Source organism: Vidua chalybeata, chromosome 6 (assembly GCF_026979565.1).
Source record: "Vidua chalybeata isolate OUT-0048 chromosome 6, bVidCha1 merged haplotype, whole genome shotgun sequence".
NCBI lineage: Eukaryota > Metazoa > Chordata > Aves > Passeriformes > Viduidae > Vidua > Vidua chalybeata.
Window position 1 is genome coordinate 48698109 of NC_071535.1, and position 1120883 is coordinate 49818991.

Sequence of the window (1120883 nt, forward strand, 5' to 3'; positions counted from 1 at the left end):
GGGGGGGGGGGGGGGGGGTAAGCGGCTCTTTCCTGTCGCTCGTCACCTGTTCCCCCCCTCCCCACACACGCACCCAGAGGCGACGGGGAGGGGGGCGGCGGCTGCCTTGTCTGGCGAGCACTGGGCCTAGGGTCCGTATCCCCGGCGCTGTGGGGGCTGCCTGTACGTGTCTGCCGGGGCAGCGGAGGGAGGCGAGCCCGGGGGATGTCAATGGTGGGGAGTACGTGAGGCAGCGTGTCCCCTCGGCTCTCCGCAGGACCGGGGAACTTTCTCAGGCTGAGGGGCGCTCCGTAGTGCCGGCACCAAGCGCAGCGCGAAGAGGCTTTCGAGGGGAGGCTCGGGGCAAGTTGCACGCTTTCGGGCGGGGGGGCGGCCCCGCAGCGGGCTGAGGTGGGCTGGCGTTCGGTACCGGCAGGGGAGGGGAGCGGGCGGCTGCCGACGGTGGGAGTGGGGCTCTGGTGCAGCGGGGCCGGGGGCTCGGCGGGGGAGAGCCCGCTACCCCCACCGTGCCGCAGAGCTGCCTCTGTGCTCCCTCCGCACCTGAGCGCCGGGCTGGGAGGGACGGCGCAGGTGGAGGAGGACACGGCAGCAGCTGCGGCGCATCCCCGGAGCCGGGGTGGAGAGGTAAGGTGAGGCTGTGCCGTGCTGCGGTGGCCGCTCCCGGGGTTGCGGGGGACGGCTACACGCCGGGGGCTGTGCCTCCGGCCGGCGGCGGAGAGGACACATCCCTTGCTTGGCTTTTCTTGCAGCCGTTTCCCGTTTCGTCCTGCTGCACGCAGAGAGCTGCAACAGCGGCAGCCTGGTCCCCTGGGCAAGGACGGGGCTTGGAGGTCGGCGGGTGGCATCAGCCCTGCCGGTGCGCGGTGAGGCTGCCGGGCGAGGGTCTGGGGCCGAGGGGAGCAGCCGGCGGTGCCTTGCCGCTCCCGCGGTGTCCGCGCAGCCGCCCGCGGAGCGCTGAGGCGGCCGCAGCCCGGCTCCTCCGGCGCCGCTCGCACCCCCGGGGCGTCCGCTCCGCGCCCGCAGGGCGCGGGCACGGCGGCGGCGCGCACAAGGCTGGGCTTTTCCTCCGCCACAGAACGCCGAGATACGCGGAGCAGATGCCAGTGTATGTGCTTAGCGGACCTCGCTTGGGAAGGGCTGGGGGATTTGGGGAAGGCTGCTTTCGAACTGGCACAGCCGGTTGTTAACTGCCGGCTGCAGTTAAAATTTTAGCAGCAGCAACAGCTTTGCGATGCTTTCCGGGAATGCTGCTGCCTGGGAGCTGATGTTCCAGGCGGCCTGCGGTACGGGCCATCTCTCTCCTAGATGGCAGTGCTGAGAGCAGGACAGCTGTCTGTGTAGGCAATAAAGTGGTGGGAACCTGGAGTCCTGTGCAGCTGGATTTTGGTAGAGTTATGGGTGGAACGGAACAGCATTCACGTGTGCCCTGTGAGCTTTTTTGCAGTTAAGATATTTTTTTTCCTTCAAACTTCACATACAGTTATCTTGTTGTGCAATTACATTTTGGTGAGACTGGGATTGTTATGTGAGAAAGGAAAAACTAATTTAGTAGGCTAAACCTTTTGTATTGCAAAAGGTAGTGTTATTTACAAAGTTGCCGAGGTTCGGATCCAGCTCTGCTGGCTGCCACCTGATTGGCAACGATTTACAGCTGGTGGTCAGGATATGTATTTGTGTTAGAGCAACAAATCACAGATTCAGAAGAAATGTGGCTCCATTACCCTCTTTTTTTTTTCTTCCAAAACGTTGCATATACTGAGGAAGCAATTTTTTTAATTTGATCACAATGTTTTATTAGTCAGTTTGAGATAACTTCCTTGTTGCATAAATTGTGCAGTTCAAGTTCAAATCTCAAACAGACCCAGAGTTCATGTTGATTTTAGCACAAGTTGTATGGTGCATGACAAGGGTGCTGAATTTTACTGTGTGGGATAGCCGAAGCAAATTTTCTTGCTGCTTGCTCTACTTCCAGTTTGTTCCTTTGGAGTAGTAGAATGTACTGATTTTGAATGTAGTGATGTTGTCATTGATATATTTGAGTTAATGTTGTACATTTGAAGCCAATGATAGTTCAGGGGCTCAATATCTGCCCATTGAGAGAGAAGATTCAGCCAATTGACTTGAATGTGGATGAAATGGACTGGAGAACTCTTACTCTACATTTGCATATAATGAGTCCAAACGTTCTCAGTAGATATGTGCAGAAAGGTAAGCACATCATGTTTGGTTGTTTTATTCCTTTTGTTATAATTGAGCAGGCATTATTCTTTGTAGGATTGTGTCCTTGGTTTGTTAGGTTTTTTTACTTCTTATTTAGCAGTATTATGGTTTAAGGGTTTTAAAATGTTTGTCACTCCACTGCAGAAATAGTTGCCAACTGGATGTCAGATATGTAAAACTAGAACAAGAGCCTTTAAATAGCAAAACCATCAATTTTGTTACAATTTAGTGTGATAAATGGCAGAATGCACAAAAAGAATGCAAATCTGAACAACTATAGCATGCATCTTTTGGTATTAATATTGATTAAGTATAAAGCACAAATTGCAAATAAACACATACAGCTTTTAAGTGCCTAAACTGGTTTGAAATGGAAGAGCTGTTTTCTGTTATGTGTGGTTTTTTTTTTTTCCTGTTACATGGTTTATACTTTAAAAACAAACATGGGGTGGGGGAAAGATCAGGGAACTTTTTACAAGTATTTCTTTTGTTTTCTGGATCTCAGAATTCCCTTATGTAGCAGGATGCTTTCCAGTTTCTGCTTTCTCTGTATCTGGAAAGGCAGATGTTGCTGCAGCAGGAGCAATTATACTGATTTGCAGCACAATTAAAAAAAAAAAATCTTCTCTCTGCCTCTGTCTAAAAAGGTCAGCCATGGTTTGAGCTTGTCAACAGAAGAGATGAGACAGGGAAGTTAAATTTGTTCAACAAAGAGAGTGAAGTAACGTACAATTAGGAAATTTCTGTTTCATGAATAAAATGAGTAGATTTGCCTAACCAACTGCACTGAAGAATTTCACTTTCTTGGCTTTCCCTCACAATTGCCCGTAAGCCAGCCCTTTCTGAAAGGCAGGGAGTTTGGCTAGATTTGGCTGGTTGATCTCTCCTGTGGAATGTTGAGTCCAAAGGCAGAAGAGGCAGTGGAGACTAGAGGTGTGTAGGCTTTTGTAGAAGAGTCTTTCTGACTTGTAGATTTTCAAAAGGTGCACAACAGAAGCCCATAACTGAGAACTTTGCTCTCACAGTTCATTTTCAGTTTCCTGCTTACCCTGTGTAAAAACTGTGTAGGCCACAGGAGCGTGTGAGTGGTGTGACCCAAGATTCAACCTACGATAGGGCCATCTTCTTGGTTCAAACTGATGCTTAGAGAGTTTATCTTGAGATTCCAGAGATGATGTGTTTCTACTTTAAAGAATATTTGAGACTTCCTTGCAAAGAGAACATGCAAATGAAATTTAGGAACTGAAGGACTGATTTGCACTAAAGCATCTTTAGCAGAGTAAGGCCAGCAAAGATGCAGAGTATTTGTGTGCTGCATGTATCCATGCTACCACAGAGAGAGCAAGCTATATGATAGTCAAGAAAGGCAAAGGTTTTGAACATCTCTGGAACATCACAGTATTTTTTATTTCATGATGGAGCTCATGTTATTTTCAGACTCCTCTCTTAATTCTACCCAGAATTAAAACTGTCTTGATTCTACCCAGAACCAGATTGTCCTGTGATTTTGAGCAACTTTAAAGAGCTAGTATGGTAATAATTCACATATTAGAAATCAGATCCAAGCTCCTGTGTTGTAAGAGTCCTGATCTGTGACCAGCTAGAATGCCAGTAAGTCGTAAGTTATTGGTTTGTGTCTTTTTTACTTAGTCCTTCCTTGTTTAGTGACTCACTGCATGTAACCTGACTCCTAACCTCTTTGGGGCAGGAGCAGTCTTTCCTAACTTGTTTCAGTAGGGCTCAGATCCTTGTTTGCAGCTCTAGGAGATGGATGTAATAGAAAGTATCCATCTGGTAACCCTGGTTTAAGGTCATGAGTAGCTGCCAAAAATATTTAGTATTTGCAGGAGCTGGATGTCTAGCATAAAAATTTTATTTCTTGTTTGTTTTCAAATTCAGTATCATATTTTGTTTCATTCTGTGTTTTACTTCTGTGTGTAGGGATGTAACAGCTAGACAGTGCAACTTCCTGTATTTTTATACCAATTCTGTCCTGTGGACACAAGTGCATGTGCTAACAGGAAATCATTTTTGACACAAACTCGCCCTTCGAGTATAAGCAACTTGCTTAAGTTACAGGGAGATTGTGACCTGCCTTATCTATCATCAGATAAATAACTTTTGTTATTGCAGTATATAATAAAGCCACTTAGATCATCTTTAGAAAATAATTAAATATGCGAGGCCAGGCTCAAACAGCAGTGAGTGCCAGCAAGAGTGAAAACTACGTGTAATATGTTTTATGTACATGCATTTGTTTAGGTTGATGACTGTCTTTGTAATCTTGTGTATGTAAACTTGTTACCTCCATATAGGCCAGAGCTTCAGGCAGGTTTTGAAAGCTTCATTGAGAAGTTACCAGTCACTGCAGTGTGCAGAGCCTGCACCTTGCTAGTGTTGTCCACTGCCACACCCACAGCTAACATGTCACCATCTAAACTGATGTCTGTGTAGATACACTGCTTCATCAAACTGCATAAGCTATGACACAGCTAGTCTTAATTACACTGCTTTTTAAAAATCATTCCAATGTTGTAGTCGTGTACTGCTAGAATCGTTCTGCCCCTTGATTATCTACAGATCAGGTTTCATTGGAAGTGCTGATGAGCACCCAGGACTCTGAAGGCAGCAGTTTTGTGCAAGATAAGAATGTTCCTTAAAGAAGCTGATGGAGGCTAGAGTTCCTAGCAGACATTGACAGCATAAGATGTGACTGTAGTCTAATCTGAAACTGTATGTCTGAAGGACAATTGGATGCCCTTGACTTTGCAAGAAGTTTTTGTACTGAAGAAACTTAATAGTGGGTTAGAAACTGCTTTCAGGAGCTGTGTAGATACGTTTGGTTCTGGTCAGTTGCATTATTACAACTATGGAGCAATTAGGGTTTTTTTTCCTACAAGTGAGTGTGAATTGAAGCACTCGACATTAGAGGAAGACATTTAATTTATCCTGATGGACCTGTGATCTGCACCTATCAGTTCTGAATGACTTTTTTTCCAGAACGGCTTGGAAATTGAGGAAATGGATGGTGTAATCTGTATAACATAACTGGTTCCAAAGGAGTCTCTGCTTGGAAGCTGTGTGTTCCAAAGCTGTTGGTTCACTGGCAGAAGGCTCTTTGAAACCTGCAGTTCACAAAGGTCATGAAGTCCTTGATGTAATTAAATATGCAAAATATCTCATATGAATGATTTGCATACCCTTGCAGAACTTTTTTTTAATCACTGAGCCCTTTTGCAGCGCAGGCTCCTGTCAGTAGGGAACAGGTTGAAAGTTGAGAGGCCAGGACAGTAATGCTGCATGTCATGTCCTGAAATACTTTCTACAGTTGTAACCACAATGTTAAATAGAAACCCAACATAATTCTTGGCAAATAAATGATTGATCACTGCTCTGGGAAAAAAAAAAAATCACTAAGTATTTTAGTGGGCAAGTCCAGTGGACTTAGATATTTCCATTTCAAAAAGTGGAAGAATTTTATCTCTGCCTAATATTTCCTTTCATCTTCATTATACAGTTCTTATAAAAAAACAATAAATGCAGAAGGAATCTTGCAAAATATGGTTCTATTTGTTAGTAGGCAATTATCAAATGCTGTCTCTCATTCCTATGTGACCCCAAGAGATGTGGGAGATGGATTTCTTTAATTGGGAAATTGAGGGCTAATCTACATATGGAAATTCACAAACATTAGCATACCAAGCTTATTTTCCATGCACACATGGCCCTTATGCAATCAGACTGTGAACTGGAAATGTATATGCCTGAATATTTGGAATGCCTCTTCTGCTGTGTTAGCCCTGTGTAGACAGACTCTTAGATTTGAATTAGTATTGCAGCAGTTGGTGAAATCAAATTTAAACCTAAAGGAGAATAAAACAATGAAAGGAGCCATTTAACAGTGCAAGTAGAGATGTAGTAAGAGCACAAAGATCTTTGAGGTACATGTACTTTGGCAAAGATATACATTTTCATCTGTGAACCCAATATGAGAAGTTAAGGTTAAAAATCCTCTTAGATATCCACTCCTTTGTTCTGTATATGCTGAGAAAAGAATATTCTGTTTGAACAGAATATTTTCAATTTAGAGGAGTATGTTGTATTTACAGCTGCAGGTGTTTCTTCAGGTAATGATGTATCTTGTGTTACTAGTGCAGCAAAGTAACTCTGGCACTTGTGGGTACCTTCCAATATGGGAGGATGGATTGTAGGAGAATGGAGATAGTGCTGAAGGTAATCTTGCCCCTGAGGAGTTGCAGCTGCTGTACTAATTACCAAAGACTAGGAACAGCCTTGCCCTTATTAGGTCACAGCTGTGTCCAATAAGGATGGGTGTTATAAAAGAGTTGGTCAGCTAGTTGAGAGGAGAGTTGGAGTCAGTTGGCTGTGCTGCTGTGAGGAGCAAGGGTCAGGTGGTTGTGCTAGGGACAGAAAGAGTTGTGCAGTTATGATAGGGACAGTAAGGGTTAGTATGCCCTACTAGGGACAGAAAGAGTCAGGTGTTCGTGTTAGGGACCGAAAGGGTTATTATGTGCTACTAGGGATTGAAAGGGTCAGGTGTTCATGATAGGGACAGTAAGGGTTAGTATGTGCTGCTAGGGACAGGAAGAAGTCACCCGGTGTGGGAGGAAAGAGAAAAGGAATCAGTGCTGCGAGGAGCTGCCCATTAGAACTCACAGAGAGAAGGTATGAAAGTCTTACAGTAGGATGATAAACTAACGGTGACAGTCAGTTCCCATCCAGCATCGATTGGTACCAAGCACAAATGCCAACATTCCAACTCAGAATATTCTGTGATAAACATTTGTTACTTCTTGAAATACATGTTTACTGAAATCACAGTTATGCCTAGAAATCCCCATGTCCCTAGATCCCATGAATTCTGTGTGTCTGGAGATGTCTTTATTCAAATGCAAGGGGTACGGATAAAGATAACTCATATTAAGTGCTATTAAGATGTGAAGAATTGGCATATGAATAGCAGTAGTCTGTAAATATAAAATTGTGTTAAATAAACGGCAAAGGAAGAGTAGACACCTGATAGTGGGAGCTATTGATGCAAAGGAACAAACAGGATGCTTGAAGGAAATTGATCTTTCAAAAAAGGTGAATTATTTGTTAAATATCAGTAAGCAGTTTAGATTTTCTTTATAGTGCACAAGGTTTAAGTTATGTTTCTCATGTCACACTCTGAAATAATTGACAGTGGAGTATTTGCTCTGTGGGACCACATCAACTGATGAACTCATTGCAAAAGATAGTCAAAACACATATTACAACAAATTAGGTCTGGTTGTGAGAAAATATGGTTTCAAATTGTGAATGAATTTAAATTGAAGAACTTTTCTAAACAAGGGTTTTATTGAGAAAATATAATTTAGGATGTTTTGTTTACCTTCAGTTATTTAAATTTTAATTTTTTAAATGACTTATCTGTATTGTTTCTGATTTTCTTATAAGTAGAGACTTGAAACTTTCACATTTTTACAGACTGAACAGGACCATTTGTATTTACTAATATGAGGTTTATGCAAAGCTTCCTTCATTATTGAAACTATAGCATACTATTTAAGTTACTGTTTCTTAAATAGTGTAGTTCCCTTCTATTTCCCCTCTTAACTTAATTCCCTTCTGATTTCACCTCTTAGTGATGGTGGCTTAGATAAATTTAGGTGATGACTTCATTTGGATCAGTGTACACATAATTTTCTAGATGAGTTTGTATTTTTCCCCCTAATTCCACAGTCCAGGGAATAGCAATCCTTGTGGTTTCCAACCTGAGATAAACATTTCATTTTTCACTCTAGATAATTGCTACTCCCCTTCACTGGCAAACCATTTTCTGTTCATAACACCAGTGATATAACCTCTAATGGTATTTTAGAGTGTGTTAGAAAATACAAATGCACGCATTTGGTAAAGAACTCCTCTGGATATTGTTGAATAAACAAAACCATGGGGGGGGAAAGCTCAAAATTTTACACAGTGAGGGTATTTGTTCTGAATTTTATCTCTTAGTTGCTATAAATAATAACCATTTTCATAATAGATGACTTGCAGTCTGTAAAAGCAGGTCATTCCAATTATTACCTTATTTCTCTTACTGTTTCAATGGCAGGATATTTTTAGCAGCCAACAGCATTGCAGGCATTTTTAGGTGGATGTGACCACTTCATGGTTGCAAGATAAGGGGAAGGCTCCACTGGGGTATAGGAAGCTTTGTGTCCTTTGGCACTGCAGGATTTAAAAGGCTAAGCCAACAATTACCTTGGGTTTTGTAGCTCCATTCCTGCCTCCCAACAGCTTGCCTGGACCACAGCTTTACTTCACTTGTGTGTAATGAGAGTTGTCAAGTGAACATTAAAGGGGTGGAGAGAATAACACTTGAGAAGTTTCTTCTTTGGTTGAGAGAGCAGAACAGCCTATTGGACCTGCTCACTGGCCCCAGCTGGCCTCTGAAATTTGGGTTGCTACAAGCAGTCCACAGGCTGTAGGTTGGCAGTTGTCACACGCAGTTGTGGTGACAACTCAAACAGCAGAAGCTTTCCCACATTCTGGAGACCAGTTCTTACAATTACCTGTTGATTAGCTACCTACCCAAAAGGCAGGCTAGTGGATCTCCCTGGATGTGTTTCATATTTTATATTTTGCAGCTCATTCTGGTGTCTTGGAATTGACCAAAATTTTGGGATAATTAAAATACAGGTGTATACTCCCATAAAATGGTAAGGAAAGCAGATCATTGCAGGCCTGCTAATGGCAGTGAGAATCCATATGGGCTTGAGGTTTCATTTTTCTCTACTCTTGCAAGATGTAGGTCATAATGTTCAGGTCAGGACACTGAGAAGCAAGCTAGGCATCTTGATTCATCCTCCCTAAGAGAGTACTTGTTTTACTAGAGATGTTATTTGAAGCGTTCTTGGGTATGTGATACCACTTTTGAATTTACTGTTAGTTCACTGAATTATACTTTCCTGGGTGTTTTTTTGTTTTGGTTTGGTTTTTTTTTGTTTTGTTTTGTTGTTTTTTTTTTTGGGGGGGGGGGTTGTATGTTGTTTGGTGGGGTTTTTTTTCTTTTTGGCTTGTGTTTTTTTTGTTGTTGTTGTTTGGTTTTGTGTTTTAATGCAGGTAAATAATGTGTGGTTAATATGCTTTTTCTTAGCATCATCCAGAGATTCTTGGGAAGGGAATTAATTTTATTCATTAGGCAGTGCATTTTCTCCTGGTGGTTCTGGAGAGTCCTTTTTACTTTTAGGAGCAGACACTTGCTGCTTCCTTCCTGTACCTTGACTGGTTGAGTATGGCTAGGTTTGTTTATTTTCTTTTGCAGAATGCATTCCATTTGGTACTCCAGCAACATCTGTTCCCTCATTTTCAGTGTCAGTAACAGTGTACATTACCAGACTGGGGCTTGGCTGAAGCTGTCTGCTTCAGGAGCAGAGCCTCCCTTGCCAGTGGAGATCACTGCCACCATTCCATTACCCTGACTGAAGCTTCTGCTCCTTAAGTCTCAGAATAGCAAGCCAGAGAGGTGGAATAATTTAAGTAGTTGCCTTGTTTCATTCCTCTTCTAAACATGGAAATCGGAGCCTGCAAACATTCGTAAGATGAAATGCTGGCACAGACATGGTAATTTCTGTGAAACTGCAGATGTGACTACTTTGTTATGAAACTGCTGGGAACTTAAAGAATTATTGTTACAAATCCTGTGACTAAAAAGTATTTAATGGCTATTTTATTGCGCTGATGATTGCTTTTGCACTTCAAAGGCTATTTGGAATTGTCACATAATTAAAGTAGTTGCTATTTTCTTATAAATCAGAAGAGGACTTCTCTCATACTTGCATGATGCCTGACTTGCACCAACAGACACAAGGAGCTGAGTGCCCAAATACTGTCTGTATTTCAGCCTTTTAGTTATTGCTTTAAACCATGTTTTCAGATGGTGTTCTGTTCTTTGTGGTAAATTATTGCAAGTATGTCCAATGTTCTCCATGCTATGTACATTTTCTAACATCCCAAATTTCTACATTATGTATATTGTCCCCAGAGCAGGCACTGACATTTGCTCTTTTATCCCTCTTAAGCTTTTTTGCATCATGTACAAGAGTGTTTGAATTTTTAGGGAAAACCATCATCCCTTTGAATTTCCTATGAGCTCTCTAGCACTGTAACCCCTCAGACTCCTGATTGGAAGTGCTGTAGATCTTAAATGTAGTTCTGGCCATTGTCACAGGTCTGTGTGGTGCCAGTGGGCAGTAGATCATAAATGGAGATTCAGTGCTCTAAAGTTATGTAGTGATGCTAAAAAATGAACCAGCAATTAAGCAACAATGTTTTATCTGCAGTGTAGTCTGTGCAACTCAGAACATCAATCTTCAGTCTGTTATCCATGCGTAGATTAGATTACATTATATTAGTTTAAACCGAGAAGTGTTGTTTTGTGTTAGCCCTGGGCATGACTTTAATGTTAAACTTACTAACTTTATTAAAGGCAGTTTTTAAATCCAAAAAGGTGGTGGCAGATGCAGGCATGGTGCCGATTCCAGTGTTTAGGCAGAAGAGCTTATTGTCTATGTATCCAGGATTTAGAAAAAGATTTTCATTTGCTTGGCAAGCTTGCTTCAAAGTCCTGCTAATGCTAACTCTGGCTTCACTGTGTTCTGTCACAGTCTAATGGCCTGGGATTTGTAAAGCTGTGCCTATGAGATTGCTGATTACACTGGGAAGAGAAGGCAGTCCAAAGCTAGCTGGAATAGTGTCTGCTGTCATCTGGGAATTTGCTTTATTAAGGCATCTGGCTTACTCCCTTGGTTGTTGATGCGGAACAGAAATTGAGAATAGGTCTCTAAGCTAATTTATTGTCTGTCCTTGAAACCGGATGTTTATTCTAGTTTGGAATAGAGAGTTTCCCATCTGTGTCTACATGCTTTTCTTCCTTTTTTTTTCCTAGCTGATACCAATCTCTGCTGCTCTGTGCATGGCTTCCACCCTGTCCATCTGTGTCTGCCACCTCTCCAGCCCAAGTGTCAGCTCCTGTAAGTCTGTATTTATCTTCTTCTCAGAAAGAGCTGAGTAGCCTTCTGCCACAAAGGTTTCAGACCAGGGAAATACAAATACTGCTCTCTTTGTCCACTACATCCTGTCAGATTAGCAGCTTCTGATTGATAGTGATATTGACAAGTATGAAAAAAGCAGCTCTTCCCCAGGAGCTGTGAAATTCCCTGGTTGTAAGGGACTTCATCATGGGCTGAAATAAGCTGATGGCCACCAACACAGGATACATGAAAGTAATTTGCCTCTAGTTTTTCCATTCGTCTTCTGCAACTGATTGCTATGGACATCATTCTGATTCTGGGAACACAGCAATTATTTGGAAACCTCATCCTCATGTTCTGGAAAATGCCTCATTAATCCAGCCAGCCATTTTTAGGCCTTTTCCTGCAATACTGAACTCAAGCATTGCACTTACCTGGTTGTTATTGCTAATTTTCTTCCTTGGTTGCTGCATGATTTTAGCAGCTGATGCTTCATAAATTACTAGAGGTAGAGATGAGCAGAAAACTGAGATCCTGCTAACATGTCAGGCTAGACAAAGCCTTGCTTGCTTGTCATAGTGCTTTGCATGGTATTGGTCGTTTGCCCTAGAGAAGCATTTCCTGTTGTTTAAGAACAGGTCTCAGATCTTAGATCAGTGTAAATTTTAGAACTCCTCTGCTGAGCTAATCCCTCATTGCATTGTTTTGGAGCTGTTAATTGATGATAATTTGGGATGCTTAATGTATTTTGCTTGAGGATTTCTAAACCTTTTCCTGGCAGGCTCAGAGACACTGGATGATGTGGGGAGTGGTTTTGGGGAAGCATAGGGATTGGAATGCAGAAGAAGCTGCTTCTCTTTTGTGTGCGGTGGTGCCATGAAAAGCAAGAGCTGGAAAGGGTGAGATCGTGATTGTTCCTATCCCCCTCTGCACCTTTCAGGTTTTCACCTTTGAAGAGTGTGATACAGAAGCAGAACTCCATTCTGCTGATGTTGCTTTTTATGTGAGATAGCTCCTCAAAGAAGGGGGTCTTGCATAAATGCCTTTGCTGACCTGTGTTTCTGTGTATATGTTATATGTGATATCACATATACATATGTATATGTGATATCTGTGGATGTGTTGTTAACTACTGCACAGAAAAGGAAAAGTGAGAAATCAAATCCGTTTTAGGGCTGGAGAAAGTAATCATCCCTTTTAGTTGTATGCAGGTCACCATTTCTAAGTAAGGTTTAGCATCTTCACAAAACTTGAACCAAGATCACTTCAGACATTACCCCAAAATGAAGCTTGGTTTTTCTTCATGTTGAACTTGGATGACAGAGGGAACAAGGTCAGGCTATATGGTGTTGGGTGGTAAGAAGGGAAATTTCAAGGTCTGTCCACACAGGCATAGGTTTGTTTTTTGTTTTTGTTTTTTTCCCTGTCTGAAAGAATTCTGATACTTAGCTGAGGGGAAAAAGTTGCTCTTCTCTTTTGGTTTGAAGTGGTTTCTAGGGAAGAGGAAAACAGTGTTGGTAGCAGCTTCATTTGCTTTGAGCATTATGCCTGTCTATTCCCTGGAGAACTCATTAATTTTTAAGGCTGTGACAGCAATAGGCTAAATGGATACAGTAGTGATACCCTGATGGTTTTAGATAGTGCATTCATCCTTTTGGGATAAACACTTCTTCCTGTGGAGATTGTGTGGCATTCCAAGATCACTGGGTCAGTCTAACCTGAGAAGGCAGCTCTTTAGGAAACAGGAAGATGCCATTTGGCATAATAATGGAAACAAGAAAACGGTTCTTTTTAGAGAATTGTCTGCTCTCTGAATCCTCTTAAGATTCATTTACCCTGCTGCTAAACTCCACCTGTTTGTAGAAAAAGGGTTAATGAAAGAAGGTCAGGCTCTTGCCTGGTTTATGCTGGGGAGACAATAATGTGTGAAAGACAAGGTTCTGAGTTACATTGATTTCTCCTCAGTAATTGCTAGTCAGGATGAGTGTTGATTGTTGATTTACAGGGTCTTAATGTTGTGAATGGATAAGCTTTTCATACCTGGATATGTTAAATGTGGTCATGTTGCAGGTACATGTATATATGGCTCAATGTCCAAATACTTAATAAAATCAAGTAAAATTAAGACAATACTGGCCTACTGTGGGAAGTCTTATATTGGGCATGGTGAGGAACTCCTGAGTCCTGACCTAGGAACTGAGTTGTTGTACCCAACTTCCTTTCTTAGAAAGACATAGCAGACTGCCACTGCCTTCTGAGGCACAGCCTGGACTTGATGAGAAACTTGTGGCTTTTCAAAATGGGTAGGTGCTTTAAAGGGGCAGTAATCAGTGCTGGGTTGCAATAAACAAGCAGAGGAGGCTGTGGCATGGGCCTGGAGCCTCAATACCTGTTGTTACACAGTCACAGTGCACTGGGCAGGACAGAATGGGGACCCACTATTGGGGCTGGGGTTCATGAGTGGGACAGCCCTGACTGCAGCCAAGGCCTGAGGCACTCTGTGGGCAGTTCTTGGGTACACCTCCACAGCTGTGATGGTAGCAGGAGTATTGAAGGATACAGGAGGCACTTAGGACAGTGAAGGATGGAGGCAGTCAACTGATGGACCTCCATTTGGTACTGAAAGCATTTAGTGGCTTTACTTTGAGCTCACCATCCTTACTTTTAACCCTCCTGGCCTTACTTGAGTACTGAGATGATTTAATGCAGATGTGGATGGTCATGAAATGCCTCTGTCTGCCCTGTCCATTCTCTTAACAATGTGTAATGCTGCTTCCTCTCTGCACTATTGCAATCTATTTCCAAGAACTGGAAGTCAGAAGCGTGCAGTCTGTTCCAGCTGATGGGGCTGGAAACTGTAGGAGCTCCAAATTAGAAGCTATATAGCTTCTAGTTAAAAAAAACAGTGCCAAGAGACCATGAAATACTCCATATATAAACATCAAGGGGAGAGTAATGCTCCATCTAATGCAAATTATATTCAGTGTGTAAAGCTCTTATATGTACTGTATATTTCATCATGCTTGCAAGTTTATAGTGCTTATCTTCTGGGCCCTGGACTGTAAACATCATCGACCCTGTGATGGAAGAAAGATAAAGTTCTTTAGTGCAAGAATAACAGAGGAAGTATAGATGGACAGTGATCCAGACTACAGAAACAGCTTCATGCTTTGAGACCCATGCATGTAAATGTGTACTCAGACACTGGGGATCCTCATTCTTTGAGGGGATACTAGCAACTCTTGTCTCACTGAGATTAGACTCAAGCGTACTTTACTACCTGCAGGATTCAGCCTTAAATGCCTGCCAAAATGTTTTCTACCGTTGGAACTTGTAATGGTTCAAAGCTTCTCCTTTTTTTTTTTTTTTTTTTCCTCAAATTTTAATTTATTTTTTATTTTTAAAATTAAAACACAAAATCCTATCTACTGTGGCACTAACACTTCCCCCCACTTCCCTCCCAGAGTCTCTCTTCCTGGACTGGAACCCTTTATGTAATGTTTCAGTAAGTTCCAGGTTTATTTTGCTTACATGTGAGGGATTTAAAACCTAAATGCTGGCAAAGCCTCAACTAGCCTATTGCAAATGGGTCACTATTCATTAAGGACTCTCTAGAGTGCAGTATGTTCCTTGGTGGATTGGTTTCCTGGAAATTTAATGGCAGTTTGTGAATTGGCATCCAATTTTGTTTTTAGTCTATCTCCTGCTACTATAGGAAGCAATTTTGGTTCTGATCATTTGAGATATTATGTTTTACTTTGCTTTCCTTTCATGATGTACTTTAGGCAGGAGGATGAGTCAGCTGGTACGATCTTTGAGAAATAGTACAAAGAAAGATTTCTTTGAGTCCACTTACTCTTCTAGAAATGAAGCAAGTTATTTATGCCTAGCCATCAGTAACCAGTTGAGTTCCTATCTCACCTGTTGGTGAAGCTCAGTTAGGTTCAGAAAAGGCACCTGAGGCTTGTATGTAATTGTAGCTTTATTTCTTTCCAGTAATTTTATGGGGGTTGAGATAAGAACTATAGGGTGCTGTGGGATTTACTGGTACATCTGAAGGGGAGATTATTTTGCTTCATCACATTAAACTGTTGTTGTTTTTATTTTGGCATGCTGCAATACTCTGCAGTACTTACACAATGTCCATACAGCTTTTTTGTGCAATAATTTTCTAAATAACTTCATTTTTGGGCATAGTAATTCTAGAATAGTTATTGTTTAAATACTCATCCTTTTATACTGTGACATAACTTGTATCTGTAGACAGAGTCATAAATATTACATAGTTTTGGAGAACTCCAGCTTTAAGACACAAAGTGGCCTGTGTAGACGAAATTCTTCTGTGTTGAACTGCTTAGAGAAAATATAATCTTCTATAAGATCAAACCCCCCCCCTTAAAAATTACCATTACTCTTCTGTTTTTGGCTTGTTTCTTGTAAAATACTTTCCAGTCACTCTGCTATTTGTTACTTTTGTGACCTGTACTCTGGCTCGCCTGGAAGCACACAGGCAGGCATACACCTTCTCTGAATCACCTCAGAATTTCATGACTAGGGCTGCACCACTAGGATTGAGATTCATGTGGGTGGGAAGCAGCACTATATCAGTGGTTAACTAATGGATAAAGAAAGGGAAAAATTGTGGCTGGCAGAGAAGTGGATACAGAACTGAGTAAAACTGGTAAAAGGGTGACAGGCCATGTAGCTGGACAATATCTCTGGTTTTCATATCAAATTTCTCTAATGCAGCTGCTCTCTGCATCACAAGTGTCAGTGCTAATGGCCAGAAGGTGTTTGCTCTCTCTGTAGCCTTTAGAGAGATGACCTTGAACGATTGTGTGGATTTTGCTGGGGTTGTAAGACTGGACTCAAAACGGACTCTGTAGATCTGCTATTCTTAATACTCTTAGGAGTCCTAGGCAGAGGAATGTAGTAATTTTGATACTTGCTGTTGTACTTTGTGAAATCCATTGAGAGGGAATTATCCTTACTGCATGAAGACTGAGAACTAAGGAAGCTATTGTGACCACTGCCTGTAGTGGCAGGCTCTGTAGCAGAGTTTTTGTCTGTTATGTGGGAGGCTTAGGTTTCATCAGTGGAGAATTTAATTTCCCCTTTTCACTGAGGCTGGGTTTTTACAGAACTGTAACTCTGTGTGTCTTGCAGAATCTGCATGAGAGCAGAGCTGATTTTTGTTGAGACAGGTTTCCCACATGGCTGTGAAAACAAGTGCACAAATTCAGAGTAGCTGGGTGTAAATCTGAAGTAACTGTCATGTAGATTGATGTTCTCTCTAGGAGTTATTCTAGATTTACATCAGGGAAACTGTGACCAGAATCTCCCAGGATTCATCTTCACTAGACTTTAGTAGCTCACTAAATTAATTGCTAATTAACTTGAGATGGTTGATTATTGTGGATGCTTCCCACATATTTCTTCTTACTGCCATCAAATTTAAAGACAGAGCTCCACTAGATCAGACCAGATCTTACCTGTTCTGAACTCCTGCTTGTCAAAAGCTGTTCCCTTCAGTGAGATATGAACACTGAGCGCAGTCAGCAGGCATTACACCAAGGAAGTAACTGCAGTGCACTGCAGTCCTGGGGAATCTAAACTTGTGCACATTTGGGTCAAAACCTGTAGGGACATGGCAGCCCATATTGCTGAAGGCAGTTAGAATAAGCAAGGAGTTTAGAGAGATCCTGTAAGGTAGTTCCAGATTACCCTTGAAGGCTGGCCTTGCCAGTTTCTACAGTGGAGCGGTGGAGCAGTGTGAAACTTGTCCTTGATGTAAGTGCAGTAATCAGTGTGAAGTGGTTTCAGCACTGAGATATCCAAGCAATGGCATGAGATACCTGCACTCAAACACTTCTTTCCCTGCATGTCAGAAAGCAGATGCTTTGGTGCTTTGTTAATTCTATACAAAGGAAGTTGTAAAGTGAAGTATCTCATGTAAAATACCAGTTCATAGTATTCAAAACACTTGGAGGGAAATGGCCAGAGCTATTCCTTCAAAGTCTGACAACATTGAGGCACTCTTACTCTTCAGATTTCACCATCAGCATGGCACTAAAAAAGCACATCTTTCTTGTATGTGTTTTGTATGGCTCAAATGAAATTAGGATCCCAAATTATGGGGTGTCTGATCCTGCTGAGTCTGGGAAATGAAGTTGTATGGCAGACTTACTTGAAAACTAAATTTAGGTTCTGTTCCAGGCCCCTCCAGAACAGAGGCAGAGCAGGATAGTTAAAGCAAACCAGCTTGAGAACCTCTCATACTGTTGAAAACAGTGAAAGGATCTGTGCCAAGGTTGACCGCAAAACTAAATTAGGCCTCTATTCAATAAAAAGTCCTTATTCTTAAATAAACATGTTGTTAGGTCCCAACAGAGAATATGTCTAAACAGTATAAATTTAAAAGTTGCCTTTCCTTTATAAATGTGCTTAAGAACATCCCAGACCTTGGGCTTCACTTTGAACTGGTCTACCTCCCAGCAGCCTGCAGTTTGAGCTGGGAGGGCCTGGTCACGCTGCCTGATGAACCTGCAGTGAAGATGTAAGGGTACAACAAATGGGTGCTCATCTTCCCTGCCTGCATGCCAAAGTGAAGGCATGGTGCCAAGCAGATCTGCACATTAGATGACTAACAGCTCCCACACTGCCAGTGTAGGTAGGGAATATGCAATGCAGCCACATATGTGTCTCAGAACGACACCGGGTGCTTTTTATTCTTAATGTTTAGTTTTGTTTTTAAATAGGAGTTCAGATCTTTGAGCAGGATGTTTATCTCTGTGCACAGAAAACAATATTGGTCATAGCTTTTAATATATGATCAAGTTTTTAGAGCGACCAGCTGATATATCTGTTGTGAGTGACATCAGAATTTCAAGTAACTGCTATAAATGCTCTCTAGGATGGCTTTGCATATCATGTCTAATTTTCTGAGTTTACTTTATTTAGCTATTTAGAAAATAGCTTTTTTAAGAAAGTGAGATTTTTTTTTTCCCAGTGGGAATATTGTTTTAAAGGTTTGTATTTAATGTTTGGGTTCCTATTTAATTGTTTTATTAATACTTTTGCCCTGATTGAATTTTGATCATTCTTTTTTGGGTAAAATTGGTGGGAGATGTTCACAAAAATCATTATGCTGTAACAAAGGAGTTGAATTTCATTTGCTACTTGCTTAACCTTATTTTTACTATATACATGTGGATGTACAATGAACTGAACCCCCAGGGAAGTCCTGTAAATGCCTGTAAGCAGAGTGCAGTTCACCTCAGCATTTAATCTAGCAGTGAGCTTCTTCTGAGGAGGGTCCCCTTTTCTTTCCCCCAATGAGGGCTAATCCACATCCCACCTAGTTAATTAATTTTCTGTCAGTTCTGCAAGCTGAAGCAGCCTTGTTGCTGCATGGATAGCTAAGACAGGGGGATAGGATGCAGTAGTGGAAGCTGAACAGGGTGAAATAAACCCCTCTCTGCAGCAGTGAAAGGTTACATCATGCTAAATGCAACACAAAGTGAACCTCAAGTGTTGGTGATTTGGATGGTGGACTCATACAAATTCCTCAAGAAATATTAAGGACCCTCTGAGCTAAGAGCTCTACAACCACAGAATGGTGGGCAGTCTCTTGAACTGAATCTGAAGAAAATGGAGAAGCAGGAAACCAAAGACAGACTCTCAAATCACTGAAATACAGAGCTGTGGCCTCACAATCAGATGATCCAGTGTTCAATGAACAAACCTCTCTCATTCCCAGAGTTAGAATTTCTTCAGGTTTGTCATGGTTTTTGCTGACATTTCATGTGGATACAGTATTGTGCAAAGCAGACTCACAGAGTACAGGTAGAGAAGAACTGAAGTTCTCAGATGTTTTCCAGGACATGCTTTCATTGACAGTGGCAGAATCTGTCAGTATCTATTGAGCACTGAGTAACTATCTGAGGACAACTTAATTTTTGAGTTTAAGAAGGAACAAAGCCCTGTTTCCTTTACAGAGCTATTCAGTAGCCTGTGCAATGTGTATTGGTCTCTAAAGTTGACATCCTGATCCCTCATCCCTCTTATGTTGGTTTTGCCAGTAAAAATTGCTCTTATGTGGACTAGCAGTTAGAAGGGGTTGTGCGGAATACCTGGGATGGCAGTCCTCAGTCAGTCTGCATTATATAAGCTGTTCTTTCCACCCAGGTGGTTAATTAAACTTACTCTTCAGATCCCAAGACAGAAACCACTTATATGCACACTTCACTTTAATAAAGTTTTTCTGTTCCTTTTCCCCAGGAGTCTTAGCCCTATCTTCTGGTTTGTCCATTCTCAAGAGAGAGAAAAGGGAATGTAAGGACAAAAGGAGAGTGTGTGGCTCCATGCTCATTTTGGGCAAATAGTCTTGTCTGGGGGTTGTAGATTAAGTGAGGGAACATCTTACAACATCACTATGGATTGTCTGAATGATGTGTCCTTTGGAATAGGTGCTATATCCTTCCCAAAGAGGGAAAAATTGAGCAATAGCAATAAACTATTTTATCATTCTGTGTTGCATCCTCTGCAATTGCATTACTGTTCTGTGATGACGCTCCTGCAATTTAACTGCTTTGTTACTCTGTCAGTGCCAGGCTATGTATACAGATAATTGTGTGTACAATTTTTACTTGGGCAGACCATGTCATTGTTTTCAGCAAGAATTAACTTGGTAGCTTAAAAGCTTAGGATTTTCCTCATATATAGCACAAGCTAAAGTCACTCTTGGTTCCATGTAGTCTGAATGTGCTTCTGGGTATTTGCTACCAGGAATTTGGCAATTGCTTCTCAGTCCTCTGTGACACATCCTCTAGGGCTTTCACAGCTCAAAATTAGGTGCTGAAATCTTCTTTTAACTTGGAGCCTGATTTCGCTGGCACTTTTGCATGTGAATGAGTGCTCCTGTGACTTGTTGTAGCTGCTTGTGTCAGAATAGCAAAGGACATACCAGAGTTTCAAAAGGAAGGTCATGCAGTTGTATTGCCTTTATTGTTTAATGTGAGTTGCTTTCTGTGAAACTACTTAGCCTTGAAGGTTTTCCTTGTAGTCGAGGGCAGATGGAATTATGTCTTCTACATCCGTGTATAGTAGGTGTAAAATGCTGCCAGATCTCAGCATTGTTTTCACATCAGTTTTGCACTGATAATAACTGCAAGGTGTAAGTTAATTGAAAATAAGCCTTAATGCATTTTTAGAGGCAGGAGTAATTCCTGCCTTGCTTTAGTGGTATTTTCCTTTGATCGTTCACATGCTGTTGGAGAGACAGAAACACAGGACATATTTGGCAATGGATGGGTATTTCTTTCACCAGTGTAAAACTACACCTGTCCCTAAATTAAATTATGGGGAAAGCGGAAGCAGAGGAGGAATGCTTGAGTTTGGAGGCAGTATAAAGAATGGAATTAAGTGTGGATTCTGGCAAGGCACTTGCACTGAATGCAGAATACAACAGTAGAATATAGTTTAAGAAGAGGCAACACTCTCTTTGAAGAAAAGTACAGAGCTTCAACATTAATTCTTATTCATTTGGCCTCTCTGGAAATGTTGTGATACCAAGTTCTTTGTACACAGTGTGTGTAATAAAAAGTTGCTCTGGGGGCTCCCTGGGTTCCCAGCCAGTCTGGCGAGTGATCCGCGGCTGACCGGTCCGCAGGGAGGGGTAGGTGAAACCCGGGTAACTCCACCAGAGATTGATGAGACGTCTCCAGAGCAGTAGAATCCAAGAGGTTTTATTGCTGGATAAGCAAAGGAGCGGGAAGAGGAAGCAAGGAACACAAACTCTCTCGGAGGGAACTGCCTCCAGGAGCCCAGAACAAAGGCGGGACAGAGCATATAAGGGCAGAGGGATAGGAGTGGCTAGGGTACAGGTTAACCAATGGGTGATGGGTAGAGGGGAGGAGACAGGATGGGGTGACATGCAATGAACCAATCGGGATACAGGAGAGGAGTGGCATTCTAACAGGGTCCAATGGGGGTAACAGAACAGGGGAACTTTCCAGAACTGGGGAATGTGTTAAACTTTGATGGGCAGTTCAACTGGGGAGAGGAGCAACAAGTGATTGACAACTTCTCTATACCGAAGCCACCTCCCAAGGGAAAGCGGGGACCCCTCCCACAAGTGTGCAAAAAACCCAGTTTTATATCAGTATCTGAATATTGTGATGAACTGCAGGCACTAATGGAGGTCAAAGAAAGCATTTGGGGCTACTGTCATTGTAAACAGCTCTATGCTAAAAACTAGGTGTGATCGGGTTACCTTGTGTCAGCTGAACCACAGTAACTAAATGTAAACATTCTTACTCTACTTTTTCAAAAGCACAAACCACTTCTGGCTTGAATTTTAGCTCTTGTCTTCTGCTTGCATTGGACTGAGGGCAAGCAGAGTTGATTACATTTCCACTTAGCAGAAGTAATAACCTTTGCTTGCTGGGGCAACCTGTTCAGATACCAGAGCCCTTTTTGTCAAGACAAGAAGTGCTGTGTAGAGAGTATAACATCCTTTATTAGATCACTAATAAGGTGCAGTTTAAGCATGTAATTTGGCCTTCAGCAGTAAGCCAAAAGATACAAAGTCCCTTATAAAATCCAGTTACTCCTTGGTTCTGCACCTCAGGCAGTTCTGCTGGAGGGAACATGAGCGCATTGCAAAGGCTGTTTTTCAGGAGCTGTTGCACACAACTGGCAATTATGTCATTGACAAGTTTGAGGGGCAGTGGGGGTGCTGATGGTAGACTCAGAACTGTCCACATCCTCTTTTCATGGTGCTTTTAAGCTGTTTTTAGTAGTACCTGCTCTCTAAAAGAAGGTTGACTTTGGGATTTGCCTGCAAGACATCTTTTCTGATTTGAGCTTGGACAGAAGAAATCACATCAGAAAACTAACTTAACAAAACATCTAGCTGAAAACAATCAGTTGTCATATTTTCCTGGTAAGGAGGGAGGGGTGTTTCTAAGTGGCTATAAAAGTATAAATACCATCTGTATGATGTATTCTTATTTTTTTTCTGGTTTTAGGAATAACTTTTGGATTATGTTTGGAGACACACTGGGTACACAGACAGTAATTCTTATTCTTGGACTTACATACTATGTTTGTATTACTACAAGTGAAAGAGAGAGCATGTATCCAGGCCTTTACAGCCAGTTTCATCCCTTAGTAATGCCTTGTCCTGGGTAGCAGAGGATAGCTTAGTGCTAAGATGTGCTATATTGCATCAGGTGATTTTTTGAGGAGTGATTCACACATTACTCTGCTGTTTTGGTTTTGCCTAGATGCTGTCTTCTTGTATACTGGTGTCTTTTAAGGTTGTGACTTACTTTTAAATATGTTCTTCTTTAATATACAAGTGTGCTGCTCTATATGCAGTGAGCACCTCGTGTCCCAGTGTCAGAGATAAAGTCTGCATATCTAAATAATCTTGGATTTATTAGCCTGTTCAGAACCAGAAAAATCATTTTCTAGTCAAGGGATTTCAACATCACCTCTGTAGGAGAGCATACTTTCGGAATTTAGCCCTTTAAACTCATGTTCTTAGGAGACTTCTTGATTGGGTTTGTGATGCAGAGTGTACTGGCATCAATACGAGGATTTCTGTTTATCTCTGTGGACTTTGGAAGAGACTGAATGAACTGGCCTGATGTTCACAATGCAAGGTCCTTTAGAAGTAGATGGCAAATTACATAAACCTCAAAGGCAGAGCATTTTATAATATGGACAAAAAAAGGCATCTCTGGCCTCTCCTTTAGCTGAATGTGTGAAGGAGGAAAAGGTCCTTGCAGTTTGTTAGGGGTGAATTTCTTTCCACCCACCTGCATGACCCTCTTTGCCCATGATTTTGCCATGGTTTTAGTAGCATTTTGGGCACATGGTCTCTGAGGTTATGATGGACTGTTCCCAGATTATGCATTCAGTTAGCCCCACTGTGATAGGTATGACACATTCAACAGTCCTTCACAAATAAGGGCTTTTGTCTTGTATTCAGGTCTTTAAACCCTCTTGGAGATTTTAGTGAAATGGGGGAGTGGTGATTTCAGCTGAAGGCTTTTTCCATATGGTGCAGATGGCTCCTAGGAGAGCTTAGTTCATGGATTGCCTCCTTTTTGTTAAATATTAAAACATTTTATGGTACATACCCTTTGGTTCTGGTAGATTGCAGTTCCTTTATGCAGGCAGTAAGCAAAAGCATGTTCATCAAAAGTAATATGCCAATATACTTCATCTCCTTTGCATGTTTCACCTCACCCCACACATTAGTGGGTTGACTCTTTCTTTATGGATGAACAGCTTGTCACAGTCTTTTAGAATTTATTGTCAAGAAGAATTGTGTGTAAAAGCCCTGAATGGTTCTTAGACATCTGATAGTGTTAAAGCTTAGATTTTTCCTTTATTTTTCAGGATTCTAGTGCATGAAAGACATAAATGATAATCCCAGAGGACCATCTGTCCTGGAGCAGGCATTGGAACCAAGTTATTATGTGACTGAAAGGACTGAGTGCAAGTCAGATGGTAAGTAAGACAAAGAAGATGAGAGTTAGCATGCTGTCACTTCAGTACAGATGAAAAACACCTCCATACAGTTCTTCAGAACTTATCATAATTTTCAGGTTTTAAGTGTTTTGCAAAGCCCAGTTAGCATGGAAGGTAATTTTTGCTAGATCTTTTCATGGTGGATTATATATTTTAACCTAGTTGTGGTTCTCACATCATTCAGAGTCCAGGCAGTTTTACCTCCATTGCCTACTTGATGTCTATGCAATTCTTTCTAGCTTGCATTTCTAAGGAAGCCTAAAGAATTGAATATTTGTTTTTTAAAAGCTCCTTAGAAAGTCCTTTTAAATCTAGTCCATATTTACAGTTTACCATTGATTCATGGTAAACTGTGAATAGATTAGTTTTGTTTAATCATCAAGGAAGTAGGTGTTTTCAAGCCCTTCTGGACTTGTTTCTAAACATATTCTGTCTCTTACAGGAAAGTGTTTCCTTTCTGCATAGTGAGGGTTCTTAGAGCAACTAGGGCTTTGAATCCTGTATCCAGTGTAGATAAACCTTTTTTTGTTTTATTGGTTGGTTATCTGATTTATTTACTGGTTGCATTTGGACTGGCCTTTGGTACCACCTTGCAGACTGCTGCAGTTTCTTCTGGTAGTTTTTATGCTGGAGGAGCGAATGCATCTGACTTGGGTGGGCCCTTGGTATCAACTCCCCACTGCAAAGCAGACCCAGATTGTGGAAAGAGGATGCTGAAAACCTTTATTAGAGGATTTTTGAGGGGCAAAAGCATACTCTCTATGCAAATAAGCGGTGAGGGAATGAGTTCTTTCTGTATAATTTGCTGCTAAAAAACCCTTTATGAGCTGTAATCTTATGTAAGAACCCTGAAAAACTTCAGGTAACTTACAGGTATTTTTCCTGGGCATTTCCATCTTTTTTACAAATTTAGATATAAGGGGTCAGATTTGGACAACTGAAAATCAATGCCTGCCACTCATTTGATGGCAAAAAGGAGGTGCTGTCTTTTCTGTAAGTTCAGAGAGTCATGTTAGTGTTACACATTTTGATGTTTTTTACAACCTTGTCCAGATCATCTGAGGCCAGGGTTAAACCAAGGCCATGAAACATCAATGAGATGGTGGGTAATTGTGCAAAATAATTGCAAGTCTCATTTTGTTAGGACATGTACAAACATACAATAAATGACAAACACACATTTTGCCTCAAAGCACTTATTCTTGATAGCATAAGTAAAAGCATGATAGTTTGTTATGTGACACTTATAGACTATATTGATTTCAAAGCAAGACATAAGCACCATTCTGCTGGTATTAAAAAAAATGAATTCAGAAATCATTTCACTGTGTTTATCAAATTTATCCCCTTACTGAAATTTGTAGTAAAATGTAGTTAAAAGTATGGAGTTAAGGTAAATTTGTTCCATCCACCAGTATAAATATACCAGCTATAAATCCCGTATATGATTCTTAGGGCTACTGTGTATGTTCAGAGCTCTTTTATGTTTCATTTTCTATTTCCTGTCCACCAATATGACTGCTTTTGGGGGAAAATGTGTGAATGGTTCTGGTAGAATAGCACCAATTGTTTATTTAATTTTTATTACTTTTTCCCCTCCTGGTTTATAAGGGTCTTCACTTCTTCCCCTTGTGTCTTTGCTTAGGCTTTGACACTGCCCTTCTTTCATCTCGAGGCCAAAATACCCAGTGTTCATGCACCAAGCCTGCAGGTTGTTCATTGAAAAGATCTTTAATCCAGCAGTGATTACTGGCTTACACTTTATATGTGGGCAATACAAAGGGAAGTTTTTCAAGCAGTTTTGTTTTTATTGCAGAATAAGGTGTGGGTAGTTCTGCCTTGCAGAAAAGCTTAGCCTGGAAAAACCTGGTGTGGGAGGGGAGAAAGAAAAGATTGACAATCATTTATCATGTGACATCAAAGTGGAATAGTTCCAACAAAGAAACGGTGCTGAAACTTCCCAACTGAATGTGAGCTGAAGGCCGTGCACTTCTGTTCACGTTAACTTGATAGAGACAGCATGGAAGCATTGCTAAAGTACTATGGAAGGAATTCTGTGTCTGTAGGCTACCCCTGGCAAGTGTGCTTGATGAAAAGTACCCTGGAAAGGCCTCAGTCTGAGGTGCCTGAACAGACTGCTTTTGGCACAAGAGGCAAAGACACTTAGAAAGTATCAGTGATACTAATTTCAGGAAAGGCTCATGTGTATAAAATTCAAATCCATGTCTTTAATCTAATGGAAGATGCTCCAATGAATATTTGAAGTAGAAATCATTCTCCAGGCATTGTCATAAGACTGTAGACTGGCCCTTGTTTCAAATTTGGCAAAGAAAAGGGTATCATTCTGTTCATCTGTCAGAAACACAATAATAAACTTCAGTATTGCATAAAATACAATGCCGAATGTGGCCAAAGGTCTTCAATGTTGTAGTGCTTAAGTTGAGCAATTAATTACATGCATACAAAGAAAATACTGCTTGCATTGCAGGGCATCGGAGCTAATGAAAAACTTCTAAGGCATGGCTTGATTAGGGTAGGTTGGAGGGCAAATTAAAATTCTGAAAGATTCCTTCGGAAACTGTTAGAATATGTTTGTGCCAGCCAGTAAATACAGATGGTGAAACCAGGAAATTATGGACTAGATTGAAAAATGGTCATTTTAAGTAATTATAAGTCTACTTATTTCACAGAACTGCCTCATGTTCACATGCTCACTTCCAGCACAGTGCATGAAGCAAAAAACAGAGTGAGTGAAATGAAACTGGATGGTGTTTCTGGAGGCTTGAAATGTTTTGCTGTAGCTGCACAACAGAGCCACGAGCTGCTCTTGTGCGAGTGGGAAACAGGATACAGATAAAAGAGATCACATGAGTCTGTGGGGATGAGGAAAATTAACATGCTATTTCTGAAGGAGTGTGCCCTTGGGTTGACAGTTTGAATTTGAAGCCTTTCAGTCAAATATTTATTAAAGCAAGTTTATTCTGCAGTGTGTACACAAAACACTGTAGAAAATTAAGCCAATTAAAATCTCAGTTCATCTCTTAATGGTATTTAAGAATCAGAGAGATGATGAGGATGAGGCAGTTTGCAGTGCCAAGTTACACTACCTACAGGTCGGGGACCCTGATTTCAATAAAGAGTTAAATTAAAAATCAGTCGATCCTTTATGACAAGCGTCTGTTTGTCAGTCCATTGTTTTTGACAAGCATCATAAATTATCATGTACCAGTTTTAGTTCTATGGTCATATTGATTTAGATAGTTCTATTTATTTAGAACAGTTTTAATACCCTTTTTTCAGTATTATCATATCTTTATTAAAAGGGCTGCATAAGTTCTTGCTGTTTTGGGTTTCTGTTTCTGTTAATCCTTCTTACACTTGATCCTTTCTCAAGCTAGACAGGTGGTGAGTTGATTTAATGATCTTCTTTCTCCTTCTGTGCTCTGCATAAAATTACATTGTTTCACACTAAGTAAAGGTAATTGGTGAACTGACCTTTGTAATTTAAAGGCTTGACCCTGTTGATGGTGTTCCCTGATGTATGTTTACTCCTCTGCCAGCTCCATTAGCCCAGCACAGCAGTCACAATATCAAGGATATCTTACTATTGAATACCCAGGGTATTACTTTGTTATTCACACTGAGATTTCATATGCCATTTACGGGAACTGATTATTTGCTTTCTGGAGGAGTTCCAGTGAAAGCTGGAATTTTTTGATACCTTTCATGCAGGCATACTGCATGAAAACACAACAGAATCATTTGCTGATATGTTCCTGGGTTTCACTCTTCAAACCTTAATACAAGAATGTAATTTGAAAAGGTTTATGGTGTACAGAGAATGATGAGCATATACTGACAGAACATTGGGGCATACTTAATATGGTAAGATCCAGGACCTCTAGCAGGCGGGCAGCTGTATTTCAGAGGTAGATCAGAGTCTGGGGTTTTTAAAACTGTTTCTGGAGATTGGCATCCTAAATCCAAGGTGAAGATACATTCTACTGTGTCTCCACTGCTACACAGGCAGCAAAATAGTATCTCTGGGCCTTCGCTCCCCTCCAAGGATTATTCAGGGCTGTTCTGCCAATCCTCCTTTCATCATTCATATTAGGACAGTTCTCCTGTCGCTGCTCATGCCTCTGTGTGCAGGTTCTACTTTTTAAGCTTGTTCTTTGGCAATAGAGACTGTCACAGAATATAAATTTGACTGGGTGCGCTTTGTTAGAGTGAGGTTTGGGTGGTATCTACTTTTTGTTTTTTGCTTTCCTGTGTTCTGGTAAAGGAAATATGGGCATGTGGATATGAGGACAGCAACAGCAAACTCCAGTTACAGCCCTGCTCCAGATGGTCACGGGGTGAAGGATTGTGGTTGTAGTTTGTTCCTGCTGTGCAGTTAGATGTAGATGTGGTGTCCTGTGCATCATGACAGAAAAGAGGTGGGACATGGGGGGATATTCCCTGAAGTTTAATTGCTTGCCTTGGCATGTCTGCCTGTAAGGCCATGTTCCACCCCTGTGAGAGCTGACAGAACTGAAGTTCTGTTAGTCCCTGGCCAGCACTGTAACTCTTCCTCATGTGGGACTTCCTCAGCTTTTGTGCGGGTGCAGATATCATAAACATTGCTTGCAGTGTAAGATTGGAAATGCTGGGCTATCCTCACACTGCCCAGTTTGTAGTATTTGATGTTCTCGCAACTGTACCTGTTTTCTTAATTGTGAGTGACAGCAGACACATTTGTTTTTGTATTCACAGACACAATTAAAGGAAGCAAAAGCATGCAGTAGGCAGCAGTTTGAAAACCATGTCAGTCTCAGTTTCAAAAACAACTGTGTGGTGTTCTCTCACTGTCAGTGTGAAATGTAATCCATATTTTTAAGCTGCTTTTGAAAATGAAACTTAGGCCTATCTTTTGAAGAACAATTATTGTTTCAGCAGAAATAGGGCTTTATCTAGGGGCATTGGAGCTTTTGAAAATTTTCCTAGGCCTTCCAAAATCTGGCCTCTTATTGCTCTGTTTGTGTGGGATACCCACTATCATGTTTTCCACTAGAAAAATGAATCAAAATAAATGCCTGATTTCTGTGGCTTTCTCTGAAAATTTTCAGTAAGAGCTCACAGTTGTAATTGGGAAATGGCAATCACCAAAAAGTTTAACCATATTTTTTTTTCTGTTTCAGAGTTTAGAGCAAGATATTTCAGAGAAGAGGGAAGGAAGACTCTCTGTCTTAATTCTGAGGCTATTTAATACCCAAGAGGAAGTTTTCAGTATGCTGTACTTCTTGCATATACTACCTTGTTTGATTTGAGCTACTGCCAGATGCTGTTTTTAAATCTCCACTCAGTCCTTCTGTCAGGCTTTTCACATTCCTCCTCCTGTGGGCTTCTCTTCTATGGCCTTGTATTTATTTTCCTTCTTTCCTCTCTTATCAGATATTCTCTTTTCCATTATTCCCAAACATACACCTTCTTTTGCCATCTGTATTTTATCTTCTCCTTTCTCTGCTTGTTGCTGTTAGTCCATTGTCTACTTTAACTGAGGAGAGTGATTTTGTGGGACCCCATTTAATGCCATAGAACACACATTTTGTAAGTCAAAAATACTGTAGAGTATCCCTGTTTCAGGGATGTGAGATCCAAAACAATGCAGTATTTTGAATTCCACACATTGTTACATACTAAATTATATGCATGCCTCATGGGCACTGGTTTGGTTTGATGGACTAACTGAATGGACAAACCAATATCATAGCTGAAATAAGCTGAAAATCAGCCTGGTAAAACAACTAGTCATTTTTGAGAATAGAACTTTGTTGATGTGTCATGTGGTCCATATGCAACAGTTTTGTAAACTTATTTTTTAAACTTGTTCCTCAGCAACAGGGACTGTCACAGAAAATAAATTTGACACCCTTTGGAAGTCTAATGTTGTCACCATATCTCAAACCTGAAATCATGGTTTTTTCACCTCTGCCTTAGTAGTTTGTTGACTGAGGTTTCATGCTTCCTTATACCTGCTGGTGACAACACCATGGGGAAATTAAAGAAGCCTCAACAAACAAAGTACTTTCAGTAAGGATAGGATAAAGAGGTGAGCAGTTGGTGATCAGTTGTTTTGCATTAAAACCCCAAACTCAAGAATTAGGGGTTTTAATGGTGGAATGTTTTCTTCATCGTATCACTGTTCTGTCTTGGAAAAGAAATCTTGGGAACCTAAGACTTGCTTTGTTTGTGAATCTTATCTCTTTCTACCTACACGTGGTCTCTGATCTTTGTTAGCATCTGGCCCATCTCTGCATCTTCACAAGGAAAACTCTAAAATGAGAGAGGAGGGACTGCAAGGATTGACAAGTTAAAAACACTGATGGAGAGCAGGCATTGGCTCATGCTTGGTTGAAGCAGTCTCCCAACCCTGCTACCTGAGAAGAGTTGTCAAAGAGGTGATCATGGTATGGTGTCACCCATTAGATTTGTTAGGCTTCCAACTGCAGTGTGTTGCACCAGGAGATTTGATTGAATGCAACTTGGGAGTTCCCCTTGGCTATTCCACCACAAAATGAACCTTCCAACTGAGATCTGGCTGTGTTGCAGAAAGGGAGTCATAGACAAGCATGTTATTGAAAAATAGAACGGGAAGGGGAGTCTGCCTCTGTGAAGCTTCCTTTGGAGCATTCAGAGTGGAACTGAGGAGCTTAAACTCTCAGCTTAAGTGGAGAAAGGAGAGGTTCAGGGACTCCACAAGAGGAACATGGAGTTCTTCAACAGAAGAGTTGAGTAAATGCCAACAGGTTTGACTCTTTTGCAGTACATTTTCACAACATCTGTCAAACTTCCTTTAAAAATACCCAGTCAGCTCTGGCTTGACTGTGGATATTTTTCACACTTCCCAGTGTATGGAATTGGCATTTTAATTTCACAAATATATCTACCAGCTTATTAGATTCATCCACCTGCTCATGCAAATGGCAATACAGTAGGCTGAGTTTGTTCTCATGTGTTTTTTATCACAGTTTTTTTTTGTTGTCATTTAAGCTTTACAAAGTCTATTTTGCTCAGGTTCTGTGTTTTGCTGTTTCCTATATTATATCAGCCTTGGGATTGCACCCACTGCTGCAGTATGTGGTAGCACTGGGTTGTTAGACTGTTCTCCCCATGGGATCTGAATACCTCTTCCCTGTGGGCTATAGGCTTTCTGTGTGCTGCACCCCATGCTGTGGCAGCAAACTGCCTGGATATTACTATGTTGTGGTTCTATGCACCTACCAAAGAGTTTAAAAGTTGTCCTTAATGACATGGATCTTCTATTGCTTTATTTTTAACTCAGCTGTTTAGCTAAAATAATGTGTTATTTAAAAGAGCAATTTCACCTGAAAGTAAATGGCCAAATGATTTTTTTTTTAGTCCCAACAATAGATGCCATTTGCTTTTGATGACTGCCATCATGGCACACTTTAAGTGAGAACAAATATACTACCTCCATCCAATACACACAAGGCTTTTTCCTAACAGATTTATTCATTAAGCATATGTTCAAAAACTACAGCTATTACCACTTTTAAATAGAACTATTTTTTCATTGCTTTCCATAGAAAAAATACTACAGTGTTATGAAAAACCTGTTAATGTTCCAGATACAATTAACTAACCTAGTCCTTTCTACTCGGGTTGTTTGACAATAGGAAAATAAATACTGTGTGTTGAAGACTGACCTTCAAATGACGGTCCAAAGCTGCTGCTTTGCACAGTCTTTAGCAGTTTGAATGCTTTTACCTTCCCTCTGTGTATGTCAAAAAGATCTCTTAGAGAAATTGAAGAGAACCTGTAAGACTTGGTCCCAACTTCCTTGCACAGGCAACATTCCTGCTGAAACAGGTAAAAGTTTCATCTGACCAATTTTGCAGCCTTTTGATAAGAGGGATGGCACTCCTGAAAGACACTAAATGTCTTCCATTTTGTATGCCTTCTGTGGGAGACAAAGATAAATACAGACCTGTTTTTCAGAATAGGTTATTTTTGTCTGTCAGGTTTGTGCAGGCGTTCTCAAAATGGCCCCTTTTAGCTTCTTGTGTGCTCACTGGTACTGATAGATTCTGAATGTTCTTTGCCAGCACATTGAAGAGTCTGTGTTATTTTTCTGTACAGAAAAATGCTTTTGCAACAGCTCTAAGGTGAAGCTTCCTTTATTCTTGAGGTTTTTTTACACACTACTGAAGTGCTACTCCTATTGGAGGCACATATGGATTTAGGGATGCTATTGTCTGTTCAGCTGATAAGATCATTTCAAAATCTGTGGAGATGAAAGGATGAACTATGACATTACAGTTATCCCTCAAAAATAGGACTTGATACTGCCCTGCTTACTCTTTTGTCTTCTGTGCCTCTGCTCAACGTATCTCAAATAGATCACAGGGCTTCTACCTGGGCCGTGGATAAAATGTTGCTGTTGCCCATTCTTTTTATGACCTTTCTAGCATAATTAATGCTATTGTGGTGATTTGACCTGTGCTGGAGGCCAGGTACCCACTAAAGGCACTCTGTCACCCCCCCCTCTGAACTTTATAAGGGAGAGAATATATAGCAAGTGGCTGATGAGTTGAGATAACGACTGGGAGAGATCACTCCCCACTTGTCACAGGCAAAACTCAGGGAAATTAGTTGAATTTATTGCCAATCAAAATCAGAGTAGGATAATGAGAAGTAAAACAAGTCTTTAAAACACATTCCTCCTCCCCCTCCCTCCTTGGTCTTAACTTCATTCCTGATTCTCTATCTCCTCTCCCTTAGGGGTTCAGGGAGATGGAGAATGGGGGTTATCATTCAGTTCATCATGTATTGTTTCTGCCTCTGCTTCCTCCTCAGGAAAAAGAGTTCTTCCCCTTCTCCAGCATGTGGTCCCTTCCTCCCATGGGAGGCAGTCCTCCATTAACTTCTCCAATGCGAGTCCTTCCCATGGGCTGCAGTCCTTCATGAGCTGCTCCAGTGTGGGTTCCTGCCAATGGCTATGGTCCCTCAGGAACAGGGTGCTCCAGCATGGGCTCCTCTCTCCCTGAGTCTGCAGGTCCCCCTGCCAGGATCCTGCTACAGTATGGGCTTACCATGGAGTCACAACCTTCTTTTGGGCATCTACTTGCTCTGCTGTGGGCTCCTCCATGGGCTGCATATGGATCTCTGCTCCTCCATGGGCTGCAGGGGAATCCCAGGTCTGGCACCTCCTGCACTCACCCGGGTGTCTGCAGGGCTGTTCCTCTCATATATTCTTACTCCTTTCTTCCATGGTTGCACTTCTGTGCCATAACTTTATTCTCCTTAAACAGATTATCCCAGCAGCATTCCTACCATCTGATGTGCTTGGCCATGGCCAGCTGGCTTGCATTAGAGCTGTCAGACATGGGAAAGCTTCTCAAAAAAGCCATCCTTGTAGCCCCCCACACCCTGCTACCAAAACATTGCTACACAAACTCTTCAGGAAAGGACCAAGCAGTTTTGTTGTATGTAATTGGCACTGGGAGGTGAGAGATGTAAACAAAAAAAAATTTAGTAGAATCTTGAAATAATGTGGAGAAAGACAGAGGTGGGATGGTTTGGAAATGCTGCACTGGTCTTTGGAAGCTATGAATGAGATTTACAAGATTACTCAGTACTTTATTCTTCATATTGAAGTCAAGTGTGGGAGGAGACTTGGTATGAGGTGTTTGGCATCTCCTGTTTGTGCAGATGAAGTGTTCTGGATAGCATAGCAGAAATACAGCTCTGTGGATGAAATCCTGCTTCCCATTGACACACTGTCACCCATACTTCAGAAAGAGCATCCTAAGGGAAGCAATTGACTACTCAAATTCTGAAATATGTAATATACACAACACATTTCAACATGAAGACAAAACTGTGGGACAACTAGGAGTCCATAGGAATATGTTTGATGCCTTTGTGGTGACCTGAATTATAAATGTTATGAAATCAGGAGCTTCTGAAAAGAAAGAAATGCTCTAATCAAGACCTGACAAAACAATGTTTTTAATAGTCCTGATTTGTGTTGCATAGTTGAGGAGGTAAATTCCTGTCTTTTCATCCTCAGACTAGGACACACTATGATGGCTTTTATACCTGAAGCAAGGGGAGGTTTTAAGTGTGCCTCCTTGTCAGGTGTGCCTCCCACACATGCAGCATACCTGCCACCTGCTTCCATGCAACCTCAGATCATCATCATTTCTGCAGCATTTGCTGGAATACAGAATGAAGATCCCTAGGCTATCTGTGATCCCAGTCTGGAGGCAGAAGTAGAAATGTTCTGCTTATGCATGACCCAAAATGGTGTTCGCTTGCCAGCTTGATGACCTGTTGATTAATGTCAGCTCTTGCTACAGTAACTCAGCATGAGGCTGTGTGATGTGAGGTGCAGTGGAGCTTTGGGAAACATGAGTCCATGAGAGGTGTGTTTCTCTGGGTTGTTTTGTAGAGTGCAGCTCATGATTGCAGACAAGTGGTGCAAAATCCTCCTGGAAGAATTGCAAAGCTCATCACCAGCATGTGCTTTTTTCGTGTCACCTTCTCCAACAGAGAGCTGTAACAACTTGTGCATGTCTGCTTATAAAACATTGCTCAGTGCATGTTTCCTCCCTGGGAAGAGGATGAGAAGGCAAGCTGTTGCATCTTTTTAGTTTACTATTTAAGGCTGTGTATCTGTGTTGATGAGTACAGTATAGGAACCCAGACAGCGTTAATAGTCCTGGGTCTAGTCTTTCTACCTCCATTATTCACTTTTTGTGCTCCCGTGGATAGCCAGGGAGAAGGAGAGCTTGAAACTGTTGCTCTTGTGGCATTTTAGTAATCTAAGCATGCCTGTACCATGCAGTTACAGAGGTAGCAGAGTACTGAACTGGAAACAATGATATTTAATTGTCCCGAGTTTCCATTAGGGCCCATAATGGTGCAGCCCTGAATGGAAATAGGTCTCTAATATAGAGACAAAATTGGTCCTGTTTGTGGATGTCCACACCCTTATCTCTAAAAGTATTTATTTCAAGTCTTAATTAGAGGGTCTGAGTGATACTGTTGCTTTCTGAGGAAGCCAAACAGTGCAAGCATAGCCTTTTTAAATTCATGAAAGAAAGCAAAATGCTTATACTTGGCATAATACCCTTGGGGCATGTATCAGGTTTGTGGCTGAAGGTGATTGTTGAGACTGGTCTTGATATAATTTACTTTGCTCAGGAAAGAGAATGTCTTTGAAATGAATGTGATAGTGACTTTCCTAAATGATTTTTTTGTGAAGGCTCTAGGGCATAAGATTGAGTCACTTAGTAAAGCAGGCTATCCCCATATGAATGACATCAAAACTTTCCCATTTGAACCTGGCAGGAAGCCAGCAAATCACCCCTCTGCTTCAAGGTGCAAACCCTCTCATTCACCAGAGCAGAAAGCAGATCTAATATCTACAGAATGCCAGGCCAGTCACTGAGGAGACATTAGAAACACACAGTGGTTTTAGCATAATGACTGTAGAAGTACTCTAGAATTTATTAATTTAAGAAAAGAAATATCCTTTTTTTTTTTTTTTAAACAATAGCAGTGTGGCAACACCAATTCAGATTATAGTGATATGAATAGCAAATACTTTCAAAAGTGTGTGGTACCATAATATGCTTATTTCTTTTAATTGTCAGAGTCACTCTTTTATTGAAGAGGATGTTTGTCTGGTTCTTAAATTATTGCTAGTGTTTGATTATGCATTCAGGCACATTTAAGTATATCCTGTAGTTCAAGTGTAAAGGCACAAAAATTTTAATTGGGGTTTGAAAGGGGACAGTTGGTTATCCTGTTTCAGAGTTCAAGCCTGTACATTTTGATCTGCATCACTGCACCACTGACAGTTCTCCCTGCCCCTGTTGCTTGTGTAAGGCTGATTCATGAGCAATCTAAGCCTTTATCTCTTTAACTGTAGAATTACAGAGCTGCTTTGTGGGTTTCCATTTTCAGTGTTAAAGGGAGCTTGCACCCTGGGATTAATTTGGGACAACCAACTCCACTGAAAGTCAACTTGTAGTCTGTTTACAAAAGCTCAAGGCAGCTCCAAAATTGTCACTAGGCACTTGAAAATGTTCAGTGAAGAAAACAGCATGACAAAGAAATCTATTCTTTATTTGAAAAAAAATTAATTGTATCCAATATTCAGTGCTAATCAGATGGACCTTCTGTAAGAGGGTTAAGAGAAAAGGAGAAAAGACAAAATCAAACCAAAGAAGCTTTGAATTGAACCCTGATTAAAAGATGGCAATTGCTAATTATGTGTAGGTGAATTACAAGTTAATATTCAGTGTCTCTTCCTCTGAGCACCTGCATTCACTTAAGAGCTGTAATTTCACACCATATGTAATATTTTGTTTTGAAGCAAACACTGCTCTAAGGGACCTGGCTGCCTTGAGAAATGGCAAATCCTTTAACTTGATGTTTCACAGGACAAAAGCAAAAAGAACACCATCTAACAACACATCTTGTGGTTAAGGCCTGTGAGCATTAGGAGAGCCATTAAGAATAAACCACTTGTGTATTTGACTTAGTAGTGGGAGTATGATTTAGATGTGGACAAGGGCATAACTAGTCTTGCATTGGGAGTTAAGAGCAACTTCCCCATTGTTAGTAGACACATAGCAGTTTGTAATGAGTGTAGGCCCCTGGCAGATGGTACAGGCCCTACAGAGAGTACAGTAGCTCCCATATACTTCCCATATGGTTGCTTTATCTGACAGTCCTTTACTGCTTCTTGTGGCTCCTAGCAATTCCTCTTTGCTGTCTTTCCAGAGCAGAAAGCCCAAGGATTTTTTTTCTTCTTGCTCCCATCTAAGTGAGGCTCACACCTAATTCAGAGTGGTATCAGCTGAGGTATCCTGAGCTGCTTTTTCATTGGAGCTCTGTTTCATATGAGCTGTTATGGACTAGAGACTTTGTGAGAGGATTAGGTAAATTACCTTCTCTGTTACTAAGTGGGTTAGGTATATTATAAAGCAGTCAGTACCAGTGTGTACAACTCCAGGTATGAGGAGTGATATCTGGAACATTTGGTTTCTTCCAAAAAGGAAAGATTTGGTGACAGATCAAATGAAGTCCCCCAGATTCAACCTTTAGTAAAACAAATTCTTTAGTGTCAGGCTGCATCCTTCCCCCTCCAGGGATGACTTCATAGGCCAGCATCCTGTCTTTTAAAATTGTGTTTTGCAAATTCTTTTGATTATTTGGAACAAAAATGACTGTATGGGAGCAGGGGACTTGGAGAGGATCATGAGTTTTACTTTTCTCTTTCTTATATTTCTTTTCCTCTGCAGTTATCATTTTTTCATTAACTATTTCTTGAGCAACACTACTCTGTGGGATGGGCAGTGGAAGTTGATATAGACAGGAATTTAAGTGCTATGTCACTTCACTCTCTGAGACTGGATTTTGTCTTTGCATTTCAGATCTGTAGAGCACAAGCACATTTGCAGAGATTTACACTAGAATCACTAAAAAGTATGACTGAACATTAACTAAGAACAGATTCTTTCTCACAAGGAAAAACAGGCTTACTAACCTTATTCAGAATCATTAATTCTGTTAAATAAAACAAAACCTTTATTTACCTCAGTTGCTTTGCTAACAGAAGCAGTGGCTTGACCATTAGTCTGAAAATTAATCACAGTTGTCGTTGTAGTCTGAAAGTTAGTTTCAGAAGTGGTTTTTCAGAAATAGATTTAATAAGTTTGGAAATTTCTGGGTATTTTCTTTTTTCATGACTTATGTCCAGAATTCTAATCAGAGAAAAAAACTGCCTTGGTAATTTAATTAAATGTTTATTTCCATATGTACAACTCAACCTAAGGGTAATCTGGACCCTCTGTAGTCATGATAAACATGTTTCCCAGCATTGCTAGTAGAGGCTCTTTTCTGTACAAGAATTTATCAGGTACCAGGCGATGTTGGCTCCTCTTCCACTTGAGTTTTATAGAGCCTGCAATACAATGGTTAGGATTTTCTCTTCATCTTATTTGATGATGAAAGTTGGAGCTGCTGGGCATTTCCACTGCAGCAACTCAGCTGAAGATGCCCTTAGGAACTGGAATCTATCCAGATGGTATTTTCACTTATCATTGTGGCACTTCCCTATGGCAGCCAGACAATTATGACACAGTACCTGTTGGACTGTTGAAAAAAATCACAGCAACTTGAATGCTCTTCTAAATCACAGCAAACAGCCTTGTCCATATCCTGAAATTCACAGAACTTATCAGCAAGCACATAACATGGGTGACTGATTTGGAATCAAATGAGGCTTGCAGCTTGTTTAATGGCCAGTCTCCTCCTGTTGAAGAAGAGGGGGAGGCAGTTTTTCTTGCAGTCTGATATTTCTCTTCTCCTTCTCTCTCTAGCAGCTTGCAGGCTTGCTTTTATATGTGACCTCACAGTATCATAATAATTGTCCTGGGTGAACATGAACATTTTTTGTCTTCACCTCTCTTTCCCTCCTCCCACCCATCCCAGATGAAGTGGCAGGTGGACTGAGTGGGAGCAATACGAATTCAGTGCAGAGAAAACCTGTGACTCAGCAGTTCAGCAGAGAGCTGCTGAGGGGAAAGGCAGCTATTCTCCTTGCACACTCTGGCATCAGGTTGCTGTTCCCTCAGGGTTGAGAAGAGGCTCTTTATGGATGGAGATGTGCAGTTCCCCCAGCATGGCAAAGTGTCTGCGTATTCAGCAGAACTTATCTCAATTAGAGAGGAAAGTTTCTTCTTCAAGTTTGTTAGAAATGTTGCTAGTGAAAGGGGAGAAGCATCAGGCTGAAAGTATTTAGACCTTGGTTATCTGCATGACTCACTCTCAGATTTTCTGCACAACTTTCCTTCTTTCTTTCTCTCTCTCTCTTTCCCTTTTGGTAATCAGAGTTTGTCATAAGCAGCAGCCAGACTCCACCAGCTAGCATCCCCAGTTTTCAACACAGATTATTATATCTTTAGTGCAAATTGTCGTGGTTTGACATGGAAGTGAATTTTTTTCAGGAAGTTGAGTCAAACCAATCAGTAGTCAAGTTTGGATATTGGCACCTGGAGTGACCACTGAAGGCATAGACATGCCTCTGAGAACACAGGGGGTTAAAAGCAAGAACTCCCAGGAGAACTGTCTCTTTAGTTGCGGTCGTCAGAGAGTGCAGGCTCTCCCCTGCCCAGCATTGGGCTGGGTGGGGGAGGGGAAGCCACGTAGCCTGGTCCAGGTAGGCCGAGGGGGCTGAAAGTCTAGAACCAAGCAAGCTCCTGCAGACAGAAGGATGGAGAGAAACAGAGATGCCTTTATCCCCCCCCCCCACCCCCCCCCCGAGGGAAAGAGACAGAGAGCCTGACAGCACCTAGAATTTGCTGGCAGAGGAGAAGGAAAAAGTGGGTGGGGGGGGGGGGATGATGCCCAGTGTGGGAGTTGAGAGTTCTGAGCAGAGATTTCAGCTGTCCAGGGAGTCTGAACTTTTCACCCTTTCCTAAGAAATGAAAGCTTTGTAAAATATTACTCCTCCTTGATTTATAGTGGAAGAAAGTCTGGGACCTGAGATGTTAGAAGAAAAAAATTTTAGGTGGGAAGAGATGATGGAGTATCCTTTAGCTGGACTTTTCTTGTTAGCCATAAACTGAACCAAATCCTCCTGCAATAGAGACTGCATTTTAGGGGGATGCAGTGGTGACCCAGGGAAACCGGCTTCAGCAACCACCAGCACAGGAATGGCAAGAACAGAGAAAAACTGAGGAGGGAATGGTGATGCCCTCTGTCTTCAAGAAGAAGATAATCTCTGTTCCTGGACCCTTGGCCCCAGGGAAAAATGAGAGGGACTGTGGTCCCAAGATGAGAAGCTAAACTGTTTCTTTTGATCCATGGCAAAGCATCCTTAAAAGAGCCCTTTAAGCAGTCTGTCCATGCATGGTGGTGAGAGCACTGTGACATAAAAAGGGGAGTGTCACACTAGCAAATTTTCTCCAGGTGGTTGCCATGTGTGACATAGAAACACAAGAGGTAGCAACTGTATTTCCTAGGGGAGGGGGTCTATGGCACAAGAGAGACTCCTCTCTCCCTTGATAGACTAAGTATTGATCATCTAAAGGGTGGCAACTTAATCAAGAATCCCGGGTGATGTTTCATAGTGGTTATTTTAGAAATTGGGAAGAGAAAGGGTGTTTTAGAGGGTCTTCATCCTAGGTTTGGTGTGTGTGTCTTTTATAGTAGCAGTAGTTTAATAAAGTTTTTTCCTTTGTTATTAAGCTTGGGCCTGCTCTGCTGTGTTCCTGATAACATCTCACAGCATTTATTTAAGAAAGTGTATTTTCATAGAGGCGCCAGCATTGCGCCAGTGTCAAACCATAACACAAATTTTCAACATAACTTATCAGATGAGTCAGGGGTGCAAACAGAATCAAGAAGAAACAGACTTTCCTTGGTGGTGAATTTTATCTGTCTGTAAACAGTAATGATGCAGCTTCTGTCATGTTTACTACTTAATAAATTAGGTTGCTGTTCATAAAGAAGTTCAGTAGGAGTTTCAGAGTTAAAAAATAGTGACCCCCTAGATGGTTTCCTGTAGAGTGAAGAAAATAAGTACACAAGTTGTGTTTGCCATGCAAGTATGAGAGGTCCCCTTCCTCTTAACCACTTCTTCCCATACCACTGCAGTGAAAAAGAGAGCTAATTATTAGTTTCCATCTTTATTATGCTGCAGTGGCAACCAAAAAAGAGATTGTTCTTAGCCAATACCTTTCTCCTAAAGCTCCATTCTTTGGATAGACAGGTTTTTACCCTCCAGCACAAGCTGCCTCTTGTTCATGTACACTCTGAGGTAGCTCATTCAGGTTTGATGTGTCTTTCCAGCACCTGGACTTGCCTGCAATCAGGATGTCTTATGATGTGTGTATTTAACAAGGTCTTGACCAGATCTGTGAACTATGGTGCCAAGGGCTGTGTCCTGTGTGTGCAGTTGAGGTGCATGTTAAAATTGTTTTCAGAATTGGACTGAGACCCATCTCAATAGCATACTTTGATCTACTGTTCTTTCATCAACAGCAGTTCTCCCTAGCAGTTAGATGGAAATTGGAGGCAGAGATTTCAGAAGGCAGTTGCATTTGGATATCTGAAGCTGCAGAAGCCATAAATGGACTTACGAATTTGGTCTGAAATGCTGGTAATCTTGATGGATGTGAAGTATTGCTGGCATACCTCATACTTTGTTGTGTTTCCACTCTGTGGTCCATTCCTGCAAATTCTCACCACACATGGCCATGATGAAGATGTGGACAGGTTCAGAGGGAAATGTACCTCAATACACCTAAAACAATTAGGGTCAGCACACCCCTGCTGTTGGTGTGTTGGCTGCTGCAGCTTGAGACTTGGCAGAACAGGTGAGGCCCCTTTTGCCCTCCTGTCTTGTATGTCTGGAAGGTAAAATCCACAATTCACCATTAACAAAATTTGTATTTCCTAGTGAAGAGGCAGCACTATCCAACCCAGAAACATAATTCCCACAGGGACAGTGTGATGGATGTACATAAATGTCTAATAACTGTATGAGTACCGTCTTTTCATTGCTGGGGTGCATTTTCTTTCTGTTATAAAAACAGGTTTGTTGAGGAACAAGTCTTTCTTTCAAAAATACATTGTTATATTAAGTCTGCCAATGGAGTGGTGCCAATTCCTTGAGCATTAGCACCCATGTACAAGTTCCTTTTAAAATGTTAACTTCATCAGGAAATACAGACAGGATGTGAGGTTCTGAGGGGTTGTTTTTTGTTTTGCTTTTCTCTGAAGGCTTTAAGTATGAATCAATCGAGTTACAGAGCTGCTAATGCTTCACCCACAGCAGGGTTTGATGGGATCGTGGCATGTTTGTTACTGTAAGGCTTTGTTGACTTGCTTATTTTTGCTACAGTGCCTTTTAGTATTTTAGCTAAGACTAGTGCTCTAAGCACTTGTTTTTCTGGGAGTTTATATAGGTATTTTTTCATTCTTCTGCCTGTTATGTATGAAGTCAGAAAAAAAAAGATAGAGCGATACAGAGGGGTTAAAATGGGCATTGCCAGAGTTACAGAAGCCAGCTTTTACGTCCTGAGTGAAGGAAGAGGTTTCCCTATATATATATATTATTCCATAATATGATAACGTGCCTTGCATTTTTGGCAGCTTGTTTTGGTGGCACTGTTTAAGGAAAGAATACAGGATGAATGGATCCCTGGCATGATCCAGAAAGTGCTTTTTCCCTGAACAGCAAGGATGAGTTTAAGTTTATGGTACTGTTTTGAAATTTCAACTTGTTTTCACAAGCCATATGGCTGCTACAGATGTCAGAGACCTTTTAATTCTTCTGCCAAAGGCTTTTTTTTCCCTAGCAAGTGTAGTCTTCTGCCAAAGCAGAAGTACTCGTGGAACTTGAATCCCCATCTCTGTGATGCAGGAAATGAGGAAGCTATCACATGGGTGCTACATTTCACTGTCAGTCAAACCATGAACAGGGGAGAGGCTCTGTTCATTCCTGCAGGCAGTGATCCTTGCCAGCTCTCTCAAGACCTTTACATTCACCTTGACACAAGAAAGCTTCACTGGTGTTTCACTCATTACCTCATCTACAACTGAGAGAATCCTGGGCCTGTTAGGGCAAATACAGGAATATAGGATTGCAAGATGATGTGTGAGTGCTAATTGAAGTATTGTTTAAAGCTGGCATAGTTAAATCAATACAAAACCCAAGATGGACATTTGTTAGAGCCTAATCTTTTGGGATTTGCAGGAGAAAATTGAGTGGACTTTAGTTAATACTAGACCTTCTCTGTGTATATCCAATACATGTACCTCTTTATTTGTATGTATGGATTCAACCAGTTCTGCATTATTGTAGTTCTTACACCTTTTGCCTTCTGTTGTGCCAGTGAAAATACCTCTTGATAACAGTGTCAGTTCAGCAGAGCTGGAGTCTTGGGCTCCCAGGTCCACAGGCCAGGTCTCTCTCTACCTTATGCAGTGAAAATAATTGAAAGTAAGAGTGGTCTGTTGTCCTTCATATAGGGTAGTTGTATGAAGGAGAATGTGACCCCTACAGTTGTACAGGTGTTATTAGAAAACACTGGAATTGGACTTCTAGGCTGTGGAGAAGCACAGATCCCCATGGTTACAGAGCAGTGCCCTAACTTTGACATCTTTGTTACAGAAGATGCAGTTAAGTGGCCTTCACATCAATGTATTATAGTCAGAGGTTTGTTTCCAACCAGAAATGACCTTGTAAAATCTCAGGCTGTTACAAGTATGAAAAAAAAGAAAAAAAAAAAAAAAGCGCTGTTTACCTGCTACATAAAAATAGCACCTTTGGTCAGTTAAAAAAAAAAAAGTTCTGAACTATGAAATATTATGACTTATAAAAACCAGCTGAAAGCTGAGTGTGAAATCTGCATTCCTTGGCCCCTTGCATTGCTTGGTCTAGTTGTCTTCCCAATGTTGTTTTAGTTTTGCACTGTGTATATTTTATCTTGAGATTTGGGGAGGAGTGTGCAAGACAGGAAATCATAGGAACTTGAAAAACAGTAAATATGTTCATTAATCCTTCTAAGGGACAGAGATGCATTATTTAATGAAGATAAAGGAAAAGTAGAACTTAAACTATGTTTAGTGAAAATGGAAGGTTAGAGACTTTAGGAGCAAACAATAATAAACTATAAGAAAGTAGATGTTTTTAAAGCTTTAGATCTCAGCCACAGGTGCATGTCTCTCTCCAAAGGTAACAAAAATAGTTTCTGACACAAAGATTATGTTCCTGCTAAATTTCAAATTCCTGTTCCAAAACACAGAACATAAATGTCCCACAAAAATAGCAGGAAAAATTTGCAATCATTAACAATATTTTCCTCTCAATTCTTGTTTGAATCTAGTGTGATGTGAAGCAGTTTAGAAGCTTGAAACTTCTTTTCAACTTTAAGGACTGAGAGGTAGACTTCCTGTGATATCTAGCATTAAAAAAACCCAACCAAAAAAAAAAAAAAAAAAAAAAAAAAAAAAAAAAAAAAAAGATGAATTTTTACTATGGCCAGATCCTCAGCTGATACAAAGATATATTTCATTTGCCTGATTAGAGCTGTGGCTAGTTAATGGTTGCTTATCTGACTTAGAGTTACAAGTGTGAGAAATTTAGAGAAACATTTGCGGAAAGGAAGGTTTTGTACAAACCTGGCCTCAACAAACCATGTAAGGCCCAATGGTGTGGCCTTACCCTGGGACACAGGAGTCTAGTTTAGGCTTACAGTGTCGTACACAAGGCAGCCTGGGGGCATTCCTCATGTCCAAAGATGTAAGTCAGTAATACTTAGACCCAATAATTCTGATCTTTCACTCCTTCTCACTTGTAAATGAATTTATATCTACACAGACTCTATTCAAAATAGTGTTAATGAGGGAATAGCCACACCAGTGGTTATTTCCACTGAACAGAACAGCATTGCAACATTATTAAATAGCTCTTGAGTATGAATTCATCCAAGAAGTAGGTTATTCAAATAAAGTCTATTTTATTAGTGCCTTAGGACGATCAGCCAAAACCCAGGGTCCCTGAATACTATTTAGACACATAACATGGAACAGTCTCTACCTCAGAAATCTATAATTGGATTAGACAAAGCAGACAAATAAAAGAGAGACATTGAGACGGAAAGGGGCAAAAATGGGTTCTCTGCCATCATGTAGCTGGGAAGTGTGTAGCTAGGCAATAACACAGGTAGCTTTTTTTAAAAAGTAAAAATGAAAAAGTGCAGCAATGTAAATGAGAATTTGTTAACAACAAAGCCCAGAATCTGCACCTCCGGAAAGAAAGGGAAAATGATTTATCCACCCACACTAACTTTTTCCTGATGAAGGTAGATGAATAAAGCTGCACTAATAGAGTGTGACGCTCACAATCCTGAGCTGTGCTTGCTGAGGCAGACCTGAAAGGTAACTGTCATCTGCAGGAAAACAATAGCCCTGCAGCCCCCACAGTGCCTGCAGGGTCACATCCCATTCATCCCCTGCACATGTCGTTTTTACATGAAGGTTGTTCCCATCCAGCTGTTATGGAGCCAGTGGATGAAGATGAAGGACGGCAAGGAGAGCTGAGCAGGAAGGAACAGTCCCTGAAAGCCTCCCAGAAAACAGCAGTGCTCGGTTGGCCTCCCCCATGGAATGGATTAATACCTGGAGACAGCATGTATCTGTTTGTCCTCTCACAGATACTGGTAAGGCAGCTTGCATAGCTTTGGAATGCTGGGACCCTTATTTTAGGCTGTGCTGGCTTGGGAGGCTTCCTCATTCACTGTAGATGTAGCAGTGAGAATAGGTGCAGTCTTTATTTCTACAGCCACCTCTCATGGCTTTGCCTTGAGAGCCGCTCCTGCCTTTTGATGTCTCAGATCCCATCCCGTTTCCTGCCACTCTGTAAATGCCTCCTTTGCCAAATGACCAACATCTCACCAAATCCATTTTCTGTAGCTGATATGTATGGGGGTAAAGACCCATGTTGTTAACGAGTGGAGCAGGAAGTGAGTTCTTTAAAGCTCTGGTGTGGGATGAGGTTATACCTCTCTGTGAGTGTGTTAAATATAAAGTCATTGCTTTTGTAGTTTACGTTAACTATGGCATGTGCAGCACCCTGAATGGTTCAAATGAAATGTTTCCACATGTGTATTTATAGTGATGCCTATGTGAAACACGTCTGTTTGTGAGAGCTTTGAGAGAGGCCTTAAGAGTCTTTCAATAACATCCTAAATTCATGGAATTACTAGTTTTGATCTAAAAGTACTAATCCTGAAAGTTTAGAAGCCAGAGGAACCTGTTGCTCTTTCAGTGTTGCTCTACTTGGTGTTTCTGGCAGCCCTTTTGCTAGTGAGGGTTGGAGGGAGCCTGTGTAACTCAGTGATGCACATCTAGTTAATAGTGGCTGAGCTTGGAGCCTTCAGTCTTTTTATTTCTGTTAAGCTACAGCCTAGAAAATACCTGACTTCTTAAAGCAAAAGTGATAATCAACGTTAAATCAATGCTAACTAAATTAGTTAATTATGCAGTCTTGAAATGAAAATGATTGTGTGTATAATGAGAGATGCTAATTACGTCTTTTCTGATTGATTGCACAGCTTCTCTGCATGATGCTGTGGTACAGCACTTATGGAACCACCCCAGCAGCTCAGAATGCCTTCGACCTGCTCTCTTACTTTCTCACCCCATTTAAACAGGTTTTTTCAGATAAAGAGGAGGTAAGTCCCTGTGCTCCTCTATGGTTATATAGTTGATTTCAATTGCCTTGGGTGGTGCTTCTAACAGCTCTTCTGATAAGTATAATATGTGTGTATTTCATGTGTACATCCTGAAATGGTAGAAGAGTTTGCTGAAAGCAGATGAATATTTTATCTTTGAGATATTGGGCAGAATTTTTTGACTATGATGTTAGGTCAGCACAGCAGATTTTTCATTATGTGCAAATTATTGCAAATGAAACAAAGCAATAAGAAGTCATCTCGTTAAGGTTAAGCCCACAGTAAAGGGAGAGCTGGAACTTCATTTCTTAGGATGAATAGAAGCTTAAATTCTGGAAGAATGGATCAACCCATATAAAAGGTGCAAATCACACCATAGTCTCAATTTTTTTTTTTTTTTTTTGGTTTTCGTTGAATGTTTAGAACATATCTGTGTGCAGGAAATGTATTTCAAGTGTACTAAGTGCACAGATTCAATTCTATCTACAGAGCTACCCCAGTAAAATTGCCTAGCTTCTCACCATGACATGATGACATGTATACCAGAATGATTCATCTGATAAATTACTGGTAATTATAGCCAGTTCAGATTTTTCTAGTGTGGACAGTACCTTAATTAAGTGGTGAACAGCTACTTTCAAAAATCTGATTAAATATATTTGCTTTCAGAATGCTTAGATCCATTGTACATAATCTTTGAGGCAGAGGCTTTGCAGTGCTAATAGAAAATCAGATTCAGTGCTTCTTGTGATTGAAGTACAGTGGAGACTGTTTTCTGTTTTCTCAGTGATTATGAGCTGCATGTCACCTGCTCTTTTGGATTTTTTGAAAGAAGCACTTTTTCTTTTGCAATTGGCTTTATTATACACAGAGCTCTTCGCAGACTGTTGCCTGGGTCTTATTTGCAGGGGCTTAATCAACAACAAATTGTTGTTCCTTACAGAAAAACACTGATTTGTATAATTTTGACTTGCAATAATTGTCCTTCACAGAGGAAAGTGATTCCTAGAATGCACCACAAGAACATCCCAAGTATGACTCTGTACAGATGTTCATGCATATGTTTGAGGACTGTTTATTGTAGCATTATGTATTGTGCAGATTTACACTTGAAAACAGTATAGGCAAATAAATTTTCTGATGTTAAAATAAGCAAATGGAAGCTCTTAACTCCAAATTTCTCATTAGCTGTACTAGTAGGAGAAAAAACAGAATAAAATTCCTTGTTCACTGAAGCCCATTAGAACTGAATTTTGCACCTACTACAGAGAACAGGCTGAACTATAGACTACTATAAAATTACTAAGACATCAGAATTAGTTCCACTGCCAGTGGTAAGAGTTAATCTGATGGTGTTTCACTGAATGTGTAGAAAGCACAGCAAACTCCTCTGTGGTTGGATTCTATTTAAGGATCCCCAAACCCAGGAACAGTACTAAATTTTGTTTAAAGCCCTTTACCACAGTATAAAAATCACCCTGACTGTAGCAATGAAGTATTGGTCCAGTCTGCAAAATTGAATTGTGGATTCAGATCTCAACTTTGGCAAAGTGTGAGGATAGGAAGCAGAACTCCTGTTTGCCTTCACAGTGAAATCTGGGGTTTAGACCTTCTGAGATACTGGAGCTTAGAGATGGTTTCAGTTTCAGTCTTCTCCAAAGCCTGGCATTTTTTTTGGTGCTGATGGCAGCTTTTCCACAGGTGAGTATGATATCAGTACATCTTCATGGGAAATACGACACGCTTGGCCAAGAACATACATGCAGACACTGTACTGTGCCCCTAAATTCTTAATGAATCATTGTCTATTCTGTTGTTCCACAGAACCTGACTACAGTTGAGAGTGTTGTGGTATCATACATCCTGCTGTCTTTGGCTTCTCTAGGACTGCTATTTGTAGGATCTCTGGTAAGTTACGATACAGCACAAATTATATTCATGCCCTTTTTCAGGGAGTTTTTATAAGATGTCTTATTTAACAAAAGTTGTTGATGTTATGCCCAAGTTGGTTGTAAAGCATCATTTTTGGGGCTGTTTCTGTATAATTATCTGCTTGCTTTATGTAGAGGAATTAGCCTTACTCAATTTCTTCATGAATTGGGGATTGCACTGAAGTAGAATGGTATATAATGGTATATAATATATATATTTCCACTGAAGTAGAAGGGATGTGTCCATTAACAGGACCATCATCTATTGATTTCAATGGCAGAAGGAGCTGTTCTAGAGCGCCACTGTTCTTCTGAAGTCCTGTTAGATGTAGGCCAAGGCCCCAGCTGCAGAACAAGATGAAGTGGCACGACTACAATTAATCTAGTTAGCTGTCAGCTGTTGGGGAGCAGCAGTGTGTTGTGTTTCTCCATGGATTGTGTAACTGGCACAAAGTTGTTGCTAGATGGGAGAGCTACAGAGGACTCTGTGTTGTCAGGGAGCTCTAACTGAATGTGGCTTTCCAAACCCCTCCGTGCTGTTCTCTTAGAGTGGGAATGCAGCTACTGAACGTGCAGGCAGACCATCACCTCCTGTCCTTCCAGAGGTGCACCCCAGGTAGCTCAGGAAGTCAAAGCTGTGCTGTGTACATGCTGTTTGAGTGATGGACAGCATAATGAAATACATCCCAGAATCATGGGACTGTAGGTGGGCAGAGACTGCTAACCTAACATCCTGCTTGGAGCCAGGCTGTTGCCAGCACCTGGTAAAGTCAGCCATGAAATTTTCCACTCAGGTTTTGAAAACATTCAGTAGAGGAAGGTTTATCATCTCTCTGTGTGCCTGTGCCACAGCCATGTAGCACTTTTGGGGAAGAGATGTTTCCTCATGTCTCACCTGAATTTCACAAACATAAATGTCTAGGCTGAATTTCTGCAGGCTTGTGGCCATTGTTCCTTGTGGGATCAGCTGATACTACCAAGAAATATCTGGCTGCATTTCTGGAGCTGCCCTTCAAGTAGTTGCAGGTCACTGTTAGATCACCCCAGCCTCCTCTTTGCCAGGCTGAACAAGCCCAATTCCCTCCACCTTTTTACTGCACTCTAGACCCTTGACCTCCTTTGAAACCATCTGCTGGGAAGACTCAAATTTTTCCATATCTGTCTTAAACTGGGGGAACTAAATTTGTAGACAGTATTGAAGGTGCAGCTCCCTCAGTGCCAAGGAGAGGGGAATGCCTCCTTTGATTTGCTGGCCACACTCCCTGCTAGGAAGTAATGTCATATTATATGCCATGCTTAAGTTCACTCAGAGGCAGCACAGTGGCAAAATCTTCTTTTTAATGTGTCAGGAAAATGGACTTTCTAAAAACCATTCACAAGGCAAAGAAATTATAGTTAATGCCTCCATTATTCTGATCATTGATGTAGGCAAGGAACTTAGTGAGATTTATGCATTTTTCTGGGTTTTTGATGCTGCTGTACCTTATCCAGATTAATTTTGTCATCAAAAATAAACTTTTGGTAATTCTGTAATTGCAAATATTAAAAAAAAAAAGTCAACTAAGAATTGTCAAGAACTGTATGAATTCCAGATAAATTTGCAGCAAAACATTCTGGGCTGAAAGTCTGAATAGCGGAGGTGTGATTTTTTTGGATATTCAGCTATTTCTTGGTGGATGAAAACATTTCTTGCTGACCCATTCTTAGCACAGAAGATAAAGTTAAGTGAAAGCTCTCCATGACCAAAAATTCTGCTCTCTCTTTTGACAGTTTTGAATGTAAACTCCTTGCAAGTGAACATGAATACCGCTGTAGATTAAAGTATACTTGGCCCATTTTTATGTTGGTTAAAATTTGTGTATAGAAAAACATTTTTGAACAGTTTCCATGTTGGTGAGTTTGCACTGGTTTGTATTCCTGTGGTCTGTGCTAAGACTTTTCTAGCTAGAGTAGAGGCACAAATGTCACTCTCTGTCACCATGCTCTCTAGATAAATTGCTGGGCTGCAGAGTATAAGAAGTGTCCTGTGAGTTCTGACCTATGGTCCATCTTGCCCAGTATGTTGCGTCTAACATGGACATTAGGAAGGAGAGACTGTTTAGAGAGAGCACATGAGCCTTGTCCCTCCCTGCCTACCTGTCACCTTCCTTCCTCTGAGATGTCTGAGGTCATGCTGCTTTGCAGTGTACAGATTTGAAAATATCTGCTTTTATCAGTATTTGTAGAATAAGGTATAACATAAACCCTGACAGAACATTGAAAATGGTGATTGAACCAGGCAGGGTTTCTACAATCCCAGCCTGGTGGACAACAGATTGTTGCATGAAAACAATTTTCTTTATTTTCCCCTTTTTTTCAGCTGGTTGAGACTCTCTCTCCCTCTCTACTTAAAATTGATTTTGAGCCACATGCTGCCTAGAAGAGACCTTGAAGGAATTTTTTCCTTTAAGAAGTGCCTTTATGACCAAGCCCTTCTTTCCCAGTGTTAAAATTGACACTGTCCTACATGACATCCTAATGTACTTTAGTAGCCTAGGAAGAGAAATCTGACCTTTTTAGTGACAGTTTTAAAAATTCAACTGGTCATTTAAAAGCCATGTAAGAAAAGGACAGAAGAAGCTTTTACTGTGGAAAATGTGTTCTTATTCTCAAAAGGATGCATGACAATTCAGTATAGTTTATATGGCATTAGCCTGAGTGATACTACTCCTAGTTCTATGCTAGATGGATGAAGTTGGTGTAAGGTTCCAGATCCTGGAATTCAGAGGTGGGCTTGAAATTTTTACTAAAATCTGTGTGGAGAATTTGAAGTCTACTGATGTGATTTCCAAATCATCTAGTCTATCACAGCATCTGTGCAAACTGATATGATGTGGAAATTTTTAAGATTCATGCAATTTCAAACCTTTTGTTAATTTATAATATAAACTTTCATATTGCAGTTGTGTCTTAAAACTTCACAGGATTCATTATTCAATGTTTATACCATATGCAAATCAGATAATTTGATTATAACACAGTCTGTGCTCTGGACAATAATCCATATGGGCATTTTGAGACCCAGGATCAGGTACATCAAAATCGAGGCTTCTTCAAAAAATGATGGGTTTATGTATAAATTCAGGGTACAGTGCCTGGTTATTAAAGATGTTCAGCTCAATTATATTAACTTAAGATAGCTGTATGCAAATTTCAGATGGAAAGCCATAAAATAAGGAGAGGTATGATTTGTAGAATACTATAGTGGATTTTTGTTTTGTAAACAAGCCTGGGAAGGGTAAGAAACTGAACAAAAGGACAGTGGTATCACGTTGGCTTGCATATGATGGTCACAAGCACATTCCACTTCCCTGTATCCCTGAGTTAAGCCTGGCTAGCTCAGTGGACACCTCTGTGGCTGAAAGCAGGTTTGAATGGGTAGATGTGAATCCTTGCAACACACACCACAAAGCCGCTCCTGCATGGAACATTCCTGTTCTCTTCAGTACTCCCCAGTTCTAATACAGACAGCTGGAATGCTGCCCTAAAGACCCATGCCCTAGGCTATGTGGAAGGGCTGGCTACAAGCAGAAACTTGTTTAAATGTTTGTTTCTTCCAGTTTTGGCACCTCCTCAGAGCCCCACCAGACCCTCCCTTCCTGCTGCAAGAGGACAGACGCCAGTCTGTGAGCCGGCAGCCTTCCTTCACATACTCAGAGTGGACAGAGGATAAAAATGAAGATGACTTCCTAGATCTGGATCCCGTACCAGAGACTCCAGTGTTTGACTGCGTAATGGACATTAAAACAGAGACAGACCCAGCTACTCTGACGGTTAAATCCATGGGCTTGCAAGAAAGGTAGGGTAGATGTCACTAATAGGGAAAAGTCTGCTCCCAGATTTTGTGGGTTTAGGAGTTCTGTGCCTGGTAGGAAGCTTTATTGCCTTTGTGAATGTCACTTTCAAATGTGGTTGTGAAGTCTGCTTTACTTCCTGTCCCGTTTTCAGTCCAGTCATAAGTACAAGCATGTTAGTTAAACAGCACACAGTTTCTGGATAGCTGTCAACAAGTGCTGTTCTAAAGCATAATTTCTTTCCATTGAATACATCTATTTGTGTTTGATCAGTCTTTCACCATTCATCAAGACAGCAATTGCATTGCATGAAATCCCCTATAGAGCAGTAAAAGCTTTTACCTTTGAAAGAGGGGGTCTCATTGATATTTTTTTCCCCCTGTCACTCATATTGGAGGACTAGTTTTTTCTTCAAAAGCAAACTATAGAAAAAGGGATAGTCTTTAGCATTCATTATATAAATGAGTTAATCCAGAAGTAAATAAATTATTCAAATGAACCCAGTAATGAAACTTCGAGGTGAGCTGGTGTTCACTGCCTGAACCTTAAGGGCAACTTGAAAAGAGGAGTTTCTTGGGCAAGTGAGGAGCTTCTCAGAGAAGTTCACAGCTGGGAAAGGGCAGTTTCAAGATTAAAAGAAAATATTTTTCTGTTTTGTGTCCTTTCAGTTGTCTTAGTGAAACAGAACAAAGGTCTTGATGATAGAATTCCTGTGAAGAAATTCTGCTAAAGTGATGATGTTATGAATAAGAATGAAGTTACTGGGGGGCCCAGCATAGCAAAGTATTACCTTTCTTTATTTCTCAGTTTTCAAGCTTAATTAGAGTGCTAACCTTAGTTAATTTCCATCTGTAAAGCTTAAAACAAAGGCCATAACTTAGATTTTAAGAATACAATGCTAATTTTCCGAAGCTCCTCAGGACACAGTAAAAAGGAGTGTTACAGAAGAGGCTTTCAATTTGCACTCTTGTGGGTTTAGAATGTTTTTATTGCTTTATGGTTTGTTATAATATTGTCCTAAAATTTTATACCTTTTATTATTTTATTCTACCTTTATATGAGATCACAGTAACCTCTGAGGCTTGACCCTGAAGCTGCTGCTTTGTTGGTTTTTCATTATAGGCAAAATTGGGCTTGAAATATGTGAGTCATTTGTGTTCGTCACTGTCCCTATTTCATTCCATTTCTGTCACTTTAAAGAGATGACATTTCTCCTCAGGTGACTGCTAGCCTACATGAAAGACACTCACTGTATCAAGAGAATTAGGGAGTATTGCTTGGAGAATAATCAATTGGTTAAAGTAATGAATTACAGTGAAAAACCTGTCAAATAACTAGAAGTGGGACAATGGAAGCAATTGCTTGAAGTTCTCAAACTAGGTACAGTGTGAACACTTAAGATATAAACTTGTTTTCAACATACACATCCTTGAGAAGACAGACATCATTTCAGGTTTGAGCTGTACCCTGACAAACTTCATTTACATTACACGTTGGTCACTTTTCCTTTGTTTGGTATTGTGTTAAATTACCTACCTGTGCCTCTTTGGCATCCGTTCTGCTTTTATCTTCCTTCCCTCTCATTCTTTAACCACCTATGCAATTAAAAGGGTGGTCAGCAGCTAAATTCAAACACCATTGAATGTTGCTGAAGAAGAAATAATCATCTCATTTCCTCATGTTGAAGAACTATTAATGTAGGTAGCCTCTTCTACCTTGAAAGAACCAAAAGCAATCCTTTTCGAATGCATCTTTTGGGGGAGAAATGTGGTAGCTCTCTAATAGCACACAGGAGGGTGAGGTGAAATCCTCTGAAAGGTGTCACTAAAGATTCCATGTCTGCCACTAGTGGCATTTCCCCATGGCTGTGAATCATAGCAGGAGGCTGGCTGCAAATTCTTTTGGGCAAAATCTTGAGTCCAGGAAAGGCCTGTGATCCAAGTGATGACTTCTGTCCTCTCTGTGAGTTGGTCATGCCTGCATGCCTACATGGTTTTTAATAGATCCTGCACACTCCTGCACACACCCTCTAACTAAATTTTTTGAGTTGAGATTCATCAAAAATAGGTTTACTGTGTAAATGTATAGAACCTTTACCTAGTAATCATCATATTATGTGGTTTTATTATTATGTTAAAGATATTTAAATACAGATTTGCTGACGGCTTTTGAATCTTACTTTTGTCTATCATATGTGAGACTAACAGAAGCTCAGAAGTGCTTTAAAAGTTTACTTATAGTAGGCATTTTGACTTCCTTGGTTTGTTGTGTGGCTAACTAGCACAAAAAATTCTACACTTAACAGTATCTGTTTATAATGTGACTGTTAAAGTGTTGGGACCTTCATTTTACCCTTCTTATGATGTACAGTTGTGGAAAGAACATTTTTCAGATAGAAAAATTATTCACTGACGTTGGTAGGCTTTTTATGTCTCTATTAAAGTAGTAAAGTTGAACTGGTAGGACATTACCCCAATAATGTTTCAGTGTACAAAATCGTCTTCTGTCTTGTCCACACAAGAAGCATCACTCATTTTCTTACAGTTAGTGACCGAAATGTCCCCACCAGAACCAACTGGGTGATTTCCTGAAGTTGTTCATGTGTCATTGCTGGCAGTGATGAGTCTGTTGTGAGCAAACTTCGACTGATCTGTTTTGCAGGAGAGGTTCAAATGTTTCACTCACCCTGGATATGTGCACCCCAGGCTGCTCTGAGCAAGGCTTTGGCTATGTCATGTCCCCACGGGAACAGTCAGCCCGAGAATACCTCCAGACGGCATCAAACATCCTGACTGAAGAGGAGCTGCACAAGAAGGCACTGGATCCTTTCATACTCCAGGCAGAGTTCTTTGTGAGTTCTGGCCTCTCTCTTCTAGGAGCATCAATAAAAATGGGATGGTCTCTCTCCATAGAAGACAGTCTAAAAGTAGTACATGCAAACTCCACTTCTGCCAGTGAAACATTTAATGCAATTCCCAAATTTATCATTCCTTTAAATTACAATGTGTGAAAGCTTTCACACTATTGTCACTTAAAAACTAGAGAATTTATTCTGGCAAAACCAAGAACAGCAATAAGAAGTCTTTGTTTCACAAGATTTTTGTTTGTTTTGGTGTTTTTTGTATTTTGGGGTTTTTTGGGGGGTTTTTTTTGGGGGTTGGGTTTTTTTTTTGGGTGGGGTTTTTTTTTTTTGTTTTTTTTGGGGGGTTGGGTAGGTTTTTTTTGGTTTTTGGGTTTTTTTGGGGTTTTTTTTTTTGCTGATGTATATTACCTTTTTAACAACAGCAATGAAAAAAATCACTAGAGTTCAAAAGAAAAGCTATGTTTGCTATCAGCATAACTTCTTGAAAGGTGTCTGGAGCTGCCCTAGTGATGAAATTAGTCCTAATCCACCCTCTTTGCTGTTGAATGCTTAATGTGGAGCTACTTCCCAAATCTAAATGTTCTCTGGTTACCTGAAACACAGTGTGGCTCTGTCATTCAGCAGGAACTATAGCAAGTATGCATTACTGGGGTTTTCTCTGCACAAAAATAATTTACTAGTTGTAAACTACTGAAGTTAATACTGCCATGTCAAATATTATCTTTAGCATGAAATCTCAGCAGAGCAGGAGGAAGATCATGTTTTGCAACATTACAGCCCTTTCAGCCTGTCTTCTTCGTGACCTCTAAGTGTCTGAAAGGGAAAGTCCACTCTGATTATCACTTGCTGTCCTCCCTCCTTGCACAGTTTCAGGGTTTTTTTCCCTTTATGAGAACTTTGGCCTTCTATTTTAAAATAGAACACAAGGTATCTGTGGACCTTAATTCCTTTAGTGCTGTACAAGTTGAAGGAAAGCAACTTTTGTGTAGGGAAAGCCTTGATTCTTTTAAGTAAAGTATTTATTGCTCTTTTAGGGAAGGAATGTTCACATACAGTTTCACCAGTCTTTGAGCTACTCTGTAGCTTTCAAGCAAAGAAAATAATGTTTGATATAGGAAAAAATATACTTCATTTGTCTGAGAGATGTTGAATTAGTTTTCCTGGTGTTCATAGAATTATCCAGCAGCCAAGCCATCCCAAGCTATTTTAATTCTTTAATGAAAACTGAAAAAGCACAAAATGCTGTGCAATCAAAACATCATTTCTGTAATTAAAAATTGTGAACTAGTTCTTTTTTTATGAAACAGTTACCACCAGCTAGCTCTTCGTGTCTTTTCATTCTGTCTAACCTACTTGGTTTTCAAAGTCCAGATCCCAGATGAAGCAAGCAGTTGTTTCATTTTGCAAGAAAAGTCAGGGAGGACAATAATAGGGCTAAATCCTGAAATTCATACAAGATTTAGAGTTTTTACTCAGACAGCAGTCCTGTTGATTTCACAAGCCAAGAATTTGCTTGTGCAGTGAATGACTTAAGATCCAAAAACAGCTCATGGAGCTTGGCTCAGGAAGAGTTTGGGTTGACTAAATACCAAGGAACAATTGAAAAAAATATGAAGATTTTGTTCCTATGCAGTTCTCAAAATTGATAGGAAATTACTTCAACAAAACATTTTTGTCCTTATTTGCCTCTGGTTAAAGCCGGCAGTGTGCTCAGAGCTTTGTAAGAGGTGGAGTGCAGATAATCTTCTAATGTTCCAGAACTGACCTCAAGTTGTTCCAGGGCAGGTTTAGATTGGATATTAAGAAAAAATTATTCACTGAAAGGATGAAGCACTGGAACAGGCTGCCTGAGGAAGTGGTAGAATCACCATTCATGAAAGTGTTTGTAAACATGTGGATGTGGCACTTAAGGACATGGCTTAGCAGTAAACATGGAGGTGCTAGGCCTTAATAATTCTATTTTTCTATTTCTATTTTTTCTGTAGTCCATAGCTCTGCTCATCTTAAATATTTCCCTTACTTGCCTTACTCAACCCTGATTCCTGTTTCCAGTCTGTCCTGTAGTAGTCTCTCAAATCCAATGTGCAGCAGCTGGGATGACCAGCTCTGCCTCCCAGTTCCTGTTAGCCTCCCATATCTCTGCTGAGCCTGGTTAACATATCCCTTCTCTTCACCTGCCTTCCTACTCCAGCTGCTGGAAGGTTCCTGATTGTTCCCACCTGGCATTAGCCCCTTGTTGCAGGGGATGAGCAGTGGGGAAGAGGAAGCCTCTCCATCTTCATGAGTTCTTTGCATCAGCAAAGATAGAGAGCGCAGGCAATTCCCAAATACCCCTTTGCTGTCCTTTTCCATGGAGCTTGGCAGCACAACGAGCTAAGCAGTGACTCTCCTGCAGCCCCATGGAGTCGGGTCAGCACACCAGCCTGTCATCATGTGTGTCATACTTTGTTGCTGGTGCAAGTCCCCAGCAAATTACTAACTTCCACCCTCTGTGAGGAAGCAATATGAGTCAGAAAGGATGGTCCATCCTCTTGGAGCAGTGTCTTGTGTTCCACCTCTTGCATTGCTCTGTGCCTACACTTGCAATTCAGTTCTAATAATATTAGGAGTGAATATGTCATGCGTGTTACTCAATGAATTAGTCACTAGGAGCGTTTTCACATGAAGGATTTCAGAAAAGAAAGCCAGTGACAGAAAAAGGAAACATCAATCATACTTTAATGGTACGTTGCTAGAGGTACTGTACAATGTGTCCCAGCTGACTTCATCACTTTGCCTCCCTCGCAGGCAGGACATAATGGACTTGGGGTTTTTATGCCTCCTGTGAATCTAATAATACTACAGGCTGTCTCTTATGTTTTCGTGGATTTTTTGTTTTTCTCTTTTTTTTAACAGGAAATTCCAATGAACTTTGTTGATCCAAAGGAATATGATATTCCAGGCTTAGTGCGTAAGAATCGCTACAAAACAATTCTCCCAAGTAAGTTTCTGCTTTTTAAGTTGCTGAGGCAGGGTGGTTTATTCCACATGCTGGAGGGCTTTGCATTTTCCTTTCCATAGTGCAGGAAGTGTACTGTCACCACAATGTATTGTCCAAAAGCCATGTTTATGGAGCAGCAGCATGACTTCAAAGCATAAATCATATTTCCAAAGAGATACAGAGCATGAAGAACCAAAATGCTGCTGATCCTTAGGGAAATGTAGGTTTTTTTTGTTATTAGAATTGCATCATTTGGTGCTGATTAAAAGTTGTACCCAAGAACTTGGTTTACTAAGATGTTACTTAGTGATTCCTTTGATTAAATTTCTTTTGAAAGACCAAATTCTAGCAGTGTTATTTTCCTGACTGATGTTTTTTTCAGATGCAGACTGGGAATATTGGGAACTGGCCTGGTGGCATTAAGATGACACAGAAAAATATTTTTCTTTTCTATTACACTAGTTTTACTTGTAGGCACGGGTAGGAGTTTTGAGAAACATTTTTGTACAAATTTTTACAAGCGTTAACATTTTCCCCTCTCTCATGCTTTAAGATACTTTGAAAAGTGATACGATTGGATGCCATGCCTTTTTTTTTTTTCTCCTCTAAGCTGTTTTTGGAAGATGGTACCATCACTACAGTAGTCTTCTGCAAAATCCAAAAGGTTCAATGTCAAGTTAACAAATATAAGTGCAGTAAAGTAAAAAATGTTGTCAACTATACCTAACAGTCAATGAATCAAATGATTTTTAAAAAGGTTATTTTAGTGTCTTCAAACTCCAGCAACTGCAGCCTGATGTGTGAAATTCTTTTGATGACTTTGTACTCTACCTCAGACCAGAAGTGCAAAAGCATTTAACAGCCTTTCACTGTTGCTGTGCTAATGGTTGAGGTGATTCGTTCAAGTATTAATTCACTGATTTTGCTGCAGTGGGAACATTGCAAAAGTGGATATTGATTTCAGATGCCCGAGGTGCCAGTAATCTGTATATTCTGAATTTGGTATCTCTTCATCTCAGCCATATGGGTGTCTGCCAGCAGCCACTGTTGTCACTTTGACCTCTTCATCTCAGATAACTGCTTTTCCCCAGCCATCTCTCTAAAGGTTAACAACTTTATTCTGGCCTTATTATGATCTGAGCTTTTTTTTCCCGAATGAACTTTTAGCAACTTTGTCCCTGACTGTGGCCACAGGATGGCTTGATATTGCTGAGGAAAGGAGAGGGCTGAGTGCTCACATTTATCCCACTGCCTCCATTTCACAGGGCTTGGTGCTGGCAGTAAAGAGGGATAGAAAGGACACTGAAGCATTCTCTTTATGCTTCAAAGCCAAAGATCCCAGGAAACATGAATCTGCTCTGTGTGAGGACAGCATTTCATGTTGACTCTGTATTTGTAGCACTGTAAAAATTAATGTGTACTTTGTCCTTAATATGATATTGGGTAAAGCACAATTTTTGCATAAATTTTATTTTATTCTGCTTTCTAAGGCAGCTGAAGATTTTTATGAAAAAGGCACCTGTGGTTTGTTTTGAATATTATCTTGGTTATATACACTGTTGCTGTTTGCTGAGGCCTCTGTCAGGAGGATGTTTCTTGTAATGTTAACAAACTGGGTAGCACTGGCCAAAGTGGATGAATGTGGGCCTGTGTCATGTCCCATTAAAATCAGTGAAACAGCCATTGACTTCAGTAGGAATTGGACTGAACTTCTTAGGTGGAATAATGTTTTCTCTTGTCATTTTATTTGAACAAGATTAATGCTTCATAAACAGCCTCAGTGAAGGAGACTCAAGTACTGAAGAGACTTAAAATGCAAGAGACTGTTAATATTCTTTAATTTCTCTGTAACCATTATATTTGTTAATAGCACATCTTGGAGTGTGGTTCATTGCAAGATGAATTAGGAAGGAGTTATTGTCGTCTGGCTTGCCTGGGTGCAAGAAATGCATGTTCATGTTTTGGTAGAAAAGCTTTTTGCTATCATTTCACAAGCAATATTCTAATGTCTTTGAAGCCAGAATGAGTTTGTTGACCTAACAGATTGAGAAATAATTTCCTGTAGCAGAAAACTGCTTTTCCAGAGTCATGCTGAGACACTGACTCAGGACCAATTAAGGCAGGCTTCAGAGAGTAGGTGAAACTGTCAGAAGGCTGCAAATGACCGCAACCATCCTTTCCCTTTTTTAATGGTCTTAACAAGGGGGTTTTCTAAGGCCACTTACATCTGCTGTGATGGCCATGAATGTGTGTAAATGTCTTGCTCTGCTAAGTAATTTTGTGTGTCTCCTTCCTCTGATAAACTATTCCTTATCTTCTTACACCTTTCAGATCCTCACAGCAGAGTGTGCCTTACCTCAGCTGATCAGGATGACTCCCTCAGCTCTTACATCAATGCTAACTACATCAGGGTAAGAGCTCCATAGCTCAGTCTCTATCAGCCACTGTTAATATAAACAGAATTGCAACACGCACTGGCTTTTAAAGGCATCCTAGCTGATCTGATTGCTCTTCTCTCCTGCTTACATTAGCTGAAACCCAAATCTCAAAGTGCACCTGTACATATTCAGACCAGACAGAAACATACTTCTGCAGTTCTTGATGCAAAATTCCTTGTCAACTAGCCTAACCAAGGCATTGGATAATCAGCCTGAATAAGGCTCATGACCTAGCCAGAGGCACCTCAAGGCTATTGGACACTCTTTGCTGGAATTATGTGAGTCTGTACTGTGCCTTTGCTCCATGTACATGTGTGCAGGAGAGAGATGGAGAGGAGAGCTGGTGCCATGGAGTCAGCATTTCATCCAGGATAGCTCTCTGTTTTTTTAAGAGTGAACCTTCAAGGTTATGGTAGACATCCCTGTTAAACTGATCTCATGTTCTTTTGTTGGCAGGGCTATGGAGGAGAGGAAAAGGTATATATTGCTACTCAGGGACCGATAGTTAATACTGTCACTGACTTCTGGAGAATGGTGTGGCAGGAGCGTTCTCCCATCATTGTCATGATTACCAATATAGAAGAGATGAATGAGGTAATGCTGTTACATCCAGTCTATATTTTTATGTCTATTCCAGCAGTTATTTTCAGCATAGACACTAAGCCAGCGAACAGAAGTTAGTTCAGTGGCCTGTGCAATCAGAGCCAGCATTAAATTCTTCAGGCTCAGAGAAGACGTGGGCTTCTCTTTCAGTTCATTTTACTGTGAGTCCTGTTTTGCTGTCTGACTTGTTCTACTGTTGGTTTTGCCATTTTCCTCTCCCAGTTGACCTGAAACCCCTCCTAACCCAGCTTTATTTGCATGCAACCTTTGAAGGAATCAAAAGCAATAGTACCCCATAACTGCTAAGGCTGAATATCTTTAATCAGTAGAGTTGTTGCTGCTTTATCTTGCATTTGTTAAGATTTGATGTCTACATGCATGTTTCATTGAGGAAGTACCTGATTTCTGTATGATAATCAACAACTAGAACTGACTTGGATATTGAGGACCTTCCCCTGAATGCGTCTAGGGAATGCTTATGAAATACTGAAATTAAGATGCTGAAATTTTCTATTTGCTGCCTACTTCCATAAATTAAACTGTAGTGATGTTTGTGCTAATCCACCTAAAGTGAATTCTTTTTTTTTGCAGTTTATAATACTGCAGCCCTCCAGCTGTTCATTACTTACCTGCTGAAATCTTTCCCCCATAGCAGAGTTGCAAGAACTTTGTGCCTGGGCTTCAGCTCACATACAGGTAGCTGAGCTCACATCTGCCTTTACTGGCAGTGTAAGATGTGAGAAAATGGTCTGGGCATGTGTTGGGCTCTGCATCCTCCCCCACCACTAAGCAGCAAGGCTGGGTGGAGATATCCAAATGTTGTTTCTTAAGCTGCAGCATCATTGTATGTCAGGCTTGTCTTTGAGAACAGATTAGTAATTTAGGTTAGAGATTTTTGTTAGGAGAAGAAGCTTTAGATGCTTCGAAGACAAAGAATATGGGCATACATCCAGCAGACAGAGTTGTAATGGCTTATCTGCTAGATGGAAGCTTAGTGCCCATAATCGTGCATGTGCCCAAACCTTTAGCTTTTCATAGATACAAAGTAAATAAATTTAACCTTCAACTTCATTTAAAAAAAGACATGACACAGAATTATGATGTTTTGCAAGTTAAAAACAGTAGTTATTACAGCTGGCTCATTGGAAACATCCTGTCAAGGATTGCTGATGCACAGTAGATTATGTTGCTGATCTGAATGCTTTGTTTTCACTCATGTTGTAAACTTGCACCTGCCTGTATCTGAGCAGCAGCACTGAAGCAATAACTTGCTCATTAATCAAAGTTGCCATTTTCTGGCACGTGCGACATTAAAATGTCATGACATAATCAGTGCACCAAAATCTTTTGCGGACTTTGAGGTTTCAAGAAGATGCAGAGGAAATGCTGGTCCTGAATGACATATCTGAAATGTTCTTCCACTATAGTTTTCATAACAAGATTGTACAACAGGAAGGCAAAATAACCTTTATGTCTGGGCTGCCTCTTACCTGCACTGACCAAGTATTTCACCCCTCTTATCAGTGTTGGGAAGCAGTTCACTGCAGTGCTGATGCACTACAGAACTGTAGCTTGCTGCAGCCTGTAGATCACTACAGAGCTGTTGAGTCTTTCCTGATACATTTGGTGTCAAAAATGTATCGGTGTCAGCAATCTCAGCCATAAATACAGGATCCTTTCATGTAACAGTCTTCCATACTCACTCCATTTATCTGCAACACTTATATTAATAGATGAATTACAGGACTCAAAGTACATAGATTCAAACCCAAAAGTTTTGTTCGGCAATGATGCTCGTAAGAGAGACTTTGTGTTCTTCCTCAGTGCAATGGGTTCAGTAATGTGAGAATTAAAAGCTCTGCACCTCAGCCCTCTGTCATTTCTAATCTAAATTGATAGCCCCCAGAAATGAGTGGGCAATCTTACTCCACTCCTTTAAGCAGAGCAATGTCTGTGCTATTGATAGCTGGTAGTGCTCTCGACAGTTCTTGCAGTGGATTCTGCAGTTTATGAGTAGAGGAAGAAAAAACACAATCTGCATAAATAACTTTACAGAGACACAGTGGGCCACACTCCCAGTGGGTTATTAACTGATGTACTGTGCAGATGGAACAACACTGATTCTCCCACACAAAAATTTTGTTTCAGTAACTTTGCAATGTACTTTGCTGTTATTAGTCTTTCTCCTCAAGTGGAATTACGTTTGGCGGGGGAGAGAAAAATGATTCAACTTGTTTCCTTCAAGATTGTGTACAGCTGTGTAAAAGAGGAATCTTACAAGCATCATCTTTACTGAGATTTGTTGAATAGCAAATACCTGTTCCCCTCTGATAATGAAATAGCTTCTTGCATTATCACAAGGGAGCCTTTTTCTCAGACTCTGTCTGATTCATGTCATTCCTTGTCCATTAACTAATTTGTGCACTATATTGAAATGCCAGTCTCTGCCTTTGCATATTGATTAATTTAGATAAACTGAATACAAAACCACAGTCTTTGTTAGCCCTCCTTCCAGGATCAGAGCACCTACAAATTTGCACTGCCTCATTTCTATTGTATCAGTATCACAAAGCAGACCTGCAAATGGACTATAGTTTCTGTGTTTTGAAGTGTCAGGTTGTGCTGGCTGCATCTCTTACTGGTTTTTGGCAAAATCAAATGTAGTAGTCCAATCTCTCTTACAGCTACTGCTGCCTTTTAGTTCCCCATCTTTGAAAGATTCTCACTGACAATTTTAAGTGGATTTTGGTACATAATCTATTTTCCCAAGCATCCCCAGTCATGTTATTTTGTGCAAAAACGTATGCAAATGATCATTTTATAGTCAGAGAGTATTGAGCCATTATAAAAAATAGACAAGCTGTATTTTGTGTTTCTACATCAGTATATATGCAGCACAGATATATTGGTAACTAGTGTATATTATACTAATCATTATTATCTCAAGAAAAAGATTAATTTAAAAACACAAGCACATTGCCACCAGCCTCTCTAATGAACCTTCAGAATGCACATCAGTTGCATAAAGATAAATAAGGATGTGTGTACTTAAAAGCATTGGCTAGAAGTTACTTGATTTGTGCATTTTTAATCAAGTAATCAGGCTATTATGGATGCAGCAAAAATCATCTGAAATGTGGTCCCTATTTAGTAAGTGAAAGCTTGTACTTATTATAGAAATGAAATTTATTCATATTCATCTATGCATGTGCTATGTTCGATTTTAGAGCAGAAAAAAAACCAAGCCTCCCTTGATATCTGCTTAACTGGATTTGTTTTATATTGCACACAGAAATGCACAGAATATTGGCCAGAGGAACAGGTCACTTATGAAGGAATAGAAATCACAGTTAACAGAGTCATACAAGCAGACGATTACCGTTTGAGGCTCATCACCCTAAAGGTAAATCATTCCAATGTACTGACAGTAGCGTAGCTGTCTAAACCTATAAATGCAGATGTTCAGGGGGAGTTGTGCAGAAAGCTTCTGCACAGTGTAGTGCTGGACAAATACCACTTTTCATTACTGAAGTCACATTGTAGTTTTGCCCAGTTCACCAGCATGAAGGTTACAGTAAAATAAGCAGTCAGAGGTTTAGGCTGCCTCTGTACAGTCTGAAAGCCACCAGGCCAGTTGCAGTAGTATGGGGTTAACTGGGTGAGAAACTAGTGACTCATTCTGTGCCTTTGTCCTCCGGATTCATTGATCATTTAGAATGAAATGTCAGCTCACAGAGAGCTTCTTACTTGGCAAGTGTAATTTTATCATCTTGTGGATAGAAAGTTTTAGCAATTTAGTTTAATTTTTTAGGTACTTAGATACTACTTAATCTAAAGTACCAGAGTCCTATTTTACAACTCTTTTCATTGCTAGGTTCTAGAATATCAAACTACATGTTTTAGTAACAGTCTGTTTACATAAACTTCATACATCTTTCATCTGGCAGATCTACCCCAGCCTCCGTATAACATGACAATTTCTTTCCAAGCTGGAAAAACTCTCCTTTTATCCAACCATTTTTAAGTCTCTTCAGCCATATGCTAATGAGCAAAAGCCAGCATATAACATCCCATGTCTGGATTCAGAGTGTAAAAAGTCTGTCACTCATGCTTTTGGCAAAGGCAGCAACGAGAAAATCACACTCCCTGACAAGTGGGAAGTGAAGAATATCTACATGTTGCAGACTTGCAGCTCATCTGGTTTTACTTTTCAGTTAGACAATGGTTTTGTTTTCAGTACTAGTGGGTCAATGTCTCTTCCCTCCATCCCTAAATGTCAGGATGTGAACTGCTGAGTTCTAGAGCTGAAATAAAGATTCCATTTAAGTTACCTTTCCCTAGAGCTGTACATTTGCCATTTAATGGCAATAGTGGAGCAGCAGATCTGAACCATGCATAGATTAAGTGACTTGGTAGTGAAAACTGGAAAAGCCATGAATTGACTTCAGTTTGCCCTTAAACAGGAGTGTTCAGAAATACATGATTACTGCATGCTTTACAGAGTGGAATGTCATTTTTCTTTCTGTATAGGGGACAAGATTTGTCAGGTTTTGGGAATTCAGAAAAAGCTCCGGCTATAGGCAAGGCTTGTTTTCCATTCTCAGAGAAAGCTGCCAGTGTCTAGCCACGGAGTCATGATTTCAGCTACAGAATACGCAATGGTAGACTTCAAACCATCAGTTAAACCTGCTTCCTCCTAGCTTCCCAAGTCTTCTCAGTCTCAAGGAACCATCAATAGAGAATATTTTGTTCAAGTCAAAGCAGAAGTGTACAGAACCACAGAAGTCAGGGTGCTCCAAGCAGAAGCATAAAACTTTAAATGCAGCAGACAAAACTAAAGGCATCCAGAGTTCATCCCTAAAACTTTGTTTTCTGTTGCTATCAGCTAAATGATTTATGTACTGATTCATGTTTTTCTTCAGATGACATTTACTTTTCTCTCAGTGTTATTGACAACATTTTTATTACATTTTTTTCACAACTGAGTTAGGAATTGGGTGTTCATAACTTCTATGACTCACACGTAGTCACACATTCAAAAGCAACTGTGTTTCAGAGCAGTGTTGAACATACTTACTGTAGTGAGCATGAGTGTTATTCATGATAACTAGTCATGCTCTCTTAAACAAAGTATTTTCTCCCTAGGATAAATAACCTAAAGCCAGACTCTGTGCTATGATAGTAAGACTCTCCGTTCCTGAAGTGAGCTAGACACAGCCTTAAGGATCCTATGGCTATGCTTCAGTGAGCACCTTAAACCCAGTGTAAGATGGAACAACATCTCAATTAAGCTGAGCCTCCCTTTGTCCAGCTCTCTTGTTCCAACCCTCCCGTGTGCCCTCACACCAAAGGGAGAAACTAATTGATTCAGCTGAAAATTAATCCATCTCAAGAAAGGAAAACGATTTAACGTGATTGGTTTTCCAATCTAATTCACTGTGAAGCTGTGCAAAAGCTCTGTCGTCCAAAGAGAAGGGTAGAAAATGCACAGCCACAGAGCACTCTTAGCATCAGTGACTGCCAAGCATAAGGAGGGACTTGGGAGTATACATGACATTTCAGATTTTTGTGCCTTGCTCTTCAGAAAGAGTTATATTTGTCTTTTTTTTTTTTTCTCTCTTCAACTCAGCCAGCCATGGGTTGAAGGGAGGGTTGTGGAAGCTAACACTTCTGTTCTTGGACCTTTTGGAAGCATTTACTTTGCCCTGTGCCAGCTGGCTTGTGCAATGGCTGCAAGGGTAAGGCCAGTTCCCTGGGTACCATGTTACTATTTTGCCCCTTTAGAAATCAGACAGAAAGATATCACTTTGAACACACAAAATCAGAAGCTCACAGTGCTACTTGGCGCTTCAAAAAGGAAACAGCACATTTGCTATATTCATAACCATGCTGAGACAGAGAATCAGAATTTGTGTCTCTCAAAAAGACCTGGACTGCAGCTAGATACAATTCCCACCTCCCATACTGCCTCTGAATTTCTCACCATGTCTAAGAGAAGAATAAAGTTGACAGGAGACCGATATAAGTCTGTCAGAAGAGATAGAAAAATAAGCTCCCATCTCTCTCTCTCATCTATTTATCTAGCTATCAGAGACAGAGATAAGGCTCCTGGCTCTCTCTCTGTCAAATACATTATGAAAGCAATTACATCACAAGCACAGCTCTGGCTTTGCTGAATGAATCTGTCAAGAGGGAACAGACCGCCTGGAGTGTTTTGCACACAGCTCTTGGCACTAAAAGAGCAGAATACTTTGTGGGGGGAGGAAGTTTTTGTTGGTGTTTGTTTGTTTTTGTTGGTTTTTTGGGGGTTTTTTTGGGGTGGTTTTTTTGGGGGTTTTTTGTGTTGTGTTTTTTTTTTTTTTTTTTTTGGTAAGGCAGTTTACTAAAGTGCAGTCATGATATTTGAAGTCCAGATTTCTGTGTTGTGTGGCTTCCTATTTGGATTTCTGTTCCATATAGCATTCACATAATGGTTGGGGTTGAAGGGACCAGTGGAGATCATCTAGTCCAACTAGATGCCTGCTACAGCAAGTTCCCCTAAAGCAGGTTGCATGTGCTTGTGTCTAGGTGAGTCTTGAATATCCCAGAGAAAAAGACTCCACAAATTCTCTAGGCAGCCTGTTTCAGTGCTCTGTCACCCTCAAAAAATGTTTCCTCGTATTCAGATGGAACTTTGTGTTTCAGTTTGTGCCCCTTGTCCTGTAGCCAAGCACTACTGAAAAGAGCCTTGACACCCGCCCTTCAGATACTTACAGATTTTGATAAGGTCCCCTCTCAATTGTCTCTCCTTCAAGCTAAACGGGCCCTGCTCCCTCTAAGTGAGGTGCTCCAGTGCCCTAATCATCTTCATGGTTCTCCACTGGACCCTCTCCAGTAGTGCTTTGTCTCTCTTGAGCTGAGGAGTCCAGAACTGGACACAGCACTCCAGGTGAGCTCTCTAGGGCTGAGTAGAGAGGCAGGATCACTGCTTGCAACCTGACGACTCTGCTTTTCTTAATGCACCACGGGATACCTTTGGCCTCTTTGGCCACAAGGGTACTGCTGGCTCATGGGCAGCCAGCAACCAGGTCCTTCTCCACAAGGCTGCTTTCCAGCTGTCAGCCCCCACACTGTACTGGTGCCTGGGGTTAGTCTTCTCCACATGCAGGACTCTGCACTTGCCTGTGTTGAACTTGATCAGTTCCTCTCTGTCCAGCTCTCCAGTGTGCCCAGGTCTCATGGAAGGGCAGCATAGCTTTCTGGTGTGTCAGACACTCCTCCTAGTTTTGTATCATCATCAAGAAAAGTGCTGAAGTGCTCTGACTCTTCGTTCAGGTCATTGATGAGTAAATAGAACAGTGCTGAACCCAGTACTGATCTCAGGGGAAGGCCACTGGCTATGGGCATTCAACTGGACTCTTTGCCGCAGATCACAGCCCTTTGAACCCATTCAGCCAGTTCTCAATACATATCACTGTCCACTCATCTAACCTATGCTTCCTGAGCTTACCTCATGAGGAATTTATGGGAGACAGGGTCAAAAGCTCTGCTGACGATAAGATAGACAATATTCCTGCTCTCCCATCATCCACCCAGCCAGTCACACCTTCACAGGAACTTTTCAGATTGGTCAAGCATGATTTACCCCTGGAAAATCCATGTCAAATACTCCAGATAACCTTCTTTTCCTCCACATGTTTAGAGGTGATATGCAGGGTGAACTATTTAATTGCCTTTTTAGGGATGGCACTGAGGCTGACTGGTGTGTAGCCCCCTGGGTCCTCCCTCTTGCCATCTTTTTGAAGACTGGAGTGGTGTTGGCTTTCCTTCCGTCTTCAGGCACCTCTCCTTTTCTCCATGATCTTTCCAAGATGATGGAGTGTGACTTAGCAGTAACATCTGCCTGCTCCCTCAGCACTCATTGGTAGATCCCATTGGGGCCCATGGATTTCTGGGTTTCAGGTTTACCTAAATGCTTTCTAACCCAGTGCTCATCAACCAAAGGAAAGTTGTCTTTTTCTCCAGAATTTCTTGCTGTCAAGGTCTGGGATTCCTGAGGGCCAGCACTGGCAATGAAGACTGAAACAAAGAAGGCATTCAGTAACTCTGCCTTCTCTGTATCCTCTAGGATATCCTCTCTATCTAACAACCAGGGCTCCTACCTCATTCAGCAGTGGGCCTACATTTTCCCTGCTCTTCCTTTTGCTACTGATGCAACTGAAGAAACCTTCTTGTTGTCCTTGACATCCCTTGCCAGATTTAATTCCAAATGGGCCTTCACCTTTCTTGTCACATCTTTGCATACTTTGACAACATTCCTATATTCCTCCCAAGTGCCATGTCCCTTTTTCCATATCCCATAAATTTCCTTCTTGTGTTGTTTTTTGGTTTTTTGTGGGTTTTTTGTTTGTTTTTTTTTTTTTTGCCAGAAGCTTCTTGCTCATCCATGCATGGCTCCTGCCTTCTTTGCATGATTTCTTAACCACAGGGATGCACTGAAATTGAGCTTAGAGGAAGTGATGCTTGAATATTAACAATCCGTCTTGGATTCCCTGTCTTCTAGGGCCCTAACTCAAAGAATTCCTGCAAATAAGTCCTTGAAGGACTCAAAGTTATGTCTTCCAAAGTTCAGGCTTGTAATTCTAATTACTGCCCTTGCTCCTTCCATGTAGGATCCTCCACCATCACTTGGTCACTGCAGACAAGGCTGCCCCCAACCTTCACATGCCCAACTATGTACTTATTACAAGGTCACCTCTTCTCGTTGGCTCCTCCAACACCTGTGTCAAAAAGATCTCATCAGTGCTCTGCAGCAGTCTCCTGGACTGTGTGTGCCCAGACATCTTGTGTTTCCAGCAGATTGATTTAATCTTCTCAGTCTTAAACGGAAGGGCATGTTTCAGCATCAATTTTACAATGAGAAGTTCTTGTAAAACTTTTGTGGTGTTTTTCTTAACTGGATTGCAGAAAGGAGAAGAAGTCAGAAACCTGAAACATTACTGGTACACGTCTTGGCCAGACCAGAAGACACCAGACCAGGCCCCTCCTCTGTTACAGCTAGTACTGGAAGTGGAAGAGGCCATGCAGAGTGCAGAGGAGAAGAATGCCCCAGTGATTGTTCACTGCAGGTACATAAATGTTGTGTCTGAATTATAAGGGCTTCTTCACATACAGTGACACAGTGCAGAGACTGCTACAAGGCCATCAAGTCACATGTGTGAAATGTTGCCCAACTGCTTCTGAAATGTGCTTGGAACTTCAAAGCTTTAATGACAATGGTTTTCTATTACCAAATGTTGCATTACGATACAGGCTGACTTGAACATAGAAGCTGGCAGTAGCTCAGTTCCTTGTAAGAATAATTTCCTTTAATTTGCCTTACCAGTAATATATGCCTTTAATTATCTTTGAAGGGCCAGGTTAGCAAAGATTAGCATGGGTTAGGTGAAATTGAGTAGGAAAATATATGCAAGCACACAAATAACAGCATTAAATTTTAAGCATCAAACCCCCCTGTTTTGTAGATTCCTTCTTTGCTTTTTTTTTAATAAATCATTATTAGACCAAAGACAATAATTTAAATATAACACATCAATGAAAGAGTGACAAAGCTGGTTACAGCAAGTACTAATCAATAGTCAGGAAATGTATGCAAATTATAGTAAAACTGAAATATCACTAAGAATCTCTGGCAAAGATGAAAACTTCTTATATGGAAGGAGCAAAATCTTTACAGTGATTTAATGCCTGATGAAAAAACTGTAATTATCAATCAGAACAGAATAAAAATAGATGAGGATAGATACTTCTCTTCTGTCCTCAGAAAGAAGTGGGATGATGTACTTATCATTTGTAGATGTGATAACTATTTTCTTTTGCACTGCTATCTAGTGAGCATGTTAAACATCAGCAACCACTACTAAATTAGATATGCTACTTGATTTTTATCCAAAAGTGTTTTTAAAAAGTTGGTTCATGCACTCTAAACCATTGAAGTTTAGTATAGATGAATTACACTTCTTGGAAAATCAGAGAAGTTCCAGAGGTCTAAAAGGAAGCCCTGTTTTGCCAGTGTTTAGGAAGGTTAAATGTGATTACTTGAAAACTACAGTCTGTTCTCAAAACAGTTGTTCCAGGTAAATAGCAGAAAGCCTGCTTGGCTTTCTTGCCAGGGTAATCTTCCATCGTTTCAATAACATACATTTTGCCAAATTTATTTTTGTACAGGATGTTGCTTAATTTTGCATAATGTTTTCTAGGAAACAGCAGATGGTTGCTCTCCAAAAGCCATAGTAAATGGGTATTATACAATGAGAATGTTTTTAAAGAGCCTCTTGGCAGAAATGGTTGGTAGCCTGGTGTCATCACAGATCCGACTGTAAGCTAATATGGAGTAATCACTATTAAAATGCTCATGTGATACTACATGTCCAGTTTTTCTGCCTGTGTTTTAAAACAGATGTGGAAGAATTTGGGACAGTTCAGATGAAAATAAGAAATGGTTTGTAAGGAGGTCCTCTTTGTCCATGGAATTTTGTGACTCTCTAAGAGCTCCTTGAAGAACTATAGTATCTGCTGCTGGTTACCATGCCACTCTTGCCTTGCATATTTGTTCTGTCCGCTTGTATGGTGTCATCCCCATGACACTGTAATAATCTGGGGAAAAATTGGGTGGTTTTATTTGGAAAAAAAAAATAGTAAGAGACAAGGAGAAAGGATATGACATGTTCTATGTGGATAATGTGCCACCCAATGCTGTCTCAGCCACTGAGAGACCTGCAGCTTGTCCTGGGACAAGGGCTGCTTCCTTTATCTAAAAATGTGTGTTTTTCCCTCCCTTTGCAAAACACTGCAGTGACTGGACAGTCAAGAGTATCAGGAGCTGTGTGCTGTGGTCTGTTTGGTTATGGTCAAGCAGAAGACAAAGGACAAAGCTGTGAGCCGTGAACTCCAGTATGGCTTGGATGTTTCTTGCCACTGGTTTTGCATTACGATTTTCTCACAATGGAAATGAAAGCAGGATTTCCTGTAGTTGTGTCAAGTAATTATTCCTAAGTATGCTCATTTAATTATTTCATGCATAAGAAGCACTTCCAGCATTTGCTGGTAGTTTGTTAGGTGATGATAAGAATTCACAGCTTCTATAGCACTGTGCCTTTGAAAATAAACTCAGTTCTGGTCATTAACTAAGGACTGTATCAGATACAAAAGAGTTCAGGAAAATTTAAAGAAAATTTTTGATAGTGAATTTGTTGTATTCTGCTCTAATTCAAATTACTAGATTGCAGATCTGATCAGAAAATGGCATCACACTTACTATACTGCTGTTAGCTCTAATTATTTAAGCAAGAGTTGGGTTTTTTTTACTGTGAATGAAAATAGCTTCAAAGAAGCTGTTAAAATTGAGAATTTCAAAATTAAGTTTGCCTTCAAATCAAGGCTTGCTGTCGAACCAAATCTTACTAAGAAATGCAGAAGCTTTTTTACAATGGTTCGGTGAGAGGTTCAACAACATATTCGGTCAATGAGTCTCTAATAGTCCATTTTTAGCACTGTATCTGCAATGTTCACCCTTTTGCTGTAAGTGTCTCACACTTAATCATGTCATCCAGTGAAGCTGGTATCTTCTCCTAGTTATGGCTTTCCATCTGGAAGCACCCAGCTGGCAAAGGTCAGAGGGACAAAAGGGATGATGGGGTCTGTGCTGGTTTAGTGGCAGTTGTTTGACGGGAAAGTTCCAAAATCCTTCTGACATCTCCACTGCCTCTTTCTGCTCTTCCCTTCCTTAGTGCAGGCATTGGGAGGACTGGCTGCTTTATTGCCACAAGTGTCTGCTGTAAACAGCTGAAGAACGAGGGCATAGTTGACATTTTGCGAACAGCCTGCCAGTTACGGTTAGACAGGTAAGAAAGCCTGCTTCCTTTCCAGAAAAGTAAAAAGCAAAAATGGTAATAGTTCCCCTTATTTAAGGAGAAGCAAATAAGGAGTGGGGAAGAACAAACCTAAGCGGAGGCCAAGAGAGAACGTTCCTCCGACTTGTAATCTTTGTCTGAGCAGTAAACCTTAATGAACAGCGCTAGAGCTGATTTAGGTTCACAGCTGGCATCAAAGTCTGCACAGCTGTCCATCTCCATGAAGCAAGGGGCGACCTTCTACCAGCTGAGGAGTTGGCCCCATGTGTTCATACAGATGCAAAGGCTCAAAGATCTACTCTACTTAAGTTCAGAGCCACAGATCATCACTCTCTTCCCAGAAGGAGTAATGAAAATTTATCTCATATACCAGAGCTGTGAGCCATGGTGAGAGAGACATTGCCTGGGGAAGGAGAGTGCACAACCTAGAGTTTTTGCAGACATATGAAAGGAGCTGTGAAAATCTCCACAAATTCAATGGTTTTCAGTTAAGCATTTCTTAACACACCACCTTGAGTTTGATTATGAAGTAAACAGACTTGAATTTTGTACCAGAGATGTTATTTTTCCTCTCCCACTGGTTTCAAGTGCCATCAAAATATGTCTCAGTGCTCTCTCTAATGATAATGATAAATGTTGTTGGGGGAAGAGATGTCATGAAAAACATACCAAAGATTTTTCTGAGGGAAAAAAAAAAAGAACGTCAACCCCACGCTGAACTTTATTTCAGAGAAGAAATTATGCTCAGTGGGAGGCAAAAAATTAAATGCTTGCTGCCCTGCTGAGGCTCTGATAGACAGGGACCTGCAGGGGCTTAGAGATTTGGCTGTTTCAGTGGATTTTAGCCCAGAAAAGGGAAGGCTTCTTGAGCAAAAGAAAACCAGATTATGAATAGTGAGTGCTGATTATCCATGGTCCAGTTAAATATCTGTCTGGATGTGAAATATCTTGTCTCTGTGACTAATGTTACACAGGAAAATTGCCACAAAAATGCAGGCTGAAGGCTTCTGCTTACAAATGTATGTGATGAAACAGGCCAATTGCAAATACTAGCTTTGAAGGGAGAGGGGAACTGGCAGTCTCTTTAAGACTCTGAAGAGGGAAAATCATACTTAAAGGACACCATAGGGGAAAAGGAAGACTGCAGGAGCTTCTGTAGCTGCCACATAGCTCTCAGGAGTGGGATGGAATAGATAAAAGCCATTTAAATGTCATGGGGTAAAATACTCAGGATGGAAAGCAGATCACTATCCTTCCTACAGAAAAGCATGATTTCTTCAAGGACTGAAAAATAGGGCTTGTAGTCTCTTCGAAGTCATGCTGCCACCCACTCTCATTTTCACTAACTCCCCCCAAAATCTCCAGGAGACTTCAAAAGTAGCATGAGAGGTTGAGACAGTGTCCAAGCAGCTATAAGAAGGAAGGCTGTGTCTCCTCCTCTTGCCTGATGATTTCTGTCTAGGATGGTAAGGAGTCACCAGGGACTTAGGGAAAGAAGACTGAATGCAGACCAGAGTAGATGTCTGAAGGAATGCACCTCTCTGCTTTACACAGTAGAAAGGTTGGCATTAGCCCTGAGAACCACCTTTGAGAGAACAAAGGGTTTTTTCCCTTCATTCCCTCACAAATCCCTTGGAAAAGTTCTGTGCACAGGGCTTTGCATCAATGGCCAACAGATGGTCCTAAAATAACCTAGTATGACTAAGGAGAGTAAGTATAATCATTCCTGCATCCTTCCCACAGTGCTGAGAGACATTTGCTGCCATTGCCCACAATGCAATTTGGATTTCAAAGGTTTCTGTGGCAAATAGGGGTGAAAACGTAATTCTGTGCCAGAGCCTGGACAACAAGCACATGTCATGGTGTGCATATGTGTGGCAAGGGAGGAAGCCACCACATAGCAGGAAACTGGATAAAAAGGAAAATAATTTCCTGTGGTCTGAATCTCAATGGACACCCTGGTGCTTTTGCTGCTACAACTTCAGGGTGTAACCCCACTGTTAATGGAACTTTCTGGGGAGAAATTGTCAGATATGACTAATGTTCCTTGTCTGTCACAGTCTGACATGGATATATTTCAGTGCTGTGTGGAGCACAGAGGGACTCAGAAACAAATCAACTGTGAGCTTGTATTAAGGAGAGCAGATGGGGGAGGAGATGCTCAGCTAGGAAGTATTTTTTTTAAAAACACAGTGTGTGTTTCTCACCTTTGCTAGATGATGAGAGGTCATCATCTATGGTCCCTGCCCATCCCTGCTCATTGTTCAATGTTATTTCAAGCAGCTGCTTGACAAAATAAGTGTAAGGGGCTGAAGGACAAGGTTGTCTTTCCTGTTCATCTCCTCCTTACTGGTACGGCTGCTGTGTGACCCATAATGGTTAAGTTGGACCCCATAGAAAAGGGCTGTCTCCAAGGAGAGTGCTAGAAGTCTGCTACCCATTTGACTTAGAGGAAGCAACTTTTCATTAATGTACTCTGGTGAGGTTTCTAAGTGAATGCACCACATGTGCTCTTCCTTAAACTGACACAGTTTGGTTGGCTCCATTCACCTGTGGGTTCCCATGTTCCTCAACTCGTCATTTCAGCCTCCTTTTGGCACTGCGCTGACGGGATCCATGCACCAGCATCAGTGCTGGGACAATTCTGCATACACTTTCTGTGAGCTTCAAACACAAATTCTAATTGTCTTCATAATGGATTGTCAAGAGATCATATCACTTTTGATGGAGTACTCTTAGCAAAATTTCAAATGTTAGTAGAATCTGCTTAAAAAGAGCAACTTCATTCTGATTGGTTTTGTTCATTTCTATCTTCCCCTGTAGTGCTTATATGTTGGTTAATATGCTACTTGCAGAAATACACACACATGGAAAATCAAACTACTTTTACTTCTGCTTGCATTTCCTTTCAGGTTTTCAGTTTTAAAGAGAACTGTAAAAGCTGAAAAATAAGCTGAACCAAAACAGGTTACTGTGCTGAGGGATATTTTGCTATCAGGGTGTGCATAGCAGTCAACTCAGTTACAAATCTGAGTTGTCCTTTCTAAAGTAACATTGTGTGCTCCAAAATCCTGATGGCCATCCCTAGTTCTCTGGCTAACTTGCCAAAAGCTTGATGTGGAGTGGCACAGAGGAAAGAATCCTTATTACAGAATGGGAAAATTGCACAGTTGTCTGGGCTGGTGTGGCTTGGCCTGGCCCTCTCTGGTCCCAAATTCAGTCCCTAGTGCAGCTGTGAAGTCTTGGATAAACTGCTTCCCCTCTTTATTCCCCTGCTCCCATCTATCTCTCTAGGGCTTTGGGGTGGGAATTACTTTTCACAGAAGGGTTTTTGGAATACAGGTGCTCAGGTAAGATAAGAGTAAATTATGATGGTGATGCTTTCCTGGAGGAGAGCCTCTGCCAAGGAAAATGAATGTAAAACCTGTTCCTGGTCTTACTACCTTCTGTTCCTTGCTCAGCAGACACTTTCAAAATGGAACTCGAGGTCAGACTTGAAGCTGATTACAATCAAAGGGCACCTCTCACTCATTTCAGAAAGCTTTGGAATGGACCTTTGGTGTGAAGCACAAGATTAATGTTAGCTGTGCTATTTCCTCATGTGTTTGCAAGTAATAAGATGGCTGTTTCCCTCCCCTTTTCTTCTTGCCTTTCAGGGGAGGAATGATCCAGACTTGTGAACAGTATCAATTTGTGCATCATGTCATGAGCTTGTATGGAAAGCAGCTTTCTAGAGCAGCAGAAGAATAAGTGTTCATGATATTCTTAAAGGCTAAAGCCAGAAGAACTTCTGACTGCACTCAGATATATTTCAGATCTGATAAGAGACACATGGTAACCTGGCTGTCTTAGCTGGAAAGATATTATTTTACTTTGATATTGCTTTTATGCTCTTGTTTGCATTGACATTAAAGAGCTAAGGTACGCCTTGTCTTAAACATATGTGACAGGATGTAATCTTCACCAAAAAAGGCTTATTTATACTGTAAATAATAATAGTAGCTTCATTTGTTACAAAAGCAAGAAAAAAATCCAGAAAAAAATTCACTGTCTTCGGTTTGTTCTTTTTTAAAAGGTCATTGCTAATATATCTGAATACATTGTGAAACTTTTTGAATTGTCATGCTGAAATGTGCTGTATGTTGACTAAGCTTGAAAGTAAATTTTGCCTCTTTCTGATTGTTTTTACATATAAAATTACCGAATACTGTGTGTATTGTAAACCTTCTGAGCCTCTGCATTGAAAGACTCAAGTAGATTTACATTTGAAATGATGTATCACACATCATGTTTACTTGTTTATTTTTTCTAAAGCAGTTCACTACCAGTGTTATCAGAACTAAGGGGGAAACAAGATTTGAATGACATGAGTCAAATTCTTGCCTCGAATTCTTACCAGCAGTGTACCCCAGTATCATCATAATGGGGTGAATCTGAGTAGACATTAATCTGAACATAAATGCTTCTTGCTTTACCTTTTCTTTGTCAATATTTGGGCATCTGGCAAACAGATTGTATTTCTGCAAATAGTTTCTATTTTTACATAGAACAGAATTTCTCCTGAAATCTGAGATTCAAAATCAGGTGAGGATTTTTTTTAGTTAATCTTTATTAAAAATTTAGTAATAAAAATCACTTTTATTCTATGAATTTATACTTGTTTCAAAGCTTTGAGGGTAACTGTGTGTCCACTACCTATTAAAATTAATGCAAATCCTAAAGGCAGCTTAAAAAAAAATCAGTGTGAACTTGTTTGCTGTTTTGTGATAAATTTGCCCTAAAACCAAATTAAGACAATAATTAGCCCATTCTTACCACTGGTCCAGGCAGCAGTGTTTCCTTTCCAATAATACAGACTGCTGCCTGTGCTTTTTGGTTTAGACTTCAATCAGGCTGGGAAGATTGTGAGGTGAGCACACATTTTAGTGCTTCACTGAGCAGAGAAAAATGGAGGTATGCAGGATCCTTAACATGAAAGATGAGTGTTTTGTGACTGGAAGCTCTGATGACCTACTAAAAATATATTTGCTTTTCTTTATTTGTAACAGTAACCAAAACCCACTGCTTCTGTTAGTGCAGAAGATTCTGTGAATTTACTGTACTTCCTAATCAGGAGAAGGTAAAGCAGCTCTCAGAACAATAAGAGGTGATCCTGCTCCCACTGATGTTTTGCCATTGACATCAGCAGGTGCAGGGTAAGGCCTGAAATGTTATGCCTACAACTTCATCACTGTGGGGAAAAAGTTTCCCAATATTTCAGTACACATCTTTGTGTTTATTCTGTATCCATGAACCTGTAAAAATCCTTTCTGCAGGGTTTGCATGAATGTGTGGCAAAATGTGTTATCTTTAAACCACTTGATTTTATTGCTGTATTTAAAATATTTCCTTCAGTGAGAAGCTAGCAAAAAGAACTGGCACTCTTTTTTAAAATACTGGTGATAGTCATTAAAGAGAGCAATAAACTTAAGCTTTTAAGCATAACATGACTGTTAGTTTTATGTAAATCTTGATAGCTATATTCTGTGCTACCAACTTCTTCGAAGGGGTAACACTATTCCATCTAAAAATAACAAAATAACCACTGATATTTTGGTTAATATTGAAAATGGAACTCCCTATAAATATTTTTCAGCTTTTCAGTGCCCTTCCGTGTCAAAACTGACTCAATGAATAAAACTACTTGCTCTGTCATCAGCTTCCCATGCATCTGCAAAAGAATGCTTGTTGGTTGGAGGGCAGTGTGCATATAGGAGGTAAGATCAACATACAAGTTGCCTCCTGCACAAGTAGATTTTCTCAAGGAGGATAGCTTTATGGCAAGCAAGGTAAAAAGGGCTCTAAGATACTGACCTTGAGGTCTTTGCACAGATCCTTAGCAGGTGTTAGTTGGCAGTGCTTCACTGACTTGAGTAGAAGTGAATGATTTACAACAATGAAGGAAATCTGGCCTGCTGTCCACTCTTTATTCTACATGTGTATTGGAATGTCCTGAGAGTGTGGTTGTTGATAAAATCAGGTCGTTTGGCATCAATTCACTGCTACAAAGCACATATCAGCCTCATTGCATGATCTGGTGATGAGGGCTGCGCTGGTGCCACCTCATACCAGGCAAGAGCAATACCATTTGGTCAGGATCAAAATATTCAAATGCCTCTTAAAGTGTCATTTTGTCTAACAGATTTGGAGCTAATCCTCCTATTTACTCTCTAGCCTTATCATAATTAACATATTTATGTCTCTTTTCTCGTTTACTTTTTTTTATAGAATTTAAGATCTGAAGGACCTTTTATCAGCTGTTCTGATCTCTTCTGGCAGCAGAGGTAGTCTTAAGAAGTGCTTAAGATTAGCAGAAAGGAGCTCTGGCCATGTGCAAGCACTTGAGATGAATGGGACTGCTGCTTCTGTAATCAGTGTGTTTGAAACTGAGCTGACAATAGGAGCTAAGCTAAGCTATGTCTCTGGCTAGTCTTTTTACTCTTTCTCTATTAAATGAAGATTCCAAGCATACTTTATCCACTCTCTCCTGCTCAGTGCCCAGGACTCTTTGTACCAGAGACCACAGCATTAGTACCTACAACACAGTTGTTTCCTAGAGGACTGAATTCCTCTCTCCAGGTGGGTAATGATATAACAAACATGAGATTATTTTATTTAGAACCAACTCTAGTGTCTTCTGTTTGATAAGCTTTTTTCACATTTTGAACAGGGCAGAGCCTAGCTCAGTGCCTTGGTTGTTTGATGGTCATTTGGTCACCACGCTTAAGCAGTTTTATCCTGTTTCTCTATCTGTCACAGTAACAGACTAATGGCACATTCTGTTCTCATGCAAGTAGTCTGAGATCAGCAGATGCTGAAGATTGCACAGAAACTAAGATTGCACTTAAGTGTAAGGGCTGTCCCCAGATAAAGCACAACTCGCTCTCTGAAGGATCAAGATAAAGATGACTTGGTCAAATTATTCTTAAATGTCAACTACCTAGTAGTCATGTAGGGAAGAGAACTGCATTTCTTCCAAGACTTTCAAAAGTATCTATTTATTCTGGACTTTTCTTCTATAATTAGTCTACAATGGAAAAATCCTAACATGTGAATTTGCAGTTGCAAAATGGAATTGAGAAAGAAGACAGGACAAAACAGGGCCTTATTTCCTGTCACTTTCCTGCTGCCTCTTCAGTAGAGGAATCATGCAGCTTGCACATAGATGGTCATGCCTTGTAGAATTGCTATGGAGAAAAAAACAAACACTTCTTCTGGAGTCCCTGGAGAAAACCTTTTTTCTTCTGCCAGGTCTGTAGAGGAGTATTTCCTGGTGTCTGGAAGAGTGACTGTCACCTTAGGATAAAGTAGGGCAGCTCAGAGAAGCTTTTTTCCCTGCAAATTAAAAAAACAAGTCTCCATTCAAAAGCACTGAAGAAATATGTGAATGAAAGCAGCATTTGCAGCTTTGTGCATAAGGTACAGGCAGTCAAAGATCTGCAGGCAGCACAAGCATTGATTTCTAGTGCCTCAACATGAATTTCACATATTCACAAAGAAGTTAATTTCTTTGATTACATGCAAGGAAAGAGAAGAATCCAATCTCATTTGAGCACTGATAGAGATCAGGCTCCAGCACCTGAATACAACTGATGCTACACTCTTGTGGCATGGTGTGAAAGTCACAGAAAGGGTTATGATTAGACCTGCCCAAGCTTTTGGGCCATGTAATACCCAGCAGGGCAGCAGTGTCAGGTTTACTCAGATGATAGCAAAGCTGAATGAAGAGGGAGACTGAATTACTCAGAATTAAAAGCCATATTGGCACCAATGCTGGCAATATGGCTCTGAACATTTGAAAACATAAAGCTTAAACAGTCTGGCAAAAGACTTGGGTATTGCAATTCCTGGCCCTTTCTGCTGGACCATGCTACTCAACTTGTGTTCCCTCTTGGTTCTTATCTGCCTATTGCTGCTTATGCTTTAAATATAATTAAATAAGTCACTTTATTGCACTACTGTTAATCCATTATGTTGATAGCTAGTGTTTTCCAGAAATCATCTCTTTCCTTGGAGCCTGTCTTACTAGACACCGTTCAGAGGGCTCAACCTCTTCTGCATAGATCTTCATCCCAGAATTTTAGGGGTATAAATCTGCAGTTATGTGCATCTTACTAATGGCATTTCTCCACTGAGGAAAAAGTTGTGTTTGCCTGAGTTAAAGCTTCTTATTAGTCTGACCTTAACTCCCCTATTTCCAGTACCAGGTGCAACTTTCCTCTGAAAAGCCAAAGGCAGCATTTCCATCAGTCATATGGGGAAAATCCTGCATAGATCTCCTTTGCATGTTTAGCTTGTTTGCCTCTGAAATGGACACAAGGAAGCATGTCAGGAATTAAGTCAAAACAGGTAATGCACAATGGAAACCTTCTTTTGGTAAATTAGCTTTGACTCCTATCTCAAAAGAAGGAAAGCCATGTGTAATTGATTTTAACCACATCCACTATTGTCTTCTCAGTTTTTAGGATTTTGTGAGGAATACAGAAAGCAAACACTTAGGCAGCACAAAGGCCAGGGTGTCAGTTTGGATAGGTAGAAGGAATTGGATTGTGTTGGCAGTATTATGGTTTTTGTTGGGGAAAACACAACTTTCAGTTCAGAAAGCAGGTTTCTCTGTGGCTAAGTTGGGCTCTTGTTCCTGAAGTAGAATACTGAAGACATAAGTGAAGGTTGGTTTCTTCATTCATTTATTAAACAAGCAATAAATAGCACCTTATCTACTTCATGACGTGGTCAGTCCCATTTCCACACACTTCTGATTTGATCTGTGTTAACAGAACACGAGCTTCCAGACAAGTGAGCAGAGTGTCTGCCTTGCTGGATTCCTTCTTTAGCCTGTGAAACAGCATATGTTTGTTTTGGCTGTCTGAATGTGGTATTTTTTGCTCACTGGAGAAGCTGACAGTGTTTCAGCCTCTGCACTGTTTTTTCTTGGTTTTTGTTTAACCTTCCTCTTTCTTTCCTAGACTAGCAGAAATCACCTAAAAATCATCAGGAAAAAGTGGTATATTCCTGGAGGGGGATGGGAGGCTTGGGTGTCCATTGCTTTTTCCTGAGTTTACCTGTAGATTTATTCCCATCAGCCTGTGGAAGTTGGCTAGATTTTTATGTTCTTTGGTTTTCTCAGCTCCTGTGTTTTGCAGAGCATAACCCAAGTGCCTCCTGCACTAGACTCCCTTTTAAACTGAATTTAACGTAAATATGGAGAAGACAACAATTCTGTTCCAAACAGAAATCAATTGAGGTCAATTAAGGAGTTTATTGCCACTATACCTTGTTAAGCTTTTGTTGCAAGCAAGATATAGGTAGGTTGTGTCCTGCAGAATGGATTTGTCTTATCCACCTAAAACCTTATCCATCTCCTGCACTATGTCAGCAATGCTGTGGTCAACACAAGTGAAGTTTAAAAAAGCTGAATACACTGAGCTGTGTAAATAAAGTACCCTTCCCATTGGGAATGCAGTCCTCCATATGAAGAAGTGTGTCAGAATCTTAGATTTATTAAAGAATAGAAGAAAGGTGATTAAAGAATGGTCTCCAAGCTGAAGTTGTGAACTGATTTTCTAAAGCACAGAGTCCCTGCTCGAGTAACTGAATGAACTGGCTGGACTTGGAAATGAGAGAAAGTGCTGCATATATCATTTTAAAATAAACAAAGCCAAAACTTGGAGGTTTGAAAGCTGCACTGGGGAACAACTTAAACATCAAAGAAGGATTTTTTGAATGTTTAACTGTTTGAAAACTGCACTCACATATTTTTGTTTTAGCATGAAAAAAAACCTTGTTAAATTATTTTAAATTAGACTGCCTTTGATCAAAGTTTTGAAATGGTGTCAAAATCAATCATAAGAAAATCTGGGATTGAGGAGGTAATGTTTATTTTTAACTAAAAAGGTTGGTTTTTTTTTTTCTGACCTACAGAAGGTTTATTCCTGTTAGCATCATACTTAAAGTTTTATCACCCTGTTATTCCAAAAATGAGAAAGTGCTGAAGCCAGTGTAAAGGAAGTAACAACACAGCCCATTAGCCAGTATGTATTTAAGTTTTGAACTATTCAGAGCTGTATTTGTCCAGTGTAAAAGGACCCAGGCATCTTCCTAGGAATGCAACAAGCTACACAACCTCATGTGAGCTGAGGGACACAGAAAGGTTAGTAATGGTCATGAAAATTCATGTGGTATGAATGATGAGGACCTTATCAGCTGGGATAAAAAGGTAAAATTTACATTACATTAAACATATATTTACATATATTCTCAAGAATGTCATAATTCTTTGTGTTCTGTGGCTGTGGTCAGGCAGGGTAAAAATTAGCTGTGTAAGTCCAATACCTTTAGACTCATATCTGCTTTGTTTTTCCTTCCCTTACAAAGAAAGAAACTTTGTATATTATCACTCCAAGGTGTAACCAATTTTCACCTTCAAAAAAATCTGTGGCCAAGGATAAAAATTTTGATCAGGCAATAGAAATTTAAGTAAAGGGAATTGCGTTTTTGAGGTGAAAGGAGGAACTGTAAAGGTGATTGGATAACTTTTAAGCCATGTCACTGTAGCTTTTGTAGGATTTGAAAATCCAAATCTGAAGGCATGCAGAGCAGTGGACCAGGGAGCCAAGCAGCATCCTATAAACCTTCTCATTTTAGCATTGGGTGCTGCTGCTGTGGATTTGGCTCACAATGGGTGAGGGGCAAATCCACAGCATTCTTTTCAAGGGCCTCTGGGTGTAGGGTAATATCTTGTCTCTTCCTAACCAGCCCAAATCAGTGCTGTCACCAACACCCATGACCACTGGTACGTACACAGGAGTGAAGGGGTGAGAGAGGGAGGAAGAGGGGATGGGAACACCTTCGGGCAGACCACCTTCAGGCATAAGGAAACAGAGCACTTGTGGAACATACAGGCAGCCTGGAGGCAAAAGCCAGCTCATCATGGAGATCAGGGGATATATATTCTGTTAAGGAAAAGGATCACTTTGGGGGGATGCCCAAAACAGAGCACTCTGTAATTCCTGCTGACAACAAAGCAAACTCTCAAGGTCATATGGTCTTAACATTGTCTTTCCTGTGGGCTGTATCTTTTAGGTTGCCATGCATAATCCTAACTTTATCATTTCTGCCCCCAAATTTTGGGAAGGCTTTTGGGTTAATTTTCTTCTGCCCCAAGATATTTCAGCAGCATAAGCAACTGTGTCAGAAGTTACAATTCCTTACTGCATCTGTCTTGTCACAGAACAATTTTTAAAACTAGAGAGTTGCAGTTTGTAGATGACTAATACTCACCCCTCAAGGACAACAATCAAATAGCCCAGTTTCCCCAAACTGCCCTTCACACATGGACCAATCTTGGATTATCTTGGCTTAAAGCAGCCTTCTTACTGTCTTGTCACTGCAGTGAGGACAATGACACAGCTCCCAGCCACATCCACTGGGAGCAGGTAGTGCACATGCTCTTGTGGAATTCACAAATCCCTCTGTATGTGATGAGAGCTGGGGAGGTCCTTGATTAGAAAGAAGTGCAATGAAATAGTCTAAACGAATAAGATGGAATAACTCAAGCTGGTAGTCAAGTTTCTTTTGATATTCCTGGTGTAAAATAGAGACATTTTGCTGCTAACCACAGAAAAATAATTCTGCTTCAGAGTGGTGTTCTCAGGGAGCTTTAGAAATTAGTCTTCAAGGACAGCTCCTTACTGGTCAGTTTTTGGGGAAAAATCCAAACCAGTTTTACTTGAATTTAACAACTAGTAAATACTAAAATAAACCAAATGGCTTCATTCTGATAGAAAAATATAGCTCTTAGAAGCTCTCTGCAATTAAGCAGTTCAAAGCAGAAGGATTTGTCCTAAATTATGGGCATTTACCTAGACATAGGGCATGAGCAGCATTGAAGAGATTAATGCAACTTGTGCTGAACCAAGTTCTAATGGCCTTTTTGATACATCCAGCTGTGAAGCCTTCTTGAATGGCATCTGACATTGAGCACCTTACAGCACTCCTGCACAGCAAGGCAGCCACATTTTCTCATTGTCTAGGTGACAAGATATCTGCAGAGAGAGCAAATTACTTGTCCAGAATCCTGCAGAAAATCAGGAAAGAATCAGGAGATAATCAGCAGCCTCCACAGACAACTAGAATTCTTCCTGCTGTGCAAACCTTTCTCTCTCAGGAGTTTTAGGTGATGAGCAGTTCTCTATGTAGCTTTGTGTTTTGGGGCTTCTTGTTGTATCCACTCTTTGCCATTCCTGGTAAATAAATCCTGCAAACAGTACCTTGCTGTTCACTTAATTCACATACTTTTTCCCCAACCAAAAAAGTGTTTTCCAGGAAGTCTTCTGCCTTGTTGGATCCTTGTAGCATGCTGATGTGCTCCTTTGAGATCCTTGCTGGAGAAAGCCTTCCTGAATTTGTGGGAAAACCTTGTCCACTGGAAAAAAAAAACCACAAGGGTGAGTAAAAAATATTTTTTTCTGGAAGACCTTTAGCTAGTATATGCTAATAACTGACTGTATTTCCAGGTGCTCTCAGGTATATTCACTTACCCCATGCAAGTAAATACAGCCTGTCATCTTCCATAACCAGAAGAGAGGTAAACAAAAAGAGGTGCAAACTGCAGTTACCTATATCCATTCTCACTGTTTTTGGAGATTTTTCATGGATCAGTCAGATCAGTGGGAAAGCTGCTGGAAACTTGTCCTTATTGATTTAAATGCAGCAGTTCTTGCTATGCAGAACTATGATTGAGTGATTTGGCTAGGGCTGGAAGAATGTGACCTTTAATGCATAAGTAAATAAGCCTTTCCATCATGTATAATCTCTCCCATATGACAGATCTGTGACTGTCTAACATGACAGAAAGATTGTATGAGTCTTTATTTTTTGAGACATATTATCACAGAAAGTCACAAATCATTCCTGCCACTGTGCAGAGAGCTGCTAATGAAAGAATTTCATTCCAGAGTAGTATCCATGATGGATGTAAAGTTGTAAGAAGTACAGTAAGTAAAATAAAGCAAGGTTAATCCAATCTCTTCCATAAAGTAGACAGGAACAAACCCCTGTGATTTCAAATAAACTCAAGCACAGAAAGTAAGTAACAGGCCACAATTCCATTTCACTCATTCATTCTGTAATTCCAATGTTTCTTCTTGAAGTTTAAGAGACAAAGCAATTTTCTGACCTAAACTTAAAAGCAAACCAAGCCCTAATGAAACATGGGAAAGAGAGAGTGGGTTATTTTTGTTACTTAGTTTTGTAAGTAACAAAACTAAGTAACAAAAAAAAACCCTATTTTTTTTAGAATAGTGAGGCCCTAATGCCTCTTGTGTGTCATAGAATCACAGAATGGCCTGGGTTGGAAGGGACATGAAAGATCATCCAGTTCCAACCCCCTGCCATGAGCAGGGACAGCTTGCACTAGAGCAGGCTGCTCAGAGCCCCATCCAACCTGCCTCTGAACACTGCCAGGGATGGAGCATGCACAACTTCTCTAGGCAACCTGTAGCAGTGCCTCACCAACCTTACAGTAAAGATTTTTTCCCTAATACCTGATCTAAACCTGCTTTCTTTCAGTGTGAAGCCAATTCCCTTTGTGGTGTTGCTGTATTACTGCCCTTGTAAATAGTCTTGCCTCATCTTTCTTGTAGGCTTCCTTCAGGTACTGGAAGGCCACAATTAGGTCACTCCAAAGCCTTCTCCAGGCTGAACAATCCCAATTCTCTCAGCTTTTCCTCACAGGAGAGGTGCTTCATCCCTCTAATTAACTTGGTGGCCTTCTCTGGACTTGCTTCAACAGGTAAATGTCCTTCCTTCAAGTGCCATTCAGGCAAAACCAGTGTTAAATCTTAGTAATACAGAGTATTATTTGGGACATATATCCCAGTTCATTCCTGTTTAATTTGTGATGTCCCATGGTTGCAAAAGTACTTCCCTTCCTCTGTTCTTTTCCTTCCCTTGTTCTGTCCCTCTCTCTCCTCTTTCCTTAATTCTTAGTTCACCCTAATTCACCACTTCTCTCAGACAGTCCTTTGCAAATCTGCCAAGCCAAGTCAAACTCTTCCTACAGTACTTCAGAGTCTTAAATCCAATAGCTTCCATTCCCCTTCTCTGGTCTCTGTATTCCTCATGCAGTGCAGGGGGAATACTCACTGCCAGTGCAGAGCATCAGAATAAAAGGATGTCTCTGAGAAGAAGACTGGCTTCCATTTTTCTGCCATAGGCCAAAGAATGCACCTGATCCAAAATACATCACTAGCAGTGGAAAGATTTCTGTCTGTTTCTGGGGTCTTAGGAAGGTGAGGGGATGAGGGAAAATTGGATTTGGCCTCAAAATTTCTGCCCTCGGAGACTCTGGATTTTCAACAGGTCAATTTCTTTAGTGATTAAAAAAAAAACCCCACTGATATAAAGGCAAATAAAAAGAGGAGTTCACTAATACATTTGTCATACACACTCCCTGCCACCCCAGCCTACTGAGAGGTTCTGCTTACTGTTTCTCTATGGTTTTTTCTCTTTCCAATCTGAATGCTGCTCCTGAGATGACAGAGATAACTACAAGTCTGCAGTATTCTGTGCCTACACTGATGCCATCTGCACAACATCCTTGATCGTGACTAAAGATAAGCTCTAGAGGTCTGGCTTCAGCATTGCTAGGCCAGTCACTAACAGCCAAGTTTGTAAGAGTTTTGAAGTTAGGCAAAGGGCAGATTTGCTGCAAGTAGAGGGAGGTGAAGCAGGATGGAAGAATCTATCCCCTGCTGGCTTTGAGCTCTATGGCTCTTGCCCTCTGAGCCCACTGCACAAAAGGAAGAATGTGTTTTCACAGGTGCAAACATTGTGCTTATTATGGAGGAGAGCCTTTGTGTTCCCTGAAAATAAATAACACAAAGCGTATAGGTTTGAAATATACACCGTGCATCTCTAGTGGGAATGGGGCAGACCCAGGCACCTACAGTCTTCTCTGGCTGACAGGAAACTCTGTTGTGCAGAGTGATAGGTAATGTTTGCTCTCAGACCCACGAGGTTCTTTGTACAATGTCAACATCAACTGCAGACAAACATTTGAAGGTCAGAATTGGTGGACCAAACTGTAACTATCTTTTCTTGCATGTCACCACAACATTCATGATTCACTAGTCTTTTTAGGCTTGAACAGAAATCTAACTTGTACAAGTCATAAACCAACCTACAATTACCACAACACCCATATGAAAACACCTTTCAAGAGAGAGCAGATTTCAGTTTGAAGCCTGGTTATTACACATAATAAGCCAAACTTCTTCACTGACGTCAGTGTGGAAGGGGAGTGAGTCACCACTGAATTTGGACCAGTTTTAGCCAAGAAGATGGGAATGATAAAATTTACCTTGGCACTGTCCTTCTAGTGCAAATGAAATTTGCCCAAACACTGTTGCAGCACTTTTGAGTGAGTGGATGGGCCTGGGCATAATGAGAATAATATTTTTTTTTTCATCTGCATGTGTTTCATATCACCAAACAAATGTGTGTCTGCTTTTTGAAAGAAAACCAACCACATTTTATGCAGCAAACTAGCTTTTAATCAGTGCTGAGTAACAGTGATGCTGCCTGCCTGCCTTACCTTTTATTGCAGCAGGACCATCTCTTCAAGATGAGCTTTGCCATTAGCATAATCTTTTCAGTATAATATTTATCTTTTTGATTAAGTCCTAGGCAGGGTTGGGCACAGGCTGTTTGGTACTGTGGTAGATTACCTTACTTAAACGAATAGTGATCCTGTGCCAGGCACTGCAGCATTCTTGGCAGGCAAAGCAGTAATATGGCAGTCATCCTTCAACTTGTGAAATGGTTCCAGGTATGTTTGTAGATGTCATCTGCAGTTGCCTGAAACCATTTACTTAACAATGACAAGGAGAGAAAAAAAAGCAGATCTGGGACAGAAGAACTGAACAGAAAAGCAGTGTGTCTGTTAGTAAACAGCTTTATAGGATTATGTGCAACTTTTAGTGAGCACTATGAGCTATAATTAGCTTAATTTCTACTGAAGTGGAAGGGGGGAATTTATCATTCTGCTACCAATCGAGAAATCAAAAGTAATTCACTGACATTTTGCTGTTTAGTGTAAGAATTTGGATATCAAGAACAAAAAATAAGACTGTCTTTTGTCTTTTTGAATGTTTGTCTTTTTGTTATTTTAACAGGTGTGCTCCCTAACTCCTGACAGAACTGGAACCACTAAAAGTGAACAACAGAGAGCAGTGCTTGGGATCTCGCTGGTAAAGAAAGTGCAAAGCTTCACTTAGAAGCTCAATGAGAAAGAGTCAAAGTGGGATGATAAGTATGAATGATGATTCAACTGATGATGGACTGGCCCACACTGTGAAAATGAAGGGTGTTCAGCCCAGTTATTTAAAAGGCTTGGGTGTTAAGACTGGAGGTCTAGTACAGAACACTCTGTTCTTCATTGATCATAAGTGATGGAAAGTAAATATCTTTACACAGTGGGTGGATCACATGTGAGACAGCAAGGTTTGAGCTGCAAAATTCATAAAGCAGAAACACAAAACCCCAGACCTTGGGCTGACAAAACTGGAATCCACAGTCTCATAAAGCTAGTGTGGCAGGCAAGCAGAGGAGCATCAAGACCTCTTTTTCACGTTGGAAGTAAAGTCCCAAGTCTGGAATCTCTCTTGCACAGGAGCCCATGTTATATCCTGCAAAGACAATGACACCCGTTTTGATTTATAATGTACTTGCTGGTATTTTTCTTGCCCATCCCTTCCCATTTCCCAGGGATTCCAATTCAGTTTGTCAGCAATCTCAAGAACACCTGTTGCATCCTATGTTGCGTTCAGATTAGGGGTTCTGATATGTGTTAGTTAGCTGGTTCTGTGTACCCCTTTGTACACTGCTGTTCCCTCCGCGATGGTTCACTCCAGGCTGCCTGCCATTGGAGCTTCCCCACATCACTCCAGTAACCACCCTCTGTTCCTTCCTGAAACTTCCTTGTCAGTTACCCCATCCCCATGTCCCCATTCATCCCAGAGCCCCATGTCTGCCCCTGTCGCATTCCCGTTGGTCGCCGTGGTCCATGTCACTACCACGGCGCCTGTCCCCATTGGGCGGGAGGGCTTCTGCCCTCCTCGTCCTGCCTCCATAAAATCCCACGACCCCCCCGGTCCCGGTACCATTTTGTCCACATGGTGCTGGGAGCGAGTCGTGTCTCTCCATTGCAGCTCTATGCAACAATAAAAGCTCTCCAGCAGACCACGCGGACCGAGCGGACAATTCCTTCACCTCTTTGTCTCGCCCCTCACGCACGGCAGCAGAAGTGGCCAGCCCCACCCCAGTGCATGGAAAGCAGAAGCGCCTGGGAATAGCAGCAGCCCCGGTCCTGCCAAGAAGCAGTGCCCTAGCCAGGCTCTCCAGAGCCCCCAGGACCGGGGAAAAACAAAGCGAAGCCGCACACCCAAGTGAAGAGGAAAGGAAAAGCCTGCCTGGAGTGTGTGCTAACTCCTGAAGGTGGCACCCTGAAGGGGATGAAAAATGGATGAGTGATAGAGAGGTCTCCCAAGTACACCAGGAGGCAAGAAGGGAAGAGAGAACAGCTTACCATTTCATGTAGCTGGGCTGAGTGACTGTGATCACAGTGGTCACAGGGTACACGAGACAGTGACCCTAATGAGCAGTACAGCAGTGCCAGTGTAGCTATGGGAGGTAAGTGGGGATGACTCAAGGGAGGAAGAGGAGGAGGAATATTTAGTCTTTACACTGTTTTTCAGTGTGAAACTCTCCAATGGAGCAGTGCTGCTTTGCTGGAACACTTAGGAAACTTGTAAAATAACACTGATCTGCAGTCTTTTTATTGTTTAACATGGAATAAGCTGTTAGTCTGTACCTTCTGTTGGTAGTATGAAGGTAATAATGAAGGAATTTTTGCTGAATGAAGTGGTAGAAGCATAAAACAGTAAATCTTTCATTTAAGTCTTTACACTTCTCACCTAAACCAGACTAGTAAAATGTATTGTATGTTTTATTTTAGTCAGGATTGCCCTGATGAATTCTTATCCTGATTCTTTAAAGTGACCCATGAGACTTGGACTTGACTGCAGTCTGCCGAGGACCAGCAGCACAATAGGAGGCTGGTAAATGTTTAATATCACATTTGTTTTGTGAATTAATTTTGCAGTAGCATTATTGATGCTGTATATTTTAGTCTATGATCTTTACAGTAATACACACGGCTGTTAAGAAAACCAGGAAGAAAAGTTGGAAAGTTTAGCTTCATTTTTTCAGCATAGGCTGGAGGAGAATTTCAAAGTTAGGCTATGGATTTTACTGGCTGTTAGTCTTTGAGATGACTTCTGCTAGAAGTGGACCAGCTTTGAACTATGCTTTCTATTAAAAGCATTTTAAGACCATTTTGAAACTACCTACATAGGAGGAGGATAAAATTATAGCAGTGCATCCTTCACAAGATTAGTAACTGCTGAACATTCTCTTGGTGGTATGGTAGGAAGGAAACTTCAGGGGCCAAAAGAAGCTCAGCTGTGAGGGCAGGCAGATTTTCTCACACGGAGGATGGATCTGCCCTAGTGGCCACCCCTGACGTATCTCTGTGAGGCTGGTCCTGCATTTTCTGTGTCAGGCTCCTGCAGGATGGGTACCAGGCCTGGTGTCTGAGTGCCTTCTGTGGGCCATGATCAGGGTGGTCTGAAGGGACAGTGCAGGTTGGGGGCCATCCCTGGTCATTCCTGTGTGACAGAAACCACTTCTGTGGCACAGCTAACCTGGAAGTTGTGTCTGAGCTGCCTCTGACTCCTGTGCATGCTGGAATTGTAGCCTGGTGTCTTAGTTACTGATTCATCTTTGCCCATCAGAGTTCAGATACAAATATTGTGTAGGCAGTAGAGGGAGTGTTTGGATGGTGTGTCAGCTCCTCTGTACCAGCTATGAGAATGGAGCAGTGCCAAGGGGCACTCTTCTGCTTTTGGATTCCTATAGCTGCATTCCCTTCAGTGAACACACAGAAAGGAGAGGAAAATCTACTTAGGAACAACCTTTTTCCATCCCCCTTTTTTCACAGGATTTCTTCCAATTTACTAAACCGCTTTCATCCTGTGATCTGCCCATTTTGTTAGGAGTTCTCCCTGCTGTTCAACACTTTCTTGGTGTTTGAAGTGCTCAGCTGACAATTCTGAACAGTTTTTTATTCATTTGCTTCCACTGTTATTTTTTCCAGAGACACAGTACCAAACCTATCAGAGTTTAAGGAGTGTCTGGTTGATGTTTAGTCATATGGTTTAGTTTTTGGGCAGTCCTGCAAGGAGCAGATAACTGAAATTGATGATCCTTATAGGTCCCTTTCAACTTGAGCTATTCTATGATTCTGACATTTGCAACCATAAAGTGTGTGATGCTCCTACTTTTAATTGGGGATCCTGACAAGCTGTGTTGTCCTGAATGATGCAAAGGTGGGAGGAATTTGGCTCAAGAAGGCAAATAGGTAAAATGCCCATGGGATGATCAGTATAATGAAAGGCTGCAAAACCCTAATGGGACTTGGCATGGTGTTGATAAAGTGTTGGCATGGTGTCCTCAGCTTCTAACTGAGGACAAACAGATGGACAGATCAGACGAGAACAGATCATATCCTTCCCACACTACTATTGTTTCAGGCTTACTAAGTTTTGGCTTTGGATCTTGGCTTTGTCAAACTTTTCCATTGCAGTCTCCTGTGAAGATGCTTTCACAATTGCTAACCCATTTTCTCAGCCTGCAGGCTCACACTCTTTCCCACAAGGTTGGCTTCTCACCACCCACCTTTCTCCCTCTTCTGGTCTCTGATTTTCAGAGTAATCAGTAAATATATCCTCTGCATGTGAATGCACACCCTTCAGCACATACCATGTGGCTTATCTAGGCAGATGCACAGATCCACGTAATACTGCATTCATTTTGTCCGCACATCATTTTACCTGAGTAGGAGCCAGAAATCCTGACAGCTTAGACATCTTGGGGCAGGAAACTCTGATCATAGGATTCAGGGACACAGCTGGAAATTCTGTTTATTGCAGTCTGTGTTGTTTCCTGCCTCAGTCTTTTTGTTGGGTGATGGGCTTGAAAAGGGTTTGGATAGTGAAGCAGGGAACCACCCACAAACTCATCACTGACCAGGTGGAAGAGGAGCAGGGGGGCAGACGTATTCTTTACCAGGTGTACACAAACACCTGCAGAATCAGTGCTTCACCAGGTCTCCTCACCTGGGCCAGTAGCATTTTACAGGCTTATCTGTGTGCACAAGCAAAACCTCTTCCTGCTGCTTCTTTGTTCCCCGGGGGGAGAAAATGGAAGTCTTTTAAGTGCTGCTTTTAAGTGGCTAAGTCAAGAATTTCGGCCTGAGCTTTTGCTTCAAACGTTGATGTCATGAGCAACAAGCAAAGCACCTTTTCTGAAATGATGAATAGAAGGAAACTCTGAGTATCGCTTGGCTCTCGGCAGGCAGATGGCGCCAGATGTGCGCTCAGCGTGGCAAAAAGCCTCTTCTGCCGCCTGGATCAGGGCAAAAAGCCTCTTCTGCCGCCCGGATAAAACCACTGGCAGGGCAAACAGGAGTACGGGTGCTGTGTCTGCCACACTGAATGGTTATCAGACCCGTGCTGCAGTGAAAATACATCCACAGCAAAGCTTTGGTACAGGAAGAGTTGATTTTCCTGAGTACCAGCAGACAATCCTGATTTCTAAAACTACACGTTGTGTGGGGAAAATAAATAAAGGAAGAAAAAAAAAAAAATATTTAGAATCATAGAATGGCTCAGGTTGGAAGGGATCTTAAAAATCATCTAGTTCCAGTCTTTCACTAGACCAGGTTGCTCAGAACCCCATCCTTCCTGTGGCCTTGAACACTGTCAGGGATGGGACATCCACAGCTTCTCTGGGCAACCTGTGCCAGTGCCTCACCACCCTCCCAGTAAAGAATTTCTCAATAATACCTAATCTAAATCTACTCTCTTTCAGTTTGAACCCTTTATCCCTTGTCCTAACACTACACACCCTAGTAAATAATTTCTCCCATCTCTCTTGTAGGCTCCCTTCAGATACTGGAAACATGTCGGTTTTGTTTTGGGTTTTATTATCATGTGCAAGACATCCTTATCATGCCCCATGTTACTCTGCTGCAAATAAGGGAGCGTTTTCTGTACTAACTTTGGCTCTATTATTTTTATCATGATGTTAGGTATATATCCTCATGGGATTTTAGGGAAGAACAGCAGAAAGATGCTTTACAAAACCAAGAAACTGCCTGGAATCAAATCTCCAGGTCCTGGGGAAGTGAGGGGCTTTGGGATTTGCGACTTCCCAGAGCTTCCTCTTTTTCTGCTGAGATGAACAACTAAAAGAGGACAGGTGACTCACTGTATAAGAAACAGAACTAAATCAGGTGAATCAAAACCATGATCAGTCAAAGCATAAGAGAAAATTTTGAGTGTCCCTGAAGACTGAAGGGGACTAGTTTTGGACCATTTTTTCTGGGAACTTGCAGGTACAGGATAGGTGTCAAGTTATATTTGCAGCTGCAGCCTTCAAATGCCTTCTGTTCTTTCCAGATTCTCCAATTATTCAAGAACCTGTCCTCAAGATTTTTGCTATACACAGTGAAGAACCAAGCACACTGCAAGCATCAAGGTCCCCTTGGCAAAACCAAGGCCCAAAGTCACATCAAGGACAATATGGAGGAGACAGAAGAAGAAAACGTGGTGTTGGAGAAAGCCGGTGACTGCATTACAACCAAAACCTTGGTGAGAAAAGACAGTGGAGCCATTGTGCTGAATCTGAAAAATCACTGTGTTTGCAGAGGAATGTAGTGATAGGAAAAGGGGCAATGGCTTCATGGGTACCTTTGGATTAACATTAGGAAGAAATTCCATACTGTGAGGGTTGTGAGGCACTGGAACAGGTTGTCCAGAGAAGCTGTGGATGCTCCATTACTGGGAGTGTTCCAGAACAGGCTGGATGGGGCTCTGAGCAACCTGGTCTAGTGGAAGATGTCCCTGCTCATGGCAGAGGATCTTTAAGGTTTCTTCCAACCAAAACCATTCTGTGAAAAACTAATTTAGTTAGAAAACACTGCTGAACTAGCTTCTGGGAGTTACAGTTCAGGTACCTGATCTAGTTGAAGCTGTCCCTGCTTATTGCAGGGGGATTGAACTAGATGAGCTTTAAAAGTCCCAAACTATCCTGTGAGACCTCTTATTCCTATTTTTGATTCCCAATGACAGCAATTTTCTAGTCCCCATTCATAAGGCCAGAGTGCATCACAGGAAATACAAGGCAAACAGCAAGTCTGGGCTGAAACATTTAAGAAAGAAAATCACCAACTTCAAGCAATATATATAATTTTTCACCTAAAGCTTTGCATTTTTGTCCAAACTTCCTATGGGTTAGGGAAGACGTTTCTGAGCTGCTCTGCAATGCACTGCAGAAAGAGCTCATTTTCAGAATAAGTGCAATAATTCAAATGTTTAAACATTTGAAGTGACCAAGAGAAGTAGGTGGCAAAGAAATTGTCTTTAGAAAAGCATTGTGATCATGAGTAAATCTAAACATATAAGTTACCCCTCCTTGACTTCCTGCCATACATACATATATTTCTTTATACATACAAATATAACACATGCACACAATTTGGAGTCAATAAATTGTGACTGTTCTGTGCTAGTTTGATTTTTCTCTGTGTAGAATGTCTGAGAGGGGTATCTCACAAAAGTTGCTTGAATGGCTTGTTACCTACAAGCAACCTTGAGAGGCCAAAACATTCAGCACCTCTGAAAGTCACACCTATGGGTTTGGGTTTTTCCTTAATTAGACCAGAACTGACTTGAACAAGTGGCTGATTTTGTTGTATCCATCAGATAGCAACCATATGATCCATGCTTAAGACAGCTTGTGCAACACATGGGAGTGCTCCTATCAGCAGCAGCATCTGACTAACAAGACTGTTGCTCTTCTTTTTCTGTTAATATTTTGGTTCTTTCTTTCTCTGTCTCATTCAAAATGTTGGGATTTCACATTAATTAAATTAATTCACATTAATTAAATCACTCATGGTATTTTCCTGTTTTCCGCTGGGATAAAGCTCATATTATTCTTAGTAGCTAGTACAACACTGTTTTGGATTTGTAGCTAAGTAGTGTTTTCTCTTATTAAAGGACTACTCAGGTTCCCATGCTCTGCCAGTGAGCAGGTGCACAAGAAGCTGGGAGGGAGCATGGCCAGGACAGCTGGCCCAACCTGACCAGAGGGATATTCTTATATTATAGACTATCATGCTCAGTATATAAACTGGGGAGAATTGGCTGGGGGCTGCCAGTCACTGCTCAGGGACAGGCTGGATCTCAGTCAGAAGATGATAAGTAACTGTAGCCCTCTCTTGGGTCTTATTTCTCTGTCTCTCTCTCTCCTTTTCCTCTTCTTGGCTTATCTCAGTCCAGAAGCAATAACAAATTAAATTAGTGATTCCTATGTAACTATTAAAAAATGGACACACAGATTCCCAGCTGGAGAGAATTAAGTATCTGCAAACAGCAGAGGTCAATATGGTAAGGTGTTCTGAGGTGTAGGTAGCTTTGGTACTTAAGATTCACACAGATGTTGCCAAATGCCCTAATGCACGATAAAGAATATAATTTGTCATACATGTTACTATGCTCGTCAGCCCCCCATCAACCCTTTTAAAAGAGGAGAAAACTCCTGTGAGATTCATGAAAGTTGCTTGCATTCTTTTATTTTAGTACTGGATTTTTAGTAGCAAAGAATCTGTGCCTAGTTCTGAAATAATCAAGACCACAGACAAACTCCAAAGGATTACAGTAGCCTCAGAAATGCTGAAATTGGCAGATTTTATTTTGTGCCAGTTATGGAGACTTCTTTCTCTATATGACTAAAGCATTTTGCAAAAAAAAAAAAAAAGACTGTCAGATGCCATCAATAAATAGCCTAAACTATTGATGGAATCCTGTAACAGATACTGAAGTGGACCTTAGTAGCTGCACCTAAATCAGAACAAAAATGACCAAGTGTGGAAGCCAGCATAGCTAAAAAACCTGAGAATTCTATGTAGTAGATGAAAGCCTTGAGGTTAAATAGTTACTCAGATGGGAAAGCATTCGGGCTCCTTTACATCAGAAGACAACACAAAACCAATTTAAAGCATGGAGCTATGATTCCTTTCCTATTTCAAGACTTGCATTATCTCACATTAGGCTTAGGAGAGTAGAATAATCTCTGTCCATATGCACTGTATTCCTTATGACCCCTGTGCTCAAGTGAGAGCCTGTATAAAAGCCATTAGCATCAAGATTGTTATGTCATGCTGCACTGGATGACTTTATTGGTGCCAGGGGGAAGGTTGTTGCATTTTAGCTGAGAATTTCAGAGCAGGACTTGGATTCGGATACACAACTCCCTATTCTTTTGATTGAAGACGTACAGCTTTTTTTAATAGTCCATCTTTTGCTCTTCTCATATATAATGGAGGCTGCTGCAAAGTGGGCTAAAGAGCAAAAAACAAGATCTGTATTTTTTAAAATGACTAATAATCAGGGGCACTGTAATCTTTGGCAAATAAACTTGAATAACATTAATAGGATCTTGCAAGTCAGTAAGTACATTCCCTAATCCCAGTCCACCTAGCACCTGACTACTTCCCACAGGACTGTAGGAGGGATTTATTAAACAGGAAGGGACACAAGGGACTCAGAGTCATAGAAAACAGGTTGTAGGAAATGTACTGCAGAGCTCACCAGCCAGCTAGGAAGAGACAGAAGCAAACTTTTAATGCTAAACACCTCTTCTAAGCACATGTGGAAAATGAGTGGTGTGCAGTGTTCACGGCAGATTCCAGATGATTCTGTTCCAGAATGTTTGAGTTTTTTTCTTAACCAACCTTGAAACAGTGTCTCCATTATGTGCCATGTTAGGAACCACATTGCTTTGCTGGACAGAATTTGCTCTGTGTTTCTTAAGGTTGTTTTATATCCCCAAACCCTGCAGGTTTGACATCCTGAAATGAGACCAGCTCTGTATTCACATCTGCAAGCTGTGGACTCTCCTGCTGTCACAGAGCCTTCAGAGCTGCTGAAGGTGGTGAATTTTTCAACTCCAGCCTTGCTTGCTTAGCCTGGCAGGGAACCAGACCATGGAGATGCTCTGCAGGATACACATTAGAGACATGAGTTGAAGACACCAAAGAGCAGAAAAAATGCACCAAGATCCCTATCTCTAGTACAACTTACAGACAAATACTACTTCTGAACCCAAGCCATAAGTGAAGCTGGTATGGGAGAAGCAGCATTGTTAGAGGAAGGAGTTCTAGCAATGTCACCTTCAGGTAAGACCTGCAGTATCCATCTAGCTGGAACTCCTATCTGTAAGCTGTTACTTTCTTTTGTTTTTAACATATTTCACATTTTGTAAAGCTTTATCAGATTAATCTTCCACCCAAAAAAAGCATTTATCATCACAGCTTGGCTGGGTTTTGTTCACTTTTCAGAAGTTCTGAGAGGAGATGGAGAGCAGCACAAAGTTGTGCAATCCTTGAGCCAAATTTAAATAATTCTGCCATCCTTCTTGCTAAGCTGCCCCCTGAATGAGTGTGTCTGGTATAATGGTGTAATAGTTGTTTTTTTCCTCCACGACTTCACATCACACCTCACATATGGTTACAGAGGTCACTGTTGGAAGATTCTCTGATTCCTGACATGGATTCAGTAGTCTGAGTATGGGTTAGGAGAGTTGATGCTACAGTAAACAAACCATCATGTTTGAAACAGTCAGTTGCTATAAATATGTGGTGTTACTGAGAAAGGATTATAAACTTTTCAGGCTCTCAGTGAGCACTCAGCCTTCTGGCACCAAAAGCTGAAGTAAATATTAGCAGAGGTCATGCTTCATGTACACTAATTATGTCTTGAGAATGAAGATATGAAAGAGAATGACCTGCCATGAAATCCCTAGCTATCTTACTAATTGAGGTAGCAAACCATCTAAATCTTTATTGTTTAGAACTTGTTTGCTTAATTATTAATTAGAAAATACAGGCTTTTTGTCCAAGATACTCCCATGTGACCAAGCATGGTGTTGGCTGTCCTCAGTAGCAGTAAGGCCAGCAGGAATATGTGATTCATGAGTAGAGCAGAAGGACTTTCAGGTTTCACTGAGGAAGTTTCAGATGGCAACATCCAGGTGGCCAATATGGAAAACGGTCATTTCTTTTCTCAGTCTCCACTTTGGAACTACACAACCCATCCATGCAGGATGGCTTTGTTACTGTATCATCAAATAAACATCAAAAAATCCCAGAGAGACTGTAGGCTCCAGACAAACTTCTCTGGTGTGGCATGGCAACATGAAGTACTGTGCTGAAGACTGTGGGAAGTCCTGTAAGAAACAGACATTACACAAAACTGCTTGTGGCAGAATTTGGACAGTAAAATCATCAAATGGGGCATTAAAGCTGCCTTTTCCTTTCTTTTGTTCTCATTCATGTATTACATGTAAGCTACACTTTTTTGGCACATTTTTTACATTATTTTAAAATATTTCTGTTCCACCTACCTCACCTGAAATTGTCCTGAGCAGGTGCTCATCAGAAAGCAGTTGATTACATTGATGTTTTTCTTGTGGTTGCATAACTATTGAGAGAAGAGCTGACAACATTTTAACCCTTACATGGAGTGCCTTCTGCTATAACAGTCTGAAGGGTGGTTCTTACAGTCTCTGATGTGACTCAACAGGCTGAAGAATGGCTTTATCTTTCTGTGCAATCTCTCACTCTCTTATTTTTAAATTTTTTTTCTCTCTGTGTTTTCTTTTATTCCTGCTGGCCTAGGTTTGATCTGACTGTGAAGCTGAAGAGCCTCACAGCTCTAATGGTGGTTTGTGCTGGGACTGCACCATGCCTTTCACGTCTTATCTGTAAGCACCTGTATTGTGTCCTGTCAGAGCAGGAATCCTGCAATTAGTGTTTTCTTGGGCATCTGGTGAAATACAGCTGCACGGTTTGGGAGCCTGGAGCTGTCCTTTAGCTTTTATCACAAGCTGTCACTTTGGTTTCAAAGTTGACTATCAGAGAAAAGTCATGCAAAGCTTCAGGTTCACAAAGTCCTGCATAACTGCTCACTGTTTTTATGGCAAGCCTTTTTATAGGCCTCCCTGTGGTGATAGAGGGACTTCTGTGCACACAAGTTTATCAGCTGCACAACCCAGCCCTTCACAGGTGGAGCATCAGTGCTCAACAAACCATAAAACATTGTAGGGGGCTTTGTGATTCACCATGAGAAGCAGAATTTTCAAGCATGCAACTACAGTTCATGTTTGGTGAAGAGAAATCATTCTAGATTAAACCTTGAGTGACCTAGGGCTGTAAAGACAATGTTTCAGGTCTCAACACTGTCCTGTCTGAGGTGCAATTTATATTGATGTGGATGTTGAGCTCATTTCTATAGATGCCATCAGCAATTTATATGCTTTCCTTTGTTTTATTTTTAATCCTAGAATACTACATGAGCTCAGGCTCCACAGGACCTGGCAAAATAAGCCCCAGTGTAAGAAGGTACCTCTCAGTTTACATTGTACAAGTTGATCTGTATTGCACCAGCTGTTTTCTCTCAGCTCCCAAGATGATCAAACTAATGAACTGTAGCGTGAGGTTATGTGGAAACTCGCAGACCACACCAGCTCAGTGCACTTCGCTGGGGACAAAGCCTGCCATTGCCTTTGCAGACTGAAGAAATCACCTGCACTGGTGTCCTTGAAACGTTTTTCTATCAGGCTGATTCCATACAAGTAGCTCCTATAGCCACAGACATCCCTGTTGTGCTCAGAGGTGAGGATTGTTTCTGTTGCTGCCCAAGCCAGGAAGCAGAACTTCATAGTTGCAGTTGTCTTGGCCAGTGCTCCTCACCACCACCACCACCAGTGGTGTGGCAAAATGAGGGAGCACAAGAACCATTCCCAGTCCTGATCCACAGCACCAAGTGATTTGTTTCTGACCCATTTGCACGTTATCCTCAAAAGGAGTTGCAGAGATGTCCTTTACAACATTAACATGCAGGCTGCAGGTACAGTATAGAGAAAATGCCATCACATTGGGGCACAGACAAGAGGTACTCTTCTGCTGATGGAAATTACACACGATTTCTGCATCAGTACTAGGATTAGGAAGGTTGGGGTTTCTTTCTTTAAAAAAAAAAAAACAAAAAAAACCCAGATGCTTCCAATGATACAACCCTGTATCCAAAAAAAGGCCATGGGAGCAATCCAAAATATTTCCACTGAAGCGGAGCAAGGCTCCCTGGTCAGAAAAGACTTTCCCACTCCTTCATTGTGTTTCCCAACTCCCTCCTTCACATTAGCTGAACCAAGCCTAGAAGTAGCATGGCTCAGAGCCAAGGAATAAAGATGGTACTGCTGGGGCTTTGTTTACTCTGTTCAATGTGGAGGGAAAGCGTGAAGCAGTTACTGCTCCAGACACTCCCAATACTACCTTCTTTTTCATGTCATTATTTCAACAGGCAAATCTCTGTAACAGCACTGACACAACAGTATCCCCTCAGCAGTCTGGTGACATCATTTCCACTGCCAGTGGGTCTGTGCCAGCCAAGTGGAGGCAGGCTGGCTTGGGTCCTTAGAGAGACTCCCATTATTGTAATGATCTGCTGGGGTTACAGACCTATGCACTTGTCTTCCTTTCAGAGAATGCTTTTCTAAAGTAACAGCCTTATTTTTTCATCAGAAGGTAATTACACTACAAATTGGCTCTTGGGTTGCTCAGGGTAGAAGAAATCAAGGAAGGAAGTACTTTTCTAGATATACAATGACTTTGGAAGGGAAATATTTTTGCCCCAGAAAAGGACAGAGGGAGGGAGCCAAACAGAATAAACTTGTGCTTAAATGGCTCATTAATTCTTAGCTTTCTCTGACCACCCAGTAATCTGTAGCTGGCTGAAGGAGCCCCAGACACCCTGACCCTAAACCACAGCTCAGATGCAGAAGACAACTAGGAGATGTATTATGGTGTCCTGCAATGTGATGTCAGTACTGACATGTGGTTCACAGGCACAGAGAAGGTCTACAGCAATAAATATCCTGTCACAGGCCTGCTCCTAGGGAGGAAATACTTCCTCTGAGTCACTGTCTGCAATGACAGTGGGGACACTGACCCTCTGGATTCACAGGAGCAATGGAACATCTCCTGGCACAGAGGTAAGCACAAGACTCGGGGTTAAGCTCAGGCTCCCTGTGTGGCCTTGGTATGTCACTAACCTGCTTTGCACCTCAGGTATTGTATCTCACCTGGGGATTAGATACAAGAATACCTCCTCTTCTTATCCCTTCCATTTGTTGGCAATCTCTTCAGGACCGGGCTTCCTTTTACTAGATGTGTATGTAGCCCATTACATAGCACTTCATACACATGCTGCTTAAATTAAAATTCAGGACATCCGTGTGCTCAGAGGGTGATATTATCATGTCTTGACATAACAGAAGACTGGTGTTACAGGTCATTTTTCTTGTAGCACATTTTCAGTCTGACTGGGATCTGTTCCCTAAATGAGAAGCAAAGAAATCTGTGACACGTAGGAGACTGTGTGAAGTCTTTCTGGACCAGAAGTCCCTGAGAGCACATTAAATTAAACATTTAGAGGTCATCCTGTCAGGTAAATGCCGCCTTCTTTGTTCAGTTGCTCCCTACACATGCCTAATGATAACATGGATGTCTAATCAGCAGTGCTCCCATACATTACTGAACATGGCCCAGCTATCAAGGCAAAATGGTAAGTGATCCTTCTGCCCAGTCTGGGGAATTGCAGAATGCAAGGACTCTAAATGGTGAGATCAAAGACAATTTTTTTTGATTGGCCTGTGCCTGGTGCAATAAACAATATAGTAATATAAAAAATTATAAATTAATACATATTACTAGATTAGGCGTCTATTTCTTCACAAGCCTATCCATATGCTGCTATGAGTCTTGTAATCCCATTAAGAGTAATAGGCAACACATTAAATTGACAGAATGAGTGGTACACTAAAAGGAGTAATGAGGTATAAAGTGTGTATTTGTATTTACCAATCAGCCTTTCCTGATGGATTAGACTATAGGTATGTTACTTTGGCTACATGTGCAGCTGAGAAAAATCACTTCCAGTTATGTGGCTGCAGTTGTTGTGTTCTTCTGTGGAAGTGCTCTAGGCCTGGATTCTACAGAAATGACTTCAGTAACTTCTGTGCATGTAGGCAAGAGTAGGAGAGTTGCAAATGGAGGAAAGTTAGGTTGGCTGTGCTTTGCACTACATTCCTTTGATAACAGCCTACCTGTCCTCAGGCAGGACCACCAGGACACAGATGTGAACTGATTTCCTAGTCTTCATTATAAATGAAGACAAGTGACAAGTGTTACAAGGCAAGTCACAAGTGTTATTTGCATAAACCTGAGGGATGGTAGAAAACCTCTGAAGGAGAATGAGGAGATAAGCTCTTTTCTGAGAATGAGATCTCATGAAAGAATTTTGCCATACATTGCTACATTTACAATCCAGGGGATTTACCAAGGGATTTGAAATCCTATGTCAATGCAAAAAGCAGTATTAAGTACTTCAAGAAATGTGTTTAAATACAGGCTTAAAATGGAAGATTTGCAATGGACACTGGAAATTAAATTGTACATGCAGTTCTCCTTGATTTCCCCTGAGCATTCTGTAGACTGTTAATATCTCAGAGCAACACCAGCAGGGCAATATCCCTTCCTCTACAAGATCACCTCCTTTGGTTTATAATTGGTGTGATTTAATCAGTAATTACATTGGTGTAATTAAAGTGCTTTGGGAGCCAAATATCTGAAAGCACTTTACAATTTAATGGCATTAGTGAGAGAATGTATTGATATATCCCCATGAAGCAAAAGTCTGACACCTCAGTTACAGCCAGAGAAACAAAGAAATTAATTGCTTGCTTAGAGTTGCATAGCAGATTAATAGGAGAATGAGGTTTCCAATTCCTTCCTCTCTTGCTTTTCAATTTGTATTTGTTTGCATGTTGAGGCAGGTATTCTCTTGGTCAGATGCCAAGAGAAATGTGGTGTATTATTCATTCTTCCTACTCCCTGGGTTTTCCCTGATGGGAAGTAAGGGCCAGGTCATGAAATGTCATACCCAAGCTCATTAAGATTTGTAGTCATGCACAAGAAGACTCTCTGTGCTGGTGGTGCTGGCTCTGCTTGCATGTTTGTGTGTGCAGTGGGAAGCAGCCTGCAGTGACTGTCCCCAGCAGCATTTTGACTTCAAGAAGTATCCTGGGAAGGACAGTGCTTCCTGCTTCATGGCCCCACTGAGGAGCCACAGCATGTGACAACAGCTGTTCCCTGAGCTGGGCTTTCATCAGTGACCCCACTATAGGTGCACCATTAGCAACACATCCAAGCCTAAGCTGTGGCTTACCTCAACAAGAAGCACCTGCCTGCTTATGAACCCTACAACTTGCAGCTGCAAGCTGATCATCTGTGGTAGGTCAGCTGTGCAGCCACTGGGATTTGTTGGGGGTGATTCCCTCCAGGCTGAGGAGCCATGGGATTTGGTGTCTGAATGCAGTTCACAGCCTGCTGTTTTCCAGGACAAGTGCACTTGCTGGGACTGGCACTGTGGATCACACTCCTCTGGGCTCTCTCCCTTGTCCACAGAGGAAGGGGTTGCTCAGTCTGTAGGTGCTGGAGCTGCAAGGGCCACATTGTAGGAACTTACCTTCATATCCAAAAAAAGCAGACTAACTGTCTTCCTTTGAAGTCATTGATATTTATCTTCAGTTGTTTTAAGGCAGTTTTGTATCCCTTAAAATGGCTTATTTTGGCTAGCAGGCCTCATGAATTCCCTAAATGGCTCAGAAGCAAACATGGCCAGTTCTCACTCCCTAACTAGGCTTGCTGTGCATCCATGGCATACTTAGCACTTCCAAGCAGTCCATGGATACACTCTGACAATAGCCTTGTGCCAACATTGTATGACAGCTAGTAAGGTTTCCAAAACAAAAAGAGGAAGAAAATCAGACATTTAATATCCCACTCTCCCTTCCCTCTTTTGCTGAAACCAGTGAAGCTTTAAATTAGGTTGCAACACAGAGCTTGGTTCAAATTTGTGGTGTGAGCATGGACTCTTCCAGGTGCATAGGGTGTGGTTTTACAAACATGTTTTAGAGACAGGCCCTGGTGCCTCAGGCCTGTTAGTGTCCTCTTAAAGGGAACAAGAGAGAAAAGCTGCCAGGCACAGCTTGAAATGAAACTGATACAGCACCAATAATGAGGGACTATATTTGGAAAGATCTTTCAGGGTTATTTTTGTCTGAGATCATTACTTCTGGACAGCCTGCTGACAACTGCTGAGCACACAGACACATCCCACCCAGGGTTTGGTTCTCTCTGCTAATGTGGAAGTAGCTCACAGGGGATCAGCAGAGGGAATGGATGCTCACACTGGGTTTCCTGCTCTGATTTTCAAACTGATCTGTGTACAATATATGCAACACTTCTTCAGTGAAACCAGCCACTGCCCACCCAAAAGACTGAAAGCAATTCTTTACCATTTTTCTAATAATTCCTGTTGTTACTATGTGTCCCACTTCCCATGCACCCTGATACACTCCTCCCTGAAGCCACAGCTGAAGCACACCTTCCTTGTCCCTAAAATCAGTGGGAGCCTTCTCTGTTGCCAGCCAGGCTGAGGCAAGGAATCCTGAATCCTGACAGCGCTCTCACCCCGCTCAGGGAAGGCAAACAGGCCTGAGGGGCACAAGAACAGCTCCCTATCCCCTCACAGATCTGCTTGCTGGCCAGCACTTTCCTTCTTCCCTCCCACACTAAGCTTGTTGAGGTGAGCACTGGTACACAAGGAACACACTTCTTCAAAGTTAGTCAAAGCAGCCTGTTTACAGCAGAACTGGCATGGGAGTGAAGCTTGTAAAAGCACTGTAGGGGTGAGGTGCTGATTTATAGCCAGGTTCCTCAATGGGAGCCTGTGTCTGAGGGCTCCTGGGGCTCCTCCTTGTCTTGACCTGGGCAGCTTCTGGGTAGGGTCTCTCTGCTGCCAGATATTTGCAGCTGAGGTGAGAAATCAGGAGTCAGAGACTGTAAAACTGACTTTAGCAGAGAAGGCATTCCTGTCAAATCCAGCTTAACTGCAGATTTATTTTTATTATTTTAGGAACTATATTCTTGATAATTTTAGTTCTGGAAGAGGGGTGGTTACTGCCTGCAGTTGGGCACTGTAGGCTGGAGGGCATCATGCCTCACATGGAAATATGCACTCTTCGTTAGGACACGAACCCCTTCAGACCAGCACTTTAAAGATTTTCTTTAGGGATGTTTTTCAGAGACTTTCTCTGGTCTTTACCTGCTGACAGGCTGTCCTATGGGAAAGGAGTAAGGGCTGACCTAAAGGCTGAGCAAATCTGCTGATTTGAACAATTGTGAAGGAGTAGCTGATTTCTGTGTTGATTCCACAGGGACTAAACTTCTATCTCAATTCCTCTTAATATAATGTGGTGGATTTACCTCAGCTGGACACCTGGTGCAGACCCAAAGCTATTTTATCACTACTCTCCCACAGCTGGATAGGAGATAGAAAATTTAACAAAAGGCTTATGAAGCAAGGTAAGGATAGAGAGATCACTCACCAATTACCATCACAGGCAAAACACACTCAGCTTGGGGAATTTAATTTATTACCAATCAAATCAGAGTAGGGTACAAAAAGGAAACCCCTACGTTTTATAACATCTTTCCCCTACTCCTGGGCTCCCTTCTTCCTGGGCTTAACTTTATTTCAGAATTCTTTACCTCCTTTACCCACTGGTGCAGGTAGATGGGGAATAGGAGCTGTGGTCAGTTCATCATGCCTCATCTTTGCCCCTCTTTCCACTTCTCTCACATATTCTCACTCCTCTCTTTGGCTGCAGTTGCTGTTGCAGTTTTCTTCCCCTTCTCAATAGTGTTGATACAGAGACACTTGGACCCATTGCTTCTACTGGACACAGGGGAAGCTTCCAGCAGCCTCTCACAGAAGCCACCCCTGCAGTCCCCTCCTGCCACCAAAGCCTTGCTACACAAACCAAATACTTAAGTATTTTTCTATTTCTCTTCTTTAATTGCACTCTTCTGCTTAGCCATGTTTTTCAGTTTTAGCCCTTTTCATAATATTTGCAAAAAAAAAAAAAAATAGGGCACTGCACTACCTCAGTGAAAAACACAGCAGCTCTGCTGCTGTTGTAGCTCAGAGGGGATGAATATAATTTTCCTTAGGCTGGGAGAGGGCAGGTTGCAAAGAACACAAAGACTATTACACCCAAAGTGAATTATTCAGAACAGTGCTGAAGTGAACAAGGGGAAATGGGAGTGAAAATGAGAACTCCCCTAAATTTGAACTGTCACTTCCTACAAAAACTACAAGCAGACAACTTTTTCCTTTATACAGTGGAAAGCCTTATAGAGCTTTAAAACCTTTAAAAATTTTATAAAGCTTTTTATCCATAACTTTTTGAGACTTACACTCAAAACTTAGAGTTGACTGCACTAATTATGGCACTTAGTCTTTTTCTTTTCCTTAAAAAAAAAGATGGACACAGGGACAGGAAGTTTGCAGAAGTTGAAACACAAGATCTAATTATTGGAACTAGTTGTGCCTAGTCTGGCATGCAGAACAGCATTGTTGTGGCTGGGTAGTTTGTCTTCATGTGGCTCAAAATGCAGCTGCCCTTGGCTTCTATGAAGGTCAGTTAGACCAGGTGGTAGAGTGGGGCTTCTGCTCACCAGAGGCACTTCCAGTTGTTTGCATCTTCCTTCCCTCTAAGTGATTTTGTACAGTAGGATGTTAAAGGTGGCATTTCTAATACCCTCTGCTAATGTATCTTAATGGTAATAAAAGGAGCCAAAGATTGGAGAGAATCCTGCTTCCACGTTCAAGAAGAGACCTGGATTCTGCCTCCTTTTCTCCAGATAGCCCAGCAGGAGCTCCATGATATTTTAGGCTTCTTTATGTGAGATTGCATATAAACACAGAGTAAGCCATAAATCTGAAATACTTAAATCCTTGAAATACCAAGTAAATACAGCTTTGCAAATGAGGGAGTCACTTTGCAAAAGAGCTGGCCACAGAAAGTGCAGGAACTTCACTGCTTGGTGGCCATGCCTAGATAAGGGATTACAGAAAATCTGAACCACTGAACAGGCTGACAGGTAGATCAATACAAATATACACACATTGGTACTGGTTCTTTTAATGTAGACTGAAATCTTCCAGGAGCCAGTTCTGGAATAAAAGTATAGCAGTGGCTAGCCACCCAGACACACTCAGTCTGAGAATATTGTATCACTTTTGTTCCATCTGGAGCTAGGACGGAGGTATGAGGAAACAGGATGCTCCTCCCAGCAGGCCTCTTAAGATTTTGAAAGGAATTGTAAAAGACCAAATAAAAGGAAGAGGAGAGAATCACTCCCTTTTGCCTCCTGTTAACCCCTTTAGGCCACCCTGAAAATAATTTGGTTGTATATCTGCCTGGTACTGATTAATTCTTACATGAGGAACCATTCCACTTCAGGAGGGGAGGATGAAGGAGTCTCCATTAAGCCTGGGAGCAGATCCATTTAACTCACTGGGAGCACTTACACCCACTGTGTTTCTATGCTATAAATCCTTGGAACCTGTTCCACTGGTGACAGATGGCCTGGTTCAGGATTAATGAAATAAAATATCTGTGCCACTGCATCAAACAGCTGAAGAAGCTGGCATCAGATCCCCAGCCAGAGAAAAATCTGCAGACTACTCCACTCCTTTCCTCCTGGAATTTTTTCCTGGGCAAGGGGCAAGAGAGATTTGGCCATTAGTCTGGGAATTCTTGGCAGTGAGCAGTCTTGTGGAGCAGCCCTGTGCAGCAAGCTCCCTTCTCCCTGGAAGTGTGGACAAATGGCAGTTGTCTGTGGGATTGGCTGGAACAGCAAGGGACAAGCTTGCCCCAGAGATTGGCATCCCAGGGCACGCAGGATGTGGTGTAACACCAGCCAGGTGCCTGGTTGGTTTGTGTTGGATGTACTCTGTAGAGTGAATGTGGGTGTTTTTCAGGGTTCCCCAGGTAGGAATGCTGTGGCTTGACTGTGACAGTCAGCTTTAGTGGGGTGCTGAGCAGCTCCAGCACAAATTATGCTGCAGGGTATAACAATGGCACAAAGCTGCCCACCACAGAGGGGCCTCACATTCCATCCTGAAACAGTGACAGAAACAGAAAATGAGCAAGGAGACGTTGTATCTGCACAGTAAAAATACTGAGTAAATTAGTATTTTCAATTGCTGTTACACACAGAAGAAATGAGAAAAAAAATACATTCCAAATATAGTAAAATCAGCATAAAAATGTGTTAAGAAGAGATCCCAGATCAAGTGGCTGTACTGTATGTGGTGACCTTTACAATCACAGTAAATAAAGTAAGTGCTAGAGACTTTCAGACATGGCAAAGTGCTTGACTCCCCAGAGGAGAGCAGCTGCTTCAGTCACATTTTCAATGCACTCTGCCTGGAATGTGTGGGAGGGGGCTGGAGCAAGAGACTCACACAGGTCCAAGACATAGACATTAGTGTTCAGGACAGACCAGCCACTCTGCCTTCTCAGTCAGGCAGAACTGCCACTTACCTGGTGGCATTGGCTTTCTCCTTCCTTGGGTTGTTTTTTGGTTTTGTTTTTGGATTTCTTTTTGTGGTTTTGGGATTTTCTTCTTGTTTTTGTTGTTGCTTTCTGGTTTTTGAGTTTAATTTACAAAGCTTCAGGTTCTGCTGGCCTGACCCTGCCAGTACCATAGGCTTGGAGCAAGCCTCCCCAGCTGAATTAGGAGCCTGCACCAACAGGGTCTAGATCAAAAATGTTTGTAGTGATTCAGCACCATCGCCCAATGGGCTGGTTTTGGTTCCTTGCTTTTCTCCTGTCAGGAAAAGTTGTCTTTTATTTCCTTATGTGCTGTCTTTCGACTGATCCAAACTGGCCCAGTCATGCTCCCATTGAAGTCTTGGTGGCTCAACACCTGCATCTTGTGCTTCAGCCTGACTTTTGAGCCATCACACCACTCCAGTAGCTCACTCGACAGCAGCATAGTGTCAGCACAGAAACAATACAGACCACAGAAATTTTGGCATTCCTGCCAACTGGCCACTTTTTCTTCATTTGTAGTCTGTCTAGAATAGTGTATTTTTATTCTTTACAGTAAGAGCAAAAATAAATTTTCTCCAAACTAAGAAAATGAAAACCCATCAAATATTTTAAAGAAACCATAAAAATTTGCATTGTGTTTGCTTCTGAGTTCATATTAAGATTTTACTGCAGCTGCTTCAAAATAATGGTTCATTTCACATGTACACAGCTCACATTCCTTGGTGTGTAATTCCTTGCCTTCATTTGTGTTTGTACAGCAGCTAGTGCTACAAAAACCAGGTAGTTTCTAGCTGTGGCCCAGATTTAGATCAATGAACAGTGGCATTTTTATCCTAGTTGAGAACATGGTGACGGTTGAGAGCTGTATTTCTAGATCAACTTTTGTTCTGGGCCATGGGACTGGTGGTACATGCACTTCCTTTGATACAAAACCCACTGTTTCCTTCATTTGGATGAAAAAAGGGAATTCAAGAAGGATGTGCCGACCTTATTGATTCCATCAAGGCTTTCTCTCTCTGCTGTTTTTAAAGCCAGTGAAACTTACAATAAGAGAAATTAAAGATCCCTTTGAAAGTTGTCTCATGAAACCCAGCTGACCTTCTGCAGAAGGTTGAATAGAATGATTTCATTTTCTGTTCCAGCTTTTTTCAAAAGCCACAGCAGACTGTGAGGCACTCTGTTTTGGCTGGATTATATTTACTCCAGCTAAGAGTGAGAGACAAGACCAGACTGCAAAAGTTGGATGCAAGGTTCACATCTAAGAATTTGGTCAAGGCTTTTAGAAGAACTAAAAATCATTTGCAAAACTGAAATTAGAGAGTTCAGATTTTTAAGCTAAACCTCCCACAGAGTTCAAGTGTAGCTGAGCCCATCCTGTTAACCAGCATGAATAAATATTTTGCAGTCTTTTTCTATCTGATGCAAATTGAAAAGGCAGTCACACATTCTGTGTTTTAAGAGAAGTCCTGCAGATCCCTAAAAGCAATTTTAACATTAAAGTTGGATAATACTCGTGACTTACATAGCACTTGACATCTTCAAAGTGCTGTATGAGCATCAATCCTCATGTTATCCTTGTGAGGTAGGTAAGGGGTAATATCTCCATTTTAGAATGGGGTGAGGGCCTGGTCCCCTGCTGGGATAACTTGGCATTGCACTGGTCCTCGTACACCACATGTGGACCTGACCCCAGAAAATTTAAGTGATTCACCCAAGGCCACACAAGAAGTGAGCATGGATAAAAGGCAGGAGAACTACCCAGGAGGATTTCTGTAATGAGAAGTCAGCAACTTCCTATCCTCTTCCAATAACACAGTTATGATGCCTCTGCTTAAAAGATGCCCTGTCTGCATTCAGAAACCAAGCAAAGAGAAAGAGGCATCTGCCACTAAGCTCTACAGTTGCTGTTTGCTTTGATCTGCTTCTCCAGAACAGCTTCCAAAAATACCACAATAGCAAGATGAAAATGCAGGTGTTAGTATCAACCTACAGGACTGGAAAACTTTGAAGAGCCACTAAAAACTGCCAAGCTCCTCCTGGGAATTTTATAAACTTGTCTAAAAATATATTAATCACCTCTACTGATGACAACATGAAACCTTCAAGCAATCTACTCAAAAGCCATGTTAGAGTAATCCTTAAACCAATCAGTCTTACAGATGCCTCAGTATGGAGGAGTAGGAAGCCAGGTATCCAGCACAGAGTAAGAGTAAAGCTTAAAGTTAAAATCCTCTGGCTTTGTTCTTCTTGAGCTGCTGTTTCTACAAGCATCACCCTGTGACACAGCATTACTAGCACTTAAAAACAAGTTGCAATTAACACTGCTTCCCTGACTGACCCTGAGAGTTCTGTGCAAGGAGGATCTGCCTACAGAAAGAGGCTGAAGTAAATGTGCTGCATCTTTTATATGTCCAATTAAAGAGCCAAAGGACCTTCAAGATAGTGATAACTACAGAAAGTAACCAAACCACGTGTGTAAGCTCAAGTGACCATAGACAGGTTTGCAGAAGGATGTTTGGATATAGCAGTGTGAAAAGAAAGCCTCCGTACTTAGCAACAAAAGGAGCTGCTGCTGCTGGGGCCAGGAACACTACAGCACCTGGAAGGCTTCATTCCCTCTGTAACATTCCTGGGCCAAAGACTGGGTGCTTCTCAAGAACTGTACTCCTGAAAAGGAGAAGAATGGATTTGACCTAAATTTTACAGGGCAAAGAGACAACAGGAGGGTCCACAAACGCAGCCCCACAGACAGTAACGCCATTTGTCACATATGAACACCACTTCATTTTTTGCTCTATTTCAAAGTGAAGATTGCCCTCGCTGGGGTTGAGGGAACAGTTTTAATCCCAGGAAAAGTTATTTAACAGACTGCCAGCAACTGCTTAGTGCTTCTCAGGATTTAGGCATCTCAAAATTGTGTCAGATCACAGTCCACAGCAGCTGGTCTCTTCCCAGCAGGAAGAGCCTCCAGGAAAATGGTCTCATTCAAGTAACAGGGATTAGAAAGGGGAATGCAGAGCCAGAGAGAGATTTTGAAGATGAAGAGCCGTTGCCAGCAAACCTCCAAACCAACGAGAGCTCTCCTTTGTATGCTGAGGGCTCTGCCTTATGTTCCCAGGAAGGCTGAAGCTGTTGCAGCAGGGGATGGAGCCAGTGTGACTGGCCAATATGTCCCAGCCAGGTCACTCCAGGTGACCTGTTCCAGGACAGCAAGGGAACAACAGCCCACTTGGGCTGCACAAGTTTTGCTGTCCCACCCAGAGACCTCTGCCACCAGAAACTGCACCTCTGATGGCCAGTGGAGAGGAGAGGCCTCCTAATAACACATCAAGACTCTTCTGCAGGTATCCAGTGGCTGATGGTACAGCAGGACAGCAAAGCAAGCCAAGAAGAAAAAGCAAACAGAAAAGCAACTCAGCTATTTTTAAGCAGTTCAAGACTACTCGTTTCTAGAGAGGAGAAAAAAGAGAATCAAAACTCAAGACTTTTAAATAAAGCTTACTTTATCACACAAACATTTCCCTCAAAGCAAAGGGAAGCTCAGGATGTGGGGAGCTCCTCTGAAGAACTGCCAGCTAAGACTGAGTGTGCTGACCCATGCCAAGGAGCTGGGATTCAAAGACTGCAGTGTGCTATCTGCTCACATGCTGGGAGGATGGTGGGGTTCACCTCAAATGCTTAGACTTCCTCTCAGCTGGGTCACTTTGTTGCAGGAGGAGATTTGCAAACAGCCAAACTGAGTAACAGCAGGTGACATCTGCAGAGAGCTACACTGCAGGGTTCAATCTGTGGCCAGGAGATAAGCAATGCTGAAGAATGAAAATGGTGTATGGCTCTAAATTCCCCTGGCTGTTTACTCCAGGCAGGCCCCCATGCGCCAGTGAATGAATACTGACAGTATTACATAACAGCATTAAAGGGAAGGGATTACAGGGGCTGTGCTACCTACAGTGCTTTCCCTCTCCATAATGCAGATGACCTTTCTGATCCCTGTCTGAAAAGCAGCAGATGCCCCCATGGGGTCAGGATGGCTAACCCAGATTTCTGTAATACTGGCTGCAATTGCACTGATGGAGAAGTCGTGGGGAGGCAATGCCTATTCCCTGCCAGGCACACCAGGTGAGGCTGGAGAGGAGCAGGAGACCCACTCAGCACCTCTCAACAAAAGGAAAAAGCTAGCAGGGTTCTATATGAGTTCATGTGAGTTTGAGAAGGAAGTGCCAGGCGTGTTGAACACAAAGGACAGAAGCTCTGCTGAAAAGGGGCTTTCTGACAAAAAAAGAAGTGGTGCAAAGAGGATTGTTTTTCACCAGCTGGCAAAATGTGGCAATCTACATCCAAAATCAGGGCCATGATCACAGGAAATGCTCACACAAAGGTTTAAGATACTGCAGGCAGCAGTACTGAAAGTATTACTGAAAGTGCTACTAAAACTTAATGTGTACATGGGTACATCACTTGTTAGAACATTGGAGAAAAAAGGCATAAAGATTAGATGCCTGTCTGCCATAGTAAGGATAATTAGGACATACAATAAGTAAGACAATGACTAAGTTCTGCTTTAAAAATCAAAGTTCCTTGTGTGCCCATTCCATCTCACTGGCAGCTGCAGGCACTGTGTAACTGCATGCACATGGAGAGGGAGAACACCTGATATCCCACCAAATTCCTGCTCTTTACAGTTCTGCCGCAGGCAGCAATGCTGACCTGCACCTGGAGACCTGCCCTGGAGTAGTAAGCACTGCAATCAAAGCACACAGCACTGCCAGCACACCTCCCACTCTGTGCCCTCAGCTTGGGGTTCTGCTTTCATGCTGGTTCTGCTGGCCATTGACTCCAGAGCTCAGCTCCTAGCTGGATATGCTGTTTTTATTCTCCCTCCAAGCTTCCTTTTAATGGAGGAATAGCTCCAGTTTGCATACTGTAATGCGCAAAATAGATAAACATCGGTTAAATTAATTTTTACCTATGACTTTAGCAGACATCTGTGCCTGTCTGCCTACAGTTGAGAGCAAGCCTTTTAGCACAGTGCATGGCCAAACCTCCTTTCCACCAGCCCTCCTCTTCCCAGACATTCAGCATCAATTTCAAGACTCACAAGTAAAATGCACTTCCAAGGAGGAAAAGTTGAATGAGTAACTACTGCAGGGACAGTCTAAGCTTTCTGATGTGGACTCCACACTGAAGTAAGCTGTATTCAGAGAAAGCCAATGAAAAGAATGTAATTCCCAAAGGTAATGCTTCAAAGAAGCAAAATCAACATCACCAGTGTGCCTAGAGAAATGGAGATCTCTCTCAGGGGTGAATGCAGCTACAGCACCTGAGATATAACCCATGTGTTCACAGACTATTGGCACTCCACCTAGCTCCTCTTCCTGAAGTCCTCTTCATCTCTGGTCTCCACGGCCGACAGTGCAATCAGCATTTGGGCCGCATAGTAGGTGGCCATGATGATGACGCGTGAGTAGGGCACGGGGAAGCAGAACTTGTTGAGCGCGATGGTGAGGTCCGACACCATGAAGAGCATGGCACCCACGCAGGCTGACAGCTTGGTCCATGTCCACAGGTCATTGCACAGCTGCACACCCGCCACCGCCCGCCAGCCCATGAAGCCGATCAGGGCTATGTAGACGGCCACCAGATAGGTGAATGGACCCGAGAGGTAGGAGTACAGGAAGGCATAGCAGGAACTGGAAACAACACCCATCAGTAAGCCGGCTTTGAGGTGCAAAGGCTTCATGCCAAAGGCTGAAGAGTACAGGATGTGTGTGATGGCGAACATCAGCAGACCTGGAGAGAGGGATTGACACAGAAAGTGTGACCTTTCATCAGTGACGGGCAGTCAGTAGCAGAAGAAAACATTCCTTCCAGTGTTACCGACCACTAACACTGCCAGTGATAACCATACTGACCATTTTCCCATCTGTACATGGGAGATAGCATCAAGTCTCCAACCTAAATAAAAACCCCAGCACAAATACAGCTGCAGAAAAGTACAGCTGTGCTGTGACAAAAGCCTTTCTGCTGAGAAGCTGGGTGGAACTAAGCTGCTGGAGAATTAATTGATCTTGTTTTTCAGGTAGCTCCTCTTCCCCTGCTTTGGGTGGAAGGTTGGGAGCAAAGCAGACCAAAGACAACCCCCTCTAACTATCCATAATGTTTTGATCATAGGTCACATGTGGAACAAGAAGACTGGAACCACAGCAGTGTAGGAACAAAACGTGACAAAAGACACTAATCCCTCTGAACCCTGACACAAAGCTTGCCTGTATTTAGCCAGAAACCCAAAGGCACTTGAGGACTAAATCTGGCTACTTCTCCATCTCTGCCCATAGCTGGGAGAAACCTCAGCTGGAAAGAAGCAGCTGGCATATTTCAGGGACTGCACCAATGTGATCTGCCAACAATTTTATGGCTATTTGCAAGATTCAGATGAACCTTACCAGGAATCAGTCAGGGAAAATAAAATGCTGTCTTCCCTTTGAAGTGCAACACCGCTGAGAAATGCCAGATGTGGGTGTTGGAAGGTGTTGCCCATGTGTTATTAACTTGTCACTAATCCATTTGACAAAAATATGTCCCAGTGTGTTGGTATAGCTGCTGCCTGCAAGCTGTCATGACAACTGTAGATAATGGGGCACAAACAGAGCCCAGCTCCTTGGGTCTTCTGGTTCCCAGACACACACATGGTGCAGCTGCAGGCTCTCCTACTTTATCCTGGCAGGGTTATTAGAGGAACTGGAAGTTTTCATGCAATTGTAAAGCATGAAATGAAGAAAAGGATCTGGGAAGCTGAGTCCTCCAGCAGGACACTTGTTCACATTTAACATGTGATGCTCTGGTGTAAGGGCAGTCACAAAAACCTGCAGCTGGGAGACGTTGCTTCATCCTACTAGTCTTGTTGAGGCAATCAAGGAAGAAGTGGAAGTACCTCCCTGCCTTTGGGGAAGACCAGATCAGACACCCACTGAGAGTTCAGCCATGGTGGGATGAGAAGGAAATCCACAAGAGGGAGGGGGCTGGTGGGATCTGTTTTGCAGGGTGAGGCTAAAGAAAATGGACAGCGTGAAGGGGAAAGAAGAGAAGCACAAAGGAGGACAACGAGAAGCTGATGTTTCACAGAGCTACTGCACCTCGTGGACAGAACACTGAAGGAACTGAGAAGGGATTTAGGACAAGAGCTTTTTATAGGGTTATAGTGGAAGAAAGATTAGAGCCCAGGGAGGTGGTAAGGAGAAGAAGGATATGTCGTCCCAGCAGTGAGCAATGTTTTTTCCTTCAGTGTCATTATATGGAGCATTCTGCAACAGGGAACTGAAGAATGTGTTGTCCTTCATGCAGGCATCTGGCAGTGAGAAAGAGGAGGAGGAGAGGACAGGATGCGGCAGGCAAAGAGCCTGGAAAGGCAGGAGGAGTTTCGCGATATGTGGTGAGGCTGGTCACAAACAAGGGAGTCAGCTCCCAGGTTTACTCATTCAACACCCACAAATCAAGCCAGGAAATGGGGAAACCTGTGATGGCTGCACAGGGAAGGGAGTGCACGTCTCTTGTATTTCTCCACATTTAGCTTGGTCCTCTCAACCACATCAAGGAGATCAGCCCTTTTCTCCCACTTTCTTCCTCTGGGTTTCCTCAGGCTGGCAATAAGGCCTTTTTGCTAGTTCCTATCTTCTTCACCAAATGCATAAATTGTTTCTAAGTGCCTGCTATCAAAGGAGGTGGATATTAACACTGTAAAGTATCTTCTACATTCAGTAAGACAGTAGTCAGAAAATAATGTATTATTAGTGGACTGAAACAGCAAAAATTAAAAAAAGTCAAGTGTGCCAGGAGTAGGTTCCCAGGCTCTCACTTCTATATAAAATAATGAACAAATGTCCTTTTATAAACTCATTGTCTTAAAAGCTTTTCAAATGAGCCCAGTTTCCAAGCCTTTTCAGTCCAAAAACTGCAGAAATTGAACAGAATGTACATTTTCATCCAGTCTTTCTCTTCTCTCCTCAAACTTCAAATTCCCACACCTGATCATGTCAAAAATATTGTCAGTTGTCAGCAGATAAGTTTTAATTAGGAGAAAATACATTTTGCAGGCAAAATGAAGGATGGAGTAGTGCACCTTATCTACTTATATCTGAAATATACTCCAACTTTTAATGGGATGAGGATAAGCTCTTGGGAAGCAGGATTAAAACCAGATTCAGAGCATTTGGCCTTTCAGATCTGGCACTACACACACTTCCTTCTCATAAAGAAAGAGCTTGTGGGAATCCTAGAATAAAACTAAATACTAACCTCATGAGAGACGGGAAAAAATAAGCCTTTGATTTTCAGAGCTGACAACAGCACAAGTCAAGAAAGTTCCCTCATCACATTTTCCAGTGGGACAGTTACAGCAGCCAGTTAATGGTGGGTGTTATGTGCAATCCTGATGCTGCTTAAATTAACTTCAGAAACCCCACCAGTCAGTTCAGTGAATAACTCAATTGCTGCTGATTTCTTTTGACAGTCCAAGGCCAGGGAGAGAGTTGCTGCAGGCAGGTTCAACGTGGCTTTAAATGATTAATCTGAATCATTATGTTCCAGTCTGCAAACTAGCAAAATAAACCAAGCTCATTTTACTGTGAGAGATGTGGATCTTTCTGTAGAGAAGACCAACCACTGAGGTAAGGTTTGTCCTTGACTGACCATCATTTAAATGTTTTGCAAAACAGACATGTCTTGTACAACAGGCTGCATGATTCACACTGATGAACCTGCAAGCAGGACAAGATTCCTGCTGCTTTGGTTTCTATCATCCACTTAATGCCTCCCCCAGGCTATGGGCTTGTCTGTCAAAACATAAATGTCCTCTCCACCTGTTCTCCACCAAGGAGCTGTGCACAGTATGTTCCATCCCCAGTCCTCACAGCAAAGGGCTGACATATCTCCCTGCAGAGAGATAGGAGGTAAATACTTCCCATAGCCTCATGGGAACTGATGAGTGCCATGAGCATTTCCTTCTCTTCCCCAGGGATTCTGGCATGCCACCTTCTCAACTCCAGCCAGCCCAGATGCTGTGACACATGCCAGAAAACCTAACCTGACCCAATTACCTCTCTAACCTCAAGAGAAGCTCAAGAGAAAGATTCATCCATTATGTGCTTCCTCAAACCATGATGGATTTTAGTCAAGGGATGAGTGCTTCCCAGCACCCGGGGCTTAAGCTGTACATGAATAAACAAAACATGTGGGCCAGCAACTCATAACTAAATAAAGAAGGCAACAGCTGGGCACTGTGGCATCCCTTTAGGACTGACACTGTACTCACCATGAATGAAGTAGCCCTGCTCCTGCCAGATGAGAAAGGCGTCTCCTACTGCCGAGAATATGAGTCCTGCTAGGATGCGGCTGGCACTCCGGTGTGACACTAAGAAGTTAATCCCATGAGCCAGAAGGAAAACCCACAGGCAAAAGATGGGTAAACATTTAATGAGGGCACTGAACCAGGAGGGGCTGGAAGTTGGCAGCCAGAGGACAAAATAGACACAAGTGGCTTTAAAGAAGGGGACCAGTTTGGGGCCTTCACTCTTCACCTAAAAAAAAAACAAACGTTAAAAAACAAATTAATAAGATCATCAGAAGCATCAGTGGAATAAATTTCATAACAGAACTGGCTCCTTCCCTTTGAAAGTTGCTCTTCCATATACTGTCAGCTGACAGTGTTCCTACCCCAAGAAACACTGGTTGACTTGACCACAATCCTCTGCCTAGACCTTTGTGAACCTCTCTGCTGAAAACTCTTCTCAGTTGGCAGGATGGCCTTTGAGTGCTGGATTTCGAGGAAGTTTTAGAACCTTTTCTCTTTATTTGTTCCACTGAAAATATTCAGGCCATTAGTCAAACTCCTCTGGTGCTCCTTGTCACCTATATTGTGTTTAAGCTAATCTTAAAGGTGCAAAACTTATTTCTGGTCTAAACAAATGAATGGGGATACGATCATCATAAAGTCACCCCAGGACACCTTTTATACACCTTTCCAGGAGCTGTGAAAATACTGAATGCCCAGATATATCCCAGCAGCAAACAAGCCAGTAAAGGCATAAATCTCTCCCATTTTCACAAATCCTCCTGCTTAGCCAGTTGCAGATCACCCTGGTTGCAGATCAACCAGTTGATCTCCCAACCCATTCTTTCCCCTGCATTGTAGCCTCATGCCTGGAGCTTGCTGTTGGCATCACGAGCGACAAAACCCAACACATCAACCTCTCAGGTGAGGATGCCACTTCCTCGGCTGACTCATACTAACATCAACCTCGTGTGGCTTTGTTCTAGCAACAATCTAATAATACAGTACCATATTGCAGGAAATGTTTTGACTCAGGGCTCTACTGTGTAAATACAGACACAAAAAATGCAGAACGAGCACTTGGCTACTCATAACAAAACCACAGCAGGGCACAGAGCTGCGGGCTTCACAAGCTGGGTCTGCTCTTGACAAACACTTAGCTGAGACCACCTCTACACAGTGATACACATTGTGTTCACCTGCCCTCCTGCCACATTTCTGTATTTCAGGGCAGGTGGGTAAAACTCCATGTGAGAAACAAAGCTATGATTTTATTTTCTGCTGGAGAAGAGCCAAGGGGCAAAACAAGGAGCAAAGGAAAGGACTGTAACTGCTTCCATGCCTGCCTGAGCTATGTCCTAGAGTCTTACAGGAGGCCTGTTTTCTCTTGCACCTAAAGCACTGTAACCCCCTGAGCTCCCCTGCAAGCAAGGGTTCACCCTCAGTCTTCTCATTTCTTTGGTCAAGCAAGATTTATTTCCTACATATCATAACAACTTCCCACTGCTCATGGCCAAAGCACACTGAGGCCTCCTGCACTGGAGGAGGATATGGGGGAAAATTTAGAGGCATCCAAACTGATTTCACACTGTGAAGTCCAACTTGTCTTTGGGTTTTTTTTTTCCCCAAATAACTTGACCCTTTTCTTACTTCCTGCATCATGGGACATTGTTATGACCAGTGTTCATCTTCCTTTGATGCAGAATGCCTTGGTGCAGATACCTAGAACAGATGAAGATTGCACAGGAAATATTCCATGCTTACAGTGATCAGGTGATAAAGCCTAATCTCATAAAAAATCAGGATCTTTTATGGGCACAAGCAAATGGAGTCAGGTGGAGTTGGAAGACAGAGGCAGTGGAGGGCATTTTCACATGCAGTATCTTAAAAGGGAATGCAATTTCTGAAGCAGCGAGGCTATAAATAAAGGGCATCCCAAGAAGACAGTGCCATCAAAATTTTTCTCACATCTGATGGAAATTTCCCCAGCATATCAGCAGTTTCTTGGCAGTAAGGTATTTCATCATACATTATTCATAGGCTATTGCCAACACAATTTTTAAACACTCCATTAAACAACCAGGCTACACAATTCCCTAACAAAAGGACATCAGCAAGCCGTTAACTTTCTTGTATTACATGGGGAGCCATCGTTACTCCTCTACTTAGGCTGTCGAAATTAATCACCATTTACCACTCCTTGTCTGCATTCCCTGGGAAAATTCTGGCAGCACATAGCAAATGAATTTGAATTAAATGTCATAAAAACCTATGTAGTCTCCTTGCAGTACTGGGGTTGCCTGGGAACTATCAAGTATTGTAGGGGAAAGAGTGCACAGACAGAAGCATACAGGAGAGTATTTGGGTTAGTAAACATGGTAGGTTTTATTTAATACTTCATATTAACAGAAAAACACCTGCTAGGAGCAGTTACAATTACCATCACTGCTTGCCCTCCCCTGTGTGCACACATAATGAGACAATTTTTAATTACACTTGTCATTTTCCCAGGAACCTTGCCTTACTGAAGCTAAGATAAAAACTTGTGCAGAATAATTATGTTTGCTTGGTAAGCTTAAAATTACCTTTTCTCACTATCTGAATGTGGATTTTGCAAGCCCAGACAGCTTTATTTTAGAATAATGATTTGTATTATTTACATCCTAATAATAATTGAGGAATTTTTCATGCATAAGAATTACAGCACTCTCATGTAAGAATGACTTCATACTTCTAGAAGGGCTACAGGCTTCTCATCATTGACACTTTATTTCTTAACACTTCTTCTCCAAGTATACTTCAGATGAGTTATTTCCAACCATGCCCTTGCCCATCATGGAATGCGGCAGCTCACTGGAGCCCCTTTTATGGCTCTGACCAAGATGAGGGCCTCATGAGTGGCACTGGAAATACTTTGGAAAAGTTCTCCAAGAAAAACTGAGGCAACCAGAGGGTGAGGGAGGATCATCCTCTGTTTGGCGATGTGGCTGAGGCTTGGAAAGGGGTGATGGGGCAATTTGCCACCTGAAGGACAAGCCAAGACTGGTATTGGAAAACTATGTACCAACATGACTGGAAGCTATGGCTTGAGGAAAGCCAAGCATATAATCCATGATGGGACTTGCTGCACCACAGAGAATGGGAACATTATTTCTTGTCTGTGTGGATAAATTGGATTAAACCACCTATCTCCTTTGTCCCTGTGTCTCAGAGCCAGAATGTGAGATGGGTCTGCACCATGGGGCTGGAAAAGGAAGCACTTGATGGAGGTGACAAGACCTTTTTTGCTAATGTGTGTGATTGTCATGGCTTTAAGCTGGGTTTTGCCATTTTGTTACAAATTCTATTGCATTTTTCTTCCCAAATCTTTTCTCCTACCACTGCTAATTTACTCTGTGCTGAAATGCAGTACAGAAAATGTCTTGAATGCAAAAACAAGGCAGTATTTCCAACATTTTAATTTCTAAACTGAGCATAGTTTGGGGCTTTTTCTCAACTACTATGGCTACTAAGTTACTCAGAGTCTTTAAAAACTAGTTTAAACTGCTATAAAGCCACTATCTCCATATTTGTAGAATTACAGTAGAAATATTATTTATTAAGTTATCTGTATCCAATCAAATCCAGTGAAGCCCTCCAAGACTTGGGCAGACTAAGAGGAAGTTGTGTCTTGACTCTCACCAAGAGACTTTATGTCAGATAATCTCCAGAGGTCCCTTGCAATCCCAACCATTCTGTGATCTTCAAATAGAACATGGTACTGGCACTTGCAGCTTTCTAGAGGCTTGGGGCTTGGATATCCACTTTCTAGGTGTTCACAGGTTTACAGGATCCCTTCTTGTTTTGTCTGTACTCATTCTGCTCCAGTTTGACATACTGCTGTATCTAGCCTGTTCTGACCACTGCAGGCACATAACCAAGCCAAAAAAATTTACACCTGGTTCCTCTACTCCAGAATAAGCCCCATCCACAGAGGAACAGCTACACTCATAAGACAGTGCTTTGATTTTCTTTAACATTTTGGAGCCAATTTTCTGTATCTATTTCACAAGTGGGAAAGCAAATCCAGCTGCCACAGGGAAGGAGATATCTTGGTCCTGAGGTACAGAAGAACATCAGAAGCTTGTTGCACAGCTGGACAGAGTTCATTGTTCTTAAGCCTTGCACTGGTCCCAGAAAACAATTTGGAATATCAGCTAATGCTCTTCTCTCTGCAAAGCCCTCTAAATCAGCCTGCAATGAAAATGAGTATACAAACACCAGCTGAGTGCCAGCCTGCTGTGGGGATATGGCTCACACCCACTGGGCTGCAAAGTGCGGCTTTCCAGGAAAAGTGCTGTAAAAATAATACCCCAGCCATTCCACTGAGCAACACTTGAGCACAACTGTGTGCATTGGCCAAAAAAGCTGGGCTGTTGTCCTCCACCCAGCCCTCCCATCAGGCTTGTACCATTTTGTGTCTGAGCTGCTCCTCCTGGCTTTTGGCATTTAGCATTGTGGATCCTGCCTTGGTTATCCCCTACTGTGACAATAGCTCCCACCCCCAGTTGTATGCCAATAAATATTTATTTGGCTTTGTTGCCACATTTGCTGTCACTGCAAGCCCATGGCCCTTGTTTCTCACTGCCCAGAATATGTGGCTCTCTGCAAGGCTCTCCAGCTCTGCTCTCCTGCAGGAACAAACATGCTCCTGGGGGACAACCGATTGCCTATTGCCATTTGTCAAGGAAGGTAGTGGCTTGTACATGTCCCAGGTTGCTCCTAAATAAAATTCTGAAAATAAGTGCTTGTTATGGAGGGTGGTGAGGAGTTATTGAATCAGCCAGTCAACCTGCCTGAAATACTGTGTTGGTGCAACATATTTTTGCAATTAATAGGAGGCTTTATGTTTGTGTTGGAGATGCCAAGGGCCAAGCATCCAAGGCAGATGGCTCCTGAACAGGCTCCACATGCTGCAGAAAATTCAGGGTGATAGATAAATCCTCCTCCCCTCAAGTGAAGACAACACTGTAGAGGCTGCATCTAAAACAGATTTGTGAAATAGCAAATAAATCACCCAGAAGATGGTACGTGTTTTGCATGTGGGAGAAGTTGCATGCTTAAAATCCTGTCTTCACCATGCTTATGCCATGCAATGAGTTTTGCCACGACTTTATTGCAGCTTCTGGCACTCCCCAGCTCAACTCAGGGCCTCTGTTTCTCCCACAAGGGTAATGCAGTGAAACTCAGCTCATGCTCAGCTGTTCAGTCAGACCTGTTTGCAGGGGGTCAAAAAATCATGGATTTGTCTGACAGGAGCCTCTGTTGTTCAGCACAAGCCAAAAGTAACAGGACTCTGCCCGAACACTTCCAGCCTGCAAAAAGATCATCCTCCCAACTCAGACACATGAATATCCAAGGCAGCTCTTCCATCCCCAGGGTCTCTTAAACTCTTGCAAAATAGGGCTGATTTGTTGGCTTCCATCATTCCCCCCCTCTACCCCAGCAGTCTGGGTACTCTCTTCCCCACCTCAGTTAAGCAAAGTAAGGTCCAGCTGTACTTCCAAGCTTTGCTTCACAACAGACCAACACAGGGTTGAGAGCTAGAAATACTTGACTTCTTTTTCTTAAGACCAAGCTAGGGCTATTTGCCAGAAAAATGTGATTAAGAAATTCACACAGGCCCTCACTGTTCTTGGGTGGTGAACTCAGCTATATTGGTTCACAAATTCTTGGCACCAGAAAAGTCGCCCTTTGGTGGAGGCACAGAGGAGCAGGCAGTGGGTGAGGATCAATCAAACTGGCATCTAATAAGGGCCTTAGTGCATGGCTGGGCTGCTCCAGACACAGCTGCATGCAGGAAAAGGAACCACAACAAAACTTATTTTCACCACCACGTCAAAGTGCTACTCAGCTTGCAGTCACATTAACACTCAAGCGACTCTCCAGATTAACATAGAGGGGATGAAAACCTGTCAGCACTGAGGGTGCTTCCAGATGAGTGACTGCCCCTCAGATGCACAGAGAAAGGAGGAAATTTGCAGCACGAGGTTCCCTGCAGATGCCTGGCAGCAGGGCAATGTCTGCCTGTGCCAGCCTCTCCCAGGTAGAATGGCAGTTCGAGCCCCCACAGTGAGGCAGCATGCCCAGGCACTGTGGGGCACGGCGCAGCCACCCAGCTGAGCCTCAAAAATGGGCTGGTTTGTGCCAGGAGAGCTGGGGAGCAGTCGTTCAGAGACTCCTTGTGCTGTGGCAGTGGCAGTGACACGAGGTTGCAGACACCACTTCTGCAGTGTAAGTAGAACAGCAGCCTCATCTTGTCATCAGGCGCTTAAGGAAGAAGAATGTAGAACACGCTGGGCGCTGAGCAGCCGCACTGACCACACTCACAGGGCTGCTGACGAGGCCAGGCTGTCTCAGCAGCCACTGTGACCTGGGAGCTCTTGAACATGGCAGCTCTCTGCTGCTACATCCATGAGATAAAAAACATGCATCTGCAGACAGCCGGTATGTATAAAATGGGAAACTGGAGTCTTGCCCTCAAGACTCCTTGTAGGAGGCTCTAGAAGTGTGAGGGAACAGTCCCTTAGGAGCCTAAAGTAGATGGAGGAGGTTCTGGAGCCAAGGAAATCACCCCACCACTCAGGGCACTGCTTGTGCCACATATTGCAAGAGGAGCCCACTCCTACTTCTTGCCTTTTAAACCATGACACTGCCCAAAGCTATCTTGAGACAATGGACCACGGTGTTCCCTCCAGCAGTTAAGGAAATTACAGTATCCATAAAAAGTTATCTCCTGTACTGAATAGAATATGAAATTTTTTTAGATTGACTAATGAGGTACACAACAGTGTCTCTGGGATCTTCCTGTACTGCCCAGGACCTACTGCTACCAGGCCAGGTGAAGTCAGGTACTGCTACACCAACCAATACCTTACAAAGTCACTGGGTACCTGCCCTTGGCTTTCTGGGACTGCAGAGAAGCCTTCAAGGTGGTGAAGCCTTTCTTTAGCAGATGTTAACTCATAAAAAATTACAGACAAATACATTTCACCCTGAAGACTCAGCCTGGAAGTACATATTTTTGCTAGGGTTTGTTTTTGGGGTGTGATTTTGCTTTTTTTCCCATTACCAATCGTATGTCCTGTCTACCAGACTGGCACAAGACCACAAGCAGGGCCATTTTAAAAACCTCTTCTTAACCTGCAGTAGTAATGATTGACTCCACATCTGTAGCAATGCTATAGCTGTCAGTTTTGGAGAGTATGGTCAATAATATGACACTGCCAAGCACTAACAATACTAAACTAGTCAAGAATTCAAAAGCCTCTTCAGGCCTTCAGGGGCTGTCATAGACTAGTGCTTTCAGGATAGTTCAATGGCTCTCAGAAATGACAGCAAAAATATAGTATTTGCCTGAAAGCATCTTATCTCAGAGCAAAGATTGCTTTTCCCCCCTGGGATTCCAGATTTTCCTTTTTGTGTAAGCAAGCCTCTCCAAACATTTCCTTTGCTGTAACACTCACAAAAGAACCCCTTGCAGATGCTTAAAAACCTGAACCACAATGGGTCTGTCTTTTCATTTTGTTCATCAGAGATGCAGCGCTGCCACATCAAGGGCACACACCCTTCCTCTTGAGTGAGGTCAGGTGGGGCCATATCCCGCTGCTACTCCGGACATCAGGAGGAGGCTCTGAAGCCACAGGGAATTCAGGAGCCAGGTAGCCAGCACCCTGAAATGCACACCCCACAACCCACTGCAACACGTATGTGCTTGTTGGTGAGCCCCAGCCACTCTGTCATTTCACTGTGGCAGTAGGGATGCACAGTAGAATGTGCACCCAGGGAAAATGGGCACTTGGCAAAGCTCTACCCTGGCCCATGCTGCTTTGCCACCAGGGACTGGTATTTGTGAGGGAAGGGAGGCCCTTCCAGCCAGAAGCAACCTCTTCAGCAGAACAATGTCATTTTACCTACAATCTGTGGGGAATAATGTGGGTCTAAAGGAAGGGCATTGCAGGCACTGGTGCTGTCACAGCCCTCTGCAGGAACAGCTGAAGAGCCAGTAGTGCAGCCCAGAAGGCAGGTGACACACAACAGGCTGTACAGCCTCACCAGCCATTGCCAAAGACACATCAAGGGTGAAACCGCCTCAGGCATTCAAAAGGCACTTCTGGCTCACACAACACTCCGGTGCACACTTGGCAGAGGTGAAGCTTTTGCAAAAGGAACAGGAAGGAAGAACAAAAACAGGAGGGGAAGGCAGCTGCCAGTGTCTGGGAAAGCTGGCAGTTCTGCACAAGAGACTTTTGCTGTATAAATCCTCACAAGGGGCTCCAATAATACCAAATAGGGCTGTGCTGGGAAGCCCAGGAGGGACTCCTCAGCTTGTCTTATGTCTATTAGGAAGCTGAATGAAAAGCTTTACCTCTGTATCATGTCCTGCAGGTTGAAAGCTTCTGAAATACTGATATTAAAGAAAATCAGATGGGAAAAATAGCAATGAATCCTAATAAAGATGTGTATTTAGAGAGATGCTGCTGTGATACCTTAAAAAAAGCAGCAGTCCTCCTCAATTTTATCATGGGATCAATATGCTTAAGAGACAGGAGGGTGTTAAGGTCAAAGGATGATAGTAGAGCCACAGATTTTATTTCCAATATCTATTCTTGTGTCAAGATGCTGTGACCCGGATAAGTCAGAATCAGACACAACTTACCTGAAGACAAATTGGATCTTCCCAGCCAGTCTCAACAGATGTGGAGTGGGCAGGTGCAAACACTAACCTGCACAAACACTAACCCACACACTCCCAGGATTCACACTGATACACCAAGGCTTTTATTTGCAAAACCCCTGCTGTAATCCAGCTGCATAAACAAATGCAGACCACACTCACAAATGAGTGTGCAGCTGCTTACAAGGATTATGCCCTTTATATTGAGGGTGCAAATCCAGAGATGCAACCAAGCAAAGTGGAAACTTCAATTAAAACATCATTTAAGTGATAACCTTGCCATCACACTCCTTTTATATCAGGGTTGCAGGGAAAAGCCACAAAACTTACTTACTTCCTCCTGCAATGGAGAGCAAGTCAGCACTGCTATCCATACTCTAACAAAATCAAAGACACAGGCAAACAGGGATACAGTAGCTAAGCCATGGCCTCAGCCCAGTTCTGCTGAAGCCATGGGGGACATGTAAATCTGAGGATCTGTCTTGTGTGCCTAGAATGTGCTGAAAAATGAGCAGCTGGCTTAAGGTCAAACTTGCCTCAGTCTCAAGCAATGATTCAATCAGAGGCTACTTGTGACCAGCAGAAAGGCACTCATTTTGATATGAACAAGAAATTTACTGCCTGATGCCATATCTGCCTCCAAAGCTGGTATCTGGTGAGGAGCAAAACATCAAACTTTACCATTCATTCAAACTTGACAAAAGTCTCAAGGCAAATTCAGTAACAAGGGTTGTCTCATTTTTCTCAGTTTTGGCAAGAACATGTCTTTCAGTAATCTACAGGAATTAGTTTTTGGGAGAAGACTAGCCTGCTGGTAGAAACAAGGCATTTCCACAGGATTGCAGGAAGGTGAATCAAAGGAGCCACTATCCTCACTAACAGGCAGATTTGCAATACAAGAGTCAGCCTTGCAACACTGACAACGCAAGAGACACAAGTTGCATTTATTGAGAAATAAGAGAGAGAAACTGCATCTATGCAACTCTTGAGTCAGAGGCTGCAGTGTGAGCCCCTGGGCCCTGCTGGTATCTGAAATCCTTCCCAGCCCAGCACACCTGAAATCCTCAGGAAAGCTCTTGCCCAGCCCATCTTACTGCTTTTCAGCTCTGGTGGTGTGTAAACACCTACACACAGTTTTCTGCACCGTGTCACGTGGATACTTGTTCACATCCAGCATTATATGGAGGGATGCTCTAGACTGACACATTTGTCACACAGAAACCTGTCATTAGCTGAAATGCTATTTAGATCATGGCAGTATAAGAAATGGATATAGGAAGGGCACAAGTGGGCTAGAAGAAGGAATAACCATCACCCTCATTTTGTGTATGTTGCAGTAAGCAAAATCTATGTCTCTAGTGTAATGACAAGTATACTGGGCACTGTGTGACATGAAGGACAGTAGAAAAATTAAGTGGTGATATAATAACCACTTGGGCCTCCAGGAGGGAAGGGAGTTATGTAATTAATAGTCCTTTTGCTGTTCAAAAGTTTCCACATGCTAGCAGAAGATGGGTTCCTGATGCCATCTTTTTCTAAGAGTCTAATTTCACTGGAGTTATTATTTCCTCAGCACTGTGAAGTTACCCACAGAGAAGATAACTTTGGATCTTCTGCCGCACACAGTGTATTTTGGATAGACGTACTTGGACAGGAGAAGAGAACGGAAGAAATGCAGTCCTTTCAGAGGAATTACGTGTAAGTACAGACTTCTGAGCTGCACCCACAATCTTAATGCTCAAAGCACACTTTGAACAACAGACACGTGTGCCTTGAGTGATACACTTGGGTTAATGAAGCCTTTAATCCACAGCACTGCCTGCAGCAGCGATCAGCACTGCCTGCTTAATGCTCCCTCCCTGGAACTGGGAAGAGAGTGAGAGAAGCCTGCACTTTGCATGCTCCACTAGCCCACCCTCCCCTAGCAACAGATACAGCAAAGAATGTCAATGTCACAGCAAGAATGCGCAAGTTCAGTCTGAAAAAATAAATCGTGGCATGTAACACTATGCTTGGGCTTTAGCTGGCATAAATCAGGACAGCTTTTTCCTCAACAGGACCGAAGTTTTTAGGCTTCTTCCAAAAGGTGGGACTGACATAAATGTTACTAAGATCCAGCTAAGCTTTGCTAAGGTGATGATTCCCTCCCTTTCTTCAGTGAGCTCAGATGCTTAGAAATATTTTCTATCTTTCATTTACATTGGCTTGGTTTTTATAGTAGTGCCATATTTCCATAATTGTCTATGCAGTATATAAATGTGCATGTCTACAAGCCTCCTGCATAATAAAATCTGAATTTATGATGCATTTAAGTAATGGGGGAAATTACAATGAAAGCATCAACGTTGCATAGAAACAGAGAACAAGCAAAATTAACCATAAGAGTTACTTCTAACTTAGATGGTTGCTAACATTTCACTCATTAATGCAGAAATAATACATCCTCTCTGTAACAAGCAAAGGCTGAAATAGTTCCAGTGTGATCTGGCTTTCTTGTTTTCAGCAGAAGTTTGAGGATTACAGAGCACCCTTCCTAATAATAAACCTTTAAAACTATGCTTCGACCTACTACTGCTACAATTGCCCACAGTGCAGACAGAGTATCTAAGCGACATGATTTACATCAGGTTTCCATACCCATCTGGATCAGTGTGGTTTGGCCCCTGTTCAGAAACATCCAGTCCTCCAGCCCTATTCCATATTTCTTGCTGGTGAGTATCTTTCAAGACTGTACCTTTCACGTATTTTGTCCAGTTTTTGCAAGTCACTTTTATGCTCTGTCCCAGTGACATCCTGCATCTTTCCCGAGGGCTGACAAGGGCTGCTCTCAGGAGGGTGCTGCTACTTCCCACCCAGAAGGGACAAGGCTGAGGGCTCCACTTCCTTCAGGCAATAACAATTTTGAAGCAGGACACTCCTGCTTGCCTAGCAGAGTAAGCAGTGAAAGCTTCCCTCCAAGATGACTTTCACCAGATGGAACAGGAGAGCAGACAAATGCATCTTCCCTGCCACTGCCCAGCACCATGCAAGTCTAGACTCTAACATCAGCAGGACTCAAGAGCTTTATCCCAACTGAAGACCTGGCACAATATGTTAAAAGGTACTTTGGCATCAGACTTGTTTATTTGTGGGCATGCTCCCCGCTAAGCACGTATGAACTGTGCAGCATCAGAGACCACAGCCTGATGAGCTCTGCACAATGCTGTGGTCTCTCTGTGTGTACCGGGTGGACATTCCAAGCCCTCCAGGCAATGATGCACACCTGGCAGCCAGCACATACAAGCAGTCCTGGCTTGGTCCTTTCCATGGACTGTGCCTCCTTGCGTGGTTCCTTCCCGCTATCGGTTGTACAGCAGACTTAAGAGCTCATGGGTTTTAACTCTTGTTACAAGAGTGTCCTAAGGAAGGAAAGAGGGGGAGATGCAGGAGAGCAGGTTGTGTGTAAGCAGCCAGGGCTATGTGTTTCAGTACTGTACAAAGGCCATCATTTTGAGAGCAACAAGAAAAATCCTGAAAACTCTCAGATGCATTCTTCTGGTGATCTCCCCACTGAGGCTGATGCTGCAGTGTGCTGAGAGAGGACATACACTACAGACAAATCAATTCCTCTGGCTAATTTGATTATGCCTCAGGTGCTGCCCCTCCAGAGGATCTTCCCATCATGTCATGGCAGCGATATCCATGCTGGCTCCAAGGACCCTGAGCAAAGGCAGTGCAGCACAGAGATAAGGGCTGGGCCCCAAGGCAAGCACCCAGCTGTGGCCAGACCGATGGCCACTGCCCTTCCCTTCAGCAAGAGACTTGCTGAAGGAAGCCCACCAGCTGTAGAGCCATCCTGCTCCTCACCCCTAACTGTGCAAGGGCCACACCACACTCCTGGGCAGCACAGACTGCTGTGTGACACCGATTCCAGCCGCCCTTCCGGGCCGTGGGACAGCCAGCATGGGGGCAGCACCATGCCCTCCTTCAGAGCAACAGTGACGTGACAACCACTGACAGAGAGGTGCAAAAAATTGCTCCTCAGAACACTGAAGGCTTGCAGCTCTTTTCTTTGTGAGCTGTGTGAAGGATCAGTCGCCCTCCCCTCTCACCTCCACAGCAATGGCAAATAGCTCTGGTCACAGCTCCCGGTCTTATCATCCCTCCAGCTCCCCATAGCTTCACACCTGCATTATTTGCCTTTGGAGAAGTAAATTGGTCACATGTCAGGCATACAGCCAGAGCAGAAATCTGCTTTGTTATATGTCAAAAGGGCAAGTGAGAAAATAAGGTTTTTTTCATTTTCCCCCCGAGTTTACCTTCCTAAAGTCTTCCAGTCTGAACTCTGTATGCCCTTCCCAGCACGTACTCGTGCTTTAGTAATTTGCCTCAAAACTTGGTTGAAACAACACTCTGCAAGACCACCCTGGATGCACTATCACAACAACCAAGTACTGCCTTCTGCAAACTGTGAAACAAATCCTGTCAGTTTCTGAGTCATTCCAGTACTGTCCCAACATGAGATTTTACTTCCAAGATACACAATTCACTATAACCAAAAGCATTACTGAAGGACAAATTTAGTTTATGGCACAGAAGCACAAAGATACCAAACCTTTTTAACTATTTTGGAAAACCATCCAAAAAAAAGTTTGGCAGTACAAAGTTATAATTTCCAAGCTACTTCCCTCTGTCTCTAGAGATAAAAGTCATCCCCAGGCTGCTGATGAACTTACCAGGTACATGGTAGTAACTGGGGGAAAAGTCATCCAAAGTATCAGGCAATACAGCCTGCAGTGCAGAACTGGCAAAGCAATTTAAAAGTTTTGAACACCAGCTTTGTGAGTTAAGATCAGGACAAGATTTCTACCTGCCAGAGAGTATGCAATAGCCTGGCCCTTAACCAAACTATTTCAAAACAAGATGAGAATGGATCCACAGGGAACAAGGATATCAGCAGTAGTTGTTCAGCACTGCAGCAAAGCACGAGGAAACTTTCCCACCAACAGTTATCCTTACAGCATGTGTTAAATCTGCTGGGGTATTCCAACAAATCCCTTTCTAGAAAGGGGAACATGCAAAGCAGCATGTCTAACAGTGCAGCGTCTCTGCTGTTCTGGCAGTTCTTTCAGCATTGAAACAGCCCCTGCTCACCTGCAGGGGCAGCTCCTCGTATTGCTGGCACAAGCCACAGCTCCTTCAGTTACCAGCTTGGTTCCATCAATCCAAGAGTTCTACTGCACACATCACCTACTGAGAGGAACAGCAGCGAGTTGCTACCTTATTGCTGGTTACGTTAATTAAGCATCGTGACACCCCATGAAACAGGCAGGTGACACCAATCCCAGTCTCACGTCATTAGGTGGTGGAAGCGCCAGACTAACTTGCAGACAAGACGAGGTCTCAGCGAAAGGTCACCCAACCCGTGGTAAGGTCTGCCCCACACGGGGGTCAACACACGCCTCAGCCTAAACCAGGACCTGGACAGCAAAACACCTCCGGATGGTGTGGCAGAGGTGCCTGCGAAAGCAAGGGAGGCCGCGGGGACAGGAGGATGCTGCCGGCCACTGCCGCGACGCGAGCCCAGGGCATCTGGTGCAACTCCGCTCTGAGCACATGCAGTGCACGGTGCACGCAGAACAGATATACCGTGGACGTTTTTAAAAACACACATGACAAGAGGAGGACGCAGCGGAGAGCCGCCGGGGCAGGCGCACCGCTGGAGCAACAGCTGCCGGGGGAGGCCGGGGTGAGCATCACGGGGATCGGGGGTGGCCGCCAGTGGTCGGGCTCCCGCCGCGCTCGGGGACAGCGCCCGGGGAGCGGGTGAGAGGGCACCGGCCGGGAGCGGGGACAGCGGTCGGGAGCTCGTGGGAAGGGGCGCGGGCCCCGCCGCCCCACCCGCCGCGCGGCCCGCACTCACCACAGTGACGGGGGACACCATGTTGGCGGCGGCGGGGCGCGCGCTGCTGCTGTCGTGGCCGTCGCTGTCGCCGCTGCGACCGCTGCCCAGCCCGCTGCCCTGCCTGCCGGGGCGCTTTTTTAGGCGGCGCTGACGTCACAGGAGAGGGGCCCCCGCGGCGAATGCGCTGCGGGGAGAAGGAGGGGGCGGCCCCGGGCCCGCCCGGGCGGGCGGCGCCGATCGGAGCGGGCGGCCTTGGCCCTGGCCCTGGCCCTGGGCCCGCTGCCGGGCGGGCGAGTGCCTCGCTCGGACCCGGCTACGGCGGTGTCAGCGGCACCTCCGCTTCCCGGCTGGGCGCCCTTCGCAGCCGGTGGCGGCCGGGCCGTGCCGCTGCCCCTCCTCGGGGGTGGTCGCAGTGGGCGGCGGCGGGGCTATGCCGAGCCCTGGGAGCACCGGAGCCGCTCCGCTCCCTGCCCCAGGGCAGCGGCGGCCCCTTGAGCAGCGCGGGTTCCCCGGCGGCCGAGGGGCGCCAGGGCCGGCCCAGCGCCCGTTCCCCCAGGGGTCCCGCCGGCAGCGTCTCGCGGGTGCGGAGCCCCGGGCCGGGCACACGGGGCGGGACCGTGTCCTTCGCTCCCGCGCTCAGCCGCGCTGGCACCGGCCGTACCAGGCGCTGGGCGGGTGCAGCGCACCGTTCAGCCCTCGCTGTCCTCAGACCCGTCCCGTCTCGGCTCCGCGCTCCACACACCTGCTCCCCTGCCTGTGCCCGCACACCCCAGCCCCGGCCTCTCTCCTCCCTTCCCTTCCTGTGGCTTCCCGCCTGCCGTCTTTCACATCCCTATTTCTTGCACAGTCCCCTGCGGCCTTCCACTCTTTCTCCTCCACCTTGAGTCTCCACCACCCCATGTTGCCATTTTTTTTTTTTCCGTTTCAGGGGCTTCTCTCATTTCAGAGTTACCCTCCTAACACTTCCCATCATCTCCATCTTAAGACCACAGGTCCTTAGCAAACCCTCTCCCTTGCAGGGCTCGCTGTACTTTTGAGCCCTGTTCCTGCTGCCAATGGCTGGTAATGGCTCCTGTGCCCCCCCCAGCAGCCGGGTCCCTCGCAGTTTACATCCCCATCCTTCTGCCAAGGCCATTCAGAGGCTGCAAAAATGTTGGTGTTGGCACAAAGACAAGGCAAAGAACATTTAATGTGGGATACGGGAGAGTGGGATGCATCAGCTCAGACTTACTCAAGTGACCTGGGAGTATCTTTAATTTGTTTTTACTTGAGGATTAATATTTAAGGATGCAAGAAGCCACTTCATGTGTAATAGGATCTTGCTCGCAAGTTTCACTTCATGACAAAACAAACAGGTACTTATATAGTTGATGATTAAGTAATTTGCTATTTGCAGTCATGTTCAGTACCTATCACATTGAGGGAACACTTCTATAAAGAAAAAAAAAAAAAAATCAGTGCAGTTCTTTTGCAGTCTTTGTGCAATAGATTGGTATCACATTTCTGAGGAAAAAATGTGTATGAACAGCAGTCCCAAGGTCCCACATGGGCAGCACAATTCCTGTCAGTAGAGACGTGTAAATAGAGAAGGCAGTGTTTGGCCCACCACCATCTGATGGCACCAGGATGGACACTGCAACTTTTCCTAATCACATCCTAATCCAAGAGGGTTTTCTGCCCAAAAAAAAGGACCCTGCAACTCTGCACTATCAGAGGCATTGCAATGCAATCTGTGCTAGGTAAACCTCAGTCAAATGAAAGCAAATTGTTCTCTGTAAAACAAAGATCTGGGTGGCCACAGCCAGGGGATTGAGTGCTGATATTACAATTTCAGTTAAAATAGTTCATAGGGCAATAGCAATTCTATTAAGCAAAAAGAGGAAAAGCTTTCCCATTTGAGGGAAAGGTAGGTGAACTAAAGAAGGGGAAGAAATTTCTAACCTTTTCAGGATAATGACTTTGCCCTTCTGATATCAAGGTCTCTAGCAGAAGCAGCACAAGCAGAGAGGTATTTTGATGTTCAGTGATGCAGTTCATTTGCTAGACAGGATTTTCAGAAGGACCAATGGACTCAGAGAACTTGGGCTCCTAATCACTTTTGGAAATCCTTCTGGGACCTTGATTGTGTCTTGGCTTTTCAGAATCTAAAACAAAAAGAAAAATCTGCTCCTTGGTCCTTAGCCAAATGTTCATCTGCTTATCCCAGCCTCTCTGTGATGATCCAGGCCTGTGCAGTGGGCAGGGGCATGTTTGCATTTGGTATTGTCTCTGCTGCTGCAAAGTGCAAGAGGATATTGACAAGAATGCAGCTTTAGATTAGTTCTCTTTATTTTAAAGTGCAGTTTCTGTCTCCAGTGGCTGCCAGCTGAAGCTTTGCCTAGTCTCACATATAAGCTATTTCTCTGTGTTATTGATGCAAAATTCAAAATACATTAACAGCTCAGGGTGGGTTTTCATGCAATGTTATTTTCTCAGAGAAGCCTATCAGAAGTGAAAGGGAAACTGTGTGTCCTGACTCCCCCACCTCAAACAGGCACTGGGAAACTCAATCTCAATTAGTTTTGCTTGGAAAGGGGTTGACCTTATGGGATTTCCAGACAGTTCCTTCCACAAAGCTTTTAGAAATAGAGACTCAGAAGCTTAAATGGCAAATATGGTACTTGTATGTAATAAAGAGATGGCTCATATGATAAAGATTTTACAAACTGAATATAAGTTGGAAATCTGTTGTTGTTTATTTAATATTAGACTAATTTAATGTTCTTTCAAAGGCTTCAAAAATAAGTGTTTCATCAATTGTAAGTAGTTCTATGTAAGTGAGCGACACCTCAGAGTATAAAGTAGGAATTCAGATAGAACAGAAATGGCTTGCATATCATTTTACATTTTATCTAAATAACAGAAATATTTTATGTTTAGTCTAGGTTAGGAGTACCTTGGAATATAAACTAGGAATCTGGATATTGCAGAAAGATTTTACATTCCATTTAAATGCAGGCTCTGATAGAAAAGATCCCAGCTCAAATCCATTCCCACTGTAGAAACACCAAGCATCAGATGAAGAAAGGCAATGGGATACAGGACTGATGTCATCACAACACAGTCAAATTAGTCCTGGTCTGTGCATGCCATGCTTTTGGTGGGGTTTTTCTGTTGGTAGTGTTGCAGTCTCCTGTCCTGACTAGTGGAGGTAAGAGGGATCTCATGTGGCTCATCACAACATTTTCTTCTATATCAACTGCAGGAATTTAACAAAAAATAGAAACCAGTTCTAATTTGGGGTGTGTGTGGTATTTTTAACTCACTTATCAGTAGGCAAACAGAGAGCAGTAATTACATGAGCATAAATTTATGGGGGTTGGGTATAGCAACACAAAACATTAAGTCCTTCTGTGCATGTTTGTGCTTGAAAATACTTCTGCTGGGCCATACTTCTGTTTGTGGTGTGCAGGGTAGGGGAAAGACAGCAAGAGAAATCAGTTTATTACACAGGGACAAGGTTGTCTTACCTCCAGCAATGGCTGGAAAAGCTGCAAAATGTTTCTCACATGGAGGTGCCTCTGGAATGAGGGGTCTGATAGAATGGGCTCTGCCAGTGGGTCATGGAGCCACATGCTTTGTTTTGCACTTTCAGATTTACTATTAACACAAAAGTGACTGCGAATTAAACTACTCAAGAACCAGAAACAAGTGTACCATTGAGGGCTGGAAAAGTTTTATTTGAATTCATCTCTGTGAGATACTCTTGAGCTATTTTCTTGCTGGCTGCTCCAAGCACAGTGTCCCAGTTCTAGGGGCAGCAGTGTCTGCAGGATACATCCAGTGTGGCTTTCTATTTTGTCATATCCAACTTGTCTAGGCTTGTTGGTGGTTTGTGTACTGGCCATTGCAGAAGTTCCCAATGTTTTTCATGTTAAGTAACCTGGTGCTTCCTTCTGCACATGAAGGAGAAATGGGGCTATTTTCTTTCTGTACAGATTTATTTCCCAATCTCTAAAGAAATGCAGAAAGTGCAATTGCTTCCCTTGTGATGGCAATTTCCATACTGACAATAAAGTATTACACTTAGAGTGCAGAATTAACCTCTCAGTGAAATAAAGGAGGGGACACTGCAAATTCATGTCTCCTGAGAGCACTTTTTCAGGCTATTTATTGAACCAGAAAGGCAGCATATAATCTATTTATAGGCCATGTATTTGAAAGTTTTCTTCTCAGGCATAAAACCACTTTTCTGTTTGGGCTTAATAAATGCTCTGTGTGTGTGTGTCCATGTTTATGAAATTTAGTATTTCTGGGCATGAGCATGTGTATAGCTAAGGAGGATTCACAGTGCAGGTCCATTATGGTTTTTTCCTTGGTTTTATTGGTTTATACCCTAATCAACATCAAAACAAATATAATCTTATAATCAAACATTATAATCTTATAAAAAAAAGCATTAATAAGGAAGGAAAAATAGTCCCCATTAAAAAAAATCCATTCATCATGGAAGTAAATCACAAAATCTACAATGTTTACAGTTTATCATAGAACCAATAGAGTTACTTGGGTTGGGAGGGACCTTTAAAGATCATCCAGTCAAAGCCCCTGCTGTGGCAGGGAACTTTCCACTACATGAGGTTGCTCAAATCCCCATCTTTCCTGACTTCAAACACTTCCATCATGGGGCATCCACGACTTCTCATAACCATTCTAATAATAATAATAATAATAAAAAAAAATCCTCTGTATATTCAATTTAAGTCCACCCTCTTTTGGTTTAAAACCACTGCCCTTTCTCTTATCACTACAGGCCTCAGTAAAAAGTCTTTCTCCATATTTCTTATAAAGGACAGCAATAAGGTCTCCCTGAAGCCTTCTCTTCTCCAGGCTTAAGAACCCCAACTCTCTCAGCCTTTCTTCACAGGAGAGGTGTTCAAGACTGATTTCCACCAGGGCAGGATGGCTGCAGTCTGAGTTATCACCAGTTTTGTCATCTCTAATAGTTCATCCCTATTGATAAGCAACAGGACTGGTAATGCTTCACCTCTGGTCACATTGTTTGTCACCTGGATTAAGAAATCATCCTCAACACACCCTCCAAGAGTCTCCTGGATTGCTTACAGCTTACTGTGCTGTTTTTCCAAGAGCTATCAAGGAGTGCCCCAGCAGGATCAGAGCATGGGAGCACAGTGTTTCCTGTAGTCACAGTAAGAAAATTTCATCAACAGCTTCCCTTGCTCTGGTGCTCTGCAGGAAGAGCAAACATGAGTTTTCCTTTGTTGGCTTGCCCCTAGATTTTACTTATAAGCCCTCAACCTCTTGATCACTGGTTTTCAAAGACAGTTATGTGCATTCAATCTATTTTTTCACATGTAGGGCAAATGCCCCGCCCTCTGTCCTTGCCTGTTCCTTCTGGACAGTCTGTAGGCATGGACTGCACAGTTCTGATGTGGTTACAGCTTCTGTTTCTCACTCAGGTGTCCTATTTCCCAGGTTAGAAACCCATCAAAAAGAGCTCTGATTTATCTAGTGACCAATCCCCTTGTGATTTAGTGATATCTATAAGCAGGATGTGGTAATAGCTGAAGTAAAGAGGTAAAGGCTAGTCCTGGGAATCATCATCAGATGATTTGTTGGAAAAAGCATGATGCAATTAAATGGTTAGGTTACAAAACATAATGTAGGTAGGGCAAATGCTTTCATGTCTATTTTCATCAAAGCAATCTAGCTGAACCTCTGAGAAAAAAACTACTCATGGCAGGAGAGAGGCTTTAAAGAAAAAGACAGAGAGGATCCCAACTCAGCCCAAAGCTGCTTGCTGGTGGATGAGACCAACTTGTGGTGGCACTTTAGGTTTTGGTGGGCTTATTTCTGTCATGAATGCATGGTGTCACATGGGATGAAGGCCAGCCAGAAGCTGGGAGGGGAACAAGGAATTGGTCTGGAAAGGGTGGGTGATGGTCATTAGAGCCATAGTAACCTAATGCTGTTCATGTCATGTTTTCAAAAGTGACTGGTGGCTTTCAGACCATTGTCTAGGTACCCTAAGCATCTAATTTTCAGAGGGAATTTTCAGTTGTTCTGATCTGTGCCAGGATGCTTTCCAGTGTCCCACTGTAAATGGCAGTATCCAAAATCACTGATTACTTCCAAGTTTTGTCTGTGGGCAACAGGCATTTTCTGGGTTACTCTAAAATGAGTCTGAGTCACTAATTAGTTCAGATAAAGTTTTTTACCACTGTGTTTGTTTAGAGCCAACCACTGTTACATTTCCCAGAAGAAAACACTGCCAGCACTGTCAGCAAGCAATACGTTGATTTTAAATCAGTAAGACTGCCATTGATCTTAGCAGATATTTATTGCACATGTTCCCAGCAGCCACTTTCTAGTGGAATTTTAACAATTTAGTGGGGTCAGTTGAAGGTCTTGAGGGAGCAAGGGAAAAATTTGTATCCTGCAGGAAGAAACTCTCTAAAACAGTGCCTTCACTTGCAATCACAAGACAGTCAGAGTGGTGCACTTCTCAAGTTTTGGTGAATCCTGATGATCAATTTTCAAGACATACATAGTTCTTACTTTATTCAGCTTGTCCTGGCAACATATACATGGTTTTACCTCTGATGAATTCCCTGAGCTGCTGGTAGCCAGAAGTTGGGAAATACAAAGCAAATATGTCTGGCCTCTTGGCCTCCTCTGGGGCTCCATTGTCAGCCTTAGCATAGACAAACCCTTAGCTTGTCTATGCTAATTGAAAATACTGGCATAAAAACTGGTCCAAATATGCCTCTCTTTATTTTTTTTTTCCTGCAGAACTTGGCTTTTTTCATTTGAGTTAAGGTCTTGCACCAGAAGGACAATTTCTGGTTTGGTATGTCATTTCCAATGGTTCAAGAGCAAGCAACATGCAAAACATTCTTCTCTCACAAAAACTACAATAGTTGCCATTTTCACTCTCTTTTCCTGCGTGTGATCTCAGCTCCAAAAGTGTCACATGGATACAGAGGCAAAAATAGGAGGAGTAGAAAGGGAATAATGATTGTTAGATGTTTGAGAAAAATTACAGTTTATCATAAAACTGGAAGGGATAGTAGGGGATAAAGGGAGGAGGTGTCTGGTGTATGCTTTGAGTCAGTCTGGTGCCCTGCCTTCAGTGCCTGGGTTCTGTTTTGGAATTGCCACATGCACAGTGGTTCCTGCTGGGGCTGTTACATCCCTGTGTCCCTTGGGCAGGCATCTTCACCCTGCCCTGATGGCTAGCTCTGCACTCTGGGTGGCACACAGGCCACAGACACCCTCACTGAAGCCCACAGTCCCCCACAGTCCCACCTATTCCTGAGGAAAGGCGTTAAGTCCAGACCTACTGAAAGGCTTCCTGAGGTTTGTACAGATAGCACCACCACACTTTTCTCTGCCTCCTACACACGCATAACGCACGTCACCCAAAAGCTACAGGTAACACAACAGGTGTTGTGTGGTGGACAGGTGCTTGTAACTTTACCTGAGACTTCACTTGTAAGAGTGCTGTGGTTGTGTTTCTTTGCATACTACAGACTGCAACATAATCCAGCAGATAGCAAAGCTTGACGGCAAAGGAGCTCTGTGAGGAAGTGGTGGAGTCTGTCACCTCCACCACCTGACACTGAGCCCAGCAGGGAGGATGTTCTCTCTGGCACATTTCTTGTGTGTTGTGGTGGGGACCAGGACAACAATGTGATTGTGTGAGAGTTCCTAGGTCCTTTTGGGAGGTCTGGATTATAGCATGGATAGAAGTACCCCCACAGACAGATAGCAAAAGGGAAGGTGAGAGGCAGGATGTTCTAATAAATAAGAATTAAATAGGACCTGGGATTCCAGCTGGGCTCCTCTGCTGACTCAATGGATGATCGTGAGCACATTTCATGGTTTCTGCACCATTATGCAAAAGGAAACAATGAGTTAAAGCTGTCTTCAAATCTAGCTTTTCCCTTTATATGAAAGGGCTAAATGCAGCCAAAGTATATCCTTTTTTGGACAAACATAATTTTACCTGTGATTAAGCCCTAGTGCTCAGGAGTAGCACAGCCCACAGGTAGCTAAAAGTGTGGCTTTTAGGTGTTTGAAGCAGAGCCCTGCTGTGAGCACAGCAGGGGCTGGGGAAGGCTGCTCAGGAGCTGGTCACACTGCTGAATTTCTGGCTAATAGTCAGCCAGGGCTTTTTGGACCTTCACAATGGTGCTACAGTTCCCTGTCACTATGGAAACTGGTTTTTGAAAAGGCATTAGTTTTAAAAAATGAATTGAAACCAAAACTTGTGCTTCATCTTCATTCCTGGCTCTGGGGTTCCCCTGGGAACAGGCGAAGGCTCCTGGATGCTGGCCTGCATCCTCAAAACCCAAACTCACATTCCCCTTCCTGAGAGAGCCACATCTGAATCAGCAGCTGGTTTTTCCACAGATACAGGCAGGAATCACGAGAGCTGTTAAGTCAGTAGGAAATAACTCGAGAGGAACAAAAACCAGTATCAAAGTAACACAGAGTGGTCTGACGCCTCCCCTGCACTACATGGCCCACTGGGGACAGCCACAGGGTGTGCAATAAAATTGTGTATGGCTCAGACAGGTTCTTCTGAGAGCATTAAACATGTAAGAAACATTCTCTAAATTGGTTTGTTCTCTACAGTCTTGCCAAAGCTTAGATACAGGAGCCCAGGAGACATCACTGGAACCCAAAAGTACTTTGCAGAGACTCAGTGCGGACAGACACTCCTCTCCTTGCTGTTCCTGCTTCTTTCCTTGATTTCATGATTGTGCACGTCTAAGTCTCTGTGGAGCTCTGCTGTACTAAAAATTAAAACTTGGGGGATGGAGAAGTCCAACAGCAGGGCAATGAGTAGCCTGAGGTAGAGAAATGAAGGAGGGAGGGTTTTGAGTGAACTTTGGCACTAAAGGAAATCCTCACTTAACTACGTTCCTGGGATAAGTTCTGGAAGTGCTACGTAGGACATATCCACTTGCAGCCTTTATGGACACCTAATTAGCAGGTTCCAGGGTCCAGGATATGAATCAGAGTAAATAATTTCTGTATACAATTGGCAGAAGGAAGTGAAGAGTCCCCCAGGGAAGACCCAGAAAGCCAGGTAATTCCAAAGAACTGGAAAGACAAGGCACAGTGTTTCCTTCTTTCTGAAATTTCAGCACCCACACCCCATTCCCTTTTCATGTCCTGAAACAAAATATTCATGTTTAAGACAAGGAAATGGAGGAGCAGAATGTTACAACCTTATCCAGATCTGACCCAGTAAAACCAGTAGAAGCAAGCAACTGGACCTTAATTTTTCCAACAAATTTACTGCTAGTCTGCTATCATGTGGCCATGCTGGGTTCCTTGGACCTCTCAAGCCTTTCCACCATTCCTTCCCACTTGCTGTGTCAGCATCTTGTTATGGATCTCCCAGCTCTGCTAGGAGCCTACAAGAAGCCCAGGGAGAACCATGAGTGAGTCCACATGGGAAGGTGCCATTGCAATGAGGAGGTGCCTGCTCATGTGCAGAATTATGGTGCAGACCCTGCTCTGGAGCACAGGGACACCCCCCAGCCCAAACCTCAGAAGCTGTCCCTTGTCCAAGACCAACACACTGTCTCCATGGCAGGCAGGAACCTGGAGAAGACAAAATCAGTGGTGGAAAGGACTTGGTGAGCCCCAGGTGCCCTTGGATGAAGGCATGAGCCAGCAGTTACCATTCCATGTAAGGGAGCCTTTGCACACCCCTTCCACTTGCAGTTATTTTTGGTCTGGTTTGCTTTCTTTCCCCTGGGGTTTTCTCCTCTCCTGGGCTGTCAGGCCCTGTGCACTTTGCCAGCAGTGCAGTTCAGCACTGCTGGTCATGTCATGCCCCAGCCTGGCAATTCCCGCTCCCAGCATGGTGACTTCCATCTCACCCAGCCAAACCTGCATGGTGGCAGTTTTCAGCAGGTGAGTGCAGACAGACGTGCACCCATCCAGCCATCTGGGCTGATACTCTTTGCTCATTCTGATCAGAAGGACGTTCAGAAAAGAGAAGTGAGTGAGGCAGGATCCCTGTTTGATTCCTTTCAGGCACTACCAGTATGCCAGCACACCAGGAAAGGAGAGACTGGAGAGGTGCTTAGGATATTTATTAGCATTTCTCCCTTACCTGGAACAGCAGTTTTTTTCTGTCTGTGAATGTCCTGGGTGCTGCAGTAGATAAGCTTGGGAGGAGCTCCTTGGTCAGCCATGCTGCCCCTGTGCTTTACCTATTTTAAGCTGCCAATCTGGAAGGCATAGCCTTGAATTCGGGCCAGCATTTCTTTACCATAAATACCTGTGATAGCAGCCTCAAAGACAAGGATTTTCCCCTGACAGACGTAGTGGTCTTTTTAACATTTCGCTGTGCTACCAAGCCATTAGACTTCAAAGCACTTTCTAGTTTGTGGCTCCCACATCTGCACAGGAAGGAAATAGTGCTGCAAATAGAGGGCATGAGTGCCCTGATGGGAAGGGGAGATGGTGGTTCTGGCACCTGTCCTTTCCACCTGCACCAGGGCTTTAGCACAGGTGCCAAGAGCAGAGAGAGAAGGCAAGAAGAGGTTTTAGGCTGAGCAGCAGTGTGGTTGTTGTTGGGCTGTTGGGCTACATCCTGACCCACCTCACACTCCCACAGCAGCAGGCAGAGGAAGGACAGCAAGGTCACGTTTGTCCCATAAAGACTCTGCTCTAGGAACCTGGGGATGTGAGGTAATTCAATCATTATTTTTTGTTCTTTCAAGTATGGAAATATTTTAAAGTCATTTGGGATTTTTTCCAGCTCCTCTAGAGCTATCCCTTAAAAATGTCCAAGCTTCAAACATTTGTCTGTGGGCGAAAAGTGGAGGAACATTCAAAACAAGATCAGAAGTAGGCAAAGCTGACATTACCTGATGTCTTTGGAAAACAGTTTCAGGCTCTGAGGAACATAAAAATCTGGCTACTGGTGGCTTCCTTCTTGGGGTGACTGACTGCCTTACTAGAGGATTGCTTTTTAGCAAGCACTTTTCATTTTGGGAAAATATACAACAGTTGTACCTTGCACAATTTGTGTGATCTCCTTCATCCTTCTGTTCCTCCTGTGCCTCACCTTCTGCAAGACAGAGGTGGTTACACTGGGATTTTTATTTTAGACTATTTTAGATTTTTAGCGAAAGAAGGAAAAATATTTTACAAAGGAAGATCTGGATGGTGCCTACAAATTTCTGTCCCTATTACTAACCAGCTGTAGGAGGCAAGTAATTTAAACATCTCTATTTTGGCAGTTGAAAGTTAGGCAGCATTTGGGAACTGAAGTCTAATACAATTACTCAGAAAGCAAGTTAGACTGCATTCCAAAGTCACTTTTATTGATGAAGTAAATAATGTGTCCTTGCAGTTATCATCTCCTATATTCTTGCTAAACACAGAGCTAATCTGGCTGTCTCCTAATCTCTCTTCCATGGAGCAAAAACAAATGCAAACAGAAGATAATGAAGATCATCCTACCCTATAGGCTAAGTCCAAAGTGCTTCTCTGCACTATTATCAATACTGTCATATCAGATAAACAGTTTTAAATTTTTCCTGTTTGGCACAGAGGAAGCTCTCTCTGTCCCCAGAGTTTATGCAGCCTCTGAGAGAGAGTCAGCAAATGACCAGACCATAATGCACAATAAATCCAGCATAAATAACTGAATGTACATTTAGATCAATGGGTGAATTACAAATGTTTGAGAAACTTAAAGAAGAGATTTAAGACATCTTAATTTCTAAAAATCAGGTTTCATTTTTTTAAAAAAGCTTTTCGTTTTTAAAGCTTCTGGAGGGTTAACTTTCATTTGTTTTCAGGAGGTGGAAACAGTCAGAAGATGACAATGTGGTTTTGCTGAGATCAGCTCAGATGTCTGTCCAGAACTGCTGACTTCAGGGTCTGCTGCTGAGTGTCTGTTTTTCACTTCATGATAACTTATGTGTGTTCATGATGCTGCCATGAAAAAAAATACAACTCTTTTAGCAGTTAAGCTAACTTTGTAGTTGACTTCCATAACATGAGAGCATGGTATGTGTTCCAGCAGACAGTGCACCAATGCTTCTGCTTTGTTTTGAGTAATTAATGGGAACAAGGATTCGCTTCCAGTTGAGCTGGAATTTTCATGTTTTTACTCCCTTGGTCACGGATGGCTGCTTTCAAGCAGGATTGGGTAAACTGGGCAGCAAACATCCCTTCAGCTCAAGCCTCTCCTCCAAGGCTGGGTATTGCAGTGCACCTGATGATGCTGAAAAGTGGAATGGCAAAAGCATTAGGAAACTTTGAGTTCTGTGAGACATGTGCACATGATCTCTTATCAGGGAGACACTGGAAAGACTCATTCATGCTGTCTGTGGCAGAGTCCATAATTACTGCTGTGCAAGCAAACAGCACCAGGGTTGATAGAAACACCCCAGAGTCAGCCCTTCCTTTTGGATTAATATTCTGCCTCCTGTGTCTTTATCAGGCAGACAGGATTAGAGAACATTGCACAGGTACATGTGCTATTGTGCCTCAGCAAAACAAGAGGCATAACCGGGAGCAGGGAGAACTGACACTAAACTTGCACTTAATGTTACCTGGTTTTAAGCCTCAATTCTGCCTGTTTGCCTCTCTCCATCTGTCTCTTGCAGGGTGCTTGAGTGAGGCACTGGGCAACCTTGGTTGGCCTTTCTAAGAACTGCTGTAATTAATGTAGTGTAGACCTCTACTTCCCAGTGTTGTGCCTAGGAGAGTTTGCATTTCTGCATAAATACCTGATGAAGCAAGCTGAAGTAGCAATAGGAACACAGAGTAAAACAGGTGTTCTGCATTTCAAGTCCTTGACCTGTGCCTGTTAAAGCATTTGCAGCAGGTCTGATCACCAGCCTGTTCAAGTTAATGATAGACTGTGCATTCACCTCTGTAGGCTTCAGATCAAGCCAAATAAAATTAACTACAGAAAAAATTGGCAGGAAAGAAACAATGAAAAGAAAACCATAGTACTGGAGGATGCAAAAGAGTGTAGTGGCAACAATGCTTAATCACTTAGAACTGCTTAAAGGCTCTTCTAGGTAAATGATTATGAGTGTTTTGTAATTATTGTGACTATGCAGGATGACAGGAAAATTAGATTTCGTATATAAAATAGATTACATTGGACCACTACACACTGACTTCTGAGTAACTGCATATAATTCACTTTACAGCAATAAACTAACCAAGAAAATGACCAACCTGTTGATTAGAATAAACGAAGCTGTAAAGACAGGCCAGCCTTGCTAAGGTACATGCTACAGGCACCAATGCAACTGCACTGGTCTAAGGCAGTGACTCCAGAAGATACAACATTTGGCAGCAATACCAGCCAGAGATATTTTCCTCCCCAGCTCCTGGGCTTGTTCCATTTTCCCCTTGCTCCTGCCTGCCCTCCTGCCAGCACAGACCTTGGTACAGCCTTTCCATGAATCACGTGGGGGAATGGAGCCTTTGAAACAGTCACACACACAGACAAGCAAACAAACATACTTTGCTGGGTTACTTTTTAACCCAAATTGCCCCCAGATCTGGCTCAGAGCATTGGCTTTGGAGCACAGGTGTTGACACCAGCACCAGGATAGCACACAAGGTGAGGAGTGACAGGATCAACGGGGCAAGCAAGAAGCAGAGGCTGGTGGGCAGCCCTGAGGCATCAGCCAAGAGCATTTCAAGTCTGTTTCTCCTTTGCCAAGGGATCCACAAAGCTCTCATATGATCTAAAATTCACCAGGAATGTCCATATTTGCGTTTCCGTTTGTTTTTTTGTTTTAGTGCAGTCAAAGGGTGTTTTAGAGTAACCATTTGCTTTAAAAAAAATGTTTAACCTTGTAGGAAGTAATGAAGTGTTGATTACTCATTCACTAAAATTCAGGAGCCTGAATATAAATCCTCTTCGCACTCCCATTCCTAGCACATCATTATTCCAATTAGGAGAGTATTTAAGATATTTAAATAGTCTCCCATTCAGCTACATTTATGAGAAAATGCATTCACTCACTACAATAATGCAGTTGTGCCTTTTCTCTGAGATGGCAAAAGAGAGGGGTTGAAGGCATTTTTAAAAAGAGTAACTGAAAAGTAAAGGCTGTCAGACAGGATGGGCACAAAAAAACCCACAGAATCAAATAGCAAATGTGGGGAAAAGCCTCTTTACATGCACAGACAGCAAAGAACAAAAGGAACAGATACAATGAGATACTGAATTGCTTCACCAGCTAGAGAAGTGTGTTGGTTTGGGTTGACTCTCTGTCAAACTGGCCAAGAAAACAGAGCATGAGTGGACTGATGCTCTTCTGACTTCCACTGATGCAAATCAGGAGCAACTACACTCAAGCAACTAATTTCAGAATAGGTACACTGACATAACAATGATTTAAATGAAAAAAGGGTTCAAGCATAAAAGAAGAGGTGCAAAGCCTGGCAGACAGCCCTAGCACTTTGTAACAGCCATAACATTTTTGTGGGGCTGACCTAAAAAACCTCAGAGTCCCAGCAACAACTACTCACAGCACAGATGCTGGCATGTTTTACTGTACAGCCAAAAGATCAGCAGCAGAGGAGGCCTATGTTTAGCCACAGAGAACAAAATGACATTTTTACAGTTGTTTATGTTTATTTGGTCCATAAATATTGAGAGAGGATTCCTTTCTGGCCAGTATGTGGATCCAATTAATTTGTTTTTCAGTTTTGTATTTGTGACTCTAAGTTCAGAGGTGACTTAGGGTTGTGATACACAGCAACCACAGCGGCTAAAAATAGACCACAAAAATGTAAAACACAGATCAGCCTTTAACCACCATATTGTCCTGTACCTCAGCTCTTTGAAGCCCCTGTACTTCATCACATTCCTGTATTTGGAGGCGTGGAAGCTTGCTGTGGTTGTGAATTACCATGTCCAGAGCAACATGGGGAAGGAGACAAGATGAAGCATCTCCAAGAATTGTCCTGAGCTGCTGGACACATGGGTGAACTCTGATCTCTCTGATAGGGATGTGTGGGGAAATATTTTCCCTCAGGAAAGCTAGGATTTCAGCCTTTTCAGAGTGGCATGGCATTGACTTCAACTGCAAACAGTTATTAAAATAGCAACCTGGAAAGTCAAGAGGGAAAGGAACAGAAAGGATGTGATGGGAATCAGAACTATGTGATTTTGATTGATTTTTTTTCTTGCAAAGTCACAAGCCTGGAAATAAATCCTGCAAAGCAAAGTAAAGATTCTCTCCTTCCCAAGAGTGGGGAAATAGCCATTTTTATCCCTAAAATTTTCTGATGATCAAGTATAAAACGGCACTGGAGAAAATCTGTTAACTCAGTGATGGTGGAAGTAACCTCACCTAAGCCCTTGAACCCAGGGCTCTGTTACGCATGGTTTGTCCCACCTTGCTGGGTCAGGGGAGCTCCAGATGGGGTCTGCAATGAGCACCCTCAGCAGAGGGCACTGCCCGGGGAGCAGCTCAGTGAGCAGGCAGGGACCTTTCCAGTTGGGCTGGCAGGGGCAGGGACAATGTTATCCTGATTCCCTCCTTGCTTTCCTCTGGATAACTGAGCTGAGGAGGAGGCCTGGAAGAGGCAGGAGAGCAGGCACTGAGCAAGAATGCTGGGCCAAGAGGGACAGCACAGCTTCAGGAGGTGGGGATAAGGCTGAAGAAGTAAGGGAAGGGCTAACACAGTGGCAGTGGAGGTGTTTAATCTTGGACATGTGTCAAAGTAGACGCAGGAGAGGCCAAAGCAAGGTCAGTTAATGACCTGCTGCTTCAGGAGCTGCTTTCTAATACTGTAACTAGGAGCAGTTTCCTGACTGGCAGGTCTGGGGGACATTATCCCATGCAGTGACGCAATTTATACTGTTCTGCTCGGCACATTCTTTTTCTCAGACCAAGAAAAGGAGAAGCTTTCATACAAAAAACATAATGGGTTTGGATTTGGCAAGGAAAGGCAACATTTACAGGCTGGAAGGATGCCATGCAGTAGGAAGGGGATGCAGCAGAGACCTCTCCCATTAATGATCTTCTCTGAGTTTTTTCAAGTGATGTTGAGCTAAAGTTACTTGTCCAAGTAGCTTCATCAGTAAAACCAACAGCAGTGCAGAGGGTAGCCTGTGTTTCCTTGCTCTCTGAAAGCCCCTATCTTTCTCATCACTGGGGGGAGACAGAATTTTTTTGGCTACTGTAAGGGAGGCCAACTGGGCAACGCCCTCTGACAGCCCGACAGTAAGGCAGAGAAGAGCCAGGCTCTGCAACTCCATTGTGAATACTGCAATATCTGTCATGATCCACCACATCAGGACTTTAGGTTTTTTAGCTGCCTGTACTTAATTTTGTATTTAGATCTTCCAATTTTGTGCTTATGGGACAAATTTGGCATTTATGCAATACTCCAGGTGATAAGCCAAAGTCCTGACTTCAGCACGTCTTTTCTAGCACTTCTTCCTTCTCTCTCTTCATCCAGCTCTGACCTGGATCTGACAGTGCTCCAGTGATACCACAGAATCTCAGAGCAGCTGCTGACAGGCGGATGCAGATCCCTTACACGTGGGGAAGTGTAGCTCTACCTAGAATTGATCTATGTCCCATAATGTCCCTTCGTTCCCATCTGTGTCTCCAGTGACTGCCACCTAATCAATTCCTGCTGTATCACTTCCTGCACGCAGGCATATTTGCCGGAGGTGTGTTTGCAAGACCACATTGGGCGATGTGTTTGTACTCTGAATTAGTTTAATGGAACTGCAGTATATCCTGCAAGACAGCTTCCCAGCTGGTAAATCATGTTTAAACAGTGAAAAACAAATATGCTTTCTTGTTGCTCCAGTCTTTTTACATCTGGTTGCTTAGCATTGTTCCTATCTTGTATCCACTTTGCAGTGTTTCAGCACGATTGCCAAACAAACTGGCTAAAAATCAATTAACAGATATCAGAGGAAAAAAAAAATAACAAACCCAAATGAGATATAACAGCTACTATTGGGATACACAGACATATCAATTTGGCAGCCAGTCAAACTTCTTAGAGCCATCGGCTGTGCTCATTAAATGTCAGAGTTGTGAATTTTCCCCAGGCATTCTCAACAAATGGTTGAACATAGCCCAGCTGAATTTAAGTGATTTTCTTTCCCAAATTTCAGGTAAAAAGATGAATGTGATGCCTTGGGTTTTAGCTTTTATATTTTTCAGATTCTCTGCTGCCTGGTATGTTAGTCTGAAACTTCATATTAGATGTTAGTAAGTTCTCTTCACAGGGTAGTTAAACAAAACAATCCCTTCCCAGCTACAGAATCAAGGACAACCATTACCCAAAAAGCACAAACTATGGTGAAAAGAGGGGGGCAAGCCAGGGGGGTGAGACTTCATAACGTGGAGCTGTAATTGCACAATTGAACCCCATATGTAGGTGAACCAAAACTTACAAGAGTGTAAAAACTCATGACCAGGATCCATCTTGGATTCAACCTGGGCATAGCCCTGGCCAGACTCTTGTGCTGCCCAAGGTGTATCCTTTTAAGGCCTTTCAATAAATACCTATTTTGTCCATTTAGCTCTGTCTAGTCTCTGTTCCAGATCAGCCTCTCAAGGCAACAAATGAGAAGAGATGACGATAGCAAGTCCATACCACAGGTTTAGTTCTAGAAACAAATTTCTCTGTCACAAAGGCAGGTGATAAAATTTTCCTTTTATTCCAAATAAAAATAAGTATTTTCCCTAAGTACTTGCAGGTACTTCTCAAGCTGTGTCTCCTACATGATACAGACTTGAATTTCAATGCCAGTAGAACTAGTACCAAGTTTTTATTCTATAATGTTCATTTATACAGCAGTGTAAGACCTCAAATCTTTTTCTCTACAAGCAAAAGTGATAAGGCTTCTAAGTGTTTTGGTGGAGTTTTTTTGACATGGAAGATTCAAGAAGCAGGAAACCTTCTTTAACACTCAACCTTGGAAAGAAAGTTGATGCTGTTTACTGGAATATGTTTTCTTTAATATCACAGCAGCTCAGAACTGCCAGGAGATGACATAAAATTGTAGACAACTAGGGTGAGGTAGAGCAAACTGAATTCTTCTAGAAACCAGCCAAGAAAGAACAACAGCTCCCTTCCCCTGAGCAGTGCAGGACAAGGCATGGCCAGGCCCAGGGAGCTCCCCAGCCCTGTGAGGATCTTCTGCTCTGCATGTCAGGAGCTTCTCACTGGTTTAGATTCAAAAAGCATAAATTAGAAGATCCAGTGGCTTGCTCTTTTGTGCGGGCTTTGGAAAAAACTTTGTGACAAGAGTTTATACTGAGCAGGCATCAGGAAGGTCATCTTTGTGCACCTGACAGGATTTCAGTCAGGTATTGTTCAGGTAACTGCAGAAACTGAGGAGGTTTCTCACTACAAACTGGTTACCCAGTGTGGTCTAGGTTGTGAAACACACACCTGGCCAGGAGCTTTGCCTCACTAAGGACCTTGGGATATGACCTTTAATTCTGAACATGTTGTGAACCCATTCAAGAAAGGACCTGGGGGTGAGGAGCAGGCAGGGACCATTCTGGCAACACCCAGGCCTGGTGACTCCTCTGAGGCTGAGACCTTCCTACCACACAGGTGGATGGGGAGCTGCCCAGCTTTGTAGCTAGGGCCCCAAGTACTTTGCAGATCCCTACATAGGACAGCCATTTCCTGGTATCTTCATGTGTATGAGCACTTGGAAAACTGTCCAAGAGTCACTCATTTTCCTGTGTAAGAAGGAGATCTTGTTGCTTCTGGCATGCAGTGTTACTATTGCATTATGTAAGAGCCGCCACCAGTGTCTGGATTACTGCTGCTGCCTGTATCATATTTCAAAACATGCCAGCAGCTCCGTGGCCTTTGCTCCCAGGCTCAGGTTGTGTGGATCCAAACAGAGGTGGGGAGAGAGGGCACCTGCAGCCTGGCTGAGCTCTGAGCTACTGAACAACCACACTGGGAGCTGCTTTGAGAGTGAAAAGTCCATGTCAGACACTGCATTTCTCGACCCAAAATGTATCAGTTCCTTTGCCCCACTGCTCAGCAGCTTCAGGAGCACTTCAGTAGAAAGCTGCATTTATTTATTTGAGTGCTGAGTAATATTTGCAATGAATAGGAGAGACAGTTACCTTGCCTGTTCCTTACCAGGAAGGAGGGTATGCATCCCCACCTTTAGCATGCTAACTCTCAAGAAAAAGTTAAAATTGTAACTGCAGCTTCAAAATCTGCAGCTCTTTGCACCTTGTTGTTGGGTCAGCAGTTTGCTTGATAAGGGAGCCCTGACCTCCTCACCTACAGAGGAAAGTCCAAAGATCTTCAGAAGGTTTTGGGGTTGTTTACCAAAAAGCAGACATCCAGAAACCCATACAGGGAGGCAGCCTGGGAATACAGGCCAAAATAGATGATGTAATATGGTGGAGGCTTCCAACTTCCAAGAGGGAGTACAAATCTTGACTCATAACTTTGCAATGTCCCTCAGCCATTTGAAATGCCCCCTTCATCCCAAAGGATGTCTCCTTTGAGTGACATGAACTGGACCTTGCTGGATCTACAATTCAGTGCCATAGTTACACTGCTTCCTGTAATCTCTTTGATGCTGAAGAGAACGACTTCTCTATTATCTTTACTTTTAAAACTTGGATTTCCTGTGTGGGGGAAGTCCTCATGTTAAAAGCAAGCAGAGAAAATGCTGTAAAGGAAGAGGTGAATGTGCTCAGATTGCGAAGCAGCTGATCTAAAGGCAGCAAGACCCTTAGGGAACCCTGGGCTACAATAGTTGACATTGCAGGCAGGAAATTATGGTTCATTTAACTAACTGAACTGAACACTGCCAGGGAATTTATAAGAGTGGAACGGAATTAATAAGAGCATTTAGCTAAGATACATGTGAAGACTAAAACTCCTGTGATTGTGGGAAAGAGAGATTTTACATCTGGAAGTGGAAGTGGCCTCTGCTCTTTGATTCATCTAAAAGATCAGGTGGGCAAGGGATGCCATGAGGAAGCTCCTACTTGCTTATCAACACAACTGGTTCCAGTGACTGCTGCTTCTCCACACAGTTTCCCTTCAAGCCACAGACCTGCCTTGAAGTATTTGAGATAAAATAGCACAATCTTGCAACTAGGCTAGTCTGCTCCTAAATATGCACTTTCAAAGCACTTTTCTGAGTTAAAAATTACCTTTTTGGTCAATAATGGTGTTTCTTTTTGGAGGTTTTCTTCACTTTTAGCAATATGCAGTAAACATTGTGATTTTTCACTCCCTGTAGCAGTGAATGATATCCAGGAGTTTGACTTTCCTAGAAGATCTGGCTACAGACACCAAGGTGACAGAACAAAACCTGTCTAAGTCAGAAAACTTTAGTAACAACAACGGAAATTGAGAGAATGGCACAGCATGAAAGCATTCATTATTCATCCGTTGATACCCCAGGGAAAAAAGATCTGTGAGCAGTTTTTGGGTTTCACAAACCAAGTCTGACTTTGCCAGGGCCTGGCAAAGATCCCAAAGGTGAAGTGCTCAATGATCTTTATCTTTGATCAGCAGAGGCATTCCCTATGGTCCAGGTTTCTCTCCTGCGTGTCCCTCTCTCTCCTCCCTCCCACCCTACTGTTGGCCAGGGAAGTCTGCCAGGCCTGGAATGCATTGTCCCAGCTGCACTTGGGCCTGTCTGACAGTGAAAATGGCAGGTAGGTGTCCTTCTGCAAAGCAGTGACCTTAACCTCCTTCTGCAGCCCACTGGGAGAGCAGAGTTCAATGAACAAGTCTGGCTGCACTGCTGAAAGCCATGGCCTCGGGGGAATGAACTTGTTGTTAGGTTTGCTTCCAGCTGGATGGTTCCCGGTCAGTGTAGAATTTATTGTGCAATTCTACAAATCCTGATGCCAGCAAAAATAAGTCAGAAATACAGGTTGAGCAGAGGTTTCTTCTCCCAGCAGCTGTGCTGGGTTAGGCCATCCAGAAATGCTTGTGGGATGCCTGCTCCAAGAAAAGCTTGGCACAGCCATGTCGAATGTAAAACCCTCTGAGATGATTTTTCAGTCTCTTGCAATTCTGCACAAATCCTGGCATGGGCTTGCTCCTCCCTGTACTCCTCTTCTGCTCAATTCCTGTATGCTGCAGCTCTTTAAACATTCACAGAGCACTACCTGGAGTAGAGTGCTTCAAATGGAAGTGAGTCTGTAACACCAAATCATCTCCTGCTGAGCATCACCAAATCATCACAACCTTGGGCAATCAATCAACTGGTTTTGTGTTATTTAAGTTGTCCTAAAGGCTGCATTTCAAAATCTGAAATGTATGGATTGGAAAAGCTGACAATACTTCATTATGCTCAAGCTGTTTAGAAGCACTGCACAGACCTTGCTTGAAAAGATGGCCTTCAAGAGAGGAAATTTAACCAAATTCCACACTAGCTTGCTCCTCAGCTATAGTGAGCAAAAAGTCTTCAGAATATTTAGAATCTGATTTAAGCTAACAAGTCAAGGAAATAGGTGTTAAAACTCAAGTTCCTGCTTGATGCTCTATTTGTAATTCATCCAGTCGTTAATGAGCCAGATTCTTGACTAGTATATCTGGGCACAAATCCACTTAAGCCATGCAAGAATGTTGATTTATGCTTGCTACAAATCTGACCTTTTGTTCAGCGCTTCCTGGTAAGTTCCAATCCTCTTTGCACTGTTCATTTAGTGGAATGGAATTAGATTTACCAAGGTATGCTCTGACAAAATTGATTGCTTTTCCCTTTCATTTTTGTGCCAGGGATAAAATGGTGGTCTATTTCAATGTAGCACTCTTAATATGATAGGTTTTGTGAAGGAAAGCCAGAAATTATAATATCATTCATTACAATGCTACATGTTTTTATCTCTCAAAGTTATACCAAATTAGTACAATATGCTCCACAAATTACAACCTCATTCTAGGAAATATGAGATATATCTGTAGAATAGAGCTTAAATAAGTTTAGCTAACAAGAAAATGCATAAAAGCTTAAATATATGAAACCAAATTATTTGCTGATAATGTATTGGAATGAAAATACCCTTGTATTTGCTTAACGGAACCTATTTTGTTCCAAATGACCTTATGTTCTTTATTTCCAAGTTCACAATCCCTGCACACTGTACAAAGCCAGACTTACCAGGAGATGATAATCAGGAATCTATTTTATGGGTTCAAATAAAATGCTCTCAATGTTTGACTATGCTAACTGCATGGTAAATACAGCTCAGGCCTACAGAGAACCTTGCTGAGAAAATTGTGTGTGAGATTACGCTGCTGTGAAGTGCTCAGTATGGGGGCTATGCTCAAAACACAGAGCTCATATAGGAAGCAGCAGCCTGTTTGCTAAAATCTTCTTCCCACAGGTAGCATCTTACACTGCTGCTTTCAGTCTGCACCAGCTTTTGGTGACCTTCCTGATGACTGAAGTAGTCTGCACTGAATTGTTTACAACCTGGCCAGGTCAAGAGTCCTCCTCTGGCGTGGCACTACAGCCATGGATATTGGACATGCAAACATTACACTCAGTATGAATGGGGTGTGAATGGCGTTGTGGAAGTGTGAAATCGTCAGGAAATGCCATGAAGGGGCAAAGGAATGGCATGTGGAGCTTCTGAAGGCACCAGGGGGTGGAAAACCAAGGGCTGCCTCCTGGGTGGATTGTAGACCTATGCTGGAGGCAGTTTTTTCCCAGTCTTGACTCCTATATCCATACTGGAGCTAGCACATGTCTAGCCGTGGCTCCGAGGTGAACCCCTGACTTGTGCCACAGGTTTGCCCTCAGCCCCATGTCCTGAGTGGACCATGGACCATTTGTGTCAAGTCTTGTCACTGGTGCCCTTGTTCTCCTCCTACTCCTGGATGCCCCCTGGCCCTGATTCATTGACTTTGCCTGGTTTGGGACAGTTGATGGACCCTGTTATCAGGATCCATGTCTGTGTGCCATGTTCAGGAGCTGGACATAGTCAGTGAAGGCACTGCCTGTGCTGGCACCACGGAGGCTGCACGGCCACAACCATCTCCAGCCTCATACACGTGAAAGGAGGAGTGAAAACATTCTGTGAGAGAAAGTTAGGTGTGAAATCAGATTAGGATAAACTAAACTTCCCCTTCTATCTGATTTTTCCAAACATGAGCAAGGAAAACACTCAAAATAACACTGATTTCCAAGGGAGATGCAGGGTTTTTTTGCCCTTGATTCTGGAGCTCATTCCCTTATAATATGCAAAGGAGATTGGATTTGTCAGTTTTGGAGGGTGGGGGTATTTGGTGCTGAGGGCATGAGTTTCTTCAAGGCAGGGAGAGGATGAGATGAAGAGGTGCAATAAATAGTGGAACACAATTTCAAGAAACAGCTCATTTTAGGTTGCTTTCATTTGGCAGTTTTGTATTTACATGTGTAATATTTACACATTTTTATTTACACATGTAATATAGTAGAGATCTGTAAAAACATCTAGGAGCCTAACTTTCAGAAATGACATAGCCCTTCCCAGAAATGACGTAGATCCTTAAATCAGACTCTCCGTTGGGAAATAAATCCAAATAATTCTCTGTGCATTTGAAAAGAAGATATTTTGGCTTCTGAGCAATATGAGAAAATGTACCACCCATTTGATCTGCTTCAGATGCCACAACCATCTGCAACTGCACGTGGCAAACACACATTTCTCAGCTTTGCAGGCATGTATGATTATGAAGAGCTTAAAATAAAATAGATAAACCTTTGAGATGCTCTTTTTATTGTTGACTTATCTCTCAGCAGTGTTCTGTGGGAAGCTCTCCTCCTGGAAGGCTGCGGTGGGGGGGCTCTGCGGAGCCTTTCAGCGCCGGTCGGAAGTTGTTAAGAAGCAGCCAACGTGAACCGCCACTGCTGGCACCAGCAGAGGGTCACAGATGCTGCTCTGAACACGCCCTTGTGCAGCGGTGTGGGCTCCAGCTGCCGCCGTACCAAGGACGCGACCGCCACCTGCTGTCACCAGCCCAGCAAGGGAGCGCCAAGGAGGGGCAGAAGCCGACCCGCCCCTGGGCATCAGCGGCTCCCGCGGAACGGAGCCTTCGTTTCCCCGCTGCAACTGCGTCACTTCCAGCCTTGGTCTCAGTTCTTATCTCTGATTTATTCCTTCAGCCGTTCTATGAGCTGGCGTGTGGATGAGCAGCCGGCAGTGACACTGCACGGCATCCTTATGGCACTGCTGGCCGCCGTGTGAGATGGGGAAGGAGGGGGACACCCTGCCGAAGCAGCTGCACAGCCAGCCTATACGCATATCTCTGTCTGGAAATGGGGCACTCAGCTGCTCAGCAGCGCCGACTGTGGCTTTCCGTGCTCCTGCGATACCCATTTCTTGGAGATTGCATTCTAGCTGGTCCCTCGGATGGGCGCTCGGATGAAATGCAGACAGGGGAATGGGTTCAGTGTAGTTTCCAGGGCAGAGTGCTTGCCCGCACTGAAGGATGGACCTCTTGGAAACGGCTTCGGAACTGAGGCCGCTGTCGCTCAGACCCTGCTTGCTCATCTGGGATGCTCTTCCCGATGTCTCATGTTTCTCCAGTAATCTAAAATCAGCCTAATCCTGTCACAGAGGAAAGCCCTTACTGCTCTGCAGTCTCTTACATGTGTTGTTTGCTTTCTTATTAACTCTATAATATCTGGGCATGTGCCTGCTGTTCAATGTTTAAATACTGTGTTTTCCACATTTTCTGCAATGGTGCATTTTTTTTTTCATAGCCTTCTTTTTAGCATCTTTGGAAAGGAGTTAATTCTCATAAAACAATATGAATACATTACAGAGGGGTTATTTTTGTCTATTTCCCATACACTTATCTTTTGGGATTTTTGACAACAGGCATTTTAAAGATATTTTTGATTACTTAAATATTGAATAAGCTAAACAACTAAAGGTTTGGGGGTTTCAGCTTTTTTGTTGTTGTTTGTTTTGTTTTGTTTTGTTTGTGGGGGTTTTTTTTGTTTGTTTGTTTTTGTCATTTTTTCCATTTTTAATCTTCTTTCTTCTCTGATTGGGAGAATACTTTGTAAATACAGTTATTTCACCAGCTGACATTATTCAGTACAATTATCCTCACTTTTTGCCAGATCAATTTTTTTTTGTTCATTTGGGAATTTTTTCATGAAGAAGTCAGTATTTTCATCAGTAGAGTCCTAATTTGATGGGTGGTCCACAGGGCATGTTTCTTCACTCTCATAACACAGTTTATTCTTAGGGTATGCTGAGTGCTCACAGGCAGTCACAGTATGACACACTGCTTGGTGGGGTGCAACCTGTTTGTTCACACTTATCCCTGGGCTAAAAAGTTTCATTGCCTTTGTTTAAAGCATGAAGCTGAAAACTGTCCTAAAAGAAACCAAGACAGCTACTTGAAATCCCTTTTAATGACGAGGGAAGTTTGTTTCTTGACAGTTTGTTTCTCTCCCCACTGCACAGCGATGTAAAAGTGATATTTTGTGATTGTTCTGGATTTGAAATGCATATATTTTAGATTAAAACAATTTTCGATCACATTCAGAGGAATTCAAGTTCTTTCTTGCTTGAATTCCTGTGTTAAGAAGCTGTACCTGTTTTGTGACCTGCTGAGTCATTAAACAATGAGGTGCTGGAGTTAAACCTCTGCCTCCATTGACACATTTAAGTACCTAGAAAAGAAATTTCTAGGTTTACTTTGCCTAGAATAAATTATGTCAAGCAGGCTCATTTCCAGCTCTTGGTTTTAGAAGGGCTTCTAACACTGTCTCGCATGGCCATCCATCTCACAAGCAAGTCCAGAAAAACACAAATGGATGAGTACAGAACTGGCTGTAAACTAGACTGAAATATTTAACATGAGCATGTTTTTAGCTTGCCTGGACACAGCAAGCAGAATTCTGCAGGAGTACCGCAAATCTTATATTTTCATTAAATAATTTAGATGGCAGAGCAGACAACTTTCTTGCCAGCCCCACTGGCTGGGAGGGGCAGGAAAAGTTAGAGGACAGGGCTAGGATCTCAGCACACTTGGCAAATTACAGTAGGAGGAAATGAAATAATTCAAAGGATGTTCTTTCACTCTCTGCAGAACTGCCAACATCGCAAATGTAGGTTGTGGACTTACTGGTCTGATAGCATCAGTGTATAGTGTTGTGGTGATTAGCATGGATCATAAACCCAACAGGAATCAGCCATGCCACCACAAAAAAGGCAAATAGCACTGGGAGCTACATAAAAAGGAATATTGTTTGCCAGGCAAATGAAGCCATTCTACTGTCATGCAGTAGAGGGTATTGTATTCTGCTTGGGATAGAGAGTTAGAGGTTTTATGAGGAAGCATTGGAGGAACTGGAGTGGTTTATTCCAGAGAAAGGGGAGACACAGTAGGAAGGCCCTAAATATGTGTGCTGTATGTCTAAGAGAGAGGACAATCTTCTTCTCATCAGCTGAAAAGGCTCAGTGGACAACAGAGATCTGGGTTAGATGTAAGAAACTGCTTTCTCAAGGTGTGGTTGAAAAAGGAGTGAGAGAATAGTATAGGGAATGTCAGCCTTGGTTTCTGTGTTTCAAATGCAAATTGAACAAGTGTCTGTCAGAAATTACCTAATGCAATTGATCATGCTTTTTGGGTGGGAGGAAGAAGGCTATTTCAGTCCCTATTTTTCTGATATTCCTATTTGGAGCCAAAGACCATAATTTATACATCTAAGTTAGATGTTGTCTAAGTTATACACTGTCAAGACCAGCTAATTATCATCCCAAGACTCTTCCTTTCCATTTCTGTTTAACATATCATAAGGAAAAAAGTCTTAGTGATTAATAATTTGAATCGGAAGCAGCCATAAAGTAGGCTGGCACTATGCTATGCAAACTTGATTTGTTCAAATCCATGTTCTCCAAGTCCTAAACTTCTTTAGAGCATATATGGCAGCCCTGCTAATGTCTAACCAGCTGATAATCTGGAGACCTGACTGTTGGACATCAGGATGATTCAGCCTAGTTAATAAATGCCATATTGGAACACCCATTTAACTCTCCAGCAGAAAGGATGCTGTGTGAAAAAGGGAAAGGGGACCTCACACAAATATTACTCATTCACTCATTCAGAAAATGCTAAAACTCAGGCTCTGAACAGCCTTTGATATTTGACCTCTGCAGATGGCCTGTAATTAAGACTCTAATCCTTTAAACACTTTAATACACTTCAAATTAATAGGATTAGTCACATGCCTGAACTGTGCATGGCTTGGGCTGAGCTATTGTTGAACACAGCTGATTAAAAAAAACTTGCAGACACTTTCTGGTGGAATATTGTCTTATATTGTCTAAGTCTTTTCTAAACAGTTCTAGTCACAAGTAATATCCAAAAGTGAGGGTATTCAAGAAAAATAAAGCTTAGCCAAGTTCTTGCTTAAAAATGTACACAGAAAAAGACCAAATCTGTCCAAACTTTTTCAGCAGCACAAATCAGAGGTTTTAGAGGAGAGATGGGAGATCTGAGAGGTGTTGTATTGGTTTTCTGGAAGATGTAGGTTTAAATTCTCAGACTTCTACAATTCTTTCAAAGCTAGGGTGATGTCAATCATGCACAGAATCAGACAGGTCAGAGAGTTACAAAAAGGGGAAGAAGCATTTTCTATCCTGGTTTGTATTTTATAAAAATGTCAGCTTGGCTTAAAGGCACAATGTTGTTTCTTCTCTTGCTGCTGACAGACTAGCTGGGCTGGGCAGTCCTGGCAAGCCTAGTCTGGATCAGTTAATCACATTGTAAATGTGTGCAGAGGTTGTGAGAGTGAAGATAATTTGGGAAGCAAGTGAAGGCACAGGGAGAACAGAGGTGCAGGCACACACAGCACAGAGGTTCCCATTTGTTGCAGGATGTCTGCCAGAAGAAGAGGCTGGGCCACATCAAGGCACTTGTGTTGACATCTAACTTGTGCTAGAGCTGGGTTTAAATGCCACGGGGACAGTCTGGGAATCCCAGCACAGTTCAGCATCACTTGCTACTGCCCCATAAAATGCCCACAGCACACATCCACCCAATGCTATTATTTCTCCCACTGGAGAAACACAGAGGTAAATCCCCTCTGCTGAGGGATGTGATGTCACACTATTGTCATTTACAGGAAAAGGCAACAGCTGTGGTTAAGGGTTTCCCAAGAGTGACATGCAACAGACTGCAGCTGCAATGCCATTCCCTGGCCTGTTTTAACTCCTCTTGTAGATGCAGGGAGAGATTTTTCCTTCACTCATCTTGAGGATCGCAGTCAGCAGAATGAAGTCTGCATTTAGCCAAGTGTTCCTGCCAACTCTAACGTGGACCAAAGAGAGCACACACAAAAGTCAAAGAGCAAGCATTGCTCTGTCAGTACTGTTGTCATACAGGAACCTGAGTCATACTAAAAGCCTCTCAAGGAAGGGCACAGTGAAGATACCAGAAATTCAAGCTGGAGCAAGGAAATTCTGATGAAAGTGCACAGCAGTAATGAGGTAGCAGATAAGACTGCCAGAAAATAGCATCACAACCTTTTAGACAGTAGCACAGAGGGAAACACAGTGCCAAAAATGGGATGAAAATTGATGAGCCAACTAACTGCCTGTGAAGAGAGCCACACTAGGAAGCGTGGCTTCCTCGTGCCACACTTAAAATTAAGAAAATCATAATACAAAGAGAGTAGGAACCAGACGAGGTGATCAGGTCTGAGTCAGAAGTAAAAAGTCAGTAAATGGAGATGAAAATAAAAAGGGGAAAAGAGAGAAGGATTAAATTCTTACAGGATAAGGGGTTAAATCTGGACTGTCCCAAGAAAAAGCAGTGGTAGGTCAGGAGGACTGTCCACCCTGCACAGACTCATGCCATGCAGAGACACCATAGCAAGCATTAAAGGAACAACTTGGATCTCCTTTAGCTCAAGGACTACAAAGGCCCTGCAAATTAACTGGGGCAGTGCCTGACTCAGATAAATAGTCCTGTCTCTCCCATCAACTAAGGCTTCACTGGGCATCTTTACACCAGGCTGCAATGTGACTTATAGCTATGCCCAGAAGGGAGTATCAGATATGACAAAAAAAGTGAGGGCACTGGAGAGGCAAAGGGAAACTGGAAAAGGCAGGCAGGCAGGCAGGCAGGAAGGCAGGCAGGAAGGAAGGAAGGAAGGAAGGAAGGAAGGAAGGAAGGAAGGAAGGAAGGAAGGAAGGAAGGAAGGAAGGAAGGAACTGGAGGAACTGAGAGTGAAGAGTTGTCAAGTACTAGCAGTGTTAAAGAATTTATGCTAAAGAAGTATTACACGAAGGAAAAAAAAGCTTCCTTTCAGTGTCTACGTTTCTAGGGGAAGCAGTGTGGAGTAGAGGAAATTTTGTCAGATGGGTCTCAGATAACAGATCCAGGAAATGACCTGGTAACCAATGCAAGGGAAGTCTTCAGTCAGCTGGTGTTCTTGCACAATTTTTTGGTTTGTCAGATTTAGAAAAGTATTTGAACACACACACAGAGCATTTTGTTTGGCCACTCTGCTGGTCAGCATTGCTCTTGAGAGCCCTGTTTATCCAGCAGTATTCCTACAACTGGGAACACACTGCTGAAGCAACTGTGACACCCCTACAAGCCAAGCACCAACTTTGAAGCCTCGATAAGCCAAGAAATATTGCTGAGGAAACTTAATCCATATTCCTCCTTTGTTACAGGGTTTCTGCCTAGCTGATGTCCACTCAGGGATGAGCTGGCAGCTGGGAATGCAGGAGGGACAGGGGCAGGTGTCAGGGTGTGCTTGGCCATTGCCCCCAAAGGGTTATTCCTTTCAAAACACCTCAATTCTCACTGTCACTGAAAAATGAAGAGTTGCTATTGGAAAAAAAAAGAAGTACAGGAACACCTTTCACTCGACCAGATTGTGTCAAGCCCCATCTAACCATTCCTTGACCACCTCCTGGGATGGGGAACCCACAACTACTCTGGGCAAGCGGTCCCGGTGCCTCACCACCCTCACAGTAAAGAATTTCTTCCGGACACCTAATCTAAACCTACTCCCTGTCAGTTTGAAGCCATCACCCCTTGTCCCGTCACTCCGTGCCCTCGCAATCAGCCTCTCTCTAAGGCGTTTCAGGGGCGAAGCCGAGATGGGCGGAGGGACAATCCCCGGCATCGGCGGCAGCTGTGAGCGGGGGGCGGCGAGAAGCGCCGGGCAGGGCCGGGCGTGGGCTGCCCCGGGGGGTCTCATAAGGCCACCCCCGCCACCACTCCAGGCCCTGCTGTCCTGCGGGGCTCCCGAGACGAATCTCGCCGTTCCCTCCCCTCGTCCAACCCCATTTCCCGTGGCGAGGCTCCGCCACAGGGGAAGTGACGCCGACGCCAGGCGAGCTTATATAAAGGGTAGGCGGAAGCGGGCGAGCGAGCGAGCGAGCGGGGGGGAGGGGTGGCGGGCAGTGCGAGCGGGGCGGCTACCGCAGCCCCCCGTGTTCCGGCCTGGCCATGGATTTCCACAACATTCTCGTGATGGCCTCGGAGCAGCAGGGGCTGAACGCGGTGCCGGTGAGCTCGGGGGCGGCTGGGGCTGCCGGGGGCGCGGGGCCGGAGCGCGGTGGCGGGAGGGCCCCGCGGCCGCGGGAGCCCCTCCCGCTTCGGCCCCTGCCCGGGCAGCGCCCGCCGCCGGGCTCTGCCGGGCCTTTCGCCTCGCCGGCCGGGGCTGCTCCCTCCTGGGGGCTGAGAACCGTCTGTGGGCGGGGAGGGGGCGAGCGGGGCCCTTTCTGTCAACAGGTGCCGGCACCCCCGGCGAACGGGCAGCGGCGGCTTGTCCCCCTGGCAGTGCCGACATCCCTCCCGGGTGCAGGGGAAGGCAGTGGCTAAAAGCCGGCTAAGTCCTTTTGTTCGCTCTGAAAACGCGAGTATGCCACGTCTCAAGTGCGAGTCGCAAAGTGACAAGTTTTGGGTGTATGGGCTGCGTTGTCTGAAGTCTCTGTGTGCGCCGCGAAGGAATAACGTGTAACAGCGCTGTGGGGAGGATTGGCGGAAGGCTTTTGGTATATTGTTAATATTGTTCTGAGGTCTGTACTTCAGCAGTTTGTGCTCTAGTTCAAGCTATCGGTAGCGTGGATTCCGTGTGTAATAACCCACTGACTTGCCTGGATGAAGTCTGGCAGGAGGAAGGGCACGTGGCCTTTTCATACATTCATATCCTGGCCTTCATTCCTCTGGGAGGACCCAAATTATAAGTCATCCGTGAATATAAAAAATATTTTCTCCTTAGTAGCCACCAGCCAGGGAGACACTGTTTGCTCTTCAACAGAGTTGCCAGAGTTCTGTTTCTATGATTAGTTTGCTTAACCCCACTGTAAATGAGGGGTAGTTGTTTTTAGCAAAAACTGCGGGAAAACCAGAAAAAAGCCATACTCTCAATTGTACAGTGTCTTCATTTTGGTGGTGTCAGAACTAGTGAATGTCTGTGTCTCTGTATCATTAGTAAAACTTTGGTAATGTTCACTAACAACATCACCAGTTGATAATATGTACCGACCATATGGTAGATGTGAAATTAATCAGATTCCATTGTGGGTTTAAAATTTTATAAAATCAACTTTTTTGTCTTTAGGCACATTTAATTTGTCTCTCACCCTACATAGGAATCTGGTTCATAACATAAATAATAAAATAACAAATACAGAAATACTTTAGGATATTTAAATGCCCATTTGTTTTGTCTTAAGCTGTTTCACTCAGTTGTCACTGGGTTATTATCATTTTTATTTTACATGTTTAAAGCTTCTCTTTATGTTCTCAGTGTCCCCATGCAGCTTTACTGTGTGTGCCACTACTTCTTTTGTCACAAGTTTTAATCCATGATGATGAATTGATGAAATATCTGCCAAAATCTCTATTGTGGATGTGATGGTGGAGGGAGGGGATCCTACTTCTTGTGCAATGAATGAGGGTTTAGCTACTCTTTTTAGTAAAGGCAGCATTAGGATTTGCTAATTCCTGATTAACTCATGGAGTGAGAGTGCAATTGAATCCATAGTTGAAACAGTTTGGTTTAGCACATTAGTGTGGTGCAGCTTTTAACTCTGAAGTTGACCCCAGTTTCTGAGCAAAAGCAGAGCTGCACTTGGCACTGCTTGAAGCTATTTGCAGCTCCTGGGCTTTAAAAGAGAGCCCATGGAGATTTTTACAATCACTGGTCATCTAAACAACTGCACTGTGTTAAAGCTGGTATATTAAATGTGTTTATATAAGAAGATTATAATCATTTTTAAATACTTTTATTAAAAACACTGTATAGACTAATTACAGATTTACTGGTATATAAAATTACCAGGTTCCAGAAATGTTCGTTCCTGCATTAACAAGCATATCCTCTGAGTTTCTCTCTGGGAAGTTTGTTTTAAACTGTACAGTGCACCTAACTAAATGTTCCATGCCTTTTGTAATGAAAAACAGTGACATGAACAAGTAGTGTATATTCAAAGTATATAAAAATATATATACACACTATAACAGGTTGTGTTTAGTTCAAAGTGGAAACTACATAAAAACTCTAAGAAATCATGTGGCCTTGTATTGTAAAAGAGGGGCCTGGATAAAGCAGATATTACATCATGTCCCTGTAAAAACAAATCTGCTTGTTCATCTCCCAGTGGAAATCCAGATTCAAAAGGAACAGTGCTGAAATCAGCCTTTTTGCATGAGGTTTTGTTTCTAAATAAAACAGTACATATATGAACTACTGTCTAAGCTATTAATGATGTGCTGCTAATCATCTTCACAGCAGTTGCTGAGTAGATATATATCCTCTAATATTCCATAGGGCTTTCATTGCTGTATTTTGTTACCTGTGTTCGTATTAGCAGTTCATTAGATTTTCAGTGTGGTCTTGCTTTAACTAGACATGATAGCAGTTAAGAGATTTAATGTTGACTTTAGAGAGGTTTAAACAGATTGTGTCACTCTTTCTGGTGAAATTGGTATACTGTGTTATGCTACGTGTTTCGCATGACATGATGAAGCACTTTCAGATATTTTTTTGTAGCTATTCTTTAAAATATGAAATTTTATTGCAGCTTAAAAAAAAAAAAAACCCTGAGGGCAGTTGGAACCAAGTAATTTTTTTATTTCACCCTAGTTTCTACTAAACTATTAATGACAGTATAAACATCTCATATTGGTCCCGGTTCTTTTTAACTGAGGGCGAAACTTTGGTGTACAGAATTTACAGAAATCCGTTACAATTTAACCACAAAGAAGTGACGCAAAACTGAAAGAGCTTGTCATCCACGTCAGCACTTGTGAGGTCTCACTGTAAGTTGGACTGATACAAAGCAAGCCTCCAGTGAAGCTGACAGATACAAATGGCCCAGGAGGAATTCAATATTTGTGAAGTGAAACACTAACAGAATCCCAGAGTTTGTTCAGAAGACCTTGAGTTACAGAGCCTGCCCATCGAATTCTAATTTACAAATTATCGAGTGTTTGCCCGCAGGCAAGAGAGGCCCAGCATGAGAAATAATGGGAGTGGCTATGAAGTGCAGATTGCTGCTGTAGGACCGGACTCCCATCGATTGATGTGTGTGCATTTATTGTGTGCTTAAAACAGGACTAAAATTAATTGGATTACATCAGCCTCCACAGGAGGGAACTGCAAGATACACAATGTAAAATGTTGGCAGGGGTGAGGAGGGCTTTTGCTCTCAACTTGACTGACCTGATAGTAAAGTTCCAGTCGAGGTTTAAATACTGGCTAGTAAAGTTTTCAGCTTTTCCTATTCCTGGTCCTTTTTTTTGTTGTTGTTGTTTTTTTGGTTTTTTTTTTTTTTTGTGTGTGTGTGTGTTTTTGTGGTTTTTTTTTTTTTGTGTTTTTCTTTGTTTGTTTGTTGGTTTTTTTTGTGTGTGTGGTTTTTTTTTTTTTTGGGGGGGGGTGTTTTTTTGCAAAAGCAGATGGAAATGGGGACCACAATGCCACTATAGAAAGGAAAGCATAAGATATGGGGTTATAGGGTGTGGTTTTTCTGCGTGAAGCAACTTTTAATAGAAGAAATCTGCAATTTTTTTTTTCCAGCTAAGGGTTCTGCTTGGGTGTTGTGGCAGCAGTTGCAAAATTGGAAGAAAATAATTTTTGCTTTTTTAGAAATAAAATGTATGAACCTAAGCTGAGCGTTTTATCTTTCTCTTGGTAGAACCTGAAGTGAAGCAAATTTAAACATGCTTGTTACCTACTATTTACTTTGTCACGACCAGAAATTGAAAGCAGCAGTTGCGAAATCACCGTGTGTGTATTCTAAGACAGTCTCACTGTAGAGTCAGCTGCTGGGAGCCCCGTGGTGAATCTGTAGCAGAAGCTTTGGAAATACCAGTTCTGGATGAAGGGCAGAGGCCCCTGGGCAGTGAACACAAATGGCCACTTATAATGTGGGAAGCTGCCTTTTGAGGGACTGGCATTGTGAGAGGAATGACACAAACAAGGATGTATGTGGTGGATGAACCATTCTTGATGTTCTCAGAAAATTATACCCTTGTCTTGGTTTAAAAAGACAGGTGTCTGCTAAGGAAGGCAGGTGCCTTCCTTGAAATGGAAAATGTCAACCCCCCTCTCTCTGAATTTTATAATTTTGAAATCAAGGGGCTCTTAGGCAATGCTATGGGAATAGGAATAACAATTATTTACTAGGAAAATGAAAATAAAAATGCAGTAATACATAAAAACACTGACAGAGTCAGAATACAACTTGACACCCTGTTGGCTAGAATGTTAGTAGCAGTCTGATTAAATGGTCGCTGCAATCCTCCTGCAGTGACAGATGTGGTTCTGTTGAAGCAATTATCCTACAGAAGGGTGTAGTTTTTCTCTGAAGGTCGAGCAGTGGTGTAGATGGGCCTGGTCTTCCTTTGGGAATTTAGTGGGAAAAGGCTCCCCTGGTGTTCCAAATCTCAGGTTTTTATCTAGGTGGGAATGCTTGGCTCCTCCCCCTGGGTGGAATAACTCACAGTGGGATGATGTAATTTTATTAGCCATGCAGTGAGACTCAATGGCCCACTTACAACAGATATCTCCCAGACAGAGGATGGGTCATGGAAGAGATAAAAAACACTGCCCCACCTGGTTACAATAGATGGTGATAGAATACATACTTCTGGTTACATCTTGCATTGCAACTTAAGACAACCCTGAAGAATATTTGGTACTTCCCATTAGAGAAGATTATATGTCTTGGCAAATGATCTGTGAAGAACAGGCAAAAGTGTTGTAACATGCTAGTGAAAAACAAGAAAATAAAAGAATCTTCCCAGCCTGTGAGAGCCCCTGCAAGTTGCCTGCAGTGGATAACACAAGTGGAATTGTCTTTGCACTGCATGTGCAAGCCCATTGCAGTAACTGAGCTGAACGGGTGCTCTACTTGAGAATTGGGTTTGGCAGAATTGATCACTTGCATTGATCTTGCATTGCCACCTGTGTAAATATTGACCATTGTTTAAGGCGATACTACTGCTCTTTCTGGCTGGCACTGGTGTTTCGTGTAGGCCCCTTGGGGCTTCATTTGGGTGCCAAAAAGTCTGCAAATATTCTATAAATTCTGTTTTATAGTCCAAGATTTGGTACTTGAGTGCTGACATCAGAGTAGCTACAACTCTCTCAGGATAATGTGCCACACTTTGAAGGAAGTCAGTGACTTCAGAGCAAATAGTCACTGTTTACAGCTCGAGTGCAGTGTTCTGGGAACAGCATGACCTGCTCTTTCCTAAAGGCTAAACATTGCTATTCCTCTGTTGATTTAACCAACTTAGCAATAGTTATTAAAAGCCAGAATAGTGCAGCTGCTGTTTGGATGGTATAGTGGCATGTGCTGGCTTATTTTGTCTGCTTTACCTGCAGTCTGATGCATATTCATTTGCACTGCATATAAAACACTTTATTAGTGTTTGCAGAATGAGTGTATGGTTCAGTGCTTTTAGAAAGGCTACGGTTCAGCAGGTTATTTTATGCTGTTACTGAATGAAAGTGAACAAGACTTGTATCAGAAATAGTATAGAAAATGGGTATTCGTTTATGAATTGTTTTACTGTGTTTTCAGTTGTTAGCATTAAGAAATGCTACTGATTGGAAATTTTAATTTAAATTTTTCATGATTTGTCATGTTAGCAGCAGTCAGAAATGAGCTTTTCTGTCCAGCTGCTTTACAAACCTGCTCCTGGATAGGGCTGTTGGTCACAGTGCAGCAAAACAAAGCCTGAAAACTGCTTCCCCATCACTTTAATTCTTTATAAGGTTTCCCAACAGAATAGATCAATCTACATTTGTCCCTGCTATTTAGCAGTTTTCAAAGGTGCTCCTTAGGCACAAAATCATTTAGGCTGGAAAAGATGCTTGAGTCCTACACAGTTTTTAAAACAGAGTTTTCAAAACTGAGGGTACAGTTGAAATGGAATAATTAAATGAAGCTTTGCCAAATTAGGTTAGTAATGGCAAAACATGATGTGTTTAACTTTGTAAGATAATTTACAGAGACATCATTATACTGAGTATACTACAAATTACTGCAAATAATTTCTAAGGTACTAATTTGCTTCAGCCTGTTTCTGACAGGACTTTGACTGATAATGTGTGGCTTGCTTTGTCTCTCTGTCTGTTCCAGTTCAAATGGAGTAAACCAGATTTCTTTGGGACACAGAGCCATGGGCCACATTTGAGCAAAAGCTGAGAGGCAATGCTGCATGGCAGTTCAGGTTTCCTGAGCAGTCAAGTCCTGGAACACTTTTGATGCAAACAACAAAATCAGTTCTCAGGCTCTGGTAAACTTCCTTGCAGAGAGGTGAAGCTCAGTAAATGAGCTTGGCTGTAGCAGGTCTTTAATGTGATGAGGTGACATGGCAGGTTTGAATATGCAATGAATGTGGATGGCACACCTTAGTAATTGTGCTCTGGTCATTTCAGAAACTGCTCAAGGAGACTACAAGTGGCTGGTATTGTAGCTGCCCTTCTTGGAGCCAGTTTTGGATGCAACTTGGAAATGAGCCTCCAAACCTTGCTTCTTAGTGCATGTATATTCAAGCTAATTTATGGGTTTGCATGTTAGTAATCAAAGTAATCCAAGGATCTGTTCATGTGCTGCTGATCAGTGAATTAGAGATGAGAATAAAGGCTTCCATTGTGTGATATTGATGTTTATAGGGAGTTATGCCAGCCTGCCTGATTATTGCTTCTAAAACATTTGGATCGAAGTTTCCTTACCAGATATTTTATTTTGATTATTTTAGTTAAGTTTCATAAGGCTTTATGAGGACAGAAAGACATTTATAGAAATGCTGACTTGTGTGGCTCTTTAGTGATGCTTTTTTTATTTGGGTCTTTTTCCACATCTCTTTCATTTGCTGATAATCTTAATGTCTCATGTGGGAGATCTTGGTTTAGATTTTAATCTGTTGGTTTACTTCTGAAATAAACAAAAACCCCCACCCTCTCAAACCTCAGTTTTGGGTTGGGGTTTCTTTTATTTCTAAATGTATGCTGCTTTCCTTCTGCTTCTGGGTTTAACTGCCTTCTATTGTATTTACCTTTGCAACTGTCTCTCTCATTGGTTTGTTTTTTCTTCTGTATTTTGTTTGTGGGAAGAAGTTAATGTTTTTTTTCCCATTTTAGGCACAACCTGGTACATTTGTGAAAGGCAGTACCTGAACATTAGTGCAAGTGGTTGTTATAGAACCCAGTAAGAGGCACTTGGGCACTTAACATTGATTTAAGTAACATTTTTTGGCTACAAGAGAAGTAAAAAAGGGGGTAGCATAGATAACTTTACATCTGTTCAGTTGCCGGAACCCCAGGTTGAACAGTACTGGACAGACTTTTAAGCATGGCAAGCTATGCAAATACTGTCTGTGGTGCATGTAATCAGTGTTGCAGTCTTCAGAGCTTTTGCAGGATGTCCTGGGAAGTTAATAGCACATTTTATAATTTCCTCTGCCAAGGAAAAGGATGTTATATGAAAACATGCAGCTTCACCTCAGGATATAATGAGATGTAATGAGATGCAGAATCACAGACTAGGCGCAATTAAGGGTGATTTAGTCCAACTCCCCTGCAGTGGGCAGGGACATCTTTAAGCAGATCAGGTCACCCAGAGCCCTGTTTAAACTGATCTTGAACGTGTCCAGGGATGGGGAGTCTACAGCCTCTCCTGGCAATCTGAGCCAGTGTTTCACTGTCCCCCTCAAAAAACTTCTAGTCAGAATCTGCCCTCTTTTAGTTTAAAACCAATACCCCGTGTCCTAGTGCTACTGTCTCTGGTAAAAACTGTCCCCATCTTTCTTATAAGCTCCCTTTCAGTACTGAAAGGCTGCAACAAGATCTCCCTGGAGCTTTCTCTTCTCCTGGCAAATTACACCAAGTGCAAGTGCTGTAATTGCCAGGTGTCAGGTGGGGGCTGTGTGTTCTGTCACAGTTAGTGCTGAGGTCACACTGATCTCAGGTGATAAGTAGAGTTTCAGGTCAGCTGGTGTGTGGGTCACTAACTCCTTGATATACAACAGTATTGTGTTTAAGGTCACTGCCAGCAGGAACTAAAATCAATATTGTTGGTTTTACATCAGCCTATTAATTATGCTGGTGAAGTTCATTCCAACTTTTGGAGTAATTAAATTTTTTTAGTTGATTTATCTATTTTCGCTGAATTAGGTAACCTGAAACTGAAATGAGTGTTTACAAGCAAGTTGAAAATGGAGCTGTAAACCTGCAGTCTGGAATTGAATTGACTCTGGCACCTTGGGCTGTAGTTTGCTTTTGATTCCTCTTGGTCAAAGAGGAATCTGAACTGAAATACTTTTATTCCATTACCAATGCAGCCATTGCATTCCTTATTAGTCCAGTGTATTTCACTCATTTTGTTTCCCTACCTGTCTCCTGGTTTCCTGTTCATTCCTTCCAAAAGCTGAGTCCTGTTGTGGATGTATTCACATGTGGATGTATCCATGTGAATGTGTCTCACTCAAAAGACAGGCAGCAATGTGTTTTGAGATAAAATGATGATTTGACTGTTCAAACAGTGGTTTGACAAAGTTCAATAAGTTTATTGCAAGGTTCATCTTATTAATTAATTAATAGAAGAAACATACAAAAAAGAAGACTGAGTTCATTCATTTATGAGCTCATTTAGAGTAACTCTCAGGGACTGGCAATGCAGAGAGCAAGAAGCACAGTACTGTTGAGACACAAGGTTCTGAGTGGACTCCTTGCTTTCTAAACTCAGTTTGGAGTGGTTGAATCCATTCTTAGTCTCAGGCTTGGCCAGTGGTATATATCTAATAAAATTATCTATACAGTGTTTGTAATAATATGGGGTGGATGGATTACTAATGTTTCATAATACTAATACAACATTCTCTGTCACCTACTGAAGATCTGTCATGAGTAAGGAATCTTTCCACCTTGGGTAAGGAAGGATCTCTTAATTCCAGATGAGGAATTTCTAACCCTGAGAGGCATCACTGCTCAAGGGGTCACCTGGCATCCGGTTAAGCTGCAGTTCAGGCAGAGCTCAAATCAGGCTCATCCTGATGGCAATATTTATAGGGTGAAGTAGTTGTCTAATGGTATAGGCAAGACAGATGTCTTTACCTTAGTGCTGATATCTTGTTCTGAGCTTTGGTTACCTTATTCTTCTGATGGTTATAAAACCACCTTTCAAAAAATTTTTCAAGATACCTCTACTCCCATGGACCAGGCACTTTCTAGCTTGCAAGTCTCTTCCAAGGACTTGGGGCTGGTTGCTCAGCCTGAAAGTACAACTGTGAGTCAAATGTATCCAGCACAACCCTCAGTTTCAGTGGGAATTCACTGTTTACTCTGTACCATCTCTGTGCTGAAGTCAAGTACAGGACTGTTATGCAACTTCTCAGTTTTAAAGACTGATTTTTTTTTTACATTTCTTAACTCTTCTGACATATTTCTTTGTTCTTTGCAGAAAAGATACAGTTTGGCTGTTGGTCCTCCCAAAAAAGTTCCCAAAGTCAAGGGTGTAGAGTCTGCAGCAGTGCAAGCATTTCTCAGACGACAAGAAGAAGAAAAGAGAAAAAAAGGTAAAAGTACAAAATATCTCCTATGGGAGACTTTCATTTATTCTTTGCTATTTGTCACCTTATTCAAATTTCTTGCAACTACAGCTGCACATCTATTTCTGGAATTTATGCATAGACCTGATACTGAGGGAAAGCTAGGACTAAGTAAGGGCTGGGGACGTTTGCTTGCTTTCCTAAGGGGTTAAAACATTATTCAGCTACGTCAGGATTTATGGCTGGAGATAGAGAAAACAGTTAAGGTGAAGAGCAAAAAACTATCTCAACTTTCGCTAGCTTAACTTTGAAAAGTGCATATGTGTGAAAAATGGAAAGAGTTGCCATTGTTCTGTCTTAATCTAGTGTATCAATAAAGTGAGTTTTAAAGAGTCTGAGACATGATTTCTCCACTTTTATGCGTCCTTTAAATAGTCTGTGGAATAAATTAGTACTGCATTGCTTCTGATATTATGATTAAACAATAATCATATCCAATTACTAAACAATAATCACATTTAACAATCATATAGTTTATCATAGTCATTAAATGATTATACAGGTGCAGTTTTGCATGATCCAGTAAAGCCCAACATTTTCCCCGGGCCTACCCTAATATCTTCCCAGGGCCTACCAGGCCCAACCTTTCTTTCGAACTCCCCTGAATATCCCATGATTTTAGAAACATTTTATCCCTATACTATCACTGATGTTAATGTTTTTTAAAGGTAACCAAATCTGATGGACTGGATAGCCCAGGTTATTCCTCCTCTCCTGGATCAGTCATGAGTCTGTTCCTTAGCCCTGCTGACAGATCCAGCCAGAATCAAGACTAAGCATATGAATTCCACATGGAGCATGCTGGCACACACTGTGCTGTAACAGCCCTTGACAACAGAATAACACAGACAAGGAATGGTACCCTCATAGGCACCCAAAGCATGAGTGGCCCAATCCATTTTCTATGAATTTTTGTTTTCTGAATCTTTTTGGTATTTAGCCCCTACTCCTTGGTCTGTCCAGTATTTGGTATTTAGATGTCTCATTCACTAGCTTGTTCATCCTGACTCTAGTCAGCAGGTCACAGACACAAGATAGAGAGCATACTTATGCAGAAAACAGCTAAACCAGAACAGTAAGGATATAGGACAGACTGTGGAGATAGGGCACAGGGTTCTATCAGACTTGTGTAATGACTAGCTAGTTGTTTATCTGCGTTCAGCTGCTTCTTCCCTATATCCCCCTAGACACATGCACTTAGGCTATTTTCCAGTTCTTATCCCCATAATATTCTTACTCCCTCCCCTTCCTCAACTTCCCTTAAACATTTGATAGTAAGTTCTGTATAGTGTCTCCAGATTCTCTTGCTCAGTCTCAGAACTCCCTCCACTATGCAGAGATCCCATAACTTCTGTACCTTTTTATACAAAGGTTCTCCTTTTTCATGTATCCTGGAAAGCTGCTTCCCTCAGCCTTAATGGGTTTTGTTAGAGCAGCATTTCACTCAATCGCCTGCCTTTGTTGGAGCAGCTGACACAGGAGGGTCAGTCTGTCCTGTTGGCAGAGCTGGGGTCACTTTCTTGTCTATTTTGGATAGCTATTAGCCAGATATCCTTAAGTTACTGTCCTAAGTGATTTGTTAGTTTGGAAAATATTGAAATAAAAAGTAGTGCTTTTTGCATATCTTTCTCCTGATTTTCTTGCAGCACTGGAAGAAAGAAGGAAGAAAGAGCAGCTCTTGGCAAGGCGTATTGAACTGAAACATGACAGAAAGGCAAGAGCTATGGCCTCACGAACAAAGGATAATTTTTATGGCTATAATGGCATTCCTGTTGAAGAGAAGCCTAAAAAGAGGAGGGCTTGCGAAAATGTTGCTCAGGCCCCAGAGGCTGAGTATGCAACAGAAGATGAAACTGAGCAACTTGAATACAGTCAGACGGAATCTGAGCATGAGCAAGAAGAATATGAAGAGAAACCATCCAAAGCTGCAGTGAAACCAAAGGCACCTCCCAAAAGTGCACCAGCACCTCTGAACTTTGCCGAGCTCTTGAGGCTTGCTGAAAAGAAACAATATGAACCAGTGGAAATAAAACAAGTGAAAAAGGTAGAAGAGAGGCCCAGAACAGCAGAAGAATTGAGAGAGAGGGAGTTTTTGGGACGCAAAAACAAAAAAGTAGAAATGCATAAGAAAAGTGAGGAAATTAAGCCTACAGCGATATCCAATTCTTCAAAAAAACTGTCTTCTCAAAAAGAGAAGACAGTAAACACGAAACTTAATAAAAGCTCAGTAGATAAACATTCCACATCTAAAAGCAGTCTGTCACTTTCTGTGGGTGGTATTGATAAGAAATCCAAAGCACCAGCATTGACTGAAAAACACCCATGGTCATCATCTTCTTCCAGACTTGATCAAATAGAAAAAAACTCACAAAATGGTTCCTTAAAAAGCTCTACTAGTAGCAGTCATAATAAATTACCTGTCAATGGTATTAGAAAGTCTGGCTCAAACTCTCACATCCCACCCTCAAAACCCACGGCCACTGGGGCTCAGAAAATGCCATCTTCGAAAGAATCCAGCCTGAAAAAGTCTGCCCACCCAAAACCAGGAAAACCTGCAGCTCGTCAACATGGAATCAACTCCAACGCAAAACGATCTGGCAGCAGCTTAGGAAAAGGAGGACCTGGACATCCTGGAGGTGGTTCAAGTGCAGGACCGGGGCGATCAAGCAGCATTTCTGGCGTGGGACGGGAAAGACCAGGAAGCGGTTTAAGCTCAGGACCTGGGCGACTGGGCAGCAGCTCATCTGCAGGACCTGGGAGGCCCAGCAGCAGCTCAAGCACAGGACCTGGGCGACCAGGAGGTGGCTCAGGTGTGGGACCAGGAAGGTCGACGGGCAGCTCGAGCACAGGAGCTGGGCGATCAAGCATCAGCTCAGGCGTGGGACTTAAGCGACTGGGCGGCAGCTTGGGCACTGGACCAGGAAGGCCAGGCAGCAGCACAAACATAGGACCAGGGCGACCAGGCAGCAGCCTGGGAACAGGACCAGGAAGGCCAGGAATCAGTCCAAGCACAGGAGCCAAGCGACCAGGCAGCAGCTTGGGCACTGGCCCAGGGAAGCTGGGCATCAGCACAAGCGCAGGATCTGTGCGGCCAGGCAGCAGCCCGGGCACAGCTGTGAAACCCAAGTGTACTGTCGTGTCAGAAACCATTTCTTCTAAAAACCTTGTCACAAGACATAGCAATGGACAGATGAATGGAATGAGACCTTTTCCAGGGCATAGACCTGTGCTTCATCCACAAGGTATGCATTTATAGAACAAAGCATTTTTTCACTGTTATGGTTTATCTGGCAACTAAGTAGCATGTAGCTGCTCGCATGCCCTGTGCCCCAGTGGGGAGAAGAATTGGGAAAAAAACCAGGTGAAACTCAGATAAGAACAGTTTAATAATTGAAACAAAATAAAATATAGCAGCTTTTCATTTATTTTATTTATTTTTACCTATGCTCATAATTTTTGAAATACAGAAGTGACGGTGTGAAGTATCACATGAAAAAAAACTAAGCAGCCTGTGATGGATATTGGTATATGAATGCTGTTAGAAGGAAAAGAATTCAAGGATTTGCTTCCAGCACTGCTTAATAGTTGGTCTATAAAACTTTGTAGTGTCTTAAATAACAGATGCTTGAAAGGCTATATGAAAAATCACTCACAGGTTTTACATTTCAGTGTTTTGGCAGATTTATCTTATCACTGACAAGCCATTTAAAAACTTATTTCTGATCAGGAGCAAGCAGTGAGTAGTGAATAAGTGCCTGGAAAGCCCTGAGCAAAGAACAGATATCTGCTGAGTGGTTTCCTCAGGATGCCATTGCTGATCCTGATAGCACAACTCAGGAGGTATTTCCTCTTGCTGAATTTCTGAGAAATGCTGGTTAACTTAAGGCAGAAGTTTTCCACCTTGAAGCCCAGAAAATGGCTATGCCCAAGGTATAGCAAGGAGAAGTACTGTTAAATTAAAATGATGTTCATGTTACTAGTTAATGATTTTATTCTCTCCTGTCATTTAGGTCTTGGAAGACAACTTATTAGTTACAAGAGACAAATAGTAGATGATGATGATGATGATGAATATGACTCTGAAATGGATGACTTCATTGAAGATGAAGGGGAACCTCAAGAAGAAATATCAAAACATATTCGGGAAATATTTGGCTATGACCGGAAAAGGTAAGAGAAGTAGCAACTTTAAGAACAAGCAGTAGAACAATTAATTATTCTTCCTAAGAAGGGATATTAATTCATTACCTATTTTTAATGTGCTAAAAACTGATATTTAATTTTCAGGTACAAAGATGAAAGTGATTATGCCTTACGTTATATGGAGAGCAGCTGGAGAGAGCAACAGAAAGAAGAAGCTAGGAGGTATGCGTGGATTTGAACTTGGGTACAAATTGCAAAGTTTGTTTGCTGAAGTCATAGGGCTAAGCTAGCAAATATCCACTTTGCTTTCAACTGCAAGCCTTACAATTTTTTATAAGAAAGCTTAAGTAAAAGATGGAATTCATACAGCCAGTGGTGGACACTAAATAAGTGGTGTATGTCCCTATCTATCACAAACCTTGCTTGTTAAGAACTAATAAAAAACAAAACAAATTAATTTCAAAAAATATTTTTAAAATTATAAATTTAATTTGAAATTCCAAATTCTTTAAATGGTCCCAAGCATTACAATATTCTGCTAGTTTGAGGTCTGGAAATTTTGTTTTTGTCTATGCATGTGTGGGTGTCTATTTCTATAGAAGTATAAAAAATATGCTGACAAGCTTGTATAGTCACTGATTTAAATTATGATGATGTTTTTTTCATGTTGGTTTTGGCCTTTGGGCCTGCAGAATTCTTATGAGTTAAGCTGATTCTTTTTTTTTAAATGAGTGATGGGACAAGCTTTCTGAAAGCTATAAGGATTTTCTATAGAAAATGCAAATATTGGAATGCATGGAGTCACCAAATTCTTTGGTTCTATATGGTTATTCAGAAGGTGCCTTGAACATTAGAAACTTGCATCTTTGAAGTTATAGTCAGTGTCCTTATTCCTCCTGGCACCTGAGGAATATCTGCAACCCATGGAAAGCTATAGTCTGTTAAGTGGAGTTAGGAGAAATAAATGGAGTTTTAAAGTGATATTGCTGTTAACCAAACTGTTGACATCTTAGAGTGAGGTTTTGTAGAGTTGAATTCCTGACTCAGTTTTAACTACACATGTTGCATAAAGGAAGTGGACATGAGAAACTTGAGTTAAATTAAATTTTGTTTTTTCAATGGATGTGTTTCAGTAGCTGCTTTTTTGGGAGAAAAAAAGACCTTATGTATTTATTTTTTTATACAATCTTTATTTTTGACAGAAGTTATAAATATCTTTTTCCCTTGAAATACTTGATTTGGATATTATGATTTAAAAAAAAAAAATCTTGATTTCTTAAGACTGCATTCACTCTATAATTAGAGAAGAGCTGATATGAAATTATTCTTCAAATCAGCTGTAGTACTTTTAGCATTGCTTTTCGGGCATGTAGAAGTAAAACCTTGAGTGTCCTGAGAAGCAGTGTAAAGGATTTAATCTTGTTTGGCAGCTTGAGACTCGGTGTTCAGGAAGACTTGGAAGAGCTGAGACGGGAAGAAGAAGAACTGAAACGCAAGAGACAGTCCAAGAAGCTGAGGACACGTTAACTGACTTATGGTGTTGACTTTGTTCATGTTTCTGCTCCCCTCTGCCTCCATACATCTCTTATTCTACTTCAGTTTCCATTTGCTTGTTAGAGGGCAAAAAAATATTTAAAGGGATTAAAGTACTGAAAAGCAAGGCTTTAGCTTGACCTAAATAAGATATTTATTTTTAATACTTGCCAGGGTTGTTTTTTTTATGAAGAAATTAATGCACTAATGCATATTAAATGGAATAAATTTAATAGATGTTTCCATTGATTAAACCAGTTCAAGATGCCAGCAGAAATATTGACTAGCTATGCACTGACTTGGAATTGTGTCGGCCACGTGTAGTAAACCAATTTTGCATTCACTTGAAAGAAAGGAATAGCATTCTTGTTCCCTGTTATTTCTTGAGACTTGGAGAGATTGCTCTGTATCCTACCCTGTCTCCCAACCTGCGCCTCAAAGTGTTAAAATGTTATCTTCTGTACAGCAGTAGCTTGGGTGTAAATTCAGCCGCAGTCCACAGATGTTTAAGGCAATAAAGTACTGCAGATCTTCAGATTTGAGGACCCATAAAAATAATTTGAATCTCTTTATTTCTAAACAGAAAAGTGTATGTCATTTGCAAACTGTGCAATGATGGATATGGCCAAAAGATTGTCTTGGTTTTTGCTGTGTCTGCAATTCCAGTGCCAGTCTAATTCAGTATGAGAAACACACACCCTGAAAACAGAAATTTCTACTGTTTGTATGTAACCTGTGCTTTTGGGCTCAAGCATATGCTTGGGAATTCTTCACCTGCCCTGTAAATCTTCAGATTTGTTTAACAGCTTCTGCTGCTTTACAAACTGTGTTTTTTCTTGCATTAAACATCCGATGGTTAAATTATTTAAAATGTGAAGCAGTCATTTATCTAATTAGTTTTACTGTTCAGAAAGAACATCAGAATTAAGTTCTGTTAGAATGCATTTGCAGCTTTTCAGTATTAACATCATGTTAACTAGTTAATACTTGTGATTGATTTCAGCAAGCTAAAAGCCTAAAATAATATGTATAGCAGGAGAGTTAGTTCAGTTACTTACCTTAATGCCCATATTTGCACATTATTTCTAACTATGCATTTAAAGACTGTTTGTTTCAGTAACTGAATTTGTTTACAATTAACACAGGGTTCATGTAAGTTGACAGGAGATGCACTGAGAATTGAAGCTCAAATCTGGTGCTGCATCTACTTGGACTTCCCCAAGTTGCCCTTCAGAGCTCACCAGTGTCACTACTCAGCTTTGCTTCGAGCTCCAGGACTCCATTGGTAGCATCTGCGTTCAGCTGCTTCAGGCCATTATGTTTTAATGCTAGAAATAGGTTTAAGAAGTAGAAAAAGGGCTTTGGGTGTTTGTTGGGGGCAGGGAAAAAGGAAAAATTACCTTGTGGAAAAGCAACAAAGAAACCTTTCCTATTGGGGCTATTCTTAACACTGCTGCTTCTAGGAAGCAGTTCAGATAGTAACCTGTAAGGAACAGTCCTGGAAGCTCCTGAAGTTTAGTCATCTGATTCTTAATGTAAGAAAAAACAGCTTTGCCTTTTTAAGATGTTTTCTGTCAATGGTGTACCATTTCACTGCCTCAGCAAAATACTGATGTAAGTTACTGGTACAGATTCTCTAGGCTATCTCAGTATTGGCCAACATAGAGCCCAGGTGAGGATACCATTGTTGCTCCTCTGTAGTTTTAAGTCCCTCTATTAACTAATAAAACTGTTTCTCAGTATATGCACTTGAGACCATGCAAGATAGGGTAACCTCACTGTCTAGAAGTGTGTTGTATTCTCTACTGCATTGGGACCATCTCAAATTTCCTGTTGGACATTTCCTGGTTTCTAGAATTACCCATTCAGGACAATGGACTTCGGGACCATGATCAAGTTCTGGGTTTGTACTTTTTTTATCCTTTTTAGCTGGAGAAAGACTCGAGGTCCATCAACCCAGACAGCTATATCATCTGTGAGCAACTTCCTGCCTGGCTGGGGAGAAAAAAGTCTCTTATGAAGCAAAGAAATATATTAAGTTGAAATTGGTTCAGTTGGGAAAGAAATCTGCATTTCAAACAAATACAGGTTAAGTAAAACCTGATTATTTCACAACTTTCTGATTATTTAACCATGCAAGAGCAGATAAACTGCTTAATCTGTAAAGCACTTTGTAATTTAGATGGTGACTGGAATGTACTCTGCTAGCCTCCCTAAGACACTCTATAACTTTCTTCACACAATGATCGTTGCTTAAGTTTTGTCTATTTCATATGAAAAATTATACAAGGACACATTTGTAATTTTTCAGTCAAGAAGTACTTTCTCATAATTGGCATGGGATGCTGATGGGTTTCCTATTTTGTACAAATGTTTGGCTTTTAATGTGCTCACGTATTTGTATGTCAGCTAGGAAGGAGCTAAACTAGTTTTTTAATTCCTGACCTTGTATCCAAAAACCTGTTTACTGTTTACCAGATTAATAGTATTCATCTAATGACAGTATTTCAGTACTTTCGAAGTGCATCTGAATTTGAAGTGAAGAAAAACTGGAAGAATGCTTACATTGGTTTATCGGGATTGGATGTTGAGCTAATGATTTAATTGTATTTAAGGAAATTCTGGTTTGGTTTTTAGATTTTTAATTCACTGTTTGACAATGTGCCTTTTTACTACATTGTGTCAAAAAATAATGAATGTAGGAGGATAAAAAGGTTGGTTTCTGCTATCTCAGATTCTATGTCTTTAAACTTGAGAGTGTGAAATTATGTACTTTTCATAAAACCCTTCCAGGTCTGGCTTTGATTGCACAATTAAGGTAGCTACTTCTTTACTGCTAATGCTAAATCAAATGAAGGGCACTTTCTATTGATGACTACTTTTTGAAAATGTCTTGTACTTACACTTGAGCTGTATTTCACTTTACAGCAATGTCTTTTGGAGGCCAGGGTTTTGCATATCACAGGAAGCCTTAGTGTGCAACTCTGTGCTGTGCTTTAAAATAAAAATCTTTCAAGAAGTATATGAGATCTTTATGGAAATCTGGATTTATTTTTGTGTAAAGCCCAAAATATTGTCCAGGAAAACTAATTTTCTAAATTTTTTTTTTTGCATTTTGTAACATAATCCAGTAGCTGATACATATTTCTAGATATAGCCTATTTCTGGAGACCAAAACATGTCAGAAAATAAATATATGGAGAGACTGGTGTTTAAATTGTGATGGATGTACTTCTATTTATTTTGGTGAGTGGGTGTGATGCAATATTAAAGTGTTAGTGTGTAAATAAGGGTGCTTCTAGTTTTAGCCAATGATATTTTTCCTTTGGGGATATCATGTGTGCACAGTGTCTTTTTACACAATGTGACAAAATCAGGTTAAAAACTCATACATAGCTTACCTGCTTTCTGGTGCTGTCAAGGAAGTGTATACTTTAGCACACACCAAATGCATATAAATTTTGCAGAGTATGTATACAATAAATTGCAGGCATTAAACATTTTACTGCTATTTCTCATTGGTTTGCTTTTATGGAAGATTTATCAGAATTACTTTGCTGTTTCTGAGCTCTCACATACAGCAGTGTCAGTCTGAATGTTCTCTAAGAATGGTTCTCATGCAGCCAGCAAGAAGGTACGAGAAATGCAATGGAGTCACTTAACCCTTCAGAAAAGATCTGAAAGTTCCTGGTGTCTCCTGTAGTTTAGGCTGTGACATGGTATGTACTTGGAGGAATGTGTATTTAGAATGATAATATACCCAAGTGTGCCCATTGCCTTTAATATTTTGCATTTGAAGTGTTTACAAGCAGCATCCTTCTGGGTTTCCATATTCCCATGTAAGGAGTCTGAACTCCCTTGATGGCTGTCTCCTCTGGAAGGGTTTTCTGCTTTGATGGTGGAAGTAAATTATTGTTCTGATCAGCTGGTGCTGTGACCCACTTCCAAATGTATGAATGGATACACATCAGTGAGCCCACCTGCCTTTATGAGGAACAGCAAAGCTTGCACACTCTTGTGCTTAAAAAGCCAGTCCTTTAAAATATTGCAAATCTGCATTTAATGTGTCCTATGACTACCTTGTTTTGAAGGCATGAAATCTCATCTTCTTTGGAACTACTTTGTATGGAATTCCCTTGAAATTTTTAATGTATCTTAATAGCTGTGATCAGTCAATCTTAGTCATTTTTTCAAGGCAGAGGTGTTCTGTTCAGGAAGGAGGGTGTTCTGCATGAGTCATTATCTTAACCCAGCCAGTAAAGCTACTTCTGGGAGCAAAATTATTTTATTCAGATTGGGGAAAAACAAGTAATTACAGGTTTCCTTTGTTTGAGGTCAGCTTCTAGTTGTAGTTTATTTGGAATAAGATTTCAGTTCCACAAGACAGAACTGCAATTTATTTATCCCATAGATAGCATCTTCTTACCCCTGGAACTGCATATGGAAACATTTATTTTTCCATGAGCCTGGTAATCTAAAAAGCCTGGGTATACTATGTTTAACAAACTCTGTGGAATGAAATTAAGGACAGAGGTAATTCCTGAAGTAATCATATATGCCATGAGTTTAATTCTAACTTCTCTGTCCACAACTAATAGTTTTGGTTTTCCATACCACCTGGTGCTTAATTTGCTTTGAGGGTTTCTCTGTTTGTTTCTTCATGGAAGGTCTTGGGTTTTGCCTACATCCTTCTCCCTCCACTGGCAAATTCATGAACTTTTTTTTATCATGGATGTAACTTTCTCAACATTCCTTGCTTGAGAACAGGCAAGTGTTCTGAACTGTTGCCATTTCTCATACTCTGAAAATTGATGGCAATCAACAATTTAAAGAATCAAGAGCATCAGTAGATTTTTTGGTTGAAGGATTTGGCTTGATTCTGATTTGGAAAACACTTGTGTGTAGAGTTCCAGGTTTTGCAGTGCATGGAAATAACTGAACACGTACCTGTGAACACATTGAGTCCAAAATGCTGTTTGAGTGCCTTACATGCACTTCTCCATGTATGAAACCTCTCTTGTGGATTTCTTCAGGAGAGGTAAGTATCATTCCTTGAATGATGCGACTGAGGGTACATGATGTTTGTTGTGGATCTGTCCTCAGCTCCCTGTCATAAGGCAATATTTCTCCCTGCTACCTCCTTCCAGCTCTTGTGTTGTATGGATGCCTTATGGTCCTTACATATGTTCAGTATATCTAGATTTGTCCAAACAAAGAAATGTGTATGGTAGAGCAGAGCATCTGTGGATTGACCTGCTGCTCTCTGGCTGATAATTAACACTGATTACAATTATTTTTGGACAGGAGGGGCACTTTATCTGGTTCTTGATCTGTGCAGAATGTGCAGGAAGAGTTTCTGAGACCTCCACAGTGGTGTCAAATGTGACTCTAAATGATATGTAGACAGGCACCTAGTCCCACCTGGTCCTGGTGAATGTTGGGAGTTCAGGCAGAGAGGGCTGTGCTGCTGTTACCACACTCCTCCCCAGCCAAAAGGAGGGAGCCAGCAACCCCTCTATTAGCCTGGTTCCTATTTGCCAGCTGTGTACAAAGGGAATGTGGTCATGGCAGTGCATGACATGGCCCAGGGCTATGGGGAGCCCTGTTTACAAGCAGTGTGAGATGCTGAAGCTGGCAGGAAAAAGTAACTATTTTGTGGAAAGTCTCTTCACTGTCTTTACCATTGGCAATGAGGTCTGATGTACCTCGTAGCTGCTGGCTTAAATCCAGCCTTGTTTGGTTGGTGTTTTGTAAGTGATTGTTGTGACATACAAAATGGTCCCAGTGTAGATCACACACATGGGTGACTTGCTGGTTGTTAGAACAAAGAGGAGCATTGAGATAAATAATGCTCTTAGTCGTGATATTCCCAGAGCTGAAGGTGGTCTGGGTTTTGTTAGGAAGCTTGTTCCTGCCACTTGTGTTGTGGTTGGTCTGCATTTATTACCCAGTCTTTGGTATCTGGGATGATCACTTGAGTATATTTTAGAAGTGCAAATTTTTCCCATAGCATTTAATATTTACAAGTTGAACTTGTAATTTCTATTCCATTACTCGAAGTTAATTTAGACAACTCATAGCATTGCATGATTTTCCCCACTGGAGAAAATCCTTTAAAATGCTTCCTGGTTAGTAGTTTCCTGTTGTTGAGAATCCTTTCCCTTGGCTTTGCTCTAAGCTAGCATCTTTATAGATACACGATGTTCACAGGTAAGCAGAATAATAAGACTAGTATTTAGAGAATGAAAGTTGGAGGCTGTAGAAATGTCATTTTCCTCTTATGTAGAGCTGAATAAAATTCCAAAGCTGTATGCTGCAAGACAAGATCCATGTCACCCCAAGACTGTGATTTTGCTTTGCCCCCTCCCTTAGCCCTTGAGAAATTGCAGTTTATTTTCTGTTTCATTAACCATATTAACTTTTCTACCAAGTCTCAAAGAAAACATCTCAGTCAGGAAGATTATCTGTACTGCTGGCAAAATGCTGGTTTTTAACACATAGGGTAACCTTTTATGCAGTGAGGAGTTGTAATAATATAAGACCTGGGTGAATTGCTTGATAAATCCCAGTTTGGGAGAATTTCTATAGCTTGTTGGGTAAGAATATATGTGAAATTCTACAACTTCATTTGGAAGAGTGTTCCCAGTGATGGGGGCAGAGGAAGTACTAAAGGATACATGGAGTAGCAAGGCTGTGTGTTAGCCTGCTAGCAAGATGTTTTGTTACCTAGAGATTAGTTTGCAATACTCTGTTGATGTAATACAAAGTTATTAATTGCAAATTATGTTTAGGCAAGATTTTGAGTCAGAGGGCACACACCCAGCTTGGAACTGAAATGAGTTTGAACAGTGAATACTAAGTGAATCTGTAGTTTGGGTGGAAAATTAGTCAAGGGTGACTTCTAAACCTCAAATAGAAACACTGCTACCAGCAGCAGTGTGTCACTGCCACGGGGATGGTGTCACTGTCCTGGTTGCTATGATTGTTTTGGTTATGTATGAACACAGAGATTTTAAAAATGTTTCAAAGCATCAAACTTACTAATAACTTTAAATATCTATCAGACTTTCCCAGTTGTTTTTACCACGAAATAATAAGAAAAATTTAGAGACTTGAGATGTCAAATTTAAAAGGAATGTTAAGACCTTTATGAAACAAAATTATTTTCAAATTATCTCTTAAAAGGTCTAGATAAATGTTCATGCCAATCATTCTGTAACAGTTTAACTGAAAATGTACTATGCTTGCTGGGCAAATGATGTGTAGCACTTGCTGGAATCTGCAATGCCAGTTCCTGAAGGACTGATCTTGTGCTACTTTCCAAACTGAACATTGAAGCTGTAAGATCCTTCATTACATCACACACAACAACTTCAGCACAGAAGCAGAATCAGCATCATTAAGTATTATGTATGATGGAGAAGCTTAATGAAAGTTGTTCTAAACCTAATTATTTTCTGCTATGGCTGTATCAACAACCTGTGCTCTTAGTTACTGTTTGCTTCAGGCCTCATATCAGTGGACTGAAGTGAGGGAGAAAAAAATTGTATGAGCTTGCTCAAGATCTTGCTCCTTGTAAAAATGTGCTACTGTCATGCTTGTCATACTGTCATCCTGTTCTGTCAGTTTTCTGGTCAGTTAGGAGGCTAGAACTGGCATTTGTCACCATTTACCTTGCTGGACCTACTGTGTTTTCCACTGAATTGGCCATCAGACTTGCATGGCCCACTTTCCAAAAGGCAGTTTTCCAGTCTCCCTGCTGTGTTGTAGGGAGGCTTAAAAAATAAGAGACTAATGTAGGTAAATAAATTCATGTCAGGTTTGTATTTGCATACTTGTAATTCCATAAAGTTGCAACTCAGTTTTGATACTGTCAACACAGAGGGAAGAAATCCCTGCATCCCTGTAATATCTGTGTATGGTCACAAGGATGGTGAAAGGTCTGGAGGGGAAGCTGTAGAAGTGGAAGAGGTCACTTGGCTTGTTCAGCCTGAAGGAAACTGAGCAGAGTTGTTATTGCTGTCTACAACTTCCTCATGAGGGGAAGCAGAAGGGCAGACACTGATGTCTTTCTATGGTGACCAGTGACAAGACTGGAGGAAATGGCATGATGTGGTATGGGGATGTGCAGGTTGGGTATCAGAAAAAGGTTCTTCACCTCGAGGGTGTTTGGGCACTGGAACAGTTCCCCAGGGCAGTGGTCACAGCACCAAGCCTGGCAGAGTTCAAGAAGTGTTTGGACAATGTTATGAACAGTTTCCACGTGTTCCCCAGAGACGCGGGCAGGGCCTTCCTAGTTCCCATGGCAACACTAAAAAAACTACTAACTCTAGCTAAGTACCGATATTGAAATGCTAATTAGCTAATTGCTCTGTTTGTTCTCTCTAAACTACCTGGAGGTAACTGGCCTCCCACCCCTCCACGCTGCCACTCTGGGACTAACATGCAAATAAAAACCCCTTAGGATCATGGGAGTATTTTTAGGAGATAAAGAGGAATATAAATCAAAAACTGAACACAATAGAGGAGTCTAGACAAATGCCCTAGCTGAGGAAGAGGGAAACACATCCCCTGATTGACTTTTAACCGTTGCCATCACCTAAGAAAGAACAGACTATATTAGGGTCTGAGAAGCAGGGAGATAGGGACAGAGAGCCTTGGTGCTGCCGCCACGGAAGGAGCGGGGACAGCTGTTGTTCTGGACTTCAGCAACAGACTCTGCACACCACGTCTCCTCATCCTCGGGCCACTGGTGTGCCACAAGGAAAGGAGAAAGGACAGCTGCTGCTCGGGACTCCAGTGACAGACTCTGCACGCCTCCTTCCTTTTGGCTGCCTGGGAAAGCTACAACCGCGGGAGCGAGCTCTGTGTTGAGCCCCCTGCCCAGCTGATCTTTTTAATAAAGAGCTGAACATTAATAAAGGCATTAGCCCTGTTCATTTCAGACAATGCTCTCAAGAACATGATGTGACTGTTGGGGGTGTCCTGTGTAGGGCCAGGAGCTGGGCTCAATGATCCTGGTGGGTCTCTTCCAACTCAGCAGAGTTTGTGATTCTATGAACAATAACTTGATTTACTGCATCCTTAAAGCTTGTCCATTCACGGATGTCCGTGACTGGACGCTGGCTGCTGCCTCTTCATCTGATTAGGTTTGAAAGTATACAATGATCTTACATCAAAGAAGATCCTGGCTTAAGATAATGTCGACACATTCCATATTTTGCAACACTATGGTGGGTGGAAACAGCACCTAGCCCCGATGGTCACCAAGCCTTTCGTGCCCTCCCGCTCGCAGATGCATTAGAAGGGTAATGAAAACCCCCCCGATTCCCCACTTTTCCCCGGCCGAGCCCAGCCCGCCTCCCTGAGGGGCGGTGCTGCCCCGCGCGCGGCCCGCCGGGAAGCGGTGCGCGCCGCCATGGCGCTGGCGGAGGAGGCGCTGCGCAGGCAGCTGGGCAAGGTGCGCGCGCTCGCGGGGAGGGGAGGAGGCGCGCGGCGGCGCTGAGGGAGGGGAAGGGCGAAGGGACCCGGCGGGAGAGGGAGTGCGGGGCCGGGATGGCGGTGGTGTCCCGGGGGTGGCTGCCGAGGGACTCCCGTCCCGTTCCGTCCCTTCGCATTCCGGTGTCTGCGCTGTCCTAATACAGCCGAGCTTTAAGTTGCGCCACGCGTCAGTTTACCCCCGTGGTTCACGCCGTTCACACGTGACTGAAACCTTACTCTTCACTCATGGGAATTTTTTTTTTTTTTTTTCCTGGTAGTATTCCCCGCGTTAGCGCCTCCACGCCTTCGGGAGCACAGACGCGGTGTTGTAGCATCGCTCTGAGCTTTTCAATTTGCATGTGAGAAACTGAGGGGGGCGTATTTAAGCTTTGGGCATGCCAAATAATTATGGGTGCGAAATGAGGAAGGTCTGTATGTGAGTCCCCCGTAAATCCTGTGATCTTTAGAAGAGGATAAACTACTTGATAGGAATGCCTCGTTTTGTATTACGAATAGAAGGAGGCCAGCTGGGGGAAGATGACTTTGGTTTCACAACCAGATATATCAACGCCTCCAAGAAATGTCTTAAGTGTAAGTTGTGTAGACATTCATAATTAGGGAGCGTTGGATTATTTTTATTCTTTTTTTTCTGCATGACTTTGCAGAATCCAGTGATGGAGAGAAGCTGACTGAATGTTTCTTGTCAGCAGCTGTTTTCCTGTAGACAGTAGAAAATAACTGTGCCATGGCTGTCACATTGCTGCTGGAGCAGCAGACTGAAGAGAAATTCGATTTTAGCTACTGCTTTGTGACAATTATTCCAGGACAGTGAGCAGCTCTTTAAGCCACTGTCAGGCAGCAGTTTTGTTTGCTTAGGCAAGTGTTCCAGAAAAAACAGCACCAGGTTTCCTAAAGGAGAAGCAGAGTCTCTAATCTAGGAAATGGAAAATATTCTTTGTAACTTTGGGATGTGGGAGGATGCAAATCTCTTGGAAGTTGAGGGACTGGACTGGTTCAAGCAGCAGTAATTAATTTTCTCAGCTGTCAAGGACAGCTTAAAAATTAAAAAAATCCTAGAGGCTAATTACTTACACATTTGTGGAAAGTGACGTGTTAGTAAGCTCTTCTAAAATGTGTGCGGGTAGACCCGAGTTTAACTGTGTTAGTAAGAAAATAACCTCCTTTTCCTAAGAGGTTCATATTTTTATATTCTTTTTAATGTGTGCAGAGGAGACTAAATTTTACTAAACTTTTGCTCACACAGCTGTAAAGGGGAAGTAATGGTATGTAAGGATTGATGTTCAGAATTTCAACAGCAGACCTGCAATAGCTTCAAAGCTTTTGTAATCAATTCTTTTTGATAATATATTTCACATCAAAACTATTTATAATACTGATAGTAATTATTACCTCCCCCTTCTTGTGTTTCTGCCTTCTATAGTGTCCTTTTCCCTGACTCTCATACAGAAGCCCTTGAAGTGAAACTTTTTTCCTTATTTTCTTCTTCCTCTTCCCAGTATAAGTTCAGAGACCTGACCATAGAAGAGCTGAAGGATGTTAGCAAGACCTACCCCAACTTCACGTTCTCCATGAACACATACAGTAAGAAGTGATGCACTTGCTCTGAACTATTTGTGGGGAATCTTACTTGTCATAAATGCAGACCGTGTATAATAGAATGTGAACACATTTCTATTGTGCTCCTTTCTTTATGTTGACTTGCTGTACAATTTCTCATGCCATGTGACTGTTCCTGAATGCTCTTCCAAGGATGCATATGTATAAAAACCTTAGCAACTCATTTACTTCATCTTAGTTTAACTTGTCAGTAATTGTAGGAGACTGATACTTTAAATTCTTTATGTGTAACACCATTTCCCCCATATTTCATTATTGTATTGAAAGTATTTTGATGGCTTCAGCTTATAGAGTGTGACTTCCAGAATCCATCAGCCTGACTGGAAATTCCCACATCAGAATTACCTAGGACAAAGAGTTTTCAGACTAATGATGTGCTTAGTTGTACCAATGCAATTTCTATTAAAGTTTCATTAAGAAAATATTTTAAAAGGTAGGGGGGACCTTAGTAATATTCTAGTCTTAGTTCTTTCAGGAGCAGTGTATTTGATTTCTAAAGAAAAATTACTGTTGGATATTTGTAGTTGTGGGCAGGATTGCTATGCCAGGTTTGAAAGGAGTTTTTTGGGGGGTTTTGTTTGTTTTTTTTTTTTTTTTAATTGCATTTTTAATTTCAGCCTTCAAGGATGGATCCCAGAAGGACCTCCTGAATTTTAGTGGCACTGTTCCAGTGAAATATGGTAAGATAAATCAAACATAATTTTCTTGGCAGTTACGAATCTAAATGTAGAATGTGTTGGGTGCTGCCTCTTAAGAGTTCACTGTGCAGTGTCTTCAAAGGGGACTAGAAAATATTTTGTTTGAATTGGCAGAAGTCACTTCTACTGCACAAACAAGTGCACAGATGCTGAAGTAAGGTGCTATTAATTAAATAAGTAAATTAACTATTTAAAAAATAGTGTTGTTTGAGACCGTGCTGGCAAGCTCTTTGATGCTAATGGAGCTTGTATGAACTCTCTGTATACACTTGTATAGTCAGTGTCCAAAAATAACTTGTAGGCAATTTTTTATTTTCAACTTAAAGCCTTTGAAGTCTAATGCAAGGCTCTTTACAGATGTTTTTTTGCACTAGGTGTTAAGTCAAAAAATAACTATGAAATGTATATATGAAACTTTGCTGGGAAAAGGGGACATGTTGGCTGAGAGAGGATCCTGGGAAGCAAAACAGCAACAGAGCTTTATATTAAGAAAGGCACAATCAAGTTGATCATGTTTTATTAATTAGCCTAAGTAATATAAATATTTTTCAGGGTGAATCTCGAAGTGCTCTGTCAGCCTTTTTTCCTTTGTTATTATGATGTCTGAATCACATCACCCACAGCTGGTCTTTAGTGCCTCTTCTCAGTGCAGAAGTTACTAGTGGCTTTTATTTTAACAGGTAATTCCTATAACATACCTATTCATCTCTGGATCCTGGATTCTCATCCCTTTGCTCCCCCCATTTGCTTCCTGAAGCCGACTGCAAACATGGGCATTGCAGTGGGGAAACACGTCGATGCACGGGGCAGGATTTATTTGCCCTACCTGCAGAACTGGAGCCATGTAAGAGGTGGGGTGGCTGACGGGGGAGGGAAGCATTTGGGAATCCTGCAGGGTATCATGTGGAGCTTTCAGGCAGTCTGAGGCTTGTAAAGGCACTTGGAAGTAATTCTAATGAAAAAAAGGGACTGATTCTTTACAAAGCAATGTAAGCCTCATGAAACTTTGTTGCTATCCCAGTTGAGTACACCTCAGGAAAGTTCAGTGGACGTTTCTGCCTTTTGGGTATGTCTCTTTTGGCAGAACTCTGAAACAGCACAGAGATTCAGAAGTCATTGCTGTTGATAAATTATTTTATGCAATGTATTAAATACTCACTTAAGTATGACTGCCAGGCCAGTAAAAATTATTTAATGAATGCCAGCCTTTTGAAATTAATGAGCTGTATTTGACATTATTGATACAGAGATTCCTAAGGGAACTTCTGCTGACTTCATAGTGTGTTTTGCCTGGAGGAGGACTGAAATGCCAGAGCTCAGGACAGCTGAGCTCATTTAAGAAGAATGAACTGCTCTTTAGCTAGGATTTGTCCCTTTTATAATACTGGATGTGGCTATATCAAAGGCTTCCATATATTTATATCCACGAAAAATCCATCCTTCAAAAACTGCTAGCACTGGTAATTTCAATTTTAGAACTGCTTTTGTTAAATTCCTTTTAATTCACACTCCTGTTTGTAAAGTATCTTCTCGAAGTGATGCTTTTCTCTCCCTTAGGTGTTTGTGTAAATGTTAAGAGTGTCAGTATTTATAATTTGATTAAATTCTGTTTGGCTCTGGCAGTTCACAGCTGATACCACTATATGAAATAGCGGTTCAGGTGTTTTGTCTTCTGTTTGTCTGCTGTATTTCAGCCTAAATCAAGTCTCATTGGATTAATCAAGGAAATGATTGCAAAGTTTGAAGAAGAGCTCCCTTTATACTCACTGTCATCTTCTGATGCAGCCAGGCAATCAGAACTTCTCTCCTATATTGCAAAGATTACTGAAGGTAGGGATGTTTTCATGGACTCATTTCTAATGTTCTTCTAAAATATATTCAATTATTGTCATTACTTGATGTCACAAAGAAATGTACATGGTTTATATTTTACAAATTTTATGGTCATGGTCTGTATGCACACCTGTAACAGCAGCAAAGGGAGTGCTGTTTTCGTTGTATTAGTGTTTAGCTTCTTGCTATTGTCATGTTTATGTATTTCTAATTAGTGAAAAAAATATTCCTGTCTAGAGAGGAATATTTGTTTTACACCTTGCAAGTTGTGATGGATTTTCTGTGGTCATTCTTGACTACTGTTTTGAAAAAGTCCATGTAACTTGATTTAACTCTGGCACAAGCATGATCCTTTATGAAGCAGCAATACTTGTATTGATACAGTGTGGAGCAGCACCCAAGTTTATGGTTTTCTTTTGATTGCAGGAGAGACTGACATGAAATCAAGGAGTAAAACTCGAGACAGAAATGAAGAATGTTTTAACAAAATTACTGTTGTTGGAGCTGGAGATCTTGGCATTGCATGTGTACTAGCAGTTGCAGCAAAGGTACGTAATTATTAAAAGTAGCAAGAGACCTGATTAAGAGAGGGGATTCCATTCTAGTTCTTAATATCTGACACTAAGGAATACCTCATCAGTTTTAACAACTGTCACTGCATAGGTTATTTGTCTCTTCAGTTAACTTAGGGAGACACAGAAGTGTTAGTTTTCAGCCCTGGTTTCTCAGTCAGCTTTTTTAATTCAAAGGGTTGAGTATTGAATTCACTTACTTTGAAAATCCTTAAAGGATTCTTGTCTCAGCAGTAACCTCCTACAACTGGGATCTCCTATTTCCCTGGAAAACGATAGTCTGTAGGTGGGCTGTTCATCATAGTTGTATGTTAGATACAACAGTGCCAGGGCTCACCCCCAGATTGGGGTGACCCCAAAAGATGGAAAAGTCTCTCCTCCAACCCATGCCTTCAAAGAAAGACTCAGTAGTCTTCAGTCGTCCGGTCTCAAGGTAGTTTATTTGTATGTTATCTAAAAGATTTTCTTCCTGAACTGCTGTGGTCCATTCAGCAGGTCAGACAAAGGCACACACACACTCTCTGACTTCCAGGGGGCTGGTGCCATCTTTTATATCCTACATTACGTGTTAAATGTTTATGGTTTTTCCCAATGCCTATTACATATACTGAATGGTGACTTTAGACTCTAGACCAATCTATGAATGTCAACATCACCATGAACATGGAGGTTAGGAAGGAGAAAGAAGGAGGACAGGGCACGCCCAAATCCCTCCATCTTAGAACTTCTGACCGCCATGTACAAAACTTAGACCCCTCTGTACAAGGCCTAAAACCCCCCTGTACAGCACTCAAAGATTCTTCCTTTCACTTTGTGACTACTTCTACTATAATATCTAAACTTCTGTGATTTCTTGTTCTTCCTGCAAGGTTGGTAAATTGTTCCATGGATCAAATTCAAAGTCACAGGGGTTTCCGGCTGCATGCCAGGGTCTCAAATGCTTCTGACCTGGGCCTGGAACATCCAAGAATGTCCAAGGGGCATTCTGGGTTCCGACACAACAGTAGCAGTATTTTTTAGCAACAGTAATTTTTGACTTCCCAGGGATCATTTAGGAAGTCTAACTGGAAAAAACACATTACAAAACAAGAAAAAAACTCACAAAACTAAGTCCTTTTCCTTGTGATTTGGCAGTAATTTTGACCAGTAATTTTGTTGGATTTGTACACAGTACAGCAAACAATTAAATGGCAGGAATTTTGTGTTTTATTCCTCACTCCCACACAAACAAGTTTTGTTTTGGTTTATCTGTATTCTCATCTGTATTATTTTTTATTTTATACAGGATATTGCAGACAAGGTGGTTCTTTTGGATCTTTCTGAAGCTGCAGCAAAAGGAGGGACCATGGATTTGGAGATTTTTGCTGTGCCAAATGTGGAGATCAGCAAAGGTATGTAATGTTGTTTCTGGAGCAGGAGTGGGTGCTGTACTGTGTGTACTTGTGCTCATTTTAACAAGAGTAGGACACCTGGGGGAGATACAGTGGCACATAGGCTGTCCTTTTTTACAAATCTGTACTTGCAGGTAAGAGGCTAATGCTGAAATTGGACTCATGCAGAAATACAGAGAAGCCAAGCTAGAACTCTTGTGTCATGGGCAGAGAGAGAGAGGGAAGGGGAAAAAATATATGCATAGGAATTAGTGAAGGTTGTGAAAGCAGTGTTCAAAAGGCTGACAAATAAAGGTGCATTTCAAAGTGCTGCTTTTCTAGCTTGATGTTCATTAAACATGCACATGGCCAATAGTGAGTCCTTGATCTCTATCACTGCATACTCAAACAATGAGTTCTTAATATCCTTATCCTCAGTCAGTTGTGAGCATACAAATAACAGAGTCAATGCCATGTCTCTGTAATTAGTGATTAGTTACAGCCTTTGATGATCTTTGGTGGTTGCAGAGATTGAGACCATGCAGCTCAGAAGTTTTTCCACAGAGAAAGCTGGACCTGAATTGAGTAGCATTCTTCCTTGCCTGTGTGTCATGTTTCCATGTTCCTTGCACCCTTTGCAAGGTGAAATGTGGGATTTTCTTGTGCTTCTCTTTTAATTTATCTTATTTTGGGGACAGGAACTTGTTCTGGTTCCACCAGGCATCTTTGTGGCTTATTCTGCACCTGGCATTGCCTGCTGTACATTCTTTGATCTTATCTTGCAGGTTTTACTGCTAGCACACCTTTTTTCCTGAACCCTGGTTATGCATCTGTACCACAAATCTGTTTGTGCCTCTGTGGTTGCCTGTTGTATGTTTGCATTTAGCTGTGGTATAAGAAGCTTGGTAGTGTTACAATGCCACAAAATGCTTGTATACTGTCACCTGCTATTTTAGTATGTTTATATCTAGGTTTGGGGCAAGCTGATATTATTATATCCTGCTTAGTATGCTTTTAATTTGTCAGTGCATTAGACCCCTGCTTTGGCTTCATCTGGTTCCAAAAGTGGTGCAACAGACAAATCACCTTATTTCTGTGTCCAGGCTGATCACCTGTGTGGCACTCAGATATGCAGAGATACCTGCTCAAGGCAGCTTTGATTATAAATTCCAGCAGCAAGCATGGCTTTGTATTTCTTTGGGGTTATAAATACAATTTGTCTATTATTTGAGTTAATAAATAGACTTTTGGAGTGCTTTTCATAGTTCTCTACATGCCCTTGATTAAGGTATAAGATCAAAAATTATAGAAGAAGCCTCAGATAAAGGAGTAAAAGTCTTTCCCCTTCTTTAACAGTTGGAATAAAAGTTAAGGAGCCTTTTCATGGATTTCTTTTTTCTTTCTTGCCAAAAAAACTTGGAAAAGTTTATCTGTCAAAGGTGTCCAGATGTTTTCTGGTCTCTGCTCTGTAACCTTGGACAAATTGTAGTCTACCTTTTGTGTTTGACACCTATAAAACAGGAAAGTAGTTCTGTGGGAGAGCTGTGTTTTATAGGTGCTGTGGAAGTGCCCTAAATTCCACACTGGGGGATATGAGGGGGACAGAAGGCAAAGAATCCCTAATTAAACTAGATGCTATAGTTCAGCCTTTAGAGCAGCTCTTGGTTTTGCATCCAAAACTCAGTGGAATGACATAAATTTCAAAATTTATTTTCTTTATATTTTCAGATTTTTCTGCTTCAGCTGATTCCAAAGTTGTGGTGCTTACAGTTAATTCTCTGGGTAATGCTCAGACTTACCTCGATGTCATACAAAGCAATGTGGATTTGTTCAGAGGAATTATTCCAGCAGTATCCCACTACAGTCAGAATGCTGTTCTCCTTGTTGCCTCTCATCCAGGTATGCTGGTACTTTGCATAAGGTTCTGTCCCTCACCTGGCTTTTTCTCTGGCCTGTTCTAAAAACATTACTGCTGAATACACCTCGTTAGTCAAAAATTCTTGCTGCTCTGAAAAATGTTTTCCTTTTCAGCTTTGAGCAGGACACTGTCTTTGAGGGTTTTTTCTTTACTGTTACCAAGATAAAAGAAAATAGTGTACTTTGTTTTGTGTAACAGGTATGTATTTCTGTATGTTTCTGTGCATAGTTTCAACCTGACTCTGTCTACATCATTAGCATCCATTGGCTGTTGTCTTGTCAGTTGTGAGTTTTATGTGCACATTTCTCCTTGGAGGAAGGATAGATCCGTGTGGGTAATGTGCCATATCATCATACTTACAGGCTACTCAGATACCAAGTATAGCATTAATAGTAAATATTGTAGCTAGATTTTGGTGGAAGGTTTAAATTTCCAGGCCAGTGGTACTGTGAACTAAGACAAAGCAAAATCACTACTTAGGAAAGGGAAAGAAGTGTGAGCCTCTACACTGTAATGCATCAAAGACAGCTCTTCCTACTCTCTTACCATTATTGTTCTTATTTTTTCACTTCTTCCCCACCCGACATTGTGTTTTAGGTTGCAATGTTCTTTCAGGCTTATGCCTTTTCTAAAGTAAAGAAGTCCAGAGTTTTTTGTAATGATGATTCAGAAGTTGCAGTTGAATTGAATTTTGAGTGGTCCTTCATTGGCAACATATTTTTTCTTTGACATTTAGTTGAAGTAATGACATTTGTGTCGTGGAAGATGAGCTCATTTCCCAAAAGCAGAGTAATTGGAGTTGGTGCCAACCTCGATTCAGAGAGATTTCGGTACATTCTGACCAACCTTTTGAAAGCAGAGGTGCTGGCAAAAGATGCTTGGGTTATTGGTGAACAAGGGGAAGACAAAGGTAAAAGTGCTTTTTTATGACCATGAGCATGTAATGAATGTCTTGGCAGTGCCTAAGTAACTGAATAATGAAAGAATAATTGAGAAAAGTAATGAAGATAATAAAAGTAATAAGAAGAGTGGTAAATTCTCATAATTTATAATAATAATAATGGCTTTAAGTAATGCAGTTGTGGGGTACTAAATCTGTAGACCTGGAGTAGTAGCAAAAGTATTTGCCATTTGTCACAGGAAGAAAAAAAAAAACAAACAAACTACAACCTCAGATGCTCTTAGTTTTTTTTGTTTTGTTTTGTTTTGTTTGTTTTTTGTGTGGTTTTTTCTTCTTTTTTTTTTTTTTTTTTTTTTTTTTTTTTTTTTTTTTTGTTGTTGTTGTTGTTGTTGTTGTTGTTGTTTCTATTTAGTACCATCATGGACCAGCTGTAATGTAGCTGCAAATCAAACAGAAGCAATGGCTGCTCGTAACTCAAGGGAAAAGGTGGCTAACAGGTAGCACCATTATAACCTTTCTTTTTTTCCTTCATGTTCAGGCACTTGGTGTCTACGTGTTCTTCAGCTGTTTATGAAGTGGGGGAAGCTTGCTCCAAAATGTTCATGCATTGAGTTTATAGGAAATTGTAGGTCAAGCTGTCATTCACTTTTGTAGATGTGTATATGGCCACTGTTTTTCTGAAATTCTTACTACCATTGTGCCTGTGGCAATGTAAGGAGACACCACAATATACAGCAGAATATCAGAGCTGTTTGATTGTGCATTGAAAACAAATACTAGACAAGCCTTCTGGCCCACTTTCCTCAGAGCTTGTGTTGGAAGCATTTGCTTCAAAGTCAAGCACCAGTTTGGATGAATTTAACTGATTTAATTATCAGTTACACCTCTTGACAGAAAAGAGAATTGTTAAAAGTGTAGAGAAAAAATATTGTAAAGAAATTCTTTTCAGCAATTCTATATTCCGTTGTGTTGTTTTGCAAAACAGAGAATCATGTTTTTATAGTACACTTTACCTGGTACACTTAAACCTGTATTTTGGGTTTTACATAAAAACAAAAAACAAAACAAACAAACAAAAAACAACAACAAAAAAAACCCCAACCAAACAACAAAAAAAATTACAATCTCAACATCACATTTTTCTCCTTTTCCTGGTTTATGTGCAGAGCTATGGAAGTCCTAAAGGGAAAAGGTCAGAGATCTTGGTCTGTTGGGCTCTCAGTTGCTGATTTGGCCGACAGCATTCTGAAAGATAAAAGAAAGGTTCATTCTGTATCCACTCTGGCAAAGGTAAATGTATTATTAATACCTTTTGGTTGGCACTTTAATTATATTATTTATACCAGACATGACCATTAATTTTAGCAGCACAGACATCTCAGTGTTCTGAGATTACTACTTTCTACTGCCATTACTTTCTTCCAACAACAGCTCCCAATTCTAGTCCAAAAATGAGCAAAAAACCACTTACTGTTTTAACCTGAAACCATTATTAAAAGTGGACTATTCTCCGAAAAATACAATTCCAGAGAAAAAGTACATTTAAGGTTGCTGCCCAGCACCCCTGGAATAACTGGACATGGCAAATGAAATGTGAGTTATAGTTCCAGAGTGCTCAGTATTAAGTGTAGATTTTTTTTTTTTATGGGCCAAAAGAATTTTGTATCTTTGAATGTATTAAATGCGTTTTCTGCCAGTATTTTATTTGATGAAGTTTGAAACAGCTGGTTTTTTACTCCTCTTAGTACTTCCCTTAAAAGGAGAAGATTATGAAGCAATACTTAACTTGAAATTGTAGATTGAATTTTGTTTGAAGTTTCTCCTAAGAGGCTTCACTAAAGCATTAGGTGATGAAAAAAACCATGGAGTAACATTTAATTGTCACTTCAGTTCAGAGCCTTCAGAAGGACAATTTGCATGTTCCTGCACAGGGAAGTTGAGCTGGCTGCTTATTTTGAGTACAAGCACATACCTAATTAAAGCATTATGTTTCAAGTGAAGTTTTTAATCATTCCTGAACTAAATATAGATACAGAGGAGTCACAAGTCTCTTAAAGTATCTACAGAATGTAAAATTTCCCAGATTACAAAAATAAACACAGTCTACAGTGTAAACTTGAATTATAGGGATATAAGTTTGATAAATTCTTTTGCAGAATCTGTATGGGATCAATATTTGAGAAATTTTCCACAGTTTTTAGGTTGCATTATTTAATTTATTTTGTTGAGTCCTAAAAGAACTAATGATACTGTACAATGAAGTGTCCCTGCTTGTTCTACCCATGAAATGGTGTTTAGTGGTATAAACTTTGTCTGCATTATAGAGATCTGTCTGTCTTGGAAAAATTCCCCAATTGTGGCATGGTTCACAAATTTTTATCTGCACAGTAATATTTTACAGTTTCTATACAGTAACCCACTGCACAGTACCTAAAATAAATGGAAGTCAACCTATCCAAACATGCCGTATGTTGGAATATCCTTGCTTAATTAAAATAATCAAGTCATTTTGTGTAGTTGTATGCTTTTGTGTAGTTGCAACAGAAATAAGTAACTGTGTGTGTGACAGTGTTCTTTGTGTGTTGTTTCAGGGGTGTTGCAATATAAACAGTGAAGTATTCTTAAGTCTCCCATGTATTCTTGGAACCAGTGGAATGATTGAAATGGTCAGACTGGAGGAAGACCCACTGGTGCAAGAGAAACTGCAAAGCAGTGCAGGTTCAATTCATGACCTTCAGCAGCAGCTGAAACTGTAAGGAAGCACAAGGGAAACCTCTGTGTCTGCTCAGTGAAGTTGGAGATCTGCAAGGCAGAAGAGGTTGCTTCATATATATGGATTTCTATAGAAAACAGGAAGCTTTGTTACTTTACTTTCCAAAAGTGCTTTCTCAGTTTAGGTTTAAATAGTTTAATGCCACACTGTACAGCGATTTTTTTCCTTTGTAAAGTGCACTTTTGGTAGCCAAAATGAGGCAGGTAACACACAAGAATATTTTCAAGAATAAATTCAGATGGCACTTGCCTGTGGGTTTTGGCTGCCACTTATAGCCTGACTCTTAGGTAACTCTTAGCTCTTTGCACATCTTTAGGACGCAGTCCTAGAGAGGGGCTTACCCAGCTCTGCAGAAACTCTAGCATGCAGAGCCCACTTGAACCCGTCCTCATGGCTTTTAAATGCTGTATCTGAGGCTTTTTTAGGGTACAGTCACAATCCAGCTCCATGGGCACTGGGGATGCAATTCCATAGCTCCATCTTCCATGGCTGTCAATGCTCTTATGTCAATGGACTGCTGGTATTTTGCTATTTACTAAGGAGAACATGGTGTTCACAGTATCCTTCAAACCTGAACTATTGGCTATGGATTTCTGCTCACACTTTATGATGTCAGAAATACTCCAGTCATGACTTGCTTGCTTTTATTTTGTGAGGATATTCAGAACACTAAGGCACCTGCAGTTCTCACTACACACATACAGCACTGGAACAGGGGCTCTTCCTGAATGGGAGGAACAGGAGCTGGGCTTCAAATAAAAATAAAATATAAAATCCAGCAGTTAAACAGCACAGGAGTATCTGCACATTCAGGCCTTGATCCAAAGCTGGCTGGGAGCTTTACATCAGCCTCAGGAGAAGGCAACAGAACCTGTAACCCTCTTCCCTGGAGGCCAAGGATGTGATGAAAAACCAGGATGTGGATTTGTAGGTAAAAACCAGATGGTTTTGAGATCAAAAGGTTTTTTGGATTCTAAGCTCTTGATTTACTACTGGTAAAAGACTGTATTAGTCCTGATTATATCTCAGCATCACATGGCAGACACAGGGGACTTGGGCTCTACTCCTGCTGTGTGTGGCTTAGGAATGTCATTCCATGTTTACACTTTGAGAGGTGGCTGGTTGGAAACTTTCCAAATGTTTTTGGAAATTTTCCAAATATTGTTGGTAATTTGTTCTGAGCAAAAGTAGGCTCTGTGACAGAGCAAAAGATCTGATCCTTTGTGCCTTCCAGTTCCATCTCGCAAAGAGCCAGACATGCAGGGAGTTCTGAGTGTATGCTGATCTCTGAACTAGATTAAACGTAGAAAGAAAAAACCTTCAGTAATTCAGACCTCTTTTTTTTTTTTTTTTTAATACCTAAATGTATTTTACTGTAGTGGTAAATGATGGGATGGCTTTAGGTAACCAACTTTGCTGCTGTATTTTTAAGAAGCTGCACTTTGAGGTCTGGTTTTTTTTTTTTTTTTCACTTACTTTGGGAAAAAAAATACGAATTTAAGGTTTTACATTATTTTTCACGGTGGCGTTTCTCATGTGTTGAGCATTTCTTTTCATGCAAATATTCAAGCTGTTGTTTATTTAGTTTGGCGTTTGTGTAATCATTTTAATCTTAAAATGCTGCCAGCTCTTACAGGCGTGTTTTGTACATCAATCTGACGTTGCGTTTGTGTCGTATTCCTTGATAATAACAAAAGCCATGTTCGGCGGCGCTTCGGTACCGCCGTCCTGCTCGGTGCCCGCCCCGTGACGCGCGGCAGCGGCGCCGCCGCCGGAAGCGGGCGCGCGGCCGTTTCCTGTGTTTATGTAGGGCCGGGCCGGCGGCACCGGGACCAGCGGGGCACCGATACCGGCAGCGAGGGGCGGCCGCCATGGCGGTGTCCGAGAGCCAGCTCAAGAAGATGCTCACCAAGGTTCGGGCGCGGCGCGGCCCGGCCGGGCTGGGCCAGCGGGCGGGCGGCAGCGGGGCCCAGCGCCGGAAGGCTCCGGGGAGTTGGGTCGGGAAGGGAGGAACGGCGCAGCGAGCCTAAAATGGTCGTGCCCAGCTGCGGGGCTGGACTGGGACAGTGCCAGGCATCGGTGGGGGCACGCTGCACTTGAGCTCCCCGGCTACAGGATAGGGAAGGCGAGCTCAGCATCACTGATCGGGGTGGATTTGGTTACCGCCCCTGGGTAAGGAAACGGGAAAATCTCATGGCAAATCATTAACCACTGAATCATGCAGTGCCACTCCTCACTGAAAACTGGGCTTTGTCCAGCAGCTTAGAATGAAAACCCCTAATGCTGGCACTTAGGGGGAGTTACGGGTTTGTTGGGGGGTTTTTGGAATTTTTTTGGCAGCATTTAATCATACGTGTAGCATTTTGAAATGAAGTGTAATACTTGAGAATCCGATCAAAACCAAAGGCACGTTCACCTGCATGGAGTCATAAGCAGAATTTTTTATCAGCCTGAAAATGAGTGTTGAATACCTGGTCACTGTCAGCAAGTGAGATCATGTATGTATTTGTATACACCTGTCTTTGCTAAATTAATGACTGCAATGCCATAGAAGAAATTTAAGATAGTTCAATGTTCTTGTTCCCCCGCACGTGTTTATTTTATACTCCCATCTGACTTTCTGTAGGTGATGAAAACTGAAGATGCTATTTCATTATATTTATTTTTCAAAAATAGTTACACTTTCTGTTCTAGAGAGGGAAGTTTAGTGATATTTCACATATTGAATAGTTCAGTGTATGAGATAACAAAAGCTTGATCCTCGTTTGGGGAACCTAAGTACTTAATTTGACTTCAGGTATTTACATGCTGTCAGATCTTGAAAAGCTTCATCTTTTTGTGATCTGTTTCCTGGTATGTAAAATTAGGGGAATGCATTTGCAATCTGACAATGGAGGAGAAAAAAGGAGTCTAGAAGTTAAGAATTCAAATTAATCAGTTTTAGTTACCTTTGTAGAAATCACTAGGACCCTATATTTTCCAAAGATATTTTGACATTTATTGGAAATCAATCTAAGTGCTGAAATTAACATTTAATTTTGCTTGTGGCAGTAGCTGGAATCACACAGCTGTCTCTCTACTAAGTAATCATCACTCAGTGTAAAAACAGTTTGTAAGAATATTATCTTTCTTTGTTTTAATAGGGATATGAAGATGCTTGCTTGATGTTCAGGTGTTGTGCCTAATTTTTGAAAGCGCCCCCAATAACCAAATTAGTGGTTTATCAGTCCCATTATATACCAGATTCACAGAGTGCCTGCTGAGCAGGCAAGCATTGTTTTATCAGTTCTTGACTCAACTGACTTGAGAGTCTTGTGCCAAAAGTGGAAGTAAAGCCTGACTCGCTTGCCTCTTTACTGTAGGGATGGTGAGGCATTGGCACAGGTTGCCCAGAGAAACTGTGGATGCCCCATCCCTGGCAGTGTTCAAGGCTAGGCTGGATGGGGATCTGAGCTACCTGGGATGGTGGAAGGTGTCCCTGCCTTGGGCTTGGAACAAGATGATCTTTGAGGTCACTTCCAACCCAAACCATTCTGTGGTCCTTGTGCCTTTTTGGAGCTTCTGTTAGCAGAATCCTACTCTCTTTTTAATAGTGATTATGCCAATCTTGTTGAGGCTCTATCCTGGACCATAAGGTTTGTTCCTATAAGAAGGCCCTGCCTTTTAAAAGTAGCTGGTGATCAGCTGTCATTTGTCCTGTAGAGCCACATGCAGTGGTGTGGGTATGTGCTGCCAGTCTGGCTGGTGTGCATGAAAATTCCTCCATGTCCCCTCAATGGCTGTTCCTGCTTCTGCCGGGTGTTGGGGAGGTGGGAGGAATATATTCAAATGTTAACAAAGTTGTCTCTCTGTCAAGCCCTGCTGCACACTCCCAATCCTACACCAATTTTACAAAGGAGGTTGAGATACTTTGCTGCAGCCCTCCCACCAAAACAGCATCCAGGGGCTGATTGACCTCTCTGCTGGTGCTTCCCTGTGCACACAGGAATCCCTGCTGGAGAGGTTGCTTTCTGTCCCACAGACCATCATTTTGCAGACAGACCATGTGACTGTTTTGGCCTTGGTCATTTGAGGAAGAACAGTCACAGCATCAGCTGATGCTGCAGTGTCCACCAAAAGTCTTCTTGGTGCTTCCCTGCTAGCTCCAACACAGCAGCTGCAGGGGACACCCATGCTCAGGAGTATGGAAGAGCGGCTAAGGGTTGTGAGCCCTTTCCTCAGAAGGCACTGTTGGCAATGGTGAGGGAACCAGGAGGAGACAATCCAGGTTGTATAAATCCAAGGTTTATTGGTAGCTCCAGGGAGCTCCTGGCCTCAGGGGATACAATGCTGAAAAGGCCCCGAGGAGACTGGAGCAACCCCTTTTCTTAGGGGTTGGAAACAAGGGAGGGGTTTGGCTGTCCACCAACGGCAGATAGAGGGGAGTGGGACATGAAGTAATTGACAAGCAGGACAAGATATCGGGGAGCTGAGGAGGGGGACCCCTCACTCAACACCCTTTGTGGAAGCTTCTAGAGAGAGGGGCTGGAGAGTCAAGTGACAGACAAGGTGCCAGGGAGGGGATATAGGGATTGACAAGGAAATTTCTAGGGATTTGGGAGGAGTGGGGATGGGATTGACATTTAGGGAAGGGGAGACAACTTGGGATGAAACCATAAATGAGAGAAAAACAGGGACAAACCAAATAACACAATACAACAACCCAAGGTGCTGGTGCTTCCTCTAGGCTGAGGTGGCATTGTGGGAAGTGCCAAAATACACATAAATACTGACAAAATACACATAAATGCTAATCAATGATTGATAAATATGGTGTTGCTTTGAAAAGTGCTATGAAGTAGATCTGTGTGGTTCATATCCTAGATAGCTGTTTATCAGGAATGTTCAAAACATCACTGTATTTGTTTGGAGATGACTTTTTTTTTTTTAAGATTCATTCATATTTCTCAGATAGACTTGGTGGTGGTAGAACATGAAAAAAAATGCAATAGCTCTTTCCCAAATCAACTCATGCTTGCACCCTTGTTAAGACTTAACATCTCGTTAAAGTTCAATAAGTTATATAGGCAGTGGTCGTTTAAATAATAAGGACAAATAAATTATTATTCCAAACTAAGAGTGGAGAGAAATGTCCATGTATAGATGTAAACTCTCATAAATGCTGCTATTGTGTAAAATAGAAAATTGAATTAAATTATACTAAAAATTTAGCTTCTGAAGTAATTTCTTTCCCTTTTGTTTTTCCAGTATAAGTATAGAGACCTAACCATACAGGAGACAACCAGTGTTATTACTCAGTACAAGGACCTCAAACCTGTCATGGATTCATATGGTTAGTCTGTGCATGAGAAAATTTTTGTTGGTGAATTATTGATGTGTTAGATGTCTTTGGTCGTTTTTGTAGGGGGAGAAAGAAGATTAACACTAGAAAACATAACTTGAGCTTCTCTTTTTTGTCTCTGACATCAACATTTCCTTAGAAACACAGATTCAGTAATGTAGTACGGTTACTTTAGAAAATAACTATCAAAAGTGCCAAAAAGTGTCACATTTTTCACAGCTTAACTTTCAGTTAATCACTCACTGATGTCATCAGTTGGTGTCCTGAGATTGCTGGTATCTTACAAATTCAGCTTTGCTGCCATATAAAGACGTTTTTAAAATTCTGTGTAGGAAGAACTGTAAATTAATGAAGAAATGCTTAATTTAAAATCATTGTGGTAGTCCTTAAGAGTATGAAGAAAACAGAGTCAAGTATACAGAAAATTGGCATGAGGGTTTAGTAATGTAAATTATCGATGATAATCACTGTTAGCTGTTTTAAAGTCTCTAAGTTAATTTAAATTTGAGTGTGTTACAGGAAGGTGATATCTAGGGTTTCACAGCATACAGTGAGCCAGCTAGCTGCTGAGGTCAGCCTTCTTATGGTCACCTTTTTTTAACTGTTACCTGTGGGACTCCTCTGTGATCTAATTTATATTACTAATACATCATCAAAAATTTTTAAGTCTTCTACTTTTTAAGTTGTGTATCTGGATTGAGAAATACTAAGAAGGGACATGGACAGGTAAAAGATGAATTAGTTTTAACTTGAGTAGCTGCAAGCCAGCAGCTGTCACAGAAATAAAAATTCATGCAGTGACTGGAGAAACAAAACAGGAGTGAAAGGACTGTGGCTGGAATAGCTGCGCAAGTTTGCATAAGGTGGTGATCACAATTCCAGATATCCTTGAGCTGTAGCCATTTGTGTTCCCTAATGCTTTTTAAGCTGCCTGGAAGAGGCTAAGCACAGAATCACTTACAGATAATTGATATTATTTGTAGCAGTGGCATCAGCTGCAAGAAACTGATTACACGTGGGAAATGGATTTGTAGAGAATGGTTGTGTACTTCACTGTACGTGACAAACAATGAACAAAGCCATCAAAAAAGTTTTGTCCATTCAAGAGAGAGGGGGAAATGGATTTGTAGAGAATTCTCAAAGCCTGGCAGAAGGCTCACATAGTGTACATCTGTATGCAAACTTTGAGCTAAGAATTGCTGACTTAGAAATGCCATGGAATACAATAGACATTGTTGAGAGAGAAATGGAACTAGAAACAAGTTTCAAAGGATGGCCTTGCAAATAAGACTAGATACTTTGGAGAAATAAAACTATGAAAGATGCATTGTAGTAGGACCCACGAGGGCTAATTTTAGATGATTGGCTTTAAGACATTTACAGCATGGTGTAGCAAAAGCTGATAGGCCAAGAAACGCTTATCGTGTATTGCAATTAGAAAATGCCTTCTGATTGTGATGGCATAAATTATAACATCTGTATTGTCTCAACCTTCTCATGAGACTAAAAATGCAATAAAAGTAGTTGCCCCATCTCTAAGTCAGAGAAGAGCATAATCCAACAATTACGTTGCTGATGAGACAGTTTTCAAGTCCATCCCAACACGTTCTACCTGCCTTTGCAGAACATCAGCACTACAATAATTGTACACAGTAACCTACATTTGAATTATGGCTAGAAACTTTCATGAGGAATTCAAAAGATAAAAGCTTTCTCAATAGAAGCTGATTCATTCAGCCAAGAATATTGTATTGGATTAAAAGTACGAGGAAACTAAATGCAGCAACTCAGTAAATTTAGGTCAGAGTTCCTGTGCAGTTTGTGACTAATATTTGTCAGAGTCAAGCACTTTTTCTTCCTCTTCAGCATGTTACTGTTTGGTTAAATTACCTTTACTGATTTTTTAATAAATGCCTATGACCCAGGAATTTTCAGTGTTCTTGCTGATGTGTTTTTTTGAAGAAAGCGTAAGGAATTATTTTATAAACCTCAGATGACAGTTGTTTTTTTAAATCAAGTTTGAGTTCAGATTATCTTCACAGCAATTTGCATTACTTTCAGTTTGCAAGGTTCCATCATTTGACTTGGTCACTGAATGAGGAAACAGTTTTATTTGTAGAGAAGGTAGTTTGACAATGATTAATCATTCAGTTCTCAGAAGTGTGTTATTCAGGAGTCACCTGACTGTGGACAGTCATCTGCTAATCCATAAATGTGCAAGAGTTGAACCTTTCAGGCTGAGTTTATATATGTGTAACTTGTGAAAACTTAAGCCAATAAATAGATGGGGAATAACCTGAACTGAGATTAACACAACCCATATATTTGTTTTAAAAATATTGTTTGTTCTCTTTCAGTTTTTAATGATGGTTCATCTCGGGAGTTGATGAGCCTTAGTGGAACCATTCCTGTGCCTTACAGAGGTATGCATGTATTATAATTATCATCATCCCCATTATTTTCCCAAATTGCATGAAAAATTTGCATTTGTCCTGATTCAACTTCACGACTTCAGTGATCGCTCTTTTCTTGAAATCCTTGTCCAAAGTAAAATATTTTCAAGAAAATTTTCTCTATTTGTGCTGCAGGATAAAATTTGAATGCTGAGCATTGCTTCTTCAGTGATTTACAGCTTTGTAATATCTTGTTTCTTTCAGCATTGCACATTTTTTCAGGCTTGTCAGTTGATGAGGCTTGCACACCATTTATTGCTGCACCTAACAATAATTCAAGTCTTATAATGTTGCATTATAGAACAAATGAGACTGGGTATTAGTGGTGAATGATGATTCTAAACCAAATTTTGTAAATTGTTCTGAAAAATGTTGAGTTTGTGGCCATAGCGTTGCCTATTCATTCAATGTTATTAGTAGATTTTGGCTCTGGCTTCTAACTTTGTACAGTTGAGTTTACTGGGTTTAGGAGGTTTTATGAATCTGAATACAGGAGGACAATTGAAGAATTTAAATACCTTCTAAAATCTTCCAAAATATCTTTTCTAGGTAACACATATAATATCCCAATTTGCTTGTGGCTGCTGGACACCTACCCTTTCAACCCCCCAATTTGTTTTGTTAAACCCACGAGCTCTATGACAATAAAAACTGGGAAGCATGTTGATGCAAATGGAAAGATATACCTTCCCTACCTGCATGAGTGGAAATATGTAAGTATAGGAAGCTTGAAGTTCTCAAACTGCTCATTCTGCATTCCTCGAGAGAGTTGTATCATTTTTAATAAAAACCATAGTCTTTATTAGAGTCCTTAAACCATTTCTAAAATAAAATCAACTCTTTGTTTTTTGGAATGTCTTAAAAGTTCAGGATGTTGCATTCTGTGTTCTTGTTATTTAATGTAATTAATTGTATTTTCAGTTTTAACTTGTCTGATTAAACAGTGCAGCACAAGGTGTCCTCTCCCCTGGCAAGAGAGTGATGTGAAGATTTGTGAGATAAGAATATTTACAGAAGGGAAATTATAAATTTACTTAAAACATCTTTGTGACTAAAATGGACTTTTACAAGCACTTGTACTTCTTTATGCAGACATTCCTGGAGCCTCATGTATATGGATATATTTGCTTTACCAATAAATAGAGGCATTGAGCAGTGCAGGCCTCATAGAAGTTTTGGCCAAAACATGGACTTGTAAAGAAGCTAAACTGTGTTGACAAGATTAGAAAAATGATACAAGATGCATGGTTCTGTAAAAAGTGATTAACAGGAATGCATTTATTAAGGCTGGGTGGTAGGTCAGTACTTGCATAGTAGTATTGGAAAAAGACTGCCCAGGTCAGGTCTTGCACAAAGCAAGAGGATCATCTAAGGTACAGCTGATACAGAATTCTTTCTGTTTGAGAGGTTGATAAAAATAATTAAGTGGCTTATAGAGCTAAGTAAACTCTGAATTGGGGTATTTAATCTAGTGCTGCATTCATGATGCTTGTTCTTATTTTGGCAAAATGAAATCATGCCTATATTAAGTAGTTATAAACAGAGGCCTGGTTTCACTGTATTTAAAGAAGGTTTGTGCCACTCCATAATGGGTTAGAATATTTTTTCTGTTGACACATTCTGAATCAGAGCAAAAGCTGTGATGTATGAAATTGAAATGTCTAAAAAACTTGGGGATCTGTATATTTTTCATGTTGGGTGGTGGATTTAATTTTTAAAAATATTATTATAATTCATCATTGGACATTTATACCCAGTCATTTATTGTCCTGCAGTTGATATGGAACCATGTATTACCCATTTTATTCTGGGTGTGTTTTGCTATATGGTTTTGAGTACAAGCTGACTGGGTTTGGTATGTGTAATAGAATCCAGAAAGGAAGTTAATTATGCACATATGTATACACATGAGAGATACACATTTTAAGAACATTTAAATCCACAAATAAAAGGAATGCTTTTGAGAGCTGATGGAATGGCATCCTATTGTTGCTACAGTCAGTTAAACTCTGTTAGCAAAATGAGCAACGTGTGATTTTCTTTCCCTCCCAGCCCCAGTCAGACTTGTTGGAACTGATCCAGGTCATGATTGTTGTGTTTGGAGAGGAGCCTCCAGTGTTTTCTCGGCCTACTGCTTCCTCCAGCTACCCCCCATACCAGGCAACAGGCCCACCAACCAGTGAGTGCTCATCACTACTGATTTCTGCAAATAATCATCTTAACATTCCAAAGGGATTGTTGCCCTGCACAGTTTGCCCCCAAATAATGCATTTTACTTTTTATATTGCTGGCTAATGAATTCACCTGGCCTGTGAATTTAGTTCACTTTACCTTGTTGGACTCAATGATCTTAAAGGTCTTTTCCAACTAAAAAGGTTCTGTGAGTCTTAAGAATTCATGTGGGGTTTTGCGTTTTAGAGGGGAAAAATCAAGTTTGTATTATACACACAGCAAAACCAGACAAAACCAGAACACACTCAAACACCCTCAAAACAACCAGTGTCCTGTCAACATTCCAAAAGACTTAAAAAGAGATTATTCAAATAGCTTTGTATCTCATTTTTTTTCATTTAAATGAAAGCCCATCTTGTAAGTATCCTACAACCATTGATTCCATAAGCACAAGCATGCCTATAGCTTGTGTTTCCTATGCCCACACTCCTGTTTTTGTGGTTTGTTTTTCTCCTTTTTTTTTCAAATTGCTGGCTGCTGAATATTTAAAAAAACCCTGCCTTGTGATTGTTTTAGTCTTTGTTCTCTGTTAAATTGGTGTTGTGACTTGGTACCCATTCTTATTTTCTTGCAAAAATCCTCAAGACTTTTAAAATTATTTATTTATTTAAACTTCTGGAGGCATCTTTTAGGTGTAGGAAAAAGAAGTGGGAAACAGAAAATTCTATAAATTCTTCCAGGAGGAGACTCTATGTTGGATGGGAAAAAGCAAAAAAACCAGTAGCAGAGACCTCCTCAAGTCAGAGAGAAAGAGGGAGCAGTTTAGCTGGAAATTGTTTATTTAATAATGTTATAACAGTTCCACATGAATTTAATGGTACAGTAGCTGTATTTGGGGTTATTTATTTTTGCCAGATTTTTAAGGCTGTGTCCATTTTCTATTGAAATATGGCTTTTACTTGATCACAGTGTTACATTTGAAAAGCTGAAGTGCTATTCATTGCCATTTCCAGCAGAACCCATTTTTAGCAAGGTTTTAGGTCCTGAACCTGTGAGAAAATGGGTAGCAAACATAAATGGGACCATTAGGAATAATTGGCTAAAGCCAGGTGTTTGGGACTTTTCAGCTTATCTGTGGCTAGCCTGCTTGTGAGAGCACCAGAGGATTGGATTGTCCTGATTTTCCAGGAACAGTGGGAGTCAGTATAAGTGTAGTTTTAGCAGAGGCTGTGACTTGTGCCTTGAGGACAAGCCTGCAATGAACCATATTTGATTGCTCTTGTAGTCACTCAAAGCTGAAGTGCTTTGAATTACTATTTTGAATGGAATTGAGCTGAAGTACTATGAATTATTTTATAAAATTACAGGTAATTCTAGTGAAAATGTTTCAGGGTTTTGAAATTATTAATAGTTACTTAGTTTTACTAGTGTAATCAGACTTTCCTTATTTTACAGACATTTAGGGTTTGGGTTTTTCCGCATTATAGATACATTGTTTAAGAAGAAATCAAGTCCTTTGACAAAAATTTTAATCATTTGAAAGCATTGAAGAGTGGAAATAGCTCCACTCTTAATAGCTCTCGTAAAAAAAAGGTATTTGATTATTCCTAAAATTGTTAGAAATGTGGGATAAATATACCCAAAACATAATTTTGTCATCTTCTCAAGAAAAATCTTAAACTTGCTAAGATGATTTAGACATTTATATGTGCTGATAACAAATTTTTAAATACAACTTCTAAATAGCAGAAATTACTCAATAAGGACATGGTTGGATCATTAAACAGCTAATCAACTACTCTGAAGGTACTTAAATTATGCACTTGTTATTTAGTGAATAGACATCATTGGCTAGAAAGTTTAAATTCTTTTTTCAGCTATTACATAAAAAATGGAGACAGCTCTTCAGGTAGGTCATCTTTAATACCATGTTGTGGGGCTTTTTTCTGAGTACCCTAGCTGCAGATTCTTTTTTTTTTTTCCTTAGTATACCTATTTGCTATGGATTTTTAAATCAATTCCTATTTTTATCCATGCAGTAATTAAAGTAATGATTAAGAAAAAAAATCAGTATTATAATAGGGTTATTTTTATGTATGAGGAACACCTTCTTTATACTGAGGGTTTTAACTTCTGAAATGTAAAAATATACAAATTTATTGTTTTATTTAGCTTCCTATGCACCAGGAATTCCAGGTGGAATATCTCCCTATCCAACATCAAGCACTCCAAACCCAAGGTATTAGCCTCTTTAAACTGTCATCATTTTCCTGATAGAGAATTTCACTGAATAGTATTTTCTTATGGTGCATTTGTGGTATAATTATTCATGTTAGCAGGGTTTGTTAAAAGTGAGGGCTGAATTCTTGTCATTAGCCAAAATTGGAGGAAGGTCTAGCTTGCTTAGTTGCTTCAAATAAAATATATACGGGTGTGATAAATAGATTTTGAAATTACCTAACTCCAAGCTATTACCTCTCTTCACTCATATATTTTTATATATTTATATTTTACATGCCATAGAAAGAAGTGTACCCCTAAAAGTCAAGATTTTATTATCATCTCAAAAATTGAACAAATTTTTGCTGGGTTTATACAAACCTTGACTCCAGTGTAAATGTGGACTCAGAGCACTCTAAGGGAATTTGAAGAACTCAAGGTTACTTCAAAAGCTTATTATTAATATTAACCAGGATTTTTTCTATGTTATAGTTAGGAATAAAGCATTTCCAGAAGACTTATAGGTCTGTCTTAGTAAATAATGAGATGTTGACTACTGCCTCCTAGTGTGTACTTACATTTTTAACATCATAATTAATTGGTTTTATTATTAATATCCTTATGTCCTGATTTTGTGGTAGGGGCATATGAGATTTTGGTGTAATATGGAGCATTTTTATTTTTAAAAAGACATTTAAAATGTAAAAACCTCTGAGGATTGCCGGGGCAGGGGAGTGTTATGTTTTAAGAGGATAAAAGTTAGAATTTTTTAAAGTTCTTACAGCATGTTTTTTTTCCTAAATATGTTTGTTTAATGCACTCTTAAAGTTTGTACAAAAGTAATAGAATAACTGTTTTTAAAACATATATTTTATTAATTAATAGGAAGGTTTTAAGAACTAGTAAATTTGCAGTTGCCTGAGGAGAGACAGAACATGCTTATTTTATATTTTGCAGGGGGTTTTGGACAGCTTTGTTTAATTATTACTATAGTTAATACTCTGCTGCATGCAGGTGTTTCTCAGTCTAGTACTGACTAATTTGTGTCCTTGTTTTAGTTGATAGCAAATGTATTTTAGAAAGGTATTGTAGACTGTCGCATGTCATCTCATAATTGTTTCAGTGAGCAAATGAATACTTTTGCTTTCTTATCCATCAGAGCAGGACTGAGAATTTCTAGGGGAGTAGGTTTCACCTTGCAAGCGTATTTTGCACAGCATTTTTAGGTTTGCATAAAGCAGTTCATCAGTCATCTTCTTAACTGTTCTCATATTAAAAATTATTAATTTGAAATTGTTGTGTGGGAGTTTGTAGCTAGAATAATTTCTTTTGGATACTTGTGGGATTTCATATAGAAAAACTAAGATATTCAGGAGAATTTATTATCCAAATGTTGACCAGGCAATAATTAGATAGGGTTTCAGATAAAATGGTATCTTAAATACTATCAGAAATACCAGTTGTGAAAATTGTTCATGTGAACAGGAAAAAGGCCTGCAATTTAACATTCTATTATGCAAATGACTGTTTAACATGGTGGCAATAAAGATAATCTAGGTGGATGATATTTTACTAATAGTTGCATAACATTAGCATATCTTTCTTTGTCAAAGCAGCTTCCCAAACTATCCTTACCCAGGTGGTGTTCCCTTTCCAGCAACCACTAGTGTGCAGTACTACCCTTCTCAGCCTCCTGTCACCACTGTTGGTGAGTACCTTGGAAGGGGTTTCTCTGAAGTAAAGCTTCTCTCTATAACTGATATGTAAAGAAATAAAATGGAAAAAAGAACGTGTTGTTCTTACTCTGAACTTCTAAAGTATTGATTTTTAATTAAAATTTATTCAAAGGAAGAAAAAATACATTTTATTCAGCTTAATTCAGGAATTTAGTGAATTCCTGGGCTTATGCAATACCTCGTGTGTGCTTTGTGAATATTTTGAAGAGCAGTGCATGTAACTACATGGGGTTTTCCTCACCCTTTAACTGTAAGTGACTTTTGATTGTCTGCACTGCTCTGTTCATGGTTTAGAAAAATACTTTTGTCATCATTTAAACATCTAATGGACTCTATTTATACTTTCTTTCCTCCCAAAATAGTAGCTTTCTAAAGTAGCAGTTCGGAATGAGCTTCATTTTTAGTGAGTTTCTTCTCCAGCCTCTTCCCTGTTGCTTTTTATTGATCTCTACTTGTCACTTCCTCCTTTGTTCCCTTTCAGCATCAGCATTTAGGGTGTTGACCTGTGTCTTTTCCAAGTCTGCTGCTCTGTGGCCCTTGCTTTCCACCTTGCCTCTCACTTTCAGTGTATGTGTACAAGACTGGGAACCAGTGATAGATGTCACCTAGTTAAGTGGGAAGCTGATACAGTAACTTTCCAGCTGGCTGATAGTCCTTTTGGCACAGTTATATGGTGAGGGTGTGGATTCTGTTGTGATGTTCACATTAGCAATTTATTATAGACTCTTAAGTCCCAAAATTTAGAAGTGCATCCATAGGTTCTTCATCTAATGTGTGAACTCAGTTATTTATGGAATGGCCTGGGTTAGAGTCATAGAATGTCTTTCCAGAACTGTGTGTATTTTGTGATTTTTCTTCACATATATGGGGACAAGGCAAGGGAAGAGAGATGCTTCTACTTTACTTTTACTAAAATATCTGAGGAGTTCTGTTACTACAGAATTTGAAAACAGCCGTAAGTTGTATGTTGTATTTTTCTTGTGCCTGATCCTGTCCTTTGTGTCCAAGTTCTTTCAGCCTTTTCAATTAAGAAAGCATTTTCTGAAAGTTCTTGGCTGCTTCAGTGGTCCCCTCCACTCTGAAGTGATGTGAGCCTGCCATGCAGAGTGCAAGGAAGCTGCTGTCCCACTCAAGTACCTCAAACAGTGCTTGATGTTGTGGGGCTGCACTTGTGTCCTGGGGAATTAATGGTCTCCACTGGCTCTCCTGTAGGGAGCTGATAACCTTTCTAGGCAAACTTGGCTTTCTGCAGTCTTTCTCAAACAGTTTTGCCTTTATGTAGCAGAATGTTAATTTAAAATAGAAATATATTCTATTTAATTTCTTTCCCTCATTTTCATCCCCACTGAAGATGAATAGAGGTGCAGTATCTGGCAAAGGTGGAAGACTCTTCCAGTCCTGAGTTAGATCATTTGTGATTCCATGTTGTAATGTAATGCCAGGTTTCATAGTGACAATTTAACATTACGCTGACTCGTTTGCTGCAGCCTGGTAAAAGCCCTACACCTGGTTACATGGCTTATCTCTTGTGCCAGATGAAATGCAAACACATCTCTTTGATCATCCCCTACACTTAAAATATTGTGAGGTGGTTTTGTTGTTTGTTTTGTTGGGTGTTTTTTACAGTCCAGTATTGTTTTTTTCCTTTGAACGGAAATGTTCCTTTTTCCTTTCCTGGACAGTTTTTGTTTGGCTGTGGTTTATTGTGATAGTTTATTTAGGAGCATATCAGTTGTTACAGCTTCAGAGTTTTGTGTTGGTGATGGTAGTATGTTTCCTATAGTGAACCTAGTTTGAATTGAATGAAAGAGTTCATGCAAAGTAGTTCAAGTTTTTCACAATCACTGGTTTTTCAAATAGTCCTTTAGACTTTTTCTTTCTGTTCAGTCATCTGCCATTAATTACTTTTCTGATGCAGTTACTGGTTTGATGATTCTGTAAGGTCACTTCTGAAACCAGACTCTGTCTAGTAAAGGTTAAAGGTTTCAGAGTTCTGTTGATTTAATGACCATGTGCCATGAAATCTTCCCCAAGCTGGGCTAATTATGGAAGTGACAGAAGATGCTATGTGTTCAAGCTCTGTAAGAAGATACATTGATTGAGCTGTATTAAAATGATGCTTTTTATGTTCAAAGACTTCTACCCTACCTGGTGGCATTTCTGTGTGAACTTTCATTGTGTTAGACGTATTGTGATTTTATATTTTTTTTCCCCTGTCCTACTTTACTCTTAAAGTGAGCCGTGCATAAAAACTCCCAGAGTGAGGGATGCCAGGGGAAAAGAAAGTAAGTGTTAGTTTTACTGGTTCTGGCTGATTCTGAATTTGTGTTAGAGTGTAATTCATTATGTAAAGCAAACAGTAACTAAAATCGTGCTAATGCTGTTTTTTGAAGGGAAATCAGGCCTTTTTGATTGGGAACAATTGTCTGCCTTAATTAGGAAGTCGTGTACTGTGAATAAGCTCTGTCTTAGATAGTTTGACTGACTTGGTTTAAGTTTTACTTCTCAGTGTAGAAAGTGCTCTTGTTCTTTTCTCCTTTTCATAAGAAGCAGCAATTATGGATTTCTGGGTTTAGATATATGGTGCTATTTGACAACTTCTGTTGCTGGCTCTAGAAGTTAACCAAATTAAATTATCTTGTTGACTGGCAACAGGGTGAATTTTTTAGGCCAGAACTGTAAATCAGATAAAGCATTGGAACATTCATATTTTCTTAAAGCTGTCTTTGCACCAGTTGTTTAATAATTCAGTCTCTTAATTTTTCAGTGGTAATTTGCTAATATTTTTTTAAAAGTACACATATTCTGGTGTAACTTATATGTATGCAAAGTGCTCTCACTAGTAATGATCAAAATTTATGTTTTCTGTATTTTAGAAGGCTTTAATGGATTAGTAAGCATGATGTGCTTCTTCCTGTAGTTCCTGTCATTCATTTGCATAGCTTTATTTTTTCCACCCATGTGGCTTGGTGTAGGTTTTGTGGACAGAAACAGAGTAAAAAACATAGGGAAGAGATACAATTTTATGCAGTCTTATTTGATATGAGAAGTAAAAAAAAAAAAAGTACTCAATTATACAAGATTCACGTGAGCAGTGATGAGTATTTTTTCATTTTGTTGTTTTTTGAAATCTAGGGCACTGGAAAATGTGACATGCATAATGCTGTAACAGCTTCAGGGTATTGATAGCTGTGTCTCTGGATAAAAAGATACTCTGGTAAAAATTCTTCTTGCTTATTTTCTTTGCAGTTATAGAGCTTCAAATCTCTCCGTGTTTCATTCATAGCAGTTATGAAGTTTAGGCACAAAAGCTGCTGTGTTGTTATAATCCAGTTGAAATTTCACTGATCTAGAAGATGGGAAGCACAAGCCTGGGAAACTGTGACCCTCTAGTTATTCCCACAGAATAATTGAAGTGGTTTGTGATTAATATCACCAGTAGCCACTTATATTTGCTAGAGCACTCTGAGTTTCCTAGTCTAGAGACATATTGCACTTCTTGTGACAGACACAAAGTAGTTGCTTTTCCATTTAAAGACATCTGTCTGTGTTTGTGACAGATTCTTGAAATTGTACTTTAAAGGCTGATGTGCCAAAGCATTTTCGGGTCTGCTGCCCCTTCTGCTCACTTACCTATAGGGATGTACTGTTCTTGAGCCTGGAGGAAGTGATCCTTGAATATTCACCTGCTCTCTTGGACCCCTCTTCCTTCTATGTTAAATTCCCATGGAATTCTTCCAAGAAGGTCTGTGAAGAGGCCTAAGTTAGCTCTCATGAAGTCCAGAGATATGATCTTATTCAATGCCCTGCTTTCTTCTTGTGGGATGCAGAACTCCATGATGTCACAGTCACTGTAGCCAAGGCTGTTCCAACCTTCACATGTCCAACCAGGCATCCCTTGTTAGTTCTACAGGGTCCGGCAGCACATCCTTCTTCATTGGCTGCATCTGTATCAGAAAGTTATTGTCAGTGCTTTCCAGGAGTCTCCTGAATTTTTTGTTCCTGGCTGTGTTGTCCCTCTAGCAGGTATCAGGGTGGTTCCCCATGAGAACCTGGGCTGCATGCCCTTCCTGGGAATATCCCCACTTGAGCTGCATGGGTGGTCACTATAACTCTCCCTTTGTCTTTACTAATTTAAAATGTTCCTTACCAGGCTAGCCAATTTAAATTAAAAAAAAAAAAAAAAAACCCACAACAACAAACCCTGAACTAATACCTCTAGTAGGTAAATTCATTGTGTTGAGCTAGCTATTACATTAATTGTGGTTGAATACATCAGCCATTAACTCTTGTTCTTCTTTAAAAGGTCTTGGACTATTAACATTTATGGACTTTAGAGGAAATGGCCACCTCATTTTTAAAATAAAAAAAGAGTGTGGATATGGGAATAGTGAAGTGAATAAATCGATGCATACTCTTAAATTTACTTGTGTCCATCCTAACATCTCACTGTGATCTTTGCTGCTTCTGAAAATTATTATGGAGAGCAGCTTATTTTCATGTCTCACACTGCTGAAGTACATAGAGCAGCTTGGCCACTTGCTATTTCAGCTGGCTGTATACTGCAGCCAGTGGAGCCCAGCATTAATCTTAAGCTTCTGAAACGTCCTTGTGCAGGACCCAGCAGAGATGGCACCATCAGCGAGGACACCATCCGCGCTTCTCTCATCTCAGCCGTCAGTGACAAGCTGAGGTGGCGGATGAAGGAGGAGATGGATCGTGCACAGGCCGAGCTCAACGCCTTGAAACGCACAGAAGAGGACCTGAAGAAAGGGCACCAGAAACTGGAAGAGATGGTGACTCGCCTGGATCAGGAAGTGGTAAGCTGAGAGGAGCTACTGCTCCCCACCTGAGTATTCCTAATAGTGAACAGAAGCCTGTGATTAATTAATCATTAAGCGTGATAGAAAAAAACAAAGCTTCCAGTGCATTGTATTTTCCCTCTTCTGCAGCTAGGGGCTTGTGCTCAGACTGAAGCAAGTTGGAAATAACAGTGACTACGAGATGCAGTGTCTTGCAAGTGTCTTACATATGTCATTGCTCAGTAGTAGAGGAACAGTGTTATTTTTCCCCATTCTTCCTGTGAAAGATGTTAGTGGTGTGAGATTATTTCATATTTGCATCTCAGTTTCTTGATAATAATGTATAACTGCAGTACTGGAGAACTTTTCAGTGTCATAGTGCAGAGAACACTGATTTTGGTCATAGCCTCCTTGTATAACTTTTCCTTTCCCAGAAGTCTCTCCTACTCACAGTAAGCTCAGAAATTCCTGCAGTTTTTCATTAAGGCATATTCTGCTTAGTCCATCTGCTCCTTGCACTGCTGTTTGGGAGAAAGATTTTGGGATTGATGAACAGTTTCTGAAACCAGCTCAGTGTTCAGATGCGGTTTAAAAAATTAATAGAAGTTAATAATTGGACTAGAGAACTGTGGAATACCGCATTCTAAAGAAAATAATTACTTTGGCTTTCCTTTTTGTAAAAGGAAAGTTTAAACTAGCTAAACTATCTTTTGCTAGTTTAAATGGTTATTTTTCCTAATGTGGCAACTCGGAAATACTTGGAGTGTTGGCATGCCTTCTCTACAGTTATAAATGGGTATTGGATTGACATGATCTAAAGCAGATTTTACTTTTTTAAAAGAATCTGAAATCTACAGATTGATAGTACTTTCTTCTGTAAAAATCATAGTAAAGATAAGCAACGAAGTACAGAATGAACTGGTATGTCTAAAAATCTTTCATCTAGACAGTTGTATCACAAGATGATAAATATCTTAATTGTTTTTAGGCTGAAGTTGACAAGAACATTGAACTTCTCAAGAAAAAGGATGAAGAGCTCAGTTCTGCCTTAGAGAAAATGGAAAGTCAGTCAGAAAATAATGACATCGATGAAGTTATAATTCCTACAGCACCACTTTATAAGCAGATCCTGAACTTATATGCAGAGGAAAATGCAATTGAAGACACCATTTTCTACCTTGGGGAAGCACTGAGACGTGGAGTGATAGATTTAGATGTCTTTTTAAAGGTAGGTTTCTTGGGATGTTTTTAAGATGTGCATTTTAAATGTGTTTACATTGGACTCTTTGGTCAGCTTACTAATGTTCATGATCTCTTCACAGAAGAGGTTCCTGTAGGAACAGGAATATTTATACATTCATGCATAAGTTTTAGAAAATTATTTCAGAATTTAAAGACCAATTTTAAAAGCAATATAGATACAAAGTCATATTGTTTCCTTCTTGTGTAGACCGTGCTAGTTCTGTTTGTTTTTAGAACATTCTCTGCCCCATGGTAAGTGCATTAGTCTGATTTCACCTTATGGAGACCATATTATTACTTTGATAAGAATTGTGTGTAGTTGATAATTAATAATAATAATAATTATTATTAAATGAATTCGTTAATAATTAAAAATCCCAACAAACAGACTGTAGTTATTGTATTTGATAGCCACCTGCCAGTCATTTTAAGCCAAGAAAATGACATTTAGTAGAATAATGAATTTAGTGTTTCCAAAAAACTGACATCCCATTTGGGTCACAGAATACATTTGTATGGCAGCATTAAGTTTTCATCAGAACTTTATGGATAGCCAGCTCTTGTTTTTCTTTCTGTAGCATGTACGTCTCCTGTCTCGCAAGCAGTTCCAGCTGAGGGCATTGATGCAAAAAGCAAGGAAGACTGCTGGACTCAGTGATCTCTACTGAATTCCCAGACTAGCTAGGAAGCTAAGATTTCCTTGTGAAGCAGCATTCTCTTGATCTTTCTCTTAATCAGTAGGTGCCCTGAGTAAGTTATTACATCATCCAAGTGTAAGATATTTTGAATCAATAATATATTTTCTTTTTGGTAAAGACTAGCTTTTATTAATGCACTTTCTATCTCCTGTAATCTTTGTGCTGGTGGACTTAATGCTGAATAAAACTTGTTGCATATTTTCTTCCTCTACAGAACTGTGTATGATATGCTTTGTTTTCAGATATGCAGTGTCAGCTTAACCATGCTTTCACTTTACTTATGAGATTTGGAAGATGTTGTGCCAAACTGGAAAAAATCACATTTATTATGACCAGCAAAAACTGAAAACTCAAAAGGTTCTTGGTCTCAGCACCATAACCAGCATAGCTTAAGACTGAGCCTTTGTCTAAAGGCTTTTCATGTTACTGCTGGCTCTGAAGAGGTTGGAGACTATTTTAAAAACCTGGGTGAGACTTCCATAAATACGTAACTACCTGAAGCCTCCAGCACAGCTGTACACATAACATGATTACACAGGTGATGCTTGAGTTAGTGTGATTTGAAAAATAGAATTGTGGGCGGAAGTAGAACTGCATGTGGAGACAAAGCCCTATTAAGAAAAACAAGGAGACAGAAATAACAGTTTGTGGTTTATTTGGTGTTGTAGTTGGTACTACAGTTGGACAGTCACTGTCTTGTTGCACATAGAAACCTTAACATTTTTTTAAACATGCTCTGGAGACAGAACTTACAACTAGACTGACACAGTACACAAAATAAGGTTCTCTAAGAAAAAAATACCCACAAAAATTCCAAAGCAGTGTTAGGAAAATACACTTGGACCTGTCAACAGTGAAATATTTAAGCAATTCAGCTGGCAGAGAAGGTTGGTCAATTGGCTTGCTAATCCCTAACTTCAAGAAATGTCTTTGGTTTCACATTGTATAGCAGTTACTTACTCCTTATTCCTTTGAACCAACATGAAACAAGATGAGGAAAAGGCAAAGGGTTGTTTAGGCAGTGCTGCTTTGAATGCTGGATTTCTGTCATACCACTTCACTGAACAAGACTGACTAGGTAATCTAGCTCCAGCTAAGAACATGGGTATCTGTGAACAGGGAAAACCCTAGATTAGTTTCCTAATGCTACCCTCAGGAAACTCCATTGTTCAGATTTGAGCTTTTTGTGTGTTCTAGTTGAGATAATACATTGAAAGATTTAACTTACTTGGAAAGTGCAATGTAAGACAAACCACTAAACCTGTTAAACTGCTAAGACCCAAAACCTGCTTGGGCAGGTTTAAAACTGCAGTTCCTTCTGGATTGCCCACAGTGTGTCTGCACTCTTCCTTAGTTTGTCCTCTTCCTCAGGTTTTAGGATCATCTTTACTACATCAGTGATGCCATTACTGCCCAGTACACAAGGAACACTTAGGAAGACATCTTCTTTTATTCCATGCAAGCCCTGAAAAGTACATAAGGATTTTTAGGCTGGAATTGATGTATGTCTGCATATTTCATAGAATATCTTATCAGGAAACCAAATTTAATTGAAATTAAACTAGAAAGCAATCACTGTTTCTCAGAATTCCAGAGATACTTAATTCTCAGTAAGACAAAAATTAGGAAGGGGCTGCTCACCTTAACAATGGTAGAGATGGGGTGCACTCTTCTCAAATTCTTCATAATACTTTCAGCTAGGTCTCCCACAGAAAGGCCAATAGCCCAGGATGTGTACCCCTTCAGTTTGATCACCTCATAAGCACTGCAGAGACACAGACACTCATTAAAGAAAAAGGACCATCAACTTAAATGCTTTAAGTTTGTCAGAAAGGCTTTTGAAGGTCTTCAGATCAATTTGGAGGCAACAGAAGCTTGACTGATTTTCTGACAGGACCAAAATGAACTCAGCAGTGAATAATTCTATTGCATTTTACACTAGTCCGCACAATTATACTGGAAGCCTAGAAGTTTAAGCTCTTACTTAAAGTTTACTAATCATGAAAACTTAACTGCCAAATCTACATGACGCCTTAAAATATTTTTTCATGTTACATTTTGTTTGCATAATGACATTTGGGGCTACTGAGGTATTCTAGATCTGGGTACTGCAGAACAGAGATTTTTTCAGCTCTTCATGATTTGTTTTTGTGTTGAAATTTATAAAAAAGCCAAGCCAGTATTTACCTGTCCACAACCTGCTTATGTACCTCCTTCCAGTGTTCCTTGTCTCCATCAGTTCCCAAGTCTGGATGAAGAGCCTTCAGAGAGACGCCAGCAACGTTCACTCCACTCCAGACAGGCACTGAGAGTTGCACATAGATTAATTATCTCACAATACTCAGTCCTTCTCCAATTAACAGTTAACATGAGATCTAGCTGGGTTAATCTGCAGCACAGCATTATGATTTACCTATGATCTTAAATATAGTATGACTGTTAAGGCCAACCTAAATTGCAGGCTGAGAACCTAGGAGCACATCAACACTTATACATGGTGTCACAAAGTTTGAATACACCTTTGTTAATGTGAAATACCTGGGCAACATGAACTAAAATGACAATCACTGCATTTTGCAAAGTTTTCCCAAAATAAGAATTAATTCCAAGTGTATTTTGGTGGGTGTCAGGAAGCAGATAGTACTGCTCTGGTGCTGCCTGCAAAAGTACAGGTTAAATAAGGAAAAAGTGCTTTCTCCTGTCCTCCAGACTTGCCTCTGCAATTCCTGTATACAGTGAATAAGAGATGCCAGAAATGGCAGCTGAGTGACTGCCAGTAGATCTTCGAGAGGCCCTTGCAGAGAACTTTATCCTCCTGCTGCTTCAGTTTGGGTTTTTTTGGGAGTTACGTGAACAGTCTAGCCTAGAAATGTTTAGCCAGCTTAGGTTACAGTAGTGACCTTTTCCAAGCACAGTCATTCAGGTCAAATATAGATCATCTAGGGTTACTCTGTACAGCAAATGACTTAAATCAGAACTTGCATTCTTAAGGTGCTGCAGTGTGCAGGTTCAGCAGCAATGTTTTGCTGTAGCTTTTCAGGGTGTTCCTGGCAGACAAAGCATCAGGGAGTGCTATGTAACAGCCAGCCCTATTTCACCCTTACCACTGGAATCTCCGTGCTCTCCAACGATCCATCCGTGGCAGCTCAGGGGGTGGATGCCCAGCCTTTCTCCCATGAGGTGGCGGAAACGGGCAGAGTCCAGATTGCAGCCACTACCAATAACACGGTTTTTGGGGAAGCCACTGATCTTCCAGGCCACATAGGTCAAAATATCCACTGTGAGGAGAACAGGGGCATAACAAGTGCCACTCATGAGCAGACTGATAATGAGGATAGTACCTTATGTTCATCTGTAAGCATTTTACCTGCATGCTGGTTGCATGGGACAGAGCACAAAGCAGTGCCCATGGCCAGGCACTGCAGTGGGCTAACATAAGGACTGTTTAATGACTATTTTGAACAGTCTCTTGGCTCTGCCTTTATGCTATGCATGCAATTATCAGTGATCCTCTTGTGCTCAAGATAACTCCGTCTGAAAACCCAAGTTTATTTCTCAGAAGACCAAACTGCTGAGCCTGGAGAGGGAAGATGACATTTTTTGCTATACAGATGTCATGGAATGGTTTGGGTTGAAAGGAACCTTAAAGATCATTTCACTCCAACCCGCTGCCATGGGCAGGGACACTTCCCACGAGACCAGGTTGTTCAAAGCTCCATCCAACCTGGCCGTGACCATTTCCAGGAATGGGGCATCCAGAATTTCCCTGGGCCACCTGCTCCAGTGTCTCATCACCTTCATAATAAAGAATTTCTTCCTTATAGCTAACCTACATCTACCTCTTCCAGTTAAAGCAGTTACCCCATGTCCTATCACTACATGCCCTTGTAAAAAGTCCACCTCTCTTTTAGACCCCTTTAGATACTGGAAGGTTCTCCAAGGTCACCCTGGAGCCTTCTCGTCCCCAGCACAAATATTTTCTAAAAGCCTGTGCACTAATGCCACCTTACTGAAGAAACACTATTCTCTAAGCCAAATCCTCTTATGGCAACACAAGACAAACCTGGGTTTGAGACAATAAGCAGCTTGCAGTCAGGACTGTATTTAACGACGTTGGGAATGATGAATTTGAAGATATTCACATTGCGCTGGACCAAGTTAAGGCGGCTCTCTCCTTCTTGCTGCCGGGCACCAGCAGTGACAATGACCAGCTTGGAGTGTGCAGTCACACTGTAATCTGCAGGCAAAAGGCTGTGTCAAACATGACCTCTTCCAACACATGGTTCAGAACAGCAGTTCTCACTTCCTTTCTGTACTGGGATTTCAAATTCTCAAGTTTGAGGGTGTAGCAATTCCCTGGTAATTGTTACCCTAGACTTTGCCTCTATAGAAAATGGTATTTCATTGTATGACTGTGGCTCCTGCCACAACACTGTAACCACATTGAGGCATGTTGATATTGTAACGCACAGCTGCAGGCAGTGATACTCCTTGCTTCTCAGCCACCAATGGGACTGGGGATAGCATTGGGATAGCATTCAGGGTAGGTGCTGTGTAGAAGAGGAAGAAGGCTCTGCCCTCATAACCTACTACCTGTAGGAACTGTAATTAAGGTATGAGCTGGTTAAGCCTTTACCCTACTCAAGGCTGCCACTAAAAGTTATCAGAATTAAGCAGTAATGAGTTCAGGGGTTAATTGGTCATGAAATAAAGTTCTCTAAGGTGCACAAGTACTTAAGAAATCCATCTTTCTGTACTGAGTAGTGAATCCTGGAAAGAAATCCCTAGCTGGACTGGTCATAAGAAAGTTATCTTCTAAAATGTCAGCTGAATACTATATCCATGAGCTTTCCCCCCAACAGTTAGGGTGACTAGACTTGGCTGTCCAGTGTGAGACCTGAAGCGGCTACCTCCATTTAGAAACAATGAGCACATGAGAGCCAGCTACTTGCCTTTGCCAGAGACAATCTTTGGAGTTTTAAGGAAGAGGCTGCCATGCTGGAGATCCAGCATCTCTCCTCTGAGCTTGTCCTCAACGACATCAACAAGGGCAAGTTCATCAGCCAAGTCCTACAAGAGACCAAGAGCAATGGTGAGTTTGCTGCCTCTTTCAGCAAAGCCCCCAGTTTTCAAACAGTGAAGTTACAATTATTTTAAAAGCTACTTAAACAATTCTGATCATCTCTAACACTTCACTTCTTCCCAGAGTCCTATTAGTCCCCTAGGATGTGGATATTCTCAGCTCAGTAAGAGAGAAAGAGAAAGGTTTTCTAACCAGGCAAGAGCCTGGGAAACAGTTGGGAAAGAATGTAAATAATTCTCTAATCTATCTTGTTATTCACATTGTTTATGAATATGCTCTGCCACTGTGCATCATTCACTGCACACCAATGGTGTGACATGTTTTTACTCTACGACCAATGAAATTAGTCTTCTCAATGTTCTCTATATATAGAGTGGTAAATTTGAAATAGAGAGCTCATTTTCTTAGCCTTCTGATCTGGAGTTCTCTGTTCCCGTCCTGCTCAACAGCATCACTGGGATATCCACTTCCTTGAGTTCACTTTATACTTTTCATAACCACATTCTGCATGAAATAGTAGTACAATTAAGCAGGACAATAACAAATAATTTAATAGCGATTCATATGCAACCTATTTGACAGCCAAGAAAAGCAAGCCTAATGTTAACCACAGCATTTTCAGTATGATAACTGAAGGCAGAAGACAAGTCATTCAGAGTGTCATGGACCAATTTTTCCAGACCGCACTGCAAAGAATTATTCCATTTGTCTGCTCAAGACAAAACAAATCCTCAGTTCTCAATCTCTTTGTATATTTAAAGTGTTAAGAGAATTCCTACTTAGTAGGGAGTCTTCAAGTCCAACAAAGGTAAATGCAGCTCTTAAAATGGTACATTTTAATGGTACATTCCATAAAGGACATTCTGTCTGATCCCAAGGCAAACTTCATCTATAAGAATTGTAGCTATTTGTTCTCTGTCAATAGCTTGAAGACTGTTGCTTCATTTCAGGCCCAAAAAAGGATTGTATAACCAGAAGTTCATCGAATAAGGGCGACTATTTTTTTGCCCGTCCTTTAGGTGTCGGGTTTTTCTGCTGCTTCCTCCCAAGCCTGACACTTACCTTCATGAGGATGCTGATGGCACAGGCCATTCCCACTGCACCCACACCAACAACACTGATCTTATTTTCCGCATGGCTCTCCTGTTTGTGGACAGTGTGGATGAGCTGATCCTTGAGAGACATTGTACACTGCTGAAAGGAAAGAAACAGATAATTTCTCCAAGCTTTGGAGCTTTTACTGATGCCAGAATATTTGTATCCAGCAAGACAGACTTTATTCCAGGATGATAAGAAAATGGATACAAAACACATGAATAAAATGTCTGGCAATACTGTCTGTGTGCCACAAAATTATTGCAAAACTGAATTACTGATGACAGTCCTCTGTTAAAGCTCACCCTAGCTTTGCCTCAAATGCAGCCTGAGAGCCACTGATTATTTTACATGGCTGGTGGCACTCCAGCAGCAGCAGTAGCATGTTCTAAATGGCCATCCATATTACATTTAGGTACAGGAAGCCATTTTAGTACTTCTAAGCACAGCACAGTCTGACAATCTCTGTTCTCTTACCCTGAAAAACTGCTATTCTGTGTCCTGAAGCCTTTCCAGAGCTGAAGCTGTGCAACACTTAAGCAAGCCCTATTTTAGCACAGCATGAGCCTCCACGTCAACTTCATGAATTTGTTTTGAAGTGAAACTGCAGTTTTGAATTAAGATGGCTGGAGTCTGGTGCTACCATCTCTCCCACCCTCACATTTTAGCTGCAGCTGCACAGCATCCTGGTTAGTTGGGTTCTGACAGCCAAGGAGGTGACAAAATGGTACAAAGATGACAAAGGATTGTGCATTCATCCCCGTCTCCTGTCTCCTCGTGGAAGCCACCACCACGCTTTCCCAGGAAATGGTGCTGCACTGGGAGTAGCCTGAAGAGCCCAGGGCAAGACCAACTGCACAGACGGGTACAAGTACAGACACCACACGACTCTCTAGTGCTGAACAGGCAGCGACTCGTTCAGAGTATGAGAAGCCACTCAGAGCAGCAGGTAAGGACTGCAAATTCTGGGGCTGAGGGGAGGGCCAGGAAGCAAGCAGTGCCCATATTTAGGAAAAATCAACCAAGGTACGTCAGTCTTCCTGTGCAGAAGCCTCCTGGAGCGTGGCCATGCAGTACAGTCTCCACGTGCCAAGTTCTCCCTTTGCACTATAAGCGCTTTAAGGCTGATCAGAGCCACCAACTCAAGCACGTCTGTCACACTTAAAAAAAAATTCCTTTTAAGAGTGCCATACCCCTCAAAGAAACAAGTTAGGGGAGTGGTAGGTGGTCCACTAATGCTGTATTTGAAACGCAGCCCTAAGCCCATCCTCAAGTCTCTTTGCAGGAACACTCCCTGGCGCCACACGCACCGATTACGGGAAGCAAGTTAATCCACGGAGGCTCAAGGGCATGGAGGGAGGGGACGATGGTTGTGAGTGGAAATCAGGCCCAGGGCTGTGCCCGATTCCACCACGGCCGGGAGGACTCAGTGGAGCAGGCGGCGTGCAGCGGACTTTGTCCATTTGTCGCCGCCGGCTCCACCGCGTCCCCCCGGAGGTTTGCGGGATCAGCACCGCCTGCAATCCCCCTTCTCGCACTCCCCCTATTCCTGCACCCCCGGCTCCCGCACCCATCCCCGCCCGGCACGGCGATCGCACCTACCGAGCGTCCTCACCCAAGCGCGGCTGCGACGGGTCGAGAGAAGGGGCGGCCGCCGCTTTAAATACGGCCCGGGCGGCTGACGTGAGGCGGGCGGGCTGCGGCGGTGGGGACGTGCCCGCCGACACGTCGGGGTGGAGAGAGGGAGAGGCAGGAGGGGGAAGGAGCAGCGGAAGGAGATGGAGCGCAGAAGCGGAGGGAGGGTGGAGGGAGGCGAGCGCAGGGGAGCTGGGGCGGGGCTGAGGAGCTCAACTATGCATGCCCTCAGAGCTCGTCTGAGGGATGTCGTCCGGGGAGATTTCACTCTCTCTGTTGTTAGGCGGTATGAGTGAAAGCAAACTCTCCAGCTCTGCACGGTTTGTGGGGAATTCAAGGCATTCCTGCCTTTGTTTCCCGGCCGGGCAGTGCCGGCCAGCACTGTGTTCCTCCTCAGGGGTTTGTGGCGATAGTTCTGGATGGGGCCTCTTGTCGGGTGGCTGAAAACCAGCTTCTAATTTCCATCTGAATCAATAGATTTTTGTTTACTTCCCCTTTCAATTTACGTATCCAATTCCCACTCATTTGTTGTGTTAGGTTATATAAGCCAAACCTTTGGAGCCCTGCCTGATCCTACAATCAATTCCCTGGTCATTGGGATGTATGTTCTGCGGCACTTTCTCAATTTAAATGGTTTTTAAATGCTTTTTCTCCTGAAAGGGGCTGCTGCATGGAGTATCAGACGGCGATGCCTCAAACACAACACTAATGTTTTCCTGAAGTTAGTGGAAATTCCATGACTGGACTCACACTGGTCTGTTTCAGTCCCACCATGCTGTCAGTTTCCTGTCACCCTGTGGTTGGTTAGTAAAGCCAAATCCTTCTCCCATTCACTTATTTCTTGCTCGGACTCCCAACAAAAGGCAATACCAATTCTTTAAAAGTTTATTTCCTGAATGCCTGAAGTTTCAATTTTATACTATACTATTTTGTGGGTCATCCTACAAAACTGGATTTTAGTAAATCCATGCTATCTTTTATCCCCCTATTATTCATTGACTAAGATGTTTTTAGTTAGATTCTCCTTTGCAATTTTTTCTGAAGAACTGCACAGACATCAAAACCACAGGCCCAAACTGCTTCCGCCATGGCTTACTTCTTAGAACTTGCTGTTCTCTGGTCCTGTGGTAACGCCTTCAAGTAGGCAAATTTACTTAAAATCTTTTGGATTTGTGCATGTCAGGGTTCTGGAATTGAGAATGCTTGGTTCCTCCAACTGGAAAACAGCAGACTCGGTGAGTTTTGCTCACCATCTGTGAGTTGTGTTCATTTATTATCTTTTACCCATTTCTGCTTTCTCCTTCTCTTAGACGTCCTGTCTTTACCCCATGGATTATCATATTCATCCTTACTGAAAATCAGGTAAGTATTAATTTCATTTTGAGTGAGTAGCTGTGTTACCTTTATTTTCTCATTCATGTTTTTACAGTATTTTTTTTTTTTAATTTATTGTAGTTGTGGTACCCTTACAATCTTTGACTTTAGTTTCCTTTTGGGATTCTGACTCTTAACTGATTTTTGGCTGTATCTGTCCTCAGCTCCTAGAATGTGCTTGAGTTCCTTTTGAGGTGCTTATCTTGCTGTGGCATGCCTCGTCACACACCACCGCAGTGACAATTCCCTTCTTCTGGGGTGATCTGACAGCAATGGTAACCCAAAGCCACATCACTTGTTTGACAGCCCATTGGCAAAATAATAGAAACAAAAAATACTGGGGAGAAAACATCTTGAATCATAGAATTTGCATATATTTGCATGAAATAAGACAGAAAAATACAAAATTCTGCTTATTATAAAGACCAGCACTTCCAGCAAGGAAGGTTAAATTTACCTTTGTTCCTTGTTGCTGCTGGAGGAAGGAGCAATGCTTGTGGGATGTGCCATGCCAGAGAAGACTGGTCACTAAGGAAGGGAAGTGTGGGTAGATGCTGAGCTTGCCCAAAGCCACGTGAATGCAGGGTGAAAAGGAAACATAGTTCTGTCATTCTGCATTATTCTGGGTTCACTGAGCATTTTGTTCTGTCAGAAGCCTCAAGGATGGATTAGGAAGTTTAGTTCTGCATCCCAGGAATCTGTATTTACAGTGGCTCTATATAAATGGGACTGAATATCATCCAGGTTTGAGTTACAGACATCTGGCAGGACAGAAAAGGAACATTTGACAGGAATTAAGACCAATAATAAATATTTTTTCCTATGAAAACTTTTACTTCTAAAGAGTTTAAATGCAAGATTAGGAAGCTTCTATGCCAATACTGGCTGAATAGAATAATAAGCATTTTAAAATTGGTAACTAATATAAAGCAAATGGTATTTCACTACTCACAGTGAGACCAAAGCTCCTAAGAGAAGATTATTGGTATTGTAAGAGTCTTCTTAGCCTGTGGCTCAGACAAAATGAACTTGGACATGGTTTTTAGAGTATAAGTTCCAGTAACATTTTCACTTGCCTTCACTTGTGTTTGTGTTCCTTGTTACTGAGAACAGAACCAAGAATGAATTGCTGTTATCTATAAGGCATCAGCTTGTCCTTATCTCTCTGGTGCCTATTTAGATACCAGGGGTCCTACTTTTAGTAGAGCAGGCCAAAGAAGAACAACTGGGATGTTTCAAGACCGTCCTGGTCCCAATATGTCCTCAGTGATGATGATAAGCAGATTAGAGCCCTTTTTAAATTAAAAAATAGAGTCAGCTTTCAATATGCCAGTGCTAATTCACATGTTAATTTATCTCAGTTACAGAACTGGGAAGGCAGCTGCGATGGCCAAATTTTTCCTTTTATGTGGCCTTTGTGATCTTATTATCAGCAGTAGATGCTCAGGAGGAAAGCAGTCATCTGGTATATTGACATTGATTTTCTGCCTCAGAGAGCTTCAATGAGAGAAGGCTCAGAACTGCACAAACAGAACGGGGTGAGCAAATTACAGGCATTTTTCTTGCACTTGGAAGATGGAGGCCAGGTCTGTTTTGATTTCCTGTAAGTGATTGATTGTAAGGATGGGTTGACTTTTCTCACATGTGTACATAAGAAGTTTTATTCTTCCTGCTCTTTCTTCACTGCTGCCTTTTATTGTGGTAGCAGGAGGTGCTGTTGATAGAGTGATGGGAATGCCAGAAATGTGACCATGTCTCTCCAGGGAAGCTTGACCCTTCATCAGCCAGCTTGCCCTCCTTTTCATATTAGTTTTCACAGATTAAACACGAATAATAAAGCAATAGAAGTTGCTGAATGTAGAAACAGTTATATTTTTATTCTAGGAGTTAGAAGCAGAGCCTTTCCACTGGCCTCAGGTGGCATTTGATCAGGATCTGAGTGATAATAGATGGAAACAAATGCCACATTCTTATTATGCAATGTGTTTGCCTTCAAACAATGATATACCATTAGAGCATTGTCACAAAAATATAGTCCAGAGACAGTTATACAAGGTGAGTTCAATGTGTACATTTTGCTATTTTCAGTAAAACACAAAATGTTAGTAAGTTTCTCTCCATTTTGCTAGTATACAAGAGGTTTTACATGGTGACATTTAATTTCTGCTCTCTCCATTTGCTTGGGTCCTGGCTCGTGACAGACTGAGCCAAATCTGGTGGTGCTACAAGGGTGAACAGGGACACCAAACCAGGACTTGCAGGTTTGCTGAGTGACCTACAGCTCAGCTGGGAGGTTATCAGTAACCCAAAGCTACTGGGGATGCTGACCAGCCCTGGAAAGGTCAGTGCCATTTCTACCTGAGACATGAGGTTTAATTTGCCCTTAAAAATCCTAGGATCTATTCCATTTATGCTCAGCCCTGCCTTTGCTCTGACATCATCAAGTATTCTGCTTTCACACGGTGTCAGTGTGTGAGGGAACTACACATAGCTACATCATGTTCCAGTCCTGTCTTTCCCTGTGATTTATTCTGAGACCTGAACAATTTCCTCCAGCTTTAATGGCTTCATTTCTCCTTTGTGAAATGTGAAGGTGTTTTTGCCTACCAACCTGATGGTGGTACTGCAGCGATTTGTTAATTGTGAAACATTTCAGCTTTATAAAGCAGCATGAAATTGATGGATGGTATTTTCCTGAACCAGACAGGCCCAGACTCCAAAGTGGAACTTGACACCAAAAGTTTGTAGAGCCAGATTTCTTGCATTATTCTTTTGAAATACTTACCAGGGCAAGATACAGGGAGTTGGTTCATACTTCACAAAAATCCATATCTTGTGTTGCTCCAATTTGGTCAGTATAGCCACATCAAACTGTTTGAACTTATCTCCTAAGAAACTAAAAGCTGAAAGATGAGTTCCTTCCTGGCTTGCACTAACAAGTATCTCTGCACAGAACTGATTAGCCATGATCCATACACCTCTGGGTCCCTCTCCTTGGGCGCTTCCATGCACATCTAAGGATGCTGGTATTACAGAGATCCAGGGCTTTTACTGCTTCACGCCTGTTTTCTTTGCACTGTCATTGTGGGGAAGGGGAGGGGCCAGCTGATGCAGTTCTCATTTCCTGGTGTTTACGGGTCTGTGTCTCTACAACTTTTTTTTTTTTTTTTTGTCAGTTGTCTGGTTTGATTGCAAACTACTTTCTAGCTGACATCTTTCAAAACCCAGAACCTCGAATTTACTCTAGTTCTTCTTTCCCCTTAAGAGGTTGGTTATGTTTGCAAGTATATCTGCAGTGGATTATGAATTCAATATAAAGCTAGATAAAACTGTATTTTTTTGCAATAGCTTCCTAAATCAACACTCTAGGTAGCTGGACTAAGTAGAACACATGATTTTGTCTTGTTTCTCTAAGGAAATGAATTTATTAATGAAAGCATGAGTCACCATGCAGGATTCCAAGCCAAACCCATTCCCTTGATGCAACTCTGGAACCTTACTCATTTACTTAGGAACTGCAGGAAATGGGATGCTCTGATAAATGGCATGCACTTAACTACACAATACTGCTTCCCTTTTGGACAGAGACACTTTTCCAGCATTTCAGACCTTTTATATCTGGTTGATGCTCTGTGTGACAGCAGGTTATGCATTCTCTCCCCACCAAAAATCACTGTGTCCAAACTTTCATTTCTGTGAATCAGAATTCCAAGTTACATTGCTGGAAAGTCGGCATCCAATGGGGAAGAAATTGCTGGGCCTTACCAACCACTGCAGAAAGCTGAGAGCACTTTTCAACATTACAGACACACAGACTTGGTGGAGGGATCTACAGATGACTATATAATAAATGATTATCCCTTCCTTGGAGGAGGAAGATGACGTTTAACTTGTAGTTCAACAGATGCAGCAGTAGAATGGAGATAGGCAACTGGGTGCTTTCATTTTGGTTCCCACACTTGGCCCACCCCTGAGACTCCTTAAAGAGCTGCAGCTGGGCTGGCTGAGCCCTAGGGTAGTAGTCCTGAGGGGTGATGTTGGCTTCTGTTGCAGATCTCAGCTCTTCTGTTTTCTCAGAGGGGAAAAATAATGTCACTATTTCTGCACAAGGTATTCTTTTAAATATTTGGTTTGGTGGTGGTGGTGGTTGTTGGCAGCTCTGTAGGTGGGTACAGAGCCCTTGGCAAAAGACTGTGATATATGAGTACTGTCCTGAGAGGCTACCAGGCCGAGTTTTAAATGCCATTTATATCCTGTGTGCTGCCAGCAGAGCCCTGTTGTCATATGTATGTTCAAAGACTGGCTTGTCAGGAAGGGAAAAGTGATTTCTTTTTCTTTCCAGGAAGAAGTTGCTTTGTAGTCTAAATTTCCTTCCACACCTTCTTAATTTTCAGTGCCTGTGTTTCTTAATTGAAACATGGTATGTTGCACCATGATTCTGTACCAAAGGTTTGAACTGTGGTAATGATTCCAAGGAACAATTAAGATGAGGAGAGAAAGGTGCAGCCTCAATTGCTATCAGGCAATAGTTTTTGACCCAGTTTCATTATGCAGCTGTAGTGAGATCATTAATACACTTCAAGCAGGCACCAATCTGAACATCCCTTTTGGGAGCACAGCTTTGCAAGCACAGGCATTGTAAAGGCACACAGCAGAAAGAGCTCATCAGCTAAAGAGGCAGAATGAACCAGGGGGCTGAAAGTGTTAAAGCAGAATAATTGCCAAATATGTTTCTTGATTTGGTATGCTGTGTTTTCCAAGAATATTGCACAAATACCAACACTTATCTCCCTCGATTAATTCAGGGTTTTTATTTATACTCAAGTTTTAAATAGAAAATGAAAGGTTGCTGCTTGCCTATGGACTGCCAATGAATAATTTTCACAATGCTTTGCTAAGTGTGGCATTTCTGACTTGTGTTCCCTCTGTGCCTGTATTTGGTTGAAATAGCGCAAATGTTTAGCAAACACTTGCAGGGCACGACCTCCTTGTTTTGCAAACTGTGGTGAGTCTTGTTTAAGGAGGAGAATATTACCACAGGGAGGAAGAGAGGAAGTATGACTCTTTGTCCTGGCTTGTAAGATAAGCATATATTCTATTTGCCATCTGTTGGGCAGTTTTCTTATCTTTTCCAAGAACAATGTCTCCCTCCGGGGAGATATCTTCTGTTAATGTGCCACTGAATGGCTCACTGCATGACTGAGAAAGTTACATCATCCCATTGTAAGATGCTCCACCCAGAGGGAGGAGCCAAGAATCCCTACCTGCATAAAATCAGCATTTCTTGAGACAGCAAGGCAGCCTCTTCACTGGATTCTCAGAGGAAGACCAGGCCCATCTACGCTATCACCAGACCTTCCGAGAAAACTACACCCTTCTACTGGATCATCGCTTCAACAGCATTTCATCTGCCATTCCAGGAGCAGGAGGAGCAAGCCACCATTTAACTGGACTATCACTAACACCCTGACTCCTCAGGGTGTCAGGTTTCTGACTCTATCAGTAGTTTTGTTTGTACTAATTATATTTTTTTAAATTTAGGTTTTTTTCCTAGTAAAGAACTGTTATTCCCATTCCCATATCTTTGCCTGAGAGCCTTTTTATTTTGAAATTGTGTTAATTTGGAGGGAGGGGGTTTTTACCTTTTCCATTTCACGGGAGGACCTTGCCTTCCTTCACAGACTCCTGTCTTTTCAAACGAAGACACTTTTAGCTCCTGTGGGGAAGTCCTGGTACTTACAGAGCCTCATGGTTCTCTAAGTTGGGCCCTATAGTAAGAGGAGCAGCATGCCTGTGTCCTAAGTGCAAGGTACAAGCATTTCTCATAGGCCACCTCAATCCTGTGTTGTTTTTCTCATGGCTCTATGCAAAATCAGTTGTATCCCTAAACCTTATGCAGTTCTGGCTTTAAGAGGCAGTATCTCAGTTTGGGAGCCCTTTAAATGATGCCATGTGGTGAAAATGTGAGATGCTGGGAGACAGTATCATGTGCTCTGTGTGTGTGTGTGTGTACAGAGCTAGATTTCTGGAGGCTGGGTCTCCTGAACAGTTCACTCCCCATATATTCTCCATATCTTTTTTGCTAGTTGTACAGTATTTCTGCTTTTTACATCCTATAGGCTGTGTGTTTGTGTGATATTTAATACTGTGATGTCAGAAGGGAAAAGATACCTGCGTGCTTTATCTTTTGCTCACTCTGTGAGGGCAGACAGTGTCTGGAGTGGCAACAGGGCTGTGCAGTCCCCTGGGGCAGCATTAACTCCCTGCCTCATGAGGAGCCTTTGGGCAGCTGCTGGGGCAGTGGGGCTTGCCCATCGCTTCGCTCTCGGCCTCTGGACTGAAATGTTTGCAGTCTGGGCAGTGCCAGTTTGGAAAAATGTCAGCATTAGAGTTTGAGAGACACAGGACAGACCAGAGAGCCCAGGTTTCTGACTGCTGGGATGTGATGTGGTGTATTCATGTGTTCTGACAGATGGAACCAGCACTATTGCTTTCTTTATGAAATATCATTCTGTGCGTGTGTTTGGCTGCTAACCCAGCGTTCCTCATTTTTGAATCTCATACTCTTTGGGGGTACATATTTTGAAAAGAAATCCATTTCAATCTGAAACTTTTGGAGCTTTTTCTTCTCCAGGTTTGGACTTGAAAAGTGAAGTCAGTTAAAGGCTGCAGTATTCAATATCTTTTGGAAAATTCTGGATTAAGGCTATGTCTTTTGTGTTCTGTTTGTATGTTTAGGAGTAATGTTGAGCATGCAGTCTTTGGGTAATAATCAGAGGCTTGCAGCCCCTTAAAAAATGTGCTCCCTTGTGAACAACATCTGGAGATTTGGAGTTAGTAAATTTGTGTCAGTCATGTGTTAGGTTATGGAGAGAATTAAATTTTTTTAAAAATAATCTCTGCCATGTTTCATATCTCCTAGGCAAAAGTTACTGAGGAGCAGTTAGTTTGGTGCATGACCCCTGTAAGAATTCTTAGGCATATAAGAGCAGCCAAAAATAGCACCTTGAAAGGTCAGGGAAGGCATCTTTTCTGCATGTGGGTATCTTTAATTTTCCATCCTGAAACATCTATATGCCTTAAAGTAAGCAAGAAAGAAGGGATGGAAAGAAAATAGAACATCAGAATAGGCATGGATGGCAGCCAGAGCCTGTGTAATATATTCCTATGTTCATGGGGCACTGTCAGCCTTTGAGTTTTTGTACATTAATTGGAGAAAGCCTGCATTAACTTTTTTTTTGTTTCAGAGACAGAGTAGCCAAATAAAGGTTGGATTCAGTCTCTTCCATGGGTGAACAGCAAGAGGAGTCCTTACGTTTTAAAATGGAGCCATAGGCTCACATCCAAGTGGTTTTAAGCTTCTGACTGACCCTGGAGCCTAGAAGAAATTTCAGCTTGTCAGACCGAGTGTTCTCTTTGGTCTGATGTCTGCATGCTGAGACAGAGTTTATGAGAAGCTTTTATAGCAAATCCCAAAGTCAGAGTCACCGCAGAACACATTAATTATTGAGTAGGCAAGGGCTAATGTGAGAGGGAAAGGTTCTATCATGCTCTGCGTATTAATCTCCTCCCCTGCCCCTTCCTGCCCAAATCCTCCTGGTTAATCAGATTATGTTTGCCCTATTTCTCTTGGGGAGCATGCAGAATGCTACAAATGGAGGAAGCAAAGGAGGAGAAGGGCATGCAGGAAGCAATAGTTGGGTAGAGAATGCTTAAGAAATGAAAGCCTCACTCTGACAGGGTTCCTGAGCTTCCAGCAGGATACATTCAGGCTGTGGCATGTCTCTGTGCCCTGTCACACCTGCTGACATGCATGGTCTCACATCCCAGATGTGTGCCAAAGGACAGTGAAGGGGAACCTGTCTGTCTGCACACAGCCTGGAGGTGCTGTGGCTAGCAGCTCCCTTCCCCAGCACCCACCCACAGCCCGTTTCAGCTGAGAGCCCCTGGGTGTTGGGGGGGGGGGGGGGGCGGGGGGGGGGAAGCTGATGTCCCTAAGGAGGATGTTCCGTTGGAGCTCGGGCTGCCTGCCATTAGCCGGAAGTGCAGGTGGTTAATCCTGGGGAGGCAGGGTGTGCTGCATGCTTCTGGGCTGTCACACAGCGTTTCATTCTGGCTGCACTCATCCCCTCGGGCATGTGGCTGCAAGCCACAAGAAAAGAGCACAGATGGATCCACCAAAGTAAAATGCAGCTATGATAAGTAAGGAGCCAACACAGACACAGAGGGCACTGCTGACCTCTCTCCTAGCAAATCTAAGTTTTCTCTTAGTCTGGAGGTCCTGGACTTTAGCTGTGAGTGTGCTATGGTTAGGGTGGTTCTCCGTATGGGATTGTGCCTTAGAAATGCTCTTATCTGCTCTCCTGACTGGGAGGCTGTGCTCCAAAGCTCTTCTGTGCCCAGTGTTGAAACCCAACGCTTGCAGCTGAAACTGTTCCAAGAATGGGCAAAATTGCTTATTCTGAAGTCAGGGTCTGATCAGCCTTAGGAGAACAGGGTAAATCTTGATAGAAGAATTACATGCAGTGACTTGAGTGATTTTGGGACAGTGGCAGATAATTCAAAAGGATGTAGAGCTGCAGATCTGTGTGCATTCTGTGTCTTGAGGTGAATTTATCCAAAAGCTCAAAGCCAAGCCTTTCTAGACCAAATGACAAAGCTTCAGGGAGTTTATATGTAACCCTCTGGTCCTGGCTCAGAATCAACTGAATGTCACACCATGCTTTCATTTCACTTGTGTCAGGAAATGCCAAGCCACACAAACATTGCCTAATTCAATTTTGATCAGAAAACATGTGTGCTAATGTCTTTACAAACAGTTTGATGGGTGAGGGTATGGGTGTTAATGTCTTTGAATTGGGTTTTAATGTCTCTACCAACTTGAAGACTTTGTTACAGATAGACTCCTGAAATAGACAAATGGGTCTGCACAAGCCTGATTTTCTGATCTTCGAGGGAAAATGACAGGTTCAAGGGTGGATATATGGAAGAGGTTTGGGAAGGCCATAGCTTCCTAATGCCTCAGCCAGTAGGGAAAGGAGGAGAGCAACATGTGGCCGGGAGTTTAAGATAAAAGGAGGTTGTGTCCTCCAAAACCTTGTGAGAGAAACCCCACAGTAATATGCCCCAGTCGACACTCTATCCCTTCATTGGGATGAAGTTGCAGCAGTCCTCTGTCTCCTTTATGGACAGAGGACTTTATAGCATGATTTTTCCACAGTTTTGTGTGCTGGTTTCTTTGCTTGGATCACAGTGCACTGTTTCTTTGAGAGACATGGAATATTAGAGGAGGTTTTTAGCACCTCTCCTTGTTCATCTCATGTATCAGAAACATTTCGGTAGCTCAAAACCAGGTGAGTGTTCTAAGGCATTCTTCCAAAAGCATAAACATTGGCAGATGCAAACCTGAGCCAGTAAATCCTGGAGCTGTAACATGTTCACATGATTCCACATTCCCCAGCGCAGAGCAGCGCCAACTGGGTGGCCACAGACTCTGTAAGAATGAAGACAGGCAGGAAATGAACCTCCAGAAACCGTTCCTCGGCAGCAGAGGGCTGTGCTGAAAGAAAGGCACAGCAGCCCGGAGCTGTGGCAGGGACACAGGTGCCTTCAAGCCACGTGGGGATCCCAGCAGCCTTATTGCTGTGGCACAGTGCCACTGGAAAGGTGTGCTGGGCTCTCCAGAACATGTTGATGCCTCAATGACCATGGGCTGGTTGCACATTGCTGCAGGACCAGCCACCAGCTCTGGTGGCGTTGCTGTGCTTGGGCATCCTCTGTGCACCCTTTTTCCAGCACTGTGGAGAAACTGGGGCACGGTGCTGCAGGTTGGTTTCACTGCAGCAGGCTAGCGACATTCCCAGCCCACAGGAGCCGCATGGAGCGAGGGGAAAGCGCTGACCCACTGTGAGTGGCTTTGGGTGGCATCAGCAGCGGGCAGGAGCCTGCCTCGGCAGCCCGTGCGTGGGAGGGCTGCTGGAGCAGATGGTTGACATTCCCAGAGCTGCAGGGCTGGCCAGCTCCAGGGAGCTGCTGGCTGTGTGCAGGCAGGAGGAGGATGGGCACAGAGTGGCAGCCTGCAGGCTCACCCAAACACGCAGGAGGCTGTGTTGGAACTGGCTGAACCACAGCAAGATCCAAAGAGCACATCTCATAAATTGTTTTTGGGTTGACAGGAGGCTTTTTCTACTCCTCTTTGATACTGTCAGGTAAAAAGCTGTCAGTTGCACAAATATGTACCTAAATCTCCTTTTCTCCCCTACCTCTGCCACTAGGCTCCCAGAATTACATGACTTCCTTAAAAAATCAGAATTTACCATCTAGTGTGCTTCTAATTGCCTTTCTGTCTTCTAAAACCTGAATTTCTGTTTCCAGGAATCTTATTTATAAGTGAGGAACTGTTTGTTCACCAAGTCCCAGGACTCCAGAAAGCAGAGCTGTAAGGAAAGCTGCAGCAGTGGCTCAGCCCTGGTAGCACTGAAAGGAAGCAGGAAGGAAAAAACCTGCACTGAGAGGGTGAGCCAGGAGGCAGGGCTGAACAGTGGCCCCATTGTTTGACTTCTGCTGGAGCCCATGGATGTGGCTGCATGTCCCAGGGAGCAGTGTATTAAAAACACATAGTTCGTGGTATGCACACCAATCAAATCACAAGGGAATTGCTCAGTACAAATGTGCAAGTAGTAGAGGTTGTGAAATAGGTTTAACAAAAAGAAAAATCAATGCTCTAAAGTTCAAAGCTCTGCTCGTACGATCTGGTTTTAGGTGAGAAAGAAATAGGAAGTTTAGAGATGAAGAAATCATCTTGCTGATAGTGACTTTGATAGGGGTTGTGGCTATACTCGTTTCTGTTTCCAAACAGTGAAGTTTTTAACCACTTAAAACTCGAGGTATCTAATGCATTGAAGGTCTGATTTTGCAGAAGATACTGGTGCAAAACATCTATTAAAGTCAGGGCACTAAAAAAATATATAAATCCTTAGGAACATTGATACAATAGCAGGGGGTTAATTCAATCCACAGAGTTCTTCACAAGATCCACAGGACTGGAGCTCCTTGGCTAATAAAAATAGAATTATTTTAATCTAAAATTTCTCATCATTTCCATGCTGTTCTGCTGAACATGTGATGCGGAATTTGGAGAGTGTGGAAAAAATGTTAAGATTTAATAATGTAGCATATATTAACATGTCAGTTCTTATGTGCAGTTTCATGTATCCTGCAGAGATCAGGTTCTTGGAAAGTAGATACTTCATGTCTGGACAGTACTTCCTTTAAATACAGCCTTTTTTAGCTGTGGCACAATTTCTCTGAAGTTTATTGTCCCCAGATTGACTTAATCTGTCTGGAAACCTCAAGCAGAGTGATAAGATCTTTATTCCATATGAACTCTTGAATGTGGATGTGTGATCAAGTTGGCAGATGCTTAATATTGGCCAATGTATTAAATAGTTTCTTGCATTTCTAGTACTTATAATGCAAGTAGCTTGCCTGTGATAAAGCAGTTTTGAGAATCTCTTTCTGTATCAAGTGGAAACAAGTTTATTTTCCTACAATTTCCCTCCTTTTGAAGGAGAATATAACTTCTAGTTCCTCTGAAATGAGTATAATCACGATCTCCTTCTGAGGAAGAAATAGAAAAAGCATGTTTCCCAGAAAATATTGATAGCCTGCCCAAGCTACCTGAAAATGTCTGTAATCTCAACCTTGTAACTGGACTAAAGATGTCATTAAAGGCCTGCTATAAAAATAGTTGTGCAAGGCCTTTAATATGAAAATTAGTTTGAACTTTGTGCTGGTCCCATTTCCTGGCTTTATGTAACTTGCTATTATTATGTACAAGTAATGGGGAGGAAAAATCCAACATAACCAAAAGTAAGGTCAACCGCTGGACTCTGGACTGCTTGATGTAGTGTTTCCACAGTTGGAAAAAATACTTCAGGGTTAAAGATTTGCCTTTGCAATCCTTCTGTAAACTGTATGCACCTAAGAAGAGCCTGAGGACTGGCCTGGGTGATGCTTTTTGTTCATGTAGCTGTGGCACATCCACCAGGGCTCCTTCCATAGTCAAACAAGAGAAGCTATTCCATGGATTCATCCTTGGGAAGAGCTGAAATTGGTTTCTCTTCTCCTTAGATGAGTTTTTAACCACTGTCATTTGGAGACCCTTAGAGATGTGTGTGTGGATCCTTGCACACAGAAGACAAGCTTGTTTAACCTGAGAATATTTGCACATCTCTTGCAATTAACCTGTGGATCCTCAGCAGCCACAAACACGACTGATGCAATCCATGGTTTTATCTTCCCTGAGAGTGAGAAGAGCTCAGCTTTGATGAATTGAAGTTAGCCCTTGTCAGTATCCTTTCTACTTCTCATCCACTCAGTCTGCTTCTAGATGTCCTTATATATGGTGTTGGAAGTCAGGAACAATTTAAGCAAAATAGCCAATTCCTCTGAGATATCTTGGTGAAAAACAAGCCTCTGTCTGTGACCTAGATCCAGTGAAGTTTTTGATTATTTGGATCACATCTTGCAGATGATGCAGGAAACTTGGGTTTGGGAGAGTGTTCTTTTAGGTTGAATTAGGTAATGGTCTTTTCTTTAGAAAGTTTGATGATGACTAGGGTCAGCTGAAGGGTTTTCACCACTGCTACTGACTTTTTGATCACATAAATATTCTTAACAGCTGTTGGTAACCTTGGGAAATGACAGATCCTAGACATTGTCCCTGATTAGTTTTTTCCCCCTTGCTGTTGTTTGGCAGATGCAGATTCCAAAGCAGCTGTATAGGTTGTGTGTGCAGCTGCCAAGGTTTGGACCCTGTGCTCCCCAGCTACCCTCCTGCCAAGCAGTGTCACCAGGGATGGCCCAGGGTTGGATTTTTAAAGTTCCAGTAAGAATTTTAATCCTGCTGCATCTGGTGGGAGTTAGATGCACAAATACTTGCTTATAAATTGTACCAGGTAGGTGGGGAAGCTGCAGAAAGAGCTTGGGGCTCTGGGTCACAGTGCTGCTCTCTGGAGGTGCCATATGGGTCATGCTGCACCAGGATCTGCGGTGCTCCTGCGCCACACACTCTGCTGCAGCAGGGCAGTTCACCCAGCCCTTTAAAAGTGACAGAGCTAGCACTATGTCAGTCAGCTGAAAGTGAGTAACATGAACTACTTATCTGATTCGTGTGAGTTAGTGCAGCTAACTCAGTGCTTCCAGTTTGGGCAGGGACTTGCCCTGCTGCTGCAGGGAAGAGAAAACAGAAATGTGATAGAGCTCTGAAGCCTTGGAGTTTGGAGTCTGGCTTTTGAGATTAACCTTTAAATGAATCAAAGCCATTTATTGGTCTAGCAGCAGTGCCTTGGCAGTGAGATTTGCATGGAACTGTGAGCAGCTGTGTCTGCATTAACACCCTGTGTGCCTTAAATGGGGCTGGATATTGAGCAAACAGTTAATAGTAAGGACCTGACATCCTCTTTGTATGTGTGCTGGAGGTTTTACTTCTGGCAAATTCCAGTCTTGTCCTGTGGACTGATACCCACTGGTGACTGGAGTTCACCTCTGGTTTAGTTTCAGACCAGGTAAATCTGCTCTCAGACTGCCTCGTCATCTGAACCAAAGCTCAGTAACCACTACCAGTCGGGAGATTTTGCTTTAAGAGTTTGTCTGTGATGTGATTAAAATGCAAATGTAGCCGGTGCCCAGGAGCTCCAAGCTGTGTTGTGTAACTCAGCAGTGTGTGCTGTAGGGCTGTCTAATTATAGCATCAGATTCTGATTGTGGAGAGCTTGATATTTATCACTTAAAAGGGGGTGTGGGTGATGTTTGGGGGGCAGTAATACTGAAATAATGCAATGAGCTGAGGCAGCAATACAAGTGCCAGAGCAGGAGGGGTGTCTCCCTCGCAGGTTGTCTGTAGCCTGGCACCTGTGGCTCCTGCTGGCAACGGGCATCGCCCGGCTGCGCAGGAAATGGAGCTGTGTTGCATAAAGGGAAGGGACGGCTGTGAGTCAGGGCTGCAAGGGAGAGGCATTCTTGCAGGGAATGAAATGTCAGCATTCGAATGGAAAGGTTCTGGGCAGGGCTGTGCTGTGCCCTGTAGGATTAAATAGGAGTCTGACTAGGGCAGAAACAAAACTGCTTTCTGCTCGTCTTTCTGAGCTTTTTCTCACTCATGTCTGTGGGTTTTCCTGTGGTGGAAAAAGCATTGGGTTGTTCTAGACATGAATTGTGATACTCCTCCTTTCTCAGGAGATACAGATTAGCCATGGACTGAACCAAGCTGACAGGAAATCAGCCACTGGATTGAAAAGTGCAGCTTCTCTATCTGGTACTTCTTCCAGCTCAGGATCTCCTGGGCACAGTCGGCTTTATGTCTGTTGACACTGACATATTGAACCCTTCTGTGGACAAAGATCTATTGGAGCAAAAGGACGAGGTATGCTGGCAGAGACCTGGTTCTGGCTGCCTGATGCCAGCAGTGTCTGGAGGAGAGCACTGAGCCAAGTCCAAAGTGATAAGAGGCTGCAGAAGGTGCTTTCCTGTGTCTCCGTGCACACGTGCCCCCAGGAGTGGGGGCTGTGTTTGTGAGTGTCTGTGACAGCTCCAGCTGCACCCAGGCAGCGTCTGTGTACCAGGTCAGCTTTGCTCACCCTTTCCTGCTGTCTCCCTAGGAATCTGCTATTTCTGAATGTAGCACAGAGCTCCACAGGCCTGTGGCATTCTCTGGGTGGGTACAGGGAACAGCTGCAGGGCACAGGGGCCTGATTCGCATTAGGATGCTGTGGTGTGGTGTAACTTCCCCAGAAGCAGCTCTCCACACTGAGAGATTTCTTCTGGCTGGTCTCCAAGGGTACTGCAACAGTTACTGACACCCATGGAGACTGGGCTGTGCCTTTAGGGCACCTCTGCTTCCATCTAAGGTGGCAGGAAAACTTGTTCTTCTTTGTCTCCAGATATGGAGTCTGGGGATTGGCAGTGTTTTGACCCAGCTCTCATCCAGTTTGGGCATGACGGGGAGCTCTCAGGGAGGGGTTCAGAGCATGTCTGTGGCCTCGGAAACCAGGCTGCCCATGCTAAACAGGGGTGTGGGGTTACGGATCAAGGCTGGGCTCTGCCAGCCAGGACACTTGTCCAGTGTCATGGTTCCTCCAGGACTCGTATCCCTGAGGCCTTGTTCCCATCCCAGCCTGACAATAGGCAGTTGCTACTGCAGGAGCAGGGTGATGGGGGGAGCAGAGGGAGTACAAAGCAGCCCTTTCCCTGAGAGTGAGAACGAGATGTCCCCACCTAGGTGTCTGTCATGATACATATCTGAGCAGGGGCTGGCAATGGCTAGCACCACTGAATTTGGGGCTGGTAAGGGAATGAACACTGCTGTTTTGTAGGTTGGTTTCTTTTCTGCCCCCTCATGTGTTTTGATATGAAAGTGCCACAGGGTCAGTTTGTGAGTGGCATGGCTGGGGAATGAGGTTCCAAGCTGCTCTAATCCATCTCCTCTCATCAGAGAGTGATCAGCACCAAACTGCTGGCAATCTCTACCTTCCAGATGGGAATACCTGGGCCTGGCTGACATCTGGGATCATCCCCTTTTCTAGAACTTAAAGGGTTGCCAGTCTTGTGATGTGAAGTCTAGAAATTGTGGCACAAAGGACTTCCTGGAAGGGAGTATGATGGGGAGGGATTTCCTGCATCCCTGGGGAAAAAATTCCTCTTAAATCCCTGGTTAGAGATCCTGAATAGGACCTCACTTAAGACTGGATTACGGTTCTGACACTGGTTCTGGTTTACCATGGTGGAGTGTTGGTGCTCAGCGTAAAGTAGTGGTCATAACCTGAGAATGGTAATCACAAAACTGAATTGTAACCCCCGTGTTTGTCTTTGGACTGTTGTGTGTGTTTGCTTTTGTTACGGCAAGGTGAGGAGCTGTGCCCAAGGGAGTGGCAAGCCATGGAGAAAGGCTGTTCCATTGCTGCAGCACCCAGGATCTTTTTCCAAGACTGAGGTGCCTAAAGAAACATTCCACTGCCTGCTGTAAAACAGCATAAACCAGTTTGGGAGCTTTGCCTGGGCACTGAGGGAGGCAGAAGGACCGTGTGGGTGCAATTTCCTGAGCTCTGCAGGGCCACAGGGCAAAAGGAAACATTCTGGTTTTGGAGACATAACGTCTCCGTACAGAGACGTCTCCCCTGGTCCCGTGCCATGCTGCTGTGAAGCATTTTGCACAGGGATGTGCTTCATGCGGCCTGGTTTTGCAGAACAGGGTGGTTGGTGCTTACCAGCAGAGAGATCTGCTGCCTGCTTCTGGCCCAGCAGTCTTTGTCCTGCTGAGTCACACCTGGCAGAGCGTTGATGCCAGCCTTTCTCCGAGTCCCTTGCTGCAGCTGTTTCCCTTCGTGATCAGCTCGTGACGGTAGTGGAGGGGAGCCGTGCCCAGGCTCAGGGATTGTCACTTAGGGACTGCGTGGCTTTGCAGCTCGGCATTTATTTCCTTAACATGCTATCTGCAGTTGGGCAAAGGTAGAAACGGGGGGAGTGCTTACAGGGAAGTGGCTGTTGTAGGGCTGTTGGAGTTGTCAATTCCGATCATGGGACATGCTGTATGTCAAAGTTCACATCAATGCTGTTTTATCTGGATCAGCCCATCAGCTGCAGGTGGAGAGGCTGCAGGTGAGGTCAGGGAGGATGCCAGCATGCTGCTCTGGTTTGTGTAACAAGCTGGAAGTCCCACCTGAGGTCAACACGCCCTGTGCAGTACCTGGAGAGAGGCAGCCTCTGCCCTGGAAAGTCTGGTCACGTCTGGCCAATTCCCAAAGTTTTCGAGCCTTGTCTTTTTAGCAGAAGCTTTAGCTTGTGTATGCTCCAATGCTTCCCTCTTTTCTCTGGAACTTGCAGTTGGGGTCCTGTTGAGAAGCTGCACACACAGCTTAGGGTTTGGGGGATGAAGTGCAGAGCTGTGGGTGCACATAGATTGTGTTGGCAGCCAAGTCCTGGGGAGGTTACACAGAAGGGATCTGGGATTCCCAGGCCATTAAGTGCTTGGCCATGGTGTCCAAGTGTGGTGGAGACAGCATTCTGCTAGAGGTGATGGGCAGTCCTGTGGGTGAGCACATAGGGCAGGAGCTCGCTTGAGGAGGATGGTGCAGGGAAGTGGGGATGTCAGCAGTGCTTGAGGCTGCTTCTGCTGGGTGCAGGAATTCTAATAAAGTGATGGTTTGTCAGCATGTGCCTGTGAGTGGAGTTGGAGTGGAAGGGGATGGAGCGGGGCTGTGTGGAAGGGGATGCTCTAGAGAAAAAAGCTGTGCCCAGCTTTATGGGTATTTGGGGGGAAGCTGCCTTCAGCAGATTCAGATTTTACTGGTGGTTTGTGAGGGCTTTAAGTGAGATAATAAAGCAACAGGATCTTAGCATGCATGAAGGACAGCATCTAAGTCGAGGACATTTTTTCCTTGGGGATATGCTGACACCTCAACTACTGCAGTAGTTTGGCTTTTCCACAATGAAGGGTATGTGGACTTTTATGGGGAGAGGAAGACCAGAGGGCTGTCAGGTTTTGGAGGGGATGGAAATGTTCCTGGGGGAAACACAGCAGCTGAGAGTATGTGGCTGTGTAAGTGGAGCCCCAGCCTCGGCTGCATTCCTGAAGGCACTTTTCCTATCACTGTGGTGGCACTCTGCCACCCAGCTGTGAGCCCAAAACACCTGGAGAGCAGCACAAAGAACTGGCACAGTATGGGCTGTGGGAAGCAGGGTGGAAGTGTACAGAGCTCCCTCACTGAGGGTACCAGGGGTCTGTGGGGTACTCACTGCCCAGGGCTGGGCACAGGAGTGCCCAGGGGGTGGCTGGGCTCTCATCTGTGGCCTCTGGTTCTTTCAGTCAGGTCAGCTGTGCTGGCTACATCTTGCGTCTGGGCCTGGTCCCTTCCACCCCAAAAGAGCCCCCACAGAGCACCTTCCATCTAGGATGTTAACAAACTCCCTTGCTTTTAGCAGACAGACAAGGGCTTGGCTATCTTTTGGGGAGATGATATGCTCAGAGAGCTGAGAGGAAATGCAAGAGCCTGAAAAACACATGGAAAATTGGGTTAAATAATTTCATGGCTCCCCAGGCTTTTCAGCTGTGCTGTAGGAACACGTGTCACTGGGTTTATTGAGGATCAGTGTTAGATCACTAGTGATGTCTGATTGCTATGCAAAAACTTGCTGTGTCCCATTTGGATTGAGCTCTAGCTCTTCCTGCAGGGCAAGGGAGGGCACAGAAACAAGTTGAGAATATTATGGCTCACACTGAAACTCTTCCAATACAAAGCCTCCTAAACCACAGGGATGCTTAGGCAGCAAGCCCTTAAGAAAGGGAAAGAGGATGGATAATGGAAAACTGTGTCTTAAGCTTTTTTGCTGTTACCTTCCCTGCTTATTCAAGTGACTTTCTGGATAAAGCAGCTGTTTCATAGGAGTTTGGGCAAGGATAAGGAAAGCTTTCTAGCTGATACCACCTCATAGAAGTTGTAAGGATGTACTTACAGCATAAGTAAGGGAAAATAGTTGTAGCTTTAAAAAAAGCATCTTGAACAGCAAGTGGCGGAGAAACTCATCCATCTGGGAAGGCACAACAGGGCCTTGGTGAGATCTTTGCCATGTTAGGAAGCTGCAGATGTCTTGAGAGCTACCCTGTGAGCATGTAAGAAGCTACTTGTAGGGTGGCTGCAGTGGAAGGCTGTCACCTCCTGTCCCTGACTGGGGAGAGCTTTTGGGAGAGAATCAGCCCAGCCTTTGTTGTGTTGCATCTAAGTATCTTCATCTGCTGAAAGGCATGGGCTGGTATCTGCATTTTCCTTTCTCCATTACTGGCAAAGCTCCTGTGCAGCTCTCCTGAACCAACAGCTGCTGCACCAATATATGGAACAAGCAGAGCACTAATCCCTGGAGACTTAAAGTGGCTTTTGTATGATAGGGATCAGAGGGACAGTAGAACTAGTAATGGTGTAGAGCCCTTGTGCAGCAGTAGAAGTTTTCAAGTCCTGAAAATGGATTACATTGTAACCCTTTTGCTGCTGACCTATTAGCACCAAGAGACAGATAAGCGAGATACACACAGTTCTCTCAATTTAGACCTCAACAGAGCCTATTAGGGATTTAATTCAATCAGAAAACACAGCCTAAGCATTAGAGAAGATTTCACTTCAGAATTCAGTAGGGTTTATTCTACAAATCTTAGATCAATGCCAATGATACAAGTTTTATGAATTCTCATTAAAAATACAAGTCAGTATAAAGATTCCAATAGTAATATAATGCATGATGATTCAGTTTCAAAATTTAAGGAATCAGTCTGTGTTTTGGACCAAGCTACAGAAAAGGGGAACACAATGTAGAAAGAATATTTAGTTTACTTCCCTTTACTTGAGGAGGGGCCTGTGCCTTATTGCCACAATACCTGAAAAAGCAATATGAAGTGCATAGCAGCCTTGCCTGTACAGTCTCTAGGCAAAACTGTTGAATTTAGTATCGTAGTCCTTCTCCCCCTAGTTTTGGTCATTAAGGTACATTTTGATAGCCTGATATCATTATAATAACTTAAAGCTTTTGCAATACCATCCCCAAAATGGTTATAAACATCAGTCCTTGGAGCTGTAAAATATTCTTGTGACGCACTGACACTTTTTCACCATGTTAACCGTTTTGCCCAGTCTTTCCAGGAACACTAAATACATTCCAATTAAAGGTGAATTAGTTCCATATTCAAAACTCTCCTAGGATTTAAATGTAGACTCAGTGCAATCTAATATTTAAATGTGTTGTTCGTTGCTTCAGGCACAGTTAGAATGTAAATCAGACCTGTTTTCTTGACCCTAGCTCTCCAATATGATGAAAGGTGTGCTAGCTTTCAAGGAACAGCTGGAATTTGGTCCCAGAATTGCTAGACCAAATGCTTTGGATCGGGGGAGAACAAAACTACCATTTTTTTTTTTTCTGTGAGCTACCTGCACTTAGAAGGAGATTTGGCTTCATAAAGCCACACCCTAAGCCTAAATTTTAGAGAAAGTTTAGTTTTCACAAGAGGTAAGTCTTGACAAGATGTGCACCTCATTCCCCCAAATGCTGTAGTACATCTGTTTATTCCCAGTGACATTTTCACCCTGTCAAGACCAGTGGGCATCTCTGGTTGAGCCCAGTCATTTCTTGTACCAGAACCACATGGATGGTGCAGAACAGGGATCATGCATGGATCTGCAGCAGCAGACAGGGAACGAGGCTGAACAATATGGACACAGTTCTGAACAGGACTTTGGTGCAGACAGTGATGCTTAACTGAAACTCAGCTTTTACCAAAATATTATAGCATAATACAGAAATCTGAAAGAAAAGGGTCAAAAGAAGCTGCTGACTTCCATGCACCAGTTAAAGAAAATACCCTCTTGCATAAACAGAGCAGCAGCACAGAACAAGCACCCACTTGGCTACACCAATACATCTTTTCTGCTGTAGGAATTTTCAAAAATTATCCACCCAACATCATATGACCATGTTTTAGCATCGTACCAAAATCTAGTATTAAGCATTGTGCAGGTTTGGGGAATTTCTTCTGCTGTACTGAACACTGCTGTGCTTGCTTTGAATACACATTGTCAGTCTGATTTGTCTTTGTAGTAGATACATCTTTAACAGTCATATTTAATCTGAAGTAAAAAAAAAAAGTTCAGTGGCCCATACTGGGCTGTTGTCCAGTCAAAGTGACAAAAAAATACAAGGTTGTCATTAAACTGCATATATTCTAGAAAAGGGGGTTACTCTGCATTTAAGTCACATTTAATACAAGACAAGTTGGTCTGAAACTGTGAACTGATTCTATTTAGAACAAAGTATGGCACAGATTCCCAATACCTATGGACACTGTAACACATTTTTCTCTTTGCAATGATTATCAATTCGCCAAAAACAGCATAATAGTCAAAAGGGAAGGGTGAAGGAAAACAGATTTATAAGAAGAAATAAAAAATGCCTAAGAATTGAAAATAAATGACTTCTTTTGTAAGAAACTTTATTTAACTTCATTTTAAAAAATGCATTCTCTCCTCAGAACAAATGCCACCATAAAAAAAAAAATTGCAGTAGCACACACTTTCACTCAAAAGGAAACATGCAAAACTGATGGCTGAAAAATTTTTGCATAAAAATCAAAGACTTCAGGCAAAAGCTTGCCCCTCTGTACCTTTAGAGACCCCAGACCATGAACAGCTTTCAGTGCAATGTCTCTTGCTTCCAATTGGTGGGGAAACATATGGCAGGAGCTTGGCTTCTGACAGCTACACTCTCCCAGATGTTTGAAGCAAAAACAGTCTCAGCTATGTTTTAAAACATCATTGTTAAACTGTTGCAGGAAATACAAACAGAATTCAAGAAAATGTCAGAATCCAGTGAAGAAAAAATTTTGAGATCTACCCTGTGCCATACACCTCTTAATAAAAAATTAGACAGAAAACCAAATTTTATTAATACACCCTCTTTACATTTTTTATTTCTGAAAGCAGCTTTTTATGCAAACCAAAAGCAGTTCCTGAGTAACTGCAGTAAACAGTGTCTTTTAAATATATTTGCGCCTCAGCTCTTCTGTTTTGGTTCTTCCTTGTTTTTCTCCCCAGTTTTCAAGTTTAATCTCAGTTATTTTTCAAAAATGTGCAAGTTCAGTTAGCATCGTTTCCAGAAGTCCACAGCTTGTTAAGATCTGCACATACCTAGGCTGTAGTCCTACCCTATTGCAGGCTTTGCTCTCAGACCTGTACAGGATGTGCCCTCACGTCTTCTTCAGCATGCGCCGGGACTGCCACGTGTGGAATTTATTGTAGGCTGTCTGCAGCATTTCTTCTATATGACTTACCAACTGAAACAGGAAAAGGGAGAAAACATTGTCCCAGCTGCTGGAAAACAGATCTCCTCCCCTTCCTTTCAGGTGCGTGCTTGCTTTTATTCACTACGATTAATCTTGCTAAAATCAGAGAAAGGACTTTGAGGCTCTGTTACAAAACATCCATAGAGGGAGCAGTGCAGAGAGCTGCTGAGCTGAAAGGTAAGGGGGAAGTGACACCTCATTGTGCTGTTTTGGTATTTAGTCTGTGACCACTTCAAATCTGACATGGGGGGAGAGTTCTGCAGTTGCTCAAGTTCTACTTCATGGTGGAAGTGAAAAATGAAATGTGACTTCCCCTTTCTTTCTATCACTCCTGTAATTTCAGGTTACAGTCCTTGCCAGTTGCTGGAATCACTCAGCAAATTGGACAGGGAGAGACAACTGCTTAACTGTGTACCCAGTTTCCCTCTGCCCATTTCCTAGTCAACAAAAAAATTAAAATGCCCTAGGATAAGAAGTAACAAAGCTATAGTTAAGAATGAAATTATTAATATGCACCCACATAATTAAACAGTACTTTCCCCTTACATTTGTGCTTAAATATTGTCTCCGAATCTTTTCTTGGAATGGGCAGAGCTTTGTAACCTGAAATCTTTCCAAGTTGCTCCTCATTTTCACAACCTGAGAGAGACAGAAACCAGTATTACAATACAGAAGTTTCATTTCCTTTAATAAACTGCTCTCCAACAAAACATCTTATAACTAATTCTGGGGGCTACTTCAAATTTGTGTAGTTTGAGGAACGAAAGTTATTCAAGTATCAGTCTCTAACACTTCTCTATATTTATTTTTGAGATAAGTGTAGTATGACTGAAAGGGCAGTGTGCCACTCTGATTATTACCTCCCTAATAAACACCACAAATAGATACAAGATATTCACAAAATGGTTTTTTTTTGTTTCAAGCAAAGACTGGATTTTCAGGCCACATTTTGTAGCGGACATGCGAATATATCCGAATGCAAATTTTAATCTTTATTATCTGTGTGAGGTCAAAAGCAACAGAAAAATAGTTACAGTCATAGACCTGGCTGTAGACAAGCATCTGTCCTTGAAGGCAACTCAGTTCTCAAAAGCAGTGTGTGTCCTGAAGGTATGACAGTGATTTTTGCAATGGATAGAAGAATAAGGGAAATTTGCTTGTACTGTCACTGTGGAAGTTATTTCTTGGAGCTGGGGAAGGGAGGCTTTAGTTTTTGCATTTTAATTTGGAATGACAACCCTGCAACTGCAACTGAGCTGTCCATTCTGTTTGAAACTGGCTAACAGCTATTGCTCCTAAAGGCAAGAACAAGGATGATTTTAATTAATAGTCCCAGCAGAACTGTTGAGAAAAATAAGGTTTCATGTTATTTTGTGACTTTCAGTTCTAGGGATGAGTACGTGCTGTACTGATTTGAGGCATGTGTATTAGCTCCATACTTCAGTAATGACAGCCATTCTAAACCATGGTCATTCTAAACTACATCATAACCAGGGTCCATAAGAGGAAGCTCTGCCTTACCTTTTCTTCTAGGAATGGTGTGTTAACAGGGAAGCAGGACCAGAAGTGTCGTAGCAGTTCCCCTACTGCCACATACAAATGTTTTAGTTCAGACTGAATGTCATTTGGCACCATCTCTGCAACAGGAAAAAGGTTTTTTTCACATCACTCAAACGAGAACTAAGGCTAATGAAGGAGCTCAGTGATGTACACTTCCACTACAGTCACAGAATGACTGGCTGGGAGAGAACACTGAGGCGCGTCACAGCAATTAGATCAAGACTATCAGCAGCTGTTAGATCAGGTCAGCTGCTATTTATGGCTCTATACTTGGAAGCTGGTGTATTATTTAGGAAAATCCATGCCAGGCAAAGAATGGACACCAAACCTAATCCATGATTAGAAGCAGTATATTTGTATTGTTCTAACAGTGTGGCAGTGCTGCTGCTGGGTTGTCCTAACAGCACAGTGCTACAAACTCTGTGTGGGTGCTTCAAGTTTTTCTGTCTTATGCTGACAATATGGTTACAGCATGTGGAAGACGAAAAATCCAGACAGGGAAAAAAGAACTGTGTCCCAGGCATTCTTAAAGAAGAAAGGGTGACAGGGTTCAAGAACAAGAAAAGAGCCACACCTGTAAAACCCCAAACAAAAAGTACAAGTAGTCAATGAGGATGAGCACAGTGAACTGAACAGTGAATATCAAATTTTAGGATGAGGCTCTTATAAGAAAGAAGTGGTGGTCAGGCTCAAAGAAGTGTAGCACCCAATATATCAATCAGGATGGGTAAGAAAGCCTCACCACTGCTTGCTGATTCCTTTTATTTCAGTACCATAAAGAACTCATACTTGCTTTTTAAGCTGACTTTCTGCTGCTTTTCAGACCAAGTAACACAAGACAAACTGGAAAAATGTAATAAGTCCTGAGAACAGGGATTCATCTGCTGTGAGACTAGAGAGACAGGAACTCAAACTGGCAGCAATATGACAATAGGGAAAGGGGTGGTTGAATGGAGGTGTGAGAAGGACAGGCTGTCTGATTTGCCCTTGCAGTCTACAAGGAAGTTGCCTTTTTTTCACAGCAAGCTGTGAATCTTAAATGAAGGCTGCAAAAAACTTAAGTTTCAGATTATTATCTAGGCATTGCTCCTTGAGAGTTTTCACAGAGTATGTTATATTCTACAATCTAGGGGAAAAAATGCTGAACAAGTAAAACCCCACATCTGTAAGACAATTTGGTATCTATCAGGTGTTTCCTTCATTACTTGCTGTGTAAAATGTTCTCTCATTCACTTGCCTCAGCACTGGTGTAGCCATTACCACCCCCATGGTGTGGCTGATGCTTTTCTTTTGTTGCTGTAACCCAGTACTACTCCAGCTACACATTTCCATACTTTCCTTTATCACTGTAACATATTTTAAGGGAGAGATGAAACAGCAAGCCAGCTAGTGCTGTGCAATGCACCAGGATACAATTACAGCATTAGACATCCCAAATCCTTACGGTTTATGGCTTGCTGTGTTCCACCCTGCATAAGTGCTCCTCCAGGTGACAGGACTGCAATAGTGCTGGCAGCATCAACACTTGAAAGAACCTGGAGAGAAAGGGAACAAATATTTCAGGTCACTTTTTCTAATAAATTATTTTTAAATAAGATTAGTTGAACGGATACATGGAAGTTCAGGTTCTGCTCTTTTCCAGAATTATATGCTATAGATCATTTGCAGTGAAAATGCTCCAATTAATTATAACTTTTTCTCTGCCTAGACCTTGAACAGGCTGTGCACTTACTCAGAAGTAAGACAGAGTATTACTATGCAGAAGTGTAGCACAATTGTGGCTCTATTTAGGGCCACAGAAGCACAGAGCTTCTGTGCAGCCCAGAGCACACTGACAGCCAAAGTGCATTTAGGAGCAAAAGACCAGTTCAGCTAAAAACCTGCTCACCGTAACCTCCTATACTTCTCAGGGTGGGATGAATACACTGGCCTGTGCATGACTATCCTGCTTTACTATCTTATACCTTTACCATTTCCTCAAAAAAAGGAGGAACAGAAGAATACAACTGAGCATCAGCAATGACTCAGTTTCCTCTAGTGTAGATTTTAAACGTAACAGCTCAAAAGGTATCACCTAAACCTTTAAAATCAATCAGTTAGCAGAAAGTTGAGATAATTTACCATTGAAAACTTGAAACTTCAGTAGATATGAGACACAAAACTGTATATAAAGCAAGATGCTAAACTAAGATCAAGAGGGGCACTTTTAAAATATACTTCCATACCTGAGTTAGTTCGGGTACATATGCTTCCATTTCTTGTCTAATACTATGAAATGAATTAATTATATCCTGACTGGTTGCATATTGCTGTGATTGAATTGGAGTTGGACCATGGTAATACCTGTGAGGTGAGAAAAGGGAAGGGAAAAATGTTATTAGTAAGAGTAAAGCAAGAGAACAAACTCGTGGACAGTTTTTCTACTGTTTCTAATTTTAGATGCTTTGCAAGTGTTAACAGTACTTTATTTATTGACAAAGTACAATATATTGCCACCTGAGAAGAGGCTGGCTTAGGGATGGTATGGCAGCAAATAACAGTTTATATTGCTGAATCTGTGATCATCATTTTGCCAAAGAAAAGCCACCCTTGCCACCAAATTCTGGAACTATCATTAGAATGGAACAATTCACATCATTTTCAACTGAAACAAAGCTAAATGAAGATAGGTGCACGTGTGGAACTGTTCTCTTTCTGGTAGTATTACTCCTTTTCTGATGTTACTTTTATGGTTCTCAAACTCAAATCTAGAAAACAGAAGGACTACCATTAGAAAAATCTTAGACCAGTGAGCAGTCCAAACTATCCCAACTGCACTTTTTTGCCTGGGAGAGGATTTTTCTTGGAATTCTGTATATTTTCATATGTAACACATTTTTCCACTGAAAGCTGCAATGATGTGCTGAACTGTGAACAGAGGTCTGTCAGGCTTTCACAGAAATTACGTGCCAAGGTCATTCAGGTTGGCTTAGAGACTCAACTCTCTAAAAAGCAAGATGGAATTTGGCAGGGGTGTTGGATTAGATGGTCTCCAGATGTCCCTTCTTTCCCCAACCACTCTGAGAAATAAAACTACTAATTTAAGAGGGAAACTGGTTTATGAAAGAACTCATATTAGGTTTCTAAACTCAGCTGTAACACACCTGAGTGTGGCACAGTAGGGACTAAATCAGCTGGTCCTGTGTGGGCTGTGATGAAACCCCTGATAAACTGGCTCTGCTGAAATAGCTGTGCATTATTTCAACTTACCTATCAGACTTCTTTAAGTTTAGTGCAATAGTTTTAACGCTATTATTCTTTGATAAATCTTCGTATTCAATGGCCTCCTGCAGTTTTACCTAAAATTAGCCAAATAATGATACATGTTACTAATGAAGGGACAACAGGATTAGTAACAACATGTTACTAATGAAGGCACAAGTCCATATATCCAGTGCTTTCTTCTGGTGCATCAAGTTTGAGCTGAAGGGTTACTAAAACCTTAAAGAAAACCCAGTTATGGAATGACTCATGCCTACCCTCCAGAGGGAGTGATGCCCAATGTTGTTCAGGATGGGCCATTGGGAAGTCTTGGCACCATTGCTTTTTTTCCAGATTCTGCTAAAATTAGGCAGTCTCTGCCACTTCCAAACGCGTTCCAAGAAGTATACGCAGATAATCATTCGTGCTCTCTATTTATGTCCCTCTAACTCCAGATTAGCAGAAATACTAATGATTTAATAGCTGGTGCATTGCAGTCTAAGACCTAAAACCACAGTAATTACCCCAAGATATTGGTGACAGCAGAGCTGTGGAGTATTAGCAGTGAGAGGTAACAGCACAGTGATATCAAGACTTTGTACAACTAGAAAACTATTTCTGAAGTCTCCTATTCTCCTGCTACTTTCACTCCTCTTTTCATCACATTTCTTCTAGTCTTGCTATATAATTTTCTGCTCAGCAAAACTTGCAGCTTTTGAGGAAAGTCAAAGACTACCCCAACATTTACCAACACATGTATTCTACAAGGTTTTCCCACAATACAACCAAGTTTTGAGTCTCTCTGATGTTTTCTGTTTAGGCTGTCAGCTCCAGGAAGAGTATTCAATTCCATTTTACAGCAATTACAGTACTCTCTTCCACTTCCTGAGCTGCTCTGGTTAGTTTAGACTAGGCCGTTGCCCTGTATTTCATTGCACCAGGTGTCACTACACTCAGTTCAACCTCACATCAGCTTCTAAGATGAAGGATGTCATGTGCCCGTTTCATCATCCCCTCTACAAACAACGCACTTGACAGGTTAATATTGGTGCTTGAACACCAATATCCTTTTCTGGGATGTTCTCTAGAAGTTTTCGGGCATTTGAAAGAAAAAGAAAAAGGAAGTGGGCTGAAAATAGGACTGCAGCAAATGGAAAGAACCAGATTTCTGAGTCCAATCTGAAGTATCTTAGATTTTTTTACTTTCATTGGGCACTACTGAAGAGATAAACAGCACAATGCTTCAATGTGTAACTTTATTTGTGTTTACTAACAGAGGTAACAAGGTTTCTTACAGGCTGTTAGGTTGTTACTCTATATACTTCTAAACAAGGCTAAAAAAGTTTTACTTCAGATGTGTCATAAACCAAGTAAGGAACTTTCAGCAATTTTTTTGAGAGACAGAACTTCCAATGCCATTCAGTTAGAATCACATCAGCTAACTTTATACCTTTTTCAGTGGTGGCTGAAAGAAATCTGAATCCCTGGAGTTTCCATCCGTACTGCTGGTCTCACTGTAATGGTCATTTTGTGCTTCTCTTAAAATAGAGAAACAGCATTAAGAAGAATTCACCTCACAGGAAACTTAAGATACAAGCTAGAGACAAAGTAAATACATCAGTTTCAAAAACTTCATATGCACCTTCACATACTTTTTCCGCCTTATGTCTTAATTTCTAGCAGTTGGTGTAGACAGAAGGAGCCGACTCCTCACATTAACCCTGTGTGTCACAGGGGAAATTCAACAGCAGGGGAAGGTGCTGGTCCCTCTCTTCAGAAATAGCAGCATGCCAACAGTGCATGTGGGACACAGCAAAATCATGGCTAAATTAGAAACACTTTGTATACACAGTTATGCAACCAGGTATTAGCAGAGCTCTGAGAGTCCTGCAGTACAACTGTTCCAGCAGACCTATCCTGTTGTCCCTTTCTGAACTGAGAAACAGAAACACACTTTGCCCAGAAGAGATTTCTTAAGGTGCAGGGCTCAATTTGTGCAAAACAGAAGAACAGTGTGAGGGAGCCCAACTAAACAGAAGGAAGTATTAACTAAGAACTCTCACAGTTAAGGTCTGTAGGATTTGGGTAGAGTAGTAATCCTTGCTGGTTCTCCATAAAGCAGTTGTAGAGCAGATGACCTGACAGGTGTTTTTGGCCAGGGGCAGGGAACTGCACCTGAGAAGTCTTTCATCTGATCCACCTATGCCACACTGCAGGAAGCTCCAGCAGACCTGCTCCTGGAAGGCAGGAAATAGGAATTCCCTGCACCAGACCTCACCTCCACACAGCACACAGAACACTACTTCTGCTCCCTTCACCAGAGCTAGACATCTAAGGCAGACACATTCTTTTCTTTTTAATCTGCTTTATATCATAACTCGGGTAAAAATAGCAGACATCATTTCAAACAGCTCTGAAAAACTTCTATAAAGTAAAATGAAACCTAAAGGTCTTTTCATTTTTAAAGAAAAAGAATTCATTCATAAAAAATTAAAATAAAAGGTTGTAGGAATAACTGAAGATGTGCTTTTGTTTTGGAAATTCCTTAAAATTTACTCCAAAAATCTATTACACAACATTAAAACTTACTGTTTTCTGAGGCCAGCTGCAAGGACCATGGCACTATGATGATTAAAGCGTTTTATGATGGCAGCATTGCTGCTTTCTCTAGCAGACTTTGAGGCATTTGATGTAGAGGCCACAGAAGCAGCACCATAGCCCTACAAAGAAAACAACATTAATTCCCTCTTGCCCCCCAAAGCAGCAGGACAATTCTGTTTTCCCTTGAGTCAGGAAGCCCCCTCCTCTGCATCATCATCATCCAGAGCATCGTTTTCCTACTTTTGCCCCACCATCTCCTTATGTACTTTGAAAAATCTCCAGTGACTATCTTATTCTGCTAGCACTTGGCAATTTAGAGGTGTCAGAGAGAAGGTAACAAGTCTTATACAGGTAATTTTATAAGACCATGACATAAGTAAAACCAGAACTAGCTTAAAAAATATTAAGGATCACCTGTGCAAAATGGGCATTGATGGCAAGGAAAAGACAGCAATTGTTTTACTGTCACTTTTTAACATCTAGTGGGACACCAGCAGCCTACAGGCTAAAATATACCTGTCAGGAGGATGTGATACCACTAGAAAATTCAAAAAACTTCAAGCCTTAAAATGCTAGCAGAGTTCCCCACTTGCCAGGTGGTACTTTACCCCATGGGCAGTTTCACGCTTGCTGTTAATCAGCCTCAAAAGCAAATCAGAGCCCTTTACAGAGCACTTCAAAGACACCTATCCTAAACTCATGGTCCAGTTTCAGGCTGCTAGCTTTGGACAACTCCTACAAAAAGAAAATGAAAAAAGAAAATAAAAAAAAAACACCACTAAAAATCTTAAAAATGCAGCTTCATTATTAACTACAACTGAACAGTTTCAGTTACATCAACTGCAGAAAAGCACATCTCTAAGTTACTTCACGTTATGGTACACTATTGATATGAATTGTTTTAACTTGTTTTTGGAGGCAGGTAATAGTTCAAGTGAGTCATAATTTTAGCAAAAAAAAAGGTATTTGAAGCTAAACAAAGAACACTGTATAAAGTGTCCTTCAGTTAGGCCGAATCAAGTAGCAGTGTTCAAAGTAAGAACAAATCAAAGACTTTTTCCTAGTTTGTGCTACTCTTCTGTACCTTGTCACAGACTCTAAAATGTAGGAAAAACCCAAAGAGTTCACTTTAGACTAAAAAGCCAAATGAAAGAGTAATTCTTTAAAGAAGGGAAGTCCTGTACACCCTACACACCAAGGCAGATGTGACCACATGGGTGCATGGGCACAGTCTCAATTTCCCTTCACACACACAACAGTAGCAATGTTGAGTACCCAACCACTGCCACTGCCTAGTAAGGGATTTGTTTTAGAATTAGCATCTGTAGTGGTTTTAAGAGAAAGATCCACTTAAATGTAACTATGGAAAGGGTATGGTTTTCTTTTGGATTTTTTGTTTGTTTTCTGTTTTGTTTCCCCAAGTACTTACTTCATCTAATGTTTTATCTTCCAAAGCTGTTAAATCTATCAGAGGGTTTTTCACTCCTTGAGACACCATTGCTTTTAACCCTATGTGAAACAAATTTTAAAAAATCACGAAAAATTGTATCTAAACAAATAGCATAATTATGGGATCATTAGGTTATATTTACTCTTTAAAAGAAGACAGAGGTTCTGCACAGGCCCAAATAACACTGGGACTAAAGCTTTAAACCCTTTTTAAAGTTCCATTTAAAATAAGCAATAAATGTGGGAAGTTACTCCAAAATATCTTCATACTAATTAGCCCAGTTTTCACCAACTTCTACACATCACTGAACACTGATTAAAAAAATGAGATGCAGTTAAAGTAGTGGGAACTGGGAAGCCAAAATTGTGTTTCTTCTAATTTTGGCATTGTTCTGCTGCCCTGCCTGGGTTGTATGACAGTTTATATCTGGTGATAGCTTTGACTTGTGAAGGGTTTTGCATTCCTAACAGAAGGCTTTCAATACATATTATGGAATGGTGGCAAGGGATCCCAACTCTCCACATTTGTGTATCATTACAAACCTATCTCAAAAGTTCATAAAAAACTTGAGTCAGATAATATTTTAGAATTTCAGATCAAAAAGACTGACAGAGAACAAGGATGACAACTCCTCTGGAAAATCTGGACTAATAGGAATCTCATTTACTAAAACCCCATCTGTAACAAAAGCTGTACCTGTTGTAAATTGTGCACATACCACAAAACAAAATCTATTGTATACACAGAATTATTCCATAGTAACTGATGGCACATAATCAATCTATCAGGATGGCATGCTATGGAATTTGTAGTAAAGCTTACTTCTAGTGCTGCCACTTTCCAAAGGCTAATTTGTTCCAAGAAATGCTCTCACTATGAAACATGCTCAGAATGGCAAAGCTGCGGCTAACTTGCCACGACCATCTGTATCTTTCAGAGACAACCAGCTTACCTTTCTCATCCAGTTTAGCACATTCTGCAAAGAGGTCTTTTGAACCTGTATTGAGCCTGTCCCGATGAAAATAATGAGACTGAAAAAATCGTGTCCAGAATTCCCTCTCAGTCATGTTATGTGGAACATTCTCTGCATATTTCATTTTTACTGTGAACAAAACCCAGAACAATTACAAACTGTTCCATGAATCTTAACATGGTATTTTATATCACCATTTCCTTGATGGCTTCCTTGCTTTCTGGCTGCCTCCATTAATTCCCGTTAAATGGAAGGGACTGCAGTAGTTAAGCATGACTAAACAGGTACTCATTTATGCCTGTAAAGCTTTGAAAAGTGCACGTAACAGTGGCCTGAACACTCTTGAACTGCCCCCACACTAGGGGCCAAAATGAATCAGTGTCAATATTCATTACAGTGGAGGGGAAATGATGGAAATCAGGTTATTTTCCTCCCAAAGGTGATTTCAAGAAAAATAACAATTAATTGGAACACTGAGTGGGATAGTATCATGGAAATCAAACATTTACTCACAATTTAAAAAAATAAAAAGTCAACACAAGTTAAAATGCTTTCATTTAGTAAAATCTCAGATGAACATTTTAGTCTTTCTACAGTAAGACAATAAAAAGACCAATCTTAAATGGATGTGTTTGGTATGTAAAACACTGCTCTTACCTGCAGGGTATGTCCGAAATATGGATTCAATAATATCCGAAGTTAAGTTGTACCTCAGCCCATTGCAGCCGTCTGTCTGAGGCCGTACATCAGCCTGAGAAAAAGCACACGGGGAAAAACCAGTTATGTCTGGATGTTTTCTCTAACTGGAGAAGGAAAAGAACTGGCATCTTGCAAGCAAGGTCTGCTGCAGGTAAATAATCTTCCTCCAGTATCCATAGTGTATTTGATCATACATAGGTACTTTAGAATGAGGAATAAACAAGCAAACATGAATTACTTTATTATACTTGCCACTTAATGGATGATTTAACAAGCAGACTGCAGGATTTAGAAAGCAAAGAGCACTCCATTGGTCAAAACAAAGTATGCTTAATTAATTTATGCTTATCCTTGTGTCAAAGTAAAAATAAGTAAGCATCCTGTATATGCCTCATGCTTTATTGTTCACTCAACAATTCAGCTAAGTGAATGATCAGTGGCTATAATGAAGTGACAAAAAAGGCTCTTATACCTTATTCCCTTATACACTAAAAATATCTTGGTATAACTGATAAGTAACACTGAATTTAAAGCTTGAGGATTAGCCTTAGTCAGAACTTTGAACTTAGATCTTAGTGATCTGTTTAGGAAGCTCTGGAGGAGGCGAGTGCTCCGTCCAGTTCTCAGAAACAGGAAAAGTACATGATTGCACAGGCTGCTGCCTTTTCCTCCTTTTCCTGTGTACCTCAAGTCTAGCTTTTGTACCATCTTCCTCCTAGGCTAACATGCATCCTGAGCAGAGCCAGTCAGATTTTACTTCAACTGGAACACACAAATATCTAAGATATCTTCTCCACAAATGCTGAGAACACAAACATAACCAGTTGGTTTAAGAACGCTCCAGTTTTGAAGGATTGGTGGGTTTACTTTTCATTGTTGTTTCTTTTCTTTGACATTAAAGTGAAAGAATAATGGGAGACAGAAAATCAGAACAATCAAATCTGTTTGGCAACTGATTCAGGTATTTCCAAGATCGGGGTGGGGGGACCCAAATGGTTGTACAGCAGCTAAATTAAAACAATTCCTACCTCGTCTTTCCCTCCCAAATCCACTGTGTGCACAGTCATTACAAAGATGGAAGTGGGATTCCATCTAAAGAGTCCCATCTGTGAATATTGTAGCAGAAGCAGAAACATGCCTCTGTGTGAGCAATCTGATGTTGTACCTAGATTACTTTCAGACTGCACTGCATTTACTGAAGCACAGGTTCTACAAATGGATAAAATAACTGAAAGTTAGAGAAAAAGAGAGAAAAAATGAGCTTCCAGATAGACAAGTTGTTCTTCAAGTAGCTGAAAGCATGTAGTGGTTTAAAAACTGGGGAGGGAATAAAACCCATATGTGGAAAGGTTAATTTATGCATGTTGATGCTGCCACAGATATACTCTTTAATTTACTGAGCTCATATGTTTTCATCTAGTGACCATATATACACATCACTCCTGTTTTACAGAAGGCAGAGCAGCAGTACAAACATCATCTGCCTGTTGGCAATTTAAAGTTCAAACTGGGCATCTTAAACTAAAATTTTGAGGTTGCAGATTACTAGGAAACTTTTTATTTCTCCTTTACATTTGGAATAGCAAGAGATGTTGAGGAACCAGGAAAGTACAACATTCACATGTATGGGAAAAAAGTGCATAAGCAGAACTCTCACTTTCCCCAATTTGTTTGCTCTAAAATCCTATAAGTTAAAGGTTCAACATACCAGGAATGCTGCAGAGATTCCCACATCCTGCTTATTAGGTGCTGCAGAATTATCCCCTGCATTCAGGCTTAAACGGTTGGCCCAGAATTCTTCAGCACTGATTACTTGGCTCACAACAAGGTCTTTATAGAGCTGAAACAAAACAGGATCTTCTTGCAGCATTCTGGTAAAAGAATGTATTGAATAGAATTGAAACACTACAGAATAAATCACTAGTATTTCCACAACTAGCATGAGTTCACAAAAGGAACAGAAATAAACTTTTCTTTCAAAATGCTGTGCATTTCTTAACAAGACTGTGTAAACAACCATTGTCAATAGCACTGTTTGTCTGAAAAGACTTAAGAAATGGATGGTAATACTGAAAGTTAGAAAACAGTAATGCTTAAGAAAAAGTTAATGTGGGATTCACGTCCTGTCCTAAAATATTCTGTGGTGCTTTTGTGTCTTTTCACACCAGGACTGGAATCTCCTGAACTGTAAAAGCACAATGAATATTCTTGTTGTTCCATAACAGAAGTAAGATGAGGGGGGAAAAAAAAGGAAATTTCAGCACTGTCTAATTCTTGGTTTAAGATCTTAAAATTCAGTAGCTACAGATCTCCATTCTACTGCAAAAGTATAGATCACAAAATATGTCTGGGATAAGATCCCTTAAAGCACATTACCCCAATGGTTGTTCATTTATGTTTTTGTGGTAACAGTAGGATCTTCATCCCTTAATCAGATATAGCACAAGTGTGAGACACATTCTGTGTCACTACTTCCACCAGGGAGTAATGTTTACAGAAGTTATCATCTACATATGAGGTATTACTACCCAAAATGTAAAGACTATGCACTTGAATCTTCACTCATGCTTAAGCAGTTGTTATTATAGTTGTGTATCCACTGGGCTATTTTCAGGGATGCGTGCATGCGTGTTCACAATCTGCCAATAACCTCACCAGTCTCTACCATGCACCTCAGGATCTGGATCAATTGCAAACAACAAAAAAAAAAAAATCAGGAGTCTTATGGATACATGGTCTAGGGATGAACATGGATAAACTACAATCTGGACAGAATGAAAGCCTTTAGCTGCTCTAAGAACAAAGTAGGATGAGGTGGAAGTGAAAGCTTTGTGGCGGGATACCCCTATTATGTTTTAACCACCAGGGTTTTTCCAGTTTTTCTTATTGTCACAAGTATGGATTAGTGGCAATTCTTACAAATTAGTGCAGCTGAAAGCAGTCTGTTATTCTCGTTATTTCATTAAAGCATGGAATTTTGGTACATACCCAAGTCCCACATATCAACAAATTAAGGAAGTGCCATGGGGACTCTGGATGTTGTACCCTCCCACAATAGGCTGGATCTTTTCTGCCTTAACTGTTGCAATTAAGCTAATGAAGCCCCATCACCAGACATGGACTTCTAATCAAGAGAACAAACTATGGCTGAGTAGGTGCAGGGATTCTGGCTTTTCTGTAACTAGAAAAGCTCCTGATACTTCATGGTGTGATGCTGTAAAACTCCATTTAAGGAGGCAAAGATTCAGAGCTAAGATTGCCTATGTTCTCAGCACCAATACTGTCAAAAATAAGGCACATAGCATAAAGAAAAGAGTATGGGAACAGTGCCAATGCAGGCTGCACTGCTGCAGACCCTAGTGGTTGCTGCAGTGGTGGAACCAGTTAATACTGACTGTGTCACAGCTCCAGCTCTTGCCTTTCTGCTGGGAAATCTCCTTGTTAAGATCCAGTCTGTCCCATGAGGCAACACTCTCATGTTTTGAAAAATCTAACTTTAACTTAACTACATTCAGAGCTAGAACAGTCTTTGGAAATGGAAGCCATAGACACAGGATTCACAGCAGACACTAGAATGAAGTGAAACTCGTCAGGGGAGATGCAGAGAAGAGAGCTCTGTGGCCACAGGGATTGGTTTAACACAAACATTTTAAAGGAATGGAAATGTATCTCAAGAGCCCATTGGGGAAAAGGACTTACATCCTCAATATCTTCTCAAACCATTTCTTAGAATAAACATCCTGTATGCCAAATAACAAACTTCAGCGTTTCAAGTGAGATGCATGAAAATACCTAACAATTTAGTAGTCTATAAAACATCAGGAAAGATTTGAGGGGCAAATGGGGCTTTATGGTGAAGAAAAAAAAATCACCAGGCTCCACAAAATTTCTGGAAAAGGAAAAAAAAGTCTTTCAAGCAGCTTTTCTAATTGATACATATATATTTAAGAAGACTAAAGAGAAAGACTGCCAGTTGGGTGCTCTTCTCTCATACTGTGGATAAGAAAGACTGTGTGGCAGCCAGACTGGCTGCCTTTACATCTCAAGAATGTGTCACTAAGCACAAAAGTGTAGTCTCAACATGTGACAGTTATGCAAGCCTCAAGGAACTGCCTTGAAATTGAAAGCAGGGAGTTTTTACTAGAGAAACAAATGCTGTATCATTCATGATGTTGAAATAACAACAGCTGTCAACAAAAATACACGATAGTTAGCTAACAAAAGAAAAAAAAAAACCAACAGACCCTTAGGCTGCTATCCCTTTACCTGTTCTTCTCCTCAAGTTCTTTATTAGCTTTCCTTTTGAACTTGGGCAAGAGCTGTTGAAGAAGATCCTTGACCGCATCTCGCTCCTTCACTGCTGTGCTTTCATTGGAGAAGTGGAAGTTGGTTGTATCCCCTGCATGCAATACCAGCTGCAGCTGAATTTTAGCTTTGCCTTCTGGACTGATTTTCTGGCCTAGATTGCAGAGAGACAGACAGTAAGCTTATACAAGGAACTGTCTTCCCTAGAGTATTTGCTTATAAGCAGTTATTTTCATCATCCAATTAAATACCATTATCCTGCATGTGAATTGCAGCTGTGAAAATGGAACAGTCAGTCTTCCCCTTGAATTAGTTTGAACCCTGCACCTTGTTCACTCTAAAATACAAAACAGAGACAGTAGCAGCCTGATGCTTAATATCCTTCAGCTCCTGCTCAGGAGTCCTGATTCATCTTTGCACTCCCCACAGCATCCATTAGAAAACTGCTGCAAATGAGGCTGTCATCACCTGGACACTTTAACCTGGAAGCAATGCAGGCTGATGCTGAAAGGTGACCTCATTCCCCCTTTCCACTTCTTCCTGCTACATTTCTTGTATGATTGCTAGTGTTTGTGCAACAAGAACCACAGAACTGATCCACTGAAAAGCACCCCCTTTTGTTTTCCCAGCTGGCCCAGCTCCTGCGGAAGGACAGTGGTAGGAAAGCAGAGGTACAGTGAGTAGGAGCACACCTGGATCCCAGTTTCCAGTGGTGAGCTAAGTGCAGTTAGCCACTAGTGCTCCCCAAGTTAATCACCAATGCCTCCAAGGTACTACTACAGCCTCATGACTCATAAGAAAAATCTAATTCCTGCTTCCATCCTCATAACCAGAGGGAGCAGAGACTGGGACACATATGCTTATGGACTGTTGTGCTATAGTGACTTTAGTAAAGCACTGCAAATGGCACTAACCTAACTTTTAATATCAGCCCTTTCTCTAAAGCAAGTGGGAACCGGATGTCAACACTAAATCACCTTCTCTATTTCAAATTTACAAATACATCTCACCCTTTTTTATTTCAGATGACAAAAAGCACATCTTTCATCTAAGTTAAAAATACTTCAATGTCTATACATGTACATATTTAAAATACAAAGTGCTTAAATGTAAGTTAATAGCTAAATAAAACCTTCACAAGTTTGATTAGTATAGGTGAATGGAGCTTTTAAACTTTTTATCACTTTCATATTTAAGAAAATATCATCTAGTTCTGATTCATCACACACTTTTGATTAGGCTGCAGTGCTTGTATGTGACTTTAAACAGCAATAATCACTAAACTATTACCAAGTGACAAATACAACTTACTTTTTATTCCTTCTTTGGCATTAGGTAACATGAAATATGAGCACTAATTGGAGCCAGAAAGGCTATAGACATCTACTGTTTAGTTTTGACTTGCAAGTACTCTGCTGTTGCAATAGCAAATGCTTGTTCAGAATGTTACCAGCTAGGCCAAACTATACAAGCTGACACTTCTGGAGCTATGGTCTGTTGGATGAAAATAAAACTGAGTTCATTTTATAAGAAAATTGAAACAGCTTTAGATATTGAGTTAAACAGATGACGTGCCAGGTAGCTTCTGCGTTAGGATGAAAATCCTATATGCTTCCTTGATCCTCCTCCCACCCTCCCCTCTACAAGCGTATGGCATAGATTATTTTTCTGTTCAAATTATTGCAGAAGTTTATCAAAGTTAATAGTAAATGCAGTGTAAGTTAAACATCTGAAGACTGCAGAAGTTCTGCGGTAGCATCCTTATGCTGGTGATATTTCACTGCAGTCCTGATCTCTGCTGCTACAGAGTATGCTGGCCAGAGCTCCAGATCCTTGCAACCTTCCTGAGGTAGTTATAGGTAGCATTATATGGCAGGAGAGCTTTGTGCAATTTAGGCATCCATGGCAGTAGTGCTGAGTGCAGCAGGCGAGTGCTCACTCACATTTGATGTCTGCATACATGTGGCTGATGGTGAAGCGGTCCTTGCCCTCGGGTGCCCAGGCAATGCGTTCAGCCATCAGGTAGAGGGCCCCATCCTGCTTCTTCTGACGCACCTTCTTCACTATCAGCAACACTTCTTCAGATGATGTTGCCATTGTGGCTACAGTGAGCTGTTAAAAACATAGAGTTGAGCTGATTAGCTATGCTGTAACTCTTTCACTACTCCTATCTATATTAAAGTATTCCAGCCCACATTTACTTGTTCATGCCTATATAATTTTGTGAGTATTTCAGATAAATGTGCTCCCCTCTTTCAGTAAATCAGCAAATTTATTTAAACAAAATACTCCCACCTACCTAAAAAGTTCATCTAATTATATTGCTGATACTGCTTTTGATCCACTAAAAGACCCACAAATCTTACATTTAAACTGATAACTAAATTTTCCTGTTTTACTGTGCTTTTACTGGTTTTTCTAGTTCAGAAGAATACTGAAGCTAAGCAATGACAAATTCCAAATCTTCTCTGGCACTGGCAGCAATTCCCTTTTTCAGTGGGAATGACAGATACTAAGTCATTTCAGAAAAGGGAAGGATACAAGGTATGTGAAAAATCATGGATTTTCAGTTCACTGTGCTAAAGATAAGGTAGCCCAGTAAGACTCAGGTGCTCTTACTGTGGTGGGGTTTGACCAAGGCTTGAACAACATTTTGTACACTTGACTGCAGCTGGCCAGTCCCTCTGCTCCAATGTCTGAGGAACTAATGCTACATGTACTACAGCACAATGATAATTCTGTCAGCAGTCTCAAACCAACAAGACTTTGGATAGTTGCTGCATTGTTCTCCCGAGCAGTCACTATTACTCCTCTCTCCAGGTTCACCCTATAGCCTTAATTTTTTCTAGAGATAAAGGATATGGCGAGTAATACTACACTCTGTCAAACATACTGTTGGTACACCTATCAAAAATGTACGTATTTGGTAAGTTTGCTGAACCTGTTTAGTATGTCCAGTTGCTGTATTTTGTGTATCATAAACTTTACTACTGATATGCAAAATGATATTTTTCCAATGCTAATATGACGTTGCATGTGCCTCTGAATGCCTGAAATCTTTGCTGGGGTGCATGCCGAAGTTCAGACTGTATCCTGCATCAGCTATCACATTACTAGTAGGTATCACAAAATGGTAGCTCTAAGCATTTAAATTCACATACTTCTTTTTTTCTTAAAAAAACCCAAAAAATAACAAAATGCCAAGCAGCAGCAAGGTAAGACATTTTATTCTGACAATTTGGACAGTAGCACAGTATTCTCTTCAACAGAAGTCTTACAAGCTTCTGTGCAAATGAGTTAAGTAACACACTAGATGTAAAGACGTAATGGCAAAAGGGCTCTGCACTTACACTTTGCTCCTTCACCATTCCAGCCATCCAAGGCTTTTCAGTCATGCTGAGCTGAATGTGGGGTTTCACATCAGCACCACTGCAGCAGTCATTAGAACACGCTGTGCCACATTCAGAGCATCCTTGGTAATACTTCTTTCTCAAAGAAAACTGCATGGCATGATTTCAGGACTGTTCCCTATCATAATCCATTACAGTCTCCCAGCAGCATTATTCCCTTTCAGTGCTATTCACACAACCATTTAATGTAGTTTCCTGTTGCAGATCTGCAGTCTCAGCAGCAACTTACCCTTACTGGAAAAAGGCAGCTGACCACAGACTCTCAGAGACTGGAAACCTCACCATGTGCAAGACTAGGGATTCGATGTTTTTCTCCCATTGTTACTTTATAGTGCTTTAAGGTCATTATTATCCAATGCAATGGAGGCAAAGCCAAAGAACACAAATCAATTAAACCTGTACAGAACAGCAAGAAAAAGGAAAGCATTTCCACAGTCGGGCTCACTCTGATACCAGCTGCTCTGCTTTCCTACCATGCCATTTCACCTACCTACACCCAGTCTTTCAACTACAGAAGCAAAGAATCAGCAGCTACCAACTTCTCCTTTAGAGCCCTTTTAGTACCCTGCAGTGTACAATCTGTGAGAGCACAATTATCCGGCACGTGGCTCATTCCACCTTCTGGGAGGCTGAGCACACTGCCTCATGCTGTTCTTCTTTCTGTCACTGCTGTACTTCCTTTTTCCTGCAGTAATTTTACAGTGGCAGTGGGATGATACAACTCACAAGCACAGTAAGCATTACCCAAAATGGAGAAAACCCTGAGCTGTCTTTTGAACAGTACATTAGAAAGAATAAAAAAACCCTATTAATAATAGGAATTTAGGAAGGTTACTGTCTGTCACTAATGGAAACAAAACGGCTTCATGTTACAAGAAGTACAGGAAAAATTCTAAAATAGGAATCTTGCTTGAAGATTTCATTCCCTGTCTCCTACAGGGATGGCTACATCCTTGCTAAACAAAGCACACACACAGCTCAGCTTTTTTTTTTTTTTTTTCCTTTTTCTTTTTGAGCATGTAAGGCTTATTATGCAGCAGAGTGAGAGCCATCAATGATGTACTTGTGCCTGCCCAAATTTCTTAACCTCTACATTTAACATCTGAAGTTCCCAGGAATCAATACTATGGATGATGACACTGCTGCTGTACAGGGCAAGAACTGCCACATGCACACAGAGAAACACTGTTATTTTGTGGCTTTAAGTGATAATTTTAACCTGTTACAGCATTAGTGTTCTAGCGGCTGGTTCAAGTATCTTGCAGAATAGGAAGGTCAGACAATTTATTTTAAATTCACCAGCAGCAGAGCTTGGTCAACAGTTCTAAAAGCACTTGGATCAACCAGAAGCCTTAACAATGAGGTACAACTTGTCATCAGGCCTGTCTTGGGGATGTTAATTTCAGTTGCAGTTTACAATGGGTAATGTCTATTAGGAAGCTTCAGTGTTGGCACAGACCAAAAGAAATGTTGTTCTGTGTGCTTATCCACCTTCCCTCCCAGCTCTGTGGGAGCAAACAGCTTCTGGAAATACCATCAAATTCCAACAGCTATCCTTCCTCCATTGCAGTGAATCATCCTAACCACTTTTAAGATACAGTACCTCTCATCTCTGTTTTTTACAACACCTGTTCTGAACACTCTCTGTTACCAGCACTTCAGTGTCTTTCCATATAATTTTGTCGAGTTCTGAGCAGAAATAAAGGAAACGTTTGCAGGTTTTAGTAATCCTGACTTGGCCAGGGTGGGCATGGGCTGGCAGGCAAGCTCTGACAGATCAATGCAGGCCTTTCTGCTGCTGGGCTTCCGCTCCCCGCAGGCAACAGCAGAATCACGGAATATCTGTGCCAATGGCCCAGTTTGACCCGCAGCGGCACAGGGACGCTGCCAGCTCCAGGAGCAGACAGAGCAGCGCCCCGTGGGGTGGTAGGGATCTGTCAGCGGGATGGAGAAGCGGCAGCAGTGCCGCTTGTCCCGGGCACGTCGTGGGGGATGCACGGTCCTGAGAAGCCAGCCCAGCCTTTCCCCGATCCGCATCACCCACGCTGCGGGAGGGATGTCACCCTGCCCCGAAGACACCCGCACGATCGCGGCGGGGTCCGCCCGGCAGCAGCTGGGGAAGACGCTGCCATTGCACCTCTTTGTCTGCCGCCCGCACCGGGCCAAACACCGGGGCTAAGCCCAGTGCCCCCGGCCGCGGTGCTGCCGTCTCCCCGCCACCGCCCGCGGCCCCGGGGAGCGCAAATCGGTGGTGCCACCGCCCCTTTCATCCCTTCCTTCACCGCAGCTCCGGCCCGGCCACCGTCACACGTCCGCCGGGCAGGAAGGAAGCGCGGGAGGCCAAAGGCCGCCGCGGCACCATCGCGAAGCGGTCCCGCCGCCCTGGGGACGGATCGCCGGAGGGGCGCGGCCGTCAGGCGGATCGGGCCTCGCGGCCTGCCCGGCGCCGCCGTTCCCCCGCACCGGCGGCTCTTACCGTGCGGGTTGCGCCAGGAGCTGCTCCGAGTGCGAGCGGTGCTATGGGGGTCGGGCTGCGGCCGCCGCCGGGGCCATGGGGCGGGCGGGGTGGGCACGTGACCGGAACGGGCCGCCGGGGGTGGGGCCCGCACCACGTGACAGGGGAGCGGCCCTGAAGCAGCGTGCCCCCGGCGGTCACGCGGCGCCGGCGCCCCTCCCGGCCCCCGCCCCGGTCACGTGGCGGCCGCTTCCCCGTCGCCATGACGGCGGCGGGCGGAGGGGGCAGTTACGCGGTAGTAAAACGGTACCGCCACCGCCCCCCCTCTCCGCGTCCATCCCCGCCGCGCTCGGCCCGGCCCGTTTCCCGCCGTCACCCGTCCGCGCGGGCCCCGCTCGTCGCCAGCCATGGGCCCCGGCGGCCCGTCCTGCTCCGCTCCCGGGTCGGCGGCGCCGCCTCGCTGCGGGGGAGGGGCCTCCCCTCGGCCCCGGCCCGCGCGCTGGGAGGGAGGGGGCGCCGCGCGCGTCATGGCGTCACGTGGCCGGCGGGGGGGGGGGGTGCCCGCGCGTGACGCCACTTCCTCCGCCTCCTCCTTCCCCCCCTCCTCCTCCCGCGCGGGCGGCGCGTGATGCAGCGCGGAGCGGGCGCGCGCTCCCGCCCCGCCCTCTGCGGGTCACGTGGCCGTGCTGTTTAGATGCGGTGGCGGCGGCACCGGGAGAGCGTGGAGCGCGGTGAGGGAGCGGCAGCGTAGCGAGCGGTGCTTCCTGTGCCCCGCCGGGGCTCGGCTCTCGTCCCCTCCGGGCGGTTTCTGAAGGGGTTTGGGGTGGGGGCTCCTTCTGACCTTTGCGATCCTTCGCCTTACTCTGGGTACGGGAGACAAAGTCCCGCGGTGTCAGCGGTTCAGCCCCGGCCGGCAGCTTGGGCCACACAGGCGAGATGTGGCCGAGAGCGAGCAGGGCAAAAGTGGCCATTAAGGTTTTTAAGACGCTTTGAAAAATAACTTTTAGTTTCGTTGGCTAAATGTGCCTCTTCCCTTTTCCGAGTGCCTGGTGAGAGTGAGCGCTCGCTTTTCTTTTGCGGAAATGTAAATTTCCCCCATGGCGGTTTTTCTGGGAGGGAGTTCCTTAATTTATGGGACCGCATACTAAAGGATACTTAGAAATTCTGGGACTTGCCTGTCCAGTGTAACAGGTTTAGCGTTTTGTTAAGCAGTGTACAGGTTTAAACTTCAAACTCAACAAGAAGCTATTTTAAAGGATGTGCTGCTTAGGAAAAATATGAGATTGTGATTTCATTTAATTCTTGGTTGTCACTCTGTGTTACCTCTTGAATGCAGGAAAAGATGTGGTGGAGAGGATAGCTTATAATTGTATCAAAATGCACAAATGCTGTTAATTCTGAATTTAATATAACTTGAGAATAACGCTCCTTAAATTTACTTTTGGGGGAGAATATGATATAGTTATAAAATACCAATGCTAAATGTTTTCCCTGAGAAAGTTAGTTTCAAATCAAGGGTGCATGCTGTGGGGAAAAGTGAATTTTTCCAGAAAACAAGGTGTTTTCTGTAGGTACGTGTTAACTTGTTTCATAGGCAGATGTAAACATAACTACAGTTTAAATATTTCCACGTGCGTTATCTGATAGGTTAAGTTTTCAGAAATGAACTTGAACAAAAACTTATTTTCCAGCCCTTGGACCTCTTTTTGGCAAACTGAAACCTGATGATGTTTGAGTAGGAAAACACTTAGTGTTTCTTTAAGCATGGAACACCAGCTCTAATACTAAAGAGTAAGCTGATCAAGATCTTTATTTTTGGCAGATACAGCTAAAAGCTGAAGCTGTAATGCACCCATGAGTGAGTAGCACTAGTCGTATGCATCCATGGCCTCTGTGCCAGTAATTCCAGACTCTTACAACCATGTCTTGGCTGAGTTGGAGTGTTTAGATCTGTTGCTTTCTGCGCTTAGGTTGGATTCCAGTCGTCTTAAGGTGAGTTTGTGGTGTATGGCTTTTTTTTTTTTTTTAATTTTTAAAAAATTCAAGTAATGACCCCATTTGGCTAATTATTTGATTAAGCCATAAGATTAACTCTTTTTGGGGTGTGTGCATGCTGTCTTGGGTGGGGAGTACTTTGGGAAGAAAGAGTGAAGATAATGAACCCTCTTGCTCTGTGTGTGTTTCCTTAATGCAGCTGTTTGCATCCACTTTCCTTAATACACTGTTTGCTCCAATTGCAAAGTGCTGTTTAAAAATCTTTACTGACAGTGGTTCAGGAGTGGTACACACAGTTGGCAAACAATGAATGCTTTAAAAAACCCTTTTCTTGCATAATCAAGAAAAACATGCTGTGATCAGAACTTACCAGGTTATGCATTATGATTTTTTTATTCCTTCAGTGCACATGTATAGATGTGTCAAAGAGGTGGCTGGCTCTAGGCAGCTCAGGAGGAGGATTGAACCTTATCCAGAAGGATGGTTGGAAACAAAGACTTTTTCTTACTCACAAGGTAAGGATAAAAATTTTAAATTAAAATTTCCAAAAATGGGGCTGAGAAAGAAACATTATTTCATGTTAATGCATTTTCAGAGTCAATAGTTGTCTTCAGCTTACTGATTTGTCCAAAGGTGAAGTTTTGGACTGCTGTGTTTAAAATAGGTTGTGGTTCTGGAGGGTTTCCCCAGAGTGTATGGTATATTAGATTTCCTAAGGTGTGAAAAATATTACTTCAGAGTGTCAGACCTTTGTTTTTCAAATTCTTACTTTTTAACAACAGCAACACAGTTATTTGAATATTTAAGGGTTGGAAGAAAATTTTCAATATGAAACCAGAGCAACTCACAAGTAGGTAACTCCCAGTGTTTGAATGTCCAAACTGGATAAGTGAAAAAAAGATAGGCTGACTTGCTGTTGCTGAAAGAGGTTGTGAAACAGGGATTGTTATTTGTAAAGCCAGGTGCTATTTCCTAGGAACCACTGCTGCTTCCAGTATAGCATGAATGCAGCCAGTTTAAGACTGGGAGCACCTCACTTAATTCTGTCAAAACAGCTTCCAAAGGTGTGAGGACAGAAGAGTGATTTCTGTGCTTTCCAAATTGGAGAATTCAGTGCAGTCCTTGCTCTTGATGGTGTCATGTTACTTTCAGCTGCATCTTGGAGTAAACTCAGTGTTTGGAAACAAAACCCAAGCAAACAGTAAAAATCAACCACATCACAGCATAGTGGTAGCACCTGTTGACATGAATCTGGTTTATATCTTAAAGATGAAAGCTGCACAGTGGTAGTGGCAGTACAGGAACAAGTTTCACCTCCTCTTACTCCTGCACTTGCTTTCAGGAAGGTGCCATTTCCCGGGTGGCCTGTTGTTTGCATAATGAAGACTACATTGCTGTTGCCACTAGGTGAGTGGTCTACTCACAAACCTGAGCACTGGATTGATATTTTTAAGAAGCTTCAAGTTTCAGACATGGGACAGCTGCTGAGAACTCAGAGTTAACTTACCAGGTTAGCTGGTAGAGGCCTCTGCAGGATAATTCTCTGCACAGACAGTTTGCTTATCTTTTTTTTTCTGGAATAGTCATTCTAGGTTAAGTATTATTTCTGTGGCAGAGCTCATGCATGTGAGATTATGATGATAAATGTTTTTCTGAGGTCTTTCAGCATGAAAATAAGTCTTTCCATTAACATGGTAGAGTAAAATTGATAGTTAATTCCACTTCCATTTATTAAAATCCATTTAAATGTTTTTCCACATCCTCACTGGCAAGTGTAATAACTGTAAGAATAGCCTTACAAAGCTGCTTATACAGTGTAGTGCAAAGAAGGACACTTATTCTTCTCCAGAATTAAGTGTGACACTTGAAAGCATGCAGCCTTAACATAAGATCCACCTCTGAGGCAGGCTGCTTTGCTTGGGTCTCCTCTTTCTTTGGGAAAATGCATCTTTATTAATTGATAAAACATTAGAAGACTTATTTTCAACCTGTATCGTCTTTTTAACTTGTTGTAGCCAAGGCCTTGTAATAGTCTGGGAGCTGAATCAGGAACGTCGTGGGAAGCCAGAACGGATTTATGTTTCCTCTGAGCATAAGGGCAGAAAAGTCACAGCTCTGTGCTGGGATACAGCTGCCCTTCGAGTTTTTGTAGGAGATCATGTGGGAAAAGTATCAGCCATCAAGATTAACACATCAAAACAAGGGAAGGTAAAATGTTGCATACTTTGATTGAACTTTGTTCACTGGAGATGATGTGTAGAATCTCTTTGTTTCTTTTAGCAAAGTGGAACAGAGTAGGACTTGCCAGCTGATGAAGTTCTGGTAGCTTCAACTATGGGGATGAAGAGCCAGTCTCTTGAGGCAGCCATAGAAATCCTGACCCATGAATTCCCCCCATCCTTATTCTATCTATTTTAGTAATACAACTTGAAAAGGCTTTCAAATATTCAGAATTAAAACCTGGTCAATCTCCCACTTCTTGGTGTTTACAAGTACCAAAGTTAAGGTTCTTGGTGTTTCTGAGCCTATTGGATTCCTTAGACTTCAGCTACAGGTTCAGCTCTTTGTTTTAGTCCTCAAGCTGTTGGTCAGAGAAAGAGCAGTCCTAGACTGATTTTGCTTGGCTTTGTCTGGATGCTCTTAAACATCTGGATTAGATAAAATAAATGGTAGGTGGTCATTGAGCCTACATGCTTTATATTTTGTGTGAAGGACACACCTGTTAGTGATAGCAGCTTGATTTCTAGCCCTTGAGCGTTTAGCTTTTACCTCTACTGGGTCCTTTATTTTTAGTTAGTAAAAAGGAGCAGAACCTAGAAATAGTTGTTTGTCCAGGTCCTTTCTAGCCCTCATGGAAGATTTTGATGGAAAATTGACTTACAAGTAGCAAGACCATTACAACGTTTAAATAAAGAGAGGGGGGAAAGTAAGCTGTGGGAAGAGAGGAGAAAAGGGCAAGGCCCATGTAATCTGTGTCTCTTCACACCTGTTGAAGGAGCAGGACTGTTGGATTTCTCAGATAAAGCACTTTGTCATATTCCTAAGAAGGGAAAACAACTATAAGCTGGCAAAAATGGTGACTGACAGCAAATTCAAATGCAGTTCCCAGTAGTTTTCTTATCCACAAGTCTGTCTGAGACTGTTCATCTACCCATGCAAACTGAGACACTGGTAGGATAAATAGTATGTGGATAATTTGTGGCAGGGTAACAGAGAAGGTGAGTTTGTGAACAATCTAATTCCAGTAGAAGTTGTTTTTTGTATCAATTAATCTCTCTGGTCTGTTTCCATAAAACTGCTAGCTCAGTGTACCTGTGAGGAGAATTGGAAAAACACAAAGCTTACAATAGCAGGAATAAAACCCTCTCTTAATGTTACAGGAAAAAATCCTTTATAAAGAAATATCAGGATGCTATAGGAATGTGGCTTTTTTTTTTTCTTAAATCTTCAATAGCAATTTTGGGAAAAGGAGGATTTAGACTCCTGTGCTTCTGAGCATTGTAGCCTTGCTTTGTAAAGACAGAGAAGAAAGGCACTGCTCTGTCTATTGCTGTGTATTCATAGCATACACGAGTCTTTTCTGAATTTTGCTATTTTAATATAATGAAACAGTCTTTACTTCGAACTGAAGACCAACATGTTTTCTCTTTTTTTCTTTATCTGTAGGCTGCTGCTACTTTTGTGATGTTTCCTGTCCAGATTATAACCACAGTGGATTCTCGGGTGGTTCAGCTTGATTATTTGGATGGAAGACTGCTCATATCTTCACTTACCCGCACTTATTTATGTGATACTGAGAGGTAAGTTCCACTTTAATTTCTGAAATACTGGACTTCAGAGTCACACAGTTTCTGAAATGATATCAGTGTCTCTTTACCTAGCCCATGCTCCCTCAGCCTGTTTCTGAAGATGTGGGAGGGGTAAGTGTCAAGAGTTTTACTGAAATCAAGATAAACAACATCTGCTGTTCTCCAGTCATTCTGTTGTAGAGGGCTGTTAACATGATTTCCCTTCCATAAATGGAAGCTGACTGTTCATAATCACTGTCTTATTTTTCATGTGATTGGAAATGATTTCTGGGAATGTTCCCACCTTCCCATCATTAGGTTGAACAACTGGTTTGGCTGGGAAAAAAAACCCTTTGATCTGAGCATTCATTTCAACTAATGAATATTTCTGCACCCTTTCTTGTATAAACTTTGGGCAGGCTTTGTAATATTCATTACAGATTTTATAAGCACCAAAACCAATTCAGCAGCTGGGATTAAGTATTTTTTATTATTCAAGAAAACCATAAAATTAATTAGGGCTTTCATTAATGTTGGCTTACTTAACAAGTTTATTTTTTCCCCTCTAGAGAGAAGTTCTGGAAGATTGGTAATAAAGAAAGAGATGGAGAATTTGGAGCATGTTTCTTCCCTGCTGGAAAAAACAGTGGGAATCAGCAGCCATTAATTTACTGTGCTCGACCTGGCTCGAGGATGTGGGAGGTGAACTTTGATGGGGAAGTGCAAAGCACGCATCAGTTCAAGCAGCTGCTCTCGTCACCACCTCTTCCTGTTGTTACTCTCAGGTAGGAACATGAGTGTTATCAGTGATAGACTTGTTTGGGACATCCTTAAGACTGAAAAGACTAAACTCCTGCTTCAGTCAAATGTTAATCTTAGTTGTCATCTTAATACAGTCTCTTCTAAGAGGTATAACCAGTAATTATCAATACACAAACCCTGATTTCTGCAGCTGTGTCTGTGAGCACAATGAATTCTGCTGTCATGAGGCTATGTTTATTTAAGCCAGCCATGTATTTACAGGATTAAGAATTTTAGAAAGTAATGTTATTGTAGTTATGCTTGTACTTAATTTTATTTTGCAGACAGGATCCTCATTATACTGGTTCCAGCTGCTCTCCACAATCTTTATCTTTCCCCAAGCTGCTGTATTTGACGTGAGTATTGACAGCGTAGCTTCCTCTTGGTAAAGTAGGCTGAAAAATTATATGTTCTCCTAATTTATATTACCAGCTTCAGGTTTTTGCATAAGAATTTCCCAAGTATCATGCTCACATCTTGCTTTCTATACTTAAGCCTATGCAATCCCTGCATATTTTACTTTTTTTTTTTTAATTTTACCTATTTTCTCACAATTTACTTTTGCTCCATTACCATATGCTTTGATTGCAGTGAGCACTGTGTGGTGACCTGGACAGAAAGAGGCATTTATATTTTTCTTCCCCAAAGCCTTCAAGTCTTACTCTGGAGTGAAGTTAAAGGTAAACTAAAATTTCTTAAGCATCCCTTTGTAACCTTGTCTGTTACACTGGTCATTCCTGAAGTTCTTGCCTAACATGGAAGCTATTCAAGCTCAATTTCTGCAGTTGGATTGCAGAATATTTATAAAAAACTTGTCATCTGTCTGGTATATGCTTGAATATTAACTATCTCCATGCCTCCTTCAGCCAAACCCTCCTTCCATAGATCTCAAAGCATGCTTCTGGAGAAACAAAACATAGTGTAGAGTGACTCATAAAATACAGCAGTTAAAATACAGATTATTAACCTGCAATATCCTTTCCTCTTTACTCAGGCTCATTGTCAGGTGTCCTATGAAGGATAATCTGGCTGTTGAAAGTTTAAAACCTGTGTTTGTTTTTTTTTTTTTTCCTTAAAATGTCTAAATTGTGTACAGGGAATATATTTATTTGGCAAATGAGTGAAGGTTCATAAACAGTGGAGTGTTTGGTTATAAGCAGAGAACTACAGTAATTATTGTCAGTCAGTCTTTCCCTTCTCCCCATTTTGGTGTTAAGTTTGCAGTACCTTCGTTGTGGAGTGTTTGCATACAGTGTAAGTATTGTATTTGAAAACTTCTGGAAGGCAAAACTTGCTTTTTTACCAGTGAATATTTTCCTTCTGTTTCAAAGCTAACAGTTATGTATTTGTCATCTTTATCAGGCTTTAATTTTTTATCTCAGAGCAAAAGGAAACTTTTTGGTAGTTCAGTGTATTTTTTTTTTATGTTTTCTAGAAATGCAGCTCTGGGAAGTTTTGACACTGTGTTTTATAGTGATTAGGTGCTAGGTCAAGACTCCTCAGTGTTTGTTTTCCCCATGCCTCTCATGCTTTGCACTCATTTACAGTCAGGTGGGAATATGCCTTCACCTTCTTTCAGGGACAGAAAGGAATGTTGATTAATGACTTCAGTCCTTCAGGTATTGCTCTGTGTGTGATTTTGCAGATATTCAGGATATTGCAGTTCACAAGAGTGAGTTGTTCTGTCTGCATACAAATGGGAAAGTTGTGCACCTCTCCCTTCTGCTGGTCGATCGCTGCATAGAGCGTCTGATGAGAAGAGGATTCTGGACCCTTGCTGCCAGGGTCTCTTGTCTCTTCCAAAATTCAATTGTTTCTTGCAGAGTAAGAAAATATCTCTTTGTAAATGTGCAATACAACTTCACTGTCTTTCCTGCCCCCCCTCCATTAAGTTTCATGGTTACTGAGATTCATTTTGTTGGAGTTTTTAAAGTTGTCTAAACATTATATTTTAAGGGTGAAAATCATCCTGCATATATGTTTTGTTTTCATATGTGCATTAGAAATAATAATACTTCTGTTTCACTGGGTGCTTTTAGGCAAGAAAAAATTTGCCTCTAGACAAGCTGGAGCATTTGAAGTCTCAGCTGGATGCTTCAACTCAGCAAGATCTCACTGCGCAACTGGAAGAACTGATTGCAAAGTTGGAACCTCTAGATTCTGCATGCAGCAGTAGAAGGAGCAGTATTTCGTCTCGTGTATGTGTATTGGTAGTGCCAAAAATGTTATCTACAGGTTTTATCTTTATGGCTTGAAGTCACCCCATATGGCTTGAAGCTCACTTGGAAGATGAGGCTTTCATTTTTACCCTGTCTACTACAGCCCATAATGCTGCATTCTAAAACTAGGTGGGATGAAGTGGCACGAAACACCACTACTTGCATTCTGTAAGCTAAGACCTCTGCCTCTTTCCCATATTATTTTAGGGCTAATGGCTGAGATGTGGACAAAGATTGATACAGAAATGGCTTTTTCCACAGCTCTGTTTAATGTTTTAATGTACTTCAGTAAAGATAGTCTTGGTTATAACTCTAGTTTTATGTGATGAAAACAAATGTCTGAGTGCTCAGAGCTATCTTAGCCATATTTAAAAAATTGCCACGCTCTAAGAAGCTTAAGGAGAAAGCTCTAAATAAAATCAAAGCATATTTCTAATAAATATACAGCTGCTTTTCAAGAAAGGGGAAATATTTCATAGTTTATACAATATCAGATCCTGCTTTCACTTTAACAGTGTTTAAAAGCAAAGTTTAAAAAGCCAAATAATGTAAATAGCATCTTGATGGGGTAGACAAGTTTTTCTTCATTACCCACTGCAAAAGTAAACCATGAGCAAAAAACTGTGTGTTAGTCCTGAAACGAAATAGTTTTGTGGGGTCTGTAGTTGTGCTAGCTGGGTATGGCTGACCAGCAGGAAGACAGGTTCTTGGGTATGCAGCTGCAAAGGAGTGAAGTGATAGTCTTGACTGAAGGACTAAAGCTGAGGTGGGTTTTGCCTTGCACTGGGTACACCACTTGTTCCACAGGCTGCTTTTTCTAAAAGAATTGCAGCGTACACATTTTTTTTAAATCACTGAACTGCACACTTGCTGGCATCTGTGTCCTTTTCCATTCTGGGTATGGTAGAAGTACTCTGTTAAATAGGAGTTTTCCAGGCAGTGAATTATGAAATGCTCTGAGATGGGTACAATTGGTTACGCTTGTGTGGTACAATTGGTTGAGTTCATTGCAGAAAGTTGAACAAGGAAGTGCAGCTCACATGGTGTCTAACTCCCCTCCTTGGTCTGACAGGAAAGCTTCAGCGTCTTAGACTCTGGAATCTACCGTGTTATCAGTCGAAGGGGTAGTCAGTCAGATGAAGACTCGTGTTCCCTCCACAGTCAAACATTCTCAGAAGATGAGAGACTTAAAGAATTTCCTGCACACCATGAAGATGAACAACTAGAACTTGGTAATGTTTCTTAATGAAAATGTTTGTTGAATGTTTTTGGTTTCTTGTTTATTCCACAAGAACTTGACTGGGTTAGCTCTGTGCTCTTACTTTCCACTTTCAAGTTATTCATTATTAATACATGTAATTTGATCAATTGAAAGAGTAACCCCACCTTCCAGTCAAAATCCTTCCTGAAACACTGGGTTGAAAAGCTGGCTCCACAGAATCCAGGCTTAAAAGCAAACAAAACCCTGTGAAACAAAAGAAAAAGTCCAGAGGGCTTTACCAAGCATGGGCTTCACTTCAACTTATCCCTCTCCATGTGTAATTGAACATTAGTGCTAAGATTCTTTCAGCTGTCTATGCGAGTATCAATTGGGCTTCAAACAAGATTTGTTTGCTGCCAGTATCCTTTTGTAATATTTGTTCCAGAAAATTTCTTAATTTGGATTCTGGCTTACATTTCTTCAGGGAAAGCAGAAGGATTCTGCTAAGTGCCCTTAACTTTCTCACAGGGATTCCTTTGTACAGGGGATCATCTCTTACACATGTAAATGTTAGTGTCGGGGTCCTAGAATAGTTAATAACTAACATTGAGCCCATGCAGGGAGCTTTTTTATTTTCTGACAGATGCCTGTCACTGAACTTAAGCTAGAGTGAGACTGTAATGGGTCTTGTTCTCTGCTCTGGTTGGGATTGGGAAGGGATGCAGAAACCTGGGATGATGAGGGGCTGCCTTAGTTCTAAGAATGATAGAGAGGCTTTCCTGTAAAAAGACTATTTTTTAGCTTTTGCAAGGAGTATGTGCCAGTTGAGGATGGAGAGAATTTGGATGCTTTGGAAAAGACCACAATGGGGAGGGAGAGTGCAGAAATTGGTATTTAATCCCCTACTTGTCAGTAGTGTTGTCCTAAGATACACTTAGGTGTACATGTGCCTCTTTACCTACATTACCATAAAAACAAGTGAGCAAACTCTGAAGCACATCATTCCCAACATTAAAAGTTAAAATTCAGGTGACTTAATTTTTGAATATCAGAAGATAGAAAGGTTCTGTGTGTTCCACAAGAGATGACAAATTTCCTCATTACTTCCAAGTAGAGAAGTTCTAGATGCTTCTTGAAGCACGAGTACTTGATTTGGTATTTGGGAGAAACAGACTTACTGTTGCCCTGCTCACAATGACATAAGATGTAATGAGTTTTTAGGTTTCTAGTCTGCATAATGAACAGAAGCAGCTTTATTTACAGCCAGTTGTAAAGTCAGTTGTGACCTTCAGGCACTGTTGAGGGATTCTGATGGTAGATTTTCTGTAACAGGGCAGCATCTTTTCCTCTCAATGCTGTGGTTACTGCTGACTGTTGTAAAGTGCAGTGTCATCCTGGCTTAAAATGATCCCTTTTTTCTTGCTGACATCACTTAAAGATAGTGTGTGTCTGTACTGGGAAATTATTAAGCAAAACAAATTGTAAATACTGTTATGGATATGGGAGAGAAAAGGAAATAGTCAGTGATTCTGTATTTCCTGTGATTCTTATCAAAAGCCAGAGAGCTTTGGGCTCACTTAGATTTTTAAGTCCTTTCAAATAAGAGGGTAATTTATACCCTAATCATGGCTTATATGTCTCTCTGTTCATATGTGATTTAGATTTTTGGAAATCATGCTCGTAACTGACTTTACAATCGGTTGTGAATTGATGTATGCCACACTACTTAATTTTCCTAGATGTATAAATAACTCAGTGGATTAAATAGAGGTTTTGTCCTCTAAATGGTCTATAAGTCTAATTTTAGAAGATAGTTTTCATACTGTTGTTGATAGTTATTTGCCTTGCTATAAAGCCAAAACACTATTAATAAAGCAGACTTAGCTAGGTTCAAAGTCAGTAGTAAAATGGCCCTTGAAACCTGTCTCCATGAATTGAGTATTAAAAAGGAAAGTATGGTGAGCAGGTTATTCATTAATGAATTAGTGACTTGCAGTTCATTTTACTGTTCCATTTTTTTGCCAGGCCACTGTTTCATGACTTTTTATTTCAATTCCATTTGTCAGAGAATGTATCTCATGCATCTGTGGTGGTTGAGGCTGACCGGAATGAGACATTTCTCCCATTCAGTATTCCTTTGTCATTCCGTTCCCCATCTCCTCTCGTCTCTCTCCAAGCTGTCAAAGAAAGGTAAAACATGCAGCAGCTTCACTCATCCATTACATCTTGCCCTCTTCTGTCCCCTGGATTTGTAGCATTGTATGTCTGTTCTGCAAACATAACACCTGAACTGGAACACCAGAGATACTGTCAGGTTTGCCAGACAGTTTAAGTCTTCATCTTGGCTCTAGTGAAGATACAAAGAGCTGCTGGTAACTTCAGTGGAGACAAGACTTCAACCTCAGTTTTAAACAGTTAATAATTGTTACATGTCTAGCATTGTTTACTGTTATCCTGTAAACTCTGATTGTGGTTTGCATTCAAAGGAAAACTTACTGAATATTGTTTTGGGATTTTGCCTTCCTGTATCTTAGGGGGAAGGCTTCTTATGTTGCATAGGGACAAACATCAAAATATTCAAAGCAGATAAATATTGCTAAAACACACTTGCAAAGTGGTCTGTCCTATCCCCACATGAACTTGTCAGTGAATCTAATTGGTTTCCCAAACACTTATGGAATACTGGTAGCTTATACCTGCTGCAATTAGATCTGTATCCATTTTATTTATGAATCACTTTGGTATTTTAAATTTTTTTTTAAATAGAGGATAAGGGGGTGGGTGTACAAATACAAAGGTGATGGTGTTAAATATATAACTTAAATTTTTTATGAAAGTGCTGTATGTTAATTACTTAGCTAAAATGTCTCTGGCCTTGCAATGGTCTGAAAAAATTGCACAGCCTTCCCTTGATCACTTCAGTATGTAAATCATGTCCTGCAACAAAGAGTTGTGGCTGCTATCAGCAGTGTGAGAATCTCAGAATAAACATCAGAAGTACATGCAATATTTGAGTTCTTTCTAAACCATAAGCAGCCTTGAGGACCTTACTAGTAATAAGTGTTTCTACTAATAATGAAAGCTATATTTTCAAGTATTCACTGCATGCAATTAATCGTTAAATAAAATACTATCATATTTACAGTTAATTTTTAAAAGTTTAGATTTAATCCTTCTATACATTCAAATCCAATTGTTTTGCTAGATTTGAATCCTTTCTGCCTTCTGCAGTAAGCTTCAACCTTTGCTATACCTTGTTAGAGTAAAAAATGCTGGGTTGGGGTTTTTGGGTTGGGTTTGTTTTGTTTTTTTCTTCTAGAGTAGAAAGCAGGAAGCTTATTTTTCTGTTCAAATCTTGTTGACCTAGTTCTCTTCATGGCAGCGGTAGAAATAGAGTTCTGGTATGTTCATTGAGCTTTCTTTTCAATAAAATACCTGAAGGAATAAGGACTGCTGAGTTAAAAGGATGTTGTTGGTGAGCTTTGTAATCTGAAGAATTAATTTGAAGCATTGTAACGTGGTTTCTTACCACCAAGAGTGACATAATTTCCGAAAGATGCTTTGTTTAAAAGCTTTAAAATGCAAAAGCTAAAATGTAGACAATCTGCATTTATTTGCATACTAATTACAAATACATGTCAAAAATCTGTGGCTAACATTGGTATGTGATCCTGCTTCTCCAGCAGGAATGTTAAATACTTCAGGTTTCTATTCTGTGATGAAAACATGGTCATGGCTGGAGTATGAATTTTGAACAGGTTCTTAGTAAGTTTTGTTCCTGTTGGTCATCACTGCTCTCATCCTTTTCTCAAGAGTTCTTCAGACTATAAAAATCTCTGAAATTATCTTTTGAATGAAAAGAGTGCTTGGTTTGTTTGCTTCTGAACTTCTGATTTTAAATGTTTGAACTTGTGATTCCTAGTGTTTCCAGCTTTGTACGCAAAACCACGGAAAAGATTGGCACACTTCATATAAGTCCTGAATCTAGAGGGAAGCATGAAGCAAAGGATGATGAGCAGCTTCCAGAGCTAACTCTTAATCCAGGAGCATCTCCCCAGGAAGAAAAAGAGTGAGTGCAAAATCACATTTTCTTAGCAGTTGTCCAACATTTGCTGGATGTCCTGAGGATAGAAAAAATTCTTTCAAGCAGAGTGAGGAACTTGGCATTAGGTTTTTCCAGCTGCCTTCATTCCTGTGGTGGGTTTCAGTGGTTCTCCCAAATCCTTTCTTAGAGCTGATGAGGCAATGAACACAGAGCTAAGAAATTTCATATTCCAGTGCTTATTTACCAATTTGGACTAACTTTCATACAGTGGCATGGTACTGTTTTTTGTTCAGCACCTGCAGAAATCTACTGTAGCTGGAGTAGAAGCAATAATAGAAAGCCACAAAAATAGTATTATCTGTTGCTTTTCATGCCCAGTTTATCCCAGTTTATAATTTCTGTTGAGCTGTTCCTTCTTACAAGTGATAGCTTTGTATTTAATAAAGGAATTAGTGTTGATGAAAATTTTCAGGAAATCCTCACATAATTATTGAAGTTAATACTTCAGATAAGACTGAAATTAATTTTCTTTTCAAGGTCAGAACACCAAAACTGCCAGCTTCCTGAGGAGGAACGTCTGAGAGATCTCAAGACTGCAACAGAAGAAACTATGTAAGCAGAGAAACTTTTTACTGTATAGATATGTAGGGCTTTGGCAGAAAAAAGTGATGGGTTTTTAAAAATTTTTCATTCATTTTACATGCATGTAAGAGTGATGCTCTAAATGTCTATTAACATAACCTGAAAGGATCCCATTTGGTGAATTATTTGATTCCTCTTTTTAAAATCAAGCAAAACTAACTAAAAGCTCTTCTACCATTATCACTTTTTCTTAAGTGCAGGCATAGTTTAAAAAAATCAAAATCACAAATAAAAATTAATTCTGAAAGAAATCCTAGGGAGCTCAAAATGTGCTGAGAACAAATGTAGACAGTGTGAAGTAGCCTAAATTCTGTTTGAAATCAAAATCACAAAAAACCCAACAACTGACTCCAAGTCAAGTGTAGGAGAATAGTTACACAAAACCTATTTAAGACTTCACTTGTGGCATCTTATAATTTCTAAACTTAGCAAACTTCTTTTTTATGCTGCAGAGCCAAGCTCCAGGATCCCCTGGTTTTGTTAGAACCTCAGTGTATGAGAAGAGTCTTACAGGAATGGCTTGTCCATCTAGAAGAAAAATTCAGCAAGGAGCATTCTGCTTTGTCTGTTAACAAAAGCAAGGCTGTGAGTGCTGAAGATCAGCAGGCAGTCCTGCAGGAAAACCTGCAAGTGGCTCTAGCTGACAGAGACCCAGTAGACAAGGAGCAGAGTGGTATTTTGGAAGACTGCATTGAAAATACTGATGAAACCTGTGTGAGCAAAACCATGTGTGAAAATGGTACTGATGTGACAGGGCCTCTGGCCTGTGGCTTTCGAGTGTCTCCTCCATGTGTCATCGAACCTGATGTTCTGAAAGGTCTTGTAGAGCTGATAACTCTGTGCTTTGAGCTGCATGTCTTTTCTGGTGGGAGTGGTGAGGCTGAGGAGAGCTCTGAGGGAAATCTGCCACCAGCAGCCTCAGGGACCTTGACTTGTAGGTTTATGCGAAGCTACTTCTTCCTTTTGGATTTAAAGAGAGTAAAGCAGTGTATTATAACCACGTGTGCCACCAGCCCTAATATATGGGAAACATACATTGCAGGATTGAAAGGTAAATGATGAACATTTTATTGCTTTTTAAACTGAAAATAAGACTGTTTGGGAGAAAAAAAAAGAAAACCTTGAAGACTTGCATAATTGTGTCTGCAGATTTTCCTTCTGCCAGTGTAGTGTGGCAAGGGGAAGATGCTTGGTGTGTGGGAGTTTTTGTTCTGGTTTTGGGTTGTCTGGTTGATTGTTTTTCCCCCAAATACTTCCCTTAGGAAGAACTTAGCTCTGCTGGTTAGGACATAGTGCTAATAATCCCAGCATTTTGGGTTCAAGCCCTGTATGGACCATTCACTTAAGAGCTGGACTTGATGATCATTGTGGATCTCTTTCAATTCAGAATAATCTGTGTTTTCTTAAAATTGTTTGCTCCTTGGAGAGAGATTGTTTTCCTCCCTCTTTGCAACTTTTAACCTGTTAGTTGCATGGACTTTGTTAATGGAGCACTATAGTGATCCCAGCCTACTTATAAACATGAGCAAAAGCATCATAATTAGAATAACAAGGCAGAGGAGGGGCTTCAGCATTTGCACTGGACGATTTCGCTTGTAAAGGAATATGGTTAGTATGAAACAAAACTGAATGGAATAGATGGTTCCATGCAGATGAGTGGCTTGTGGTCACTTCACATTTCCCTGTTCCACAGAAATAGTTTCTGATCTTTTTGATGCCTCTTCAGTTTTATTGAACCAAAGCTTCATGATGATAATGGAAAACAGAACTTTTCTGTTCTCTGCACTCAGCTTCTGCCTTATGTGTTTATTTTAAGAGTGAATTAAAGCCTTAGCATTGATTCTGCTCCAGCAGAGAGCAGTTAAACAACAGAATCTTGCTTTGATGAGGGTTGGTGTTTGTGTTTCTGGGAATCTCTTCACTGTTTGGATTCTGAGAGCCCTAGAAGTGAAAGTAGTGTATGCATTCTCAGTTTGTCCTTATTTGGACTGCACTTGTGCCTGGAGATTAATACCTGCATTTCATCAGGATTGAGGTGGGTGTTGAACTTCCCATGAAAGCAATGATAGCTTTTGTTCAGCAGAAGGACAAAAGGAAGGGTCAGGACATGCTAAGGAAAAAAAATCGCCCAAATCTTGTAACTTGTGCACGGATATATTTCAGAAATAACGTCTCACAGTCCAGTGGCTTTAGCAATGGAAAGTGAAGATATGTTGAAAATACTGAAGCTGCTGCATGACCTGGGGCCATGGGATGACAGCCCACTGTTGCTGGCACATGCTCAAAGGTTTGTACCTAAATCTTCTGAACTTACTGGCAGGAATTGCTTCACTTACCAAGTAATGAAGATTCCTGGACTCTCTTAGAGAGATCACCTTTCAGTACTATTTTGAACTTGCAGGAGATCTTGAAAAAATTATTTTGCTGTTTGGTACCGAAAATAGTTTTTGTTCTCTTTCTTTCTCCAGGCTTTATGAAAAATTTGGGGAAACAGCTCTTCGGCCCTTGATCAAGTTTCACCCCTCTATTTTGCCTTCTGATATTAAACAGCTTTGCAGGAATGATCCAGCTCACTTTTTAGCATACTTAGATAGCCTGGTGAAATCAAAGCCAGAGGATAAAAGGTGAGGGGAATGTAGAATCCTTTTCATCTGTCTCCTGTCTTCATCATGTAACTGTGTGGAGTTTTTTTTGTCTTGGCTTTTTGGGGACCTTTTTTTCTCTTTCTGTATCTGTCTGCTTGGTGTTCTTAAGCATTAGCTTCCAAGCAATTCTGCCAGTTGTAGCTGGTCTTAGACTGGACTTTTTGTTAGATTAGTATCTAGTTTGAAAAGGGATTTCCTAAATAATACTTTTAATGGAATTGGCTTTTTTTTTGTTCCTATGTCTGCAGTTCAGTGTATCAGGGTTAGATGGCGTTTAAAAAAAAAATCCAAGCAAACCAAACAAAAAAAAGCCCAAACCAAATGTGTGGGAACTCAACCTGCAAACTTTATTTTCTGTGGTTGCCTCAATTTATACAGACATAAATAATTTTAGGCTTTTCCACATTTAATTTTACATCCTACACCCCCCACTTTTTTTTTTTTGTTAATTTGTCCACACACAATCACTGCTTTTCCATATCTAGTATATTTAAAACTGGTAGGATTTTTTTTTTTAAGTGTCTGCTTTGTTTTCCAGGCCATTTCTCCTTAGGTCTCTTCTTCAGCCAGAATCTGTACGGTTGGATTGGTTGTGCTTGGCAGTTTCTCATGATGCTCCACAAAGGGCAAACACTGTGGATGAGGAAGGAAATCCCAGGTGAAGTGGGTTCCATCCAAGGTCCTGAGTGCAGCAGAAAGACTTAGCAGGTCTGGTTTTGGGTTAGATGTTGTGTGAAAGTTTGGATCACTGACTCCTTGGAGCATTTTGCAGAGTTCAGCAGAAACAACCAAAAGATTGAATAACTTTTATTTGCAATGTCTTCCAGAGTGACTGCTCTATTGACATTGCACATGGTGTTTCATTTGTTTTTCCTCCTCTCTTTTCATAAATCTGCTACAATCTGAAGAAAATCAATAATGCTTTAAAACTGAATTTCTCATCTTCTAGGCCACAATCACATTTGTTTACTTGGGGCTACAGCCAGCTCATTCTGCTCTTGATTAAACTCCCAGCTGATTTTGTTATGAAAGAGAAGATGGCTGACATCTGTAAATCACATGGGTAAGGAGAAAACTTGGTAATTGTTGATACTTGGTTAGTGGGTATTCTGATCCTGAGAAGATACAAATGTAAATGACCTATCTGCATCTTGTTTGGACAGGTTTTTTTAAAAAACCTTTCCTTTTTTGAGGGTGAATATTCAATGTCTAATTTAATGTACCAAATGGGAGGTATTCCTTATGTCCCTACTCTCTTTCTGACGTTGATTAAATTTAGTTGTTTTGTCTTTACTGATACTTGAATGAGCATGTGATTGTTCGTGACTTTGGTTTGAACTGAGTATTTGATTCCTAGAAATGTTTACTGTCTTATTCAAGATTTTGGCCTGGATATCTTTTTCTCTGTCTGGAGCTGGATAGAAGAATAGAAGCCTTTACTAATATTGTTCATTTGGATGATTTGAGCCTGTTGAATGGAGAAGATGGTTAGTGATTCTTAAGCTGTATAAACATACTTCTGTAATGTAGCAGTTTGCCCAATGCTGAGTTGAACTTTTATTTTTGTAGCCCTAGCTGTGTGTAGTACAGCATTTTTGAAACACATAAATGGGTGTTATATTCTTGTATCTTCATGCTGTGCTTTGTGAAATCTGTTTTGCTAGAAAATGCTTAAGAGTTAAAGAATCTTGATTTATTTATCAATTGGAAGTAAAAGCTAACCTTGCTGTTGTAGACAGAGGAGTAGGAAGCCTTCCTGCACAGTGCAAAACTCGCCTACTACATGCGCAGACACCCAAAGTTAGGGTGAGCAAAGCGCTGTACTACAAGGCAGAACTTATAAGAAAATTCACTCCAGCCCTAAGATGGACAAACTTTGTCTCTTGACTTAATCCAAAGCCTTGAATACCGAACTGTTGTGAAGCTGTGTGTGTTCACCACTAAATCTTTACACTGAGCCAGGGCAGTACATTTCTGTGCACAATTTGCTTGTTGATAATGCTTGGTCGCCTAAAATTTCAGAGTAAAACAGAATAGCTAGCTTCCCTTTTAACTACAGATACAGTTTACATAGTAGTCTTAGAATAATCCTTGTTTTACAAATAATGTAACAAACTCCTTTTACATTTAGGTTCCATTCCAGAGACCATAGAAGAATGGAAGTTTGTTCTGCATCTTGCACGGAATCGCAGCACAGCTTTCCACCAGCACAGCCCACAGAACGGGAATGCTGTCAGCAATAAAGGCCCGAGCTGCCCAGACTGCATCACTGTGGAAAACGTCGCTCTGTTGTTGGCCAAGGCCATCGGCCCAAATCGTGCCTTGCCTCTCTTGCAGGAGTGTGGCTTGACACTAGAATTGTCTGAGAGATTTACTGGTGTTTGTGAGATACTGAGAATTGCTGAGAAAAGGCAGAGGTAAGAGATGTCAGCAGAAGATCCACACTATTCTTTTTGGATCTTCTCCATGCCTTAAACTTCCTTTTTGGTTTACAAGAAGATAAAGTGCTTCATATTTTTACCTTTGGTTTTAGACTCATCTGAAAGCTTTCCTCTTATTTTAGACTCCTTTGAAACCTCTCCTATTATTTTTAAGTATTTTGCAATATAGGCATTTTAAAAATGAAAATGAGGAAACAGGAAATCATACATTAAAAGTGTATGTGAAGGAGATCTGTTCTGCTGAGACCTGTACAGACTCTGATCTCTCCTATTCCTTCCAAAGTTGTGAATGGTGATGTCAGGATGTTATTTCTGAAATGCCATCATGTTTTTTACAAACTTCTCTTTAAAAAGCAAGCCAAAACTGTGTTGTTCTTCCTGCTGTTAGTTTTTTTACTGTTTGACCTTTTTTTCCCTCCCCTGTGCTTTAATTGCAGAGCGCTGATTCAGTCCATGTTGGAAAGGTGTGACCGGTTTTTGTGGTCTCAGCAAGCATAGAAAACAACTTGGGAGAACTCTGGGAACATTTCATACTGTAATGACTGTATATTCAAGTGCCTCTTAAATTTCACAGGCCCTTAAAAATAACAAACTCCAGTCTAAAAGTTCAGGTATACTGAGCCAGTCTCCATCTGGCAGGTATCTGACCTGAAGTGGTGACAGTTCTTCCTTATCCCTTTGGAGATGACTTGAACTGTAGACTATAGATCAAAACAAGACAGTATTTATCTTGAAATTAAGCTCACAGATTTCCAAGATGAAAATTGCTGAATTTATTTTCTGAGTTTATAACTTGTGTTCTGGGATATGAGCCCCTATGTATTAAATTATGGTGTATAAATTTATTTTTGTTTCTTTGTTTGGAAACATGAGAAACCATTCCTGGGAAGTACCTAAGCCTATACTTGTTTAACTTTCCTGTAAATGACATTTATCTTTACCGTTGCTGTAGAAGTGTCTGTTATGGTACCCGTTGGTTTTTCCCCTTCTTAAATAATATGGACAGGCCATGCCTATTTGAAATACATTAACCAAGCCAAGTCTCAGAATGGGAGGGAAATATTTTTAAGTACTGGATTTGTGGTTAAAAATGCTGATTAACAGACAAACTTGTTAAATGAACTCGCTGTTAACCTACAAGCACAGTATTTCTAAATTGCCCATACCTGTTTGTGCACTGTGACCATAGACATCAGTTGTGATACTCCAACAAACCTTGGGACAGTGGAATTGGAATCAGAGTCATTTAAGTTGCAAAAGAACCCGAAGAGCCAACCATTAGCCTAGCACTGCCAAATCCTCCACTCAGCCATGTCCAAAGTGCCATTTCTATGTGGCTTCTAAATGCCTTCAGGGATGGTGACTCCACCACTTCCCTGGACAGCCTGTTCCAATACTGGACAATGCTTTTGGTGAAGAAATTTTTCATTATATCCAATCAAAAGTTCTCCTGGAGCAACTTAAGGCCATTTCTTCTTGTCCTATCCCTTGTTACTTGGGAAAAAGAAGCCCACCCCCGCCTGGCTACAGCCTCCTTTCAGGTAGTTGCAGAGAGCGATGAGGTCTCACCTGAGCCTCCTTTTTTCCAGGCCGAACACACCCAGCTCCCTCAGCTGCTCCTCACAGGACTTGTGTCCCAGACCCTCCACTGGCTCCCATTTCCCTTCTCTGGACTTGCTCCAGCCCCTCAATGCCTTTCTTGCAGTGAGGGGCCCAAAACTGGACACGGCACTTGAGGTGTGGCCTCACCAGTACAGAGGGACAATCCCTGCCCTGGTCCTGCTGGCCGCACTATTGCTGATCCAGTCCAGGATGCCCTTGGCCTTCTTGGCCAGCTGGACACTGCTGGCTCATGTTCAGCTGCTGTCAGCAGCACCCCCAGGTCATTTTCTGCAGGGTCCCAGCCCCTCTGCCCCAGCCTGTGGCCCTGTCTGGGGTTGTTGTGACCCAAGTACAGGCCCTGGCACCCGGCCTGGCTGACCCTCACACAGTTGGCCGCAGCCCATCGGTCTGGCCTGTTCAGATCCCTCTGCAGAGCCTTCCTGCCCTCCTGCAGATCAACATTCCCACCCAGCCTGGTGTGTCTGCAGCTGACTGAGGGTGCCCTCGATCCCCTCATCCAGATCACTGAGAAAGAGACTGAATAGGGCTGGGCCCAGCACTGAGCCCTGGGGAACACCACTGGTGACCATGCCCCAGCTAGATAAGCTCCCATTTCCCACCACTCTCGGTGCCTGGCCATCCAGCCAGTTTTTTGCTTGGTGAACAGTCTATGTGTCCAAGCCATGAGCAGCCCATTTCTCTAGGAGTACACTGTGGGAAACAGTGTCAAAAGGTTTTCTTGAAGTCCAGGTCAACTTTGGTAATTCCACAATTAATTCTGACATTTTGGAAAGTGAGAGGATTTATTTTAATAACATTTTTAAAAGCTGAAGGTTTACATAAGTATTTTTAGATGGATGCTGTCAAGAAAGAAGTCTTTTTACATATCTGGTTGAAAATGAAGATTGACAAAATCACTTGCATTTTATATCTCATTTACAGAACTATGCTTTGTACTAGCATTGTTTCTGCATTTAGTACATCTTTGAATGAGCTTCTTTTTAGGCTTCTAGTTTTGATCCTCTTCACTGTCTGACTCACATTTTAAGCAGAAGGCCACAGCATCTGTTCAATATTCAGTTTTCACAAATGTCATTTAAATAAAGTCATGCATTAATTGGAACCAAATTTAATTAAAATTTGATAATTTTGTTGTAAAATGATATGAAAATACTGCTTTATAAGGAATATTTTTGTGTAGACTTGCAACACTTGTAGTGCTGCAAAATAATGCTTTTAATCAAAATAGGACTGAGTACAATGTTTGTCCTTTTGGGAGATGCAGTCTGCAGACTATTTTATCTTGTCTGCAAGGAAAACTTGGGTGTGGAGGGATGGTTACTTCACTAGGGGAAGTATCCCAGGGAGACAATGTCAGGCTTTCAGCCAGAGTGTTGCTTGTGGAAAAGCCAATACAGATCTATTTCTAAAGCTTCTAAAAAAAAGAGATGTTTCAAACTTCTGGGGTTTATATTCTGCCATTGGAAATAGAAGGATCTGTGCCATCAGGAATACTCCATGCTCTCACAGTAGGACTCGTAACGGGAGCCAGGCACCTACCAGATGGTGTTGGTGCCTGTTCTCTTCCCTGCCAGATGAGCTGCTGCTGCTGCCTCAGGGGTTGCCACAGTTACCTACCTCGGGTTCATGTGGTGTGTGGTGTAGCTGAGTGCTCCCCTTGCCTTCCTCAGAGGAATTCCTGGATTTCTAAGAATGTGCCTGGCTTACCTCTGTATGGTTCCACTCTATTCACTTGGTGTATTTTGTGTACACATCACTCTTTCTTACTTCTGTGGGGGTTTTGTACATTTGGTTAACTTTGACCAAGGGTTGGGGCTTTTTTTTTTTTTTTTGCAGTAAATCATAATTCCAGTTAGAGCTTTTTCTGAAAGTGTATCATGTCAGAAGGGTCATTCAGGTAACATAATGGGAAGTGTGTTCAGATTGTGTCTAAAATGAGCTTGTGTTTATCATTTCAACTAACTTGATTGTCAATAAAGAGAAGAGTTGGAAATTAATATTTCCTATTCTGGATGAGTTTGTTTTCATCTCATAAGGGTACAGTGAAGGAACTGAAATGAGAGGGTCTTCTGTTCAGAAATTTATGAAACAGAAACTGCCTCAGTTGCACAGAGCAAGGCTCCTGTTAGCCAGCTGAGCACACGTCACTGACAGCTCAGCCAGCCTCATGGGGAAGATGAGCTGCAGCTCAGCTTTGGTTTTTGTGGGTGACTGGTGGTGGGAGAGACCCTTGAGAAGCAGAGGTGAATAAAGGGGGCTTTGGAGCAGCTTTAAATAGAAACTGGTGGTGGTATTTTCTTTTTATCAAAGAAAAAAGTATCATACATTATTTCAGTATTAGAAACCTATGGGTAAATCATTTTTACTTAGATACATACCTGCATTTTCATTCTGCTTCTTGAAAGGAGGCAAGTTTCCATTCATTCTCCATGTCTATAAGCCCAAGGTCACTGGTAGTGTATATTCAATACTTGGCAAAACTCCTGAAATGAATTATTGCACATGTAAACATAAATAAGGTACTGTTCTTTCCCAGGTTAAGAAATTACTGCAGATATTATTGTGCCTAAGCTGGGAATTCACCTCATCCCCTTTCTCAGTCTGACTTTCTTAGATTGCAAAATTGTGGAAAGTTTGTGGAACATAGTTTGCATTCATAGATATTTACAGTTACAGTGCAACCAGCATGGGGTTGCTCTTTATCTTAACTGCATCAGAATGTACAAACCAATAGATGCTCTCCAGGCCCCTCAATGTGTTGTGTTTCCCAGTGTGTACGTGCTGCCGAGGTTTATTGCTAGGCCAGGAAGAAATGCTCTGTTCAAACCCTCCTCCACGCTCAGAGGCAGCTTTGCCTTTTTCTGTTGTGAAAGCAGCAGTGTTGGCTGCAGCTCATTTCTGTGAGCCAAGGGTCATGACCTGAAGTGCAGGACAAGAGGATACGGGAAAGCAGGGCTCAGGCTGTTCCCTGCTGGAGCCCCAAGCTGCAGCTTTGTCACAGCTCCAGCATTGTTGTCACTGCTGCTGTCCTCCTTGCTGGACACCAGGGGATGCACTCTGAGATGTTCTAAAGAATTGTTTTAAGAGAACAACTCTAAAGAGATGTTCCAAAGCACCTGCTTTCTTGCAATTGTCCTCATGGTTTGCAGAAATGTTGGTTTGGAGAGAATGTGAAACAGTGTAAGACTCAAAATACCCTCTATGGTCCAGACTGTGTGAGCTCTTGTAGGGAAAAGGTTCCTTAGGTCAGTTTTGAAGGCAATGCTTTGTTCTAAGTCCCTGGGCAAAGTGCCACATGCCTGTACCCCAGCTTACAAGGAGTAATTTTCCTTGTTTTTTAAAAACCAAAAAGTTGACGGACAGGGCTACTTGCAGCCAGCAGAGAAGGCACTTGAGCTGCCATGTACTGCAAGGATGTAGGTATCAGGATGTGAACAGGGTTGCAGCAAAACACAGCACACTAGTCCCTGCAGTAGCTGAGCTGTTACACTGTGAAGTATCAGGTTCAGGAGTGCCAGGGGGCAAAAATCTGGGTCTGCTCCCTGCTTTTGCTTTGTCCATTGGGTTAGGGTTTAGATTCTTGTTGCAAAGTGCTTCATTCTGAGATACATCCCACTACAGAGTATCTGTCCTGCTGCTCCAGCCTATGGAAAATGTCTCCTCTCCCCTTTAGCTAATTTTTTTGAAGTTCAGTGATGCCCAAGGAAGTTACCGTTGCCACTTTATTAGCTTTATTGTACCTCTTTCAACTCATGCTCTGCCCTGCAGCTCCAGGAGCGAATTGTTTACAGTAGCAGAGTTGTGAGTGGGGCAGCTACCCTTAACTCTTCCGAGGGGAACCTGAAGAGCTCTCCTAGACTTGCCAAATAATGTACAAGGCCACACACAATGGGGGCACTTCCTGCATACTCACTCTCCAGTGCAACTGCACTCAACCCTGGAGTTTTCTGCAGGGGAAAGGGTTGTGTCAAGTTGTTAACCAAGGGAAGTGAGCAGGCTTTAAGCAGGGAGAGCACTGTGGGTACTTAAACAGTGAACCATGCCAATAGGGCCAGACAGGTGATTTAAAATCTAGCAGAATTGTGGCTGTATGGATCTGAATTTCCCCTTAAGTAAAATGTTTACTGCTGTGTCCAAAACATTCCACCTGAGCCCCACAGAGGTGCTGTTGCAGCAGGGTGGCTGGAGACCCTCGAGAGGGGCCTTTGAGAGCAAGCCAGGGCAAAATGAACCATTCAAAGCCTCTTGACAGTCTGTGTGTCTGTGCTATGTTAGAGCATGATCAGCAGGGATGTAGGTGTATGTGCTTTGCTTTGCAATGGAGTTAAGAGCAACACTTCACATTTTCCATTTCATTAACTCTGGGATTCATCTGACAATTCCACTTAGCAGTTCCTGCAGCCCTTCTGCAGCTCACAGTTCCTTGTGCACAGACACAGACCTGACCTTGTTTTTCCATGTGAAGACAGACAGGCAGCTTCCCCTCTGAGCTCTATTCAGTCCAAGATCCAAACAAAAGTATCACCCTTAAGACAGCAGTAACACTTCAAGCACATGGAATTCTTCAGCCTTTAAGGCAGTTTGTCCATCTGGTTGTTATGAGGAGTAAATAGTCCCAAGGGCAGCTGAAGAAGTGCCATATACTCTCTAAAAGATTGCATAACAGGAGTTATGAACTTTCAGTAAGGACAAGGACAGGTTTCCAGTAATGATTTCTGTGTTGGGAGTGCTGGTGGGGATTTCCCAGCCATGGGTATCCTTTCCAGTTTCCTCTTTTGAGGGGTTTAAGGGGTTTGAATTGCTTATAAATACCCTCTCTGAATCTGAGAGCACACGAGACGGTCTCCAGCTCCTTTGGCTTTGCCATTCTGCAGGGGTGAGTGACATTCTGAATTGGTGAGCTGTGTGCAGTGTTTTGAGCTGGTATTTTGGGAGCAGAACCAATGCTTTAGCATGTGGGGCTTCTTTGTACTCATGACAGAAGTACCAGGGAGTGCTAAAATGCAGGTTTCTCATGTGCACATGCTTTTGTTGTGGAGCTTGTGGTTGCACAGAGGTCATCACTCCTTCAGGGGAAGAAGAGGGTTCTGGGCGAGCCCTCAGCACGGGGGCAGCAGCCCAGGCACAGCTGGGGGTGTAGTGGGTTCTCAGTGGTGCTCCAGAACTGCTCATCTCTCTCACTGTCTCCCAGCTCCCCTGGCCAGGAACCATGAGGCTCTGGGTCTGCATCGCGTTGCTCTCCACCGTTCTGTGTGCAAGTGCTGACAGACCAAGGATAGTTGAAGGAATAATCCGAGCTAGACAATTTGTCTGGGATGCAGCGCGAGGTAAGCTGCTGTTACCAGGGGCCCTTCCCTCAGGAACCCCCTCCCCAAGCATAGGTTACCAGCAGTGAATGGTGCAGCCCTCAGAGCTGGGAAATCCACAGCTCCATGTTAAAGACCCCCGGTTTCTGCTGCAGGACCTTGGGGGCCTTGATCAGCCCCCAGAGGTGCTTTCTGTGGGCACAGACCTGTGCAAAGGCTGATGTGGAGCAGTGCCTTACTCTGTTTCTGCTCCTTGGGCCTTTCAGCTCCTGACTGACATGGTACTGAACTATTTCTGGTGCAACTCTTTCAAGTCAACCTCATCTCCATTTCTCTGCCTTCTTCAGGGGCGCATGATATGTTCAGAGCATACAAGGACATGCGTGAGGCAAATTACAAAGGTGCCGACAAGTATTTTCATGCCCGTGGGAATTATGATGCTGCCCGGAGAGGACCTGGTGGTGCTTGGGCAGCAAGAGTGATCAGGTAATGGAGTGTGCTTGGCTTGTTAACAGTTAACTTGTTATTAGGGATCCAGGCATTCCAGCTGGAGTGAGGTCCTTTTTGACTTGTACTCAGCTTTGTACCTAGAAGGACAGCAGAGGGGAGGGGAAGTAGTTCCCAGCTGGACAGCTGGTCTCTATAGGAATGGTACCACTTGAGTGCGAGCCTTTCTCCTTGTCCTCCCAAGAAGGCAGATTCCTCTCTCTGCATTTCTGATAAGGAACTCTCCTTCATTGCTGGTTCATTTCCCAACATAACAGATATGGGTTCCACCGCGGGCTCTGAGAGACAAAGGCCGAGCATGTGCTTGCATCTCACCTTTAGAAGCCTTAAAAAGCAGTTTCACATGAGTGAGGGACCCAGCACAAGGCTGAGTTAGATGCAGTCTGTTCAGGTGGCCTTTTCTCCTTCCCCACAGCGACGCCCGGGAGAACTGGCAGAGCGGCGTGAGCGGCAGAGGCGCTGAGGACACCCGGCTGGACCAGGAGGCGAACGCGTGGGGCCGGAGCGGTGGGGACCCGAACCGCTACCGGCCTAAGGGGCTGCCCAGCAAGTACTAGCGCTGTACTCCGCTCCTGTCACACCTCCCTTTGTACAGCCCAATAAAGGAATCCTCCTGAGAACTGTTCCCTTCGCTGCGAGTATCCATCCTCCCGAGGCGCGGGACTGCGGGGCAGGGGCGGCGGTGTCGGTGTCAGGACATCACGGGCGCTGCCAAAGGGTCCCCCCTTGGGACCCGCGGGTGCTCCGGGAGCGCGGGTGCCGCTCCCTGCCGAGGGGCGGCCCTGGGCGGGCGTGTGCCGGCACTATCCTGTCACGGTCCCGGTGCGATCCCAGCGCGATCCTGGCACGGTCCCGGCGCGATCCCGGCGCAGGCCCGGGCGCGGGAGGCGACAGTGGCCGCCGGTGGGCAGGGGGCGCTGTGGGGCCCCGTGCGCCGCTCCGGCCGCGCCGCCACCTCGCTGCCCCCGCACGGCTGTGGGGCCACCATGGACCGCAACCCGTCGCCGCCGTGCAATGATGCGGAGGAGGAGGAGGGGGACGCGGTGGGGAACACGGTGTACAGCAAGCACTGGCTCTTCAGCGTCCTCACCCGCCTCATCGAGGTGCGCGGCCGCCAGGAGGGAGCGGGCGGCGGGCCCGGCGTCGGTCAGCGCCGCGTTGGTGCGACGCGATCTTTGCCAGGGCCGGGGGGGACACCCGGGAACCAGCGGGGACAAACCCGGGGACACAGCTGGGATTCACAAGGCACATATCCGGGGGCCGGGCGGGGACATGATGGGAAAACACCTGGGGACCCAGAGGGGACCCAGCGGCTGCCGGGTGATGCTGGGGGTTCAGCCGGATCGTTCTCCCCCCTCCATGCTGTGTCCCAGGTGATCGCCCCCGCGGAGCCGGATCCCGCCGCCAACCCCGAGGGAGCCCGGACGGAGCTGGACGAGGAGATGGAGAATGACATTTGCAAGGTGTGGGACATGTCGATGGACGAGGTAGGAGCCTTGTGCGGCACCTCGGGGCGCGTCTGCCCCGAGTGTCCCGTCAGAATGGTGCTGGCAGTGGGAGAAGGCAGGGAATCAGCCAGCTCGCTCGTTCTGGTGCTGCTGCTCACGCCCGGGTGTGGTGGGCAGGGTGAGGCAGGACAGCTGGGCTGGGGCGGCACCAAGCAGCCTCACCACGGAACCTGCGCTGGATCAGGACAGCAGCTGGAATTAACTCGGGTGCACAGCCTGTGCCTTCAGCACTTGGATTATGGGGATAGATAGTATTGATGCCATCTCTAAACAGGCATATTTTCCTCTAGCAATTGTCATATGTCCTGATGGTAAGCATAGCTTTCTCTGATAGATAAACAGCCTTTCAAAGTTTAGCTGCCTACTTGCAGTGTCAATGTAACACTTAGTGTATTTCTCAGCACTCTCAAATGCTGGAACAAATTCTTGAGAGAGATATATATATTAGTTTAAGTATTATTTTATTCCCTACCTTGTTGTTCAGATTTTTTAAGTAAACATGGAACATGGATCTTTTACTCCCAAATAGACAACTAATCTTGTGTTTTAATGTGGTAAAACGAGGAAGAGATTTCCTCTTGTGTGTTCCGATCAAATGCTAATGGCAATCTCTTCACTTGCTTCTTTTTTATATGTCATGGTGATGTCGTGCCTTAAAACTTAAAACTTAAATTCTGGTTGAGTGTCTGTTTCTGTGGCGATAGGGAGCAATTTGCATTTTCTTGCAAATGTGACTTTTTGGCTCATTCTACAGCAAATCACTGGTATACTGAATCACCAGAGGGACTTGCTGTCCTTCTCTCATTGGAAAACAAGGATTATTGGTATTAACTGTCAGCAAATAACAAATTCCTTGTAGTGAGTTTGTCATCTCTTTGATTCAGTCCTTGTGCTGTGGGAACACGTTTGGTTTTGCATTTGGAAAATGGAGAGGTCCATTTACTTCTCCATTCACTTTCTCCACAGGATGTTGCTTTATTTCTTCAGGAGTTCAACGCCCCCGATATATTCATGGGAGTTTTTGCCAAGTCCAAATGCCCTCGCCTAACTGTAAGTATACGCTGTCAAAAAGCTCTCCTGTGTTAACAGCAACAGTACATTCTGTACTGCTCTGTACATTCATTTACATTTATCTCCCTTTTCCCACTGCACGTGTAATGTATAAGGGGAACCAGGAGAAAACACAAAATGAAAATTTTGAATGCTTTTTCACTCTGTTTTTAACATGGTCTAATCAGTAAGAATTTTGGTAATGCTGAAGCTGGTGCATCTCTGCTCACACATCCTCATCTAGATACACTGATGAAGGACTGATTTTATCAAACAGTTATTAAGACCTGTTATAAAACCCAGCAGTCTGGCCTTTTTTTTTTTCCTTTTGACTTGTTTCATGATGACTGAACAGAAATGGTCATGAATTTGTTAAGTCAGACCTGCAGAAGTGTGGTGGTTTGACGCTGGCTGGAGGCCAGGTGCCCACCAAAGCTGCTCTGTCACTCCCCTCCTCAGCTGGACAGGGGAGAGAAAATACAACAAAAGGCTCATGGGTCAAGATAAGGGCAGGGAGAGGTCACTCACCAGTTTCTGTGATTTGTCATGGGCAAAACAGACTCCACTTGGGGAAATTAATTTATTACCAATCAAATCAGAACAAGATAATGAGAAATAAACACAAAAAGATTACAAAAAGTAATATTTGGAATTGTTAAGGCACCAATACTTCAGGTTTTTTTTAAATTTTCCACTTGTTTTGATGTCACTGATTTCTAGCTTGTGCTACACAGTGCACTGCAAGTCTCAAGATAGGATTTTCAAAGGTATTCAGGGTTGATGTAAATCCTCTTTCTCAGAAGTTTCCAGATACTTTACTCCAGGAGATCAGTAGAGACAAATAGAGCTTTGAAAGTTTAGTACTTTGTCTTTGGAAAGTACAACGCATATTTGCAAGTGAGTACAAATTGGCTGTCACAGCTACTATCATGAAACAGTGTTTGCTGGAGTGCCTGCTGTAATTTAGCAGAGGTTATAGCATGTTCATAATTAAGAATACAATTTTAGTGGAGAGAGTTGATTTCTGACTTTGACTTGCTGCAAACTAATGACTCACTTTGTTTTAGCACCAGTCACCTGCAGGTGTTTCAGAGCTCTCATGGTCCCCTTTACCCAAGTGTGCATTCTCTTAATGATTACCTTGGCATGAATATCCTAATGGGATGCACTGCTTTGGGGTTTTATTTTATTTTGTTTTATTTTAGGTATCTTTAATCAGAAAATGGGCTTTGCTGGAAGCTTGTATTAAGATCCCTTTCTTTTGTGAGCAAAAGAGTATCAGTGAGGGTCATGTTTATGTAGTGATATTTTTATTTTAGGACTCCTTTTTGCTTTAATAACAGGGCTGTCAAATTAGCTTCAAAACAGTATACAAAGAATATGTGAGCAGAGCTGATTTCAAGATACATTTGCTTTTATGGAACACCTAAATATCTGCATAATACCTGAATGTATTTTAGGCTAGTCTGATAGAACAGAAAAATCTGTATGGAATCTGTGGAAAAATTTCTATTTTTGTCATGAAATCAGAAAGTCATACAAGCTTGGAAGTCAAACTGGAAAACATCTTTGAACCTCTCTTACTTTTGTCTTATGGCTCTGGAAGTGAAATTGTAGATGCAGTTATCTCATTATACTGTGTTTTGACTTTCCAGGAAATCTGTGTGGGAATATTAGGGAATATGGCCTGTTTCCAGGATATCTGCATGTCCATTAGCAAAGATGAGAATCTTGGGTAAGTATCCGTGTGCTTTGTACATGAACAGGTAATGCTTGTCTGGACTCACAATTAGGAAATTCATGTTAGAGGAGGATCTAAGCTTGCCTACCCAGCCTCATCTTCATTCGTAACTTTTGGCTGGCCATGTTTCTGTGGGAGGTGCTCAGGAAAGGAAGAAAGGACATACACCACTATTTTTGTGGATTTTTAATCACCACTCAAGTTAGTTTTTAAGTTTGGTGGTCTTGAGACACTGGAAGTGCATGCACAGTTAGGAAAAGCTGGCTTTTATCTCAGAACATGGCTGCAGTTATGAAATTAATATTTTTATACCTTTTTTAAAAATAAAGATGGATTTTATTAACTTTTTTTCCCTTGCATTTTCTTCTTAAAGCCAAGTGTTACTGCAACGTTTGTGTGATTCAGATTCCCCAACTCTTCTGGAAACAAGCAGGTAGGACATCTCAGAAATTAATGCATCATTAGCAGTAACATGTAGTTCTGCTATGCTCTGAGGCCTGGGGAGAAAACTGACAAGTGGGCTCACTATTTTATTATCCTCTCATCCTTTCCTTTTATTGTTTCTGCATTGTTGTGGAATCACTTTGCTGTGAGTTAGATTCCCATTTCTGTTTCCACTGTCATTATTTTGGATTTACACTTGTACAGCTAAAAGGAGTGAACTGGCTTCTAATTTGTTAAATGGGGAATTCTTGCCTAGGTTGTTGTTAACTTGCCTCTCCCAGCCTGAGGTGGCCAGTGTCTGGGTGGAGAGGATCCGAGAAAACCCTTCTGTGTATGACTGTGTTTGCTTTATCATGTCCAGCTCTACAAATGGTAAGTTGCCAAAACAAGCTGGGATTTAGTGGGTGTTTGCAGAAGAAAAATAACCAAAGTTTGCAATTTCAAAGACAAATATTTTCAGTTGGGTTAATTTCTTTAAAATAAAGGAAACCTAGTGAGTTTAAAGGACACCAAAACAAACTTGCCCTGCCTTTGCAGGTTTATAAATATATATAAAAGCACTCATAGAGGAAGAAGAAACCTCTGGGGGGAGTATAAAAATATATTTAAATTTAAGAAGTTGTTATTTGCCAGAATAAAAGAAAGGGCATAGTCTTCATTCAGTCTTCATTCAGAATGACATATGTCATTTTTGAACCTTGAAACAAGACATCATTTAATTAATTTTTTTCAAGTCAGATATGGATTTTCTATTTTTAAAGCTACTGTATCTGTGGAATGTGAACTCGAGGAATGGTTCAGTTACTCTGGCAATCTGCTGAATGCTGTGCAGGCTTTAGGTATGCAGACAGTGCTACACAAATACCTCTTAGTACTAATTTAGCAAAAACCACAGTAACCACCTAAAAATGGAAGTATTTTGAATAGCATTTGTGTTTAACATCCAACTCAGCTGTAACAGCAGTTGTCATTTGTCAAGAATCCTAATAATACAGCTTTTTCAATTTTTTTATCAAAATTTTAAATGCCAATTCTCAGAAATCCTGCTCCATCCAATTGAAATAACAGATCTGTTTAAGTAAAATGGCAGATTGGCAGGTGGATGATTAGCATAAAACTGCATATCTAGGAACAAATCTTGAAAAATTTTACTTCAGAGGCAGAAGTGAGGACTTTTCAGGAACATGGCATCTCTTTGCAGAATAAAGTTACTGCTTCACATGTGGCAAGACAAGGTAGAAGGTGTCAGTGGGCTTTCTAACAACCCCTATGTATCAAACTCTTTATCTGGTCTATGCCACATGAAGGAATTAAACATAGCAACCAGTAGTGGGTCACAGGGAAAGTGAATTTATTTCAGTCCTGAATTTACTCCAAGTACTTGTATATACCAGCATTTTGTGAACTAATTTTTGCTCTTCATTTTCAGTCTTGTTGAAATAAAAATAACATTCTCTCTTGTGCAGTTGAATTGCTGGTGAAAGTGGGTGAAGTGGTGGACAAACTCTTTGATCTGGATGAAGAGCTTATGTTAAACTGGATCAAAAATGGCACTTGTCACTCTGTGGGACCATCTGTAGATGATTCTCCTGAAGAACTTCCAGACTTTAAGATTGTGCCTTGTATACTTGAAGCAGCCAAGCAAGTCCGGTATGGGAGATTTCTTTTTGATTTCATGGCTGGGAAGATTCCTCATAACCTTATAAGGCCTGTGCCCAAATATCTTGCTTTTAGTGGCACAGTTTGACAATCACTGGGATATGTTTTCCTAGACTTATGGTTTGATATGAGTCAACTTGTTTGTTTGCAAAAGGAATGGCAGCGACTGCTGATGGGCTTTTCTGTGACCAAAACACAGAACATAAGCTCAGTAAGCAGCACTTTAATATGTCTTTTTGGTATTTGTTCTGTGTAGATCAGATAACCCAGAAGGACTGGATGTTTATATGCATATCCTGCAGCTCCTGACCACAGTGGATGAGGGTATCCAGGCTATTGGTAAGAAACTGGAATTGCTGTGTGTGAGGGGGCCAAGAGAGGCCATAACTTCTGGATCACCACGTATTTATTGGGGAGAATTCACATACCTGGAATAAATTTGTTGGGTTGGTGGGTCCTCTTTCTTTCTCAAGTGCAGGCTCCTGATGGAGGAAAAGAGACTTGGAGTTTGCTTTATGACCTCGTTTGCCAGGAGCTTTGCCAGCCAGATGATCCACCGATCATTGTGCAGGAGCAGAAGACTGTGCTGGCCTCTATTTTGTCCGTGCTGTCTGCTATGTTTGCTTCACAGACAGAGCAGGAGTACACCAGGATGAGGAAAAGCAAGTTCTGCTTTTTTCTATTTTTTTTTTTAAAGTTAATATTCACAATTGGCTTTATGTGGTTGTGGAAGGTGGTTCAATTCAGTGACATTGCATACAGTAAGACTCTTCCCTGGTTACTCAGAATCACAGCTAGCCCAAAGTTCAGTTACTAGGTGGGCTGTAAATTCTGAGAATTTACAATACCAGAATCTACAGATTTCTGCTCAGTCTTCTCCATTGGGTAAACTAGTGAAAATTTCAGAATTTATTTTTTCTAATTTATAGTAATATATTATTACATTGTTATTTTATACATAATATATACAACATATATTTTTATGCAGTAATTTTTTTTTTTAGTAGGGGGAGATTCTGCACTTACTTAAATCCCTCTATCATTTCTTACTTTTCAATCCATGGAAGAGTCTTCAGAATTAAAAGCCTGTCTTGAGAATGTGAGTCAGGGTCATCTGCAGCAGAAAGATGCTGTGCAGTTTGGTTTGTCAGATAGGATTATCTGGATGCAAATTTAACATACTGCCCTCACTGCATACTTCTAAAGACAGTTTCCTCCTCATGCTCCTTACACTGGCATATAGTTTTTATAGATACAGGTCAGCTTGCAAGAAAAATTATTTGGGTTTTCTACTACATTTCCACTTGCTTTTTCAAAACTGTCTTTGAGTAACAAAACACAACACTATCAGAATATACATCCCTATAGCTTTTGTGTAAAAATCTGATGGTGTGTTTCAAAATTCTAATGCCTTGAAACGATGGACAAGAATTTTCAGTGTTAAAGTTCACTGTTCTTGTTACTTTGTGTTAAGATATGCCACTGATTGGGAGCTTGATTCGTATTTTACAATACATGGAGGGCTGTGGGAAGAGAGCTGTTGATAACTCCAAGGAGTCTGAGCAAGAGGAGACTGGAAGGACTGATGTAAATGAGGAAGATTTCCATTTAAAAATTTTGAAGGATATTTGCTGTGAATTGCTTTCCAATATGCTTCAAGAACTAACCAAGGTAAGAATAAACAAAATTATAGTAGGGATTTCTGCAGGGTAGGTAAGAGAAATGTATTTAATATTAATGTGGACATTTTTCTGTGCAAGTGCAGTTGCTTACTGGGAATTCATTAGAGACTGAACCAGAAGTAGCAACATGTGTGGGAGATGGGAGGGACAAAGGTTTTCTGAGGGGTGTGCCAAGATTCTGTATGATAAATTCTGTATATATATGTTGCCCTTTCTTTTGAATGAAAGTCAGTTTATTTAGGAAAAGGAAATATATAATCTCACCTTCTCAGCTGGATCCTTTTAATTGTGGAAGCATTCAGGTTAAGAGACTTGTGATGTGTGAGCTTTCACACCTTTTGGCCTCAGCTGTGTCTGGCTTTCTCTGAGATCTGTAAGTTCTGGTTGTTTTACCCACTGATAAGAACAAAATACATTCTGTGGATGCTGTGCACTGTTTTATTGTTCTTTCAACAACTGTTCATGATATGCTGGTTGTATTTCTGATTTTCCAGGAGAATACCTTAGAAGGACTGCACCAAGGACACCTGAATGAACAGACATGTTCATGTGCTTTTCAGAACCTCTTACCTCTGTATTCTGCTTCGGTGAGTATGTGACAAGGTCTGTGACACAGCTGAAAAAGTGCTCCTTAGGTGGCAGGACCTTTCCAAATCTGATACACAAACAGGGCAGAATTGCTCAGGCACAGGTAAAACACCATCCAGTGCCAGATAGTCTTACCCCCTCTGTCTGCTCTGCCTCACTTCAGCCAGAGCATTGCTGAGATCATCAGCTGATGCCAGGGCCAAACTGTGCTGATGTGAGTGGATGTCTGAAAATTTATCCTAGCTGAAAAGTTGTCCTATATATTTTTATAAAATAAGTATTCTAAGATTTTTCATAGGGAGCTTCTGTCTGGGTGAGCAAAGTTTCTGTGTTTCTTTTAAACAAGAAAATAAGGGTTTGAGGAAGGTGGTACCATTTCAAAATTTAGACCAACTGGAATTGTGATATTTAGGAGGAAGGTAGCTACTGTAGAGCATTTTCTATTATTAATTGCAGTGGCTGCTGCTGGCTGCTCTTATTTGGAAGGTACAGAAGTAGAAAGAGCCTCTGTGCCAGTATAAGAATTCTGTGTTCCATGCAACTTGGTTTTGTTTTTTATTTTTTCTCCTTGTGTGTGTTTTTTTATTTCCAGGTGGAGAGTTTCCTTGAAGTCCTGCGTGAGGCTGATCAGACACTTGCTGACAATCTAGAAAAATGTTTCCCAAGCCTGAAGGCTCACACCTAAGAATGTAAATTAAATATTTTCCTTCTTTGGAATGAAGATTTTTGACTGTTTCATTACAGCATTTCAGAAATCAAGTTTTCAGTAAATGCAGGAGTATGAGTCAACCTCTTTACCAGCAGGTGACTTTTAAGAAATGTTCTGGGTAGCCCTGATTAACCTAGGGTTAACCTGGTCTGCAAGGGGAAAGAAATGACTGTAAATCACTTCTGCATCTTCCATCCTGTTTGCTCTGGTAACGAGAGACTGTTGATTTCTAATTGCTCTCCTGCAGAGTAGTTTTCTTTGAATAACTCTCAATTCTGTGCTTTTCAACTGAAGTTGAAACAACAAAATGAATGAAATGCACTGAGTAGTTCTTCAACATGGTGCTGGTTTCTTTCAAGTTGCTGTTGGCAAAAGGAGGATTGCTTCATAGAAATCCCCTTCAAGCATCTGATGAAAACAATTAAATTATTGAGTTGTTTGGGGATTTTTTTAGATTATATCAATACCTTGTAACAGAAACTTTTCATTCTGCTCCTTTCAAATCTTCACACTTCTACTGAGGCCTCATCTTCACTGCAGCTCTGAGTTGTGGTGTCTCAGTTCTGTGCAGTTCAAGGATTTGAGAATATTGTTACCAATGGTCTGTGCTGCAGCTTCCAGCCATTGCAGGTAACTACCCACAGTTAAGAGTTGCAGGGCAGCTTTGGATTCAATCCCTGGTATACTTGCAGACCTTTGGTTTTTTTTGCAGCAGTCTGTGCTTCAGTGTAGAAGTGTAACATATCAGTTCTTTCCTTCTTGATTTCTTGTATGAATTATCTCAGAATGGCATGAGAAATGGCATGTTTTCCATGGGGGAGGTTAGGGTGGTAGGTCACTTGCAGGAAATTCAGTGTACAATCTCCTAAAACTTTAACTATATGATATTTTAACTGCATTGCATTTTTAGATCCTGTGTCTGCATGCAATGGACTGACATGTTCTGAGTCTGAAGAGACAGCACAGCAGCACATCAACTTCACTGTTTCTGTAAATGAGAGTGGAAAACAATTGTCCTTTATTAGGTTTGAGATGTAAAAGCAAATGGGAACCAGAGCACAGAGAATAATTGAATGTCACATACGTGCATTCCCTGGCTCTCCAGGTTTTACAGACTTAAGTGTTGTGCTGGGCCATGTTGTGTTACCAGAGTTACCTGGACATGTGGTAAAATACCATATGTGTATATGTACATATAACCTTTCCATCCCAAATTCCAGTTTTCAAAACCAGTGCAATTCAATCATTTCCCTGCCAGCAGCATCTTAGTTGTCAGCAGGGAAATTTGGTATTGCAAATACCTGACTTGTTTTGCCAAAAAGAATTGCCATGGTTTATATCAATTTTTGTATGCTGTGTTTATTGGAGAAAACTGGTGACTGTGAATCAGATGACACCATTTTTTCATACTACTTTGACAGTTTTGGGATATTTTCTTAAACCTACAGATTTGTAATAAAGCTTCTTAAAAAAAAAAAACAAAACAAAACCTGTATGCTTTCCTTTATTCCAGTGTCAATTAAATTTGTTTTCTGAGCCACTGGAAATGTCTGTTACTCTTAAGTGTGTCAGTTGTAAGAGGAAAATCAAACCTCTTCATAATGTCTGTGTGCTGTAAAATATGTTTTCCTTCATTGAATATTTATTTTAACTCTTGCTTTTTTTGCATAGTCATTTTTATGGTCTGGAAGTTAATGTGTGTCTCATCCCATAAACATTTTTTAAGCTTAGTTTGTCTCCAGCTGTATCGTGTCTTCCACCATAGTGAAGAATTATTTCTGGTGTGCATCTCCTGAAATTTGTGGTAGTTGAAATTCTGCAGTAGCCATGTAATGTAATGTAGAAAAAAAAAAGCTGAGACAGGATCTGTTGTTTTATTTTGTTCCTCCTCCTTTTCAATACACCAATATCCAGTGTTGGCTAATGAACTGTTACGTGTTACTGATATCTGGTGCCTGTCATGCGGGAACCCAGGTGGGTCCTATCCTCCTGCTCATCTGCAACAGAAGGAGCTGCAGACATGGTCAGTCAGCCTTGCTTCAGCAGAATGGTAATTCAGGTATGCTGGGAATTTTTGTCCTTGATAACCACGGTGAATTGGAGATTGGGATTCCCTCTTGGCCTTTTGCAGTGGGTGTGGTGCTGCCTTGGGGAGTGAGGCTGGTGCCAGAGTGAATGCAAGGTGACTGTGCTGTGTTTGTGGGGTTCAGAGAGGGAAGAAATTATTTGTGAGGGTAGGTGAATGATGTGTTTGGAACTGGTGCACCTGTGTTTCACCATCCTGCCAGCAGGGACCTCCCTTGGCCTGTGCTTCATGAGCAGCATGTGTTTGGGGTTTTGGTGGGGTTGGGCTTTTTCTGGGAGGGGCAGGGAGGTGTTTGCATTTTGATTTTAGTATTTTTTTAATTCCCTCTCCTAGACCTGTTTTGGCACCCACTGAGCTCTCTAGGCCAGTTGATTCAGAATGACTATCTGTCTGTCTACAAGCAGGTGAGTGGCTTTCTTCCAGACCAAAGATCTGATTAACTCCAGAATGTCCTTCTTTGGGGAGAAATGAGAAGTACTTGTCACTGTTCTGTGCAGAGCTCTGAACAAAAGTGGGTATCTGAAGCATTGAACTAAAGCAGCAGGAATTCAATCCTGCTTGGACAGAGCTGGATATGACTTGTGGCATGAGAGCAGTCATAGAAAATTGAGGCAGAAAGCAGACTGGAAGACCTTATTTTAAATTAGTGTTAATAGATCCATATGATAATTTCATTCAAATATAGGATTCTAACTTTCTGTTGACTCAACTTTTATGCACATGTGGCATCTTTATCCCACATTGTAACATTTTCCTGGTGGGACAAAGCACCACAAAACCAGAGAAATTTGGGATGTGGGAAAAAAACCAGTAGCATTGGAATGCTTTATCTGCTCCTTTGGCAGTGCAAGGAGGTGGTTGCTGATATCCTAATGTTTGCCTAATATTCATGATGCAAATTTGTTCTTTCTCGTAGATTAAACCATGAAACCTTAAAACCGCTTTTCTCTGCTTTTCCATATCCATGTCACTCTGATTGCTTAATTTTCTGTCACTACTATTTTAGTTCATATTTTGTCTAAGTGCTGTGGTGAGTACTTTGTAAGGTGAAACTGCCCTGGTATAAACACCTGTCATTGAAACTAAGGTGCATCCAAAAGAAATAATAAATCTTTATTTTTAAGTGAAGTGTTTTCATAATTTATTATATTGGCATTAAAAGGTATGGAGGTATTACTGTAGTTTTGTTTGCCTGGAAAAATCTGTGTTCTTTCTCACTACCCTTATTTTGGATGCTACTCAGAGTTACAAAACCAGCAGTCTCTCTTTTATTTTTCACTGAAGAATTTGCCTTTTTTTTTCTACAGCAGGATCTTTTAGCAGTTCCTTAATGTATCCTTTTATTTCCCCCTAAAAATTAAATGTCCTTTTTCAGTGCTCACCATTTACTTTTCATTTTGTTGGCGATGATGATGAAATTCATGTGCTCTGCCAAAGTAAATGAGAAAGGAAGAACCTGCTACACCTGGGGCAAGGACCAGTCTACTGTGATGTTATACAACTTCCCAAAAGCCCTTCATGTGAAGACAAGCCCAGGCAGCCATGTGCCTCAGCTCTGCAATGAGAGAAGCCCCTCAGTCAGAGCTGACAGGCTGTGAGCTGAGCGAACCTGACATCACCAGCATGGCTAAACTAACCAGGTTATTGCCAACAGCTATCCACAGAGGTTTTGCAGTGAGAAATACTGCTCCTACACCTCCTTTTGTTTCCCTTCCTGATTCACTTTTGCAAAAAGAAACCCAGTTTTATAATGCAAGGAGCTGACATCTAATATAGGTAAGAGAATGGGTTTGCTTCTGAGTTGTTACTGTGGAGAAAATGAATGAACGCAGGCAAAACCCAATGTGGCTCCATTTCTCTTTCTCCCAGGTCATTGCATGTGAGCTGCATGTCTTAGTGATGGCTCAGTAAAGTCTGGGAGCTAAATTTCATACAAAAGCTACTGTGAAAGAGTTCGCAAAGAAAAGGTAACAGTGGTAGGAGGCTGTGAAGAGAAGACAGCAATAGTAGAGAAAGAGAAACAATGAAGAAGAGATACTGGAGAAAGAAGGAAAATAGGGGAAAACGTGGAAGAATCCTGATGAAGAGGATAAATAATAAGTGTGATGTTGAAGGAGAAAGGTATTGCATATCAGTAATTATGTTAGCATTCTAGATCTGTCCAGGTGGAATAGCTGGTGTGCAGTCACCTATCAAAAGCCTAACACTGATTACATTTTCTGTTTTCAAAGCTGAATTTCCTTTGCAGTTTCTCCTGATCTAATGAAAATGAGACAAGCCTAAGGTGAATATGAGGTCTTAAAAACCACAGCAGGTGGGCTAATGAGTATTGCTGGATTTTTTTTAAATTTCTTTTTTTAATTCACCCACTCTCCATCCTTGTTTTATGCTGGCTGGGTGAGGCATCAGGGAGCCAAATCATGATGGAGGTGAGGCAGAGTCACCTTGCCTAGCATAGGTCTTGAGCGTGACAGAGGCAAGATGTGAAAGCAGAGTCCTGGTCTGCAGCAGCCTGCAGCCTGCTCCTGGCACGGGCACAGTAACTGCTCGCATATTTGTGCCCATGGTAACTTAAGTCCCATGTTGACACTTCCCCAATTTGTGTCCCTTCATTCAGTTTCCAAGGAAATCTTAGAAAAGCAAATGCACCTTGGTATTCTGTGTTGCAATAGTGGCAGTTATTTATTCTGTGCTTTAGGCTATGCAAACTTCATTTTAATTTTGCAGTGAGTTTGTATCAATATTATTTTTGTTGTTATGTATATAATTTTTGGTGACAGCTCTGTTTAAAGAAGACGTAACTTTAACAAGCCATCTGTTAACCTTACATAGAAAGGAAATGCTTTTGTCAATGATTCCAATGAAATCAGAAAAATAATTTCCTGGCCTCGAGTAGCAGACCAGTTGTCCTATCTTCTGTCAATAGGAGGATATTGAAACATGCAGGAAATATGTGCACACTTTTATCCTGCCCTGCAATACAGCCACAGAGCTGCATTATAATTAGCCAGTGATATCAGAAAGTTTTATTTTCCATTAAAACTTCTTTGTAGTGCACAAACTCTTATTGAACATCAGAGAGTTTCCTCAGTCAGGTGGGAAGGCTGGACACAGGAACCATGGGAAGACATTTTGAGTTTATGCTAGCCTGATTAATAAAGATTTTGATGTAATAAGTTAAGAGAGTAGAAAAGAGGGACAAACACTTCAGATTAGGTGAGAATAAAAAAAACCTGCAAAATTACTCCATTTTGTCATTTGGGATGAAGCCATAACAATGGCTGAAAGGAAGGAAGAGCTGTAGTGGACAGAAAAGGCTGGAATAATAGGAAAGAGAAAAATAAATGGAGAAGACATGGAAGAGCAAGGGAGGAGTCTGGTTTTGTGAGGTTAGTAGATAGAAAACATTTATGAGTAGAAAAAAGAAACACAGGAAATTGCCTATGAGGTGACAAATGGTGTAGGTCCAAGGAAAGTCTTTGAGAGACATAAGTGTATTCGCACTGTGTAGTGTGAGCTGCTCTCATGGGAAAGTCCCAAGACCAAATGAAGGGAAGATTTCTCCTATTCCTTCTTCCCTTATTGGAGAGGTTCTCACAACTCTTAAAAGAAAATGGGAGATAGATGCAAAATATACTGGCATTGAACTGCTCTGGAGAGGGGTTGGAGTTGTCCAGGCTAATTCCTGCACAGACCATGTGCTTATGGACACAAGCAAGAGCAGCCAGGGGTAACTCTGAGAGGCAAACTTCTTGCAGTTTTTCTGCTTCTCCAGCCTTTCTGGACAGCAGAGCAGGTGCGTGAGGACAGCATCCAGCAGTGTGTCCGTGCACATGTGCTTTTGAGCCCATTCTGCTCGCTTCCCTCTTGTCCAGCACTCAGTGATGAACATAAAGATCAGAACCAGATCTTTTATTGCAGCGTTATCAGTAACTTTAACCAACAGATCTGGAGTCAACCTCCACGATGGAAGTATTGAAAATAACCACAGTGCTACTCCACAACTGTCAGCTTTTGCATGAGAAGAACTCTTAATGCTGCAGTGTCACCTGGGAGGCAGACTTATTGTCTGCAGTGTGAAGGTTGAGGGTGCTTTGTTGGAAGAACCTGCTGAATGTGACACAGCATGATGTGATTGCCCACACAGGGTAAAGGAAATGCTGTCATGATTTAATTAATCAGTTCTGATCTGCTGATCCCTGAGTTTACTTAGACTTGAAAGAAGTAAATATAACTAAATTAAACAAAGTTCTTTCCTTTCCGCACATGCTCTGGGCCCTTTTGCGTCTTCCATGAGATAACAAAAAGCTTATGAATAACAGGCACAGTGGTCTTTGTTGCTGTTGTCATTGACTTAATGCAGAAGGCTGGCAGGAGGAATATTATGCACAGGTGCAGTATGCATGGCATCAGAAGAAGATGACACATGGGTGTTTGAAATTAGTTTTTTAAAATTTGATTTACAGTGTTAGGTTGGGAAAGGATAAAAATGTCAAGGTTTCAGTGTTGTCTGTTGCAGGTCAAGGTAATTTTGACTAAATGTGGTAGTGTTTGAGTTGAAACCTTATCAAAACAGAGGAAAGAGGTAGAAGAGGTTCAAATTCAGCTCTTGGTTTATCCAAAACTACTGTGGCAGGTAGTTCTTGTTTGTAACTGCCTAAAGCTGTGCAAGCCCTAGGTGCCTTGGTGTGATTCCACAGCAGGTCTGGATGGTTTTCCACCAACCAGAGGTGGTGCCTGTTCAGTTGTACTGCTCAGCGCCTGCCTGGGTGGCTTTGAGAGCACACTCAAATTTACAGTGGTTTCTCTGGCCACAGCCACTGTGTAAAAGCATATCCTTGTCCAGTTGTGGGCTTCCTACCTCCTCTCACACTGAGCTGTTTCTGCCAGCAGCTGGGACCTGCCCTCTCCAAGCACCACATCTTCATTACTAGTCTTGTGTCTGTACTGTAGAGGTTTGTGGAGGGAGATGTGGCTTTGGGGAAGGCAGTTCCCTTATATTCTACTGCATGTACTTATGTCATGTGTTTGTCATTCACAAATGACCCAGCATGTAGCTGTGCAGATGTCATTTATGGTGTGCTATGCCAAATTTACCAGAACATACCTGGTAACTCAATTTACCATGTGGTTTTTCAGGTGAATTTACCCCTGTCTTTCAGGAAGTTAGTTCTAGATTGTATTTTTTAATTGTTTGTACTAATGGGGAAGGAGAAAGTGGGTGGGGTGAAGAAGCTTAATAAAAATGAGAAATACCCACTCTATTTAACCCCCTTTGTTCTCTGGAGTAATTCTCACATCAATCAAAGCTAACATTGATTAACACAACTTGTTCTTAACTAAAATTAGATTCAAAAATAAGCAAATATTTTGTCCATGTAGTTTGCCAGATATTAAAGATTAGTTTGACTCATTCAGAATTAACTTTTTTCCCATTTTTTCTTTCTAAATATTGGTACTGTCCAATCCGTAACTCTTTTCCATTTAGTCCCTACAAGGATTTGAATAGGTGAAAAGAATTGTGAATAGATGGGAGGCACAGTGTCAGTTCACTAAATATATTGTTGTGAATTGCACTGAGCTCTGCCTTGCACCTCTTTGACAAATCCTCATTAGCCTTTTTTGGTCTACACTTGCATTCTCTTGTCAGCTGTAAGTCTGCTCACAGTTTGCCACCCTAATCTTTTATCCACGATCCTGGTTACTATTTAGCTAATGCTTTCAACCTTAAATAATCTTATAATGTTTTATTTCTCTGAAATAAAATTTTGTACGTAGTGTTCCTAAAAGCAAAGCTCTCTAATCAGGCAGATGAGACTCATTAGTGTTACATTTCAGGGAGCCTTACTTTGATCCAAACTAATTAATTTTGCCCCAATACAAAATTGTCCTAACTATAATGGGAACTAAAATCTAATAAGATAAAAGAAATTCAGAGAGGAAAAAATATCTGTCATGAGAACGCAGCAAGATAAACAGCTTTTGCCAGTCTTGGAAATGATGATGTGTTTCACAGCTCTGAGGCTGGACATTTTACAGTTGCCAGTGTGTTTAAAGTTGCTGCTGTGAATTGATGGGTTTACATTGCTGCTTTTCATCCCTGGAGCAAAAAGTGACTGTGATTTAATTTATGTTGTTTGTGCTTGTCAATGGCCAGTGTCTAGACCAGAGGCTGCCCTCTCTCATCTGTTTCCTGTGTGATTTCAGGACTTCAGTGGATGGGGGGGTGTCTGGAATCTGTGAACAGAGAACGGGTTGATCCTCTGAGCTTGCTTTAGTGTGAAGCCCCGAGGGACTTTAACAGACTGGCTGGGAATGAACAACCTCACTCTGTCCTCACCTCTGTTTCAGAAAGGCTGATCATCAGCACAGGGGTGAAACACACCAAAAACCTGCTGCAGGCAAAACCTACGTCTTTTGTGATTGTTTGGGCCTTGGAGTCTTCTCTTGATTTCCCTTGGCCTGGCTATGTTTAGGGTGTGTAAAACACATGGTATACTGTCTGCCTACTTCTTACATTCAGCAAATCCAATATTGGATACGCTTCCTAAATGAATGCGAATACGGCAGAGGCTGGTTCCTGGCCCAAGCCGGTGGTGAGGCTGTGTCAGAAGTACCTGGAGAGCCCTTGTTCTCTTTCCTGAGTGGATCAAAGTCTGCTGAATTGCTTTCTGAGCTCTGCTTACTCATATCATTAACAAGTACAAAGCTTTTCCCTTTGTTCGCTTCTCCACCTCACTCTGAATACACAATATGCTGCTGTTCTACTAATTAGGCCAACAGGCTGAGGTTAACATTCTGTGACTGCTCTTATCAGCAGCCTTATTTATGCATTTGACTATTTTGCTTTGTGTTTGTCTGTGATGTGAAAGCACTGGATAATTCCTGAGATTTTGTAATGATAATGTAGTAGAAATAATGTTACCAAGGTAGTTCGTCAATGAATGGAGTCCACTTCTACTATAATTTGTGCTTAAGGGATGGAGAAGTATCGGGGCCTGGTCAGAAGTGATCCTTGAATGCCATGAGGTGTTGTAAGTTGTTTTTTTGATTTAGTCAGTGGTTTTATTAGTGTACTTCCCTATTTTTCCCCTCACATTGGTTTGTTCCAAGTTGTTTACCCCGAGAGTTCCCGCCACTCGGATCCACATTTACCTGTCAATCTTCTCACCTCTCCTGTTTTCTCCTTATTTAGTCCCATCAGTCAAGGTTCTCCACTCCCTGTGGGGTGTCAATCTTGTAACCACCCCAGCTTCTTCAAGAAAGTTCTGTATCAATCACCCCACCTTAGCCTTTCTATTTGTCCCAGGACGCTGTACCCACCTCTGTTATGTTACCATTGGTTGTTATGATTGATGTAATATCTCTTTCATTCGTCCCCATTGGGCGAGCCAGGTTTCCACCCCGTCTGCCCACCCCCTACTTAACCTGCTGCCGTAGTGTGTTCTCTGGCATTTGTCACTGCAGCCAGCAGGGGAGCGCTTTGTTCCAGCCACGCCTGGGGGAATAAAAACTCTTTGGGCTCGCAAATAAGTGTCCTTCTATCGTCTCTTCGTCTCCTCTCAGTGTGTGAAGCTACCAAAGCTGTGTAACCCACGCCGCAGCACTCAGCACTACCAAGGTGGCAGACGCCGTTTCCCTGGAGTGCCCACTCACATGGCGGTCACCCGGCCTCTCACGGGCAGTGCTAGCCAGCTCATCTCGTCTGCTTGAGGTCGTGGCAGGTAGCCGTCACATTGAGGGGCTATTTTCAGTGGTGGCTGAGGTTGCCTTAGGCTCTGGCACACTCTTCTCTATTTGGATGCTTTGTTTTTCATTTTCAGGCTGGGCATTTGCACCTTGTACTTAGTGCCAGAGCCGTCCATCAGCACTGAGCAGCTTCTCGGTCTCCCCACCCTTGCCAGGGCTCTGGAGCTGATGGCCAGGACTGGTGCAGTGCAGAGTTGTTACCTGGCTCAGCCTGCTGTGAAACCAGCTGGGAGCCTCCCCTTCAGCCCTGCCGGAGCTACAGGGGTTGGAGTGCCAGCCTGAGCAGAGCAGTATCTGCAAAGCTCCATGCAGTATTTCCTCGTCCTCTCCACTGCACTGTATTTCCAGGCAGTAGGTAGATCAGTTTGTTGAGCTTTTCCTCTTGGTTTTCCCCGTCCCTGGTTGATGGTTCTGGCAGGACTAAATCCTGTTTGCTCTAGTAATACATGGAATCTCTGCTGGCTGGTGGGGGACTACTTTAACTTGAAATTACTTGACCAACCCTGAACAGGTAAGGAAATAAAAGGAAGTTGTAATTGCCTTCTGTATCCAGTAAATCCAGAGTAATTGGAGAAAAGAGCTCTTTCAGGACTTTTGTTCCCAGCCAGACTACACTTTGATTTGAAGTGCAGCTGATGGATATTCATTTTGTGATATTATTTTCCCTAGAGAAAACAAATCAGAGCCTGGTCTGTTCATTGTCCCAGCAGCATCTAAACTAACCTTTTGTAAAGAGTTTACAACGGTGTTGTCAGGAAAAACTATGCCTTATTTGCTCAGAGCAGCAAGTAACTCATGTCACTTGTGATTTTATTTAGCTTTTATGAAATGAAAAATATTTCCTGTCTCAGATGAAAGGGCTAATATTGCTTCTTTAAACAGTCCAAAGCAAATACACAAACAGTGAATGGTCTGTTGGCTGGCTGTGCTTCAGTAGATTTACACAGCAGCTCTGGCTTTTCAAAATAAGGGTGTTTGAAGGCTGTTGATACTACAGCTGGCTGAGACACGATGAGAGGGTAATTTGCCTCATTGGTTCTTGCACTTTTCATTGGAAAAAGATATTTGTAAATGTTTTAAATACTTGCATAGTTGAAATCCCCCTTTTCCTTTTGTCACATATTAACTGGTTATGAATTAAATGCTTTATGAATCAACAACTATTCAGTGGCATGAATCGTTAACCAATTGCTAAACCACCCCCATGGGGATGTGGTGCCCTTCTCAGGGACTGAGCCATCCAGGCATTTCTCAGAGGTTACTCTGAGTTCAGGGTGTGACACGGTCACAGCCTCATGCTGGAGAAAGGCTGGATGACCTGGCTCTGGAAAGTGTTTGTTGGGAGAACTGTGGTTTGTGGAAGAAGGGAGAAAATGGAAGAATTCTCTATAGAAAGGCTTCAAGATTTCAGATGCATACTTTTCTTTGAAAATTTGAAAAGCTTTGGATTTGGAGATTTTTAACTCCTTTTTTACTCCTCCTTTTTACCTTTTAATTTAGGTAAATTAAATGACAGGTTACCTCATTTGGGTGAGAGAAGTCAAAGGTTGAGAGAATGAATTTTAGAAAGTGATTGTAAGTGAATGCTGTTCCTTAGGTGTTGTGACAATAAATGCTTGATAAATATTAAAAATCAGCAGAAGAAAACAAGCCAGACAGTTTTTTGGGCATCAGTATAAAAGGACATTGAAAAAATTAAATCAGAATATGAGGAAGATCCGTAAAACCTATACTGGAAAACAAGCTGTGCAGAGGCCTGCATGGTGTTCATCTTCACTCTTCCCTGTAACTTTCATGGTGCTTGTGTAAGTGCCATGAAATTCTTAAGGCATAACTTGTCTGCAGCACTTAATTAACAGAGAGGCAGAAGGCTGTGATTAGAATTTTCAGTTGTGTGCTCTGGAGAAAGTAATTATGATTAGAGCAGACTTGGTACTAAATCGTATTAAACCTGTTTTGTTCAGGGAGTTACCACTTCATACCTTTTACTGGAAAAGTTTCAAGTGGCCCCTTTGCCTCAGACAAATGGTCCTGCTTGGAAAGGCAGATGCCTGGGCCAAATAAAGTCCAAGGGGGTTTATACCTCAGAAGTGATGTTGTGAAATTGCCTTATTGGAGATTAGAGCACTTTTTCCTATCACATGGGGAGATCAGGTAATTCCCGTGGATGACCTTGATGGGATTGAGAAGACTTCAGGGCTGATTGATTCTCTCCATCAGTCTTGCTGCATTATATATATTTCAGATAATATATTTCAACAGAAGATTAATATCCTTACAGAACATTCTCAACCTGCTTTTCCATGTTCTTGCCTGACCAGTTCAACAAACTAATCTTCTGACTCTGTCTCTCCCCTCAGAGCAGAACCCCTGAATTACACTGATTTTTCTTTTTTTCCACCTTTATTCTCCCTTCCCAGACCAGCTTCCTTGTAGTGTTGGTAAATACAAGACTTGTGCCATGTCTGGAAAGATGTGCCAGGTTAGTTGAGTCCCTACATATTTGACCCATGGAGAGCAAACTTTTTCAGAGTGGGAGGAAGAGGAGAGGTAGGGCAGAAGGTTTATGTTGTTGTGTTTCAGAGAGCAAAAAGGGTCCCATTACTGCGTGGCTCTCTAGGGGAGGGGAAGACCTGCAAGTGTGATGAAAACCAGCTTGGTTTTAATACTTCTCAGCCTAAAAATCTCCAGAGCATTTATCTACATATGTGTACCCCCAAGTGGCATAACCACTGTTTGATTGCAAACTCTGCTGCCAAGTTTCTGCTTGGAAGAACAGAATAGAAGCGCTCTGAAAAGTAGAGCAGAGTCACCTCTGAGCTAGCAGATGGGAAGGAGGAATGGACTCATGGTCTCTTCTGGAGATGCTTGATGTTCCTGGAGCTACTCCAGCAAAGGACTGAGAATACACCGTACTTCAGTCTGACACCACCCTGTCACTTGGATCTGAGTGAGGAGAATTCATTTAACAAGGAATTATGAGGGAAAATGTAACTGAAAGCCACTCTGGTAGGCTTCATGGTGCCATGGTTGCTCTGTGTCAGTGAGAGAGGTTTTGTGGCAGCTGCACATGGCAAAGCCCTGTCCTGCAAAACGTGTTCAGCTTGACCCACTTTTGAGCAGGGTCAGACCTATATTCCATCCTCAGGTGCTGATTATCTGTCTGGAGGGCTTTGTCTGCATGAGAGGCTATATGTGAGAAATCTCATGCAGGCTTTAGAGAAAAATCAATCAGATATTGCCTTATCTCCTGTGGCATAAGGGGAGGCCTCTCTCCCTATGGTTTTGATGACCCAGTTGTCTCTGTCCTTCACAGTTCCTTCCCACCTCAAGGTCTGTGTAGATTTCTGACATCCCACTGAAAATGTTTGGCCTCTCTTTGCTTTGTGCTCCTGCAGACCAACGAGGTCACATTTCAGACTTTTTCTGGGTCAGTGTTTGCTTGTGCCACCTCCTGCCAGGATGAGCAGGGTAGCTCCTATGCATTTTGCTGCCCTGTTTATGTTGTCTCCATACCTGACTGCTGTGCCATATTGCTCTCTTCTGTAGTGAGGGGCCCAAGCCACCATTCTTAAATGGTAGAATACACTACCAGCTTTTGAAAAAAGGTAGAAATTTTTTTCTGTGTGTGAAAACACAAAGCAGCAGCTGTGCTGCTGACAGAGTGAGGGTTTTCCAAAACCTTGCAACTCTAGAACTGTGAAGATTCAGCTTTTGGATAAAACCTTTTAAGTAGTTCTCCTGTAAAGCCATCCACAGATTCCTCGGAGCTGGAAACCCTGGGTGGAGAGGAGCAGAGCAGGCTCCAGTGAGCACCCAGTGGAAACAGGCTGTAATTGAGTCTGTTCATGCTTTGTGGTTCTGCCCTTTCAGACCATGGGGCATTGGTTGTGGTGAACAAGCAATTCTTACCAAATCACTGAATCAGCTTTAATCTGCTCCCCAAAACTCTGGGCACCCCAGTTATCTCGTTATGTAACTAACAAATTTCATATTGGGTTAAATTTCCTTGGCCATTCCTGACCTCATTCTCATTGTTTCAGCAGTTATAGGTCAGGCTGCCCATGGGTTCCCCATTATTATTGCTTCATTTGAGCTAGGTAAAATTGACAGGTTAGTCATATTCTATCATAAGTGTCTTATTGTGCCCATGTTTACAGATTTGTCATTTAACACCAGGCTCTCGCACACTTAAGGTTCTGGTAAAGATCCTACAAACTGTTTGCTTTCTGAGTCAGCTCATTTGATGGGGAGATTTATTCTTCAGGAAGGAGGTGAAATGCCTGTTGTAGAGATAAGACATATATTGATAAATACAGCATTTTCTTTATGCAGGGAAAATTGAAGCATCTGGTGACACAATATGTCCCATTAGCAAACTGGGAAAAAAAAAAATTTTTTTTCCAGCTGTGTCATCATTCACAGCCATGTTCTTTCAATCCTGTGCTGTGTCTGAAGGGCTGAGCTAGTCACTGTTCCCAGCTAGAAAACAGGATTGTTTAAGTTCAGTCCTTCTAGGAAGAAGGAAGACTCTGATATCATCATCGCAAATGTTGGTGCAAGTGTGACTGTGCCTGCCTAGGTTAGGTGTCACCCTGTATATTGGCATCAATATGATTTACCAGGTATGTTACACCAGTGTCTAAGGAATCTAGCTGAAAAAAAAATCTCAAAACCTTTTTAGGAACTGAAGAGAAAGATACTGGGAATTTTTCCAGACACTTGAGTATATTTGAATGAAACTAGTTGCTGCTGATTTTGAGCATTTCTTTGAAAGGTTCGTTCAAAAAAAAACATACAAAAAGGATCAGAATCTTTGGTTTTGGACAGCTCAAATAGAAAATAATCTCTCTTCCCCAAGAGACTCCTAACATCTCCAAGAGATTATGTTCCCAGGGAACATTTTGTCTTCTCCTGCTGTGGACCAAAATCCCCTTATCTTAATGTTGCCAAATTGAGATGAGACAGTGAGGACTGGAGTCAAAAAAACATGAGTTCTTATACTATAAACACATCTAGATATATGCAGAAAATAAATGACAACATAAATTATATGAAAAGATGTAGTTTTCTGCTAATAGAAATGTAGTTATTCTTCCTGTATGCACAGGAGGTTTTGAGAAAAGAAGGAATACGCTGCAATTTATTTTCACTGCAGAAATGCACTGCTGTTTTTTTTCTCCTGTATGGAGATCTTCACTAAAGCCCACTGTGTTCCTCTTTGGAACTACAACCTGCACTATGTGCTGTTGAGAATTTGGGGGTGTCCACCACTGCTGGATCCCCCATAGCCTTGGAGGCCACTTTGCTCAGGCCCCCTCTGCTACAGGCCCAGCCCTCACCACCTCTCCCTTCTGATGCAGTTTGCCTTCCCTATCCCACAGGCAGCATACGGAGCATTTAACAGCGAGTGCATGAGTGATAAGAAGTGCTTGTGTAGACACGATGGAGGAGGACTCCGTCCACGGAAATGCTTGCTCCTCTCAGCCCCGTGGTGTGCAAATTTATGTTACCTGCAAGACCCCTAGAGCTACCCACAAAAAGTCAATCTCTTGTGACCCCTTTTGGGTGACCCTGTCCGTGTAACCGAGGAGGTGTAACTCAGGAGGCAAAGGGTGTCTTCTTGTGTGGGTTTTTCCAGGCTGCAGTGACGGGGAGCGGGTGGTGGCTGCGCCCGAGCATCGCTGCTCTGCAAACCGAAGGAGCATCGTGGAGAGGGCCAAAGCGCCCCTTTCCCAGCTGGGCCGGGCAGCGCCTTCCCCCGCCTCCCTGCAGCCCTCCCCTCGCTCAGGGGCGGCTCTCACCCCTGCATAAAGCCGGCGGGGCCGGGCGCTGCCCTGAGCCTGCCCGGCCATGCACCCCGCACCGCGCCGCGGCGCATCCCTGGAGGCGGCGCCGAGCCCGCGGGACCCCGGCAGGCAGGTGAGGACCGGGGTGGGCACAGGTGAGGGGAGCAGGATGGGCACGGGAAGTGCGGGATGAACACAGATGAGGGGAGCAGGCTGGGCACGGGAAGTGTGGGATGGGTACAGGTGAGGGGAGCAGGATGGGCACGGGAAGTGCGGGATGAACACAGATGAAGGGAGCGGGTTGAGCACGGGAGGAACGGGATGAACACAGCTGAGTGGAGCAGGATGGGCACGGGAAGTGCGGGATGGGATCCTCGCTGCTCAGCCCCGGGATCGGTCCTGGCTTGCGGAGTAAACGCAGCTTTCGTGGAGTCGCAGCTCGGGCGCTTCGCTGTTGCAGTTCTCGGAACGGGGATTTGGGAAAACCGGGAGCTTTCTGGCCCCGGTTACTTGGAGAAAAGTAATTGGAGAGTCCTGGGGTGCGGCTCCTCTGGCGTCGGTGGCAGCGTTCAGTGCCGCTGGCATTGGGATGGAGCTGCTGTTTCTGGATAAAAGAGGGGGAAAATCTCAAACTGTAAATGCGAGCATATGAAATTAAGGTAGAACAAAAGCAACTTTTTGTGTATGATTGCTTAGGAGTCAGAGGGTATGCTATAGCCCAGAAGAACTCACTCCCGGCTTTATTTATAAAACTCACTCCTTTTATTTATAATATTCCACATTAGAGTGGGAAGTTGCTTCGTGCATCAGAGATCAGATAAAAGCAGCACTGGCTGCAGTTACTGATACTGTGCAGTTGATAAAGTCTGTAAAATTCCTTGTGAAGACAAGAATGCTGACAGTACAGTTTCACAAAAATATTGCTTTGCTATATCCCTCAGATACTTGGAAGCTAAATAAGCTGCTCAGCACAGCTTTTGGTTTGGTGTCTGAGAGCTAAATCTTAGGAAGAACTTGGGTGTACCTGGAAAATGTAATGTGATATCTAGTGGTCACTCCTAACATCGTGTCTTCACCCTTCCCTAGAAGTGTGTCAAAAGGACAGTGAGAAAGTAAGCAGCTACTTAAAGGGAAGAGAATATAAAATGCCCATTGGCATTTTTTATTAATGTCAATCAGTATAAAACATTTTGAAAAGGATTTTTCTTCTTCAATTTATGAATTGAAATGTGGGGTTTTTTTAGGCAAATGTGCATCCTCCTATATCTTTCTCTCTGTGAACATCCTTTGGGGAGAGGGAGAAAGGGAAGATAATTGCTATGGGTGCCAAAAAGTGCAATCTTTAACTGGACAGCAGCTAATTATCTATCTAAATAAAGGTCTTAGAATATCCCTGTGTATTTTCACCAAGACTGAGTCAGGCTGGTGGAAGATCATTAATAAAAAGCATCAATGCAATATTAACTCCCCCTTCACCATCCAAAAAGCCCAAATGTGATACCATGCAAAGGAAAAGTTCCAGATTTTATTAGAGCTGAGTTGCTGAGTTACTGATAGAGAATAAAACATAAGTGAAGTGCAGCCACAGGAGGAGAGGAACTGCTTCTGCATTACCATTTTCTCCTGTTGCCTTGCACCCAAATGGTTGCTGCATTATTGTCTTCAGTATATTTTTTAATTATGGCAAAAGATTAGTTTTGGTGTAGGGTTAAATATGTATATGCATTTGGCATTGTAAGCATCTCAATTTCTCTTGTCCAACTTGTAATTCCTAAGTTAGAGGTAATTTCTTGATATAAGAACTTTCTATGTTCTGTTGATTTTCTTCATTGATCTCTTAAACATATAACTTCATAGATGTTGCCACCTGATCGCAGACACAGTGGAAGCTGCAGCAGCAAACCACAAAAGAATAGCATTAGTTTTTGGGGCAGGTAGTCTGTCCCAGCTGCGCACCTCATAACATTGCATGCAACTGTTCCAAATATCATAAAGGCTGATCCAGGCTGAAGTCAATGATCCTAGATGTGGAGTCGAGCCAACATGCTGCATATTAGCCCTTTCTATAAACCAGCCCTACATTTATTGCCTTCAAAGACCACCACCTAACTCTACTTGTAGTGGAGACTTCTTTGCTTCTCCTACAACAGCACCATCTGAACAGGATTTGGTGCATACAAATGGCTCTCTGCACTTGAGAAAACAACCCATGACCTGTATGTGATTGTGGTGTTCGTAGCTTTTTATTTTCTGCTTGAAGTGCCTTTGCTCAGTGCCTGCTCCTGGCTCATGTACTGGTGATCTGACACTGAAGTGAGCTGGGAAACCTGCAGGCTGCTCAGCTGAACCCTGACTAGGCTTGCCACACACTTCCAGCAGAAAATTTGACATCTGGACTCAAGCTGATGGAGTTCATTGACTTTGGTGGATCAGAAACAGTGTGATGGCCTGACACTGTTGTCCAGGCTTATCATATTGTGGTGCCTCATTAGAAGTGGGAACCCAGTCAGAAATCCAAATATTTTCATTACATCATTAAAGCTGGAGAAACTGTATAAGGGAACTGGTGCATTTTGATTGCATTTTTGTTTTGCTCTTTTCATTTCTGAAAATGTCTCAAGATAGTGATATCTTTAAAGATGTGTCAGATTGAAAAGTAATTCCAAATAGCAATAATGTGGCTTCTTTGTTTCTCTCCTCTTTCTCACCAACTCATTCAGAAACCTCTCCTTTTTTTCTTTTTTGCAAAATTTGAAGACATATGAGGGACAATTTCTGCTCATAAGCCTGGTATTTTTTTCTTTACTTCACATTTTCCCCATTCTTTACAGTTTCACTATTATCTCTGTTTATGGCCTGGCTACATGTAGCTAAGAGTATGATCTGTGATAGCTGCTGATTTCCACACAGTCAGGAGTGTGATCACTAGTGAGGTACAAAACCACACAGTCTGACAGTGTGGGGTGTCTGAATTTTTAGTGTGTGATTTGGGTGATTGTGCCAAGGGTTTGACACACGAATTAGGGGACATGGCAGATGGAGCAGCTTGGCTGTGGTTGATCAGAGAGAGACTGTCTCTATAGCCAACAGATTCTGGTCAGCAAAACATTTTACCTCCTTAGGTTTGTCTCCTTGCCCTATGGAAACAGTGTTCTACAGTTATGTAACAAGAGAGTGATTTTTCAATTCTGATCTACTGAATCCTGATTCATCTTTTCCTACCTATGTCCTGCGGGATTTGGATTATTCTCTTTGCCAGTGTTCACTGAACTTGCTAACAAGTGTTTTGCTCAATATACTATTTCTGCTGACATCTTATTGCTCCCCTTCCTCCCAGTAGCAATGCTAATTATAAACTATACATTGAAAATATTTTCTGCATCCTAGGGAATGAATAAAGATGTTCATAAAATCATTCAACTAAAAAAAGATATCGTGGTATTTCAGTCTCTCACAAATTCTGTCTGTGACTAACTTTATTCTTATTATTGTGTAATAATTGAATTAATAATTTTCCTTTTGTGGTTGATCAAAGCACAGCATTACCCAAGACACCCTTACACTTTTTGCACTTCTACCCATTCAAACAAATTTTTTTGTTTGTTTGCATCTAGTTAAATAAGTCAGCTTACATGATGATCGAAGATAACAAAGAGAATGAAGACCATGCATCTGAAAGAGGAAGAACTGCCATCATTTTTTCCTTGAAGAATGAAGTTGGAGGACTTGTAAAAGCATTAAAACTCTTTCAGGTATGTATATTATCATCTTTTAATCATCACAGCAGCTCTGCATTTTTAAATTGCAAGGGTAGTTTTGGAACACACTAGAATTGATGACATCTATTTATTAAGGATGGCACCCAAAAGTTACCCACAAAGGCAAATGTATGCCTCAGAAATTAGATGATGGCTAGCTAAAACTCTTATCTGCACTGACTATACAGTGAGAAAGGTTTGTCTTTTCCCCTTATGACCAGAGGATTGGCACTCAGTGGTTTTGCTGGGAATAAGAACTGGTCTGAAGCCCCTGCTGATGGCAGGTAGACACTTGGGGTGTTGATCTATACTGTGTGGAGTGCAGTGCCCTTGCCACACTGCTCAGCCAGCCTGAAGGTGACAGAGGAGCTGCAATTGCACAGCTGCTGGGCAGGTGTTGTATGAGGAATATATGCAGTGCCACTGTGCTCTGGTGTGTGGCTCTGCATGCTTTAGCCTGGGGTTTTCTCAATGTTCCTAATATAAAACACATGATTATACAATTCTTCAGATTAAAGAAAGTGAATCTAATGTCCTGAAAACTACTGCTTTTAAATCCCTTGCTTGCTTGTGAGATAATTATATGGTGAATTGATTGGCATTTTGGTGAATTTTGCTTATCAGCTTCCTATGGGAAGGATGAAACAAAAAGGTCTATGAATTTAAACCTCCTGACTGTGTCCTTAGTTGAATTTAAGCCTCCTGAATGTGCTTCCTGAATGTAAATAAAACTGAAAGAACACAGGTTTGCTTTCATTTTCTTCTGAGTAGAAAATCAAACCTTTCCCCCCCTTCAATAAGCAAATTGCTATCTAGAGATCCAGTTAACTAAAATAGCTTCATAGACGTGATGAATAGTTCATGGCAGTAGAATATTAATTTGAAAAACTATTTTAACTTTTAATCAATTGTTTTTAGCCTATCTCTTTGAGAACATTGCTTCTTACTAAACAGGAAAAGCATGTAAATCTGGTACACATTGAGTCACGGAAGTCCAAGAGACGAAATTCTGAGTTTGAGATCTTCGTGGACTGTGACAGTAACAGGGAACAACTGAACGAGATTTTCCAGCTCCTGAAATTCCATGTCAACATTGTCTCTGTGAGCCCAACAGAGCATTTCAATGTCCAGGAAGATGGTAGGTACAAAAGGCAGTTCTGAAGAAAATGCACTTCCAAATGTGTTGGTATGAAACCTTTTTATAGCCCCACCTGCACTTGTGCTGTGTCTTCAGGCACCTGCTACCAGATACCTGTTTCTGTGTTATGTGTGAGCGTAGTCTGGCCTGAACCTGGTAGTTTAGGCTTTGTCAGGCTGGTACAAAATGTGTGTCTACTGTCTGTGCTCCTGTCCCTTCCCAGCACAGCCCAGCTGGCACCAGAGGGAGCCCTGCATCCGCCCTGCATCCGTCCAGGTCAAAGCAGGCTGGCCTGTGGGCAAAGTCTGAGTGCAGGGCTTGAGTACACTACGATGGCAGAGGTGTGATACTGACAGGTCCCACTGCAGTTCAGACACTGAGGAGAGTGGAAGATGGATTCTGCAATTTCCTCATTTAGTTCTTGATTTTGTTGTCTTTTTTACCCACTTTTAATCATAACTGGCTAGTTAAATTAGTATGACAGAGGTGCCTTTTATCTTTAGATACTGCATGTTGTGTTTACCTTTACTTTTAATTAAAGAGATGCTCAAAGTTCAGGGCAGAAGGAAGCTGGTCCCATGTATTTCTCAGTCATTGTGCTTGGGAAGGAGAGATCTAGAGTTCTTGGATAAAATGGCTTACTTTAGCCCTAAGTAAGGGGAAATTAAATCTAAACAATCTCCTGACCTTTTTAAGTAAACTGAAGAGCATTGAGGCAGAAAAACAGTGTATTAACTGCTCTGCCAAGGGCTTGGCAAAAAACTCTCTTAGGCTAAAACTAACCCCAAAGTATTTGGTAGCAAAACTGTAATGATGCTCCTCTCACAGGCAGCAGGGCCTCCTGTTCCTCCTCCCCCCCATACCTCTCGAGGCAAAGCTGGATGCTTCCCACGTACATAACCACAGAGAAACATCCATTTCCCATGGTCAGTAAAATATGATGAGAGGGCTCTAACCTTCTCCCACTCTACCCCGGGACCACAGACAAATCACTTCTGTTCTCCTTTGTACCCTTTGTGCCCTACAAGATTCCCAGCAGCTGTACACAGGGAGACCTTGTCTCTGTGGGATCCTCTAGATGCTACGCTAACTACAGCAGAGAAACCCATGCTAACTTTGCTTCCCAGGGGCTCTGGGGCTGGTTGTGCTCTGCAGGCAGCCTGTGGCAGTGACCGAGGAGGAAGTGTGAGCAGAGGCTGGTGCCAGATAGGAAGAGGACTCCCTTGTCTTATTCATGCCCCTTTAATTTATGGAGTGAGCTGTAACCGCCATAGCCGTAGTTGAAAGCGGCGTTTCCTCCCTTGGTGTGCTGGGCGTTATTAATAACCTTGTGGATTCCATGCCTTCCCTAGGCATGGAGAACATTCCCTGGTTTCCCAAGAAGATCTCAGATTTGGATAAGTGTGCAAACCGGGTGCTGATGTATGGGTCTGACTTGGATGCCGACCATCCCGTGAGTACTTTTCCCTCCCTACACTCAGTCCATAGTTGGAAATATACTTTGTGGAGCTGACCTAAAAAAATTGCAGCTTTTCCTCCACCCCCTCCTCTCCTCTCCCTCAATGGCGTCTCTGGGGGTCTGAGAACCTTCTCTTGGGGATTTCTTGTCTCTTTCTTTGTTCAGGGAAGACTGACTGAATTATGTTCCTGTGCTTTTCTGTGGGGCTTACTGATTTATTAAAGAAATATGGATATTGATCTAGTACCGATATCCAACTGTGACGGACAAAAACTCTCTTAACAGTTTAAAGTTAGAAAATGTATGTTTATTGTGATGCTGGGCAGCGTGTGGGATAGCTCCCAAATACACATAAAACCTTTCAAATGATTACAGAGTCCTTTTATCCACACAAGAATTGAATACCCAAAATACAAATACATATTCATCATTTTGGTACATCCCATTCCTCGCTTCGTATGCTAATAATTTCAAAAGCTATTAAGCATGCGTAGTTTGTTTCTTGAAATGGGTTGGTGGTCCCTTTCATGGGGAGGGGTCCCAAAATGAGGAAGTAAATGAAGTCTTCCTCATTCTGACCTTTCTACCTTTTCAATGCAAATATGACAAATGAACCTTGGTAGAACTCCCATTCCTTGTCTCCAATTGGTTTCAGAACAGAGGAGGCCCACAATTGTCTTATGTTCCTAAAAGCTATTTGTCAGTTTCTATATTCTTCATTATAAACCCAGCTAACTAAACATTGTGTTGACAAGCAATCAATTATTAGTTAACTACTAACTCTTAACTTCATCAAGGCCTACTCATTTATTTTAATTAACTCTAGTAAGGCTTATCTCTAACTAAAATCTTAGCTCCTCTAAAATCTCTAAATCTCTTAAAGTTTCTGTTTCATTACTTGTGCACGAACTCCAGGTCTGGGCCCTGAGTGGTCACATACAAATTAAGGAAGCTAAAAAAAAAGTATTTTGAGGCAGGCTTTCTTCCTCGTCTTTCTTTCTTCCTTACTGGAGAAACCAAACTGGTATTTGGGCAATGAAAATGGGCCATTTGTTCTGTAATTTTGAATATTCATGCAAGTAACAAACTTTATATAATGAGTCCTTCTCTACAGAATATATAGTAGCATAAATCAGCTGATTCCTACTTTGGAGCACTTGCTCAGTTCACATCTATTAAACATTTCAGACTACATCTATGAGTCTCCTGCCCTCTCCTTTCATTCTTACACATCATACTTTTCTATTCCCCAAGTGATGAAATGTCAAGTGTCCTGTTTTAAATTGATTCATTTATTATGGCTTGGAAAGTCATTGAACTGTGTTTTCCTTTCTCCCCATCAGGGTTTCAAGGACAACGTTTATCGCAAGAGGCGGAAGTATTTTGCAGACCTGGCTATGAACTACAAACAGTAAGCTTGAATTCTTCCAGAAGAAGCCTTCTGGGTGCTTTGAAATAACAGCAGAGTGGACTGTGAGGAGCTCACTTTCTTGGGCTCAGACCAGGCTGAGACATGCAGGTTCAGCTCAGGGATCAGACCCAAAGAGGTGAAGGGAAGGGAGATGTGAGGCAAGATGAGAAGGTAGATCAATGCAGCTCTGGTCAGTCTGAGGCCATGTGGCTTGGCCAGGTGCTCTGCAAAGAAGAGAGAGGGGAGGCCAATCCCAATGTACAGCCCAGTGACCACTGAGAGTAAACTTTCTGAGCAAATGTTAATACTTGAATTTTCTTTCCTGGTTCAAACTAGCATGTGTGATGTGTAGATAAGTAGTTTTCTGTGAAAAGAAATTCTAAGAGCTTCTGTCTTTAGAGATGCTTCTTGGCAGGGTATGGAGCTCTTAAAGCAGTAAGAGATTCATAACCCAGTGCTGTAAATTCTTTCTAAATGTGATTTTCATGTGGCCTGATTGAACTTAGGCATCAAGTTCCTCAACTGAAAATTACCTAGAAAATGTCTGTATTTAGAGTTCTATTGCACTGTGTGTTTAATGCAACTGGTTTCCACAGTCCCAGGCTGATTACTGTTAATGTGTTGTTGACAGAGATTCCCTTGGGAAAGCATTTTCCATGCCAGTTCCCTGGCTGGCAGTGGAAATGCAGTGTAACACTGGCCTTGCCATAATCCACTTTATCCAAGGTCCTGAGGACTAAATAGGAAAGAGAGACTAAAATTAATATTCTCAGGCACTGGTCTCCTCTGCACAGAAGCATGATTTTTACTTGATGTGTATATTTAGCTGCTGTCACACAATGTGTTGTTAATTTAGGGAGTTCTCTTTTCCTAAAACAAATTAAGAGGGTAATGGAAAATAATTGCAGACTTAGAAATCCAACATGGAAAAGGAGTGTTATCAGCTCTTGAAGCTGTGAAGAGATTTTGTAGATATTTTAAACCTTACTCTTGGCATTAAACAATTAAGAAACTGTTTACAGAACCAATGCTTTAAGTGAGGTCTATGCAAAGATTCCTAACAACTGGTTAAAGAGAAAAAAAGGAAAATCCTTAGACTAAAAGCTTTCCACAACATAGACCAGATCTCACTGTGTATTTGACAGAGTCTAATGCCAGGTGTCACAGTCATACAGGTGTTAAATACTAATAGTAGGTAAATGACCCACCTCTTATTAGCCATTTTCTAAGGAGTGTCCTTTCTTCCTCTTCTCCTTGCAGTGGTGACCCAATCCCCAAGATTGAATTCACTGAGGAGGAGATCAAGACTTGGGGGACTGTGTACCGAGAGCTTAACAATCTTTACCCAACTTATGCCTGCAAAGAGTACCTTAAAAACCTGCCCTTGCTCACCAAACACTGTGGGTACAGGGAAGACAATATTCCCCAGCTGGAAGATGTGTCCCGCTTCCTGAAAGGTAATGTGCTGGTTTTCTAAAATGTTCTGATTTTCAAAATAAACTGAAGTCCACTGCAAATCCCACTATTTTGTGGGCACAAAGAAACATTCTTGGTGACTTGTATTCATTCTGGTCCTTTAAGAAGCCTTTTGGCCATTTGTGTTTTAATGCATTGTGTCTTCAGTGCATGCGGTGATATTTGAGGGGCAGTGTCTGAAAAGAATGTTAGGATTGGCTAAGGAGATACCTGGCTGTATTGTTGACTCTAGGCATGGAATCCTAGGAAGTCCACTGGCACAGAGGTAGGGCCGTTTTAAAAAATGTTGCTCATTCTCAAGCCTATGCCTAATTTTTCTAATTGTGCCCCATTTTCCCACGTGCTTTTGAGCCAAGGTAGTGCTGTGGCTGTTACCTCAGCTCCAGCAAGGAAGCTGACAACATTGTGCATCCTGTGCTAAACTAATATACAGTTTCTCTGGTCACTTTCAGAGTGCACAGGCTTTACCATTCGCCCTGTGGCTGGATATCTGTCACCCAGAGACTTCTTGGCAGGATTAGCATTCCGAGTTTTTCACTGCACTCAATATGTCAGACACAGCTCGGACCCTCTCTATACACCAGAGCCGTGAGTCATTCAATCTTGGGGTAGAATTTGTGAGAAAATTTTGAATCTTGCTTGCCCAGAGCCAAGTTACTAAAAAGCTGTTCAAGAACACCAGCATAAAACTTATTTTTAAGGTGCTGAAAACTCAGCCTTCACGCTGAATTATGTAATGACTTTACAGCATGCTGAAGTGCCACCTTCGTAAGTGCAGGATTTTCAAAAGTACATCTTGCTATTGGAGATCTTTTACTGATATCACTGTGTGCAGTTAGTTTAATATCCAGTTGCCTTGCAAATGGGGAACTCAGACCTTAATTTTAGGCACCTTCATTTCAAAATCTGATTCTATGCACTTTATATAAGGTTGGTATGATCTGCTCTGTTGCTTTCAGAGAAATGGGAGACGCTTTTCTGTCTGTTGGGTAATGAAGTTTAATGCAAGACATTGTATCTGTTCAGTGGTGCTGCCTTTTCACTTTGCCACAAAGACAAATCCGGAGATTTCTTGCTTTGTTTCTTTTTCCAGTGATACCTGCCATGAGCTCCTAGGCCATGTCCCTCTTTTGGCTGAACCCAGTTTTGCTCAGTTCTCCCAGGAAATTGGTCTTGCATCACTTGGAGCATCAGATGAGGCTGTCCAAAAACTGGCAACAGTGAGTGTTTGAGTTGGGGATTGAGTTGGAGTGTTTGAGCCTGGGGATTCCATTAAAAGCTTTGTGCTTTACTAGGCTGATCCCATGCCATCAAATAAATTTGGAACTTCATGTCAACGTTAGCCACACCAGCTGCTAGATCTTTGTGTTGCACTGGTCCCTGGATTTTAAAGCATGAAAAAAAATTCCATGCTAGGAAAAAAAGCCACTTTACAGTTGATATGATTGGTATTTTTCTTCATTCTGCTGTCAAGTAATGGTTCAGCTTTTAGTAATAGCTTACGTCTTGCAGACAGAAATTTTATGGTCTGTTTCTTTCAGACAAAGTCTTCTTTCTTCTGGGAACATGATTCAATGATTTGAAAGTGTTCTATTTCTTTAATGTGTAGAATGAATTGAAGTTATATGGTATTGAATATGGTGAGCGCTAGCATTAGATACCTTTCAGTCAAGAAATTAAAATAATATAAACTAAACTAATTTTCTGGATATCAGTCTCTGGATGCCTTGGCAAGAGTATTTTAAAATGAAAAGTAGATTTTGATGAAAAATAATCGGTGCCAGTTATGTAAGAACTAGCTTGCTGATTTTTAAAATTTCTTTTCCCCTGTCATGTAGCTAGTGGTAAAACTTGTACTACCTTCAGTGGGAGCAGAAATAAGCCAGCTATGAAAACAGTGTTCCTTCCTGTATAGCTGCAGAAATCCTGAAAATCAGCAAACAGAATGTCTTTAATTTTACAGCACACTAAGCAAATGAGAAACAAACTGCAGTGGGCTGTTCTCACTCACTCAGAGATTCTCTCTATCCAGTGTTTGTTTTAAGCTGAGGCTGTGATTTCATGTCAGTATTTCTCAAAACAGATTTACACCTCGATATTTGCACTGGCATTAGCATCTTCCAGCCCAGTTGGGTGATGTGTAACATCCACCTTTCTTATGAGAAACGTGCAATCCTGTGCTTCTTCATCCTTCCATTCTGGCTTTCTTCCTCTTTAAATGTCTCAGGATAATTGAGTGACAACTATCTGACATTTGCAACTCTTTGATGCTACCTACAATGCTACCTCCCATTTAGTTCACCCCACCATCTTTGATGAAGGCTGAATTGTTTTACTTCCTTCTCTGTTTCAGTGCTACTTCTTCACGGTAGAGTTTGGCTTGTGCAAGCAAGAGGGGCAGCTACGAGTTTATGGGGCTGGCTTGCTCTCTTCCATTAGTGAGCTCAAGGTAAGAATGGCTACTGCTTGTTTGCCTCTTTTATTTGTACTTCATTATTTTTACCACTGTTTCCCCCTATTTTTTATGAAGTATAATTTCTTGATGTTATAGTCCAGGTAACTATTTTCAGATTAAAGCTTTGTTGGTTTAACCAGATTCTGAAAAGATTGCTCTTGTTTACACACAAGCCTTATGTCTGTGGAGTCCCTTTTCTCACCCAGACAGGCAGAATATGACCATTCAGAATAATTCAGTTTGTTAGGCTTTAATTACTGTACATCAGCACATAAAAATTTTAAGATGATATGCATTAAAATAATCTCACAATAATTATTTTTATTCACTTTATCACATGTCATCTTCCTCCTGGATTCTTTGGATGGTGATGTTCCTCTGACCCATGGTAACACTTTACTAGCACTCAGTCTCTGACAGCGCCAATGTCAAACCTTTTGATCCAAAGGTCACCTGCAAGCAAGAATGTATCATTACAACTTTCCAGGAGGTTTACTTTGTTTCTGAAAGTTTTGAAGAAGCAAAGGAAAAGATGAGGTACAGATTCCGCCCCCCTCCCCACTCCCCTTCTTTTTATAAAAGCAGATTTGGTTTTATATATCTCTCTGTAGCAGCACTAAATCCTTTTAGTCTTATCACCGTTTTGTAACTATTTTTCACAGTAGAAGAATTTTGGTTAGTATTTTCTTGGTCTTTCACGTACTGGGTGGGGACAATTTTTAAGTACTTTAAAAAAGTGAGTATTGATACTGACTGCATACAGAGAATGCATTTGTGGTTTATGTCTTGTTTATAACACCCTCTTTTGGTTATAACACACTCTTTTTCCTTTTATTTTTTTTTTCTTTTTTCTTCAATAGAGAGTTTGCAAAAACCATCAAGCGCCCCTTTGGGGTGAAGTACAATCCCTACACTCAGAGTGTGCAGGTCCTGAAAGACACGAAGAGCATCGCCAGTGTGGTGAATGAGCTGCGCCATGAGCTGGATATTGTCAGTGATGCCCTCAGCAAGATGGGCAAGCAGCTGGAAGTTTAACACCCTGCTAGCACTGGGCTGCAAGCCAATTCTTCCCTTTCCCCACTGATCTCTTTCTAGGCATATAATGTGTTGCATGAAGAGCTCACTCCTTCACACATGGAAGAGTGAACGGCCCATAAGAATATAACAATTTAATCTCTTTGCTCTCTGTAAATTTCCTCACATAAATTCATTCCTCCATCCCCCTTAGGTAAAAAGGTCCAGAGTTTCCTTTTAGAAGCTTGTAGGGGAATGGAGAAATTGTTAGACTGGAGAAAAAGTGGTCTGTGGATCAGGTCTGTGGATCAGATGCTGCAGGAGGTGGCTTATGAGGCAAAATTTGAGTAATTCACCCTAGGGAGAATTAAATTTTTGACTCCAGCAGTCTATGCTACTGATTGTGCTGATAGTGCTAAAGACTTGACAGCATAGAAACTGTGGTAATTCAGTGTTTCAAAGCCTGTGCTGCTAAGTTTGAGACTTGAATGATTACAATGCAGGCATCAGGACACAAATAGCTGCAGGTTCAACATGATAAAAGGGAGGGGTCAAATCTTGCTTTCAAAGGGATTACTCTTGCCACAAAGAGTTGCAAATGTGATATTTGGCATGCTTCTTGTATAAGGCAGAGATACAGCTGTTGCATGAAATCCTAATTATGTTTATTTTAAGTGATTTGCTATTGGTTGAGAGCCAGGATTTTTGTTGCTGTCCTTGATATTGCACCTGAGGGAAGACCTTTCCTTACAGAGATACCATTTGCCTTTTTCTTGATTGAATTAATTTAGCAAAAAATACAGCACGCCATCAAGCATTGACTTAGCATAAAGCCCAAAACCATTTCCAAACTGCAACTTCATATTCAAAATAGCTTAATTGGCTCTAAAATAACATCAAAGTTTAAAACACCCAAAGATCATAGACCAGTGTGCTTTATGTAAAAATAAATATCCTGTTGATTGCTCAGTCCCTTTTTCAACCTGCACAAGCTGCACAAATACATATTTAGTTTCTTCTTTACCTGACCTCAACACCTTCATTCCCTGTCTGTCAAACTATAATTGAAAGGCCCAAGCATTTCATAGGAATTCTGTGGCTACAAAGGCAACAAACTACCTTGTAGTGTAAAGTATACCTGATCCCAAAGAGCACTTTAGAAATGTAGGCAAGTAGTGTCCTGCTGAATTGTATGCATTGCACAGTCGCAAACTTGCCTGTATTGAGGGCCCCCCAGTTCCAAGCACCTTGCAGAGCAGTGCAAAGCTTCTGCCGCCCCTGTTCTGGCATGGACATGTGTGCAGGATGTGAGACATTTGAGTGGGGGATCTGTGATGTGCAGGGTGTATTTAACAGCACCCTAGGGTCTGGTTTTTTTATACATAGATCTTATCAGAAAGTCCAGAAAGCGTGCTGGAAGAATGGTCTGAAATCTTAAATACACTAGAGATGCTAGTCCAGGATTTTGAGAACTTGAAAGGACTTTCATGAAACCTCTGCTTGAAAATTAGCTTGAGTTTCATATGCTTTCTAGTAGAACAACTCTGCTCCACAAGCAATTGCCAGGCCAACCTTTCCAAGAATACTCACTGTTTAAATCAAGACTAGGTTGTATTTTCTGTGGCTATTAACCCACTATAACTTTGTTTTAAAGAGCATTTAAAATGTAGAATTATGGTCTACAACATTTATGGCTTACATTGCACTTAATTTAAAAATAGATTTTAGGAACTTTGTCTTTCTAAAGAAGAAGTGTTCTTCTAAGTCAGTAGTAAGGGAGGATCTGTTTTGTCTGCTTCTGTGATAACAGTTATTATTCAGCTATAGTTTTAACAACATTGGATTTATGATGTTGTTGAAATATACATAGGTCTGTGTTACTTCAAGGCTTGTCTGAACTATGTATACGTTTCAAGTAGGAGTTCTTAAACTTGTTAAAGTAGCACCTACTTTCAAGTACTTTGTAAAAAAACAGCAGTTGTGTCTTTATTTGCATTTGTGTAGCAAAACAAAAAGTAAACTGCTAGAAGTAATACCGAGGCGATGCACTTCCATGGCACTAACAACGTGTGCGCTTGGCTTCGCCCACCCAAACCTTCAGTAAAACGATGGTAATTTAAGTACTTTAAACCATTGTGCAGGCTTAAATGTCAATGAAATAAAGGAGTTGCTGATAATTATGAGAACCACCAAAGCCCTTTACTTCGGAACCGTAGCAATAAACATGGGAGGAAAGCTCATGTCTTTACAAAGAATTTGCTGGGTGAAGGCGCGGGTGTTAATGTCATTGGAATGGGTCCCAAAGTCTCTATTGACTGTGGGCAGCGAGTTTGTTGCAGAGCCCAGGCAGCTCAGCTCCTGACACGGACATGGGTCTGCACAAGCCTCAACTTCTGAACTTTGGGGGAAAACAGTACGTTCAAGGTGGGATATGTGGAAGGCGGTTCGGGAAGGCTGTGCCGTCCTGGTGCCCCAGCCAGTGGGGAAAGGAAGAGGGCAACATGCGGCCGGGAGTTTAGGATAAAAGGAGGCTGCCCCCTCTGAAACCGAGAGAGAAAAACCCCAGAGGTGTGTTCCCCAGTGGACTCTCTCCCTCTATTCGCATAAAGTTGCAGGACTGTCTCCTTATTCAGACATAAACCTCTATCTAGCATGTGTGGGTTTTCCTGGGAAACACGAAGCGCTCGCTCGGGGCCGGCGCTTCCCGATGCGCTCGGGCACGGCTCGCCCATGATCCCGCCCCGTGCCCGCCCCTTACTGCTCGGCCCGCGGGCGGCGGGAAGCGCTGGCAGCCGCCGGCCCCATCCCATGGAGTCCCAGCTGTTCGCCTGGGTGAGTGAGCCCTCGGCACGGCCCGGGGGTCCCGGGGGCCGGGATCTCCTTCTGCCCGGGAGGCGGGAGAGTGGCAGGGCCGCTGCTTGCCCTCCTGGGATGCTGCGGCGCTCGGCCCGGGGCAGCGGTGTCCCCGCCCCGCAGGGAAACAACGTCGCGGTGTTACCCGGTGGGCACAGCAGCTGTGAGAGCCGTGCCAGGGGCATCCCTCACGCTGCTCAGCCCCATTTGCCCCGCGGGGCCGGGTTGGTGCCGGCTCGCCCGCCCGGGCAGGGCGACTGGAATGATGCTGATGTTGGGATACCCGCGTGTGGCTCCCAGCCCCTCGGGTCCTTCTGCAGCTCATCGCAGCTTGCCTGGCTTTGAAGGCTTGAAAAGTCATGGCGAGTTGCAGGCGAAAACGGGAGGTTGTGACACATCCTTTAAGAATTGCGCCTGTTAAGTAGTACCACGGTCTAAAGTGCGTATCAGCGGTAGTGGCTGTGAGACAACAGCTCGATTTGCCTGTGCAGCTCCACTCCCGACATCTCAGCCCCCTGATGGCTCTGGGCTGGGGCGAGCAGCCCGGTGGTTCTGTGTGAAGTGTCAGTGTTTCTGTAGGTGCAAAGTGGTTATTAGTGAACGCGGTCTTTTAACATCCACCAGGTAACATCTTTCGGGGGAGGTGGAGGATAAATTGAGAGCATATGGGTGCACAGGTGAGGTAGTATTTCCTGGAGGTCACCAGCTGTGAGCATTGTGGAGTTGGAGTGTTGCTGTTGCTGCAGTGTATGGGATGGGGAAGGTTATGGTATCCCTTTTTTTGTGAATGAAGGTTGAACTGTTAGACACAGCTGAAATTGACTAAGAAATTCCCTGACATGTTACCATGTTGACGGTTGCTGCTTTCCATGGTGGGTTTAGTAGCTATAGTTTTGTACCTATATGTTTATACTACCTGTCATTGGTATATTTTCATTTGGGCCTCTTTAATATAAAATATTTTGTTAATGAGGTGTAAATGTTTCTGATTTACTTGTTTAGGTTCCAAAAAAAGGTCTTTCTGCTCTCATTTTGGAGGTAGTCTGTCAGAAAGCAGTGGCATGAATAAGACCTTAGTGATGAGTGGGAATCATTGGCATTAAAAAAAATGTGTGATAATCATCCTGATAGAAAGGTTTAACTCCTTATTAACTGTGAGTCTGCAGCTAAAGCTTTAACAGATTGTATTCCAGTATGCTTTTTGAAATACTGGGGCTGCACAGACACCCTTAATGATAGCAAAGTTAGGACAGTGCTGGACTGTAATCCTGGGAATCCTATGTCATATCAGTGGATTTTTAGGAGCAAATTAACCCGTGGCATATCCCAAATATGCTTGTTGATCCTTGGGAACATATATGTGCTTCTTTTGTTAACTTTTAAAAAAATGTATTATTTTTTCTATGTGCATTTAAAGGGTGAAAACAGCTATGGACAACTTGGTCTTGGTCATAAAGAGGATGTGCTGGTTCCTCAGGCCCTGAAAGATGTTTCCTGCAAATGTCAAGACATTGAAAGCATTGCTGGAGGAGGGGGACATTCTGCAGTTATAACTGGTAAAAACACTGCTCTTGCATGGAGTGTTTGGCTTTTAATCACTTTTTTTTTTTTTGTGTGTTCCCCTCTTGGTTCAATGCTGTCACTCTGTGGCTGCTGATTCTGAGCAAGTACAATCCTTAATTGCAAAACAGCTTCCTCTCTCCCAGTTAACTCAGTATTTGGGGAAATTCCTGTTGTGCATATATTGCGTGGTTACTTTGTGGCTGTGTAAGGACGGTTTCTTCAGCTGTTTCTTTCATACAAAGACGCCAGATTTTCTGTATTGAGGATGGGAGGTGGGAAGGAGGAGTCAGAGGTTATTCAATCTTAAGAAGTGTTAAGGTAAGGACCAAGACATAACATCTGGCCCTTGAAAGGTTGTGCTGTATGCCACAGGTAATTATGGTGAAGAAGGAATACAGACAGATGTGAACATGATAAAAAAAGCATCTTGGTGTGAGAGGTGCCTGTCTCACCATATGGATTGTGTCCCTTGACAGACCCAGCTCTCCACAGTTATTCAGAGATATTTCTGATGCATCAGAAACTTAATTAATGTTACTCTTAATTTTTACTTGATTGCAGTGCCTAAAGTGATACATAATCACTGTCCTTGTTTATTACAGGGTCTCACAGATGTAGCTTTCTTGTTTTAGTCTGTGAAGTGGAACATAATTTGTTTGTTTTTCTTCCAGGTGCAGGACAACTCTTTGTACGTGGCCACAACAAAGACGGGCAGTTGGGACTGAATCACACAGAGGATGTGCTGAGTTTTACTTTGTGCACTGTCCTGTCTGGCTTTTGTGTAAAACAGGTTGCATGTGGCTGGGATTTTACAATCATATTAGTAGGTAAATCTTTCTCTCTAAGAGCTGAAGAAATACCTTGTTGTAGAGAACACGCTGAAAGTTCCACAACACTTTTGCTTGTGGGATGTGTGGGACCTGGACGAGTTTGAGAAGAAGCCCATGGGAACCTCAGGAAATTCATCCAAGCCAAGTGCTGGGGCTGCACCTGGGTCAGGACAGCCCCCGGTACCAACACAGGCTGGGGATGAACAGATCCAGAGCAGCCCTGCCCAGAAGGGCTTGGGGTGCTGTGGATGAGAGGCTGGGAATGACCCAGACATGGCACTCCCAGCCCAGAGAGCCAAACGTGTCCTGGGCTGCATCCAGAGCCCTGTGGGCAGCAGGGCAGGGAGGGGGTTCTGCCCCTCTGCTCGCTCTGGCGAGAGCCCACCTGCAGAGCTGCATCAGCTCTGGGCTCCCAGCACAGGAAGGACAGGGACCTCTTGGGGTGAGTCCAGAGGAGGCCACCAAGATGATCAGAGGGATGGGGCACTTCTCCTGTGAGGAAAGGCTGAGAGAGTTGGGACTACTCAGCTTGGAGAAGGTCCTAACCCTGGACAAATTCTCTTAACCTTATATGGAATTTAGTTTAGCAATGAAATCAGGATTTAGCCATTATCTGAAACCTGAAAGCCATTCTCTGAAATTTGAAAGATGGCTTTAACTTTATAGTAAATGCTACTGATGATCACATTCAAAAATTCTCTAAGAGTAATGATTTCAGAACTTGTTTGCAGCTCATTATCAAGTACCCAATCATGACATCCATAATCAATCTTAGTAGTACCTTACTTGACTAGTCCCATCCACATGATAAATCTCTCTGACATCAGTAGAGTGGATTGAATAGTAAGATGCTACCTACTTTGATTAAAATGGCATAACTGAGGCCATGGTGTTCTATATTTTGCACATCAGACATAGATTTAGCAAAGGAACTACCACCCCTGTAATTGTACTGCCTTGTATTGTATGGTGCATTGTGGTCACAAAGCAGCACAGCCCCATCATAAACTAAAGGCTGCACCTGCCCTGGGACATCTGTGATAGGAGTGACCTTTCAGAACCTTAAAGGAGCCCCAGGAAAGTTGCAGAGGAACTTCTTACAGGGATTTGTAGTGATAGGACAAAGGGTGAAGGCTTTAAACTGGAAAAGGACAGGTTTAGATTAGTTATTAGGAAGAATCTCTCTACTGTGAGGGTGGTGAGGCACTGGCACAGGTTGTCTGAGAAGCTGTGGATGTCCCATCCCTGGCAGTGTTTAAGGCCAGGTTGGATGGGGCTCTCAGCAACCTGGGATAGTGGAAGGTGTCCCTGCTTGTGGCAGGGGGCTTGGAGCTGGATGATCTTTAGGTCCCTCCCAACCCAAACTGTTCTATGATTCTATGTGCTGGTACTCACAGTTTTTAAGGTACTTGCCTTGCAAGCTAAATCACTCTCTGTTCCTTGTGTCACAGTGAACTTGAGACCTTTTCTGGACATGGTGTATCAAAACAGAAGCCTTTGGCCTCAGGGGCTTTGTAAGGGAACATGTTAAGTCATTTCTTGAGCTGCTTGGCTGTGTTATTGTGCTTGTTATAATGTTACAGTGCTATTGCTCATGGCTTTACTGATCCTGCTTTAACACTTCATTTTTTTGCAGAATCTGGCCTAGTGCTGTCCTGTGGGTCAAACTCCTTTGGACAACTGGGACTTCCTCAAGTTTCAGGCCCATGCTTGATTCCACAAAAGATTGAGGTAAAGATTTAGAAGGTGTTGTGCTTTATATTGCTTCCAGCAGCTTACAGAAGTCACCTGACCTCAATGGGCTTTAAGCCAGACTCTTCAACTAATTTTTTATAGTGCCTATCTGCTACAGATAAGCTTACAAAGTAAAGGCCCGAGGTGAATTGAAAGGCTGAGGCTGCTTTTCTTGCCGTATGAAGAAGTTTCCCACTTCTAACAGAAAGTTGATTCTTTCACTTCTCAGACAAGAAATCATTTAGCATCATGGCTCATGCCAGATATTCCTATGTTGCTTTTTTATGTAGGAGAAAGAGGGCAGCTGATCCCTTAGGTGACCTCTTGTGAGTAGGAGTTCGTTCACTTTATGTTTCTGTGCCCTTGATGTTTCCTGAGAGCATCCATTGCAGAATGGTGCATTAAAATTTGGTGATATTGACAGTGCTGATGTGAATCTCTCATCCCTCACCATACAAACTATTCATGCAGAATATTTGCCCTTTTGGTTGGTATCCCTTAAATACTTGGGCTTGATGCCACCTATTTTAAATACACCTGCTGCTTTTCCACCAAGGATAACTATCCAGAGGGTTTGCAAAACCCTGTAAGAGCAAGACAGGATGGGATGGGAGGTAATAGAAGAAGGAAACTTCCACATGATTCTTGAAATCTGTTGTTGTGGAGGGAAACTTTCAGGTTTTTCTCCAGTGGAAAACAAAATTCCACCAGTAACTTCACAAGACTGAACAGCTTAATGCACCACAGTACTGCCTATCACCAGTAATTACTGTGGAGGTTTTGGTGTAATTCTTGAGGAACACAGCATTAAAATTAAGAAATAAACATATTTGTATCACCAACATTTCTTCTTTCATGTGAATATTTTGACTGTGGTTTTTTATTTATTGTCACAATGCTGTGCAACCAGTTGCTTTGCTGGTTTATTTTTTATTTCTTGAAGATGTTCCCACTAACTCTTACTGGTCAAAATTTACTTACTTTGTGATACAAAATGTTGATATGCATTAGGACATGCAGGCTGGAATTGCGAGCACTATTTTCTTAGTATTCCATTTCTGTTGGGCCTATTTTATTTTTAGAGGCACTAAATGCAAAAAGCAACTAAATTATTATTTTCTTTTATTTGCATAGTCTCTCAAAGAGAAAGTGGTGAGTGTTGCTGCAGGACTGATACATGCCCTTGCTGCTACAGGTAAGTATGTCATACTTTTAATATTTTAAAATAATCTGAAAATTTATCTGAAAAGATACATAATCTTTTCAGTAACAAATGAAATGGGATTTTAATCACTTGGAGGAGGAGAGGGAGGAAAAGAGGATGAAATTTATCTAATCAATTATTTATTTTAACTATCACAGGGAAAAATACACCTTAAAGTCACAGACTGTAAGATTTTGGGACAAATTCACATGAATGATAAACATTATAAACATTCTAGAACCATCTTCCTGGAAAATCATGGGGAACAACTTTTATCAAGAATTCAGAGTAATGGTTTATTAACAAGTTAATTTTCTGATGGATGGAAAACATACTGATTTCTTTTTTCTTATTCTGAAACAAAACAGAAAAGGAGTTTTTTTCAGGAAACAGGGTTTCTGCTCAATCAAAGTATCTTAAGATTTGAACTCATTATAGTATGCAAAGTAACTTCAGTTTGTATAAGATGCTTCAAAATGGAACTGCACATAAATTGTGGCTTTTTAAATGAGGTAGTTGAAATTGACACCTGGAAAATCACAGGAATGAAACTAAATATTTCTCCTGCTGTTATTAGAGACTCTGAGTTTGTTCATGGTGTAACAGTAGAAATCAAACCCTTCCTTTTGGCGTGGTTGTGTTAAAACTGAGGAAAAACAAACTGTAGCTGCTTTTGTATTTGCTTTAGTTCTGGGTGAACTTCAGTATGGATTCCAGGTAGTGGAGCTGAAGGTGCACAGGAGATGCTTGGAAGACCAGTGGAATCTCTGGTGTTTGTATGGACAGTGGGAATTGAGATTCCCTGTGCTGCACTGCACAAATTGGCATCAAGAGAGGGAAAGGGAAGAGAAAGTACAAGAACTTTGTATCAATTCCTGAGGTACTGCAACCGTGGGATTTCTGTTACTGAGCCTCCAATAGCTTCCCACCTTCTTAATTTTCTTACCTGTATACTGAGACTACAGCTCTTTGTTGCTTGTTGGCTTCAACAGGGTTATCTGAATGTTTTTTGTCATAAAGGTCTTTAAAGTGTAATTTCAATTGGTGAAAATGACTGGAATGAATGATTGTTCATTAATGTGTGAAGTTATTTTTGCTGGTGGTTGATGTGTTTTAATCTCTTTTACTTGTGTTTACTCTGAAAAGACAGCGGTTTGGTACTGCAGTGGGGAGCTGGGATGGCATCACGGGCAAAGCGTGCCAGCCAAGGAAAAGCCCTCCCTGTGTTCTTGACAGCAAAGGAGCCCTGGGAAGTGGCAGGTAATCCAGGAATCTGCTTCCTTTGTGTGGGTGGATAGAGCAGAAATATAATTTGGAGTGGTATGTATCTTCCTTTTTACAAAGCCATGTGGTATTGTAAACATGGGGTGGAGTAGCAGAGGGATAGAATAGTTACAGAAAATCATGATCTGTGGGGAAAATGAGAGTCCTGCAATGTGTGTGGCCCAAAGGCAGAGCCTTTTGTTATAAGAGTCATCACCATCCTGTTACACTTGTATGCATGTTTGTGTGTGAATTGATGCCTGCTGTAGAAATTTTATGTGACTACATTTTTTCCAGGCCTGGAAGATGTAAAGGTGAAGGCAGTTGCTGCAGGTTCCTATCATTCGGTGTCCCTCACAGGTAAGCCTCAAGTACAGAGGTAAAAGTCCTCATCTCACCCTTCAAAATTTTCTCTGATTTTGAAATGTTGTCAGTTCTGGTAAAACTGGTGAAATTTGATCTGGCCTAGTTAGTGCTGGTAATTGTTCTGTAATAGTTTTGCAGTCTGAGAACTTTCCTTTTGTTTTAAGAGCTGGATTCATGTTTTGAGTTCTCTGAGGTTTGTGTGTTTTTCTTGGGGTCAGGTGGGACCTTAGCCCTTATGTCATTCAGAGTCTGGGCTCTTACTGGCTAGAAACTCTGAAAGGATTTGTAAGTCTCTGGAGCTGCAGCAGGATGCCCTCTTGGGTAACTGGTTACTGCTGGAACCAGTGCAACCCCTTGCCCAGGGAGGAGAGGTGTGTTGGGTGGTTGTCGCAGGAAAGGCAGCAGAAGCAGGGTAGCCACAGCAGTGCAAGCTAATGCCTCTGCATGGGCTAGTGCAGGGGTGTGAGGAGGCCTGGAGCTGTCTGAGGTGTCTTAGGCTCCACTGTGACAGTGTGTCAGATCTGTGGTGTAAGAGCACAAAGCTTATTTGAAGAGTAGGAAGCTGCTTTAATTGGTTAGGCACTTCCATAATGTCTGTCATTTGTTCTTTGATCCTTAGGCAGTGCTCCCATGCTGGAGTACTGAGTATCCAGTAATGAAAGTCTAATAAAGATTTCTTTTTATTTTGACAGATTGTGAGAAGGGGAAACAGAATAGCTTTCATGCTGTAATCTTACAGTTTTGAAGTGTGTAAAATATATTGAACCATATCAAGACAAGTCTTTGCAAACTTCACAGGAACAAGTTCTTAGCAAATCTGCAGCCATCTGGTACCTCTGTCATCATTAAAGGAGCACTGGAGTATTTGCTTATGCAGATCTATAGAGATTTAGTTGTATGGAGAGATGTTCCAAGATGTAAATTGTATTGATTTGAGATGCAAAATGTATGCAAGATTAGTGAAGACAAATTGTAAGAACAAATAAAATCTGCTTTAGATATTTGGCAGTCTCTGTTTAGACAGTGAGCAGATTATTCTTTCATGCTTTTGCTTTTTATTTAGGAGAGCGGTCTATTTGGCAGCAGTGGGACCAAGATTGAAAAAATAAATGCCAAATACTTGTATAATGTGATGCTGTTGCTGCCCTTCATACTGCAAAATAGTTGTTACTTTAAATATTTTTTATTTTAAGGATGCTTGATATAATAAAGATACTACTGCAGAGTGTTGTATTTAAATGGGCCCTTTTTTCTAGGAATGCCTTGCACTGTGGTGCAGTTTTCTTTGCCTCTGTTCCATGAGTCATCTACAGCCAGGCAGGTTTGGGACACAGCTGTTGATGTGGGTTGTTACAGATATGGGTGGGGGTTCCTTGGAAAAAAGGATGGTAGAGTCTACTGGTATCCAAACTGGCCTGAACCCTCCAGGGGTGAGAATATGGTACTAAGTCAAAGTCTAGCATCTAAGTTTTTGCTCAAACCTACTCAAGAGATAAGGGTTGAGCATGTGACTTTTCCCAGGATAAAGCAAATACACCTTCTGTAAAAGGAGGTGACAGAGGGCAATGCATGCTAATGTAGAATATGAATGACCACGCTTTTTTTCTTTGTGTTTCTGTCACCTCTTTTTAAATTTTTTTTTTATTTTTTTCCTCTCCAGAAGGAGTGTGTACTTCATGCTGGAAAGGAATTTATCAATTTTAGCAGAGAATTTGAATATTTGAACAAAACAATTGCTTGACTTGTTTCTCCTTTTTATTTCAGTTGTGTTGTTTTAAAGAGGAACATGGGAAGTCCTGCAGATGACTGTCAGTACTGGCTTATTCCCCCATTCCCACTCCTTACCAATTTTTCACCAGCAGTAGTATAGTGGAATTCTCCTGGCTTACTCTTTCTATTGCTGTTATCAAACTGAGATGATTAAATATACTGTAGCCTAAGTTTTACTTGGTGTTTTTTTTTTTTTTTTTTTTTTCTTTTCCCTCTGAAAAATTTACTTCTGTCATGGTGTTTGTAATGAGTTCAGTGCTGACCTGAGACACTTTGATGCCTTGAGTGTTGTGGAGGTGTGCTCCAGACAATTCCATGTTGGAACATACATGGCTTCCAGTCTTTCTGGGCCCACAGTAATGTGCAAGATCACATGTGCAAGATTTATTTCTTATGCTTCCAGCTTGTGCAGTCTGGCAAAGACTTCATGTTCTCTTTAAGTGTTTTTTGTGGATTTTTTTTTTAATATTGTGGAGGCCTAGGAGTTGGGAGGAATAGTTTTGTCCTGAATGGACACTAATGATATGTCATATCTGTAGAAGGACTCATCTGAGCAGTCACTGTGTCATTGGTTCTTAGGCTGTGAGCAACTCCAGCTTGGATTGATGTAAAGGACTGTGTGTATTTCTGTGAAAAGATTTATTCCTGCTTGGAATCCTGGAATTTTGAACAAATTTTGAACAAATACTTATTTTAGAAAAGAGATGTTGAAGGCAAGTGACCACTTACAGAAGCCTCTCAGGTGTTGTCTTGTGTGATTTTGAGGCACAATAATTTAATTTTGCCTTGTGATGGGTGGTGCCTGCTTCAGTTGTGTTTTCATAGCTGCATGTCCAATTCCTTTAGGAAGTGACTGTGCAAGGTGAGTTAGGGAGCACTGGACTGTCCTTGCTTTGGGGAATTTACTGAATTTGCTGAAGCTGAAGGGGGCAGAATTGGTATAAGCAGAGCTGTAAGTCTGGCTCTTGTAGAGAGGCTGGGAGACTAAAACAGAGCAAGAGCAGCTAGCCAGGCTTTGAATTATTTGCTGCAGTCCAGAAAGTTATTTACTGGATGTAATAAAGCTTTGGAGTGGAAATAATAGCTACAAGGACAGGGTGGACGAAGAGGGACTGCTCAGTGAATGTCTCCAAGATACTTTGATTTTCTTTTACTCAGAGAAGTTGACTACTGTGGTTAGTTTTTTAATAGAAATTAGTCTTTGTTATAAACAATCTAGGCAGTTTGACCTGAAAGCTCTCACTGCTTCAGGGAGTCTGTGTAGCCCTGAGAAAATAGGCTGTGTTGTTAAGGCTCTGCAAATATTTCTGATAACCCAGTTACAATGGTAAAGTAGTAAAAAGCATACAGTGAGAACATAAATTGAATGAAATATTCTTTCCTCAGCATCACTGAACTGAGAGCCTGAATCTGGTGGTATTAGATCTGTATCCCTCTAAACAGATTTTAATTCTCTGTCTGTTGTAGATAAAGGACATCTGTATATCTGGGGCAGCAACAAACACAGGCAGCTGGTGAGCAGAAACATCTTTCTTGCTGAGCCCAACAAGATTGACACTCAGTGTTTCTCACATGAAAAGATTGAAGCAGTTTGGAGTGGCTGGACTCACCTGGTGGCACGGACAGGTAGAATATTTAAAAAGCAGTAACATATGGCATCCAAGCAGCAGATTATAAGTTGTTTCTTTCAGGGAAGCAGTGTTCTTTCTCACTGATAGTGGCTGGACACACAGCATAGCAGCTTCACCCAAGTTCAGTTGTCTTTTGAAAAATGATGAGGACAGAAATCCTTTGGCTGCTCTTTTAGTAGGGCATTAAGGGAAAAGAAAACAATATATTCAGAAGAAAATCAGTAAACTAAAATAAGCTGGCAGAAAATATTTGGAAAAGACAGGTAAAAAGAGGCCTCATTACACTTGAAGAGCATTCCCTGAAGGTGAAAACAAAGGCAGATTTCATGTTGAAGCTGAACTTTCCTGGGAATTTTTGTGATGAGGGCAGTGTGAAAGCTGCCACATGTGGAGGGCTGTAGGGTTAGATTCTTACCTAGGAGGAGAGGAGAAGGGAGAAAGGTTATGTAACAGTGATATTCATGTGTAAAGGGATGGTTGAGCTGATGAAGCTCATCCAAGTGTGAAGCTCAAAGGCAGGAGGGAAAGTTAGATGAGATGGAAAGGCAAGACAGGCATCTGAAGCTATTTTTTGGTGTTTGTGTTCTTTCCTTCTCCTGTTGCACTGCATATGGTGCCACAGTTAAGGCTAACAAGAGGATGAAAGTCTTCCATAGAGGAAAAGGAATAGCCAGAGCTGTGATGTGTGACTGGAAAAACAAACTGGTTGTTTTCTGTTTCATAGCATTCATTGTTTGATATCAAAGTATGTGAGAGAAGTGTGTAAAAAAATCTACATCAGCTGTTCTTTTAGCTCTTTGTAAGAAATGTCTGAACTCTGATTTTTAGAGGATGCTATACTGAAAATTTGAAAGCTGCAGTCAGTGCTATGAGCTGCTTGAAAACTTTTCAGGTGGAATGGAAGAATTTATCTCAAAATCTGTAGTTCTTGAATTAAGTGCTTGATGTCATCCTCACTGGAACAGAAATGGTAGAAAGAAACCATTAGTTAGGATAATCTGATTTGTAGAGTGAGTCTTGACAACTTGGTTTGCTTTCCCTCACTATTTCTTAATAAAGAAATAATAAATAATAATAAATAATAATAATATATAATAATTAATAAATAATAATAAACTAAATAAAATTTCCCCAGAGTTTTAGTAACTTCAATGTTTGAGTTACTTGATACTTATCTGTGGGTATTACAGACATGGAGTATTTCAGCAGGTGTTTTTATACAACACAAAGTGTGCCAAGGCACTAGCAGGGCTGTTTTGCTGGTAAATGTTTAAAAAGAATTTATATAAAAATAGGCTGACTTTCTACATCTGCATTAGAAAACTCGCCAGGTGATGCAGTGGCACAAGTTATTGCTGAAACCGTATTTCATCTATTTAGAATTTTAAATCTCTTTGAAGAGCAAGGGACCTGAACCTAAATCATCTGGAATAAGATTTTGAATGGCCTTTGGCAGCCTCCAGTCAGGATCCCATAGGAATTTCAAGGGTTGTTCAGCTACCAGATACAGTGTGAGCACTTAACTCTTTCTGGAAAATCATTTGCTGCATCAAACTTGCAGCTGAATAACTGAGAAATGCAGCCCACTTGAGAAATGTCCCCTGAATGCAGTTCTTCCCACCAGTATTTTTGCCTCCTTCTGGCAAAGGAGGAAATGTTGCTTCAGTTTCTTGGTGCTGAAGTCATAAACCAAACATCCCCAAACGTTATGGCTCAGAAAAGTTTTTTTTGAGCATGCAGTCCCTAATATATTTATACTTATTTATTTATAAATTATAGACCGATAATGCTATAATATGCAAACTGTAAAATACGTACAATAGAAATTTTACAAAGGATGAGATAAACACTACTTAAAGTATTACTTTATTGGCTTAAATAATTAAAACAGTTAATAATTTATTAATAAATTAAAATAATTATATGTAATTTCCATCCTGCCCTCCAGTGGATTGTCTTGTAAATACCTAGGGCTGCATGCACTTCACTTTAGAGATACCAATACAAACATTTCCTGCTTGCTTTATTCTGGGGAGTTCCCCAGTTAGTGGGAAGGAGACAAAATAGAATGATTTTTGGATACAGGAAAATGGAAGGAAAGAGTATTGTAGTATGATGCTTCTCTGCTCATTGTGGGAGATAAAAACATACTTTGGAAAGACATTGCACTGTACAGGGATTTTGCTGCATGAAAGAATGAGTAAGTTTTTCTAATTAATAATCTCACCACAATACAAAATTAGTGGTTTAAAGTTTGTAATGGTATCTGAATTCTCATGTAGTGTTTGCCACAGAAGGTAGTTGAATTTTAAGAGACTGTTACAAATACTTAGAGTTTTGTTTGAATTTTTTTTTCTAGAACATTAATCCTGGTTAGAATAGTAATAATGAAAAACTTGTTATTGCAGCTGTCTTGACAGTAACTAAAACTCTTCTCATTGGAAAGACACAGGAAGGAACTGGGTGGTTAAACACTGGACACACAATGCATAAATTTACAAATTCTGCCATTTTAAAATGACATTTTAATCTTTATCTGCCAGGTGAGCAGGTGGCTGCAGAACTAATGGGAGAGTGAAAAGTAAATGAGAGTGATGTTGTTAAAAGCAGCCATCTGGAGGAATAGTTGCCAGTTCCATGGTTGCAATGGTTTGACAATTTTAAAGTGAGTCCAAGCAAGTTATCAAGTTTGTTATCAGAAAAAAAGGAACACAGCATAAATATTTTTGTCTTCTGTCTTTCCCTCTTACGTAAGCTGGCCTGTTTTAAGACTTGCTTTGTTTTTACTTCATGCTGCTGGCAAAAGTTTGTACTGTAACATAAAGCAAAATGCAGAACTCATTTTAATTTCTTCCCCATTCTCCCTTTACAAGGATTTTAATTGCACCTGAAATTACTTTGATATCTGCATCTCTTTCATATACTATGTTCTACCTCATTCAGCAGAGGTTTCCTGTAATTTCTTTTTTAGAGTTTGATCAACTCTTTTCATTTGCTGTTGTTTATATCATAAAGCAGTTTGGATTCAAGACATTAATTCCTGAGAAATTAATTCTTTGACTTAAAGGTGTTAAGGAGTATTTTCACAAGATGTTGTGTTTTTAATCCTTACCTTTAACTGATCCTCATCAGCTTCAATTCCTTATTCTTTTTATTGTAGAGGTATCTTTTGGCGCTATTTCCACTGTACACACTCCTACTGTAAAATAACTCACAGAATGCTTCAAGACAGATGAGTGCTTTCTTTTCCTGCCTTGATTGTTTCCTACAGAGGAAGGAAGCACAGTTAGACTTCATGGTATCACCAGTACTCTCTCAAAATAAGTTATATTATTCTGATAGTAGAGGTGGTCCTAGTTGATGATGGTTGGTCCAAAAAGATGAATGTTGAGAAGCCCTGGTTGCTCTTTGCTCAGGTCTCTGATGATGAGATATGAACTTGCTGGTGTCTTTGGTTTATTTTGTGTTTTCTGTGTGAGTGCTTGGTTCAAGTGACTCTCAGGAATGCTTTTCATTTATGGCAGGGCAGTGCTGTTGTTGCTTCATGTGAGCCAGGTGTATTCCTGTGGCCTTGGACTCCAAGTACAGGTGCTGTTCTCTTCACACAAGCACTCTGCACAAGGTTGGCTTCTGACCCAGGACTCTGCTTAATGGCACAAGGAGCACCAGTATAGGTGCAGTATAGGTGATATTGTTTTTGAATAATGAGCAGCTGTCTTGCATTGCTGTCCTTAACAATGTCAGCTTTAATTTGTGGTCCCTCTGGAGTTAATGCAAACACTTTGAGGGTAACTGCTGAAAGAGAGGTTATTATTGCTTAGGTAATTTAAAAGAGAGCTAAGCTGTGGCCTGTAACGTGTAAGATGTAAATTAGTCTACTTTGGGGAATGATAAAACCAGTCTCACTTGAAGGCAAACCTAAATATAGCAAAAGAGGTATTTTAAAGACTTTGAGGTGAATCATCAACTTCCATTCAAAACAAGATATTTTCTTTTTAACTGGGATGCCTAATAAATAACCTTCCCTAATCTGGCCTGGTTTATTATCTGTTTATTCTCCTGAATACATTCCCTAATCTGTCACATAGTGTCACATGAAGTTATGCTTTGTTTGAGCTCAGATAAAGAATTCCAAGCTCTTTCACTCAGAAAGTTACTTCAAAAATGCAGTTAAAATAGTGTTTCTGCTGCCTGTGCAAAACTGCCTACAGCTAAAAAATCTTGGAAGAACAAAATGCTGTGACATAGTCTGAATAATATTCTGAATCCTCATTCCAAATGTGCATCTGAATTTGTGCATCTTTTAATGTCCCTTGATGTCATGTCATTTAGGCCACATAAAACCACTCTGAAGGGGTCTGACATGTTAGTGACCTACACAGCAAAATAGAAACCATCTCCTGTTTTTTTCTGAAGCAAATGACAGTGTGTCCCTCCAACCACCGAGAGCAGAGTGCAAGAACATTTCTAATGATCTTGTTTGAGTCATTAACCTTTAGCATTTCAGTCTTTCACAGAGGCTGTAGTTGCACCTCTAGGTGCCTTTTCTGTTGGCAGTCACAAGGTAAAGCTCCTGGGCTTTGCTGGCGAGTTGTGCAGCTGCATGGAGGTGAAGGGGAAGGACATATCTGGCACCCGAGCAGCACAGCCTCAGCCCACTAGAGGTCCTTTCCAGTTTGCTCTTGAATCCAGGCTCTGCAGCCTTCCTCTGGAAAGCAAACTTTCTCTACTGTGAATTTTTCAGCAGCTCCCTAGGACAGCAAATACTAATTTGCGTATATGTATATATATCATGTATATTTTTTTGTTTTAATGCCTGTCTCTTTTTAGACACGGCAGCCAAGAGTTTGAAACTGGAGCCCTACATGAGGGAGCTGTATTTCATTGGAAGGATGCTGAGTTTTGGGAATACAGGTGAAATACTAAAAATTAGCTTAATCAAAACCTCCAAATTGATAGGTACCCCTGAACCTCTTTAAAGCAGAACTTGAGTTCAAGAAATGAGTGTTCAAAAAAGCAAAGCCTTTGTCCACCTGCCTTGGGGGTCAATTTTGAAGCTTCAGGGCCTATTTTGAAGTTCTTGCATTTGATTATAAAGTTTAGAGCATGGCAAGAGGAGAGAAAGAAATGCACAAGCTTGGGGACCAAAATTCAGACATGAACACTGGGAGCTGTGGGGAAATTTAGTGTGCAATAACATGAAAGATTCTAGATGTGTCTGGAAGTTGCCTTGTTTTCTGTATTGTCTTCAGAGCTGTCTTCTTTGACACATTAATCTCATTGATGTTTCAACTTCTACAGTGATTATTTTAAAGTTTTGTTCTAGATAGCTGTAAATACCAAGAAGATTTTGGCATTTTTCTTTGGCTTCATGGGCTGGCATAATTCCTTGGCTTTATTTTTTAAAAAAAGTTACGAGTGTGTGTGTGTTTGTTTTGTGATTGTACACTCCTATTCGTGCTGTTCCCTGCTGGGAGTTACTTCTACATGGTTTTGATAAAAGTCTTGAAGGAATTAATTCAGTGGTTTGGTCACTGAATAGGAAGTTGGGTCCAATGGGAACTGAAGGTACGTTCTGAAAGGTTGTTATCAAGTTTTGAGAGTTGTTCATATGCAAAGATTTGTCACAGAATCTTTCTAACATCATATTTTGAGTAATTGAGTTGTTTCTTCATTTACCTGCTCTCTTTTACCTCTCCTTGTTGCTAGGAGCTTCCAGTTGTACAGTAAATAGCTGTGCATGGCATCTTATGTTATTTCTGTGTGAAAAGAGAGGTTGTCAGGAAGATGCTAAGCTGTCACTAAGTGTAATTGAAGGTACTCATTGTAAAATAGAAACAACAGTGATCGGCTTTAAGGACAAAGAAACTTACCTCAATATTTGAAATTCCCTTTGTGAGCTGTGACATTGTATTGGCAAGTGGAGATTCAGATGGCCTGGGAAGAGTAGGATTTAAATGGATTTTTGTTAAATTTAGCTCATGAGTAAAAACGAACTTAACAGAAGGAAAACAACTATCAAATATTTTCCAATCTGTTCTGCTCCTCTTACGTGTGGGACAGCCCACAGAGTGCCCTTCCCACAGCAGAAGGGGAAGATAAGGTAGGTAAGGCTGGTCTGTTTTGGATCTTCTGCTGGATCTGTCTTGGATCTTCTGGCTATGGCTTCCTCTCATGGAAGGGCCTGTTCCTTCTTTGGAACAGGCTGTCCAGGGAAGTGGTGGAGTCACCATCCCTGGAAGTATTCAAAAACCTGTGGATATGGCACGTGAGGATGTGTTTTAGTGAACATGGCTTTGGTGCTCGGTTTACAGTTGGACCTGATGATCTTAGAGTTCTTTTCCACCTTTAATGATTCTATAGTTCTGTGATTCACACTTGCTTAGTCCTGTCCAGATGTGTTTTACTAAGTACTCCATGATTGGAGGAGTTTGGAAAATGACTCAGTCATCATTCAGCATTATGTTTTGGGGCATTAGGCCACATATGTGGAAAGAGGGACTATTATATTGAATTTCTCCCTTCCTTTTTTTTTTTTTTTTAATGTGTCACATCCTCTCTTTTACTAGTGGGATCAGTGATTGTTGTGGACTTAAATAATGTAACTGTCCAAATTTGACAGAATTTTCATCTATAAAAAGCATTCAGAAAAAATTATAGCTTTAAAATGTGGATCTGGTATAGATTTTGTTCAAGTCATTAGTGGATAAGGAATTAATTACTTTCCCTAATTTTCCTTTTTTTTCCCCTTTGGTTTCTGTGGTTGGATTGCTGCAGTTTATGGCTAGCCATCTATTTAGCAAATGTAATAAACAAGGTCAGATACATTAATAAGTATGTGCTTATGTGCAGGAAATCTGTAAATGTGGTGTTTGTTCTGTTTTCAGTAACCTCCAGCACCAGAGCAACTGTGCAAGAGGAGCTGTAGTTTTGTCACAAGGCTGAGAAGAGCACCTTGTTGGCTCTGAGCTATTCCTTGGGGGTTTATTTTTTCTTATTCTTTTTCTCTTAAAGCAAATTAAACTCTTGCAAAGGTAGTGATGATAATTGCATTGAAAACACCACCCCTCTCACAACTATTGTGAAACCAGGGCACAAAGCTGATACAAATTTCCTTAAATGAAGAATAGTTCAGCCGTAAGTGTCCTTTTCTAGATCTTCTGACTACTTGCAGCTGGATCTGCTGGCACTATCGAAGTCACTTGCTCTTCTGTTTGACTGTTTCTGCATTGTTATATCTCAAACCTTTTCTCCTTAACCATACTGAAATAATTCACATTATTCTTGGGTCTCTGTCAATTCACCTATTTAAAGCTGAAAAGAAGCAAAGGTAAAGGTAAGAGAAAATTCATAGTTTCTTAGCTTCTGTCATAAGCTGTCTCCAAGTTCCATATTCATAGGTATTAATAGAGAAAGATCCAAATGTGGAACTCACAAGACCACTGCTGTGTGCTGCTATGACAGACTGGGCCAGATACTCTATAACTCACCTCCTTTTTTGCCTCTCAGCCTTTAATTCAGCTTCAAGGCCCCATATGCTGTGGGTCCCAGCAGCTGTACACAATAATGTTTCTGTATCCTGTTATCCAGGAAAAAGAGCATGGCCTGGAAGACTGGGTTGGGGGGTTCTTCCCTACGCCCTCTTCCAGCTGGGAGATCTGAGTGGGTGGCAAAAAAAATTGCAATTTTGGGTGTTATCATATCATATCATATCATATCATATCATATCATATCATATCACATAGTTTGCATGTAGTAAAAGGATGATGGGATTGATTAGAATTTTGGCAATTCAAAGCTCTTAGTGTAGAGAATTGATGTGAAGCACACAACAAGCAGTGAGAATTTGCACTTCAGGATTTCTGCAGTTATGCAAGTGGATATAACATGGTCTCACACAAAGTTGGAATCCTTAGTGAGGTAGAAGTGCTTTGCACTCACTTTGTATGGAGTAAGAAGCTGGAACCAGCCATTACCTGATAGTTGAAGTAATGTGCATGGTAACTGATTGCCAAGAACAAGGTATGTGTACTCTGCCCTCTTAGTTTTATTGATCTTTGAGAAGTGGCTAGTGCATTTTCAAATAACTTCATTTAAATCTAGGCATTTACTAAGCTAAGCATTTCTAAGCTCAGCTTCTGGAAGCAGCTGTCTATGTGAGCACCATCTATGCAAGTGCATTGATCTTATTGAAACGTAGTAGCATTTTAAGGTCATTAAATACTTGTTTTCATAATATTTAAGTGACATTTCCTGTTTAGTAATTAATTATTCAGGTTTAATGCTCATTAATGAGTCTTACTATTCCAACATAGGTAGAGGGCTTTTTAAGAGCTGAGTAGCAGTTGAGTACTTCTGAAAAACAGTGCTTTTCAGGAACTTTCTTTTTCTTAAAAACCTAGACACAAACAGGAAAAATATCCATAAAGCCTACATATATTGTTCCTTTCATGATATCCTTGAAGTAATTTTAAAATAAATAATTTGACATAAGGTACTGTAGGATACAGGAGATATATCAGGAGCTGTAAATTTTCTGTAGCAAGTATGTAGTGTTTTAGAATGGCTCTGATACTTGGATAATATGATGAAATCTGCCAAGAGTGTGTGGCTTTTATTCTTTAAAGTATTCCAGTTGTGAGGAACCACAGCTTGTGGTGTGGTAGTTGAAACTGAGGGTGAACTCCCTCCTTTTTTTGTAGTTCCTATTTGGACTTCATTGCCTCTCAGGGTAGCCACATATTTTCTGTACGGATCCCAAACAGCCGAGATTGAACTCTGCAGATGAAGGGGAGTTATATTTGTACTGTATTTGTACTATGTTGCTTAGGATACACTTTAGGTTTTTGGGATGTTCTGCTGGATTTAAAGAGTCTGTGTGGTTCAGGTCTGCTTTATTCTCTATCCAGTATTATGGAGCCCACAGTAAGTAATAATATAATCACAATGGTTTACTTTTGGGGGACAAAGACCTGGATGAATAGAAGGAATTAGCATATGATTCATGCAGGAGAAAAACCCTAGGAGGGGTGGGATTTCCTTAGGTGACTCATTCTCTGTTTTACTCTGTATCTAACTAAAAGAAAAAACATCTAAAAAACACTGTGTAGTCAACAATCTATTCAGGGACAGTGCTTTATGTCACTTTTACTAAGATCTTTTTATTGTGAGTATAGGAACTCTTCTAGAATTTTCAAAAATTTATCTTTACAAAACTGCCCAAAATACACATACAGAAACTCCTTTAGGAGAATGTTTTCCTTCTTGTCCTTTTCACTCCAAGATAGAAAGCAAACTGAAAATCAGTTTGGCATTTCTCATCTTGAATTTTGGATCTTGTAGCTGATGGATATTTCGTAGGAATTTGCCTGTACACACGTATCAGGTTTGTGCCTGTTAATGACACATCTGCCTGGAGCTGGAGCTGTTCATTGAGGACAAAATGGACACTAAAACATCCAGAAGTGAAGGTCAGGCTGTGGGGACAATAAAAGAGTGCTAGTGTGGATTACTAGATATTCGTGTGGGTTGAAGAATCTTGGATGAAGAATCATCCTGACAAGTCACGGAGTACAAAGGAGGGTGTTAAATCCTGTTTTTTTTGTCTCCTCTTGCCTGTTCACTTTGCCATAAACAGAACACACAATGCCAAAAAAACCCCTAAACTCTGTGGCCATGCACACTGGTAAAAGCTGATAGTTGAAATACAACAAACTTCTGCTGTGTGTGATTTAAAAATCTGGGTAGTTATTTAAAATTCCTCTAGTTCACCAGAGCAGTTTTCAAACAAAGTTCATGAAAAGCTGTTTTAGAAACTCAGGGTTTCTTTAGAAACGGCCCTATCTCACTGTATTGTGTGAAGCATGAATAGAAGGCTACTACTTCTTTTGATCAATATCCATTGTAACATCAGAGAAAAGAAGGTATTGAAAAAAACAGGAGCCTTTGTTCTTCATTGGTGTCCCCTCCTTACTCCTAATGAGAAAAGTTCTTTTATTTTTCCCCTCTCACTTTAAAACCTAAGCCCCTCTTAGTAACAGGCTGCATAGCACATCAATACTTACATTAGAACCCTGTTCATAGACACACTTAGATAAGCCTTAAACATAGATGTGCTGGCACTGCAAGCAGATAGAGATGCTGTAGCCATATAGAGGTATTTGTGGGCAGCTGTTGCTTCTGGGTAAGCATCAAAAGTAAATCTCACTGGCATCGTTCCCTCTTGACTGGGAATTTCAGATTCCTTTACAGGATGGACTTGCATTGCATTCATTAGTAACATGTCTATAATGTTTCTAAATTTTTAGATTTGCTCTGTACCTGTAGCTCTGAAATGCTGAAAAGACCTCACAATGTTAAGAGAAAGACACAAGAAGTCAGGAGTCAGAGGGAACTCTGCTGGCTGGATAGTATCCCCTTGTAAAAGATGGATTTTTTTTCAGGGCATAAATGGATTTGGATGCTTTCACCATGAAAAGCATTTACACCTTTGTCCACTCTCTCCCTGCAGTCTCCTTGATGTTAAGCATCTTGCCATATGGGAGGTGGAATCTTGTGTTGTGCTTTTATTTCTTCCTCCACCCCCTTGCCCAGCTCTTAAACTTTCTTGTGGGTGGAGGGAGAAATTGGGATGATATTCCAGAGAGAATACATCACCTTATTGCTCATTATTTATCTCTTGACTTCAAAGGGTATGGATTTTCCTTCCCATCCCCTTTTAGACTATTGTGTTCCTCCTGTCAAGCGGGAATGCTGCTCATTATTTGAGGTGCACAGCCCACTCTGTCTTAGTTAATTGTAGTTGCTCTTATAATAATTCTGACTCTGAGCAAGGTGGGTGATCTCCTGGGAGGCTCTGGAGGTGCCATTGTTGGGTTTGTGGTACTGTTCTCTTCTTTGTACTTTATTTCTTAAGAACAGAACAGCACATAGTTAGGGTTGAACTCCATGGGATATAGAACTCGGCTGCTTTGGGAGCGACTGAAGAAGTTCAAGCCACTTAGCAAATCCAAGGACTGCTCTTCTAACACTTTGTTTCTGTCATGCTTTCTGTTTCTGTCTGAGGCATGTTATCTAGTGAAATCTCTTGTGCAACTGGTCTCTGATTATTGGCAATGCATCTTGTGGGCAACAGTGAAAAAGCCCAGTTCTCCTTCAGGCTGCCATTCCAGAGCATTTCTTTTGCTTTTTCTGTGTCTGCCTTTCCACAGCATGCCCTCGAGTCTTTTGACAAAGTAAATATTAGCACTGGGAACTTAATTACCTTCCCTTTGTTTATCTCTTGTATGCACATGGCTGTTCCTCCTGAGGCTCAAATGGTGATGGGATATTGAGAGTAGCAGGATCTTGAGTTCAGCAAATTAGGCAGATTCACAAATCTTTACAACATTGCAGCTAGAGGAAATGCTTTTCATAAAATAGTCTAGAAAAGATGCCTATGCTGTAATTTGTAATCTCTGAATAAGATTTTCTGTAGCACTGTACTATGTTAAGTCTAATGAAACGGGACCTGGGCCTTGCCTCAAAGGGAATAAACATCTAAGCAGTCCTTTTACAGACAAAAAATTAGGAAATCAGACACCAGAAAATATTTGGAAACAAATAAAAGCACACACAGCATATTATGATCGTTCAAGTGTGTTGTTTTTCCAAAATGGTGTCCAGAAAGAACTGCATGTCTTTTCAGTTTTCTGGGGAATGTTAGAGGAAGAGATGCTCAGCTGCAGAAGGAAGGAAATTCCAGGTTAGAGAGGCCTGTATGGAAGACAGCATATAACAGTGCGGAAGGGCATGGAGATATAAATATAGAACGTCAGTAAAAGTGTATGACTCATACTGCTGTAGTAGTATAGTGCAGAATTTATTTGCAGAAGCATTGAACAAAAACCCTATGGTATACTATGATGCTTTTGCAGATAGTTTTCCATAGCTGCTTACTGTTTTATGCATCTTGCTTTTTTGGAGACATCACCAAATTGTGCTTTGATTTCCTTTTTTCCCTGCTTTTTGTTAGAACTTTGTTTTTAATTGAAGAGTTAAGTCCTCTATTGAACCTTGAATGCAGCAGTTCTGTTTGCTGGGTAGAGATGAGTTAGATTAGTTTTTAATCATGTAACTAAATTTAGCCAGCAATCTGCATTTTAAGGCATTGCTATTAAAAGTCTAAAAGTGAGATATATATCATAGTTTGAATTTAAAATAAGCCAGAGGCACAGCTGGTGAAGCCGTCATGACTCTCTAATCATGAGTGGAGGGAAATAAGGAGGGGATTTTCTCACCTTGCAGGATGAATGTAAAGTCTGATAGGGGCTTTAAAATCCCACTTTTGCCCCCAGCCCCCTTCCCCAGCTTTGTTTCATGATTGCATGGATTTCATGACATCTCCCCATTTTCTTTTTTCAGCCAGGATATTATATCTGTGTGATATCAGCAGTATGAACAAAACTTCACATGCATTTAAATTGTTACATTTTAGTTTTTCCTCTGGTTTATTCAGAGTTTTGTGTCGTACTTTATATTTCCAGTCTCTCCTCTAAAAGGAAAATGGCCATGGAAAACCTGAACCAGAGACAAGACTTCCAAGGCATCTGGAAAGTCCTGGAATTTGCCTCATTCAAAGTTATTATTCAGTCTTTCAAAGCAGTGAAGCATGCTGTTAAGTATGTGAATAATCCCATTAAAAGAGCATTGCCCATCTCAAGACATAATGTGGTGTAATTATGGAAGCAAAAAAGAAGTATGCCTGTTTTGCAGTGAATGAAAGTCAAAGCTGTTTAGATGTTTAAAGATGTCCAAAGTGCTGGTAAAGATAGATCTGTTGGTGAAGTGTATGACAAATTTAGCATGTCATGGAAATAGCAAGTTATGTCTAGCCTATCATATGGAATATTAAACTGACTTAACACAGCACTGCTTTTAGCAGTGTTTGCTGTAGCCAAGCTCCCATTTCCCAAGGTTGTTTTTCAGCCAGATCAATTCCTTAGCTTGGTTTACCTTCCTTTTCACAATTAGTTCAAGCACAATGAATGCAGGTGGCCTAGTGGGGAGAAAACTGGGTCCAAAGTTTCTTAGTGTAAACTGTTGCCAAAGGAGCTCTCATTCTGCACATTGAGCATTGCATTTTAGTCTGTGTTAGACTGTCACAGTCCTGGTGTCTTCTCTTGGTGAGTCTCACACATCCTCAAAGCTTCACCTGCTTTTAGCTGAGTACTTTCCATTATATCCTGTATTCATACAAGTCCTTGAGTGTTCAATATTTTGATATCACCAGGAGGCTCTGAAAGGAGACAGGATGATTTTCTCTTTATTTCCATAGCAGTGGGAATGGCTCACAGTGAGTGAGAAGCCATTTGTTTGCTGGATGAGCATCTGATTGTAGTGATGTGAAATCTTGTCTATCTGTGTTGCCCACATGCATGTGGTTAAATTTGATCACCAGGTTTGGGGACATCTGATGCAGCTTGGGCTGGCAGGAATCTTGGGCCCACTTGATGAGTATAGGAGTTCTAACTGGCAAATCCTTAGCTGTTGCAGGAGGACTGGTGATGCCCTTATGGTTCTTTTCCTATGGCACTTGTGGCCTTTTGTTGCAGGTTTAAATATCTTCACAAAGTGCTTGGAAACCCTTGTGAACTGCACCTTGATGTGTGGAAGCTCTGTGGACTATTCTGAACCAGCTGTGTATTGCAGCCTGTGTCTGCGGAAGGCTGAAAGTGGCCAGGAATGGAAATATCTCTAGTTTTCTGTTGCTGTCAGCTCTGAAATGCTTTTGCTGCTTTGTTTGAACTTCCCTGATGAGGCATGACCTTAATACTGTGCATAGATTTGTGTTTTAGTGATACATTCTTAATGACTGTTATGAATGAATATGGGAAAAAATTCAGGCGTGCCCTATTATATTAAGTTGCAGCAGTTTGTAAGGAGGTCATGGGAAGAAGATGTGTGAAGAGATGTGGACAGCTCTGGTATGCTGAGCTCCTGTGTTAAAAGGATCAGGGGGCCATTTAAACCTTTGTCAGGACAGATTATCCTGTGTTGTACTGAAAGCATGCACAGGTACAGGTGTGGGATGCCTGGTTTCCAGCTGCTGAATTAAAGCTGTCTTCAGCTTAAGAAGGAATTAAGAATGTATGGATGAATGTTCTTCTGTTAGGTTGCCCTGCACAAGGGCTATTTCTAGGTAGATGAGGAGGTTTCTCAGAATGGGTCAAGGACATCAGTGGTTTTCTGAAGGACAGCAGAGATCTGTAGATTTGGGAGGAGTGTTACTCTGTGTAGGGCAGGGAGGAGGCAAGATGCAGCCTCTAAATTTCAATTTTTAATGCCTGCTCCTGTGAATTTTCATGTGAAAGGAGGCATTAGGAATTTTTTATTTGGAATTTCATTATTCAAGCCTGAGATTAAGCATTCAGTGTGAATATCCAGAGTTCATTTGAAAAGTAATCATTAATGCAGCCATGAACTGAGATAGCCTAGATGAACTCTTTCATCTAGTATTTATGAAGGATAGTTCAAAGCTTGCCTAGGTACCAAATAGAGACTTCAAGGAGATACGACTAGTGCAGGATATTATCTTAAAACAGGAAAATTGATATAAAGATAAATCTGAGTCTAGTGAAAATAAGTAAATGTTAATGTGCCTCTTTGTCTGTTGTGTTTTACTGAGAAACAACCAACCTGTTTTTAAAACTAATGTACTTATTTGTTTTTATTGCTAATTCTTTCTACTTATGTGGCCAAGCAGATTGATTAAAAAAAAATGCTAAAAGGGGAAAAATGACACACTCTACAGTCTTAGTAGCAGTATAAAACAGCACAGGAAAAGCTACACTGTCAGACAGGAAGCAACTAGAAGTGCTTTATGCAATGTTGCTGGATTTGCAGTACTCTGAAGCCTATGAACTTGTAATTTTGAGGACATTCTCAACTGTCTGTGCTTTGTTATACATGAGGACACAAGGATGATGTGAAGAAAATGCAGAGGAACCTTTCAGAGAGTGGTTTGTATTCAAGCCCTTGAATATGTACGTACCTTCATCTGTATTCTGTGAAGGATGTGAGCATGTGTTTTGAGTGATTTGCTGTTGCGTGTACACTGATGCACACTGCTGTGTTTACAGCTCAAAGAGCACGAGCAAACCAGATCTGCATGATCATGTAGAATCTCAACCAATGTAGCATACTGTTGTTTACTTAAGGAGCTGTCAGAAAGTTTTTTCTTAAAAATCTTCTTTCCTTTGTCTTTTTTTTCCAGCTTTCTGAGCTCCTGTACCGTGTAGTTCGTTCAGGTTGTAAGCTGGAATAACACAGGATGCATGAATTTATATCTCTTACTCCTTAATTCCAAATGGTATTGAACCTCTGGACTTCATTTGATGTAGCATTTGCCTGGTGAAAAAATAAAAAGTTGCTATAAAGTCATCTGGGTCAATGTGGATGTTCACAGTAGAGGAATTGAAATGAGGAGGTACCATGCTCAGAACATGGGAAGATCCAGGTCTTAGGAAGCATTGTTAGTATCTTAGAAGAACTGGAAAAGCTTTCCAATATTGTACCCTTCTTTCTACACAAGTTGTAGAATAACTCCTGCCTTTTGTGTGCCCTCTTCCTGCACTGAGTCTGGTATGAAATATCACATTTTCTGATGCCTCAGCCACTTCCATGCTGATGTACTCTGTCCAGTTGACTCATCACTGTGTATGTTTTCTTGACTTCTAATTAAAATCTGTCCTAGTCTAATATTAGACCAACACTCCTCGTTACATGACCCTTCATTCTTAAGTAATTCATCCTGCAACCTCCTTACTCTGTATGACTAATGTCTTTTTCTCAAATATTCTTAGAACATTATAAAATACCATCTATTTTATAAGCAGCACAATAGCTATACCTCCCATTACAATTGCTCAGTGCTTTCTGTCATAGCTTAGTGCTTTCTTTTCCTTAGGATTTTGACGAGACTTTAACCTTTGGCGGAATTTTCCACGCATTGGTGTTTGCCTCAGCCTGAAATATCCACTTGAGACTGGGGTTTTTTTGTTTGTTTGCAGAAAGTATAATCAGTATTTCATTGAAAAGGCACATCTAAATCAGCTTCTGTTAGTTTCTCTCACAGAAAAGACAGATTTATGTACTTTGAGGTTTTTTTGTTTGTTTGTTTGTTTGTTTGGTTTTTTTTTTTTTTTTTTTTTTTGTTAAAGGATCCCTGGGCGGTTGTTTTTTGGCTAAAAAATGGAAATTATTGACTATTAGCAGGAGTCTGAGCATGGGATGGGGAATGCTCAGCAAACAGGAACAAGTCTGGGGAAGTAATGTGTCTCAAAAGAACTGAGAACTGCATTGATGAGCAGTGAGAAGGAACTGTTTGCTTAACTCATCTTTGGACATTCAAAAAATTCTTCCTAAAAGCAAAAATTATTTTATCTGGTTTTAATAATTTTAAGTTAATGTTCTCCATGCTTGTGTACTAATAACCACCTGAAACTTGTTTCCCTTATTGTAGCAAAAAAGAAAAAGTTAAATTGCAATGGTCTGTGTTTGTAATTGGAAACATTTTACATTCATGTTTTACAGAAATAATTTACATTCTGCTAAGGGTTCTGTTTGGTTTTGCATATGTAAGTGATTCTTTGCTGGTTTGCTCAGTGAAAGAAAATAGAATCTGTGGATGGCAGGTGTTTTGTTGTAGCTAAGCATTGTTGCTCTTTTAATCCTTCATATATGCTTGCAGTCTTCAGTTGCACTGGAGCAGTGCCCTGGTGGGATGGTGCAAAGGTTCACTTTTGTTTTGTGAGTGGCTGGTGTTTCTTGTTCATGTCTGCATCCAGACAGAGCACCAGATTCATTTGAGGAAGGAGATTTTTCCTCCAAAAGGTTGAGAGAAACCTTTGTTGCCTTTGTGTACAGTTGGTGTTGTAGACTGTGTGAGGATCTGGGTCTGTATTACCAATTCAAAGCTTGCTTTTTCAGAGGCCTTGCAGCTTGCTGGTGTTTTTGCCTGTGGCACTTGATACTTCTGGCTTCTGAGAGCTGAAATGCTTAAATTCAACTATAGTCCTTGGGATCAATACAGCAGTGTCTGGGTAGGGCTTGAGAGCCTGTGGTATATTAATGATCTAACTGGATGTTACAAAAATGATTTCTGGCTTTAGATTTCATAAAACTCAGTCTCAGTTCCTGTAGTTAATATAAAATAGAGCAGCCTGCCTATCATTTCTCAGTCCACTAATAGGGTTCTGTAGAAGTGCAGTAACCTGGTGTGATGTAAAAGCCTGAAGCTTACTCTATATTTAAATTTGTTATGTACATTTTTGCAGCTGCAGATATTTTTAGCAGAGATCTATGTAAATTGCAAAGTAAATATACTAACTTTAGAACAGGCATGTTTTTTAAACCCAAAACTGTCTTCCTAATCTAAGATACACTAGTAGTTCTCTTAATGAAATTAATTTTTATCCTTTAACCTAACAAAACGTAGCTACTGTGTTAAAAGACCTCACTTGTATTGAATATAGTATGTGACTGTTTTCAGCTTTTCCCTGAACTGAGAGGAAGCTGCAAAGGAAAAAAGCTTTGTGCCCTTGAGAGAGAAGGACAACTAATTTTATCACTTAATTATTTTAGGGGAAGCATTATCAGTGAACTGAGAGAATGCATCTGAAAAACTTGCAGTGATTGGAGTGAAAAGATAACACTGCCAGCAGATTTCCAAGGAAAATGCCTATACTTTTCCTATATATGAACTGAGGTTTCCAGTTCATTTACAAAATGCATTATCACCTTAAACTCTACAAACCAGCAGTGTCCCTATCAAGACAGTTTAACAGCACCCTAAGGAAAAGGGAGATGTTCAGATTTCCAAGGGTTTGTGTTTTGGCATCAGTTTAGAAACCTCTCAGTTGTCACCTTTGGGTAGTGTGACCATACCCCCTGCACCTGACCCCTCTGTGGGGCAGGGAGAGGCATGTGCAAGCTGACTTGCAGGACTGGATGGTATTTTCCCCCGATACATCTTTTGGTCTATAAACATGATGTCTTGAGTTCAACTCTGGAGAGCAGTTTGAGGCTTGGCTGAAGTGTGTACATAACTCAAGGTCATTGCAGGTTTCTTTCTGGGCAGGAATGTGGGTTGATGCTTCTAGTTAGAACCACGTTGAGGACTTTACCTTCTGCTGTGTGTATATAACTTGTTTAATTTTAAGCCCAGAAGGGACAGGCTTATCTGCAGAGGGACCTAGTCACTTCATTAAGAAAACAAAGCTGTTACTTTGTATGATTTTTTTTTTTTTTTTTTTAATTCAAAGGAAGCAAGGGTAAGAAGGATGTTTATGGATGTTATCCGTACAGGAGAATGTTTTGGGTGTCAGTCCTGCAGCAGTGCACTTGGAATAATAACCCTTGGAGAGAAGGATGAGCCATAAGGTGGTGATTTCATTTAAAGTTGCCTTTCCTTGGCCAATGTGTGATTTCTGTGAAAACAAATCAGTGCATTTCCAATGCTTAATGGCAGTTGTGCTAGTGCTCCTGACTAACCAGATGTCTCCTGAAGGCTATAGCTCTGCTAACACTAGTGACAGAATGTAACTTCTATCATGAAAACATAGAACTCTGTTAAATGCAGGTCATGCAATGAATTGTTCATGGCAAAGAATGGGAATAGAAAATAAATCTCTTTTCTGTAATCTTTTATGTATCAAAATAAGCTGTTTTGTTTGTGCTTCCATTAACCTGAAATATGTCCTTTGTGTAACCAAAGTGTATTTATTGTATGCAGAATATCTAGGTTATGCAGCTTTACTGACTTGGTTTATTTACAGCCCAGGCCATCATTCAGATATTATTCTGCTAGAAAATAAGTTAATAAAGAACGAGTAGCTTCACAGAAGTATAACATAATATCTTGAGCTAGTTTTTAATGTTTTTTTTTTGTTCTGTTCCCAGAAATAATTTCTCACCAGCTTTTGAAGCTGTAGATAAGATGCATTAAAAAGTTCTGGTTTTGAATTGGCATCCACATGTTTCAGGAACTTGGTGAATAAGTAATCTTGAAATGTGTTTTGTGTTTAGAAGCTGGCAAGGTGTTCACCTGGGGCAGAGTGGACTACGGGCAGCTTGGAAGGCATATGGTGGTTCCCAGTGGGCAGCAGAGCACAGCATCTGAACAGTTCTTGGTGCTGTGTAACATCCCTGTTTCAGTTGTTTGCCTAAATGGAGCATCTCAGGTAAAGAAGAAAATTACCATTTCCACACCCTACCTTTTTTTCTTTTCCCCTTTTTTTTTTAATGCATTAAAATAATCAGAACAGTTTCCCAACAGAGCCCTTTCAAATGCTGCAGCACAAGCTCTTGCTCGCTCTTCCTGTAAATTCAGAAATTATTAACATTCAATTATTTCTTTTAAAAGGCTTTTGCATTCAGGAGCTGATTTTTTCCTTGGTGGAATCAGCTTTAGCAAAAGATTCCAAATTCTCTCAGGTATCAATGTGTGCAGGTGTAAGATGTGCCTGCAGTGCAGCTGAACAGAGGAGGTGGGACTTTGCCCAGGTGTAGCACTACTTTTGTCTGAAACTCCAGACCAGCACCCCACAAATCATAACTGGTGGTCCCTCTGATCCATGGGAGAGGCTTGCACAGCCATATTAACAGTTCTCCTGGCTTGTATTGCAGCTGAGAAGAGTGGAGATTCCCAGTACTGTGGGGGCAGGAACAAAAATTTGTGATGTGTTTGAGACAGGAGGTTGATGGCTGATGGAGAACTTCTGCCCACTATGCTTACTCTTGATCTCTTGTGCTCCTTGAGTAGTCTCCAGTTTGAGTTGTAAGGGGGAGTGAAGAAGGGGATGTGTTCAGGAAAGCAGAGATGGGGAAACAGGCAGAAGGTGGGCTTTGTTTAAGGTGTAGCCTTGTTGGCTTAAAATTAGATTAATGATCTGTCCAGGTGCCACTCTCAGAGTGTAGTCATCCAGGGCATTAAACTTCAGCAAGGTATTAAAGAGTACCTGTGAAACTTCTAAAGAGTTGCCTTGTTCTAAAAAAGGCTGAAGAGTTTCAATCAACCAACCCAAAACTTCTCCAGCCACCTGGCCCACATTGCAGAGGGCAAAGGCAGGGACAAGAAGTGAAGCACTGCTTACTCTTGGAGAAGACCTGGTTTGAGACCATTTAAGGAACCTGAAGATGCACAAGTTCATGGGACCTGATGTGATATACCCATGGGTCCTGAGGGAACTGACAGAGCAATTGGCTAGGCCACCATCCATCATACTTGAGAAGCTGTGGCAGTTTAGCGAAGTTCCCACTGGAAAAAGGGAAACACAACCCCGATTTTAAAAAAGGGAAATAAGGAAGACCGGCAGACCTTATAGATAGGTCAGTCTCACCTGGGTGCCTGGCAAGATCATGGAACAGATCCTCCTGGAAACTATGCTAAGGTATGTGGAAAACTGTGGAAAGGACAGCCAACAAGGCTTCACCACAGCAAATCTGGCCACCAGCCTGACAAATCTGGTGGCCTTCTATGATGGGGTTACAGAAATGGTGGATGAGGGAAGAGCAACTGACATCATCTACCTGGACCTGTGCAAAGCATTTGACACTTTCCCACATGACATCCTGTCTTTAAATCCAAGAGATGAGGATCTGAGGTGTGGGTGACTCCGTGGCTCGATCCCCGCAGTCACAGGGTTGAGGTCAGTGGGGCGTGGTGTTCCTGAGGCACTGGTATTGGGACCAGTGCTGTTAGTCAGTGACAAGGACAGTGGGTTCGAGGGCATCCTCAGCAAGTTTCTGACACACACAAGCTGTACTGTGTGGATGACACACTGGAGGGAAGGGATGCCATCCTGAGGGACCCTGTCTAAGGCCCCAGAGCCCATGATGCTGCCCTAATGTTTAGTCACTTAACTCCTCTGAGTCTCAGACAACTTTCCTCATTTTGACAAGGGGGTCCCTACTTTTTGTCATTAGTTATGTATAGACAGCTCCATTTCTGAAGCTGCTTCACACTGTTTTTCATCTGTGCTGCGTGCAGTGTCTCAAGTACATTGTTCTGTTGTTTCTTGGACAATACAAAGTCAAGGCAGCTGCAGCTTTTGCACAGTGGAACTTATCCTTGGCAGGACAAGTGATGCATGAAAGTGAAGGGATGTATTCAGATAGATTCTTTGAAAAGAAAGAGGAACAACAATCTCATCTTTATTCTGCTGCCCTCAGCGCTGTTCCTCCTTATAGACCTATGAGGGACCTGATTTGAGTGATTAGCAATGGCAGTGTTCTGGAGCAGACATCATTCTTTGCAGAGATAACAGCATAAAGATGACTTAAGGGGATCATCTGCATCCTAGGAGGAGCTGTGTTAATGAAAAAAGGAAAAACAGAAAATAAGGACCTAAATTGTTTCACTTCAAGATTATAAAATACTGCCAAAGCTAGAATTTATACTTGAAAATGCCTTCAATTGCAGTATGTAGTTTATGTAGAATGAGCTGTTCTTTGTTAACACACAAGCTACCCCTTTTTCCATTTGTTATCATATGGAGACATGATTAGATTTGAGAGCTGAATTGCAAGGAGCATAGAGAAGAGGAGATCTTTTCCATGTTTACCTTGAATTAACAATTCCAGTTTTTGTGATAAATGCGGAGAGACAGTTTAACAGTTGAGGATTAGGACTGATGATTTTTATTCATGGTCTATTTTTATAAATCACTTTTAATGATTCAACTGAATTTTTGGCAAAGCTGTGATCTGCTGATTGCCTCTGCACTTCAGTTAATATTGTTAAAGCCAAAGTGGAGAAACTAATCTAAGGATTAGAGGACAATATAAAAGACACATGGGTTTAGCTCAAGGACAGCACAGCAGATTTAACCCCCTGTGTTGCTCCTTGTCTCCATGCCCATGACCTGCCTACTTTCTCCACTGAAGACCAGGAATTCTCCTTTCATTGAACTGACACTGCTATAATGTCTGTGTCTGCCACTTCAAAACCTGATTTTTGAAGTGTTGTGAATGACCTATTCCATTGTGAGTTTGACTTCAACTGAAAACATTGACTTTGAGAAATAAGAGCACTTTTTTTCCTTTAAAATGAAGCAAAGAAGGAACAAAAGCCTTGATTTTAGATAATTATCCATTAATCTGAGTGTGTCTTCCTGGCAGGTTGAAAAGTGGGGAGGTTCCCGGTGTTGAATGTGTTTAAAATTCTTGTATTTTGCCACTGCAGGTCTGTTTGCTGCTTTCTTCTCAGTGCTTTGGTGCCTAACCAACATGGAATAGGCCAAGGCACTGAGAAGTTGTGTGAGGCATTTTGCAGGCAGTGCTCTTGTGTTGTGGGGCGTCCTTGATGGGACCTCTTCAGAACATCTGACTCATCTGATACGCATTCATCCAGTGCTCTTCAGATGAAAGGATAATTAAATACAAATGGCCTGAAATATGATGAGTCTCTCTATTTAGCAAATGCTACAAAGATCTCATTTAATGTTTCCTCCTTGTCAAAATGCTCTTCCAGTCTGTTTGATATTTTTGGCTTTAATAGCTATTGTTCTACTGTTTGTGGTATGTTCAGCATGTCATTCACATTGCAGCAAACATTTGCTGCAGCAATAAACAAGTGAGAAGTGTCTGTGCAGTGCTGAATGTTTCTTGCTAAGTTGGGTGGAAGGAAGGACTGCAGTTATTTTGGATATGCATGGCTTCACATGGAGCCATGTTTTCATCATGTCCTTTTCTACTCAAGGCAAACTGTGCTAGATCACAGCTTTCTGGGGAGGGATCTCTGAAATTTCAGTAGGGAAATTAAAAAATAATCATCACTCAACTTGAATCTTGATGATGGATGTAGGGACTAGTTGTGTCAGGGAATGAACGTAACTGATAGACCGGTGTCAACATGTGCCTACTGTGTTTATCCTGATCCTGCTGTGGCCCATGGTTCCAGTGTGCAGGTTCATCCTGTACAATACGGATTGCTTTGGATCCTCTGTATGGTTCTTTTCTTTCAAGCAATGGCATCATAAATACCCATGTTCTCCTGGCACTTTGCAGTCAAAGCTTATTGCTGTTCTTTTCAGTGCAGTTGCAGTAAGATGTCATTTTTGTTTAAGCGTTTGAAAGGTAGCTTTGGTTTTAGCATATTCTTGTTTTTCTTCTTTTTCCCCATTCATTATTAAGCAGCTGCCTACAAGGTATCTTAGCTGCCTCTAAGGTATCAGTATGATGACAATTGCTTATATAACTGATAGATTAATGTATATACATTATTACCTTAACACATAGTCACAATAATAGTGAAAATGGAACCTTTTGCTTTTGAAAAAAAAGACAACTGTTTTTGAGTTATAAGAGAAATTTGTTAGAGGCCTCTTTGTAAGTAAACCTACAGTTGAGGTTTTAAGGGGCATCAAAAGAAATAACCTAATATTATATATCACCTCTATGCTCTGTGTGTGGCTTTAAAATAATTATTTGTTTGACTGGCTACCATAAGTGTTTTTGATTTGAATGTTCAGAATGAGAGGTTTGTATTTTTGTGGGAGAGAAACAAGTTGAACTTTCCTAAACCAGATTTTACTGCTCAAAGTTTGAGAATATGTGTGAAGTAACTGATCCAAAAAGCTGCTTAAAAAAAAAAGCCCCCTTTGGGTGTTAAGGAAGGAGATAAATGCAAAAAAAAAGTTGAAGTGATGTGTAGTTTCTCATTTGCTAAGCAAGTAATACTTTGGTGTGTGTTGTGAGTTTTTTGGTTTGGTGTTTTTTTCCAGTTATGAACTGCTGTCTTTTATGAGTTGGTCTTGATCCATGTCTTTTGAGAAATGGCATTGTTGAATTTTCCTTGATTGATTTTGTTATTCTGTTTTAGCGATGCAATGATGAAAATTTTAATATAGAGATGGTCCCTTTAATATTTTTGCATCAAGTTCTTGGCTTATCAATTAATTTCAAGAGACAATAAAGGAAATAAAGGCCACAGAGAAGTGGGTTCCGAGTACAGCTCACTTTGTGAGTGACAAATTGCAATTAAGGATGAAAATAAAAGACTAAATTGTTAAAATTATTATTAAGGGGGAGAAACCCAAACAGGATGTAACAGAAGATGGAAACTACAGTCTGCATACAAAATGCAGCAAGTCTGTGTTTGATTAGGTGGGTTTGTGTGCTCTGCATGCCCTATGTAGGAGAGTAACACTAATCTTGGCAGCACTGCAAGAACTTGAGAGTTCACAGTCATGTCACAGGCAATGAGGGAACAGGATTTATTAGCTTAGTCAGTTCTCTCTGCTGTTCTCATAAGCAGAAAATTGAGAGCAGTACCAAACTGCTGCAACCCAAATGCCACTTTTTGCCTAGGTAGCCATCCCACTTACTCTGTGCCTTTCTTATCCCATTAAGACATGACTGTGGTTTGTAAAGAGTATCTTATGGCCTGCGTAGAGAGACCTTTAACATGCACTGCGAAGTCATTTCTGCAAGTTAAGAATAGCAGTGTGCTAGGAGCAGAGCCTAGCTCACCAACTCTGTGTCTGTAATTTTTGGAAAGCAAAGAGGAGGTGATACTGGTTCCCAGCACTGTCCTTCCTGCCACCCCTGCCAGTTTCCCTGCAGCTGGCATTGCATGGAGGGAGATGGGAAACCAAAGTCACACCAAAGGAATGGCAAAGGAGAACTCCCACGCTGCCTCTGCGTGCCAGGGAGCACATGCTGTGTGGGTACACACTAGAGGCTTTCCATGTATCACTTTTGCAGATAATTTTGGTTCAAAATGACCAAAATTGATCTGCTGGGGTTGTACTGCAGCAGTGAGGTGGCAGCCAGGGCCAGGCTGCTCTGCAATCTGTATGGGAGACCAGGAAAGGTCAATTTCCTGACAGATGTGGTGGTGTAGGAGAGGACTGACATGGGATAAAGTCAGGAGGTGGAGACTCACCCAGCATGTGATGACTGAGGTGTTACAAATGTGACTCTGGGCAAGCCTTAGTCTTCATAAGTCATAAATTAATTTTCAATTTGGTGGTGTGTTGCAGTTAGAATTCCAAATGAGTATCTCACTTGGAGATCTCTGAAAGTATCAGGAAATGAAAAGAGACTAAAACTACTTGCAGTAGTAGCCATGGCTTGTGCAGACAGGCATCAGCTGTGGGTAGTGAGGCCCCAACAATGACACCAAATTGGCAGCTCTATTTAATGAGCTTATTGGTAGCAGAATCTAAGCAATCTAAGTTACTTTGTAAATCTCTGATCTCTTCATGCTCATACTGTATTCCTTAAATTAAAAATACTGGCTGGGTCCCATCCTTCTGCATGGATTGTTCTAGTAACAGTGCACCATGACTGCTGCTCTCAGCATAGAGACAACTTGTGATTCTGCTCCTTGGAAGGATTTCTTTGCACCAGGCAGTGCCATAATTGCTCAGTAATGCCCTTCAGATGCATGCTGCTAATCAACCATGGGCAGTGCTGCAAAATTACTTAAAATGTACTTGGTTTTGAGACAGTCTCTGTGAGCAGCAACTTGGAAGTGACAGAACTCCAGTTCTGCCTCACTGATGTGATTTTGGTTGCCTCGTTCATCCATGAGAAGCCTGAACAGAAAGGTTTCAGTGTAAAATGCACCCAACCTAGTTTAAGGTGAATCAGATCTAACCTAGGGTAAGTGCATGAACGTGTTCCAAGTTCAAGTGAAAATATGGTTTGAAGCTAGAGGCCCTAAAGCATGCAGTTTTTCATTCTCAATTTGTCATTAGGACTGTTACAGAGAAGGGATTAACAAATCAATGCAGGCTAAAATGAGAGAAAATCAATAAGAAACTGTAGTGAACTGGAACAAAGCTATCAATTTGCAGTGTTCTCTGCAAAGAAATCTCATCCATACCTCCTTTTGTGGATGGGAAAGTAATGCCAAAATGATGATGATTTGAGGTTAGAGTAATTGTTTTTTACCTGGCTGACCCCAGAACTTTAGGTCAAGAAACTTCTGGTGTAAATGCTGCTTATCTTTCCTATTTCAGTTGTGTTGGTGAATTTTATTGGCATGTTCTGTAAAACTGAAATCTTATAGAAAAATAGTCAAGGAGAAATACATAATTTAAGTTACCCTCACAGGAATTTGATCAGTCTTTTTAATGGTTTATTTTTTTGTATTAGTGAAAGTGACTTTGTTATTTGTTCATTGTTTTTCTGTCTCCTTAAGATGAATGTTACTGCTGCAAAGTTTACTCTTTAATGCATACTGCCTGTATGCATTCTGTAGATAGAGAATATACTGCACTACTGGGTAGGTTACTGCAGGTGAATGAGAAGGAAGAGAGCTTAGTGATGCCAGCACTACCTGTTTATTGTGTTGTAATATTGGTTCTTTCCAGCCCATTTGTCACTGTGAGGCCATAAACTCACCAAGGTAGTGCCAGCAAGCAGACTGCTTCTCCCTGCTTTTAATTTAGAGGGTTTGGATTTGGTTTGAACCTGGGTTGTGCCTGTACTTTTACTCCTGTGATGGCCTTTGTTTGTATTTGCCTGATATTTCCAGCTTTCACTTGCCAACGAGTCACTCAGGCTCTGGGCCCTGCCAGTCCTCCTGGCCTTTGTGCTTAGGTTACAAGTTATTATAAAGCTCCTGTTTAATCAAAGATTCAGCACAGGGGGATTTGTGTTTCTGCTGTGATGCCATGGCACAGCTTTCCAAGCCTGCTGTACTGGGCAGCCTGCTCAGTGACAGGGGCCTGTTTGTCCTCCCACCTAGTGGCTCTTCTCAATTGCCTGTTGGCTGCCTTTCTCTAATTTAAACTGAAGTTATCAAAGGCAGAAGCTACTTCTGGACTCTGTTTCTTAAATGGTCTAATACAGTCTGTGCGTTTACTCCAGCATTCAACCAACAGAACTTTTTTTGGGGGAGGGGGAAGGGGAAGAAAAAGTAAACGTGATTCGTCTAGTCCTGTGAGGACAAAAATGCTAAACTGTCTCCTCTTTTAAAACCTGCCTAAGGGTTTTATCTTGGTCTCCTGGCAGTTGATTGCTGAGGTCTCCATAAATTCAGTGGATTTGGCATGTAATCAGATGCCAGCAAAGACTGAAAAAAACTATGCCTTGCAGTTCTTTTTTTGTCAGCAAAAGTAGATAAAAACCTTTAAAAAGAATTAAAAAAAATTCATTCTCAGATAGAAAAAAATTGATAGTTCTTACCTTAGAAGTATGATTTTGAAAATGCCTCCTTCTACAGTTTGCCAGTTCAACTCCCATTTTTACAATTCCTCCTTCCCCTCCCAGGTGTAAAACTAATGTGAACAATTCCTTCCTTGGTAACAAGTAGATCAGGATGCAGTAAGGAGTTTTTAGGATGTGTTTGTTTTTCCAGAATGTTGTTTGACATAATGTTGTTCTCTCAAGTGTTAAATTAACAAATATTAAATACCCAAATTTCTTACTGATGGTTGCTTCAGTGGAAATCCTTCTTGTCCAGCTTTTTTTAGTTTTCTGAAGTTGTCAAGGTTTTCCGGCAGCCTCCACTGTTGGCTGATTTAAAAAATGTGAACCCATTTAAAACCTTGGGAGTCTCAGACCATGGTTCATTTCTATAGAAAGAAAAATTTAAAAAATTAAATAATAAAAAGCTAGGTGCTGCTGGACCTCACAAGAGAATACTGAGGGGGAAAGGATGAAAGCCATTTAACTTTAACATTGATGGCTAACAGATCAGACAATGATAATACAGTGTCTGACATTTGATTAAGTGTTATGACAAGATACATTGCTGGTGTTTATAACTATGCAATTCCTTTATTGCTTTTCTGTATGCCAAGGTGCTGTACTTTGTGTTGTTTCGTGTTCTGATGCAAGTACAGGATATGATTTTTGCTTCTTGGATTTATTCCTTGCTTGTATCTTCTCTGTTTGGCTCTCTATTTTGATTTCTCATGGTTTTGTGGTGTGTTTTTTTTTCTTTTTAATGTGTGGATGAAGGAAAATCCTTTTTCTTCGGTACTTTTGGGAAAGTGTTTGTGACTTAAACACACAAAAGACTATTCCAGAAGTAGAAAACAGTGAATGGATTTTTTTCCTTTGACTTCTTGATCTGCTACTGCTTTTTTTTTAGGATTTAACCACTACAAAGTTAAAATAAAGGCATCCTGATAAGCAGCTCTGTATCTATAACATTTAGACAATAATTGGTTTATGATTATAAAAAAATCCAACTTTGTGACTTTTGGGAGCACAGTTACAAGAACTTTTTTCAAAATTTTGCCAGAAAATAAGGACAGGAAGTGAGATAGAAAGCATTGCAACATAATTACAAGCATTACAGAGGCAAATCTATCTCAGCATCTTACATTTAGAGCAGCTGGCGAAAGGCAATCTTTTCACCTTTACTGGTCTGCCTTGAGTACATGTATGAAGAACTGATTCAAGTCTGAAGCCTCTATTTGATCCTACCCTTTGTTTCATCTTCTTGAGTAGATTATTGGGCAAGGAGAGCATTTATTAAAACAATTCTTATCAGTGCTGGAAATACGGGTATTTGAGAGCCTAAGTTTTATTACCAGTGATCTTATCTTCAGCTAGTAGGTGTCAGTTTGTCTTTTGAAAATTTGAATTTTCCATGTCTGAAAGGATTACTTTGAAAGTGCATGCCAAGTTCTTTAGAACACACAGACTGATTTTTTTTTGCTTCACAGTGAATATAATGTTTTCACTGGGAATGCAAGTCACAGGTTCTGGTGGGAGGGGATGTTGTCAGTCTTCAGAAACCAAAAATTCACAATCTTCTTTTTGCTGTTTCATGGCACCTGTTGTGCTTTGATTCCTACTTCTGTTTTAAAAGAATACAAAATATTATTTCATGGTTACTCTACCAAGTAACCTTAAACAAAGGAGATAATGGAAATGTGTGATGACAGTCACTTTTAAAGTTTTACTGCGCAATCCTACGACTTCTTCCTCTTTGATACTGCTGATTCGACTCAATATTTTTATCTGGGACCTCTGTCACACAGAATTGGGGCTAAGAAAAATGTAGAGACTTGTAGAAATGCATTTATATGGTCAGTTGTATAACTTGCTCAGGATTTTTTTTGTTCAGTTTACATGTTAGACATAAATCTAACAAAACATAATGTTGAGATTTGCAACATAAGGAAATGAGAAAGTGCTTGGAACAGAGTAATAGAAGGCTCTCTCCTGGTTCTTCTGTTTGCATGAAGTCTTACAGGATTAATTTGCTGTCTCTGGTTTTCCTTGCCACAGCAAGTCTGAAATGCAGACTGCCTGGAGGAGCATGAAAAGCAAAATACTTGTGTTTTTTTACTTAGAAATATTAAGATAGTATTTGTGAATTACAGTGATGGTGTCTAATAATCTTAAAATACAAATGTTTTAACTTGGCTGACAAGCTGTTCAGGAATATGAGGTGGGATTTGATGTGGTGTTAATGTCTTTCATGTTTGAGAGATAATATGCCCCTCTTTCATGTTTGAGAGATAATATGCCCCATCCCCATCTCTTTAACAAATGAGGACAGAGTAGTGTCCTGTGTTCCTTTTCTGCATGGTACATGGAGACATCTACAATGTCTTGTGGCCAAATTAGTCAGGAGTGCACTGCTGGTATTCAGGGTCTTCAAGGATGGCTGGTTTTGTGTGTGAGGCCTCTGTTTTGCTTTCAGCATGGCAGAAAGCCAGTGAGAAAGGACTATTTATTCACTTACGTTGCATTAATGCTCAGCATGCCATGCCAGAGAGAATTCAAATGAAGTCATTTTATCAGAGGACTTCAAATATAGTAATGCTAAGTATGTGAGGGACTACTGATGTACCTCTGCTGAAATTAAATATACATTCCAAGTTGCTCTTTCAGCCCTTTTTTCCCCCTGTACTCTTTCCCCCTGTACTCTTCCTCTTTTGCTTTACTTACTGACAACTTCTGTTAGATAACCTGTGCTCCTACAGGGATTTCAAATTGTACTCCTGGCAACAGGTAACATGCTTCAAAAACATCTCTTCCACTCAGTGAAACTGCATGTGCAGTCCTGTGTTTGCAAGAGAAACATTCTCTTCTTTGGTAATTATGGAGCTAAAAACTCTATTTTGATAATTCAAGGAGTCAGGAGCAAAGTCCAAAAAGACTTTTATTCATGTTAGATCAATACGATTGTGATGCACTTGGGTTGTATGCTTTTGCATTTATTAAGAGAAATTTTTAATGTACCAAATAATACTCATATTTGGATTCCATCTAACTCTCTTATTCAGTGCTGTATGTTGGCTGATACTCAGTGGGAAGAGGAATCAAAACCATTAAAACACTTGGAACAGTGAAGCTAAATTAGTTTTATGTTTGAGCTAGCAAAAGTGAATCTCTGAATTCTAGCTTAGTTCCTCAATGAGGCCATTTTAATGGCCCACTTCAAGATTTTTTAATTCAGTTCATGGTAAGACAGAGATGTAAGAAGTGTTTCTGTTGTTACATGTGATTTACATACACCTAGATATAATTGAAGAGGATTACTTACATTTTGGAGAACTGGTATTAGAAAAATTGTGGTTTTTACATTTGTCCAAGCTGCACCTCCTAACACTTCAGATAATTTGCTTTCACTCATAATTTGTTTGACAAAGATCTCTCATGCAGGACCGTAATCATTACACAAGCCTTAGCTGGAGTTTCCTCGTGAGGTATTTTGCTACTGTGCTTTTTCCTCTGTTTTTTTTCCCTTGCTCTCTTGCCCAAGAGAGTTGTTGTTGTGTAGACCTACTGAGAGCCATCTGGTGTGCCTGCTGGGAAGCCGGAGCTGCACACCTAAATGAGCCTGTCACATTGTCCACATTTGTCATAGTGCTGGACCTGCACCTGGGAGGGACAGTCTGCAGAGACAGCTTTGTTACCTCTTTTGAAAATGTCTCTTTGGCCATAAACTTTTGGATACTTCAGTGCATTATTTATTAGAGAAAATACTTTCTCCAAGGTTCATGTGGCTGTAAGCATTTGAAAGCTCTTCAAGTGAGTTTGGAGCTTAAGGGGATAGCATTCAGGCCTGCCAGTCACTGTCTCCAGGACACTCTGTGCTATACATTCTCCTACTTTTGGAAAGAAGACACTTCTGTACTGTAGAAGCCTGAAAGTATGGCTTCTTACTCATCCTTTTTTTCAGCTAACGGCAGTACCTGGGGGTGAGATGCAGTAGCACATTTATTTCCCCTGGATCAGTGTCAAACTTTTAGAGCTGACCTGCCTGATCCTTAAATAGTCTTTTTCTTGCTCTGGCTATGTAGCAGCACATTTTCCCCATCTTCCCCTGGCAGATTTTGCTACCAGAGTCGCTGAAATGAATAAGACTTAGATGTTGATAGTTACGTTCTCCACCTCTTTCTCAAAGTAAAAGCACTGCTACACGAAGAAGAACCCTCAAATGTTCCCCTCTTATCTTTCTACCTCTATAAGATACTTCAAACCCTCCTCCTTCAAACTGGATGGAGATGTGTGAAAACTTGAAGACCAGCACATTGCCAGTCATAACAAGGCAAACTTTCTGATCCTGAGGGAACAGGAGGAATGCACCAGTGGATTTACCTGACTGCAAAATTATTTTGTCAGCTGAGTGTGCGTAAGCCCAACTGCATCTTCCCATCTAGAAGGTTCAAAGTACTGTTTGTACAGCTGCTCTTGTCTCACTGCCATGCTAAAATCAGAAAGCATTGTGTACCTGTCTTCTGCTCTGAGTCATGTCCCAGTGGGCAGGGTTCTCAAACAATCTTTGCAGGTGAGCTGGCTCAGAACAAAAACACAGTTCAGAGCTTATCTTAGGAAAACAGCTGCAAAAGGAAGACGGGTAAAACCTACATGGTTAAATAGAGCACTTGGGTTCCTGATGGATGGAGGAGCATGAAAGGCATAAGGAAAAGCCAGTAAGCATTCCTATGTGCAGTATAACTCTCCATAGTAAATCTCTTGTGTAGAACCTATTGATATCCTCTTGCAGATGATGCGCAGCTCTGTAGTACTCTTGACAGGAGATCCAAAATGCAGCAGGAATTCCTGGGTCAAGTCCAGTGTTGATACAGAGAGGTGCACTCAAGTCAGTGGAGCTCTGCAATATCCAGAGGAGTTGCCCACCAGGTTGTAAAGCTGTAAGATTGCTCAGTTTCTGGTGGCTGTCACAAAAACTGATGGTATAAAAGTGTATACCTGAGATTAATTTAAGGTAGTGATGACAGTGATCGTCTGTGAGAAGCTCAGTATGGTGTTAAGGAAACTTTTCCTTGAATGGCTTGTGGTAATTGTGATGGGTTTAAAAAAAATGTATGGAAAGCTTGTTTTCTGAAAATCCTGAAAACATGAAATTTCAGGGTCTAATGCCAAAGTGAAAGAGCAAGACTGCAGCCTCATGTTGCCTATTTAAAAGAAATCTCATGTTTTTAATTTAGCTTTACAGGACTGTTGTACCTTCAACTGAGTTTCTAAAATGTTTTTGGATAAAATATTCTAGTTGTCATTTGATATACATTCGGTTTTAGATTCAGCTATGCAGAAAATGCTTAATTAGGCCTATTGATTTGACAAGTAAGGTAAAGCTGGAGATGTTAAGTGTAACAGATTTTAGTGCCATGCAAATGTTCTTAAGAAATTAAACACTTTACTTATGAGCAAGAATAAGCATACCAACTTTGTGTCTGATGGGGGACAAGTGAATGAATTGGCTAATAACACAGTCAGTGAAATGGTGAGAGAAGTTAATGTTTCTGGTCAAGTCTCTTTTTTTCTTTAAAGTAATAGAAGGGCACTGAAAAATATTTTAAAATGTGCAGTTTTAAAATGTGCTGCTGTGTTGCTGTGTGTGTCTCATGGCAGCTTACCCTTCATGTGGCACAGTATAGGCTGCTCAGGCTGACTTGAAGTTTTTTTATATTGGATTTGAGAAATCTTCTGGAATTGGGCCAGAGGGTTATGAGTTCCAGTAAATGACTAAAAGTGAAATTGTGTCTAAATGACTCTTTCACTGATATCTAAGTTATTGGAATATGTGTTATCACAGTGGCTGAAAAATCACTTAATTATTTCAGAGAGCTTTATTTTAGTTAATGTAGCCATCTTCTTTTTCTAATACTGATTTGGTTTATGATCAATTGGATTCAGTAAGTATTTGAAGTTTGAATTTCCATGCCCTATGTCATGTTAATATGTTTTTAATGCTTGGAAAGCATAATTTATTCCTGTGAAGGTTTTCATAGTAACAGCACATAGATCCTTAGAGAAGAGTGAACTTTAACAGCAATTATGAACCTAACCCAGTGTATTTTAATACTGCTGTATATGAAGGCAGCCTAGCATTTTCTGTTCTAGCTTTCTGTTTGGTTGCCCAAATTTATTGCAGCAGTTTGCTACTCAGGAGAGAAATTTCAGTGTTCACCCTCTGTTCTCAGTTTGCTTTATTTTGAAACAGTGACTAAAACCAATCCATTCATCCTTAAATTGTGGGAGACTTTGTTTAGCCCTAGAGTAGTATTGATGATGCTGAAAACATAAGATGGGTTGTTCTGAGTAAATACTCACAGAAAAGGGACATTTACTTAGAAAAATCAGAGTTCAAAAGCCCGCTCTTGTGAGATGGTTACAGTTTCTTTGAAGATCACATATTTAAGACCTGAAAGTCTGGGGGTTGTTTTGAGGAGGTAACTGCCTCGGTACCTTGTTTACTCTTAACTGAAACTGATGGGTGAAAATCTCATGACGAAAATCTTCCTAGGTTTGTTCAGCAGGGAGAAGAGAAAGTTTCAAGGGTACAGAGTAGCAGCCTGCCAGTACCTACAAGGAGGTTCATTGAGAAGTTGAACTTGGAGAAACAAAAGACACAAATAGAAACACAAGGTTTGGACTTAATGTAAGGAAAACCTTTTCCACCACGAGGACAATCAAGCAGAGGAGCAGGCTGCCTGGGGAGGTTGTACCATGTAAGCCTTATGGAATAGAAAAGATTTCATGGCTGAATTGTTTGGGAGCAGGAGTTTGGACTGAACCTCTGGAGATCGCTTCGACCCTGGATAATCCTGTGATCCTAAGGTCTTGGAGTTGTCCTCAAAACTGTTTCCACACATGCTTGAGACTGAGAATTATGAAGCTTCAGTCCAGTGCTGTGATAATAAGCTGTCAGAGGGATGAGTTTTCAGGGTAGTTGTTAAAATGTAATAGGCAAGACTCAAGTTCAGTTTACTAGGGGCAACCAGTGAGAGAGAAGGAAATTTAAGAAATCATGCTGTTTTTTCTGTCAGCTATAATACACATTTTGGGTGCAGCAAAATGTATAGAAGCATTATGCAAGCAGTTCAGAGCTCTCAGTGTGCCATCTGCATAACATAAGGTGCTTGTATTACTCTGATAGGGTAGAAGCTGGCATCTTCTTTCCAGCACTGACTAGGGAAAATAAAGATTGTAACTGAAATAGCAGCTTGGAAAAACTGCTTCATGGTTCAGTAGTTCTTTGTTGTTATTTTGTTTTAGCCCAGAAACGCTAAAATTAGCTGTCCTCTCCTCTTTGTTCTTATTTTCCTTGTACTCCAAAGTTTGCAAAGTAGAAAATGAGTTGAGAAGCTACTCTGCAGTTTAACTATCCATGCACTGAAAACCAGAGCCCTTGATCTGGAGGCTTAAAATGAAAATTTTGATTTTCAGGGCTTGTTCTGCAGTTTCTCTAGTTATGTACCATCTTCTAGCATAAATTGTTCTTTGGTCATATAAAATTAAGTTGGATTGGTTTACGCTGACAGTTTTGCTCTAAATTTATAAGACAAAGTCTAATTCTGTGCCCTTCTTCCTGTCCTCTGTTTTCTTTTGAGTAGCAATAGATGAACAAGCTGTGTGACAGATAGGCTATTGAAATTAGTTTGTTAAAAACAGGCTCTGCTCTTCGGAAAATTAAAAAGCCTGATGTCTGCAATGTTGTGTTCTTCTGCAAGGGTAAACAGAAAATGAGACAGACGAGCTTAGAGGTGACACAGATGTGACTTTGTCATCATTAAAATGTTTATTGAAAAAGACTGTCCTGATTCATGAGAATCTTTTTTATTTGAGTGTTTCTTCTGAGTTGCAGTATTAGTCATCTAGAATCATGTATGCTATCTGCAGTTCTTTTTAAGGATCTTTGCTTGTCTGAAGAAGTTCCCTTTATTTTTCTTCTTTCTCATAGCAGTAGGTGAACCTTTAAGCACAAAGCTAACTTTTTCACCTCAATTACTCTTGACATGTTAAGTCAGCATTATCCACAAATAACTGTGCTAGAAATAAGGCTTTTGTTTTTCATTTGTTTATTTTCTACATATGCCTGGACTTTCTACTTTGGATTTGAATTCAAGGCCTCACAATCAATTTTGTGGAAAAACAGCACATAGCCCAAGGATTTATTTTTCTTTGAGATCTGCAAGACAGCTACAAGGAACCTTTTCAATTCTTTGCAAGAGCAGCAAAGCTGCTGTTCTTACAGACCATGTTGCTTGTGGGTCTGATGGAATCAGACCTGATGAAATCACTGGGGTTTGAAGAGCTGTATATTTGCAAATCACCAGTCAGTCTTGCTTTTCAAGGCTTAATGCAGGGTGAATAGCTGATATTTACTTCCTAGTAGTTGCCCCATGCAGAGGAGAATAAGGAATGGAAGAGCACCTGATAGTTTTTCATGGCAGATAAAGCACTTCTGTGGGGTTGCTTGGGTACGTTCTACAAATCTGTTTTGGTTGAAACATGGCTGGGGACAGTCCATGTTGTTGCTTCCTTCAGTGCTGTTGGCAGAGATGGTGGCTGCTGGTGTTGCGTGCTCTGAAGTCAGAAATCTGAACAGCACTAAGTGATGCATCCTATACATGTAGCTGGCAAGGTGCCTTATCAGTTTAGCTGAAGGCATTGAAAGGATACCACTTGAAAAAGTTTGAGATGGTTAAAAGGCAAAGACTGTAGAAAGGCTATTCTGAATGCAGCTTGCCATTGAACCTATAGTACCTATTAATTTGAATTTCTGTATAACAGCAATGTTTGAGACAAGTGATAAAGTGTGAAATTTCTGTCTTTTCAGGCATAAAACTTAGCACCACAAAGGGTGTCTCTTGCAGGTTTGCAGATTTTTCAAAATTCTCTGTAGATGCGAAGCTCCAGAGGGTTATTGCAGTTAGTGGTATCACTGTGCGTGTGTCAGAATTGTGGAATGGGCAAAGGAGAAACATAAAAAATAAGTTACCCTTTTTTCCCCCCACATGTTAAAGTACATTAGAAATCACACTAGTTACTTAAAAGTGCTAAATCCAGTAATTGTTCATGTAGAGAGGGCAAGTCATAGTGGTTCCCAGCATGATCTGATTTCACATTGAGTTCAAAGCATGCACATCTGTAATGCTGAATGAGTTTTGCAGAGAGTTGTGGATATCTCTGCAGTGTATGTAGAATAGCATTGAAATATGTAATATTGATACATTTGGCAGGATTTATGAACTTTTCTGGTACTGACAAAACAGACATTCTTTGCTGTTTCAAGGTAAAGTCCAAAAATAAGCACCTCAATTTATGGTAAATAGCCTGTGCATTAGATGTTGTCAAGGGCTCTTAAGTTAAACATGCTTGAAATTTTTAGATCAGGCTGGCTTTGAGAGATGATGTGCCAAAATAGAGCTGGAAAATTTTGACAGTGTTTCTGCATTTTTTTCATTCTTTCAGTAACAGAAGGGAACAGACAGACCTGAAGGAAAAAGACCTGTATTTTCTTACCCCCCCAGCCTTGCTTTGAGCCTACTGCCTGATAAGTGTAGGCAATGAAGGGGAAGAAGAAATTCTTTTGTATTCTGTTCCCCTGAATGGTTGCATGTCAGAGTTTATTTTGCTCGTGTTGCAACAGTGGTACTGCAGCTCTGTAGGAGCATTCTGTGGCTGTGAGCCTCTGTGGCAGCTTGCTTTCACGCCTGCAACTTGGCTTGTTTAATTCTACACAAGAAATTCTGCTGAAAATGATCTGGACACAAGGGTGTAGGCATTTTTGTTGCTGCTGTTCCAGAAAAAGAGGCACAAGCTGGGAAAAAGAAGAGATTTCCAGTGGTAGATTTATTAGGTTGTAAAAAAAAACAACCAAAGAAACAAACCCAAACTTATCCAGAGGGTAGGAAAGCTGAAGAACTTTTCTGAATTACAGGTTAAGTTTTAGTCTGTTTTAATCAGGGAGTAGTGGATAGCAAACTTTCACTCTCCTGGTTTGATTATCAGTGAACCCTGCTCTCCTTTGTATATGGCTGACAGGATAATACAATTAGATAGTGTCTCACCACACTTTCCTCAGTCAGAAAGTCAAAATTGAAGCTGAAATGGATCTCTCAGAATAAGGCATGTTCACTTCTTGGTAATTTTACCTCCAAAATCAACTTTCAGAGTTCTGACACCTCTGATCAGGGACGGCTCTGTTGGTCTTGCATGAATGTGCCACGAGTCTGTTCTTGGAGGGGAGCAAATTTCTTCTCTTGGAAGAAAGTGGGTTTGTAGCTCTGCAGGTCTGAAATCAGAAGTATGATGTAAGTCTGGGAGTCAACTTGAAGGCAGAGCATCAAATTCTTCCTAAAAAGTTTTAAACTTGTCCACTGAGTGAGGTAAAAAGCTGTATTTGAAGAGGCAGCTTTTGCTTTGGAAAACTAATGTGGATATCAAGTAGCTTTGTGGTTTGTGGTTGCATCACTTGTCAAGTGGTACTGGTTATGCAAGTAATATTTGAGTGCTCTGCCATCCCTAGAAGAGGGAAAATTGGGGTTTAAGGTGTGTTTCAGGTTTCCTGTCTCACTGCCAGTTCTCCTCACTTCCTAAAAGAGAGAATGACTTGGCCACCTATCAAAGTCCCTTATTTAAGTGAGCTATGTTCTTCTAAAGATACTATCACCTGTCCTCTGAAGTTTGAAAGTAGTGCACACTGCTCAGATCAGTAGCTGAACTGTCTGGGTGGTGTCCTCAGCTGTGCTGCAGTCCCCTTGCAATTGCTTGAGAGAGCTGGAGCAGTTTAGAGCAGCCCAGTGGCCCGGGGTGTGACAGCAGGCTGGAGGGGACTCGTGGTGCCACCACGGCTTCTGGGAGGCTCCTGGCAGCCCCAGGGTCTGGGATGCAGTGCTGCCCTCGGGAAAGCCTCTGGCATGCAGAGCTCAGGGGCTGTAGGGCTGCTTAAGGGTGCACCTGCAGGCACTGTGACCCCAGGGAGAGGCTGGGGACAGGTGGCACCAACTGGGCTGTGCTGGGGTCCCTACTGCTGGAGCCAGAGCTGTGCTTATGTTTGAGCTAGCTGGAGCGAGCCAGGGCTCTGCAAGGCTCTGGGAACTCCTGAGCTCCAGCACAGAGCTGCACCAGCACAGTGCAAGGTTCCAGGCTGGGTTTGGTTGGTGTGACTTCAGGGAGTGCCTCGGTCAGCCTGCACCTCTCTGTGCAGGTGCTCCATGGCTGGCTCCAGCACCTAAACTAGCTGGTTTAAGGACAGCCTGGCTCTTGTGCACTGTGCAGTCACCCTTGTACTGCACTGCAGATATTTGCAGGGTTATGTTCTGGGGTTTGGCCTCTGCATCCGGGATTTGGGGGGTGCAGAAGTTGGATAAAGCCTTGCTCAGGCTGCAGTTTTTGCTCTGTAACTCTGAGAGAGCCAAAATAAAATCTTTTTTCCTTGTATCCACAAAACAAAAAAAAGTACAGAGAACCAAAATTGGATGAGAAATAGAGCAACCTAATGCATTCTGAGAAAGCAGATATTAAGACAACTGTTAGAAATAGTGGTTTATGTCTCTAAACTATTTATAGTGTAGTCATGATGTCTCCAAAGAGACATATTATATCATCAACATTTGATAGTGGTGCTTTGAATAGAGAACAGAATGCAAGACAGTACAGATGGCTGACAGACTGCAGCAAATTCCAGCTAATGAAGAAATGCAGTATGTTTGTTTACATGCAAGTTGAAACTGTTGGCTCTTAAAATTGGTTTTAAATCCACTTCTGAGCTGTGTAAACGCATATCACCCGTATACAGCTAATAATAAAAGATGTGTTTGCATTTAAGGAAAAAAAACCCAAACCTTCCTTTTGACAGCATTGCTGCAGTTTGATAACTTGGCTGTGCTGTATTCAATGATCTTCAGTGCATGTGTGAATTAATGCTGCAAGAAACAAACCCATTTTACTGTGTGGATTTATGCTTAGCCTCAAATTGTGAATTTATATCCCTGAAGTGTAGGTTTTATGATGAGACTCTGGGAAAAAAATGAGTAATTTGGGTAAATTTTGCAATGCCCTGGACGTATAATTCAAGCAGAGGGAACAGTGAAGACCCAGACATTCTGCTGAGCTGCTTCATCCAGTGGATCAGGTTATAGTTTTCCTAGGAGTTTACATGGTGAATCAGGGGGGTGGGAGTGTCTGATTCCTGAATTTTAAGAGTGAATTTCTTATTATAGTAGTTCTTTTCCCTGTCTCCTTCAAAAAATGGCATTTTTGAGCAGCCAGCAAATCTGTTGTGATTTAATATTAGCACAGTGATGCCATACAGTAGGAATACTGCAATCTCTTGTGTATCAGGAAGAGACAGACACAGGAAGAATAAAATGAGGACTTATTAGTACATCCTTTTCTGTAATATGTCTCCAAAATTCATTATTTGCTTGTCAGAGTATTTCTGAGAATAACTTCACTTTACTGGGGCAGCATTCATCTCATTTGCTATCATTTTTTAGAAGCATCATCCGTATTATAGAGAGCTGTTAAAATTCTGGAGCACATTTCAGGAAGGTGTTTCAAATGTAACTTGTTTGCTCTTGTTTTCCTTGCTGATGGGTGTTTAGAATACATTTACTGGTAAGCATTATGTGACAATGAAAATGTTCTTTACTCTCCAGCAGCAGGCACAGGCGGCTGTTCTGCAGCTGACCACAGTGGGCTTGGCTCTGGAGTTGCCCATTGATAGAAGAAAGCAGTAAATAGGATGGGCTGTTGTTTTTGTTCTTTACCATAACATTTAAAGGCTTACCATGCAGATGATATGTTATCAAAGCATTACAGGACTGCAGAAGGTGAGCTAAATCACTTCCTCTTGTGGTTGGCTTTCAGAGGCATGTATGTGCTTGTGCAAATGACAGTCCTCACATGTGGGCTGTAGAGAGAGAGACCAGATACTCCTCTGTGATGCATACACACACACATACATTTAGTTTATGCTGATGAGGTGGGTTTTTCACTTCACAGATTGTAGTGTGATGGACAGTTGCTGATTCTTAGAGAAAAACAACCCTCCTGCCAAGAACTGGAAATCTGCCATGATGCTAAATGATCTGAAATCCCACTCCCAGGGGCATGTGTGGATTTGCAAATCAACCAGGAGACAGCCTACTAAGCACAGTAACATTGAAAGTAACATCAAAACTAAGATTTATTTTGTGGTTTTTCTCTCACTCTGACTTCATAGACCAGGAAGAAGAAGCAATTTAATGATTGCATCTTAGATTATATCCCCTAAAGTGCTTTCTTGATTTGCCAGATATTTATTACTTATGTAGTTTTCCATGTAAACCAGAATCTGTTCTACTTTTGCAGCTAGAATTTTTTAACAGATGTTCAAGCAGTAACAATTCAGATTAGAGCCTTGGATTCCTACACAGCTTTTGTTTGATTAGAAACAATAACAAATGCTTTGGAGAAGGAAATATAGCAGGGCTCGGTGGATGTTTGAATGCTCATATTGAGCATTTCCAAGTTCACATAAAAAAAAAAGCAAACAAAAATCTGTGTAGCCTCTTGAAGGGATATAAATTTTCATGGGCCCTAAAAATAGACTTTGTAGGTTACTGTGTAACTGTCTGGCGAGGGTTTCTGTTATGTGCTTGTGAAACACTTGTCACTGGAGTGGGCTGATCCAGTATAGTAATTCATTTGCTCTTAAACTCCAAGACGTCACTATGTATTCTTTACTTGAATTGAACAGATGTGAGGTTAGAGAAGTGACTTCTGAGGGTCTAGGTTTAGTTTTGTGGTGCATGGCACAGGAAGCTAAAATCAATTGAGCTGTAAAATTTAGTCCTGAGGAAAAACTGTCAAGAGGATCTCTGCTTTGCCAGGCTCTTTGCCCTGGGACAGCCCTGAGGGTGATCTTCAATAAGTAACAAGGCAGCAAAATAATCTCTTATTGGTGTTGTTGATCCCATTGTAGGTAGGAACAAAGAAGCTCTGTACTTCTAAATACCCTCTTTGCTTCCAAGTGTATGTGAGTTATGGTAGATCTGTCACTAACAACTGTCCCAACTGTGTCCTTCCTGAAGAGCCCTGTTGGATTCTATCTGCTTGTCTTGGGTTTAAATGTGAAATACTAGGTGTGAGGGCACTGGTAGGTAAAAGAAGCAGTCCACAGCAGTTTTTTGAGGTTGAGCTCCTTCTGCATCTACACAGCTGCTAGTCTAAGGGTGCTACTCTATGTAAGCTGTGCTTCTCACAGGGTTCTTTAATCATAAAAATGCAAGTCTGGATTGCATCTTCCATCTGAAGATGAGAGGTCCTCCTTGGGTCAAGGTAATGAGTGATGAAATATAATTACCTTCTACATTATAATAATGACTCATATATTTATAGGTGCCTGTGGTATGAAATTTGGATGAATTGTACATTCTGATGGACGTTTAATTTTGTTTTCTCTTGCTGTTGGCTGGTATCATCCCACTTAATGGATAATCAGACTTCTTGTTGGAGAGTTTTTACATAAGCATTTTGGGGTCCATTTTTGGGAATCTTGGGTTTATTAAGTAAATTAGTGTGATTATGGTAGTGCATATCCAAAAAAAACCCAAAACACCAACCCAAAACCACCACAATGTAGCTTGGCATTTGCCAAGCCACAAAAAAAATTTTTTAGTAATAGTTCTTGCTCACCAGCAAAACTGTCATATTGCACATGAATAAACTCCTGCAAAGGATTGAACTCAGGCTTGTACACAGTGCACAATGGGACTGCTTTGTGAATAATTGTTTCTCATGCTCCTTCCTGTACACAATAGCTTCTGTAAATGATCCACACCTGTAAGGCACTCATGGCCCCACCGGGTATATTCAGTACCTTCTGTTGCTGCTTTTATTTATCATCAGTCAATAAATTTGTACTAGCTTTAGTGTTTTAAATTCAGTGTATCAAATCTTAAGACACTTAAAATGTTTTGGTATAACAATTCTGAGTAACTCTCAAAACTTTTCTTGATAAGGATGTGAGTTTTTTAAGTACAAAAACGGAACAGAATGGAAGAAGTGTCTTGCCAAGGACAGAGTTGGTAAGACCCTTAAATGTTTCATATTTCAGTGCCTTCTATATGCAAAATATTAGCAATGTATCGTATTCACTGCAGAACTCTCCAGTTAACTTCAGTGCCCAGGAGGGAAGTAGAGATTTGTAGTATAGTGAAGTACTGCCGTATAACTTAGGGGCTTGGCAATTGGATTTCTTTGCTGAGACCCATGGTCATTTTTACAATATTTCCTATTACGAGAAGGAAGACGCCTGCATTTTTTTTTGCAGATAAATGAAATATGACCAAACTCCAGTTTCTTGATCTCAGAGGTATTCACCTATTACACCTTAAATTTGGAGCCAGAACAGTCCTAGCTGTCTCGTATAATAATTAATTTTCCAAAACCAATTTATCTCTTATGCATGTATGTGCAAGTAAAATCTGAAGTTAACTGCAAGTAGGATTTGAAATTAATTCTTAAGTGGCTGTGTCTGAAGGAGAAATTTGGTTCTTGCAGGTAAGAAGATAATTTTAATAATTCTAGTGAGATTAAGTTTACAATTTCACTGGACATTAAGGTGTAGAGCCCCTCTCTAGTTAAGAATAAATGACAATAAATGGAAGGAATTACGGCAGGTTTTAAGTGGCACAAGTTCTAAGATTGATTAGGTAATCCAAAGAAAAGGTACTAGCTCTATTAGCTTTTGCCATTTGCAGCCCTTGAGTAGAAAAGATCCTTTTGGATTTACTTTATACCTAGCAGATTTGGTAGATTTAAAAGGAAAAGGCGTCTTTTAAATCTCTCGAGCGCTTTTGTGTGGTTGCATTTGACGTAAGTTTATGAAAATTATGTATAATTATTATGTAATTAGGCTCCGCTGATACAGTACTTTTCCACTGGATTTACTTGGAGCTCGCCAGTGTGTTGTAACGAGCTGCACTGCAGGCTGCAGTATCTGATTGTCATGCCAGGAGCATCACTAGCGTAGAGCTAAATAGAGATTGGTGAGCAAAGTGGGTCAGGAAGCAGGCCTACTGTACCTGCAGAGACTGCAGAGAGTGGCGGCAGCGAGCCGAGTGTCCACAGCATGGCACTGTCTCACAAAGCATGTAGGGCAGAGGGGCTCAGCAAGTGCTTAGGCTAGGATGAGTGGGCATGTTTGGGAGCTGGAGATGCTGCTTTTATCCTCCCCTCTTTCCCCGATTGTACACACTTGCTTTTTTGGGTGATTTTAGCAGTGCCCATTTTATTTTTTTTTCTATCTCTCTTTCCTCCCCTCTCTTTCCTCCCCTCTCTTTCCTCCCCTCTCCTTCCTCCTCTCTCTTTCCTTTTTCCTTTTCCTTTCCTACATTCTTTCACTGCCAGATGTCAAAACCGTCCTGTCAGACGGACTTCTAGAGACTTACTTGCTGTTGAGACAGAGCTAAATGTTGCTAAGGACTCTTTCCTACACTTTTTGGATAGGAAGAGGAGAGGAAAAGCTGTGTGGGATGCTGCTCTATAGACTTCGGTGTGGTTGTTTAAAAAGGCATTTCTGAGAGCTTCTTGCTTCACTTGCAAAACTTAGTCTTGCTAGAGGTGACATTTAGAATAAAAATACAGTAGAAACAGAAAAAGAGCAATAAAAACTGAAGCATCTCTAAGCAACCAGTTGGACAGGCCAAAATTAGCCAAGAAGTGGAAACTACAAAATAAAGGGAGAAAAAAAATCCCAGAAGAGCTGTTACAAGAATTTTTGCTCACATGTCAGAGGAAATGGTGAAAGGAACCAAAAAAGATAATTTTGAAGTTCTTCAGTTTCCTCTGCTGACTGCTTTTGTCACTGTGGAGCTTAATTGTTGTGGCTCAAAATAGTCCCTTTTTGTAAGTCTTTTGGTATACTTCGTGCTCATCCATGTCCTGACCTTAAAGAGGACACCTATAGTAGAGGATGATAATAGACTTTAAAAAAATACAATATTTTTTAGCCTTATTTGTTTTCATTATACTTCATTTATTTGAGAAGGAATGTATTTCACTCACAAGATTTATTTGAGATTTGAGGCCTAAGAGTAGGAAAGAAAGACAGAAAGGTAGTTGTCTGTTTTTCAGTTGGGAAAGGTCCATACTAAAAGGGAGTGTTTTCCAGGAATCTTTTGGAATGTGAATCTATAATTAATCCAGAAAAAGGAAGAGGATTGGGTTCAGAGGCCTTCAGACCTTAGGTGCCAAAGCCTGCAAGGTTCTTATGTTCTCAGCTTCCACTGAAGCTTCCAGGGCATCGATAAATGGTGTAAACCCAAACACTTGTTGACTTAAGCAGAGGGAGTACCATTGATTAGGTTAAAATAAAAAATTGAAGGAGAAATAAGGTAGCTTGATACTTGCTACCCCGTTTGTGTCAAGCTTTGGTTGTCAGAGACACGGTGAGAACAGGAGATGGGACGCAGCCATTTGGTGCTAAGAAAAGCAGGACGGCAGAGAGGGTGTGATCATGTGCCTTCAACCTGCTTTCATTAATCTTGGCTTAAATTGTTGTGCAGAGCACAGCATCCACACTGGAAAAGCATAGACAGAGCAGATCAGATTCTGCCAGCAACTCATCCTCATCATGACTGTAGGGTAATCAGTTGTGCAGAGCACTCAGACTACTGCAAAGTCCTCTGTTTCATTTTGTGATGCACATAGACTGATACTGAGAAAATGCCTTTGAAAACAAGGCTTTGGTTTGTAAGCAACTTGGATACTCAAAAGAAGAGACATCCTCAGTGTCATAATTTCCAGACTATGTAATAATGAATGATAACATTAATAGCATTTCAAAGACAGGAGAATAAATGCCTCAGACTGAGACACCTTCAGTTGCTGTAGTAGCATAGACAGTTTAGGGAACTGAATTTATTAAAATTCATGGATGCTAGCAGCATTAGTTTTATGTTTAAACTTGAGAGCAGCTTTACTGTGATAATTCAGCACAGTAATCAAAATAAAAAAGAACTTTCTTCCCTACTATGGGTATTGCAGATAAATCCTGTGAATTTCCCAGTGCAGGTTGCTGAAATGGACACTGCTGCTTTTCAGAATCAGCTGCTCTGGGAATCCATTGACCATCTAAAACTGTTCCAGCTCATAAGCCTTGACACAGGGACCCTAAACATATAGGGGTAAGCAAACATGTGCCAACAGTAGCAGTGACAGCATTCTGTGGCTTTCACTCTGAAGGGAGATGGCTTCTGCTCCTAAAAAGACAATTTACAGGATGTACCACGTGATTTGTGGACAAGATCATGTAGTGCCTTATGTGCTATTTATGTTTAAATACCAAGTGAAGATCTTGCTTATCTATCAAGGCTTTTCTTGTTTTTTATTTTGCTTTTAATCATGGATATGGACTTAATGTGATAACAAAAAGAGAAGGTGAAACTGTACATGGTCTTTGCTCGCTTTCTGGACTTTGAGTGCTTGTGCTGCCTTGTTTTAGGCCTGCAGTTGTGTCACCTGTGAAGTAGATTTTCTCCTGAGCAGTATTATCCTGAATATGAATAGTAGCTTGGTCATAGAATCATAGCATGGTTCAGGTTGGAAAGGACCACTGGAGGTCATCTAGTCCAACCTCCTTGTTCAGGCACATTAGTCAGAATTGTCCAGATGGCTTTTGGATATCTCCAGGGAAGGAGACTTTACAACCTCTCTGGGCAATCTGTTCCAGCACTCAATCACCTGCACAGTAAAGTTCTTCCTGATATTCAGGATAAACTTCCTGTGCATCAGTTTGTGCCCATTGCCCCTTGTCCTATTGCTCGGCCACCAAGCAGAGCCTAGTTCCATTCTCCTGACACCCTCCTTTCAGATACTGACAGACATTGATGGGATATCCTCTCAATCTTCTCTTCTTGAGACTGAGCAGGCCTATCTCTCTCTGCCTTTCCTTATGAGAGGAATGCTCCAGTCCCTTAATCATCTTCACAACCCTCCAGCTGCTGGACCCACTCCAGGAACTCCAGATCTCTTGTCCTGAGGAGCCCAGAACTGGACACACTACTCCAGATGAGGCCTCATCAGGGCTGAGCAGAGGGACAGGATCACCTTCCTGACCTGCTGGCAATGCTTTTCCTAATGCCCCCCAGGATACCATTGGCCTTCTTGGCCATGAGGACACACTGATGGCTCATGGACAGCTTGTTGTCCACTAGGACCCCCAGGTATTTATGCAGAGGTGATTCCCAGCTGATCAGCCCCAGCCTGTACTGGTTATTCCATGGGATTATTCCTCCTCAAGTGAAAGTTATTCCTCCTGCATTTGCCTCTGTCGAATTTCAGACAGTTCTGCTGTTCCCATGTCTCCAGCTTGTCAAGATCCTTCTGAAGGGCTACACAGCACTCTGGGGTGTAACTCTTTTGGGTCAAACTCTCTTGAACAGAAATTTTGTTTTAAAATAGGACTGTTATAATGAAAGGCACCCAAATCTCATCACACTTGTGCAGTGTGTTGTGACAGTCTGGATAGGAATGAGCAGGTAGTAGCTCAGAGTTTTTGAAGCTCTGGTTTTAAGTCATACTCTGCTGTGTTAGTCACATAAAGCAGCTGATTTTCAAAGATCCTGCTTGTCTTGCAATTTCCACTTGCCATCATTTTTAGAAGTAGGGTATTTAAACTCCTAGATACGTTATTTAACTGTGTTAAATTTTAATCAGATCTCATTTTAAAAAAATTATAAAATCTTTGGCTCTCCCTGTGGAATGACTAAATCCTTTGACAATACTGCAGACAGGCCTGCAGAGAGGTTCTTCAGGACTCTTGAGTCTTTTGAGGAGATGTAGGGATTTTTGTGGCTTTTTTTTTTTTTTTTTTTAATTAACCTCTTCAGGCTTGCCATGGAGGTGAACAGTGTGTTCATCCTCTTCAGTCCTGTCAAATCCATGTCACCAGTCAGGCTGGCCTATTTCTCTGGCTTTTCTGAGTTTGCAATTGGCTTTTAGTTTATAATTGTTCCTGCAAGCTGGATTTAGCAAATTTCTGCCTTGCTTTTCTTACTGTTGTAAAAGATGCAAGGTTGCACAAAATGTACTTATTTTCACATCTTTAAATAAATTGCTAGCTGTTTTCTTAAAGACCACCAACCAAAAACTTGAAAAATTCATATTAGAAGCAACAATTTCCTAAAGAAGCTTTCCAAAGTTTGACCTCAGAGATGCAAACTCTTCCTCTCAGCAGAAACTTGTCATAAGAATGCTTATCACAACACCATGTTGGCCAAGAATACCATAAAATAATTTAACTTTAGTTACTAATGGAGATGATTATGTTCCAGTGCTTTAGGTGTTCTGTCCTTGGTGTTTCTGACCTTGCAACTAAAACAGTCTCTTTGGAAAGTTGTATGGTCAATTACAATTTCTAATGTAATTCCTAATTTCAGGCCACACGGACTTGGAATTTCTTCCATAACTAATGTGCAACTCTTTCTCCTCTGGTGTTGGATGGGAGCTCTTCAAAACATGTGATTACTTGTCTTCAGAGTCCTTAATATCCTTACTGTTATTTTAAAGTCTACAACTCTTATGCTCAACCCTGGTGCTATAAATATTTGAGTAGGAGTGGCAGACTTCTGTTACAAGCTAACATGTTCCTTGTAGTTTGCTTTTAGGATGTGTGTTTGAGTGTTGAGGAACATTGTCTTATTTAGGGTAGAGGCAAAGGACTTCCAGTCAGTCCTAAACCTTGATCAGAAGTTCACTGAGGAGAAAGGGAATCAAGCTATTTGTTCTCTTCTTTCAAAAGAAGGGAATTCCTAATACACCCAGATTTAAATGCAGTAGATAATTTACTATGCAAATCCCTGGTTTCAGGATTTTGCATTTACTGTTAATATTCTATTATATTTGAAATAAGGTAAGGCTAATTCCTGTTCTTCTAATTGGAAGTCCTCCTTTCAAATGGAGCTTCTGCAGATGTGTTTGTGATAAAGGATGATGAGGTTTTTTTTTGACTTCTCCCACAAATTTCACTTACATTTTTCTCATGCTCCCAAATGTACCTAGCAGAAGGGTGCCTTCTTCCCCTTCTCCCACCCTGTGAAGAGTTAGCTTCTGCCTACATAGTTTTTGCCTTGTCTCCTTCCAGTTTTATTCATTAAAGATGCCTTCTGTCGTAAGGGGTTGGTTTTCTTTTCCACAGTTATTCAGAATTTGGTGCGTATGATTTTGTGTGTCCTTTTCTAGCACTGCTTCTAACAACTGGCTCTACCATGCTGCTGTATGTGTGAAGTTTTTAAGAGCAGCACAAGGACTATTGAAATTTATATAGTCATATTTTCTTAATTCAAACTGGAGACTTTACTCAAAATATTCCTGCAACAGGAATAAGTTTTTTTGTGTGGTGGCATCTTCCTTAGGCTACCCAGTCATGGCTTTATATGGTGGAGGACTCAGCTCATTCCTGTTGAAGTTGCTGCAGTAGCCTCTTCTGTCTTGTGCTTGCCTGTTCTTCCAAAAGTAATGTTAGTATCTGTTGTGCTGCAATTTCCTTTATTTACAGAGGGCCAAGAAATTTGAAGGTTTTGTAAAACTCATCAGAGCTAATGTGATTCTTTTCCCCAAACTGTCAAGACTTGGGTGTATAATTGTGTCTCTGCAGCTCTTGTAGCAGACAGTTTCTGAACTGCCTGTCTTCTAGAGGAGCCTGAAGCACTCTTCTCTAATGAAGCTCTCTGGTATGGTGTGACAGTCATTTGCTTGGAACTATATATACACAATTGATGCTGAAATTACCTATAGTTTGTCATAAAGATGTATTTCAGGAACATGCTGTTATTTTTATAGATAGCAAGACACAAATGCAGGAACAGTCCTATTTAATTTGATTAGTTTTGATCCTTTGCCAGCTTCCAGTCTTTTTGGATGTTTGTATCCCATGAGCAAGTTGCAAAGCAGTTCTGTGGTGCCATTTGATTACATGGGAGTTACTTTTGCAGCTTTACAGTCAAGAGATTGCATGCCAAAAACTTGAAAATGTCCAAGTTTAAAACTCCTTCAAGCAGAAACAACTGATGAAGTGTTTTCTCAAGTGATATTTAAGTTTTGCACAAGTCCTTATTTTTTATTCTTTGGGAGTGACAATTGATCACTTAAATGTTTGAGTTTAAAAAATAAAATCTTGCATTTCAGGGGGAAAAGATTGATGTGTTTTTTTTTTTATCTGAAAAACTAGGAGGAGCGAATGAAACAAGGTAAATAACTTACTGGTGTAGTTTAAGCTTGTAAATTATTAAAGTGCTCTGTTTGTGACCAGTTTTTTCTCAAGAAACATGCTGCACCATATACTTTCACTGCCTTTTAACAGCATAAGTGGAATGATAAAAGTATGTGTAAAAATAAGTAGCTTAGATGTTCCCTGGTTTTATTTTTTTTCTTCTGGGGAATTTTTTTCTCAGGTGGTGATCAATACTAGAAACTGAAGTCCCTTGTTGTAGAAATGTGCTGTAGATCTTTATTGCAATCTACTAATTTTTAAGAAAACAAAATAAAAGATGAAAGCATACTTGATCCCAGCAGATCACACGTCTAGTCTGTCGTGAGGTGACAGTTTATTAGCTTGCAAGCTGTTGCTGTCAGATGGCAGTTTGAGAGCCAAGCCCCTGCTTTGCTCGTGCAGTGCCTTTTTCTTCCCTGTGCTGTGGCCGTTGCATCTTTTCATGCAGGAATGCTCCAGACAAATGCAAGATATTGTCTGATCCATACAGATCCCTGTGCTAAGTGGTAATCTGTAAGGAACCTTGGTGAAAAACAAGAAGCTTTGCTGAAAAATTTCCCTGTGGTGCTGTTGCTACAGCAACTGTGTCTATTGTGTGTGTGCTCAGCAGCACTGCATACTGCAGTGTGGAAAGTGCCTCCCTTCCCCCATTTCTGGTGGGTTTGTCGGCAGCAAAAGCTGATAAGGCCTCCCTTATCAGGCTCACCCTTCCTATTTTGCTTTTAGTTTTGCTGCTAGTTAAGGCATGCTGCCTAATAAGACAGAACTGTGCTGAAAATGGAAGGGCTGGTGATGTCTGGCTGCAACTCAGGCTCTCTGCTCTGTGGTGATAATCCAGGATGATTTGCAGAGGCAAGGCAGCAACACAGCAACAGGGCAGGGTATGTCCCCTTTCTTGCCCTGCAGAGGGAGAGGAGCCTTTTGTCTGTGACAGTGAAGCGGCAGTTGTGAGCAGTGGAAGAGGACTGGAAAAGGTGTGTGCTGCACAGTGGAGGAGTGGAGAGGAGCACACAAGGGATGCCAGAAAGGTGGGCTGAAAAGACCATTCATCAGCAGGAGTCCTAATTTGTACTCATTGGGCAGTGAGGTGGCTATTCCTGATTCATAACCATAACATGTCAATGTTTTCTTAAACCAAAATAGTAATAATAACAATAATAATGATGATATATCCCTGTCTGCTTGATGGTGCAATTTTCTGCTATTTTGAGAAGGTGCTGGGGGGGGTGTCCATCAACCAGAATCACCTTCTGCAATTTCACCTGGATAAATATTTTTTCTTTCCATATATAAATATATATATATATATGTACTCATATATATTCTGTAGAACATTTAGGTGTGTGTACAGTCGTACAGTCCTGTTCTGTGCTGGCAGTGTTTTAGTGGCAGATGACTGAAGGGTACTAATATTGTGCCTTGAAGAGGCTTGAGAAGCAAAAAAAGCCCTGTTGATGTGGAAATGCAATGGGAAATAATTTTCTGTAATTAATCTGAAATTTATTAGGCTGATGAAATGGATGTCAGATTCAGCATTTCCTTCCCTCATCTGCACTACCTTCCTGTGGGAATGTGTAGATGCAGTAACTGGATGTTCCTCTCACCATGGATAACAAACACCTCCTGCTTTGGAAGTGAACTTGACCGAGTCCTGTGCCTCAGTTTGATGAAATCTTTCACCCTCCTCCCTGTGCTCTGTAGTTCACAAGGGCTTTAAAAATTCTTTATGAATCAAGAGAGCCCCAGTTTTTGCTGCTAGCTACTGATTTAATATTGCTGAATCCTAGAGTAGAGCTGTGTATATTTTTATCCGAGGTTATCTGAGTGAAAGAATGAAGGTGATGTGAGGAGATGCAAGCGACATGCCAAACAATGAAGCTGTGCTTGGACAGCATCTGAATGGAAGCCAGGGAAATAATTTTAATGGATAGCCTAGATACTCATTTTTTTTCCCCTCCAAAAAAGTCTTTTATTATCAAAGTATATTTTTAGTCTTTTTTTCTGTCTGGTCAACATTTCATTCATGTTTGCATTGAACAGATTGTTCCTTCAGTTTTCAAGACACTGATGCCTTTAGACATGGAAACAATTTTCTTAATTGCTGTGGGTGAGGTGAATGTTACTGCCCTTCATCCTGACCTGAAAGAATCTTTTTCTTCAGGCAGTTTTGTGGACAATTTAGCTTTTGATGTTTGCTACCTTCCTTTTAGTCAAGATGGAGCCTGTGTAAAAAAGCATGTGAAAAATCCTTCTTTTAAAAATTATTTTAAGACGCAACATTTTTGCACTCTGTAGATCATAGTCTTATACTGAAATTATTCTTTTTAAAGGTGCTGCCTAATGTTAAGCTTGTTCTTATTTCTGTTTGTTTTAAAATTAGCAGTGCCTTCTGTTTTCAGGAAAGTCCAAAATAGAAACTTACTTTCTAAGTATGGGCTTATATATGTTCCTAATAGTGATAAATTTAGGGTTATGCTAAATATGTTCCTCTGTATGAGTAAATTAGCAGTAGTAGTCTGTTCTCTCTTGTATACAAGGTTGGTTGCTCTTTGGTAAGGAATTGAGGGTAGGAAAAATGGGGAAATAGTATATGGGAAATGTTCAAAAGCCTGATAATTTTCCAAGGCAGGAGGGTAAAAGACAAACTTTGCACTCCCCTTTACTTTCAGTCCCAGTTCCCTTTCTGTTTAGATCATTTTACCCTGGCAGACTACAGAGTAAAGTCCACCAGGAAAATCTGCAGAATATTTTACTGCCTTGTTTTCACTTACAAGTGATCTGATAGCTCTTTTTCCCCAATAACTTAGCTCAGTTGCTCTTGTGGGTGAATGTAGGATATCCTTTATGTGCACACAGAAAGAAAAGAAAGTAGCAGAGGTGAAAAGAGGATGAATAGGAAAAGGAGAAGTAATCCAGGACAAGAAGTGTGTATGACATTTGCAGATGGTTTGCTTCCCCTCACACAAGTGATGAGAAGAATTCAGCTATGAATGAAAGGCCAGAATCATCTGACATGTATGACAAATGATGCTCAGCAGTTGAATTATGGAATGTTTCAATTCTCTGAGCTCAGGAATGGATTTCTTCCATCGCCAGCAGTAGTCCTGTGAAACACCCTTTGAGCAACTGGAGAGGTGCAAGCTCTTAAAAAAAAAAAGAGTTTTTCAGCACTTTAGTATGAAAAAATGCTCTGTCCAAATATGACAAAGGTGTAAAGATTCAAAAAAACATGAAATGTAGCAGAAATTCCAACACAGGTAAAAAGTCTTTTCTTGGATAATGTAACATTTGCATTAAAATCAAGCTAATTAATATGAATATTTTTCAGGTTGTGTTATTCTGAAGATATTATGGCTAACCAAACTCTCCCCTATCCAGTAAGTACCATAGTGTTTCAGCACTAGGTTGGAAAGGCAAGTTGCTTAAAACTGCCATTCCAGTTTTTTTTGGGCCAAGTATTTGGGAAAGAAGTGCTGCTTTGTACTTTGGAACACCTCAGATATTTTTGAGATTAAATCTGCTACAGAAGATGATAACCCAATAGATTGAAATAGTTGGTAAATCAGATACTGATCTTTTTTTTTTTTTTTTTTTTTTTCTGTCTGCAGTGGTTAAATGTGTTTTGGGTAATTGGAAGTGATGAACTTCAGTTGCTGCTATTTGAAATGGTAATAGCAGGGCAGCAGTTCTGTGCAGAGACCACCACCATTCAGAGGATGTAGCTTTTGTTTACTGTGGATATTGGGGAGTTGGGGCAAAGAAGTAGATGTTTAACTCCATGTGCATCAGTAGACTGGGAATGTGAGCTCCAGCTCTCAAGTGTTCTGTGTCCAGACATGGTGTGTTGGCCAGAGAGTGCCAGAGATGAGGGTGGATTTTTGTGTTATACAGTGCTGCTTCAGTTTAATCACATTCAAGAATATCCAGAGAGGGCTTTCCTGTTGTTGTTATTCTTAGCTGGGCTTCATATTTTGCTTTAGGTTAAATGAGTTCATCAAATGTCGGGAAGGTTCTGAAATAGGAAGAACTGCAGCCTCTTGATTTCCAGTTAAACAGTGATGCCACTTGGAATTACAAATGCACAAGAGGTGGGTTTGTTTTGTAATTAGTGGTGAAGTTTGGCGACCTGTTGACTTTAATATAACCTGCAGTACTTTTCATCTGTTGCAAAAATGCTGCTATTTTAATAAAATATATTAAAAATCTGTTCTTGAGAGTTTCTATATTTTGTATTCTGTCAATAATGGTATAGACTGTTGTATCAGATGAAACTAAAATTTTAAAACCACATATTATGTAACTAATATTTTATAAATTGAAAGGAAAACAGGTATTGTGAAGCGATTTCTGATCAGTAAATATACAGATATATTACAGATATATATCTAATATCTAATATATATCTAATATCTAATAATATATATACAGATATATTATATATAAATATACAGAGTCACAATGACTCTCTAGTTGTAGTAAGGAATGTGTTCCTGTCTTCAGGATTTATTTTAAAGCATCCATTCCTTTTTATAATGAGAATATAGCACTTCTCATGAAATGTTATTTGAAAAATTGTCTTGTCTGTCTTGATGATTCCTGCGTTCTGTTACAGAGCCACCCTGTGAGAGCAATAGGAAAAAAGTGATTTAACAGTAGAAGGATAGGAGCTTGACTTCTGTGCGCATGGGAATGTTGGAATCTTTCTGAGCAGCAGGAAGACAGATGAAGTAATGCAGAAAGCCACTGACAATATCTCTGCCCTCCTCACTCTCCTTTAAAGGAGTGAAAGGGGCATTTTACAGTAAAAACTGTATTACCTGTTTCTAAGTCATTAAAAAGTTGTAAATAAGAGGTTTTAAGGGTATCCCCTTAAATATTCCCCCAACAGGTGGGAAATCCTTTCCACTTCCCTGAACTAAAACATTAGGCACTGGTTGCAGCCTGGCCTGTGAGCTACCACAGCACAGAGTGACCAGCTCCAATTAAGAGGGATAAGAAAAGGTACTGAGGGTGAGTTTGCTCTCAGCCAAATAAAAGAGACTATGCGCTGTCAGTACTAAAACATCTTAAATATCTCTATTGGCAAAACCCTGGGAAGGCAAATTCTGTGTTTGTAGAATTTTCTATTTTGCATTTAGGGGAAAAAGCAGAACTATCATAAAGGGATGAGATTCTCTTCTCCATACCAGCATTTTTTTCAGCCTCTAGAGGTAGAATTTTAAAAATCAAGGCTGAAACTTTTTATTTTCAGGGTCTAAGGAGAGATGGCCCAAGTGCTGTATAGGTTGTTGATGTTAAGAATTTTTTCACAGAACGTCAGGTAAGTTTCAGAAGATTGGTTGGAAGACAATGTCCTGCCAGTATTTTAAAGGACTGAACAAAATGACTCAGATAATTTTAGGCCTGTCAGCCTGGTATTTGCCTTGGCTAAGTAATGGTGTGCCTGACATGAATTTGGATCAATAAAAGTTTAAAGGATGATGATGTAGTTGCTTGTGAGTGAGTATGTGACTATGGAAAATATATCCTGTCGGTCTAATGTGATGCCTATTTTTTGTGAGATAAAAGTTTGATAAATGCATCAATATTAAACGCAGGCCTAATATACTTGGATTTCTGTCAGGCAGTTGCCTGGACAGTATATGGCATTCTGATCAGGAAATTAGAAAGATACACAATTGCAATAACAAAAAGATGAAAAAGCTGGAAAAAGATTATAACTTGGCTCTGAGAAGTTCTAGAAATATCAGTGTAAATTGAAGTCTTTATATATATTTCTTGTGGAATCACTGGTATTAAAAAAATTACCAGGACTGTTTGTGTGCTTAGGACTAAGCAAATCTAATTTCTTACTTTTTGTGTTGCAGTTACATTGAATGGATATTTCTGGTGAATTGTCCACAGTGATGCTATATAGTTCCCCTGAGAGGTTCCAACTAGTTTAGAATTTTTCTGTATATATGAACAGTCTAAATGATTTTTTGGTATCCAGAAAGATTTATTATGCTGTACCTGACCATGGTAAATTTTGTCTGTCTCAGTCTTGCCCATTTATGAAGTTTTATGAAATTCTGGAGTTTTGATTCAAGAACTCTAAATGAATTCACATTGCAGAACCTTGTTTATCCATCCTGTTCCCTTTGTAGGAAAAGAAGAGAAGTAAGGAAGGGGGTCAGCAGAAGTATTATTTTGGACTTCCCAACTGTTTGGGAGCCTGGTTGACAGAGTCCCTTAGGAGGCAATACTGAAGGGCAGGAAAGTCAGGAAGGCCAGACATTTTTCAATAAGGAAATCCTAAAGGCACAGGAGCAGGAGTCCTTATGTGGTGAAAGAAGAGCTGGTGCATGAAAACCAGCCTGGCTGAACAGGGAGCTTTGACTGGAACTCAGAGGCTAAAAAAAGTGGGTTTATCACCTTTGGAAGAAGGGGTAGGCAGCTCAGGAGGACTACAGGAATGTTATGAGGTCTTGCAGGGAGAAACTTTGAAGGGCCAAAGACCAACTAGAACTCAATCTGGCTATTGCCATGAAAAACAATAAAAATCTTTCTATAAATACATTAGCAACAAAAGGAGAGCTAAGGACAATCTCCATCCTTTATTGGATGTGGGGGGGATATAGTGTGACAGAGGATGAGGAAAAGGCTGAGCTGTGTAATGACTTCTTTGCCACAGTCTTTAATAGTCAGGCTAGTTGTTCTCCAGGTACCAGTCCCCTGACCTGGAAGACAGGGAACAGAATGAATCTCCCATAATCCAAGGGAAATGGTCCGTGACCACTTAGACACACAAAAGTCTTCAGGCTGGAGGGGTCCACCTGAGGGTACAGAGTGAGCTCATGGAAATGCTCACTGAGCCACTTTCCATCCTTTATCAGCAGTACTGGTGCACTGGGGAGGTTGTTAAATGTAACACTGAGTTACAAGAGTGGCCAGAAGGAGGATCTGGTACCTGTCAGCCTGACCTTGGTACCTTGGAAGGTCATGGAGCAGACTGTCCTGAGTGCCACATGCAGGACAACCAGGGCATCAGACAGGGGTTCATGAAAGGCTGGTCCTACTTGACCTACTTGATCTCCTTTGACAAGATGACTTGCTTGGTGGATGAGAAAGGGGCTGTGAATGTTGTCTACCAAGACTTCAGTAAAGCTTTTAACACCATTTCCCACAGTGTTCTTCTGGAGAAATTGGCAGGCCATGGCTTGGACAGATGCATTCTTTGGTGGGTAAAAAACTAGCTGGATGGTCGGGCCCAGAGAGTGGTGGCAAAAGGGAGTTGAGTCTGGCTGGTGTCTGGTCACCAGTGGTGGTCCCCAGGGCTCAGTTTTGGGCCCAGTCCTGTTCAGTATCTTTATCAATGTTCTCATAAATCTTTTTGAATCTGAATAAATCTGTGATTCTATAGATCAGCTTTTTAATAAAAATGCCTTTATATCAGTTGTGTAGAGTCACTTCAGACATGTTCTTTTCTCTAATTCTTCCTTTGTGTGTAGCATCAGGGCTCAGTCTCTAATTGAGTCCTTTCACATGGTAATCTTATTTATTCAGAAGAGCTTTCTTACTAATTTTTGCATTGGACTCTAAGCAAGTTTACATTTTATTTATTTCCAGCAAGCTTGCTTTAGGGAGCTGTGCTGTTAGTAAGTGCTACAGAAACAGAGAATCCAACATTGAAGAGCAGAATTACATGACACCCTAAAGACATAAGCACCATTTATTTGGAGAGGTAAGGGAGCAGACAGTCAGCATAATTCATGGCTTGGTATTTTTTCATAAGGATATAGAAGCTGCATGCCTGCAGCTCTTCTGGAAAGTAAATGAACCAAGAAAATTCTGTCCTCAAGTTGAGGTAGTTGGTGTATGAAAAAATATTTTTGTCTTTGTCTGTTTTTTTTTTTGCCATATTTTAGGAGAACTTCTTAATGTGCAGGTGTTCCTTTGGCTATGAGTTATGTCGATAACATTTTTATTTTTACGTGCATGTTTGTGGGGGAGGGAGAGGTCAGTGAGTGTCATGCTGGAAATCAGGTAAAGATTTGCATTCTTGAACAGCTGCTAGTTATCTTGAATAATATTTCCCGAAGGCACTGGGTCCAGTAAGCGATGCTTCTAATGATATTACACAGTAGTAGTCCAGTACTTTAAATAACCTGTTCATTTCTTTCAAATAACATAAAATGTTTTGGAAATCAAGTAGGTTTTTTAATTTCCTTCAATTACACTGTACTTGTGTACTGCCAGTTTACACAAGCAGCAGTACGCACTAAGGTCAGCAGGGCTAGCATAGAAACGAAAGTTCAATCCAATTTTGTGTGAGAGCTTCCTTGAACATTTAGTAATTTCCCTGAAAACTAGTCTTCCCAGGGCTGGAAGTTGAACTGAGATGTTTAAAATTCTATCATAAATTTGGATTTATTGGTGGAAGAAGTAAAAAACCTCTGCACTATAAAATAGGGGTAATATTCCATAGTGACATCATTAGTGGCATTATTTTGATAATGCTGCCAGGAGTTTTGGGTGCAGTTTTTTCTGAAGGATAGCATGGGTAAAAAGCATGTGAAAGAAGAAAATACTGTAAGGATGTAGAAAAAATGCCACATGCTAGAAAAGAAGGGTTATGGAGGGTGAGCAAAGTTAGACCTGGCAATGGTGGGGCCAGTTCCTGCTGGCCCTGGTGAAGTGGCTTCTCTCTGGCCACAGCCACACTACAGCACTTGCCTCCTTTAAAGGGGTATTTTAGGGACACTGTCTGCCTCCTCACAGCATCCAGTTAGAACACCCTGACAGTCAGTTGTTTGAGGGTATGAACTTCATAAGAAGTGCTGTTTTTCTTTTGAGCTCTACAAAAATGCTGGACTTTGTGCTATTGTGTAATCCTGCAGACTGAGTGTCCCGAGTTCACCGCAGTGTGTTTGTTGTGGAAAAGAATTGTAGCGACACATCTTGCAGTAACAGCATAGTTAGGGGAGAGCTGAGTTCCTGAGAGAGCTCAGTGCCCATGATATGTGTGTTTGATTGCTCTCTGATTCTCCCTAGCTGCACTGAGTATTCCAGAAAATATTCCAAATGCATTAAAAATGGTGGAGTGTTTTGACACAAGGAAAGAGATATGAAACCCAGATTCTGTTGAAAAACTTAAAGCTGCAGTTATGCATCCACAAAAGGATGTGGTTGCTTAAGTGGAATTCAAGATTTTGTTGCCAAATAATAACATGCTGTCATGACTTTTATTCTAAGCCTATAAAATGATTAATAATGATATATACTTTGACAGAATATTTGTCTGTAATCATTGTTTAACAGAACCGTTGCATTAATTTCAGAGTAGAAATTAAAAATTAGCACATTCGCATAGATAATGATGACATTTATATGCTATAGTGAACTTTTGTCTTTTTGCTGTTTTCATGTACAATAGAAAGAAATGACAGATACTGAGTGGGTTTTTTGCATGCTGCAAGCCACAGTTCTTGACCTGAAAACATCAGAATAATCTGGTCATAAGGATGTGTGTATTGATGGTAGAGACAAATCAGTGTATAAGGAGGTTTTGAAACTTTGTGTTTCTGTGGCCTTGGCTTCTGTAATTTCTTATGTCAAAATGGTGTTTGTGGCCTCAAATAAAGAGCAAACTAGTTGCAGTCCCCAAAGCAAACCTGAATAGATTGTAAGATATTCATCTTAGTGCCTCTCATCCAACTTATAAGAGAGTGACACTGAGACTGCAAGGAGCTGGGAATTGTGCGTGAAACAATCCAAATCAAAGTAATTTTGAGAAAAATGGTGAAGAAGTTCCCTTGGGTAAAATTGTGCATTTGCTGAAGACTCCATTCTTCCAGCTCATATCTGGATGTCTGTAATGTTAGTAAGGATTTTGGTCTTGTGGGATTTGCAGTGCACAGTCATAGGTTTAGGAGTATGTACACAATTAACAGGGCTGCTGTGGTGAATGATTTATTTTTCAATCAGTAGGAATACTTTAGTCTTAATTTTCACAATATGATGAAGACTGAATGGAGAGCTCGTTACAGGAAACAAACTGAAATTGAATGACCATAATTTGGTTCATTTTTAAAATGATGAAAGGACAGACAAAAATTGCTTTGTGGCTGAGGTCTTGATTACAAAAATAGAAAATTTTGATGGACCAGTGAGGGATGAGGGATATAAAAGTGGCAGAGCTTGATTTTCCTGGAATGAAAGATACTAATGTTTTCTGGACCCCCAGGGAGGGAGAGAACTGCCTGAAGAAGGGTACAAGAACTAATTGGAAAATCTTGAGGCAAGAGAGAAGAGCCAGCTGACCTTGCTGACTTGTAAAGAGTTTTATCACACTTGTTTTGGCTGCATTCTTGTCGTTCGACTAATACCTAATACCACTGAGTGTTCTCTCTGAGATCTCAGGACTTTTTGTTGTTCTGGAGTCATCTAAAGATGAGGTTTTTTTCATAGGTGGACACAAATCTTACTCTGTGTTGACCTCCTCAGTCCTTCCATTCTCAGCTTTAGGCAAATAGTCAATATTAAATTTTTTCAATGTGAATTAAAATATTTTCAATGTGCCCAGTTTTGCAATGTGACCTCCCTTCAAGTAGGCTTAGGAGGTGCACGTGTGTTACTGTGATGTAAACCTTTAGAGAAAATGTTGGCTGCTTTAAGAACTAGCTTTCCTTTCCTTCTTTTATTTTCATCTCCTGTGCCTTATCACTAATGTCGCCTTCTGATGAGAAGGCGGGCGACCTGGTTTCAAGATACAGCACGGCGACCCGGCCTCGCCCGGGTCACTCGGTCCACTGACATGCACAGACACCAATGTGGTGGATGGTCAAATGGCGTTTATTATCTCATCTCGTGGGGTTAAATAGTCAAGGGGGCTTTACTACGTCAAAAGGGGATGGTGGGTCTGGCTAGGGTTAGTAAGGAGTGGAAAACTACTGGAGTTAGGAGGGGCTGCATGCTTCAGGGGTGATTGATCACTTATAGCAGGATGAGGGGGGAAGGGTCTTGCTTTCTGTCACATCCCGAGATTTTCCGTTCGCCTGTCCCTATCTACCACACACTAATGACAGGGTTTTGGGATTGTGGTGTTTCCTCTCTGATACTAAAACATTAGTTAGTTTTTGGTATGTGGTTTTATTTTGGCTGTTTGGGGGGTTTTTGTGCATGTGTGGGTGGTTAAATATTTTTGTTGTTGCTGTTTGTGGTTTGGTGGTTTTTTGTTTGGTTTGGTTTTTTTTGTTTGTTGGTTTTGGTTTTGGGTTTTTTTTTTTTGTTTGTTTGGGTTTTTGTTTTGTTTTATTTTGTTTTTTTGTTTTTTGTTCTGTACTTAACAAATGTTTCGTCTTGTGCAAGCACTTGAGACCCAAGGTGCACCGACTGAATCACACAAGTTCAACTGCACCCTGTTACCACAAGAAGGCATTCCTGGAAGTGTGGTGCTCAGTCAGTGGAGAGCAGAGCCATTTCTCACCTGTGGTTAGTGTCATGGAGAGGGAAGGTGTGCAGAGACACATATGTGTCAAATGGCATGGAGGGTGTGAAGGCAAGCTCTTGATGTTGGCCGACTGGCTTTTTGGTGACTGTAAGACAGTTGGCAGGGCAGGGCATTGAGTGATGGAAGATGGGACTCTGAAAACAGTAGAGAAGCAAGGGAAATGCTGCATGGGAGAAAAGCATTTTGTGTCTTGTGCTACAAGTGATGCAGGCTTGGAATTACTTTCAGGCAGGGAGGACATAGATCATAACTCTGGAAGCTACAGGGAGCTGTAAAATCTTCCTTTGAAAGCTCACTGCACCCTGGCAGTGCCTTAATGCTTCCTCTTCTCCTCCATGCTTGCAAAGGTCCACTCATATGGTACATTAGCTTTAGGTCAGGTGTGTTCTGAGAAGAAATGCTTTCTTCCAGACCTTATTATGTGCGTTCATTTTAAATTCTATTGTGAATTTTCTTGTTGTAGGGGAAAGTAAAACTACATAAAGACTAAAAAGCCAATCACACAACTACAAAAAAAAGTCTGTGTTAAGTAGAAAATAAGATTATTTGATGAAAAATGGAAAATATCCTGTGATCTACAGGACACTAGCCCTCTTACTTTTCATCTGCTGCACCCAACACCTAAGAACATGTTCTGCATTAAACTGAACTTAATCTTATGCTCGCCAAGGAATGTGACTAGATTAGCAAGCTGATTTCTTATCAATCAGGAGTCAAATGATCCAGAAGAGGAGCACAGAGTTCCTAGTAAAGGATGATTGGAAGCAGAACAGCTTTGCTAATTAGATTCCTTTTACTTTATTTTTACACATCAATAGAATTCTGCATACAAATGTAGTTGCACCGAGGGTGTCAAACAGTACAAATTGTTGTTAGGACACATTAATCAAGGGCACGGAAGAACAGCTCCAGGAGAGAAGATTCCCCTGCCTTACGTAAGCTTTGATCTGCAGTCTCTCGGTCACCTCCTCTCCTTCCATTAGGACTTCTGATCTCAGAAGGAATAAAATTTGCCATCTTCTGGCCTGACAATTTCCTTATGGTGAAATTTGTCAAAAGACATGAGATACCATGGCTAAAGTCCTGGATAAAAGTACTTACGTCCCCACCTTTTCAGAGGTTTCCTTCCCTTGCCCCCTGCCCTCTCTCTCCCTGAAAAAGAACTTTGGTGCCATTAGGAAGCTAGAAACTAGAATTTTCATGCAACTTAAACATCAGATCTTCATTCATCCTTAAAAATCTTTGCACATCATGCTCTCACCTCTAAGAAGTGATAGAAGCCTCCACAGCCTTTCATGTTTTGGGAAATAATTGCACTGAAGAGAATTAATGTGCATTTATAGGGTGGTGAAACAAAAATAAATGATATTGAGGTATTTTTGTTGCTCTAGCTTAATACCTTGATGTTTGGACGCTTGTGATTTTTCATATTGCAATCCCTCTTGTGAGGCTAGCTCCCTGTGCCTCTGCCTTGCACCCTCTCCTGTACTGTCCCTTCCCCTCTGCTGCAGCGGGAATTGACTTTGCCTGCAGTTCTGATTCAATTTTTTTCCTGGGTTGCACTCAAAGTCCTGGGTTACAGAAAGAAAAGAAAGAATAGCCTTGTGGTCATGGTACTAGCCTGAAACTTGGATTTTTATACACTTTGTCAGACTTGTTTTGTTACAGTACTCAGAAGTCCCTTAGGGTATGGCTGGCAAAAGGTGTTTTTGTCTCTTAATTACCTTTTGAAATCCAAGGGAGACTGCATGTCTAAATATCCACAGGAGTCTTGTCCTGTATGTGTTCGTTTGCTGTCTGCAAAGGTGAGATCTCTATCCCAGACAGAAACAGTGGTGCTCTGTCTGAACTTTCTTGCCTGATAAATATCTTGTTTAGTAGATAACCTTTTCCTAATATGCATATATATTTCTTTTTTATATCTATACACACCCCGAGGTATATATGGGAATGTTTATATAGCATGTACTAAACATTATTTTACTTCTTCATGTAGTGCTTTTAAGATAGAAAAATATTTTATTCTTAAGTTAAATATTTTATCTTTTTTGCATAACCCATTGATTTTACATTCAGTCAATTTTTATTAGGATTGGGCCATAAGCATATTTGTAGGCTGCAGAAAGGTGTTGGTGTTTTGCACAGAGTTTGTGGTTGCTGTGCTAAGGTCTTTCCTCACCATCCTTGCAGCTTATGTCTGTGATTGTGCTATTTATCATACTATTTATTATTAATAAAATGCTGGTCCCTTGGCTGCTTACACCAGACGTGTTAATTCTGGATGGATGGATGGATCTGAACCACAGCCATCGCCAGGTACAAAACAGCTTGCTAACACACATTTTAAGGGAAGAAACAAACAATTTATGTATGGTTGAAAGAGCACAGATAATAAGGTAAATAAGTTCTGGGTGAAATGGTCCCTAAGCATTCTTTGGCTGCCTTATAGGCATTTGTCACATGCCATGAGATCATTTATATAGAGATCACAATATCCTTTACAACTTCTCAAATTTTCCTTCAAACTGAGAACTTTAATGTGAATTGTTTACTGTGTAGGGAGTTGGGTTTCTTAAAACTCACAGAATGCTTTGCTCAGTAACGGTCTCTCTGATTTGTCATTAAGTTCAGTGATTTTTTTTTCAGTTAAAACATAATGTAAAATTATTGCCCAATTAGAAAGCATTATTGTGTGTTTATAAGCATCCCTGAATGTACTAACCACTGGAAGCATGCAGATGTCTGTTGGAATTTAATTTCTCTGCAGCATATTGGGGGTGGGGACAGAAGAGAAGTAGCCAGAAAATTATAGCTACTGCAGTAAATACTAGGCTTCTCCCAGTGACCTGCACTGACTGCAGAGATTATTACATCTAATGTAAGCATAAAATATCTGTTCAGCAATGCTGTTCTGGCTGGTCTGTATTTGCAAATAAATCAATCATTCCTGGCTGATTGTTGCCTTGTGGGGAGTCACGGAGAAAACGGGGTGCCACATTTTAAACTTTCTTGTAAGAAAGATGTGAAATACCTGCAAGGCTTCAATGTACGTTAAGCAGTGGCAACCTTGCCTCACCTCAGTGGTGTGGTCCCTCCTGAGCTCCAGAGGCATAGGTGTGCAGGCCAGCAGGAATCCTGTGGGTGGATGGTATAGCCTGTAGCAAGAAGCATGGATGATGGACAAGGTGTTCCAGGAAGCTAAATTTAGAGCTCTCTAAGGTTGTTTTTTTTTTATCTGGGGGTTCCTACAAAGTCAATCTGCGTTGTCAGGTGGTGACACCCTGTGATAAGGCAGAGGTGTGGTGAACCTTGTGCTCTAAATTGAGCAAATTCTACTTTGGAGCACAGAACTGCTGTTGGTACATGGTGTGTGCTGTCTTTGCTCTGGGCTGTTGAGGGTGAATCCAGGGCACTGCCTTCTGCACCTTGTGATTTTACTTGGTTTCAGTTGTTTTTAACAAAACTGTCACTTCACTGAGGTTCCTTTTACCCGCCCCAGAAGAGGTGTTTTTGTGCTTTGCAGTAGCTTGTGCCCCATCAGCCCCAGAGCTGCAGCATGTTGGCCATGAGTGGCTGCCCTGGGGGCAGATCCCAAGGACTGGCCAGTCTGAATAACACAGCAGTTTGATTGAGTCCCTCACAGCTGATAGCTGGCTCTGGGAGGGAGGCTCTGAACGGTGGCCAGAGTAACAGCTACATGAGCAAAGCTGTTTGAGATTGCCACTATTCTTTTATCTGCTTTGCAGGCTCTGTACCTGCTGCTATTGGATGCAGTAAAAAAAAAAGGCTTCTTTGTCAGGGGTGTTTTTTTACAATCTAAATAACACCTTGTTTGTGTGGGGCTTTATTTTTTTTCCCCTTTTTTTTAAATGTAGTGTTTCTGGAACAGGTCCTGGCAGTGTCAGCCACCAGCCTGAGCAGTTCTTTTGTGCCAATGCTTTTGAATCTCTGCCTCTGTCAGTGTATTTCCTAGGGAATTAACCAAGATTATTCACACCTCAGATAAAATTTATTTATTCTATTAGCAGTGACTTCAGTATATCCATTTTTCAGCACATGGTGAAGATGAGAATTTTGCTTTTTTGCTAGAAAGACTTTGCATGTGCTTCCATGTGTGGATCTTGTTGCCATGGCATCAGCTTATAAACCTGAGAAGCACAGGTGGGAGCATTAGCCAGTAAATAGGCATTAGGAGCAGTCCTGGTGCTGTATAGGGCTCAGTCTAGTGGTGAGGATAGTGATCTGGGATATGGCAGTAATTTATGTATTTTAATGGTTGGGACTTGGAGCTTTTCCTATTTGCAGTATTGTGGAATAAAGGACTCAATGCAGTCCTGCTAGTGCTCTTGCAAAGGCATTGCTTTTCCTACTGCTTTGTCTTGATTTTTCTGAAGATAAGGCCATGCTGGAATGTGCTGTGACTTGAATTATTTTTCTTGCCCCGTTTTCCCAAATGCTTTAATGTGTTGTTTAAGCACCTTTATTCTAAAGAGCCTTTTTCTTCTTCCTTCCCATTGTTGTGTTGGGATGACTTTGCCCAAATGTTTTCATGTAGCAGTTGTGACACGGATAAAATGTGGGTAAAATGTGAATAGTAGTGATTGTGGTGTTCATTTGTAACACAAGAGCTCAAGCTACTCAGTGTGTCAGTCTTGGGTGTCTCTTCACCAGTAAATACTCAAGCACAGTGAGCTGAGCACAAGGCTTTTTTTATTAACTTCTGTGGTTTTATGTTCTAGACATGGAGGTGATTATAGCCGTTTCTCTGGCTGTAAAAGTTATAAAGTTATGCATGCACCGAACCATATAAACTTTTGATGGTATGGACTTCTATTTTTTAATATAATTGAGCATATACTCCTGCATTATATTTTGCCATTGCAAATATACTTTAAGAAGAATGTGCTTATTAATTTTCTCCAGCTTAGTATTAGGTATAATGGGCAAGTTCAAGACAGTGAACTGGGTACAGGATTTTGAGGGGGTTGCTTTTATTTAAATTAAAGACTTGAGGACACTCAGCAGAGCAACCTTGTGTGAAGTTAAACCTCTTACATCAGACAATTATGCCAGTGGTGACCTTGCAAAAGAAATTCTGTGGGGAAAAAAAAAAAGCCCTTGCAGTGAGGACAGGGGACTGCTCTTGGTGCCTGTGTTACCATCATTGGTGGGCAACTTACAAAAACTCATTACACCAAATCAACTTAAACATCAGACATGTTCACAGCAGCTACAAAGAAGGATGAAAAATACCTGAACTATTAGTTTGCTTTGAAAAGAAATTAATAACTGATTTCCATCATTAATGAGCTAACAGAAGGGTTGAGTTCCAGGGTAGTTTTTCTCTATTCTAGGCAAATGACCATAGGGATCATATCATCTCAGGTTTATTACACTGAGGCCTGTATACTTTGAGCAGTTCCTCAGGGGTCAGCTGGAAAAACAGTATAGCTAAGAGGAGATGGAGATCTTCATCACCCTTTTGATTCCCAGCTGTCTCTCTGTGGATTAATCTCTGTTTGCTCTGTGCCTCTTGTTGGATCCAGTGGGTGGTGTTGCCAAAGGTGTGATGTTTTTGCAGAATCATGGCCAGTCTTGCTTGAAAGGGTTGAAATGTCTGTCTTTGAAAAGAAAATACCTCTTTATTAAACAAACAAACATGCACTCCTGCCACTAAGCCCCCAAGGGAGGCTACAAATGAAATTCCATTTAAGAGTGAGAACACAACCTTGATTTTGCACCCTACAAATTTTAGTTGTTTGTTTCGGGTTAATTTTTAATTTCCTGTCATAACTGTGACTGTCTTCTTACTGGAAGGCAGGTTTTGATTTAGTCATTCGTATTTCTTTTTCAGATTGCATGTGGCTCAGAGCATAATCTGGCAATAGTTGGTAAGTAGCTTAATTTTATAACAAATCCTCTCACCTTTTTTTCATTTTCAGTTGCACAAGATGAAAGAAAAACGTGTACATCAAACATATTGAATGATTATGGGCAGCTGAAAGGAGGAAAGTAACTTATAGATGTAGAGGAAAGAAGAAGAGAAACTGGTGACAGTAAGTGGTGGTGATGAAATTGTGGCCTTGTAGACCAACCCCTGTAAGGACAGAGGGGTTGATGGATGTAACAGGAAAATACATCTGCAAAGTGTTACAGCCTGTTTTAGGTTGGAGCCATTGCAACAATCCAGGCTGCAGATTCAGAATAGCATCTAAGCTTGATGCTGGTCAAAAGTATCTTTGTTTAACAAGATGGAAATTGTTAACATGGAAATTATTGCTGAAAAGAGTCCTGGGTCTTTTGTTGTTCAAAGCTTGGAAAGTCTTCAAAATGTCAGTCAGTGGTAGACAGGTTCTTTAGTGCATTTTAGCATAATGCAGCTGTAGTAATAATGATGGAAGTACTAGGAAGCTAATGTCGGTGGAGAAATTGAATTTTGTGTACTAATTCCAGGAACAATCAGATTCTTGCTTTCATGTGATGAGTTGATAACTGAAGTTTGATACACGATTGTTATTCTATGTAATTACTTGTTTGGGAACATTTTTAACTGTAGATTTTTGAGCGCTTTATAAAGGAGGTCAGCATAATTATCCCCATAATTATGGGCAAGACAGATGAAGAAAGGAATTCTATGCTAATGAGAGCTGGAAATGAAGCAGCACTCCATCCACATAGATGTTTTTGATTGCTGTGACTGATGCGTTGAGATGCCAAGTAAAGAATTTCCTTAATTTTCTAAAGTGTGGTTTGACAGAGGTAGAGAAAAGCAGCTATTTGGTATTCAACCTGCTTTCCATGCTCTAATTTTTTAGGTTTTGTTAAGTGTCCACAAAGGTGGCATTTTCTTTATTTCCATATCTAGTGTAGTATATTTCCTAATTATCCTTCTCCAGTTAAACCTTGTTTTGAACTTGTTAAGTCCTATTAAGTTTATGGCTGAATATAAGAAAAGATTTTTCCTTTTGCCTTCTCCCTACTTGCTCAGTGTCACATGCTTGTATTAATTGTCAGGCTGGTGCTTCTGAATGTTGACTGAAGAGCAATCTTGCTTCTTGCTGAATTGATGAGGTAAAAATGTACTGCTGGCAGATTCCTTCAGCAGTACATGAAAGTAAAGCACTGAGTTTGAACAACCTTCTCTCTGCTTATGTCGTTTTAAGTAAAAAATAAAGCACTGAGTTTGAACAACCTTCTCTCTGCTTATGTCGTTTTAAGCTTTCTGCCTTCTAGGCAGAAATCTCTGGAAAAATGGGTTGGGGAAAGAAATTCTAGAAGAAAGTTAGAATAAATGAAGAACTTTGCATATGTAAAGAACACCATATGTCTATCTAAGCTGTGTGCTATGCTCATTGAATTCAATGGGGGAATTATCAGTGCTGGAAGCCAGTCAGTTTTATTTTAAGAACAACAGAAATGTGATGTTGCAAATTTTTTGAACTAAAGAACTATGGTACAATTTTCCCTGAATTGAATTTTACATATGCTTTTAAAAGGTTGACTTTTTAGAGCATTCTGTGGTAGGATTTCTCTGATCACTGGCCACTCTTGGTTCAAAGCTGTCAGCTGTTATAGTCCTTAAAAGAAATCACACGGATTTCCGTGAATGCGTCTACTTGATTGTACAATTTTCTAATAACTTACCATTCAAGCAGAGTTCATTTATAACAACTATATAATCCATATCTTTCTTAATTAGATTAGATTAGATCTTTCTTAAATGCTTGAGTGATTGACTCAATTGAAATAATTCAAGTTCAGTATGACAGGTAAACTGAAAAACCTTTAACAGTATAATATTCAAGTCAGTATTTCTGGTTGTATATACAAATGTGCTTGTGCTTTGTTTGTTGCATCATGTTTTAAATAGAAACATTTCTAGGACGGAGAGGCTGGATTTATGATTCATTCCACAAATGCTGAAGTAGTGTTCCAGTCATCTTGCTGGTGATACAAAGCTGTTTGATTTGTAAGGCTAGTAAGCAGTTAGTTTTTTGCATGTGACTTTATATAGTCTGCATCCATTTGTGCAGTTCAGTTATTTGAATTCTCTTTTCTTGCTTTCTTCTACTGAAGTCACTGCAAAATTTGTCTGTTCTCTTCACTGTGATGGCACTTGCTCCTTTTTTTGTGGCTATATTGGTAGTATTTTGGTTTCATTTGATCATGAGGTAAATGTTTGATATAAAGGAGAATGAGATGTGGATTGTCTTGAAATGTACCCACTTTTCTAAACTTAATAAGTTAAAAGTTGCTATTAGTACATGAAAAAGTGTAAACATTTTCACTCCTAGACCTTGGTGAAAACTCATTTTTATCTTCATTTGGGGTTGTACTGTGAAATTAATTCTAAACTTCGTAAGCATTGTAATATTTTTTATGCTTGTATGACTTTTCACTTGAGAACAATAATCCTTGCCTGGCAAGAAAAGATCTTGCACTTTTCACCTCAATCAAGGGTTAATCATCTTAATTGTACTGAAAGAAATTAGTAGTTATTTAATAAATGTTGCATAACATATCTGAAAACCACCTTGCTACACTGAAAACTGTGTATGTACTTACTGAGCACCACAAAGGTACCTTTGCAACCTGAATGTGATAGCTGCAACGTTAGTGCTGAACTTTGTGATACTGAGACAGAGTTTTTGAATGACTGAAATACATAATGGAACTAAATCACTGTGACAAAGCTAGGCTATTTCCAGGTTTGGAAATCTATAGTGTTTTCAGCACTGAAAAGATAAGGAGGTTTGATTCTTACCCTAAAAAGCCTGTGTGTAAAAACGTTATTTATGGAGAATGCTCTTAGCAGTTTCCTACCAAATCCCCAGTAAGAGCTTGATGCTCATTTTTTGAAAAAGAGAATAGTACCTTTTAAGAGAACACGTAGCTCATGCAATGCTGCAACTTAAGTAATAAAGCAATATTAACTGTGCAGAAGTAGAGATGCTATTGAATGCAGCAATGCCTTGACTGTGCTGCAACCACAGAACGCAGGACAAAATGCCATGAAGAACCTCAAATGCAAATGTCTTATTTTAGTAAAAATTAAACCATGGAATTTTATTCAAGCCTTCTGGAGGTAGTAAAAAAAAAAAAGCCCAGAAATCATTACAAGAATGATAGTTCTATAGTCTGTCTCCCCAAAGCCTTGGTAATGTATTATATCCCTTTCTGGTCTTGCTTTTAGTAATTTTCTCAACCTGTATAAACTAATGGAAATCTTTTAAACAAAAGATACTGGAGGAAATCTAGGGAGAAGTGCTTGTTTTAAAAGCTAATTACGTTCTGTTGAAGTCCAACTTTAAAGGAGACTTCAAGGGGTTTCCTGGCTTGTAAGATAAGCATATATTCTATTTGCCATCTGTCGGAGGCGGGGCAGGTATCTTCTGTTGGGCAGTTTTCTTATCTCTTCCAAGAACAACGTCTCCCTCCGGGGAGATATCTTCTGTTAATGTGCCATTGAATGGCTCACTGCATGACTGGGAAACTTACATCATCCCATTGTAAGATGCACCCAGAGGGAGGAGCCAAGCATCCCTACCTGCATAAAATCAGCATTTCTTGGGACAGCAAGGCAGCCTCTTCACTGGATTCCCAGAGGAAGACCAGGCCCATCTACTCTATCACCAGACCTTCTGAGAAAACTACACCCTTCTACGGGATCACCGCTTCAGCCACATTTCATCTGCCACTCCAGGAGGAGCAGCCACCATTTAACTGGACTATCACCAACACCCTGACTCCTCAGGGTGTCAGGTTTCTGACTCTATCAGTAGTTTTGTTTGTACTAATTACATTTTTTTTTAAATTTAGTTTTTTCCTAGTAAAGAACTGATATTCCCATTCCCATATCTTTGCCTGAGAGCCTTTTTATTTTAAAATTGTGGAGGGAGGGGGTTTACATTTTCCATTTCACAGGAGGCCCTTGCTTTCCTTCACAGACTCCTGTCTTTTCAAATCCAGACAGATTTTGGCATCCAACGTGGGGCCTGAGGGCACTGAGAGGAAAAAAGGATTAACAGTTCTTAAGTAATCTAATTTTTTTGTGTGTGCTGGTATAGAAACATCTTTAAGTGTCACCATGTGGTCTAGTTTACCCTGGTTTGGGTGGCACATGGTCGTGGCTGTATTTCTTCCATTTGTAGGCCCTTACCTAGACATGGGTCCTATAACTAAGGCTGCTGTGGCTGTTACTCGGTTTGGCTTATGGGTTAATATGGTGAGGAATTCATGGATCTCTAACTTCCTCTGGAAGGCAGGTACATGGATTCAGAGCTATCACACACTAGCTCTGGGGTTACTTTTTGGGGTTACTTTAATAATGGTACCTACTGTGAGGAAATGACACTGGGGGAAATTTTCTCCCAACCTTTTAACCATCTTTTTGGGTCTGCTCCACCAGTTTTTGAAGGGTTAAGATCCACTCTAAAGGCTAATGATATCATACAATGGGTGGTGTTGCTGATATGCCTGCTAAGCCTGTTATATTTAGCACTCAGAGATAAAGGAAGATTAACCTGGATAACTACCCTGACACCTACATCAGAGACTAGGGATGCTGCTGCAGAACCTGACACTGCCCTAGAGACTAGAGATGCTGTTGCTCCAGAGCCCGACCCTGCCCCACAGCCCGCCTCAGAAATGAACCACCCAGATTGGGTGAAGGTTCTGGTTAAGGAGATACGTGAGATGCTAAAGGAGTGCATTTTCCCAGCTGGTGAGAAACCCTCCCTTTGCCTTGAAGAGGGACAGTCTAATAGTACAGCTGTGGAACCCACAGATGTTACAACTGTCCAGGTTCCAGCTAAACCACAAAGGCAGTCCCAGCCAGCAGCAGTTGCCCTGGTAGAAACAAGGAGGTCTAAGATGAAAGCAGAGCACCCAGATAGGGATAGGAATGGAGGAACCTCACAACCCACAGGGGAGCCAGAGGTTGCGATCATCACCGAGTCCCTGACATACGAAAGTCTCTGTAATTTGCACAAAGACATTGTGTGACGAGGACGTGAGGCTTATACTACCTGGTTACTCTGGGTCTGGGACCTTATGGGTACAGGCATCCAGCTGGGTGGTGGTGAGGCAAGGAACTTGGGACCCTTGACCCAGGACTCAGGTATGAATCAGATTTTTGTAAGGGAGCCAGGGTCCCTTTCTCTCTGGGAGCGGCTTTTAATGAGTGTCAGAGAGAAGTTTGTCCACAGGGAGAGAATGCAGGAGCACCATCATAGAATGCGCTGGAAGACCCTTGAGGGAGGGATCCAACAGCTGAGGGAAGTGGCAGTATTGGAAGTACTCTTTGGGAGGGATGGACAGCATGATAATGACCCCGACAAGGTCAGGTGCTCAGGGCAAATGCTGTGGTGTCTAGCAAATTTTGGGCCATCTCAGTACACCACTTGCATCGCAACAATCGATGCTGACACTAACCGAGAGACAGTGGGTTCTGTTGCCAACAAACTTAGGAATTATGAGAGTATGATTAATGGCCCAATGCAGGCTCATATCTCAGCTGTGATTAAGGAGTTCAAAGAGGAGATGAGGGAGGAGATTAGGAAGGTTAATGCAGCACCCTTGCGAGTCACAGGCCCCAAAGTCAGAGCCCAACATTCCCCAGATAGAGAGAGAGGGTACACCCCAAGGGCTAATCTGTGGTTCTTCCTGCGTGACCATGGGGAAGACATGGGAAGGTGGGATGGGAAACCCACTTCTGTCCTGGCAGCACAGGTGTGTTAACTCAAGGAGGGAAACTAACCGGGGGAGTTCCACCAAGGTGAGGTAGCCTCAACCTCCCATGACCAAGCTGTCAGGTACGATCTGTCAGACCCCGTTGAAGGAACCTCTAGTATGTATGCCCAGGAAAGGAATAATAACCAGGGTTAGAGGGGCCCTGTCTCTAGCCAGGGAGAGGCATGGGAAAAACGGATCTTCTGGACGGTGTGGATCCGATGGCCTGGCACATCAGAGCCACAAAAATATGATGCTTTAGTTGATACTGGTGCGCAGTGTACTCTGATACCATTGGGACATGTGGGGGCGGAGCCTGTTTCCATTGCTGGTGTGACAGGGGGATCGCAGCAATTGACGCTGGTGGAAGCTGAGGTGAGCCTGACTGGGAAGGAGTGGAAGAAACATCCTGTAGTGACTGGCCCAGACACTCCATGTGTTCTAGGCATAGACTTCCTCCGGAACGGCTATTACAAAGAGCCAAAGGGACTCAGGTGGGCTTTTGGAATAGCTGCTGCAGAGGCAGAGGACATTAAGCAATTAAACACCTTGCCTGGACTGTCAGAAAACCCGTCTGCAGTAGGACTCCTAAGGGTGGAAGAGCAACGCGTGCCAATTGCGACCTCGACAGTGCACCGCCGGCAGTATCGGACGGATCGAGATGCTGTGATCCCCATCCACAGAATGATTCGTGAGCTGGAGAGCCAAGGGGTGGTCAGCAAAACCCACTCACCCTTCAACAGCCCCATCTGGCCTGTGCGCAAATCTGACAGAGAATGGAGATTGACTGTGGACTATCGTGGCTTAAATGAAGTGACTCCACCGCTGAGCGCTGCTGTGCCGGACATGCTGGAACTCCAGTATGAGCTGGAGTCCAAGGCAGCAAAGTGGTATGCTACTATTGACATTGCTAACGCATTTTTCTCCATTCCTCTGGCAGCAGAATGCAGGCCTCAATTTGCTTTCACCTGGATGGACGTGCAGTACACCTGGAACCAACTGCCCCAGGGGTGGAAACACAGTCCTACCATCTGCCATGGACTGATCCAGACTGCACTAGAAAAGGGTGAGGCTCTAGAACACCTGCAATACATCAATGATATCATTGTGTGGAGGAGCACAGCGGCAGAAGTGTTTGAAAGAGGTGAGAGGATCATCCAGATACTGCTAGAAGCTGGCTTCACCATCAAGAAGAGCAAAGTCAAGGGACCTGCCCGAGAGATCCAGTTCCTGGGAGCGAAATGGCAAGATGGACGGCGCCAGATTCCCACTGAGGTCATCAACAAGATCATGGCGATGTCTCCACCAACCAGCAAAAAGGAAACACAAGCTTTCCTAGGTGCCATAGGTTTTTGAAGAATGCACATTCCCGAGTATAGCCAGATTGTGAGCCCTCTGTACCTGGTTACCTGCAAGAAGAAGGATTTCCACTGGGGCCCTGAGCAGCAACAAGCCTTCACCCAGATCAAGCAGGAGATCGCTCATGCTGTAGCCCTTGGCCCAGTCAGGATGGGACCAGAAGTCAAGAATGTGCTCTACTCTGCAGCTGGGAACAATGGTTTGTCCTGGAGCCTTTGGCAGAAGGTGCCCGGTGAGACTCGAGGCTGACCACTGGGATTCTGGAGCCCAAGTTACAGAGGGTCCGAAGCCAACTACACCCCCACAGAGAAGGAAATCTTGGCTGCCTACGAAGGAGTTCAAGCCGCCTTGGAGGTGATTGGCACGGAAGCACAACTCCTCCTGGCACCCCGAGTGCCGGTGCTGGGGTGGATGTTCAAAGGAAAGGTTCCTACTACCCACCATGCCACAGACGCCACATGGAGCAAATGTATTGCCCTCATCACCCAGCGTGCCCGTATTGGAAACCTGAATCGCCCTGGGATTTTAGAGATAATTACGAACTGGCTGGAAGGTGAAAATTTTGGTCTCACTGACGACGAGGAGCAGGTACAAGCGACAAGGGCTGAAGAAGCTCCACCATATAACCAACTACCAGCAGAGGAAACACGCTACGCTCTTTTCACTGACTGTCGCATCATAGGGATGAACCGGAAGTGGAAAGCAGCCGTATGGAGCCCCACACGACAAGTTGCACAAGCTACCGAAGGAGAAGGTGGATCGAGCCAACTGCTGAACTCAAGGCCGTTCAGCTGTCCCTGGACATTGCTGAAAGGGAGAAGTGGCCAAAGCTCTACCTTTATACCAATTCGTGGATGGTAGCCAATGCTCTGTGGGGCTGGCTGGGAAGGTGGAGAAAGGCCAACTGGCAACGTAGAGGAAAACCAATCTGGGCTGCTGATACATGGAAAGACATTGCCTCTCGGGTGAAGAAACTAACGGTGAAAGTCCGTCATGTAGATGCCCATGTCCTCAAAAGTCGGGCTAATGAGGAGCACCAAAACAATGAGCAGGTAGATCAGGGAGCAAGAATAGAGGTGTCAAAGATAGACTTAGATTGGCACCATAAGGGGGAGTTGTTCCTGGCTCGATGGGCTCATGATGCCTCAGGTCATCAGGGCAGAGATGCCACCTACAAGTGGGCACGAGACCAAGGGGTGGATCTAACCATGGACAGCATTTCTCAGGTTGTCCATGACTGTGAGACGTGTGCTGCCATCAAACAGGCCAAGCGGGTGAAGCCCCTATGGTATGGTGGATGGTGGTCCAAGTACAAGTATGGGGAGGCCTGGCAGATTGACTACATCACACTGCCTCAGACACACCAAGGCAAGTGCTACGTGCTGACCATGGTGGAAGCCACCACTGGATGGCTGGAGACCTACCCTGTGCCTCATGCCACTGCCCGGAACACCATCTTAGGCCTGGAAAAGCAAGTCCTGTGGAGACATGGCACACCTGAGAGAATCGAGTCTGACAACGGCACCCATTTCAAGAACGGCCTTATCAACACCTGGGCCAGAGAACATGGTATCAAATGGATATATCATATTCCCTATCATGCTCCAGCTGCCGGCAAAGTTGAACGGTGCAACGGACTCCTTAAGACTACCCTGAAGGCACTTGGTGGGGGAACATTTAGAAACTGGGAAATGAACCTGGCAAAAGCAACCTGGATGGTCAACACCCGAGGGTCCGTCAGTCGAGCTGGTCCTGCCCAGTCAGAACCCTTGCACACAGTAGATGGCGATGTAGTACATATGAAAGATATTTTAGGAAAAACTGTTTGGATTAATCCCACCTCAGGCAAAGACAAACCCATCCATGGGATTGTTTTTGCTCAAGGACCTGGTTACACTTGGTGGATAATGCAGAAAGATGGGGAAACCCGTTGTATACCACAGGGGAACCTAGTCTTAAGTGAGAACTGGGTGTAAAATTTCATTGTGATGCAGATGGAAATAGAATAAGGGGTGGATATTGTCCTGGCTTGTAAGATAAGCATATATTCTATTTGCCATCTGTCGGAGGCGGGGCAGGTATCTTCTGTTAGGCAGTTTTCTTATCTCTTCCAAGAGCAATGTCCCCCTCTGGGGAGATATCTTCTGTTAATGTGCCATTGAATGGCTCACTGCATGACTGGGAAACTTACATCATCCCATTGTAAGATGCTCCACCCAGAGGGAGGAGCCAAGCATCCCTACCTGCATAAAATCAGCATTTCTTGAGACAGCAAGGCAGCCTCTTCACTGGATTCCCAGAGGAAGACCAGGCCCATCTACTCTATCATCAGACCTTCTGAGAAAACCACACCCTTCTACTGGATCACTGCTTCAGCAGCATTGCAGGAGGAGCAGCCACCATTTAACTGGACTATCACCAACACCCTGACTCCTCAGGGTGTCAGGTTTCTGACTCTATCAGTAGTTTTGTTTGTACTAATTACATTTTTTTTTAATTTAGTTTTTTCCTAGTAAAGAACTGATATTCCCATTCCCATATCTTTGCCTGAGAGCCTTTTTATTTTGAAATTGGGATAATTCGGAGGGAGGGGGTTTACATTTTCCATTTCACAGGAGGCCCTTGCCTTCCTTCACAGACTCCTGTCTTTTCAAACGAAGACAAAGGGGAATTTGATTGTTTGGAAGAGAAATATGTGAATCTTTCAAGTTAACATTTTCTGGTGTGGTGTTTTGAAGGGGATAAATGTTGGGACATGTGGCTACTTCAGATAGTGCAAAAAGCTTTTCTTTGCACTTTCATAGTCAGCACAGTGAATTCTGACTTCTGCTCATTTTCTTGCATGGAGGATTTAAAGCATCCTTCAGTGAGATTGTCCCCAAATCCTGACTTGGATGCTGCTGTGTGGTGACCCACACCACAGAGGCACTGTCAATGCAGGTGGTGGTGGTGGAGTGGTGTTCACAAGCAGAAACTGGGCTTTGTGAATCCTGTCATTGTTACTCATTTGATACTTCTCTCTGTCTCCTTTGGCTTTTTCCCTGTTCAGCTTACTTACTCAGCACTGCTTTTCCCCTATGATTAATGGTAGTGGAGAGGGCACCATGTAATTAATGTTAAAACAGTAAAAATGAACCCCAAAATCTGGCCACCCAACCATAGGTGTGTTTTGCACGTGGAAGTACAAGTGACATGTGAGGAGACAAGGCCCTGGCTGGTCACACTGAGTTTCAGTGTGTTCAATGCAAGAGTATTACATTTTTAAAATCAAATCTCAACTATCTGCTAAATCACAAGCCTTTCCAGAAGAGGGTTAGTTTTGTGTCCCATTGCCTTTTTTGTTTTGTGTGAATTAGAACAAGCTTCAGGATTTTGTCTTCCATGGTTTGTGTGCAATCACAGCTGTAAGTATCACAACATGAGAATTCACATCCTTCTGAAGCTGCAGTTGGAGAGTAAAAACCAATACTAAATTTGATGGAAGAATAGTCTTTGTAGAGGAACTTAGGATGAAACATCCTTCCTCTCAAATGGTAGCTCATGCCTCAAATGGTTGGAATTAAAATATGCAATAGTGTTAGAGGGGCAGTAAAAGAGCTGTTATTCCATGCTCTGTTGAGATTTTCTTTTTAAATTCCTATCCTGGAAGAACATAGCAATTATGAGCTGGAAAACAATTGTGATCAAAACGATCAAAGCTTAGGGAGGTGGTGATACACATCCTAAAATGGTGGTGGTGTTAATGCCATCCCAAACACTTTGGTTCTATCTTCTTTAATAAGGAAGCTGAAGGGTTTCTTCATGCGAGCCACTACCTCTTAATTAGCAAGGTTCCATACTTTTAGTGGAGTTCCATAATTTGGTTCCACAATTCCAACTAAATTATTGTATAAAGCATCAGTTGGGGAAGGTCTGTAGCAGATTATGAAAGATCTACTTCTCTGGCAGAGCGAGCACCAGTGGGGAAAGGAGACTGTGCAGGCTGATGGACGGATCCCTGCCTTGTGCTGACAGTGTTATTTAGATGTTCACAACTGCCCTGAAAAGCAGCAGATAGTCGTGTGTCTGCCATTGCGTCCCGGGGGACTCAGCAGTCTGTCACGAGGAGAAAAATCATAAATTCTCTCTGTGACTGTGGTGTCTGGAGGAATCTTCAGCGTTCACAGAGGAGGGCACTAGTGTTCAGCAATGAGCCTGAGTCTGCTAGTCTGTTGCTTTATTTATTATGCATGAAAAATCCCAGTGCAGCCAGGGACTGTATTGTAAAGGTTTGCTGGCAGGCCAGCATGGAGTCATGTTGCAGCACACTGTCTCTTTGCATTGCAGCACTAATCACATTCTCTGTTTATTAAAGGGTACCTGGCAGGACTTCGAGTAACCATCACTGTTGTCATTTTCATGCAGGTTTTATGTTGACCTTCTAAATTTATTCTCTGGCAGAGCCATTTCATATGTCATTTAGCTCTTAATGTGGCTTTGGCTGTTAAAATAGCTCTTCAAAATATAAGCTCCTTTGGTTATATTTGTTGAGAAAAAGCAGCCTCATACCTATCATTACCTGATCACCTGTCTGAGTGCTTTGGACATAGATTTAACATCACAGTTTTCCTCTTAGATACAGCGAGTTGTTCAAATATCTTCTCACTTTGTGTTTCTTTTCTTCATACTGTTGGTGCTCCAGGCAAACTAATTTTTTCTTCTGGTAAAATGGAAGCTGAAATTGAATTTCAAATTTCAGAAGTCTGATTATTTTGTTATTTTCAGCAGGTTATACTCAAAAAATCTGATCCTCTGATCTCTTAGTGTTTCTATTCCAAGGGCTAATGCAAAGCCAAGTTGCCAACTATCTCATGAATTTGTGGGTGTAAGGTGATGAGGAGAGAAATGAGGAAATGCTAATTTGAGCATTTGGAAAAGCCTTCTGACAAGGCTAAAAATGACTTTGTACCAACTGAATTGTCTGAAGTCAGTGGCTGCTGGCTATTAGGAAAGGATGGATATTTTGCTGTGAAAAGCTAATTAGATTCACAAGAGAAAATAGGATTGCATTGACTCCCTAAAAAGAAACTCCAGAGTCTAGGATAAGATCTGACTGAACTGCATCTTCTGTTACTGAAATGAAGTCCAGATTTTACAGCTACCTTCTCTTGCAGGCTTTGTCACTGTATTGATGTATATTTTGGGTGACTTAAGTCTCTGGAATGTTGTGTTTAGCATCTTCTTTTCTCTGTGCAGCTTGTCAATTTACCTTGTGAGATCTTTGGAATAAAAACTGTCTTTTAGTATATTTTAGAACTGCCTAGACTAAAGGGACCTGATATTTTTTTTTTTTTTTTTTTTTTTTTTAGTATTGCATTGCAACTAATAATAGTTGCAATTGCTTCCCTTCAGAGAAGCAATTTAAAAATATAATTAGTCGTGGTGTATATGTGTCTCTATCTTAATTTATATAATTTAGAATATAAACAGGTAATAATGCAGTGCTTGTCGTATTGTTTACAGTGTGGTTTCCTGCTGCTACCAGATGCAGAGCTGCTTAGGCAGATAAAAGATAAAAACTGTTATTTTTTTGCTGTACAAAAAGCTCATGGTTCTTGTATTTTTTTTCCCTGAACTTTAGATATCACTGTGGTGTCAGTTTAGAGTTTGTCTAGAGTTGAGCTCCTGTGTGATGTCAGTCTGTTTCCTGAGACACTGGATCACATCCACAGGGATAAATCTGCTGCGTCAAGAACCCTCCCGAAGATGGGAGAGAGGCAAGTGAGCAATGTTAACCTCTGGTGACAGCTAAACCCATCCAGCTGGAGCTGTGAGTGGCAGCCAGAGGAGATAATTGTCATGGGAAGGCAGCAAACAACCAGCCAGTGCTACCAAGCAAGAATTTTTGCTTGAAGCTGAATGAGTAGGGAGCTCTTCCTTGCAGGTATTTGTGGAAAGGAAAAGTCCTTCCACCTGGTTTTGGAAAATGACAGAGGATGAGAAGACTCTTGAGAGAGGGAGCTGCAGTACAGGTGCATGCAGTCCTTTGTCAGAGGGTTCGCTGGGTGGATACTGAATATTTAGAAAACAAATCAGATTTTATCATATTTGTTTACTTGCAGGCTCTAAGCAGAGCAATTATTTTGAAGTAGAAGAAAAATACATCAAATATATCTAGGGCATATTTACCTGAATTTTCAAGGAAGCAAACAGGAGTCACAAAAATAGGCATCTTTGGTCACCAAAGAGAGATTAAGTGTTTGGTGGCTATAAAATGAAATAAAAGGAATGACAAATGTCTGTCTTTAGGGAGTCTTCTAGAGCATGTGGCAGAGATGTTCACCCAAGTAAAAGCACAAGCCCAGCAAAGGAGCTCTCAAAGCACTTGGAAGGGCAACAAATTAAGGCTTTGGTGCCCTTCTGCTGAGCAGCTCTGCAATGAGCTGTGCTGGTAATTCGGGGTTCTGTCCATGCAGCAGCCTGACACTTGACCTTTTAAATGTATCACTGAGTAGAAATTTTGCAGCTAAATGGCTGGCTGGCAGGAAGGCAAGGTGGTTTATATTTAGAAAATGAGGAGTGCCCTGACCCTGCTGTGAGATTTGTGGCTCTCCAGGAGGGAATCTCTTGCTACAGAACTTTGGGTTGACACCCCTGTGTCAGTGTGTAGTCACTATCCAGATCCTTTATGGAGCACTAGGAAATCTTTCTCTCAGCACACGGGTAGATATTTGTGACCAGCTTTGTAACCTGCTCTGAGTGAATAATCTCTGAAGCTTTTTTCTTTTGATATTTTTTATGTGTGTGTGTGTTTTACTAACACCATCTTAAATACTCTGGGTAGCTTTCTGCATAATAAAAAGATTGAAGTAGGAGATTGGCTTGACTGTGAGTTGGGTTTTTTCACAAATGCACTTTAAAAGTCATGTTTGCTGCCCAGTTTTTGGATTTTGCAGTGTGTTTTGGTCATATGGTTCTACTGTTCTCTTTCAGTTGTGAAGATCAGAAAAATCTTTCAAGAGCCAAAGCTGAAGGCAGGGATTTTGACAGTGACATGAGTCTGAGAGATGATGTTGTAAGGATATCTGGGAAATATTGCCAGGCTTGCGGTGAAACAGGGACACTTCTGGGCCAACACTGCTCTGTGTGGCTGTAACTGCACAGGGCTAAATGCACACATCAAAGCAGGCTTCCTGAAGCTTTTGTAAACCAAGGTGGGGTGGGGAATTGTTTCTGTACCTTTCCATAAGAGCAGATTCTCTTTTCCCGCTTTAGGATTTGGGACTTGGAATTTGACAGTAGTTGAAATTGCAGTGGAGAAAATCTTGAGATATTAGCTGGCAGGCAAGATTATTTTACTTCTAATAACAAAGAAGAAGCTGTTCAGGCTTGCAAGCCTCGAGCAAGCTTTCAGGGTAAAAATAAAGAATTTTATTAAAAATCATTGTCTTTAGAGAGATAACTATTCAAGAAAAACACTAGGGGAAAAAAGTCAAATGAAAAGAGATTAAAAGAGATTAAAAGTTGGCATATTTATAAAAATTACCCTTTACTTGTCCTTGCTTTTTGAACTTGTTTCACTCAAGCACTTCTTTATAGAAGGTAGGTAACAAAGTAATTAAAATTAAAAATGCTTTTGAGACTCATTTCACTGTTGTGCTTTTTCCTGTGCTTTTTTCAGAGTCCCTGAGGAGCAACTTGGCTAAACTGGAACTTTTATTATTTCTGAGAAATGTCTTCACAATCATTTTATTTTTAGATTATTTGGTTTATTTGAACTGTGAGAAAGTGTGAAGGATCAGAAAGCAATATGAACAGGATTTTAAGAGGTATTCAGCATACAACATTTAACGTTCCTCATGGAGCAGTGAGAAGGGTTGATATATTCCTGATGAACAAGTAAATCACACAGGACTCATGTCAAGCATGTTATATTCTTTATGGTGAGGCTTCAAACATAACTGTGGTTAGCAGGAAGCTGAATAAAGTGAGAGACTACTGCCACATATACAGGTCTTGGTGCCCATCAGTCTTTGAGGAGCAAAATGCCTCTATTACTTGAGTATTTGATAGCTCAGAACTTGCTAGGATGGCAGCACATCTGTCAGTGTTCTCAAAAGCAAAGAAACCCAACCACCACCACCAGCAGTAACACACATGAACTGTAATGATTTTGAAAACCAGTATGTTGAGGCCTTCCTGGCAGATTTTTCAGATGAGATAGTGACATTTTCCCTAGCTTAGTTCTGGCCTACACCCTCCTCCCCTCTACAAATCTAATGGAATAATTACTTTGAGAAGATAATATAGGATGTATTGATCCCAGTATAAACTTTTTTTTGTATTTTTTTCTAGCCCTGATTTGCTAAAATAAATGTTGTCTAGGAGGACCTTTACATGATGCCAGGAATTCATGCTATAGGTTTTCTCTTCCCTTGTTCAGATTTGGCATCTTATGCTCTCCCTTCTCTGTAGCCTTGTATTGGAACAAATGACTAGGTGACTGGGAAGTGATTGTGGTGGGGAGCACCAGCCCAAGGCAGTAGGTGGGACAGGTGAAGCTTCCAAATGAGCCCATAATGAACATGAAAGTCAGTTTTAGCTCTGCTCTTTTTCATATATGGGTCATATTCACTTTAATTTTTTTAAATGTGAGTTGCTCAGTGAGTGGGAGGTTACACTGAGGGAGCCTGGCCACCATATTTGCTCTTTTGTGCACCTTTTTTTGAAATGCCTTCAGGCAGCTCAGGGGATGCTGCACTACAATGGAATTTCCAGTGCTTATCCCAGCTGTGAGAATGATCTCCAGTGTCCTTTATGGCCCCCCTTTGGCCTTTCCAGACCCCTGTTCCTCTGGGGAATTTTGCAAAGATGTATCAGAGTCTCAGTTTGGATGTTATGTGACCTATAATCTGTTCACAGATCTCCTGTTATTCACCTTGTAAAAGAGAATCCCCCAGAGTGCCACTGCCCATGACACATTCTGTAATGCCAGACACAGTACTTTTCTGATGAGTCAAGGATGTACATGGCTAGAAGGTTTCAGGTGTCATTTTTCTTAGTAGGAAAAAATTTCTCTCAGTTAAGACTTTTGAATAGAAAGGATTCGGAACTTCATGAGTTTTCTTTTTGTTTTCCTTGTGGATGATGCTCAGAACAGCAATTCAGTCAAACACGGGAAAATTATTTTATCAGGATACATCATTAATCATCTCCCCTTCCCCTCCTTTAGGCATTTTAATATTAATTAAAAAAAATAACTAGTCTGCCATGACCTTGGTGACAAATTTGAGTTGCAGCTGCTTTGCTGAATGTCTGATATTAAACTGGAGGTTGGCTTCCCTATGCCTTTGGTTTTCAGTGACACCAGCTGCTGTCTTGCTGAGTTGAGACATCTCAGGAAATGGGCAGGATGACAAGCAACGCTAATCATATAATTCTGAGTTGGAAGCTAACTTGCCTTGAAAGATAGTTTGATTTGGCTTTCAAACTTCCATTTTTTTCCTCCTGAACTGTTTCCTCCTGTGCTGCTTTTTTTTTTTTTTTTTTTTTTTTCAGTTATGAACATTTCACAGCCTTTTAAAATTGAATGAGATGAAAGGTGTATCTCTTAAAGACCCCTGCAACATATTGTACTTCCAAATGAGCACATGGGACACTTGGTGTGTGATGTGGTAGTGGTGAAAGATGTATATATGCTCAAGGGGTAAGAACTTTTTTCCAGTGTAGCCTGCTGGATTTTGTTTTATTAACAGAATCTTGGGAGCTGTTACATTTTTCAAGGTGTGGTGTTTTTTTGTGATATTGATTTAATAAATGCTTGCAACACCTGTAAAGTAAATTGTTCCCTAGTTTTGAAAGGAATAATTCATCATTTGTTACTGTTCCCTGCTGATAGTAGATCAAATCTGAGACCTTTACTTCAAGGGAAGCTCTATTACTGAGGCTTCCAAAAGGAATTATTTCAGAAATACCTGTTGCATATGAGTTCATCATGTTAATGTGTGCTTCACATTGAGCATGCAGGATAATGTGTGATGGATGACAAATTTGAAGCACTCACTGGTTCTCTATGATGCATACCCAGTGCACGGATGATTCTGGCCCTTTTGAGAAGCAGATGTTTGCTTAGGTAAGAAACGTATTTACTTTATCTGTTACTTCTGTACAGAGGTGGGGAAAATTGTCACCGGTGTCTGTGCCCTACAATGGGTTGTTGGACTCACCATCTGATTTGTGGTCACTGAACATGACTTCATTGTCCTTAATTATGAGACTTCTTGGTGAATATTGAAAGGTTTCATACTGGAAGCAGCCTTTAGGAATGCTTATTTAAGCTGGAGTCTTCCTTTAGTGCCAAGTAGCACCGTTCTGTTCTTCTGCCATAGAGAAATGCCAGGCAGGAAGCAGCCAGCTGCAGGTCTCCCTGTGCCAGATTGGAGACTGCAGACAGGATCAGGTTAGTCTGTACTGCTTTTTTCGGTGCATCTGGCCAGCCATAATCTTAAAGCACACATGAACTTATTTCTGTAGGCCCAAAAGAGCAAAAATGTTAAACATATCATGAATTAGTATCCTTGCTGTTCTGAGATCATGCACACTATTTTTAAGGTTTTTTTTCTGGCCTGAGACTCATCTTGCCACCTACCAATGAAAGGAGGCAGGAATCCAAATGTATTCAGCTTACATCCAAACCTTGTGTTGCCTGCCATTTATAGCAGGAGTAGTATGATGGTTTGCTGTCACTCAGATTCCTCCAGTCTTGCTACTACGCTGTTGATCAAGTTAACTGCAAGGCAAGATTCATCCTAGGTAAATTCTGGGTACCCTTAAATAAAAAAGCCTGAATGCTACTGTGTCACTCTGTAGATTTTTTGAGTAAAGAAACAGGCACTTTCATTTTTTTAAGCACTGTAGTAAAGAAATCTTGTTCTGTTGACAAGTTCAGCATGTGTCTTGTGCAATACTTCTCTGTCTGCTTGGATCCTCCTCCTTCTCCCATCTGCCACCTTCTCACTCTGGGGAAAGGAAACTCCATTCTGTCAAAGCAAAGTGCCAGTGAAAAATGGGGGAAACTTTTAAGAGTAGCTTTTGGATGAGACCGTTCACTAAAATCAAAACAAATATAACCACAGCTCACTCTAGTTTTGCCCTGTGTACTTAGCAAAAGGTTAAAGCTGTCAGGTAGTAAGATAGAGCACCTGAAGTGAAGGCTGTGCAGTTCAAAAAGGCAGAATCATTTACTTCTGCCTGTGATCAGTGCTCCATGGCAACATGTGCTTTGCAAGGAAAATACCATAAATACCTGTTAAGCAAAGAGATTCCCCAGCAAGTGAATTAAATGCCAGAAATTGAATCAGAGTGGGGTTGGTGTTTTTTTCCTCTCAGGGTAATTAGGGTACCTACCAATGAAATATCATAATTGTAATGGATGCTCTCTCAGTCTTCTGAAGTATGAAATGTTCCTCATTTTGAAATATCCTGCTTCAGAGACTGTGCATTTCTGTATTTCCCAGTTGTTAGTCTTATGCTTTGTGAAGCTAATGCTAATTAACTTTGAGGATTGTTTCCCTCTGCAAAGGTTTTGTGGTTTCTTCTGCCTGATGCTGACTTGCAAATTCAGTGTGAGCAGTTAAAGTCTTAAGAACTATAAACCTGTATTATTACAGGGACTTTGTGCATTCATTGAAGTCCCCAGGGCTGAAGCTCAAACTTGGTAATTGTCTTGGCTGGAAAATGAATGTGCCGAGTTTCACCCTTATACCTGCAGCTGGTGATCTCTGCTTGGGAGAGTTAAGGATTAGAGAACTCCAGGACTGTTTTTGATACTTTGGCTTGATGTTTAGTCACCTACAAAATAATGGTAGTAAATGTGCTTATGCTTTCTTTATAGCTGGAATTTGGTTGGCTATTTGGGGCAAGGGCAGCAGAAACAGGACTTGGTCTGGAGGTCTTCAGGCTCCACAGCTCAGAGTGCTGAATATCCAGGGGAACTAAAGCCATGAGGTTCTGCTCGAGTCACTTTGCCTCACTCTCTGTTGCTTTAGGCACTCCAGATTACCCTTATCACACATTTGTTGGGATTTGTGTGGCCATGAATTAGATGGTTTTAATTTCCTCTCTTAACAGGGTTTTCTAAGTCCTCATTCCTTGGCTGTCTGCAAGCATGCTTTACTGTTCATTGTAAAGTTTTAGCATATGTGCTTCTCTCCTCAACCCTGAAACCTAAGCAAAAATTCTAAGTCAGAATTTTGTGATCTCCTTGCAAAAGTGTAGGACAGGTAAGAAAGAGATTATATAGGTGAGAATGGTGTAGATAGAACTTGTCTGAAGTCCAGCTTCTCTGCTTTATCCAGGGGAATGACTGTACTGGCTCCACTAAGGCACAAAGGAAATATTTTATCCTGTGAAGAGCTGATTTCCAGTCTGTTATACAGCACTGTAAAATAGTCTACTAGCTGCATTTGTGTTGGCTAGATGAATTAAACTTGGAGTTGGGCTTGAATCGTGTTTTAAGTTGTTAAACCCCTGGCCAAGACAGTAAATTGTTGATGATGCTGCAGTACTGCAAAGCTGTAACTTGGTGAATAAATACTTTCTATAGTATAACACAGCTCTGTTTGGTATTCTGTACATGACAATGAAAGGCATTTTGAGACACAGAAGTTAAAAACATTAGTTTTATTCCCTTAATTTACGCAAACAAATGTTAAGCAGAAGTTGCTTCCATCTAATGACATTTTTCCTGCTCAACTTGAGGCCAGTCTAATGGGTACATTCTCTATCCCCAAGTATAGAGAAACTATGCTGAAGGAAATGGAAAACCATGTGATACTTTAGTATACAGTGGGAAAGTTAAGTTTGTAGTGCATGGTGCAATGATCCATCTGTCTTGGAATTTTAAAAAATTATTTATGTTTTTTAAAAGCTGTTCCATGGCTTGGAAGAGCTGCAGTTCAGCTGTTAGGCTGTCCCTAGCAAGCAAAATATCCAAAAAAGCCCCCATGGAACTGTGATGAGTAAGTTTTCCTGGAAATGAACTTGGCTCACTTCTAGTCTAGTTAGCTGCCATCAATTTATAAATGTATATATTATTTTAATACTGATCTTTTTCAGAGCTAGTGAACCTGTGTCTTCCTACTGCTCTGGAATGTTTCTGGTGTACACTTCCCTGATAAATGAAATATGTGACATTTGTGTGGAATTGGGGTGATTTCAGCCAAGATTTTTAGAATGATTTTAAGATTAGTAATTTTTTGTACATACATGTCTTTTGGACACCCAACTTCTTGTGTTCTTAAGGCAGGTGGAATTTCATCACAGTGGGTGATAATCAGGCTCACTGTGGTATGTCAGATTGATCACTGTCTTTGAGTATTCCTTTTCAAAGTTTCACTGTTTTCATATTCTGGTGGTGCAGGATGATTATATGGTAGTACTACTCCTCAATTGCTTCCTACTTTCCATTCAGATTGCAGCCCCTTCATTCTAAAGTTGTAAATTCTCATGTCAGAACCAGGTAGACACAGCCATTTAATACTTCAACCCTTAGAAGAAGCAACTGGATAAGTTTGTACATATATATGATATATTGACCCAAGCTTGTGGACCATTTACATTCAGATTGATATGTCTGAAAGATATGAAAACACATTTACAGGAATGACATCTCAAAGTTATTTGTCTCTTTTTCATTCACGTTCCAGGACTCCAGTGCAATAAGTTAGCTTTTTTTTTCTCTCCATATTACAATCATTTTAAATATTAATAGTCAAATTAAAATAATGTTAAATATCCTTTCCCTAGAAGGCTAGGCTACTAGTCTAGAATGTAATAGAAAGTGTTTTTAAGTATTTCTAGGTCTGGTTCTGAGATTCCCTCAATTTGTAGCCATTTTAAAAAGGAGATAAAATAGTTTTTAGTTGCCTCACTCCCTTTTACTTTTTTCTGAAGAATCTGAGGGATGCTCAAAGTAAGAGAGATTCTCGAGGTAATTTTTAATGTGGAGTTCCAAGGGAATTATTAAGTAACTTCAGCCTTCCTGTTTTCTACTATCAGCACTACTTATTCCTCCTGCTCACTGAAAAGTGTTGAGTGTAGGTGAATTTGATGATCTTCCAAGTTTTGTCACTGTGATTTCCTGTTAAAAAGTTCAGGTGCATTGTTCTGTGTATTTTCGACAGGCAGAGAAGTGACGGGAAGATGATACAGCTGTTTGCATGAAACCCGTCGGTGACAGATGAGTTGCAGTGAGATGGATCACTCCAGAATAGAGGGGGAACAGATTTCTCTGCATGGCACAAGGAGCAATCTGAGATTCTGATAAATGACTTTTCAGAGGGCATAAGATGGCCCAGTTAATAATTTTTGCAAAAGTACAGCTGAGCCTTTGATCTGAATGTTAAACAGCTAGAATCTCTAATATTTTTGTGAGGGTAGTGGTAATCAGGCATTCCTTTATAACTCATCTAGTCTGACCCTTGTGAATTTGGTGTCTTCTTCTCAGTATCTTTACTTGTGTTCTCCCAAACCTACTTTGGTTTTATATTAATATTGGCTGGATGCCTTCTTAAAGTTGAGCATCTCTTGCTCTTCAGGATTTGTACTTTCTCTTCCATCTTAGACTGGCACTTTGCCATGTTGTGATTTTGGTAAAACAAAGTCATCTTAAGGGTACTCTCGGCTTTCCTGTCATGCATTGGTGCTGCTGCTCTTCATGGTAATCAGACTGAAACAACTCTGCCTTGTGTAAGTCAGTGCTCAACAGAGAGGGGATGGAGTCTATAATAATTCAGGGCAGTGAATGTTCCCTCAGAGCACCACAAACTGCATTGCACAAAAGGAGCAGTGGTCTGTAAATAAGTGAAAGGCTCCAGCATGCACATTTTATTCTGGGGAGAGAAGTGGGATATGTAATTTCCAAGAGTCAGGTACTTTGTGTACAGATAGCTGGGTTGCCAATGTGCATTTCATAATCCCGAGAATGAGGAGCATTCATGTGAGAACTTAGGTGGGCAGTGTATGCAAATCTTGGTTATTTTCCATAAATCTCGCAGAATTCATTCTTACATAGCTTCTTGCTTCTGGGGCAGTTGTATCCAAATATAATTAACAAAGGTGTGACAGAGACTAGGCCAAAAGTCTAGTATCATAAAGGACTTGTCGTCTCAAACCAAGGCTCTCTTTGAACTCTGAATACAGAGTAACTATGTCTCCACAATGATCTCCTTATTTCTGACCTGTTTTAGAAATATATCTCCTCTTTCAATGCAATGTAAGCGTACAATGATGAAACTAAAAGGAACATCCTCTCAGAAGTGACTGAAAAAAGGATTCAGTGGCAAGTTTTTATTTAATCATAAATAGTATGCTGTAGTCCAAGGGCCAATTATGGGGTTATCCTGGGATGTAGCAATGTCCAGAAAAGGAAATTTCATATTTAGGGTTTGTATTTATGGTTTCAGTTTAAATTTGAGCCTGAGTGCAGACCTTGCACTGGGTTTGCTCTGTGCACAGAGGGCATAGCCCTGAGGCTGCCATCACTGCCTAGTGGGAGTATTTCCCCTCCACAATCCACAGCTGAATCTGTGGTTGGGCTCTTCACCCACAGACCAGACAGGGATCCCATTTGAAAGGGCACATTGTCAATGGCCACTGCCATGGTGCAATGCCTCATTATATCATTAAATGTATCTGTGAGTGTGTAGATCAACTTAAACTGTGCCTGATTTTTTTTCTGCTTAGCAGCATCTGATTTTGCGTATTTTTGATGTTTATCCAAAGGCCTCCAGAGATGCCTTTCATGGTTGGATGCAGATAATTGAAAGTTGGCAGTTTTCCTGCTCCGAGATGTCAGGTAGCCTTTCAGTGAACCTGCCCCTTTCAGAGGTAGCTGTTCCCTGTGGCACAGTGATGGAAGCTGTAGCTCAGAAATTATTTGGAGATTTCAGTGGTGCTGGTGGCTCTTTACCATACTGAGTCTTTAAGAAACCTGGCTTGTAGCCCCAAGAGGCAGGACTGACCTTGGGTTACCCAAGGTTTGACTGCATGGCTAATTAGTGATAGAGGAAATTTGACAAATATGTAGGTAATGCACAGGGATTCACCTAATGAAAATAACACTTCTTTCCCAAATTGCTCCCTTGCAACATTTAGTTGTGTAGCTACTACTACTGTTTTGTGAATGAAGCAAGTGGATTCCACAGCAGTCTTTGTGCACACCCCCCACCCCTCATTTGGCTCACAAAATTAATCCATTTCAGTGGTTTTGTAGATAATATAAGGAAAAATACACACAGTATGGGTAATGTACACACACAGGTAATACTGCAGCTACACTAGATGAAATGTAATTTCTTATTCTTGCAGAAGGCTCCTTTTCTGTATACCTAAAGTATTCTGTAAATTTTGGGGTTTGCTGGGAAGTGGCCAAAAGCTGGAGAGTAAGTTCTGCAATAATAAGGTTCCATTCCTTATTGACCATGTTTTTCTCAAGTTGTGAGGATGCAATGATGGCACGTATAATTCTGATACCTGATTAAATTGTCTCATTTAGTCAGGGTGAGAATCAATTTTAAGAGCTGAGAATGCTGCTTTAAATGATTGCTCTGCTTATAGTTAGCAAGAAATTCATCTTAAAGAGCCAAGTAAGCGTATAATTTTGTCGTGGCTAGTCAAAATTTCAATGTAAATTTAAAATGAGGGTAATTTTCCCATTTCTATTTTAGAATGTTCCTTATTCTGCCTTTATAATTTTGTCCATTTCCTTATTAGTACTCCTTTCAGAACCCAAACATGTCAACAGTGGCACCATTATCAGCCTGAAAGAAAGGAACAAACATTCTCATCTTCAGTTGTGGTTTGCCTGTGGCAGCTATTTTTAATTTTGCAGCTGCTGGAGGATGAGGCAGATTTGCATCTGAAGACTTGGCCCTTGTATCACATGTCCACTTTCCAAATGCTCTCAGAGGTGTCAGGAAATATGGGGGTTTCCAAGGGGTCTCTTCACTGAAGTAGAACTTCTGGAAAAAGAGACATGGAGAGAGCATGAGGCAAAGCACTGACAGCAGAAGGGAGGTATCCTGTTGATTTAGCTTTTGTTTGCAGATGTTCAAAATGGAGTGTGAGGTGGCAGCTGATAATTTTTTTTTCACCAAGTGTGAATGCGAGCTGAAAACCTCACGCATTCTCCTGTGCATTCTTAGCAGTGCGAGTTCCAGTGGGTCCTCAGCCTCCAGGATTTTTATTTCCTGGAAAAAGAGGTAATGTGGCTTTTTGGCCATGAGGAGCAACTTGTGCTCTTCCCAGCCTTGACCCCTGCTGGTTCTTGGCTTTTTTTCTTCTCTGTCAAGGTCGGGATTGAAAGCACTCGAGACAATATTTCGTATTCAGACTCAAATGTTTATTTTTTCTTATCTATGTTACAGTCTCACAGGCAGCGAGTTCTGCAGTATTCTACTAACAAGGTACAAAATGTAACTATCTTTCCCTACAAGGTCTTTTAAGGCTAAACTATCCAATTAAGAAATGACACCTAAATTATTTTCACTTTTAACCCAATAACTAATCACTTGAAGTCTGCAATGTGGACTTTTCTGTCCAATTACACAATACCACCCAAACCCATGGAGACAAAGGTGAAGAAGGACCAGCCACCTCCCTAAGCTCTCCATTTTACCTCTATATATATTAATATATTCTAAAACCTTAAACTCTGAATTTTCCACCCTGTGATATTACACACGTCTAACCAACTACACACCCGTAATCCCAGTGCTGTCATTCCATTTTGGAAGCCTTCTCCACGGCCTCAGGTCAAATGCAGTGACCCTGGGAGTCAGAGTCTGTCAGCACAGAAAGTCTAAAATTCTCAGCGTCCAGAACTCCAGCAAACCCCTGTTCCAAAACTGGTGTCGTAACTCTGAGTTGAAGATGAAGCTGCAGGACACACAGGTGCTGCAGTGACCTATGCCTGGCTTGACGTGGGCATTCAGGCAGGTGAACTTTGGTGCCCACCACTTGCAAAAGTGGCCAGGCATGGAAGCACAGTTGTGGGAATGTAAACATTATTTACTGACTTGTCACTTCACCTAACCTTGTTCAGGCCTCAAAGTGCTTCCCTTTGTGCCAATATTTCTGTAATTTATTTACAGTTATAGAAGTTAAGATATGGCAGTGCATTTAGTTAGTACCTCCGAGTGGTGTGGACTGTTGGTAACAGTCCTCAATTTTCTTAGATGCTGAAATACAAAAGACTTTATTTTGCAGCTCCCCATGGTCAGAAGATAGTGATGTGAAGAACCGAGCCTAAATGATGAACTGGTTTTAAATGGTTTAAAGTTTTAAATGGTTTAAAGTTTTAAATGGTAAATTCTCTGTTTTAGGACTGAAATATATTTGAAACAGTTTGTTTACTTTTATTTTGTCTTTGGCATTTGGCCCAAAATGTTGCCTACTCTTTTGCCAAAAATTCAGTAGCAGTGGTGCCATGTGTGTTTTCCCTGAACTTTTAAATCCATGTTAGTGGATCCAGGCACTTTGAAAGCTGCATAGATTTTCTTAGTGATCCATATCTAGGTCTTGGACAACTTTAGAGCTCCATAAATATAATTCTGTCCTTTTCTTTTGTTGGTTTGCAAACTTAGACTAAATTTTGACTTGTAAAATGTGATATTAACTATTAAGAAATAGTAAAGAGGGTTCAGATAATACCACTACTGGAGGTGTTAATTAGGTGGTTAAATACTTATGATCTTTTGGTTTCATGTGCGAGGATTGTGGAAAAGTGGTACAAGAAATTTATTTTCACTTGTGTTCAGCATCTTTGCTTGAGTACTGTTGTTAATTATCTTGCTGATCCGAACTTAGCTGACATTCCTGTTATTTACCTGACCTATTGAATAGTCTGAAGTATGACCTTGGATTTTTTTTATCATATCTCTAGATATAGACATGCACATATAAATGGGGTTTCTAATAGAGGGAGGTTTTATTAAGCAGAAGCATTGCTGGGCGAGTTAAAAAAGAGAATGAAGTAATGTGTCTTTGAAGTGCAGTCACTGCGATAAAGTGCTCCAACATAGCACTTTTTTGATCTCCTAAGAAATAAAAAGGCAGTTCATGCTGTAGCATCTTGAAGAAACTAAGGTCTAAAAGGACATCCTGTTGAAAGGACTTATTAGTTATGCAGTCTAAAACTGTGGAACATGCTTAATCTTGTAAAAAGTAAAAAGGGCTCCATGTCTTCATTCTGAAAGGAGCTAATACTCATCTCTCTTGCATTCAGGTGACTAACAGGCCTTTCAGAAAATATAATGTTAATTTAAAAACAGCTGTCCAGATATGCCAGGCATCTCCAGTGTGTCACTTGTGCCCTATGACTTGATACCACTGAAGTGGGTAATATACCTTTGAAATATATAGTTGATAAACCTTTCAAACATGTACACAGAAAATATATGTCAACAGACCAGCTTTACCTTGACCTACTGGCTAGAAATAAGAAAATGATATCTACTTGGTGGTTTGTTGTTTTGTTTTAAATCCATCATCAATCCCTAGCAAGATGTGGCAAATCTTGAGCTCAGGATGGTGAGAAATCCAGACCCAGGCTGTTTGCAATGTGTATTTCATGCTTTTTCAATGAATGGGAAACTAACTGCACCTTGGCTAGCGGGGCCACTTCCCTCCTCCTTCTGTGAGCACAGTTCATATATCCTTAATTAGAGACTCTGTGGTTCCCCTTGTGGTGATGTATTTGAGCTCATCTCTCTCATCTGGTAAGGCCATGGACTTCTCACACAACTTGTGACCTACAGTGCCTCCAGCATCCCTGTAAATGACGCCAGCTGCAACTCAGGCAGAGCTGAGGCTGTTTTGTCCCCTGCAGACATTGGATTTTCCCTCTGTCAAGAATGCTCAGATTTGGCAGATGTTATTCTTAGAATAGCAGGAAGTAAGAAACTTGGTTTCATAACTAAATAACAATAAAGGTAGGTTAATGAGCCTGTGAATAATTTGAATGGTTCAGCTCTGTGTGCATCTGCTGCATGTTAAAAAATTCCCAGCAGAATTTGCAGTGAAGCAGAAAGGTGATGTAAAGTCAGTTGTCTTTGATCTTTGCTTGGTTTTGGGGTGCGTTCGTTTAAGATTGAGAAGCTATTGAAGTAATGAAATGAAGATGCAGTGTTAACCCAGGGAAATATGCTAGTCTTATTCTGTTTAGCTCAAATAAAACAGCAGGACATAGCATATTCTTTATGTTTGTTCACTATCAAGCATGAAATGGTCAATAATACCTAATTCAGTCTTCTGTTTAGGATCCTCTAATAAGTTCTTGCTCTGTAAAGTTCATGCCTTCTGTTATGAACAGTTTCCAGGTGTTCCCCAGAGACGCGAGCAGGGCTTTCCTAGTTCCCATGGCAACACTAAAAGAAAACTACTAACTCTAGCTAAGTACCGATATTGAAATGCTAATTAGCTAATTGCTCTGTTTGTTTTCTCTAAACTACCTGGCCTCCCACCCCTCCACACTGCCATTCTGGGACTAACATGCAAATAAAACCCCCTTAGGATCATGGGAGTATTTTTAGGAGATAAAAATGAATATAAATCAAAAACTGAACACAATAGAGGAATCTAGACAAATGCCCTAGCTGAGGAAGAGGGAAACACATCCCCTGACTGACTTTTAACCGTTGCCATCACCTAAGAAAGAACAGACTATATTAGGCTCTGAGAAGCAGGGAGATAGGGACAGAGAGCCTTGGTGCTGCCACTACGGAACGAGCGGGGACAGCTGTTGTTCTGGACTTCAGCAACAGACTCTGCACACCATGTCTCCTCATCCTTGGGCCACCGATGTGCCACAAGGAAAGGAGAAAGGACAGCTGCTGCTCGGGACTCCAGTGACCGACTCTGCACGCCGCCTTCCTTCCGGCGGCCTGGGAAAGCTACGACCGTGGGGGCGAGCTCTGCGTCGAGCCCCCTGCCCAGCTGATCTTTTTAATAAAGAGCTGAACATTAATAAAGGCATTAGCCCTGTTCATTTCACCTTCCTCTTCCTCTCTCTTTTAAGTAGTCTGTGGCTGTTCGGTCTCAATTTGCCAGCTCTTTTCATGGTATGATAATCACGAGATGCTTTGGACTGGGAGTTACAAATACAGGATCCTTTGAAAGAAGGTGCCAGCTTTTTAACTTGGAACATTTTGACTGATTTCCTCTTGTCTCTTGCTTTCCCAGACTTATCCTAGTGAAGGGGCTAAACAAGAAAGACTTGGCTCTTCTGTCAATAGAGAGATCATTAGGGTTGCTGTTGTTTCACGTGTAACATTAAGTCCTTTGAAAACATATCTTGCAAGAATAATATTGAAAAACATATTGTGAGTGCGGGTAAATTGGAAGCCAGGTATTTATATTCATGATGCAATATAAATTGCATCCAAACCGCTGGGTTTGGACTTTTAACTGCAATGCAAGAAACATTTTGCTCATTTAAGCCAAATTGTCTGTGTCTTTTTATTCTTATGAGAAGACTGGCTGCATCCCTGGCAGTGAATAAGTTAACCTACTTAGTGTTTTGTGTGTAGGCAGCATGCAGTTCTGTGAGATTGCAGTGGGCAATGAAGCAGCAGAATTCAATTTGCAGCAGTGACCTAAGAGGGACTATTTTAGTAATAAAATAGGTCAGGGGATGTGGTAGTGCAGACTGATAAATGAACAGTTTTCCCTTCCACTTGTGGGGCATGTTTTTGTTCTCCATTGTCAAAGCTCTGTTATGGAGTCAGTGCTTGTCACGTGGTTAATGTTAGGAGCTTTTTATTATTGTGAAGCAATCAGAGGAAAGTGCTAAGTTTTATTTTAGTGAAGAAATAATATAAGTAACTGCTTTGCTTAGGGATTAATGGAAGGCAAAACCAACCAGGGAACAGGGTGTTTTGAAGCCATTGCTCAGAGCTGGTCTCAGCACTGCTGGAGATCTCATTTTGCAGTGTTGCCCATGTGACAAGTTATTGCAGTCTTTTTCCCTTCCACTCTACTGGCTGGTCTTATGTGCTTTTTTAGCTTGCTTCTGTTTCCAGTTTGCTTTCTCAGTGATTTACACAGATGAGTGTTAGCTTCTTCCTCTAAGGATGGCAAAGATGAAACACAGCTTTATCCTGTTCCTTTGAGTCTCTGGGCTCTTGCAGGAAGCTTGCAAAGGATCTGTTCAGCCCATTCTTATGACACAGAGCAGTCCAAGTCTATTTTTAGTATTATGCTACTTGACTTTTGCATTTCCACACTTCTGTGGTCTCCTTGAAATTCTGTTTCAGAGCAAACTTGGAAAATGCCTGTTGCCAGTTTGCCTTTATAATCCTGCTGTTAATTACCACTGTGGCAAAGTCCCCAGAAGCTCTAGTCATGGAGCAGTGTGTCTTCATGCCATATAAAGAGCAGGAAAACAGCAACTTTAGCCCTAAAGCCTCTTTTTTTTTTTTTTTTTTTTTACCCTAGAAAAAGAATGCTTAGCAGGAAGCAAGTGATCTCTACTCCTGGCTGTAGCTGCATCAGTATCGGTGTGTCACACTGTGTGAGAAGTACAGTTGCAGGGTGCTCAGGCTGTTGCTGAAGCTATCTCCAGGAGTTAATGAGCACTAATGAGCCCTGGTGAGATGCACTGGGATGCCCAGTTCTCCTGCTTTGGAACTAAGATCTCTTCCCCTGGGGCTGCTTAATGTGGTGTGAATTACGTGCCTGTGATGGTGCTCATTTGCCCATTCCTGTCCTGCAGTGCACTGTGAAGTACAGATATGTGTGTATGGCATGGGGGAGAGATGTTCTTAAACTTTCCCTTATTTTATATCCCTTCTAGCAAAATGAGTTTAATTTTCATGGTCTAGTTAAGAACATGATGAAATATCATCCAGCAGAGTTTTTAAAAGTCCTTGAATAATATCACTTTGATATCATATTTTTAAGGAAAGTAAGCTCAACATTGATCACTGGCTTAAAAATTGTAAACTCAAACTGTCCTTGAGCCATTCAATTTTTTTAAGGTTGCAAGATAGTTATGAATCATCCTCTAATATATAAAAACCTTAATAAACTGGTAAGTAATTTGAATATCTTAACTTCTGTATTTTTCTGCACCGAAGGTCTGTTTCTATATTGCAAATCAGCACTGCACACCTCAGATAACCAAGAAAGAGCCACGGGAAAAATACAAAAAGACTTCCAGTGGGATCAATACAGTGGAGTTATTTTCAGCAGCACTCTAAGAAACTTGAGGGGGCTTTTGTTCATATTCCATCTTCAGTGCAGTTTAATGTGCTTCTAAGGGATATCTTTTACTATGAATACACTGCCCTGCACTTTCCTTTCTAAAGAAAAGGCCAGTATTTTTGAGGTTTTTTTTCCTTGTTAATTTGTTTTTGCAAAAGATAGCGTGACAATATCATAAAATATAAATGTAATCATTTGGTGTTCTTGTCCACCCTGCTCATGGTGGGAGCTGGAATTCCATGGCAGTTCACAGCCTGTTCACTGCACACTTGTGGGTCAGCTCAGGTAAGCAGAGCACACTGAGCCAGGAGCTCATTTATTAGGCATGCAAGGAGAGAAATCCACAAATACTCAGTTCTTCTTTTAGGTGTTTGGAACACTGCAGTCCACCCTCCCCATATTCACCCACCCTATAGATTACTGTGTCCAATATCTGGTGTACTATGCTTTGTTCCTGAAATGCCGTAAGTGGAAAACTTGCACTCAAAAGGTAATTGGGATCATCCTTTTACTACTAGCGTTTAATGATGGTTTCATATTTAGAGGGAGACTTTTTCTCTCCATTATAAACTAATTTATTTTAATTGCTTTTTGAAAACTCTTGCTTTTCTGTATTTCCTTGTGTTTTCTCAGCATGACTGGATGAAAAAGCACTTTGTGCCAAAATGCTGAGCAGGGAAGATGGCTCTATTTCTCTCCTGTGAAATCATGTTTGGTGTAGGTATCACAGGTCAGCTTGTGCGCAGTGTTTCACAGTGCCTTGCTCCAGCATTTATTTTGTGCTTGTTGTTGGGGCATGAGACTGGTGGGGAGACATGAGCTGCAGTATCTGACAGTGTGACAGTGGAAGGTCTGGTGGGAAAGTCACCAGCGACTCTGTGACAATGTTCTGTGTCTATTCAGATTATCCAGTCAGCACTTGGATAACCAGCAGGCTCAGGTATGGGAGAAGTACATCCTGCTCCTGCTGCTGTCACTGGTGTTTTAGCTGACATAAGGTAAATGTCCTCCATCATGTGTCCCTCCTCCTTTTCATTTGAAAAATCATGATACGTGATCTCCATCAGGGGAAAGAATATATATTCATCATCTCTAAGCTTTTAATCTAATCTTTCCAAAGTAAGGATTTTGTGGGTAATTTCTGGACTGACCTTGGCCTAGAGAGCTGCAAGAAGAGCCATGTGGTTTGATCTGACTATGTGCTGATCAAAAGGAAAATCCCTGCTTTCTGTATTCTGGATATATTTCCAACCAAAAACCTAGGAGAGAAAAAAGACACTTGTCATTGCTCTGAAAATCCTAGGTCTCTTTCAGTTCAAAAGACTTCCCAGAACAAGTAGCTCCAAAGTTTACTTGAAGAATGTGATTGTAATCCAGAGGTGGAAAACACAGGATTTTCACACGAGGTATGTTCAAAGCCAGTTCAACAGCCTTTTTTCCTCTTGCTTTATATGCATGCACACACATTTGAGCAATGAAGAAAACTGAGGCACAGAAATCTGCCCGTGTTACCCACTCGTAGTTCAGCAGGAATGCCAGTAATCAGTTTTATGTCAAGTCACAGATAAATTTGTCCCTGTATCTCTCCCATATTTGCTGCTTTTTCCAGCTCTTTTGTGTAGGGGCTGTCTGTGTGTACTGGGATGCCCATGACCTATCCCTTCCCACTGTGGCATGGCCATGGGGGATGGATTGAGAGAGAGAGGAAGCACAGCCCCACAGGGTGGCATAAGCAATGGATTCTGAGCATTGTTAGTAGTGTGACAGGACCTGCAAAATTAATAAGCTAGCTGGAAGGTACAAAATGTAGCTCTGTTCTTCCTTTAGGCTCTGATTCTTCTCAGGGCAAAGCAATGCCTGCAAAGAAGTGTTTCTGGTGTTGCCTGTCACTCCTGGGTGTATTGCCTGAAGGAGGCAGCCTGTGTAAGAAACAGGTGAGTTGCAAAGGGCAGCAGACTGTGTCCTCCCAGCAAAGTCTAGTGTCTTGAGAGGACCCTTAGAACTTGTTTTTTGCTGTGTCTGAGCTAAGAAATTCAGAATTTACAGGGCAGACTCTAATGGTGCAGAACTTTTCTGACTTGCTTGACATAGTGTTTAATAAAATTATCATTGTTGAAGCTTTCTGTCCTTGCCCGCGCCCCCCCCCCCCCCCCGCCCCAGTTCTATTTCATCATATTTCATCACTTTAATTCCTACTGTTCTGGTACAGGACCAGATGAATTAGGATGTTAGGGTGTGGTTTTTTTTGTTTGTTTGTTTGGGTGGGTTTTTTTTTTTTTTTTGTGCAAAATTAGTGTTGTGTCCTTTAGTGGACTCTTCCTACTCTCCTGCCTATTGCTTTGCTGATCTGCAGAGCCAAGCAGAGCTAGCAGCAGCCAGGCACAGTGCTCCATGCTGCTGTTCACTATCCTCCCCGGAGAAGTTTGAATTAGGGTCCATGTTTCTGCTTGGATTTGTAGGTGCTGTCATGCAGTTCTGATCAATGTTGAGTGAGTTTGGGCTAAAGACCTGGTCACAGCAGTCTGTGTGTGCAGGTGGAAACCACCTTGTGAAAATTTGGCTCAGAAATGGTGTGTCAGTTACAACTGAGAGTACATGTGCATTTTGCTGCACACAGGGCAGGTCTTGGCTATGGTTAGAACTATTTGGGAGGAGGAAAATTGGTTTCATTGCCAGGTTTGGAGGTGACTTGAAAGGATTTCTGTAAAATTAAAGGTCTCCACCGTGCAGAGTCTTCGATTAATGAGCTTGCTGAGGAATCATAGCTGCAATAATTGTAATTGGAGACAGAGTTATGCTGATGAGTCACCTTGTTGGGGCTGTCTTGACTGCCCTCCTTCAGAAAGTGAAATCTGGAAGAGAGGAATCTGTGTGACCTGTCAGTACCAAGCTGGCAGTAGAAATTGGCACAAGCTAGACCCTGCTGTTGGAAAAAGCCTGGAGAAACAGCACAGTCCTTTGTGCTCAGTTGGTACTAGTTTAGGTCACAGGTGTGTTGAAGTTGTATCCAAAGGGGGAAAAGCAAACCAATAAACATGATTTCAGCATGAAGGAGTGTGGTAGAAGTGAGAACACCAGGGACTGGCAGGCAGCTTTCTCCTTCAGTGGCCCCTTAGATTTCAGAGTTTTGTGTGATCGTTTGGATCTTGCAGAGATTCCAGTCTTAGTAGGAAAACAGTCCTGGATTTTGCCTCTTTCGTCCCATTTGATGATGGGTTTCTGTGAAGAGCACTTGTAGCTCCTGTGTTGAAGCATGCATTTGCAAAGTTCAATAGAAGCATGATTTGGTTGTTCCTAAATTTTTTGGGAAAACTGGAGGGAGATGAGAAAACTATTGGGATTTAGTAGATCAGCTTGGGGAAAAAAAGACATGTGCAACTAAAAGGCAAAGAAGTTTGACTCAGTTTTTCAGGCTTCAGTGGAGCTGCTCTTTCTTTTCTCAATAGTCTCTTGCTTTGAGCTTTTCCAGAGTTACTGTTTAATTTATTCCATTGTTGCACGGAAAATTGAATAGTAAGTGAAAAATTTCAAAACGTCTTTGACAAAACTTTTAGAAGTTATTTTTGCCTGTATCCCAAGGGTAAACCCCTTGAGTTCCTGATGGAAAGAGAGTGTAAAAGCTTCTGGCAGTGATAACTTTCTGCATATCTGATATCTGTTTGTAGAAAGTTTTATCAAAAAAGGGAAGAGCTAGGGCCCTTTTTGGAAAGTCATAGCTATCTATGCACTAATGACTTGCTGAATACGCACAGGCTTTTTCAACCTATAAAGTAAATTTTCTGATATTAATTTCTTTGAGGATTAGAAACCTGGAAAGAATAATATGTTCTGACACAGTGTTCTTGGATGACACTTAAATTTAAAATAACATTATATTGTAAATGGTTAAGAATTAAAGAAACAACCAATTGGTAATGTAGGCCTTGAGCAAAGTACAGTATAGGAAGCACTGAAAATTGTTTCTCTGCATGATTAAGAGAGTCTGGTTTGCTGTTTGATTTATTGGCTGGCTGAATGAATTCATTAATTTTGTATAACTACTTTTACTTCTTGGTCATCATTTTTCATTTCAGATTTCATTACTGAATGAGCTTTTCCTAGGGATGTTCTTATAATCCAAAATTAAATAATGAAAATGTTAGGGAGGCTCAGCCCTCCCTTTTTAGATCGGTATTTTTCATACCATTGTTTTACCAACTGCAGAAAAATTCACCTCAGGCAATACCTTACGTTTTGTGCTCATTACTTGAACATCAAAAGATTTCCTCTTACTGCAATACAGGCCATGTTCCATGTTATGATTTTCAAAACAGTTGTATGGAACTAAAAACCCTCTTTTTTAATTAGATGGTGAAGAATGAGACAGACACTTGTTTCTGAAACATTTAATGTGTTTCATATGTCAGCATTCAAACACCCTTGTGACTACATTTGTAGAATGGGAGTTCTGGCTATGCAGCTCAGTGGGAGGTAAGGATAGGTAACATTTGCAAGAAATCAGACAACTGAGGGAGAAATCCTGAATATCTTGGCTTGTAGTTTGAACACTTTTTTTTTTTTTTTTTTTATAAATAGGACTCATTTCCTGGACAGCTTGCAGACAGTGTGGTCTGCAAACACTCCTCTTTCTTCAAGGATCTTAAGGCTTTTAGCTGCAGGGAGAAGACGAATTTCAGGAAGCATATAATGCCACCACTGTCTGCAGCTAAGGATGCTGTTCCAGGGAATGGTGCATCTCCTGGCAGGCAGCTCAGCAGAACCTCAGTGGCCTTGCTGGCCCTTCCAGCCAGAGGGCAGCAGTCTCTGGATTGTCCCTGGGTCCACAAGGGCAGTGGAGTTGGATATAGCTATTAGGAATTAATTTAATTCTCAAGTATTCTCCTTAAAGTGAGAAAAAAAAGAGAGTGTAGGGAAATCCTCATGTTCCTCCTTTTCTTTCTTAGCCTTCACCTTCAGATTTTGTGTCTGCAAATAGAAACTGCAGAGCTGTTAAAGACTACAGACTGAGGACTTTGTCATCTCATCTCTCCCCCTCAGTTTTGGCTCGATGCTGACCCCTCTTCCTGTAATTGTGTAGCAGATGGGGTAGGTGAATCCCCAAGTTGCCTGTGGGCTCTGGCACCCCCAATGTTACTTCATGTATTTTCTGTGAGAATTATCTCTGACTATGTAGTACAAATAAAAGGTCTTGTGAGGAAAGAAGGTGAATGAGGTAACTCTTACCCTCCTGTAAATATATGGATGTGATGAGCAGGAGCCTGGGTAGGAAGTATTTTTCCTGCTAGCTGGCTTGGTCCCATTCAATACCATCAGCATCTAATTACTGATCTCTTATATAGTTTATTTTGTCTCTGCTTTTACAATATTGATACATATCTGTAATGTCAAACTCTAATTTACACGTGCTGTCCAAAATGGGAATAATAGCCCACACTTCTCTGTCAATCACTCTGTGAAGACTGAATGTAGAGAGATACAGCCTAGTGAAATATGATTATTGCTGTATATATGATGTCTGTGGGTAGCTTATTATGTGTAAGAATAAAGTCTGTAGTGCTAAGGGTGAGATTTGTATTACTTTGTTTCTAAAGTCATCTGTTGCTTAGTAGCATTTATATTTTTTTCCCAGATGGATTAAGCAAGCTTTACTTTGGTAGTCATGTACTTAGATAGCAAAATATAGCAGAGACATTAAGGATGAAACTTATCTGAACCTGGCTGATAAACACCATGACAGTGCCATCCTCTTTTTGTCCAGAGCTTCCTCCTGCTCCAGGGTCTGTAAAGTGACCTTCTCTCCATAATTTAGGACGCATGCTATTTGAACAAACACAGCAATGATTCTCACTGGCATGGGGCTAATCAGGGTAAGTTTGAGTCAAAATAGTATTGTCCTCCCAGCAAATAAATGTATTGTGTAAAGTTAGTTTCAGCAGATGAACCCAGCAGCTGGCCTTGAGGATCATGCAAATTGCTCTGTTCTGGGTGACAGGATTAAGGCTGGGAATGTCAAATCTTCTTTGGGGGAACATACTTAACCTGTTTGTGAATATATCTCTGTGTGTGCATATAACTTACAAACACAGATGTGTACACACACAAAGCAAGCTCAGATTTGTGAGATCTAGGATATGGGGTTGGGTTTTTTTTTTTCTTAGTATTCACTTGGCTTCGTTATAAATGAATACTCTGCTGTTCCTGATTGTATTGTCTCTGTATAACCTGAGCTGAGCTTTTCCTTGCAGCACAAGGTCCCTGTCAGTCCGTGATGCCTCTGGCCTGGAGCAAAGCTGGAACATAGTAGCAAGGGGCACATGTCCCTCCTGTCCCCTCCTGTTGCCCAGGCCTCTGGCTGTTTGTTTGCTGAGAAGTGTTTGATTCCTGGTTTGGGGTGATGGAGAAGGACATTAGTTAGACAGCATGGTTTCAGTCCGGGGAAGCTGGGCAAATTTATCATATTCTGTAGCTCAGTCTTGATACAACCAGAATTGGCACTTAACAACAAAAAGCCCTTTTTAATGTCTGTTATTTTCCGCTCTTCTCCAAATAGCAGCCTTGACACCCTGCAGGATATCAGCCACAATCTTAAGGGTTTGAGCACTCAGATTTTTCTCTCAGTTCTAGGTGATGTATTTGTGCAGTGAAACACTTGACTGCATTAGGGACATCTCTAGAAACTTGAGCATCTTTAGGGATGTCACATCCTGCAGCCAGAATGTGGTGAGTCAGCACCAAGGATAGCAGAAGTTCAGTTACTTCCTCCTCTTCACTGCAACTGCAGCATGTCACTACATACAGTTCCCTCCTGTTGAGTAACTTCTGATGTCAGTTCTTTTTTTAATACTTATTCAGCTGGAAGCTGTCTGTAATTTTGGAGTGCTTATGAGGCTTATTTTCTTAGTATCATCATACTGGGTGTCTGGGTTTGAAAAGACAGGAGTCTGTGAAGGAAAGCAAGGGCCTCCTGTGAAATGGAAAATGTAAACCCCCTCCCTCCACAATTTCAAAATAAAAAGGCTCTCAGGCAAAGATATGGGAATGGGAATATCAGTTCTTTACTAGGAAAAAACTAAATTAAAAAAAAAATGTAATTAGTACAAACAAAACTACTGATAGAGTCAGAAACCTGACACCTGAGGAGTCAGGGTGTTGGTGATAGTCCAGTTAAATGGTGGCTGCTCCTCCTGGAGTGGCAGATGAAATGTGGCTGAAGCGGTGATCCCGTAGAAGGGTGTAGTTTTCTCAGAAGGTCTGGTGATAGAGTAGATGGGCCTGGTCTTCCTCTGGGAATCCAGTGAAGAGGCTGCCTTGCTGTCTCAAGAAATGCTGATTTTATGCAGGTAGGGATGCTTGGCTCCTCCCTCTGGGTGGAGCATCTTACAATGGGATGATGTAAGTTTCCCAGTCATGCAGTGAGCCATTCAATGGCACATTAACAGAAGATATCTCCCCGGAGGGAGACATTGTTCTTGGAAGAGATAAGAAAACTGCCTAACAGAAGATACCTGCCCCGCCTCCGACAGATGGCAAATAGAATATATGCTTATCTTACAAGCCAGGACACTGGGAGATCTGCAGAAATGGTAAAGATGTAGGTAGGCCTTGGCATAATGCCTTACCTTCCAAGGTTTGTTATGATATTAGGTGAGTTGCACCCCCTCAAAGTCACAGTATTGTAAGGAAAAGTTATATGGAAAAATGGGATATTATCTTCACGACTGCTAAAATCAATGTCAGATTGGAGCCTTCAAAAATATCTGCCATATAAGGAGTAGTTTTGGAGCCCTTTCGGATTGTTTCTGGACAACTTATCACCTAATCCTGTGTTAAAAAAGGAGACTGGGCTTCCTGTGCATAGAGGGGTAACTTAATGACAGTTTGCTTTGTGTTGTGGGAGGTAAGTCAGATTTATCAGGTTTTGTTTGTTGTTTTTTGTTAATTGGCATTTCTGCTATGGTCTGTCTTCTTACACTCCAAAATAAGTTGTTAACCTTTATTTTAAAACAAACGAAAAAAATCTCCAAAATCCCTGCTCTGTGCTGTAAATGATATGTTTTTGAAAAGACTCCTATTTCTGCTCCCTTTTCTTTTCCTTTATTGAAGTTCCTGGGCAAAGCTGTGTGTTTTGATAGTTTAGTGCTGCTGTTACTGGATTTCTCTCCAGGAAAACTACAGACACAGGGATCTCACTCTTCATAGGCAGGTAGTAACACAACAAGCCACATGATTTCTGTTACAGGAGAGCTGAATTGCAGCCAGTGGTGCTCAGTGGTGAGTCCAGAAGGGTGACAGCTCTGATCTGGTGTTCCCAAAGCTCAAGGCACAGCTTGCTTCATCATGGGAATTTAGGCAGAATGCTAAGAGGACCAAAGAGAGGAAGAACAAGGAGAAGCCCAGATTGTTACCTAAAATGACCTTAGTTTTTTGTTAAAAAATGAACTTAGATGGTTGTTAAAATTGTAGGGTCAGAGGAACAAAATACACCATGAAAAATGAGATAGCACTGTTAAACTGTCTCCTTGTGATGACCACTTGTGGGCTTCTCTGCATCTCTACAGACAGGCTTGAAATCTGTAAGAAATTAATTTGTGAACTTCAGGTCGGCCAAACAATGGTGTGTCCCTGGGATGGAAGCCCATTCACTCTATGCCCATTTTGGACTTTAGATATTTATTATTGTGTTTTAATGTGTAACAGTTAACAGCTTTGTCCTCTCCCATGCTTTCAATTTTTAAACTGGAGCTGCAGCACACTTTCAAATGCCTATGCTGTGGGTTCCATGCAATTTTCATGGATAACCCTGTGAACAAAAATGATGAAGATTTAACTCTGTGCTGCCTTTCACTCTGTCCTGCAAGTGTATGGAGGGGAAAGGAGGGGGAGGTGAGAATTGCCTCCAAGTTCAGCTGAAATAAGCAGCATGGCCTTGAACTCGACAAAAGCTCAGCATCTAAGAGACAGCACACAATGATAATAATGAAATATCCCAAGTTAATGCTTGCAGGGCATCAGCAATGAGTGTCTGCTCTGTAATTGCACTCAGTCTTGGCACTGATTTTCTTTATGTGAACCTAAATATTTTAGCTGTGTCTGATACTTAGCAGCATTTCCTACTTTTCCACACACCTCCCTCTTAGGAGATTAGTAGCCACAGCATCATCACCCTTTAATTGGGACTTGCCTTTTCTCTCTTGTGCTGCACTTTCTTGTGCAGCTTCAGCTGTGTTCATCCAGCAAGTCAATGGTCCAAGAACCAGTGCAAGCTTCTAGAGGAGCCTCCAAGATTTTTACAGTTCTCAAGTAATTAGATGACTGCATGTTGCTGTATCCCCAAAATCAAATAGGTCTCCTTAATTGGAGATAATGTCTTTGACTGGATGAAAATAACAAGAAAACAAAATGTAAGAACACTAACATTGCAAGGACCTCCTTGTTTACAAGCTGCATTTGGCTTTCTTTATTCTTTCATCAGGTCATTTTTTTCCAGAAGTGACTAACAGGTCTGTGAATCCCTCAGGTTTTTGTTATAAGAGTTAGTTATAGGCAATGAAGATACCTGATTTCTGAGGGCAGGAGGAGCCTGTCCTAAAGCGCTAATCCTTTATTGAGTCTCACCAGGAATAACTTACTACTCTTTAAAATGCTCATTTAATTCTGGCTGCTTCTTATCCTGAAATCAAATCAGGTATTTGTGTGTGTACTGCCTTTCATGCACACATGTGGGTTAACACAATCTTGTCTCTCCATCACACTTCTTCATAGAGATGGACTTATTTATTAAGCATTTGTAGCAGCCTGTATTCTTAACTCCCTTTCCTGTGTTTAATTATGGTATTTTTGTTTTCAAAGAGACTAGTGAAGATAAAGAGATTTGTTCTTCTCTTTTGTAAATTGTGTGTTTTGCACACCCTGTGCAAACTTGCTTACTGGTATGATACAACTGGAGGACAACAGCTTTTCTTCTTTACTGTTCCAGTTAGCTTCATGGACTAATACAATTTAACACTAAGGTAATATCTTACATGGCCCATAAAGAGATAACATGATTTTGAATCCCCCTTCTCTGGTTTTCATTTTGTAATGATACTTGCTTTTGCAAAACCTTAGTTGCCAACTTTAGTTCCAATACTTGTATGAAAGTTAAGTGCATTTGGGGTACTTCAGTGTAAAGCCTAACTTTTCTTAGCTCAGATTTAAAACAGTTTGTACCAAGGCAAAAATATGTCCCTTGTTACCTTGTCCTGTCTGTGGACTTCGTTATGGTGATGTGTGTTTCTAAGGTGTTCCAGAGTATTGTAGAACTATTTTTTGTCTGTATTCAAGGATCAAATTTTCCACTTGGATATCATCCTTGTATGTAAGTAAATACTTTTCTTAAATTCTTTAATATCCAAAGGCAAACTCAGACCTCTCTAAAATGGCAATAAGGAAGCTTGCAAACAAGATTGACAAAACGATCGAGTGTGGAGGTCACAGAAGCCAGATCTTAGTTTTGTAAAGGTTTTTCTGTACTGCCAAAAGGGAAAAGCAGAAGCACAATTGTTTTTATTGAATCTCTCTTTAAAAGAGACTTCTTTTTTGATAACTGATTCTGACACACATTCAAAGTGAAACTTGCTGTCTCAACCTCATGGCAGAACAAAGGCCAGCAGATATAATTCTTGAGATTCTTGAGATTCGAGTATTGGAGAAATCACCAGAGTTAGCAAGGGCAGTACATTTAATTGCTTGCAAAGGTTATAGGTGCATTTGCTTCTCTGATTGGAAGGCTGGAATTCAATTTAGAGTGATGCAGGATGTGACCTTGTAAAACTCAGTGCAGATTACCGTTAGGCATGTGAGGGTGTGGGGTCTTCCAGCTCTGCTCAGAAGGAAAGGAGACTGAACAGCCCATCTGCCTGTAAAAGTCAAGAGAAAGTTGAGCCTGTTTGTTGCAAAATGTACACATTCATGTAGAAATCAGCCTGCAAAAGGGAAAAATTACTGTATTTTACCTTTCCTTATGGTAATATTTGAGGGTAATTGCTTTAGCCAAATCCTTCAGCTATAAATGACAAAAGATCTCTCATCTCTCAATGTGAGGGGATTTGGGTAGGAAACAAATGGGAATGGTGATGGAGGGGTATGGATTGAAGGATTAGGACATCTAGTGTCTCTCACTGTTCAGATGCTGAGATGTTGGTATCAGCATTTAGTAGTCTCCTCTCTGTTCAGTTACAGCTATAATTCCTGGTTTTCACTTTTTCTCTGATGGCCATGTTTAATTTCTCTTGTCCTTGAAGAAAATGGAACAATCTCTTAAATGTCTAGCCAATTTTTTTCTTCCTTCTTTGTGAAGGCTATCATTGCCCATAATCTCTCTCAAGCAGCTGCTGGCTTGTATGCATGACACCTTGCTAGATGGCTGTAAATTTTTTACAAGACCACCACTGTTTTCAGTGAACAAGAAAAGTGTAAATAGCTATTCACACAGCAGGACTCTTCAAAGATTCTCTGCTAACCTCAGACTTCAGATATTGGGGTTTTTTTTCCCCGGACTGTCAATTTTATCATTTATATTTTGTGTATCTGCTTTCAGCTTATGCTTGTGGACCCTCACATTTTCCCCCTAGAAATGTGATTCACCTAGACAACCCTAAAGGAGGAAACACCTGAGCTGTAATTGCCTGTATTTTGAAATATGGTTGCCTGCCCAATTCAACAACCCCTACTTTCTCTGGTATTTTTCCTTTCCTTCCTCTGTCTCTTCAGATTTGCTATCATCAAGAGTTTTTAAAATATATTCACATTTCAGGCTGAAATTAGCTACCATTTAATTAAGATAACATCATCAGGATAATTAATTTCCTAAGATGGCACAACTAAGCCCTTGTGATATACAGCCTGTGCTTTGTGATTTTTTTGTTCTGCACTGGAAATTCATGCAGGATTGCCATCAGCTTAGAGATGCTATGTCTGGTCACAATGCCACCCCCAGCCTGGCTCACTGGTGGAAGAGAAATGGGGCTGCCTGAGGCTGAAGCCATAGCTGGGGGAAGACTTGACTGCATGGGAAGCAGTGCTTTTCTGGAGCTGCTGTAAGCTCTGAGCTAAAGACTCATAAGTTATTTTTCACTCGGGTTGTGGGGGAAAAAAAAAAAGTACTATATATTTCATGTATTTTAGCTGTGTTGCTCCCTAAGCTCCTAAAAAGCTCTTTGTGTACCTCCACTTTGAGTTCAGTGAGGTAACCTACGCAGGAAAAACCAGAACAACTTTGTATGCATTCCACACAGAGATTTGCTCCTGGCAACCTTTGAAACAACTTATTAAAATAAATATTTCTGGACTTGTAACTAATTGTGTAGGAAACAGACTTTGGTTAGCAAATGTGTTTTTATGAGGACAAGCTGATTCATGCTTTTCCTTCTACTTCATAATCTATACAGATGAATATTAGTCTTATCCTTCCCATGCAGCTCTTTTAGAAATATTTTATAGTAAAACAAAGTGATTTTTTTAAAGTAACAGTAAATTGACTCAGTGGCTTGAAAATTAATATTTTATTCTTGAATAAAATGTTGCATGAGGAAATGAAAAATCAAAACCCATAATAAATATAGCGGTTAAGGATTGGCCGATTGGAAGTTTCTGTATTTTAGATCCAAAATATACATTAGCTGTCGGAGAAATGGTTAGACAGATGGATGTTTAGTGTATGTGGATGGGAGTTTTTTCTGGAGTTCTTGATTTAGCAGATGTACAGATGAAGTCTGTAAGATAATAGTGCTGAGTCAAGGCAAAGTTGCTGAGTTCAGTGCAATCTGCCAGTGCAAACTTACGACTCATGGGTGAATCTAAGCTAGAACTATGTTTAATACTAATACGAAATTCAAACGATGGCTTTCATGGGAGACACTAGAAGTACATCTTTGGATAATCTTAAACAAGGCTTTTCTTTCCTCCTGAATGTTCTATGGTCCTTCAAACAGTAAAATTTTGCAGCGAAGGAAACTTTAGAAGAAACAAAATTGGCACCCTGGACCATATTTTCGACAAAATCAACAACTTTCTGCATTTGCTCTGTTTGCCACCTCATGCCCAATTCCCACCAGTTCTCCTGTATTCAGCGCCAGTTAAGACTCTTAGCTTGCATTTCCAAACCCTCAGCATGTTCTTGTTTTTCCACTGGGCAAAAGCCTCCCTGCTCAGGTGCTGTGTAAACACTTCATCCCTCTGCACTGCACAGTCCCTTGCAATGCCATTGTGCCCCAAGGGACAGTGGCTGCGCCAGAGTAGCCTTGTTTGCCTACCCCTGTGTGCCCAGCTGCTTTTGGAGCACTCCTGGCTGAGCACAGGCAGTGCTGCTCTGTGTTCAGCTGTGCTCGTTCTGGGTAACTCTAATGCTGCGTGCTCCCTTTTTGCAGGAAGGGACTAGGGGAAGCTCATCCCAGCACCTAAGCTAAAGCCAGACAAGGACTGAAACACCAGCTGCCCTGCAGCTTTTTTGGCATGGGCCATTCACCTAAAACTTGATGGGCTTATTAGATAATACTTATGCATTCTAGAATGTGCTGTACAGGCTCCATTGGTGCCTTTGAGGATGAGGTGAGGTCTGTAATGTTAGCAGAGCCCAGCCAAGTGCAGTCAGCATAATAGCTTTATTGAAGTCATTCAGGTGCCTGAGCTGTTTCCAAGCAGGTATAGGTAGAGTTCAAGGACAAGATAAGAGCATATCCTTGCAATCAGTGACTTGAGCTGGTAACTACTAAACAGCAAGTTAGGGAGTTTTGTTTATTTATTATTATGTTGGGGCTGTTGTTGTGGTGTTTTGTTTTTTTTTTTTTTTTTTTTTTTTTTTTTTTTTTTTTTTTTTTTTTTTTGTTGGGGGATTTTTTTGTTGTTTTTTTTTGCAGCAAAAGTCTGCAACTCCTCCTCCTTTCCCCCCCAATCCCAGAGTCCTGTGAAAAGTTTGGAGGTATGGATGCCTGCCTGCAGTCCCTGCAAAAGGCAGCAGTGGATAGTTTCAGCTACCAGTGTTATAAATTGAGGCGAATAATTTGTTCAGCCTTTCAAGAGTCAATCAGAAATTTATTGATTACAGCAAGCGATGGCAAGCAAACAGCACTGGGTGCAGCCGGGGAGTCCCCGCTCCGCAAACGGCTCACACTGTTTCCCCCTTTCCACAGTCTTTTTATACTCTCTTTCTTCCGTGTCTGTGGTATCTCTGGGTGTACTCTGCGCTTGCGCCCTCTGTTGCTAGGGGGTCGTCTTCTACTCTCTGGTGGTCGTTTGACGAAGGCTCGTCTCTTCTTCCTTGGTGAAAGTCCAAGGCCCTGTAATGGTCTTTTCCATATAAGGTTATATGTTATATGCACCTAAGTTCTAATTACACAACCAGCTTAAGTAATCAACATACTAGTTAGTTTCTGTCTGGCGGTTTTCTGTTATCTACACAAGGCTTCTCCTTTGGTTCTCTGTTATCTTACACAAGGCTTCTCCTTTGATTTTCTGTTATCTACACAAGGCTTCTCCTTTCTGTCTTGATGAACAAAGAGTCTTTTCTAACTTATCACACCAGCACCTCGGGCTGTGTTTGTGCCTGATGTCTTTGGCATTAGCAGAGAGCAGGGGACGTCAAAGTGCCACAGTTAGCTTCACACTGTTGTAAATAGAGACAAGCCAATTTAAATTAATTAATAGCATAAATTTATTTTGCAATCGCGTAACAATTTAGAGTTCGAATTTCTCCCATCCGCAGCTCGGTTGGGTCAGCCCACAGTCTACAGAGCAGCTCTGGGCACAAACCGACAGAGTCAGTGCCTCCTTCAAGTTTGCACACCACTGTATTTCTGCAGAGGATTTTTATACTTTTTATTCCGCCTTTGGCTATAAGTCATTGTGGCAAGCTGCATATTCATGCAGTCTTCTCTCACGGAGAAGGCATTTTGGCTGCTAATGTCTGAGCAGCAGATCATCAGCCAGTGATGAGTCCAGATGTTCCCCTCCTTGTCTTCTCTCTTGGTGTTGAGTCTGGGTCCCGGCCTCGAGGCCACTTGCCTGTGATTCGCTTGGGTGTGACCTAATAGCCAGCTTTTTGCGGTCATTGTTTTCTGCTGGCTAGGGCTTTTTAAATGCTAATTAGGTGCCAGTCAACTCCATCTGCGAATTTCCTTTTTTCTTGGTTTTTCCAGTAACTCAAAAATATTTTGTGGCTACAGTGTATAACATCTATAACTATAACCTATTACATACCACATCAACTGCATGAATTACATATATAACAACACTGAGGGCTGCTTCTGAGGCAGGGAGGTATAAAGGCAGGAGAGAGCTTTCCATGAAGATGCTTCCTTGGACTAAACAAATGCTATCCTGTGTACTTCCCAGCTGAAGCTTAAAATAGAGATAATAAATTGATACATGTTGTGTTTTGTTTTTTGAGCTGGTCTTCAGTCTCCAGGTTGGCTTTTAAGTATCTTGTTGCTATGGAGAAAGAACAACTCTCTCTGTGCAGTGGGTGAGGAGAGCAGCACTCCTCACAGCATGGTGCTGTGCTGCCTCTTCATCCTGCAGCTTTTTTTTTTTTTTCCCGAAGGAAATACTGCTGTTACTGGTATGCTGCCTTTTGATCTTGCGTGTTCTTGTGATTGATTTCCTCCCTCCTTTTACTTGTGCCCTTTATGAATGCGCTTTCACCATCTCTGATTTTTATCTACTCCATCTTTTTTCTCAACGAGTGCTCCCTTCACTTCCAGAGGAAAATTAGGCTGCTAGCAAAGACTTATCCTCTCTCTCCCAGACACTTTCTTTTCTGTATTTGTGGTCAGTGGGAGATACCGGATTTGCAGTGGGCAGAGGAAAATTCTTTGCTACCAATACATCTGTTTCTCTTCCTTCATTATCTTTTTTTTGGAAGTGAAAATGAGCCTGCACTCTGGCTCTAAACACACAGCAGGGACAAGGGGTGTTTCTGGAGGTTGCAAAAGCATTATGCATCTGCTGCTGACTCCTTAGAGCAGCAGAGTGTGTCTCGACAGCCAGGCATGTCAGGACCTGAACATGTCTGGTGTTCTGAATGTGGTGCTTGAAATAAACAGGGCTAATGCCTTTGTTATAAATGAAAAATGATCCAGCCGAATTAAAAAAATAAAAAGAATTTATTTTAGCAATAGAGATCTAACTTAGCCAGACACAAGGAAAAGGACAGTGCCGAGCCCGGGATCGGCACTGGGTGCGAGACACAGAGATCAGCCTCAGCAGAGGTTTCCCCCTATGCTCCCACACCACCATTCTGGTACAAGCGATTTTTATAGGGAAAATTTTGCCTGAAGCCAGAATTTCGGCATTCAGTCCTTTGTTTCATTCAAAGTCCCATAAGTTGATGAGATTTCCTTCTCGGCGACAAGGCAGAGCAATTCGAAGTCCAGTGTCGTTGAAACTCTTGATGAAATTTACGGGAACACAGTATTCACATGGGAACACAGTATTCACAGTAAATGTCTCGGCCCGCGGGGATGTTCCTGATGTCCATCTCGGGTCGTTCATGTGATGATCAGCGCCTGGGTGTCTCCATATCGCCTCAGATAAGGCCCATCTCCTGGCGAGCCACATCCCTTTGCTTGTAAATCGGGTTTCAACACACACCTGGTTTTGCCTGAGAAGGGGGGCTTCTAATGCCAAAGGGTACATTCTAACAACTATTTAATATTATATATATCATGCAAAAAAATGGTGTGAATTATACCTGTTACATATAACACCTTTATTAATGTTCAGCTCTTTATTTAAAAGATCAGCTGGGCAGGGGGCCCGAACAGAGCTCTCCCTAACTGTGGTAGCTTTCCCAGGTAGCCAAAAAGGAAGGAGGCGTGCAGAGTCTGTCACCGAAGTCCAGAGCAGTAGCTGTCCCCTCTTCTTTCTTTGTGGTGCACTGGTAGTCGAAACAGAAGGAGGCGTGCACAGTCTATTACTGAAGTCCAGAACAATAGCTGTCCCCTCTCCTTCCCTTGTGGCAGCACCAGGAGTTCTGCCTTTCCAGCTCAGCTTCTGACAGCCTACTCTAGTCTAGTCTTTTTTAGGTGATGGTGACGGGTAAAAGTCAATCAGGGGATGTGTTTCCCTCTTCCTCAGCTAGGGCATTTGTCTAGCTCCCTCTACTGTGTTTAATTCTTTATTTAGGGGTGTCTTTATCCCCTGAAAATATTCCCATGATCCCAAGGGTTTTTTTATTTGCATTTTAGTCCTAGAATGTCCGTGTGGTGGGGGAGGCAGGTTATCTCCAGGTATTTTAGAGAAAATAAACAGAGCAATTAGCTAATTAACATTTCAATATCGGTACTCAGCTAGAGCCAGCAGCCATTCCAGTGTTGCCATGGGAACTAGGAAGGCCCTGCCTGCTTCTCTGGGGAACACCTGGGAACTTTGTTCATTACAATGCTGTAGCTTTGCTCAGTGTTGTTTCCCTCACCTTGGGCTTTGTGCCCAGGCAGCACAGGCTGCAATGCAGTTTGCTCACAGGTCATCACGCTGATGATGAGATGATGTCTGTGCTTGGGGGAGCCAGGAGGAAGGCCAGGCCCAGGTGGCAGGCAGTACAAATGCACAGCCCCATGTACCCCCCTGTCCTTGGGATATCAGGGGAAGGAGCAGTTTGTCCAGCTCTGCTGTGTCAGAGTCCTGGAGCTGCAGCTTCAGATGCATTTCTGAGGCTCTATCACTGAGAGCTTTTGCTTTTATGCTTTTCCTCCCCTGCTGCTAAGTGGGGAACCAGTTAAGAAAATAAGAAGGGTATTTTAATTGGAAATACACAAATGAGCAGGGAGAACTTGGAATGAACCAGAGGAAGTGCTGTGAAAGCAAATTCACCTCCTTTGCTGGTGGTTGCTTGATATCTAGAGACTGTTCCAGTTATTTTGAAAGGACTCAGCTCCCAGTGGGACTCTGAAGTGAACAGGCCGTTTTTTTAAGGCCATCTGCTGAGCTTCTGGGTGCTGCTCATTTCTGGAGATCTCTGTAAAAATCTTGTTGTCTACTTATTTTATCAATGAGAATGCCATGTACATACCAGATTGACCCGATTTTTTCTCTTGGTTTCCCTTTAATTTGTTATATTAAATTGAATCTGTCTTCATTTTCTGAATTATCTCTATCCCCTGCGGTGTGAAGGAAGGCTGCTCATCTGCTGCTGCTGCTCTGAGCTGATACTACATTGTTAAACTGCCTCTTGCTCACAGTCAGTCCTGTGTGTCTCTCCAGCCATGGAGGTCTAAGTGTGTTGCTGCTCTGCCCCTAATCCTGCAGTGTCCATGGTTGTCTGTCTACCCTTGGGTGGCCCCATCTCCTTTGGGTCTGGCAGTCTCTGATGGTGTTTTTTTGTGCAGCCACACACAGTTCCAAGAACAAGGCTGGATTTGCCTTAGGGGAGCGCAGCCATGTGTGGAGGGCGGGCCAGTGCTCCTCGAGGCAGTGACAGGTCTTGTGTCAAAGGGCTGCCTTCTGGAGAACCATGACACAATTCCTCTGGTGGGCTCTACCTGGCCTGAAGCCCCTTGGCAACCTGGCCCTTGTGTCAGTGTGAAGTGCAGTGGCTTTCTTGCTGTATTAACAAGGAAGTGGATTCTCTATCACTAATTATTAGCCATTGTTATTCAATGTACTGGACAATAGGGTGTTGAGAACATAGGGGAAGACAGTGTTTGGTATTCCCATCAGGGGCCCTTTTGGTACTACCAGAAGAGAAATACTGTTAGTATTTCAGTACTGTTAGTACTGTTCTGATGTGGCCTTTAGGTCACAATAGGTTGGTACTGCTTGAAGTGTTTGCTCTCGTGGTCATCTTGGGAGCTGAGAGCTCAGTGATCAAAGTGTGTAACTTGGCAGAACAATCTTGGAGGCTTTTCCAGGAGTCTCTGCTTGTGTCTCCATGCCGACACTTCTGTTGCTGGGCTACTTTTTTTTGGGAAGCAAGCTTCTTTTTACTGAAACAGTTATATTCAGTGATACCTCCATGAGCAAAGTGCTCTACCACGCTCCCTTTATGAGGCTAGAAAGGGAGAAGTGAAGAAGGGGACTTCACAATTCAGCTTTCACATAGTAGTTGCTAGGAAAGGAACTGTGTGCCTAGAAAAATTTTCATTCTATGTTTATAAGCAGATTTAAGTGTTTCAGAACCAGCCGTAGAAAAAAGTATATGTATACGTAGCATAAAGATAATTGGTTTATTTCTGTAAAAACAGAAATTAGTTATCTGCTGAAGGGAATTACAGAATGCAAATGCTACATCATCATCATCATCTCTGCTGGCAAGATCAACCCAAGCATGCAGCTGGAGGTTGTCAGGATCTCTTGTTCCTGGGAAACAAATTGACACAATAAGATTAAGCCTAAAATTGCACAAATAACACCAATGTGATGAATTTCTGGTTTCTTTTACAGCAAATAAGATGTTATACCAAGGAGTAATGGTTTGATATGTCCATATTTTGATTTAAACCTATACTTACATGTTTTGTGTATGTGTGTATATATGTAGGAGTGAACAGGTTATCCCTTTTGAGCTTGTTTCTTTTCCTGTTGGAGATAACAGAAATTTTTCTGACTATGTTTTGCAGGTCACAGTCCCGAGTCCTTCACTGGGACTACATGTCATGGTCATGTAGTGATAGGTTGGACATGAAGTTTTTATTTTCTCTCAGTATCAGAGCTTAAGCAATACGGTCATGAAAGGCTCAGTGTGTTGTTTAAGACCTTGGAAATGGATGAGATACCAAGGCCGAGCTTCCCAACTCACATGTGCTTAGGCCAGTTAAGCTGTGGAAAGCAAACTGCATCCCACCACGTGGCAAAGTTTTGGATCATTCCTCTGTAGGAGCCCAGGAGACAATCCTTTCAGCCTTTCAAAATGCTTCCCTGGTCCTGTTTAACTCACCTAACCATTAGGCACTTCACTGAATGAAGGACAAATGGCTTATTTTGACAAGGACTGTAACCTTTGTTCAGCAGGATTTTTTTCATCCTCTCAACATATCTTGCAAACACATGCAATAAGAGACATTTGCAGACTTGCAAGTTTGTAAAATTGCAATTATTTAGGAAACTTATACAATGTGAGCTGCAGCAGTTTCATCATCAGTGCAAAGCCTGTATCTGGGAGAGGGAAGAGGAGGAAAAGACCTTGAAGGGCTATCATTTAGAGGTTCTGTGCTGGTACATTTTGAGACCATAATCTGATGGCTCAGCAGCCAGCAAGGCTCAGTCCCTCACTCTGTGGTCTCTGTGTCAGCAGGGTGTTTAATATGACAGTGCTTTTTGTGATACGAGCTGCTGACTTCTGGGACTACCAAACAGATGGTGACTATGTGAAAACACATGTAAGTGGCTGACACGGTAGATCTTGTTTTCCCCAGTTGTTGTGCTGCTCAGGATGCAGTATTTAAGGCTGGAATCAGCATAAAGGGCCCTATCATCAAGAAAAAAAGGAAAAATAACCATCCCCAAACCAATCCAAACCCAAACACATTGAGGCCTCATGGTTCTGATGCTCTGAGCTATAGGGAGCTTGTGAAATCTCCTAGTTTGACAGGTCTGCCAAATTTTAGAGAAGGCAAAAATAACACTGCAGAGTAAATTTCCTGTGTGGAGTCAAGTAGTCCAGTACTATTGCAAAATTCAAGCAGTAAATAAATGTGGATCTGTGTAAAAAGGGGACTTTGGAAACAAAAGGACCAAGGGGCCCAATGTATATAAATAAAGCAATTTGCTATTTCTTACCTCTCCCAGTAAGGACAAAGGAAATGACAGTATAGTGTCTCCTCATGAGTGTTTGAAAGGTGCAGCGTAGTGCTGGATTCCTCGTTGGCAATCTTTTCTTATCCAAGTGACTGAAATTCCAATGGACAGAAACAGAACCTGATTTCAGAGTGTGTTGTCGACCTTTTTCTGAGATGGACCTCAGAAACATCAGCCTTCTGACATTTGCTCTTATATCAGCATATCTGCAGCTTGTGGAAGTATAATATTAAAGCATAATGTCTGAATCATAGCAACCCTTCAGTGCCCAATGAGAAAGCCAATCTGTCATATTCACATGGTACGTTTTACTCCATCTGCAGAAAGTAGCTTTATGTGTGCTTTTTAAAGTAAAGGGAAAAAGAGCTGAAAATCCAACTCTTTGAAAATTACACTATTTTGGAGCTGATTAGTGCATAGGATTTTTTTCAGAGTGACATTGAGTTTCTCAGCAAAGAATGAGAATTTTTGTCTGGAGAGAAGTGTGAGTGGAGAAAAAGCAATATCCCACAAGTTTGGAAAAATGGGAAATTTGGTTGAGATGAGCAAAACTTAAGCTGTCTCAAAGTATCCAGTTGCATCCAGCAGTCTCTCTGGGTATTGTGCCTGGTGCAAAGTGTAAGATAGCAGTGCAGAAATTTCAAGGCATGGGAGTAGTTGTAGTAGTAGGCACTCAAGCAGAGACGTTAAGCAGATGATCATCAGAGGTCCAGACTAAATTATTCCATGTCCCGAAGCTGTTCTTGCCTGGGATCCATGAAAATTCTGAACAAAAAGCTGGGTTTAAAATACAGACATGGAAAAAAGGAGAGTGGTGAGGCCACACTGGCTTTTAGGCAAGACAAGTGATATAAATTAACTAAAGGCGTCACGACTAAAAAGAACCTTCATGAGAAAGGGAGGCTGGGGGCACTGTACTCCAAATGTCACCATGTCATTCTCACTTTCCTGTAAGCTGTTTATCTCCAAAATTTTGGAGAGACAGATGCCTGGATGGAAGGACATTTGGAAATAGTTTGGTAGCCAGTGGAGATGCCCAGGCAGCAGCTAAACCCTTAAAAAGTTACAGGAATGAAGCACTGTCATATTGACCTTCTGAGTCAAGAGGAGCTGCTGTACTGCTGAGATCCTGGTTTTTATTGCTGAAGGGGTAAATGTACGTACTTATTTAGCAAAATACTCAGAAATTTGCTTGTATATTACACTGCTGAGGAAACTGGATAATGATTTTGTTCAGGTTGTTTTTGCGTGGCTGGAGAAGGGACAATGTGCATGTACTTTGTGTGAGCCTTTCCAGACAGTATGTGACTGTCCTGACCTGCTGTCCTTGGTTGTCTCCTAAGAGAAGGTGGTTAAATAATGCTGGAGTTCTGACACAAGTTTTGTAATGTGAGTAAATGTCATCTGTTTAGCTGTAAGCAAATAAATCTTTTAAAATATCACAGTGGCTACCTTAGGGGAAGAAAAGATATAGCTACTCCGTAATGCTTACACAGTGGGATCCTGGTTTGGGGGAGGGCTGTGCCTGCAGTCATTATGTCTTCATATTAATTACAAAGCTAGGAAAAGGAAATGGGAGTGTTGTTGGAGGAAATCAGTGTATTTCAAGTTTAGCTTAAAAATAACCAACACCTTAAAAATATTGTACAGTTGATCAGGAGATTAGTGCCAGGGTTTTTTTTAGAACACTTGAATCCTAAATATAACAGTGGATAGAGACAGCCATATTCTTGACAGTGCTGGTATGTTCTGGGAGCAGAGTGTGGAAAATCACCCCTACTTGATATCTCTGAAGCTGAAACCAGATAAGTCTGGCCTCTTTAAAGGGCATATTGTTCCTGCTGTCACTCATATCTCTTCTGACATTGGTACTTCTAATATTCTGATTCAACATCTCAGTGCAGTCAAGATTTATGGTTGGTAGGTCTGAGAGTTGGTTTTCTTCCTGAATGACTTGTGTGAATGAACCACTGGAGTCCTTCTACCAGGAATACTGAAACGGAAGAATATTGTATACATGAATTGAAATTAATTAAAATTTTAAGATAATAATTTATAATGTATGACTGTTGTTGTGGTTTCAGCTGGGATAGTGAATTTTCCTCTAGTAGCTGGTGAAGTGCTGTGTTTTGGATTTCAGATGAGAAAAATGTTGATAACACACTGATGATTAAGTTGTTTTGAGTAGGCTGGGAGGGGATATGGCCAGGACAGCAAGCCCAAACTGATCACAAGGATATTTCATACCATATGGCATCATTCTGAGCAAAAATTTGGGAGAGGAGCTGATGCTGCTTAGGGGAGGGGAGAGGAGCTGCTGGCTGGGCATCAGCTAGGGGGTGGTGAGCACTTGCATTGTGCATCACTTGTTTTTGTGTATTCTTCTATCATTATTATTATTATTCTTTCCTCCTTTTTTGTCCTATCAAGCTGGCTTTATCTCATCCCACAGTTTTACCTTTTTCCAGTGGTCTTTCCCATCCCACTGGGAGGCAGTGAGGGAATGGCTGTGTGGTGTTTCACTGCCTGCCGAGTTAAACTACAACTACATTAACAAAAACAAACAAACAAAAAACTGCACGTGTTTGTTCACAGTATGGATTTCTTGTCTTTTCAGCTTTGCTTTGCTGTTTTGTGATCCAGAATACAGAGCTTGTTAACTGTTTATTACCGTGCTGGTAGTCTTAACATTGTACTCAGTTATTTATAAAGAATGATTTAATAAATTAGTAGTAGCATTAACCAAGTCTTGCTTATTGATTTCCCAGTATAATAACAAATAAGTGTACTGACATAGTTAACTGTATAGATAATTAGTGGCTGCATGTTTGGAGCCAGATGCTCTGTTATGATAATAGTGAAATAAGTGGAGTTTTGCCAGCAAACAACTTGGTCTGTTCTCTATTTGGCTGTCTGGAAAGGCATTTTTACTTTGTAAAGCCCCAGTTTTTTGAAAGATCTGTCTGCAGATATGTCATGGTTAGATGGAAGCTACAATTTCTAGGAAACAGCAGATGTTTAGGGTGTCTCGTTAGTGACAACACTGGCACTGGGCTAATTGTCACATTCTTAATGGGCATATCCCTGCTCAGTGGTCTTAAGCCAGTAATAATCAAAGGCCTGATTTATTGAGTTAACATGGTTGGTTTTTTTTTGAAGGGGGAGGAGGGATAGCATATTGATTAATAAATTTAAAAGCACCTTCCTGTTGTGTGTTGGTTTTATTTAGTCAGTTGTTTCATTAATGTTAGGTTTGTTCCTTGTACTTCCCTATTTTTCCCCTCACAGTGGTTTGTTCCAAGTTGTTTACCCCGAGAGTTGCCGCCACTCGGATCCACATTTACCTGTTGTGAAAAACACCAATCACTTGGTTTTTAAAATTTTTAAAGTTTAATAATAATAAAATGGTTATAAAAATAGTAATACAATTAGACTAATAAAAATTTAGAGTTAGGACAATTATAAGACAATAAAAAGCAAAGAATTACGGACATCTGGATGCTCTCGGGCACTCGACAAGCATGCCTTGTGAACAAAGGAATAACCTTAAAAGCAATAGCCTGTTGCAGATACAAAACACTTCATGATTATGCATATATTTTATTTAAAACAAGAAATTCATATGGTACTTGTCAAAAAGTTTCTGTTAATCTTCAGGCGCTTTCGAGTCTAAGTCAGGCTTGAAGAACTTAGTTTCTGTTGATAAGGAAAACTATAAATTCCTCTTCTCTGGAAAATTTAGGGGTTTCTGTAATTGTTATCTCTGTGTGAAGAATTCCTTGATTATCTTTTCCTTTTCTAAAAAAAAGAATATCTCACACACATAGTTTCTATTTTAAATACTAATGCTTAATTTTGATTACAAAACTACATTTACTATATTATTAAAATGTTAATACAGCATAACTTTCAGCATAATAAATATAGTAGTAAATATCTGTGTAGAGCCATATAATATGCATTTTTCACACCTGTCAATCTTCTCACTTCTCCCTGTTTTCTCCTTATTTAGTCCCATCAGTCAAGGTTTGTTCACTTCCTGTCGGGGTGTCAATCCTGTAAACACCCCCAACTTCTTCAAGAAAGTTCTGTATCAGTCACCCCACTTTAGCCTTTCTATTTGTCTCAGGACTCTGTACCCACCTCTGTTATGTTACCATTGGTTGTTATAATATATGTCATTTCTCTATTGTTTGTCTCCATTGGGTGAGCCAGGTTTCCACTCCTGTCTGCCCACCCCCTATTTAACCTGTTGCCATTCTTTGTTCTTTGGCATTTTGTCACTGCGTCCGCTCCAAGAGCATTTGTTCTGACCACGCCCGGGGGAATAAAACTCTTAGGGCTTGCAAACAAAGTGTCCTTCTCTCGTCTCTTTGTCTCCTCTCAGCATGTGAAGCTACCAAAGCTGTGTAACCCACGCCGCAGCACTACCAGGGGATGCCGTTTCCCTGGAGTGCCCACTCACATGGCGGTCACCCGGCCTCTCACGGGCAGTGCTAACCGGGTCATCTCGTCTGCTTGAGGTTGTGGCAGGTAGCTGCCGCACCTTCCTACATGCACAGGATTTTAATTTGGGAAGCTGGTATCTATTGCTGTGTGGAATAATAATTTTAAGTAGCTGAACTAGAAAAGTGCATGTTTACATTGTGTTTGCACATAAATTCATTCTTAATGTTGTAGAGTGTAGTTGGATGCAGGGAACATTAAAAGAGCTTGATAGTATGTAAACCAAGTCCAACAGGAGGTGAAATTCACTTTATTCTAATAATTGATTAAAATTTTATTAGCAGACTTTAAAGATATTGGTGGGGCAGCTCTTCAGAGGTGAGCAACCTAAACATGTGCCTTCCTGTTTCCATGGCAACACATAATTTTCATCCTTTCCAGGCTGCCTGGATTGCATTGTGTACTGCAAGACTATTAGATTCAGTAGAGCTATAGTAACAGCTCAGTATTTTCTCTAAACCTTGCTGTTAAATATTTTTCTTTCGGATGATGATCAAAATAAAAAAAGTAGTTGTGATTATTGTGCTTTTTTAAAAGAACTAAATCACGACAGCAGAGCAGGAAATGAGGACTGGCAGCTGGGGTAAAGTGTTTTGGTCCCATTCCTTGACTGCAAAATTGTCGATTCCTGTGACCATGCAAATCCACTTTGTTGATAAGGTCGAGGTTTTGCAGGTCTAGCTCTCAGTCTGGTGGTAATTGTTAAAATCATTGGAAGTGTTTTTGATTGCTATTGTTTAAGCTCTTGGAGAGAACTGAAGCAATGTAGTAAAGGTTAAGGTTATAAATGGTAGCCATTAGCAAGGATCAATTTTCCAGCACAGTGGATCATGGCCTTGGATGAACATTTAGAGGTGGCATTTTCAAGCTCGACGTAAGCGATTTGGTAACTTTCCAGGATATCTGAGGCAATTTCAGACTGCAGCATATTCATATTTTGCTGTGAGCTTGAAACTGTTGGATTTGGAATGTCAAACTTGTCTATGAAGTCACAGAACTCTTAAGACTGGGACAAAGGATCTCAGTATCATTTTCACACAGTTCTCAGCTGCTGTGAGCACAGGAAAGTCCTTTAAAATGCATATCCTTTGGATAGAGAAATACCTTTTAGAAAGATGTCTTTTGTCTTGTCTGTCAGAGATGAATAATTCAGTATATCCATATGCAAATGTTTGTTGCTCTATGAAAAAATGTGTACACCTTATTCTTCTCTCTATTTATGTAGTGTCAATTTCCCAGTGATGAATCTCTATCAAATACAGCAATGTGCTACAGTGTTTTCTGAGCTAATTGCAAGTGTATCTTCTGTTTTGGCATTTTGGAGGCTTAAATCACTGTTGAAACTGTGAATTTTAGAATGCTATTTCAATGTTAACGCTGTACAGTAAAAGAAGCAAATTACCATGAGGGAGTATTTAAGCGATGCATGGAGATGCAGATCACCACAATATTTTCCTTTGGCCTTTAGGATGTTTAATTTTCTGTTTCTCTAATTGTATAATTTTTTCCACAGGGTGTTGCAAGGTGTGTCAATAAAAATCGAGAGCTTTCACAGTAGTTGTTGCTGTAGTTACACAGTGCATGTCTTAGCCTCCTGCACAGAGAGTAAACCTCCTGCTATCCCCTCAAATCCTTTATTGGCAGAGAAAGATTGAAAGAGACACTGCTGTTGAGGAGGTACCAAACAGATTCTCTTTTGCCTGGTACATTTGCAGCTAATGCTGTCTTCGTGCAGGGGTCTGCAGAAATGTTGGATGGATGAGGACAGAAGGGAGAGGGACAGAAGACATAATTTTAGGGGCAAAGAGGTGATGGACACAGAAAGTGGAAGGTAAGAAATAAGTGCCAAAGTGAATTAAAAATAATCTCAGTTCAGAGATGATAGCTCCATAAAAAAAAAGGAGTAAATTGCCTTTTACAGCCCTGTGAGCTGTAGCCCTCCACAGAGCCAGAACTGTTAAGCTCACAGGATGCTGCTGTTCTCCTGACTCCGGAATTCCATGCTTCACTTAATCCTCAGGGTCTGTGCAGCACAAATGTGGAAATCAACACTGACTCCTAGCAATAGCTTTTTGTCTCAACAGATCCCATATGACTTCAGGAGCCCTCAAATGGCTTTTAGCATGGCTTCTCTCTACTTAACTGAGTTCTGCTTTCACTCTGTATTATTTTCTTTCCTCTGTCCTGAATGGCCATTAATTTAAGGATGTTGTATGAATTACTCCTGTAAATTGTGAACTTTTAAAACGTTCCCTGGAATAGTCAAATATCCCTGAACTGCAGATGGGGAAAAAAAAGCACTGAGGAGCATTTTCCCAGGAAATCACTCTTTAAAAACAGGCCTATTTAAGTCACCTTTGCCTTAATGATGCCTTCCTGAAGTTCTTTTCATAACTGAATAAAGTAATATTGGTTTATTTCATATCAATCACCATGTGAGAAGGGATAATTAAGTGCATGATGTCTCATGTTAAATTTAACTGTTCATTTTTTCAAATGTATTCTAAATACACAGGAGAACCAAATAACACCTTCACTTCAGGGTTTTTATTCACTTCTTTTCTCAAGTTCCAGATTTACAGAGCACTGTGAACATAAACCCATGAATGATTAAATACAATAGAGATTTTTAGAACTTTTTCATTATTTATTTTCATTACACAACATCCATGGGCTCAAGGTGAGGTCAGACCATACAGTAGACCCTTGGCCTAAAGAGATAACAACCTAAAGTAGTTAAAATGAGGTGGGAAAACGTAGAAAGAGCACAGTCAGTGAGTAGCCCTTAGCCAGTAATGCTGCACTCAAAGGTTTAGTCCTCTGCTGTCTGCTGCTTTTTGTGATGGTTTCTGCCATTTGTCAGAGGGAAGGTCTGACCAGATCCCTTCAGAGCTCAGGAAGCAGGATTATAGCTCTGCTTTGTGCAGGGTAATTCTCCCTCTATAATGAGAAAGTTTGGAGTCACATGGCTAAAAGGAGGAAAGTAACGGAGTAACAGAAGCAGATAGCTGGAAATGAGGGAATTAGTCATGACTCAGCGTTTTGCTTTCAGTTGCACTCAAACTTTTTTCCTCATGGCTTCTTTTTTCATTTCAAGGATAAGCAATTGGTCCACTTTGCCTTTCCCATCAAGGATTGCCTTTGCTTCTTAAATCCTATTAAGACTTTTGCTGTTTGCCAGTTGGAGAAGCAGCTTTGAATCCATCCATGTAGTCAGCCTGAAGGAGAGCTGGTTACCTAATCACATTGCCAGATAAGTAGTTTTTGCTCCTCCTGGGATTGGGTCGAGCCAGTGCACACTGACATGAGACTGAACTTGAATTACATTGCCTTGCAGAAGGAAAGTTGTGGTCAGTATCATGTTAGACAAATGAAACCTTCAAAAATAGAATTATGCTTTGAGCTGAATACAATGTTGTCATTGTTTAATTGTCCCCTGGAGAGCCAAAAAAAATTCTCAGTAGCAAAAACATCCAAAAAGCATCTCTTGCAGAGAGAGCAAGAAATATTTCTGCCTGAGAGAGCTTTGGGAGCTTTCTAAAACAAATTAAAAAAACCCAACCAAACCAAAAAACCCATAACAACTAATTAAAAAAAAAAATAATTCAATAAAGTGCTGTGGGAACTGTAGACTAATTAATTAGAAAGATTTCCTAAGAAATTTCTGAAAAAGATAACCTTTCATGCTGGAAAGTAAACAGTTCCATGAGCAACCTTTCAGCAAGACATGCTGGCTAGGAGAGAAGGTGTTGAAAATCGGAGCAACCGAGAGTATTCAGACCATATTTCAACACTGTGATTTAAAGTGTTCAAAGCAACAGCTACTGCTTAAACATAAGAATAATTCCCATTTCTTAAGAAGTTACTCTAATGTAATGTGTTTCCTCTGTAATAATAGGCATTCTCATGCAGAAATTGGTAACAATCCATCAGGTAGCTGAAAAAGCTTGGGAAGTCCCTTTGGTGTATATTTGAATGAACCAGTTATCAAAGATGCAGTAAAACTAAGAAGACAGCTTGGTGCTTGCTGAAGGAGCTCCTAATGCAGAGCTCACCATCTTGCTATAGAAGGTTTTGTTAGGTGCACAGCATTCAGAGTTTTCTGTGCATAGATGGCATTTTGGACAATCAGGTTACATAAGTATGTTCAAAATTGTTTAAGGATTTGGGGGGGCAGTTGAAATCTCAGTGGGTTTCTGATTTTGCCTGGGAAGCATCTTATTTTTCAGAAAGCTCGATATCTCCTGAGAGCAAGTTTGTAAAGCAGGTTGGGCTGGGCATCTGGGCATGGTCTGTCTGCTTTACCTTTAAACTCTGCCTGAGCTAGTCAGATATCTGTAGGCAGTGGAGAGGAAGAGATGGGTAAAAGAGTGGCGGTAGAAGGATTCTTTTGACTTCAGATATTTGCTTTGGGTGAGATGAACCCTAAAACTCTAAAACAGCCTGTTTGTCAGTGGAGTGTGAGATGATTTAGATTCCTCTGTGAAGGATGGCTACATGCATGCACAGGTACATACACCATGGATGTTTTGGGCTTAGGCAAGTTGAATCCCACTTATAGAAACTCAAGTACTCTAAAACACCGGTGAAATTCTGCAGAGGGATGTGTGTAGAGACAGAAATTGTGTTGTGCTACAAATCATGTTGTCACTATCAATGCAAGGTCTGAAAGCATGAAATCTGTTAAGCAAACATCCCTAGTTATATGTGGAATACATGTCTGTATGTATACATAGAAATATTTTGCAAACACAAATATTAAGTGCAGTATTGCCACTTGTGTTGTAAACCTTTTTAATATCTGTTTTTTTTTTGATAAAAAAGAAAAGACACATGGATAGCTGTGGTCATCTTGAAATACTTTGACCTGGATGGTTCTTGTATCCTTTGTAGTATTTTAAAGTAAAGATTATGTTCTTTATTTTTAACCTTTCTGTGTCAGTAGTTATTACAGAAAGCTTTAAAATGCTGATAGTGCCTCCTCCCTCTCCCCTCAAGAAAAAAAAAATACTGAAAGAAATGAAAAGGCTCTGATTTAGGGAATCCAAGCATTTTTAAATCTTTAGATTAATTTGGAACATGAATCACTTCTACTAGGTTGATTGGATGCTTAAAATTCTTATTCTTGCTTCATCTATTCCTGAATAGATTTAAGAAACCTCCATATACTGGGTCTCACTGAGATGGAGTCCATTTTCCAGAATCATGAGAATTGCATTTTGGTTCACCCATGAACAGAACAACAGTTCTGTTAATAAGTGAGCCAGAAAAGTAAGGCTCTCTTAGCTGTACTACACAAGGATTATTTTCATGATCGGTGTTCAGCAGGCCTTAAGCTATTACAAAACCAGAGGGAAAAAAAACATTTCAAAGTGTTTTAAGAAAACATCTCAACATTGTCTGGCTTTGTCATCTTCATATTTGGTTGTTCTGTTTTACAGCAGTGTAAAGAATAAATTCAGCTTCTCTCACATTCCTGTTGCAGGTTAGTGAGAACTACTTTGTAAAGTGTTCATTTGTTTGGATGTTATATACACAGTCCTGTGGATACACAAGCATATCATCTATTGCTTTTCTTGCTGCATACTGAAGCTTTCTGTTTTACTAGAAGTTTGGGCTTGATTGGATTTTACACTATTTTTTCGGTATTATTATCTATCACTTTAAAGGTTTTCACACTATTGCTTTTTCTCTGTGAGTAATGACAAATATTTGTTATAGAGCCAAATGTGGCTTTAAAATCTACCTAATCATTTTCTGTCTCATTCTTTCTAGGCTGCCTTCCATATCTGCTCCTGCTGTGTAATTAGTCTAGTGCCAAATATAAAATGTAAGAAACTGGCTTTCTGCATGGACACGGGAAAGAGCAGTTAGGCCAATGTATGGAGAGCTCACATTTCCAGTGTTTCTGTTTCCTACAAAGTGAGGAGAGCAAACCTCCTGAATTCTTAATTTGGTCAAATATTATTTCAGAGATAGGAATATTTGTTTTGTTTGTCTTTTTTATTCTGAAGAATACTTTGTTTTTGCAGATATCTGGCAGATATAGTCCTTCCAAAATAGTGTCAGATATTCCTGTCTTTAGTCCAGCTAGTTTCTTCTTCTCCCTGAGGTTATGCAGAGGATCAGATGGGAAAGTGCTGAACAGCATCTCAGGGACCCAGCTTGCATTGTCCATTCTGGTCTCCAACCTTCTGGAGCTGGCATGGTGCCTCTGAATCCCTCTGCCCATCAGCTGTTCTCCCTGTTGTTGTGCCAAGACAGATTTTACTTTCCAGCCTTGGATCCTTGCACCTGATGTGTGAATGCTGTTTTCAGTATAGCTAATTTGCCAGCACCAAAAAATGTAACAGAGCAGAAACTTTCAGAAGACATCTTACAGCATTGATTGCAGGAATTTTTCATCTCAGGACACTGTTTTGTGCTTGCCTTTCTTCCAAGGACTTACTTGTTATATTCCCTCTGCTTAAGGAGCTACCCCCAATCCAGAATCTAGGTGATGGAGGCACAGTGGTGAGGTGTCCCCAAAATGTACCTTGAATGTTATGTGTAAGGAATGTTTTTTTGCCTTTCCTATTCAGAATAACTACAATGGTGTCACTTGGCACCCAGTGGCATCCCAAATTCTGCCAGTGTTTCTCTCCTTGCCTTGTGTACTTCTAGGCAAGATTAGGTAAGAAGGTGAAGGTAAGGCTGAATATATGGGTATCTGACCCACAGAGGAGGGTGAAGGTAGAAATGTGAAGAAGCTGGGTGTTGCTTTTCGTTCTTTTCTCTCTCCGACTTCCTTGTTTTTGCCCGGTTACAGTTTCCTGGGGCTTCCGGGAGCAGCCGGAGAGAGAGGCAACAAACACCTTTGTGGGTTTGTTTAATATGGACAGAGCTGTTTAGAGAGTGCGATCGAGAGCGGGATAAAGAGACTCAAGAGACTGGACACTTGTGCAGTCCAAAGTAGGTTGTATTTGCCCGATTGCCGCACGTATAAGTGACCATGATCTGGGGTCCAGACACAGGTTTTATAGGGGAAAATAAGAGATAAGGCGAAACCAATAGAACAATGCCCAGTGTGAATACATTATAGGTAAAATCCAATGGGAATAACTCCAGGGGGAAGGATGAATACACGTAAAAATACAGAATAGAAACTCCAGCTTTAGGTTTAGGAAACAGAAACTCGAATCTCAAATTCACAAAGCCCTTTTGCTCCGTTTGCGTAGCTGCATACTGCAACAGCTGGGCTACAGCAAGGTTATTTTCTGACTACCTGGCCTGAATATGTAAAATAATCTGCTCTCTGCCACTCAGGGCTGGGGTCTGTTTAGCCCTGTGCATTGCTTGAAGCGCTCGTATTTTGCCAGTTTGGTATTGAAATTTAACAGCTTTGTTTTTTCCAGCAAGAACTATGGGTTTGTAATTAAATTAAATAGTTCAGTGAATAAAAGTACTGAGTACAGAGAATAGAGTAAAATTTGTCTGTACAGATAATAAAAGGTAAAAGTTTGCAAGCTAGACTTGCCCAGAACCTCTGGGTTCATTACTTCTGCACCAGAAGTAATGTCAAAACCTGTTTCTATCTAAGCAAACTTGCCTTTTGTTTTAACACATATTGATGGCAGAACTCTTCCTTTGCTTAATATCAGCAAGCAATTCTCCCAGACCTCACTCAACAGTCATATATGATTTTGAAATGATGATTGGAGAAGCAGATCCAATCCTGCCTTATAGGCACTTTCCTTTTGAGGCTGTCTGCTTTGATTCTTTTCCTGACCATTTTTAATTCTTAATGGTAATACTTGTTTTTAATTATAGCTGGCAAAGCCTATTCACCCACTCTTTCTTTCGTAGCTAGTATTGACCATTTGCTTACTTTTTCCAGAGCTCTTAGTGAAATATGACCCTTAGTGAACTCTTGCTTTAAAAGTACAGTTAAAAGGATAGAGTTGTTATTCCTATGGTCCTGGTCTCCCTAGCTATTGCTTACCTGTGGAGAAAATTAGTGTATCCCATCTGGTACACATTATTTGGCTCATTACTTTGCATAGGTTTCTTGACAGGGTGATATGATTGAAGTTCCTGATCTTTTCCTAGCCCTTAAGAAATAGGAAGAGCTGGACTACTTGGTCCTGCTTGGCAGAAATCAGACTAATGGCTTAGCTGTGTGTATGGGACTGAGGGTGCAGTTTGTGATGTTAATACTTTTCAGTTTGTTTGGGGTTTTGTTATGGTGTTTTTTTGAATTGTTTTTCTTCAGTATTCAACAGTTTCACTTGCCATTGGAAGTTAACACCAGCCCAGCAATGCACAGCCAACCTTGGGTAAGAGCATTGTGTTTCATCAGCCCTTCTGAGAAAACGTGACTTGCATTTGGTGCACACACTTGACATAAACCTCTCTATGGTTTGTGTTTGAAGTCTGAATCATGGGATTTTTTTTTCTGCTTTTTTATTGCTTGGTTTCATCTTTTGTCATAGCTCTGTCAGCTGTCTGTTTTCTTCTTTGAAAGGGGTCCTGTTAGTTCACAGAACTATATTCTATGAGGCAGAGGAAAATGGTGGCTGCAAATGGCATCAGTGTGAATGTGAGGCCATTACCACTTTTTACTCCTCTTCTAGGTGCTCAAATGACCCAACCCTTGTTGTATCTGAATAGATCTAGAGTTACCCTGTTCAGACCCCTACACAGTGGTGAGTATGAGTTCCTGTACCAATAGGCACAGACTGAGACAGACAGACAAGACAAGGCACATGACCCACAGGAGTTTTATTAGTTGTGCACTTGCACTACAGTACAGTGCAAGTAGGCACAGTTGAACCAGATACAAGTGGGTTAACTCAAGTACAGCAGTTGCAGCACAGAGGAAACTCCTAATCCACAAATCCTGCCCAGAAAGGAGGGTTAGCTCACCCTGAACTCTCTCTGACTACAGCTATGCTATAGCTTTTATTAAGCTATGTATTTTAAAGCTCTCACTGCGTGCAGTGCTACAGTGCTGTCACTGTTGCAACTGCACTGTGACACTTATGGGGGTGCCACCATCTGAGCCATTGTGATACACCAAGATCACAACTTGAAACTTTGCAAAATAAGGCATCCTACTATCATCACTGCTGAGCTGCAGCTACTTTTGTTCTGTGGCTATGTTCGCATAGCAGTGAGAAAGTCTACCAGTTCAATCAGTAAGATGGAAACTTAGCAACTCAGTCACCACTGGTTTCCTTGATTTTTTTCTCTTTGCATTTCTAACACTTTAGCTTATGACTGCTGGAATTGATCTCAGATTACTTGTTAAGCATGGGGGGGGGGGGGGGAAAGCCCTCACTTGTTTAATATCAACAAGCAGGTTTTTTAGACTTCACTCAACAGTAATGCACATTGATATTGTGTGTCTTGAAACTTGACCAAAATGCAGCCTTGCAAATTGCTAAGGGAAAATGAAAGGGGAGAAGTTCAAACTAAAGCCCATTTAGACACAAAGCTATTTTACATAAGATGTCCATGTGGAAGGTTTACACATTTCAATTCTTGGTTCTGAATTGAAGAATTGTGTTCTGCAGAAAAGGACACCTTCAGAGATAAATCCCAGAACGCTCACTTTTGTTTAGTGCAAACAGCCCTTCAGAGGAAGAGAATAGCAGTCAGAAGAGAAGAAATTGTAGGTAAATGTAACCATATGGACTATCTTGTCAGCTTTTGTTATATCATAAGTATTTTTTATAAGATGCCAAGGACTGACAGTCATCTGTAGCCTGGTCTGTGAGATTGCCTTAAAGCTCATGCTTGTAAATAGACCAGTGTTCTACAAAGGGTTGCTGTATGAAGTATGTTAAGCACCAAGACACTTCCAAAATATCCTTTTCCATCCTAGCTGTTCTTCCTTGATGAGGGAATTCCTGAGAGCCCAGTGGGGTCTCTTGTTTTAAATTTCAGCCAGCAAAGGAAGAGGAAGCACCATTTCACCTGCATGCACCTGCTCATCCTGCTGGCTGTCATTTCTCCTGCTCTTTGATTTCCTTAGTGCTATGAAAGCTACATGTAGGACTGGAATGCAGTTTAAGGGGGTTCTCAGATTCTTGCTTCTGTGTTCATCTATGACTTTTCCTAGGCCTTTGCTGAAGATGCCCTTCGGTTCTAGGTCTTGGAGATAACGTTGTAGGTCAGATGAATCACAATTGTCCCCTCCTTTTCTTTGTGTCATCACTTATGTCAGTTTGAAGTGTTTGCAAGTTTGAAATGGTAATGCTTTACTACCCAGAATTCACAGGCACAAATGGCCATGGCACCACATGGTCCCATGGGACACTTGGATGACTCGCACTCTTCTAGATGAGCTCTGACATTCTGCCTTGCGTGGATGACCTCTTACTAAGCTCTAGGTATAAGGTATATTCTGCATGTTCTGTTTCACACAGTACAGAGGGTCATGAGACTGCAGTCTCTGGCTCTGTGGTGAGACTGTGATTGTCTAGTTCTGGTCATACAAAGTTTAAGCACTGTGACACATTGAATGCCTGTCACTGTGAGAGGCAGGGATGTAAGTTCTGAATGAATGTCACTTTTTGCCATGTCTGATATCCTGATGGAACAGACATTAGTGCCACAGTCAGAGCTTCAGGACAAATCTCTCCATTAATTAATTTCTGACAGGTGTTTTTGTCCTGTACTTAAATGACCAAAATTCAAAGATTTTCTTGTCTTCTACAGGTGTAGAAAAAAGCATCTTTAATGCTTAATCCTCTCTGCACTGCAGCTGCTTCGTGTATGATATAATCCTCATGTATTGTCAGTGGACCAGTTACGTTCAGTCTTGCACAAAGTCGTGAGCCCAGGTTTTGTTCTGTGTTGAGTTGGAGATGCTTTCCTGTTGGGAAGGAATTGACAAGTTTGAGTAAAACCAAAACAAAAACCTCGTGCAGCACCTGTGAGCTTTAGATATAGTTAATACCATTCATGTTTTTAATACCATTCATGTTTCCCCATGGAAACAGAAATGTGAACAGATAATCCTTGCAGTAGATTTCTTTCCTTGCTACCTACACACAGCAAAGCAGCCATCTCCATGCTACAGGGCTTCAGTTCCACCACAAAAAATACATGGGTCCAGCAGCCCAAGAAATCTGTAGTTGCAAGTCTGTTGTTTTTAAATCCTAGGATACAGTTTTGTGAATTTCTTCCTCCTTTTGTTTTTTTTGGTTCAAAATGACTATGCATAACTGAGAAGGAAAAAATAAATTCTATCATAAAATAGACTGAGTGGTAACCTAAACTGTTTATTTGATGTAATGTGGAGTGATTCTTTCAAATAGATACATAATAATTTGTGCAGTGAGCCATTCAGCCCCTGCTTTGAAGTGCCCTGTGAGAACAGAATGAAATTTCTATTGTCATTGTAATTTGGCAAGATAGTACTTCCTCTAGGGGTTGGCTCAATTATTTGCCTGATGCTAAAAACAGTGCACAGGAAAATGCACAGCATGTTTGCATGGATCTGCTACGGCTTTTTTTGCTAAGTGACATCTTACTTTTGTTTTTCCCCACTTCTAGGCATTGCTGGATGTGGGGCTCCTTCTCCACAGACAGTTTTCAGGCTGTGGCAGATGTGCTACATTGCTCTTGAAAATTATCATAAACATGATTCCTTTCCCTTTCCATTTTGTATCTCTTGGCTACTTATATGCTGTGGAAACGAAACAGAAAAGATTAGATGTGCTCTGTACTGCTCTTCTGTTTTCTGTTTGTGGGATAGACACTGATATCAAAGTACAAACTAGAAATTAGACTTTCCCAAGTGAAATTTAATTGCAAAGGAGATGTGTGCAGCTTTATTGCTGCATTTTGCAGTACTGCACATGCCTAAGCTCCTACTAGGCATATTGTATTCTCAGTTTGATTTTCTGACTCTCTTCAGAAGGTGGTTATGGATTGTAATTGGATATTCTGACAGTTGCCCTTAAGGCCGTGACCCAGTTTGAGGTCCCTGCTGTATTACACAAGATACAAACGTAGCCAGAGAGAAGGTCCTATAGCAAAACAGAGCTTCTGCTGGGAAAAAAATAATAGTTCACATAACATATTAGTTTAGAGATGTCCACATAGTGCAGGCTCCATGCATTTGCTGTGATGAATTGTTTCAGGACATTGAAAGTCGTTCTTTCCAGGTGCCAGGATGAACCACAGACACATGACCTAAAGTCAGCTCACGTTTTGCTTGTGTAAAACCACTGCTGAGGGGACTGAGTAGTTTAGGTCCACTGCCTGACGAGAGCTACTAATGAGGTAAAGGTGGAGTGAGGGCAGGACTGGAGGCTAACTTTGAAATCAGCATGTCTTTAGCACCATGGCTTTGTACTTAATATCAAAAACATGTGGTGTTTCTTGCCTGTATATTGTGTTAGCACTGCAATGTGTCTGATTTTTATCCAGCTTACTACCTTGAAAGCCAGACACGCATTTTTTGAGGGTTGAACAGCAATTGGATGGGCTGCCTGGAGCACATGACAACTTGCTCCTTGAAAATGTGGCTCCATAATAAAAATTGAATGTGATTCTCATGGTTCTTTCCTAGTTTTGGAGGTACAGCTGTGTATTGAGATGATGCCATCATACATTCCACTTACCACACTTTGCCTTTAATGATAGTTTGCACAATGCCTAGACTTCCTTTTAATTACCAATACAGTTCCATGTTTTTCTGCAGAAAGCAATTGATATCAGTCCTGTTTCTTACAATTTAAAATTGCAGATATTTTTCACTAATGGCAGAATTGTGGCTATTAAAAATACAAAAGTTTAAAGAGATGCTTATTGCCTTTTATTTTATGTGACACCCTGAACCACCAGATGGCCTAAAAAAACAGCAAAACACAGTAATTTGTGTTTTGTGACTCCCTGAGAGAAGTACAGTCTAAATCTCCTTCTGTGTTGTGTTACATTGATGCTTGTGATGTTTTGAAGGCTTTCAAATAATCAAGGGATGGTGGTTGAGACAATTGAATTTTGTTTGTGGTCCAGCCCTGATGCTGTTTGAAGAGCTGTGACTTGTTCTGAGTTGATCTCCTGCCTACTGTAACTTTGTCTATAACAAAACAGTAGAGTAGCACTAATTTAAGGTAAAAAAGATATAATAATTTGAAGTATTGTGGACTACTGCTAAGAGCACAGAGCCAATATAATAAAGCTGTACTAAAACATATAAACATTTCCCTAAAAATGTGAAACTCTCTCTTGAATAACTTGACTTCAAGATACTTGGCTTGTATTTAAGGCAAACTTTTGCTTGTTTGCTGGTGGAAAGAATGAGAGAGGAGAAACAGAAAAGAGGAGCTTTTAAAGATTTTAGTGATAAGCCTCCAGGGCACAGGCTGGTGTAGAAGCAGACTGTTTGTACCCTGAAGCTAGGCTGCAGTCATATTTGCAGCTTCCTCGTTTCCAGTTTTCCTTGCTTTGCCTTCAGACCAATTGTGAAGATGTGATTTAATATAATCTGTCTTCAGCTGCATAAAACTGATATGTCAAGGCTAAAACAGGGGATCCTTGTCTCCCTTTATCATCACCAAAATGAGACAGACTTGATTTTCACACCAGTGCAAACACTGATGAATCTCTCACTCTGCTGGATATCTCCATTTGCTTTTGAGAAATACAGAGGACAATGATCTGTAGCTAAGTTGCTTGATTTTTTAGGTGGCAGAAGTGCAGTGAATCTCACCCAGGACACCTTATCTGGTAGCATTGATTCTTCCATCTGAAGATTCCACTCAGTAATAAGGAGTGACCCTAAATTCTCTTATTTCTCCAGAATTCTCTCCAATCTGATGCAGCTTTATTTTACCTAGGAATACTTTTCTCCAGTTTAATGAACCTCTAGATTGCTGTTGTCACTTCAGTTACCTTGAGAAAAGCCTGGATAATTATTGCAGACTGAAGGAGAGCAGTAGCCTCTTCTTGTGTTGTTCAACCAAAACAGATTTGTTAAAACTTTTATTGTCCCTCTGTATTGTATATTTAATGTTTTGGGAAAAATCCTGCAGCATTACTCTAAACTTTGATTAGTGTGACTGTGAATGCAACTGAAATTCCCTTGGGATTCTGCTGTGCTGCCCTGTGAGTTCTGTGGGTTTGATTTGTACTTTGAGTACTTATGTTTTAAAAGAGCAAAGTAAATGCAACATTATGGGTGATTTCACTTAACCAGTAACATGGAGTAACCTTCCCTCACTTCACCAAACTCACATCCTTCTCTTGGTTGGAGAACATGCTACAGTGCTTGGTCTAAATTTTGTTAGAAGCAATTTGTAGCTGTGCTAATACACATCATTCTAATGCTCTTCCATGCTGGGAAGGTCTGGCACAGACATAGAAACTGAATTTTCTTGTGAAGGCATGTAGGGCTGCAGGTTCTGTGTTTTTATCAGCAATAAATTGGGAATAGAAGCAATCAGAAAGAAAAGAAGGAAAAAAAAAAAAAAAAAGAGAGTGACGTGGGAAAGGTAAAAACACATTAAATGGTGCTCTTTGTCCAGATGCTAGCCATTAGTTCTTCTTAGGTCTGCCTTTAACTCTGCAGATATTCCTTTCATGTCATTTTTCAAATAGATGCTTCATTACCTTCGATCTTCACTGGCTTTGGCATCTGTGCCAGTGATTCACATAGCTGCTTGTTCCCTCCTGGCCACTTTCACCAGGCTCATTTTGCCCAGCCCTCCTCCAAGTTTTGTTAATATGTTACTGTCCAAAAAATGGGCTTCGTGTGTTTTTTGCAAATTCTGCTTTCTCTGACACAAGTCAAGCATTTGGCTATTTCTATTACAAACCTTTCACTGAATCTTCTACAGGCAGATGTGGTACAGTTGCACCTTCCATTTGCACAGCAAAAATTCACTGCCTTTTGGCTTTCCTGGTTCTGACTTCATGGTGATGAGAAACATTTTTGTGGCTTGTCATTCCATACCTGTCAGCTGCCCTTTCATCTCTTCACATTTCTGCCAGCTCTCCGTGGATGTACAAGGCATTTTTGTGTAAGACCATTCATAAATCCTACTTACTTTCTATATATTTTTTTTGGCCAATTTTCACTCTTGTCCCATTTCAGTAATTTTAGAGATCACTGGAATCATGTAGAAAAATCTATTTTGGTGGCCTTTCAACATGCTTGGAGCAGTAAAGGCTGGAAAGGACTCCACAATCATTATTTTAGGGAAGATGTTCTTGTCTGGGGTGTTCCTAGCTTGTAAATTTTTCTATTATGTTTTTTTTCAAAAGATGTTTCACTGTGTTTATCAATTTGAAAAGTTAATGTCCTAATGGACTATTTCTTTGACTATTTATTATACCAATAATATTCCACTGAGCAGTTTGTAATACAAAATGATCAGAAAATTTCTGGTTTCCTTTCTCTTGTCCTGATGGGACAGGATGAAAAAGAAACAGGAAACCCTTTAAACAGATGTAGTGGGTCTTCACGGAAGCATGTAAATTGTTGTAGTAATTGCTGGTGTCTAGTTACAAAAAGTTACCACAGTGATCTTATTAAAATTAGGACATGTTTCATTCTCTTTCCATTACATTCGTAAGCTTGGCTCATTCTGCAGGGTTCACATATTAACTGTGCCAAAAGACATATTTTCTTAGGTGCAATTTCCTTGAATGATTAGTCTGAGATGTGTCTCCAGTATGGGCTTGATGTGTCTTTTTTTCTTCTTTTTTATATTTACAGAAACATTTTTTCCTGGAACCTTACCAAAAAACAAAATCCCATTAACCTGTAGGACACGCTGTTGATATTTAAATGGGATATGTTGCCCACTCAGATTTTGGCACTTTTTGGCAGCACATGTGAGTACATTTGGGATGTAGGTTGGGCTGTCAATATTGCACATGCACAATCATAAGAACATCTGGTGCCTCCTGAGATAAGAGGGACAGAACTTGTGTGTCAGCTGAGATGTGCCTTGGCTACTGGGATGTTCTGGTGGTGCTTTGTTGTGTTCCATTGCCTTAAAGATTGTCAGGGAAATGAAATGTCATTGCTTAGTTACATCTGGCCTCAGTAATGTTTACACTTCATTGCACAAGAGGAGAACATCAATATACTGATAATGTAAAGAGAGCAGAGGACATTGAAATGTTACAGGATTTGCAGGGAAGATGGCCCTGCTAGCTTTGCAATAATTTGTTTCTGAATTTTGAAAAGTAAAATTGTGACTGGGATTAGACTTTGTGAATTTTAGCACTTTTCTTCTCATTATTTGGAATCCAGAATGCTACTTCCTGCTGTTATTACCTGCTGCTTTTCAAAAATAACAATGGCATCACAAACATGATTATATGGCAGGATGGCTTTCTTTTTTAGTACAGAAAGTCACAGACATAGTCTCTGGCAGCCAAATAAAGAATAGAAAATAGGGAAGAAATAGCACTTGTAGTTCAGAATAAGGAGGTTTTGGTGGATTTTTTATTATGCCAGCCATTTATAGAACAAAATTTGCATGTTGTGCTTCAATAAAGAGCACTGGGGTAATAATAATACATGAATTGTTATTTGGATATGAAAGAGTAGATACTACAAAAATAAACAATAATGAGGGAAAATAAGAATAATAGAAGCAGTGAAAGGATGTCAAAGCAAGCAGAAGAGGTAGGATGATTAAGAGTAGGGCAGCCTGTTGAAGACTTGTATTTAAAGGAAAAAGGTGACGTGAATTTGAAGCTAGGAATGAAATGCAATGTGGCTAAACTGTGGCTCTGTGTTCCCCAATCCTGCAGATCATGCTCTGAATGAATAAAGTCACTGCTCTTGATTTATCATACTTCTGCTTACTAGGGGAACTTGAAAGACAGAAATTTTACATCATTTCAGGGAGGGCTCTTAAAATGCAGAGAGATTTCTGTGGGCTCTGCATAAATACTGAACTATGTATTTACTAAGTGATTTTCAAGTGTCTTTGTTATTTTGATCTCTCTTCTGTTGCTAACAATATGGAACAGGACGGAGAATCAGTCATTTGGGTTTATTTACATTTTAAAGAAAACCAGAATATTTTTCCCACCTTAGCAAAATTTCTTAGAACCTAAGCAGAAAATTATTTGACAAATCCTCAAAACTAACCAAAGCTGTTTTGTTTCTGTAGTGTTTATTCCGTATTTTCTGTCCTCTCTTTCAGGTGGCCAGTGCTTCTCTTGGGGATGGAATGAACATGGATGTGTGGTGATGGCACCGAAGCAAACGTTTGTGTCCCAAAGCCAGTCAAAGCTCTTGGCTGTGCAAAACAGATCTTAATTGGATGTGGGGCAGGACACTCCATGGCCCTCTGTCAAACTCCTCACTAGACCCAGCATACCTGGAATCATAACATCATGGATGTGGATGGACACCTTTGGATTATGTAGCTCAAAGGCACTACAGGGGAACTGCCCATGATTAGCACAGTAGTTGAAAACTGCAGATATTTTTCCTAAATCCCAAAGGAACAACTGTGCATAAAAAGCTGTAATATTTTAAAAATTGTTTCCTGGGTTCTTGCCACGGGAATTGACTTTCTTACCCATGGATAGAATTACAGACATTCTGCCTTGATGCAATGCAACTGAAGACAGATTAACATTTTCTTGTTCTTCTGAGAAGTCTTTGAGGAAGAAACTGACTGCTTAATGCCTTACTGGTATACAAATTCAGTCTGAAGAAATGGTCTGAGAAAGGTGATTTTTGTTATTGTATCTTTACATCATGAAATGTTGCGCCTGCCAACTTCTACTGCGGTTGTGAGCTCCCAGCAGCTCAGAAAATTGTGTCACAAAGAAATGCCAGTGAACATAACTAGATGCATGCACACTTTTTAAGCAGAAGATTAGGATTAAAAGAAAAGAAGCAATATAATTTAGAAGGCTGGTAAAACGGGAAAATGAGGCCCTTTTGAACCAGCTTTGTCTTGATTAAACTGTGAAAGGAGCAGTATTTTTCATTGATTATGTTCTCTGCCAGACATCAGTTCATTATAGATTTACAGGGATGCAGACCTGCATAAATTATCATTAACTTGCAAACCAAACCTGAAGTTTCTGAAGCTACTGCTTAGGGAAGGAAAACTTCTAAGAGCTCTTAGAAACAATCAAAAGGTTCCTTTCAAAGGGCATAAGTCAGTTGTAGCTGTTGAGGACAGCTTGATCCAAAGTAGCTCCTGTGTTTCTATCTTGGAAACCACGCCTTAGAATAGGAAGACATCAAGATCTAACCAGAAAGATTTTACATGTTCTCCAGCCTAAAAGGCAGACCAGAATGTTCCTGATAATTTCAGGTTAGTTCTCACTTCTGTTTTGCATCCCAACTGAGTTGCTGTTCACAGCATGCCCACAGCACTTGTTCCAGGTCGGGGTTTGACAGAGAACATAGGCCTATCACTTGTGGGAGAAAGGAAAAAGTGTAAAATGAGATATGTTTGCTTATTAGTAGCAAAATTTTGGAAGCTATTTATAAAACTGTTTTTTTCCACACAAATACAGTGGATGCCATTAAACTGGATGTTTACCACTCACAATACTTACATTTGCTGTGGTATTTAATGTATTTCAAGTCCTAAATATAGAGAATTCTACTGTGTAGTAAATGCACCTTTTAATGAGACCTACTGTTGCTAAACAGTGGTTTAAATTTTAAAGCACGCTTGCTAAGGAAGAAGCCTTACAGAATTACAAAATGCTCAGAGAAAGGCTATTAGGAAATAGGACAGGAAGAGCTTCTAATGATGTATCAGCTTACACATGAAGGGGAAGGAATTAAGGTGATAATATGGGCTGCATGGGTTTTTTCAGCCTGGGTTTTACAGCAGTTGTAGTTCTTGGCTTCACTTTCAAGAGTATTTTATTTTTCTATTCAACAGATGAGAAACTTGAGCAGACTAGGAAGCTGATTTTAACTATTACAGATACCAAAAGAATAATCAAATGAGTCCTGTGCAAAATATGTAGAATTAAGATTTCTACTGTAAAATGTTTTTTTTAATCCATGTGTTAGTTGTGGTTCTTCATGGCAATATACTGTTCCAGGCTGTGACCTCTTGCACTTTTAATTACCTAAGTTGATATTTATTGACTGTTCTCAATGCCACTTTCTGGATACCAAAGCTTCTCTATTATATGCACTGAACAGTTTCTTATGCTTTCTTTGACAGTTCTGAGGTTTCTATTTGTGATTTCTGCAAAATCTATGTAGCAAATAAACATGTTCTCTTGCTTCAGTAATTATCTCCTCTAAATAAATCTGTTCCTTGATTAATCACAGCCTTACATGAGGTTTACTGGACTGGACATATTGTGACTGTGTGTGCTGTAGCTGCAGTTCATTGCAGAGGAGTCCAACAAATTATGTAACAAATAAATGTGAATCAGGTATTTGAAATTTTTGATTTTTCATGCCTGTAACGTGAACACACTTTTGGAACACAAAGAATGATTTGGGGTGATAAAGTGAAGAAGAAAGGAGTATGTCAGTTTGTTCCTGGTCCTGATCTGGTGTTTCATATCTAATCTTCATCTTTGAAAGGCAAGAACTGTGTTTTTCTCTCCTTTGTTGTGCCTACATAGCTTGAAGACTTTGGGAAATAATGACTTTTCTTGACATAGTGAGTGCTTTGTCATCGGTCAGGTGCTGTAGTACAGAGAGTGAATAGAATTCATTGTAGAAGGTACATGGCTGACTGTCAAAACCGAGTTGCTGCTCATTCTTTCAGAAGTGAATGCCCTGTTTTGTATGTCAGTGGCTTTGTTTGCAGAATAAAGCACTGTATAAAATCAGCTACGTCTTTCTCTGTGAGGAAGGGAACACACAGTGAAAAGTTCCTAATCAAGTAGAAGAAGACAACTTTCCATGCTGATGTTAAGAGTTTATGACTGTTGCCTGTTGATAATCCTCATGGAGAAGGTCAGTCTCTGCAAGGCAAAATGCAGACCCAGTGTGCTGTGGTTTATAGAGTTCTTTAACAGGTCTTCTGTGATAAACAAAGCAAGAAGCCTGTTACATAAGCATTCTGCATTCAGGTTCAATTGGAAATAAACTGACAAAGTTTGTAATGTATATATATTTACAAAAATACCCTGGAACAAGTTAAGCAAGTGTCTGTGCAGCTGCTCTCCCCTCCCTTTTCCTGAAGATAAGTAAACCTGCCAGTGCGTTGACATTCATTAGGGAGAACAAGTTGTGAACTGTTGACCTTCAGTCCAGAGAACTTTCAGGCCTTTGGGTGGAGGGGAAGAAGGAGAAGAAAGCTGTTGTGTGCCTTTCTGTTATTTGAAGTCCTAAGAGATCTGCAGATGTTACTCATGCAACCTCTATGTGCACCTGTGCAAAGAAGTTCCTGTTCCATTTCAAAGAATGTTGGTGGGATGATGTGTGTGTTGGAGGTTTCTGTCTCTTGGGGGATTTGTTTGGGCCACTTGGTGGTCACCGATGTTATTTGACTTGGTGTGGCATTCTGACTTACTTGATGCTTTTGTGCTCAGCGTGCCAGGCTCTGTATTTAAAGTGTGCTCATTTGAAAGGTGGAGGATGGTTTTCCCTGTCATCGCTCCTTATATGACACTGACTTCTCTGTCTGCATGTGGGCAGTCCTTCTGGTGTCTGACTAGTATTGCCATCTGCGATCACCACAAATGTCACTTCTAAATGAGTGGCAGGAGCTTTTGCTCAGCTGCATGTTTTGAGCACAGAGAAAATGTGGGGAGGGTGGGAGAAAGTGATTTGATTGTGCTTTGTATGGCATGTGTTGAGTCATGAGACTTAGAGATGAGGATGGAGAACTGATCAAGGAGATCAGTTTGAATGTGCAAGAGGAAGGTGACCATGGAAAAACATTTAAATGAATGGCAATAGAGAGCCTGATACAGTCAGCTAAAACATAGGGAAAAGGAGGGGGAGGACAGAGCCAAGACACAGCTCCTGAGGACTGAATAATCTCACGGCATAACAGCATTCCAGCCTGCCGGTGTGGTGGGAGTGGGATGAGAGACAAACTATTATGTTTTGTGGATGTTATTGTTCTCTCTCTTCCACTGTTTATTTATAATAATGTGAGTTGTTGACCTGCAGTGTTTGGGTTTTTTCTCATTCATAGCACATATTGAAATGTCCAGTTCTCCTCAGCCAAAACAGCAACATCTGTCTTCATCTTGCAGACTCAGAAGTATTTTGATCAGGCCTCTGATCTAGTCCAGCATTTAATCAAATACTTACTATTTTTCCATTTGATTCCATGAACTCTGAATCTGATTTAAACACGGTTTAAGTAATTTTGGGACTTCCAGTTCCTTTTTCCATGTTAGAGATCAAGACAATGACAGACCTTGGTCACTCTGAGCAATTTTGATATCTTTATGGTGCATGGTAAGTCTTGGGCTTTTTATTTTAGCTAGGTATTTTCTTGAAAAGGACTCCAGAATTTTATATGAGTATTTGAGTGCTGCTTACACTATTTACTATAGCTGAAAATTCCAAAGGCTTGGAATGGGTACAGCCTGGGGTTGAGAATCATCTTGTGTGGTTTTGATTGCGGTTCAGAGTGTGCACAGTAGAAAAGTGGAGCTTACATGGAATTTGCTGACAGCTCCAGCTGACACAAAAATAATTGGCTACTTTAACTTTTTACATATCAATATTTTGATACATGTACAAAAAAGAGGTAGTACATGCTTTGTTCTTTTCCTTTAGCTTTTGTGCTATTCTTATTTCCCAGTAAATGCTGATCTTGCATGTTTTGCTCTATGTTAGAAAGAATAATAGCCTTGAATTTAAATGCTTTGCTTTTATGGAAATAGCCTTCTACTGGGTGAATATACCTGAAGATATAGGTCCATATCATATGTACCTTTGAAGTTAATTTGGAGGAACTGCATGTGTAAAGCCCTTGTTGTTTTGTAACCCATTTAGATGTTAAAGGACTGAAGTCAGACACAGTCTTGAGCTATTTGTGCATTTCATTCAGGTTCATCAGTCAGTTGTCTCAGCATTCACCTGTTTTTAATGCAGCAGCAGTTTTTACTCATCAGTGCCTCTGTAAAACATCGAAATAGAGTATGTGACTGAAAATATTCAGCAGTAAAAATAGTCTCTGTATTTGAATCATGGCCTGGATGAACCACGTGTTTCCTTGTGGGAGAGTGAGGAAGCATAAATTTAGAGTATTGGGAGAACACATTCTTCAGCTTGATTGGAAACAAGAACAACAAAATAGTTATTCCTGAATAAAAGCTGTCTGAAAGATGAGAAAATTCAGGGGTGACATTTATTTTGCAAAATTTTCTCTGGCATTTTTGTTTTGTGACATGTTGGATTTCATCTCATTTCCAGATGTTCCTTTGCAGGTTGGTAGGGGTGGAGTGTAAGTCAAATTCTTGAGTTGGCTAGCCTCTCTCTCAGTTCATGTCCAACTTCCTCATCTGTTTCCTCCAGGCTGCTTTGCCTGTAGACCACCTGATTATCCAGATACTATGCAGTCTTGGGGGGGGAGTTCTGTCTTCAAGTCTTGGGGTCAAGACTTTGGAAGTGGAGTTTCAGAATTTCAATTCAATATTGTTCCAATACTCCCTGGTCACCATAATTCTTTTAAGTATATGTGAATACTTTGCCAGCAGACTGTGTTTTTACTTCTTTTTTTTTTTTTTTTTTTTTTCTTTATTTAGAAGCAAGAATTGGGAGATTTTTAATGTTCTGACATGACTTTAGTTTTTGGCTGCAAATGTCAAGTAAGTTTAGTTTTTGTTTTGTTTCTACTGATTAGAATGCATGAAGACATGTGGAATCTAAATTAGGGCAGCAGAGGAGTTGCCAATCAGTAATGAAAATACCCTGTCATTTTAACTGTGTGGGTGCTTAATCATTTTCCATAATAATCTTCTGCTCTAAAGTACAAAAGAAAAGGGATTCCTACAGGGGCATTGTGTTCTTCTGCAGACAGGGAAATATGGCATCTTTTAAATAATGAAGAGATGCTTCTCTCCTCTGGTGCCTTAATTCTGAGTAGATTATAATAACTATTCCTTCTCAAATATGGCTTTTCCTCTTTTGAGATTAGAACACGTTAAAAAGAGCACAATGTCACAGAAACAGAAGCTGAGGCACAAAAAGTTAAACTGGCCCAACCAAGGTAACCCAGCATGTCCACAAGTAAGTCAAGAATAAAATTCCCATTTCCTGAGTCCCAGACCCAGGCTCTGCTTTGTAGGCTAGTGGCTCTTGATTATTTTGAGTTAATCTCACTGCCATTCTTTCACTCTCTCCTTGCTCTTCTTTCCCACTCACTGTTGATTGCTGTTTCTGTTGCTCCTGCTTACATAACCCATTTTCCAAACTCATCCTGTGTCCTTCTCATTTCCCACCTCCTGAGTTACTGCCTTTCCTCCAGTCACCGACTTGCACTGACACCACCCCAGCAAAGCGTGGCCCCTACTGAGCTGCTTTCCCTGGGTTTGAGCCATGTCTGCTGTTGTGCTGGTGTGACTCACAGTCCGCAGCCTCTGCACAGGCTATGTCATCCCTGCTAAGCCCTTTGAGTCCAGAGGCAGGTACCTCAGAGTGACAGCTGAGCTAACACAAATGCAACATTTTGCCTTTTGCTGCCCAAGGAATCTCTAGCTTGGGCAGCAGGAAAAACAAGGGAAGCCTTGGAGCATGCACTTTTAATATTTGGTACCTGGAGATGTTTGGACCCATGCACTTGCATGAAATTTTTTAAATGTTCAAGTGAATGCTGAGAGTTGAAATCCTGGCTTTGCCAGGCTGAGACAGTGAAGGTATCATGTTATAGCATTTGCTTTGTCAGATAAAGAAAGTCAAGAAATGCAGTTCTCGACCTGGTTTTCAACATTCAGTTCAATTTGAATTCAAATAGTGTTATTGATTGCAAATGAACATTTGTATTTCCCTAGGAGAAAAACTGGGCACTCTACATGAATGCAGAGGTTTTGGGAGTCCTGAACACACAGGTATTTTATGCCCAAACTCAAGTAAGTGAGTGACTTAAAAATAATCGACATAATTTAAGCATGTTTTCCTGAAGTGAAGGTTGTGTGTGAGCTCAGAGACAAAGTTCCTTCCAGGATTTATATGGAAAGCAGAAAAGTAGGCTGCCTTGGTTTGAAACTATGAAAGGGATATGCAAACTGGCAGGGTAATATCTTCAGTATATCTTTTTTGTGAGCAGCTCTGTGCTCAGTTCTTTTTTGAATGCTCTTGCCTTAGCCCTGCTTGCTCTCTTCTGTATTTCAGTCAGCTCATTTGTCCTAGCAGACATTTGTTTCAGTGATGAATTTTCTTTTTGGCCCTGAAACTTTAAGGAGAGAGGAGGCAATTTACATGAAAAATCACTTTATCCAGATTAATGACTGCTGCACTTAGCTGTTATCACAGTGGTTTTTAGCTAGGTTTTTTTTTTTCTTTCTTTTTTTTTTTTTTTTTGTTGGAGTGAGAAAGCAGAAACCTCTTCTCAGAAATTTCTTATGTCTGAAATTGCAATTGTGGAGACACATCAGGTTGGTCCAGAAAAAACTAGTACCTTCATGCAGTCAGAGGAAAAGCTGTATATGTAGAAGGTGCGGTTGAGCTTTAAATGTTAGCAAGTAATAAGCCACTAATTAATTGCCAGTGCGTTCAGATGAAGGGCCAGCACTGGGTCTTACAGCTGGGAACTCACTGCTGAAAGCTGAGTTTACAGAGGAGGAAACACAGATGTCCCTTTGTAGAAGGAAACAGGCAGAGTATAACTAAACTGAAAAACCAACTTCTGCTCTTATTTGCAACGGTATGAGCTCAGAAGTAGCTGGTGGCATTACTGAAGCCTGAAGTTAGAATCTACCCACATGGATACTTTTAATGCTTTAATAAAGACATGTAGGGAGAGGGGGCAGGCTTACAGGAATTAATGTTTTAATCATAATACCCGAGCAAAAGCTCCTTAACTGCAAGGCAGTTGGGATGATGTGGTAAATTTCCCTTAGGATTCAATGTAACAGCTTCTGAGATTTTCCATTTCTCTTGTTTCCCTCTCACCCTGTGTTGTCAGAGCTGCCACTGTTGTGCAAGGGGAACTCTGGGGTCAAACAGATCTTAAGCTTTAGAGCATCTTCTGAAGGGCAGTGGATGGGAAGCATGGTTCTGTTTCTGAAGGGTCTATAGAAGTCACCCAGAAGACATGGTTACCTCAAATCAGAATGAGCAGAGAGGGGAACCTAAATGAAAACAAAAGTGGGGAATGTAAAAAAATAGCACAAAATGACAGTTGTTCTTTAAGGCTCAGATAGATGCAAAGTGCAGTGGAAGGTGAAGACCTACATGGGATTTATAAGGCTCAATTGTTGGTATTCCTTATGGTAATGGAGAATTAGCACTGGGCCCTTAAGTCAGCGTTAAATAAAAAATGGGGCAGATAAATCTATTTCTGGATTCTTAATACGTTATAAGAGGAAAAGTTGTTCATTAAGGAAATCCTGGATGAATCTGGATCTTACCTCTGGAGGTAAGAAGTTTATCTTCTGAGAATGACGGCATAGAAACGGTGTGAGAAAAACAGTTCTTGGGAGAAACTAAAGCAGAAATCAAGTACATAATGCTGTATCAAGGACTACAAAGGAGTTCTCTAATTATGTACAGCCTTTCCTCCATTCCTAAAACACAGCTTGAGGTCTTCATTGTGTTTCTTTTGGAGTAGAGTTTTGTGATGACAAGGTCCAGCTGCAATTGGGGTTTTTTGTGTATAATTTAGCACTTACCAGAGCCATGAGTGTTTCTGCTGGGGTTTTTTTGGGTTTAATCTCTACTTCCTTCAGATACTAGGGATACTATTCAGATAGTAGGGATACTATTCCTTTACATTTCCATTCCCATCAGTAGTGCAGATGCTGTAGCTTGCCTAGAAATTTGCCAGCTCTTTTGAAGTTCCTCATGTGAGGATAAAAGTGTGTATCTTTCCTTTAAAGAAGTATTTTACCAAAAATACTCAGGCAACTAGAATGCTGTTGGCACATAGTCCATAGCTGTCATTTGTAGCATCTAAAATGAAACTTAATCCCATTGTGTTTCTCAGTTCTTACTGGTGCATGTTTTGTGTGGTAAATCAAGTGCAACTTGGACACCTGGATTTCTTTCAGTTTCGTCTCAGGTGGACTGGCGTGGCTCAGTGATGAACAAGTGAAGGACGGGGCCCGAAGAAGTAAGAAAAACTGAATTCATTTAATCAGCTAAAAAGACAAACATTTATTATTGTTGGGGATGGAAAAGGAAGATACCTAGATCATTATAGGGGTTTTTAATCTTCCCTTGTAAAATTACTAATGGTGTGAATTCTTTAGACATCGGTTGTATCAAGTGTTTGCAGGCTTCATTTATTATCTACTAACCAAAATTAGCATTGTAGAACCAAAGCAATACCAAGCTTTTCTCCTACATTTCTGTTGAGAACACTGTATTTATTCAAGATTTTAGAAGCAAGTCTCTGGAAACCCCTGATTGCTTCAGAAAAGGATTCCCCTTTACACTATACAGCAGGCACTGAAACCATGATACAAAATTTATTTCCATGCTAGAATTGTTTTGCATAACATTGTGCATGCATTTTACTCAGTACTAAATTGCATACAATGCTGTTGTCTTGTTTCTTAAACTTTGAGACCATTTATACTTGAGTATTTTCCTGATTTTGTAATATAAGTCCCAGTTTTAAAATAACACCTGTTTTGTTTAAAATTCATACTGATTACTTAAGATGAACAATTTATGAAGGGTCTTTACGTTGGATCTATACATCAATAAAATACAACATAACCAGAGCTGGAAAATTAACCAGCTGTTATTGTCAGGTCTGAAGGAAGGTCCCATGTGTCACAAGCATGCCAACAAAAACAGACAGGAAAAAGTTTTTCTTATTTTTATACACTTCTAGTTGGATTAAAAGTTCTTGATTTCCATGTCAGTGTGATGAACTGTGAAGATGTGGTCAATATGACCGATGACTGCCTGATTGCACTTTTTAAAACCATTACTCTTTATCTTGTATACAAAAAGAAGCGATCCATAGCAAAGAAATGTACAGTTTTATAATGTTTTACATTTTCGCTACAACAATGTATGTAAAAGTAAAGAGCTTTGAAAGAAAATATATAACTTTGCTTTTTTTTTTTTCCTTTTTTCTCCTTAATCATACATTTGCAGTGTTTCTTGTGGGGTTTTTTTTGTTTGTTTGTTTTTGTTTTTTTTGTTTTTTGTTTTTTTTTTCATTTTCATTTTTGTCTTCATGCAAGTCATGCTTTGGAACAAAAAAATAGATTAAAAAAAAAATCTTCTACAGTTTTGTTACATTTTGGCCGTAGAAAAAGCCTGCATCTCTAGTACAGCTCCAGAACAACGAAGAATCATCCATAAAACCTGCATGGAGTGAGTTAACTTTGTCCAAATGAGAAGGTCTTCTATGCCTGCACAGTTCCACAGAGATGTTTATTAGCCATCAATGTTCATCTCCATCTTGCCTTGTCAGGTCACTCTGACTGCCTCTGTTGGCATATATTTAGCAATGACTGGACTTTCTTTGCAAAGATCTGCATGTAAAGAATACAATCAGTACTTGAGCTTCTTCCCTGCGTTTTTCACATCAAGCTTGGCATCTTAGTGTTAAAGGAAGGAGGAAAAGGTGAAATAGCTACATGCAGAGGCAGCCATAATCTTCTTCAACAGGATTTTTTTTCCCATGCAGTCAGCCAGACTGAGACCTCTCTACAGTGTGTCTGAGTATTGCTTTCAGCTTAAAGTAGGTGCCCATGCAAAGTTTCATCCTACTGTGCTTGTTTGCTCAAACTCCTGCAGGGTTCCTATGGCTCAAAAATATCCTGAGAAAAGCAAAATCTTCCATCGTTGGCATGTTTCAGCATCGACTAAATACCTAACCCATTCCATACAGAGCCAGTAGATCCACCATTAGCCACAAAAAGCATATGCTAGCAGGATGCACCAGGAAGAAAGCCATCTGGTGCATCTACCCTTCATCCTATGTAGTGATACCATGCAGCACGTATGGCCCACCAGTACTACGCCAATGCCTGCCTATTGTCATCTGAGTGCAATTTAGGAGTGTTGTCACCTAAGCATCAGAAGCAACACCATTTGCAGTGGGTGCTACTGTGAGACATTGCATCTTCAGACTTAGTCACCTGGACTATATGCAACATCACATAGGCTAATTGAAAGTAAAGCTTTTTAGACCATTCTCTGCTACTGATCCATGCTACAAAATAGATGGGATGGGAGACCAAGAACGTCTCACTGGGCTAGGAGAGCTGTAGGGCGCAGACACTGAGGATAATCCTATCGCTTTTCCACTTATGCCAGCTATGCTGTTAAGGCTCCGTGACATTTCGTAACCTTCATTTAAAAGAAAAATGCAAAGTACAGCATTGGATCAATGACAGAATGGACTAAGAATGAGGTCAACATTGTAGCCAGTTCAATAGCATCTGCATGCATGGACATGCCAAGAGTAGTATCACTTGCAACATGACTCAGAAGGCCGTTGGAATACAGAAAAAAATTAAAATATATAAATTTTTAAAAAAATCATCATTTCTCAAGATGGTCAGGCTATGTAATTGATCCTACAGGCAGCAACATGGTTGTACCCTAAAAAAAAGAAGAGTCAGTGGGAGGGATTTTTTATGTCTCTGTCATACACTCACACATACCTCTCCCTTCCACTTCATGCATTGTGACCTCAGGCAAAATAATGGTTTGTGGTATCTTTGTGGGGCAGGAGGGGGGCAAGGCAGCAAAACCCATAGAATTGAATGTGTTGCTAGATACTACTCCTTTGTTCTCAGCATTAAAAAAAATTAAAAAAAGAAAAAGAAAGAAAACAAAATTGCATGCATTCAATTTCCCTCCCTCCCTCCCTCCCTCCCCCCCTTCTTTTTCAGGCATGCACGTAAACAGCTCAGCAAGTGTACAGAGAGTTGCACAAGCTATGGATGAAATTCTGTTGGAACAACAATTAAGATGCTCTCAACATGTTTCAAACAGGCCAACAATATGCTGACGTATATTACTCTTTAGCCAACCAGCCTCTGTTTCATTCAGGAACAAGAGGAGTTTGCAGTGCATCGTGAAAACCATACATTCCCCATCCCAAAGGATGTGCCATTTGGAGTGTTCCCCTGATCCACTGGAACCACCTGAACTCGCCCAGGCTGAATGAACACGGCCAATGCTTATCCAATACAGAATCAAGTAAAACACTTTGCTACAAAGGTAAATTTTAGAGGATATACTTTCATATGAAAGTCTTGTGGTCCTACTTTATCTTTGTTGATGATAAGCTTTAGACTTATAAATGCATACACTATCTATAACTGGCATTTACTATAACTATTGCCCATCATACAATGGCACGTGGGAATTCTATACTCCATACTCAGTGTATGATTATGTCATACAGTCTTTGCAGTTTTAAAATATTGACTCTATCTTATACTATATACAGTACACCAGTGGTAAACACTGATTTGAAGAGAGTGAGTTCTTTTCCAATTTTCCCATTCTTTATCAACTTTGATGCATATAGATGTAGCTCTAATTTTGGGTTTGTATGGTTGCCTCACATTAAATTATTTAAGCAAAACAGTCTCTTTTAAGAAGGGAAGGCTTTTTTAATGGGATTTTACTTCTGTTGCTGAATAGATTATTCTGACCATTAGCAAACTACTTCTGAGAGATTTGTACCTGTCAGAAGTCTGAGAAAGTAACTAATAATGATTTATTTATGAAAGGATTTTAGATGGATTATTTTCTGATTTTAAGACACCTGTGCCAATAGATGTTCATGCTTTTCTTTCTTTATTGAACTAACCAGCTATGGATATCCAAATATTTTATTTTAGTGCTCTGTAAGGTCACTAAATAATAATTTCTTATTTTCTTGAGTATGTTTTGCTTTTGTGTTTTATATCTTCTGTCTGCCACCTCCAAGTCTGTGCTCCTCAGAGTCTGCTAAGCTCTGTGAGCTTTCCAAGTGGCAAACTTTCATTGCTATGATTCATTAATTGGTCTCTCCTTACGGGATGGGCTAATTTAAGGACATAGTAGAGCATCATCCACTAAAGCTTCCTGCACCAGCTGGGCTGGAAGACTCGACTGCCTAGCATAGCTGCACAGGGTAGTTACAGCTCCTCAGGCTTTTCTTTCTGAAAGAAATAGGTTAGAAACTCCAAATGCAGACATCAGGTGGTGGTTTCCAGCCCAAACGTGCATCTCTACAGCAAGCGCACTATCGCGTGCTACAGCTAAGCTGACTTTCTCTTAGTTACTTAAACTGGTTGCTAGCTACGTGGTTACAGGGCCCCAGCTACATACCCTTTCTTATTCCTCCATCAGGTGGGCAGGGATATTCCCCGGTTGATAAGAGGAAGCAGGGTCCATATCTCTCCCGAGTGCCAGAGCGGGTAAAGGGCAGGCCCTCATCAGGCGTAATAGCCTGGTCTATGTGGGGACAGTCTTCATTTGCCAGCGCCGCCTTGGCCACCTCACCATTCAGTTTCGAATCTTCAAACATATAAGCAGAAGGCTATTGAAACACTATGCACTGATTATTAGAGTTCCAGCTGCAAATTAAGGGTTCACAGCTAAAGACTTCTATAGCGACACTCTAAAAGGTAGCACATCTGTCCTAGACACTGCGTTCATGTGCACTGCACCAAAATAAAATAAAGTCTGTTAAGTGGGAGGAGAAACAAAAGATGATCCCGTTAGGTGTGACAGCAGCCACCTGTACGTCCGCACTGAAGGGCCCTTTCAGAAAGGGGCATGCAGTGGTTCCTAGTCCTGCGAGCAGAAGACCGCGGTTAGAAATCAGAGTATGTTTTCACATGACATCGGATGGTGCATGGATGACCTGTTTGTCATGGAGCCTACTGTCGCTCAGAGCTTTGGAGAGGCAGTGGACTGAGAGTTGTGTTTGAGTATTTGAGTATATTCTGTTTGTGCTGGTTTACACCCATGTGCGGTATTACTGAGGGGGAAATTCCTACTCTTCCCCTCCCCAAAATTTACCCAAATGGTTTTATAGCATTTCTGGTATCAGTCATGCAGAATGGCTGTACACGTTTTAGACACACAGAGTACGTTACGTATGGAAATACAACAGCAGAATGTGGATTTAAAGAAAACCCAATCCATTTTCTGATGTTCTCCTCTGAAACATATACAGTATTTGCAATGCCAGCACAGGACACTACATACACAAAACACTACAGCAGGCCATAAATTTGGAAACTAGATAGAGTAAAATTTACTCTTGGCTGTGAATAATGAAAATAGGTTGTCAGATTTACCCATTTTGCTTCACACATTCCCATGAAGATAGACTGAGAATCATATGTTTTCTCTGTGTGACTGGTTTTTACATTTATAAAACGATTTAAAATGCTATTTAGTGTAGGATTTTATTTTAGGGTTTGGAAGTGCAAATTAGTGTATTGAGAATATACTTGAAATATGGCACAGCTCGATATGAATATTTTGGTTGAAGGGAAGGAAAAACAGTCAAAATGTGCTTTCTGAAGCTCCACAAATGCCAAGATATGTTAACTGAGTGCTACTGGCAGCATTCTACACCTCGGTTGCAAAATGCTTATTACCTAGACACTATAAGGCAATGGGTGATCCTGCAAGTCTTTAAGGAAAGAAACTCAATGGATAGACTTAATTTCAGTTCCCTTTCTACATCCATGTACTAGCTTGTTCTAAATGCTATATAATATTGTCATTTAATTTGCAATTATTTTGAAGCCAACTAATAAAACGAGCCTCAAAGAAAAAAAAATACAGTTAGGTAGAGTTTGGAGGTATGATTTCGATCCTTTGATGGACAACAGATGAGTAGAAGGCAGAAGCATTTTCAAGTTATGTTTGTTACTTTACAAACACACACAAACACACACACACAGATGTACATGACACGCACTATGAACATATCATGCACCAGTAATTGTATTCTAGGCCTTTATTTTTCTTCTGTTTAGATGTCACTGGTTTGTCACAACATAAACAGTTGCTGCACATCTCACCTCTGCCTCCATTTTTCTCTGTGTAGAATCAGCCAATTATTTCCCCCGAGAGGGATGTAGCAATGTTTTGTTTTGTTTTATGAGCAATGAAATAATTAGGTCTCAACACATTTAAAAATGTGGCAAAAGCCATAGGGGCATTTTAATACTTGTAAACACTAATTTCAATAGGATTCTTAAGTTTTAAGATTTCACTGAGTTGCAATTCCTTTCTGTTCATAATAATCACTGCTATTTAATGCCACTCTGAACAAAAGCCCGGCACAGCTGCCATCGAAACTGTGACACTGCAGGTCCTGAGCCATGTATTTAAAATCGCTTAACTGTGTTTGGGGAGAGCTGCAGTCCTCCTGGGGAGGAGCAAAGAACTGGGCTGCTTCATAAGCCTCTACTGCTACAAGCTGGTGGCTCTAATCCTGAAATGAGGGAGGCAGCTGAGTCAGCAGAGCTACACAGTGAAATCTCTGAGACACCCACTGCTGCTCCTGAGCCCAGGTTTGCAAATGAAATTCTTGGTGATCGAGGGCAAATTGATCCTTTTCAGGAGCTCAAAACAATTCTGAGCAGAGTGGTTGTGGGTCAGGCGTCTCACATGTAACAGCCATTGATTCTCTTGGAAGCAGCTTGCAGGCTCTGTTGTGCTTGAATGGCAACAAAATTGACTTTCTTCAAATTAATTTCTTAAATTGCATTATAAATCTGTAGTAGCTTGAGCCAGAACTTCCTCTTACAGTCTCTTCAGGGTCCCTTAGTGCTGATGATTTTTCCTCTATGCTTGTTAAAATTCCACAACCTTGTTATTTTATTTCCATTCAAGAGGAAGAGAACAGAGTAGCTGGAGATGTGGGCAAATTACTGAACTATCCTATTAATATCCCTTGAACATTACAGTCATGGGCCATGCCTTAGGGATCACATTCTGGATAGCCATGCTAATCCACAATGATAACTTGGGCGAATATTTAGGAAGCAGAGAAATTGCCAGCACAGAACACTGCATCTATTGCTGGTGTATATAAAAGTAAGTGATAAGTAGAATAGTTGTGTTCCAAACCACTGGCTACAGCACCTAATTCTCTGGAGGTATGAAATTAGTCTGTTACAGGAGTAAAGAAAACGTAAACATCACTGATGCCATCAGTTCACAGTTAGAAGTTCCCATTGTTTAAACTAGCAGATTGACATATTGAACAATTTTAGGAATAATGTCTAAAGATGGAATGAAATTACATTATTTCAGGTTGATTTCTTAAGTTTCCATTTGCATGTTTGCTTTTTCCAAGACTGACCCTGTGTTTGAGAGAACTCCAGATAAAGAAAAACTACGTAAGCATTGAGTCTGAGTCTAGTTATACTATTGGTGCTTAAAACTTCTAAGGGTTGATTCTGGCCTACCAAACTCACGAGTCCTTCCATCCCTGCTGGCAGAATCTGAATTTGGGTCATACAGCATTTTTTGTTCTTTAGGTTCTGTTCTATGAAGAGAAGTCAATATTATCATCTCTGTTTTACAGATGGGTAAAACTACCATGCAGTGAGGTGACTTGCCTACTGCTATGTAAGAGGTTATTTGCAACAAAATCTTCTGACTCTCAGCTTGGCACCTTATCTCCTTAATTGTCCTATCTGTGAATACCTAGCTAACTGCACAAAACATTCTCCTGCAGAGATTTGGCTGAGAGGGTGAATAAAGTATTCAGCATACTTCCCAGGTGAGTAGTTTGTGTCACAACTACCTCATATTTGTGGTTTCCACTTGCTTTTTTCTGCCTCTCTCATCCCTCTTCATTTGTAGAAAAGTACATTAAAATTCCTTGTGTATTTCCAAGCAAATGCTGGATTTCAAAATGGGGGGAAGGAATTCTGAAAAATATCCCTACTTAGGAGAACTGCTGGGTTTTGCATTAATGTACTCTGCTTATTGTGGAGAAGCACAGTAGAGCTGCCCATGTACCTGCTGCTGCTCCATTACTCATCTCTTTTGCCACAGCCAATGGTTGGAAATTGTTACAGTGGTTTTACCAGTGCTGCTGGTTTTGATTATAAGCAAGAGTCTGACACTGACTCTCCAACTATTTGAACTGTACCTTGTGTTCAGAGTATCAGTGGACATGATTGTATGATACTTTTATTGACCTCAATCTATGCTTAGAAATATGGCACTTATTCTGAAATGGTTCCTGCACAGGGAAAATTACCTCAGTCCTCTTCCCTGGAACAAACACTGCCATTCTCCAACAGCTGCCAAGAAACAAGTTCCTGGCCTACCGTCCTTACTGCAGGTATTGTCAGAAGTCATATTGGGGTCAGGGGTGGTGGCAATTCTCACTGCTTCATCTCAGAATTGTAGCTGTGCCCCCAAACCCCCACGTCTTTCTCTCCCATGTGTCTGCAGACCTGTGCAGTGGTCACTTAGACCAAAGACTGGATGAGTTGGAAGGTACTCTCAGAGGGGATCATTTTCAGTGTTTACAGGATCACTTTGACTGAAACAGGGCTGAGAGAAACCCCACAATCCACAGCAAGGTATCCAAGCATAGTCACCCATGAGTCAATATCTGAACACATGCACTGTGACAGATTTGTCCACATTCTGCTGAAGAAGATGGGGTTTTCTCAGCTCTAGATCAGAAACACAGCAAATAAGAGACATAGTTTTGGTTTTTTTTTTTTGGTCAAATGAGGTGACTGACAATTTCCTCCAGAAGAACAGAGACAGTCTTGCTCCCACCCTTGTTTAAAGATTGAAAGAGATAAGGACAGAGCTTGAGTATCCACAACTTTCCTAAACGGACATTGGGTGACTTCAGAGCTTTGCAGCGTGTTTCAAGGGAAGGGTTTGAAAGATGAAGATCTTGCTGCTAGGGAAATCTTCTCTGAGTAAAGTTACATTTCACATCCCCACCCCACGTACACCTAAAAATTAACCTACCATTTCTCTAGATCTCAACTGTGCTCTTAGAGTCCTGATACAAACCTGGGACTGCCATTATTACTGTCTGTGGATAGTCCCACTCCTGATCAACTGAGTGTCCTTTGGTTCTTCTTCAGAACATGAGGGTCATTTTCATTTTAAATGTGTCACTAATATTTACAGTAGCTGCCTGAAGTGTTTTATGAAGAAGGATCTCCATGAGGTTCCCTAACAGCAGAGACGTTTAATCCAGCTGGCTCCCTGAAGAAAGTATTGGTATGTATTCCATGAGTTAATTACTCTTCTGTATTTCAGTCCTGTCACACTCTCTTGGTGATGTAAAAGGGTGTTACTGTGGCAAACATTATCTGTGTCATACTCTGCTGGCAACGGGAAATTCTTCTTGGGATGATGGGTTTCCCTGGCTTTTGGGATCGTGACAGAAAGCTACAGGAGCAGGGGTGGCACAGCTGAGGTGAGGGAGGAGAATAGCTGTGCTTAGCTTCTCTTAGCTACAAGGCTCTTATCTGGAAGTGGGAAGTAGAGCAGCCGTGAGGCTGCTGGAGGACAGATTTTCCCAACTGTCTTTTTCTTAAAGAAAAAAAAAAAGGATTTTACATTCCTTTTTGCATCCTGGTTTTGCAGCATCACTTTTGATTGATAATTCTTGTGCTGAGCAAATGATTATGATGAAATCAGGAGCAGGAATTCAAGTATTCCAAGATATTTACTTTGATTTGTGGAGGAGTTAAGAGCTGCTTGCTATCTGAAAATATCCATTGAGTTTACTTCCCTAGTCAGCCAGCTAGGGAATATCCCTCACTGGACCTGTTGTTTGTGAACAGAGAAGGACTTGTGGGTGACGTAATGGTTGGAGGTGGCTTGGGCACAGGAATCATGAAATGATACAGTTTTTGATTCCTAGAGAGTAAGGAAGGGAGGTTGGCAGAACTGCTACCTTGAATTTCTTGAGGCAGACATTAGGAGCATGGTTGACAGAGTCCCTTGGGAGGCAATACTGAAAGGCAGGAAAATCAGGAAGGCTGGACATTTTTCAATAAGGAAATCCTAAAGGCACAGGAACAGGCTGTCCCTGTGCGCCAAAGAATGAGCCGGTGAAAGGAGACCAGCCTGGCTCAACAGGGAGCTTTGGCTGGAGCTCAGGAAAAAAAAAGGGTGACTTTCACCTGTGGAAGAAGGGGTAGGCAGCTCGGGACAATTACAGGAATGTTATGAGGTCTTGCAGGGAGAAACTCTGAAGGGCCAAAGGCCAACTAGAACTCAATCTGGCTATTGCCATAAAAGACATAAAAAATCTTTCTATAAATATATTAGCAACAAAAGGAGAACTAAGGAGAATCTCCATCCTTTTTTGGATGTGGGGGGGGATATAGGGTGACAGAGGATGAGGAAAAGGCTGAGCTGTGTAATGCCTTCTTTGCCACAGTCTTTAATAGTCAGGCAAGTTTTATTCTGGGTACTCAATCCCCTGAGCTGAAAGACAGGAATGGGGAGCAGAATGAATCTCCCATAATCCAAGGGGAAATGGTCACTGAGCACTAAGACACAAGTTTTCAGGCTGGAGGGGTCCACCTGAGGGTACAGAGTGAGCTCATGGAAATGCTCACTGAGCCACTTTCCATCCTTTATCAGCAGTACTGGTGCACTGGGGAGGTTGTTAAATGTAACACTGAGTTACAAGAGTGGCCAGAAGGAGGATCTGGGGAGCTACAGGCCTGCCAGCCTGACCTTGGTACCTGGGAACGTCATGGAGCAGATTGTCCTGAGTGCCATCACGTGGCACATACAGGACAGCTGGGGGATCAGGCCCAGTCAGCACAGGTTTAGGAAATACAGATCCTGCTTGGCCAACCTGATCTCCTTCTATAACAAGGTAACCTACTTAGTGGATAAGGGAAGGTTTTCCACAGCATTCTCCTAGACAATTTTTGTGCTCATAGCTTGGAAAAGTGCACTGTTCATTGGGTAAAAAACTGTCTGGATGGCTGAGCCCAGAGACTGGGGGTGAGTGGATTCCATCCAGCTGGCAGCTGGCAGTGGTGCTCCCCAGGGCTCAGTGCTGGGCCCAGCCCTGTTCAGTCTCTTTCTCAGTGATCTGGATGAGGGGATCGAGGGCACCCTCAGTCAGCTGCAGACACACCAAGCTGGGTGGGAATGTTGATCTGCAGGAGGGCAGGAAGGCTCTGCAGAGGGATCTGAACAGGCCAGACCGATGGGCTGCGGCCGACTGTGTGAGGGTCAGCCAGGCCGGGTGCCAGGGCCTGTCCTTGGGTCACAACAACCCCAGACAGGGCCACAGGCTGGGGCAGAGGGGCTGGGACCCTGCAGAAAATGACCTGGGGGTGCTGCTGACAGCAGCTGAACATGAGCCAGCAGTGTCCAGCTGGCCAAGAAGGCCAAGGGCATCCTGGACTGGATCAGCAATAGTGCAGCCAGCAGGACCAGGGCAGGGATTGTCCCTCTGTACTGGTGAGGCCACACCTCAAGTGCCATGTCCAGTTTTGGGCCCCTCACTGCAAGAAAGGCATTGAGGGGCTGGAGTGAGTCCAGAGAAGGGAAATGGGAGCCAGTGGAGGGTCTGGAGCACAAGTCTTGAAGAGTGGCTGGGGGAGTTGAGGATATTTGACCTGGAGAAAAGGAGGCTCGAGGGGTCCTTATCACTCTCTACAAGTACCTGAAAGGAGGCTGTAGCCAAGTGGGGGTTGGCCTCTTCTCTCAAGTAACAAGCAATAGGACAGAAGGAAATAGCCTCAAGTTGTAGCCGGAGAGGTTTAGATTGTATATTAGGAAACATTTCTTCACCAAAAGGGTTGTCCAGCACTGGAACAGGCTATCCAGGGAAGTGTTCAGGTTGCCATCCCCAGGGTTATTTAGAAGTTGTGTAGATGTGTCACTTTGGGACATGATTTAGTGGTGGACTTGCAGTGCTGGGTTAGAGGTTGGACTTGATGACCTTAAAGACCTTTTTCAACTGAAAGAATTGTGTTATCCAGTGATTTCTCTCTGAGATGTTGCATGGAAAGGAAGTACTTACAGATTAATTCCCAACTCTCTTGAGTCTCTTGAAGTCAAATTCCACTCATGTTAGCAAGTTGTTTCTGTTTTAGTTGCCTGGGTAGTGTTTACTCTGCATTAATATTCATTGTCCACTCATCAATTGCATCAGTATAAATTACTGTATTCTTTTGTGCTGGACTTGATGGAAACTCTGCTGTGCTTCTTCACTTATTAAGAGAGGGTCAGAGCATAACAGCAAATCAGGTAGTAAAGGAACTTCACACTGAGACAAATAAGCTTTTGTTGAGTTGGTACATGACTATAGGGATTTCCGAGTTCCTGACAATTAAGAATAAGCAATAAACTTCATGCTGTCCTTCTAGAAAATGATCAGAATGTCTATCAGCTACTTTTTACTATTCTTTAAAACTAGTTTATGGGAGTAATTGGGGAAGATTGTAAAACGAAATGCTTTGCTCAGGACATTATTCAGCAAAGTAACAATTATGCTTCTGTGCCAGACAATCTTTGGCTACAGAAATCAATTTCATAGGCTGCAGAACCTCACACAGGATTAAGAAATGTGAATCCCATGGGTGGGGACTCATTTTTGTTGTTGTTTAATCAGGTCCTCAGAGTGAAAGGGATATAACTATATTAAATTAGAAAAATAATTATGTAGAAGATATATTAAACCACAGACAAAGGATGACAAAATGATGAAATGATGACTTGGAAAGTGTGAAAGGAAGTTCAGCATAGAGAAGAACAGCATAGAAAATATGGGTTTAAGCCTTTGAAAATGAGCAATGATATGTTGACATAGGCACCACTGGTTTTCAAATGAGAGTGACAAGAATCCTAGATTGGTAGGTTTGGGAGTGTTTTCTTCTGGAGAGTAATGAAAATTAATTTTTCCCATGCAGACTATCTGAAAAAAAAAGAAAGTAATTTGACTAAATAGCTCTATTTTTATACCAAGTACTTACTCTTTGCATTAATACCTCGCATCAGGTTTTGTGTCACAACCTCAGTGAAGTTACCTATAGTCTGTGACATTCCTGGTTCTTTTGCAATAAAGAACTGTATTGTAATCTCCTCGGCTGCCCAACATGGAGCTCAGGTTGATAGGAATTGGAGAAAAACTTCACAGAATAAAATGTGACAGTCTGTAACATACACAAGTTGCAAGCAACGTAGAGCAATAACAAGTAAATGTTAACAAACAGAGTGAAAGAGAGAAAGAGAAAAAAGAGAGAAATGTGAACATGTAAAAGAATTAAGAGTCCTATATAACAACTTCATTTTAGTTATCCCAATATTCTAAGGCCATTAAAATCAATATCTTTATCTAGGTATCTTTATTAGTTTCCTGGCTTTTATATTACTGCATATTTTAAAAGTTGTTATGAAGCTCTTCTGAGTACTGAAGGATTTTACACTGGTACGAGAGCAGAATTTAATATGCCACATGAATTATGCAGAATCCTTCCAACCCAACCTACCTCTTCAACATTTACTCACCACCGTGTCGACCTGGGTCCCTCCAGGAAGCCGTGTCCCCCAGAAAGGCACTCCAGTGACGGTGGTGACCGTCTCTCCCAGTACTAACTTGGCCAACATAGTAACATCACTCCCAGAGAATATCACCCTTGACAGGTACTACTTCTTGAAGTGAGGTGACAGTATGTTGGCTGCCTACATACTGGTACTGCTAGAGAAGTACAGGAGCTCTAGGAAAGTCAATCCAGTGCATCTTGCTATTTATAGGCATTTTTGGATATGTGCTTATTGCAGTGCTGAGAACGGTTGCTTCTGGAAATCCTGCATTGCAAAGAGCTCTGGAAGATCCTTCCTAGTTTCATCCTGATCCTCCTAGGGGTTTATTTATACCAACCCTGAACATCTGAGAGTCTCACTAACACCAGGGGGGTCATTGACAGGTCAGAGGTTACAGGAGAATGCAGTCAGGTGAGTCATGTTACCATCTTATATTACTGCTCTGACTGAGGAATACAGTATGATGATCTATACAGTATGGAAGGTGTCTGAGACATGGAACGTGGATGAATGAATACAAAGAACAATGACAGCAGGAATGGTAGAGTGCTCATTATTTCGGCTTTGTGCTTATAAACAGACAAACAAGTCAACAAAAGGCTCGGAGAAAATATCCAGCAAGTATAGTCCAAGAGGCACACAAGCAACTGGGACCTCATACTCTACACCTCTTTGCCCCTGGCCTTTTGTAATAACAAGTAAGGGATCTGGTGTGTTTAATCATACTGCAGCAGAAATGCACTTGTTGCACAGAGGTACCTTTTCCTGTATCTGTCCTGCAAACACCAACCATACTCAGTATAGCAGAAGGAAGAGATGCCAAGAGCATCTCTTTCATATTCCAGGAATGCATTCTGCACTGGATGACATGGGAACCATGTGCTTGAGAAATAGGATTTACCATATTTATATCTGCTTTGTGCTGGAGGATTGGCACAGGTTGGCCTTATTTGGCTGAAGTGTTTGTATCTGTGTTTTCCCATGACTCAAAGTGCCTTGTGCTCATTAGGTTATTAAGGCATGAAAACTCTTAAAATTTATTATTTAGTTCTGCATTTGTGTTTTAGCTTAGTGCAGTCCTGTCCCTATACACACACAGCCCTGGCTCTGGCCCACAGGGTTTGTGTGGGGAGATTTTCTAATTTTAGATTTTTTTTTTCATGTCTCACCCAGTGCCAGAAAAAAGCAGGAAACATAAAGCGCTGTGCTTGGATACATAGCTCCTCCTCTTTGTTTTCAAATTACTTGACATAGAGGATGTTATTTTTTCCTCACATTCTAAAGTCAACAGTAGTACAAATGACACCCACTGGTTTTATCTCTACAGGAAGTGACAGATGAATAATTGTACAAGGTATTACATTATATTAGTCATAGATTCTGCTTTACATGTGACCCTCAGCTGTGAGATTGCAGGAATGCCATATGGGGCAGGGGGCAAGGAATAGATCCAAAGTGCTTCCACAGAACTGTAGGCACTTAACTGACAATATTGAATTAGAGCTGCAGTCACCTGTGATCTTTTATGGAGAAAGGCACCCCCAGAGGACAACTCATGTCATAAATGAGTGGATTACTCTCAGAGGCTGCCTGATTCTTCTTCCAATATAAGGAGAACCTCAGACAAGTGAAACTTAAGTTAGATGAGAATAACTGAAGGTTATTCCTTTTGTTTTGAGCTGTTAGCAATTTCTCCATTAGATCCCAAAGACTCCATTGTCAGTGGTATCAAGATATGATCCTTACCTCATTTGCTATTTTGTGGTGAGGAGTTTTGGATTTTAAAGACTAGGAAGACTAAGTATAGTGAGGAAAAAAAACCCACCTCCCTATTACCTTTTCCATTGCTTTTTAGTACTTTTTATGTCCAATACATTTAAACACCTGAGCTTTTTGAACTGAAACAGACCTAAGCTTTTAGCTTTTACTTTGCCAATTACCATCCATCTTACAGAGAGGGGCAAAGGTTTTATGACACTAAAATTAGACTTTTTTTTATAATGTTCAGAGACACTTGATCAGAGAATTTGCTTCCCAGAGATTTGAAGGACCACCACAGTGACTACATAACTCTGGCTTTAACAATGCTTTGTTCTTCATAAAAGCCACCGAGGTTCACAAGCTGCAGTGAAATGTTAGGCAGCAGAATGGGCCTCTGACAAGAGCTGCCTAGTGTTCCCAGCTCCCACTGAGCCCTGGCACTAGAATTACAGTGCTCAGCACACTTCTGACGTTAGAGCCGGCATGTTGCACAAAGAATACAGGTTATTTAGGTTATGATGACAGAAGAGATGAAAAATGAAGCCCTGAGAAAAGAGCAGCTCCTTCAGAAAGCATGAGTGATAAAGCTGGAATGGGTAATTCCACACAATTTCTTTAAAATGAGATCAGCTCTCTCTCAGAAAATTGCATTGAAATAATGGGTTCCTAACATCACAGTTTGTTCCAGTTCATGTGACCATGGAGTACACTGGAGTCACTGCAACTTTGTAGCTCCCTTCTGTCAGTGATAGACTTGGATTACTTTAACTATTCAGACATCAGGATAGTCTAGGAGTGGGTTATTGAAAATTGGCTTTGGGACAGAGAAGTAAAAGAACCACAGAATATTTTTCTGAAGCTGAAGTCTGTGTTAGTAATGACAGACATTTCCCTTCTCCTCTTAGGTGCCTCACTTCTAGTAATTTTTTTCTGTATTTTACAGCCATGCAATGAACAGAGAATTTTGCCACCAGTACAGAAAGAGCCTGCACAATACATTTGTATGAATATAGGATATCCTTGTAGTATAGCTTAAGTGAAGCTGCATGCAGAGTGGATAGGAGAGGTAAGAAATTCTTAATTTGGCCATGTTAAAGTCAATATAAACCTTTTGTGTGCTGGTGTTGTAAGTATATATATGAAAAGAATAGAAGTGTGGGGTAGATCTCTGAACAAACCCCAAATAACCCATCTCCTTGGCTTATGTATTATGAATGCATTCTTTAGACCATTGCAGTGTGGCACCAGACAGTACTCTAGGCATCAAATGAAGTTATGAATTCCACTCATGTTCTAAAATTTTTAAAGTGTTGGGACGTTACATTCACTGCTTCATCCAGTGACAACTCTGAGATGTAACCATGCAGTCAACTGGTCCAGCAGGTGAGCACACAGATCTCATAAGAGATGGGCTGAGGAACTGGGCAACACCTTAAAAACAAAACTGAGAGCTTTTAATATTTCTTTTACTTGTTTTGAGGTCTTCTTACAAACTTGCACCTTAAAATGTTTCACTGTGTACTGAATTAAATTATTATACATGTAGAGCAGTGTGAGATTTGGGACAAAAATCATGTTTAAGTGGTTGGAACTGTCTTTTTCTGTTTTTTTTGTGTTTTTTTTTTTTTTTTTTTTTTTTGTGTGGGTTTTTTTTTTTTTTTACATCTGTTATGATACTGACTGTTTAGAATACTCAAGCCTTGAGATAAAAGACACTCCAGCACAGCAGACTGTGATTGACTGATGCTTTTTTAGGTATATTCAACTAGTGGCTTTGCCACAGACCTTTCAAGTAATCTTCCTCAATTAAATTAAGCCCTGTGTCAACTGAAAATATTGGGGATTATTTCCATTTTCTATCTGCTGTCCACTTAGCCTTTTGGGTATTTGATTGCAGTATAGTGGTTGTCCTGCATAAAATAATGCCAAAATGAAGCTCTGATCTTAAATAGGGCCTGTAAACAACACTGCAAAGTAACAACATCAATCCTTCAACATGCAGATGCTAGAATTTGGTGGGTGTATGTTAAGTAAGGGGACACACAGTTCTCTATAGTTTGAGATATCCCCAGGTCAAGTTTTGGTCAAATTGGTCAGGTGAAATCTGCTGCTCTGTATCAGGCCCAGTTTCACCAGGCACTCTTTAAGCAGTATCTTGAGAATTTATGGGCAGCAGAAATGGCTTTGCAGACAATGTTTTGTATAGAGGAAATTTCTGCTTTCTTGATGCTGCTGGTGAAGGTCTGCCTGCAGCTCTAGCTCTGCCATCCTCTACTCTGAAATGCCTTTCCTCCCTTCTGCTGCTTTCCCAGCCACCCACTGATGGGATCAGATGGGATGGAAAACAGGAAGAGTTGCTGCAGGAAGGGGAGGTAAGGTAGAATGAAACTGACAGTCTTAAACTCTGACAGATTAAAATCAAGTGCTGTTAATTAAAGATACCCTCCTGCCAGGTGTAGATTAGCCCAGGACTGAGCTGCTGAGAATGTTGGGGGCAATAAAAAGATTTAATTCAAACCTGCCAGTCTTTAAATTCAAAGCATCTTTGCTTTGGCTGCAAATGACCACAGCAGCTGTGCAGCCCGTGGGCAAAGCTCTGCTGTTTGCATGCCTGTGCCAGGAAAGTGCTCCTTATCCTGGGAGGAGGCACTGGGCAGAGCTGTGCTGTGCTCTCTGTAGAGCTCCCTTGGCCCTGAGGGCATGGATCAGGAGCAGATGTGAAGTGCTGACTTGGAGAATGAGAGAGGGAGTTCATGTGTAGAACTATTCCATGCTCAGCCCTGTTTGGTGATGTGTTTAATCACCCCACCACAAATAATATATAGAATTAATAACTTCATGTGATGTCCTTTACACCTGAGCAACTAAGCAGGCTTTTTGTTTTTTAGTGACATATTGGATACAAATCACATGATCTTATGTGACCTAGACACTGTCACACAGAAGCTTTATACTTAAAAATTACAAGAAATATGCTGGACAACTTGGACACTATTTTAGAAAAGTTAGGCACCCATTCTGTGTTCCTAATGCAATATTAACTATAATATTAACTATAACTAGTTGTTTACAGTTAGATGATGTTAACCAGTCTAAAGATTTTCACTGCTTGCAAGTCCCTGTTTTCATATAATGTGCTGGTAATGGTTTCAAAAACAAGTCAGTTCCTCTGAATGCTTCATGTTACAGAAATAAAACTTAACATCCAAGGCAATGCAGATCTTGTCTTAACAGTTTGGTTCCGATCTTAGTATTTTTTTGCTTTTCTCCTGCACACATATAGATAGTTCCCTATTTGGAAGCTAAAGATGCAGGCAATATTTTTTTGCTGCTAGTGGTGCATAATAATTATCAGAAACAGAACTCCAGCTACAGTGTTACAATTTTGTTAGCTGAAGCGTAAGTGTGCTTTGTTACTTCTTCAAATATATATGCTTGTAGATGTATATAAAATAGTCTCTCTTAATTATTGCAGAAATAGATAAGTTGCTGCTACTATCAATACTTCATGGATATTGTGGTAACAGCTGTGTTTAGAGCACTGACGGTGGCGAAACAGTTCCACATTGAACCAAAATTACATGTATTCTCAGGATACCAGTATGGAATTGTACTTGTAGAGTTCCTGGTGCTCCAGTTCCCAGGGAGGACCAGGGTAGGTAATGGAAGGAACTTTATAAAGTCAGGGATTTCTGAGCTGATTTCACTCTGTAGCTGACTGCTAAAGTACCTGAGAGTCTGGCATCTCTTGCACCCTATCATGGGGTAGTTGGCACATTGCTCATGGCAGGAGACACACAATACTGCTATGCCCTCTTTCCCTCTTGATCCATGATGCCATGAAAGCATCTGCTTTATGAGGAAGTTGGCTGCTTGAACATGAGCAGTGATAAGCATTTGCAACCTGAGGGTAAATGGATGATAAAACCATCGCTAATGTGTGCCAAGGATACAATTGGTACAGTCTATCAGTCACATGAATTGTGATTGGCCTGTTGCAATGGAAATAGCCTTTAACAAAAACAAAATGAAAGCTATTTACCTTTTGAATGGATTTTACATACTTGCACAAAAGGGAAAAGAAATAAGAAAGGAAAAGAGAATAGGAAAGAAGAGAAAGATTCCCACCAGTCCTTCCCCTCCAAAATTAGCATTGGCATTGGTGAAGTCACACACAAAGGAAAGTCTCACTTTCTTTGTGCTTCTCACAATGACATCAACATGCATGACTATGAGATGATGAGAAAATATCTCATTCACAATGAATAACAAATCAGAATTTTCTTCAAAGCAAAAAATGATAACACAAGACCATCATAAGTATATGCTAGCTCTTCCAAAACACCTGTTTTGAACTCTGTGTCAGTTGAGATCACTTGGCTGGTGATCTGTCCTTTCTAATACATCGCAGGGGGATATTCTGAAAAGGCTGAAGAATGTCTACTATGCAGCTTGGCTGGAACATCTGCCAAAAACGAAGTTGGCATTGTTTTCAATGTGGTTATCTACTTTCAAATTACTCCATAGAATAAACAGTGATATTCCATGGGTAGAGGTAGATTATGGGGTTTAAAAAAACAAATTGGAGCCCCATAATTTTGTGTGCTATAGGAGTCTCATAGAACTGAGATATTCCCATAATTAACCACTAGCCATGGGATATTATAATATATTCCATGGTGATTAGTATTCTTCCCATTTCCCTCCCCCTTCCCAGTAGAATTAGAATGGTTAATTTAGCTCTGGTTTCACCTGTTGCTAACATGAATCAGTACAATTAAAAGTAAGAATGAGGCAATCACTGTTTAGGCCAAACCAGCTGGTAATGACCAGTCAGAACTTTTCCAGTTGGCCTTTGCTGCTAGAAGGTTGAAAGAGCTGTAACTCACCAACCCATACTTGCAAAAGGAGCATGTTTTAGAAAATGTGGTTCAAAACTCTTTGTAGTTCTAAATGCTAAACTCTAGTGGAATATTATAGAATAGATTGATTTGCATGCCATGGAATAAACATCCTTACATCTAGTCTTGTCTCAGAGTGAGTAATTTTGCATTAGTGTCAAGAATTTGAGTTGTTGCTCTACTTTGCAGTTAATCATCAGAAAGAGACTGGATTGTCTCATGAATATGCATGATGGTATAGTTGTCCCTTCAACTTACTAGGCACCTAGTTTCTGTAATGAGATGTACAGTATCTGCCATTTAAAACAGCTGAAAGGTCCCAAATGGGAACAAATGAGAAAGCATCTGGCTGTTTCAAATTCCAGCCCTGTTTTGTCAGAAAGCTCTGTAATTGCTGAGTACTTGGCTCCTACTCTGCTCTATGAAGCATTCAGCTCTCAGGAGCCTCTGAGACGCATTACACAGTCCAGCAACACAGCTGTAGAACTCTCAAAATTCTTCCACTAGATGTAACAGCTTTCCAAAATATCTTGAGACTTGTATGCCCTAAACCAGGACCAAAGTTTGGGCTCCTAGAGTGTGCTCTCATCCTTAGTTTTGCTGATCAGCCTCCACTGTACCATTTGTCCCTGCAACCTAGACTTCACACATATTATTCACTGTGTGATGGTGGGACTAGAATGGATAAATGTGCTACCCATTGCTCTAAGAAAGCAGTCTGGCTGAATCTTAAATCACTACGCGGGATGGAGGTTAACGGTCAGATGGACATTCCTCTAAGAGGTTTCCTACCTGCTCTGTTAATTTCTAAAATTTCTTCTTGGGCCAGTGGGCAAGTGTCGCTCTGAGTACTGTGGTGTGGAGAGTTTACGACAGATTTACAATAATTGGGGGATCCCAGCTGGGGTGGCCTCGGGATATGCTTCTTTTTTTTCTTTGGTAGCTTCTGCTTAGCCATAGCTAAGGAGTAATACATTCCGAAATTGTTCACAATGACAGGGACAGGCATGGCAATGGTCAGCACACCAGCGAGAGCGCAGAGGGCCCCCACCAGCATGCCTGACCAAGTCTGAGGATACATGTCTCCGTAGCCCAGGGTCGTCATGGTGACAACAGCCCACCAAAAGCCGATGGGGATATTTTTAAAATGTGTGTGTTCACTGGCACTAGGGTCATTTGGTTTAGCACCTATTCTCTCGGCATAATAGATCATCGTGGCAAAGATTAAGACGCCCAATGCCAAAAATATGATGAGCAGCAAGAATTCGTTTGTGCTGGCACGGAGGGTGTGTCCCAAGACCCGCAACCCAACGAAGTGGCGGGTCAGCTTGAAAATTCGCAGGATTCGCACGAAACGGACTACGCGGAGGAAGCCCAGGACATCCTTAGCAGCTTTGGAAGACAGGCCACTGAGTCCAACCTCTAGATAGAAAGGCAGTATGGCCACAAAGTCAATGATGTTCAAAGAGTTTTTGATAAATTCCACCTTGTTTGGGCAGAAAGTGACTCTCATCAAGAACTCAAATGTAAACCAGACCACACAGACACCTTCGATGTAGGTGAGAAAGGCTTCAGTCTCTGCTTCCCTGTAGTGCCGCACCTGGGTGTCATTCCCGATGAATTCAGTTTCTGTCTTGTTCACAATGGGGTTGAATCTCTCGTGGGTCTCGAGGCAGAAGGTGGTAATGGAGACCAGAATGAAGAACAGGGAGGCAAATGCCACATACTGTGGAAAGAAAGATATGAGAGAAATGTTAAACAGTAGGTCAAGTACGGGGGCTTTGATTCTGAAGTATCAGGGAGAGGCAAGAGCTGTATTAAATGTAAATATAATGCCAAGCCTTCTTCCTGTGGGCTTCAGATGCCAAGTCTCACCTGCAAAGACAGCCTAACATTCAGCCTGGGAGGGAAAGCAGTATATAAGTACATGCTAAAATCCATTCTTATACAGATAGCACCTTAGTGTGAGTGTAAATTTAAGCAAGCACTTAAATCTTAGGACTGTCTGTGGGATTTAAGGTTAAAGACATATTGAAATTGTACTTTCCTGAACTTGGCTTTCTGTTACTTCCTTGCCTTAAAGAGAGAGCACACCTTCCAGGACAACTGCCAGGCAGTAATTTTCTCAGCATTCTCCCAGCAATATCGTGGCTGTTCTCAGGTTGGAAGGGCCCTCTGGAGGCTGTTTGGTACAACTTCAAAGCTGGACCAGGTTGTTCTTGCCTAGTACAGGTCTGAGTATCTCCAAGGCTGGAGATCCCACAGCCTCTCTGGGCAGCCTATGTCAGTGTTAGGCCAGTAAGAGCAAATAAGCTTGGAAGGATACAGAAGCAAACAGACTCTTCTGCTTTTCAAATTCAGCTTTGTTGCCAAAGAGATCAGAACCATTGTTGCAGATTTAAACAATAAATCAATATTTTCCCCTAAAAACTTCAGGTTCTCACAGCACTGTTATGTGAGGATCTGCTATACATACTGATATGTGTTAAAATCAATGCCTAATATATCTGGGACATAAACAATATGAAGATTAGGGAAATTGAGAAGCAGGATTTTGGGTATATTTTTTGTCAGATTCTCCTGTTAAAGAGGGAAATTTCTCCATGCACTGTTTCTCCGTCTGTAAAATAGGTGATGTTGATCATGTGCTTTGTGATCCTATATAAATGTGTGCAGGTTCTATATGCTTTTATCTAAATATTAATGGCTTTAGTATTTCAACAGTCTTCCTGAAAAATCACTTTTGTGTACGATACCAATAGCACTCAGATTAATTGTCTGCATGTGAGTAAAATGAGAAACCAAAAGCATCTTGCACTAAGCAGTCAGGAAGATGTTCCTAGCAGCCTGAGCATGTCTGCTGTGTTCCAGCCTGGGGCAGATTGTTGCACAGAGTCATAGAGTCGTGAGAATTCAAGCTGCAGAAGGAAGTGCTGACACTTCCTTAAGACAGGTCACACTCACAGATGAGAAGGACAGAGGGGAATAAAACTGTTTTGTATTTTAAAGGTTTATGAAGATGGCCCTTTCTTTAGCCTGACTCCAAATGCAATCCTCTTTTTGGTGTATACAAATATATCTACTGAGTGAGTTTTTACTGCTTAGGACAACCTTCAGGCGGACCTTGCACAGCAAGTATCTTGAAACTGATGCTTTGCTGTATTAAAGAGAACAAATAACGAGTTCTGACCAGGCATTAAGTTTTCTGCAGTGGTACAGGTTGGCAGTGCTATCGGTAGAGAACATCACACCCATGATCTTTCTCGTTGTTAGCCCTTGTGTGCTCACACCTTGGCTTCAGAGGGTAATTGAGAGCTTTTAGTCCCCAATTCAGCAGACCAGGAAGCACCTCCTAAACGAGTGTGAAGCATCTGCTTCCTCCTATCGGTTTTAACAGCATCCTTTCCCAGGGATGGGCATGTTATTGTAGGCTTTGTGGCTTTGAAAGCATGAGTCTGATTTCAAGATTTCATTAAACTATGTCTGAGTAATGGTATTGACAGGAAGAATCCCAGTACTTTTCTCCAATTTAACTTTTCTCCAATTTAAGTGCAGAAATGCCTGAAAGTCAGGCCTGACAATTTGTTCACTGGCATCCATCTCTGATAAATTTATCACCTGCAACTTCTTAAAACACAGGAATTTAGCAGCTTACCAGAAGTATCACTGGCATAGATTTATGTTTGTGATCCACAGTTTATATTACTCTCATCCTTCTTTCTTCTGAGTATTTTTGTTAATTATCTGAGGATTAGCAAGCTAAGCATGATCTAATAGTACAAAAATCAGTGAGTAGGCTTTTCTAGGCAGACCAGCATTAATTTTTTGCCAAAGATGTGGGGGAAAAAAAAAAGAGTTCTCCCTGGCCCACCATCAGAACCTAACATGATAACTTGTCAAATCCAGAGATGGGTGGTGCTGATAAAATCTGGTGAAAACTATGGGACTCACACGTGTTCTATTGTCTTTGGAAATAAGTCTGTCTCTTTTTATTTCACTAATAATCTAATAATTGAACTTAATAATTCACTAATAATTGAAAACTAATCAAACCAATGGATTGCTCTTGTATAATTTAGTGGTGCCTAATCTTCTTTCTCTTTACATTTTACAGCACTTTCTCTTCTTTGTAGGATCTGAATGGGCTGAGGGAAAGGAGTGAGGATTTTAAGAAGTGATGTCACATGCTGTTGAGTTACATAATGGCATCTAAAATTTTCTATAATTAAAGAATATATCTAGGTGAAGTGTTTGAAGTGATCAAAACTCTTTTATTTGCTTTGACATGTGAATGATTTCTATTTCACTAGAAATGCTGATGCTATCACTTTTTTTTCTGGCTCTAATACCAACAAAGAAAAATCTCAGATTGTCCAAAACTACAAAAGCCACAAGCAAAGGCAGAGAGGAGATTTAACAGGGGGAGATTTGGATTAAAATGTAAGTTACATTAAAATGTTTTCATCCTCGAGACAGAAGAACTTACACTCCTGCATAATTTCTCTTAATACCAGCTATATTTTAATAAGTTTATTTTGAAAGAGTCTAAAAGGTGTCATGCCCCCAAGTGAAGAATTTTGTTACCTAATTTATCTTGCCTTAGATTAAATCTGTCTGTCTGTCTGTCTATCTATCTATCTACCTATCTACCTATCTACCTCTTCTCCCTGCCTTATGTCTAACCCAGCCATTTTTGCCAGGCAGTGGGAATGTGAAGTACCAATTAATTCATAACAGTAGTGTTTTACATCAACTTTGCATGGCTGTAAAAGGAGCAAGGTAATGGAATCAGACATAGTCACTCATGAATAATTAGCCAGCATCTTTCCACTCAGCATGGAAAGAAAACAAAAGTCCAACAGCCTTAAAAACCTAAATAAACCTTCTAATACATGAGGATTAGAGGCTGGGCTTAGATAAAAGGTCTGAGTATTGGACCAGACATTATTAAAAACACTGGTTTTGCTGTTTACTTCTGGGAGTAGTTTTCTAAAACAGCACTTTACCTTGCATGTCTTTGAATAGTCTTGGAGATAAGAAACCTTTTTTTATGCTTGGGTCCACACAAATACGCTGGGTAACCAAGAATTGGTTATTTGTTCTCTTTAATATGCAAATATGCTAGAATCCATTGATATGGTGCCTGGAATTCCCAGACTTCAGTGCAGACAGGCAGTGAAGGCTGGTGACGAAAGTACCAGATCAGAAATCAGGTGAGTGAGGCTCTTTTCAAACCTCCACCATTGACACATTCAAGCATGTGGGCCTGCATTTTTGCGCCATCCTTTTTTCTATTTTTTAAAAATTTAATTGACATAATAAACTCTTTGAGGCTCTGAACTGCCTGCCAACTTACACCTGCTCCCTGTCCATACCTATGTATGACTGGAGTGGGGACTTGGGAAGGGAGGCCTTGGCTGAGTCTTGGCGGCACTCTTAGATCAGAGACAACAAGGAAAGTGTGTGGCGGCAGTGGAAGCAGCAGGGCTTTGCAAGTCAGGTTTCAGTAACTCCAGAGTTTGTTTTCTAGGAAATAGCGGTGCGGAACACGGAACACAGAACACGACATGCTATTCATAATTCATTCCAGATCACACGTTCAGAGTGAATTAGTAGCAGCTGCACGCCACAGACACATGCTCTTCTCCTCTGATACTGCTCAGAATCATTTAACAATCCTACTCAAGCTAGATGGGAGAAAATAAACACAGAGCACTCAGAGAAGATTTGCCAGCCTTTTCCTTTCCATCTACTATCAGAAATATTTTTGAAAGTGATTCTTAATCCCTAGCCTTTTATAGGGAAATTCAGAAAATTGTACCCTACCCAGAGCCTCTGGATGAAAAGCAGAGGAAGGTGGCAGTTTGATTGAACTACATCTGTTAAAGCAACAGGAAATTCTCTCTGTAAGTGGCACCATCTCTTTCTACTCTTCTTTTTAATTGAGCTTCAGTTTTGATGACAAAAGGTTTTAAATCACTACATGATAAAACTCCTGGTCCTCTTGAACCAGCAAAGAAGAGGAACTAAGCAGTTGCCATCTCAGTCTGCACAAGCGGGGTGCTGAGCAGCAGAAGGTTTGCTGCTTCTCTCTTAGGAGGACCCAGGGTTTGCCAAGACTGAAATGGGAAGTGAGAACATACAACTCACCATAGAACTTTGTCTCTGAAGGAAAAACGATGGTCGTCTTACTGCTATGGAGCTTCCAGAAAAGTATATTGTGACTCTAGTGAGATCTACTATGTTTGGGTTAGTTTGTTTTGGGGTTTTGTTGTTTGTTTTGGGGGAGTGGGAGAGGGCTGAGGGGTGTGGATAGGCAGAATAATATAAAAATCACAAGTCTAGTAATTTGTCACTTTGTCAATCACTGCTACACACTTGCAGGAAAAAGGCTCTGAAGAGTTTCAATAACATATGCTGGCAAAAGAAGAGTTGGTTTTCCACAAAATATCAGTAATTCAAATATACCCAGAGACCTGTGCTAGACCTGCATAAAGCACTAGGGTTTCTATTTACAAGGTCTCTCTTCAAGTACTTTACCAGCTTTCTTTTACAGTAGTTCATCTGATTGAGGTTTGTCTCTCAAAACTACTGCACTTCCATGAAAATGCCAGCATTTGCCTATCTGTGACTCAAATCTCAAAGCTTTGCCTAGTTTTTGTTTTAATCTGTAAACAGTACTTTGACCACTCTTAATTTAAAATTAATTTAGTTCAGCCCTTGTGTCACCAAATTATTTAACAAGACAAATCTTTTTGCTGCAGCTCAGCCAAAGTATGGGTTAAGTGAAAGCTGCCTTAAATACTTAGCTTTATAAACACTTTGTTATGTCAAGACCAATTTTCCAGGCTTTCTTAGAGATATGGACCCTGATTCAAACAAATTACTCATTTTTAATGTGCCAGTAATTCTGCTGAATTTTTGAAAGTAATATTGAATCTGTATGACTGATCAGATGACTAAATGTGGGCACATGATACTAACAACCAGATAATACTGTGAAAGTGAGCAAAAGCTAGGACTCTGTCAAAAAGCAACCTCTGCAATATTTCGTTAAGAATCCTAGTGGAATGTGTTTCAAGATCCTGTGAACAATGATCATGAAAAGGAAATTATTCGCATGGGAAAAAAAATCCAGGTGTGGATTTTATGGGTGTGGTGTAGATATCTGAGGGCACAATCAGATGTTAGTACCAAGCTGTTCTCAGTGAAGGCAGAGATGACCTTTTCAGCAGTCTGCTTTCAGTGAAATGATAATACAATTGATAGAGAAGATCACATCAGCAAACATGCTGGTTCACTCACAAGGTTATTCAAATTCATGTTTTGTAGCTGAGAAAAATGGAAGAAGGAGCCTTGCAGATAGACAAAGCTTGCTCTAGAGTTGGATAAAAAGTCCACTAGCAGCTCATGGATAAATTATTGTGTAATGCTAAAAAATATATGACAGCTTGCAAAAAAATCTTGGAATGCTTTGTGGCACGCAGACATGAAACAGCGTGTTAAAAAAAATGTGCAGTCATCTGTGGAAAATATGCTTTAGTTATTCGGTGTTGACATTGCAATAAATAAATTAGGAGCTTATCTCTCAAATGTTAGTCCTAGCAGGCAGTCATGTGCTTTGACAAAGTAGTTACTGGGATAAGCAAGGCTGCATCAGACCTGGAAGTGGGGTATGGACAGTGGTCCTTTGGGGCCACATGGCCAGGCAGGTGTCACCTGGCAAGGGCTGGAATGGTTCTTTATAGGTCACAGGCAAGCCTTCCAGTTTTATCTAGGACAGATTAAGTCTTGTGAATTAATAGGAACATTGACACAGAAGGGAAGTGAATTTATTTTGCAAAGCTTCCTTGCTGCTCCCCAGTCTGGTAGTGAGAACTAAATGGAACAGTATGGTGGGACCAAGGAATGTTTCATATTGCACAGCAATGGCACAGTGGGAAATTCTTAACATATATGGATTCCTGATCCAAAAGGGCCCCAAGACTCCTGCAGCTGAGTGTATGAGACATATATACTCAGAAGGAGCTGTAAGTGTGAAAGCAAGCCTTCCATCTCTGAGGAACTGCAGAAATGTGTGCTTGATAGGGACCTTCAAAATTGTCATTTCCCTGTCCCAAAGCACAGTCTTTGATCATTCCTGAAAGGCAGCTACACTGACTGCTGTTAAGGATCTCTACTGGTGAATATCATAGAAATTCTGCAGGAAATTTATCCCAGTACTTCACCATTTTTTATCAATATTTTTTCTTCCTAATGCCTAACCTAAATCATCTTCATCTTAAGCTTTTTCATTTTTGTCCTATCCATCACAGACAACTAAGCTTTTAGAAATTTTCAGGCATTTTCCTTCTTTTGTAAGCTAACAACCACTAAACATTCAAACACCCAATGAGTCCTAGACATCTGTTTTCATATGCTCACGCTTTTGCTGCATAAATTCAATATAATTATTAATCTGATTTTCAGATTATGCCACATGCTTTTATGCTATCAGTTCTGTCAAAAGATTTAGGATTAAAGAAACTGAGAAAGTCATGTAATATCTCATACATGGAACATAAACTAACACATAGCAAAAGAAACCAGAGAACTTTAATTGCCTATTAATACCAGGAGTTTCAATTTTTTTTCTGTTAGGCAGTTGGTAACATTTTTTGGACTTTGCACAGTTTCTGTTCTAAACTGAAGCGGAGAGTTTTGTAGCAATGAATGGTGGTGGTGTCATGCATTAGGATTTTCAGGATCTCACCTCACCACCTTTGTTCTGGATTTATCTCCTGAGAAAATCACACTTCCTTCCTCTCTAACTTGCTGCTCGTCTATTTTTTTCCCTTTTTGTTACAGCTTCTGCACTGTGACTTGCCCAAAGGTGGCTTAATTCATATGCTTCTGCTTATATGGTGTACAGCCTTTCTTAAACCTACTTTTGAATTGCTGCTAGAAGCCTTTCATAGAGCTGGAGACATTTCTGCAGCCTTTCGGAACCCACTCTCAGTGAGGTTTGATTCACCAATCTCAGCTTCATAGCAGCCCCCAGGAATGAAATTGTTACAGGTATGAAGGAGGCAGAGGGTGCTTGGTGGTCTCCAGCTCCTTCAGAAAGATCATGCCCTGCTTGCTTACCTTTTTTTGCAAGAGGAAACCCTCCAGTGTGTGGGAGTATTGAGTGCAAAGGTCCATAAGGAAACACCTGAAACACAGGGAGGCTTTGCCCTGGTTGTAGAACACTAACTTTACATGCAAGGCCAACTTTCCTCCCTGTGGCTTTTAAGCCAAGGTATTTGGTATGTATTCCAGATCATGTTTGTGCACAGACAATAATGCTTCCGCTTCAAGACAAATGAAAATGAGTACCTGTCCAACCTTTTGTAGTTTCCCATGTGGGTGGGCTGGCTACATAACTGGCCTTGGACAGGGTATGAGGTCTGTCTGCACACCTTCCACACACATTCACACAGAGCTGCTGGGGTGTGGCAGGCTGTAGGATGATGCTGGCAGCTCCTACTTAGGATGAAGTGGAAAGTTCAGAATGCATCAAGCTCCAAAGGTGAGCCTTAACCCACTTTCTCTCCCAAAGCAATACTATAGCAAAAATAAATATGATAGAATTCATCTACAGACCAACTTACTTCATATTTGACCATGGATTTTGAAACCTCAGTTTCTGACTCAGTGGAATATGTTACAAAGAGATTTAAATTCTGGGAGCAGCTGAGTGTTTACCCTCTGATAGTTGAGTTTAGCACCTCAGAACAGAGGCACTCAAAATAACTCCTCACCCTGGAAAACTGGAAGCCCTGGGATCACTATAGTGCCAATAAATGTTGAAGATTTCCTGTTTTCACTGCAGTTTATGTGGATGGATGTCATAGATGGTATTCCCTGAAAAACAGAGTTCTTAACAAGGTGTCTAAAAATAAGGATGTTAAGCCTCAGTAATTTCAATGACTGCTTAATTTTGGATAATTTCACCATTTCTTCATATTTTTTCCAGATTATGACTAGCAGTGTGTTGTAGGCACTTTCCCTCCCATATTGTTTGCTTAACTTAATCCATAGCTAGCAGTTTGTGCTTTTAAAGCATCATGGCCATAGCTCTTTCCTACCTTTGGGCAGTGTGTAGCACAAAATTCCTGTTAAGCTCCTAGATGGTCTAAATATGTTACTAAATATTGAGACCTTTTTGTGCCTTTGCTCTACAAAACCTAAATATCAAATATCAACATTATTATATAATTATATTAAAGTATATCCACATTATTTATAATTCCAACTATTACAAATCAAAAAGAAATCCCAAAAACTATTAAAAAAATTAGGCAGTATTTTGGAAAGCAGAGGATATTTTCATTCCCTAGTTAGGCAGAGGCTCTTGCACAGCTTAATTTGTGCAAGGATAATGCACAGGATGGGAACATACAAAATTTCCACTGACAGCAATCTTTGTCAGTACTGGGTATTGACTGGCTGTGAGCCATTCTAGATATCCAAATTAGTGACAACATAACTTATAAAACTATGTTGGTAGATCTTTTAGGCAACTTCCAAAATAGCCTTTGTCATATAAGAAAGATGAGGACGAATGTTAGAGCAGGGCCTGTTGCAATTGCATGAGAATTAATGGTTTTAAACTAAACAAGTGAACAAGGCTTAGATATAAGGAAGAAGTTTTTTCATTATGAGATTGGTGAAACACCAGACAAGGTTGCCTAGAGAGGTTGTAGATGTCCCATCCCTGGAAACATCCAAGGTCAAGTTAGACAGGGCTCTGATGTGTTTGAAGATGTCCCTGCACACTGCAGGGTGTTGGACCAGATCACCTTTAAAAGTCACTTCCAGCCTAAAGGATTCTGTATAGTCTGTCTTGACTGAGACCAGCAAGATTGAGGGTATTTTTTCAACATTAGTTCTCCTGTCTCTCTGAAGAAGAAAATGTTTATTCCTGTGTTTCTGTGGCTCTACTCTTCAATGTGTCAGCAGTAAGCAACTGGAATCATAATGTGGCCACTAGGTGCCAGTCTCCTGTTCAGACAGTCACACACTTTGCTTCCCCAGTAATTTTTTTATTCTTTATCTAACATCTCATGGAAAACAGCCCAGTTTGGTTTTGGTGAGATTCCACTGTTTTGTGGGCAGTAGATATGATATTTACAGAAAGCATAACATACAACCCCAGAGATTCATGAGGGCATCTGCCATGGCATGAGCTGCCACCATGGTAAGTGACAGAGCAGTCAGAGCACATTGCCACCCCCCTTGCTGACAGCACCACCCTGATTTCAAGGAGAAAGCTGTAGCATACTTTCTTTCCATAGTACAGTATTTTATCCTACTGTACCCAATCTAGCCACAGTAGTGGCCTACAGACTTATAAAAACTCTGTCCTTGCATGGAGGAGAGCAATGAAAAAGCCTTGTCCTCGTTGTTATGTTTTTAAGGCTAAATTGGTGAGTCACGTCTAGCGCCTGTGACACCAACCCTGCTATCAGCTACAGGTGGTGATCACCCCTCCCAGAAGCCAGTTCAGGGTTGGCAGCTGTGGAGGCCTTGCAGAGGGAGGATGTCCAGGGGGATTGCTGTAGAGCTGATTGCTTGGCATTGTCAAAGGGGCTTCCTTGCAGGTGAGAGCCACCCGCTCATCTGGTACTACACCAAGTACATCTCTCTGTTAACCCCTTTCAGATGGGGCTACAAAAGGCTCAGGAGGAGCCATTTGGGCCCCTCATGGGGGCTGTATTGCATGAGCCAAAAGCAAGCACTTCTAAAACCAACCCCTTGTGCAGTCAAGGTCAAAAGAAAGATGGAGATATTTGGAAAGGATCACAAGGTAAGTCATAGCCTAAAACTAGAGAAAATTTGCTTTCTCTACAAGGTAAAAGGAATGTTCAGTATTCTAAAAGGTTTGCTAGCAGTATTGTGCAACCTTGTTTAGCTTGTGTTTTGCAGTACATTCAACATCTTGTTGAATATTAAGATCCTCTCATATATTGTTGTTTACTCTCTTCTGGCTGTAACATCTATGGTGTATTTTTTATTTATTTCTTAAGTTTATTCAAGTGCATATGCTACGTGTGGCTGGAGAACCAACTCAGTTTCTGAATTCTAACCTCAGACATAAAGGAAATATTTTTCATTTGAAACAGCTCTGTTTGAATATTATGTATCTACCTGCAGTACAAAGAATCCAAAACACTCTATAGCATCTAACAGTGTGGAACTCTACACCTGGGAAGTGCTGTTGAAATGTTAATGTAGGTATCAATCTCTGCAACTGTTTTGTAAGGCAAAACAAGTAGCTACTACTTCTGTCCCACAGACAAGGTGATTGTGTATAGAGCCTATGTTTCTCAAGTACGGTGTTTTAACTTTAACTATGCAACAAAGTTTTGAGACCTTGAATTGAGGTAAAATTAGGGGACAAAGTTCAAAATATGTATCTTAACATCTAAACTTCCCCGGGGTGGATAATCTTTGAAATTTGGAGTGGTGGGCTGTTGTTAGGGTCCTGTGTCTGTTGGCCAAGAAATGGTCCCCCAGATCTTGTGTTTGCAGAGTTCAAAGTCATCTGTTTGTGAAATTCCAGCTTGGTCCTTGGCCCATGTTCTTCCCTTTAACCTTGCAGCTCAGCAAGTCCAACACATAGCAAATGTATGGGGGGGGGGGGGGGCAGTTCTCAGATCTGTGTAGGCTCCTAGAGTTTTGCTCTCTGTGCCACCCTGTGACATCAGTGACTGTGGAAATGGCCCCTCTGGGTTAAGAAAAGGGTGAAAACATTTTCACTGCCCTTTCTAGTGTCCTCAGTACTTTGTAATGAGACTTTGAAGTCCTCAACACTAGGAAATCTTACCAGATATTTTACTATGATTGGACTGATGGCTTATTAAAATTTAGCCCTTCAGGAGATTTTGGTTTGGAGACTCAATAACAGTGAATCGCCAGAAATCACTAATCACTTCTGGAAATCTTCCCTAGCAAGTATCCATGTAATAGGCACAAAAATGCTTAAAAATTTAAGGGAAAATGAGAGGGAATTGGGGGTGAAGTTGGAGAAGAGAGAAGAAAGGCAGGACTTGTGTTCAAGCCAAGTATTATGTTAGCAAATAAGGATGAAAAATAGCATTCACCCCAGAGGGCTTATTTTCACTCGCTCAATTTCTAATTCTTAAGTGATTTGTGGCAATTGTGTGCTGCCATAAGCCTGTTTATAACACCAGCTATGTGCAATTGAATGTTGTGGGAGAGTACAAAAAACTGTTTCCTAGGGAGGGAAAGTTAAAGGTGATTTTAGAACATAGAGCTAGCTGAGAATCAGAAGATGCCCAAATCAAAATTTGTGATTATTTTTAAAAAATTATTTATTTCTCAATCAGAGCTTGAAGTATTTTTATATATAACTTGCAGTAAAACCTCAGTGAGGTGAAAGAGGCATTGTGACCTCTTCCTTGAATGCCCTGTGCCTCAGATTAAGGTGCACAATTTTCTGGAAAGATGGAAAAGCCTTTTCTTGTCTTGCTGCATTAGGTGCAAGCAACTTTCCTAAACAGATTACTTACAATTTAGCAATATAAATGCCACTCTAACCTCAGGATAATTCAGAGGACACTGCTTTGATGCAGTAAATGGTTTCCTCCAAGAAGCCATCCTTTCCAGACAGGAAGTATGTCTCAGGTGCTGACTGGAGCCTGTGGAGGTGAATGCACTCCCTGTTGTCATTTCATCTGCCTCAGAAACAAGAATCCAGGATTTCTGACCCTTTTTCCCATCTTTCATTAAGTAATCCAGGCAGCTGCCTGTTTGTGGGGAGCCTTGATACGTAGAGAATTTACAATGTGGTAGGAGTCCATTTCTGCACCTCTTCTTCCAGTGAGCAGCAGAGGTGGGTTTTGATGTGAAATGTTGAGCTGCATATGTCATCATCAAGCTCTTCATAATCCAAGACTGTGGATTCCCAGATCTAAGCTCTTCATAACACAGTGTCTCACTGAGGTGAAGATTTGCAGCTGAAAAATTAGCTTATCTTTAATCCGGCGTTGTGGGTTGACAAAATTTGCATTTTGCAGACCTTTTGTCTCAGTGCAAGTGTTGACAGAGTACTAGGATATTTTTTTTTTTTTAATTCCTTTTCAAAATAGTCACAAAAGGGAGGAATTGCCAACTGTATTTTAAAGGAGCTGTAGCCATGGTAACTGAGGTACCTTCAGTTACCATGGTAACAAATGCAGCTCGACTGCCTTGCTGTAAAGCAGACAAATCTACTCATGATCTGTTGATTTTAAGATGATTTATAAATTGTTGAGCTATTTTAGGCACTTAAATCCATAAATCAAAATGTCTGTTATAACGACCAATGCACTGTACTATTTATGAATTATTCACCCCATTCTTATTTCACCAACTGGATTTTTTCCCCCCATTAATGTATCTAGGGTTTTTCCAGTCCCAGTTTTTTTTTAGTGTTTAGAAAACGATATTTCATCAGAAACAGATGATTCATATTGCTTCTTGTAAATCTCATTTATTTGAGAAATTCTAGCCCCCTCCCCTACCTTTCCTGCTCAGTCCTGTAGTCTCTAAATGGAGTTTTATGTACTTCTGCCCTGAAACAACAAAATATGCTTTGCTAAAAATTTGCTAATGAATTAAATCAATATGATTTGGAATGAGTTCCATCTCAAACAATCAATACGGGCCCAGTGATGTACAACAGGCAGGCAGGTAAATTGGTCTAAATAAATTTACAATTGATTTTACTTTTAAAACCAAATTAGGACACTTAGTCTTACCAAATAAGATAAACTGCAACTTTTGCAAACAAGAGTATTCCTGGTTTTGTCTTTTTTAATACTAGTAGTGAACCTATTACTTTTTAAAGCCCAGTAACTTTTATTCCTGGGGTAATATGCACAATTTCTTGGCCCAAAAGCATGGGTTGGCTATTATTAAAGCAAGTAATGTTTATTCCTTTCTCAGATTGTTTTTGCTAGTAACTTGTGGTAGCCTCTGCTTGTTAATGAGCACTAAGGGATTGCATAATTCAGTGTAAGTTATGTAATAGGTTTGCACTTAAATAGGTTTGTATACTGGTATGGATGTGCACAAGGGCCGGGACCTGCTTCTGAAGGCATTGCTGGGTTGGGTGTGCCTTTTTTCCCTCTTCCCCATTTGAATTCCCCACTTTGCCACTGGCTCGTGTGCCCAAAGAAGAGTAGAGTCTTGAGGGAGGATGCTTTTTGTCCAGGTGGGGCATTGTGCCGAGCCTACACTGTTTGATGCTGGCAGGAGCATGTCCAGAGCCATGCAGTCTGAGGTCATCAGAGCTGCATGGGCATAGAGGGCTTGGATCTGGAAGGATCTGTGACAGTGTGCCCAAGTCTGCAGGATCTGCCGTTGCTAATCTGCTAATTTGGAGGTATTTCCCCTGCACTGATGACTCATTCAGAGACATGCAGCAGGCACATCACTGGGAGGGGGGTGAAATGTAGCTCTTCAGAAATATGCAGTGCCTGATGCAGTCATTTCTTGTGTCTCCAGCCATGATTTTTCAATATTACACAAAGCTCACAGTCTGAAACCACATAAAAAGTCTGAAAAGCTGAGTTGTAGAAGTTCTCTCAGGTCTGCTAGTTTTAATTAGTGGTGTCAGCAATGCTGTAAGTCTGACAAGGTTAAGAAGCTGCCTTTAAAACCCCATAGATACTTAGACAGATGTCATGGGATTTAACACAGCCATTGGGTTTTAAAGTGCTTATTTTCCCTGAACAACATATGCTTGCTCAAAAGCGTGATGTTACAGTCCTCTGATCTAGTGTAATGGCCATTAGCAGTTGTTCTCCTTGCTCAGAAAATCCTATTAATTCTTCACATGCATACACAACTCATACTAGTATTAAAGATGAGCAAATCAGAGTTATTAGGTAGTGCTTTGCCCCTAGGATTTTAGCATATCAGATGCTAAATTCTTACAGATGCATATCAGATACATCATTCTTACAAATCTTGGAATTGAGAAATGCCAAAAGGTGTGTTTGTACATCCTTCTGCAACTGTGAGGATCTTCCAGGGTTATTCAGGGTATTATAAGGGGCTTATTTCACTTCCTTTAAGGGAGAATTCCAGAGCAAAAGAACTTAATTCAATTTTTTTAGCCTCATCAAGCTTTCTTTCCATTATTCCTATTTACATGTTCCTTAGTTTCACCTGACCTTTTCCTCCTTGGTCAAAGTGCCCTTCAGGTTGTTGCAAACTACTTTTTTGCCTCTCTGGTCTGTTGCTTAGCAGAGATGGGAATATTGAATTGGTTCAATCTGTCTCCTTAGTTTCAGCTATTCCAGCTTGCAGATGTGTGTTTTGATTTTAGTGATGATTGCCTAAAAAATAAGGATTGGGAATGCTGGGATCTCTTCAAAGCTCAGTTTAGAGTGTAATGTTTTTCTTTTCAATATTAACCCTTAAATGTTGTTGTACTTATTGAAGGAGACAGTGAGATATCTTGCACAGATCTGTTTAAATTAATAGAATGTTATAAGGGTTTTACTTCTCAATACCTCAGTTAAAAAAAAATCTAATAAGTCTGCTGCTTTGTCTGCCTTTCTAACCTACTCAACAAGAGCTCAAGTACAAGATGTTCTTGTCTGCTGCAAGTGACAGATTCACTGCACACACCCAGCCCTCCCCACCCTGCCAGACAGAGAACTGTACCGAGATAGTCAAGCTGCCTGAACATGAAGAATAGCTAGAGCAACTCTGTGGCTCGTGGATGCAAGAAACACAATGCAATGCATTTATTAGAGTGTCATGCTCTTCTAAGTGGACTTGGATCTCTGACTGGTTCTCTGGGATTAAATATTTTCAACATTGACTGGAGTGTTTCCCTTCCCAGCTCTCACTTAGGTGTCATGGTAGCCACGTGGCTGAACTTTCCTTAGGAGATGTTTGGAAAATGGCCTGGTTTCATTAATCTTATGGGCCAGGAACCCTGGATATGCCATGGCCTTTAATGCTAGAGCCAAAATAGAATGTAATTGGGTCAAAATGGGGAAGCACAGAGGTGTTATTTTGTAACACATGCCTTTGTGTTTTTCAAAAAACCCCCATGTAGTGGAAGGTGATATGTCAGGAGTTTCAAAAAAGAGAGACTAACTCCTGATCTCCTTCAGAAAGGCAACACTGGAATTTGCTTTCATGCCAGGCACAGTGAATTTCATAACTGTTGATTTTTCTAAGTTTTAATGGCTGTTGGGCTGACTTTAGGCCATGATCTTGCAAGCAGAAATTCTGGTAGAGCCTCTGGTTTATCATGAACATCTAGCGCTTAGCAAAAGTGCTGGGGGTGGAAGAAAAGGTGGAGAATGCAAGTGTTTTAGCTAACGGTGATGAATGGTGGCTGTGAGAGCCAGAAAACTCCCCTCCTTGTTTTGCTGTAAGTGGATGATCTCAGTCTCAGTGCAGTCAGACTCTGCCTGGCATTTCCTTATCTGCCTTATTTTGACCGTCTTACCCCCTTACCTGTATTAGATTTGTACGTGCAGTCAGTTTCTGCATTCTGAGATCCCTTTCTCATCTGTGCCCATGTGTGTAAGGGTTGCAGTAGTTGTTTTTAGAACTTTCTGCTATTTCAAATACAGAAATAGATTTGAGTCTTCTGAAAAAGGAATAAATTCTTCTCATGCTACTAGGGACACATATTGCTGGGTTAAAAAAAATGCTAATGCAAAGTGAGTCTGTAGCTTGGAAGAAGAAATCTTTTTGCTCTCCACACTCTGAAAAAGATTACTATTGTTTGGAAGCAAAGAAATACAAAATGGGCAGAAGATGATGTGCCTAAATGGATTATAGTGGATAGCTTTAGAATAAGGCATCTCTTTCACCCTAGCAAATGAATTGACAGAAGCTGTTGTGTTTTACTGACAGCCTTTTTTTGCTATGTGCACTGCAGCACAAATGCTAAATTCCCTAAACTTCCCTCAGCAGAGGCTTCACCAGCACTGCAGTGAGGGTATCTCCTGTGGGAATACCTGCTGTATTTCAGCTGGCTGATGACAATTTGCATTAATAAGAGCAAGTGCTCTAGAGGAGGGAGTGTTTCCATAGGCTAAGTGCAAAACTATGCTTTCAATTCTCCTATTCCTTGCAGCCAATTTACCTTTATTTTCAGAATGTTGAGGAGTAGTGTGCATTTAAGTGGGTAGTAGCAAGAGATGAAAACAAGGAAACATGACATTGTGCTAATTAGCTTTCTGCTGCTTGGCAACAACTAAATACTACCTGTGAGCAACAGAAGGAAGACTGAAGGGAAAAGCAGGTAGCTGAACTTAGGCACTTGACGCTTTTTTTTTTTAAGTCCTCTGCTCCTTACTCTTTCTTCAAATCATAAACAGAAGAATAAGGATCTGAGTGAGATTTTTCCCTGTCCTTGCATGTTTTCTTTGGGAACATATAACTGCCAAATGGTGTATGCTCACAATATATCAAGTCTTGTGCATTGAACACAATGTGATTGTGTCATGAGACATAGTTTTCCCTTCCCCAACTGATGGAGATTTCTAGATACATTATTACTTCATTAGCATGATACTTTTGCTTGGTTTTGGATACCTTATTTGTTTGCTTGGTTTATTTTCATTTTTCCAGTAAAACAAATTGGCAAATCTATATTTTTATATACCTTGCTCAGAGAGAGCTCTTTGTAGAGCTTTCAGATAAGTTTAAAAGAGGAAGATCTGTCATATTTTTTCTCCCTGAAACCAGCAAGGTTAGGCCAGAAATGACCAGGTCCTCTGTGACACTTGGAAAGGAATGGGAAAATAATATAATTATTTTAGATATAACTTGCTTGAAATGAGAGATGGTCAAAGTAGAAAGCACATTAAAATAAAATCTTCATTGCCATTTTACATAATCATCTAGAACATGCTGCTGAGACCTAGAGAGGATTACAGGGACTTCCTGCAGCCAGGTTTGTGCCTGATGGCATCTGCCTGGCTCCCTGGAATGCCTGGAGCTGAATCTCAGTCCACCTCCCCCGTGATGCCTCGGTGAGGGGTGTCTGGCTGTCCTTTCACACACCTGCCCTCGGCTGATCCAGCTGTTCCTTGCAGCATGGAATTAGATTAGTTAGTTTTATGCTTTTACCATTTGTAAGTGGCATGTTAATTTTCAGTCTGATCCCTGCTGCACAAGGCTTACTTCTGGCAGGCTTTTATATTAATGCTTGTAGAATGTCAGATGTGTGAGGATGCCTACCAGATGTCAGGAACAAGTGGCTTTTTTCATCCATTATGATGGGCTTGGTTGTTTTAAAGAAAAAAAATATGTGGCCCGGTCAAGGGTACCTTTGTGTGAAAAGAACATCAAATGTAACCAACCTACAATGAAATTAAAGAAAACCTCTTAGGGGTTGGAAAACAATACATTAGTGAGGAAAGCAAAGCATTCCTGGAAAATTTGTTAGGTTTTGGTATTCAGTGCTTTTCGCTAGAAATCAGTGTTTCAGTTGTGAGGTGAAATTGGCAGCAGATGTAGCAGGAGCAACTCTGCTGGGTTTGATCATTCCAAAGCCTTATCCTGATGGCACTGAAGGTCACATTCAGGCTGTTGGGTTTTGTGCCTGGGGCAAGGTGCAGTGAGGCAGTGGAATTCCTGAACAAAAGCCCAACTTAAGACACTGTGTCTGGAAGTTCCACAGTGCTGAGTAGTAAATCCTATAAATGGAGTTTTATTACTTTGTCTCTTGTGTCACACATTGTTAGGGAGGTTCTAATCTGCTCACACAAACTCCAGTCCAGTGGAACCTATTTCTACAGCATTGAGTCAAACTGCAGAACTGGCCTTTCAGTTTCAACTAATAAGTTTTTTCACTTAATTCCTTGTAGGTTTTTGACCTAATTGAAGTGGGGGAATAGGAGGTAGTTGGAGAGGGGAGAAGAAAAAGATGTTGTTCTCATTTTTCACTAGAAATCAGTGGCAAAGATTAGTAGTGTTGTATTAAACAGCTTTCCCCATGAGCATATCTCAAAATGATTTACAAAAGAGATAGGCTAGCATTAATTCCCCATTTGTGGTTGGAGAAGACCGAACTGCAAAGATGAAATTGTATTTGCTCACTAGTGAAGTATATGCACTTCTAGGAAATAAATAAACACAATCCAGAATGTAGTGTGGAATGTAGATATGGCAAAAACATCCCTTGAGAGCAGGTATTGCTTTTAAGCTACAATGTCAGTGAGCATTCAGGCATGACTAAACATGATTCATTAAGTCTGTTTCTTTGAAAATTCTGTTCAGATAGAACTAGAAATGGGGCAGGAGCCAGGCAACTTCCAAATATCAGAGCACTGTGGCTTATGATGCCTCTATTCATTTTGCTGCATTAATGGTACAGCTTAATGGAACTGTGAAAGAAATGGCAAACGTCAGTCTTTAGTAGCTTTAGCCTGTTAGACATGTATTGAGTCTAGGGTCATTCAGAAAACCAAGTTCCATTTCCTGCTGGTTTAAAATTGGAACAAGAGCTCTCTTCTGGACCTCCAAGGATGTCGTGACTCTGGAAAAGAACAGGGCCTGCTGCCTTATTTTTCCCTGACTCATTATTTAAAAAGCTGGTGAGAGATACAGACTTCACATCACAATTTCATGTGTAGACTTGTGGCTTATTTAAAAGGACCAATGAAGTAGGTCAAGACAGCTTTGGTTTTTATTCTCATTATGATTCTAATACTAACAGATTTCAGGAAAGGACTTAATGTTTAAGGCTTCATTCAGGGCACAGCTCTCAGCTGTGGCCTTAAAATCAGTATGTTCGCCTCAGACCAAACTAAAGGGGAAAAGGACATTGGCAAGATAACAGGAATATCACAACGGAAGGTAATGTAGCCCCCTAAGAAACCAATTCCCAAGCAGGTAATAATGAGCAGCAAGACTGGTGGGAGAGCAAGGACAAACTCTACGTGCTGTGTTTACAAATCTGCTCACTGGCTCTATTCTGGAAAAAAATCAAGTTTTGCTGGTGTGCAGAATAGAACTTTTGGAAATAGGCAGAGACTTAGCAAACTGGATGATACAATTTTCTTGTCAGGCTGCCCTTTTAACTTGGGCATCAAGATACTCATAATAGACTTCTTTGTCATAGAGGGTTATATTTACAAAGCAGTGTGCACACTTTTTTTGTATTTTAACCTAGGGACAAAAGTAAGGTGCTCCTTTCAAAGTGGCTGAACAAAAACCTAATGTGGAGTTTGTCTGCTTATTGCACAGGAGTATGTGTTTTAGAAGCATTCAAACACAACTGAAGGACTGCTTTCTTTTGTGGTCAATTTATTCCTATTCACATGGAATAATGAGAAACCCATGTATATAATGACTTTTGCAATTTATATATGTATATTTTAGTCACATTCCAGGGGACATGAATTTACTCTGAAGCGATTTGCCTGACTAAAATGAGAAGCTCCTTGAAGTGTCAGGAGCTACATGGAAGTCCTTGGAGTTCAGTACTTTAGCTGCAAGACTATTATTCTTATCATATTTTCCTCCTTTCAGTGAAAATATCAGTGTAGGCCACAGTCACGCTGTTTTTGAAATTGGTGGATAATTTGTGGCTTGTTTCAGTGGTTAGAAAATTTATTTCTGGTGTCCATGGAGCAGTGAATTGTGTGTTCTGTCCAAAGGTGTTTTCAATCATTAGAATAGTTGTGAACCTTTCATTATTGAGGCGGACTCACTCATAAAAACTCAGTCCATAGCTTTTTCCTTTCTCAGTTTCTTGTTATGTGTTTGATGTGGAGTTTACAGTGCATGGAAAATCTATCCTTTCTACTTGTAAACAACTAACTACATTTTGAAGCAGCTGTTGAAGTGATCCCAAAAATGTGAGTTGCTGCAGAGATGGACACATCTTTGTGTCATGGGGGCATGTTGGTGATGGGTGAAAACACCAGGCAACTCATCTGGGATCAACCTGTACCCATAATAAAGGCAAAGCTCTTGCATCTGCAAATGCGGCAGGGACCTCTGGAGACCCCACATCTTTCTGTTGAAGTGGAAATCTCATATCCTATGAGAACAGAACTAGTGAAAGCCATTTGCTGCAATTTTGAGTAGGACAGCAAAAGGTTACAGAGGTATCTGTCTAAACCACTACACAGATTTAGCAGCTTGGTCAATTCACTTGCTTCTGAAGAGTAATTGTCAAATATTTTGTTTTAGCAGCCTGAGGACTAGGATATCAAGTAAGTCCTGGTTTCATCCCCTTCCCACTGTCCTATTTTGCCAGGGAATATGCACTCAAATACACATAGCCAGAAATACTGTTCCTTCATGGTTGGGGAATACCTAATCTTTTAAAATAGATTCCTGACTCGCATGCTGTGGGTTTCTTGAGGGCAGAACATGATGTCCCATATGTACAAAGGACTGCTGAGAAATACCATCAGTGAGACAGGCAGTGAAATTCCTGGGCACAGTCAGGACTGGATAATGCCAGTAACGAAGAAAAGCAGCCAGTTCCTGGGGGGAAAGAGGTGGGGAGTTGGCAGTTGTTCATTTTTTTGCAAGGGGAAAGAGAGGCACAGCTAAAAAAAAAAAATATATATATATATATATAAATTTTTTGCTAGCCAATTCCCACTTCGCAATTCATATAGCAAGTTGGCATTATTGACTTAATCTTCAAAATGTTGGCCTTCATATGTTTTTTAGGTCTGTGCAACAAAGATATCTGTATCTTCCTCTGTTGTCCTCCAGTTTATGCTGAACTGCAATACCCTTGAGAGAACAAATGCCACAACAGCAGGTTTATAATGTCATTTGGGTTTTGGTTATGCATGTAAAGTCCAAGGCCTTTTTCTTTATTAGGGTACAGCTGGCATTAGTTTTACACCAGCCAAACTAGGGCATTTGACAGCAGGTACCAGAAGGCAGAAACCTCACAGCTAATGCTTTTCTGTGTACTGATCATCTTGATAAACTGGGAGAGATATGTAAGCTTAATAGCTCTTCATGGTCTCACATATCCCTTTTCTTTAATGAAGCTCCAAAACCATCTGCACTGATCTTCCACTGAGTCTGAGGTAAATCATCTCTCCTAGCTGTTACCTGGAGAAGTCCTGTGTGTTACCTGGAGAAGTCCAGTGTGCTGTACCCTTGGTAATCCCTGTTAAATTGGAATTGGTGATGGTGTGGAGAAGAGGAGGGGGTCACTGAAACAGGGCCAAAACTGCTGAAATTGTATACACAAAAATTAATATTTGACAGTGGATGCAGCAACCCCTTGGAAGTCTTCAGACTTCCTGAACTCCATTTCTCAACAGAGAGGTTCAGCCAGCTATCCCTGATCCACAAGTTCTCATTTCAAATGCCTTCAGCCTGACACCATCTACCACCTCCCAGCATCCTGCATATTTGCAGATATTGACACAGAAAATTGATGTCACGCAATGATGTGAGAAATTCCACATTTGATAAATTGTTGTGTGACTTCATTTAACAAAGACGTTCTCTCCTTAATGTTCCTTGAAGCCACAGCAGAATTACAAGCAATGTGGAGTTTGGCATGAGGGACAGTAAGAGCCAGAAGGGCTCGGTATGGAATTGAAGTGGTGATTTCTGTGCAATGTGTGGTGGGAGAGCAGCAGAGAAGGGTGGGCTATCTGTGAATGTGGGCTATCTGCAGCAGTGGGCATACATGAGGGAACTGGAGTGTAAGTAAGTGGTGGGACACATTCCATTTACTTGTTTGTGTTCAGTGTGGCTAGAAAAGCTGCATTATCTTTTTATGCAAGCATCATGTTTGTTGTGCGTTCGGCTTCCTGACAGGAGAACAAGCCGTGGCTGGGTTGTGTTTTGCTCAGGGCTGTGTAACTCTGAGTGGTGACACACGTTCAGGCTCTGTGCTATGTACACCTGATGGCACATGGAGCACACTGCTCGGCGCTGCTGAGCTCAAGCATGTGCAGCAATACAAAAACACCAACCCTCACCACATGTAGGAGAGCAGGGAACAGGCCAGTTAAACAGGGAAGTAAGCTCACCAAATAGTGGGGTAATAAAAGATAATCCAGCTTTCCAGAGAAATCTACATTCAGGACATTGCCACCTGGTAACTCTGGAGAGAGGTCTTCTCAGTATGTACCAATCTTCCCTTCCTCCTCACTTTCCTGTGTTTGATTATTATGGGGAACACCCACAGCAGACCATTTGTGCACTGTGGAGTGGCTAGTTATATTTCAAGATGTTTAGGGGTAGATATTTTATTTTTCCAAGAGATTTCATGTGTTAGGTAGCAACAATCCTTATGCAGCCCATTAAAAAAACCCAAACAAAACAATGGAGCTTCGATCTTGTCTGCATCTTTTGAAGCTGGCAAGACAATACAATGGTCCATTTGGACACCACAGCAGTGATGCTGTTCAGCATTTTATTGCTTCCTATGCTTAAAGCAATTTATGTGGATTTAAGTGAGTGTTGACAAGCTGATCCTTACAATTTACTTCTGAGATTGCTGGAAAACTGCTGTTACCTCATGTGACAGACCAGGAAAAGGAAGCAGGTGAGGAGCAACATTGAAGCCTGGATTAAGGGAAAACCAGAAAATTCCAGCTCATCTTCTGCTGCTTCAGACAGCGTTTCATTTCAGTTCCTGGTTTTAAACATCACAGAGCTGCACTTAGAGTCTAAGTACACAGTGAGATAACTTAATAACAAAGCTATTTGGACTGACTGAAATCACAGCAAAATTGCAAAATGATCTCTTAGAAAAAGTAAACATCCCACAAATCAGTAATCAGAAAAAAAAATCAAAGGAAATGCTGAATTTGCATCTTACAGGTTCTGCAATAAAAGCCACTGCGAGCTTTGTGTTAAAGTCACGCCCTGCAGAACCAGAAACTCTGAAGGACCCACAAGGGGCTGGCCTGCACAAGTTGCACTGTCTCTATTATTACAATGTATTTCACTCCAGACTAGGCATTTTGGGCATGTATTAAGTGTGCTGCCAAAGTACAAACTGTGATCTGTTTATAAGTTATTTTCTGGCATGCTAAAGGAGCTGTCTTAGCAGGAGCTTGTAAATGTGGCTTATCCTGTTAAGATTCCATTTCCTAGACCCTTACAGTCAGAATTGCTTTTACAAACCAGCCGTTTCCCTCAGCTGGCACTACTGCATTATTAATATGCTTGCCTTACTCCAGGAAGATACTTTTCCAGTGTAAGATGAAGTTTAGGTGACAGGCTTTCATGACTGCCCTCCTATACCTCCTCATAAGCTGCTGCTACTAACTGGAAATTTAAGTTTTTATATTTAATCATTAAATTTTCATCATGTGCTATAACTTAAGCCTTGATAGATGGGTTACTGCAAGTACTGTATTGGCCATGGTGCTCAAGCATGTTATCATTTGCATACATATTACTGGGTGCTGCACTCCACATGTGTCTCCCTGGATTTGAATTAAACTTGCCTTCCAGTTGTTGTTATTCCAGAAAAAGCCAGGAAGACAAAGTATATTAAGACTGCTGTTATGATTAACAATAGATTTCCTTTGTTATTGACAAAGTAATTACTACTACTTAGTAAATGCACCTGGTAATACACCCTGACAGGAAGAACATCTCTAGAGAGATGACTTGGAAGAGAAGCCCAGAAAAGTGAAAAGATTTGCTGAGCTCTCACAGCAGGAGGTTAATGGCAGGACCTGCTGGTGTCCTGACCTGGCAGGGCAAGAAACAAGTGTCTGGAATGGATTCAGTTAGCAGAAGTTGCCCTATTTTTTTAACTTTGCTGTCATTAAAAAAGGGTTTAATGTGAGTGAATGTGGCTTTGTGCGCAGGAAGGAGGGAGAGTTATAAATAACCTTGCCTTGCATTGTACTGCACCTTTTCTCTGTGGATATTGAAGCACTTGACAGATTAATTAAGACGCATGACTCTCATAGGAGATCAATAAAGCATCACAAACTGTTGAGTTACCCAAACCCTAATGACTCTGGCGTGTCATCTGAGCAGCTTTAGGTGACTGGGAGCACCCTTAAGCCATTGCCAATGTAAAGAAGGGTTTGTTGGTGTAAATCTACATGAGCATATTTAAATCATAAGGGTGGTTATTGATTCCTTGGAAGTGGTGACACACCAAACTGTGGGTACACAATGGTTTGGAGGCTCATTCAGGTAATCACACTGCAACAGATGTCCTTTTCCACAACGACACAATGGATGCCACGTGACTAAAGGCCACGTTCTAAAATGAGCTTGTCTCTGGTTTCACTCTGGCCAGACTTTCAGGTTGCACCCAGAACACTAGGGGGTACTCTTAGCTTTTCTCCTGCAATGGGAGCTCAGTTTTTGTGGTTCCCTGTTGATAGGGATGAGCCATTCAGAAAATTCTGTGTTTGTTCAAATTTGCAGGTGATGACAATCCCTAGAAATAGATTAAAAGACTTGAGGGTGTTAGCTGGGATTTTTGTAAGTGAACCTAAGTGGATTAGGAACCCAGCACTCTTCACAGGTAAGTGGGATGGGGCATGTGATTTCTAAAGATTCCTTGTAAAATCTGACTCTGCCTAATTATGCAAAATGCAAAGAGATGCATTCAGGTGTTGTGAGATAATGGAAAACAGGAATCTAATATCAGAATCCAGTCATGAATTTTATTCCTCTATATCTACTCTTGCATTCTGTGGCAGACTATGAACAGCAACTTCTTGAATGTCATGTTCTAAAGGTTCTGTGAGAAAACTGGGCCAGGAATAGCACCAGCAGACAGAAACATCAGACATCCTCTCCAGCATGTAGTGAAAGACTGAGTGACTTAGCAACATGGGATTCCAATTTCTCAAGAAAGGATATCTGCTGTGGACTCAAAAAAAACAAAACAAAAACAAAAAAAAAAACCAAAAAAAAAAAAAAAAAAAAAAACCAAACAAAAAAACCAAAAAAACCCAAAAAAAAAAAAAAAAAACCAACAAAAAAAAAAAAAGGAAAAAAAAAAAAGGACGGTGTAGGGGAGGCTTGATTTGCCTGGGTAGCTGATGATCAGCATTACTGGGAGCTTGTGAATGCATTAGGGAAGGATCGTATCCTGAGGTCTCCAGAGCTGTCATGAAGGAAGTGTCAGGGTGCCCAGGCAAGCAGAATCCACAGAAGGGGATCTGCAGGGCTGCCACTCTGGCAGCACGGATGACTGGAGTTGTCACTTCGGGGTAATGTGATGTACGCGTTAAAAGGGGGAAAAATAGCCACAACAAAAAACCTCCCTAAAACCCCTGTCAGCTGCAAATGCTAGTCTTTAAGCCCTGTACACAATATGAGACACAATTATTTATTTTTAATGTTGGTGTGCTCACCCCACTTCCTCCCTGCTCTTGCCTTCTCTTTTCCTGTCTTCTTGATGTGTCCATGGAGAACAGCACTCCCAACAAGCTTGCATCTGTCAGATTCTCCTGTCCTGGACTGCCTCTTCCCTTTCTGCCATTTGTTTGAGTTTTGATCCAGGGTAGTTGGAAGCCTTGCCCCTCACATGTTGTTTCAAAGTGCCAGGGACAGAAGATATGCTGCAGGCTTAGGGTATAATCCAAAGCCATTTGGCCTTTTGGATCAAATCTTTTTCTTTTTTTAAAAAAGCTGGCAGCAAGGCTTGGGACTGTGCTGAGCAAGTGTGGCTTCAGGTCACTGATTTATTTGTATTTATGAAGTGCTGGTCCATGTAACTATGATGGCACTAATCTCTCAGGCCTGTTGCCTTTCTCAAGGAGAATGCAGGCAGAAGGCTTTTTAAAGAAAACATTTTCTCCCTTTTCTTCTTTCTTAACAAATTGGATGCTGAGAGAAAAAATTAGCATCCAAATTACAGCCAGGTCAATGTGGCTGCTTTAAAGAGATGAAGAAAATAAGGAGCAAGGGTGAGGAGCTTTGGGCTCTGAGACTTGTAAGATTTAACTCTAACCTTGCTTTTCCTGTGACTACTTCTAGGTCATTCCTTATCACAGTCCTCTCATCTCAACTCCTTATGCTTTTTCTCATTAGAAAATGGTTCTTGTTTCTATTATTTCAAAATATGGCTGGTGAAGGCTTTGTCAGGCTTTTCTAGGTGCTTCCCAAAGAAGAAAGGTCTTGTTGCTGTGGTATGGGAAGCCAAATCCAGTTCCCAGGTTAGCAGCACCTGGGGTAGCCTGCCTGTCCTTGTCACCGTGAAGTGGGACTGGGCACACCTGACTTATCTCTCCTCCTCAGCCCTGCTGGGATGGCCGGGCAGAGCTCACCAATATCCTTAGGGAATAGGGTTTGCATTAGCAGGGCTCCTGGGGATTTCAAGCATCCCCTATATGCTTTAGCAGAGCTGTAGCAGTATGCTGTGGGTCAGCCTCAGCTTGAAATGTCTTTGAGAGCATCCTCCTGCTGTAAAGGAGCAGGAGCTGTCTGTGGTGCCATTCCCCTTCATGCCCCCACACCCAAGCCCTTTTTGTGTTGCATCTTCAGGACAGAAAGGAGAGCCTCTTTCTTCTTAATTACATTTAATCAATGAAAGAAAAAACAAAGTAGGCAGGATATCTGCTGGATTGGCTCAGGAATTCTGCAGGCAAGCTCTCTGCTGCAGTTCTCCTGACAGTTTCTACAAATCTATCTCAATTACGAATGCAGCATTTTCCCCTTCCCCTCTGACTTTTGTACAGACTGCCTATGGTAGCAGTTTTTTCAGTACTTCAGAAACACATCTTTCCTTCCTCTTCCTTCATTCCCATCCCTGTTCTTTTTTTTTATTATTATTTCAAAAACTATCTTAAGAAAGACTTCCAAATCCAGGGTTCTTGAGGGAAGAAAGTTACATTTTTTCCTACCTAGTGAAGTTATTTAGCTGTCTTTGTTTTTCCATTAGCTGAAGTCCCAAAATAGACCACATAATTTAAAGGAAATAAATCTGAGATCAAATCATAGAAGCATCAGGGATAGATATTTGGCATAGGCTCTCCACATCAAACCAAGATAACAAATCAGAACAAAGAGGAGAAAGTAATTGCTTTTGTTTGTCTGTGCTATTCATATGAATGTCACAGATTAATACATTTTACAGGATTTGGAAGGCTTTCAAAAGCCAGCATTGCAGTGGGATCATCCCTATAGCAATATTTCAGAACATCTGTTACTAGAAGAATAATGTGAAGCATGATTTCTAATTAACTCCAAGTTTGTTCTACCTAATCTCCTCTGATATTCCATCTCAGTATTAATTGATTGCTTAGATTGATAAAGGGCAGAAGAACTGAGCAATTGCTCATCTACCGGACACACCTTGGACTTCCACTCTTCTTCTTTCCAATATTTATAGTAACTCTTCTCACAAAATTAATAGATCTGTTTCAGTATAGAAGCAGATTTTCATATTCAGTTGCCTAAAACTCTTGCAGAGTAACATGAACACTCAGCTGCTTTTCCAAAACTGATGTCAGCTCAGGCAGTGCAAGCACTTAAAAGTTCAGCTATCATTTTCCATTCTCAGCTCCCAAGCAAGCACAGATACTATTTTTACATGAAAAAATGAGTCTGGTGTATTAAAACAATAAAGACACACTAAGACTAAGGACCCAAACCTAATTTTTTCCCTGTAAAAGACATTGTTGCCAACTATAGAGGTTTCATTGGAAATTGAGTAGTGTTGTGCACAGCCCTTTCCAATTTCAACAAAATTATCATTAAGTAGAAATCCATTTATAAAACTGCTGTGGTAGCAAGACCTGTGGACTGGATTTTAGATGCAGCAAGATGAGGCACCCAACTGACAGGAGGAAAGTATACAGCACTTACAAAAAGTTTGGGTTCACCCTGCTTTGTATTGTCATGCTCTTTTATAACTTCAGAAAGCATTTTTTTCAATGCTTCTTAAAAATGGAAACATACATTGAAAGTTTTACTGAAAGGCACATTACTCATAGAGAAAATTAGAATATTCTTTTTGTTATGAAACCAAATACATGAAAGTCAGCATTTACTCATGTAAATTTTCTTTTTCTGTTCAAAACCATTCTTAATACTATATTTTCCTAATTTTTAAGCTTTATTGAAAAGCAATTTTAGTATTGACAGAGCGCATGGGGCATCTCTAAGTGATACCAGTGCACCTTCATAATGAAATTGTTTGGAAAGCAAATATTTTGGAATGGATTTTAGCAGTTCATAATCTAAGCTGGGGCCAGGGTGTGAAGGGAGTGAATTATTTGCGGTGGTTTGGGGGTTGTGTAAGTGAAGCTCCATTGTATTGACTTATACTGGCTGATGATCTGACTTTGTACAATGAAAACTTCTGGTAGAATCTCTTCCTTAGTTGAGCTCTCCTATTTTTGCAGTCTCCAGTGAGCAGGGTAGAAATGATTGATCGCCCCTGCTGCCTCTTTTTATTCTAGAATTTTGGGCTTTTGATAAAGATACTGTCGTCAGCCTATCTTGCCCTGTATTTGTCATCCTCTTTCCATTCCTCCGCTTTCTTGGGTTCCCTCTGGTGCTGTGTGCCAGTCAGTCACAGCGTTGCCTTCCCTCTCTGCTCCCAGTCAGATTTTCCTGCCTTCCACCTGCTTTGAGAAAGTGCTGCTGCTGCTTAATAAGAGCTTCAGTGGTGCTGTGAATTCACCTGGCTTTCAGCACCTAGTTAACACTCCACTAAACATTTCAGAAAGTGTAATGCAAGGACTGGTGCTGGCCCTGCTGAAATGCCTTTCTAATTAGGAGCCAGATGCCACACCGGGCAGTCAAGGTGACAACAGAGAATGAGTTTGAAGGTAAACATGTAGATTTCATGTCTTGTGTTCTAGAGGAATATTAAGGATTCAAGCTAGGATTGATCTTCATCTTAGCTGGAAGGTTTAATTCTTATGGTTCAGAACATCCTTGCATGCATGCTGATATACTTACAGGTAGATTGTGTTTTAACAAATTATTTATGTCATGCCATTTGGCCAGGCTGAGGACATAAGTTAATTACTTGTTTTGTCTCCAGAAATGGCTTCAATGACCTTGGTCATGAAGTTTCCTAGAATGAGTTCTTTAAACAAGGAAACAAACTTGAAGTCATGCCTTGACTTCTTCCCATGAATGACTTGGGTCAAGGAAGAAACCGAGGCACAAGAAAAGTACAATTTCCAGCAGCTGTCTAAAGACAGCTGTAAGTAAATAAACTGAAATGAATTAAGTGGATCTAAAGATAGGTTTTTTGATTCTTGGCCTCATAATTTAACAACAAGATGTTTCTTCTTTATAGTAGGTAGAGATGTACCTCTGCTTCTATAAACCTTGGAAAGAAAGATAGCTTTCAAATCCAACCATATCTAGAATGTGATTCTGTGCCATTGCATTGACATTGGCCTGAGTCTGTAAAATGTCTGAGAGACCCACATCTCTGTGGCTTTAAAGAAATCTACATCTCCATCACTTTCTGCACATGAAATATGTATTTTACAAAGAATACAATCCAGTCTGTTACTGTGCTGTCCTGTTCAAGGAACTCTTAGGGCTATGACTGCCTGCTATGTACCTTTGAGTCTCCTTGAGTACTATAATATCTTTTTGCTAGTTTTTGTGTCACTTAAAATAAACCCCAAACAAATTAAAGAAAAAATCCTGGAAACTCTGATTAGGTAATGCTGTTATAAATTACCTTAGCTCACAGCCCAAGAAGCAATGCATCATGTCCTCTTCCATACTACACTCCTCCTCACTTCAAGATCTTCCCACCCACAAAAGCCTTAATGAAGTAAGTACACAGTCACTCAAAGTGCTGGGCTAAGACTCAGATGATGGAAAGGCTTTTTCATAGCCCTGCAACAGACTTCCTTCTGGCAGTGTCTTGGTCTATTTTCAATACTTACTGGTAAAATGTGATTCGTACTACTTCTGTTTTTCTTACCTTTTGACAGGCCTATGCAGACTTTAAACTCTAGGTATAGTTCATCTCTCACTAGGTCTTCCTATGCTCATAACTGCATTGATCATCTGTCTGGGGAAGACACTGTCAGTAATAAATGCAGCAGCTAATTGCAATAAAATGTCTCATTCATGTTGGCACAGGCAAAGGCTCATGTCATAATCAGGGCTGATGGCAAAGGAGGAAGAAGCAGGCAAGGAGCTTGAGAAAGGACCTCTAGATGGAAGGGATTTGCATACTGAGAAGTGTTTTAGATCTGAAGCTTTTTGTTACACTTTCATGATGCATTATCAACACCCCTCAATATCACACTCCAGACCTTTCTAGCTTTGTAGTGTTTTGTACTTTTAGCACAGATACTCTTGCAAATTAAAACCAGCTGACAGGAAAGCTTAGGCCTGTTCCAAGAATTCCAAGAATCCAACAGGATTTCATAAAAACAGTCTTTCTAGCAAAAAGGGAACTATAGCCAAAAATTATAACTGCTGTCATCAGTATTTATATCCAGACAGTTTCTATCATACTCTTTATTCCCATTTACCATAGGGCAGAATCAATAATAATCGATTAATGTTAGTGTTTACAAGCATTTTAAGGTTTTGGGTGGTTTTTTTTTTTTTTTTTTTTTTTTTTTTTTGCGTATTGAATGATTAGAAAAGAAGGTTATAATACAAATAATAACAAACAACCTTATGAAATTGCCCATGTTTCTTGCACTGCTTCTAGTAGCTCTGTGTTTCAAAAACAACCAAAGAACCATAGGACAATATGGGTCTGATAGTGACCTGTCCCTTTTTCATAAGTCTAACAGTTTAATGAAATTGTGTCCATGAGAAGTAGATCCAACAGATAAATCACAAACATGGTGGTGTTTCCTTGAAGAACTGCTACACTGATCTTCAGCATAGGCTTTGAACACTCCTGCCTCCTTCCCATCCTTTCCCTTTTCTACAGTGATGTGATCTCAATATGAAACCATGTCCTGCCATAGCTCTGTATCCCATGGTTTTGAATAGAATTGTTTTCTTCAAAAGGTGAGGCAAACATGTTTTATTGAATATTTGCAGACTACAGAAAAGACAGAAGACCAGCTTCCTGCAGGTTGCAAATCAACCTAATTCCACTTTCTTCAGCAATAATGATTATATAAACAAGAGCAAGTGGCTTTTTCTCCTTAAATTTCTGGTATGAAAGTACCCAGATACATTTTTCCCCTCCTTGGAACCATTAGATTTACTTTAAGAAGCAAATGTAGAGCCTTGTCTTCAGGACAGGTTTGCATCCTGTGTATTGTAAAGTCTTGGTCTTTCATTTTTCAGCCATGATTACAAAAAGATGATTTTTTGCTCCTAATTAAATCAAGATTTTATAAGCTGTTCTAGGAAACTATTGATATGATACATTATCAATTTCATTAAAGAAAGTATGTAAGGACACATTTTTGGGAATAGTAGCAACTGTTGGGTCCCAGCACATTGTGAAACAAAGTTTAGAGTTCAGTTCTTTTGCTTAGAAAAACAGTCTGTTCATGGAAACTTATCTTGGGAAATGCCCTGTGAATGGGAGGCTGCAAGAAATTGTGCCTTCTTGGAATATTTAGCCTCTGAAAGCACTCAATATCAAAGCTGCAATTGTAGTATTAATGTTTTATTATAACAATAATATATTTTGCATCTTATGTAAAGATGACCTACTGCAGATGGGCTTAAGGTCTATCCAGTATTTAGAGGCAGAGGATTCTCCCTGCTGGAGTGTGAAGCTTCTTTTGGAGATGTCTGAGCCCAGATTTCATTGGGAAGTAGCTCCTTCTGAAGAGAGTGTGAATTTAGCATTGCTAAATTCAACACACTCCAGCTTTATGTTGAAAATCTGAGAGAATTTTAAAGAATTTGAAGAAGAAAAAGGGAAGACCAAGGAAAGAGAAGGTGTTCTAGTTAAAAAGGAGAGGAGTAAGGCAGAGGTAGAAGAAAAGACTTGTGAGACGTCAGAAGCAAAGACAAGGAGCTTAGGAGAAACTGAAGACGGGCAAAAAAAGTCTGAGCTACAGGCAGGGAAGGCAATAATCTGCAGAGTGTGAGCAGGCTCAAAATAAAAGTCTTGAGAAATAAAAGTAAATTTGAATTCAGTGTTGCTACTTCCCAGTGGAAAACAAAGGCCCCTTAAAGAGTAGAGTAGGAGTAAGGGGACCGAGTAGAAGAGTGAGATGAAAATGACAGCAAGACAGAGGAGCAGAATTCATGGGAGACTGAGCAGGTGAAGGGTAGGAGAAGATTTTCATGTTGTGACAGATTCCAAGTAATAGCACTGGAGGAATGGAATGGAAATAGAATGGAAATAGAGAAGTTGGCTAACACGTGTCTTGGGCATGGTTGAAGATAAATGGGGAAAGCTGGTGTGCAGATTTGGGGGAAAATCCAAAATTATGCATTAGGAAGCAAACATGTGTCCCTTGCATTTCGTGAGGTTTATGATGCTTAAGATTGTTGGAGAATGTCCGTGTATTATTCTAATCACTTGCATAAAGGTATAGATATGCATAAAGAGGAGGAGAATGTAGAGAGTGAAGGAAAAGACTAAAAGTACATATCTCAAAAAGTTAAAAAAATAATGAGAGAGGGGTAGAATAATAAAACTGAAAACACATAACTTAACACTGTATTGAACCAGAGGTAGAAACCTTTGAAGTCACATATCTTTTCCAGGGGTAATCATCTTCATATGGATGTGAGCTGTCAAGGCAGAAAGTTATTGTCAATGATTCTAAAATGTTATTATCTTGTCAGACTGATTATATTTGATTGTGTTGATTATGGCTATTAAATAATTTTGCTCTGATGAAAAAATGTATCCTTGCAGCTTAATTGCAAGTATCCAAAACATAGATTTAATGAATTGTATATACCCTCTGCTTAAAAGTTCTTGTTTAAATATGGAGAGGTGAGTGGGAAAATCAAAAATGCAAAATGTGATTATTTGTTTTGAAGTACTCTATTCTGGAGAACTTGTGCTCTTCCTTTCTCATCCCTGAATTAGTGTAGGCTATGTATCATTCAGAGGAAATAATCTGCTGTGATTTTGAATTAAAGGCTGTGCTTATGTAGCTCAGGTGAGCATTTTTAGTAGTTTTATCAGAAAAAAGAAAAAAACTGTTGTGTTGTGAAATGTCTGAGTTTGAAAAGTGGTTAGGGAAATAACTAATCTCTCATGTGACTAAAGGCAGAGAGAACTGGGACTGTTTAGCTTGGGGAGGAGAGGACTCAGGGGGGAAGCTGTTTATGACTATGGATACCTGAAGGGAGCATGCAAAGAGGATGGAGCCAGGCTCTTGTCCATGGTGCACAGTGACAGGACAAGAGGCAAAGGGCACACAATGAACCATAGGAGGTCTTCTTTCCAAATATCAGGAAACACTGCCTGAGCAATGGATCAGGTTGCTGATAGATGTTGTGGAGTGTCCTACTTTGGAGATATTCAAAAGCTGCCTGGATATGTTCCCATGGATCTGGCTCCAGATGATCCTGCTTGAGCAGGGTTGTTAGACCAGATCAACATCCTGTAGCAGTGTAAAAACACTGCACTTATATATTTTTAATGCAAAATCATATTGCACTCTATTTGGAGATAGCCAGGAAAAGATTCCTTAAATAAATTCTAACTATAGGGTACAGCAGTTATTTCTCCCAGAAAAAAAATATGCATTAGAGCTTAGTTGTCATTCACAGAAGAAAATTTCACACAAATCACTCCAAGTTGCCTGTGTGAATCAAGAACTTGATTTTTATGAAGGTAATTGTTGGTGGAAGCTACTACCTTCTGACTTTTTTTTCAGACTTAGTATTTTCTAACAGTGAATGTGCATTTTTTTTTAACAGTGTCTCTTTTTTTTAACAGCTTTATGTGATTGTATCTAAGATTAAAGAAACATAAGGTTTGGCATGGGACTGGGATTCGTGTTGCATGTTATCTTGTGTTCTTTGACTGAAAGCAAATTAATTTTTTCAGAGAGTTTGAAAGCCAGTGCTATTTTGCAGTGGTATCCAATACATTTGTTCGAACTGAGCTGCAGACCTGTCATTTTGAAAGGCTGGGTGCCTTCCAAACTCCACTTCTGAAAAATAAAGATTCCTGCACTATACGTAGGTGTGCCTTTGTGCTGGAAATTGTGTTGGCATTTCATTTTGTGGCACTTTCTTCTAAAATTTTCTTCCTGTATATTGCCTCAGTGGCTTCCTCTGGAAGACTAGTTGGAAATCAAGATCTCACTCAATTTTCACAATGTTGGGACAAAGAAAGGAAAGAGAAAAGTGTCTAAAAATCAAGTGCCAGGCTTCATGAAGCTGGTAACAGTTCCAGCTGTGTTGTCCACTCTGACCAGATATTGCAGTTGGTATTTGTGCCTGGCAGCTGTGCAAATCACCCAAGTTATACATGGCCTGACTTGGTCCTTGGCCTTTGAAATAATTTTTCTTTTCATGGGTGGAGCTAAAAAGAAAAAAAAATAGGAAAATAAAGGAAAGTGAGAAGGGAGAGGCAGAGAAAATGATGACCTAAAAGAAATGGAAGTTGGGACAAAAAAGTAAATTACCTATGGACTAAAGAATGAAAATGCAGAGTATTTTTGTAGATCAGATACTATGTAACAAAGTTGGCAGGAGGTAGGAGAGAGCAGACAGAGTATTTCCTGAGTATTTCTATAATTCTTCTTCATTTGTGAACGGTTTTGCCCTGTGATTTTGAAAGTCTACAGTATTTTGTGTGTGTGTTTACCTTGCTTAAAAATGTTAAATGTACCCAAATACATCTAATACTAAGAAGTCAAAGAGCAATTTGAAGACTAGGCTCTCTCTGTGGAGAGAATGTCTGTGGAACTAGAGGTGTGTCACTTTAGAATAATTGGACTTTTTTCTTTTGTCTTTTGTTGTTTCAGTGCTTTTAGAAAATGTTCTAAATCTTTACAGAACTCTTTAAGTTAGTAAAATATTAGCTCATGTAGTGTCAGCTTACTGAGGACAAATTAATAGAGTAGACTTGGGGTTTTTTTATAATTAAGGTGCTCTCACTGTGTGTTGCAGGCTATAAGGGATATTGAGCCTCTAAACAATTAGAATTTCCATGGGCAGCTAACTCTCTGCCATAAATTCAGCAGGCCTAAGGATGAATATTAATTAGGAGAAAGTATGTGCCAGACTCTCAGCTGGTGGAAGAGGAAATCATTCTCTTCCCTGCAGTGCTGCCAGGTTCACTTACATCACATGACAGTCTGACCAAATATCCTGGAAGACAGTGCAAGGCATATGTAAGATCAGCCTAGGAAAGCCTAAATCTTGGCTTAAGTACTAAAAGTGGTAGGAAGCCTTCAGAATTTTATCAGGAATGACTTTACTACCACAACTCTATACCTGAACCATCCAGGACACAGCACCGTGTGTAATAAATAATGCAGTTGTAAGCAAGGGGAGAAATAATTAGTGGTGTTGAGTACATGGTATATAGCACTTTGTTTTCCCCTCTACCCATTGGTTCCAGTAAATACTGTATGTGCATCTTCCAAGATCAAATTGCCTGAACAAATAGGTAACATTTTCCTGATGAGCATTCCAGAGCAGACTGTTGTTCTAAGGCAGACAGACCTGAGACTGACAAATGTTTGCTAATAAAAAAGTTAATTTTGGAATGAAGCGTAGGTGTTTGTAACATCTGTGCATTCCCCTGAGTAATGCCTTGCTGTCAGCTGTTCCTCCATAGACTTTGCCAACCCTGTTTGTACCCTAAAGAACTGTCTGAGCACATACACCCCAGGAGAAAACAGAACCTGGCTGCCTATTTTGCAACTTCCGTTTCCTGGTATTGAAGTGTCTTTAGGAGGAAATCACTTTCTGTGTTCTCTTTGTTTTTACACTGGAATTTTGTGCCATCAAGAGGGAAGGAGGATGTTGCTTCAGTCAGGCAGACCTCAGTCCTGTAGCAGTTTTCCCTGAGAGAAATTCCTTTTGACTCAAAGATTCAGTCTGAAACACTGCGACTTACTGAACCAATTTAAGTACCACAAAGTGCCACTTTGCAGTGTAGAGGAAGTTAAGCTCTATGGCTTTTTACCAGGCATGGGCAGCTTTGTCTCTGAAGATCACCCTGGTCCCTGTTCTGTGCTGGGATTTGTGGGCTTTGGTTCAAAAGTCCATTTGGAAATAGCTGACATACAATATGAAGGACAACTGCAGGCAGCTGACACTTGAAGTCTAGATCATTATTGTTTCACTGGGTTTCTGGTAATAAAGTGATTATTTCTGTACCTTTCAGTAGATATTTTATGTGGGAGATGGAATGAGAAAGGGTCAGTCTGGGCATTGCTGTGTGGACTCTAATCCATTTGTTTCTCCCATTAGGCAGCATTGTCATTCAACTTTTGCACCTTTGAACACCAAAATCTACTTCCTTTCTAGTAGGTTGCTTTCTAGATGAGTAAATAATTTAATGGAAAGTTTTGCCTCATTTTAGAGGACAAATCAGGTGCATAATCTCTGTAAACACCAGTCCACTTATGATGCATTTCCTCTGGGCTTTGTGCATGTGACTTAGACATCCCCAAGGCCCCTTTTCTTCTGCAGCACCTCCTGCTAATCCTGGGGACAGAAGTGGTTTGGGCTGGCATTAGGAAATGCCTTTAAATCAAGGAGTTAAAGCTTCCTTCTTATTCCTTTCCATTTCAAGCCTCTCCTCTACCAGTCTCAGATACCTGGAGGTTCAGCAACCCCTGCTGTGGTCTGCTAAGGAGTGCTCACTTCTGCTTCAGTTTTAGGGGGGGATGAGGCATTCACCTCTCTGTGAGGCTGCAGGAGAGCTCTCCTCTGCTTTGAGGAACAGGAGGCAATAGTGGGGAGCTATTTACTGCCTGCCTGCCTGCAGAAACAGCAGCCACTGATGAATTATGAGGAGATTGGTTCCCAGGGAAGAGACTTTCAATCCCAGCTGGGACCTTAATTCTAATGGTGAAACTTGGCATCCGTCTTAAGACTATTAAGTTTTTTAATAGCCAGCTTTTGTATTAAATCACTGCTTTACACTGCCTGAAGGCTCCAGTACTGGAAATATCACAATCCTGAGCAGCTTTGTAATTGCAAGGTAATTGTGCTGTCTAGCCAGTGCATGTGTTTTGGTACATCACCTGCCCTAGAATCTGTGGTTTTGTCCCAGCTCTCCAGGATCACCGAATGATTTGTTTTATAAATAAACTGATTTGTAGAGATAATGATCATATATCTCTTCTAGTGCTGTTTTAAGGGATGACTCTGTTAACTAAGTAAAAAAAAAAAAAAAAACCTCCTAATTTTTTACAGGTCATCTGGGTTTTTTTCACATTTTTATGAACAGTGTATCTAGTACAAATTTGGGTTTGACAAGTTTACTCAAAGACTCTGCACAAGTAAGCATTGGCCAGGATTAGAAGGAAAGCCCCGTCTGAGCTCTTTGAGAGGTGTCATGCTTGAGTCACATGCTTTCCATGGGAAAAAAAACACAAAGTGATTATAATCCTTGTAGTGCTTTGAAAATCTAGCTGGAAATTTAGCCCCAGAGACAGAAAAGCTTTCAGACAGAAGAGAACCTGAACTATAGAACAGTCTGGAAAGTTGTTTGCCAGGGCAAGTGGCAATCCATGGTCAATAGAGAATTAGGTGGTAAGATGCGAAAAATGGGATTTGTTGCAGAAAAATCAGTTGTGTTCACTTGCTTGTGTTACAGTTGTTGAAAGCACTTCATACACACACACTCTCAAAAAACCAGAGATGGGACACAAGCATATTTGGGGACTAAAACTACCTGTTAGAAGTTGCAGGAGGAGTGACCTTGAGGTCTATTTAATTCCTCACTCATCTCATCTGATGTGCCTCTGTTCTGTTCTATGTTTTGCCTTTTGTCTATCCATTACAAATGTAATAACTGTTGGTAATGACCACCTCTAACTGGTATTTGTGCAGAGCCTGCCATAAAGGGTTACCAATGCTACTTTTGGGCCCTGTAGACATTTCTGTGCTGGAAATAATGGTCTTTGTATGTTTCTTGTTCTGGGTAGTTACATTTCTACATTGAGAAAAGTAAGAATTCAATTTTCTTTTTATTTAATCAGCTTTGCTTCATGACTGCTGGTAATGGTGCCCTGTGTGTATGAGTGTTTTGTATTAGGAAGAGTGCACTAACCTGTAAATCTTATCTCTGCAGAAAGGTGCCTAATTTAGTGTGTACTTTTAAGAAGTGACTTTAATGTACAACTCATTTATCAGGCAGATCTATGAGATTTGTAGACCCCAATGCTACTGTGAAGGGCATGCAACTGTATTTAAATATTTTTACTGGGACTGAATCAAAATCTTAAATTATGAATAACACTAGAACTTTGAAATGGTCACGGTGAAATAAAAACAAGAACTCAATGGAAATATATGTTTTTCTTTTCCCAATTTCCAGAACTTCCAAATGCAGTACCACTAAAAAAAAAAAGTGTTTTTTTAACTGGGATTTTCATGCTATATTGCCATAAGAGGAAATAATACAGCAGTAATTAATGAATTATCCTTGTGTTTATGTAAGGATTGGCTCGGCCACAGGTTTTTACAATGCCTTTTCCAAATAGGTTTATACCATCTTGTGGTCTTCAGAAGATAAAAAAGTTTCTGAATGAGATGGAGACTGATACCAGTGCCCTTTTAAGATACCAGCAATGTGACCCCAAAACTTTAGTATCTGCTGGGGAAAGGCCATTTTCAGGGAAATGCAGGCCCCCACAGTTTAATAAATTGTTAGAACTCTTCTTTTTCTCAACTGATATACCAGGAATTTTCCTTTTACATGTGAGCATTCCCAAATGTAGTTTACTCCTGACTTTCATATGGCTTTGCCACGGTTTTGTTTATATAGCTTTGCTTTTGCTCTAGGGATTATTTTATTCAGATTTCAAACTAGCATGGCAGCAAAGTGGATCTGTGTTAACTCTGTTAAATATCCCTATTTAAGTCATAGTCAAAGAGTCTGAAAGCTTTTTAAAATCCACACACTTAGTAGTTCTAGCAGTACACTAGTTAAAGCAAAATCAGATACTGCTGCAGAGTGATGAATTCTGAAAATGCAAGTCTTAGTTTTGTAAGCACAAAGTTAAGAAATAGAATGAAACTTTGATTTCTTTCTCCCCACCCAAAGCTCTTGAATCCAGCAGTTCCTGCAGAAGCCACTTAAAAATGTTTCCACTCATTCACTGGGTGCTGAACACTTCAGAAAATCAGGTCAGTTCCTTAGGTTTCCAAATACAGATTTAGGATCCTAAATATAAGCATGTTAGTCAAAGAAAAATTGGCTTCTCTTTATATAGATTGTGAAGCTACAATCAAATTCACTTGACTTATGCTATTTCCAGCTCTTATGGAGGTCAACAACAATTGTATTTCCTGCTTTAGCATGAAATTTTCCTTCCTTGCAGGTGAGTGGGTGTGAGTTTCTAAGTCTCTGATTACCTGCCTTATAAATATAACAGGTTATTTCTTTTCACTCCCAGCTATCCAGGAAGAGTACATTAATTTCTTCAGCTCTGCTTATGTGCAGAGTTGTACCTTTCTTCCGGATCAAACCCTATCCATGTCCTTTCTTGAGGTTTATTGTTTGTGGGATGCCCTAAGTAACTCTGGTTATTCTTGGGTGAAGTTCCCAGGGAGGGCTTTGTCCTAAATGAACAAAATGACTCTGAATAGCACAGTAGGTGCTGAAAGATCACACAGAGTTTGCAGTTCATAATATACTTAATCTCTAGCCCCTACTATTAAAGTAGTGTTTTCCTCTGAATTGCTTCCACATTACTTTCTTTTGCATGTGAGGGCTAAACCAGAGACTAATAAGAATGCCTATCTCTTCTATACCATGTTTTAGCCTAGAGCCTCTATCTCCCATAAATTTCATAAATTTTGCCATAAATTAGAGCACCTCTAAACTTACTCTAGTTGATTTCAACTGAGAATTCTACCCTAATAAATATAAAAACCACATATGACATCTGCCTGTATAAAATACGTGCATGAGTGAATTTTCTCACCTCTGGAATCAAATGTGGCATATGCTTAGCCACTTTAATTAAGGACTGAAAATTGTTAAGTTTGCTCCACTTGTGAACAAACCTGCTGGAAGAGCTGAAGTGAACATGGTATGGCTGCAGTTAAGCCACTGGGATCTGGCAGGCGTGCAGACTCTGCTCCCTGAGGCCTTTGAAAGCATGCAAGTCAAATAGCTGGGTGCTAATGGCCATGTGGGAATTCAGTTGGCAAAAAGGAGCCATGTGCTGGCACAGAGCTATTGGAGCTGTTTCCTGCACTTGCTGTCCCACTGCTTTTCCATGCAGAGGAGAGCGAGGGTGCAGGGGATGCTAAACCCTCTGTTGGGATAGGCTGCTGCACATTTCACCTCGTCCTGCAGGAGCTTCTCCCCAGAGTGACCAGCCCTCCAAGTCAGAGGCACACGAGCCACTCTCCCCTGTGGCTGCAGGAGGCCTGAGCCAGCTGCCCTGGGAAAGCTAACAGGAGGTCTCTATGGATGGGAAATGACTGCTCTCTCTCTCAGCAGTTCCAAAACAGGGCACCATGTAGAGAGGCAAGCTCCAAACTGCATGATCTGGAGCTAAAGGCTGTGTGTGAAGTTCAGGCTCTGTGAGACAGAGTGCACTGTCAAAGCAATGCGGTGAAATTTATCAAGGTGCCAAACTTCCGATAATTAAAGTTTCATTGTGATGTACCACTGATTCCATCTCTTAATCTTCCAAATAGCAAGTGTCTAAAAAAAAAAAAACCTCTCTTTGCTGTCTGTTATGTAAGTGGTTCTGTAAGATTTAAAACAAAATCATTTTCAAAATGTTGAACCCACTGACTGCAAGTCAGCAGCTTCCCCTTAACTGTTTTATAGAGACATATGTCTCCTGGGATTACTTAGCAAGGAAGTACTTTTTTTTTTTTTATAAGTTTGCTCGAGGCCAATTTATCCCAAGCATTGAATTTATCCAGCTGTAACTGGAAGAAGAATTCATTTCCTGACTGCCAACTTGCAGCATTTCAGCCAATGCACATAGAGAAGGAGGGATTGTTATTTACCAGGAAACAATGGGTCCATTTCTTCAATTATGCTTGCATGCCTATCCTTGTTCTCAAAAGACAGCTTCTGCCTTTTCATTAGTAAGAAGAAAAGGCTAACTGGAATCAATGAGTCAGATCCTTAAGCATTATAAATTGCAATAGCTTTCTAGTTTTTCAATTCTCAGCTGGCTGTGCTCTATTGACCTCAGCTCTAGATACCTTAACTGTCTGGTGCTGAAGTGATTTGTGAATTTTCAAGCTTGTATCTCAATTCCTATTTGCTTCACTCCATCAGTGGCAAGGAAGGCTTGGTTTCCAAGGGTAATGTTGATGTTTCATCTTACTTAACTTAAAAGCAAAGCTGTTTTTGATGAAAGGGGGCAATCTGCAACATAAAGGTGAAATTACATTTGTCATGACTTTCTTAAAAAGAGAATGTGTTTGTCTGTTGACTCATGCTAGTCCCCCTAATGGAGGAGTAAAGTAGTATTTTTGGTAGGGAGAATATGGATTAGCTGTTTTAGGAGTAGGTATTTGCTGTTGCTTAGGTCTGTCAGCTGAGAGTTAGCAGATTCTTTTCTCACTTCCTGCTCCACAGTCCTATCCTGAGGTGTGATATAGGGAAGGGGAAGAAAGGTTTGGCTGCCTACCTCTGAGCCTGGAGGCAGCCCTGGGAAGTGGAAGGCAGAATGCGACAAGGACCCTTGCTTCCTGCTTCCCTGTGCACAAAATGTCTTTGGCAGGAGCTTGATAGTGGCAGCAGTGGAGGGTTTGTGTCTATCCTTCCAGGCTAGGTGGCTACACCCAGGAATTTTCCATTGAAATAGATATCAGTTAATGAAATCTGCATATTCTGGGAAATCTGACTTTTATTCCCCCTTGTATTACTCCTGAAAATTTCAATTCAGTTGAAATACTTCAATCTCCTCTCAAAGAAACAATAATTGAAGTCTAGGGCTTCTGATCTGTTCAAAATTAATTAGGCCTTATGTGGTAGTTCAGTTCTTGATGGGAATTCTACTGGTGCTTCTTTGACTCTTGATTGTGCTGTCTACTTGGTTTTTTTGCCATGCAACACAGCAGCCTCTCTTTAATCAAGCTGTTCCATGAGTTCATGTCATCCATATTAATGCCCTCTCTCTCAGTTTGGGGCAGAGAAAAATTGCTGTTCCAGCTGTAAAGCTGCTCTTTGGACTCTGAGAGAGTAGGGCATGCCTCAAGCTCTCCCCACATTTCTTGGAGTGTATCTTCATTTAGACCTGAAGCATCAGACTGATGAACCCATCTACTCACCTTCCTCTCTCAGGGCAAGAGCAGAAATGACCCAAGAATGCCTTTTTAGCAGTGGTTTCCCTTATGTTGCATTGTGTTAATTTTCCCCAACATTTGCCATAGCATCCCTGGAGAGCAGATGGAAAACTGAGCACTGACAAAAAGGAGGAAGCAAAGAGGAGCACTGAAAGCAGGAATGCTTTGCTTCCAGAGGTATTTCCTTCCTCTGGCTTTTGTTCAGTGCAGGATAATGATGCCCTTTGTGCTGGCACAGGTGGTGGTGGCAGATGGACTGGCCATGGCGTGCACAGCCCACAGCTGCTGGCACGTGGGGAATGGGTTTTCTGCCATGCCTCGTGCCACAGCCAACAACCAGCCTCAAAGAGGTGCAGGGGGAGATTCTGCACAGCTGCTCTGAAGAAAAGATACCACTGAAAACTTCAGAGAAGTGGGGAATTAGTGAGCAAGTTTTATTAAGAAGACCTGTACAATTATTTCTATAGCATTTAAATGTTGCTTTCTATTTGCAGTTATCCATTATTTTTACACTATTTTCCCACTTTTCTCTTTGCTGTGTTTGGCTCTTTATGTTTCCAGGTTGAACCTCAAAGTGGGGATTGCACAAGTCATTGAGAACGAATTTGACTCACTCGGCTGGCATCAAGGAAATTCAGTTAAAACCCAGTGTTAAACTTAACAGTGTGAAATATATTCCAGAGCTTCCCAACAAAGGTGCCTCCTAAAATCCTCAGAAACAGCTGTGTTTTATTGGGTTAGAAGTTCCATTAATGTCACCCAAGTCTAGCAGTTTCAGCATTCTTATGGCGCTAACAACACAGGATCTGAGCCGTGAAAGTGTCGCTGTAAATTCAGGACTTAAGCCATTTTACAGGAATAGAGAATGTATCTCTCTCCCCTGTAAATGCCTGGGTTTTTCCCTTGGATAAGTTTATAGCTGCTTCTCACCTTACTGTTCTTTTTCACCTTGATGCTTTTGACCCTGTCCTTACTTTTCTGCACAGAGAAATTTTGCAATTAGTGTGAATCAAGATGGGCCCCCACCTGCTGACTGCTAAAGCTGCTTCTGCTGATTGTAGCCGCAGGATTAGTCAAAGGCAAATCTTGGCAGCATGTAGAGTATTTGGGAGGTGGTGGTATCAAGATGTTGCAAACATGGTAAAAGTTTCATTCCAGAATGAAAACAGTGCTTTTGAACTTTTAGGTCAACTATTTGTAATTCCTATAAGAGATCTCTCATTACTGGAGAAAATGAGAATTGGGGATATTTTTCCCCAAACCTTAAAGGCAAAATTTGCAGCATGACTTAGAAATTATCTGATCTGGAGAGCAGAATGAGAATAGCTCTTGGACATTTCTCCTATCCCTAAGGAAGATTAAAGCCAAATGTTGTTGGCAAACCAGTGATTTTTACCAGCTCCCCAGTTTCAAAAAGAGGTTGTTCCTCTAATCTCAACTCTGCCATTGCATTTCAACCAAATTGTACATTCTCTTTAATAAAATTAGTCCCATGTCTCTTATTAGTCTCACAGGCTCAAACCACTTATTTGTTTGAAAACAATTTTGGATTTTCAGCTGAATAATTTTACATATACTTGAGTTTAATCAAAGATTGTGTTCATACAAGCAATACCTCCTATTCCCTCTCTTTTTACAGCAATAGCATGAAAAGAATCACTTAAAGATGGCCCAGGTAAAGAAATGAATATAGAAACCCCATGAGTTGTGTGGCCTGATCTTTCTTCCCCTCAGTTTGTGTTTCTAACCCAAGTTAACCTTGCCTCTGTCAAATCCATCTACATCTGTTTGAAAGCTACATTATGTTCTTCTCCTTTGTAGTGTTTGATCTATGGATTCCTTTTGCATGTTAAAATTGTTTCTAATTTCAGCTGAAAGTTCAATATGATATTAATGGCAAGTGCTCTGTGCAAGGTACATCTGTAAGGATTGTCTTTCAAAGGATCTTTTCACTTGTATCAGAAACTGCCTTTGACATCTTATTTTTTTAAAAAGTATTGTTTCCACTTGGAGGATGGCTCTGAATGTTAGATGAAAGGAGAACGACTAAGCAAACCAGTTTTTCCTTCACATTAGTTAAAGGTCAATTATTCAAAGCTCTTCTGCATTACAAATCCATGTCATAAGGAAGTGAATTAGGATGGTAAGAGTAATTGTATTAGATTCTTTGAAGTGATGATATTCCATAGCAGCTTCACAACCAGACAAGTTGCAGTAGCATTGATCTCTCAGAAATCACTCTCTCTAATTCAATGAGACTGGAACTCAGCCCAGACTTAGTCACTGCAGTGAATTCAGATGATTGTCCTTTCCTGCGCATGTTCTATTTTCTCTAACCCAGGAAAGTAGTCTAGATTGCATCCAGTCATGTGACAGAATAATTTTATTCATCTGAAAACTTTTCCAGTTAAAGATGGGTGTGGAGTGCCAAGTCTGATTTGTCATTCTTTCCATTTAGGCCCTTAAGAAAGGAGATTTGGATATTGTGACCCATGCCTGCCTTTCATATGGGTCCTAAGTTAAACTTTTGTAGCTGAACACCAGTGAATTTCAGCAGTTAGAAACGCAGCTCTTCTTTGGCAACTCTCTCCTGAAGAATTGGAGCAGCTCTTCAGCTACTGCTAAGAGCAAGGTATTGTTTTAGCATAAACCAAAATGGTTTCCATAAGTTTTAGGATCTTAAAGAACAAGTGGTGCAGAATGCTTTTTCCCCTTTAAGTATTGATGCAAACTTCCACCCTTATATCTCAGGCTCCTGCTGTTTTCCATTTAGGTTGCATCCCATGAGCAGTATTAGAACACATGGCAAAAACAAGTAAAGACCTGATAGCAAATAGAAATACCAGGGCATAAAGCAGGAGCTTTGGATTAGCCTGTGCCATGTTGAATCTCAGTGAGTCAATCCAGTGGAGGACAGTGAAGAGGGAAAGCCATTTTTTCTAATTAAAAAGAAATATATTGCAAACACTGAAAGCATAAGGCTAGATCAAGACACTACAAAATAATTATTGAATAATGTTTTTGTTTGATTACATTAGCAGGATTCTGAAATAAATTTTAGTCACTTTTTTTTCTCTGGCTTTATCAAGGTATTCTTATCTGTACTGGAGTTTGTAGTGAACAGTTTTTATATAATCCTGGGCTCCTGCTGAGGCCTTTCTCCCTGACTGATGACCAACTATTTCTCATCTTGAAATGTGAAAAATAGAGGTTGAAGATTCTGGCTGGGGGTGGAGGGGGGTTAGTGGCTTGATTTTCTTTGGGGAGCATCTCTTTAATTGGAAAGTTTTTGTGGATTTTTTTTTTGTTGTTGTTTGCTGGAGTTTGGGGGTTTTTGAGCATTTGCTATGTATGTTTTCTTCCAAGAGATTGTTTTCAGATACCTTCAGCTAACTAAGGCGCACAGTTCTTCCAGAAAATACCAGTCATGAATGCACATGCCTGGCAGAGCTGTCACAATGCTTGGTTTAAGGACTGCCCCCGATTTCAGTAAGCTTCATGTCAATTCCTGAAGGGAGACCAGCTATTCTGTGAAAAAATCACACACTTGCTTCTGCTTTCCTTTTTTTTTTTTTTTTTTTTTTTTTCTTCTTAAAACCACACAGGGTTTTCACTGTCTTTTGTGGGACAGGGGAGGAAGAGGCAGAGTACATCACATGGCAGTGTTGCTTGTAACACTGTCCCATACTTGGCTAGTGATGCCTCAGAACTGCAATGGTAAAATCCCAAGGTTCAGGTTAGTTTCAGCCCTATTTCAATGGATCTTACCAATACTTAAATGTATAGAAATTGTCTAATACTTGAAGTGCTTAAAAGCCTTACCTTCTCTATTAATGCTGAAGTTACAGCAATTAGTTTTCTTTGTTTTGTAGCATGGAAATCAAAGGGCAAAAATGAAAATGTCCCATATTTCTGACTTGGATCACTTCTAAGCAATCTCCTGATGAGAGCAGAAGGCAGTCACAGTCAGGATTACAGCTGCTACTTGCCTGCCAACAGTTTATGCAACACTACATTGGCTAGAAATTGTGGGGTTTCTATTGTGGTTGGTTTGTTTATTTATGTATTTATAGCTAGCCATTCTATTGTAAAAGCATATAAGAGTACTTAAGCTTTGGACTTGGAATGCAATCCCTGAATTTTTGGCTGAGCAGGACATCATATGCTTGTCCTGCTCATTCTGTTCAAATTAGAAGGAAGACTGTATATGCTCTTTTTTTGACAAGTAGCTGCCAGTAAGATTAAAGAATGCTTCAGTTTCATTCAGCTGATGGCTGTAAAATTATTTTACATTTTAATTTGTCCAAGCCTTTTTCAAATCTCATATCTTTAGCAATACTTATTGGTGTTGGTCTGGTCTGTTGTTATCCTATTTTCCACCAGCTAATTTATTTTACTCATGGTAGCAATGCAAATGATGGTAATTTGCTGATGTCGTGTTGTACACTATAATGAATTGAGACATGAGAAATCTGAATTATTGCCTACTTTATTAAGTTTTCCAGTTAGATATTTTAACTTTTTTTCTTATTTTTTCATTTTTATTCTGCTGGGTTCTAAGCATTCAGGTTGTGGCCATCTCTTCTGCCTAACTTCTTAGGACAATCAATAGAACCTTTTAGTCTGGAAGGATGTTTTAGGCAATTAAGTTAAGCATGTGTTTAAAAGCATTTTTGGTTTAAGATGAAAATGGTCAGCAGCTGTTGGAAACAAATCCTTAAGCCTTTATTAGAATGCATAATTAATCTCCTGACTTGATGAGAAGGGAAATAATAATTGGGTAATTTTCTGCCAGGTCTTAAGTGGCTTCATTTTGTCTAAATCAAAGTAATTAAAAGAGACTAAAAACGTAAAGTTTATGCAGTAGAGAACTGCATCTAGGCAATTCAGGTCTGCCAAGTGAATGGATTTCAGACAGGAAGAGTGTTCTCTTTGAAAACCAAGAAAACATTACTGATAAGATATTCCTCCTAATCTTTTTGAAATAGTCTGAGGTTTTTCTTACCTTTTGAATGGCAGGGGTTTCAAGTTTCCTACCAGATGCTGTTGTTGATTTTTGTAGTCCTGATTGGGTTCAAAGTAGGTCTTGGTACTGATGCTAAATCAGGCTGGAAGGACTCTTTGTGATTTGAATTTGATAGAAATTAAAATCCTGCCAGCTGTGTTTTATGTGTTTGGGCTCTGCATAAGTAAGCATAAATCTCTTGGATTCCTTGATAAAAGGAGGTGTGCTTCCTTGCAGTTTTAAATGTGGAACCTGGAAGCAAAATTATATTTTAAGCTAAATGTCAAGCTTTAAAAGTTAAATGATTTGGACTTGAGGTTCTCCTCCTTTTCTTTCTTTTTGTCATTAAAGTGATGTAGTAAAAATACCTCATAAGAACAAAACAATTGTGTGGGCCAATCCAGTTAATGCACAGTAATTTAACATTAGAATTAATATAATGCTGTGGATTTCAGGTGGTTTAATTGACTTGCAGACCCCACTGCTTACTTCATCCTTCCTCTGGGACTATCTAGAAAATCTTGGGCCATTCTTAAGACAGATCCTCTTCCTTTATAACAGCCTTGCCTCCAAGTCCTTAATGCTAAGCAAAAAGGATTACTTTGGTTGTGCTTGGGAAGTAATTGACTAAAGATACAAAGTAATGATAGCGTATTAAAACATATATCATGTTTAAATAGCACTTGTATGACTCCAAAGGGAACGAATGGAGATGTGGAGTCACTCAAAGCCCATCTAGGCTTTATGATATCCGGTACACTATTTAAAAAAGGTTTACATCTAATGGTTTGGCAAGGTAGGAGCATTTTGCAAATAACACTTTGTGGAGTGAGGATCGGCTTTCTCCCAAAACCCTTGGAGGGAAGCGAAGCTTACATTTTATAGAGTTGGTTAGAAGCAATAAATGTGCAACAATGTTATTGCATTTCAGTGATTTTTACACTGGTGTAATATATTGAAATCTTCTCCTACAAACACCAATATTCCTGTGCTTAAGAATAAGCAGATAAATGGTGTTGGCCATATTTCCATGCTAGAGAGGAGAACAAAGTGTGCAGTCTGTATGAAGTATTTACCAGGGTACACCCAGAGTTTTAGGCCTATCACTAGCCTTGAATTTTCACATTCTTATAGAGGAGCTACACCATCATGCAGTCCTTACACATTCCTTACAATAATTTAGAAATTAGCCCCAAGAAGAGGTAATTTGAAATGCTGACCTGGCCTCAAATCATTGAGTGCTGGCATTGATTGCAGTGAAACCTGCCTTTCACTGCAGGCCTTCTGAAAGGGGAAAAATAGTCAATAAAATGAATATAGTGGGAAAAATCCTGCCTTAATTGCCAAATGAGAAAGGGATACAGTGAACTATAGGATCCTGAATACCTTCCTTTAAAGTCAAAAGTGCAGAATAGGATGCCACTTCAGGGAATGTTTCTTTTATTTGGATTTTAGGCCTCTTAGGAATGCAAGCTGGAATCTGGCTAAAAATGGACTAGCTTTTCAGAACTGCTGAATAACTTTCCTTCTTACTGGGATCCAAAAATCTTTTAAAGTGCTATCACTGTCTCTTTAATGGGGCAAAGGGACCCATCCCAGACCTCTGCCCTTTAACTGATGTAATGGTGCCCAAGAACAGCCATATATTTCAGAAGCTCTAGAAAATGTTAGGATGTAATGATTACAGGAAAGGGGTTGGATTCCTGTGAGGATGGGCACAGCTGGGCAGACACAGCTGGGGGGTGCAGATGTCCCTTGCTAGGTGACATTGCAGAGGTGGCTTAGAAGACTTGAAAATTTTGTTTGACTGTCTGTGAGGGACAGATAGCATGCATCAGTCTCAGCTCTTGGGGGGGAGGAGGCAGATGCCAAGAGTCTGGAATGCCATACTCAGTACCTGAGCCAGATATGCCAGCAAGTACTAGGCACAATGTCTTGTGCTATGGGGCTAAAAATGGGAAAACTGAGAACTGCAGAAATGAAGGCGGTTTTCAAAGAGCTGAGGATTAAGCCTTACTTGGATCACCAACATATAATTAAAGCAATTTTCAAGATGAAAAAGAGAGATATGTTGTCTCCTATTTCTGAGCCTTAGTCCAGCTAAGCAAGAACTCCATGTTTAATTCTGAAGAGTGAATAACTTTGATGTCCAGTTCAAATGGGTTTAAGATATTTGAGCCCTTAGCTAGATTGGGGTCATATTTTTTTTGTTCCCCTCTCTCTAATTAGTGCAACTCCTTAGCAATGATATTTCCCAGGACTTAGTGGTAAGTCACCACTTTATAGTTTTCTTTTAACATTTCTGAACTGATTTCATTTAAAAGATCACTACCAATTAGCACTAATCTTCCTATGGACATTGGTGGACTTTCAATTATTTTTGAAGTTTATGGACTACATTGAACTGAAGTTAGTTTTAGAAATGCAATAAGGGACACAGGGTTGAGGTTGGGTTTTTCATAACATCACAATTATGTGTCTTTAATAATGATTTTCTGGTACTGAAAATATTTCACAGGGTCAGAGTATTTCCTTTATTTCATTAGAATTAAATAGAGACTACAGATAAATCATTAAGTGGCCTGGAAATCCCTACTTTTGCGTGCAGACTTCTTTCCATAATGATTTATACTAAGCTTAGAATAATCTCTTTAGAACTTTAAATACACTAAACAAGACCAAATTTCACGTTGCACTAGAGCTTTCAGATAGAGCTAAGAATTATGGAAGGGCTAAATCTGACTAGCTCTCATGGATTCTTTGGCAGTAAGATATAAGAAGGGAAGGATAAGGGAGATCAGTGGTTTGGTTTTGATCTCTTGGGACTCACTGTAAATCAGTAAGGCAATAATCTAAAATTAATGCAGTGATCATGGCAATAGTGATGTGAGAACACACTTGGATCCATTAACTCCTAATTCCAGTTGTTACTGAAGGGCTGGGACCATAGTGTTTGCTCTGAGCACTGTGAAATGTGTTTTCAGTTGTTGTTCATACCCAGCTGGTCCAGCCATCACCATTAATGTCTGCCTACCTGTCTAAGCTGCCTAGCTGCTCTAAGAATTCAGAGGATCCATGCAATACTAGAGAGGTTTTCGTTCCCAAAACATCACTTCCTGATAGATTCAAAGAAAGAGAAATCTCACTCCTAATTGATTTCTTCTTCTCTTGTATCAAAAAATTATTCCTAAAGTATTTTCAGCATCTTGTCCCTTCACAAAGCAGGTTCTGGGAAAAAAAAAAAATTCTATGATCTTTGTGGCAAAATAGTCAACCCTGAGCCAAGGTAGCACAGCTCTCAATTTAAAAGTTCTCTGCAATACATGCAGAGGGACTATGAAATGTTTTGTTGCTGCTGTGTTTTGTTAGATGATCCTGGTGAGAGTTAATCTGAGCTCTGCATCCTTTTTATTCTTGTGGCTAGAAAACACAGCATCATGTTATTTCCATCCTGTCCCAACAATATTGTTCTGGGAAGAGAGATATGTTAAGTTTTAAAGATGGTAAGAAAGATGGATTTAGGGGATGCAGAAGGGAAGACTTTCTTTTGTTACTGCTAATAATAATTGTATCCCCTTGCTGAGGCCACCTTGTGCCTGCTCCTGGAGCATGATAATCCATTTCTGGGCCATGGTTCTGGCTTTTGAACCTTTCTGTCCTACAGTCCTAGGTGGCTGGTAGACTCATCCTTTGTGTTTATATCCACCTGTCCTTCTGGATGGCTGCCAGACCCAGGATCCACAGCCCCACATTGACCTGAAAGAGGAGACTCGATGGCTTTCTGTTATACTTTAGTTTCTGATCTTTTAGAGATGTTTTAGGAGAGGAAAAGCTCTATTCCTCTGTGTGTGGTATTTCCCTCCTTCCCTAGCCAGGAGGAATCAGGAGTGTGACTTCCATTTTGCAGCAATGTGCTTTTCACTTTGTGTCTTGTGGGAGTATCAGCAGAGTTTGGAGTGTCTCCAGTTCTCTCTGATACAGCATTTGTGGAACATTTGTGTCCATCTTCATTTGGCACGTGCTGAATGCTCAGTGCCTCCATCCACATCAGGCAGTCCCTGAGCTGTCAGGGTCTCTTTACATCTGCAAGAACAGGTGTGATATCCCTCCATGCAGAAGGATTTCCCTCTCTCCTCCTTTCTCCGTCCCCACAGCGAGTTGTAGGGGCTGTCTGAAGTGAAGCTGGTACAAACACAATCTTCCTGGAGAGTCTTTGCCTCTGGAGGCATTAATGACTTTTGAAGCCTGAGGGCCAGGCCTGAGGCAGGAGGACTTTGTGGCTATGTTCCAGGTTAGCATCCCTCTGAAAGCACTTCATTCAGGAAGGAATATCCTGAGAGAGGAAAGACTACAAGACTCTACTTCTTATGTTATTCAAAGGAGATTTGTGTAAACTAATTGCTTCTTGGAAGCATCATGGTTGCACCCTCTCTCGTTTTTGTTTTTTTCTGAAGGACATAGAATAATGGTTAAACAAAATAACCTTGTTAAATCAGAATGAGATTAAACCAGCCTAGTTCATTCTGACCACTTTATAATGTTAGCTGTTTTTCCATTTCAGTTGTGTGCAGTGCGCTTTTGCTAGCATTATTTTTGTTCAGCGAGAGGGCAAGCAGGAAGGAAAATGAACTCTCACTGCAAATATTTGGAAAGGAGGAGACCAGGCTGTGTGTGAGAGGGAAATATTTGAGCTATGTGATTTTAAATGTTGCTGTACTATCTGGCTGTGTATTACCTTACATACCACAATACAAGAGAGACCTGTTAGGACTCTCCTCACTAGTAAATAAAAGGTTTTCTGCTTCCCTACAGGCTGCTTCATTTTCTCCCAGCAGTTCATAAAGCTGTGGCTTGTCAAAATACACCCCCTCTTGATGTATTGACTTGATTTTTCCATTAAAAATTAATTGCTTCCTATTTGGTGAATGGTGATTGTCCTGGTTTAGGCAAAAAACTTCTTTGTTAAGTTTTCTGTTTCTCAGTTCTGTTCCCCTGGTCTGGCTCTTTTTCTAGTGTCTCTGAGAGCTCTGCATGCAGATGAAGCAGAGAATGTGAATGGGGAGTGCAGAGTATCCCTAAGGAGTATTTAAGAATCATAGTGGTAATGTATTTCTTTTTCCCCCTTAATTTCATGTGCCTCTGAATGACATTCAAAAAAGCCAAACCTTTTCTGTCTGAAAGCAAAGCAACATGTTTCATGTAGAGAAACTGCATAGTGGATCCCTATGTGATTTGCAGTGAGACTGCTGGGTTGTGTGTGAGGGTGGAGGGTAGACAGGAAAATCTGCATGTAGCACATCAAATTATTATTAAACAGTTCTGGCAGAATCTGTCAAGGAAAGTAAGATAAATCAGGGTGAAGGCAAAAACAATTGTGTAAGGTAGTTTATACAAAGCAGTTGCCATTATAAATAATAAAGCAAAAAGGCATTCTTTGGAAACTTTCCAATTAATTTTTACCGGTTCTGCCTTAAATAACTGACAGTTTTTGTAGTACTTTGTATTCTCACTCATTCCTCTTCCTTTGCTATGGGAATCTCCACAAGCACACTTGGCATCTTGGTTTGGATCATAAATCTGCATCTTTGTTTCTTGCTTTTGTTTGTTTGTTTGTGTTTTGTATGCCACATCCTAGGACCTAATCACTAAGGCCATGTTCTTTATATAGATCTCTTGGCATCCAAGGCTTGTTTCTAGCCAGAACCCTCCCAGATAAACAGAAACATGAAACCTTGGCCGTTAATGTGCTGCTCCACTGAATCCTTTGTTCTCAGAAAGAAATCCCAAAAACCTGTGAAGAACATCTATGTTTTAAGGAAAAGAGACTGCTAGGGGATTCTGACAAGACCATAATTAAATATTGGCACCGATTTATCTCTCAGTTTACAAGCAAGCAAATTATTAATACAGGTTTTTAAATCCGGGGAAAATTGATAAAACAATTAATTCTTCCTGTCAGGAGTAGTTACAGAAACACTGTCTCTGATGGCCTAAATTCACTTGGCCAGAGACAAGACTGCCAATTGCTGTATTTAGCATCAGTGCAGCATAAAAGTCCTGCTGTCTCAGACATCTGTCAATACCAGCTGAATTGTTTAGTTCAGTATGGAGGACAGAATACAGGTGAGGTTCTCTTCCTGTTGCAGTCAATAGTGAAATGCTTGCTGATGTCCAAGGGCAGTGTAATAAATATGTGGGAAATGTTAATTAGTATCATGAAATATCTGATTTGCACATACCTTGCTCCTCCCTTTTGCTTGCCTTGGGCTAGTGGTCTTGTTATTTAAGTCTGAGAAATAGAATAGATATTATCACTGTTTTAATTCTAGTTTCAATATTAGCCAATCATAATTAAAAAAAAAATCTCTCCTAAAGCAAGTGATAGGTGATGGTTTATCTACTCAAGCAATGAGATATATTTCCCTTATAACTGGATAAAAACAGGTATTGATGTTTCTCTTGGTATAGTGAAATGCTGGCTAAATAATTAGAAAACTTGTAGTTAAACTGCAAATTAAATTAATTTCTTTAAAAGCTGTTAATTTCAGTAGAATCAGAGAGGTCCATTTGTAAAATAATGGATCTCTGTTTAGAAAGTATCAACTTAAGTTGCAATTAAAAAAATTGCAATTAAAAAAATTCACTAGAGGATCCTTTCTCAAAATGACAAATCTGTCATAGGATTTGTTAACTTAGGTACCAATTTCTCTTGAGACAATTATTGCTTAAATTTAGCAATCAAAGAGTATCCTTCAATATCCGTCAGGTGCCTTAAGCATTGCCTTTCAACATCTGCCATACAACATTTCATAGAAAGGGGTGTCTGAATTGAGCATGGAATTCTTCCTTAAGGACCAGGCCTCTGGATCTGCTGACTGTCCTTTTCCAAGGACATGGATTGGATCCTAGTTGCCTTCAAACACAGGGTTATCGAGAAGTCCTGAGTAGGAATTTGCCCAAACTGAGAGTGGATTGGGTCCAGATTTGACCATCTGAACCACTGAGAGAGGAAGGAGAGGCTACAGCAAGGAGAAATGAAAACTGTTGACATGTGGCAGATGTGTCACTTGGATTGATTAAAACAGAGCTAATCCATGGGGGACATCTTTAGTGTGGCCTTTGGGATTTTGCTTTTTTCCTCCTTGCCTACGCAATTGTGTTGGGCAGCCTTTGGAGCCTCTGGTGTGAGAGCAGCTGTGGGTGACCTGAGGTTGTTCCTGTTGGAGCAGCTGTTGAGCTGGGAGGGGAGGTTGCTCCTGCCTTTCCAGGGCCATCCCCCTCACTGTGAAGCTGTGCTGACTCAAAGTGCTTGCAGCTCTGTAGCTGTCCTGGTGTGACAGCTTGATATGATGTTGGAGAGCAACGACAAATAGCCAGGAGGTGACGGGAACAGCTCTTGCCCGTTGTGAAAGGAAATGCTAAAAGCCAAAGAGCAGCCCTGCCCAGGAGAACTCCCCTGTGAAAAGCAACTTGAGGTCCCTCTCCACTCAGAAACTGAAGTAATGTAGTATTAAAGAATGTGCTGTAACACATGCAACACTGGAAATGCAGCTGTAGCACTGATGAGTCTGAGTGCTCCAGGACGAGCTGGACACCTCCATTACCCTGACTTGGGTGCCACAGACAAGTGAAGCCAGTTTTGCCACGGTCAGACCTAACACTACAACAACTGGGGCTTCCAGCCCAATATATGGTGCTGGGACTGTTTATTTTCAGCCATGTCACCAGGGCATCAAGCAACTTCCAGAAATAGTTCCACCTTGCTTCTGCCAGTATAAGTCTGTTGTTGACTGCAGCAGGATTTGGGCTGCCAAGTGATTGGTGTGTGTCAAGATATTTCTATGGAGTATTTGGTATCACTTTTACCCTTCAGGTAAGAAAGTAATTTAGCTGAGAATGCTGTGGTTATGGTAGCGCAAAACTTCTGTGTTAAGAAGCATTCTTCAAAGCTGGATTGAGAGAAATGAATGACCGCCCCATTTTTTTTTTTTTAAGGAGCTAGTCCTGTATCTTAATCAACACACATTTCATAAAGCATATGTGGATGGTGAGAAGCTGGTGGAAAACTTCAGGAGTTTCCATTCTTGCAACTTGTTTGTCTTCCATTCTTCTGTTCCTTTCATGACTAAACAAATTTGTCTGGATGCCTTAGTTTCTACTCAATGAAACTTCAGTACTCTGTGGGAATTCAGTAAACCAGAAACACAACTTGGTGCTTGAGAAGCTGCTTCCATTTTGAGAATGTGTTTCTAGAGAAGTAGGGTGTGAGTAGCTGTGGGTAGTGAAAGAAATGGCACCAATCATTGCAGTCTTGATTTCTGAAGGCATTTCCTGAGTTATTTTTTAAAGGTTTTACGTATGGTTACTGAAACCTTAACTCTGAATATGAACTGTTTTTCTAAAATGAAAACTATTAAGCCTGGACTTCTTTGTTGCTTCATTGCAGTCACTTGAAATGCTTTACTCCCTGAGATTCACACACAACAATTTCTTCCATTGAAACAGTATGGAAAAAAGCTTTACCTGCTCTTATCTTTGACATCATGTCATCTTCTATTTGCTAATATATATGTGTATATATTTTATACTCTGTACTTTTATGTTTTCTGTTTTGTCATTTTCACTGAGAAAGTTCACATGTGATTTTCTAAAGAATTAATTTTTATATGTGGACAAAAATCAGATGGACTTTATCCTAATTTAGAAATTGTATTTCTGTTTTGGCAGAGTGTGTGGCATGTGAAGTATGTCACATAGGCCATTTGCTCAATTGCTTCCAAATGAAAATAATAAATACTGTAGGCATTAACAATTACCTTATAGAAAAGGATCATAAACCGAGTCAGGAAAGGTATATATGTAAACCAGACTCGAAGGTAGCTGTTGTTTACATGCCAGCAATTTACACTGACTTCTTTCTCTGTGCAATCAGTCGTTACTACAGAAACTGCAACAACACACAGCACCGGGAGAGACAAAGCTCCTTCATTAAGAAAGGCAATCACTAGCCAAAAAATTCTCTTCATCTTATCCCTGCTGTGTAAAATGCTGGTATGTCACAGTCTCATTGCAAACAATGTAAATTTAGCCTTTTGTAGGGAAATGTTCTTGGTTATGGCCATTGGAACGCTTTGGACAGTGCAGATTTTACTGAAAGCTCATCTTCGTGCTGCTGCTGGGTTAGAAACAGCCCCACGATGTAGACCTTGAATGAAACATGGGACAATCTGGCAAGAATTAGCCACTACCTCTAGTATTCTTTAATGAATTATGGGGAACGTGTTTTGATTTTTTTTTTTTTTCCCACAGGAGCCAGTTTAAAATGCATTCAGATGCTCTTGTGCAGGTCTGAACAGTGAGTTTGAGACTGTCTGGACTCAGATTCTATGAGTGCTGATGGAAGTGAGAAAACTCTTATATCTTTTTCCTTAAGGCAGAACAATAGGTTGGCTACAGACTTAAAACCCCCTTGAATTTAAGGGAATTTGTGGCTGCAGAAATTGTAGTCAGGTTGTGTCTCCATGGCAATACAAGGGTGGACAGGGACTCTTCTGCCATTGCTTTCCCTAGAAGCAGCTGTGCTTAAGGGCTGGAGAAAGGTAGGCAACCTGATGTGCTTAAGGCCGTTAAGAAAGGAAGGAAACAGACATTTCTTCTTCATAAACTCAGTACAGCCCCTTTTTCCTTTACATGAGCCTGCTTTTAGGCTTTGATTGCAGACTCATCAAGAGTGGACATTTTAGGGATTCCCTGTGGGATCCAGTCTGCTCTCTGGGCTCTCCAAGCAGGAGCTCCATGAAGAAATAGAGAGGCAAAAGCTTTAATAATGTGTCTTAATATGCAGGAATCACTTTCTATGTGCAGGAGCATCACTGTATTTTCATCTGTGCTCCTGGTGCTTGCTGGACACCTCATTCATTTGTAGCAAATGTTGGGCACCAAATTTGCTTCCAAAGGTCAGATTCCCACTGCAGGATGTGCAGGACAGAGTCATAACCCCAAGCATGGGCAGCACTGGTGCTTGTCAAACAGCATCATCTCTGCTGCTGGGGCACTTGAGGTCACAGTTGAAGTACAGGTAGCTTCAAGGAGCCAGTATTCCTTCTGGTTACTGTAAGGCAGTGGAAAAGATTCAGACTGCCAGGAGGGAGAAATGATGAAGCTCACTGTAATCTCACTGCTGAGTATCCTGTGAGATGCTGACACTCTGCCTTAATGGGCTTTTCCTTTTTAGGAAAATGATTTAGTAGATGGTATAAGCCACACTCTGGCATGATAAACTTGCATGGATACCAACAAATTTAGGCAGAACTCCTGAGCTGCTCTAGACCTCTGTCTGGTGGTGCTATATAGCTTTGAATGAAGATATTGCCATCAATCAGCTTGTCACCTACCTCACTACCCACTTGTATTAAATGATTTCACTATCAGCTAAGATGGAGCACGCCACTGAGTGTCAGATTATAAGTGTCTAGAGAGATTAGATACTGAAATTAGATGGATAACATCCAGGCTGCTGTGCTGGATCTCCCAGTATTGCTGTTGCCAACGTCTCCTGCTCCAGTCAGATAAAACCTTACTATACTGTGCTCTCTCACTCACTTCCCTCAACAGGGGATGCAAGAATGAGGGCTGTACAGTCAGTCTCCTGAGAAAGTCCCAGTATCTGTGGGCACTACATGAGCAATGTGGCATCTAATTCTCCTCTACAAATGTCTGGTATGTTGCAGCATGTGCCTCAATTTATCAGATGCCTTAGCAAGTTCTAACTCTGTCTTGTTCAGTTTCTTAAATCAGTAGCTTCTCAATCTGTTTTTCCTTGGGCTGGACTTTGACCAAAGATGATTTTAAAAAGTAATAAATATATTATTGGGAAAAAAAAAGAAAAAGGTGAGCTAAGAGATCTGAAAATTAGTGAGACCCAAGATGACAGCCACCCTTGGGGAAACTATCCTTTTTCCTGGGAAAATTTATTTTAATGTGTTGGAGTAGCATGGGATTTAAAATTGGATGCATGGGTGTTAACCTAATGCCTCAGTTTCTGTCTTCTTATGACAGGAAAATATTCTCCTGAGAAAAAGCTAAAGATATAAAGAGACAGCATTTTAATTCCTGTTTCCACTGGTGTTATCCTTTTTTAATGGAGGGGCACAACCTTAGGAATATGCAAAGGGACAACTGGGTTGATTGGTGGACCCTGATACAGGTCAAAGGCCTTGTCACAGATGTCCCTGGATTATGTTAGAAACTGTTTTATGAATGCTATGGAAATATTCACAAATGTGTAGGGATTATTTAATTATTCATAAATCACACCTGCAGAAACAAGCAGACCGCTTTCCGTTCGTATTTTGAGGGATCAAGAAGAGTACAGGAACTCATTAAACAATCACAGTGACTTTTCTAAATTAAAAACCATAATGACTTAGGGTCCCAGAGATTAGTACTGGGAAAGGATCTACTCTATTTTCTGTAGAAAGATTTTTTTCCCTACTCTCCAACTAGACTCCAAATTTGTAGAAAAGAAGGAAATAGTTCTCAGAGTTTAAATATGTATGTGGATGTATGTACCTATAAAAATTAAGGTTATTTTGCTCAAACTAATTACCATTGAAAATTATCTCAGTCTCCCTACTTAAGTGAGCTATCATGGCATGGCTTTGTTCTGTAATGAGGCCCTCTGAGTGTTCCTCCAAGAAAATAATAAATTACACTCAGAAAAATAAAGTAATAGAGGCAGTAGTATGCTTTCAAAATAATTTTGGGGATTTTTGTGGGAATTTTGTGGGAATTTTTCATGGTAGAAATTCTTATTTTTAGAAATCTCGGTATCTATTCCTGTGCTGCACCATTTGGCAGTCTTGAAACAGAATTTAGTTTTATGCCAATGGTGCCCTTAATTCATGTGTTATCTTAAAATCTTTCTCTGCAATTTGCGTTACAAAAAAACGGGAAAGCGTAATTTTTTTTTTATATTCACTTTTTTTTTTTTAAGCGGAAAGTTAATATAGTTGCAAATTAAAAATTTCAACCCTGACAAGATCACAGATAAGAATTCCAGCTCAGCTATACCAGTAAGTACCAGGGTCAACTATCAAACAAAATACAAAACTACTCAAGAACTCCAAGAGAAGAGCTGAGCAGTGCTTTATTTAAGAGAGCTGCTTCAGGAGTTTAAGGTAGTCAGAAAGTTCAGGCTCCTTGCCCAGATTTCTGTTTAGCAAGGAGCCTGAACTTCAATGCTCCCAGTATTATGGCTGAGCTCATATATATAAATTAACTATATAATTAACTGAAGTATTCCTATAAGCAAACACGGGACTGTGAAAGGATCCTGCATGTTTGGGATTTAAGATTGGACCATTGGGCAATCCCATGCACAGGCTGCTGAAGGAAGGTGAAGGAGTTCTGGAAGGTTTTAGTATTCTTTGTTATGGGGTATGAGAGGTCTGACTAGGATGGAAGTTCTGCCCAGTGCCTCTGCAGTGCAGAACAGAAATAAGAATTTCAGTCTACTGGCAATAGTTTTAAACAGAGCACCTTGCAAGTCAGTATGGTCAAGCCACTAAGGGGAGCATCTGCAGGGGATGGTGAGGAGGAAGGTGGGAAGGGCAGGTGCTATGTTGCTGTTGAGAAATGTTTCCACACTCCCCTTTCCTCTTGTGAGATTGCTCTTTCATTTGTGCCCTTGGACACAAACAGCTCTGTTGACTAACATGGCACAGCTTTTCTTTTCATTGCAAATCTCTCCCCTATCTCCTCTCAAGAGGTGGCTCTGGCTCACCTTGCCTGGTGACTTTCTCTTGGAGGATGCACTGGCCAGCAGCTCTTGGCCTCCTCCTTATGTGTGGTCAGGAGGGGACAGGGACAAGTCCATGTCCCTGCCTGCACCTCAGTGGCACTTGGTGAATCTAAGATATTTGCACATTTGCTAGAAAACAAAGATATGAGTATGCATGGGAAAAGACCAAGATGACTTTACAGATTCCCATCTGCCCAGAAAATACTGAGCCTTTGTTACCCTTCTCAGGGAGAATCACAGGTTTTAGAGCAGCATCCATTGGTACTAAATACAGCAGAGATACTCCTGGATTTAGTATTATTGCTTTTGACCTGTTTAGATCTACTGACAATGGTGAGTCTGGTGAATGGTGTTTTTTTTTTTTTTTTTTAAGCAGAGGGAGCCAGGACTATTTTCTCATTTTTGTTAATTATTTCTTTTGATTAATTGAAGAAATAAGTAGGATATTTTTTGATGCAGATCACACATCTTGTGAGAAAATGGAAAGAATACTTGCATATCTCACTAAGGATACTGAAGGATTAAGTAATTTTTGTAAAGTATTTTGAACTTCTGAAAATTGTTATGGATGAGGACAATATTATTCTCTTTGCATAAATATGAAATATTGAAGTAGAGCAGGGATACCTATGATAATCTAAAACTCATACATTTATAAATCCTCCTCTTTTTTGGCTATTCTTATAAGTCTTATATCTGAAGATGCTTACTGTCAGCAGTTTGTAGGCAAATCACTGGAATTTAGGGATGCTTAGCCCCAATGCTGATTATTTTTCTTCATCACAATTCACAATGCTTTCTTTAAGCTCACTGTTGAAGACCAGGTTCTTGACTGGAGTAAATGCAGATGATTCTGGTCAGCTGAACATCTCTATGCCTTATTTGTGCTAGATAAAGGTCATGCCTGTATCCTGACATACAAATGTCTCAGTTTGCACCATGAAAACTATTGCTTTTTGTTTTCCCAGTAGTAAAGATACTGCAGAAGAAATAGGTTTCAAAATCCTGCTGGTCATCTGTAAGGTGGTTTAGAGTTCATCCTGTTCTGCTAAGACATGGCATTTGTAGTGCATTTGTGGTGAGGGAGTAAACTAGAGCAACCTTATAGGTGCCAACATCAGCAGAGACAACTGGATGCTACTGCAGGGTTTAGCTGGTATTATTTCAGAATAAAATCCTTTCTTTAGGGCTTTAACTCTGCTGACTGTCTGAAATGCAGCTGCTGTGCTGCAGAACCTCCTGAAAAAGTGTATCATATGGATAATTTCAGACTGTCAGCAGTACCAACAGTAGCAGGCAAGGAGATTACAAAGAATGGGTTAACTCACAGACTTCTTGCCTCTTCGGTATTCCTGGATAATAATCCACCTACAGTGACTCCACTCTGTGGGTAGAAAATGCCTACCTCTTTTTAAACATAATTTATGCACTCCTTTGCCTTTTGAAAAGGATAGACACCAGCCAGGTAGAAGACTGCTCTGCTGCATTAGTGTTCAGAATTAACCATCAAATGTGTGCCTGATGTGCGAGTCAATCTGCCAAGTCATAAATGTTACAAGCAGACATCTGACTACAGCATGTATTTTTAAAGTGTGCTTTTTGGCTATGTAGCCTTAGCAAACACTGCTCCTTCCAACCTGTGCTAAAAGGACAGGGATACATATGCTGTTAACCTGGCACAGTATGAAATCTGCCATAAACTGATTTCCCCAGAGGATTTCTCCCTGCAGGGGCTGTGTGCTACGAGGTGGTGTCTCCCAGCTGATTCCAAGCGTCCTTGACTGGATCTGCAGTAAGCAGGAAGGTGCGTGATAGTTTCTTCTGTGATGCAGTGGTGGCATCTGAGGGGGCTGAGGGTGTGAAGGAAGCTCATTCCTCCCCCCCACCCCACCCACCCCCATGACAAAAAAGTTCCTGCGCTTGGACCTGAAGGGGTTGGTTGGTGAGAAGTTTCTGCTTCTCAAGTAAAAGTCAGACCTAGAAAATTCTATGGTGGTTGCATAAGTACTGAAATTGCCACACAGCTAAAGCCTGAAAAGCAAGCAATTGACTGGGGAACATATTTCTGATATAATTGCTTTTTGACCTTTTTTTGGCATCTTGCTTTGAGTTTTGATTAACTTCACATTAATTATAATCAGTGAACACTGAGGAAGAAAGGGATGGTTTTGTTGGTTTGGGTTTTTGGTTTTGGTTGTTTTTTTTTGATTGAAATGCCAGCAGCTGTCTCTTGTTATTCTACCTGGAAAAGGGGTAATTCCTGGTACTTTCAGGAATTACTCAAGAAAAAAAAAATGAACAAAGAAGTCAAATTTAACACTCTTGATTCCTTGATTTAGGTAATGATATAAGTGATTTGGGCTATTCCTGTGTGCTGTAAGGAATAAATCCATGGTAAATATGAGGTAGAATTAATCCTTCAAAAGCAGTATATATTTTTGAGGAACACAATGGCCCCTAAGCAATGCCCAAGGCATCCAGCAATTTTCTGCTCACCTATAGCAAGAATTACCAGATTATTTAAGTGGAGCGTCCTGTGCTGCTCACATACCTGCAATACACCTTCTGCTCTGCATCTCAATCACAGGGCATTTTCAGAGACATTGGCATGTGCAACACAGATGGGCAACTGTTTTATCATCTGCCTTGCTCCCTGAGTCTCCAGGCAATAACTGGGCTACTCCTTGTCTCAACACAGTGCCAGAAGAGGTCCCAGTGTCATTCTGCCATGTCTCTCCTGACTTTTCTGCCTCCCCCCTGATCTGTAACAGTACCTCTGTCACTCCTGGCTGAATGTTTCCCTGGGAAGTGAATAGCTAATCTTCAGTATCTGCCTGATGCCGTTGTGTCAGAGGTCTTGTAATATAATAATGATCCTGGAGACAGAGCCAGCCCAGCTGAGAAAAAGGTGAGTGCTCCCACTCTGCTTTGTGCCTTCCTGGGATTGTTCAAGGCGCCCCATCGTGTGCCAGGCTTCAGCACATACAGCATCTGCTCTGGCATCTTATTCCATAGGGTGTTGGTCTCTTGGAAGAGACCCACTTTGCTAGACACAGCTCTCTGCTCATAGAGTCTGCCTGCTCTGGGAAGGCAACGTGTTTTCTGACAATAGCCAAGATAAAAATCAAGGTTCATTCTTGTGCACTTCAGGGATGATAAATAACTTGCTCCTTTCATTCAGAACCTTTAGTCAGAATACACAGATTATGGAGACAAGGGGTTAATTCACTTAAAATATTTTCTGACTTTATGGGATTGCCACAAGCCAGGGCCAGTGGGGTCTGGTAAAACATGTCAGTATTTAACTTTACGTGTTTTTATTTTAAAATGGCTATATGAGGAGATATATGTTTTTATCATTATGTAATTAAAAGTTATGTATTAGATCTGTCAATAGTCTTTTAGGCACAATCTGCTGGGTGTATCTTGCATTAATTTTTCATCTGAAACAGCAGAAATAATTTTGTGGATTTTAAACTGTTGTTTTGCAGATGCACTGTTAAATGTTACTAGATCTTAGCTCCCTCATCCACAAAAGCTTTGTTTTCTCTTTTCCTGTCAATCTTATTGAGGAATGCTGAATAATCAGAATGAAGTAAAGATAAAATTGTCTTCTGATGACTCGGATTTATTTTGAGAAAACTTTGGTTCCTTCTGTGTCAAGGTGTCCTCACTTTACCTGCTTAGAGAAAACATGATAGTGGAAATTCATCTAGTATCTCCAATTTATCTCCAAATCACTGTACAACTGTTGATCTCCACAATACCCAGAAGAGTTAGCTAAATAATGTTCTATTATCCTGATTATAGATGTAAATCATTACCAAGAAGTTGTGGCTTGCCAGAAGTCTCATTTGAAGTCACATCAAGAATTGGTGCATTTCTGGGCTTCCCAAATAAAATTGTAACACTTTTGTTTGCTACCTTATCTCCTTGCTGCTTCAGCTCCATCACTGTATCTGCCACTGAATCTTACACATATTTTCATGTTGGAGTCCTCAGTGAACAGAATACATTAAGAAGCCACAGCTTTTCATTAGACAGCAAATATTCTCAATTAAAGATGGCTCATTTATTCTGGACCCCTTTTTAAAAAACTATTAATGTGGTCAAACAAGGGCAAAGGGGTGCATGAGAATCACCCCCAGACTAATTCCTGTATGAGGATCACTGCTGGAACCAGCACAGCATCTCTCAGTCTGACAGAGCAAGTGCCTGTGTTGTGCTCTTACTTCCACAAGTGCCCTATATATTCAAGCCAGTTGTTTTCTCCTGAAATCCCATTTAGTCTTGGATCACAGGTGAAAAGAGTCTGTGTGTGTGAAGGACATAATGCTTGTGCGGGACTCCTGAGTGGAGAAGATAGTTTGGCTAGGTTGGAATGCTGAAAAATCCACTCTAGAGCTCTTAAGGAAATGAAGTTGGCCTCTTTCTCTTTTTATTGTCCTGACCAGTTCTTGTGCCAGCCATCAAGGTGTCTCACCTTCACAGAAGAAAATAAGTGCATCAGAACATGCTGTCCAAAATCCTCACGTGTCCTTACAGCAAAGGCTTCTCCAGAATTAGCACTGGTCACAATACATGCAGCTTTTCATGTGGAGCTTAACCCTTTTTTTAAATCTTTGGCAAACTTGCAACAGCAAAATCTGCTCTTTTGACCACAAAATCACTTACTGCAAACCCCCTTCTTCCTGGGCTGTCGTGAGGGCTGTTTCTTTGCTTGCAGCACACGCAGAAGGTTCTGCATGTTGCTAACTCACTTGAATTATTCTGACTAGGTTGTCAACTTGCTGAAAAACAAATTGCTCTAAGTGGCCACAGTCTGAGATTTCAAACTCTTGACTGTCTCTCTCTACTAGCGAGCTGCTGATTTGCCATCCTGTGTTCCCTTTCCAGGGTCCTAACTCTATTTGTCCCTCAATGTCCAGTGAACCTTGAGGGGTGAGACTTCTCTCTCCTTACAGTGATTTGTTTTTCTAGTTCTGAAGAGTCCTTCCATCTCCTATTTCTAGGAGATATATCCTCCTCCAGGCATTTTCCTTCTCACTGCTTACATTGCAACCACTATTTTCTGCAGTTCCACTTCAGGAGTGTCCTTCTCACATCTGATGGTGACTGCAGTTCCTCCACTGCATAGCATCCCATGCTCTGTGAACAAGAGAGCAGCTATTCAGCAGTGATTAAAATGCTTTTTAAAACCCAGAATTGGTGCCACAGACTCTGGGTAAAAGAGAAACTATCAGAAGGACGAGAACATGCTTCTAAAAGGGAGAGTATTTTCATGTACAGAAAGGGCTAATAAAACACAGGGCCAGGTTTAAAAACATTTGAAGATTTTTTTTCTGACCTACATGGAAAGCTGTTTATATTCCCAACTAATTTTGAACTAATCAAACAAAAAACCCTCACCTCAAGCAAGAGAAAGACTGCAGCAAGATGGATGTGTATTTGTAAATAACTCAATGGAAATGATAAAAAGAAATTTGGAAAAAAAGGCGATCCTTTTTTCCTTGAAAACATTCAACAAGGTTTGTCATATTTGTCCTTCAGATTTCAAACAGGAAAGGATTATTTCTTACCTACAGTTTTTAGCAAAATATTGTGCAGAAACTTATTTCCTTTTTATCTCCTGGTATTCCCTCTTAAATTTTGCTGCTTTGTTCTTTTTTTTTCTGTCTACCATTTTAATTTTCAGGTTTTTATTAAGTTGGTGTGAGGGGAGGAAAAGAAATTAATACTGGGGAGAGAAGAGAAACTGGGATTTTTCTTATGGAGGAAAGGATAAAGTTTTGAAAAAATGTTATTTGAGAGGAAGGGGAGAAATTGGAGGAAAAAATATTTTGTTGCCAAAATGTATCTACAGTTATTTGTTCAACCCTAGATCTGAAACTGGAGTACATACAATATACTTTCTTAGCCAAAATGTCTGTGTATTGTGAGAAGGCTTCCTAAACGACATCGGCAAAATTTCCAAAAATGTAAACCACCAAAAAGATCAAGTCATGAATGGTTTCCCTTCCTTGCAACTCTCACGAGCAGCTGAATTGGAAAGACAAATAACCTTGTGCAATAACTGTTAGAGGGGCTGGTGGCAAGCATGGTGACTTTACTTAAGCCTAATGTCTTTCTGTGTGTTTAGAAAAAAAAAGTCTCTGTTTCAGCATAATGAGAGATTGAAAATCATGAGTGACCACTAGGCATTTTGATGAAGGCAGATGTATTTAAAAAAGAATAGATTCTACCTTAAACTCCGAACTTGTGGTGAATTTTGTTAACTAGAATTTGTAATTTAGGCTACTGAGTTGGCTTAAAAGCATTTTTGTGGCCTGTGGGCACTTAAATAGCATGACTCCACTGAGTCTTATTGGGAATTATGCAGCTTGAGAGTTTCATGCCATCCTGAAATTTTTCTTGATTACAGCTAGTACCCTATGCAGTGTAAGTAGTAAATGGAAAACTTTTTTTTTTTTTTCATTTGAATCCAGGTCCTTATTGATATTCCTGTCAAAATACAGTTTCTGGTCTCTCAATAAACACAGAGCAAGACTTATGAATATAGTTTTCACACAAAATTTTTGGATGTATTTGTGAGCCTTTTGCCATCTGTATTACAGATCTTTAGAATAAACTGCTGCACAAGTTGTACAAGCAGTTGGACAGTTGTACAAGCTCATAGCAGAAATCTCTCTTTTTATTTTCGATTTTCTGCAATTGTCAAAGTGAGGAGCAAGGGATGTCACATAAAAGTATTTCTACTATAAGTTTTGCAGTTACTAAAATTAATTATGTGCCCACAGTTATCATAAGTGGAAATTGCATCTGTTAGACTGATACTGCTAAATAAAACCTGGTTGACTACTGGGATGAACAATATCCTCAGATATCCTTGTGGCAATAAAAAAAACCCAATTACTCCTAACGTTCGCATCTGAAACCTCTGCTTAAATTTACAGCAATTCTTGTGCCTGTAAACACATCCATCTCACTGCTAAAATAGATTTAGGACAATTAGAAAAAAAATATTAGATGCAATTTCTCACTGGTCTGAATTAGATCTTGCTATTGAAGTCATGAGCAGGAAAAGCTTGTATTTGCAAGAAATGCCTTCAAATCAAAGAGCAGCTCTGTGTGTTGCTCTCAGCAGACATACAGCTATGTTGAAATCCTACCAGGATGAAGAGAGTACAAAAACCACTTTACCTTGATGCTTAGAAGAATGATATCTGAATGGTCAAAGCAAAAGCCTATGGATACATATTCTCTCAGGGAAGAGAGCTGACTGCTTTACCCAGTTTTATTTCCTGTCAGATAGAAGTTGTGTAATGTGTCTGTATAAAGGAAGAAATGGCTCCAATTGCTTCAAAGGAGAGTTTTCCACCTGCTTGCAGAAAGAAAGTATGACCTCCCCAGATTCCTACATGTGAAATGTAACATTCCCCTGTTTGCAAGAACTCAGCAGAAGCCTTGTGGATGTGCCCTGTTCCTCTGAATTTTCATACAAAGTGACTTGCATCCTAATTGTCTTGAGTATTTTGCCCTTCAATATTGAATACTTGCTTCAAATTCTAATAATATTTTCGTTATTGTTGTCCTTTTTGTAGCAGCTCTTTAAAGTCTTTTCATAAATGGTTAAGACTCACAGAACTTTGTTGATGCAGGACACTATTAGTACCAGCAGTCTCCTTATCAGATGGTGATAAATAGATGTACCAAGCTACCACAACAACATTTTAAGTTTTTAATGCTTAGAACCTTTGGAGATCAACTTAGGGACCATCTGCAGTTGTCACTGACTTCTAAGAGAACTACAAAAACTGGGATCCAATGCTGAAATTTCTGTTGTGGCCATGGTGAGCTCAACGTTTATATCTAGAAGGGACTTTGATTAATGTAGGATGTCGAAGGCTTCACGAGACTATGGAGCTAGGACTCAGCCCAATGCCTGAAACAGGCTTGTGATTAGCTGGTTTTCAGATGTGGTAGCAAGTCTTATGGGTGCCTGAGAATCTTGAAAATGCCATTCCTCCTATTTCAACAGTATAGTTAGTTTAAAAAGTGCATATTTAATTGCAAAATAGGCTGGAACTGTTTTCATACAGAAAACAAGGGGCTTAGGAGCACAGTTTTAAACTTCCTGGCTTTTGCTCATGTTCTTGCCACAGTTCCCAGTAAGATTTCTCTTTCATCTACATTTGCCATAGTTCCTTCTTTCTTACTTTCTAATAATTTAAGAGACAAGATGACAGAAGAGATTAAAAAATATCTATAAATAATACCGTACGTAAAGAGGCATTTACCCACTGAGTCTTAAAACTCATTCCGTGATTTGGATCTATTTTTATAAGCTCCATCTCACTTGACACTGGCAGTGATTCACATAAATATTAAGTGTTCATTTTTAGTCCAGTGCACATAAGTGAAGCTAAACTGTAGTGTCCTTTGGAGTTTTTACCCTGAAGGTCCTTAGGATGGAAAGAGGGTTAGGAGGATGCAGCTCTTAAGCACTCTACAGTCATCACATAGCATGGAGCATTTTTATATTTTTCAATGACGTTCACATTTCAAATGGGCTTTTGTGCTGATTTTTTTTTCCTGTAGGATACAAAAATAGGGTGTGCTATCCTGAATTAGAGCCTAAACCTGAAGGCTGTGGAATAATGTGGTTACTTATTTGTGCCTCTCTGTTGTGTTGTGGTTATGTTCAACTCCATCACTATTTTTTGCTGCATCTTGTTTTTTAATTAAAGCAGCCCTGACATGTTTTATTAATTGTCCAAACATTTTGGTCTTTGGACTATGCAGCAAAGCTATTTAAACAATGAAAGAATTTTTTTTCCAATGTTTGTCACTTCTAAATTCTAATACAATTGTGTTTCTGTTATAGCAGGAGTATATTTGATAACAGATGGTAAAACTGCAAAACTATCTCCACTTCATTAGTGCCCCTGGCAAGTCTTCCTATGCGGGGTAAGTTACAGCAGAGAGGTATATTTAACAATACACCCTTTACAGTTTCCAGTAAGATTTTGGACTAGTTTTAATGGTATCATGAAAGCAGTGAATGTAATAGCTAGAGTGCCCATTGATCACTTGTGTTTTGGTTGTTAAAAACAGAACTAGACATACATTCTGTAAAAGGCTCTGATCTAGCAAAGACTTGTTCTAGTGCTTTTCCAAGTCAGATTTATCCTGGCAATAATTTAATTGAGATCACTTTCCTTTAATGGTGATCATGAGTTTTTATTAAAAAGTAATAAAATATAAGTGATCAATTTCCATTTAAATTAAAATAATGTTTATGGTAAAATATTGATGAAAAGGCAGCCTTCAGAGATTTTAAGAATGCTTTTATTTTCATGGCACGACTTAAAGGTGACAGATTGATAGTCCTGGGAAATGTAGGTCTTTTCAAAACAAATTCTGTGATGTGTCCTCACACTGACTTTGGAGCTCGCTTTGCAGCATGGCAGAACTGCTCAGGCTCTGGGGTAAAAAAGTCCTCTCTAATTCTGCATATTATCTAATCTGCATATAATCTCCTACTTTTCTGTGCATTTTGCACATTCCTTCTCCATAGGGCCTGCACAGAGATCCTGAAATCATTGAGCATGGCTCACCCTGGAGTCCAATGCATGAGGGCAGCATATGGTTATTTCCTACCAGGAACTGGCTTCCAACAAGTGAGTAAAAATAAAAGGACCAGTCTTGTCATATGCCAACATGAGACCATCTCTGATAATGCCACTATGTATGTCTGTTTTCTGCTATTGACCTTGCCGAATTCAGTAGCCCAGAATTACCACAGAGGAACAGCCTCTTCTACATTATTGGGAAATGCTGCTTTGCTATCTTCCCAATATAATGGTTTGTGAACTCCTCATGCTGTGCAAATTGGATTAACTTCACTACCTGCCTGGATTATGCAGGTTTGTGAAGTGGGCAGGGCTTCCAGGCAGAGACAGATGAAAATTTGAAATCGTGCAGTGGGAGGAAAATATTAAATTTGAAATTTCAGATTCTAAGCAAAAACCAGTAGCCACTAGATTATTGCATCCAGGGAACTGTTTTATACTACAAATATCTCATGGGTTTTTTTAATCATGTTTTTTTAAAACGGCATATATTCACTATGTATTTGGCCAGTTCATTTAAAGAGCTTCTCTTATTAGTGAAGGAAAATTATGGGCATCAACTAGGCTTTGATATAAGGTAGTTCCCAACAGTGCTTAAGGCCGTTTTGGGCACGTGCAGAAACAAAACTTTAGGCACTGGGAAATTTTAATATGCATTTAAAGAAATTACAAATGCATGGTTAGTGTTTTGGGAATTCTAAGCTTGAGCTCATAAGGTGACACCCTTCCATGAGTCTGCCCTCAGAAGTGAAGATGTAGGAAGTGACTGCTAGATTTCCTGGATGCAGGAGTGATGGAGAAGGTGGTGATGGAGAAGCCCTGCTGTCTGTGCACTGGCCACCACAGCTCAGGCACATACTGCACCTTTGGAAGGATCACAGCCTCGGGGCATCTTTTGCTGCAGTCCAGGCTGGTTTGGAAAAGACTACATCTGAGTATAGTGTAAAGTCTTCCCTTAGATGCTGTCAACTTGCTGTTTTTATAGTACAAGCATTTAGAGGTGTCACAGAAATTAGAACTCTATTGTGCTAGCTGCTGAAATAAACATATAGTAAGGGAAAAAGAAAAAAGTGCCAAGCAAGTAACCTAAGAAATTTTGGCTTTCTATTTTGAAAGTGACATACTAAGATTAAACATCTTGTATGATTACACACAGAGTAAAATTCATAGAAAATGAGAGGGGCTGAAGCATACCCAAATGATGTGCCATACTGAGCTAATAAAATGTGGTGTTTGAGTGCTTTGTGCCCATTGCAAATGTTCATTTGCTGAGTTAATGTGTGTGACCTGCCTTTGTACTATCGGCATGCTGCAGATGAATGTTAAAAATCACCTAGTAAGAACAAAGGCTTACCCTGCTGTCCCAACCAAGATATCTTTTGAGAACAGTAAATGCACAGTTTTAGGCATTCCTATAGCTGATGGTAATATGGACATGAAGATAAATTTGTGGTTTGGAGTTGAAGATGCTATAGAATTTTTACTGAATTTCAAACTTGTATTTGCCTGTAGTCCATGCCACTGACACAGTGAAAACTGAGTTTCTTGCTTTGAAGAGCAGGTTCTCCAAAAGATGCTTTCTTTAGACCTGTGAATGCACTTTTGCACTATTGATTTCCTGCTGCTTAGACATAACTAACATTTTAAGTAATCTATACAGTTTTGAAATTTACATTAGGTCTTTTAATAAAATCCCTAGCACCTCAGGGACTTCTTGGTAGGACAGACAGTGAACGTCTACCAAGTGAACACTAAACAACAGAACACTAAATTTCAATAACACTTAAGCAAAATTCCGACCTAAGCTGATCTGCTACTGCCCCAAAACCAGAAAACCAACCACCACCCCACAGCAGTTGCCTCAGTCTGGGTATTGGATGAGCTATCACAGCACAGTCAGGTTGTTCTTGGTTTGTCCTTACAAGTGCTTTACTGAAAAACCCTGAGTTAAAATCAGTTCTGCATTATGCGGGACACATTCCCGAGAAGTGCTAAGACGTACTGTCACTAGATTTCTTGCAGAACTCCACACTAGAAGAGAAGGGGAGATCCATGCTAAAAAGGGAAACGGGAATAGCACAATGCGGCTGAGATAATGTTGTGGTGTTTATAGAGTAGAGATCAAAGGCTGCTGAGAAGGCAAGCCCTTTTGCATTGTGTGTTGTGGCAATTACACAATTGTCCTTGTCCTGAAAAATTTTACCTGAAATAGATCTGCGTGGATCTCTGGTTGGATCCCACTAAAATCAGTGGTGACTGTGGCCCTACATGGTGGGGTGGGATTTTAGTTATGGTCTCTTTGCTTCCTGCCTGTGTCTTTTCTGCTCTAGGACATGACCTCCCTTCTGCTGGAGGTTGTAGGTGGTCAGCGTTTTAGAGATTTCTTCCTATTCATTTTGTTTTGAAGTCTGTTATCAAGTCTGAAGCATTCTAACTGAAGATTTTAATTTAATTTATACCTGAATAAATCACAAAACTGGCCTCCACCATCTATACCCGTAAATTGATCTGGTGTAATGAAGACTGCAAGAAGCCCAACCTGATAAATAGAACAGGGGTATTGGAATGAATTTTCAAGGGAAATCTGCAGCTAAATTTCTTAGGCATGTAAAATGATAAGCAACCCAAGCTGAACAGATCTTTCTGTATTTAAGAATATGTTTTTTGAGGGCAAATGTGGGAAGCAAGAGAAACTCTGCTGCAGTCAAAACATTAGGTAACTGTTGATGTATCTCTGTGTACCTTTAATTGTTTTGTGAATGGGTAGATGATCAAGAAAATTCAGACAAGAAGATCAATTTGGTTTGGTTGTGCAGATGAAAATGTATGTTTTAACTTGTATTTGCCTCCAAAAATTATAAGACTCGGTAGCAATAGGTTTTGCCTTTGCTATTTAATACCAAATAATCCATTTTATTGCTTCTCAAAAGGGACATTCTTTCCCAGGTTTTCAAGTAAAAAGCCAGTATGATATTTTAAGCTATTTCTTGTAGTCACAACACCTCAGTGGTCCTGACCCACGATTTTTCAAAGTAAATCTAGCAGTGCTGAGATTTACTGCTGCTCCTGAAGTATCAACATAATTACGTAAGTGTGTGCCAGCAGCGTGTGCCTGTGTCGGTAGCTCATGTGCAGCACACACATTGCTGGCTGTCTGCAGTGCACTGAAACACAAGATTTATTGCATTTACAAAAGGGCATTACAATGCGATTTTAACTTACTGTCATTAAAGGGTCTTACATCATAAGCAATCACTGCAAAAAGCCTTGGCCCATGATTTATTCGTAATTTTTATTGCATGATTTATTAGCGCCTCTGTTACATTTTATAAATCTTATCAGAAAGAAATTAAAATCAATTAGGGCCTGGTCCTTTTACCCTTACCTGTGTTGGGTGGTACCTGGTTCTCAGCCTGAGGGAAACAGGGATATTCCTGGAGTAAGCTATCACTCCAGGAGTAGGAGTGAAGATAGCAAAATCTGGTTACTTAGTGAGCACAGGAGAGAGATGTAAAAATCATTCCAGAAATGACAGCATTTGGTTTATATTCCAGGGGGAGGAGGTGGTTCTCCATGGATTCATAGATTTCTCTGATTTCATCCGATCCTACCGCTTCTGTGTACCATTTGGTGTGAATCACGTATTTATGTAATTCAATATTCAGCAGGGAAAGCCAAGTCAGCCTTCTAAACTGTTCTTTCCTCAGATCAAATTCAGCATATAGTAACCGAGAAGCTAATTGTAAGACAATTGTCAAGATCTCAAAATGGCTTTTCTATCAGTCTTATATCCCAAGAATGCACAGAAATTTCATAAAATCAAGCTTATACAAAATGGAAACTCAGTTTTGCCATCTATATTTGCATGAGAAATTACACACTTGATTATCAATTAGGGCCCAGTTTTTCAATCTGAATACCCCTGCTTGCCCCTTTTATTACGAAACACAGCACTTGGATATGATTTAGTTGAACATTAATTGAGGTCATGTGGTTTATTCTACAGTCCTTTGTAGTAAAAAAGGCCAATAAGATTGTGATGAGCTTTGTCAGTATTAGAGCTCTATGTTTTGATGCAGTGTGCTAAAGATGCTCATGTCTTTAAGAGATTATGAACACATGTATTTGAATATGTATGCTCCTAATAAATTGCTAAGTTCTATTGCACTTTAGTGCTTTGGAATGGAAATAGGCAACATGTCTATTAAAAAAAGCAGTACACAGCAATTAATTTGTTATCCTGAACCATACTGCAGGAAAATTAATTTCTGTCCTTGAAGTTGGTGGTAATTTTGGCTGAGTTTCAATAACAGTAAGGCTGGGCCCTCTGTTGCTGATTTGCTAACATCTCTCCTTATGTTAAGAGAAAGTATGCCGTATGTACAGACTTTAATAAAGTACTACCATAAATATACACACATTTTTACAAATAAGAAAGACAAATACTGTTAAATGCTAGATCGCACAGCAGAAGGAAAGAACAAGATGGAAAAATAGTTTTCCTAGTTTTTCCTATTCCTCTAATATACCACATTTCTGCAAACAGTTCTAAAATAGAAATATTATAATTGATCTACAGATCTTTTTCTCCTTTGTCTCGTGATAGACCAACAGAGAACTACCAGTGTTTTGCTGCCTTTTTTGCCCTAACCAAAACCAAAATAGCAAATGTCAGGAGAAGGGCAACGAAAATAACTGAAGGTACATAGGGATGGATTAAAGAGAGAAGGGGTCAAATATCTTTCTGAACCCAGCCACTAAATTCGTATTGATTTTAGTGGCACCACAGTTACTTCTGCAAAAATATTTTGGGGTGGTTTAATTTTGAAGTTCTTCCTCATATGGAAATCCCACTCAGCATCGTAGGAAGTGGCAGCAATAGGAAGCCATATATATGTGTATGCATATGATGGTATGATCCATACAATCACAGCCTTGGCTAAATGAAGTAAATTTTGTAACCTAGAAACATTAAAATTAAATGAGATTTAAAAATTGAATTAAAATGGCAGCAGATGCTGTTCTTTTTTAAGGTTTTAGAATAATAGAAATAAAATTGGAAATAGGAAAATAGATTTTCAAAAAATGTCCTTGAATCCAAACTGCTAAGTCTGTACTAGGCAGCCATGAAATTGTCAGGTGGGTAACATCATCTCTCTCATCTCCCTGTGAGATCATGACTTCAAAGAGGTTATAAGATTTTCTGGGCAGACGTCATATCTTCCTGTGTGTTTCTGAACAGCTCAAACTGGTGAAGCCATGATTCTGCATGGCTGTTCTGATATTTAAAATTTTTTGTGTGTGTGTGTGCGAGGTAGTTTAAAAAGGTATTACTTCTGAGTTTGGATGGACAATTCCCAGGAGTTACTTGTGTACCTGCTCCCACCACCATGACCAATTTGATAGGGACTGGATGTGGGACTTGGAGCAGTGAACACTTTCAAACTGGCATTTCTTTGGTCAGGATGCAGAGAAGACTACCATGCTTACTAGTGGGTTATATAAGGATTAGCAGTAACATGTTCCTTGATGGGAGAAAATAGGTATAAAATGGAATTTTAGGAACTATATTAACAATGAATGATAGAATGGTAGTTAATAGATGTCTGTAATTCCATTATACTACAAGTGCAAGGGAAACCTCATTTGATGTGGAAAGATTCTCATTTTTCCAGAGCTGTAATGCAGCGTGCAGTTAAAATTAGGCTGTCTCGTTAATTGTCACAGTATATGGTGAGAATTCCTGCAGCCAGCTTCAATGCAGGATTAGATATGGCTCTGCAGGAGACAACTTCCAGAAAGGCTTAAGGTGGGAGAGCAGCTCCACCAGGGCCCCTTGGAAGCTGTCCCTGAGAAGGGTAGAGGGAAGTGAGTGGGGCAGCTCTCAGCCCCTCTGTCCCTGTCTCCTTCTGCTTGGTGGGACGCTCCAGACCACTGTCTGTGGAGTGCTCCTGTGCCAAGCGTGTCCCGCATCACACATCTGTGGAATAAGCTCCCTTTGTGAAGGATGAGGTGTATGTGTTCCCACTCCCTGATATCTGGCTCAATTCCTGAGCTAAGCTGTGCTGGCCAGGGGTAAGGAACGAGCAGAATCACCCCAGCCTCTAATCCTCAAGACAGTGTGGTTATTCAGGAACTAGGAACCCATAAGCCTTTTTATACCTATAAGTTGTACTTTATAGAGAGAAAAATCAGTTTAAATGAACACAGCAAGGTTGAAATTGTCTTGAATGCACAAAAGAAAGCTGGAAGAAATCCCTGGGGAATACCTTTTCTCATCTCTTTACCACTATCTTTTTTCCTGTCTCCTTCTCAGTGTCAGAAACTCGTCCTTCAAAAGTCACCCACTGAGGAAAGCGGATTCTTCTGCAGGATGTGAAGGGGAAACATGAGGGAATGGTGAGTGAGTTTTGCTTTTCCTCTTACAGATCAAAGTGGTACAGCATATGCTAGGATTGCAAGTCAAGCTGTTGAGAACTTTCCACAGGACCCTAAACACCTTTTATTTAAAAAACAGTAAAAAGGTTTATTTGGAAGGACTACAAAAGATTTCCTGAGAGTTCATTAAAAAACTTAACTGTCCAATTTGAATGTGAGCAGTAGCGCACAATCTCAGCTGAAAGCTCCTCGTTCTCAAACACTGAGTAACCCAAGGAATGTGAATTAACACAAACGCAACCTTATCCTGCTGTGGAGGAGGAGGAGGAAGGGGAATAAATATGTTGAATACCTGCAGGCCAAACTCACCAGGAAGTCAGTGGGAGCTTTACTAGTGGAAGATCAGCATGACCAGATATAAATATGAAGGAGAGAGGATGCCAAGAAAATATTTTTCACACATTTGTGTACTGAGGGACCTATGAAGTCTAGTAAGTGCAGAGGGCAGCAACTCCACCACAGTGTAACTCTCTGCTGCTTTAGCATAGCTTTCTGGCTGACTCTATTTCCCTCTTTCTGCCTACTTAGAAAAAATAAATTTACGAAGTTGTCTGATGATGCAAAAAAGACAGTTCTAATGAGCTTCATAGAAACATCAGTTTAGGTATGTTCAGTGATATTTAGCTGTCTGGACAGATGATTTTGACAATCATTCCGTATCCCTGGATCTTTCCCATCACCTTTTGTTATTCTGTTCAAATCTTCAGGTACAAGATTTTGCCTCTGATATCCAAATGTGGATTCTTTAGGTTAAGGAGAAGCGTAATACCTATTTATCTTACTAAGATAGATGTCTAAGGCAGTCTATTATTTGAAACAAACTATCTTTTCTTGTTACAAATATAGAAGATGATGCAATTTTTGAAGTGTTTCCTCTTTTTAGAAAGAACTACATTACTAAGAAATTAGCGTGGAGAAAACTTGAAATTAATTAAAATCAGCCACTATTGTTTTAACAAGCAACTGTTGACTATGTTGCACCTAAAGACAAATGATTAGTGACTAGGAGCTTTGTTTAATCAAAGTAAGAAATAAACAAAACTTGCAGAGTTAGCTGATTTTGCCTGATGTACACAAATTCACTCCCAGTCTTCCCTGGCTGTCTACAACTAGATCAGAAGTAATTTAGTATGAGTCAGGTGGAGGTGAAGCAAAACAGTCAAATGTACTTGTATTTGCAAGCAGTGTCCATCAAAATCCTCCAAGAATGGCTGGATTTGAGTAAATGCTGAGCTTTTCATAGACAGTTCCTAAACATTCACTGATCTAGCATACCTACAGTCCAGAGAATCTTGCTTTATACAGATATGCAGATTTTCATTTAATCTTAATATGCAGAGACTGTATTCCTTTTACTTGCCCAAGTGTAACACTATAATGGTTATATAAACTGATTCTTACATTGAGATGTTATTTTGACATGCATTTTGGTGCCATATGTAAACATCAAAGGTGTGACCTTAGTACAGGTCCCAGTTCCATGTAGGAAGAGAAAATTTTGTGATTTTTTTTTTGACAAAATGGCAATGTGAATTTAGATTTTGCACAACTGTATTGCACTTTGTAGCAGAAAATAGCAGACTCAAGAAGAAGTGGGGTAACAGTGGCTTTGTTGCCTGACTCTACCAATAATTGCCTTAACATACCATTCACTTGCTAATGATGTTATCAATTATTTTACTATAAATTAGCTATTGTGAGCTTCAGGTCTTTTTGCAATGTCTGTGTCAGGTTACAGGAGCATAAATCAAACTCCCATCTCTTTTTACATCCATAACCATAATGTATGGCTTTTATTAGGAAATGTTAAGTGTCCTATAATGTCGTCTTAATGGACAGGGTGTGCATGTGTTGATGAGGAAAGCCATCTTCCTTCATGCAAAATATTAATGCATGTGGCCTACGTCTCCATAGATACAAGTTAAAGAATCATGTTTAACCCATGAAATATTGAGTACTCATATTTATCTAGTCTTAATAATCCTCTAAGGAAAGAACAAGTTAGAGGTAAATCAGGAGTTGAACTCTAACAGGTATGCACAAGAGATTGGGAATAAATGGTACATCATCCACTCAAAAAAAACCCAAACAAAGCCAAATAATTTTATAAAACACCTATTGCTAAATGTAAATACCCTTAGAGAATTTATATCCTTCTAAAATTCCAGACTGTGCATCACAAAGACTCCTAATATTGGTTATAAATTTTTGTCCTTCTCCTAAAACATTATAATGCCTCCAAGCAAAAGGGTGTTTTTACTTCTGTATCCTTTTCATTGGGACAACATTATCCATTTGGCTTTCGAACCATTTCCCAAAACCTTGAAAAAGCACATTACTTTCACTTGAAATGTGTTTTACCAAGAGATTCCTGGGTACCAGAGAGATCTGCTATTCAGATTGCCTGCTATCATTGGGCTTGATTAATGGAAACCAAGCATTTTGAAGGATACCCCCCAACCTTGCCTTTCCATGTTCCCTTGGCAGAAATCAGGGATTTGAAAGCTGCAATACAACAGCATCATCTTTCCATCTTGTGGTAAATATTCTATTATTCCTTTATCCTCCATGCTGTTTAAAGGAATTAATTTAAAATATGAACTCCTTTGCTCACAGAGGAAGTCTCCAAAGGGTGTGCAAACAAGAATCTTTAGAAATGCAGCAAGATACAACTCCAGGCTCTGCTCCAGCTTTCCTCATTCATTCATTTTGTAGACCTGGTGTCTCCCTGCTGGAGATCTCTGCTCAGACCAAGTCTCCAGCAGCTGCTATTCCACCACCCATTCATACACAGCCATCTCCCCTCTCCCTGCTCCTTGCATTTCCACTTCTCTTTCCTACATCCATCCAGTTTTCTCCCTGATCTGATCTCCTTCTTTGATCTTTCTCAGGAACACTGATCACCCTGCCCCACAAAAGCACCTCTCATCCCTACCGAGGGCTGGCAGAAATTAAGCTGTAACAAAGGTACATTTAAGAGTAGAGCCTATGCCAACCAATTTCTTTATGAAGGCACTATCCTCTATCTGTTTCCCTAGTTATCAAATTGACTATCTTGGGAGTTAATCCTGCTGCTGTTCCTGAAGCAAATGTTTTCAGTACTTTTGATTTCAGTAGAATCAGGCCCTAATTAATGTAATTATTCTCATAGCATGAGGAGATGCCTACTTAAAGTAGTTGGATGACTGTTAGAGACCATTTTTATCCACATTTTTGCTGTGAACTGCACCAGTGTGCATTCCCTTTCCAAAACAACCGCAGGCACCAGGAGGGGAGGAGTTGTCCTTCAGTAGCAGGCAAGAAACCTGTCAAACACAGTGTCCCTTCTACATGAATGAAACCTTTCTTCTGATTAATACTTTGCATTTCCCACAGGGAAAAAGACACAGAGCAAGCAGCTAAATTACCCATTTTCAGAGAAGCATGTTCATAAATATTTAACTTCCTATGTATGAGAAAAGAGAAAGGCACTGATTCCCTTTCCAGTCCAGGCTGAAACTCTCCAAATCCCCTGGTACCACTGGAAATGCCTGCTCCCATAATCCCTTCTCCATCTCATAAAGGAGAGAGAGCCATTAGCTTGTAAGAGGGCTGGACAAGGTGTCTCTCTTTACTGGGGGAGGTCTGACTGTAAAAATCTGTGCATAGAGGGAAATTACCTGGTGTAATGGAGATCTCTCAGGCCCATGACTGGGACCCTGCCCCAAGCTGTTCCACGAGTTTTAAGAGCCTATTAGAAAATAAGGGTCTCTGGAGGCCCACATCTGAGTACACAAGCTCAGGCCTTGGTGTCTACTAGTCACCCACGCATGGGGCCTGCTTGAGAGTGTGGGTTACATCCCCAGAGACCCCACATGATTTTTGTATGGCCACACACATGGATGGCTGCTCTGCTTTGACAGTGGAGAGAACCCTGGTGATGCTGGGAGGAAGTGGGACCACAGGGATGTTTGAGTGTTTTGATGAAGATGCTGATTGCATAGCTTACCCTTGCATATCTGGAGGAGTAGGGATCCTCAAAGAGTGCCCAGATGCGGGGCTGCCACCGTCTCCAGAAGCCCCCAGACCTGCCATCTGGGGAGTCACTAAGTGCTAGGCGTTTTGTCATCTCCAGCTCATCTTCACCATCACCAGAGTCTCCGGTGCCATCTATGTCTCCGTCCTCAGCACTGCTATCCAGGGGAGCCCCACCAAAGCTGTCCAGAGCCTCTTCGGCGTCGCGGTGCTGCCGGTAGGTCATCCAACAGCAGGGCTCCACATCGGTCTCATCGATGCCCCAGAAGGCCAGCTCCTCCTCATACAGGGGCCCGCACACGTCCGCGGGGCAGTGCAGCTTGCCAGTGCGGTAGTAATTTAGGATGTGGGCGAAGACGCCCGGATGCCGGTCAAAGAAAAACTCATCCGTGCGCGGGTCATAGTCAAAGTGACTGTGGGCATCGGGCTCAGCGATCCAGGCCAGCCGCGTGCCGGGCAGGGTGCGCAGGGTGCTGCGGTAAGTCTGGTGCCTAGTCCCTCCCACGTTGATCACAATGCGGTCGCTCTCGTCGCCCTGGCCCATCTCGTCTCTTATTAGGCATGTCGCAGACTCATCCAAGCAAGCACGGCAGGCAGCAAGCCCGTCAGGGGACGGCTGCTCGGCGGCAGTCGGTGCCTAAGCCGGGCCCCGCTCCAGGCCCGCGGGGTCGAGGGGCCCCGGCCAGCCCCGCTCCCCCGGGGCCGCTCCGAGGCGATGCCGGTGGCTCTCGGCGCTGCGCCGCCTCCGTCTGGAGTCAGACGCTCGGGGTCCGCGGCAGCTGCAGCCGCGGCGGAGGGGCAGGGGCAGGGGGGGCCATGCTCTGGGAGCGCGGGCGCTGCGGTGCCGGAGGGGGAGGGCCTTTCCCTGGTTGGACGTGGCCAAAAGCACAAGGAAAAAAAAAAAAAAAAAAAAAAAGGAAAAAAGAAAAGGGTGGGGTGGAAAGATAAATCACGGCACCCGCGCTGCCCACAGGTGCGCGGAGCTGCGGGGCGCCGGTGCTGGCTGCAGCCCCCGCAGGGCACGCGGGGCTGTGCCCGCGCCCCTCCCGGCAGTGCGGGGCGGGGGGCGCCGCCGGTGCTGAAGGGACAGCGCCGTGTTCCCGCCGCCTCCGCCCCTGCGCCCGGCCGGCCCGGGTCGAGCGCTTGCCGGTGCGGGCGGCGGGACCCGCGGCGCTGCCGCTGCTCCTCCCGCTGCTCCTCCCGCCGCTGCCGAGCCGCTCGGTGCAGCCCGCCCGCCGCCGGGCACCGCCGCGCAGGCGCCGCTCCCGCCCGGGTCCTAGCGCGGGCCGCGCCCGCTGCCGCGGCCCGGACAGGGGTGCCCGCTCCGGGACCCGGGGCTGCAGGCAGAGCGCCCCCCGCCCCGCTCACCTTCCCGCAGCCGCGCGGTGGTCACACCGAGGATCCGCTTCGGGAGCGGCGGGTGTCCCGGTGCTGCCCCTCGCTCGGCTCTGAGTGACCCTCTCGAGCACCAGTGACATGAGTCACGGCTGTGCTCGTCCTGCCTGGACCAGACTGGCTGAAGGGCAGAATTCAAGATCTCCCCAGGCGTAAATTCTTCGCCTCACGAGCAGGGGTACCCAGGGCTGTCCGTTTCTATCACATTGTGCTTTTACTTGGTTCCACACACCTACACCACTTCTCCATCTTTTCCTACTGTTCACTTGGGTTTTTTTCCTAACGCCTGTGTTGATAGGAAGCTGCAATTTGGGTTTATATTTTTTATTATTTTTTTAATTCTCATTAATTCACAAATAATGACAAGGGAAGTTTCAAATCACCCCCCTCCCCCAGTTCCTGTCTTGCAAGGAGCTTGAAGAACAGCCAGAAGATGGTTGTGTGGAAAGGAAGTAAGAGAGGTATGTATATGTGTTTTGTATTTTGTTTTATTTGCTGCCATCGTCTCAGGAGGAATGGGCTTAGGGGAAAGCCTGGAGAGCTGAGCTTTTGTGGACTGACCATGGGAGACCATGTCATGATGAACGGGATAGGCTGGTGAAACATACAATTGAAAGGTACACGGTTAGGGAATGCTGATGGAGTGTACAAGTAGTAGGGACAACACAATGCTCAATAGAAGAGGGCAGACCAGGGGAATGCAGTTGGGTTGAACTTACAAGTATGAGAAAAATTCAGATGTGTGGCAACAGCAGGTGAAGAACAAGTGGAAGGCTGTCAAGGAGCAATTGATGTGCTCAGGTTTCTTTGGTCACCTGCAGCTTCTTTGCAAAGAGCGTTGCAAGGTTGGGATGCAGAGAAGAAAACTTTGCAGTAGCTGTGGTGAGACATTCCAAAGAGGTCTAACCAGCAGGTTTGTCTGTGAAAATGGTAACAGACTTTAAGCTGGTGGGGTAGAAGGAAGGCCTGGGACCTGGTGCTATTTGTGTGTGACTCTTGGGAAAAGGGAGGGAAGACAGCAGGAATGGGAGTATGTTACTCATATCAGCTATGAATGAGAAATGGGAAAGTGAGGCTAAATCAAGGCAACTCTGCACTTCAGCTAGCAAAAACGGATGAAAAAATCTCCAGGAAGAGATGCCAGACAGCAGCTTCAGCACTGGGACTGAACAGAGGCAGAAAGGTTGATGACAGAGGGAGAATCTGAGAATCACAAGTACAGAAACACTATCTAAAATCATTGAGAACTGCCAGCCAGAGGACACAGAGGGAAAAGAGGGCTGTGAACCCAAGCCTGGCATTAAGAAAGGAAAAGAGGATGTTGACTCACTGACAGAAATAATACATGTGAAAATTCCTTTAAATCATAGTGGATGCCTGCTTTTGATAATAATAGATCTGGGGACCAATGGGAAAGAACTGTAGGGTAGGTTCCAAGAGTTAATGAAGGCTGTGGAGGGCAGGTGACCCAGGAAAGATGTTAAGGGCCTGTGAATCCTAGCCTTGTGGGTCCTTCTGGTCACAGCCACAACTGTAAAGACTTTCCCAGCTCATTAGCTCCTGCCTTCCATGTTACCGTTCCTGCAGTGAGTGATTCCTCTTTAGGAATTTCAGTGTTGGGATCTAAGGTGACTATGGGAATGAGAGGTATTGTACAGCTTCCCTTGCTTGGGTTTCCCCTCTTATCTGGGGAACTGAAGGAGGGTGGTGCAGGACCTTAGAAGTCATCTGGGAGTCCATGTTAAAAGCTAAAAAGCTTGTTTAAAGAGAGTGTTCATGGACTCAGGTGGGGAGGCCATGCTTAAGTGACATGCAAGGTTTCTTTGAAGTTACTAAAACTGTAATTGATGAAGCATCATGAATTGGTAGAAACAGAAGAGTTAGATGTTTCAAAAGACATGAAAGAGGGCCCCAAATCAGAGACTGATGGGCAAGCAGGAGCTTGTGAGATCTGGAGCAAGGCAGTTGATGAAATAGAAGGTTTTTTAGAAATATAAATTGGTACATAAGTTTAGACATCATTTTCATGTGGAAAATGAAATACAACATCATATTTGAAGTTCATATTAAAGCTTGAGAGGGAAAGTATTCATAAATAGTTATCTTTATTTAACAAGGATCATGGCACAAAATAACTGCATATTAAGGCACAAAGAGTTTGCTTTGCATGGTAGACTGCAGCATGATTTGCATTTGTTTAATTAGCCATAGTTGATAACACCACATAGATGGCTGTTGGTTTGCATGGAATGGAAGGTTTAAGACAGTCTAGCAGCTGCTGTGTCTGAGCAAAGTTTTGCTTAAAGCTTGCCATATAGCAATATAAAATTCTAGTTTAATTTAAAAAAATAATTTTTTGTAATTAGATATGTTTGGGTAAAATAATTAGAAATGTTTGGGTTATGATAGACAATTTTCCAAGTTCCAATTTGCAGACAAAATTTCCTATGGAACTATGATTAATCCCAAACTTGACAGCACTTCTGTCCTCCTAGTCCCATAAAATATAAGAATATTATAACTGGATTTTATTCTAGGTTTATGTTTGATATCTTTAAATCCTTAAACATCTGGTTTATATTTGATATCTTTAAGGAGGACTTAATATGTGGGTGGATGTGAGTCCCCAAGTTGTCTAGCTTTTCTGTGATACAACTTGTCATTTTAAGTTAACTTATTAATTAATTTTACTAAGTTCTACACGTTAAAAAGAACTAAACCAGCTTTAATAATGCTGGGAAACCTCTGTAAGAAGTACAGAGTTGGTAGGTTATCCAAACAGTTCACAATCTGTTTGGGAAAGGATTATGGTATAGCTGCAGCAGCTGCAGATGGTGTTACCAGAAAATTTTTAAATGCATTAAAAACCATTCACCTTGGAAATACATTTTTTTCCTGAACTGATTCTAATAACTGGTGAGAGATTTTTGTGATCATCTACACTGAGCTGGGGTTGACCAAAATCTGGCATAAATGAGGAAAATAAGCTGTAGAATTTAGGAAGGTCTCTGTGAAGGTCTCCCTTGTGGCACACCTACAGTCAGGAGAGTATATGTGCACTTTGAGCAGTCCTGTTGGTCTATCTACAATTTTAACTGTTCTTCTAACTCAGAAGTTTTAGTGGTAATAGTGGAATAGCTTTTAGCCATAGATATATTTTAGTTTTGAAACTGCTGAGTATGAGAGTGAGTCTGTTTACTAATTTTGTCACTGGCCTTAGGTCATCTCACTGCTCTGATAACACAGGAAGAGCAAGTCCTTCTTTCCCCTCTGTAGCTGCTGTATTGGGATCACCTTTGTTGCCCTATACTTCAGCATCCTCAGGTCAATCATATACAAGAAAAGGTAGGTTGTCTTTCAGACAGAAGTCTAAATTCTGTCTACAAACTAAAAAAAAAACAAAAAAAACAAAAAAAACCCAAAAAAACAACAAAGTAGTGGGTTCATATGCTATTTGTTTGTTAATCCCTGTGCTCTCTACTTCTTTAGCTGAGAACTGCAGTGATTTCTGTCTCACTCCAAAGGAGCTTTCTTCTCAATGTGAGTGATGACTGAGCATATATTCCCTAAGTCTCCTAAACGTAGTAACTCATTAATTTGAAGTGAAAGTTTAACCTTTTTCTAAAATTTTATTTAATTATATTCATTGTTGTATGAAGAAATTTTACCTCTTATGGAAGATGCTGGATTGAAAGATCCAAATCCCAGGGCTGTATAGGCACAGAAATGCAATCAGGAGGCTTTGCTGTATGCTTTGGTGCTCTACTAGTGTATCAAGAGTACTTGATTCTGCACTCCTCTGTAGCCTCTTCCTTCACTGGGGTTTCTAGCGAGGACACCAATAATTGGTGACTGCTGAAGAAGCTCCCACTCCTGAAATGTAAGCCTAGCTCTGACTTCATCACTCAGTTTCTCTTCAAAGAAAAAGAATGACCCAATGTAACAATATGAAGAAGAAAAGGAGATGTTGAGAGAACCTGTGACTTTGTGCACAATTATGAATAAAACTGGAGAGTACTTTCAAAATGTTTTAAAGCTGGAGGAGGCTGAGAGAATTATTTGTCAGAGTTACAACCTCAAAAGAAAAGGCAGCCAGGGTTGGAAGACCAGTTTTGCAATGCTTGAATGCTATAATTCAGCCTGTGCTCTCTTGTATTAAATTCATGACAACTCAACAGTATTTCAGTGCAGTTCCTTATCAGTTTTAGATTACATCATGCTGTGAATTGCTCTATCTGTTAGCACTGACTCTTGTAAATCATTTGGTTTGAGGTCTTCAAATGGAAAGCTGTGATGGACTTCAGCATGCAATGTACTCATTTTGTCCTTGAAAATCATTTAAAAATAAAGCAGCTGCAATAGCATAGATGTTATTACTTTTCTGAAAGGCTAGATTTACCCCTCTGAATTGTCATTAATTGGATGAAAGCCTTTCATAGAAAGAATGAGAATGGAGAAAAAAATGGTGGGTTTGTGCTTGCTGTTGACTGAGGGAGACACAGAGATGCTGCATGTCTGAAAAGATGTGTAGCCCAAAGCCTGATACAAAGAAGTCATGATGCTTTTAATGAGAATAACCAGAGCAGCAGAGATTATGGCTAAATGCTTGTTCTTGCACTTTTATAGCTGTTTTTTTTTTTATTCTTAATTACTTCAGTTTTGCTTGAATATGTACTTCATTCCCATCCATGTTTTCCAACCATTGCATGGCTTTGTTTGAGCTGAGAATTTGCTGTACTCTGCCTGATGAGTTTCACTTGTTCATCCATTTCTACTTGGCTGACATTTCTGAGTGAAGGTTCTTCTTGTTTTGCAAATTCTTTTGGGATCCTTCAGAAAGTGTGCATCAAACTGTGAGATAAATGGAACCTGCTCTGGAAACAAATGGAAGTAATATTGTGACATGTTAGAGATCATCTTTGGTCTTTACCCACTCTGTTAACTAAGAGAAACTCCCACCTGAATCCATTTGGTTTTGCTGAAAATTGGTGGGAGATGGAACCAAGCAGATACAACTATGGGGATGGTGCCCACAAGTAAGGCGAGGTGGTGGAAGTGGTGTTCTGCTGCTTGCTGAAGGGCTAGGGAGATGTCCAAACTGTTTTACCTGTAGGGGAAGAGAAGACTGCACCATCCTGGCAAAAAGGGCAATAAGCACTGCAAAAAATTGCTGAGCTGTCTGTCTCACCCCCAGCTCCTTAAATCCGGCATGCAGCTGGCCTGGGTGAAGCAATGAGCTTCTTTTTGAGCACATCCTCGAGTCAAGGCTGTAGTAAAAGTGTTGGGATTTGTCTTTGATGAGACATTCCCCAAAACAGAAATAGTTGCTCCTCAAGAAATCATGGAGCTATATCATAGCAAAATCTACTTTAAGTATCCAAAATTAGGCATACAGCTAATGCTCTACTTTGTTACAATACCATGTTATGGAAGGATCTAGATTTGTCCCTTGTCTTCTTCATGCTGATCTAGGTGTGATCCAGCAAAAATCCAGCTGGTGATGAGGAAAATTGAGCTTACAATTGGAAGTTTCCTGTCAGCACATAACAAAAAAACCCTTACCTAAACTCATTACTATGAGCTGAGCTCAGTCATCCTGAGGGCTCTGAATCTGCATTGCCAAAAGAGGGCACATAGGTTGGACCCATTTAATTCATACCATGTACTACAGCTAAAGCTTCAGAAAGGGCCAGGGACTTGGCTTTATTTTACTAGCTGATTTGTTTTGGGGGTCCTAGGAGGTCCTTGACTTTCTCAGACTGGCCTAGTCAGCCTTTTCTCAAAACAAAACTCTACTAATGCTGTCATTATGTTTTTAAGATCTCAGCCAATTTGCAGGTGCATGAACATAGCAACAGACACAAACACATAGATACAGACATATGTATTTCACAACTACTATATACAGAATACAGAGCAGGCGGTGCTAGTCTTTTCTTGAAAAAGGCATGCAGCTCTCAGTGCTGCAAGTGTATCTTTTTCATTTAACCACCAAAAAAAACAGAAAAAAAGAGGGCCTGTTTCTGACCAAGGAGTATGAAATGTGTTCCATTTTATAGAATGTATATGCTTGCAGTTGACTATTTCTCTAATACAACAAAATAATTAGAACATTTCTTACCTTTTTTATTTTTACTGAAATGAGAACTTTATTTTTGTTGAATGATTCACTTTTCACAGCTGTTATTACTTCTTCAGTAAGAACAGCAGCACTTCTGAGTTCACAATAGTAACTGAAATGTCCTCAGACAAACAAATGGGAAAATGGCCTGTAATTCTTTATTGTTATAAACAATTTGTAAAACTTTAGATGTTGAAAGGTAAGAGTAGTTTAAATAAATCTTAACAATGCTGACTCAAAGGTTTAAAGCATTGCTTAAATTCCTTGATTAACCCAGCTTCTCAGTATTTGACATGAATCAATAACTCTGAGATGTCTTTTCTGTTCTCTAGCTTTGTAAATATTTATGCAGCCAGTCCCATGAAATATGACATTTAATCCTGTTGAAGTAATTATTTGAATGCTACATATGAAGAGATATAAAGTATAATAGTTCCATTGATGTTAGTTAAATAATAGGCACTAAGGATGAAATCGGCTGCATTTCTTTTGTCAAGAGCCAGGATTTATGCAATATAAATGTGAGTAAATGGAAAGCAAAATCCACTTTCTGTCCCAAATCTTGGACCAGCTGCTGGGAATGCAGGTTTATTTATCCCGTCTCATGCCTAGGCCTATGCCTTTGCATTAACAGCAGCCTTTTGTTCCAGTCAAATGAAGTGTTGAGAGCTAGAAGAAAGGCAATAGTGAAGGGATGGTACCTCTATTAGCTTGTTCTCTGCTTTCCCTTCTGGGACATGCTATAATGAATGGTCTCTGCACTCCAGGAAGCAGGAACATGCTCTACCCAGAGTTTCCAGGACCTTGGGAAAACTTATGTAGGAATCCCAGTGCAATAGGATTATACCAGCTCTTCAGACTGTGGCTAGAATTCCTGTTAAGATTTGCAGCAGGTTTGTATTTAAATTATTTAACTTTAGGCACAGTGATATGCTTGTTCATATGACACTGCACTTTTAGTCATTGTTTACTGATTCAGTCTGATTCATCTGTGGGTTCTGTCAAGTTTTGGAGTTGTAGTCTTTGCCTCTAGGTAGCCCAGCAGTAGAAGGAATTGGGAAATAATGAGGAAGCAGAGAAGGATCACAGTGGGACAAGATATTCAGAGTTGGCCTGCAAGAAATCAGAGTTGGGTCTTCCTTAAGAAATGCTCCATTCTCATAGAAAGTTGGACCTTTCTGCTCTTCTGGGATGGATTCTCATCCTAAGAGGGCCTACAATAGCATGTTTATTTGCTTTCCTATGGAACAATGAGAAAACAGGCGGGTCCAGTTCTCAAATCTATAATAAAGACATTTTTTTCTTTGAAATTTTCCAACTGTAATAAAAAATACAATAGATTTCTACAGGTTCTTCTGGAATTGTTCTCCAACTTATCCTGCCTGTTAAAAAGTGGAGGAAATGGTTGATTGTGTGGTAGTAATTCAGGATGTGGGCAAAGATGTTTCTTAATTGCTTTATCATGCCAAACACCTTCAGAAGCCTTCATTATATAGAAAGGTCTCCATGCTGAAGTGCTGCTGTGCTTGTGAGGCCCCGTTTGACCACGGCATAATCCAAGCAGACAGATGCATGCTGCAAAGGACAGAGCACCACAGAAAAGGGATGGGGCAAGTCAGTGAAATTACTCTCAGTTTTCCTGAGTTTCCTGAGTTGTAAAGCCCTTAGGAGGTATTTTAACCAATACATCCACAAATCTGTATAATTCTGTCCAGGTCAAAATCCGTATGATTGCATTTGTGTTGCTAATGGAATCTTCTTCAGCTAGGTTTGCATATTCTGTTGTATTGCTTCTCTTACTGATTATTTCTCCCCTCTAAACCCTAGGCTGAATAGGATCTGCAGAATGCTGTTTATATTTAGGGATGTACTTTCAGGTATTTTGGGATTGAAAAAACAAAAAAAAAAGGTGCTTATGAACAAAAGTTTGCATTTTCAGGTACACCTGAAAGTTTTGAATGCCCAAGAGATTTGAGGGGATTTGGTCCAGTTGGAAATCAGACTAGAGATAATATATCAAAGTATAAATTAAAACTTTCAAAGATGAAAATATAAAACTAATTATCTTGGTTAAGAAAAAAATAAAATCTTTTGCTTAGTCTGGCCAATTAATGTTAATGTGTAGATATCAAGTTAACAAGTACATTAAATAGCAATGGGACAAATTAAGAGAGGAGCCTTAATGTGCATAGACATTTGCTCAGTCAACCAAAGTTCCTAAAGGCTCAACTGCAAGTCTGGAAACATAAACACTAAAATAGAAAATGTTATGTCTAAAAATGTCTAAAATAAAAAATGTTATTTTTTATTTTTTTCCTCTTTCTCCATTTTCTGTTTTACCACAGAACAAAACAAAAAAGGCTGCAGGTAATGGTCATGGAGTGCTTGAAGGCCATCTGCCTTCCCTCATCACAAAGTGAAGGTATGTCAGACACTTTTAGCTGCAAAACATACATGCAGGAATCACTGTGTGATTCATCTGTGAGGACTAAGTAATCTGATCAATCTTTTCTTTATCTCTTGCTCATAACAATTATTTGTACTTAAAAGAAGGAATAATGTTTTGGCACCCACATTTCAGGAGTAGTTGGTTTGGGGTTTCTTTTCCCCCTTAGGTACAGAGCATAACTCAGAATTCTTATGGCAAAAAAAGGCCAGAGAGCAGATGAGGTGAGATGACAGATTGAGGTAAAACATGAGCAGACAGCTCACAACAAGCGAGTTCATTGCGTGACAATCTTCCTGCTCTTCCCTGGGAAGTGAGCAGAATGGTTCAAGAAGGAGCAGATGGAAACAGCTGCCAACAGATGTGTACTGGAATGGACTCAAGCCACACTACTTGCTGGAACTTGAGAGTTTGTGATGGCCTGAGCTTTCCCCACCACAGGTATCTAAGATTTGGAACCAGGCACCTCTATTAGCTTCAGTCAGTCAGTTTGTATTTATGAGGACCAGAAGAAAACCCCACTGTTGTCTATGGTGTGGGGAATCTTTTAAACTGTTGTTGAAGATGCTACTAAAGATAAAAGAACCCTACTAAGATATTTTTCATGAATGTGTCTATCTCATAGTCCATTCACTCAAAATGGTTTTTCTCTTGACCTTGAGCTGAGATTTAACAGGTGGGTAAAAGATAAATTTAGGAAGGCCAGTGACGCAATGCTGACACTTTTATGTCTTCCTGCATAATTTCAAGCATACTGTGAAGAATAATAAATGGCAAAAGCTAAAGTGTCCTTGGCAAACAAGCAAACAGAATAGCACCCTGTGATATTTTTACCTTTGTTTCCCCTTACCACACACAGTTTTTACTCCCACAGAGCTTGAAATATTAACTGAGCATGTTAATTTATTTCTTCCAGAGTTGCCCTGGCCATTGCATTTAACATCTCTCTTGGAAGTACTTCAAACCAAGTGTCTAGCTCCATCTCTAGCTTTGTTATTTAGGCACATTGCTTCGTTGCTTTTTTTCTTATCGCTTAATGTAATTGGCATTTGTGAAGCTTTTGAAAGGCATGTTTGGGAGTACATTTTGTGCAGCTGGCTTTCAACTGCAAGCTGTTTTAAGTGTGTGGGTCTGCAGAGGACAGCCTTTGAGAGCATAGAGCATGAGTGCCTAGCACATACCACGATTACTTTCCAAAGGGAACAAAGGGATGTAAGTGAGACCAGTCCTATACAAAGGAACATGTGTGACACATGAACCCCCTTGCATCCATTTGTATTTCTATGGCATTAGATCTGTAATGAGAGCATTACGTGCCCTGGATGAAAAATGGGTCTCCCTTGACAAGCTGTTTTATAAATGCTTTGCTCTGTGGTGCTCTTCATCCTGAACTTTAGTCCACATATCAGGATGCCTTGCCATATAGACACAAAAGCCTGTAGTTTTTTTCCATAAAAATGCATCTTTAAGCATCCAAACTCAAACCATGAGCTTGTACTTGCTGTAATAATCCCAACAGTAAGGGTACCAATATACTGTATCAACTGCCAGCAAGACTGATGAATTTACACTGGGTGGGAATTCGGCTCATTGATTTCAGTTGTTATGGTGTGAAATTATGTTCTCTACCTGAGCTGAGAAAGAGTTAGATGTGAGAATTTGGGGGGGGGGGGGGGGAAAGGAATGTATGCTACATTAAAAAAAAAAAAAAAAAAAAAAATTGTCGAAATCCTGTTTTTCATGGAAATGCTGCCCTCCGGTGGCCTGGAGAAAAGCCTACGCACTGCTTGTTGGTTCAGTAATGTACTTTCACACTGCAGCAAGCAGCAGCTCTCAAATGTAGATTTTCTAGGCTCCTGCCTCAGGAAACTCACAGGTGCCATAAAAACCAGTAAGAAAATTCAGAACAAAAAGATATTGCTTCATCTGGTTTAAGATTCAGAAGTAGCGCACTGATGTGAAAGAAAGGAATGTTGTGTGGCCAAAGTATAAAAGGAATCATAGAATGGTTGTGGTTGGAAAGGACCTTAAAGATCATCTCGTTCCAACCCCACTGCTTTGGAAAGGGACACCTCTCACTAGATCAGGTTGCTCAGAGCTCCATGCAGCCTGGCCTTGAGCACTGCCAGGGACGGAGCACCTACAATTTCCCTGGGCAACCTGTTCCAATGCCTCACCACCCTCACAGTAAAGAATTTCTTCCTAATATCTAATCTAAACCTACTTTCTTTCAGTTTGAAGCCATTCCCCTTTGTCCTTTCACAACATGGTCTTTTAAATAGCCTCTCTTCATCTTTCTTGAATTTTACCTTCATGTACTGGAAGGTCACCCTGAAGCCTTCTCTTTTCCAGACTAAACAATCCCAACTCTCTCAACCTTTCCTCATAGGAGAGGTACTCCATCCTTCTGATCATCTTGGTGGCCTCCTCTGGACTCCCTCCAACAGGTCAATATCCCTTCTCTGCTGAGGAGGCCCAGAGCTGGAGGCACAGCTCCAGGTGGGATCTCACTAGAGCCAAAGTAGAGAGGAAAATCACCTCCCTTGGTCCAGTGGCCAAGATTTGCGCCCTACTGAGGCTACTGACAAAGTCACCAGAGAATGTCATTGTGATCCTGCTGTCATCTGCAGTTCCTCTGCATCTTCCCCACCTGCCTTCTTGGCATGCAGCCTATCTCCCTCAGGACCACTGCTCTCAGCACAGGCCATACAATGCATCCAAAGACCTTCCATTTTCTCCCTCCTTTTGTCTTTATTTTTCCCTTAAAACAAAGAAAAATGGAGTGATGCCTAAAAATTTATCTAGCAATAAAAAAGCCAAAACCCAACCAACCATACTAGTCTTACAATTTTTTGTCTCTTTTTCTATAGAAGTTTCTTGGTAGGGAAGAAATTGGTTTTTCCAGTATATTTTTCTTGACGTTCCTAGTGTATGGGCCTCCAGGTGCTGTCTGAAGACTGAATATTTTTGCTGTTTCTGCACCAACAAACCTTACATTATGGTAAGATGATAAAACAGAACATGGAGTTCACCAAGCAACTATTTCAGGAAGAACTGTAGTTAAAATTTTTCCCAGCAGATGTGGCTGTTGGACCAGAAAAAGTTCAAGGTCAGTTCAGGTGGGTTAGGGAGGACTGTGGAGATTGGGGGCCCCCTTTTACTGCCATGGATATGCAGCACTAGGTGGTAGCTGTGCTGAGACACAGACTTCTGAGTGACTCTGACTCCCAACAAAAAAGAAAAAAAAAAAACAAGATTCCAATGAAAATTGCAACCTCCCTCAATCATGTGAATAAATGGTTATTGTCTGTTATAGTTTTTAGTAAATTTTAAATAAATAGGTACAGTATTTGCCCTGCTATTGATAAATGTGAGGTTATACATTGAGTATTACATAAAATAGCACACTTGTTGATGTTGCTAAAATGCCTGCAGATGATAAAAGTTATTGGTATTGTAGAAAGAAAATGTGAGTTCAGTGCCATGTTGACTGTATTATTGGGAAACCCCTGAGGTTTTCCATCACCCCATGGTTACAGGATAAATCAGTTTTCACCATTAGCTTACAATGTTAAGGTCTTTATTCAGAAGTGGCTGTGTATGCAAAATGTAGGTTTCTGGGTCCACAGGGAAATTTCTGGATTCCTTGTACTGACTCAAGTGGCTCTGTCAGACGTGTTCCTAATTCCTGCTGGGTCTTGGGAGGGAAAGGACTATCTGACAGCTCTTCTGTATTATGCTAGCAACCATCCCCTCCCTTTTTAGCCCTGAAATGTCAAATATGGAAAGGTCTCCACTTAATGACATTCACAGTTGTGCAACAAGCCTGTTGAGAAGGGAGCATGCTGCATCCATCAAGGAGAGGAGGTCATGGCTGTTCAACAGTTTTACTAGAAAACCAGTGATTTGAAAGGCTGAGGGAGGATGAGCTGATAGTAAATAGTGCCTAATGAGGTACTTGGATGTGCCTCCCAAGATGATCTCCAGGTCGTGCTGTCAGAGATTTGCACTCTGACTCTACACAGGCCTTTTTACCTACTGCCTGTGGAGCCAAGATTGCCACATGCAAGTTATGTGAAATGACCTTCATACCATCTCCTGCTATCACAGGCTCCGTGTCAGCCACTCATTTAGGAGCTGTTGTAGGCTTTCAGCACTATTATGGGAACAGTTTCTTGATGGTACTTTCAAGATCAGGTGAACAATAAAGCCTGGCAGCTTGTTCAGAGGGTTGTGCTCAGGGGGATCGGCACATCTGAAAGCATTGTGACAGAAATGGGTCAGTGACCAGAACACGAGCAAAGGGTCACAGCAGGGAGTTTGTCCTGGCTTTGCACTGCCACGTGAACACTATCCCAAACAGTATTATGTGCAGTCTGAAAATATTCTGAAAATATTCCTACTGAAGCTGGAAATATTCCTACTGATTTCAATGAAATTTTTAAACAAAAATGAAATATTCATTCATTCATTCATTAAAATTCATGTGGTATGAGGTACAAATATTTCCTTGTCTATTTTGGATGTAGTTCTTCTGAAGATGGCAGTTTTGAACCTTTGCACACTTTGAACCTTTCAAATATCTCTGCACAATATAAGATGTAAAATGAAAACTGCTTTTCTGTCCACTTTCAAGTTTTTTTTTTTAAGGTCTTAATCTTGAGTTGAAAATGACAAGTCATTTTAGAAGAGCAGTATCTGGTGTGAAGCAACTGCCAATGTAGTATTTCTTTAATATATTTGGATACAGATAATAAAATCTTTTTAAAGGGAAAACATATACCAGGAGTAGTTCATATATCTTTTGCCTAAAATTGAATGTTCAGTTCAATATGTGAAATATTTCTGTAGCAGTATTGCTATGATAATGCAGGAAATGGTGTTTAACATTGTTATTTGCAATTTTATTGCACTTTGTTGTGGAACATTGAAAGTAGGAAAAAGATTCTCTTCATTCTCATACTGGCAAATGATCTGATTAAATGTAAATCAGAGCATTTATTGCATGTAAGTGAAGTATAAATGTATTCCTCTTCACTTTTTCCATAGCAGTGGTTTGAGTGAGATAAACCAATAATCCTGGGTTTGTCATGCAGTGCTTTCTTAAGTTACCAAATCAAATTAAGCATTCCTAAAATGTGCCCTTATCATTATGTTTGAAGACAGCTACTTTCCTTTATTTGTTTGTATCTGTATGACTTTGCCTTTGGAGGCAGTGTTCCTTAGGAAACATCATATTGAACTGGAACCTGTGTGATATAAACGTTCAGACTATGCTGGAGTGTTTCTGTAGACCAAGGTAGGCTGCACTTTGTCTTGTAGGATCAACCCTAAATGCCTAAATTCATCTTCAGGAACCCAATTTAAGAACCAAAGTTTGTAAATGCTGGATCAGTCTTGCACATGCTCCTGGGCTGTGTCAGAACTAAACTAAAGCTCTGAATCCAAATATTACTAGCCTCGAAATATTTGCTTATAGACTGGGATGTATTTCTATCAGTTACATGCTGTTCTCTTGATGCACAGGGCTTTGTTTTAAATATATTTATTACCTTAGAAATAAACAGGAAGGAATGGCACAGGGGAACAATTTTCCTTATCTAAGTAAAAAAATAAACATATTTGTCACCTAAACATGTATTTATCAGTGCTGATGCCCTTTGGCCTTACTCCAGTGAACTTTTCTCACTGACATCAGTGGGAGAAAGATGGACTTTGCATAGGAAACCTATGAATATTTTTTTCTTCATCATCCATCCATCTATTTTGGGATGTGCTAAATGCCTGTTCTCTGTTGCAACATTAACATCAGTATGTGGAAACTCGGGTGGCTAAAATAAATCAGTGAAATGCAATATACATGACTTCACATGGAACTGCGTGAACATTGTTGAGCACAAGTGCCCTGTGCCCACTTTGCCATGCCAGCCCTACAGCCAGGTACCCCCCATTGTGTCCCTCAGAAGTGGGGTGCAAGCAAGGCAGGCATGAACTGTGTGCTGCCAGCATGTCCAGAGCCTCTGTTATTCCTGAGCTGCCAAAATACTTTTTGGTTGCCATTTAATGTCAGTAAAAGTGATACTTTTACCAGCCTCAAATTATGGGGATTAAAAGATCTTTAGTGTTTCACAAAAGCGTTTTTTGACTCTTTTGCATTGTGGGCCTGATTGTTTGCTGAAGGCAATGAAAATGATATTGATGATGTGTGAGGTCCTGATTTGTGAGGCAACTGTCTCTGCTTAGCTTTTATAAGGGATACAGGCTTCCAACTAACCTGGGCCATTTTTCCAATCTTAGTAGAGACCCTCCTGATTCCTAATAGTATGAATTAGCACATTCTCACATTAGTTTGATTTTTATTTTTAATGGAAAAATGAAAGGAGTACGATCAATCTTGATGGGCTGGAGTGTTTTCTGCCCACAGGGAATCAATGGGAGACCTTTACAAAGTTGGACTTTGAGAGTGGCCAGTCCTGCCTCAGAGTCTCCTCTGATCCATGGGAGCCTGGGCTGTTCCACAGAATGGTCCTGTGCCTTGACACTAATTTATCATCCACCATGACCCCAAGCTCGTGGATAAGGAAGGAATACCCATGGCTGCTACCATCCCGGCACCTCTGGCTTCAGATAAATCACCAAGCTTGGAGCATGACTGCCCCAGGAAGAAAGAAAAGCAACTGCATTGCTCTGCTCAACACATGGCAGCTTGCTCCTCTCCTCTCCACAGAACATTGATCTTCAAGGCCATACATGATTAAAGGAGTGGGAAACATTCCCTGGAATTAGCTGTTCCCTTTTTCTTCTTCCTGCTTAAGGTAAGAGCTGTACAAACTCCCTCTATAATAGTCACCTAACAGAGAATACAATGACTAGTCTGTCATCAAAGTATTTAGGGATGATGATGATACCTAGATTGGTTTTCAGTGTGTTTTTTGTTTTTATTTTACTGTGAGGTTTCTACAAAATCCATAAATCATAGGAATGTGATAAGAAACAGGTCGTAGTTGCTGGTTATTCTTGTCCAGATGCACAGAAATACCCTGATTGTTTCTTTCCAATGACAACCAGCTCAGGGCTTAACATTTTTCAGTTGCACAGCCAGCTTTCAAGGTTACACATAGATACTGAATGAAACAGAGCCCACTGGTTATTTTTAGAGAGGCTCTAAACAAGAAGCAAATCCCTGGAGCAGTGCTGCCAGAGATGCATAAAGTTCAAATCCAAATTAAAACTGCCTATCTTTGGCTTACATTCCAACTTGAACTTGAGGAAAACTGTGATCTGTAACTTGAACTTTATGACAAAAACTCCTTTGCAATTAGTTTCTAATACCTGAGAATACATGAAATTGGTACAAACACTTGAAAAATTGAACTTGAATGAAAAATGTGAACACTTGTCCAAAAATGTAGTACCTGTTTTTGTGAGTTTTGTATGGTTTCAGTAGCTACACTGGAATTTGGAGAGACTAATTTTTTGTGATTCTTAGTTTCAACACATCTTTGTAAGATCAAGTCCTACAATGTAATTGTAAATTCTGGGGCCAGGAGGAGAAACATGCTTATTTTTTGATCCCTCTAATAATGACCTGTGATGCTCAGGTCTAGGTTTAGCAGTGATCACAAGAGAATATGAAGAAAGGAGACCCTTTAACAGCAGCATATTTATGCAAAGTAGTGCAACTGAAGCATGTTCTTGATTTCTTTGCTGAATCAGAGCCTGTATCTTCTTCCTGCCAAGGCAGAGATCTAATACCACTCCTGAATGCACTAGTAATTCTAGAAGCCCTAATGAAAGTCAAGATAACACCACAGATTTTATAAATAAGGGTCTTTATTTAGAATACTGCTGAAAACATGCTTGGCAAACACATCGTATAAATATATAAAGTTAAAGTTTGACACAACAAACCAAGCAATATTAAATATTTTTAAATTTTTCCCCTTTTTAAGTTTTTGTTTTGTTTTTAATTTCTTTCTTTTTTTTTCCTTTTTTTTTTTTTTTTTTTTTTTTTTGGAAAGCAACTCTTCTATTTACAATTATACAAAAGTTTTATAAAAAATGGTCCACAACCTTATTTTGGCCAGAACAGGAAGGATCTATTATGCCACTACTGCTGGAGATTTCTATTTTCCTCCACATTCAAGAGCCTGCTTCCTATTCCCCACAGCCCAGATTAAACACTGGGGATTTCATGGTATACAATTTTATCTCTAGATGTATTAAATAACTTTAGTTTAACAACCAATAAATAACTATGTGTACTTTGAAGTGATACAGGTTTGCAAAGTTAGATAGCTGAAGGAATTTTCAGTGATATTTTAGAATTGGAACAAGTCTTAAAAGTCTTTTCAACCTTAGAAGGCAGGTCTTGATTAAGGCCAAACGGAGCAAATTGGTGCAGTCCAGTGGAGGGGTCCTTATAGCACTTGGTAGATGGGGTTGCTGCTGCTGTTATCCTGGGGGAGTGGGGTGCAGTTGGTGGGGGAAGGAATTTGGGCTCCACCATCACTCAGACTCACTCCTTCTGGAGGGGAACAGGGACTCCCTTCAGCAACAGTTTCCACTGGAGGCAGTATAGGGCATGTGGAATTATCTGTGGAAATCCTCTCTACAATGCTTGAGAGGCAATCAAGACTGGAAACAACAGAACTCTTCCCACGCTTTGGATCTAAAAAACAGACAAAAAGGTGCTCAGATTATCCAATGGGTAATTAACATCAGTGGGCACTACACATTTGTGGGCATGTGAAGACTCAGAGAAAATGAGTAGTGCTGAAGGACACCAATTACCAGAAAACAGATTGTAATTTCAAAATGGAAGAGAGATCCAACCACGGCGTGCTGCTCTGGGGACGGGGAGGATCTAAGGCTTCACTGAGTCCATTGAAAGGGAAGAGCAGATTTGAAATCAGTCATAAATTACTCCAATTTGGATCAATTATAGAGTAAGAAGTCTTCATGTAGAAATGGTTAAATGCTGAAATTAGTTGCAGAGAATAACATACTTCTATCCAACTGTTAGATTTGCAAAATGGGAAACACAGCTATAACATATCCCCCTATTTCCAAATACACCTAGAGGAAATGCAGTGCCTCTACCAGCAACAATGGCTTGCTGGTTGGAAAGGCAGGTTCCTCTCTCAGCCCAACTGGACACGGAGCAGGCACAAGAAAGCTGCTGCACTGCCTGCCTCTGTCGCAGTGTTTCACACTGCCCTTAGGGCATGTACTCACCATTTGGGGACTCTGTGTAGTAGCTGCTGTCATAGCTGTTCCTTCTGCGAGAGCTGCAAGGAGGCCCGCTGTACTCCATCTGGGAAGGAGAGAAATCCAAGTGAGGTCAGACTCTTACCCGAATTCCAGGGACCATCTAATTTCATATTTCAGGCTCTGGCCTGCACCATCATTCCAGTCCTGTCTGGAATGCCATCAAGTTGTAGATTCCTTGAGTAAGGAAAAACATGGCTAGAAGGGGGTCCACCCCATAATATTTTAAGTGGCACAGCTGTTCCACAGGAAAGTTACCACCCTTGCGTCGGATGCTGCAGCTTTACAGATGAGATGAGGCTTTCCAGCATTCTGATCAGATACAGCCCTTCATGTATCTTTAGTTTACAACAGGGAGATCTTAGTGTCCTGAGACCTGTGTGAAAGGGGAATTATGTCTTTTTAATTTAGTTTTTCAAGATTTTTCTAAACATGAATTCCTCTTTAAAAGCCTCAGTCTACCCTGTTCCTTTGTATTTCCTTCAGTTTCTCTTCCCATTTCCATTTAATATAGAAAGTGCTCTACAACATTGACTAATGTTTTTTTTTCCCCAATACTTTAATCTACAATCAAATTCCTCTATTAAAAGAGGCTGTATCTTGAAGAGGAATAATTTGTGTAAATCTCTCCAATCTAAGTCTCTTATAATCGCAGATACTCAACTCAGTAACAACTATCCCCACCAGAGCACAAAAAGCAATCTCTGGTCTGAAAGGGCAGTTCATGGCCTATCCAGAGAGCTGTCTTGGACTCTGGTCACCACATCCCACCAGCCCAGAGTCACACCAGAGGCTGAACCTACAGCCCCAGCCAAAAGATGTGGGGTTGAGGCACCCTCTCTGGCACCCACCCTTCTTCTCCCATGCCCATAATGTACAAACAGGACTAAAAGCCTGGATTCTCCTTCCTATTGCTTGTAAATATCTATGGAGGGGATGAAGTAAGTAAGAAGAGAAATGGAGAATCTTTTTCTTAAGGGTCAAGAAAAACAATTCTTGTTGCTTAGACACTCCTCCTGTTGTCATGATGAATGGCAGAAAACAAAACCCAGAGTTTTACCAATTCCTGTGTAACTACCATGTCCTATGGGGCCCTTGCTCTCTGCTGTTCTTAGAGGATTCAAAGGTAATGATACAGCAGAAGATGGAAACAGAGATGCCTCAGGAGCTACGGGATCACAGGCAATGCCCCCAGGTGCCCATTCCAGGCAGCTTCCCAAAGTTCTCCCCCAGCAGCTTTGCCCTGGCTCCTCTAGGACATGGGGAACCTGCCTAACTTCTTATCCCAGGGAACAAAATGTGTATGAGATCCTTCTTCTTTCCCAAAGATCCTGCCATGTGGGGACCCCACCTCCCTTCACTGCGAGTGCTCAAGGCACGAGAAAGGACTTTGTCTTCTGCCTGGGGAGGTACAGAAGGCAGCTGCTATAGGAAGGGCAGGAAGAGGTGACTTGACCTGCTCAGGTTTGGACCAACAGCGTCCAGGGCACCTTGGTGGCAGGGAGTCCTCCCTGGGGCACTCACCATGCCATCGGAGCAGTTGGAGCGGGGGCTGGAGGCATCCGATTCCCCACTGTAGTGCTCCAGCACTGGGTAATAAGCGTCCTCCTGCTCCCGCAGCAGGGCCTGCAGGCTCTCGATGTAGCGGATGGCGTTGCGTAGGATCTCCACCTTGGGCAGGCGCTGGTTGGGGTTGGTAGAGGTGCAGCGCTTGAGGGTCTCGAAGGCCTCATTGACCTTGCTGAGCCGCCGGCGCTCCCTCATAGTGGCAGCCTTACGGCGGTCAGCGTTGGTGGTCTTCCTCTTGCACGCCTTGCAGGCCCACAGCAGGCAGCGGCCAGCCTGGTGGTGCCCGCTGGGCGCCCGGACGTGCTCCTCCTCATGCCCATGGTGGTGCCCGTGGTGGTGCGGGTGCTCCTCGGGCTTCAGCAGACCCCCAACGTGCACCAGCCGGGGATCCAGGTCCTCGAAGAAATGCATGTCTGACGTGTTGAAGCACGGGTCATCGTAGAAGTCATCGGTGGCTGTGAAGGAGCAGAGGGAGCCCTCTGTCATCTCCATGGGGCCAAGTAAGTCCATGGGAGCGGCAGAGGGGACAGCGAGAGGCTCAGAGCAGACGGGCCTTCGACTGGGCTGCTCTGCGGCCGGGCGGGTGCGCAAAGCCGGGACTGTCGCAGCCTCTCCCAGGTGAGGCCACCAGCGCTGGCTGCTGCCCCGACCCCCTCCGCAGCCGTGCCGGTCCGGGAGCGCCACTCGGGGCCGTATTTATGGCTGAGCCCCTCGGCGCGGCGGGTCGGGGGGCGGGGGCGGGTCGGGGGGCGCGGCCGGGCGGGTCGGGGGCCGGGGCGGCGGGGGGGGCGCGGTGTCCCTCAGGGGCAGCGGCAGCCCGGGCGCTCGGATGCGCGCAGGGCTACATTTCCCCCGGGTTTTTTTTTACCTTTCTCAGCAGCCCGCCCTGCCGCCGCGCCAGGGAGAGCAGCCGCCCCGATGCCCGAAGGTGTCGGGTGCCGCCGGCCGCTTGCTCGGGGGGACACACCGAACATACCGGTGACAGCTCCGCTGGTTCCTCACAGGGAAAAAGCCCCCAGCCCCTGGGCAGGTCTGTCTGCGGCTCCACGGCCACAAGGGTAATTACTGCGGGGGCGTTCGTGGGGGCGGGCGGCTCCAGGGGACACGCGGACAGCAGGGACCGTGCGGGACGGCGGGGAAGCGGGGACACCGCGGAGAGGCGGGAGGTGCTGTATAGAAGGGAATCGGGAACATCGCGGAGAGGCGGGAGGTGCTGGACAGAGGGGAAGCGGGGACATCGCGGAGAGGCGGGAGGTGCGGGGCAGAGGGGAAGAGGGGACACCGCGGAGCGGGAAGCGGCAAAACGGGCAGGTGGTGGCCACCCGGTGGCGCTGCGGGCCTGTCCCAGTGGGAAGCGCCGCCGTGCCCGCGGTGCGCCAGCCTTCCTTCCCTCGGGAACCCCTGCGAACTCCGGCATTCCGGGTTCCTCTTCCAGCTCTGTTCACCTTCACTCGGAAACCTTGGGAGAGATGGATCTCAGTCCGTACCGTGGCGTTGGACGGCTCGCGCGATAAGGATTTATTTCTAACAGCGGGATAGTTTGGAGCTTGGGGAAATGGGATGGGTTTTGGTAACGCCTCTCAACGGTGCCAGAGTTTTTACTCTGTTTTTTTGAGTATCATTTTAGATGAGAAATTAGGTTCCTCTCAGAGGAATTCAGTAATTCAACTATGTGATTTCACTGACTTAATCATTAAAATAGTAGTGCATATATTTTATGTCCCAAAAACGAAAAATAATTTCTGTTCTGCAGTTATAAATGTTGGCAAAATTTCAGCTCATTCAAAATCAGCAGCAAAGCTCTGTTTTCAGTGGGACAAGGGGCTGACTGACAGAATCGCAAAAGGTAAAAAACATCCGTCAATGATCAATTCCCAGTCCCTGTGCCTATGATTTCTCAGATGGCTGTCATGACGGTGGCTTCTTTTGTTATCGCATGATTTGTTTTTTGGCAAAAATTCCTAATCTGCATTTCTCATTTTCTACTTACCTAAATATCTTTGAATACAGACCAAGATAAGAACTGTAAGTTGCATTCTGTCAGTATCTCTAAAAGATAAAACTTTTATTTAAAGATAAAACTATATGTAGAAATTAATTTTTTCAGTGTACCCGATACTGAAAAGCAATATGTCCCAAGGAGGGAGATCACCTACTGGCCACCCCTACACATTTAGAAATGTATCTTCCAGCTGTTTCTGAGAGGCAGAGTAGCAATTTTGTTGAGACACCTCAATGTTATTGCAAATGTTCTTTGATCCAGAAGGAATAAAGATAATTGGTTTTAAATCTTTATTGAACAGCTAACAAAGTAGAAATAATTTGTATTCAAAGTAGTGCAAGGTATACAATAATGTAGAATAAATTTAAATGAGAAAGAGTTTTATGCTGTAACAACTGAACATGTAAAATGGGATATCAAGGCTTTGTGCTGGCAGTGTGACCCACTCAAGACACTTAAACTCTCTCCAGACCATTGGCTTAATTTTTTTCAAAACGTAATTTTACCTAATATTTAGTCATTATTATAGCCTATTCTGCCTCTGTGTGTTTGTAGCTTATATGTGACTCCAGGAAAAGACACTCAGGGACTTGAGTGAGTAGGGATTACCTTGGGCAAAGTGGTAACAAACAGTGGGGCTTGGACAAGCACTACAGGGAGTTTGCCAACAATTGCCCATGAATGTGGGCTCAAGTGCATGAATTCCTCCAAGTGAAAAGGTCAGGAGAAGGCTGTGACCAAGTAAATTCCACACAGTAGTCTTTCAGTGAAAGTGCCCTTGAGGACACCTTCCTTTGGGTTTGGACATGCTTGTCTCCAGACATCCCATCCAATCCTAACAATTCTGATTTTGTGATTCCCTGCTGGTGCCACCACTAACATCCACTTTCCAGTGTAATTCCCCAAGACAGGTTTGTCCAGAAAGATGTTGCCATGTACAGTGAGGCCTGAAAAAAAAATTCTTGCAAAGAACAAACCCTGAGATGCTCTTCTCAGTTTTGTGTGGCCACAGTGGAGAGGATGAAGGACAGAACAATCTTCACTTGGAGACTTTCAAGGGCACTCCTAACTGTAAGAGCAGGCCACCATAGGTAGTGCTTATGGCAAGCATTTACAAGGATTCCATTTTTAAACATCTCTGAAAGCCTCTGGGGCTGTAACTCAGAATTTCAGTAAAGATTAGGTCTCTCCTGATCTTCCGGTTTGGATGCTATGTTTAGGGTACTGGTGCTGCACTAGCTATTCAGTTTTCCCAGGTTGTGTGTTTGGATTGTTTGGGCACTGCTTTGGTAGTACAGATACAGAGAGTGTGGCTCAAAAAGCATTCAGCAGAGAAAGAGAATTTGCGAAGTTTCTATAAGAGCTGTTGCCCTTAACCTATTCTACATTCAACCTTGATAGATTATTTTTCAGGATGTGATTGAAAAGGAAGCTGGGAAGGCAGAAGCAGATTGTACTTGCTACACTTAGAAACATGGATAGATTAATCCTGTACACAACTGACAGGTATTGTTAAATCTGAGACCATATTCACAAATGTGTATGCCCTCTCAGCAGAAGTAGCATGTGGACATGAAGAGCTTATTATCTACAGTAACTGATTGATTTCTCTTTTCTTTTTCAGAAGATAGAGGCTGATTTTGAGTTTATCTGGAATTAACAGAATTGTCTTTAGAGGCAGAGGGCCCAGAATATGTTCTGGTAAAGGAAAAGGGAGAGAAAAAGACTTATATCCTTAGAGTGTGTGGATACATTTGGTTAGAAGATGAACATGAGAAGTCTGAGATACAGACATGCACTACTTCATAGAAAAAAAAGAGGCAAGTAAGTGTAGCTCTGAAAAATTTAGAAGTCAGGTTCTTTGTTATGTTGGACTTTGTTAAATGCTGTAAACCATGGGGGAAGCTGTAACTATGTTTCAGGTGATCAGCTTTTAAAAGGTGAAGGTTGTTGTACAAGTAGGTCAAACATTACTAGTAGTACATGAAGTAGTTTTACACAGCACTAGTTTAGAATTCAGTTAATAGCTTTGCTCTGTTCACACGTAGTGGGCTGTATTTTAATACTGAGAGAGACAGATTCCATTGCTCTTATTCATGTTGAGTTGAAGTCAGTGGAACTAATTGTTGAATAAGGTATGCTCAGCGTGAGGATGGGTGATGGAATCTAGCCCAGATGGAAATATCTTTTAGAGTCCTGCTGTATTAAGAGCAGCAATTTCAACACAGGCAAATCTAGCATGATTCTAAAAGTGCTTTGAGCCGTACCTGTGGCACTTGGCAGTATTTTTATGGATGAATACAGAAGTTGTTTTAAAGTGTTTGTGTTCCCCATCCCCACCCCAAAGCTGGACCACATTCACAGAAAAGATTGGGAAAACATCTGCATTGTAATTTTCTGACCCGTGTTACAACACCAACAGAAGGTGGGCTTTGCAGAAATTGCTACTTAATTGCTACTCTAGCTCTATCAGAGTTTGCTAAAAATGTTTCATTATGCAGTGCTTTTAGAGTAATGCAGTTTTCTGGCATTTATTTTCACTCTGTCATACTCTTCCATCATGCACAACTTTCTCATATGCAGAAAAATACCGGCACGGTTTTGTACACATATGCAAAATCTCTTGGAGAAGATTACCAGCATGCCTGGGTGGTGAACTGAGGAATACACTGGAGACGCAGACATGGAACTGAATTTATTTTTAAGCAAAACAGGAGTATCAGCTAAAGTATTACACAAAAGTGTGAGGCAATCTTCCAATGAATCAAACCCCAACTGCAGAAAAGATGTATATAATGACAAAAAATCCCTAACTGCAGGCAGCTGATCTGGCCAGTTGCTCTTCTTAGGTGACCTTGGGAGCCAGGGTTCAGAATGAGGCACTCTGGTAGGGGACTAATGAGAGGAATTTGGACACTTCTGCACTTGAACCAAGCTGGCTAACACTGCCCTAATTGAAAGGCAAAACTAATAAGTAGCAATTCTGACTGATGCAATTCTAGTTAAGTGTACTCTTTTTTCACTAGGATCTCATGCTCCTCCTTGGGACCAAATAGGGAATATAAGAAGTAGCAGGAGTGCCACAGTAATACCTTTAGTGAGCTAGCTGAGATAGGGCTCTGTATCATAATTAAAGCAATCATCCTATGTTAAGTCTGGACAAAGTCCTAGAGTTACTCTCTTCGGTGACACTTGCAAAATATGCCCTAGAACCTCTAAAGTTCTCATCTAATGAGAACTCCTAATTTCTCTCTCATCTGCTTTCTCGGGATGAGAAAAGCCAATTAGGCAATAACTATAGAGAAATCAGCACATTTTCTTATTCCCCCTGTTGAGGAAATGTTTGCATCCTTCATCCTGAAGTATACCACTAGAAATAGCTGACCAGTAATTCATTAGACTACTTACTTAAATTGCTACTATGATAGAAATAAGACAAAAAACCCATTGTTTTTGAACAAGTATTTTTAAAAAGTTCATTATTTTACTATATTTGTTAGTAATTAAAAATACTGAATAGTAAAATAAAATATTCAGTAATATAAAACTAGTATTTGGATCTTCTGCCATGTAAAAGTTTCCTTGCACTGAAGGTGCAGTGATTTATTTTTTATTTGTTTTAATAAAATTTATATATATTCTTAAAATAATTTGCACTAACTGATCCTATTAATCATTTAAGAGAGAGAAGAAGCTTAAGAACTTTTGGCTTCCAGGAAGAATTGCATAGATAAATGTGACAATCTAGCTGGCAACCTTGCTATCATTTAAAGCTAATAGTGGTATGGGCTAGATTTTGAGCTGTGATTCAGCAAAGGATGAGGGGATGGGGTTTAAGCAGGAGGAGGGATAGAGCATCATGTCTCCTGAGTTTTGGTCCTAGCTCCACCCTTGGGTCAGGTTTGCCTGAGGAGCTGCCCTGTAGCTGCAGCAGACTGAGCATTAAAGGCCCTCCCTGCCCTGCTTCACCTTTGCTCTTGTGCCATTGTTACACTGTGGCAGCATCGTGGTGCAGTGTATGGTTGCATATATTGGCCCTATGCCATTTCTGTGCTGGGAGCATTCTCTCTGGGGTCGCTTCAGACCTTCTGCAGCTCCTGTGCACTCCTGGAGAGGTGGGCAGGGGCTGCAGTGACCACTAGACTCTGGCTCTATGCTGGTCCTGAACTCTTTCTGTAGCCGGTCCATAAAGTAATCCCCAAGACTATTTCTGCCATCTTGGGAACAGTCAAGCCTGCGAGCATTGGTCAGCAGATCTCCCATCAGCTTGATCTTCTGGATTTTGGGCCCAATAAATTGTTTCTTGATAGTGTTTGCACTGTGTGGATCTGCATTTTCAACACTCAGGGTGTAAAGCTCTTCAAAATATCGTAGCATAGTTTTCCATTGTACCATTGCTAGTTCCAGGGCTTTCATCAGACCGACTGCATAATCACAGTTTGGTTTCTGAAAACAAAGACAGAATCGTATTTACTCAAAAGAACAGCTCATGTATCTGTATTCATTAATGGATTCCTGCAACTTAACCTAGTGCTCTAAAAAAAGTTGTACTACGATTTTGCAACAACCACTTCCAGTTTGGAGCATCTATTGTTTTTTTCAGGCTATAAACACAAGTGGCAGAATCCAAGCATTTCTTCAAAGAACAGATTTACATAGCAGCAGCTATGCCTGAAGAGGGTTCTTACACCAGGAAACCAAATCATAGAATGGTTGGGGTTGGAAGGGACCTTAAAATCATCTTGTCCCCACCCTCTGCCATATTCCACTAGACCAGGCTGTTCAAAGGCCCATTGAACCTGGCCCTGAACACTCCCAGTAATGGGGGATCCTCTACTACTCTGAGCATTTTTTTCTACTGTCTCACCACCCTCACAGTAAAGAGAGACTTCCTGATATCTAGCCTAAATCTACCCTCTTTCAGTTAAAAATTGTTATCCCTCATCTTAACACTGCATTCCCTGACAAAGAGTCCCTTTCTCTATTTCCTGTATGTTCCCTTTAAGTACTGGAAGTCCTAAGCTCTTCCTTGATGCAAACTGAGTATTAAGAAAGGTTTTTGCAATAGCTTTTTTACTTTCTACAGCTTAACTGCTCTGATGGACCAGAGAAGAGCATTCTGTATTAACTAATTTGGTAGAGGAGAATCAGCCTCTTGGTCTTAAATGAGGTGGGTTATTTTTTTCCTGAAAACTTTTGCGTTATTCCTTTGTACCTGTGCAAGCCCAGGTTAGATCTTGGTTCAAATTCTGTCATGAGCTGTACTTTAGGAAATCAACTACTGCCCCAAGATGGATGGTTTTTCCTTTTCTTAGGTGCTAGTCATGTCTAAGTTTCCACTTAGGTTCAGTGTGAAGGAGACAAGTGAACTGTTTCAGCACAATTTAATGAGTCATAATCCATTGCAGCATACTGGAAATAGCAGTATCCAGCTGAGTGAAAGAAAAGGGGAAAACTGTCCATATTCTTTTGGGCTGGAAAACAACCCCATAGAGTCAGGACTGTATGTCTGACAGTTTCTAGGCATCACAATCAAGAACAAAACTGTGTACACAAGAATGCCAGATAAATTATATCTGGAAATCTAATAGTGGGTGAATGCAGAGATCTGAAGTACCAACAATATAATTCAGTAAGTTAAACAGATCACAGCTGCTTGAAAATTTGTTGACTACTACCCACCTGGATGGTTTTAGAGCAGTAATGGCCTCCTCTTTCCTGCTGATACTTCATTAACGCCTCTGCAGCTTTTCTCTCTTCCAGAGCTTGATGCAGGAAAAACTTCGAAATATTTGTTAGAGCCACATGTGACTGATCAAAATATTCACCCTAAGCACACAAAACAAGAGTGTTAAGATTTGCCAGATATGGGACTCACCTGCAGCAGAATGTGGCTTTAACAGAACTTGCGAGACCCTTCCAATGGAAGGTGTTTTGTTCACGAAGCACGATCACTTTGGAGACCTTGATCCAATTTCTACAATAAATGAAGTGAGTAGTTGGAGTATAAAATGAAAAATCTATACTTCTACTAGAACTCGTTCTATCTTTTAATAGGTCAGGCAACTGTAGTACTGATGTTACTCTTGCAATAGCAGTTAAGAGTTCTTCAGAATATTTTATTTATGAGTGGTTAGCATGTGTGTGTTTTGTAATTGTGTTTTGTGGAGGGTTTTTGTTTTGTTTTTTAAACATATTCCCAGAACAGGGAACATAAAATTTATCCCTGCAGGCCTACATTCCAATCAAAAGTTAGCATTCAAAGTTATGAGAAAGATGAGACAAATACCAGAAAGAGAACAAGCACAACTTTGCACCTGTTTATCAGCTTTATTATGGACATGGTATTCCAAAATAATGGATACTGCTACTGAACTATACACCTTCAATATTAGATGTAACTCATGCCTGGGAAGGCATCTCAGGAAGAACATAAATCTGTTGGAGCGAGTCCAGAGGAGGAACACAAAGTTATCAGAGAGATGGAGCACCTCTCCTGTGAGGAAAGGCTGAGAGGATTGGGTTTGTTCAACATGGAAAAGAGAAGGCTCTGGTGACCTAATTGTGTCCTTCCAGTGCCTGATAAGAAAGATGGAGAGGGACTTTTTACAAGAGCATGCAGTGACAGGACAAGGGGGAAAGGCTTAAAACTGAAAGAGCAGGTTTGCATTAGGTATTTGGAAAAAACTCTTCACTGTGAGGATGGTGAGACACCAGAACAGGTTGCCCAGAGAAGCTGTGGATGCCCCATCTGAAAGTGTTCAAAGCCAGGCTGGCTCTGAGCAGCCTGGTCTTGGGAAAGGCGTCCCTGCTCATGGCAGGGGGTTTGGAACCCGATGATCTTTGAGGTCCTTTACAAACCAGGTCATTCTATAACTTCAGAAGTATTACAACCCTAAATCCTCTGCTGGCCTTGTTCTGTTCTGTATGGGAAAGTAACAACTTAAACCACTGCCATATTTAACCATGTTAACAGATCTAATAGCTCTTATATTTAGAATATTTTATCCATGGTATGGCTGTCTCATAAAGAGAAGTATTACAGGCAGGTAGCAAAGGAGAGCCATCAGGTTACACAGGTTGGAACACTGCACAGCTCTGATGGTGAGGAGAATGAGAGGCAGCAGATGGGACTATGCCAAGAACCAAACTGAGGGAGCCACAGCATCCTGAGCTCCTGGTGCCCTGACCATGAGTGTACAACACAGCACAGCTGGTGACCCTTGGACATGTGTGTGCAACACAGCACAGCTTCTGTCCCTTGGACATACTCTGCACATAACTGCACATCGAGCTGTTGGCTTGTAGCCTGCCTAGGAGGGGCAAGCAACAAATATGTGCATTTCCTAAGTTCTTCTGCTTCTGATTGTCTTCTCTGCTTTCCTCTACTACCCTGCTTAAATAGGAAATACTTTCATTTCACCTATGTTCAGAAAGAAAACAATGACATGTTAAACACACAAGTGTATGTTTTTTTCATATTTTTAGGGCCTTCTTGGGACAACCTAAACCTGTGACACACATAGACGCACGCAACCATAAACCATCGAAGAGAAAGCACATACTGAAACCTTTTATTAAGAACATTCATTGCTTTATTTGCAGAATCCTTTTCCTCAAGTCACTCATTCCTGTTTCTGTTGACAGCACAGCCAAGATTGAGTGTTTTATAAGCAGTTCCTTAGTGCACGTGTGCAGCACAACTTCAGGTGGAATTCAAGTTAACACATCTGCTTAACTGTTAAGGTAAATCTTTTATGTCAATCATTCACTATTTAGGATGTTCACATTTCTAGGTTTGATTTATCCACAGTCAATTTCTAACTGAGTTTTCTCCATCCTATCCAGCTGCCAATCACTACAACTTTTTTCTTCCACAGGCTTAACATGTTTTACTGCATACTTAAATTTTCATTTAACTTATACTTGATACCAAACTCAATTGAAAGATCTTGGGAATATACTGAATATATTTTGTGTTGCTTCCCTGTGGATGCTTGCCATCAGAAGGTATGGCATTGATAATTTTGATTTTTTAATTTTAATGTCTCTGTTAAGTTATATGTTTGCTTAACACTTGATAATGTAGCCAGATGCAATTCTGGCATGAATTTGACATGGTATCAATGATACCTTTTATGATTTCATGTCCAAAGTTCATGCCTGTGGAGCAAGAAACCCTAAGCCATCCGCAACGTTCACAGACTACAGTTAACACACGCAGCTATTCAACAAAGTTTGGGGGAAACCCACTCAAGCGTTATACTCCAAAGCTGTTAGCATCTCCTCTTCCTGACCCTTTTCTCCAGGCAAAAGGCCCTCTGTGAATTACCCAAAATACACGAGCGCTCGTATCATAGCCATCTCGTTACGGACTTTCCTCGTTGTTTTCGTGGCCGTGTGGGCGCAGCGGCCGCGGCGCGGCTTTAGCAGGAGCGCTGCCGCCGGCGGGTCGGGGAGCCCGGAGAGCCTCCGAACCCCCTGGGTCAGGACACAGGCAGCGCTGTGCCGTCCCAGCCCGACTCTAAACCCTCCTCAACCGGGCTCCGGCACCTCCTCTCTCCTCCGCCGGTGGCTGCCGGCGCAGGGCGATGGAGGCACACGCAGCCCGCCATGCCCTCCCGTGGCCGTGCGCAGCCCGCCGCCTTACCAGCGCCTGCAGGCAGTAGTGCAGCTCCAGCTGTGCGCCGGTGACGCCGCAGAGCGCCTCCTCCACGGAGGGCGGGAAGCCGTGGCGGACGCGGCTGCCGGGCAGCGGGCGGTGCGCGGGGCAGGCGGGCAGCATCACCCGGGGCCGCTTGGAGCGCGGCTCGGCCATGACCGGCGCCGCCATGGGGCCGCCGCGCCGCCGCCGCGCCGCCTGATATAGCCGGGCACCTGGGACACACCTTGCGCGCTGCCGCCCGCCCTCCGAGGGAGGAGGAGTAGGATGATGTGGGTGTGCGGATGCGGGGGGGCCGGCGGGGACCGCCATGGCGCATGGGGCCCCGGGCAGGCGCGACGGGAGCGCGAACAGCTCCGAACATCCCGAGGAACCCGCGGGTGCTGGCAAACAGTGTGAATAGTGAATAACTGACATAAAAGATTTACCTTAACATTTAAGTAGATATGTTAACTTGGCCTCTACTTGTAGTTGTGCCGCACACTTGTGCTGAAGAAGTGGTTATAAAACATTGAATCTTGACTATGAGTGACTTGAGGAAAAGGATTCTCCTATGAGTCTTCTTAATAAAATATTCCAGCACATACTTTCTCTTCAGTGGTTCATGATTACACGTGTACATGTGTCACAGGTTTGGAGTATTCCAAGATGGTCCTACAAACATAAGAGAAAAACATAATTTGTGTATTTGACATGTCTTCATTTTCTTTCCAAACAGAGCAACACAGCTGAAGTGAAAGTATTTCCTATTTAAGCAGGGTAGTAGAGGAAAGCAGAGAAGACAATCAGAAGCAGAAGAACTTAGGAAATGCACATATTTGTTGCTTGCCCCTCCTAGGGAGGCTACAAGCCAACAGCTCGATGTGCAATTATGTGTACTCTGGTGCAGAGCATATCCAAGGGACAGAAGCTGTGCTGTGTTGCACACACATGTCCAAGGCACAGAAGCTGTGCTGTGTTGTACACACATGGTCAGGGCACCAGGAGCTCAGGATGCTGTGGCTCCCTCAGTTTGGTTCTTGGCATAGTCCCATCTGCTGCCTCTCATTTTCTTTGACATCAGAGCTGTGCAGAGCCAGTGTAACCTGCTGGCTCTTCTTTGCTTCCTGTTTCTAATATATTGTCTTTATGGGACAGCAATACCGTGGATAAAACTCTTCTAATGTAAGAGCTGAGCCCTTTTCCGGGCAGTCACATTCAGTACCTCTTGTTCCAGCAGCAGCATCTGAAAGTGTGACCAGCCTGGGCTGAGGCTGGGTGGCTGGTGAGATCATCTAGGCAGAGGCAGTCCTGAGGAGGGAGTGAGCTCTGAAAAGTCCTGGGAATTTAGCAGTGTGTGTCTTGGCTACAGGGTAAATTCTTTAGGCTTTTTGGTTTAGTGCTAAAAATGTTGGTGCTGAATTGGCCCTACCTATGCTTGTTAAACTATCTTCAGTATTTTAGTAACCAGTAACCCTCAGCTTGTACAGTAACTTCAAAATACATGTTCCTGATATTTTTCAACTGTTTTACCATGTGGATGGAACTCGGCATTTCTTGAGCATTTCTTTACATTTAATAGATTCACACCAGTGGAGAGGAAATATGAATAATCTCAACACCCTTCAAAATCAATAATTTTCTCTTCAGTGACTTTGTTTAGTAAGCTCAATGCTATGTGCTGTTTTGTGGAATATTTTCTAGCAGATCACTCCCCCACCAACCCAGGATGCTAAGGGCAGAATCATTTTCCGTTGCCTGTTTTAATTGTTATTGGATCTGACTGCCTAGAGCCCAGCATGCATCATCTGAGAGTAGTCACGTAGAGATATGAGAACATTGCTCATGAGAAACTTAAATAATTCTTGTTCAGTGCCTCCATCTCATATGCTATTCAGCCCTCTTTGTTTGCTGTAATTAGCCATTTTAGTTCTGATTCTTCATGTTTTAGTTAAATTATAAGCTTCACTTAAAAATATCAAACAGCATTTAAGCATTTGGGTAAAATTTCATGTGAGTAATATAACTGTAATGTTTGCAAGGCTAAAATAAGTACCCAAAGTCATTAAATGCCAATATATTGACAAGACACTTGAGCGATGTATGACCTTATTCTGAAGTTCTCAGTAGGCATCCTCTTCTTCACTGTAGCACTAGGGACTTTTGCTGGAAGGACGTACCTCTATCAGCTACCTTTTAGCTCCTTCCATTCCAATTATCCTTGTTTTGGCCTGTAAAGTAGTTGCTAGTGTTTTATTATTCCAGAATTATCCCTTGATTCCCTCAGAGGAGGAGGAAGAGGAGCAAGTGTGGTGCCTCTCTGTGTGTATGGATTGACATCCCAACCTAAATAAATACTTGATTGAATAACTTGAACTGTAGAATAGCAATAGCAAACAAGTTAGCCAGTGTCCCCATGGAAAAGTTTGTAGTTGTATTTAGTTAATTGGGCATTTATTATGGTAATTTCTGAGCATATAATCTCATAGAGGTTTGTCTCTGCATTAATGGGCTCTGGAGCCTTGGAAAACTATATTAAGTTATCCCATTTCAGTGATGGACAGCTAAGAGACAAGGGCAGTTCTTAAGGCCATCATGAAGCTGATCTGAAAACTGACTCTAAAATTCTTTATACTCCATATGTTCATTTTATAAGAACACCATTCAGTTTATTTTGCTTTGTGCTTCATAGAACTAAAGGAAATACACACCATTTGCATCAATTGTATTATGAAAAAGTTCCATGACAAAATAATATAGGGATTCTTGCTACATAGCATGAGGTGATATCACATGCTCTTTGTATCTGGACTGGGGAAGGTATCATCTGCTCCAAAAGCTTGTGACTTCAAGAAATGCAGCATTCCAGGGAGCTGGCACTTTGTTCAGTTTTTTAGGTACAGCTTTTCAGCACAGAATCACAGAATATTCTGAGTTGGAAGGGACCTACAAGGGTCATCAAAGGGTTGGTTACAGGCACATGCCTTGATGAAAGGTATCTTTTCATTTTTATCATTTAGCATGATTTCGGTACAGTACATTTTAAAGTGTGTTGAAAGTGTATGGCAGCGTGGGAAGCCAAAACACCACAGTGTGGTATACAGAACTACAATTAAAATTCCATCAAAATAAACTCTCTTAGACACAAACCCATACCTTCTCTACTCCTCCCCACTCCTTTTCCTATTTATTCTTTGGCAGAGTGCAGTAGAGAGGACTATTTGTGTCAGTGGGCTTTAGCAACCCTCTCAAAATATTCATTCTTCTCAGCCTACTTTGCAAACATTTTGTTGTATCTGGCCATTTTCTACCCTGATTCTGTCATTTAAAGCTAGATTCTTTTGGCTGCACTTTGTGATCTGGAGTTGGTATTGTTTATTCTTTCACTACAGGTAGTAAGGCTGTTGCTTTTCTCCAGCTACCATCTGTTTGCTTCTTTCTAGCTGTGATGGGTTTTTCATGTGCTTTGCAAATAGTCTATCTAATGCTGCCAGACTTTTCTCTCATTCAGTGCCCATCAATAGCTATGATGAAAACAGAGGGCTGTGTGAGGAAAAAGTAAAAAACAAATAAATGTGCTATATGTATGCTTGTGAATTGGCCATCTTCATTCATCATTTTGTTTTGTAATTAAGTGAAACCAAAGCTCTCTGGCAGGAAATTAGGAATGATTCATATGAACACCCATTAATTCATGATTGCTTTTATTGGACTTGAAGTCCCTTAACCCATTTTTCTTATGCTTTTCTAGTCTCAACAGGTGCTTCATCTCATTATTTTTTCCCTTTTTTACTTCCTTTATCCAAGGAGGAAGAGCCAGCAAGACTTCTGAGTTGTTTTTTTTTTTTGCCTTTTTGCACTGTATGTCTCATAAAGTTAAAAAAGAAGCCTGAAATGTGGGATGTTACTATTTAAGTAAGCATAGCAAAATAACCTCTTTTAACTAACTTTCAGTAAAAGTTGTCATCAGCAAAACATGAGATGGCCCTGGAGAGGAAACAGTGTTGTGACCAGGCTGCAACACGGACATTCTGGAAAATAATTTTTGTCTGTCACTGAGCAAGTGGAAAGCACCAGTTTGCTATAGTGCTCTGAAATCAGCATGTTTTAGTGATACAAGAGAAGCATTGCTCAAAAATAAAGCCTAGTCTCTTTGAAACCAGTCTTGTTGCTGTCAAACAGAACAGACAGAAGCCTGTATTTTGGTTTTATAGATACTGAAAATTACTATACTGTGCCAGATCTGCATGTATTTTGCATATATTCAGTTTAATAAAATGAGGTACCATAATGAAATTGTTTGAGAAATACTTGGATTAACTTTTAATTTTGGAAGTAAATTTTTAAATGCCTTTTTTTGGCACTCACCTCAAATACTCCAAACCTTAGTTTTCATTTGCTTTCCTTTTCTAGAGTCCCAAAAATTTCTTCCTGTCATTGAGATTTTTGTGTTTGCCAAACATCCATTGCTGCAGTGTTTGAAATCAGATGAGATGTTTGAGGACGTTCTCGTCAGTGGAACCAGCCATGTCTGTTTTGCCTTGAGTTTTCCCACGTTGCTTCAGTATCTTGATAAAGTTGTGACACTTTTTGCCTCTGTTGTAACTTTTATCTCAGACACTTTGTTTTCCATAGGCTTCCTAGGCACAAGTCTGCATGGCACAGCCACTGTGACAGTGGCTCATTGCCGCTCTTCTCTTGCAATTAAGTTCTTCCTTAAGGAACTCTCTGAATGCTGGATAACATAAAACATTGTGATATTTATAGAATTCTTTAAACTTCACTGATTGAAATCTGTCCTTCAAACAGAATGTGCCCACAGCTGACAGGCATATCTCTGCTGTGTCTAAAGCTAACCCAGGAGATGAGCTTGTAAGAGTTTCTGAAATGCAAGCAAAGCTTATCTTTAACCCTGTGTCACAGAATACATATAGGAGGGTTTTCTAATCTGTGCTATTTTCTTCTCTGCAGTATTTAAATTAGATTATCTGTAGTTAGTGCTTGCTGCTACCATGGGACCCTTCCAGGAGCAGAGTTTGGAGACAGACAGCCTCTGCTGCTTCTCAGTTGGGATCTGCTCTGGGGCTTTGGTGTACACAAAGCAGGGCACATGTACAGATGTACAGGGCACATCCTACCTGTGTACCACTAGCTCTCACCCTCCTGCTGGTCTCCAGGTCCCCCTGCCTTCTTCTCTCTCTCCCTGAGGGCTCTTTCCCACTGCTGCACAACCACAGTGCTCAGGCAGACCCGTCCTCTCCCTTTCCTCCACTCTCCCTTCTCTAGACTCCAGGGAAAACTCTGTGCTAACAGGAGGTTTAGGATCTGTGTGTAGGTCTGCAGTCAAGCCTAGAAGATGTAAATGCATCTCAAGTGCATTTATAGACTCTTGCTGTGACTTGTGCCCAGCCTGTTAGCATTTGCCACCTTTATCTTTCCCATAGTGTCTCAAGTCCAGCTGCATGTGGCCGTGTTTGTGTGACTGCCTACATGTGTGGGGCTGCACGTCAAACTGGGCTGTGGCCGCTGTTTAACTCATGTCTAGAAGCTGTATGTCACTATTTTCTCTTAAGCACTTACCACTTTCTGCAATTTTAAATGTTGACAAATCACCTACACTGATGTTGTTCACCATGGTCTTTTCTCCTCATATTTACAGAATCATTACATGTCCTGACTCAGCTTACCAGCTCGCATGTGTCTGTAGGAGCCCAGGCTCTGGCAGCACTGAGGAAGGCCATGCCTGGGATTGGGAGAGGCAGAAGGGAGATATGGAGCCCAGGGGCAGTCTGTGCTCTCAGCCTGGTGGCTGCAGAGGACTGGCAGCCTGCCTAAGGAAGCTTCAGCCTGGCCAGCAGCATTGGCTCTTCCATCTCCATTTCTGCTCTTATCAATACACTTGAGTTTTAAGTGGACTATTCATTTCAAGTGCTACTGGCTGATAATACCCCTTTGGTTTTTCTAAAGAGGCTGTGCTTAGGAGAAAGTTTCTATAAATTGGCAGGGTTCATCTGCCTCTGAGATTTTGCAATTGTTATTTCAGGTCACATTTAAAAAAGCATAGGCCAACAAATGTAAGGCTCATCCATGTAATCTGTCTGTGGTATATCATACGTTCAGTCAGTAATTGCAGGTGGAAGGCACAGGGCCTCAGCACTGGAGCGTATTTAAGGGGATTCTGTGGAATTTCTGAAATCATGAGGCTTGCCCCAGGCAATGCGTTGCATAAGGGAATTGTGCAATGCCAAACTGCCTAAAGTCTGTCATAATTTGTATACTTTGTGTACTTTCCTTTCTATTCTACCTTCCTTTCCACAGCTGTGGGTTAGAATCTGTACTTACTCTTGGGTAAATGAGAAAATACGACTTGACACATTGAAAAAGGCAGAGCCTTTCTTTGTGTGTGTGCAGCCTGTGCCATCTGAAATCAGTGACCAGGTAATGCCTTCCTGGCAGTGTAAACTTCAGGAAGTGCACTCAGTGCTCCAGGTGGCCCTTGAGGGGACATCAGGCCTCTTTGAGGTCTGCATGAGCAGGTGCACTTTGTACATACTCAGAATATCTGGGCTAAAAGTAAACTGTGGGCAAGGGATGAAGATCCAGAAACCATTTATTGTCTTGCTGCTGTATGCTACTGATAATCAGTGTTCATAGAGTCCCTGCTAGTACCAGGAGCACCTTATTCTGAAGTACAGGGACTCCTGGGAGTTAACTGGTTTGACTGATGCCATTTGCTACTTGGCTTTAGAGAGAAGAAATTAAAGCCACCGTTGTGGTAAGAGGAGTGTGAAATGTTTGCAGGTGAAGAGGAAATTATTCTAAACGTTTTGGCTTTTGTAATAACAAAAAATAACAAATCATAATTTTTGTAAAAGAATCCTTTTAAAGTTGTGGTGAAACTGCTTGAGAAAAAAGAGATCTGAAATTTTAATGTGAACATTCATCAAGCTAAATGTTTATTTCAAATTTTATAATAAGATGGAACCTGTGATGGTGAATCAGACAAAGCAGAAGTGGATAATTTCACTCAAACATCATGGACCTTAAAGGCAATGCTAAACTCCAATGAAGTAATTCCTCTTCTAGTTCCAGTTACAAATGACCTTTTATTGCTGCTTTTTAGTCAGAGCACCTCTTTTAGACTATCTTAATTGTCTAAGTGTTGTGATTCCCTAGGGTATCTCTTTATCATCTTCTGCCTAGTTCCATTTTAATGGCTTTAAATACATTTTTAAAACCTTACTACAATAGGTAGTATCATAGATTGTAGTAAGTTTGTGGCAGTATGTCCCAGACAAAGTCTTCTCTGCCAATCTGCAAGGATCAAACAATTTGTTTTATGAATTTCAGTGTCTTTTTGCAGAGCTTTTGTTGAATTGAGCATTCTCCTGATTTCACTGGAATTAAAAGGTAGAACTCCGAGTATGTTTGGCTCCTATCACTTGAAGCAGTCAGCACCATTAATTGGTAATCTTGGGAAGTTAATTATTCTGATCTTTAGGACACCCACATTACCCTGTGGCATTACCCCCAGAAATGCAGTGAAATGCTTCACATTTTGACTTTTTGATTTTTAAACCACTCCCAGTTGCTATCACTTTTTTTTCCCTAGAATTTAGAATTTACTGGGTTGAATATTTAAAAATTCAACAGAACCTTTTGTTCTCTGATTTAAATCCTGCATACTCAGTGCCTGCCTGGGGCAAAGACAAAAAAAAAGTTAGCTTTGATGCTCTAAAACTGGTTAAATAAATCCTGTGCAGCTGGCCTGCGTGAAATGTGCCCAGTGACAGCAAGCAGCAGCGAGGATTCAGAGGGATAGGAAGAGCTCTGTGCTGTCAGATGTTACAGTGTTTTATTGCTTTGGCTGGGAATGGCAGGAATGTGTAGGTATCTCTACTGCTCAGTATCAGGGTGCAAAGTGGTTCCCTCAGGTATGTACGTGGACAAAAGTGCTGCACAAGTGTGCAATATTGCCTTCTGCGTATGTTTGTACATGCTCTGGTGTTTTCCAACTTTGGAACAGTGGTTAAAGCCTTAACGGGAATCTGTGAGTCTGCAGCAGCTGAGAATACATTTCCAGCACTAGAGGTTCTTGTGTGGTTCCTGAATGTCTGTCATATCCTTGGTGAGGAATTGTCTAACCTGTACTGTGGTGTTCGTCAAGGGAAATTCTTGGAGACTTGTTTAAATGTTCGAGCCAACACAGTACAGGTTACTCTTGTGTATACTTGTTGGTAGATGTCAGGGACTATTATGGATTTGAGACTCTTTTTTCAGCCTGTGCTGTTCTCACTACCAGCTCTGTTCATCCAACTGTCTCTTATCACTTTGCTTCTCTATAACCCAGCTGAGACATGGTCCCAAGGGAAAAGTGTCTTAAATATGAATCTTGGAAAGTTAGGAATTAAAAGATACATAGCTCAGGAAAATAAATTTTGGAATACAAAATTATGAAGGCTGTGACTGGTTCACATGAGCAACTTGCAGCAAGGTCATGTTTTCCTCTGATCATCCATCAACAGGAACTTAGAAATCCTGCTTTTACGCAGGTGGTGTGAGCAGAGTGCTTTTAGCCATGGTCTGCAGTGTCATCTCTGTGAATCCAGCTCTAGTCTCAGGCTCCTGAGGGCTTCCAGGTTCTCCAGAAAGAAGCACAAGTGTAACTGCAGTGATCGAGACCAGATTTACAGAACTGGCCTCTGGAGCACAGAATAGCAGGACTCAGAAAACAAGAAAATGTAGAGGCTTTCATTAGTTCAGGTGTTTATCAGAAATACACTAAGAGGGACTTTAGAAAGAGATTTGTATGTATTGGATGGTAAACAAATTTCCAGCAAAATGAGGTAAAAATAAAACTTTCCTTGGAGACAGTTTGACCAATAGTTTCTGACAGGGTTTGTTTTTGGTGTTTTTTTTTTTTATTTTTGGGTGTTTTTTTTTTTTTTTTTTTTTTTTTTTTTGTTTTTTTTGGTTTTTGTTTGTTTTTGTTTCTTTTTTGTTTGTTTGTTTGTTTGTTTGTTTTCTTCCTGTGTAATTTGTAGGGATCCTATGTTGAAATTATGCTCTGTCCTCCAGGCACCACTCGTCTGAGCAAGTGCATGACAATTCTTAGGATGCCTGTGCTGAAAGACTTCTCTTAATGGCCCTTGAGGGGTTTGGTTTCGTTTGTTCCAGAATGGGATTGCCCTTGTTGCTGTTGCTGCAGGCTCATGATCTGGACCCCAGAACTCGAGCAGGACTGAAGGACACATGGTAAGATTGTGTTACCTGTGCACAGGAGGATGGTGAAATGTGGGATATGTGGCTTTTGACTTTCAGCTGTCTGGTCTGAAGCAAGGGACAGGTAAGTTTCTTTATTGGTGGAAGATGAATGCAGAGCAATGAGAGGAAGTGAAAAATCCTTAGGAAAACTAAAAACAGAAGAGAAGCAGCACTGAGAATGGGCCAAAGCTTTTGGTTGAGTATGTGAGCATTATTCATATAACTTCAAGAGGGTACATGCTTTAACTGAGCATGTACCAGCTGAGAACTTGGCCCATAATGTCCTTTATAAAGCTCTGGTTCCTCCCCAAATAGTGTTTCCCTCCCTCTTCAAAGGGCACCTGTTGTTGGTGGAGTTGGTGATGATACTGGATTAGTGCACATGCGGTCAGCCTGCTTCACCTCGGCCCTTTGGACCCAAAATGAACTCCAGCTGCTGCTGCCCAGAGCAGGTGTTTCATCCAGCCCGAGCAGCTGTTTGAATGCACACTGTCATGGCCAAGAGGAGGGGGGAGGTCCCCTGGAGGACCCAGAGGAATGACTGATCAGCAGCAAGGAAGGAACAGGGAAGTGTGCCATGGAGACCTGGTTTTTACACCCAGCAGACAGAAGTTGTTCTAGCATTTCCTTGTGGAAACAGGGAACAGTACCTGTCACTCTGCATCCACTGAGCCTGCCCAGTACCCTGATGGATTATGGTTCCCAAAAAGAGGCTGAGGAACCAATAAAGACCAACAGGGCTGTTTGTAGTCATTGGTTTAAAGCTCCAAGGAGTGACCCAGCAAAAGTGAGATTGGGCATAGAACAGTGCACAGGCTAATGGCCTGCTACCTGTGGTAGCTTGGGCTTCACACTCGCACTGCTAGAGGGAGGAAAAGAAAAGCAAAGATAATTTGGGGTATGAAGCAACTACAGGGAACAGTGCCAGGGAATGGAGGCAGAGGGGATGACTTGGGGGTATATGGAGATGTGATGGTTGGGAGTTTGAGGTCAGAGTTTGAGGAGGGGACACAGATAGTTCGTGTCAGAGATAAAGCAGCAGCAACCCATGATAAGAGTGACAGGGACAGGACAAGGATATAGGTTTTGTGGAGTAAGGGAATCACAGCCTTCAAAGGGATGAGGGCAGCTTGGAGTAAGGGCAACCCGGACCTACAGCAAGAGGTAGTGGGGAGTACCTTGCAGAGCAGGGAATCTCACAGGATAAGTTGTTCAAAGTCATTTCCATCACTGGCGTCACAAGCAGCGCTTTCCAAGTCCCTTCCAGCATTCCTTCAATTTATTCCCCTTCAACTCTTGTCACTGACCTAGCAGTGGTTCCCATGCAGTCCTGCACTCTGATTATTCCCATGCTGTTAGCAACAGTGTTCCTGGCCTCCCTTTCCAGGAGCATGCACTCTGGTTGTGCCTGCCTATGTCACTGTTGGCATTAACACCAAGTTTAATGTGACTCCTTAGGGTCCCACCCTCTTACCTATATTCATTAAAGGTACCAGAGTATTTCCATTTTCTCTGATAGGCTCACTTTGTGTCCCTGTGTGCATGGTTTTTGTCATATCCCATCAGCCAGACTTTTCATTCTATGTATCTTTGCTGATTGCTCAACCAGGTTTCCACTGAACCTCCGTAAGGAGGGGTAAATGCTAAGCAAGGATACTTCCTTGTACAGCTGTAAAAGGATTATTCAGGTCAGATTTCATTACTGCATAGCCTAAGAGTAGGAGAAAATGTGAATATCAGAGGCCTCTCTTTGTCAGGAAATGGGATTTCCGCAGGTGCTCAGTTGTAAATGCTTTGCATGCTTCTAAGGCTTGGCACATGACATTGCTGAATCCTGATTCAGGATGCAAGAATGTCTCATGAACCCTTGCCATGAAAACTGGTGCCTGGCCATGTTTGGAAATCAGCCGTCGATGATGACAGTAGATGAATATGGGTGAAATGAGCAGCTTGGCTTCAACACTAAGCAAGACTTGTTAAACATTGTAAATATAGATGTCCAATTCATATTTTGAATAATGAATATTATGAACAATTCTGTAGCAAGTGGTAAGAAGCTGGATCATCTTTTTTCATCTGCTCACTACCTTCACAGAATTTGCAAGTGTGACAAACTATTTCAACCCTTTACAGGATTAGGTAAGATTGGTAGCCATAATTCATGTGCAGAGTTGCACAGAAATAGTCTAGATAGCCAAATATATTGATTTAAAGTTACCTATGTCGTGGCAGGGAAATTGTTTCCATTTTGGTTTATTTGTTTCTTGTGTTGGTCAGGTTCTGCAGCTGACTTCAGTTGTTTATTCTTTTGGATGAAAATCTACAGCTGTACAGGCCTGTACAATTTCTGTCCCAGTGTAGCTCTTCCATCAGGTATTCCTGCTATTTGGTTTGCTTCTATGTGAAAATTAAGAAACTGGAAAAATAGTACCAGAAACTCTACATGAATGAAATTCTCAAGGCTGTTAAGGAAAGAGATGTGTTAGGAGTAGGGTGTTTCTGTGTTCATTCTGTTCTTACATCCCTTGGACAAGTCACTGTTACATGTGGAAAGAAACACCACACACAGCTGTTACCAGTGTGCGATGTAGCTCTGTGCCAGGGGAGATGTCCTCTGAAGCTCCTGTGGATGTAGCAGCAATAGTTCTGTGGTGTTTCCTTATGTGCCTGATAGCATGGCTGGGTGATATCCACACCCACTGATCACCTGGCAGCTGCTGCCCTGCCTCTTTTCTCTGCACTTCTCTTCCTCAGCTTCCATGAACTCAAGATGAATGAAAGTGAAGCTTTTCAAATCTTGGTGGAGTAGTAAATTCTTTCTAAAAACCAAACCAATTGCTATTTTCAGAGTGGCCCTGTATTTAAGTCTGGCAGCACATTTAATTTGGAATTCCAGAGGTTTTTAACAACCTACATGTGGATAGGAATTTTTTGAAGCATCTGTCTTTTGCTGATTAAAATGTAATTAGGTACCAAGGATTTAAACCATCCTAAAGGATGTGTGGCAATGCCCAGTGTCCTGTCTGGTGAGGAACAACGGAGCGAAACAGTTTGGGTGTGGTAGATCATAATTTACTAACTGCTGGATTAAGACTAAATAAAGAGCTTGTTAGCAGCCCTCCACATTTAGGGGATCTGGAGGGCAAAGATGTTTACTTTATATGAGGTCCATGTTATGCTGTGCAGGAATTCCCATTTCAAGGTCAAAAATAGTGAGAATGCCCTTTCACCGGAGAGCTGACAATTAGCTTGCTGCCAGTAGGAAAAACAGCCTTTAAGTGGTGAGTGAACAGAGTGTCAGCAGTGGACCTGGAGAGAGGGGCAGCACACAGTCAGAGCCAGTGACATTCTTCACACCTGCTGTGGGGCATAACAGTAGCTGGCTGCCTCAGCCCGTGGCACTACAAGCAGAGCATTGTGCTGTGACACAGCCTGGACAGCAATTGAATTACACACCGATTAGGTCTTTGGCTTCTCCCTGTCACTGTGAACAATGGAGAATCAGAGAAGTGGACATGAGAGTTTTAGCAGGCCTTGTGCTCTCCAGCAGAGGAGGATTAGTTTGTAAATGGTAAATTGTGTTGGGGCCAAGAGTCATAAAACTGAACTCTTGCCCTGCTGCTGCCTCAAAGGCACAGGCTCTGCAGAAAAGCCCTTCTCCCCCCTTCTGCTAAATGTTGTTATCAGGGGAGGGGTGGGCATATGGAATCTGCTCCTCCTTTCCTCTGCAAAGAAGGTAGAAGAAACTGGTTCATTTGTACAAATTTTGCTCCTTACCATCTCTTACTATCTTTTGTAGAGATAGTAGAAGGAAGGGCATGGGATTAAATTAATCAGTCTTCTGCCATTTCCACAGGGATGTGGATTTGCCTCTCCCTGAGGTGCTGCTGGCTGGTTCACTGCCTGCTGGAGGGTATCTCTAAGACCTGATTTAACCTGAAGCATGCACTTCCTCAGGAGGTCTGCAGCAGGGCTGGAGGACTGCAAACACTGCATCACTTCCCTCCTGTCACTTGCTGCCACATGACTGCAGTGCCTGTGCTGTGCTCTCAGCTCTCTCACCCTGAAATGTTCTTCATGATGGTTTGTATGGAGCTGCCATGGAGCAGGCTTTGCTTTTGGTGGCAGTATCCCTTGCCATGTTGTTCATAAAGAAGATGGCTTTATCCTTGCCTTTATTCCACTGGGACCAGCTGCTCTACCCACAGGCGCCAAAAGTGGCAAATCTTCCGTAACCTTTTTTTCAGTTGAAGCTCTACATCACATTAACTTCTTGGGTATTTTTGAGAGGTAAAGACTTTTTTTTTTTTTTTTTAAAGAAGCAACACCAAATAAAAACCCAAACACCACAGCCCAACAAACCCAAAACTGACAGAAAAAAAAAATTGAAACCCACACATTTAACCCAAGCTGGAGAAACAACTGCCTCGTGTGACTGATACAGTCCATGGGAGTACAGAGCATTCCAGTCTGATCTTGCACATCCACTCCCTATACCTATTAATAACTTTTAGACATGGACATAGACATGGAGATGGGCAAGAGTAGTTTGCCATGCAAACATTTATCTGGGAGCCATACTATTTTCTAGAACTAAAGATTTCAGTGTGATAAAGTGGACATTTTAAAGCATTGGTGGAGATAGGGGGGATGTAGCTGCCCTTAAACTGAGGTTGGATTAGGCGTTCTCACATCTTGGAGTCTGCCAGTAAATAGCAAAGTATATGAGCAATGGAAATATGTTCTTCTTAATCTGTAAAAATAAAAGGACTGTTTTGAAAATCCATCAATCTTTCAAATCATCTTAGGGCATATTGATCCTGAATCATCATGGGGGAATTCAATAGGGGTGTTCTTGTTAGTGATCTAAAAATATGTGGTTGAATACAGGGAAAACTGTTATCTTATTCCAGTTGTCTTTATTACTCAATAAATGATACCAACTTTCTCTTCCTACAAACTTTATCTCATCTGTTTATAGTGCTGGCACTTGTTTTGCTTTGAGCTGAGAAACAATGCGTGCCTAGATACTGTAAGGTTGTAGAGGCTTTATGAACATGCCATTTAAAAGGACTTGTTTCTGCGCTGGTAACTAGTTTGAACTGAGAAAAGATACTCATATTTCATACTCCTGAAAGAAATAGTAGACTTGCTGTAATACAGCAGTTCTGATTAATCTGCTATAAACAATCCATTCCAGATCCAGAAAACTCCCAAATCTCTCCCACCTATTTTCTCTAATAGGTGGCACATCCTTAGTAGCTCTCAAAAATGCTCACAAGTCTGCAGGGCATGAAGGCTTTGCTTTGGTTTATTTTTTGTAACGCTTGGTAAAAAAAATATGAATAAGAAATTCAGCTGTCATTCAACATGGTCAGTACTGATAACTGAGAGTTCATTTTCAAAACTGGAAAATAACAGCTATTCTAAGTAGTCACTGTTGGTTTTACTGCTATGGAATATTTCAGAGGTAAGTTTTAAAACAAGAAAAGGAAAACCAGTCATTCATGAGTGCTGATGCAGGAATGACAGAGGTTAATTCCATTGACATATGTTGGAACTGTATAGCATTTTGTTAATGGTTATTAATGCCCTGCTGCTGGGAGACAGACAGTGCCAGCTGCCATTAATGTGGTGCCTCTGCGGGTGTGCCTGGGCCTCTGCTCAGGAAGGAGAGGGCCCTGAGGAAGGCTCAAATCTGCTCCTCTCACTGAAACAGGAGGAGAGGAGACGAGAGAAAGCTCTTGCAGTGCCTTGCTCAGAACAGGGCTTGGAGAGTGAAGCAGTAGCAGCAGACACCTGTGGAGCCACGTCCAGAAGGTACTGAGGACTTCTGTTCAATTCAGATCTCCAGGATTAAACTCAAGATGCACATCCTTTGGAAGAAAACAGCAATAGATTCAGATAAACATGCATGGAAATTATGCCAGTAAGCCTGGGGAAGAAGCCCAGATTAATGTATGAGAACTCAGAGCTTTGCACATCAGTGGAAAGGAGTCAGAAATGCTATAGACTGAAGGAGAAAAGCCCTTGAGAGGAAGGAAAGGAACTGTGTAATGGCAGAATGATGATGGATATGGAACAATTAATTAGCTTTGACTACATCATATTCATTGTACATCTAGATTTGTGGGTTTAGCTGCCTCACTTCGGGCTGGCTATTACTTTGTGTAATACCTTTGAATTTCACCCACCATAAGGGAATGAAACAGATACAGAAAAGTGGAATATGTCAGTGTAGCATATCAAATTGAGACAGACATTTTTAGCAGTCTGTACTGAACAGAGGTTTAAGCCTGCATTAGGTTATTTGGTAAATATATTGTTGTTATGACAAATCTGAAAGGAGCTAAATGCATTTCAGTAGATCAAAAAAGGAAACACTGATTTCCTTTCCCACAGCCTGGACCCAAAATGGGATTGCTAGCCAGTCCTACATGGCCTGGATGTGTACTACACAATCATCCCCTGGTGAATGGGAACAGAACACCTGGAGATGACTTGTGAGTCCTGTGGGAGTAACTGGCTCACTGAGTCTCTCCAAATTGTTCAGCTTCTAGATCTCTTTAAATGCTGGTGCAGTGTGACCTGAATAATGCACTGGGAATGTTTAGCCAAGAAATGCCTGATGACCCAAGGACATTTTGATGATGACTGCTATCTGATGTGCCACACAGACTATTGTACTCTCTTTCATGCTAATTAAAAACTTGTATATCACTGCTTATATTTTCTAAAAGGGAAAATGCAAGTTTGATCCCATGAACCTCAGGTTTGGGTGCACAATTTAGTTTTAAACCCCATTAATTTTGCACACCCATTAATTACTAGAAATAAGTGGAGACATCCATGCAATATTGTACATGTACTTCCCAGTTATGCAGCCTAATATTCAAACACAATGATTAGTACAGACTTTATTTTCTCTGGTCACTTTTACAAATAGAGTTGCCCATGCAGCTCCAGAGTCAGTTTCCCTCAGTGCAAAGTGTGAGCAGCAGGAGCAGCAGGTCCTGGGAAGGGGAGCAGTTTTTCCACTCTGCACAGCATTGTGTCTTCATTTCTGCACATAAATTGCTCGTCTGGTTTTAACGATTTTCTTTAATATTTTTTCTTTTTTTCTTTTCTTTAGCTACGTAAAATGATTCATGTTATTCTTTCCAGTAGCTCAGACTTTATAATTACTACAAAAAATTTGCAAGGAAAAAAAATAGTGTAACCAAACACACTGACTATTTTGAAGAACTTCAAATTGAAAGTAACATTACAATTCTGTATTTCTTCAAGAAAATAGACTCTTACTCATTCAATTCTAATCTTTGATTATTCTTTCACTTTGTTGTTAGATAATATTTAGAAGAATTTAGAATGGCTGGGACTCAAGTTTGACTTTTCATTTGCATTTCAAACTGGAGCAAATCAAACAAACTAGAATGAAGCTTGAATGAGCTTCTACTCACTCCAATCAGTGCGGGATAGCCCCTGCAATCTAATGTATGTCTAGACTTTGCTTCTTGAAATTTTTCTTCTGGAGGTGAGGAAAGAGAAGAATTTGTCTATAATTAACAGTTAACAGAGTCTATAATTAATAATTAACAGAGCAGCAATGAGCCTCTAAAAGGTGTTTTTGTCTTAAAGTAATAAACAATCAATACAAGGTCATTTCTGAAGGATAAAATGGCAGTTTGGCTTGGGTGGGGTTTTTTTGGTGGGTTTGGGTTTCTTTGCATATAAGGAAATATGGTAACTGGTGCTTCTTATTATGCCTACAATGTAACTGACTCTGGAAGCTTGGTTTATTGTTTTGGATTTGTAGCTGTGTGTATAAAATAATTTCCAAAACCTGATCTCTGGCAGATGAAGATCTTGCAGAAAAACAGTCAGGTATGTTCCAATGCACTAAGATTTGAGTGTTTTTCTGGGTCTTGCATTATGAGTCTGTTTAAAATACTTCACCTCTTTAAGGTTTTGACTATGTTGGCAATTCTCTGTAGTTGTCAGTGGTGCCTGTCTGGAAGTTAACCACCCTGTATTTGTGTAAACATGAAGTGCTTTTCTGGAAACCTGGGTGGAATGGTTGAATGTGCCATGGGCTGGTTATTAGTGTGTGTGACTGCTATGTATACAACCATACATTGAGCTATTTCTGGCTGTGTTTTGGGGGGTTTGAGCTGAATTCTGAGTCTGTTTATTGACCCTAATGTGTATGTGTGTGTTTTCTTCCTTTGTGGAAAGAGAATAGGACTTTTGAATTGGTCAAGACAACATAAACAAAGACTTCCTTGTGATGTGTAATATCACTTGTATGCTCACTGTTGAGAAAAGTAACTCCCTAACTTGAAATCATGTGTACCAAGTTCCCTTCACTGGCATTGTGAGAGCAGCAGCAAAAGGCTCACATAATTATCAAATAGACTTTTATGGGTAAAGTGTAAAGTACATACCTTTCTTCTAGAAAGAAGTAGTATTCGCTGGCTTCACTCAAGCAACAGCAAGAGTTTTAGAATCACAGAATGGCCTGGGTTGGAGGGACCTTAAAGATCATCTCATTCTATCCCCTCTGCCATGAGCAGGGGGGACACCTTCCACTGGACCAAGGTTGCTCAGAGCCCCATCCCCAACCTGGCCTTGAACACTTCCATAGATGGGCCATCCATGTTTCTCTGGGCAACCTGTACCAGTGTCTCATCACTCATGGTAAAGAATTTCTTAATATCTAATCTAAATCTATTTTCTTTCATTTTAAAACCATTCCTCCCATGCCCTGATGCAAAGTCCCTTCCCAGGTCTTGTAAACCCCCTTTGGGTACTGAAAGACTCCATAAAGTCTCCTCAGACTCTTCTCTTCTTCAGGCTGAACAGCCCCAACTCTCTCAGCCCGCCAAATTTCTTTAGTGTTTGAAAAATGCTGAAGAGCACTTGTTTTTCTCCCTTTCTTCCCCTCCTCCTTACAAAACAGAAGGACTTGGACTCTTGTTACTTCATGGGAGATATATTAATTCATCATAGGCTTTTCTATATGAACAGGTTTATAGAGTTGTGTTGCCAAATTGATAACACCAGAGGAAGGTGTAAAAGCATAAGGGAAATATGAAATTGAATGTCTTAATTAAAAGTGCAAACTGCAGATGCGAGCAAACTGCGAAGCTATTTAAACTGTGAAGGAAATGAGGGGAATTGATTTCATTGGAAGCTGAAGATGTTAAATAAGCCCCTTGAGTAGAAAGAATGCTGGCAAACACTGGGGATGGGGTTTGGCTGCTGGGGAACCATGTGATGTTCCAAAGCTAGTTTTTTTTAGGGGGCACAGTGTAGAGTTGAATGGGCTTATATATATGAGCACTTCAGTCATGTGCCTCAAAATAACATCTCTTCAAACTGTATCTATTATAAATAAAGGAGATTAAAAAGGAGAAAGTTGAAGAACTTTGTTCGAGTGCTTAAGTATCTGGAAACAGCCAAGTGAATCAGACTTGTCTTGCAAAAAGAATGGTGTAGTAAGTCAGTGTTGTAGGCTATCATAAGCATCTGTCTCTGAATCTGCATATATGCCATCATGAAATTGCAGAACAGGGTTTGTAAGAATTCTAAGATTTTGGTTAGTAAGGCTTAAGGTTGAAGGCAGCTCCTTGTCTTCAGAGACTGTTTTCTTTTTAAAAACTGAGGGCTTTGTTTCCCTTGCCACAGCCCTGTGGTGATTGGCAACACCTCAGCCTGATCTATGAACTTAAAACACATTTGATCTATATGCTGGTGCTTACTGCCAGGTCCTGCCACTCCACCTGAATAACTATAACATGCTCATAAATCAGGGGAGAGCATTCCTCGCTGACACCATCCCAAATGCCCTACTGAGCTGAAGCCTGTGATAGCCATCAATGCCTCTTACATAAACATGTCATACTTTAAAGTAGGGTCTTGCAAAAAGCACAAACAATATGCTGGTATGGAGGGGCCACACAAAGTCAAGAGCTGTTAAGTGAGGGGAAGAGGAGAAGAATCTCTTGATGATAAATATATCTACCAGACACATGGAAAGAAAATAGCTAAGTCTAGCTTACATTTCTTTCAAAATTAAATAGATGTGGAAATGGTTGTCATATTCCCTGGGGAACTAGGAAGCTAGGAGCCACAGGAAAATAACGATGCATGATACTTTGGCTTTTGTTTTATTCCTTTCAGCCTGCTCTTCATACCACACCTCATGCATCAGATACCCAGTAGTCTGTGTATCTGATTAGGCAGCAAAAAAACCTCAGTTGCATTTGGTTTGCTATAGAAAGCTGAGTAAGAACAATGGCTCAGTCTTGTGTGTGCATTCAAAACCACTTCCTAAGCCTTGTTTAAAGTCACCCACCAACATTGTGGCTGGTAGCTCCTGTCTCCCAGATCTTAATCCTCACACAAGCTGATGCCAATTTTGGGCATGGTAAGAGAAATGTTAAGGAGCATCCCAGGCACACCTTAGTTATAGTACACAGCTGAGTGACTTGTAAACCTCACGTGTTTGTGTTGGTACAGCCTTTGATGTGAATTGGTAAGGAGAGTGCTCTCTGCCACAGCAGCTGGAACACACACAGCCAGAAGTCACACCAGGCTGTAAAGAGCATCTGTGGCCGCCCCTGTCAGAAGGTCAACAGATCACGGGGCTGACAGGTGCCTGTGCTGGATCCTGCGCCAGGGTGTGCCTTGGTGTGCAGCACCAGGTAGGAAACCTGCGTGGTGGGTGGCCAGATTGTACAAATGACTCAAATTCTCTGCTCAGGGGCAGCCTGTTGCACAGCTTGGTGCAGAATTAGGAACATTTGATTTTCCTTAAATTGTGATGAGTGCTGTTTATGCTCTGACTTCAGGTTGGGTTCAATTCCACACTCTTTAATAGTCATGATAACCTTAAGGTTAATTTGTAGTGTTAAGGCAAGAGAGTTTTGTGAAACACAGAACTGAACCTTCAGTTCCCCAATTGCTCCTACAGAAAGGGTTGGGCCTTCAGCACCCATGTTACTTTCCCAAGGAGGGAGATCCAGCATGCAAAAGGGAGGTGTAAGTGCTCACATCCTGGAAGGGCTTCAGGGTGTTTGGGCATGAGCTTTTCTTATGGAATAGCTAGTAGCTAATCTATCCCTGTGAGTAATTTCTAAATAATGAGGATGATTGATGAGTATTACTCTGCTATGGGAGCCTGATCCATAGTTAACATTTGTGATGGTGATAACCTTCCAAAAATGCATGTGGGAGACATGACACATTTTCCACCTCCTGCTTAGAATTGGTTTTTACTGCCTTACTCTCTACCCATATACAGTAATTCCTGAGGTGCCTTTACCCCCTCACCACCTCCTTTTATATATAATTTAAGGTCTTTAGGGATTGATACAAAGCAACCAGCCTGGAGTAGGTTGCTGCTTTCATCCTAACACCTCGTTGGTGTTAACTGGCAGCAACTCTCACCTTATTTAGGCACTGTAGTGCCTTGTGGCAGGTCTGTGCTTTTACATCCCAGCCTTCAGGCAAGCTTTTGGTCAGGAGCAATAGCTTTTACATACCTTTTTTTAGAACCAGAAGGCAAAGGCTGAGGCAGCAACTCTGAACACACACTGGCCTTGGGAGAGGCTCCTCACTGCTGTGCAGCTGTTGTGAGAGCTGGGGAGGACATGGGGCTCCAAAACCAAGTGCCACATGTGCTTAGGCAGCCCCTGGCAATCCTGCCTGAAGTCGACTTCTGTTTAGTTGGTGGTTTTTTCCTTTTTCCAGGCAGTCACTTGATAGGGTATAATCCTGTAAGATACTCAGTAAAGAAGCTGATACAGGAAAGTATTTTTGCAGATGCTTAATTTTCAGTGAATAAGTGGTCCTTTTATGTGGGTGGGAGCACTCATGTGCTTAAAGTTAAGCACATGCTTAAGTGCTTTCTTGGATTGGGGCCAAAATGCTAATGTGGTGGAGATTCCCTTTCTCAAGTAACTACAATGTTCAGGACTTCATGTGGACTCCTGGGCCTGCAGGATTACTGAAGTACACCCAGGACTGGTGAATATTAGACACTTTTGTTCTTAAACTTTTCATTTTCAACAAAACCTTCATGCAGTGTTGCTATATTATGACTTTTATACTTTGCATACAAAGAATAGTTCTTGACTAGGCCTGTGACAGACCTGAAAAGAAACCCTATTGCTGACCTCAAATTGGATTTCTTATGAGGATATTTTATTTTTTCTGTTTGAGGAAAAAACAAAGATTTCTTCAGCACCTTTTGCTCTGACTCTGCTGCTTTATTTTTAAACTGTTCCTACAACACTTCTGGAAGAAAATCAGCCTTTGACAGGCGCCACTAAGATGTTGAATTCCACTGCTGGAAGCCTCTTGTGTGATGTTGCACTTGCTGATGATAGTCTGCATTGATGACAGCAGTGGTAACAAGCCCAAAGCACACATGTGTGGGATGTGACAAGGGTGTGCACCTGTCTTGGGCACGGGGCACCAGGTCTTCCCCATGGCAGCCTCCTCGGTGGCTGTGCTAATCACCGGGAGTGACAGGGGAGTGACATTCACTGTGCCCAGCAGACAGGAGCGAGCAGGGTGTTGGGGCTCTGAGTACACAGCTGCTTCTCAAATTATGATGCACAGGGTCAGAGGTTACTGAGAAAAAGCAGATAAAATTATGCTTCCTACTGCCACCATGCCACATCAAAATGGTAAATTGTTTGTTTTATAGTGGGTCTGTCAAGCTGCTCTACTGTAGCAGACACGTGAATTTCTCAGCTCGCTTGTAGCCCTTTAAAAAATAAAGGGGTTTGTTTTCTAAATATTCTGTTAGAGATTTCTTTCTGTTAACTGTTGTTTGATTGCTGCTATAAAATAGAAGTTTTTAGACATTTTTAAAGTGTTTCCCTGGTGGTGAGGCTTGGCAGCAGGGTGAGGGTGTGGGGCCATCAGTGCTGAAGGATTTGTTTGCTCTGGCCGTGCTGTGTGTGGGCATGGCAGCTTGTGGGCTCCCCTTGGATACCTGGGATATGGGATAAGCTGTGGGCAGATGGCTGTGCACACGATGAGCCATCTAGGTTAATGAACTGGGCAATGCTGTTTGCCTTTTGTTCACGGCTACTGCTTCTGTTCCTGTTTCAGAAATAGGGCAGATCTTTATCCTGTGTGGAGCATCCGCTCACTTTTCTCAGAGTTGACACCTCTCTGCTGTCCTTTCCACTTGAATTTGTATTGAACAAGGGATGGTGCTTACAAGAAACTTGTGGAACTCAGAGTGAGAACCAGGCTGGAAAAACCATAAGAGTTCAAATATGTAGGGTATGTGATGCTTTCTCCAGCTTTGACTTTTTTTGAGTTCCTTTTTATTATGAAGGGCTTGTTAATTTTTTGTTAAATTCTTCGACCATAACTGTGACCAAAGAGAGGAATGCATTTGACAAGTGCAATAAAGCAACTGTTCTGTGTTTATGGCAAGTGCTATACTTTTATGCTATTAATTCAAATTGCCTGGATTTTTATAAAACTGCATCAGTATAGGATTACCTACCTTGCTAGAACAAAATGGATCACACTACAAAGTAGTCCACATCTCCCTATCAAATTTTAGAGGAAAAAAATCTTGGAGTCATAGGGGAGGCATATGTCTCTGGAGCACAGCTTTTAGATGCATTTTTGTAGCCAGCAAATATTGGGAGTCCCAAAGAGAAATAACAGGAAAATGCCATTAAATAAAATAGAAATTTCAGTGCAAAAAAGAAAATCAGTTGCACTGCATGTGAGGTAATGACACTTAGGAGGACACAGGTAACTCAGAAATGTGTTTTGCTACACTACTGTGACTAGGCAGAGAAGGCGACTGCAGTACTCAGTCCTCTTCCAAGAGGAAAAGTGGTGGGAAGTGTACATGGGCACAATTTCCTTGAGCAGACATCTGCTGAAAACCAGACGTGTGCAAATAATTGGTTATTTTTCTTCAGTTTGATGGTTGTACAGGCAAGGAAAAATAATTTGGGACCAGAGAAGTCTTTAGAGAATGAAGAAAGCATGAATGTGTTCCAAGACCAGTACACTGCTTCAATTCCAGGTATTTTTAATGTCTTTTTTTTTTTTCCCCTAAGTAACAGCAAGAAATCTGGGGTCTTGTTTGTTTGTTTTTGTTTGTTTGTCTGGGGATTTTTGGCTTTTTAATTAACAGGGGAAAATTCAGAAGTCATGTGCAGCTCCAAGAGGGAGGGAATGTGGGAATCCCTACTTCTTTACATATAGGGTTAGCATTCATGTCACAAAGTTGTTGATGCTCTCTTGTGAGCCTGGCAGAGCAGAAAGAGGGTCTGAATTCAAGTTTCTGCATCCAAAAATAGTTCTGACCACCAAATGAAGGCTATGAAGTGGAAAACCTGATAAGAATGACCATAGTGACCTGTACATGAATTCCCACGCATGTGTAACTTGTTTTCTTACACTGAAAAGGAACAATGGGGTTGGGTAGAATGGACTCCCCAAAATTAAGCTGGGCAGACTCTCTGAGTCAAACCTGGCCCAACCATTGCTTGAGTTTAGGATAAGTGCAGATAATTAATTAAATGTTCTTAAGTACACTTAGGCTTTCTTTGAAGCCAAGATTTTTAGTACAGAGATAAGCTGCTCTGCTGCCAATGCTTGCTTCCAGGGAAGGACTGAATGTTTCTCCCTGCTGGATCTCATGTTCATGGTGTGCTCAGTCACATCTGGTCAGTGACTGCAACCCAATAGCCATTGCTAAATCTTCAATGTCTTCTTGAAGGGACTCTGTGGAAAAGGGATAGTCACCATGGCAAGCACAACTTGTATTAGGGTCTGAATGGAACCAAGGCTTTTGGATTTTGGAGTTGGTTGCTCATGTGCTAACGAGGCTAACCCCTGTTTTTGTCAGCTCCCCATCTTTGTGGGATAGTCTAGCTCTCAGTGCCTACTAAGCAGTTGGTGTGCAAATGGTGGCTTTTTGAACTGCAATATTTGTTTGAGCCTTGTGTCACCTGACTTTGAGGTCAGTGAACCGCACTATTCATCTTGGAAAAATTCTTCTTATATTGTCAGGCTTCTGTTTTGGAAATGAAGTTATGATCCTTGCTGTCACCTCATGAGTGACAAATATAAGGCAACAAAAAAGGACTTACCACTAATCCTGCGAAATTAAATTCATAACAAAGTTGATCACTGAACAAGAAAATTGAGCTGGGCAGAGAGTCAAGATATCTCCATTTGGTTTGAGCCAACGTCTTCCTGATTAAAAACTAACATATTTTCTTTATAATACCATTCTTGAACTCTTACATTTTATACCACTATCTTAATCACTTCAGAGCTACAGTGTTTGCTCAGGTCCTTAAGGTGACTTCTAACAATAGTAGCAGAAAGAATGATCAACTGATGCTTTGTGAGGATAATCCTGAAGTCCATGGTATGTCATCAACCAGAGCGTGTCATTCTCTGTCCATTATGTTGATTTTTTTCCTGTACATGAGAAGCAGGCTTGTATTTGAGTTTTTCAGTTTAGACCTGTGTCCTCTGTTCTGAAAACAATGATTCCTAAGCAGTTCCTGAAGAAGCTTTTTCCTCAAATATTTGGGTGGGTAGAACTGGAAAAGTGAAACTGTCTGCTTCTAGGGCAGACTTTTCTTATGTATGTTTCTTTCTTGGAGTGCACTGTTAAATGCATTGTGGAGCCTGGGATGAACAGGTCATCCCATGCTATGTGTTACCCTATAGTTTATGTCAACTGTAATTTGAAGTGCTCCCTCCTAATCTCTCCCCCTCATGCATTATTTCCTTGTGCAGCATTAACACACCACATGCTGATCCACTGTTGCTTCATGGATTTAGAAAATAATCTACAGGCCTGCAGTGATGTAAAACATTAAATATTGTTTTAAATATTGGAGGCGCCATCCTGCCTACATGGTACTTAGGGTGGGCAGCATGCCAGCGCCTTTGCTGGCATGTGCCTGAGAACTGGAGCATGCCTGCTCCCAGGGAACAAAGCAAAGCCCAGGTCAATAAGGCAGGAATGATGACAGACAGGGAAGGGCTGGCTTATGGCTTGTGCTGTTTGACCATAATATCAGCTTTGGGGACTATACTGTCTGGAGGGCTAAGAGTTTCTTTCTACACTCCTGCCTTACTGCCTGCACCTGCCCATCCGAGGGCAGACAAGAATGAAAGGATACTTCCAGGGGCTTGTCAGTCAGTTATTGCACAGTGGGATTTCAGTGGATGCTTCATACTTGTTCTCTCAGTCTGTATTGCCAGATAACACTGGGTTGAGTGCATTTCTTCTTAGTTTGCTTCCCTCTTTCTCTTTGACACAGCAAAAAGCTGGCTTGTGTCTGGAAGGGCTGGGGAAGCCTGTGTGCTGTGCTGTGTGTGTGTGGGGAGGGAGCAGAGGTAGTGCAGAGTGCCTGCTGCACTGTTTTGGGATAACTCTGAGTTGTGACTTTCCTTTCTGCTCCAGAAAGGCTTCCCACTAGAGCCCTGCCTGCTGTTCTTCAGCCCCAGGTTTTCAGTGATGTATCCACACCCACGCTCACTATTTGTACAGGGACAACTAGAATAGAGCATGTGTTTTCTTTTCCTTGCAGTGACTTGGACATGAGAGACCATTGGGAGTTGTCCTGTTTCCTTACTGAAAAGCTGCAGTTGCATGATGTCAGCCAAAAAGCTGCAGAAGCTCAGAGTGGTGTGTGCAGCTGCTCAGCCCTCTGGGCACAGCCTGCATGGGGCAGACATAAACTGGGCCATGGTTTTAGGTCACTGCCTGGGGACTGCTGACCCTGTCCTTACCTGCAGTGTTCCTGATGTTGGGGAAAAAGTAAGTCCCCTTTAACTTTCTCATCACCACATCAGCTCCTGTCTTTGTGCCCATGGTCCCAAGTTCCTTGTAAGGGAGAGCACTTAGCACCACCACATGCAAGGTGGTCCTGTACTACTGAATTCATGGCACAGTGAATGATGTTTTGGAAGGCAAAGCCTCAAATACTGTTGGAAACATCTACCCATGAGGTGCTTAATATAGTTCATTATATTGGAGTGTCTGCATGAAAGAGGCAGGAGAAAAGGGTTGCTCACAAATATTATCAGTACAAATCAGCATGGTATTAATGCAGTCAAAGGTATGGTCTGTTTATACACCCACCCTTTAATGCATGTGAATGTGCTTAATTCTGTGAGAATTTGCAAAGCCAGGAGCTATATGAACTTGGCTGTCACACACTTCTTAAAGCATTATTTCTCCTTTTGTCTGCAGATCCGTGTAATGCCAAATGGCCCAAGAACTTCAAAGACATACTGCAACTTAAATCTGTCCTTCATGATTTTGCTTCCTTCAGCATCTAGCTGTGGCAAGGCCAGCTTCTCACTGGCTCTGGGGGCTCTCTCTTCAGACTTTTAAATGTAAGTGAATTATAGCAGTTCATGTTACCTGGTCCAGCTGCACTAGAAATGGGCACCTTGACTCATCAGGAAAGCAAGCATCTCTCTTCCACTGGGTCCAAATTCCTCATTAGCTTTGAAATACTTCACTCTGCTCCCACCCCTCAAGTTACAGCTTCTTGGGCTAGTTCATTAGTTCTTATTTCCAGAAACTGCTATATCTCAGAGGGCTTCTGAACTGACTACAAGATGACTAATACAGGTAAGGTACCTCACCTAATTTTCATGTAATTGGCATAGCTTACTTTCTGAAGTTGCTTTTTCCTCAAGAGATGGAAGTGCAGAGCATTGATGTACCATCTTGGAGCATTTATAGGATGAGACTCCTGAATTTTTCTCTCTGCTTGCTTAAGTTGTGTAAGCTTAGCCTCTTTCTTTTGAAGAGTTGCTGTAACTACCAACTTAGCTACTGTAGTAACATTGGAACACAAAATTAATGAAAAACAGAAATGCAATTTAGCTACAAACCCCTAAATGCAGTATTCTCATGTTTTAACCCAGCTGACTGGTTAAGTGAGCAAGTGTGGAAGCAACACTTCTCACTCCTGGCTATCCCAGTGAGCTGCTCCTTCCCTTGCTGGTCAGCAGCAGGCAATAGTGTCCTGTCATGTTCATGTTCAGGTGTTAGTGGGTCTCTAACCTGGACTGCTAATGTATGGGACGAGCTCTGAACATGTGCAATAAACTCAACATATGGAAAAGCAAAAGGAAGATATTAGTATAAGATCATGTATGTTGTTGAGATACGTATATATCTCTTCTTTCACTGAGCTGTGGTTAATCAAAAGATTCATTTTGGGTTACATCTGAAGAAGAGACTCCCCCATTTAATGTCCAGCATAGGTTGTTGTTTCAGCCTGAGCATTTATGCTTTGCTTCTGGTGTATTGGAAAAATGTGATAATGTCTAAAACAAGAATTATGTGGGAAAGACATGAAGATGCATAAAATGATGAAAATCCATAGGTAGAAGGATCTTGTTAAATGGACTTAGGAGATTGTCATAAATATCATTTTAGTGTGATGTAGTTCACATGATAACAAGATACTTTGTTCCACCAGCAAAATGGAGCATTAGCTTAGAGGACTGGATTACTCATGGCACAAACATGGCTGTTATGTGCAAACTTTCGGTGTTCTGCCAAGGTCAGTTTGTGGGGGTTAAGATGAGACTGTTTCCTAAACTGTGAAAGTGATCCTAGGTACCCAGCCTGCTGGAATGCCTGGAGGTTTTATGGATTCCTTCCCCTTTAGCCCACTAGCAGGGTATCTGCTAGTGCAGGCTCCCCTTTCCTGCCTGCATCGTTGTAGTGGGGTTGGCCTTAGGAAAAGCATTGCTTTGACTCATTTTGTTTTCTGACTTCTTGTTTGCCTGCAGAAGGAGCATTTACAGCAACCTCTTCTGTAGATAACCAAGGCAAAATGTTGACCTCAGGCACTGGAAAAGATGAATGTAACACTCATGTTTGAATACGACACCAGACCCAGGATAGGAGTGGGAAGGTGTAAAGTTATAGTCGGATCTACACTCAGAGCACCTCAGCAGAGAACATTTGTTTGGGAAGGGCTGGTGAAAGGTTTCATGTCATGCAGGTGAAGGAAAACAGATTTTGGCCTGGGGCTGAGGATCTGCAGTGGACTTGCTCCTCCTGCCCACTTAGAGGGGGTGTGCACTTGCAGGTCCTGTGACAAGGCAAGTCTTGGCCATGCCTGAGGCTTGCTGGAAAGGCCATTCCTGAGGGTGCCTAGCAGAGCTCCAGATATGTTGCCCTTGTGTCAGGCTGGCTTTGTGCCCTCCCCTTGCAGTTCACAGGCTATTGCTGGTCTGGCTGTGCTTGCCCAGTGCTCCAGAGCCTCAGCCACAGCATCCCATTTCTGATGGCTCGGAGCAGAGCTTCTCTGCTAAAGCTTGATGTTAGAAGCATGCACTGAAATGGAGGTGTCAGAGTGGTCTCTAACTGCTTGAAGTGGTGCGGCTGCAAATTCTGTCTGTTTAGGAGCATGTTTTGTTATGGAAGGGTGTGGAAGACTCATGGAGTGAAGCTGATAAGCAGCAAATGAAGTTGCAAATACATGTTCAGGGTGAAGTCAGGGGATCAAATACAGATTATATTCCTTTGCCTAACTGCCTTCAGATTTTATAATTCATTGATTTTTTTGCTAAAAAATCAATTTTTTAGTTAAAAATCTAAGGGACATTTGGGGGGATTACCAGGCTTCCACAATGTCACTGTCAGACTTGGATTCTGGGAAGCTCTGTCTTAGTGCAGGATTTGAGGATGAAGGTACTGTGTGAGTACAGAAGTAGGATTAAATTTCAATCAAACCCAGAAAGAAACAGTAGAGGGCTGAAAGATATCTTCCCTCAGCTGAAGTAGTTACTCTCTTCATACCTGTAAAGAGAACCTTGCCCAAATTCCCTTAATTTGCTTTAAAGTACATCTGAGGCCTCAAGTAGATCTCAGCTCCAATGTATTAACTGTCCCAACAGAAACAATGCACTACAACCTCACCCTAATTTTACTGGACTCAGCTGCCACTACTCTGGAGCAGAAGCAAGAAAAAACAAAATTAATATCTGGATAAACAGCCTATTAATTTCAGGGTCCAGAGAGCAGCCTGGGCAGTGAGCTAATGAGAACACCAGAGCCATGCAGCCTTGGGGGAGGTGGGGGCAGAGAAGAAAACAGAACAAACACTCCTTTTGTAGCTTGGAGCTAAGGGGATTCAGCCAAAGGTTAATTGCTTTCTACCCTAAAATGCTGTGAAGTGTTGCTGCTGCGTGGTGTCATACAGCTGCTTCATCCCAGCCTAAGGGTGTCTGTTTCAGTGGTGGGTGGCATGAGCCAAGATCCTTTTTTTAACTGCACGGGGGTGTTGCAAGGTCTCTTGAGTTAAGGCTTCCAAAAATCTGGTGGAGCTTGGTTGGTATCATTTAGGATTTCACCACATCATGGGAGCAGTTAGCAAAAACACCAAATGAGCACTGAAAGAACAGTTTGCTCTTCACTAGGAATTTTTTTTAAGGGATGCAAGCTCATTGTTTCCTCTGATTCTTTGTTAGACAATCAAATGAAAGATGCTACAGGAATCAAGAGATAAGGACAGAAATGTGTGTAGTAGTAAACATCACCTTACTGTCACCTTTGCCTCTTAGCCAATGTTTGTTGTATGAACTTTAATTTTAATGCTCAAATCTGTTATTCCTAAGAATAAAAAAAAAAAAAATCTGTTTTTTTTTTTTCGTTAAAGATTCTGCTCCTGCAACTTCTACACTGTGTAGAACTTAAAGCGATAAAAGAACTTTCTATTAGAATGGGTGTGTTGTGACAGCTTGGAAGTTTCCTTCTGGTTGGTGGGACATCAAAAATTTCAAAAAAACAGAAAGTTGTACCTGGGGAAAATCATCCTGTGATGTTGTGCAGTCTTGTGACAGTGCCCAGGTTACCTTGTCTGAAGATCATCATAGTGGAAGAGAATTAGAGTAGAGTATTTAAGTTGGAAGGGACCTATAATGATCATCTACTCCAATTCCAATTGATATTTGTGAGATTAAATGGAACTAAATAGAAATGTGATATCTGATCTTCCTGTAGAGGGGGTAAATTTCTGATTTTAGTGTTTGTATGTGAAGTCTCAATATTGCAAATAATTCTGCTGATATCACTTCTCTGACCTGTTTGTCTCAGTTTCTCCTGTCTGGTCATTCTGCCCATTTCCTGGTGAACATTTTTATCTTCTACTTGTGCTTTCAACACTTACTTTAGTTCATGACTCCACAACTGAAGTTTATCATATATTTGGCTTAAATTCATGACCAGCAAGCTTGAGCAAGTGTGTGCTTGTTGAATGTCAGAGCCTGAGTATTTTTAATGCCCAGTTCAGGTAAGGAGGAGCTGTTTCCTCTGTGATTCTTATACCAAATGACAGGATGATCTGAAAAAACCCTGAACATTTCATTAGTGTCTCTTCCTATCTCAGTCATGTGTGCAAGGCTCACTCTGCACTGCTGTGAGCCAAGTCTGGTTCCACCCATCCCCCAAAAGACAAAGTGTGGGGTCACAGCACTGCTCCAAATAACCAAGCTCTCCCCAGAGTTAATTCCTCTCAAAGGAGAACAAGGCAGGCAATAAGGGAACTTGAGATAGGAGTGCTTTGGGCTCTTGTTTGCCCTCCATGTAGGTCCCTCCCTGTCCCTTTCTGATAATGAAAGAACAGGTCCCAGTTCTTCTGCTTCCAGAGGATAGTGTTAAGAATTATGGTGCTCAGGCAGCTAATGGTCAAATTGGGAGCACAGACAACAGCCCTTAGAGCAGTTTTACCACATGGGAAATGTTTAAAGCATTTTTTCAACAAGGTTTTGGGGTGTTCTGCTTTTGAAGTCCCCTATTCCAACTAGGGTGATGTATGTACCTCTGCTTTTGTTGGAGCTGAGTATCACAAATAGGATGAGGCTCCCTTTCTGCATGACAGTACAATAGAAACCCATGAGTTTCTCTGGAGAATTTTGTCTGACTCAGCAGGATTGCCTAAACTTTCAGAGACAACTGCAACCCACACTACCAATGGTAGAGGTGCATGGTATCACTCCTATTTTCTGTTCCTTACTTGTCCTCTGGCCTAACTGAAGGTGCTGACTTGTTAGTTTGCAACATGAATGGCCACTGAGCCCAGTGGGACTGGGGAGAGGGCTTGTAATACTGATTGCATGACTCTATTAGCAACAATTTGTGTGAGTTATTTGGTAGTATAGTTATGAGCCATCTGCCTGCATCTGCAGTTGCTCAGCAGCCTGAAAGCGCACTTTGAAGTCAGCTTTACTGAAGCTGACCCTAGTAAGTTCTTGCTTTTCATTCCTAGAACTGTTGCACAAAGTTAACGTCAAGTGCTGCCTTAGAATCCTGGATCTTTCCAGTGAAGCAGATAGGAATTCTGGAAGGTTCTGCAGTGTCTGAGAGATCTCCAACATAGCTTTAAAGTTTTGTGAGTATTTCATGGGAAACAAATCTTTCCCTGTTTTCTTTCTTTTTTTTTTTTTTTTTTCCACTTCATAATAGCATTAAACTCATTTTCTGCAAACCTGCTTTCAACAGTCTAGCTAATTTATACTGGAAGTAATTGGACACGCCTAATGAAAAGCATAGTGGCATTTTGCTGTTGAACTGCAATGTTCTCTTCAAGTCACTGGTCTCTTCCATTTGATAATTGTCATAACAGTGCTTAAGTAACCTGACTTCTCCTCTTTCCTGCCAGTGATGAAAGCTTAAAATGAGTCTTCAAAACTGTCACTCTTCTCTAAAGTTTCCTTAACAAAATGGCATTTATTCCTCTCTTAATATCTTGCTATCTAACATTATCTTGCTGTTCAGCCTTCAGAGAGCTCTCACTGGAATAGTCAATCAGGCAAGGGCTTTAGATACTCCCGGGGTACTGCTTATCTTGAGAAATCCAAGGGGATCATGGTGATGCTGTTTGTGACCCCAGTCTCTTGTTGTGTAGGAACACGTTCATCTACTCTCAAATCCATAGTAAATTCATGTTACCTGCTTACTCACTCATTCCATAGTGGGATTCTGGTCCATCCCAGAGCTGTGGTGCTTCTGGGCAAGAGCAGCATTTGTGCTGCTGTTGTGGTTGCAGTTTTCCTGGTGTGCCCCTGGCATGGCAGGTGCCATATGGACAGAGTGTTGAGTTGTTCCCTCAGCTCTTGTGTAAGATTTGCCAGGCACTGCCTTTGTGGGGTTCTCAATCTCATAGCCTTCTTCAGCCTTCAGAGAGGCTGGAGGTATGTACAGCAGGCACCACAGAGCTGTTAGTGAGATGTAAATTGCTGCCATCTACCAGCTCATCTAGGGGGTTCCCACCTGGTGTGGTGGGTGCTGGGATCTATGCTCTAGCTCCAAACCCTGGCTCCTAGGATTTATCTTTGACCAGGGCTGTTTTCAAACACTTGAAGGAAGTGGATGCCTGGTCTGATCTCTTCATAGACAAACCAACCTTGTCTGTAGGGTTGACAGACCCTAAGACTCCCAAAGACCCAAACCCAAACAAAACCAACAACTAAATAACCCAACCCCAAGCCCACAAAAAAAATAAACAAAAAAACCCCAAAAACCCAAACAAACAAACAAACAAAACAAAACCAAAACCAAAAAAAACCACCAAGCAATCAAACAAAAACCTGATGTGGATCTGAGGTTTCTTAGCAGTCACTATCTAGCCTAACTTCTACGGGACTTCTTTATGTTACAGATTCCTGTCCCAGAGGGTTTTTTAGCAGTCAAGAGGGTTGGAAGGTATTTGAGCTGCTACAGTATATCGTGTTCTCAGCAAGAGCTTCTGTTCTCTATTCAGTCCAGAGAGGGTCTTAGCCCATCTCTGTGAGCATAACTGTAATGCTTATGAATTATTCCTTGTGGAAACTTTAGCTATTGTGCTTAGTGGGTTTACAGGAGCTTTTTCAGTCTGCTTTTAATGTATTTGTGTTGGTGGGGATTCTGAGTGGAATTACATGCCTAGGCTTTCAGATAACTGCTGTAAATACACAGATCCACTCTAGTCCCTTACTTCACAGTAGCAGCTGCTGCGGTGTTGTAGAAACTTCATAGCTCTGACTGCATCTTATTAGTTCAGCACACTATTAATATCCCAGAAGCTTTTTGTATTAGTTTCCACACTTAATATTGGTTCTCCTTCCTTCTTCCCTGCCCCCCCTTCATACTCAGTCATTAAACTAAATTAATCTTGGGGCTTTTTCATTTAAGATGCCCTTGCTGCTCACACCAAAGAGGGGAACCAGACTGGAAGCAAACCAGTTGTGCTAACAGTCACCTGGTATATTTAGTGGCAATGTCACCTAACATGCATTTATGCTCAGAAGTACTGCCTTTCTGCTTCTATATGGAGCACTTGTAGTGCTGGCAAAATCTTTCCAGAGAAACAGCTGCTGATTGGCTCTTCTTGTCTATTTGGGGAAGGATATGTCCTTAAATACTTAGTTATTCTGCTTCCTAAAAATAGCATCAAGTACTTGACACTATCAGGATTGGACTCAAAACTTTTACTGAGATGAATTGGGTGCATTGCACCAAGACCTGGTGAATCCTTGTGTCCCCTAAAGGAAGGACTGCACAAGTACCAGCAAGTGGATGGAGGTGCATCTAGGGCAAGTCAGTGCATGGGGCTCTAAAATGTCAATTGCAGTCTTCCTCTGGAAGGCTTTAAAACCAATTGTCACATTATTATGGTTAAGTGGCTCTGGTGAAAAGGCTACAGGATTGAGGTGCATCTCAGCTAATATTTCTTCTGCATGTAAAGAAATCCTGTCCCAAATGGCAGCAATGCCTCTCCTTTCAGGTGTTGTGTCTCAGTAAGGTGGAGAATACAGGCTCTCTTCTGGGTAGGGATTGGGAGCCAACTTGTCTTTGCCAGTCTGCTGCTGACCAGAGACAGGGCAAGGAGGAAGGCTCCACCAGCACTTGGCACGACTGCCCCAGCCTCCAAATGCATAAACCATCTAACTGACACATAACTCTGACTGAGGAGAAGGCTCTAGGGTGAGCAGCTCACCAAGAATAGAAGTGTTTTATCCCTTTGGTTGACCGTAGGTTCTTCCCACTGTTCCTCAGAGCTTTACAAGGTCAGGAAAACTTGACATCCAGAGAGCTGGTAGAGTACCAAGGGAAGGGTTTTACCCCAGAGCCCAGGGGCATTGCTCACTTCTGAGCTCTTGTTGTGACACTTCATCCAAGGGAAAGCAGTGAGTGAATCATGTAATACTCCATTGAAACAGAGGCTAGCTTAGGACAGCTTGAGGGTCTAGGACACTGAAATATCTTCCTGTCCAAAATAGTTTGAATTAGTTGATCTGCATGGCATGCTGCCAGGCTTCAAGGAGAACTGGGGAGACTTGGCTGCTGGTCAGCAGGCTGGACTGGGTGGTAGGAAGTTAATTATAGCTGCTCTTCCATGGAAAGAATGAGTTTGGCTTAGATGAGATGTAAAGCTGCTAGCTGGTACAGGAAGCAAATGCTGAAAGTCTTGTCTATTATCACTTGAATGAGCTTGTAGAGCTTATGGACAGCCTTGAGACTCATGGCCTCAGTTCTCCTGGTACTGGCCTCTGAATCTGAGCTGTGTGGTTGGGCAGCATAGGTGCAGGTCTGAAGAAATGAAGCTGTCACTCTTGGTCAGCCTCAGGGAGTGGTGGGTGTATTTTCTGTTCCTCAGCAAGTTTAGGTTCCCTCAAGTTCCCTTATACTCCAGTTCCCACCTGTAAGAGTCAGCTCTTTGTTTCTGAAGCAACTTAATTTAAGGACAGAGAAGTAAGACAGATGCTTTTCCACACACTAAATGTTTTGGGAAGAAAGATTATCTCAAAAGCTCAGACAAGACCAGTTTGGAAAAAAGGGTGGAGGAGACTGGATAAAACAAACAAACAAAAAAATCTCTTCTTGAGTGGAATGGCGGTGAGGAATTTCTTATGGGGGATTTAGCTGAATCAAAGGTTACAGTAAAGCACGAGTAATAGATTTGCTTTAAACTGTACCAGCTGGTCCTCTCCTTTTAAAGGCTTGTGGCAGAGTGGCTTTAATGATGTTATTGTGGGTATCTGTTGGACTTGTTCTTGAGCATTTGATTAGAGTTTATAATTTTTAAGGTGAAGGCTAGGAAAATCAAGTGGTGTTGCATTCAGTGTGAAGCTTGTATTTCCTTATGTATTCTTCAATTCCCTTCAGGAACTTTTTAGTTTCCTTGCAGGAAACTAATACAAGGCTCTGGGTTAATACACAGAGGTCTCCAAGCCAAGCCCAGTTTCATTCCTTGTAACAACTGGTGCTTCTTAAGGGAGATTCTAGCTCCCAGAATAACTATGTGGATCAAGTTTTGCCATCTCCCTCATCCTAAATTTCACACTTCTGATTGTCCTGCTTAGAAAGAGAGAGAATGAACAAGAGTTGATGGAATATCCATCTCTCATTAAAAACAGTTCTTGTCCTGACTATTGTAGGGAAACTCTATTTCCTTGGTGGCTTGTTGCTGATTTCTGTTCTTGTCTGTTTGATTTCCACCCTGGAAAACAGGTGTAGAAATGCTGTAAATAGTAAGAAGTCTGATGCATGCAGTGAGTTCCTTGAAGACTCTAAATTACAGTTTTCCTTCCTGTGCTACAACCTCAGGTCCCTGACCTGCAACTGCAGCATATTTTCTGTGACTAACAGCTGTAATTCCCTAATTATCATGCTCTGTTCTCCTGCTGTGCTGTAGATTTTGTTACCAAGGAAGCAAACCAAGTTTCCTCGTTCGTACCCTTGCTCTGTACTTGCTCCCAACTGTTTTAAATCCACCATTTGATGCAGCCCATAAAGACAAATTACTATCTCTTGTTTCGAATATTCAAAGTTTCCAGAACGTATTACGTAGCTGCATGCTGGGGACAAAGAAGGAAAATTAAGTCTTTCTGGCCTTTTAGTGAAAGCAGCTGGTGCAAAGCTATTGCTAGGTTAGAAAAAGTACCTTTATTCGCTGTAACCATCCCATGTGGAGTGCTGGACTAGAGGTAGTCTCAAACAGTGGGCCCAAGCAAGTGGTACTGTTATAATGTGATTGACAAAACTACTGTAAACCCCTGCAAAATGAAGGTGTGCATTAAACCCTGATGGCAGGTTATGTGTGCCATAATTTCCATACAAGCCTCATCATTTGAGGATAACTAACAAAGGGTCAGTTCCTTTTTGCCTCCATTGCTTTTGAGGATGGGGATATATGACTGCATGCCACATGGAAATGAGAATAAACCTGTGCTAATCGAGGTGATTAGGTCAATACAGGCAGGCTGTATTGTGATAGGTAAGCAGCTGGTTAAAATATCACAGAAACATGTTAAGAAGTAGAAAATCTTTTGGTTTCCTAAAACCCCACAACCTAATGTTTACCCTTCTAATTATGCAAAGGTATAACTGAATATTGCATGTACCAGACTTTACTGGATGATGCCCATCATTCTCCTGCAGAATGCACAAAGGCAAGTTTAGCTCTTTAAGCAGTTGTCAGTCTAATGTGGCTGTGTCCACAACATTTATATCAAGCCCCCAGTGCCCTGGGTGGAAGTCGGTGACAAACAGGAATGCTTTCCATGACTCCTCTGACCATTAAAGTAAGAGCGAGGAGGCTGCTCCTTCCTCTGGAACACTGGAATTAAATCCACAACTGGATCTAGAACATGTAACACCCAAGGTGGGGGGGCAATGAAGGAAATTATCTGCTTGGCCTCAGAGGAGAAGGAAAAATGAAATACAAATGCCAAAGAAAAGGAGTAAGTTTAGACAATACAAAAGATATCCCTAGAAGTAAGATTGTCCAGCATTGCTTTATTTACATACTTCACAAGGGGCTTCACAGAGTGCATTATGTAGCTGACAAACATGGATCAGGTATGGAGGCACATAAATCTATGGGGACCATTGTAGATGTATTTTTCACTAAAGAATAATGGTGGGATAACGTAGATAACCTATGAAGACACTTTTGTTCAGTTTCTGGAACTTTACTCTTGTGCCTGAGTGTGTTTAAATATTAAGTATTGTATACCTTAGCATACACATGTCAGAATATATTGGTGTAATGTGGAAACTTGCCTCTAAGATACATTAAACTCAAGGTTAGAGATACAAACTTTAGTACTTCATAGAAACTCAAGTTGTGGTGGCAGCTCAGCAGATGTTTTGACTTCATGACACCCTGAGCTGGTGTTATGCTATGCTAGATTGTACCTATAATAACCTGAATAATTTTTTTTTTTTTTTTTTTGGGACAACTGACTCTTTGATGTGATTGTACCTGATTTAGGTTTCTCTGCTTGCTTGCTGAGTGTACCTGTCCACACTTGTGAGGCTTCCTGTGCTGGCCAGCAGGCTGCAGTGGATTTGCCTGAATCTCAGGATGGGAGGAGTCACCAGCACACATTGTGTTACCTGCCACACATTGTGTGACCCTTCACCAGCAGGGCATGCAGGTCCCCTTCAACCTACCACCAACAGCATTCTTTCTCATTGGTGTCAAAATCCCTTCTGAAATAGGAGCTGGATGTGTAATTTAAAACCTTTATGCAGAAATAACAAAGGATCCCCAGTGTCTTTTCCCTTTGACAAGGCCTGGGAGAAACTACCTAGTGCCACTCTGTTGTTAATACTCATGAAATTGGTACCTTAGAAGGGTATTGGTGGAAGTAGTTTTCATACTTCAGTTTCACTGAAGATGTGCACTCCTTTTGTGAGAATTCTGAGCTGTTCAGTGCTTCCAAATTTCATAAACCCTGCAGGTAAAGTTGTTGTTTTTTCCCCAGTGAACTCCAAGGACATGTACTGCTGGTGGCCTCAAGCTGGGAGGGACTTTTGGTGGGAGGCTCTTGGTGAGCAGAGTGACACGCAGATGCTGAAGGACTCCAGATGGGAGGAGAGTGCGAGTGCCCTCACCCGTTTCTGACTCAATACATAAACAAACAATTTAAAAAATCCCCAAAAACAGTAGGTCCTGCTCTCCTCAGCCCCAGCACAGGCCTGCACCCTGAGGTAGAACATGCAACAGCTTATTGTGCTTAATAGCTTTTTTTTTTTTTTTTTTTTTTTTTTTAAGGTGTGGGCTTCCACCACAGCAAACCTGGAGAGTCACTCTGTCCAGGATCAATCAAAACACAGCTTTTGCTCCAGGCTTGGTTTATTAACAGCACCATGAGCAGTTAATTGAGAAAGGCAGGTCTCTGCCTGCTGGGCATGCAAGTCTCTCCAGTGAGAGAGAAGGAAGATGTGTGGCCATCAAAGCTATACTTAGCAGGCAGGAACACTGTCCTGCAGCATTCCTGCTAAGGCTCACTCACAGCTGAAACACTCAGGCTGTGGCACGGGGGGAGTTGGGTTACACAGGGGAGCAGGCTGGCTCTTCCCTAGCTGAGCATCTGCTGTGCCACAGCACAGGCACAGAGAGAGCTGTTTGGGGGCTACCTCTGACTTGCTGCTGTGGCGGTAATGTTTGCTGAGAGTGCTGGAGTGTGCATCTGCTTCTCCTGAGAGGGGAGAGAGGGTGTGTTCTTAACCACCTTACTGAGATGGAATGTTTTATTTGGGAAAGAGCACACATACTTGGCAAATAAAATGGAGCTTTGACCAGACAGTTGTGAATTAAGTCAACCAACTTGAAGCCCACACTGCAGAGGGATGGTTGCTGTACCATAATGCTAAGGTATAAAAGCTTTCTTGTTGTTGTTGGTTTTGGTTACTTGGCTTCAAACAAGTGACTCAGGTAGGACATTGAAATTAACCACTGCTATTAAATATCTGGGGGAAATGAGTGTCAGTCTCCAGCTTGTAACAGCCTTCTGCTCCTGAGCTACCAAGCTGTGTCTTTAGCACTGTGCATGGCTTAGTGTATGCCACCAGGCACAGCATTGCCTCAAGCAAGACTTGAATGCATCCTGATATTATTGAGGGTCAACAGCACAAGTGCTTTGGGGAGGCTGAGATGGTCTAAGACAAATATTATGGATGTTATTTGGTGTTTAGTTAAAGGTGATGGGCAGAGGAAAGAATGGAGATGGTGTATTCTGCTTTCTCTGCTCTACAACCCAGGGTGGGTGTGCTGTGCTCTGCTTTTGCTTACTGTCAATCCCACCAGTTTAAGAAAGGAAGAGGCTGGGAAACCTGAACTGGCAAAGCAGGAGGTGGCTGATGTGGCTTGTACCCCATGTCTGCAGCACACCCCTCCTTTGCTTGCCATGTGTGGAAGTGCTGTGCAGCAGGGTGTTGTGTGTTTCAGGAGTGGAGGGGTGTGTGGTTTGTGTCTCCAGTGTGGCACGCACTTGGGGCATGCAGGAGGGGTTTGTGTCTCACACGTACAGCATGTGTGGTTTGTGCAGTGCAAGAAGCAGCACCCCTGGGTGCCACTGCATTCCCCCCATAGTTGCCCTGCAGCCTGCTCCAGCCCTGCCCAGCATGGCTGTTGTCATGGCCAGCTGCAGCTGTCTGGGGATGAAGTGCCCTGTTGGGGTGCCAGCCAGTCTGGCTGCTGTGCAACTGGATTCTGCCTGCAGTCCCACTGGTTTTTCAAGGCTGGAAGGGTTTTCTGTGTCCCACTCCCCATCACAGCACAGCCCTGGCTCTGTATGAGCTGAAGCCCTGTCTAGAGTGGCCCAACACTCCCCCTGCACACAGGAGCAGGTTTCTGTGACTGCAGGAGCCACCCAGCAGACCCAGCGCTGCAGGTGAAGGTGCAGGCATGGCACACAGCTCTCCTGTAAACACCTCCACAGCAGCAGGAGATATGCTGAGGGTGCAGGAACATGTCCAGCTAGGTGGGACAGAACTGTAGCTCCTGGAGCCAAGTTGTCCCCTCTTGCTCCTCAGGGAAGCACATCTGCAAAAAACCCAAATCCAAAACAAGGTTATTAATAGTTAGAGACATTTCTCGTTGCAGCCTGGGTTTATAACTCTGTCAGCCTGCTGTGGGAGAGGTCTTGCAAGCATCTCCACTATCAGTGAACCAAAAACTCAGTAAAGCTTGGGCTCTGGAGCTGGTTTTTTACTGTTTACCCTGTTTTCAGTTGCCCCAAACACAGAGGAACAGTGCAGGGAGGCATTAAGTGTTTGTTTTCAGCCCACTCACCTTAGTGTCCCAGCCCTTGATTTATATACCACCTGGACCACAGCTGTCTCTGGTTTTGCATTTTAACTTACCTGAAAGAAAACCATATATAGATCATATCATGCAGACAGTTAGAACTATTTATTTTTGATTTACAAAGCAGCTCCTTCAATCTGTTGTCAGCAATGTGTCTCTACAATACACTTTAACAACAAATAGATGAAGCAGGGGCAAGGGGTGCTGTACATACCTCTACAGACAGACAAACCCCATGGTAGCAATTTCCTTCAAAGGTCTTCCACTGTTTCACCATCCACCAGAAAAGGCTGATTCAAGCTGCTGGCCACGTGCAGAGGGGATTTCTTCAGCAAAATTTCTTGCAGAAAGCTTGTGGGCTCAGCTGCTGCCTGAAACAAGAATCACACAATAGAAAAGCTGCAAAGATTTGACCCAACAGCTGCTTCATCTTTGGCACTGATTTAAAGCACCAGAGCCCTTTCTCAACCTGGCAATAAAGTCAGGCATTTATATATTTTTTAACATGTAAATAAGTGATGTATCTATAGATATGTGTGTGTACTTATATACACACACACCCAGCCACACATAAGTACATATATATATTTACATATGTGTACATATTTTTATATCTATGTAAGGGGGAAGATGGACATATACTTGACTAAAAAAGACACTTGGGGCAGCCAATTAACAATCAAGACTTTATTATCCAGTTCAGCACAGGGTGCAATCCTGTGCACCTCACAGGCTCAGCTAGTAAATTAAAATGCAACCTTTTCTGTTTTAGCCTCTGTGACAAATGGCACGAGTGCAGCCTAGGGCCCAGCAGCAGCCTGCCTGCCACTGAGGGCCAGTCAGAAACCCATTTCCGTCTCAGCAGCTGAAACTGTGCCTAGTATCTTTTCAAAGCCCCCATGTCACAATTTTTAAACAGTCAACAAAGTGAGATTGAGGGGGAAGCGACAGCAGGAGTGGGGAAAACTGCATTTCCAGAGACAGGATGGTTCCTGAAGTCAGACAAGAGGTTATCAGCCCCTGCTCGGGGGTGAGGATTCCAGGTGCCTGTAGGGAGATGGCTTCTGTCACTCAGGTGAAGCCAATAATTTCTTCCTGTGGTTCATGCCATTCCAATGTCTTCCTTCCCCTGCCTCAGTCTTGGGAACTCACCTCTTGGTTGAGACGTGAGGATTAAGTCAGCTGCTGTGTATTTGTAGCTGAAATGTATTCAGCACCTATTGAAACAGCTACAGCCCTTTATATATATGTATAAACATATACAATATTATATTTTTAGATAAATAATAATATGTCTATTGATATGTGTAGCTATACATAAAAGATATAAAAGGGCTTTTATAAAAAGACCTGTACAAAAACATCTGGCATATCTAGGTGGCCATCCAACACTGGCCCAACACCTCTGTTGCCTACAAGAAACTTGTCACCAAATCTAAGGCAACTGAAAGCCCAGGCACAAATGGTGCACTGTGTGGTCACATACCAGGGCTGTGCTTGTTGGCCTGCTCCTTGGAAGTGAAAGCACAGGATAAATTACTCCACAACATATGTTTTTTCATGAGAGGAAAGCATTTACAAAGTGTACAAGATAATTCTATAGCTGTAACAGGAGCTTGTACAGTACGTGCTTCTGATGGTGCCTCGTTACCAGGCTCATGCTATAGAGCCCTCTGTGTTATCTGCAGAAAACTTGGTCTCACTGGGCATTTTCTGCACACGCTTTGCATTCCTCCTCCTTTCTCCAATTGTCCTCTCCCAACAAAGGCTCTTTTTTTCCGGAGAATTAAGGCACAAATCATCGTATCTGTTCCAAGGGCAGAGTGCATTGGTCTTATTCACTGTGAGGAGTACTGGCATTCATGGGACTCCAACAGATGGATCTGAGCATTTCCTTTAATTGAACAGGTTTGCAGTCTCTCTGTGCTGAAGCAATTCTCCACATCACACACGCCTGCATACCAGAATAAAATGAAAATTTAAGAGTGCTGGCTAACAAGACCGAGAAGCTCATTGTTGAAACAAAAGGCTGATTGTCTGGGTGCTCAATTGCACCATTCCTCCAACATTAAACCCACACGAGGGACAGCAGCCTAATCCACAGCTTGCTGCCAGGTGGTATAGAAATTAATCTTCCACTTACCGGGGCTATTCGTTGCGGTGTTCATAAAGGTCTGCAACCCAATGAAGCAAGCGACTAAAATTTTCTCCTTGTCATAGATGGGCACGGCAAGATGGTGATATGAAATATCAGCCTCCAGGAGCGTCCCCCATGGTGAGGAAAGTGTGGATTATGTGTACCAGGGAGGGGAATGGCATCCCATTAAAATCTTCTGTTTTAACACAGAGCCCCAGGCTGTCTAACTGCACAGAAAATGTGTTGGATGGTGAGGGATGGACTGGGCAAGCCCAGGCTCACCAAGGACCTAAGCACAGGCCACCATGATGTGCAGGGCTGAGCAAGTTTGGTGTTTATCAAGACAGGAAATGAAAATTTATTTCTTCTCACGTTTTAACAACACCAAAACTCTCATTTCTAGTCTGACAGCCTGTTATGTGTACTGGACACACAACACAGACACCCTCATTAGGTCTCCCAAAAACTTGGGGAACTGCTTCAGATCTGCTTGCAGGATATTCCACTCATCTTCCAAAAAGGGTGTGAGAACAGAGGAGGAAGAGAAATCCTGCCCTTTATTAGTCTGCTGCTCCCTTAAAATCCAAGTAGGAAGGGAAAAACACTCATCTGCAAGCAGATGATCAAAACAGGAATCACATAAACATAAACATTCGGAAGGGTAAAGCCGCAGGAGTGTTTAGCATGATTGCTTCCATTTTCATCTGCTCACATTTCACTGCAGACGTAATTCCCTGCAAAGCACTGCCAAAGCTTTTCGCAACACCAAGGCACGTTGAACTCGATGCAGATAATAATATTTACAAATACTGCAGCTTTCCCCCATCCTTCCCTAATGTTTTCCTGGCAGCTTGCAATCCCATCTGGCTTTGGCTGTTCTTACTGCCCTCTCAAAGACTGTCCTTGCCTCGGAAGCTCGTGGCTGTCTCGCAGGGAGGTGGCAGCCTCGTGCTTTGCCTGCCTGGTTGACCAACCTGTCTTGCTGTGCAAATGGAAAAGCAAATGGCCAGGGCCAAGTGCAAGAGTGCAAATCAGTCCTTTACCATGTGTTTGTGCATGACTCTGACTTGGTGCCCAGGTATGTCTCTAAGGCATCCTAGGTTATTCCCTAATCCAGAGAAATGTTTTGCAAAACAACAGCTTTCCCCAAACAGTAACACCACAGTCTCATTTTGCTCCATGTATTCCTCGTGTTTGTGTCCTCACATGGCAACAATTAACAGTTTATGCACCAGTTTCTTCCATGTCTGCTTAGCAAGTTTTAAGCTACACAAAATTCTTGCTTTCTCAGAGTTTAATTAGGCTGAAGTTCCAAATTTTTTCAATATAAAAGAAGAACTGAACAAATCCAACAGGCCATAATGCAGATTTTTAGTGGATCCCATGAATAGCAGCAGAGCTAATGCACAGCTTGGACTTAAAAGAATTTGTATCCAAATTATTTTTGTTCCTCATCTGGCTTGCTTTTTAAGACATACAGCCAATAATTCCACAGCTTCTGTCAAACTCCTTTCTTTAAATAACTATTTACCATTGAAAAGAAATGTAAAGGGTCAGAACTATGCACAGAGATTTACTCATCACCCACAAAAGGAGCTTCTGAGTGAGTTGGATACAGGCAGAAAAATCAGTTTACCAAAATTGTGAAGAACTGAACAAATAAGGTATTTTATTCACTCTGGTCCCATCCCATACTTTTATTTAATCTGGTATTAATCCCACCTGCAAGCACTGCATCCTGGGCAGAGCCCAGGATGAGCACTGCCCCTAGGCAGCACAATCCCAGATAAGAGCAGAAGGAAATCTGCAGTCCCAGGGGTAACCTTCATCCTTAGCTGTCACTAGATCCAGACTGGTAACTCCTTCTGGAATCAAAGCTAGCAAACCAGTTACAGGGTCCAGCTGGGGTCCTGGTAGTGGGAGCTGCAAGGCTGGCTCTGTTCAGTGAGATGGCTTCATCCCTGACCAACACTGGATGGGATAAAGCATTCTCCTTTTCCTCATCCAACTTTGTCTGAAGTGCAAGGATCCAAGAACCAAACCAACAGCCTCAGTTTTCCTGAGCTGGAGCCTCCATCTTTATGCCTTGAGAAGGCTGACCTAGGACAGAGGCTAGATGGAGCTAAAGAATAAAGCAGGTATTTATTAGAGGGCCTTAATGGATCCACCTTGGACAGCACAAGAGCCCAGCCAGGGCTACACCCAAGATGAACCAACATGGTCACAAAATTGATGACTGGTCATGGGGTCTCTCACTTTTATAAGTTCTGGCCCATTTGCATATTGGAGTTAATTGTCCACTTATAGCTTTAGGTTATGAAGTCCCATCCTTGTTTTTCTCTCTTCAGTCCACATTGTTTATGCTTTTGGGCCTGAAATTTGGATTATTTGTCCTTGGTCCCCAGCTAGAGAAGGAGTTATTTTGTCCACCTACTCTGTGAAGAGAGCTCACCATCCCCTTACATGAAGCTCAGAACTACACACTAAAGCAGTACAGAATCTGAAAAATATAAAAGCTAAAACCTGAGGCATCAATATCAGCACTAACCAATGCTTTAAACCTTACGGAACTGTTTAGTTCAGTTTAAGAAAATGGAAATTTAATCCTGCTCCAAAGAGGAGCAGGCTCCTGCAGGTGTCAGCTCTCACATGCAGGGGTATGTGTCCACAAGAAAAGTATGTTTGAACCCTTTGGTTGGCAGCCTTAAAGCTAGTCCCAATTCCACTCATAAACAAAGCCACAATCAGCAGAACCTAGTCACTATCAGCATGGGTCTTTCTGGCAAATGATGAGCAGAAATGTGTCTGCTAAAGCTGGTTTTTGTCTTGTAGCTGCAGATATTTAAAGGTCCACCAGTTACACTGGCTGAGCCCTCTATTTTTCTGAAACACCTCTATTTCCCAGGTTTGGTACTAATCCTAAAATCAACAGTAGACAAGGGGAGCAGCCTGTGCATGGGACAGCAAATGTCTGCCCTGAAACTGACTGACCCAGACTGGCATAAGGCAGCAGACTTAGGACCAGCCTTCATCTGCAGCAGCCAGGAAAAAACACCACCCTGGGTCCTCACCCAGTGAATAGAGATAGTCAATTGTCCATGACCTTTTTTTTGAAGAATAAGGCAGCATTTAGCAATTCCTACACTAGCTTTTGCTTTGGGAGGACGTGTTTTACTGTGTCTCTGTTTTCTAACTGAAACAAGTGCTTCAATTCCAAACAGCAGCCACCAAAGTGCTGCTCTTTCAATTCCTCTTGGCTGAAGATAGGGAAATGATGCTTATCTCTGCTGTCCCATCTCCCTCTAATTAATGTGAGCTGTTAATAATGAGGCTTTCCTTGTTTCTCAAATCAGACTTAAGCGAAACTTGAACTCTAGACTTAACAAAAGCAATAATAAACATCAAAGATTATTCCTTCATAAAAGAAGGTATTATATTAAAACAATACCAGTGTTCACACTTATAACTAGACACCTCAAACTATCTCTTTGAATTATTAGTATTCCAACACTCAAATTGTAGTTACAAACATGAAAATATGTCCCAGAGCATTGCTCAAAGTCTTAATTTACAATAAGACCAGCACAGACTCCCACTTTGGAACAGCAATCATCTTAAAACTTTCTAATTGCACTCTCCAATGTTTTTCATCACTATTTTAATTAACATTTATTACCAAAAGTATGATAAGAGTGTCTTTGGAGTAGCAGACCTAAATACTGTTTCTATTTGAGAGGGTACCAATATTTCCCGTATATAACCTACTGTAGGTTGGGGCTGTAACATCATTACAATCTGTCTTCTCCTAAAAATGTATGTTACTCAGCATAAGAAAACCATTCTATTTGACACTAAACTTTCAAGTAAAGTATATTTTATGCTTTATAAAGACTGAGAAGTTAAATAAGTTGTCTTTCTATGTACAGCAAATATAAAGAAATTCCACCACAGTGCTGGATTAGATGAAAATGCAACAACATCTGCCAAGAAAGCTGTCCTCTACCAAGGACAAATCATAAAAGCATCTCAAATTGGCACCATTACCTTTTTATTCAAAAGGAACAAGGAACACTAAATGGCCCACAAACCAGCATCTATCCAAAGACATAAAGTCATCTGCCACTAATCCACTTAGAGACACTGCAAGACGTCATACAGGGACCAAGGGCATTAGGGGCCCATGAGGCAAAGCCTGGGAGCACTGATGAGCTGGTCCAATCACCTCCCTGCAGCTCAGCTCCTGGTCTATAACTTGGAGCCCTGCCCTTGGGATGGGTATTCACATGTTGCAGTTTCAGGCTGCAAGATCATAAGAGAAAGAAATAAACAAAAATGCATTTTTTAAAAGACTGGGTATTTGTTCTTCCAGTCGCTTTCCATTTCAGATTATTCTTTATGTCCTTCATCAGTCTTGTACTTGGTTACAGATGGAAAATATTAGCTCTGGTTTACAAAACATGGCCCTGTTTCCTGTAATGCAGCACAGGTTGGATAAATCTGTCATTTGACTAGTGTGTCTGTTCTGTGGCCAATTCTGTAATCTACAAGCAATGTGATCCTAAACAAGGAATCTCATGTTAGCAGCCAAGATTGGAAAATCCCTGTTTAGTGTGATTGCTGCCAAAACCATCTCAATTGCTAAGGACAAGCTAATTTTCAATCTGCAGTTTGGAAGCTGTTGCTTTTCCTCTTTTTATTTTCTTTTTTTTTTTTCCCTTTTTAAAAAATAAATAAATAAATAAATCAGAGCTCATTTTTTAAGATGACAGAAATACACACTCTATTTTAAAAAGTGCAAAATGGATTTAGGAGCGAGTTTAGGGTATATGAAAAATACTCCACTGTCTACTAAAAAAATTCCATTTTTGAATATAATTTAAACACAACTTGAACAAGTGCTATTTTACAAATAGAAGAGTTGTAATTCAGAACAAAGAGCAACAAGACTGTTGTGTATACAAATAAGAGGAGAAGAGCAAGGAGGCAAAGAAAAAGAAGTTTTATATGATAGAGATAGTTCATAGATCAAGGATGATCCAGATACAGCTTTAAATAAGAACTTGGCTTCATTTTACAAGATGGATCAAGGCAATATAAATAATGGCAACAGGGATATGAGATTATCAGAACTAAGATGGAAGCAAAGCTCAAGAAATTTAATTTAATATATCCAGGTTGGGAGACACAGAGATGAAAGGCAGAAGAAGCTACATTAATTATTTTTATAAGCTTTCCAGTTCACAGATACTTCTAGCTGATAAAAAAGAAAAAGCCACTACACAAGTGTCAACAGTATCCTGAAGTCAACAGTATTTAGGAAAGGGAAATTTCATCTGGAATGCATGCAGGGAAGAGTCACAAAAACCCCATCTTGATGCAGAACTGGCCTCATTTGCTATCACATGCACTTTTTTCAGTGTTAGAATTCTTCCTTCTTTGCCATTTTAAATGCATTTTCTGTAGTTTCCTACATGAAGAGGTTCTTTCTAAGAACATTGGGATGGGAGGTTGTGGGGTTTTAATTTTGTTTGAGTTTTCTAAAAGCTAAATATTACTAATGTTAATTTTTCTTGCCTTTTTACTCCTTATAAACATTTAAATTCATACACATTCTGGCATCTCACACTTTGCCAGCCCTCAATGGGCTCAAAGGGGTTGATGGATTGTCTTAGTACATGGGTGGCAAAATAGGAGAAGGAGGTTGCACAGTCAGAGCAATCAATGTCTGGAACAGTTTCTCATCTGTTCTCATTCTCTATTTCTCATGGAGAATCTCTCCATGAGAGACAACTTGGTATGAGCATCTTGCTTGTCTGAGCAAGATTCGAGGCTGTAAGGGTGAGCTAGGTAAGGTTAAGAGGGGCTGGCCCACATTTCCCATACAGAGAGCTCTAAAGGACAGGAACCACGGTTTTCCATGGGTTACTGATGTGGCAATCCACGTGCTATTGTCAGTGTCTGCCCTTTGCTATCTGCAAAGTGAGGGGTCACCTTGGTGCTTCCCAATTTGATAAAGCAACTTTCAGAAAAAGTTTCAGTTTTAATTCCCCAAGATGCATCAGCTCATGACTTTTTGTCTCTTACCCAGCACACTTAATTAGAGTAATTGGCAAGAATACAATGCCATTTTGGACTCAGTTATGTGATTGTCCAGCACCTCTCTGCATCTGTGGCCCCTCATTTCTGTGTGGCACAGTCTGGTCCAGACCAGCTCCCATTGGGAAACACCAGTCCTGAAAGTCTCGGGGAAATTTGTCTGGCATCCTAAAGAGCTTCTCTCATCCCAAACATCATCTCTAGCAGAGTGCAGGAGCTAATAATATCCCTTTGCTTCTCTAATATAGCATTTCCTCCTCTTTAGCTTTTACTGGTTGCATTACCAGCTGCTCCTTTGCCCCTACCACATGACTGAGTGTCAAAAGAAGCCATAAATCAGCTTATGGCTTTCATAGAATGGTGAAATTGGTGCTTTCTCCCCTTCTGAGGGACTGGAATTTCAAATGCAGCTTCTAAATATACTTTAAGATATTATTATTTTAGTTAGCATTTAAAGGATTTTTAAGAGACAAGACAAACCCAGCTTTTCTTGGAGAAAGTGTGTACTGAGATTTCCTCAAGAAAGTCACAGCCACAGGATGGCACAAGAGGGGCAAAGCCACAATTCCAAACCAGGGATGTGCTGGCAACCACAGTCTTGGCCATGACAACCAAAACCCTTCCCTGGTTCTGTTGTGCTCATGCAAACATGTTTGTTGGAGAGCTGGAGCTTCCTGCAAATTCTTCCTTCAACTGCTATTATGAATAAAACACAAAATAACAGTATCAGTGTTTATGGCTTCCTAATAAAAATGCAGCAACTGCACATTAAAAATGAATGAAGTGCATGATTATGAATGTATATGTATATGTATGATTATGAATGTATATGTGATTTATTCTTATCAAACTGGCAAAAAGTTTCTCTCTTAATATTTACATTAAAATGCTCTGTGGAGATAGTTTCCTGAAATATTTTCTCAGCAAAAATGATTAGGTTTCAAGCACTAGATGAAAATAATGAACGATTGACCAAGGGGAAACAAAATAGAGCTAAATATTTTTTTTAATTCAGCAGCTAATTTAGAACAACTGAAATTTAAGCTGCTTGCATTCAGCTAGGAAATACTAACAGGAATAACTATTTGCTCTCTGCTAGTACCCTGTCTTTGGTTTCACATGGATGATAATCCAGGCTGCTTTTGCCTTAGGAGTCAGGAGTTATGTTTCCCACTGACCTTCTACAGAACTTTCCAAAAATAGGGAACTGGGAAAGGGATGGCACCAAGCACCCATGGAGTGCTGGTGGCTCTTCCTGCTTTGCACCAGGGATGGAGAAGACTTCAGCTATCATTTTCTTAAATGCTTTTTCACCATTTCTCTACAAAGATGACCATGAAAACACTAACTAATGGAAGTAAAATTAATTTTAACCTCCTCTTTCTGTTAAACAAATTCTGTTGCATTTCTCTTCTAAAGAAATAATTTTAATATACTGCCACAAGCACTCAGGAATGACATTTTGGAGCCGTCAGCTGCAGGTCTTCTTTTTAGGTATTTGCTTTCTCAGGGTACATATAAAATTTTTTCCATGTGATGACTTAAAGTCTGATGACAATCAAAGAACGCATAAAGTGTAAAAATGACGTGATTGATACACTGCAGTCTTCCTGCCCTTTGAAGAAATATAGAGTGAACACCTACAAGCAAAGCCAGGACACAATGAGCTAATATTTAATATAAAAACTTGTGTGGCATCCCCCCTTTTAAGCTCCTTTCAGATAGAAGATAAGTAGAAATACAGACAAGTTGTTCACATTTAAGATGACTTTTAACCCCTACTACTTGTTTTCTGTTCTTGACCAAAAGACCAAATGGCACCACACTTTTGTTTCTAGAAGAACAAAAAGTCCCAAACAGCGCCCTGTCACAATTCTTGAAAAGCAAATGACTTTCACATGGAAAAACTGCAATAAATTCATCTTGGCAAGTGACACTAGCTCACAAAGTTATCCATATCAACTTTTGGGAATGAAAACATATGTCAAGGTCTTTGACAGCACATTTTCCATTTATCACACATTCTGTTTTACCACATTTGTTACAAGTACTACAACACGGTTTCTGCTGAAGCACAATGGACTTTTTTCAGGAGGAAACATTAATTGTTTTAATTGTTTGGAATTTCATACCCTGTGCAGGTGTGAAAGGCGCCAGTGACTATTCCTCCAAGTGGTATCCATTTCAGTGGTAAAACACCACTAATTATCCAGACATAAATTACACTTTTCCCTTATTCTTAAAAAGACCAAAACAAACCCCCAATATACACATCCCCCACCCAGTCCTGCAGGGGTTTTATGTAGCATTGCCACCATTTATATAGTGAATTTCATATAAATGAATTTTTCATATAAGTGAATTTTTCTTCACAAGAAAGATAGCTGCTCTGTTAAGACATTTTCAGATTACAGACCCATTCCACCCCAAAAAAGAATGGATTTAAATAGCATAAGCATTAAGAGCATGAAAATAAGATTCAGGCACTAAGAACTACTTAGAAGTCATAGTTCAGCTACAGCACAGCAGTCTGTGGGAAATCTTGGCTTTTAGATCCTCATTAAAGCATGCTTATCCTACAGATTCACACAATAAAGCCTTGAACAATGCTGAAATCATCCCCACTGCAGGTTGGCTTGGCACAACAGATGAGCTACCTTAAAGAAACCTTGCCTGGATATAGGGATGCTCATTCCCATCCCAGATGGTGGGGGGGGATGTTTTCACCCTGCTGTGCATTGCAGAATTCCTAGAGCTGAATTTACATTATTACAGTGATGGATTTCCCTGCAGAGGCACACACCAACCTACAACTGATAAAGTAATTGTTTAGTCCCCTGGGTAAAGAAAAATAATGTTCTAAATATGGTTCTAAATGCCACCCAATGATACAGGAGTTTAAATGGTAACTTGGTGTGTGAGCTTTACCAAGAGCCCCACAAGTGCCACAAAGTGAACAAGAGCAGGAGATGTCCACAAGCCACAAACAGAAGAGCTGACAATAAGATAATTCCCTGGAGCTCACTTGAGCACTGTCTCTGTTCACCCTTTGCAAATGGAGATATCAGAGCTCCCTTTTTTTAATATCATGGTGGCACTAGGTGACAGCAGGTATTTATTATTGCTATACCAGGCTTTCTTGTGCTCATAAACAAAAATATCAGATTATCATGATGTATAGCACTTTTTATCCCCCCTACTCTCCCACCCCAAACTGTGAGCACAGAATATTGTATATCTAGAGGGTCAAGCTCATTTGATATATAATATGCTATATAACATAGCCAGTCTCCATCTTGTTCACCTCCTCCAAAGAAAATGCTTGAAACTTTTTATTTTATAGAGGAATTGAAATGACAGAATTTTCAATTTTCTTCCTCACATACTCAAATATTTTGGGCAACTGAAGCCGTAGCTTGGATGTGTAGGTACAAGATCAGAAAAGCTAAGGCAGAGATAGAATAGGACTTGCCAAGGGATGTGAAGAATAATAAGAACAGATTCTGTAAGCACATAGGTCAGAAAGGAAAGGCCAAGGAGGGTGTACAGGATGTGTATGAGAAAAGAGAACTGGTGACTACAGATATGGAGAAGGCTGAGGTACTCAGTGAGGTCTTCACTGCCAGGCTTCTCAATCTCTCAAGGGATTCTGCCCTCATGCAACCCCACCTGGAGAAAGAGGTGGACCTGTTAGATAGGTCTAGAGGAGAGCCACCAAGCCATCAGAGTTTTGGAGCACTGCTGGTATGACACTGGGCTGTGAGCTGTTCAGCCTGGAGAAGAAGCTCCAGGGAGACCTCATTGTGGCCTTCCAGTGCCTAAAGGGAGCCTATGAAAGAAAGGAGAGCAGCTTTTACATGGGGAAATAGTGACAAGGGGGAATGGTTTTAAATTGGAAGAGGGCAGATTTAGGTTGGATTTTAGGAAGAAGCTCTTTACTGTGAGGGTGGAGAGATACTGGACGATGTTGCCCAGAGACGATATGGATGCCCCATTCCTGGAAATGTTCAGCCTGGACAGAACTTTGAGCAGCCTGGTCTAGTGCAAGGTATTCCTGACTATGAGGGTTGGCATGAGATGATTTCTAAGGTCCCTTCCAACCTAAACGGTTCTGTAATTTTCCTTCCAAATTCCCCTAAAACTATTGCTACTTTTGAGGGTACATGGAATAAAAGTTTTCCTATCATTTATGGAAATTATTTCTTAGCTGCCTCAATCAGCTTATGTGAGCTACCAATGTGCAAGGTTTTAATGCAAAAAATGTGCAATAAAATATATATATGCTAAATACCAGCTGTCTCTGAATTCTACCAAGAGGTGTTGATTAGACACAAGGCAAAAGGTACCAGACTGGGTGAGCAACAGAGGTTGTCAGCAGGAAAAAAAATACAGTATTACAAAGATGACAAGAGAGGCCTGGTTCTTTGCTAATTTGTTTACAAGCACATGCATAAATTCCTATTATAGATAATTCTGAATTTAAATTGCTATTTAGGGATTTGCTTCCTTGCCTAGCATTTATCAAAATTTTACAGAAAACCTTCTTGTTGTTCTGAGGAAAAAAGATCAAACTGAAACAAGCAACAAAACAAAAACCAAAAACACCAGAAAAAAAAAACACAAAAAACAAACAAACAAACAAACAAACAACCCCAAAAAACAACCCAAAAAACCTAAAAAAACCAAAAAACAAACAAACAAAAAAAAACACCAAAAAAAATCCCAGAAATCCCCAAAGGCTATTTTAGTTCAAATTATTTTCATAACATTTTGGCAAAGCAATTTTCTGCATTTTCCCAAGACTTTTAGGAAAAGGATTGTACCAATTCCTGTTATCCAGATGTGGTACCAACAAGTAGCATATAAACATCAGGGCCCATTAAGGGATATTAAGGTGATAAAAAAGCATCACTTCAAAATTAAAACTCACAACAGATTTAATTTAATTATCTGCCTAAAATAAACCTGAGCATACAATATTAGGACATGCAAGAATGCAGCTTCAGAAGAACCTTAATCTGAGCAGAGGATGAGACTCCCAGGGCATTTCTGCTTGAGGAGTCACTGGCAGCACGTGAGGGATAACTTCATGTGTGCCCTCAAGTCAGTGAAGTATTTGGCCTTGATGTCATGAAAATAACAGAGTTTTGTTCTACAAATAGTCTAACTGGCAGCATCTCATTAATGATGCAGTCTATATGTGTGCTCAATGTCAAGAAATTATGAATTTTGTTGTATTTTTATATATGCAATCATCTGTAACTGTTGAAAAACAAAGCACTCAGACCAGCCCATTTCCTAACAAAGGGACCTTCTGTCACACTCTGCACTGCTCCTGTGACATTGTTGATGACAGGACAATCTTGAGTTTAAAAAGAGCAAGAAAAACTTTTCTGTCAATTCATTGGTGTTACTGGACCAACTAACAGGACTCAATGAAAGTCTTACCTGAAAAAAGTTGCATAGTTTTTATTAAGTATGTAGTGTTAACAGAAGTGTCCACTCACTAGGAAGGATTCCACCAACATAAGTCACCTTTTCAATTTTCCAAAGTTGGTGCAATAACCTGAGTTTCCATCACCATATTATGCTTTCACAGATTTTCACCAAGTTATTTCTCCCCATTACACTATTATAAAAACAGTTGCCAATACTGACATTATTAAAAAATAAATAATTTTTTTTGCATAAATAGGTGCAGCACTTAAGAAAACTCTGCAATGACAGAGTGGGTCCAGACCAGTTTTTTTTCTTTCAGATCTTCTCAAACCCTTCACCCAAGTACCACACTGGGCCAAACCCTGCCCTGCACCTCCAGCCATGGATTCAGCACATCCATGGTCCTGGAGCGGGGGGACCTCGCAAGCTGCAAACCATCATGTGCTCTCAGCAACCTCCACAAATCTCACAGACATCTGTGGCTTATCAAGCCAGCAGCATTTTTCCTACATTAATCTCCACTAGGCCTGCCCCAGCTTTCATTTCAAAAGACTTGGCATGATATCTTAAAAAAAAAAAAAAAAAAAAAAAAAAAAAAAAAAAAAAAAAAAGAACAAAAAATTTAAGAAAACTACTCAATTGCTTGAGATGCAGCTGGTTAGGAGCACTGCCTTTGAAATGTGAGCACGTTGCAGTGGACATGCCCATTGCAGCACAAGGGACAGTACTAATGACTGCAAAAGGCTTTTAGAAGATGCTTTTGGGTGATCTCTCCCCTTCTTTTGGGAGAGTTTGGGGAGTGCTTTAAGTAGCTGCTGTGCTGGGGGGTTCATCTGGATACAGTGCCCTTGTGTTGAACACTCTCCACCAGCCAGGGGTTCTCTCAGCATCTCTCCAAAACCTGCTGGAAGGGCTGCAGCACCCTCCTGCTGGCCACGTTGGTGTTCTCCAGTGCTGGCTTTGCAGATAGTGGCCAGGTTAGGGCAAGAGCCTTCACTGCTGATGTGATGGAAGCCCAGGAAACTGCTCCACCACACTGCACATGTCCACCTTGGACCCCTCACCACACTGGTCATTATCCTTCCCACAACCTGAAGGATCTCTTATAACCTTTTCATAAAAATCTTAGGGCATAAGCAGTAATTAACACTCATTTTCTTTGCACAGCCAAGAAACCATAACACAACAAAAGCCCAGCCACCAGTGCCTCAGTTTACCTGAGCAAACCTTTCAATGCTCCTATAGAGTGCAGGTGGGGCAGGTAAATTGTCATTCTTATGGGTCCAAAAGCACAGGAGTAGGAGTGGCTGTGCTCCACACAGATGAAAAACAAAAGGACTAATGGTATTTATAGTTACAGCCCATTTTCAGCTCCAGCTGTCTCAAAGCAGAGTGATATAAAACACCTAAGTTCATTGTATTTCACAAGAGCATATCCATATCCTCTCATATCACATTAAAAATGTCAAAATATCTTTCTGTCCAGAGCAGGCATGCCAGGAAAAGGTCAGAGCAGCATTTTCACTGCTGAGCACGTGGTGCTTATCACTAGACCAACTCTTCCCTGCCATGAACATCTCAAACTGAGTTATCAATTCAGATATCCTTCATTCTACAGCAGAGTGATGCATTTAAAAGCAGAAAACTTAACACATTTCAGGTCAAGAGAATGTTAAAAATTTAATTTCTATTTTCTCCAGAAATTTAACTAAGCAATTTCATTGTTAATATTTTCAAGAAAAGAACTGGTAGCTCACTTACCTCTTTATAGTGGTCTATGCATGTACTAGGAAAGATTTATTGCATTGTGAGTTTGAAATTACTCACTTGAAGCAACTTGGGAGCAGCTTTCAGTATCACTGAATGTCCAGTGGCTCCATTAAATGAATGGGGCACCAAGATGCTTGAGTCTTCACATAGGCAGGAAAAACTGTGACTAAAATATCTTTTCAAATGAAACTTCACAGCCAATTCATCCTAGTCCTGAAGAAGCTGAGAATTTATAGCTCTCGTACTATCTTGAGGCAGGGCTGTATTTAGGAGATGTTGGAGTCCCATCAACTTTGACATAAGAATTTGTTACATTTAGAAACCAGGAATTTAATAAAAACAGGGTTTCATTAAGAGGACTGCCAGAAACACCCATCCAGTATCTCAGGGAAACTCTGGTCTTGCCTTACTAATCATTTGCAGTCACAAAATGTAACTCCACACCAATTATCTGATAAGCAATCTGAAAAAAATTCTTTCTTCCAGTCACATTTCTTTAAAAATTAGATTTTTTTAATGTAACCAATGTGATGGCAACTCAAAAAGACTTGAAATCTCATCCCTCTACCTCTATACTGAGTTTAGACTGTCCCATCAGTTCTGGGGGACTTCTACAAAGCAGAAGAAAACCTATGAGTGCGTCAGGGATCACAGAATCACAGAACCACTTGGGTTGGGAAAAACTCCTGAGATCAAGTCCAGCCTTTGACTCATCACCACCTTGTCAACTAGACCATGGCACTAAATACCACATCCAGTGGCACTGAACACCTCCAGGGATGGTGATTCCACCAGTGCCAGACAACCCATGAAGAAATTCCTCCTGACTGTTCTTCTCCAAGTTCCATACTGCAAACCCAGGTTTACAAATCTGATGATAACTCTTATATTTCATTTTCTGTCACAAGAAAAAAAAGATATTGGGTAATTCCCCAATGATAAACCCCAACAGACATGCTTAAGAGAAAAATTTGAAAGAATGACACCAAAATCAGTGCAGTTGCATTAATATAAACCCTAAGCTCAACCTTCTCACTCCATTTTTAACACTTCCTTTCTCTGATCTACTGTAAATCTCTTTGGAGCTATGGACAGTCATTTCTCCATGTCCAGATTACCAGCCTGTAATGGAAATGTAATACCATTTTGTATCTATTGACAAAACACCACTGAGGCCACATTTGCCATTCCAGGGGCAAACCCTTGAACCATCAGTCATTTCTCTGGCTTCATCTTTAAAGGATGTTTGGAACAACAAAGAGCATACAGTTTCCCATTTAATGTGAAGCAAAATGCAATTCCATAGGAAGACACTTGACTGCTCTTATCTGAGAGATATTTTTATTTTCCTTTAAATGTTTCCCCCATGCTACCTCATCTTGACCTATTTCTTTATCTCAAGCACTGTTATTCCTAATGTTTTGGTCAACTAGAGATGAAACTGCCACTTTTTCTGATGCCCATCCATGTCCAACCATAGTGATCTATCAGCTATATGCCATGAACTGGAACTATTTCTATTTTTTATTTTAAATAGGCTTATCCATGCAAAAAGGGAATATTGCTTGTTCTTGTTGCAATCAGATTTATAGAAACATAGAAGATAGAGTTGGAAGGGACCCACCAGAATCATTGAGTCCAGCTCTTGGCCCTGGTCAGGACACCCTGAGAATCCCACCACATGTCCCAGAGCATTGTCCAAATGCTTCTTGAACTCTGCCAGGCTTGGTGCTGTGACCACTGCCCTGGGGAACTGTTCCAGTCCCCAGCCACCCTCGGGGTGAAGAACCTTTTTCTGATATCCAGCCTGAACTTCCCCTGACCATATAATGCCATTTCCTCAAGTTCCCTTCCACATATTTTGTATACAGAATGTATGTATTTGGATGGTGTGTTAGTTAGATTTTATTTCATCAAGCTCTCATGAAATTTGAGCATTTCAAGCTGAAATAGTATTTAGAGTGCTCAGGGTTTAAAAGCCTTCCCACTTACCAGCAGCTTCTGTCTCCCAGGGCTCAGACCCCTGAGCCTTAGTGTGGCTTGTCAGCTTTCCTTGGCTCTGGGTTTGCCTGCCACCAGCTGAACCATAGAAAACCAGAACACATTTCATTTACATCTCATCTGTTCTCAGGCTTGGGTTTAAGTCATGTTTTTAGGAGCTCTGCTTCTTGTTCACAGTAGTTTTTGCATCTAAATCAGGAGGGTTGTTAAGCTGTTGGGCTTGTGCTTCCCCCAGGTTTCAATTGAATGGGCAGCAGTTTTGGGTGTAATACAAGTGTTTGCTTCCATAGGAATATTTTAGAGCACTCTTCACTATGGCAAGTAATGCTCTCAGCCCTGCTGCCCTCTCACGACTCAGAGCACTTTGCTGACATCACTGCCATAAGCCTGATGTCACCAAAGTCCTCCTGTACAAACCCAAGGGTTACACATTTCCTTTAGCTGCCCCAGGCCCTCTAATGCCTCTTTGCTGTTCTTCTCAGTCATGGCCTGGTTTGGAAGGAACCTTAAAGATGATGTAGCTCCAAAGCCCTGTTTTGGGAAGAGATACCTTCCACTGGAGCAGGTTGCTCAGAGCCCCATCCAGCCTGACCTTGAGCACTTCCAGGGATGAGGCACCCACAGCTTCTCTGAGCAGCCTCTTCCAATGTCTCACCACTCTCACAGTAAGGAATTTCCTTCTGATATCTAATCTAAATCTGCTCTCTTTCAGTTGAAGTCATTAGCCTTGTCCTGTCACTACAGTCTCAAGTCTGTAATTTTTCTGCCTTTATTTTTTGTGTCTCCTATGTGTTGCATCATTTTTTTCACTAAAGCTTCTTCACCAAAACCAATGAAGAACACTTTCATTGTTAGCTGCTTCCCACCCAAACAGTTCTCTTTCCCCACATCCTATTGCAAGAGACATGGTATACCCAGCATCACCAAGAACAGTGTGGGTCAACTTCAAAGCAGGCTCCTATTGACATACTAATTACCGTCACCTCAGAGATTTCATGTGCCAATTTCTTCAATAAATAGGCTCTGCCAGCAAAGAGGTGAAATTATTGTTTTAATATTAGCCTTCCTTTTATCTTTGAAAAGGAGCATTTGTTTTGGCACTGTCAAGACAAACCTTAATAAACTGACTGGCAAACAGTGTGTTTAGCAATGAAAATGATACCCGGACAGGGATTATAATGTAAGCAATGAAAGGGAATAGAGAGATTTATGAAAGGATGTGATTTATAATGACTTTAAGGAGGATAAGCTTCTACATCTGTGATTGCTTGATTCTATAATATTTTAATTGATTATCAGAGCTAAAAGGTTTATTTTTTCATGTGAATAAAAGCTGTTTTACTTCAGCTTTCGTTTGCATTTATTTTACAGCCTATATTAACATGGATATTTTTTCATACATTTTGGCTCCATCATGTTGTAATCATTCCATAGGCTTAGAAACCTAAATTAGCTTGGGCTGGGGGAGGGACCTAGGAAAGCTTGTGGTTACACCTGTTACTCTGCATAGTAGTGGACGGGGTTTTTGGGATTTTAGATGAAAAACAGTATCACTCCACACTGACTCATCATCCTTTTCTTTACTCTCTGCTGCCAGGTCCCCCAGCAATGACCACTCTCCCCATGAGGCTGGTTTTCCTCCATGCTGACAAAGTCAACACAAACCCAAACTATTCAGGGAGGCACCAGAAGCCATCCAAATTTTTGCACCCCACTGAAGGCAAAAGGTACTAAGCTGGTAACTCCCTCTCCAAGCCTTTTCTGAAACAAGTTAGGGTTGGTTACTATTTATTTCTCTATAAACTAATCATTCTCTCATCAACTCAAAATTCAAGGAAGCCTTTAGGTGCTGGTGAACATTTTTTTAAACAGGTACAGAATCTCACAGTGCTGCTCATATAGGGTTGCTCTCATACCATGGTTTTAACTTGCATTTACAAAAAAGGTGGGATTTGACTATATTTTAATAACATTTCTATTATTTATAGAATATATTATTGATAGATATTTGCTAACAGAGTGCAGGAGTGAGGAGGGAGCACACCCTGAGTTGTACCTGCTTGTGAATATCAGGCACTTGTTTCTGAGGCTTTTAAGGAAATTGTTAGTTTTTGTACAGTCCCCCAGCCTCATTCAGCATTTGGAGATGGAGGCAATACATCAGAACAGTTATGGCTGGACTCTATGATCTTTAAGATCTTTCCAGTCTAAATGACTCCATGACTCTACAAAGTTCTGGGGTCCCTGAAGGTACCAGTCAGGATGAGATAAAACAAATCCTGGGAAAGTCCCTGGGGAAGAGGCAGAAACAGCCTAAAGCTTAATGGCTTTCAGCAAAAATAGTAGAAGAAAGAATTTTCTGTCACTCAAACAAAACAAAACAAAAGAAGAAAAAAAAATCCAACAAAATAACCCCAAAAGACCATCTCTATCAGAAAGCTTTTAAATCTAAACAGCAATGACATTTTTAAGAACTGACATTTGAAAGCTCTTACCTCTTCTTACAAAAAAATCAATTCTTCTTAGCATTGCATTTGCTTAAAAACCAGGTTATACTACATTAATCCCATTCATTTCCTAGCTGAATTTTTCAACTAAGATTTTAATAAATTTTTTATTCCCTTATGGAATGTCAGTGTAATTTCTCCACAAAAAGCCCTAGAAGCCAAAAACTTTAAGTAAAATTTACCTCACTTGATTTAAGTGGCTGTGTAAGAGTAGACTCATTTTGGGGAAAAAATTGCATAAATATCAAAGTCTACTTACCATGTAAATGGTAAACTTTCTCTAAGCAGTGAGCAATGCAGATATCCTAAATGAATAAGTAAAATAAAGGTATAGGTCAGAAGGGTTCAAATTTCCTCTCTGAAAGCAAGAAAGCCTGAATATCCAAGTCTAAATATTATTTCAGTGACATTTGCACAAGCAGACCAGCCTTCATATCTGTCAACATATAACAGAATAATTAAATACAGTCTTAAAATTAAAGATGAAACAAATGTTTAGTTTTCTCTCCCTACAAATCTTTCAACAATTATTGTTCCATTTCATAGGAAAGCCAGCAAAGCTTTACTTTTGAACCATGCATTTGATGTGCATATACGCAAAATGTTTGTTAGAACTGTTGGGGAAGAAAAAAAAGATGCGATTAACTGGCTACTGCAGTGGATATTTTTAAGAGAGTAAACATCAAATTAAAATGAAGACCATCCCATAGTACATTGTGCAGACCAAAGTGGAATCAGGCCCTATGAAGATCAGTAGGGATTTTGCACGTTTGATCTGTACTGGACACGTGCAGATCATCTTGCTTCAAGCCCAAGGCTGACATGTATTTTTAGAGTCCTGCAGTGCCAGTTTTACCTTTCAACACTTGATGGAGCAGTTTCCCTGGATTTCCAGTTGCCTGGGTCCTGCTCCAACCCACCTTCCTGCTACCTCAATCCACCACAAGCATTTCCTACCAGCTTGGTGCTGTGAAAGAACCAGCCCAAACTCAGAGACTTGTAGGAAAACATCCTACCAAGTGTAACCTTACACAAAAAAAAAGAAAGTCAGGAGCTAAATATTCAATTTCTTACATTCATATTGTTAATTTTTAAAAAAAATGTTGCAATTCTCTGTTGTTTAAGTGAAGCCATTACAATATATTCTGACACAAGGAGAATTAAAAATTGTTTGGACAATTCCCTCAGGCACATGGTACAATTCTTGGGACGTCCTGTGCAGGGCTAGGGCTTGGATTCAATCCTGATGGGTCCTTTCCAACTCAGCCTATTCTGTGATTAAGCAAGGATTTGGAGAATAGACCTTAGGGCTTTGTTCTGGAACATCTTCCAGAAAAGAAATTGGCTGGCTGGCAGACAGTATCAGGTATGGCCAGCATCCTCCAAAGGAGGTTTGCTCATCTCAGTATAAAACCAGACCTCAGCATGGGTCTCCCTCCTTGTGTCAACATTGTCAAAAATCTGCTTCTCTTTCACAGAAAACTTCATAGGGAAAAAAAAAAAAACCCAAAAAACCAAAAACCCAAACTACACAGTCAGCCAAAGGAATGGACCAAACTGATTTGGCAAAGAGCCACCTCACACCTTATAAAATAAGCTCTCAACTTCATTAAAGATATACAGTTATAAGCTAACATAGAAATAAGGATACAGGACATTCTTCTGAAGGCTTTAAAAATCCTCTGTAATCAATATACTGGCAAAATACAACTTCAGCAGCAGCAGTTCAGTATCTGGCTTACATACTGATCCTTTAATCTTGTCTGCTACAATGAAGCTGAGAGTGCCAGTAAATGCCATGCCATAAAAGGTGGGTATTTTCACATACTTTCCTATGCTTTGCATGATTAGAGCTTAATTCTATTAATCACAAACTTCCTGAATGAAAATGGGGTTTTGGGCAAATTGTCAAGATTTCATGATGACACCTGGGAATTGTAGTCTTCGGCTGAGAAGCAACCTTTTAAGCATAACATGAGTCAAAGTTGCTTCCTCCATTTTCTGTTTGCAAATTTCAGCAGTTTCCCTTTGTGAAAAGTGATTCTTACTCTGTATTTTTAATGTAAGATTTTGTACTGCCCTCATGGTAAAAAGTGATAGAGCTGATGCCATGGGTGACCCCCAGCTTGCAACCAAGCAGTCCAAGAACTGGGGAGGCACATGTACAAGATTGCAGACTGCTCAGTGAGATCTGTTTTAAAGAAAGCTGCTGCAGTTTTCTCATAGTCTTGTGCTGCAAGGTATTGATTACTATTTTGATTAAGAGAAAGACATCCTAAGAACAGACTGCTGTCAGTTTACACCTCAGTGGTCAAGCCAAACTTCTTATATTTCCACTGTGGTAGACACTCAAAAGGTAAAGAAAGTCAGGGACAAAAAAAAAAAAAAAAAACAAACACCAAAACCCCAACAACAAATCCTGAACAAACAAACATCAAGAAAACCCACCAAACCAAACCAAACCCAACGAAAGCCAACCACAAAACCTCTGCTTTGATCCCATTTGATGCAATTGAATTGCCCAAACGAAAATGTACAAGACCAGCAGGACAGGAAGGAGGGGGGAAGATAAAGAAGCAACCCTAACATGAATGCAGAGCTGCTGAAATTTGAAAATAAAAGTCAGAGACACTTCCTTGTACCAGTGTTCTAGCCTGGCCCCTGGACCAAGTCCCTGACTGGCATAAATCACAGCAGCTTTGCTGAGGCTGCCTGTATTTATAGCAGGTGGGAGCTGGCACTGCAGCTGTGCAGAGCTTCAGGTCTCTACATGTGCAGTTCCTGACGAGTGCATGGCCAAGGAGGGTCAGCAGCAAACCTCACATACTATCCTGGTGGCAAAAATTGCTCCTTACTTCTTCAAAAACCACTGTAGGAAACTGGTCAGGCTAATCTGGAGAAAATCTATCATTTCCTCCTTTGCCTATTTCTTCTACAACTCTGGCTCTGCAGGCTTGCAGGGACGCCTTCTGAGCATTAGAAATTACTCTTGCTCAGGAAGATTGAAGGGTCTCCTCCTTCAGGGTGTGACTAAGACATCAGCAACGTTTGATCCCCATCACTCCAGGGCTTGACTGAGCACAGTGTGATCCACCCTGTTCCTGTTAAATTGGAAAATATCCCATAAACTTGCTCAGTCCATGTGCTTTGTCATTTAGCATAAAAAAAGAAGAAACCCCAAACAAACCCCACCCTCTGGGAGGAAACAGATCAGTGAAGATTAAAGGAAGCAAAAGTGAGTCTCTTCCCCCCAGGGCTCTCCAAACCCCATCAGGACAACAGCAGCGCAGACCTTTGAAACTACTTGGCTTAAATGGTTGTAGTGAAACTAAAGCCCAAGGCCACAGGCTGGGGGTACACCCTGTCCCAGCCTGTGGCAGAAGGGCACAATTCACAGGCTCCCCTCACACTCTACATCTTAAAATTCCTGCTGTCATAACCCAAACTGAGGTGCTCCCAGCTTCACATCCTGACTTTTTGTGGTACTTTTGCAGTGCTGTTAGTAGATATTTCCTTTCAGAGTAGAAGCAGCTTTCAAGCTCATTACTGAGCAGACTTTATCTGAAAGGAGCTGCTGTCCCTCAGGAATGTAGTGGAAAATATGAAACCACAATGAAAGTTATATCTGGAAACTTCCCATGTGATGAGCTTAAACTTTGTTATGGTAAATATGCTGCTTCTGTTCAGCAACAACCTTGGCAGAGCTACATTTTTTTCCCAGAAATCAAGTCCTGTATTGCTATGTGACAAAAGTAAATAATGACTCATTAAATGATCCTAAGAAGAAAAACTGAAGGCTTGCTCCTCTCAAAGGTATTTGCACTAGGAAATTTGATAATGTCACCAGCCACAGAGCAGATATTACTTGAAGGTTTTCTCCCTTCGTTGAGCCAGCCAGTAGCATGCTGAAACCACTGCTCTCTGTGGTTGTGCAGTCACCTTCATAACAAGGCTTTGTTTTTCCATCCTCAAATACAGAAAAAGTTATATATCAATAGAGCAGTGTGAAGAGTTAGAAGCAGTGTCACAGCTGGTGTTTTCAGTGCCAGGCACACTGTGTTTCAGAGAGCAACTCTGTCACTGGAATGCTTATTTCAATTCTACTTGAGTTTAGCTAAATACTCCAAACCCAACTCCTTTAAGATCCATTCACAGCCCTGTGCTAAACTAAAAACTCATGCAAGACTCCCAAAGGCAAGAGGCAGGTTCATTGAACAAGCAGGAAACCACAATACAGCTGGTGTCATATGGAAAGTCCATGTGAAACACCTGATACTCCACCATGCAGCAGGGACTTGAAGCCAACTCCAAAGGCATATTTAGATTTAAAGAAATTATTCTTCCCCTCAATTTCACAGCAGCTAAGGTATCGGCACTGGCACAGGCAATTTGTTTATGTCTCTTAAGTTACCTATGCATAGAATATTGCCCCAGTCTTGACTGGGGTTTTGATGGGGGGAGGAAAGAATGAGTTGTCTTTCATTTGCAACCACCACATTGGCATTGTAAGGCCCCTGCAATAATACTCTTCTTAGCTACCTCTCTGGCACCTACAGAAATGGTGCCTTGATGTTTAATAGATAGACTAGAGATGCAAAAGTCGTATCTATTAGATTGAAAACTAGGTAAGTTCCATTTAAGAATAAATGAAACCCTTTTATGTATTTGTACAGCAAAAATTTTCGCAAATTCATACCTGGAACTTTAGTTTATTAGAAGTAGCTGTCTACAGTAATGGGGATATTCATTCATATTTGCAGCTTGGCTCTCAGTTATTGAGATTTACAATTTTTTTATACATTTTCATCTAAGTACATATAATTAAATTAGATGCACTCTTTCTACAATAATTACTTCACATTGTAGGTTTATAACTACATTCCTTTTTCTTTTAATGCACATATTTTTCCACGTGCACTCCTTGGGTACCTCTGTGATCCCTAGGTGCCCCCCAGCACTAGCTGACATTGCCAGGAGCTCCCTCTACACTCCTGGCCACGCTCAGTCACAAGCCTGGGTGCTATCCGAGCTCCAGCTTGTACTCCTGGAATACAACTGGAATGCATCAGCTTTAGGGCAGCACTCATCATCCTTTCCAGTCTTCATCTGACCCAGCTGTCGCTGGGTCAATTTTAGAGGAAAAACACCCTCTGAAGAGTAGAACCTATCTGCTCAGAGAGGGATGATGCTTCACGTGCAGCGCTGGGCAAGTGGGCATCCTGAAATCAATAGAAACAGATGGATCCTCTTTAAGTGCTTGCCACACACTGCTCTGAGCCTGGATAACTTTCACCAGGTGCAAAACCTCTACCTTTATCCAACTTCCACAGAATATACTGGAAATGCTGTGCCATTATCAGTGGATTAAGGAATTAATTTCATGGCAGTTCCACAGCCTCAATGATTTTTTCTTTGATCTGCATTAAAAATCCTCAGATATTTTAGTCCTCTTTAATAAATCCAATACCTTCTTTTTCTCATCAGTTATTTGCTCAGGGTTTAAATACAATATTCTGGGTACTGTACAGCTCCGAAATGTCTCTAACTTCACTTTTATTTTCTCCCTTCTGCTCCCCACCTTCCCCACAGACCACATCCTACTTTCTCACATCTGTTCTGACAACACACAAAATACTCTGGAACGGGAAAAGAAAGGAGTAAAATTTTGAGTCACACTAAAAGCCAGAGTGGCATTCTCTCAATGTCTCCAAAGTCAATACATTTTGTGAATTGCATATGCATGTCAAAACTACCAGGCTGTGCCCACATCCACATTCGTGTCTCATTTCTATCTCAGTTCATCCAGCCAGGTTAGCACAAGCTGGAGGATGCTGTGCTTTCATCCCTGCTCATGGAAAGTAATGCCACATATCTCCAGCTTGCTCTCTTCACTGTGGTCAGTTTGGACCCAGTGCTGAAATGATCCATATTTTTTAGGTGACAGCCTGTCTAGAGGAATGGAGCAGCTCTTTCCTACAAAGACAGCAGGTACAGCCACCCCTGCTTAGCACTTACCATGTGCAGGACACCTTCCCCTAAAGCAATGCCCACAGCACTAAAGCAAAAACTCCCTCTGCAGAAATTACTCAAGCTCTGCTGAGGTGCATGAAATGGTGGCAGCTATTTCCACCTGGCAGCCTGCTCTGGGGACATCCTGCTGTACCAAGTTTTGTCAGCACATGTGTTTGAACCTCTGGCAATGTGTGCTCACAGCCCAGAAAGCCGAACGTGTCCCGGACTGCATCCAAAGCAGCGCAGCCAGCAGGGCAAGGGCGGAGATTCTGCCCCTCTACTCCTTCTGTCTCTCTGCTCCTGACACCCCACCTGCAGTGCTGCATCCCGCTCTGGGGTCCCCAGCTCAGGAAGGACAGGGACCTGCTGGAGCGTGTCCAGTGGAGGCCACCAAGGTGATCAGGGGGATGAAGCACCTCACATGTGACAAAAGATTGGCAGTGTTCAAGGCCAAGTTGGATGGGGCACTGAGCAACCAGACCTGGTGAAAGATGTCCCTGCCCATGGCAAGGGGTTGGAACAAGGTGACCTTTAAAGTCCTTTCCAACACAAGCCATTCTATGATGACTGTGAAGTATTTAAGGAAAAACCTGAAAGAACAACTCAAAATCTTATTAGAGACTGCTTTGGCTAGAAATACCTCGTCAGGAAAGGTTAGCCAAAAGCATGGGGCTTTCTCTGTCATAGACCCTGCCAGAGGTGCTATTAAATGTTATCAACTGGTCTTTCTGGTGAGTAATCCCTAAATTTCATCTGCAATCCCTAACTTTCATCTGCAATTCCTAACTTCCATCTGCAGATGGCTGTGTGAGTGGATTTTTCCCGAGCAGCTCAGGTGTGCTCCTGCACTGCCCTTCTCCCAGTGAGCTGCTGTCCACTGCGGCACAAGGGAAACCAGCTCGGCCCACAGTGGGGTGGAACTAGTTTAGGTAGTAATGTCTGATACTAGAGGAGCATGAAATTCAGTCCTATCATAGCTGAAATTCCTAAATCCCCCCCCCCACCCTAAAAAAAAAGAAAAAAAACTACTATTGCAAAACCCTCCCAGAGGCTCCTAAACTGAGCTCTGGAAGTCACTGTCAAGTTGTAAGCCATTAAAAGTTGTGTATCTTACAACGTGCTATCACAAAAATGAAACAAAATACATCTACCCACTGCAACAGTCACACAGAATTTTATCTGCTGCTCGAAGCTGTAGAGATGAGTTTTCAGGCCTGCATTCTCAGACCTGTTGTTGTGCACACAAAAGCAGCCCACTCAACAACCACGTGCAATTGGCAGCGCTGCCAGAGGGTTTATACACAGCAGAGAAGACAATGAGGAGAAAATGCACTGTCACCAATTCCTATAAACATACAGCCCTTCCCTTCCAACACAAAAACTAGGGCCAGGAGTCTCATTGGTTTGCCTTTAGCCAAAGGCTGAAACATACAGGATTCCATCTAGAGAAGTCAAACTCAACTAAAAACACAGAGAATGGAAGAATAAGATCTGCAATTACTCTTCCTATTACATTCATCACCCCACATAAGCAGTAAAAAAACTGAACTGTGGAATGCTTAAAGCTCTTGTCTGGGTTCCCCACTAACAATTTTCCCTTCACCAAGAAAGCCACAGATAATGCAATCCAGGGAAAGCTGGGTTAGGCACACCAGAAGCAAGAAAGAAAAAGTGATTTGCTCAGTGGTGACAAACCCCCACTTAAGTGCCCCAAAACAATAGACTTTGAACCCCCTCATCAATGGCATTTCCACAGTGCCTAGAGAGTAGGATGTCTCCTGTCTGCCTGAAGGCAGTCAGCCAAAAAGGAGGTGACCAAGGCCCTGACACCCCAAAGGATTCCTTTTCCCTGGTGCAAAGCCAGAGAGGCACCTCTTCCCTAAGCTCCTCTGCACTCTGCTTATGTCCTAAGCTTCAGGAAGAGACCATCTCAAGCCCAAGGCAGGCACAAGATCAGATTGGGTAAGTCTGTTGGGTTTTGATTGTTCAGTTGATATTGGGTTTTGTTTGTTTTTTGGTTTTTTAGTCCTTTTCTCCAGATTATTGGATCATTTTTCCTGATTTAATGCAAAATTTTAGCACCGTGTGTCAGGAGTTATTAGCACACTCTACACTTGCATAACAGCATAAACAGTCTTTATACCAGCTGACTAATTTTCTTAATGGGTGTACAAAAATACCTGATTAACTGCATTTCTTTTTCACTGTAAATTAGTCATAAAAATATAACCAAAGCCTTTTTTCAGAGCTCGTATTCAGCTGATGTCACTAATCATAATTTGCTGTACCTTTCTGTTGCATGCAGAATGCTTTGTCAATGTAACTCGATAGCTGTGGAGGAAAGGACAGGCCCTTCACTGGGGTGAGTTGTCAGAAATCCACTGGAAAATGAAAAACTACAGCAAGACACCAGCTGAGCATTTTCCTTTGGATGCAGTTACAGCCATAAGATGCAAAGGTAATTTTTCTGGATTTTATCTTTGCATGATAACATTCCTCATCTTAAAAACAATAATACAAACAAACCAACCAACCCAAAAAAAACCAGACAAAAAGCAAACAAACACCTCCCCAGACTCCCCAAAACCAAACAAACTAACCCCAAACAAACAAAACCAACCAAACAAAACCCCCTAAAACAAAAAATACGAACAAACACACACAAAAAAAAAATGGACTAGGCAAGTTTTGGTGCATTGTTGAGAAGCAATGACATTGCCATGGCTCAGCAGATATTTGGTAAATATATTCAAGTACAATTCAGAATAAGAGGGAAAGCTACTTCCATCTATCAGTAGAGACTTTTACTCCCATTTAAAATCTGAGTTGTGAACTAGTGGAAAAGCAGGCCTGAAAATTATACAGCCACTTCAGAAGTGAAGAACTTCCTGAGGTGCTTATTCTTCTTCTTAAAAGCTTAAATCATGTCTAATACATCAGGAGGCATGTTCACAAAGGCAAAAAGCATTTTTGTATCTCCAGGTTACTAAAACACTTGTATACTAAAATGAAGATGTGAAAAAAAGTTGTCACACACTTACAACACTGCCTGTCCTGCTCAAATCCAAAATATCTCAGTTTAAAACTTGTAGTCCTCTTGAAAATAATTCAGAAAGGGAAAAAAAAAAAAAAGCAATAACCAATGAAAAGGATTTTTTTCTAAATATTAATGTCCTGAGTTGAGTTCTTTTGCTATCCCACTCATGAAAGCAGCAACATGTATTATTACTGACTATAACAGAGGCATACATTGAAGCCAGGTTAAGGCATGTCCCACCACCCTGTGTTTTTAAAATCTTTTTGTCTTGTTTGCCATTTCCTCCCATTTGTCTCTTGTAAGTGCTCAAAGCCTGAACCTGCAAGCAGCTCATTCCTCTAATGCCCAGCATTTACCCTCCTCACCACATCCAGGTGTCAAAGGCACAAATGCTCCAGCAGGAAAGCAGAGTGCACAGCTCCGAGGACAGATGCTCAGCACAACAGGAACTGCTCATTCTGCTGTCCAAGTGCTGTGTGTAGTATTTTTGGGACTTTCAAACATCCAATGCTTCATGAAGGAACAATATAAAAGTGTTCTTCAAAAAGGATAAAACAAAGTGTATCTAAGTACTGGTGGCACCCACCTATCCATCCAGTAAGAGGTCAGGGGAATACTTTGCCAGATGCTGTACAGACACACTCCCCTTACATTACTTATGAATGAAGAAACCCTGGTTTAAAAAAGCAAGAGCAGCTGTTAAGCTGAACACTGGGGTCTTTGAAAGTTATGTGACATCTTTAGAAGGGAAAAAACTAAAACTCTAATCACAAAAATGTGTTGCTTATATAAGTGATGAAATAGAGGAAAGAGTTGAAGGATCATTATTTTATTTTTTTTAAATGTCCATGACTAATGCGAGTCCTCTTTGGTTACTTGCTACTGAAACATCAGAGTGTAAAAATATTACCCTCCTATTTGGTGCCTGTTGGAATAAGTCACTTTGCTTGTGCCACACTATAAATAATTGTATTAGTGGCAGGGAGTCAAACCATCTAATACAAGCAGATCCTGAGCACTTTACTTGTCTGGGCAAGCAAATGTTTCAACTCCACACATCTCTTAAAAGAGCAACTGTTGGCCACTAAATCTTACAGTCATACTTTTAGATTGTGCTTTGTCCGGAGATTTTTTTTTTTTTTTTTTGTATGACAGTTTCTGCTTTTCAAGAATGCACAGGGAAGCACAGTCTATTTTTAGAGTTTAGGGTTTCCTTAACCATTTCCTGCAGGCTACACCCTGGCTTTCTACTTATGTTTTCTTTCATAATATCCTTGTAACTGGATCATAGGCAGAAATAATTAATATAGGTAGAAATAATTTACTATGCCAACTCCATAATAAGAAAGTCTCTAAGGGCTTGTCACTATAAGCACTATAAACCAGATCCAGATCTACAAACCCAGGAAATGTTGCAAACCCCACTTTAGAAACGTGGTCCCAGTTCTTTAGCAGTGGGAAGAAGATCAAGGTTTTAAAGGTGTCCTGCATAGCTTATAATTAACTTGGTGGCATGTTTAACTGAGAAAGTACCTCAACTGAAATTGATAACATTTTAACCATTTGCTATGACAAATTGACAATGTTTTTGCCAAGAGCCACAGTAAGATCCTTCTCTCCATCTGGGAAGATACATTCAGTGAGGGCTTTTTGGCCCTTTAGGGCACTGCTGTACTGCTCTGAAGCACAGAATACCCCCAGAAACTATAGAGCACTAGGTGACATTGACAGCACATGCAGTTGCATAGAACTCACTTTAATGGCACACTGCATCACTCCTTGGGTGAAGCTGGATTGCCATGGGCCAGAAGAGCACCCTACAGCCAGATGTGTTTTATGGACTTTCTCCTCTGGTCCTGCAAGGATTTTTTTCTAACTGCACATGGAGTACAGGCCCAGTAAAAGCAGGACCTCTGATGATTTTTGAGTCTGTATTTTATCTTCCCTGCCTCTGTGCCAAGAAGCTGTATGACATAGGACACCATTTTAGTTAAAAACCTTAACAAAACACAAACCCAAACATTTTCACCATGTTGTCTGTTAACTGCTCCTTAGATTGCTTAATCTGATACAATGACCTTTGACTGAGATCTGTTCAGAAGGGCTAATGTAAGAGAGTTTTACCATCTGAAGTTTTAATTAAAGAAAAAAATAGCAACTTCTCATTCCTGTTTCACATCTTTCTTTCATGGGGTGAAGGTTGCCATGAATTGTTTCCAGCTCCATTCTTACATACCAGGTTCACTGTGAAACCTTGCTCCAGTGCAAAGACTTCACCCTCTCAGTCATCAGCTCCTCATGCAGCAGCACTGCCAGGTTTCTTTTTTGCTCAGGCCTTCAGAAATGCTTTGGTCCATAGCTCTGTCTGAAGTAGCACTGCATGGAGCATGTAATATCCAAGTACCGAGGGGGTTTTCAAGGATCTAACAAATATGGCTGCTGCAGGGAACTGTTTCTGGCTTCACACCATTGTTTGTTCCCTCATTAACACTTAGAAATAGAAGTGTTTGAAGATAGATGAAGCATGTGAAGGGAATTCTTCTTATCCATGTGCTGGACCTGCTATCTCATGGAGTCATATTGGGTGGAAGGGACTATTAAAGATCATCTAGCCCAATCCCACTGTAATAAGCAGAGACATTCTCAACTAGATCAGGTTGCTCAGAGCCCCATCCCACCTGACCTTGAATGTTTCCAGGGATGAGGCATCTACCACCTCTCTGGGAAACCTGTTCCAATGTTTCATCACTGTAAAAAATGTCTTCCTTATATCTGAGTCTACTCTGTTTCAGTTTAAAACCATCATTCCTTGTCCTTTGCCTTAACTGTATCACTTCATCCCAGCACATCAAGCCAAGAGCATGCAAAGTGTCAGTTCATGCAAAAAACACCATGGCAACAAATGTTATAATTTCCCATAAGCCACATAGAAATTCCAGTATTATTAAAGGCAGGTAGTCTTCACAAGCAGTGTAGAATACAGTGCATAATCAGGATAGTCATAGAAACTCACAGGTTGCTCATGCTGCAGCCATATGGCACAAGGCAGAATATAAGTGTGAGAAAATGGGAGAAGTCACCAAATGTCAGGTATTCCTAACACAAAAAAATAATGCAAGGTCATGCTGGCATTAGAATAGAAACCATAGCCAAATTGTATTCGATTAGGAATATTTATTAGGGATGTAGAGGTGAAGCCTTTTTGCCCTATTGAAAGGCAATGGTTCTAAGAGCCTTTTTATTTTACATAAATATTTATTTACTTTGAGTTAAGCTTTGATTTTAACTGAACCCTTTTGGATTAAAAGCCTTCAATTGCTCATTTTTCAACAGAGCAAAGGGCAACAGGTTTGATTAGTCTAATCTGCACTCTCCTCTCTGCTGTGGACAACGATGAGCTTGCATTTCAAAGTCTTGAGGTTGTCAACACTTATTGAATAAAGGATAACAGTTTCTCTTTCAGCTTCACTGTTAAGAGTTATTTTTATGTCAGCAAGGATTTACTTTTGTCTCTAATACAGCAACTTAACTATCTAAAAAGCTATAAAATGGGATGAATAACATGCTTGAATGACACGTGCATCAGCTCCATCGTTACACTCACCTACCCCACCAGACTCATGTAAACAGGGCATCCAGAACAGACCCCACACTGCCTCCAATCACTCTCCTAAAGTCCCTGCATTTGACTCTGAACTCCTTGCTGAAGAAACTGGCTTCTAATTCAATATAATTAACATTTCACCTCAACCATTGCTCACCATGACAGCAAAAACCAACCCCAAACGAAAACATACCACAAAACAGAGAGAAACAAACTTCTAAACAAAAAAGTGACCTAAACTTAGCAGTGATTTACTCAAAGCCTCATAATTTCCAGGTCTTAAGTTTTATAGGTTCATCGTTTTAGTTAATATTAGTATCTAAAAAAAAAAAACAAGAGACCAAACCAAACCAAAATGAAAACAGATGAAGAAACATCCACTTTGTTCCTCAAGTGGAAAGTCAGTTATGGGAGAAGATTAAAAAGAAATCTGAGTGAGATTCAGTTTGAAACCCAGTTTCAGTTTTCATATTGAATTCAAACTGCTGTGTCTGTTGTTTAAGCATAATTTATGAGAATTTGAGAATCCCTTTAAAAGACAAACTTAAGGTGAAGTTATCCCATTACACCATATTATTACCATTAATTTTCACAAGTGTACATTAATTTTTCCACTGCTGAGATTTTAGGCCTGTTGTTCTCTGATGTCCATAACAATGTAGTAATATTTATAAAGAAATTGAACATATTTTTTTAACTCAAAAAATATCTAAATGTCTAAAGGATCGTGCAAAACTCTTTCAAAAAATAAAAGAAAATAAATGAGGTTTCTTTTGCCTACTACCAGAAAACACAATCTGGATTTCCTCCATGTCCACAGGATAAATTGGAAATAAATCCATTGGTTTCAGCCTACAGCCATACATCTTCTGCAGTTTAGAAGTGACTCCCCTTAGTCAAGAGGCATTAAGCATTTGCAGGGGTGAGGGGGTGTCAGCTCAGCCCCATCTATCTAGCAAAGTGCAACATCAGTCCTTGTCATCCTCTGGAAAAGTAACCAGATGCCTTCACTAGGGCAAGGAGAGATCGTGTTTCATGGTCCATGGCTTGTGGAAGTGCTGCTCTTGCCTCACAGCTGAGGGAGGCTGGCCAATGTTCAATGCCTTATTAAACATGGATGTCTTCTCCTGCCCCACATGGCTGGACCTGCAGCAAGCCCACCTCAGTGTCTGCTGCAGATCCCTCACAAGGCTGATATTGAGGCAGGGAAGGACATAGTTCTCCCTGCCACCAGTGCTGCCCTATGCATCTTCCCAGGAAAAGCAATTTAAGAACATTATTTCAGCTCCTCCTTTTCCCCCTTCACCACCCACCTGAACTATGGCAGCGCAGACTGCGTTCAGAATCACAGCACCTTCCATGGTTTGAGTCCACTGCAAGAAAACTTACTCCTCTCTTGCTACAGGACCAGGGGGATTGAGGAGAACGGACAAATAATTAAAGAATGAGACCATGTGACGCTGCTGTTGATTTCCCCTGGATGCTGCAATCACTCACTCTGGGCAAAGTCACTGCAGGAGCCACAGCCCCATTTTCACAACCCCAAATTACATCCCATGAAGGAGAGTGCTGAGAACAGGGAACTTTCCAGTCACTGACAAATCATTTCCACCCCTGAACTCTCCAGTCACTCACAAATAATTTCCACCCTTCCACGCTACCATGAGCCCCAGGCTGTGAGATGCTGCCACCCTGGAAGCAGTGTGGGTGTTAATTAGTTTTGGCAGTGTGGGCATTAATTAATTCTCCCCATACCCAGAGAGCATCAACAGCTCACTCTGGCCCTCCTGGACTGGGACCTCCAGCTGCATTTATTCAATGCCCATCAGCACTGTCAACTAAGTAAAGGCTCTTTCCACAAACTAGTTTTTAAGATTTTCTGCCTCTTTCAAGTGAAAGTTCCAGTAAAACACTGAAGGAGGGGACAATTTTTAATTTTATTACTATCAGGCAGATCATGAACCATCACACAGTCACATTCTTTCTTGCATCCATGAGTTTGATGTTTCCACTGTACAACAAAGGTCTGGAATGCAGCCCTCGCATAGCTGGAGACATAGAAAGAGAGAAATGATAAAATAGGTGAATATAAAAAAATGTTTGAAGAGTTGAAGAGTTTAAATTTCAGCCTTGGGTACAATAGGAGCCTGAGACATGCCCTTGTGTAGATAGCATAACTTTCTGTGCTCAACTTTTCACGTCTTTTAATCATGCTGGAAGAAATTCTGACAGAGGCATATTCCAGGAGCTAAAGGGATATAGTGCCAATATCCCTCTGTCTGCTTTTTACTAAGTGAAGGGCACACTAGTATTTCTACATAAATAGTCAAGAAAAGAAGGTACAAAGTTTTAAAATTTATAAACTGATTTCAACAGGTGGAAAATATTACCATTATATTATGACTTCTCTTGGCAGATTAACCTTGGGTCTCAAGGGACCTGAGAGTTCAACAACATCAGCTTTCATTCATGCACAAAGATGTAAAACCTACCTGAACAGTTCTATATAAATGTTGAGCAACTTCACATACCATTTGGGCAAAGGAACAATAATAATAATGCAATTCTATAGCATAAAACTAAACACATTATTTCAGCAATTACCTGGACTAGGATAGAAGCAAGAAAGGAAGTTGATGTGAAAGCCTAGGAACCTATTACATCCTTCAGTTTAAAATATTGCAGGCAGGTAAGACAGAACAAGAAGGTAGTTCACGTCAAATTAATACTACTGACTTGCAACATCAACTTAAATTTGCTTCTAACGTACATCTTATTTGAGAATAACATACTAAGTGAAACTGTAGGCATTTACAGAGGAAAATAAACCCCTCAGCCAAAACATATTCCCTCCTACCTCCAAATCTGGATGATGTTAAGGGCATCAGTGCTGCATCAGTCCCTGATCCAAAAAGCATCAGCTGATCTGAAATAATGAAGAATACAAAAGGCATAACCATGTGATTTCCCCTGTCTACCATTTGTTACTTAAGTTTATCAGGAACAGAAAGAGGTAAAGAGTAGCTTTCCAAATACAGAGCACCTCTAGTTATTTCTCTAACTTGTGTGCTATAAATAATTAGATTTGCTTCTCTCTTGATGTTAATCCTTATAATACTGACTACCATGTATTAATTAAAAATTAAGAAAGTATATTAAATATTAGTTAAGTATTATTTTTCCAACATTAAATTCTGTATTACCCTTAATTTAATTTACCAAAAATAATAAATACCAGAGAGCCTTATTTTGGCAGTATACTGTACTTTGGAATAATTTAATTAATCTGGTCTTAATAAAATTTGGAATCAAAGTAGAGCAGTTGAGCTGTAAGGATTCTTGAATCCCTGATATCACGCTGAAAACATTTCCTTTTTCACATTACTGCAGCATGGTCTGACATTTGGGAATCTTAGAAAGAGAGCTTTGCAGTCAAAAGCCCTGTTTCTTCTAAAAGTACTGAGAATCAGGACTGAAATGTGCTGCCTTCCCTGGCCACATTGAAGCAGTCCCTGATGTCAGCGTGAGCCCAGATGGTGATTTCTATGGCAAAAGATGGTGATTTCTATGGCATTGAAGGAATATTTTAATCAGTAGCCTGAGGTGGTTTCCCCTCCTATTCAACATGCCCAATATCCATGATTTGTCGCAGTTTGCTCGCGCTGGGGGACTTTGGCTGCACCACCACCACAGAGGAAGCAAAAGGCCACCCAAAACCACACTCCACCACTGTCCACCTTCACTTCACGCTTCAGCTCTGTCTGCACAAGCCCTGCATTACAGCTGCAGGCAGAAATGCATTTCCTTCCTCTGCAGCAGCTTTGGAAGTGCCTTCACAGTTTATCTTTGCGCTTAATTCTGCGCAGCTGTCGGGCTGGTGCCCTCCACAGAGCCGCAGAGGCATTCGGCCGACCCCACCTTGCTGCCCCTAATCCCCCAATGCTGGCTGCGGTCCCACCAGCGCCGCATGAAGAAACAGATGGCAGTAACCGATACGGCCCATAATTGTGGCCAGTTAATAGCAGAGGATAAGAGTGAGATAAGGACCAAGCGCTGGTGGCCAGCTGCTGCCGAGTTAACCCTTCCCAGCATCACCTCAGCAGTCTGAGCTGCTTGCATAAACCCAGGGTTGCATTATGGCTCTTCCCAGATCCCCTTCTCTGCTTTTTTTTGTTTCATTCATTTCAGGGCTTTTGTGCCTATCAGAATAATTAATTTGAAGCGGGATTCTTCCCTTCCACCTTCTAGTCAAGGATCTCAATAGCCACTGTCATGATGGAATTTGTTAGTGGAGCAGGTACTGGCTCCATTTTAATTTGAGGTCAAAGAAGAGAAGTCAAGTGACTTCTCCAAAAGTTCCAGATTTATGCTGGTATTCATCCAGCACAACCCAGTTTAAACAAAGGAGTTGCTCTGTGTTTCAATCAAATTCAGCCTTCAAAGAAAATATTAAGAGAAGTTCCTTATTCCAAGCTTATGAGTGCCAAATTGAAAAAAAAACCAGAAAAATAAACTTCAAAAGTAAGATACACGAAGCACAACCAATTAATGCGAAAGCAAGCTCTATCCTAAATCAAATGACTGAGATATTGCAGCTTTATCTTCAAGACTTGTATTCCCACACCATAAAACCCAAAATAATACATACATCACCCCATGAGGTACTTGTCATGCACTGCTCATGTTGTCAGCTTCTCACTCTAGGAAAAAAATCAACTGCCGTTAAAATTTATTCATAATAAGTTCATCTTGTCTATCACCCATTTGAACTCAGGGATATTTTAAAGTCAAGGCTTTTGGGAAAAAAACTAAATCTGACAACACAGATTTGGGTTACAATGCTGAAACTTAATTCACATCAAAAGATCTTGTTTTTACTTCCTAAGAAGGAGGAATACCTAATTTTACTTTGAAATTATATTGGAACTTTCATTGTTGCTGATCCTGACAGTATGAATAGAAAAAGGGAAACTCAAGGATAAACATTTTCAAGGCTTTTTCCAAGAATAAAATGATTTAATAACTTACTCAAAGTTTTCCTCAACGGAAAGCTTAATTAATTTTTTTTCCACACTAATCTGAAAGAGTGACCTTCCCAACTCTTAAAATCCTATGGAAAACCCCAGTATTTTCACTCTTCACAAGATCTGTGACAGCCCTATCTTGCTTATGTAAAAGGCAAGGACTGGCCACATTCAACAAAAAGGCCTCCTAGTACAACTCAGGGCAGCCATAAACACACACCAACCTTACAGGTTTGGTAATCTAGTTAAAAATAATCCTGTTTCATAAAAAAGGAAGAAGTAGATAAAAAGTAATTTCACTGTATATAAAATGTCACTATTTTAGTCTAAAGCCTGTGGTTTATCAAACTCCTCCATCTTTTTTACCAAAAGAAAAACAAAAAGAAAAAAAGATTGAATCACTGTTGTCAGACAGTCTCTGAGCAGCTGCAGGCTGTATTCCAGTAGCACATTTCCAATCCCACATTAGGTAGTACTCCAGTGTAGGTGCAGTCCTTAGGTAGTAAATGCCCTTTCCATAGGTATCTCAACTCTGAGCAAAGTGTAAAACAGAAAGGAATTAGAATTTCCCTTTCCCCTCTATTATGGACACTAATAGAGGAACAACTTCACATCCTCTCATGCAGTCTGTATCTCCCTACAAACAAAGAACACTTGCTGCTCTTGAGTATCAAGAGTAAGAAAAACCGAGACAACAACCAGTGTGGACTTTCCATTATTGTTTTCTGGAAGGTATCAGGCAGATCTTCTCCCATCCCATAGAGACCCATAGAGTTCCACCCTCTTAATATCACCAGCATTCAGAAAGAAAACAGGCCACAGTTCAATTACAAAAGACACTGTGTTACAATATAAAGACATCATCAAAACAACATCAGTACATGCAGCAGCAAGAAGTCATCATCAGGTCAAACCCTGTATGACAACACAGACAGTGCATACTGCTGTGAGAAGCATCAACTTCTGTTATATCCATCATGTATCTACTCCAATATTTCACCATTTAAATTAATCTCAAAAAAAAAACCCCTCTGAAACTATTTTAGAGACTTAGTAGGAAATTCTTGGAGGGTTTCTCTCCACTGAGTCTGCTTGGGAGGAAGAAATGGGATTTGTGCTGATGTAGACTGCTGTATCCTGTGCACATCCTGTGCAAAGAGAGTCAATCAGACTCACAGTTCATCCAGCAAGGCAAGTGAAAAGGCAGCAATCTACACCCTTATTTTTAGGGCAATATATAATCCAAATACAGAAGTTCTGCATCTCTTAAGAAGTGTCAAAAAATGCAGCAAACTTGGGTATCTCCATTGTTTTTTCTGTCAATTAGTAAAGAATTGAAGGTGTGACTGCATATACCATTTACCCCTCAACCTTCTTCAGGCCACTCAAGATTCTGAAAAATGCAACTTGTTCCTTCAGCTCAGTTTGATTAGGAGCAAATTTGGCCTCTAGCTATTAGTGACATTCTTATCTGTTTTTACTTTCACTTCTTTTTAGATAAAATTTAACTATTCCAGAGAACTGGATTCTTCTTCTCTTGATTAGATACATTTTTGTTAACAGTCCAATTGGGAATGAGTTCCCAGATTGTAATTTTTAAACTTGCCACTTGCAGTGTGGGGGTGTCTGCAGCAGCACAACAGAGAAAGCATCTCCTTGGAAATACTGAGCTAAATTCTGCAGTGCCATAGAGGCATTTCTTGGCTAAAACACAAGAATCAAGGCTATGGCTTGAACCACATGGAGCATAAGAAGATTTCACCCAAGTAGACTTCACTGGGATAAAGACAAGTATGAGCCACACCAGCAACGGGAGAGCAACCATCACTTGATGCTGTATAGTGCAGGGATTTTAACTATTATACATCTTCTAATCCTGCTTCCTTCTGGCAAAACAATAGATTTACTATGACTTTATGGCCACTGTATGCCAATCAGTTGGGTTTCTATCACCAGCATTCCTCCCTCACCGCTGACGTGTTGCTCCCACTTGGCCATAAGCCGCACGCTAAACCCTTTCATGCTGTGGAGTTTGATTGCAGCAGGAGGAACAGCCCAGCTCACGTGCCCCTCTTGGCAGTGCACAAGGCTGCGGTTGAACATCTTGTTTTTTCATTTGTTATAGACATTTGTTCTTGCAGCTGACCATATGCAGGAGAATTTGCTCATGTTCCAGGAAAGGACAGCTGCACCACAAATTACCTTAAACCTCCTTGCTTCAGGGATTATCTGGGTACAGTGAAGTGTGTGTATCCTAGGGCAGAGGTCTTTTCTTACTATAAACAGTTATTAACCTCTTATTTACCAAAAGTGTTTATAAACTCAGTAATGGAGACAGTTTGGATATCAGTAGTGACTTCTTCCTGGTAATAATATCTTAGAAAGTCCATCCATTTGCACTCACAGGCTGGTTTTCTTGACTACTTCTTTTTTTTCCATTAATTACATCTTCCACTAGCTACCTGTGCTTAGGGGACAACATGCACCTGATGGGGATGACTGCATGCAGGACTGATGGCTCCAGCCCCTCTTTGCCATGTTCCCTTCTTGTTTCCTGCTGCAGTAAATTCCCAGAAGTCTTCCAGCACCCTTATTGAGCTAACTCTACAGTAACTATGCCAAGCATGTCTTGGCTGTCAGCATACTTATCTTGGCATTTACAGGAGACAAAGGAGCATCATTAAGGCCAAAGACAATCCAAAGAAATGTTTCCACCTCTAAATTTGTAAGCATCCCTCCAGCAACACTGCAGCTACAGAAATAAATCTGAGTGCAGGCAGCAAGCACTGTTACAAGCTGACTGCTGACTGTTCAGCCCCAGGTGAGGAACCAGCCAAGGGAAAGGCCAAGACAAAACTGTTTACACAGGTCCAACCAACTTTTCACAGATCTAAGTTATGATGAAGACATAGCTCTATGGACCTTCAAGACCTATATTCCAGCTATTTGAAATCAATTCCTTTAGTCTTCTGTGTTTCTCCTTTTATGTTTTCCCTTAACACAGACATTTTCAATGCAAAGAAGCTTTGTACACTTAGTTCATGTAAAACTGTTTTACCTGCCCCTGGCTGAGATCCATGTACTATCTTTTCAGTCCTGCTCTAAACCCAGTTCCTGCACTTTGACACTGCCGCAAATTCTCTGCTACTACAACAGCCCTATCCATTCTCAAGAGTAGGGGTCTTGGCTCACTCCCCTCCAAGTTCTCCTCTCTATTTAAAGCATCACAATAAATGAGAAGTTGACACATCTAACTCAGGCACAAACATACTCACATGAATCTATGAGTAATAAAGCTGAACCAAGAATTAAAATAATAGAAAGGGAACTTAATGGGACCCCACCACAGAGAATTCTGTTTTAACATCAAAAATGCATTTGTGCAACTAAAATATGTATCTTCAGTCTAACATCAAATAGGACTTGAGGGGAAATTTCATGCATTCTCCAGCTCTTCATTTGTAAATGGATGCCAATAAAAAGGTCTGGAAACACATGCCAATTGAAAACCTGAACCATAAGAGATACCATGCAAATAAAAAAAATACTAAATTGAATATACATTCCTATCTCTTCGTAGGCATCCCTCTTAGTGTGCCTATTAATCAGTCTCATATTTTTTTTAAAGACAGCTAAAATCTCGTCTATAGATACAAACAGACAGCCAAACACAGGATAGATTTAGGAAGACATTTTTAAAATGCAGAAAGCACACTAGCTATATCCTCCTCAAAGTTAGAAATTAGATTCCAGCTGTCAAGACAAAAATTAATGACATCTTATTTTTAAAGAAACAAACAAGCAAAGCGACAAAAAAAAACTATAAAACAAACTATAAAACAAACCCCAAAACAATCCTACTCAGCTTCTTACCAATGGAAAAAGCTGTCTAAAGTGGTTTTCAACATTTTTACTCATAAGCTGCCCTGATAAAAGTACTTGTGATCCTCTGTGTTCAGTGCCACAATGTGATCTGGCAACACGTTGACTGTCCTGTGTGCAGCCAAACACTTCCTACACTCAGATAATCCTGTATTTAATTTTTAGGCCACTCTTCCATTCATAATACTCAGTAGCCATAACTTTGAGCTATTTACATACATTTCACAGTTTCAAGATCTTACCTAATAAAAGGCTATCACTACACATTAATTCATCAAAGCTTTTGCGAGTACAAGCTGTAACATCTTTCTAGGAAGCATTTCCACTTGTTCCATAACTTTCACTCTGATTCCAGGTTGCATTATCACTGTGATGTTTTTATCTAGGATGTATATTGTATTACACTCCTAGGAGTCAAGGGTTAGATATTGCTGGGAAAACTATGCAACACAAATTCCTGAAGTGTACTGGCAACCCACAGCCACATCAAAACCAGTCTAAAAATAAGTCAATTTGCTTTGGTCCAGAAAGCAAAGTATCAACACCAGCTCATTGAAACAATCTTACTTCCATGATACCAAACAAGCCAGAATCACTATCTGCCAAAGAAGAAAGCACAAATCCTTGCTGTCTGGTATAGTAGTAACTTATGAACTTGAAAGCAAATTTGAAAATAAAGTGTCAGCTGTGCCTCTGATGTTAGAGTGTTAGTTTGTTTTTATGTCATCACAGAGTACTGCCTCCCAGTGTCTGAGGCTGTCTGTAGTGTCTGCATACAAATTTCTCTCTCAAGAGATCACAAAACCAATCTAGTAACCAGTAGATCAGAGCATTTCTTGGTCTCTTAAAAAAATCCCAAGCAAAACCAAAACCAAACCAGACATCCAAAAAAGCAAACAACAACAAAACAAACCACATTTGTTTTAAAGAATACTAGTATTCTTTTATACCACATGAACTAGAGAAAATTCTTCAATTTTTCTCATCACTGCTTTCCACTACAGCATGTAGAGAAGTCCAAGACACTGGGACACTGGGGGGCACCACCCCTGTTCGCATTGCTTTGGAACAGTTTCCTTTTCACTGGGAAGTATGGGACAGGGAATATCTTCTGGCCTGGAGCAGATGTACCCACCACCCTTGCCAAAACTGCCAACTCCATTCTTCTACCACCAGAGCAGATCATCTGCAAGGAGACCAAGCTGTATCTATTGTGCCTTTTACCTTTTAAAGCCTTTTTCTCCTTAAGTAAGTTGCATTGGTCTAACAGGGATCAGCCAATGTTTTTCAAAAAAAAAAAAAACCAACACATTATCCTTACTGATTTGATACACACCATCATCTGGGTATGGGGAGGAACTATCTTCAATCTGGCAGTCCTTTCATGGTGGATCAGATGATTCAGAAAATAAGTAGTATCTTATACTGTAATGGATACATTTTAATTGGAATCAGTCTTTGTACAATCTTTGTGTACTTTAACCACATATTCTCAGACTAAGTTTTTCTGGATACTGCACTTGTGAAAATACATATTTCCACTTGTGCTGGAAATATTCATTGATCAGTCCACTGTTTCCCACAAGCCTCCATGCTATAAAAAGCCTACGTCTCTCATTCTGTCAGTCTCAGTTTCCCTTTCCCTCTGTACAAGAGAGGGGCCCCCGGAACAGCTGGCACAGACTCCCATTTCCAGATACTGTATTTCCCTACAAGGTCCCAAAAGCAGGGAGAGAACAGAATGTCCTTAAGCTCCTGCAGGAAGGGGAAAGGCTGTATTTCACCAAGGAACATATAATGTCCTCCACCCAAGGCAGAAAGAGACATGAGACTTCAGCAGCTGGGGGGAAATCACTGTGCCTGAATGAGACTGGAAACCTAATGGAAAGGGTTACACTTCCTAAGAAAGTCTTCTGGAGTTAAGGAAGAGGGAAGAGATGGAGAGTATTTTTTTTTTCCTCTCCTAGAGACTTTGGAGTTAGAAAGAAAACATTTGTTCAACTGGGATGACAAAGAGCCTGAAGTCCATGCTGTAGGTGCATTTGTTCCATTAACAGGCAGTTTCATACTTAAGAAGCAGAAACTATAGAATGTATAATGACTTTTATTCCCAGGAAGGAGCATCAGGTTGTTAATGACCCTCACAGACAGCTCTGGTGGAAAACAGTGGGAGAGGCTCCTCACATGCACATCCACAGGGGGCAGGGCCCTCACACTCCAACTGGGGCAGCCAAGAGCAGAATTCACCTTCCTTGATATCCCTGTGGTTATCTCATGCACGTGGTACAGCAAAACAGAAAAGGTGCCACTTACAACTTCCAGAAGAGCCATTAGAGGAGAGCCTGAAGCACATCTCAGAGCCCATTTTGAAATATTCACCTTTGGATTCACCAGCATCTGACAGGACCCTCTTAACCAGGGGAGCTCTGTGCAGAGCACATGAGATGCCACCAGGCTGTTGAAAGACAACAGGGCAACCAGACCTTCCCAGCACATTTCAGCAAGACAGACTGACTGAGGCTGCTTCTCCATGTCTCTCAAACAGTTAAACGAATCAAAGCTCAACAATTCCATAGTGTTAATTATATGGTTTTCTGTTAAAATAATAAAATGTGCTCCACTTTCAGTCTTGCTTAACATGCATTTGTTAAGGAAAGAAGGGACCGTGCCACTACAAAGCATCTGAAACCACAGAAGAAATTCCTATCAAAATAGCATCTCTCAGCTTTTACCTCCTTGCCATCACTAGGTCTAAAACAAAGATTCATTTTCAAGTGTTTAGACTCTCTGAAGAGAAAAAAAATATAGGGCTGAAAGAGTTAAAGTGTTTATTGTGCTTTTACACATTTTAAGATATCATCTTTCTACAATGGCAGTAAAATCAGCATGTAGCCTTAATTTTCTATGGTTGAACCTTGAACGTGAATCATTATATTGCAATGTACTTATTGATTTCAACAGGAAGAGGATTAAGCCCAGAAAATCAGGTTAGGAACCTGAAACTGGACTGAGGAAAATGGAATGTTTCTGGTACTAAAAACTTCTTATGTTATGAAAAATACATTAGAATTTTAAATATGAGATTTGGCCATTTGGAAAATATTCTTAACATCTTGAACTCAGCAGAGATGCAACAAGGTCAGTGAGCTGAAAATCCAATTAGTAACCAGTGCTTTGAGTAAATAACCTATTACTACACTTCTTAGATAACAAGATCTGATTTTACCTATTTGCACAAACATTCATATATAAAGTGAATGGTGCTTAAATGTAATATTGAACAGGTATGAAGAGAAAACATTTGTGAACACTGAGTGCTGTTTTTTGGCCACTAGTATCACATATACCACTGGATGCATATATATACATTATATATATGTATATAATGTATATGCACAGGGAATACACATAGTGAGATAAACTTCAAGTACAACCAGAACATCAAATTGAAATTTATTTTTCATTTTCCCCATTTTCATGAGCCTTTTCAGTTACTTGTTTATTGGAAGTACCAGGCTAACGTAGCCATAGGTGCTTAATTTATGGGAGGGCAAGTAACACAAATTTCAGCTGCACATCCATTAACCGTCCATATATTACTATTTGCTAGAGCTGGTGACAGAAGCCCACCTCCCACACAATTTACCCAGAAGCCTTCCTTGTAAAAATTCTTATTTTGAAAGTTTACAGTTCAGACAACCAAATAATTTGGACAGAATTTTTTTGTAATGGACATTGTCCTCCCTCAGTTTGCAGTGTGTGCTACCAAAGATTCCACCTTCAAAAAAACATTTCTCAATTACTCTGGCTAAGGCTTTTCTTGCACAGAGAACAGCAGTATCTCAAAAACTGCTGCAAAGATCTTCAACTGCTTTGAACTTCAAATGACATGGTAACAAAAACAAGTTCTGTAAGCACTGAGCAAGTCACATATTTTGGTGAGTAAGCACAAAAGTTACTGAAATTTCCAGCTTATAACAAGTACTTAAATCAGAATAAGCTATGCCTGAGAAGAGGGGAAAAAAAATCGTTAAACAGGAAGACAGGGATGCTGGTAGCACAGTGATGGAAATCACTCCTGTGGTACGTTCTCACTCTTATTTGAAGCAGTTTGGGACAAACCTGATAAAATATTTTGAGCTACACAAGGAGATTTGAACTAGAATATGAAAGTACTGGAAGTGGTAAACTTTTCATCAGGCAAGAGAAGAAAATGCAGCAAGGATAGGAAATTAATCCAAATTCACCGTCACAAGGCATCTCTCTCTGTGCTCCCCTTCTCAGACAGCCTCCAGCTACCTGAACACTGGTGCATTAGTGAATCACAGAATCACAGAATGGTTTGGGTTGGAAGGGATAATCTCATTCCAACCTCCCTGCCATGGGACACCTTCCACTAGACCAGGCTGCTCAGAGCTCTATCCCACCTGGCCTTGAACACTTCCAGGGATGGGGCATCCACAACTGCTCTGGGCAACCTGTGCCAGTACCCCACCACCCTCACAGTAAAGAATTTTTGTCCTAATATCTAATCTAAACCTACTTTCTTTCAGGTTGAAGCCATTACCCCTTGTCTTGTCACTACATTCTCTTATCCCTCTCCATCTGTTTTGTAGGCTCCCTTCAGGTACTGAAAGAGCACAGGGTCACAGGAGCACAGGATCACAATTAGGTCACCTCAGATCTGCCTCTTTTTCAGGCTGAACAAACACAAATTTATCAGCCTTTCCCTGTAGGTGCTCCATCCCTCTGATCATCTTGGTGGCCTCCTCTGGACTCACCCCAAGAGGTCCCTGTCCTTCCTGTGCTGGGAGCCCAGAGCTGATGCAGCTCTGCAGGTGGGCTCTCACCAGAGCGAGCAGAGGGGCAGAACCCCCTCCCTGCCCTGCTGCCCACAGGGCTCTGGATGCAGCCCAGGACACATTTGGCTCTCTGGGCTGAGAGTGCCATGGCTGGGTCATTCCCAGCCTCTCACCAACAGCATCCCAAGTCCTTCTGGGCAGGGCTGCTCTGGATCTGTTCATCCCCAGCCTATGTTGGTACTGGGGGCTGTCCTGACCCAGCTGCAGCCCCAGCACTTGGTCTTGTTAAACCTCATGAGGTTCCCATGGACCAGTTTCTCAAGCTTGTCTGGGTCCCTCTGGGTGGTCTCCTGTCCTTCACGTGTGCTGACCACACCACTCAGCTTGGTGTCATCTGCAAATTTGTTGAGGGTGCTTTGATCTACTCGTGTCCAGCTACCTGGCTCTCTACCAACCCTCATGGAGAGATAGAAACAATTCTCTTTATTTCCAGCCTAGCAGTGCTTTGAGAGATCAAGGGAAATAGAGCTATGGGGTTCACACTGCTTTAAAAAATACACAATGAGGGGTGGTGCGAGCCCAGGCAAAGTGATACTACCAGAGTACTCCAAGCCACAAGACAGAAGGAAGATTTATTGCTAAGCTGCAAAAGTTGTCTTGTGAAAGAGCAGATAGCACTAAAGTTGGCACAGATGGCATGAAATAGTTTAGGGTAAATTGCAGTCTAAGGTAAATCTGCACAAATACTTTAATTCTGTTTCTAATAATTCCACTGTTAATGGAGTTAATCAAATGGTCACTTGGGAATAAGCCATTTGCACTAAATTCATAAGTTAAAAATTGCCATATGGAAATAAGCAAACACTTCCACTACCCACTTCCACCAAGTAATTTCCAAGCCTTTCCAAAGTCAAATTAATAATGTAACCAACAAACTCACAATTTTCCTTGCATTTTGGCTCTCTAAGGTTAACGTGACATGTTTCCAAAGCTCTGAGGCACTGTATTTTACTTGGGAGCAGGCACAGGATAGTGCTGGAGGAACATCAGAGAAGACAAGAGCCATGAGCATCCCATCAGCTCTGTGTTAGCTCCAACCTAGCCAAAGAGGAGCAGAGTGTGGATCAGGAATGCTGATACCCAGCTTGGGACACCTATTATCAAAATGAAGCATGGTGCAGAGAGGAGAATATCCAAGCTCCACAAAGGTGACACCTAGGGTATCTCATTTTTGGGCACAACCACTATGCTCTCCCCACTAGCAGCAAGGCTTCCACTCAAGGTAAAAGGCAGCAATAACAGAGTTTGCCACCCATTACTCAGTCATGCATGAAGTACAGCATCTGAAAAATGTTGCTGCATTCTGGAAACACACTGCTCTTACTTGATATTGCTGTATAAGCATCAAACTATTTTGTTTTAAAAGCCATGGTAAATTTATGAATGAAACTGTGCAAGAGGGATTTAATGAGAGATCCATAGCAAGTGTTCAGTGGTCTGGATGTTGCATGCCACCAGGGTAGCATGAAATCATTTGATCATTAGACCATGGCCATGCAGGATTAGCATACCTTAAAAATATAGGGCTGCATTATTGTTATTTATATAACGGATATTTTAAAAGGTCGTGCATTTTTTAATGAATCCAACATCACGCCAGTGTTGACAGAAGATTTGGAAGTGCTACAATATGGCCAAATCTAAAGCCTAAAAATGATACCTTCCCTTCCCCCCATGTTCCAGACTTGGAGCTAACAAAAAAATGTGCAAATGCTGCAAATTTCCTTCCAGAGATCAGCTTAAATACAGCATTTATATGGCACTAGGTTATATTAATTTTCATTTCATGTCAATTACAGGTAATTACAAGACTCATTATTAGAGCTACCTGAAGGTCCCACACTTCTCCTTTAGCCTTAAGACACATGAATAAGATAGGAGAGAAACTCCTATTGCCTCCAGTAATCCCACACAAGGGCTGCACTCAAGCCCATTGCCATCAGTAACCACAGAACAAGTCAGTTTTCCTTCATTATCAAGGGAGGAACTTTTTTTCCCACCTCTAATGCTGAAAATCCCAAGAGGCTCCCTTAGGTACTGACTCCCACTTTCCTCTGTTCAACTTCATGATAATTGGGCTGGCCAGTCCAATCTGAAGAGAAAAACTCCTAAATATTTTCATTAAAAACATGATCCCTCATCTCCTTTCTACTCCTTTTCCAGAGCAGAAATGAAAATGATGAGAGTCAGGATCTAAGATATTGGTATTTCAACTAAATATTTGAAAAAAAAGGAAGTTGCCAGAAAACCATTTTTAAAATTTTAGGTATTTTAACCAAACATGGTGGGGTGTTTTGTTTTGCTTTTCATTCAAAGTTGTCTCAAGTTGATACAATAAGCATTTATTTATATTTCCTGTAGGGGTTTCACTATTTTCTGAAGAATCACATTACCTTAAATATCTTGAAAGCCAAAAGCTAAGAAAGCAAGATCACAAACCACCTGCAGATCTCAAGCATTGGCAACAATGAAAGTCTATACAACAGAAATATGTTAAAATTCACTCACCTTGTAGATCTTTTCCAGCTGATAGAAGACATTGTCATGGAAATAAACACATGACATCTTTGCAAATTCAGCTGTGCTTTTCCATCTTGAAGGTTTGGCTCATGACGATGTCTGTCTTCAGCTCTACAGATACAGGGATAGTTTTATAACTGTTATATAAAATAAATATACTTGGAAACATACAGGAAACACCAAACAAGACAAATGACAATCAACTTAGCTTCATACAAATCAAATATTACCATTACTCATATGAGGTGGTCAGATAAGATATCACTATGATAAATCAGCATAGCTGATTTTTGATTCTGTTGAGATATCTGTAACCATTGAAGGTGAGTTTAATTCCAACTAATTTTAATAGTCCAAAAGTGAATTACCTAACCATATTTTACCATCTGGGTTCTCTCCACAGTGAAGAGGAAAGATGGTACATCTGGAGAATAAATCACCATATCAATCTTGGACACTTATTTTAGGATGGGTTGAGTCACTCTCTGGATGCAGCTCTCTTTGGTGATGGATGAAGCCTGGACACCTGAGTTAATTCAGATATCTATGTTATAAACAGCTGATGTGAGGTGACATGATCAAAGCCTTGGTCAGAAGTCTATGCAGAAAGCAGATCTGAGGGGGTGGCAGTCTGTCAGGTACTATTTCTAAAGAGGTTAGATGTCACACTAAGAGGGGATTTTTCCAAAAAATCACCATCTGCATAGCAGCTGTTACCTCGTTTTAATTATTCATAGCTAGCCACTTGTATGGGGGAGAGAGATGGTGGTGTGGGCAGAGATAATAAGAATGAGGGCAAAATTTTTTCAATTATTTTGGTCTGACTTCATGGACTGCATACTTGAGAGTTGTCTGAGGGGGTGTAAGTTATTTAACTTGTGACTAATAGTTCACATTAAACTGCAGCCCAGCAGATGCCAATACCTCAGATTAATTTACCAAACCATCAGGCAGTCCTATCACTAATTAGAGGAAGCATTACTCAAGAGGCTATTATCCTGAGTCCAGATCACATACTAATAACCCCAGAGAGTGAGCATTGAGAAAACACAATTTATATCATTATATTTCTTCTTAAAGGTCTTTCTCAAGGGCCAATATCCATAATATTCAAGAGTCCAGCTGCCAAATCTCATCTTTTCCTGTGAATCAAGTCTGGGTAAGCTTGCTTGAGGTAACGCAAATAAAATGTTTTTTAAATGAGATGAAAATGGGCAATCAGCACTGTAACAATCAACCAATGTTTCCATACTCAAATACAAAACATTTTATTCAAAGATGGAAAACCACCTACCATTAGGAAGGTTTTAATTGCTAGATTGAATGGAACACAAGCCTGTAATGCTTCCCTTCCATTAGGAATCAGTTATGTGAAGAAACTCCATACATGCAAACACATGTAAGGAGACCAGGGTTATTGGGATGGAATAAAGTTCTGAGACTTTCAAAGAAATGTTAAGAAGCCTCAGTTACAAGCAGGTCAGTTTGAAGCAAAGGACTTAATAAAAAGAAAATAAAATTGTTTTAGGACTCAGTCATAGTTACAGCCCAAGTACTTCCAGCATGGAAGGGCCAGATGAAACCCACATGGAGGTCCCTTTAGCTTCCAAAGATGTGGAAGTACAAAGAGGACGCATCTTTTTCCAGCTGAGCTGCTTTGTGCAAATGCAGTGTAAGGTAAATACAAGGTAAGGGCCTGGGTGGCTTTGAACAAACACAGGCTGAGGACATGTGAAGGAATTTAACATGGAGGCAGGATTAAAGTAGCTTCCCCTGCCCCATCAGAGGCAGTTTGGATCTTTCCCCTGTTTCTCCCAGCATAAGCCTAAAGTCTGCAAAAGCAGAAGTAGGCACTTAGCACCATGTTTATTATTTTACTGCTGAAGTAGCAGCAGGGTTTGATTATGGTTACCAGACACTACTGTCAGCTTTCTGCTCTCTGCCTGCACTAACTTTTCTCTTCAACCAAGAGCTGAAAGTTTGGATCTCAAATGTTTCTCAGAATTACTGCATTGAGCTGCTAGAAACAACGAGCTCTCTGCTCAAGTGGCAAGAGGAGGGACCACATTGCAGCAAAGGGAAAAATGTTGGTTAGCCTAATTCCTGCTCTAGTTCTGTCCCTCATGGTGGTGTTTGGAACTTCACACAACTATCATCTCAGCTGAGAGCAAAATAAACATCTTTTATTAATTCCAGCCCTCTAGGATGGCATCTGCCAGCTGGTAAACTAAGGAAGGTTGAACTTTGAAAATGCCAAAGCATAAATTTTAAGCATGTAGTGTCAAGGATTTTACTCTGCTCAATGCCTTATAAACAGCATTTTTTTTTTTCTGGATTGCCAAAGGATGGATTTCTCCCAAATTCCATCACCTCCTGCTACTTAGAAGACAGCTTTGAAAAAGGAACATCATCTGCAAAGTGAGCAAGGACTGCACAAACAACAGGTTGTGCTTAAAGACACGTTTGGCCCTAGGTACTGAAGGATGATCATCACTACACAACAATTACTCAAAACACAGTCCACACACATTGCTGTCAAACTGAAGGTTAATTTAGAAAAAATATGGAAAGGGAATCTGCAGAAATTCACATTCTTTTCCCCCTGTTTTTCCAGGACAAACAGTCTGACGGTGTCAGAGTTGTGTTGTTACAGTTTGATGAACAAGTGTTTTCCAAGTTTTGTTTTGAACAAAATTACATAGATGAATTTTGCATTTTTGAGGCTAAAGGTGAACTGTGATGAAATCAGAAAAATATGTAGATTTTTAAATATCCATGAGCAAGTCTTCCTCCTTGATGTACTACTTATGATATCAGTAAACCCTGAGGTTACCCATCTGCACCACTGAAGAAAAATATTAGTAAGTATAGTATGTTTCATCACATAGCAGTAAGCTGCTCTAGCAATGATAGCAAAATTAACTGTAACAAAATAAGACTTCCTGTTATTTATTAGATATTGTAAGAATGAAATTTACAGTATACAAAATTAATATTAAAAATATTCATGTGATTGATTTTAACAATGCATTTTTCTTTGGATTTACTGCAGACAAGCAGCTTCCAAAGAGGGGTGCTGAGATCTATTTACTGAGATCTCAAGTGTATCACTGCATGCTATCTATGATTTTAATCTACAAAACAAAAGCTACTGAATTTTTGCTTGATATCAGTGGCATTTGTTAAAGAAGAACAGAATAGTAACATCAGGCTTAGAGAAGAAAAAAAATCAGTTCATTACAAAAAAATTTAATTTTTCAAGTTCATAAAAAATTACTTTCAAAATTTCAAACCTTACAATTGTACATTTTGAACTTCAAGCACTTACCATAAGAAGTTGCATCTACTACACAGGTGACAAATATTTTAAATTTTGTTTTTCTTTGAGGCAGATACATATAACCCTCATTTTCTTTTTCCTAATGAACTTTCACATCTTTAAAATTAGTGTTAAACAATGTTCAATCTCCTAAAGAGACAATTTAAGCATGGTTCATTTCATAAGATGAAAGTTTTCATTTAAGTTATATCTATACAAAGGAATATAAAATGCTTTTCATTTTAAAAATCTGTGTATTTTCAGTTTATGTCATATTTTTCAGCAGAAAGATAAAGTGACTAATGGCTAATCTAGATAGCCTAAAGACAGCAGATTTGTTCCATAAACACATGCTTGCCATAATGCTTTTCACTACAATATAAAATACAGCAGAAAAACTGAAATGGTTCACAGGGATCGTTACATATAGTTATCAGTATGAATAATGTTTCCCTGACTAAAAAAAAAAAAAAAAAAAAAATCCTATGTTAAATTTCTTATACATGCTCTACAGGAACAGGAATATGATTTAAACTGAAAATTGTTCTCATGTTGTCCAAAGAATTTTTCTTAATAGACAGTAAATATACTTGCACAATTACAATGCTTTCAAAACAGTGACCTGCTGCCAGGTAAATTGGGCAATGATGTAAAACTGGAATGGGGGCTTGACAAAGAGTGGATCAGCCTTCCAGAACAAAACAGATGGTGCACTTTCTCTTTAGATGTCACTATTGTAAATCATCTTTTATGTTGGCACGTCTCACAAGAACCCTTAAAACAATTCCTGTGAATGAAAATGAAGACAAATCACAATATAAATAATGCAAAGCCACTTTGCAGAAATTTAGGAGAGTCCAAATGTATTTGTGGTCTTTTGTAGTAAACTGGTGAAATTCAGAGGATTGGCTATTATATTTTTAATAGATAAACTACTATAAAATTATGCTGTGAACAGCTGGGCTTGCTGTTTTCTTTCATTTTTTTAAGACCATTGGCAAGAGCAATCTGTGGGCTCTTGGATGAAGTAGCTGACCCAGGTTGAGTTGCTGGTGCAGTACAGCTGCACAGTCCTCCTCTGCAGCCCCAGCTCCCTGCAGCACTTGCAGAACCTGGCGTAGGTGTTGATGTTGTAGTTGTAAATGCTGGCAGAGGGGCACTTCCCGTCACACGAAACGATGTTCACCTGGCAACACACACAGGCAGTAATCAACAAATGGGAGCAGGTAGAAGAGTTAGGGATTCTCAAGGAATTCTGAGGGCATCAGGCACCCAAATCCAATAGCAAAGCAGTGAGAAATGTGGATGTATTTCCTCTACCCCCTTTATGAAATCCCACTATGTCTGGAAATAACCTCTGAAGTGCACTGCCCAGACAGGTCTCAATGTCAGTATTACTGATGTTAATTATGACTTTTCTGTCAATTTCAGTAACAGATTTTCACTATTTTAACAGACACAAAGAAGCAATTTCAGTTTTGAATTTTAAAGTATTCATAACAACCTTGACTTGAGCACAGCACCAAATGTTCTTTCCACAACTCCCTACAGTATTCATTTCAGTGATACACTGATGCAATGCTGCTATACTGGGTACCAGCAAGGAGGAATAAAAGAACCAATCCTTTGGAAAGCTGAGGGGAATTACTACTAATGATATCAAATGTGTAATATAGACTGTAAGACAAATAGGCTTAAGAACCTGATAATTTTTTTCAAATGTAATAGTCAGGATTTGTGTTTCTGTTCAATGAAACACTCAGAATAAATTTCCTGGCTGCTCAACAGCTTACTCTACTAAATGTACTCTTGGAGTCATTTTAGAGTCTACAGCTGTTTCTCTACTCTCTTTTATTACAGCTTTTCCAGGCACTCTTACACATCTCATACGAGACATTTGTCTGCACCCTTGCTGCTGCTCTCAGCCTCACTGCTCGGCAGGACATGTTTGGTGTCCTCCAACAATAAATCCTTTGATAGACACACAGATAGTGCCTCATTCTTCCTTCACATTTCACAGTGTGCTCATGCTGCTGCCTAAAAACAGCTTTCAGGACCTAGGATTCCTTTCTTCATGAAGTTGGCATTTAAACACCGTCCCTGGGCAGATGAGAAATTACACACATCTGCAGCTGTTTTAGCTGTAGAATATCAGGGCAAGGTTCAGTTATAATAGTTAATTTGCACAGAATAATTGGAGTATAGGGTGAAATAAGACTAAATCAGCATGCACCTAAATGCACACTAAAAAAAGTAACAGCTCCTTTTTTATTATTGAGAAGATGACTCCTAAGAATGTAGCATTAAAACAGCTCTGTGAAACATAGGAACCTCTGCCTCTGTGACAGAGATGGAGACAATGGCCTTGTGGAATCCGAGTTCCCTTTCTTCCTTCTTTTTAATATCTCAAAATTTTTCTCCTCTACTGAGAGAAGTCACAATGGCTATCTACTTACTGGTGTGTTACTCCTGCAGTCATTCTTGCGGATGGTCATCCTAACAGTCACCTTCTTACAGAATTTACCATCTTCTTTACCTGCAAATGGGCATAGATTTAAAAATTTCTAACATCACAGCTACAAGAACATGCCTGACCATTTAATGGGTTCAAGAGACACAAAGAAGAAAATACCCAGTACAGCACTGCACATACACAACTTTGGTTAAGTAACATTAGATGCACATTGAATCACTTTAAAGATTATTTCATTCATTAAAGTATCTCTTTTTATCTTTAATAACAAGTATAAAAGGTTTATTCTTCACTCAGAAGCCTTTTATGAGTAAGTCTACTGTTTTCAAAAATTTTTGTAAAATGGATCAAGTTCTCTGTGAGAAGACTTGTCAATTATTCTAACTTGTTAATGATACCAAATGGTATCATTATCAAAAGGTAAATTTATTAATAAATTAAAGTGTATTTTCTATGAAATAAATACAAACTTCAATAGCAGCACTTGTGTTCCAGTGATATAAACAAAATTTAAAATAAATACATAACAGAACCTGATGAAGAACAGGACTTCGTGGGAGCTTTACATTTCTATATGTTTTTATTAAATCAAAGAACACCAGTAAAAAAATGAAACTTTTATTTTCATTTTCATTAACATTATTTCCACAATTTTTCTCATACAAGGCACATGGATCAAATAAAAGAGATCACAAGAAATCATGAAATTAAATGAGAAGTTAAATTTAATTTAACAAGGGAATGCCTAACACTGGAAGCAAAACAAAGATGTTCAGTGTAAAGTTCAGTTGTAAGAGAACAGGAAGAACAGTATCTTCTGAGGTTGACCCTCTCTGTGCTGATAAACCTCATCAGTTGCAGATCTGTAAAAGAATGAACAGCCCATTCCATTAGAAGAGTTTCCACTGTTTCACACCGGATTTTACATGCCATGATGCAGCCCCCAATGATTCTCCCCTTACAGAGCTGCATTTTCTTTGAGCCAAGAAATCCAAAGATGCTGACAAAAGGGAAATACTGTTAGCTCCAGAAAAGCAAGGGTGATAAAGGACTTATGGCTTTGAACAATACCCAGTATTGAACTGTGACACAACTTACATCTTGATGCACAATGTCCAGTTCCCTGCTCTAATCATTGTCAAACTAGTAATACTTCTTCTTAGAGAAACAGATTTTAAATGTTGTTTCTTTGGGAGTTTTTATTGAGATTTTTTTGTTTGGGGGTTTTCTTGCCTTTTTAAAAAAAATTATATAAGCCTGGTACTCTTTCCGATCATAGCAGAATTTTCTACAACATGACAGAAAAGAGAGCAATAAATCTTCTTGAAAACAAATAAAAATCTACAGACAAATGTCTGGCTACTGCTTGACTGTCACTGAATTATGTTTGCTTAGGGAAAAAGTAAATTGAGAAACTAAGAAAAAATAAATTGTTTTTTAAAAACCCCAACTCACCATTATTTTGTGTTTTTCACAGTTCTTTTCATGGTTCTTTCTTCTTTTACATTATACATGGTGTGTAGGGTGGAGAATTCAGTGCAGCTGTGACTATGACTTCATCCAGGCTATGGTGAAAGTACATTGTATCTCATACAAACTAAATATAGAATGTATTTCCACGCATGTATTTTAATATCCAATGCTTTTTAAATGAGCTTTACAACAAATATACATTTACATGAACATGGAAGCAAAACATGGGAGCATTTTATATATGTCATAATATAATTAGATTCTTTTACACTATCTGTATGGTTGAAAATCCTTGCTTGGTTTTTGGGTTGACTCACAACACTGTGGTCACATAAAGTGACAGCAATATGAAAGAGAAATACAGATTTTGATTTAGTAGTCCTGGAGTCATAGGTGTAGTTTAATGTAGGATGTATCACTCAGTGGTGTACAAAATTACAGTCAACATAATTTCTCTTACATAAACTTGGAGGGTTGTTTCCACAAAATAAATGCCAAAACAAGCATGTTACAATTCAAAGAATTAACATGCTTTATGAAGAAGAACAAAGATAATCTCCAATTTTCATGGACTTAGCACAGGCTTGCTGTTTTGAGTACATTGCCCTAACTATGGATGGGAAAACAATTACTTGCTTCTACTGTACATGGCAATGGAAGCAAAACTGTATGGCACATCATCTGCAAAAATGTGGCTGACATAACAAGCTTTAACAAGCAAAGCAATTAGTCTCTATGTTTTAGTGCACTGTAAACATGATGGAATTAGTTTACCCTTTTAAACACAGCAATTTTACACATGCAGCAAGCTAAGACTATGCAAGTGCTTACTACCAACAGTACATTGTTGGCTGACAACAATGCACCGCCCACACAGTGCAAAGTGAAAAACAAACCAAAATGGGAGCCACTCTGAACAACCAGGAGCAGTTTGTGCTACACTGCAGCTTTGGCAATAATTGGGTAACAAGAGGTCTGGTGCTCCTATCAGGGAGTACATTGTTGGAAATCAACAATGATGCTGTTTGGGTTGGTCCTACTTATTTCAGGAAAAGGTACCTGTGTGACAGCCAACATAGGCTGTGGGAGTGACTGGGCTAACAAGGAATGGGAGGAGCACTGACACTGAAGAACCTGGTAAGAATATTACACATTGAACAGAGCACATGTTACAGAGGATTTCTGGTAGTATGAAAACATTTGGGAGTTACTAGATTTTGGCAAACAGAATTCAACTTTAAAATGTCTGTATATTACAGGATCACAGAATGTCTGAGGCTGGAAGAGACCTCTGGAGGTCATCTGGTCCTGCTTCTCTGCTCAGGCAGGGAAGTATCAGCAGCTGAGTACCACATTCTAGCATCACTTGCTTTGTTAACCTCACATGCAAACCAGGGAGGATCTGGTCTACCTTGGTATAACCAAGCCAATCTGGAATCCTGAGTCCAATATGTCCTTTGGGGCTACCACAGAGAAATAGTGTAATTTCCTCTCTAGGTTTTGATGGAGCTCCTGGCTCTTAATTTTCAAGACCAATTAAAACTGAAATTGAAAATCACAATTGTGTCTAATGGCAAAGTACTTCAAAAGAAAACAAAACACTGATAATCCTTGTCATAAAACGTCTCCCACAATTACAACTGACTGACAGCTCTCATGGCAGTTTGCTTGGAGTCAGAATGAACTACATGATTCACAGAGATTTTGCGTTGTGCACAAACAGGTGTGAAATCAAAACTCTAGGAATGTATTTGTGAATGCAACTCAGACGTCACTTCAAGGGTTTAATTTTACTTTGTGAGGCATGCTCCAGGTTAATTTACTTTTGTCTTTAACAATTAAGGAGCATGGTTATAATCTTTCTCTAAGCATAGCAGCAAGATCTTGTGCCCTGTTGAAAAGCAGCTTAATGCATGTTTACCTGTCATACTAATTTGCTCAGAAGCTGGTTTATTTGGCTGTTGGGGCATTGAAGGGCAATGTCTGATAATCAAAAACTGATCTCAGAGTGCCTATGGAGAATTTTCCACAGAACGAGGTAGGACAAGTGCTTGAAACACAGGTCCATCAGAGAGAAGAAAATTGGATATAATCATGCCCCTATGGTGGGAGCAGAGGAAAAAAAAACACCCCAGATAAATCTTGCACAGTTTCCATAAAGTTTTTACCACAAAATATAATACAAGCCAGTATACCAAAAGGAACCTCCCAGCTGGGAGCACATAACCCACTGCAGTAACTGTGCACATGGTACCTTGTCAGGCAGTCAGAGCTGTTCAAGTTCCATCCCACCCAGCAAGAAATACCTGCACTTTTTTCCAGTTCTCACCCACACTTTCAGGTCACTATTCCAGCCACTTGTGTAAATTAAATCAGATATTTTTACATTTTAAAATATTATTATACTGCCCAGTGCAAAAATTTCAGTTGTTTCTAATAGTATGAAACTTCAGCCTAAGGCCTTCATGAGATCAACCAAAATGTTTCAGCTATGTACCAATGTGTTAAGAAAAAAAAAATTTCTATTTTCTTGATGTCTATTAAGACAAAATATCTTTCAAACCTATTCTGTAGAGAATTTTTATTCTGTTTTTTTCCCCCAGAGAATCTTTATTAGCTCTCACAGATAATCAAGAAAGGGGAATTTTTAAATTGTAGAATCTTTGAAAAGATACTGCCTGAAGGCTTTGTAACTGTTTATTAATTCCTATATTCATTAGTTACAAAATTAACTTACAAACAACATAGATCAATCTTCATTTCTACAAAATATGAAGATATTAATGTAGATGAATCACTGTTTTAAGGCGCCTTCTCAAATACAGTACCTTTTACTTTACTAAATGCAGTACCTAAAATTTTGAGGAGTTTAACACAAGAACTACAAAATACTCAAGGTAGGAATTTCAGTGAGCTGACAAGCTACAATCACTGCCAGTGGAGTAAATGTTTCCATGTTAAAGTGTTTTCTTTTGATTTAACTCCACTATTTTCAGTGTTATTTACATGAGTAAAACTGGGAAAAGCACTGTCCTTGAGATGTGAATCAAGCTTTCATATGGAAAATAATCCACTTTATTCATAAGGCAACAGATCAGAGATTTGTGAGACAGAAATTGTCAATAATCACTTACATGTTTTGCAGCATCCTTCTAAGAATGGCACAATATAGCCTCCAACCTGACCAAGAGATAAAATAAAGAGGAAAGACTTGATTATTATTCAAGCATTCATTTCCATGTATCTGCACTATTAAAAATATCTTTCAGATAAAGCTCTGCATCATTGTTCAGACAAATGCAACACTCTGGTGAATGGATGAAGATTTGGCTACACAACTGAGAGTTCTGAGGAACCAACCCACCGTGAGGAAGAGCTACAGCCACTCAGTACTTGCAGGACTGCTCCCTGCTTGTGTAACATCATCCACCAAGGAGAGTATCTATCATTTACATGTAGAGAGATCTACATGTAAATGTAGAACTACAGAAAGCAGTAAGAGAATTCTCCTTGCCTCCATTCCCTGGCACTTAATATAATCTCATTTTGAAAATTCATACAGATTTTTTTGTTCTTGCTCCAAAACTAGTTCATAAAACTTTATATGTCACTGTAGAAAAGATGCTCCTGATTTTCAGACAATCTTGCCTTTTTTTCAATGATTTTGATCATTCTGCTGAATCACATTGCTATACACAGAAAATGTTAGTAAGGGGAGGTCCACCCCAGAAAAGCATCCAAATTCAGACAGCTGTATGAAGACTAGCTTGATATTACAAACCCCATTTAAAAAAAAAAAAAATTCTAAGAATCAGAAGAGGTGTGTCCAGCTGTGTAACTCAGCAGCCTGGTGGCACAGTAGTCTGGTGTGTGGTTATACCTTTTACCTCTAAATGTCTGGGGAAAAAAATACAGGCACTACAAAAATTAATAATTTATCCCTTCTTGAGGAAAACACATCTTTTGTCACGCAAATAAATCTTATCATGCAAACATAAATTACAGCTAGAATGCAAACAGTGTCTTGTACACCGACCTTCACACATTCAGTTTCATTAAAGGGTGGGCATCCAACTGCAGAGGACACCAGAACTGGTCCTATTGCTGTGTTGGTGCATTCATATCTGATGCAGTTTGAAATCCAAACAGCACCGGGCTGTCAAAAATTTTAAAACAGAAACTTTACTCAGCGAAAACAGTATTTGAAGCATTAATTTTAAAATTTCATTGAATGAGATCTCACTTGAATCAACAGTAATACAGCAAAATATAATTTGGATGCATATTCTGTTTAAGTACTGCATTTGAAAGTCCAATAAAAAATATATAATGTTAAGCAGCTTCTAAAATAGTAGAGTTGATGGTAATTCTCTCATATATATCAGAATCCTTTAATTTTTGTTGACAGTTATATGGTTGACTCCCCAAGAAATTAATATTGTATACATGCAAAACTATTCTGAGTATTAAAGGTCTTTTCTGCACATTTTTTATGGCAAGATGTATACAATATTTTGTGATTTTTTGCTTGCTTCTAAATATTTTAAGGAAATAAAATATTCAAACTCACCTTAAAACTGGTAACTGTGCCATTGCTGAAAGTGTGGAGACAAGACAAGTTCTTGCAGCTACCACAGCAAGTTGTTAAATCTTTTGGAGGCTGATAGACTTGGTTCTGCCAAAAATTAATAGATTACTCCTTGTATGAAATAATCTTGCAGATGAATGTTTTACTACTGTAACAGATTTTTTTCAGGTATTTGATTTTAGGGATATTTTTAAAATAACTTTCAAAACCACATAGCTTATATTGGCACTGCACACCCATGAGGCTTTTATAAAATACATTTGATCTTAATTGAAGTAAAAGGGGAGGAGTTCCATACCTGAGAGAATTAACTGGTCGTTCTAGCATTTTCAAATGTGACCACTTAGTTCAAGAACCACTGAAACTAACTTTTTACACATTAGACATCAAGTAATTATAAAATTTAAAAAAAGTCTGTATAATATTCCCATGGTAATGTATATTCCCATGGTAATCATATCTTGTAAAAAGACAATGTAACATTTGCTTATTTTATGAAGCTGTTTTCACTGCATTTAGAATTCTTCTATTCATAATTATTCTCTTTCTGATTCTTATTCAGCTAATGTCTGCCAGGAATTTGTACCAGTTTGCACATAATGCAGTTGAAACGCTGCAGGGATGCAAGGAGGCAGCATGCCATTAATCCAAGGATGCATTCACTATGTACTTTAATTTGTGTAAGATTTATGCCACAGAGAAAAGAGTGTAGGGAGGGAGACTTTTCAAACTTCCATCAGAACTGTGGTAGCACATCATTAGAGGGAGATATCCTAATTACTCTTTCCAACTTGCTCTATGACTAATCTGCCCAACAAAACCCATCACAAAGTAATTCAGGCCACCAGACACAGTATACAGGTTTACATTTCTGAATTCCTTACAGCTTTGCACTTGACAGCACAGTCTATGGAAGACATGTTTATTTTGTAGTATTTACTGGAGGGATCAACCACATTTGTACAATAGGAAATATGGCAAATGCCATCTGCACTGTGCTCCACGATCCTCTGCCCAGGAAGCAGCACACCTCTCTCATTACTCAGGCAAACTTTGTCTCTCACTGCAAGAAAAAACAAACAGCATTCTTAGGACAATCAGCTTGGCATCAAAACTCCACTAAAAACATTTCAAACAGTAAAACAGGAATGGAAAAAATTACCCTACCTGTTTTAGAATTATGGGCCACATTTTCAAACAAATAATTAATAGTAATCTAACGTTTCACTGCAGTCACCAAATCTTTTCAAATATAGCCATGCATGAAAACTAAATATATAGCATTCTATTAGCTGCACCCAAGTGACAGGCTTCTTCAACTGTTTTATTTTGTAAAAACTACTTCAGGATAAGAAGTGTATCTAAGAAATGTCTATTTCTCCCCACTAATTACAGAGGACACAGAGGAGAAATAGCACTATTTGTGAATTAAGTAAATTAATCCTGTCCTCTGCAGTGCCATGTTCAAAGTGGATGTCTGATTTTTAATTCCTCATTTCCCTTAGCACTTGAAAGGTGATTTCTTTGAATTAAATTATTTTCTGACTTACCACATTTGTACTTCACACAGTTACAGAAATTTTCTGTACTGTTCTGAAACAGTTCATCTATCTGAAGTTTCTCCCCCTACGGGTATAAAAACAGGGGAAAAAATACATGAAACAACAGCAGGTTTTCTTATTTATATGATCTTTTAAACAACTTTCCTGCAGAATTTGGGTAGCAGTATCTCTTGAAGGTTCTGCTTAGCAGCCTGAGTGCATAATGTATGTTAACATATTCACCATAACAAATAATATTAACTGTGATGCTTGAAAGCATTTAGTTCAACACTTGAAACCCAAACTTTTATCCTGACTTATCCTATGTGCATGAAAGCAGTCCTACTCTACCAATATATTGGGGCAGAATATGGTAATAAAAAGCTCTGGAAATATCAGAGCTGATAGTCATTTCACAGCTTTATTCATAAGGTAACAGATCAAATGAATAAAGCTCTGGAAATACCATGGCTGTAGAGTAATTTTATTCTGCAAGGTATTTAGACTTCGGTGGCTTCTTAAAACTGTTACTGTTAAAAAATTACTCTAAAGTATTTTTTTTAAAAAGAGGTGATGCTGTACCATTTCATATTTCACTGATAAAACTATTATTCAGATACTGATAAATAGATTAATTCAGGAATTATTAAAAGAATAGCGACAAGATAAATTTCATACCAGTTTGCACTGAGGTTTGGGGATTGTTTCACAGGCACATTCTGAAAAAAAATACAACATCAGAAACAGTAGGTTAGCAATTTATATGCCATTTACTTACAGCAGAGCAACAGAATGAATAAAAATTCCAGATATAAAAGTCAGCAAACCCAATATGTAAGTAACTCTTACAACACTTTCAAGATAGTCGATAACCCACTTTGGTCAGACAAATTCTGTGGGATGCAAGAAAAGCAGAAGAGGCAGATTAGGAAATTCTGCAGCATGAAATGACTTTTCTGTATCATTTGTCATGAGCAGGTCACAATGGTGTAGTTGGCTGACACCAAGGGGCCAAAGCTGTTGTCACCTCTCATTATGGCAGCTTTAGTGAAAATCAGTGATTTTACCACATGTCCGGAAGGGGCAGCACTTCTCCGTGCTCCACACCTCCACCAGAGACATGCCCAGCATGCATCTGAATTCAGGACAACGATGTATTTCACAGACTAAAATCAAAGGAAAGAAAGAACAATAAATGCAATGCTGTCTTTTTTAGATGAGTGGAAATATTAATCAAGATACAGTAAATTATTTACAATAAATACATTTGGATAACATTTTTGTTTACATGACTAATAGTAAAAATTTGACTGTTAGATATCGATTGATAACAGTGTGAGTACAAAATACTCTAGACAAGTATTTAAATAATTTTAAATATCCAAAATTTGAAGTCTGAAACTACTCACTTATCGTTTCAGTCCTCAAATTCTGGAAATTTAAAATTATTAACATCTGAATATTTCATGATACAGATATCAGAAAATGCTTTACATACATGAAGCTTTAAAAGTAAAAATTGTTTGTTCAGGACTACAGACGATAGCTTGCTTATACAGTTTGACACTGAACATCCACACCACATAATTTCCCATGTTCTCTGTCATTTAAAATATTAAAATCAAGTCAAACTTACTGCACTGGTACGCAGGGCAACACCTGTCAGTAGTGTTGCCATCCACAATGAGAACTTCTCCTTCTTGGCATTTGGGAATTTGATCCGAGCAAGCCCCACATGCTGGAGAAAACAATTATTGAAATCTAAAACACTGGAAGAGATTTTACTACTGCCTAGAAAATTTGCTGTAAGTTTGTAAGACTCATATAAAAGAGAGCAGACGTGCTCTGTATTCACTGCTTATAGACCCTATACAAAAGGCTAATTTTCAGTGCAGCTTGGCCCTCTTCCCTTGGCTCCCTGCTATAAAGAATTAATACATTTTTTGTGAGCAAACATAATTTTTCCTCTTTCTCCTGTTATGAGACATTTTGCTAGGTCTTCTCTCCTACAAAGTCATGCTGCTGTTTTTTTTTTCAGGAATCTTTGATCCTCAGTAAAATGCATCCCCCATGGATCCCCGTGTTAACTTCCCACTTGAACACATGAAAACCACAACAGGAACTTTTCAATATGTACAGTGTAAAGACTCATTTTATCAAAAAAGAGTCAAAAGTGGACCCTGCAGACAGTGAGAAGAGCCAAATGCTGCCCATTGCTAATATATGATCAAAGCAATCTGATTACTATAAATAACAGAATTGTAATTCACGTTTCCAATTAACACTCAAATTTTTGCATGTGGAAGGTGCTTCCCTTCACAGATATCTGTTCAAAAATAAAATAAACTCAACAGCACCTCATTATCAGATTGTTATCAAACAGAAAACAACTGCATGGTAAGATTGAAGCTCATATACTAATGGCAAAAGTGCAATTTTATTATTGAATTAAGTCATTAAAGGCTAAAATCCAAAAGAATAAATAAAAATAAATAATGAATAAATAATAATAAATATGCATAATACTCTGATATGGGATATTTGTCATCAGTTAAGATGGGCCAGAGCTGAGACAGCAGGATACAGGGAATAAAAGCCTATACCACTTCATTCTTCTTTCAGAGAAAATATTTGTGTATCTAGTTCACACTGCATATGGACAGTCTCAAAAGCCCTGAATTCCTTCATCCTCCTTTACTTGACCAACAAGGAATACTACTCAGTTGCACAAAGCTCTTCTGTGAATCTTGATGGTAGTTGGCACTTTTAGAAAATTAATTAAATTTAATTAATTAAATTTAATTTAATTAATTTTAGGTTGTTGGCATATTTTAGAAAACTAATGCCAATTTTTTAACCAGTTTCAAGCCTTACTATGTTGAGAGACCTAAAGGAAATACAAGGAACCTTAACTGGCAAGATAATAATAGACATAATTGTATATGCAAAACCACACTCATAATCTCAACTAGTCAGACTACTGTACCACATATATAGGAAATGCAGCAGGTATTCTCCACCCGAGCAGCAATTAGTGTTCGATCATCTTGACAGATTGGCATCTGTTCCAATGGTTCACATTTTTCTGGATCACATTCTGAAAAAGGGGCAAAAATGTATTCCTTCAGATGAAGCTCAGCATTCCTCCTCTGTTATGCTATATCCCAAGGAAAGTCAGCATGGAGTAGAGAGGTTCTACAAGCTTTAGAAAAGCTTTCACCTTGTATCCCAAGATCTTGCCTGATCATTTAACACAGACCAACCCCTGAGCTATAGACAAAAGTGAATTTTGTAAATGGCCATACTAACAATGGTATCTACACTACCCTTATCCTTCTGAGTTGATCTATTTCGTTTACTGAATGTCTTTTGCAGAGTGCAATTCTTTACCTTTCAAAAGAAACGTACCACAAACGTAGCTGGGACAACAGGATTCTTCACTGTAATAGGTGACCAACTTCTCCAAGCTGCTACACTCAGGGATTAGGAGTTCACAGAGACTCTGGTTACAAACTGTCACATAAAGGAAAAAAAAAAAGAGAGAAAAAGCACCTTCTAAACTATGCATTTATAGGTTGAGTAGAGCAGTGGCAAGCAGTAATTGCAGTTAGATACCCCAAAACTCCAAATTATAGGCATATGGAAAACACAATGAAGCAGCAAAAAACTCCATTGAGACAGGATTCAGAAGTGCTCATCATTTGCAATGCTCTCCATGGAGGCAATATTAAACTAGAACTGAGTCATTGTGAGAATTAAAAAAATAAACCTCCTCTGGAAAACTCACTGCAACACCATACTAGGTGGTCAAAACATGAAAATTCCTTATTTTTGACACTTTCTAAGAAAAGCAAGAATTATGTGGAAAAAAGCACTTTTCTATAATTTTTTACTGCTTACTTTAAGAATTAGATAAACAATCATCTGATTTCTTTTTCCTCAGAATTATCCACATAATTTGGTTGTATTTGGATATTAAAAATAAAACAGTAATCTCTAAACTTGAGGGAAACACAATTCATATTTAAATAATCACAGAGCTATTTCAGTCCTCTTCCTATCCTCTACCTCTACTTCAAAACCTACTGGATGTTGAGCCAAACAGCTTCTACAGTTTTCTACATTATCTGTAAATTCAAACCAAGGTAATTTCCATTTTCTTCAAAAGTAGCACGTGTAACAGGAAAGCAAACCTCAGAGAAAGGACATCTGCCTATTCCAGTGGGCAGTATTCACAACCATGAAGGAATACTTACTACAGATCTTCTGAGGACAGCATGTCTGGTCATCAGGAACAAGCAAGGCCACTTCTGCAAATCGCTGACACTCTGAGCTGTGGATCTCTGAACAGTTGTTCTCCACTGGAATTATGGTCTCACTGTCAACACATTTTTGCATACAGCACCCGCTCAAAGAAGTTCTCCAGATCTCACCCACAGCATGAGGTGCTCCTGAGCTATCTGTACAAGCTAGGTCAGGACAACAGAAAACAGAGGCAATTCCTTTTAAATTTCAGTTTTGATCACCATTTTTTCCATAGTGGATGTGGATCTACAAAGCATAAAAATCCCAGAGTTTTAAAGGCTTGATTGTGTCCATCACCCCACAAAAAAAATGAATGAGGAAACAGTCTGTGACTGAGTTTATACAGGAAATCAAGACACAACACCTTCCAGAAGGCCCAGACTTCCAATTTGTTTCATGTCTCCACTGCAAGGCCAGCTACTTAAAATCCCAATCCAATCCTTCATTTTTAAAGTAACAATTTAAAAAGAAGTTACCTTTGTATTTTACAAATGTCAAAACTATTATTAATTTACAGTGCCTTAGTAATCTGATATATCATAAACTGAATTTTTAAGGTTCGTGTTGTTAGGGAGAAAAATTGGTCCATTATTTGGTGTGGTGAGGCAGATTTGCAATGAAAATAAACATAAATGCTGGTAGGACACACACATATATTATTCAAAAGGTGTAATTAACTGCTGCTGCATGTGATTTGAATGGGTATCAAAAGGTTGGACCCTTGGCAACGGGCTTGAGTGAAAAGGCAGCCAAGACTAACATGCTTACAATAATTAAATACATAAACTTAAGCAAAGACTTTGAAGAGCATCCACCAGCTGAGAGAAAGTGAGAAAAATTGTGCATCACAAGGACATCCCCTGCTTTCTCACCTGCACAGTTAATGTTTACTGGCTATCTAGAATTCTCAAATGAATGACATATTCAGAACTCACACAACACAAAACCAGAACTCAACTTATGAATAATGGAGTGTCTGACTGTCTTTATTAACTTGCAGATAATAAAGAAGAAAATCACATCCAAATATACCACATTTTTCTTCAGGAATACAGACAGCAGTATGAGTCCGGTGAAGGAGGGTCCCTCCAGCACAGACACAGCCTTCTGTCAGCACTGAGCAGGAGTCTGAGTTCAGAGGAGCCACCTCTTTGTTCTCACAACTCTCTGGAACCTCACAGACAGCTATGCAAGGCTGGTACGAGAAGTTTTCAGAGCAGCGGAAGGCTAGGAAGGAAATAAATAAATCAGACATTGTTCAAGCTGTAATCCCATGAGGCAACTTCCTGTGCTCACTGGGTTGGATCTACCAGCCTGAAACACCAACACAGACCAGTTACCTACATAACAAATTAAAACATATGGAATCTGCAAACACTTCTACTTTTCTTCTTGCAATAACGTTTTCATCAAGCTTCAGTTTGCATTTTGGCAGCAGAGTTACAAACCATGCAACAGTGCTGACACAAAATAATCTAAGCTTCAAAAACACTTTCAAATACTACACAGATCAATCATAGAGTGCTCTGAATGAGTGTTCTGAATAACTTGCAGTGGCCAAAGAAAATGGTATAAAAATAAGTGTGATGTGTCCCTTCAAGATGGATAGAATACATATTTACAGCTATATTTTGTAAGAGCTCCTTTTAACAGTTATTGCTAATAAAAACCATAAAAACTGAAGAATTAAAAAAAAAATGTCTCAAAACCACAGACCTTCTTATGTTATCACTGAAGGGGGCTTTTCCTAGGTGATCATGGACAGCATAAGGAGATACTGTGATCCAGCTACAGATCCCATTTGGCCTTACATTTTAGTGTTGCTGTGGGAGAATTCTGCTGCCAGGATACACTAAGATCTCAGGTTTTACCCCTTACACTCCATCGAATGTCAAAGTGATTTATTAAAGAAATATGGATATTGATCTAGTACCAATATCCAACTGTGACAGACAAAAACTCTCTAACAGTTTAAAGTTAGAAAGTGTATGTTTACTATGCTGCCGGGCAGCGTGTGGGATAGCTCCCAAATACACACAGAACCTTTCAAATGATTATAGTCCTTTTATTCATACAAGTATTGAATACCCAAAATACAAATACAAATTCAAAATTGTGGTACATCCCATTCCTCGCTTCGTACGCTAATCATTTCAAAAGCTATTAAGCATGTGTAGTTTCTTCCTTGAAATGGGCCAGTGGTCCCTTTCATGGGGAGGGGTCCCAAAATGAGGAAGAAAATGAAGTCTTCCTCATTCTGACCTTTCTACCTTTTCAATGCAAATATGACAAATGAACCTTGGTAGAACTCCCATTCCCTGTCTTCAATTGGTTTCAGAACAGAGGAGGCCCACAATTGTCTTATGTTCCTAAAAGCTGTTTGTTAGGTTCTATATTCTTCATTACAAACCCAGCTAACTAAACATTGTGTTGACAAGCAATCAATTATTAGTTAACTTAGTTAGCTCTTTAGTTAGCTTATCTCTAACTAAAATCTTAGCTCCTCTAAAATCTCTAAATCCCTTAAAGTTTATGTTTCAAAAGGTGTTTCATTTCTCTAATCCCACCTCCAAAGCCACAGCTTTCTGCAGCAGCATCAAAGTACATGAAGACTCAAGAAGCACTGGTATTCTCAACTTATAATAACTCTTAAATTAGGCAAATTTTGTCTCTGTGAACACCAGAGGTGGGCATACATGCAGAATACTTACGACAGTAATCAGAGCTCCTCCACTCTATGCAAATATTGAATTTGTTGCACATTGCCACATAGGCAGCTAGTGAAATGCATGGATTTTGAATATACTCAGTGTCTCGAGCCCATATATCACAGAATTGCTCAGGTGGAATCTAACAAAAGGAAAAAAAAAAAAAAGAGATGGCACCTTCATAGAGGCTATGCTAGGTAGGAAAGACTGACCTTTAGAAATATCCACTACAGAGAAGGCAAGAGTTCTTGGTTCATGGTAAGCCTTCATTAGTGTACAAAGATAATCGAATAGGATTTTAAAGTAAGACTTCCTGAACATTGGCATGATTATATTTCTTAGTTTAATCTTTTATAAGTGCCAGGGTAAGAGGTAATACAGTTATTATAGTAGAAGGCACAATTGCTTTGTTCCTTTTTACCTCTACATTTTAACTTATTTTTGGTCTCATCTTCATCAAAATCAGCTATATACAAAAGGTCAAATGGCAAATGTACTCATATGACAACAAATAATTTATTTGCACACCAGGAGTTTGTTATTTGCTTTAGGCTTGCTTTCAAGGGTCTGTTTTGCCCTCTCATATCTCCAAGCTGGAATTCTCTCTAGAGCCTTTGAGAATGCAGGTTCTCAGATTACCTATTGCAATTTTGGACTTGTTAAATTACTGAAGGCATAAGGATTAATTAAATCCTAAAACTATTTTCTTTTACATTTTTCTACATCTTATTGATACAGTTGAATTATCTGTGACTGGTTTATGAAGTATGCAGCATTTCAAAACTAAGAGAGGTGAAATTCTGAAAGTTGTTTATTGCAACTCTCCCACCAAGCTGTCATACACTTCAATTACTTTTACCTTGCAACTGTAAGCACACACAAAAAATATACATCTCATTCAACAGATATGGTTACATGTAGCCTCACATTAGTGAAATTACCAAGTATACAAAATTATATCTGAACTGCAGATCTCTCAAAATGTAAGCTTTGAAATAGTTAACGTACATAAGGGTGACAGCTGCTGAAGGTCTGGTTCAACACCATTCTTAAGCACTCTGAGCAGTCCATGACTGAGCAATTAGTTTCCTGATGCCTGTCTTCTCCTACATACTTTAACGTGTCTGGCACTTGCCAGCTGTCTATAAAAGTCGAGGGTGAACTGCTTTGGCTTAAAACTGTCCTGTTGGGAAGCATCAAGTCATTTTCCAAGCTTCTATCACAAAACCCTATGAATTACCAGAAGGGGAAAAAAAACCAAACAAACAAACAAACAAACAAAAAAGCAGGTTAACACATGTGAAATATGTTTGAAGTGGTATATTCAAGAAAGTAAACATCTTTTCAAAATCTCATACAACATGACAGTATCACAACCTACAACAGATGTAAAAAGTCTTCATTAGGATCAAAATACACGAAATTCAGAAAAATGAAGGAAAGCAAAAGTAAAGATGCATCTTTGAATGGAAATCTACTGCATATCAAAGAGCTGCTCAGAGAGCCCAGCTAAGAAACTGGAAGTTTGCTCCTAAGCTGCATAAATACTAAACAAAAATGCATTTTAAAAAAGATTGCAAAGCACCTCCATGTATAGCAACAAGTTAAAACTGTAAATGTTATCAGAGAAGGGAACAACCATAAAATGTCGGGATGCTTATGTGATACCAGAAGGCAGCATCACATTTTCCTTTCTGTTTTAACTAAAATAGTAAGAAATTTTGAAACACTTTGGAGCAAAAAGAGCAACCTAACATGGATAGTGACTGTGGTCAGAGTCATAAGAATATTCAAGTATTGCAGTAGTCTCCTCAGAATACCCTTTAAAAACCAGCAGATAGAAAAAAGCAGAATGATGGATCAGTCCCCTATTCTGTCTTCCTAATCAGTTTCTGAGACTTTTGTATCAGGCTTCTAGACTGTTTTCTTCTGTTATCTCCACAAGAACAATGCTAATTCTTTATCTGTTCAAAACAGTATTTGTGGATTCCGCCCCTTTCTAAAGTACTGGTCTTTTTTACCATTTTTAGCAAATTTTGATGACAATCAGTGATACAGGCATTCAGAGAATAAAACAGCTTTCCAAACTATGTCTGATTGAGCCTTTTGAGTCTGTATTTGCAACACAGACAGGAAGTATATGATGGCTCTGAAAGACTTCAAAGAATTGCTATCCTGTCAGGAACAGCTTTTCTCACTTCTCTTACACATTGACAGGGAGATTTAAACCAGCAAAACTAAAACTCCACATTTTTCTTGGCAGGATCCAGTTGCAACTACAACTGACATGCTTTAAATCTTTTTCACCAGTTTTGCTATAGGAATGTCCACGTTCCCCTCCTACATCCCTCATCTCCCACCCCAGCTCTTCAACATCTGCCACATTTGCCCAACCCTTGCGCTGTAAAAGACACCATTGTTTCTGGATCCTTCCAAAGGATGCTTGTGCTACAAAGCTGTAATGGTCTGCTCAGTTTCAGCATTTCCATGAAGCTGGGAAATCAAGACCTACCAATACTGCAGTTCAGCTAAAAGATATCTGAGAAAGTATGTTGCTTGTATTTGCACTAACACAGAAGGGAGTTTAGGCTGGACTAATTCACCCTGGAAAGATGCAGAAAACGAGCTCATTTGAGGCAGGTTCTGGAAGTGGCACCAGGCAGCACTGTGCAGGCAGACTTATGCAGAGAGCCTCCCAGGCAGAGGTGAACACCAGAAACACAGATCACATTCCCTGAAGAAATTGTACTTGCAACACCATGCACACAAGTGTGTTGTCATCTAGTCTAAATACCTTGTAAACCTTGGGATTGTAATGTTCCCAATCCTCCCTATCACAGTGAACAAACAGGTAAAGGCAAAAGAGATTCTCTGGATAACTTGAATCATTTTATAAACTTTTTATAAATATCCACTGTCTTTATTGTCTTTTTTCTGCTTTATCTATTACAATACCAATTAGCCAAGCAGAGTGAGAACAATACTGAAAACAGAAGTTAGGGCAATCGTTATCTCTTACTTAAAATGGCGTGAATTCAAACTCTCTTTGTGAGAAGCACATTTCTGTCAGCAGGACTGGAAACTGGACTGAGCTATTCCTGGCATTTGATACTGAGCTACAGGCATTTGCCCTTTCTGAAACTGGAAAGATATCCACTGTAATTATATGATCTCCTTAATCCTGATTTCCAGCTTCAATTTACAGCACAAATTTACAGATGCAGCTACCGAAGTGGGGATTTACATCACCAAATATATACTTGCAAAAGCTGAAACACCACCACCTTATTCAAAGCTGTAGTTTTTAGAAAAAAAAATTAAGCAGGGGAACACAGACCTAACAGTGCAGTGCACATAACAGGCCTAACACAGTGCAACATTATTAAGAAATTCCCTCTAAAGTATTTTTTCCAACAGTTAAACCAAGATTAGTTCTCTGAAATTTACATTTTCTGGGAATTCTGAACTTTAGAAACTGAAAATAGCACTTACCACCTCCTATCAGATAGCTATCAAACCCTAAATCTGTAAATGACCATATTTGAAATCATGGACTTAGACCTGTCTTACTTATTTGGGTTTGGTAACTGCAATCATACCTTTGGTTCAAAAAGCTTACAGACAGAAGCAACACTGTGGGCAAAGAGCGATGAGAGGAATAAACAAAAATATAATTTCAGCATTAAACAAAATTAGTAATAGATTAATTCTAACAGTATCTTAAAATTTGTAGCGATCTGCAATACATTTTTGGCACAGACCCTGCAATAAATAATTTATATAATTAGGAAAATGTGTCTCCCTAGCAAAGCATCTGAAAGCCTTTATTTCTTACACTACTCTATACTTACCACATAGTCCCAAAGGTTTTGGCTCTCTGGTACTATTCAACTCAATAATCATCACACCTGTGTTGTGAAACCACTGAATTCTGATTTTTGTTGGGGTCTCAACTGCATACTTGAAGCCTGAATCTTCAACTTTGTATCCATATTTTCTAACAGTAGGCCAAGCAGATCTTGAATTTACTGTTATCTAAACGACACACAGAAGAGAGGTTAATGGTCTGGAAGAAGAATTAAGGCCAGGTTTTTGACAGTTTAGGAACCTAAGTCCAAAGTAATTTCAGAAGCAGTCAGGCTTTACTCCATAAAGATAATACAACTACCAAAGGTACAAATAATTTATGTGCCTTGCTCTGAGTCTTACCTTGTTAACTGCCCTTAGATCACAGTTTGGCTCTTTGAATTTACCAGGAGAAATTTACTTAATTACAAAATTGGAACAATGAATCATATAACCTATGGTGTTCTACTCTATTCCTTGGTATCCACATGAGGAGGCAACTGACTGCAGAAATAAGGTGTTACCTAAAGGAAAATAAAACCCCTCAAAATACTTACTTTTCTGCTTAAACGATTGATAATAATTTGATTTGAGACATAAGTTAGGTTCAACATTGCCAGGCACAAAGAAGTTGAATTTGAATTACTCTGTTGAGAAAACAAAAATACATCACCCATAGCCATGATGTGCAAAATCTAAATACATTGGTTGCTTACTGGTTTTAGGTACTAGGACATTAAGGATTTTGGGAGGTTATACTATTAAGAGAGGAAAAACATTGGTGGTTGCAGTCTCAAGTCAAGACTGCAGAGTTTCTCTGGATAAACAGACAAAATAGTATGACCTCATTGTTTTCAGCAACTGTGCTATATCATGCAATCTTGGAATTAAAACAGAAATGCAGGGAAAAAAATATGGTGGACTAGCTGTTTGGACAAAAAGATAAAAACTACATATTTGAAGGTTGACAAGAATGAGATTGGGAATGATGAATCTGTATACAGCACAGAAGTAATGGTTCAGGAATAAATGCATGCTTCCTGAGCTACATAAGGGTGAATAAAACAGAAAATATTGAATACAAGAGGAAATCTGAACATCACAAACACATTGTCTTCATATCAGTCATGTTGAGCTTCTGAAATTAACTTCCATTAGGTGAAACTTGGAAGCAAACTTTGCAATGGACATTTATATAGATATCAAATGACCTAGCCTTCACAGGAGAGACCGGAGTTAAGGGCAGTTTTGAAAAGGCTCACAAGAAATGAACTTTTCATGACAAAAGCCAACCCACACTACCCATTAGACAGGATCCCCATTAGGCTTTCTCTCCCTTCTGTGTCAGAAACTTGGATGCACAGGGTGGTCCCATTCAGTCTGGCATTCCTACAGTCTTTTATGGCTCTGAAGATGGGTGTTTCCAGTCTACATTTGTCCATACGAACATAGATAAAAATCCTGCATTGAAAGAGACTGGTGGTATACTGGTACAACTGTGGTGGTATTTGTAGTAAGACAGCACTCACAGAAGTGACTAATGATGTAAATCCACTTAATCTCTCATCACCTTGTCCATATCACACATACCACAGGATAACATGGACCTTCCTCTCATTTTCCAGCTCTTTCACAAGGAACTATGCATTTACAGTCAGGTGTTAGAGTGTTCTACAATTCATAGGTATTGCACAGAAGTGAAGAATATAAAATATTATTATGCTCTTGCCTTTCAGATACATCTTATTAGCAGTACCAAACACCTTTTGTTAGCTGATAAATGTTAGTTACCATTCTACAGTCAAGGACATGGATGGTTATAGTTTCATCTGCAGTTTGACTAACAATGTAGGATGCTTCTTTGAATAAAGCCAAATGCTTTCCATCATAGGTTACAATGCTCAGATCAGAGAAAATGGTGCAACGACCTAAGAGAAAAACAGGTAAATGTATTTTGTAGCTTACTTTAGAGTTGCAGTAAATCTTACAAAATGTGAAGATAAACCAATACATTTTATAATACAATACATATACTATACATATTATTATATGTATATAATGTATAACAATACCAATACATTTTATAAGTTGAACTAGCTTACTAAGAGGTTCATACATGCAGTACATATTTTCACATATTTGAAACTGGTTCATCTCTGTAAATAGACAGCATAATCAAATTCTGCATATTTTCAGAGGGACATCCTGCACCTCTGCAATCAGCTATTTCCTTACAGGTTTTGCCAACAAAGGTTTGCAGTTTTCAGAAATCCCAAACTAAGAAAAAAATCATGAGTGACAGCAGATCATGCCAGATCCATAGTTCACCTGTAGTCTTATTCCTAAGGTGAAAAGTTTTATTTTTGCTCAGTCTTGTTGCTAAAGATTTAGCGTTTCAGTGGCCTTGGAGTTCGACTCTGAGTTATTTCAAACTCTAAAGCCTAAGCAGAAGTTCCAATTGCTAACAGAGTCCCCACACCGCTAACAGAAGTAGTTAATAGTTTAGGAAATATTTTCATCCTGAAATAGTTAAAAAATGAACCAAAAAAATCTGTATTGATTAGGTGTCCCCTAATTAGAGAGATGACAAGATGTGCCTAAATCAGACATAAACATATCCATTGCAGATACCTAATGATGAGTATGTTAAAAGGGCATTTATATTTTACTTCCCTGGATGTAAAACTACAGTTATAAATTTCCTTTGACAATGAGTAACACAAAAAATATGCATCTTCTATGCTATGGTATAGAAGTGTCAGTTCTTACCCTTCTCACACATGCATTAACCTGTTACCTGAATGCACTTCAAAAGTACAGCAGAATTAAAACTTACATGCACATTCCCACTTTGGACAGCATTTGTCACCATTTGTTTGAGTAGCAAATCCTAAAACTCCACAGCTGGGTTGAGTAGCATTGTATGGGCAGTTCTGTGACTTATTAACCTGGATTAGCTGTCCATCCAAGCAAATGTGTTTTATGCACTCACTCTCGGTGATTGGCTAAGGCGAATCAATAAAAGACAGAGGTTACCATTCATACCAAAACATGAATAGTTACTATCACAATACTGTATAATTTTTGTTGAAAAAGGGATTCACATTCTTCAGGCACAGAATAGTTGATTCCCATGATGTTGATGGAAGCTACAAGCACCTTTGGAAACCTGACCATTTAGAGAATAGATTAACACTGTTGTCCTATAGTAAAGATGAGAACAGCGCTACTGAATTTTTAACTTTACAATGAAAAAAGTTGAGAACACAAAATATGGAAGGAAACAAGCAGGAAGGGTAACAGCGGTATCTGGAAAGATGTGCTTTAAAGAGGGCAACGAGACAAAACACTGACACTGGACAGTATGAAACACCTCTGTTTGTCAAAAACCCCATTCTTTTAACAGTCACACTCAGAAAACTGAGGCCTGAAACCCAGTGTAGTATAACATTTCGAAAAAATGTTATGCATAATGAAGTTACCCAAGGTTTCAGATGTAATGGATAACATAATCAGGCTCCTTTGTTTGATACAAATTAAATCCTAAAGATCAAGGCATGGCTCAAAATTTTATTTTTTAACCAGTGTGTAGAAGTAACTAAGGCATGTTCCAAAGCAGGCAGGTAATTATTTGTAACTACTCACTGTACAAGATTGAAGAGTTGTGGTTTCTTGAGGCAACATAAAAGGTGATGCTGCAGCTCCTGCCATGGCTTCAGCTATTGCCAGTCCATCAGAAAATGTTGTATTCAAGCCATGAAGTGGTTCAGTAGATGAGGTAAATGAGGAAACTGATGGAACTGCTGTGTCATTTGGATGATCGGGTACCATTAGCAGTGAACTCACAGAAGGTGTTTGCATCTCAGATGTTACTTCAAATTTTGGAGTCTGAGTAGTACTGACTGATGATGGAGCTATAGAAGAAAACACTTTTGTTTTGGTAGGTGAACGTGCAGTGGACAGAACTGAAGCTGTGTTTGTGAAATAAGGAGAATAAAATGTCTGAGGTGTAACGGTAACACCCTGAGTAAGGACAGATTGGAATCCTGTCGTTAACGCTGACTCTTCAGACTTCACTATGTCAAGGGGCATGGCTCCTTTTGCTTCTGAAGTAACAGAAGGAGAGCTGGAGATGAGCTCTGTGACTGCTGCTGCTTTGTCTGAAGCTGCTAATGCAGTACTGAGGTTTTGCCCAGCACTGCTTATTGTTGAAGAGGCTGAAGCTGCAACTGATGAACGGGCCTCAGTTGACAAGGCTGTCCTTGGTAGGATCATGGAGCTGTAGGTGGTGCCTGAAGGCGTGACCTGCTTAGGCAACACCACAGCTTCCTCTGTACCATGTTCCCTTGATGTGGAGCCCAATGCAACAGGAACTTCTGTTGTTCCTGGTAGCAAAACCATAGAAGAGGTTGACTCAGAACGCAATGAAGGTGATGCTTCAAGTGTTTGTCTTGAATCAAAGGATTTAGTAAATGAGGCCTGATGTGTGAATTTTAGATCTGTAGCTGTCTTTTGCGTGGAAAATGAAGGAAACTGTTCTTTTTTAATTGTTGCTAAAGAAGAGGAAGTGGCAAGCACTTCTGGTGAGAAAGGGGGAAATTTGGTGCCAAAAATCAAGTCAGCTGTTGTTCTAGCTGGGACTGTAGGCTGCAAAACAGAAGTTCTTGATACAAGTGGCTGCGTGACTGCATCAGTTAAATGCAAATATTTTTGAGTTGGTAAAATAACCTTGGTAGGACCTACTGAGGTAGGTAACATACTTGAATGAGTGCTTTCAGGTAGTGAGGTCTTTAAGGAAGTCAGTTCTACTGTAGCTTCAGCTGTGCTAAAGACAGATTGTGGCTGACCAGGGAATTTTGTTAGAGATTCTGCAGGATACTGGTGAACTTGGCTCGTCAATGAAGCTTCAGAGGTCTGATGACCAAGTTCTGTAGTCTTCTGAGTAGAAAAAGGTGGTATAACAGTGGTCTGTAGTGAAGGTTTAGCTCCTGAAGATGTCTGCAAGGAGAAGGGGCCTGCTGAAGATGGAGGCAGGGATGGCTGAGCTGTAGCTGCTGGAATTTTCACTGCTTCTGTTATACTTTGGACCGCAGGTTTTAATGCTGCAGAAACTATTTTGGTTTCTACTGAATATTTTGGTGTGGTTGTTACTTCTGGTAGCAGTTGTGTTAAAGGTGAATAAACTAATTTATCTCCTAGATACTGAGAGGTGGAGAAAGTGTAAGAAGGCTTTGTTACTGGAAGTGCAACAGAAGGGGACAGAGAGGATTTTTCTTTGCCTGCCATTATTTTTTTGGTTGTTATGAGCTGACTGCTGAATTCAGAGGCTGGGGAGAATGTGGCATCAGTGATATTCACTAGTGATTTTTCATCTGGTACTGTTGTTATTGAACTTGATTGTTCTAATATAGAAGATAAAATAGAGAAAACTGGGACTGGAGAAGTCTTTTCTGTTGTTAACATAGGTTTTTGTATAGTTGTTCTAGGATATAAAGAGATTATTTCAGGGGATGTACACATGGGGCTGAGAGTCGTCAGCAATGCTTTTTTTCCATCTGAGGGTAGTGAAGGAAGAGAAATGTTTAAAGAAATTAGAGAAGCTGATGGTGAAAAAGATAAAGCAGATGGCTTTCCAGTAGAGATGGTAGTAATACTTTCAGCTTGTGATTTATCAGGCAGTGTTGTCAACAGAGTGGTTTCAGTCCCAGTAAGGAGAGCAAGTGGAGATCCAGTGATAGATGATGGTGATTCTCTTTCTGTAGCTACAAAAGGTGCTGGGGTGGTTTCTTTGGTTTTCATTGCTGATGTCATAACACTATCTGAATATGATGGACTGCTTGTCTTCACTGTACTTGAAACCAGAGTTGACTTGTATTCAGTAGATATTTTTCCAGAAAAAGCTGACTTTGTTGGTATTTCAAGAGGGGATGTTACCTTAACAGACAAAGGTGTCACACTGCTAGTCTCAGCCAAGACAGGATATTTAGTGCGTAATGTTGTCAGGAGCTCTGTTGTGTTTAGAACTGTGTGTAAGGGATATCCTGTAGTTGAAACAGTTTTAAATGTTTTTTTTAATTCACCTGAAGCTGGAGAAGCAGGAGTAGGAGGAGACACTGCAGGTCTCTTTGTAGAAAGAATGAAAGATTTTTCAGTGCTAGAACTAGGATGTGGAAAATAGGGAGGGAAATAGGAACTTGATGTATGTTCCACATGAGATGTTATTTTGGGGATTTCCTTTTTATGAGTTGTAAATGATAACAAAATTGTTTCTGATGATGTCTCTTGGGTTTGTAGAGTTGTCATCTTTGGACCTAGAGTTGTAGTGAAGAGAACCTCTGGAGTAGCAGTCAGGTGGTGTTGAACCATTCCAAGAGGAGGTTCTGTAGTTGTCTTTCCTACTGAAATAGGTGGTGTAGATGTTGGTGAAAATGTAGTCTTCACACTCTGTTTGGTTAAAACAGCTGCTGTTTCTTTTGTTGCTGAAGACACTGGCTTTAACAAAGATGAAGTAGTGAGTATAGGAGAAAATGCTGTCACTGTAACATTAGCTACTGTGGTAAAAGACTGTTCTACACTTATTTTTGTCCCTTCTGAAGTTCCTGTTAAGTTTACTGGTGGTATATATGAAGGCACTTCCAGAGGTGATGTAGAAAGCTGTGGCACATATGCAGCAGTTTTTTCTGTCATTGATTCAAATGAACTGGGTGTAAATGTCGTAAGCCCTTCTGGTTTTACTTGTGCTTCTTTTGTGGGAAGTATTCTTGTGGCCATTTCTGATAACTCCATTATTTTAGTTTTGACTGACATTTCTGTTGTTCTGAGTATAAGTGGTGTCCCAGTAAAAACAGAAGTAGCAACTGGTTTGCTCTCTGATTCTCTTCTTGTGGTCACTGCATGTGTTGCAGTTGCTGTCTGAGGTTCTGTAGCCCTGAGGAGTTTAGTGGAGCTACTACTCATCAGCTGTATCCTCGTGGAAGTTTCTGAACTGACAGCAGATGGAAACAAAGGAGAAATGTCAACAGGAGCAGACAAGCTTACATTAGGTATTGCTGTCCCAGTCACTGCTGTAGTGCTTCTCCCAGATGTCATTTCTGTTGACTGTAAAGAAATATTTGGCAATAAAGTTACAGCTGGAAGCGTTTCATTGGATGTAGTAGTCAAAATTTCCAGTTTCTCTGTAGTTGCTGTGAGTTGCAATTTTGTAGCAAGTGTTGTTTCCGTGTCCTTTGCTTCAGGTACAGGAAATGAAGTTACCTTTTCACTGATCACTGCCAAACTTGTGCGTGGTGTTAAATGTGGAACTGCTGGGGTTTGAATGCTGAGAAGCAAAGGTGGGCTGTCATCTGCAGGTTCAATGCCTGAAGTCAGACACAAGAAAACAGCCTGAAATTCATGAATAATTATAGTGATGGAGCCAGCAGAGTTCTAGGTTAACTTGTATAACTGATCTTTTCAATAGCCTTTAAACTTCTAAAACTCATAGACAAATTAAAAAAATAATTAAATTAATTAAAAATTAATTAAATCATTTGCTTGACATCTAGTGTTACTGAAATGTTTTATGAAGAAAGAACATCTTTCTCAGTTTAAAATTTGACTCATATTTTTTAGGGATTAAATTATTTTAACTAAAATGCATGTTTAGTAAGCTCAAGGTTCACATAACTAAGGTCATAGTTACACAAATGTAGGCACTGATATTTGAAATTATGACTAAAGAGATAATTAATTATTAAGCTAAGTCTAATATAGGATATATATAAGTTTTCAAACATACAGTCTTCAAAATACACGCATCTTTGAGTTATTTCATCCAGCAACATGTTGAGAGGACAGGCAGGGATGCATCCTTCCACTCTAAAAGAAAAATAATTAGTATTAACTAGTCAAATAGTATCTTCTGGACCAAGCATTCAATTTCAGGAAAAGAGTCTATATATAAAGTATGTTTAAGCAGACAGTCTGGTTCACCTCAGTGTACTCCTTCAAAATGTCATTACCATGACTTCCACTCCCACTCAGATCTAAGGGAAAGCATAAACTCGGTAACACTCAGCTTTTGAAATGAACAGTCACAGGTTCAAGAGTGAATACTATTGCTATAAAAAATACCCAATATTTTTACATGTCAAAATCTGAGTGTCAGTTTTACCAGATTTAGCACAAATTCCACTTTGCAGGAAAAAGTAAGGCCAGATATAGCTGATGCAATGACATAATGGAAAAGCAAGGGCACAACTGTTTGAAACAAAGTTGTGATAACATCTCTTCATTGATACTTTGTAATACTCCCAAAATGAAAGTTACAAATATAGCAGTCATTCCAGAACCTGACAGCGCACTAAAGGCTGAAATGCCATGTTTATGTGGCTATAGCAGCAGGTTTTATTCCACTTCTTTCCTCTTTCACTTACTTCCTTACCCAAGAACACAGTCCTGATATGTTAAGTGTACATTGGGCCCTCGTATTACTATTATCCTGCTTAAGTGTCTTGCCTAAATTACACACTTTTCCATAAAAATACAGACACTTACTTTGGTACTGTCTGACAGTTTTTTCCCAAAGGGTCCCTGCATGTCTTGAAGCAAGGGCTTGTGCAGGCATCATAACGCCATTCACATGTAGAACGGGACAGAAGCTTAAATTTAATATCTGAAAAACAGCAAAGATCTGTTATTCTTATATTTCTTTAAGCACTCACAGATACATATCACTAAGAGGCATGCCTTACCATCTGCTGTAGCATCTACACACACAGTGTTTATTGAAGGACTTTCAAGTCACATAATAGAAACACAAATTCAAATGCACCCCAGCCATCCCGCACCTCCACGCAGAACAGTTTCCTGCACAACGTTGGATTAGCCCAGTGGATCTTCCAACACCTGCAAGATTTACATGATATATCTGGATTTCAGTCCCTGCACTATGACAGCCCAACCCAGCCCTTCTAGCAGCAGTCAGGGCAGGGCAGTGACATTTCCAGTACAATCATGCCTGCAGAAGACAACCATCATCATATATGAATCCCCTCTAAACTGAGCTCAGAGCAATGTTGTTCAGAGCCTACAAAGAGTAACTGCTCTTAAGCAATGCTTACATTAAACACCAGAAAGAAAATGCTAATTACTTAGAAAGAATTTCCATTTTTGGTTTTTTTTTTTCAAAGCATTTTTTAAGTTTTTCTGATCTCTGCTAGACTGAGATACAAAGAGTAGCTCTTTTATATCTTCTTGAAGACAGGTTTTCTATGAAGATACTGAGAAATTTTTATTCCTGCAATTTAGGGAATCTGCACTTTAATTATTTCTGTCATTATTAACTATTAATGTCTTCTCTTAAAATACAAATAATTATCTTAAAAATAGAAATCAAACTCAGACAAAAGGGTGTGTATGTTGCCATCTAGTGTTACCCCTTCTACATCTCCTTTTATCCAGGAATGTAATTTGTCACTGCTTTTAATAACACAATTCTTATGACAGTAAAATATGCATTTAGTAGGTTTCTCATAAGAAGTTAAGTACATGTGACTGAATTCTTCTGTGACCCCTTCCAGTGACACCAGTATAAGTTATATAAATCTAATGGAGGAAGGGAATTTTTACCATACATTTTGGTGACTGATGCATGAGGTCTTGTATGCATGAACTTGTTGAATGGTAAGGTTTAAGGACAAGAGAAAATACATAGCAGAAATAAAAGGTTTAATGACAAAAAGAAGATATATGGCAGAAAGACAAAACATATGAGAGACCCGTTGGCATGGGCAATCACCAAAAGTAGTGATAACAGTAAATAAATCCAAGGTGAATGTAGGAAATCTTATTCATTAGTCTACCCCAGATTTGGTATGGAGACAAATCCATAATTTTTAACTCTGGCCACAGAACTCACCATTAACCACAGAGTACGGTTCAAACACAATAAAATTCCAAGCTTGCAGAAGACAGACTGCAACCTGATGAAGAATGACAGTTTCTCAATTTAGCAGAATGGTGGCCATGAATTTACACTTCCAAGTGCTGGGATTAGCATAACATCTCCCATTCCCCAAATGAACCTTGACTTTTATGAAATGATAGGCCCATTTTCCTCAAGATTTCCTAGAGACTAAGCTCACAGAGTTTGGTGGTGTTGCATGCCTTGGTAGGATTTAGGGTGAATCTCCACATAAATGCATAGCATTTGTTGAGTGTTTCATAAATGCTGCTTTCAGTCAAGAATGAAGTCATGCTTGTTCACAAATTTTGTCTCTACTTCTACAAAAACAACTATGGACAATAGAAGAATTTGTGAACCTGGTCATTAAAAATTGCTTTTAAAAAGCTGTAGAACCAATGGACATAATTTTCCAGTCAAGGGATTGCTGCACCAGTGTTTTTAGTGTGCAAACTACATTAAAAATCACCACAGCAGGAGTTGAGTATTTGTATGAATTTTCCTTTTTCTCAGGAAGTTTTCAGGATGTCTCTGCAAACCCATATATCTGTGCTTTTTTATGAATTGTGGGAAAATTCTTTAGAGTATTAAGAAAATATTGTCGCCCTGATTATCAAGAGTTTTCTAAAGCCTTCTGAGTTTACATTCTTGTAGAGAACTTTCCCACACAACTTTCTGTAAACAACCTATTGTTTTGCATTCTTTCATAGAGGTGGAGAAATTTGATGTACAGGTAGTTTGTCCAGTGTCCTTGGAGAGGTGCCACATTCACCCTCCAATCCACTGGCACCTTTTGAGAACTATAAAAAATTGGAGTCAGAGAAAATAAATTAGTCTCTTCATTGTGGCCAAAGCTGTGATGCGTAGTTTTTCCTTGTGTCATCTAGTGACAAAATATCAGTTCAATAATACATCATATTTAGAGTTTTCACTATTGTCAACCTAACTTCTGGAATGTCTGAGCATCCCAAGGATCAAGCCACTGTAAAACAAGACAAAACAAAAAAAACAACACAAAAACACTTGCTCTGCACTGGTGCAGCCTCACCTCAAGCCCTTTGTGCAGTTTTGGTCACCACAATATAAAAAAAGGACATTCAGCTGTTAGAGAGTGCCCAAAGGAGCAATGAAGATGGTGGAAGGGCCTTGAGGGGAAGCCACATGAGGAGTGGCTGAGGTCACTTGTTCTGTTCAGCCACCTCCACCACATGCTTCCCATGTTTTTAATACTTAAATTCCCTCTCCAGTAACCAGTAACACGAGCTTACTGCAGCCTGAGAAACATCAGAGCTCCCTCACCACAGAACAATGATTCGCAGTTTACAGACAATGAATCAAGCTTCTCGTAGCAGGCCCATGCTCCTCAAAAGGATTTGTCATGACATTTGGAGATAGCCATATGTCTCCTTGTCAAGTCTACCAGCATTTGTCTCCTGTTTGGTGACACAGCAAATCCTTCCCAAAATGGTGACTGATGCCCTGGGTGACAGTGGCTCCAGCTGGGTGATGTGCCAAGTGAACCCACAGTTCTCTTACCCAACTGAGGAGCTGAGCACATCAATATGCAGAAACCCCTTGTGGGAGTACACGTATGAACATGGCCAAAGGCAATAGATTAAAAGATATTTCCCAACTCCATTGCTTTCACACCTTCTTGAACATCAGAGAAGCATTTTCTTCCCTGTAATTTATTGTTTTCTTCTTCATGGCTTTCAAAAATAAAACTGGGACAACAACAGCAGTTGCTACCATTTAATGAATATTTTTACTATTTTATCACTGACAGACCACGAGGTTCTGCTGAGCCACAGCCACCTTTCTTAGTAACTTGGCCACTTCTTTTCCTGAGTTGACAATTCTTACTGTTCATAAGTCCACCTGACCTTAATTTTCTATGCTGACTTTTACATCACAGGGACAAAATTTGCCAATGTTAGAATCTCTGTAATATGAATAATTCCAAGTTATGATCAAAAAAAGGCTATTTACTTAAAAATAAACCCTAAAATTTGAAATGTTCCAGCGTTAATAAGAGGTATTTAAAAAAAAAGGTCTAAAAATTATTTTAAAAATCAAGCATTTGGATTTTCCTTCTTACCTGATGCTTTTTTTCTTTTTTGCTATTTAATGCAAAATTTTAAAAAATCTAGTAGGCATAAAAATTGCTTCAGAATTAGTTCTATTTATAATGGAGGCAAAACTCTGCTTGGTAACTTAGATTGCCTGTCTCCTCAGTTACAAGTTTAGAAACATGAAATCCTACCCACTTAACACACACAAACGAGTAACAAACCCTGCTCATGACTTCTAAGTTTCTGCAATGAGAAATGTAAGCAAACATCACTGGAAAAATTAAACTTTGTGCCCAGCCAAAACATCACTGGAAGCAAAGTGCAATTACCTACCTCTCATCTATGTATGGTTCAGTTTACTATTACAATGTTAATGCAATTCTTTAATCTCCTCCTATTTACTCAGCCAAAAATGGTAGGTCAAATGTTTCTGTTTGCAGTAGAAAAAGGGAAGATGTTACTGTACAGTAACCTCAGTCTGACTGCAGGAGCTACCAGGCAGATATGTTCAGTGGCACACATGGGATTTGCAGGTAGAGCAGCAGTTGCTCAGCATTTTCCAGCCCCAGGGCCCACATCATGAACTTTTGGGCCAATAAAGCACACAAGCTCAAATTAAACTCAACAGCAACTCGTTATGAGTCAATAAGGACACTCCAGAAAATTAATTCTACTGATGGAAATGGAAAATAGTAAATTGATGCTAAAGTAGTTGGTAGTATCATGTGTAAAACTGACTTAAGGTAAAAAGATGGTTTTGTAAAAAACTTTTTCATTAAAGTGAATTTAATTTTCAGTTTTGCACCATGTTTCTAAATGTGATTGAGTTAATTAAAATGCCGAGATTAAAAGGGCTCTGTATCAAACTTAAACATTGAAAAATGTCTCTGTGCAGTGTGCCTATACTTAGTGCATCTTGATATTTTAATTTTAGCTGAAAATTCTCTCTAAAACAGGCCTTTTATTTACAGCAAGTTAGCTATTACAGTACATAACTAGCATTATTAAATACTTTCTTGCAGAATTTATATAGGGCAAATCACATTTTCATAACAGACATGGGTGACAATTCTATGAATGATAAAAGGTAACTAGTTTGAACATATTTTTAAAAAGGGTAAGAAAGCAACAGCTATACCCATAAAAAGGTCATAAATTTCCTACAAACACTGATTTCCCAGCAATCTCAAATGGGAATTGATGGCTCTTACATGACACCTTTGTGCTTGTCCCTCTGGTAGGAGCAAGGGTATTCTTTCTTTTGACTGAATGCATACCAATTCACTTGCCAGCAAAAAAATTCCTGAACAGAATGCAAAAATGCATTTTCTTGCAAATAAGTACACACCACATATCAAAATTCAGTTTTCTACTCAATTTCCTCAAATGTTTGTGGGAACAGGACAGCAGAAAAAGCAAAGCATAATAAAAATGAACCAATTTTAAAGCTGAAGTGACTTCTTATGGCAAACTTCCCAGCCTTGGTGTATCCCAATCTGACAATATTTATTGCCATGAAACTGGAAAAAGTGACTCATCAGCTGACTTTAAACAGATATGAGTCTACTGCTGTGGTGATCAGGTCACTTAAAATTCTTCCTTTTGAATGTGCGTCACAGAGCACGAAGAAGTCTCATGAGGAGCTTTCTGGCCAAGGGGATTTACTGGGCCTATTATTCTGCTCCTGATATTTATCCTCTGATTCCGCAGGAATAGCTGCTCCCAGTTCAAGAGTTTCTGATCTAATATGCAAAGCATTTACAACAGTCAGCAGGAAACCCAATACGCTTTTGCCTGCGCTCTCTGGAGCTGGTGTAACTTTTCCATTAACTTAAACAAGTGCTGCTGTATTTTTAGACCATGCAATTACCCTACATCAGCAGGCTGGCCCTTGTGAAAGTACACTGGAGAAAGATTGGAGCCCTATGCTCCTCTGCTCATAAAACTCTGAAACCCAAGCCCTCGGATGTAGTGATTAATGAAATACTTCTTGATCATTTGATCTGATCCCACATGCTGAGGTAAATGGTTTTAGTTTTCCATTGGCATAAATGGGATTTTTCAGTATAATGACTGAAGGGTAAAGACTTCACACTTGAAAAGACATACCATTCTGTGTTAATGGACGACCACAGAGAATTGGAACATGCTTTAACTTTTTTCATTCCTCCCTCAAAGATAAAAGACTAAGGAGATATTTTTGTTATGTCCCAAAAAAGTTCCTTGCTTGAAATGCTGTACGAACATCCTGATAATAGCATTAGCTCTCTAATTCTGCTGCTCAAAAACCTCAACAGCTCTGTGATTACAAGCATTTGTCAAGAGGCAACAGGCATTTGGCAATGACAAAATCTGTCATTTTTCTCAAGTTGAATTGTGCCAGTCAACAGCTGCATTAGGCTGTCAGCGTAATGTACTGCAAAACATCGGCAGATTCACAATGACACCATTAACGTTTTAATTCAGTGTTTTGATAACAAGAAGCTCCACAAGACACACAGTTGGCCTCTTCTGTCACAGAAATCAGAGGTTGCTTCAGGTTTGTCTGTGCCACAATTCAACATGGTCACTTGTAAAACATGGCCAGGCCATGCTTTATTTGATACAATATTTAATTTTCTTTCTTTGCTTGTGAAATACATTTCCATTTCAGAGAATGAACAACTGATTTTAAAACATGGTATTTCTAGGAACGCTTATTAAAATACTTCTGCTAAATAAATAAATAATGCATTTAAAACTACTGTACAATAAAAAGTTTTAGAACATAATCACTTGCAGTGATTTTGGAATTATATATACTGCACTTGGTTTCAGCAAATAATTGTTGTCACTGAATTTCATAAATGAATATTTTTGATGTATCTAATGTGTTAAGGCAAGTAAAAGCTAAAGCAAAGAATAGTTACATTAACAATCTGCTTTGCTTTATTTTATACGCCAATATAAGTTATTGTATGTTTTTCCTGACCTCCAAGGCCACCTTCATTTCAGTGCATGGTTCCACCTGTTCAAGAATATGTAAAAACTCTAATTCTTCTTTTTTTTTTCCTTACTGACCTAAAAAAAAAAAAAAAAAAAAAAAAAAAAAAAAAAGCAGCCAGCTCCTATGAAAGAATCCTCAGAGTGAATATCTTAATTTCTGGTCTCAGTGGAATGGAGCTGTTATTGGAATGGGAATCTCACAGGTAGGTAGAAATACCCTCACAGCAGTCTGTCTTGTATTCAAAAGCTGTATCTGTTCAAGAAACATTAGGGAAATGAACATATGGATCCCCAAGAAGGGGTGAATACCTGCAACTAGATAATGGCTGAAACACTAGTGGTTAACATCCCAACAGACACAGCATCTCTGAGTGGGTAGTGGATAAAAGTCAAGGTGTTTTTCAGGAGAAAATGAGGTTTGAAACATGTAACCTACAGGCCATGTCCTTAGCACTGGATGGCATTGTTCCTGAGGAGGCTACAGTGTTAGCAATGAGAATTCACTGTACAGAAATCTCGCTCTTGGAAGCAGGCAAAGAGAAAACATTGTCCACACACCTTAAATTTTACAGACTGTTCTTTTATATTCCCTTTGTGAATCCATTTTTTATGAGTATGGATGTTCTACTCCTAAAGAATTTTCTTACTACCTCCACAGCAAGTATTGCCCAGAAACTGTACACTAGGATATGTATTTCCAAATCCGTTTGGCAAATTAAAAAAAAAAAAAAAAAGTGTGTTTAGCTATTTAATGGCTTTTCACAAGAAAACAGAATCTCATCTTCACTATATTGCTCAGGGAAAAAAATATTTTGAGCCCAGATGTCCCAGAATTCCCACAGCTCCCAGTAATATAGGGGAGAGGTAAGCAATCTCATCACCTCTGAAAATAACAACACCATTTAGCCTGGATTTGCACAGGGAGAAAACTGCTGTTCATAACATTCATAACATAATTACCTACCTACAAGTTTAAAAAGGGTTGACAGTCTGAACTCCTCCGAATGATGGTACTTCAAAAGCTCAACTGAAGAGGCTGAAATGTGGATGAAGAATCCTGGTTTGGCAAATGACTCAAAGGAACTGTATCCCGACAGCCACGTATTCTTGTGAATGACAAACGTAGATCTGTTGTGAAAATCTTCCGATTTTTTCCATTTAGAAATGACAAGAGTATTATTGGAGACCAGCTGGAGAAAATAATTTGGTCTCTCAGCTGTTTCAAATGAAATCAGGCTGGAATCTGAAAAAACAAAACAGAGGAGAGCACACAGAACATATTTATTTGCTGATACATGCATAATAAAACAAGTTCATTCTGATGTACCACTACTGACTCTAGTAGCATGAGGAATGAAAATTTGCTTTGGCCTTACCAGTGGAAACAGCCTGAATCTTGTAAGAAAATACACTATGTATGGATTGCAGAGTGCTAGATTGTGATGATTATTAAGTTTTCTAAATACTCTACAGATTGCAACAGGAAGACAAAGAGATTGAGACATTTGCCCACACCAGGGTAAAGGAATACAGCCTGCAGTCAAGCAGAACTTAATTTACAGTCTTTACTAAGCCATTACTGTAACTCCATCTAACTAGGTTTAAAAGTAACATTTACCATCAGGAATTGATAGCTTAAAAGCTCAGCCTTTCATTAAAAATAAATTAAAAAACTGTATTTTGCATTCAGCTCTGTAGCTCACCCTCTAAGAACGTTACAGCAAAGTCTTTTTTTTTTTGGCAAATGTTCCCTCATGATACCTTACCCTGCAGATTTCAAGCAGCCAATTGCAGGGCATCAGATCTTCAGCCTGTTAGAGTCATCTGTTGTTCACAGAATTACTTCATTCTGTTTTGCTGTAAACTCTGCTAGTCTTTTGAAAACAGCCATTAATCTACTGTAAAATCAACTAACCCTCCAGGATTGGGTAGCATTTCTTTAAAAAAAACTTAGAAAACAAATGATCTCTATTAAAAGGATATATTATCACATTCTGGCATAACACTTCTGGAAGACCACCTTGTTTTCTGTGCATAAAAGCTTCAGATAATCTGGAAAACCTAGCAGTACTAATGAATGCCTTTTTATGAATTGTCTGCAGCAAGTAGCTCTTTGATAAGTAACAAAGGACAGTCATTGTGATTTTTAACACCTGCTGTATAGCCAATCAGTGCATTAATGCCCCAAACTCTCCATTATCCAGGAATGCCTGAAACTGGTAAGACATGCACTTTGCTGAGGTACCAAAGAGTCATGAATGGCCTATAATAATACATATCGATTGTACAAATTCCTCATGACCAAATGATGAAATGCCATTTGCTCAAACTGGACCATAAGGCAACAAATTCTATTTGGCAGGTTAAATTCTGAGCAAGAGATTTTTATAGGGGAACAGAACAATAGAACTGACCTTCCCTTTCCAAACATAAATTGAACACAATGTACAAGTACCTCAAAACATAAATTGAACACAATGTACAATGTACCTCAAAACTATGACTAATAAAAGAAATCCATTCCCAGCTATTCTGTTACCTGAGCTCATGTGTCAGCTCTCCAGACAGGAGTATTAGTAATCAAAGACTTAAAATTTTTTAAGTGACACAAAACCACCTTCAGGCTGTCCAAAGAGCTCATCAGGGGACTCTGGTGAGTAAAACCATTGATATCCAAGTGCTCTGTGGGCATTAAAGCTGTGTATGCAGACAACTTCAGCATTTAATTAATGTCACAAATGCTGGATATACTCTTGTAGGATTTCTGCACTTGTCTGAAGGTGTGCAACACATCTTTCTTCTGATGAAGAAGGAAGTTTCCTTGAGGGGAAACTTAAGTTGGGACCCAAAGGAGACAGATTTGTAGCACTCACCCTTACAAAGCTCAGTCAGTGCCAAAGGGCATCTGTGTGTGGGGGGGAAGACAATGAGCAGTGGTGGCAGAGCAAGGGAAGTGGGGAGCACTTGCAACATTTGCCTCCCATTCTTTTCCACTTCCACCAGTGGAGAGGTAAAGGCAGCAACACACAGATTACTGGGCTGCAATACCAGTTTGTTGTTTCTGAAGGCTGGGGTGTGGGGAGGCAAGCTGCTTTTCAACTGCTTACAAAGCTACAATTTAAACCCACCAAAGAAAATTTTGGAAGACATTGAAGTGCATATTCAACTGACTGATAAAGCAAGGAATTTTTTTTTTTTTTTTTGCACTCAGGTCTATTCTTAAAGACAAGGGCAGAATTTGCTCTTACTTAAGATGCTAGGTTTTTATGACTTTACCATGTGCTTTGGGTTTATAAAGTCCTGAAGTCAGCATAAAGCTCACTACATGCCCAGGAGCAATATCATCTTCCTTCATGGAGAAAACAATGCCATCCACCAATTTTGCTGCTATTACAAATTTTCCATCCAAATAGCTGACCAGTTTGTATGGGCCTTTTCCCAGAGCTGTGGAGAAAAAAAGCAATTATTTTTCATGTCAAGTGTCACAAATGCTTGACCTCTGAGCATTAGGGCATAGCACGTGAAGAAAACCACATCTCACCACTCTGGAAATAGATGTAGGTGTCATGCACTAGATTTGAAAGAAAACCAAAACAAACATTTTTTAGAAAATATGTGTTCTAAAAACTATCAAGAATACCTACTTTCAATTTTCAAGATTCATGATCAGCTTCTCCTTTTTGTCCCTCTCATATGCTTTGGTTTCATAATCACTTCATTGAAGTTAGCTGACACCTTGGTTATTTAATTTAGGATCCTTCTAAACTATTTATTTGTATGGTTGAACTGACTATACATGTCTTACTACTTTTTAAAACCTATTTTATTACGTCCAAAGCATGAGGCATAGAGAATAAAAGTTTGTTGTCAACAAGCATCAAAAAATTCCATGAACAGTGAAGATACAAACATAACCACTGTGAAGTAAGACAGGAAGAAATCAGCATCATAAGCAAAGAATGGTCATATAAGTAAAAAAAGCCAAAAATAGGCAAATTTATTTTGTAAACCTTAAAATGCCACACCTTCTCATTTAGATCAAACTTTACTGCAGAAAAATAGTTTTGAGTTCATTTTTAAATATTTGAAACTATTTTTGTTACGTTCCCTGTTAAAATTAGGCATTTTATGCCTCACCTGAGCTGTTCACCTCATTACCATTTTACCCACATGCCAGGACATGGCAAGCATACATATGAGATAACTGCAGCTATCAGCTGGGAAGCTAATAGCATTGACTCTTAAAACCTCTTCCAACAGTTTAAAAGTTTGGATTGCAATTTGTAGCTTGCCTTCATATTCTGCTTCTCCAAAACCCTAAAATTCATTAAGAGTTTTGAAATCCTAAGGATGATGCATTACAAGTAGAGCTTTAAATTCTAATGGCATGAAAAGGTAGCCAGTTGGGATACAGGTCCATGCCCACCTAAACATGTACAAAAATATCTCTTAACCTTCAGTGCAGGGAGTTGAAAAAACATGTTTTAAATTACTACTTAAAACATCCACTGCTCTGGAAATATCCTTATATGTTTAAGTACCCGATCTCAGGCCCATCCAAAAGTTGAGAGACCACAGACACCAGCTGAGGATTTCCCTTGACCAAAGACAAAAGGCTTCTGCTTCTAGTAGGACTGGAACTATTTCACTCTGGATTAATCACAAAGTGAATACCTCTTTCTGATCTAAGACAACTTTTTAACCTTCCTGTCTCCAAAACTAAGTAATTCTGGGTTATCCTACTATAAGTTATGTAGACAAGAAAATATTCAGCATGGAGATGATTTTTTTTTTTTTTTTGCCCACTGACAGCTCTGAAACATCATATGTTGAATACCAATGAGCTGGATTAGCAAAGAGTACAAAAATTCAAAGAAAGAAGTATACAATAACCACATTTATTTCAAGGCTGGTCACATGCACAAATCTCCACTATTTCCACTAATTTCTGTCAGTGAAAATTCAGTAACAAATAAAGGTAATTGCACACCTTAAAAGTATGTGTTATCATCTAGCTCCACTATCACCACAGATGCTAGAGGCACTGCACTTTCAGTCCACCTGCACTAAGATTGTCTATTATCAGACTGTATTTCTTTTACAAAACAAACCAACCAAAAAGAAAACTTAAAACCTTCAATCACCTCTTACATTCAACTACCCTTTATTTAAATTTATTGAAACTCTTAAATGGAGATTTAGATAAAATTCCCGTTCATTAGTGATTTGACTCCACTAAAAATCTTTTCAGGAGTCAGTGTATGAGAAAAGGCACATTTCTTGGCCATATTTTTTGGGCCTGGCACAGTGCATAAGTCTGTCCTAATTTAACTTGGCCCCTTTCTGAGACCTTTCCACAAGTGAGCTGCTGCAATATCGATCAGAAGACCAAAATACTCCATGCCATGTGGATAGACAGGCTTCTACATGAGCTTGAGAAAGAGTTACAGCATCAATAGCAGGAGCTCTGACCCTTCCTCACACCAGGCTGCCTTGTGTGCCACATCTGGCTGTGCAGACACAGGCAGAATGATTTGGAAATAGTCTGAATATGGATTCCAGGGCTAACACAGCACTACAGCACCCGTGCCAAGTTCAAGGTACAGTCCAGCACCTTCCCCAAGGTTTGCACCCCTCGCTGAGAGCCACTCTAATGCAGCAGCAATGCTGGCTGCTCAGGAACTGGAGGCTAGGTCAGACAGACCTAAAAGGAGTGTTATTCCCCTCTGGGGAAAAAAAAAAGTTGTCATAGCTTAACAGCTGCCTCCCTCTGGAGGCTGCACAAGTGCCTGTGAGTGATTTAACAACCCACTGGGGTTTGCTCAGCTTTGATCTGCACTGCACCTTAATCAAGCAGTGCCACTAGCACTTTTCAGTTGATATTCTATTAATTACTTAATGATTTAATTGTTTAATCATCGTCCATCACTGCAAAGAAAATTAGTTAGACACATGTTCTTGGGAGAGGTCCAGGAATTATGAAGTTAAAAGCCTTTGAAAAAGCAAAATAAAGCAGCAAAACAATCTTGGCTAGTTAAACAATATAACACTCACAAATGTTTTCATTAACACAATTCTTTTTAAAAAAGATTCTAAGACTTACATTAAAAAACCCCAAGATTCTACTGATATTTTGTCACTTCCTTTAGGACTTACCTTTGTTGAAATATTCACAATCATAAGCTAAAAGAGAAAAAAAAAAAGCAGTTACAGGCATTCTATAGATAAATAGGTTTTCTATTCCCCTTTACGATTAAGATGTGAGCCAAATGCTTGGCTGAATTCGTTCATACACAAACATTTATTAAAAAGTTATTGCCAAATATTTACTGTACTTTAGATAAAATCCTAATTTAAACTATGCAAGCTTAAAGAAAGCATTGCTTCTCAGCAGGAAATACTAAGCTTACATACCTACAGCTGTCTTTTTGTGACCTCTAGTGGCTATGACTGAGTCTCATATTAACTTACCTTTTCCCTCAAAAGTTAAGAGTAATCGACTCACTCTGAGGCCAGTTTGCTGTGCGACCCTGAGCAAGCTGCACACTCTCTCTGTACAACTGCAAAGTTAGAAAAATGCTTGTTTCATTCCATTATTTGCATCTCCCCTTCTTTTATCCCATCTCTGGGGAAATGACAGCCTCCTGTTAGGCATTTCCGCTAGGTGCTAGAGAAAAAGACCTCACATTTTTTTTGTAAGTTCTAAGAATTGTTGGAGAGGAATCCTAAGGTAATTACTACGCCCAGCTTAAAAACTTATTTGTTTTTCTTCAGAAGACCTTTGTATTTCATATTTGCTCTGGGGGCTCTAATAAGGCATGTATGTTTACTAGATCTTATTAAGAAGTTAACTTCTCCTGAAGATGGAAATCACTTGAGCTGTTAACTGTGCATCTTAGGTTTGAGGGATGCATGCTGTATCCTAATATAGATTTCCCATGACTACTTCTTTCACATTGTAGGACAAAGGGATTAAAAGTATCACTCACAAACACAGAAAAAGCACATAATCCAGCTAAACCAGAATGAAATTGGAGTGAGAGGCACCAGTGAGGCTTAGATTTAATTTATCACCCCAGGTCAGGAGGTGTGACTGATTTTTCAGGTCTGGCTACCATGAATGCAGGGCAGTGGCAGCCCTTGGCAGGGCTGGTTAAACAAACTTACGACACACTCTGGGAGACCTCCAGTCCACAGCAACTCCGTGCTGACAGCACTGATGTGCATAAGCTGAGACACTTGTACAGAAACACTCACAGTCACCACCTTGGTTACAACCACAAGTGTCTGTCAAGCAGTTGGAGTAAAACCAGGTGACGTCAATCTGGAAATGAAAATATTGCTTATCAAAAACACTCCTATAGGAACTGCCAACCAACACCTCGACACAAAGCTATGGCTCTTCCAAAAGGCAAGACATCCAACTTGGAGGTATTAAAGATTCCACTCTCAATGCTTCCTGAAACATGAGAAAAAATGGCCATTGGGACACACCATAAAATCTTGTCCAGCACTTAGCAATTAAACACAACACAATTAAGTCAATGACCCATTAAGAACAGGAACGTTAAGATACGGACGTGGGCTTGTGTTTTGTACTAAGCCCTAAAAAACTGTGAAAACCTGTGAAATAAAAGACTAAACTGACCACAAATCAGTAAAACTCAGAAATTTTAAGGAAGTCAGATACACATAAAATGTAAGAAATCAAAGTAGATGGAAACCTCTTCTTTACATGTGAGTAGTTCATATTCTCTTCATATTATCAGACAATTTCACACAAGAATTTGTCATTTTTCCTTACAGTATCTTCAAGTCTTGTCTTAAGTGACAAAATTTAAAAGAAAACTGTCAGTGCTAATTTTATTATTGAAATGTTACACATTCTACACGGATTTACATTTGAGTAGGTTTTCTAGGAATGAGTTTTTCCCATCCGACACTGCCCATTTAATGTATTTATTTATATATGCATGCTGTGTAACACATTTCATGAAAAGCAAGTGGTTATGCCTACACAAATAATGCTTGTGATTAAGAAGAAAATATCTCAAATTACGTGTATTTTTGTCTTCTTTAATAACAAAGAGCTTCATGTTGAAGAGTAACATTTTTCTCTGGTGCTATGTCCACTGTCACTTGTTTATATACACGACTACAACTCACCACTGGGTGGCAAGCTTCAAATGCTTCACTTAGCAGTATCCCACATTCCTTCTTGGCAAATGGCTCTCTAAGGGGGTTCAAACTGCATGGATTTCGAATGTCAGAGCTGTCAACACACTAAACCGGGAAGAAAAATGAAGGTGAGAAATTTTTTTCATAGCCACTTTGTGTTTTGAACTTGCAAAGCATATTTTTGCGCTTTTTATTTTTTCTAGGGAGATGCAACATGTGAAACTAAAGTAGGACTAAGATATAGAATTAAAAACTAATGCTAATGAAGAAGAAATGGAAAATTACTTTCTGAAGAAATGTTCCACTGGTCTGAAAGTGGCAGAAAACCACACACGTACTTATGGGTCTAATCAGACATGCCAGAGAGGCTCAACCTGCAGTACTTACACCTGAACAATCTCACATAAGACGATCACTCAGTGTGCATTAGGAGTGTCAGAAATCCTAACTACTAGGAAGGTACATTTCTATGAACACCACTAGAAACATTACCTTAGAAAAAGTTCTGTCTCTAACTTTAGAGCACATAGAATTTTTTTCCTTTCCACTGCTTTGGCTGCACAGTTAAATGTTTCCCAGCTATGAAAAATCAGCTAAACTGTCAACACAGTGTAAAGTGAACTCAAAATTCTTCCATTATACAAAAATCACACTACTTTATTGTTCAAATGTAATCAAAAACATTCAAAATATTGTTACAGCATTTTTCTTTACTCTCTAAACACTCTGCAGCAAAAAAGGTGATTATTTTTTTTTCTTTAACACATTATGACATCTTTTAGAACTGCTGATATTGTCATTTTTATTGCTGCCTGACTGGTTCATTCGGGAATGAACTTCTGATTTTATTCAAGATGAATTTTATGATATAACAGCAAGAAAAACTACTAGCAAAATATACAAGTAAGCACATTCTCTTTTTGCCATGTACCTCTATAGCCGTCCAGCTGTTTCCAAAATCTTGTGAGTTTGTTAATTCAAAATTATCTGGAGTCCTCAGTTCATTTACTGTCTTCAAATCAAAATTTCCACACAATCCAGTCAATTCTCCCTGAGAAAAAAATTATATTTACACACACATATATAAACATGTATTCTCACAAGATTAAATACTATCAGTCATGATCACTTCCAAAACTTGCAGCTTCAGCTGTTTAATTATAGATTTGTCACATTTTGATCCTTTTCCAGCTAAATTTCAGTCAAAAGAATTCAGTAACAGAGCCATGGAGGATATTTTATTTTGGAAATGTCACTATTATGCCCTTTCAGTTACGTATTCCCAAGGCTTTAAAAAAGGAGATGATCTTTTACTTCAGAAAAGTGTGCTGTTAGCCAGTTATGTGGTTTTTTAAGCCTCAGCAAAATAACATCTGCTTCAGTCATGTAAGGAACGAGTACTGAAGGAAAACTTCACCCCAAAGATATCTGTCTCTGTTGTTACAGAAGTTATACAGAAAAGAGTAACTAAAAAAAATATAAATGAGAATGAATATTTTCATTGACAAGGTAGCTGAATGCTTCTTTAATTTATTTGTGACAGACATTCAGTTCATTCTCAGAATAAATATGTCTTATTTAACAAGATATAAACACCTCAAAGAAAATGGCAATAAAATTGTTGACTTCCACCTACCTGCCACTGATGACCCATCTGCACGTGAACTGTTGTTCTCTGATCCCAAAGAATGGTGATATGTTCCTCAGGAAAATGAACAACAGTGAAAAATCCAGCTTTCCATAACTGCATTTTTTGTAGGCCATCTATGTAACTAGATAAGCTCTGTTGAAAATAAAACAAGGGAGCTTATAATGCGAATAATATCTTCATAAAATGTTCACTTGACAGGAAATGAAACACCTAAATAAAATTAACAACATGGTTCTCAGACACATCCAAAAACAGACAGAAGGCCACAGAGGGAAAAAAGCTTATGCAAAATGGGCCTGGATTTTAAATGTGGACTGTATTGTATTTTTATGATTTTCCACTTTTAGAAGTTGATTTTATATCAAATTTAAAGGATTTAAATGGTAATGGACCGAATATTAGAATGCTAATGATTCATCTGTGAGGTAGATGAGTAGTCTTAGGGCTCCTGATTATGATTTTCACTTAGTTATAAGTAATTCTGTCAAAGTCATATGCTTTTTTGAATATGGATAAGTAAAAAAGATGCATGAAGCAGCCTCTGGAAATAAGGATTTGTCCAAATATGTCCCTAGGTCACAATCTTATTTACATAAAGCATTTTTCTCTCAATCCACTAACAGTCAGACTGCAACTTATTTGTAGCATGGACTAAGATGCCTGGTTTAATTACACAATATCTCAAACTTCCTTTCTATAGTCAGTCTATAAACTGTAAATAGTACTATTTATACTATAATTACTAATATACTAAAATAATACATGTTTACAGAATAGAGTTTGTAGTTTGGCCAAAACAAAAATGAAATTCAGGCTGTGGAGGATATACTCCACAGGGGCTGTAATTTGTTGGGATTTTTTAACTGTATAGAAATATTCCTCGTATACATGCCACACCTGACTAAGCTCTTAGTTCTAGTGGAATTAACAGCAAAACTCCCACTGACTTCAAAACACTTGTATTTCTCCTAAGATCTTAAACAGAAAGTAAGTCTAAACAAAAGAGCTACAATTATCTCCTCTAACATTTTTGTCTAATGCAGACAAGATTTTGTTTAATGTTTTGATTGAACAATCCAGATGCCATCAGCATTCACTGTAAAGATATTTACACCTCTGCTACTGAAGTGGCACAGTAGGTTTTTGGTTATGAAAGGAAGAAACACCCACAGAAATACATATGCTGCTTTTTGACCAGCAGTAAAAACTGAAACTTACTGGATTCCCAGTCTCATCGTCAAATACTAAAAGAGATTTTCCAACATTAATAAAAATGCTTTTTCTGCAAATGATTCCAGTACTAAAGCAGTCAATATTCTCTATAATGACAGAAAGACTGGTTGAAGAAGTACCCTGAGGAAAAAAAAAGTCAATTTTTAAACATACTAATATAAATATACATATTGTTACATAGTTCAATTAGCAGAAACCTCAGAGTATGTTTATGTTATGTATGATTCAAAGTCTAAACAGTGCCAAAAATGAAAAAAAAAAGAGGATGTAGGACTCAGCAAAATGCACAGGCAGGAAGTAAATAAGTACAATGGTAGATTTTACCAGGTAGTTGTCAATCCAGTTTTAGGGAGGTTTTACACAAAAGTCTCACCTTAACCAGGTAAACCTTACAAGTTCCAACAAAGTCAAAGGTGAGCCCATCGAAGGTCCTGTAGTGCCGGTCCCCATACGCCGTGCACATCGATGGGCAGGGCTGGAAGGTGCACTGGAATGATCCATGCTGGCAAATGCTGAAAAATGTATGACCAATAATGGGAATATCAGCTGCAAGCGCAGACAAATGATTACAGCTATTGCACTGAGAAGCAAAGAAACAAAAGCTGTGCAAGTGTGAGGAGTGGGGACAAAAGCATTTTGAAATGTTGGCTAGAAGCAAGACACATCAATTAATTCTCTGGTGAAAACACCATACATATTGAACTCATACCATCTACGTTTCTTCTTCCATGAGAATTTAAAGGCTTCAGAATATATAGGCACCACAACAAGTTTCAAAACCCCAAAAAAATACAACCAAGAAAACCAACGAAACAAAAAACCCGGTGCAACGCAATACCATTTATTCTCTAGTGCACACCAATAACATGCCACAAGGAGAAAGCCTTCTTTTTCAGCTTCTCACTAAACATTTTTTTCTGGACAAGTTGAATCTTAAAGTTAAAAATTAGCATGTCCTGTTACTACAGTCTCCATGCATTCTCTCCTTGAATAAGAATTTTACAAAATTATCAAGAAAATGTTGCAGTAGCATTATTTTGGTGCTTAAGGTCCTTAAAAGAACCATGTTGTTGGACTTACTCTTTTTCCAGATGTCATCACACCCAAACACCAGCCTAAAAGTTTAGGAATTTCTAGAACAGTTCAAGTTATGTCTATGGCCACCTTAAACATCAAAGGGCTTTCACCACACATCTACAAAATGACTGTTCAGACCTTGCTGAATTCCCTTTGGCGCATAAGGGAAGTGGATTCTCTTTGCATAATAGGAGGTTTTGCAGCATTGGATGCCTCTTTCTTGCCCCTCTCTTGCAAGCCCCCTCTTGCAATCATTTTCAGAAATGACATAAGTTATGGATAGAATTTCATGGATATTTCATGGAATTTCATGGAATTTCAAGTTATGGATAGAATTTCATTTCCTGCATCCACAAGCAATCATTAAAATCTCATTACTAGGTTCCCAAATTACCCAGACACTTAAATTCTCCTTGATAAAGACAGCAAAGATGGTGCCCTGGCATAGCTTTAGTATAGGTATCCTTATAAATGTAGGTTAAACTAAATACAGCATGTGATATTGTACAGTTTGGTACATGCCTAAGTTTACTTTTTAAAAAACTATTTTTAATTTCCTTGTTAAATGAATGCTGAATGCTTTATAACTAAAGTCTTAATGTGATTTACAGAAATACTGGATAAATCTCTAACATTTGACATCTCATATACTGAAGCAGCAGGAAGTATGAAGTTTTATCTGAGTATAAATTTTTGTCAGTGTAACTTTTCCTTCATATTTCTATTACAGTGCCAGTACACCACTTTTTTTCAGAAGGGCAGCAAATAATAGAAAATCTAGGCAGCTTCAGCTACTGGTAGCATCGGGTTTCCTCCAGTTCCCTTAGCAATAAGCTTGCACCTACATGGAGCCACTCTCCAGGTTTTCCAAGACTCTGCTTATCCCATCACTGATTTGCTCCACTCCTCACATTTTGCTTCACTACATGTACCAATACACTACTGGCTAAAATAAATTTAAAATACACGTGAGAAGTGTTTGCTATAGAAAAGCACAAGGAAATAGCAGCAGGACTTGCTATCTGCAGCCACCTCAGAACAGTACCAAAGAAAGGAAACTCATCAAGCTGATGGAGAGAGAGGGAAACAGAAGAAATTAAGTTAGGACTGGAAAATTAAATGCTGCTTCTCATGTTCTCCTGAGACATTAGGTTTTAGTTTCACTCTTGACCTATTCAAATCCTTCTCTGTATGCTGATATCTTAAGAGCCTGTGCAGAAACATTTCTTAGCATGTAAAGCCTAGGGAGTTCCATTTATTTTTTTTCAGGAACATATTTATAGTCAGAAGGAAGAGATTAAGAGACACAATGTCTTTAATGTCCTCTACAGCAGTCATGTTTTATACTAAGTGAACTAACATTTACTTGTGAGGATCAGAAGAGAGCCCTAGTTGGAAAAGCTGAGCTATCAGAATCTTCTAAACTTCAAATAGCTTTTCACAAAGCATATTTCCAAGAAGTATTTGTTAAAAAATACAGGAGGCCAAATTCAGCAGCCCACAGAGAGTGACCAGCAGTTGCTCAGTGGTTTCAGCATGACAACAGCAGACCAGCACATCTACTTGCACAAACGCATCTTACCTGGCACAGTACACCATCAAAATGTTTATCTGATAGCCTGAGCACTAGAACAGTTTGTGTTTAATGTTGCCACTACCTGCTAAATATTTCAGGTACTTGCCCTGAAAACAAAAATTGGGAAACTTAGAGCCACAGGTCAGACAGACCCCAGAGCTTGGGCTGAAAGTTGCTGTCAGTTCACAGGTAGTTTTGCCAACTTATGAAGTTATTTTGTTTGTCACATCACTGTTCAACAGATAAATCAGATCAATATTTATGTTGCTAACACTATATCAAGTATGAGTAAGATGATATTTATTATCAACACACGCTAATTCAATGCACCAACTCCACTGTATGATGACTTCTATGAGTGCCTAAGTGTGTTTGCTTGCACAGAAACACTCATACTTTGTACCTTTCCCTTAACATATCAGATACACCCCTGCATACCCACTCAGCAGACTCAGATTTTATACGCTCTGTATCAAGCAGAGCTTGTTGCAGACTCCCCTCTATTAATGAACTGATTGCCAAAAAGCCATTACCATTTAATCTGCCTCTGCTTCTGGATGTGGAAGACTACAACAGCCATGACAACGTTATGGGTTTGTGCATGAATTAATTAGCCTAGCCTCAGATAAAAAAAAAAAATAAAGAGAAGGTTAAATATCCAGTGTCTTTCTGTCTGCACTGCTGCTGCCTTTGGTGAAGTCTCATACAGATTAGATGGGATAAATTAATTCTCTCTGATGCAAGCAATCCCACACCAGGTCCAAATGGAGAGGCCTTTGGAAACAAGGGGGTGAATAACCCGGGTCGCTTTACCTGCCTGCCCAGTGGAGATGCCTTGTAAGTTGCTTCACCAGTCGACCAAAGGGCTACAAATCTCTTCTAGAGCAGCTACTGAGGACCTGACGAGAGGCAGAGGAAGGCAATCAGCACAAGGCTGGAGGGGGCACGACATCCAGACAAGGCAGAGCCTGGTGCTGATGGGACAAGCCTTCCCTGGGCTGGGCTACCCTGAGCTGTGCTGGCCAGGAATAGCAGCTCACCAGGGGACACCAGTTAAATGCTCCTGGTAAGCTACAAGGAGGGCACAAAAAGAGGGAGCTGCTCTGCTGGGCACCTGGAGGCTACACCTCTACCACAGCATCATGGTGCTTGGCAGTAGAGCTGGTTTTTCTGATGTTCGGGTAAGACAAGTAGACAAGTAGCACTGCTTAGTGCCAGCCTACAACATTCAGCCTTGGCCAGAGAGGAAAACAGGCAGAGATTGTCATGAAATGAGCTTGTTCCAGGATCAGGTAGGTGGGGTGTATTTTCACACTCCTGTGAAGCTTATTAAATAAAACATATCCTACTGAGAGTGCTCAAGGAAACCTGGCAGGGTATGTGCTGCATTTACAACACTGGATAGTAAAGGGGAAAAAGGAATAGGTGTCTGCATGTGTTCAAACGATCCGATCAACCCTTTCCTATTGGAATTCTCCCTTTGAATGCTGATTGATTCATCAGTTATCCACACACACAAAATCAGTGACCAAATTGTCAGTTTCTTTGCTCAGTACATGATTTTGTTCAGTACTCCCCTTAATTCAACATAGTAGTGGATGCAGATTTAAGAACACAGGGTTATGTTCTGGTCTCTAGACAGCTCAGATTCAATGCTAGATGTGAAAATGTATAAGTAAAAAGCTTTCCAAAATGTCACTCAGATGTAATATTCAAGGGATTTTACCTGTACTTTAGGAATACTAGCCATAACCTTGAAAATTAAAAAAAAAGTCATTTTCTAAATCAAGATTTTTAAAAACTGAAAAGATCCCAAATTGCTACTATTTTGTTATGTAAAGTACTTTGAAACCACAAAATCGGAACCAGTTTTAACAGCTCTTTGAAGAAATGTAAATACAAAGTCAAAGTAGATGATTTAGATAATCTGCTGTGAAATTTATGATTAAAACACATGAAGGAAAAATAATTAACCTACAAATACAGAACTAAAATGAACTCATCATTTAAATAGATCTCCACTTACCATGTATGACAAGAAGAAATGACTTTGTCACCTGGAAAATATTCCTTTCCTTTCCATGAGCATGGACATTCATCTGCATCCAAGCACATATCCCCATGTTTCACAAGACTATCAAATAAAAAGAACAAAAAATATTCATCCAGCAGCAGTACAGCTGGTATCTAGATACAAAAATATTTTCCTAAACTTTAAAGTTGCTACCAGTTTTGTTATTGAGATGTAAATAATGTTTAAAGTCTTCTGAAACTGAAAAGGCACCATTTTGTTAATAATTTTGTATGAGCAATTTGGTATCTTCCTTTCACAGGTACCTGAATATTTTATCTTTATTAAGTGCCAGCACTTTGGGTACTAATCTTTTAATCACTAACCCTCTAAGATTAACTCATGAATATACAGATTTTAAGGTCAGGGAAACTACAAATTTCTAGAAATCCTCTAAATTTCACCAAATTTTTTGTAACTCAGCAAATTAAACTGCATTTGACTCAAGCCAAGAGATAATCCATGAGTTGTGGGAGCCATCGCAGCCCTTGGTTCTAGTGGTATGTACTCTTACTCTCCAAAATTTGTGGCATATTTAGTCTAAGGATTTTTAAATGAGGATTTCTTCTTGTCCTATTCGTTCTTTTCACTGATTGAAAGACTTTTATTTAACTACAGTTTTTCTATAGCTATAGTTACACCTCTTGCTCCATGAATAATTTAATCAATACCAAAAGAGCTATCCTGGCTGCATGAAATTATTGTATTAATTAATTAATATTTATTTCTGCATCTTCATGCAGGCAATTACAAATATACTCAATTTTAGCAGCAGAAGTATCCTCACAGTCTTCAAAGGAGATTTTCATTATATCATAGCTAACCATATGCATAGCTGTTTACAGTTCAAGATTAATGCTATGAATTTGTGTTTATACAGAACTCCTAGACAAGCAGATAAAAATGGAAAACTATTAAAGAAAAAAGAAAGTGAAAAAGATTGCTTTTATAGAGAAAGAACAGAGGAATTCTTGCCCAGAAAGACTAAATAGCGCAACCAGTCCTAAATTTAAAGTAAAATGTTCGTGACTATTTGATAATATTCAGAAAATCTGAAATTAGATAAAGAGACAAAGAGATCTCAAGCAGATTCTACAAATAAAGGTCATGAAATACACCAGAAGCATTGATCTATTTCATTAAATAAGCTATCATTTTACTGAGCCCAGGAAAGTTGCTTTTCTTCTAAAAACCAATTCATTTTATTATAAATATTGTCATGCTGTTGGGTAAGCAAAGCCATACCAATATGGGACCTGAGGATCTAATAACAGAACAGCTGTGATGACAAATCCATCTCTCAAATGAAAGCTGTGAAACTTGAACTCTTGACAAGCTGCAGCAGTGTCTTTCACTCCAAATGCTGCAGATCCAAGTTGTTTTGATCCTGCCCCATTCCATACAACACAAGAATCCAGAGCAGCGAATATGCCAGTTCCATAGTAAAAGGAATCCTTACAGGCACCATACAGTCTAGGATTATCCTTGTTTCTAATGTTTGAAATGTACTTGTATTGACAAATAAACAGTCTCTTCAAATGGTACTTTTGGGCAGATTATTTTTTCTTTTCATCAAGGTAAGTTTATTTGGAATCGCAGTACCTCACTGTAGCAATACAAATTTTGTACAGGTTTTTCTGTATTCCTAAGAGATTCATTGCTTCTGATGTTTAGCACTGTTATTTATGCAACATATGACACCATGGACAAGATGTGATAGGTGTGAGGCACATCCATGACAAACAGGGTAACAATAACGTCCTGTTTCCCTGCTAGCCAAAAGGAAACATTTCATCACTGAATTTATCACAGGACATTATATTTGCTCATATTAATGAGCTGGTAATTTGTATTTTACGAATTAAATTGTACAGATTTGTAATTTGTATTTGACTTAGACTTCAGTATGTTATGTATCAGACAGAGATTTACATCTCTGTAAGGCTTATGAATGGGAATGTGCAGAACACCATAAACCCTCCTCCCCCATTAAACTGAAAAACTGTAATTTTCCTCCAGGGTAGGTAAAGTGTTCTTTGTAATCCATACTTATTTCAAGCATTGTGTCACTTGGAGACAATCAACTGTGAGACTGAAATTCTCACTGGTTTAAAGCTGCTCAGAACTGAACGGGGCACATTCAGCCACAAAGAGATCCCACTGACAAGGTAGCACTAAATGCAGGTTTTTCCTCATGTTATTACACTGGATTAAAAAAAAAAAAAGTGATAACAGCTTTCTCTCTTGTAAAGCCAAGCAAATGGATAGGTTTCAATGATCTAAGAATTCACCACAAATACCCTACAGAGAGGCCTTGCACAGCTCCTCTTTGAAGTATCAGACATTTTTCTTGATGCTTATACTTACTGTCCAGCCTACAATGAACTGCAAAGACACTATCCCACTTCCCAAAGGATGACTATCCCACTTCATCCTGTTGAACTTTCTTTACTATCTCAGTATTATCTAGAGCTTTCTGCATTCACACACACAGAAATGCGTAAATAATCTTGGTAAAGGCACCACTAGAAGTAATGTAGTCTGTGACTCAAACACTTCTTTGCTCCTGCAAATATCCCAAATCTGTACCAAAACAATAAAATCTCTCTCCCAGCTTCCAGCAGAGCAGTTTTCAATAGTCTATGTCTTGCACAAGCTCCTTCCTTGCTCTCCTGCAACAGCCCAACATCAACTGATTTATGCACCCACAAGTACTTTTGCTGCAACATTAAATTTACTCTCTAAAGATTTCACAGATCATCCTACAAAGGTCTGTAATAGAGTTTAAGAGAAGCAAAAAATGAACAAAATAAACAGCAGGGAGCATTTGACTTGTCTAACCAGAAAACAAGACAAATTTTCAGAGAAAATCCAACACTAGTAACATTACTATAGCATCTAATGCCTTCATTACAGTTCACTCACAGTCTCAACAGGAAGAGTTAATATATTCTGGCTGTTTTCTGTTCCATTTGGGGAGCTTCTTAAAATCTCCTCTTCCTCTTTCCCTGGTTTATTATACCAAAATATTAAGTAATTTTGTAGAATGCTTGGAAGGTTTTCATTATTCTCACTGTACCCTTCCATCTTTCTGTGTTAACAAATTATTTTGATGCTTTAACTGAGACAGTCAGTTTCTTTTGCAGCTTCACCCTGGATAGGAAACCTTCCTGCAATCAGCTCTACCACCAGTACCAGAATTTCAGAAAGTAACTCTGAACATAATGGAAGTCTTCCTTTGAACTAAGTGACAGAATTCAATATTTCTCTTAAAACAAGTCAGAAAGCAGAAGGTCATATGAAAAGGTGCTCCAGAACCTGAATGATACTGTCAGTGAAGTTTTACTGTCAATTAATTCAAATACAGGGGAAAAAATTAGATATTTATTTGCAGCTGGTATAAACTAGAACATGGGAAACCAAGAAGGTTTGTAAGAATTGCAAGAGAAAATAAGGAACTCAAAAATATTTTAAGGAAATTTGCAAGTCTGAAACACAGACAAGAATGGAAAAGAACTGGATTGTCTTGCAAGGGCACTGCAATAAATGTTTTCTTTGGAAATCAGCTCCTGCACCTTCAGCATGCTATGTCTATTGCCATCAGAAGTAGAAAACAGCATAAAATCTGGTGTGGATAAATATTGGTTCCTGAAACACCCAAACATAGGAACATTGATGCAGTCTTTGTAAGAGAATTGTATTTTCTTGAGGAAATAGTCAAGTGCATAGCCATGATGGTGTCCCCATGGGGTTAATCCTTATTTGCCTGGAAAACATTAGATCTCAACAGACCTCTCCAAAGCTCTGCCTAAACCGAAAGATTAAAAATACTTAGCCTGATAGCAGCAGGGCCATCCAGAAGTCTGAAGTTTGGACAGAAAACAGGCTTTGTTTTCACACTGATAAAAATAGTAAATTCTGAGTTTAAACTGAGGAGCAGTAGGTCTTCTGAAAAATTATACTAAACACACACGAAAAGCACAGGATTTTTATTTAATCTAAGGAGACCTATTTTAAGACATAACATGGTCAATGTAATTATATTAGTAAAGAGTAGTTTTCTAAAAAATGTTTGAAACTCATCTGTATTCTTCCCATCTTAATTCTTCATTAATAGAGTTTTCCATAGGCACATTTATAAAACAACATTGATTTCTTTGTGAAAATTAGGAAGTTATGAGTTGGTTTTTTTTTTAATAAAACTTTCCAAGATTGTGTTTCAGCTTGTTATGTGTCACTTGATACATACTACAGAAATACAATGATAATTGAGAAAGTTTTAGAAGGAAAATCTGGTATGATATTCCTTAGTTACAAAACTTCATTACAATTACAGGATATTACAGCTTTCAGTTTACTAACTCTTCATTCATCTATTTGATGGGAGCAATAAGTGATGAAAAAAAGAGAAAGCCATAAGAATTCTAATTATGTTAAATTTCCTCAAATTCAGTAAAGTCAAGTTTTTAACACAAAATATATTCTTCTGCGTCGTAAATAATAAGTTGCATCCAGAGTGTGGGGGGTGGAAGAAATGACTGTTTTTGTTTTCCTAAATGTACATAAGAAAAAAATTGTCAGGCATTTTGCTTAAAAAGGTGGCCCACATAGTTGTAAACAAGTAAACATATAGTGCAAGGAAAAAAGAAAACTACAATACAGTTGCCTTGTGTTCTTGAGATTCCAACACTCACAGGCCACGAAAATAAATACACCTACTTGGAATTATGGAGCATACTATATTCTTAGTTATTCTAAAGTGATGTTCCTTTCTTTTTAAGATCAGTCTGTTGACACTCAAGAAAACATCAAGTTGGGTATTGAATATTGCTGAACAGTGAGAAATTAAGTGACCTGGATGTACAGATAACCACTGCTAACAGCCAGCTGAGAATTAACTTTTTATTCCCTTGCAGTACTAACATTGAGAGGGAAATAAAAAAAGTCAGTGAAACAAGGAGAAAATTACAGCCAGTTTTATAAGCATGATTAGGAAGAGAAGTCTGGCTATGATTTAGAGTTCAAAAAAAAAGTTAGTCATGAAAATTGTGAAACTGAAGTTTCAAAATACTACAAAGTTAGCAGACACTGCTTCATCTAGATTAATTGTATAGTGGTTGGTTTAACATAGTTTTACAGAGGGAACAAAACATAGAAGGGAAAAAATTATGAAGATATAATAGGTAGGTGTAACAGAAGCAATAAAACACATTACTAATTGCATTTGGGACAATATGTATTTCAAGCTATTGACATAACTCTCAGAATTTGTATTTATTATTCATTATTACTTAGAAGCTGGTGGGCCTTGGTTTTTCCAGCAAGATGGAATTATTATGAAATAGACATGGAAATTGCTGAATATTTCAGCTAATGGAAATATGAATGGATAACATGATCTAAAATAAATACTGATGTATGTCATTAAACAATCTGAATCAGTCCACATGAAAGCACCTGTATTCAAAAATCTGGCAGGGCTCTTGTTAGAATCATAAAACCATTTAGGTTGGAAGATACCTCTAAGCTAATTAACTCCAACCCCCACAAAACTATATATATTGCAAATACAGCACAAATTTTATGCTGCACACTCTATAAAGTACAGATCAGTTAAATCTAACTCATGCTGTAGTCAAAGCATAAAATCCTGTCAATGAGCGAAGTGGGAAAACACAAGTAATTCCTTCAGGAAAGTGACTGCTTTTCTTGACAGCAGCACTAAAAGCAGGCTGTAAGCAACGAGGAACAGAAGCTGTTTTGAAGATCATTACTGGTCTGACTGGAAACCATGGAGAACCAATAGAAGAGGACAGGCACAAACCAGCATATGTCCATTTGGAGCAAACATGTCACACAGCATCCAAAAATGTAGGAAGATACTACTGTTTATTCCCCTCCTTCTCCTTCACTCTATCTCTTCTCCTTGTTTCTTCTGCAGTCTGATTAAGGATTCTGTCTCCTTGTCAAATCATGCACATTTGTTATCGTTAAGGAGGAAAAATAATTTGATTCCTAGAAACCCAGAAGCAGAAAATGTAATTCAAATATTATACTTGAAAAAATATGCACTGAGAGTGTATTACTTATTTTTTTGAAATGCAACATAGAAATATAGAACATTTCCCTTTAAATGGTGACAGATGAAAACCAGTAAGAAAAAATATAAATAAAGTCTTAAAAATTACTTAATATGTCAGCAAAGTAGGGTGAATCAATATTAGGAAGTGAGTTCCAGGAGAATTAATGTTTGATTTCAACAGCTTCTAAAATAGGCAGAGTATATAATCAATTTTTGTACCATAAAAAACTGTAACCCATAGAATGATCTCCTGTAAATTTACATATTTACTTAAGCATGGTTACTCGCATCTGATTTACTCACTGCAGAGGAAAAAGAATGAAGCACAGCTTCACAGTAAGCACAAAAAAAAGAAGGAATGCTAGAAGTAGTGAAGTATTTGAAAGAATATTTCAGCTTTCAGATACTAGAAAAAAGCACTGCAAAACAAAAATATTGCTCCCTTGAAATCTTAACATCATTTCTGTGAAAAGATGTTCTCTCCTTTTGTGGAAAGAGGCTCTTTTCCTTAAGCATCTTTCAGGGTATCCCTGAGGAATAATCACCCCACTAAACAGATCAGAAAGGTCCTTCCTCCTCAAAATATGTACCTTCCTAAACAGGTTTCTTAATTGTGACATATTCACTTTACTTCACTCACTTTTGAAACTATTTTACCTAAGTCAGCTAATCAAACACATTAAACTGATTTCATTGCTACTTAAATCAGCTTAGCTTACATATAATGAATCAAGAAAAACTGATGCAAGATGTCAAGCAGGAACAAAAGCATGAATAAAGGAATGAAACTTATTTCAGGTAAAGGACTAATGTTAAGATCAAAGAAATTCCATGTCTGTTTTACCCTTTAAAGCGGACAATGTCACCTCAGTTTTCTATTTCACCAGTAAGACCTGATAGACTAGAAAAGGCATTTCCAAGTTGCCTAAATTCACAATGCATTTAAATCCTGCACTGCTTGAAAGGACATGAACACAGGATGAGGTACTGTATAAAGGTGATGGTATTTTACCCAATTTTCTCTTCCAAAAATTTAATTAAAATTTTCTCATTATTGTGCTGTACTGGCTCTGACGTTAAGTTGATCAATCTGCAGCATGAATCATTGTAGTGTGAATTCAGTGATTGACTTAAAACATTAGGGCTCTTCATATCCAACTTCTATCCAGCTTCTATCAAATGCATCTCTTACTAAAACTCCTAAACAATCAAGATTCATTATCTCAATAAAAAACCTGCGTAGTTAATACACAGCGTAAGTCTCTTGCTTTTCCAAAAGCACACCAGAAAACCACACATGTTTAGGATCATCTTAATTTTTCCTAAGGCAACCTCAAATAAAAACAAACATATAAGCAATATAGGACCACTAGAGCTGAATACTTAAAAGGTATCAGTTTTGACAAGTTTGTAAGTGATTTAGATTTCTATTTCATCGGTACAGACTGACGTTCCTAATTCAAACCTTAGGCTTATAACACTGTTTCCTAGTTCTGCCTTAAGCAGCAATGAGGGTAAAATCCCAAAACACAAAGAAGTCCTCAAAAAAACCCCAACCCAAACAAACAAAAAAAAACCCAACAAAACAAAACCAAATAATTTTGTGCTAGTATCTCCACAGGCAATATACTGCAGAAAAGAATACAGTTTGCTAAAGTTGCAATAAAGACAAATCATCTTAATTTTGTATTTCTGTCCCTAGGAAACCATGACACTTTGCATCTTACAACCATAAAACCATATTATCTGAGTTTTAGGATCACCAATGCTTTACACTGAGTCTTCCAATGCTAAAAAAACCCCAAACTAATTGCTTACATTCTAGACCTAAATTCCACCAGGAAGCAGTAGAGATCACAAGCTCAGAGGTTATGCACAACAAAATAGCAGAGAATAAATAGTTTATGATCTAAGCTGACAGCCATATAGAGTTGCTGAAGGTAGCCTTGAAGTGCGCCAGCCTGGTCCAAGAGGGTGAATTTTTGCAATTCTGAAAATATCTGACTCCAGTTAATTTCCAAGTCTGCCTTAGCACTTTTCAATAGTACCATACCATGAGTTCCATTAATTACAGGTTCCATTTGATATCAACCATTTCACATTTGACGTTTCTGAGTATTAAAGTAAAATCCCAAAATCCCGAGTAGCAATATTTTATCATGAGATAGAAATATCTACACATCACTCAGTGAGCGCACAGACTTGAGCTGAGCTATTTCAACAGTTCAAATGATTTCAGAGTTATAACACCAAAAAACTTCAGGCTATGTGCTTAAGAAATTAAATTCCATTAAGACTAACATAGTTTAAAAACATAGTTATTTTTATAATCCAAATTCTCTCAACAATACACTGCTTGATTCTACAACAGCTCATCTGTCCATTATCACCATAAATCCCCAAGACTTAGATCCTTTTGAGGGAAAAAGTACTGAAAATTATGCCTATGAATAAATAAACTTATCTCCCGCAGCCAAATATTGAAATAAGAAGTTAAATATTTAGAAAAAATCTAGATAAAAATTATTCCACTGTAACAACACAGATTGAATAAAAATATTTCATTGCCATTTCTATATTCTTGGGTTTTTTTGATCATATTATTATGAAGCATTTAACTCCACTTGTCTCTTCAGCATTTATTATTACTTTAACCAGTAATTATACCAGTATAATAACTTTATAACCTGTATTGTGGGGTAAGCCTTCACAAGTTTGATGCTCAGCCTTTGAGATCTCAAATTGTACAAGTAGAATTAATTACTCGATCATGTTTGTGCACCAGAAGATGCAAATCTGTCTGTACTCACCCTGGTGGGCAGACACAACCTGACACACAAGGAAGGTGTGCTGAGAAAGTGAGGTTTAGCAGCTGATTCTCACAAGTCCTCTCTCTGCTGAGCTCAGGATCCACTTGTGGATTGCTGCAGTTAATATAAATCTGTCCAACTGGGCAGCTGTGTGCTGGGGGGAAAATTAACAAATGCTTTAGTCTTCACACCTGAAATTTTGTATTCTGTAAATGTGTGCAATAAGGTTTTGTAACATAAAAATTATGGATGTGAAATATGGAAGGAAATTATAACATCCAACAATACTAGTAACATTCAGTTGCTTCTCCTCATATTATTGGGGACAAAGCTAACCTTTGTTTGCCCTACTGAAGGTCTGCTGTTTATCATGCAGCTAACCTTATCTGCATTAGCAAGTGAAAAAAAAATTAGTATTTTAAAGTACTGGGGGGGAAAAGTTGTTCAGATCTAACAGTATTTTGAACAGTAGGCTGGTAAAAAGCAGGAGTATTACTGTCAGACACACAAATAGATAATTATGGATCCCCTCCCAGAAGTTAATTTGCACACATTGCACTATCTTCTAGTTCAGAAAAGGGGTTCCACCAAGACTGGAGGAAATCTATTCATTGGGCTTGAAGTATCGCTTCCCTCTCTCTTCACTCACCTATTACGTTGTTATTACAGTTCATTATGCCATCCCTGCAATGGCTGCAATAGAAATACACAAAGATGTACTAAGAGCCACAAAGATCTAAAACATTAATATATTCTATTTAGTAATGCAGAATAAATCAATAGAAAATAATTTTATAAATGTTTACACTAAACATTATAGCTGTGGATAAAGAGTGCATTGCCTTAACTCATGAAGAATATTAGTTAAACTTCAAATTTTTATTTTCTGCATTGTGTTATTAGGAGTTAAGATGCATGGGCTGACAAAAAAAATACATACATGAACATGCCCCCATACTGCTTCCCAAAACATATTTCCCCTGCATAAAACAGTTCAAAACTGCATAAAACTCAACCTAACAGGATACTGTATGCAGGGAAGCACTGAGAAAACTTACACTGTCTGCTCCTTTCTAGTTCAAGCCAATACAGTCCTGTACTTTTCTAAAATGGTAGCAGCTCCTATTGCAGCTCATTGTCAGAGAAAACTGTAGCAGTGCTGGCTGTGTTTCAGGTCCTGGTCATCACTAAAGAACCTGAGGCTATGAAATCCAGAACTATTTTCCCATTCTTTTGCAATGGCTAAAACATCCCCAGGACTCCTATGGGTGACCAGCAGATTCAGAATCAAATTCTGTATGTGCTACAGCCTCCCTGTGAGCACATTTGGAGTTGTGTATAGACCCCAAAGCCCTGCAGGAAAAGCACTCAAGGACTGCACAGAATCACTCAGGCAAGAGGAAGGGAGGCAACTCAAAGGCTGATATAATATCAATGAAAATATTTTAAAGAACTTGTTGAAAGCAACAGAGCAGAAAAGCTATTCCATAAAGAAGAAATTCAAGTGAAGAAATTCCATGAAGAAGTTTTCAAGTGGGAAGTTCCAAAGATGAAACAATTAAGAGGAATAAAGGATGGGGAGAATATAATAAAGATCATCATTGTTTCTAATAGAAAGTGACAGATAAAGAAACACTTCATCATATAGCATTTTTTCCCCAGTTCATCCACACATGTATTCCTACATGAGTCCTAATGTATTACTTAGCACAAGGCAATTCACAGGAGCTGACAGTCTGTGTCTCTACATTTGAAAGCCTCTCCTCTCAGCAAATCTGTATAAAGCCTTATTAAAAACACCCCAAGTAAAGATTGCGACTAGATGGGAGACACAGATCTCTAATTCCGGCTAAAATCCTAGTAGCTATAAACTAGTAGATTTTAATTTTATTAACAAACAAGCTGCCAGATCCCAAGCAATTCCACTGATATCAACATAATGAGGATTTTTGTCCGCAGCATTTTTTTTTAAACATTTGTGGACCATCACATGATCTGCATTCAACCATATATCCATCACATGGGCCAGCAAAATTAGCTGAACTAGATCTTTGAGGAGGAGGATTAAAGATTTACCAGGAGAAGCCCCTTCTCTTGGCTGCCAGGGCTGTTTGGCACATTTTGTAAACAAGAACACCTTGGGAGGGCAGGCAACAGTGCACCCAGCCTTTGCAGGGCCTCATATGCATAGTGGGCTGCCTGGCACACTCCAGGGAATCTGCCCCAAGGTAAAAAAATAAGCCAACTTGATGTGTAAGATATCAATTTATAACAGCCAGTATTTATGGATTGCTGACAAGAGTGAGAAGGAGCTTACTAAGTGCCCCCACTGCAATGGGAGTCTGACAAACCAGTTTCTAATGTGGCCTTTGTAACAAACTAAAGTACTACACTGATCTGTTACAGACATGATTTGGTTTGCTCTGCTTTTAATTAAGTGCTGTAAAAACTGATACGGGCAGTCAGAGCTCAGATATTATTTCTGAAAGCTTGCTATTTACAGAGCTTGTCATCCACATTACTTAACCTTCTCCAGACAGAAATAACTGTTGAAAAGGATGCAGCAGGCAGGAGCCAGGATCACCTAACAAACAACTTCTCCTTCGATGTCATGACTGCAATGATGCAAATGGAAGAGCAAGAGGACAAGAACAAATGCCAAATGTAAGGAACAATAACAGAGATGCTTATTTACCATTGGCTGCAGTTTTTTTGTGTTGTTTCTTAGTTGATAAAAGCCACATTGCTCTTTTACAATGATTCTATACTAGTGGAAGACAGATACTTAATAATTCTTCATAAATGGATTTAAAATCTGGTAAAGGGAAGGAGAATAGCAATGAAGATCTATGGACAGTCAGGAAGTGTCTGTGCTTTTCTGGAGCTCTCCACATTAGTATGGATATATGAAATTATTGTGGCTTTTCTTTCTGTTTTGCGCTTCAATATATTGTATTACAAAGCACAGCAGCCTGGAAAGCCTAAGTCCTAAAGGACTTTTGTCAAACAGAGAGAAAACTGATGCAGGCTTATTCTGTAGATTTCATTTAAAAATAACTAAAACAACAACAAGAAAACCCAACAAACTAGCCAAAATTATTTGATACAGCTCTTAAAAATATGACACAATTTAGTCATGTGAAACACAATTTTGTATCTTACCATTTGCCTAAAGAGGTCATGACATTTTCTCCAGGGGGATAGTCAATTCCTTGAAAATAACATGGGCATTCATTTCTGGAATAGAGGAAAAACATTAACCCAAACTGAAAAAAGAAAATAAAATTCCCATTGATTTAATTGCTGTTCAAATTTCAGGTGCTTTGTTGGTTTTGGGGAGGGGTTTCTGGTTAGCTGCTGCTTTTGTAGTTGCTCGAGGGGTTTTTTTTTAATGCAAGAAATTGATCTCAATACTGCCATGTAACGCAAGGACATTTCAAACTAAATCAGTAGGAAAACAGAAGCTTATGTTTTGTATCTCTTACATGCCAAAAACCAGACAGAAAGTAGCAATTAAGAAGCACTGTTGATGTTGGATGAGTGACCATGTTATAGAAAAGCTATTTTTTATCAACACAGACATCAGTTCTGTATAATTCTTAGACCATGTCAAGTTTACAGATCCGTATCACCTACAAGGTTACAAGTTAATTAGTTTCCCACTCTGACTTGCAAATGTGGTGGTCTGAAACCACAGAGTGAGTGTGGCTATCAGAACTGCAACTTTACTCACCTCTGCACGCATCGCTCAGTCCTGGAATCCAAATACATTCCAGAGGGACAAGCACAGCCTTCAACGCAGTCACTGCTGCATGTCTCTGGCACAGACAGTGCTTGGCAGGTTCTGCCACAGGTAGATACACAAGTACTGTACTCCTTTGTGTCCTCACATGAAAGAGCTGTCCAAACGAAACAAATCTCTCAAATTACGGTACAAGAGACTCAAGGACCTCCCAACAGTCTTCTGATAAACATCTCCATTCTTTTGTTCCCAATCACATTAAATTCCACTAAAATTGCTATCTTGGCACTATGCTGTGTAAACTACATATCTGTAAATCCACAGTAATAACAAGTGCAATGAGTCTCTGCAGTAAATCCAGATTTACACATGGAAACCAAACAGCTGAAGCCTTTTTGTCTCTAACTCTGAAAACACTTGACATTTTTGCATGGGCTTTTGGAAATGCACAGCACCTTAAAAGATAATCTTAAAAGCTTTAAATAAAACACATGTAACTTTGCAGATGTTGCACAATATCATAATAAATTTTCTTTTATATATATATCTGTCTCTTATAAAGCTCTACTAAAAAAAACACTGAAGCTCTTGAAATACTGAGACTCACACATTTTAAATTATACAAGCCTGACTTTTTAAATATACTGTAAGAAAACTATACTTGTTTCCAAAAAAGTAAAATAAAAATAAAATGTCTTGAATGACTTATTCAATCACAAGTGGACATAGCCATTCATGCCCTAATAAATGCAAACAAGGCAGCCTTGTCAGATATACATACAGATATTCCAGCTAGAGATGCTTAAGCTGGACCAGCTTAATCATCTTTATCATGCCTTAAAACACAGATTATTACATGATGTGATGACAATTGATAAATGTTAAGTTCTTGAATGCTCCTTAGAAAAGATTCTTATACTTGTTAATAGAGCCAGACCTACATGAGGGGTGTCAGTTTCAGGTTGTTTGATAGGGTTTCCAATTCTATACTTTTTTAAAAATATATGTGAGGGCCTAACGTGCCCTATCAATACTGTTTGCATCACTAAATTTTAATATAAACTAAAGAATTTAATATTATACTTTGCTTGTGAGTATTTACAGAGTAGTTAACAGACATCACCTTTATCTTTAAAGATACTTATATTCTATAATCTTCTATTAATTTTAAACTAAATAACAATACAAGGTTTCAACACTTGCTTCAGCATTTTGTGTATTTCAGCATCACTGACAGTAGAGAATAAGATTGTCAGACAGCAGAAGTTGACAATAATCCAACTAAAACTGCTAAATACCATCATTCTTCATCTTGTTCATTTAAAGAATTAGATAAACCTAGCATCTACAAGGAAAAGAAATCTATTCATGCACTTCATTAATAATATTTATATGGCATGAGATATGCAATGCCATATAATAAAGACTGACATATTTTCAATTCTGTAGACATTTTAAGCCCTCTGACTACTTAAAAAAGTATTTATAATGTTTCCTAAGTCAAAGAACTACAGAAAGGAAATTATAAAGGAAGAATCCTGTAAAAACACTGGTACAAATTCTGTCTAGTCAGAAAATTATTTAAAAAAAAAAAACCTTGCTCTGTGTGCAAAAGGCCACACTAGAATTAATCCTTCTCTCATTTAAAAGATTGTATTGATTTAATTTTATTTGCTGATTGTCTACAAAGTCCTCAGGCAGTAATTATTTATTAGAAGTGACAGGAAACTCACCACAATCTGGGACAGCTCCTCTGAAATCTATTACAATTCCAAACCTTCGGCAGTGATGAGCATAATGGGCCAGAGCAGAGCAAAAACAAGTCTGTCCACATTTGCAAGTGTCTCTTCTGCACTGCTCAAAATAGGGAACAGGACTCAAATAGGGGTAGCATGGAGCAAAAAGATCTTTCGTAAGGATGCTACAAGCTTCCGCTGCATAAGAGGCTACACAAATAACAGATTAAAAACTGTTTCAGTGAGGGAGTTTAAAAATACTTGGAACAAAAAGTGTCTTCTATACAATGCAACCAATCATGGTTATATACTACTGCCACATAAATCTCTTTGATATCTATACAGCTGTACAGAAGGACTAAAATTCATGTCCCAATCTGTTACTGTGAATGCAGCTTTTTAGCACTTCATATTGTGTAAATATGAAAAAGAAAAGACAAGTGATGTTGTAGCAGAAGACATGACGATTCCCTAGCACTGCTGAAATCACAGGTAAAACCTTAATATATTTTACCTCTGTGTCTTTACAAGTGTTTAGTGTCTAAGAGAAGAAGTGGTAGGATTGTGAAATGGATCTAACTGATGACTTAGTGACCATCTGTGGTCCTCATAGCATCAGCTACCTGCATATTATCCCAACTGGATATTCCCTTTCAGCTAACTCTATAGGCTGGCAGTGTGTAAGCATCTTTCTCCTCATTCTCTTCCACAGTAAACAACTAAATCAAGCATTTCGGTTTTTTCAGCATTTTCAAAAATGAATACTGCAATAGGTTTGAGTCCCCATCTTAACTAGCAGCATCACCAATCCAAGACATTCTACCAAACTTTAGTGCATATCTAACTTAACACAGTGTAACTGCAAACCAGAAATAAAAATGACGTATTTCAAATGTCTCTGCAAGTATTACATAATCCTCAAACAATACACAATATGATTTTTTTTAAGGGATTGAATTCAGCTGCCCCTAGGAACTAATTTCTTGAATGGGCAGAACTGGTTATTGCTGTACCTGATCCAACTAGGAAAATGGGCACAGGTGTACTAAGTAGAAATGCATTTGTGAGTAAGAATTTGCCCTCACTGCCCACCTGCCTGCAGATGAACATCACACGGATCCACCTGTGAACTACCATGCACAAGAATGCACGCTGATGAAGTTTTCCATGTGTTTCCAAACAGCTCTGGAGTGCTTTCTGTTACTCCAACCGGAGATCTTTTGCAAAACAGAAGTCAGTCAGAAAAGGTATAGTGAATTTGCAGAATTATCTCAGTTCTTACACCCTCTGATTCAAGCTCCTCTTTCACTATTCCATATAATCATTCACCTGCCTATAAAACTGTAATCATAAGTTTCAGGACTCCTTTTTTAGCAGAGAGAGGCCCAAAAAAAAAAAAAAAAAAAAAAAAAAAAAAAAGCATATCCTCTAGAGACTTTTTAAGGAAGAAAAGATCAAAACCAACCAAATTCCATCCTTATAAGAGAGCAGAAAGCATCACTGTCTTGATAGTTTGAACTCCTTTATTTGTCCTTTTGGTTCCTTAGTGATATCCAATCCATTTTTAATCTCTGCTCTACCTATAGTTTCCTGTCTGTTGCTGACTTGCCAGGCTCTTTATTCCTTGTAGGAAAGAGAAAAGAAAAGAAACCCAAGCCTCCAGAAATATAACTGCAAGAGCAATTGAACAGATACCTATGAGGCCTAGGTAATAGAATCTGAACGATAAAGACTTTGATCAAGATAACCAAGGCACAGTACTGTTGTGCAGAGAGAATGATCAAAACTGTGCATTTAAATATGGAGCATTATACTTGAGCGAAAAGATGGCATCAGACACACAATCAGTAGCATTGTCACTGCTAAAGCAGTGGGGAGTGAAGGTGCTGCAAAAGATACCACTGCCTAGGGCAAGTCTCCCAAATCTGCTGTGGATCAGGTTGTTTGTGTTTTTATCAAGATGCCTTGATATCACAGTTTGTGTCATGTCTGAGCACAATTTGTAAGTCCCCGTGTTTAAGGGGTGATTTTACAAATATCAACTATTGTGCAGCTTCTCATTTGTGTGAGAGCAATCCAAAGACTGTCTTCAAAAATAAAGTACAAAACTACATGTCAAACAGAGAAATATTTTAAGTAGCTTAACATAAATAATATCTCTTCATTGAGATGCTGCCTATGCATTTCCTAGTCTCATTATAAATATAGTCTGATAATGCTTTTTAATCTGTAACATAGAACCTTTTCAAAATTCCACTGGTATATTTGTGTATCTGTCTTTTTAAATGGGAACTATAATGGAAAGTTTTTCCATTTTTCAATTAGTTTTCCAGCTGTTCTGAAAGCATAAAATTCTTCTATTATTTCCTTTTATCCTGTTTATCCTGTTGTGTCCTTCTCTCACCTCCACTAGGCTACTCTAATCCACTGGAAGCCAATTTGTTCTTTAGTGTCTGTGAGACGTATGTTGCAAGGAAACTGGGCAAACAGCAGCTTTGGCTATGGTACTTGGGCAGCTCTGGGCACTTCTCCCTGCATCACAGCAAAGGGAAGCCCAGGCAGCAGCCAGTTCCTGTTGCTGGTCTGCAGGCACTGAACAGCGGAGGCTCTGTCAGAGACAGCAGATCAGGGCTTGCAAGAGAAAATAAGAGCTGGAAAGAGATAAAGTCTTGCAGAGAGGCAGAAAGTTCTGTATATAAGCCAATCTGTATTTTGGACAACATGTTTTCTGGTAAAATAGCCCTTGTACATCACATATATTTCCCTTTTTATATTAAAATATTTCTAGCAAAACCAGGCGTGATATCCTGTAGCTGAAGCTACAGATTTTCTGCTAGCAAACTGAACCCTACTGTCTATCTCACTAATGAAAAACTTCAAAATAAATTATTCTTGGTATCTATCCTTTCAGCTTCAGTACACACTTGATCCACCACTCTAACTACAGATATTCATATACTGGCAGATAGAAATCTTGCAGCTCTGCATACAAAAAATCGTCCTCTGTGTTTCCATTGAAGGTTCCACAAAGGCCCACGGTGTCGTCCTTCCACCGTTCATCCACTTGAAGGTAAAGTCTCAGTCCTTCTCTGTCGTAGAGGATCTGTAATCCAATCTGTGTCTTTACTTGCAGAAATACAGAGGATAGTTTCCGTATTTCAAATAACTCTGGGGAGTAAAAACAGAGATTGTTCAAAGACAAAGGTTAACTGCTTGAAATTCACATTTTGTTTCTTGTCATGGTACTGGTGTTGGTTTATATCACTTTTATGTAAGTTTTTTTCCTATTAAGGCCCTATTTTCCTCTAAACATTGATTTCTCATGAAAGGTTGTATTGATTCAAACATTAGGAACAAAACAAGGAACTTGTGAGACTCACCACACATTTTAAAAATCTATTGAGAATTCACTGAAATATCCACAAAGGTAAACTTAATGAGATCAATGCAAAAATATAAACATTGCAAAACTTTCTTGTAGACAAGCTAATCCTAAAACCAGAACATGATTCCTATGTTAAAATCCTTTTTGTGAAATTCCCAAAGAGCTAAGGCCTTGCAAACATCAAACGTACTAATGATTTGCATATAAAACTCTCATTAAAGATAACACTAAATCTCACAGTCATATATACCTATGCAGAACACCAGACATATTCAGGACAAGAGATTTAAAAACTCAAAGCAAAAGAAATAAAATAATTTTTTTGTCTGAAAATCTGTAGCTCATCTCTAAGGGGCAGTAAGGCTCTTTCTGCTTAAATTTATGTAAGTTGCTTACAAAAATGGGAGAAAAAAATTACACAATTCAAGAATAAGAGGAAATAATTTCCCCTCAGGAAAGAACTAAAAAACCTTGCAAACGTGAGGGATGGCATTTGGACTTGTTATAATAAACAAAATTTTCATGTAAGAAACAACTAGCCTAATGCAGGTGCTGCACAATTCCTACCATTAGTATAAAAAGTTCACCAAAAGTTAATTTGTGAAGCATTTCTTAAGAAATAGCAATATTGACACTAAAACATGCCTTTTAATTTCAGTATGTTAGCAATACTGACAATATCATGCACAAATGTAATTGAAATATTGCTCTTCTATTTGATAAGAGTTATATGGTTATGTATTACTCCTTACCATCTGCATAAGGCAGGTTAATTTTGTATTGGTCATAGATCAAAACATCTCCTGAATGAGTCAGGGTCACTTGCATCTTGGGGTCCTGCTTAAGAATAAGGCTGACAGATTGGATACATGATCCATCCTGTTTCTGCAAAGCAAACAAGAAAAGTTATACTTCATGGGGATTGAAAATATTAAGATTATACTCTGCTTCTTAGCAGAGTGAACTTATAAAACGTGCAGCCTTACAGCTAAGAAAAATCAGTATCCTGAATGATTTCCCATATGTGTTTAATAATGACAATAACATGCTATGAAAATACAGCACAGAAGTGGGATTTGGAAAGAGAAATTTTAAAAATTCTCAGATAGCTCAGTACCAAGACACACAATTCATGAGACACCCTGATTAAAGACCCAGTGAGGCTGGGTTGATGCTCACTAACAATGCTGTACTATCTACAGAGCAGTGCAGCAAACTCCAGATTTGTACTTTAATGTGTTCTAATACATACAGGTTCTTCTAAAGCATATTTTAAGATATAAAATTCTTTTAAAGGCAAACATTAAGGAAAAACAGAAACATCTTGTGAATCATTATTTAAAACAACACTTAACAACACATCATTTCTGAGGGGAGTTGTAGAGTAGAGCATGTTCATAAGCTCTGTGGAAGATTATTAATATAAGAAAGGCAGCATGTAATATCACAACATCCAACTGACTCAGCTTGCTTATTGCTGCTACCATTGCTTATTCTTTGCATTTCACTTCTCCAAGTCAAAATGTTACATAGGAAAACACATGACCATGAATACTACATTGCAGTCTGGATGAAGCATTCTTTTAAAAAATCCTAGACCAATCCTGTTTATTTTTTTTACACCCACATTCTTCAGTGAAACTTAATTTTCAACAGTACCAAAAGCAGCTAATTAACTGAGATTCTACAACAAATATACCTCCATTAAGTAAAATGGAAACAAGTCAGAGAGGTGATTAACAGGATTCAGTTACAATCAAAATTTTTAGGACAGGACTTCCACTTTCCAGAGTAACTACAGGTACCTTGGCTTCCAATGTCAATATGGAAAGAATGCTTGTTAAAGCATGTACGTTAATTCCAGTAGATTTTTCTTAAAAGGATTTTTCTTAAAAGGATTCATTTGATCATGAATTTTTTTTTTTAAATAAATGTTCCATCAAAGAGAATCAGGCACAGAGGTGGATCAAGAGACTTGAAATTATAAAAATAACTGGAGATTCCTCATCAGCTCAACCAGCTCTCCTGGAGTGACAGTGAAGACAGACATCTGCCTCGTGATGTGATAAGCTTATAGCTTATCTTGCTGTCTTGCCTCTTTACTAAGAAATTAGGTTTCTGTGCATTTCATTCAGCAACAATGGCTACAAATTGACAGTATTGTGAAGCTAAAAATTAAAGAATGGCAAGTGGCACAAAGAGCAGAGGAGAACCAAGAAAACAACCCTCCATAGTATATACGTTACTACATAGTTATATACGTTACTACACAGTATTGACAAAACCTTTATTATTCCTTCAGGCTTAAACTGAAGGAGAAATTCTGCCTGACAATTGTTCTCTGTTCCAATAGACTGTTTCTTTCTGCCCTCCCAGCACTGCCCCTGCCAGCTTTTGGCAGGTGTTTTCACAGGAATGGCCATTTCTCTCACTAGGTGCTTAAAAAAAAAAAAAAAAAAATCTATGTTGAGAAGACCTTTTCATCATACAAACTACAAAGCCAGTGAGGCTGTCACCTGAAACTCAGATATGGTTAAGCTGTGCTGATCACTTGACTGATTCTCCTTCCAGAAAGTGCTTAAACAAAATTTCACATCGTTTTTAAATAACTTGTTGCCTGATGACTGTTTATGTCACCAACTCTAAGGCTCAGGATGACTGGATTCTTTGTTATTCAGAGAGCTAAAATCTCCCAGGTATTTTCTTTCCACATTTTCTAGTCTGCTTGAATGAGATGGGAGTGATAAGGTTTTTTTAAAGAAGCACATAAAATCTCAAACCATCAAGAAATATGAGATTCCACATTACAGATATTTTAGCTTCCCATTTCAATTCATTAATTTTAATAAATGGGTAAAAAAAGATAATGGAGGGTCCCTGGGGAACTGAAAAGCAGCTCCTCTGCCAAGTGGTACCAGCTGGTTGATAATTAGACACTTGAATAGCTGCACTGAAGCCCCACATTCTTGCATTATACTACAAAAACTGTTCTCACTACCCTCTTACCACCTGTACACTGATAATTAAATCAGCAGCATGTATCCCTGGGACATATCCCATAATCCTCTGATTACCCACCTGATTGTTAACATCCAGAACACTTTACTCAGACCTCTGTAAAATCGATACCTGTTAGGACTGCTCAGGTTACCTTAGTTAAAGGCTGGGTGAAGTATGAAGCTGAACATGCAGTAAAAGCCAAGAGAATCTGGTTTTCTCACCTACAAGCCACGTGGACACAGAGACACCTTAAGCAAAGTCACTAAGTCAGGCTGAAGAAGGCAAGAGTTACTGCAAGGCACTGCACAGTCTCAGCAGTGAGGCAGAAAGCCAACTAGTTTGGTTATCACTTTCCCCCAAAAAATTAACCACAACAACTAAACCAAAAAGCACAATTCTGTCTGTTTTGTCCACAGACAGAAGTGTTCCTGACACAAGGGAATGAGACACACATACATACTCTGCCCATTACCACAGCAGATATTTGCTCTATTGATGGATTTTCCCATAAAAAAAACTTGTCAGGCTGTAAGGTTCCTTGCTGTGAGCTTCTGCAAGAAGTCACTTTAGCCTCAACTCTCCTTTGATAAAAAAAGCTGCCTAGACAGTTTCTCTGGGGATTTGCTTTGCTTTTCTTCCATGATATAGTACAGCTATAATACACAGTCACCTTTCTCAAGCTTCTTGGACTCTGCAAAATTCTAAGACTATGACACTGACTGAATGGATGCATGCCTATGCTTATGTTTTGTTTCACAGCTATTCTTTTTTTTTTTTTTCATTGAGATGATACTAACTTAATCAGCTCCTCAGGTTAATCAGCTCCTAGGTTAGCACAGAATGAAGCCAGCCCAGCTTGCTAAAATAAAACCAAGATAACTAAAATATGCACTTGAAGTGGGGAATTGTAACAACAACAAAATACATCTTGAAACAGCTTCAATCTTCCTAGAAACTGGAAATACTAGCAGGATCACAAGAATAATGCACACAGAAGTTAAAACCTAGAAGTTTTTAAAATGTGCATGTCCTTGCCAACATTTCATTTCACAGCCCTCATTGTAACACTTCTATCTCACAGAGCTAAAGGCTCTAAAGTTTAGTGTTATACAGCAATTTTATTTGCTACCCAAGAATCCACTTTTTCAATAGTGGCAACTTCTAGGCCCTGTCACATACCTCACCTGTTATCCTGATATGGTTCTCCTAGGAACCACAAAAGAGATTTATTTGTGGATCATCAAATTTCAAAATATATTTGGTCCCTATCCAGTTAAGCTGTATTTCTTACCTCCCAACTTCTACCACTGAGATGAGGGGACTCCCTGCACTCAGTCTCCCATCTCTTACCTGGATTGCAAATAAATAATTTCTATTATAATAAACTTGTCACTGCAACTTTATTCCAACTTTCTACTTAAGTCTTTTCTGTCCTCCAGAGGAAGACAGGTTAATAGAAGCAGAAATAGAAAACGACTACTGAAATATGCCTTTAGAAAGTGTAGCATGACAACTTCTATAACCATTTCATTTCCCCAAGGAAATCTCAAGTGCATGAACAATGGAAACTGCAGAGAAGAGTGACTGCAATAATGTGGGCCTAACATATATAGATATTCTAGAATTACAGCAAAGTCAAATTTAAGGCTATATACACTTCAAATACCTGTACAGTTGCTTTTAAATAACAATTATTACAGAAGGCCATATGGAGAACATAAATCAGGCCAAGATACAAACTCTCACCTACTGCAAGTCCAGCAGCTAGGTAATCATGACTTTGGTACAAATATGGGCCAAATCCTGCTGTTACATGCACATGTAGAACTAAGAGAGTGAGAAAATCCTGATTCCAGAAAACATCTAAGTTCAGTCACCTGCACTTCCCATACCATATATGTATTTTAAAGACCTGTTCTACCTTGTCACAACTCCCTGAAAATTATAAACCCTATCAATACTGAAAAAAATGAAACTCTGTAGTCAAAAACCTCACCAGTGTTCCACAGTTCACACATAGCTTTATAATACATGCTCAGAAGTGCACATACAAAATAAAGGAAAGAATGGGTCTCGGACATAAAGCAGACAAAATATTTGGTGATGCCTGCGTACAGCTTCAGAAACTTTGAAATATAAAATAAGACCACCCTTAGAATTATCTTTAATAGCACACTTACTATCAGCTATACACATGCACAGGCTTGTAGCTTGCTTTCCTTCTTAAATGCTTTTTTGCCCCTCAATTAATAGACCCTTCAGAATATAAAGGTTACAAGAAAGCTGCAAGTCCTACCTGTCCACAAGGAGCATTCTGCAAGGATATGGTGAACATTCCAGATGTGCGGCTCTTTGCCAGGATGTACTGGCAGGTGGCTTGGAACGTGTATTTGCGCCCATCAAAGGTCATGAAGTGAGTGTCTCCTGAAACTGAGCATTCAGCTGAAAAACATCATAAATAATGCACCTAAATCTGTAGCAAAACCGGCATATTCTCCACAGTTATTACTGCTGTAGAGTTCATGCACTCTGATACATTCTAGAATTTATAAAACTGTATTTATATTACAACCAGGTATTAGGAACCAAAACTTTTCCTTGCTTTTGTTATGGAGTTCCTACTTGAAGCCCAGGCAGGATACCTGAACAGCTCCTCCCCCAGAAGGAGGCAATAATATCTGTCATCTGTATATTATGGGTATTTGATTTGTGGCTCTTAAAACTGATTTTCAGAAACATTAACACATGTAACTGATAAGCCAAGCCATTTTAATATTTAATTTACTGAGAGTGTAGATTTAAATAAAAATGCAGATTATATAATGAAACATCATATTAACTAATTAAAGTAATATTTACTGAAGTATGAATTAACTTATCAAATAGTATTCAAGACTTGAACATACCTGGACATGTAAAATTTGTACAGATCCACTTTCCTCCACTGCAGGTGCTGAAATCAAAACAAAAAGTTTTCATATTTTTATTCTGTGAATTATATAAAGCTGTCCCTCAGTTGTTCTTCCTGCATCCCCTCTCTGTGGAATGAGCACCAGAGCCTTACAAAAGGGTACAACAGAGTTAGCACTATCTCTGTGGGTGGAAGCTTGTCATGAGGAATTTCATCCACCCACCCAGTGTCACTATCATGTCTTTTCAGCTCCTTAATAACCATTGGAAAAGTTAAGGATTAATAACATTGAGAAGAATAAACACAAGCAATTTGAATCTTACGACTTTTATAAGAATTATTGCGGGGCGGGGGGGGAAGTTGCACATCTGCAAGCTCATCCATTTTCTTCAGTTAAGGTGAGCCAATAAAAGGCACTTTCTCTTCCTACAAATTTTACTTTCCAATTCATAAAATTCACTTAAATTCCAAAACAGCAGCTTAATGTCACAATTACATTAGACTCTTTATGTCTGAGTGAGACAATACAAACAGCAGATAAAGTCAGCATAGTTCTCCTGTTAAGATTTTGAATTCTAGATTCTTTTTATTTTTAAGGGAGAGTCCAAAGTGAAAAACAGCACTAAATATTACAGTATTCTCTGCAATATTTGTCATTTTTTCTTCTTCCACATTAATAGCTTAATAGTTGATCTTTTCCTTAATTGCAAAACTTACACAGAATAACAATTTTCTATGTAGAAACAGTGAGTACTTATCAAGTTTATCCAATTTCTAACTGAAATAGGCCTTGAAGAAGCTGTTTCTTATGATCAATAAAGGATTTGGTTCACAATGTAGTAAAAAAAGTTACCAGTTATTACATTCTTCATAAACCACTGAACCCATTTCAAAGAAACTTCCATGGTAGTCACAAGGACAGTCCATAGGCTTGACACACAATTCATTTTCATAAATTAAGCCTAGAAGAAATAAAATAACAAGAAAAAAGTGAAATATCCATGACAATGGCTGACAGAGTACTAACAATTATATTCAGAAACAATACCAATGGTCATTTCTGTAAGATAATAAATCTCTAGACTATTTGTTAGTCATTTTACCAAAAGAAGTGCATTTGAATTATATTAAATAAATTATGTTACAGGAATCAAGTAACTAAATTTCTTGAGATACAGTAAACACAGTGAAAATAGCATTTAATTACTGGGTGAGAGGGAAAGGAAACCACACACACACAAAATAACAAACCCAAACATACAGGCCATGCTGCTGTGAGTACCTTCGGCTTTTTTAAACACATTTACAAATCTTTGCCTCTATGGTATTCATTTTACTGATTTTTTTCCCCTTTTTTCCTTATTACTATAATTATTATTATTTTCTTACTAGAGGACCAGGAAAAAAAAAAGGCTTTACCAAACCATAAAAGACATAATCTATGACAAATATGAATAAACTTATGAATAAACAGGGTACATATAAGAGGCAGGACTTGAAGATCCATGGTATATCTGTCCTCTTTTAGATAGAATCCTGTACTCAACAGAAGCCAATAACTAGAGGAAAACTGGGTATCAACATCTACTTTGGTGATGAGGGCAAAGTTTTGCTACAGACCACACTGCTAAATACCTCACTTGCCAGAATCATACAACAATCTAAAAAAACCTCAGTATCAAAACCTGTTCCTGGCCACAGGAATGAGTTTTATCCGTGTCATGGTTTTGAGCTTTTCTGAGCACCCTAACCAGGAAAAAAAAAAAAAAAACAAAAACAAAAAACCCACGCCACCAAAATAATCCTCCCCCACCAACAAGAAACAATCAGCAACCACCACAATCAGGAGGATGACTGCCCTGTAACAGAGCAAACCCTGTTTTTCACTGAAATTGTGTAGCTGTACAGCTAGAATGTGGATCTGAGCACAATCTTATTCCTACTTTTTATAGGGAGGAAGAGGCTCCTGTTAGTAAGGAAAACAAGGTCAATTACCTACACTGTTGGTACTCAGTTTATAAAGAGTTCCTGCTTTTAATCTAGTCAGATCAGAGAGGGATGTAAACTTGGGGAGGAACAATCTGAACGTTGTATGGAATCAGGTGTGTACCTGAGAAGCAGAACTCACCATCTGGGCAGTAGCAGCCATCAATGCAGTGAAGCTCACTGCCAATGCACTGGGATTGCTGGTGACATGAAACAGGGCAGCAGTTGATGCATTCACTGTAGGTCAAGGGTTCAGCACAGGTAATGACTGAAATACAGAAACAAGCAGAGAAAGGAAAAGGTGTAGAGCTACTGTCAAGGGCATCAATGGATTGCACATGCTCCTTTCAGGTATCTATTTTCTGGCATGTCAGTTGAGTATCTGTTCTCTAGATAAACACTGTCTAAAACAATGGCTTTCCTAACACACAGAATTGGTACACATTCACATATTCACATTCTCTACATTAAAGGTGCATTAAGAAGGAATAATTTTAAATCACGCTATCTCACAGCAGAGCTATTTAGATTCTCAGACCATCATCAGAAGCAGTCAGGACACCCATTAACAGAGATTTTTTTGGAACCACAGTGGAAATCTTCTGTCATAAATGACAAAGCAGTTTTGGTCCTGTGTTCCAAGCAGGCAACCAACCAAATGAGAAAACCTCTTTCAAACTTACATTATGTGACCTGTAACATGAAGTCTTGCACAAGTGCAATTTAAACTTATTTTTAACATTCCTGACACACATCTTATGTATCACAAAGCCATGAAGACTTTGGCAATATTTAAAAGAGTAGCTCAGTGAAAATAAAAATGGTTAATCACCTTAAAGAATCACATTGTAATAGCTTGTGCTTTAAAAAAATTCAGTACAAATTGCACATATTAAAGAGAAAATCCATTGCATTTATGTAGCCTTGAAGTGAGTTTGACTCAATCGCTTCATTACGAATTATATGAGTCCAAAATTGGAGAAATGCAAAGAACTGAAACTATGAAGGGCACCCTTTTCAAAATAAAAGGACCAAGCAGGATTTCCAAGTACAGGAGCACGGGCATTACCACACTGCTGGAAGTGCACACGCCATCCATGAAGTGGCTTTCCTGCTTGGGCACACGCTCTGGCATATTCAGTGAGTGCTCGACACCAGGTTGCATCATCAGCTGCTGACCTTACACAAATAAAAGGTGACATAATATTTTGTACCTCAATTGAAACATACACTCATAACCTCATGAATGCTCCTGCACTGCACTCACCCATGTTGTTTGAATCTACTTTAACAGTGTTCTAAGGTACTGTGCTGTTGGACTAGGTTAAAAGTCTTAAAAGGATAAAAGCTTTCTGCCACCCTTCAAGAAAGGTCATCAATATAAGTATCAATACTTTTGAGGCCTGACCCTATTTTCCTGAATAAATCCACAAAAGCCAGAAATACAGCAGTATGAGGAGGCTTCAATAAAGATCTTAATTTTTACAGGAGTAATATCCTGCAGAAAACTCACAAGAAGGAAGCACAAAATTTCTACTTGTGAGCCACCAGGGTACAAGAAATAGAAATTATCTTCTGACTGGCTTTATTTTTTTTTCATTTAACTAGTCAAAACTGCTCAGACCAGGAGTATAGCAGGTTATGAAATGTGAGCATAAGTTCAAATGGTTATCAAATTCCTCTTTTCAATGGATTACCATACCGCTTGCAGAAGCCAAACTGACCCATTGACTATGGCTTTTCATTATAGTAAGAAGGCTTTAGAATGGCAGAAAGCACCCAAGGATGTTGCACGCTCAGAATCAAAACAGATGACATATTCAAGGAAGGTAGACTAACATAACTGGAAAATATCTGGGCCTTTGATCATTCTTATACCAAAGAAAGCAGGAACAATTCCACAGTGGTAAAACCAGAACAAGTGAGAAAAGCAAGATAACAGAACAATGTTAGATAAAAACTTATTTTCAGAGAAAGTCACAGATCAGTTCATTTAACATTTATAATTCATTCTTATGATAAAAACACCATGGGTTTTTTTATAATAGCTTTGGAATTATCCAAAAACTTTCACTTACATGCAGAGATCATTTGTGCAGCTTGCCATAAAAGAAAGAGGACTCACATACTCATGACATTGTTTAAATGGATGATGTAACAGGATATTACAAAGAGCATATGCCCTCTGAAATGAAAGAGACAGCTGTTGTAATGAGATTTTCAAAAATAAACATAAGCAGAATAAAATAGAATGCCGTGCAAAACCAGAATAAACATATGTCTGTGTCTAGGAATCATTTTCCTCTCACCAAATAGAAGCAGAGCTTAGCAATACATTGCTCTCCATGTCAGAATTTCCATGACATTGAATCTTTCATCCAAGGTCATAGCAGTGCCCAAAAAGGACACAGCTAATTTTGCAACTAAGCCAAGACAACCTGAAAAAAAGCCTTTATTTTAATTGAATTACACAGTAAAAGGCAAGAGAAATAAACCATAGGTGCCACCAGCTTTAGTTTCAAAGCACTTTAATTTAAAAGTTATATCCTGAAAATACTAATTAAAAGGAAAATCTACTTCAAAGTCATGGAAAAAATGCAACAATAATTCTCTTTTTAAACATTGGAAAATAATAACAGAGCAAATAATGCTCTGACTCTGGTTTTGCTTCCCTGCTTCCTTCTGTTCTTCCTATGGATAAGTTCTAGAAGAATGCCATATTTTACAACTTGTGACTCATTCAGCTTCATAGTCAAACAGTTCTATCGGCTGCTATGCTGACAGTATAATATTTGAACAGATCAATAATTAAATACAGAAGAAAGGGAGGCAGTGGGGTGATGAGAGGACAAGGGAAGACCTGCTGCAGCAGGCATTTTAATTAATCTCTCCCAAAAAAAGATGCAAATATTTCCAGTCTCCTTCAAAGCTTTAAAAGTTGTCCAATTATTCATTGAAAATTCAAATTAAGTAAAATTCTTGCTCCAATTAGAATCACCAGCTATGTCAATAATCCTTTTGTGTTGATCCAAACCTGCAGAGATTTATGGCTTTGTGTCAGGCACGGTGGTTCACTGAGAAGAGATTTATCCCAGTCAGGTGTTCCTTGTGGAGGATTTTCCTGCCAACTCTCTACAAATTCTGTTACATCATCTGTCAATTTTCCTAGACAAGATACACACACACAGTCAGTGTCACACAGTGACTTCAAAGAACAACAGTTTTTCTAACAGAATTTCCCAGGGAAACGTTTCAATAATCAAAGCATACCAAGAACAGAACACCTAACCCTTCCTACTACTAAGTGAATCGGCTGAAATCAATCTGGTCCTTTCAAGAAGCAAAAAATACTTTTAAAAGGAAATAGAGAAGTAGGCTTTCAGATGGCAGAAAGCAGCTTAAGCAACTTGGCAAGGAAGGGATTTAAGGGAGGACCACGCTTGCCTTAGTCCATCAATGGAATAAAGGAAAGAAAAGGTTTAACTAAAAGCTTAAATAAATTAATAAATAATACATAGGTCGATGCTGCTACTTTATGCCCAACAGGGAGTCCAAAACCCAAGAAAGATGAGGCATTCCTGGGTCATTAAAATGGTACAAAATCATTGTCTGAATTGGGCAAATATGGGTGTGTTAAGTAGAAATTTCCATACTAGGGTTAAACCAACTAAACCATCACTATTATTATCCACCTTGGACAGGTGGTGACGTTTATCACTTCTTGGATTACCCACAAATGCCTATCTTGCCACATCTTTACTGCTACTGCTCCCAAGCCAAGTGGATAAAGCTCATGCACAGTGAATTCACTCATTTGTGCCACAAATGCAGCTTTAAGGGATGGAGACACTGAGAAAGGTGAGAGGAGAGAGAAAAGTCTCTGGGGAAATGACCTCTTAATTTTGCTATTAGTATAAGCAACTTGATTTAGAGAAAGCATTAGTGGGGGTAACAACTGTTAACAGGGTAGGGCTGGTGCTTTCTGAAACTGAGTGGAATTCATGAGCAACAGAGGAAACTGCATCCACTCTGAGCTTTGAAGGAGTGCTCTACAGAAATATCCTCACATTGAAGGGGAAGAGCCAACAGTTAAACAGCCCAAAGCAATAATCTCCAGAAGTTTTTATGGCCTCACTTGAAATACTTTGTAAGGGACCTGATCTTTTCCCTATTTTTTTCTTTTTACTCATTATATAGATGCCTTCACTATTTACTGAAAGCCAAGTCTTTTGGAAGTTTCTGAAATTGACATTGAAAGATCACTGATTATTTCTGAAAGTGTTAGCACATATGAAATGCCAGATCAAACATGATTTTACAGTTTTCATTAATTTGATTTACTAGTTATTGATTTATTTCCAATTGCAAAATCTCAGGCCTCCACAGGCTGCAAAATTTCTAAAAGGGCAATGAACATTTAAAAACAGATTTTACCTTTCAGGTCCCAGGAAACTGAAGTACAAATACCACTGTAGGTAATTGAGTAAGAATTAAGCTTTAAGATCTTCCTCCCAAAGATCCCCACCTACATTGAAATTGGTCCTCTTCACTAAATATCATTTAGCAGAAATACTTCCATATCTTATTTTCTATTTCAAAAGCCACCCATCTTAAATTCAATCAGCATTACAACTAAGCAAAAGCAAACTAAGCAAAGTAACATTTATTTCACAAAAAAAAAAAAGAAAAAAAAAAAAAAAGCAGCCACATTACACAACAGGAAGTATCTTAAATACTCACCATAACTAGTTTCCAGATCATCCTGAAGAATAGCATTATTGTTTCCACACAGTCCCTGGGTTTTGCCCAGGTACTCTGGTGCCATTTTGATGTACACTGCAGATGTACCATCCCAAGCCAGGGTAAAGGCATACTGGTGCCTGACCAGGAAGTATCCAGCTAGTTTCTGGATGTGTAAGTTTCCAATAATATATGGTAATTTTACTCTGGAAAGACACACATAACCAAAAATAATATTATGTTAGAAAACAGAACCATTAAAAATAAATTACTTGATTATGACTTCCACATACAACTGAAAATCCCTGATGAAAATATTGAATAACCCCACTAAACCAAATGAATTTGCAAATAGCAGCAAAAATCATGAATATCAATGATTATACTTAATTCTATATACCACTAATTTAGGTATCACCTTTCTTAGACATTGCTCTGTAAATGGAGAGTAATTATTGCAGCTGGATGCTTTTTCAGTCTACCAAGGAATAAGTTTACATCTCTGTTATCAAAACAGTACCATGATATTAACTCCAGTGTAACTACAGCATTAGAAACATGACTGCAATTACCCAAATCCTTTATAGGTGACTTCACTGCTCATCTTTATCTGTTCATCTCCAGAAAAGAATAAACTAATGGACCTTTTGCAGGAATAAGGAGAAGAATGGCATTCAGGATCATTATTCACCTGACAAATAAAATCACAAAATCAATGTTTTAATCAAATTCATTGTAATAAACACAGAACTAATACCCCCAAATCTGCACTCAGCATGGGAACAAGAAGTTTGGTCCCCCTCTTGTGGAAAAAACTAAACAGTGTTTTCATAGCTGTGGTCTTTTCACAGCTTTGAGCAAACAAATCAGGCTTTGGAAGGACACATCAGTCTTATTCCAGCTGTTTACATTCTATGCTATGGTAACACATAGCCCACATCATTTTAAAATCACATCTAGATTACATTTTACAACCCCCTATTATCATCTCAAGACATTTTTAATCTCCTAAAATTAATACATTATTAGCATGTTCAACAGCAGCTCAAAAAGAACATAGAAGTGCCGTTCCCTACCTGTATGGAAAAGCTCTGTTCATCTAATTCAGCGTGTCTCACAAGGGCATATGTGGATTTCCCAGAAAAGTAATAATAGAGTCCATCAAAAGTTTCAAAATTATATTGGCCCCATGTTCTGCATATATGATCTCTTTCAGCACCTGTGTTATACACTAACAAAAGGAGAGTCACTTGAGACACAGCGCTGGTTTTTTGATACGAACAGGAGTTGACATGGGGCAGTGTATGCAATATGCTGTGAAATATAATGACATAAAAGACGGGAGGGAGAAAATGCTACAGCATGAAGGGAACCTTTAGCCAGAGAGTAGTCATTGTAGCTGTGGGAACACGAGTGCAATCCTAGAAACCCAGTCAGATTTCTCTCTTTACACACCTGTCTGGCAACGCGGTCCCGTCGCATTAAATCGACTGCAGTTGCACAGCTCTCTGTACACACACTCACCTCCATTAAAACATGTGAGTGAATCTGAATGGGAAAAAAAAAGGCATGTCAAAAATAAATTCTGATAGTTTTCTTTCTTAAGACCCAGTTCTTTCACTGAATGTAACTCTGAGAATGACAGGAGTTGCTAATTTAGTATTAAAGTGTCCTGGGGAATCTAACCAGCCCCACAAAAATGAAACAGTGTGAAGGCTTCAACCCAAGTTATACAGCCAGATCAATAAATCTATTGCATCTTTAGAGAAGCTAAATAAAAAATTCTGTGACATCTGTTAGGCTGACATGTTTTCAGTCCCCTAAGCAACAACTCTCCACACCTCTAAGCAACCTATTCTACCCTTACAGTAAATAATTTCTTATTAATATCTTATCTAAACTTACTCCCTTTCAACTTTGAGCCATTACCATTTCCATTTGCAATCACAGTATAAATACTGAGTAATTATTTGAAGATTTTCAAAATGTCCAAACAATTAATTTTGATACCCTTGCTTTCAACAATCAGTCTCCCACCCTCCAACCAAAAAAAAGGAAAAAAAGGAGAAAAAAAAAAAAAAAGGCTATGCTCAAAAGAACAAGATAGGTAGATAAAGTAAAAGGCAATACTTCTTTGCCTGCTAGCCCAATTATCCTGCTCCTTTCCCTTCCTGGCCAGCATCAGGTCAGTAAAAAATAATGCAAGCACCATGCAGAAACGTCCCTACTTACCCTGACTAAGCCATCTCATTTACATGCTCACAGTGACCAATCTTGTCAATAATGCAAAAGCCTGTTCCTCTTGTCAAGAGAGGCAGACACTGATCTCTTTCATCTTGAGTGTTGTGAGACCTGTGTAACCAGAGCTCTGGTCTCTGTTCTTTGCTTCTCTAAGATATGCCCTGTTGCCTGTCCAGTTACAATAATGTGCAATTAGGCTGCAAGTCATGTTCCTCTGAGCTGAAGAGGAAGTTAGCCCCCTTTTGATGTTTCAGGTTGAATGATTCCACTGTAAGCATGGCTCAGGTAACCTGCTCCAAGACATGTTTGTTCAGATTGTGCAAACAGTCAGCTGACCTGGGGACCCTTGCTGTCACTGTGAAGGATCTCCCTGGCTCTCTTTTAGAGAGAAAGGGTGTTAGTCAAACCTGAATCAAAAAATCAAATTACTTAATCATGAGCATTTTCTTCTTTATGAAGATCTCTTTTGTCTGTGTGTTTATGATTCTAAGAAAATATTATAATCTCAGCTGTTGTATTTGTTTACATCCCTTTTTACATCATTGTTAAGTGTCTTTCCTTACACTGCATAGAACACCTGTGTGTGCAAACATTAGTTATCCTTAAGCAGGTAATGAGGAAAGCAGATCACATTTAGTGCTCCTACTACTGTAAATGTGGCCTCCTTTAATAATCCCATTCTGATCCATTAACACAGAAATACTTCCTAAAGTATTCAGAATAAATATCCTGTAACAAGGGGTTTATTCTAATCTTTGTCATTAAAGGAATATGAGCTCTCCAAATAAGCTAACCCATACAACCATATCAAAAGTTTATCTCTCCCCTAGAAATGTGAGAAACATTTTCATACTTGCAGAAAGGGAAAAGACATCAAGACTAACTGAAAGTTAAAATTAGGAAAACTTACAGAAGAATATTTTGTCCTCCATTAACCTAAGAGCAACACTTATTAAAAACTCCTCAGCTCCTCTTTCCCCTTTGACATTATGCCAGTTGAGTGCACTGGGTTGGAATTTGAAACTGAAAACTGGTGAGAATTTTCTAGCAGAAAATAGTAGGCTTAAGTGGCATGATTTGACTTACATAAGTAATAATGGTATTTCTAACCAGTGCTGCCACTAGAACCTGCAGATCACCCTGATAATTCTACCATTGTTGTGATGAAGCAACCAGCCTCAAAATCCTTCCTTATCAAATACGATGAAGACTTGGGATCGTCTTGTAACACAGGTCTGAATTCTTCTCTGTTGTTCTCTAGCCTCCTGTAATTACTGACTAGGCTGCAGCCCCATGGGTAGGGTTATTTTAGTCCCTTGAGCATATGGGCCTCCTTTCCAGTTCATCCCACTTTTAAATTCTGCTATGAGCAGTAGCAGAACCTTGAGCCCATTATTTATCACAACCTTTGAAAAAGTGTGATTGTAATCCAGCCCACATCACTGCAAGGGGTTCTGCAGAGCAGTGTCCAAACTTCACGCAGAGACATTCCTTAGCAGCATCATGATAGCTGTTCAAAGGCACCTTCAAATGAAGTATTATTATTGATGCAATGTATTTTGTGGCTTTGCATCTTTGATATGGTGCACACTTAAGATTTATCTGCTTTCTTACATTAAGTATTCATTGGAGAAGAAATAAAGTCTCCTGAATTTATTTCCATTCCAGTTGAACTCTATGCCCTGATTTGCTCATCCATTATTTGGTCTTCTGATCCAACATGCTCATTAGGAATAAAATAAGTAATTTATATAGTGTGGAGCACTTCAGCATGAAGTGAGATAGAGTTACTAAAGAAATGCTCTCCTCTTGGAGCACAAGGAGGTAACTGCAAAGAAACCTTCTCTATGTATTCCACACAAAATATAATATACTAAATCAAAGAGAGATATAAAATAAGGTTTTTTTCATTTTAATTCAGGAAAACATCCATTTTGAAACACTTGATCTTTGCTTTAACTATCACATGAATACGAATGCTTGAGCTCAGGTTTGATCTCACAGTAATACACCATTATCACCAGTACACTACTAATTCTTGAAGATTTGTGCCTGATGTGTACCATCCTATGAGTATTTTTCTGTAAAACATTAAGTACTTCATAGTGCTACTATTTTTTCTACTATTTAAGACACAGCATGAAAAAAAATTGCTTAATGCAAAATAGTAGACACAGGTTTCCTTCCAGGGTATTCATCACTAGATTCACTTGGATGGAAAATTGAGTATGAAAGGTTAATTTCAAGATCTGAAGTGATAAAGTTGCTTCAGCAAGATAGATACAAGGTCCAGCCCATGCCTTCAGATCTTATGATTCTGCCTAGATATCAACTTTGACCCAAGCAGCTTTAGCAATTTGAGGTCATTTACAGAATTAGACAGGAATTATATTTTTCAGAATTCTTTAAAAATTACACATTTTAAAGTAGCTGTGCAAGACCTGAAGAGTAGTTCAGCTGAAGAGTCTAAAGGTAATCACAGTACTAAAAAAACCAGTTTTTTAAAAATCAACTTTTATTCTTGAATGGAAAGGTGAAAAAGCAAAGCAGATCAGGATACAAAATTGCAAGAAGCTTATATTAGATCTAGAGCCACACATAAAAAGAGTAGAATATATGCTTAAAATCCAATATTTGAATTGTTTGCAGTCATCTTCCTTGAAATTCTGTTTTTTGTAACTCTGCATAACTTCCACTGCACGTTTCTCTAGGTGCAGGCTTTCAGGTGCTCCTTCAGCTATGGGAGAATTAAAAAACAAGTTTTTCCTGCATTCTTTTTTACCTTTCAACTCATAGTCTTTGAAAGCACCTGCCTGCAGTGGCACAGGTTTTCCCTGGCACACAGGCTTCAGCAGGATGCAATACAGCCCAGGGCCAAGTACCTCCTTGCTCTAGGATGTAAAATTTTCCTTTCTGGGATTCTGAGGTAAATGATGCCATTTTATCCCTTCAATTCCAAGAGCCTTTCGGTTAGCTGCTTATTTTCTGTTCTGGTACACCTCCTGAAATCAAATCTCAAGTACATATTGTAAGGGACAAATATCTTCTCTGACTTCCATGACTCATGCCTGCTACAGCACTTCAACAGAAGAAAATTTGTAGTGTTTACAATGTTAGAAGTTCTCAGCAGTAGCCTGAATACTTCCAGAAATAATTTGGTTTGCCTGCCCCATGTTCTTAGTATGCTTCAGTTCAGGAGTTTCCTGCTTGGGGGTTTTTTACACTTGTTTGTTATGTTTTAATGTTGCATGAATAAAATTTGTGAGGAAGGAAGCTAGAAGTTTACCAGCTACATAAACTACGTGTTAACTTCAATTATTCTGATACATATCTCAAATCCTGTGTTCCCTGGCTACAAGAAACTAACATAGAACTTTTCTCTTGGCATTTGCTTGTGCTATAGCAATTTTTTTGTTCCGTTGACAGGCAAGACACAACATCACTTTCTGAAATGTTTTCAATTGACTAATACAACACAAAGGTAAAGAGGTCTCTTGCAAAACTCACGCACCCATCCCACATAAAACATGTCGGTTTACCTTTACAGAGTTACAGAATGCAAAAAAAAATTAGCATTGCAAGAAGAATTGACTGAATATAGTTTCATTATAATCACAGTTCTACAAGTACTTCAAAGAATAATTTTCTTAGAGACAATGATAAAGTAGAGAAAGCAGCTAACAGACTACCTTGCTGTTTTGGTCTGGGTTTTTTTGGTCACTGATCTGGGTTTCCAATTGTTCAGGTTTTTAAACAAACAAGGTTTATTATTTCATATATCCCCAGATGTTTGCAAATCCCATGCCATGGGCAGAGTTATCACAGCCTGCATCTCTCTTTAAATTGGAGAGACAAAAAGGAAAACTATTTTTCTAGGTATTAGGAGCAATGTACAAAACAGATCAGGTTATTCTTTTGTTTTGTTTTTTAATACATCTTTCACACACAGACAACAGATTCCATTTGCCACAGACTTTACTATGATTTAAAAAGGAAACTTCCAAGCCTATGCATCCCACTGTTTAAAGGAGTTCAATAATGCTGATTTTATTTGCCATAAGTATGGGCAAGCATTAATAATTTTTAAAGTGTGGCTTCAACAACATTGCCTTTCCAAAACAAGTGCATCAGAAATGGAAAACCCATACGGAATATTTTCACCTTACAAAAAGACAAATTAGAAAGAAAACAAAAACTTTGTACTGTTACATGTACAGAGAGCAATAAAACCTAATTCTTGTCATCATAACTGCATCGTCCTCTAAAAGCTTAGCCATGTGATGAGTTAGCATGAGACATTTGTAGATATTTTGTTCTCCCTAGCTCCACATTTTTTCTTCCATTTCTTAAATATTAGACGTATTTAAGAAGCAATAAATTTGCACATAAACCCTTGACAAAAGCTCATTAACAGAAGTCTTGCAAAAAGTTTATGTGTGTGGTTTTTATTGCACACTTGAACAATAACACATGCTTGAAGCCTTTTTCCGGATCTGAAGCTAAAAATGAAACCTACTAGTCCTAATTAAGAAAATTTTCACTGGGCAAAGACTAAACCCAGGGGAAAAAAACAATTATTATGACAACAAATTTCTCAGCATGATCTGCATATCTTCCCTTTGTCAGGTGCTTTATTTAGTATTAAAAAAACCCCATAAATTCTTGGTCCATGAGATGGTGCAAGCCTTAAAAACAGAGGAATTTTTATCAGTATAGAGTGCTAGGTTTCTAAAGCAATTTTATCATAGAACAGCTATGATTTTTTTCATATACTGGAGAGAGATTCATAGGTAATAGTTTTTATTTGAGTAACATTATGCTTCTCTAAACTCTTGTATCATTCCTCCGTGTTCAGCTACACACTTCCCAAAAGCTTCTGAAAACAGTGTGTACTGAAGGCATTAAAAGCTTTTGGAGATGACAAAACCCTTGTCACAATTTGAGTCCATCCCACACATCATCTTGCCTTTTGGGCTGTAAAGCTATGGGATGCAAATTGAGACTATTCACTATAAGCTAAGTCCCACATCCAATGCAATCAGGCTGACTGAAGAGAACGTTTGCAAAACTAACTAAAATTACTCTGAGTTATTCTGCCTCATTCTTCTCCTTTGTACAAGACAAGCATAACACAGACCCTTCTCAGAGTTAACACAGAAAATCTTCACCCTTCAGCAAAGGCATTTTAAGCCTGTCCACTTCACTTCTGAAAATAAGACAAATAAAAAAACCAAAGATGCACATTCCTCAAGCCCACCACTGCAAGCTGGTGGCCAAAAGGACCTTATCCCATTAACCCATACAAAAAGCATCTGCTGGTTACCTCAGCAAAAACAAACAAACAATCTCCCATGCATAAAAAAGGTACATGACATGCAAATTAATGGTGTCTAAACATCAATCCACATTTTTAGGTGTACCACTATAAGAGAAGACTTCCTTTCTGAAAACTCTTTATTACAAAACCTGCAGTTAAGAACAGTCTTTCGAATTATCGAATCAGAACCAGGTGTAAACTTAAAGCCAGGTGAAGCTCCATGACAAGTTTCTATACTCCAGGGTACCTTTGAGACCAAGCAAGGTAGAGTCTCATTATCCTTAAAGCCTGTATTAGATGTTTTAGGATTTTTTTTCCTTCCTAAGAATAATTAAACAATGCAGAAAATAAGGGACAAGGTAAGTCACTTTACATAGAAACACAAATAACTTACTGGGTGATCCACATTTCATACTGTGAATTCTCCTGTTTCGAGACAAGGACATTGTTGTAGGTGAAGTGTTATAAACTGCCATTCCAGACTCCTTTCAGAAAGAACAAAGAAATCAGAAGCTATAAACAAGACACCTAAAAGTCTCTTCAGTCTATCTGTATATTTACCATTTTTAGTAAGATGATTGCTTTGTATTGTCTTACTATAGAGTTCTCAAAAAACTCCATTGTAAAGACTCTATTCCAATAGATTTTCTTCTTCCATCCTCCTAAACATACTTCTTACTAAAGATTCCTGCTCAGCAAGCTAGCCCAGAAATAAACAAAAAGTTATTACTATATCTTGAATTCTTGGTGGAAGAACCTAAATCCAGGGGATCCACTACTATTGGTGGTTTATTTGGTTACCTGTTTGCAGTTATGTGACATTTTTTCTTTGTTGAGCTTTATCCGGAAAGAGCAGGGAGAAAGCAGAGAGAAAGGTGAACCCTCTGAGGAGCCACGAACAAGGACTACAAAGCAATCCCTCCTTTTCCCACCCTGGAACAAGGGAGAGGGAACCACACACCCTAATTACATTTCAGCAACGTGCCATGAGTGACACAGTCGAGTTGCCAAGACAAAGTACATCCAAAAACCTGAGTGCTGAGCTGTAGTGACCCGATACTGCCAGCTCATTTACCTGCACCGAGAAGCAAAAAGGCTCCCACAAAGCAATTGTTGCTGATGAGCCAGACCAGACCTCAGCTTTTCCTCAATCAAGGATGCTTTGTATAACACACAACTTCCTGAACAAGCTAAAGCTCTAGCTACAATCACACAACCTTTTCTTGCTGTTTTAACACTAAACTTGCATTCAGGATTGACAGTTCTCATGGTTGGGATAAAATACACATCCGAGGGCAAGTCCTGAAGAATTACCAAGGGTAGAACAGCCACCCAAAATACATATAGTATCACAGCAATGTACAGATATATTATTGAGGCAAGACACGAGAAGCCCATTATCCTGATGACAACCAGAACACGCAACCCTCTGTCCCGCACCGCCAGTCCCCATCAGAGGGCTCTCCCCGGGCAGTGGCGCTGGCAAGCCTGGCACCACCTGAACTCATCGGCCTCATGAGCCCTGGATGCAATGTGGTGGATGCTCTCTTTCCGGGGCCTGCCCGGCGGGGAGCCGCATGTGCCAGTGGCCCGGTGTCCCCAGTGAGGTACCGTGGTGCCCGCCCCTCAGTGCCCGCCCGCCGCTCCTCAGCCCGGCCCGCGCCCTCACCTGTACCGCTGTGGCGAGGCCGCCCCCGCTCCGGGCTCCCGTGGTGCTCCCTCGGCTGAGGGGGAGAAAAGAGCAGGGTTGGCTCGGCCCGGGCAGCACAGGCACCCAGCCAGCCCGAAAAGACCCCGCTGTGTCCCGGCCGGCTCTTACCTGGGGAGCGGCAGGTCCCGGTCAGCCGGGAGCTGCGCCCGGACGCACCACGGAGACAGGGCTGGAAGGCAAGGGCGGCAGGTTAGTGATGGCCCGGATGCCCTGTCTACCCTCCCGTGCCATGCCGTGCCGTTCACCCGGCCGGCGGGACACTCACCTGAAGACAGCCAGGCGCACAGCAGCGCCCCGAGGAGGAGACGGGTCTCCATGAGAGCAGCAGCGGCTTCCCGCGGAGCTCCGGCCACTACCTGCGCCGCGAGCCCATCCCGCCCCCCCGGGCGGGGCGGCCGGGGGGTTTATCCGTCGCCCGTCCCCCACCCCCGGCCCTGCCCTGCCCTGCCCTGCCCCGGCACCCACCCCAGACACCGCCCCTCGCCCGGCAGCGGGCTCCGGCCCCGCCGGCCGCTCCCCGCCATCGCCTCTCCTTCTCTGACCCTCCTTGGGCGCTACCCTCGCCGCCTCCACACGTCCACTTCCATTTGCTCGCCCTCCGGGGTTTTGGGAGGTTCGTGTGCCGGTGTCTCGGCAGCAGCAGCCGGGACCGCCTCTCTAAGCGCCCACTCCGGGGCCAGCGGAGCCGGGGCTGCTCCCGCAGCTCCTGCGGTTGAGCACGGAACGAACGCTCAGCTCCTGCCGGGAGCTGCAAATCTTGTCCGTACTCAGCACGGGGCAGTGATCCCACTGAAAGAGCTGTCAGGACTTGAAGAACGACAGGCATAAGTGAGGCATACACTGAATGCAGCATGCAGCTAATAGCTTCTGATTACTTTTTTTTTTTTTTTTTTAAATATAAATTCACACTCTGGAGCTCTCTGTGGAGCCTTTTACATGTTTATTCCTCTTCTTTTTTTTTCTTTCTTTTTTTCACTCTTTATGATTAAACTTGCTTCCTTCCATTATGTTTCTTCCCTTTTCTCTCCTCCTCTCACTGTTACCTTTCCTGTTATTTTCCCTTTCCCATCTGCTGCTGTCTCTCTCCCCATCATTCTTCAGGTTTGCATATCTTATGACAGAAGCTTTAGAAGCTGCCCATACCAGGTGAGAAACTGTCTCAGATAAAAAAGGGGCCTTTTCTGACTGCTTTGCGAAGTCTGTTAACAGTAAGTCATTAAAAAGATCTCTTTTCTGCCTTTGTAATTTGTCCCTGTGGATTGTATTTCTTGCGTTTCATTTCTAATGAAATGAGGGAAAACTAGTGATGTTTTCACTGAGAATTCTGTTCCCTCCTGTAAATGTTGGAGGGAGAATGTGCTTGAGAAAAAAAAACCATTAGGAATAAAAAATATCCTTTAACTTTGACACAGCCTTTTCCAAATAACCCCAAATAAAATTTTAGAAGTATGTTCTAGCCTCAGCCTATATCTGCTCTGAGTGCAGCATTTGGTGCACTTTCACTGATCCAAGTTACTTTAAAGGAAGTAGAGAAAGGAGATAAAAGCAACAGGGATCAGGTCACACAACACACACTTTAATTTATTTCTTTGCCTACTAAATGAGCTGCTCACTTTGTTCATTTTCCCTTTATGCCACAAGTAGCAAACAAGAATTGGAGCTAATTTAGAACCAATTTAGATGCAATTTGATTTCTTCCTAGGAAAGATTTCATTATCTAAACATACTAAACAGTCATAATTGTACCATCTTTTAATATATGGTGCATTTGAAGCAGTGAAAAGCTCAGAACCATCTCATAAGTTTATTGATTATCCAACTTCCAGTTTTGGAGCATGAGTTAGCTTTGTGGATTTGTTTGCTTTGTATTTACTCACAGTAGAGCACAGGAATTCATGCAACAGCAGACTAACAGCCCACCAAGTTTGTCATCCTTCCTGCATGTGTCCTTTACATGATGATTCAGAGCAGTTTTCACATCACCAAGTGAAATTAATTCCACAGTTGTTTACTACATGGATAAGTTTCTGACTCTGGGGAAGTTTATCTGTATTATCAAAACCAGATACTTTCTTTCAAATATACATAACTTTGAGCTTGGATAAGATGTATTCCTGTAAAGCTTTCTAGAAACTAGTGATAGATATCAATGATTGTTCTAGACTGTATGTAAATTTAAAGGTGCAACATGCATGAGTTATAATGCGTGCTTTAAATTTTTTGTGTCTCCTTTCTCTTTTCAAATACAATATAGTTTTGTTTTGCATGTACATGACAGAAATTCTGTATCTCTGTGTTTAATTCTGTATCTGTGTGGAGAGACTAGCTTTTTGGTATTGTATATATTCCATATATATGGAGTTTAAGTAAAAGTGATTTATGTATTAATAGCTGCAATTTTAAGAGAAAACTGTTTTCTGAAAATGACTGTATTTATTTGTATACAGGCTTAATATGCACTCCTCTCATATCCCTGACACCTGCTATGAGAAATGGGCAGTATACATATAGCTTAAATGCTCCAACACAGCAAAACCATGTGAAAGGGCTAAGAGCAGTTTCTAAGGAGCTGGTATAGCTTACAAAAGTTCTCACACAGAAATTATGAAATAGAACAGAGGGGATTGTATGGCAGTATGGATTTTTTTTTTTTAATCACGCTTTTATATGTATTCATACAAGTTTCCACTCGGTTGGAAGGAAGAGAGGTGAGTTACCTGTCCTTAAGCAAACCCTGCTCTCTGTGGAGCTATATGGTTAAAGGTGATTCTGCGTGGAGACAAAAAGACTTGGAGGAGCAGGTGCTCTCCAGTCACTACCCTCCTGACTGAGGAAGTCTATGATCTTGAACCACAGTTGAGAAAGTGGGAGAAGCTCAAGACAAAATGAAATAGTCCGAAGTATGAAATAGTCCGAAATAAGTTCCTTTTCAGGTGATCCGAGCTTGATTCTTCTGCAGTTACTCACAGCAGCCACGTCAGAGGCTCTATTTGTAAGCAACAACATTATGGGAAAGGCTGGGGGGAAGTCTGATTTAGACAATGATGCATTAGCTTCACTCTGCTTACCTAAAACCAAGGAAGTTGAGATTATTTGCCGTATAGCAATTTATTGAAGCAATTTTTTTGTTTGTTTAGGTTTAGATTCTTTTTTGTTTGGTTGTTTTGTTTTTAACCCGGGTGCTAGTATGCTTTAAAGTTCACATATTCGTGCTTTCCTTAACTATCAGTGTTACTGACATGCATACCTACAAATACAGGAGAGAAATCTGTACGGGAGCTGAGTGCCGTTTGAGGAGAGCCAGTTGTGCAAATCAGCCCGGGTAAAAGCGCGGGTAGCACACCGTGGGGCTGGGGGCCGTGTACGGATGGATGTTTATTTTCTTTCTACTTTTACTTTCTCGGCCGTTTCGGCCGCAAGCGCAGGGTGGGTAGCGGTGCCCGGTTGCCCGTCCCCTGCGATGCCGGGGATGCCGGAGGATGTGGCGAGCGCGCCTCTCACCGCCCCGGGGCGCGGCCTCGCCCGCGCAGCCGCCCCGCGCAGCGCCCGCACCCGCGCAGCGCCCGCGCCGCTCCCGCAGCCGCACCATGGAGCGCCGCGTCGCCCGCGAGTTCCGGCACAAGGTGAGGCGGCGGGGACGGCCGGGGCCGCCTCCCCGGCTGGAGCGGAGGCTGAGGGCAGCACAGCCCCCCTGGCCGGGCACGGCTCTGCCCCGGTGAGCCGCGGGGCAGGAAGGGGGAAGCTCGGGGACTTTGCACTGCCCTGCCACCGGCGCGGGTGGCAGCCTCCTGGGGCGGGTTGGGTGTTAAAGCCCTTAGAAAGAGAGGGAGAGAAGAGGAACGTTCCCCAGTGCACGAGCGTTTTCAGGGCTTGGAACAGTTTATTTTTTGTTTAATGTCCCGTTGGAGCTGGTGCTGCTCGGGGAAGGTGCTGAAGTCCAGGCGCTGGCAGTGCCCGCTCAGCCCTGCGCGCACCCGGCGGGGCTCGGCCCGCTCTGGTTCCACCTTAACATTTCCCAGCGCATCTGGGCGCTCATGTGCAAACGCACTTGATACATGGAGCGGCTCGGGCTGCTTGGCATTTTGTCGTCTTGTCATTTATCCGGTTAAATAAGTGCTCGGCAGAGCGCAAAATTGTATGAGCGAAGAACGCTCAAAAAGCTCTAATTAATGAAAGGAGGAGGGAAATAGTTTATATTATAATAGTTATGTGTAAAAGATGTTTTTGCCAAGCCGTTTAGGACTCTCTCAGATTAAGGTTTTCTGTAGTGTTTGGGGGGGGGGGGTGTTTTATTTTGTGAAGGAAGTTGTGGTTGATTTGGCTTTTTCTGGGTTTTTTGGGGGGTTTTTGTTTTTGTTTTTTTTTAATCTGCTAGGACGCTCAATTTCCACAAAGTAACGTAATGATTTATAAAAGTATCTGCCTCCTGGTAATAAACACATTAACCAAAGGATTGTTAGGATGAATTAGAGGGACTGCAAAAAAAAAACTTCTGTAAGTCAAAAATTGGAGTTCAAAAGCATTAAGGACCTGGATATTCCATAATAATGACTGTAGCCATCTAGCACATTGTTTCTGCCTTGCTCCATATTACTGTATAACTCAACAGTGGGTTGTGCAACATTTCTGTAAAGACTTTGGTTTCTAGGTGGGTGGTTACTGTCTTGAACTTTAAACTTTTTCCCTTTCATTGCTGCTATAATTCATAAATCATTCAAGCCCCACCCCTGATAATGTAAGATGTATTGTCAGTGTTGCTGCAAACAGCTGGGATGCAGGTATCAGTGACAGCTTTATGTGAGTTAGAAGACATTGAAACGGGTCTTTTATTTTTTTTATTTTGTATCATCCTGCTTCTAGTGACCTCTGCAGTATCCACAGTCTTGGATGCTTACTTTTTCTGTGATATACCAGTGAAGATGCTCACTACAAACTCTAAATTTCCTCAGTTAATGGCTGTTTCCCTTCTTTTCTTTTTTTCTTAGTTTCTTTTTTCTTGGCAATTTTAATCAGTTTTCCTATCAACCAAGCAGCAATGTAAAATATGTTATATATTCAAACCAGTTTTTCCCTTTCCTTCAATATTTTTCCAAAATCTGTGTAGCTTAAACAGGACTTCATACTCTTCTTTGAAATCTGGCAGATTGGAATAGTGCTAACCTAGTGCATTACTGTCATCTGAACGTTTTCCACATCAAAAAAGTGCTTTTTCCACAGCTTCTATTCCACTGAATAAACTTAGGTAGACGTCTTGACAGACTTCATTTTTTTTTGTATGTATGTAGGTGCAGACTGTGTGACGACTTTTTATTAATTTCTAGGAAAAACAGTGCAATGTGTGTAGTGAGAAATAGAGCGTAAGCAACTCTTTTTAGTCTAGGGTTATCTATTATACAACTACTGTGAGGACTCTTTAATTATCAGAGAAGGGTTGAGGGTGGAAGGGACACCTGGAGGTCCTCTGCCCCATGCTCAGGGCTACCAAGAGCCAATTGTCCAGGGCTGTGTCCAGATGATTTTTCTTTAAATATCCTTGGTTTAAAACACGTGAAATCACCTATCCCATGACTCTGCAGTAATTTTCTTGAGAAATAGATACTAAAATACTTCTGTGATCCAAGTTATACCACATCACCGCTGATTTATTTTTTTTTTAAGATACTGGGGGGATGTTATTTTAGGATTTATGAAATTAGAGTCAGCTTTTAGAAGCTGATAAGTCCAAGTAAAGCATATGTCTACAGTAAGATTTTACCCCAAGGAGTTAAAGTATTAGGAAAATAGCATGAGATGCAGATGGCTATAATACAGTGACAATTGATGGAAGAGAAGGCAGCAGGAGGAGAATGGCCCATTAGTAGGGGTGGCCCAGGATGATTAACTCAGCTGTAGCATTCTGAATATATTAGAAATCACCTAGGTGTTGGGTTTTATCAGACGAGAAGGAAGTTGCTGGTTAGGATGAGAAGTGCAGGAGTCAAACAGAAAGACTGAATATTTTGTCAGAAGAAATAGCAGAATTTAGATGTGGCCCTCCATTTTCTGAGATGAAATGAGGATGTATCCACCAGCAGGCACATTAGGAGAAAAATGGAATGTTGTTAATCTTTGCTTTCTCTGTCAGGAAAAAGAGTTGATGATGGTTTTGCCCTTTGCTGTGTAGGGTTGATACACTTAAACATTTAATGTTCTTTGTAGGACACTGCTTGTACAGTACCTTAGCTAGCACTGGGGATTGAGCTCTCTATTTTATCTGTCAGGGAAGTGAAAAATGGATGCTGGAATTAGTTTGACCTTGAGTTTTACCTTTACAACTAGCCTTGCCTCGAGTCTGTGCATAGTCTTGCTGAAGTTTTGATTGCAAACATTTTATTTCCTTTTAAGGCAGACTTTATCCTATGTGTTTTGAAATTCACTGTGAACAAATGGTATTCACTGGTATAACTGTAAAGCAATCTTGACCTGCATGTAGCTTTCTGGCCTTTAGGTGTTTTGAAAGTGTCTTTTTCCAGAGGAGACAAGTAACAGAAAACCACCTGAATGCAAAGTCTTGCTGGCTTTAGAGAGCCAGAAGGCACACAAAATAGAAAACCACTGGTATGTGAAGTCTTGCTGGCTTTAGAGAGCCAAGTGGGACAAAAGGAATATGAAGTATGTATTTAGTTTAGAACATAATACAAACCATTGCAAACCTGGAAAGAAAGGGCCTTTCTTTAAGTATGCAAATTGCTTCTCAGTCTTCATGTCACAGTAATATTACCCTTTAGGTCAGATGAAAATTGTTTTCCTAAACATCAGGCTTGTCCAGATGTAAAACTAATGTGATGTGACCTCTTGCTACAAGTAAGATTAGTGAGGGTCTCGCTATCACTGAATATAAATTGAACTCCTCATGAAAGAATTTGGGTTTGGTTTTCTTTTGCTTTAATTTACTGTAATTATCCAAGAGCAGGCATAGTAATATGACGCTGGTTTAAGTAAAGGTACTATTAGTGGGGGAGGAAAGAATAACTAGCAAGTTCTATCAGTTAAGAGCTGGAGCAAAGAGGAACAGAGGTGTAGCAGTTTGCATAATGCTATAAGTGAGCTCCTGAAATCGGTGGTTTGGACGACAGGACAGAGATTGTATCTCAGTGTGGTGGTTTTATCTGTGACAGCATGTGCTACATCAACGAGTGGCCAAAAAGGTTTCTGAAGACATTTATTCAACAGTACAGTGATTATCAGGTAAGACAAATATGATATTACTGTAATAATACTACTGCTGAGGGGAAATCTAGAACACAGAATATATCAGGATTCACCACCTTGTCTAATTGTTGTCATACTAATTTTAGAAAGTCTCTTTGTAAGTGTGACACTGTGAGGTAATGCTCTGTTGCAAAAACATGTTTATCTTTAAAAAAATATTTTTCCTTGATGAAACTCTTGCTCTATGGCTTAAGAATCTGTGAAAGTCTCTCATGTTCAGCATTTGTGGCTATTAAATCAGAAATTAACAATATTGTCTTTGGGTTTTCAGGTCAATCTATTAATTGACAATGAAGCAGAGAAGGATTACCTTTATGACGTGCTGCGGATGTACCACCAGTAAGATCTAGCTTCATATATGTTTGTGTAGAATTTTACTAATATTTTTAAATTTGAAGAACTAATATTCACTATTTTAAATAGTCTTTCTATATGCTACTAGAAAAGTAATTGAAATAAGAGGGTTTTATCCTGTTTAGTGAAATCTTGTGGTTTTCACAGCATAATCTGCAGGCAAAGAATGAGCATGTCTGTAATCACTTATAAAGTTAATTCGGTTTTATGACTTGGCAGTTTTTTTATAAGAGTTTGGTGGATTCATATCTGGAGGTATGTGGGGGGAAGCTCCTGCATGATAAAACTGTTCTTAGAAAACAGGAAGAGAGCATTAATAAAATTCATTACTATTTCCAAATAGTGCTTATTTGTTTGATACAAAGTTTTCGCTGACATCACTTTTCAAAGATTTTTTGCTAACTTTTCAGATAACAATTTTGCAACTGTCCTTCACAAAGCTGGAAAAATTTAGTCTTGGAATCTGTTTGGCATGTTTAATGACTCTGGCTTACTATAACACAATGGTAAAAAATTGGAAAGGTGATAGGCCTATTACCAATCCTTTTGCTGAACTGATTTAAACAACAGTTGCCTCAGACTTGTTTCATTGCAAATGACATCAGCCTATGATCCATTGTTTTTCAGAGAAGATGAGAACATATTTTCCACTAATCATAGACAAGTGGCTCTCATAGACATTGTTTCCATTCCTATTGTAATTAAAAGTTTATCAGCTGAGTGAAATGTATATGTTTCCATCTGATATTTGTAGTTATGGGGGTATTCAGCTGCATATCTGATTCAGTTTCACTCAGGTCTGTCTAATTGCTTTTCCATTCATAAAGACTGCTGTTTGGAAAGCCAGCTGGTTCAGTAGATCTGAATTATTTAAAATCTTCTTGCAGTTACAAAATTAACAATGCATATGGCAACTTTTCTTCAATTTCCACAATTGCAATGTCTTGGGCAAAATTTTCAATATCTCTGTGAACATATGATGATGATAAATCACTTCCTGGGAATACATTATGAAATATCCCAGGGCAAAAATATGTGCAATTGCTGCTGGAGTTAGCACTTAATTTCTGCTTCACTGTGAATAGTACTTCCAGAAGTATTTGACCTCTAATCCCATATAGGTATTCCTGATCTGTATTTTCAATGCCCATGCCTCAGAAATATTGTGTCCCAGAAAATGTAACTTTAAAGAAAGGGAACAGCAAATAAAACAGAAAAAGTTTAACTGAATATTTTATAGGAATAGCTCCACTGAACTCCACTGAATTTTAGATATTCCCTCCACTCTTGCAACTGTACAACAACGTATATTTTGTAGACTATAACCATCTCAAGTGCTGACAGTTTCAAGGAGACCACTTTGTTAGCTCTCACGAAAGAGATGTTCACAAGAGTTTGACTTCTGTAGGTTTTGTGGATTAGTTAATCACCCTTCAAATTTGATTTCGAACAAAAATTGGAACTTAAACTCTTTGCTTTAGCTGCTGAATATTATGATTTTTTTTTCTTGGATTGCAACAATTTGTCAGTCCTCTAAGTTCAGGAAAAGAAGGGGCTTCTAGCCTATATTTACTTACAAGGATCCCTAACTAATAAGGAAACAAAAATCCATTAGGCAGGTATGTCTAATCTGGAAAGTTATTTTCAAATGGTTCCATAAATCTTGTGGGTACTCTGAGAATGAAATTGGAGATGTCATCTATAAACATGATGTGCATGACCTTAAGAGATCAAGTGAATGTATAGAAGACTTCACATGTTTTGAAGCAAGTATTCTTAATTTACAGAAGGTTTGCTTTCTCAGGGGCTATTTTGCTTTCATCAAACCAGTATCTGCATAAATATCTTTTTTGGTAGCTTGAAAGGACATGCAAATATTGAAGCCATGTGCACAACAAGTTATAAAAATGAAGCCTTTTGTTGGTGTGTTGTTTCCCTGTGTTTGTTTTGCCACTGTGTTCTTGCAGGTCTATGAATCTCCCAGTGCTTGTGGGAGACCTAAAACTCGTGATTAATGAACCAAGCAGGTTGCCTCTGTTCGATGCTATCCGCCCACTCATCCCATTAAAACACCAGGTGGAATATGATCAGCTTACACCCAAACGATCGCGGTAAGAAAATGCAGAACAACAACAAAACAATGCAATGCAGTTCACTTAAATAAAAACAGGAAATACTGAGTTTTGAGGTAAATTCAGAGTAAAATAATGTTTATCTGTGTAGAGTTGGGCATAGTTATTTTACTTTTGCTATATTTGCTAGAACTACAGCTACCTGTACTGTACTTAAATTGTTTGCCAAGTGGTTTAATCTAGTAAAAGCAGGGTAAAGAAGTCAAAACCTGTATTTTCTCATTTTTCTTTAATAATAAAAAAATCTCATAGCTCTAACCTTCTAAAAGCAGTTTCAGTGATTACAAATATCTTTTCATATGAATAAACTTGATGGCTTTAGTTAACACACATCCATTCAAACTTCAGTAAACTTGCTTTTTTATGACTAAAATAATGTTGAACTTTCATATGAAACATTATTGAGACAAGGTGTTATGCAGCTGAACATTCAAGCGTTTTCCATTTTGTAGAAAGCTAAAAGAGGTGAGGTTGGACCGATTGAATGCTGAAGGGCTTGGATTAAGTGTAAGAGGTGGAGTGGAATTCAGCTGTGGCCTCTTCATCTCCCAGTTAGTTAAAGGAGGACAGGCAGACAATGCTGGACTTCAGGTAAGAAATTTCTATTCATGTTAGATGCTAAAGGTTGTTCTTTAACATTTAGAAATTGATTTTGCTAAGACACTCTTTGTCTCTTCTGATAGGATTCCTAAGATATGTAAAGCAATACCATGGTAAATACCATTATACCAGTGGTGAATCAAGTCATTTAAAATGCTAATTTTTGCTGTTTTTAATGATACGTAAACTTTTTATTTTTCCTTGTTTGGGATCTGCTAATTTTTGAAGGTTAAAAGTTTTTCTGGAATGCTTATACTTCTTGAGTAGCAACAGTTATATGTAAGCAGATGGAAAGAAAGATTTCTAGACTGTGGAAGAGTGCTTTAGGTTGCTAAGTTCTGATTAAATGTAGAACAGAACATATAAATACTAAAAGTGTTAATTCCATCTTGCATAGATATAATTTGTATAATGAAATATTTACTTGAATGTAATGTATAAATTGTGGGGGTTTCAGTTTATGCAATAAACGAAAGAATATATTTTTCACTATTCCCAGTGTCCTCTGTACTGCATAGGATTGCACTTTCTGTGATTGAATTTTGGATACGTGAACTTGCCGATAAGGTTGGCAAAAATAATTATGTGTAGAAACACTGCAATACTTATGCAATTTGCATAAATAAAGTTCTGGATGTTTGGTTTCTTTTTGAATGTGGCATTGCTTAGTGAAGAGAGAAGTGAGAAATTGCTGTGCCAAATGTCTGTATCTTTCTATCAGACTTTGAATCTGATAAGGTGTACTAAAGATCTGAATTTCTGACTGGAAAGGCTAATATGCCTGGTTATTTTTAATTTGTCAAGTCTGAATATTTGCTGTAGGTACTGATGGCTAAGGATTATGTTTAACACTAGTTCCAAATATATTAGACTAGCACAAGTCATTACAGTGTTTAATTAAGCTAGCATGTTTTTGTATATATGCTTCAGTATTACCTCACAAATCTCTTAGACGAAAAAATAAAAATAAATATCTGTCAACAAGGCAATTGAAGTTAGGTTTCCATGTTTGTCTCACTCATGCTGAAAGCTTTCTAAAATTTAAACTGTTCCTCTTCTGTTTGTGCACTCATACCTATATATCCCATCCAAAATCACCTTTGAATTAGTTCCATCTTCTGTCAGCCTGCTCTGCCTAGGTGCATGACTGGCATGCAAGAAAGGTGCATCCAGGGGGATGTCTTAGAAACTCCTTGGAACAAAACCACAAATTCTATGTGTAGTTAGAACTGAGAGGGTGTTACAGCTCAGCGCAAACCTTATGCTCTGTGTGTTGTCAGCCTAATTTAAGCATGGGATTTGCCGATGGGCAACGGCAGAAAAGGACACTGATGCACCCTCTCAGTTTGCACTACAGAAGTTCTTGTGCCTCATCTTCTGCATTACACAGCAAGAATGGGAAGTGTAGACAAGGGAGTTGTTCCTGGGCTGTGGTGAGCTCAGTAGGAGAGATTCCCTCTGCTTCCTTCCTCAACTGCTAGAAACTTGAGAAAAAGATCAAGACCAGTCACTTATATGGCTTTTGTAAACATCTTCTGGAAAATATTGAAAGGCACTAATGATGCTGATCAATAAAGGACTTAATAGCCACTGCCTTAAATTGCCGTTCTAATGTATTGGTGTTAATGCTGTGTTGCAGCTCTGCTTCTCTGCTTGTTTCAGACTAATGTTTTGACACCATCACTGGATAAGGAGTGATGTTCAGCTGTTGTGCTCTTATTAGGATGTCAGTTTTCCTGCTTTCTCTGTACACAAAAAGGCCCCATGGCTTTCTGTGACTGAGGTCATCATAGGACATGTTGGTGTCAGTGAGGGGGATTGTAAAGGATCTTTGGGCTGGAGTGTACAAACCCTGTTGCAAGTCAGAACATTGTTAGGATTTAGCAGACAAAGTAGGGACAATAAGGGGGAAGAATGCTTGAGATTGCCTCTAAATTTGTTAGGGTTCAATTACATGAATTTATATGGGCAGATGGTGCTTTGCAGCTCCTGTAACTGCCTGGCTTCTGGGTTTTGATATGTGGTGTTAAAGCTCAGCCTAAAGTGTCTGAATAATAGGTGGCATTAGGCACTTTCTGAACCTCACTGAATAACAAGACCTGACAGGCAGCCCATTGTTCTAAATTGCTGTCTCACAGTAAAGCCAACTGCTTCTGAAATTTCACCCACCTGATTTATTTAACAAAATCTCTACATATTTTCAATCCCAAAAATGCAGTCTGAGAAAGGTATAATGATTTTCTATTACACCATCAGTTTTATGCCTGCTGCTTTTAAAATTTCCAGTTCAAATTGCATGTGTTCTCCTTGAGGTACTTTCCAAGTTACATTAAAATGACCAAATAATAATGAAGGTTCTCTGTGGCACTTGTAGGTTTGACCCTTGTTTTACTACAGTTTCTCTAAAAGGCACAAGTGTTTTGTCCTTCCATTAAGAAATGGACTTCATCTCTCCCCCTCCCACCCCTCACTGCATTTTGATACTTGTGTGTGAGGGTTCTGCTGAATACAAAGAGATTGGTGTGAATGATGAAAGTGGAAGCAGTATACAAAATGGGAAATTTGAAACAGTTGATGTTATTATATAAAGCCCTTCAATTTCCTAGAAGCACTAAATATTATATTTCTCATGTTAAAAGTTAGAAATAATAGGCATTTTACTTGAGAAAAGTTAGGTTTGCATCTTTTTTCTAAAAGGTCTGTCATCTCTCTGTTGGATAGGGAAAGGGGAAACTGTGATATAATACCAAAATAATTGTTACTGTTCTACTCTGCTCGGTCCCACAGACAATTATCTCTAGAGCTCTGATTCATTATCTTGGTATACAGTGATATCTGTACAAAAGTAACAAAATACATGAAAACAGCTATTAATTGCCCCAATATTAGATACCATTGTTCAGGAAAAACTGTTCAAGTATCCTAAAGAGAAGCAGTTTGCTATATGCCTATACATCTCCTGTAGCTCAGCCTAGATTGGGTTATTTGTAAAGCAGTCATTGTCTGTCAGCAATGCAAATGTCATTAGGTTGAGTAAAGAGTGTTGAGTTTCAGAAATAGGATGACAGTCTGTTAAAGGAGAGTGTTAAAAATATCTGTATGGGAAAAGCTCATTCCTGTACTGGAGGGGAAAATAAAATATGCTCTTGTGTGCATTTATAATTGTGCAAGTGCCTCTTGGGGAGATGAGAACAGATTTGACTCAGTGAATGCTGAGATCTTCAGAACAGTATGAGTTCTGCTGGTACAGAAGCCCCAGGATGACACCGTCATTTGCAGCCCTAAAACTGGGGGGCTTCTGTGTGTTAAAGCATTGCAGTCAATAACAGCATGATAAGTTATCCTTTTAAAGAGTCAGGTTTGTGCAAACCCAAGCTCCATGCACTGTTACAGTCTGCACGATGTGGAGTAAGGGGGGATCTTGAACTAAAAGGAAACCAAACAAAAAGACCACCCTACCTCTTCACCACGTATGTAAAATCAACAGAAAATTGACAGGGTGGATGTACGTGGTTTTAAATACTTGGAACAAGTTGGTTGAGTGAGAGCAAGAGCTGTCAGGGGTGTAGCTATAAACTGCAGACCTCATCTGCTCTTCTTATCTGCTTCTGTGTTTTTACCACAGGTGGTATGCTCAAAAGCCTTCATTACTGACCTATTTCTGCTGTTACTAAAGATTATTTTAAAAATCTGACTGTCAAGCTCTTAGGAGTGCAGGCCATTGCCCTGGATGAGATTTTTTTAGATGCCCAGCAGAGGGAGTGGATGTCCCACTGGTCAGGAGCTAGGGACCAGAGTCCTGTTTTGCCTCTGTGAGTGTGTTCTGTTCTGCAGGACAGTTTTCTTTGCTTTTGTAGCCTTCTGATGCTGTGTTGTGTCAGATAAAAATCCTCAGCTGCAGTGGAAAGTGTGACCATGAGCAATGCTGGTATAGTGGACACGTTAATGTTTTGTGTGGCATTGCAGAGCAAGAGACACTTCCCAGAAGCATTATAAAAGCTTGTGAAAGAAATAAAGATACATTTATGGGCCTTTTTTTTGTTGTTGTTGTTTGTGCTTTTTTTTTTTTTTTCAATTCACCAGATCACAGTAGGAAGATTCAAGGCATTATTACAATATGAAAAAAGGCAGAAGGTGATAGCGTGCCTAATGTCCTGTTATCCAATGTCGTGTCTCTGTGTGTGGTAAAGTCTCTAGAACACAGGCTATATTGAGGAATTTCTACTTCCAATTCCTCTCAGTCCTCTCATATAAAATGAAAGCACAGAGCCTCTCATAAAGTAATTATAGTTTTTTTTTAAACAAGCTTGATAATGCAGTCCACCCAAATTTTGTTGACTAAAAATATAGTTTCTTTAACTTTGCTGAAACTTGAAATCAGCCAAATGCAGAAACCAGCATGGAAAACTTAAGCCTAAAGTGAAATTTGGAAGCTTGACTCTTGATTCTTTAAATGGAACATTTTAGGCAATCATTAACTGGGGATAATGCTGCCAGACACATTTGTGAGGAGGAACCTAAAGTTTCATTGACCGAGAATAAAATCCCGTGCTTTTGATGTTAATGAGAAAAGTCTCATCAAATACATTTTACATAACAAATATTCACAATAGTTCAGAGGAAATGGTACTAGAAAGGACCCAAAATATTTGGCTTTGTCCATGTGGAGATCAGAGGTATAAGATGATATTGTTGATGGTTTGTTAATGTAATTTCATGGTAATAATTTGTATATTTTACTGTGCAGTGGATCGATCTGCATTGATAATGGAAGAAATCACGCATTAATTTTCATACAGCCACGTCATGTGCTTAATGTCAAGTAAAAGTCTTTGCTTATGGTGAAAAATGACCTGGCATTTTTCACTCTAATCTTCAGCAGATATTAAGTAGGCAATAATAAATGAAGTAGGCAATGTCTTCATCACCGATTCTTTCTCAGCCTAGCTAGGTAAGAGGATCATTGGGCAGAGCTCATAAAAACTTGGAAAATTCTCACTCGTCATCATAGCACATCAAATTTGGATTTATATTAGAGGAAGAGAAACTTTTTGATTATACTTTGATAAATAAGATTTGAAATTTTATAGAAGTGGCTGAAAGCATCTTGTCTGTTCCACACTATTAAATTGAACACTGCCAGGGAATGTCCTTGGGGTGCTGCCCTTGGATTGCCAATAAATGTTAGCAGGGTCCCCAAACAAAGGCAAAAAGGTAAAATCCCTTAAAATAATGCATTTTCTCAATCCAAAATCAGGCAAGATAATAAGACTAAGTTTAGTTTCCTATTGATCAAATATAATAAGGAAGGTGTCTCAGAAAACATGTGGTAAAAGCAAACTTTAACTTCTGAAGTATAAAAGAAGAAAATAACCCCCAAATTATGGGAATTAAAACAGACTCTTGCTTTTAAGGTAATCTGTGGAGTACAAATCTGATGTATAGTAGACATTATTTATAAAATTGTTATTTGGCCATTAATTTGCTCTTTTGGTGTTTGGTATTAGTTCAAAACAAATATAGGAAAATCTGATCTGACATTACCTGAAATTCAGAAAGTATTCATGAATCAACATTATCTTACTTTTGCATTAAAATGATTGCCAGATTGTATTCAATCTTAAAAACTTTTTGAATTATTAACTCACACTTACTTTTTCTTCTCCTTTCTGTTTTTGAGGTTGGGGATGAGATAGTGCGCATAAATGGATATTCCATTTCGTCATGCACACACGAAGAAGTCATAAACCTCATTCGTACAAAGAAAATCGTGTCCATAAAAGTTAGACGTAAGTAATGCAAAAAATCACCTGTATCACCAAAGACTGCTATTAATGGATTGCTTGTGGTCTGCAGAAACCTAACAAAGTATTTTTCTTTTTCAGATATTGGCATGATACCTGTTAAAAGGTAATGGCTTTTTATTTGAAAACAGATTATTCATTTTCACACTGCCTCTTCTATCCAAAGAATCTGTATTTAATTATGAAAATGTGCGAATGCTGATTAAAATGTCACATCCTTTTTAATGAACAGGCAGATGTCTTGCTTGATGAATCTGATTTTATACCAATTGCCTATTTAAATGAAACAATTTCTATTTCCTCATTTGTCACAGATATCTCCTGGAAATTTAATTATCATTGCATCTAGCTTAGCAGAGAGCTCCACTTCTTCTTTGTGTATGTAGCATTTGATGATGGCTTCAGAGTTTAGATAAATTTAAAATTGTTTTGGTCTTCCAATTTTTGCTGAAAAGCGAAATCTTTAGGTGGAATGTTTGAGAAATGACAGGAGGTGTCGCTCTGCATAGACATTTATGTAAGATGTTTGAGTGGTTACAGTTCATTTTACATCTTCTCTGAGTTTCCTAAAATTGTTTCACCTGAGAGGGCTCTATCAATTTTATATTCACTCTTTACTAGCCCAAATAATTGTATGCTTGTTTAATGTTCTATTTAAATTGCTGGAAAATAAATGAAATGTGAATGGTATTCAAAGAAAGTTGTGGATGCAAAACTGAAAGTTCCATTCCAAAGTAGGTTCTGGAATACATTGACATTTATTTTGTCCCATTATTTAAAATTATTTTTTCCTTTCAGTTCACCAGATGAACCCCTTAAATGGCAATATGTGGATCAGTTTGTGTCAGAGTCTGGGGTAAGAGATCAATATTTTGTTAAATGTCTTCTGGAGAATCTGTAATGGTTCTGAAACACTTTCTCCTCTGACATTATCAGAGAAGCTATTATATGCATTGCTACACTGCAATATCTTGTTGAAAGAATTCTGTGAGGAATATCTTTTGTGATATGAAATTATTCTAGAGCTATCAGGTAAGGAAAGGGCAGGACACAAATGAAATTGCTTCTTCATTAACTACTTCATTTTGCTTGAGCTTATTAGCTTCCCAGGCTACAGTTCTGCATAAATCTTTATCTGATTATTTGGCCTATTTTAGGCATACTAGTGGAGGAATTACAGCTTTGAATGCAAGTGAGTTCTAAGGGTTGCCGATGTGAAAAGAAACACCACAATTACTGTTCTTTTGCTTTCAGCAAGAAAGACTTAATTAAATAGGGAGCCTTATCATGTATTTCTCCAACCCTTTTGTCAGGGAAAATCTAAATTATTATTTTTCCATATCACTTTCCTCTAATTTTCCTCCACTCTTTTCTGAAGACAAAATTTTGACTATTCAAGTAATCTTCTCCAAACAGATAAGTTCAGTCTTTCACCTCAGCCATGCAGCTCCACTGAAATTACTCTGCTTCACATTCATTTCCAGCAGGATAGGACCTTGAATCTTATCTTGATGCTGGCTGGGATTCATGCTGGCTACATGAAATTTTATAGTAATCTTGATGTGAATTCAAGACAGAATTAACATCTGCAGCATTGTTTAATCCCTCTACAGGAAGGAAAGGGCAGTGTTGCTGGACTTGCTTCTTCTGGAGGGAGAGACAATAAAGAGAAGAAAGTCTTCATTAGCTTGATTGGTACAAAAGGCATGGGATGCAGGTGGGTACACATTTTTTATTTAATGTCACTTTATTTCCATCCTTCTTGGATATGATGTCAGGAAAATAAATATCCATGCTGGATCAGGAAGGCAAACTAACATATGTAATATGTGGCACATATTACATATTTTTAGGCAAATTGTAAGTACCTGTGTTAAAAGTTCTGTCATGAAGAAAAAAACTTTAAAATTTAAAAATAAGAGCAGACTGAAAGTGTTTTAGTACAACTTGTCATGGAATTGGATCTTTTAAATGCTTTTGCATTTTTAAATACTTAAAAGTGTGTTTGGTGATATAGCAAATTCCAGCACTATCCACTCTCAGGTTCGCTCTCTGCCTTCTCTGACCCTTTTCAGCACTAAAACACCATCACAAAGCTACATCCAGCTCCTAAAATTAATGTTGAATTTGAAAGGCTTTTTAGAAATATCATTCTGGGATTCTTGGACTCCTGTCGTTGCAATACTTATGGTGGTTTTGGAGTAGAAGGGATATTGTAGGATTTCTTATATATTTAGAAATATATAGTGGTAATTATCAGACCTTTTTTCTGGAGGATATAAAGATTTTTAAAAAAATACTTACAAACCTGGAGGGGTGGTTCAGCATCACTTGTAGAATATATAATCTACAAAATTTGTTTCTGTATCTAGGCCTACCTTAGATGGCAGCTTAAAATTCCTGAGCTAGATGTTATCCTCTGGATGAAATATCCTTCTTGCTCCTAATAAGTAATCCTAACAAAATGACAATGTTTTATACATACAGTATCTTGCAGTTCAGTAAATAATTAGTAATTGTTCATTGTGTTCCTTGCTCACTTTCAAATATCATTAGTGTCCCAATCCTTTAGAGAGTGTAGGTCAGCATACACGTAAGTTTCAGCATGTAAGGCAAAATACAGAAGCTTAAATATTTTTCTTTTAGTTTTTTCTTTTAAACCAGTTTTGTGGTGTAGAGAATAGAAAAGTGGGATGATAAAACATTATGTGTGTACTGGTAAGTTTTGGTGTTTGTTTCAGAATTGGCTAATACCATAAATATTCTTTAAGCAAAAAAAAAAAAATAAGGAAACAACTAAAACTACTCACTGTATTACAATGTATTCCTCATAAAAATTATTCTATAAATATCATCCAATTAATGTTTGGGGTTTTTTACATTTCCAGTATTTCCAGTGGTCCAACACAAAAACCGGGTATTTTTATCAGCAATGTTAAGCCCGGTTCTCTTTCAGCAGAGGTGGGCTTAGAGGTAAGTTTGCCACCTTCCAAGGTAGGTACCACAAGGAATTCTTGTTTTGTATTGATAACTCCAAGGACTCATGGTTTTTTTTCCCGTGGGAAAGAAATACCTGGTGGTTACATTTCAAACAAAGTTAGTTTTCCAAAATTTTATTAACATGAGTGACCTGGGTCAGAACAATGTTCTTTTAAGTTCAGGATTTGATGCCTAGCAGTGGCAATAGCAGATCCCAGTGCAGGAGTACATGCAAGCCTGACCAGTTTCCAGTCTGTTCCCCTTGCACTCTGCCAGTACCCATGATTGATATGTGAAGGTTGTTAGAGAGCACATCTCTTTCTGTTTGCATTGAATACATGTACTAACTTAGCATCTGTACTAAAATTTGCATTAATTTATTTAGGTTGGTGATCAGATTGTTGAGGTGAATGGAGTGGACTTTTCTAATGTGGATCATAAAGAGGTAAAATCAAGTCTTCTTAATTCCCTGGATTTGTAGTTGTCAGCTTATTAAACATCTGTCCTTTTTTCCTGTCCACAAAAAGTATGTTTTGATACTGGGCTACTGACTTAAGTGGTTGAGTATTGAACATGGGATTTTGGATATTCGCATACCTACCACTCTGTTTAGTTCTGGTAATTCCAGCCTTGGCAACTAGCATTATTCTGGCCTTTTATCCCTTCCTTCACACTGATTTTTGTTTTGTTTTAATTTGCAGGCTGTCAGAGTGCTCAAGAGCAGCCGTACTTTGACTATCTCTGTGGTAGCAGGTGCTGTAAGTAGTATATTTGTAAAAGCAGAACATTTGTAAGCAGAAAATTGCTATGTAAGTAAATCAATGGCATAAAAACAAAAGCTATGTTTCTTTATAAGATCTATACCTCTGTCAAACCAGGACAGTTTTGAGTGGCAATGTGATTCTTTAGTACCACACTAAGTATTCTCAATTGAAACATGATTGTGGGCCAATGCAGAACCATTCCCTTGACAAGGAATGCAAATTAGCTTTATTGTAGTTGTCTCTCTGTTTGAGAGCTTCTGTTCTAATAGATATCTGCTTCTGAAACATGAAAGGTGAATTGGGTTGGAGACAAATAATTTTTAATCCTGAATAGCTGATGCCTTAGTCTTATTCCAAATGAATTCCTTTTGTAACTGTTTATCTGATCTCATTAGCGTATTGACACACTGAAAATTGCTCAATTTTTCATTCCACAGTTCATTTCTGTGCAACAGAACTATAAGCCTTTGGGGTCTAATCTAAAGCCAGCTGAAATTAATTAAATCTCTGACTTCAGTGTGACTTTCAATAAATGTTTTAAGGTTTTTACTGCTTTAATCCTTCTTATAGAAAGTGTGTGGTTGTATACAAGAGGATAATCAAGTTCCATGGACTAATCAAAGATGGTGTTTTCTAATTGCCCTGCAAATGAATTAAATAGGGAAAAAAAAATTTAACAAGTCACTTCAGCTACTTCCTAAGGGCTCATGTATACTGTTTAGCAACATTAAGGAATTAATAGTTTATTTGATCTACTCTTACAATAACAAAAGATGAATTTGTCCAAAGGCACTGTAGAGATTATTTAAACAAATACTCTGGGCTAGTTGATTAAGCTCCAGGAGTTCAACATCTTAAGGATGTTAACTCCCAGTTATGTTAACAACTTTAAAAATACGAGATCTACCTCAGCATGCATCACTGGTGTGGTATCCTTAAAATGGCAAATTGTTGCTATGAAATTATTCTGTTCCTCACTCTTTTACCTTGCATCATCTTCTCAATAGACGTCTTTGGAGAACAGATAGCATAAGGAAACACTTTCCCTATTATGGTTCACAAGCATTCCTCAATGCCTGGTTTTGTTCAAGATCTCTACTTTGCACTTTAGAGACAGGAAAAATCCTACATTCTTAATTAACATGGGATTTTAATTTCAGAAATGAAAATTAGATTAATGTTATCAAAGTGTTCTACCTATAGCAGTATGGAGATATCTTTCTTGAACAAAAAAATAGTGCTATTGTAAAGCAAATGAAACAGGAACAAAATCAACTGAAATACATAAACTATGCAGTGTTTTTGGGATGTACATTCTCTGTACATTTGAGTACCTGAATGATAACACATTTCTGCAGCAGCCAGGCATAAGAGCACTAAAACACAGTAAGTGTAATTGTCTTCATATTGGGAATCATTCAGTGTTCTGTTCTCTGGCATTTCATTGCTCAGTGAGATTTCAAGGAAGTATAATGTGAATTTTTTTCTGGGTGACACACTGAGCATGTGTTTGGCATGACCCCTGCAATGTTGTTGCTGACTTCAGTAGTTGCAAACCTAGTCTGAGGTTTTTGGTACATAGTAACTTAGAGGCTGAAATTAGAATAGCTCCTTGGAGTAAGTGGTCAGGTCTTTGAGGATCTTTCAGGGTGTTTTCTTCAGGAAGAGCAATGTGGAAATGGCAGATGTGCTACTATGTAACTGGGTTTGAATGATTTCCTAGAAGAACTGCATTCATGAGATATTTTCACAATTGATTGGGGTGGTGGTTTTGATTGCAGGGCAAGGAGCTGTTCATGACTGAAGAAGAAAGGCAAAGAGAAGCACGTCTCCGTGAGCAAGAACGCCAAGAGCTAATGCATCAGAAGCGGCTTGCACTGGAGACCAACAAAATCATCAAAGAGCAGCAAGAGAAAGAGAGATTGTGAGAACCCTCTATAGGGCAGTCTGAAAAATTTAGCTTGGATTTGGAGAGGGCATGGAAGACAGGAGCACATTATTATTTCTGTGATATTTCTCACAGAAGTGAGAAGATTCTCAACTTAGATTAACTTCATTTTGCTTTTGAAGAGTCTCTGTTCATAAAATGTTTGTCCTTGATATTCTGGGCTTTCAAAGCTGATATCATGTTAAGTAGAAGGGTCACTCTACTCCCTGACTGTTGTACCCCAATGATTCAGTGTGATATTCATTATTTTCCTGATGCTATTCACTCATGCTTTATTTTTAGCAAGACAGTCAGAAATTTTATACTCATACAGAAACACGCTATAGTCTTGCCTCAGAAGGAGGTTGTGACGTAAAGAATGAAGTAGATGATATGCCCTTATTATCCAGATGGTCAGGAATGTCCTCAGGGTTCCTAGGAAACCATACTGAACCTTTGGAATCTTACAGATGACTTTTAAAACAGAGCATTTTCCCGCAATCAAATATATTTACTGTCTTTACTAACTACGTGCTGACACACTTTGTTCAGGTTCTTACTCAGAAAACACTATTTTTATCATGTTGTCCTAATTCCTGTTATTATAGAAGAAAGCTGGAGATTTCCCAGAAGGCTGCAGAGGAAGAAGAGAGATATCGCAGAGAAATAGAGCAGTGAGTAAAAACCTTACACAGGCAATGTGTCACCTGAAAAAGGGTTCCTTGTGTATTAAATCTGTCTGAAAATATTCTGCATGTTGCTTTCAAGTAAAATGTGTAGTATTTCCATTTAGCTAAATGTGGGATCCAGTATGTATCAGTAAGTACACCACAGTTAAAGAATAGGAAACTGATCTGAAAATCAGCACCTGTAAATGTGAGGATTATAAATAAACTTGAGGCAATAACAAATTCAGTGTGAAGTTAAAGTTATGCACTTATTTTAAAAATATTATTAATAAATAGAGAAACTTAAGATTAAGGAAATTCTGTGTCTCAGAACTTGTTTACTTTGTTGTCACTGAAAACTACATTTAATTCTAAGAGAAAAAAAAGCAGTTCTGCTAAGAAACAGATCAGTACTATATTTTTAACTTAAGCATTCTTTTACATATGGAAGTTTGAAATTAACTGGTTGTTATCACAGTAATTAACTTTCCTTCTAAATGATGCTGGGAAATTGCATGAAAATGCAAATTGCAGAATAATATCTGTTTAGATTTGGCCTTTTAGAGCTAAGATTGACTCTCAAGTCTTTGGCTTTGCCCCTTTGACATATTAAGGGATTTTCATTCATTTAAGTCCCTTTGCATGAATCTGATAGAGAAAGATCAGGGATTTTTGAATTTGTAAAGTGGAAAAAGAAATATATTCCCCAGCTGTCACAAGAGAAAAATCTTCTGGCAGTCCTGCTGTGGGCTATACAGCAGCAATGGATGAATTCTTATGCATTTCCCTTTTCTGATCCCAGGGAGTTGATAACATCCTGTTCTTCAGTTGTGGCCTGTTATAGAAATTCCTGCAACAGCCAAAAGCTGCTATAAAAGCAGGCCATCACAGGTGAAGGATGATTCTGTTCTCCAAATCTAGATTGCCTGTCTGATATAACAGATGTTGGATGTCTGCTGTGTTCTGCACTGAGCATCTTTACTCACTCAGGGAGGGCTTTCATGCCCTGAGGGCTGCTCAGTGTAAGGTCTAGCAGAACTTTATACTTCCTTGTAGAATTTTTAAGTGCTGCTCAGGCATTTTTAAACTTTTCCATATCACAATCCAAACTGTTAAGTCGATGTCAATCTCCTGGGTGAGGAAGAGGGAGAGGGAGAATAGTAGTAGAGGAACCTAGATGAAATCCAAAGCTGAGATTTAATGAGCAGTTATGGTTGGCTAAAATACAATATTTTTCTGTATTAATTGTTTGTGAGTATCATGCCTTGCATTCTTTTAATAATCCTTTCTGCAGGAGTTCCTTGTATAAAGTCACTGTGCCCTTTTTTGGTATCTTACATCTGAGAAAATTTCCAATGTGCCTAAATGGCAAATGTCCCTGACTCTATGTACTGCAAGTTACATTGTAACACCAACTTTTTAAAACTAAAATTAAATGAAAAAACATTCTGTCCATTGTTCCCTGACAATGCCTCTAAATTTAAATAGTGAGCTCAGCTACAGATTTAAGAGTGTTTTGACACCATGTGAATATTATTTCAATTTACTTTAGCTAATTTAGAGATGCAAAAAATAATCCATATATAAATAGTATCATAGATATCTAAGACCTGGTAAATTTTGACACCACATTATCAGCTCAAGGCAAGCAATAGTCAAGAATAGATTTTGGATCTATTAGATCATGGATCTTAAGGCAACATATGTGAAGCTACATGTTGTCAGGTTATTCAGCACTTCTGCTGTGACATACTTGGTATTTGCTGAATTTTTGTTTGAAACGACTTTTTTTCTCTGATCATGGTGCCATACTAGGTAATTTACTTGTTTTTCATGCTCTTTTCCTGAATTGCAACACTCTCTGCAGTGCCCCCATCCTCTATTTGTACCTGTCTATTTCCCTCTTCTCTCTTTCCCCCCCCCTGCTTTTTTCCCCCTAGAATCTGTATTTAATATGGTTTCCATTTCAACGGTATTTGGGAAGAGTCACTTTTTATGGCCACCTAGAACTATGTGTTTAGGAAGGAATCATCAAAATAGATTTAAAGATATAGAGAGGAGTCACAAGTTTTTTAGGTATAGTTTGCCATTGTGACATCTGATTTAGGTGCATGATATATATTCTGTCACTCTGTTTCAGTTTTTCTAGTAAGCAATTCCTAAAAATTGCTAAGTGAGAGATGTTTTTTTACTTTGTTCAAGGTGACAGACAGTACTGTAGTGTGTCACTCATGGCTTAGTATCTGTGCAGGTGTTATATAACAGGCCTTAGAAGTCTAAATATTAAATAAGGATATCTTCTTACTCTGTACTTTACAAATTATTTTAGTAGCTTAGTAAATGAAACAGATTGAAAGGAATTCGGTTATGAGGAAGGAGCATTTTATTGTGCTTTATATTCAAGAGAAGAAACAAATATTCTGAAAAATTATAATGTTAATGAATGTATACTGATGTTGTTGGTTTTGTACTCAGAATGTCTAACTGCATTTGCTTCCTCTAGGATAACAGCAGAGGAAGAGAAATTTAAAAAGGAGTGGGAAGAAGAGTGGGGTCCTAAAGAACCACCCAAGTCTCTAAAAACTGTAACTGCAGAAGTGCATTCTGCCCCTCGTTCCAAACACAAAAGTAAGTAATTTATGTCAGCTTACCTACTTCTATTTGTCTCAGACACATCACTGAGCTCTATGGAATATACCACCAGTTTGTCTCCACATTAAGCTAGCTATGAATTGGTTATTTTCAGAAGACTGGAAGCATATGATAAATCAATTAAATAACTCTTACTTAACAGGTACCTATCTTGCAAAATCTACATCCATTCAAATAGTCATGGTTTTTAACAATCAGCAGCAGGAAAAAAGAAAAAGAATAAGGCTTAATAAGAAATAGTCTGAAGCATCAAGTCATAGCTTGGATGTTTTGCATTGTTTTGCATGTTGTTTCTGTTCAGTGTTCACCTGTCACCCTTTTCACAGTTTGGCTTGGAAGGGATATTCAAGATCACCTTGTTCCAACCCCTGCTGTGGCTGGGGACACCTTCCACTAGACTAGGTTGCTCAGAGCCCCATCCAAGACTGGCCATGAAGACTGCCAGGGATAGGGCATCCACCACCTACCCTGGGAAACCTGTTCCAGTGCCTCACAGTGAAGGATTTCTTCCTAGCATCTAATCTAAATCTTTCCTCTTTTAGTTTAAAGCCATTCTCCATAGTCCTGTCACTACATGCCCTTTTATAAAGTTCCTTTTCAGTTTTCTGGTAGCCCATTTTAGGTACCAAAAGGCTGACCTAAGATCTCCCAACAGCCTTCTCTTCGCCAAGCTGAACAGCCCTAACTCCCTCAAGCCTTTCCCCATAGCAGAGGTGCTCCAGCCCTCTGATCGATCATCTTCATGGCCCTCTGCTGGACCCATTGCAACAGGTCCACATCCATCTTATATTGGCAGCCCCAGATGCAGCACTCCAGGAGGGGTCCCATGGAAGCAGAGTAGAAGAGCAGAACTCCCTCCCTTGCCCTGTTGCCCATGCTGCTTTTGATGCAGCCCAGGATGCTGCTGGCTTTCTGACTTACTTGTCCAAAGGGAATTAAGACAGTTGGGGCTTAGTTGGCAGCTAAGCTGGCAATTAAGAAGCTAAATTAGAAGCTGCAAATTGTATGTGGAGTGTGTACTAAAATTGTATTGTACAAAGAAAAATGTGGAAAGTTCTTGTTGCATATAGGAGACCTGGGCCGATTCCTAACCTGATGCTATTTTATTATATTATTTTGTGTGTGACTTTGGGGAAATCTGCTGATGGTTCTGTTAGAGAAAAAGCCACCAAACTCTTCAGGCTTCCCTTTGCCACATAGCAGACCAGTTGTCCATGTGTAGATTCTAATAGCTCTTCAGGAGGAGGCTGGAGAATGTTTTAAGTAGGGCCTTTTTTTATTTAACAATTCTTTAGGAAAACATCCCATCACTAACTACGTTTTTTGTTTCACGGAAACTTCTAGTCACACATTACTGCTCTCTTTTTCATTTCATGGGAACCCCCAGTTACTACCACTTCTGTCCCCTCACCCCTTTCCTCCTTTGTTTCTCTAGAAGATTTAAAGGGAGTTGCACATGACCAACTTGAAACAGATGACATGGATGAAGTGAACATGAAGCAGGACAATCAGGTTTGCCACACAGCCCTGAATTCCTATCCTGATTCAGATTCCTCCTGTGTCTCACCTACTCCTGACAGTCAGTCTTGACATTCAACTGATCATTTGGCTTTCCTAGGGCAATATGTGTGGTCCTTTAGTAAATGATGAAAGGTTTTGATACTGCTGCTGTCATTGCATCTAAAGATAGCTTGATATGAAATTTAACAACCCTACAGAAACATGGACTATATTGAGCGCTCTGCGTTAGCAGTTTTTCTTATATAAAGTTATGGTAATCTATTCTTTTGTATGTTTTTACTTAGCAATATATTTTATAACATTTATGCACTTGGATTCAAATATTTTATCTTGGGAAATGGAGCTTTTCATGTCTCCTCAAAAGCCATGTTCTGCCACAAGTTTGAATGCCTGTTTAATTTTCATAAGGCCTGCTAAAACTACTGTAAAGTAGGAGTGTGACTATAGATATCTTAGCAATGCACATGCCTGTGTGGTTCTGTATGAAGATTACTTGTTGAATTTTCTTTGTTTGGCATAAAATGTGTATCATTAAAATAAGGGAAGCCTATGACTAAAGGTTCTAGAACCATTTATCAAGAATTTAGCTAAGAACTTGTCATGTAATATCAAACCTCTGGTGTTGCATCTTCAAATAAATTTCAATGAGTTACACATATCAGCATGGGTTGGTCTGAGTATGAGCCTGTCCTTGGCTTTTCTTCAAAAAACAACTTTTCCTTTACCTTTTGTAGCTTTTGGATGGTTTTATCGGTATGAAGGAAAATTTCCCACAATCCGTAAGGTACAAAGTTTGAAATGTGAATTTGTTTGCTGTGTGTGTGTTTGATTTGGAATTTCTTGTTTTTCTTCTTCTCTGCTATTAGTAAACATTCTTTATATTCAAATACTCCGTCTTTTAACGTGTGCACAAATTAAGATGCCTTTGGGATGTGTGTGTCTAGGACTTTGTCTTTTTGAGTCCTTCAGGCTCTGAGTTCTGCCATGTGCAGAGGGAATTGTATAACAATACATTGCAGGTGTTTATTACAGGTGGGCAATGCATGTCTTCATGTTCTCCTGAAGTCCTCAGAATCATGTGTGTATAAAAACAGTAGAGACAAAAATTATCTAGTTATACTTTTGCAAATCTCCCTGTAGGAGTGCTGAATACAAAAGGCTTTTAGGCATGCACATATGAGCAAAAAAAAAAAAAAAAATTAACAATCTTTAAGCTGATAGACTACTTCTGTGTCTGTAGAGATGTTGCTGAAGTATTGCTATTTCAATTTATGAGAGTTTCAAATAATATTTTTTACTTGCTGTTGCTTTCTTCTCTATTTCTTGCAATGTATATTAGCCATATTATAGGGGGATTGCTGTTGTGTTGTGTTCTGTGCTTTAGTGGTGGGTTTTTTGTTAGTTAACTGTGGTAAAATTGCCATGAAGATTTTGTGTGTGTATCAGGCAAGAACTCAAGGTTTCAGAGGAGGTCAGGATTGTTTCTGTTAGATAAAGTATTTGTGTTACTGTTTAGAACTATTACTTTGACCTTTGTGTGCCCAGCATATACCTGTTCCCCTTAAAAGAGATCAGGAGAAGATGGTGCATTCCAATACCCTTTTGTAGTACTAGAACAAAATCATCATGGATCTGTAACCTGTGTGAAAAGCAGGGCAGTTAGGATTTTTATCTGAAAATTATAAATGCATGCTGTGGAAACTCTTCACACAAAGAGTGTAATATTTGGTGTTGCTGCTGACAACTATAATTTAGAGAATGCCCAAATACATCTTCATATACTAATGATCTTAACACAATTCCTGTTGAACTTTACCACACTGTGTGCATTGGAAGTTTGAAAAGATTTTATTTCTAATAATTTGCTTTTGGCAGTGATGGATTTTTATCCTACTCCCTATAGCTAATTATTTTTTGTTTGTTTTAAAAACAACATTTCACTCTGTACTAAAAATGTCTATAATAGGAAGTAAACTGAATACATGGGGAAAATTGTAGGAAAGGATGAATCATCCTGTTGTATCTGAATGCTGTGAGTGCAGCTAAGACAGTCAGATGTATCTTCATGTTCTAGAAGACTTTGGCTTGTGTACTACTTAGTGTGCCTTTGAATTCAGTAATTCTTCAAATGTTGACACCTAGCAAGTTGACCTGCCTGATGTTACATCTAGCAGACAGTACTAAATGTATCTGTGAATTTTTAAGAGGATGATATTGGCAATTGTTGTTAAGGTAAAAACTAATTACCCCTGAATAAAATAGACCACAGAATTAGGTTTATGTTAAAACATTAGTGTGAAAAGCTAGATTTTTTTAGTTAAGCTTTATCTCTGATGTGTTTGGGGTTCCTTTTCCCCCTGCTCCCCTCCCTACAACACCACCACCATGTAACCATGAAGCAATAGACCACATCCCACTGAACTCAGCAGTACAAAGTTCCTGTTAACTGCTTGACTGGGGGAATTGGTTTCTGTAGTTGCCAGGGAAAATGTCTGTTTTCCAAGGCTTTGTTATCAATATTAACGTGCAAAAGGTGAAAGGAATAATGCTATTTATGTGATATTATAATGCTATTTAATGCGAAGCATTAAATGCTACTTAACGTGAAGCAGTTTGTGGTGGTTTTGGGAATTCAAAGCAAGAAAAGTCAATAGCTGATGATGAGAAGAACAAAATCAAACCTGAAGCACAGCCTTTCTGGCTGTGGCAGTAATTGTCAATAAGTGGCCACCTGCTCCTCTATTTTACTTTTCATATATAAAAGGAGAATGTGGCATTTCCAAAATGAACTGTCCTACCTGTACAAACATGAAAGGGTAGCAGAAATGTGACATCACTAAAGTAGAAATAAGGAGCAGTGGGTGTTTTGAAGACAACAGGAACAGAGGCTTCTAAAAGACTATGTAGCTTTTCCCTTTGTTTGTATCCTGCATCTAAAATTTTAAGAGTCACTTTGTGCTGTATTATTTAACTCATCTGAGTAGATTTTATCCAGTGCTTATAGGAGCTACATGGTCTTTGTGATGCAGTGTTCCTTCTTGGAAGCAGGAACTCAGTTTCTGCACTGATCTAAACCTTTCCTTTATAATTATTTATTTCAGTTTTATTAGGGGATGCAATGATGATTTTAGGGCATATGCATGAAGCTGTTGTATACATGGACTATACATATCTACCTATACATGAGGATCTGTCACCTGAAAGCAATCAGTCTTATATATATATATATATATATATGACAAAACAGACAGATGGCAAATCAAGACCCAACCAAAACTGTTTGAATATTCAAAGTTTTGTAGTGGGCCTGTGTGCCCTAAAGTTGTAACTTTGCAGAGGAACAAAAAGTTGAATTCTCTGATCTCATCCAGCTTATGTTAGGGGGCACAAGCCCTCCAAAAAGTTTGAATTTCCTGCAAATGGCTGGGTAAATGGACTTTGGATTTTCTTTTAAAAAACCATCCCCATATTTGCACAGATTGTAATTAATTTTTCAAGGCAGATACTCATGTACCAAGATTGAAGTTTGTGGTGGTTTTAGTTGATGTAAAAAATTTTGTTACAAAACCTTCCCAGAAAGGGAAAGAACGAAAGAAGTCAAAAAGTGATAGTTTTTGTGAACAGAAGAAAAATAAAAAGGAAATGGAGTTTGAGCAAAAACTTGCCAAAGAGAAAGAAGGAATGCTGGAGAAAGAAAAACAATTGAAAATAAATCGTCTTGTGCAAGAGGTATGTTGTGATCTATCAAGTGCAAAGCTATATTGAAAGAAAATTAGATGGATTTTTAGTGGAATTATTTTAGCAGGACACTTGTTTAGTTATTCAAAGATAATGAAATTGTAAAAACTGTTTTACTGCAAAATTCTGTTGCCACATTTGCTTATTTCTACTCGGCTTTTGCCCAAATGAGGATATCTCTGCAGTTGTGTCCATGTATAGTGATGAATTTACTGAAAAACAGCAAAATAGGAAATCCTTAAAAGTATTATTATTTTTTTTTAAACTATTTTAGGTGGCATTTCATACTTTTGAAACATATTTGTATTATGAACATACCTATAACCTTTTCTAATGTACCAATGTTATGGTCAAGGTATCTGAGACAGAACGAGAAGACCTGGAAGAATCAGAAAAGGTGCAGCACTGGGTGGAAAGACTTTGTCAAACACGGTTAGAACAGATCTCCTCTGTGGAGAATGAGTCTCCTGAGGTAAAGCTCTAGCTTTTCCATGTATTGCATGATCTCTAAATAACTGAAAGTTGTCTCCTAAAAGCAACAGGTTTTACCATTGAAAAAATCTTTCTTTGTCTTTCCCTCTCAGTCCTGTCTTAGAGAGGGGGAAAAGTCAATAATTGATGACTTACAGTCTATGGAATTTGCTTTTCCTATATTTTATGAAAATTTAAACATTATTTTAATGAACTGATTGTATATTATCCTTTTTAACTCTATTTTCACCACTAAATTAACAGTTTTATTGTCTCATGAAATATTTGGGCTAGGTGGGATATGTTGCCAGTAACAAAAGCTAGATCCAGTATCATGGAAATATAGTATCCATTAGTATCCATTATATTCCATTAGTATCATGGAAATATAAGAACATCATTGATGATTAACTCTTGGAAGCTTCCTTGTGCTATGTGAAATAAAGGAACAGGATAAGAAAATTACAAAAGGATATGAAACTCACAAGGAATAGTGTTTGGTTTTGTGCTTTAAGTAGTCCCCTTTAATCAGGGGAGCTGCAGAAAGTGATTGTTCCTTAGAGCCTGATGGTTCTAGACTTGGGGTGAGGCTTTCCCACCATCCTGTTTCTCTGGCTGTCTTCCAAGGAAAGCCACTTCCAAGAGGAACACTGCAATCTACTGAGCTCCCATGGGGTCCCCAAGAAACTGCAACCACAAAAGGGACCTTGGGGAACACTCTCACATGATTTTCCTTCAGGTCAGCATGGAACAGCTCTGAAAAAAGCAGCTGATCTTTTGTGCTTCATGGCCCAAGGCTCAGATCCATGGGATTTTTCAGTACAGGTCTTTAGTGGAATGATTATGCAGAGGTTTTCTCTCACTTCCCAAACTTGGCAGCTCGTGTTCTGCTAGCAGTTTGTCGGCCTTTGTAAAGTAAGAAGGAACATTACAGATTACAAACACTGTTGTATTTTCAGAGCTCTACCTGGATTTGAGACCAGCACTCTGTGTTGTGTTTGCTCCATCAATTTTTCCATTACATTTTATATAATTGCCATGCTACAATTTTTCTACAAATAAATTCCATTACATTATATATAATTGCTCTAGTACGATTTTTTTCTACCCAAGCAGTTAAAATATGTAAACCACAAAATCTGAGTGCTCCTTAGGGGTAAATACCCCTGAAAGATACTCAGATGCTACAGGCTGGAACTGTTTCTTGGGAACAAGAGCATCCAAGATCTCAACCTCTGCCAAAGAAATAGCAATTTTTCAGCACAAGGAGATAAGCATGTTAGATAAGGAGAATGTGAAAAGTGCTACCCACTTGAGGGAAGTGTTGCCATATTAGAGTAAGATTAATGTATCTGTCAGACAGCTTATCTATGTAAGGTTTCCTCAGCTAAGTCTACAAAACAGAAAAATGGCTGAATTTTCTGAAATACTTCAGTTGAATCACTGATAAAAGAAATGTTAGCAACTCTAACAGCATATGTAGACACCTTCCTCACACATATCCTTATTTTTTTGGATGAGCTGCTCATTGCATTGAAACTCTGCAGTTGTTTAGTACCCCAATAGATATGGTGTGGATTAACATAAATTATAAGATATCAAGCCCCTTGAGGTTCTGAATTTATAGCACACTAAATTTTTGTTTTGATAGCTGCTTAAGCTTAGTTTCCTTCCTTCTACTAATGTGTAGTTATGTTTACACAACTTTAACCCCTTTCCCTTTTTTAACGACGTAGAGTCTCAAGGCCTGTCTTTGATTATTTTCCTTCAAATAATCACCTTCGTGAGGAGTAATTCTTGCTTCCTCCTCATAAGAGCCAGAGAGGTAAAGTTGTGTTATCTTGGTTTGTCCTGTGATTTTGCCTTCTGAAAACTTCATGCCATTGGGGTTTTGTGGGGTTTCTTTTGTCGACCCCCTTACCCCAATAGCTGCTGTCACACCACTCCCATTTTTCTTCTTTTTAAACTGGAATCCCAAAGAGTGCTTTTGGAAAGGCTTTCAGAGAAAACATTTGTGTATATTCTGTGTGGGAGAAGCAAACATCTTTCTGTGGAGAAGCAGTTAGGTTGAGCAGTGTTCTAGGGCTGCCCATTCCTCAGAAGTGTTGAGGCAAGTTTCTGTTCTGTCGCCTGTAGCTGGCGAGTGGACGTCCTTCTGCCTCTCCCTCTACCACCTCGATGCGGTGCTTTGCGGGGGGCCTGCAGCTGCACACCACAGATCTCGATGACATAAACTTAGATGAAGTTGACAAACCCAAACAGCGTGTGCCGCCACCTCCGCCACCGCCCCCCACTGTTACCCCAGCACCACCAGCTCATCCACCTCCTGCCTCAAGTGCTCCACCAGGTCCAGCCCTTTTGGTAACACCAGCTTCCCAGGTGACCTCAGAATCTGTTTGGATGCATGTTGCTTTACCGTTCCCCTGTGTGCCTCCCTGCCCTGATCCATCACCCTCTTTGTCCACTGGACCTACCCTTCTGCCCCTTGCAATGTTAAAAGAGGGAATGGGGTGGTTTCTTCATTTTTTTCAGTAGTGAATGCAGTCCAGAGGTAGTTTCATTTTAATATTTTTAAAATATAAATCAGGAGGAGTTTGCTCTCCTGCTTACATACCTTGTAACCCTATTACCTGCAGATGTCCTAGGCAGAATGTATCAGTTAAAAAAAGAAGATGATTTAGACTTGAGTGATTGAAAAAGCTATTGCAGGCAGCAGATTTAATTAATTGTTAAATTTGAGAAAAGTATCCCTGTAGTGAAAATGACTTGTAGAAGTGCTTTAAATGTGTCATCAAATTGCTTTGGTAGGTGAGAAGAGCAGACAAAGAAAACTGGCTTAAAGTCAGAAGGTCAAACTTTTAAAAGTGTAAAACAAAAAAGCAAGAGCTGGTAACCTGGTTTGACTTTTTGCACTTTGAGAAAACATTGACTTTCTCCTTATTGCAATTTGAGTCCAAAAGAGGATCAAATAAAATAAATCTTGTGCCAAATCTCACTTTAGGAAAGAAATGGCAGCTGACTCATCATAATTCCCTTTGCTAAGCACTGTAGTGAGAGAATCATGTACTAGTTCTTTTGGCAAAAGCTCCTTACTTGTTTCAAGCAGCAGAAAAGGATCCCATATGGTCACTTCTTTCCTACACAGGTTTCTGCATGGGTTGACTGACTGCACTGTTGGGTTTTGGGGGTTTTGCATGTTTACCAAATATTCTTTGTATTTGCATGATTCTCCTTGGGTGGGGAAGGACATGCAAATTTGTCCCTTTTGGTGGAAACTGGTAGATTCTCTTTCTGTGAATAATTACCCCGATGTGACCCATGAATCTCTTGTAAACTTACGTGGACCTCTGATAGTGCTTGATCTATGTGGTTCATACATAGGAAGTGCCAAGAATGTGCTAGATCTCCTGAAATGGAAATATCGTATGTTCTTATGGATAGCAGGTTTCCCAAGTTATTTGCAAAATTAAAATGACATGAAACAACACAAGTGTACAAAATACTTTTGTTGAGATGAGAAATACACTCTTCTAAAGAGAACAGAGACTATTCAGATAGGAGTAATACAGGACCTGCCACACTTATCTGACCCCAAATCAGTATAATCTAATATCTGTTTCTGGCAGTTTGTCACTGCTAGCTATGTTAAAGAAAATAAATTAATAATTAAGAAAAATATTTTAGAGAACAACAAATAACCTAGTCTTTGAAATTAATGTCAGTTTTCACTGAATATAATTACTGTATATGAGGAAATAACTAGGCTCTCAGTAAAATTAATTGAGCCAAAGCTGCTTTGTTTAAAAATAGGTAATTCAGTATATCTGATGCCATTTCAGAAATGGAACAAAAATCCAAAGCTTGACAATTTATTCTTGCTACCCTTTACAAAGTCAGTTTTTAACCCCACAGACAACCAAAAGCAGTGCATTTGTGTGGCTGTGGATTAAAGATCTCATGTTTATGCCTGCTAAAGCCAAAAAATAAGACAACTGTAGTTGTCCCATAAGTTCATTTTTCTAATATTACTCAAGCTGATACATCGCTACATTGCTCCCTTTTTGGTTTTAACTCAGATAATTTAATTTCCAATTCAGCTTGAACAAAACCTGACAAAAGGAATAAAATCCTGTCAGAGACATTCTTGAGAGCTAGTTGTTAAAATACCTGGTATAAATTGTCTGTTTCTGAAAAAAATTAGCTTTACACTTTATATGAACCCAGTACTAAGCGTGTTGCTGTTTAGGTTGTAAGAAACACCTCCCGCACTGGCAAAGCGTCCCCTGTGTCAAGCTACCTGCTGGTATGTCACAAGCTGTTTAGCATGGCTGTAGTTTAATGAACTTCCCATGTAGTGCTAATGACAAGGAATTGCCAAGGGTTTCACTCTGCAGGGATAATTTATTTTAAATTCAGCACATGGAATGATTTGTGTGGATATGTTGCTGTGCTGAAAGCACAAATAGTGGAAGTGACTCCTAATGGTCCATGGATTTTGTATTTCAACAGTCTGGCAAAATGCAGTCAATATTTGCATGTTGTGAATGTCTGTATGTCACAGTACATGTGCTTTGTTCTTCTATCAAGGCAAAAATTGCTAGGTTCAAACTACCTTTTAAATATAATGGGTGCAAAGATGCAAGCTTCATCTAAGAACCACCATTTGTTTGCTATCTCTTTGCACTGATTTTGAGTCAGAACGATAAGACATCCATTCTACACTCTAGAAAAATCTGTTGCTAAATTGTGCAACTCCAGGAGAAATCATCCAGTTCCAGTGCAGCTTAACAAGTTGGTATCTGTGAATCTGTTGATTCTGATTCTTCTAAATTCAGAATGCTTAGTGATACAATGTATTTTGCAGAGTGGAACAACATTAGTTGAGTGATATCCACAGGGACTTTCAAATATCTGATTCAAACTTTTTAAAATCTTATTTAAGAAAGGAAGGGATGCGGGGGGGAAGCCCACAGGAGAAAAAAGACACACGTGCACAAAAAAAACCAAACAAAAAATCAAAAAAAGTGGCTTAATCCATTTGCTGGAAGTGGATAAATAATTTCAGAGATTACAGCTTGTACTATAAGAGCGATCTCTGGAATACATCATATTTCCTATGAGAAACATTGGGAAAAGTGTCCCAAAAGTTGCTGAGATTACTTCAGAAACTGAACCCATAGAGCTCAGTTTTGAACTCTTTTCTTGAATAAAACTGTGCTTGATGTCAGTGGGAGTTTTGGCTGAGTGAGAGGTGTAGGATTGGACTAGGGCATGCTGAATGATGATGTCTCAGATGCCTCTGGGTATCTCTACATCGTGGAGTCAAGGGCAGGGTATTAACCTAACAAACCCTTGCTGCTAAATCAAGATAATTTAACTTGAAATTCCTTATGGAAAGCTGTTTGCTGCAGCCCTGCTGAATTTCATCTTAAAATATTTATTTAGCCATGGATTAGTTAAAATCTTATTTTGGGTTCACTGTGTTCTTACACTCAACTTTAGCAGTTTTGGTTTTTTTCCTCTAACTTCTCATTCAGTTTGTTGCCTTTGTGGGAAAATGCCAAAAGCAGGGCTCAGATTTTTCCATAATCTTGCTGGTGAAGCCAGAATTTAGGTGAAAAGCTACTACTTGGATATAAGAGAAATTGTATTTTTGTTTGTTGACTTTGTAAGCTTTAGTTAAAATAATTGTGTCAGCTCTGTTTTGTGTTACTGTCATTAAATTCATTACAATAAACTATTTGAATTGAGGAGTCTTGGTGAAATGATGGATTTGCACAAATTAGGTTGTAAACTGTAATTTTCTTAAATTAACTCCATAGCAACTTGCTCCAAGTCCACCTACCCAGCGTCATCCAGGGGTACCAATAGTCTCTAAACCAGTTATGCTGCATCCTGACCCAAACTTCGTGGTCAGGCCAACAATCAAATCAGAGGCCCTGGTAAGCCTTCTAATACCCTTTTTCTGAGTGCTCCAGTACTGTGGGGGTTTGGTTTTGACATTGTTCTTTGAGATGTCCTGAAAGAATCAGTCTTTGTCCCATTTCCTGCTAACTAAAATTCCTGTATATTTTCAAGCAGTCGATAATGGTAAGTACAAAACATTATTTTTCCATTTTTTTTCCAAGGTGGAAAAGCCACTTTTAGTGACAATTTTTGTACAGGAGTGCATAATTCCAGAGTAGTGTAAAGCCCTAGAATTTGTACATCTTATTTCTCATTTATTCAGATACTGGGTTTTATTTTTATAAATTCGGAATCCACCAGAAATGAAATAATAAAAATTAAGTCAATTTCCTTTTTCCTTTGTAAACAGTCATGAACATACTTGAAGATATATGCCTTATGATATAATTCATCATATATATGTAATTTAAATGTATCTTTTAATTTCCAGAGGGAAAAAAGTATGTCGTTATATTAGACTCCAATATAACAGTCTCGCAGTGTTACTGCAGTGTTACTGCAAAAATCACTCACAATCAGCTTATTTTTCTTATTTCTTTTCCATTTCTGTTTAAAATGCAAGTGAAGGGGAAAGTCAGAGGCTAAACATTTTAGGACCAACCATGCAGCATCCTTGGGAATCATAGTTTATGAGGGAAGTGAGCCAAGGCTTACTGAGCAAAAAAAGGAGAAATATTGCTCAGACAGGTGATAACTCCCAGCTGACAGTCTTTGAAATTCACCTAAAATAGCTGGTGAACTAGTTGGTAGTGTTTATTCTTGAAGGTCATCATGACTTAAGCTGTTTATGTCAGAGTTCTGTGTTTGTTGCATGCATGTGTGTGGATACATGTATATATGCATTTGTAAGACAGCAAGTGACAGAAAACCCATCGAATTTGTGTTGTATTTATTTTATTAAAAGCTATTTCTGGCAGTAAATAATGTGCACAATATTCCTAGCTGTGTTTCAATAAAACATTATGGATTTATCATTTTTTGCTTTAATAATTTAGATACTCTTGTTTCTTTATTTTCCCCTGTTACACTTTGAACAAATTTAAGTGATACTTAGTAACCACTTTCCACACAGCCAGAGTCATCTTGAAGCTTCTACATTATAAATTAATTGAATGGTAATTGGAAGCAGTTTTAATAAGTTGCTTAAGAGAAGGCAGGCACATGAGCTAAAAATAAATTCAGATCCCTCCAGTGGAGATGTTTCATTCAGTTGGAGCGCTCATTCTGATTGTGTTCAGTTATTTAACATCTCTAAGCAATATGAAATCCCTTAGGAGAAGAATGAACAAAGTCATAATATGCAGTTATCATCATCTAGCTCTTGAAAAAGTGTATATATGTGAACTAGTTTGCAAAATGAATAATACCTTTATGTGTGATCAAACAATCTTGGTACAAATTTTAAAAGGCTTTTTTTTTTTTCTTACTGACTACCTACAATTAGTTTAAGAAACTGGCAACAAGATCCACCTCCATGGGAAATGTCTTATGATTTGTTATGCATGCATGCACATTTTCCAAATCACAAGTCTGCTAAAATCTTTCAGATTCAATCATCTTCCTTCCCAAACTGCCTTATAGTAGTTGGAAGATTAAAATTTCCATTGGAACAACATTCTGGTAGGCCTTTGAGAGAAAGATCATTCTATAAATTGGTTCGGTAGACCTTATACCTCTTACTTCTATTGATGACTTGCTGCAGTAAAGGATATTTATTCATCTTCATTGCAATGAAGTCACAAGTGGCATGTGAAGTAAAACCTGCATGGATACTGAAGAGGGAGACACTCCTATTAGTTAAAAAAAAGAAAAGGCTAGTGTATGACAAACCAAACAAGACAGTGCCTGCCTGTCTCCAGAATTGTATAAGAATTATAATTAGATTTCATGTAAAAGGGCAGTGAAGTTTGGTTGGTTGCTATGTGTGGGTTTGTGAGTGTGCGTTGAGGTTCATTGTTCAGATACAGGACCAGTTCCACTTGTTTTAGTGGAGGAAAGTATCACCAAAGACAACCTTTTGCTGTCTGGTTTCTCATCTTCTTAGATTTCACAGAACTTATGGAACTCCAGGTTTTGTGTCTTAATTTGACATAATGCACACCACTTTTTCTACCTTGTTTTTACCTGAATTTCACTTTTCTGAGTACCAAGCTCAAGAAACTGAGGTTGATGGATTTATTTGATAAAAGCAGCTAATCCATTTGGCCTATATTCAAGCAATTGACTAGTAAAGATTAAAAAGCATGCACTTAAGAATAAAATAGGCATGCAAGAATGGATAAAATTCTCCTGTTACCTGGAAGGTAGTTGGGCCAGATAGTCTCTGTTGTGACTTAAGTAATCTTATTAATTAAATTCAGGTCAGAATTACCAGGTCTTTTAACAGTTGATGAAAATGAAGTTGTTTTCACTTATAAATAGGAAAATGATGGGAGATGTTTAAACCTTAAGTGTGGCCTTGAACGCTGAGGGCTGCCCTGAGTGAAAATCAGGGTGAGCTGTGCTAGAGTGAACTGTAATACATTCATGGCAAAGCCAATTAAATTTTGGCTCAGAGAACAGGAGGGGACTGTTATGATTTAGTGGTAAGATTGTCATAGATGCAAAACCACCAGGAACAAAAGTCTCTGCTCTCCTATCTATCAAAAACATCATGTTGTGTGAGTTACAAGGCTCTGCTACACTTGTTGCTATGAAAGATTTTTCCTACCTTATTCATTAGTAGCTGGATGAAGAATTTCTGAAGGGAAAAAAAAATATTTAAGCTTTCCTCCAATTTGCAAGATTTGAAGCCTGGTTCTGCAGGACTGAAGTCAAGATAGGTGCTTAGATACCATGTGGCAAGATGGGGGAGAATTGGAAATTTCAGTTAGTATTGTTTATAGCCATACCAAAACAATCTGTGTTGAATTTTTTTTTTTTTTAAGAGAGGTTTTTAATTTGTGGACAGTCTTTCCAAACTTGCCCGTAAGTCCTCCAATACAAAAACGTATAGTTTGTATTAATTAAACACAAATCATATTTTAACAACTCTGGAATATATTTTCCAGTTAATGGTAGGACTATAGGACACTGAAAGGAACATTAGTGAAGCTGTTGCACAGTAATTGGTTTTAAAGCAAATTGAGTTTGAAAAGGCAAATGCCAGAGTTCAGTCTGTAGAAAGTTTTTCTTGTTTCAGAAGACTCAGATACATTACCTGATTTGCTGCAAGGTTTTGAGTGGAGGCTGGGGAACTGTCAGTAGTGTTTTTAATAATAGGGGTTAGCCCATTTCATTTTTGAAAATTTTTGTCGACTAAGAAGATATTCTGTATTTTAAGTGATTCCAAACTACTGTGTACTATTTTCTTAGAATAGTGGAAGTGACAGAAAAACAGAATGAATATGGAATTTAAGACCTTGAAGCCAAACACAATAAAATAAAATCCATTTAATAATAGAATTCACCTCTTCAGTATGAAACAAAGTAAAAATTTAACAGAGTAAAAATCTATTTATATTTAAGTAAAATGTACCATGTAGTAGCTTACTAACATAAGTAAGATATGCTGTTTAGTCTATTAACTCTGCTGACTTGTAAAACTGTCCCAGCTACAGAAAAAAAAACTACAATCTCTAAAGTTACTGTCCATCATCATACCAAAAAATGGTAACCAAAATTCTACAAAGAATAAAACAAAATACAAATCATCACCAGTAAAATATAATCTTTAAATAGTCACCAACTGCAAATAAAATTTTTAATAAGTTTTGTCACCCCATTATAGCTTTATTAATATTAGTTAGAATAAATTTTAAATTATCCTTTAAGTTACTAATTTAAAATTAGAGAATACTACAACGAATAACTGTGCTAACCTCCTTATCAAATGTACATAGTAAAGCATTAAGAGATACTTATTTTTATAATAATTTGCACTAAGTAAAAAAATTTACTTATATGTAAGCAAGAGGGGGATGAAACAAAGTAAAAATTTAATGGAGTAAAAATCCATTTAGATTTAAGTGAAATGTACCATGTAGTAGTTTACTAACATAAGTAAAATATGCTGTTTAGTCTATTAACTCTGCTGTACTTGTAAAACTGTCCCAGCCAAAGAAAAAAAATTCTATCTCCAAAGTGAAAAGATAAGAGAAGTCCCTTAAGTTCAGAAATGAAGGAAAAAAAAAAACAAAGCAAAAACAAAAAACAAAACAAAGTCTGCAAGAGATAAACAAAAATATTAGAGAGTTCTCTGTACAAAGCCAACTACAAATTGTAACACGAAATCAACAAAATAAATATACATAAACCTATTGTAAAATTCTATGTATATGTAAATTAGTAAAAAGTAATAAACAAAGATCAGAAATCCTCAAGGGCATAAATGTCCTTTAAAGAAAAACAACCTCCAAGTGTGCCCAGCACTATAATAAACATACCGCCTCTACAAATCTGTATTGAAATTATAAAGTCTTAATTTTTCACCACAATTCAAGTATAGGAAATCCTTGGTAGGAAAGCAGACCTTAAATGCATAAACATATTTTTACCATGACTTCTCAATATTTTGGAAATCATTTTCTCTCATTTTGTCCATGTTTAGGGTTGGGTTTTTTTCAATTTTCTTTTCTCGTATATCATGGATGAGAGACCCAAGCACTGTTTTGTAGAAATGATTTGTAAAAGCAGTCATGGAAAATATTTTTAAGATATCTTGTGGTATAGAAATGTGCATTATTTATGCCGTTTCTCTAGAATTCTTTCTACTTTGCATTCAGTACTATTTCACTCTGTGTGTTCTTTCATTTTGAAATTATATAGGGAACAACACTAACAAGTCCAAGTGTGATTCAGTCCCTAGGAGAGCAAAATAAGCAGTAAGATAATTTGAGTAGGTGATACTTATTTACAGCAAAAAGTTAACACCTGGTTTGGCGATTTTCTTTCTTTTGCAGCCACAAGAGATGTTTAAAAGGATGGTGGTTTACAATTCATCATTTAGATCTAACAAAAAACAAGTAATATAACATTTTCCGTGTTTTGTGTGGTACTTCTTGTTTGACTGATCATAGATTTAAAACTTTTCTTCCTAACTCTGTTGCTCAGTTTCTAAAACAGAAGATGCAAGACAGCCTTAGTGCATGAGAACTGCTAGTCTTTGTAAGATTTAAGTGAGTGCCTGTGGCTCCTGATAGTCTAGGCAGAAGAAGAATGAGAATAAATTCCTTCAGGCTGAACCATCTGTAACTACCTATATGGTTAAATGTGACCTTTAAGATAGCTGAACACTGATAACTGATGTGATACTGATATTCCTAAGATTTCCTTGTTTCTTTTAGTGTTCAGCTGCAATGCTTTCAGTGATAAAATACTTTATCAGATTAACAAATACAGCTATCATCATAACATAGTTACTGGTAGGAAATCAGAGGAACTAGTGGTGGAAAGCCCTGTTCATTCAGCCTTCCTGTATTGTGTAGGATTTTCCTGCTGCAGTTTTACTTTTGCTGCTTTCATCTGTCATAATGATGAAGTTTTCATCTCTTCATCTTTGTCTGGCTGGTGGTTCAATAGATCGCTCCTTGAAGAAGTGAACTTTATGCTAAACTTCTCTGCTGCTGTAAAATGTGCCAGTTTCTGTACAAAACCCCTTTGGTAGTGCAAGCTAAGTTAGATGCATTGACGTTATATGAAAAGTTGGCACATAGTAGTGACCTCATAGTGAGATTTTGAGTGGTAAAACATTAAGATTAATGTTAATTTTTTTCTTCTTTTAATCAGTTTCAATCTATAGCTAGAAGGGAAAATTGACTTTAGAAGATCCAGCTTTGAGATTATTTATTTGCCAGTAAATGCCAGTATGTTCTGAATATATAATAATTGTGTTCTCAAAAGAGGTGTTTTTTGAAAAGCTTGTTTTTTCTGGTCATGAATTTCTCTTTCAATTATTTGTTTTTGTTGCTTGGGTTTTGTTTGTTTGTTTGTGGTTTGTTGTTATTTCTGGTCTCAATTGCTCTTGACTATTGTTGTTAGAAACCAGCGAAGCAGCATCATTAGTATACGTGCTTGTGTTTTGGAGGTTGGTTTTTCTTTAAACAGTAACTTCAGCTTTCACCTGGAAGTCCAGACAGAGAGTTGTTTCAGTGCAATCAAATATTTTAGTGTTCCATTTTCAATTTATGCTCAGTCTTCTGAATGTTTTTGTAAGTCAAGAAGGGATTTGAATGCTCTTAACTCTTTTCACCTGAAACGTCCTGAGTGCTGGGAGGGTAGGTTTGGGACTGTGTTTTTCACTTGGTTCTCCTTGGTTCATTAGTCCCTGCTTGGATATGCAGTGCACTCTCTGATCTCTGAATTTGTGGTGTCCATTTCAGGGAAGATTTATTACAGTTCAGTGCATGTCTTCTTTCTGTCTTAGCAATATTTGTACATTATTGGATCCAGATCATATCTCTGATACATAGTGATATGAACCCAAGGGGAAAACAGTTTAGGTTGAATATTAGGAAATGGTTTTTCACCCACAGGGTGGTTGGGCACTGGAAGAAGTTCCCAGAGGCACCAGCCTGACAGCTCAAGAAGTGTTTGGACAGTGCCCTCAGGTGCATGGTGTTACTTTGTGCAGGACCAGGAGTTGGACTTGATGATCCTTGTGGGTTCCAACTCAGGAAATTCTGTGTTTCTATGACTTTTGCTTGCAGATTGTTTTAGTGATTTTTTGTGTGTGTGTGTGTTTGTTTTTGTGGAGTTTTTTGTGTTTTTTCTTGTTTAAAGATGATTTTCCCAGGAAAACTTCCTTCAAGGGCAACATGTGTTTTTCATGAGGACAACCTGGGACAAAGAGTTCACTGACTTCCTTTAGACTACATAATGACTTAGTGACTTGGCTGAGATTGGAGTTCTTTTATCTAAATTACTTGCTCCAAACCCATAGATATCTACTCTAGCCATGATTCCAAAAGGCAATACTAATTCAGTTACTCAAAGTGTAAATTGTTTAAGTGGATTTCATTGTAAAATGTTTCTCTTACAGTTTTAGTTAAATGGTTCATAATTTTAATACACTTGTAAGTTAATGAATGATTGATGGAAGTTTTTTCCCCAGGATGAAATTCTGCCCTTGTTGATATCTGTGATGAAATTCCCATTTATCTGGTTAACAAATGTAATGCACTGTAACAAACTTAATGTAAAGCAGTACTGTTATGGGTGAGATCAGAACCCAGAAAGTTCTGGGTTCTAGTCACATCAAAATTAGGCAACCAAAAGAGGTGATAAAGAGTATAGCAGAGGAAGCATTAGTATTTTCTGCTGCAACTTTGCCATTTAACAGCCAGCCCTTAAATACACCACAGGAATCTTAAGCTGTGTGTTTGGTTTACAAGTAGAAAAAGGCTTAGGTGAGTCTGACAGTGGAATTGTCTTCGTTGTCAAATGGATCCAATAGAAAAGAGGGCAATAATGAACATATCAAGCTTGATCATGCACTGAACCACTGGTCTGTGTAAGGTATTGGCTTGCCTGCTGTGTGTCTGCCAAGGATTGTGTGGTTCTGTGCTCCCCTGTCACCAGGTTATTGCAGCTTCAGGCCACAGGAGTGGGAGCTAGGTACCTCAGTAAAGAGGCCTTTCTGAAGGTCTGAAGTCCTTACTTTAGCATGCAGGGTAAGTGCAGAGCTTTCATAAATCCCCAACACTGGCCATACAGTCTCACCCAGTAGCTACTAATACTTCTCAAGAAACTGTACTCAAACACCATCCTGATTGCTGGTGCAAGAACTCCCACCCTTGCAGAAAAGGTAACTCTTGCTTTCCCTACAGTCTTGGTCTGACAAGGGTTAAGCACTACGTTTTGTGGATCCTCTCAAAGCTTAAAAATCTTGCTGTGCCTAACTGCAGTATCATCCTCTGCATTCCAGACATTCCCTGACAAACTTTTAAGTCCTCACAGAACCATACGAAAACAAAAATTATATCGTTGTCCTGCAAATTGTCTAACAAACTGTTGTCCTGCACTTGCTTGTGGTATGGAGCCATCCCCTGAAACTCCACATCAAGAGGGAGAGATGGGGGCTGAAAAAGAATCCTAAAACCCAGACAGTGTGGAGTGGTGTGTGGTGAATTGGAGCCTGTCATTTTTACCTGTTACCATCCAATATGTTGATAATCCCAAAAAATATTGCTCCAAAGAGTGTGGCAGAACATACCTGTCTATGGTGCTTTCAAAATTTGCTTCTGTTCTGTCAGGTGTAGAGAGGAACTGTGGAGCTGACAGGTGGTAAACTCTTCCTCAGAAATGCTCCATGGTATGACCAACTCAAATTATTGATCTGTCATGAGGTTTTGAAATGTCTTCTGACTGTCAGGATGGACTCTTTGCTGTCTCTCTGGGCTTTTCTTCAGTTTCTCTCTTCTTTCATAGCTTACAGAATTACATGTTCTCTCACTAATAAATAAGATGGCATTTGTGTATTAAGTGTGTGAGTGAGTTGCTGCTTTTGCAATTAAATATCATTTTATTCTCAGGGCTTCCAGAAGTATGTGGAAGATTTTGATCCATATTCAATGGTAAGGAGAGAATTTAAACATGCCTGACTGTTTAATATTAAATAGTCTGGAAAAAAGCAAAATCCTTGATTTTGAGGGCTGGGAGTAGGTAAGACGCTTGTTGCTTTTCTGGGTCTTGTGTATTTTTCTTTTCTAGTCATGTTGAACAGGAGCGTTCTTACAGGAAAAGGTGATGTGGTGTTCTGATCTTCCTCTTACACTATTTTAGAGGAGGAAAGGTCCCTTTTCCCCCAGAAATTACATAGATCAGCCTAATTGTTTTTTGTTTCCAAAGTGGAAATGATTAATAGTTATATCTTTTCACAGTTTACCCCAGACCAGATTATGGGAAAAGATGTAAGGCTATTACGAATAAAAAAGGTAATTACTATGTTGGTTGATTGATATTTAAAAGGTTTGTGTAAGCATTTTATGTACTAGGAAGAAGGAAAGATTAAATTCCTGTTAATGCCAAAAATCAACAGACTTTTATGAACTAGAACTGTTTTTTTTCATAGGAAGGATCACTGGACCTTGCAGTCGAGGGAGGAATTGATTCTCCAATTGGAAAGATAGTTGTGTCTGCCATCTATGAGGATGGTGCTGCAGACAAACATGGTGAGCAACAATGGGGAATTTGAATGCTGCTGCAAAGTGTTTCCTTACACTTGCTGAGAATGGTTGGCTGATTTCACAGCGTGGTACTGAAAGGCTCACTTAGATTGCCCAAGGACCCAAGTTCTGTCTCAAGTTCAAGGGCAGCCCACATGTGCTGCTAAAATTAATCGTTATGTAAAATTTGTAAAAACCAATACCTGATTCTCTGTTGTATTCTTTAATCAAGGAATGTGTTCTCTGTTATTTCCAATGACAGTTGTAATACTTCCACATGCAAAGCACTTTCCTGACCATAGCTACACTACACTGCTTAGTTTTGTTCTTTATGCTACTATAAATAGTAATTTGTCTAGCTAAGCAGCTGGCTGTTAAAAACCCAACTGAAACCCATCTCCTAAAACCCAACTAATGGCCAGAGCCTCTGAAGCTTAGCTCTCGAAGGCACAAGAACATGCTCGATACATCTGGGCTTTGCGCCTGGTGGGAAGTATCTGCCATCCTTTTCTTGAGAGCTCTTGTGATGACCAGGTCAACAGAGAGGGCAATATTCCCTTACACTGTCTGCTGTCCTTGTCCCTGCCTGCACCTAAGTTCAAGTGAAAACATTGCTGTGAAAACATTTCAGTCATTTGATCTCCTCAGTGCTCTTTTTGGCCACAGCAGCCCTTCATTCTTTTTAGGATCTCTCATAACTAAGGCTGTCCTCTAATCATCCTCTTCAAATCCAGTTCCAGTTAACTGGTTGTGCTTCATTCCAGATTGGCAAGTCAAAATCAGTTCTAAGGAACAAACACTACACATACACTTGCAAAGAAATGACCATCATGCAAACCCTTGACAAATGCTATTTTATTCCTTCAGGAATTTAATTAATTTTTGCCATTTTTATAGAATCATGGAATTTTTTGGGTTGGAAGAGACCTTACAGATCATGTAATTCCAAGCCCCTGCCATGGGCCGGGACACCTTACCCTACACCAGGTTGCTCAAAAGCCCCATCCAGCCTGGTTTTGAACACTTCTCCAGGGTTGGGGCATAGTAGTAACATTCTGCAGTCAGTCACAGTTTGTCAGCTGTACAGCTGGATTACCCAAACAGGCAAGCTGTAGAAAATCATATTGAACTAGTTTCTTACTGGTCATGATCAATAAGAGATTAGTTTGGCTTTGCTGTGCTTAAAAATTCCTTTTGTGTTTGCTGTAGCAAACTTACTACCATTTTTAGTGCAATCCTTCACATCCAGTGAGAACTTTTCATTATAGTCAGTACTGCACAAATATGACACAGAAAAGGCTCCTAGAATTTTGTTTTGCTTATGTGTATTTGACACATTTGTCTTTTCCCCAGGAGGCATAGTGAAAGGGGATGAAATACTGGCTGTAAATGGCAAGATATTAATTGACAGCAAGCTGGCAGAAGCACAGGCAGCTCTAGCAAAAGCTTGGAACATGGGTGGGGTAAGTAACCTGGAATACTACTTCGTTCTACCTGCAGAGCTCATATGAGAGCTACTTTTCTATCATGACATTGTCACATCAACACAAAGTTACGAACATCAAGAGTAGTGGGTATTTCAGGTGCCGTCAAAGTAAGGTAAAATCTGCAGAAGATGCTAGTATGTAGTATCTCTGAAAACCATGTGTGTAACTTACTGGGAAATTTCATGGGATTTAGACACATGTCAAGATTGGTATTTAAACACATTCCATTCTGAGTGTTTATAGTACCTTTATATGTAAAACCACTCTTTGATATTGAAAATTACTTGCAAGCTGATTGGAATTTTCTGATAATAGCTTATCTTTGATTTCTTGATGTATAGGCAACATTGCCCTTCAGCTACAGCGAGTGTTTCCACAGCAAGAACTGTTCTCATTTGTCAGAGGACCAATACAGCATGATTCTTAGAATAACTTTTTTTTAAAAAAATGTTGTTGCAACAGTAGATTTTTCTTTAATTTCAAGATAAAAACCAAACAGCTCAATCTTTAAATGGTCTTCCTATAAAAATTTTTAATACAGACCTTACTCCTTCTCTCTGTGGTTTTCCAGGAATAGATTACCTCCCAGATTCTCTATCTGACATTCCATGGTGCTCCACTGGCCACCTCTAAAAGCACTATTTAGTAGCAGATGTTTGCCTCTGCTTTTCTTTTTCAGGACTGGATTGACTTAGTCATTGCAGCATCACCTCCAAAAGAATATGATGATGAAATGTAAGTGTAAAAGCTTTTTTCTCTGGTGATTAAAAGCTGAGTAACAATAGCCAGTTTGCTTTTTTTTTTTGGTCACACATTTTTCAAGTATCTCCTTCTTCTTATGGACTATATAACCTCCTGCTTTACATGGTTGCTAATTTGATAATTATAAGTAGCTGTCATGCATTACAGCAGTGGTTCCCAGACTGCAAAATTGTGTTTCTCAGAATTGGCTGTACATGACTACACACTCATACTTTCAGTTTAAAATTTGAGGATTTGGGATTTGTTTTTTTTTAGAAGCGACACTTAACTTCAATCTGAATCATTTGCTATATTCACATAGATCATAATTTAGGGAAACAAATCCCTCTAAACATTCTGCATCATAACCAGACATTTAATTGTATTGTTTGGTTTGTTCTTTTGTTTTGTTTTTTTTTTCTTATTAGATTGCAGTTATTGTTCTTGTCTAAGCAAGCTTATGTAATATTTTCAAAAGAGATTAAGGGATTTGGGTGTCTTGGCAATGCTCACAGAATCCTTGTTTTAAAGATAATCAGCTTAGGTGTGAAAAAGAAGAATCTACAGCTACAAGTGTGATAGAGGTATCAAGTTTATACAACTTGCTTTGGTTTGGACAAACAGTTTCACAAGCAAGACCCATATTTTCAAGTTTGATTGAAGGAGATTTGAAGATATCCTTACTACCAAGTAAAATGGCAGAGCAAGGTTTTGTAGTCAAAAAAATCTGTTAATCTGGCTCTTGTTCTATGCAGAATACTGGAGTATTAGTTGCTGTAAATCAGTTTTACTGGATAACACCAACTGCAGGTTGATGTGAAATTTTGTTTAATACATGCACATAAATGAATGGGATTAATGGGCAAGGAAATAACTGTCACTGTTATTTTTGTTTTCATATCTTGTATATGTAGCCCTAGCATTCCCTCATCAGCAGTCAGTCCCAACACACACAGAAAGGTTTTTGAAGGCAGTGCACCTGTGTACAGACAAGGGTATCTCCTGCAGCTGTAGCCACTGCAGTGTCCCTCATGGTGAATAGCACACCTGGCTTAACTTGACTGGCCATTGTGAGGCTGTGTTATTTTTTTCAGCATGTGCCTGCCTGTGCATTGCTTGCCATCCTTGCTTTTGTTCTTATCATGCTGGAGCTGGAGTGTTCTTTGGGCTTTTGCCATGCCTGTGCTATTAAAATATAAGTATTTAGTTTCTACTTCATAAAGGCCCTCAGAGATCCTCTGCAGAATTGGTTTATCACCTGCCAGAGTATTAAATAAATAGGCCCTGTCTAAGCAAGTAGGATTAACCTAATTTTCCTTATCTGTGGACCACTGCTGTGGCTTTGTGAGTTCATAAGTATATAAGCAACTACAAATTATTTTCTTGTGAAGGCTTGTCCAAAGAACAAGTTTCCTTTTGGATTATTCAGTGTGCCTGTAAACAAGTATTCACGAGTGTTTGGTTTTCAGTGAAGTTTGTCTCTGTTATTTTGTCATATACCTTTACAATAGGTTTGGTCTGAAATTATCCTTGTCTCTGAAATTCAGTTTACTCTGTATGGTTTCTCTGTGGCTATAATCACTGTAAGTACAGTCATAGATCTCTAGAACTACCAAGGTAAGATTTCTTGTTGCATGTGGGTCTTCTCATTATTACTTATAATACAAATCAAAACTACTTAAGATCCCATTAAAAAAACTGTGCTTACTAGAAAGATTTAAAGTTGCCCAAGAGATAACAACATGTTTCTCATTATCTTCCCCCCCCCTCCACAGGACATTTTTTTAAGGAAGACTACAACTCTTGAAATGGAGTCTCTCCTCAGCAAACACCCATTGCTCAGTAAATTAATAGGAAATCAATAACCACATGAAATGCATCTTTATTGACTGACCTGTAAATTGAACTAGAGACAACAGATTCTTCAGGATAATTTGAATAATTTATTATCATTCTATAGACATAGTGCAAAACTTTTTTTGCATGATGATTGAAAATAACTGCTGACCGGCATAGTTCAGACTGTGAGCGCTCGATCTCTTTTTGCTATTTTGAGGGGCCAAATTTTGCAAATCATCTTTCAGTTTTCCTGGAAATAGACTCTAAAATTACAAATGAAGATAGAACACAGATGCCTGTTCCCACATGCAACACTTGTGAATACACATTCACAGGCCAGTTTGGGTGTGAAAAGAATTACATTTTTACTTCCTAGATAGTGATTTTCCTGGGAAAATGGAAAAGTACACAGGTAACTTCTGTTCTCATATTCTTGTAGCTCTCTTAATGTCCATTTTTGTTTCTCAGTTTTGAGGCTTTTTTGACCATAAAAATCCTGCTGGTGAAGGAACTGGGAATACCAGGAATGTGAGAATTATAATCAAATAATTTTGATTGTGTTTCTCATACAGTATAGAGGATCTTCTGTATCAGCAGAGTAAATAACTAGCAAGTAGCTCAGATAAAATCATTATGCGTAGTCACATCCATACTCCCGAGTATTTGTATTGTTGGCAAAAATTCCTCCCTCATATAGTCATGGGTGGGAAATTTGTGTATGATTCACAGTCTTCTGTTTTGTACTTTGTTGTCAGTGAGCCTATATATGTGACTAAACAGTGCAGGAAGTCACCAAGTGTAACTTCCTGCTCTTGGTGACTGTGCCTTAGGTTTCAGTAAATTCCTCAAGACCATAAATTCAATACCAGCTTGGTTTTAAGTATTATTACAGTTGTAGACTTAGTAATTATATTATAGAGACACCTCGTAAGAAATGTCATTGTCTTTTTCCTTTCTTGTACCTGCCAGTTTGTGTTCTGTTTTTCATGTTGTGTTTAGATTTTTCTCACCTGTTCTACTGAGAGACAGTTCATTGGTATGTCAAATTCCCACTGATATTGGTATATCATATTCCCACTGATTTCAAGGTTTGGAAGCTCTTCTCTTCTCTAGCATATAAAAATAACAATTACATTACTGAGAACTCTGTACTTATATGCAAATGCTTACTTATGCTGACTTTATTTGCAGTATTCTTACAGTATGCCAATTAACGTGTGTGGTAGAGTATATATGTTAGAATATTTCAAATGTTGAATTCTTACAACTAATTCAGAAATAAAATTGCATTTGCCAAATGGAAGAAGTCTAGTTTCCTATTTGTCTCTGGGTTTGTACATCACAGTAATAGTTAATCTGCTAAAGTACACAGATTTCTGAATTTTTCTTCAATAACAGACCCACTTGCAAGAGATTACCACCCTTGTGGAACTCATAATTAACTTTACACAGGAGGGAATTTTCCGTTGGCTGAGCTGCGGTAATCTTTTACAGAGGTTTTGGGGGCAAACCTGATCATTTGATAGCTGGTAAGCTACCACAGTTGCTACAGTGTATTTTTTTGCTAGGTCTTAGCGTGCATCTACCCCAGCCTGTAGACTTCCTAACCACAAACTAATCTAAATGCTGAATGCATCAAGATCAGCACCAGGAGGAAATTGCAACAGGATGTACTTCTCCTACTGCTTTCGTTCCCAGTTGCCTACATACTGCAGCCATCTGGACTGTATGACAATGCATCAAAGAGATGAGTGGTGCTATCCAATGTTCTCCCAAGGGCTGCTCGGATGTTTTGTACCAGCAAATAGACAGCCACAGTAATGCACCAGTAAAGAACTTCAGTGCTTGATTGTGCTAAACACTGTCTCAGCACACTAAGAAATATTACACAACAAAACTTAGAGGTTAGATATTAGAACTATTTATCCTGGTGTTATTTTTTCAGAGACAGAAGAAGCACAGAAGACTGAGCTGGGAAATCTATGGGAGTACCAGCATTTGAGTTGTAGCCTTGCTTCTTAGACAAAGGATTATCTTTCTTCTCCCCATCTATCCTGTTAACTTGATTTGCTTGGATACAGCTTAAAATGCCTGAGAGGCAGTTGAGGAAATAGTTCCTGCTCAGTTCTCCAGGTATATTAAGAAAGTGCTGCTTTGAGAGTTTAACCTGTATTGCTTTAGGCAATGTAAATAGGTAGTGTCAGGAGAAAGGAGGCTGTCACTTCTGAAATCTTAAAATTATCTTAAACCATTAGCCAGGTAGTTTTTTACTGTATTTCTGACTTTCAGTGCCCTAGAACTGCATCCCACCTTGGATTTGCCAGCTAGCTCAAGGGGTTGGAAAATGCTACAAGAAAATACATTTTTCAGGAAACTTCTCTTTCAGTTACTTTGATGTGTGTGAGCAGTGTCCCAGGTGTAAGTAATTTAAACAGGAGTGCCCATTTTGAGTTGCTACTGCATTGTACTTTGGTGGCTGTCAGTTATTACATGTGCTTGTGCCTCATCCCTGTTCAACAAGGCCAGCTTTGAAAAGATAACAGTAAGAGTAAATGGGACTTTCTCTTGCTCAGCCAATGCTGTTTCCTTTGGGAGTATGGAAACTGTGACCTGATGCACAAAGCATGAAGAAGTCCAAGTACTTCACTGACAGTATCACGAATGCTTCAAACCACTTTTAAGAGAAGATTTTTTTTTTTGTTGTTTTTCTTTTGCTGTAATCTCAGAGGGAATATGTGTAGTTTCTCAGAGCTGTTTGTTTGGTTAGGACCACCAAACCCCACTATCTCTCTCTATGGGATAATAACCCAGAGGAAGACTTTCTCAGAACTGTTAACAACCATTCTTATTCCCTCAGGAATTTCTTGGCCACGTTGTCTTTAGCAAACCCTCCACAGCTGCTGAACTGGAGCATGAATTACATTAGAGACTTGTGACTTTCACATTGCTCTGTGAGCCTGTGCGTGCCTCTGTGCAGGCAGAAAATGTGAGACCCTATGGATCAGAACCATGGTATGCATTACAGGATAGGAAATACCATGGTTTATTACTCATATGGATATTAGCATAGGGAGGTCTTTGATTTATTTATTAGTGCCATTCTGCTAATTCATAATTTAGCTATTTATCATGTGGCCGGGGCATCTTTTAGAAATTGTGCATACATTTCAGAGAAGCTAGGGTTTTTTTAAAAATGCTCTATTCACAAACAAATGTACAACATAAGGAGGGGTGTATGCATGAATATACACTAGTAAGGTTTTTTAAACTTAACTTGAGAAACACACATATACAAATAATCTTGGCACTTTACAAAAATGAGACATAACCTCTGAATGTATATAATTTGTTATAATCCCTCTCATCATAAAAAAAAAAAAGTGAAAAATTACGGCTTTGTGTCAAAGGGTGCCTATCTGGTTGTAAGCAGCTTGATATGCAATAGTTGATAAATGTCCTCCGGTTTGCTTCAGCTGTATGTTGACCCTGATAAAGCGTGGACAGATTTTGGGTAGCTGTTGTGGAATTCTTAGCCATCTTTCACCACAGAAATATCCTCCTGGGATCTCTGTTGATATGAACAGATACCTTTACACCATCTAAGGACCAGGTCTAGTGTAGAAAAGCCAGTGTCTTAAATGTAAGTACGTGACCCTTAGAATTATAAATCAGATGAGTCTCTTGTAATCAAATGATGATAAGCTACTAAGTGCTTGATCCTCATACTGAGTTTGAACTTCAGTGTTCTTGTGCTGTCTGCCAGTTTTGTCATTGTCCTTGATCTCAGGAGGTTTCTGCTTTTCTGACTGATGGAAATTTCTGGAACAGATTTCAAAATTATTTTTCTGCAGGCTTGAGATCTGAGGTGGCTCCAGGTGGGCCATTCACAGGTCATGCAAACTTTTTTTAAGGACACTGACTAGAATGCTTGCTTTCCTTCTTCCTAGGGAAGGCATCTAAAGGTTTGCCTCTGCTGGAATACTGGAGGCCTCTGCTAGAATACTTCTTCCTCTATCACTAGACCCAGATTTGATGTGTTGTTGAAGGACACAGATAACAGCACAACACTTTGGTGAGGCTCAGGGTCTACTTATATATACAACAAGGTAACTTGGGCTACTTTTGATCTCTACTGAAATCATCTAGGATAAAAGAGGATGTAGAAACACATAGGAAAAGCAATCTATAAAATTTCTGTTCTCTAGAAGGGAAGTTTTTGAAATGTGAAGCTTCAGAGGATCACAGCTTATAGTTCTCCAAACTGTGATGATGGATGCAAACCATATCATCAATGATTACTGTAAAAGCCACTGGAAGGAAGTTTTAAGAAATTAATTTTGAATAAGTTGCAGACTGGCAGCTCTTGGATATATAAGTCTGAATGGCTGTTGTTGAACTCAGAATGTTTGTCTACATGTATCGCGGCCTGGAGTCCTGGGGGTCCGTCTGGCCCCCGGGGCAGCAGCCGCCGTAGGTGTCCTGGATAGCGCTGTGCTGATGAGGTGCAGCCTGTCTGGCCCCCCGGCTAGCTCCAAGCCGCAGGCTACTTTAGCGAGCACTTGTGGAGTGATTTCAGCTCTAGTAATTTCAGCTTTTAGTAATTTCAGCTCTGTGCTCGCAAAGTGCCTCGGCAGACGCAGGGATGGAGAGAGGTGAAGGCTGTGTGGAGTTCTGCAGAGATGTCTTTATTGGCAGCTTCTGCAAAGGGTTCCAGTGACAGCTCTTCCGCTGAACTGGGCCAAGGTATGGGTTTAAGTAGGCTGTTGAGGGATCGGGAATTGTCCAATGGCTGGGGTCAAGAAGAATATGACCTATAGCCTTACAGAGAGATAACAGGGGTCTGAGTGCGGAAGAGGGGCAGCTCTGGTCCACTCATCATGACTCTGCATTTCTTATCTTAGGCTAGTGACCGCCATGGAGGCCTTGCAGGGCCTCTGACTGCTACATACATGGAAAACATGGAGTCTGATGTCCTGCAGAGAGCTGCTTCATGATTCACAAAACCTGCAGCATGATTAGCAATGGGTATCCCTTGCACACCCAAACTTGATAGATGTTTGCCACTTAGAAAGCAATCATAGACTGAAACAAGCAAAGTGTTTAAGTACATGCTTAAATTTAAGCATATGAGCCAATCCCATTGGCATAGGTTGAGTTCAATAATCCTACTCAGGCTGGATTTTGCTGGATAGAGGCCTGAAGTCAAAATCTGAAGGCAATTGATGCCTTCGTCCTGGACATGCTTAATATGGAAACTTGTTAATGCTCAAGTTCTAGTATTCATACTGAATTTTAGTTCCTCCTCATTTTCTGAAATAATCTTCAAAGGTTATTCCTCCCACCAGCTCCCACTGCCCATTTTCTTGACCTGTCCTCATCTTCTCTTTTCTCACCATTTCTCTTCCAAACATCAGTAAAATTCATTAGTCTTCAATGGCTGTAACAGAGTTTGTTTATATGGTGCTTAGAGTAAAGTTTGGGAGAAGAAGACTGAGATTCTCCCAACATAAACTGAGCAAGATAAAAATCAGACAGCCTTTTTGAGGACAAGGACTTTTCTAAACAGTAAGGAAGTGAGAGGGAAAGTTGCTAATTGTTATTCTTTATGCAAAGCCAAACAGACACACATAAAACCAAGAGAGTTTCAAACTACTTTTTCTGAAATTTTGTTCTCTTTCCTCTGCCTTTCCCCTAAGCAGTTCTGGGTGCTTTAGCACTGAGACCCCACGTTCATGTTGACAACAGCCTGAGGCTTTTGAGGATTAATGCGACTTAACAGAGAGCAATGAACACTAGATATAAAACATTTTTAGAAATACTCAAGAGAAAATTAAGCTTTGACAAAAATCTTGTAATAAGTATTTCCCTGGCGGGGTGAAATAACTTTTCAGGGTTATCTTTTGAAACTAAATAGATTATAAGTTTGCAAATATTAGTGGTTTTGTTATTCTTTCTCCCCCCCAGTATAAAATGTGGAATTTTCAGAGTGGAGACACCCATTAACAGAATTTAATTAGCAGCAATTCTAACCTTAAGGAAGGACAGAGGGAAAGAAAGAGAAATGCATGTTCCCATTTTGATTATTCACAAAGAATTGTAGTGAAGCAGATCTCTGATCTCTGTTATTAACCTGCTAGGACAGAAGAAATTGCATAGTCTTCCTCAGTGGAAATCAGGCACCTCCATCTAAATGCAGAGGAGTGACATGCATAGCAAGAATTCAGACTGAGAGGACACATAAGTCTTTTCTCCAACTAATGTATAAATTTCTCATCAGTCATTTCAGAATTTACAGGTGGGTGCAATATAATTTATAATGTTGTTTTTCTTCTTGGAGAAATTTGATTGCAACAAATTTCTGTTAACACTCATAGGGCTGATTGAAACAGAGGTGGTTTTTTGTGGTTGCATCATTCACAGGGGAAAGTGAATTGAGTGTATTAAGTTGCCATTAGGTTGTAATGTACTGCTGCAGGAAAGCTGTGTTTGTTTGTTGTCAGCTGTGACAATACTCACATTTATTTGCCTCTAGCCAGACAAATAGATGCAGAGATGGTTTTTTTCTATTATGCTATTGAAGTACATCAGGAACTTCTCAAGGATAAAATTACCTGGTGTTGCCTTTTCTAATGGTGTCTTTAAACCCATGTGTACATGTTTAAACAGATGTTTAAAATACCATAGTAAATAGATAGGGAAAAGTGGCTAGATTTATAAATGACACAAAGGGACAAAATATTTTGTCCCTTCTTTGCACTAGGACAATGCAAGTGCCTTTTATACAAGAGACATCACCATTTTCCTATGAAGTAGATAACACCTGAGTATGAAATCTCAACTATTCTTTCTTTAATAATGATGTGGTCTCTTAACCACAGGACAATGATCACTATAGTCAGCTGTGTTCCCAACTATGGAAGAGAGAGGAGCTTTTATCTACTTGTAGGATGATCCTTTCCTTATCTTACAATATCTTGAGCCTTTATTGCCCATATTACAAGCAAATGGGGAAATGGTAAGTGCTTTTTTTATCATGTGGTGAAAAGAACAGTCAATTCAGAACTTAAGTTCACTTTGTTAAAGAAGCCATGGTCAGTTCCAGGACTGGGAATATATAACAAGCAATCTTACTTTTTCTGCCCAATTACTGCAAGCATGTCCTGAGGATTTGTCCCTGGCATACATGAGAGAATGATCCCTCATCAGTGCTCTCCAGCTAGTTGTTCTTGTCTCCACTGCATTGCTGTTATGCTGCAGATGAAAAACAGACAGCTGAGAGTTGCATGTGAGAAACCTCCATGGCTGAGCCTCAGCACTTGACATCGCCCTTCACATTTGGGCTGCCAAAATGCAGACGTGCATAACGTTTCCACTGGCTCATATTGCTGCCTTATCACAGGAGACAAATATAGCCTGGGGAAAGCATGCTGAGAAAGACTACCTACAGCCATGAGAGAAAGAGAGAATTGGGAATAATTCCATGTGGGAGGGAAGATCAGAGTGTGGGAATTATGCCCTACATAGATGGTTCTGTCACATCCCCTTGTAGTGTAAACAATGTCTCTACCCAAAGAGACTCTGCAAAGTCTCTACTCTAGGCATTTCTATCTACTATGTTTTACAAACTGGTCTCATAGGCTATTTATTTGAAAAACTATAGAACCTGACAGTGTTCATTCGTCTTACCGGTCAATTCTCATTATATCCTCAGTGGGATTTCAGCTCTATCAATCACAGTTGTGTTCACAGTTTTTGCACACTACAAATTGACTGCTGCACTCACTAGTCAGCATTGTTTTCATACCTAATGCTACAGATTCAGACAGTGCAACATATGCTGTTATAAAAAGAAAACATTCAGCTCTGAGAAAATATTTATTTTTTTCAGAAAATCTACAACAAAAGAATATGGCTTATCTTTTAAGAAGAGATTTACTATATAAAACATTATCTTCAGCCTTGTGGTATCACCAGTCAGGAAAAATTAATACATGTGCTGAGGGGAAAACTACTTCTGAAAGAAACAGGAATTATTCTCTTTATAACCATTATCAGGAATGCAAGGAACTTTCCCAATTTTTTTTTTTTGTTACCACAACAGTGTAGATTTTTTTTAATTATATGATTTTTTATAATAGGCACATCATATTCCTACCAATAGCTCATACTTTCTTCAGAGCAGTTCTTACAGAGATATCTGCAGCTGCTTTACATCTGCAGCTGCTTTACATCCCATTGATGTGGGTACCTAGAATTTTTTGCTACCACTTGTATCATGATAATGCATGTAAGTGCCACTCAGCATCAGATTCCTGATATGTCTTAAACATTGTTCCACCTCTAAATATTCTTGTTTTCAGAGAAAGAATAATCCTACATACGAATAAAAGCAGAATCACAGAATTGCTAGTTTGGAAAAGATCTCTTAGGTCATCAAGTCCAACCCTTAACTGCCAAGTCCACCACTAAACCATGTCCCTAAGTGCCACATCTAAATGGTTTTTAAATAACTCCAGGGATGCAGACTCAACCACTTCCCTGGACAGCCTGCTCCAGGGCCTGAAAACCCTGTCAGCGAAGAAATGTATCCTAATATCCTATCTAAACTGTCCCTGACGCAACTTTCGGCCATTTTCTCTCATCCTATTACTTATTACTGGAAGAATATCAACCCTCACCTGGCTGCAGCTCTCCTTCAGGCAGTTGCAGAGAGTGATGAGGTCTTTCCTGAGCCTCCTCTTCTCCAGGCCGAACACCCCCAGCTCCCTCAGCCGCTCCTCACAGGACTTGTGCCCCAGACCCTCCACCAGCTCCCATTTCCCTTCTCTGGACTCGCTCCAGCCCCTCAATGCCTTTCTTGCAGTGAGGGGCCCAAACCTGGACACAGGAAAGGGAGGAGCCTGATGGAGGAGTGGAAGTGGGGATAGGAGGACAATCATGTGCACTATTTTGATGTGAAAAGGCAGGAAAAGTTGGCAAAGAAAGGCTCAAAATGGCGGATCCCCTCATGGGGTCAGCACCATTTTGACACATACCAGTAGATGGAGAGAAAAGGTAAACAGGAACAGGAAGGAAGTTTAGGTTAGAGCCCAGGATGGGTTATATGGGCCCATCTTGAGAAGGGGACAGAGGAGGGCAGGATATGGCATAAGGCCGGTGTTACTCCTGCGCCTTTTAGCAGGTTCCAACTCCTGGTCTCTCCCGAGGGGACAAGGGTGTGGGTACATGAGGAGAGGGATGCAACAATTGGGGTTGGAACTGGGGTGTAGAACTATTAATAACTCCTGAACTTTCCCCCAAGCCTGCAATCCTATCATAAATTGAACAAAAAATAGGGTAAAACTTCCCAACTTTAAAATTCCCCTCTGACTGTAAGCTATACAATTTCCTCCTCACCATATCCCAAAAACTAAGTGAAAGAACAGAATCCCGTGTCACATCATTTAAATATTTGAAGACCCAATGCATAAAAGACCTTAAACTCCCCTTCAAAAATTTACCATTCTTATCTGTTAGGGTATTTTTAACTTGGGTCTAAACCTCCTGCTGTGCGAGGGAAAGATTGGAACCCACCTCACACACTCTGCCCCCTGTGAGATTAAAAGAAGAAAAGGAAAAGTGACTGCAACCAAAACAACACTAACAACATCAGTGGGTCAAAGTAAAAAATCTCATAGAGACTCTGCAGAAGCGACTGGTCCTCTCCTTCCTCAGCAACTTACAGGATTGTCAGTCACCCCCTCTGAAAAGTCTACAGAAAAATGGGAATCTTCTCTGGGGATCTGGAGCACCAAATGTGGTTTGAAAATCCAAGGGCCATGGTCTCTCGGAGACGCTTTTCAGGGACGCTGAAGAACGGGTTCCTGTTCTGGGCAGATGGTAGGTTGCTGCAACCTTCCTGAAGTGTCCCCATGAGGAGAGTGCTCCACCGAGCACACAGCATATACCACACTCACACGCAGCAGCTGGTTATCTAAGATGGCAGAGGCAGGAAAGGTCTCTGTAGGTTTCCAGTGGTAGTTCATTTAACATCAAAAGTGTCCAGGGACAAAGACAGGGAGAGGTAGAGGGTCCAGGATTATATACTGGTACAAAGAGGCAGAGCCAACAGCAACAACCAATCACCTGAAGGTGTGAGTGGGAAAAGGATTACAGTGACCAATAGGGAAACACAAGGGTAAACAGAGAGGGGTACAGACCAATGAGACTACAAAGAAACTTCTAGAACCTTGACCATACATGGTTAACAGGCAGTTGAACAGCCAATGGGCCAACAGGGGGAGTGGCACTGGGGCTGACTGACAGCATGTCACAGGAGTCCATGGGAGAAGTTAAAGTCTAGGGGACATTCTTCCAGGGCATAGCCCCAGGAAGTTCCCTAGCTGGCCCGCAAGCCTCCACAGATCAACGCTCCCATCTAACCTGGTCTGTCTGCAACATGACTGAGGGTGCCTTGATCCCCTCATCCAGGAAATTGATAAAGATTTTGAACAGGACTGGGCCCAACACCAAGCCCTGGGGAACATGACTGGCACTGGCTGCCAGCTGGATGGAATCCACTCACCCTCAGTCTCTGGGCTCAGCCATCCAGACAGTGTTTTACCCAGTGAAGAGTACACCTGCTCTCTCCATGGGAAGTCAGTTTCTCCAGGAAAATACTGCAGGATATGGTGTCAAAATCTTTCCTAAAGTCCACATAGGAAACATCAACAGCTTTTCCCTCATCTACTAAGCAGGTCATTTTGTCATAAAAGGAGATCAGGTTAGTCAAGTGCGACTCACCTTTCTTGAACCCTGTCTGATCCCCTGATTGTCCCATTTGTGCCATATGATGACACAAAGCTCTCATTTCTATTATTTGCTCTTTAAAAAGGCTACTTGCTAATGCACACATTAAAACTACAGAATATTCACTACTCTTACTCACCCATTACTTCAGCCACTTAAGGAATTCAAGTTGTAAGAGTGGAGTATGTTCAAAATACCAGGGCGATCAGTCCATGAGGTGACTCCTCTGTGAGTCACAGTGTGAAAGACCTGTGGCATTTGCATGAACAGCTGAGACACTCGATGACCCTGAATCCTAATGACAACCTATTTGCTGTCCAGAGGCTGGAAGCCTGGCCTGTCTCAGCAAAGCCTTTTTCCTGTGTGCTAACATGACTGCCATAGTCTTATTTTCTGTTATTTGCTTATGCTCCTTTAGAGAAGGAGTTTAGAATTTTCCCTCTTTTCTTTGGCTAAAAACACTCATTAAATGTGATCCAAACTTGCAAATAGTTTTAGCCCCCTTGACTCTGCATTATTTTGCCCAGCTTAAGGGGGTTTTTGAAGGTTTGGTATTCAGTCTTATTTATTATTGTTACAAAATTTTAACTTTCCTATACAAATATATAGACTATATTATAAAAATATTTTTCTCTTGCTATAGTGAGTGAAAAATAATGCCAAATTTCAATACTGGAAGGAGCTGTACAACTATCTCTTACTTTTTGCCTTTCTACAAAAGCTACTCGATTCCTCCTAAATACCGACAGTATAAAGAGTATTTACCCAGAGTACAGGATCTCTGGCTGGTTTGAGGTCTGAGGCTGTGGACATCTGCCCTAAGTGAGGATATTCAGGGATTACTGCTGCCAGGTAAAAGTATCATAGACAATTTAATTTCCTGCAGAGCTTCACACCTAAAAATCCAGGTTCAGCACTTTGCTCTACAAAAACCAACACTATACTACTCCAAGAGATAATGAGCTTCAGGTTAAAATCATCATGAAAATAGGAAAAAGATAGAAAAAAATATTACTGGCTGTAAGTTCAATTACTAAACTATTAAATTAATTTTCTGTATGTTTTTTATGGGTATTGATTGTTTTAAATCCCTTGAGCCTCTGAAAATCCCAAATGTAGTCTGCACGTGGGCTGAACTCAAGAGAAATGTCTCCTGAAATAGGCCTTTTAAAATTAATTAGGTATGTGATAAATTGCAACAGGGAATTAGCAGTATTTGCTCTACAGGAGCAAACCTTTTGTGCATACTCATGTTTTGGGTATTTTTATGAATCTGTAATATGATTTTTTTTGTCATTATTTTAAGAGCTAGAATAAATGCCACATCACAACCTATTAAAAATAAATAGAAGAAAATTGTGAAGTGCAAAACTTCATTAAACTACATTTAGCTATTTTTGTTAATTTTCTGCATAATTTTGTCAAATAGTGGTACAAGATAAACACATTCCAAAACCAAGTCTGAACTTACAGCTTTTTTCTCTCTAATTGATGTGTCAATTTTAACCACTGGAGAAATTGAAGGTAGCCTGGAACAATCCCTGGTGGTCAATAAACAAATCAACTAAAACTCTGTATGCCTGAGCAGAAAACTGTTTTATATTCTGAGAAGGAAAGATGATATCTTTGGTTTAACTTCAATAATCTTCAAAAAACAATTCAAATCTTAGTTTTCTTAGTCTAATTTGTGGTTTTTGAAAGGGTTCCAAGAAAGGCTTTTAGCCCTGTTATCTTTTGGAAATTAATGCTTGATATTTGTTATGGTTATTTGTTAGTGTGTGTAATTTTTTTAGTATAAACAGACAGAATGATATTTTATATACAAAAGCCCATATACAAGGCAAGCATCATAACAGCACTGAATTTAACCAGTAACTAAAATAATATTTGCTGAAGAATACCACACTGGAGCCAGCACGTGTTGTGCGAGTTGTTTATTGGCACGGGTTGGTTCACAGCACTCAGCTTATTCCCCTGAGGAAAACACAACACTTGTACTAGAAGTACTACACAGGGAGTACTCAACCCATTAACCATTTAGATACTGGAGATGAAACTAAGGTGTGAGTTGATCAGTGAGATAATGCAGAGATTCTAAAAGTTCATCTGTGCACAAGGATAGTCAGGAGTGAATAGAAAGTTGGTTTAGCATTGCTGTAGCTCTTGTGGAGAATCCTGGAGATTCAGGAGGGGAGGGGAACAGCAGGAATATTCTTAGGTCAGGCTGGTAAGGGAAATACCCTGCAGCCCTTCAGGTGATTCGCCCTGAGTTGTGCAAAGTAGCCCAAAATGCATCAGTGTTTATTTAACACTGCAAAGGAGAGTGAATGAACAGAAAAGTGAGATTTTTTGCCAGGTTTCAGGTGCCAAGTCAGCAGTGCTCTGGCTCTATTGCACCAAGAAGCTACTGTTAAACTGAGGAGCTAGTTCAAGGCAAGATTAATTGGCTGAATGTTATATTGGATGTTGGAGAATGTGCCTCATAAAATGACTTAATGATAGAGGTCACTGATGTGGCTGAAGCCACAAGATGTCTGAACACACTTAAAGATAAGCTGTTCTAATCTAAAACACTTGTCTGAGTGTTTGCCTGAAGATGATTGCCCAACCAAGAGTTTGTATTTTGTTCCACTCAAATATAGATCTGCTTACTCATAAGTTCTTTCTTCATTTTTAATGAGGGACAGTAATTAAAAATTAATAAGGGTTATTTAGAGAAAAACAGCTATTTCTGTGAATCTCTGCACTACTATTAAACTGAAAGAGGGAAGGTTTAGTTTAGCTATCAAGAAGAAATTCTTCACTCTGAAGATGGTGTGGCACTGTCACAGGTTTCCCAGAGAAGCTGTGGATGCCCCATCTCTGGCAGTGTTCAAGGCCAGACCAGCTGTGGATGGACCTTTGGACAACCTGATCTGGTGAAAGGTGTCCTGCTCATAGCAAGGGAGTTTGAACTGGATGATCTTTAAGGTCCCTTCCATCCCCAACATTCTAGGATTCTATGATTATGCTTATTGTATGAATTTTAATAGCAGCACCTTAGACTATTTTTCAAAGATTTTTGTTGTTGTTGTGGGGTTTTTAGTTTGTTTTTTTTTTTTTTTTGTTGGTTTTTTTTGTTTGTTTGTTTGGGGTTGTTTTGTTTGTTTGTTTTTTTTTTGTTTGTTTGGTTTTTTTTTGTTAAATTATGTCTTCTATGAAATAACAGAATGGAGTTCTTTGTTCCACAAGACTAAAATAACACTTTCCTCTGGAGGTGATTTTCTCCCATTTTTTCCTTCAGCCTTTCCCAACGTGCTTCAGAAACAGATTGGTGGCTGCCTCCCACACATGTATATTGCTTTTCCTCTCTTATTCCAAGAGCAGAATTAAATAGGAAGCAGAAGTCATAGTTTAGTGCATATTGTTTAGCTAATTCTAAATCACAATGAGAATTTGGTTTGTTAGCATTTTTTCCTAACATTTCCTATTTATAATTGGTCTCATTAATGCCTTTAAAATACACAGGAAAGTGAAATTTTCCTGCGTGATGCCTACATTTATATACCTAGCTATCACAACTTTGAACATGGGCTGTGGCTCTTCAGAACTTTCAAAATTTTGGGGATTTTTCTATCTACGTTTCTAGATGCAAACAAAAGCACAAAGCTGCAGATCTACAGAACCAAACCATGATTTTTAGGAAGAGAGCTCTTCATTGATGAAAAAGAGAGGTCAGTGTGAAGCAGCTGAATAAGAGGAGCGATACAAATGACAAAGGTAGGAAAGAAAAAATGAATGCTCCTGCATGAATGAATATATGTTAAAAACAACTGAATTCTGAAGTGTCAGTGCTTTATTATAAAACCGAAACCTGTCTGCATCCTGTAGACAAAGACAAATTCCAAGGCAAGCATAAAAGGTGTTTTTTCCTTGAGTTAAAAATATTGCCCTTGTCTCTCTGGAAATCAATTTTACATAATCAAAATGCTTTCAAAATATTTCCAGTCACCTGCTGGATGTGCTAGCAGTTGCCAGCATGTAACTTGACGTCTCATTTCTAATAGATACACTGAAATAATGAGGTAGGAAACTGACTTCTTGTTAAATAGAAATAGTGAGGAGTAAGACAAATAAGATATAAAGGGACTTTAGTAGAAAATCAGGTTGCATTTGAAACATGCAGATAAACATGGCTGTCTACCCATTGGTTTCATATTTTCTTTGCCTTTTCTGTACTTTGAAAAGGAATTTTCCTTTCACAAAACTTCATGAAATTACAGTTTTGAGAGAGAAACTATTCCTCTGTGACCTGCTCCAAAGCCCATAGGATCAGCAGAGATAGTCTGGGTAAGGAAGTTCAGTCTTTGACACCACAATCACATCTAAGCCTTTCCTAAGAAAAGGATCAAACTATGTCTTAGCATTATTTTGTGAAGGCACAAAATGGCTGTTTCATCATTTGTGAGCAAAAAAAAAATGTTATTTAATGCTTTAGTAAGAAAGACCAGTATTTGTTCAGATTACTGACTTGATTTCATTGTAACAGTAGGTACAAAACTGGAATGTTGTTATTGGAAGTGTGAGTTATTTAAAGAGTTTGGGTGTCTGTGTGTGTCCCTGTTTATTTCTATGAATGCTCACCTTACCAGTTTCAGTTTACCAACTGTTTTGATTTCTGTCAGTCTGGTTTATTTTTTTTTATTATTTCATTAAGTCATTAATTCCCCATTTAATCCACCGTCTTTACGTTCAGGGTGCCGACACATTTCTGACTCAACTTTAGCTCTGTGACAGGTGCATATCTGCTGTAGGACCTGAACTGAGAACATTAATCTTAAGCCACCACATTAACTATGCAATCCGGGCTGTGTCTGAAAATCATTGGAAAGATAAATTTCAAATTCAAAACCATAGGATTTCCTGATGTTTTGTTGTTTGAGGTACACATTTTTTTAAATGTTGTGATTGGCACCTTGTAGTAAAGGAAGATGGTCTAGAGGTTCAGAAAACATGCAGAGGTTGGGCATATGAACTCAGTTATTGGATTTCTTCAGAGATGTTGGCAAACTTTAATTTCTGTGTTAAATTCTCTGGCCACAGTTATTTCTTCCTCAAATCTTAACCAGGATTTCAGCCTCCAGAGTGTAAACTGCCAAGAGGTCATTGTTGCTCTTTGTCCATGGGTAACACAGAGATCTTGCATCACTTGGGGACTCAGGAAATGCTAAAATATAAATTACTTTTAAATTATCTGCATGTAAACTGCTCATACTGTTTATTAAATAATGATTAGGGTAACAGAGCTGAGCTTGACCAGAAGCTAAAATGAATACTGGATTCTATCCAAAACTTAAAATAATTATAGTCTTTCCCGTGTGGGTGTAACTTTCACATTTGAGAATACATATACACAGGATTTGGCTTGGGGTTTGTCTTTTAATTTTTATTCTTAACCACAGTGCTGTAGCTCCAAAGGACTATACATAGGAAATAAAGTTCCATGCAGAGAATTGCTTTTTCTTTCCTCCTGTCCAACAGCAAGATCAATAAAAGCAGTGTGACAAAATTAATTTTCAGGTCTATTAGTGAAGTTGTCTGTCCAAGAAATTGCATGTTATGTTGAAGGAAGAAGGAAATGTTTCATTTATGGGTTCATTTCCCTTAGAGGCATTCAGCCAACATGTAGCTTTTGCATTTTGAAGAGTGAAGCCTGGATATATGGACTCTTTTTGTTGAGTATTTCATGGCTACACACCAGAGATATTTGAATCTTGGACATAGATTCAGCCTGTGCTAGAAAGTGTGTGCCAGGTGCAGATTACTGATGCACATCACATTTTACTTTCCAGTGCTATCCCCCAGCAGAGAGGTATTTGATTGGAGTTTTTGTTTGGCATTGGCTCAGCTGAGCCTCACTTCTACTCAAGAAAAAAAGGAATTGGAAATTTTGATTTGTAGATTATTTTGGTGTACATAAAAATGCTTAGGGAGTGATTTGGAGCCCACTCAAATTAGTGATCTGATTCTCAGAGACTGAGGCAGTCTTGGTGGAGGGGGAAAACAGTTAGGGTTTAACTCATTTTAGGGGTAAAAAAAGGTAAGGCACAAACACAACAGCTGTTCAGGATATAATGTTGAAATCTCCTTTGGGAGGAGGGTATGGCTGAATACATGACTTATTCTAATAATATCTTTATCACAGTTGAGAAACAGCGAAAGCTGACAAGGTTGAAAGAATAGACTTTCCGTAATCTGTAATTCCTCTGTCATCACTAATTTAATGTTGGATATTTAATGTTCTGTCATATTAGCGATGCATAAAACGCTCAATACCGAGTCCCGAGAGCCCTGGAACACGGGGCTGGTGCCCTGGGGTACCGAGGGCTGTCACGGTGCGCTCGCATCGGTCCCAGCTGCATCAGGGAAGGGACGTCTCGTCCTCGTCCTCGTCCCCGTCCCCGCCGAGCGCTCCCCCAGCGCCTCGCTCGGGGCTCTTCGGGGGCGGTGCCGGGGCGGGGCAGTGCCGGGGCGGGCACAACGCGGGGCCGGGGCCGCCGCCGCTCCCGACAGGTGTAGGCAGAGCCGCGGCCGCACCAGCCCCGCCTGATGTGCGCGGAGGCGGCGCCCGGCTGCGCACAGGGTCCCGCCATGGCCCTGGCGTTCTGCGGCGACGAGGGCAATTCCACCGCCTACAACGTGGACCACGGCGTGCTCAACAACGGCTGCTTCGTGGATGCGCTCAACGTGGTGCCGCACGTCTTCTTGCTCTTCATCACCTTCCCCATCCTCTTCATCGGTGGGTGCTTGCGGCTCTCCCTTCCCCTGTCCGCCTGTGCCTCTCCTATTTCCCCCACTTTTCCTTCTGCCTCTCTACCCGCGGTGTTGCTTTGCCGTATCCCCCCGGCCAGCTTTGTCTCGCCGTGGGTTTCCCTCCCCCGCGCGTGTGCCGTGTTTCCCCCCGCCTGCCTGGCCTCCCCTTGCCGTGTCCCTCGGCCTGGCCCTGCCCCCGTGCCGCATGGGAGGCTGAGCTGCTGTTGGGATGCGGTGCGAGCTGCTCCGGCGGCTGCCTCTCCCCGGGCAGCGGGGCCCATCTCCGTCTGTCAGGGCAGCCCGCGGGGCTCCCCGCAGGTGAAACCCCTTGCGCAGGCAGGGCAGGAACGGGTGATGCTGGAAGAGACCGCAGGATTTGCCCTGCCTGTGTAGGGCAAGGAGCAGAAATAAATGTGCAATTAAATCCCAGGAATCCTGACAAGTAAGTGTTGCGTTATGAAATATCACTCCCAGCGATTACTACGGGATCACAGCTGCCTGGCAGCTCCCCCTCATTACAGGTCCTGCCCCGCGGCGGTGGCTTCTGCGGTACCTGAGGTGGATGCGATTTGAGGTCACAAGCCCGGCGAGGCCGGTAGGTGGCCCGGTGGTTCAAGACACGGGGCTGTCACTGCTCCGGATACCCTCGTCCAAAGCCTGGACCAGCCTGCGGAGAGCCACGGCGCGGGTTGGAGTAACACACTCGCTCCTGGGGATGGGAGAAGGTCCGGTGGGGAAATAGCAGCCAGCACAACTGTGAAAACGGGGTCAGCTGCTTAGAGTTCTCTGTGTTTATCTGGAATCTCTCAGTACTGCTAATTTTTAGCAACATAAAGCTTCACCCCTTTTTTTAAACTGTTTAAAAGAATTGAAGGGAAAAGAAGTAGTGCATTTATTATACTGCTTGTGTATATTTGTCAAAACGTTACTTTGTTGTTCATTTAAGCTGTGAATATATTTGAAAAATGTTTAGTTCATGTAATTACTTGTTGGTAAGTTGCTACAAGTATAGGAATTTAAGGCTGCGTCCTGTCTGAATTATTGATTTTATTCCATGTGAAGTGAGATAGTGAGAGCACGGTTCTGATAATATTCAAATGCATGTGTGTTTAACAGTAGAGCTGTGTCAATGTTGGTATGCCAAGTTGTTACATATGTGGTTTGGGTGTTTTGTAAGCAGGATCTTTGTGTGTCACTCTTGTCTATGATTCTCTTTTAGGATGGGGGAGTCAGAGTTCCAAAGTACATATACACCACAGCACATGGCTTCATTTTCCTGGCCACAATTTACGCTGGATACTGACTTTTATCCTCTTGTTTGTGCTGGTGTGTGAAATTGCAGAAGGTATAGTGTCTGATGGGTAAGTGTTTGTCTGCCTTCTCCTGTTAGCACTGAGCAGTTTAAAGGTTTCAGGGTAGATATTTCCCCCCTAAGTTCTCATCTAAACCATATTCCTTGTGGTTATGTACATATAATCTGTTTTCTTAGTGATTAACCTACCAACCTTGTATCAGAAATTCCACAGACCTTGCCAAGTGATGTACACATGCACAACTGACCTTAATCATTTTTAGTTCAGCTTAATGACACTCTCTTTCCAAAGAGTAATCATAGATAAATCCTAATGATTCAAGCAGATGGTGACATTTTCATGATATGTTTTATGTCCGTGGACCCAATCCCACAGTTGTTACTTAGGAGGAACTCCCATGTGCACAGTAGGCTACACTATTCACCCCCAAACTGAGTTCTTTTCATCTAAATAAGAGGAATGAATCTGCTTGGCCTTAAGTCACACCTCACAGAGTTTCTTCTGATGATTGTGCACTATATCTCCTATGTTACCTGCAGCAGAGCAGCTCATATTATGTGAGCATGAACCATCATCTGTTATTCAGCTTAGGATGTCACTAAACAGAAATCTGTGGAAAAAAATTATTCCAAGTGAAACAAGTGATACAGGAGAGTGATTTATTATGAAAAAAGCTAATTATATAACAATGAATATTATCTCTTCCTATGGAGAGGCATGCTTTTTCATAACGATTATGAATTTGAACCCAAGGATTATGAAATGGAAGCTCCAAATTAAATAGAAAAAAAACCTCCCTGATTAGCTATCTATATAACAAGTATCCACCAACCAGTGTGAAACGCACTGCAGCCTTCTGGTGTAGAAAATGATAACATCATTATTATTTTAACTTATATAAATAGGATGTTTCTCAGTGCCAGTTTTTTTTTAAGGAATTTTTCTCTTGCTTATTCAGAGTTATCAGGGTGTGGGATGCTCAGAGCAAAATCTCCTGCTTTGAGTTTTTTTCCTTTATTTTTCTCACTAGCAATGCCTCTCATTATATTTATTTGCTATTTAAGTTGACTCAGAACACTGCTGTTAAGTAATAGGTGTCACCTGATGAGAATCAAAGCTCTGAGCTCTGCTGGGGGAGTGCCAACCCACAGTCGTGCTTCCCAAGCACTCAGCAGGCTGGCGAGGGCTCCAGTGAATAGAAGAGAGTTTTGAGACTCATCAGCTTTCTAAGAACCAAAATGGATCAATGCTGGTGAGTCCTTTTGGCAGCAAGTGGGTGCTAAAGGCTTTGGCATCTCAGCAGTGGAAGTGGCCTATTGGAGGTACAGTTATATAGGGGAATTCCAGCAACTGTGAAATAAATAGATTTTAAAAAGCCTCCCACTGCTGCAGTGTTACCTACTGAAGCTTAGGCTGTCTGAAGAAATCTGTTCTTGTTGTTTTTTTTTTGTCCTTGCTGAGAATTCCACTCTGGGGTACAAAACCTCCTGGCATGACTAGGAATTTCAGAGGATCCTTTCTCATTTTGCTATATTGACATCCAGCTATTGTCAGCAAGAGGAATTCAGTGTTTGTGACAGGCTGTGAGCATGGCTCCAGCCAGCTCTACAGAGTTCACCACAATCTTCATTGAGGGAAGGCTCTCCTTTCTAGAGCAGAAATGCAGGAAATGGTTGTCCTGAGCACCTATGGTTCTGCTAGACATTTGGAATGCTCTGCTCTCAGAAATGTGATGTCCTGTGATGATATTTCATCTCCCTCCCAGCACAGCTCCTCTTGTCTCTCCAAACTTCACAAAAGTAGTGTTTGATGAAGCAATAAGAAATCCATTCAGAGGACACAGTGTGAATTTCCCTAAATGTTTGTGTCCTGAAGTAATCTTGGTACCTCCTTCTGGTGAAGCTGGCTGGGAGACAGAGAAATTGTAGCCCTTGATAGCATAGGGCATTAAATTCTTTTTTTGAAAGAAAGAAAAGGGGGAGAGGGCAGGAAGAGAAAATGAGTAGGAGGAAAGAGGGGAAAAAACATATTTTTGTTAAACACTGCACAAACCAACAACATTGCCCAATAATTCTAGTATTCCCAAAGGGCTGTATTTGGCAGGCCCCCTTCTGCTGCTACCTGAAGCAAAGCATTAGCACAGTTTTGCTTTATAGGACAAAACATAAGAGTGTATGATTCTGTTATAGGGTTTTTTTTTGTTGGCTTGCAGTCACTGAAGACAGACCTCACTGTAAGTAAATCCTGTGCTGTGGTGCTGTTCCTTCTTTAAACTGAAAAAAATGAAACACTTCTACAAAAATGCTTCTGTAGAAAATCTTGAATTGTGCTGTCAGTTGGTCTTATCTACATATTTTGATGGACAGCTCTCAAACTAGTTTAGCTTAAATTAACTTTTCTCATTTTGGAGATGAGCTGCTTGTCCTAATTTAAACAATGTTCCAATTGATTTCAGTAGGAAATAGGAGTACACACCTTTCATTTTCAGCACAGAGGAGGAATTTGAAATCCAACTGTGTGATTTAGAAGCAAAAATTCAATTAAAACTTGGAGGGGTTTGCGCCCATAACTCATTCTAGAAAATCTTACATCAGAACAAGGTACGGTTCATGAATTAAAAGGGAAACATTTAAATAGCTGAGAGGTTTGCCTTTAACAGATTTTTTTTGTTGTTGTTTTGAAGGGTTTCTGAATCCCGCCACTTACACCTGTACATGCCGGCTGGAATGGCATTCCTGGCAGCCATCACATCAGTTGTCTATTACCACAATATTGAAACATCTAATTTCCCCAAGCTGTTAATAGGTATGTCCCAAAATATATGCACCTGGAAGTGTGGCTGTGGTGCTGTGTGTCTGCTTCCTTGGTGGCAGGTCACTGCAGTGTTCTATGACCAAAGCTATCCCTCTATGTGTGCTCAAACATTTCATTCCTTTTAATGCTTTTAACTTCTAATAATAGTCTGTGTAATGTTCTCAGGGATTCAATGAACCAAACTAGGAAGAACTGCTTTTGTGGGAAAAGTAGCATGGGAAATTGTTAACTCTAAATCCAAACCCCCTTGTCAGCCTGTTGTGTGGAAGCGTGATGTAAGAGTGAAGAAATCTTTGTGTGCGTGGTCTGTTGAAATATGCAAGGAGCTAAGGAATGACATCCCTGACTTTCAGTCACGAATATATTACTCTGACTGCTTGCTCTTGCTTCATGTTCCTAAAATTCACTTTGAAAACAGCTTTTGAATGGAAAATGCTATGAATGAAAAAAACTACCTAGTCTACTATGTGTTTTGCAAGATTGTGAACAAACTGTAGCTACAGAAGATCCACTGCTGCTGGTGGTCATGCAGTTGTTCATGTGTTCTCATCTGTTTAAGTAGACTGCAGTCTGGGGATGTCTACATGCTTAGTCACATCCTGTTAACTGTTATTTCTTTGGTTCTGGCTCATCAAATTTTGTATCAATAGATCCTTCTAAATTTGTCTTGTGCCATTGTATCTCTGTGTATCAAAGTCTTGTTCTAGTTTTTGTCAGGTGGGGAAAAATCAGTAATAACTAGATTTGAGAAAGCTTTTAAATATTGAAGATTATTTTGATCTACATGTTGGGGTAAGTGAGAGTCCTGTTCTGCAGAAATAGGCTGTAACTCCTGGAAAAAAAAAAATTCCTCTCCAAAGACTTAGATTTCTGTCCAGGTTGCTAAGCCTTATGTCTTCTCATTTGGGACTGCTCTTCTTCCTGTACCTTTCTTTTAAGTAGGATCTTTTTTATCCTTTAAGAAAGGTGAGGTCATTTAGTTGCTTTTTAAATAAGTCAACAGAGTATTTTTAATGCTTTCTCACAGGAAGGCATTATGCCTCAGGAAGCATTGCTAGTCTATTACATTTGCCTATAAAGCAAGCAGTGATTTTTGTGGTTTTGTTTTTTAGGTTGTTTTCTTGTTTGGGCTTTTTGTTGTTATTTCAGATGTATAATGCAATGTTAAATAATTTAGTGTCACAGCCACATTCCTGCTGTAAAGTCTTTGAGAAGGTTAGCAAAGTTACAGCTGGTAGTTGATTACCCAATTTTGCATAATTCCTTCTCAGTAGAGATTTCTTTTTTATGATAATACTTTTCAGTGTTTAGAGTGCTGATGCTGGATAAACTCTGGACAATATTTGAATACTAAAAAGTTGTAACAGCGAATACCAGCACTTACTTAAGTATTATGGATGAATTTTAATTTTGCAAGAATTTCCAAGGACTAGACTTCCTCAGAAAACCTGGTCTTAATAGCTCTTAGGCAAAAAAGGAAATCAGATGATCACAGTCTTTGCCACTTAGTTTGTCTGATTTGAATTTTACTCCAAAATCTTCGCAAGCTGATGGTCTTTGATTTTTATTTTATTTTTTCTTTTGTTTTTCTTTTATTTGTCCTAAGACAGACATTTCTGGAAGACTCTATCCTTTGTTCTTAACTGCACAAACTGTGAGGATTGTAAATTATCTTTCAATCTTAATTGCAGCTACTCTGTATTGACATCTGGGACTAGGCAAGGAGCACTTTATGCAAATTAACCCAGTATGGATAGTTAAATTGTACATTTACTCATCTGCCAACCCACTAGAGTGCAGTGTGGCCATGAAGCAGCTTTGCTTTAGAGCCTCATTTTATGAGGTAAATGAGAACCAGGAGGGAAAGCTAAAGTTGGTGATAAGGTTTTTGCTGGGTGTATAGGAAACTGGGCTTAGGTAGAAGAGATCTAATGTTGTGTGCACACGGAGCAAAGTAGAAGAGCTGTTGTGACATCTTGCTGCTTCTGAGCATCAGTGAATTTCCAGCAAACTGCAGGGCATCATCTGCAGGGCATCATCTGCCTCGGCTGCAGGATGAATGCTCACAGCTGCAAAGAGTTGGTAGCTGTTTAAAAGAAAGACTAACAGGGCCTTATCCAAAAACTATTAAATCCAGCAGGGGAACTCACAGTGCAGTGGACCCTTAAAGGTCTGTTCATTAATTCTGAACAGGATAAAATTTTCCAGTCCCATGAAATTTTGAGATCTGTTCTTTTTTAAAGATCCTTTTCACTCTGTACCTTAAAGAAACCAAATTGATTTGTAGCTCTTCATAAACAAGTAAGAGGCAGATACCATGACAGACATGAGGATTAGCATGTTTCCTTGGGTATGCAAAAGGAGGACTCAAAGTTCCTCTACTGATTCTGCTCCTGCCTTTCAGCTTTAGCCCAGGCACCTGGCTATTTTGAAGAAGTCTTTCTTAATATTTCTTATCAATAAAAGTTGACAAGATTCAGAATATTTATTCACTGCAGCTAATGATTGAGTTCATGAATGTGGTTGAGTGACCCAACTATTGGAACACCTTGATCTGGTCTGAATGTGGGTTTTTTTTCTGTATGATTTTTGGTCTATAATTATATTTCAACAAATGTAGCTGTTAGCATGTAGTGCTGTTTACCAGGGCACTCTCGTAACAATGCTAATTTTGATGCTCTTTGTACCACATGGTTGCATACATTTGTACAGTTAAGCAGGACTCATTTTAAATAATTTTCATATTGGATTGGAAAATCCGCTTTTTCGATGTTTAAAATACACAACTGAATGGTAGCATCTGATTCCACTATTTTTTAAGTTAGTTTCTTTGTTTTAAAGATAAATAAACCTCAAAAATTATTAGCAGGAGAAAACGATGAAATAACAACAGGACTTTGAGGTTTTAATGTGAAATGGGTGGTAGCATGGGAACACATGAATTTTTTTATTTTAGAAAATTGTCCTTTTTTTTAAACCAATATTAATTATATGACTTCCTTACTGTTGCAGTATATGCCACAGCACGTCACATTTGAGAGGGCCATGATACACAGTGTCACCATTCAATTTCAGAAAGCTTCAACCCATACAGAGTAACACCAGACCACTTCAGAAGGCTTCAAGTGTCTTTCTTATTCTCTAGCCCAACCTTTTATACCCCTCATGTTCATGCATTGCACCTGTGTGCCCTCTCTACCTTTCTGTGATTGGTCAGTGCTCCTGGCCACTCCATGTCCCATAACCTTCACTATTATTCACCTGTCTTGTACAGCTGTAGCCCACTGGGGATGAGGCAGGGCCGCAGTCCCACTCCCAATTAACACAAACTGTGTACCTACACCTTACCACTGCAAGACAGGGATCTATTTTTCTGATTCAGAATTTTTGTCCTTTTGCATTGTAGTTGTTTCCCTTGGAACTGGTTTATTCTCTAAGATGGAACATCTTGCATAAAAATATTGCTTATTGCTTAGTACAAAAAAAATTTCTCCAAACAGGCACAGGTTAATTAATAAATCCTATCCAGTTAAATGTGTGGCTTTTCCAATTGGGCTTAATTCAGTGAAGGTGTAGAAGAGTTTGAGTTATTGAGTTACATTGCCTCATTTTTCACAGATGTGGTCCAGGTGAGAATCTACACCCCGGTGGTATGGGTTGAGGGATCTTACATGGCCCAAGAAAAAGCAAGGTCATTTAGGCATGTAGAACAGGTCTAAAGCAATCCAGTAAATGTAAGTGGGCCTCTGTGGTCTGATCACTTCACAGTTCAGACCAGTGGAAATTCTCAGAGATAATTTCTAAAAACTCTCAGCCAAAATGTACTCACCAGCCAGATGATAAAAACATCATCTATAAAGAACAGAGCCACAATTGTATTTTCTAAGGAGCCTTGAGTGGCCTGTGAGTGTTCTCCAGATCAGATTACATACACTTGTATTCAAAAGCAAAAAGCTAAGTAAGTTGTTATGTTTGGCACTTCGTAATACTTCTTAGATAAAAGATAAATTAACGTTATAACAATAATAATAAAAGGTCATACAGACCCTTATTTAAACCCTAAATAGGAGAATGGCTCTGCTAGTTCTTATTTATAAATCCAAGACATGCATAAACACCTGTTGGCTTAGTTATTTTTCGGAAGTCCTCCACTGGTTGATATTTTCAGTGTGCAATGTTTAAGTCCCTTTTATTCCAAGAGGGATGTGTTCTCAGCCTGTTGTTGGAAGAATGAAATAAAACAACGTTTAACAGATAAAGGTGGTTAAGAGTAGAACAGCATGGAATGTAATTCTTGGATGAAGTGAGACTTTCTAGTCAGAAGTACTGCAAATAGGAAGGAATAGTGCCTCGAAGGAAGCAGTCTGGAACAGGATGATAAGCAATCTAAGTTGGGAAGATGGTAGGAAGCCTCACATTAAAAAGCTAAGAAAAGAGAGAAAGTTTCTCTTTATAAGAGAAATTTGGTAGGTATATCTTTAAAACCCTCTCTGCAACTGCATCGGCCACTGAAGTGTGTGCAAATACCTGACCAGTCAGTGTTTTGCTCTTATGAACTGGCCTCTTAATTTTAGAGGAAGAGAGGTTCCCTTGGCAAATGTCCTAATGCAGTGTTCCTGTACTGTTCGTTCACTGTCATCATTAAAAGGAGAGGTTTTTAACTTGATTTCTGTAGAAGCAGGACTGGCAGTCCCAAACCTCACATGGATTCACTGCATTGAATTTAGCTTTGCTTGGAAAGGGTAGCCCCAGAGTACATCTCCAGAGAGTTTTCTGGTGCCTCAGCATAGCTGAAACACTACCAATTCTTTGAAATTTATGCAACTTCCTGTTTTTAAGTTTCCTGTATTTAAGCTAGACTTAGAGTTGCTAATGCCTTGGTTGAAGTCTTTCTCCGGTAAGACACTTGGAAAGCACATCCAGGCATTTCTTGGCAGTTAGAGCTCATTCCATCTGTTGCACCATGGCAGATACAGCGGCAATGAAAGATGTATTTAAAATATAACCCTGGGAGGCATTTCCTTAAGAATAGGGAACAGGAGCTGACTTATGGTGTGATGAATGGTATGGGCAGTGCTTCCAAGTCACCAGAGCTTATTCCAAGGATTATTTAGCTGTAGCTGATGGTAGCATGAGCACCTTGAGACAAGAGGTTTTATAGAATACTAAAAAGTGAAAGTTGTATTCCATGAATGCCAGAATATGCTTCCTTGATGTGACTGTTTTATCTACATCGTGAATTATGTATATGGAATTTGTGTTGAACGATAGTGCGACAGCAGTTTGGACAAAGTATTTTAATATCTGTTCCTGACACATCCCAGAGATTCACAGGGAATTTTCCTTCAAACCACATTCATAGCAGTCTTTTAGCATTAACCAAATCTGAAGAACATTATTCACAGCCACCTTCACTTTTGGAGCAACAACCTCCCTTGAGCTGATCATGTGGACACGGGTTTACAGCAGATAAAATTTTCTTCAGCAGACTTCACTTTGTGAAACTTTTGAAATATCACTAAATCTAATAGAAAAGGCATTTTGAACTAACATTATCTTAATACGTTAATGTTTTTGGAATTAAATTAGGCTTCTGTTTGACATGAGAAAGGCCACTCTCTGGTTTAATAAATTTTGTTGAATTCTTCCTTAATTATATTTTATAATACCATTGTATATTTTTGCAACTATAGAGCTGGTTAATTTGTTTGGTTTATTTTTTTTTTCTCTACAGCATTGCTGTTCTACTGGACTTTAGCTTTCATAACTAAAACCATCAAATTTGTGAAGTTCTGTGATAATGGGGTTGGATTTTCTCAGCTTCGATTTTGCCTCACAGGACTCTTGGTTGTTCTTTACGGAATGCTACTAGCTGTAGAAATCAATGTCATCAGGGTGAGGGTATGTAACTATGCTAGAAGTCTCCTTCTACTAGTTTTTATTGGTTGTTTTTTGGGTTATTGGTATTTTTTTTAATTCCCTTTTCTAGGTACTTGGTGTAAAATGCAGTACTAAAGGAGGAAGAAAAATCCAGTTAGAAATAGAAATCTATTTGACAATCAAGGGTTAATACTACTTTAGTAGGCCAGATGAATCTGTAATTTCAAAAAATGCCAGACTGTTGTTGACAATTTAAGATCAATTTCATCTGTTCGAGTTTGCTGTAAATTTTTAAATTATTCTGTTTCAGTCATGAGAGCCAAGTATTTCTGATGCAAAAGACTGGTAGAAAGGAATTGTCTGCTCTATCAGAGAATATCCTAGACACAGAAAGAGCATCTCTCATTTTCCAGGAGACAATCACAATAAATGATTTATTTGGGCTACCAGGGTTCCTCCCAGCTACATTTTTTTTGGCTCTGCAGTGTCTGCACTCATAATCTAAACTGAGACTTTGGAGACTGCTGGATACATAAATTCCAAAGTTCCCTTCAGCTGGCACTCACCAACTGTGCACACAAATTAAATTTAGGAGAGAAAGAAATATTCCCATGTAATTTTTTTTTCTGCAGCACCAGTAGTTCCATGTTCTGAGCTAACAAATGTGAAGCAGTGTGGTGTGGGAGATGAATCCCAGTGATAACCTCAGGGCTGTGTCTTAGCTCCTGTGCCCCATGTTGTGCTGCCTAGAATTCAAAACAATGCTGGGACTGTCCTGTTTAAATAATTGAGGAGGTCAGTCTCTTCTGACATGTCTCAAGTAAAAGGACAAGAGGAGATGGTTTTAAGTTGCACCATGGAAGTTCAGATTAGTTATTAGAAAAACTTTTTTTTACTGAAACAGGGGGTAGGCACTGGAATAAGTTGCCCAGGGACATGGTGGAATCACCACATCTGGAAGTATTCCAGAAGTATCTGGAAGTATTCCAGAAGTATCTGGAAGTATTCCAGAGGTATCTGGAGATATGGTGTAGGGGTGATTAGGGTGGTTCTGGTTTGGTGGTTGTACTGGATGATCTTGAAGGTCTCCCAGCCATGATGATTCTGATTCTGTAAGGTGGTTTGGGTTTTTTTATCCTGAAAATATGCAAATTTTTGCACCATAAGCAGAGTCATAGTGAATGATAAGAATTACTTATCTCTAGACTGGATGTCTCTGATTATCCTCAGTACCTGAAGAAACTAGATTGCTGTATTGGTTGTACTTGAATGTCTTTTAAGAAGCCAAGACTGATTCATTGATTATCTGCAATGTCCTTATCTATTCTTTGTGCACTTGTATTTTCTACATATTCACTGTGATTCTGCTGGCATTTTTCTGGATTTCAGAGGTATGTTTTCTTCAAAACCCCTAAAGAAGTTAAACCTCCTGAGGATCTCCAGGATCTTGGTGTTAGATTCTTGCAGCCCTTTGTGAATCTGTTATCCAAAGGAACATACTGGTGGATGAACACATTCATCAAGACTGCCCATAAAAAACCAATAGACTTGAAAACCATAGGCAAGCTTCCCATTGCTATGAGAGCTCTGACCAATTACATTCGCCTTAATGAGGCCTTTGAAGCACAGAAGGTATGCAAAGCATGGAATTATGTCTGTCTGCTTACTCAGAGCTTGTGTTTTTCATTAGTTTTTATCATATAAGCATGACACAAAGAGATATAAACAGATATGATGCAAATGAAGTATTCCTTGGCATAGCAGTTGATATACCAAGAGACCACATCCTCAGCTGTACCTCATACAAATAATGAACTTTCTCTAATCAAATGTGTATGTCAAGCAGATTACTGGTTAAATGTGTGTGAAATGTGTACAGCCTCTATTTTGATGTGGAAAGTAATCATGGACTGTGTTCACTGAACACCATTATTCCTCCTAAGACCCTGGAACCACTCAATTACACCATCTGTATTAATTAGGCCTTGCAGGGCTATTTTTTTTCTATGTTATTGCAGTTACAGTTTGTCCATAGGAGAGTTCAAGGCTGAAACTACCTCAGCTCAAATTAATTTTCACTCCTCAGTGGGAGCTGAGTGTGTTTTGGGGGTTCTAAGAGAACTTGTTTGCATCCTGCCAAAGAAGTGTATGCTTCCAGTCTCTGTGTTCACCAGAGAAACCTGTCACTTCCCTCCCTGTTTTTTTTCCTTTCTCAGCAGGCCGCAAACAACACACTTACTTGATCCCTATTAAAGGTAGAAAAGAAATCATGGTTCTTTTTGTGGAGAGAAGTGCAAATTATTGCTTTGTTCTGACTCTACAAAAAGAAACAATAGTTGTAGTTCCTCTGCTTTCTACCTGAGAGATTACAAATGGTTGTCAATGAATTAAAGCAGTGATTAAAAATACCAATGATTTATCAGACCTGTGGTTAATGTATAACATAATTCTTACTAATTTTAATTGAATTCTGACCAGAACAAAAGATCATCGTCTCCCCAAGGATCCAGATCCATTTGGTGTGCTCTCTGCTGTGCTTTTGGAAGACCCTTACTTCTCAGCAGCACATTCCGTATTCTGGCTGACTTACTTGGATTCGCCGGGCCACTCTGTATCTCTGGGATTGTTCACAACGTTGGGAAAGGAAATAACACCATCCGCCCACAGGTACTGTCAAAATGTCATCAAAAGAGAGGAGTCAAAAAAGGGATGCTGTGACTCTGTATTGTTTGTCCTCAGTGAGGAAAGTGACTCTGCGCTGTGTTTGTGAGTACTGCAAGTGCCAGTGTGAATGTACTGCCTGATACCCACTCTTGTACTGTGATGGATGCGTCCAGTGCAGGGCAGCAAAGGTGGTTAAGGGACTGGAGCATCTCTTGCAAGGAGAGGCTGAGGGAGCTGGACCTGTTCAGCCCCGAGAAGTGATGGGAGGGGACATCATCAATTTATACAAATATCCAAAGGGAGGGTCTCAAGAGGACGGAGCCAGGCTCTGCTTGGTGCTGCCAAGCAATAGGACAAGAGGCAATGGGCAGAAAATGATGCACAGGAAGTTCCACCTGAACATGAGGAAAAACTTCTTTACAGTGTGGGTGACTGAGCACTGGAACAGGTTGCCCAGAGAGGTTGTGGAGTCTCCCATGCTGGAGGTACTCAAGAGCAGCTGGGATGCAATCCTGTGCCATGTGCTCTGAGATGATTCTACTTGAGCAGGGAGGTTGGACTAGATGACCTCCAGTGGTTCCTTCCAACCTGATCCATTCTGTGATTCTTTTGGGGGCAAAATATGTGAGCCACGCATCTAGTCAGCCTTGCATTCTGGAAAATAACCTCATTCAAGAGAACAGTGAAGCATATCCAGAATCCCATCAATATCATAAGGAATTTAGGTACAGTCTTGAGTAGAGATTGATTCAAGTATGTGACCGAGTGCTTTCCAGAAAGGAAAAGTGTGTTTTTAATAGGCTTGGCTTTTCATTTCTAAAAATGAGGGATATCTAAGAGGATTAAAGCAGAGTTTTGTCATCATCATGAAATGCCAAGTAATTTAACTGTGACCAAGCATTCCCTCTAGTACCTTTGGGGATGTTAGTTTGAAAGATCAACTATTTTTAAAGGATGCTATTTAAATGAATGCTCTCCGAAAGGAAGCAGACATATTTCTCGATTAACTAAAAATAAAAATGTAACTCAGGAAAGCATCTTTTCATTACAAGCTGGATTTCTACGAGATAGATCAGTTTATTTCTGCAGCTCACTTAGTGTCTGATATAAGACTGTTTCTAAAGTCTGTTGACACTAATGGAAATATACCCATTCATTTAAGTACACTTTGGATTAGGTCCACTGTAAATATTGAAGTCCATCAGCTGCAGTGCAGAAAATTTAACAAAGGCCTCAGGCTAAAATTAACTGTTTGTCCATTTTGCAACCCTTATACTAATATTTGGAAACTTTATTGTAGCAAGTAGGTTCAATGGAAACCAGTTAAAGCAGGAAATGAGAAAATTAAGACTATAGTACTATGTTGCAGCAAAGTACTGTGAAAGCTTTTGAGCTCTGCTTTTCTGTTAGGGATGCCGTTTCAGCTGAAATTGTGATTTGATATAATTTACAGATTATCCTATTTAATTTTCCTATAAAAGTGTCAGCTAATGCTTCTCTGTGGAAAAGCAAAAGTTCAGGTCTGGTCCTGATAGACCCTAAGCAGAGCTTCATCCAGCCTGGTATCCTCACTCACTAGCTAAGCAGTAACCTCACTGTTGTCATTGACACCAATTTGGGATCACCTAACAGCAATAATCACTGATGGTCATACTCCACAAGTGACACTTAAGAGTCACTTATTTTAACTTTGCTTATGTTTTCCTTATGTTTTGACATTGGGTTTTTTTCTGGCAAGAATCTTAACTACATTTAAGTTTGAAAATTGTTTTTGCTGGGTGAGGTGAAATATCTTTCTAATGAAGAGTTTCTATTCAAATTATCAGGAAGCAGACTGGGGTGTTCAGGAGGGCTCCCATGTATGTTCACATACCTAGCCAACTTGGTCTAATTTAGAAAGAAATACACCAGCTCTACTGCTAGGAATGTTATATCCCTGCTTGTAATGAGTCAAAAGAAGAAAACCTTGCCTTATAGTTTGCCCCTGTGAGCTTCACAGGTGTGAGAAAAAAGCTTTCTAAAATGCTGTCATATGAAGGTAAAGATAAGTGGGGGGGAAACAGTGTTTGTGCTTGATGTGCTGCTGAGTTTGAGGGCACTGGTGCCACACAGTGAGACAGAATCAGATAAGCAATATAAGTTGTGAGTACAATGGAGGGTGTCTTACCCATGTCTTACCCAGCTACATCTTAAATATTTAGATTGAGATGTTATAATGAGTCAGCTGTATCTTTCAAAGAGAAATTCACTTTGTGAAACTGAAGGCAAAGAGATAGAATAATTGTTCTGCTCTTCAGGTCCTTTGTGGCAGATATAACCCACCATGGAGCTGTAATTCAGATCACATGGCTGTCACAAGCAGTATTAATTGCTCAAGTAGTTAGTCAGAGCACAACAGTGTCTTAAATTCTGTCATGCTCTTCATGTTTATTTGTAACTCCAGTATCAATATTTATGGCCACCCCAGAACATTCCTATGTTGTGGATTTCTCTGAGCGTTAATCATTTCACACTGAAGAAGAGACTGACAGAATGATAACCTTTATCATTTGCTGGTAGCATCTTCCATGTTGCACCGTTAGGATTAGCAGTTCCAGTATTAGGAGTGGCTGCTGACATAACACATTCAGAGATGCAGCAAACTCATTATTTAAAAAGTTCTTGAAGTCATAGGACCCAGTGTAGCAAAAAGCCCAGTATTGACATTAAGACTGTGTGAGTCTAGAGTCTTTATGAATTTAAATTGCAGCTTTTTGCACAGCCTTTTACTGGTTTAGAGCAACTTTTAAGAATTGGCGTTACCCTGAAGTTTTCAGGAAGGTGGGACACTGAATATTCCCAAAGCCATTTCTGAAAATAAAACACCTAATTATTTCTGTCAACTTCTTGAACAAGATTAGTTGCCTTATATGTGAAAAGTTCAGGAAGTGTTCAGGTATTTGTTTCCTGCAGGCTGACAAGTGTGTGTAGAACCTATTGTAGCTTAAACACAGGTATGCTCAGTAAGCCATAATGGCCTGATAATGCATCTGAGGCTTGGCAAACATCTTGCTATCAGCAAGTGTGTGATCTTTATGTATGTATGTTTGTCCTCTTTTTCTCTCAAGGGAGTATTAGAAGAAAGGATGAGAATATTCATCTCCCTTTCCCTCTTTGTCTATTATATAATGTTTTGATGGGAGTCAGTGCTGCACCAGAATCTCATTGCTAGAAAAGCATGATTTGTCAAACATAGTTGTGAGAAAAAAAGTATTCTTTTACATATAGTAAAAAGTGGTAGCTGCAGAGATTAGCAGTACTGGCCAGATGTGTATGGAGGACAGCACTGAAAAACTGAACTTTTAAGACTAAATAATCTGGAAGAGAAACTAATTTTTAGTGTACTATAGACTATTTGTAGTATAAAATGCTTCTGTAGCCTATTTGAATTGCTACGGGATAAGTAATAAATTAGGGCTTTAAAATCCCTTTAGGGTGCAAATAGGTAAAATAGCAGTTAAATGTCTCTTTGTGTGAACTATAATTGCTGGCATGTACTGTAATTGTTCAGTTTTGCCCTTAATACAGATTTTAAAATTTTCTTCCCTATTATATTCCTTTTCACCTCTGCTCCTCTTTTCTTCTTTTCTTCTTTGCTTTATATCTCTGGCACTGATTGGGCACTTCTTTTTTTTCTGGGCTGATTTTCTTGTCTCAATTATTTGAATTGGCCCAGGAAGAAATCCAGTCAACTCCCCAGCTAGTGCACAGTGAGCAACAGAAGCGTGCAGGTTGGAGCAACCAGGGTGTAAATAAGAGTAAGGAGAAGTTTGTTCCTTTTCCAGCTGGCTCAGGCAAAAGAACAGCTTAAAAACCTAAATTTTGCCTCTGTATGAACTTGCCATATGAGTTTTTTATGAAGTTAATTGCAAGGTGCAGATCAGATCTAATAAAATGTACAGACACTGAGAGTTGTGAAATACAGCTGATTAACTATTATAGCAGTTGTGAAAACTTCAACAGCAAAGAAAATATGTAGGCAAGAAAAAATGTGCTGAGCAAGGGATAGAGCGGGAGTGTAAATGGCAAGAAGCCCTCTGAAAGGGAATAGAGGGAGTCATCTTCCTAATTTTGCCTTTAATGGAAGCCCAATTCAGCAATCAAAGTTTTGAAGGAGCCAAGAGGAGAAAGAGGATTATGGAGACACTTTAGTTACAGAAGGCTTCCCATGGTGAGCCAGCCTCTCAACTTGTTGTGGCACCAAAGTGTCAGCTTGTTAAATATAATCTGAAATGCACTATTTTCCCATTGAGCTGTAGACATGCTTCAAAATGCACTTTGGTGATCTCATGAGCTTGTTAAAAGGTAATGACCATATATGAAAGTGAACAAGATGCTGCATGCCAAAATAATTTGCATAGTTCAAAGAGTTTTGGGTATTTTACAAGTTCTGAAGGTCATTTTTAGTGTTCAGTAACCTGAGGTGTTAAAATAAAGAGTAATTTTTCCCAAAGGATATTAATTGTCCCTTTCTGATGATGGGCAGTGCACATTTTTTAATACATGACCATATGGAGTTACTCAGTGTTCTGGAGTTTTGGAAGGATATCAGATAAGCATCATTTTGCATTTAAATGAAGCTTACTGAGTTGGCATGTTTGAGACTGCTTCTTTGAAGTGATAAACTGTGAGGTTTCAGACAAGGTTGGGAGCACTTTCAAAGTAATAAACTGGGATTATCTCTGCTTCTTAATTATGCAAATTACCATTGTACCTGATTTCTAACTTTCTTTCTTTTTACAGACTAAAATTCTTGGTGTTTTCTTTATTTCATCACAAGAGTTCCTGTCCAATGCTTATGTTTTGGCTGTACTCTTATTTTTTGCCCTTCTATTGCAAAGGACATTTCTGCAAGCATCATACTATGTCGCTATTGAAACAGGAATCAACTTGAGAGGGGCAATACAGGTACCAAATAAATTACTAATTAACCTTTTCACACCCTCATCAACATGTAGTTGTAAATATAAATTATATAGTTGTTAAATTCTGAAATGCTTCTCTCCTGAAATGTACTGAATGTACCATTGCTGTTAGAAATTGTGTTAACCCTAAGTTCTGTTTCCTTTGCATCTTATTTTGATGGTTTTATATAAATGTTTATTTTCAGTATCCAATGCTGTATTTCTTCTTACCTTCAAGCAAAAATTTGCTGACAGTAAAACTGAGTGTAACTTTTGAAGTAGTTTAGATGTGAACTGCACCTCTCCCATCTCAAAATCACTTCTCATGTGATTTTGGTAGCATCACATCCCATGCAAAAAAAAAAATCTTTAAAATGTATTGCAAGTATATTTTGGACAGAAGGATAGGTTGTATTCCCAATGCATGAGTAGTGTTTTATTCAAAATCTGCCAGGCACAGTGGAGTCTGTAAGCACTGAACATAAGTCAGATTGCAAAAATGGGGTCTGTATAGCTACAACTACAGCTGGAACTTTGATGTAGCATACAAAGCTCTGTGCCTGGAAATGAGAGAATTTGGTGTAAGATTACAGTGTGGGATTGCCAAAGGCACTGACTGAAACCTACCCTGTGACAGCATGAAATCCAGGCTTAGTGTAACTTATAAGTTACACTATTTATTCCCTGAGTTGCATGGATCCTGTGGGGAGTTTCTGTGATTGATGGATGCTTTCAATACCAGCCTAATTGTTTAATTCTGTTTTGATCTTACACTTGGAAGCACTTGTCAGCAGACAGACTTCTGGTTTCCATCCATTGGTTTTACCTGACTAGAGTGAAGTAGAAAAATTCCAGAGGAATAAAAATTTGACCCAAAAGTACAGAAAAAAAAAATTCATTACTTGTATCAAGTAATGAATGAAGAGCTGCAAATGAGTGAAAAATACAAAGACCAAAGCAAATGCAATAGGGGAATAGTTGGAAAAGAGTGCTAAATAAATTTTGTTTAAGAAAAGCTTTGTATTCACTGTTCTGGATAATAGAGGTCCAGATAATGCCAGTTGGACTATTCAAATTGGAACATTTTTAGTCAGCACTCTAAGCAGCAGATCAGTGTTAATGGCGGTCTCCCTGCCAGTATTCTTATGTGGGTATTCTCAGCTCAGTCAGAGAGAAAGAGAAAGGTTTTCTAACCAGGCAAGAGCCTGGGAAACAGTTGGGAAAGAATGTAAATAATTCTCTAATCTATCTTGTTATTCACATTGTTTATGAATATGCTCTGCCACTGTGCATCATTCACTGCACACCAATGGTGTGACATGTTTTTACTCTAAGACCAATGAAATTAGTCTTCTCGATGTTCTCTATATATAGAGTGGTAAATTTGAAATAAAGAGAGAGCTCATTTTCTTTGCCTTCTGATCTGGAGTTCTCTGTTCCCGTCCTGCTCAACAGCGTCATTCTTATACTTTTTTTCCTATGTTTTTTTTTTTAAATATTTTCTCTCCTCCTATCCTATGTAAATCTGCCACTGTTCAGTGTGTCCTATTTGATTTTTACCAAACTAGCTGGTAAAAGTATGCTTTCATTATTTTGTAGTATGTTGTTTTTATACCTGGTGCCTGATTCTGCACTGAGGCAGGTGCTTAATTCGGTACAGAATTGTACCTGAGACATTCACTGTCTGTGAATTAAACTGTGTAATGGAACTGAGTTCTCTAAGCAAAATGCAGCAATGTTCTCAGCCAGGAACATTGTGCTGAGGTTGAATGGGACCTGAGTCAATTGCCTGAAAAAAATAACAAGGATTATAATACATTAAGGATTATATATTGAATCTAATAATATCTTGGTGTTAGTTACAGGAAGGGCACTCTGGAGATGCTGGAGGTATAAATCATAGTTGCTAATGTGGTTCTTGGACATTTTTGGACAGTAAAGGTTTCATTCTCTTATTGATGCACAAGGATGCAAAAAGGTACTTAGACAACCACAATGCAGGTAACAGTGCTGCGCATTGTGTCAGTGAGGAATAGTAGCTTTAAATTAAGAAATAATGTGAAAGGCCAAACTTTATTCTTGTCACTCAAGTTATTGGAAATATTGTTTGCCCTCAACATGGTGGGCCTGGGTTTTAGATGGAGCCTGAAGTCTCATTTTATTTCTGTATGCTAGTACCTTTTGATCTCTCTTCCAGACAAAAATATACAATAAAATTATGCAGCTTTCAACTTCTAACATGTCTATGGGGGAGATGACAGCAGGCCAGATCTGTAACCTGGTTGCCATAGACACAAATCAGCTGATGTGGTTCTTCTTCCTCTGCCCTAACCTTTGGGCTATGCCAGTACAGGTAAGGTGATTAAATGTGCTTTTGTTCTTCATGCACATCAGTCTGTAGGGGTTCATTGCATGTGAGCTTTATGAAAGTGGGAATATTAAAGAAGTTAAAGAATAACTTGAAATAAAATTTCAAGCTATTAACATCTAGAAATATTGTCTGTAATAGATTACACATCTGTGACTGGACTTTAGGTATTTATGATTGTATTAGGATCTTGGCTGCTGCCAAAAATGCTCTGCATTTTTATCAATTTATAGGGTGCATCAGGTTGCTGTGCATTCATTTATTACATCAGGGAAGTTAACTGGAAGATATTGCAATCATTTGTTTTGTGAATCCCAGCAGAAGCAAGAAAAGTAGCATAAATATGATTACATAGAGATGATCCTTTGGACATCCCTTGAAACTGCTGCTGCTTTTTGGATGACAAACTCCACAGTTTGTCATTGTTTTGGAGGCTATTCTTTTTTGTTATAACATAATTGTTATGAAAAATGGTTTTGCTGCTTTATCCTCTGGTGTCTTTGGCCTCCTGTATCTAAACAACAGTCTGATCCCTTCAGTCTCCTTTCCAACTTGGATCACCTTATACTTCTATTTAAGAATTTCCTGAAAAAGCTGTCAGTAAAGCATGAAGTTTCATCTGATACTCAGTACCCTGCAAGTCTTCCTGCAGGGTACTGAGCTGCTTCCAGCTACTTGGTGCCCTTTTGTTGGGTGTGCTTCAGTGCTAGCACAAACAGAAGAGGCAGTAGAGTTTAAATTCTCTTATTGGTGAATTTGGTATTTTCTAGGCGTATAATTTCGTTTCAAAAACATGATGAAAACTTCATTGTGTTCATGTCACAAAGGCACAGAGAGAAAAATAGAGCACCACACAGAGGCTGATTTTGCTGGTGTGTAAGTCAGAAACCTGCAAGTAATCTCTCCAGCAGCTTTGCATTTTGGGTTGCTTGCCCTTACCCAAAAGTTAAATAGTTTTCATGAGACTGTATATAGACACCAACTGTATATAGACTATGTATAGACTATATACAGACACCAACTGGCAGATCATGTTTCCAGGCAGTTTATAATGTGGTTTTAGGGATGTTGCTTAGGAGTTTGTGTCCATCAGCATCTTATACTAGTGATTTTCTCATTTAAGATGGTAAGCATATAAGAAAATGACATTGAAAAGCTGGGAATGGGAAGAAAAGCCAGCCATTCAGTTAACTAAACTGTATGAATGTCTTTCAAAGAGAGAGGTGTTAGACTACTGGCCATCAGGACTTTTTCTGACAATAAAAGATATTTACTAAAATTGAGTGGATTTTGTAATTGTTCCTGTTGAATAGAGGAGATTTTTGTCAAGCTGCTACAGATCATGTGATAAACCAAATTAACTTCCTAACCTGAGGAAAAAAAAAAAAAATGCCTGATTTAGCTATTTGCCCTGAATTTTTTCCCCTCACTGAGGAAGATACTTGGGGAGGGGGCAATGTAGGTCATTTTTTATTGTCAGTTATAGTGAGTCTTTGAATTTCATCTTGTATCCTCTTGTGTAGTCTGAGTCTTGGAGTATTCATTCTCTGAAAAAGCAGTAAGTGTCCTCTTGAAATACTCTGAATCTTCACACTCTGGCTACATGTTTGAAACCTGCTGTGTTACCACAGATAGTATCTCTGGTAGTGGGGGTAGATTGCTTCTGAGACGGCAGTAGGATGTGGAGGAAGAAATAAACTGTCTGAATCTCTGATAAAACTCTTGCTGGCTCCATGAGACTTTTGCAAAGCCTCAAATCAGGATAGTGAGCATATTAAGGTGTAAACAATCAGCGGTTTACTGATGACTTCTTTTAACTGTGCTTTCTATACGTGTGAGATGTAGAAAACCATGCCTGTTAAGATATTGAGATTTAAGGTGATTGCGGCCATGTTTAGGTCACAGTGTGGTTGCATACACGCAATATAAATGCATTTTTCTCTTCCAGTGCAGTTACTCCTGCCCAAGAGGTATGGACTAGTTTTTCTGATCTACTGTGGAGGAACTTATATGGCAGTTTAAAACATTTTGCTTTCTAGAATTACGGGAGGGTGATGCATATAGCAGTTATCATCTGGAATTTTTCAGAAAGCAACTTGACTTATTTTTTGGCATGGTTTCCCTGAAATTATGGGTGGGGCTAGAAAAATTTGAACCAGATTATTTTAAAGTGGGGAGTAAAAAAATGATCAAGGAATATATCCTAATATTGATGTCTAAATTACAAAAGAGATTATAATTATAATGAAAATTAATTGACGGGAAATATCATATTAGATAAGGTTACATATTGGCAGTTTGTTGGTAATATTTTGGATGTCAGGATATTTTCATTCCTTTTATGGGAAGCACAGTAAGAAGTCAGTGATTGTAGACTGCTAAAATGATATTGCTGAAAAACTATGGAGAGACAAGAAGAGTCCACCCCCTTAAAGATAATGTCTATGTTAGCAATTATTATAGACAAACTATGTACAAGCTATCAATTTCATGTACACTTATTTTCTAAGACCTGTCTGGCAGCACAGCGTAGAGAGTGCTTTAGTGCAACTGAGAATTAATCCAATTCCATTGCATATTCTGTAACAACATTTTGCTCTATTGGGCCAGAAGTCACAGACTTGTAAAGCCTTCCTAACAGTCTGCAGAAAATAAAATTATATTTGCATTAGAATTCCCAGTGTGGTGCGCCTTTCCAGATGAGAATGATCAGTGCTGGAGTGTGCTCCTGTTTTGTGGGTTGTGCACTCCTTGCCAAAATCAGTGAGTCACGTTGGCCACAAAGGCTTCTTCAGAAGGTTTTTCCATAGTATTCATTCAGTACCTTGTTTTATGAGGCAGTGAAAACAATTACTGGCTGCTTGAAAGGTGGCTAATACTACATTGCACAAACTCCAAACAAAATTATTATTTAAAACAGGTTTTTTTTTTTTAATTGTTTTGTAGCTCTTAGTCTAGCAATCAACATTTCAGCATCTGCTGTAGATTTTATAATAGCCATTCATGACAAGTTAGGTTCTCTATACAGTCCAGATAATTTGAGCCCCATCCTTGCTCTGGCTGGAGTCAATGGGAGCTTTATCATTGCCTTAAGTTAGTGTTTGAATGTTATTGAAATCCATGAGAAGAGGCCCAAGGATTCCAGTCAGTTGAAAGATGCCCTCAGTAGGTTTGGCTCAAAACCCTGAGAACAAAATGAGGTCTTATAAAGGCCTTCTCCCCATGCCTCCATTTGATAAACACCCTTGTTTGATTTCATTGTGATTATTAAAAAATCCTGTATTCTTGTATCTCTGGCTCCTTGGTAGGGACAGCTTATGCTTGTAATGAAAAGACATTTGTCTCTTTCAAAACTGCCCACAAAGCAGTTTCTGGCTGAAAATATTTGCCATCCTCAATAAATAATCAAGACAAAATAACCAAAGCTATTGGCGAGCTTTTCGCTCATGATATTTATCTCTGGCAGAGAAGAGCTTTGGGATTTTGATGAAAGAGAAGCAGTGTTTCATTACACAGACTTTTTTTTAAATATGATTTTTGCCTTCTCAGGAATATTGATGAGAGCCCTCCCATCTGCCAGATACTGTCCCCCAGAGCTTAGATGTTATCTGTCTACTCTTTATTCTTGACTCTGTACTTTGTGATGTCACATAGAATTATGTTCAATAAGATTTCAGCTCTTTTCAGATACAATTATTTTTTTTTCATACATGCTGAAGGTGAAACATAAACTTTAAGAGATTTAGAGATTTTAGAGGAGCTAAGATTTTAGTTAGAGATAAGCCTTACTAGAGTTAATTAAAATAAATGAGTAGGCCTTGATGAAGTTAAGAGTTAGTAGTTAACTAATAATTGATTGCTTATCAACACAATGTTTAGTTAGCTGGGTTTATAATGAAAATCTAGAAACTGACAAATAGCTTTTAGGAGCATAAGACAATTGTGGGCCTCCTCTGTTCTGAAACCAACTGAAGACAAGGAATGGGAGTTCTACCAAGGTCCATTTGTCATATTTGCATTGAAAAGGTAGAAAAGTCAGAATGAGGAAGACTTCATTTACTTCCTCATTTTGGGACCCCTCCCCATGAAAGGGACCACCGACCCATTTCAAGGAACAAACTACACATGCTTAATAGCTTTTGAAATTATTAGCATACGAAGCGAGGAATGGGATGTACCAAAATGATGAATATGTATTTGTATTTTGGGTATTCAATTCTTGTGTGGATAAAAGTACTCTGTAATCATTTGAAAGGTTTTGTGTGTATTTGGGAGCTATCCCACACGCTGCCCGGTGTCGCAATAAACATACACTTTCTAACTTTAAACTGTTAGAGAGTTTTTGTCTGTCACAGTTGGATATTGGTACTAGATCAATATCCATATTTCTTTAATAAATCAAAGGTATTTCAAAAGTTTGTCTGTATTATCACATTATAAAGAAGATGAAAATGGGATAATTTTTAACCTATTGGAAACACGGGATTTTTATTGCAAAGACTGACCCTCTCAGTAGCTAGGATGAGGGTTGGAAAAGCAGCTGTGAGCTAGTAACTCTCTCAGGATCCAGCTGGGATAGCTTTCTTCTTGCCTATGGGAGAAGCTGATGCTCTCTTTTTAGAACCAGGTGGTCCCATAATGTCCTTGACAATCAACCAGTAGGTTGGGAAAGCAAGAAAACAGGGAGTCAGTGTTCTGCTGTGGCTTCTCACTGTTGAATGCCTTCCTGTATTTTGAGTGCCCACAGCATCTGCCCATGATGAAGCAGTTGGGAGTGGAAAATCTTGATCTGTAAAGACCCAAGACCATTTTGTGTTATGGAAGAGAGCTCTGACAGGGGTATCTGGCAGAGGCTTTGTGTGTTCTGTTTGGTTTCAAACACTCATTAATTTCCTGACTTCAGGTGGAAGTAGATTGCTCACTTACTCATCACTGAAAGATGTTTTTTAATTTGCAATTTAACCTTGCCTCTTATTAGATTTGTGGTTCATATACAGTGGGGTTTTACTTTCATGTTACTGCGTATTTTCTTATTCAATACTGTGACTCATTTTGAGAGTCAGGTCTTAGTTTAATTCAGCTGTAGAGAGGCATCAGAGGGTTCCTAAGAAGAAGAAAAGTCTTTTTTCTCTCTGTGCTTTAAATTGATGGAAATGTGGAAACTACAAATTACCTTTTTTCCTGTAAACAGCTGATTCCTATAAATGTGTGGAAATATGCATATAACCATTGAGCTTTGAAATGATGGAAGACTGTTTCTGTGAAGGTTATGAGAGTGTACAAACATATCAAAAGTAGTAGATAACACATTAAAGAAATTTCCAGTTATTGGGGTTTTTTTAATTAAGGGAAATGATGTATGAAATTAGCTTTTTATCCCTGTGTCTTCTGATTGATTTATCAGCTTACACTTTTAAATACTTAGATTGTCAATGTTGCAGATTGTTCAGGAGTCAGTCATGACAATAGTGATAATTAACTTCGGTAGCTTGTATATATTGTTTGTGCTTATTGAACTGCTTACAGTAAGCCCTCTCCATCCAGACTGTGGCTTTCTTCTAGACTCTTACTTATCCAAAGTTTTTTTGGGTTTTTTTTTTTGGTTGTTGTTGTTTTTGTTTTTGGTTTTTTTTTAAACACTGTTTCTGTAACCTTTTTCAAAAGTAATAGTCTGTCTGGCACTGTAGATCCTTAAAACAGATCCTTGCCAGTTTATGTCAGAGATTATCTGAGGTGAATGTTCTCAGTGGCATACTGTGTTATTTGAAAGTGTATTTAAATTAAATTTTATTTAATGGTGTTTTTCTAAAATTTATTTACTTTTAAATAAAGTTCTTTTAAATAGTTTTGAGAGTTAAATTACAGAAGATACACAAACCTGTAAAACTTTCTTTTACTGTGCATAATAGGGAGCAATACAGAAACAGAAATACAGAGAATGCCCAGGCTGGGGAGAGGAGCACTGGGTGGGTGTCTGGGTCCCTGAGAGAAGCCCTGACTGATCATATTGGCTATGCCAGCAGTGCTGAACTTGTGACATTTGGGGTGGTTCTAACTGCAGCTGCTGTTGGTTGAACATTGTCCCTTACCCTGAAATTGGTCTTTGTGGTGCATACCTCAAGTGAAGCCAAAATCTTTCCCTCACCTTCTTTTATCCCAACAGATAATTGTAGGAGTTCTTCTGCTCTACTACCTTCTTGGAATCAGTGCCTTAATTGGAGCAGCAGTAATCATAGTCCTTGCACCTGTTCAGTACTTTGTAGCCACAAAACTCTCACAGGCCCAGCGAAGCACATTGGTGAGTGTCTTCAAAATAACTTGTGATCTAAATATCATTTCTGGTAGTTATGCATTGGTCTGTGCTTGGAATTACAAACCTAAGCATAGATGTCGATCCAGAATTGCTTGTCAAATGTTTCATAGTGTTCAAGAATGTCACATTCAAGAATGTGAGATTGTAAGTGTCAGCAGTAAATACATATTTTTTTGGGTTTATATTTTTCAGCAAGTATGGTTCCCTAAGAGCAAAAATAACTTTAAAACCTTCTAACTTACTAATACAGATGATCACTAGTCATTGACTGAAGTAGCTCTCGGCAGTGCACAGAGCTGTGAGTTGTGCAGGGCAAGCTGTCCAAAGGGAAAGAAAGTAGGAATCCAAACTCAGACCCCAGATGTGGAAATCTGTCAAACAGATTTATTTAAACAAACTCCATGCAGTCCTAACTCCCATGGTGTGTGCCTCAACTGGGGAGCTTAGAGCTAAGTCACAAGCTATTCCTTGATCCCTCATTTGGCTTGTCTATAATTTGAATCACCTGCATCACTGCTGACAATGTTACCTTGCTTCATTGGCATTCCCATGCCCAGCTGCTCTGAACCTTATTCCCCCTTCCAGCAACTGTTGCACTGCCAAGGAAGCTGCAGGAACTTGTAATGGAGCCAGAGCTAGCTGAAATCTCTTCTACCACAGATCATGGGTAGTGAGGAGAGTTATTTGTGCATCTTTCTGTGTGTAGAGGAATTCCTTCCCATCAACAGTATGCACCCTTCCAGAAATGTGGACAGCATTCATTCTTGCAGCATCCAATCATACAGTCAGTGTCACCTAGAAATTCCTGCAGATGGGAGCAGTGCTGTTTGTGATGGAAATGTCTGCACAGTGCAAGGGGGCTGCTTATAATTTTTGTGTCATCCTTATGCTTAGGGAAGCAGTGTTTTTATTGTACTCTTCAGGTAAATGTGTGTGTAAATGTTGCAGGAGTACTCCAATGAGAGACTGAAGAAGACAAATGAGATGCTCCGGGGCATTAAGCTCCTGAAACTCTATGCTTGGGAGCACATATTTCACAGCAGTGTGGAGGAAACCAGACAGAAAGAAATGACTAGCCTCAAGTCTTTTGCCCTTTACACCTCCATATCCAGTAAGTCTGTTCCTTCACCTTAATCTACTGCTCAGCTAAGTGCTACTGAATTATTAGCTACTAATGAGTTTACCATTTCTCTGTCGAGATTATTTCAGTTGCTCTGGGCTCTGATCTGTACTTCTTACTTTCCATCTAGTCAGACCCTGCATTTAATTTGGTAGAACTTTGCTTGTATGGGAAATAAAAGAAAAAATGAGTGCTTCAAAGAATTGACTTTTTCTGGACAAAAGCTTTCAAGGGACAAATGTTTCACAGACTATATTTAGTCAGCAATATTCTCTTCTAGAACACTGCATTCAAGAGGAAGCTGATATTGAAATTTATTTTTTGAGGGTTTTTTTCTGCATTTTGCACAATGCAGAGCATACAAATAATATGTAACAGGCATTGTCTTTGCACTGAAACCCCATGTCGTGGTTTGACATGGAAGTGAATTTTTTCCAGGAAGTTGGGTCAAACCAATCAGTGGTCAGGTTTGGATATTGGCACCTGGAGTGACCACTGAAAGTATGGACACGCCTCTGAGAACACAGGGGGTTAAAAGCAAGAACTCCCAGGAGAACTCTCTCTTTTGGTTCCGGTCGTCAGAGAGTGCAGACTCTCCCCTGCCCAGCCTTAGGCTGGGTGGGGGAGGGGAAGCCACGCGGCCTTGTCCAGGTAGGCCGAGGGGGCTGAGGGTCTGGAACCCAGCCAGCTCCTGTGAACGGAAGGGTGGAGAGAAGCGGAGATGCCTTTGCCCCCCCCATGTGGGAAAGAGACGGAGAGCCTGGCGGCACCTGGAAATCTGCCGGCAGAGGAGGAGAAGGGGGGGGGGGAAATGCCCAGCGTGGGAGGCGGAATGCCGGACTGAGATATCGGCCGTCCAGGGAGTCTGAACTTTTAACCCTTTCGAGGGAATGAGGGCTTTTTAAAAGTATTACTCCTCCTTGATTTGTAGTGGAAGAGAGATAGTCCGGGACCTGAGATGTTAGAAGAAGAAATATTTAGGTGGGAGGAGATGATGGAGTAGCTTTTAGCTGGACTTTTCTTGTTAGCCATGGACTGAACCAAAATCTCCTGCAATAGAGACTGCATTTTAGGGGGATGCAGTGGTGACCCAGGGAGACCTGTTTCAGCTTCGAACAGCACAAGAATGGCGAGAAACGAAGAGAGCTGAAGAGGGAATGGTGATACCCTCTGTCTTCAGGAAGAAGATGAGTCCTGCTTTTGGACCCCTCGGCCCCAGGGGAAAATGGGGGGGACTGTAGTCCCAGGATGAGAAACTGAACTGTTATATCTTTGGGTCCGTGGCAAAGCATCCTTAAAGGAGCCCTACGAGCAGTCTGTCCATGCACGGTGGTGAGAGCACTGTGACATGGAAAGGAGAGTGTCACACTGGCAGATTTTTCTTCCGGGCGGTTGCCATGTGTGACATGGAAACACAGGGGGGCAGCTGTGTTTCCTGGGGGGCCTGTGGTGCAAGAGAGACTTCTCTCTCCCTTGATAGTTTAAGCATAGATTACCTGAAGGGTGGTAATTTGATCAAGAATCCCGGGTGATGTTTCATGGCTGGGTGTGTTTAGAATTGGGAGGAGGAGGGGTGGTTTTAAAAGGTCTTCATCCTGGATTTAGTTTATGTGTTTTCTGTATTAGTAGTAGTTTAATAAAGTTTTTTTCCTTTGTTATTAAGTTTAGGCCTGCTCTGCTCTGTCCCTGATAACATCTCACAGCATTTATTTAGGGAAGGTGCATTTTCATGGGGGTGCTGGCATTGCGCCAGTGTCAAACCATGACACCCCAACAGGCAATATTTACATGATCTTACTGAAAACTTGGATTTCTTGTTAAAATAAGTGATTCTTAAAGCCATTTCTATATCCTGGAAAGAAAAGCATGAACATTCAGGCAATTTTGTCATTCTGATCAGATTCTTTCATCTCCTGTTATTTTTTAAGCTACTTTAAGACTTTATTGTGTTTTTAAAAAGACCTACAGCAAATTGAACTCTGTGTTTGAGGAGATTATATGCAGTACCTATGTAATTCCTATGGTAATATTTTAGAAATAATTAGTAAAGTCACACTGAAGAATATATAATCTATGAGATATTAATGAAATGGAAAATTTTAGCAAGATGTTTTTGAGCACTACTAGGTACCTGTACAAATATCTCTTGGGATAATAAGGAGGCCTAGTTCTTATGATCACGTAAGAAAGATCATGATCCCACTGAATTTAACTGACATTAAATTGAAGTATTCCTTGTCTTCTGAGACCAGAATTTCTCTCTGGCAATCCTAAGCACTGTGGGCTTGGAGAAGAGTTTCTACTTTGACATAAAACAGAATTTAGCTGCAGGCTGTGAGAGCAGAAACTCTGTCTAACACCCAGATCAACATAGATGGGTTCCCTTTGTCTGCAGTGCTTCATGTGGCATTAAAATCTATTTAGAGTCAGGGCCAAGGGTTCAGCCGTAGGGCTGTGAAGGCTTATTGAATTTTAAATCCTCACAGAGTCATTTGCAACAGCTAGGAAAAGTTGTATTCATCCCAGGGGTACTGATTGTTCTGTGAAGCAATGATATAAGAATCTGTATTATTAGAAAAACTTTTTATTTACTGATGCTTCTTGAAACATTCCAAGTTTGCAATTGCATTCTTATTTTGTGTTATGTGTGATATTTAGGAAGACACAGGAGATAACTTCTCAGCTTGGGGTAAAGCAGTGTAGCTTTATTTGATGGTGCTTATAATTTTTGCTTATAAAGGTTCTTATTGTTTCAGCCTAGGAGTTCCTTACACCTTCAGACTTTAGCAGAAATTACACCTGTCTTTGCAAACTTGCACTTTTGCGACTAAAAAGGGAATATAAATACAGGAGAATTTGCTCTTTTAACTTAAGTATAATTAGAATTATACTTAATGTTTTGGGCGTAATCAGCCCAAAACACGTTGGCTAATATTGTAGTGAACACATGATTTAATTTCTTTAGGAAAAAAAAAATTAAAAGGCATTAGAGGACCACAATTTTCTGTATTTGTGATCTAGAGGAAGGCAGACAGGTGCTAGAACACTAAGAAAGCAGAAAAGATATTTTTATATATAGTTCTTTTAACAGGGTGTTGAATAGACTCTGGAATTCTTTTCTATGTATGCATGACTATTAACAGAAATAAAGAATGTGGTTGGATGTTGGGGAAGATGAAATAGCAAGGCCCTATAAATATGATGGCCTGGCAAAAGAATCAAAGAATACAGATATCGAGATGAAAACGAGGTTTGAAATACCAAACTTTAATCACTGAACATCTCGAAAACAATAATGCAATCCCCCCTTTCTGATAGATCCTAAGGTCAAATGGAATGTCCTGTCTCACCCCCCAACGTGTGGTTCATCCCATACCTGTAACCCTCCCCTGAAGTATCAGGTATCTGTAACCCCATTGGCCCAAGTCCTGTCCCAGCCCACCTTGAAGCCCCTTGATAAGGTGTCGCCGAGGGACCGGACTCTTTCTCTCTTGGATCTTCCTGCTGGGACGCTCACCTGGCACCATCTCTCTCTCTCTCTCTCTCCCCCCCACTCTCCCTGGGCCTGCCACGAGTTGCGGCTAGAAACTCTAAGCAGGGCCCTTCATCCTTTACAATAAACCATATGCTCTAAAGACCGGGCCTCAGAGATCCTTCACCACCACCCATCCAAACCGTCCTGGAGCCCAGCATTCCCCGCAGTTGGAGCTATTTTATTCATAAGGAATAGATTTGCATTGGATTACAGAAAATATACCTACAAGTTCCAGGGCAGTGTTGGCTAGACTACAAGTAAATTCTATTTCAAGACCACATGGAAATTGGATCTGGTGTGCCTCACACCTGTGCCAGGATCCTGGCTATATGTATATGGAATTGTTCATGTGTACTAAAAGAGCTACTATAGAAATTACCGCTTTCTGTATTTTAATGAAAGGCCCCCACCAGAATCAAAGTTGGGTGACATCTTTACAGGATTTAATATACATTAAAATTCAGGAAAGACAGAGAAACAAAGGAGTGGTTTCCTATTTCTATGATTTTTTTGCCTAATCTGTCAGAAGCAAAATAACTCCAGGCTTTCTCACAGGAAAATAACAGTGGTTACTGTTACTAAAATATCCAGACCAACTGAACATTTTTCTCAGTTCTTAGTCTACCTTTTTCCAGTAACAAAGTCCTTTTGACTAAAACGAATTAAATGTAATGTCTTAGCTGCAAAATAGAGTTATTTTAGAAAACATTTGATTCTGGACTCTCTCATAGTTGGGAAAAAAAATTAAAAAAAAAAAGAAAGCAACCCCCAAATTCCAATGGCTCATGTTTGTTTGGTTGAAAGAAGTTTGAAGTCCTTGTATGTACTGGTGATCTAGTATAACAGCAAAATTCAGCTCAACTTCTTGGGAGCCACCAATAGTTTAGATGTCTTAACTGCAGCAAGCTTTGCCAACCCTACAGGATATTTATTCCATCCAGCTTCCTATTTGACAGTTATGATTTTGTACTGTGGACAGGAGTAGAGCAGGATCCATCTCTGAGAAGTTGATCAGCTTTGCTAGATTCTGTCACCAGATTCGTCCCTAAAAGCAAACCTGTGTACTGCAGCAGTCTCAAAGGTACATTGCAAAGACGAGGATTTAATGGCATTCAGAAGGACAGAGCTGCAGGCAGCAAGCTTCCCTTCTTTACAATTTCTGTGCTTGTAACTACCTTGGGTTGATACAGAGTGTGAGAACTGGTCAGGAAGTTGAACCATTAAAGAGATATGAGAAGCTGCTTTGTGTTCCATCACAGAAAGAATATTTTTCTCAAAAAATACTTTGGGTTTTTTTTTTTTTCCAGGGGTGAGGTGTAAACTATGCATTTCTAGAGTTTAATACATGTTAGTCTTTCAAAGCTGAAGCTTTTATTTTGTAATTACACACTCTTAACATACTTATATTTTTAAATTCTCCTCTCTGACAAGGAATTAGAGCTATGTGCAATAACTCAGCTATTTTATATAAGCATGAGGATTAGAGGATTCATTAAAGCTCATCTAAACATAGGTAAGAGAAATATCTGACACTGTATAGAGTCCTTCAGGGGTTTATGCCGAGAAAAGGGTGACCAAACAGTCAACCAGAGGAGTCAATGACACTTCACTTCAGATTAAGTAACTGGGGAGAGCTTTTACTGCTTCAACGTGGCTATATCTGAGAGAAGAAAAGGACAGGCACATTTTAAACACAAAAGAAGTGTCTAGCCTTTTTCTGTTATACCTGTACTGATGCCTGAGTTCTGTTTTAGCTCTAGAGTCTATATTCTTTCTCTGTGTAGTTTACCTACATGAAATAAAGTTGAGTGAAGGTCAAAATGAAAAGGTGATGATTAAATAATATGCTCAGGTTGTGATAGAGGGGACAGAAATGCAAGGTAAGAACATAGAAAACACCATTGTAAAGCAGTGCTAGTAGCATTTTAGCATTTAGCATGTCTGAATGGAAATTGTTTCTAAATGTTCCTATGTGTTTTCCTTCACAGTCTTTATGAATGCAGCAATACCAATTGCAGCTGTGCTTATAGTAAGTATGAACTTCCTAAACAGTGTTAATTATGAGTGCATTTTCAAGTATAAGTGATGTGGAATTGAGGAAGGAGGAGAACAGGATGCAAACCTGCTACACATTTGCAGTTCCTCTGGGAGAGAATGGAAAATGCCCACTTGCCTTCTGGCACAAGAAGCAGCCCAGAGTGTGCAGCACTCCCCCAAACTGTTAAGAGAGTATGAATTCAGATTCTGTAAATGAAATCCTTGTGAAATATGAAGTCTGTTTCCTTCTTTATGGCAAAGCACTGACGGTGATGTTTGTCTCTTTGTAGACATTTGTTGTCCATGCTCATCTGACAAGAAAGGCTGACTTCTCCCCGTCAGTGGCATTTGCCTCCCTCTCCCTGTTTCATATCCTTGTGTCTCCATTGTTCCTGCTCTCAAGTGTGGTTAGATCCACTGTCAAAGCATTAGTAAGGTGAGAACTGTAAAATTAATATCTACCACCTACCCAGTTTCTGAGAATGTGTCTGTTGCTCATTTTACAACTTCAAGTTTAGAAATAGCATGGTGATTATTTATCTGTTCTTGTAAGCTGTTTGCCAACTTTTTTTCCCCTCAATCAAGCATGTAGAGGGTGAAAGGTAATCACAGAAGGACATGTGTTTCAGATATATCTCTTGGTTTTGCCTGTTGGGGCAGAGTTAGACAGAAACAAGCAACCAAAAAACCTTAAACATCACTTCTAAGAGTCACAGTAAGTTAATGACTAAATGTTTAATCCAGCCTTGATGAATTTTTACTTTCTGATGAACATGTTCGTTTGAGTGTTCAAAAGCTAACCAAATAACAACCAGTAGAATTGCTGTTTCACTGGGAATTTTAGTATCAACAGATTAGTGTAAAAACCTCCTAATGCTTTTTCTTATGCAGTGTAACTCTACCTAACTGATAGGGGAAGCAGAGTTAGGGCTTCCTGCTTTATTAGGACAACTTTGACCTCCAATGAAGCTGTCTGATGAGCTTATTTAAGCTATGGGACAGATACTGGCCACCAACCCTTGCGTAATTGCCTTTGTGTTGCTTTGGAGATGGAAGGGAGACTGCAGTACAAGGCTGAGATTGCCTTCAGTGTTTGAAAATTCCCTGACAGTGCAAAGTCACAGCTGTGTCCTCTCTCCTAAGGAGTGCGAAATCTGAGAGCATCAGCAGCTGGCAGGAAATGTTTTGCAGCCACTGTGGTAGTCCCTAGAGCCGTGGCAAATTGTCATGCAAAGATTACAGCCAGCAAGGTGCCTGGGAGCCCACACTGACACTGCCTATTACCTGCAGGCATTTATTTTTGGCTTGTCTAAGGATTTCTTTGCAAATGAATTGTGCCTGTTAATGCTACAGGAACAATTTGAGAGTGATTAGTATCAACCAAGTATTAATTGTTGCTAGCTGGGAGTTCTTCATGGGTTATTCTGGAGACAACTTTTTGTTGGCAGGCTGTTGCCCTGCCATTTGTGGTGCAGACAAGAATCAAACTCTGTAACAAAGCTGACATCATCCTTGCCTTCCTGGCTGGCTGTATCGCCCAGGTAGTGTTCCAGAGTGTGTTGCTCCATAGTGCTGGTGATGCTGCTCTCTCTAGAATACCTCACCCTTCAGAGGAATATTTTGGAAGCATGTGCCAGATATTTTCAAGCCATACAAAGATGTGCTTGCTGAAGCAGTTTAGTAAATGTTAAAAAGCAGACAGTTGAGTTTGTGCCAATTGAGCACAGCTATTGTTTTCTTGCTGCAACTGTGTCCTACTGTTATTACACCTTCCTGCTTACAAGTAGCTGGTCAGGTAAAGGTGACCGAACTTGGCAAATTTGTATTTCAGCTTTTTTAGGCTATGATAGTATGACTGGTTTTAACATGTGTATAAAGACAGCTTCTCCTGGAGTGACAGAATGGGACTAAGTGGTGCAGAAGATGATCCAGCAGTGAAACCAGCATGTAAAGGATAGTAAGAGGGTGTTACTGGCTTTGCTTCCCAGGCACTCCACAAACCCTGCTCTGTTAGTATTGGCTACAGTCTTTGATGACTGATGCTATCAAGGACAATAATATTGATCAATAACCTTATCAGTTGCCCAATTGCAAAGCATCCCCATGGATGGGCATTGACACACTCAGAACCACTGTGTGACTGAGAGATTTTTAGCTTCTGTTTCATGTAGGACCCCTGAAAATATTCCAAGTTATGGGCTTGGGTGTCTGCTCCTGAGAGGAGCAACTGTTTAAAGTCTTTAGGAAGGCGACAAATCTGATACCTCTTTGTACAGTGGTGCCTTGGAGTTTTTTTTAGTATGTGGAGTGTTTCTGTCACTGAAAATTAAAACTGAGGAGTCAATGGATGCATTTCTTCAATATGAGTCTTCAGGGACAAAGGGTGCAGTGTACCATTTTCAATCAGCAAAGGTAAAGCAGTAAGAGGGGTATTATGTCTCTTACAGGGTTTAATATCAAACCATCCTTCCAGTCAGCTGTGCAAATAACTGTATTTTAATCAATATGTCCTTTCTGTGGTTTAAAAATAAGTTCCCCTCTGGAGATATTGGAATACTTGAATTGTGCTGTCAGCAAGAGCTCTGCAGAGAATGTCCTTTTTCTATTCTTTAAGAGTGTAGAACAGTCTGACATCCTAAAGTAAGAGCCTCTAACACAAGATTTTCCCACAGCTGTACTGTGTTTCTTCAGTAATTGTCTCAGGAGCAATAATTCCAGAACTGCAGAGTATTGGGAAAGGTTTGCAGAGTGTACAGACACCTGGATACACAACTAGAGAATAAAGTAAAATTGTTGGGCAGCTTAATAGAGACATACTCTTGTTTGGATATGCATGGTCTGAGAATGTTTGCTGTCTTCTCTTCCTACCCCTCTAGACCCTGGAGCAGATACATGGGAGACTTCTCTGTCTGCTCCTTCTTCACAGCAATTCCTCAAATATCAGTGTAATTTTCATGCAGATAATATAGGTGCAGCTGCATATCAAATCTGTATAGGCAGCATCTAAACCATCATTTAGAGACATTTGAAATGTTCTTTTAAGTGTCTGGTTTACTGAACCAAAAGAGTAAGATTCCTAGCCCTGTTTTCCAGAGCTTTGTGCAAATAAATATTAATATCTCTAGCAATGGAGCTTCTAATCACTTCCTTTGAGATAAAAGACCTTCCCATTAAGAGATCAAAAATTGATCCTGAATTAATTATTATTCCTCTTATCGCATCCCAAATATTTTCCCCCTTTTTGTTGTTTAGATTGTAGTACCTGCTCTAGCTAAATTCCCTCCACTGAATCCACTAAGAGATCCACTGATCTCAGTCCCCAGCTGCCATTAGCAATCAGGCAGGTTGACAGAAAACCTCTAGAACCAGTTCTCTCCTAGGGAGGTCCCAGGGTGACTTTGATCTCTGCTTGCAGGACAAGTGTTAGCTGTGCAGGGAGTCTGCCTCAGGCAATGCTGTATTGCCTGGATCCAACAATGTTTTGACATCAGTGGGGGATCTCACTAGGTTCTTAGAAGAAACTAAGTCTCCTTCTAAAGAAGAAATCCCTGGTAGTGAAATGCAAAATAAATCTTGGCAGGTGAATTCTTATTTTATAAGACTGAAATCCTAACAAATCACCACATATCACAATGCTTTAGTTTTTCATTTTTCTCCCCAGTTAGCCTAAGGCTAAATGTTGAAATCAATTTTTTCAGCTCTTGTCCATAAATTTGTTTTTAGGCCTCCTGGCACTTTATAATTTTGAAGACTTGTTTCCAGCTAATTGAGCTTCTTTGATGTTGAGTTCATGATTCAATCCAATTCTTTCACAAATTTCATTTGCTGTTCCTGTGAGTAGATTAGACATACATTTTATAAAGTCAGGTACAGAGATAAAATTGATGCCCTGATCTGTTAAATGTCTTAATAAAGGCAAATTATCTCTTAGCTAATTAAATCTTAAAACAGCTAGTGAAAATTTTATGCCTTCTTCTTTGTTGCTGGTTGTCAGGATTCCTTTTATGTCTCATCTGTTGAATACTATTCTGTTAAGGTATATTCCTTTATCTAGTTACCATATGCACATCATATTCCACCAATGCTGGTTGAATTTGGCTCATGGTGTACAGCTTTTATAAGACTGTTCAATAGGACTGACTGGGCCAAACTTGATCAGCATAAATGACCATGATTCTACTTGGCTTCAAAACAAGCCACTGTTGTAGCCCTTCTGTGTCCCACCAAATGCCTGAAAAAACCTTTGTGTGAGATCTCTCTGGTGGTGTCAGAAGAGAACACGATTTGAGGAACATCTGCACAAACTGTTAAAATATCACTGTTAATAGGCAACAGGACAGATTTTGAAAGCTTCCTTGAGTAACTTCTCATTGCATGTTTTCATACACCTGTAACAAAATTAGAACAAATAAACTGTGCAGCAGACAGCAGCTGAAGTACAAGAAGGGATACTCTGTAGTAAACATTGCAGTGAACAAAAGTTTTACTTCCAAGGTTGAGGTGTCATTGTGGGGTTTTTTCCCCTTTCAGTGTGCAGAAATTGAGTGAATTCTTGTCAAGTGAAGAAATTGGAGAAGAGCATGATAAATCTTTGGAGCTAAGAAGTGCAGATAATCACAGCAAGTACCAAGCAGTGGTGAGTAAAGCTGTCTCATTGCCAGTGAAGTGGCTGCAGTCGTTTGTACCCAGAATAAATTTTTCATTTTTCCATTTCCTATTGATTATTTCTTGCAATTGCAAAACCTCTCTTTTAATAACCTGAACTGTATCATTCATACTATGGTTGCTAGGGGTTGGGACATTTTGCTGATGCTGCCACCAATTAGTGCTTATTTCTGTCTCTCTGATTTTGCACAGCCACTCAAGGTTGTGAATCGCAAGAGGCCTGCCAGGGAGGACTGGAACAATTACAGCTCTCACATGAGAAGACCCATTAACATCACAGAAGCTGATGATTTTTGTGTAAAGGTGATATGAAGGTCACTCTAATAACACTTATATTAGCTCACTAATAGTCACTTTTGTACTCTGATGGCAGTTTCAAGTTCAAGACCCAGCATTTGGTGTGAACTGTCAGACACTTGTGCACTTGTCAGAGATTAACCTCCACCTTTCTTGTATCTGTCTTCCTTTTTAAGAATTAACTACTAATCTCTAGCTTGTAATTAATTGCAGTTATTCCTCTAGATTTCACCCAGCCATTTGCTATTTCAAATGTTTAAGTCATTAGCCCTGTTCTCAGGTCCAAAATTTTTAACTCAGAACAGCCAAGGTTGAAAGGAACCTCAAAAGATCATCTGACCCAACCTTTTATGTATGCCAGACTCTTTCTTCCAGTTCCAGAGTCTATGTAGAATAATAGGATGAAGAAAATAAAAAATAATTTGTTCTAGACATTCCCAAAATAATGTCATCATGGATATTGCCTTCCTATTTTGGAATTCCTAGTAGCCTTTCCCCAGATGAAATTAAAAACTACTCCCAAAGACCTAACTTGTCTAAAGAAAAAAATTATAATTACCCATACCACTTTGAAGACTGATCCTCTTGATTTGTTGTGGAAATGGCCAGAAGCAATAAAAATCTTGATGGTTGTTACAGTGATGAAGCTGTTTATTTAGGGAGTCTGCTAATACATTTGCATTTCCAGCAAAAGAGGATGAATAATTCAGTTTCATGGGACTAAGTAGGACAACTGGCAATGCTTTCAGGGATTTTTTTATACATGCTGAATTGGTGCAGGATCCTTCTTGAACAAACTTCCAGGAAAATAAGAGGAATATTTGAAAGAGGGTTTTGGGGGCAATGTTGGGTCAAAAGACTGCCTGGAGTGACAACAGTGTCACAAAGGAGAGGCCAGTGCAATAACCTGTGTAAGGTTTGAATGGAAAGCCAGGCCCAGGGATAATTTTTGGCTCCATCTGCTGACACCACTGTCACCAATGGCCTCTGGGTCAGGGAATTTGTGCAGGCACTGCCTGTCTGCAGCTCATTGCCCGGGAAGGGACGTTAGTTTAGAGAGGATCCTCTGGCTGCCTTTGGTAATCCAGAGGGAGGAACACCACGCTTGCTTTTGCTCAAGATGGGAGTATCAACTTTTCTCAAGGATGTGATAAAAGTGTCCCCTTCCACTCTTCTTAGATGAAAAATTGTTGTACCTTGCATAGCTGAAAGGCTTTGTGGCTCTGAAGAAGTGAGAGAAGAGGGTCCTGTAGGCCTTTTAAAATTGTCTCCCATTCCTTGTTTCTCGTAGTATCCATGGAAATCTCCATTTAAAGTCTGAACAGGCTTTTTTTCCTGGTTTTAGTCTTTTTCAATGAAAGTATTTTTGTGTCTAGTAAAACCTAGATTATCTGAGAATCATGTCAGAAATACAAAGGAAAATGCTGTAATGGGCAGCAATATCCAATTTCATGGAAGGTTCTGCAGGTCTGCTTGGAATTTGGTGGTGTAATTGCTGTGTAACTGCACTGTGTCTCGGGTGACATTCAGGGCTCTGCAGGGTGCAAAATGGATGTAATTTGATTGTGTTGTAATCATTTCACTTACTATATGTACCACCTTACAGACAACAGAACAAGAGACACTATAAATGGCAACCTTTTCCCCCCCTGTGAATTCTCAATAATTTTCTAATAGTCTAAGAGTCCTTGTTTGAGTTCAGAGGTTTCTGCCCATCAAAGTACAGTCCTTTACAAAGTCAGTCACTTGAAGATCCATTTCCTGCATTGGGCAAAGGCTAACTCTATTCCTGCTCAGTGTAATGAAAAAAATGTCTCTGATGTTGGGGGAAAAAGGTGAGCTCTAAATATGTATTTCTATTTATCTTTTCTCTCCATATTGTTATAGATCACAAATGGATTTTTCACTTGGACACCTGAAGGTCCTCCAGCATTGTCCAATATTGATATCCGAATCCCTCAAGGTACAAAATTACATCAGATACACAGAAGAAGATATTTTTCTATCCTTATTTGGTAAATCATAATCTTATGTATACCTTCTACCCTCACAGGCCAGCTAACAATGATTGTAGGACAGGTGGGCTGTGGTAAGTCATCTCTCTTGCTGGCCATACTTGGTGAGATGCAGAAGATCTCTGGGAACATATCCTGGACCAGGTAGGGGCATTTACTTTAAAATTCTAATTTAATTTAAAAATTAAGCTTGACTAGAGTGGTAATGCAGAAAAAGCCCAAAATCTCTCTTCGGATCTTGTGGAGTTGAGGATTTTCTAGATACACAGTCAAGATAAAAACTTTACCCTAAGAACAGAAAGAATCCCCAGCCAGGATGAAACAATCTGCCTATTCCATTCATAGGAATGGACAACCCTTATTGGGCATTCTGCACTCCAGCAACATAACCTGAGTGAAACTGTATCTAATTTGGAATTAGAATCAATGAGCCTGAAGTGTTGTGCAGCTACAGAATGGTGTTTGCACTTTCAGGCCTGAGCTGGTGTCTTTGCAGGGAGCTCTGAAGAGGTACTGGCTCTCTAGGAGCAGTGCCTGGCTCAGATGTGTGCTCCATCCCAGCACCAGGCTAATGCCTGAGAATTTGAAGAGTGTCTTTCAAGTGGCAGTGACCTCAGAGTTGTCCCCAGTGCATCCTGCCTGATCCGACAGGAGTGAGTCAGCCATGTCCTTTCCTCCTTTCCCGGGAATGCAGCACCTGGACTCTGATAGCCACTTAGAGATTCCACTCATGTCTAACTTTGGTATTGGCCTTGAAAGGAGGGGAAAAAAAATTGTTCTGAATTCTGTTGGGGCTTGTTCTCTTGACTGTCAGGTGAGGTGACAGATGGTGAAATGTATTGCAGCTCCTGTATATGGTTTCCATTAAATTCCTGCCATCTCTAATACACAGTTTGATCAACGTGTGTGAACATTTTTGGCCTGACTTCCTACCCATACAGTCCGCACTTTGCCCTTTGGGCTATGATTATTTATAGGTAAAGCTCAGCAAATTGCAGAAGTACCTAGAGAAACAATTAATTTTATTTCTAATTGATTGGGAATGAAGGAAAATGAGGCTACCTATAAATCAAATCTACACACTCTGATGGACAGAGGGTCATTGTTATGTAATGGATTCTGCAGCAATCTTGTGAAAGAGTTCTCTAAATTCCTTGAGTGTTTGTCAGGAGATATGATTTATATCCAGCCTTCATGTGTTAGCCAGTCACACTACTCAGAATTGCACGTGCTTTTATAGCAATAGTGTGAGGAAGGAAGGTTGTCTATTTTATAGGTGGGGGAAATGAAACATAAGAAGATGACCCTTTCAGCTATTGAGGGTATCATGAACACAAGCCAAAGTTCCAGAATGAGGTGATCTGTCCATGAGAATATACTTCTATAAGCAGAAAATCAGACTGTGGTGAAGAACCATATAGAATCCCTGCAGCCTTATTAGGTGAACTAATTCCATTTCAGCAAGGCTGTAATAACATGATTAAGAAGTGTAATTTGAATGTCTGATGCTAAACTAAAGCAGATGACATGATGTTTCTGATCAGAAACTGTGCTGTGTTTTTAAATAGCACTTGTTTAGAAGTATGTTCTTCAGAAGAGTGGAAAGGTCAGAACTGGTTTTCATGTCTTCTATATGTGCCAAAGTATCACAAGATGCAATTCAGTTGTTATCACATTTGCTGTGCTATCTGTTAGATATGTAGAAAGGGACTCGTGGCTGAAACAATCTGAGCTCTGTAAGTGCTGGCTGCACTGGAACAGATTAGGTGTTGTCTCATCTTTCAGAGCTGCTGCCATGTGCACTGGTCTATTCAGGGTGATGGATGCAGCCAGTGTGGGCTGCACACCTGTCTTGTAAAGCTATCAGATGAAAGCTCCATTAATTTGATAAGAAAATACTAATGCCTGACCAGGAACATGCAGCCTTATCCAAGGTTCAAGGAGAGTAGTCTTAACAAGTAATCACCAGGGCTCATAGCCTTAGCTCAGGCAATTAAAAGTGTCACCAGAATCACTTAAGTTCCTTGTTACAGCTCTTTCTTTAGGAAAGAAAGTCATTCATGTTACAGAATAGACCTGAATTAGTTCATCCAAATTTCCTTCCCCTTCCCTTCCTCCAAGGTCATAGCTATGAAGATGAAGGATGTATCCTTCTGACATGTCACTCAGTGCTCAGGAAATCTGGATGCTATTCCTGGCCCTTCCCTTGATCTAATGGATAACAAGTTATTTCCGTACTCTTTTGCCTCCATGCTTTATGAATAAAACAGGATTAACTGTGTGTCATTTTTGCTTGTTTCTTACAAAAATTCTTTCAAACCCTCAAAAAGTAATGTAGTTTATTCCTGGGCTAGGAGGGAGATAATCAGAGGTGAACCATGGCTCATATGTGATATTTTTGTTGTTCTGCAGTGTGTGTTCAGAAGATTCAGCTCAAATTAATTCCTCTTGTCCAAAGCAGCCTGAGAGCATCTCAGTATAAATATTTTATAATATGGTTAGGAATTTAATAAAAATAGAGAAATTATTTACCTTTTGTGCAGGTGGTAAATGGTAATGATTTGACCTGTTACTGAGTAAATAATTATGGTATATGCCATGCTAATTTCTTCTGGGCAGTATCTCACTTTTAATAGTCCCAATTCAAGTCTTGTTGCAGTAAAGAATACCAGAAAACTGACCTAATGTTGCTCAAACAAATGTGTTGCTCAAACATAATTATGTAATTTGTTTTAAACAGGACATACATTCTTACATCTGAATCTTGAGTTCTTATAATGTGAAGGAAGATAGAGATTTAAGGTTGTTAACAGTAGGTTTTCATCTTAGTGTGGAGTTGACTGGTTTAATCTAATTAAAAAAAATTAAAGTTTTTTTTATGCCTACAAAGTAATTTTTTTTAAAAATACATGTTTACAGGAGTTTTTAGAAATACCCAAGTACTTAATTTTATTTAAGTGAGAAATCAAAATCTGAAGGCTTGAAAATCTCAGTAGGCTTATTTTGGCATCGTTAGACATCTAAAATACCTTGACAAATTAGATCTAGACATCATTATCAAACATATGTTACTTTGGCATTTCAGCCCTGGTAGGAGATCAAGGCATCCTTAATTGCTAAGAATATGCAGGAAAAGGGGGAAAGAAGGGATAGAACAAGTGTGGAAAAGTTGGTTGAGAAATTTGAGCTAAAACTCCAAATGGAGAATAAGTGTTTTCCTGCTACAGAGCAGAAACAGAGATCAAGGAATTGATATACAATTGGTTCAGGGTCTTTGTGTTGTGCAGGGAAGGGCTGGAAAAGGTATTTTCTATTTCAGCCTATCACTAGTTCTTGTAAAGAATGTGTTTCTAGTTAATGATATGCAACAGGCTCATGAGTTTTTGAAGACTGGACCACTGAGTTCACAAGGTCACTAAAGACCAGCAGAGTGTGAGTTTACTGTGGAAAAGCTTTGTTCAGTACACAGACCTTTAGAGTAAAGATACTAGTGGCTGTCTGGTGCTCTCAAATTGTACAGTAATTTGATTTAGATTTGGTCATTGCTTATTATGCATAAATTTTATGGAAGTGTCTCAAACCAACTTTTTAATCTGCAGGTATAGTTATCTCTCCTGGATATCTATATTTGTGCTGGCACAAAGTTAATGAGACTGTCCTCTTTAAAGCATCAAAGACTTTGTTCCTCCTTGATTTTTGATTTGACACACAGATTTTTCACTCTTTTGAATGGAACTGAATTTAGCCTCAGTAATATGTATGCCCAGTCATCCTGTCAAAACAACTCTGAACATCTTTGTGCACGTTCAAAAATAGCAAAACCAAAACCTGTCTGTCCTTTGGACCTGCCTACATTTACACAAGCACTTCACCCCAAGGATAGGGCTGACACAGGACGCAGTATGTGGCAACTGAAGGTGGGATTCACAGTAACTGTAAAGATGCAGTTACTGCCATGGAAAAAAAACCCAGTATCACAAATTATCATTTTGTTTTCCCAGAAAATGAACTTTTTATAATGGAACTGCATTCTTGTCACAGCAGGACTTCTCAGTTCTGCTAGCACCTCCAGGACAGGGTGGAGGTGATTTTATTTGAGTCAAATTAATGTTTATAAGGTAAAAAAGGGTCACCAAATGTTTTTGCCTGATGAAATCAAGTCTGTTTGTGTAGAAGGAACAGATGCTGCACTGCAGCCCTGTGATAAGTAATGTTTGCAGCCTGTGCACTAAGTGGAATTTAATAGTTTTTCTTTCTGGGGCAGATTGCTTGTGCTCACTTAAGTAAACAATCTTTGCTTTCTATTTGTGATGCAGCTGCACTTCTGACAGTGAGACGGGGGAATATTTCAGGTATGGTATTGTATGCAATTATTGCTTTTCCTGCTAAATTGATTGCAGTAGAAAAAAACAAAGGTTTCTAAAATCTGTGCTTAAGATATAGAGTCAGAATTCTTAAAATCAGTGAAATTTTAACTGCATTATCTCAGGATACAATTTTTGAAAGCACTTATGCAAGTTATGAAAATAAGAGTTGGATTTCTGTTATGAAAGCATTGCCATTTGGAGATTTTGAAAATTGTATCCTGATATGTCTTTGAAAATCTTTCTCTAAAGATCTGAACCAAACTTTGAAAAATGGTATTAAGTATTTAAAGGTCTCATTTATTAAAGCAAATTCTCCCCATTACCCTTCTCTTCATTTTTTCACATCCTGACATAAGTTTGTTTTCTCACCTACCATTCTTCAGGCACTCACAGAGAAGTGTAGAGAGTAAGAGATTAGTCCATCTGTTGGCACAGAAATTATTTTTACCTGATTAACATAGCTCCCAGATTTTGGGAATATCTACCAAATCAACTAAGAGCAAAGCTTTCTGACTTTGGGGCACAAACCTCCAGAATAGTAAACCTTGTAAAAGTCCAGTTCCTGCTGGACCCAGTGAAAACTTTGTTGTTGAAATCAGCAGTGTCATATGGCCTCCCTTACCTGGACTTAGGCTAAATTTTGTGGTTTTTACTGACCAGAATATGTTCTTGGTTCTGTGATTCCCCAACTATTCCCCTGCCTTTTCTTTAGATTTGCCAGCTTCTTCTCTCCCATTTACTTTATTTCTCAGACTAGTTGCCTGGTTGTCAGACTGAGTCCTGCAAAACTGGTGCTCCCATCTGTGTGTAGTGTAAGAGGAACATTCATTTACCTCATGCCTAAGCCTCGTGGTAAAGGATACTTGAAATCTTACAGTCCTTTCTGTGTGCAGAGACTGAAGTTTCTGGGCCAAGTTGAAGGGAAACCATTTGAACCCATTAAGATAGAAGAGAAGTATGATCAGAATCAGTCTCATGTTTGAAACTGGTATGGAACTGGAAGGGGAAGAGTGAGATAACATGCACAACAGTATGGCAAGAGTATTAAAAAGTAGGAAAGAATATTAGACTGGATGAAACAATTACCTACATTATCATGTGTTCTGAGAATCCTAGTTGGTTAAGTGCTGTAAGAATACCTCTTGTGGTTTTGTTGCACTAACATCCTGTAGAACATTTTTGGAGTTCTTAGAAGAGTATTTTGGGTCAAAGTCTTTTGAGGTCTTGAGCATACTCATAGGTGTTGAAGGCTTTCTTCAAGGTTGTTTAGCACTTCTCCAAACTGAATCTTTAACTATACCCTTTTTAGGTCAATATCATGTAGCACAGAATTTTAGCATAAAAAGATCTTTATCTCTGTTATGCAGTAATTTTGCTGTATTTTTAATTATAGCATATTGATATTACTTTGTGGTGTTATTTGCACTGTCTGAAATAATTAAAAAAAAAAAAAAAACCCCTTGTGTTTGTTTTCTACAGCCCAGAGAAAGAGTCTCCTGTTGACATGGAAGTCAGGTACAACATTTTAAAAACTAATGGGAAGCTCCAGAGGTCTCTTCCAACCTCAGCCATTCTGTGATTTGGTTAACATTGTTCAGCAGTCTCTGCACTTAATGAGTTTAATATTCCCCCTCAGAAGACAAAAGGGATGTCTCTGTATGCAGCAACTGCAAGATCTAAAACAAAAACAGGTGACCCTTGATACTTAATAATGGCAGAAAATTTCTTCCTGAATGCTCAGGACTGGCAATACCAGAATGCTCCAATACTTTCCATCAGGTTGAAGATGCAAGAAGCATATTTTTTGCATGTGCAGTTACAGTACAGAACAGTACACATTTCTCTCATATCTGAAGAACATTTGAATTTGTGTTGACTGATAGTAGAGTTAATGAATTTTGCAAAATAATCAAGACAAAACTGTAGTCAGAAATCCCAAAACACACTGGAAAGGCTTTGCAATATATTATTTCTTCCATCATCATAATCCTAACTCCATTTCATTTTAAGTGCATCTATTTTCTTTTAAAAATTGCCAGCATCTGATTTTGTAGGTTTATTAAGGCACTGAGATACATATATGAGTGTCCCTTAACTAGTTGTGTTTGATCTTGAAGATCTATTGCACCTCCTGTACTTAACAAAATGAAATGTGAAATATTTCATAGATTAATGAAGACATAGATTAATGAGTTTAAGCAAACAATCTTCACAACAGAATGACTGAAAGAGTAAAGCTGAAGGGACCAGAGAGGTTCATCTGGTCCAATATCCCTGCTCAAGCAGGGCCATCCCAGAGCACATGGCAGAAGGATTGTGTCCAGATGGTTCTTGAGTATCTCCACTGAGGGAGACTCCACACCCTCTCTGGACAATCTGTTCCAGGGCTCAGTCACCCACACTGTAAATAAGTGAATATTGTTCCTTTAAACAGTGTTGTTTCTGAAGAATTAATCTGATTCATAATTAGTAAACAGGCTTGATTCTATATTAGACAAAGCTCATAATTTCCAGGGAGCTCGGGGAAGGTTTTCCCTATTTATTGCAAGGCTGAATTTTTCTGTCTGCACCTCTGTGATAATTAAGAGGCTATGGTTAGTCTGTTGTGTTATCAGAGGGGAAAAAAAACCACACTGCATTGCTGAAAACACATGGTTATTTATGCAGTCTGGGGACAGGAAGCAATCACATCCACCCACAGAATAATCCCTCGAAAGTATTTGTCTCCTAAACTGTTGGTTTGCATTCAGTCCTAAAACTGTGAAACCTTATGGATGTTCAAGGCAGACTTTCAGAGCAAGTCCTGCATACTCCACTGCAGAATATTTTGTTCTCTGGATTTTCAGCCATGTGTTTCTCACAGTTTCATTAACAGTTGATTGTCTCTATGGTAAGCAGCACTGTGGACATGAAGTAGATTTCATATATGTGAAAAAGAAGCTTGCAAGCTTTTGCAGGCTTTTTGTTTATGTCAAAATATGATCAGTCCTGATAAGCCATCCTAGTGTCAGTTTGCAATTAGGATTAATTTAGAGGAACTTAGTGAATCCTCAGTTCATGATCAGCTTTGGCAAGCTCATTGCCTGTTGCCAAGTTCCTTGCAGTAATGAATCCTCCCTGATGTCCTAAAGGCAGAATGTAATCCAAATGTGAGTGATATTCCCAGACTTTGTGCTGGTTCTCAGCATAGAGTGCATCACACTGACAGGGCCCATATCTTCACTCAACCAAAGAACACTTTCTGCAAAAGTTGTAAAAGATTTTTCCTCACAACTTAGCTGATATTTTTTAAAAAGTAAATTATCAGTAACTTTTTGATCGCATTGAGAATTAAGAGCCGCAAAGTCACAGTTTCAAGCAATGAAAAGGAGGGGAAGGGAATACATCTTCATCTTGAAATGCTCAGAGCAATTTTTTCTCAATTATTGGGATGAAAATTTCATACAAATTGAAAAAGTGCTGCTTTCTTGAGGCAGACCTGAATGCTCTTTGAATTAGATTTTGGGGCTGCAGGCTGGGCTGCCTAGGGCTTATTTTATGTCTTTTTTTTTTCTTTTGTTTAGCTATTTCTGTTTTATTTTCCAGTAAATAAAATGTATAAAGCTTAATGAAATTCTAGTGAACCATCATAAATTTCAACTTGGAAGCATGTTAGCAGAATAGTGGAATTGTGTGTTCTTTCAGGTCATCAACAAAAATTGGATGCTATCTTGGTTTCTAAACAAGCTTGGTAAAAGCCTGAAAAAAATGAGCAGGGCAAGTGACCTTAACTTATAAAGAGAAATAAAATGTAATTTGTCAAGTCAGGGTTTGAATTGCTTTCACATCCAACTAGAAATAGGCTGCCATAATGGCTGTCTAGCAGACAAAGGACACATTTGGATGAGATGTCCTATCTTTTTATTGGTTTAGCTGATAGAGCTAGGAAGAAAACAGATATGCTTTTAGGTATATGATCCTTCTTTTGGCCCTTTTCTGTACGAAGGTTGATATGCCAATGAGTTTTCCAAAAGTATCAGTTGCTATGATAAAAGATGTTGCCTTTCTCCCAGCTCTGCCTTACTGGGATCCTTAATGCAGTACAGACAACAAAAGCACAAATTCTCTAGCAGGCAGACACTTTCCTTTTATAATAAAAATAATAATAAGATTATGGTGATGATTTCTGTGAAATAATATGTGCATGTTGAGTAAGATCCTGCTGACTGTACCTGGCAAATTGTCCCTTCTGATGATACATTATGAGGGCCTTTTCACTGGGGGAAATTTAGCAAATATTTTTTTGTCTCTTTGTCTTTTGTCTCTTTTCTGTGTTCTCTTTTCTTGCCTTTATAGGCATAGAAATTACTTACTTATTTACTTTCTAATTCTAGTTCTCTTCTAAGAATGAGGGAAATAATGGCAGAGTGAACTGCCTTTGTGCATGTGTGGAGTTGTTTGGATATTTTTCAAACACTTTATCTTTCTAGAATGTCCCTCCTGAAATGTGCTGCCTAACTAGTGATCTGCTACTCATTTAAATTTTTTAAATTTTTTTATTAATCTATCCAAACAGAGCTGGGATTCAGTCTTTGATAATTTTGCTCCTGCCATCCACTCTGCTCCAGCTTTATTGAGCTGGACTCTCCAAATCCCACCTCATAGTAGGAGAAGAGGGAACAAAGTGAAATTCAGTTGGGTAAACAATTCCAGTATCCTGTTGGAAATTTATCATCTTATGTATTTTCTTGATGGAAAAGCTATTGATTGTCCTAAGGAAAGAAAGGAAAGCGTTTTTAAAGACCAATTACTAGTTTCTTCATTTACAAGAAAATGGCTTCCAAAAGCAGCAATTGCACTAGTAAGCTGGGAAGTCTTGTGTTTGTTTTTTTCCCAGGAAAAGAGGTGCAGTAGCTTATGCATCCCAGAAGCCTTGGCTGCTCAATGCCACAGTGGAAGAGAATATCACGTTTGAAAGCTCTTTTAACAAACAGAGGTAACAGGTTCCAGCACTGTTGTGTTTTACTCCCATGTTTTTTTCCATAAATATTGGAGTTGTGTGGGTCACACATGGAGCCCCATTTCTCTGTAGGAACAAACCTACCGCACCTGCCTGAATGTGACAATCCCCCCATTTGACCACATTTTTCCTGAGTGACACAAGGGACAGGATTTGTCTCACTTGAAATCAGGTGTACAAATGTTTCCATTTCCAAGGACCATGTTTGTTTAGCATGCAGTGTTCTCTCACCTGATTGACTAGTTTGCCTCTCCTGGAAGGACATCACCTGTTTCGGAATGGGAATATTGTTTGTAAAGAATTAGTGGGCTGCCTTTTTATTCAGTATAAATGCCCACCAGACATTGTAAAATATATAGAAATCAGTTGCTGGTATTCCATTCCCCCACCCTTAAAAGAAGTGGTTGATTATGTATTTGCATCCTACACTCATTTTTTTTTCTGTCATCCTTGGATATTGAAACAAAAAACACAGGCCCTGTCACCCTTGGATATTGAAACAAAAACAACTGCTAAAAATAGTAATATACCTTGGAAGAAGTTATGTTTGTTTTTCCTAGGTTTAACTATTTAACATTTTTATTTGTGAAGCTGACATAAGATCCCTTTTCTGAGCTGAAATATTACTTACTTGCCTGTGATTGAAAGAGATCCCATTAGAACAATTAGTGGCTAACAAATACGTTTTCCACTGTGTGATTTTTTCCAGCTGGTTAATTTTTGTTCCCCTGCAGGTAGGAAATGTGCTTCTCCAGCAGTATCTGTGTGGATTTTGTTGCCTTTTTTGTTTCCACAGGTACAAAGCAGTAATTGATGCTTGTTCCCTCCAGCCTGATATTGACATTCTGCCTCACGGAGACCAAACCCAGATTGGAGAGAGGGTCAGTAAACAGCTACAGGCTTCTATTTTTGGTTTAAATATGTAGAGGGGGGTTTATTATTCTGTTGATTCTTAAAATCTTACAGGTTATTTGGCAACAAAGGTAATCTTTTAGTTAAGTGTATGTTTGGGTCATTAGTCTGAAAGTTCATTGCTCAGTGAACATGGAAACACTGTCATTTATGTGAGATGCAATGATTTAAATGTACTGCTATCAGAATGTTTGACTATTCTGCAGCTGCTATTGCAGATACCCAGATTTAACAGGATATTTTTTTGTTTCTTTAGAAGTAACAGAAAAATAAATAATAATACCTAGATTTCTTTTTAGAGCCCTTTCATTTATAGAAGGGCATGTGTTTAATCAATGGCTTTATCACATCAGGGAAGATTAGGGAGTGATGAGAAAGGAAACAGAAGCCAGAGATTTGTAAACAATTTACTCTAGCATATACTGGCACAAACAAAAGAACCCCAAAAATGCCCCCTAAAACACCACGAGGATACATTACAGGCCCACACATTGGAAAAATTTCTCATGTTTCTCTGCCCAGAAAAGTCTTCTATGGATAATCCAATCAAAATAAGGAATATGAATATTCAGCTGATGTTTTCTTTAACTGTCTGTTTCTCTCCTGCTTATCTCCAGGGTATTAATCTGTCTGGAGGGCAGCGCCAGCGGATCAGTGTGGCACGAGCTCTTTACCAGCAGACAAATGTTGTGTTTCTGGTGAGTAGAAACCTTCTGTTTATGCTCCATGCAGAAAAAGGAGCTGCTTTTTATTTAGAGTATTTCATGGGTCACATGCTGAACATTGTGTTTCGCTGAGCCGAGCCAAGTGTGCACTGTGTGTTTTAAATCTCTTGACAGCTTGCCTGCAGGTAGGAAGCATTTTGTAAATGCTGCAGACACACAGGTAGGTATTGCAATTGAAATGCTGATGCTTGTCCTCTCAGTCTGTTGAAAATTCAATTTGACCGTTGCTTCTGTCTTTGGGTCTTAGAAATGAAATAGTTTCAACTGTATTCATGAAATTCCTAAACTGTCTCAGGCCTAAAATTAATGTTGCCTCATGTCTGGGGTGTTTCCTTTCTGCAGCAAACTAAGCTGCTTTTGCACCTTGAACTGCCTGTTGTATATCCTGTCCCAGCTTCAGCTATGGAAAGAGAGTGACAGCAGGTTCTAACACCTTCACAGGTGGGAAAACAGATGCATCCTACACACTCATTTGTAGTGAGCTGACTGGGTTTTCAGTTTAGGACTTCCTTCTTGAGCTCGGTTTTCTAGAAGGTTTGAATCCAGCTGTTATGACAGTGAGACATAAATCACGTAGGATTAGAAAAGCTGTGCACATTAGATGTCATCCCTAAAAGAAAGGGAGGTTGTTTAGACCTTTCCCTGTAATTAGGCTGATCAGTTTGTGCTTGCTTCATGTGTAGGGCTTTTCCTGGCAATGATCAGAGTGCAGGAGAGTAGGGAGCAGTTGGGTCAGGTTCTGCAAATCAGCAGATCCACTAGTGGTCTGAACTTGGTTTTGCCCTTTTTGTCCTTCTATGAAGGACACTCGATAACCTCCTAATAGCAGCAGGCTCCCTTATGGTTTGACAGTGGAAAAACACCTACAATTACACTTTATTTCCAGTATTAATATTTAGAAAATAACCAGGAAACCTATATGTTAGTATTGGCAAACACTCAGTTCTTTTAAGGCTGGTTTTGTAAAGAAATACCTGTGAAATTTCACTCTCACTCTCACAAATATCATATGGCTGATGTTTAGGTCTGTGCCAGGTCAGAAGAGTGCAGCAGCAGAGCTGACAACATCCTTGGTCAGCGAGCACATTGCAAACACAAATTCTGGATCATGAAGTTATTGTGTTTCCAAAGCACTTCCTAGGTGCTTTATATTGTGCTACTCTGGTTTATTAGAATCCAAATGGTCGTATTTATCTTGCTGCTAATTTCAGATATTTTTGATTTCTAATGAAGCCTGGGTTTAGTGTAATATTATAGTATGAAATAGTAACACTAAGTAAATCCTACAGCCAGTATTGCTATTGCAAGCAGAAATACCAAATCAAATCACAAAGTTTGTGATTCCATATAAATAGAATTAAGTAAACAAGTTTCCCAAAAGATGGTACAGATTAATTTATGCCTAAATGAATTGCATATAATTGATTGATTCAATAAGATAATGTAGCTCTCAAATCAAACATCTGAGCTGAGTCAGCAAAATGATCAATATTGCTTCCTCTGTGATTTTTTTTTTGTGATTCTTTGTTAATAGAGTATTGATTTATGGGGAAAAAAAAAAAAAAACAAACCAACAACTGAAGGCAGTGATGTTCAAGGGAAACAGAAATATGCTCATTGTCCCTCTGCCTGGAGCAGTAATGCAATATCTGCCACAGACCCACACTGGGACATTTTCTGGAGCCTGACAGAAGCCATGCTCTCCAGCTGTGTGGGCCATGAGCCCATCTGGAGAGAGGAGTAGGTCCCAGAAAACCCCACAGAATTGTAGAATTGACACAGCTGGCTTTACTCAGTGCTCTCTCCAAAACACAGTTCAGGGTTTGGTGTTCTGTAAATTAAGGAAACTGTTCCTCACAATTTTGGTCTGATGGCTCTTTTGTGTGTCTGTGTTGATCTACCTGGCTTTACTGGTATTCAAACCTGTCAGTTTCCTTGGATCCTGCAAGTTCTGGCTCCAAAACCTAACCCCGTATCCTCATGACAGGATGATCCTTTTTCTGCTCTGGATATCCACCTGAGTGACCATCTCATGCAAGAAGGGATCCTGAAGATGCTGCGGGAGGACAAGCGGACCATTGTGCTGGTGACTCACAAGCTGCAGTACTTGCCCCACGCTGACTGGGTAAGGAACCTCTTCTCAATTTTTCTGTGGAGGAAAAAACATGGCAGGAACATGTCTTGCTGCAAACAGTGCTTTCACTTCATCTCTCCACCAAGTAATAGTTCAGTGAGAAGATATGTAATAAAGATCTTTTGAAAATCAGCCATATAGGGGAGCCATAATTTTGAGATTCCCATCTTGGAACACCTAAATACATTGGCTTTTCATAGAGCTGCTAGTTAATACTCTTATGAAAGCAGGTTACATTTAAAATATATTGAGTATCCCAAAACATTAGTTATATTGGAAAATTTTGGCTTATTTTTTGATCTCAAAACAGTGAAATGTTTAAGTAAGATCTTTGCCTCTGCTGGGATGTTACTAGGAATTTGTGCTATCTCAGGAAAAGGTGCATTTATGCAAGGTGGATATTGAGAGGTATGGAAATATAAGGGAAAAAAACAGTGCTTCCTTGTGGTTAGTACTAGTATATAATGTATTAAGAACCTCTTTGCCCTTTGTGTGGACTTAAGATTTTAAGAAATGCATAGTATTTGATTGTTCTGTTAGGTTTCTTTTTTATATCTTCTACTTAAAAGGAAAAAAAATGCAGGTGTGCTTTCTATACCAGTTTGTAATTGGAAGTGTCAAAGATGAAGAGGGAATTTTCAGGGGTTTGGATTTTTTTAATTTTTTTTTTTTAATTCATTGGTTCCCATTGGCCTTGCACTTATTCCTGCAGTTTTCCAGCCTCCCAGATCTCCTGGCCCATGTTGATTGATGACTGCAGTTATACCTCCTAGCAGGACTTTTCTCTTTCACATCTTGCACAAGCTATAGCAGCAGTTTCCTGGTCTCAAGAAATAATCATATTGCAGCTGCTTCCTGAGCTTCATGTTGGCTCAGATAGAGTTGCAGATAGACATTCATCTTATTCTGACTGGGTTTTTGGTGAGCAGCAATTGTTACTTATAGTCTCTGCTGTGACTTTGTCCCTCAGTTAGTTGTTTACTTTTAGAGTTACCACTGTTCTCAACACAGTCCTGGTTTTCAAATTAGTGTCTTTTGGGATACTGGAATTTTCTACCTTCTTCCCCTCCCTATGAGTCCATCTTAACTTCTTTTTTATTGTTATATATCTGCAATTTTTTTAAAGGCTATGAAGGCTTTGGCAGTTCATCAGTGTAATTGTTTTAATTTTCTTTGTGAATGTCAGACCCATTTCTAGATGTTGGTGCTTTAGGAGATGTTGTATGAAAATTGCTTTCTTTTTATTATCTTCTAGATGTGTGATTTTTTATGAAATAGACTGTTTCAAACAGTAGTACAGGAAGGATTTGTATGAACTTTATAATAAAAAGTATTTATTACAGAATAGTTCATGTTTCTTCCCTAAGTGTAGGTTTCATTAATCCTTAGCAATTCTTACCCAATGGAGTGAAGAGGTATTCTTCATTTTATTAAGACATTTTAAATAAAAATATAATTTGAAGTGGATGTCCTCTAAATCTTTTCAACAAAACCCTCAGAAGAATTCAAGATCCAGCCTAGTTGCAGGTTTCCTGAATAAAGTGATCACAAAAAGATCCTTATTTTCTTTATTTTTTACCTTCTCTCTGGTGTAAATTCATAGCAATGATTGAAAGTAAATTCTTAGCAATAAATGAAATAGTTTCTTTCCCCATTCACTGCCCATGGATATTTCTGAGTTTCCAGGGAGAGAGAAAAGTAAATAGTGTATTAACTCTTTTGTAATGATGGGGATTTGCAATCTGCGTGCCTCATTTTCCAGTTGTCCCAGTCAGACCGAGTGGTGGTAGTTACATTGTATGTATAACATAGTTACACTGACACAAGCTGGAAACGGCTCCCTGCAGACTTCGTCTTGCACAGATATTTTTTTCTTTTCCAAACTGTGTCCACTATTTTATGCTTTTAAAGCGTCAGGGATTCAAATTGCCTAGCTCTTCCTTATCAGTCCGTGGTATCAGAGAAGGAGCCAGCATGCTCATATCTAATTGCCTGAATGAGGGCAAAACCTCCTGCACTCAGTGTCTTGCTAAAAGCTTTTTCCTTTTAGGAGGTAAGAGAACTCTAAAATCTTATCTTGCTAATGACTTGTATTTAGGAAGAGATCTGCTGACAAGGATCCCATTCTTCTTTCTTAAAAGCAGCCTTTTCTGAAACCATGGAGTGCAGGAAGTTTCTGGGTTTTCAGCATCTTGAAAGAAGGGGATGGAGCCAAGAGATAATGTCACTGTCTTTTTAGAAGACAGATTTGTTTGTGGAAATATTATTTATTTAAGAAAAGAGAAAATCCTGTCAAAGCGCAGACACATAGCTTTAAAATAAATACACATACCTGGCTATTTATCTCACCAGTTGTATTTCTGACTTTTTAGATAATTGCGATGAAAGATGGTAACATCCAGAGAGAAGGAACACTCAAGGACATTCAGAAATCAGAGACTGAGCTCTTTGAACACTGGAAGACATTAATGAATCGACAAGACCAAGAGCTGGAGAAGGTTTTTGATGAGCAGGGCAATCAATATATGCAAGAAAATGTTGTCTATTTTTTTTTTTTTGCCTTAATTTGAAAGATTTAACAAGAGTTGACATGCTGTGTGTGATGTCTAACTTAAAATGAATGTAGTATTAGTGCTACCATTATTATTTATCTCTTAAGATAAATTCCTTCATCTGGACATGTCATATTTCTTTGATACTGTTCTAATCCATTCTTGACAGGAAGCCCTAACAAAATATTGTCACCTAAGGAATATAAATATAGCCATTTTAGGAAAAGCTTTGCTAATATTGACAGCTGGTTTTATAGATATGCGTGAATTTACTCATTGCCTTGGGTGGAAACTTTTCAGATATTCCTAAATCAAATTCCTTAGATGATGAAGATGTTTTGTCTTTCACACTTATAACACAAGAAGAATGAGATATTAATCTTAATTCTTATTAATTCAGGATAACTGTCCAAGTTAAGATTCCAGGAGGGTTGGGATTGACAACCTGGAATGAATGTTAGATATCTAATTTATGTCCTTTGGTTTTACACAGACCTAGAAAATCAATCACGGCTGCCTGCTGTGAGATTCTCACTTCTATTTTTAATTGAGTGGAAACAGTTTCATCACAAGTAGCAATTTTTTGGTATTAAATCTCTGGTTGAAAACACATGAGCTTGTCCCTTTTTCAGGAAACAACTATTGAGGAAAACCCTGTTTTGGAAAGAACGAATCTCCGGAGGACGATGTATTCCCGGGAAGCATTGCTGAAAGATGATGAAGAGGATGAAGGTAAAGGGCAGGCACCCTTTGAGCCCACTTCCAGTACATTACTGTTTCACAGTTAAATTATATTAGAATGAATTAACACCATTCAAACTGGTAAGAGAACAAAACGTTTTTCATGTGGGTTCTGATTTATAGGAGTGCTTGTTTCCATTGCTATGACCTCTGGACTAGAGTGATTATAAGTATTCACAAATCATTGCTTCCTCCAGACTTTTGAGGTTTTTTCTTATATGCAAATATGATTTAATAATGAATGAAGAATAGTATTAAACAATATGCTGGGTGAACTTCACCTGTCAATAGCTAAACATATTTGCTTAAGGTTTTACAAAGGAAAAAGATTGCAATTGATTTTTATCCAGCCAGTGCTTTCACATTGCAAAAACATGGTTGAAGAAATTGATTGCCAGGTGCTGAGGGTTTTTGCATCTTTTTTGTATGCATTACTATTAAGTTTAGCAGGTTAATACATGCAGACCTGAGCAGGTGTTTTGACCTTAACGCCACCCTTTATCCTGGATGGGAAGACCTGGTTTGTAGCTACCACTTGCCAGTCCCTTTGTTATGTATGTCAGCATGGCTGTCCTTTTTTCTTGCACCTTGCAGAAGAAGTAACAGAGAGTGATGACGAAGACAACCTGTCTTCAGTGCTGCATCAGAGAGCCAAGATGCCCTGGAGAGCCTGTGGCAAGTACCTGAGTGCAGCAGGGATCCTCCTGCTGCCCCTGCTGCTCCTGTCCCAGCTGCTGAAGCACACAGTGATGGTGGCCATTGACTACTGCCTAGCACTCTGGACTGAGCATGCCATTTCTATCAAGATAGAGCCCGAGACAAAAAACTGCTCCCAGTGCATGGTAGGAACTGCCTTGTTCACCTTCCTCTTATGATTTAACAGGGGGTGTTCTCCTGCTGTCAACCTCTGCTCCAAGATTTGTATGCAGTGTGCTCTTTTTCTATTAAAGAGCCACTCCAAAGTGTTTTGCAGCTCAATGCATTTTTGCATACACAGTGCAGTACAATGAAGTTAAGTTTGGTGGGTTGTTGTCCTTTTGCTAGATTTATTGTATTTTAGTCACCAAGCTGATATACCTAAACCTGGGTTTCTAAAGTAATTTTGATATCAGAGTTCTCTTTAGTTTTCCCTGCACTGTTGCATTCTCACAGCAATTTGAGCTTTTTATGGTGTTCCTTGATTTTAAATTTCGCTTATTTTCTTGCAAACATTTCCCTCTCCAAAGGATAATAAATTATGATTTAAGATGGGTCAAAATCATGGACAGTTTAATTCAGGGAGCAAAAAGGATATACTCTCACATTTTTTCACTTTTGTACTTGTGTGTTTGCCATAATATTTTAATTGTAATTTAAGCGAATATTTGTGTTCCTCTTTGTTTCTTAGGAATTTGACCATTCTCCATATTCAAAAGTTTTCAGCATTCTTTGCTGCCTTGGCATCGTATTATGTCTTGTCACATCAATAGCAGTGGAGTGGACTGGCTTGAAAGTCACCAAAAAGCTACACTCTTCTTTACTAAATAAAATTATTTTGGCTCCAATGAGGTATTTCTTTGATTGTAGTAGAAGTTTTATTATAGTAATTTTGTCTTCTTTACTTCAACACAGTCTCCTAAGTGCAGTTTTTACTAAGAAATGATTGCGCATCACATATTTTTTAAGATATCCATGAAAAATCACCAAGTGTCAAATTTCTGAGTAGTTTTTGAAAATGGTACCCAGGCTGCTTGAGTTCCTAGACACAAGTCAAATGCCTCTCCTGCCCAACTGTGACTTCAGAGATTTTCTTCCTTGCATGTTTAATTTCTCTTGGCAGTTTTTAACTAGGGAGAAAACACAATTGTTGATCAATATGTGGTGCAGATAATTCATAGTATGCTTCATCATCTTAATCACTGGAAATATTTACTGTCAGGCAGTGATTGTGCAAGTCTAGGAAAGGTAATGATCTTAGACAAGTGTCATTACAGGCATCATTAGAGTATACTGGGATGTACTTTGTTCCAGCAGAAGCCTTGGTTATCCTCCATAAGTTTTTTTTTTCCTGTGCACGAAAGCAAACGTGTAGCTTGATTCAAACTTGCAGCTCTAGGAAAAAAAAACTTCTTATTTTTAAGCTAACTATATTTGATCCAAAAATCATGGAAAAATCACATACATGAAAAACCTCAGACTTTTTTTTAGATTTTTTTTCCAGAATAAAATTAGACTTGAAGTTCCACGTGAGTTATGGAACAGCTAATAGTTGCAGAACAATAATATAGTGCGCATTTTGCATATCCAAATGTCATTTATTATATTATTCCAACAGTAGTTATTCTTGTTACAATTGTCTCTTCCCAGAAATATGCAAGACTTTGCAATTTAACTTCTTTTGATTTTTTCCTGAATTGAAGTGGCTTCAAATTAAAATCTGAAAGAATTTTTTCAAGTGTAATCATGTGATATCCATGGCTTAGGCAGTAGAGGGAGCTGAGGACATGCTTGCAGTTGTAGGATTCTAAGTGGTTGTAAGTTCATGCTTGTGGTTGTAAATTCAAGACGTTTCCATTTAATTGGAAAGCCATAGGTACCTGGGCAAAATGAGAAATTTTCCTATGGCTGTCAATTTATTTGCTTGTTTCTGTGATATGGTACCTACCTTAGGTAAGACAAAATAATAACATAATAAGTTCTAATATCAGTATTGTAAACTTTGCCATTCCTTTTACCATTTTAGGTTTTTTGAAACAACACCTCTGGGAAGTATATTGAACAGATTTTCAGCTGACTGCAATACCATTGACCAGGTACTGATTAAATATTTTCGAGCTCTCAAGTTATCCTATCTTGATCTGAAAAAATGGGGTTTCATTTATTACAGACTTATCTAGATGAAGCTTATGGATGAACTATGATTTTGACTGTATCAGTTTGCGTCATTATTTTCTCAGTTCTGAATGAGCTCCTCATCTTACATGCACATTGAAAAAACATTTATTTTGCTAAGATGTCCCATATAGAAAAGGGAAGCAAAATAAGATCAATAGTGACATCCCTAAATTAGAGAGTATCTACTTTGTGAGTAAACACATTCATTTGAGGAAATGAAATGAGGAAAAAGCAAATGCTATTGCCCAGAATAGAAATGACTGAAATTCAAATTACTATTACTTACCCCAGACTGCACTGCCAGGATTTATGCAGATGCTAAAATCATCTACTGCATCCCATCTGTAATCCTCTGACATGAGGACTGTGCTCCACAATGCAGAAGTGAAGCAGCCCCACAGAAATCCCTTCAGATGTCCCCAAAACCAACCCAGTGGTAAATTCAAGAGCAGACCTGTATGCTTAAAATGCTCAAAATACACAAGGAATAAAATTTTTGAGGAAGCAGAAGAAAGGAAAAGGAAGTAGTGTTTTCAGCTTGGCATGTAATGGAAGATGCTGTGTGCTTTTTTCTTCTCTGCACAGCACATTCCAGCTACCCTGGAGTGCTTGAGCCGTTCCACCTTGCTGTGCGTGTCTGCCCTTGCTGTGATCTCCTACGTCACGCCCATGTTCCTCATTGCCCTGGTGCCCCTGGCAATCATGTGCTACTTCATCCAGAAGTACTTCCGAGTCGCCTCCCGGTAAGGGCACAGGCCATCACCACCCTGGCAGTGGGGACAATTCCTCCAGTGCAGGAGTGAATTGCGGTGCAGGGGAGCTTCATGTTTAAATTTGGTCCTGTCAAGGCTGTGGCGCTGTCTGCAAGTGGGATAAATCCACTGCAGAGGAAATGTGTCATTTTGCAAGGGCCTTTGTCGGCAGCTCTTCAAGCAGAACTTCTGGCATGAAGCAGACTCTGCATGAGCAGGGTCTTTGTGTGTGATCAAAAGTTTTTGGAGTTCACAGGACACAAAAAAAACCAACTGGTTTTTGTCCTTCTTTAAGGGCTGTTTCCTGAGTGCATGCAAGAAAATGTGGACAGGGAAACTGAAGTCTGCCTGTGCAGGTGAAAGTGGAAATATGTTAAGGAGAGGCTGCAGAATGCAGCATAACCATGGTGGTACTGCTAGCCATTAAGGATCCAGTGTGCACAAACCCCCTCTCCTGTACTAGGTGCCTTCCAGTTTTTAAAAATATGAACATTTTACTTGTATCTGAGACCTTACTCCTTCTAGTTTCCCTCTTGTGAAATGTTTGCAGCAATGCAAAAATATACATATCCACTCATATATGCACAGATTGAGAGGGAATCTGCAAGCAATTTACTTCCTGCTGGAAGAAATTGAGACTATATAGATTTTGGCCTACATGTGCTTTTACCAATATGAGGACTAAATATGACATTGAGAAATGCAACTTAATAATGAGTGCAGACTCTCATTTACTGAGTTTGAGATGCAGTTGGCTCAGTAGTTATGCTGTTATCTGGGGGTGCACTTTGTCTTCTGCTAAACTTGAGCTCCTATTTGCAGCATTCATTAAATTGATGTTCAGTACAGAGGCAGAATGGTGTTTAAATGAATAAAAAATTGAGTACAAGGAAAAGGAATGTAGGAGAAAGGAGGGAAGGCAGTGAAGGGAAAAGACCCATTCAGAATTCCAGCTAGTTAAATGTTAAAAGAAAAATTCTACTGGGGAAGTCATTCCCCTGCAGCACTGCTTTGCAGTCTGTCTGAACCTTATGTATATGACTGTGGTGATGCTATTCCTTTTCACTCCCTGGGCCTGAGTCAAGAGAATAACTGCCCAACAAAACTGTTTTTTTACAAAATTATTTTCATAACCCTCTCCAGGGACCTGCAGCAGCTGGATGACAGCACTCAGCTACCATTACTCTCCCATTTTTCAGAGACTGTTGAAGGTCTTACCACCATCCGAGCCTTCAGGTATAGTTTTTTTTTTTAAGAAACATAGATATTCAAAAGTGAGGTTATGTCTTAAACTGTTCTGCCTGGAAAATCCAGAGTCATCACAACATGGGCAAGGGGGGATATCAAACATTGAACAATTTTAAGTATTTTGTATGTAGAGGAGTCACTGTAAAAAGAACAAGCAGATGTGGGTCATCTGCCCTGTGGTTGCTGTCCAAACACTTGCATGCAGCCTGAAAAAAGAACTTGAGGGCAATTGTGATTTAGGAAGCTAAATTAGCCTGCAATTACCACAGTGTGTGGTGTTGCAGATGATGGGCTTGGACAGTTTCCATGGCAGAAGTTATATGCACCAACTTGGTACAGACTAATCTGTGTCCATGTCCTGGGCAGATAAGCTGTGCATGCTGCTGACTTCAGAGACTACAGTAGAGCCCTGCATTGTTTGTCAGGTTGCTAGCTGAAAATGTGGGTGTTTACACTGATTTTGGAAATACACAAGCTGGAGACAAAGTGTTTCCTTGCCTGTTTTGGTTTGTTTTTCCATCCACATAAGCTCCCAGGAGGGCAGTCCAGGAATACCTGATAATGTGCCTGGATTCTGTATATGTGCTAGAAAACTGGCGGTAGTGCTTGATACCTCAGAGGTACCAATAAAAAACCACTGCTGAGCTTACCAGCTGCTTTCCCTGAACTAGGGCTATTCTTGTCTTTTCCCAAGTGACTCAAACACGGTCAACTTTTCCACTAGATTCCCATCTAGATGAAGTCTACATAGTTTGTCAGTTAATTACTGTTACCCTTCTATCCTTGAAGCAGTAGGGTTTATTTATTCCTCCTAACCTATAACTGTAATTTTGTAATAGAAAAAATGCACAAAGGTAACTTAAACAATTTTAAATAGGTTATAAATAGATCAAGAAGAACAAAATTAAGAGTTTGTTACTTTTGGACTGAAGGTAGCTTACCCAAGAGTGGTAGAGCAGCTTAATGTTTTCCATTAATTACTGTTATTGAATATTTAATTCATTAAGTGCCAACAATGTTCTATGGTTTGTAGTTATGTCCACATTCAATTTTCAGGAAAATCAATTTTTCTTTTAATTGTTGCTTTTCTCATTCCTATATCCTTTTACTTGATCAAGGGTATCTTTGAATTACTATGGCTGTATATTTTCTGGTGTTGATACAGAAAGCAATATTCAATGCCATCTAGCTAATATTTTCAGTCTGGCAGAGCATTCCCTCTTGATTCTTCCTGTCACCTTGGAATTAATTCCTCTGTCAAAGAATTGTGTTTGGTACCTCCTTTTTCTTAAATTCTGCAGTAAGTGACGTGTCTCTGACCCAGCCAGCCATGTGTGTTCAGTGAGCTCTGTGTTCCATCTGTCTGCCAGCCTCCTGCCTCAGCTGCTAACCCAGTTATTTTTAGGGCTGTGTAGCTTTTCAGCTGCCTAACATATTAGTGGAGTTTAGACTTGCTAGTGTGAGCATCCCTAAAAATAACACTAACTCAGGAATTCATTCTGTTAGGAGGTGCCAGTTGTTCCTGAAGTGCCTTTACCCTTGGTTACTTCCCATCCTGGATTTGTTCAGAATGCACATGGAAAGAAATGTACAAAAAAATCTGGGGGAGTTCAGAAAGACAGCTACTGCTGCACCTACAAAAACACCTTCAGCAGATGCCCTGGCCTGATTTATAGTTTATTTTGATACTTCAGATAGCATTTGTGTTAAACAATCAACAAACTGTAAATACGAAGGAGTCTGCAAAGACTTGACTTCTTTTTAAGAATATCTTAAAAACCTGGTAATCTGGAGACACTTTCTGAAGAGATTCTGATATTTTTGCATCAATACAGCAACTGTGGTAACTTTGTATCCCTGTTCTGCGTGCATGTGCATGACTGACTCATGATGCATACCTCACATTCTCTGAGTATCTGCATCACACAATTCCTCATGGTATGGAGACAGGGATGTTAAATGTGGCTGAATTGGTTGCAGAAGCAGCACAGCCACGTCTGTGTGCCGAGGCTCTGAAGGCAGTGAGCCCTGAGGAAAGGAAGGGACCCCTAGCCATGACATGGTGACACTAATGCCTGATTTAGAAACAACCATTCTGCTGTGCACACACACCAGCGTGCTCAGAGCCAGCCCAGATCCTGGGCTGCATCCAGAGCCCCGTAGGCAGCAGGGCAGGGAGGGGGTTCTGCCCCTCTGCTCTGCTCCAGTGAGAGCCCACCTGCAGAGCTGCATCAGCTCTGGGCTCCCAGCACAGGAAGGACAGGGACCTCTTGGGGTGAGTCCAGAGGAGGCCACAAAGATGATTAGAGATGAAGCACCTATCCTTTGTGCAAAAGCTGAGAGCTGGGTTTGTTCAGCCTGGAAAAGAGAAGGCTTTGAGGTGACCTAATTGTGGCCTTCCAGTACCCAAAGAGAAACTGTGAGAAAGATGAGAGAGGGCATGTAAAGACAGGACAAGGGGAATGGCTTCAGACTGAGAGTAGATTTAGATTAGATGTTAGGGAAAAATTCTTTATTGTGAGGGTGGTGAGGCACTGGTACAGGTTGCCCAGAGAAACTGTGGATGTCCCATCCCTGAAAGTGTTCAAGGCCAGGTTGGATGGGGCTCTGAGCAACCTGGTCTGGTGACAGGTGTTGGAGTGAGATGATATGTAATGTCTCTTCCAATCCAAGCCATTCCATTATTCCCTACTGCACACAGCAGACATGTCTCTTATGTCTTAGCACATGGCTAAGTTGTGGGCAGCTGAATTATTTATTTTCCTCAAAATCATAAACTTTTTATGTAAAGTCATTACTGTGCTCAGAAGAAGGATTTAGTTGCTCTGCAGTGAACGAGTTTGAAAGCTTCTATAAGCCATGTACTTCTATATCAGTATTAGGAGAGCTGAGTTTATAAATAATCAATGCTTGTCACAGCCATAATAGCTAAAGGATAAGGTAAAGTTTCAAAGGGGGAGACCAAGTGTATTAAATTTTATAATGTAATAAAAGGGGGGAAAAGGCAAGATTTGGCTGCTTAAACTAAATCTTCAGGCATTTGAGCTTTATATCGCTACCCTGGAAAAGACTTTTGTGCCAGGCTTGTGCATTATTAGCTGTAATTGTTGATACACTTGATTATTGACATTACTTTAATTTACAACTATGCAATTAAATATGCCCAGCTAAAAGGGGTAACTGGCTGACTTGAACACTTGCCAAGACCCCAGCAGGGAATTACCTCCCATACCTGCTGAATTCATGGCAGATTTCATTGGCACAGCTATTCAGATGAGTAGGTGCAAATTCACTATAACAAACTGTAAACAGGCTTATTTGTGATTAATCCTGTTTTGTGTACTGTGCACTAATTCCTTGAGGGAAGGGAAACAGTTCTTTCCAAGCGAATAATTTTTTTTGTGCCATGTTCTTGACTTCCATTTTCTAGAGTGCTCCATTTGCTTAATGATAAGGACAAATACATTTGTTTAATATGGGTGCTACTATAATGGGAAGTTCTTCGAGTTTATACTTTTAAAATTGTTACCATGGCACTAGGTAATCTAAATTTTAGGCACTATGGTGATATAAATTTCTAGGCACTATGGTAATATAAATTTTAAAACCTGAGCTTATATGATTGAGAAAAACTGAATTCTGCAGCATTAATGCTTCTTTTCACAAGTACATGCATGCATTATTTTTCTCATACATATTTTAAATATTTTAGTTTTAGATTTGTCTCTCTCTCTCAATTATCATGTCACAAAATAGGTTTATAAAATGCCTAGTGGGATCTGGAAGTCCCAGAGAATTTCAATACAATAATCAATGCAATAATATCCATAAATTACTGCTCAAGATACTGCACAAATACACTTTGTCTGTGTCTAATACAAAACTACAAATGATGTTACTCTGAACTATGAATAGGCTGATTTATACCCTTGTGCCAAGCTGTCCATAAGAACATACCTCAGAAATTAAATTTGACTTTGTATTTTTCTGACACCCCAAGGCCTGACTCCTTTTTTTTTCTCATTTCCTCTTTTTCCTCTTGCTTTCCTGCTTTCTTCCTTTTTTTTTTTTCCTTTTTTTAGGTATGAAGCCAAATTCCGACAAAAACTTCTTGAATACACAGATTCCAACAACATTGCCTCCCTTTTCCTCACAGCGGCCAATCGCTGGCTGGAAGTTCGCATGGTAAGTACATCATCATTATTATTGTGTATACACAAGGAATTTTTGACTTTGTTCCAAATAATCTGATGAGGCATCCAGCAGTTTTTCAGCCTCATCTCAAAGCTATACCTTTGCCCTCTATGTCTCTCTGACTGTAATGAGCATATGCCCAACCCATCCTGGACACTGAATAGGGTATGAATTTTCCCCATAGCCTGCAGCTGTTTTTCCAAGACAGGAATAGTTTTCATGGGTCACATTGGCTCCTCTGTGTGTGAAGAGTGATCAGAGCTAGTTGAGCTGTGCCACCAGCCAGCATGTCATTGTGGGACTGTGTCAGTCAGTGGCAGCAGCTTCTGCCTTGTGGTTTCCTAGAAATGTTTCAATATCTTGGAAGCTCTTCGAATGAGCAGAAGGATGTAGATAAGTCTGAGTCTGTTTCATGGTCATCTGAGCAACACCAAAGATATTCAGTGGCCTGTTTTCTGCTCAGTGAAGTGGCCTGGCATGAGAAATGATTTATTAAAAATAATTCTCTAGGAAGCAAGTCAAGGAATTTTATGTTGTGGAATGTTATATCATGATTTTAAATGCAGGTGTACTAATGCTGTTCTGGTAACATGGGCTTCTTTTAGATGTGCTAAATGTATGTTAATTAACTTTTCATGTCATACTCTATAGCCTCATTTTGGACTCTTTCTTAACTGGTACTTTTTGCAAATTTAATTCAGGTATTGGGTATGACTTGAATACAATATCCTATATTATTATCCTATTTTATGTTCAGGACTAGACCACCTGAAGTCCCTAATTCTGATCAATCAGAACTAAACAGTTCAAACACAGACAAATGACAGTTACCCTCCTGCAGCGTTTGTTTTCTAGTCTGTTACACAATTTTACTCAAAGAATTGTCTGTGGGAAGTCAAATCACCAATGATTTAAATTAAAGCAGAAAAAGGCCCTTATGGTAATAAGTGAGTGCTGTGCAAGAGAGGCTTGTTTGAACAGTTGTGGATGGTAGGAGCTTAGCAGCAGCAACAGAGCCTCCCAGCAGTTCATCATCAGCCACAGAGATGAGATGCATGAGCATTTCCCTCCTATCCCAGGTAACATCAGCTGCATGATTTCAGCCACCTCCATTACATGCTTAAGGTATCTGTGTTGACTTCCCCAGCACAGCCCTGCTAAAAGCAGTAAGAACGGGTTCCTGGTAGAGTCTGGATGGAGTTCCATGGGGTTTTCTGCCTGTGTTTGGAATTTGTGCAATGGGTTTGTTATTTGGTGTGCAAAATTATGAGAACGTTTTGATCCTTTGTAGACTTATAATGATGGAGCTTATTCATATTCCTTCAGGAGTACATTGGAGCATGTGTGGTACTCATAGCAGCTGTCACTTCTATTACCAGTTGCCTGTATAATAAAATCACATCAGGACTTGTAGGCTTGGGACTAACCTATGCTCTTATGGTAAGAATCTCAGGATCCTTTCTGTCTCTCCCAAACATTTTTTTGTAATTCCTCAGGGCACAAAGATGAACAGGAAGATTGAAGGTGTCTGTACATCTATAGTGGGTACTGTAACATCATGGAAACCATGTGTTTACTTCAGTTCACATGTGATGGTTGACATATTTGAGTGTATGCTTTCTTCAGCTTTGAGATCAAATCTCATCAAGGTGTTAGTTCAAATATGTCAACAAGACATGAACAAGTTGCATCATAATTTTTTGTATCATCTTGCATTGTGAAGAATACATTTTCAGTGCTTCAGTTGTAATTATTCCCTGGTATGTCATTCTAGATTGTCCAAATTTAAGTTACCAAAATTGTCTTTTCACCTGTCTTTATTGTTCCCCCCCCCCCCCCCCCCCTCTTTTCTATTGGTGTAGATCAGATCTCCACAGTACCAAAGTATCTGTGCACTGCAGTTAGGAAATGTAACCTTTAGTCGTTGTTGCCTCCCTCTTGGTGTTGTACCATCAAGTGCATTCACAACTTCCACTTACTGAGGCATTCCTGTGTAGGAATATAAACTGCATGCTGGTCAAATTATGCAAACTACTAAAAATCTGGAATTCAGTCTTGTATTTGCTTTACATCAGGTGTCTAACTATCTGAATTGGATGGTTCGTAACCTGGCTGACATGGAGATCCAGCTGGGGGCGGTGAAAAGAATCAATGGCCTTCTCAAAACAGAAGCTGAAAATTACGAAGGGCTCCTTTGTAAGTGCAGTTTTGTGCAGCGTGCAGAAAGAGCTTGCTGAAATTTTAATGACTTTGCAGTGTATTGCCATGAAAAATGTAGTAAATCACCTAATGAACCAGCTAATTTATTATAAGAGGGTTGATGTTGGGTTTTTTTCCCCTTGTGCTCATGGTACAGCTTCCTCACAGATTCCCCAGAACTGGCCAGACAGAGGGGAGATCCAAATCCAGAACCTCAGTGTCCGATATGACAGCAACCTGAAGCCAGTGCTAAAACATGTCAATGCCCACATCTCACCAGGACAAAAGGTAAAGAACTGCAGTGGTCCTCAGAAGCTCTGTAGACCAGCACATCACATAAATCAGAGTTAAAACATACCACAGAATGCTTTGATGACTAAATTACAGATTATTTTTTTTTCCTCTCAAAGAATGTAGTGCACTGGAAAGGAGTCTGGGGGATTCTTAGCTTGGTGTATTGAGGCAAACACCTTCCCTCTCAGCATACCAGTGCCCTCCAGTCAGCACACAGTGCCAAAAGAAGTGACAGTGAGCTCTTACAGTGCTAGACCTACTTTTCATCCTTCTCATATGACTCTCTTGTCTTTATTCCCATCATTCCATAATGTACCTGTTATAGGACTGGCCTTGATTTATCCTTAAATGCTCAGACCCCTTAAAGACAAAAAGTGAACACAGCAATTCTGTAATGGCTGGTTCAGTTTGACTGCTCTGTCAGGAGAAGAGGATCATGTGAATCAGAACAGCTCGTCCACCCTCTCATCTGAAGTGTCAAGTACAGAAGTTATCCATTTCCTGTATTTTCATTGCCTGATGTTCATCTGCTTTCTGTGTCACAGATTGGGATCTGCGGCCGAACAGGCAGTGGAAAATCCTCCTTCTCTCTTGCATTTTTCAGAATGGTTGACACCTTTGAGGGTAAGATAACACTTTTGTGTGTCACTCAAGCTTAGCTCCTGAAGGTTCTTTGGTGGTCTTTAACAGCAGCAGCTCTGAAGTGTGATTTTCAAATCTGCAGGACATGCTCTCTGGCCCTGTTTAGAGCTGATATCATCTGTCGCCTAACAGCTGTGCCATTTTTAAGCCAGATCAATAAATATTCTGCTTGATAGAAGCAAAAGTCCAAGAGTGACAGATGACAGCCTTTTGTGCAGTCAAATCACAACAGTAGGAGCAAAGCATAAAAGGGCAAGGTGTTCAAGTATAATGAAGGATCTGTGCTCAAGGCACAGCTGGGATCCAGTAGGCCCAAAAAACTCAGCACTTGGGGGTTGCAGCTTGGCCTGCTGCTTGGAATTTCCTGCCATATTTCCTGCTCTGTGTGCCATGTCCATATGCCTCACAGGGTGCATCTCAAAAAGATGTCAGCCTGTTTCCCAGCCACATCACCCACAGAGCCCCTATGCAGAGACAGACAGTTGTACTCAGAGATAAGATTTCTTAGTGATCAATAGTAATTTGGCTTTCTGAAAGACTTGTTGCCCCTGGTAATTAATCCCTGATTGTAGTAATGTCTGACCCTGTTGTTTGATAGATGTATACTGGTTAGGGAGTTAAGCAGTGTATCTAATCATTCCTAAGGTCCTTCAGGTCCAATCTGCATGCTTTCCAGCTGAGCTTAGTCTCAAGAATGCTGTGCTGGTTTTTTAGTCAAAGCATGTTTCTTTAGTGAAGAAGGGGCTATGTGATACAAGCCCTGTTCCTGCTGTACTGCCTTTCAGCCTGGAAGTGAGCCGTGTCTTTGCCAGCAGCTGTGTGGCACAATGAACACACTGTCCTCTTTCTTTTGAATAGGGAGGATTATCATTGATGGTATAGATATTGCAAAGCTGCCCTTACAGACACTGAGATCCAGGCTGTCAATCATCCTCCAAGATCCTATTTTATTCAGTGGAACAATCCGGTAAGTATTAAGCACCAGCAATAAATAAAAACCATGTAATTGCTTCTATGTCATACAATATAAATTGTATGTTATAATTGTACTATATAATGACTTTTATACTAAGCTGCTCAATTCCAGTCTCCTCAGCTGGAATAGGGAGGATCATTGCCTTCAATGTGCTTTTAACTAACCCCTGCCAGACTAACCTTTCCCCATGCCTGAGCCTGGACAGGATACTATTGGCAGAAGACATCCCATGCCTGGTAAGCAGGGAAAGCCAATATTTGTTCCTCCAGGATCCAGTAATCAGTTTAGCTCACTGATCAAATACCCATAACAACCCAGCATTTCTTGAAACCTTTTTTCTCCTACATCTGTATTCATCTGTCTGCCTTAAAATATGAGACGTAAAAAATTGCTGTAGACGAAGAGAAAGGAAAAGAGCAATATGAGAAGCACTGGGAGACTGGGCTATTTTATCCTGGAGCCTCTATCTGTGTTTCTTCTGAACCATTTCATCTGCAGCACCAAATACCTTAGCTCTTTCATTTTTGGTTTGTTGGGTTTTTTTTTTTTTTTTTGCTTCTTTTTTGCTGTTCTCTTCCTACTTCTCTGAGAAGATGATGCTGTAGAAACAATGGCCAGAAGTTCCAGTTTCCAACAAATGCCCTTCTCTGTGTCTGTGCCATTTACCTTAGGAAGAAACAGTACAATCCTCAGTGCACAGTTACATCACCTGCAGTTTTAGTTTCTACATAAGTGATTAGAGTTCACTGAAAAGGATATAGGCTTCAGGACATGCCTGAATAGACCATGATTCATTCACATCAGAAGATGATGTGATTGTATGCCTTTGTTTTATGAATTAATCTATTTAAAAATGCTTTTAGGCCAGCATTGATCCTTCATGACTCATACAGCAGGAGTAAAACATAAAAATAGTGTCATGCACCATTTAATCTTTTATTGTCATTCTATATGCTAATGTAATATGATGTGAGATTCACATTTGTTGCTGTCACTTCTGGGCCACAGCAAGCTAAAACAATGTTCATCTGTTCATAAATCCAAGATTTTTTGAATTGCAGCAAAGAGTTGAATTTTATAATGCACTATGAAGCTTAATTATTCTGTTACCATTTCTGTAGCAGTGAAGAACAAAGAGACATTGTATTTAAAAGGAGGGAGGGTAAAATTTTGGCCTTTGTTACAATTTAATGCTAATTTAGACTAAGTAGTCACAGCTTTTTCTAGTAAAACGTGAGATTTATTTAATTTATACAGAACAAAATAAATTCCAAAACCATAAAGATAGCCACAAAATAGGAAGCTTTTGTCTTTCTGCTCAACTGACAGTCAAATTTTCATCTTAATCACATTGGCATAAACATTGATCAAATCTGGGAAATTCAGTGGATTTATACCAATGATAGATCAGAATCCGGCCCAGACCTTCAGTGTATGATACTGATTATCTGCAGGTTTGTTCCTAACACACTAAAAGAAGTAATCCATTGCAGCAGTTTCTGTTGGCTGATGTTCTCGTATTACCCATGCTGCAGGTTTAACTTGGACCCTGAGAAGAAGTGCACTGACAGCATGCTCTGGGAAGCACTGGAAATAGCACAGCTCAAGCATGTGGTGAAAGCACTACCTGGAGGCCTAGGTAATGAGACTTCTTTTTAAGAATATTGTTTCCAGCATTCACAATATTCCTGTTTCACATTTATTTATTAGAAAGGTAGTTGAAAAGAAAGAGCTTTTAAAGGTTGTGGAAGGTGACAAAAAGTGCCTGCAGGCAAATGTCCTATATCTATATAACTCCTTTACCAACAGTACCTGAGGGGAAGAATCCTCTTTCTTTTCAAGTCAATGGTAAAATTATTTTATTTCAGTATGTCTTTGTTATGAAGCACTGAGGCTTATGGGTCTTGTGAGTTCAAATAAGCTGTCAACAAATCAGGTGTTACCTAGAACATGTTCTTTTGTATTTTCCAATAGTCATGTCCAAGGACGAAGATTTCTAAAGCTTCAAGGTGTGAATAATTTGGCCATGCAGAAAAAAAAAACAAAGCAAAAAACCCCACCAAACACCTAACAAAAAACAAAGAAAAACCACCAATAAATCCCATTAAAATGGGAAGTTATGCAGCCCTAGGATAAAGAAATGATGGATGCTGGTTTGACTGGGGGTCCAGTGTCGTAGACTGCACATGTTTCAGTGAAACTCGCTCTTGAACTTCCTCAGCAGCTTTGATGTCTGACAGATACAGAGAATATAGTGAGACAAAAGTACTGGTTGTGTTGAACACTGGAAATAAGCAGGCAAAAATTTGTCATCATCAGCTGCAAACCTAGGAAATACTACTTCACGCTGGAAGTGAGACTCTGTTTTCCAAGCATATGCTCTGTTCTGATCTGACCTTACTGATTTTGCTGTATCACTTCCAGATGCAATAGTCACAGAAGGGGGTGAAAACTTCAGCCAGGGCCAAAGGCAGCTGTTCTGCCTGGCAAGGGCTTTTGTGAGGAAGACAAGCATCTTCATCATGGATGAAGCCACAGCATCTATTGACATGGCAACAGTGAGTTTGAAGTGCTTCTGATTTCTTTACTTGATATGTGAAGTAAAAGGTGGAAAGCAATTCTGTCTATTCTGTAATATGCTTACACCATATTTAGTTGCAGACATATTTACAAGCCCAGGTAGTTCTGAGTCACTGCTAACAAATCTAAAGAGCTTTCAAACTATTTTACTAGGGATTCAATAGTTGTTCCAGAGCTGATTGCATTAGGAAAACAAAGCATGTTATTTTAATTGGCAGTGGGAGTTTTTAGAGTAAACAAAGCTGGGGAAGGTCATCTGGGATGGTCAGTGAATTGTGAATTGGCAAGTGACAAGTTTTGCCAGCATGCCTGGCAGGACAAGTTAGGAAGTTAGAAGGCTTGAAAGTAGAGACAAGGAAATAAACACAGACACAGAAAAGACATACTGGATTATTGCATTAATTGCCTGGAATTTCTAGGCAGATGCTTAAGCACTCAGTAATAGTGCAGTGGCTGGGTTTTAGCCAAATAGAATAGTACATTTTTTTCATCTGTTATGTTGTTACAGGAAATATTTCAGTTTTCTTTTTGCTGTAAGTAAAGAACATAATTGGAGGGGTTTGTTAGAACAGCTACAATTTTTAGTTCAGTAAAATGTTAGTGTTTGAGCTTCAGCAAGGGAACCATAGTGCACACGGCCCAGTTAAAACACATTTTGATTTTGATGCACTGAGGATAGAGTCCCTCCTTTGAAAAACCTCTCTGAAGAGCAGCTAATAACAAACAAAGGTATCTGTGCTCGTGACACTTCCAGACAGTTTGGAATGCAACGACTGTCTCCTAAATAGCAAAGGATGAGTACTTGTTGAGTGAGAGCTATGTATGTTAAGGCCATCTTAAATATCATCTCCACTGTTACATATGCCAGGTACAGCACAATCCCTTGCTTGTCCCTGCCACCCCTTGGTGTTAGATGTCCCCATTGTGCTGGAACATTCCTGGGCTTGCAGTGGGGTGAAGGACACGCCACAGAGGTGCCAGCATAGGCAGCCTGGCAGCACCCAAAATCCACCTTGGATTTCCTCAGTGTCAAACTGAGCCCAGGACAGCAGGAGTTTGGGGCCAGAGCACAGCTCTGGTGTCTGCTGAGCCCCAGAGGCAATGGTAGGAGACGCCAGGCTCTGGCTTAGTTCGGACACGTAGCTAATTTTTCACTTCTGCAATGGATGATAAATAACAGCATGGAATAGTCAGTGGTTACTTACTGAAGCCTTCCTAGTGTCTGTATCTATCATGCAACTTCTGTTGTTTGAAAAGCACCAAATGTTTTTCCTTCCCTAGGAGAACATTCTCCAGAAGGTGGTCATGACTGCGTTTGCTGACCGGACTGTGGTTACAATAGCTGTAAGTACAGTCCCTGCTGCCATCCTAATGCAAACAAGGATCTGCAATGCCTCATTAGTCACTTCTTGTCAGTGTTAATAAATGTGTTAATTAGGTCAGTCATCTTTTTCTTTTTTTAAGTGGTGTTTAAATGTAAGCTTTCTTTTCCATTTTAAAATTTCTTACTTAAATTCATAAGAGTGGCTTCTTAAATGTGTTGCATGATGCTAAGTCAAATTACCTGTAATGGTACACAATCCAAGTATACTCTCTATCTTCTGTTTCCCATTTTAAGTTAATTTAAAATGCCATATACTTTACTGCAAAATATAAATTTCATCAAGCTAAAATAATCATTTAACTAAGGACAAGTACACATTTCAGGGAGGTGAAATGAAATCAGTATGCTTCTTAACATTTGAAAATTCAACATAAGAAGTCTGTGCCCAGGAATCTCTGAGCATCATTTATTTTCACCTAGCAAATGTATAATAGAAGACTTGATTTATCTTATGGTATCCATCCAGTGTGTCATTATAAAAAAGCAAAGGAATCATAATAATGACATTTCCTGATTTCTTTACATGAAAATTCAGGTTTGCAGTGTATTCTGCATTTATGTATCTTTTTCAGTTTGTTTGGGGACAGGCTGAAAAAGCTTTATTATTCTTTTACTCTCTTAGTGAGTTTTAAACTGCATAGTTCAAACAAACAACATCTTGGAATAAACTTACTTTGAATGTTTTTATTTACTTCCAATTGTAAATGAGGTTTACAGCAGGTGGGTTTGTATTCAAAACATTATGTAGTAGAAACATAACACAGGAGGTTTGTGGGATGGGTAGTGGTTTTGGGGGTGTGGGCTTTTTTTTGGTTTTTTTTGTTTTGGTTTTTTTTTTTTTTTTTTGTTTTGTTTTGTGTGTGTGTGTGTGTGTGGTGTTGATTTTCAGGTGTGGTTTTGTTTTTTCTTGGTTTTGGTGGGGTTTTTTTCCCCAGAAAAAAGCCATATATTCCTAATTTCTGTTTAGGAAGAATAGGAATAGTAGGAGTTATAGTACTGTCTCTCTATTATCTTCTATGTTACTCACAATTACCAGAGTGGCAGCACTGATTGTGTTACATTGAAAGAGACCAGACAAGGGCAGCAAATTCAACTGGAATGTGATATTTCAGTCCCCTTCCCCTGCCTGTGGACTGGATAAATGTCAGAGAAACTGCAGAAGATATGAGATTTGTAGATGCCATCAGTGATTATTTTATGGAAAATCTGGCTAGGAAAGCCAGAGAAGGAAATACAAGAGTTGTTTTGATACTGAGGATGCCCAAAACTTGATTAGGGACCATATGGGTGAAGAGCAACTGTGTAACAGCAACCATCATATTCTGAGATTAAATATCCCTGCAGGAGTGATGCAGATCCAAAAAATCCCATGCAGTTACAGTTAACATGAAAAAAGTGGAATTCTGTCAATATGAAGAGGCTTGCAAAAAACTAAACCCAAAAATAAATGGTAGGGGGAAAAAAAAGCTAAAAGGAACAGCAAAGGAGATTGAATCTGACAGGGATTATGGAAATTACGGAAGCATTTTATTTTAAAAGAAGATGGAAATAATGCATGCTATTTATTTAAGTAATGCTTGAGTTAGGATAGAAAAATGTGTTATGGATAAAGAAATAAAAAAGATTATTAGAAACAAGAAGGATGAACTCCAAGTCCATAGTTCACATATACCTTGAATACTGTGTGCAGTTCCAGTCTCCTTATGCCCAGAACAACGCATTACAACTGAAAAATGCTGAGAAGCACAGGATGATTTTGGAGGTGTTGGATTTGCTCCTGGAAGGGAGCCAGCTGAGCAGGCTGGGGCTCTTCTGTGTGGACGAAGGACAATGTAAGGACATGTGAGAGAGGTCTGCAAAGTCACAGGCAAGGGGCACCAGGTGGAACTCTGAGCAACATGGCTCAGAGCACACAGAAGAGGGAGTACTTGTGCATATAGTGGGGAGGAAGTATGGAGAAGTCTTTTCCAAAGGATATGGATGCAAAATGATTGTCAAAGCTCAAGAGAAGACATGGCCCAAGTTTTGCAAAACTGACTAGATCAGCTTTCTAAATAGACAAACCACACCAAGCTCAGGAACCACTCCAGACCCAGATACAATCCAGGACTGGGAGAATTCCCAACTTCCCACAGGCAGTTCCACACTCAGTTGCCCAGTTCCTACTCAGCCTGGCTGCCTTCTTTTGGCTGCACTTGGGAGCAGGACTCTGGGCTGGGGACATTCTAAAGTGAACTTGTTGGACACCTCACACTCAAGTACCTGTGTATTTTTAGGTACTTGAGTATCCACCTGGCTCTTGGTCTGTATATTTATCTGCAGTATTTACACAGAAATTAGGATGAAAAGTAGGATAAGTAGCCTTAATCACACTTGAACTTGATAGGAAAATTAATTTGTGGAAGTCTGTCTTATCCTGGAATATATTAAATAGAGAGATGCACTGACCTGGCATTTTATTTGTTTGTTTTTCAGCACCGTGTGCACACAATCCTCAATTCAGATTTGGTTATTGTAATGAAGAGAGGGGTTATTTTGGAATATGACAAGCCTGAGGTCCTACTAGAACAAGAAGACAGTGTCTTTGCTTCTTTTGTACAAGCAGATAAGTAATAAAAATAAATAAAGCATTTTAGAATACAATTTTATTATTTTCTAAAAATGTAAAATGCCTGTAAATAAATATTATTTCATAATAAATTGAGCTATTCCTTTTTTAATAAAATGAGCCATTTTTTTCCATCCAAAGCATTAATGAATTATCTGTGTACTTTACTTTTTGGTATACTACTACTTTTCTTTTTATTTGCTGCCAAAGAATCAGGAAATATAGTTGAAAAAAACTACATGAGTGAACTACAACAGGATACACATCAAGCAAACATAACCAGCATGGAGTTTTTATGTAACTCTCAACCCCCCCATCATTTACTAACATGTTATTTTTTATGTTATGTTATTACTATTATTATTATTATTACTATTATTATTATTTTTATGTTATGTTTTTATGTTATTTTACAGCCCTACTGTAGATAATGTTCATGATTGACTAAATGCAGAAAGAAAAGTTATATACCAAAGGTATCTCTCAAAATCTTGTAACTCTTTCAATCAAATGACTCTGTAAAGCTTTAATATCTAAATATAAAATCTATACAACATTTTCTATTCTGTGGTTTATTGATAGTGCCTGAGTTGTGCCTTAGACTCTCCTTTAATACTGTCTAGAAATGAATCACAATCTGAATCTTTCTGCCCACTGAATACTATTACACTGATTCCAAGCAGGATGGAGGCAGACTCCCTCCCAAACTGTGAAGAAGCTGAGAGGAGGCAGAATGTGATAAAGTGTACATAAAACACTGTTTAATGTACACTGTTTCCAGACCAGTGCAGATGTACCAATTCATCTGGAAATTATCCCTCCAAGTCTGGTAAATAAACAGCATTAAACCTTTCACTGCAGCTCAGGGCCATGAGAGCTTGACTCATCATCTCCTAGTTTCACATATTTCACCCACTGTCATGCTGTCTCTAGATTTACTGTGACCCTTACCAATAAATTCTGTATACTTCAGACAACTTTTAACCACTGAAATTATCCTAATTTGGCTAGACAGCTACTTATCCCTGCCCTGTGACAGTCATTCCAGGACTTTTTCATTAATAGAGGGTTAGAATGTCAATAACTCAATGGAAGGCTACAATGAGTTTTTAATTTATTCTTTTTACAGCAAGTTTACATTTACATCCATTTTTTGTTTTGTTACTTCCCCCTATTTGAAGGACTTCTTGTGCTTAGGAGAGCTCTTTATCTTTTTAGGTTTTTGTTTTCTATCTCTTTAGCCTGCTCAATTAGTTTGGAACCTGTTTTTAAAAGTTTTATTTTCTAGAAAAAGACACCTCAGTGTTCTCATGGGCTATGTGATATTTTAAGGCATTACTTCTACTACTGCAGCAGCGAGCCAGGGAAAATGAAGAACTGTTGTTGCCATTTGTGTTACCTGTTCCAGAACAGAGTATTTGCAGCATATCCCTGCTGTTATTTGGGCAATAATGAAGGGCAGGTAAGTTGCACCAGAGGAGAGTGTAGAATGAACAGTGGTAAAAGTCAGGAGGAAGGATGTGGTTAAGAGATGAAAGGCATGAGCTCTGTCACTGCCTACTACCCTTTGAGAGAGAAAAAGGGCAGTTGGCAGCTTTCTCCTCCAAGGAATTGTTGGCTGGGCAGTGTCCAGGAAAGAATGGCTGCAGAAGTATTGGTGTGTTTTCACCCTGGAATACCAGGCTTCCATTAGGGCTGAGAGAGGAGAAGTGGGAGCAGAAAGGCACAGAGCAGGTTTCTGCCACAGCTCCTGGGCATGCTGTCTCCTGGCTTCCCATTACTGGTCTAAGGCAGAATCTCATCCTGCAAAGGCTTAGGAAAGCACCACTGTTCAGGACTCCTCAAACTCACACTGCAGAGGCTCTACAGCCATCTGTGGAAGCTCTTAGAGATTCTAATGGCATGGGGAGAGATGCAGAGAAGTGAGGTTTCATGTGCTTTTAATGAAGTGTCTGGGATTTGACACTACAATTCGGGCTTGCTCCTATTCCACAAGCTTCTGATAGCCTCACCCAGAAGAGAATTGTAGGGAGGAAAGAACAGCATATTGCTGAGGAGGCTGTACTTTATCCTGCAGCATTAAGAAATTAGAACTCAAAAGTGCAAGCATCATAAATTTCCATTTTAAATGGGGCTTGTATTTCTCAAAGTAGCGTTGCAGGAGAGTAGGGTGAGTTCATTCATATCCAACAATTACCAATTTCTAATGGTACCACACTGCTGAGTTGGTGTCTATGAACAGGGAGGCTCTTGGCTGCCACTGGGGCAGGACATTTCCTCAGCACTTTTCAACTGGTCTTGTTTATGTAGGGCCAGAGAGTTCCTGCTCCGAACTCCAAAGGATTAAGAGTCTCACCAGTGACCAGAAGCAGTTCCCAAGAACATTATTCTGTGGTGTGAGGCTCACTGACATTACCTGAGTCAATAGACCTTGTTGCCATGAGCTAGGCAGCCCAGGAGTCACTGTTAACCAGGCTCACAAATGTGTTTGTATGGCAGTGAGGCATCACTAAGCAAAGGGCTGGACTGCAATGGTTGCAAGACAGTACAAGCCAAGGCTAGGTTTCAGTTTTCCTGAGGGATAGGACTTGTCTCAGTCTCAAAGGTGTTAGGGGATAGGCTGCCCAGGGAGCTGCAACCAGAGGGTTTTTTGTTGCTTTGTATAAATGCTTCCACTATACAAAAAACTTTAGAGTGGTTTATTCCCTTGTCCTAGAGTGGCCAGGAAACACAGCATGGCTGCTTCATCAGTCCTCTTCTCAGCTCTGCTCATGCTTCCTCTTGTGGCTTTGCATAACCAACTCTGATATCTTTTCTTCTGCCTCCCTACTCATACTGCAAGGTGATTTACAAGGCTTAATTTTTGTCAGACTAACACTGTGTAGCCTCTGAAGCTTTACTCAACTTCTAAATGCAGAGTAATAATATGGTAAAAACTAAATTTTAATTTGACAGTTATCATAAGATCTTGTTTGATAGCCATTAAAATTAGAATAAATGGGGGGGGAGTTTTGAAGTGTAAAACCTATTTTGTGGGTGGAAAAACTTAGCCCTCATGATTCAATACTACAGAGTGGGATTGTTCATTCCTGTGAGCGCAATTTTTTTCAGCAGCTCTTAACACAAATATGCTGGCTCACTCAGATGATCTGTTACTTTTTTCTTTTAAGTATCTGCCACTTAATCCATAAAGACAGCTCTAGAAATTCTTCAGCAGAAGCCACTTGCTTTGCTATCCTATCTCAGCCCCTAAGTGCTCAGAGATGAAGAAAAAGAAGTGGCAAATGACAGTCCCATTGCAGAAGTGGAAACAAGGAAGCACTGCTCTAGAGAGTTCAGGATTCCTAAAAGCAGCGTGGTGAGTTCATAAATCACCCCATAAATCACCCCTCCCTGGGTCGTTCCTAGCACCAGGCCATGCATCAATTCACTCATTCTCTAAAACTCTCTCCCCCGACACAGGTTTTTATCCATTCCACACTTATGGAGGTACCGCCCTCTGGAGGAAAACGTACAGAATAAAGACCAGGCTTAGAAAAGAGTCAGGAAAAACGGTACAAAAGTCAGGACTGCCTCTTGAATCCCTATGTCCGTGTCTGCAGGGGAGTAAAATGCTGCCCATGGGTTGCCTGGTGTTGCACAGCCTGTTAATGCTCACTGCAAAATTCTGGAAGTAGGACCTGCCATCAGCTGCAGAATTACACATCTGACAAATAAAACTTCAACTTACTTCATCCTTTTGAATTATGGGTTTTCTTCTTTTTTTCATATTTAGAAAGAAAAATGTTGTTAAAAAAAAACCTCCACACTTTTTTAAAAATTACGTTGTCGTATAAATTATGTAGTTAACAAACTAAAAGTGTAGGTGCAGGTGACATTCACACCAAGGACACAAAAAGAGTCTAGGAGATGACTAGATGAAGGGATGTAGAGAAAGGGGGAACACCCTTGGCTAAGCTCAGTGGCCTGGCAGCCACATGCCAGGGCACCTTGTTGCTATTCTAGCTTTATTTATCAAAGCAGCAAGAAAGATGAACCAGATTGGGAAACTGACCCCTCCAAAAGGAATCGATGTGTGCAAGGACATGCCACCATTCATACATAAAAATACAAACAGTCCAAAGTAATAGTAAACAATTAATTACAAGGCCTATAACGACTGCTTGGAGAGCTCAGGACGATTACTTCAAACTGCTATTCCAAAATCCCTGGGTGGGCTGCTTTAAGTAGCTGTAGGTGGTGAAAGTTAATTTCAACCCCAACTGGCTGATTCCCAGACATCAACTGGACAAGTGCCTTGGCCAGGGAATCAGTGCAAAGAGTTGTTTACAGTGTGTACCAAAGCACTTAGAGCCAAAACTAAAGGGAAAGTCCATGGACACGTATCTTGCAATTGGAAAAGAAATAATCACAAATCCATTGGTACTAAAGAAAAAAACTCTTATCCAGAATATCCTGGGATGCTGTAGAAACTCCACAATGTTGGTATCTAAACTGAAATAGAAACAAAATATTGAAACCAGAGGAAATAAACACATCAATGAGTATATTGCTGTTTATACAGCAGCAAAGCCACATCAGAATGCTTTTATATAATGCATCTTGTCAGTAGGACACATCCTTACAGGCATGCCCATGTATGCATTTATACTCACAGAGACATCCCAGTGTCCCAAACAGGTTCTAGCTTCCTGGCTCCATTTTTTGCCTCTTCCAAGGATTTTGGTGCCTGTCTGGAAGTTTATGTCACTGGGGCTTAATCCTTTGTGGACAGATTTTTTTTGCTGCTGTTTGGACTGTAGACATTTTCCTGAGAAGCCACAGCTCACATCATTTCATGGTCACCTCTCTGCAGAAAAAAAAAAAATAAACCAAAGCCTCTTGTTTATTTTAAATAACTCTGCTGAAATTTTCAGTGGGATTGAACCCCTTTAGTTCTAGGTCTCTATCTAGCCATTACATCCTTGGATTCAGCTTCTTCAAACAAATTTCCTACCACTGTCTGGTAATTTATCAGATGAATACTTTCCTCCTACTGACTGGAAGACATGCAGGTGAATTTCAGTATATATATATATATATATTAATGTTATTGTTGTTGTTTGTTATTATAGTTTGTGATTATTGTTATTTCAGTATTATATTACTATTATTATTGTTGTTTTGTTATTATTATTATTATTATTATTATTATTATTATTATTATTATTATTATTATTATTATTATTATTATTATTATTATTATTACAAATCCCTTTTTTAAAATTGGCCAGTACCTTTTTTCCCCCCGCCCCCATCTCACGGAGTAATCACCCGACATGAAGCTACGGCATCCCACAAAGGAGCCCCTGTTAATGGAAGGCAGCAAATTCGTTCTGTATCAAATGTTTATGTACAAACCGCGGTCCGAAACCCTTCCTCCGGAGGGAAATGAGAAGAGAAGAAGAGAAGAGAAGAGAAGAGAAGAGAAGAGAAGAGAAGAGAAGAGAAGAGAAGAGAAGAGAAGAGAAGAGAAGAGAAGAGAAGAGAAGAGAAGAGAAGAGAAGAGAAGAGAAGAGAAGAGAAGAGAAGAGAAGAGAAGAGAAGAGAAGAGAAGAGAAGAGAAGAGAAGAGAAGAGAAGAGAAGAGAAGAGAAGAGAGAAGAGAAGAGAAGAGAAGAGAAGAGAAGAGAAGAGAAGAGAAGAAGAAAAAAGAAAAGAAAAGAAAGAAAAGGGAGGGTGAAAAGGTAAAGAAACGCCCCCAGCTCCGGCGGGGAGCGCTCCCGGGCCAGCTGCGGCGGCCGGGGCTGCGGCGGCGGCGCTCCCCGCTCGGCGGCGGGCGCGGCCGCGCCCCCGTGCCCGCGGCGCTCACACGGCCGCGGGCGGCAGCGCACACGGGCGCGCACAGCCCCGCAGAGCTCGCACGGCCCCTCCGCCCGCCCCCGTCTGCCCGGGGCGGTGCGCGGCAGCGGCGGAGCCATGCTCTCGAGGAAGGGGATCATCCCCGAGGAGTACGTGCTGACCCGGCTGGCCGAGGATGTGCCGGATCACGCCCGGTACCGCGCGCGGGAGAGGCGGGCGCGCTTCGTGGGCAAGAACGGCGCCTGCAATGTGGCCCATAAGAACATCCGCGAGCAGGGGCGCTTCCTGCAGGATGTCTTCACCACCCTGGTGGACCTGAAGTGGCCGCACACGCTGCTCATCTTCACCATGTCCTTCCTGTGCAGCTGGCTGCTCTTCGGCATGGTCTGGTGGCTCATCGCCTTCGCCCACGGGGACCTGGACCACAGCACCCGGCTGCAGCGGGACCCCGCGGAGGGGGCGGCGGGCTCTGCAGCCGGCTTTGTGCCCTGCGTGACCAGCATCCACTCCTTCACCTCCGCCTTCCTCTTCTCCATCGAGGTGCAGGTGACCATCGGCTTCGGGGGGCGCATGGTGACGGAGGAGTGCCCGGCCGCCATCCTGGTGCTGATCGTGCAGAACATCGTGGGGCTGGTGATCAACGCCATCATGCTGGGCTGCATCTTCATGAAGACGTCGCAGGCCCACCGCCGGGCCGAGACCCTCATCTTCAGCAAGCACGCGGTCATCGCCCTGCGGGAGGGCCGGCTCTGCTTCATGCTGCGCGTGGGCGACCTCCGCAAGAGCATGATCATCAGTGCCACCATCCGCATGCAGGTGGTGAAGAAGACCGCCAGCCTGGAGGGCGAGGTGGTACCCCTCAACCAGATCGACATCCAGATGGAAAACCCCGTGGGGGGCAACAGCATCTTCCTCGTCTCCCCACTCATCATCTACCACGTGATAGACAAGAACAGCCCCCTCTACGACATCTCCCCCATGAACCTTCACCACCACGAGGACCTGGAGATCATCGTCATCCTGGAAGGGGTGGTGGAGACCACCGGCATCACCACCCAGGCCAGGACCTCCTACCTGGCGGATGAAATCCTCTGGGGCCAAAGGTTTGTGCCCATCGTGGCAGAGGAAGATGGGCGATACTCGGTGGACTACTCTAAATTTGGCAACACGGTGAAAGTGCCCACCCCCTCGTGCACTGCCAGGCAGCTGGAGGAGGACGAGAGCATTATGGACACCATGCCACTGTCCCCAAAAGGCACAATAAGGAAAAGGTCTGTCAAGCTAAAGCCCAAGTTTACCATAAGCGAAGAGCTTTCCTGATGCCTTCTGACTGGGAAACTCTGTTAGGGCTTTGTGTCTGAAAGATCTCATGAACTCAAAACACTGAGGTGGCCTCTTACTTTTTTTTAAAATTCAGGTTGGTAGCACAAGGTATGTTCTGGTGTTATTTATTGCGGGGAAATCTAAAACTAATTATATTTTTTTAAAGGTGTGAGATATTTCAAGCAGAACTGGGAGTAGGGAAAATCATGGTCTGCAGCTTTAAATTTCAATTTAGACTATTTAATCGCACGATCATTCTGCGTTGATTTAACTGCAGGTAATGACACATTTTCTCAAAAAATAAATGTATATTTATCCTCAGAGATTGCAGTTTTTTTAGGGTCTTGCAGTGTTTGCAAGTCAGTAGTTTTTATCTGGTTTTTTTTTTTCCTAACTTGAACAATCAATATAGCAAAATAAAATATTAATAATTAATAAAGTAGGCTGGATTTAAATGATAAAAAAAGGGTCAGGCAATTACACAAGACCAGATTTGGAAGTGTCTCTATATTATACTGTATGTCTCAAAGAAATTAACTGCTGGATTTGCATCATCCATATGGTGTTGTATGGAGCCACTCCTACCACATGCAGTATGAAATGTATTTGAATATTTGCTTTTGTTTATTTTAAAAGCCTTTACACTTCCAAAATAAAACATTCAGGAATACCTTTTTGTACTGTACATTTCTGAGAGTAAGAAATACTTTGCCTTTAAAAGGAGTAGCAAATAATATACAGTTGAAATCAATTATAAAGAGGAAAATTCTGCATTTTAATTTCAAAATTAAGAGAAGCAACATTCCCTCTCTCCAAGCCACATGGCAATAGGATATTCAGTACAAAAATTAATCTCTCCCTTGGGTCACGGTGAATTCTGCTAGATAATCAGGGAATAAAAATAGAATTACATATTTTGAATGAAAGGACAGTGCTGAATGCTGAAAATATATCTGCATGCAGTAGGGAAAACCTTTTACTTCCTTCCCTTTTGTAAAAGAAACCAAGGCTTTTTGTGCTGAGGGGAAGGAAGGGTGCATAAAGACAGCGTGTTCATTTCTGGGATGCTGTGTCAAAAACATTACTGCTGCTGAGGAAGCAATTCCCGTTCCAGTCTCATCCTGACCCCCCTGTGCAGCTGGTGCCTGGCTTGGTTTTTAGCTGGATCCAAGAGCTGTCATTTGACAGCAAATGTGAAGGAGCCATTTCACTCTCTCAGTCCCACAGTGACAACAGGAACAATTCCCCTTCGCCCACTCCTGCAAATCCACTCTCTGGAGCTCCTGGTAACAACAGCAGTTTTATTTCTACACAGGGTTATTAGGACATGACACCAGTATTAGCTACAGGGCCACCCAGGTAAAAAAACATATAACGTCCAAATAAAACCTAAAGAAATATCACAGAACTGATCCCACACCTGGTTATACAGGCTGTGGAGAGAGGCACCAACTTATTTTAAACATAATTATTCAAGGAGGATCTGGTATCAAGACTTGTGTGTTCTGTAGTTCACAAGAGATGCCTAAAATTGTTTGTGTTGGCAATAATATGGCAAATTTCTGATGCCCTGGCAGTGTAACTATTTGACAAACTCATTCAAAAGGCTAAGAAAACTTCCATAGTGACTATGGAATATTTTCAGGCAACTATAATCAATGTTTGGGTGAAATCAAGTATTGGGTTAAAATGAAAAAAATATTTGTTATGCTTTTGGTGTTTATGTATTTTGGGTTTATGAAGCATTACCAGATTGACAGTTACAGGAATAAATGCCTGCTCAGTTTTCAAATTCCCAATACAACTATATTATTCTGTGAACAGCTCTGAAAATGTGAAATGAATTTCACAACAAAATGACAGTAAAATTAACATTAGCAAGTAGTCAGCAAAGAGAATTTGGAAAGGCACAATTTATAACCATACCCCTCCCCCTGTTTTTTTAAAATAGGGCATGATTAAATGCCTTACATGATTAAATTTCTTCTATAAGACCGAATTGATTTGTCACTTTATTTTCTGGCTTTCCCTTTTTTACTGCCCCTGTCTCACACTGCCTGTCAGAGGGCACTCACAGTAGAGCTCCCTGCATTTCCCAGGCACATTTGTTCCTCTGAAAGTTCATTGTTCTTTATCACTTGCCACAAAATCACTGCTCTGTTCTCACAAGAACCATACACAAAATATTAGTTGGCTTTCCAGTGACTTGGAATCTTTGGCCTGTCCATAAATCTCCTTAGTGCCTTTTTTCAGTGTGTAAGATGCACCCTAAGGTACTTTCATAAAACCACTTCAGCTCTGGCTGCAGATCTTCTCAAGATTTGACCTAAATGTGAAGCAGTTTCAGCAGCAATACCATGCAACTATTTTCAGGAACTGATGCAAGCTTCTTTTTGCCTCAGAGAAATCTGTGAATCTGAGAGGTGGAAAATTCTCTTTGTTCCCTGTGAGATGGGAGGGGAAGGATGGGAAGAAACAGCTTCTGTTCACTGGGCTGCTGTAAGGACCATCTTTTATGTAATTTCTTTTTAAAAATATGACTATTTTTTCTGAAGTCTTGCAAACAAAAAAGGATCATAATAATATGAGGAAGGCAGGATTTCTGCTGTTAAAATCACCATAGTGAATTGTTTGAATCAAAGTGCTGGTGATTTTGACTCTCAGGATTATTGTGATGTAAAATCCTTCTGTTCTTTCACCATTTTAAATATTCAGAAGAATTTTGGGGGCAGAGCAAAGAAGGATGAGCATATTTATTTTGCACTAAGGATATTACTTCTTTTTGGGAATCCTTTCAATTTGTCATTTATGAAGTATTTGGGAACACAGGTATCTGAAATTGTGCTTTGAGTTCTCCTTCTGCTGCCCACCCCCATTCTCCGTGGGAAGGCTCTGAAGAAGGCATCAGTGCTATGATTTTTACACAGAAAAGTCCTCGTTCTTAGCAGTGAGCAAATACTGTGTTTTCCATAGTTGAACTCAGACATGATTGGGCTTTTGAACTTTCTTTCTCAGCCTACGTCTGCTTTTCGGGAGGTGGTGTCACAGTTTGGATCCTGCTGAGCAGTGGGAGAGCTGTGGCTCCCACGTGTCCCCGGCGCAGAAGAGGGTATGAGGGAAGCTGGGGGCTGCCTCCCTGCTCAGGGCTTGCCCTGGCTGAGGTGTGGACATGGATACAAACAGGAAGTCCAGTGATGAGTTTTGGCTGTGGCAGAACCAACTTGAGTGCGTGGAGGCGCCTTTTGTGCTTCAGAAGACCATTGTCAGTTTGTACTCGCAGGGTCACACTGTTCAATGCTTTCAAACTGGAGTTTGTGGAGCTGCTTGGATGGGGAGAAGGATCACAGAGATGGTTAATCAGTAAGGGAGACTGCAGAACACTTATATGTCACCGTTTTTCAAATACTTGTAGTGACTGCTGGTTAGTCACTGGGCATCTCAGTTCATGTTGCATTTCCTAATGAAATCCAAACATATATATACAAAATTATATTATAACATTTCTCTCTTTGTCCCTCAGGGCACATGATAAGTACAGTGTTATAGCAGAGTACTTCGGTGGGACATGTCCCTATAAAACAGATAAAAGCCAGAAGTGAACTGAAGAGATGGCATTATAAGGGAAAAGAGAGTCAGGGATACAAAGTAAATACCTTTAAAATCCAAAAGTTACACAGTGTGAAAACAATGGCAAGCCGTAATAAACAATTTTATTTTGAAGCACCGGCAAAAGTGTGACAACGCTGAGATGAGACATCAGAGCCCTAAAAAGCAGATATGAGAGGCTGAAATCAGAGTCTTTAACAAGGCCAAGGTCTGCATGCTAGCACAGATTAGCAGCAGAGTCAATGTCAAAATTCAGGCTGCCCTGAAAAGCCAGACTGGGGCTGGGCATGGCCAGCATTGCTCAACCCAGTGGGTAAATATTGCTGCTTGTTGAGCAAGGTACGAGCCACAACAGAGCCCTGCTGGAAGCAGTGCTAGGAGGACTTTTAGGGGTCTGACCCTTGTGGTTAGTTAAGTATTAATAGTTAACAGCATCAAACTAATGAGTAATTAACAGCTCTTGGAAAACTGAATTTGTTTCTCTGTTTTTTCCTTCCTTTTCCACTCTTTGTACCTCAGTCACCCCTGAAGGTAATTATTGTAGATGTGCTAGCACAGATTGTTTTGATTTGGGACAAACACAAGCATGTTTTGGGGAGTAAAATACAAATTTAAAATAGATACTAGAAACCCAAAAACTTCTGTGAAGTTGCCCAGGTTGCAACTTTCATAGTGATTACTTGTACAAAGCATGGAAATACCTATTCTCAGGAACAGGATATTGATAAACCACCATGGGTTTTGCTCCCTGTTGTTAATTTTGCAGGTCTGAGTGGAAGGGGAAGTGGTTTAGCTCTTCAAAATAGGGTTAAGGAGAAGAGATTAAGGTTCAAAATCACTGCATTTAAGGCTCCTTGGTTAAAGCTTTTCCCTCTCCTCAATGTCTGCTCAATGTCATACAGCCATTCCCACTAAAAATGGGCAGGATAAGTGCTCTTTGTAGGGCATGCTCCCATGTGGAACTTCATTCATCCAGGGCCAGCTGCCCCATTCCAAGGTGGACATCTCCAACCTGACAGCCCTGATCCAAACATCCTGGAAGGCAGCAGAAAAATTCTCAGCCATTTCAGTGTATTTTTGGATCCACAGAGATAATCTGCCAAGCTGCTGGAAGCACATGCTGCAGCGGGGAGAGGGATTTTCTCTTCTCTGCAGCCCTTCCTGGAGCAGAAGTGCTGCTGGAGGTGAGAAGGAGGCCTGGGGGAGCTGGGGGACACGTGCTCAGCATGGCCAGGGACTGCCTGTAACCAGTGACTCAGTGCACTATTTTTGATTCAGCAAGAGGAGAAAGATACGTGATACAAACCTCCACACCCCACTAAGGAGAACTATTAAAAGAGCAGAAGACATTCTTGAGAGGCTGCAGAGGCTGCTCTCTCCTGCTCTGAGCACTGCGGGGTGTCTGCAGAATATGCTGCATGTTCTTCTGGCTTACACTCCTGTTTTAATTTATAGAATGACTTTAATGAGCTATCACAGGGCAATGACTCAGGTCGAGCAGAATTTTCAAAAATCAGAATCTGCAGCCCCTCTCTGCCACTTGCCCCTGTTGAACTTTGTGCCTGCCTTACTCAGGAGGTGAAATGCAGATGACACCATCCCATGAGGTTTCCTAAGCAGCTCCCTCCCTGCAGGGCTGAGCAGTATTAAATGGCAATCCCATCAAAACTGGAGGGGGTCTAGGGGTGCCTCATGGCAGTGGCCCCACACAGAAATTGTCCCCTCTTTCCTTCCCTCACTGGGAGTGGGGCTGCCACCTTTTTCTTCCTCTAGCTGTCCCTTGTTCATTCAAGTGGCCAATACTTGCTTATAAGTTTTGCCTTTGCTCTCTGCACGGGAGAGAGGAGGCACAGGATGTAAATACCATTATTGTTGTTATATTCACTATAATGTTATTCCTGAGTGGAGCTGAAGCACTGAAATTGACAGTGAGCATCAGTGCCAGAAACAGGAACCCTTAACTTCAATGAATTTTAACTCCAGCTCCCATTTTAAATCCTGGGCCTTCAAATCCAAGAAAGATTGCTAGGGAGTTCATTAGCACCAGGATTTCCCTCTTAGGGCTGGGCACTATTAGGTTAATGGGGTGGGTAGCTGACAAATGGCCTCTGATGGGACCTTTGCTGCAGCAGTGATGTTGTTTCTCAGCTTCAGCATCTTCTGGGAACTTGTTCTTCTGCCCTTTGAGTAAAAATGTTGCTTTATTTCCTTTTCTCAAGATTGAGAGAATACGGCCTTTGTGCATATTTTATAATCCTTTTTGCTAAGGCATTTGACTTTGTTGGATGTTTACGTCATGGTCTTGCCACGTGCATCAAAGGTGCTTGTAGTGAGATGAGTGTTGGTCTTTTTTCCAAGTAGCAAGGGACAGAACAAGAGAAATGGGCTCAAGTTATGCCAGGGGAGGTTTAGGTTGGATATTAGGGAAAAATTCTTCCTTGAAAGGGTGCTCAGGCATTTGAACAGGCTGCCCAGGGAAGTATATAAGAGCTGTGTGGATGTGTTGCTGACTGTGTTGCTGGATGTGTTGGAGTTGGCAGTGCTGGGCTAACAATTGGACTTGCTGATCTTGAGGTTCTTTTCCAGTCTAAACTCTTCTTTGAGTATAATTTCTCGCTGTCTCCTGGTGCTTATAGTAATGGGCTCAATTAAGTTGTTAGTTCTACTTTGGCTTTACAACCGGAGGAATAAAAACTAGCAATGTGATGTTTCTTTCATGGGATAGGTGGAGAAAAGAAGCAGTGAGATGAGCAGGAAGATCAGAGTGATGTTCTTACAAGTTGCATGGATTTTAGTGGAGCAGAGTGCACAGAGAGCAGCTTCTTTGTGTAAAATTATGGCAAATTCTTATCTAAATTATAAGCAGTAAACAAATATTTTTCCAAAGTCAGTATCTGTCATTAGAAGTGAATTTGTAGGAAGTAGCTGTTACTTTCTCACAGATTTTCTTCTATCAGGTGTTACCTGGATATTCTACTTTTAGAAGCCACCTACTTTACTAAATGGATGCTTTTGACAGTGATATGAATTATTTGGTTTGAAAGGTTGTTCTTTCATGTTTCCTTTTTTAAATTACACCCAAATAATTGCTATTAATTTAATGGACTCTTTTTCCTGCTTTCTTTGCTCATTATTGTATGTAGCCTGAAAACCGTGTCACTTCTGTTGTGCTCTTGTTTAAGGGGAAAAATAGAATTAAAAGTTCTCCAGCATGCCATAGCCCTATGATCCATGGTCAGAACTCTTGAATTACAATACCACTACTCAGGGTATTTCAATGGTATCACAAGTGTTTCTACTCTTATGTGGAACTCCGTGTTCACTGAGGCATCCATTTTCTCTTCTAAGTGGAGCTAAGACAAATGTTAACATTTGTGTCTCCTCAAAAGTCTCATCTTCAGTAGAAACTCACATCTGAACCTGCATTCTTCACTCTATTTTCTTTTTGCAAGTTATGTAGGAGATTAAACCAGACCTATCCCTATCCAGTCCTTATTTTCTTATTCAAAGGGGAATAAGAAATTGGGGAATAGTCCCTTAAAGGGACTCAAAGGGGAATAGTCCCTTAAAGTGGACAACTAAACTCACCCATTTTCTATTCCTTCCACACACCCAGAACTGAAGTGTTTGTCACAGTAGCCTTTGGATGTGCAGCAATGCACTTTTATCTCCAAAGTGGGAGCTGCTTCTTGGCTGGATGGACCAGGACTGTTTATTTTCTTTTTTTCAGAGGGAAGTGAATAAATGTTTTGGCAGCAAAGCCACTCCATAAATGTGTCACGTTATGGATGAGTGGTTTCTGTTTTACTATTAAAACTGCAATTTCTACATTTCACTTATGTCCTATAATGTTAAATAATTACTTGAAGAGACAACTCTAAATATAAGACTCTGCTACCTTGTTCCTATTGTTTGGAGTTGGCCTTGAGCAGGCCCAGTGTGAAACCTGTGTGCTCATAACCTTTCTCTTTGAGATCCCTTACCTTCAGCTGACCTCCATATGAATTTAAAAAAAAAAAAAAAAACCAGCTTGGTTTAAGAACTATTATGTTAACCTGGAGACAACTTGTGGTGGTGATGGATAATACAGATTCTGCCCCTTTCTTCCTGTTCCACATGCATGTTGTTGGTCCCAAACCTGGAGTTCTGTAGCCAATACAGGGCCAAGCAGCTGCTGAATCCTCTCACTTCTCATATGTTCCAGATGTTTGCCTGCTGAGGTGAGGATCATGCTCAGGGGTGATATTATCAGAATGGCCTTTACAGTTTTGTTCTGTTCTAAAACTATAAAGACTTTATATGCCCTTGGTTTTGCTGTGTAGTAGATGCAGTTTATTAGCAGCCCTGTTAGCTTCTTCTACAAAGCAGGCAGGAATTAAGTTTATAGTAATAGTGATGTTCTTATACTGACCTGTTGTAAGGGGAGTTTCTATAGCCATAGAAAAATACACAATCTCACATTTAAAAGTATTTCCCAATTTACACCAGTCCACAAAGATTTTTTAGCAATATTGTTCTCACTACTCAATATCCAGTGCTCACTGCTTTTCACATTGACTCTCGGGGAAGCTGCTCCAAAGTGTGCTAAATTCAACAGATGTCATCTCACTGGCTCAAAAAAGGCTGGATGTGGTTCAGAGTGTGCCTGGCTAAAATGGTGTGCTGGTGCTCACATTTGATTCATTTTCCTGAAACAGTTTAAATAAATGAAAAAGTACTGAGCAGCAATTGTTGGGAGGTTTCACTTGATCCTTAGTGAGCTAGAGGTGGAGAGTTTTGTTAGTTTGTTTTTGGAGTTTACTTTGTAGCTACAGCTCATTCATTGATGCAGGGGTGGGGGTGGAATATTTTGAAAATTTCCACAATTTTCTGACATACAGAAATACTTGTTTAAAGACATGATGTCCTTTAGGTAAGACCCCAATACCTTTAATAACTTTGTGAGGTCTCTTATTCCTTTATCAAGCCACACTAAAAGAAGCTTGAGTGTTTGCAAAACTAGTACTCAAATTTAAACTAATTTCTAAGAGGTAACAAATAATTATGAAATAATACAGTTTTCCTGCAAGAGTGAGTTGATAGGCTTGTCCTAATCATGCTTGATGTTATCAGGTACAAAGTTTGATGTGGAATGTGTAAGACACACAGTCCTGTTGACTGTGGTTTGTGTAGAAATTTCTCATCTCACAGAGACAACAGAAGACTTTGCTAAAGCAAGAGAGAAAGTCTTTCTTTAAAAAAAGCTGCTGCAGTAAAAGACTCCTGGGACACTGAGCCAAGAGTGATTTATTGCAGAGGAAAGAGCTGCACCAGAGCAAAACATTGTGTGTGTTGGGGTTTGGGTGCTCTGTACCTGAGCTCAGTGAGACACTGCACTTACATATGTACATACAAAGTGGTACATTAATATGCATATGCATACATAATATGCATACATACACACTGGTACATTAAAAGGGAGAAATATTGCTCCTTCTTAAAAGGCTGTTTTTAAAGTTGTTTTTTTTTTTTCCTGTCAGCAGGAGTAGGACCAAAGTATGACTCCTATCAACATAATAGCAATGAAGCACTTGACTGGAGCAGGCTGTTTTCAGCCCAGTCACCATCATCCACCAACTAAAACTTTCTGTTACTTTGTATAGAAAAAGGAGAAGAGTTGTAGTTTGAGGACTAACTAGTTAAGAAGTGTTTTTTGGTTAAAAAAAACCCAAGCAAAGGTTTGATGCTAACGGTCCTCAAGTATGTAATGCAAAATCTATACTGCTTTCTAGCCTCTAGGATTTTACAGCAGGGTAAATATGAAATTACATCTTGTGGTTGAGAGGGGAGGAGGAAAGAGAAATTGTTCCTGTCAGATGTGATCTCATGGAAAGCAAATTGGTGGTGGGATGGCTGGATTAAAGATAACAGAGCCTCAGTTTGTGGCTTTTATTTTTTTCCCTAACCACTTTCAGCATTTCATAGTGGGGAATATACCATTCTTCAGTCACTTGAAATAAAATAATTCAAGCAAAGTGGAACCTGAAGTAAAATTCAGCCTTTGTTTATACCAGTTTGTTGGAGCTTTTGTAGAGACTCTCAATAGCAAAAATACCATGCCAAGTGAATACATCTTGTGGAGCACTGCATGGAATAATTTGATATAAAGCTGCAGCCAGGGTCTCCTGGGCTGGACTGTGCTTGCACGTGAGTTACACCTTCCTGGCCCAAATGACTCTGTACAACTGAAACAAAATTACTGTCCCCTACAAATTGCATCAAACAGCAAACGGTGCTCTGTGCTGCCCTTCCAGTGAGAGAACAACAGAGATTTATTTTACATGCCTGAGAACCTTAGAAGTGTATCTTTTTTTTTTTTTAATAGGTTTCTCCAGGCTTTGTATATTACTTTGAAAACAACTTTATATTTTGACAAATATAAAAGCTGTAGTGTCATGTGAAGCACAGGATAAAGGTAGAAGAAGTTGCCTGAGTGACCCAGTAGCTCTTGTCTGACATTGATTATATCTTCCTCCAATAACCACTGATTTTTAATCTCTTTAGGTCAGAAGCCACTTATTCTCTGTACACAGAGAGACTATAGAGTATTTCCTACTGCTAGATAAGCAGGAAAAGGTGTGAAAAGGAGGTCAAAGAAACTTGATTATTTATCTCTCGGTATTTATATATTTGGTCATTTATAAAGGAAGAGGAATCCAGTTTCAGGAAGAAATATGAAAAATAATGTTCTTTTCACAGCTTAAACACAACTAACCTTTAGTCCTCTGGCTATGAAAATGAATTTATTTTTATTAATTTAGTATTCATCCAACTACAAGGCTTCTTGTAAATGTACCATGTAATTACATATTTTATTTTCCCTGCCTTATGAAATTCCCAGCTTCTCCTTGCTAGTCCTTCTTGTGTCCCGGGATCAGCTATGCCAGCACAATTTAAAAATTTAGGAATTACAAAGTACAAGTGGCTTCCCTGCTACAGGAGGAATAATCTATTTATTTTCTCTTACACAAAGTGTCAGTGTCATCCTATTAAAATATGCTTCCTCAGGAAAACACTTCACAAACTCCAAGAGCTATTCTTTCCTTCTTTTTTTTTTTTTCTTTTTTTCTTTTTTTTTTTTTTTTTCCCTTGTAAGAGTTTCTTGAAACCTTCAAAGGTAAGTATTGCTCAGTGGATAAGGCTCTATAATTTTCAGTAGGGTAGACAGGAATACAGATGCCATGGACACTCTGAAATTCTCAGGCTAGCTCTGTTTTTTAAGCTTAATCTAATCCTCAGGTTAAATTTAGACCTACGTCTACATTTTTCTTCTTTTTTATGCATTGGTTTGCAAGTGCAGTGCTCTGTAGTTGTCTCACAGTGGGACAATCAGGTATTTGTGGGCTTCTATTTGGGTTTTTTCTAAGTACTTTATTAAGATAGCTTGTGACAAGTCCTGTGATATCTTATCAGGAGAGTACTGGTGTTGCTCCTTAGATGCAGCCCTCTCAAAACTCTCTACTTCTGGTGTGTCAGTGCTTGTAAAGCTGGTCATGGAGGACACAGATGCACTGACCTCCCTCCAGGGCACACTTGCAGCCAGTTTGACTCATGGCAGAGCCAGCATGGCTTTGAAGGCACTGTGTCCTCTGCAGATGTTTTCAAGTGGGCCAAAGCGAAAAGCACAAACACGTTGCCCAAAGGATACAGGATAAGAGAATCACCTTGCAAACTCAGAGGATTCCATTGCAGAACCCTTTGAGTGTGCAGCATCAGCAATGAGCCATCTGTGGGGATGTGAAAACGGAATTTTGTGGTCTTTGCAATGCAGTTTTGTCTCCAGCAGCAAGTAAAATATCTTTGTCTTTAACTTCAGGATCTGCAGAGGATCCTTCTGAGAGCTACTCATCATCTTTTTGCCTAAGAGTTCAATTCCTTCAGGAAAGAAGGAATGGGCTGTGCAAATTGAGGAGCCTTCACAGTAGCTGGCCTGTCCATTAAACATTGCACTGCTTCCAGCTCTGGTGGGGCTAAAAAAGCAAATCACCAGATTTATAGAAAGTTTTATCAAGAGAAGAGAGCACAGCAAGGTGCTGATTGAGGGTGTCCCCAGAGGAGCCCATGCTGGAAGCCCAGAGCACAGGAAAAAGAAGAAGGTTGGGGAAGGATGGGCTTTGTGACTGCACCCAGTGCAGATGTTAAATTCCTCTGGAAAAATACCCAAGATGTGTTTGTTTTTCCTGGTTAGGGAGATCCAGTGACTGTAACAGTGCACAAAAGTCTTATTGTCCTCTATGTGTGCCTGAAACTGAAAAGCTTTCAGGTCCCCTGGTTCTTTAGCAGAATTGCTTTGTCTTCTCCCATAGCAGTACTTTGCATGTCAGAGGAAAATGTGTACCTTCCTTTCTTGTGGATTCAGATAAAAAGTTGTAGTAGTAATGGTTTGGGATGAAAACGCAAAAGGTTGTGATTCAGAACAGCTCCTTCCAAATGCTTCTTTTCTGGGCTTCCTTTGACCAGTGCTACTTTTTGAGGAGCTGTAAGGAAAAAAGGATACCCTTGTCTGTGGATGCACACTTACCCCAAGAGTGGACAGCCTGCTCAGCTTCTGGGCAGCCTTGGGGAGCTATGTGGGAAGTGACATGCATTTACACAGTGCAAGTGCCTGCCTAATATAAGCTGGAGTTCGGTTTTTTTTTTCCCCCAACTCATAAATGTGAGTTGTTTCTTCACTTTACAAAGGTTTAGATACTGGATTGTGATCGTGTGTTAAGGTATTTTATTGCCTTATTGCTTTAAAACATGCAATTACAATCTCTTAGTTGAAAAGCTGCAACTACTTAAATAGCCTTTGGTCCCCCAGTGGTGCTAGATATATGACTGAGAGTCAGCTACAGCCAGGCAGTCTCCAAAGTTTGTTCTCTGTGAATTTGTTTGTGAAAGAGTTGTTTAGATTCCTAAGTTTGTCACAGTTTAATAATAAAGAAACCATGTCATCAAGCAGTAGGGAGTTATCACTTTGAAGTTCTACTGATGAAACCTGAAATCAGGCATGAGCAGGAGGATGTGCATTAGCTCTTTTTTGGGTCAAACTGCATCTATTCAGCCAGTCATTTATGGCTGGATGTGAATGCACTGCCTATAGTCCCAGCACATTTTTTTTCCATGTTTCATATGTTGCAATATGGTTTTGAGGGGCTTTGTTTTGTTTTTAAATTTTAAAATAATGCTCTGTGCCCACTTGGTGTCACCCTGGCTTTGTCCTGAGGAGCCCAAGAGACATCTGAAACATTTAGGACACGTCTAGACTGAAAGCTGAGCTGTGATGAAACATGCATGAGCTGGCAGGGCCCAGGTCTGCAGTGCCACGTCAGGCACAGATGGTTTAGCAATCTCTAGTCCAACTGCAGCTGCCAGGGGACCAAAGGAAAACTTTTTCCTTTGAAGCAAATGGGAGCAAAGTCGTGTGAGTGTTGCTTTTGGGAGCTGGGGTAAAATCCCAGGAATGGTAAGAAGCATTCCAGTGCTGGCTGCAGTTGCTCATCCTTCCCATTGGCCTTAGAATAAAATCATCTACAGGAACAGTTTTCAGTGTAGAAATTGTAATACAGTCAGAATTGAAATTTAGACTCTGGCAGCCACTGATGTGGTTGATAGTGCTTAATGTACAGGAAAGCTCAGCCCAAGAGGAAGACAAGCAGTTGTTAATCCAAAGACTGAGCCATCTTGAAGTGCAGCTTGGGGCCTATAAATAATTAATAGATAAATTAATAAAGACTATTATGGTGATACTGTCATTACCTGTGGATTGAACTAAATCTACTCCTCAGGATGGATAACTGGCTGGTTATTTTTCTCATCTGAAAACAAAGTAGAAAGTTAAAATACAGACAATTAGACTGTATGTGATTTCTTAAGTTCCTTCATATTTTATAATACTCAGGAAACACAAATAAATTAATATCTACAGCACTTAACTTTCCTCTTGTTAAAAAGTAAAATGCATAGAAAGAGGGTTTTTAGGCCAAGAATTATAAAGCTATTGTAGTTGAAATTGAGTTGTGGCTTTATATGCAGTGAGCAACATGACACTGAACATAGAAATTAAACTAGGCATAAAGGGAAACTGCTCATAAATTTAAGGTGTGCCTGGATGGCAACTCCTTATTCTTTGATCTGAGTTCTCATATTTAGCAGGATGATTTTTATGAGTTTTCTTGGCTGTTCCTTGCTGATCCCACTTCTCTGGGAGCTTCATAGACCAAGTGAAACAGCATCCCTAAGATTGCTTCAATATATGCAATTTTTACCTTTAGAACTCCTGAGGGGAAAAAATAACATCTTGCATCTGCCTCCAAAGAAGCTTGAGCAGCCTCAGGAGTGACCATGAGCTGGTGCCTGCATAATCTTGTTTCCTCCAGAAAAAGTGCAGGTTTTTTGTTTTGCTAATATGTAAGATCCTACTCTAGGACTGTGGTTTAAAGCTGTAAACAGGAGTTTTTCATGGTCAGTATCTTGAGGTTTTAAATATCATCTATCCTCAGGCTGTTCCCCAGTTGTGGTGTTCTGCACTTGGAGATGAAGCCTGCTACAGAAGTGTCTATTCAGGAAGAACATCATTAGTTTAGTGCTCATTTGCACTTCCAGGGTATCTTTCAAAAGGAAACAGCAGAATGTAAGAAGTGCCTTGTGCAGAAAGAAAAAACAAAAGCCCTTTTGAAACATGGCAGGTGCTGGTTTTTTGGCTTTTGAGGGATCATTCCTCTTTCAACTATGCCACCACTCTGCTTCTTAATTAGCTCCGGAGAGGGCTCAGCAATCCTTGTCTTGAGACTCCCTCTAGTGAGGGAATGGTGTGCAGCTCTGTGAGCTGAGAAATCCTGGTGAGCTGTAGCAGATGTTGGGTCACTCCTCTGCACTACTGAAAGCAGTGGCAAGGGCTTCACAGCCTGTGGGGCTGGCTCAGGAGCTCCTCTCAGGGCTGCTGCAGTGAGCACTGCCTTCCTGTCAATGGACATTCCGGGCACAGGAGTTGCTGAGGGCTCTCCATGGCTGAGCAGCTCATCCTCTCCTCCTCGGTGGGCCCTACATGTGTGGATTGGGATAGCCTGGAATGAGCACAGGGGAGTTGGGGAGCTGCCTGTGCCTCCATCCTGCTTTCTGCCATGGCCCTGGTGACAGGGAGCACAGAAATGGAAGCCCTCTTCTCAGTGCATTATTAACAGCAATGATAAGATAGTGAGAGAGGGTGTGAAATGAGATATTGAAGGGGAACCTGTGCATTCATTGTATGCCCTGGCACCTTCTTTAACACAGAAATGGCTCTGTGGGCAGTTTCTCGGGAGAGACCAGCTGTGAGCTGTTATGTGTTTAAGGAAATACACGTTTGAGTAAATAGAAATTGTTTGCATGGGGAATGCTGCGCAGTCACTCAGATTAACAGCTGCTTGAATTGATGGCAAAGGGGCAAAGAATGGAAAGGTCACTTCTGGTGTGCTGCTCTATCCCTGCCTTTGTCACTGAAAACTACACCAGATTTAGAAACTAAGTTATCTCTGAAAAATTATTTTCCCTCACTGATATTGCACTTTATTACACAAGCAAGTAGGTAGGATGATTTTTAGCACAATTTTTTGATAGTGTAATTCTAAAAACTCTTATTATGGGATATAATCTAATTCTGGCAAGTGTAGCTTTTAAAGCATTAGTATAACTGTAGATGGTTTTGATATTTGCTGTTTGCGGATGCATAAATAACAGGACTTAAACTCACTCCCTCCTTTCTCATTATGTAAAAATAACTCACTTTTAGAAATGTAACTGAACTATAGTCAGTGTTGGTGTTTTCAGATGGAACTCTGATTTCACAGCCTTGGTAGAACTGGGACCAACCTTAGGGACAGCTCTTGGCATCTGCTGCCTACTTTTGCATAAATCACCAAAGGACAAGCCCTAGTTCAAAGCTTCATTTCTTTACAAAACCCTACCATACATCATATTCTCGCTAGTCCAAATAAATTCATGAGATGGAAAATTCTAATGTGGCTGGATATTGCCACATCCTGTGGATGTAAGAGACACCTTGTCCCAGCCATTCTCACATCCCGAAGTGGCCAACACCTGACTAGGAATGCAAAATCTCGGTGCAGAATGCAACCTGTAGAAGAATGTTTTACTAAGCCCATGGGTGCTTCACTTTCTCTGGAAGTTCTGAATGTGAACAAGTCAGGGACGTGTGGGGTGGTGTTAAGAATTTGTAATGCTGTGGCACAGTAGGATTTTAATTAGTTTGATTTGTATTTTTATGAATATAGGAAATTGAGCATTCAAGTACCTAATTAGTGAATAGCTACTGCAGTGAGACAGCTGGTGGCATGAAAGAACACACGATCTCTTACATCTTATTTTAAATTCACATCTTTCCAGAAGGCAAGAAGTTGAGGGCAAACGGGAAGGACTCCTAAGGAGGCTTCAGGGTGACCTAACTGTGGCCTTTCACTGCCTGAAGGAAGCTGGAGAGAGACTCTTACAAGGACGTGTAGTGACAGGACAAGGGGAAAATGGCTTCAAACTAAAGAGGGCAGGATTAGATTAGATATTAGGTTAGATATTAGATATTAAGAATTCTTTACTGTGAGGGTGGTGAGGCACTGGCACAGGTTGTCTGAGAAGCTGTGGATGCCCCATCCCTGGCAGTGTTCAAGGCCAGGCTGGATGGAGCTCTGAACAACCTGGGATAGTGGGGGGTTCCCTGCCCATGGCAGGGGCTTGGAACGAGATGAACTTTAAGGTCCCTTCCAACCCAGGCCATTCTGATTCTATGAATACAAACCCAGCTCTTGCCCACCCACTAAAAATAAAACACTAAACCTCTGTCACTGTGCTGAGTTTCAGTTTAATCCAGTTAAAAACTAATCTATACAGAGTGGGGCTTTTTTTTTTTTTTTTTTTTACATATATTGCACCAGAGATATGAATTTGTACAACATTAGCCAAATTTTACCCCTTCATCTCCTACCAAAATCCCAGCCATGTACAAAACCAAATCTCTGCATCTTTGTGGTGGAACTGGTGTCTGTATCAAGTTAGATACAGTTTTGTTGTAATCACCTACTAAATGAAAAGCAGAATACAGGCATAAGCACTTGTGCTCATGATATTCCAGTCCCTTATTTCTCTGTGGTTATACCTTTCCACTTCCCAAGTTACAACAATTCTTTACAAAGCTCTGGATGTTTCCAAGTAAATGGGATAAGGGGGACAGTTGCCAACAGCAGAGTCAGGACCTTACAATCAAATGTAAGAGGCTGCACTGAAACTGAAGCTTGAGCATTACATTACAAAGCCATCGTGACATTTAACGGCATCTTAGGAGGCAGAAGTAGCCCAAAGGAGTAATTTGTATGGTAGAAATGAAACTGAAGGTTTCAGTCCTTGAATCTCTACAAACATCTGTGGCTGTATCACTTGTCCTCTGTAAACTTTCATGTGGGATGGGGAAAACACAGTAAGATTTCTCCTCACTTCTACCATGACATTTGAGTAATTCCCTCTTTGTTTTCCTCCTCACCCTGTTACCCATTATCAGGCTACAACCCCAATGCCAGGGCTGTGCCCAGAGAAAGTTCATGGAGCTGTAACTATGTCTGGGCCTCTTTGCAAACAGATGAGGCTGTTGAAAGATATTTTAATCTCCAGACAAAGACAAAATCAAACTGTTTTAGAATTGCATAGAAATGACAAACAGTGGAGACATTTGTTTTGCAAACTAAAAATGTCATCTACTTGCATAAAGAACAAAAAGAAAAGGTGAAATAAGTCAAATTGAGTGGTATAAACAAAGGAAATGCAACATAACAACAAGATAAAATAGGTAAGGAAACCCAATCTGTTCTGGCAGTGAGTTCTGCTGCATTGTGTGGAGATCATGAATATGCCCAGGTCAGATGAAAGAAGCCTTGAGCATGGAAGGAATGCGCCTGGCTGCCATCAACCAAAGTTCTTCAGAGTGAGAAACTTCCCAAAAGTCAATACAAAATGTTAGCAATTGCCCTCTGGTTTTTTGACTTTGCCTAAAATATTCAAGTCTTATTCTGAAAGGAACATCGTTCTCTAATAGAGGCGTGTTTCTGTTTCTTTGCTCGAGCCCCAAAATATCTCTTTTAATGCCACTGTCAGCAGTTAGCCACAGAACAGGAAGGAAATGTAAAGGATGCTAGCAGAGGTGTGTGTATCCGTTCAAAGCCAGCATTATACAATCAGAACAATCCATGTTTAAAAAACAAAACAAACTAAAAAACAACCACTAAAACCCAAGCAAACAAGGAAATCCAAACAGGGTTTACACTTTAGGATAGTTTCAGTTTGAAATGAATGAGAAGCAGGCCCACTGGCACAACTTTTCAGCATTGTAATAAAACTGACATGAAAATCAACTTACTCTTGTAAAATCTTGGCTTGCAATAGTAGGGACCTATCCTGGTTCAAGACCAAAATAATACAATCAAGTAGCACCCCTGGCTTAGGACACTTCTTAACCTTAGACCAACTGCTGAAAGACTCATAAGAGTCAACAGTGAGACCTTTAACAAATCCCAGATTCATGTCTGAGAAGAGCTCTCTGAAGCACATGATGCACTTGGAAAAATCTGGTTTTATTGTAGGAGGTAGGACAATTGCACAGAAAAAGACAGTGAGCCTTGTTCTGTTTTGCACAATATTTCCATCAACATAAAAAGCTTACTTAATAACATGCAAAATTTTGAGATCAGCTGGCATCTGATGAAAGAAATGGGGACAAAAGTGCTGTCCCCAAGGGCCAGTTGAGCTTTCAACTGCTACACAGAATTCATCTCAACAAGGAGGACGGTTCAGATCAGAACACAAGCACAGTATTCCTTTTGAAGGCTTTCAGTGAAATTCTTAGGTTTCTGTAAACATGAAAAATATTCACTGTTCCACATAATTCTTTGCTGTGTTTAAATTTTAGAAAGTGCAAAATTTTCTGTGATTAAGAAATCTCATTTTTATTTGGTCTCAAAGAAGAAAAGGTTTGGTAGTGCTGGAAATAGGCCTTTTTCTATGGTCTTTGTTTCCCCATTTTTTGCTTTTCAGCATTTCTGGAAAGAGTTTCTAATCACACTAGAGCTAACTTAACATCCAGGCCTGTTCCCTGTTTCCTCTCTGAGAAGATCCTGATTCATGACTAAACACAGAATGGCAGACATCACCCCCTTCTTTATGAGGGGAGAGTTCAACAGCTCAGTCCCCTGGCCATAAAAATCTTTAGTATTGATGATTTCCTTAATTCCCTTCTCTATTATAGCCTCTACTTGATCCCCTTGTGTTTCTTACTGATGCATTTGAGAGAAAATAAATTTAACTTAAAAATCAAATCTGACTGATACTTAATCTCTAACGCTCCCGATGATTTTACAGTCTGAGGGAGAAAGTTCATGTTTCACTCTGATTTCCTGTCCCCCCCACCCCTCCCACCCCAAATAATAAAGATGCTATAAAGTTGAGGCACAAGTGGTTAAGGGTGAACTTGATCAGTTCTGACAGCTGGTTCTTGGACATGTCCTGGTGGTAAAGGCTGATCTCCTCCTGCTGGGTGTTGTGGTGCATCTGCAGCTTTGTGTTCAGCAGCTGGAAAACAAGAAGAGAACTCTTTGTAACTTCTCAGTAAACTGGCCCCAAATGTGAAAATTCTCTACATGAAAGTTTCTAGCATAGGAACACTCAAACAAAACCTTCTATTTTCTGGTTTGTAAGTGGAATCAAGAGTTTTTTGTGTGCCTAACAATGAAATTGGATTGACCCAACAGACTGCACTATTAATCAGTGTTACCTCTTAGATTACAAGTTGTTTCTGCTTTCTGTGAAATATTATCACATAACATATTGTTCTTTCTGAAATAAATCATATTTTTATGAGACCTTTAATTCCAATATGGGAATCTTGAAAAAGAAATAATTAACAACTTGCTCCTGTATGTTACTCCTCACTGCATCAGTACTTAGAATGTTCTCCTTTTGCTTACATTTAAGTAATACTAATTTTCATAGCTTGATGAAGATTTCAGAATATGCAGCTCCATTTCTGGATTTTTTTTTTCCTCCAATTACTCTTAGTAGCTCCAGTGGCCTGCAGATTTAAAGTAGTGTCTACTTGGACATCCTTGATTCAGTGAATGAGTAGTGGCCAGTTCTGGCTAATATAATGAATTCTCCTGACACCTAATTAAATGAATTTACAGAATGATTTTACATAAAATAATACATGTGTTAAGAACAGTATCTGCTACAATATTGACAGTATTGAAAGATGTATCATCTGCAATTACACACAATGGTTTTACTGAAGGTGAGGGCTCTTGGAATGAAGGGTCATAAAATTAAGTTACCTACAGAGAGTTTCAAAGCCCAGTTTAAATAGGTTCTGAAATCTCATCACTTCCCTTCACAGAACTGAGTGGGCAGGATTTCAGAGTGCCCAACAAGGTAAGGTGTAATCACTGAACACAGCTCCAGAGGTTTGAAATCCCACTGTTGGCCCTGCAGGAGCAGTTAAGAGCTCCTAGCACTCAAAAGGCTGCCTAGATACGTCTGAAGCTTGTATTTGAGATCAATGTCAAGAAATTCTTGAGCTTCACTGATCATGTCAGCACATGAACATGGAATCCAATAAAGCCAGCATAGTTTCAACCTTTCTAGAGACAAGAAAAGGCTAATTTAGGATGCATGGGGCAGCAGAGCCCAAAGGAAAAAAAGCACAAAGGAAATCTGGGCAATCTGCTATGGATAAGAAGTGCTAATATATACCTGACTTTTGCTGCCACTAGTGATGAAATGCAGTGATTTATTATGCCTCCACCTTCTGCAGAGGGTGTTAAAGCAATTGGTCATTCATACTGCCCAAGGCTAACTTCTTGTGTCATGCTACATCCAATTGCTGTAAATTGGCCACTGAGGATTTTAAATGCTTTGATTTGTTCTGCAGCCTGAGGCTGCAATGCAGCCATAGATCATGGGTCCTTGCCTTTTCTATGTCCCTGTTCTTCCCTGGACACTCTAGATCTCAGTATTTCAGACTAATATGACACAATCCTCCTCCTCTGCCCATTGGATGCCTTGTCCTAGGACTCTGGCTTCTTACTATGGACTTAAAAGCAGTGAGATTTCAGGAGTACTTAGTACTTACTTCCCTCTGAAAAATAGGTTAGTGAACCTCTCTCCAGAGGTCATTAAAGATGCATTAAGTTAATAGTTTTAACAGAAAATATGGAGGTAATGACTTTTACATTGCAAATCTTATTTTAAAGTTTGTGTATCTACACAGAAAGACACATACGGGGTTGGATTTTCAGTTCTCCACCTGGTCCTGCAGGAGAACTTCCTTGCTGTAGTTTCTTTTGTTCCATCTGTTTTACAACCTGGTGAAAAATAAAATACAACAGTTGAAAAACTTGAATTTGTCAGTTTTCTCTGCTGTGACACGAATACACCTAAACCAAATTTTGCAATTATGTAAGGTCCTTCTTAGTGGGTATAGTGCTGTGTTGCTTTAATTCAGAACGCCAGACTATGTTTTGCTGTGGTGCCATTAGTTTAGAATTCAGCTGGGACTCATATGAGAAATCAATGTAAATCTCCAGAGCTGGGAATTGTGGAGAGCCATTACACACACAAGGACAGAGAAAAGAGGAAAACAGATATATGCTGTCCTCACACATGTACCTGCTGAAGCTCTTGTTTCTGAGCCTGAAGCTGATCATGCTGTCTCTGTAGCTCTTCCTTCTGTTTCTGAAGTTCTTCTGCCTTCTTTCTAAGTTCATCTTCCTGCTGGGAAATGTGATTTTCAAATTCCTTCAGCTCGTCCTCAGTGAATAGCTGCTGTTGATCTAGTGTCTGCAAGAAAATACATACAAGCCTGAAAATACATACAAGCCAGGAAAGCATGGGGTTTTTTTATTACTTTCTTACTGAAATTCTTGCACAATTCACTAAAATACCCTCACAACAAAACAGTGAGACATGACACTGTGTACACTCAATGAAAAGAGCAAAATAGTAATTTCTCAGCTGTTTTCTCAACAAAGCTCTACTATGGATTTAGATGTAGGAGAAAAATATCCTCCTTCTTCCAGCTGAGCTCTTATCTTCCCTTTGAAGTGATTCATAAGCAAAATGTCCATTTCCATTTGAAAAGCACGTGTGAAAAGCTCTTCCCGAATCCCCGGGGTGGCGCCAGACCTTTTCCGTTTGTGGAATTCACATCTGCATTACATTTAGGCAGCTGAATGATACCTTCAGCTGAGGGGCTTAACGACACACATACCAAAGCAGAGCTGAAAAAATACAAAGGTCACAGACATGCCGTTTGGTTGCCTGCTCCAAGTGCTGGTAATGGTGCTGCATGTTGTACTTGGAACATGTTTTCATTACCTCCCAGCTATCTGGCTCCAAAAATTCCTTTTTCTCTGTAGCTCGCAGGAACTCTTCCAAAGTCACTAGCCGGTCCTTGTTGATGTCAACCTATTTGAAGTAAAAAAATCAAGCTCAAGCTAAAGAACAGGTTTTGGAGGAGCCAATGTTTTTATTTCATCAATCAAATATCACCATTTTCAATTTTTTTATGTCCCATTTTCATGGGAGTGCCCACAACATTTTCTGAAAACTCCTTTCACAAGCTTACGTAGCTTAACAAGAATAGAACTACAAAGTAAATCCTGACATTTTACTTCAAAATTCACTGGCTTTATTGGAAACACTTGTGCTTACAGTCCAAACACTAACAGTGGAATGTATGATTTTTTTTGAGAAAAATGTTTTGTAGCTTTCTGGTAAGTACTCTGACTCACAGTTACAAAATTATCTCCACCGTTGGAGGGGGAGGTTTTGAAAAACAAAAATCCCACCCAACTGAATTGTGTTGGAATCCTTTAAGGGGAAGGGAGGAAATGCTTCCCTTTATGACTAATAGATGACCAGGCTTGCTCTGTTCCTCAAGTTTAAGGAATATAGTTGAATACAGAAATATTATGGGTGGAAAACACAGTGGTTCAAAACACCCCCTTTCCATTCCTCTGTCTCCTGAGCTGAAAAACCATCAGATCCAGTGAAGGTTTTCACTGTCACAGGTGAGAGCTTGAGCTCTGAGCCCTCTTTTAAAGGGACAAAGCTGAGCTATATGAAAGAGGACATTGCTCTACTCCCCCTTCACACCTAATCTTACCCACTTGCCAACTGCCAAGGCACACTTAGAGTCTTCGTGTTTGACACAGAACTCACAAGTAATTTCTGTTGAATTTCAGTATCTGTAAACAACCAAGGCTATAGAACAATTCCTTCTCTGGAACTCTTTAAATAAAAACTAGTCAGCAGGCATTACATCAGAATACAGGGACAGGGCTTGAGAACTGTAACTTAGCATAATCCCAGCACAAGCAGCACTCAGTGTGACAGGCCATCCCTTTCTGCTGCACTTGGACAACACTTCATGTTAGGAGAACTGTATTTTTTGAACACAGAAGGGAATCAGCCCCCACCTCATTCATTACATGTTCTCTCATTCTCAGCCTTTCTTCTTCCATTTCAACCATGTCATCCTCTTCATTCTTGGGATCATAAACTTTTTCTAACTGAAATTGAAAATTAGTACATGTTAGTTTGAAGAAAAGGCTGCTCATTCAAATGGCAGAACATTTCTGGAAAAGTGGTGTGAGATGTTCTCTGTGTGTGCAATTTTCCTTTTTCAGCACAGTATTTAAGCAACAAGTGAGCCTTTCTTTCCTAAGAATGAAGTTTTCAGTTAATTCATGTGGTCTGTTACAATTCAGTGCTGTGGATGTCACAGTCAAGTTGACCTCAGTCTGATCCTACATTTGATTCAAAGCAGGCAGAAGTTCCACGTGGTTTCTGGAATGGGAGAGAGTGGCTTTGTCACTAGGGCATGCAGCTGACATGCAGAGTATCACAAGACAAATTCAGAGCCAAATTTAATGGTTCACTTCTCTTCTTGCACAATGCCTTTCTGGAGAGTTCATGCTTATGTGCTTCTACTTGGCTTTCTCAGGCATTGAGCTTCACTTGCCCAGCCACAGGTAATTTTAAGGCCCCAGTTTTTACACTACAAAACCATAAAACAGTGAGACATCTGTAAAAAAGACTGCACTGTGTCTTCATTGTTGTGAAGGAGATTATGGCAAATTATTGTACCAGAGTTAAATTTTCAGACAACAAACCAAGGCTTAAAGAAACTAAGAGCCTGTCTATTTTATCAGATGTACATGTGCTTCAAACTAACCAGACGTAAAATATATTAAATTTCTGTAGCCACTTCCACAGTGCTGTCCCTGAGCCGAGGCACACAAGTGTGACCCTTCTTCTCATCAGACTTGTTGATGAACACTGATTGAGCACAGGTGCCAAGCTTCAGAACCTTTATCAGCTGCATCTAGGGAGAGCAGCTCTCTACATTGCAATTTACACAGGTAATACCTATCCTGCACATTAGTTATAGAATCTCCAGCAAGCCTGGGGCAGAAAAATACATGACCACTAGATTTCTGATGTCTGACTCCTATGCTTTAACTACTTTATTTTGCCTGCTGACAGGTTTTACATTTTTGTAGAATTATTAAGGATGCATGAAACTTGGCATGAATACTCTATTTTGTTGTCCAAAGCCTCCAGATACACTAGGGAAAAACAGACATCCATTTACTGATAGAAGTTAAGATTTGCAGTATTTTTTTTTTACCTCTTTAGTAAATAGAGCTTCTAATTCTTGCTCATCCAGGAAACCATCATTATTGACATCTACAAAAAGAAGTTTTAAAAATACAAGCTGAGTACATATAGAAAGTCATACACATAATAGATCTCCAAGAGTTAAGTAAGGATCAGTGTACACATTTAACAAGAAGCTGGTTACATAGGTTGCTTCTATTGTTTAGGTTTTTAGCAGGCATTGGCTGGAGTGTCACTTTTGGTTGGCTGGACAAGTCTGGAGCAATCTCTCTACTTCTTAGATTAGCAAACTGAAATAGGTCACCACAGGATTGCGCAGACTGCAACTGCCAAAAAATATTGCTGAGAACAAGTTGTCCCCATTTAACCACTAAATTTGTAATTACACTCAGGAGCAAGCAACAAGATTCTGCAGAAAAACTTTAACTGACAATATAACTCCTTAAAAACTTAAAGAATTACATTAAAATCTACATAAACATGGAGCACTTGAGATAAGTGTAAGATGACTTTTCATAACAAATGCAGAGAGGAGAATACTTGATAATTAATGATCCATCTTTTATCCTACATTATGCTCTGAATACTGTTACACTGTCTCTGAAATGAAAAGAAACTATCCACTTCAAATTATTACCCAGTATTTTTGTGTAATTTCTTCAAAGTCTTCTATATACTAAGCTCTAAGGCAACAGGTGATTTCAGCTATTTCTGTTTTGGCAGGTTTTGCGCAAACAAGCTACCAAAAAATTTCAGAAAACTATCTTTTAAAATCCTTTTAGAAAGAAGAGATAAGATTTAGTAACTATAACTAGATGATCATTAAGGACCCAAGCCATTCTATGATTCTGTAATAATACATGCTTATAATATGTTATAAACTGAGATAAAAGTTCAGGCTCAAACTAGAACATTTTTCTTTATCTAAATCATCATCTTTGAGATTAGTCAAATTCTGTGTACTGTTCAACCCTTTGCAGCCTAGTACCAGGCAGGATCTACTTAGGGGCACTTTATGATGAAGCATTTAACAATATCAGAACATAAAGTTTCTTGGTGACATCATCAGATGTAAAGCAAGGTGTTCATTGAGATGCATCCTTATCTCTGCTACTGCTTATTGTTTCTAGCTGCCCATTCCTCGGAAATCTAGAGGCAGGATTAGAGGGGGTTTGTGCAACTCCTGAAGAGGCTTGGCTCTTCTATGACCACTCCAAAGATTAGGGGTGTCTGGTACTTATCTGCAGAGATGATGAGAAAGCAGGTTTTGCCCTGCACAAATCTCTGAGGGTTTATTCCCAGTATCTACTGTGCAACCAAAGTTATACCTATGGACAGCCCTCTAGGTACCCATACTTCCCTAAGGAATCACAACTGGGTTCTGCCTGTATGATTTTAGGAGTAGTTCAACGAAACTCTGAATGTTTTTAAATTTTAAACTCCATTTAAAACATTGCATGAAATTACAAACAGTAACAAATATTTTCTCCTCTGTACTATTCAGATTCACCCAACTTGCTTGAGGCGAAAGACTTTATCCTAACATATGACAAACTTGTCCTCAGCAGAATGTAACAAAGTCACTTCACTTGTTCAGTAAATTAAAACTAAACCTCTTACCGTGCAATTTGAAAAATGTTTTGGGGTCAAATTCATTAGGATCTAGTCCATCTGCTTCTTCCCACACCTCTTTCAGTTGATCTTTGCTTCCCTATAGATTGGTTACAAAGAAAAACTATTCAAAAGACAATTTAGTGTAATTTCCCTGCATTACCTTTGCATTATGGTTTCTCTGAAAGGCTTGCTTTATTTGCTGATTAGTCATGTGGCAAATGGAATCAGTGGCATTTTCTTTCCTTCCCTTTTGGTCAAATCTGATATTTTAATTAGACTAAAAGCTCAGGGAAAGGGGGAATGAAAAGGAAATGCATATTCTGTGGAAAGGAGCACCTGTAATAATCAGTCATTGCCTCACAGCCCCATCCAGAAACAACAGCTGAAGGGAGCTGAATTGTTTTGCCTTTCCTAGAGCAAATGGTACTGTGATGCAGCTCCTTGCAGGCCAGGCATACCATGCAGGCATCCCTACAGTTTTGAATACTGTTCTGGCTTCTTCCTTATGAATTTCAGTGTCTATGTAAGAATTTTGGCAGCAAATAACACATCTGTACAGAAATAACAGGAGTTTGTCAGTAGGGTTTGTAATGTGAGTTTATACAGTGGGGTTTGTCATGCTCTCAGCAGTGTGCCCACTCTCTGCTCCCATGTCAGTAAGAGGAGGCAAACGATGAGAACAAACAAAATACACCCTTCTGTGTATTAGCTTTTTCTCTCTGGAAAGCTCACACTCAGTCACCTAAGAACAGGCTGTGGCCTTACAGGATGGTGAACTTTAGGGTGATCTCCATGTTTTTTCTTCATCTCCTCAAATTTGGATTCTTCTTTCTTCCTCTTTTCTTCATCCAGTGTTTTTAAATACTCTCTCCTCTCGTGTTCTTTCATCATCTCATATTTCTTAAACTCCTCGTGGCGAGTCTTGTCATAGTTTTCCAGGTCACTTGTAGCCTAAAAATGGGGATATATGCAGACAGATGATTATGTAACATAATCTGACATTAAACCCACTGTATTGTTCAGATCCGTGGGCAAGGCTGGCCATGTTGCCATTCAGGGCTTCCTTTCACATGACAGTGATGCAGAAACATCTCTCCTCCCTTGGTCATTTTCACAGAAGTTAATTTGTAATGGTTCATCTGTTGGGCAATTTTTGCAATTACATGGTGCTGTAAGAAGGCTTCAAGGTGTCCTTTCTCATCAGTGAGCAATAAATGAACTCAAGTTAATCAAGTCCTACACTAACAGTACCATTAACTCCTTGATCATTTCAGAATAAGAACATTTGTAGTTTATCCTACAGTTTAATAACAAAAGTGCCTTCATTATTTATTGGACTTAGTTTGCAGCAGCTTAATACAGATTAAATTTAAAAGCTCCAAACAATTAAATGGAGAGAAAGGGTATCAGAGGAGAATATCTGACAATTCTTGTATAAAGTTGTGTCGTTTTCATACAGGCCAAAGTATTAAAGGATGTTTTGGTAGTGCTTTTTGAAGTAACATGTTTACACCTGACACTGTCTCTCCATTATTTACATTCTACTTTTCAGATTCACTGTATGTTTTAAAAAAAATTCCAAAGCTAAGACCCCCTTAAGTATCCATTATACCCTGTCAGAATTTTGATTGAGAAATGAGAAGACAAAACAATAATATATGTAACTAAAAAATAATTGCCCTGTTAAGGGTATGCTTCTCCAAGCCAACCAGAATAGCCAACCAGAATTTTCCCAGAAGAGATGTTCAAAAAAATTATAATAACTCTATAAAAAATAATTCTACAGAAAATGGAGATAATTTCTGTACATTTTTTTTACCCTTGGAAGATTTTATCTTTCAATTTGTTTTGAAAGTATTAAAAACTGTTTGAATTCTCATGTCAGCCATACAGTGTTCTCTAGAGTATATCTGAGACATTTTTCCCCCTGGGAAGTCTATTTTTCTCCAGCAGTTGAAAAAAGCCATGCCCTGCTTAGCTTAACTGCATTCCCTGAATAAACCCCACACACCTGTGACTGATACTGAATTTGCTGAACAGACACTGAATGTCATGCCCAGTATAATCAATTTCTAATATTGCTATCTCAAATTCTACTCTGCTGTAGTTTTGCAGCTTGATGTATATATAGGAGATTGCAAAATTCATATGGCTAGGCTAGGGATGATTATTTACATCAATCTGAGAGTCTTATTTAGAAACAGAAATCAGAAAAAAACACTTGGGAAAAATGCACCCCTATCTCACCTGTATTTAATTTAAAGTCTCTCAGAAAGGTGTGGTTTATTCCCAAAGTTGCCTGTACTGGCATATGAATGTTAAGTCCTGTTAAGGTGTCATCCCAAAATTTATAGACTTTTTTGCATCATACACACTGGCAACAGTTTTCAAGTGTGCATGGAGACAACTGATTTTTCGCTGAAAATGAAAACTGCATGTCATTTATAAAATGTGGTATATAGGAAAGGACTTCCCTTTACCAGAGGTAAAAAGCATAATTAAAACCCCAACCCCCACAGCAGTTCAAATCTGGCACTCACTGCTTTGATCAGCATATCCAAGTCTTTAGGTTCAAAGGTGTCAGGATTCTGATGGTTCAGGTGCTCAAACTGCTTAAGGAGAGTCTGATGGTCTATACCTGTGTCTGGAAGAACAAGGTACACATGTAAAATATTAAAATAATTTTGAAATCCAGAAAAATCAAGAAGTCTTTCATGTGGGAGCTTATGCCTTGTAAGTACCTGAAGTTCCCTGAGGACTGAATAATTTTTTCATTGATGGAGGAAACTACAGTAACATATCTAAACTTGCTTTTCCTGGAGCAAGTTGACAAACTTGATGGCAATTTGAGGGCACTACATTCCTACAAACTTGATGTAGTGCCGTCAAGTTTGCCATTAAACTTGATGGCACTACATTCCTTCTGATGGGTCAGTGCTGCATTTGCACCCAATCATTTTATATGCACAAATTACAGTTTTGTTTCAGCAAGAGAAAGTATGATCAATTAGAGCTTTACAAACTAACAAAAAAAAAAAAAATTATTCTCTTTTATATAAATGAGATAGTTGACATTGTGCTCTACCAAAGCTAACAACTTGCACATTTTTCCTGCAGTGGGAGAAGTCCAACTCTTCTACTGTCTTGGACATTTTGCAAATGACACATCTGGCTAAAGATTTATGTACAATATGGTGTAAAACTGTATCAAATCAAATAAGTAGATATTTAAACTTCACTTGTAGAAAAAAGAGAAATGCAAGACAGTGGAGAGTCAGATCTTGTGTCTAAAAGGCGGGAACATTTTCTCTTCCTTGTGAGAGGAGTGATACCCACCAATATCACCACACAATGCACTAAAACTACACACATTTCTACCACAGCTTTTCTAGCTGTTACCATGGTCTCTGAACACTAATGCTACTCTCTTATGCTTTGATATGTTAAATACAACAGTTGTGACAACCTTTTACTAGATGGCTTAGCAAAGAATATTTTCTTTAAAAAAAAATGGAAAACACATTTTCCAATATACTGAATATATATTCAGAATATTGGAAAATATTCTGAATAAACAGAATATACTGTTCTTTCACAAACTATCTGCTTTACAATCAATGCTGTGTTGTATTAACACAAAACAGTAAACACTGGCCAGGGCAGATTTCAGCCATCATTCCTCCCTGGTGAGATCATAATTTCTGTTTAAATATATGTGCCTTTGTCTTTATTTGAAACATTTTCAGAAGTGTAGTAATAGACTTAAGAAAAACCAACAAACACTAAAAAAAACAGACCCAAAACCCATTTTTCTCCATTTCTTACATTTAGGGGAAAAGATTACTTCTATTTGACACTATTTACTTGCCACATTATTGGATGATCTGAGACTCAACTCCGAACATTCTTCTGGCCTGTACTGATCAGTCAGGTAGGATCTTGTTGAAAATGTTTAAAAACATATCTGGATGAGGACTGAATATATGATGAATTTAATCTAGTTGTCTGAAGTTTTTTAAACCTGATTCAGCTGAGAGGAAAGAAAAGAGGATGGGTTTGTGTGCCTTTTATTTTCTTTTTGTCGATCAGACAGAAGACTAAGATACTAAGTGGCGTTAGAGGGAAAAGATTACAAGAGCAAATATAAGGAAGTCCAACCTCTCTGCCTGCAGCTGCTATAGAATTCTTCCTGTGCATATTCCAAGATGTTGTCTAGGTGTATAAAGGCAGCTGGATTTCATAGTTAATCTGGCCATACTTGTATACGATGTGAAGCACTCATGGGCAAAGCTGACTATAAACTTTGCAAAGTGTTTTTACATCTTCATACTCATCTGAATATTCTGAACTGCAATAATCTGTTCCCAAATGTAAGATCTCACATTTACACAGTAACATCAGAGGTGTTGGGGGGAATTCCTTTTCTAAAGCACACTCTGTTAGTTACTATTGATTTATGAATTTATGGAAATTATGAGAGGGGCAGAAGTAATCAGTCCATTAAACTTCACAATACCTACAACAACTATGTACACACGTGGGTATCATTAGCTGCTGTCACCTAGCTGTGAATGTCACCATAATGTCACTGCACTGCTTGTCTGCAACAGGAACAACATCCCCAGAAACATTTTTTTGCCACATCTAAATTAGCTTAGCCTGCAAGGTAGATCCTTATTCTAGGAGTATTTTATTTGATGTATTATGTATTCAATTTCTTGGGATCCCCCTTGAAAACTTGCAAACATTTTTACAACAATAAAATACTGATAAAAAAATATCATTTTCTACTCCCTAAGGATATGACATACTGTGTCATGGTTTTTCTCTTAAACACAGTCCTACTATGTTACTGGTTCTCTGTGAGCAATCTATGAACTGATGCATTACAAAAATAAGAGGTTAAAAATAAGAGGTAGAAGTATCTGAAAAATCCACTGACAGAAACAAGTTCAGTTATTTATAAAACAGAGATGGCTTTTCTCTTCTCCCCAGTTTCCTATAAAGACAGGTCTTTAATGGCTCCAGACCAGATCAGAAAGGAAACTCACTCAGTTTAGTCACTACTGGTGAAAACAAACAATGCACAGCTGCTGGACTTTGACATTTCTCTAACACAATTCCATCTGTTAACTCACCTAAATAAATTCTGTACTCTTACCTTGAACAGAATCCATTTTAGCTTTAATTAACATTCTTAATCTTGCTACCTCTTGCCTTTTTAGTTCATCCAGCCGTGTTCTCACATGGTGGCTTACTAAATCAAGCTCTCTGCTTAGCTTTCCACTCTGTCAAAAAACAAAAAAAGTCATGCATAAACACAGGAAGAAAGAAGCCTTTAGGATTCCCATTAGACATAAACTGCAAGACAGCAGACTAATGGCAGTCTCTGGCAATTCTGTAACCCACACTCTAAGAATCTCAACATTTTTTCAAAGAGTAGATTCAAAATTTTTATGCCTATGGTTATGGAAACAGAGAGGAATCCTAAAAGCTTTCAGAAAAGAGAATTTCTAAGTATCTTGCTCCTCCAAAGAGCAAGACCATAACCTTGAAGGAGCAATGCCTAATAACATTTGTGACAAATGTCTTGATCAAATATTCTCAACTGAGTTCAAAAGAACTGTGAGAAGCACACAAAGTGCCTCATCCTCTCAAGGAGCGTTGTTAAGCTTGAGGGAAGGTGCAAGGCAGCAGCAGCCACCAATGTGTATTCCAAGAACCTGGAAATGGGGAGGAATCTCCAAGGGTGACACTAGATACAGCACAGAAAGAAAAGATGCCACAAGCTGCCAGCAGCAACATGAGGGATTAAAGGAAACACAAAAGGCAGCAGAATCTCCCCCTTAAGTTTGTCACTTTAGACTGTTTCCTACTCATCCCTTCCTAAATTTCCAGCTCCTGAAGGGGCAATGCATAACAGCCACAGGAAGAAAGAATACAACATACATGGCTCATGATTATGGATTTAATTAACCTCAATTTAACTCTTTTTTTCAAACCCACCTTTATTTCTTCTATGTCAGCAGTCTGGAGTTTCTCCCTGAAATGCTTATCAGTTTCCAAGACATCTATTACTTGCCTGAGATATTCATCATAATAAAGTCCTGTATCCTTAAAAAAAAAAAAAAAAAAAAAGGGAAATTGAGGAAAGACTATACTGACAAACAGTTAATTAGTTTTGTTTAAATACAGTTATTAAACTGACATTCTAATCTTAGCAACACTATGCTGTCCTACATATCTTTTTGTTTTCAGATTTGCATCATTGCCCTATAGCAATTTATGATCCATTGTTTCAGCAGCTGACAAAGAAGAGGAGAAAAGTGATTAGGAATTCTTGTAATACACAAGCATCTGTCATGTTAATATAGTGTGTGTTTTTTTTAAAACAGTGTAGTTCATTTGTTACTGTTCTATTTGAAACACTGAACTGGAATCACTGAGTGGAATTTCCTAAGGCACCACCCAGTCACTTGAAGTAAGTCTCTGTGGAACAGTTATGTTCTTCCTGTTGTAAGGTAGGAATTCCTTCCATGTGCCAGCTCACCTTTAGCAGCTCATTAAAAAAAAATAAAGAGCAAATTTGAACAGAACATCCCCATAGTAGATGGCACACACACTGACAATACTGGCGAATATTAGTTTCTTTCTAAAGGAATTTGCTATATCCAGATTACTAACAATTAGGATAAGCACTTAATCAGTTCAGTTTCTTTATACTTACTGGATTTTCTACCTTCTCTCCTTCTACATGGCCTTCTGCTTTGACTTTTGTCTTATCTATGTCTATAGGTACAGCTTCCAGGGCCATTAGGAGACATGTCATCAGCACAAGACACTGTTGGGGCAGGACAGATAACCTCTTCATCTGAAATGAGACCAGGTCACAAAAATTAACATACATCATCTTAACCTACTGCAATGAGGAAAAATTTTTTACATTCTTACCTGTAATAACTCACTTTCCTCACAATGTCCTGCTCTCAAGGAACATGAAAACTCAAAGAAATAATACAACCTTAATTTCTGAATGCTGTTCTTAGGCAAATAGATTGGCTTCCACTTGTGTACCAAACCTAAGCTGTAAATGGTGAGAGGTTTGTAACCTGCTGAGGTATTATTAATAACAGATAGCAACACCTATTTAGGATGTTCAAGTCTCACATAAATAATAATGACATTCCTACTTGGATCATGCCTTTGCTGAATTTATTGGCAAAATCCTAAAGATAATTTAGGGAAATTGAATCAGATCTTAGTGTAGTAATGCCAGTGGATTTTACATTTCAACACTGAAATATTTTGCTTAATTTGGAGTCAAGATCCCCTCCAAAATTTATTTGCAGGAAGAATATTTTACAATCCGTGTTATATCCATATTTCAGGTGGGTAGAGATTCCTGAAAAGTGGTATTCACACGACATGAAACTGTTGCTGAGGCCAGGGCTTTATGAAGATGGTTTTCCCCACCCTTTCTTTAGTGTATTAGGTGGAGCTAACTCACACATAATTTGATAAGCACTGAGCAATTTGAGTTCTTGACCTTTGTCTTCTTCCCATCTATCAAACTTGGTTGAAAATAATTCATTCAGAAGCTGATAAGATGGAATAATTAGAGTGAGTACAGGGAATCCAGCTAGAAAAAGTAATGACGGTAATCCAGCATCTGACAGCAATGTCAGGCTCTTGAGACAGTCTGGCCAGTTCAGACGGTGACACTCCATTATCTATGGATATTCTATAGGAAGTTTGAGCAAACTCCAGTGTTACATTGGTAATATAAATCACCTCCTAGAAGGTGACAGTTGACAGTTGAAGACTGTTTAAAATTAGCTTAGATATGCCAAAGAAAAAGACGTAATATAGCAGAAATGTGCAGTCAAATAAATCAAAAGTATACCTGCTACAAGAGGAATTTCTGTACAAGTGCTTTAGCAAGTCATGCAAGGAATTCTGTCAAAAGTATTTATGTCTACCACCAACAAATCTCTTTTTAGGGGGAGGGGAGAGAGGGACAAACTAATTATGGTGTCAGTGCCAGTTTTCCTGACTACATGATCTGGTACTTGACAGAGATGCATTGCTTTTGCTTGGGTTAAACTGCCCTTTACTATGGCACTAAATGTTGATAATGGTACACACTTAATATTAAGCATTGTTGACACCTTTATTCCCCCTTACTCAACTGCTAGGAAAATAAAAGCACTCGTATACATTAAAAAAATGCATTCAAGATGTGTAGAAATATTATTTATTTTGTTAGGGATGAGGAAATAGCTAGAGATAAAAGTATATCCACCTATCTATTGCTTTATATGTCAAAGGCTCAAGAATTACAAGAAGTTCTGTAAATTCTTTAAAACTGTTTTTTTCTTAATCACATCTTCAGCAAAAGGAGCCTAAATGGATTATGCTCTGTAAATACCTATCGCTTGCATTTTTAAAAATAATATCTGATCATTAGCAGATGGGATAGCAGGAGCTATTGTTGCTGCCACATTGAGCATTTGAAATTGGATGTCAGCATTACTGTCAGATTCACAAATCTGACTAGCCTTGCCTAGGTTATACCCTTAAAACAAGCAAACAAAGACACCAGAACCAGACTGATTTGCTAGAACTGGTAAGTTAATTTCTATACCTCTACACAAACTGTTGGCTTGCAGGGACCTACAAAGCTGATGAGTGAAAGGGTTAGTTTTTCACCACTGTTTTTAAAAATGCCAAAGTTCCAGTATGTTGGGTGTTTTTAATTACAGAATATTGTTGTATAAATGCTGTGCCTAGATTTGTAATTTCAACAGAATTTAATCACAAGACATGATGATAATAACTAGCAAATACTAGGTCTTCAATTCTCCTAATCTTGATGTAGATGTCAAGACTGAGAGGAGTTCTTGGTACTACCAGTAAAATAAAAACCCACCTTGTTGAAGTTCTTGCAGAGTGTGAATGGGGCTGTCTAGTAATTTCTAAGTGAAAGTATGTAAGCATACTTCAAATCTAGGAAATGCATGTGAAACAAAACTAATAAACCCCAAAATACTTATCAAGTACATAATAATTATGTATATATACACTCTCAGCATTTTGCAAAACATTTTTAAAAGGTTATGTACATTTGAAGTATTCATTTTTATAATACTAAAAATCTGGAACCTGATAGATGGATACTGTTCCAACCAAAATATTTTCATATATACACAATTATAGTAATAAAAATAATTTAATATCATTACACACTGCTCTAGTTTTGCAAGGAGCGTTAACAGTGTTTTAGAAAATCATTATGAGGCTAGGAAATGAGCATGCTTAAGCCCATCAGGTGATGGCAGAGAAGCACAGAAAGCCAGGAACTCAGGTGCTTCTCACATTGGTCTGGCATTGACTCATTCTTTGCCTATGGCAAGTGCTAAAGCCAACACTTTCAACAATGACACCTGGTCTTTGATCCATTTTAAAGACATCTCTTAAAGCTCCTGACCTACAACTTCTACTAACATGAACAATTATGGAGACAAGGATTGCCAGTTTAGGTTGAAGAGGGGCACACTTAGATTTTTCAGAGTTTTTCTTGCTCCTGAGGAACAGTGATAGATAAAAAGTCCATGCTGAGCTGAAACAACTCAGATATAAGTAACCATGCTGGTCTGCCAAGCCCCATATGAGGGTGCACTAATCACCTCCAGATTTGGGGTGGGCAACTGGAGCTGTATCATCCTGAAGTACCTCTGCAGTAGTCAGCAGAGTTAATCTATCAGAAGGCCTAATCAAACTAAGTCCCACTGGCTCTGCTGACATTCTGTGGAATTTGTGCTCATGGGCAATGAGGTTTTTCTTTAAGCTTTGTAATTACATGCTGTCATACATAATGGGAAAGACTGGATGATATCACAGTATGTTCTTCATATCTATTTGACATAATAGGCTGCTCAGAAGACTTCATCAGGCAGTTTTGCTTCAGGTTGTGCAGTGCATGTTTTTATTGTAGCTTTTTCGATAAAACAAGCTAAAAAAATTCACACTCTGGAAGAGTGTGAATACCAGGAAGAATAAAAAGCAGAGGAGTCCAAAATGGGTAAGTAAACAGTATCTCTATAATCACAGCTGACTTTGCAGACAACTATGCCTAACACAGCATTTCCCACAGTATTTTGAGGAGCCCAACTGTGATGTAACAAGTAAACTGGAAATACATTTATTAGAATAAAAAACAATTAGCTAGTGAAGACAGTTACTGTATTTAGGTATCTACTAGTCCAAGACTATACTCACCAAAATGTCCTTAAGAAAAGCAGGTGACTAAGACTAAGACACCTTTAGAGTGTGCCAGTGTCACCTGAGTCACTGGGCACCTTCTACTCTGACGTGTACTAAAAGAGATAAACCGGGCCCATTGCAAAATCTAACATTATTCACCTGCCAGAAAAACTCAGCACAATTCTCAAATTCAGCAACTGTAGGAAAGAGTGAGAAAAGGCTGGATGAGAAGAAAAGTGGAGATTCCCCTTTTTGTTCCACCAAGCGAGTTCATTTCACTCTCAGCCCACTACCATCTGCTTTTAAGAGTTCTGCACTTTTGAAAACCCATTCCTGGATGGCCATCCCTTCCCAGGCATTTAGAGTGCATCCATGTCAGGAATGTGCCTTTTTTTCTGTACTAGAGCCACCAAGTGAGCAATCACAGAGTGTGCTGCAGAAGAGAAGCAGTGTCACTTTGCTCACTGCCATCAGCAGTACGTAATGCACAGCATACATCCCCCTGCCTTGCCATGCGGCTTATTATTATTATTCCTATTTCTACAAGCTTTAATGGAAATACAAACTGTTATGGATCTGCCCAGCTGACTACTTTCTCAAAGACAGATGGAGAGAGCTAATGTTACAATTGTCATATGGAAATTAAGAGATTTTAGTCAAAGACAGGTAGCCCATCTAGATGTAAAGGTAGCATAACTGTCATCTGCTGGTATCAGAAATCAATCTTATTTTTACAAGAGGGATAAACAAACATTCTCACTTGCAGTACATAAAGAGAACTAATCATAAAAGTAGTGCTCTAGAACTGACAAATACTGTAGATTATAAACAAAGCCACTATCCTAAGTTTTCAGGAAAAAGGAAAAATAACTTCTCCAAGTATTTCAAAAAACAGAGTGAGAGCTCAAAGAATGAGATAGTCAGCAGAAAACAGAGCCACCAATGTACTTGCATGAACAGAAAAATAAAACTGGAAAAGAAAAACTGCAGGCTGCCTGTCAGCAATCTTGATTATTTGTTAAGCACAAATTCCTATAAATGTCAGTGAAACAGGATAGAACATTTGAATTATAAAGAGCTACAGGCTTTGAGAGGTAACTTCAAAATGCTACTTTTAAAGTTTGTTCCAGCAACTGTAACACAAACTGCTAAACACCTATTTTATACAGCTGCCAGGCATTATAATACAAACCCAAAAATCATAATACTTACCCAAAAATTTCTCAAAAGTGAGATATGCAAAAAGATAAAGTGATACCAGGATGCAGTGTCTGCACATGTACAAGCTCAGTGGATGGTTATGATGCAAGACAGCACAACACTGTAAATGTCACATCACACATTTGCACTTGCCAAACCCATGAGCACCGTGATGGGCAATGAAAACATATATCTGGACTCACATAATACACAATAAACTTATCTTTTCACAGATTTCACATATGCCTGCTCTATCTGATATGGAAGTAATTAAACCTGTGTGAGATACAGTGCAGATGTGCAGGATTAAATTAATGTTCTCTACAGTCATGACCATAATGTGACTTTCTATTTTTATGCTGTACACTGGAGAAATGAACACTCTTTACAAGCAGTGCTGAATTAAAAAAAAAAGTCAGGAAATAGATAAAATATATCTACTCGTTTATTTTTCTAAGAATATTCCACTCTCAGTACTGGAATGAGATGTAAAATATTCCCTCATCAGTCTGCTCCAGTCACCTAGCATCTTCAATCTGGTTTCACCTCTCTGAAACACCAATATACCTGTTCATGTATCACAGTTTAAACAGGAAATGTTTCATTCCATCGGCTTTTTCCATTTCTTTCAAATTTATTTGCAAATCTATTAATTGAGCCACTTACAGAACCCTAAAAGAAACTACATTAAATGTTTGAAATTAGGCAAAACAGATTATTCTTATGCCATATTCTGTTTGGAAACACCAGTGTTAGTTCCTCCCAGTCTTTTTCAGGAGCACTTGCTGCACAGATACCCTAAGCTATCATACCTTAAGCAGGGTATGAAATTCCATAAATCAAGAGTTAATGCATCTTCTTCACACTGCTAGTCCAATGAGTTAGTCTGGCATAAGCACAGCTGACATGTGGCAGCAATTTTGAGAAGCAAGTGGAAAAACCTGTTTGCACTCACTCTGTTAAGCTGTGAACCTCTGGCTGCGGTGAGGGTGTCTCTTCACTTGGCCACCAGTCCCCCACACTGGGTTTACCCCTTGAAGACATGAACAGGAAATGACATGCAAAGGAAAATGGCTACAAGCTGCAATAGTTTTCCCCGTACAAGTGAATGTTCCAAACACAAAAATACCTCCACCCTTCCCTTCCCAAATGAAAACTGATCCTTTTAGAAGTTAATGTGCAAGCTGTTAACTATTATAAGCCAGCTATTATTGCTATATAATTATATATATATAAAGTTTCATTATCCTTTAAGTATTTTTCTTTTCTCTTCTGTCAATGCTGTTCACTAACTGTATGATTCAGTTCCTTTTTTTTCCTGGCCAATATTCAACAGGTTTCACATTGGTCATGCTGTTCTAATCTTTTGTTAGAGCACATCCCACTCAGTTCTCTGCACCAGGAGACCTTCCTTATTTTTTCAAGAAGCACTTTAATCTTGCATGGAATTATTAAACAGTATTATTTAAGTACATAAAGGCAGCAAAATCCTTTTTTCCCATCCTGTTTACTTGCCTTAAATTATTTTGAGTTGTATTTCTTACCTTTTCACTGAACTCGAGCTGCTTAATTCTCTTTACAGCTAAAAGCTGGCTGATGGAACAGCTGCTTTTTTCAGCTTCCCAGAAAACACAGCATGCCTCGACCGTGCCTAGTACAACATTTGCTCAAAGAACCTCCTTTTAAAAAATGCACTTCAGCTGTTTTATTAAATAAGTCATCCAATAGTAACACAAAATATGAATGTTTGAGTGGAAAAGAGCAATTTTATGTTCAAACCACACACAGTATAGGATAATATCATAACACAACACAACACAACTATGTCCAGAAGGAAAGATGGCATAGAAACAAATTGAATTGGCTGATGCTACACACGTGCTTAGCTCTGTCCTAAGTGAAGTCTGAAGACTTTTCTTCTTGTTGCAATGCTAATTGTTCATAATTTAAAAACCTGTGTGCACACACAAATAGATACACATATTTATAATAGTACCTGCCTCCAAGGAATTTCCCTGTCCTTGCTTCAAAAAAATAAAAACCTCTGTCTACAAAGCTACCTTACTAACTGAAGAATGTTGAAATATTAGCCTTCTTTTTCAAAGCAACTTGCTTGGTTTTATTAATTCTTTCCAATAAGGTTGCCTCAGAAAAAGATTTATAAAGCCAATAGTCAAGCAAAAACTTGTACTGAATTCAATGTATACTTTATAAAAATCTTATCAGCTTTAAAGGGAAATTTAAAAAAAAATTACTGCTACAACTCTAGCTTCCTGCACTCTAATTTCAGTTCCCACACAGAACATAATACAACAGTACGCTTCGAGTCTCATAAATTCATTTTTCATAAATGTAAATGGCAATATTGTCAGTGCTGACGTAAAAAGCAACCTCAAATGTGCTACTACACACAATGAATAAGCTTAAACTCTAACTCAAATCAAAAAGTATTTCCATTATTCTAACAACATGCATTTTGCTCTAGTCAACAAGTGATGATGCTAAAAGTAAGCTTTGAATGCCCCAGGAGTCCAAGGTACCTTTTTCCCCCTTTGAAAAAAAAAAAAAATACAAAATAGTTATCCAGAATAAATCTAGATCTAATGATGTGGAGCCAGATTTAAAAACATTTAGGCACTTAAAGACCGCTGCCTAAAGAGATTTATGTTCACAATTTGCTAATTCCCATTGATTGCTACTTGCTTAGAAACAAAAACACACATCAACATCCCATTCTACTTTTATAAATACTAGCAGGAGAAATGCAGTCATGAAAAGGGTCCACACTTCTCTTGAATTACCTATGATGAAGGATAATATTTACAACTGAATATGATTAAAATTGTTCTAATGAAATGCAGTTTCTTTTGCTCTTCCAACTGTCAAATCACACACAGAAGAGCAAAAACTATTGAAAGTAACGTGACTTTTGACTGATTTCATTTGGTTTGGCATTAGCATCTGGTCATGCCTTTCTCTACATAAAAGCACACCCCTATGCAAAAGGCTCCTGTCTGCTACGCACCTGACAGCAACTTCAGAGGAATCTTTTCTGCTTACTGAGCAATCAATAGTGAGAGCACAATACCTCACTAGATCACTAAAACACCTCCTCACAGGAGTTCAAGTCATAGAAAGCCCTGATAGCAGCTTCAAACTTAACAGTAAATGATTTTATCTTTCTTATGTAAAGTGCATTTGTTTAGTCTGCACAGCTCTGAAACTACTGCGTCAATATTTCCACACCTCTGACAGTTAAGTCAATATATTCTACATTTTTTATTACCTGAGAGAACTACTGCTCTCCACTTTCACGGCTGCAATTTCAGTTAGGTATGTATGGTGGGAGGGAGGCAGGTTTTGACAGAAAATCTTTAATTTGGCTTATAAACACAATTTGGCTTTAATTTGGCTTTAATTTTGCTTATAAACATAAACTTTCTGTTCATGTCAGCAGCACTACCAGTACTGCACAGCCAAGGTATGAAAACTTTGCCTTAGTATTATTAAAAAATAATTATTGTTGTTGTTGTTCGGTTTTATTTGCCCAGTGGGGTTTTCTGAATACAATTTCAGACACCAAATAATGGTATCTCATGCAGTATGATAACAAACTTAATATCAGATGTCTTTGCATCCAATTGTTAATGTAAGTTTTAAGCAGACCCAACAGGCAATATAAATTTATAATTTTATTTCCCCTTTTTCTTTGTCTTGTTTAGAAGTGAGTGAGATTCACATTGCTCTACATCAATACAATTTGTTTAAACCTATGTTATTTTTTTAACATAATTATATTTCTTATTCTGAAACAAAATACTGCTACAAAATCCTAGAGATTTCAGAAGCAAGTAAAAGGGAGAATAGATGATGACACTTAGGAGGCACTGTATGTAACCAGGTTAGTAGTCTGTGGCCCATGGTGGATGTGGAACTGTGATTGTGCAAGATCATTGTGTAGTAAATGACAGTGAGAAACATAACAGGATCTTAAGTGCTCACAGAAATGTGGGCTTCTCCCATAAACTTTTTATGAGTTTTAAGCAGAGGTCCATAAAGGTTTCAAAGTAGAGTGGCTCCTATCCAGTCTCTACAATAGGAATCTTCCCTGTGCTGCTTTGTTTGGTCGAGAGGGACAGTCACTTCAGAATTCAGAGTAGAGGTGCACCAATATTGAGTCAGCTACAGGACTTTTCTTGACACTGAGAGAAAACAAAATGACACAAAACCACAAACCTCCACACTGAACTTGATACCATGAGTGCACAGGCACTTCACTGTTGATACTGTGGTGGTTTCACGTTGAAACTACTGGATGTTATCTTTCCATAGCAAATACTCGTAAGTCAAACAACGAAGCCTTTTTTCTCCTACAGGCTTACTAAATAACGTTGCCAAATGCAAGCTCTTTTGAAAGCCTTAGCCACATTCATTTCAGCAAAAAACATTACCTCTCTACAGCTGTACCTCAACCTTTTCCACTTTTGGAATTATCTGAGTGCAGTGGCCAGCCTGGCACTGGAGTACTTTCCACTGCTCCTCCAGGGGTACCAGAGTAACAGCTGTGGTCAGCTCTGGGACCCCAGCACAAGAAGGACAGCAATCTGCTGGAGTCAGTCCAGAGGAGGCCACCAAACTGACCAGAGGATGGAGCACCTCTCCTACAAGGAAAGGCCGAGAGAGTTGGGATTGTTCAGCTTGGAAAAGAGAAGGCTTCAGGGTGACCTAATGGCAGCTTTTCACTACCTAAAAGCAGCCTTCAGGAAAGATGAAGAGTGACTATTTAAAAGAGCATGTAGTGACAGCACAAGGGGGACTAGCTTTAAACTGAAAGAGAATAGGTTTATATGAGATATTAGGATTTTTTCTTTTTTTTTACTGTGAAGGTGGTGAGGCTCTGGCACAGGTTGCCCAAAGAAGCTGTGCATGCCCCCATCCCTGGCAGTATCCAAGGCTACGTTGGATGGGGCTCTGAGCAGCCTGCTCTAATGGAAGGTGTCCCTGCTCACGGCACGGGGCTGGAACGAGATGATCTTCAAGGTCCTTCCAACCCAAAGTGTTCTTTGACTCTAGACAGTAATGCTGAAGAGCTGTGCCCTTTCTAGTGAAACCCGTCGAGTCTCCTGTCCAAGTTTTCCCCGCGGTTGTGCAATTACGAGCCACTCAACATTTCTGCCGCTGCTGCAGCTGCCGCCGCTGCCAGCTCTGCTTTCATTTCTGCCGGCGCTCTACAGCCCGCCGTCACCTCCCGCACAGCCGGGGGCCGGACGGGGGGACCAATAGAGGGGACACGGACACACGCACCCCCACACCTGGAGCCGCCTTCCCGGCGGCCGCCAGGGCGCTCCGGGAAAACTTCAGCTGCGCCCCGCTCCCGCCCGACAGCCCCGAGCCCCGCCATTCCACCGCCACCCCCCGCGTCCCCGCCTGGCCGGCGGGAGCGCGCTGCGACCCCCGCGTCCCACCGCGACCCTGACAGCGGCTGCCCCGCCGCCAGGCCTCCGCCCGCGCCGCCGCCAGGGGCACTGGGACGGACGGCGCTACCTTTGGGTCCCGCTGCGGCAGGAGCCGCTGCTTCTCAAGGGCGAGGTGCGCGCTGACGGCGGGTACGAGGCGGGGGCTCCGGCGGGCGCGTTGCGGCTCCGGCTGAGCTCGGCGCGGCTCGCTGCGACAGTCCCGCGGCGGCCCCGCGCCCGTTGCCATGGGCACAGCGCCCGCCTCCCGGCGCGCGCCCATTGGCCGGCGCCGATCCGCGGCGGCCGTCGCGGAGCGTTCCGATTGGGCGTCGCGGGCCCCGCCCCGCCGTGACGCGCGCCCCGCGGAGCGGGGAACGTGGCGGCCCCGCGGGGCGGGGACGCCGTGCGCGCCGCTGGCGTCACCAGTGGGGTGGGGTACGGCGTGAGGGCGGCAGCGGGCCGGCCGCCGCGGCTGGTATTCCTGCGCTCCGCGCCCCCGTGCCGCGGTGCCAGCCCGCTCCATGTCCCCAGCGGCGTCCTCTGCAGAGCTCTTCGCTGCGCCGGGCACTGTCCCGTGTCCGGTCGTGAGCTGCTATGTGGGAATTTGAAAATGTGTTTCCCCGGCATCCCTCCCTAGGGCTGCTCCTTCTTGTTCTTAATTCTTTTCACTCGTTTGAGCTCTAGCTGTGTTCGGACCTGGTTTTTCCGTCCCCTTAGAGGACAAAATCTTGGCCCCAGTGCAGATTTAACAGTTTAGGAAATCATATTCTACCTTCGTGTTTGTTAATGGTTGGCGTAAGCTTTGAGTTTGATTTGTGGTTTTCCATTCCCACCAGTTTAGAAGTGCGGTACCTGGCGACTTTTTTGCTATTATTTTCTGTGAGCATTAAGCATTTATTCAGCACTAAAAGGGCTCAAAAAGTACATTTATTTTTAGTGGACAGGTAAGTACTAGCTGTTACAGCAAATGCACTGCACTTTGTACAAAATAGTGATTTCCAGTATAAGCATAAATTCTACTTGTAACCTCTTATGATGTTTCAATTCTATAAGCGTGTACTTCTTTTTAAAGAGATGTACCAACGTGCACAAAGCACTGAAAAACTTTTATCACTGTATATTGTATTTGTGTTATTCTGATTTATAAGGTAAGTATGTCCAAGGTAAGGTTTGGTTTTTTGGTTTTTTTTTTTTTTTTTGTTTTTTTGGTTTTTTTTTGGGTTTTTTTTTGGGTTTTTTTGTTTTTGTTTTTTTTGTTTGTTTGTTTTTGTTTTTTTAAGAAACTATTGCAATAGTTTAAACAAATCAGAGATAAAAATAAATTATTGAGGGATTTGCTTAGCCAAGGGAAGAAACTCAAAACTGCCACGGGGCTGAGGGTTAATTATAATGAGGGCAAAGTGGTGGTTGAAGCTGCAGCTTCTGCAGGTGAAAATAAAATGGGGATGTAAGCTGTCTATGGTGACATCTGTGGTTACAAAGCTGTTAAAGCAATAGGGCTGGCACTACTTGGAGCTTTCCCTTTCTCTCCCAGAGATACTGCTCCAGATTAGAAAACTGTTTTCCTACACTACAGTTCACTGCAAAAACAGAGTTTTGTGGTGACTTAGCATTCTTCTCTAATTTGTGCCCAGATGTGGGAGAAGGGAGAGGCTGATGGGGGCTGAGGGGCCCTCTCCTGGGGCTCACTGTTTGCATGGAAGGCTGTCCCTTGGGCACAGGGACTGTCCCCCACCTCCCCTCAGGAGCCTCCTCATCCTCTGGGGTCCCCTCAACAACACACCAAGTGTGCCCTCACTCTCTGCTCGTATGAAGAAGAACAAAGCTTCTCTCTGCTTTTGTGGCCTCCTGTTTACCGCTTCCTGCTTTGTAGGAGGAACCAGAGGCAGTGCCTGTACCGGAGCCTTCCCACAAGTTTCCAAGGAGAGCCTGCCCTTCTCAGACAACTGCCTGAATGTGGCTTGGAGGCACGAGAAGGACAAGGTGACATCATCTGCAAGAACAAGCTGTGGTGGGACCAACATGAGCCTTGCCTGGAGGAGGGGAGTGTCCTGGTGGGACAAGGGAAGAGCAGTTCAGAGCCATTTACTGTTGTCAAGCCTGCTGCTTGGAGTGGAGAAGGTTTCCATCACAGCTTTGACTGTTTCAGGGTTGTTTTCACCCTCTCTCAATCACAACCTGCTAAGTACCATAGCCTAGTTAGTTGTGCTACTTATTTTTCTCTCTCCAAATACTTACATGGTTATTTCATGTCAGGCTAGAAACTCCTTTAACTGAAGGGTGGAAAACCTCTGGGTAGGTGCATCTCCAGCTCTCTGGGGCTGTGTCAATGACCCCTCTGACAATGGGAATTCTTAAACTATGCTAAGGCACATGGAAAATAAGGAGATGATTGGTGATAGCCAAACCTGGCTTCACCAGAGCAAATCATGCCTGAAAAATTTGCTTTAGAAACACAGAAGGACATATGTTCAGAGAAACAGGCATGATGTTCCCTCCAAAATAAGAGGGAACTGAGGTAGGACCCATAATATATTTGGAAGTAAAGAGTAAAGTTGAGGGAGAACTGTTCTGAAGGCATAGAATAGTTATTAATACTGGTACAAGACACAAGGATAATTTCAGACTTGAAGCCACATGAAAAAGTCACAAAAAGAAGGCAGAAGAGGAGTGATACCTTGTGTAAGAAGGAGGTAAGACATCTAATTTGTTTTGATCAATTTTGGTACTTTTAACTGAAGGAGGGTGTATTGAAAATGAGATAGTAACAAATGGGAAGAAAAACAGGACAAAACTTCCTGCTGCTGTGGTTGCAGCAGGAAGTGTATCACAGCAATTTTTTGGCCTCTCATTTCCATTTATGTAAATATTTTTTAGAAGTAGAACAAAAAGGCTTGTGGTAACAAACATGTAGTGCATGTATATCACACAAATCTCACAGGCAACAAGAAATAACATAAAGGTCTCATTAAAGGAGAATGTAGCACTTGATTCCTGATGCAGTTTTCATTTGATTTCTCATGCAAATCAATATTTTATTGCTTCTTTCTTTCAACTTATCTACAGTTTATAAATGCCCCTCTCATCACAAAACAGATAAGTAGCATCTAAATATTTGGCAGAGGCTAAGCGTCCACCACCGAGATCATGGTAGTAATTTTTAAAACTGTCTGTCTTTTAAAATTATACCAGCTTCTTTCTTGTCATATCTGTATGCACATGATTATCACCCAGTTATTGATGGGCAAAAAGGGGCAGTCAGCATGGGGGGCTTATTCTTGTGATGTTTAGGGGTTTGGGTAAGTTTATTTATTATTTTTTTATAAACTTTGGACTAATGGCAGGGGGATTCAGCAGTGGTATTTCCTAGGAATTTTTACGTGGCCTATGTACTTTAATGTTATCATAAAATTCCCAAATGGGGGTACACAATGATGTGAGAAAGTTTGCTGATGACTTAGAATTAAGGAATTACTTAGAGGAACAACACAGAAAAAAACCATTTTGCTTCATATCTGCAGAGTGTCTCATGATATTCAGTAGCTGCATGCTGAAGCAGTAAATGATATGTCAGTAATATAGACGACTTGCCTTGAAGAAAAGGCAGCCTTGGCTTTTTTAATCTATTTCTCTTTTTGCTCAGATTATGGATGTGTAATGAGAAGGTTCTGTGGTATTGTTAGTGCAATGCTTAGTGGAGATCAAAATAGCAAGTGCTAAGAATAATGGAATTGCTAGGACAATAATAGAATGTAATGAATTGTTACATTGCAGCATAAATCCATTGTATGGTAAGTATGACATGCAGGTCTATTCCCATGAAGAGTGACATGCTGGAAGTAAAGAGAAATGGTCACTATTTTTCATAACAAGAAAAAAGCAATGAAATCCTGTGGCAGATTCAGTGGTACCTGCTGAACATTGGTGCCTGTCTTTCCTTGGTATTACACGTTGAAATTTCTCAACTCTCTTCTCCTCTGTGAAGAGTTATCCCCCCTTTTGGGCTGGATTGCAAATCAGAGTTAAAGTTCAAGCTTATTAACTGCTTTGTGGAGAAAGATGCGGTGGAATCTGATCTATCTTTAAGAGATTAAACTTCAGGGCACACTTTTCCCTTTCCTATGTGTGTTGTGGAAGGTACAGTTCTGCTCTTTAAGCACTGTGGATGAAAACTGCCATTGCCTTATGGTGTCATTAATTGTACAAGCCAAAAGTCTGCCTTTCCCTTTAGGTTCTTAAACGTGCACATTCTGTAAAATAAGAGAATGGAGGATTTAAACCAGGATTCATGGCCTTTCATTTTCCTGCCCCACAGAACTGTTTGAGGAGAAGTGGCTCTCTCTCGCCCTCACAGTGGCTCCCTCCCTGTCTGAGTCATTTTCCCCTGCTGTGCTTCCATGGGGAATGAAGTGCTGAAGACTGAATCTTGGAGTCAGAGGGTAGTAAGTGTTTTAGTCTGGAAGCCATTTCCCCAGCCTTTCTAGACTGTCCCCAGCATGAAGCATCCTTATGTCCACTGTTTCATCCCATTGTGCTGGAATAAAACATTCATGTTTGTGAACATCTGTAGACCAGTGCTGACAATATTGACAGTTTTGGAAATTGAAAACAAAACACCCAAAATATATCTGTGTGCTCATTGGAACAATGAGTTCTAGACTGGATGTGTTTTTGTTTCTTACACTGAACAAAAGAGCAGTATTTAGTAAAAAGTATTGTTGGTGTCCCTGTTGGACCTTAACATTATCTCATTCCTGAAAAACTTGCTGAGGAAATTTGAATGTTACAAGAATGGGAGGATATGGTTGTAAGCTCTGCTCCATCCTGTGTTGTTTTGGACCCTGGCCATCAGGAAACATTTAGTCTATCTCAGAGATGAAACACTTTCTCTTCAGAAGTAGTATTATGAGCAAGATGTGTAAATAATCTGTGGCAAGCAGTGACTTTGTTACAGAAAGGGACATCATCCCAACTTTTCCTTTATTTGATGAAATTTTAAAGAGAGATTTCTACAAATAATGTGCCAGAGGAGAATTTGCAAGGTTTGCATCGACCTACATAAACCCTAGTTGAACATAAAAGCAGATTAAAAGTTGTTTCACTCTGCTTCTGTCACCCTTTGTACTTTTTCAACCACTGATCTTTATTCTTTGTTAATTCACATATGTTTAATGCAGCATTGCAAATATTTTTCCTCACATCCCAAAGTATTCATAAAAATATGGCTGTGTGAGAATATTTCAAAGAGCATTGTTTGTAATTTTCTTGCCTCTGCACAGCTGTGTGTCTAGAAACTGGAAACACAGGCTTCTCTGTGCTGCAGAGGAATGGAAATAAATCATAATGCAAACTCTTTCAAAATAAATTATGTATCCTGGAGTATCTCAGATCGGGAAAACGTTTTGTTGCATAGCTTGAGTTTTATTTCAAAAGATTGACTCTATACAGACACTCACTTTTGTATCTTAACTAGTTATTTTACTGAATGTGTCTGATTTGGATGAAAAGACGTGGTTGACCTGATCAATTCATGCCATGGGTTGGTGGAGGGGAAGCAGGGAAAGGACAGTTTGAAGCAAAGCGAACAGAAAACCTCGTGGAGGAAGAAGACCAAGATTGCCACATAATCCTATGATTAATTATTCTCAAGAATATGTTTTTGCAGAAGCAGGAATTAAATATGATATGAAAGGCAAAGTAATATCTTTGAAATAATTTTGGAAGCCCAGCATCAAATCAATTGTGCAACTAAATTATCACATTATAATTATTCAGACACTCTTTCTTAAAAGCAGTTTTAATATCAAATATTTTATGGTGGTTAGTGTTCATACTTATTCTGTGAAATAGGGAAATACTAAGTCAAGGTTTCCATAGATTGTGAAGCAGAGAAGTTCTTCCAGATTGTGGAGCAGCAACAACACTGGAAATAAAAAGTCAGTCAAATTTCAACTTGTTGATACAACTTAGAAGTGAAAAAACTGCCCTGTGAACTGGCAGCTAAGAACTTTCTAGAACTGGTTAGCCACTTGCTACCTACTTTTCTGGTGTTGATGTTGGATTAAAGGTAGCTAATGCTGCCTTTTTTTATGGTGTTTGCTGCAATTGCTAAAGTGTTTACAGTCGTGGAACGTAGTGGAGAGGAAAATGAGGGACAAATTGGGTTGTAAAATAGATCAGGACAACAACAGTTCTTTTATTGTTTATTCTTCTGTTTCTAACAGTTCTTCTGGACATAATATTTTCTTTACTGATGTTATCTCCTGGCCTGATTCCCACATCCTTCCATATTATATATCCTCCTCCAATAAAAGTACAGTATATGAACTAAAAGCTTTTATCAGGCTATCTGAAACTGCTCTGCAATTCTTCCTTGTTGTGAAAGTGTGATCAGACTCTTTCTATGAGCCTCAGGCTGCAGGTGTATAATTGCATTTTAGAAATAGGGCAGGCTCAGTTGTTTCATTATGAAGGACCTGGAAGGCCTGTCTCACAACAGTCCTTTTTCATCTCTCCATATAAGCCTCTTCCCAAAACTTCTTGTCCAAAGGAACACAGGGACACCCTGCAAGTCCTCCCTGAAGAGTCAGCCTTCCCCAGCCTACCCAACAAAGCATGTGGTCTCCATGTTGAAGGGATTGCTTTACCTGCACAGATGGAAACAAATACTGCTTCCCATGTTATTTTAAAATTGATACAATTTTCTGAGCTTTTAAAGAACTTTACCCACTGAAATGACTGCAAAAATTTTTTCTCAGATATTCACAGTCTTAAGGTTTTATCATCTGGTCAAGGCAAAACTCCCGTCACATTAATGACTGCAGGCACTGAGTCCCTCATAGGACTCAAATCTGGGGCCAGAACTGATGTCTTGCATCAAAATATTCTGATTTATGTACCACTATTGGAAAGTATTAGACAGCAGTCAAGTTATTTAATGATTTCAGATTTTTAAAAGCAAGTGAAGATATCAGAGTCAGATTCTTTTAAATCTTCCCTTACTACAACAGTCTGGAACATTCATTTCCAGTGCTAATGATCACAGAGGGATATCCACTTTAAACATGGGTTAAAAAAAAAAAGCTTTCAATACAAGCTTTACCTCTATCATCACATCTGTCTGCCTTTTGCCATTAGTAGGCAGTGTATTTATCTTTGAAGTCCTGTGTTTGCAAAGGTGCCAGTCATGCTCTACTAGTCCTCTCTAATCTCCATGTGTGCAGTTAGCTGACAGTGTAACACAATATTTGTTCTTTAATTTTAAATTTGTGGTTTCTAATGAGTTCCAGGGTCTTAGTCTGTTTTTACCCTAAACACCTTGGGCTAGGTCACTGAACCTGTATCTGGTGGCATAATCTACCAGGCTTATTTGAGTTTCCTTAACCTATATGCTTATTTAAGAATAGCGGGAAAGGACAGCAGTGGAAGAATGTTATTTACTAACTCCAAAAGGTTAGTGAATTCTCTGAATTTTGATATCTGAAAAGAAATTAAAACATTATTAGTATTTCTAAAGTAACTTAGTGTTAAAAGGGATGTTCTGGAAACAATCTCATAATTATGGTAAAGCCTGTGGTAAGCTGGATACTCCAGTTCTGGTCTTAACCACATCCCACTATGTGGCCTGATTTTCAGTGGCTGAAAATACTCCAGGGCTTGCTGGAAATCCCCTTTATTTAGAGGTTGGATGGAATCTCAACAAATTGTATTGTGACACGCACTGTCACAGAAGCAGATAGTCTTCCTTTTCCTTTTCCTTTTCCTTTTCCTTTTCCTTTTCCTTTTCCTTTTCCTTTTCCTTTTCCTTTCCTTTTCCTTTTCCTTTTCCTTTTCCTTTTCCTTTTCCTTTTCCTTTTCCTTTTCCTTTTCCTTTTCCTTTTCCTTTTCCTTTTCCTTTTCCTTTTCCTCCTTCCCTTGATTCCAAGCTCCCAGGGATGTTTTAGTCATCCTTGAGATCAACCCTGTTAATTTCAGTGCAAATAGAACATAAGTAAAGCTTAATTTCCACCAAAATCAGATTAAAGAAGGATTCTTTAAATGCTTTCAGTGTATGCCCTCTACAGCTGTCAGGCTTTCTGTCCATTTCCTCAGAAAACTGTGCAGTGGCTGCAGAACTCATGAAACTGTGATATTATAAAAAATAAGGATGTAGAAGTGGTATAATTGAGAACATGATTTTTAGCCTGATTGTTCCAAATTGTAGGATTTGTGATAGCAATCAATTTATTAAAAAAAAAAAAGCGCCCCATCTGTTTCCAATCTGTACTTTCCTCCTTTAGTGAAAGCTGTTTGCATCCTCAAAAATATCCAGGGAATTCTCTAAAAGGCTGGGAAAGTATACTTCTGTCTGTCCTTAGAACAAGCTGTTAAAGTATCTCTCAACCTAAGTGAGAGGTCAGGGGTGATCAATGTATTCTCTGCTACCTCAGGAAAATGTAGTTAATCTATATTCAGGTTTTAAATCTCACAAACACTACCAGGTTTTAGAAAAAATCTGGCTTTTCTGGCTTAAATTTCGTGGATTTTTAAAGGTTTTTAATATTACATGGGAGGTGGACATTTTATATCATAACCTAATGACCAGGAGTTGGACTTGTTTTTAATGATGTGAGACTAACGAGGACAGGATGCCCTTGCTAACAAAGAATAAATAGCTGGAAGATCTAACTTTTCATTAGTGTGGTATTTTAATATGTACCTTCCATGGGTTAAGTATTCAGACAGGTACCTTTGGGGATGCCAGAATACTGCAAGTGGATCCATATCCATAAACCAGTGGGTTTTTGTGGAATAAGGCAAAGATAGTTTTGTTCTTTTTATGCTGTTCTTTCAGTGAAAAAAAAAGAGCACAACTTCCATTGACTTAAACACAAAACCAAGATTGTGCTTGATTATGTGATTCCTGACTTGGATAATGAATTTCTGCTCTCCCAAAAGACTATGCAATATTCTAGTAGAAGTAACATCTGTAGGTGACATATACACAATTTAATTTTTTTTTTCTGAAAGGCCTGGGATTTAGTTAAAACAAGGTAGCTAAAAGTGATTTGATTTAGAGGTTTCTAAGAGTTGTTAATCACTCTCTACTTTCACCACACACACACATAATCTTGAATACTTGCTTCACTTTAGCAAACTAGGTACCATAGAATCATAGAATGGTTTGGGTTGGAATGGACGTTAAAGATCATCTAACTCCAACCTCCTGCGGTGAGCCGAGACACCTTCCATCAGACCAGGCAGCTCAGAGCTCTATCCCACCTGGCCTTAAATATTTCCAGAGATGGGACATCCACAGCTTCTCAGGGCAGCCTGTGCCAGTGCCTCACCACCCTCACAGTGAAGAATTTTTTCCTAATACCTAATCTAAACCTACTCTCTTTCAGTTTGAAGTTTGAAGGTTTTACTTTGAAGGTATGGTATCATAGGCAGAATTAGCCAATACTGTGGTGTCATTCCCTTATTCATATCCTCTTCCACATCCTTCAGCTACTCTTCAGTGTATATCTCAAGCAAAGAGCCATTACTATTTAAGGCTTAACATTGCATTTATGTTTGGAAAATAAGTAATCTTTTTAACATTAATATTTCCAAATGCTTCAGTACTGCCTGTGTTCTTAAGATAAGGGCTGTATTTCTCCACAGCCTGATGTGTCACTGCTTCTTTGCAGGAGGATGACTGTGGGGCCCAAGAAGGTGATCTGACAGGTGATTTCTCTGGCACCCTAGAAGATCAGAAGGGACATTCCCAATGGGCTCTGCACACCTACACTTAGGTGTACCAACTCAATCCAGATGGAATTCTGCTGCGTTTGGTGGAGTTGTTCTGTTGGATGGCATATCCACAAAGATGGGGTTGTAACAAGGCCAGAACTCTGTGGTAAGTCCATCAGCTCTCCTGCCCCCTTGAAGTTTCTCAGTGAGCTGTGCACACATGACCCCACAGCGCTTTTTTTCCCTCCCATGCACACAAACTCTGTGGTAAGTTGTTCAGTGAGTTGTGACACGTATTAATGTTGTTGGCCTCTGATCTTATTTGGTTCCTTTTTCTGGGGGCTGACCACAGCAATCCTATCTGAAAAGTTTTCCACCAAACTCAGAGATAATTTTCATTAAAGCTCTCTCCGGTTTAGTCCTCAAGCTTGCGTGTCTTTCTACTCAAGAATGCAAGCAGCAAAGGAAAGCAATAAATCCCTTTGAATAATGTACCAGTGCTCTACTGTTACATAACTGTCATCCCTAAGTAGAAGATGCCTATTTACCAACTAGAGAATATTGGCAAGGATTTAAGGCATTTAAAGATAATTTTGCTGCTTCCAGAATTTGGATCATTGACTCTTAACCTGAAAACTGGTTTTACAAATGTCCTCCAGGGAACACATTGTGTACTTAACTTCCCCTATGAAAACTACAAAAAAATTGTATACCAAAATACAAGGATTAAGAGCCAGAGCCATGGCATATTTAGACTTGGACAGGGATATGAAAACACCTCAGTGAATGTACTTAACAGGATAATTTCATTTTACCATATACACTGTGTGACTACAAGTAAAAGCATGACATAAGGAATTGTTCAATACTTTTTTAATAGTAGAATATTTCCATGGGCTTGTAGTGCTTAAAGAACTGTGAAGTTTTTTTTTTTACTGAGGAACACAGGGTAGCTACAAGAAGCTTAATGCAATTAGCTTGTACCAGAAAGGAAAAACCAGATTTTGTCAGGAAGGGTTTTGATCTTTCATGGAGCTACAGGAACATGGGCAGCTGGGAGAAGACCTTATAACCCCTTTCTTAGCCTGTGGAAATCTTTCTCCTGTGTAGGACTCCTACTGGTAGTGCTGGTTGGTTTGTTTGAACTTTGTGATATGGGATAATTCCAGTGAGTACTCAATATGCAGTTTTATCACCCTCTGCCTTTGGATGTCTGATTAAGCATGACTGGTTGTGATTGGGATTTTAACTACTAGCAGGCTTCCCAATTACCTCAATTATCTTTGCCCCAGGAATGATTGCTATTTCCAGGCACACATCCTGTTGCCCACAGTTTCTCACACAGGCTTTTCTGGCACCTTTCTTACAGTAATAGCCCTTAGCACAGCACACTACAGACTAAAAACTATCCCACAGTACCTCCTGAGTACACTGCAGCAGTGACACACTTTCTGCATGCATATTCTAACTCTTCTGCTTCCACTCTATTTTAGAAATATTCAGAAACTTCTTTTTTTTTTAAGATTTATTTAAAATTATAGCAGTTATGCATATTGCTTAGAACGCATTCTATCCCAAAAGCATTTCTTATAGTTTCTTTTCTGAGTAAGTAAACCATCTGCAAAAGGGAGTTTATGAAAAAAAAATAGACTATCACAAACTATTTACAGTAGAACAAGTAGTGACATGTAAAATTATTTCTATTCAGGTCCATGTTCTAGTAGCTCTTCTGGCCATAACTTATCTGCAACACTATGGGTAAATATGAAAAATATTTTATTAATTTCAAGTGTATGCCCTGTTATGTAATTTTGTAGAGAATATTGCCTAAACCATATGAGACATACCTAAGCTTCTGTGCCAATATCTGTATAGTAATATTTTGGCTTGTAATGCCTAAATTCCCATTTCCTGAAGCGAGACCTGGGTCCTAAGAAATTAACCCAAGAGAACATTTTACTTGCACTTGAAGCCACCAGGAGTTGTTTTTGTGGTTTTTACTTTAGAGTAGAAGTTTCTTTGTATAGTTAGTCCTTAAATATGTAACTCATATGTAAAGCCAGCTGAAATTATTGTTTAGATTTTGAGAGCCATATGCAGACTTCAGACATGCTGCAAACACATGCAAGCTGTTGCATGACAGTGAAATAACAAAAACAAAACCACATTTTTTTTTTTCAGTCATTACTAATACTGATATACCCTTTCTCCCTGAGAGAAATTCATAGGGAAGTATTAATAAGGAGCATGCTTTTGACTAAACATCTTCAGATGTAAGCAATAGCCTTTTAAGCTTGGATAAGCACTAAAAAAAAAAAGAAAAGTGAGTATTAATAATAGAATTCAAAATGACCAAGAAAAGGCATTGCAAGCCTGAACTATGAAATGATAGTGAATTTTCAGAAGGTGTCATTTTTGAAGTAATACAATCTTCTGTTTTCTTGCAGAGTAAAACAGAACCTGTCTCCCTCTGCTGGTCTTCAGAGAAAAAAAAAAGTTTATAGATACTAAAAAACCCCCGGCTATAATTTTGATACAAATTACCAGTTGTTCCAAAATTAGCACTTAAAGCTTGCTGACTTTAAATATACAGAGGTCACCTTGAGGCTGTCAGTGTCTTGATTAGCTGAGGATTGGTAGATCTTTTAGTGTTTAATCTGTTTAGGCTTCGTTTCTCAGTATATTTAACATGATTTCTTTGAGAAAATGTAACAAGATAAATATAAATAGAACAAGATAAAAGCTGTTTTGTCTTTAATTCAAACATCACCAAATCTAGCAGCTATGCTAAGAGCAGCTTCATACTGGAGTTGTAGATGTAGTTGCATGATTTTCTTTTCCTGAATAGTCTGAGTTGGTCTACTTTCAAATCCAAAATTTGTGTTGCAGACCACACCCCAGTGAACAAAATCCTGGGAATTTCCACACTGCACAAAGTGGATGTGGGGTTTTTACCATGTTCTGGTACATGGCACGGATTCTGTGAATAGGTCTTTGTCCTTGGTAGGATATGCTCTATCTTCCCATTGTCACAGGAAGCACATTTGTCCTTTAATAATCCCTGTGCTCCTACTAACAATTTGTCATTTACAGAAAGGATACTCTAACAATAGACATCAAGACATCAATTTTGTTCCTTCCAGTTAGTTAAAGGCAAGCAGCAATTCCAGTAGCTCAAAGCACTCACCTGTTAAATTTTGGGGGCACATAAATGCATTTTATGCTGAGAAGAAAATGAAGGAAATTTTGGCTTTAAAGTGATTTTAGTTTGTTGTTTTGTTTTGTTTTTTTTGATGGGGGTGTTTGGTTTTTTGGGTTTTGTGTGTTTTGGTTTTGTTTTTTACTTCCCATGTGTTACAGTCACCACAACACATTTGTTAAGCTTTGTTGTGTGTAGGTGTCCTTTTGATCTAGGTATATTTCAGGCTTCCTTGTATCCTAGATATTATTTAAAAAATCATCTACCAGTGACAGTTTGTCATATTTCCAGTTAATACCAGTGTCAATATTGTTAGTTACACAAACTGATTTGGTCTTTGCATATGCTGTGTGTCAGTTCTTTTGGGATGTTTGACTATCAGCATAGCAAGCACAGCACTTACTCTCTCCAAATATTTGACCAAATTCTCTCATTTATTCTGTCTGTGGTATGCAATTTAAATTGTCATTAAAATGTTATTTAATAAATTGTAGTGTTTTTTACAAGACATAGTTTTATCAAGTGAAAATATCATTGTTTTTATAATAGTTTTATCTCCTGAAAACCATCAGGGCAACTGTGGCATTTGGTCTGTGTATCACACAGAAGATACACAGGAACAAGACAGTGAGGCTGCTGAGACACACACCTTGTGCAGTGCTTTTACATGGGCACATTAGTAACTTCCTGTGTGAGAAATACTTTAAAGCTGGCATCATTTCTGCATGTGGGAATGGCTAACTTGTAATCATCCATTCCTAAGCAGGTCTGCAGGCTATGCCATTGTTCCCCTCTTGACTCAGCTCTCTAGGAAATAGTGTCACTTTGCCTGGAATCTGAGCTTCCAAGGCTAACCAGTTGTCTTTCTTGAAGGAGAACTGCTGTGGCTGCCCAGCTGTGTGGCATTTGACATACAAATGGTGTTTCTAAAACTGGCTGGTACCACTTCCAGAGTGCACCTGATAATTGGTACTTGGGTAATGTGGATGTAGCTGAGAAACAATGAAAGCAGAGGCAAAAGTGCTTGTGTTGGAGTTGCTCTTCAGTGCAAAGTGCTGGCCTGTATCACAAATAGTGTGGCCAGCAGGAGTAGGGCAGTGCCTGTCCCCTGGAGACCACATGGGTGAAATGGCACCTTGAATCCTGTGTCCAGTTCTGAGCCCCTCAATTCAGGAAAGATATTGAGGTGCTGCAGCTAGTCCAGAGAAGGGCAACAAAATTGGTGAAGGGTATGAGGAACAGCTGAGGGAGTGTGGTTGTTTAACCTGGAGAAAAGGAGGCTCAGGGGAGGCCTCACTGCTCTCTACACAATGCTGAAAGGAGGTTATAGCCAGGTGAGGGTGGGTCTCTTCTCTCAGCAACAGGACAAGAGGAAATGGCCTGGAGTTGTGCCAAGGGAGGTTTGGGCTGGATATCAGGAATAATTTCTTCATTGAAAGTGTTGTCAAGCACTGGAACAGAGTGCCCAGGGAGGTGGTGGAATCACCATCCCTGGAGGTGTTAAAGAAATGACTGTGTATGGCACGGAGTGCCATGGTCTAGTTGACAGCATGGTGTTCAGTCAAAGGTTGGGCTCAGTGATCTTGGAAGTATTTTCCAACTGTAATGATTCTGTGACTCTGGGAAAGCAAAGGAAGGAATAGCACACTCAGTTTGTATTCAGTGTGGTAATATGAAATCAGTGCCTATTTAACATTAAATACCTTCAGAATACCTTTAAAAAATGAGATCGTGCTAAAAAGAATGGGCTTAAATTATTTTTTTTTAAATGTGGAATAGCAAGAATTTTTTTTTACATGAAGAAAATAATTTCCAAGTAAAGGTACAGACAGTTCTTACAGTTATAGTAACACTGATAGGCATGGTCTAAAATTCTTCATTAATCCACAGAATAAACCAAAACATCTTTCCTATCTCAACTAGTAAGATTCATATTTGACCTACTGTCACATATTATGTAATAACATGTTGGATGTTGGTCAATCTAATAGCCATGATCATGGAATCATAGAATGGCTTGGGTTGGAAGGGACCTTAAAGATATCTCATTCCAATATGATCTTGTTGAAACTGTTGGGTGTGCCAACTGCCTTTTGTTCAGACTAAGCAAGTTAATGCTCCTTTACTTAGCAATGGATGAAACATCGACAAATGGTTATCCCAGGACTAAACCCTGTGGCCAGTGAGTCATAGGTGCAATTGGGAGCAGTTTAAGGTGACCTGTACCTGAAGGGGAAAGCAGCACAAACACCAAGGAACTGGTTTGCAGCAGGATCCAGGCAGAAAGACACTGTGCCTCTGTAAAGCACCATTTATGTGGGTCACTAATTGCTCCAAGTATAGAGCTCTCCTGGCCAGGATCACCACAGGAGCCCAGTAGAGGAGGCGGCCAGGAGACACGACTGCCAGGACAAAAAGTCTAAAATGCAACCTGAAAAGAAGGTGCATTTGGACAGACTGTCTGGAAAGGAACCTGAAGCTTTCTTTTTTTGGGTAGATTTCTTCTACTGATGCTCTGTGTTCAAAATTGGAGCAGAATTTGCTTATTGATTGTCAAAAACGGAATGGCATTAGAAAGGATTGATTTCTACTCCTAATAACTGTCAGCCTGAAGAATTCCTGATGGCTTAGATCACAAGGGTAGTAAGAACTCTGGTAATTTTTTTAAATCTATGTAATTATGGTCATGTTTGTGATGAGTCTCCAGGAACCCATTTTGTGTCAGTCTTCTAAGTCCCCATTTTGCTCATATTGAAATCTCCTGAAAAGGCTTTCATTGACCTTAATGGTGTCAAGATCTATCAAGTAGAAAATGTTTAGATGCTAAAATGACGGTTATATATATCCACAGTAAAAATGTGACTGCCAGCCATGTATTCCTGACTACTTTTTGATAATTCATTTATATTGTAGCTTCTAAACTTATGTGTCTTCTTGTCATGTCTTCTGTGCTTCATTAAGTGTTTTGTATTTTTCAGAATTTCTGTGTGGTAAAAGTGCAGAATAAAGTACCAATAGGCATAAACTGAATGCCTCGCTTATTTAAAGTAATCCCTGAGTGGACGGAATATAAAGTTATTCCCTCTGGAATTCTTTTACATCTACATTAAAAATAATACTGCTACGTTTAAATGACCATGACAGCTTTTAATGTGATGTTATGAAAGGCCCATTGTCTATAAACTTTGTATGAAATCCCACATGCAAGACTTTAGGGCATACCCAAAGAATTCGTTCTTTTGAAGCTACTGTGAAGGTCAAACCAAAATATTTGTTCTTTCTGAAACGTCTTGGTATGTCAGGAAGGTTGGAGTTGACAACAGGAATCTGTCCTTGCCGGCCAAGTAGTTTCTGAAGTTAGTTAAGCAAAATTCTATGTAGTGGAACCTGTTGTTCCAAATCACTGGGGTCGTCCAGCAAGCGCTGGTGCTGTTCGTGCCTGCAGCCCAGCCCCATGTGCTGGGGGCTCCCCGGCTTCCCCAGGGTCACTGCTGGACCCCGTCCCCGCTGCGTCCTGGCCCTTCCCCCGCTGCCGGCGGCTGAGGAAGTCCATTGTGTCCGCGGCGCGGCTCCAGCCCCCCCGACGGACGTTTCTGGTGCGCTGGGCAAGTTCCCAGTCATGCCGAGCATTCTTAGGAAGATCGGGCGATAAGGGGAGGAAATGACGGAGAGTCACCCCAGCGCCACCGGCCCCGCCGCCCCCCCACGGCCGGCGGGACGGGCCCCCTGCGTGGGCCGGGGCGCGGCGGCGTGGGCTCAGGTGAGGCGGCCCCGGGGCCAGGCTCGGCGGAGCGCCCGCCCCGCCCCGCTCCGCCCCGCGCGGCCGGCGGAAGTGAGCGCAGCGCGGCGGGGGGAGTTGCCCGCAGCCTGGAGCGCTCCTGCTGGGAGCAGCCGGGACGAGGGGAAATGGCCGAGGTAGGCGCGGGGAGCCCCGGGGGTCGGGGCGAGCTGCGGGCCCCGCGCCGTCCCGGCCCTGCCGCGTGTCGCTCGTTCCGCTCCCCGCCGTGCCCCGCTTCGCCCGCCCGTCCCGGGGGTCGCCGCGACCCTCGGCCTCCGGGCGCTGCCCGCCACCGGCGCGACCCCGGGGCTGCCCCGGGCGGCACCTGCGGGCGGCGGGCCCGGGGTAGCGCTGTCCGCACGGCCCGTCCCGCTCCCTTGGCTCTGTGGGCTCCCCGAGCCGGGCGCGGCTGCGGCGGCGCTGCCTGCGGGAAGCGCTTCCAGCCGGGAACTGCGTGTCTGGAGCTCTGGAGCGGCGCCGCTCGGGGCGCGGAGCCGTCCGGAGCTGCTGCCCGCGCTCCGCAGGTGCTAGAGGTGCTTTTTGGATCCGGGGATGAAGTTTCCGCGGTGGCGGGGAGCTGTCACCGGCGCGGAGCGGGGAGCTCGGGAGGTGCCTGGCGTAGGGGGCACCTTGGCGGTCGCTGCAGAGACCCACCAGGTTTACGTTTCCTTTTTGTTCATCACCTTGTTGGTTTGGGAGGGGGTTCGCTCGCCCCGGGTTGCTGTGGTTCCAGAAAAGTAGGATGTTTACAAAACTGATCCCTAAACAGCTCTGCTGTTTCCTCCGGGAGCTTTGCCGATATTTCTAGTGATACATGGAAGTTTGTGGCTGCCTTGCTGTTCTTGGCTCGATCTAGTTTTATCATTCTGTATCAACACAATAAAAAAGGTATTCCTGCAGCTTTGTTAGCACAAGTAACCTCCCACTTCAGCTATGCTGTTATTGGGGGAAGGATGTGGTAGCAAGATGCAGTCAAAATAAAAGCATTTGGAAGAAAAGGACATTCTGGTGGTCTTTCTACTCATTGTATTACTTATTACAAGCCTGATACTTGTAATACTCCAGAGCATAGCACAGTTAAACTGATTTGGGGGAGAGGAGAGATGCAGAGGTTTTAACTGATAACATTGCATATTTAATGCAGATCTCTTCCCAAAGGGAACTGAAAATGTAAGAAAAATGTCTGATGTTTGTACAAGATGTTGTGCAATACTTGCTTTGAATATAAGCTGTATTCTGGAGTAGTAGTGATGGATGACTTATGAAGAATCCAAAGGAGAAGCAGAAATGGGGCAGGGGAAATGAAATCAGACAGACAAAAGTATTTTTTATATGGCTTTGTTGGCTTTGAAGGCAGTTGTGTGCTTCATTCTCCCAACACTGAGAGTGGGCCTGTAAAAAACTTTATGTATCTGGGAGAAAGAGAAGTTGCTTAAATTGGCCTCACTTAGCACATTTGTGGGAGGGGGAGAAAGGGAATATAATTCCCACTAAGTTCTGTTTGTTTTTTGGGGTTGTTTTCTTTTGTAAAAGCAAGTTGGAGCAAAACTGGTAAGAATAAGGGGACAGTGAAAGAAAGATGCATAGAAGATAAAGGCAGCGGGAGAGAACACAGGCAGAAACGACAAATACTGGAAGAGAGTATTTGGGGAGAGGATCACAGACCAGACAAGTAACAGGTTATTTAGAGTCTCATGTTCTTAAATGGTCTGCTGTATTTGAATATTATTTTACGTCTCTTAGAGGTGCTTGTTTATGAAAAATACAAAGGAGATCTCAGGAAATATTTAATATTTTGATTGATTTAATAAAATAGATTTGTTTTAATTTCAGTGCATTAGTAACCCTGATTTATGTACTTGAGGTTCCTCTTTTATTGCTGTCATCCCTGAGAACTCAAAGGTTCATCAGGACATATAATCATTGTATTGAAATTGATGATTTAGTGATTTTTATCCAACTTGAGTAGCTCTCTGTGTACTAATAAAGAAAATTGAATGCCTTAAATGGAAAGTGATGCATTTCAAAATGTCAAGTAAAAAAAAAATCACTTTCAGATTCTGTGTTCCTTTGTTTCTTGCTTCTCAAACTAAATTGAAACTGTTAATATTTCTTACTCAGTGTTGCTGTTGTATTTGCTGCCTAGCTGGAGACACTTGGATTAAAATGTTTAAGGAATAAAAATGCTGAGGTGATGTTTTCGAGGATGTTTTTGTTGTTGTCTTAAGCTTTGATGTGGGCCCAAAACCAGACGGTATGGGGTTATTTAGAAAAATGAATGCTAGATTTGAATTTTATTAGAGCAGGATTGCATGTTGTTTGTCTTTTAAACTCTTGAACAGCTCTTAAGGCTGCCTTATGGGAACTTCAAAAATTGCAGTGAAGTAGCTCTGGTGGGTAGGCCGGTTTAAGTCCAACACTGACATGATTAAAATTCAGAAAACACAAGATCAGCGTTAAAGACATTCAGGTAAAGATGATATTTTTCGGTTTTTTTGTTTGTTTGTTTGTTTGTACTTTTTAGAAGTATTGCCTTTTAGTGTCTACAGTCAGTACAGAAATTATTTGGTGTTTATTTGTTTTTAGGATAATACAACAAGCTTAAAAATGAGAGAGTGTTACATAAATGTAAGTTGTTTGCTTTATGGATGTGTGACCATATAAATGTATCATTCTAGTTTAAGTAGAAGATGTGGATGTGTAATTAATTACCAGAACCAGGGTTCAGTCTTTATCATCAATAAAATTAGTCATCTAATACAGCATCACCCAGCCCCTTTGTAGGTGAGGAGGTTGATGTGATGTAAGTTTGTGAGAAGAATAGTGAAGTTGTTTCCAGACTGGACAGGGAAGGGAAGGAGGAAATGTTTCAAAGCGTGCCAGTAATGATAAACCTCACTTAAGCTATAAAAGTTTTAGAATGAAATGCTTTCGTCAATGCTCACATTTAAAAAAGTTATGAGAAGTATTACTTCAACCTGTAACTTTGTAGAAATGCAGCCTGAAAGTATTTCCTTAGATTAAGGTGTCCAAGTGATGGTCACTTCAGAGGGAAGAAATGGAAGTAAGAGGGAGAAGGTATGTGTGCATGTTTCATGTAACTTGGAGTTACAAACAAAACATGACTTACAAAAACCCAACCAGAACTTGCAGTGTGTAGTGTGTGAGCACCTTGTGGTGTTTGTGCTAAGGGAATGTCACTGGATCAGATCTGGAGGTTGTTTAGTGCATCGTGACCCAGAGGAAATAATTGAGGTTGTAGGCATCAGTGTTGTAGTTGATGTTTGTAAGGGACTGATCAAGAACAGGTCATCTCAATAACTGATCTGATCTTCTGCTTAGGTTGTAGTCACAGCAGAGGAGTAGAGACAGTGCTCTTATAAGGTGAGAGCTGGAAGTTTACCCAAGTTCAACATCCACCTGAACAAATTCCTGATGAAAAAGTTCATCAAGAGTCTTAATCTTAGAGAAGTTACCTCAGGATTCAGGAAGTACTTGAGTGCCAAATTAGTAGAGACTAGAAGTGTATTTTGAGGAAGTATTTGTGTTGGTTTAGCTTTTTCCTGTTTGCATTTCCAAAGCCACCTTTAGAGACAAGATCAGGATGAGATGAACCTTTGGTCTGAGCGTAGCCACCCTGTTCAATTTTCTACCTGTGTACTGTAAAAAACCAAACTCAAACAAACCCTGTAATTGTTCAATCAATACATGTGATAAGCATTTAGTGTTTTCTAATGGTTAAAGCGCAGAGGTACGCGTGAACAGTGCATTTCTTCTGTCAATTAGTAATTAGCAATTCTGCTGGATCTCCTATGAATATGAGGTGTGTGACTAAGAAGCATCTGCTGGTTATATCTGAAACTGCAAGTTTCCTGCCTGAGGGGAAACTCAGCTGCTGAAGCAAGTGGTGGAAATAATTTGGCTACTGCAGCAGAATTGCATTAGGTTAGACTGGTAGGGTGATACTAATACAGTGATACAGAGTTAAGTCTGGGCCAGAGCTGAGGTGTCAGTGTTTCCTCCCCATGCATGTTTTAGATGATGTTTTGTTGATGGTGTATGTTGTGCACTGCTGCACAGGGAGTAAAATAGGAGCTCTGTGGGGAAGGGTTGTTTTTATCTCCCTGTGCTAACAGCTTCTGTACCTTGCATCATGAGCCTCCTGCATTTTGCTGTATTTTCAGTGTTTTGTGACATTAGTAGGATGTCTGCAGGGCTTACTTCAGGCACATAATTTAGGAAACATTGGGAAAAAAATTTAACACGGTCCTTTGTCTATGCTGCAGAATGTTAGAGAACTATATGGAAGGTGTTTGGGCATCTCTGTTGTGGTAATTAAAGCAGACAGCACAGATGTTTCTTTCCTCTTTCTCTATTCTACCTACACTAGACACTTTCTACGGTTTTGATAAAATTGGATATGTAGTTTAAAATGTTGTCTGTCTTGTGTTTAGTACCACTGGGATCAGGATTAGTGCAAGTACTAGTTTAGCTACATGCTCCAGGTAATTTGTCATGTTCTACTGGGGTCAGGCCTCACACTGCATGAATAACTAAGGTCCCTTCCAGCCTTAATTGTTCCATGAAAGTGATATTCCAGAATAAAATTACTTTGCAAGTCAGGAATTACTGCACCAATTATTCAGCTGGGGAATCAAAATATTTGGAACAATGATCTCACTTAAAGAATAGGAAAAAGGCTCCCCTTAAGCCAGCAGCTAATGGTGATTCTGTGTGAAAGTTTGTGTTGCCTGGGTGTTTTCAAATATCCATTGAAAAGGGGGATTGGTGGAGGGATTGTGCACGTCAGGGTGACCTGGAGAAAAGCACCACTTAAGACGTGTCTGTAGAGTAGACACTGGGTCTCTGTAGAGACCCAGTACAAAGGTTTTAAAAGCGAACTTTTGAAACAGGAGGGTTGGAATTGAAAGCATTATTCTGTAAGGAGAAACATTGCAACAGAACTAGAATTCCTAGCCTTTGTCAAACAATGAGGGTAATAGGCTTGGCTGTAAGGCGTGGAAAAAACTGTCTTGGCCAAGTGCGTCGGAGTGAAACAGCCTGGGATGCCATCAGTTTCATTCTTGCTCTTTTCTGGTACCTGCATCCAGAAAATACTGGGCAGGGACAGAATAGGAGGATGCTGTTAGAGAGCTGGGAACAGGATAGGGATGCAAAGTGTGGTGAGTAGTTCTACAGCTGATGAAACTGCTGCCAAGCTTCCTGTTAATTTGTGTCTTCCGCTGATGGGCTTTAAGGACTTCTTACCATGATTCAATCATTTGTAAAGTTTATCCTGATGATAAATCTGCAGTGTCCAGTTACATGAGCTCATGGTACAGTTTTCTTCTGGCTGTGAGAGCCAGTGTTCTTGGCAGGGTCAGGGTTTTTGTTTTTATGAACCTTACATGGAATTCAATTATCTGTATGACCCCTATCTCTTAACAGACCTAAATGGAGTGGAGGTTCAAAATTTGAGGGGAGGAGTATAATAGCAGAAATGTGCTGAGTAAGTTTGCAAACCTGCTGTACCAAAACTACATGTACCAATATCTACTGATGGAAGGGCTTGCACTGGCCAGTGGTGCAGACCATTGCAGGGAAGAGTGTGGCCATGGGAAACACATGATCTGTAGGTATCTGTAGCTGCCCTCACTGACATCTGGCTGGAAATCATGACAGATGCATCCATGCGTTGTCTCTCTTGAAACATTGATCAAAACCTGAAAATTCAAATTTAACAGCAGCTACAAAATGTGCCATGTCTACTGATGATCCTCTGCACAGTGTCCTGGGTGAAAATTTATTTCAGTAGTGCATAAGTTTTCATAAGCACTGAAACAGCTGAGGCTGGATTTTTCAAGGGATTTGTTGCTGATGTTGAAAGACCTTAAAGGCTGAGACTTCCTGTTCTAGTGCTAGAAATGTCCTATTCTTGCCTAGCCCTTGAGATCAAAGGTTTTGTGATGAAATTGTACTTTTTAGGCATAAATGAAATTTCAAAATCAGAGTGAAGAGATGCAAGTTCCTGCTTAGGTATTTATGATCTGAATTATTTGAGCAAAACAAATGAAGTGAGTGTTGGTTCAGGGTTTGTGCCCAATTAAAAATTGCAGCTGTATTTCAGCTAGTGAAGTTGTCTTTGAAGGTTCTGTAGATACGAGCTGAAACAAAATGGATTCAATTTTCTAGTTAACTGTGTTAATCTCATTTGTAAGGAGGTACTTGCTAATTTTAATAAAATGACTGGATTAGAGAAGCTACTAAGTTTTTAGTGGAAAGATAGTGTGATAGAACTGTATAGCTTTAACACTGACTTTTCAGAACAGTTTGTTATTGAGAAAACCTCCACTTTAAAGCTAACATTATTTAAAAAGAATAACAGCCTTAGTTCAAGAAGTCATGTCATGAGTATGTGCTCAGTTTTTTTTCTCAGTTTGTAGCAATCTGAATGCATCTGGCAGAGAAGGCTTCTGAACATCAAAGTTCTTGTGACTTTTTTCTTCCTTTTTTTTTTTGCTAAGGAGTTTTCCTGCTGTGGCAAATGTCTGGCTATGAATTCCTTTGCAGATGATTAGTATTTTCCACAGTATATTACTGCTATATTTTGCTAAGTTTTCCCTGGTTTCCCGTAAAACTGCTACTGTCTCTGGTATGCAGGCAAGATTTGTTAATTCCTAAGTTAGCTATGATCCAGTGTGAGGCAAATACTTCAAGTATTTTCATTTTTGTTTTCTTTAATGGCAAAATAACCTCAAAATTACTTTGAAAATTGCACTTGTTTTGAAGAAGCACTGGCTGCTGTATGCCAGGGCCTTGCTTTATAAGGAATGCAGGAAATGGCCTGACTTGTTATCATTGCTTCTGTATTTAGTGCTTGGACTCCAGGGAGTTCATGTGCACTGATTTCTGATAGCTATAAAGTACTTCTTGTGAAGAAATTACCAAATAATATGTTCCGTGCTTGCGTAGAACAAATTATAAATAGGGTATTACAAGCCTTGGGTGTTTTTGAAAAGAAAGCTGTGCAACTCATCTGAAATAGAGAAGAATGTTAACATGTACATAAGCAGATGGTGAGATTACCTCTGCTTAAAGTAAAATGATCTGTGTTTGATGAAGTCATCCCTTGCTCATGAAGATAGGAAACTAATTTAGATTTTGGGAGTCTTTGTCCTGGTAGAGATGTAATGTCCTGTACTGGTTCCTCAAAGCTTCTTGCCAGAAAACTATAAATTCGTTATTGGAAAAAAATTTCTTCCTGGTTCCATTTTATGTATTTGCTAGGCTAGTGCATATCTTTTTTTAAAATTAAGCCTGTCTAAGTGAAAATCTGGTTTAAAATTAATTTCTGTTCCATGTAGAGGCTTTGATCTGAAGGAGATGGTCAGGCATCAGGCATCTCTTGAAGTTTCTTGGTTCTTGATTATTAAGAAGTTTTCTTGCTGTTTTTTTTTTTAAGAGTATTTTACTCATCTGAAAGAATGAATGATGTGCAAGACTCAAAATTATATAACAATGCACAGGTACTTGAGTGATCAAATTAACTTCAGGCTCTAAACACATTTATGTATAATTGTTACCAAGGAAGTGTTGCTCTTACAGAAACTCTGGTAGACTGGAGCCAAAGAGGTCTGCAGACTCCTGTCTGATCACAGCTGGTTGAGAAGGAAAGTACTGTTCCAAGTTAGTGAAATCTGGCTGCAAGAGACATTACCCTTGGTCAGGGCTGTAGTGGTTGAGGCTTTAGATCCACTTTTAAAGGAAGTAGGTGAGGTTCTGCTGGAGCAGTGGAAATATGGTGACTTCACCCAAATATGAATGTGTATGTTTAATTTCAAAATTAGGGGACAAGTAAGTGATGTAGGGGATTGTTTTATCACTTCTGAATTTCTGTTATAATCTCTTCAATTGCTTCTGGCTTTCATTTAAAAATAAATGAAATGTTTCTCATGTTCTTTGAGTGCTTGGCAAGAGGAGCACTCTTGAAGGTGAACAGATTGACAGCTGAAAACTGATTATTACTGTTACTTAATATAGTGTGCAGCAGTTCAGATTAGAGAAGTCCTAGATCAGTAAAGATCACTTCTGGGTCTTCAGTGACCTCCAGCTGTTGCAAACTTCTGGTTAGTTCCTATAGCTTAGTCAGTAATGGTTCAGGATTCTAGGATTTGAACTGAAACTTGTTTTTCTGAGTGTTTGAGGAGTTCCCTGCTGATAGATGATCCTAATGGAATTTGCCCTTCTAGAACTTTGTAAATATTGGAGAAGTTTAAATTCTGCTCACTCTCTGCCTTTGAACTTAAATGGCTGCAAAGTGAGAGGTTCAAAGTGAAGCTAAACTTATGTGAAAAAGTTAACTGATGCTGCATGGTTAGCATTTAAAAGAAAGTCTATCAGTATTTCAATCATGCTTAGGCCTAGGGAGCTTTTCTTCTGATGTGTTATATGAATGTACTGCTTAGAACTGACATGCAGGATAAAGTTTCGCCAAAACTAATGCAATTTCATAATTTTTTTTGTATGAGTATTTTTTACCTCAAACTGTTAAAAAAAAAACCTGCAGTCTGCTTATGAAATTTGATAGAAGTTTCTACACTGACTTTAGAAGTTTCCCAAGGACAGGACTTAAATACAGCAATCATATTATGTGTATGTATGCTGTTGAGGTTGTCTTACAAAGAATAAGGCTGAAATTCAGTTTTTCAGATAATCACTAACCTTCTGTCTTGAATGCTGGAAGTCATTGGATTTGTCAGTGCAAGTGTGCTGTCATAAACTGACTAAAATGCAGCACCGTAATGTGAAATTGTGAAATAAGCAGTTACTGTGTGTCTGGGATTCTCTAGATGTTGTGAATGGAGGTGCTGTGGTAGCTGTGTACCATGTTTCTGAGAGCTAAGGAATGTGTGTTTGTCTGCAGTTGTAACTTCGTGGAACAGTGACTCTCCTTGTGAACAGGAGACTGCTTGATGATATGGAGATCAAGGCCATCGATTTCTGCAGACAAATAAGGCTTTTTGTTTTCTTTTAAGAGCTGGCTGTTGTTATATATAGATACTTTAAAGACCATATAAGTATTTTTTTCATCTCCTTAAGGAAAAATCACTTTAATTATAAAGCAGCACCTGAATGATTGATCATCTTGTAAGTTGTAGCCCAAGCAGTTCTGAAAGTATGATTCTATTTTATTTTTTTGAATAAAGTTCAGGAAAAAGCCCAGCTGCTCTTTAGAATTCTTAGTCAACACCAAGACTCTGAAAACTTCAAACTCCACTTACCTCAGGCTGCTGCTTCTTGGAAGAGCTAAGTAGGAATTCTTGAGAGGACTTTGTAAGTCAGGGTGTTCTTGCATCTAAAAATCTGACATAGCAGTTTAAACCAGCTCTAAGTTAATGAAGAGATTAAAGCCAGCTTAGCTTTCTAGACAGTGAGAAGGTGGTGTCAAGTATATGAGACTTCTCATTAGGATATTATCTGTAGCTGATAGGCTTAGACCATCTACAAAATACTCAGTACATCTTCAGGAGAAGTTTTAGTATGATTGTCCTGCTAACAGGAGCACAGTAAATAATTGAAGGCCACATTTGTGCCATTAATGGGTCCAGAGACCTGCATTATCTATAAAGGAACCCAGCAAAATAGTTTTGGGTTTTTAAAATTTATTTTCTGTTTGTGTTTTATGCTGAGCTCTGGAGAGAGGCAGTAGACAGGACAACACTTCTTCCTAATGGGAATATTTGTGGCTTTAATGGGTGTTCAACTCTGCAGCTTCATACACTGTACAGGAGAGGCTCTGGTGTCCATTTTTTTCTGTAGACTTTGTCTGTGTTGAACATTTATGTCATTATTCTGTGGATTGATTCATACTTATAACTTCCAAAGCTCCTTCTTAAAACTTTATGCCCCAGGACTTGAATTGTATGGTAATTCTGTTAGTCTGTCACTGTTTCAGACTTTCTGAAGGCATCCTCTTTTGTTTAAATCTTTTTTTGGTAACTGTAACATCATTTCTGATTTAATTTTGCTTTGTGAAGGGTTTCACTTGGATTTGTCTTCAGACTGAGCTGAAATGTATAGAACCTCTTATAAAGATGTATGTCCTTCACACTATAAGCCATTGAAATGAAGTAGATAAAACAAGAGCTTGGCCAGACTTAAAGAATTTAAAGAATCTGTTATAAATCTACTAAGAATCTTGCTGTCTGTGTGGGGAGTCCAGAGAAATACAGTCACTTTGTTTGAAGCACATCTCACTGGTTTGATTCAAGGAGGGGGGAAAAAAAAAGCCTATCTAAAATCCAAACCCTTCTAATGGGTATGAATTGAAAGAGAACATAAAGAATTTTGAGTTATCTGCCTTATTTGCTGCAGAGAATTCTTAATTTGTAGATTGTTGCATGACTTAAACTCAGAATGATTTCCATCTATAAGGCTTATCTGCTTCAGTGAAACTGTATTTTAATGAGGACTGCTGATTATGTAATCCTCCTAGCAGAAACTCATTATTCCTGATTTTTATCTTGCTGCTGGGGTGTGCATACTGGCTGTTGCTGGAAGACATCTTATCTCCTGGGCTCAGACCCGGCTGTGTGCAAAAAGCTGCATAATAAAGTAGATGTAATGCTGAAAAATAACACAGTTCTTGTGGTAATCTCTTTCAAGATTATTTTAATAAAGAGTCTGCATGGAGTTTGTGGTGAATATGGAAAGTTGTATCATAGTCCTAAACATGAGACTGGAATTGGAGAAATGCAAAATACCATTTTCTTGGTGGTGGCCTTAAGCAAAAGTGCCCTTTTGGAGTTTCTTTCCTTACCAAGTAGTGAATGACACTTCCTGTAAAGGGCTGTTAAAGAGATTAGTCAATGAGCAGCTGTATTTAAATAGTTTATTTTGCTTGTCCAAGAAATACCATTTCATAAGCATTATTTTTCTTGTTAAGAGGGTAAAGTACAATATTTTCCAAAGGAAGAGAGGTCCTTCAGTGTCATTATGACCGTTACAATCATGGTACAGCAGTTTGAAAGGTCTGGTTTTGTAATCTAGTGAAGTAAAATGGAAGTCTTCTTGATAATGTGCTTTATCAGTGCTATATTTGTATAGTCTTTAGAACGACTTCTACTCGCAAGATTGCACCTGTGTAGTTGTTCAAGTCTGAAAACAGCTACGTACCTGAAGGTGCCTTTTGTGTTTTGGGTCTAGTGGTGCAAAAAGAAACCAAGTGCTAACTAGCACCAGTGGGCAGAGTAAGAGAAATAAATGGGTCTTCAATAATTCAAAGGCTGTGAATTTATTTGTGTGGCTTCTTTTTAAGTTTGATACTCCCTCCCCCCAAATAAACAAAAATTGGTCTCCTCAAAATTTGACGTCCTGGGTTTCTGAAGGACATGTGCAACTTTGTCAGCTGGTGGTGTGTGACTTAGTAGTTGTCCACATATGGTTTGTTGCATGTGTTTCTAATGTTTCATTTTCTTTTCAGGTCTGCTAAATCCACTCTGAAGCCAAGGGGAGACAACCAGTGCAAGGGAAGTGTTGCTGCTTTACATGGACATCTGCTCCTGCGGCATGGCCCAGATATCCAGCAGCAATGGATTCAAACAGCGCTCCTCACCTTCTCTGTCAGCCCCAAGGTCAAAAGATGTGGACAAAGAGGAGGCACTGCAGATGGAAGCTGAGGCATTAGCCAAGATGCAGAAAGAAAGAGGTGTAGCTGGTAATAAACAAACCTTTCATTCTTTAAGCAGCCACAGACAAAAAGCACAGACTCATAACAAGCAGGACCATGATCTCATGGTGTTTCCAGAGTCTGATGCCAAGAGCATGGAAGACAAACTAAGTACCATTGACATAGAGAAGCTTACTCATGCTGAACTAGAGAAACTGCTGCTGGATGACAATTTTGAATCTAGCAAAGTACCTACATCACCAGCAAGACCTATTTTGAGCCCATCTGTGTCTTCACAATTTCATCTTGGGTCCACAGGTCAGAGGAGACAGTGGACACCTGGTATACCAGCACCTGTGACATGCACTTTACCTCCTATTTACACCTCAGCTTCTTACACAAAACAGACTGGTGTATTTCAGAATGGATTCCATCCAAGTATGTCATCCTATCCCCCTAGAGAGCCTGTTTATCTTGGTCTCCCTAGACAGTCACAATACATTTCCTACCCCCTGGCAGCTACCACACCTTTCCATCCACATGGAGGCCTACCTTTATACCCTCCAGTACTCACACCTGAAATGGCAAAAGTATTTGACAAAATTGCAAGCACTTCAGAATTCCTGAGAAAGGGGAAGTCGAGCACGGACCTAGAAATGACTTCCATAAAGTCTGCAGTGTCCAACCTGCCGGCCTCGGAAAGCTGCAGGGATGTCTGTAAATTCGACTGGCTGGATTTGGATCCCCTGAGTAAACCAAAAGTGGATGCTGTGGAGACTCTAAACAAGGCAGAGGATGATGGAGAGAGGGCTTCAAGTATGACTGCTGAAGATCCATGGGATGCTGTTCTGTTAGAAGAAAAGCTGTTACTAACTTGTCATCTAGAAAGAAAGGTTAATGGGAAATCTTCTGGAGCCACAGTCACAAGGAGTCAGTCCTTAAACATGAGAACAACTCAGCTTGCAAAGTTACAGGGCCAAACATCACAGGTATGTAGATCAGTATCTTGAAATTGCAGTATAACAGTAAAGATTAATGACAGTATTTAAAGACACTTTAAGGTCTGTTATATATTTTGTGTGTATTACTTGGCTTGAGCAGTGTCCAAATAATGTGATGTTATGGCATATATATTAGTGCTATTCAGAAAATTGAACATTACTACTGAATTATCTCCCAAAATACTTCTGCCCTTGTGTAATAAACACTGTACTTCTGCTCTAGAAGAAAGCAAAACATCTTTGTGTGATGTTATTTTTATGAGGCAGGCAAAAACATGTTTGAGAGATTCTTTTCTAGGATCACTTTAACAAAACATTCAAGACCAAACTCTCAACAGGGGCTTTATTTATGGCACTCCTATCTTTCAACATGGAGCACATGCAGTTTGTGTCAAAAGCAGACTGTGCAGCAGGTGATCAATAGTGTCACAGTCTCACCTACTTAATTATGCCCCATTAGGGCATCCTACTTTTTCCCAAGTCTAGTAAAAGAATTGTAGGTTATTTAACTTTTCCTATATTTTTAATTCTTTCTGTGATAATTCCACCACAAAAAAAAAAAAAAACAAACCTACATTGTGTTTTAAAATATTAGTCAGCTCACTAGAAAGTGGATATGAATTCTTCTGGGATTTGGGTTTTTTTGGAGGAGTACTAAGGCTAAAAGAGAAGTGGAGAAGTTTTCAGTGGAAAAGCCAACACCCTGGCAAGGGTGATAATGGCCAAAAAAATTGTATTTGTAGGAACTGGTTAGAGAATGGGAAATAAACGATTTGTTTGCTTTGGAGACTTTGGTTTACAGATGTTTTAAATCTTAGGTGTTGTCTTTCTAGGTGTTTTTAATAGGCTAGGGTATGCCATAAAAACCCAACTGTTACCATTCAAGGATATTTTGCAAATAATTCCTTATATCTTTCCTCCCTACCCCCAAACTGGAGGATGTTTTTTTCTCAAAAATATGAATATTTACTAGACTGTGGCCTAAAAGGTTGTCTGAATTTCCATTGAAGTGAAATTTTTGGCCCCTCATTTGAGGGATTTCCTGTTTTTTCTGGGTTAGGTGTCAGTATTCTGGCAAAAGTTCAATAGAAGGCCAGTGGAGAAGGAATAAAAACCACCCTGAAACCCAAAAAATCAATTTATCTCTGGTTTTGTGTCAGGTGTACAGATCTTGGGTCTGACGTAACTTTTTTTTCCTCCCTTGCTGTTGAGCTGTGATACATTAGCTCTGTTATTTCCTAGTATTTGGAGAGGCATGTAAATTTGGGCTGTACAGCAGTTTGCTTTTCAGTTTGCTATGTCACCTGGTGATGTGTTTGTCAGTTTTGTCAGTGGTGCTTGGTTGGCTGTAATTAATTCCTGACTAATAACGGGGCTACACTGGATCAGTGCTTCCCAGGTGGTGTCTGTAGGAAGTAATGTTTGTTGCTGAATCAAATCTGGCTTTATACATTCCAGGTTTTTTCAAGAATGTATGATTTCAAAGGGTCAATTTCTGTTGATAAGGTCCAGTCTCCTGCAATTTGCATGTCATGTACTGCTACTGATTCATAAATTAAGTTCAAGCTCTGCCTTCACAGGTGGCCTTTTCTTCCTGCCACTTTTGATTTAAAGGCTGTTCCAGCTCCTCCTCAGCAGTCATCTGATTTTCAGCAGAGCACATTTGTAACTAGCTCTTAGGTAATGTTCTTCTTTCAGGATGGAACAGCAGGTACTTAAGATGAAAGAATCATTTTGATATTTACTTCAACATGTTACAAGATATGGTGACTTTCTGTCAGCTTTCACTGCAAGCTCTGTGTGAGAGCTTCTCTTTCATTTTTTATTTTTTTGAAGATGACTTATGAGAATTTTAGCTCTCTGTGTGAGAGCACAGTGTACCACTTGCCTTGTACACCAGCATGAATAAACCCTCATTACAAGCAGGGCCATCCTGCTTGGTACTCTTTTATTGCATTTGCTTTATTTGTGATAGCATTGCAACATCAATTCTGTAGGCAATTAATTTTTATTAAGTCACCATCTTTTTCAAACAAGTTCTTAATTTGTAACAAACTTCTGCAGTGAATGCCTAACTGAAGGTTTGAGATTTCCTTTCCAACTGTGCTCCTCCAGAATTGTTTTGGCAGCACACTCCAGTTCTAGCCTGTGTTATGACGGTAGGTGATGATACAAGACTGTGAGTTAGCAGGATTGTTTCTGCCAAGTTATTAAAGAAGAAAATAAATAAATTTAAAGATTAATATCTCAATTGGATATTCTTGAAATATACCCTGGATAGTCCCTCTTTTGCCTGTCCCGTGCCTCTACTTTATTTTCTAGTTTAAATAATTTTCCACTCAGTATAATAGGAAGCTGAGTTATGTAGCCTCTATTTTTGGCAGTCCTCTTGTGTTTTACCCAATTTACCCTGGGTTTATATGTTCTTCAAAATATACTTTCAAGTCTTGCATCTTAACAAGTTGGGATCATTCCCCCCCAACCCTTCCTGAGAAACTCCGTCTCACTGCCCCTTTAGAAAAAATATTTGTATTTTGATTCTGTCAAAACTTATGACTGTCTGTCTGTTTAATCCCTGGATCAATAGATTGCTTTGTTTTGGTGAAGTATCTATTTGTATCTGTCCTTATTATTGCCTATTTTATATATGTATTAATATTTGAAGTAACTATACATTTAGTATTCCCCTTTAAATACTAGAGTGTTTGTCACTCATTTCTTAAAGCAGAAGCATAAAGCATCATTTTGTCCTCTTTTATGTGTTGTTTTCTCTTGCTTTCCACAGAGTTTCTGAGTATTGTGACTTTGTGTACTCATGGAATTTTATTTAACTTGACTTTTGTTAAATTTATTGGGGTTTGGGTTTGTTTGTCATTGTTCAGTTTAATTGTATTTACAGATCACTTCTATTTTTGCAGCCTGTGCTGACATGAACTATTTATCTCATTTGGCCTGATGTCCTTTCTTTCAAGTTATTTCCTGTTTGACTGATAGCTTTTGCACCCCCTAGATTGACCCAAGTGGAAGTTAAATGAAAATTCTACTTGTTGCTCAAAACCTATCTGAGTCCAGTGGGTTTAAATAGAATTCTTAGCTTTTCAGAGCTTATTGTCCTGACATTATTTTCACAAAGGTGATCAAAAATTAATATTGAAGTTCAGCTAAAAATAAGGAGGTGTTTGGTCTTAATTTCCACAAGGAGGTCTTTCCTTACATTACATTCCCTTTCATTACCTATTTGTAATAGCATGAGGTTTCTCTCCTTAGCCAAGTGTGACCCTGAGGTAAACCATAGATAACCAAATCTTTTTTCTTTGCTCATTAGATTAGAATTTATTATTTACCCTGGCTAAGCTTGCATGTGTTGACATGCCTTGTTAGTTCCCCAAACTTCAAATTTAACAGTAGAATAACCTGCAAAATTTTCTGTAAGAAATTCGGAAGCATCACATAGTGGCATAAGGTGGTGTTTCATAGTGGCATAACTGGTGTGACTTTATTTGAAGCAGGCCCCTTGTTTCGTGCTTTTATCCTATGGTTGCATAGTGCTTTGTGTACTTATTTTTAGCATTCCTTAAGGAGTTTTTAAATAGAATTTAACATTTGTAGAGGCAGCTTCTTGATTTGCAATGGCTGAGTTCTGTGTTGAGTGCCAACCAGCAGGTGATTAACCTTCATCACAGGTGCTTGCCTTTCCCTGGGTATGTTCCCTGCGTCCTTCCTTGTGATTTTTGGTGGTGGTGTTCTGCAATTGCTTAGAGAGGGTGCTTACTAGATACAGTTGCACAGGTTAGCAGGTCTTGTGAGGTTGCGCAGTATTTTTATGTGATAGAACTTGTCTAAGATGTTACAGTAGATGAACCTATTTAAATTTAAGATACTATGCATGCTTCTGCAGCTCATTTCAAATTTTGTGGCTTTACAGTTTCCTGTTCTAATTGTCTCCTGTGGTATGGCTAATCCCCAATTACACAGAATTTGTCCTTCTGACTGATCAGTGTTCATGCAACCAATATTTTAGCTGAAATAATTAAGTTTAAGTGCAATTCAAGTGGCAATTATAGGTTGTATCTCTTCCAAGTTTATGCTGTACTGCTTAAAGAAGTTAATTTGAAAGGAAAAATGTGCTTAAAGGAAAAGACCTGACAGTGTGTGGCTCTCAGATTTGACCCCTTTTCTGAGAGTCTAATTTGACTATATTATCTGATACACTGTAATGAAATTAGATGGCTACTTTGGCTAATAATAAATAACCCACATACTTGTTAAGTAGTTAATCGCTACTTCAGATATTAATAAATTGTGATTTTCAGAAAAACTGTAGTGCAGTCTGCTTTGTTCCTGGCCTTGTGGTTGGAATATAAGTTTCTATAAGCATTGTAAAATCTTTGGATGAGAAATGTAACTGGTCATGTAACTTATTCCAGGGAGCATCTGGCAGGAGCTTCATGAATCCTTCAGGCTAGTGATGGCTATTATACTATGGACAACTGCGTTCCACTGGTTATTCCAACTTTTCTCTGCTTTTTGCTCACTCCAGCGTTTGCATGCATGTATTGGGAATTGGATCAGAAAACAAATATGAATTTAAAATCTCCTGCAGTTCAGTGTTTATCATTTTGATTTTGTTGGTTTTTTAAGTTTATTAGATTTTGCTGTTTGAAACTACAGCTCTCTTTTAGCAGTTGTTCTTTGAATTGGATACTTTAAAGATTGTGGTTTACAGTTTTGGGAGGTGATGGGAGCATTTGGCATAAGGAATTAAAACAGTGGTAAGGTGATTCCATGGGGTTAGTTGTAAGTTTCATGTTCTGAATGCTAATTCCTTCCATTGTTCAGCTTGTATTTTCCTGCTTTGTAGGAAGAGATAATCATGGGCACCAGTGATATGTAGTGGTTCTTTCTGGAAATACACTGAATTTGAATTGCAGAACTGGAGAAAAAAAAATTTTTTCCCTCTGTGGTTCAGCTGAATTTAGCCAAATCTGAATACAACAGGTCACTGCTGAGAGCTCAGAAACTGCTTGCAACTTCATATTAACTAATAATACTGATAGTAACTGATGCTGTCAAATAAATGACCTGCTGTCAAGGAGTCACTGCTCCAGTGAATCTATACTTTTCAAGTTAGTAGTGATACATGGTTATCTCCATATAGAAGTAGACATAAAACTAATAGTAAACCTTAGACTCGTGAAAATCTGTCAGCTGCATGTGGCTTTTCTGGCTTTAGGAATATGTTTGCGGCTATTTAAATCCTGTATTATCTTTGAGTTGCAGAAAGACAATGGGACCACTGGCATGCTGACAGAAAATGTGCTTCTCCAAGCAATTGAAGGGCAGAATCAAGAACTGTCAGTTTTTTCTGAAGCAGTTACAAAGTAAGAAATGGCTGAATATGAATTAACTTTCAGAAGAGAAAAAAAAAAGCTAAATTATTCATTTTCAGTTAGCTTGGCAGGAACAGTCCTATATATTTTTTTGCTTGATGGGACAAATTTCAGTATGTATCCTTTTTCCTTTTCAGATTAGACTTATAAAAACTGAAACGTGTGAAGAGGCTTGTTGGTTTTTTTGGGGTTTTTTTAAGAGCTTAACTTCTGCAGAAGTTGGATATGTCCTGTAAGAATTGACCTATTAAATATTTTAAGCTATGTGGAAAACCTACCTAATTATACACTTAAGATTTTTTTCCTGTTTAACTACTAGTTTTATAATTATTGTGGGCAATGTTCTGTTGAGAGTAGAAAAATTAAATGGTGCTTTGCACATGCAATTTAGGTAGAGAGTCAAAGGTAGTCTTTACTGTTCTGCCTTGTGGTTATTACCATGTTATTTTGCTTTAGTCTTGGATTTCTCCATTGCAATGTTTCATAAACCTTCTCTTCTTCCAGACTGAGGACCAAGTTTCCTTATACTGATCAGCAAACAAACCCAGGTTTTGTGCTGAGTCCAATCATGCTGCAAAGAAATATAAGTGGGGAGAGTGCCAGTATCAAGGTTTCAATAGAAATCGAAGAATTCCAGCAACCAGTAACTTTCACATGTGATGGTATGTTCCTGCTTCTTGAGTTGGAGTTTGCTTGTGAAAGACTGTACACTCAACCCAGGAGAATTTCAGTTTTTGTAATCCCTGGGTCTCAGGGGCATGAGTTGTTTGTGGGAAATGTGGAAGAGGTAACTGAGGAAAGGACTAGTTCTGGGTCAGTGCCTCCATCAGAAAATATTTAGAAGTTGACAAACTGAAATATTGACTGTGAAAAAGGAAAGTCCAGCAAACTAGAAGCACTATTCTGTCCATAGCTGGATAGAATAAAACAGTTTTTCAAGACTTTTTACTTCATAGTTATTGAGGGGATAATGACACTAGGACTGAGATTTTTAATGTTTAATTTTTAATTTCAACAGTCTAACATATTTTAAAATAAGTTTTTGTAGGCTATCTAAAAATTCAGGCAAACTGCTGCTGGAGAATAGGAATAAACACTAAAACTATATATTACTTGCCTTTAATACATGCTTATGAACACAAACACTAAAATAATACTGTTGGATGTGCCACAACTGGCTGTCCCAGTTTTGTGGGTAACCAGGAATATTGGTTTGGGGTGGACCTTTGAGGTTTGCCTGGCTGTACTACATAAATTCATATTCTCTGTGCAGTCTTGTATTTGTAACTGCATGCTGTCATCTTCTGGCAGTTCTGGCTGATAAAGTCACTGGTAATAAACTTTTTTGCCTCTATACTTCTGTAGTCTCTTGTCACTTTTGAGGGTTATCATTTAGATCTCAACTTCTGACAGTGTAGATGCTTCAGAGCTGGTTGTTCTCAAAAGATACGGAGTTACTTTATTGCTCACATGAACTTGCTGCTCTGTTGGGAAAACAAGCTCTCTGTGCATCAGTGTTTTCATTCTATATTAATTTGCTGGACCTTACATTTATTCTCTGGTGACTTTATAATCTTTTTGTTAAGAAATGAGGTGGATTGTAAATATAGCCTAGGAAGGGTTTCTGCACTTAATCCTTAAGACTACACTTTGCTAATATTACAGGCTTAATCCTTTCCTACATAAGGCTATGGTAGGGTAACTAAAATGCTAGGGCTTCAGCCCTTTAGTATTTTTGTGACTAGCTTGGAATGCATTTTGCATTCTAACCCGACATACTTTCCTTCTTTGCACTTTCTACTCCCTTCCTTTTTTCTGATGCTGAAACTAATCTTAGTTAAAACTACTTGTCTTCCATAGCTGGTGAAAGGTGGGTATGTGACTTGTAATGGAGGTATTGAAAGTTATTCTCTCCCTTTAATTCCTTCTCTTCTTGGTCAGATTGTTACATACCTTGGCATCCTGATGCTTTATTTCAGTGTGACTTTCAGTCTTGCTCCGAAGGAGCTGCAGCCTCTCGGTGCTCTGACAACTGTTTGTAGAAAGGACCCAGGAGGGAAATGGATGAACTTTAGAGCTTATTTGGATTAATTTTGCATTCATTTATTAGATTTTGCATGGAAGTTTGCTCTGTCTGAGCAAACCTTGTGTGTCAGCAAGAAATAATGTCTTTGAATAAGATGTGTAGGGCAGGGAAAAGGTGGTAACATCTTTGCAGTCTTCACAGGGCTTTGTAGGGCTGGCTGACCTTTGCAAGGCAGCCTGTGGCTACAGCACAGAAACTATCCCTGCATGAAATATCACTGCATCTTTTTTCTTTATCAACTGCCACATATATTCTCTGCTGAAGGCAGCCATTTCACCCAATAATAAGTTAAACAGTCTTATTGACTTAAAGTGTTTCTGAATTCATACTTCCCATCATTCCCTGTTCTTGAATTTCACCCAGTCATTCTTCACATCTGTGAAGAATAGATGTATACATCTATTCTTGTATACATCTCTGCTTGTAATAATTAATCATTTGTTAATGAGGTGAAGCACATGTGTTATCTTGTGGAAAATATTGTGGCATTACCTCTGTGTATATACCACAGTAGTAATATTTCTTTCTTTAAAAAAAAAAAAAAAAAAGAGAGAGAAAATCAGGAAGGTCCCTGAAGTGGGGAAAAAAAACCCACTCTGAAGGTACTGACAAAATATAAAATTGCTTTTATAAAGCAGCTTTTTTGCAAAATTTTGAGGCATTTTGATATTATTTGCAAATGATTTGAAGGAGAGAATCGGAAACTAGGTAGGGAGGGCTAGAGAGCATTTTGTATTTAAACATTTGTGTCATTCAAACTTATCTGTATTTTTAGACAATGACAGCTGGTGGCTGTGGGGGAATGGATTTTGGGTTTGACTGGGATTATTTTTTTTGCTCTGTAGATACTGGATGGAAGAGAGACTATTTTCCAAAAAGCATTTGGAGCCTGATGCAGAAGTACTGCTAGCTAAGAGTTGCATTTTGCAAAGGCTTGGTGATGCTTACTGAGATCTGCTCTGTCCTAAGTACAAACTTCCCTGGACAAGTGGAAAGGAAAAAGGGGAAAAGGACTTTCAGTATGATTTACCTCAGCTACAGCTGATATTTAGTTCCTCAAAAGCCAAACAGATAGAGGAATTCAATCTCCAACTCTTCAGATAGTGTTTTTTAAACTGAAAGTGCCTCTGGGATCACTTACCTATTTGAAGTCTTTGTTAAATAGGGCAAATTTTTAATAAAATTTACAAAAAAAAAAAGAAAAAAGGCTATCTTCAGTCCTGCAGACTGTGTTTGTACTTCTGGCTAAGTGACTACACTGTATCCTAATTTTTAAAGATTTATTGGGACTTTCTATAATCAAGTTTCATGAGGTACTTTTCTTTGTGAGAGAAAAGTGAAGATCTCAAATGATGAAATTTAGGTGATAATAGGAACGTAAAAGTCTTCTCTACAAGTATAAAAATCAATTTCATTAAATAGCTACAATTTGTGAGTGAACAGTAGTTAATATCACATGCTATAGATTTGTATTTAACTTTTAGATATAATTTCTTTAAACAGTGAGTTCCCCTGTTGAGCTTATAATAATGCAGGCACTTTGCTGGGTGCATGATGACTTGAATGAAGTGGACATTGGCAGCTATATCCTGAAAGTCTGTGGCCAAGAAGAAGTTTTACAGAAGTAAGCAAACCCTTTTCATTAATACTTAATTCCATGCTTTTTCATGACACAGTTACTGGAAAGTGTATCTCTAGTGATTAAATGTGTGAGAGAAACCTTAAAAATGTAAGGGAGTCACTCTTTGCACAAAGATCAGAAGTCTTTGGAATTGCTCCGGGATATAGCAAAGTAGGTTGTCATCAACTCTGTTCTAATGTAGATGCATGTTTTCTAGAGCATTTTGGTATTGTAGCTTTTGACCACTCTTCAAATCTCAGAAACTGAAAAAAAATAAAGCTCAACTGTTTTCTAATAAACTGGGGGAGTTGTGTTTTGCAGGGTTTTGTTCGTTTCTTGGTTTGATTTTTGGTTTGGTTTTTTATTGTAATTTTTTTCCAAAACCAATGGTTTAAAAAGACCCATTCTGGGTTAGAATATTTGGTTTCAGTGTTAACCACTGTGGTTAAGAGCTTTAGCACAAATACAGGTGTCTGCAATAGTGAATAAAAACTTGTGCAGAAGTAAAAATCAGATCAAGGATGGCGTGGAGGTTGATTCACCATTTCCTTACTTCATGGCAACAGGTTGCCTGGAATATTTGGTGTGAGTTCTTGGGCAAGCACTGCTTTGGTTGTGACTGTGCTTGCTTTTGTTTCTCAGCAAGCACTGCATAGGAAGTCACGAGTACATCCAGAACTGCCGGAAGTGGGACACGGACATCAGCCTGCAGCTCCTGACCCACCGCGGGATGTGCAGCGACCTGGCACGGACAGTGAGTGCTCCTGGTCTGCAGGAGAGTGCTGGGCCCAGGCTGTGACCTCCTTGTGTGATTGACAAATTAGCATGCCTGCCTGCTGTTGGGAATGCGAGAAAGTGAAATACCCAACTGAATTTCCACAAAGCAAATTACATAAATATGGATAATGCCTCTTACTAGAACCAAGTATTTTATACCTGGAAAAGGTATGCTAGCAGTTGGACTAAACTTGAGGCTTGAAAAAGAAGGAACACATTTCAGAATTAAATAAAAGTTGGGAACAGATTTTGGGTTTAATTAAATATGTATCAGACCATCAAGGAAGAAGGAAGGAGTATCTGGTATCTGCATAGTTGGGCACTTGATGGCTGTTTCTTCCCTCTGTCTCCATGTGTACACATTTCATAGGCTATTAAGTAGTTGTTTCTTTTCCCCTCTGAAGAGATCCCCTTATATCTTTCCCTTTCAACACTCCAGGTGTTAGTAATTAATTTTCTAAAACATTATGCATGTTATAGAAAGGTGAGAGCTGGACTTATTACCTAATATTTTATTGCAGGAAGATGATGACAGGACACCTGTACATCTAACCAAACACCTCTACAAAGTAGAAAAGCCTTTCAGAGAACCTATCATAAGGTAATGTTTGTGGTTATTTTAATAATCAAGTGCTGATCACTGCTGAATTCCTGACCAAGGTTCTGTTCTGTTCTTGTTCTTTTGTTCAAGAGCTTTTATTTCTTGCAGGTCTTCCATTGAAGAGCTTCTTGAGGTTTATCACAAGCAAGTTAACATAGCCCTTAAGAATGAGGTAAGGTTTATTGCTGAACCAAAAGTAGCATGACCAAAGTCACTGGTAAGGTATCTGGCAAAAAGACTTGCAGGTTTTCTCAGGGAAACTGAGAATCTGAGCAAGCTGACAAATGTGAAATTATAATCATGGGTATTTAGATTTCTGTTCTTCTTCCTGGATTTTCTTGCAAACCAGTTATTACCTGATCATCACAGCTAGAAATGTATCTTCCAAGTCCTGCAAATGTATTTTGCACCTCATACATTCAGGAGAACAGGGAAGAAGTCTGAATTCTGACTATGGCTGTTGTTGACAGCCATGAACAATGGCTAGCAGAAAAATACTAGCAGAAATAAATCTGCATAATAAAGAGCAGGAAAAGTTGTGTACAATGGGAGGTAGAACTGAAGCAGGTTTGTAACATACAAGTAAGTTCTACAAAAACATAATAATGTTTTATTCTGCATTATTCAATTAATTTAAAATAGCCTGTCAAAAAAATTGTCTGTTTCAGTGTATGACAGGTAGCTTAAAGCAGCTTGAATGTTGAATAGTTTAGAGTAATATCCCATCTGCAAAAGCTTATGGATATAACTGCTTTGGTCATTTCTCAAAGGAGAAGCTGCTTTTAACTGCTGATAGTAATGTAACTTGGAGTCTTAAATGCTTAAACCTTAGATAACTGTTTTTCTTAACCAGTCTCAAAATTAATCAGTTAATTGCAATACTTCTCATTTCCATATGTTTGTTTGGCTATCCAGGAATGCAGGTCTGAACAAGCTGCTGTCTCCTATTTCCATACTCCCTTAATATTATTTAATTACCTTGGTGGTGATTTACCACGTTCTCAAGGGTAGTTTTGAACACAGCCTTTTTGTAGATGAGCGAGCTTTACTGCTCCCTGCCATGGTGATGGTGTTGTTGCTTTGCTCTTGCAGCTGCTTCAGCTTCTTTGTTGAGCTGTGATTTCACAGGCTGAGATGAGGAATGCAAAACATCTCGATTCAGATTTGTGTGCTCAACCTTTGTTGAGCTTGTAGGAAATTGAGCTTTTTGAGGTTGGGGGATGTAGTTTGTAGGTGGTGATGATTAGGTCCAAATAGCAGCAGTTTTGCATTTGAATTTTTTTACTTCATGAAATGAATTCCTTTACATATTCAGTAGCTGAAGATGGCTAATCCAAGTGAAGAAGGGTAATCCATAAATTGTATTTAGGCTTTGATTTCACATTGTTGAACACTTTGAAAGTTATCAGTTGTCTTTTTATTGGGATTTGGGAGCCTATGAGGAAAATAGCAGTGGAAATGTCTCTTTCCGTGTCACAAAGAAGCAGTTACTTTCAATTTGTTAGCTTTGGAAGATTGGCTTAAATATTTACAGCGTCTTCTGATTTCTGTGGTTATTTTCTTACCAGAATAGTTAATTGTTGCCAGGTAAGTCTCAATTTAAAAACCTTCTGATTCAAATGGCTTCTTTGCTATGCATTTGTAGGAAGACCATGAGTATATGTCTGGGAGAGTGGTGGTTGGGAATCAATTTACATCTTAGTGAGAGAATATTGCAATAATTATTCCTCTTATTTAGTTGTAAGTACTCAGAAGTTACTGTGAAAGAAACCTATACATTAAACCTTTAAAAAGTAAACTTATTTTGAAGCAAATATTTTAATTTTCTACATGTGCTCTTTAAAATTGGGTGAAGACTTCCCTTACATTAAAAAATAAACCCCAGGAAACCTAGGATAATTCAGATTTCACTTGAGTGGCTTTTCTTCTGTTGGAAGAGTAGAGGGAAGAGAACATTAGTTGCAGCTCAGCTTTGTCTGAAGTAGCCTACAAAAGTAAATTCAAGTGAAGTAAAAAAGATTAGTTCCATCATGGAAGCAGTACTGTAGTGTAAGTAGTAGAAGTGTCAGTGTAATTTAAATCTCTGGGCTGAAATTGAACCACTGCTTCTTTAGCATTGCTTCCTCACACTCATTGAATATTCTTCTTTGAACTGCACTTACTTTTTAGGCCATGAGGGAAATTGAACTTAGTATCTCATTAGAAAATAATTGTTTGCCAACAGTTTAATAGAAAAATGGTTGGGAACCTCCTAATGTTTCCTGACACCCCATTCTAGGATCTGTACTACTGGTTTTGGCATTCATAAGGAAGTTCTCAGTATTGAGGTTTTGTTAATTTCAATTATTAGACCACAACTTAATGTAAAGAACATGTGCATCTAATAGTGACATTTTCTTGGCAATTCATTAAAAAACATTAAAGCAATACTGGTTTTCACAATTGTGATCAGATCAATGTGTTTTCTCGTACATTCCTTATTAGAACCAGCATAAAGCAGTAGATCATGTAATTAAGACTGTCAGAAAAATCTGTTCTACACTGGATTGTGTAGAGACTCCTGCAATAACGGAATCAGTGAAGAGGCTCAGGAGGGCTGTTAATCTTCCGAGGATTAAAAATGCTGAGGTAAACTTTCACTCTATAAATTGCATGTTTTAACTGATAAATTTTATTTCAGTCTTTAGTAGCTGGAAATACCATCAACAGTTTTGTCAGCATTCTGTTGGGATTTTTTGTTGGATTTTATTTATTTATTTATTTTACTTGACAGCTTCCATTTATTTTGACATCTCTCTGCTGTTAATGCATTTATCACTTGCTTTGGGAATATTTTCCTTTTCTAAGTAGTGACTGTTTAAAAACTGGTTTTAAGGTACTGTTTTCTGGTTCTGTAAGTAGAAAATTGTGTCACAGCAGATGCCACTAAGTCTGACTGAGGGGAACTGACAGGAGTTCATGCTGTCTAAAATTAATGCAGTTATGATTTAAAGGAGGAATTGGCATCATGTATTTTCCCAGTAGTGTTTGTGACTACCAATAGCATCTTAAAACTCTTAACTGTTCATACTTCTGCATTCCTGAGCATAAGGACAAACCCAAAATCTCCCAAACAGCACAGAATTTCATGATGCAACTGCCTTATAATGAATGGTTCACTTGAGCAGGATGGTCTCTAGTCATGTTGTCAAAAACAATCATTAAGTGGAGAAGTGTGCAAATAAAAAAGCTAAATAATCTTATAATGCTATTTCAGTTGTCCTGCTGCCTTATTAGAGTGATAAAGCTTTTGGTTTTATCAGTTCAGTGATGTATTTGTAATACTGAGCAGAAGACAGATAAATATAGTTGTCACAAGAACTAAAATTCTACAGGGAAGTGCAGAAGACATTAAGACAACATAGTGAAATACAGCATATAAGTATTTTTTTCAATGTTTACTTTTTGATAGGAGAAAGCTGTAGAAATAATTAGATTATAGTGTACAAATAGCTCCCAAAAATAACATTGCTCCAGCAGAATTTGAAAAAGGTGGGATTTTCTGAATAAAACCCTGCGATTATTTTATGATGGACATTGGCTTACACAGTAATGTGTATGACGACATGTAGGACTGCTTTCAGAAATAAAAATGCTATAAATATTGGAGAGTTGCATTGTAGTGTTTTGTAAGATATTGTTTGATTTTATTTTATTTGAAAGTAATTCTTTGTGGCTGGACAAAGTGACTGTGTTTTTAAGAATGTGAAATTTCTTGATATTCAAACTTTAAGTTAAAGATGCTCAAGTAGTACACTATAAGTGTAAGGAGAGCTTTAATTCTTCTGCAGCACTTGTCGCAAACTTCTTAGGAAGTTACCAATTCACTGGGCTTTGATTTTAAACCACAAGCTTAGTTTTCATTAAAAATTTTAGTTTTATCAGGACTTGAACTTGGCATTAAAACTTTCCTGATTAGAAGGGAATAAATTCCCAAGATTTGTTTGTCACGTCTTGGTTTCAACATTGTCTTTGTTGAGACTAGACATTGCTGTAATGTTGCACCATGTTGAGACTTCCATTTTAGCAGACTAAGAAGCAAAGATAGTGCAAAGTAACAGTCCTTACTGTTCATTTTTTCAGTTGTTTAGTATTTTTTTTGTTCAGTAAATTTATAACTCTGCCAGCAAAAGGTACCTTATCAAATGCCACAAACAAAACAAAAAGCTCTAATGACCTCTGCTTTCATCCACAACAGCCCTGACCAAGTTTTATCTCTACCTAGAGAAGGTAGATTATCCTGAGCAATATTCCAACGTACCGTGTCTTTCTGAACTTCATATGAAGAATGTCAAAGCAGTTGACTGGACAAAAAAATGAGCTTTGAACTTGGTGAACAGTTGCTGCATCATATGGAAATTGTGATGCTGTTAACTCTTGAGGAACTTTGAGTGAAAAGATGTGTTACATAAACTTAAATATGAGCCTCAATCACATAGTTCATAATTTCTGTAGAAGATACGTAATAGCCATGGAAAATTAATATAGATTTTCAGTATTGAAATTTCCTCTGACTTTCTGTAGGTATCCTTAAAATGTGGTGATGACAATAGCAAGAGCCCCTCTGGTGAGTAAAGTTCTTCAATTTTTATTTAAAAACTGTTTTGAGGTAGCTAATTTAGAAAGAAATGCATTAAAAATAAATTATCATTTAGGTTCACTGAAGCCTGAAAACCCTCTGAAAGTGAGTATAGACCAGTTAACAAGAGCAGTTGAGGCCCTTCTGCAGCTCTACACAAATTCCTGTAGCAGTTCAGCAGCAATTTCTCCAGAAGACAGTAAGAGTACCAAGGAAGCTTGGACTGCCACAGAACATCTCCAATTCACAATATTTGCTGCTCATGGAATTTCTTCTGGTTGGGTATCAAAGTAAGTAACTTATTCTAAAATTACTCTTTTTATCTATATATTTTTAAATATTTTTATGGATTTTTTTTTATGTTTTTATGTTTAACTTTTTTTCCTTGTCCAGTTATGAAAAATACTACTTGATTTGTTCTCTGACTCATAATGGAAAAGATCTCTTCAAACCTGTTCAGTCCAAGAAGGTTGGCACATACAAGAACTTCTTCTACTTGATTAAATGGGATGAACTGTAAGTGACTTTAGTCTTTTAAAACTCAATAAAATGTTTTGTTTTAGCTAGCTGCTGAATACAGTCATTCAAGCAACTCTTGGTTCTAATTCCATTTCAAGCATCCAAAGAAAAATTTACTGATCAAAATCAGAAATATTTTTCCAAATGGTATTTCAGTACTCATTGTAAAAGGGGGAATAGAAATGCTGAACAAGTGCCCTGTGCTAATGTCTTCGTAGCATACAATTGCGGGGAGTTGGGAAGATCATAACATTCCTTGCAATGGGAATGGCTTGTGCTGCTGTAAGAGGGATTAAAGAATAAAGCTTGCTTGTATGTACTGCTAAATATATGTAAATGGAGAGGAAAAGCAGTGTCTCACTTTTACTAACATGAATGTTGAATCAGTTTTTATTCCAAATACAGAGGATAGAAAGGAAGAGCATACAGATAAAAGATAGGGAGATAATGGCAGGTGGTATCTGCTAACTGAAAGGGGAACATTTTTCATTATCTGTGCACAGCTTAATCTCTGCCACTTGAATTATCAGCCAGCCTGTCATAGCTGAAGCATCATGTGAGCTCCATGGTGCCCCATATCTATTCTCCTGACTGTTTTTAAAGGTCAGAGATAGACCCTAAGGAATACCCTGAAAGTTTGTGGTGAGCAAATTATTTAAGATCAGCAATGAGAGTTTCTAGAACACCTGCCTTCAGAGAGTACTCCAGCTACCTTTTTTTTTCTGGTGATGCGTGGGATTAATTGTTAGATCTTTTGCTGGGAAGTACTAGTGTATTACAGTGAAAGGTCTGCTAGATTGCTTAAAAGCTGCTGACAACAGTGTAGTGCTTTTTAGTGCAATTGTCATGTTTTAAAGAGAAATCAAACTAAAAGAACATTTGTAGGCAGTAAAAACAGTGTAAACAAAAGTGGAAGCTTGACTAGCTCAGTGAAGTGTATACTCTTCAGCTGCTTGCTTTATAGGTTTTGTACCATTTAGAATTTAACTTCCAGTAGTTCTTAATAGATTCTTGCATTTGGATGGGAAACTATTGTCAGCTGACCCTTTCAATCTGAAAAATTAGGAGGTGGCTAACATGGAACATTCTGTGTGCCCTTCCTAGTGAGTGGAGTGGGAAAACTGGTTATGCTGGACAGTCAATTCTGTGCAAGGAATGTGATTTAATAGACAGAGATTAAAAGGGTTGTTCCAAATCTCACTATAGTGCAGAAGTGTAATTTAGCAGGTTTTACAAACCATTGGTGTGGGAGATGAGGTAGAGTGAAATATGATTGCATGGATATTTAACACTTGTTCTTCAATGTTAATTGACTTTTTGAAGGCAAGAGGCATAAATGGATTATATGGATAAGCCTGTAACTTACTAACTGCTGCCTTTTTTCTAACTGACTTATTTTTAATACTTTTATTTTATAGAATAATTTTCCCCATCCAGATTTCACAGTTGCCTTTGGAATCAGTCCTACGTCTGACTTTGTTTGGAATCCTAAATCAAAGTAGTGGGAGTTCTCCTGACTCAAATAAGCAGAGAAAGCGCCCAGAAAATTTGGGTCAGGTTTCTCTACCTCTATTTGATTTTAGACGGTAAGTATCCAAAACATGGGTAAGATGATCAATATGATTTGCTCTGTGTAGAGCTTCCTCCACACCTATAACTATAGGTATATTGCCTCTCTGATATTGAATATAGTAGGCCATGATAAAGATAAGAGTTGTAAACTGTACTGATACAGAAAAAATACATTTCTTTAAATAGAGGACAAAATGTGGTATTGTGTTGTAGGATTTCCATCTAACTGGCTGATAAAACTTCACTGCTGGAGGAAGTTGAATATTGTTATTATATTATATTGTATTATTATATATTATATTGTATTATTATAGCCCAGAATATTCTAAAATTATTCCTTTTGATTCAGAGCTGGGTTTATTTAAAACAATTAAAATAAAGGGATAATTAGCCAGTGTGTTAAACTTGAGGCATATTTCTGGTGTGAACTGGCTTTCCTGCAAATACAGCTGCTGGATACTGTTACATGTTTTTCCCTAAGAATGAAAATCCTGCTGTAAGTTCCCTAAGCTGAGTGTTTCTGGATTGGTTCAAGTTGCTTTATTCTTCCAAGTTTGATTACGAAGCTCATTCCAAAACACTTATCACTGGGGCAGCTACTCAGTGAGACGTTAACCAGTAGGCTTGACCCACAATGCTCAAATTAGACATCATGGTGCAGAAGCGATCACACCACTGTGAAACAGCTTCTGCATTCATGCTTAAGGTTTCCTATTTAAGTGTGCTGCTGAGTTCTAGGTCTTACTGGGAGTTTAAATTGTCAAGCAAGGCTGCAGAAAGGCAGCCAGATCTTTCCTGGACAGTTACTGCTGTGTGTTGCTTGTGGCTGTTTTGTGTGCTTTGCGTCCTCTGGTTCTGGATTTGACTTCACTTGTTCTGCTTTCTCTTTTGTCTGTTGATGATTCCAACATCTTGAGGGTTTAGGATTTCCTGCATTACAAAGGTGGCCTACAGCTGCTTTCAGTCTCCACCAAATCCTGGATTTCTTTTCATAAACGATGCTTATTTCAACCTTCTGTTTAAATGCTGCATTTCAGTCTCCTATCTAAATACCACATTTCACAGTGTTTGAAAATACAGTTTTTGATTTGAATTGCAAATTTATCTAGTCTTCATGGTGTTCTCACAGGTGTTAGTTTGGGGCAAAAACTGTGTTTTCTGTTCATGCAGAGCACTACAATGGTGTGTGCTGTCCCAGAGCTTGCTGAGTGGCCTGTATGTAGGAGCTGTAGAGATGCTTAGTGGTCTAACCCACTTGCAGTCCACATAAATTAAATCCAGACCTAGGTAATTAAAGCTGCTAGTCAAATACTCCAGTTACGGTTGAAAATAGCATCAATGGCGGGCAGGAGCTACAACTTGAAACAAACTGAAATATAGGGAGAACAAAACTGGTCATGTATGTGTTCTGGAAGAGAATCCATGACCAAGTTAAAATTCCTTCTGCTGAAGTGCATGTGGAGTGGCTTAAGTCATCATTACTTGTGGATGAGACAGAAGGCTGTGGCAACTGTATTAAATGGAGAATTATTAAAAAGAATAAGCTGTTCAGCTGTGCTTTAGTGGCACGATTTGGTAATCTTTATTGGCATGACAAGCTCCTAGTTAATCAATGTTCACATATAACAACCTGCTCTTTATTTGAAATACTTATAAACTGTAAAATGTCTTTCAAAATATACTTAAGGCTTGGCCTTCAAGCAGTCTTTTGAGTGACATTTTGATTTCAAAAGAGTGATGGAAGTTTTCTTTACCTAACATTCAGCACTTAATTGATTGATGAAGTGTCTTCAGTTGTGCCCTACTACAGCTGGAAATGGTATTCATGTTGGGAATACACTGGCAAGTGCAAATGTCATTTGATATGCCCTTGCAGAATCTGGTAATGTGAGAAGTCCAAGCAAATGGTGATGCCTGTAAGATTCCTATGCCTGGGCCTTTTTTCTAGAAGCTAAGAAGAGTGTGTGTGTGTGTGTGTGTGTGTGTGTTCAGTTTTTTTCTGAGAGGCAAAAGTATTTCTTTTCTGATTTAAAGAACAGGGAGCACCAATTTATCTGTGTCAACTAAATCAACACTCAAGTTTTTCCTTTGCCTTTTCCACCTAAAAGTTGTGTGCATCCCTTTAAAGCACTTAAAGAACAGACAACAGCCAGTGAAAATCAGTAAATTAATTTGACAACTAATATCTTGGTGAAGTAATCAGACTGTGATACTAATAACCTGTACATGCTCTTTTCTCAGATTTTTAACTTGTGGGACGAAACTGTTGCAACTGTGGACCTCGTCACATCCACATCATGTATCAGGGATGGCCAGTAAGAAAGGAAATATGGAAAGAATAGTACTGCAGGTTATACATAGTTCTGTTTTACTCTGTGCTTTGTTTGAATGTTGTGATTTGTAAGTCATATTAGGTGAATGTTTTGGGGAGAGGGAAAGTACTGCTAAGTAATATTTGAAAGTCATTATAGAATAGTGATTACTAAACTGTAAGGGCAAAGAACGGGAAGCTCCTGGAAGTGTCTACAAATCTGTTATTGAATAACTGTCTGGAAGTAAGAGAAATCAGAAGTGCTTTGGCATGACATGCTGTCAATACTGGGAGAGAATGTTTTTGAAAGCAATCCTTAGAAATGTGTGCTGAGATGGGAGTTGTCTAGACACAAGCAGTAGCAATTCCAGCTCCTTTACAGAACATAAGCACCTCTCTTTCTCAATTCAATTTTCTCTCCAAAGAGAAGGTGCCTTACTAGGCATGGCTCAGCAGTCCCAAAACATGGCCTGAGTGGGTGGCTGGGTGGAAACCACTAGTGTGGGTTTGAACAGCTCTGTGATTATCTTTGCTCTAAGCATTCTCACTTCTCTTCTGAGGAGTGCTCCAGCCACTGCATTGTGCAATAACACAGCTGTACATTTAGGAGCTGTAGCCATGTAGAAGATATGAGATGGAAAAAAATACTCAGCAAACAGTGTATGGGGACTGTTGCACTTGTAGAACTAAAGAGTTCAGATACCCAAACATCTGAGATTGCTGGAAGGGTGAGCTTTCTCTACTTAAGGACTTGCGTCATCTTTTTTTTTTTTTTTTCAGATTGACTTCCCATCCCATGCTTTTGATATTGAATATAAAATTCCTCAAGCTGCAAAGACTACTGTGCATCATTCTGTAGAAACATTAGAAAAACCATTGAGAGAACGTCTCCTTGCCATTCTCTCCAAGGATAGCACCATTGGGTATGTCCATCTCTTCCAGCTGAGCTCTTTTTGCATGTGACAATTTGTAGCTAGGGCATGGAATGCTTATATATTCTTAAGTTTCTCTAAATTTTTTTAAATGTATCTTGAAGAACTGTAGAGACTTAAACAAGAGATTGAATTAAGCAGGTGAAATCATGGTACTGACTTAATGCATTTCCTTCTGTTTTCTTTGGCTGGTGCTATTAGTTTCTTGCTACAAGACTGCTGCCCCTTTGCCTGCCTGTTACAGTCACCTGTTCCTGCTTGGCTCAGGTTCTCAGCTCCAGGGAGTTCCTGCAGTGGCTGTTCATGTGCCATGGGAGCTTTTCTGGCAGCCTTTCCTACTCACCTGCATCAAACAAACATTGATGTTTTTTGTTTATTTCAGATTATACTGAAACTTAATTTTGTCCTGCCCAAATTATAAATTTGAACAAATGTTTCCTTAATGTTTGAGGCTTTATTTGGCTTCTTGTTTTGACTTTTATGGAGGAAAGAGTAATTTCAATGTCATTCCATTCTATGTGTTAAATTATCTGTCTGAATACAAGAATCAGTGGCACTGGGGCTATTCAGGTGATGGTTTGTCATGTGCATTATAAACTGAAATGCTCTTGTCTGCAGGCTGTCAAAAGAAGATAAAGAATTTTTGTGGGAGAAGAGACATTATTGTCATAGCCATCCTAATAGCCTACCAAAAATACTGGTTAGTGCCCCTCACTGGGACTGGGCAAGTCTCCCAGAAATATATTCATTACTTCAGAGCTGGCCTCCTTTAACACCCTTAGCTGCACTGGAACTACTTGATTCAAAGTAAGAAAACTGCAAATAGACTCTCTTGTGTTTTGTTCAGCATTAAATTACTCTTCTTTGGTAGAAGATCCTGGAATGGTGTTCTGTGGGAAAATACTGCAGAATTTCTTGCAGAAAAAGTTAAATGTTTTTAAAATTTTAAAGAACCCCATGCTTACTTTATTGATGTAGGCTTAACCAAGTCATGTAGTGAAAGCACAGCAACTGTGGTTAGGGTTCTGAAGTTTAACATGCAACAGGACAGGAGTTTATACAGCCAGAGTTTTGAGATGTTTTGAGTGTGCTTGTCCTAAACATGCACATGCGGTTGCATCTTATGTGATGAAGGGCCTTGTAGGTCCCTTATTGAGCTTTTAAAGACTTTATATGGTTGCTGTTCTATCTAACTGATCTCAAAAAAAAGAATAAGAAAAAAATCCTACATGAACAAAGAAAACTTGATATGGATTTGTGGTGACTTTCTAGGTTTGCTGATCAGGAAGTACGAAATACAGCTGTGAACTGGATAGAGACATTGAGTGATGATGAGTTAACAGATTTCCTCCCTCAGTTTGTACAGGTAAGACTTTCTGCCTACACAGAGGTTTGAATTTTTCTGGCTCTTGAAAACCCAAAGGGATTGCTTCTGACTAGTAGCAGAAATGCAGCTGTGTGCCTCTAACTGTAATGCACAGTAGGTGAAACAATTTGAATAATCACTTTGTGACCATCGAAAGTATTTATGGTAACTCTGTCTGTGCATTAGTCACAGAATATATCTTCATGAAGAATTAAATGCAGACCTGATTTATGTAATTTCCATTGTATTTAGGCATTAAAGTATGAAACCTACCTTGACAGTGCTCTTGTGAAATTTCTTTTGGCTCGGGCAGTGGGAAGCATTCGGATTGCACACTACCTGTACTGGTAAGGGTTTCTTTGTTCCATTGCTTGTGTAATGTGTGTGCCACAAGATTAATATTTCAGATAAAAAAATCCTTCTTAACATCATCATTCAATAACATAACAATGACTGTGATGAATGGTGATTATACAGAATGTAGATCCTAGTTGTTGGTTTGGTTTTGTTTTAGTGAAAGAACAGATAGTGCCTCTACAAAGCACAAATTTCTTGTCTTTTCTAGTCTGTATATCAGTAGCTTCAGGCATATGTAGTACTGATTCACTAAATTATTTTAATGTCTTAATATTGCATTGTTTGCTGTATTTTCCATAGGAAAATTTAACTTACATCTTTTATTTCAGGCTTCTTAAGGATACACTGTATGATACAAAGTTTGGTGTAAGGTATGAGCAAATTCTTGGAGCTTTTCTTTCAGTCTGTGGAAAAAGGCTGAGAGAAGAGCTGGAGAAGCAGACCAGGCTAGTGCAGCTCTTTGGAATGGTAGCAGAAAGAGTAAAGCAAACGAGTGGATCTGCTAGGCAGGTGTGTATATGTTTTTAATTCTAAACTAATCCACTTAATTGTCTTTTTAGTCTAAATTCAAAATGTTATGTAAATGTGTAGGAAGTTTTATGAACCTGTTGCTCTGCAAAGTTTAATGAAGTTGATACTTTTGTCAAGTTTGTCACCTGAAACATATGGTGGTGAGGTGATAGGGCAAGAAGGTATAGTTTCTGTGTATGATCAACTGGAAATGAATTTAAACCTATTACTGCTGAAGAATGATCTCATAGTGCAAAACAATGGGATATCTGTTTTTGTGCTGATGAAAGAACTTAGAGTTTGATGGAGTGGGATGCTGTCATCTGGTTCAGTCAAAAAAACCCCCACAAATATGTGTGATGAGTGTTACATTGTTAGGCTTAGGTATTTTTCATAGCTTAGCCAGCAGCTGTAGTTTCTAGCATTCCTTTGACATTGCGAAGTTAAAATAGTGCCTTCAGGTAACTTTGTCCAGAAGTTTTCTGTAGATGCTTCAGATGCATTTGTAGGAAAATGTCAGCTGAATTTTCTTTTTGTCTGCAGGTTGCTTTGCAAAACGGCATGGAGCGTGTGCAGTTATTTTTCTTGAAGAACAAATGCCGTTTGCCTCTCAATCCCAGTCTTGTGGCAAAAGAGTTAAATATTAAGGTACTGCACATTAAGGGTTTCAAGACCCTTCTGTAAAAATTACATCTAGGTAAAGCTTTTACAAATGAAAAAAAACACTTCAAGTGCTTGAAAGCTCTTTATGCTGTGGAGATGTGGTTTAATCAAATATACTGATGGAATAAGGCAGCAAAATTCAGTGAGCAAAGATAAAATGTGTGCAAATACAGTGTAAAACCAAGGGCAATTGTGTTAAAAAATATATACATATATCTGTAATAACTTACTACATCATCAGACCCTGTCTCCTGAGACCAGCAATCTTGAAAGTGCATGAATGAGTCCTGTGTGCTTTAGTAATCAAAAGAGGAAATTGACCAAGAATATAAAGTTCAAGCAGTGAGTAAATACTGTGAAATGCGTGAAACTACCTGATACTGATTGTGTCCAGGGGAGGGAGGCAGTAGCTTTATTTTATTGTGAAGGTCCAGAAAGTAGTAATGTAGAAGAAGCACGGTTTGACAATATCTGCTCAACCACAATCTTGATTATATCATCATGCATGACTGGAAACCTAAAGGTTTCTTAACGCTTGAACTAATCCTGTGTTTGAGAGACAGCTCATCTCACTTTCCTTCTCTACTGTAACAATTAAATCATAGGCAGTGACTTGAAAGCAGATAAATGAGAAGATATTGTGAAACACACAAATACACATTTTTAATACATCCTCTAGGTTTCAAGAAAAAGTTGCTGATAAAATATTTATTAATGTTTTATTCTCTCTTCCCTTCAGAATGTTTGAAACATCACTGTGCAGCACTGTTGGCTTTTGTGCAATAATTCAACAAATAACAGCCAAAGGGCTTGTTATTCAAAGGAAGCGTGTATTCACCACAACTGAAATGTTCAAAGTCTGAATAGACACATTGTGTGCCAAACCTGCTTGTTGTCAGAATGTTTTGTTTTCTGGGCTAGCAGGAATAGTCCTTTTTGACCATTGACACTAAATCTACTTGCAGGCCTGTTCTTTCTTCAGCTCCAATGCAGTACCACTGAAAGTTGCACTGATAAATGCAGACCCACTGGGAGAAGAAATTAATGTGATGTTTAAGGTAGGCCTTACATATGTTTTGGAAAAAAGAAGTTGAATAATAATCACTGTTTCATTGGTATCAATTAATTTTAGCATAAACCAATAAGCTTAGTTATTCCATGAGTTTGTTCCTTTGTATCTAGAAAGCAATATGTTAACAGGCCATAAAACATAAAAATTACCATATGTGAAAGTTTAATTGTAGTCTGTTCCTCTTTGAAGTTTACTGTGTCACTGGTTAACTTCTTTTTTTTTTCAATTTAAGGTTGGAGAAGATCTGAGACAAGATATGTTGGCTTTACAAATGATTAAGATCATGGATAAGATCTGGCTGCAGGAGGGACTGGATCTAAGGATGGTTATCTTCAAGTGTCTCTCAACAGGAAAAGACCGAGGTGCTAAACCAGATGCTGCCTTTAATCTTTGCTCCCCCTCTTCAGTTTCTTGTTACACTGATAGTGAAAAACCTCTGGGCAGAAGGTGCCAGGGAACAGTTCCGCTGCAAGGAACTTCAGTACTTGAGAATATAATAAGTTAGATTGTTCTGAATTTCCTGATGTCTGAGTGGCATCCAAATGTGTTTCTTCTCTTGAGTGTTCTGTTGTAAGTGAACAGTGGGACAAACAAATACAGTGATAAAAATCAAGGTTGCTCTTCATGCTCTTACTGCAACACAGGAAAATAATGTTGCTACAGCAATCCTTATTCTGAAAGTTTAATTATGGTGAAAGTATTCCAATGCAAACCAAAATGCCAAAGTATTTGGAATCTGCTGCAGTTGAGTCAGGGAGTATCATTCTGGTACTGAAATGTGCAAAAAGAAGAAAAATTTGAACCAGCCCTTGACATGCACACACACTGTCCTCCAGAATTTGTGTCATATTCTGGTGAAAGTTCCTTGGCAATATGAAGCTGTCTCTGGGGTTTGAAAGTAGGTCACAGAACTCTGAGTGCAAGTACTTGTGAGTGCAAGTACTGCACCTTGAACATGCTTTTTACTAGTTTTAGCTAATTCTCTAGAGCTAGCCAATAGAACCCAAAGATATTTAAGAGGATAAACAATAACTGAAATTTTTCTTCAGTTGGATGAACAGCATGACCAAAACTCTTAAATACATGGAAAAGATGGACATTTAGTTTGGCAAAACTAAGCAAAAAGCTTCTATTTATGTAAGACAGGCTTTTTAGAGAAACAGATGGCTTTTCCTCCTACTCTGAATGGTGACTTGATTTATGTAGCTTTTTCTTTTTGCTGCTAATATTAGTGTCCTTAAAGTGCTCGAAAGATTGAAGGGGAAAAGTCAAATGGATGTAAATTACACATGTACCTTTATTAGCTCTTGCCAAAATAGAAGTAAAATTCTATTAATCAACTAAATGTTTTTCTTTTATGATTTAGCTGTACAAATATTTTTAGCAAATTATATCTCCAAAGTAAGGCCACGTATAAAGCCCACTGTCTAGTCTGTCTCAACACTTGACAGCAGATAAAATTACTAGATTAATTCACTGTTAGTGTGTGGGAATTGTCAGCATCAAAGTACTTTGCCCAATTTAGAGTAAAAGAAGTTTATGTGGTAGAAACTAACTATTCAGAGTTTAACTTAAGTGTGCATTCTAGCAACTGTAACTAGTTGTAATAAAGTAAGCTAAGTTGGATTGCTACTTGTTTCATGGTTTACTTTGTAATATAGAAATGGAAAGTGGAAATGGAAGTTGAATTGCTTAGGGGACTAATAGAGTTCTTTTTACACCTGACCAGGTTTTTAAGGAGGTTGGTCTAAGGCTGTAAGATTCATCATTGTTAGGAATGAATAATAAAAATGCAGCATAACATAAGGAGAAGGCTAAATACACTTTATTTTATTCTATATCAAGGCATGGTAGAGCTTGTTCCTGCTTCAGATACACTTAGGAAAATTCAAGTGGAATATGGAGTGACAGGTTCTTTTAAGGACAAGCCTCTGGCTGAATGGTTGCGGAAGTATAATCCTACAGAGGAGGAGTATGAAAAGGTAACTTTTCAGCACTGGTTTTTTTTTGTTGTTGTTGTTGTTTTTGTTTTGTTTTCTTTTGTTTTTTTAAGATCTTTTAAAAGGGCTAAATATAATCTGAGGAAAGAATGAAATTCATATTCCAGGTCTTCCATTGAAATTTTTGGTTTGTGTATTTAAGAAACTTAATTTTTTTTCTATATTTGAAAAAGAGCAAATTAAAATCCCCCTCTATAAAAAGGAGCCAGATGGATTCTCAGGATTCTCATCAAGAGTTTTTATTGGATATAGAAAAAATTTACTTTAAATTTAAGACAGGGGAATAGTGGGTGCTCTTAATTGTAATTTAGGAGCAGTGGCCTCTTCTTGTACACGAGATTCAAAAATTAAAATGTTTCTTTGGGCTATAATGCCATTACAATACATTGGAAATACAAGTCTTGTACCTTTTTCTTTGCTAACATTGTTTTGTGATATGTCTTCAACTCCTCTTTTCTCTTTGATTTATGTAAAAAACAAAATAACATTTTTGCTGGAAAGTGGGATGTCAAGAGATTTTGGCAAAGCTAACTGTTTGAAGAACACTATTTAGGGGAAAAAAAAAGCAAATCTAGGGTCTGTTTTTTTGCCTGGATTGGATTTTGCACGCATCGAAATCGACTGTTGAATACATTAATTATGTTTTTCCTCTGATATTTGGTCTCAATTCACTTCTTTTCTCTCCCTCCCAGGCTTCAGAAAACTTCATCTACTCTTGTGCAGGATGCTGTGTAGCCACTTACGTCCTGGGAATCTGTGACCGCCACAATGATAACATAATGCTCCGGAACACTGGGCATATGTTCCATATTGACTTTGGAAAGTTTTTGGGACATGCACAAATGTTTGGTAGCTTTAAAAGGTATTTTCTTACCTAAGCAATATAGAGAATGAAGTGCTTTTCTTTCCAAGTGTTGCTCTGGGAGATCTGCTATAGATCCAGTACTGTGTGAATGTGCTGTGTAACCTGGGCCAGCACTTGGGAGAGGAACCCAACCCAAGCTTGTGAAATGGCATTAATGGAATATTTAATATCATGACCTCAGGGTGGGGATGGAGGACAGCAAGGAAGCACATGACAATGAAGAGACCTTATGATGAACTCGTGAATTCTGTGCTTTTTGAACAGGGATCGAGCTCCTTTTGTGCTGACATCAGATATGGCTTATGTCATTAATGGTGGGGAAAAACCCACAATTCGCTTTCAGCTGTTCGTGGATCTCTGTTGCCAAGCTTACAACTTGATAAGGAAACATGCCAGCCTCTTCCTTAACCTACTTTCATTGGTAATAATTTTTCACATTCAATTGAAACTTGATAGATCTGTCATGCTGGGTTGTATTAAAAACTATGCTTTTTATGCTGCAGAAATTTATAATGCAGGCTTTTTTTAAAAGCCAGAAACATATGATCTACTTTTTGGGAAAGCTTCATCTGGAATATTTTAAGCTTTTTTACTGCTTACCTCTTTCTTGAAAATTTAAAACTAATATACCACCACAAATTGCACTGCAAAGAGTTCTTAGCTGCTTTTAATTCAGCAGAAGTTGCTAATAACTGCTGATTATAAGTAATTGGTGTCTATTGCTGTTAGTATTAGGCAAATTAGTACAGCTGTAAATGAATTTGAGGGTTTAAGTCTTAATAATTTCAGTATAAAATCATATTTGGTTTATTGCATTAAAACTAAATTTCAATTTCTTGTAGATGCTTTCTTCTGGGTTACCAGAACTAAGTGGAGTTCAGGACTTGAAGTATGTCCAGGATGCTCTCCAGCCCCAAACAACAGATGCAGAAGCCACCATTTTCTTTACGAGGTACTGGATAAGGGAAAACTAAAATATCTCCTAGTATCATCCTCTTAATGGGAGATTTCTGTTAGGAAAAAATGTACTAGGTATGGTCACAAACGTGTCTGTACAAGTTGAACAGTTACACTGTACAATCATAAAAGATCAGTTACCTACAGAAGTAAGATCACTTCCATGTAAGAGTAATGCTTGTGCTAAAGTACCTTGCAGATTTTAGGGGTGACCTTGTGTGAAAAACTGGTTTAAAGTGCTGAGAGTAAATAATTCTGTCTGGCTGTTTAACACTTACATTTTGAATACATCTGAAATTATTAAATAGCAGAGTATGTGATGGAAAGCATTGCAAAGAAGTTCTCTCTTGGAGAAGTGCTTTTGCACACCGGGGAGGGAGGGCTGGATGATGCCCCAGGCTAAGTGGAGGAGTGCATACAGTGTAACTGAGAAGTTGCTACATGCTAGAAAAGTGTTACTGTACTTCACTTCAGACACACGTGGAAAACTGCAGCGGCGTACATGCAACTTAGAAACATAGAAAACTTTAGGTAGGAAGGGACCTCTAAAGGCCATCTAAGACCAATCCCCCTGCAATGAGCAGGGACATCCACAACTAGATGAACTTCCTCAGAGATGTGTTCTGATACCTACAGCCTCTCTGAGCAACCTGTTCTGGTGTTCCACCACTCTGTTTCTTATATCTAATCTGAATCTATCCTTGTACATTTTATCCCTTATCCTCTCGCAGCAGGTGCTGCTAAAAAGTTTGTCCCCATCTTTTCTATAAGTTCCCTTTAAGTAGGAATGGCCTCCCCATGAAAGGCCACAATAAGATCTCCTCAGAGCCTTTTCCATTCTGAGCAATCCCCATTCTCTCAGACTTTTCTCACAGGAGAGGTGTTCATCCTTCTGATAATTTCTGTGACCCTCCTCTGGACCTGCTCCAACAGGTCCATGTCTTGCCAGGGGTCCAGACTTGGATGCATGTCTAGAAAGCCTTCATGGCTTCACTAAAAACCTATTCCAAATTTGGATGCTGAATCTTCTATTAAATGTTGATATGATACTATTTATATAGGTCAAAACCTTTTCTTTGTCAGTAAGAAGTAGGGTTTAATTTTCTTCAGCTTGAGTCTGATGCATTGACAGAACCACTTTTGTGTGTTTCTTTTTCTAGGCTGATCGAATCCAGTCTGGGGAGTGTTGCCACAAAGTTCAATTTCTTCATTCACAACTTGGCTCAGCTGCGTTTCTCAGGTCTGCCTTCTAATGATGAGCCCATCCTGTCGTTTTCTGCTAAAACCTATTCTCTCAAACAAGACGGCCGAATCAAACAAGTGTCTGTATTTACATATCAGAAGAGATACAACCCAGATAAACACTATGTAAGTGTGTAGGAGCTGTTTCCACTCAGGGAGGATAATGATGTATTTTCTTCCAAGACACAGGGAAGGGACAGGGCCAGCTGACCAAAACTGGCCAGAGGGATATTCCACAGCGTATAATGTCACTGTCAGCAATAAAAAGCAGGCATAGAGGAAGAAAGCAGGAGATGGGAGAGGGTTGTCTTCCAAGGTGGCCGTTTGGGAACTGGCTGAGCATGGATCTGATCTGCCTGTGGGCTGTGGTGATTGCCTTGCATCACCTTCCCTCCCCAGAAGTGTCTTTATCTCAGCCCATGGATCTTCTCACTCTTGCTCTTGTTGTCCTCTCTGTCCCACTGGTGAGGGGGTGGGAGTGATCAAGTAGCTGTGTGGGTGCTGAGCTGCTGGCCAGGGTAAACCAGCAACAGCACTGCTAGAGTACAGACTGGCATTCTAGCATCCCATAATATCCTTCAAAATGAAAAAAACATCTCGAAAAGCATGTAGAAGGAAGTAGAAAGGGCAGAAGTAGTGTTGGTGGAGATTATTTTAAAATACAGAAATTTGAGTCATGTTGATGGGCTTTTATATAGCTGCCTTCTGTAAAATGGCTCCTTCCTGAGTAGGAGTTGTAACATCAGACACTCTGGTGTTGGTCTGTCCTTCTGTTAAAGTTTGATTTGTTCCTCCTAGGTAAAAGCATTGTTTCCTGTACTAATGTGGTTACACTCTTAGCCTTACTAGAGACACCAACCATTGCAATTTGCCCTCAGGATTTTAATAGACCTGGTTTACACTTTGAGACTTAATGTTTGTATTCCTATGCAGATGTGCAACCTTCTGCAAAATTTTTTAGTTGTTTTATTTCTCTACTGGTATTTGCTGGGCTGGAGTAATCAGCTCAAGTTATATTGACCTGAACTTTTTTATAATGTGAGCTATATTGATAGATGTAAATGTACATCTCTTTCCAAGCTGTATTTGCTGTAAGTGTCTTAATCTGGTAAGACACAGCAAGGGAAGGTAGAACAAATCTGACTAATGCTGGAAGTGAAGAGCTTTGTACTGAATCACTGTATAATAAATGTATTTGAGTATCCTGGCCTAAGCCAAAACAGCCTCACTTCTTCCAGGAAACTGTTAGGATGGTCTAGATTCTGTCTAGATTTTTAAAGTTAAATTATATGTTAAAAGTATAACTCTTCTACCCATAAAATGAGGACGCTGAACTGAATTTTCTGTGCAGCTCTCAAACTTCATTTCCCTTGAATAATGTGAATGTATCCTGCGACTGTACTCACAATACTTTGAAAAATTATTTTTGTATAATGCAGTGCACTTGCATCCTCCCACCAAATTATCACTATAAAAGTGGAATCCTTTAGAATCAGGAGGGAATTAAATTGAAAAAAATATACCTGAAAGGTTCTGTGGTAGTTCTGGTGCCACAGATCCATGTCTCAGTGTAATCCTGCACCAGTGTTAACATTTTATATACCTGGTATGAACATCAATGAGGCTTCAAAGGGAGAGTGTGCATAGCTCATCCATCCGTCAGCTTTGGATCTACCTTATGGGAAGAGCATGTGATGTTACTTTGCATTAAGGGCTACTTATAATTCTAACTCTACTATGAAATGCCAGTGTTGGAATAAGGGATATAATAATGGGATATGTATTCGGGAGAAGGATTACTATAGGAGAAAGAGTTGATTGTGAAGAAAATTATATTGTTAAGTTATTTTTAATGTTTTTATATCAAGTACTTTTATTTTTGTGTTTTGGGCAGATCTATGTAGTGAGAGTTTTGAGAGAAGGACAAGTTGAGCCAACATTTGTCTTCCGAACATTTGATGAGTTCCAGGAGCTCCACAACAAACTTGGCATTCTCTTTCCGCTTTGGAAGTTACCAGGGTATGTTCCTAACTTGCTCATCACTATTACCAAAGCAACAAAACTGCTCCCAGCTGGGTGGAGGAAGAAATAGCTTGAAATGGACACAACTGCTGAGGGGCAAACTAGACCTCAAAGTTGGCAATTAAGGGAGAAAACAGTTGTCTCTCAGTTTTAAGGAGGAGATCCAGAGGAGCATCTCAGTGTTGTGATCTGTGTATCATATCACATAGAATAATACACCTATAAGTATTTCCTTGCCTTTCTGGAGTGTCATAGCTATTGGCATGCTGTGTTTCCACTCTGGATTGGTAATAAAAAAAACAAAAAAACAACAGATGTCAGCACTTCAGGATGGAAATGACAATGGAATCCTACTGTATGTGCTTCTGATAAAGTAATTGAAAACTCTGTGTTGTTCTTCTCATCTAGCTTTCCTAATAAGATGGTTCTGGGAAGAACACATATCAAAGATGTAGCAGCCAAAAGAAAAGTGGAGCTCAACAGCTACATACAGAGCCTTATGAACAGCTCCCCAGAGGTGGCAGAAGTGAGTACACATAATTTAAATCAAATGCAAGTTTCCAAGTTTTGGCACTTTTTAACACTTAAACTAACATATAACATTTCTTCCAAATTTAGTGTGATCTTGTTTATACTTTTTTCCATCCATTACTTCGTGATGACAAAGTGGAAGGAATAGATGGAATAGCCAGACCTGCAGGTAAGGGATGTTTGTGAATTGGATGATATAGTATGACACATTTACAGTGTGAATCTTTGAAATGTTTTTTTTACTTACCTGGAGTTTTCTCTCATTGAAAACTGCATCTCTGTCTTTTCAAGTGTGCCTACATACAATTTCAAGCAGATATATATACCAAAAATTGCAAAAATGTGTGTGATCATTTGGGCTTGTTTATGTCTTGACTGAAATATTCAGGTTTTCACTCCAAACCTCCAAGCTGGTTCTTGCAAGAGAATGCAAAAACCTTTAAAGCTTGTAGCTTTTCCCCTGTTAGAGAGCTAGAAATAAAATCAGGAATTGAACTTGGTCTAAGGCTTGTATTTTTTCTCATATGTGATAAGTCAGTGTAGTAGTGATGAAAATGTACCAGTATCACAGAAGAAATAATTGTCTGTTATTTCAGATACAAATCCATCAAGTCCTACCTCAGGCAATGTGGGAGGAGAAGTGAAGCTATCCATATCCTATCGAAATAGCACTCTATTTGTCATGGTGATGCACATCAAAGACCTGGTAAGTGGAGATACTGCACTCACTACCAAAAACTTTCCATTTTCTCAATTACCATCTTGACTTAGATTGATGCAGGAATGGTGAAACTCTCTCTTTTCTTCTAAATTTTCCAACTACTTGCTTAATTAACTGCTGCTTTTGATTAGCTTGATTGCAAAGTCTGCACACTTGAAAATAAATATGCAGTTATGCACTAATTAGTTTTCTATCTTGTCTTGTTTCTTTGGCTGAAGGTTACAGAAGATGGTGCAGATCCAAATCCCTATGTGAAAACCTATTTGCTTCCAGACACGCACAAAACATCCAAACGCAAAACCAAAATCTCCCGGAAGACAAGAAACCCCACTTTCAATGAAATGGCAAGTTAAAATTTATGTGATAACTTCCTATAGCTTACTATAATCTCTTATTCTAAGCAGTAATTAAAATATTGTCTAAAAAAAAATGTGAATATGTGTAAGTGGAAAAGGAACTGTTTCCAAAAACCTTGTGCCCTGTTTAAATATAAAGCATCTTAGTGGGTCAGAGTGCTATTACAAGGAAGCAGAAATTTCTCAGACTGAGTGTGAGGAGTGATGGGGAGAAGGTAAGGAATCTTAAACTAAAACTCCCCCTGCCCTGGATTCACTGACTCATGATGTGGAGAAAAATGAATTCAGAAGTCTTGGTGTGTAAATAGGACTTCACTTATTTTAAACAGTTAACATTGGGAGCCCAAAATAAAACAGGGATGTCCTTCAGCCCGTTGTGTAAGAAAGGGATGTGCTGAATGGTCACAGTGTGTAGTTGAGACATCTGTCAGTGGCTGGGCAGGCAGAAGAAAGGGCAGTCTAGATAATTTCTTTTGGCTAACCAGAAAATTCTTGACTTCTCACCTCCTAGCTCGTGTACAGCGGATACAGCATGGAGACTCTGAAACAGAGGGAGCTACAGTTAAGTGTGCTGAGTGCAGAATCGTTACGTGAGAACTTCTTCCTAGGTGGAATTACACTCCCACTGAAGGACTTCAACTTGAGCAAGGAGACTGTTAACTGGTATAGACTGACTGCTGTACCCTATCTGTGAACTCAGTAAGACCAGAACAGTTGTATTCACTTGTGCTTTGTGCAGGTTATCTTCCTACTTGAAGATAACCTGTACATCCTAAAACAAGAGACTCTCCATTTCAACAGATACATTGGACCAATGTTCAGGTAGCCTAATTTGGAGGATTGCAAAAAAAACTGGTTTATACCCATGTGATGTTATCAAAGCATCGTTTGTAAACATTTAAGAGTTGTGGGTAAAGGAAGGGGTTTTTAAACCATCAGTGAAAGTGAGATGAGCAGTTTGACCATGCTGGTTGGTTGAACTCAATCATTAGGCCCGTGGATGCAGTGCATTTTTGCTTTTAATTTGTTGCCGCTGTTGTGTCATCCATGACACAATGCTGGAGAACATCAAAGAAATTGCATATTTTAGGATTACATTCCCACTACTGAGACATCACAGAAACGGCAACAGGTAAAATTTGTCTGCACGCACACCTGTAGAAATGAAGGTTGAAGGGCTGGAAAAATTCCTTAACAACATTTAATTCCAGATTCATGCTTCTCTGAGACTTACTGGAGTGAGTGCCAATAGTGGAAGTTGTAAATAATGGTGCCTTATAATGCAAATGCTTCTCTTTTACCTCATTTCTGGTATTTAAATATGTATACATATTAACTTTCAGCTCCTTATAAAGGGGGAACATTCTTATATTTGATACCTTGCAGGTCCTACTGGAAGCCTTTTCCCAGGATGTGTTATTTACAAATAGCATCACTTATACTGATCTACACAACTTGTTCAACTTAAATAAGTTTTTTTTCTACTCCATCTTCTACCCATGGTCTCCAAAAATTGAATGAAGACTGGCTGAACATGGTACCATCACAAATGTACCCAGCTTCTCAGTGGGGATTTTTGTTGTAATTTCTAGAACTTTTCAATACTGCAGTGATTAAGTGTGGAACAGATTCAAACACTAATCCAAAGTGGCATTTACATCTGTGCTTCCAGGGAAAGGGTGGCCTCTAGTTGGAAAGCACCACTGCTGGATGATTGCAGGCCAGAAATTAGTTCATATCAACAGCTTTGAGAGAGGAACTTGGCTGGTTTTTATTTTTCCTTTAGCAGTTCCCAGCAACACTGTTTCTCTCTCCCAGTAATAACTACTCCCACTAAAATTCTTCATTCCAAGGAACATTAGATTTGAATATGACAGCGGAGTGCAAATGTCGCTATCTCCCATTAATACCACTGGTTACTTAATTAGGCCTTTCTGCACTACAGGTGCCATCTTTTTGTTCACCTTATTTGGGATTTAGGATGTTCATGTTCTATGTAAACAAAGCTCTAAAGTTGCACACTTCTTTAGTACAAAATCGTGAACCAAACTTTTAAAGTGAAATATGCAACTACAAATGAGGACACAATACAGGGAAAACCTTCTATCTACCCAACACTAAAAACCATAACCCAGTTTTCCTTCCCCTGCTACTGACCAATCTCCCTTCAATACAGAAGAGAGAAGTAAACTTGAATCTCCTGGTGCCTAAACGATTCACGGTCCAATTTCATAGGAATTATTGCAATTAAAAAGCTAATGATACCTTGAATGTTAGAAACTGGGCCAATACTAATGGGCACTAACAAATCCCAGTTGTAGTAGGCTTCCTTTGCATATTTTTCATTTAGTATATAGCCTGTAAATAATAAACTATATAACTAACTAGATATATTTCCTGCTCACTTGATGCTTTTGAGACTTACTCCATTCCATCATTAGAATCACAAGTCACTTAAAACACAGGAAATTAGACTACTGTTTTTGTGAAACTTTCCATTGTGAAATAAGATGAAAGCAATATGGACTGCCTTTTTTGCAGTTTGCTATTAAAGCACAGTGTCTTACAGCACAAAATACAATTAAACTAAGATCGTTTAAAAATTATTTGCAGTTTTAACAGTTGTCTGGACTGAAAAAAAAAGTATAGTACTGTATTATTGTTAGCACATGTCCTGACTTCTGATTTAATCTTCTTCATAGCTTAACTCATTTTGTGCCTTTCCCTTCCGTTTCAAAATCGTCACTGGCTGGAGCTTTTTATGGTCATGGATTTTATGTTGTCTATGGGATCTGGCCTTGGCCTCTCCTCGCATGTAGAGGACCAGCACCAAGTTTGCACCTCTTTGCACTGTTCTCAATTACAAAAAAACTGATTGTTGCAATAAGAATTTTACCGTGCTACATAGAAAAAACAAGATGGATGTGAAAGAGGGAAATATTTGATTGGGATGGAATTTACCAGTATGCTAAGTAGCTTGAAAATGTAGTTTTAACAGCTTTATATATCTTGTTTAATGAAAAGAAAAAAAAATCTTTTATGCACCGTTTGACCTGCAGCCAGAAGTGTAATTGTCCCTCTAGACCTTGTGTTGGTATCCAAGAGCAGCAGCTTGCGCTAGGACTTCTTCCTCTACTAACCTCCAACTTTGCACTGAACTTTTTACGACAGCTGCCTGTCTCTGGACACATGTGAGATCTTTGGTAAACGCTCTTTTTTTTTTATTTTACAACTGTAGGGTTGCGTAGAACACCCCGTCACCCGCCTTAAGGCCGGGGCTTCCCCGGGGCCCGCCGTGTCCCCGCTTGCCGGGCGCTCCCTGAGGGGGCCGGAGGGCAGCGAGAGCAGGGCGCCTCCATCCGTCTGCGTGTCTTGAGAACCAAATACTTTAATTAAACGATAATAAAGATGTACAATATGGCCCCGTGTCGGGCGCGTTCGCTGTGACTCTGTAACTCTCCTGTACGTACATTAAACACTATTCTGGAATAAAACCCAACGCGTGGCCAGCTCTGTGATGGAAAGAGGCGGGGGGGGGGGCGGCTGAGGGGCCGCGCGCTTCGCGTTCCAGGCGCCGTTGATTGGCTGCCGCGGGCGGGGCTGGGGCGGGACCGGCGCTTCCTGCGGAAGCGCGCAGGCGGGGCCGCTCCTTCTGCCCGCTCTCTGCTCTGCCGCCATCATGGGTCGCATGCACGCTCCGGGGTGAGAGGCGAGGCCGGGCCGGGGCCGCGCCCGGGGGGCAGGCCGGGCCGGGGCCGTGCCCGGGGGGCGGCCCGGCGCTGCTCAGGGGGGCCGGGAGGCACCGCGAACCGGGCCGGGGGCGGGAGGGATGCTGCGGGAGCGCTCCGGCGCGTGTGAGGATGGCGAGGGAGGCGGCCGGCCGTGTGGACATGGCGGCGGGGTGGCGAAGGCTCGGGCCGCGGCCGAGGGGTCGAGTCCGTCAGCTCGGGCGCTGAGTGTCTGATGTGCTTCTTCCCGCAGAAAGGGCCTGTCCCAGTCGGCCTTGCCCTACAGGCGCAGCGTGCCCACGGTGAGTACCTTCCCCAGAACCTTCCCCAGAGCCTTCCCCGCCCCGTGCGCGCTCTGGGACCCACAGCGCAGCTCGCGGTGCCCATGGAGGGAAACAAAACGAGATCTGGAGTGTTTTGCGTTATCACTTTCAAATTGTGGCCTGTGTAAATGCTTCCTTGGCATGTGATGGTGCAGGCTTCCTGGAGAGATCGCGGCGTCTCCCTCTGTGGAAGTGTTCAAAACCCACCTGGGTGCGCTCCTTTATAATTTGTTCTAGGTGACCCTGCCCTGGGGAGGGGTTGGATTAGATGATCTCCAGAAGCCCTCAACCCTAAAAATTCGGTGGTTCTGAGATGATCCTTAGTATACTGAGGAAGCAAGTGTCTTTTCCTAGCCAGATGGTTCGTTTGGCAAAGAAGTTTCTTTTCCTCTTCTATTTAAGTATTTCTTCAGATACTTCGAGTCTGTAGGCTGGTAATTCCTGGAGATTAAATCATTGTTTTTACACTCGAGTTTGCAGTTGTGGTATAAATAGATTGCCTTCAAAAATACAACCAATTTGTTGGTCAGGGCACTAAAAGAGGTAATTCTGGTGTGCTCTTATTTCTTTCTAAGGAAGGGTACTTCCACTTAAAAAGGCTGTCTCTGTCCTCCTTTGCAAGATTATTTCTTGGAGGATCTCTTTGTTGGCAGAAAGAACAATTTGTGTTGCATGTGGAAAACCATGGAGTAAAAAACAGTGAAATGAGAAAATAAACACAAAATCTGAAATTAAATAGATACAATTAAGAGTAAGGTAATAAGAAGCTGCTTAAAGTCCTACTGATGGTTAAACAGTTCAATAACTGTTAGGATGATCAAATGCTATATTGGTTTTTTAAAAATCCTGTGGGGATTTTTTTTTACTTATTTTTATTTATATTTTGTCTTAAATTGTGATCTTTAGAGCACTTCCATGTTATTTTTGTTGTGCTTTTCTGTTTCATACTGTGACAGGACTGAAAAGTAAAAAAAAACCCCAGGCGCTTCTGTAGCTCATGGCAAGTCAGGATAACATAGCTTGTTGGTGTTGTTTTCTCATTAGTAATCATGGAAGCAGTGGTTTTATCTGTACTCTTTAACATGAAATTAATAGAAAAGGCACAGTCCTATCTTGGTAGGTTAATTTCATTTTTTAATTAATTAGTGTACTTCAAGTCTGATTTTTCACTTACCTCTGTAGGTACTTTACTGAGAGGTGGCTAAATGGGTCTCAATTTTGTATTTATCAAACGACCTAGGTGAACAATTCCTTCCCAAGGACAGTGATTTTTTTTTTTTTTTTTTTGTCTGTAACATTGGATTTGTGCTTCTGGTGTGGCAGTTAAAGTGAAATGATGATAAAGCGGTTGGAGGCTTTATGGGGTTGGAGGTTTTATGGAGTTTTTTAAATGGAGACTCTCATTTTTACCTCTGCCTTCCCCACTGACATTTCACTAGCACTATGGGTTTATTATATGCTGAAAATTTTCTTTATCATTAAAAGTGCAATTTCAATTCTTGAGTGTTTTTTCAAGCATTACAAAGCATCTCTTTCTATTATTTATTAAAACTTTTCCTGTAGCTTGCCTCTGTATTAAGCAGTTGTTAAATAGCTTGGCTTTTTTTTTTCTAATTTTCTTTAGTGGCTGAAACTTACTTCTGATGATGTAAAGGAACAGATCTACAAGTTGGCTAAAAAAGGCCTGACTCCCTCTCAAATTGGTAAGGATTATAAACCACTCCTGTATGGAGACAAACCCACATTTTTTCTGACTGTAATATTGTAATTGTTCCTTCAACCTATATTAAATAAGGTGCTAAGAGAACACAGCATTTCTGGTGTACCTGTGTTTACTGTGGATACCACAGAGAGTCCTAGGATAATATCCTGCCACAAGGATCAGCAACACTGTCCAACACTGGGACATATTGTGTGTTGTTCTTGCAGGGAGCATATTTAGTGAGGCAGTGGTTTTTTTTTTTTTGGTTTGTTTTTTTTTCAAGTGGAAGACTGTTTCATCTTATCCTTAGGAATGGCCACTAATAGGTGTTCTAGGGAAGTTTGGTGTGCCCAGTTTCCTGGAGGAAATTTTCCAATACCTTCAGCCCTATGGGTTTTACTGAGCCAGGCACTGCAGCTGCACCGTGGACTGGTTCTGAGGTTTGAACCCTTCCTGAGCTGAAGCATTTGCATGACACAGGTCATGAGCTATGTGTGCAGTGTAAGTAGGTGCTGTGTAAATTACTTTAATTATTGTAATCCTGAAAGCTGTATTAATTCCTTTTAGAGGGATCCATAGAATGATTGAATATGTTGCTTTAATGAGTCCTGTTGAAAATTTTCCAGTATTATTGGAAAAGGTGAGCACCTCATATGTTACCTCCCTAAGCATGATGGGGGAGTCAGTTGTCTTTAAAGTTTCCCAGACAAAGTGTTTCAGTTCTGTAAGTTGTATTTTGCTCACTTATTGTCTGCTATTTCTTCAGTTGCCACTAGAAAGGCTTTTAACTTGGAGAAGATAATTTTTTTTTTTTTGATAGCTTGTAACTGTAAGGTCAGTTTCACAAGGTTGTTGGTGTATGTTTCTTCTTTTTATTGTAAGATGTACATGTTTGTTTCAGGTGTGATCCTGAGGGATTCCCACGGTGTTGCCCAAGTTCGCTTTGTTACTGGCAACAAGATTCTGAGAATCCTGAAATCTAAGGGACTGGCCCCAGACCTCCCAGAGGATCTTTATCACTTGATCAAGAAAGCAGTTGCTGTTCGCAAGCATCTTGAGAGAAACAGAAAGGTGAATTAGATAACTCAATGTCTGTGATTTTAAATTACACAGTAGTTCGTGTACAGCTTGACAAAACAAAGACTCTTTGTGTGATGTTAGCCCCCCTTTGAGTAAACTCCTGAAGCTGGAGAGGCATTTTGATCAAGGACAATGGTCCTTAAAAAGGATTTTAAAAGCAGTGTTTAAACTGTGTATTACTGGTCCTCTTCTGACTTATACTGAAGCTTTGGTAATGGAAATGTGAAGTTTTTAGCAGTAGCTGTAGATTATTTGCTTTACTGAAACTCATCTGAATTCTGTATTGAGAAGTCCAAGTAGTTGTAATGTTGGGGTTGTAATGTAACTTTGTTTTCCAGGACAAAGATGCCAAGTTCCGCCTGATTCTGATTGAGAGCAGGATCCATCGGTTGGCTCGCTACTACAAAACCAAGAGAGTGCTGCCACCCAACTGGAAGTAGTAAGTCTTCTCCTGCATTCCTCTTGACACTGAATACGCAAGATCTTGTTAACTGTGCTGGGGCTGTTATTCAGAGGGTGAGGAGTGCATTGTGATAGGTGTGTATCACACACCAGGCAGCAGAGAACAAGTATTTTCATAAATAATCAACTGAAAAAATCCATGAAACTTACACTTGGGTTAAATGACTGTTGTAACTCTTGGATAAAAATCATGGTCCCAACAAATGAAATCACTACCAGGCAACTTTTATAACACTTTAAACTGTGGTCTTGGTTCTCAGGTACTTGTATAATTCATATCACTTTCAAAGCTTAGTGAGCTTCGAGCTTCGTAGCTGTAATAAAAAGGAAAGTAGCTTGTAGCTTTTCTGTAGGAGAGGTAACCACCATAGAATTTCCACAGACATTAGGAAAAGCCTTTTTTATCTAAGGAGACTCAAGGGCAGCTAGCCTGGTTTTTAAATATATGGGTTTGTGCTGTCACCCTAGGATTTTTATTGTAAAAGGAAGAGTGAAGTTTTAGGCCATAAAAATTTTTAAATAGTGATTTAGCTGCTGGTAGTAGTTAACTGATAGTTAAAACTTTTAATGGAAGCTTTGTTTTTGATAACTAGTTTGAAAAACTGCCTCTGCAATTAATACATTTCGCTTTTCTTTCCTCTCTTTTTAGTGAATCATCGACAGCTTCTGCCCTGGTCGCATAAGAGCTGGCTGTGACTAACTGAAAGAATAAATTTTCGTTACCTGAGTTTGTGTTGTCTCTAAATGGTTGGTGTGTTGGAAGCTTCTGCTTGTTTTAGGAACAGGATGTTTTCCAGGTGGAGCAGGCATGTGGCTGTGGTTTCTGTATTGCTCTCCTGCAGTATGAAATCTGGGTCATGCTTGTTGCAGTTGTACCCCAGCTGGATGTTGGTGTCTGTGCTTAAACTGGTTTGGGTTTTTATTACCCGAGAGCCTCAAGTTAGTGAAGTCCCCTATTCATTCACTGCAAATGCATTTTATTCATGTGGAGCTGTGCCTCTGGTGTCCTGCAGAACTGGAGGAGAAAGTAGTGACAGCAGAAAGATGTAGAAATATAGAAATTGCACAAGAGGTTATGCAGGAGGTAAGGGGTTAAAACAAAATTGGAGAGGTTAATTAACTCATCACAGGTCATGTGGAGTTGTTGCTTATGCAGAGAGCTTAAGCAGACCTCAGCCAGCTCCTGGCATTATCTTGCTGTCATTTGTAAGTAATTTTAAGAGTAATCTTTGAGATTTGGGTAAAAGTGGACTATTGTAAATGCAGGTGAACCCGGTGGGAAGAAATGATGATGTCTGTCTCCAGTTCAGAAGGCTGAATGAGTTCTTTATTATAACTATATTATAATACATTAATACACTATTTAAAGGAGATACTAAATCTGCATACCTACTTTTTCTAACTACCATATCTAACTTACTCACAACTCATGACCCTCTCATGAGAGTCCAGACACAGGTGGATTTGATTTGCCATCAGGCTCAAACAGTCCTCACTAGAATCCAATCAAGCAATTACCTCAGGTAAACAATTCTCTAAATACATGGGAAAAATAAGGACCAGAAATAGAAATTGTTTTCTCTTTCCTCTCTCTGTGCTCTTCCATGAAACATCTTGAGAGAGAGAAGAATGTGCCTGCCACAGTGGACAGCAGTTTTAAGTGCGCTCATGAGAGGCAAGTGTAGCGTTCCAGTTGCTCTCCCAAGTGCTGCTGCCTGGTTGAAGTCCCTCCTCCATCCCAGCAGCTCGGGACGCTGGCTCTCTTTGCTCCCCTGCCGGATCGCTGTGTGCCAATCTGGAAAGCGGCCGGCAGGCGGCGCTCGGAGCCGGGAGCTCTGCAGTTCCGCGGGCCGAGCAGCGCCGCCTGCGGGGCCGCCGCTCCCGGCCGCGGAACGGGAAGGATTTCGGACCTGCCAGCTGCTCCTGCGGCTTTTGGAGCTTGTTGGAACTTACTGGATCTGAAGGTGCTTTCCTGAGGATGGAGGAAGAGATGCACACCATATCTCTTGTTGAGGAATGGTAATGGTGTTGCAGTTGTACTGTTATGCTCAGAGTTCTACTGCTTATGTTGCTAAAGATTCTGTACTTCCTATAAATTATACACATTATTTTAGATAAATTGTCCTCAGTAGGATTAATCATAAAATCAGAATGGCCTGTGTTAAGAGGGACATTAAAGATTACCCAGTTCTAAACCCCTGCCTTGGGCAGGGACATCTCAGAGCCCCATCCAATCTGGTCTTGAACACTTCCAGGGATGGGGCAGCCAAAACCTCCCTAGGGAGCCTGTTCCAGTGCCTCACCACTCTCACAGCAAAGAATTTGCTCCTAATACCTAACCTAAACTCCCCCTCTCTGTTTGGACCCATTACTCCTTGTCCTATCACTACAGCTCCTGACAAAGTATACCTCTCCAGCTTCCTTGGAGGCCCCCCTTCAGTACTGGAAGGCTGCTGTGAGGTTTGCACACAGCCTCTTCTCCAGACTGAAAAATCCCAACTCTCCCATCCTGTCTTCATAGGGGAGCTGCTCCAGTCCTCTTTACCAGCTTCATGACTGTCCTCTAGGTCTACTCCAATAGTTTCACATTCATTTTATGTTGGGGACCCAGGGCTGCAGTGCTGCAGGTGGGGTCTCACTGCAGCAGAGGAGAGGGGCAGAATCCCCTGCCTTGGCCTGCTGGTGCTGTTGCAGCCCAGGGATGGTCTGTCCGTCACCCTTTGGATTGCCATAGCCACAGCAGGAGTTGGGCTCCCTTGCCCCAGGGCAATCCCAGGACTGTGTGCTCAGCAGGTGCTGTAGGAACAGTGGGGCCAAGCACTGGCAGGGGTAAATCCCCCTGGAACCTGTGAAACTGAGCAAGGTGTCAGAGGGATGTGCTCCAGGAGGAAAAGGGTCACTTGGAAGCATCAGGTGAGTTCATTTGTGGTACAGGGCTATGAAACTGTCAGATAGTCTGCTAACCTTTCTACCATGTTCTGAGCCCCAGGACTGCCCCAGGCAGCTCAGGACTGGTGATCCACCTGCCCAGGAGACTAAGTGGAGTCTTTCACTCTCTATAAAGGTACAGTAACTTCTCTTGTCTGGAGAGAATCCCAAGCCAGAATCTATAAAGGTACAGTAACTTCTCTTGTCTGGAAAGATGTGAGAATGGGGATAAACCCAGACATGCATATAGTTGCTCAAAAATGATTTTTTTTTTAAGGACTAGCACAAGCTGTCTGGCTTTCCCCTCCCTTAGCACTATGGGTGTTCTCAGACTTTGGGTCCCACTGCCCTCTCGCTTTCTCCTGTCACTGTCACGTGTCTTTATGGCTTCCCTTGCCTTGATTTAACCCTCAGAATATACTGCTTTTGCCTTATTTCCAGCAGCAATGGACAAATTTCCAGTATTGCCTTTTCCTCCAGCAGCACTTTTTGCTCTCCTAGCAGGGAGAGCCAAATCTGAATGATGATTATTTTAATTTTTTTCCTATCCCAATGTGAGCTTTTTCCTGCTTTTGGCTGGGGCACACATCAGAAAGGAGCTCTCAGCCTCTGTCACTTCCATCTCTCTTGGCCCTTCCTTCTCTAGAGAGGAGCAGCCCCCTTTTTTGCAAATCAGTCAAGCCAATTTTCTTCCTTTCCTGTAGGTAAGATGAGTTTAGCCCACCCTGATTTGGGTCAGCTAGGGCAGTGCTGAAATGTATGAACTCATGTTTCCTTCATGTTTCCTTCATGTTTTCTTCACTCCAGCCCGGAATAGTAAGTCCACAAAGGTCTTCGGTTGAATCTACATGGCATGTGCAGTTTCTACCTCTATTTCTAGGAAAGCATTTGAAAGGTGACTATTAAGTATGAAAAGGATTAACCTTGACAGGGATTTAAGGGAAAGCTTTGATTCAGTCATGGCCAGAGGACTCTCTTAGTGCTAGGTATCTCTTTATTCTGAAGGCTTTGGTGGTGTGTGACTGGTTCTGTTGTGTAGGCAAATAAACCATCTTTTACCCCTGAATTTTTCTGATTGACAGTTCCTGTTTACAGGTACCTCTGTGGGAAAAAATCTTAGTAATTTATTTCAAGTAAGGGAACTTGAACACCAGTTGTTCTGCTGTTAAATCATTGCCACTGCTGGAAACAATTTCTTTAGCTGAAAAGGGGCAAAAAAAGTAAACCAAGCTGCAGCAGTCACAATCAGAAAAGGCAAGAAATGATGTGGATTTATAAAGGTAGAGCTGCAAGTATGTGTTGCTTTGTTTTTTCTTAAGAATGGTTTGTTTCCAGTTGCATTTTCTGCCAATGTGCATTTTAATTTTCAGCTCAAAAATCATTGCTTGCAACTTAATACCAAATAGCAAAAAGTGAATGAAAAGTGCACTGTGGTTTTTTCAGATGCTGTGTGTGTGTGTCACTGTTTTCAGTGTCACTTACGGACCACGAAACACATTGTAGTTAAAAAACACCTCACGTGTTTCTCGGGGCTCACAGGCCGGTTTCTTTCCCCGTTCCCATTTAAATAAACAGCAGTAGAGCCTGTGGAATTCACCAAAGGCAGGTTCTGGGATAGCTGGTGATTCTGGCTTAAGCTAATGATGCTTCACGTTCATGCAGTTATTTTGTTTTGTTCTCCTTTCAATGCTGGGATCAAACTGGTGAAAAAATGCGGCTGTTGCTGGGAAGTCCCTTCAATAACTCGGCACATTTGCATGACAATACATGGCTGTGCCCTGGTAACCTCCCTCCTTGGCCAGCACATATCTTGGCAGCAGGAAATGCTTCCACAGTGTTTGCTGCGCTAATGGTGTGTCTGTGAATGTCATTTTCTTGCTTCCAAGGATTTCTGGACATAGTTGCAGTTGGATAAATGAAGGCTTCCCTCTTTTTCTCTCCTGTCTCCTGCCCTCTTTCGGGACAAATTTTACCTCTGGTTAGAAATCTGTAAGCTTTGTGATGAGCAGTGGTGCTGATTAGCGGGGGTGCTTTCCTCTCGCCACGGGATCTATTAGCGGTGTTACCCAGCACAGGTGCAGCCGTAACTGGAGCTGAATCGATAAGAAAGGATAATGTTCATGGCATGGCAACATGTATGGGATGTGAGGCTAAACTATACATTGGGCCTGGTGACTACAGAAGGATTGGCAACCCCTTTCTGGAGGCTCCCTCAGTGTTTGGGGCAAAGAAGTGAAGCATAGCCCGGTACCTCAAGCCCTGAGCTGAAATCCTGGGTGGCAGGTAATTATGTCGGCTGTGCCTGAGGCTAGAGGTGTACCTACATTAAAAGATCACCTGAGTTTTCTAGTGACTGCTGGTTTTACAGGCTGATATTTTATTCCCTTTGAGGCTGCTCACTCAAGACCCCTTTTCAGGTCAGAATTCTCCTTCAGAGCCAGGAAGGGGCTTTCAAGTTTAGTGCAGCTGTCAGGGATCAATCTCTTTTAGTGTTCCTTCAAGTTCTTTCTGATGCAGATGAATAATTTCCGTAGATCCCGAGTCCTGTCTTATGCTGAGTGGGAAGAGGGTGACTGGTGTTTTGAACTGTAGAAGCTGTTGACTGACTGGGTGAAGAAACCAGTGACAGCCATTAAAAATTAATCAGGTTAAATGAACTTGGGAAGGATCCGAATCTAAGGGGTTAAGTTCTGATGGTGAAGACATTTGAGATTTGCAAGGAAGGGGATAGAAATCTCTTTCAGTACAGTATATTTTAGTGGACATGGGGGCACACTGAAAGCTGCTGTGAAATACAGGCTATAAAAGAAATTGTTTCCTCATAAGGTCTTTTTTTCCTGCTGCTTTGTTGTTACAGTAAAAACATAGCATCTGCCTTTTTTTTTTTTTTTTTTTTTTTTTTTTTTTTTTTTTTAAGTCCATCCCATCCTGCTCAGCTCTGCTGGCCTTGGCAAAACTAGGACTATAAATTGATAAATTCTCAGAAACTGCTGATGGAGCAATATCTATCTATTATATTGGGTATTCCATTTACACTTCAAACTTATGCTACAGATTTCTCCTTACACCTCACTTAGGTCGTTATTCCTGATAACTTTCTTCAGCAGTAGATTCAGGTTTGGATTCTTTTGGTTTAGTATTCTGTTATTTTCAGTACTGAATCTGACAAGCAATACAAGAATAATATTTTAAAATGGTATTTAGGTAGTCTCAATCAAGCTAGGATCTCAAAACCATATATGATTAATAAATAAAGCCATTACTAACAAATAACATTCCTGGAATGTGCAAGAAGGTGATGGTTTCAGTGGTCCCAAATTCTTTGTGTGTTGGGTAATGACCTGGGAATAGTCTAGAGAGTGTTTAGTTTTCTGGAATTCACCAAATGTGAGTGTTGCAGAAACATCATTTCACTGCTCATTTCCAGCTCTTATGTAGTAGTTTTGACTCATAAATTCAGTGTCTTGTGTGCAAATAGAGTAGATACCCCCCGGGTATCTATTTGCAGGGTGACAGAGGCGTGAAGCAGTGAAAGGGTTTGCTTGGGGCAGCGGGAGAGCTCAGCACCAGCTCCGAGGTCCTGGATCCCAGTCTGTGTCCTGCCTGTGATAGTTGCACTTTAACCAGAGCTGGATTTTTATATGTAAATGACCTGTGTGGGGAGTGGTGCAGAGCAGAGCATGGAGGCAGCTCCCAGAGGCTTTTGGGGACACAGACCATTGCAACTGACTCCTGGCACAGGATCCCAGAGTGTGGCTCTTGGTGGACAGCAGTGGGCAGTTAAAATAATCCCTCTTTGCACTGATGGAGGTACAAGGCTTAGAGTGGAGGGAACCCCAACCTCTTCCTGCCGAGGGTGGGGAGTGGGCTGGACCTTCCTTCCTTAAAGGAGCACCAGGGAAATGGAGCCAGCTTTGTCCCCGAGACTTGTCTACCTGATTGTGCTCTTGGGCACATAACACAATTCTTCTGTCAGCTCAAAGCAGATTGTGATCTGGTATCCTGCTGTCAGCTTGTCTTTCTGTGTATGTAAATTTGGATGTAGAGAAGGAGGATATAAAAAGCAGGAAATAAGTAAGGAGCTTGGCCTTTTTGTACAGTTGAGACACTGTCACTTCTCAGATTTGAAATTACTTCACTTATAAGTTCTGTGGTAAATTCTTGCACAATAATCACCTCAATTAGGCTGCCAAATATAGAGGACTTTCCTTAAAGTACAGGTAAATTCTATGTTTGTGATCTCTGGAAATTGTGATGTCTGGAAATTGTCCCCTCTTCTTAACAAAGATCAGTCCCTTCTGCAGCTGTTTAATAAAACTAAGAGCCGCAAATCAGCCAAGTAAAAAATTCTGTTTCATGGAATGATTCCTGTCAGCTTTGTTTCTGATTCAGAGATCCAACTAATAGGGTTAAATCTGAGCAGTTTAATGGAACAATGTTATTTAAACAAAGCAATCATGTCCTGCTGCAGCATTGTTTGGTATTAAACAGCAATTAGATTTGTCTGCCCAAGAGAATTGCAAAGCTCCTCTGAAAGCAGCTGTAATCGGAAATGTCACACGGCAGATACCAGTGATAGATATGGTCTAACAAAACACAGGCTTTGGCTGCAGTTCCTCACATTGATGGGTAATCTCGTGGCATGCAGCAGTTTAGGTTGGGATTATTCTTCCACTGTCCTGTCCAAGCTTGTGTTTTTTGCTCCAGCATGCCACCGACAGCCAGGTTAAACTGGAGGGTTCTGCCCCGTCGCTTACCCTGTAGTGAAGGTCAAGTGAAATGACACTTGGGATGGTGAACCTGAGGTTCACCCAGCAGTGCTAGATATAACAGCACATGCACTGGACTCCACTCTGATATCTTGGCTCACTCTGGAAGCACAAGGAACTGAGCAGCAGTTTTGGAAAGCTGCAGAGGTGGGTCATGCAAGAGTCAGCACCAACAATAAAGCAAATGTGCTGATTTAGAGGGGTGTTTCCACAGACACTTCACTGGATTTGGCTCAGCAGCTTCCATAAGGGACAATTTGTGGATTGCACAAATCTCTATCTCCCAGACTCATGCAAATTGGTGAGAATTTTTGCTCAAAAGCACCCCTAGAACATGTTGAATGTGTCAGAACATGTTAAAAAGCAGAATTTCTATTAGTCACAATACCCTAAGTAATAAGCCTTCCTCTAAGCATCCTGACTTTTAATCCTTGAACATTTGTGTTAGAAGTGAAAGAAAGAAAGCTGTATTAGCATCAAACTACAGAGTAGGTAGAAGCACATTATGTGCGTAAAAGAGCTGGTCATGGGTGTGTTTTTAGTCTTCATATTTCCCCTCCTGTGAGCTGGGAGATAGTAGTAAATCGCCTCTGTGTTTTTCATGAGAAGATACAGGTGCTGTGAAGAAGTGTTAAGGTGTAGTTGTCCTGGAGGTCTGCAGCAGTGGCATTGCTATGTGTTTTTATGGCCACAAAATCCAAGCAATAGACTATGGATTAGATTGTGCTGGGTACTTCAAGCAGTGAGGTTTTTTTCCTGCTCCCTAGTCCCTTTGTACTCCTGCACTTATCAAAGTACTAAAACTCATCAGGGAGTGTGTTCAAATGCCTGGAGTCCTGATGTGCATTATTTGTAACTTCCTCTGATCTCTGCCAGTTAGATGTAGCTGCAGTAGTCTGAGTGCTGTCTCTTCCATCACTTCCCCTCCAAGATGATGTATCCTGGTGATCTGTTAAAGATTCCCCATTTCCATGGCTGGAAAAAGTGCCAAGCCTCATTCGTGTTCATTTAGGCTTCAATTTGCTTTAGGGATGAGGATCTCCGGAAGAACAATGACTCTGCATCTGTGCACTGTGGATATATTCCCTGTTCATCAGGTGTGTGCTATCTGTTCTCTGACCCTCTTTCCCTCTCCTGCCACGGGCACTTTTTGCATCACTGTTTGCCACCATGCAGCCAAGGGGACCCAGAAGTTCTCTCAGTGGCAGTGTAGGGTGCAGTTTACCCTTTGAGCAACGTTGGTGTAGCATCCTGCTGCTGCTGGAATTGCAATCCAGCCTGGAGCTGCAGGTGCAGCTCGGTGTGCAGGCAGCAGATGTGACACAAGGATGGAGGTGGAGCAGGAAGGGGAGGCAGAAGAGAATCCCAGCAGCACATGTGTATGTTAAATGCTCTTTGCTGCCATGCTGACTGCAGGTTCAGCTCTGCCTGGCAGCTGCCTCCTAGCAGCACAGAAGTGAGTGGGTATGTGGGTCACGGGGGAGGCTTGGCACTTCAGCAGCTTCCCTTCCATGCCTGGCTGGTACCACCAACCCAGCAAATCTGGGAAACTGTGTGTGAGATGGGTTGGTGTGGCCCCAGTAGCAGGAGGCTGCTGCCACGAATGCCTTTTCTGGGAGACTCTTCCCCTCCCTGCTGTGTGACCCTCATAGGTCTGGATAAAAAGGGGGACAGCCAAGAGAAAGAAGCTTTGGCACAGAGACATTGCCCCGCATGGATACAGGCCACAGCCCAAGCAGCCTAGTGAGGGGCAAGTCAAACAGAAAATTAGGATAATTACTTTTATATGTGGCAGTGTTGTAGTTCCTCTCAGAGGGACCCCAAACTTCTTAGTAGAGTAGATTTTTCCCCTTTTAATTATTGTTCAAATATTTCTTCCCTCAGTCTTGAATTACTCTGAGTGTTTTTCATAGGTTAATCTGCCTCTTTACCCTTGAAGGTAATTGAGCAGTCACTGGGTTTGCATTTTTTTTCTCTTTATCTTCCAAATGTCTGTAAGCCGTTGTCTTTTTTAAAAAAATAATTAAAACCCCCTATAATTCTTTTACAGTTCAAATTGCTACAAAAGCAAGATTCAAATTGCACCATTCTCCATGGAGAATGATGAGTGTGTTATGTAGGGGTGCAGTTCCTGTTCTTGATGTAATAACTCCCGTAACAAAGACACCTTTCTCCAGGGCACCTTCCTTCAATTACCCTTTTATTTTTCTTTCTTTACTAATGTTAATAATTCAGTATGTGGAAGCCAAGTCTTAAAGGGAGATCAATGCTTTGTGTCCCGACATTTTGAATTTCAGTTCCTTTGGTAAATGCAGTCCCTGGTGTGTGTTTGGGCTCAGTAACCCTGGAGCATTAAGCCAGATCGTGCTGCCTTAAGCCAGGAGAGGACAATACTGTGAGTCAAGGCCTCGGAGCAGTTTGTCTTCACCTTTTAGAATAATTTATGCAATCCCCTGGAAAAGCCTTTTAGTACTGCACTGTATTTTATAGTGCCTACTTTTCCTCTTAAGTAAGGAGTACTTAGGGGAGGCAAGGGGAGCACTGGGTTTTGCACAACAGTAATTACTTCAGGCTTCACTACCAGGGACCTTTTGACCTAATGCTACTCAGGCTGATTCTGTCATCTTTAATCCCTCATGCCCCATCGCCCCTGTGAGCCTGCAGAGGTGTCCCCTTCTTACATATAAACAACGCCTTAAAGGTAAAATTCATATGCTGTTTCACTTCAAATTATGCACTGAAGCCTTCAGGAATTGCTCTCAAGCTTTGAGGAGAAGCTATGCTTTTATTGGGAGGCTGTGATGGCTGGTGGTTGTTAAAGCCTGAGAAAGGCTGAGATTATGGATTGTTTCTGTTCTGTTCCTGCCCTGCAGATTTGCCCGGAGCTGGTTGCTAATTGCTGAGCCTTTGGAATCAGTTTAACATTTTGGCTACTGTTTTTGTTTCCTCAGGGCTGGCTTTGCCCAAATAGCACCATTTAGTCATTTAGTTTTCAGACTGAATGCTCCATGCAGGTAGCCAGTGGCTTCTTTTCTGGTTGTTAAAATCAGGCAGTTTTGTTAGCCACTGTTTCTGGTTTCTTCATAAATTCTGGGTGTAGAAATACAGGCACAAACAAGCAGAGTGTTAATTAAGAGTCTTTTGGCCTTATTACTTAGTTTGTCCTTGGATTGGCCCACTCTTAATTACTACGCGGTTACTATTGCTATTATTCTTGTTTAATGAGATAATCCAAATAATCTCATTTCAGTTTCACAGATCGTTAGATCCAACACACTTATTAATAAGGCATTTGTGAGCTCTTTATGTCCACTCAGCTGTTTTCAGTCCTTCTCTTATCCTCTATGATGGATGGAAGGGATGTGCTGAACATTTTGTAGTTGGATATGTTTCCTCAAAGCATTAGCACTTGCCACTATACGTTGTTTGAACAGCTGCTTCTTTGTGTTAACTGCAGTAATAAAAACGTTGTACACTTGGACAGAGGTGTTGACTGTGCCAGTGAGGAGTGGCTCTGGCAAAGAGGGAGCAGCTGCCTCCTCTCTCCTGCCAGGAAGGGTCACCTTTCCCAGCCAGGCAGGAACGTGCAGCAGGTGCGGGGCTCCTCTGCTCTGCTGGCAGCAGGGTGACAGGGACGTTCCATGCCAGCTTCCCAGTGACAGCCAAAGGTGAGGAAGCACTAGGCGGACCGTCTAGTTCATTGCTTCCCGATCTTTTCAGCAGCACGCTCACCTGTGCAGTCAATTACCTGTTCTTCGGGTGTCCCCAAGACAGAGTGCCAGCCACAGAGGCGTGTCCCATGCCTCACTGTCTGTCTGTAAGCTCCTCTCTGGTGAGATGTGCCTCTGGAGCAGGGCATGCGGGTCAGGTGTGCCTGCTGGGATGGCAGGGGTGTAGGTGTGCCCTTGGCTGAAGCACTGGTGGTGTCCTACTACCCCGTGCGTCTCCCGCTGACACCGATACCCTACGGCTGCCCTCTAACGCTGTGACTCAAATGGAGCCTTTGATTTGGGCTCCTAGAGGGGTGCTTGGATTTCTGCTTGCCGGGATCATGGTATTTAAACCAGTGAAAATTCTCTAAAAAATTGAAATGAACAGGAGTGTGTGGCTGTGCTTTTGTGCCAACAATGGAAAACCTGAGGTTTTTGCACACACACACGTGAATAAAATGCAAAGAGTTACACACACTTCACTGCTTTTGGTAGAGTGAACCTCTGGCTCTGGAGGATGTGAGCTCTCCTGGTCATGTCAGTGGGCTTCTCAGGGGTTCAGAACCAGGCACACATTGCTGACTCAACAGTGATCCAGCAGTGAAATAGCAAAAGGAAAAGGGTTGAAATAATCAACTTTGTTTCATTGTTGGACAAGCTGGCACAGGCTGTCTGAGCAGTTGAAGTTCCCACCTGTTCTGTGAGACTCTTCTCCCTGCTGTGTCACCCACGTGTGCCTGTGACAGAGATGGAAGGAGAGCTGCTAGAAAGGACTGGGGGCTGGAGGCCCCATCTGTGTGTGGCACACAGGCCACGGCCCATGGTTCTGTTAAGCCTGGAACTTGCTGTAAAGGCAAGATCTAAAGCCACTGCTCTGAGCAGTTGATAATTTCTCAGTGCCCAGTGAAGCTGTTCTTTGCAGGAGGGAGAATTCCATCTGCTTCACTCATGGTCACTGTGGGTCTGTCTTCACCCCTGCACCGCTGGGAAGTCCAGCCAGACCACTGATTTAGCCTGCACTCACATGCAAAAGTCCTCAGCCTGATTAAGTGTTAACTCTTTGTAAGGAAATGTGCCTTGAGGCTACGGGGGGGATAACCCAGGCTGTGGGTTTCTCATGTGATACCAGCTCTGCTTAAGCAGGATTTAGCAGTCTCCTCCTCAAGCTCCTCTTCCTACCCCTCTGCCCTTCTCTGGGTGTCAGCAAGGCTGCTGCTGCCAGCAGGGTGCTGAACTGGACTGAGAGACAATAGAGCTTAAGAAGGAAAAAAAACCCAATCATAAAGCAAGTAGAGGGGTTATTTGGTTGACTTTTAAAAAAGAAATTCAAAGTCTTTTCTCTGATCTGTTTTCCCATGTTGCTGCACAAACAGCTCTGTCAGGAAGTGGAGCAAAGGCAGGAGCGGCTCTCTGCCTTAAAAGCGACAGGGATTGCATAAGGTTTGTTTTTGTGTCTGACGGCAGGGCCAGCAACAACGCTGAGCTAATGCCATCTGCAGTGCTGTCACCGGGGCCGTGCCAAGGCAGCTGGCTGCGGGGCTATCACCCAGCGCTGCTGCCCGGCACAACAGTGCCCTGTGCCAGCGCTGCTGAGCGCTCTGGGCCAGCTGCCTGTGCTCGCTGCAGTCTGAGCACAGCTTCTGCCTCTCCTTACGTACCCTTGGAGAGCAGGGAATGAGCTTAAGGATGGATAATCCAGGCTAACTCTACAGTGAAAACAAGTCCCTTACCTCAAATATCACCGAAGTCTCTCCTGCCTTCCCAAACCTCCGGCTTCCCCATCCTTCAGCAGCAGCCGATATTCTCCTGGCACAGACGAGCAGGGAAAATTAATTGTGCTGTAATGACAACTCCCCTCTCAGAACCTGGCCTTCTGCTCGGTGTAAATAAAGGACAATCTGTGGCCTATCAACAGACTGTTTCCTTTGGGGAAACAGCCTCACACTTCTCAGATTTCCCTTTACACTACTGACTGTTGGCAACTTTTCCTACCTCAAGATCTGCTACATTGCTGCAAAGGGTTTTTTTCTCTTTAATTAATTTCTTTCAGCTCTGTCAGGATAGAGGGTAATTAAATGCTTCAGTATCTTGTCATAAAAATGCCACTTTTCAGAGGAATTGTCTTAATGAGCCTGTTTTTCAGTATAGCAGAGGCTCATCTATTAGTCCAGTGTATATTTTTAGAGCATGGCATTAGCCAGAAAAGCCCATTAGATCGTTATACAAGTGGCTGAATCAGCAGACTGTATCTGCTGCTATTCTGTCAAAGCAATAACGTTAACATTATCAAAGTGATTAAAAGCCATTCATTCATTTCGCATCTGGGTTGACAAGTTCATTCCTGCAGAGGCATACAGTGCGGAGCTGGGTGAAAGGAAAACTAAAAGCTCATCATCTCCCTCAACCTGAAGATCTACCAGTGTGTGACAGATGCAATCAAAACATGACAATTGAGTGGAACACCGGACGCCTGCGTTCTGTCACTGACAAAGTGGGTTGTCACTGACAAAGCAAAATCAGCCTTCGCCTGGGACTCTTTTTAAGGATTTGCATCTTTCTGCGGCAAATAAAGCTGTGTGTGCTGGAACAGGGCAGGATTTCCACCACAGAAACCCTTATCCCTCAGCTCTGGGTCATCCTCCTGGAGTTTCAGAGCAGCACTGTTGCTGCTGGCCTTTCCTTTGGGCTTGTTGCAGGTGTGTGTTGGGCCAGTGGCTTCCCTGGATTTCCCCCTCAGGAGCCATGAGGGCTGGGTACTCCAGCTAGAGTTCTTGGCCTTGGCAGGGCTGTTTGTCCAGTGTTTATACAGACAGCAGAAGCAATGGGAGGGATGAACAAGTGTTGGCATCACTGTCATGACCTTTCTGGAAAAGCTGAGTAGACAGAAGGCTTTGATTCCTCGGGACTGCCTGGGGAAGCTGCTCAATTAACTTGCTTGCAAAAGGTGCAGCATATTCAAATCCTTCCCATGGATAGGGCACGATCCAATGGTAAAGGGCATGGGAGCTGCAAGAGCAGTTTCTGAGGCTGAATTGAGCTGTTGGCCAGAGTGAGAGATTTGCATGCACAGGCCTCTGGTTTCTGCTAACAAATATAAACCAGCTTTGAGTTGTGCAGGTGAAATGGTGCATCAAGGAAGGAAAAGGCAGAGGAGAAGAAGGGCAAGCTGTCACTTGGTAAAAATCCAGAACTTGCTTCCATCAGTGATCCCACCTACTCAGCTCTGGTCAGTACCTGAATGTGTTGCATTGCATTAAAAAACAAACCAAAGAGTTATCACACTGGGGTACATACATGTAGCTGATTTTTTTTTTTTCCATGTTGTGGATTGTCTAAATTCTGCTTGTGTCAGTGTGACCCTTTATTAGGAATTCATTGTAATGCTACAAGCCTGTTGTGGCAAAGTGTCACTAACACTGTGAGTCTGTTTTAAATGAGTGTCTTGTGATAGCAGCTGTACCACTGTGAGTGTCAGACTTGTGTGCTCTGTGTGCTTGCATGCCTGTCCAGGGGGTATTTGCCTTTTTGATGGTTGGTGTCCATGCTACACACAAATTAGTCTTTCCTACCATTGTGAAGAAAACCAACTTTATTTTTTTTTTTCATTTTTAATCTGCAAATAATAAAAAAGTAGCAAATCTGATGGTTGATGCTTAGCCAGGGGAGAATTGCTCCAGTGGGGCATCAGTGATATTCTCAGAGCCATGAAGATAAAAAAAATCCATTAAAACTATGGATGATTTAGGCACTTTAGTTATCTAATTGAACTGCAGTTTTGGTTTCCCTTTCCCATTTCTAGGCAACCTTGTAGTCACTTGGTCTCCTGCTCATTGAATTTGTGCCTTCATTGCACTCTTCAAATCAAGAAAATGAATGCATTTAACAGTTTGTCTTACATAGCCTGCTAATATGAATCATGCCTGGAAAACAGTTACTTTTTTATAAATGGTGAAATGAAATTGTCAGGTAAGTGTGAGAGTTGATAGAAACAATGGTGTTTCGTTTTGAGGAGTGGATTTGAGTTTCTGAAAGACATTTAAAACTGCACAGAATGGTTGTTAGGTTCAGTCTGATAAAGGTACCTCGGTAGAAAAGTTCAGAAAAGAGAATTGCAAAAGCAGTGCAAAGTCCTGGCAGTGACAGAGACATGAGGATGAACACCTGAATATTTCATATCCAGTAAGACAAACTTAATGATCTGCTGTTGCTTTTTGTCTGTTTTATCTATCGAAATGGGCATCCATTTTTATGGGTGGGTGTTTTGTAAATACCGTTATCCCACTGGATTGTATTGGCTAAGTTGTGTGTAGAGCATTCCCTTCAAGCATCTGCCACAAGAGAGCAGTGTTGGTGTAATAAGCTGGCAGAGTGTGCCTCGGGCAGTGGAACTCTTCCATCAGAATACTGCACGCTGAAATACTGCAAGAGAAATTCAAATGCAGCACAACAAATCCTCTGGGAGCTCAGCAGGATTAAGGGATAAAAATAATGAATGGGGCCTAATTTCTGGTATTGAGATCTGAGTTTCTTAAAGGCATCATTGATATGACTGTGGGCTCTGGAAAATTTCAAGGAGTTGAGAATTTCATCATACTGCTGATAATCTAAATATGTTTTTTCCTTTTTTTTCCCCCCTCCATTGAAAACAGTGATGTTTAGTTGGTCTCTCTGAGAGAGTAATCTGGTCATGTGTGTGTATTTGGGTAGGGTGGCCTACAGGAAAGATGGAGAGGGATTATTTACAAGGGCATCTAGTGACAGGACAGGGAAGAATGGCTTCAAACTGAAGAGAGTAGGTTTAGATTAGATATTAAGAAACAATTCTTTACTGTGAGGGTGGTGAGGCACTGGCACAGGTTGCCCAGAGAAGCTGTGGATGGCCCATCCCTGGCAGTGTTTAAGGCCAGGCTGGATGGAGCTCTGAGCAACCTGAGATAGTGGGAGGTATCCCTGCCCATGGCAGGGGGTTGGAATGGGATAATCTTTAAGGTCCCTTCCAACCCAGGTCATTCCATGATTTTAAGAGCTGACTCCAAGCTCTGTGGAGCCACAGCCTGGGAATTCTCTGTGGATATTGAATGCTGGGTAAGGCTTGTTAGCACACAGCTTCATTTTTAAACACATAACCCAGTCTGCTGAGCTCTATGCTTTTGGAGAAGCACAAATCTACTGCTCTGCTGCAGATGCCAAAATCCCAGTTATATGAAACAATTAATAGATTCACTGCACCTTTACTTTCCTGGTTGGAGACCAGAGCCGCAGCAGTACTTGGAACAGATGACTGCCAATTTCTCCTCAAAAGAAGAAAAAAATCAAACTTTTTTGTTGAGAAGTTGGTATGGATTAGTCTGTAAATAATTAACCTTAATTTGTGCGCAGCTTGTTGATGAAAATCTGTCTCAATATTACAAATTATAACTGCTTTCTGTCTTGATCAAATTACTGAATTTCACTGAAATGTATAAAAACATTTTTCTGTCAATAAAAGCCAATATTAAATTTTTTAAAGCATGTGCCCGATAGCTCCTGACTTCTAAGCCTGGACTCTGATCTTAAAACTGCCACTTTACTGTGTGGCTGTCAATGATCTGTTTCCATGTGATGGAGAACTTGCTATCTAAAAATGACATGGCAAGTATGTGTCAAATCGAGGTCCTACAGAAGCCAGGCTCAGGCTTAAGAAAGCAGGATGGATTACTCTGAAGACAAGGTGTATTTAAAGGAGAAAAGGATGTAAATGGGGAGAAGTTGCTAGGGGATTAACAAAAAAAAGAGGTGAAAAATGATCTAGTCATGGGGCAATATTTTAAGCTTGAAGTAAGTGGAAGAGTGATAGTAGACTGCACTCTCTCTTGGTGCAATAAAATGCTGAACTTAGCAGAAATGGATCAGCAGATAATTTGTTCCATTTGGAGGAGACCAACAAAAACAGTTGGGTGAGAGGAGAGCATGGCTGTACTACATCAGAGTATAGCGGTGTAGACAGGTAGCTGGCCTTTCTCCAAGTATCTGCCACTGGTTGCTTAGGAAGGGGTAGCAGAAATGCATGTGACAAGTTTAGGATTACTCTTCTCCTGCTTTACCCATCATTTTTTAAAAGACAAATAGGGAGAAGGGGTCACAGTGTGCAGTACCTTGTAGGTGAGAATGGGAGCTGGGATAAAGCCTATCTGAACTGATTAGCCAAATTAGTGCACTTGCTAAAGTAGCCAAAACTGAGTTTCATTTTGACTAAAAATAGTTTTCTTATCTAAATATGTCGTGTACCCACTATGCCTTCCACTTCCGAAATGCTATCGCAGCTGCAGTGTCCTGCATCCTAAATTTAGAACCATTCATGCCACTGAATTTTCCAATACAGTAGATGGATGCAGCAGCTTTTTTAGAAACTGAAAAATAGAAAAGGTTAAGAATAACATGATGCAGAGCCACCATACTGAAATATCTGTGCTTCATCTTTGGTAGCCATAAGTGTCTTCTGTGCTTTAAGCAATGATGATACCAAGTGCGTGGGGATTTTAGTGTCTGAATTATCAGAGATGGTGCTGTTTTTTTTCTAGAATCCTGACGAGTGTCCTTGACACCCCTTTTGTGAAACAGTGTATTTGACTACAATCCGTGAGTCACACGGGGCATGAACTGTACTGGCTGCTTACTGCTCTAAGTCAAATTTGAATGTGAAATATATCTCTAATATGCAGCAAGTTGAGACAAAGGACTGTCAGAGCTTTATAGATCTATAGCTTTTCATGAGCCCTCACAAATAGAGGTTGTTTGGGATTTTTGTGGTTTTTGTTGTTGTTTTTTTTTCCACAGGTACATGCAGAAACAAGGTCACAAAATCTTTTTTTTTCTCCTGCTCATATACAGTTGTCAGCACAACAGCCCACATTATATCTGATAGCCAGTGTATTTTCAAACTTTCCAGAATACCTTTCACTAAATCCAGATCTGAATGAAAAGTGTATACTATTTAATAGTTTCTGTTATTAAATGGTTTGAAACTCTTTCTTTATGTTCTGTCTAATCAAAACTTGTTTGACAGATACAAAACCCCACTCTCTTGACAGAGCAGTGAGCAAGATTTTATGTTTAGATTAAGCCTTTATATTTAGATTAGTTGTAAGGCTGCTCATCAGTTTCAAGAACTCAGCAGAGTTCTTGAAACAGCCTGAATTGCTGTTAAATCTAGTAAAATGCATATGAAATGTTGTGTTTGTTTGTTTGCTTGTGTTTTGCCAGTTCTTGCCAGATTACCACCTTAAAATTTTGGCAGTGTTATGCTTGAGTGTAAATTATGACTTCAAAAAAGAAAGTTGCTTTTTTGTGTCTGGCCAAAGGTGCAGAAATCTTGGAGGACCAGTAGATTAACAGTAAATCTCCTGATTTTCTAAATCTTTACAGCTTTTTCCCTTTTGGAAACTATAAATTCTAGATACTGAGAATGAAGTTCTTAAACTGGATTCCTAAAGTGACTTAGAACATAAAAATCCAATGAATGGTAGAGGAGGAGGGGAGAAAGAAGGTGTCTTCTGACAGTGTGAACATCAAAATACAGCTCCTCATGGTGGCCAGGCCAAAGCAGTCTTTAGACTCAACTCTTTGAGCAGTGCTCAAAGTGGATTTCATGCTCACACGTCCTCCTTTGTGTGGGTGAAAAGAGAGGCTCCTGCCCAATGCGGGGCGGCGGGACTCGGATGCCATTCCCAACGTGGGCTGGCTGCGAGTCTGCTGGTCTCCCTGCACTGCCTGCTTTCCGAGAGACAATTTTGTTGTCATCTGCAATTTCAGTGCTTTTCAGAGAGCTGCAATTCCCTCGAAGGGAAGTTGTTGCCATAAATGTAATCCTTACAGGGAGCAGCAGTAAGAGCTTGCAGGTGGGTTGTTGTTTCAATCACCTAGGATTGTGTGGGGCTCTTGCAACAGCTGGTTTGTTTGTAGGCTTTTTTTTTTTTTTTTAATCAGACTTATATATACATATATTTAAAATATTTCTTCTAATTCTTCATTAAAGAAGGGAGAGCTAGGGCGAGCATCTTCCTTAGGAAGTAATGAATTTTGCATCTTAAGGCAAGCTGTTCTCTTCAACTGGACTTCATGACAATTTGCTTTCTGAGGGACCAGATGGGTTTGATGCCTGTCTGAACTCTGTCATTATCTTCTAAATCTCCAGGTGTAACCTCTGACCCTTTTCTGAGGCATCTCTTTGCTGGCAAACCTGAAATCCCAGTTGTTAGCTACCTCACCCAGCCTGTTTTCAATTCTAATTCCTCAGCTTTCGGGTGAGCCAGTAAAACCTGGGTGCCTTCGGCTGTTTTTGGTTGAGGAAGGCACATTGCCATTTTCCAGCAAGTTGGCATTCCCAGCAAGTTCTGTTTTGTAATCATCCAGGCTAGCACTCTGGAAAACAGATTTGACCATTTCTTTCTTAACAAATAGCTCAATTTCTCACCACAATTACCTCAAACAGTTCTGTGGCAGTTTCACAGCTATGGCAATCATTAGGAATGTTCATTATTGCCTTCTTTATCGTGCTTGCCTTTAGTCACACATTAAATACATGTTGCTCTCTGAAACTCTGCAGCTCTCTTTGTGCATTCTGTGACCCCATACCTGGACCTTTAATCAGGCTGTGGGAGTGCTCCTGTATTACACTTCCTGAGGTGAAAAACAGGGCTCTGTAAGAGAAAGTGACTCAGGATCAAAGATTAATAATCACCCTTTCATTGTTGCTTTTGCCATTTTTCCATTTCAGAATAAAAGGCATAAAATTTGAGGGGCAGGAAAGCAGAATTTTAGGCAGCGTGATTTATTTCACACTGTATTTTTAGATTCTTTAAGTATTTTAGTCAAAAAGATAAAGGTTAGAATAAGAAATAAGAAAAAGAACTGCAGGATGTCTGCTCACAACTGGCTCAGAGGCTAGTTTACAGCAGAATGTTCCTGCTCCTAAAGGCAGATCCAGAGCTGAACTTTTTGCAAAGGTTTGAGGTGGGATTTGGTTCAGATTATGATTTGCTGTTACAGCAGCTACAGGCCCCTGCTGAAATCAGAGCTTCCTTTTGCTAAGTAGCTCATATAAATTAAGAGGCAGATTCACAACATGAAGAAAAAGGACAGACCAAGAGTGCAAGAAAGGAAACATTATTTTCCTTTGTATATTTGTAAGATGACAACTGAGTCTGAAACTTTATGAAATATTTGGGAACTGAACTTGGATGTTCCAGGCCAGTGTTCAATCATAAGACAGCCTTCCTCTGGTTTGTTGCATGTCTGGGATAAGAGTAGAGTGAAATAAATTCTGGAGCTACTCTGCTTGTGTTTGGCAGCTCTTCCATGATCTTCGGTCTGTATGTGCTTCCCTTTGCCCTTGCTTCCCATTCCCATACATTGAAATCTCACTCCTGCAAAATTTCAGTCCTTCAGTAACAAAGATGTTCCAAAAAAGATGAAGTAAAGGTCTCTGCCTGGCCTTTCACCCTGCCAGAGTGTTTGCAAGTAAAATGCAAACCTAAGGGGTTTTATTAAATTTTGCTTTCTGCTGTGTTTGAATAGTTCTTAGAAATACAGTAATTTTGGCTGCTACCTTTGTAGAATATAATTCTGAATTGGATATTGGTAGCTTTCATGCTTTATTATGTATTTAATACTCTTCTCCATACCCCCCTTACTCCTTTATCTTTTAGCAGCCTTGAGTCATGGGATTAGGCCAGGCTGCCAGATTTTGTCTGAAAAGGAAATGCTTACAGTTCTCCTGAGAGTGATTAGGGTCTCAGGAGTGTGAACCTAAGGCTGGAAAACACCAAGGATCAGAAAACAAACTTCTTAAAAATTAAAATATTTCTAAGCTATTTAGGGACTGACCCAGGTCTGAAGATGCAGGTTGGTAATACTGTGCTGTATACCTCATCTCAAAACAATGCCCAAAAGGCAGGGATGCGTGCTGGGCTGTGACTCCTTTATTTCATAACACCAGAGTCTTGAAGCAGGCAGGCATTGGGCTTTGCTGGCAAATGCCTCCAACACAGAGTTCTCTGTGCTGAACCTGCCCTGGTTGCTTGTCCTTTGTGCAGCAGCTCCAGGCAGGGTGGGAGAAGGAGCAGGAGAGGTGCAAGGAGCAGCCTGGGTGTGGTGTCTTTACTTTCCTACACACAGCTGATAAAGACAAACTGCAAATTGTGTCAGCCACAGGGGGAGGGAAACTTTGACTAGACCAGCCCCTGGTGTTTGTATAAAAATGAGTGTGTTTAGGGAGCAAATGCAGGCTGTGCCTCGTGCCAAAGCAGTGGAAATATCTTTTTTCTAGATATCTTTTTCCTGGATATCTTTTTAGTTGAGTAATAAAGGCAACCTCAGGTGAATGGTTTCTGTGTCCATTCATCTAACATACATATTTTAAGATTTACTCTTGTGGGAAGTTTTACCTGCCTTAATAATGTCCCTTTTATTGTTGTCTTCTGTCATTTGTCACTAAAAGCAGTGTGCCAGGATAATGGGAATTGGGGCTTGGATGGTATTGTAGGTATCAGTGGGAATTATGAGCATGCATCAGAGGGAAAACTTCAAAATGCTGGAAACAAAGGTATTCTTGATCTCCAGTGCATAAAAATTGCATTGTGTTTAATTTAGGCGGTCATCTCACAGTGTCCTCACATCCTCACAGTATCAGTGAGGGACAAGCTTTTCTTTCACATTTCCCAGCCTAAATCCACAGTAGCTGTGCTGGAAGTGTGTGAAACTTGACCTAGAATCTCCACTAGTGTTGCACCTCCATTAGCACAGTGTGTGCTGTATATGACAGGAGCCATAGGGTAACAACCTTGCTAGAGGAGAGCTTTGCTTAGAAAGGTTTTAGAAGGTATTAGTCTTATCTCCTGCTGCTGTTTTTCCCAGAGACTAATATAAACCCTGAGTGCATTTCATAGAGGTCACCAGGTAAACCAACTTAATTTCAATAAATTAGCATAGGTAAGCAAGAACAACAGGCAGTATTCTCTGCTAACCTTGGAGCTGAGTAGTATGGAAACTATGTATTCATTGTAACCCCGAATGAATTATCACCATCACCATTAAGGAAAAAGTAAGATCTTGGAAAGACATTTTGGGGTAGTCAGAGTTAGGCATAATGATAGACATGGTTGCCCATTTCAGGTGTCCCTATAGATTTATATATTTATACCAGGCTTTGTGTTACACGTCCCCTTGAGTTGGTGACAGTCTCTTCAGTTTGAGAACATAACAAGGAGCCCTCAGCAAGCCCTGCTTCTTTTGCCAGGGGTTTCAAGGAGATGCAAGGAGTGCAAGTGCTGGTAGGACACTCAGCACTGCATGAGTTTCCACTTCAGCAGAGGGGAAGCTGGGCATTTTGCAGCATTAGGACAGCTATGCCAGGGCAGTGTCCTCCCAAACCCAGGTGCCAGGATTCTTGACTTCTAAGAGAAGCAGACGAATCAGAGGTTTGCAATGAGATTTGATGGTGTGTTCATGTTCTGCTGGGAAGAGGGGCGAACTCCAGGCTCCTACATTCGTGGTAGAGATCCACATGTGAAACAGGTACCATGGCTGTTACCTTGTCAGCCTGTCTCACCAAGAGGGAGGGTGTTTTTCCAATGGCTACATGAGCCCTGATTTGCCTGTGGAGCTGTATATCCACTAGAAGTGTTTTGCTGTGGCAGTTTCCTGGAAGAGTGAAGTGCTTCTGTTGCACAGAAATCCTTGAACCTCCTTGTCTCACAGCATGCAGTACTATATTTTTCCAGGAACTTCATTATGAGTGTGTCTGCACTGCAGCTATCAATCAGCTGCTTGGCTCTGATCTCACCTCTCCCTTCCTCACTCAGAGGGGGTGCGTGGAGTCTAAAATTTGCTTCACAAAGGCAAAATCAGTGCTGGCTGTGGCAAGGAGTTTGCAGACTGAAAACATTATTGAGATTTTCACTGGGCCCTGCTCCTGCATAGCTGCTCAGAGCCCATGGTAAAGAGCTGTTGGCCAGTGCTGGTCCATGTTAGTGAGACTGGACCATGAGCTGGAATAGTGCTACTTTATTCTCTCTCTGCAAGGCCTGGTGGTGCGATCAAACCACATTCCTTAGTCATCGGATTTGCATGCCAAATTTTTTCACATTAAGGCTGTTTTCTGTTGGCTCATTAGAAGCTGCACTTCAGAACCTACTTGTTTTAGGAAAAGAGGATATAAAAATTAAAACTAGTAGCAAATCAGACTTTCTGGGCTCTTCTCTATAAGGGTCAGTGTGTTCCTTTGAAAACAGACATTGTGAACTTTGGGCATAGTAAACTGGGAAAGATGCCAGTACAGGATAGAATGAAGATTAATGCAGGCAGCTCCGAGGCAAGTTTCCGTATTTCCTTTCCAGGATGTCTATATGCTAAGATTATTTATGAATTTATATAAGATATTGTTATAAAGGCTGCCAATAAAGACTCTCCCTCTTAACCTGAACTGTAGCAGTTCTAATGTTTCAGTGTGAGGCTTCTCCTGCACAGAGCTGCTACTGTGCTGAGCAGTGTTCCTGTGAAGAGAATACATTTCTGAAGGGATTATGCTGAAATTGCCCAACTTGTTTCCCTTTAGGCTTAAGTGAGATTTAAAATTTGGCTTGTGGATGTGAAAAACAAACACACTGATTTGCTGAATTGCTTCCTGTTCCCAGGAAGCACTTTCAAGTGAAGATAAAATTCTTTTAATGTTCTTTTGCTCACACACCTCAGTGCATAGGGGTGAGCTCCTCTGAACTGAGACAAAGCTGCCAAATTAGGATAAATATTAGCACCTCACATGTACCATGGTCCAGTTTTCTATGGATGCTCCAGTTTTTCCATTGTAGCCAATTATGTTTGAAACTAGAAGTTTGTCCCAGTTTCACTAAAATAACACCTGACATTTATGAAGTGCCTATTATCACGAGTTTCCCCAGCATTTTACAAATGACAAAAATATTCCTTCATACCTGTGCAAGCCGGTGGGAGATGGAGGTGGCAATTGGAAATGAGACAATAATAGCGATAAGAAAAGACAAAGTGTGGCACATTGAATTGTTGGAATTAATGAATAAGTTAGAATCTACTTGCATTTTACTCTGCCTGAGATCAAATATTGAGTCAAAATCTAGAAAAGCAGAAAATGTAAAGATTAATTCTTTTTTTCTGTCAGAAATACCTTTGATTTCAGGAGAAAAAAACCCGGTGAGCATTGCCAGGATTCCCTGTGGATTTCTATTACATCTCCTAGTAAAAACACATTGTTCTAATGCCTTTTGACTATGGGATTTCTTCACTTTTGGTTGATTTTATCAGCTTAATAAGAAAGCTACTGTTCTGTCTTTATTTGGCAGACTGTGTCTGCCAAATGAAAGTTTCTCACAAATTAATTAAAGATTATTTCCTGCTTTTCCTGGCATTCCTCAGTAATAATGCCATTTTTTTCAAAATTCATGCATGACCTTCTCAGTGAAGCTCTGTCGTGCACAAAAAATACCAAAAACTTGTCATAAGTGTATCTTAGACTCAGTGCTATTCAACACTACACAGTTCCATTTCTTATTTTCTTTATTCATTGGTGAGACAGAATAATGTTTAATCCTATCAACAGCCTCATATTTGTGATGTGCTGGCATCTTTTCTAGGTATTGTGCTCTGCCAATTATTACAGAGGCTATTAGAGAGATGTGTATAGGACATTTCAAACTGTTGAGCTGGCAAATATTTACTCCAAGTGGCTTTTGATTTCTAAGAAAATCCCGAGGGGATTTGAATTAGTATTTTGCTGTTTGTCTTGCATGTTAATTTTCTGTTGTGTTTTTTTTTGGCAGGGGAATACTAAACACTTATGCCAATAATATTCTTGAAACATGCCACCAAATGTAAATCAGACTGTTTTGCAAAGCAATTTTAGTAAAGCACAAACAAACTTCACAAATAATCCACAGTGTATCCATTCTTTTACAGCTAAATTTCTCTCCTACACACAGAGGAATAGTGTTACCCCTCTTCAGAGATACTGGCAATTGTAGGTGGCCTTAATTCAGCTTTAAATTTGCATGTAATTCTTTTCAGCCTGAGATTTGAAATCTCATTCAGTGGAAAAGATAAGCCAGGTTGCAGAAGGCTGTCAAGCAGGTGGGTTCCCTTTCCAGGAGAAACAGCAGAGATATTGCTTGTTTCAAAGCAAGAAGCTCCTCCCCACTTCACAGAATTTCCCAAATCTGCAAGCAGGTTTTTAGGATGTGGAAGACTGTTACTTAGAATAAATCCAGTATTCTCTCCCTTTTCCACCTGCAGGCCTGTGAAATACGCTTCTGTGCAGTTCTTTGCTGGGCATCTGTGAGGTCCCCCCCTTCCTAGAAAGGCTGGTTGATGTTATACCCTGTGCAGAATGAGCCATGTATTGATGTATTGCTCCTTGGCTCAGAGGCTCTGCATTGTTCTGCATCTACCCCTGGGTCCTGAGACCCACCAAAACCTGGCTGAACAGTTTTTGTTTGAAGAGTTGGAGGTGGAAGGCAGTGAAGCCAGACAGAAAGGTTCCCTGGGCAGGAAGGACAGGGTATTGGCCTTACGCACACTCAGGAGGCTGCTTTTGCTCTGAATGTTGACTCACCCTTTGGACAAGTGACTTTCCATCTCTTTTCTTGCTTTTTGTCTCTCCTGTCTTTTTATACTCTTCCAAATAGGACTGATGTCCCAGCACATGTTTTCATGGCACATTGTCAGTAGCACCTTGGGTGCAGTTAAGGCCTCTATGGTCACTGTAGCCTGCTCAGTTTGCCTGCTGCTAGGAATTGTGGATGCATTACCACCCCTGAAAATATTTTTTCCCTTCTCCCTCTTTTTCAAAGATTGCTGGGTGTCTGGGAACAGAGAGGGGATTGGCTGCTTTTTAAAATCTTTTTTCCTTTTTACTTTCTTGCTTTGTAATATACTTTTATTCTGTGTGGCAAAGGAGCTCTTAAATAGCAGTGGCTGCCGTGGCCTTGCTGCCTAATGCTCTTCTCTCAGGCAGCTCCAGCAATCCAGCCACGGAAGCCACACAGGAGCACGTGTGCTGGCTAATGTGTAACTATCTTTGTTCTGCTGTTGTTCTTTCTGAGGCTTGGTTCTTTTTTTTTTTTTTTCCAGGACTTCAGTTGGTCGTTTCGTCTTTTTTTTTTTTTTTTTTTTTTTTTTTACTTTGAAATGTAGGGCCTGTTGGATCATTGCACCCAGCCTTCTGCTGTCACAGGTGGAATGGCACTCAGTCTCTTTCCCAAACCTGACAAATTCTGTCCTAAAACTGGTTACAGTGACTCCCACTGGAATGCTGTTATGAAACCTGCACATCTCAGACTTGTAAGTATTATTAGTTTGCCTGTGCTGGTGCAGCCAGGATAGCAGAGGGCCATATGGAAGATGCAGCATGTCACACAGGGAAGTTTTTCCACTGGGCTTATTTCCCTGCTTCCCTGAAAGCCACCAAGTAAGCCAACAAAATATTCTGTCATTTTGCCAGTGTAGCCACGTAAGATATGGATTTCTTTTCACATTCTTATCTGGCAAACTATGTTATCAAAGCTTTGTAGAATAGACTGCAGATAGCAATTGTACATTTTGCAACTGCAGTGCTTTTGGAAGGTGCTTCAAAGCATGGGTCAAGTCTGGAGGCAGGATTTACTTCAGGGCAGGAAGGAAGGAGATAGCAGGTGGGAAGAGAGAAATGTTTGAGTGCTTCATGTCACCTGCAAGGACTGAGAAAAGCCAAAATTAGAGGCTTCGGGAAAGAACAGCAACTTGTTTTTTTGCTTGCAGATAAAGAAGAAATGCTGTTTAGCTCCTCAAATATTTTCACTGTTGCTGTGCTGCTGGCAAGGGCACTTTGGCCATGTAGGACTGGTAACAAGCTGGAGCTGTGCCCTCAGCTTGCCTCAGCTGCAGATTGCACAGATTCTCCTCTGTTGTGAGCCCTTGCTCTTGGTAAAAAACAACACATCTGGGTTTTCAGGCTGTCTGAAATGCAGGAAGTTGATTAACAAGTTTTCTGACACTTTAGAGCTGCTGCCTCTTTAGATGACAGCTACTTTTACTGAGAGACTTTCCTGCAGGAACTCAAAAGCAGGTGCTAGGAATGACATTCTTGCTTAGGCAAATGTCAAAACAAGAGAGTTTTTAAATTGTAGAACAAATTCAGGACATGTAAAACTAGCAAAATCCAAAGAATGCTGGAGATCTGTCCTGATCCTTGTGTTAGGGAGGAGCTGCATTTCTCCTGCTCCCCCTTACCTGTCTGAAAGCCCTTTCCTCAGTTTTCATGGTGTACCTACTCTTTGCTCATCAGGCACCCCGGCTGAGACATGATTACAGATATTTGCACTTCTTGTGCCAATATATTGCATTAATCACCAGGGACTGCTAAGCTTGTGTCTGAGCATGAGGAGGCTGCATCTTTAAAAGCACCCACAAGAATGAACCCTGAGTGCAGAACCACAGCATGTGTGGGTTTCACAAGATGCTTTCAATCACCATATTCAATCATTAATGCTCACATTGCCCAAAATTCAGAGAAATTGAACTGAGCAATCTTTAGGGTGTGCAAAATAGGTGTTAAGTTCCAAAATTCATCCCCCATTTTCCACAGCACTGACCACTTGTGTTTAATTGGTTAACTGCCTTCAGTTCAATCCCTCTGTGAACTCAGGTCAGTGATGTGATTAATATTACTTAGAAGGGTTTGAACTTATATTAATATTACTTAGAAGGGTGAAATATGTGTGTCATTTGCTAGTGCTTCTAGTGATGTTAGACACTGGTATATTCTGAACAGATTCAGGACAAACCACTGCCTTTTATTGAAACAGACAAATTGGTCGTATTTCTTTGTGCCTCTGCCTGTCCATCTAACCACTCTGATGTTCTCTCTAGAGTTTCTGCATGCTTACAGAATGCTTTAAAATATGTCGTTTCAACATACGCTTTGACAGTGGTCAAGATGTTCCCACTCCCCAAGGCATTAAAGTGAAGGAGGTGGTTATTTTTTAATTCATGTCTCATTTATCGGGAGAACTTTGCGTATGTGATTTTGTGTAAAATGTCATGAATACTTAAATATGCATTTACAGTGTAATTAAACATTAATTATTCACAAGGAATTGTATATTTGTGCCAGCTGTAAAGCAGAATTGCAGTTGTGCATTGAATGCAGTGATATTGAGAACAGTATTGACCTGTTACAGTAATTTATCCTGAGTATTTGGAATGCTGGAATATCCTGGTTATCTGAACACATGGCTTTTATTCTGGACTGATCCAAAATTAATTACAATTCCTGATGTTATATGTGCAGCTGTTTTCCCTCAAGAAGAAGAAAATCCCACTTGGGCAAAAACTTAAAAAGAACACCAAAAGATCAGGGAATTGGCACTTGTGTTTGCAAGAATATGAGTAATTTCATAAGTAGAACAAGAATCCAAATCTTTAATGGTCTGATTGCTACAACCAGTAACTCCAAGAGGAAATCATTAGACATGACTTTCTTGCAAACAGGAATTAATAAAATGTAATTTTAGGCTACAACACATTTTAATTAACATGATGCCTATTTCCGAGAGATGCTGGTTTCTGTAAATATTATCTGCATATACAGTACTGCTAAGGAAATTGGTATAATCTGGGATTTCAGTCATGTTTCTTCTGGGCAATTTTTTTTTGCTTTTAAATTTTTTCCTTCAGTCCCCACACTGACTCCTTATTAGATTATATTTCAGCCAAACTAGTTACTATGCCTGGCTGATGAGGAAAACTGACATTAAACTTCCAAGCTGGCTAATTTAATAAAAAGAATGTAACAATAATGTGTGTTCTTCTCTGCCCAGGAGGCTGCTATGAACCACTGACAGCTTGATTTTTTGTTTTACATTGGCATTGATGTATATAAACATAAACTATACCCTCCCCTGTGTCCCAAGATGCACTAGGGGCTGTGTATGAGGAAAGTAAGAAAGTAGAAATAACCACCATTGATAGGTGTAGGACAGATGAACTAATGGGCAGAAAGGTGTGAGATATTAAAAGCCAAGTTTTTGCCTTTCCTGACTTCTCATTTATTGTGCACAGCATGATGTAGAATTAAAGTGTCTGGGCAACAGTTAGTTAATGTGGAAAGAAGGATTACTTCATCCCAGAATCTTTATTTTGCCTGATCTTTCTCTTTTCCTACTAAAATCTGGTCTTATGAAGTTTTGGATTTAATTTAGAATTACTGGGACTACGCTGTACCGTCATTAGTGTTACATGAGATTTTATTAACAAGGATAAAGCAACTATCACAGTGTACAAAGAAGAAAATAAAATATAGTTTAAGAAAATTAACATTTGAAAATTTCTTTTTTTTCTCTATAGACATTTATCTAGTTTAAAGAGCACACAGCATCTGTAACAGGTGCAACGGCACTGCAGTGATGGGCAGGAGAATCACATCAACAAGCAGATAGCACATGGAAGTATGAGATTATCCTGTTTGCCATGTGTGCTCATAGAATCTGTTGTACCAGAGACTGTCAGAAATCTCTGAGAACCTTCTGAATTTCTGATTCAGAAAGCTGATCTTCCAGGAAGAAACATGGCCACACAAGGAACTAGAGGTGACTTCAGTTCTTCCCCGTGAGGGTGGTGAGGCACTGGAACAGGGAAGTTGTGGATGTCCCATCCCTGGAAGTGTTCAAGGTCAGGTTGGATGGGACTTTCAGCTGTCTGGTCTAGTGGGAGGTGTCCCTGCTCATGGTGGGAGGCTTGGAATGAGATGGTGTCACGATCCGCTTATTGTGGGGTGTTGTGATGGTTCTTTTCACCGATCCCAAAAGTGCAAAAAAAGGCAAACAACAAGGGACTATCAGTTAATCACAACAAATGCACCTTCATTAGGGGCCTAAACAGTAAATGTGATAGTGGGGATCAGAAAGGAGATAAAAGGATAAAGAGAGAGAAGAGGGGTATGGGAATAGCTACCAACACAGGCGAGATCCTCAGTGGTCCGGACGATGGGGATCCGTCTGTCGTGTCGGGGAAGTCTTTGAAGTTCTGGTCGACTTGGGGGTCCAGTTATAGTCCACAGAGGAAGGAGGGGGGAACAAGTGTAACAATGAAAGTCCATTGTAATCGCCATGAGGGAACAGGTGAGTCCACAGAAACCACCAAAGCAAGACGAATACAATGAAGAATAAGTCCATTGAAATTACTGAAGGGAAACAGGTCATGTCATTAGTGGTCAGACCACCAATTTCCCCTCCTCCCTATAGTAGGGGTCTCAGTCTCAGTCCTTGGGAGGAGGGTTCTCATTCTTTGTTTGTCATGGTGGTAACAAGGCAGATGAGGGGTCTTCAATGAAGGACCACGGGAGTCACCTCAAAAGTTCATTCGGCTTAAGAACGGAGATTAGAAGCAGGCCGCACATCAGGCTGTCCCTTGCTGGGTCCATGTCAGGTCTTTGCCAAGTCCTTGCCAACTCCTTGCCAAGTTCTTGCCAGGCCTTGTTCGGAACAGCTAGCATGACGGTTCAGTGGTTCCACGTGCACTGTGTCCTGTTCTAAGCCAGAACTGTAGTGGGGGAAGGGAGTCTTTCTTGTGGCAATCAGAAGACAGAATGGAGAACGAGGGGCTTCAGACAGGCTCTTACAGATGGTCTTTAGGGTCCCTCCCAACCTAGACCATTCTATTGCTACTTAATCTTGTTTATTCTTCAAGTAGTTCTTTGAGATGTGATGTGAGATTGCCTCATATGGGGAAAATATGGGTGACATGGGGTGAAACAAGAGAAGAGAGAAAGTTCCTCAACTTTTCCTTTGTCCCTGGACATCAGAGTGGATTCAGTGGGAAGGAAGCACACTTAGCCTTTCAACTGGACAGGAGTGTGAACAGGGGCCTGGTGAAGTAAAACACCCTTCAAATGCACATATTGATGAGCTGCAGTGGCTATTCTGAACCAGTAATCTACACTACTTCATTCATTGTAAATGGTCTGATGTTTTGCATTTTGAGAGTGCATTTCAGTCAGAGCTTTACAAATACTCATTAAGCCCTGAAACACTGCTGTGGAATAGATAAATGAATTATATGGGGAAAGTAATCATTAGAAACCTTGTTGTTTTGTTGAATGGTGTACAGTTTTCATGTAACCCAGGACTTAAGTGCAGCAAGTCCTTGACACCTTTTTTCACTTTCCTATATGAATATTCATTTGGCTTAAGTTAGCATTTCATCCCCACATCTTATCAGAATTAAAATTCATCCTCTTCTAATGAAAACTGTACTGTTTCCCTACCACAGACAATGGTTGGCATCAAATAAAATTGTTCTTTGTAAACTATGCTTAGAATTCAGTGGTTAATCAGAAGCTGATAGCAAACACTCCTGGTTTCCTTTACATCCATGTGACAATACAAAAGACAATTGATCTGTGGCCAGTGTAAGATTCACTCTGGACATTCCAGGCACACAGGGCTTTGTTAATACTCCAATTTACAGCTTGACAATATTGTTGCCTTACTTTGGGTTGTGTTTCTTTCCCCTAGTGCAAAAACTGTTCTATTCTTTGAATTGTATTGATTTATCTTAAATACATGAATATATGGATTTTACATTTTGTTAGTGCTACATTTTGTTCTTAAAATCCCCTTAGAGTGTTAAAATGAAAAGAAAGGATGCGCCCAGGGACATATGGTGGGTTATTAAATGGTTCCTTCTAAAAATCCAGCCTGAATCTGGTCCACTTCATTAATATCAACTTAAATGACACAAGTTTAGTTGGGGTGCTCATAATAGGAAAAAAATAACCATAATGGCATCATTTTTGCTACTTTTCTCAGTGAACCTGATATTTGAAAGGCTGGAGTTGTAGGTGCACTTGATCCTGCTATCAGGTCTTACTACATCAGAACTTAGATGTTCACAGAGCCAACGGTAAAGCCTGCAACAGCCTAACTCATCTTGTAACTGCTTTATGAACTGTCTTTACAATAGCTATTCTTCTTGGTTCACAAGCCATAAAATAATCTTAGAAAAGTAAATATTCTCAAAACAGTTAAAACTGAAAATCGCAAAGGTGATTTCCCATGTACCAAAATAACTATGTACCAAAGTTTATATGACAAAATCATCAGTACCACCAGCTCTTTTTTTTTCATCACTCCAGACAGATATAATTCTGATAAAATGTGGATTTTAGTGTGATTTTATCTGATTTACCTTAGCAGCAACAACCCCAAAGGCAGGGTTAAGTGGAATAATGCCCTTCGGTTGAGGTATTCCTTGTGGAATTCAGAAGGGTGGAGAGAATGGCCAGAAGTGCAAATGCTGGCTTGTTATCAGTCTGGAAATGCCTCAGGCCGCTTCTGCCACTACTGCAGCAAAGCTGCCACTTGGGAATTAGCACGTTCCCTCCAGATTTGCATATAGTAGAAGTAGTTGTGATAGTTCCTCAAAAAAGTATTTGTTTTCACCGTGCCTTCGCCAAACCTTAGCCAGAAATGTGTCATCAAAGCAGTCATTTATGTATTTAAAAATGAGTGCTGTTTCCAAGCTGTTGCCATGGGACAGCTATGGCAGGAAATGAGCAAACACCCACATAATTATTGTTGACAGAATACAGTTTCAATTTTATCAACTGTAGCCCCTATGTGATATGCTGTTAAGGCAGCCTTCAACATCTCAGTGAGTGAAATGCTGATTTGAGGAGTATGCGGTGTCCAAAAGAAACGTACAATTGTTATGCTTGAAAACCAGAACATGTTAAAGATGTCTGCCTCACTGATATGATATGGGAGTAATTATTGCTAAGTCTCCGAGGAGCAATTAGAGTAGTTTTTTATTAAATGTTCATGTCTTGATTGACATTGGAACTGAATGAATCAATATGTAAATCCAGATTACAGTGATCTAATAAGATATTGAGAAGGATGATACTTTACAAAACATTCTGTGGCAAAACTCTACAGCACTGAGAGAAAAACCCCATAAATTTATCATTTTGCAAACTGCCTTGCTGTTGTTCTTGCTTTTGAATTTAATCTGCTTAGCTACTATTTAAATTAGATTTCAGAGGATGCTGTAATTAAGAAGGGGGATATAATTCATCATTTCTAGAGATCACACCCATTACGTATCTAAATAATATAAGTTATTTATAACAGTGTTGTATAACAACCTTAGCGAGCTTTAACCATTAATCATTAACAATGGAGAGATGTCAATGTGTAAAATTGAATCAGGTATAATAATATTCCAGTTTGACAAGTATCAAGCTATTCCTTGCTGAAATACATAATACTCTCTCCTGATTTGCTTGGCTGCTTACTTCACTGATTAAAAGGAATTCTATTTCAGGTGGGTTTTATTGAGAAGAGCAACACATTTGCATGTATTTAAAAGATATGTGGAATAATCCTACTCCCTCAAGAAAGAAAGAGTCAAATAAGAAAGAATAATTTTTTGGAAGGTAATACTGCAGTAAGTGAAGATGGTTTAATTTCTTTTAATCTATATAAAATAATGAAGTTTTAAAATGAATTAACTCTGTATTGTTTATCTATTTTGGCATGCAGATTCTAACACACAGGAGTGAAAAGGTGTGACACAGGTATAAGTGTGTTGAATTACTGAACAATTTTTTGCTGACCTTGCTGACCTTTTGAGTGGTCAAGTGAGCTGAGGCCCTGAGTCTGTTTTGGTCTTTTCTGTGGAAGTCCTTTTCATTCTAGGGAATGAAAAATATATGACAGTTAGAAAAAAAGCATTTTCTCTATTACCTTGACTTGGCCCAGTTAGATTCAAGAGTTCTGCTCAAGAACCTGCAGGAGCTTCTTTTTCTTGCACCTATGTTTTTAAAGTTACTTGTGCTGTTCTGCACTGTCAGAAATTGGCTCTCCAGCTCCATGTGACAGTGAGGTGGGTCACAGGTATCAACACGTGGCTTACTGCTGGGATAGTGACAATTCTGCCTGTCTTGGATTTGCAACTTACAGATATATTTTTCTTTTTTTTGGGTTGAGGTGGGGGGGAAGACAGCCTTTTCCTAGTTTTGTTGTGTGTGATTATTTATTTATTTTTCCTCCTTAAGCCAAGCAAAATAAAGTTTTCTTTTTATCTCACTGTGTTTTGGGCTAGGTGGAGATAAAATCAGGCAAAGGAACACAGAAGGACATTTATGGAACCATGCAAAATTTGGGGATGGAGGAACAGTTAAGTGATATCCCTCAGATTATTTATTTTTCCAGTTTTGTTTAAAGCCTTCCTGTTACTATAGCTACTGGCTTTGTCATGCTCACATATAGATGGTTTATCACATTGCCTTTGGAAACTGATTGCTGTTGCAAATCATTGAAGCAAAAAGTGGAAGGGGTACAGGTGTGTAGTAGGAGACTATGGAATAAAAACCATGGAAGGACCTGAGCCCAAGCATAGGAGGAGACAAAAATAGATGTGGACGATTGTGAAGAAGGCACACGTGCTAGGATTGTAACAAAAAGCAGGAAGAAACTGGAGAGAAGTGGATATTGGAAAGCTGTGATGAGGTATGCACCCTCCATGTTGCCAGAAAAATGAGGTAGAATGATTAACCCTCAGCTACCTCCTTCTGGAGCCAAGCAGATAATCAGTATCTTAGATTCCTTTGCAAAGAGGTCTTTGAAAAAGGATTTGGGAGACCACAATGGGAAGAGATTGCTCTGCCTGGCAAAAGCTTATTCAAGAAGAGGACTGAGGCCTTGGCAAGTTCCAAGCCTGCTGAGAAAGTACCATCTCTGGAAAGGTAGGGCAGAAGATGCTGAAATGGAATCGTGTCTGGATCTTGTGTGGGGATTGCTCTTAGTATGCATAGCGGTGTAGTAAGTGATCCACAGAGTAGCAGCAAGCTACTGCTAGGTGTATTAAGAAAAATGATGTGAAAATCTGTTTTATCATTTACATACTCAAATTTAAAAACATCCTCTTGAACAGGTTAGTTTCTGTTACTGCTGTGGGGACTCCAGGGTGAAGTTTTGGGTCTTCCAAAGCAAATGGAGAGCAAACTTAGGGAGGAGCCTGGGAAGTGAATTCAGAGGTCATAAATTTCTTTAGAAGAAATTGAATATTTTTGAATAGTCCTATATATTTGAATAGCCCTATATTGAATAGTCCTAGTGGGAATATGTGACACTCTGCTTGCCCTAACTATGATATGTAGTTGCAAAAAATGGCACTTGCCAAGAGAGCTGGAAAAAGGGCAGTACCAGTTGTGGAATGGTGGACTCAAAACTGGGGAAAAAAGCTTTGATGGGAATAAAGTGAGGTATCTCATATTGGGTAGAGAAATCAAATGCATAATTCCTGAGGAAACATTAAAAAATTGAACAGTTTGATTTAAAATTTTGAAGATTTTAGTCTTAAGGATCAGTGATGTTTGTCTTTGCATTTGTCCCGTTTCTTAAAAAAGGATCTCTTCATACTCAGATGTCATGGCATGACAGGGAGTCTGTTTCTGTTCATAAATATGGAATTGCCTTCAAGTGTCTGCTTTAAAACAAACCAAATGTTGATAGTCACAGGTACATCAGTATTGAAGAACTGAGGGCTTCTCAGTGCTGCCAGGCTTACAGTGTCCTTTGCCAAGAAAAAAAAAAATAAAGAAAAATACTGTGAAGTGTTCATTATAAAATGTAAGTTAATTTCTGGAAATGATCCTGTGACTTTGGCACATAATTGTTCTTTTGTATTTCTCCCTTCTACAAATAGCTTGAGCACTGTGCAGACATTTAACTATTGCCATCTCTGTTTAGGATAAGGCTTGTCATGACAAAATTATGATTATTTGTCATTTAGTTTAATTTTTGATTACAAATCAAAGTCCTAGTGTGTAGATTCTAGGTGCTGGGTATGTCAATTATTGAGACTGTGAAATGTAAAAGAGAGAAAATGAAGAGGAGATGGGACTATGTTAAATATAGTAATCATAAAGCTTGTGTGACAGGAAATTGTAAATTGACAGTAATTACGGAATGCATTCATTCATTTTTGCTTTTGTGTGCATTTTTGTGCATTTCAGGGGACATGCATAACTTGATTCTATGAATATAATTCTTTTGGGCAAATGGATATTCAGGTGAGAGAGAGGTAATTAGATATACTCAGATGTTTGCATCTAGAGGTAAATCAGTAGGGTGTCTTTAAACACGAAGGACAGTTGAAAGGAAAACAGAATTATTTTGACAACATCTTCTGGATTTAACAAAGGCTACTTTCAGTGAGAACATACTTTTGAAAACCAACGGTGGTTTGGAAAAGAAAACCTTTTAACTAAAGATAATGACTCTCTTTTTCACTCGTAGCAGAGTTCAGCATGTTTTGGAAGGAGAAGTTTGGATTTGTTATGTAGCACCAGTGTTTCCTTCTCAATGTCATTTTCCCATCTGTCTTGCTCAGCAGTGTCACGGTCTGGGCTGGTGCCTGTGTGCAGACTCCAGTCAGATCCTGCGGCACAGGGAGACAGTGAGCCTCCAAACTATTCTTGTACAACATCATGCTCCATATCATCCTCAAAGGAATTGTGGATACAATTTGAACTTGTTTATATTCTTTCCAGTGGCCAGGAAAATGAATAATTCCTCTTTCCGTATTTGGAATTCCTTCAACAATGGATTTACCATTATTTAATCTTTCTTATTTTATCAGCTATATTTATCTTTTGGTGCTCTTAGAATTCTGTTGCCTGACACAAGTCCCATGGAAATTCAGGGAAACTTTTCAGTCTATTGCAAGGAAAATAGGCTCCAAAAAATCTTCCTTTGTCTAAAATTTGCCATCACTTTCCCCACAGCACAAACTGCCCGGTATATAAAGTGAAAAAGATATTTCATTTAATGTCAGCACTCATAAAAAGGTAAAACACAATGTCTTGGTGACAATACCTTTTCTGTTCTGCTCAAGATTTATTTGGCATTGTATTCATATTTATATTAATTCTGTCCTGGAAAGTGTTTAGGCTGGAAATGAGTGATGTCTTGCAGGTGGTGTGCCAAATTTTTGTACATATCTTGTGCCTCTTGCAGCTTTTCCTTCTCTCTAGCTCTCCTGACTTCTATAGGTTGTGTGGTTCAACAAAAACCACTCCAGATCAGGAACAGGTCTGTGCTCTATATTTAGTCAGGTCATCAGTAGTACCATTGTGCAAGTTGCTTATCTTTCTTAACTGTATCAGGGATTGTCCTTCCTCTCCTTGTAAATAACAGAAGTCTTTAAATTCAAGAGGTTGCCATGAATTCCTCCTGCCAACTCGATAACCACTCAATAAAGGTGCTCTTTAGTATCTATCAGCTGATGACAATTTTTGATGTCCAACTATTTGTAAAAATCTTAACATTTTGAACTAGCATTTTTTTTCACACAAATATAGACTAAAATGGATCTTGTGAGATCATCTTTTCATAGCTCCTGACCTGAGACAAAATAAGTATACTTAGAATTTCCCTGACCGAAATTCTGTCTGAGCCAGCCTTTAGAAACTGGTGATAAAGGAAATACCATGATATTCCTACTTAGGCTACTTTACTGCTCATTACATTTGGGAAAAATTCTATGTATCATCTATCTTCAAATTTATCTTGGCATAAAACAAGCTGTTTTCTACTCACTCTGACATGGATGAACAAGGAATAAAATTGATTGGTATGTATTAAATCTCATCAACTATATTTTAGTTTCAAAATAATACAATAGTGATCTTTTTGCTATCTTGTTTGCTTTCCCTACCCACTAAAGTAATGTGTAGTCTTGGAATTGAATCTTTTTAATTTGTCCTCTTCATGTTTTAAACAATCTTAGGACTTCAGACTGGGAAAAAATCTTTCTGCATGTTCAATCTACTTCATTAAGTGCTTCTTCAACCTACAGCCTGACACTGGCTCTAGCTGTGTGTGGCCATTTTTTTTTTTTAAGAGTTCTGTTGCTACTGCTCTCCTGAGATAGCTTTTCCCCATGCTGTCTGAAGTTCCCCAGCTGAAGTTGTTTTCCCCAGTTTGAACAAATATACCACAGTGATTCCTTAGTGTAGTTCTTCCATAATATGAAAAAGTGTTGCAGTTTTAGAGTAATGGCATTGGAAATTTTCCAGGAATGTGGATTTGCATAAAGTCTCCAAGATCTCTTCCCTATTTCCCCTATTGTCTGATTAATACATTCTTCTACCTCTAAGAATCAATTAATTAATTTCTGGTGTCTTAAGCACTTACCAATGCTAAAAGGGAATCACACTGCACAATCCTGAAGAACAATATAGTTGCACAGCCTATATTTCAGTATAATCAGACAATGAACTGCTCTGAAATTGTCTTGCAAATTAATCCGTCTCACCATGAAACCTTTCATGACTTTAATTCTCAGCTGTTCCAAGCAGAGCTGGAAAATCATGCTAAAAGGCATAATACATGTTTTGCAGCTAAAGGGCATAATACACTATTTGCATTATGGCTTATAAGCTTTCTTAGCCAGGATTTAATAATTCGGATTCATTACTCTTCAAATGCTCTGCCTCTGTCTGGCCTCACACTTTTTATAAATCGTGCTTATGCCTTATAAAATATACAGGTCATGATGAAAAAGTCATAACTAGCAGGCTTTTCTATGCATTCTACCTCATTTAAGCTTCCTGAAATAGCAGCAGCTTTTGCCCTCTAAGATCATCAGATTCAATTGTATTGAATTCTCTGAAAAATAGGAAATAGATCATTAGAGTACACACCATGCTGAAATCCAGCTGTGATTCTCTAACCTTCTAGACACTGGATCTAATTGTGACTGAAGGAAATGATACTTTTTTTTTTGTGATTCCCATATACTGTCTCCAGCATTATTTGCAGATTCCTATTCAATGTTTTGTTGAAAAGTTATAGCATATGAAGGGTTGAAAAAGTGCAAGGAAACATGCAGACCTGAATGGTGCAAGGGGTGGGGGTGTGTGTAATGGAAGTGGAAAACAGAGGAAATGAGAGTATTTAGATGTTGCCACTGCCAGGGTGAAGCTGGGTTGTCAGGGCAAGGGCTGAAAAGAAAGGGATGAGGTAGAAAGGATGTTCATGTTCATGGAGTTTATTCTGGAAATAGCAAGGGCATGTAGTGGTAGGAAAAGGGTAATAGTTTTATACTGAAAGAGATCAAGTTTGGAATATATATTAGGATTAAATTCTTTACTGTGAGGGTGGTGAGGCACTGATGGTTGGCCAGAGAAGCTGTGAATGCCTGGCAGTGTTCAAGGCCAGGTTGGACGGGGCTCTGAGCAACCTGGGATAGTAGAAGGTGTCCCTGTCCCTCAGGGTTATTGGAATGAGGTGATCTTTAAGATCCCCTTCCAACCCAAACCATTCTGTGATTCTCTGTTTCAATGAAAGTGCAGATACAGATTTTGGTGTACTTTAAAATGTATCACTGCTCTCCCAATTTAATGAAGTCATCAAAAAAAGTGCTCCCGGAGGATGCAAACAGAGCAAGTAACATTAGTGACACATTTCTACAAAGCTGTCAACTGTGGGTTCAAACTTGCAGTATTCAGGGACCTCATGATGTCTCCTTGAATTACCCAGTTATCAACAAAGGGAGCCAGAAATATCCTAGCTTTTATTAGACCCTTGTTGAAGACCATATTTCACTTTCTTTAGCTGAGTTCCTGATACTGTGGCCTTAAAGTCCTAATTTTACCCCAAATAGCTTCTTCCAGACAG

At 40.4% G+C, this 1120883-nt stretch overlaps 22 protein-coding genes and 6 long non-coding RNA genes across 89 annotated transcripts; 19 read left to right on the forward strand and 9 right to left on the reverse strand.

Moving 5' to 3' along the window:
- The first annotated feature begins 540 nt into the window (after positions 1 to 540).
- On the forward strand, positions 541 to 78086 carry PTPN5 (protein tyrosine phosphatase non-receptor type 5). 6 transcript variants are annotated; one of them, XM_053946222.1, is made up of 16 exons: positions 541 to 624; positions 11174 to 11258; positions 12040 to 12157; positions 23670 to 23780; positions 44868 to 45049; positions 45944 to 46063; positions 47888 to 47971; positions 51594 to 51832; positions 54489 to 54678; positions 57586 to 57670; positions 60002 to 60081; positions 60565 to 60702; positions 64004 to 64114; positions 69658 to 69818; positions 72480 to 72593; positions 76259 to 78086. In XM_053946222.1, exons 4-16 carry the CDS (start codon positions 23681 to 23683, stop codon positions 76350 to 76352), a joined length of 1698 nt encoding a protein of 565 aa, XP_053802197.1. In that variant the 5' UTR covers positions 541 to 624; positions 11174 to 11258; positions 12040 to 12157; positions 23670 to 23680; the 3' UTR covers positions 76353 to 78086. The 6 variants fall into 6 exon arrangements, with proteins under 6 accessions (XP_053802197.1, XP_053802196.1, XP_053802200.1 ...); XM_053946221.1 differs by lacking the exon at positions 12040 to 12157; XM_053946225.1 differs by lacking the exon at positions 12040 to 12157 and having other exon boundaries at positions 44883 to 45049.
- Positions 78087 to 106368: 28282 nt separating this feature from the next.
- TMEM86A (transmembrane protein 86A) lies at positions 106369 to 134876 on the reverse strand. 15 transcript variants are annotated; one of them, XM_053946468.1, is made up of 8 exons: positions 133299 to 134876; positions 132530 to 132628; positions 132112 to 132179; positions 131695 to 131843; positions 131488 to 131575; positions 120331 to 120402; positions 118663 to 118927; positions 106369 to 115145 (listed from the first exon to the last, which is right to left on the reverse strand). In XM_053946468.1, the coding sequence occupies exons 6-8, from the start codon at positions 120340 to 120342 to the stop codon at positions 114718 to 114720; spliced, it is 705 nt and encodes a 234-aa protein (XP_053802443.1). In that variant the 5' UTR covers positions 120343 to 120402; positions 131488 to 131575; positions 131695 to 131843; positions 132112 to 132179; positions 132530 to 132628; positions 133299 to 134876; the 3' UTR covers positions 106369 to 114717. The 15 variants fall into 15 exon arrangements, 9 of the variants coding, with proteins under 9 accessions (XP_053802443.1, XP_053802444.1, XP_053802446.1 ...); XM_053946469.1 differs by lacking the exon at positions 132112 to 132179; XM_053946471.1 differs by lacking the exon at positions 131695 to 131843.
- On the forward strand, positions 132642 to 182554 carry SPTY2D1 (SPT2 chromatin protein domain containing 1). 2 transcript variants are annotated; one of them, XM_053946464.1, is made up of 6 exons: positions 132642 to 133124; positions 173213 to 173327; positions 175007 to 176602; positions 177371 to 177530; positions 177648 to 177725; positions 178934 to 182554. In XM_053946464.1, exons 1-6 carry the CDS (start codon positions 132930 to 132932, stop codon positions 179028 to 179030), a joined length of 2241 nt encoding a protein of 746 aa, XP_053802439.1. In that variant the 5' UTR covers positions 132642 to 132929; the 3' UTR covers positions 179031 to 182554. The 2 variants fall into 2 exon arrangements, with proteins under 2 accessions (XP_053802439.1, XP_053802440.1); XM_053946465.1 differs by lacking the exon at positions 132642 to 133124 and adding an exon at positions 163687 to 163802.
- Positions 182555 to 188441: 5887 nt separating this feature from the next.
- Positions 188442 to 205547, forward strand: UEVLD (UEV and lactate/malate dehyrogenase domains). Of its 6 annotated transcripts, none has more exons than XM_053944961.1 (13): positions 188442 to 188496; positions 190034 to 190118; positions 190772 to 190834; positions 191533 to 191696; positions 192547 to 192682; positions 193112 to 193233; positions 194543 to 194648; positions 196356 to 196526; positions 197282 to 197455; positions 197859 to 197943; positions 198613 to 198736; positions 200038 to 200198; positions 205467 to 205547. In XM_053944961.1, exons 1-13 carry the CDS (start codon positions 188455 to 188457, stop codon positions 205483 to 205485), a joined length of 1452 nt encoding a protein of 483 aa, XP_053800936.1. In that variant the 5' UTR covers positions 188442 to 188454; the 3' UTR covers positions 205486 to 205547. The 6 variants fall into 6 exon arrangements, with proteins under 6 accessions (XP_053800936.1, XP_053800937.1, XP_053800940.1 ...); XM_053944962.1 differs by lacking the exon at positions 188442 to 188496 and adding an exon at positions 188614 to 188875; XM_053944960.1 differs by lacking the exon at positions 188442 to 188496 and adding an exon at positions 188944 to 189107.
- TSG101 (tumor susceptibility 101) lies at positions 201936 to 221099 on the forward strand. The gene is made up of 10 exons (XM_053944966.1): positions 201936 to 202132; positions 205467 to 205551; positions 207918 to 207983; positions 208563 to 208726; positions 210066 to 210192; positions 212358 to 212424; positions 214019 to 214113; positions 218759 to 218961; positions 219932 to 220171; positions 220764 to 221099. The coding sequence occupies exons 1-10, from the start codon at positions 202091 to 202093 to the stop codon at positions 220851 to 220853; spliced, it is 1179 nt and encodes a 392-aa protein (XP_053800941.1). The 5' UTR covers positions 201936 to 202090; the 3' UTR covers positions 220854 to 221099.
- LOC128789237 (uncharacterized) lies at positions 211073 to 217878 on the reverse strand. The gene is made up of 3 exons (XR_008431358.1): positions 217775 to 217878; positions 214041 to 214161; positions 211073 to 211234 (listed from the first exon to the last, which is right to left on the reverse strand). It is a non-coding gene; the product is annotated as an uncharacterized LOC128789237 (long non-coding RNA).
- A 422-nt stretch (positions 221100 to 221521) lies between the features above and the next one.
- On the reverse strand, positions 221522 to 228817 carry LOC128789674 (L-lactate dehydrogenase A chain). Of its 2 annotated transcripts, none has more exons than XM_053945843.1 (8): positions 228664 to 228817; positions 227029 to 227157; positions 225836 to 225953; positions 224947 to 225120; positions 223988 to 224161; positions 223071 to 223188; positions 222525 to 222648; positions 221522 to 222348 (listed from the first exon to the last, which is right to left on the reverse strand). In XM_053945843.1, exons 2-8 carry the CDS (start codon positions 227149 to 227151, stop codon positions 222184 to 222186), a joined length of 996 nt encoding a protein of 331 aa, XP_053801818.1. In that variant the 5' UTR covers positions 227152 to 227157; positions 228664 to 228817; the 3' UTR covers positions 221522 to 222183. The 2 variants fall into 2 exon arrangements, with proteins under 2 accessions (XP_053801818.1, XP_053801817.1); XM_053945842.1 differs by having other exon boundaries at positions 227029 to 227160.
- Positions 228818 to 229811: 994 nt separating this feature from the next.
- LOC128789675 (uncharacterized) lies at positions 229812 to 231668 on the forward strand. Its single transcript, XR_008431497.1, has 3 exons — positions 229812 to 229931; positions 230007 to 230058; positions 231432 to 231668. It is a non-coding gene; the product is annotated as an uncharacterized LOC128789675 (long non-coding RNA).
- A 17564-nt stretch (positions 231669 to 249232) lies between these two features.
- Positions 249233 to 273063, reverse strand: GTF2H1 (general transcription factor IIH subunit 1). Of its 8 annotated transcripts, XR_008431532.1 has the most exons (16): positions 272662 to 272930; positions 268719 to 268887; positions 266737 to 266929; positions 264179 to 264341; positions 262429 to 262522; positions 261751 to 261900; positions 260778 to 260857; positions 259337 to 259467; positions 258198 to 258285; positions 256757 to 256845; positions 255733 to 255850; positions 254952 to 255042; positions 253469 to 253584; positions 252494 to 252586; positions 251793 to 251938; positions 249233 to 251428 (listed from the first exon to the last, which is right to left on the reverse strand). XR_008431532.1 is itself a non-coding variant. In XM_053946022.1 (15 exons), exons 1-15 carry the CDS (start codon positions 272902 to 272904, stop codon positions 251852 to 251854), a joined length of 1905 nt encoding a protein of 634 aa, XP_053801997.1. In that variant the 5' UTR covers positions 272905 to 272929; the 3' UTR covers positions 251528 to 251851. The 8 variants fall into 8 exon arrangements, 7 of the variants coding, with proteins under 7 accessions (XP_053801997.1, XP_053802003.1, XP_053802002.1 ...); XM_053946022.1 differs by lacking the exon at positions 249233 to 251428 and having other exon boundaries at positions 251528 to 251938; positions 272662 to 272929; XM_053946028.1 differs by lacking the exons at positions 249233 to 251428; positions 272662 to 272930 and adding an exon at positions 272468 to 272487 and having other exon boundaries at positions 251528 to 251938.
- A 238-nt stretch (positions 273064 to 273301) lies between these two features.
- Positions 273302 to 296037, forward strand: HPS5 (HPS5 biogenesis of lysosomal organelles complex 2 subunit 2). 6 transcript variants are annotated; one of them, XM_053946018.1, is made up of 23 exons: positions 273302 to 273371; positions 274463 to 274632; positions 275040 to 275150; positions 275978 to 276042; positions 276651 to 276843; positions 278302 to 278435; positions 278993 to 279208; positions 279509 to 279580; positions 279816 to 279904; positions 280870 to 281048; positions 281264 to 281422; positions 282516 to 282675; positions 284711 to 284834; positions 286567 to 286713; positions 287227 to 287301; positions 287784 to 288382; positions 289495 to 289618; positions 289800 to 289955; positions 290515 to 290634; positions 290926 to 291039; positions 291357 to 291463; positions 292108 to 292393; positions 292855 to 296037. In XM_053946018.1, exons 2-23 carry the CDS (start codon positions 274525 to 274527, stop codon positions 292913 to 292915), a joined length of 3399 nt encoding a protein of 1132 aa, XP_053801993.1. In that variant the 5' UTR covers positions 273302 to 273371; positions 274463 to 274524; the 3' UTR covers positions 292916 to 296037. The 6 variants fall into 6 exon arrangements, 5 of the variants coding, with proteins under 5 accessions (XP_053801993.1, XP_053801992.1, XP_053801995.1 ...); XM_053946017.1 differs by having other exon boundaries at positions 273352 to 273507; XR_008431531.1 differs by lacking the exon at positions 292855 to 296037 and having other exon boundaries at positions 273352 to 273507; positions 291334 to 291463; positions 292108 to 292194.
- A 2614-nt stretch (positions 296038 to 298651) lies between these two features.
- Positions 298652 to 300478, forward strand: LOC128789810 (serum amyloid A protein-like). Its single transcript, XM_053946030.1, has 4 exons — positions 298652 to 298916; positions 299232 to 299367; positions 299694 to 299832; positions 300269 to 300478. Exons 1-4 carry the CDS (start codon positions 298749 to 298751, stop codon positions 300408 to 300410), a joined length of 585 nt encoding a protein of 194 aa, XP_053802005.1. The 5' UTR covers positions 298652 to 298748; the 3' UTR covers positions 300411 to 300478.
- Positions 300479 to 300805: 327 nt separating this feature from the next.
- Positions 300806 to 316733, forward strand: SAAL1 (serum amyloid A like 1). Of its 6 annotated transcripts, XR_008431409.1 has the most exons (15): positions 300806 to 300956; positions 301227 to 301340; positions 302328 to 302411; positions 304067 to 304146; positions 304526 to 304585; positions 304853 to 304968; positions 306063 to 306246; positions 306512 to 306594; positions 306729 to 306917; positions 307730 to 307926; positions 308432 to 308524; positions 309118 to 309214; positions 310145 to 311293; positions 311654 to 311724; positions 312237 to 312443. XR_008431409.1 is itself a non-coding variant. In XM_053945418.1 (13 exons), the coding sequence occupies exons 1-12, from the start codon at positions 300840 to 300842 to the stop codon at positions 309208 to 309210; spliced, it is 1410 nt and encodes a 469-aa protein (XP_053801393.1). In that variant the 5' UTR covers positions 300806 to 300839; the 3' UTR covers positions 309211 to 309214; positions 310145 to 312443. The 6 variants fall into 6 exon arrangements, 2 of the variants coding, with proteins under 2 accessions (XP_053801393.1, XP_053801394.1); XR_008431410.1 differs by lacking the exon at positions 312237 to 312443 and adding an exon at positions 312696 to 316733 and having other exon boundaries at positions 310145 to 311724; XR_008431407.1 differs by having other exon boundaries at positions 310145 to 311724.
- Positions 316734 to 324922: 8189 nt separating this feature from the next.
- Positions 324923 to 339746, forward strand: TPH1 (tryptophan hydroxylase 1). Its single transcript, XM_053946655.1, has 11 exons — positions 324923 to 324991; positions 328473 to 328610; positions 329571 to 329754; positions 331107 to 331207; positions 332557 to 332624; positions 333885 to 334081; positions 334553 to 334688; positions 335194 to 335320; positions 336454 to 336549; positions 336959 to 337092; positions 337416 to 339746. The coding sequence occupies exons 1-11, from the start codon at positions 324923 to 324925 to the stop codon at positions 337588 to 337590; spliced, it is 1425 nt and encodes a 474-aa protein (XP_053802630.1). The 3' UTR covers positions 337591 to 339746.
- A 582-nt stretch (positions 339747 to 340328) lies between these two features.
- On the forward strand, positions 340329 to 491771 carry SERGEF (secretion regulating guanine nucleotide exchange factor). Of its 7 annotated transcripts, none has more exons than XR_008431589.1 (11): positions 340329 to 340401; positions 341840 to 341978; positions 342657 to 342812; positions 344452 to 344546; positions 345684 to 345744; positions 346900 to 347013; positions 347314 to 347376; positions 350620 to 350778; positions 417600 to 417636; positions 489063 to 489181; positions 490510 to 491771. XR_008431589.1 is itself a non-coding variant. In XM_053946312.1 (11 exons), exons 1-10 carry the CDS (start codon positions 340378 to 340380, stop codon positions 404293 to 404295), a joined length of 921 nt encoding a protein of 306 aa, XP_053802287.1. In that variant the 5' UTR covers positions 340329 to 340377; the 3' UTR covers positions 404296 to 404342; positions 417688 to 417754. The 7 variants fall into 7 exon arrangements, 6 of the variants coding, with proteins under 6 accessions (XP_053802287.1, XP_053802288.1, XP_053802291.1 ...); XM_053946312.1 differs by lacking the exons at positions 417600 to 417636; positions 489063 to 489181; positions 490510 to 491771 and adding exons at positions 403583 to 403631; positions 404235 to 404342; positions 417688 to 417754; XM_053946313.1 differs by lacking the exons at positions 417600 to 417636; positions 489063 to 489181; positions 490510 to 491771 and adding exons at positions 403583 to 403631; positions 404235 to 404342; positions 404867 to 404952.
- KCNC1 (potassium voltage-gated channel subfamily C member 1) lies at positions 482096 to 602930 on the reverse strand. 5 transcript variants are annotated; one of them, XM_053946307.1, is made up of 4 exons: positions 601762 to 602921; positions 520379 to 521312; positions 503721 to 503909; positions 482096 to 484208 (listed from the first exon to the last, which is right to left on the reverse strand). In XM_053946307.1, exons 1-4 carry the CDS (start codon positions 602329 to 602331, stop codon positions 484027 to 484029), a joined length of 1875 nt encoding a protein of 624 aa, XP_053802282.1. In that variant the 5' UTR covers positions 602332 to 602921; the 3' UTR covers positions 482096 to 484026. The 5 variants fall into 5 exon arrangements, with proteins under 5 accessions (XP_053802282.1, XP_053802286.1, XP_053802284.1 ...); XM_053946309.1 differs by lacking the exon at positions 482096 to 484208 and adding an exon at positions 500491 to 500920 and having other exon boundaries at positions 601762 to 602891; XM_053946308.1 differs by lacking the exon at positions 482096 to 484208 and adding an exon at positions 500833 to 501740 and having other exon boundaries at positions 601762 to 602898.
- LOC128789959 (uncharacterized) lies at positions 545857 to 560950 on the forward strand. Its single transcript, XR_008431592.1, has 4 exons — positions 545857 to 545885; positions 545987 to 546086; positions 560679 to 560761; positions 560848 to 560950. It is a non-coding gene; the product is annotated as an uncharacterized LOC128789959 (long non-coding RNA).
- Positions 590364 to 597734, forward strand: LOC128789960 (uncharacterized). The gene is made up of 3 exons (XR_008431593.1): positions 590364 to 590670; positions 591281 to 591383; positions 597652 to 597734. It is a non-coding gene; the product is annotated as an uncharacterized LOC128789960 (long non-coding RNA).
- A 187-nt stretch (positions 602931 to 603117) lies between the features above and the next one.
- Positions 603118 to 618802, forward strand: LOC128789958 (uncharacterized). 2 transcript variants are annotated; one of them, XR_008431590.1, is made up of 5 exons: positions 603118 to 603643; positions 606403 to 606527; positions 606672 to 606722; positions 611649 to 611725; positions 618174 to 618802. It is a non-coding gene; the product is annotated as an uncharacterized LOC128789958 (long non-coding RNA). The 2 variants fall into 2 exon arrangements; XR_008431591.1 differs by lacking the exon at positions 606672 to 606722.
- A 963-nt stretch (positions 618803 to 619765) lies between these two features.
- On the reverse strand, positions 619766 to 623098 carry MYOD1 (myogenic differentiation 1). The gene is made up of 3 exons (XM_053946319.1): positions 622544 to 623098; positions 620987 to 621065; positions 619766 to 620420 (listed from the first exon to the last, which is right to left on the reverse strand). The coding sequence occupies exons 1-3, from the start codon at positions 623096 to 623098 to the stop codon at positions 620170 to 620172; spliced, it is 885 nt and encodes a 294-aa protein (XP_053802294.1). The 3' UTR covers positions 619766 to 620169.
- A 4172-nt stretch (positions 623099 to 627270) lies between these two features.
- Positions 627271 to 633415, reverse strand: LOC128789957 (ferritin light chain-like). Its single transcript, XM_053946320.1, has 3 exons — positions 633241 to 633415; positions 630273 to 630419; positions 627271 to 629036 (listed from the first exon to the last, which is right to left on the reverse strand). The coding sequence occupies exons 1-3, from the start codon at positions 633406 to 633408 to the stop codon at positions 628533 to 628535; spliced, it is 819 nt and encodes a 272-aa protein (XP_053802295.1). The 5' UTR covers positions 633409 to 633415; the 3' UTR covers positions 627271 to 628532.
- Positions 633416 to 726811: 93396 nt separating this feature from the next.
- On the reverse strand, positions 726812 to 817524 carry OTOG (otogelin). Its single transcript, XM_053945502.1, has 56 exons — positions 817473 to 817524; positions 817316 to 817376; positions 817166 to 817220; positions 815891 to 815981; positions 809394 to 809486; positions 809015 to 809169; positions 808511 to 808629; positions 807939 to 808144; positions 806233 to 806363; positions 805277 to 805383; positions 804268 to 804377; positions 803341 to 803466; positions 802066 to 802174; positions 801208 to 801254; positions 800598 to 800743; positions 796054 to 796186; positions 794907 to 795084; positions 793009 to 793133; positions 791914 to 792126; positions 790172 to 790337; positions 789601 to 789675; positions 787088 to 787131; positions 786439 to 786592; positions 777502 to 777609; positions 773196 to 773334; positions 772808 to 772942; positions 771575 to 771721; positions 770870 to 770989; positions 769927 to 770043; positions 768928 to 769084; positions 767917 to 767943; positions 765037 to 765204; positions 762725 to 763003; positions 755296 to 755413; positions 754538 to 754617; positions 750406 to 754118; positions 749597 to 749765; positions 748552 to 748688; positions 747318 to 747407; positions 746766 to 746949; positions 743923 to 744143; positions 742918 to 743056; positions 741239 to 741433; positions 740158 to 740370; positions 739310 to 739414; positions 738888 to 738998; positions 737538 to 737639; positions 736969 to 737067; positions 736580 to 736620; positions 735911 to 735986; positions 735245 to 735423; positions 734343 to 734447; positions 733809 to 733928; positions 732907 to 732952; positions 728283 to 728362; positions 726812 to 727012 (listed from the first exon to the last, which is right to left on the reverse strand). The coding sequence occupies exons 1-56, from the start codon at positions 817522 to 817524 to the stop codon at positions 726812 to 726814; spliced, it is 10617 nt and encodes a 3538-aa protein (XP_053801477.1).
- Positions 817525 to 820794: 3270 nt separating this feature from the next.
- USH1C (USH1 protein network component harmonin) lies at positions 820795 to 867568 on the forward strand. The gene is made up of 21 exons (XM_053945670.1): positions 820795 to 820830; positions 824730 to 824797; positions 826780 to 826923; positions 827397 to 827535; positions 833225 to 833333; positions 833430 to 833454; positions 834147 to 834204; positions 834962 to 835065; positions 836237 to 836321; positions 836713 to 836772; positions 837029 to 837085; positions 838873 to 839015; positions 839627 to 839692; positions 842190 to 842314; positions 843774 to 843850; positions 862546 to 862587; positions 862894 to 862947; positions 863085 to 863184; positions 864532 to 864641; positions 865345 to 865400; positions 867182 to 867568. Exons 1-21 carry the CDS (start codon positions 820795 to 820797, stop codon positions 867192 to 867194), a joined length of 1671 nt encoding a protein of 556 aa, XP_053801645.1. The 3' UTR covers positions 867195 to 867568.
- Positions 867569 to 884663: 17095 nt separating this feature from the next.
- ABCC8 (ATP binding cassette subfamily C member 8) lies at positions 884664 to 964130 on the forward strand. The gene is made up of 39 exons (XM_053945790.1): positions 884664 to 884811; positions 886045 to 886186; positions 888822 to 888943; positions 894687 to 894853; positions 896222 to 896464; positions 897311 to 897499; positions 902279 to 902443; positions 904637 to 904792; positions 910971 to 911105; positions 912069 to 912231; positions 917764 to 917804; positions 918103 to 918248; positions 922343 to 922448; positions 922670 to 922780; positions 924662 to 924737; positions 924828 to 924933; positions 929106 to 929141; positions 930636 to 930671; positions 934033 to 934131; positions 934952 to 935036; positions 935685 to 935765; positions 937780 to 937917; positions 940299 to 940424; positions 941111 to 941210; positions 941814 to 942061; positions 942607 to 942767; positions 943942 to 944011; positions 944679 to 944836; positions 945989 to 946081; positions 950176 to 950278; positions 951614 to 951727; positions 952363 to 952483; positions 952644 to 952774; positions 953326 to 953404; positions 954281 to 954389; positions 955934 to 956037; positions 956823 to 956956; positions 958260 to 958322; positions 960838 to 964130. Exons 1-39 carry the CDS (start codon positions 884664 to 884666, stop codon positions 960973 to 960975), a joined length of 4743 nt encoding a protein of 1580 aa, XP_053801765.1. The 3' UTR covers positions 960976 to 964130.
- Positions 964131 to 966825: 2695 nt separating this feature from the next.
- Positions 966826 to 968818, forward strand: KCNJ11 (potassium inwardly rectifying channel subfamily J member 11). Its single transcript, XM_053946754.1, has one exon. It carries the CDS (start codon positions 966928 to 966930, stop codon positions 968128 to 968130), a length of 1203 nt encoding a protein of 400 aa, XP_053802729.1. The 5' UTR covers positions 966826 to 966927; the 3' UTR covers positions 968131 to 968818.
- Positions 968819 to 985363: 16545 nt separating this feature from the next.
- On the reverse strand, positions 985364 to 1011235 carry NUCB2 (nucleobindin 2). 5 transcript variants are annotated; one of them, XM_053945237.1, is made up of 15 exons: positions 1011094 to 1011235; positions 1007094 to 1009751; positions 1006505 to 1006582; positions 1000814 to 1000957; positions 1000093 to 1000200; positions 999248 to 999374; positions 996627 to 996730; positions 994852 to 995037; positions 994093 to 994183; positions 992483 to 992541; positions 991269 to 991361; positions 990166 to 990255; positions 989458 to 989628; positions 989072 to 989153; positions 985364 to 987366 (listed from the first exon to the last, which is right to left on the reverse strand). In XM_053945237.1, exons 4-15 carry the CDS (start codon positions 1000955 to 1000957, stop codon positions 987254 to 987256), a joined length of 1368 nt encoding a protein of 455 aa, XP_053801212.1. In that variant the 5' UTR covers positions 1006505 to 1006582; positions 1007094 to 1009751; positions 1011094 to 1011235; the 3' UTR covers positions 985364 to 987253. The 5 variants fall into 5 exon arrangements, with proteins under 5 accessions (XP_053801212.1, XP_053801210.1, XP_053801209.1 ...); XM_053945235.1 differs by lacking the exon at positions 1007094 to 1009751; XM_053945234.1 differs by lacking the exon at positions 1011094 to 1011235 and having other exon boundaries at positions 1007094 to 1010815.
- A 215-nt stretch (positions 1011236 to 1011450) lies between these two features.
- On the forward strand, positions 1011451 to 1024426 carry LOC128790080 (uncharacterized). 3 transcript variants are annotated; one of them, XR_008431620.1, is made up of 6 exons: positions 1011451 to 1011949; positions 1012879 to 1013698; positions 1015321 to 1015447; positions 1020677 to 1020885; positions 1022428 to 1022477; positions 1023167 to 1024426. It is a non-coding gene; the product is annotated as an uncharacterized LOC128790080 (long non-coding RNA). The 3 variants fall into 3 exon arrangements; XR_008431622.1 differs by having other exon boundaries at positions 1015321 to 1015444; XR_008431621.1 differs by lacking the exon at positions 1022428 to 1022477.
- Positions 1024427 to 1027761: 3335 nt separating this feature from the next.
- PIK3C2A (phosphatidylinositol-4-phosphate 3-kinase catalytic subunit type 2 alpha) lies at positions 1027762 to 1076952 on the forward strand. 2 transcript variants are annotated; one of them, XM_053945004.1, is made up of 33 exons: positions 1027762 to 1027833; positions 1039179 to 1040353; positions 1045640 to 1045746; positions 1046260 to 1046417; positions 1049345 to 1049465; positions 1050105 to 1050216; positions 1050761 to 1050840; positions 1050949 to 1051012; positions 1053325 to 1053468; positions 1055404 to 1055446; positions 1055535 to 1055748; positions 1055852 to 1055974; positions 1057396 to 1057563; positions 1059791 to 1059899; positions 1060641 to 1060783; positions 1061411 to 1061599; positions 1062065 to 1062158; positions 1062411 to 1062505; positions 1062845 to 1063025; positions 1063569 to 1063673; positions 1064654 to 1064746; positions 1064993 to 1065122; positions 1066606 to 1066742; positions 1067453 to 1067622; positions 1067890 to 1068046; positions 1068468 to 1068577; positions 1069743 to 1069950; positions 1071719 to 1071843; positions 1072255 to 1072372; positions 1072465 to 1072546; positions 1072974 to 1073083; positions 1073317 to 1073442; positions 1073966 to 1076952. In XM_053945004.1, the coding sequence occupies exons 2-33, from the start codon at positions 1039244 to 1039246 to the stop codon at positions 1074146 to 1074148; spliced, it is 5109 nt and encodes a 1702-aa protein (XP_053800979.1). In that variant the 5' UTR covers positions 1027762 to 1027833; positions 1039179 to 1039243; the 3' UTR covers positions 1074149 to 1076952. The 2 variants fall into 2 exon arrangements, with proteins under 2 accessions (XP_053800979.1, XP_053800980.1); XM_053945005.1 differs by having other exon boundaries at positions 1027763 to 1027833; positions 1045646 to 1045746.
- A 99-nt stretch (positions 1076953 to 1077051) lies between these two features.
- RPS13 (ribosomal protein S13) lies at positions 1077052 to 1081476 on the forward strand. Its single transcript, XM_053945006.1, has 6 exons — positions 1077052 to 1077156; positions 1077436 to 1077484; positions 1079130 to 1079208; positions 1080109 to 1080278; positions 1080626 to 1080726; positions 1081399 to 1081476. Exons 1-6 carry the CDS (start codon positions 1077134 to 1077136, stop codon positions 1081430 to 1081432), a joined length of 456 nt encoding a protein of 151 aa, XP_053800981.1. The 5' UTR covers positions 1077052 to 1077133; the 3' UTR covers positions 1081433 to 1081476.
- Positions 1081477 to 1120883: the final 39407 nt, after the last annotated feature.

What these genes read in the sequence shown, in the direction of transcription:
- PTPN5 (XM_053946222.1), top strand. Translation starts at nt 23,681, where the DNA reads ATGAAAGACATAAATGATAATCCCAGAGGACCATCTGTCCTGGAGCAG. An exon ending in GACTGAGTGCAAGTCAGATG is followed by an intron (nt 23,781 to 44,867) that starts GTAAGTAAGACA and finishes TTTTACATGAAG; the next exon opens with GTTGTTCCCATCCAGCTGTT. An exon ending in TTTTTTCAGATAAAGAGGAG is followed by an intron (nt 46,064 to 47,887) that starts GTAAGTCCCTGT and finishes GTTGTTCCACAG; the next exon opens with AACCTGACTACAGTTGAGAG.
- SPTY2D1 (XM_053946464.1), top strand. Translation starts at nt 132,930, where the DNA reads ATGCTGCCGGCCACTGCCGCGACGCGAGCCCAGGGCATCTGGTGCAAC. An exon ending in AGAAGAAAAGAGAAAAAAAG is followed by an intron (nt 173,328 to 175,006) that starts GTAAAAGTACAA and finishes ATTTTCTTGCAG; the next exon opens with CACTGGAAGAAAGAAGGAAG. An exon ending in ACCTGTGCTTCATCCACAAG is followed by an intron (nt 176,603 to 177,370) that starts GTATGCATTTAT and finishes CCTGTCATTTAG; the next exon opens with GTCTTGGAAGACAACTTATT.
- TMEM86A (XM_053946466.1), bottom strand. Translation starts at nt 133,319, where the DNA reads ATGGTGTCCCCCGTCACTGTG. An exon ending in TGGTGTCCCCCGTCACTGTG is followed by an intron (nt 118,928 to 133,298) that starts GTGAGTGCGGGC and finishes TTTTTTTTTTAG; the next exon opens with GTGAAGAGTGAAGGCCCCAA. An exon ending in GCAGGGCTACTTCATTCATG is followed by an intron (nt 115,146 to 118,662) that starts GTGAGTACAGTG and finishes CCCTCTCTCCAG; the next exon opens with GTCTGCTGATGTTCGCCATC.
- UEVLD (XM_053944960.1), top strand. Translation starts at nt 189,054, where the DNA reads ATGACTTTGGTTTCACAACCAGATATATCAACGCCTCCAAGAAATGTC. An exon ending in TACTAGCAGTTGCAGCAAAG is followed by an intron (nt 193,234 to 194,542) that starts GTACGTAATTAT and finishes TATTTTATACAG; the next exon opens with GATATTGCAGACAAGGTGGT. An exon ending in CCTTGTTGCCTCTCATCCAG is followed by an intron (nt 196,527 to 197,281) that starts GTATGCTGGTAC and finishes TTTGACATTTAG; the next exon opens with TTGAAGTAATGACATTTGTG.
- TSG101 (XM_053944966.1), top strand. Translation starts at nt 202,091, where the DNA reads ATGGCGGTGTCCGAGAGCCAGCTCAAGAAGATGCTCACCAAG. An exon ending in CATTCCTGTGCCTTACAGAG is followed by an intron (nt 207,984 to 208,562) that starts GTATGCATGTAT and finishes TATCTTTTCTAG; the next exon opens with GTAACACATATAATATCCCA. An exon ending in CTCGCCTGGATCAGGAAGTG is followed by an intron (nt 218,962 to 219,931) that starts GTAAGCTGAGAG and finishes AATTGTTTTTAG; the next exon opens with GCTGAAGTTGACAAGAACAT.
- LOC128789674 (XM_053945843.1), bottom strand. Translation starts at nt 227,151, where the DNA reads ATGTCTCTCAAGGATCAGCTCATCCACACTGTCCACAAACAGGAGAGC. An exon ending in CCATCAGCATCCTCATGAAG is followed by an intron (nt 225,954 to 227,028) that starts GTAAGTGTCAGG and finishes GGTCTCTTGTAG; the next exon opens with GACTTGGCTGATGAACTTGC. An exon ending in CCATCTCTACCATTGTTAAG is followed by an intron (nt 222,349 to 222,524) that starts GTGAGCAGCCCC and finishes TGTACTTTTCAG; the next exon opens with GGCTTGCATGGAATAAAAGA.
- GTF2H1 (XM_053946022.1), bottom strand. Translation starts at nt 272,904, where the DNA reads ATGGCGACGGGGAAGCGGCCGCCACGTGACCGGGGCGGGGGCCGGGAG. An exon ending in TGCTAAACTGGATGAGAAAG is followed by an intron (nt 260,858 to 261,750) that starts GTAAGCTGGTTG and finishes TGTTTCACATAG; the next exon opens with GGTTAAAAGCAATGGTGTCT. An exon ending in CACCATTCCTAGAAGAAAAG is followed by an intron (nt 252,587 to 253,468) that starts GTAAGGCAGAGC and finishes TGTCTCTCTCAG; the next exon opens with GTTGTGAAAATGAGGAGCAA.
- HPS5 (XM_053946018.1), top strand. Translation starts at nt 274,525, where the DNA reads ATGGCCTCTGTGCCAGTAATTCCAGACTCTTACAACCATGTCTTGGCT. An exon ending in CTCCAAGCTGTCAAAGAAAG is followed by an intron (nt 284,835 to 286,566) that starts GTAAAACATGCA and finishes TGTGATTCCTAG; the next exon opens with TGTTTCCAGCTTTGTACGCA. An exon ending in CCTGTTGAATGGAGAAGATG is followed by an intron (nt 291,464 to 292,107) that starts GTTAGTGATTCT and finishes TTTTACATTTAG; the next exon opens with GTTCCATTCCAGAGACCATA.
- LOC128789810 (XM_053946030.1), top strand. Translation starts at nt 298,749, where the DNA reads ATGATTTCTGTGTTGGGAGTGCTGGTGGGGATTTCCCAGCCATGGGTA. An exon ending in TGTCTGGGATGCAGCGCGAG is followed by an intron (nt 299,368 to 299,693) that starts GTAAGCTGCTGT and finishes TGCCTTCTTCAG; the next exon opens with GGGCGCATGATATGTTCAGA. An exon ending in TGGGCAGCAAGAGTGATCAG is followed by an intron (nt 299,833 to 300,268) that starts GTAATGGAGTGT and finishes CCTTCCCCACAG; the next exon opens with CGACGCCCGGGAGAACTGGC.
- SAAL1 (XM_053945418.1), top strand. Translation starts at nt 300,840, where the DNA reads ATGGACCGCAACCCGTCGCCGCCGTGCAATGATGCGGAGGAGGAGGAG. An exon ending in CCAAATGCCCTCGCCTAACT is followed by an intron (nt 302,412 to 304,066) that starts GTAAGTATACGC and finishes TTGACTTTCCAG; the next exon opens with GAAATCTGTGTGGGAATATT. An exon ending in GAAGCAGCCAAGCAAGTCCG is followed by an intron (nt 306,247 to 306,511) that starts GTATGGGAGATT and finishes TGTTCTGTGTAG; the next exon opens with ATCAGATAACCCAGAAGGAC.
- TPH1 (XM_053946655.1), top strand. Translation starts at nt 324,923, where the DNA reads ATGCACCCCGCACCGCGCCGCGGCGCATCCCTGGAGGCGGCGCCGAGC. An exon ending in CGCGGGACCCCGGCAGGCAG is followed by an intron (nt 324,992 to 328,472) that starts GTGAGGACCGGG and finishes GTTTGCATCTAG; the next exon opens with TTAAATAAGTCAGCTTACAT. An exon ending in CTTCCATTAGTGAGCTCAAG is followed by an intron (nt 336,550 to 336,958) that starts GTAAGAATGGCT and finishes ACACTTTACTAG; the next exon opens with CACTCAGTCTCTGACAGCGC.
- SERGEF (XM_053946312.1), top strand. Translation starts at nt 340,378, where the DNA reads ATGGAGTCCCAGCTGTTCGCCTGG. An exon ending in TGATTCCACAAAAGATTGAG is followed by an intron (nt 344,547 to 345,683) that starts GTAAAGATTTAG and finishes TTATTTGCATAG; the next exon opens with TCTCTCAAAGAGAAAGTGGT. An exon ending in ACATGCCCTTGCTGCTACAG is followed by an intron (nt 345,745 to 346,899) that starts GTAAGTATGTCA and finishes TACTCTGAAAAG; the next exon opens with ACAGCGGTTTGGTACTGCAG.
- KCNC1 (XM_053946307.1), bottom strand. Translation starts at nt 602,331, where the DNA reads ATGGGCCAGGGCGACGAGAGCGACCGCATTGTGATCAACGTGGGAGGG. An exon ending in ACTCCTCCAGATATGCAAGG is followed by an intron (nt 521,313 to 601,761) that starts GTAAGCTATGCA and finishes TTCTTTCCACAG; the next exon opens with TATGTGGCATTTGCCTCCCT. An exon ending in TTTAGAAATTAACAGAGCAG is followed by an intron (nt 503,910 to 520,378) that starts GTAGGAAACCTC and finishes ATATGTTTGAAG; the next exon opens with ATTCGAAACTGAATGGTGAG.
- MYOD1 (XM_053946319.1), bottom strand. Translation starts at nt 623,098, where the DNA reads ATGGACTTACTTGGCCCCATGGAGATGACAGAGGGCTCCCTCTGCTCC. An exon ending in CCAACTGCTCCGATGGCATG is followed by an intron (nt 621,066 to 622,543) that starts GTGAGTGCCCCA and finishes TCTCCTTCCCAG; the next exon opens with ATGGAGTACAGCGGGCCTCC. An exon ending in CTACACAGAGTCCCCAAATG is followed by an intron (nt 620,421 to 620,986) that starts GTGAGTACATGC and finishes TCTGTTTTTTAG; the next exon opens with ATCCAAAGCGTGGGAAGAGT.
- LOC128789957 (XM_053946320.1), bottom strand. Translation starts at nt 633,408, where the DNA reads ATGGCCGAGCCGCGCTCCAAGCGGCCCCGGGTGATGCTGCCCGCCTGC. An exon ending in ACTACTGCCTGCAGGCGCTG is followed by an intron (nt 630,420 to 633,240) that starts GTAAGGCGGCGG and finishes TTGTGTGCTTAG; the next exon opens with GGTGAATATTTTGATCAGTC. An exon ending in ACTGCTCTAAAACCATCCAG is followed by an intron (nt 629,037 to 630,272) that starts GTGGGTAGTAGT and finishes CTTTGTTTTCAG; the next exon opens with AAACCAAACTGTGATTATGC.
- OTOG (XM_053945502.1), bottom strand. Translation starts at nt 817,524, where the DNA reads ATGGAGACCCGTCTCCTCCTCGGGGCGCTGCTGTGCGCCTGGCTGTCT. An exon ending in GTGCGCCTGGCTGTCTTCAG is followed by an intron (nt 817,377 to 817,472) that starts GTGAGTGTCCCG and finishes CTTGCCTTCCAG; the next exon opens with CCCTGTCTCCGTGGTGCGTC. An exon ending in CTGTAATAACAACGTAATAG is followed by an intron (nt 786,593 to 787,087) that starts GTGAGTGAAGAG and finishes TTTTCCCCCCAG; the next exon opens with CACACAGCTGCCCAGTTGGA.
- USH1C (XM_053945670.1), top strand. Translation starts at nt 820,795, where the DNA reads ATGGAGCGCCGCGTCGCCCGCGAGTTCCGGCACAAG. An exon ending in CAGACAATGCTGGACTTCAG is followed by an intron (nt 827,536 to 833,224) that starts GTAAGAAATTTC and finishes TCTGTTTTTGAG; the next exon opens with GTTGGGGATGAGATAGTGCG. An exon ending in GGCTATTACGAATAAAAAAG is followed by an intron (nt 862,948 to 863,084) that starts GTAATTACTATG and finishes TTTTTTTCATAG; the next exon opens with GAAGGATCACTGGACCTTGC.
- ABCC8 (XM_053945790.1), top strand. Translation starts at nt 884,664, where the DNA reads ATGGCCCTGGCGTTCTGCGGCGACGAGGGCAATTCCACCGCCTACAAC. An exon ending in ACTGTCAAAGCATTAGTAAG is followed by an intron (nt 918,249 to 922,342) that starts GTGAGAACTGTA and finishes TTCCCCTTTCAG; the next exon opens with TGTGCAGAAATTGAGTGAAT. An exon ending in CCTGTTGACATGGAAGTCAG is followed by an intron (nt 930,672 to 934,032) that starts GTACAACATTTT and finishes TTTTTTTCCCAG; the next exon opens with GAAAAGAGGTGCAGTAGCTT.
- KCNJ11 (XM_053946754.1), top strand. Translation starts at nt 966,928, where the DNA reads ATGCTCTCGAGGAAGGGGATCATCCCCGAGGAGTACGTGCTGACCCGG.
- NUCB2 (XM_053945233.1), bottom strand. Translation starts at nt 1,000,996, where the DNA reads ATGATGTATGTTAATTTTTGTGACCTGGTCTCATTTCAGATGAAGAGG. An exon ending in GAGAACATGTAATGAATGAG is followed by an intron (nt 990,256 to 991,268) that starts GTGGGGGCTGAT and finishes TACTTCAAATAG; the next exon opens with GTTGACATCAACAAGGACCG. An exon ending in AGAAACAAGAGCTTCAGCAG is followed by an intron (nt 989,154 to 989,457) that starts GTACATGTGTGA and finishes ATTTTTCACCAG; the next exon opens with GTTGTAAAACAGATGGAACA.
- PIK3C2A (XM_053945004.1), top strand. Translation starts at nt 1,039,244, where the DNA reads ATGGACATCTGCTCCTGCGGCATGGCCCAGATATCCAGCAGCAATGGA. An exon ending in TCCAAGGATAGCACCATTGG is followed by an intron (nt 1,060,784 to 1,061,410) that starts GTATGTCCATCT and finishes TCTTGTCTGCAG; the next exon opens with GCTGTCAAAAGAAGATAAAG. An exon ending in CTGGAACTACTTGATTCAAA is followed by an intron (nt 1,061,600 to 1,062,064) that starts GTAAGAAAACTG and finishes GTGACTTTCTAG; the next exon opens with GTTTGCTGATCAGGAAGTAC.
- RPS13 (XM_053945006.1), top strand. Translation starts at nt 1,077,134, where the DNA reads ATGGGTCGCATGCACGCTCCGGG. An exon ending in GGTCGCATGCACGCTCCGGG is followed by an intron (nt 1,077,157 to 1,077,435) that starts GTGAGAGGCGAG and finishes TTCTTCCCGCAG; the next exon opens with AAAGGGCCTGTCCCAGTCGG. An exon ending in CCTGACTCCCTCTCAAATTG is followed by an intron (nt 1,079,209 to 1,080,108) that starts GTAAGGATTATA and finishes TGTTTGTTTCAG; the next exon opens with GTGTGATCCTGAGGGATTCC.